This window comes from Notamacropus eugenii, chromosome 4 (assembly GCF_028372415.1).
Source record: "Notamacropus eugenii isolate mMacEug1 chromosome 4, mMacEug1.pri_v2, whole genome shotgun sequence".
NCBI classification, from domain to species: domain Eukaryota; kingdom Metazoa; phylum Chordata; class Mammalia; order Diprotodontia; family Macropodidae; genus Notamacropus; species Notamacropus eugenii.
Window position 1 is genome coordinate 228,171,895 of NC_092875.1, and position 1,078,348 is coordinate 229,250,242.

At 37.7% G+C, this 1,078,348-nt stretch overlaps 5 protein-coding genes and 4 pseudogenes across 30 annotated transcripts; 6 read left to right on the forward strand and 3 right to left on the reverse strand.

Annotated features, from left to right (window-relative positions):
- The first annotated feature begins 24,177 nt into the window (after window positions 1-24,177).
- On the forward strand, window positions 24,178-25,222 carry LOC140498362 (14-3-3 protein gamma-like; annotated as a pseudogene).
- A 52,620-nt stretch (window positions 25,223-77,842) lies between these two features.
- On the forward strand, window positions 77,843-109,459 carry MC2R (melanocortin 2 receptor). Of its 7 annotated transcripts, XM_072604152.1 has the most exons (7): window positions 77,880-77,928; window positions 82,891-83,040; window positions 84,725-84,814; window positions 88,914-89,049; window positions 91,936-92,021; window positions 97,621-97,762; window positions 100,658-109,459. In XM_072604152.1, the coding sequence occupies exon 7, from the start codon at window positions 100,794-100,796 to the stop codon at window positions 101,748-101,750; it is 957 nt and encodes a 318-aa protein (XP_072460253.1). In that variant the 5' UTR covers window positions 77,880-77,928; window positions 82,891-83,040; window positions 84,725-84,814; window positions 88,914-89,049; window positions 91,936-92,021; window positions 97,621-97,762; window positions 100,658-100,793; the 3' UTR covers window positions 101,751-109,459. The 7 variants fall into 7 exon arrangements, with proteins under 7 accessions (XP_072460252.1, XP_072460258.1, XP_072460254.1 ...); XM_072604151.1 differs by lacking the exon at window positions 82,891-83,040 and having other exon boundaries at window positions 77,843-77,928; XM_072604157.1 differs by lacking the exons at window positions 82,891-83,040; window positions 97,621-97,762 and having other exon boundaries at window positions 77,843-77,928.
- A 57,720-nt stretch (window positions 109,460-167,179) lies between these two features.
- On the reverse strand, window positions 167,180-171,822 carry MC5R (melanocortin 5 receptor). The gene is made up of 2 exons (XM_072604158.1): window positions 171,621-171,822; window positions 167,180-170,558 (listed from the first exon to the last, which is right to left on the reverse strand). The coding sequence occupies exon 2, from the start codon at window positions 170,538-170,540 to the stop codon at window positions 169,497-169,499; it is 1,044 nt and encodes a 347-aa protein (XP_072460259.1). The 5' UTR covers window positions 170,541-170,558; window positions 171,621-171,822; the 3' UTR covers window positions 167,180-169,496.
- A 67,270-nt stretch (window positions 171,823-239,092) lies between these two features.
- On the reverse strand, window positions 239,093-300,411 carry RNMT (RNA guanine-7 methyltransferase). Of its 4 annotated transcripts, none has more exons than XM_072604159.1 (11): window positions 300,324-300,411; window positions 283,051-283,503; window positions 273,833-273,968; window positions 268,472-268,597; window positions 267,154-267,269; window positions 265,412-265,593; window positions 260,604-260,768; window positions 250,017-250,134; window positions 243,374-243,475; window positions 242,461-242,494; window positions 239,093-241,221 (listed from the first exon to the last, which is right to left on the reverse strand). In XM_072604159.1, exons 2-11 carry the CDS (start codon window positions 283,456-283,458, stop codon window positions 241,184-241,186), a joined length of 1,425 nt encoding a protein of 474 aa, XP_072460260.1. In that variant the 5' UTR covers window positions 283,459-283,503; window positions 300,324-300,411; the 3' UTR covers window positions 239,093-241,183. The 4 variants fall into 4 exon arrangements, with proteins under 4 accessions (XP_072460260.1, XP_072460261.1, XP_072460262.1 ...); XM_072604160.1 differs by having other exon boundaries at window positions 299,856-300,329; XM_072604161.1 differs by lacking the exon at window positions 300,324-300,411 and adding an exon at window positions 299,742-299,924.
- A 177-nt stretch (window positions 300,412-300,588) lies between these two features.
- Window positions 300,589-333,970, forward strand: FAM210A (family with sequence similarity 210 member A). Of its 7 annotated transcripts, XM_072604168.1 has the most exons (8): window positions 300,641-300,758; window positions 303,313-303,451; window positions 311,791-311,852; window positions 311,968-312,113; window positions 315,445-315,587; window positions 322,758-323,243; window positions 329,481-329,592; window positions 332,854-333,970. In XM_072604168.1, the coding sequence occupies exons 6-8, from the start codon at window positions 322,798-322,800 to the stop codon at window positions 333,085-333,087; spliced, it is 792 nt and encodes a 263-aa protein (XP_072460269.1). In that variant the 5' UTR covers window positions 300,641-300,758; window positions 303,313-303,451; window positions 311,791-311,852; window positions 311,968-312,113; window positions 315,445-315,587; window positions 322,758-322,797; the 3' UTR covers window positions 333,088-333,970. The 7 variants fall into 7 exon arrangements, with proteins under 7 accessions (XP_072460271.1, XP_072460269.1, XP_072460265.1 ...); XM_072604164.1 differs by lacking the exon at window positions 315,445-315,587 and adding an exon at window positions 305,657-305,790 and having other exon boundaries at window positions 311,791-312,113; XM_072604166.1 differs by lacking the exon at window positions 315,445-315,587.
- A 36,691-nt stretch (window positions 333,971-370,661) lies between these two features.
- On the reverse strand, window positions 370,662-957,762 carry LDLRAD4 (low density lipoprotein receptor class A domain containing 4). Of its 11 annotated transcripts, XM_072604175.1 has the most exons (9): window positions 956,760-957,750; window positions 855,019-855,103; window positions 836,953-837,018; window positions 835,355-835,434; window positions 726,341-726,810; window positions 649,500-649,640; window positions 413,733-413,887; window positions 381,825-381,878; window positions 370,662-379,887 (listed from the first exon to the last, which is right to left on the reverse strand). In XM_072604175.1, exons 5-9 carry the CDS (start codon window positions 726,378-726,380, stop codon window positions 379,357-379,359), a joined length of 921 nt encoding a protein of 306 aa, XP_072460276.1. In that variant the 5' UTR covers window positions 726,381-726,810; window positions 835,355-835,434; window positions 836,953-837,018; window positions 855,019-855,103; window positions 956,760-957,750; the 3' UTR covers window positions 370,662-379,356. The 11 variants fall into 11 exon arrangements, with proteins under 11 accessions (XP_072460276.1, XP_072460277.1, XP_072460275.1 ...); XM_072604176.1 differs by lacking the exons at window positions 835,355-835,434; window positions 836,953-837,018 and adding an exon at window positions 801,968-802,105; XM_072604174.1 differs by having other exon boundaries at window positions 835,355-837,018.
- LOC140502449 (AP-3 complex subunit sigma-1 pseudogene) lies at window positions 781,244-781,783 on the forward strand (annotated as a pseudogene).
- Window positions 957,763-957,852: 90 nt separating the features above from the next.
- On the forward strand, window positions 957,853-967,144 carry LOC140501014 (transcription factor BTF3 homolog 4 pseudogene; annotated as a pseudogene).
- Window positions 967,145-980,935: 13,791 nt separating this feature from the next.
- On the forward strand, window positions 980,936-984,268 carry LOC140502450 (latexin pseudogene; annotated as a pseudogene).
- The last annotated feature ends 94,080 nt before the right edge of the window (window positions 984,269-1,078,348 follow it).

Genomic DNA, 1,078,348 nt, shown 5'->3' on the forward strand with positions numbered 1-1,078,348 from the left:
AATTTATATTTAAAAAACTTCACTAATTTTTTTGAGCTCTAAATTCTCTCTCCCTCTCCAATGTTTTGAGAAGACAAGTAATTTGATATCAATTACACAGGTGAAGTCATGCAAAAACATTTCTATATTAGCCATATAATAAAAGAAATCAAACACAAAAACCTAAGAAAATTTTAAAAGTGAAAAAACACATTTTAATCTGCATTCAGAGTTAATCAGTTCTGTCTCTTAAGATGGATAACAATTTTCATCATGGGTCCTTTGGAGTAGTCTTGGATCATTGTCTTGATTAGAGTAGCTAAGTCTTTCACTGTTGATCAGTGTTACAATATTGTTCTTAATGTATACAGTGCTCTCCTGGTCCTTCTCATTTCACTTTGTATAAGTTCATATAAGATTTCTCAAGTTTTTTTGAAGCCCTCCTGTTTATCCTTTCTTAAGGCATAATAGTATTCCACCACAATCCTATACCACAGCCTTTTCAGCCATTCCCCAAATGATGTGCATCCCCTCAATTTCTAATGCTTTGCCACCACAAAGAGAGCTACTATAAATATTTTTGTGTAAATAGGGCCCTTTTTCCTTTTCTTTGATCTCTTTCAGAATACACACCTGGTAATGGAATTGCTGAGTGAAAGGATATGTAGTTTTATAGCCTATCAGACACAGTTCCAAATTGTTCTACAGAATGGTTGGAGCAGTTCACAACTCCACTAATAGTGCATTAGCGTTTCTATTTTTCCACATCCCTTTCAATATTCATTCTTTCTGTTTCTGTCATGTTAGCCAATCTGATAGGTATGATGTAGTATCTCTGTTTTAATTTGCATTTCCCTAATCAATAATAATTTAGAGCATTTTTTCATGTGACTATTGATAGATTTCATTTTTTTTTCTTCTGAAAACTTTCTGTTCATATCATTTGACTATCATTTGAAGAATGGCTCTTATTTTTATAAATTTAGCTCAGTTCCCTATATATTTGAGAAATGAGGCCTGTATCAGAGAAACAATGTAAATCCCCCTCAATTTCCTGCATTACTTCTAATTTTGGCTATATTTATTTTGTTTTTGCAAAACCTTTTTAATTTGATGTAACCAAATTGTTGTTCCTGTGATCATAAATTATTGGTCACAGATATGACTGATATTTTTTTCTGTGCTCAAGGGATGTTTTTCTAATGCCATTGGTTCAAGCTCCTAACAGTATGCAACCCTCTTTATTCCCCCTCCCCCATTATCAGTTGAAAATATTTTAGTTAGTCAGCCTTCAGTATTTTTCAGAAAATGGCAATTACTAAGGTAGCACACTAACAGTAGACAGAAAATATCCCCAATCCTATGACACAATCTATCTCCTCTATATAGAGTCCTTAGGAAAGTGAATTCACACTTAGAAAGCACACCTGCCAAAAAGGTAACATAGCTCCTAAGAGCTATTTTCTCATATTTGGAAGTGCTTAAGGAGTTTGCCATAAACTTGGTGAATATATGCGACTTGTCCTTGCTTCATGATGTGAAAATTACTGCAAGCTGATTTGGAATACCTTTTAGATTAATAGTAGAAAGCTCTAGTATTCAATCAAAGGGAGGAAGGAAAGAAGACCTGACCGAGCTGAAGCCAAGACCTCTCCTTCCTCCTCATGAACATATTAAAAAGTCACACACTCCTATCTCTGGAAATGCTTCCATTCCAGTCAACTCAATACTTTTATGCAGTATCTAGATGGCATTTTAAATCCTACAACCACTTGAACAGACCTTCTGACTGAAATCATTCCATTTAATTAAGTGGTTTTTTCATATTTAGTCTAAGATTTTTTGATGGAGATGTGTTCTCCACTAGTTGAAGCATGAGGCTAAAATGGGGATTGGGTGGTTTTAACCACAACTTTACACTTTCCCCTTACTTTTAATATTTTCCATTCTCAGAAAACATTCAGGAATATGTTTGGCAAAGCTCAAATCCTGGAAAGCTCTTTAGTGACTTGAAAAGTCTCCCTTTCCTTTTTGAATGTCTCCCCCATTGTACTAAAGAGTATCAGGAAATGTTTACATAGCTTGATTCATAACCAAACCCAGCAATTCAAATTTTTCATACATCTAAATACATGCTGGTACAATTTATCAAATACATATTTTTTACAGGGTTCTAATAAGTTATCACCCATCTTGTTGCTTGCAAATGATACTTTCACTAATCCAAAACAATAAAGAAAATGAAACAGAAAAAACATCAAGTCTCCCTTTTTGACAGGAAAGCCTGATCCCTTACTAAAGTTGTTGAAGCTATGGGTCTCTCCTCAAAGAAATTAGTAACTTTGGATTGACTGGAAGTCAGTCCCTCGCCATTCAAATGAACAGCCAATAAGATATGGCTTAATGTTTGTGTTGCAATAATAATTCCCTGACTTTAGGGAGCTAGTATCTTTTTCCTCTTCTTTTCCCATAGGAGGGCTCATCTCCTCTGATCTTACTGAGTACTAAAACAAAACTGGCATTTGGTTCAGAGAGGAATGTAATATTTTGTGCTCTCCGTTTCTCACTAAAGGGACTCTTCTCTAGACTCGTTTTATCACTGATTAACTAAGAGGGAAAAGAAAATCAAGTTTCCTAATTCAAAAAAGAAATATTAGTTCCTTACTCTTATCTAAGAAATAAAACTGCTCTGGGTGAAAACTCTTCCATGATCTCCTCAGTACATCTGGTCATCCAACTGGAGTCTGGACAAAATCTTCTAGGTGTCTATCTATGAGACACAATAGGAGGAAAGGACTTTCAGCAATCAGGGACCCTAAGTTGACACATGGACTATCTAAACAAGCCCACTTTCCCCTGGAATCCATGTGTACTTTTTGGAAAGTATGTCACAGACATTTGGAAGAATGTTTTGTACTAACTATTCTTATTGTAACACTTTAATTAATACCTTTTTCTAAAAAGACTCACAATATGGATCTCAAATGGTAATCTTGGAGGGAAACGCATTGGTGAGAGATTGAGCCATGGCATTAGAACATTACTCCAGACTCCTCCTGGAACACTGAGGGTAAGAAGTAACCAAACTCTGGAGACTCAACATTTCTGTGAGAGTAGGAGTTGGGATGAGGGTAGCATGTTTCATCATGAGTCTTCAGGGATTGTGGTTAATCATTATTTTGGTCAGAGTTCCCAATATTTCTTTTTCTTTTTTTTCTTTTGATTTGATCATCTTTTTTTCTTTTTTAGATTTTATTTTGATCAACTAAAATCTACCTTCTTATATTCCCACTTCAAATTCTCCCTCCCACTGAGAATAGCAGAAAAACAAATCCATTACGCAACTAATTCAAAGCAAATTTTCACCTTTAACATGTCCTAAAAAAATATGCTTTTGGATTAATAATGATTATAAACAGAGCTCCAAAGTTACCTAACTATACCATCAATGTGGTGTCCCTCAGATAGATTCCACTAATAATAGTCCTTTGGGGCAGGAGGAAATGAGAACCCTTGCTCCCATATTAGGTGATATAAGATTGTCCTTTCAGGCCTTTAAGAACTTGACTTTTTTGTTTAACTTTTTTCATACTTTCAAGAAAGAGCAGAATTAAGGATATCTTCCTAAATCTTAGAAAGTTGATTTACTTCTAATAGATGAATTGCAACTCTAATTTCCCAATTCTTTAGGCAAAGAAAATGTTCTGTCATTTTTCCTAAGCTTTTAGACACATTAACATAATTTTAGATATTTTCAAAGAAATATTTCACTTTATAAAAGCTCCAAATGGAAATAGCTCACCTTTGTTTGACCCTGCCAAGAAAAGTTTCTTCCATCTAGTTATTGTTGCTTTCTCAGAAGTAAAAGCTGGGGCATGCCACCCAAATTACCATTTGCTCGTAAATTCATAATATTTCTCTAATAATTTTAGGATTCTATTTATATGTGTGTGTTGTATTTTCCTTTCACAGACATTTACAGATCCTGAAAAATATAATAGAATACCTTCCAGGATTTTTTAGTGCCTAAAGCAAGTGAAATGATTAAGTAGTCTTGTGATGGCTGTTCAGTGTTCTGATTCTTGACATCTGTAACTTGCAGAGTTACGTTGGGCCAAGGTCAATGTGGGTAGAAAGTCAAAGTCAACATGTATGAAGACTAAGTTTGATTAAGGGCTTTTTCTCATAAGCCACTAGCTTGTGCTGGTGCAAAATAGAAGAGAATTTAAATCCTGTTCATTGTTACTCATTCAATATGTAGGTGATGTTCTTAGGTGGAAGATTTCTGGAATGAGAGCTGCCCTAGAAGAAACCCTGAAGCGTGTGACTATTTCTCTCCCACTCCCCATTATTTACATTATTAATAATACTAACAAATAAAATAAATGTTCCTATTAATATTAAAGTATATAAATAAATTAATTAAATATTAACAATCATTGTGGACATTTGTTTGCCATTTAAAATTTCGAAATAGTGATTGATCTAGTAAGCAAATTACTCTTGATATTTCTCTGTTCCAGTGAATATAGTCCATTTAGGAAAGGAGAAACTTGAGGCACTTGACTGCTCTTAAGGTGAAGGAGAAGGATGGGACATTTATACAGCACAGAGTATGTGATAGGTACTGTGCCCAGCACTTTACCAATATGATCTCATTTGTTCCAATTCAATTCAGTTTTTCCTATTCCACTTCTCTTCTAGTTAATTGTGGCAGCAAGTTTAAAAAAAACATTAAATGTTTATGAACAATTTAATATTGAACATTTCAGCAAACTTGGTTAATAACTGTTCACATCTAAATAATTTCAGACTACAAAATAAGTTTTCAGTCATCCCTTCTAAGTCTTCACCATAATCTTTGTTTCATTTGTGTTTCTTCCCCTATGGTACTAAGTAGTGTTTATTTCTGGTTCTGTTTTTTTCATTTGGCATTAACTCATAAAAGTCTTTCCAGATCTGTGTTTCTCATGTTTGTGAGCCTTAATTGCATTATAATATTCCATTACATTAATTTACTATAGTTTATTTAACTAATCCTGAATTGTTGGAGATTTTAGGCTGCTTCCAGCTTTTTGCAATTACATATAATGCAGCTATGAACATTTTAAAGAGGTTTTTAATATTTTTGGTTTTGGTAATACTTTTAGTCCATATTGTCAACAAGGGAATCACAGGGCTAAAGACTATGATATTTTTGGTACAACTTTTATTGCAGGCAGATGGGTGGTATAGTAGATTAAATGCCCAGTCTGGAGTTAGAAAGACCTAAGTTCAAATCCAACCTCAGACACTTACTAGTTTGTGAGCCTGTGGAACTCACTTAACTTCTTTTTGACACAGCTTCCGCATTTCTAAAACAGGAATAATAATGGCAAACTATCTCCCAGGGTTGCTGTGAGACTCAAATGAGATAAAAATTGTATAGTGTTTTGTACAATGCCTGACACATAGTAAGCACCATATAAATGTTAAATATTATTATTGCATAGTAAAACATAGAAAAGGTGGAATGGAACAAGGTGAGAGCTCTAGACTTGGAATCAGGAAGACCTGGGTGTAGATTTGCTCCTGACCTTACTAACTGTAGGACTGGGAAAATCTCAGTTTTGTCATCTGTAAATAAGAAACAATAATTTTTTATATCACAAAGTTGTTACAATGCTCAAATACCATGACTTCTATAAAGTGCTTTGTAAATGTTAAAGCTCTATAAAAAAGTCAGTTGGCATTTTTGCAATCCCACAAAATTCTATAAATTTGTCATTTCCATAGAAAGAAAAAAACTGCTTATTTCTCTACGACCTTGCCAGAATTGAATCTCAATGATTTTTTTTTTCAATTTGGTGAAGGTGAGCTAGTATCTTAAAGTTTATTTAATTTACATGTCTGATTATTAGCAAGATTGAATTAGCAAATTGAATACCATTTTGTCAAGGTATCATTAACAGCATATGTTTTCTCTTCTTAAAATTGTCTATTGTTCATGAAGAATTTCCATTGCTAATTTTAACATTTCTCTAACTATCATTTTGTTTATAAACTATAAAAATATTTATAAAGAAAATATTTAGCTGAATGAAGTAAGTAGAAGCAGAAGAACATTGCACACAGTAATGGCAATATTTAGTGAGGACTAACTTTGATAGACTTAACTCTTCTCAGCAATGCAATGATCTAAGACAATTCCAAGGGACTCGTGATAAAAAATGCCATCCATATCTGGAGACAGAACTATGGAGTCTGAATGCAGATCAAAGCATACTATTTTCTCTTTTTTTTTCTTTATTGTGGTTTTCCCCTTTTGTTCTGATTCTTCTTTCACAACATAACTAACATGGAAATATGTTTAATATGATTATACAGATATAGCTTATAAAAGATTGTGTGCTATCTTGAAGAGGAAGGAGGGAGAAAAAATTTGAAATTCAAAATCTTGTAAAAGAGATAGCTGAAACTATCTTTTTATGTAATTAGAAAAAAATACAGTACTATTAAGTGGAGGAAAAAACAGATCCCTTTGAACCAGAAATTCCACTACTAGGTCTGTACCTCAAAGAGATCAAAAAAAAGGAAAAGGATCTACAAAAATATTCATAGTGGCTCTTTTTTGTAATGAAAAAGAATAAGAAATTCCATCGATTGTGTAATGGCTGGAAAGGTGTGTGAAGGACTACAATTGTGTTATAGGAAATGATAAGGGGAATGGTTTCAAAAAGGGAAGACCTACATGACCTGCAGCAAAGTGAAATGAATATAGCATATCATTGTACAAACGAGCAACAGTATTGTAATGAGGAAGACTTAGCTACTTGGATCAATACAATGATAATTCCAGGAAAATTCCAAAGGATTCATGATGAAAAAATGATATGTACCTCCAGAGAGAGAACTGATGAACTCCAATTACATCATTTCCTCACTGTATTTTTCCTGCCTTTTCTTTTTTGTGATATGTCTAATATGGAAATGAGGAGTAGCAAAACGGTACGGTAAATGGATTGCCAAATCTGAAATCAGGAAGAGTCATATTCTGAGTTCAAATATGGAGTCAGAAACTTTGTAGTCTAAGTCTGCTTTGTTCAATAGGAAACAAAATCATCTCCCCTCTACAACTGCATAAGTTATTCAATTTTTATTATCTTTTAAATAGTTCTTTGTTAATGTTTTACACCTTTATATGGTAAAATATGGGTTTAAATTTATTTCCTGCCAAATTGTCAATGAACTTTCCACGTGTATTTGTGAAATAATAATAATCTTTCTCCCAATTATTATTTTCTATAGGTTTATCAGATACTATTCTTTTGTGTGCAGTTGATCTATTCTGTTTCATTAATCTATTTCCTTCTTTCTGTGCCCTGCACCCCAGAAGATAGCTTTAAAGATAAGTACTTTTTAATATATTTTAAAGCTTAGGAATTCAAAACCACCTTTATCAACACCACCACCCACCTTGATATTCTTATGCATTGGTTTCTTCCTAAATTTCGTTATGATTTCATTATGTTTTGTCTGGTACTATAAATAAATCTCTTTGTATTTTAATTGGCATTGCATTAATTATGTAAATTAACCAAGAGAGTACTGACAATTTTATTCCATTAATCTTTCTTCTCTATAGGTGTTGAATGTTCCTCCAAAGATTTAGGGCCTCCATTATTTTAGGCATTGTAAATTATAATAGTCCCTTTCCAGGTATTCCTAGGTTGATAGATGACCTATTTAAAAACTTTTGTTCTTATTATAAATGATGTTTCTTTTATGATGTTTTCCTGATTTTATTATCATTAAATTAGAATGTATTTGATTTATGTGATTTAATCCTTCTTTCCTTTCTTCTTTTTTTATTAAGGTGGTTTGATTTCCTAGAGATACTATAATATCTGCAAATAATAATGTAGTAACATCTTTGGTTCCAAACTTAGTCATTGTAAAAAAAAAAAAAAAAAAGTCCTACCTTTATTGTCTGTATGCAATTGCCAGAATTTATAATACACTGTGAAATGAACAGTGAGAGTGGAATTCTAGCTTTCTCCTCATTTTTAGAGAGAATGCTTCTAACGTCTTTCCATGGTATTATAGTATATTGTGCTGTCATATTATATTATTTTGTACTATTATACTGTATTAATTACATTATATTTATTTTATTTATTATATCATATTTATTATACTATATTTACTATATTGTGTGGTATAGTATGCTGTGGTGTGGTGTGGTGTGTTGTGATGTGATGTGAAATGATATGATATGACATGATATGGCATGATATTAACTTAAGGTAGATATTTTTATTATGCTGAGAAAAAATCATTTATGCCTCTTCCTTTTATTGTTTTTATAATTAGTGACTATTAGATTTTTCAAAGATACTTTTACTCATCTATTGATATATCCTTTTTTAAGTTTCTTGGTTGATGAATTGCATTAGGCATATACTTTTTTACTGATATTTAATTGACATTCCTTATTCATTATAAATATTTAAAATATTTATTCTGTATTGTATTGGCTAATATTTCATTTGGCAGTGAGGAATATGGATCTTTTTTTTTTCTAAGTAGTTTATTTTTTTCTGGAAAGGATCTCAGATGCCATTTAATCCAACCTAAATTTATAAATTTAGTTCACATGGACTATTTGTTCCCAACTTGTGGTAGAGCATTCCAAGCTTGTATTGGTCTGATCAGTCAGTCAAGCACTATAACTTGATTCTAACACACTGAGATGTCATTTTGGTCCTCTTCAAGAATGAAGGACAACAACCAACCACTTCAAACATACACAATGAGGGGAAACTTACTGGTCCTCAAGCATCATTTTGAGATAGCTATAAATATTAACAAGTTTTTCCTTTGACCCAAAGTGAGCTTCTCTGAATTTTCCACTCATTGTTTTAGACACCATTTTTCTCTTGGACAGTTAAGCAAAGAGGTCCATTTGGAATTGTTGTTCAGTCATTTGCAGTCATGTCCAACTCTTGGTGATCCCATTTGGGATTTTCTTTTTTTTCTGTCTTTTTTAAAAAAAATTATTTACTTTCAGTTTTCAACATTCACTTCCGCAAAATTTAGAATTTCAAATTTTCTCCCTGTCTACCCCCTCCCTCTGTCCTAGGAAAGCATATATTCTGATTACTCTTTCTTCCATTCTGCCCTCCCTTCTATCACACCCCCCCCCCCCTTTATTCCCTTCCCTTCTATTTTCCTGAGGGTAAGGTAGATTTCTGTTTCCCATTGCCCATACATCTTATTTCCTAGTTGCGTGTAAAAACAATTTTAACATTCATTTTTAAAGCTCTGAGTTCCATACTCTCTCCCTTTCTTCCTCCCCACCCCCTTGCATTGAGAAAGCAAACTATTTGATACAGATCATACATGTGTAGCCATGAAAACACTGCCATAAGAGTCATGTTGCAAAAGACTAACTACATTTCCTCTACCCTGTCCTTCCCTCCATTTATTCCATTTTCTCCCATGATCTGTCTCTCTACAATAGTATTTGCTTCTGATTACCCCTTCCCCCAATCTGCCATCCTTTCTATTATCCTCCCTCTCCTATTCCCTTCCCCTCTGCCTTCCTGTAGGGTAGGATAGATTTCCATACACAAATGAATGTGTGTTATTTCTTCCTTAAGCCAAATCTGATGAGAGTAAGGCTCACTTATTCCCTCTCACCTCCTCTGCTCTTCTGCTCCATTTTAAAAGCTCTTTCTTGCTTCTTTCGTGTTTTTTACTTTATTTTACCTCTGTCCTTCCCTTTCAGTACATTCCTCTCAACACTGAATTTCATTTTTTAGGTATCCTCCCTTCATATCCAGCTCACCTTGTGCCCTCTGTATGAATATGTATATGTATGTATACAAACATATGTACACATATATGCATACACATATATGTATGTGTACATATACCTACATATATATGATATATACACATACATGTGTGTGTGTGTGTTCCCCCTAACTACCCTAATACTGAGAAAGGTCTCATGAGTTACAAATATCGTCTCTCCATATAGGAATATAAACAGCTCAACTTTAATGAATCTCTCATGGCTTCTCTTTCCTGTTTACCTGTTCATGTTTCTCTTGATTCTTGTATTTGAAAATCAAATTTTCTATTCAGTTCTGGTCTTTTCAACAAGAATGTTTCCAAGTCCTCTATTTCACTGAAATTCCATTTTTTCCCCTGAAGTATTATACTCAGTTTTGCTCAGTAGATGATTCTTTGCTTTAAACCAAACTAGCTCCTTTGACCTTTGATCCTTTAGTGTAGACGCTGCTAAATCCTGTGTTATCCAAATTATGTTTCCACAATACTTGAATTGTTTCTTTTTGGCTGCTGTAATATCTTCTCCTTGACCTGGAAACTCTGGAATTTGGCTACAATATTACTAGGAGTTTTCCTTTTGGGATCTCTTTTAGGAGGTGACCAGTGAATTATTTACATTTCCATTTTGCCCTCTGGTTCTAGAATATCAGGGCAGTTTTTGTTGATAATTTCTTGAAAGACAATGTCTAGGCTCTTTTTTTGAACATAATTTTTAGGTAGACCAATAATTTTTAAATTATCTCTCCTGGATCTATTTTCTATTTCTTGAGGGCAAGATAGATTCCTATATCCCATTGTTCATACATCTTATTTCCTAGCTGCATGTGAAAACAATTTTTATCATTCATTTTTAAAGCTTTGAGTTCCACATTCCCTCCCTTTCTCTCTCCCCACTCATCCACATTGAGAAAGGAAACTACTCAGTATTGGTTATAAATATATAGCCATGCAAAACACTTCCATAACAATCACGTTGTGAAAGACTAACCACATTTCCATCTATCCTGTCCTGCCCTCCATTTATTCCATTCTCTCCCCTGATCTGTCTCTCCACAATAGTGTTTTTCATCATTTTCCCAGACAATTACTTGACCACTGAGATCCTTGTTAAGTGGAGGGTGCACTGCCTGAAGTTTCAGGGGCTTTGTGCAGCTGCTTTCAGAGATATCTCCAGGGACCTGTAAATTCTCAGCTCCTCCAAAGTGGTATGATCAAAGGAGAGGTGTTTACTCCTCTCCTGGCCTGCACTCTTGTCTGTGAACAATGACAAGGACTCTTTTCTGCCCTGGATCTGTGAGTAGGATACCCTCTCCACAGTCACTACCAGCTCTACCACACCAGCACTCCTCCTTGCCCCAGGACCAGCACTCAGGACTGCAACCCAGATCAGCTGCTCAATTCCTCTATCATCTGTAAGCTGAGAGCTCCAGAAGCAGCTAACCACTGCAGTAGTGGCTGCCACAGCCCTGGGGCTGAGGCTGAGACTGGGGCCAGATCACATTCCTCTCTCATCCAGGTGAGGGAGCTTTCCCACTGACCTTTGAAGCTGTCTGTGGCATTTATGGGTTGAGAAGTCTCAAAACAGTCCCAACGATTCAGCATCCTCAGGCCTGCTCCAGTCCTGTCTGTGCTAATAAGCACACGCTGGGCTGTGCTGCATTCCAAGCCTGATGCAATAGACCCTCCCTATTGGCCTTCTAGATTGTCTTCATCTGGAAATCTGTTTCACTCTGTCATTTTGTGACATGTACTGCTCTAGAATTTTCTGTCATTTTTTACAGGTATTTTAGGGATTTGGGTGGAGAGCTTAAGCAGGTCTCTGCTTCAACTCTAACATCTTGGCTCTGCTCCCCAAATAGGTCTTTTTTCAAATGTTATCTTCACCTGGTTTAAAAATCAGGACCATATTTTATCTCATAAATGGCATGTGAATAATAGTCTATCTGTGTTTATGAATGTTTTTTTTAATATATTTTTGACCAATGATTATCCTGGCTCCCACTACCTAAAGACCTGGTGTGATACTTTTTACCCCTCACCCAAGGTTCTTCAGTAAGTTTAAGGAGATTTAGTAGTATGTGTGCTCTCTACCATTGGCTCCAGCTTCCACTGAAGTGTTTCCCTAATTTTAGGGGTTATCCTGCAGTCCAGTTCCATTTAGCTACTTAGCAGTTGGATTTTTTTTACAAAGGAATGTTTACTTAAAAGGTGTTGCAAAAAATCATGCAAATATCGTCCCCAACTTGGGAACGTACCCTTTCCCAACTCATACCGTGGGAATGAGAAGAGAATTAGGGTCACAGTTTAGCTCACTTCTTATATAGTCCAATCCCAGAGTGAAAATCCAAAATCCTCATTAGTTTCAGGCACCCTAACTTCTCAGAGCTTTCCTGCTAGGTTTAGTGGGTATGATGTCCAGCCTGGAATCCTGGTTCCAAAGTCACTCTGGCTTAATTTCAAGTTCAGTGGAGATTCTACCCCTTCTCTTCACCTAGAACTGAGAAAGACAAAAGAAACAAAACAAAACTCCAACTTTAAACCTATCTTAAGAAGGGTAAACAGAGGAAAGTAACCCTTCCCTCCATACAAGTTCATTTCATTGTTACTAAACTGTAGTGAACTTGAATTTTCAACTTTCTGGATGCCAATAGAATAAGAATGAGTGCCCTGTGTCTGGCAGTTTTTTAAAGATGCAGCTTATTCTGGCTGCAGATTTTCAATAGAAAGGCTACTCCTACTCACCTGATAGGGAAATAAGAACATCTCCCAGATGCTGATTTCTCCATCTTTGGTGATCTATTCATGCTCTAATCCCCTTTATGTAGGAATTATTTGTTCTTGGAACTTTTGAAAGGATTTCACTCTGACTCTATTTGGGTTCTATGGAAGCTACTGTTGACACTGTGATATTATGATGAATATATGCCTTTCTGCCCTGGAGACACCTACATCTGGAGTAGGATAGATGATGATCCAACAAAGGAGAGGGAGGCAGAATTTTCAGGTAGGCTGGAGGAGAACCAGAAAGAACAGCAAAAAGAAAGCTAAAGGAGAAGAGAATATCTAGGAGGAGGTAATCAGCAGGGTCAAAAGTTTCAGAGTTCAAAAAGGATGAAGACTGAGAAAAGACCATTAGCATTAGCAATCAATCACCAAGCATTTTTAAGTACCTACTATGTGCCAGGCATTATATTAATTGCACACTATCATAGTTACACATTTTCTAGAGTGCTGGTTACATACTATCTGTGTGGGGGATACTCACAAATAACAGCATAAGAGTCCGTCAAGGAGTTTAAATGCTAATTGGGAAGAGAACATGAACATACGTACAAAATACATGCAAAATTGGAGAAGTTAGCTATGGATAAGGGTAAAGGTGCAGGAAGGGCCTCTGGTGAAGGTGTCTAGCAACTTAATGGATAGGTGGAGTGAAGGAGAGCGAGGAGTTGAGGATAACTTGGAGATTGTAACTGAAATTTTGTTTACAAATAGAAGACCTTTTCAAGGAAAAATAGATAAAGGTTTTAGATCTTTTACATATTTATGAGGAGCCAGATCTTGGCACAATGCTGATATGGAAAGCAAGTCACTTCCCCTCCCACTCTTAGTGTTGACAAGGACTCAAAATATTTTGATCCTTACTTTTAGAGTTTTTATGAATTCTTAGTGATTTTCCCTTCTCTGCCACCCCATAAACAACACTAGCTAACACTAAGTTAATACAGACACGTTCTAGGCATCACAAAAGATTTTTTAAATGTTGAGATTACCCTTCATTGTCATGGCTAATCAGTTGCAATCAAACATAAGCTTTTAAAGACCAGACTGGTAGCTTGATGAAATTTTACTTTAGTAGCTGAGAGTTAATAAAAAAGCTTTTAGTTTATAAAAGCCATAAAAAATGCACTGAAATTTGTCTGACAGTCCATCACTCAATGGAAAACAATCCAGCGTAAAAGCCAAGCACAGTTTCTGTGTGCCAAAGAGCTTTAACTTTCAACTTTCAAAATGATGTGACTGAGAAACATAATAAATCAAGGACTACTTTGAGTTAGTCAGTCTACAAGCATTTATTAAGCACTTACTAAGTGTCAAGCACTGTGCTAAATTGGGGATGCAAGTAGAAGCAAAAAGGAAGAAGGTTCCTGCCTTCAAGGAAGTTGCATTTTGGCAGAAAAAAAATGGTATATAAAATGAAGCTAAAAAGGGAGGGGCTCTTACTTGGGGGAATGGTGGAGAAAGACATAGGGGAAGTCAAGAGTGGAACCCAGATAGCAATGAAGGAGGGAATATAGCAGGCCTGGGTCTGCCTTTAAAATGAAGTTTCCACATAATTGATCAATCAGAAGGGAATACAAAGGAGGAAACATCTTCCAGGATGAGAAGACTACAAAGGCAACACCTCTTCTGAACTTGCCTATTTCTCTCAAGGAAGGAAGGAAAGAAGGAAGAAAGAAAGAGAGTTCCACTATCTACCTTTCTATTTCTTACCCAGTACCAGATAGTCTTGATAATTACTCCCTTATAATATAGTTAAGATCTGGTACTGCTAACCCTCCTGTTACAGTTTTTTTCATTAGCCCCTTTGGTATTCTAGACTTTTCTTTCAAATGAATTTTATTATTGTTTTTTTTATAATTGAGTGAAAGGTATTTTTGGTAATTTAATTGGAATGACATTGGATATATAAAGTGGTCTAGGTAAAATTGTCATTTTCATCATATTATAGTTATATTTCTCTAAATCTGATTAATTTGCATAAAAATATTTTTATAATTTTATTTATATAGTTCCTGGGTTATTTTTGGAAGGTATGCTCTTGCTGAGAGTTATTTTATACTGTCTAGAGGTATTTTAAATGGGGTATCTCTTACTATCTCTTCTTGCACGATTTGTGATATAGAATATTGATAATTTATGTGGATTTACTTTATATCCTTCTACTTTGCTAACATTGTTCACTATTTCAACTAACTTTTAGGTTGAGTCTTTGGGATTTTCCAAGTATATTAATGATGAGGTAGAAAGGAGTGTTTGAGGCCCATGGAGCAAACAGGATGCAGGATATGAGATATGAGATGAGATATGATCAGCCACAAAGTGCTCAAGAAGACCACGCATTGAAGCCCCCCATTATGGACTTATCTGTGTGCTTTCACAAAGTATATTATCATCATATTGGCTACCCAAAAAAGTTGCCTTATTACCTAATTCCTTATTCTGATTCTTTCTATTTCTTTTTTTCTCTTATGGCTATTGCTAGGATTTCCAATACAATCTTGGATAATATCGTTGACAATGGGCATTCTTGTTTCACACCTGATAATTCTGGGAAGTCTTCTAGATTATCTCCATTACAAATAATGCTTATTGAAAGTTTTAGTTAAACACCTTTTTTTATCAATTTAAGGAAAAATCCATTTGTACCTATACTTTCAAATTTTTTAATAGAAATGGATGTTATGCTTTATCAAAAGTTTTCCTGTATCTATTAATAAAAGCATATGATATTTTTTACTTCTATTATTAATATAATCAATTATGTTAACAGTTTTACTTAAGTTAAGCCATTCCTGCATTCCTGATGTAAATCCTGTTTGGTCATAATGTGTAGTCCTTGTAATTGTATTGTAATCTTTTAGCTAGTATTTCATTCAGGATTTTTGTATCCATATTAATTAATGAAATTTGGCTACAATTTTCTTTCTCTGTTTTTCTTCTTCCTGGTTAGATATTAGTATCATATTTGTTTCATAAAAGGACTTTGGTAGGATCTCCTCTTTGACTTTTAATCCAAATATTTATTTAATATTGGAGTTAGTTGATTTTTAAATGTTTGATACAATTCACATGTAAATTCCTCTAGTCCTGATGTTTTTTTCTTAGGAAGCTCCTTTTTGGCCTGTTTAATTTCACTTTCTAAAATAGGTTTATTTAGGTATTTTATTTTCTCTTCTGATAACCTAGGCACTTGATATTTTCATAATTTTTCCATTTTGCTTAAATTGTTAAATTTATTGGCATATAATTGGACAAAATAATTCCTTATAACTACATAATTATGACTTTGTTAGTGATATCTTCACAATTCCACCAACAATTAATTAGTGTTCCAATTTTTCCACATTTATAAATTTATGAATTAGTAAGAAATAGAGATCAAAGTTAGGTTAAAATGGATAATTTCAATTACATTAAATTATAAAAGTTTGGTGGTTCTTGTCCATTTTCAAAGAGGACCAAAATGGCATCACTATGCTAGAGTCAAGTTTCAATATGTCTGACTGTACAAATAAAATAAATGCAGCCAGGATCAGAAGGAAAGTGGAAAATTGTGGGGAAGGATTTTACAGACAGTTTTTCAAAGTCTCATATCTAAAATCTATAAACAATCTTGTCAAATCTATAAGAATATGAGTCATTCCCCAATTGATAAGTGATCAAAAGATATAAATAGGCAATTTTCCAATGAAGAAATCAAAACAATTTATAGTCATACAAAAATGCTAAATTATTATTGATTCAAAAAATGCAAATTAAAACAGCCTTGAGATATCATTTTATACCTATCAGACTGGCTAAAATCATTTAAGGGGAAAGCAACCAAATGTTGGAGGGAATGTGGAAAAACTGGGACACTAATTCACTGTTGGTGGAATTGTGAACTGATCCAACCATTATAGAGAACAATCTGGAATTAAGCTCAAAGAGCTATTAAACTGCCTGTACTCTTTGACCAAGCTATACCACAACTAGGTCTGCTTCCCAAGATGATTAGGGGAAAAGAAGAAAATCTATATTCTCTAAAATATTATATAATATATATGTGTGTGTGTGTGTGTGTGTGTGTGTGTGTGTGTGTGTGTGTGTGTAGCTGAACAAATTGTGGTATATGATCATGATGGAATACTATCATGTTATAAGAAATGATGAGCTTGATAATCTTAGAAAACATGGATAGACTTGCACAAAATAACAAGGCAAAATGAGCAGAACAAAAATTACGTTGTATACAGAAAGAGCAATATTGTTTTAAGAACAAGTTGCAATGACTAAGTCATTGTGACTATTATAAATACCCAAATAAACCATAAAGGACCTATTGATTGGTTGGTTGGTTGGTTGTTGTCCTTTGTTTTCAAAGAGGACCAAAATGACATCACCATGGTAAAGTGAAGATTCAGTGTGTCCAACTGTGGCTTTTCAGACTAATATGAACCCGGAATGCTCTAACACAGATTGGGTATGGATAGTCCATGTGAACATTTGGAGTGGATACTTCAACTATGCACATCCTACGTTTACTTTGTGCTGTCTCAATTTTGTTTTGCTCATAGAGCACAGCACCCTTTCTTATGTGTGCATTCCACGCTGAGTGGTCCTGTGCCAGCGTCTCCCATGTTGCACAGTCAAATCCAAAGTTCTTGAAAAAGACCTTGAGAGTATCCTTGTATCACTTCTTCTGACCACCATGTGATCGCCTGCCCCATGTGAGTTCTCCATAAAATAGTCTTTTTGGCAAGTGTATATTTTGCATTCGAACAATGTGGCGCGTCCATTGGAGTTGTGCTCTCTGAAGCATAGTTTGAATGCTTGGCAGTTCAGCTCGTGCAAGGACTTTAGTGTCTGCTACCTTCTCCTGCCATGTGATCCTCAGAATCTTCCTAAGAATTCAAATGGAAGCGATTCAGTTTCCTGGCATGGCATTGGTTGACTGTCCAACTTTTACAGGCATACAACAATGAGATCAGCACAACGGCTCTGTAGACCTTTGGTTTGTAGTCAGTCTAATACTTCTAATACTTTCTTTGGAGTCTCCCAAACACTGAGCTAACTCTGGCAATGCATGCATCAACCTCATTGTCAATGTATACATCCCTGGAAAGTACACTACCAAGGTAAGTGAACTTATCCACAGCATTCACCACTTCTCTATTTGTGGTAACTGATGGTTCCAAGTACAGTTGATGTGGTGGTGGCTGATGGAGTACCTGTGTTTTCTTGGTGTTAATTATTAGGCCAAAATTAGCATAGGCAGCAGAGAATTGATTCATACTTTGTTGCGTCTCAGCTTCAGAGGCTACACTGAGTGCACACAGTCATCTGCAAACTGAAAATCATGCACCAACGCTCCCTCCACTTTGATCTTGACTTGTAGCCTTTTCAAATTGATGGTACAATTTTCAAATTGTACCATCAGTACAGTAGTTGACTTTGATGCTGTGTTCATCCTCATTAAAGTCATTTGACAACATGGGAGCAAGTACGCAGCCCTGTTTCACTCCATTGGTGACTGGGAAAGCATGAGAGCACTGTCCACTATCCAAAACCTGGGCAAGCATGCCATCATGAAACTGATGTACAATACTGATGAACTTCTCCAGGCAGCCAAATTTTGACATAATTTTCCATAAGCCTTCATGACTAACAGTGTCAAAGGCCTTGATCAGATCTACAAAAGGAAGATGCTATCTGTATCCAGAGAAATAACTGATAAATAGAAGTATGTATAGAATGTTTTCACATATATTGATATATTTGTATCTGATGGTAGTCATCTCTGGGACAGAGGAAAAGGAGGGAAGAAAAAAGTGGAAAAAGTTACATGATAACTTTATTATATATTTAAAAGGAATAACAAGCTGTACATAATAGATTTGCAGTTTCATATACAATCATCATTTTTTCTATTCTACCATATTATAGAAATGCTTGATTTATTTCTTAAGTTCAGAATAAAATAAATAATTCAAGAAAATAAAAATATGGTAAATTTCATGTTATACAATAACAAGGTTATACAATGTTATACAATGTTATACAATAATTTCATGTTATACAATAACAGGTTTTATTGAAGAGCCTAGAAGATCACTTTTAATTGATATTGTAGAGAGGATTCACCTTCCAGGATGATTTGGTCCTCTGAGGTCCCTTCCATACTTGAAATTCTGTGGTTCTATGGCACAGCAAGTATCTCAGGCTTAATTTGTAACTCACTCACAGCATAACTGTTATAATTTTTAAAATCCCATTATCAGTGGCAGGTTGATCCCTCAGAGTTCGTGTGACTGGTTACACCTACCCTCAGGGTCCTGTAGTAACTTGGGGTAAGGAGGGTGATGCCTCTTAAACTGTAATTCTTAAGACCCTTTCCAGTGTTTTGTTTTTTCTTTAATATAAACCAGCTAGTTGACAACACTTACAAAAAGTATATTTACTGAGAAACTGTTACAAGGACAGAAGTCACAAAAACATCTCCAACTCAGGGAGACACTCTGTCCTTACATATAAGGAGGGGTTGGGGGGGGGGGGGACCTTGGAGAAATTGGACTACATTTTAAAGAACAAAGTTATTGAGGCAGTGAACTCCTGGGAATAAGAGAGTACCTTATGACCCCTGGTTCTGGAATTTCCTCCCACTTTACAGAGTCTGCATAAAATTTGCTTCTGGACTTGCTTTCGGTTAAGGATGAATTGATTCCCTGATGTCCAAATCATATTCCATTATCTTTCCAACAAAATCCATCCTCCCTTCCAAACTTCTATTAGAATGAAGTCCTAGTCACCCAGTTTCATGACTTTACTGTTATCTTTGACTCCTCCCTGACTTTGACCTCAGAAATACAATCATTTTACCACTACCTCCCCTGCAAGTATTTTTCTTCTCAGTTGCTACTGTCTTCCCCTCCACAGTTACCTTGTATCTACTTTATACATTTTTGCATATGTCTATATATGTACATGCTGTTTCCCTCATTCGAATGTAAGCTCCTTAAAGGAAGAGTCTTTTTTATTTTTGTTTCTTTATCCTCAGTGCCTGACACATACCAGGTGACTAAATTAATGCTTGCCTAATTGGTGATCAACCCCACCATCATCAATCTTTCCTTCTCAAATGTATCCTCTTCTAGTAGATAAACATGCTGACTCCTTAAGTGATGATTGTACATCTCTCCTCCCCTTCCTTGCTGATTTTCTCAAAGAGTAGTCTACATTTACTGACACTATTTCTTTACCACCCACTCACTCTGTGACTCCTTGATGGCTCTATCCCTACCAATCTACTGAAGTTGCTGTCTTCAGTTGCACCAGGTCACTACAGTTTATTGAATAAGTCCAATAGCCTTTAGCTGGCCCTTATCCTCCCTTGACCTTTGCAGAGCATTTCACACTATTTCCTTTTCTTCTGATGTTCCTTTTGACTCTTGTATCACTTTTTCTGGTTCTACTCTTGCATATTTGACTAGTCCTAAGTGTTCTTCACTGTTTCATCTTTCTTCTCTATTCCTAAATTTTGGCATTCCCAAAGTTCTGTTTTTGAACTTTTTTCTAAATTCTCTCTCATGATGACAATCTCATCTACTCCTATGGCTTCCACTCTCACCTCTATACAGATGATGACCAAGTCTATATAGCTACCAAAATCCCTTCCCTAAATTCTAGTATGATGCCTCCCACTATCTAATGGACACTTCCACTAGATGTCCCACTTAACACCTCAAACTCAATAAGACCCAAAATGAAATTAATATCTTTCTTTCCTAAACTTTCCTCTCATCCCAATTTTTTTATTCCAGTTGCTGGTAACACCTTATTCCTAGTCATACAGACTCAAAATGTATGTCTATAGATTTTCTTTCTTCCTCAGTATACCTCCAAATGAATATTATGTTGAATTTTGGAGATTCTATTCACAATATCTCTCAAATCTATCCACTCACACTGCCCCTACCTTAGTTCAGGTTTTCATCATATCTCACATAGACTACCATAATAAACAATTACTCTTCCTGTCTCTAGTATCTACCCTCTTCAATTCATGTTTTACATATCTACCAAAATGATATTCATAATGTACATTTTTCACCATATTAGTCTCTAATTGAAAATTTTCACCTATTACCTATAGGATAAAATACAAACTCCTCAGCCATTCATTTAAACATCCACAATTTGGTTCAAACTTACCTTTTCAGTCTTAGTTCATATTCCTTTCCCATCTTGTGCATTCTCTTACAAATTAAAATATTAGTTGCCTCATGATCTCATCCTGCACACCACTACTTTCATATATTTGCAGCTCACTAAGATTAGAACGTGTTCTTGAACTATCTCTTAAAATTCTTATTTTCTTTCTTGAAACCCTTCACTCACCTTGCCAGGTAAAAATACTGGCCTCTCCTAATATACCAAAAAGTATCTCAAAAGTCTTACTCCTAAGTTTTAATAACTTCAGAAGTATAAATGTTATGAACTTGCTAAAAATAGCATTCACAATTTAATTATGGGCATTTCTTGTATACTTATTAATTTTGTGAATTTTGAGTAACATTTTTTTATTTTAACTTTTAAAAGGCAAAGCACCCTGTCATTGTCATCCAGTTTCCAGATAACATTTTCTCAGACTACTGGATCACTAGAGAAGGTCCTCTTCTTGGCCACTTCGTTCACTGGATCTATATCACCTTTTTAAGAATAAAAACTTGTGGAATCACATCAAAACTTTCATGCATACATCAAAACCTTTGAATGATCTTAAGGTTAGGATTACAAGTGTCATCCTCTCAAAATCTGACCAGCAGCTGATTAGAGATTTTACAAAGTTCAAAAATAAATCTATATGGTAAGTCAGGTTAAATTTTAATATGAAAAATGTGAATATTAATTTTATATAACCTATTAAATGTTTTTAAGTTTTTACCATTATATTTCTTAAGTTATTAAAGTTGAAAAGTGTACTAAGGTTTTTGGAATAATTTGTCAATCTATTTATATTTACAGATGAATCCAAGAGTCCATATAGTCAGACAGGGCTCTGAGAAAGCATATGATTTGATAATGGATAAGGAACAGTACAACATAGCTAACGTGGCTAAAGGCTTATAGAAATTGTTCAGTTTCCCAGCCACATGGGGCTAGGTTCAAATAGCACAATAAAGTTTTTCTCACAGTTCACAAAATTGCATTTTTACATTAAGTCAGGTATAGACTAAACTTGGATGGCTCACAATAGACTAGTTTTGAGAGGGGAGATTTACATGTCACCAAGATAAACATGAAAATTTAAACATGAACCATATAAATCAATACAATTACCAATGTTAACTAACATTAAGTTCTTTGTATCCCAGTAATCCTTTCTTAAGGTACATTTAGACATCACTTTTTGATTCCCACATATCTCATGTGGTTATCTGATGCCTAGATATCCTTTCTTTGACAATAGGTTTTATTCTTGGGACAGTTCAAAAAGGGAGTTCTGCTTCTCTGGTTCAGATCAAGAAATTTCCAGATAACTCTGACAATATAAATTAGTAAAATCTCTTAAAATTGGTTCTCCATTTTTGAAATTTCAGAGAATTTTCAGTTTACACTATTTGCTGTTTCTGTCTTTAATCCTGTGCTGGCATAAGAATCTTAAAATATGAGAGTCTAACCATTAAATAACTCATTTGCCTTTTTAAATTATTGAACAGGTACTTTAACAAAGAATAAATAATTTCATTTACTTTTACAACTATCTTATAGAATTTTTGTGCAAAAATACAAAATTGAGATCTTATTACCAAAACATGATAAATTTTTAGAAGCCAATAATATGCATCTGTATATAATTCTAAGAGGAATCAGTCTGATTCTGTTGCTTTTCTCAAAATTTGCTATCCTGTATAATTAGCTGTCTATCATCTTACATCTTTTTCTTATTACTTTGTCTAATCACTTCCTCCTTTGGAGGATGTTATCTCTATATTTATTTGTTTGGCCATGAATTTAGGTTAAAATTGTGATTCATTCTTCATCCCATTATAGTAACTCAAAGATCTTCCAATTTTCATTATTTAATAGATTTAGCCTTGAACAGAACTTCTTGATTATAGAAATTTGTTATAAAAGAAAAAGAGGGACAATGTCATATATCTTAATGACTTAAGGAAATGACTTCCTTAGCTCTGTTTGATTCCAAGAATGAGTCATTATCTGATAGCCAAGCATGTGGTCACTAGGTGCTGAAAGCATGGCTTAGGAGTAATCAGGTGCGGAATTTTCCTTTTTCATAAAGGAAATAGAGAAACTGGAAACAGAGTTAAGAAGATCCTACCTAGGCCATGTCTAAGGTCATCTCCAAGACCTTTCCTAGGCATACACTTCTAACACTTCTCAACCTGCAGTACATATCAATTGGCCTTATGATAACTTAGACAATTATTCCTGTAATCAGCGTTACAAGAGTAAAGTGCAGTCTCATAAAATCTTAAATAGCAAATAAATATTAACTGGTATCCTTCAGACAGGGCCATCTCAAATCTGATTGATCTATGAATTACCAAATAAAGTTACATAACTTTTCTGTCTTCTTAAAATACTTCCTCACACTCTCTTAATATATTTAAACCATATGAAACAGATCCAAAGCAGCTATCCTAAGGAAAGGAGGGGTTTGGATGACCCCCCATTTATTCCCAAACCTTTTTAATCTGCCTTCCATACTTTTAATCAGACCTTTATTTATCCTTCCAAATCTCTCAGTCCTCTTCTTCAGATTATCCAGCTTTCCTTTACATTTTAACCATAAGACAAGATAGCTCATAGGTTATTACTTTTTACTAACATAACTGTACAGGAATTCCATTCCAGTTTAAAGAAAGCAAAGAGGTGAAGGGCTAACCTTACAGGTTGATAGATTTATATCTTTATTTCACAAGTTTGTGTAAAAGAAATACTTCAGAATTTATATCCTTTACATATGATAAGTTCAAACACAAATTTTAACTCTTGCTTAGGCCATAGAATGACAATGAATTCAGATTAAAACAGCAAGATCTCTTCTGCTTTATAGCTCATTGCATTAATTTAACAATGAATTACCTTAAAATTTTAGCAGGCCTTCTAAAGATCACACAAGATTTTTCAAAAAATTTCTTTTAAAAGTATTTCCCCTTCTTTAAGTGTGGTTTAAAATTTATTCTGATGGTCACTAAACTTTTGTGAAGAAAATTAGTTGGAAATTTTTAAAATGACAGATCTCATTCTTCCTCCTTAAAGCAAAAATAAACCTTTAAAACTGGAATTCATTTAAGTATGTTGGTGTAAAATAACACACATTCACAAAGTACTATAACAAAACTAAATTCTTAGTTATTACAGAATTTCTAGATATTACAAAACTCTTTAGTCAAAAAGATGTTTGCAATGGAGAGATTTAGCTTGTGTTAGTCAAGAAGGATATATTTAATTAATTTAGCCTTATCACAATAACAAATTTTCCTTAAATATCTTAAATATGTCCCTAGAAATTAAGTACATTGTGGCATTTTACATACAGTCCATAAACCTTCAAATTAACATACATAAATATCTCTTTTAGATGAAACGGGGTTGAAAATCACACCCCCAGGCCTCCTCGCGCTGGGTTCCTCCCTTGCAGCAGGAGCCTCCGGAGCAGCAGCAGGAGCGGGAGCCTCGGCCGCCGCCCGCCCGCGGACGGGATTGGCCGACCTGCCACCAAGCTCGAGCCGCGGCCGCTCCACGCGGCCTCCGCACCACCGCCCGCAGCCCCGCAGGAGCTGGTCCGAGCCTCCCGCGAACATGGTGGACCGCGAACAACTGGTGCAGAAAGCCCGGCTGGCAGAACAGGCGGAGCGCTACGACGACATGGCCGCGGCCATGAAGAACGTGACAGAGCTGAATGAGCCACTGTCCAACGAAGAAAGAAACCTTCTCTCCGTGGCATATAAGAATGTGGTGGGGGCTCGGCGCTCCTCCTGGCGGGTGGTCAGCAGCATCGAGCAGAAGACGTCTGCCGAGGGCAAGGAGAAGGAGATAGAGATGGTGCGTGCCTACCGCGAGAAGATAGAGAAGGAGTTGGAAGTGGTCTGCCAAGATGTGCTCAGCCTGCTGGACAGCTACCTGATCAAGAACTGCGGCGAGACTCAGTATGAGAGCACAATCTTCTACCTGAAGATGAAGGGGGACTATTACCGCTACCTGGCTGAAGTGGCCACGGGGGAGAAGAGGGCAACGGTGGTGGAGTCCTCGGAGAAGGCCTACAGAGAAGCCCACGAGATCAGCAAGGAGCACATGCAGCCCACCCACCCCATCAGGCTGGGCTTGTCTCTCAACTTCTCCGTTTTCTACTACGAGATGCAGAATGCTCCCGAACAGGCCTGCCACCTGGCCAAGACTGCCTTTGATGACGCTGTCGCTGAGCTGAACACCCTCAACGAGGACTCACTCCTACAAGGACTCAACTCTCATCATGCAGCTGCTCCGGGACAACCTAATGCTCTGGACCAGTGACCAGCAAGACGACGATGGCAGAGAAGGCAACAATTAAGACCTCAGGTGGACTGGCAGCCACACTCTGATGCTACTACTGCAGTCTTTATTTTTTTTCTACAAGTTGGGGGGGTCTGATGGGGGAGGGAGAAGGGAGGGGACCACCTTTCCGGGGAGGAACCCATGGCCTATCTTTGATTTCCTCTTTGACATTTTTGCCAAAATACAACTAGTGGAAAGTCGGGCTGGCTGTACTAGGCTGGAGTGGCATCCTCACACTGCATATGGACTGTTCTGTAGATGAATCCGAGTGGAGCTGTCTTTGATTTAACTTATTGCTAGTGATAGGGTTTTAAGATGAAAAAACAACTTGAATGGATTGACCCTCATTTAAATAAGTTCTGTGGTTCCAATAAAAATTCTGTTTTGGGTTGGGGTTTTTTTTGTTTTTTTTTAGTGTTCAATGTGTTCTTGTCTTGAGTTGTAGGTGCTGTGTATAGTTCCTGTGTTGTAGAGGTTGGTGTATCTTCCATGGTGGATGCTACCTGTCCTGGCATTGTTTTGATCCCCAAAGTATGGCGGCTTCTTTAGCCTTAAGACTTGGGCCACATTAACTCTTCCTAGACGCCCCTTAGCTCTGCAGTATTGACGCTAAGTTACAGTTTACAGTATTCTACGTGACAGCCATCTCTTGTATCTCTTCATTTGCTTGGGTGTTTGGTGTTCTTTTCTTACTTTCCTGCTTTCCACCTCACAGTCCCCACAACTGGCTTGAGAAGTAGCAGGAGCCACCCTGCATTGGCGCTCCTGGGCAAATAACAGGTGCTTAGCAAGTGGTGATGGAATTTTCTCTTTTTCTTTTTTTTTTTTTTTCTGCTACTTACTCCACCAAAAAATATAGTTAAAACACTTTAATAGAAGTAGGTTTGGGGAGAGGGATTACACACCACAAAAAAAAATAGAAAATTCAGGCCTGTATGCCATGTGCCCAGATGGTGTTTTCCAAGATGGCGCCACAGTTTTCATCCTCAGGGATTACACTGCCAGTCCCCTTTCACTTGACTCTCTCCCACTGTACCTTTGACCCCCCGGCACTGGGTCACCTGTTGGATTATGTGGAAGCTTGGTGACCACCCTATGAGGCTGGGCTAGCAACAGTGAGGGAAACTTCAGGTGCTAGAAGTCCATTTGGTAGAGAAATCCACAATGGAAGAGTGAGGTTCACATGAAATGCAGGGAGCCCTATAACTGTCCATTCCTTCCTTCTCCCCCATAGAGAAAAGAGAAGCATCACCCCTCCAAGTTCTTTTATTTGTCAGGGAGAACATAAACAGACACAGATCATAACCATATAATATTTGCTTTTATTTGACATGAAGAATTTTTTCTTTTGACTTTTCCAGCTTTTACAAAATTTGAGCATGAGAAGTTAGAGTCTGGCTGCCATTCCCTTCTAATTGATTTAGTCAATCGATCCGCAAGCATCAATTGAGCACTACTGTGTATTAGGCATTGTGCTGAATGCTGGAGATAGAGTTTTCTTTGCTTGGGATAGAAGGAAGATACAGGGCTCTTGCCACCGACTGGTTTCCAGTAAGCCTTGAGTCCCTTCGTCTTTTGGAGAAGCCAGTCTATAAACATGATATATCAGTGTTGCTTATGTGTTATGCTCAGTTATTTTTTTGTAAAAACTGCTATAATGTGTCTAATGTCTTATGGTCACAGATGTTTTTGGCTTTTGTCCTTTTATTTGGGCAGAAATCATTGAATGAAAAAAATAGCTGACAGAAATGTTTCTGCTAAATTTTCTACCAAAATTGACTTTATAATCATGAAAACTGGACCTAAATGCCAGTGAAGTCAGAAGAAATCATTCTTCTAACACGGAGTAAATTTATTCTCTGTGTAACATCACATAATCTCCCCTACAGTGACTCCCTTTAGAAGTTCATTTCTATGAACTAGAAAGAAAAGTCCCAATTAAATGACCTTGACTGAAAGGACAGATAGGAGAAACCTAGATTCCTTCAGATGCTGCCAGATGATACTTTGAATAGATGCCACGGAATGGGGGAGATTGGCAGGGAGAGAGGAGATGGGGTATGGTCCTTTTTTCCTTTAATTTACATTCATGTTCAGATGTGAGCAGTGTCATCTCTACCTGTATAATTTGGAAGTAATTTACTGGAATTACAAAACGTTTTAAAAAAAAAAAAAAACTTCAGCTTTGGCTCTGGCTGCTTTTAGCAAACCCTTCAGACCATGATCCCTGAGAGGCTGAGACAAGCAGGGGTGGGGATTGGATTCTTCAGCCGCTTCTTTGATCTTTCCTCCTTCTTTTTGGTTTTGCTTTTTTTCTTTTTTTAAGAAATGCACTTGTCTATGACATTGTTTCTCCAATGAAATGACTGCTCCTCCATTACTCTATCAATACCATATTGTGCATGCTAGTGTTGTATTTCTATACAGTAGCTTGAAATTTATTAACTTACACTGTAGATGTTATATATTTCTATGACAAAAAAAAATCAAGTCTTCAAAAGTTTTTTAAAGTTTTTTAATTTTTTTTTCTTTTGGAGATAAAGTTTGCTTTACCAAATAGTGATCATAACAAATTGATCTGTTATGGGTGTTGCTATATAATGACATGCAATTATATCTAATTTTGTTCCTAAAAAGGAAAGCAAAGCAAAAGAAACACAGACATTAGTTTCATCTTAATGTCTGGTGTTCATTGTCATGGTGAAATTAGAACTATCACTGTGCAGGAGAACAATAACTATGTTCTAGGAATGAGCCTTTATGCTTTTTGTCATGTTATGCAGTGAACTATTTTTAACATCTAATCAGTGATTATTTTTCAACTCCCATGTTTCTGTAAGGAATTATTTCACACACGGAAATTTTTCTCAGTGATGGAATATCATGAATGAGAGTCATTACATAATCATCATGCATTGAGCAAATAAACTTACAGATCTGATGTCAGTGCACAAAAAGAAAAAAGAAAAAAGAAAATCACACCCTTATTTTTTAAAGAATTTTCATTTGCTCAATAGGAATTCTACAACGCAAAAACTTTTGCACAGAGTTTTATAAGAACTTTAAGTCAATGCATTTCTAAGTCACCTTGCATAATGTGTGGAAACTATAACTTTAAACCACCATATATATTTTCATAATAGCCAAAATTTCCGATGAAAAATATCTGCTTTAACATTAAATATAAGTTATCTAATTACATCACACCCTTTTAAAAGCCAAATTCATAACACAACAATAACTTCAGATGATATCAATTGCATTTCCAGAAATTATTGATCTTATTACTTTTGGTAATTAAAACCACTTCAAAGTCAACAATTACATTAGAGAGAGATAATAATAATATTGTATGTAACATATGCCAGTCATTATGTTAAGCATTTTACAGTCACTATATCATTTTCATCCCATAACAACAACCATTATTATTTTTTCCCTTTACAAATCATGAAACAGGTCAAACAGAGGTAAAGTACATTTTTTGCAATTAGAACACAGAAGTATGGAGTTTACCAAGAGCAGAGAGGCTGGTGTCCCAGTGGTGATAATTCTTGGAGTCAAGGCTTAGAGAATGCTCACCACAGGCCTGATCCATTCACCTCTCCCTTGCTCCACAGCTGCAAATTTTACTAAGCCTGGGATAGTTTGTAGCTGCTGGGACAGGGTTGGCAAAATGTATAGGACGTAGGTGACATTATCAAGCTTTACCTGGAAGGGTGGGCCACAAGGTGCCCAAGGACACAAGACTATTAGAATCACTGCCAGTCTGCAAATTGCTGCCCCCACACTTCTTCTGCATTCTCTTCTCTTATGATTTGATCTGTGGTGAGATGGGTTAGCATGAACCCTTGTGACTGCTAAAAATCCCCATCCTTAGATACCCTCTTAGTTCTTGGGGAGGGAGTAGGAAATGCTAAGTGATCAGGATTGAGGAGCAGGGGGGCAGTGTTTAGCAATGTGAGCTCTTGGAGTTACGTATAGTCTCAGGAGTTTCTTTTCCAGTAATTTCAAATGATCAGTTTCCAAACTTCTTAATGATTAATCTCATGGCCTACAATATCTAAGATGTTTTTAGCTAAGATGATCTAACTTTCCATTGTAATTCCAGGTTAACCAGACCAGAAAAACAAAGAAAATCTCACAGTTTTGTTTGTTTGTTTCCCTAGCTGCAGTCCTTAGAAGTCTCTTGCTGCCTACATTTTTAAATCTTACAAGATAACAGACACATTCACAGTACACATAACACAGACAGAGACACACACTGAAAGACAAATTGACAATTAATGATAGGACAAATACAAACAGAGCTCACAATTAACAACAGAGAGGGGGGAATTAGAAGCTTGTTAGAAATCCCCATCATGAATTGGCTATTATTATTCTGAGGAAAAGGGTTGCAAAGATTCAAGACCTGACAGAATAAGGGTGGATCTTGCAACCTTTGCTCAGTCATTGGAGGTGGGGAGCCTTGGCACCCCAAAGTTTCTGATTAACCATTCTAAAGGGATAGGCCCCATGGGAATAAGGTCAGGCCTCTTGTCTATAGATGTCTATCCTCCTCAAGACCAGAGCCCTTAAGGAAAAGTGGGGAGGAGGGAAGGAGGAGGAGTCAATAGGGGTTGAACAAAGTTATCCTCTTCCGGGCTAAAGCAGGTAAGGGAAGACAAAGAGGAAGGAGATAACAGCAAGGTGCAGTCATCCTCCCCAGATCAAAGCCTTTAAGGGAAGTGGGAAGAAGGAAGGAGGTGAGGAATAGGGCAGAGGGAGTGAAGGGGAAGGACAGGCTGGGGCCTTTGGAGAAAAGAGGAAGATGAGGTAGAGGGAGTTAGTCAGTACTTGGCTGGGGCTGAAGCAGCTTTGCAAGCCTTAAGGGAACAGTGTCCTGCCTTTTGTTCTCCCTCAGCCATTTCAGCAAACCCAAGATGCAACATTCTTATTGCTGGTAGCCAGAAATGTTTTGTTGGCCTTTCAACTTAATTTGGTTTTAAGATAAAACAACTTTGACGGGTCCAAAAGAGCCCTATCACGGCCACCATAATTTAGGGTTATTTTTGACATTATGTTAATTGACATTAATGCTAGCAGTACTCTTGCTAATTTTTCCTAAGATGGATCATCAAAGGAGACCTAAGTAATGCAAAGTGATTTAACACAAATCGGTCCCCACCTCAAAACTAGCTTAAAGAGAATTTGTGGACTTCAACCTAATTAGTGGGAGTCCTTTAGAAGCTGAGAATAGAAGGACTTACCTGACCTCATCAGGGTCAAGGCTCCAAGAAAAATGAATCCTGAGGTGCCTGAATCTTTGGCTTTGGTGAGGTGGGGAGCTGTTCTCTCCTAGTCTATTAGTTCCCTCCTAGTCATGGCACCATAACTGTTGACTTAAAAGTTTCGTTAAAAAAGGCAAACAGGCTAAACACATATTGTTTATTCCCTTAACGCTAGCCGTTACATGATCGTGGAGCCAGAAGGAAACCTCTAACTGTTTGACACAAGAATGACCAGGCTTAAATCTGTTTTAGGACAATCCAAGGATGTCTATGTCCCTCAGATTTATGGTCTCTATATGTGTTTTCCATGAGAAAGGAATTTTCTTAATTGAATAGGCTGTAAATACAATGAGATAAGAGAGTTGAAAAAGTTTCCATTGAAATTACAACCCAGGATATCTGTGTTTTCTTTACCATTAACACACCATAACATAGTATATGTCCACAAAATATTAAGATATGAAAAGAGTCTCATTATTCAAGATAGTGTCTTGGGTTAAGAGTCTCATAAAGAATGCTAAGTCAGCCCCATCTGGTCTTGTTAACATAAGAAGACATATTCTCTGAGTTTACCTCAGAGAACAAAGAGACTGTTAGGCCCAGGCTCTTCTTCTGATTGATTAACTCAAGCTCTGGCCCTTATTAAAGTCCAAAAATGATATTAAATGTTATCAGTATATATTTCTGTGTGTATATGTATATACACATATATATAAACATATGTGTATATTTGTGGGAGTACAGATCATGCTTATTAAACATTAAAATACTCAGATGGATCTGAATGTGATCTGGTCACATGGGAAGTTTCTTCCAATGATGCAGCTCACTACTCATCCCTCCCTACCTGACCTTCTTAACTCTTGTTCACATTCTCCTGTAATTCCCCCTAGAGGGTTCATCTAACATACTGCAGGCTTTCTTTCCTTTGTATTTGCATCACAAGGACACCTAGGGAACATTCAGGATTTCTATTCTTGATTTTTTGTCCTAGCAATATGACCAGCTCAGCTTCTGTTTATGTCATACATTTCCCTGATAACATTTTATTTCCATTTTTCTAAATTTCTCATTTGTTATACATTTTAGAATGTTCAGAGGCATCATGTATCTTTACATTGCTCTCTGACAGTCATTTTTAATTCTTTGGAAACTTGTATTACACATTGTAGTGGGTAGAACATTGGATTTAGAGTCAAAGGACATCTCTGCTACTTACTACCTTTGTAATTTGGGTAAGCCACCTGATTTCTATGAAACTCTGTTTCCCCATCCATAAAATGAAGGATTTGAACAAGATGATCTAAATTTCCTTCTAGCTCTTAATTTGTGGTCCTCTGATCATAAAGTCAGTAGGCTGGACAGTTGGCAATGAATCCTTTGGCCATACTCACTCATAAAACAAAGTACAAAATGATCCTCAGTCCAACATGACTTTCTTCAATTAAGCTGGTAGTGTGACAGAAAATGGAACAAAGGGGCAAAGAATCACACCATTTAAAATGCATATGTATCTTTCATGGAATCACAAAGATCTTAGAACTGGGAATTCCAAACCCTTCAATTTGAAAATCAGGAAACAGAGGTCCAAAGACTTGCCCTAGATCACAAAGTAGTAAGTATGGGTGACAAGATTAAATGCAAAGTTTATTATTCCAAATCCAATATTTTTCTACTACACAAGACTGCCTTTCTTTTCCTCTGTCATGAGCTTCTTTGTATCACGCATAATTCTGTGTATGACATATGTAATAATTATTCTGATAAAGCTTGAACTGGCTGCCTTCTAAGAAGGCCCTTCAAGTTATGTTGCTTCTTAACTTGGAAAGAAAAGAATCTCTCTCGGGATTAGAACTATGTGACAAGAGTTTTTCATAGAATCATAGTTACTCAGAGAAACCACTGGAAACATGCTGAAACTCCTCCATTCTGTTTCTCTTTTACTTTATTGCAATATGTAATGGCAGACTGATTCATTACTGTTTCTTTGCTATTTTAAATTTCACTTATGATTTACATTTTAGCAACGGTTTATGAGAATGATAGAGGGTGGAAGTGAGGGAAACTGTGGATAACTGAATATACAAATTCACTTGCTGAGAAAATACTCTCCCTGGCTGGTGATCAACAAATTATCCGGGGGCTTGGAGAAATTTTCAGTATGAATTTGATTTACAATTTGTATATTTTTTAGCTTTGTAGCAGAAAAAAGGAACATAAAACTATGTCTTTTGTCCTCTCTCAAAATCCTTACAACCTAATATCATAATTTCCAAGCAAATGAGATACTTTTCACTAGGGGTCTTTGGGTTTTCTCTACATGCATCTCCAGAAAAGAGGAGCAGGAAGGAGTGGAGAACACAAGAGATCATGCCCTAAGCAGCCCAAAGCAGAGAGAGATAGGCCTGGTCAATTCCTCACATTTCTCTCCTACCCATCCCCCACCCTAATGTGGGAGGAAAGAGATTGTGATCCTTATATAAACTGCCCTCCACAATGGCCCCTGATGAATATCACATATATCCCCCATACTAGAGACTAACTTCATGCTAGACAAGTGTCTGTATGTTTCTAATCTTTGTAGCCTCAGGATTTAGCATAATGTCTGATACATTGTGGGTGCTTAATAATTTTTTTGTTTAATTAATTTGAATTCAAATATCCTGGCAATGAACTTTTCTCATTTCTATCAACTTCTGGAGTTAATGTGTTTCCCACTGCATCAACTGGTTTCCCATATTTGTGGAACTGCACCAAACTGATACCAGCTTAAGCCAGTTGAATGTTGGGCATTTGTCCTTGTTCTGAGAAACTAGAGCTCCTGGAGCAAGGAGAAGAATTTGACCTCAAATCACTGAGACTTCGATGGAGATATTACTGAGATATAGGTCTAAAAGGGTATACCTGAGTCAAGAGAAACAAGAGAATTAAAAGTGATAGATGAGGGAGAGGTAAACACTGGACATTAAAAAGATGTAATTATGTTAGGAAATCAGGAATCAAAGGGAAAAGGAAAGTAGAGATTTGAGGGGTAAAAATCAATAGAATCAGGAGAAAAAGCAATGTCATTACACTGAAATATACTACAGACTACCTATGCAGAAAGATCAATTCACAAGCTTTGCAGAAAAGCAAGATACAGTGACAAGTATACAACATCATGAATAGATGCTAGATCTGAAACTGATAAGACCTGGAATCAAGTTATTCACTGGAGCTCTTTTCTCTCTGACAAAAGGAGAACCTAGATTTTAAAAAAGCATATGACAATAATTCTTCATTGGAGGTATCTAAAAATGGAATCAGCAGCCTTAGGAGGCAGCAGCTTTCTTTTTATTGGAAATCTTCAAGCAAAAGCTGAATGATCATTTTGTCTGGTATGTTACAGGGTACTTCTTCTCAGGTATAAATGAGAACAGAGAGCCTCCAAGGTTCTCTCCATTCTGAAATATTGTAATTCTGCTTTGCTAGAGTACTACCTACTTGAAACTCACAAACAGGTTATTTGTTAGCAGAGCACTTCCAACTATTCTCCTCCTGACCTTTCTATAGACTTTTAGACTCTTGATCAAGTCTTCTCTTAACACTCTCTTCTCCTTAGGTTTTCATAACACTGATCCCTTCTGGTTCTTTTTCTAACAGCCTTACTACTCTTTGGTCTCCTTTGCCTTATCATCATTCAAGCTTCATCTGTTTACTACAGGTGTCCGTCCTCCAAGGTTCTGTCCTCTGCCTTCTTCTCTTTCCTCTTTATAATTTGTCATTTGTTGATATCATCAGTTCTGACTGAGTCAATCATCTCTCAGATCTATTTAACCAACAACTTCTCTTCTGACTTCCTGAACATCTGCTGTGGAATATTATTCATTTCAAACTGGATATATAGTAGACATCTTAATCTCAACATGTCATTATCTTTTCCCAAAAACCCTTCCCTCTTCCTAAATTCCATAGTGTTCAGCCTAGAGGCCAATGAGCTACCTGAGTCTTCTTACCTTTCGCAGGTCTTCAGCGATCAGCAGAATAAACGTACTGAGAGAAGAGACTTTCCAGAGTCAAACAAGGGTTAGGCTTTATTCAGGGTCTTAGTTACGTATCCATATGCAGGGCAAATTCTTCCCCAGGAAAGAGGAATCCTCCTTCTCCCAAGAGGCAAGGCTCATCCAGCAAGAGGATGGGAGCAGAAGAGGGAGGGACCCTCTTCCCTTCAAGGGCCCCACAGCAAGAAGAGCCCCTGGAGGGGACCTCGCATCCAGAAGAGGGCCTTCAGGCTTTCCTGTCCCTACTTAAGCTCTCTGGCCGCATAGTTTGCACGTGAATACCTTGTGTGCTCTCAGCCCCTAGCTAATTAACAACAGGTGTACTCAGACCACGGACCAATCTCAAGGGTGGGGTGCTCTCCCCAGCAAGTTTCCCACTGAGAAGAGGTGGAAATACACAGGATAGCCCGTGTTTCACGCCTCAATCCCCAGCAGTTCCCTGGGGGGCCTTGTGAGAACTCTGAGGTTTAGAAGTCCTCACTTTTACCTGCCCGAGACTGTCCACGTGAAAACTAAGCTTACACCCCCAACACATAGTTCTGTTAAGGCACCATCATCCTCCCAATCACCAAGGCTTGAAACCTAGGTTTCTTCTTCGACTCCTCACTCTCTCCTACTGCATGGAATCTTGCTTCTCTAAATCTTCTCTAAGTCCAAGTTTAAGTCATGCTGGTTCTACATTTACAACATCTCTCATATATACCCCCTTCTCTCCTCTTAACACTGGCTCTCTATTACCTCCAAAATCAAATATAAAATTTTGTTTGACTTTTAAAGCTCTTAATAATCTGACCCCTTCCTACCTTTCCAGTCTTCTTATACCTTACTCCCCACCACTGCCACCTACTCTGTGATACAGTGATACTGTCCTCCTTGTTATTTATAACACAAAAAATACTACTTAATCTCTCACCTCTGGGCATTTTCACTGGCTGTTCCTACACACATGAAATATTTCCCCACTCCTACCCCCACAGCAATCTCTGCTTCCTGGTTTTCCTGGCTTCTTTCAAGTAGCAGTTAAAGTCCTACCCTCTGCATGAAGCATTTCTCAGATTTAGTGCTAATAATGCTTTTCCTCTGAGATGACCTTCAATCTATCCATTTACCTAGTATATATTTTGCTCAAGCATAGTTGCTTGAATGTTGTCTCCACCACATTAGAATGTTAGTTCCTTGGGGGTAGAAATTGTTTTTGCCTTTCTTTTCATTCCCGGTACTTAACACAGTATTTGGCACTGTCATGGCTCCTTGGATTGTATCACGTTAGTGCCTCGATAATTAGCATGATTTAGTATAATAAGCATGTAATCAATGCTTTATCATTCATGCAGCCATCATTCCTTAATCCATCAAGATCCTAGGATATCATGATATATCTGTGCCAGAGCCTAGGCCAAGTGACACACCTCAGAATAATCGATCTCAGGAGTAGGAAACCCAAGACAGGCTCCCTCTAGCAAAAAAAAAAAAAGGGGGGCATGCAGGTTTCCTTTAATTATTGATGGGCTCACTCCACTTAGTATAGTGGAGTGCCTAGTTTGAAATAATGGACTCATAATAGGTGATGGTGACTAATAGGTACAAAAAAAAGCAGCACCAGCTTCTCTTTAGGAGCACCATAAGGCCAACAAGCAGCATGTTTTAAGCACGTGTCCTTTCCGTAGTTGGTTACCAGGGAAGCATTCTTTGTCTTCTACTTTTCAATATTCATTAAAATTCATTCATCTTTCTGACCATTCTGCACATATCCCTCTTCTCCAAATGTTTAATTCTTTATCAATGACTAACCACACCAAAATGTTATTTACCTTTTCTCTTGATTTTTTTGGCTTGTGAATTTTAACATCCTAGACTAAAGTGATGATCTTCTTTGATAGTAATCCAAGCTGAATACTTCTCTTCTTCCTTATAGCTATTGGCTGGTCAGATCTACTAAAGGATTAAGGTGGGAAGATGTTCTATGTGTTCTGTTTATGTATCAAAGGAAAATATTGTTTAATTCAGCAAGTATTCATTCTACCATGTGCCAGACAGTGGGCTAAGTGTTAGTGCTACAAAAACAAGATGAAATTCCTCAAGGAATTTGTCTGCTACTGGGGAAACAGCATATGTATTTAGATAGGTAAATGTAAGATAAATACAGAATAAATGGAATGAAGTTCAGGAGAGAGAGAGCACTAACAACCAGAGTGATCAGGGAAGCACACTTGTAGGATGTAGCTCCTGAGCTGTGCCCTGGAGCATGCTGGGAATTCTAAGAGGTAGAAGTGAAGATGCAGTACATTATAGGCATGAGGACAAACTGTAGAAAGCTCAGAAGAGGGAGGTAGAAAGCTTAATTTGGGTAATAACAAGTAGGTCATTTTAGCTAAAATAGAGTATACATGAAGGAGTGTAAGTAGAAGAAAAAAGTCATCCCCCTGCTATAAAACTAAATCTCCAAAAGTACACATTTCTTTATCACTCTTGCTTTTAAAAGAAAAAAGAAAAAAACAGGAGCCATTCAACAGTTTACTACTGCCTATAGAACCAAGTCTGTACTCAGCCTGGTATTAAAGGTGCCATGGCTCTTCTGCTCTAGCCAGGTTTCTCTCCTCAATCATTGACCTGTGAACATGAAGAAAGGATTTCTAACTCCAATGTTACATGATCTATAGAATCTCATTTTGATCCAATTCCAAACCTGAATTACCAGACCACATTAAGCCATGTCTAGCTCAGGATAATCCTACTCTGTTTACCTCCATACATTCCTCATTTGTACTAGTTTATTTTCTACCTGTGCTTTTTGGCTTCCACTGCTACTCCATTATTACAGTCCTTCTTCTGTCTTATCTTCCATTAAGGAAACAACCTCATGATTGTCTGACATAAATAATATATAATTTCTAAAGTACAGGATAACATTTCTAGTCATTTTTCTTTCCATCTATGTGTTCTTAAGATATTTTAGATAACATGAAACTAACTAGGACGCAGAGGTAAGGAACCTGTGGCCTTGAGGTCACAAGTGGCCCTCTAGGTCCTCAAGTATGGCTCTTTAACTGAATCCAAACTTCACAGTGACCCCTGGGTCAGTGGGCAGTCTACTGAGGAGACCCCTTCCCTACAAGATGGAACTAAATTAACTTTTTTTTGGCCTACATCAGACATGACTGGAATTTTTTAAACAGTGATATACTAGGAAACTAAAGGGTAGAGGGAATGCCAATCACCCACAATAACAAATTTATGGAGTAAAAATGTCTCATTTGCTATAGAACCAATGAAGATAATGCAGTGAAAAAGGCAGCTGGGGGGGAGGAGCCAAGATGGTGGAGTAGAAAGACACACATATGCTAGCTCTGAAACCCATAGCCCATAAAATACCTGTGAAGAAGAACTCCCAACAAATTCAGGAGCAGCAGAAGCCACAGAACAACAGAGTGGACGAAATTTCTGTTCCAGAGAACCCTGAAAAACCAACACGAAAGGTCCGTCGTGCACCTGACCCAGAGCAGAGCCCAGCCCTGCCTTGGCCACGCGGCACCGAGAGGAGCAGATACCAGCAGGCTTCAGGGACAAAATCTCCAGCGGCCGAGCAGGTCCTTCCACCCACAGGTAACAAGGGTCGGTGAGAGGGTCTCTTTGGCTGGTCAAGAGGGGAGTGGGGTGTCCCCATAACTCAGGCCCCCTCAGGAGGCAGCAGAAGACAAAGGCTCCCAAAGCAGGCAGGAGCTTGGATCCATTGTTGAAGGTCTCTGCATAAACCCCCTGAAGGAACTGAGCCCTGAGTAGCAGCCCTGCCCCCACCTAAGCACCTGAACTTAATCTCACACTGAATAGCAGTCCAGCCCACCCAAAGCCCTGAGGCTTGGAAGCAGCATTTGAATCTCAGACCTCAAACTCGGGCTGTGTGGATCTGGAGGCAAGGTGGGGGTGGAGAGGACACTCAGAAGTCAAGGCACTGGCTGGGAAAATGCCCAGAAAAGGGAAAAAAAATAAGACCATAGAAGGCTACTTTCTTGGTGAACACCTGTTCACCACTGAGGTATCTCCTCCCTTCCTTTCAGAAGAGGAAGAACAATGCTTATCATCAGGGAAAGACATAGAATTCAAGGTTTCTGTATCCCAAACATCCAAAATAAATATTCCATGGGCTCAGGCCATGGAAGAGCTCAAAAAGGATTTTGAAAATCAAGTTAGAGAGGTGGAGGAAAAACTGGGAAGAGAAATGAGAGAGATGCAAGAAAAGCATAAAAAGCAGGTCAACACCTTGCTAAAGGAGACCCAAAAAAATGCTGAAGAAAATAACACCTTGAATAATAGGCTAACTCAATTGGCAAAAGAGGTTCAAAAAGCCAATGAGGAGAAGAATGCTTTCAAAAGCAGAATTAGCCAAATGGAAAAGGAGGTTCAAAAGATCACTGAAGAAAATAGTTCTTTCAAAATTAGAATGGAACAGATGGAGGTTAATGACTTTATGAGAAACCAAGAAATCACAAAACAAAACCAAAAGAATGAAAAAATGGAAGATAATGTGAAATATCTCATTGGAAAAACAACTGACCTGGAAAATAGATCCAGGAGAGACAATTTAAAAATTATGGGCCTACCTGAAAGCCATGATCAAAAAAAAGAGCCTAGACATCATCTTTCATGAAATTATCAAGGAAAACTGCCCTGAGATTCTAGAGCCAGAGGGCAAAATAAGTACCCAAGGAATTCACTGATCTCCACCTGAAAGAGATCCAAAAAGAGAAACTTCTAGGAACGTTGTGGCCAAATTCCAGAGTTCCCTGGTCAAAGAGAAAATATTGCAAGCAGGTAGAAAGAAACAATTCAAGTACTGTAGAAATACAATCAGGATAACACAAGATCTAGCAGCTTCTACATTAAGGGATGGAAGGGTGTGGAATATGATATTCCAGAAGTCAAAGGAACTAGGACTAAAACCAAGAATCACCTACCCAGCAAAACTGAGTATAATACTTCAAGGGAAAAAATGGTCTTTCAATGAAATCAAGGACTTTCAAGCATTCTTGATGAAAAGACCAGAGCTGAAAAGAAAATTTGACTTTCAAACACAAGAATGAAGAGAAGCATGAAAAGGTAAACAGCAAAGAGAAGTCATAAGGGACTTTACTAAAGTTGAACTGTTTACATTCGTACATGGAAAGACAATATTTGTAACTCTTGAAACTTTTCAGGATCTGGGTAGTTGGTGGGATTACATACACACACACACACATGCACACGTGTGCACGTGTGCACGCACACACAGAGACAGAGAGCACAGAGTGAATGGAATAGGATGGGGTCATATCTTTAAAAAATGAAATTAAGCGGAGAGAGAGACATATATTGGGAGGAGAAAGGGGTAAATGGAATGGGCCAAATTATCTCTCATAAAAGAGGCAGGCAAAAGACTTTAGTGGAGAGAAAAAGAGGGGAGGTGAGAGAAAAACATGAAGTTTACTCTCATCACACTTGACTCAAGGAAGGAATAAAATACACACTCATTTTGGTATGAAAACCTATCTTGCAATACAGGAAAGTGGGGAAGAAGGGGATAAGCAGGGTGGGGGAGGATGATGGAAGGGAGGGCAATGTGAGGAGGGAGCAATCTGAAGTCAACACTCTTGGTGAAGGACTGGATCAAAAGAGAGAACAGAAGCAATGGGAGGCAGGATAGGATGGAGGGAAATATAGTTAGTCTTACACAACACGACTATTATGGAAATCATTTGCAAAACTACATAGATATGGCCTATATTGAATTGCTTGCCTTCCCAAAGAGAATGGGTGGGGAGGGAGGGATGAAGAGAAGTTGGAATTCAAAGTTATAGGAACAACTGTCGAGTACTGTTCTTGCTACTAGGAAATAAGAAATACAGGTAATGGGGTATAGAAAGTTATCTGGCCCTACAGGACAAAAGAGAAGATGGGGACAAGGGAAGGGAGGGATGGTAGAAGAGAGGTCAGATTGGTGATAGGAGCAATCAGAATGCTCAGTGTTTTAGGGTAGGGGGAGGGGACAAATGGGGAGAAAATTTGGAACCCAAAATTTTGTGAAAATAAATGTTAAAAGTTAAATAAATAAATTAAAAATTAAAAAAAAAAGAAAAGGGCAGCTGGGCTCACAGTCTGGTTCTGTTACTACCTGTGTGACTCTGGACTAGTCACCTAGTTTTTCTATGCCTTTGCTTCCTCCTTTGTGCAGTGAGGGATTAATCTTAACCTCTTAAGTTCCTTCTAGCTCTAAATCTATGCTTTTCTGAACCAAAGTCCAACTATAGATTGACTGTGCACGATCCTCACCATCTAAGTTGGCAGCATTATTATCTAGGCTCACACAGTTATAGTATGACATAAGCAATTAGGACATGGATCAGATAAAAAGCTGGACCTGGAGTTAGAAAGGTTTCAATTCAAATCCAACCTCAGACACTTTTCTAGGTGTGTGACCCTAGGTGAGTCACTTTACCTTGTTTACCTGTTTCCACACCCATAAAATAAGGGTCATAATAGAACCTACCTACCTGGATTGTTGTAAAGATTAATGAAATAATATTTGCAAAACACTTCACAAACTTCAAAGTGCTATTTAGGTTAATGCCCTTATAGTCATTGCTATATAAAGTGGCAAACCATGCTTTCACTTACTATAGTGCACTTTAAACGCTTACTTTGACGTATGACATTGGTGAGAGCAAGCCTGATGGGAAAACCTGTAATGGAAAATTTTCAAAAAGAAACTCAAGATTTTTATGATGACTAGTGACCTCCAAGAGAGCTAACCAAAGGTGCTGAACAATGTCACTTTCAGGTTTTGTGCAGAGTTCTCCACAGAAGAATAAAGAGGAAATTAGAGGAAGTTAAACCAAGCTTACAGAAGGGGAAAGAAAAGCAAAATCACCTAAAATTATCCAAGATGCCACTAAGAAAACACACACACACACACACACACACACACACACACACAAACTTCCTAGCACAGAAACACATCAAGATCTAAAATTTTTAAAAAAGCATCTAGCCCTACTGTTGTTTTTTCAGGAATATTAGAAGGCCCTTGGAAAAAAATTCAATGGGTCAATAATTGATTGCAAATTTGGGGACCAGTTCAATAACCCACCCAAAATATAAAAATTTCTAAAACATAGCACCTTCTCTTCTACTCAGTAGCTCCCAAATCATACTTTCAAAATATTTTAGCCCAAGTTCTAGCTGAAAGAAATGTATCATTGTCATGTTATTCTGAAAGCAATGACAGTGAACCTATTAAATTCTCTCTTTAATAGAGTTCTAAAATAATTGGTAACTTTTTGCATATTCATTGTGTGATGATAAGTAATTGTCATAATAGTGCCCCAAGGCATTGAAGGAGTTTCCAAAGCAGCAAAGAAAGGTTCAGGATTTAAGTTCAAATACTTGGACTCAAATTTAATCATATTTTGATTATGTACAGATGAGTAAAACATGCATGGTATTTAGGATAACTTCCTCTTAACCACAAAATTTTCTCCCATTCCTCAACCATGTCAATTAACTAAAACTTTATTTCTCCAAGCACTATCTTGTGGCTAGTAAGGGAAAACACTGAAGAACTTCTGTGAAATGCTCTTACTCTTTGTCAAATTTTTTAAATGATTTGTGTAATCAAAGAGTATGGAGGTCCAAAGGCAGCATTCTGCTATTCTCTTATCTTGACTACTGGTAGAAGGCATCAACAAGAGAGCAAAGTAGAGTGGGCAACACTGCCTGGTCACATCAAGCATCAAAATTTTTCTTAGCAAAGCCTCCATCTTATAGACATGATTTTTTTCTGGTTTTTTTTTTCTTTTTGCATGTCTAGCCAGCCATAACTCATTTTTCACAACTGAACTAGCTCTCCACCAGAAAACCAAGACCTCTACCCAGTCTTGCCGTCTGCCAGGCCACTGTTGGGGCACTTCAATTTTCTTTCTATCTCTTGTTCTTGTCTCTGGATTAAATAATCAAATGAATACTCTCATTGGAAAATGTGTGGCAATTAACCGTTCTATTGCTCCATTCAGAATTTCTGTGACTGCCTAGACCAGGGATAAGGAACCTGTGACCTCGAGGCCACCTGTGACCCTCTAGACCCTCAAGTGTGGCCCTTTGATAGAATCATCTGAAAAAACTTCACAAGTTTGGATTCCATCAAAGGGCCACACTTGAGGACCTAGAGGGCCACATGTGGCCTCGAGGTTGCAGGTTTCCCACTCCACCAAAACTTCCTTCCCTAGTCAGCATTTTACTATATGTGTATGATCATCCTAATAAAATGTAAGCTCCTTGAAGTAGGGACTGTCTCACTTTTGTATCTGTGCCTTTAGTTCCTACCATAGGTCCTGGCACATAACAGATGCTTAATATGATCTCACTCATTCATTCATCTCTATGGCTATTTCTATGATTCACAGAAGGAGCATGGAGCAGTATAGAGAGTTCTCATCTCAGAGCCAGAAACCCAGGTTCTGATTTTAGATATTATTAACTAGCAACTAGGTAAATCATTTCATTTCTCTGGGACTTGGCTTTATCAGCTACAAAATGAAGGTATTGGATTATATCACATCTAGTATTCCTTTCAGTTGAATGATCCCATGATGGTGACACTCTGTTCCACAATCCTCCTTCTCACAGCTCTCCAGTTTGCTGTATTCTCCTGCAATTAGGGCAAGGAGAATAGGACACAAGAATTTGGTTGCTTCTTAAGAATATATTTCAAGGAATGGAGAGTGACTCCATTTCACAAGAAAGAGGAGTTAGTAGTTGGTTTTTGTTATTAGAATGATGGTGAAGTAAGGTGATCTAAGAGAGCCCTATTCTACCAAGAAGTTGGGGTTGAATTGAACGTAGGGTTGGGAGGTCAGTTTCCTATGAGGGACGGCAACCCCTGGAAACTATTCTTGTTAAGAGTAGCATTTGTATCATTACTACAGTACGCTGCTCTAGAACTAGAAGATGGGACTGGACTGGGGTTTTAACGAATCAGAATCTATTACCCAGCAGGGGTAGGGGTTCAGGGATCATGGAAAGAATATTCTATCCCATATGAAGCTATATCTTTAAAGTTCAGATAGGGAAAGGTAATTTTCTTATCTCTATAAAATAATAATAAAAATAAATCCCAAATATAAAGACATCCCTGAATAAGAATCAGTCAATGGGGGACCAAAATGAGGCAACATATGTAAAGTGCTTCCCAAACCTTTAAGTATTACATAAACGTGACATATTAATCTAAAAATATCCTCACACATCCCAACATTCAAAACCCAACTTTTGCTTCTGTTAATGCTAATGGTGTGTTCCAGTCAGTCAATAAGCGTTCATTAAAAGAAATTATTTCTAGTATTAAGAATAATAGATACAAAACCCATTCCACACATTCATGGGTCCCATCCATTCACACTGCTATGAGACTTCCTCTCCCTAATCATTAAAGAGGGGTTGGGGGCCCTGGGCTCTCAGGAAGCAGTATGCCTCCCTCATTCAAGGACAGTCCCTAACTATGCTATGCCATGCATTTTTAGAGATGCACAAACAAGAACTTGGTTCTTCTACTCAAGTAAAAGAGCTTTATCAATCTTAGTACCATTGTAGTAGAGTAGGAAACTAATTACAAGAAGAAAGAGTCCACAAAGAACTAGATCCTAAGGGAGTGTACCTCAATTGGAGAATGATTGAGCAATTTGTAAATATATGAATATTTAATAATAATATTATTATTATATAATAAATGAATGTAATGGAATACTAGCATGCCAAAGGAAAGAAGAAATGTGATGATTTCAGAGCAACCTAAGAGGATTTCAAATCTTATCACCATGCTGTTAACGCAGCCTTGAATACTCAACTTCTTCCTGTCTCCCTTAGTCTCCTCTCCCCTCTGATTGGAGGGATGGAGGGTAGAGCACTAATCTTCTGCCAAAGATATTAGCATTTGGACTTTGCAGCTCACTTTCCACTTTCCATCTACAGCTTTGTTTGTTTTAAACTCCATGGAATAAGATGCCATGTACTAGGCACACCCTGATGTTCCCTTCTCCATTCCGCCCACTTTCCAGCTTCCTTTCATGAGTTGTCTTCCCCCATTAGATGGTAAACTTCTTGAGAGCAGGACTGTCTTACTTATTTGTATCCCCAGCACCTAACACAATGCCTAGCACATAGTAGTCACTTAATAAAAGTTTATTGAATTGAAGATTTGTATAAACTTATGCAGAATGAATAGAACCAGGAAAACAAATTATGCTATGACAACCCTGAGAAATGCAATGATCAACCATGATTCCAGAGGACCAGAGATAAAGAATGCTGCTGACTTCCTGACAAATGGTGCCAGAATCAAGATATAGAACAAGATACACATTGGACATTGTCAATATAGGAATTTGTTTTGCTTGACTACGAATATTATTTACAAGGGTTTTCCTTCCCTTTTATTTTTTTCCACTGGGGGAAGAGAGAAAAAAAGTAAAACAATTAAAAATAAAATTTAATATAAAGAAATATCTCATATACACCAAAATATTTATAGCAATACTTTTTGTGGTAGTAACTGGAAACAAAGTAGATGTCCACCAACTTGAGAACAGCTAAACAAAGTATATATATGGATCTATGTGAGAATACTATTATGCTATAACAATGGGTTAGTTTTGTCAAATTTTTTTCTTTCTATTTAAAAAAAATTATTATAAGGCACAGCTTTCTAGAAGGAACTTGTGAGAGTACATAGTAGGAAATATAAGTAATGCAGAAACAAAAGATAACAGTATAATTTTTACTATATTTGAATAGTAGTGCTATTTAATATTCACAGGGTACATTCATCCATTCAACGAACCTTCATTAAATTCCTACATCACCCAGAATGGCATCTTCTTCACCTAGGTAGCTCCAGGTGCCATGGAACTTCAAAGACTACCAACAGTACCCCAACTTGTCAACATAATCACAAGATCACAGATTTAGAGCTCTAAGGCGCCTCAGAGGTCATCTGGTTCAACTTTTTCATTTTACACATGAAGAAACTGAGGCTTACCTAAGGAAGTTAAGTGAGTTGTTTAAAATAACAAAAATAGTAAATGGCAGACCAAGATGTGAACCCAGTACTTTTAACTCCACCATGCTTTCCACTGCACTAGGTTTAGTGCCATATTGATTGTTCACTACTGCCCCAATAGATGATAAACATCTCAGGGTCTATTTCATATTGCACTTTGGATCTCCACCATTTATCAGAGTGCTCTGTAGGCACTTAACAAATGTTAGTTGAGTTGAATTATGGATGAGCTACTAACCCTAAAGAGCTAACTATTCAGAAGCTTCAAAAGCAAAAGCTCTCTCTTCCCACATGTCAAGTGTCAGGGCTATTCAAGCTCTTCCTTGGATTATCAGCAAAGTGGTAAGGTAAATAAAATAGTTGCTCATACATAGAAACAACGAGATAGCTTATGCAGGTGAACCTTAGATCAGGGTCTTGATGACCTATTCTGTTTTGTGTTTCTCTCCCTGGGCACAGGTGATCAGTCATTCTAAGAAGATTGTTTCTAGCCTTGATGGAAACCTCATGAATTTGAGATGTCAGAAGTTCTTGAGGTTTGGTTCTAGTTGCCTAACAATGGATAATATCTGCAACAATTTCTCCAACGAGGTGACCACAGTCAAAAAGACAGATTTTTAAAAAGGTAAGAAAGGTCAATATATGATCTGATGCTGAGTGAAAGGAGCAGAACCAGGAGAACTTTGTGCACAGCAACGACCACAGTGTGTGAGAGTTTTTTCTGGTAGACTTGGAATTTCGTAATAACGCGAGAACTTATTAAAAAAAAAAATCCCAGTGGTGGTTTTCTAAGGCAAAATGCCTTCCACACTCAGAGAAAGAAATATGGAAGTCATTTGCAGAATGTAGCAGATCATGTTTATGTGTGTGTGTTTTTGTGTATCATGTTTTGATTTGTTATATGATTTCTTCCATTTACTTTAGTTCGACTACATAGCATGACTATAGTGAAAATGTACTCAATAGGAAAGCATATGTAGAACCTATACAGAATTGTATGCGGTCATGGGGAGGGAGGGGGGTAATTGGGGGGTAGGTGTGGGGGGGATAAAATCTTAATTTTATGGCAGTGATTGTAAAACATTAAAAAATAATAATAATTAAATTAAATTAAAAAAAGGACTGAGAGTCTGAATAGAAATTGAAGCACACTATTTTTCTTCCTTCTTTCTTTCCTTCCTTTCTTTCTCTTCCTTCCTTCCTTTCTGTGTAGTTCAAGTTTTCTTGCACAAAATGACTAATGTGGAAATATATTTTACATGATTACGCATGTATAACCTCTATTAAATTGCTTACCATCTAGGGCAGGGGGGAGGGAAAGGAGGAAAGGGGAGAATTTGGAACTCAAAATTTTTTTTAAATGAATGTTAAAGATTATTTTTAAATGTAATTGGAGATAAAGTATTACTTTAAAAAAGAAAAAAAAAAGAAAAGTCAAGTCAGGGCATGGCTTGCTTGAAGATATGAGTAAGTTCCTCAGACTCCAAGAGTAATCTGTTCCTTGGTCTCACAAAGTATTTCATGTTTTAAGGTCCTATGTATCAATCTCCTGGGAGAGGATAATAAGAGCAATAGGTTACTGGGCCATATTTTATGCATTTCTCAGTAATCTTTTTGAGTCTTCTCTGTTTTAAGCAATACTTTTATAATGGAGAAAATAAATAACTGATCTGCTTTATACATTGAATACCTTTCTAGAAGGGACCCTCTCTAAGAAACTAGACATGAATCACTCAGAAGTTCTGTTTTAGAATTCTATTAGACAATAGGGTATAATAAGCCAGAGAATTTGATAATTTGATGTACAGTTCCCATAGATCTGATCCTAGTTCCCTTGATTCCATAGTCTTGAGCTGTAGGTCTTTATACATATTCTATGACTATGAAGACAAGAAGGGACTCTGATCAAGACTTGAGGGTCAACACTGGGCAAGACACTTCACTCTATTTCCCTCAGTACCTCATCTGTAAATAACTGTAAGAGAAGGAAATGGCAAACCACTTCAGTATCTTTGCCAAAAAAACTAACTGGGATCACGGAGTCAGACACAACTGAAACAATTGAACAACAAGAAGTCATTGCAATCACCTGAAGATTTACAAATCACTTTCTTCCCAGCCACCCCCTTGAGGGAGGCAATTCATGTCTTATTCCCACTGAAAGAATTCCAAGTTTGCTGTTCCCCAAGTGCACTTCCACCCACACACATACCTCTGAACCTCAGCCAGCTGCTACCAATTTGCCAAGAGGTCAGAGCCAAAGACTGGTACTGCTTAAGGCATGTGTTTCCAAAGAGTGGTAGGTTGTTTGGTCCCATACTACTCTGGAGGCAGCATAGTGTTTGTCTGACCTTAGTGAGTGTGGGTAGATGAATATAAGGAAGGCTGGAACCTGACTCCTTCCCAGTCAATCAAAAGGACTCTATCTAGAAAACTCCATTCACTAGAACAAGAATAAATGTTTGGAAACGTTCTCTAGAAAACAGGTTAAAGGGGAAAGGCAGTAGGGAGTGGGAGTGAGGAGGATTTGGGTTATAGAATTTGTTATCACCAGCACAACATGTCTGCCCGAGAAGGATATGATCATAGTTCCTGATTCCACCACAGCCATGATTTTTTTGAGCCGGTTGATTCCCTGTCAAAATCTTTGCTGATCGAAACCAGACTGATTGCACGATGACTGGAATTTCTTCCCTGGAAGTTTTGTTTGCTTTCAATATAGATGGAAGGGTGGGTGGGAGTTATCTTTTTTTTCAAGGTTTTGTCTGCTCCACATTGATATGATTAATCCACTTAATCTAGTCATTTTCATGACCATATTATTGTCTCAGTCTTGAGTCTGTATGAATATTGAAGGTGATAAATTCATTCCTCTTGACGCTATACTCCTGTACTTTCAGGACTTTATTTGTCATGCCTTAAAAACCTCTTTACCCTGAAAGCTCATTTTATCCTTGCACTTTGGAAGTACTCTCCACTCTCTCCCTTGGTTTGGCTGGTTCATCACAGAACATTCATGACCTACCTATCTCTTTTTTATTTTATTTTATTTTTAATTTATGGAATAAAACAAGAATTTCCATAATATAGTACAATTTTGAACAATGACTGCACATGAAATTGCAAATCTACCATGCAAGACTTACTATTCCTTTCAAATATACAAGAAAGCTATCATCTAAATTTCTTTTTCTTTCTTCCCTCCCCTTGCCCTAGAGATTACCATTAGACTCAGATAGGTATATATGTGTATGTATATGCATTTATTTATATATGTATACACACATACATACATATATATTTAATTATTCTATACATAACTCTATCAAATCTTTCTCTGGATGCAGATAGCATCCTTCATACTATGTCCTTTATAGTTAATTTGGGTGTTTATAAGATTCAAAATAACTTATTCACTCAAAGTCATTCTTAAAACAATATTGCTGTTACTGTAATACAATGTTCTCTTGGCTCTGTTCATTTTGCTCTTCGTTATTTCATTCAAGTCCATCCATGATTTTTCTAAAATCGTTGAACTCATCATTTCCTACAGCACAGCAGCATTTCATCACAATCACATACAACAATTTGTTCATCAGTTCCCCAATTGATGAGCATCCCTGCAATTTCCAGTTCTTTGCCACCGCAAAGGCAGGTGCCATAAACATTCTAGAACATAGAAGTTCTTTTCACCTTTCCCTAATTTTCTTTGGAAATAGACCAAGCAGTGGTATTGCTAGTTCAAAGGGAATAGGTATTTTAATATCTCTTTAGTCAAAATTTCAGACTGCTCTCCACAGTGGTTGGACTGCTCTACTATTCTACTGACAGGGAATTACTATCCCAATTTTTCTGTATCCTCTACAACATGACTTTCCCCTTCTATCATTTTAGCCAATCTGGTAAGCATAAAATGATATCTCAAGGTTGTTTTAATTTTCATTTCTCTAATCAATAATGATTTAGAGCACTTTTCATATGACTATAAATTGTTTTGATTTCTTCATTGGAAAACTGCTTGTTTATATTCTTATTTATGTATTTCAGATGTGAGACCTTTATCTGATAAACTGTCTATAAAAATTTTCTCCCAATTTTCTGTTTTCCTTCTGATCTTGGCTACCTTTGTTTTATTTGTACAAAACCTTTTAATTTCACATAATTAAAATTACCTATTCTGCACCTAACTTTTCATTTTATCTTATTTATTCGTAAATTGTTCAGCTATCCATAAGTCTGATAAGAAATATGTTCTGTGTTCTTCTAATTTTCTTGTAAAAAGTTCTCTTTATATCTTTATATCTTCATATCATATAGTGGTTTGTACTCTGCATTGTGACCTACTTATTTCTAACTCTTAGAAACAGAGGTCTTTGGGTTCCAGTTTTTCTGGAATCAGACCCTGCTATGAATGGAAATGATTGAAAATAATTCTGGCTCAGAATAAGTGAATATTCTAGATCAGAAGTGTCAAACAGGTGGCCCACGGCTGCATATAGCTTATAAAACTTTTTAGGGCAGCCTGAATCACATTAAAATGTAATCCCAATTAATTTTAGTGTGTTGATTTATCGATGAAAAAGGAATATATAAACGTATTATTTTCTAAGTCAATATGCAGTCCATAGGAATCCTTATGTAGGATTGAGCAGTCCCCATTTTCATTTGAGTTTAATACCACTGATCTAGATACCTTATGTCACTCCTGTGATAGCTGATGTAATTGACAGGGACCCACTTAACCCAGCACAGTGACCTAAAGATGAAATCCCACTCAGGTCTAAGTGCAGAAACATAACATAATCAGTCAAAATATAATCTGTTTTCACTTCTTCCAGCTGTAGTGAGGATTAGCAGGATGGCACTACATATTTCATAACTGAGACATCTAGGTGGCAGAGGAGACAGAGTGCCAAGCTTAGAGTCTGAAAGATTCAAGGTCAAATTTGACCTCATATGCTTACTACCTGTTTGACCCTGGGCAAGTCACTTAACCCTGTTTGCCTCAGTTTCCTCATCTGTAAAATGTGCTGGAGAGAAGGAAATAGCAAAGCACTCCGGTATCTTTGCCAGGAAAACCTCAAAAGGGACTGTGGAGTCAGACACAACTGAAAAATGACTAATCAACAATACTGCATAATTTAGCTATAGTGGGGTATTTTTGTGTAGTACAGTGTAGAATTTTACACTTATCTACCATGGATGTGTTTGTAATCAAGACAGATTATGAAGGACAAGCTAGGAAACTACTAAAAGTAATGGAAAACTAAGACAAAAATTGAAACATACTTTAAACAGAAGCTGGCTACAGTACTTCCAGTATTGTCAGATGCAATTTTTTAGAAGCGCTATATGCAGCATCTAGCAATTATTTCCAGTGGTATACTGAAATAGAGCTCCAACTCCAGGATCAAGGAAATGTTCAGTGTAGTTGAATCAGAGAAGCTGTCCCCACTCCCCAAGTATTTGATTCTGAGATCATCCTATTTCAGGGGTGGGGAACCTGCAGCCTTGAGGCCACCCATGACCTTCTAGGTCCTTGGATATGGCCTTTGACTGAGTCCAAATTTTACAGAACAAATCCTTTGAAGAATAGGATTTTTTCTGTGAAGTTTGGATTCAGTCAAAGAGCAACACTTGAGCACCTAGAGGGCCACATGTGACCTTGCGACTGCAAATTCCCTACCTCTGTCCTATTTCTTGGAGTTACAATCGAGGCTCTCCAGATCTGCTTAATGATCAGGCCAGAGATGGGAGGAAGCAATCCTGCAAAACTTGGACCTGAGAGAAACAGTTCCTCCAATCCTGGCTTTGTCCAGGCAGATCCCTAGTGTTGGGTGCTAAAAACCAAGAAATTACAATTCTTCCATGACTTGTATGCAGCTCTGTTTCACTTTCATCCAATTCACCCACAAGTCAAGACATCACTCATGATGTGATTGCCTCTCTTCAAAAATAAAGGACAAAAAAAACTACATGTTTATATGTAGAATGTAAGTTTCTTGAGAGTAGGACTGTTTTACTTTGGTGTTTATACTCCTCACACTCTCTCCTGGTTTTATCTTACCTGTCTGACCACTCCTCTGTCTCCTTTGCTGAATCCTCTTCCAAATCATACCCTCTAACCATAGTTATATCTCAGGGTTCAGTACTGGACCCTTTTCCCTTCATCCTCTATACTACTTCACTTGGCAATCTCATCAGCTCCCATGGATTTGATTCTCAAATATACCTATTCTGCCCCAAAATTTCTGCTGACTTCCAATATTGCACATTCAACTTGCCTTTCAGACCTCTTGAAGTGATGTCCAGTAGGCATCTTAAACTCAACATATCCAAAACTGAATTTATTTTCTATATTCCTAAACCTACCCACCTTCACCTTCCCTATTAGAACACCATCCTTCCTATTTCTCATGCTTACAGCTTTCCAGTCATCCCAGGACTCCTCACCGTCTTTCAGTTCCCATATCCAATATGTTGCTAAAGCCTTCTGATTTAACCTTTGCCACATCTCTCAAATATGCCTCCTTCTCTCTTTTGGCCCTGACACAACTCTGATGCAGACCCTCATCACCATGCCTAGACTATTGTAATAGCCTGCTGGTAGTTCTGCTTCCTCACGTCTCTCCCCATTCTGTTCCATTCTTCCAGCCACTAAAATTATTTTCCTACAATGCAGGTCCAAGTATGTCACACTCACCCTACTCAATAAACTCCAGTGGTTCCCTATAGCCTCCAGGATCAAATACAAAATATTCTTTTTGGCATTCAAAGCCCTTCATAACCTAATCCCCTCCTAACTTTCCAGTCTTCTTACACAGTACTCCCCATACCACTTGCTTTTCTATCCAGTGGCATTAAGCTCCTTGATGTTCCACAAATAAGACACTCCATCTCTCCAGTCCAGACATTTTTATCTGGTTGGTCCTCACACCTGCAGTGCTCTCCTTCCTCTGCTTTGACTATTGACCTCCCTGGCTTCCTTTAAGTTCCAAATAAAATCCCTTCTTTTGTTCAAACCTTCTGCAACTCTTCTCAATTCTAGTACCTCCCCCACTGTAAATTATTTCCTATTTATCCTTTATATAGTTTGCTTTGGATATATTTGTTTGCATATGGAATTCTCCTTCATCCATTAGATTGTGAGTTCCTTGTTAGAGACTATCTTTTGTCTCTTTTTGTATCCTTAGCACTTAGCACAGTTCTTGGCACATAGTAGGTACTTAATAAAAGTTTATTGATTGATTGAATAAATGTTTGTTAATTAATTGATTAGAAGAGATGGTGATACATGAATTTATGGCATTACTGGCACATACATGAGTCAGAATGGGGCCCAATGGGGTCCAGCCCAGACAATATGAGCCACTTCTTTACATTTGTAAAGAACACAGTTGAGGAAAGCCATAAAAGCCACCATAAAAACTGAAGCTTTGGGGGGAAAGTTGAATAAGGGGGGAAAAAAAGCTTATTCCCTCTAATATATCTTTGTATCTTACATTGAGATCCAAGTCACTGACTCTGAATCTCTCACTTCTACATTCAGTTTTCCTCCTTGTTTCAGACTTTGGGAATTCAGCACTGCCGAAACCTTGGATACAAATCAGCTTGCTCACCTTCCAATTAATAACTCTGCCCTGTCCCTATGGAAAGGGAAAATGTCTTTGCCCTCCCCTTACATTTACTTAATCTCTAGCGTGTGACAAATGACAGACTTCAGATGGGAAAGAACAGTCTACCTAGGTTATTTATGCTAGTCTCTATGACTAGCAAATGAAACATCTGGAAAACACTTTTTTGCTCATTTATTATCCCCTTTAACTGTGGATCCCCAAAGTCCAAACCCCATCTTTCTTATGATAGGTGTTTCAAAATCATTCTCAGGATGACATTCTCAATCCCTTTTCTTCTACTGAAAGATAGTTACCTCACTCCTTTTAAAATTTTCCTTGAAAAATATTTTCAGTGTCTTAAATTAGTATAATCAAAATATGCTAATACATATACCTCTAAGGAGCTCTGAAACCTTTAAAAAGCCTTTTCTCAATTTCCCATCAAAATATCCCATGGAGACCCCCCACCTAGAATTACTGTTATTTCTCAAATATGAATTCTATTTACCTTTTTTAATCCCCATCACAGTCAGAAACTCATTCAGTTCTTTATGTTTTCCTCTGAGTTCCTAGCAATGTTGAATAAGATTCTGAGAGGAGAAAAATCACTTCTTAAATATTTGGTCTGAAAATATAACCACAGAAAAGCTGAAAAGTATTATTTGCATAGAAGCATTCTTTTATTTAAAAAATAATTTTCAATGATGGCCACCTCAGATTAGCCTGTTTATTGTAATGACTCCTTTCCTAGTTTGAGGTAGCCTGTGAAACAGAATCTCTTCTGAGGGTGGGTGAGATGAATAATTTTCTCTGGAATAAGCTGAATCATTTGGGAGCATAATATACTGCGTATTTAAAAGCATAGTACCCACACAAAATTTCTCCTTTTAAAATGTGTTCTCTACCAAAAAATAAGCATATCATGTATGACTTTAAGAGATCCTCCTTTTAAAGAACCTTTAGTTCTTTCATATTTGTTTCAAGGTGTGTGTGTGTGTGTGTGTGTGTGTGTGTGTGTGTGTGTGTGTGTGTGTGTGTGTGTGTGTGTGTAATTTGATACCATCCCCGCAAATAGTCACTTAACTAAGACAAGTAGTAAAGAAGCCAGGGAGTTGAAAAGTAATTTCATTGACTTATATATGTCCCATTAAAGAGAGTAGAATATGGATAAAGAGCTAATCTTGGAGTCTGAAAGACCTGAGTTCCAGTCCTACCTTGGCATATGCATCTCAATCCCCACATCGTTATATTATTTTCTTAAGTAAGATTTTTCTCCTCAAAATTAATCTGAAAAATGCATGGGGTTTTTTAAGACCTTTATGTCTTTTTTAAGTATTGCCTTCCAAAGTACACCATATGTTAAAATTCCAAACACAAAGCTACTTCAAAGACTATCTCTGTTGTGGACATTCAGATCCTGACAGCACAGAGAACCAATAAACTGTGCTAAGGTTAAAATACGTTAAACAGAAGGTTACATAGCTGGAACTACTTCCTTCTCTTCCCAGCTTGAATGGAATTTCCCAAATACTCATTTATCCCTGGCTAGAGGCATGTATGTGTATGCACATATGTGTGTGGACACACTCATGGCTTCTACTATTTTTTCTTCCCTATTTGCTCTTTCCTCAATCTGAACATTTCCTACAATAATGCAATTCGAAATCCATTCATCCCAGCCTGTCCTGGGAACTTACCACTTTTATTTATGCCTTCCCATAAATGTGCCACAGGAGTTTCATCCAAATGTCTGCTTGATATCAGTGATACTTTTTCCTTCCAAGATTTTCTTTCCCAAACTCTCAAACCATCCTCAGATTATCCCAATCAAATAATTCCTCTAAATACTGTTTCAACCAATACCAGTTACCTCTGTAGGTGGCCATCTATTATATTGGATTAGAATTATGGTGTGATGACAGTGGAATCACAGAACAGAGTTTGAATTCCAGTTCTGTCATTTACCACTGCCTTAAGTAAGACACTTTACTTCCTATGGGCACAATTTTCTCTTTTATTCAATAAAAAATTTGAAAAGAGCAATCACCAAGTATTTATTAAGTACCTACTATGTGCTAAATATTAGGAAAACAAACACAATTAATAAAATAGTCTCTGAACACGAGAAGTTTGTAGGAGCTGTAAAACCACTATAAGGTTTGAGGTTTTAAGTCTAAACTCCTATGATAAATTATGAAGTGCAGATCATGGACTAGGAAGAGACCTTAGGAGATTAGATCATCTATTGCATAATGTGACGATCTCTGCACATTCCTTCCAAATACACCCTCAAGAGATTTGTCTTGCCACTTGAGATTCCTACCATTGATGTTCAATTTTAAGTTAAGTATTGTCTACACGATAAAATGTTAATAGATTCTATGAAAGGATTAACACATTAATATATTAAGAGCAGTGAATGCCTTATTAATGTGTCAGGAGGGTGAAGGGGTAGGTGCAGGCAGTCTCTCTAACACACCTTCCTGCTGTTACCAATGCCCCCCAGCAAAGGCTTTTCTCAGACCCTTCCCTTTAGCTCAGTCACCTGCTATTCCTACCTTCCCAATGACCATTCTCAAGTCCATGTTCTATTTTAGGTTAAGGTATTGTCTACACAGTCAAATGTTAATAAATTCCACCAGAGGAACAACACATTACCATATTAATAGTAATGAATGCCTTATTAATGTATCAGGAGGATGAATGCGTAGGTGGGGGCTGTCTCTTTAGCACTGCCTTCTTGCTACCACCCCCCAAAGACCTTTCTGAGACCTTTCTCTTTGATTCAGTCTCCATTATCACTCTGAATAGGCCCTGGAAAAGAACAGCCCATGTTACCACTAATTATATCATGTCATAGCATGATGAAAATGAGAAAATTTACTTAAAATAGCAAGCATTGCTATTTTTTGTTTTAAACTAGCTCATCTTCAAGTATTGCCAAAATCTATGACCCCAAACAAATCCCCTTCCCTCCTCCTTGCCCTTAGGGATGGAGGATTCTGAAGCCAAGCAGGCCTAACACAAGGTTACTCTATACATGGATACTACTCTACACAACTACACATATTGGGAAAACAATTTGCCCATTGCCACAGGAACACTACATCCTGAAGATATGAAAACTACTCCTGCTCTCCACAGGGACATGTATCAGGAGGTCCAGAGGGGCATGGACTTTATTCAGTCTGCAAACAAGGCATCAGAAAGAGTGTTGAAATCTCTTGGTTCTACACTGGTGATATAACATCAGATCTCAATAGAAAGGTGGGAAATATCTTAAAGTCCAGCAAACCCCCACTTCCTCAAGTTCTCTCTCTTCTCAGTGTACTTTTTGACATCTTGGCATGTCTCTCTCATGACTTGAGCTCATCCAATCAGAGTCAAGGACTGTATCATCACTTGCTATGCCCCGAAAAACTTAGGAACTCTGTTTAATGCAATGACCATTTATGATTATGGTAACTCATAATGGTATCCACTCAGAGGTATGGTGGTAAATATTTAACAATCAGGTTTCTGAATAAAATGTGCATGTCTAATTTTTCATTTTAATTTGTATGATTAACATTTTTCTCCATCATTTTCTTGTGTCTAGACAATCAACAAAACAGCAAATGAAGCCCCAATTTGTAGCCATTGCAAATTTCCAAGGTGTAAATACTTATACTGAAAATTTAACAACAGGCTTTCATGGACCAATACAAGCTGCCACAGATAGATTAAATATATAAATATATATATATATATACGCACATATACATGACGTGACTAATTGAAGAATTTTATTGTTTCACTATGTATATTTATTATAAGGTATCTTTTTTTTCTTTTTTAAGAGCTAGGGAAAGGGTGTAGGAGATGGAGAGAATGAGAAAGATGTTTGTTAATGTATTGCCCAGGCTATATTCACATCACTGAGGATGGCTATGAATATGCTGGTGTAGTTCTCCATGGCAAAGCATAAAAGACTCTCCACATAGGAAGCTGAAGAAAAACATTTATTCAGATACCAGAAAGCCAAAATCCAGAACCAGAAAGCCAAATCCATCATAGTAGCTAAGAAGTAAATACACATTAGCACTGCTGGGGACAAAGGCATTTTCCAGCCTTGACCCCTCCCACCAGGGCCTTCCCACAAGCAAACACTCCAAGCCTTGCTGGGCTTCCAGGCCTGCTTCCTCTCTCCTACTCCCTGCTGTCCTTAGCTTCCTCCAGGTTCTGCTCCACCTTTCCTGTTCCACACTGTTCAGCAAGCTCCTCCCACCACTTGTAACTTAGACTTCTAGGTGATTTAAGCAGATCACATGGACCTATTAATGAATGGGAAAGATCTTTCCATTTAAATTGCCATTACAGTTAAATAAAAGAAAATTTTTAAACCAAATAGCCCAGGTAGAGGGAGGGCATTGTTTGTTTCCACAGTAAAAAGAAGGCTCTAAGGAGAATACAGGACACGTTTTGATGAGTAGAAGTTATATTAGGTTATATATATGTAGGTCATTAAAAAGCAGTATAAAAAGATGAAGAGATTACATTCATATCTTGGGAACTAGTACATGAGTAGAGTGAATCAATATGCTTATGTATTGCAAATTTGCCACCAAGCTAAATTCAAACCCACTCTCCCCACAAAATGTGTCCCCGAGGTGTTGGGGGAAAACTGTGTGCTTTTGTTATTACTCTGCCTTTGAAGGGCAAGTAGCATGTGCAGTGAGCACTGACACAAGTGTCAGGAGGGTCTGAATTTATCTGGCATCAGACATTTGCTGGTTGTGTGACCCTGAGCAAATCACCTAATTCTGTTTGTCTCAGTTCCTACTCTGTAAAATGAGTTGGACAAATAAATGTAAAACCACTTAGGTATCTTTGTCAAGAAATCCCCAAATGGGGACATGAAGGGTCAAATACAATTGAAATAACTTAACTACAAAGTTACATTAACTTGGCTTCCAGGTCACATGACTAATATGGAAGTCTAAACCTTTTATCCTATCCTTACAATCTCTCAAACCCCTCCAAAATGATAACTATATGTAAGAAATAAGTAATTGTAGCTGTCTCAATAAGCTAAAACACCAACAATCTTAACAAAATAACAACTTGATAAATTAGCAGCAGAGACAGCTAATCCCTATTTCCTATCTTGATCACTAAGCACATCCAAAAACCCTCACATTGTCAGAATTTGTGATGGCCAGCAAAATAGGATCTGTTGCTGTTATTGTTTTGGTATAATCAAGTGCCTTGGGTTGAATCTTGCCTTTATCAATCAAGAGTCTTTACTAGGAGTAAAGTACAGAAACAAGAGTTTCTTTAACTAGAAACAGTATATGTGTTTGTATTGTTAATGTGATTAAAGATCTTCCACACCCATTACTGGGTCTGCCCATGAAAGGGAGTTTGATTAGGGAAGATCTGTAGGAAGGTCCAAGCCTTTTGTTAATATGGCACTGGTTTTCAAAGGTTGTGATGCCCTCTAGCTCTAAAAAATGTGTAAACACTCTGTATTTATTACTCTTTGAGACTTAGTTTTTGTAAGAATATTTAAGTGCCAGACAAGGAATCTGGGAAGCTGCTCTAAGGAGACACCACCCCACCCCACCAGCTTTGAAAACCCAGAGGTCAGTGCTTCCCTCTCTGGTAACTATGGTCACCATAGTTGAACTTTCTAGCAGAGAAAGCATAGTTGAATTCTACCAGAGGAAGCCATATCTGTTGATCTTTGATTCCTGAGTATTTTCTTTGAAGTTCAGGGTTCTGACTTCCCTGAAATAGGTGAAAGATATATGTGCTTGGTTAAAGGAATTTATGGAAATGTGCTTGATTAAAGTGATTGTTAACCCCTCGAAAGTTACCTTTCCTTTAACAAATGCAGATCTAAGAACGTGTGATAGCAGACCCCCTTGTGTATCTTGGGGTGTTTACTGTTACAGAATTGCACAATAGGACTCATGTGTTTGTGCTTTGGGATTCACCAAGCACTTTCCTTGCTGCTACAGTGTCTGCCCACATACTTACCTGCCCCTTGTCCTCATGCCACCATTCTGTAGCAACAAGCAACAGAACTCTACTCTGCTTCCCCTCCCTCTTGCAAAGGAGATGAAAATATTAGAAAGAAGAAACATGATTGTTTGGGGGAGGGGGGGTAGCACACCCTATACTCTAGCTGTGCTCACTAAGAAAATGGAAAATACAGAAAACTGAAGCAAAACACCAGCATTTAGTGGTGAGCAGGTAGTATTCTATCAGTACTAAAGGAAACGGAACTGGCATTCAATCAGTACTATTTCTTACTCCCAAAGTTAGTAGGGGCAGGGACTAGGGTTGATGAAACATGAATAACCAGAATGGGAGAAAGCTGATATAACTTTAAGGCCTCATCCTCATACACCATCAAAAGGGAAGGAGTTAGAAAGAAAATAATAGGAGATATGTATGTGTGTGTGTGTGTGTGTGTGTGTGTGTGTGTGTGTGTGTGTGTGTGTGTGTGTGGAGAAGTGGAGACTGAAATGAGCAAAGATACCAGAAGGAAGAATAGTCAGTTGAAAACCTTAAGCACAAACAGGTTTAAAAAAACATAGGAGATATTAATTGCACAAGAGAAGATGATTTTAGCACATCTAAATCAGTCCAAAGATTTCTTTTTAAAAATTATCGCAATTCAAAAGGAAATAAAACAACATTGACGAAGGGGAGAATGTTGTTGATTACAAAGAGAACATGGAAACAAAGTGGCATATTCTCAAATGGTTCAAGATAAAAATTATAAATAGATAACATTTATATAGTACTTAGTATGTTCTAGAAACTGTGCTAAGTGATTGTAGCACCAAAGTGATATTTACAGCACCTACGGCAGCCATGAATATGCTGACACAATTCAGAATTGTGAAATACAACAGACTCTCCACATGGAAGACAGAACCATAACATTTATTCAAACACCGTAAAGCTGAATCCCAACACCAGAAAGCCAAATCCATCATAGCAACAAAGAAATACATACACAATAACAATGCAGAAGGCACTACCATCCCTAAACCTTCCCTCTGTTCGGCTTCTGTATCAGTAAGCACCCCAACATACACAGGAGCCCTGCTATCACAGGTTCTTAGATCTGCATTCATAAAAGGAAAGCAACTTTCAAGGGGCTAACAATCACTTTAATCAAGCACATGTATCATTTCTTTAACTGAGCACATATATTATTCACCTAATTCAGGGGAGTCAGCACCCTGAAATTCAAAGAAAATACAGAGAAATTAAAAGTCAGCAGACATGGTTTCCTTTGCCTGACCATAATTCAACAGACAGGTACAACTGTCTGACCATACCAAAGAGGGAAGGATGACATCTGGGTTCTCAAAGCCAGGAGGACTCCTTAGTGGCTTTCCAGAGTCCTCATCTGGCCAAACAAACCTTCTTACCAAAACTAAGCCCCAAAGTAAAACCTTACCCTCAGAGTATTTATACCTTTTTTAGAGCCAGAGGGCATCCCAATCCTTGAGAACCAGTGCCTCATTAACAAAAGCTGCAGGTATTCCTACAAATCTTCCCTAATCAAACTCCCCATGATTGAAAGGCCCATTAATGGGTGGGGAAGATCGTTAATCACATTAACAATACACATACATATATTGTTTGTAGTTAAAGAAACTTTTGTTTCTGTGCTTCTGGTAAAGACTCTTGATTGATAAAGGCAAGATTCAGTCAGAGGCAACTGATTATACTAAAACAAAAAACAGCAAAAGATCTATTTTGATTGCCATTACAGCTTCCCACAAACCAGCTCCCTTAAACAAAATCACAAACAAGCTCTCCCACTCGTGTTAGTTTCTGCCTTTCCCAGCTCTGACTGCTCTCTAACTTCCTCTCATTTCTGCTCTACCCTTCCTGTTCCACCCATTGAGCAAGTTCCTCCCACCACATGTGACTTAGGCTTCCATGTGATTTAAGCAGGTCACCTGGTCTATTAATCAATGGGAAAGATCTTCCCATTTAAATTACCATTACAGTGATTTGCAATCATTATTTCATTTGATTTTCACAACAACCTTGGGAGGTAGAAGCTATTATTATCCTCATTTTAATAGATGAGGAAATTGAGGCAGAGTGGTTAAAGGACTTGATGAGTTTTACAGTTACATAGCTAGTAAATGTCTGAGGCTAGATTTAAACTCAAACCTTCCTAAATTCAGGCAGAATTCATGACCTGCACAGCAGAAAAAATTGACAGAATTTTTAAAAACAACTTTAATCCATGGGGGGCATTTATGTAAATGAAAGACAGTTTTGGCGATGTGAAGGTTGCGAGATGCACAAGTCTTCAGTAGTAAGAAACTATTGCTCCCAAGGACTACCTGCCAAACAAGTAGCCTGTGCCTACTCTTACATTAAAGTCTTCCAGAATTACAAGCTTGTCTTCCTTTGGCACATTGATGATGAGGGTCTCCAAGTCTTCATAAAATTTTTCTTTGACCTCCTCAGAGTTCATCATGGTGGGAGTATACACACTGATGATTGCAGCTTGGCATTTTCCTGCAAATAACAATCATGTTGTCATGAACATGTCATTCATTCCTTTTAGAAGACAAGCCTGTTGTCTAGATTATTTTTGATTGCAAAACCCACACCAACTTTACAGTGCTCCCCTTCACAGTGCCAGTCCAGTAATCTGTGTATTCAGCTCCAAATTTAGTACACCAGCCTTTATTTCACTCAGGCCTGCTATTTGGATGTAATGCCTGCTGAGTTCTCCCACAAGAGCTGTTCATCTTTTGGGTATACTGAATTTCATGTTGTCCATAAGTGTGCACACATTCCATCTACCAATGGTGAGTGGAATCATCTTTGCAGCAGTTTTTGTATTTTTGTGTGTGTGTTTCAACCACAGTGTGGATCCCTGTCTGCTGTGGTAAGAAGGCCAGGGTTGGATAAAGCAGATAATGTTTTGGGGCACCTTTTCTAACCCCTTCCTTACACTAGGAGGTGAGCAGTACAGTCCTTCAAAGGCTGTTCAGGACTTCTGGTGCCAGGATGGCATAATATTATGAGATATAAAATATATAATTTTGATTATATAAAATTAAGAAGTTTTTGCAGAAACAAAACCAATGCAACCAAAATCATATGGAAAGCAGAAAACTGGAGGGGGGGGGGGGGAATTTCGTAATAAGTGTCTCTGGTAAAGGCCTCATTTCTCAGATGTATAGAGTACTGAGTCAAATGTATAAAAATACAAATCATCTCTCAGTTGATAAATGGTCAAAATATATGAACAGATAGTTTTCAGACAGAGAAATCAAAGCTATCTGTAGCATTGACTGCTCTGAAAACACTACTGATCAGAGAAATGCAAATTTAAACAACTCTGAGGTACCACCTCACACCTATCAAAGTGGCTAATGTGACAAAAAAAAAAAGAAAATGTTGGGTGTTGGAAGAGATGTGGGAAAACTGGAACACTATTGCATCATTGGTTGAGTTATGTATTGAACCAACCATTCTGGAGAGCAATTTGGAACTATGCTAAAAGGGCTATAAAACTGTGCCTACCCTTTAATCTAGTAACACCACAATTAGGTCTATATCCCAGGAGACATCAAAAAAAAGGAAAAAGATCTATTTCTACAAAAATATTTATAGCAACTCTTTTTTCAGTGGCTAAGAACTGGAAATTAAAGGAATGTCCATCAACTGGGGAATGGCTAAACAAGCTGTGGTATATGGTTGTAATTGAATATTATTGTGCTAAAAGAAATGACAAGCAGGATGATTTCAGAAAAACCTTGAAATAATTACATGAACTCATGTGCACTGAAGTGAACTGAACAAGAAGAACATTGTACACAGTAATAGCAATATTGATAGATGACGAACTGTGAATGATCAATACAATGATCCAAGACAATTCCAAAGGACTAATGATGAAGCATAAATACTATCTACCTCCAGAGAAAGAACTGAAATTGATTGAATACAGACTAAAGTATGCTATTTTTCACTTTATTTCATTTTTCTTTCATTCTAGTCTTCTTGTATAAAATAACTAATATGAAAATGTTTTACATAATTTCACATATATAACCTATATCTTCTTGCTTACCATCTCAGGAATGGAAGGGTAGGGAGGAAGGGATGGAAAAATAGAATTTGGAACTGAAATAAAAACGTTAAAAAATCGGGAGATGGGAGGAAAGCTGCTCAGACATCCGGGGTGTTGCCAAATCCCACCGCTGCTTCCAGTGAGAAGATAACCTTATGGACTAGGCCACTTGTCTGCAGGGTTATTATTATAGATCCTAATGTAGCTACACCTGCTGCTTTGTCACCTTCTGTCCCCACAGGACTTTGAGATAGGAAAGAATGATAAAATGGTACAGGTAACATCTTTTAATTTCTGCATAAATTGGACTTAAGTGAAGCAGAGCTGGGTTAAGTTGTTGACCTCACTCTCTCTTCCAGCATCATTATATCCAATGGCAGGACAAAGTCAAGAGGACTGGTGATGTCTTGGATATAGTGGATGATCTTGGCTGGCATCTTTGTTGTCTGACCAAACTCCAAACACTGCAGGACCTGCTTCAGCTGCTTTCAGGACCACTGGAACTAGTTGTTCTCACTGGCCCATTCCACTAGGGTAACTCTTCACATGTTTGAGGCAGATGGCCCTCTAACTAACTGTGATAGCAAGCAAAGTATGATCTTTTCCAGTTTTGGTTTTAGTATAAAGTGCCTCTGATTGAATAATGTGATTAAAGAAGATCTTCCCCACCCATTAATGGGCCTGGGAAGATTTGTTGGAAGGCTTGGACCTTTTGTTAATGAAGCACTGTTTTTCAAGGGTTGTATGCCCTCTGGCTCTAAGAAGTGTATAAACACTTTGAAAGTGAGGTTTCACTTTGGGCTTTTTTGACTGGAAGTGTTTTGTTTGGGGAAACAAGATTCTAGGAAGCCACTAATGAGCCTCCTTGCTTTGAAAACCCAGATGTTGGTCCTCTCTCTGGTAACTATGTATGTATGGTCAGACATTTATCTGTTGATCTGTGATGTATGTCAGTTTAGCTCTGTTGGTTGAATTAGATTTTTCTGTATTTTCTATGACATATGTGCTTGATTACAGGAGGTTTTTAGCCCCTCAAAAGTTGTCTTTCCTTTCATGAATGCAGATCAAAGAACCTGTGACAGCACGCCCCCCCCCCATGTATGTCAGGGTGCTTTCTGTCACGCTAACTGAAGGGTTTGAGACCCCTAAGGAGCCTCAATCTGATTTAGCCCTTCTGATGTAACAATTTACTGGGGTGTGGCCACTAACCTTCTAGGGTTTCTTGGAGACACAGTTGAGAGTTGGGTGGATCAAGTGGACACCAAAGGCGGAAAGCAGCCCTGACAAGCTTCAACACCCCTTACACCAGAGGTTCTTGTTCTCCTTAAACACACTCTACACCTCCCCAAAAAAAACTCACGATCCTTCCACAGAAAGTACTGTACATGAAAAAGGAAGAAAGAAAAGAAGCATTTATTGATCACCTGCTATGTGCAAAAACTGTGCTAGGCATCTTAAAAATATTATCTGATTCTCACAACAACCCTGGGAAGTAGGTACTATCATTATCCCTACTTTACAGTTGAGGAAACTGAGGCAAAGTGGTTCTCCAGTGACACAGCTATTAAGTATCTGAGGCCAGATTTAAATTCAGATCTTCCTAATTCTAAGCCCAGTGTTCTATCTACTCTATCACCTAGCTGCATTTTTCAAAAAAATAATAAACAAGGAGACTACATCATGCTAAAAGAAATCAAAAACAACAAACCAATATGAATGCTAAATTTATATGCTCCAAATACCTTGGCACCTATAGGAACTAAATTATAGGAAGTTATAGACAGTAACATAATAATCACAGGAAACTGCAATGTCCCTTTCTTCCCTTTGGACAAACCAAATAGAAAGATGAATAAAAGGGATGTATAGAATTGAAAAAAAGCTATTAGACAAATAAGAGAAAACATGTAAAATATCTGGACTGCTAAAGGATATACATATTTCTCAGCACCATGTGGAAATATTTTAAACAATTTACCATCAGCTAGGGCACAGAAAGATCGCAAATACATGAACAAAGGAATAGTAGACATCTTTTATAAACAATAACAACAAAATGGTAAAACAGAGAAAAGACACTGACCCAAATTGAAATTTAAAATGACATCCTATATAACAAGCAGATCAAAAACCAAATCATAGAAATTGGATGAAACTTATGTGAAAGGAAATAATAATGATGAAACATTATATCAAAAATTTTGAGATACAGCTAAAATAGTTCTCAGAAAAATAATTTCTATAAACAAATGTTGACAAAATAGAAAAGGAGAGGGATAACAGACTGAATATGTGTTTATTTTAATTAGACAATCAACAAATAAACAAACCCAAGAGAATTACAAAAGAACAGGTATTTAAAATTAAAGGAGAAATAATAAACTAGACATCAAAATGACCATACAAATTATCAACAAAGTTAAAAGTTATTTTTAAAAGACTAATAATATTGACAAACCTTTTGCCAATCTGAGAAAAAATAGACAAAAAAATCATATCAACAAAATATCAAGTGAAATCACTTTATCAAAGTAAATAAAAAGAATTATCAGAACCTACTATGTATAATTATATGCTAACAAAACACAAAACAAAAAAGAAACAGAATAGCTTCAAAAAATACTTAAGCTATCAGAAGACCAAACAGAGATTTTAAACAATCCAATCTCACAAAAGAAAATAGAACTAGCTGCAAAGGGCCTATCAAATGGGATAAAAAACTTATGAATTCACAGGATAATTCTATCAAAATTCAAAAGAATAATTAGTACCAATGTTAGACAAATTATTTTCAAAAGTTGAGAAATAAAGCACTCTATGAGACTCTTTTTATTAGGTAAATATAATCTTAAAACAGGGAAGGAAGAATTTTTAAAATGGAGCTGTAGATCAATACCTTTAATGAATATTCAAACTTCAAATAATATCTTGTCAAACAAATGTATCCAAGAAATCATTAATTATTATTAAATTGCCTTTATGCTAGGGATATAAAGATGGTTTAACATTAAGAAAACAATCAATATATTTAAGCAGATTTTTAAAAATCAAAATCTACATGATTATCTCAATAGATAAAGAAAAAGTCTTTGAAAAACTGCAAAATTAATTTATATTTTTAAAAAACTTAAAAGTATGGACTTAAAGGGACTTTTTAAAATTACACAAAATTATCTATGTGAAAACCAAAACCAAACATTACATATAATGAGGATACATTAGAAGTTTTCCCAATAAATATAAGACTAAAGCAAGGATGTACACTCTCCCTGGGATTATTTAGTAAAGTTCTAAAAATTCTAGCAATAGCAATAAGCCAAGAGAAAGAAAGTAAAGGCCTAAAAGATATCCAAAGAGAAAACTGTCCTTATTTGTTGGTTACATGATGATTTATTTGTAAAACCCAAGAGAATCAGCAAAGATATTAATTAAGACAATTAATGCGTTCAGCAAAGTTCCAGGTTACAATATAGAGCGAGAAAAAGTCAGAGCTGACTACAACATATACCACTGAGCTTGCCACGCTCCTTGGGTTCTTGCTTGGATAAATACACCACAGAGGGGACAGAGTGAACTCTTAATTGGGTCACTAGCAATGGGGATTGTATCAAAGATGATTGGCAAGTGTGGCTCAGAACAAGGGAGTCATGCTTGTAGAAACTACCTCCTAGGTAGCCAATAATAATCAAGATCCATGGTTTGGGGGATCTTTTTGCTTCAGGACATTTTTCCAGATCTTTTGCTTTCTTGGACTTTTCTAACAGAGGGAATGATAAGGAAATATCTTTACTTTCTACTTTCTTGGTGTCAATGGTAGTTTACAGTGGAAGTATATCATAATAAGGAAAATACGAGTGCCAATGAAATACTAAGTCCAACCTCTGAGTCCTTTCCTACCTTCTGCCTATTTTCTCTTATGAGCAAAAGTCAGAATATCAATGTTCAGAAACTGATGTTTCTAGCCTTGACTGTTATCTTGTAGGTTGAATGTTCCTTATTTCAGAGTTTGGGCAATAATTGAATGGAGGATGAAGATGTTTAGTAACAGCATATTTCTTGGAAGAAGAAAAATTCCAGCATCACCTTGTACCTATAAACTAATTTTTTTTTTATTTTTAAAAAACATTTTAGGATGTCCAAAATATCTGGATCCTATCAACCTTTCATAACAGCTGTGAGTGTTTAGACAATGAGTTAAATGCAAAAGAGTTTTTTACCACCCAGAGGGTATGAGTTCAACAGGTAATTAAAGTGGTTTTTGCATTTGTTCATATTTATCATTCAGACCTTTGAATCTTATGTATTTTTGTAGGAATAAAATAAAGTCCTAATAACTGTTGAGTATATTTATAAAAGAAATCTTGTTATCTGTATTGTTTTAGAAATGTCCCTGAAGTTTTACTCTGGCATGAAGGCAGAGTCAAAGAGAGAAAACTGACCCCCTTAGCTTCAGGCTCTAAGACAGACCCAATTTTATGTGATCAAAGAGACCTATTTTGGGGATTCTGGGATGCAGGCTACATACAGATAAGCAAATATGAGGAAATCTGAGAAAAGAAGGTATAATAACAAATGGTGGAGTTTGGGGCAGGGGGAAGAGAAATTGTCAAACAGAATTCAGGAAAGTTTCTTATAAATTAAGGTCCCAGTTTTAGCACATCCCCTCTAATTTCAACACCATGCCCGAACTAGCAAAAATGAATTCAGGAATTACAGGGTTACTATGACACCTCAAGGATAAAAGCAAACCCTGAAGTGTCCCAATGCATTGTTTGGGAACAGTGACCCAGGATTAATCATACTTCATGCTGTTACATATTTGTGAATGAAACAATAGCCTTCTTAAGAGTATCATTATCACCATGATAACTGCAAGTCTAATTTTCAATCAGAAGTCAAATTCAAAGAAATAATTCTTAAAACAGTAAGATCTTTGAATTAAAAATCTATTCTTGGTCCTCTTCATAATCATAAATATTTTCATAGAAGATCCAATCATTTAACCTTAAAGTCTTTTAAGAACCATACTGGGTCTCTAAAATTCTAAGAACCATCTTGATATCCCATGGATCCTGTGATGACAAAGATTGCAACTTCATTTTTCTGTGATTCTATGTGATATGCCTAGAAGTCTCACAGTGAGAGCAAAATAGCATGATAGGAAGTAAGAATTCATGAAGGCAAGCACAGTTATCATCAGTGAGGTAACATGGTATAGTGCGAGAAAAAAATGTAGATTCAGAAAAACTTGGAAAAAAGTCCATATCCCCAGCTATGAGGGACAGCTAGGTGGCACAGTAGATAGAGTATCCAGCTTGGAGTCAGAAAGACTTATCTTTCTGAATTCAAATCTGGCCCCAGTTGCATTGTAGTTCTGTGACCCTGGGTAAATCACTTAATCCTGTTTGCCTCAGTTTCTTCATCTATAAAATGAGCTGAAGAAGGCAATGGTAAACAACTCCAGTATCTTTGTGTAATGTTAATGGGTTATAAGATCTTCCACACTCATGTGGAACCCATTAAAGGAAGCTTACTTGTAGAAAGACTTTCACACATTTTGCTAATTTCTAATCAGGTACTGAGTCACAAGGGTTGTGACACCTTCTGAATCTGAGAAGTGTATATATACTCTAAGTTGGTATTTTGCTTTTGGGGCTTGTTTATGAGAAGGACCTTGTGATTCCCTGGTTGAATCTCTGAATGGCCATATGTTCATACCCCTCAACTGCTCAGATTCTGTAAAAGCAAAGACCTCAGCATACACAAGAGGATCTGCTATCACAGATTCTTAGATCTGCTTTTCTAAAAGGAAAGGCAACTTTTGAGGGGCCAAAAATCAGTTTAATCAAGCACATGGACCATTCACCTTAGTTCAGGGGGAAAAGTCAGCACCCTGAACTTCAGAGAAAATACAGAGAAATCAAAGATCAACAGACATGCTTCCAACTGTCTGACATAAGCAATATGTACATCATAGATCAAGAGACAGATCCAATTGTCTGACCACTACACACACATAGTTACCAAAGAAGAAAGCACCAACATCTGGGTTTTCAAAGCCAGGGGGTATTTAGCGGCTTCCCAGAGTCTCATCTGGCACACAAAGCTTTTTCCAAAAACTAAGCCCCAAAGTAAAGCTACACCTCAGAGTCTTTATATACTTTTTAGAGCCAGAGGGCATCACAACCCTTGAGAACCAGTGCCTCATTAACAAAAGGTGTGGGCCTTTCTACAAAGCTTCCCAAGCCCATTAATGGGTGGGGAAGATCTTCTTTAATCACATTAAAATAATTAACAGCACAAATACATACACTGTTTCTAGTTAAAGACACTCTTGTTTCTGTACTTCACTCCCAGTGAAGACTCTTGGTTGATAAAAGCAAGATTCAGTCAGAGGCACTTGATTAAAATAAAACAAAAACAGCAAAAGATTCTACTTTGCTTGTCATTACAGATATAAAGGCTCTCTCCGTCCAGGGATGTATTTAAAGTGTGTAGCAATATTGCTTTGATTCAGGCGGTAGAGACCTGTCTGTTGGTCTTTATTTCTCTGCTTCTATTTTCTCTGAAGTTCAGGGTACTGACTTTCCTCTAAATTAGCAGATATAATTTTAAAAGATTGTCAACCCTTTAAATAGCTATCTTTCCTAGTAAAACAGATCTAAGAACCTGTGCTAACAGCCAACCTGGGTATGCCAGTGTGGTTGCCTTTACACATTGCCAAGAAAATCCCAAAAGAGGTTATGAAGAATTGGACATGACTGGAATAAAAAAAACTAAACAATATTACACAAGGCGACAATCTCAAAGGCAAAGAAAGGGCTCAGAAGGAGTTTAACAGCTTGCATCAGCTTGAGGAAAGTCTAGTTCCGTGAACATCATATATTCTCTAAAAGTTATTCCACATCATCTTGATATGGATTTTTCATTCTGCTTCATTGTTTCCAGTAAGGATTTAAACAGCAGGCATGTATGTGTGCCGATTTTTTTCTAGAAGCCAGGTAGTGACTTCACTGCTTAGCTCTCAGCCAACTTGCGTTCTAAGTTTTCCCTCAGTTTCCTAGGCAATCATGACAACTTCATCAAGATTCTAAGGGAAACACCATTCAGCTCTCAAAATAGATACGAGAGATAGGAAGAATGACATGCAGCTCAAACCATAAGCAGAATATTATTCTCTTAGAGAGAAAGATTATAAATCACAAGTACCATGCTTTCTCATGACTGATTTCAAAGATGACTCTCTTCTGTATTGCCAAGCTTCGTATACCTAAAGGTTCTCCCTACTCGATTGGCTTCTAGAGCTGGTAAGTTTGATGTTTAAAGGTCATCAGAGGCTTGGCTGATTTTAAAGAAAATTCCTTAAAAGGATCATAAGCAATCAAGCAAAATGTAGGATCTATGCTTGGCACACTTCTCAATAGTTTAATGTGCATGAACACTTGCAAGATGAAATGATCACAGGAGGAGCACCCTACAGAAGAATGAATAATTGGGACAGCTAAACAAAGGAATTTGCTATTCGCGGGGTTGAGGGGTTGATGGGAAGGATGTGGGCAGGAGTGAGCTAAGACAGGCATCATATATAATGAAATTAAAAGATTAGTGAGTTGTATTGAACATCCAAGCCAAAGAAATTATATTGGAAGAAAAGAGTCACTGCTTCTGCTATCTTTCTTCTTGGCAAACACTTCTGCTGTTGCTGCAGCTTTATACTATAGATTTTGGGGGACACATTCATTTCAACTTAATGAGCACAAAAGCAGTTCCTGACCTCAAAGATCTTGCATTCTGCTGCTAAGATAGGAACAAAATAATACCAGTGAGTAACCATTAAGTGCCTACTATGTGCCAGGCACTATACTAAGTGTTTTATAAATATCTGATCCTCACAACGACATGGAGAGGTAAACAGCATTATTATCTCCACTTTACAGTTGAGGAAACTGAAGCATACAGAGGTTAAGTGACTAGTCCAATGTCACAGTGTCTGAGGCTACATTTGAACTCAGATATTCCTGATTCTAAGCCCAATATTATGTCAACTGTGCCACCTAGCTGCTTCAAAGTAAAATAATAAGAAAGCCTCTTTTAAAATATATGCAAAAAGTTCCATATAGGACAGAGATTAAAAATTCCTTTGTGCTTATTAATGATTTTGAGACAACATTAATTCAGAGCAAAATTCAACTGAATAGCTCTCCTGAGGCAAGGTATTTTTCACACACACACACACACACACACACACACACACACATACACACAAATACAAACACACATAACTAGGACAGAAGTCACGATGCAGAAAACATTAGAACAAGGAAGGTATTCAAGTGAGAACATTTTCATTTGAGGTATTCATTGTCATGGAAGCTGTCCATCGTAAAGCCAACATATGTTCTGTTCTGTCTGCAACCTTAACTTGAGGGGTATGTCTAGTTGATGGTTCAGTACTCTGAAAGTGAAGTGGATATTGAAGGATCTTCAAGAGATTCACACAAATAATCCAAGTAATAAAATAAAAGAACCCATGCTAGAATTGTCATTAGGGAGGGGACAACCTACAATGTGGACTCTGATAATTGATGCTATACTCGGCTTCACCACACAGATGACCCAGATTTATAACAACTTCATCTAAGTCTGGACAACCAGTTTCAAGCAAAATGATCTAGCCAATATTTTCTTCTTGGTATTTTCTCTTCCTCCTCCCTGAACTACATTCTCCCTAGCCCTCCCTTAAGGAAAAATTCTAGTTTTCAGCTATTACTGCCACATAGTCATGGTTACTCTAATATGTTTTAAACTAAAATGTTAATAACATGATAACACTTGAAATTCATAAATTTTTTATCTCCCTTTCCTAATTTGTAAATTTCTGGAGGTCATGAATTCCCTACAATACTTAGGATGGTGTCTTGCACATAACTGTTATCCAAAAACTGTTTATTAATTGAATTCTGGAACAATTTCAGGAAACAGTCTTTGTTTTTCCTTCCTTTTCTCCCTTTTTTTTCCTTTTTTGCAAAATGTCTAGCTACCTTAGATCTGGAGTTTATCACAGAGTTAGTATTTTATATCAAAGAAATAAATAATTTATGAGCTGGACATTACAGCAAGCATGGAAGAAAGATAATCTATTCTCCATGAATCCTCTTCTTTTCTCCTCCTTCCTCCACCCCACCCCCCTGCTGCTCTGTTTCTCTACTAATCGATCTCTTTCAGTCTTCCTGTCTACCTTTATCTATTTGTCTGTATGTTTCTCTCTCTTTTCCTCCCTTTTCTCTCAATACTCCTACATTAGTACCTTTCAGTTAAACCAGGGCCTTTTTCCTACAACCAAAAGTACTGCTATAAATATTTAAGTGTATGTGGAACCTTTCACTTTGTCACTGACCACCTAGCAGTAGAAAGTTCAGGTCAAAACAAATGGAGAGTTTACACACAAATTACATAATTCAAAAATGCTTTCCAGAATGATTGGTCCAATCTGCAGCTCCGTAAATGGTTCATTAATGTGTCTTTTTTTTCCCATAGCCCATCCAATTTTGAGCATTCACATATTTTGTCCCCTATCAATTTGCTGGCTATGAACTGAAACATCACAGAGTTGTTGTGACTTGCATGTCTCTTATTAATGGTTTGGAACATTCTTTCATATGGTTCTTATTAATTGCATTTCTTCTTCTAAGAAATATCTGTCCAAATACTTTGATCACTGAACTGTTGGATAATGGTTTTTGATCTCATGCATTTTTGTTAGTTGCCTATCTATCTTAAGTTATCAAACATTTATCAGAGATATGATATAAAGAGGATTTAGGATTTTTTTCCTAGTTCAAATACTTTCCTTCTGATTTTTGTAGCACTGCTTTTATTCAGTTTCATATAATCAAAATTGTTTTACCATTTGTAATCTCTATCTCCCATTTAGTTAAGAATTCATTACATAGACATAGGTGAAAAGGAAGGTAGGGGACAGGTCTGGGAAGGGAATAAACTTATTAAGTATCTTTTATGGGCCAGGTTCTGTACTAAGCACTTCACAAACATAAACCCATTTGATCTTCACAACAACCACGTGAGGTAGGGATATTATAATCTTCAGTCTACATTTGAAGAAACTGATGCAAATAGAGGTTAAGTGACATGCCTAGAGTCACCTAAATAGTATCTGAGGCTGGATTTGGAATCCAGTCTTACTGACTCCAGGCCAGTCCTCTGTCGACTGCACCACCTAACTGCCATATGTGTACAAGGTACACAATCTGATGTTCTCATTTTTTTTATGGGATGATCTTTAATTTTCACTTCATGAATTCATTTTAAATTTGTTTGGTATAATGTATAAGATGTTGGCATAAAATTATTTTCTTCCAGATTGATTCCCAGTTTTCCCTGTAATTCTTATCAAATAGTGGGTACTTTATTAGTTCTTTACTTATTTGGGGGTTTATGGGAGGTGATTGAGTTCAATTGTTTTTTATGTGACCTTGCCTACTCTATTCCATTGATCTATTTTCTTATTTTTAACCAATACCAAATAGCCTTGATGCTCATTTATAACATTGTTTGTAGTCTGGATGGGGTATTCCCAGTTTCTTTTTCATTATTTCTTTTGATATTCCAGATCATTTGTTCCTCCAAACAAATCATAAAATATATCCTTAAAAATATATTCTTATGTCCTTAGTAATTTAATTGATAAAGAAATAAATTACAAAATTAATTTTAGTAATATCATTTTATTTATATCACCATGTTCCAGACATGAACATTAAATATCCTTCCAATCACCTAAGTAGATCTTTATTTCTTTAAGATGAATTTTGTAATTAAAGCTATGGAGGTATTGTGATTTGTAGTGACTCCCAAGTTAACCTTGTAGTTATTTTGAATGAAATTTCTTCAAGTTAATTTAACAAACATTTATTAAGTACCTACAATGCACCAGAAACTGTGCTAGGTACTGGAAATTTTTTAAGGCAAAAACAAAGTTCATGTCCTCAAGGATCTCACAATCTAATTGAGAAGACAGCAATACCTAAGTACATATAAAACACAGATAGAAATTAGATATATAAAATTGGGCATACTCACAGAGAGAAGGCACTAATATTAAAGGGGACCAGAAAATGTTTTTTGCTAAAGGGGACATTTTAGTTAAGATGTGAAGGAATCTAGGGAAGCCAGGAGGCAGAAAAAGAGGGAGAATATTCCAGTTATAGGATCCAGTAAGTGAAAATTCATGGGGTCAAGAGATGGATTATATTTTTCTAGGCACAGCTAGAAAGCTGATGTCACAGAATTATAGATTATGTGGAAGGTAATGTAGTAAAAGATACTAGAGTAGTAGGAAGGAGTCAGGTTATGAAGGGCTTTACAAAACAAACAAATAATTTTATATTTGATCTAGGAGTTCCAGGAGCTTCTTAAATGATCAGAGCTACATTTTAGGAAGATCAGTTTGACTGCTGAATGGACTGGAGTAGAGAAGGACTTGAGTCAGGGAGACCAAGCAGCAGGTTATTTCAACAGTCCAGGCATGAGGTCATAAGAGAGATGTTATAAAGGTAGAATCAGTTTGGCTTAGCAATGGATAAAATATAGTGGATAAAAAAGAGTGAAAAGTCAAGGATGACACTGAAGTTGCAAGCATGAGTAACTGGTCAGAAAGTGATACCCTTGACAATAACAGAGAAGCTAGGATGAGGGGAGGACTTTGGGAGGAAAACAATGAGATCAGTTTTCCCTTTCCATAATCCTTTCCTGTACTTTGTTATTGATATATAAAAATGTTTTTGATTTTGTACATTTATTCTGTCATACACCATTTTACTGAAGCTATTATCTCAATTAGTTTTTTTATTGAATCCCTAGAGTTTTCAAAGTAAACCATTATATCAACAGCAAATAGATATTTTTATCTTCTCTTTATCCACCTTTATACCTTTAATTAACTTCCTTTTTTACTACTATTGCTAGCATTTTTTAGAATTATGTCAAATAACAATGGGAAAAAGGACACCCTTGTTTTATTTACTTTTCATTTATTTAAAGTGATCTTCCTAAAGCGCTTCCAGACTTCTTACACCTTACTCCCCTACAGGTACTCTTCAATGTATTGACATTGACCACCTGGCTGTTCCATGAACAAGAAATTCCATCTCTCTCAGTTCTAGGAATTTTTAATGGCTATTCCTTATGCCTAGAATGCTCTCCCTCCTTCATTCTGCCTATTGATATCCCTGGCTTTCTCGAAGTCCCAACTAAAATCTCTTCTTTTACTGGAAGTTTTCCCTAATCTCTCTTAACTCTGCTTTCTCTCAGTTAATTATTTCTGGTTTGTCCTATATATAGTTTATCCTATATGTGTATATACATGTATACATATATATATGCATATATATACTTGTGTATATATATATACATATATATATATTTGTTTGGATATTATCTCTCCCATTAAATTATCGGCTCCTTAAGGAACTGTTTTTGTCTCTTTTTGTATCCCCAGAGTTTAGCACAAAGCATGACACATACATAGTAACTACTTAATAAATATTTGTTCATTGATTTGTTGATTGATAATCAGTGAGAAAACTTTTAGTGTTTCTGCAAATTATGCTAGCATTTGATTTTATATATATTTATGATATAAAAAATATTTTTCTATGTCTAAGCCTTGTAGAGTTTTTAACATAAATTAGTATTACACTTTGTCAAAAGTTCTTTGCATCTATTAATATAATCATATAATTTTTATTATAATTATGGGGTTTTCCTAATGTTTAATCATCCTTACATCTCCAGTATAAATTCAACTTAATCATAGAAAAAGATTTTTTGAACAAATTATAATATTTTTCAAGATTTTATTTTAAATATTTGAATCAATTTTCAATAATCATAGTAGTTAATGAATTTCTTTCTCATACCCTACCCTGGCTTTGATCCAGCAAAAAGTTCTTAAATATTTGTCCAGTAAAAATTGTTTGGCAGAATATTTTCTTTCTTAATTTTAAAGAATAATCTATGTAGTATAGGGGTTAATTTTTCTTAAAAGTTTTGGTTAGAATTCCCCTTTTAATCTAGAATAGGTTTGTTCCCCATTCCCAAAGAAATTCTTTTATAGCTAAATCAATTTCCTTTTCTCAATTTGGATTATTTAAGAACTCCAGTTATTGCCCTGCTCATTTGGCTTTTTTCCTTCATCTTGCACCTGTTACATCTCCTCTCGAAGTAGAGTGTTCAAGCATCTGCCTACTTATTCAAAGTATAATGAAAGGCAGTATTGTATAGTAGATAGAGTTCTAGACGTGGAGTCGAGTCCTGGATCCTGCCTCCCACCTCAGAGACTTCCTAACTGTATCATCATGCAAGTCACTTAACCGTTTCAGAGCCTATTTCCTTGCCTATAAAATGGGAATGATAACACTTGCACTATCTACCTCATGGAGTGCATAGAGTAAATATGAGGAAAGGGCTTTATTTACTTTAAAACCCTATATAAGTGTAATTATTATAAATTTCTCTCAGAGAAAGGCTAAGTAGAACTTTCTTGACACACCCCCAATTTGCCCATGGGAGGTTATTGGCACATTTTTCAAATTTACATACAGGCATATCTGGACTATATTTGCTCTGAATTTCTTTCTACTTATTGGATTGGGGAGGTAAAGAGAAAGACATGAATGGAGCTACAGAGGAAAACTGAAAAGGATACTCATTAGACAGAGGCAATGAAGGTTAGACCCTTCATGAAGAACTGTAGGGTTTGTATTTTTTAAACCACATGTCCACGTGTTCTACGTGGTGTTACTGATGTTTGACAACCTTAACAGTTGTGATTCAGACTCATAGATTTAGAGAACTGTTTCCAGATCGTTATATTCTCTCTTTTTATTTAAAGTTGCTATTTATCAGCAGTTCACTGTGAATAGAAAATATTCGATCACAGTTGCAAACTACTGAATTTCCAACATTATTTGGAACAGCTTACAATGATTTCTGCATCATTATGCATAGGCAGCTAAGGGTATTGAGTACATATGTCATCACAGAAAATTGGCAGAGCTCCTAGGTGTTAATCATCATCTGGCCTGTGGTCTATGACAGGCTTTTGAGAACATAATTTCCTATATAAGAATAATAAAATAATCACATATCTCATTGCTTAGTCTTGTGAATTATGGGCAATTGACTTGTTCTCTACCTTGCAATTACTAATAATAAGCCAAATGTTTGCAAGCTGTTTTGAAAATTTTGGTGGAAAGTTTAAAAAAAAACCATTCCCGTGGCATTGTATTTTCAGAGTTCCAATTTCTCCAGTTCTTTTACTCTAAAATAAAATTCAATTCTTCAACTCCATTCAAAATAAAGAGAAAAGGCAAAATTTCTGTGCTTGCTTAGCAGGTAAATTCCACAAGAAGCATTTTTCAGGAGGTTCTGTGTTTATTTTCAGTTTTCTAGGCCCATGCTTGCAGAAATATGAAATTTGATTCATATGACATTGATCCAAGGTCATGATAACAAAAGAGCTGTCACTCTTTTTGATACATATGTTCCAAGAATTCTCTATTACAAGGTCTACGCTATTTGAATTTCTTTCAAAGTAAACTCATTCCCCATGGTATCAGACAAAAAGCACCTTGCTTCAGGGCTGAAGGTAAGTTCATGCTTTTCTAGTTACATAGTTTCTTAAAATTTTAGACTATTACTATCTAGAACAATTAAGAAGATTGAAGCAGGAGAAAACAAAGAACTATTCACCAGTTCCCCTCCTTAAATATTTGCTTTTCCTTATGAAATGAGGAAATTCTTTCTTTCTTTCTCTTTATCTCTGTCTTGCTCTTCTCTCTCTCTCTCTCTCTCTCTCTCTCTCTCTCTCTCTCTCTCTCTCTCTCTCTCTCTCTCTCTGTATCTCTCTCTCTCTCTCTCTGTCTCTCTCTCTCTCTTTCTCCACATATTTCTTTAGTTTTTATTTTGTTGCTTTTTCTCTATTTTCCTCCAGTTATCACAGCCTACATCAAATACCTCTGACTCCCAGCTCTTACCCCTGATTTTGAGGGTAAAGGAAAAAATTTTATAGTTTTCTCACTCATGAGAAAAGATTGATTTCCTTTGGCCCACACAACTCTTCTGGCATATAAAATATGACTATTGCTATCATGATGATCGGAGCTGTTGACTTTGGTGGAGGAGGCAGGGGAGGGAGGTAATTATTATGCTTATAGAATAAGCATCTGAAAACCCTCCAAGTCAAAAGTTTCATTTCTATTTCTTAACAAAAGTCTTGTATTTTACTTCTGATCACCTTATCTTTCTTGAGACACTTATATGGTTCATTGGCTGGCTTGCAAGAGCAAGAGATGCTACATGAAACTTGATAGAAATCAAGTCACTACATATAGTATTCCAGGTTGTTGACAGCTTTAAATTAGATGTAGATCTAAGCAGCTAACTGCTTTATAATAATCATGCTATGAGATGAGAATGGAGAGGAAAGAGAAGTGTCAATAGGGAGAAATAATGCTCATCTCTCTTCCAGGTTTAGAAAACATACCTTCTCCAAATATGGATCCTCAACTTTCTTTTTTAAGAAAAATATTTCTCCTATTTCATTTTAAGAGAAATAGCTCTCCTATTTCATTCCTATTAAGCTTTAAGATGCCTGGGACAAGGCTGGTAGTAAATTCCCTAAGCAGAGTGGGAGAACTGCCCTCTCTAAACCCCTCTGAGAATTCTGGCAAACCTTGGAGATTGACAGAGAGGTGTAACAGTAATGGCTACCTGGTAGATCAGTGTGCCAAGATGGGAAATCCTACCCTCATACAGACATGTAGTTTTGTTTTGTTTTGTTTCAGAAGCAAGTTTTCCCATCAACAATTTCAGGTTTATTCAGAAGAGATATGTAGTAATATAGAATTATGTATACATGTATGTGGGTGCGTGTATATACAAATAACACTATAATAAATGTTTGTGTTATTACTTGTTTCCTTCATCCTTGTCCCAAAAGAAGGCTAATTTCTGTACCTGTCTTTGACAACATCTAGACATGCCTTCTCCAGGAACTTGCTTCATCAGTTATCCCTTTTCCCTCCTGTATCTTCTGTCTCACCTTCTCCACTCGTCCTTTTTCATTTGCCTATGAACCCAAGTTGCTATTTCTTTCCAGTTTATAGTCAACAGAAAATATACACCATGGGCCCAAACCAAAGAATTTCTGTTAGGCTTGGTGGAATATCATGCAATAATTTCTGTATCAATTTAAATATGTTACAGTGGAAATGGGGAGGATAGAAAAGACTTTGATAGACTTTTCAAAGAAAAAAATCATGAAAGTTTGGCAATTACTGGTTGTGAAGCATGTCTCAGAGATGACCCCAAAGATGCATGCCTTGAAAAATGATGGTACCTTGATAGAGATTTACTTCTTGAAAAACAAAACAGAAAAACAACTTCCAACTAGTGGTAGATTTTTCTAATTCTTTTTAAGAGTCCTATCTGAAAGAAGTTGCTCATGTGAATATAGATTGTACATTCTAACACCAGGAAATTAAGGGATTTTCCAGCTTCCTGGAGATACTGTGCATTATACAGAGGGTGATACTTTTGTCGTCTTTGAGACTAAATATAGTATATGTGAAAGCTGAAGGGAGTGTGGCAGGGGTTGGGGAACTGCACTTGTAATGATCAGTCCACAGCACCAAAGTTCTAACTCAGATGTCTGATTTCTTCCAAATGATGTTCAATCAGAACCTTAGTCCATTTTTTCCCTAATGCTAAGTACTTATGCCTGTACTACACCATAATTCTCTTCCCATCCACGTAATAGCCTCCAATCACCCCAGTTTGGAAAGAACATTCAGCATTTTGTAACTTGCCAGGGTCAGCTCCCTTTATCTCATTTATCTGAAGAAATTACATAAAGGAGTAAATGACGTTGCCGAGGACCCAAGGACATGTCCCCTTCCCAAAAGTAACTTACTTAACATCTCCAGAGATGGGAGAAATTTAAGTTTGCTACATGCTACACATTTTATGGAAATCAGGGACATCAAAGAGAAAAAGGAAAATAATTAGAATGCACAAAAGAAGAAAGGAAGTCAAGGAGAGAGTGCTCTTTTAGAAGAAAAGTCTAATATTTGAGGAAAAATCAAAACTGGAAGAGATCTGAGACCAACTTGTCTAACTTCCTCATTTTATAGAGGAAGATATTGAGACCCGAGGTCACGCTGGCAGTAATAATAATGTTTCTGTTCCGTCATTTTCTGTCAGATCTGACTCTTCATGACCTCATTAGGGGTTTTCATGACAAAGATACTGAAGTTGTTCTCCATTTCCTTCTCCAGCTCATTTCCCAGATGAGAAAAGTGAGGCAAACAGGGTTAGAGGACTTGCCCAGGATCACACAGCTAATAAGTGTCTGAGCCTGGATTTGAACTCAGGGAGATGAACCTTCCTGACTCCAGGTCTACCGCTCTATTCACCGCGCCACCTAGCTTCCCCTAGAATAATCATAGTTTATATTTATATAGCACTTCAAAACTTTCAAAGCACTATACACAAATTATTGATTTAATTGTCACAACAATCCTGTAAGGTAGGAAAGGTAAGTAACCCTGTAAGGTAGATTCCCATTTTCCAGCCTCCACTCTAGGGTCTAAGAGGTGAGTGGCTTCTTCAGAGTCATACAGGCAATGTTACTGCCCTAGTAAGCATCTGAATTCAAGTCTTCCTAACTCCAAGTCTAGTGTTCCACTGTCACCTACTTGCCTGTAAATATCAGAGGAAGAATTTGAACCAAAATCCCTTCTTTCCAGAGCCATGCTTCTTACAATATCACATTACCTCCAGAGTCAATAGGTCTTTCAGATGTTCATCAAAAACATGATCAAAATTTGTCCCACATTTAGTATGACAAACATGTATACATGTATATATATATTACATGTAAACTTGTGATTTCATTCACATAGGGAACTCTTGGTGTGAAAATTCCCTCCACCACAGCTGATGAGCAACTCATCTATAATCTATAACCCTAAAAAGGAGCCTAAGACATTAATTGGTTGACATGTAAAGGTTAAATGACATCTACAGTATACACTACCATACATAAGACAGGACTTGAATCCAAGTCTTTCTGACTTTCACATTAGAATTCATTGAAGGGAAGGAAACAAGCATTTATTAAGTGCCTACTATGTGCCAGGCACCATGCTAAGTCCTCCTTGCTAATATTACTTCATATAATCCTCCCAAAAACCCTGGGAGATAGGGGCTGTCATTATCCCTATTTTATAGTTGAAGAGACTGAAATTAAGTAACTTGCCTAGAGTTACATAACAATGTCTGAAACTAGATTTGAATTTGGGGCCCTTGTGACTTCAGACCCACTGTGCCATGTAGCCACTTGAGAAAACTGAAGATGTTTATTTTGGAGAAGAGAAGACTTAGAGGGGGTGTCATATCTATCTTAAAGTATTAGACAAACTGTCATATGATAATAATAGCATCTAGCACTTAAAGGTTTGCAAAGAGCTTTGTAAATATTATCTCATTTGATCTTCACAATTCTTGGAGGTAAGTGCCATTCTAACTCTCACCTTGCACATAATAGGAATCAAATATGACAATAAATGTAAAGCATTGTACAACTTAAAATACTATATAAAATGTTAGCTATTATTGTGTTCACTTAAAACGCTTATTTTTTGTACACAGAAGGAATTTAATAAATATTTGTTGAACTTAATTCATAAATTAATGCAACAGCTAATATGGACAATAACAATAATTGTTCAACCAGAGCAATAACAGTAGCCTAAGTCAGCTGGACAATGAATTTTAATTTAAACGTGTCTGCTGTAGAAATTGAAACAATTGAGTTTCTAAGAGCTTTAGCAGTTCTTAGCCACACTGAAGTAAATTCCCCCAAAGCTCACTTGACAACAAATATCAGGCCAATTCTGCTCTAGCTGATGCAAAAACTCAGTCTATCAGAGTTCATGGAATGTATGGTGTGTATATATATTTATATATATATATATACACATATATATGTATGTATAAGTGTATATATATGTGTGTGTGTATATATATATAATATATATATGTGTGTATATATATATACATATATACATACATACATATATAGATATATATATATGTGCCATTCTGGATCTAGCTAGAGGATGGTTAGGGAAAATCTAATCAGGTTCAGAGTCAACCAGGGAACTTGAGTTCTTAGCTTACTTTGAGATCTGCTGAGACATTTTATAGCTCACTTGAACATCAAGGCCAGAATCTGATACCCCTGGAGGGCCCCTAATAGATACATAGAATCTTGAGACTAGAAAGAAACCTTGTTCAGCCACTCATCACCTCTTGCCTGGACAATTGCATACCTTTTGATCCAGCAATAGGTCTATATCCCAAAGAGATCACAAAAATGGGAAAAGGACTCACATGTACAAAAATATTTATAGTAGCTCTTTTTGTAGCGACCAAGAATTGGAGACTGAGGGGATGCCCATCAGTTGGGGAATGGCTGAACAAGTTGTGGTATATGATGCTCTTCCATAATGTTGCTCCATAACGTTGTTCCATAAATGATGAGCAGGTGGACTTCAGGGAAACCTGGAAAGACTTGCATGAACTGGTGGTGAATGAAGTGAGCAGAACCAGGAAAACATTGTGCACAGTAATAACAACATAGAGGCTCAGCAAAAAAATTCGAATTCCTCTCCCATCTTGCCTCAGATGACTCGAGGTAAGTCACTTAATTGCTGTCTGCCCCAGTTTCCCTAATTGTAAAGTAGGTATAAAAAAATAGCACCTACCTCCCAGGGTTGTTGTGCGGATCAAATAAGAAAATATTTATAAAGCTCTTTGCAAATTTTAAAGTGTTATATAAATGCCAGCTATTGTCACCATCACCATCGTCATCATTATTACATCACAGTTTGTCTAATACTTGAAGACATCTAGTTACCTCTAGAAGTCTTCTGTTCTCCAAAATAAATCTAGACAGCTGGATGGCACAGTAGATAGAGAGAGCACTGGACCTGAAATCAAGAAAACTCGAGTTCAGATCCATCCTCAGACACTTACCAGTTGTGTGATCCTGGGTAAGTAACTAACCTTTGTCTGCCTCAGTCTCCTCAAGTGTCAAATGAGCTATAATAATAATAATATGCAAAATGCACCTGCCTTACAATGTTATTATATCACATGAAGCAATATTTTTTCCCATGATTTTTCTTTTTTTTAATTTTATTTTATTATTATTTTTTAATGTTTTACAATCACTGCCATAAAATTAAGATTTTATCCCCCCCACACCTACCCCCCACTACCCCCCTCCCTCCCCACAACCTCTCACAATTCTGTATAGATTCTACATATACTTTCCATGAAGCAGTATTTACAAAAAAACACTTAACATCATGCCTGGCACAGAGTAGACAGTCAATAAATGCTTGTTCCTTTCATTTCCCTTCAACAAATCCTAATATGGAATTTTTTTTAATACCTCACCATCCATGTGAGCATATTTCTCTATGTACTCCAATTTGTATATATCTTTCCCAAAATGTAAGACTCAAAATTAACTCTAGATGCAGCTTACCAGAATTTATTGTATAATACAAATATAACCTTCCTCATCTGGATACTATGGCTTCCAATCCAACCTAGGATTGCAGTAGGTTTTTGACTTCCATGTAATGCAAGTGACACATATTGGAACTCTGAATATTTTCATATGAACTATTATCTAGCAACATCTTCTCCAGTTTCTTTTAACCTAAAACTCAGTTGTAGAACTTTACCCTTATTCCCAATAAATTTTGTCTTATCCAATTCAGTCCATTATTCTAACCTACTGAGATATATCTGAATCCCATCTCTTTTATCCAATTCATCTTTATATCACGTACAAATTTAACAAGCTTGTCTTCTGTAGCTTTATCTGAATCATTGATAAACATGCTGAACTTTATGAAGCCAAAGACAGGATGCTCCGACAGAGACAACCTTCCAAGTTGGATTGGATCAACTTGGATTTTCATCCAACTAATTCATACATTCACATCCGTCCCATATCTCTCTATTTTGAACACAAGATTAGCACGAGTGAGAAAAATAACCCAAATACTTTGCTGAAATCTTGGTGTATAGTGTCTACGTTTCTCCTAATTTATCAATCTAGTTACACTAACAAAAAAGTACTTAGTAGGCAATTACTGACAACAATATCTTTTGTTCTCCCTGCTCTGGAGCACTCTGGTCCTGTAGCTTGAGGAGTGATTTTCTTATGGCTTAATAGAAAAGGAGCATGCAGCTGTATTCAATATCCAGTGAGTGGGTGGAATATTTCTGTTGCCCAGTAGATGTCACCCTCCTTGAGCCACGGACTAACTACTCTAGAACTTCTCTTTCGTTCATTTTTTCAGTTATGTCCAACTCTTCATCACCATATTTGGAGTTTTCTTGGCCAAGATCCTAGAGTGACTTGCCATTTCCTTCTCCAGATCATTTTATAGGTAAGGAACTAAGTGACTTGTCCAGAGTCACACAGCTAATAAGTGTCTGGTGATGAATTTGAAATTATGGTGGGTCTTCCTGATTCCAGTCTGACTGAGTCATCTAGTTGACCCTAGAATTTCTCTAGTGAATTAATAAAATAATTTTTCTAAAAGATTGAACTGACCACTGACCACTAATGGGGACTTAAACTGCAGAAGGTAAGACTGCTCCCTATCCTCTTCCACCAATCCTGCAGCTTGAAGAATTGTTAGTGTTACTGTTCGTAAGGACTAGAATTTAAGCAAAGAATGAAATGAAACATTATTTAAAATAATAAAATATGAAATCTGTATTCTGTACCAAGATTATAATCTCCACATCATCTGTTTGGGCTTTCCTCCTTTACATCAATTCCTTAGTACTCAGATTATTTAATTCACTAGGATCACAAGGTTATTCAACATAGCAAAAAGGAAAAGAAATTGCTCAAATATCCTGTCTGCCTTTGTTGAACTCCTTCTATTTGTCCTCTAGATCTTCAAGAGGTTATGGGGAAAATTTCCATATTGTCTATATCTATAGACCATGGAAAAGAACTGGGGAAGTAAATGTGTGCCCAGGATTCATAATTCAACAAAAAACTGCTAGAAAAACTAGAAAGCAGTCCAACAGAAATTAAGTATAGACAAACATCTCATAACATGTAGCAAGATAAGCTGTAAATGGATAATGATTAAAACATAAAAGATAACTTCACAAACAAATTAAAGATGTAAAAAAATACATTTCATTAATTTCTGTATGTGGATATGGGAATAGTTCACGAGCAATCAAAGAATAAAGAGGATTGCAGAATATAACATGAACATTTTAAACTACACAAAATAAAAACAATTGTATAAACAAACTAATACAGCTAAGATTAGGAGGGAAGCTATTAAATAGGGAAAAAATCTTTGCAACAAGATTCTCTGATAATGGGCTCATTTATAAGATAGATTATATATAAAGAACTTACTGAAATTTATAAACTAAGAGTCTTTTCCCAATAGATAAATGATCAATGGACAGGAGATGGCAGTTTCCTAAGGATGAAATCCAAGCTAACAACAACCAAATTAAATGTACCAAATCATTAAAAGGATAGCAATACTAAAGTTCCTTACACCCATGCATCAGGTGAACGAAGGCAATGAAAAAAATAAAAATGAAAATTGTTAGAAAAGCTGTAGGAAAAGCACAGTAATGCACTGTTGATAGAGCTGTGTGGATTGGTATAGTTTTTCAGGAGGTCAATCTATAAATATGCCTTAAAAATCCCTACTTATAGACTTTATAGTCTTGCCTACCAATAGTGTACTAATGTGAAACCCGCTAGAAAACATTTCTGAGCAAGAAGGCACTGATTCCCACCCCAACAGACTCCTCTGTCACTGCCACAGTACAGATGGTGAAGGTACTACAACCTTCCCATCTTTCTTATGTAAGAGTTTGCTTTATACATTGGACTTTTCAGAAAGACCACTTAAAACTCTGTCAATCACTAAGTGTCAACTCCAGTAGAAATGAAAAGTTGAAATGATTCAACATTCCCCTGACCACAATATTTTAAATTTTTTTGTGACTCATCTATGGTACAGCTGAGATTCCCAGATGATCTGGCTCCAAAGTTTCTCACTTCATAGTTTCCCAAAGTGAGGATTGCTTATGCAATATTGATATACTCCCAAATCAAAAGCCTCCAATTTCCTTTCTACTGCAGTTACTAAATGTTCACTGAAGGTTCCCACTTTGATTTTCTATTCATCACTCCACCTAGAGGAATATCTTCCATTCTCAGAGTTCTCCTGAATTAGAAGAGTCATAGTTTATAAAATTCCATCCACTTCCATGAATATGAATGAGCTTTTGAAGGTCAAAGACTTTCACTTTTGTCTTTCTATGCCTAGTACCTACCGGAATTGTTGAAATCAACTTCTTCCTTACTTTCTCCTTTTGTCTGCGCATTTAGTGTCTTCTAGAAGTAGGCTGTGATAACACATATTCAGCAAATAGCTGCCAGTATCTAAAACACAATGTATTAGTGCCTTTAATCATTTATGGAATAGTTCAAGCACACTATTAGCCTTTTTCCATCACAGTCTGTTGAGGCTACGTTCAATCAAGCAGCAAGCATTTTATTATGCTGCTATGTGCCTATTATGTGGCTTGTGGGGCCATTAGATGGTACAATAGATAGACATCCTGGCCTAGGGTCAAGATGACTTCTCTTCATGATCTGGTCTCAAATACTGTGTGACCCTGGGCAAGTCACTTAATGCTGTTTGCCTCAGTTTCCTCATCTGTAAAATGAGCTGGAGAAGGAAAGGTAAGTCACTCCAGTACCCTTGCCACAAAAACCCTAAGTGGGGCCATGAAGAATCGAATATGACTGAAACAATTCAATACATCTGCTTAGCATGGAGTTGTGTTGAAATTCCAAACAAGGGGTAGCTAGGTGGTGCACTGGATAGAGCACCAACCCCGAAGTCAGGAAGATGTAAGTTACCCTGGAGCCCTGAACCAGTCATTTAACCTGGATTGCCTCAAAAAAGAAAGAAAGATTATAAAAACAGAACCGCCATTTTAGGAAGAGTCTAAACCAGGCATCTCTCCTTCTTGGAACATCCCCACCATGCACTGGCATGAGCACTTCTGCTTTTTTCTCTCACCCTTCTTTCTGCGTACCTTTGCAAATGTCTCTTCTCCTTCCCTGCAAACACAATGTCCAACATATAGCAAATTCCTAAATGTTCATTGACTAACAGTAGCCCCTGCCCTCTAGGAGTTTGTAGTCTCTACAGCAGCTATACATAGAGGTAGATACAAAAATATATACAAAGTAAACAAAGTTTCAGAGAGCTACTTAGCAAACTATAAACTGCCAAGACTTGTTTCAATAGAATTTCCTCATCAAGAGTTCCCTACTACACCAATAAAATCTGCAGGATCTGTCCAACAAAAATAAGGTAATTGTTAGAAGAAGGCCAAAGCTGCTAGAGAGGTCAGTAAAGATCTTATTCTAAGAGAAATCTCTTACACGAATGTAATAGGCAAAGGTGAGGACAGAAGAGGGGATGATAGTGTGTAGAAAGGCACAGAGACAAGAGATGGAATGTCACTTATGCGGATTAGGAAGTGGGCCAGCTTGGCTACACTCTAGAGTGTGTGAAGTAATTTATAAGAAGTCTTGCAAGGTAAACTGGAGTCAGAACATAAAGAACTTTAAACACCAAGCAGAGGAATTTGTATCTGAATCAAGAAGCAATAGGAAGCCACTAGAGTTTATCAAAGCAAGGAATTGACGTGATCAGACCTGTGTTTTAGAAATATCACAGTGGCAGCTGTGTCAAGTTGAATTGGAGAAGAAAGAGTCTTAAGGCACGGTGACCAAATTAGATGTTATTGCAATAGTCTAGCTGAGAGGAGCAAGGGCCTAAATGGTAGGTTTGTGAGTAGAGATATGGATATTGATGAGAAAGAGGTAATGTAGGAAAAATCAACAACACTCGGGTACCCAAAATGGTTACATGACGCAGCTCCCTAGTCTTGGGGTTCAGTGAAGAAGATCAGTAAGAAAGGCAAGCTCAGAAAACTTTAGAAGGGAAGAGAAGGCACAATCTACAGGATATGGTTGTACAATCAATCACAAGGAAATATCTCTCACTGTGTCTCCAGATAGAAAACAAAGTTTGGCTTGGTTTGGCTTGGTTTTCATTTTCCTCCTTCAATTTCAATTTCTTTACCCTGCCCTGGTTCACGATGAAACAGTCTTACTTTAAGTGATCATTTTTTTTCTTCCTCTTTCCATTTTCTGCTTTCGCAAAGGAGATACATAATGTTTTGTTTTCTAGCAAACTTCCTTTCTATCTTCCCAGGGGCCCAGCATACTCACTAGAAATGCAAATGGTGAAATGAAAGGTAGAAAAAAAACATTCTTCCCCACCCATCTAAACTTTCAGAGTTCTCTTTCATCAGGTTTGCAAAATCTGAAACTTATGGGTTGAATAGTTTTATAAAATGGAGAACTCGAAGGGAACTTTTAAATCATTTAGTCCAGCCCTTTGCATATTGCAGAGAGGAAAACTGAGGCCCAGAAAGGGAAAATGGCCTATCCAAGACTTAATATTGAGTGCCAGTCATTACACCGCATTTCTTTCTGGCTCTAGCAATGGAATTGAAGGTGTTTCCTGGGCAGAGTGAGCATCCTGAGGTAAGCTCTGCAAGAATAGTACTGTTTTGTTTTTGCATCCTCAATGCTTACAATAAGGATTGATCCACAGTAGATACGTCATCAGTGTTTCATGAACTGAATTTTGCATGATGTTTTTCTTCTTAAGAGCAGAATAGACTAAAGATACAAATAATCACACACACACACACACACACTTCATCAATTTGGCAAACTGAGATTTTTTTTAACATTAGATTTTCTTGCAAAATCAAATTTTACTACTAAAATAATAAATCTATGAATCTGTAGAACACACAGGGAAAAAATGAGAGGGGGGAAGAGGGAAGAACTTTTTAGCTCATCTATCCCAATCCCTTCATTTTTATACATAAAAGCATTTCAGAAAGGTTAAGGTGCTCACAATCACACAGTACAAAGGCAAGTCCAGAATCAGGTCATCTGGCTTCCAACCTGAAAACTGTCTTTCAAATCAATAACAGAACAATTCAGGTGACAGTCTCTATTCCAAATGAAGAATATTTGATATAAAATATGAAATATAACATATCAAATCTGGATTGAATGAAAAACATGAGTAAAGGTAAAGGTAAAGAGATGCAAAGCATACATGTAGTGCAGTATGGCTTACTTATTTTTAATGAATGATGCCAGTATCCTACTAAATCATTTAGAAAAAGTCAACTTTCTCTTCCCTTATGCCTTTACTCCCACTTCCATCAACTCCCAAATAGCAAATAACTAAAAACCTGTGAGTACATTGTAGGATATTTGTTCTATTTCCACAGACACAGAGGCAGGAAAAGAGGTTAACAATATAACTATGTCAAGGTAAAAGAACATTTTCAAAACCAAAAAGAGCTAAGTGATAGCAATTTATCCTTGGTGATGGATGATAGAGGATCTGATCCCAGCAGCCAGAAAGGGAAAAAAGAGCTGGCTTACAAAACTCCCTAGGATCCCAAGGATATGCTTTAATAATTTACCTTTTGCAGCACACAAATGGCACCCTAGAGGTCTAAAAGAATTAATATCAATCCAAAGAGAGCACTGGAAAAATTGAGCATATTATTTCTAAATTGTGGTATGTGTTTCCTGAATGTTATTGATCTTTGACTAGCTTGAATCATGTATAGAGTGCTTTTAAAAGCTCACAGGTATTATGTTATTTTATAATTCTTCACTTGCTGATCTCCCTGACTAAAGATGATGAAGTGTCACATATAAAAATGTATCTATTCACTGACAAAAAATGGAATTTCCAATCTCATTTCTCACAAATTTCATATGCACATAATAAGGAAGTCCTCTTAAATATATAACCTGTTTATATAAACAAATTACTGACTTTTGGGTCTTAAAGTCTGGGTATATTTAAGAATAATTAATCAATCTATGAACACTTATTGAACACCTACAATGCAGAACACATTGAGCAGTATACAAAGCAGAGGATGTAAGACATTGTCTCTGCTGTAATCTAAGAGGGACCACACAGACACATGAAAAACCAAAGTAGTATATGGTAACTTTAAAACAACAAGTTGAGAGAGTGGATATTCAATTGTGCCTCCATGGAAAACATCCTACCTTACAAGGGGGAAAAGTTGAATGTCTGAGAGTATTTAGCATCCCAGGGTGAGGGGGGGAGGGTAGGACATGGACCCCAAAATCAGAAGACATGGCCAATAGGAAAGAGACCGATCCAAGAAGTGTAAGGAGTTTGGACTGCACAATCCAGAAGAGAAGGTAATTTCTACTATGGGACATGTCGTCAAACTACATTATTTCCCTCGTTGATACTTCTAAGAGTGAAGTAAGATTGAAAAAAAAAGGGACCATTGAGCAAGATCTATAAAGGCAGTAACATACATAGTGGCTAAATGAGGAAGCTCAAACATGTTACTTCAGGAACAAAACATGAGCAAAAAATTAAATAAGAAATAATTAAATATATAGACCACAAATCAAAGTATAAACTTTCCAGATAGACTTACAGAGAATTAAGAGAACAAAAAAGGGAAGAATCGTTTGAACCAATCACTTAACAGAGGAGGAAAGAAAGGAAAAAATATAACTTTTTAAAAAATGAAACCATTAATCTAAAGTAAAGCTTCCAAATGCGAAAAAGTTGACCAAAGGGAGCAGTGGGTAAAAAAGAGAAAAGAGATACAACAAAGCAGTTCAATCAAAGTTAATCAAAGGGACAATGTTGGTTGTTGTCCTTCATTCTCAAAGAGGATCAAAATGATGTCACCATGATAAAGTGAAGTTTCAATGTGTCCAACTGTGGCTGATCAGACCAATATGAGCTCGGAATGCTCTACCACAGATTGGGCACAGAGAGTCTATGTGAACATTTGGGGTGGATACTTCAAATACACACATCCTACATTTCCTTAGTGCTGTTTCAATTCTACTTTACTCACAGAGCAGAGCACACCCTTTCTGATGTGGGCACGCCATGCTGAGAGGTCCTGTGCCAGTGTCTCCCATGTTGCACAATCAAATCCAAAGTTCTGGAGAGTGCCCTTGTATCTCTTCATCTGACCACCATGTGATTGCCTGCCCCATGCAAGTTCTCCATAAAATAGTCTTTTTGGCAAGCATACATTTGGCATTCTAACAACATTGCCAGCCCATCAGAGTTGTGCTCTCTGAAGCATACTTTGAATGCCTGGCACTTTAGTTCAAGCAAGGACCTCAGTGTCTGTTACCTTATACTGCCAGGTGATTTTTAGAATATTCCTAACACAGTTCAAATGGAAGTAATTCAGTTTCCTGGCATGGAGTTGGTAGACTGACCATGTTTCACAGGCATGCAACAATGAGGTCAGCCCAATGAGTCTTTTGACCTTCAGTTAGGTAGTCAATCTAATACCTCTTCTCTCCCATACCTTTCTTCAGAGTCTCACAAATGCTGAGCTAGCTCTGGCATTGAATGCATCAACCTCATTGTCAATGTGTACGTCCCTGGAAAGTACACTGCCAAGGTAAGTGAACTTATCCACAGCATTCAAAACTTCTCCATTTGTTGCAACTTATGGTTCCATGTATGGATGGTGTGGTGGTGGTTGTGTTTTCTTGTTGTTAATTATTAGGCCAAAATTAGCACAGGCAGCAGAGAATTAATCCATACTTTGTTGCATCTCCGCTTCAGAGACTGCATTGAGTGCACAATCATCTGCAAACAGAAAATCATGCACTCCCTCCTCTTTGGTCTTGGCTTGTAGCCTTTTCAAATTGAAGAAGGGACAATGTACCAACTTAAAAGAGGAAGAAGAATTTTTAAAAATCTTTTTGAAACTATTGGATATGAGTGAGACTTTCCTGGAGAAAGTATCTCAACCTCTTTGAGACTCAATTTCTAATCAGTATAATAACACTTCCAATTCCCTGCCTCATGAGGTTACTGTGAAGAAAGCACTTTGTAAATTTGTAAATGAAAATGTCAGTTACTATCACCATCGTTTCATATCACATTATTATCATTATTAGAGCCTACTACAGGGGTTCTGATGGGAGAAAGATCATTTTGGACTGGGTCATTAAGGAAGATTTCAAGAAGTAGGCCTTGAAGGATGGATGGATAGAATTCAGAGAGAGGAGAAGAAGGGTAAGGACTTTCTAGGAGGAAGATAAAGCATTAAAAAAGGCAAAGAGGAAGTAATGCAAAGGAGAGATTTTGTGTATAGGTATACTGGGAGGTATGGTTGTGAAAATATGTAGTAAATGGTCTTGAATGCTATGTTAGAGAATTTTAACTCTCTTCTAAAGGAAAATGAGCAGCCACTGAAGTATTCTGAGCAGCAAGCATCAATATTTAGATGAGGAAATAAGTATTTTAGGAAAGTTCTTCTGGCAATTGTTTGCAAGATACATTGGAATAGGAGTTAGCAGGATATTGTGTCAACAAACAGTTTATTGAAAATTGGGTCTTTAAATTGCAATATACTATTCCCATGTCCAACACATCAGCAATTGCAGGTATTCTCTTAACAAAAATTAGGTGATATCAAGGCAGGAAATAAAGTGATGACATAATGAAATTCATATTAAGTGACAACATGGTCATCCTGGAATGACCTACCTCAATTTAGAATATAAGAGCCTACCAATTAAATTGATTGTATAGTTATACATAAACTGCATATAGTTATTTTATTTCATAGGACCTACAATTTTTATTGACACTGTTCACATTCACTAATACACAATTTTCCTAATGGACTCTTCCGCTTTCTCCTTTTGCCCTGTCCTTGGCCTATGTATCTGTCATGCACAGGTTCTCCATAAACATTTTCTAAATTGTCCAATGAAAATTAAATTAAAATAACATATCAAGGAAAGAGAGGGGATGGTAAATTTCTTTTTATGCTATTCCCAAATATTCATCTGGTCAGCCTTGGGTTTTTTTTAAACCTAGGACCAGTATTTCTTTTCATGATGACTGCAGATTCTGTGGAAAATACATCAAAATTTCAACTGTCTTCCCCAAAGCCTTGATCTGCTTTCAGATACTTCCTTTAAAAATACCAACTACATACCAACTTCTCAGACTTTGCTTTCATGGAGTCATGATTCCTAGAATATTGTTTATGGGAATTTTATTGTCTTTTTTAAAAAAAAGATGACACAATGATGAATCATTGGGACAAAAAAATGTGAATTTCAAAGCTAGAATGTCACAACAAGAACAGAACTTTCAGAAGATAGACTGTACTTTAGCTAACTCCTACTATGAAAAAATATGGTTCCTCCTTTTTGAAAAACATTAGCTTCCTTCCTCAGGAAATTAAACTGCTTCCTTCGAAGATACTTAAACAAGAGACAAGCATCACATGAATTCACCTCTGTTTTCGTAATTGGATCTTTCATCTTATTTTGGGTTGAATAATAAAATTTGGTGGGTCTATATTTATTTAAGTTTTATATATACATATAAAATGAAACTCAGAGGCAAATATTACATGAAGAACTGTGACCAAGTTCTCTACAACCAAAAATGTCATCCATATGTATACCACATAGTGAACTGAAATGCTAATGATGGGATTGATGATAGTTCTGGCAACTTTTATCTTGAGGGAAAAGAAATAGAGTATTTTTTTTTCAAAAATAATCAGAAATCCTAATTTTCTTTCATTTAATGATAAAAAAGACAACCTCTTAAGACATTCTCAGTAGCATCCCTGATGAAGCCCAGGATAACTTTAATCCTACCAACCATACCTTCATAAACTTATCTTTCATTGGGGTAGTCCTCTGGGACTCTGGGTTTTCCTCCATTCTGTGATGTAATTCTCTTGTTAAAGTTAAATATCAACAGATGGGTTAATATATATAATACACCGCATCATCAATTCAACAAGCTTTAAAATGATAAAAACCTTGCACTAGAGTTCAGTTGAAAGCCTATAAATACACACAGTCATGAGAAATTACATTTCTAACTTTCGAAAATCAATATTTACTCACCTCCAATACCTCCAGCATTACTCAGGCCACTATGGAGGAAATTTCTCAAGGTTTAATTTGCAAAGTCTTGAAAGACACAGATAAATAAAACTGTAGGAATGCCTACTGAATTATGCAAAGTAAAGAAATTAACCTAAAGAATCTTCTCAGAACTATAGCACTGTAATCAACAATATTGACTTCTACAGCTCATTAACCAGATCCCAGAGCTAGGAGCCTGCATCAAATAGAGTTATTGGAAAGGGGAATTAATTTCATTCAATACAAATGAAAGTGTAGCTTCTTTCTCCAAGGAAAAGCATCTCAATTCATGAGTAGTCACCTTTATAATGTGTCCACATACTCAACTCATATTTATGAATGCTTAAAGGCACAAGCTATTGAAGATTTAGGAACATAAAACAAGAAAGAATAAAGTGCTTGCTTCCAAGCAGACAACCACCTATGAATTATGAACAGATTACTTCCCCAATTATGCACATTTTCTTATATTCAAAGGTGACCATTTTTTTGAACTAAAAGTTAGAACACCAAATCTGACAGTAGTTTTTCTAGATTTATTAATTTGTATAAAAATTTATCTTCCTGCCTTGTTTTTCCCCTCATTAGTCCAACTCCTACCTAGCTACCAAACTGTGATATTCCTAAAACACAGGTCTTACTAAGACTCTACCTCCTGGTCAAGAAACACCATTGACTTCCTATTAGCTATGATTTTTTTTTAATCTGTTCACAATATGGCTTTGATTGACCATTCCAGGCTTATTTTACATGTTCCTCTTTACACATTCTCTGGTCTAGCTATGCTGACACACTTGCTATAGTGAATTCCATATCATTTCATCTCACATCATTGTCTTACACCATTGTAAGGCAATCATCTACAATACACTCCTTTCTCACCTGCATTTCTTACAGACTCTAGTTCCCTTCAGGATTCACCTCAATTATTGTCTCTACACAAGACTGATTCTGAAATGTCTAGTTACTAGTAACCTTTATTCACCCTCACCAAATTACGTTGTATTTACCCATCTATGAATATGTTGCTTCAATGTTACAGAATTTGAATTGGAAATTGACCCAGAGGCCATCTAGTTAATGCTGGAGAATAACAAGAATATGTTCTACACTTTATCCAAAGAGACTTAGTCATCTAGTCTTTGCTAGAAGACCTCCAATAAAGGGGATAACAGCTCCATCTAAGGCAATGCATTCCACTTGGTCTAATTCTTAGAAAAGTTATGATGTCATTAAAGCTAAATATTCCTCTCTGTTACATCAACACACTGATTCTCATTCTGCCCACTGGGCCCAGCAGAACAAGTCAAATTCTTCTTTATTTTACATTATAGCCCTTCAAAGAGATAAACTGCTATCTAGCTGTATCTACTCTACTTTATACTTGTGAAATTGGTTTTATAACTCAAGATTTTATGCTATCCATGTTAAATTTATTAAATTTCACCTTATCCAATTTGTTACCAATTCACAGCATTTTGAATTTTCATTGTTTATACAAGATAAGGCTAAGTTCCTTGTGCATACACATCGATCTACTGAGACATCTTTCTTTTTCCCCTCTTCCTAGAATTGTTCTCTTTGTGTATCCAGAATTTCATTCTTAAGAACTTCCTATCCCTCTTTGACTGAATTTCATGCTCTTCAGTAATTATTTGTCAAAAATTTGAAATTATAGCAAAATGTAATGTTTTCTAGAGACAACAGAACAAAATGTTTAAAGACTGTCGTGTAAAATCTAGGACATATATTTACTGTACCTACAGTTCTCCCTTGCAGAGCCTACTCTAAATATTTAATGACCTTTATCACTTTGAAATTTGGATTAAGTGTGATTTCACAATTCATTAATCTAGGGTCCCTTTTTAGATGATCTGAGAGAGGAATGATTAGAAAATCCAATTGATACTCTTTATGCATCAGTCAAGTATTTGTTGAACATACATTGCATCCAAGGCACTGTACTAGGGTGAGGAAGATAAATAAGTCTCCATGGCTTCCCTCAATGAGTTTACAATTTTGGAGGGAAGATAAAGACTTGTATTCAACTTACTATCATATGTGGGAGAATGGGCTAAATGCATGAGGGAGGTACAAAGTGCAAAGTGAAATGCTATATTTGGAGTCAAGTTTTATTTTCATTAGTTAAAAACTTAATTAGAAAGACCAGTTACCCAGGAACATAGTTAATTAGACTATATCTCTAAAGTCACTAAAGACGTCTATCTTGTTAAAAGCTGGATCTTAACTAGTTGATGAAATAGTCTTAAAGTTTTCAGGCAATCAAAATGATAAAGATAAAATATTTTGCATAAGCTGGCCGTTAGCTGATAGATTCTTTGACCATGGTCCTATCTTTTAAAATAATGAGTCTTGATCCCCTTCCAGGTTTCACATACACAGATTATGTTCCAAAGGTGCCTTCAAAAATCAGAATTCTTCATCCCATTCCTTTAACCAAGCATGCTATTATCCCAGATCTTTATACCTGATGGGGAGTAGGGGATAAAGGAAGGAAATTTAAAGAAAGAAAGTGGTAATATAGTGAATTTCTGGAGCAATTGCCACAACTTGCATGGTTTGTGCTCTTTCACTCCATGAGCCTTATCTACCCCATTTGTGTTGGACAATTAATGAGCAAGGAATGGCTTTTACTTTTTACTCTAGTAAAGGAGGAAATCCTTATAACATCCTTATTATTGAAAGATCAACGCGTCTAAGCTCAGTCTTTGCCTTAGGCAAGAAGCAAACTCCAGTGCTGAGAAATTAGACACAGAACACAATTTAATTAATCTTACTTTGAACCAAGATTTGTCTAAAATTTAATCCTGATTAATTCTGCTTTGTTGGCTTTCCATTGAGAAGATGGCTACATTACTACATACACAGTGGTGCTCAATAAAAGCGTGCTGACTGATGACAAAATGACACCAAACAAAATGCTAGCTTGGCAGAGAACAAACTTATACCTCATTAGCCCTTAGTAATCTCCTAGTACAAGGCAAAGTTAGTTTACAAACACACTGATTCTCTCCGTTGAAGAGTAGTTTGGGGATATATTTTCTAAAATGCCTTGTTTATCCTTCGTTTCAGCAATTGTTTCTCCATCTGAAGATACTCTCCTCAAAGTGAGGCTGCTTACTCCCATCATTACAGGCCATACTGAAACCCTGGTATTGATTGTGCTAAAGGAAAACCAAGAATATTTTCAAGAAAAACTGTTCTTTCAAGGAGTGTAAGCATTCAGATTTCATTCAGGGGTGAACTCCCAGAATCTCACACTCACTGCTTTTTGTCCCATAGAAATGAAGGAAGTTAAATCTCTGAGAGGCAAAGAGCCTAATTATTTTTAATTTACCATTATGTATTCTATGAATTATTAACACGCATTTGGTTTGGGGTATTTGTTTCTAAAAAAGGGTAGAGCTATATAGTGGAATAAGACTAGTTTTAGAGTCAAGAAGCATTTCTTTATTCAGGCCAAGGCACCATGGCATAGAATCATGCCAGGCACTGTGCTAAATGCTGGGGACACAAAGAAAGGCAAAAGATAGTCTCTGCCTTAGCTTACAGTCTAAAGGAAGACCTAGTCTTAATTCCTGCCTCTGAAATCTACTATGTGTCCTTGGACAAATCACTTAACTTCTAAGTTCCTCAACCAATTCCCTAGGTCTTATCTACTAAGGAATAGTTTCTTGTGATTACAGCTGAGTATTTGAGCATCAACATCAGTTTTTGCCTCTTCCTGTAGATACACAGTACATAATTCATCACAGAACTGTCATTTTACATACATTCACAAATGTTTTTATAACTCAAAGGAAAAAGCATCAGTATTTCAGACCTCTGCTCTGAGTTTGATTTTTTTCGATTTCTTTTGATTTGCTCTAACTACAGTGGGAATGGGAATGGGAAGAAAAAGTGGAGAATGGAGAACATACTCAATCATCAGACACAGGAAATGGAGACCTGGAACAGGGCAAAGAAAACAATAAGTAGGTTTGCAAATATTGTAGGAGCATAGGACACATTAATGATAGACAAGGGCATTTAAAAAGTAAACTTATGTGAAGTCCTGGGAAGCACAGGGAGGAGGAACAGGAATCAGAGAAGACTTCCTAGAGGACATAGCATTCAAACTGAGTTTAAAAGAGGTTGAGCTTTAAAAGGAACTGAACAAGCAGAACAGAGGGAAGCATTCCAGACATGGAAAAAACAGAGCATTATCAACAGAGAGAGGAGAGAGCATGAGAGAATTCATTCAGACCACAAGTATTCCAGCTTGACTGGAGCATAGAGAAGTAGCTTGAAATAAAGCTGAAAAAGCAAGGTAGCACAAAAATTTGGGAAACCCTGAATGCCAAGACAAAAGAGTTTGAACTTCATGTGATCTACAATAGATAAGTATTGAAGAGGTTTCAGTACAAGATCACTGGATCTATGCCCAAGGAAGACGTTGGCAGCAATGTGAAGGTGTGAAGCATGGGAGAGAGTGAAAGTGGAAATATCCATGAAAGGATGTTTATAATTGTCCAGGTTAGTAGTAAGGAGGGACTACCCTAGGGTTTGACAAGGAGACTGGGATGGAAAGGATGGATACAAGGCAGAATTGACAGTATTTTGTAAGTGATTAAATAGGTAAAGAGATGGAGAGGAAAAAGAATACTAAGTTTCAAACACAGAAGATTGACTGACTAACGGCACAGATGATAGCAATGGTAAAGTCAGATGGAGGAGCAGAGTTTAGAGGAAAGATAATTAGCTTACTTACACTGACTTAGAGGTCCCACTACCAAATCCAGGAGAAAATGTCCTGAAGGCTGCTGGGAAAAAAAGGGTGTCATCGAACTAAGAATTTCTCTCAAGTCCATGTGCCTTATAATTTTCATGAAATAGCTTCCTCTTGAACACAATTGTGTCTTTATTTGGGGGCATTCCGCATTCAAGCCCTGTATTGGTCAACGCCTAGATTTTACAGGGATATGAAACTTAAAGAGAGAGTGATACCTAAGGGCAGCAGTTGACTTAGAAAACCACAAATTAACATTCTACTGTATTGTATTTTCCTTTATTTTATTAAACATTTCCCAATTACATTTCATGTGGTTTGGTCAGACACTGGAGTTTGCTTAAGTTTGATACCTCTGACTAAAATTGAGAAACACTGGCACCAAATAGATTTGGTGAGTCTAGACCCTGCAGGCCTCACCAAGTACATGTATAACATAGCCAGAGTGGCAGTGCTGGATATTGGTGCTAGATGCCCTGAGAGACTACTCTATTTTTAAGCTCAAATTCACACACTTGTGATTATTTATTTAGAAGACTGAGAGACTGCAGAAGATACACAGTAACAGAGAACAATAACCCAGTCAATCAGAAACATTAAGCAGATACAAACACAAAAGTGAAACAGCTCCTGCTCTCAAGGAACTTACATTCCGCCATGTTGAAAAGATAGCTTTCAATTTCATCTTTTCAAAAAGTATAGAGTGTGATTTATTCTGGGTTCCAAAGTGGTTTCCCCCTAACTTCTCCTATGCAAACATATAATTATGACTATACTGAATCAAGTGGGTAAGGTGGATGTTGAGTCAGAAAAATTATTTCACTCAAATCAATTTAATTTGAAATGTTGAGTAATAGGGGTGACTTGGTAGAGTTAAGTAGGTGGCATGGTATAGTAAGATGATTTGTGCACTTGAGGTCAGGCAACTCAAATTACAATCCCAGTTCTGCCACATGCAGATATATATATGACTTTGAATAAGCCATTGTCTCAGTTTACTCATTTGTTGCTCCTTTCAGTTCTTAAATTCTATGATTCTAAAAGCTTGGATCTTGTTTATATTTTTTGTTGTTGTTTAGTCATTTTTCAGTCATGTCCAATTCTTCATGACCCCATTTGGGTCATTGGAGTGGTTTGCCATTTCCTTCTGCAGCTCATTTTACAGATAAGAAAACTGAGCTAGGGTCATATAGCTAGTAAGTGTCTGAGGCTAGATCCGAACTGAGGAAGAAAAGTCTTCCTGACTCCAGGCCTGGCACTCAATCCACTGCAGCACCTACCTGCCCCTGTTTATATTTATTAATCTGTTTTTGACTGATATTTTTATTTATCATCCTTTAGGAAGCAGTATTTTTCCATCAAGTCCCCAGCAAGTGCTCCACTCAGAAAAAAAGAAAACTATTCTAAGTAGCAGATCGGTTTTTCTGGGAAATCAAATCTGAGTAACATCTTCACCTTAGCACTAAGATAGGAAGAAATGCGGACGGATAGAGCTCATGAGTTGATTAAGATTCTGGGACATGGTGGCAACCCACCTGAAAATATCACTGAAAACTCCACAAATAACACAGACTGCATCCAAGTTGTGGTCCCAGAAGAAGTGTTCTTTGCCATTTCTATCATTGGAGTTTTGGAGAATCTGATGGTCCTCCTGGCTGTCATCAAGAACAGGAACCTCCATTCCCCCATGTATTTTTTCATCTGTAGCTTAGCAGTTTCAGATATGTTGGGAAGCCTATATAAAATCCTGGAGAACATCCTGATCATCTTCCGGAACATGGGTTATCTCAAACCTCGTGGAGATTTTGAAACCACAGCAGATGATGTTGTAGACTCCCTGTTCATCCTTTCATTGCTTGGATCTATTTTCAGCCTATCAGTGATTGCTGCCGACCGCTACATTACAATTTTTCATGCTCTGCAGTATCACAGCATCATGACAATGAGACGTGCTGTAAGCATCCTAGCAGTAATCTGGGCATTTTGTACTGGAAGTGGTATTACCATGGTCATCTTCTCCTATGATGTACCCACTGTCATTTCCTTTACTTCCCTGTTCCCTTTGATGCTCATTTTTATCCTGTGTCTCTATGTGCATATGTTCCTACTGGCTCATTCCCATGCCAAGAAGATCACCTCTTTGCCCTCCAATAGAGTGCACCCAAGAGCGAACATGAAAGGAGCCATCACACTCACCATTCTACTAGGCATCTTCCTTTGTTGCTGGGCCCCTTTTGTCCTTCACATCCTCCTGGTGACATTCTGTCCAAATAATCCCTACTGTGCGTGCTACTTGTCCATCTTCCAGGTGAATGGAATGCTGATTATGTGCAATGCCGTCATTGACCCAATGATCTATGCATTCCGGAGCCCAGAATTGCGGAGTACTTTCAGGAAAATGTTCTGCTGTTCTGGATGCAAGTGCAATTATTAATCTTTGATTCAAAAGGGGCAAGGAGCTGAGATCTAGGTATGATATGAAAGTCACATGAAAAACAAAAGAAGATTCAGAAGAAAGTCTCTGTTTTGACTGACAGCTCTTTCCCATAGCAATTTCTCCCATACTTAAGAATCCTGAGGCCCCCACTATTCAACAGCCAAGTTTTTAAATTGCTTTGAGTTCCCCAAAATGAAGGAGCTCACTTACACATCTTCTTTGTCTGCTTACCAACTCCATTGGCCTTAATAATCCTTAAGCTGAAATAGCTTATGTTTTGAAAACAGAATTTTCAAATCAGAAGAAATCTATTTTAGGACCTCTCTAGATCCTGCTCCACAAAAGAATCAAAAGAAGAAAATAATATTTGTTTGAATAAAACACTGATGATCATCATGCTCTTTTATTAAAGTCAAAACAGTCAAAGAAAAAAGAAGCACCTTGAGGCCATGGAGTGAGAAGTCTTCGTTTTTTCATAAAGATTTTGCCCCGTATTCTTAGACTTAAGAAAACTAAGATTGAAAATGGTGAAAACAACAGATTTCTTATTAGGGAATAAAGTTAGATACATAATAGAAAAATCCTCCAGTTATTAAGAGAAATGAATTGTAAAAGGAGGCACAGCCATTAGAGAATTTAGTAGAAAATTCTAGATTTGGTTAAGTAAGAAGTAAAGTAATTTAATTAGCCAATTTTTTTTATTTTTAACAGTTAGAGGACCAGGTCCAAAGTAAAAGCCATTTTGTCCTTGACAAAAGAACATGGAAAAAGGTAAACTAAAAGAATGGGTTAGAAAAATGAACTTTTAAAAAGACCCAAGGGGAAGGAATAAGGAACCTATATTCAAACCAAGCCTCAGAATATAAATTTAGAGAAACAAACAACCCATAACCAATAATTTTATCAGTTATAATAGTGCATAAACTTTATGGCACCATAAGATCATAGATTTAGAAAGGGAAGGGATCTTGGAGGCCACCAATTCCAACAATTTCATTTTACAGATAAGGAAACTGAGGCCTACAAAGGTGAAGTATCTTGTCCAGGGTCACACAGGTATTAGGAAGCATCTGAGATTATATTTAAACCCAGTACTTTCAGAATCTGAATTCAGTGTTTTCTTTCTTTGGTCCTATTGCTTTCTATGTGTTAGTATTTCCTGGAAGAAAAGGGAAATTGCTACCGGCGGAGATATCCAGAAACCATTCAGAAGATGAAAAGACTCAAGATTATTACTGTAGTTATGGGTAGGGCTAAGGAGGTTTTTGTTTTAGTTGTTCTGGTGAATGGAGGGGCTTTGCTGTAGATGGTTTGTTAAAAGGAGAAATAATTCAGTGGAGGAGAGTAAAGTAAAAGTCAACAATGACATATTTCCAAATGACTCATTTCAAATTGGCTATTTGAGGAGTATGTGGAGACATGCCTTAAGAAAAGGTTTTATGACTTTTTTTCTCTCAAAGAGTGGGAAAACATTAATCTAAAAAAAGAATGGACTTAAACTGTAATGCCTTATTCAGCACCAAAGGGGCATGAAGTATTCCACATAAATTATATTCCATATAAGTAAAGCTTACTCTTTAAAATGTAAAAGTTTTTTTTGTTGTTGTTAACCATTTTTTATGTAAATCTTCACAGAATCACAGAAGCTCAGATATAAAAGAGACTTAAGGGAAAGGGAAAGGAACAAGCATTTATTAATTGCCTAGTGTGTGCCAGACACTGTACTAAATGCTTTACAAATATTATCTCATTTTATACTTAAGATCAAATCCTTAGATTGCCTCTCAAAACTTCAGGGCCAATCCAATTCAATCCATGTCACTAAGCAGTCATCCAGTCTCTACTTGAAAATTTCCAGCAATGGAGAACGCACCAAATACTAATGATGCCCTTGTTACACTTTAGGGATAACCTGATCTTACGACATTTTTTTTTTTACACAGAGCCAAAAATCTGCCTTTCCACAATTTCCATTGATGACTGCTAGTTCTGCTCTTTGTGGCCAAGCAGGACACATCTAATTTGTCTTTTTCATGATAATACTTCAAGTAGCTGAAGACCATTATCATGCTTCCACTTCCACCCATACAAAGTCTTCTCTTCCTTAGGCTAAAAACTTCAAGTCTTTCTAATCCTTTCTCATAAGGGGTTGATGGGCTGCTTGGGTACATGTGCTTGGGCCCTAATTGTAAAATCACATTTCTCTTTAAAAATCACATTTCTCCCTAGCCTCCAAACACTATCCCAGGCAATTTCTCCCCAGCCTAAGGACACAGTCTACCCTAGCAACAACCATTACATCCCTTCCTGCTATAGTAGCCAACTGCACCTATAGAACTCATTAGTTTGAACCAGTTGTGTACAGTCTTAGCAAACTGTTTACTGGGTCATAGCAACATTTACTACTCACTGACCAATCATATGTATCTTAGACTTAGACATATGTATACTCCCTTACATTTATCTTGTCTAACAAGACATTTATGAAAACAACCTGGTATTACTGAGCCAGCCCTGACCGCTGCTTGACTTAGTGACATTTCAGGCCTAAAACCACAACTTCAGACAGTACCCCCTCCCGCTCCCCCCCATTGGGCTATTTCCTCATACATTTTGGGTAAAATACCTGCACAGTAGATACCAAAAGTACATGTTCCTTTAAGAACTGACCACAAGCATAGGAATAAAGGGAACTTTCCACATTATATACAATGGAGATAAGCTAGATGCATTTCCAATAAGATCAGAGGTGAAACAAGGATATCCATGATCACCACTATTATTCAATAGGGTACTAGAAATGTTAGCTATAGCAATTAGACAAGATAAAGAAACTGAAGGAATTAGAATAAGTAAAGAAGAAACTAATGCAGATGATATGATGATATACTTAGAAAATCCCAGAGATTCAAGTAAAAAACTACTTAAAACAACAAACAACTTTGGCAAAGTTGCAGGTTACAAAATAAACCCACACAAGTCTTCTGCATTTTTATATATTAGTAACAAAATCCAATAGCAAGAGATAGAAAGAGAAATCCCATTTAAAGCTAGGGTAGATACTACAAAATATTTGGGAGTTTACCTGCCAAAACAAACCCAGGGACCATATGAACACAACTGCAAGACTCTTTTCGCACCAGCAAAGTCAGATCTAAGTTAGTGGAAAAACAACAGTTGCTTGTGGGTAGGCCAAGACAATATAATAAAAATGAAAATTTTTACCTAAATTAATCTACTTATTTAGTGTCATACCAATTAAACTATCAGATAATTATTTTCTAGAGCTGGAAAAAACATTATCAAAATTCATCTGGAAGAACAAAAGGTCCAGAATATCAAGGGGACTAATGAAAAGAAACGCTAGAGAAGGTGGCCTAGCACTACCAGATCTCTAATTGTATTATAAAGTAGCAATTATCAAAACCACTTGGTACTGGCTAAGAAACAGAAGGGTGGACAAGAGAAATAGGCTAGGTACTCAAGACAAAGTAGATAATGAATATAGCAATCTACTGTTTGATAAACGCAAGGACGCCAGCTTCTGGGATAAGAACTCATTGTTCAACAAAAATTGCTGGAAAACTGGATAACAGTGTGATGAAAACTAGGCATAGATGAATCCCTGCCACCATATACAAGAATAAAATCCAACTGGGTACACAATCTAGGTATAAAGATTGATACTATGGACAAATTGGTGGAGCAAGGAATAGTGTATTTATCAGATTTATGAAGAAGGGGAGAATTTTTGGCCAAAGAAGAAATGGAAAGCATTATGAAGTGCAAGATGGATAATTTTGATTACAGTAAACTGAAAAGTTTTTGCACAAACAAACCCAATGCAACCAAAATTCAGAGGGATATAGAAGACTGGGAAAGAATTTTTACAGCTAATGTTAGTGACAAAGGCCTCATTTCTAGAATATATAGAGTACTGAGTCAAATGTACAAAAATACAAGTCATTCCCCAATTAATAAATGGTCAAAGGATATGAACAGGCAATTTTCAGAGGACGAAATTAAAGATATCTATGGTCATATGAAAAAATGCTCTAAATCACTTTTGATTAGAGAAATGTAAATCCAAACAACTCTGAGGTACCACATCACACCTGTCAGATTGGCAAACGACAGAACAGAAAGATGATAAATGTTGGAGAGGATGTGGGAGAGTTGGAACACTAGTACATTGTTGGTGGAACTGTGAATTGGTCCATCCATTCTGGAGGGCAATTTGGAACTATGCCCAAAGGGCTACAAAAATGTGCATGCCCTTTGACCCAGCAATATCACTTCTAGGACTGTACCCCCAAGAGATCATAAAAATGGGAAAGGGTCCCACATGTACAAAAATATTTATAGCAGCACTCTTTGTGGTGGTCAAAAACTGTAAATCAAGAGGATGCCCATCAATTGGGGAATGGATGAATAAGTTATGGTATATGAATGTAATGGAATACTATTGGACTATAAGAAATGATGAACAAGAAGACTTCAGAGAGGGCTGGCAAGACTTATATGATCTGATGCTGAGCGAAAGGAGCAGAACCAGGAGAACTTTGTGCATAGCAATGACCATAGCGTGTGAGAGTTTTCCTGGTAGACTTGGAACTTTGTAGCAATGCAAGGACTTAAAAAAATTCCCAATGATCTTCTAAGGCAAAATGCTTTCCACATCCAGAGAAAGAACTATGGAATTCAATTGCAAAATGTAGCAGATCATTTTTTTGTGTGTGTATTATATTTTGGTTTGTTGTATGATTTCTCCCATTCATTTTAATTCTTCTATATAGCATGACTATAGTGAAATTGTATTTAATAGGAATGTATGTGTAGAACCTATATAAAAATTGTATGCTGTCTTAGGAAGGGAGAGAGGAGAGAGGGAAAAATAACAGTCTAAGTTATATGGTAGTGATTGTAGAAGACTGAAAATAGATAAAATTAATTATTAAAAAAATAAAAAATAAAAAGAACTGACCACTCCTTAACCATTCCCTAATTCCACCCCAAAATACCTAGTTAGCATATTTGGCACAAATAATACTACAGAAAATCCTACATAAAATTTCCCTGTACCCGTCTAAGGTTGCAGATTCCCTAAGAACTCTTTCCTGCTGAAAAGCATAATAAATCTTTACTTTGACTTCAACAATGCCTGAGTTTGTGGATTCTTCTCTACACAACCTGCCCCCGGTATCCCGGTCTTTGTGGGGGTCTCACACACCCCTTCCAGCCCTCATCAGCATGAACTTGAGGTTCTTCAGCATCTTGGTTATCTTCCTCTGGAAGTTCTCCAGCTTGTTAATGCTTCCTAAAATGTGGCTTCCAAAAGGACCCATACTTACAAAAAATATTTATAGCAGCTCTTTTTTGTAGTGACCAAGAAGTGGAAATCAAGGGCATGCCCTTCAATTGAGGAATGGTTGAATAAGCTGTGATATACAAATGTAAAGGAATACTATTTTGCTATAAGAAATTATGAATAGGCAGACTTCAGAAAATCCTGGAAAGACTTATATGAACTGATGCTGAGTGAAGTGGCCAGAACCAAGAGAATATTGTACACAGGAAGAGCCACAGTGTGCTATGACTGATTTTGATGGACTTAGCCCTTCTCAGCAATGCAAGTACCTAAAACAATTCCAAAGGACTCACGATAGAAAATGTCATCCACATCCAGGGAAAGAACTATGGAGCTGGAATTCAGAGTGAAGCAGATTATTTTCTTTTTGGTTTGATTTGATTTTGTTTTGTTTTTTCTTTCTCATGCGTTTTACACTTCATTATAATTTTTCTATGCAACATGACTAATGTGAAAATGTGCTTGATAGGAATGTATGTGTAAAGCCCATATCAGATAGCATGCTGTCTTGGGGAGGGAGGGGAAAAGGGAGGAGAAGAAAATTTAAAACTTATGGAAGTGAATGTTGAAAACTAAAAATAAATAAATTAGAAAAAATAAACAAAAACAAAACAAAAAGAATAAAATATGGCTTCCTAAACTGAACACAATACTTCAGATGGTATCTAACAACTGTAGAGCAGGAATATAATTTCCTTAATCTAGGATACTATTACTTTTTTAATATAACCCGTAATCATAATAGAGTCACTTCACCTGTTTGCCTCAGTTTCCTTGTCTGTAAAAAGGGGATAATAATAGCTCTCAGGGTTGTTGTTAGGATAAAATGAAATAATATTTGTGAAACAGTTAGCCTAGGGGCAGCTAGGTTGTGCAGTGAATACAGCACCAGCCCTGGAGTCATGAGGACCTGAGTTCAAATCCAGTTTCAGACACCTGACACTTACTAGCTGTGTGACCTTAGACAAGTCACTTAACCGCAATTGCCTTACCCCCTTCAAAACACACATACCACTTAGCCTAGTGCCTAGTACATAGTAAATAATATGTAAATGCTAGCTTACTGTTATCCTTATTATATAATGTTAATAAATTTAATTGAGCCTTCTATTCACTATACTCAATCATATAGCTTTATCAGCATTTCTCCCATTTCATACTTGGAAATTGATTTTAACCCAAATATAAATATAAAACTTGGTAATTCATTCCTTTTGAATTTTGACATGTTAGATTAGGCCCAATATTCTATCTTGTGAAGCAATTTGTGCATCTTGATTCTGGCATCCAGAACATTACCTTTTCTTCCACACTTCCATCAACTGCAAACATGAGAAGCATGTCACCAATACCTTTATTCAAATCACTGATAGAAAGGTTAAAGAACACAAAGCCAAGCACTTGCCCTTAGGTGCTATTGATACGTATGAGGCTCCATGTCTTTACATTAAATGGCTACACACCTCTGGGCTTTGAGGATTCTTGAAAGTTTTCTTTGTAGCGTTTTTTTTTTTAATTCTTACCCACACTGTCACTCGATCCTTCTTGCTACTATTAACATGTGCCCTTTTGGCAGTTTCTGGCCCCTTTTAATTTGCAACGTCTAATTACCCATATTTGGGGAACCAAATCACTAATCTTATTAGAATTGTGTCCAAAAGGCTAAGAGAGAGCCCAAAGAGCTCTTGGGTAAGTAGAAATGAGTTAGTAACTTGGGAACTTCATTTGGACTGCTCAGAATTGGTTTTTGCTCCAATTTTTCTTTGTTCAATTATCCTTAATTCCATCCTAAATAGTTGGGGTTGCAGGATAAATGATCCTCAGATAAGTGAATGATCATGGTAATTTTTTGCATATCCCCTCTGAACCTAGGAAAATACTAAGTATATATCCTCACAGGTACAGAGACAAGAAGAATCTAGTTTTATCCCACCTCCCCTTTCCTCATTCTAGTCAAGAACAAGCTAATATGGGGAGTGAAATGTTTCAACCACACCACAGTCACAATACAATGGCAAGAAGAAAAGCTGAAGAGCCAACATATTTTGTGGCACGTTTAAAGGGACACATTCACCAGCTCCCTGTGGAGCCACTTCACTCGGAACAATTTAGAGATGAAACAAAGTATCAGAAAAGAAGAAACAGGAAAGGGCAGAAGAAAAGAGAGGCAGCATCATGGCAGAGAGAATAGTATTGATGCAGGAAGTCAGGAAGACCTGGGTTCAAATCCTACTTCTGATACTTAGTACTTGTGGTACTGTAGGCAAGTCACTTATTCTAAGTCACAGGTTTCTCATTTGTCTTTTTAAATATATAATAAAGCTATCATGTAAATTTCTATTTTTTCCATTTTTTTCTTCCCTCCTCTCTCCTGCCCTAGAGATGGCTACCTTTAGACATATATATGTTTATGTATGTATACACACATGTATATGTAAAATCATTCTATACATACTTCTATTTATCATTTCTTTCTCTGGATGCACATAGAATCTGCCTTCAAAATGTGTAATGTTTAGTTGTGTGATGTCTTTAAAGGCCTATATATATTTATAATTACCTTCGATGAGAGCCTGAGAAACAACTGAATGAATAAAATGCATATACATATCAAACAATTTCCAAAATCAGCCTGGTGCAAAATTCTCTGTGAGACTAAATCCGAGAGTGGTCAGTTTTACCAATCAGACAAATGCCTTTTTCCTTCCTCTCCCTGTGAACCCCAAACTCATCATATAGATTGAATTCAAGATTACAAAGATTCATGATTTGATCAGCATGGGTCCACTGATACCACAGTGTCCAAAGGCTTCCTTAGAGCAGCAGGTACCTGTACAGCCATGGCAGCCACAACAGAAGCATTCATCAGAATCATCCCTCACCTCCTCCCCCAGTCACCAGTCATCTCAGCATCTCACCAGATTTAGTTTCCTACCCTCCATCTATTCCATCCCACACTGGAACCATAATGGGAGCCTCTTATATTATTAATAGGCCACTTCCTAATGCAGAAGTACTTTCTACTTTCCCAAATCAGAACATCGGCAACCCACTGGAAATGGCAGCATACAGTCCATTTGGGAAGAAGAACTTAATCATGTATTCAGAATGTCACTCTGATTCTCCAAAGAGTTCACAAGTTATTTGATAGTTCTCACAGCTATGGCAAGACATTATAAAGGAAGAGTTACATTTTACCAAGGTATTGAATCCACATTACCCATATTCTGTCAAATGAAAATAGTGTGCATTTTACTAGTTCCTTTCCTAATTTTACTAATTCCATGGATACATTTTTGCTCACAAACCTTATGAGTCAAATGCTGTAGTTATCTCCATTCTGCAAATGGTGAGACTGAAGCTTAGAGAAGCTCAGTGACTTGCTCGCAGTCATTCAGATCTCGAACTCACAAGGCTTGAGTCCATATCAAACCCCAGTTTTCTCCAAGTATCACCTATTTCACAACGATAATATTATCTAGTAGAATTGGTAGGCAGTATAAGAACCAATTCTTTTCCTGCTCAAATTCCATATGGGTATAAGTCATAACAAGGACCATGATAGTGGTGCCAAAATCACCATCAAGACCCCTTAGGCAAACTTTCCAAGACAAATCTTAATCTTGGGGTTGTCTAAATGAGGATAAAAGAAAATTTAGACCCAGCTAAGTTTCGTTCAGCTTTTTAACTGTGCAATACTGACTACCATGGCCTTCACTGCCTGGTAAGTTAGGTGGGTTAAAATTTACCCTTCCTTCCCATGGCTCTGCAGTACCCTTGGGGGATATCTAACTTCTCTGTCAATAGCTCCAGACCCTACCAATGGTGATCTTTCAACTGTAGGGGATATTCCTCAGTACTCCAATTCCATTTAGCCACTAACAATCAGACTGGCTTTTACACTGAAGTATTCACCTAGAAACTAAAAAGGAAAAATGACATAGAACAGAAACAGAAATACTCCAAGTCCATTTCTCAGTGCAGGGGAAGAAAAGTTTTCTCCTCTTACCAGTTCAGTTCATAGCACCTGTACCATGGTTGAAGTAAGTTCTTCACCCTATGGACAAAGCAAGAATGAGCATGACAGAAATGAGAGAGGCAGAACCAGACAGACAGAGAGACAGACATACAGAGAGACTGGCAGACACAGATATAGACACAGAGACACAGAGAAACAGAGAGAAAGAAAGATGCACCACTTCAGTCTTGCCCGTTTTAAATCTACAGACAGGTAATCAAAGAAGAGTTCATCTGCCTATGTGGTAGGGGGGAAATGGAGGAAACCTCTATGTTAAGTGATGTGGCCCTGCTCCAAAGACACTCAGAGTGTCTCTATACTTGGAGGACTAAGCATGTCCATAAAAGTCCAGGTTACCCCTGTACATTTAGCTATATATGGGGATATTGATTGAGTTTGCAAAATAGGTATGTAACGTTCTTCCCCATTCTGCCGCTCCTAGGGCCAGCCCAGCCATGACCTAAGTCATGCTTGTCCCTGGAAGCTATAATCAGCTCCCTGACCTCTGTTCCAGATGAGTTTAGCTTCTTGGTACTAACAGACTTCTCTCCTTATAAAAGGAAAACTGCTTTTCCCTAGTCTGATGGCTTGATAAGTTCAAGAGCCTGCCTTTCTCATGGAAAGAGCTGAAGAATAGCCTATGGGTTATAAGCTTTTAAAAGATGGCACAGCCAACTTCTCTTATGGGGATGAAAAAAACTCCTCGGCTGAAAATTACAACTAAGTCCAAGAAGGAAAGCAGTAGGGAGTAGCTGAAATGTGACATGATGCCAACAGACCCTAGCAATTACCAGACAGCTGGCAGATCAGTGCAATGGCATCACCGGAGCATGTCAGTAGCCTTACAGTACCAGAAGTGTGAGTTGCCTTTCCATATATGTGCTCGCCATAGTACTCCCTACAGGTGTCTCCTTCCATGTGTGTCCCTTTTCCTTATGCGTACTTATTCTGTATACCAGTATAGTGGTATGTGTAGATGTAGAAGAATGTATCCCAAATGTATGGGGGGAGGGCAGAGGATATTAATTTTCTTACTATGCTGCTTCATTAAATGTCTTGGCTTAGAACTCTGTCCTCTGACTAATTAGTAAATATAAACTCATCAGTGGAAACTTGTGAATTATGTTTCAAGCATGCAAAAAACAAAATTTGAATATGGGTTAGTTGTGGGGGTTTTTTCAGGATTAAGGATAGTCACACATAATAAAGGATTCTCCAAGAGCTACGTAAAGTATTTTATGGTTCACAACATTTCTGTAAGTAGGCTATGCAAGAAATATTATGATTTTACAGATAAGAAAACCAAGGCTCAACAAATCTGACTGACTTGCCCATGATCACATAATAAGTCTCTAGGCTGGGACCTGATCCCAAATCTTATAACTTAGCAATTAGGTGGCACAGTGGATAGAAAACTGGATCTGGAGTTAGAAAGACCTGAATTCAAATCTGACTTTAAACTCTAAGTGGTGGTAAGATAGAGGAGAAGTCATATAATCTCTCACCCTCAATTTTTTCATCTGTAAAATAGGGACAGTAATAGCATCTGTCCCATAAGCTTACTGTGAGAATAAAATAACATATTAAAGTACTTTGCAATCACTGAAACACTGCATAAATGCTGTATATTATTATTAACACTATTTTAAAACAAAGCAAGTCTTCAAAGAATTGGAAAATGAGGGAGTGCCCATCAATAGGACAATGACTGAGCAAATTGTGGTATATGAATGTAGTGGAATACTATTGTGCTATAAGAAATAATGAGCAGACTGATTTCAGAAAACTTGGAAAGACTTGCATGAACTGATGCTAAATGAAGTGACCAGAACCAAGAGAATATTTTATGATGATCAACCATGATAGACTTAGCTCTTCTCAGCAGTACAATGATCGAAGACAATTCTAAAAGACTCATGATGAAAAATGCTACTCACATCCAGAGAAAGAACTATGGAGTTTGAATGCAGATCAAAGTACACCATTTTCACTTTTGTTGTTTTTTTCTTTTTTATGGTTTTTCCCTTTTATTCTGCTTTCTTTCACAACATGACTAATGTAGAAATATGTTTAACATGATTGCACGTGTATAATCCTTATCAGATTGCTTGCTATCTTGAGGATGGGGGAGGAGAAAAAGAGAGGAAGAAAAATTTGAAATTCAAAATCTTATTTAAAAAATGAACGTCAAAAATTATCTTTACATGTAATCAGAAAAAAATAATACTCTTTACAAAAAAAATTCAGCAAAACCTTTAGAATAATAGATATAATCATTCTTCACTACAGATTAGTTGCACTGAATAGTTGTTTAATCTTTGCCTATATTTAGGCAGATTCTTCTATGCAGATTATTTATTAAGAATACAATAGTGAGCAGCTAGGTGGTGCAATGGATAGAGTCCCAGCCCTGGAGTGAGTAGAGTTCAAATTCAGCTTCAGATAACTTGACACTTACCAGCTGTGTAACCCTGCATAAATCACTTAAATGGTGAATTATGAACCTTAAAAAATAAATTTTATTTTCTCTGTACATAAGAAACTGGTTAAGTGGTGAGAAAAGGGAGTGCTAAGAAAAAAGAGGATATGGAAGGCAAACTGCCCATTTCCCAATTTTTTCCCAGACCAGTCCTCCTATTCATCCTTGGTGAGTGGAATCAGAAGTGCAGTGATTCAAAATTTGCTTTACTAATAAAGCAAAAGGGAAAAGCAAGCGTTCACCAGGGATGTCATGTGGAGAAGAGAATGGACTTGTTCTGTGTGGCTGAAAAGAACAGAACCGAGAGAAATGGGTGTAAGATGAAAAGAGGCAAATCTGGGATTACCAGGAATATTTTTCTAATAATCAGTTATCCAAAAGTAGAATTAGTTGCCTTAGGATATAGCGTGTTTTCCCTCGCTGGAGATCTTCGAACAATGTCTGGATGTCCATTTGTCTGGTACATTCTCATGGGGATTCTTTGGACTAAATGACTTCTAAACTTTCTTGGAACTCTGAAACTGTGATACTATGCAGAAGCTAGAAACAGAGGGATACTGGTGATAAAAATGCCTCCACCCCACATTCTGTAGTAAGAGTCAGGGCTTGAGCAGTTTATAATGTTTATAATGTGGAAGAGTAACATTCGAATCTTAGGATTCAGAACTGAAAGTTGTTTGAGATATCACCTAGGAGAGGGTGGTAAGAAGATGGGCAGCTGGGTTACCACTTCCAAAGCAGCCTCTGTGCCTTGAGAAGTCCATCTTTCTCTTATCCTCATGTGAATGTTTTCTACGCTTTCCCAGAGTGGTTTGGTCATCCCAGACACCCAGAAGGATGTTCCTGTAACAACTGGCAGTAGAAATTGCCACTAGCCTTCCCTATGCAGAGCAGCAGAAATGGTAGCAAGGGAGACTTGAGGATTGAATACCACCAAGGGTAACCTTTTCGCTGAAGTCATTCCCTCTCCCTGAAATAGAATTTGTATCAGAGGTCCTGAGCTGCTAATAATCATTTTACATAATATGTAGCATTTGAATAGCATCTTATCTGTGGGGAAATAATCTTTAATTATTGTATTAGGCATTACCTAAAAGCTCTAAAATACTGGAACTATAATTTTTAATATGATATTATGAGAAACAGAAAGGTCTAGTGACTTACTTATAATCACATAGGAGGTTTGTGTGAAAGAAATGCCTTTATTTTCATTTAGGAACATAAATTTCAAAGTCACTGTGCCCTCTGCATTATGGGAATATACTTTAAATTTCTGTTAGTATAACTGTAAGAGCTCTGGAGTTAAAGTCAAGAGAGCCTAATCCAGACTCTGACATTTACTAGCTATGTAATCATAGCTGTCATTTCACATCTATTTCTTTGTAAAATGGGGATAATAATATTTCATAACCTATTTCATAATGTGCTAACGTACAGAGCATCCATGGGGAGAATGAGTACACATCTAAAATTATGAAGTACACATGTAGGGAACACTTGTGGCAAGGGCAACTCATTAATTTGGAATTGTAGACTGTAGTGACCTCTTTCTCTCACAGGAGTTGATCAAAAAAATTTTTTGGTAAGCAAATCTTCTCTGTCGGATAGGTGTTTTCACTACTCAGCTAAGCCAGTTCATGTTGTGCTTAAATAACACCTTTCTAGACTCAATGACTCAGCTGAACTAGTGAGCTAGCCGATTTGCTGGGCCCCTTCTCTGATTTAGCACTTCAGAAAATTCCTCTGTTCATCTAGCCTTACTCCTCAACAGAAATTGTAGTATCCACCAGTTCCATCTTCAGGAATAATTGATGCCTTTGGCAAACATTGAATGCCTAGTGTTATGCTCTTTTATAAAAAGATGGTGATTTAAAGTTGACAAAATCTCTCCTACCCTTCTCCTTTTCCTCCTCTCAACAATAGATGGTAATGTAGGGAAGTACCTTCCATCTTAGTTTCTCTTTTCTGTATTCTTCTTCTTGGAAGTAAATCATAATAGAGAATTTTCTTAATATAGTTCTCAGCAGCAGATCATAACAGAATATTTTTTTCACTATACTCCCTCTCAACAACAAATCATAATGGAGAATAGAATCTTTTTTCACTACACTCAGCAGCAAGTAATAATAGAGACTAGCAGCAAGTCACAATGAAGAACACACACAAACACACATTCACATATGCTCCTTATTTCTAGCAACAAGTCATAATAAAGAGCAGAGTATGTTCTCTTACTACTGATTACTCTCAGCAGCAAATCCTAATGTACTAGTGAGCACAATATAAGCTCTCTACTCTTTCTCAGCAGCAGGTGATAGTAGAGAGCACTCCAGCCTTTTATTGGCCAATTAATCCTGCCCAACAAATGACAATGTAGAGAAAGAGTTATATTCTCTGACGCAGTATGAAAATCTGTCTTTTTGCCTTTAATAATGTACCTCCTTCAGCACCTAGATTCTTTGAAAAAACAACCCCACCTTAGCTTATGGGTACTAATGAAACTCATTTTAAATTAACTTGGCCCATAATCATAGAACGGTTAAGACTATTTAATATGATGTCCATATTTCCTCAGTTACTAACCCAAAGGCTCTTTAATTCTTTATTTTTCATATGTAAATCATTACAGCACACTGTAGTCTCCATTCACTTTGACAGCCTGTTATATGTAAATGAGCAAATGCTGTCTCCAAATGGAACTCTTAAGCAAAAGTGAGTCAGCAACCCCTTCTCTGTAGAACTTTCAGATGAATTGTAAGGGTCCACCCCCATACTCATGTTTTTATGATGTCATACATGTTGATGAGTATGAATGGGTATGAATGTAGACAGGAAGGACATTAGCAATTATAAGGCTACAAGTCAACTTTATGAATACCGATATTGCCACCATGATTGTATCTCCATCTTCAACTTCCCAGGGAAAGAATTGCTGCGCTCATTCCTTATACCAGGTTCATGACTGGCTGGGTGCCTGAAGCAGCAAAAACTAACAGCCACACAGATGGTGGAGGCAGATGGTCTAGCATGATGACTTGGCATGTCACCCACTGACATGTCAGTATGGGATTATCAACCTCTGCTTGAGAACATGTTCTAATTACACAAAAGAAAACAAAAGGAAGAAATCTAAAAGAAAAAGATCACAAATCTGGTCTCACCCTCTTTAAAGTGTATGTAATCCCTCCCAATGAGGACTCTAACCCACCATCAGAATCCCCACCATCCATGAGGACTAAATTACAATGAACCATCCACAATCTCAGGACATACATTTTAGGAAACAGATGAGGCAAGTGCCATGATTAATCAGTTCTTCAGGTATCAAATTTATAGAACCCAGCAGAAACAGGGTCCTCATGGATGCGCCTCCAAAGCAATAATATTGTAGGTCTCTTTACTCACTCTAATGGGCCAACTCCCGAGAGATAATGAGATAGAGGCCCTTTTCTCTTTCTATAGATGCCATAGTTTCTAACCTGACCTCCAACATGCTCAAAGTCCCCCAGATGTTCCTGTCCTAGTTATGTGTAGGCTCCTTTTCCCCCTTAGTCCAACTGAGACAGGGGGGTATAGTTTTTTTTTCTCCCCCAAAGAAGAACCATGATAGCAATTAATTTTAAAAAGTAAAATAAAGTAACTTTCAGAGTATTAAATTCAAGAGGGCCTGCCCAGTGTTAGGCCATAGGCCCCAAACAGATTGGTGGTAGATTTTGCTCCCATTCCTCAGGAGTGAAAATATATAGTTTGCCCCAGTCGTAAGAAAAGTTTCATTCCATTGCCAAGTTCCCACACAGCCTTTACCTCTAATCAATAAAGATAATTTGTCACAGACGCCACCATGGTCTAGTCATTAACCCAGGTGAAGTCTTCTCCATATCTGGTTTCCTCTGAAAAATGTCATTGTTGCTGCTTGTCCTTCAGTTTTGAAGAGAGCTGATGACATCATGGGGTGAGGCATTGATTTTCATGTGAATTGGATTTAAATGAGGCAGAATTGTGCGAAGTCATCAACCTCACTCTCTTCTAGAATCATTGAAATTCAGGGACAGGGCAAATTCAGGATGACTGGTGATGGCCCAGGATGCAGTGGACAACCTTAGCATCTTCGATGCTGACCAAAGTGTAAGTAATCCACAGCACCTGCCATAGCCATCTTCATAGCCATTGGAACAAATTTTTCTCATCACTCATTCCATCAGGGGAGGTCTTCATATGCTTGGGGTAGACATCCCCCCAACTTACTTATGACTATGAGGCCTGCTGGTTACCCTCGACCCGGCTTAGCCCATGTGCTGAGATAGTGTGTCCCCTGAGCATGCTATAGCTCCTTGGAGCCACAGGTGAGAACTGGGTGACAGGTAGATACCAAAGATAAATGAGCAGTCCTGAAAAGGCTCAGTAAGACTTCCTACCAGCGGTGTTTGCCCTCCATGGATACCCCATACACCCCACTGAAAAGATAAACACAGCTGGAAGGCACACTTTCAAACACAGGTAAGCTTTTTAAAATTCATTACTCTTTTAATTGAATGGCCTTTGTTGACCCACAGTCTATCTTCTATGTGATTTAGTCAATTACAGTGACTCAAGTTCAGTTGAATTCTAAGCTTTATTCATCTCATTCAAAAAGGTGATTATGAATTTTCAATGGGGGCTTCCTAGAGAGTAAACATGTGCTAACTTAATGTTTATCAGTACAGGAAGGTGGAAAAAAAGCAAATGAAAATCAAATGTTCAGACATATGTAGACATATAGATATGGATAAAGTAAATTTTTTTTTTTTACCAATAAATGGAGAACAATTGTGTTGAGTGGGTAAAATCACTGATTATAAAGTTCAACACCCTTGGTTTGAATTCCAGCAACCCCACATCTAACTTTTGTGGCCTTGAACAACAACAAGGCTTAAGCCTTGTAGATCTCAATTTCCCCATCTATAAAATAATGTTAGACTAAATGACCTCTAGGATCTATTCCAGTTCATAATTCAGAAATTATTTCTATTTGACTTTATAATGTATTGTGTAATTTTTGGACAAAATTTCCTAATTTATTTCTCTTTGGCTAATATTAATATTAATTCTAATTTTCTGAACCTCTGGAGCTTCCCCTGTTCCCTATATTCACACACAATCAAAATCAGGTAGTTGGTTTAACTTCTGGTTAAAATTAATTAAGAACATATTTCCTGTATGTGGGGTTTTTTTCGTTCTTAAGAGTTCAGAAGAAATTGCAGTAGAACCTGGAATAGACTTCTATTATAACCCTTAGAATAGGTGAAGTATAAAAGGGGGAAAGAAAAGAAATTCTTTATCTAATAACTTGGGAGACTATTACTTATCACATTTTCACATTTTTATAAGTTTAGCTATTTCCCTATTTGATGTAAATGATAACTACCCTACAAGAGCCTTCTATATTCACGTTGATATACTCTTTTATTAATTAGCAGAATAGCTAAAAAGAATCAGCAATTATTTTATCTGAACAAAAGTAAGGTTGTTGGATTTTACCAATCATAACTAGATATTCAGCACACACAACATTTGTAGGGAATAAATGAGAAAATTACAATTCCAGTAATTCTTAGACATAAACCTAAGTTTGTGTCATTTTACCAACAGAGTTTGTATAATGGAGGGAGAGTAGGGGACTGGCCAAAAAAAGGCTCTGTTCTTTTTGTACATACAATATTCTCTACTTGCTGCCCAAACGAGATGTTTAGAAAAGTATTTAGCACAATGCCCACCACATAGTAGGCATTATATGAATGCTTGTTCCCTTTCCTCTATCCAAGTGGAGGGTTGGTGAGCCTGCTTTTAGAAACACACAATGGAGCACTCTTCCCTCCCCATTTCAGAGCATTTTCTGACTGCTTACTATGTGGCAATGGCAAGCCTTTACTGAGCCAAATGTTGAGCCAAAACTGTGTATATACGAAAAGCTGAAACAGATCAATTCTTTTTTTCTCTTCCCTGGTGGCAAATCAAGCAATAAGCCTTGGTTGGAGAGAAGAAGAAGGTCTGAGAAGGGAAGAGGTAGCGTCTGTGTCAGAAGTGTCCTGCCACCTGCCACCTGCCACCTGCCACTGACTTGCCTTATCTCCCCACCTGGCCATCATGCATCAGTAAATTCATGGCAATTAGATTTCTTTTAGCTCTGTGGTCTTTATGTTTTCCTGAGCTTGGGTAAATAAGTATCAGAAATGAACAGACCAGGTAACAATCTTGTGAGCAACTAGAATTGCTACAAATGGAGTCCACAGAGATTCTGCCAAGTAGCTGCAGCAACCAAGACCAATGAGGAACCATATGAACATTTGGAGTGAAGAATTCTCCAAATTTGTACATCTCATGTTTTGTTTGAGCTACTTCAATTCTGCTTCACTCATAGAGCACACAACATTCTTTGATGTGGGCAAGCCATGCAAGACCATCCTGTGCCAGTGTCTCCCAGGTCTCATGATCAATTCCAAAGTTCTTCAGAGGGACTTTGAGAGTGTCCGTCTATCACTTCTTCTGACCACCAAGAAAGTACTTCACTTTTGTCAGTTGTCCATAAAATAGTCTTTTAAGTAAATATCCATTTGGCATTCTAACTACATGGTCCGCCCATCAGAGTTGTGCTCTCGGCAATAGAGCTTGAATGCTTGGCAGTTCACCTTGAGAAAGGACCTCAGTGTCCTGTACCTTATCTTACCAAGTGATCTTTAGAATGTTCCTAAGCCAATTCAAATGGAAGTGATTCAGTTTCCTGGCATGATGCTAGTAGACTGCTCAGGTTTCACAGGCATACAACAAGGTCAGCTCAATGGCTCAGTACACCTTCAGATTGGGAGTCAGTCAAATACCTCTTCTCTCCCACACTTTCCTTTGGACCCTCCCCAACACTGAGCTCGCTCTGGCAATGCATGCACCTTTTATCATCTATGTGTACATCCCTGGAAAGCATACTGCCAAAGTAAGTGAAGCTATCCACAGCATTCAAAATTTCTTCATTTGCTGTAACTGATGTTTCCATATATGGATGGTGTGGTGCTGACTGGTGGAGAACATCTGTTTTGTGTTAATTGTTAAGCCAAAATTAGCAGAAGCAGAAGAGAACTGATCCATAGTCCATTTCATCTCATCCTCAGAGGCTGCACTAAGTGCACAACCATCTGTGAACAAAAAGTCACATTTGCCTTATATGAGACTTGGTTATACCATTCTTTACTTCCTGATAGCCCTGAGGACAAAGTTTAAAGACCTTACATTGTCCATTGGTTCTATAAAACAATGTTGTCTTAAGTGAGACAACATTGCAAAGGGGTCACTAGAAATGGAAGATATATGTCTAAGAAGCCAAAATTCAAACGAAGAAAATAACAGCTTTACAGAGACTTGAGACCTGAGACAAAATAAGGGGTGAGCTGAATGGAGCCACTGAGTTCTAATAGACCCTCGAGTTGCCTGACATTTGGGGCTGACATTCTCAGAATGGGGACCATGAAGAGGGAAGGTAGCTAGTTTTTGTATGAGAAATCAAAAATCCAGAAACAATAGGAAAAGAAATTGACCTTCCTTTCCGGGAATTCCATAACCTCTACTCTGATAGTGAGAGAGAATTTTCAGGTGAATTCCTTCATTGTTTCTCAAGGCAGCAAGAGGGAGAAGACCTCTATTTGTTATTTCTTCTTTGTATTATAGAAGCAGCTAAAGTAAAGAATTATGTAATGCCTCTTGGGTTGTGGCTAGGGTTGCTGTTCATAAAAATATGGCCAACATATGTGAACTGTTTGTATAGGTAGACATTCTAGTACCTTTGCCACTAATAATTCTGACATAGATGTATATGCACTTTTTGGCCTACTAGGCTGCCATAAATGGCAACAGAGAAGTGGAGAATCAGATGTTGGACTGTGAAAATGTTTTGAAGGTGAAAGATAGCCACTGAGAGAGACCCAAACGAACATGAGACACATGGGTCCTGCACCACTGTGAGTGCTGGAATTCAGTTAGTCCCTAAACATTTATCAAGTACCTACTATGTGCCATGTGTATGATAAGAGCTAGGAATGTAACAGGAGACAAAATATAGTCCCTGTCCTCAAGAACCTCCCAGTCTAATGGGGGAGAGAACAAGTAAACAAATTTCCAAACAAGATATTTACACAGAATAAATGATAAATAATTAACAGAGGGAATGCACTAGAATTAAGAGGAATTGGGAAAGACTTCCTGTAGAAAATGAGATTTTTAGTAGGGACTTAAAGGAAGCCAGGGAAGCCAATAAGCAGAGATGAAGAGGGAAAATATTCTAGGCATGTGAAGATTGTCAGAAAAAAATGCACAGAGCCAAGAGATGGAATGTCTTATTCGTGGAACAGCAATGAGGTCAGTGACACTGACTGGATCAAATAGTACGTGGAAAGCAGTAAGGTATAAGAAGAATGAGAAGGTATGAGGAAGCTAGGTTATAAGAGCTTTGAACACCAAACAGAGGATTTTGCGTTTGATCTTGGAGGCAATAGGGAGCCACTGAAGTTTATTCAGTATGGAAGTAACATGATTGGACTTATGCTTTAGGAAAATCATTTTGGTGGCTGAATGGAGGAAAGACTAGAGCAGGGAGAGACTTGATGCAGGCAGAATCCCCCAGCAGGCTATTATAATAATCCAGGTTTGAGATAATGAGGGTCTACATTAGAGCGGTACCAGTGTCAGAGGAGATAGAGCATATTGGAGAGCTATTGCACAGGGGAAATCAACAGATCTTGGCAACAGGTTGGATATGGGATAGTGTCAAAGAATCTTTTAGAGAGAAAGGAATCTTGGAGTTGTGTTTTCACTGTTATCAGTGAGGAGTCTGTGAAGAGACTGGCAGTTTAACTATTTCTGATAGTTAATATTTCTGTTTGTTGTTAGTTAATATTTCTTTTTTAACTGTGACAATGAAAGAAAAGCTTTTGGGGATAAGAGAAAGGAGTAAGCAAACTTTTCCTGAAACACTGAGGGGTACACTATTAATAAATTGGATAGCTAGCAACCTGGATCTTTATTTCATCCTAAGAGAGTAAAGGTTTTATAATTTTGGGGAAAAGAGGTTTCAGTAGTTTATTTAATAAATAATATATAATAATCTCAGATGCTCAGAGTTGATTTATTGCGAGATATGTCAATTACAGTAATTTATGAAGTAATATCAGAACATATCACTTAATTACTAAGGTGAAAATTAATATGTTCATGAGCTCAAAATGCTGGAGGTAGTTGATGATGCAATGAATAGAGTACTTGGATCTGAAGTCAGAAGACCTGAGTTCAAATGTGACCTCTGACACTTACTACCTCTGTGACCCTAGGAAAGTTACTTCTTCTCTGTTTGTTTCAGTTTCCTCAACTGTAAATTGAGAATTGTAATAGTACCTATCTCCCAGAGTTGTTTTGAGGATCAAATGAATTCATATTTAGAAAGCATTTAATCCAGTGACTGGTATATAGTAGGCACTTAATAAATGCTTATTCCTTTTCCTCTTTTGAATCAAATAGTAGATGAAAGGAGAGGCTCTTGTCCCTAAATCCTGCTTTAAATGGGTCATGACCTCTAAACCCCTGCAATATGTGAGGATTCTGATTTGGGATTTTTAAAAATACTTTTCTTTCCCAAAAGTGTATTTTCCTCTCAGTATAAATACACTGTAATTAATAGAATTAATACTAAGTGCCTGACAATGTTTCTAATTATTGATTTTATTAATTTGCTTGTTTTACTTTTTGCGACATATTAACTTGCACATAACTTATTCTGTTGCTTATTTCTATATTATGTTGCAAGCTTAATAATTTGTTTAAAAATGTTTTGCTAAGTGCAATTTTATGTTACAACTACATAGAAAATGGAGGATGATATGTTTAAAATGCATTGTGAGTTAATGAGTCTAAGAACATACAGACTGACTCAATGTTAAGAGTAGATAGTGAATGTCAGAACAAGGATAACAGAACTTTTAAGGGCTATAAAAGAGTTGGAGATCTGTAGGATAATAATTATCAGTACAAGCTTGAAAGCAACTACTAAATTGGTACCTTTTAATTATCAGAAATGGTTAGTTACACAATCAATTCTTAATAGAGTAACAGCCCATGATTCAATTCCTTCTTATAAAAATACAATTACACAATCCATAGTCCCCATATACAAATGTAAGACTAATTTCAACAGCATGTTCTTGAAGAACTTCTGGATACTGTTACTATATTTTAAGAGGGAATTTGTGTGTGTGCATATATGTACATAATATTTTTAATATTTTTCTTTCTCAGAGGTAGGAAAAAAGAAAAATATCTATCTATGTGTATACACACACACAAACACACACATAGAGAGATATATTCATGCAGGCACACACACATATGTGTGTAGAAAATACATGTAAAGAAACACAATGAAACGTTGTAGAGAAAGACACTAGCAGATAGGAATACCAAGAAAGGACTCAGTCTGAAGATGATGCTTGAGTGGTCTTGAAGGAAAGCAGGGATTACATGAAGTGAAAGGTGGCAGGGAAGGGATTCCAGACATGGCGGAGAGACAGTGTCTCAGAGATGGGAAATGGAGTGTTGTGTAAAAAATAGCCAATAGGCTAATATATCTGTACTGATATGCCTAGAATTTGTAAAGGAGACCAATGCACAAAATGTAGCATGTAACCAGATTGTGAAGAGCTTTAAATGTCATGTGGATGAGCTTATATTTGGTCCTAGACATAATCACAATGTATTGGAATTTAGAGTAGGGGAATGACCTGATCAGATTCATATTAGGAAAAGTTCTGTCTGGGAGAAGGGCCATTTCTTTATTTGAGTCTGGAGTCAAGGAGAAGAAAGGAGGTGATGATGAAGAGAATTTTAGGAGGCAGAATAGGGGAGAACTCTAAGCTTGCTACAGATGGCCTCTATTTTTTCAGTAAAATAGGTGACATCCTCTGCTTAGACTAAGGGGAATGAAGTGATGTCAAGGCTTGAGGAGAAAGAAAAAGCCTTGGAATCATCCCCTTGAAGTGAGCAAAAGAAGTCAATTAGAGATGATTGGAAGAATTTCCATGTACTAGAGAGTAACCAATTGATATTAGATAACCTAAACTTGTAATGAATCTAGTTGATGCAGTGGTACAACTTTTCTAACAGTATTAAATGATATTAAAGTAGGAGCAGAGGAAGTTTAGGATTTGTTCAGACACAACTGGCTTTAGGAAAGAGGGATACCAAGGATACTTTGCAATTCTTTGAGATCTGAAAGGGAACTAATAGTACTAATTTCTCCTTCCTTCCTTCCTTCCTTCTTTCCTTCCTTCTTTCCTTCCTTCATTCCTTCCTCCCCCCTTCTCTTCTTTTCCTTTCAAGAAAGTTCAGTAACTTCTCAGCTCTGCCTCATTTAAATTCAATTCAGTTGCAAGTCATGACATCACACTGATGATATCATTGGTTCTCTTTGAGAATGAAGAACGACCAAAAATAATAAACAAAATGAGAAGGTAGCAGTAGATGACCTAATGTACTAGGAAACCAATTCCAGTGGCCAAATTATGGTGTAGTATGACATTAGCCATACACCAACTAGGTACAGTAAATAATCTTTACCAGTATATAAGGAATATTTATATGTATATTATATATATATACATTACATGCATATATATATATGCTTTTTGTTTATGCCTTTGGTTGCCATGACTGCACTCTGCTTTTCCTCACATTTGGGTTATTGAAAGAAAGACGGAAAAAACTATTTCCTTCTTTATTTTTTGGTAAAGTGAAGTAACAGGCAAGAAAATAACAAAACAAGGGGTGGAGCCAAGATGGCGGAGTAGAAAGACATAGATAGGAGACTGTCCCTACATAGCCCATAAAATACCTGTAGAGAGGGATTCTCAACAAATTGTGGAGCAGCAGAAGTGAAGAACAACACAGTGGAGGAGATTTCCAGCCCAGGGTGACCTGAGAGGCCCACAGGAAACGTTGGTTGCACTGGACATGGAGCCCAGCCCAGCCTTGGCCATGAGGCGCAGCTCACGACCAGCCCTTGGGGGTGGAATCTCCAGTCATGGAATCCCCAATCCCAGTAGCAGCGGTTCCCATATCCCTCAACCCACAGGTGCCAAAGGTCAGTGACCGGGTTTTTTCAGCTGGCCAGGAAGGAAAAAGGGCCTTCCCATAACTCCAGCAGCAGGCAGCGGCCACAGAGGCTGCACAGCAGCCCATACAGACTGCTCCATCGTTGGAGTATTAAAACCCCTGGGGGCACTGAAGAGCTTAGTCTTACCTCAGCCCTGAGCAGAGGCCCTGAGGCAGCTGGTCTTTGTCTCACATTGAATGGTGGATCTGCCCATCCAGCTTATCTGAAAATCATCCCCCAGTGCGGATTTGGAGGAATTGGAGGCCAGGTGGCTGTGGAGAGGTAACTGCTAAGATTCTGGGCACAAAAATCCCTCTCTGCAACCAGACCAGTACATGCTTGACTGGGCCACCTTGGAAGAATTGAGATCTTACAGATTCCGAGAGTATACCCAACTCTTGACAAAGGACCCAAAAGTCAAGTAACTGGTTGGGGAAAATGTCCAAAAAAGGGGAAAAAAATAAGACTATAGAAGGCTACTTTCTTGGTGAACAGATAGCTTCTCCCATCCTTTCTGATGAGGAAGAACAATGCTTACCATCAGTGAAAGACACAAAAGTCAAGGCTTCTGTATCCCAAACATCCAAAATAACTATTCAATGGGCTCAGGCCATGGAAGAGTTCAAAAAAGATTTTGAAAATCAAGTAAGAGAGGTGGAGGAAAAACTGGGAAGAGAAATGAGAGAAATGCAAGAAAAGCATAAAAAGCAGGTCAACACCTTGCTAAAGGAGACCCAAAAAAATGCTGGAGAAAATAACACCTTGAAAAATAGGCTAATTCAATTGGCAAAACAGGTTCAAAAAGTCAATGAAGAGAAGAATGCTTTAAAAATCAGAATTAGCCAAATGGAAAAGGAGGTTCAAAAGCTCACTGAAGAAAATAGTTCTTTCAAAATTAGAATGGAACAGATGGAGGCTAATGACTTTAGGAGAAACCAAGAAATCACAAAACAAAACCAAAAGAATGAAAAAATGGAAGATAATGTGAAATATTTCAATAGAAAAACAACTGACCTGGAAAATAGATCCAGGAGAGACAATTTAAAAATTATGGGACTACCTGAAAGCCATGATCAAAAAAAGAGCCTAGACATCATCTTTCATGAAATTATCAAGGAAAACTGCCCTGAGATTCTAGAACCAGAGGGCAAAAAAACTTTGAAAGAATCCACCAATCACCTCCTGAAAGAGATCCAAAAAGAGAAACTCCTAGGAACATTGTGGCCAAATTCCAGAGTTCCCTGGTCAAGGAGAAAATATTGCAAGCAACTAGAAAGAAACAATTCAAGTATTGTGAAAATACAATCAGGATAACTCAACATCTAGCAGCTTCTACATTAAAGGATCAAAGGGCATGGAATATGATATTCCAGAAGTCAAAGGAACTAGGACTAAAACCAAGAATCACCTCCCAGCAAAACTGAGTATAACACATCAGGTGAAAACATGGTCTTTCAATGAAATAGAGGACTTTCAAGCATTCTTGAGGAAAAGACCAGAGCTGAAAGGAAAATTTGACTTTCAAATGCAAGAATGAAGAGAAGCATGAAAAGGTAAACAGCAAAGAGAAGTCATAAGGGACTTACTAAAGTTGAACTATTTACATTCCTACAGGGAAAGACAATATTTGTAATTCTTGAAACTTTTTTCAGTATCTGGGTAGTTGGTGGGATTACGCGCACACACACACACACACACACACACACACACACACACACAGAGAGACAGAGAGCACAAGGTGAATTGAATAGGATGGGATCATATTTTTAAATAGTGAAATTAAGCAGTGAGAAAGAAATATATTGGGAGGAGAAAGGGAGAAATGGAATGGGACAAATTATCTCTCATAAAAGAGGCAAGTAAAAGACTTTTCAGTGGAGGGAAAAGGGGTGAGGGAAAAAACATGAAGCTTACTCTCATCGCATTCGACTAAAGCAAGGAATAAAATGCACACTCATTTTGGTATAAAAACCTATCTTACAATACTGGATAGTGGGGAAGAAAGGGATAAGCAGGGTGGGGGGGATAATGGAAGGGAGGGCACTGGGAGGAGGGAGTGCTCTTGGGGAGGGATAGGATCAAAAGAGAGAATAGAAGAAACGGGGGGCAGGATAGGATGGAGGGAAATATAGTTAGTCTTACACAACACGACTATTATGGAAGTCATTTGCAAAATTACAGATATGGCCTATATTGAATTGCTTGCCTTCCCAAAGGGAATGGGTGGGGAGGGAGGGATGAAGAGAAGTTGGAACTCAAAGTTTTAGGAACAACTGTCAAGTACTGTTCTTGCCACTAGGAAGTAAGAAATACAGGTAATGGGGTACAGAAAGTTATCTGGCCCTATAAGACAAAAGAGAAGATAGAGATAAGGGAAGGGAGGGATATTAGAAGGGAGGACAGATTGGTGATAGGGGTAATTAGAATGCTTGGCGTTTAGGGGTGGGCGGAGGGGAGAAATGGGAAGAAAATTTGGAACCCAAAATTTTGTGGAAATGAATGTTGAAAACTTAAATAAATAAATTTAAATTAAAAAATGAATAAATAAATAAAAGTTTAGGGATTCAATTAAAAAAAAGAAAAGAAAAGAAAACAACAAAACTAAGTTAACAATACAGGGCAGGGCACCTCATGTTCCCTCTAGATCTTTGGAGTAGAAAGGAAGACTATAGCCCTTTGGGTTTTCTCTAATAACAGACAATGAACACATCTTGAACTAATGTGTTAATAGATCTGAATGAAAGTTACCAAGGAATAGAAGACACACAAGAGGTGTCAAAGGACTGGTGAAACAATCGCATTAAAGTGTCGAATATAGTAGACCTGAGTGAACTTTAACTGTGAGTGTCTTGAAGCAAGCTAATCACATCTGGTCTGCAATACAGAGCTACTATCTTTAAGCCTGTCTTCCCTAAATATCTCTCCCTTAGGTCTGCCACTGGTTCCTGGAATCTCCACAAATTGTCTCCTTGGATTTAAGATATCCTTATCTGGCCAATAAGGAAAGAATTACAGTGGAACTCAGTAGAGGGACAGATATAATCTAGTAAATAAATTCTAGAATTGCCTGTGGCACTTTGATTGATTAGTCATTTTGGCTTCCATGTCAGAAGATATAAAGTTTTCAGATTCTATGGAAGAGCTATCTGTACCCTCCCTCAGGGTCCCTCTGTCCTAAACAACCGTGATTGTAGCAACTGCCCCCGGTCTACAGCAATTTCTCAATGACTTCTGCTTATCACCTTTCCACCACCACCTTTCCACCATTTGACTAACGCAAATGTAGGCAATTATGATTCAAGTCCTTAAGTCATGGCACCAAGACATGGTGGATAGAATGCCAGGCTTGGAGTAAAGAAAACTAAGCTTTGAATCCCACCTATAACATAAGCTGGGTAACCCTGGGCAAGCTGATTAACCTCTATGTAATTCAAGAGATTCACCTCACTTTACAGATGAGGAAATGAAGTCTTGGAAACTGAAGTAGTTTTTCCCAGGCTATAAAGATAGTAAATGACAACCCAAATCTGAACCTGTTTTAGGACATTTGACCAAAGTATCATATAGATAGCTCTGTTTTTAGGCAGTGAATACTTGAATAAATTAATGTGCCTCCCAACTTTACCAAATTTACAGGCACATAACTGAATATTTCCTTCAATAAAACAACTAAGAAAGTAACTTTTTATCCCATAATACAGAAAAGCAGAGCCCCAAAGTCCGGTCAACTATCATGTATTAAGTATCTATTATGTGCTAAGCACTGAGGATACAAAGAAGGATCAACAACTACAAAAAAAAAATTCCCTGCTCTCAAGGAGCTCACAAAGGTGATTCCAGATTGGCACAAATGCTTTTCTGAAATCCCAGGTTTCTTTGAAGAACATGTCTTTTTGGAAATAAAGTCAATACTAGAATTACACAAAGTATTTTTCTCCAAATTTCCCTTATCTAGCCTCTAGCATTCCCACAGAAGGAGACAGAAAGGAATTCTTGGTTGCAATTTCTGGGCACTGTCAATAAATTCCATCAGAATGTAATACAACTTGGGAAACAAGATTATAGTCTCTTTCCTCTAAAACTCATAGTCCAAGGTTGACCACTTGGTTCCTGGTTACTCGTTCAAGTGAATATATGCTACATCTGACTAAAATAGATTATACTGGGGATCTTGCCCTTGTATTGTACTTAATAAATCCCTCTATAAAATGCTTCAGAGAGAAACTCAGAGAGGAACCAGAATTTAACCAGAATAGTAAAAAATTAAGCTTAACACAAATTAAGAAAAATATAAAACAGAGTAGCAAGGAAATAGAATGAAGAAAAGGCAAGGAAAGTCATCACAGTGAGACATCAAATGATATAAGTTGCATATATGCAAAATATTAAGTGCCTGAAAAGCAGAAGAAAGGATCTATGTGAATAGAACAGCCCCCATCCCTACCTAAAACTTTCATAATCAATTTTGTTCAATGCTACGAAGATAGTTTAAGCTTATTTATCACAACTGGGATATTTCAGTATGCATTACATATTAAAGGAAACAAATTTGGTTCAATGCTTTGCTTTCCATTTGAGGAGAAAATGTGACAGGAAGGAAGTTATCTAGAAAATTAAATGAGTTGCAGTACAATAGTTGCACTACTAACAATTTTGTTTTTGGCTGTTTGAAAAAGAAGTCTCAACCACCAACCTAGAATAACCAAATAAAAACAAAATGTAGGTATGTGTTCTCCAATCCTGTTCCCTCTCCTTCTTTCCCACTTTCTGGTTGTACTTATTGCTGTTTTTCTACAATCAGATCTACACAAGGAAGAGAAGTATTGGTAAATTCTGCCTTATGAAACATTCAAGTAACTGAACATCCTATTTACTTATCTGCTTTGTGATTGTTCATTTCATGAAAAGACTTTATGCTTTGCAAAAGGATTCATCAAGGATTCACTATTTTGCAACTCCCAGCTCCAGACTTCACCTCCTCAACAGCACCCTTCTCCCCCTGGAGATTCCTCTTCCATGTAGCCCCTTCTTCTGATTGGTGAGTTCCTATCTCAGACCATTTACTGAGATGTTAGTCCAGGGGTGGGGAACCTGCAGCCTGGAGGCCACCATGTGTGACCTTCTAGCTCCTTGGGTGTGGCCTTTTTACTGAGTCCAAGTTTTAAAGAACAAATACTTTTATTAAGGGCATTTGTTCTGTGAAGTTTGGATTCAGTCAAACGGCTTCACTTGAGGACCTAGAAGGCTGCATGTAGCCTCAAGGTCACAGGTTCCCCACTACTGTGCTAAGCTATTCTCATTTCACTTCAGGCTCTGCTCCTTACTTTCCACATTTCTCTATCTCCTTACCTTGTTTCCACAGGAGTATCCTCTCTCTTGTCCCTCCATTCTATGTGTTAATCCACTTTAGGTGCTATCTACCTCCACTTAGACAAGTTTTCTTCTTCTTCTGAATTTTTCTATATTTCCTAAGGCCATAGAGAAATTGGAAGTATAGGAATGAATGGCCCTAAAGTAGTGCACAATTGGGGAACTTTTGAAGCATCATCACCATACTTGACTGAAAGCATTAGCGCACATGAGAAATCACTCATTCAAGAAATTGTTATCAAGTACACATCTGAGGCCTGTAGAAGATGCTGAGATGACATTTAAACAGAAGTGTGCTGGAGCCCATTAGAACCAGCTCTGAGGAGGTGATTTTTAAAATTTTTAGTGTGACTTTTTGTAATTCAGACATCAGCAAACATTACAAATCAAGATTTTATTTATTGTCTTGCTGATTTTTAGTCTTTAAAAAATGATAGAGAATATATTAGTGATGCAGATTAAACTAAAAAGTATATCATGCATTCATTATCTTTTTTCCCCAAAAGTATTTCTTAAAAATTTAACAACTCAGTCTCTCTAACCAAAGGAAAGAAAAATGAGCATTACTCTTAACAGTGATCCTTCTAACATTAGCCTGGGAGATCTCTAGAAGCATTTTATCTCATGACTGGCCAGAAAGATACTAAAGAGGTCATGAAGGAATCTGAAAGTTGTTTGCTACTGATTTAGCTCTGTAGCGGAAAATGAATGTGGTAAACTCAAACAAATCAAACAGAAAGAAGGGCCACTTTGCCTTTGAGATCAAAATGGCTGAAGGACCACCCCCGACTATTAGTGTTTATACCGGTGCACAAAAATTAGTAAGAGGAGTTCAGATTTCAAACCCAATGCAAGAACAGCCCTGCTTCCTAGAACTAGCTATGAACTAAGATAATTCACTTGGATTTACTTAAAATATACTCTAAACTAGCCATATAAAATTAGTTAGTACTTTTATTGTGATTTAATGTTTGCAAAGAGCTGATAGAGTGGTTAGAGTGCCAGGCCTGGCATCAGAAAGGTTTCAAATCTGGCCTTAGATACTTATTAATTGTGTAACCCTAAGCAAGTCATTTAACTCTGTTTACCTCAGTTTCCTTATCTGTAAAATGAGTTGAAGAAGGAAGTGGCAATTCACTCCAGATCTTTGCCAAGGAAACCTCAAATGGGTTCACAGTCAGACATGACTAAAAAATGACTGAACAGAACTTACATATGTTATCTCATATGGTCCTCATAACAACTCTGTAAGGTAAGTGCTATTATTATCCTAATTTTTCAGATGACGAAAATAAGACTGAGAAAAGATAAGTAACTTGACAGGGTCAAATAGCTACTAAGTGTTTTAGACAGAATTTCAACTCAGGACTTTCTAAATCCCAATCCAATTCTCTACACCACCTTGATGGTGAAGCATCTTTTGGGGTCATAAAAAGATGAGAGGGAGAAGAGAATCTCAATCAAATAAACACATAACCATGAAACACTGGTGAGTTATCATAGTTAATCAGTGTTTTTACAGAAAGCAGAACTGAGAAACTAAAAAGAAAGGTTGTAAGTAGTGTGACCCAACAAAACCAGTTTGTACATGTAAAAAAGAATTAGAATTCAAGTAAGAAAGACCAAGTCCCTGCTCATACTTGTATAGTTACTCAAGCTGGTGGTTCAAGGTTTGGAGGACTTGCTAGTAGCTGATCCAGATATTACACCCTGAACAGCTATTCCAGAAAACTCCTTAGTGCCAATGTAAATCAAATGTGCTTGGGGATGACAATGTTTCCCTTTAAACTAGCCACATTAATCCAAACCACTAATTGCTCAACTTGGCCTATGGAGAAATAGCCTCTGAAGGAAAATAATCTCTTTATTTCTTCTCCTAAAGTTATAGAATCATCAGATATTATCTGTCTCATATTCCCTGGCCATTGTATTCTCCTAGCTGATGTCCAGTGCTGTACTACTGCCATATTGATATTGCCAGTAATGTGGTACATTCTCCATTATACCAGTCATAGCAGTATATAGTATATTCATCATTTAGATTCCTTTTAAAGTAAGAATGTGGAAAGAAATCAACATCTTGGAAAGATATGGCCATTAATGAGGAGTTTAACTTTATTATCCATTGCTAAATGGGCTCTTTAATTCTAATTTTTGGTAAAAGAATGATTCTCTGTCATACAATAAGTTTCTAGTCAGACCAACAAAAAGATTCTGACTCTTACAACTTGAGTTAGGACTCTCAGAGAGCAAGCTCTAAATTCTAGGGGCCCATACCACACAGTCTCACCTGTTTTTGATCTCCATTTTTATTTTTATGATTTTAACCAGTCCCAGTAGAAATTGGAGGTGAAAGGTCATCCCTAAGTGATCTTGGATTTTTTACTTGTTTTTCCCACTATCTTCTGATATAAATTCATTTCCTCAGAGTTGATCAGAAGGATATCATTCATCCATATAACACATCAAAGTGCTTTCTTGAAAGACAAAAAGCACAATATTTCATTTAACAAATATTCATCAAAAGTTTGCTATAGATGCAAGAAATTGTCATTCAAGGCCCTCCAAATTCAATGAATGCAAAGGTTCACAATGGATTGCAAAGCAAATTCCAATCATTTTCTTTTATGGGGAAGATAGTCTTTTCATTGGACACCAGAATATGCTTTTTCATATGCCTCTTTATTTCCCTTCCCAATGACTGATGACCTACAATTTACATTCTTTCATCTTTTTTCCCACAGATATCTTCATATAACTTCACACTGGGGCTCTCATCTAACAAACCATGCTAACTAAAGAGGGTCCCTTGAAAGAAGCTCCATGGCTTTTCCACTTAGGGGTGATCAATGAGAACCCTTAGTTCTAAGATAAAGATGCCCTTTTAGTATGCTCTTATAACAATGCACCTAACGACTGCTTGGAGTGCAGAACTTCAGAGATCAGGTAATTAAAATCATCTTTAAACTGAGTGACAGCAATTCGTTATCAGCAACTCTGAACAACTAATGGGTGTTTTTATGAGAATGGGAATAAATTAATTATGGGAATTAACTAAGAAGAATTTGTACAAATGTCCTAATTTACTTCAAGATAAGTCAAGATCAGTGTTCTAAAAGGGATCCCATACCTCAATAGCTACTATAAAGTATCTGGGAGAATCCACCACTGCTTAATCTTTTTTTAAAGCATCCCCTTTCTGGATTCATCTTCCAGAAAATGATGATACGGTCATAACTAATGATTTTGCTACCTGGTATAGCAGCATATTAGGGGCAAGCAGCCCAAAAATGACCTTAAATAATTTTTGCAAACCTTGTTCACTTATGTTAGGAAAATGGTAGAGGAAAATCACTTGAGCAAAGAGAGAATTAGGTGCAATAGTAACCATGTTTAGTGTCTGTTCTAGTTATAGCTTTGATTAGTCATATAACTTGCAGTTAATACATGCTTTAATACTCAACATTTCATTTTTATTTAAGCACTTACTAAGAAACAAGAGACAGATTAAAATAAATGACCTTTCAAAGGCTTCTCAAAGCCTCTCTATGCAAAAGAAAAAAAAAACATTAAAATGGATGACCCTCTTTCTTTTAGAGGTCAAAAAATGTGATAGTGTGAGTCCACCTGATGTATTTTAGTGAAGAGTTTTGCAATTGCCCAGAGATTTCCAAGAGAAAAGTCACCCTGGTAGTAAAGACAATGAGGGAATAAATTTATCTTCATTTCTGTCTTGTAGGGATTCCAGGATTGGCCAAATCCCTCACCTAAAATTAATATTTCTGATGAAGTCACAAAATCATTGCCTTGGGGAGTGCCTTCAGATCAAAGAACTGTAAGAATCAAATCTTTTTATGAAGTTGGCAGTCTTGGTATTATACACTTCACAGTCAGGAGGTCTAGGACACAGGACTTAGAGTAAGGCCCATTTAAGAAGGAATTCTTTGAAGTGACTAGATTTCAGATATGCCAATGCAAAGAATAGGGGCAGACTTTGATGACTATTTCACCTGTAGAATGGAAAGGGAAAAGAAAGGGAAAGTGAAGGGTCTTTATCAGCAGAGTTAGGAATGTCCGAGTTACAAGGTACACCATAGGAAAGAGTTTGAGGAGCAACAGAGAAGTAGATGTGGCCTGAAAAAGTATAGAGGATCATTTATAAATTCAATGGAACCCATTTATAACCCAGAGACAGAACTCAGCACACCTAAAAAGCTGATATACCAAGTTTGTACTAAAAGTATCAGAATTAGAAAGGAGATAAAGAAACATTTCCTGGATTTTGCTGGCAAATAAAATATGCTCCCTACTTTGGGGTGAAAAACTCTAGTAAAAGGGACTCTAGTGGCTTCTTTTTGGGAAAACAGATTCGTTTTTTACTTGGCCCATGACAATAAGCCTAAGAACAATGAGTAGAAGTTACAGATAGGAACGTTTAGGTTCAATATTAAGGAAAACTTATTATCAACTTGCTGCTGTGTTTTTCAGTCATGTGCAACATTTCATGACTCTCTTTGGGGTTTTCTCCGGTGAAGATACTGGAGTGGTTTGCTACTTCCTTCTCCAACTCATTTTACAGATGAGTAAACTTAAGCAAACAGGGTCAATTGATTTGCCCAGGGTCACACAGCTAGTAAGTGTCTGAAGTCAGATTTCAGCTCAGGAAGATGAGTCTTCCTAATTTCAAGCCTGACACTCTATCCCCCTGTGTCACCTAGCTACCCATTTTATCAACTAGAGCTGCTCAAAAGTGGAATGGAAAGGGAGTCCTCATCACTGGAGGTCTTTAAGCTGAGTATAGATGACCATCAATTGGGATACAGTAAATTTCCTGTTTAGCTACAGAGGGCTTGAGTTAGATGACTTATCTAGGACCTTCTAACTCTAAGTTTATGTGATTCTGTGATGACTCCATCCAACAGGTCAATTCATTAAACTATTGGGTGGGAATGTAAAGTGTAGAAGGGGGCACAACTATACATATTAATAGCCCCATAGGGCTATTAATTGGACATTAAATAAATTGGTCATAAAAATTGGACATTCTTCATGGAGCAATACAGAGGTTCCACTTACTTTACTTCAATACACCAAGGATCTTTGATTTCATCAGTGTCAGTTCTACAACCATGTAGATTGCAGCCCATCTATGCCTTAGTAGATAATTAGATCATAGCTAGAGCTTATATGACCTATAATCCACCCCTCCACATTTCATAGATTAGGAAAATAAATTCAAGAGAGGTTATAACATGGCTAAGTTCACACGCATAATAAGAATAGAACATGGATTTGAACCTCACTCTGACTGCAAATTCAACACTTTTTTCCACTGTTGCTTCCTGTGAATTATTGTTATTCATTCATTTCAGTCATGTCTGATTCTTGGTGACTCAATTTGGGAATTTTTTGGCAAAGATCCTGGAGTGCTTTGCCATTTCCTTCTCCAGCTCATTTTACAGCTAAGGAATCTGAGGCAAACAGGTTAAGTGACTTGTCCAAGGTCACACAACTAGTTGGTGTATGAGGCCAAATCTGAAGTAAGGTCTTTTTGACCTAGGTGGCACAGTGGATAGAGCACTTAACCTAGAGTCAGGAAGACCTGAGTTCAAATTAGACCTCAGACACTTACTTACCCTGGGTAAGTCACTTAACCCTGTTTCCCTCAGTTTCCCCATCTACAAAATGAGCTGGCAAACACTCCAGTATTTTTGCCAAGAAAACCCAAAATGGGGCCATGAAGAGTCACACACAGCTGAAAAACAACTAAAGAACAACAATTTCCTGACTCCAGGTCTGGCATTCTAACTGCTGTTCTACCTGTGAACTACCTTACCTGAAAAACATCATCATCTAGTGATGAGCCTCTTGAAACTTAGGTAGACTGGTCCTTGGACAATGAATAAATAGTGTATCACCAGGACTTTAGTCATGGTAAAGTCAATCAGATCTTATGCCTGTGACTTTCAAGAATTCAGAGCCATCAGTAGCATTATAAGCATAATGAAAAGGATAGTAATGTAAAGGTACATTACAAAATGTATCCACATATCTGCAGTAATAGGCAATGGTTAGAAAGGGGAAGGGGAGCACTTCCACTTGATTTCAGGGTCATAGCTGAGTAAACCAAGATGATTGTCAAGGAACAGAAAAAAAGCTGGGCAGAAAGAGAAACATCATAAATCTTAGAACTCTGTCACATCTGACATATGTGCTCAAGGAAGACAGCCGGCTTACATTTCTCACATCAAATTGATAAACAACCACCTCAGTACCCCTCAGCAAGGAGTTACCACATTTCAATGATTTTAAGCACTACTATTTTCTCTCCTTCTTTTAACTGTGACTAGATAGCTCCTCTCTCAGGAGTACCTTAGTATAATGTTTGACACATAGTAGGCACTTAATAAACGTTGACTGATTGATTGATTGTCTATATATATCCATATCATAATTCAAGAAACTACTTCTTTTTCTAAGCTGGAATACTCCTCCCTCTATGGGAAGGAGCCCCCTATCTATTACAGAGCCCTGAAAATCCAGTTTTACTTCCTCTCTACCTATCCATTCTTCTACCTTTCAACCTTCTGACACAGGTAAACCATTCTCTTAGCCTCCTCAGAGCCTTTTTCTACCTTTTTCTTTGAAGCGCTTGTAATATTTCAATGGTCTTCACTGACACAATATTTTAAACAATATATATATATGTGTGTGTGTGTGTGTGTGTGTGTGTGTGTGTGTGTGTGTGTGTGTGTGTGAATATGCATGTAGCACCAACATGATCTTCACAGAGCCTACAGAGGACATGAATATCCTGGTGCAATTCTGAATTGTGAAATGCCAAAGACTCTCCACATGGAAGACAGACCCAAAACATTTTTTCAGACACCAGAAAGCCAAATCCATCATAGCAACACAAATCTATACACAGTAACAATGCAGAGGACAACACCATCCCCAAGCCTTCTCCCTACTAGGCTTCGCACAAACCAACTCCCTTAGATAAATCAGAAGCAGGCTCCCTACAACAAAATGCCCTTCTCACACTCACAGCCAGCTGTGGACCTGCCTACATCTGTCAGTTCTGACTGCTCTCATGACTAACTTCCTCCTAGCTCTGCTCTAGCTCCGCCTCTTCCTGTCCTACCCATTCAGCAAACTCCTCCCACCACAGGCTCCGTGTGACTCAGACTCGTGTGACTCAGGCTTCCATGTGACCCAGGCAGGTCACATGGGCATATTAATGAATGAGAAAGATCTTCTCATTTTAAGTTACCATTATAATGTGCTGAAACTTAACTATAAATTTCCAATTTTTAAAAAGATTATTCTAAAGCCAGAAATTAAAGATGGACTCTCAACTTTCCAATAAGCGCTATCCAAAAAGGATAGAATTTCGAAATCCAAACACGAGAGTTCAGAGAAACTTAGGAAGATAAATTGATTTAAGCATTTGGAAAGAATTTCATGATGAGATAGTGCTAATATTCTAATGGCAGAGAAAAAATAAGTGTCTGTTCAAAATCTTAATGTCTTCAAAGGGTGTTAAGGTACCCACATGAGAAAAACAGAGATCCTGGGGTGAATTGGTTGCATTATGAGTAAGGGCCTTAAAAGGGTAAGGAGAAGAAAGGGTAAAAGTAGGAATATGCTGGAGGAGAAAGACTGGAAATAACTTATTTCTCATAATTTGGATTCATGCAAACATATAGAGGAAGGGGAAAATGGGCATCAAACAAATCTCATTCTTATTCTAAATTGGACAAAGTAGGGTTGAACACACACACATAAATAGTTTGGTTGACAGAGAAATAAGGAGGAAGGGGCAAAAACAGGATATTATCTGAGAGGGAATAGTCATGAGCAAAACAAATTTTCTAATCCTCAACAGAGGATTAAAAGGAGACAGAAAAGGAAAATAAAAATAGAACCTAAGATGCTCATCAGATTTTCTCTTAGATAATTAGGGAATTACTAAGTAAATTTTGGTATATAAATATAAAAGAATATTCTTGCACCAAAATAAAATGTGAAAGAGTACTTCAGAGAATATTAGATAATATGAACTGGGACAGAATGAAGAGGGTAGAACTGGAGGACAATTTATACAATGAAAACGACATTGTAAAGGCTTAAATGTGTGATCAAAGCAATGAACTACCATGCCTCTCCAGAGAGCCTATGATGAGGCATATTAATCACAAAGAAGTTATAGGCATGAGGTACAGAGACATTCATTTTTGGATATGGCCACTGTGTAGATTCATTTTGTTTGACCGTGCTTATTTAGTACGATTCCATTTTATTTAATGGCTCTGGAATTTGATTATAACGATTTCATAATCTCAGTTTTTCAGATAAGTAGAAGCTGTAATATTTTCCCCTCAGTCTATGTTGAAACAGTTTATTCCTGGCCATGATAGTTTGGGGAAAAGAGAGTCATTTAGCTCCTCTATAGACTAAGGAGTTGAATGATCTCTGAAGGAAACAATTCATTCAACTACAAGGACTAGTGCTGTGTCTCCACAGGTGCTCTCAAGAGAATCAAGACACTAATGAAAGAAGAAATAAGTTGGTGACTCTCTCATGAGTTTATTTGTTGACATGACAACAGCAGCATGCTGTGTTTCTGGGTCATGTACACAGAATGTGACAGAGAACATGATGACCACAATTCACTTCTAAAGATGGTGAGAAGTCAAGTACACCGAAAGGTATATTAATTAGAATAGCATAAGTGGAGGCTTGTCTGAAAGCACCCAGTTTCCTAACAAGAAATGCATTCCACCCCAGGGCCTGTAGGTGTCTCTTCCCAAAAATAGTACAGAAAGTACATGGGATTTTTATCAGTTTTAGTTAGTCCGTTGAAAGGGAGCAACAAACCAAACTTTAACCAAGTAAATACTTCATTCATGTCAAGTCCATGATTCTGAGTCTCCAACCACAAAATAAATTCATTCATTTTAAGTCTATTGAAATTAGACCTGTACAGATCCTCAAAAATCATCTAGTTCAACACAACTCATTTTCATTATTTTACAGATGAGGAAATTGAGACCTGGAGAGGTAAAGTTACTTGCCTAGCATCACACAGGGGAAAACAGAGATTCAAAATCAGGACTTCTGCTTCCAGATCCTGGTCCTCCGCTTCCAGATCCTGGTCTTCCCTTTCTACTTTTCATCATGTTACTTCACTATCCAGAGGGAAGAAAAGATTTCCTGAAGATAAATTTTACAAGAAGCCACTTTTATGAAAAGAGAGAATTCTGTGTACAACAGGGAAAAGAAATTGGCATTTGAGGCTTTCCCTCCATCTGTATCCTGTTTGCACTTTTGCTACCCCAGATGGATAAGTGACAACAATGATGCCTAGGGGAAGAAAGGTGCAGAATACTGATAACCCACTGGGCTTTATGCCATTCGGAGTCTAATATTGTGAATCAGCTACTCAAGCAGTCACAGAAAGGAATTCCACTCTACTGACTAACATTATAGCCCATGTTAGTAACTTCACAAAATCACTGCACAACTCAACACTCCGATTCCTTTGTAGTTATTTTTAGAGGTAGCTGTATAGTCCTAGATTCCAACTCTTGAAACCAGAGGGTATTGGGGTTTTTTTTTCAACTTGGCAACAAAAGGACCAAAACAGGCAGTATTGATCTATATAAAGTAGTGGGAAGCCTGGCTACAAAACACAAAGTGAGCTTATGGTATTAACTATGCTCAAAAAAAGAAAGAAAACAATATCCTGGAGCATCTCCTCACACATATTCAGAATAGGATAAAAGACTTAGAATGCCAGAAGTTTTACCAGGAAAACTAGAAACCAAGTGGGAATATTTGAACTCTAGAATCTTTTTCCAAGTCAGAGATCTCCTGCTTCATAGGATAATAGGTTTAGAATAAGAAGGAAGGAACCTTATAGACTATATAATATACTTTACAGTTGAGTTAACTGAGGCAGAGAGAAGGGAAAAAGCTTACCCAAGATCATAGGGGCTGTAGGTAGAGCCAGGATTCAAACCTCAGGAGACAAACCCAATACTCTTTACATTATACCAGGCTGTCTTGATATTAGATCATAGATCAAGAGCTGAAAGGAACCTTAGAGATCACATTTTATAGGTGATACATTTTATAGGTGAAGAAACTAACAGCTGGGGAGATTATGTGGTTTTATATGTATTACCATTAGTATATGGACCACCCTTACCACTACCACCACCACCACCATTATCAACAAAAACAACAATAATATAGTAAACATGTATACAGTGTTCTAAGGCTTGCAAAGTGCTTTATGTAACATCTCATTTTATCCATACAACCATTCTTGGAGGTAGGTGCTATGATTATCCTCATCTTCCAGATGAGGAAACTGAAGTAGACAGCATTAAACAGCAGAAAGTATTTGAGTCGGGGTTCATACTTAACTGTGTTTCTAATTTCACATCCAGGACCCTTTCTACTATATCACCTAGCAACACTGGGATTCAAACCCACATCCTCTGACTCTAAAACCAATGGTCTTTCCACTCATTTATAAAAGTACATTATTATTTTACATCTCAGTCACTTCCCAGTAACTCACTCAGCAGCATAAGCCAAACTTGAAGTCAGGACACCTAGATTTCATATTCTGTATCTGCTATATATTTGTGTGAGATGTACCCAAAGCACTTACCATCTCAGTGGCAATTTTCCAGGGCTATAAGTTGCAGATGAGTTGCCAATGGACATCAGTAGAATTTCTATTATAGAAATTCCCTTGTTGTTGTTCTGTCATATCTAACATTTTGTGACCTCATTGATGATAGCATATCAATACTTTCTACTGAGTTTTCTTGATAGAGATACTAGAGTGGTTTCGTATTTCCTTCTTCAGTGGATTAAGGCAAACAGAGATTAAGTGACTTGCCCAGGGTCACACAGCTAGTGCCTGAGGTCAGATTTGAACTCAGGTTTTCTTGATTCCAAGCTTGGAGCTCTATCCAATGTACCACCTAGTTACCCCTAAAAATTCTCTGCACTGATGCAATAACAGGATCAAATTTATTATCATCATCATCATCAGTTACTATGACCACAACTGACAAAGAACTTAACATTCTACACCCATAGTCCCTCACCTCAATCCCAAGAAGATGATAATGTGTTTCAATATCAGACATCTAGATCCAATATTAATCATTATATCTTATGAATGTTATCTTTTAGGATGATTTTATTTACTATTATTGTAGTCTTTGTGTGTATTGTTCTTCTGGTCTTGCTTTTGTTATTCTGTATTAGTGTAGCACCAATGTGATATTTCCAGTGCAATTATGAATCCTGAAATACAACAGACTCTGCACGTGGAAGACAGAACCAAAACATTTATTCAAACACCAGAAAGCCAAATCCGTCATAGTCTATATACAATAACAATACAGAGGACAACACCATTCCCAAGTCTTCCCCCTGCTAGGCTTCCCACAAACTAGCTCCATTAAACAAATCACAAGCAGGCTCCCTTAAATAAAATCACAAACAAACTCTTTCACTCATGCTAGTCAACTGCCTGCTTGGCTGCCTCGTTTCTAGCTCTGACTGCTCTCTGACCAAATCTCAGCTCTGCTCTAGCTCTTCCTCTTCCTGTTCCACCCTTCCTGTTCCACCTGTTCAGCAAACTCTTCTCACCACAGGCTCCAGGGGACTCAGACTTCCTTGTGACCCAGGCAGGTCATATGGACCTATTAATGAATGGAAAAGATCTTCCTATTAAATTACCATTACAATTAGCTCAAAAGGTCTCACCATGTTTCTTTACATCTCTTGTGTTAACCTTTCATTATTGCCACGATAAAATTTTATTATTCTCATATCACAATTTGTTATCTAAATGGACAGTCTTTGTTTCTGGTTTCTTAGTAATATAAAAAACACTTCTATGAAAACCATGATATATATGGGACCTTTCTGTCAGTGAGGTCCTTTTTTGAGAGCTGTTGCCAGAAGTTGCCTATTACTGCTTCCAATAATTTGTATAATGCTTCACCGACTGATTTTAAACATTATTTCATTGAAATCTTGCAATAATCCTGTAAGACTGGAACAAAAGTATTATTATCAACCATTTACTACTAATGAAACTGATTCCCAAGATCACACATCTAGTAAGTGTAGAGCCAGAATTCTCATTCTGATCTTTTCAGTTCCAAACAGTGGACTTCCTTTATACCACAGTTCTACTCTTGGGAAAGTATGTCTAATGATGAGAAATGGTGTCAATAAGTATTATTTGGGCAATGGAATTTGAAAGGAACTGAGCTAGAAACTATAGCAGTGAGGATTTGAGTTATACTTTGTTGAATAATGGAAAGAACATTGGATATGCAGCCAGAAGACTAGGTATAAATTCCAACTTTATCATTTATTAGCTATATATTTTCAAAAAACCACTTAACTTATTTTTTCTTCAGAGGATTATGTTACTCTCCCCATTGGTATCTATAATTTGGGGAAAATGTACCCTAGGTTTATTATAGAAATATTCTTCCAGGAATCTTATTATGCCTTTGCTTTCTACTAATTATTTCCTCTGGCTGACTAGAGAAGTAAAGGCATCATTAAACTACCTTTTTGAATAAATAAAGAACCATGTGATACTTTGAACATAGGGTAATTTTTCTGGGGGTTACCTGTATATAAGATAGAGATACTCAGGTTCTATATTTCACATTTTTCAGAGTCCAACATGACATAAGATGTGTAGTAGGATTATAGGATCATAGATCTAGATGCTAAATAAACAACTGCTGGTTAGAATTAATGATAAGATGATAGATTTCTACTTCTGAGGATGATTTATTTTGCCTGAAATTAGGAGATTCGACTAGATGGTCTCTTCTGGTCCCTTTCACTCTGATGTTTTGGTAGATCTGTCATTCTATTAACATCATCATATTTAGTCCAATGCATTTCACTCTCTGAAGATGTTTCACCAAGAGGGCATAATCCTATAGAAGAAGAAAATTACTTTACTATTAAGCTCCTTCCTTTTGAATAGTCCTTGAGAATACATGTTCCAGAAAAGAAAAATCTCAGTCATTTCTTGAGCAATAGCTCCAAACAGTCTTAGTCCTGGATTTGAGTCCTCTCAGGCTAATACAGAGAGGAAGATAGAGCTTAAGCAGGGCATTCGATCCAGCATGGGGCCAAAACCTAAAAAGGTCTTTGGTAAATGATAGGAAGATCCATCAAATGCATTTCCCAAGAATTTAATTTACTAACTGACCTCCAATTTCTGTGCCTACACTTCTCCCTCAAAAAATAAAATGACCTTCAATTACTGTGTCCACCTACTCTCTGTCCATGGTGCATAAGAATGACCCAAGAGTGGAAAGAGGAAAAGCTGCTATTTGAAGGCAGATCAGAGTTGAGGCTACTTTCTCCAGCACTTGTCTAATTTCATTCCTACTCTTTATTACCTTTTCAGTTTCATCCCCTCCTTTTGTCAAATCTTGTACCCCCCTCAAATAAAGTTTAATGCCTTCTTGGAAATGCCACAAATGACCTCTAGGAAGTTATGGGGTAGAAAGGAAAAGAAGACCAGTATACAATTATGTCTTATACCAAACAGACTTTTATAATGGTCAAAAAAAGAAAATAGTTTCATTGTTCTCTGAAGGACCAATAATAGAATACCTGTTAATTAAAAATGACCATTTTGGAAATTAAGTACATGTTATTCTCACAGGCACAGCCTATACTTTCCCCAGCCATCCCCAAGAACAATATTATGTTTGTATAGTCTGGAGACTATTGTTGAGCCTAAAGAGATTATATTATTTACTTCATAAAACATCTCTCAAATATGTTCCTTCTTCTCCTATCCCACTGTCATCATCCTAGTTCACACCTTTATGACCTCCCTCTACTAGAGTATTATAATTCTCTCCTAAATGGTCACAGATTCAAGTACCTTTCCTTCCCCTTCTAATCATCCTACTTACTACTGCTAGATTAATTCTGTTTTCATCATTTTATATCACTTTTAAACTGTTTGGGAAGATCTTCTGGTTCCATACTCTCTTGGTACTCTACAGGCTCTTCGGCTTCATCAGGTGTTAATTTGTTTTCTTTCACCTTGTAATATTTATTCAACAGAGTGGACTCATTTAAATGATTTGAACCCATATTCCTTAAGATCTTCACTGTTTGGTTTATCTGCCTGTGCAAAAGGTCTTTAACAGAGTTGTCTTCCTTCTCTGATCTTTGATAATTTCAGTCTTCTCCCCCACCCTTATATTTCTCTATTGCTCACTTTCTAATTCCATTCCTTTATGAATGCAATTTCTCTAGGGGTTGAATCTTAAAACTGTCTCAGCTTCCTTCCATTCTGAGGACATCAGTTTCACTAGCCTCTGTCCCTACTAACTGATCTCCAGAAGGGATAAAGTTGGCCTTTTTTCTCAAGTCTGGCCAAGCACCACATTTGCTGGTTTTCTGCCCCAATTCCCTCTGTTCCTTAATGCCCTAGTTGATCATTTTTGCCACATAGAGTGCTGTCATGATTCCATTTCAGGCAGAGAAAGCTTCTAGCTTTTGGTTTTCCACAGGGAAGGGGTTGGAGAAGGAACAGAGTTGAACTCTGTTCAAAAACTCTTGGTCAGTGTGTAGCCCTACCAGATTATGGTGGCTAAAGGAGGAGGAGGAAAGGAACAGAGTATATTAAGGATTAGGGACTAACTTTCTCTACTGTTAGTTCATTAGGTTGTTATCAAGATTCTTGGAGCTTTAGATAACGGAGAAAGCTGGAATTTCTTCATCTCTTGTACATAATTCCTATTTTGGAGAGATTTGAGAGATTCTGAGGATCTAAAAAAGTAACTAATCCTCTATTTTATTGACTACATCATCAGGAAGTATAATACCAGATTAATTTTCCTAATGTATTGTACTTAATCATACCATCTCTCCTAGTCATAAATTTTTAATGGATTCTATGACCTATTAAATAACATCTTAACTCAATTCAATTCAGCAACATATGGTAAAGCCCAATTAAACAACAAGCATTTATTATTCACCTACTGTGCTAGTCACTCTAAACTATGGGATATACAAAGACGAAAGTGAAACATTACCTTCCCTCAAAAAGCTTACATTCCATCAAGAAGACAACATGTATAAGGAGTATATTCAAACTGAATACAAGGTAACTCAAAAAGACAGACAACTACCAAGGGGGAGGATAAAGAAGAGGACTGAAAAAAGCTTCAAGCAGTACAAAGGTGCCAAACTCAAGACCCATAATACCACCTACTGTGATATGAACCAGATTAAAATATAAATGGGAAATATTTAACAAAATAAATAAAAAATACAATAAAACATAGATAATGTTAATATGTGGTTTTCCAAGTTAACATGTGCCTGCAAGGATCCTTATGTACGGTTTAGTGGCCGTGTTTCTATTTGAGTTTGACATCATGAATGTAGTAGGTGGTATTGAGCTGAGCCTTGAAAATAGGGGAAGGAAAAGGTAGTGAGAAAAAGGGAAAAGAAAAAAGATTTATTGAGTGCTTATTATGTCAAAGGTACTGTCCTAAGTGCTTTACAAATATTATCTCATTTGATCCTCACAATAACCCTGGGATTTTAACTCAGATATTCCTGACTCCACACCCAGAACTCTATCAACTATCCTACTTAACTACACAGTGATTAAAATAATGACTATAACAATGCAAACGGGAAGAAAACAAGAACAAAAATTGAACATTTTAATTATAATGGCCAAACAGCATGATTCAGTGGATAGAGCATTGGCCTTGGAGTCAGGATAACCAGGATGCAAATTCAGTTTCAGATACTTACTAATTGTGTGACTTCTCTGCGTCTTTGTTTTACACCTATAAAATCTCATCTGTAAAATGAGCCTCTCAGTTCTGCAGACTCTAATCCTGTGATTGATGATCCTATGCAGATTGCGACCAAAGAAGAATTAAGGAAATAGATCTTCCTCCATGCGTTGCAAGGGTGATGTAAAGTGAGTGTGCAAAAATGCTTAGGTTTTCAGACATGGTTAATATGTTGGGTAGTTTTGCTGAACTTCTTTTTCCTCTTTCTTTTTTAATCTTTGTCAAACAAGATGATTCATTGAGAAAGAAACAGGGAAAAATATATTCAGAAATGAATAAAATGTAAAAGCCACAGACATCTGTAAAAATAAGATTTAAAAAAATAATCTAACTCTAATCTACTGTTTACAATCTTGTTTTACTCGTTTTAGGAAGTATATTGACGAACAGGAGCATATTCTTAGGACTGATATAGAGACTAGAGGCTCTGTTATTCTAGCATCAGGTAAAACCACATATTAACATTATCCATGTTTTATTGCATTTTTATTTTATTTTGTTAAATGTTTCCCATTTATATTGTAATCTGGTTCATGTCACACTAGGGAGTGTTTTAGGCCTGAAGTCTGACACCTCTATACTATATGAAGGTTTTGGGGTTTTTTCAGCCCTTTCCTTCTCCCTTCCAGTTGGTAGGATGATCAAACAGAAGAGAACACTTGGTATTGGGAGGTAGGGAAGGACTTGAATGATGGCTATTATCAAGTATTTGAAGGGGTAACTGGTGAAATAGATAAGATTTACTTTGGCCCTAGAGAGAAAAACTAGGGACAACAAGTGGAAGTTTCAAGGAGACAGATTTTTAAGGCAATAAAGATAAAATGGCATTAAGACTTTTGGGAAAACCTGTATCAGGAAAAGTGCTATCTAGTCCTACATCTATGATTCTATGATGTCAGGGTCTTTTTGTAAAGGATGGTACACCCCACTTCAAGTGATATAGTCACAGGATTCAATTAATGAGATATGAACAGATTGTTAACATGTGTGGAAGCCTTTATCTGATGGAATTAAAGTGCTTTTGTTGGATTAACAAAAAAAAATGGATATCTCTTGCCAAAAAAAAAATAGACATCTCTTTCAATAACTAAAATCCTAAGGATTTATGATACATGGAAGCTTTTATCTAACAGAATTAAAGTAAGTGACTTTATTAGGTGAACCCAAAAAAAATTTGGTATCTCTTGGCAAAAAAATGACATCCCTCTCAACAGCTAAATCATAAGGACAGTTTCATTTTGTGGAACTGAAGACTTGGGAAAGTTTTGTGAAAGAGACGTCTGGAAGCAGGTAGGGAGGAGGGGATTTCTCTTTCCTCCTCATCCTTTTCTCCATTGGCCATGTTGTCTAACATTGATTTGCCCAGAGACATCTCATCTAACAGTTTAGAGTTTTATTAGCTCAAGAGATTTTAAGGTAAAATTGAAGAAGCAGTTATTAAACCCTTCTGACAAACTAGATACAAAGAGATGACCAATTTAGGGAGAAAGCAGCTTTGAGCCATAGTACCACTGGTATCAGAGAAAAGAACTAGCTGGGAAAGGAGCAGACCCTGGGAGCACAGTTGAACTATCTGCCTAACAGAGATGCTATACTCAAAAGGAGATGCCTGAGGACTCAATAAAGAGAGAAAAAACTTTCAGACCCTTTGTTACAAGCAGTTGTCAGTTGTTCTTGTGACGTGTACCATACACATTTCCCTCACTACTATTTTAGTTTAAGTTTTATGATTTTCCCATGGATTCTATGTATTAGTGGGAGAGTACACACTTGGTTTCTGGGGGAAAGGAGGAATATTTTATAGCTATTCTTTTTACTAAGCTATCATAGTAAATGTCTTTGCTAAGAGTTAATTGTGTCTACTAACATTATTAATGGGAAGCACATTGGTGCAGACTAATGATCTGTAATAGTAGGAATATCTATCCACAAGGTTATCCCTAGAATCTTATTCATAAATGTCAGTGTGAGTGAGAGGAATGACCTCAAGTTGGGGGAATACCAGACAATGCTACACTACTGTTTCCAAAACAATAATGAACTTGCTCAAGAATTAGTGTGTTCCTTATTAGTAGAAGTTTGATGGTCACTTATTGGGGATATCATCAAGAGGATTTCTGTCCAAGTAGACTGAGTTTGACTTAGGAAAGATCTAATGTCCCTTCTAAGTCTAAGATTCTGTGATCCAATGGAAGAGAAGAGGACAGAGGGAATATCCAGTTTGGGATGAATTTTTCTTGGTGAACTGTTATTGGTTCTCAGTGATCACCAATTACCTTTTTATGTGTTGCTAAATCAAGGCTTTACTAAAATGCTCCATAACTTTTCAGGAATAATCAGGTGTTAATAATCAACATAATAATAATCAACAATGAACACCTGAAGACCATGCCTCAGGATCCAAACTTCAAATTTTATACCATTTGAGCTCATTTAGGGCTCAAATACGTTTTTCGGCTCATGTCTTTATCTAAGACTTCCCTTGAGAACATCAGAACTAGACTGGTTTTGCCCTTACCCAGGATTTACCCTGGGAGAAAAAAAATTTTGGCTTGAATCTATTTTTCCACAATAAAACCAAAAAGGACCTTCACCTTCCATGATAGTAAAACATTAGATACAGGACAGGGGTTGTTATAAAGCAAGTGAAAGCATAGAAGACCCATACCCAAGGCTTGTAAATAGTCCACTCAATTATCTTTTCTTCCTTCTCTATAAGCACAACATTCCCCAGGACCCATGCAGTAATCTTCATTTATAAGACAATCTATAGACGTACATTAACCATGGTTGGGATGTGTTAATGTCCCTGGGCCCACCTGGCCCATGTTCTATGCATGTCTATGGCACTACTCTGAAAATCAAGGCCTTCAAAAAATCTACTGGGTCATTAGAGAATAACTCAACCTGTCCCTGCCATGAGCCAGTCTTCCAAGGACCTAAATAGTTTTCTGGAATTATAACCCACTGACCATAAAAAGGACTTCTCTAAAAGGAGAGAACAGCTAAATTGGTAAAGATATGACTCTCCCTCTCCTGGACCTGCACTGCCCACATAACTCATAGCACTAGCAAAGGGCAAAGTCCAGGTTCATTTCTCCAAATAAGGAGTCTGTTCTTTGTTGCTTCTCAATCCCAGAGAGTGAAAATGCCCAGAGTCTGAAGATAGAGTTATCTTATTCAGGGAACACCAAGGAGGTCAATGTCACTGATTTGCAGAATAGGAAGCCAGGGTGAAAGGTATAAGTAGACTGGAAAGGTGAAGAGGGTAAGAGTTATGAAGGGCTTTGAATGTCAAACAGAGAAGCATTGCATAGGTGACAGGGAACCATCAAGGTTTACTGAGTGGGGTGGGGGTGACATGGTCAGACTTGATTTAGGAGGATCACTTTGACAATTGAGTGGAGGACAGATTAAAGTAGGGAAAGACTTGCAGCCAGGAGATCAATCAGCATGATATTTCAATAGTCTAGTGTGAGCTTATGAGGGCTTGTACCCAGGTGATAGCAGTATCAGAGGAGAGAAAAGGATATATGTGAGAGATGTTACAAAGGTAATATTGATATACTTTGTCAACAGATTAGTTGCAGAAGGAAGGGAAAAGGTCAGTAAAAGAAATATAAAGAGTTGAGGATGGGAAGAGACAGAAACCCAGCTGAATTCTCCCAACATTCTCCTTACAAACAACTTTAAAATAATGTCTCAGGGTAATTTTAGAGCAGCAGAGCCAACAAAAGGTTAGAGTGAGACATTTTTCCCAGCATAAGATAACTCTGCAGGTTGGCAGGATCGGTCCGCAGTCAGCCCAGAGCACATACCACAGCAGCACCAGCAGAAGGCCTTGAAGGCAGCTGCAAAAGTGGTGACAGCAGCATCAGCAGCTTCAGGAGGTCTCAGCCCAGAGAAGGCAAGACAGTTGGATAACTAGTCAAAAAGAGATCACGAAGGGCCCTTTGTTGGCACTGGCTAATACAGAAATATGTTTTCCATGAGTTCAAATGTATAATTGATATATTGCTTCCCTTCTCAGTGGGTAGAAGATGAGTAGGAAGAAGGAAGAGGTTTTGGAACTCTTAAAATAAAAGAATGTTGAAAATAAATAAGTTTAATTTTTTTAAAAAAAAAGAGTTGAGGATAACACTTGTTATAAACTTGGTTGACTAGGAGGATGCTGTTGTCTGTTACAGTAATAGGGATGTTTAGAGGGGAATTTGCGGGAGGAAGATAACGAGTAGTTCAATTTTGAACATGTCGAGTATAGGGGATCTACAAGACATCCATTTAAAATATTCAAAAGGCAACTGGAAGTGTAAGACTGGAGATCATCAGAGAAGTTAAGGCTGAATAAGGAGATTTAAGAATCATCAGGATAGAAATAGTTGAATCTAGGTAATGATGAGTTAGTTATCCAAGTGAAAGAGTATAGGAGAAAAGTGCCCAGGACAGAATTCTGTGGAATACTCTGTTAGCAGACACAACCTGAATGAAGGTCCAGCAATACTTAATACAACGCCATCTTGAGACGTAATTAGTTCAGCCTTGGCAGTGAAGTATAATGGAGAGAAAATTGGACTTGGAATTCAGTTTTCCAGAAAATTGGATTGAGTTCAAATTCCACCTCAAACACTTAGCTATATGTGTGACCCTGGAAAAGGTAGTTAACCTCTCTTAGTCTAAGTTTCTTTATCTGTAAAATATTGATATTAGCATCTGCCTCAAAGGGTTGTTGTGAAACTCAAGTAAGTTAACATATGGAAAGTACTTTGCAAACATCAAAGCATAATATGAATTCTAGTTGTTATTATTATTATTCATATTTTACAAACCTAGATCATTCAGTGAGTTTCTGGAGCATCCAAATGATCTCTTTAAATAGTTCCCATTTTTCTAGCTATTCAGAATAATTTGTGTTCATGATCGGAATTTTGTTCTTGATATCTATCAATTGTTCTTGAGCCAATTTCCTGTATAGAATTTTAGGTCATGGGATCCTTTCTCTGAACTCTTTGAAATCTACTCTTTCCAAATCTAAGGCATATGTCAGACAATTACTGACTCTCTCCTCTTTGTGAATACAAAGATAAAGTGGTCACTTCCTTCCAACATGACTTTGGCAATGAGTCTTCACTGAGTTGATAGGATCAAGTACAAAATAAACTTTCCCCTTATTACTTTTTTTAAAATTTTGAGTAAGGCATTTATCAGTTACTCAAATTTTAACAGAAATAATTTATTTCCAGAACATATATGTTATATACATAACATGTATGTATGTATGTGTGTGATATTCCATTCTTGTGAAATTTAGATTTAGGTAAAATGTCAGTACTGTTAATAAAGTACTCACCAAAATACGAGGTATGTTAAGAAGGTTAATGATTGGAAGGTATCTATGTAAAAAATATTTTAATATTAACATTCACTGGTCTTCTTTAATTGTCAGGGATAGCATAATTTTAAAGATGACTTCAGTCCACTAGGCTCTACACAAGCTGCTCCACATGAATCTCTTATGAATAGTTGCATCAGCTGGCAGATAAAAATGTAGAGTATTAAATTCCATAGATTATAACTTTCCATTGAACAGAAAGAGCCACATCATAGAAACAAAATGGCACAGTGGAAACACTGAGGGATTTGAAGTCAGTATGAGTTCAATTACTGCCTCTGCCATTTACTACCTAGGTGACCTTGGACAAGTCTCTTAACCGTTTGGAGCCTCATGTTCTTCACTTACAAAATGACAATGTTGGACTAAATGATCTTTAAGATACTTTCCAGTTACAAATCATTGATTTCCAACTTATGATCTAAGCCATGATTGTTATTACTCTGAAAAATACTTACAAAGTGAACTATGAAATTTCTGGAATTGTAGGATCTGTTAGGAATTCACAGTGATATGAATAATGTGTAAAATGTTCCTTGACGATCTAGAAAAACTAGATTTCAACTTTCTTGTCCATAAGCTCTTTACTCCTCAGCAGCTCAGCTATTATTATATCTGCTTTTGTACAAGTAAAAATTATATTTTCTCTTTTTTTCTTAACACAAAGACTTTTATATGTTGTTTTGTTTTTGTTTTTTTGAGACTGGGTCTTCCTATCTCACCCAGACTGTACAATGGTCACTCATATTACTGATTAGCATAGAAGTTTTAACCTGCTCTTTTTTCTGAGTTGGAGCAGTTCACCCCCCCTTAAGCAGTTTCATGGTACCCCAACTCCTGGGCATTCAGCATATTGGTGCCAGACATAAGGCAGACACCTGATTGGCTCAGGTATCTGCAACTCAGAATCTCCAAACTCAAGTGATCCAAAAATCCTAAGGTCCCCAGTAGGTAGGGATTTAAATGCATGGACCTCTATACTTGGTGTGACCTTTTTTCAAGAATGTTTATATTATATTTAAAGAGCAGGTAGATATGCATGATTCACTACTGTAGGGCTGTTATGGAGATCTAATTAGATAAGTGGGAGTTCCAAGTGCACAGTGACCTGAAGGGAGGTGTTTCCTAAAGGAGTTTCAGTTCTCTACAGTTGTTGTTTGCACAGATCAGACAGATGGGCAGCACAAACAAGGAATGAATCTGCAAAGTTACAAGGCAGATCAACTGAGAGAAAGGGAAAAGAAAAGAGAAAGAGGAATGATGATGTAAAGACAGAGAGAGGGGAAAAGAGGAGATGGAAAGGAAGGGAACAAGTCTATCAGACCTAATGGAAGTCAAGAAGTATTTATTGTGTCTATCATCTGCCAGGCACTGTACTGAGTACTGAGGATACAAAGAAAAGCAAAAAACATTCCATGCTTTAGAGGAGTTCATAGTCTAATGAAACTCTCTCTCTTGGTCAGTCACATGGAGGTAGTGAAGAGTTTGAGGCAGCCATTACTAGAGTTGCCTGTAATGAATCATGCAACAGACCCTCCCTTTCTCATCATATCTGAGATACCTTCAGCCAGAGCCTACTATTAGTTTCTCTGGCCATTTTTTCTTGGCCAGTGAGGGATGGAAAGGGAGAAGATACTGACTTTTCTAGGTCATGAGAACATGACCCTAAAGCCCAGCTCCATGCCTTTTTAATTCATTAGGTATGAGTACCTTTCGTCATTATGAAACAAGAGGAATAGGTGGTTCATTTGATTGGGTTATTAGTCCTATGGAATGAGGGAAGATGTTTGCTGGGGAACTACGCATGTTTCAAGGTTATGTTAACCATATTTTGGGAATGCAAGGTAGAAGAGAATCCAATGATGATACTGTTGAAATGAAGGCAACAAGGTAATTATTTGAATATGAAGCAAGAAGTTGTCCCTTACTATCTGACTCATACTCAGCAGCTGCATGGAGTATGGAGTGGGGAGAGGCTTTAGGCAGAGAGACCAGTTAGAAACCATCATAATGGTCCAGGCGAGAAGTGATGATGGCCTGAAGTGAGACCTTGTGTGTGTTATGTGGGGTGTGTGTGTGTGTGTGTGTGTGTGTGTGTGTGTGTGTGTGTGTGTGTGTGTGTGTGTAGAAAGTAATGTATAAAAGAAATGTTGTGGAGATAGACACAAAACTGGGTAACTGAATTTATTGGATATATGGAGTGAATGAATAGTCCAGGATGACACCAAGCTTGCAACCTTGATGACTAGAAGGATGGTGGTACCCTCAACAATAATAGAGAAGTTCAGAAGAAAAGAGAGTTTAGGAAGAAAGGTTATGAGTTCTGTTTTGAACATATTACCTACATAGGTAAGAGGACATAATGAAATATGGTGTGGTAATCTGATATAGGAATTCCCACCTCTTTGTTGTTATTATTTAGTCATTTCAGTCATATTTGATTCTCCATGGCCCCATTTGAGATTTTCTTAGCAAAGATATCAGAGTGGTTTTCCATTTCCTTCTCTAGCTCATTTTACAGATAAGGAATTGAAACAAATAGGGTTAAGTGACTTGCCCAGGATCAGGCCAGATCTGAACCCAGGCATTCCTGACTGTAGGCCCAGTGCTGTATCTATGGTACCATGTAGGTACTCTATTCCCACTGATAGGCAGAGTTTATAAGCAATCTGGAGAAAATCTCTAAGAGATAGATCATAGAATCACAGATTTAAGTCTAGAATGGAATTTAGAGACCATCTAGTTCAATTCCTTCATTTCATAGATGAGGAACAAGAAGTCTATAACTCTTCTACCATGTTTGATGGAGAAGGAAAGGTCAAAGATTAACATGAACAGGGTATGATTCATGTAGCATGCATGGTCAGTAAAGAGATTGGATGGGAACCATTCACGGCCATAAGTGCAGGCCATTCCCCTGAGACTGGAGGAAGGTAAAAGAGGATGGATGAGACATAGAAAAATTTAAAGAGTAGAGGATGGAAAAATAATAAAGTTCACATCAAATGCACCCATTCTCAGTAAGGTAAAATGTGAGGCCATTTGCTAAGAGAGGACACTTTTAAGGGTCTTGAAGAAGAAAATGTTGGAACAATTTGAGGGAATGACAAAGATAATATGAATAAGATGATCAGAGATGAAATAAAAGGATGGACAAGTATTAGTGTAAACACAGTTAAAGTTGCATAGCATAAGTATAGCATAGATGATAGCTATATTTTCTTGGTTTCCTCCAAGAGCATTCAGCAGATCAATGTGAGGAGCTGAAGAGGCAAGTATTGGGATCTGGCTAGAGTTGAGGATTAGTACGGTGAAATCAGCAGGTCAATGGGACTAGAGATTCAAAATGGAAGAATGGTCATGATTTAAATGGAAGAAAGAAAGAAAGAGAGAGAGAGAGAAGGAAGGAAGGAAGGAAGGAAGGAAGGAAGGAAGGAAGGAAGGAAGGAAGGAAGGAAGGAAGGAAGGAAGGAAGGAAGGAAGAAGGGAAGGAAGAAAGAAAGAAAGAAAGAAAGAAAGAAAGAAAGAAAGAAAGAAAGAAAGAAAGAAAGAAAGAAAGAAAGAAAGAAAGAAAGAAAGGAAGGAAGGAAGGAAGGAAGGAAGGAAGGAAGGAAGGAAGGAAGGAAGGAAGGAAGGAAGGAAGGAAGAAGGGAAGGAAGGAAGGAAGGAAGGAAGGAAGAAAGAAAGAAAGAAAGAAAGAAAGAAAGAAAGAAAGAAAGAAAGAAAGAAAGAAAGAAAGAAAGAAAGAAAGAAAGAAAGAAAGAAAAAGGGATAACATCAAAGGATCACAGATGAGAGTAAAGAGGTATGTGAAATGAGCAAGGGAGCAGGAGTAACATGGGAGGAGAGAAGATTGTGGCTGAGAGAAGGGAGTTTCGGGTTCAGAGGTTTGGAGGTAGAGCAACTTCAAGTGAGAATGTAGGGGATCCAGATTTGAGAGAGGCCCCTTAAGGAGAGAAAATGAGTGTAAAAGTCCCTTAATCCCAGCAGAGACTCTTTATTGTAAGATGTGGTTCTATTATATGACCATGTTAGTAAGGGGCTGGAAGAGAAAGAAGACATGGGTTTGAGAAGTTAAAGAAACTTTGATGACAGAGTGCTATATCATCAAGGTAGATATAAAAGTCTCTGAAGATAATGGTTGTAGAAGAAGACTGTGAACCAAATGGCAAAATCATCAAGGAAGGCAAGAGCTATTTTACAAGTTGGTAGATTACAGTGATGATGATTAGGAAGTGACATATCAGATGTCATAAGCCCTAAAAGAGAAGAGGCCCTTAGATAATAGTAGTAAAGAAAGTCTGTACATGGCAATGAATAGCAAGGAGTATGCCAAATAAATTTCAGGTCTTTTGATCCAGGAATGGGAAAAGCAGTGGAAAGCATTGATAGAAGCTGCCAAAGATATGGAGTTCTATAGGAAAGAGTGGCTTTCATTTGCTAAGAGGAAATAGAAAAAGAATATATGAGAAGAGAAGAGAATAGGACGAAGATGACAGAGGACACATAAAAAGGGAAGGTATGGGATAACAGCAACCAAGACAAGTAAGCATGGTGTAGTGGATAGAGTGCTGGACTTGAAAGCAGAAAGACAGAAGTTCAAAACTTGCCTCAAATGCTTACTAGCAGTGTGACCCTGGGTAAGTCACTTAAGCCAACATACATTTAGTAAATACTTATCCTATCTTATCCTCAGTTTCTTCATCTGTAAAATGGGGATGATAATAGCACCTAACAATACTACTGTGAGACTCAAATAAGGCTCAAAAACCTAAACGCTGTATATATGAAAAGGATCTTGCAAAATCTTTAAGTATTATATAAATGCAAGTTGATAGTACTAGAAGCAGTAGGAGTAGTAGTAAAATAAGAATAGAAGTAGAGAAAGTAGCATTTGATAAATATAGTTCCAGAAACTAAAATGTCTTATTAGGTCCATATCTTAAGATCCCTTCCAGCTCTTAAAAAAAAATGTCTAGTTTATTCTTACTGAGAATAAATGAAGAAACTGTTCATCCGATTTCATTTTCTGAGAATTCTCCCCTCATGTGATTTGAGTCAGGCATCTGATTCACTTTTTATCAGGAGTCCACAGTGAGAGTTTGCATCTTCCCTAAAGGTAACACCTTCTTGGCCTGCTAGAAAAGAAATTGCCTTTGCCCCTTTAGTTCCTTCATATGAACTTAACATTGTCATCATTACATTGTTGGATGCTCTGTCACAAACCTTTCTTTCAAGGTCAATCTGCTGATTGAGATTCTTGGCATTTCTTTCTTTTTGCTGTAATTACCATTATTCTCAATTTGATTTAATCTCTTGGATGACATTTTTAGTAAAAAGTTATTGGACATGAGTACTCATTTCCTTCCACCTCCTATCTTTCCTTTACCCCTCTAGTGACCGTCCAGGTCCATTTTAGAATTTCTTAGTTTGGGATTCTGTGTTCCTAATATGTCAGTTTCTTATATCCATAGGGCTCTTCAGCTATCTAAGAGACAGGCCAAGCTATGAACATCTTCCTCCCTTTCCCCTTCCCATTAACTGGGACATGATGGTAAACATTTTCTGGAGAAAAGAGAATCCCAATGGATTACTCAAAACAGTGACATTAAACTAATTTGTTTTCTACTTCATTCATTTTTTTCTTTCTCTGTATACTCCCACTGTACCCTGGATGAAAGTATTATGTTAACAGTTTGATTGCTGAAAAGGGCAGTATAAGAAAAACTAAAGGAAAAAAACAACTTGAAAAGAAGTGCAGCCTCTCAAAATGTCTGAGAGATATAGACTGTTCTGAGGACCAGATAGAGAGCTGCCCCTCAGATTAATTACTGAGAAGACCTATTTGAAGGCATAACAATAACTGAGATAATGAGGCATACAAAGCATTGTGGTTTACTGATTCTTCTACAAGAGATTTAGAATTTTGAAGTTTGTAACTGAGAAGTTATAAATCTGTTTCGAGATTCAGATGATCCCAACTACAATCTACCTCACTCTGCCTTGATTCTTATTGACTCCATCTCCTTTTCCCCATCTGCCACACTGTCCAACAGGGAAACTTCTGCCCTGGGACCTTCCTCTCCTCATCAATAACTCCCTCCTCCAGACTATCCTGGCCTGCCACATTCTGATAAAATGGGGGCAGGTTGTAAGCTCTCAAGCTCTCTGCTTGACTTGACTTCCCCCATTAGAATATAAGTCCCTTGAAAAGGAATGTCTTATTTGTGTTTGTATCCTCAGCACTTAGTGCAATGCTTGGCACAGAGTAAACATTTAATAAATGTTTGTATCTATCTATGAGGAGATTATCTAAGGACTATTGGGTTCATTCAGTCAAAAAAAATGGTGTATTTCTTCACTTTTATGCCATAGGACAGAGATTCTTAACCTAGAGTCCACAGATCCAATCAGAGTCTGTGTATAAATTTCAGGGATGCTTGAACTTTAGTGTGAAAAAATCACATCTTTATTTTTACTAACCTCTAAATGAATTAAGATTTCCTTGCACTATGATTTAAAGAAAAAAAACCACACAACACAATATTCTGAGACAGGGGACCATAGGCTTTATCAGACTACCAAATGGGTCCATGACACAAAAAAAATATAAGAACCACTTCTCATTAGGTAAAGATGAGCCACTGATTACCAAGAGGTTCTTATTTGAGACAACAGAAGATACAGAAAACCAGAAAAGAAAATGTAGGAAGAGAAATAAGAATCTATAGGAATATATAGACAGAAGAAGCAGGAGAGTAAACTGAGTGAAGTTGTCACAAGAAGCCAGGAAAAAGAAGACATAGACGATTATCAGAAAAGTTGCTTTCAGCCTGGATAGCTAAGTTCTGACAGGCAGTCTCTGCAGCTGCTTTTTGGGAACCTGCTGATATGGAGAGAGACATTGTTCTGCTGAATGACTGGAAGACAGATGTGATCAGCTGAGAATTCTTCAGCTGCTGTGATGATTAGAAGAGAGCTGAGTCTTTTGCAATAAGCTGGCTGTTTTGCTTTTTTTCTCAAGCACTATTTGCTACCTGAGGGAGGAGAAACCTGTCCTTGGTACCTAGTTGTCCTCTACTTCCCTTTATGATTTTAAAGGGAAAAACAGTGAGTAGGAAGACAGGTTTTGTATTTGTTTTGTTGTAAGATTATTGTATAAAAGGTTTTGCTTTGATAGAAGCTTACTGAAGAAAGCAGAATCTTGGTAAATGAAAAATTGAATTTGTTTCTACTGCCCAGAAACGCAATCTGAGGAGTTTTGCAGTTCAATAGCTTAAAGGAACTTCTCATTACACAAATGCAAAACTGATACGCTTTTTTGTTTTTAAAAACTGTGTAACACTTTATCAGTGCCCTCTTAAGAGTGGCCGTGAGCAAAAAGATCTTGACACAACTTCATCAGGTTAAGTGAAGATGAGGAGCAGATAGCAGAGAAATGGATTCATGTGGAGCAGATTGCTCCTGGAAGATCCAAGGACATTATGCTTTCAGAGCTACCCTAAGCACATGTTTCTCCACTTGCACCTGCTAAGTTTGTATAAGTATATGCTCACTCTCCACCATAGACATCATGCTATTTGTGGGAGAGTGTGACCCAGGTTTACAGATTAACTGTAATGTTTTGATCATTCCAGCTCTTACATACAAAATAAATGGTATTATTTTTGGTTTTGCTCTCATTTGGTTTTTGCTTTATTAAATAAATAAATGTTTAAGAGTTAATGGTGTTATGGTGATTGACTGTGTAAAGGAGAAGAATAATGATGGGCTTATGAGCTTAAGAATGTGTGCCCCAAACACATATCAGAGTTACCCCCCTCAACTCTGAGACAGAATTATAACCCCGTGATACAATCCTAAGAAATCAGCTCTAACAAACTCCAAACCTGTCAACATGAGGGTCAGTTGGGTGACAGACTCAACTTACAGAGTAAGATTGAAGACTTATATAATACCTTACTGAGACATAAGAACCCTCCACTGATGTTGCCACAAGAAGGAACCATGCCCAAGACAACCGTATTTATACCTACTGATGAATAATACATGGTTGTAAACTTACAGTAGTTATGTAGCCTGGAAGAACTTGATAAATGTTGGTCCATACTGTGCCCAGGAGGATCTAAGCCAATGTGCTTCCATGGGACTGTGCTTCCTAATCTTTATCTTGGTCATGTTTTTACCCTGCAACCAGGGAGGTTCACCTACACACCTCATCTTGCTCTTATATCTAATCAAATTAAAACTACTGTCATCTCTGGAAAGGGTATGCTAGTGGACATTAGAGAAGTGTTCCACTCCCATCTCTATGCCTTCCGACCAAACACTCTTCCTCCCTGACCACCACCCCACTATATGTGTTGCCTCTTTCTATAAGAAAGGAAGTTCCTTGAGAGCAGGGACTATCTTATTTTTGTATTCATATTCCCAGAATTTTGCGCAGTGTTGGGCATATTAAGTAGTTAGTAACTGATTATATAGTAATAGAATATTAGAGCTAAAGGAGAACTTTTGGGATCATTTAGTCCAAACCCTTCAGTTTACAAATATGAAACACTCAGATGACTTGCCCAAGTCACACAGATTGTAAACCCAAGGTTGTTTCTAATGTGAGATGATGTCTTCTAATAGTTTCAATATTTTCTCTTTATTTTTCTTCTTTACATCTAAGTGGTGCAGTAGATAGAGCACTGAGTAAGGGGGGAGTCAAGAAGACCCAGGTTCAAATCTGATCTCAAATACTCCCTAGTTGTGTGATCTGGGCAAATTCTTTAACCTCTCTCTGTCCCAGTTTTATCAAATGTAAAACGGAAACTGGAATAGAACCTACTGCCCAAGGTTGTTTTCTGAGGTTCAAACAGTATAATATTTGTAAAGCACTTAGCACAGTGTCTGGAAAATAGGAAATGCTTAATAAATGTTTGTTTCCTTACTTCATTTCTTCCTTCTTTCTTTCAAGACAGTATGGGGATTGCTAATTATTTATTATAAGATAATGATTTTTTCCAGATTTACAATTTCATTGATGTGGGGAGGTCTTTATAAACAAAGTTCCTCAGCTATTGCAAATGACCCACTGTTCAACAACTTACAGTCTTAGAAAATTATCTGGGCCACTGAGATATTAAATGTCTTCTCCAGAATCACACAGATAGTGTACATCAGAAATGAGTCTTGAAACCAAGTCATCTTGACTTAAATCTCAGCTTTCTATTCACTTACCCATGTTACTTCTCTTCCATTATTTATAATATCTAACATTTATATAGCATTTTATGGTTTACAAAACTCTTTACATAGATTATCTTATTAGTTCCCATTGAATAAGTAACTGTAACTAATTCAAAATTCCCATTTTCATCAATGATTTCCATTTAAACTTTAGCATATCCTCCTAACAAATTAAAAGAGATGGGACACGGGGACCCCATTTCACTCTCTCCTTGCCTCCAGTGTTCTGCCCTATTTCCAGCATATATACTAACCAGATAAAAATAACAATAATAATATCCAGACCAGCAACAGGAAGGAGAGGAAAGGAGGAAAAACAAAGACTTATATCCTTGAGTTCCTGGGAGTTGACTGTAAATGAAACACTTCCAGAATAGAAGGAAACCTGCCTTGCAGAGAATTCTCAAAGAATTGGAGACCAAGGAAGGAAATCCATGCCCTGACACACTTAGTCACTATTCACCTGAGAGATTAATCACCATAAAAGTATACACTATTAGGATTGACAGAACCTAGGTCGGCCAACCAAGATCATCAACGATTTAAGAAAGTGTGGTATCTATTACATATGCAAGCATTAAATGAGCCTGAAGCCTTATGAAAAAGCCACAAAAACAAAATAATTAGCAAACGATGTGCTAAGAAATTAACAAAAAGAAAAGCACTGGACTGAGAAGGAATCAATTAAGTGGCCAATCCACCTCTCCAGGCTTTATTAAAATAGAGAAATTGGACTTAATTTTCAAGACACAATTAAAACAATGCGCAAAGGTATGATTAGTAGTGATTTTGCCCAGGACAAATTTGTTCCTATTGAGAAACAAGGGATAGAGCCAAGTCAGAGAAAAAGGAAAAAAGTAAAGAGAGATATGGCTGTGTAGGTGAGGGAAATAAAGGGGAAAAAATGATGGGAAGGAGAATGGGGCAGGCTATAGCTTTGGTTAATATCTCTCCTCTACCCCCAAATGTTTATTGCCTCCCCAAATTTTCACAAAGCTCAGAATGGAAAAGTTGCCATTTTCCTCTGCCTTTAAAGTTATCATCTATAAGTTAGGAGGAAAAATTATTGAGGAGAGACAAAGCACATTTCTGATAAAAAAGAAAAAGTGTAAAGGCATGTGTTAAAATAACCTGTGCTCCCTCTGAAAAAGACACGATCAGCAATTTCAGAGTACTGCAGTTAGAAAGACAACCTGACAAAGAACTCGAATTAAATTGAATTGAAGCTCCCTGTAGAAGTATTTACACCTTGCTTTTCAGAGAGTATCAAAAAGAGAGAATAGCCTTTGACACCAGCCTCTAGAACTGCTCAAACAGTTATAATACTAAGAAGGAAAAGGAAAGAGAAAAAAAGAGATGGACTTTTTAAGGCACTAGGACAGCAGTTGAAATTAGCCCAGACTGCCAAAACATCAAGGTCCTTCTCTCCTATATTGACCACCACCCTGCATTCCACCCATCCCCTACACCCTTGACCCTTGTAGCTCTTCATGTCACAGGTGGCGTTTTGACCATGTCTCCCCTTGTTTCCCCTGTTATTTTAATTAGATAATCACCGATTGCGGGAGCATCACAACACATTCCTTTCCAACCCCAGTCTTCATAAAGTGATATGCTCTAAACTCATCCTCCCCACCAAAGGCATTCTTTGCTGGCTAATGCATAAATTCTTTTCTACACAGGCATACCTGTAAAGGTCTCTTTTTTCAAAATAATGATCCAAGATTTGTTTTTGTAGGCTAATAAAGTGATACATGACTTTCCTGGTGGATATTTTTCTTCTGAAATTAACAAAAAGCCACATAAAAATGGGTTTTTTTGATATACGTGATAGAACAGAGAAAGAGGATTGTACCTGAAATTAAACTACAAATCTCTGTTAGGCACAACTCACTTTTCTTTTTTAAGTGTTAAAGTCAAGCTATAGCTTTCAAGATTGTCTTTCCAATCTGTGATTCTTTTTGACTTTCCTTGTGTTCTGTCCTCTGAATTCTTTTTAAAAGATGCCTCAATTAACCTTTTCTTTCATTTTTTTCCTGTCCTATCCCTAATCCTCTGTTTTCCTACCTGCCTCTTCCATTAGAAATAAAAGACAAAAAGACAAAGCCCATGTAGTAAATATGCATAGTCAAACAAAACATATTTCCACGCTGTGTACAATAATGTCAGTCTTTTTCAGTATCTTGAGTCATCATTCCTTTTTCAAGGATTGGGTAGCATGCTTCATCAACAGTCCTCTGCAACCATGGTTGAGCATTATATTGACAACTGTTTAATGTTGTTATTGTATAAATTGTCCTCCTGGTTCTGCTGTCTTTATTATCCATCTGCTCCTTTAAGTTTTCCCAGGTTTCTCGGAAGCCATCCACTTTATAATTTCTCACTGTAATGATGGTATAGTATATTCATATGCCATAATTATTTAATCATTCCACAATAGATGGGAATGTCCCTAGTTTCCTGTTCTTTTCTACTTTCCTATTAGCTGCTATAAATATTTTTATACATATGAGTCAACTCCAAGTTTTTTCCAGGGAAATCACTGTGTCAGATTGTTAGGGGAAGTTAATTTATTGGACTTCTAACCTCTCTCTCTACATTCAATTTTCATTCAGTTCATGGTTTCCTATAGTGTTAATCTTTGCTGAACTAGAATTATGTCTTTATAAAAGAGCCTATCAGAATTACCTAAGCATTTGCTGAGAAAAAGCAGAAATTTAACAACCAGCTTTTTCTTAAAGATAATTCTGTTCTTCAAAAGTTAAGAATCCAAAAAGAGGAATTTATTTTCTGTACTATATTCTCACCAACAAGGTGGCTCTGGTTGCTAGGGTTGAAATGATAGTCTGCCTTTTAGAATCTTGGATAGAGAACAAGTGAGAAGTCAGACTTCCTCTCACATGTATCCTGTATCTTGAGAGATCTATAGAAAAGTATAGAATCTATACTATCTATACAGTATCTATGCTATATAACCATTTACACTATAGATGGTTACTTATGAAATTTGTAGGTGCTTGCCACTACTGCTGTTTATCTTTGTTCTCAAAGAGGACCACGACATCAGGGAGGTGATGCTATGACATGCATGTGAATTGGATTTAAGTGAAGGAGGGCTGTGCAAAGCCACCAGTTTCACTTTCTTCTCCAGAGCATCTGGGTCCAATGACTAGATATGGGTCAGGACAACTGTAGATGGCCCAGGATGTATGGGATAGGGGGCGGGACTCAAGTCCAATACCCTATCCACTCACTGTGTTACGTAATTGCTCCTAACACTAGGTGGTACAATGGATAAAGTGCTAGGTCTGAAGTTAAGAAGACCTGAGCTCAAATTTGATTTCAAGACACTCTCTGTGTGACCCTGGGCAAGTCACTTAACCTCTGTTTGCTACAGTTTCCTCATCAGTAAAAGGGGGATAACAACAACCTACCTCTCATGGTTATTGTGAGGATCAATTGAGATAATAATTATAAAGAACTGTATCTGGCACATTAAGTGCTATATTATATAGTAAATGCTATATTAGCTATTATTGTTGTTATCATGTGGCCTTATACAAGTCACTTAACTTTTCTTATCCTCTTGTCTTGTAAAATGAGAGGTATCAAACTAGATGATCTCTGAGGTCCCTTCTAACTCTAAATTGATTATTTAGAAAGATAGTAACTGAATTTTGTGCAAAGAAGGGCTTCCACATTCAGCCTATTGCTAAATTCCACATCTGACCTGTATATAATAGTAAAGGAGGCCCTATAGTGATCTGGAAATGTAACTTCTGGTATGAACTGGGATAGTCACTTCCTCTCCTGGGCATAAATTTCCTCTTCTGCAAAATGAAAGACAGACTAGATAGCCTGTTTCAACCCCAAAGCAAGCAGAATGGTAAAAAGTCTCAAATCTATTCCACATAACAATCAGTTGAAATAACTGTAGGTGTTTTGCTTCAAGAAGAAAAGGGTCAGGTGGGACATGATAGCTGTTTTCAAGTATTTGAAAGGCTGTTATATGAGAAAGGGACTAGATTCGGTCTGTTTGCTCACAGAGGGTAGAACCAGAAGCAATAGACAAATGTCACAAAAGATTTAATAGCAGGAAAACTAAAGCTATCAAAAAGCAAATGGGCTGCCTTGATAGGTATTGAGTTCCCCTTAATAAAAGCTTTCAGAGACAAGAAGACAACATTCTGGATATATGGTAGTAGGAACTCTTAGGGGTTATGGGCTAAACTAAAATGACTACTTCCAAGGTCCCTTCCAAAAAAGGGTATCCTGGAACCAGCTCAAACCCATTCACAAAAGCCAACTGTTAAATTTTCAGTGTTAGCACCTATACTTTGGAAATCAATAAATGCTACAATCATGGTTTTATTTAATATTTTGTTGATTATCCTAAAGAAAATAATGGAGAACATTTTAATGAGGCAGATTAAACTTAAAAGTGTATTATGTATACATCCACCCAGAGAACCAGTTGTTAAATCAGTAGATCTCTGCTTCCTTCTCTGAAATTTTGTGATGCTATGATTCAGGATATTTAGGTTGAAGAGAGAAGACATCTGGGGCAGGAGAGAATAGAGAAGAAGGAAAGTCAGGAGATAAGGAGTAGAGCTAGCTGTCTTCAAATATTTGAAGAAACAATTATAATATGGGAAATGAAATAGATTTGTTCTGCTTACTGGCTAAACTAGCTCTACTCCTTATCTCCTGACTTTCCTTCTTCTCTGTTCTCTCCAAATTGATTACTCATTCTTTTACCCAGAACTTTTTAAGCAAGACAAAGTAGAATAGCCTCTGAATTCAAGGAATAGAGGTTTTACACAAGAAAGATTCTTAGGAACCAGAAAACACGCATCTACAAGGTTATTGACGATGTAAAACTCTACTAGAGGATACAACATGTAAAGAAATAAATCAAAAGAAAATTTATACAAAGTAAGTATAGAATAATTTTAGAGAGGATACAAATAGCTGGGGAGGATTCAGGAAAAGCCTGATGTAGATTGCAACTGGGCTGAATCTTAGAAGGAAACAAGTATTCCAAGAGGTAAAGATGACAGGAAGGGAACACATCCCAGGCTTGGGGAACAACTTGCAAAAAGGTACTATGGTAGAAGATGGAATGGTGTGTACAAGAAACAGCAAGTGAATCATACTGACTGAAACATAGATTATATGAATGGGAACCATGGGAAATTGTCTAAAAAAGATAAGGAGGAGTCTGAGTGTGAAGGGTTTCAAATGTCAAATAGTGATCAAATGAAAGAGTGGTTTTGATCTATATTTGTAACAAATGTGCAATTTTATTTCTATAAATTAATGTTATTTTGAATGGAGATACGGTGTCCCTGAGAAGAATGAATGTTGACAGAGGCACTACAATATAATTTAACATTTAATGTACCATCTTAGTTGCCATTGGTGCTGAGAAATTCTCAGTAAAACCAAATAAACTAAATCAAAACCATTCAATTCACAACTACAAATAGTTTTTCCAGGTCTTCTGTTTTATTTACCATTACCTTATTTTTACACCAAATAGACCTCCAAGGAAACAGAAATTACCCATTCACAAGGCCATCAAATACATAAAATGAATGTACTTTGATTTGGTTTCTTATTTACTTATTTACAGTTATACATATTGCTACCCAGGATAGATCCAGTCCTTCCAGCCAAAGGTCCGAGGTCTTGGGAAGTTTCTGGGTTATTTACATAGTGACTAAAACACGTTTTGAGCATTTCTATAATGGACTGAAAATAAAAAGTTCTGATCTTATAGAAAATCAGGAAGCACCATGGAAGAAAGCTTTAACCATATGGTAGCTAGACATTCAAAGGAAATACTGTGAAACCATAACCCTACTGCCCTCACACCCCCTTCCACCTTACCCCCACCCCTAGAGCATCCAGCTCTACTGGACCAATAACAAAGTCAGTCTGGAATGATTATTAGGTTACAAATAAAATAAGCATATTGAGATTTTTCTGGAGCAATATAAAGGGTTATTTGCTTTTCATTAACGTGAATGGGTGGTTAGCATAGAAATAAATGATTCTTATTTAGCCAATAAAACAATTCCCCAACAGGCAGAATGACTTTCTTGATATAGAGATATGGAAGGCTCTAGAGACCACTTCTAGTCTCATAATATTGATATTCTAACAATCAGACATAGCTAGAAGAAAGCTCCAAAGTCATTTATTCCAACTCCTCAATTTTAGAGGTGAGGAAAGTGAGGCTTAGAAAGTTAAATGACTCCTGAAGACCTTGCAGATAGGCAGCAGCAGATTGAGTATTCAAACCCAAGTCCTCTCACTTCAAATTCAGTGTTTTTTTCCGTCTTGTACCACACTCTCTCCAATGAGTTTGAGTTCTTCAATCCCCCACTATTCAGGAACTATCATCCGTGAATTACAAGACTTTCAAGAGTAGTCACATCTGTGTTAATTATTTTATAACAAACTCAATACAGTATTGAACCCAGATGGAAGCAATCAGTAAAGGGACTCTTTGTTTTAGATCCTGAACCCCAATGGCCAAATGTCAGGTGCTACCCTCTTCGGGGGCATTCTAAGTAAGAGTGAGCAAAATTAAAGCAAATCTTTTTAATACCAAAAGTAACCACATTCACTTTTTCAGATATACCCTTAGAAGAAGAAAAGAGAAGTAAACCATACTTTTAAGATTAGTATGTCTTAACTTCAGTATTAAAATAGGACCAAAGTGTTTCAAAACATACGCAGATTAGGCTTGCCACCTGATTCGATGTCAATGTATTTTTTGAGTCTAAGTCAAGCCTAACTTGGACATGGTCAATAAGTGGCATATCTTGACCTTAATTATGGGCCACAGTATAATTTGTGGGGCTTACAGATACTGTCTTCTTATGGTTAAGGCAATGGTGCAGGTCCAGGAAATGTTACCCAAAAAAGTCAGTCTGGAACCCTGAATTCAATAGGAGTCAGGCAACAAAAATGAGTTCCAGAGAAATCAATGATATAACAAGCATTCTAACATACTTTTTGTTAGAAACAAGAAAATGTCACTAGCAGATGCTTTATGAATACACACCCCAAACCACAAAACTGGTGGTAGGGAGGAAAAAAATGAGGTATTTCAATGATGATAATAAACCTCCCCAAGGCAAAGTTGGACCAGGAGTACTCTCTTATCCCTCTTAGAAAGGATATCTAACTAGAGCATCAAGCATTACGGCGTTATTTCTAAGGGAGAAAAGACATATAAGGTGTCAAAAATATATCATTTTTTTAAAAGATAGTCAGCTCTCAATTACCTACACTAATTGAGAGGGGAGCATTAGCCCATTGGTTTACAAACGTACACTGTTCTTATAATCATTTGGATTTGGGTTGAGAATGTATTGCATGATTTATTTCTTTATTTTGCAAGGAAGCCAATTTAGTTCCTTGATTCTGTTTTGCTCAGGCTAATGCTAAAGTTAGTTTCTGTTCTCCAAGCAACACCAACATAGATCTGAGAAAATGGCATAGATGGGAGGAGGGAGAGAAGGGAAGGAAGAAGTCAGCCTGGAATCTGGAAATTTGAAATAGATGATATTTTAAATGGATTAGTCACAGGTAGATAATTGAGGCTTGATTAGCATTTCAAACAAAACAGAGGAAAAAACTTACACATGCATGTGATTTTGGAAGAAAACATATATGAAAGGTTAATACATGGCTGAATTTGTAGTTTGCCTGCCTACAAAACTATCCACCCCTCTACAGCAATTATGTATCTTTGTCCAAAAAGGAAATGAGAGAGAAAAACAGACAGAATAAAAATAATGTTTTTAATACTTGATAGGGAACCCACAGGACATTCTTAGTCCACAGCAACAAATAATCTCTTTGAAGGTCTTCCTCATCTCCTGGCTGCGGAAGGCATAGATCAGAGGGTCAATCACAGAGTTACACATAACGAGAATGAGGTACATGTTGAAGTGGGACATGAAGCAAACACAATAAAGGTTCTGGGGACAAGAAATCATTAGGATGAGGTGGAGGAAAAATGGAGCCCAGCAAACAATAAAAACACCAAGTAACATTGTCAGGGTGATGGCCCCCTTCATGCTGATCCTCTGCCGGACTGAACTATAGCCAGACAAGGCTGCAATCTGCTTCACATGAGTCCGAGCCAGGAGAAACATATGGATATATAGAGATACCATAAGGAATAGCATGGTGAAAAACATGGTAATGAGACAAATGACGACATAAGTAGACTCATAGTAAAGAATGAAGATGATGCCACAACTAGTACAAAAGACCCAGATGCATACAATGATGATCCCTGATCGCTTCACTGTCATGATGTTGTGGTAGCGCAGGGCATAGAAGATGGTGACATACCTGTCCACGGCGATGGCCAACAAACTGCACATGGAGGCCATAACAGAGATGCAGATCATAGAATCAAATACATTGTCTATATGGCGCACAAAAGCATCTTCTATCACCAGATGTTTATTGTTTATTAAGTATATTGTGATGGTCTCCCAGGCATTGGACACGCTCACAAGCATGTCTGCCACAGCTAAGTTACATACAAAGAAATACATGGGAGAGTGCAAGTTCTTGTTCTTAACTATGGCACCGATGACTAAAATGTTCTCCAACAGGCTGATGATACCAAGAGTCAGGAACACCTCAACAGCTATGTTCACTTGCTCACAGGGTGATGGCTTGCTCTTGATCCTGGGCCCTGATATGTTGTCCCTCAAAGAGCTCAAGTTGACATCCAAGGTGTGCAGAAAATAGGAGGAGTTCATTATGAAAGGAAGAGACTCTCTTCTTTCCAATGAATTTGCTATAAAACAGGATAGCAAATATATCATCCAGAGAGGGGAACAGCCCTACCAAAAAGATGGCAACATGACATAAGCAAGCTCAAGTCAGCAGAGACAGTCAAATAGAATGAAATGTTCCTAACAGTTACTCTCTAGGCATATCTCCTTCTTTGTTAAATGCCTGACAGTCTTGATAATGTCTATAGTAACGTGTTCTAGAGTTTGATTGGACTTCCTGGTACCCCTTTCTTTTCTATTTCCACTCCACTTACAAGAAAATTAAGATCATAAGCAACAAAACATATTTTGCTACCTCTCTGTCCCCTGTATTCTCATTCTCTCTCTCTCTCTCTCTCTCTCTCTCTCTCTCTCTCTCTCTCGGGTTTGGTAGATATTATGCTAAATAAACACAGATGTCTGAAAATGTGCACACTTCCCAAAAATCCCTCCTGGAATGATAGATGTGCACCTGCTCTCTCAGGATTGATCCTGACTCTCAAATCAGATTGTCACAATTTTGATAACTAATTAATATGATTTCATTAGCTTCATCATATTCACCTTTGGGGTCCCTTGCATGACTGCAAAAACATCTACATTTTCAAAATTAAGGGGGGGACTGAGAATTGTTTTCCTTCATTGAATACAATCTTTTCTCACTTTGGCATTTCTTGAGAAATCATTTTTTTTTCATTCCATTAAAATACATGAGCAGGAAAGTGCACCAAAAATACTAACTCCTAGAAAAAGCAACTTCATTCCCCCAGTTACAAAACTGCTTTCTGCCCATTGTGATCCCTTTGCCCTCTAAACCCAGAGCACAATTTTCCAGTTGTTTTTAAAATGGTGTTCTGATTGTCATCATTTTTCCTAATGAGAATGATCACAATAAATATTATTGAGCTGCAATCACATGGTAGGTAGCGTACAGAATAATTAGCCATGCCCCCTTCTAAGGGAGCTCAATCAATGCTATTCCCTAGTAAAATATGTTAAATTTAATAATTTAAAAAATATTCCCTTAACCACACTAGCTCCTGCGCACACCCTTCTATGCCTACAAGTTAAGAATGGGTTCATCCTGCTCTCGACAGACTTTCAAATCAATAGATAGTGGCAGCTATTTACCAATCTTGTTCCTTCAGCGCTTACTTCTGTTCCCAGACAGCACTCTTTCTCCCCCAGCTGCTGGAAGTTGCAGCTCTCCCAGGACACCTCGAATCTATAGGTTGTGATGTTTGCCTGGAATAAGATGCCATCACCAGGGAAGGCAGGAATTCTCAAATCCGTAAAGCAAAAACATCAATTACCTCCATTCCAGCTGCCCTTATATAGACTCACGGAGTTACTGACTCTCCTGAGCTCAGCTGAAGACTCCTCCTCCCTCCCCCTCTCCCCATCTTCCCTCCTTCTTCTCTCCCTCTCCCAGTTCTTCCCTCCTTTCTACCAACTTTTTCTTTTTAGAGTAGCTTCTGTGTGTAATAAGCCTTGGGTAGCCGGTACCACCTAGTGGCCCACAGTTGTAAGGCAGTTCCCCAGATCCATTAATAAATAAATTTAGTACCGTTTCAATGAAGGATGGCTAATTCTTTATTACTCTAAGGATTAAAATTTTCTTCTCCTAATCTCTTTGAGAAAATCTTTCCAAAGGTACTTTTCAAAAACATTTTTTTTTCTTTTTGCTGCTAAACTAGCTGGTCAGGCTGTTCTTCTTTCTTTCTCATTCTCCTTCAAATTTATTCAAATTCAGTCAGCCCTCAGTGGTTCTCAGAAAGCTTCCTTCTCTCACATTCCTTTTGTAATACTATTTCTTCCTTGAAGTCTAACAATATTTATTCCCATTTGGCTGCATGACTGAGAGAAATAAAACCAAAAAATTCTCATCTATGACCTTATTCCATGATTTTATGCCTGAATCAATTTGCAGAAGAATTTAACCCTTGTAAGCAAAGATCTGCCTTAGCATGATGATAAACTCTAAATCCATAGAAACATAGATCTAGTACTAAAAAGGACTTTAGAGATCATTTGGTGTACCCCAAGCCATTTTATGAATGAGAAATGCAAGGCCCAGCAAGGTAAGTGACTTACTTAAGGTCACACAGGTAATAAAATCAGAGGTTTGATTTGAAGTTCACTCTATCCAAATTTATCATATAATTCAGATCCTAGTGGCAAATATTTACTATTGTCCTTCCTTTTCCCTATAACTCCAATCCCCTGAATAATTCTCCATCCTATCTGTCTTCTTCTCCTATCCAACTCTGAGCCTACAAGCTAGGAAATCCAGTATATGTGCTGACGTCACTTCAACATCCTGACCTCTCAATTACTTAATCCCCTCAACTTCTATGACCTCCTTCTCAGTTCCACACTCTTGATAGTCATGTTCTTGATCTCCCAACATCAAGCAAAAATTTTATACTTCCAGATAAAAAAAATCCTGTTTTCTTTTGGGTATAAGCCAAGTAGTGGTATAGCTTTCCAAATTGACTGGACCAATTCACAGCTCCACAAACAGTGTACCAGTATGACTTTTCTTTCAATGCCTCTAACATTTGTCATTTTCCACTTTTCTCTTCATCCCCAGTTTGATAGGCACATGATGGAATCTCAAAGTTACTTTAATTTGTAATTCTCTAAACATTGGTGATTTAGAGCACTTTTAATATAATTGTTAATAGCTTTAATTTCTCCCTTTGAAAATTGCCTGTTTATATCCTTTAACCATTTCTGTATCAGTAAATGGAAAATGTTTGTTGATTAATTGATTGAATCCTAGTCTCTGACCTCGGAGTCACATTTTTGTCTCATTATTGTTTCTCAAGCACCAAAAAAGAGGAATTTCTACCTGGAAGTATCTGGGCCCACAGTTCAGTTACTTGGGGGACATATTGGGAGGTGTACTCTTGGGCTTATCTTTCTAGAAAGCAATTTGTTATCTAATTAGTTGAAATGCCATATTCCTCCTTCTGGTTTGTTGTTTACTGTCTTTATCTTGCTCTTTGTAGATCCCTTCTTCCATCTTACCTTTGGCGTTATTATAGAACTCAATCATTTTTCTCTGTTCCTTCTGGGTTTAACCTTTGGTCTGAATTTGAAGCTGTTTGCTTGACACCTGAGATGTTTTTGGGGTAATGGGGGAAAGGAATCTTTTTTTTTTATTTCAGTAACAAATCTGTCTTCTTGCCTTTCTTTCATTCTTTCTTTCCTTTTTTGAACAAATATGCTTTGAGTGGAGCTTTGGCTACTTTCTTTGATGATATGCAGTACAATCCCTCCATGAATGGGTCATTATTCTGGGATGACATACGCTACTGTTTCTAAGATTTTATGATGTTTCTTTCTCTCCACTCTCAAAGAGTTTGGGCACAAAACAGAAGTCCTAAATACTAATTTGTTAGGTGTTTGATTTTGTTTGCTTGTGCAATAGTTCTTGTATTTCTACTTTCTTTTATTTTTAGAATACTGACATTCAATCCTAAATAGCTATGTCATCATTTGAGACAGAGAATGAATGACAAAGTAGTTGTGTTCATTATGTACTAGGCACTGTACTAAACAGTTGAAATACAATTTAAAAAAGTAAAACTGTCTTTCACATCAAGAAGTTCACATTCCAGTAAAGGGAAAGTGTGTGTGTGTGTGTGTGTGTGTGTGTGTGTGTGTGTGTGTGTGTGTGAGCCAGGGAGGAGTGCCTGAGAAGTAACAGAAATGCTTAGTTGATCCACAGGATGATTTACTGACATGTCCTTTCCAAGAGCAAGAGTGGAATGGTAGTACAAATTTGGTTTCTGAGCCCAATGCAAAAGATGGAAAATGGGCCAGAAATCAAGTGGCAAGATAGCTAGGGTAGACATCTAGATAGAATAGTAAGTATGATCATGGCTAGTGGTCTGCAGTGGCTAAATATAGTGGGCTAGTTAAGTTTTCACTCACTCAATCAATAACTGAGAAATTTCATCCCTGGCAAGAATTCCAAAGCTGAGTAGATTAACTTCCCCAAGGAGTAGGAATTTTTTCCCTGGTGGTCTGGTAGTGATGCTACTCCAAGTAGAAATAAATGGAACAGCAGAGAAGGCAGGTTTAGATATCAGAAATACATTATACAATCTCCATGAATATGTCAAATATTTTAAAATGTGTGTAATGAGTTTACTATTAAAAATAATGAAACAAAAAAAATTACTTGTTTGTTTAAAATGCTAAGAGGGAAGGAGATGTTAACAACCCCCATACTGTTTTCACACATGCTCAAATATTCTCTAAGATTTCAACAGGACTACATTTTTCTTTGATGCTTCATCATGGTATAGAGGTGACCCTTGGTTCTCAAACTATTTTCATTATAATGACAGAAGAGCTACCATATGTGTATCCTAATGTCCATGCCACTATAAAGAAATAGAAACGGCATTTAAGACACTTAAGGAAGAGTGACTGGACCAATCCAAAGTACATACCAAAGAAGTGGTGAGACAATTTTTAGGCCATTGAGAAATGCTAATGCCTAAATTATTCATGGTCTAGAACCAAATATCTGGTCAATACAGGATCCAATTCAATCTTATGAACTTCTCAAAGAGTTGGGCATGAGTGAGCAACAATATGGTTCTGTCTCATGTTTCTCCTAGACTCTAAATCCTACTTGGTCCAAGGACTAATCTGCCTGATTAAGAAAACTCTATTGAGCCTAGGGGGTTTGGTCCAGGAAATTCTCACTTGTTCTGCTGTTGCTGCTCCATTGCTCCAATAGAGTTCTGCTAGGCTCAAACTGAAAAAAGGCCCCTGCCCTCAAGGAGCCTGAATTCTAATGAAGGAGGCAACATTTAACAGACAAATAAGGACATTACAAATTAAGGAACGAAAGGACACTACCATAGAGGAGATGAGAAAAGGCTTCCCATAAGAAGTATGATCTCAGTTAAGTCTTAAAGGAAACTAAGGATTCGAAGAATCAGAGATAAAGAAGGAGTACATTCCAAGCATATAGAAGAGCCTGTACAGATGCATGAAGGTGGGAGATGAAATGTTGAGGATGGGCTCCACAAAAATCATTCAATTAGAGCAGGAATCACCCAGTTCAACTCCCTTCTTTTAAGGATGAGGAAACTGAGGCCGAATCAAAGAGGTGAGTGATTTGCCTATGATCAAACTGCTAATAAATGTCTAAGGCAGTATTTGAACTCATGTCTTACCCGACTCCAAGTGCTGTACTCTTTGAAGTACTCTAGATCAGTGATCCTATGAGAACTACCTAATTAGGAAAGGCTAACTGGCTTCTAAGGTTCCTGTCATTGGTGTATCAGCAACCAGGTCCTCACTTATGAAAATGATAGAATCCAGAAAAACTCTTTTCTCTGTTGTTTCATTCACCTTTTTAAAAATGAAATTACTATTAAATCAAGTGAAGAACTTCCTAGCTGTTCTCTTTTTGTTTTTATAATAACTATTTTGAAACCTTACATTGTGCCCATGGGTAGTCCAATTTTCAATTTAATACATTAATTATTGTTATTAATAATTATTAGCAATTATTGACAATTAATAAATTAATGATTTAATACAATTAATTCATTGTGTTTCTGGTTAATACAAGTAGCTTTCCTAGAATATTTTAAAGAGTTTGTAATTTTCCCAGTCACTCATCCCTTGACTATGAAGAAGAAGAGGGACAATCTGCATCTTGCCTATTGCTTTAGCACCAATCAAGATATAAGGATCTACCAAATTAAAAGTCCTCAAGGCAAAATTTGCCCAAAAATCTAAGACCTGAAATAAAAATAAGAATTTATCAATCCTTAGCTCATACTACCCCGCCTCTGTCAAATATTATGTCTCTTACTTAAAGCCAAGCTATTTTCTTGAAATGTTTTCTTCACAAGCTCACTCAGATAATAGATGGTGTTTTCTCCATACAGCCAGAGGCAAATAAGGGACTTCGAATCAACTCAACAAATATTTAATAAGCTTCCATTCTACAATAGACTCTGAAGATATTAAGACCAAAAAAAGCCGTTATTGCCCTCTAGGACCTAGTATTCTACTTCTTCCTTCATTCAGTTTTTAAATAGACATAGCTGCTCCCAACTAAAGCAACATTAGGAAATAATTGTTGTTGCTAAGGTTCATCCACTTTGGTCATGCCTGATTCTTTTTGACCTCATTTGGGGTTTTCTTGGCAAAGATAATGGAGTGGTTTACCATTTCCTTTTCTAGCTCATTTTACAGATGAGGAAACTGAGGCAAACAGGATTAAATGACTTGCCCAGGGTCACACAACAACTAAGTGTTTGAGATCATATTTGAACTCAGGTCTTCCTGACTCTAGGTCCCGTGTTCTAACCACTGCACCACCTGGCCGCCTTTATATTAGGAAATATTATTACATTATTAGCATGGAAGATGAGAAAAATACTACCTATATAATTTTTTACTTTCTCTTCATAAGGTGTTTGGCAGGTCTTTCATGATATCCTTGTGAACAAGGATGGACAAATGTTCACTAGATGGTGATCCATTTTGGTGGATACATAGCCAATGGCATGGTCATGCCCAAAGAGGGCTTATTAGTGGGTCAGTGTCAGAGAAAGTTTCCAGAGGAAGGACACAGGACATATTCCTCAACTCTATTGTAGTCAATATTTTATTAGTGATGAGGCAGCTAAGTGATAGAGTGAATACATCACTATACCTGAATTCAGGAAGAACCAAGTCCAAATCCTACCCCTCATACTTATTAGCTGTATGATCCCGGACAAATAACTTAACTTATTAACTTCCTTATCTGTAAAATGGGGGTAATAATAGCACCAGAACAATCTTACTTTGTAGAGCTGTTATGAGTATTAGATAAGATAATATTTGTTAAGTGCTTTGTGAATCTTAAAATGCTATAAAACTGTTAACTATTTTTTTATCAGGCAGCTAGGAAGCACAGTGGATAGAGTGCTGTGTCTGGAGTCAAGAAGACCTAAGTTCAAATCCAACTTCAGATACTTACTTACTGTATGACCCTGGGCAAGTCACTTAACCATATTTGCCTCAGTTTCCTCATCTGTAAGTTGAACTGGAGAAAAAAATGGCAAACACTCCAATATCTTCACCAAGAAAACCCCAAAGTAAGATCACAAAGAGTTGGACTTAACTGAAATGATTAAACAACAAAATTCTTATTTATGAGGATGAAAGCATAGTTGGCATGTCTATCAGATTTGTGGATGATAGGATCAGGGTCTAAAAAGATGCTGACATTGTGACTGGACCAAATTAGAACATCACAAGGACAATTAAGAAAACCTGCCATGGTAATCTAAAAAGATAAGACGTAGAAGTATATAGTATAAAAGAGGTATGAGGGATAGAGTACTGGGCCTGAAGTCAAGAAGATTCCTCTTCTGGAGTTCAAATCCAACCTCAAACACTTCCTAGCTGTGTGACCCTTGGCAAGTCACTTGACTCTCTTTGCCTCAGTTCTTGTGGGGTCCTGATTGGGGCAAAGCTATAAAATGCAGTAATAAGTGAAAAGCCATAAAAACTTAAACTATGTGAAAACTAGAAGCCCACACATGGTGACCTGTTAAAAATCATAACTTAGATACTAAATACACTGAGTCATAACTTAAGATACTATGACCTATGAAAGCCATAACAAGTATATCATTACGGGTACATTAACAATACACAAACTTGTGTTTGGGCATAACACTGGCTTAACTCCCAAACTAAGCAGAAAACTAAAAATATCCACCAACCAACAGTGATGCACTCTCTAGCTCCTCCTCCCTTTGTCTGTTATCCATAATTATCATGGGGATTTGGGGGTTCTTTAGTGGAGATTCATTGATTGGTCTAGCTGCCACCCCAGACCAAGGATGGTGAATATCTTGGCAGGGATCCATCATATTGCCCTAAATGTAAGTAACCTAAATTGATTAGACTACTATCTATTATCAACCTGCAACTCATTGGTCTCTTCCTTTGGTATCAAAAAGAGCACACCACAGTTATGGGCATTATGGCGGAGGTATAGCATTCCTCAGCCAGGAGAACTCTGAATCCTACAATTCCTCATCTGTAAAATGAGCTGGAGAAGGAAATGGCAAACCACTCCAGTATCTTTGCCAAGAAATACCAAATGGGGTCATGCAGAGTCAGCAATGACTTAACAACAACGAAGAAGTATGTGTATAAATGTGTGTGTACATGTGTAGTTATTCCTCTTAAAATATATGGAGAGGTATCATGGAAAAGGGGAATTCAACTTATTCTAGTTAGGTGATGCCCTTGAAAGAAATATGGAAGTTAGGTAGAGTAATGGGTTTGGAAAGTAAAAGAATGAGCTGTATTTTAGATATGACGAGGAATAAATGCCTGTGGGACATCCAGTTTGAAATGTCTAACAGACAGTCGGTGGAGAGAGATTGGCATTCAAGAGATGGAATGGGAATCATATGCATAGAAATAATTAAACCTTTGGGAGCCAATGAGTTCATCAAGTTAGAGAAGAGAAAAGACAGTCTAGGTTCCTAGGACAAAAAAAAAATCAAAATATTGGGAAATAAACTATAAAGAAGCTTCAATAGACATTGTAGTGAAACAAACTCATTAACAAAAGGAAAATAATTTTCTTCAATTTAAATGACTAAATTTGGTAAAATTAAATGGGGCTGACCATCTAATGCCATGCACTAGATGTATATTCTAAGCAATTACTTTTCTGGCCAGTATCTTATTGTAGCACCTCATCAAATAGGAAGTAAAGAAACAAGAAAAACTTTTGGTCTTTTAAAAATTGCCAACTTTTTTATTATTTTTGACCCAAACTTGTGGTTTTATTAGTATGGTGGAATTGCCAATATGAACATAACCTTCAAAGATACAGCAAGAAAGGCAATTCAACTGTAATTTTCAGTCTTAGAGAATTTCCTAGGGCAGTCGGAGGTTAAAAAACTTTCCTGTGGTCCAACAACCAGTATGTGTCAGGAGCAGGTTTTGAACTCAGAACTTCCTGACTTCAAGGCTAATTTTACATCCAGAAACATAAGAGCTTACACCCAAGACTTAAACTGGTAGTGTCTCACATTCATTTTTTTTCCATTTCTAATCTGTTATGTTTAGGGGGCCTGGGGAGGAAGGACCAGGAATGGAGGAAAGAAAGCCCATCAATCATAAATATTTATTAATAAACATAGTCAAGACTAATGATAGGCATTCCACAAATGTCTATTTTGAGGATCAGAACACTTCAGAAATAGGTTGGCCATCACTCAAAGAAACTGCAGAAACTCAGAAGTACTAAGCCCCATAGTCCACCAGAGGAGAAATTTATTCTCTGAATTCCACGATGTAGAATAGAACAGAATATCAGTAGAGCTGAAAGGAACTTCAGAGATCATCTAGTCTAATGCCTCATTTCACGGAGGAGAACAATGAGACCCAGAGAAGTCAAGTGACTTCAGATCTAGAATGACTGCACAAAGCTTTTAATTTTAAAAAAGTAGCTTCAGCTGCCAAAATAAGGAGCAGTTATTGCTGGTAATCTTCTCTTTGAATATAGAAAAAAAATTAAATCCCACAATACATGGTTAATTTTATCAACCGAAAATTTTTGACTGGCGCATCTCATAGTTGCCAAAACTGAAAGATGACATATTTGAGGATATTAAGTCTAACAATTCTATCAGATAATTTTCTTTTTCTTTACATTCTGACTAGTCTGTTTTCTTCGAGCTGTGACTCAGCTCAAGGATATTGACCTTTAAGCCCATGACAAAATAGTCCAACCCTAATAAAATTGGAGGGATATTGAATTAGAATTAGCAAAGAGAGGGGAACTGGAGGAAGGAGCCTTAAAACAATTCCTCTCACTTGCTCTTGAAGCTCAGCATTACGGAATATAATTCAGACATTAGGGAGATGGTGAGGCCTAGTGACGAGCCCCATTATTAGAATGACTTAGCCTGTGAGTTCCCCTTTTTTTGGAGGTCTTCAAGCAGATGCTAGATGATCAATTAAAATGAGTATCCCTTAATCACTTCACTCTGCATCTCCTCCCGGTGCTGTCCTTCACAGAGGACAAAAATTGGTGGGGCAGCTCCTGTAACTACTCACAGAGGTTGAATAGTAATTGCTAGTTGGGTAACACACTCATCCTTCCTTCCTTTCCTTTTTTATTTCTTCCTTTTTTCCTTTTCTTTCTACCTTCCTTCCTTCTTTCTTTCCTTCTTTCTTTCTGCCTTCCTTCCTCTTTCTTTTTTCTTTCTTTCTTCCTTTTATTTTCCATCCTTTCTTTCTTTCTCTTTCCTCTTTTCTTTGGATGTAAATAGCAATTGTTTCTGTTTTGGCCAGAAAACCTGAGGGTCTTCCCCTCCTAAACTGTTTTTTTTAACTAGGTAAAAGAGGTCATTCTCTGTCTCATTTCTTGTTTTAATCACTGAATGGGCATTGCCTCACTCAAACTGAGACCTGGGAAAGGCCTTAGCTCAAAGGATCAAGGTCTCCCACTGTATCCAGGGCCATCTCTAGTCGTCTTGATCTATATCTCGCCACTGGACCCAGATGGCTCCAGAGGAGAAAGTGAGGTTAGTGACTCTACAGAGCCATCCTTCACTTCAATCCAATTCACCTTCATGGCATGGCATCACCTCCCTGATGTCATGGTCCTCTTCTATAATAAAGGACAAACAACAACAATAACAGTAACAGCAGAAAAATGTACTGTCAGATCACTCTGCTCTGCATCTGCTGATCTGCCTGTTTTAAACTCAACAACAAGATGCGCCCTGTGTCAAGTACCACATGCTTCTTCCACAACTGTCTTGCCTCCTTTTGTGTTTTGTCTTCTCCCCCTCATACCCTACCCTCTGCCACCTTCTTTAGATTTTAAGTTCTTTGAGGGCAAGAACTACCTTTTTATCATCATCATTATTATTAATTGTATCACCAGTACGTAGCACAGTGCCTGGCATATAGTAGGAGCTTAACAAATCTTTATTGGATTAAATTGGATCATGTAAGGATTAGAGTAGAAGGCTGCAGAGATTCCCTCCAACTCAAATTCTTTGACTCTGTGAATTCACCTACTAGCTGTGTTAACCTTGGGCAAGTTGTTTGACCTCTCATATGACTTCAGTTTCCTCATCTGTAAAATGGGGGTTATAACACAAGATTATTGTAAGACTCAAAGTACATAATTTATGTAAAGTGTCATAAAATGTTAGTTATTTTAATTATTATAAAATAATAATGTAAGATAGTCCAATCCATGATGTTCTTAAAGAAAAACTGGCTCTCCCTCAAAGGCCTTGAACATAGGGAGGAAAGAGTTAACTATGAAATGAAACTTTTTTCATTAAAAAAATACTTACATTTTTACAGCTAGTGGTGCAAAGCCACTTGGAAGATAAAAGGAAAATAATCATCATTTTTCTTCACTCATCATATGGGATTTGAATGATGGCTGGTAGAAGGAAGGAAAGTGGCACACCAGTTAAGCATTTAAATGCTCTCAGTATAACTCATTCCTTGCTCAGTCATATAAAAAAAATGTCCAAAATACTTCATGGGAGCTTTCCTCTCACTCTAACAGCTTTCTCAGAAAAGTCCAGAATTGGAATGGATTATGATCAACCAATTTCAATCAGTTATCATTTGAAACAAGTCCCATCCTCCTCCTCTGTACAGTTTGAATTAATTGTTAAAGATAGGTTCCAGCTCTCCAGCATGGGTATGAGGAGGTAGGCAGGGGGTAGGTAGCTGTGTGTAAAGAAATAGCATTACAAAGACAACACCTTGAGGAATTTCATCTGCCACCCTACACCAAGAGGGGTTGGTCAAAGGCACTAGATAGCTTGTGAAAAGGGAGGCAAAGGACCTAGGTTCAAATTCTGGGTCTAGTTTTCAGTACCTATATAACCTTAGATAAGCCACAATTTCTGTGTGCCACAGTTTCCTTATTTTTAAAATGAAGGGTTGGACTAAATTATTTCTGAGTTTCCTTCTGTATCACTCAGGTAATATTCACAGCACCAAGGGCAACTATGAAAATGCCAGTGTAGTTCTCAATTGCAAAGTGTAACAGACTCTCCATATAGAAGGCAGAAGAAAAGCATTTATTCAGATACCAGCAAGCCAAATTAGTCATAGTAACCAAGAAGTCAGTATACATTAGCACTGAAGGGGACAAAGGCATTTCTAAGCCTTGCTTCTCCCTCCTCCCCAACTGGGCCCTTCCCACAAACAAACACTCAACAGCCTAGCTGTGCTTACTTGCTGTGTGCTTCCCAGCTCTGACTAGCCTGAAGAACTTCCTCTCAGCTCTGCTCCACCCTTCCTGTTCCACCTGTTCAGCAAGCTCCTCTCACCACATGTGACTTAGGCTTCCATGTTATTTAAGCAGGTCACATGGGCCTACTAATGAATGAGAAAGATCTTTTCATTTAAATTACCATCACATTCAGCCCCAAGATCTTTCATATTCGTTGCGTAGGTTGGTGGGGCAACTGGTATCAACAGAACTGTAACAGGGATAACAGAAAATAAGCATATAAAAAAATATCTTAGGCAACTGGTATCAACAGAGCTTTACAACAATATAACAGGGATCACACAAAATAAGCACAGAAAACAATATCTTAGGGTGGGGCTTGAGCACAAGCACCCCAACATTACCCCCTCAAATGAATGAGGTCCATAATCTTGGGGTAAGGTCTCTTCTTCCATAACTACTTCCTGCTGCGATTAGACTTAAAGAAGTCCCTGCCCCAAGAGGTCCCATTAAGGGGTCAGTTCTTCAGCTGGCATCCAGAGCTTGGTTGATGCCACATACAAGGGTAACACATCATAATCGTGGACAAGAGGTGACATCCAGCTTAAGCAAATAGGCACCTGCCAGTGGAGGGTTCTAAGCCTGCAGAAAACAAACCCAGCAAACAAGTTTAACAGAGAAAATAAAAACAAAAAGCAACAAAGAGACAATATTCAGAAGCAAGAAAGATATAGGGTCAGCCATGCTTCTGGAGTCTTTGAACCCACTATCATAGCCTCATTTGTGGTAGAATATATGAGTTAAGGGTACAATTTGGTAACCATCTCCTCCTGAACAGTTACAGTATTATCTTTCTGTCTGCTATAATTTCCGCAGCCTTTGGAGCATTGTCTGGCTTCCATTTTACCCATACTTTAGCTCCTAATTTTATTCTATCAGTAGAACCTGATCCTTTAGTTCTTCTGCTAGTTATTTTGGAAGGATGGTCAGTTTGCACAAGGAGTATTGTTTCACAAGGAATAATAATCACTTGAACCATTCTATCATTTTTACAAAACTGTATGTGTTCATCTAAATTTTGGAAAGTCATAATAATTTCTCCTTGATAATTAGAATCTGTCACTCTAGTCAATACATGTATTCCTTGAGCTGATAATCTTGATTTAGGTAATATCTATCCAAAATGATTTTTCGGGATCCTCATACATATTCCAGTAGAGATTTGTCTTATTTCTTTTCTATCCAACCTAAAGTCCTCTTAACAATGTAAATAATATCCTGCCAAACCAGTTGTCCCTGGATATGGTGCTGGGACATCTGGCCTCACAGTCCAATACTCAATATTTGGAATCTTATGTGTTTGTTGGTTTCTAATTTGCTGATTTGGAGCCATCATTCTGGCTAGACTTCCCAATGGTCTATTATTCAAATCACATAAAGCAATGAACAAATTGTCTTTCCAATGCAGATAAGAATTATTAGAACTACACTTCCTTAACTGTTCTTTCAATAATCCATTCATTATTTCAATTAACCCAGATGCTTATGGATAATATAGAATATGATATATCCATTCTATATTGTTTAATACACAATATCTCTTCATTTCATTACCTATGGAATGGCCCATTGTCACTTTGAGTCTACATTGAGGTTCCATAATATACACTTGTGATATGTAGAGCTTCACAGTGTTTTTCTGAGTTGCATTCTTATAGGGCAAGCCACTAGTATACCTGAATAGGTGTCAACACAAGTACATATAAATTTGCAACCTTTATCTTGGAGTATATTGAGCTCCAGATGAAGGGAGTGCTCTCGACCAAATGCACCTGAGGGTACATTTCTGCTTTATTGTTTTTTCCATAAGCTCCAGTTTGAATATTCCAGGTTTAAATGTACCAGGGTTTCATATGTAAGGGAAGCTTCTGCCCCCAGTATTTATTAATGCCCTAGTTACAGTATTTGGTCCATTTTTCCAATATGTGGTCAAATTGATATGGGATCTGTAATCCTGTCTGTGTATTTCTTTAATCTGAGCTGGGCCTTGGCCAATTTCCTATTCTCCCTGAAGGTGTGACAAACTTGGATACAAGGGTTCAGGAGGATCTGTAGGGGCAGTTCTTGCTTCTCTATTCTGTATAGTATCAAGCCCCTTTTCTCAGTACATTCTGCATATTTCATTAGTTGGAATATCATCTATACTTCCAAAATATAGCTCTGCTTTCAATAGAGCAGTAACAATTCTTTCCTTGTCAGTTTATTCTGACTTTGAATCTGCTGACTATTTACTCTTCTCTCTCTAGGAAATTTATCTTTTCCCTAGTCCCCTAAGTCACTTAACGTGAAATCTTGTCCAGCACCTCTGAAAGAGGGTGCCCTATTTCCCCAATTATTAGAGTCAAAACTAGGTACTTGTAAGCAGGAGGCACTGACTTCACTATTATATTCCTATGGGAAACTGCTAAGGGGGTATCACAGTATGCATATGCTTTTCAGATCATTATGACAGTCTTCATTACCTCCTCCTTTAATTTTCTTATACAGTCCCTAAGTAAATACCAGGGTCTAGCCCCACTAGGCCACATAGAATCAGTAGGATATTGCTTACTTCATCCTTCTGTAGCCAAAGCTAACGGGTTAGTTGAATTGTTACCTCTTTGCATGTTGTTATCTCTAAAGGCTTGCTGTACAAAAGGATTCGGACTGATACTGATAAATTTCAAACAATCCATGCCATCTATAGATACTCCTCCAGCTCCTTCATCATTGATTCTCACCATCCAAGATATTAATGATTCTCCCATCCTTTGGTTGAACTGACTCAAAATATCTTGACCTCATGCTGAGTAAAATCCTCAATTATCTCCCTAAACACTGTATTTCCTACTTGGTTCTCCTGTTTTCACCTTAGAATGGGGTGAACTTTGGCCTGAGAAGTTTCTCCTTGTGACATTGTTTCATTTTCTAATTCTGAGTTTGTTACATTTTCTGCCCACACACTCTCCTGGCAGTTGTCGCCATGGCAGCCAGGCTGAGTCTCTACAAAGGTTGTATGCACACTTCTTTTGCCAGCCTTCCACTTCTTCTTAGCTGGGGTATAGGGTGTGTTCAGGGGGGACCAGTACCTTTGGTGTGTTGGCTGCCAAGCCATTTTCAGGGTTCTTTCCACTTTCAGTGTCCACCTGCTACACCCAACTCTCACCCATAACTCCAAGAAGCTGAAGAATGCACAGCAGCCACACTCCAGTAAACCTTTCAATAGACGGGTCAAACCAGGATGAGGGTAACCATGGGGTGTCAAACCCATTAGTGAGTTGGGGGATATCTTCCCCAAGCATGTGAAGACTTTTCCTGGTAGAATGGGCAGATGAGAACAATTTCTTCCAACGGCCATGAAAGCAGCTGATGCAGGCTAAGTGGAGCACTTAGAGCTTGAAGTTGGCAATGAGGTTGACACATGCATTGCCACAGCTAGCTCAGTGTTTGGGAAGTTCCGAAGGAAAGTTTGGGAGAGAAGAGGTATTACACTGGCTACCAAATTAAAGATCTACAGAGCTGTTGTGCTGACGTCATCATTATAATTTTCTTTCACATAATCGTTATTTCTACTATTTGTTCCTTGATCTACTCATTACTAAGGATTTCATTGTTAAGTCTCCATTTGGGTCTGTTGCTTTTGTTCCTGAAATGATCATTATTTTTATTGCATTGTAGTTTATAGAGGATGTATTTACTATCTCTGCCTTATTCAATTTGCTTGTGACATATCTATACCATAATACATGGTCACTTTTTCAAAAGTTCCATGTGGTTCTGAGATTTATGCATATTCTTTGGTAGTCCCCTTTAGAAGACATTGTAAATCTTTTAGCTCTAGTTATCTAGCAGTTTGTTTAATTCTTTATTTTCTCTTCTGTTTATCTTTCCATTAGATTTGTCCAAACTGGGAGAGAGACATTAAAATTTCCTGCCTCTATTGTATTAATGTCACCATCTTTTTGCAGCTGTTAATATTTTCCTTTATGACTTTAGATACTAAGGTATTTGAAGCATTTAATTTTAATACTGATATGGAGGGTATTGTCTATGGTTCTTTAATGTGATATAGTTTCCTTATTTATCTTGCTTTATGTTACAAGTTTCTGTTTCCATTTCTTTGATAGCTTGACTCCAACTCCCTCTTTTTTTCATATTTACCTGATACAAACTCCAGACTGTCATTTTTATTTGTATATGTGTTTGTCTTGTAGGTGTTTTTCTTGCAAGCAATGGATTGTGGGGTTTTGTTTTCTTATTGAATCTGTAACTTTTTTTTTCTTTTGTGTGTGTATATATGTATATATATATATATATATATATATATATATATATATATATATATATATATATATATATATATATATATATATATATATATGGAAATATATAATGGAAAAAATAAAAAATATCTCATAGCAAAAATAATTGATGTGTAAAATATCAAGGAGAAAAAAAATTTAAAACATTGTACTATTTGGACATCATTACTAAAAAAAAAAAAAAAGAAAAGAAAAACCAATACATGCAATTTCAAGAAATCTTATAAGAAATTTACCCAGATCTCTTAGAAGCAGAAGACTAAGTTGAAATAAAAAGAATTCTTTGGTCACCTCCTGAAAAAAAAAACTCCAGAATGAAAATTTTCAGAAACATTATAGCCACACTATAGAAATCCCAGGTCAAAGAAAAATTACTGCAAGCCGTCAAAAAGAAAGAATCTAAATATCAAAGAACCCCAGTCAAGATTACACACAATTTAGAAGCCAGTACTATAAAGCAAAAGAGAATGTGGAATACAATATTATAAAAAGCAAAAGACACATGCTTACAGCCAAAAGTAACTTACTCAGAAAAATTAAGTATAATCCTGGAGGGAAAAAAATAGATTTTTAATGAAATAGAGGATTTCCCAGCATTCCTGATGAAACGATCAGAGCTACAAAGAAACATTGAAGTACAAACATGGGAGTAAAAAGAAACATAAAAAACTAAACATGAAAGTACAATGATAAATAAAAAGATTACCTGATTACATTCAAGTATGGGGAGATGATACATATGTCCTCTCTCCAAACCCTATCATTATCAGGGTTCAAAAATGGCCTGGAAATGGATCTGTTATGTCTTGATGATCTTAAGAAAAGAATGGAAAGAAAGAGAGAAAGGAATACACTAGAGGAAAAAGAAAAGAAAATTAAGGGAAATTATCACATATAATCAGGGTACACAATTAGATATGAAAGAAAATAAGGAGGAGGGGAGACAGACACTTGAACATCACTCTCATCGGAACTGATAAAAAAGAGGAAGGAGAGAGAAAAAAGGGAGGGAGGGAGAAAGAGAGAAAGAGAAAGATACTCAACAAGAAAATAGGAGACAAAGAGGAGAAGGGGGAATTAAAGGGAAAACAGACTAAAGTGGGAGGGGGTAATGAGTCTTAAGCAAAACAAACTCTAAGGTTGTACAAAAACATGTATACTATTTCTGAGGTAGGAAAGAATGGGAATCTGAGGGCATGCGCATAAACTGGAGAATGGCTAAACAAGTTATGGTATGTAAATGTGATGGAGTACATTTGTGTTGAACTCTTACCCATGTAATAACCAAACAGGATTTCAGAGAAGTAATGATTAAGCATGCTAGCCACCTCATGATAAAGAAGTAAAGGGGACTCAGAATTCATAATGAGACAAAATTTTTTGGACATGGCCAATGTGGAAATTAGTCTTAATAGACTGCAGTTATCCCTTCTACATCATAGGAGCATAAGTGTCCCTATGATTTGGAAAATTCACATAAAACTTATTGGCCTTCCCTTCATACCAGAGAAGAAGTAAGAATTACTGTGTTATTAAAAAGTAAAATATTTTAATATTATGAATACTATACATATATTGTATGTATTTCTGAGTTTCTTTCTGTCATCTGTTGGCTTTATCATGTTGTCTGCAGCTTACACAAAACTACTAAAAAAATTCCCATTTAATTTCTTATGCCAGCCCATGACTGTAATGGGGAAAGTCACAATGTGGAAGGGATATCTGCATATGTGTTTATAATGGGTTTTATTTTTCTCATGTTCTCAATTGTTTGTGGGAGGGGAGTAATTGGGATGTGAGAGTGAGAAGATAGATTTTGGATAATTAAAACAAATATATTTTTTTAAAAACATAGTATTTAATAGATAGGCTTCCTTGAAATGGAATTTTATTGTTATATATCTAGAATCCTTTCTCAGGTTCTGCTGTGTACATGATTTTTTTTTCTTTTCTCATTTTATATTTGTTTCAATATTTAAATTTATAATATGTTTCTTTATCTTTTATTGTGTATTTAAGTTTTAGTATTCAAGTCTAAAATAAAAAAGTTTAAAAATTAATACACTTAGTATAAAAAAGGAAATGTTCAAATGGAAGGAAATCTTCATATCACAGTTCTCTAATAAATGTTTTATATCCAAGATATATGAACAATTAATGTATGTATGTATGTATTGGGGGGGAATCATTCCCCAATGGATAAGCTGTCAAAGGATATGCCCTAAAAAGAATAATTGAAAATTATTAACCACCATGTGGGAAAAAGTGCTCCAAGTCACTAAATAAGGAAAAGGGAAATTTTAAAAAGATTAAAATTTAAAAGATTAAAAAAGATGAGAACAGCCAATGTTAGGAGGGTTGTGGAAAGATGATCAGTTTTTTTAAAAAACCATTTTGGAAAACAATCTGAATTGTGCAAATAAAGTGACTAAAATGTCCATACCCTTTGACCCAGAGATTCTACTTCTAAGCTTATAACCCCTTGGATGTCATTGATAAGAAGAAAGTTCAAATTTACACCAAAATATTTATATCACTTTATTTGATAGCAACAAATTGGAAACAAAGAGGGTGCTCATCAATTGGGGCATGGCTAAACAAACTGTGATACATGAGTGTAATAGAATATTACTGTTCTGTAAGAAGTGCCGAATACGATAAATACAGGGAAACGTGGAAAGATCTATATGAACTGATGCAAAGTAAGAAGAGTCAAGAAAATAATATGCATAGTGAATACAAGGTAAGCAGAAAAAAATAACCACAAAATATTAAGTGAATACAATGAATAAGAATGGTTCCACAGAAGAAATATAAAAGATATCTCCATTTTTTTTTTTTGCAGAAGTAGGAGTTTTTTTCAGACTTTTATAACAAAGTATGCTAATTTTTCCTCTTGTTGTCTTTGAAAAATACTATTTGTTATTTGAGATGGCTTCAAAGGAGGAATAGGGAGGGACACTGGGAAAAATTATCATTATGTAAAAATGACAAATAAAACTTATTTTTAAAAAAGAAATAATTCTATAAAAGTACAAATGACCAGGTTTGATTCTCAAAGAAGCAACATGATGATACTTATCCCTCCCTTATTTGCAGAGAATGTAGAACATTAATGTAATGCTGAATTTGATCAATGTGTTGTTTATGCTTGCTGACTTTTTCATATTTTTATACACTGTTTTAAGCATGGCTCTCTAAGCAAAGAGCAGGAAATACAAGTGAAATAAAATCAAAATATAAAAATAAAAACATACCAAACTCTGAAGAAAGGTGGTCAGAATCTTGATGCCTAATATCACCCAAAGAGTCTTAATATACTGCTACTTGCAAAGTCTATTTTGAAATGAAGAGATGACTTTAGAAATCCCCATGTTCCTACTCATTTGAATGCCAGACAGCATGCAGGATTCTCAGAATTCTATTGAATTCATGACAATAAATGCATTAGCATAGATGAGCTATTCTTAAGTATTAAAATGACCAAGTGACTATATTGGTTAAATCATACAGTATTTTAACTTGAATATGTTTTGCAGTAAGTTGGAGGCTTAAATTGGAAGAAGTCATTTTAAGGAGTAAAGATGAAAGATGAATAGATTCTGGAATTATGGCATTTGGGCATAGGGTAATACTTTCAGTTTGTAAGACTCTCATGCAAATTATTTGCCTAATACTTTTTCTATTGGAGCACTTTAACAATATTCACAGATACATAAGAGTTTGAGTTTAAACAAATATCTCCAAAGAACTAGCTTTCTTTCCAATTTACAGAGTTGTCATAACTTTAATCTACCAACCAGCAAAATATTTATTGAACACTTACTAAATACATCACTATTCTAGACACTATGAGTTATACAACATATTATAATACATGGCTCCAGGTTATATGAAGCTCACAGTCTAGCAGGATGCTTCAGATATCCATGCACACAACTATAACGAAAGATTATAGTTCATAAATCCAGATTCTGTTACCTCTTAGATCTATGACCTTGGACAAATTGCTTAATCTTTCCGGATGTGTTTCTACATCTATAAAAGAGGAGATTAGACTGGATCACCTATCTCCAAAATCCTTGCTGTTTCCAGTAATGTGTTTTGAGAAAATATAAATGAAAAATAGCAGTTCAAAAAAAAGGCATGATTGTTCTTAATTGGGGAACCAGGGATAGCTTAACGGAGGAAACAGCACTTGAGTTGAACCTTGAACAATAGGTAAGAATTCTTTTTTTGTCTTTGTTTTGTTTTTATATCACTTTTATTTATAAATATATCTTGCCCCACCCCTCTCCAACAAGCCATTCATTATAACAAAAAAAAAAGAAAGAACAAAATAAAAGCAATTCAATAAAACTAACTAATACGTGAGCCAAATCTAACTGTATGATGTCCCAAGCCCACAGTCCTTCAGTTCTACAAAGAAGAGATAGAGGATAATTTTCTCTTTTGTTTTGTGGGACCAGGATTGGTCATTACAATTAAACAAAATTCAATTTCTTTCTTATTAGGTAAGATTTCAACAAATGGATATTGAGGTGGGGATCTTTTCCCAACAGAGACAATGCGGTAAGCAAAAAATTCAGGAGACAGGCACAGGGCATGTTTATGGTTGAGTGAGGAATCCAGTAAATAAGGAATATAGACCCTTTTAAAGATGGGAGATAAAGCTAATGAGGCAAATTATAGCAGATTTATGGAGGGCTTTGTCTACAAGGCCACTTTTTAAGTAGGGGAGTAACACAATAAGAACTCTGCTTTAGGGAGACTATTTGGTGATGGAGTACAGAATTGATCGGAATGAGAAAGGCTGGAGACAATGAGAATATTTAAGCTGCTTGATATTGCAGACATGAAGTAATAAGAATTGAGCCGGGGGTAATGATAATGGGAATAGAAAAGAAGGAATGGATTGAACAAACCTTATAAAGGAAGAATCCAAAAGACATAATGAATAACTGGATATGAGGAGCCAAAGACAATTACAAGACATTCAACCTAGATGGCTTCCAGAAATAGAAAAGTCTACATAGGGAGGTATTTTGAGCAAAAGATTTTGAGCTTGATTTTAAACACTGAATTTGACGTGAATCTGAGCTTCAAAAACATATCCTTAGAGTGATCCTTCTTAATAAATGTTTGCTGGAGTGGAATCCTGAACAAATGCCATATTATCAACACAGTTAAAACTGTTGCAGAGAGGCCTTCTCATCGCAGACTTAGCCCTTACGAGAATTTTGATTTCTTTTCAGATGAGGACAGTAACAAGTTCTACCACAAGACACCAGTCTACAAGGGAAGGGACACCTAAGTCTCATTCCTTCACTTCACTGTTGTTTAATACAATGGGGGAGAGAACATATCAAGGAAATTTTTCTTCAAGATATTCTAACAAAGCAGAAGCATCCTTGTCAAGGTCTCACTTATGGCCAAAATAATTAATTCTACTAATGACTATATAGCCTTTCCATCTCCTTAAATATCCTGAGTAGCAACCCCACAGAGTCTCAGATGCAGTGTCACTATCTATGCAGCCCTAATTTCTTTGCTAACCAGATGAGTTGTTAACCTTAGCCGTTATGCTGATGGCTTCTCTACCAAGAGAAACTTAAATGAGACAGCTAAGTGTCTGGTCCAGCTGCCAAATGGAAATGAGAGACTGGAGTTAGAAGAGTGTACATGGTTGGATGTATTGACTAGGGGGAACATTTTTATAGAGAACAGGCTTCCATAAGTATTAATATTTCATCCTATGTAATCAATAACCTCTTCATAGGAGAAATTATTGATACATTGCATACTACATTAGTTGTACCTAATGTTCTTTTTCCTATATGAAAATAAAGATTGGAATACTTTCCCTTTCATCTAAGGATACTTTTATGGATATGTTCCTTGGAGCACAAGAATTTTGTTAAATATGATTTTTTTCATCTTCCGCATCCTTATTTAGTCAAATAAACCTATGACCAGAGAGTATTCCTCAAGGGTCTTCAAAGGACTTGTTGAAAGCTTGGCTTCTAATGTTAACAGTGTTTAGGACTCTGCTAATTTATGGAGTACAGTGGAAACAACATCCAATGTGGAATCAGAGGTAGTATATTTGAATTCCATCCCTGTTACTATAAAATATAATGCCAAAAGCACTAGCTCTCAATGCTAACTATCTTGGGCAATTCACTTAACCTCTGTGGTCCTCCATTTTCTCATCTGCAAAATGAAGAAGGTGTTTGACCAATTGAACTTTGAGATCAATTCCAGTTCCAAATCTATGATACTATATCCCCAAATAATTTAAGATCTCTGGGCCTCAAATTCCTCACCCTGATAAAATGAAAAAGTTATATTAAATATTTTCTAAAGTAGTCTATGATCTTATAGTCCTCTGGTGATCTCTAGATATAATAAGATATAATTCAACCCATACTACTGCCTGAGAGCCTTACAGTATAACTACTATTATTTTAAAATAGTTGATCTATATTAATCCAGAGGCACAAAGCATAGAGTCTATGTGACCTGTTTCCATAGTTTCAAAATTCTGAATTATTAAATGACTTGCCTCCTTTTTCTCCCTAGAATTACTTATACTATCTAGGTGTATTATCTTGTGTTTATTTTGAATTTAATCACTTGATAAGCATTTATTAAGTACCTACTATGTTCTAGGCTCTGTACTAAGGCTTTACAAATATCATCTCATTTGAGGGTACTTCTGAGGTGTGAATTCCAGGACTGAAATGATCTTCAGGATGAAGATGTTTCTAGGACATGGTGAAGTCTCCTGGAGGAATGCCATCTGGTAGAATCCATTTTTATGAGTTCATTCTGTATATAGTCATATATTCTGTATAACTTTTGGAAAGTTATACAGAATGTTATCTCAGTTCAATAGAATGTAAGCTTCTTGAGATGAGAGTCTTTTATGTCTTTTTATGACTAGTTCCTAGCACAGTGCCTTAAACATAATAAAACTTAATAAATCTTTCTCTTTGCTTTTCTAGTTGTGAACAATTAGATTATAGGCAGCGTAAGGTAGTGAAAAGCATCCTGAATCTGGAATCAGACAATGTGGATTTGAGCCCTAACTCTATATTTATTCATGTTGGCCAAGTTCCATAACGTTGCTGAGTTTCAGTTTTCTCATCTGAAAAATGAAGAGGTTTGATAATTTAGATAATTTCTAAGATCCCTTACATTTCTAAATCTTATGATTCTATAAAGTCACTGAGAACAGGGACTGTGACATTCTTTAATTGTGTACCCCCAATGATCAGCACGGTACCTTGCACATAGTAGGAATTTAATAAATATCTGTTTAATTGAATGGCTAAACTTTACTGGATGTCTGAAATTCAAATACCACGGGATTGCCTCTTGCCAGTGTATCAATATTAAATACATATTTACATAATTCAAGTCTAGACTAATACATGCTAAATGAACAAAGAGTCTCCTCTAGCTAATTGGATTTCATCCAAGCAGCAAGTGTGAATGTTTTTAGTCCCCCTGCTCTATCTAACTTCTGATGCTTTTGGCATACCAAATATTCCATACTTTTATAAAGAATCTGTAGTGAGCTAAATGCTCACAGTGTTTTCAATGATTATCAAAAAGGTGAATGGGAAAAATTTGGACATGGTCAATTAATATTCTCTTTTATTTCTGGTGGTAGATACAAAGCATAGATACCCAATCAAAAATTCTCAAAGGTCATATATCAAATATATATGCAGGGCTACTTCTCTGCTCAGACATTTGCATGGACATACTTAAATGTAAACGTTTCATTCTACCTTGAATAGGATCAAAACAAAATTAGATTAATTTACAAGGTTTAATATATATATATGCATATATATGTGACCTCAAAAAGGTTCAGGGTATTTTGTGAGCCCATATTAATTCAAAAACTATAACTCTTGAGACTCTATTAATGTGTTTACTTTTACAAAGCACATAATTTTTTGGAAAAAAAGGTATTTAATGAATATAATAGAAGAAAAGTTACAATAGCACATTACCTCCATAAACATGGACTATGACTACCCAAAAATAATCACAGCATTAGTGAGAAGATTAATTCTACCCAAAGAACCTGTGCGAAGGAACAAACATATAGAGAAGATGTAGAGATTTTTGTGCCACTAACTTCTGCATTTCAACTCTTCAGTATGCCTTCTGGCTAACTCAGCTCCCATCTGGGAGGATGGAGTCACTAGAGGGTCTCTCCCTCAGAAGGGCAAGTAAACATCTTCTTTAATCATAGCCAAGAAGATAAGCTGCAACTAGCAGTTAAAGTTAAATACCTAGTAGAGGAAATACTGGATCAAAGGGTATGCAGCTTTATAGCCTTTTGGGCATAGTTCCAAATTGATCTCTAGAATGGCTGGATCAGTTCACAACTCCACCAACAATGCATTAGTGTTCCAATTTTCCTACATCTTCTCCAGCATTCATCATTTTCCTTTTTTATCTTATTATCCCACCTGATGGGTGTGAATATTTCTCTAATCAATAGTTATTTAGGGCACTTTTGTATGTCTATAGATAGCTTTAATTTCTTCATCTGAAAACTGCCTATTCATACCCTTTGGGTGTCAACATTTCTAAAGGTGAAGTTTCAGTGGTGGTTATCATACTAAGGAGATCCATTGAGAAGAAAGCAATAAAAAATTAGGGCATGGTTTTCAACAAGACTTATTTAAGAATTTTCATTGAGTGAGACTAAAAGATCAGAGAGATCAACTACATGGAAAATAAGAATAGAGTACAAAAATGATTGACACCATGTATGTCCTCTGAGCCTTATGGGCCACAGGCTGTTTTTGTGTCTAGTCACTGTCCCAGCTCCACAAACCTTAGTGGCATAGTGTGGGAATTTATGCTGTTCAAAATTGGCATCAGTCTTGAATTGAGTAGCTACTAGAAGGAGTATATGTCGAATTTTGTTTAGTATGCTCAGGTCATCTGTATGCAGTGATTCACAAGTCCCATTCAATAGAGAGCCCTTTATCTTCCCAAGTCACAGAAGCACAGAATTTGTACTTGTAGGGACCACAGAGACAACCTAGTCCAATCCATCCCTACAACATAATCAACAAATGGAAATCTAACTTTTACTCAAAGGCCTCCAGGGAGGGGGAGCCTGCTCACTTCCCCTGAGGTATAGGACAGGCAAAATTCCACATTTACATAGACCTAACTGTTAGGAAATGTTTCCTGTCATCAAACTTAAATCTGCTTTTTTATAGCTTCTATTCTTTACCCTCCTATAGACCCTCTGAAGTCATACAGAAAATGTCTAATCTCTAATCCAAATGACAACCCTTAAAATGCCTGACACCTTTTAACATGCCCTCAACCTCATGTTTCTCTTCTCCAGGCTGAGTATCTTCACTTCTTTCAACTAATCCCAATATGCCATGATCTGCTCTCTCAAGTAGTATTACTAAAAATGTGGTGCCTTAAATCATAGAATGTCAGAGCTAGAAGGAACCTTAGATTGCCCGGTTGAAACCCCTCATTTGACAAATAGGAGAACTGGGACACAACATGAGAAAGGATTTCTCCAAGTCACTTAGTGTGCTGGAAGCAAACAAGTGATTAGAGTTCATATCTCCTGCCTATTAATACTCTTTCCTATGTATAGCAGTGTTAGCCCCATGCAGGTTTCTGCCCCAAGGGCAAAATGAACGCATTTCCTTTAACTGCATTACCATTTTGCTCTTCTACTACCTTTTTGGAAATGTTTGCATCTTTCAACTTGTAAATCAGAATCCAGTTTTCCCATCCAAATCAGTTTCCTTCTCTCTGTACTCAGTGCTGCTTTGGACAGCTCCTAAGTCCATTGTCCAAGGTACCCTCTCCCCAGAGTGGGTTTTTGTAAAGGGAAGCTTTTCAGAGCTCTCAGAAGCAAGGTGAGCCTCCTTCATCAGAAAGGCTGTTCAGCCTCAGAGCAAGTTCTTTAAGAAATCTTCATTTTCTTCCCCTCCTCCAACTCGGCAGATTTTGAGCACCTTTCCCTTTCTGTTTGCTTGATTTTTATTTGTTTAGTTTTCATCTCTGGTAACTTTTTTTTTAATGTCTCTGCAGCCCTAGATGGGAGAAAGATTTCGTACTGGAGAATAACTTCCTGTACTGCAACACTTTCAATCCTATTTATCAAAGTCCTGATGACATTTCTAGAAGGCATCAAGCTGTTCAGTCCCTGTTCAGGCATTTCCTCTTCTGAAAGCTAATGTTTCCTGGCTTCTTCTGAGATGTAGTGGCACAAAAGAAAAAAAAGACTTCATTTTTGGGGGGCTCCTAAATAAAATAACTGATTGGTTAATGTAATTTCTTTTTCTTCTCAACCAATTGTTTAGTGACTCACCTCCAGTTACTATGCACAGACCTCTAGAGTAACAAATAAAGACCATAGGATCATACAGGTTGTGACCTACCTAAGGTCACTTAGAGAGAAAGGAGATCAAATTATAACTAAGGCTTTCTGACTCCAGAATCAGCATTCTTTTCCCTGTACCATACGACCTCTCTTATCCATAGGCAGAATAGGAAGACATTCAGGTGGGATTTCAGGATTTAAGGGAAGGTCACATGACCACCCCAAATACCTCCTATTCCCAACCCCACTAGCTGATACCTAAAATTATTTTGAGAGACAAAAATTTTCCAATCCATAATTTAGAGATGATGTTAAAACACAAATATTCCTGGAAAAGACAATACATTGACTTAAAGTCCCATTATCAGAATTTTTTTTTCCTGAGAGCTAGTTTTCAGGGTAGCTCTGAAGAGATCTTGAGGGTGCTAAAAAAGTCTAAGGGATTAGGACTAAGTAAAATGGGTACCAAAAGGGGGAATGGGGTTCAACTTGGAGTCATATTTATTAGTTGTGCAACCATGGACAATTCATGACTTCTCTTTATCTTCATTTCCTCACCTATATTATGGGCATAATTAAGGAAGTATGGATTTAGATCTGGACCTCAGAGGTCATGCAGTCTCAACCCTTCCTTTTATAGATGAGGAAAATCAGGCCCAGAGAAATTAAGTGACTTATTAAAACCTCACAGAGTTAATTTAAGGGAAATGATTTATAAACCTTAAAGCAAGTTAGATTGTAAGAACTGCTGTTCCCAGTGCAAACACAATTGAAGCCTAAATTTACTAATCATACTAATACACAGCAATTTTAATGCTGACCCCTTCCAAACTTATTCACAAGTTTGAATAGAAATGAAAAATTATCCTACCAGCTGTGGGAATGACTAGTGATGGAATTATTTACTCATTGGAGTAACTGTACCCAGCAGAGATTCAAGACACACACTATCCTGACAAATATACAGACAGGTTGATATACATAGAAAAGGGGCATTCAAGGCTGAAAGCATCTTCAAGAAGCACAAACTCTGGCAGCAGAAATGAAACAACTATAAATTCTAGGAAGAATTCACTAGAATTAGTCTCTCTAACAAGACTACAGATATTATTCATGTATTTTAAAAAGGTAATGGAATCCTGTACTGTTACAAATTCAATTACTTCATAAGGGTACAGTAAGAATATCAATAATGTCTGTAAGGGAGAATTTTATATGTGTGTATATATAAACAGATGAATAATATGTGCATATACATAAGTAGACACAGATATTTTTATATACAAGTCTAGAATCTAGAGGGACCTCAGAGATAGTCTGATTGGATTCAACATGTACCTGAATAAGAATTCCTTCTGCAACACATGAAACAAGAGGTCATTCAGCCTTTGCTTAAAGTTCTGCCTTGAATACATTGTCAAATATGTCTAAGTTGTTTATTCATTTTGTTTTGACTTTACTTGTTTGGTTATTGTGAAATACAGATGAGATAACATCTGTAAAATGCTTCGTAAACTTTTAAGAGTGATATGAAAATGCCAGTTATTATCATTGTTAATATTATGAAAAGAGAAGGAGATATTGGGTGGTAACAATGACAGTAAAAAAGGATATCAATAAAACATTTAAAATGAAAAAAAGCCATTTATAGAAAATAGAAAATGAAGGTCATGGAATACATAAAATGAGAGGGTGTGAAGGGACTATAATTTATACCTGAGGTGAAAGTATCCACACTGATAAGACAGTGGTCCCAAGGAATATACCCAAAGTTCAAAAAACAAATCCAACAGTTTGATCAGATTATGAAACGAGCTGATTACTACTTTATCTGATCATTACCATGCAACCTCCTTCCAACTCACCTATTGGTCACCTGGGAAACAGGTAATAGGGAAGGTACTATGTAGGATGAGAAATCAATCCTGATTTCCAGAATCATAAAATCTACATGAAGTGCTACACTCAATACTACTTTTAACCTATCAATGACAATCCACTTTCACAATACCCTGTGAAAATTAAAATTCAACCTCACCCTCAAAGGATAAATAAAAATTATAGGTAATCAATAATATATGGTGAATGATTTAAATGAAAAAAATGCATGAATGAATGAAGTCATGGGCTGAAGGGGTATGTCTGAGATCCTCCCTTAAATTATTGATCCTTGGTTCATTTTGGAAATTTCTGGCAGTGTGTCATACTGGTTGGGTTTCTGCAGACCTCTTTTCCCACTTCCAAAATGTACTTAAATCAGAAGCAAATAGATGTTCCTAGGATTGGCTTATCCTACAAAGGTCTTTTCTTAAAGAATATATATAAACTTTTTTACTCCATTACTTCTTTCTGCACATCCGTGTGTGTGTGTGTGTGTGTGTGTGTGTGTGTGTGTGTGTGTGTGTTCTTTGTCCCAGCCTACGAGCTCATTGGTGTTGAAAACTCCCTAGATGCAGATCAATATCTACTATGTAATGATTCATCCACAGGATAGTGTTAGAATTGCAGAGCACTCAGAAGCTAATAACAAATGACTTGCTCATCTTCATCTCACTAACATATGTCATGGACAAGATTTAAATTTCTAAAACCAAGGCTGCTGATAATGCAGGCATATGACTGGCCAACGTCAGAGAGCCTAACCCCTTCCTACTTAGATAATCCCCTTTTGATTCTGCCATGTTGTGTTGTTGTTGTTGTGTTTATCCTTTGTTTTCGAAGAAGACCATGACATCGGAGAAATGATGACATGACTTGCACTTAACTTTGTTTTGAGTGAGGGAGGACTGTGCAGGTCACCAGCCTCACTTTCTCCTACTGAGCTCTCTGGATTCAGTGACTAGATATTCATCAGGATGACTGGAAATGGCCCAGGATGCAATGGGAGACCTTGGCCTTTTTAGGTTAAGGCCTTTTCACGTACTCACTTAGGAGGAGGTAATGCCCATTCAGTGAATAGGCCTCTTTAAGAAGTAGTCAGGGAATGGCCCCTTTAATGAGCAAAAGAAAAAAATAACTACATCAAGCTGGAAGGGAAAGGGAAACAGTTATTACTGATAATCACTGTAAGCCAGGCGGGTCCAGAGAACAGTCAATAAGTGGAGTCTGGGCAGGGACTTGTGCTAGCTAAGAATTAGAAACAAAGTAGATGTCCATCAGTTGGGGAATGGCCCATCAAATAGTGGTATATGCATGTTACTAATGGAATACTACTAAAATGATTTTAAATGATTTGTGATGAATACAGAGAAGCATGGAAAGATCTGTATTAACTGATGCAAAGTAAAGAGCTAAGAAAACAATATGCATAGTAACTACAATAATTTAAATGGAAAGAGCACCACATCAAAATTTAAAAATACAACAAAATTATAAAGACCAATTGGGACTCAGGAGAAGAGATATGAGAAGACATCCCCTTTGTGGAGGTAGGAGGTCCACAGCTGTCACACACTGCACATTTTTTCAAACTTTTTCAATGTACTGATTAGTTGTGCTGACTTTTTTTTTCTCTCTAGAAAAAATACTATTTGTCATATGGGATGGTTCTCAGGGAGGGGAAAAAGGAAACATACTTGGGATACCATGGTAATACAAGAAACAGAAAACATCAACAACAAATTTTTCTTAGAGGTAGGAAAGGGCTAGGTTATAAAGGAATTGGAATACTAAGCAAAGGATTTTGTATTTAATTCTAGAAGCAATAAGGAGCCAATAGTTTCCTGAGCAGGGGTTTGACGTGGATCTTTATTTGTGCTCTGTTAATTGTGAAAATGTTCTGGTCTTCACAACAGATTATACAATAAACACTCCTGGGTCACTATGTATCAATAGGCTTTATAACTACATTACTAGTTACAAAGTGTTCTGTAAATGCTACCTGTTATTAACAAGACAGGGACTGTTACTCTAGGTTTACTCTAATTGTCTAACCCTGATTGTTCCAAAGGGAAGCACCTAGAAACAAGCATTGTTTGAAGCCAGAAGTCATTAGTGTGGCAGAAAACATCAATGTGTCAGTCTGAACAAAATGGCACCTCCTTGTTATTTCCATTGGAAGTATTTTAAAACAATCACAAATAATGGTCAATACTTGTTAAACTACTATGATGTTGAAGTATCACCTGGTGCGACTATGGTTCCGGAATAGGAAATGGGAAAGGGGAGAAATAATTGTGATGTGACAAGTAGGGATAAATTTTTGTTCTATGGTGTTGCTTGGACTCCATTGAAATGACCTCAACATCTCTTTTACATTTGGACAATTGCAAAGGAGCAAGTAGTAATTAAGACAGGCCGCTCTCCTTAGGTTGTAAATTTCGGAGAAGTCATAGGTCTGCGTGAGTGGAGGAGATTTTCACACAAGGAGTTGACTATATTAATGAAATCATGTGTGGACCAAGAAAAAAACAAGGATCATTTAGAGAAAAACGACCACCTTTTAATCATCCAGTGGCCAACTTCTTTCATGCAGCTAGATACCTTTGGCATCGTAGGCTAGCATCTGAAGGTATATTTAGAGCCCTAGCTAAATAACATTACTCTTTCCAACAACGGGAACTCACTAAGAAATTGCATATTCCCAGGAAAAGGAGCAAAAAAGGCAATTGGAGAGAGAAGTGTTACCAAACTGAAATCTCCAAGTGCTGCCCTAAGTGATCAATCAGATTAGCAGAATAGTGGTATAGCGGTAAGGATGCTGGAATCAAAGTGAGGAGGGAATCTGGATTCAAACATTACTTCTAAAACTAGTTGTATGACTATTGGAAAGTCAATTAACCTCTTCAAACTTATCTGCTTCCTCATCAGGGAAAAAATAGGGCAAATCACACCTCACAGGATTACTGTGAGACCTCAAATTAGATAAGGTAAGTGTAGCACTTTGTAAACCTCAAAGCACCTTCTAAACACCAGCAACATGACAAAGTGGAGAGAGGGTTAATTTTTAGTCAGGGAGACCTGTGTTCAAGACCTGCCTATAATGCATAGTGACTGGCTCTCTGGTCTGCTCCTGCTGACCACCCTGCCTTCCTTTAAACCCAAAATTAAATTCCATTCTTTACTGGAAGTCTTCCCCAACCTCTCTTAATTCTAGTGCCTTCCTTCTGTTGATCATTTCCTATTTAACCTAAGTATAACTTACTTTGTATGTATTTGTTTGCATATTGTCTCCTTCATTAGAGTGTAAGATACTCAAGGATAGAAATGTTTTTTGCTTCTTTCTATATCCCCAGCACTTACCACAGTGCCTGGCACATAATAGGCACTTAGTAAGTATTGACTGACTGCTTAATCAGTTGATCTTAACTTCTGGATGATACTTGAAAATTTTTAAAGACAAGTAGCAAAAAAACTAGAAAAATGATGGGTGGCTGTTCATTGACTGGGAAATCACTGAATAAATTGTGATATATGAAGGTAATGGAATGTTGTTTTACTATAAGAAGCAAAAAAATGTGAGGAATTCATAAAAATTTGGGAAAACTCGTATGATGTGAAGCAGGGAAAGGAAAATAAAACAGTAAAACAATATGCATAATGATTGTAATAATACAAATAACAGGCAAAAAAGCAAATTAACTCCAGTGAATTGCAATGAACAATCTTGGTCCTTGAGAAAAGATAAGGAAACAGACTTTCCACCTCTCACTACAGAGGCGGGGACAATAACTGAACTGTTATGGCAGTATGTACTGTTGCTTTTTGTCAACTGGCTTTTTCTTAAGTGTTTTTCTTTGTTATAAGGAACAGTTCAAGAGTGTAGTCAGTGGGGGTATATGGAGAAATGACATACAAAAACAAAATGCAACAATTACATTTTAATCCTTAAAAATAAAAATGTTATAGATCAGTTGCTGGTTTGCATTGGGAATAGGAGTTTTCATATTGGGTGTTCCCTTCAATGATGAAATCACAGGTCTTCTCTCTGCAAACACACACAAACACAAACACACACATATCTGCACACCCATACACACACACAGACACACACACACACACCCCAATATTATTATTGGAACTATAATAAGATATTTTTAGAATATGACTATATACTGTTCATTTTTAATGAATTTGTGGAAGAGGAAGAATGTTTCAGTGGAAAGAGCCTTATATCAAAAATCATGAGATTTCTACCAATATGCAAAATCCAATATTGACTGGCTTTGATCAAGTCCTTTAATGTTCTTGAGTTTCAATTTCCTTATGCCAGGCCTAGAGGCCTGAGGGCTACCTGAGTGTTACCTTACCTGTCCCAGGTCTTTGGTTGGCCAAACCAGATAAACGTATGAGAGAAGAGACTTTCCGGAGTCGAACAAGGGTTAGGCTTTATTCAGGGTCCTGGATACATGTGCAGGGGGAGCTCTTCCTTAGGAGGGAGAGAGAAATCTCCCAAGGAGGCAAAGATCTTACGGTAAGAGATTGGAAGTAGAAGTGTAAGTGGGGAGAGAGGGGGAGGGGAGAGCGAAGAGAGGAAAAACGGAGCCTTCTGTCCTGTCAGGGCCCCTCCACACTAAGAGCGCCTTCGGGCTTTCCTGACCCTACTTAAGCTCTCCGGGCCGTGTAGTTTGCACCTGAATACCGTGCCTGTTAGATAACAATAGGTGTGCCCAGATCCGGGACAGTCTCGAGGGCGGGGATGCTCCTCCCATCACGTTTCTCATGGGAAGAGGCGGAAATACACGAGATAGCTCGGTCTCACTCCTCGATTCCCTGCCGTTTCCTGGGGGGCCTCATGAGAACTCTAAGATTTAGAAGTTCCCACTTTTACCCGCCTGAGACTGTCCACATGGAATTGAGCTTCCATCCCCAACATCTTTATCTATGAAATGAAGATCCCCGAATTTTCATGCTCTTTATTATATTTCCCAGTATCAAAAACTAGTCTCTGTCTCCAGTCTCCCTTTCTCTCTAGTCCATATTTCACACAACTGCCAAAATAAGTTTCCAAAGGTACAATTCTGACCATGTTACCCTTCTGCTCAAAAATCTCAAGTGACCCCCTATTGCTTCTGGGATAAAATGGAAACTCCTTAGTCTGATGTTTGAGACCCTCCACAATCTAGCTTGATCTTACTTTCCATTGTGATTTCATAGTCTGCACTGTTTGAAGCAAGCCAGATGGCATACCTTGTTTCATCCTGTCCTCTCCCACTTTTAGGATATGATCACAAGTCACCCCTCATGTCTAGAACCCAAAAATGCACTCCTTCCTCATCTTTGCTCATCTCTGCTTTTAGTCAATTAATTAACATTTACTAAGTACTCACTATGTGCCAAGCACTCTGCTAAGCACTGGTGATACAAATAGAAAAAATAAGAGTCTCTAATCTCAAAGGTCTAATATTCTAATTGGGAGAGACAACACATATAAGAAAATCCAGGTGCAGGTCAGATGACAAGGCCTGTGGGGTCCTTAGGAAGCATTATTAACAAGTCAGATGGCAGTGTCCTAAGGCCACATCAGATGGATGATGCAGTAGCAGGCCAGATGCTATAATTAGTGGCAATACATCTCATGAAAAGCATGGTAATACCAAGTTTTTCAATGTAGCATGAACAAACTTATTATTCTGCCCTCCACAGTTGTTCTTCCAAACTTTTCATCCCTCCTAAAACCTCCCATGGCTGCTCTTCCCTCAACCCTCTGAGCTAAGACACTTGTGTCATATTTTACAGAAAAAATCAAAGCCATTCACTTGTCTCCTTGTTCTCTTCCTACTTATCTGACCACTCCTTCTCAGTCTCCTTTGCTGGATCTTGATCTAGATCACACCCTCCCACCACAGATATTCTATAGGGTTCTGTCCAGGTTCTTCTTCTCTTGTCCCTCTACACTTCTTTACTTGGTGATCTCATTGACTCCAATGGATTTAATTATTATCTCTATGCTGATGATTCTCAAATCTCCCTATCCAGCCCTAAATTCTAAATTTTCCTTCAATCTCACATCTCCAATTGCTTTTCTGTTATCTCTAACTATATGCCCAGTAGGTATCTTAAAATAAACATATCCAAAATGGAACTCATTTTCTTTTCCTTTAAGCCCTTCCCCACCACCACAACTTTCCCTATTACTGTAGAGGATAACACCATCCTAGGAGTCATCTTTGACTCCTCATATCCAATCTGTTGCCAAGGTCTATCAATTTCATTGGTTGGTTACTGTCCTTCGTTCTTGAAGAGAAACAAAATGACATCACTATGCTAGAGTCAAGTTTCAATGTATCTGACTGTGACTGATCAGACCAACATGAGCTTGGAATGCTCTACCACAGGTCAGTCACAAGTAGTCCATGTGAACATTTGGGGTGGATATTCTAAATGTATGCATCTTGTGTTTCCTTTGAGTTGTTTCAATTCTGCTTTACCCATAGAGGACAGCACCTTCTCTGATGTGGGCACACCACATCTCTCATATCATACAATCAATTCCAAAGTTCTTAAGAGAGACTTTGAGAATGTCCTAGTATCACTTCTTCTGAGCACCATGGGAATGCTTGCCCTGTGTGAGTTCTCCATAAAATAGTCTGTCAATTTCACCTTTCCAACATCTCTCAAATATGCCCCCTTCTTTCTTCCGACACTGCCATCACTGCCACCAGTCCAGTGCAGGCCCTCATCAACTCTCACCTGGATGAGTGAAATAGCCTGATAGTGGGTTTACCTGCCTCAAGTCTTTCCACACTCCAATACAACCTCCCGCCACTAAAGTGAATTTCCCAAAATAAAAGTTTGTCTATGTCACTCCTCTACTCAATAAATTCCAGTGGCTCCCTTAGTCACCAGGATCAAATATATATGCTCTGTTCTGGCATTCAAAGCTCTTCATAACATAGCTCTGTCCTGTCTTCACAGTCTTCTTATACATTATTCCACCACATATTCTTTGATCCAGTGACACAGCCCTCCTGGATGTTCCACAAGCAAGACAGTCCATCTCTTGGCTCCAGGCATTTTCTCCATCTGTACCCTATGCCTGGAATTTTCTTTCTTCTCATTACTGTGTATTGACTTCCCCGGCTTCCTTCATGTCCCCACTAAAATCCCATCTTCTATGGAAAAGTTTTCCCTACTCTCCTTAATTCTGGTGCCTTCTTCCTGTTAATTATTTCCTATTTATTCTGTATATGTATATATATATATACACCTTGTTTGCATATTTTTTGTGGTCTCCATTATGTTGTGAACTCCTGTCTTTTGCATTTTTTTGTTTTCCCAGCACTCAGCACTGACAAGTAGTAGGTGCTTAATAAATGTTTACGGATTGATTTCTGTTGTTCTTCCTGTTCTTTCTGTACCAGATGAAATCTTCACCTTGCTTTCCCAGGATTCTTCCAAAGAGTAGATACAGATCCTTCTTCAGGACCTAGTCCGTCCAAATCCTCAGCCATGGAAAGAATGATGGATTTAGAGTTAGCGGACCAGTTCAAATTGGGGCTCTATCACTTAATACCTGTGTGACTTGGGACATTTCAACTAGTTTGTTTTCTTATATGTAGAATCAAGGATTTTACTCAGATAACTTTAAAGACTCCTTCCATCTATAAATTTGTGACCTTGGATCCCACTGGAGTAACTGCTTTTTCCCTTGGGAGATAAAAACTTAAAGTAGGCCAGAAATAATGCAACAATATACATAAATAATTCACAGCAATCTATAAATAAAGACAATTCTCATCCTCCTCCATCAATCTCACTTTCCAAAAGGTAAAAAGATCACAAATCTAGAGCTGGAAAAATACCTTAAAGGTTATAGGAGGTCACAACCACCACTCCCCCACACCCCCACCTCCACACACACACTTTATAAATAAGGAACCAAGATACAAAGAAGCTAAGTGACTTGCACAGGGTCACACAGCTGATAAATGTCTGAAGTGTATTTTAAATCCAAGTCTTCCTAATTCAAGTCCATGATAGTACATCATGCAATCTTCCACAAGATTAAGAGCCAACCAATTCATGTTGGGGGCAGTCCCTATCAGGAAAATCCATGTCAGAAGGTCTCAAAGGGCATATCCATATCCTCCATGAGAAAATACAAAATCTCAAATAAAGACTGTGTGATCTTGAAACTAATCAAGGAAACCTCTTAATCAATCTGCCTATACTTTTTTTTAATCACATGAAAAAGAATCTGGGAACTCTAATTGGTTGCAAGATCAGAAAGAGTCAATAGCAAATAGACCTACATAATCTACCCCATCAGCCTATATCTGGATCATTGTATTCAGTTCTGGGCACCTTTTAGAAAGAATATCAACAAGTTAGAGGACTGTAATGGGAGTTAAAAATCTTCCTGCATTTTGATAGGCCTCAGGTGGGGATATTGTGGGACACTTGTTTCCTATGAAGGCTCACACCTTTTGCTGATTGCTAATGAGGCATGAGGGATTGTGCTTTGGGGCTTAGTTTTTGGAAGAAGTTTCCTGTGCCAGATGAGACTCTGGGTAGCCATTTAAAAGCCCCCTGACTTTGAAACCCCAGATGTTGGTGCTTCTCTCTCTGGTAATGATGTATATATTGCCTATGATCAGACAGTTGGAAGCACTGTCTGTTGGTCCTGGTTGTATTTTCTCTGTTGCTATATGTGCTTGATTAAAGTAGATTATTGACCCCTCAAAAGTTGCTTTCATTTTAGCAAAGCAGATCTAAGAACCTGTGCAGCAGGCCCTCCTATGTATGCCAGGGTGCTTACTGTTACAAAGACATCCCCAGGAAAGTATTAGAGATTACTTGTATAAGGATTAATAAGAATAGCTGGAATGAAATGATCTAAGACAAGTCCCAAAAACTCATGAAAGAAAATACTGTCCACATCCTCTGAAAGAACTATAGAGTCTGAATGCAGACTGAAGCACACTATTTTCTCTTTTTTCTTTCTCATGATTTTTCCCTTGTCTTATGATTCTTATTCCACAACATGACTAATGTGGAAATATGTTTAATATGATTGTACATATATAACCTATATTAGATTGCATGAAGTCTTGGGGAGGGGGAGAGAAGGGAGGGAGAAAATTTAGAACTTAAAATCTCTTAAAAATGAATGTTGAAAACTAAAAATAAGTAATTTTTTTAAAAAGAAAGAATAGCTGGTTTTTATATATTCTTTAAACATTTGCAAAGCACTTTCCATACATTACCTCTAAAAAGATCAATGGTTGAGGAGAATTCTTTCCTATTAAGATGCCCCCTGATCTGGACTCAAGTGAACCAGGTTCAATCCTGGGAAAGGTGAACCCCAAAGAAAGGGAGTGATGCTCTTATTATATTTTTTTACTCATAATATCTCCACCCCAGATCCCTGGGGCAAAACTTATAAAACTCAGGTGTAACTTACATCTAGAGTCTCCCAAAGAAAGGTCAAGAAGGTTCCTTTCAGAAGAGTAGTCAACATATCCAGCCAATAAGCAACTTTTAAAGGCTTACTAAATGCCAGACATTATGCTAAGTGTTGAGAATACAAATATAAACAAAAACAGAGACAGTTTCTGCCCTCAAGTAGCTTACATTCCAATATGGAAGGTAACTAATAAAAGAAAGCTAAAAAGAAGAGAGGAAAAGAAGTCACTTAGCAGGAGAGCATGGTGGAAAAGTCCAGGGGAATTCCTGGTGGGAAACGAAGAGATGGTAATCCTGAGTGCCTTTTTTAAATAAAAAATTCTGGGAAAAGTCTTTCATCTTTCATTCAGAGGGAGGGACCCCAAGGGTAATGGATATTTCTAAGATTGAGTTCCATAGCTGAAGTGATCTTCCAGGATATAAAGCTTCCTGGGGCATTATGGGAAAGTCCAAAGGAATGTAACCTGATCAGAAAGTAGATCAGGTATAGGATAATTATTTATTTTCTCTACCATAAAAGAAATGCTTAAAACACAAAAGACTAGTAACATACACAGACAAATATTTTAAACAGAAAGCAGTAATTCACAGCTTCTATTATATTCTTTCAGGAGGTTGAAACTTAAAATAATAAAACATGAAGCACTTGTTGGCCTTCCTGCCAAATAGGCATTTCATCTTCAACTTGGCTCTGTATTATCTGAGTAATTCACTCAATGTCTATTATCTTCTAGCAAGACAAGATATGGTTTGTATTCATCAACTTTAGGAAGCTGTTGTGAAGATCATTTCCTGCTGTTAACCAGTACCTAAACTCAGGAACTCATGAATCCTCAGTTTGATTCAGGATGGCTTAAAACTTCCAGTTCAGATCCAAATGAAATTATATACATGTAAACCATCTAACAGTAAGTACATAAAAGTTTTGCTTAGCCATAGTAGGGAAAAGCTACCCAGAAAGATACAGCATTGATTTACCTGGACACTACTACCCTGCTTCCACGTTGGCCACACTGATCTGTCAGACAAAAGCATTAGGGAGAAGCTATTGATTCATTGTGCACTGGATTTTTGTACTTACACCAGTATGAAGCTACACCAGTGGTCTATAAATATGTATCTTAGGGTAACTAGTCAGTGACCTGTGTTCAGAGAAAGAAACACAAAACATAAAAGACAGCCCGACTGAGTTGCAGCCAAAAGTTTTTCAAAGACAGCCAATGTGTGCACAGTTGCCATTGCTGCCTGAGACTGGCAAGGATGAAAAACCATTCCTGGCCCTTCGTGGGAGGCTGTGAGAACTGTAAGGTTCCCCATCCATTGAACAGATGGGGAAAAAAGAAAGATAGCAAAAGTCATGTCACTTTTTTAAAGTCTACTGAGTAGGCAGCTCTTTCTTTTATGAGGGGAAGGAACCAATTAAGATAATAATCTGTTCATACAAGCCCTTCAGCAAAAGTCCGGAGCACACCTGTTATCAAAAATGCTTAGATCATAGGGCCACTGCATAGGATAGATCTTAAGCTTAGTTCCATGGAAAGTGCCCCATCCATACACCCCAGACCAAGTCAATGGGAATGGTGCCACCCAGTAGTTATGTTATCCACTCTCTATCCTGGGTCACATATTCATGGCAGACAGCATCTTAGGAAGAGAGCGAATGTTTCCAGGTAGGGAGACCCTGTGCAATATACCAACAGAGGAAGGAGTTCAAAAGCAAGCAGCAGCAGCAGTAAAACTCAGATCCCAAGTATAGAGTAAGGTTTCAGTTCTAGCACCCAGTCCAGCCTGCAAAGGAATAACTGGAGCAGGAATCCTAGACAAAAGGGAAGTCTCAAGATCTATCACTGAACCAAAAGTGCTTTCCAGCTAGCTGATAGAGATGGAGTCCAGCATCATTCTACTGTTGCTCACATTCAAACCCAGGTCAGAACTTTTCAAAGGTCAGACAGCATTCAGATTTTGCCCCAGATCCAAGCACTTTGGGAGCATTGAAAGCTTGCAGGTCCCACATCTGTTGCTGAGATCCCAGAACAATACTTAATACTCCCAAAAAAACAGGAATGGGACCTGTCCAGACCTACCCTCCAAAAGTATATAAAGCCCAGCCCTAACAGTCAAAAATCAGGAAATAACCTGAAAGAATGAGCAGATAAAAAAAGAATCTCATTATAAAGAGCCATCATGGTGGCAAGGAAGTTCAAGACACACATTCAAAAGAGAATGACTCCTAAAATATCTACAAACAAAGCCTCTGAGAAAAACACAAACTTGGGCACAAACAAGAGAAAAAGTAAGCAACTAAAAAAAGAGTCTAAAATATTCTTATAAATGAAATGAAAGCATTTAAAGAAAAAGATGGTAGCTATCAAAGAAAGAATTAGAAGAGGAATTTAAAACTTGGCACAAGAAATCTTGCCCAAGCAACAGACTTCCTGAAAGTAGAATGAATCATATACAATTCAATGACTCCAGGAGACAATAAAAAAGTTAATTCAAAGTTAAAAGACTAACAAATTAGAAGAAAATGTAGAATATACAAAATCTATAAAATAAATCAAATAGAAAAAACATAAGAACCATTAGACTATCTAAATGCTATTGCAAAAAAAAAATTTAGACATCTCATTTCAAGAAATCTTAAAACTGCCTAGATGTCTTAGAAGCAGAGAGAGAAGTAGAAATTTGCCTCCTGAAAGAAACCCCAAAATGAAAACTCCCAGAAATATCATAGCCAAAATCACATTTTTCAGATCAAAGAAAAAATGCTACAAGCACACAGAAAGAAACAATCCAAGTACTGAGGAGCCACAGTCAAGATTACACGCTATTTAACAGCCATCACTATAAAGGAATAGAGAACTTGGAATATGATGTTCCAGAAGGCAAAGGATTCTGGGTTGACCCAAGAATGACTTAGCCAGTAAATCTGAGTACGGTGCTACAAGGGGAAAATAGAGTACTCCCAAGCCTTCCTGAAGAAAAAACCAGAAATGTATAGAAACTTGAAAGTTCAAACACAAAAGTGAGGAGAAACATAAAAAAGCAAACATGAATGAACTCAGCAAAGGTAAACTGCTTACATTCAAATACAGGGAGATGATAACAAGAGCCTCTGAACTCAATCATCTTCAGGAGTCACAGAGGAAGTCCAAGTGGATGAAGCCTGGCCCTAGTTCTATTATGTCTTGATCTTAAAAGAAGAATGGAAAAAAAGGGGAACTGGAACACATTGGGGGTAAGGGAAAGCAAGGTTAGGAGAATTTTCTCATATAATCAGACTTGTTGTTCAGTCATATCTGCCTCTTCATAACCCCATTCATGGTTTCTTGGCAAAGACGTTGGAATAGTTTGTATTTCCTCCTCCAACTCATTTTACAGATGAGGAACTAAGGCAAACAGCTAAAGTGATTTGCCCAGTCACATAGCTAGGAAGTGTCTGAGGCTGGATTTGAATTCATGTCTTCCTTATTTCAGGCCCAGAGTTCTATCTGTTGTAGCACCTAGCTGTCTCAGATTATATCAGTGGAAATCTATATAAATAAGGAAGGAGAGAATGGAGGCAGAGAGGAAGGAGCAGCTAAAACTATAACTCATTCTCATCTGAACTGGGGAGGAAAACATATATACATACAGAAATAATTTCATTCAACAGAATGAAAAGAAGGGAAGGGAAGAAGGGGGAAGTGGGGAAGGGAAGGAAAACTAAGGGAGAAATTACTCCTAAACAAAACAAAATCTAAGGACATACAAAAATATTTATAGCTCTTTTTGAGGTGAAAATAATGGAAATCTGAGGGGGTACCCATCAAACAGGGAATGATTGAACAAGCCATGGTAGATAAATGTGATAGAATACTATTGTGCTATACAAAATGATGATGGAGAAAGCTAGGGAGACTTCTGTGAACTGGTGCAGAGAGAAACGAATAGAACTGGGAGAACAACTTATACAATGACAACAATATGGTAAAGGCAAAACCACTTTGAAAAAATAGGAACTCATCATCATAATGACCAATTAGGATTCCAGACAACTAATAATGACAAAACATGTTACCCACTTCCTGACAGAAAGGTAAAGGACTCAAAGTTTACAATAAGACAAATATTTTTCCAGACACAACAAATGTGGATATTTGTTTTGATTAACTATACATGCTTGTAATGGGATTTGAGGAGGGGTGGTTATTGGTCTTTGAGTTCTTTCTTGATTGGGGGTGAGAAGATTTGGAGTGGGAGGGTAAGAAAGCAGATTTTTATTGACTGAAGAAATATGTATATAACTTAAAAAGAAAATGCTTCATTCAGAGCAGATGGAAGGTTCCCCTTTTTATCCCCATTATATCTCATTTGAGACTCACAATTATTATCCCCATTACATAAAGAATAAAATTGAGACTCAGAAAGCTTATGATTTACCCATGGACAACTCACTGTGTCACTGGCAAAAATTAAAGGAATTGAGGGTATTAAAACTGGAGAGGACTTAGGGGGTGCAGGAGAGATCTTCAAATGTTTAAAGATCTGACATGTCAGTCAATCAACAAGAATGTACTAAGCATTTACTATGTGACAATGTAGCAGCAAGCTCCCTGACACATCCAGGATGGCCTGCTAGCATAGCTTCTTTGATCTGCTTTTCTAACTTTTGAGGGGTCAACAATCTTCTTTAATCACATATACCAACAGAGAAAATACAAGCAGAGAAATAAAGACCAACAGACAGGGCTCCTAACTGTCTGACCATAAGCAATACATACATCACAGAACAACAGACAGATCCAACTGTCTGACCATTGCATACATGCATAGTTACCAGAGAGGGAAGTACCAACATCTGAGTTTTAAAAGGGGAGGGGAGGGACTCCTTAGTGGCTGCCCAGAGTCTCATCTGGCACAGGAACCTTCTTCCAAAGAGTAAACTCCCAAAGTAAAACCTCACTCAAGAGTTTATATACACTTTTCAGAGCCAAATGGCATGACTGTTTTGACCCAGTGCCTCATTAGCAATTAAAAAAAGGTGTGGGCCTTCCTACAAAACAAGCCTCCCCTAATCAAGCTTCCCTTAGCTGACTTCACCTGAGGCCTCTTAATGGTCAGGGAAGATCTTTAATCTCATTAACATTACTGATAGGCACTGTGTTAAGTGCTGGGGACACAACAAAAGTCAAAAACAGGTCCTCCTCTAGTTTCAAGGAGTTCACATTCTAATGTGGATGACAACATGCCAACAACTATGCACCATAAATTACATAAACCATGTAGATAGGATGTAATCTCAACGAAGGCACGAAGCCCCAGTCTCTCAGGCCCCTTCATGTTGTGTTGCTAGTTAACATACTCACCTGTTCACAACTTAAATTAGTGATAATGCTGGGAAAAAAGTAATAAATGCCATAGCTTACTAACCTCTGACTCCACTCTGATTTCTTGTTTGTTTGGTTTTTTTTAGTAGCCAATCAACCCTAATTATTTCTTGATTATTCTATTACTATTTCAAGCAATTCTGATGAAGTAACTGGTAACAAAGGAGCTAGCTATTGATTTAAGGTAGTAATTCCCCTGGGCTTCTTAAAAGTGCAGGTCCCTGGTATCTGGAGTTTTTAAGGTAGACTGAGTAAAATGACTCAAGGTCAAGGGATAGAGCCCATTTGGTTGGCTCTTATTCACCTCTTAGGATCAGAAACCTAAAATTTAAGGGAAACAAATCAAAGTCCTTGTTCACACCTCTGCTTAGAGGTGAAACCAGATGGTCCCACATTGTACCAGCTTCTGGAGAGGTGCCCCCTTTATCCTTCAAATTAGTGGCACAGATGGAGGCTGAAAAGGGGCCTGGATGTCTGCCTTAAGGCTAAGTGATACTACAAGCAATAATAAAGTCAGGCTTATACTTGGTAAGCACATTAATCTAAGGGCAAACATTTTGGCAAGATAATATTATTGCATTCAGAGGATGCAGAGAGGGCTGATGAAGTAATTGACAGGCTTGTAAATTTTTCTCTGGTGAATTGAGTTTTGATGTACAACTTTGGCAGCCAGGATCCACATGATTGATGAACATTAGGATACAGTATATTTCCAAGTTTGTAAAATACTTTCTAATGAAGAATGATCTAACCTTTTAAAAAAAAAACTCTTAATAGGAATACTACATTCAGATCAGAGAACAGTCATTAACAGCCATATGCCAATTATTTCCAAATTACTGTTTACATAAGTAGAATGTAAAGAAATGTCCCTCAAATAGCTCTGTTAACCTCTATGTCAAATATATTTCTAAACTGGATTTAGTTTAGGTCTATATCAGACCAAAACATTTGGGCATTATGGTCGGTACAAAACAAAAATGAAAAACGTTATTGTTTGCTCTTACTAAAAAAATACTTCTTCTCTTCTCAACCAATTGTTTAGTGTCTAAGCTTTAGGTACTATTCCAGTGACTATGTCCAGGTCCTGGACTTACAAAGCTCTAGAGGAGAATGAGACCAGAGCAGTTAAGTGTCATCCTGACTCCAATCTGTATAGCTGATCTGAGATTTGTTGAGACTACCCCAACAAAAACAGTTCTGATGTCTGCATCATCCACAGTACCCTCAATGATAGCAATCAGTTACACGGTAACAATGATATTGTTTTAAGAACTTCAAGCATTCATTTTGACTATTATAAATATGCAACTTAAAAATAAAGGACATATGAAGAAAGATGCTATCTACATCCAGAGAAAGAACTAATAAATATAAGTATGTATGTGTAGAATAATATATATATACATATACATATATACATGCATATGCATATACATATACATATGAATATACATGTACATATACATGCACTTCTGGGGAAGAGGGGAGAAAATAAAGGGAAAAGAAATCATATGATAACTTTGTTGTATATTTGGAGGGAATAGAAAGTTGTACAGGGTAAATTCGCAATTTCAAGTGCAATCATCTTTTTTATTGTACTGTGTTGTAGAAATGCATGTTTTGTTCCAAGAACTGAAAATAAAATAAAATTTTTTAAATGTAAAGAAAAGCAATAGCAACCAGTTGTTCCCTGTAGTCTCTTCGAATGGAAGAAAATCAAACCAGGGTAAACATAAGGGACAGGACAAAGCAGAGGGTACAGACAGGACAAAGAGGGAGGAAAGGGAAGGGGGCTCTGCATGTTACTCTCCTGGATTCCCCTAAGCCCTCACCCTTTACTCATCGCTTCAGACTCGCCAACAACGCTACTTTAATGGAAAGGCGGTTTCTGATAATGAATTTATTTTTGTTTTAATTTCTCCTGCTTATCATTTAATGTCTAGACAAAGTAGGCAGCTATCTCTGTGGCAAGATTTGACAGATGCTAGAAAGGGCTCCTGGGGAAAAATATTTTCTGCACCTTAGATCACCAGATTGTAGATTATGAAGAAATGATCCATTTACCTCATTTGACATATAGGGAAGCTGAAAATTCAGAGAGGATAATGTAACTTGATCAAGAGCACGCAGAACTAGAGGGGAGAGCAAGGATTCAAATCAAGATTTTCTAACTCCAGGCTCAGTGCTCTCATCACTAATAGCAGAGCTGTCTCTGCTAGCTCTAAGGCAGTACTTGAAATTCCATTATCAGAACCCCTCATTCCACAGCTAAAATACATATACTTCTGGGAAAGGATACATTTACCTAAAGTAGTAGGCGTAGTAGTAGTTATAATAATAATAGTGTGAATGATTGCTGTCAACTCCTTTCTTGAGAATAGATATTAACAGCAGAAAGGGCACTGGATATTTAAAGGAGCTGGGATAGAAAGAAGAGGTTGATTTTAGGAGCCATACTAGCCTATTTCACGCAAATTATTGGCTTAAAAAACCATATTAACTAGCACCAATACTTGGAGTAAATTCCTAGGGAGAGTTCTCTTCCTCACCATTGCTCCCACCCTTTGTGGGAGGGAGGTACGGAGAGAGGGGTAATGGGGAGAGGAAAGGAAATAGATGCATCCTCTACTCTTATTCCAACCTTGCTCTCTATCCTCACCCCATACTTCCCCCCAAATCCTACTTTCCTTTATCCAGGAGCCAAAAAAGAAAAATAAAGTACAGGGGGAGGGGAGCATAAAGGGCTGATCAGAACAGTTCATTGGACATATAGTAGCCTGAGCTAATCCCTTCTGAATGCAAAGGCATTCATTCAGATGTTTTTCCTGCTTAGAGATCAGAAAGTGGTGGCTTCTTTCACCACTCAGCACTGTAACATCCCATCATCTTCAAGCACTGCACCAGCCGTACCAGTCTTGCAATAGCAATCAGCTGTTCCTCTGAGCCACTCTGAATGAAAGAATCAAGCAGGACAAATGTATGCATCATTGTCTCCCTGTATGTTTCCAAAATGGAGGCTACACCTACCACAACAAACTCAGCCTCCTCCTCCTCCTTCTTCTTAGAACTGTTTTCCTCCCAGAACTTTCTACAACCAATCCCAGACAACTTGACATGGCTCTCTCTGGCTGATGAATTCTGGCATTGCTACCTAAGTGGCCACCATTGGTATACTCTAGAACAGCATACCAGAATGTGCAGGAGCCTGATTGATAAATTTTCTTTGTGAGCATTCACATGTCAAAAATCAGCAATAGCAACAAATCAGAGATTGATTTATTATTTTTTAACTGTCTTTATTGTTGTGACCCACAACAATGTCCAATGCTGGAAGAATCAGATTAAAATGCAACTGAGAAATATTTAACAAAATAAGTAAAACTACAATAGAACATAGATCACATTAATATATGGCTTTCTAAGTCAATATGTACCTGCAGGGATCCTTATGTATGATTTAGTGGCCCTGATTCTATTTGAGTTTGACATGCTGATTCAGACTTAAGAAAGCAATAATAGTGCAGATTAAATGTAAAAGTATTTGTGCCTATATTTCCCCCCAGAGAATCTGGTCATTAAACATTTATCAGTACACCCTTCTTTTGCTCCATAAACATTGCTTAAACTCAACAGAAGTCTCAGGGAATGAAGTCATCACCAGAATGGAGGCCTAGTGACTGTAGACTGATGACGATGATGATGATGAAGAAGAAGAAGAAGAAGAAGAAGAAGAAGAAGAAGAAGAAGAAGAAGAAAATATTTCTATAATACTTTAAGGTTTGCAGAGTGCCTTCTATTCATTTTCTCAATTGAGCTTCACAACACTTCTGGATAGCAGTTAAGCAGCCTAGGCAGGGCCATACCAGTTTTTCCTCTGATATCACAGACAGGTTCAGAAACTGGTTCAGTGACTAAGGACTAGGGACCTGAGTTCAGAATCACAAATCTGATATTTGCTATGGTGCTATGGTACAACCCATACACAAAAGAAATTCCTACTCTTAAATACTCAAACAATTGGTCATCTAGCCTCTGACTGAAGACCTCTAAGAAGGGCAAACCTGCCATTTCTCAAGGTAACTCATTCTACTTTGGGGCATCTTAGAGAGGAATATTTGTGAGGAAATTTGGTTTGGTTTGGTTTTTGCTAACATCAAAGTTAATTTGGTTTCTTTGTAATTTTCACCTACTGGTCCTGGTTCTTCCCTTTGTGACCAAACAACAAATCCAATCTTTCTTCATTGTGACAGACCTTCCAATCTATGAAGATAGATACCATGTTCCCCCCAATTCTTCTCCAGGTTAAACATCTTCAAAGCATTTGATTGGCTTTATGTCTAGACAAGATAGGTATCTATCTGTGTGGCAAAATTTTGCAGATTCTGGAATGGGTCTCCTGACTAAAGGAAGAAAAAATATATTTCTTGCACCTTGAATCATCAGATTTTAGATCATGAAGAGGCCATTCATTTACCTCATTTGACAAATATGGAACCTGAAAGCCCAGAAAGGATAACATAAATTGCCCAAAAGTACACACAAATAGGAAAGCAAAGATTCAAACCAAAATTTTCTAACTCCAAGCTTAGTGTTCTTATCACTATACCAGAGCTACCTCTGCTATCTACAAACCAATACTTCAGATTCCATTATCAGAACTCCTCATCCCCCAGCTAAAATGCATACACCTCTGGGAAAAGATACATTGTCCTAAAATATTATTATTAGTAATAATATTGAATATAATAACATCATTATTAAAAATAATTTAAACAGTTCCTATTTGCTCCTTTCTTGAGAATAGTTGTTAGAGCAGAAAGGGCATTGGAATTTAAAAGAGGTAGCATACAGTGAAGAAAGAAGAAGGTAGAGATTTAAAGAGACATACTGGCATATCCCACACAAATTATTACTTGGATCTCTGAAGACTTGACCTTGGATGAAACAACATTGCAAGGGGGTAGTTAGTTCCTAAATGAACAGAATTGAATCAAGAGTCAGAAGAGGAAGTGATCTGGGTCAGTCGCGAGCAATCAAATTGAATCTGGCCAGTAAAGTAGGAAGAATGTTATTAATATTACTACTGTCTTACTTCTGGAAACGTCATCTCTTTCAAAAAAATCTTAAGCCTGAACTTAACAAACACACACACACGGACATTTTCACATACCTAAGGGAACAGAAAAAAGGATTGTATGTGAAACTGAGAATAAGAGAATATTATGACAGGGTTTGATTGGTTAATGATGCTGTCATTGGTGGCTGCACTTCTATTTTTCAGTTTTGCCTTGGGAGGTCCATTGTGTGCAGAGATTAATTTATGTTCTAGGGAGTTATAATGGAGGTCCTATGTCTAAGAAACTCAACCATTAGGAATCCCAGACATGAGGGCTTTCACTTCTATTCCTAATGAATCTGTTAATGTGAGAGAGAATATATTGTGTACAGTTCAAGAAAGGCGCAATTAAAAAGGAGTGAAAAGCTGCAAATAATTGCTGACATGAGCAATTTTAACATAGAAGTAATAGATGTCTTGTAAGGTATATGTAATTAACAAATTTGCAGCTGGGATACTGTAGTAAAAGATCCCTTGTTAAGGTCATTGAATCTCCATTTCTTTACCTCAAAAATACCCTTAGCAACAACTGGTTTAAAAGAGGTTGTATAGATTCTCTAAAGATTATAAAGATATTAGGTGGAGAGAGGGGAAATAGGAAAGGAGAGCCAAGTAGGAAAAGTCTAAATATTCTAAAAATATTTTGTAAAGAACTCAGAAAAATAAAGTAATAACCCAAAGAAATTCTTGTAAGCCCATCAAATCTTATCTCTCATTTCTATTAATCCTCTCCCCTTTCTACTCTAGACTTTTATTCTTTGAGTTGTGATTCTTATTTTTTCTTTCTTTACTCTGTATTTCTCATGAAATTAAATTTCAGAGATACTTATTTTGAGTTGCCTCTTCTAAATAGTTTCTACATTATTGTCTTTTAGAATTTGCCCCTCTCCCCTTTTTCTGATGTTCCTCTTAGAAGTACCAATGCCTGCAAGAGAGAGAAAAGACAGAAGTATTGCTCCATGGGATAAAATTGGGGTAACTGGGTGCTACAGTGGATAGAGTGCTGGACCTGGAGTCAAAGACCCAAGTTAAAATCCTGCTTCAGGTGTTTACTAGCTATGTGACCCTGATCAAGTTATTTATCCTATCTTTACCTCAGTTACTTCATTGCTAAACTGTGAAGAACTTTCCAACCTTACAGGGCTCTAAAATTATTAGCTACTATTATTGGTCCATTACTACCCATTTTTCCACCCCACAATCTTTTTTCCCATTTGTCATGAAATCTCCTTTCTGGGCACATGCCTTTCCACCTTTCTAAATATCAATTATCCCCAGAACCTCTGATTCCCCTTCTCATGAGACAGGATGCTGTCCATGAATGCACAACATCCTCAGATTTAATAGTCTCTATAAGCACCAAATCCCTTAAGATTATACTCCATTATACAGTCTTCCTTTCCCATCCACAGGACCATTCTTCAGTGGGACCCCCTCCCACCAGTGAATTGGGATTTCCCCTTGTTTATCCCTCTTACGATTCCTCCCCCCCCCCCCCCCCCCCCCCCGCTTTGCCGCATTCCCAGTTCTCCAGTTGGTCTTCCTCAGAAGTTATTTTCCTTTCAATGTTTACTATTAACTTTATCAGGGTACATGATATACTCCATTGTATCTTCCTCCTCTCTTCTCTCCTTATATGTTCCTTCTCATTCTGTAGTTTCACACAATGCCCTCCCCCCACCCCACCCCCCACACACATGCACACATTCATATGTAAGCAGGGTGTTGTGAGGCTTAATCCATAGTGTTTCAGGCCCATTCCTCCACAACTCTTCTACTTAGGTTCCACTTATATCCTTGTCCCCTTGTGTACTTTTAAAAAGAAATCTCTTAATGACCCCTTTGTTGTTTCCTTGTTATAATTTTTAACCAATTTTATAGGTAAATTCTCTTTCTAGTTTTTCTCCCCTTTTTTGGTGGGGGGAGGTAATTTATTCACCATTTATGCCTTCCTTGGTAGTTTTATTTATTTGTTTCTTTGTTGTATTTCTTTTGCCTGGGTGTTTGCAAAGCAAAGCTTCAAACAGAAATTGCTTCAAATGCCCCTCTTTGATTGAAGGCCCATCTTTTTTGTTGATGATTAGGCTCAGGTTTACAGACTAGGTCACCTTGGGTTGTATCTTGAGTTACTTTGCTGTCTAGCATATTCTTTCACTCTTTTCTGTGGTTCCTGATGATTGCAGAATGGTCCTGTATTATTTGAGTTTCTTCTCCTTTATATTTCATTTATATTTGCATTCATATATATTTATATATATTTCAATTATATTTTCTTTTATCTTTCCTCTGGTCACTTGCAAAATGGATTATTTATGACTGGAATTGTTCTGTTTAACCACAATATGTCTTGGAATTTACTATGCAAAATATTTTTTTCTGGAAGAAATCTATGAATTCTTTCAACCAGCACTTGTTTTTTGCATTTAACAATTCTTATTTTGGAGAGTTTTGAGAGGTTGTAAGAATCAGAGAAACTTTAAGCTTCCATCTTGCTGCCCACATGACCCAGAAGCAACTCTATAAAATTTTTACCTACAATTCCAACATTTTGTAATGTTTCAATTAAATGTTTACTGTTTACTATTAAATTAAGTTTGCAAATAACTACTATTCTACCATTTTGTAACACTTCAATTAAATGTTTACTAAGTATTTACTATTAGATTAATTTTATACACACTTTCATATTTAGAAATAGTTCTGCTCCTGACTATTACCTTGTCTATGCCTGCCTTCAGAGTAAGGGAGCTTCTTGACTTCCTTGATCATCCATGCTATTGACGAGGCAATAGTTTTCACCTCCCTTATTAATTCATTATCGAATTTACCATAGTGCCTTTACCAAACATTTTCATCCCTCTTCAAAATTCCAATGGCTTCCTCTTCCCTGACCCTTTCAGCTGAGAGACTTGCTTCATATTTCAGTAAAAAAAAAAAAAATTAAGGCCATTCTTCAAAAACTCCCTATTCTTCCCACCTCATCAACTCAAATCATTCAGATGCAGTCCCCCATTGTTCCTTCCTCCAACACTCCCATATAGGAAGAGGTGAGCCTTCTTCTTGTCAAAGCTAAACCCCTCTATGTACACAAGCAATCCTATTCCACCTCATCTTCTCAAACAGATCACCCCCTCTATCATCTACACTATCTTTTGTCTCCCTGCTGCTTACAAACATGCCTATGTCTCCTCCATCCTCAAAAAACAAAATAGCTACTTGATCCATCCATCCCTGCTAACTACCATCACATAGCTCTTCTCCCTAGCAAGAAAAATACCATGATAAGAAGATATGGCATGAAGTTGAAACAACTCAATCCTGAACTATTTAAACACATAATTTACAATAAAAAATAGAAAATCAATTTAAAAGTTTTAGAAACTGAATCACAATTAATGGCACAAGATCACAAAAAGTCCAGGAGATATTTTAGGCAGCAAATATGCCAGATAGCTTCAAAAAGCTGGTGTTAAAATATAACTTATCTGTAAGATTTTTTTTTCTTTTTTTGTTGTTGTCAGAGTGGACATTTATTACAAATAATGTATGTGATAAGACAATAGTCACAGACTAAATAGTGGTCACAATCACAAAGCTTATTCTAGTCAAACATATACAAATAAATAAAAGCGTAAATCTTAAAAACATGCTTAAATATATATGAAAATGGTATTGAAACTAACTAAAACAACTTTTGAAAATAAGTCCAACTACTGCCATTTTGTCTCATCCAACTAACACTGTTACATGAAAGATATAGATCATGAATACTTTCTGACTAGGAGGTAGAATGAAAGGAGAAAGAAATGTCATAAATCAGTGATACCACATTAAAACAAGTACAGGGAAATTAGCTAAGCAGCATAACTTAATACCAACACTGGAGCAAATATGTGATACTTCATGAACTCAGTCAAGTTTATATTGAAATAGCAATAATACCAGGCAAATCAAAATTTCAATTTATAATATCCTGTGGAAGTTTTCATTAGCTCACAGAGAAATGAGGTAAATAGTGGTAATATAATGTATAAAAATAATCTATTTAAGTTGTAAAATTGTGTTCACATAGAAAATAATGTCTTTAACCATTTTCATAATGTGCATTATGTGTATTATATTGTAGTGTAGTAACTTTCGTCCAAGTTTCTGCCTTTAACTAATGGTCAATGTAAAATTAGATTGCTTTGATTAAAGTAGCCTGTATTCCCTTTACTGTAATATCTTTTTAGTCTCAGAAACATACATTTTTCAATAAGCTACCAATTTAAGCTATGTAGTCCCCAATAGGTAGCTTTGGTATACATATGTGAGTTTAAGTTTCATTTTGGTATGTAAAATCAGTCAATTTTTCTTGTTCCCATAAATATCAAAATATAAAATTAGTCTTTGGTTGCATAAAACTATATTGAAACATTGTTACATTCACTGTAAGTTGATATAAGTGTAGCTTCCTTTCAGTTGGAATGCAGTAATACCAATAAATGTGTTTTTCTTTGTCCAATAGCAGGACATACCATTTCTGAAGTCGGAGTTTTCCCTAATGACTAAAAAGTCACATAAACTACATTGTGGCTGCCAATGCATTATTCTGATGAAAAATGATGAAGAAAAATGAAAAAGATGACAAATTGTTCTACCAAGGACCATAGAGCTACCACACTTGGATCCTAACATCAGAGTCCCAGTTTTAATTAGAGAGGAGGTAGAAAGGTCACTAGTGAAAATAAAAATGGAAGAAGCAACCACACCGAACCAAATATAAATAGAGGAGAGCTATAATGGGGGTACCGTAATGGTGTGAGTGTAGAGATATCAATATACAAGAGGAGGGGAAGGGTAACTAATTTGCACAGAGCTGAGGATAGAGTGCTAGACCTGGAGTTAGTAAGACTCATCTTCCTGAGTTCAAATCTGTCCTCAGACACTTACCAGCTGTGTGACCCTGGGCAAGTTCCTTGACCTGTTTGCCTCAGTTCCTCATTTATAAAATGATCTGGAGAAGAAAATGGCAAACCACTCCAGTATCTTTACCAAGAAAACTCCAAATGGGGTCATGAAGAGTCATATTCTACTGGATAACAAAAGAAAAAGAGGAAGACACTAAAGATGTAGGAAAAAAATTTCAGATCATATTAATAATGAAAAAAAGTGATTGAAAGAATATCAATAACTAGTAACATCTGTTCTTGTTTTTAACTTAATTTCCTTTTTTGTATGAATTTAAAATCAATATAAAATATGTCAATATAAATCAATATTTTCAACAAACAAAAAATAAAATGAAGGAACCATGAGTTTCTGTTTTGCAGCTTGTTTTTGAGAAATAAATAAATAATGTTTTAAAAGTAGCAAGAAAACTGTTGATTCCTTTATGGATTACTGTGAACTTTTTTCTTTTGTGCTTCGTAAAATATTTTTGATGTTCCTTTTTGTATCTATTCCTACTCATTAATCTATTGTTCCCACCACCACCACATCCTTACTAAATAAAAACCTTTCTTTGTAACATATTATGTATGGTCCTGCAAAACATGTCATCATATTGGCCATGCATGAAAATGCTTTTCTTACTATGCATCTCAAGTTCATTCATTACCTTTTTGTTAAGAGATGGGAAGTATATTTTACCATCAGTCTTTTGAAGTCATTATTGTTTGCTACTTTGATTAGAGTTCTGGGATTTTTTCAAAGTTTTCCCCCATTGGTGTTGTCATGTAAATTTCTGTCTTGGTCCTGCTTATTTAATTCTGTATCATTTCATGCAAAGTCCTCCCATTTTTTCTGAATGTAATAGTCACAGTCTGTTATGGTGCAATACTTTTCCATTATAGTCATATATCATGATTTATTCAGTCATTTCCCAATTGACAGGCCCCTATTTAGTTGATAGTTCTTGGCCTTGGAATTGTTGCTATAAATATTCTTGCATATATTTTCCTTTTCCCCTATTCTTGATCTCTTTGGTATATATGCCTAATAGCAGTATCTCTGGGCCAAAGGGAATGTACAGTTTAATAAACTTTTGGGTATAGTTTCCAGTTGTTTTCTAGAACCAATTCATAGATCCACCACCAATGCATTAATATGCCTATTTTCCCACAACCCTTCCAAAAGTAATAATTTTATTTTTCTGTTGTCATCTTCTGAAGGGCATGAGATAGAATTTTAGAGTTATTTAAACTTTGTAATTATTAGTGATTCAGAAAAATTTTTTCAAATGTTTACCATTTGGCTGTTCATCATTTAAGAACAGATTTCTTATCCTTTGACCATTAATCTATTGGGGAATAGCTCTTGTTTTCATATATTTTTATCAATTCTTTCTATACATTGGATATGAGGTTTTTGTCAGAGAAATTTGCTATGAATATTTTTTCTCAATTAATTGTTTTCTTTTTAATTCTAACTGCATTCATCTTGTTTGTTCAAAAGTCAATTTTAATGTAATCAAAACTGCAAATGTATTAACTTCTAACCTTTATTTAGGTTAAGAATTCTCTCCCCATTTGCAGTTATGAAAGATATTCCCTTCCCTTCTCTAATTTATTTATAATATAATCATAAATGTTTACATCATACATCCATTTGGTATTTAATGTGGCATATGGTATAAGATGTTTGTCTAAACCTAACTGACACCAGGTTGCTTTCTTATTTTGCCAAATAGAGTCCTAAGCCAAATAGTTGGTAACCTTGGGTTATCCAACATAATACTTAAATTTTCATTACTTTGGGATTTTGTTTGCCAACTCTCCCATCTGTATTTCCTCTAATCTTCAATCTCTCCCTATCTGCTTACTTCTTTTCTGATACCCATGTATCTCTCATCCTTAAAAAGCTTCACTTGATCCAATTATCCCACTATTATCTTACATCTCTATCATCTTATATTTCTCTTCTATCCCTTCTTGGCTAAACTCCTTGAAAAAGGTATGTATAACCAGTGCTTCTACTTCTCTTGTTACTCTCTTCTTAACCCTTTGAAATCAAGCTTTTAGCCTCATGACTCAATTGAAACTACCATCTTAAAAATCTCTTAGTTCTCATCCTCCTTGGCCTTTCTATCAAAACTGACACTGTCAATAGCTTTCTAGTCCTCAATAGTCTCTCCTCTCTAGGTTTTCATGATACTGCTCTCTCCTTGTTCTCCTCCTACCTATTCTACTGTTCCTCATTATCTTTTGCTGAATCCTCATCTTTCTTACACACATATAGCGGAAAGGGGACTGTCTGATCAAGAGAGTGAAGTATAGAAAGAGAATAGTAAAGAGATAGGAGGCACTGAGGCTTGTCCCATGTAAAATAGTTAATTCATTCAAAGACATAAATTCAGATGAAACATTATATCAGCATAGTTCCAGTCTCATATCAGTAACTGCCCCTTAAACATCTTTAAACTATCCAGCAAACATGTTAAACTCAACATGTACAAAATAAAATTTAACTTTCTTTTCCCCATATCTTCTCTTTTTGTCAATTTCCCAATTGTTGTCAATGGCACCACCATCCTAGTCTCACAATCTCTGTTATCCTTGACTCCTTACTATCTCCCAGGCTCTCAGATATCCAATGCTTTGCCAAATCTTCTTGTTCCTACCTTCACAATACAGCTTCTATAGGTCCCACCTCTCTATTCACAAAATGCTTCCACCCAAGTTCAAGTCTTGACCATCTTTCACCTGCGCTATTGCATTTTATAATTGGTCTTATATAACTGATTTCTCTGCCTCAGATTTTACCCTACTCCAACCCATACTCCACTTGGCTGGCAAACTGATTTTCCTAAAGTGTCTGCCTGCTTATGTCATCCTCTTGCTCATATTCCAAGGGTTCACTATTACTTACAGGAAAAATATAAAATTCCATATAGTATCCATCCATATATTCCATATGGTCCTTTCTTCCCTTCCTAGTCTTCTTATACTTCCCTCTATGCACTCTACACCAACAATACTGACCTACTTGCCAGCTCTGATACATGTCACTCCATTTTCTATTTCTGTGCCTTTTCACTGACTATGTCCCATGCCTGTAATGCCTTCCATTTTCACCTCCATCACTGAGGTTCCAAGGTTGCTTTCAACACTCACCTCAAAATTCTCCCTTCCTTAGGAGGCCTTTTCTTCTGCCCTCAGCTGCTAACACCTCTGTTATCTTCCATCCTTTTTTTATATCTTGCATATAACTAGTTATTTTTTATGTCTGCCTCTCCCATTAGAATATGAGCTCCTTGAGAGCAGGGATATTTTTGCCTTTCTTTGAATACCTAGTTATTAGCCCAATACCTGGCTAACTGAATTTATGAGAGTCATCTACATATAAATCAAGAACACGTTTGATGAGGAAAACAGTAGGAAACAGACTTTAAAAAAAAAATTAACAACAGATCACATCTTTGCTATTTCACCATTGACTGAAAAATGTAGAAATTAAGATCTCACTGTGTACATTGTTTGTTGCTTATTATAACAAAATGCCACATTATAGGTTCTTTTTTTATTTTTCATTTTTCACACAATTCATATCACATAAAACAATTCCAACTTTTGGTCAGGTGATACTTCTTTTAAAGCATTAGACCACAAAAGAATTTTTTTTTAACATTAACTAACTGAGACAAATAATAGCTATGTATGCTAACTTCACAAGCCCTTGACCTAATTGTCTCCACATTATTACTAAGAATTAAAGGATTCTAACTTATTGCTGTTGGTCTAAAGTCCTAAGCCTGATGCTTAATTTTAGCCTTAACCTCGGACGTTCCCCTACCAACAATCTATAATTTAATAGATCTAGTATTAAGTTTACAAACCTTTTGACTATAGGAAATTGCCACTAAGAGTAGGGACATTGCAGGGAAACAATATCTCCCCAACTTCATGTCAGTTCCAGGCAGGAGTAGATTGTCAACTTGCATTCAGTCAGGCTTAAAGTCTGCCAGGTGTCAGTAGGGAAATTGAATCAGGAGAATCCTACCTCAGCCCAGGCTGAACAGCCGCTCTCCCACCCTTCTCATGAAATCACCTTTTGCAGTTCATACCAGCATCTCCCAGACTTACTGGCATCATCAATTGGAGGCTCAGACCACCTTTCTTGCTTTCCATACCTGGAGTTAGACTCAGAAGAGCAGTCACTTAATAGTCCCCTAGAATCTTAAAATAGCAAGTTCCAATAACCAGGTTTCAGATATGACTATAATTTCACACTGGCTAAGGAACATCTTTTGAGGCAAGTCTTAAGTGGCTTACATGCCTTTCTAGACATGTTCTAGTTCCTGATTAAGTAACAATCATAAAATCAAATTTACCATTAAAAGCTTAACTTTTCCATTAATGCCAAATTTTACCTGAGGTTACCTGCCTCTAGGAAACTTAGACTAAAATTCTTTCCCCCAGACTAAACATGTCTCTGATTTAGTCTCAGTAATTAATTTAGTCAATTGTTTTAATACTAATTGCTTTTACATCACTTTGTAACATGTCCAATTTTTCTCCCCATCTCTCCCTTCCCCCCGGCTCTTTACACGTCAAAGTCATTCATGAGACCTTGTGAGACATAACAATCCTATTCAATGACTCTCTGATTGCTACTCTTCACAGATGACATTGTACTATTTGCATCAAGTACCAGAACATTATAAAGTCTCCTAAAATGGGCCTTTAATCACTCCAAGAAGTTTAGCCTCACCATTCACACTATAAAGACTTAAGGATGAAGAATGACTGTTGCACAGACTACAACTTACATCTGGATTGTCCATCTTTATGCAAAAAATGAAACAGACAGTACAAATGGACAATGAGCTGGTTGAAAGTTGAACAAGAAAGAAATACCAGTATTGTCTTTGGAAAATTGTGAAACTCCTTTGATTACAAGTTTCCTCATATTTTTAATAACAATATTTTACTGGTATTATTGAATGGCAGCAAAACATGGAATATGATAGTCTCCAAAGAGTTAAAAATGAATATGTCACACATAGGGAAAAGGAAGTTACCTAGTGGGTATGAATATAACCAGGTATTTATTATTCTTATTATATTTAATATTTCTAAAGCATTCTAAGGTTTACAAAGTACTGCAAATATGTTATCTCATATGATAGAATGAGAAACTTTAGAGATGAATAAAAGGAACATATCTTCAAGAAATTGTACGATAAGAAGACCGGGGTTGGTCATGTGATGAGGGGAAGGGATGATAGAGATGGAGAGGCAGAGTGCTCCATAGATACAATCACAGTGTCAGAAGAAAGTAAGACTTCTTACAAGTTGCGTAGATACTTTATGAAAGACTTATGGGAGGATATGAATAAGAAGTAAGGAGGGATGGACAGGCATGAGAAGATTTGGATTTGCATTATTGGAAAGAATTTTCAAAAAGTTGAGGTCATAGATCCATTTGAGTATTTGATTCAATTCAAGGCACAGTGGTAGGTACTAGAGAGATCCAGTGCCAACCCTCCAGGAATTTAAAATCTAATGAGGATGAGGGAGGAGAAATAGAGGGAAAAGGGGGGAGGGAGGGAAATTATAGCTGTCTTCAAGAATTTGAAGGATTAATCAGTATCTAGAAGTGAGATTACAACTTGTTCTTCTGTTCCAGAATTCAAAACTAGAAATAGTAAGAGAAACTTGGAGAAATATCCATGTCATCTGGATTCAAGGGGGAAAAAAATTTCCAACAATCAATGCTGTCTAAAAGTCAGTATTTGGAAGAAAGTGGATTGCCATTATGAGCGGTCATCAAATAAAGACTGGAAGGCCACTTGCTAGGGATTTTAGTTCAGAAGAAATTCCTGTTTGGGTATGGGTTAATAATAATAATGGGTTCATAATAAGATAATCTCTGAGGTTTCAGCTAGTGCTGAGATTAAATAAATCCATGATTGAAGGTCAGGTAGACAAACATTTATTATACAAGTTAGAATAAGATTCAACACATTGATGAAGTCAAACTGAGAGATTCAAAGAGATCAATTCAAAGGAAAATCCACAGAAAGTTTCATGAACCACCTGGTCTTTAAAAAGATTAAATCTTATTTAATTTTTAAAACAGCTGCCATGGATCTAGGGACAATTTTTGTCATAGGTAAAAAATTAGTTTAGAGAAGGAATAAATAGGAGGTATCAGAGAAAGGTTTGACTGGAGAAACAGTCATTGTGAGGCTTCCCCAGGACTGATCTTATCAAACATTTTCTATATTATCTGGAATGAAACATACATCAAACTCTGGAAGACCATTGCCAATTCAATTCAATAAGTACTCATGAAATACTTTAAAGTATTGTGCTAGGCACTAAACAAACTGAAAAGTTTAAATGAGCCAGCCCCTGAGCCCCTGCCTTCATGGAGTTTAAAGCCTAGAATGGTATATGACATATACACACATACATATGCACATATACAGTTGTTTAGTCTTTCAGGAGTGACTGGCTCTTCATGTACAGGCACTATGCTAAGCACTTTACAGCTATCTCATTTGATCCTCCACAATCTTGGTTGTTGGGTGTTATTATGATTCCCATTTTACAGCTGAAGAAACTAAGGAAGATAGAGGTTATATGTGACTTACCTAAGTACACACAGCTAGTAAGTGTCTGAGGTCACATTTGAACTCAGGTCTTCCTGGCTCCAGGGCCAGTGCTCTATCCCCTGTGCCATCTGGCTAACCCAGGCCAACATGGTTTTCTTGGCAAAGATATTGGAGAGTTTTACCATTTCCTTCTCCAGCTCATTTTACAGATAAGGAAAATGAAGCAAACAGGGTTAAGTGACTTGCCCAGGGTGACACAGCTAGTGTCTAAGAGCAGATTCAAACTGAGTATGTATGTGTGTGTGTTTGTGCACACATAGATATAGATATATACACATGTGCATGTATGTACATGTACACACATGTACATACACTATGTGTGCATGTGTATATATGTACATACACACACACACAATGAGTGCATAAGAGAGCTTTGGGGTTTTGCTGGAACCCACATTAGTAAGTATTAAGCATTAGTGACAATTCCATGTGGGTGAATATACAGATAAGACAGCAATCCTCTCCTGAGGTAATGAAGTAGAGATTTAAGGTGGGAGAAGAGCAGAAAATAATCCAACAGATAAACCATGTTGGCCTGGGTTAGCCAGATGGCACAGGGGACAGGGCACTGGCCCTGGAGCCAGGAAGACCTGAGTTCAAATGTGACCTGACACTTATTAGCTGTGTGAACTTAGGTAAGTCACACATAACCTCTATCTTCCTCAGTTTCCTCAGCTGTGAAATGGGAATCATAATAACACCTAACAACCAGGATGGTTGAGGATCAAATGAGATAGCTGTAAAGTGCTTAGCATAGAGCCTGTACACAGAAGCCAGAATTTAATAAATGCTTCTTCTCTTCCCTTCCCCTTTACTCAAAAGACTGGTCACTGCTATCCAAGATTTAAGAAGAGGAAAACAAGCTGGGACTGATCAGAGAGCTCTAGGGTGATGGGTTTTGCCTAAGTTTAGAAAGCCATAACTCAGGGATTGTCCAAGAGTTGCTTCATCAGAACCGAAGGTGTTTACTACAAATGAGTTTTTATTCTGGAGGCCTGTCCACTTTGTTTCTGGCTCATATTGAAGCCTTTTGAAGAATCGGGCAGACTAACTCCTGCTGAGTCAGCCTGACCCTCAGAAGCACAGGCCCCTACAGGTATACACAGAGAAGAAAGATAACTGATGGGATTAAAGGAAATTTCTTGGGAAAGGCAACATTTGAGTTGGATTTTAGAGCCTTTAAATTCCTGTAGGAATTTAAGAAGAACAGAAGTGGAAGGAAGAGCATTCCAATCTTCCAATTTTTAATTGGTATAGCAGATTTCAAAAACTAGAATACTGTCAATCTCAAAGTAATCCAATTAATCCCTCTTTTTTGATTTATGAATACTCTATGTTTTAACTCTCACATAAACAGCTTAAACATAAAAATAAACAGATTCAAACGAGAAACAATAAAAACCAAGAAACCAGTTCAATATTGGAAACATTAAAAAATGAGTTTTTATCTTATCCACACCTATCCAGTCAATTGCATGCCTTTCTGAGGGTGTGTCTTAGGGCACAATTATCGATTCGTGGATATTTCTTGCCATGCCTTTTGATTACACCCATACATAGTTAATATAGCAGGTATACTCCAAGAAGAATCAATAAGCACAGTCCCTCCCACTCCCCTCCCCCATACGCATGAGACTCATGAAATATGAGAAAAAAGTGAGCCACTATATTAGAAGAACCATAGGGACATAAAGACAGATGAATAAAATGCCTCTCATGCTTTGGCACAGGAAGTTCTGATATGACAGACAGGAGTCTAGACAAAGGAGAGATGTAAAGTCACACAAGGACTTGCAATTAGGGCTACCCTTCAGCTTCCCCAGGCGGAAAACAAAAAAACAAGTGCTGGACAGAGGCAGAATCACTGAGTAGCACAAGTCTGTTCTATGTCTCTGCTGCCCTGTGTTGGAAGGAGTTGGTGGAAGATTGTCGTGAAGGTGAATTCAGATGAAAAATGTCAGCTCACATGGAGGTAGCTTTAATATACTTTTATTGCCACTCACAAGGGGAAAATACTGCTAGTAGGGACAGTCTCAGTGTGTGATCACCACATCCACAGTGGGCAGTATACTGTGTGTGGGGGATGGGAGGAAGTCAGGGGAAAGGGTATCCAGGTTTCACTGAAAGTCCAGAACCCTTCAGGTATCAAACTAGTTTTTGTCTGAAATGATGTACGTTTAATATGATGATATTGTCTCAGACAAAGAGACTGTATGATATGAATAGGTAACTTCTCTGTTATCTATAGGACCAATAAAATGAGGAGTTTTTTTCTAAATTACCTAATTAGGAAGGGAGAACGAGGAGCAGGGAAGCAGGAAATTGTGCAATCTAGCAAGAGGCTAAAAAAATGTGCTCTCTGGCTGTATCAAACTGGTTTCCATTGTTTAAAATCCATCCACTCGTCCCAGTCTTCCATCATCCAAAATAAACCCTCTCTCCTCTGAGGTACATATAAGACATGTAGGGAAGGAATCGGTGAAGTAGCACCAGATATACTGTAGTGCGCAGCGAATCATGTTCAGGATTGTGACTGTGCCTATTACACAGAAATTAGAGTTTGGAAGTCACTTCGGAAACATTCATCAGGTATTACTGAAACTGGATGACAGATTCATCTGCTGAAGTTAGCTACTAATGATAAACCACTCCAGTATCTTTGCCAAGAAAACCCCAAACGGGGTCAAGAAGAGTCGGAAATGACTGAAAGGATTCAGCAACAAAAATGGTTATTACATTGCTATTGCTTGAGTCAGGCATAGGAAGGGGTTGTTTTGTTGACTCTACAAAAAAATACACCTGGGTAGGGGAATAAGGGGTGGGGATGGGTAGAGGGACACAAATACAGACAGTCCCCATGAAGAGCAGGAGCTGCTTTAGGTTCTGCCAATATCTGGTTGAATTCACCATGTAGATGATGGCCAGGGTTGAAGGTCAAGTGGAAAATCAAAGAGGTCAACAGGAACAATGTGAATGGAGTCAAAGTATCTTAATAGGTTAGCATTCAGCATCCAGTGCTATCTATAGAAGTAAAACAAGGAACAGAATACACCAAAGTCTAAGGTTCTCCTCCCCATCAGTCCACATCTCTTTTAGGTGGAATCACTTACCTTCCCCTCAGTCTATAAACCAAAAATGTCCCTTCCTCCAAGTCCAGTGACTTAAAATCTTAATTGGTACTCATTACTACCTAAGTTTCCACTGGATCATTTCTGTGACCTTTGTTCAGACTAGTTGTTAAATCAGTTTCCTGAGTCTAAAATTGTCTCTCCTACAGAATGGGCCTTCTGCAAGGTGAATGTAAAAGATGGTTGGCCTGCTACCCAGACTATTACAACTTAAATGCATCCAAGTTCTATTAGCAACTTCATTAGTGGAGTGTGCTTTTTACTTATCAGGGAGTACACTGCAACTATCTGTCCCCAAAAATAGCCTGCAATAGTGCCTGACTACTTGCCACCATCGGGTGGGAAAGTGTCCTAAACTCAACGAGTAATGCTACAATCCATTACTACACTGGTATTTTTATAGTAGGAACAACTGTTATAAAAGTGGGCAACAACCCTGACTACCTTGAGGACCCAAATGGAATAATATGAGTTGGCAATTAACCCAGACAAAATATAAAGACCATCCCGATAGGCTAAGGTCCTGGAGGTCGCAACAGGAAAGGGCCCAGAGGGACATCCCTAAGGTTGGGAATTCCCAAAAGCCCTGAAAGATGCTTGGGCTCTAATTGGGCTGATAGCTACTGGCACCACTTTCCCCCTTTTATTCCCAACGCCCTCCAGGCTGTGACTTCAGCATGCTACATGGTTTGAATAGAACTGCAACAGACTTCTTTGAAAGCTGCCCAGCAGACATTCAACAGGTCCTTCAACTTGTATACCTGTCATTCACTGATGCTCTGGTGAACTTTTCCCAAATAGCTGAACTCCTCTGGATTTTTCCATCACTCCACAGGAACCTCTGGATCCTTCAAGATCACAGGGCGGCACTTGCAGTCTGACAAAGGATTTTGGGCATCCCATGAAAAATGTGGGATTATCGCTGTACACTTTCCTGTTTGTCATGCCACCCACAGCAATCATCTTCAGTCTGTGTCTAGTCTAACATATCTGCAGCCCAAAGAAGTTTACAAGTTGTGTATGTCTGTACTAGATCGTTGAACTGAGAGACAGCCCCAAAGATAACGCAACTAAATAGTTCTTACATTAAGGCGGTGATCCCTTTTTCTGTGCCTAGAATTGTTACTTGAGTTGGACCATTTTGAGAGAAGGCAACTGAGCGGGAAAAGTGGCATTCTGCCCCTCAGTTGGTGGGAGGAAATAGTAATGGTTGTGGGCTGCATCCAGCCAACGTATCAGTATGCCCCAGCAAGGTAACTCAGTAGGTGTATGCCTAACAAATTCTTCAGTGAAGATTACTAGTACAATCCATTTAACAGGCTGGAATGATCCCACTACAACGGTGAAGGTAACCTGGATGACCTTGCGGTGGGGGCCAAACCTAACAAGGGGAATTCTCCTACACCTTCCATATGGACAAATGTCCAGAAATGGCACCACAGTCACAGAGGTTCCAGTACCTATGACAACCAGAAAATGTCCGTTCTCCACTTAGTCATTCTTTAGTGACAGGAAATTTGGGCCTCTAATCCCACCCTTATCCCTGTTTGAGCATTCTGAAGAGGCTGTCAGAATAGAGGACAGACATCTGGAGTACCTTCTCTTATTCTGGTGGGAGGTGAAGGCAGCAATGACAGGGGCTCGGGATTCCAGTACACCAGAGAGCACAAAACCTTATCGTCCTTTTCCTCTGAAGCACTCAAGGTTCTCCCATGATCCATTCCACAAAGCGATCTACCTCCCCTACTCTGTATTTTCTTCACACCAATGTTCCTTTAAAGCAACTTTTCCTGCCGAATCAGTTTGTATAACTTTCCACAAGGTGTCTCTGTACTGATTGCCTCAGAGGCACACTTCCCCTCACTCTCCCCCCATTCTTGCATCTCTAATATTTATACCACAGAAAGGTTGTTCAGGGATCTTATGTTCCCTAGAATACTCTATGATTAATCAGCTATGACCATGACCTTTTAAGAGAGAGCATCCCAGGGAGGTTCTGCTCTCCAGTCTCTGTTTTGTGCCTTTCAATTTCTTAAAATGAGCCTTGGTAAACAAGTTCTCCTTGGGCTAGGATTCACGGTACCCTACTGGTCAGATCCCACCAATATCCATATATATATATATATATATATATATATATATATATATAGTCTTCATCATCAGTATGGGGTATGGTGCCCTGCCACTGTCCATGGAACAAGAAACATTTAAATAAAACTTCACAAAGGCTAAAAAAAAAAAAAAATGGAATGCATGGTATCCCATAGCAAAAACTTGTTTGTCCTTTGTTTTCCAAGTAAATCAATGACATAATGAGGTGATGTCTTGACTCATGCATGAATGGGATTTAAGTGAAGCAGAGTTGGACAAAGTTGTCAGCCTCACTCATTTCCAGTCATTGAAGTCTAGTGGCAAAATAAAATGTAAAGACAACTGGTGATGGCCTGGGATGCAGTGAGTGACCTTGGTGTCTTTGATGCCTAAGGAAGCTTTAAGTGCTCCACAGCACCTGCTTCAGGCACCTTCATGGCTTGTTAGAACAAATTGTTATTACTGCCCATTCTGCCAGGGAGTCTTCACATCTGTGGGGCAGACATCCCCTTAACTCACCAATGGGTTTGAGGCCCATCAGTTACCTTCAACCTGGTTTAACCTCTTTGCTGAGATGGTCTGCCAGGGTGTGGTTGCTGCATATGCTACAACTTCTTGGAGACAGACACCAAAGGTAGACAAGCAGACCTGAAAAGAAGTCAGCTGACTGGAGGTGCTAGTCTTCCTTGAACATCCCATAAGTTCTGTTCCCCACAGACATACCCCCCCACCAGCCAAAAAAAAATTATCTGGAAAATGGATCGAGATCATTTAAGACATATTGAATTACCTGAAAGCTAAACCACCACCATCACACCCCCCTCCCCAGTGGTCTAGAACTATTTTAAGAAACCTTAAAACTGACCAAATCTCTTAAAGGGAACAAAGTGAAAAGGAAGTCACCAGTCACCTTCTGAAAGGAACCCCAAAATGAATATTCCTAGTAATATTTTTTTAAATCTAGTTTCCAGATCAGACAACTAAATTTACTGCAAGCAGCTAGAGAAAATTTACGTATAAGGAACCATGATCAGTATCATACATAATTTAGCAGCCACCACTATATTAAAGGGTAGAGTTCAGAATAGCTAAATACCAGAAGACAAAAGATATAGGCTTAAAAGCAAGAAGTTATCTGGCAAAACAGTTCTCTTTACAGAAGAAAAAATATTTTTCATCAGATAGGATTTTAAGCAATCCTAATGAAAAAACTAGATCTTCATTGGCTCTCTGAAGTTCAAACAGAGGAGTTAAGAGAAACGTTAAAAAAATAAACCATGAATAAACAATTAAAAGGGACTAAAACAAAAAAAAAAACCTGTTAACATGTCTCTACTGAATCCCATCTGTATCAGGAGTCTAACTAGACAGATCAAGGAGTAGTTCTGTTGTCTAGAGCATCTTAAAAAAAGTGAAAAGGAAGGGAAGGAGGAGATTAGGGAAAACTATCGCACATAATCAGGGTATGCAAGTAACATCTATTCAGATAAGAAGGACTGGAAGAAGCAGATCATACTTGAACTCCATTTTCATCTAAAATGATCAGAGGGAAGAAAACGTATCAACAAAATTGGGTACAGAAAATACATTTCACTCAACAGAGAAACAAAAAGGAAAGAAGAGGTGTAATGAGAGTAGATTAAGGGAGAGAATAGTTCTAAGCAAAATAAACTACACAAAGATATTCATAGCTCTTTTTGCAGTGGCAGAGTTGGAAAAGGAGGTGGTATTCATCCAATGGGGAAGGTCTGAACAAGGCATATAAATGTGATGAAATATTATTGTGCCATTAAAAAAAAATTATGAAGCAGATAGAATGACTTCAGAGGAACTTGGAAAGACTTATACAAAACACTGAACAGCCAAGTAAGTGGAACTATAACTTATACAACGACAGTATCATAAAGACAAACAACTTTGAAACACTTGGGAACTCTGATGACCAGAATGACCCAACACAATTTCTGAAGACTCATGATAAAATATGCTACTCACCTCTTATATCTCAGTGTATAATGAAACATTATTTTAGACATGGTTAATAAGGAAATTTGTTTTGCTTGACTATGACTAACAATGTTCTTATTTTTCTCAATTGAGGGTTTGGGTGGGAGTAAAAGAGGTGTAGTTTTGCATGTTTTTTAAAATTTCAATGTGATGGTAATGTCCCACATGGACTTGTTTCAGTCAGGGTGCAGGTGTTCTCATATTGTTTCATTTGCTCCCTTCTATTTTAGTGTGTCTACTACTTGAGTCATATTATTCATTTTGTGTTCAAATATATTCTCTAATTTTTTCTTAAGCGTTCTTTTATTTTTGCCTTTTGCTTCATTTTCCCATGTTGTGGTAATCTTTTTTTTTTTTCTGAAGCTCAACTTGTAATCATTATGAAATTCCTCTGGTCATCTTCATGCCAAAACCACAGTGTACATAACCATTCCCCAAACTTTTCATTTAGCTCTGGGAACAAAGCAAATCCACATTACCATTCTTGGGAAGAATGTGTAAATCAATTGCCTTTTGGTTCCATCCACCATCCCTGTGACTTTCAAGGGCAAAACACCCCCTCCCCTGGTCACCACACCACTTCCTGTTTATTGGTTTTTCTTTACTAGGAAACTTCTTAGGGGAGTTGGGTTCAGATGTACTTAAGCTTTCATGTCACCACCTTTACCAGAATATTTTATGATACTTTAAGTAACCACTGAAGGTTAATAAACATTGGTTATTAAAATATGACATTCTAAAAGATGGTAATAGCAAATTAGTTTTTTCTGCCATTCAGATCAAATTAATTGGCCTACCAATCACCCCCAAATGTTATTACTTGGCCTTGTAAGAATAAATGACACCTATTTAAAGATATGTATACAGGGCTACAGAACCAAATTTGACTGTTTCATGTGCTCATGACAAAGTGACATTATTATATTATTCAATCTTCATGGCCCATATTTATTTATAGCTGTGGTACATTTACAAATATCAGAAGAAAAGAAAATCTTAAGTCTCAGTACCATTACCAACAACTATAACACACTAAATTTGAGGCAGAGCTTGAGAGAAATATGAAAACAAACAAGTATACCTTCAAAATTCCAGAATTATAACAAAGAAAAATCAGTACAGTGGAAGGAAAACAAATCAGTCAGAATCCTGACACTTACTAATAACCCTGCCTGACCATGAGAAATTTGCTCCTTTAGCATCTGTTTCCTTAATTATAAAATAGGAATAATGCTTACCCTGCATGATCCACAGGATTGCTGCAAGGAAATCACCTTGCAAACACTGAAGTACCATAGAAATATGTTGTTACTATTACTGATGTTAGCTGACCTCAGAAATGAAAGCAGTTCTGGTATCTGGAGGCTATAGCAGAAATCACCTTCCTTCTACCAATGGAGATTTTGATTCCTCATGTAACAAAAATCATTTATTTAGCTTTCAGAGATTTTTCTTGGTTATTATAATTAGTGTCTTATTCACTAAATAAACACAAAGGTAGTGTGCTGAAAGGATCATTGTTATAGAGCCTACATGAAAATTCTCCCCATGTAGTAAGTTAAATATTTTTATCTTACTATACATGTGATTGACTATATGGCTAAAGAAAAGGTAAACAACCTATGGAAGAAGTGTGTTTACCTGAAATTTTCAATAGTACTTTACTACCCTGTATTCTCTTTGACAAACCCCCTTTCCTCTTCTGTTTGCTTTCTTACTTCCTTGTCCTTTGCCTTTGTTCTAGCTAGGTCTGGTAGAGACAGCCCTGAAGGTAGTGTCTAAAATGGACTCCTGGACCAAAGGACACTACTGATTTACACTGCTACTTATCACCACATCTCACTAAGCATCAACCTAACGTCTAACTATTGACTTCATGACCATATACTGCTAGAGCAATCCCAGTTATAAAGAAATATTAGGTAAAAATAATTTGTAGTTTAGTGTGCCAAGTGGGTTTTTTAATCGTCAGAAAAATGAATATTGTAACCTGGATCCACATGAGGCTTAATCATCAAATACAGTAGCCAGATACAATCTTTACAAATAAAGATGCGTTAAAAGGCATAAAAATGTTTCAGCATAATCACATTCGCTGTCAGTAAGGGGAATTTGTAACCCATTATAAAGCAATAACTTAGAATTTTGTAGTTTTAACAATCAAACGTTTTAAATGGCAGCACATATTTCTCCTTTAAAAGGAAAAGAAAAAAGCTGCAAACATTACTGTAGAAAACAAATTCTAAAATAATTCTACGCTATGCATTTTTAAAAAATTCTATTTTGGGAAGGATGTTATGCTAAGCAAACTACTACTTATACTAAATGTATTAAACTATACTAGTAGTAGTAGGCTACTACTTATATTAAATATTGTAGCAACTGTCTAAATTAGTTGCCTAGAATTTTAAGATGTTTTAAAATACACATGTGAAAGCTTCGAAACACCAACATTCAAAACTATACAAAATGCAAAACAATTTAATGTTGAAAACATAACAGGACTACACATAAGCAAGCACACACATGTGTGCACACACTTACAACTTGGATTTCTTGCCCCACATCCTACAGTCTCAAAATTTAATACATTACTGAATAAACTGGAGCACTGTGGCAATGGCTCAGCTGCCTTAATAACAAGTTGTACTGTAACATAATTTTTGAAAGCTACCAGGTCAGTGAAAACTCAAATAAGTTATTTCCCCCCGACCATTTCTGAAAGCAAACTTAATTGTTTTAAAGAGATGAATGTCCAAGCTTGTTTTTTTTTTAACATACACACAAAAATTCATCTGCCAGAGTCAGGTGCTGGAGGGCAGATGTGTCTTCGCCCTAGTTCGTGGCAAGGTCCTACATGTTCACAGATTTTTTTTTTTAAAGGAAGAGAAAAAAATTTTTTTTTAGAAAGGAAAGAAAAAAATTAAAACAAAGCTGCTAGTGCTGATTGTGAATCCTCCACATTTGTATAAGGTGAGATAAACCACTCTTCTTGACTAAATTAGTTTTATGTTCAAGGCTGCTTTTCAAAGGCAAAAACCAAATAAATACCTAAAAATAAAAGAAAAAACACATTAAAAGGTTTGCTATCTTACCCTACAAATAAAATAAAAAGAACAATACTAGTAAACAGTATAAGGTTTGGTAAAAACTCCTCTGCTCTCAGAAAGTGCTAAAAAAAAAAAAAAAAGTGGAAAGGGAGAAACCCTAATATCCTCAACTATTTTCTTGTTTACTGACAGCCTACAAATGATCACCAACTGCAAAATTTGTATGCACACTGTAATCTAGAGTAGTATCACTTCAATGTTTTAATGGTTCCAAAAAAAGACACAAGATAGTTTTGGCATTAAAACTAGGAGAAAAAGTTTTATGCCTAGTCTAATGTAAAAGTTGCTAGAGAATATACATAGACCATCTCTCAAGTAGTAGAATACCACAATAAATGTGATTGGCAGTAACTCTAAAGATTCTATTTAAAATAAAAATTGAAACCATGAGAAATCTTTGTATGAATGAAATAAAGTTTGTGAGATTCTTTACAGTGAATTTCTACCACTTTCTGTGTCATTTAGCAAAACACAAGAATAAGCTAAAACTGGTCTGATGGCCACAACTAACTTCTGAAAGAGTGCAAACTTTGGGTCCTAACTTTTAAGTCAAACACAGAGTTAATATGCTTCAGAGGCAATTATAATCTTAGCTTAGCTAAGCAAGTACCTAAAGAATTCTTTAGATGTATTCCCACTCTTGTGGTACTCAGAATCCATGAAACAAGAATTATTTTCATGGGGGACAGACCACTTTTGCTTCTCCTTTGTATCCTTATAGCAGAACTTGGTGCCTAGCATGTATACTGTACTTTACAAATGTTTGCTTACTAATTAATGGAGTATGTTACTAAGAGTCCTGGTTTAGGTGCAAATTAAGGCTAATGAATCAATTGCTTCACATTGAAGGAAGGGACTATATATGAGTCTTAGGCTAGGTCTATATAAACCTGAAAATACAGTAAACAGCATGAAATAAACCGTTAACTAGATCACAGACACAGTTCATCCACCCATACATATTTGCCCTCACTTGGGTTGTTTGTGTGTTGAAGGAGAGTGAGAGAGGGAGAGCTCCAGATGCCTGGAGGCTGGCCTTCAGGAAAATGAAAATGTAACAAACAAATGCATAATAGAGCAAAATTCATCTCTACAAAATTTCTCATCAGCATATGAACTCCTTAAACATATCAGACCTAAACACTAAAAGATGTCATGTGCTCACACTGATGCTACTTACTTGTAGCTTCCCATTCCGATTTACTTAAGGTCCCCTAAATTTAAATTTAAAAAGAGAGGAGAGTTATACAGTGCAATACAAAGCCATACAGAGCTTTACAGGAATTTGTTATTGTTTATAATTCATAAATATTTTAAATACTAAATGATAGCTAAGATAATAAAGATGAAAACTACAGGTCTAAATTTAATCATCAGTGCAAATTGATACTACAAATTTTGAAGGGTGACTGAGACTATATTGTCTATACAGGTGTCCCAAAAGTCTACGTTGCATTTTAAGTTTTAATTACTTAAAACTCGAGTAATACACATACCTAATACAAAAAATAAGCACATCTTCAAACATAACCAAATTTTTATTTATCTTAATCAATATATAAAATTTATTAGTATAATTAGTGATAGTAACCTATTTTTGAAAAGATGATGAACTTATTTTAAACTATATTCACAAATCCAATACTAGATACAAATCCTTAGTCTAACACCCTTTTTTTCTGAGAGAAAATAGGAGAGAAGGGGTGAGTCAAAAGGACAACAAAGTTCTTGTGCTCTCTTGTAAGACTGAATAACATAAAGCACTTTTGGTTACTACCTAAAACTTCAGTTTCTTCCCTAATCCCTTAAAACTTATTTTACTCCATATTCTGATTCTACATGTATTTAGCTGATTTGGGGGGAACCTGATTATTTTTCCTATATTGGGAAGTAAACATAGGTGAACCAAAAACAGTACTTCTGGAGTATGTACTACAAGGAACAACTTTAAAAAAAAAAGTCGAAGAACAGTGAAGTAGCCAAAACCTTCTAGGGAAATAAGATGGACAGGTCTGAATTATTTATCTTACATTTCAAAACAATATTTACTTTACCTAATGTGTAACAAATATTTTCTTTTAGGAAATACTTACCAAAGGTAATTTAACTTGACTATTTTTCATATATTTTGCAGCATGTTCATAATCGCCCGAATTCCCCGAGGCAAGCTTAGAATTCTCATTGGCTGGATATGGCTAAGAAAGTAAATTAAATTCTTGAGTTTCCTCATACCAATGCCTACTATTAAGTCAACAAATGTTAGACATTCCCTTAGGAGCAAAATAATAAACATATAAAAGAAGAATTGTGACACTATGGCAAACAAGAAAAAATCTTGGCCTTGGGTTCAGAAAACCCAAGTTCTATTAATTATCAAATCACGTTCAACTTGATTATTTGAGGTAAATGCTTACTAAGAAATTTACAAAAATATAAAGCACTACACCAAAAGATAAATGGTCAAAAGATGTAAACAGTTTTTAAAGAACCACATGAAAAACTGTTCCAAATCTAAAAGAGGCAAATCCAAAAACTTTGAGGCATGACCTAACACTCAGCAACCTGGAAAGGATGAGAAAAGATACAATTAGTCAATGTTGAAGGAGCTTTAAGACAAACGACACAGTAATGACTGTCAGTATTCTACTGCCAGCAGAGCTGTTCAGAATAAATAAAACATTTATTAAGGGTTTATTATGTGTGCCAGGCACTATGTTAAATGCTGAGGGCACAAATGAGAAAAAAAAATAGCCTCTATCCTCATGGAGCTTACAATTTAATGAGGGAAAAGAACACAAATAGGGAAGCTGAAAAGGATGAATAGAGGAGGGGAGAAGATATCTGATATAACGATGATAGGGTCAATTGCAAAGAGTGCAGCTGGTAGGAAATACAGAAATGGCTGGGCTCTTGAGGCCTCTTTAAATAACAATTTTCTTTTACACAATGGCTTAGAAAGGAAGAAGAGGGCTAGGTAGGGTAGTAAATATAGGAATGGGCCTGCAGTCAGGAAGACCTAAGTTCAATCAGCCTCAGCCATTTTATTATCTGTGTGACTGGCCAAATCAGTTAAGCCTCATTTGCCACAGGACCTCATCCACAGAATGAAAACACAATGGAGAAGGAAATAGCAAACCACTCTAGTGATCTCTGACAAGAAAATCCCATGGACAAAAGTTCATGAGGTCTCATAGAATTGGACCTGACTGAACAACAAGAAGAAGGGAAACTACAAATAAATGATTTTTAGTAAGCTATAATAGATTAGTCAGGTAAAATTACCATGAAAGAATAAGAATACATCACTCAAATGACAGTGAAATAATTAAATCTCCTGCAGAAACACATTTCTTTAACACCAAAAGGTCTTAAAACCAAATAAGTATATGAAAGAAAATGTGATTGAGGGATAAGGCAATCAGAAAGTAAGATCAAAGAAAAGTGATGCAAATTTTTAAGAGATGTTAATGAATTAGGAACCAGGAAGACACTAACAAAAATTAAATATAAATACTCACAATCTTCAGAAAGCTATCATAGGATCATTGATTTACACCTGAAAAAAACTTTAAAAGTCAATGAGTTCAACCCCCTTTTTTTTTTAAAGTAGAGGAAACTGAACCCTAGAAACACTAAAGAAGGACCCAACGTTTTCCTTTTACAAGCCATCTTAAAGTTCTTAATATAAGATGAGGATGACTATAAATTCTAAATTAATTTGACTAATCTTCTTTTGGGGGGTGAGAGAGGGAAAGGTCCTTTCTGTCCTTAACCACCAAACATTTCAAAGTGAGTATTATCTTTCAAATAGTCACCCTGCTCAACACATCTTTGGAATTCTTCCTCTAATTATCCTCAGGGACAGCTTCCTATCCTAAGAACATTAGTTTCACTACTCTAGTAATGGGTATTTCCTTGGTTTGGTATCTTTTTCTCTAATCTTCTCTCCATCCTCTCTGCTTAGTTCTACCTTCCCCCCTCCTCTTCTTACTGGTACACTTGAGATAAGAGTACTTGTGCCTAACTGAAGAATCTGAGAAGAGGGACCCTGGGGATGGACCTAGATGAGCATAGAAGACTGAATGACAGTTCATTTGTGCCTTCCTACCATAAATAGATCTAATTAGATAAGAGCAATAAATGTTAGCTGCTATAGGTCAAATCACCATAAATGAAAGAGTAGGCACAAGTGTATATGTATGCACATACGTATGTATGTATGTATGTTTATAGGCACAAAGTCTTAAAAATAATTTCTTGTTCCTAACAAGAAGTGAGAAAATACTTTAAAAGGCAATCATTACTACCCCCATACTGACTAGAAAAATCTAAAAATGAAAAAGAGAGCAATATGGTATCAAAATGATAAACAGCAAAAACTAGCAGTGTTACAGAGGCAAAAGAATGACTTCATATATTACATAATTAATACATTACTTTTTTGTTTAAAATACAAATAGTAATGAAGTTTTTATTCTTTTTATAAAATAGAAGATTGTCATTTTTTCCCCCTTTTCTTAGTCTATATTTTTAAAAAACCTTGATGGTTTGATAACACACTACCTCTGCAAAAGAATACAAGGAAAAGAAATAGAACCATCAGCCATCAGTGGATGGCTGAGTCTGAATTCATAACAGCTCTTACAAATACATCATTTTCTTTTAAAGAACTATTACTCTCCTTATTTAAAAAAAAATAAACCTACTGTTCACAGGGCTTTTGTGAAGAAAGAACTCTGAAAACTCTAACTGGTTATCATCAAAATATGACCCTAAATGTCCTGCCAGGAAACTACTCGTCATGGAGATACCCCCTATAGCTGGTACACACACCTCATCAGCATCCTCAATCCCTGATTGGAGAGCTGAAGAACAGAGCAAAGAACTCCTCCAAAACCCTCCACAAAAAGAGGGCTCAGAAGCCCAGTCAATTCCTCATTCCTACCATATGTTCTCCTTAGAATTCACTCCACCATCACCAAGCCCCCAAACCAGGCATCTTCTCCTCCCTTTCCCCAACTTCCTTTCAGCATTTTTTTGTGTGTTCTTTCCCCCATCAGATTGCAAGTTCCTTGAAAGCAGGGACTGTCTTTTCCTAATTAACATCCCTAGCACATAACAGTTCTTGATACATAGTAAGCACTTAAATGTTTATGTCATTGTAGTTCCCACGTACTAACAATGATACTTTCTCTCAATGGCAGAGAATAAAAAGACTGAATATTTTGGATCTGTTTAACTATATAATTGATATGAGAAGGGAAAAAGAGGGAAAAACTAGAATAGTTTTCATGTATATACTCTGAAAAGTATATAGGTTTACCAAGACAAATTTAAAAAACAAAAAGGGAGTACAGAGCTCCTTCTCTTGGTTAGATCTGAAAAAGAAAAAGATACCCTATTTCAAATTAGTCCAGAGAAAAGACAAAAAAAGATGTGATTTCCTTATCATTTAGCTAAAAAGTAAATGAATAAAACAAATGTGCCCAGCAATAAACAATGTTTAGCTCTTGGTAAATTCAAATAATTTGTGAATGTGCCATAAAATTTATTCTTTTATATGGCACTATTCAGAGATTGTTTAAGAGTATGATCACTGCTGCTTGCTTTCAATGTTGATCAATCATGGATATTTAAAAGTGTTAACCACAAACTATACTGCTTCCACTTTTTAGTCAAGAAATGATGCAATGAAATAGTGTGGAACAATGTTATGAAATCATGTAATAGAAAAATGAAGGGGAAAGGATGGGCTTATCCAGAAAAAGAGCATGGACTAACGAGGAAACTCAATAAGATGGGCAAAGCAGGAAGATGTATATACTCTAGTGCTTCCCCCACAGGCCACAAAATATCTGTAAAAAAATTGACTCCCAACAAATTCTAGAGCAGCAGAAGTCACAGAACAACAGAGTGAAAGGAGTTTCTAGCCAAAGGTAACCTGGAAGGCCAAAAGGAAAGATCTATCTCACGAGACACTGTTCAGCACTGGGAGGAACAGGACCTGAACAGACCTCTGGGGCAGAATTCCCAGCAGGGGAGAGGTCCCCAGATTCCCTCAACCCACAAGCAACAAAGAAAGCTCCAAAGGTCAGCGTGGGAGCGTTTTCTCAGCTGGAAGAGAGCAGGGTTCCCCCAGCTCTGGTCCCAGGAGGCGGCGACGGCGGCGGCAGCAGCAGCAGCAGCAGCAGCAGCAGCAGCAGGTGGCAGGTTGCTATGTGGAAGCAACCTGGGTCCACTGTCCTGGCAGCTCAGCTTAAAGCCCCTGGGGGAGTTGAGCAGCTGATCTGAATCTCAGCCTTGAGCTAGACACTGGGGAGAGGAGGAGCACTAGGACCCTCCTCTTGACAAAGGATTCAGAAGTCAAGTAACTGGCTGGGAAAATGCCCAAAAGAGGGAAAAGAAATAAGGACACAGAAGTTTATTTTCTTGGTGAACAGGTGTCCCCTTCCATCCTTTTGGATGAGGAAGAACAAGGCATATTTTCAGAAGTCAAGGTCTGTGCCTCCAGTATCTCCAAAATGAATATGAAATGGGCTCAAGCCATAGAAAAGCTTGAAAAGCGTGTCAACAGCCTGCTAAAGGAGAACCAAAAAAATGATGAGGAAAATAACACCTTTAAAAAAAAAGGCTAACATAATTGGAAAAAGAGGTCCAAAAAGCCAATGAGGAGAAGGAGGCTTTAAAAAGCAGAATTAGCCAAATGGAAAAGAAGGTTCAAAAGCTCACTGAACAAAAGAATTCTTTAAAAGAGAGAATCAAGTTCAGGGAAGCTAATGACTATGAGATAAACCAAGAAGTTAGAAAACAAAACCAAAAACAGAAGATAATGTGAAACATCTCATTGGAAAACAACTGACCTGGAAAATAGATCCAGGAGAAACAATTTAAAAATTATGGGACTACCTGAAAGCCATGATCAAAAAAAGAACCTAGACATTATCTTCCATGAAATTATCAAGGAAAACTGCCCTGAAGTTCTAGAATCAGAGGGCAAAATAAATATTGAAAGAATCCACCCATCACCTCCTGAACGAGACTCGAAAGAGACTTAGAATATTGTGGCCAAATTTCAGAGTTCCCAGATCAAGGAGAAAATATTGCAAGCAGCTAGAAAGAAACAATATGAGTATTGTGGAAATACAATCAGGATAACACAGGATCTGGCAGCTTCTACATTAAGGGATCGAAGGGCTTGGAATAGGATATTCCAGAAGTCAAAGGAACTGGGATTAAAACCAAGCATCACCTACCCAGCAAAACTGAGCATAATACTTCAAGGGAATAAATGGTCATTCAATGATATAGAGGACTTTCAAGCGTTCATGATGAAAAGACCAGAACTGAATAGAAAATTTGACTTTCAAACACAAGAATCAAGAGAAGCATGAAAAGGTAAATAGGAAACAGAAATCATAAAAGACTTTCTAAAGCTGAACTATTTACATTCCTACATGGAAAGACAAAATTTGTAACTCTTGAGACTTTTCTTAGTATTTGGATAGGTGGAAGGATTATACACATACAAAAACACACACACACACACACACACACACACACACACACACACACACACACACAAAGTACAGGTTGAGTTGAATCAGAAGAGATGATATCCATAAAAAAATAAAATAAAAATTAATAAGAAAATGACATGAGATTTGGCAATTAGAGCAATGATGTCAAATTCAAATAGGAATCATACATAAGGATCCCCACCAGCTGCATATTCATTTAGTTCTTAAATGTAATGTTATCTAAGTTTCAATCATATTTTTATATTCTGTTAAATATTTCCCAATTACATTTTAATCTGGTTCGATCATTGTGTGCAGCTTTATGTTTCATGCCACTGCTGTAGAGAATTAAAAAGAGAGAAAAGTAAGTGGAGTCATCTATTGTAGAGTCTTCTCAAAGTTCAGCCACCAAAAGAAAAGACAAAAGGCAATAGCTAGCTGGGATGGATGGATCAAGCAATGTCTTTTTGAGAATGGAATATTTCTAAGCAGTAGGGAAGTAGCTAATAGACAGGGAGATTTCTGAAGATAAGAGTATTGATGATAGAGGAATAATCTACTGGAAAAGATGGGATGAAATGGGATCACCTGTGCACATATAGGGTTTTGCCTTATCAAAGAAAAGGGCCACATCTTCATGGGACACAGAGACAAAAGAGAAGACAGTGCCATATATGGGGGATATGAAATGAGGAAGAAGTGCTTGGTGAACAGTTTCACAACTTTTTCAGTAAAACACAAGGCAGGGTTCCCAGGTGAGAATGTGAAGGAGATGGAGCCATGGGAGGTTTGAGGAGGATAAAAATGATCTGAAAGAGCCTAGAAAAGTTCAAAAATATTGTTTCGTCATAATGAAGTCCCAGTTAAAATTATAAAACATAAATTTGTAGCAAGCCCAGTTAGCATAATTTCACAATCTTCCTTGCCCCCAACTTTGTTCTAGCTAACACGAAAATGGACAAAGATGTAAAATGATGGGAGTCATTCAGGAACAAGTATTAGCAGGGCAAGATCAGTGATAGGATAAGGGAGCAAGAAACATGACAAAAGAATTGAAATCATCCATAAAGAAGGCAAGATAGGAAGAGCTGGAGAGCGCAGCCAGCCAGAGATAACTGGAAAGAATGAATGTACAACGGAAAACACTTCAAAAATGAAAATCTAGTTGATGTAACTTGTGAAGTAAATACCAATTTCAATTTCTTTTCAAAACACTTACCTCTAATGCCTGCATTCGTTTGAGGAGCACTTTGTTTTCAACGTTTTTGATCTTTTCTTCATAGAATTCCAAAAACGTCTTTTTGTAAACTAGTTTCATGTTATATTTCTTTGCCATTCTGTTAAAAAAAAAAATTCTGATAGCATAGTAAAAACATACAGATTTTGAATTATTTGAACTTCTATGCCACAGTGACATCTTCAGGTTTCAAATGAAATAACCTCTCTCCCTAGAAATGATAACACACTGATACAAAATTTGTTCATTCATTCATCAAGTTATTATTAATAAAACCTAAAATGTATAAAGCACTCAAATAGGAGCTCTGGGAGATACATGAAAAGTATAAACTCTACCCTCAAGGATGTTACATGATACAAATTTAAGTACACAAGGTAGTTACACTGTAAAGAATTTATAAATACTTTGTCTAAACTCCTTGCTTTAAAACTAAGCCCCAGAAAAGGAACTAGAAAAAAGGCACCATCCAAAATGTTAAGGAAGTCTGAGGGCTTGAAAGACAAGAGAAAAGCCATGCTAACAAAAATGATGAAATTATGTCATTTGAAGTTCTGTAAAATAGTTTAAAGAAATAAAAACACTACTCTCAGAGGGGTAGCCTAATAAAAGCATTCATTAATTACCTCAAGAAATTGCAAATAGGAATATTTCCTCCCAAAAAACTTAGCTAAATCAATAGATTCTAAAATCTACAATGAGCTATCATATAGTAAAGTCTTGTCAATAAACAACAGAAATGACAGCTGTGACTTAAAAGATTAGCTATCTACTAAAAAATTTCCTTTCTACTAATTTCCCCAAGTCAAAAGATTTTTCAGATGAGAAATTTAACTTTTGCAAAGTACTGTAATTAACCTGTCAAAGATGGCTTCCACCCTATGCTTGACATTTTCATAAACTTTTTTTTTTTGGAGATTGGGTCTCCCTATCTCACCCATGCTGGAAATGCCAACTGTTCTGATCTGTGCCAGTTGGTTTCTCCATGGGCAGCCTGGTGGCTCTCTGCTCAAATGACTCACCATAGTGATGCTGAACTAACTGTGGACACCCAACTGGCTTAGCTCATTCAAAAGTCCTATGCTCAAACAATCTGCTTGTCTCAGCCATCTCTGATGGCAGAGACTACAAACTTGTGCCAACTAACCTGGGATTTACATTTCCCTCCCATTAATTACCATAGGAAGGCAGCTAAATGAAAAAACTCAACTAGTTTCAAATGCCCCCCAAAAAATCAAAACATGAAATTTTTAAGTATGAAACTTATCTGATATACACTGTGCTTATAACTTTATGCTAATGAGAAGGATCTCAGCAGACATACTTGCAAAATAACTACAAACAGTATACAATTTTTCCTTGCAGAAATGTTACTGAAAATTCTGTAAACCACAATTTTATAAGCCACTTACTGTTATATTAAGCTATAAGTAAAAAAAAAAAATCAGCAAACATAAATCAAGAGTAGTTTATGGAACTATTAAAGAATCTAATTATTCTTCATGTAAGAAAACCAAACAAACCAAGAAGAAGATACTAAAAAGTTTTGAAAAATAAGAAGTAATAAAACTTAGAACTATACCAATAAAATTAGAACTCTAAAATTCAGATGGTTTATGCTAAAGTTCATTTTTGCATGACATCACAGGGGATCTCCAATGCTTTGCTTGGGCTCTACTGATAGATCTAAAACTTACCTGGTACACCTCCAATTCAAGTTAGTTGGCTTCACCATTCACCCCCTCTCCATGGTTTACCTGAATTCCATCAGAGAGAGGAAGACGCCCATACAAATACCCTCTTCCTCCTATTCTAGCACTTTACACAATTAGTATCTTACTCCCCGTATGCCACTTCCAGATTGTCTCTCTACTGACGTTATCAGTCAGTAATTTGTTCTCCTTTGAATTTCATTCAATCCATATTGATTAAGATTCTGTTGGCTTTGGGGGAAGGAGCCAAGATGGTGGAGTAGAAAGACGCACATATGCTAGCTCTTACCACACAGCCCATAAAATACCTGTAAAGAAGAACTCTCAACAAATTCTAGAGTAGCAGAAGACACAGAACAACAGAGTGGAGGAGATTTCTATCCCAGATAGACCTGAAAGACCCACAGCAAAGGTCTATCGCACACTGGACGCAAAGCAGAGCCCGAATCTCCAGCGGCACAACAGATCCCTCAACCCACAGGCACCAAAGGTCAGTGAGAGGGTCTTTTCGGCTGGCCAAGAGGGGAGCGGGGTGTCCCCATAACTCAGGCCTCCTCAGGAGGCAGCAGTAGAGGCAGCAGCAGATGGGACTCCCAAAGGAGGCAGTAGCCCGCATCCATTGTTTAAAGTCTCATCATAAAGCCCCTAAAGGAACTGAGCTCTGTGTGGTGGCCTTGCCCCCACCTGAGCAGCTGATCTTAATCTCACACTGAATAGCAGCCCTGCTCCTGCCTAAAACCCCTGAGGCTTGGGAGCAGCTTATCTAAATCTCAGCCCCCAGTGCTGGCTTGGCAGAACTGGAGGCAAAGTGGTTATGGAGAGGAACCTCAAAAGTCAAGTAACTGGCTGGGAAAATGCCCAAAAAAGGGAAAAAAAATAAGACCATGGAAGGTTACTTTCTTGGGGAACAGGTGTCTCCCCCCATCCTTTCAGATGAGGAGGAACAAGGCATACTGCCAGAGGAAGTCAAGGCCTCTACCTCCAGGGTCACCAAAGGGAACTTAAACTGGGCCCAGGCAGTCGAAGACCTTAAAAAACAAGTTAGCAGCTTACTAAAGGAGAACCAAAAAAATGCTGAGGAAAATAACAGCTTTAAAAAGAGGCTAACGCAATTGGAAAAAGAGGTCCAAAAAGCCAATGAGGAGGAGGTTTTAAAAAGCAAATGGAAGAGAAGGTTCAAAAGCTCACTGAACAAAATAATTCATTGAAAGAGAGACTTGAGTTCAGGGAAATGAATGACTGAGTTAAACCAAGCAGTTAGTAAACAAAACTAAAAATTTGAAAAAATAGAAGATAATGTGAAACATCTCATTGGAAAAACAACTGACCTGGAAAAGAGATCCAGGAGAAACAATTTGAAAATCATAGGACTATCTGAAAGCCATTATCAGAAAAAAAGCCTAAACATTATCTTCCATGAAATTATCAAGGAAAACTGCCCTGACGTTCTAGAATCAGAGGGCAAAATAAATATTGAAAGAATTCACCAATCACCTCCTGAAAGAGACCCAAACAGAGAAACTCCCAGGAATATTGTGGCCAAACTTCAGAGTTCCCAAATCAAGGAAAAATACTCCAAGCAGCTAGAAAGAAACAATTTGGGTACTGTGGAAATACAATCAGGATAACACAGGATCTGGCAGCTTCAACATTAAGGGATCGAAGGGCTTGGAATGGGATATTTCAGAGGTCAAAGGAACTGGGATTGAAACCAACAATCACCTACCCAGCAAATGTGAGTATAATACTTCAAGGGAATAAATGGTCATTCAATGATATAGACGACTTTCAATCATTCATATTGAGGAAAAGACCAGATCTGTATAGAAAAATCTGACTTTCCAAGACAAGAATCAAAAGAAGCATGAAAAGGTAAACAGGAAAGAAAAATCATAAAACACTTCCTAAACCTGAACTGTTTACATTATTATATGGAAAGAAAATATTTTTAACTCTTGAATCTTTTCTCAGTATTTGGGTAGATGGAGAGATTGTGTGTACACACACACACACACACACACACACACACACACACACACAGAGTACAGGATGTGTTATATCAGAAGAGATGATATCCACACACACAAAAAATAAAATAAAATAAAAATTAAGGGGTGAAAGAGGAAAATTCCAGGAAGAGAAAGGGAGAAATGGAACAGGGCAGGCTATAACTCATAAAAGAGATAAGAAAAATTTTATTCAGTGGAGGAGAAAAGGGAGAAGGGGAGGGGAAAAATGAAGCTACTCTCTCCACATGTGGCTGAAGGAGGGAATAACATACTCACTAAATTTGAGAAGAAAATTTATATCACACCACAGCAAAGTAGGAGAGGAGGTGACAAGTGGGATGAGGAGAATGTTAGAAGGGAGGGCAAATGAGAGAAAGGAGTCACTAGAAATAAACACTTTCGAGAAGTGACAAGGTCACTTGTGGGGAAAAAAATAAGGGGGGATAGCGTAAGACAGAGGGCAATATAATTAGTATTACACAACATGATTGGAAGTCTTTTGCAAAAGAACACATATTTAGTCTTTATTGAACTGCTTCTCTTCTCAGTGGGGCTGGGGAAGGAGGCGGGGAGGGAGAGAAGTTGGAATTCAAAGTATTAGAAATGAATGCTGAGAATTTTTAATGCATATAATCAGGAAATAAGAACTACAGGGAATGGGGTATAGAAATTTATCTTGCCCTACCAGAAAAGAGAGAAGATGGGGATAAGGGAAGGGTGGGGTATGATAGAAGGGAGGGTACATTGAGGAAAGGAGTAATCAGAATGCAAGGTTATTAGGAAGCGGGGGGAGGGGAGCGATGAGGAGAAAAATTGGACATGTTACAAAGTGAGGTAAAAGCAATTAGTATTAAAACAAGTGACTAAATTAATTACTGAGAATAAATCAATGACATCTTTAGTTTGGGGAAAAGAAATTCAGTCTAAATTTCCTAGAGGAAGGTAACCTCAGGTAAAATTTGGCATTGATGGAAAAGTTAAGCTTTTAATGGTAAATTTGATTTTATGAACTAGAACGTATACAGAGAGGTATGTAAGCCACTTAAGACTTGCCTCAAAAGATGTTCCTTAGCCAAAGTGAAATTATAATCATATTTGAAACCTGGATATTGGAACTTGCCATTTTTTAGATGCTATGGAACTATTAAGTGACTGTTCTTCCGAGTCTAACTCCAGGTATGGGTAGCAAGAAAGGCGATCTGAGCCTCCAATCCATGATGCCAGTAAGTCTGGAAGACGCTGGTATGAACTGCAAAGGTGATCTCATGAGAAGGGTGGGAGAGCGGCTGTTCAGCCTGGGCTGAGGTAGGATTCTCCTGACTCAATTTCCCTACTGACACCTGGCAGACTTTAAGCCTGACTGAATCCAAGTGGACAATCTAATCCTGCCTGGAAATGACATGAAGTTGGGGAGATATTATATCCCTGCAATGTCCCTACTCTTGGTGGCAATTTCCTATAGTCAAAAGGTTTGTAAGCTTAATACCAGATCTAATTATAGATTACTGGTAGGGGAACATCCGAAGTTAAGTCTAAAATTAAGCTATTAAGCACAGAACTTTAGATCAGCAACAATAAGTTAGGGTCCTTTAACTCTTAGTAATACTGTGGAGACAATTAGGTCAAGAGCTTGTGAAGTTAGCAACATAAATATTATTTGTGTCTCGGTTAATGTTTAAAAAAAAAAATTCTTTTGTGGTCCATATTGTAAATGCTTTAAAAAGAAGTATCACCTGACCAAAAGCTTGAATTATTTTATGTTATAAACTGTTAAAAATGAAAAATAAAAATTTTTTAAAAAATGCTACAAATCACATAAAGTTTGTGAAAATCAAAACAGTCATGAAACTTTGCCTAATACCCTGTAAATTATTTTTAAAAATGGCAAAAGATGGGAATATTCAATATTTCAGGAATGGTAGATATTGTTGTTGGAGATACAAATCAGTAAAACCTTTTTTGGGAATCTGTTTACTATTGTGCAAATAAAATTATTACAATGTTCAAAAAAAAAAAAAAGATTCTGTTGGCTTCCAGAACACTTTTCTTCTTCAGTAAATATAGTCTCTCTCCTCTCCAACTCCTATATTTATACTAGAGAACTTCAACATATATACCAATACTCCCTCAACTCCTCCAATTGCTCATTTCCCATCCAGCCCACCTCAGCTACACAAAAATAGTCATACCCCAACCTTTCCAGCACTACTTTAATGAACTCTGTAATTCCTTTACCTGATCATCATATGTTCTCATTCCACCTCTATTTCTGCCTTGCATAACCTTAAACCTGTCCTTCATCCTCACTATGACCAGCAGTCTCTCAACTGTTTAATTCTTCCCCAGTCATCCTCTCTGCACTGCTACACTTTCCCTATCTTGACTCCTTCCTAAACCAGTTCAACTCTAAGCTGTTGTTTTCTCTCAAGTCCCTTGACTTTTCAACCTATCGCCAATCTTGCCCTAACTAGTCTCAGCTCTGGATCACTCCCATCATCCTGTCTTTGCTCTTATGTTGTACTAAACAAAACTAGAGAGAAATCACAAAACCAATCTTTCTGACTGGGTCCACTACAGATTTATGTTACATAATAATTTCAACTAAATCCTCAATGAAGCAAGGCAATCCTTTTACTCACTAATCAAGTCACTCTCCCATTTATCACAGTGTCTTTTTTAAATCTTTTCATGCTTCTTTAAAATTGGTTAGCTCTCCTTTCCCCTCCAAAAATTTTGCTTGATATTTTACTAAAAAAAGTATGAATCCATTCACAAAGGAATTCTTCTCATCTCATAGCCCTGCTGGTAGGCTACTATCTTCTCCTTCAACCCTGTCTCACAGGAAGAGATGGGTTCTTCTATGTGTACACACTATCCCATCTTCTCCAGCAGATCTATCACTTCTCTCTAGGTTTCAATGACAGTGCTCTCTCCTAGTTTTCCTAATGGTTGAATCCTCACTCAGGCTACACACATTAATCATGGGTGTTTCCCAGATCCTCTTTTTTTCGCCCCTCTCTATGTTGATTTGTTTATTGATCTCTTCAGTTCCCAAGGTTTCAATTATCATCTCTATGTGGATGATTCTCAGATGCTTTGTCCAACCCCAACCTGTCTCCTGACCTCCAATCTTATACTTAAAATTGCCTATTAGAAATCCTGATGTAGATGTCCTACAGATATCTTTAAATTCACTATGTCCAAAGCAAAACTCATTATATTTCCACCTAAGCCTGACCTCTGCCTAACTTCCCTATTACTGTCAAGAATACCACCATCCTTCCAGTTACCTACACTCACACCCTAGGTGTCATCGTTAACGCCTCACTTTCTTTAATCTTCCCTCCTTCATCTAATAAGTTGCAATGTCCCATCCCTTTTTTCCTTCTTAACACATATGCCCCTTATCTCCTGACACTGTCATCACCTAGTGCAGGTCCTTATCACCTCATACTTTAACTACTGCAATAGCCTACCCTGCCTCAAGTCTCTCCTCATTCTAAACCATCCTCTGCTTAGCTATCAAATTGATCTTACTGAAACATACATCTGACCATGTTATTGCTCCATTCAATAAATTCCAAAGGCTCTCTATTACCTCCCAGATCAGACACAAAATCCTTTGTTTGGCTTTTAAAGCTCTTCATAATCTAAGATGCTCCCAACTTTCCACATACTCGTCCTTGATATTCTTCACACAAAACACTGCATCTACCGATTCAAGGCATTCTTACTGGTAGATGATCATGTCTAGGATCCTCTATCTCCTCATCTCCAGGCTCCTTCCTTTCAGGTCTCCATCAACTTTGAGCTTAAGTCCCAACTTCTGTCTCTTCCAGTCCTCCTTAACCTTAGTATCTTCCTTGTGAGATTATCTGTTTGTGTATATATTTATGCATGTGTATATATATCTTGTTTGTACTCCAATTTATCATATATGTATTTATGTACCTCATTTGTACATAGTTGTTTTCATGTTGTCAAATGCATTAGAATGTGAACAGGAACTGGATTTTGTTTTTGTTTTTGCCTTTCTCTGTATTCCTTGCATTTAGCACAGTGATGCTTAAAAAATGCCTGGTAGCTTAACCTGATAAGATTTCATAAGAAATTTTCATGACGAAGTGTTGCTGTTAGTTACAAAAATAAAATAAGAAAATCAGAATCTCTACTGTATTAAGATTAGCTTTCCTACTAGTCAAATCATAATTTCATGAGAAATTTTACAACAGTAAGCAGTACAAAGTACAACTAAATTAAATTCAAACTAGCATACTTCCCACGAGTTTGGAAATAAGACTATATTCTTGACCTCCCTCTACTTTCATGGAACATTTTAGTTATCTTTTTTCCCCAAAACTGAAGCAACTTTTTCTAATTAGAATAGCTAGCACTTATATAGGCAGTACTTTAAGATCTATGAAGTGTTTGACAAATATTAACTCATTTTATCCTCAGGCCAATCCTGAGAAATAGCTGTTAATATTTCCATCACACAGACAAGGAAGTGGGGGCAGACTTCAAGTGACATGAACAGGGTCATAAAGCTAGTTCAGCGTCTGAGGCTGGATTTGAAATCACATTTTGCCAACTTCAGAGACAATGGCTCTATCCATGATGCCACCAGTTCCCACTATCTAGTTTCCTTACCATCTACTACCCAAGCTAGTAGACTCCCTGCTCTTATACTAACTTTATCAAAACAGACTCTCAAATTACTTTCCCAATTTCTTTTTTTTTTTTTTGCACTGAATGTGGTGACTTTATTGGTGGTACACTACAGGACTATAGGCTTCTCCCCACTATTACAGGGCTGTATTGGGACAAGGATGTGAATGGGACATGGTATCCCCAGTACAGGAACATAAGTTAGGAATGTAGGCTTCCCAGTGGTGGAACTCCTTTTTTGACTGGGGATGAAGATTCATAGCTTTCCACTTTACTCCTTGGAGGCCATGTAGATCATGAGGTCCACTACATGGTTGCTGTAACCATACTCATTGTCATATCAAGAAATGAACTCGACAAAGTGGTCATTGAGGGCAATACCAGCACCAGCATCAAAGGTGGAAGAGTAGGTGTTGCTGTTAAAGTTACAGGATACAACCTGGTCCTCTGTGTAGCCCAAGATGCCCTTCAAGGGTCCCTCTGATGTCTGCTTCACCACTTTCTTGATATCATCATATTTGGCAGGTTTCTCCAGGCGGTAGGTCAGATCCACAACAGATACGTTTGAAGTAGGAACACGGAAGGCCATGCCTATGAGCTTCCCATTCAGCTCAGGTATGACCTTGTCTACAGCCTTAGCAGCACCACTGGAAGCAGGGATGATGTTTTGGGCAGCACCACATCCATCACACCACAGCTTACCAGAGAGGCTATCTACTATCTTCTGGGTAGCAGTAATGGCATGGACTGTAATCATGAGTCCTTCCACAATGCCAAAGTTGTCATGAATGACCTTGGCCAAGAGGACTAAGCAGATGGTAGTGCAGGAAGCATTACTGACAATCTTAAGGGAATTATCATATTTCTCATGGTTCACTCCCATCACGAACATTGGGGCATCAGCCAAAGGGCAGAGATGATGACCTTCTTGGCTTCAACCTTCAAGTGAGCCCCAGCCTTTTCCATGGTGGTAAAGACTCCAGCGGACTCTACAACATACTCAGCTCCAGCATCTCCCCATTTGATATTGGTGGGATCCCTCTCCTGGAAGATGGTAATGGCTTTTCCATTGATCACCAGCTTCCCATTCTCAGCCTTGACTGTGCCCTTGAACTTGTCATGAGTACAGTCATATTGAAACATATAAACCATGTAGTTGAGGTCAATTAAGGGGTCATTGATGGCCACAATGTCTACTCCACCTGAGGTGAATGCAGCCCTGGTCTCCAGGTGCCTAATACAGCCAAATCCGCTGACTCCGACTTTCATCATCTTGTTTCTGAGATGCGACTGAAGTAGCAGATCCTGGCACCGAGCTTGAGAAAAAAGCCGAAAGCTCCCAACCCAATTTCTTATCTAAAGATTCATACTTCAAACTACCTGTCTTCATAGCACAGATTATGTTGCTCCCCTATTTCTCTACTGTCCACTAAATAAAATTTAATTTTCTTATTCTGCCATTTAACCTCCCCCTCCCCTAACCTGGTTATTACTTTCTACCTCTCCAAATTTCTTTCAGATTCCCTTCCATTATTCCACATTTCCATTTAACTAGCAGTCAAACGATCTACTAACACTATGTATCATGCCTTTTATGCCTTTATCCATACCATTCCCTCTGTCTGGAATGACACCTCTCCTGCCCCCATCTGCCCTTTATATCCTTCAAGCCCATCCCAAACATTACCTACTCCATGAAACCTTCACTGAGTTCCCCAGTCAGAAACTATCCTTTCTTTCTCTACTCTCATACTTTGTACATCTATGTTGTCCTTATTATAGTCTCTTCTGAATTAGTTACTGCATAGATAGTGTGGAGTATAACATAATCTGTACATGTGACATTTTCCTTGCTAGACTGTAAGCTTCACAGACCATGCTTAATTTTATTTGTATCTCCCTAAGCACCTAGCACAGTATTCTGTCACAATGTAGGCAACTGATAAATGGCTGCTAATTTAATTTTAGGAAGCCAAAGAAAAGCAAAAGAGCAAGGCATCATAAACCTCGTGGTACCAGTAATGGGTAAATAGTTACTTTTCTATTTATAAGGCTATACTCCTCATTAGAGACATTTTTTTCCCAACACTGGTTGAATACAAATAGTATTGTTACCCATACTCCCTCACCCACTTAAGGCAGTTAAGAGAATAGAAAAGGATAAATTATGAAAGTCTTACTCAATCAGCAAAGGAAAATAAACCAAAAATTCTGGAACATCCACAACACCTTCCAAGTTGAAATCATATTTGCATCCAAATAAAGGATATTCTCCCTTTTTCTGAAACTTTACAGTGTAGACTTCATTTCCAAATGATTCTGTTTCTGAGGCCTCAAGTCGTTTTCTGTAAGTTATCAAAAAGGGTAAAAATTAAATCAATAAATTTATTCTAATCATTCACTTGAAAATACTGAATCTGAAAAAAAGCCAACAATTTGATTAGTTTTGTATATGCTGGTTCTGTGCTACTTTCAGAGACAACATAGTTGAAGAGTAACTTTATTACCATTAAAAATAGAGAGAAAAGAGAGGTAATAATGCCAGGTAGAAATGGCGTCAATCTCTCCTCTATTTGATCTACAGGCAGAATGCCACTATAACCTCCAGTTCTGTACATAAACAATTCATATAAATAGGCAGGTCACAAAAGTTTGTTTTCAGTTCAGTATTTGAAGCATGGGACATAGAAACAATACTATAAAGGATAAATTAGGTTGTGAAGTGAGATCACAAAACTAAATAACTCGATTGTGAAATAAGATCACAAAACCTGTTGGGATTGGAAGCTCAATTCCGTGTGGACAGTCTCGGGCGGGTAAAGGTGGGAGCTTCTAAATCTTAGAGCTCTCACGAGACCCCCCCAGGAAATGGCTGGGAATCGAGGTGAACCGAGCTATCTCGAGTAATTCTGCCTCTTCCCGTGAGAAACATGATGGGAGAGAGATCTCCCCGCCCTCGAGATTGTCCCGGATCTGGGCACACCTAGTTACCTAACAGCATGGTATTCAGATGCAAACTATGCGGCTGAAGGTTAAGTAGGATTGAGGAAGCCTGAAAGCGCTCTTAGCACGTGAGGAGCCAAGAGGACAGTAAGCTCCGCTTTTCCTCTTCTCCTTCTCTCCCCTCCCCCTCTCTCCCCGCTTGTACTTCTACTTCCAATCCCTTAAGATCCTAGCCTCCTTAGGAAATCTCCCCCTCTTCATCCTAAGGAAGATCCCCCTGCACTTGTAACCGAGACCCTGAAATAAAGCTCAACCCTTGTTGGACTCTGGAACGACATTTCTCTCATATGAGCATCCGGTTTTGGCCAACCGAAGACCTCAGAGGTGAGGTAAGAAGACTCGGGTAGCCCACACAGGCCTCTAGGCCTGGCAAAACCAAATAACTCATAATTATACCATAAGTGTTGTATCATTTCAAGTATACATAACCACTGTTTTATAACACTTCCTACATGGAGCTATATTCTAAAGAGGCATCAGGAAAAGATCTCCCCCACAGGTGACCAGTGATGGAGAAGGTAAGTTCCTACCACATGAAAAGGTTGATAATTCCTAAGCCCCAGTAATAGGACAAAACTATATCCACATAAAGAAAGCTAATATTCTAGCTATATTAATAATTAACCTAGTATTCTCAATCAAGAAAAAACTCAAGATGATTCCCTTTATCTTGGGATCATATCTTGTCCTTTAAAGTCACTGCTTTTGCCTTTGCCTAGAATATACTATTCTCTCAGACTATCAGACCTATTCTTTAAATAGTAAATTATTCTTTAAAATTAGAAACAAACCCCTTTCTTCTCCATGACATATTCTCAGAACTGAATTACTACAGCACTTTTATACAATTCAATTGAAATTGTAATTAGGCAATTCATTGTACCCTCGCACTATTATACATTGTTCACAAATCTACAACTTGTCTTCCTGATAAGATTTTAAACTTTTGACATCAAAGACTGTAATATATGTTTATTTCTATCTAATATAGGAGTCTAGCACCACATCCTGCACACTTGTTAACATTTGCAAATCAATTAGGTGGTCAACAGTATTAAGTGTCAAAGAGGACATTAAAAAAGGCACCAGCTTTGGCAAGATCATTTGGAAATCTGTGATTATTATGGAAAATTCAATAGGAGAAAATAAAACTTAAGACAATATCTGCTTCCAGTATCCAAGTATACTTTCTTTATTAAACCACATCCTCGGTAAGATAGTGTTTTTAGAACAAATAACAAATTTGAAATCAAGAAGATCTGGGCTGAAATCCTGTCTCTGCTGTGTGACCTCTGGCAAGTCCTTTAACTTCTCTGAGCCTTAGTTTCCTTTCATCACGACAGAATTAATGTTATGATACAATTTGTCTAAAAATAACATTAAAGTTTACAAAGTACCTTCTTTTAAAAGGACACAGCTTAATTTGAGCCTCACAACAACTGTGTGAGAAAGGTATTACAGAAAGTAATTACTACTTTACTTCCAGTTGCCCATGTTCACAACACCCACCAATCATCCTCCACTTCACAATCACCCCATATATCCAATCCGCTGCCAAGACTTCTCACGTCTAATATTTCTCACATCCATTGCTGCCACTACACTTGGACAACACCCTTCGTTCAGGCTCTCATCACCTCTTATGTGGGACATTACAGTAGAACACTAACTGCTCTCCCCATTTTAACTCTTCTCTTTTCATTTCATCCTCCACAGATATGAAGTAATTTTCTCGAGAGGTACAAGTGTGAATATGTTCTCCCCCTGCTCAAGAAATCTGCGTGATTCCCTTTCCCTATTTCCTCTAGAGTTAGACTCAAGTTCCTATTTAGCACTGAAAGCCTTTCACAACCTGGCTCCAGCATGCATTTCCTAACTATTATTACACACCACCCATCACACACTCTATAGCCACTCAATAGTTCCTCATCTCCATCTCTATATTACCTGTGCTTAGGAAGCACTCGTTAGTCACCTATTCCTCCTTGTTTCTCAAAGCTCAGCTCAGATGTGTCCCTATAGATGGAGTCTTTCCTGGTGTCTTCAGGTTATGATGCTTATCCACAAAAATTACCTCATACTCATTTTTTTATATGTGTACAAATTATCTTCTATAGAAAATAAGTTTCCTGAGTGCAAGGATTACTTAATTCTTTTCTTTGTAATCCCCAATAGGCAAAAGAGTGCCAAGGACACCATACTTAATTAATTCTTGTTGATGATTCTTATTACAAAAGAGGAAAAACATGCTCAGAAAGTGCAGTTCAATAAGCAGGGGGGAGGGAGGAAGAATCTGGCTCTAGAATCAGAAGACATGTTCAAATTCACCTCTGACATTACCAGTGTGACATGTGAGAATCAATCAACAAAGTTCCTACTATGTGCAGGTTTGGGGGATACAAAGTACAAAGACTGAAACCTCCCAATTCAAAATGAGCTTGTATTCTAAAAGTTACAACCTCTCCAAACCTTTGCTTCTCCATCTGTAAAATCAGAAAATAGAACTAGATGGTACCTGAGGTCATTTTCAGTCCCAGATCTACAATCTCTACAAAAAGCTAAGTGACTTGTCCAGACACACAGTTATCAAGTGTTAGAAGAGTTGAAACCAAGTGTTTCTGACTCCAAGTCCAACTGTCCATTATACTACTTTTCATGAACTAACAAATATGCGCTAATAAAAATAATATGCAGTTCATGGGAAGTCACAGAGTATCTTACAAATTGGGGAAACTTAACACCATTTGGCATATCCTCAGCTTTCAAAATACTTAAAACAAGTTCTTCCTTCATTGAACTCAACATGCAAACTGAATAGTTACAAGTGCTTTCTAGATAGTTGTTCTTTTTCTTTTTACGATGAGAACACAAAAATAAAAGCAGGAGAGAAATAGAAAACACAAAGAAAAGTACAGGGAAGGTACTCAATAGAAATGAAGCTGAAGGTCAGCTACAGTAGAACTAAGCACAAAGCAGTCTTAGGTTCAGTTTTACTGGTTATGCTGTTTTTCACTCTAAGGCTGGCAGTTGTTTAATCATGTCATCTGATTGTGGTTCTTCTGTGGCCAAATTCTTTTTTTCTGGCTGTTTGCATTTTTTTAAACTGGAAGCTCTATAGTTTGGCTATAAGGTTCCTGGGGGTTTCTTTCAGGAGGTGACTGGTAGTCCTTTCTATTTCCAATTTGCCCCCTGAATCTAAGAAATCTAGGCAGTTTTTGTTTTTTATTATTGTATTATTTATTTTTTAACATTGTTTTCCTTTTTAAAATTTTGAGTTCCAGATTCTCTCCCTCCCTCCCTCTGCTCCCCTCTCCTACCTACTGAGAAGGCAAATGATATATTAATTATACATGTGATATCAGGTAAAACATAAAGCCTACATTAGCCATATTACCAAAAAAAAAATTAGCAAAAAGTAAAAAAGAAAACTATGCTGCAATTTGCACTCAAGAGTTCCATCAATTTTCTCATTAGAAGTGGTTGGCATTTTCTCATCATGAGTCCTCTGGAATTGTCGTGAATCACTGTATTGATCAGAGTAGATAAGTCTTTCACAGTTGATCATCATTATATATTAAGGAATATGTAATCATATTCCTTGCTGTGCATTCCACATGACTAGGCAAGTGCATGAAATTTGGCAAATCAAATAAGCAAGGAAATGTTAGAATACATCAATAAAACCAAAAATATTAAACAATCTCACATTTCTAATCAATTTCCTATATTGATATTCTGCAAATTATGCTGCTCTTTAAAATCAGCAAGTCAAGGCTCAACACCTAACTATTCTAAGCACATATTCTCAAAAAAGATCTAATTAACTTATTTAACTAATGCCTTTAACTAGATCAATGAGTATATTTCATTTGCAAGACCTTAATATGCCAGTACATTAACAGAAAATCATGCTGAAAATAACATTTTTTAAAGTATACACATTCTCAACATTTCACAAACTATCACAGTACAAAAAAATACTTACATGAGCTCAAAGCTATTTGGTGTAGTACCAATAAAATATCCTCCAGGGCAAAGTTTCTCACAAGCATTTCTGAGCATCATATCAGCCTGTTCATAAGTCTCAAATGAATAATGATATACAAACTGACAACTGCAAATGTCAAAGCACATCTCTGGATCACGAAATTTATCAGTCAAGAGTTCCTGAAACCAATTCAAACAAGTTAAGAATTCAAATTATAAAAGCCTAGATAGAAAACTTCCTCCAAGTTGAAAACAAAATTTCAGAGTCTAAAAAGGTATAAAATTTCAAAAGCTTTCCAAAGAACTTAACAAATAAAAATTAAATAAAGTATTGCAACAATATGGGAAGATACTAGGAAAATTAACATTTTAGAAGATAAACTGTTAATGAGGTAAACTTTATTTTTCTTTGGTTAGGTAAAACATTTCGATTCCAAACTCTATTTAGGGGGGCAAGAAGAGACTCTTAGAATCATTCTATTGGAAAGGATATTAAATAAGCTGGAAAGCATCCAGTGGAGGGGGATCACAGTACCTTACAAATAGGCATCTTAATGTTTACTGAACAAACAATCAAGATAGGGATGAGTCTTAAGTGCATGGCACATGAATATCAGATGAAGGAACTAGGGATGATCACACTGAGAAAACTCCAAAAGAAAATAAAAAGAAATCTTTCAAATAGTTATCACTTGGAAAAGAATAGAATAAGACCTTGCTCTGATTGATCCAGAATGGGCAGAAATAAGGCACATTTGGGGGAGATTTAAGAAATAACTTCTACTAATGAAAACAATTCTGAGATTAGATGGGCTGTCTTCCTCACTGGAAATCCTGAAGCAAATGATAGATGAACCTCTGGCTCAGGACGTTATAGAGGCATTCCTGTCTACAGATTCTAACCCTCCCACTAGATACACTCCATGGCCAGAAGCTGCCTTTTTTCCTTTGGGTTTACTGGCTACATTTCTTGATCAAAGATCAAGTCTTAAAACCCAATTCACTCTGGAGCTCATAGACCGGACAACAAGTCCCCACTCACCTAGCACAGAGTGAATGTAATTACTAAATAGTAATTGTTTCTCTTTTACCCAGGAACCCTGAGGGTCTTCCCCTCCCAGTTTGAGTTTTTATTTTATTAAAGGGGCCATCCCTTGAGTAACTACTTAAAGAAGCCTACACATTGAATGGGTGTATCTCACTCAAAGTGAGAATGTGATAAGACCATAGTCTGAAAGGACCAGAGTCTCATATTACATCCTGGGCAATCCCCAGCGGTCCTGATGAATATCAGGTCACTGGACCCAGATGGCTCAGGAGAAGAAAGTGAGGTTGGTGACCTTGCACAGCCCTCCCTCACTCAAATCAAAGTCAACTGCAAGTCATGTCACCTTGATGTCATGGTCCTCTTCAAGAAGAAGGGACAAGCACAACAACAACCCTCCCACTATCTTGCTCAGACCAAACAACTTGGAAGTAATGTCCAACCAAGGTTCTACATGAGATGATAAATATCAGCAGCTTACAAAATAACCACTGAATGGTAATTATTCTGTCACTGCTAACTTCCCCTTTTAAAGAATTTCAAGTTTAAAATAGGTATGATCGTGGCAAAAAAAATCTTCAAAAAATATAAAAACTAAAATACAATTCACTTGAGATTAAAATTATTGACAAAACTTAAAAATACTAAAAATCAATTCCAGTGTTGGGACAACACATAAAACAAGAAAACAATACCTTTGAGCTGTCTGCAGTTACAAACTCTGCACTGAAAATGTACTCGTGGTCACGACAGTGATTTTTCATGTCAGCATAGCGCTGCTGACACTGTTGGAGGGAAACATCAGCAATATCTACACAGAAAAGCTTCCAATTAAAAGTTATTACAGACCAAAACACAGGATGATAGCAAGATGCAGAAGCAGAGTTATGATACAAATCTCAAACAGTAATCTTAACTGTAAATTCTTGGCATATAATATAACTTAGGTACAAAATCAATTCTACTTCTTTCAAAATAAAGAGGGAAAAGCCTTCATTCTGATGCAAAGGCACCTATTAGTTGACTGTTTTTTAACAAGGGAAAAAAAGTTTTTAAGAGGCAAAGGTTACTATTTAAAGACTAAAAAGAATCAACAGAAAAGGTGAGTCTTGGTTTCAAAGACTATAGTCTAATCAAAGTTACAGTAAATAGGAATTTGCTGAAGAGAAAAGCATGGGTGCTGGTTTGAATTCCAGCAAGACATTCTCTGCACATTTTTTATTACCCCATTCTCACAGATATCCATTTTCGATTATATTCTGCTTACCATTACAATTCTTCACAAAATTATCAAAATGATCTTCCTAAAACATAAGATTCTATAACTCTGTGTTGTTAAAATACAAACCCCTGAGCCTGGTTCTTTCTGATCCTCCACAATGTGGTTCCAAACTACCTTTCTACATACATTTCTTCATCTCCTGCTTCTGTCTGTCCTCCATGTTTAGAATGCAATACTTCTCATCTCTACCTCTCTGAATTTTTATCTTCCCAGGCCCCAAGTTACTAGTAGTATCTCCCTCAAATGATCTTCCATTTATTAAGTAAGGTATTCCCTTTCTCAGTAGAAATACTAGCTCTTTAGAGGTAAGCAGGAACTATTAGTTTGTCTTTGTATCACCAGAGTCTAGTATGGTACCTTGGTAAGAGGCTAACAAGTTTAATTAAATAAAAATGCAAAGGCTAAATTAATCTCCAACTTCTTCATTATTTACATCATCTCTCTTGTGACCAAAGGCATGTGTTTACAACACATCTGGCTATGACTAAGATCAGTTTCAGATCAGAAAAACATAAATGGCCCGCAACAGGAAAATTCATTACTTTTTCAATACCTTACTTTAAAAACATCACTAAAGCCTTAGTGTATTAATTAGAGCCTCACTGAAACTTGGTCTCTGGGATTCATGCCTTAATATTTTAATTATATTTTAATTATAAGGTCCCTGCATCATTTCCAGTTACCTGACTCAGCATAAATGGCTGTTCCTAAAACAATTTATTTCTTCTTACCAGTACAAACTAGTTTGCTAATTTTGCCTTTTTTCCACTTGAGCAAATCTCCACCTTTCCCACATCCCAGGTCCAACACAGTGATATCACGTTTCTTTTTCTGTCGCACTTTTTCTAAAAATTCCCCTGAAAGACAAAAAAACAAAGAAAACTTTTAACTTTAGCCAAAACACAGGTTGTTGCTCCAATAACCTTCACTCAACAAGAAATATGTATTATTAAACGTTTAATTGGCAACTTAAAAATAAATTCAAAACTACAAAAATGAAGTTGTCCCTAAATGGGACAATTAAAAATCATGTGTTTAGCATGCTCTTACAGAAGAGTGTTAATAAAAAAACTGTCTTACAGTTCTCTTCAATTATATATATATATCTCAAATCCTCATGTGTTAAATGATCATTTTTATTCCCCAAAGTGAGGGAAGAACTAGTAATTCATAAATTGTGTTTAAATCTTTTGTTCCCAAAGCTATTTTAATACTTAACTAACTTCTTCTTCAACCCAGTCTTTTGTAAAGCAAAACAGTCATGACTTCACTGTTAAGTTTGAATTTTTAAGTCTTATTTTTCAAAGGAAATAAGATTTTTCCCACTGATACTCTCATACATTAACAGTCTCTTGAGAGTAGGAGTCTCTTGGGAACAGAATGAAACCTAACAAAAACTTCAAGGATTAATCAAAAAGTGACACAGTCTAATTAAAACTACATCAAGACCTTTTTTTTAAAATAAATTATTTTATTTGTTTTCAGTATTCTACAATCACTTCCATATATCTCAGACTTCTTTCCCCTCCCTCCCTCTCCTTCCTCATTCCCTCCCTGAGACGGCATACAATTTTATATAGGTTCTACACATACATTCCTATTAAATATATTTTCATCTTAGTCATGTTGCAAAGAAGAATTAAAATGAATGGGAGAAATCATAAAACAAAACAAAACATAATACAAAAGAAAATGGTCTGCTTCATTTTCCAATCAAATTCCATAATTCTTTCTCTGAATATAGAAGGCCGTTTTGCCTCAAGAGTTCACTGGGAATTTTTTTAAGTCTTTACCACATCAAGATCTTGAAGAAAAAAACACATATAAGAACCTCTCATAACTGTCAAATCACAAAGTTCACAGAACTAATCACATTGTGATTACACCCATATTAACACCTATAAACATTCTTGAACAACTGCAGTGGTCAGTACTACTGAATTCTATCTAAATTACTACACACAAATTAATTTCTCCTTTCTCACCACCTTCAGGATAAAATCATCTGCTTTGTATAACATAAAGGATAGCACTATGGTATAATGGAAAGACCTCTGGATAAGAGACAGAATCTTTTAGCCCGAGTCCCAGTTTCAAAACTTCAACTTCACTAGGGAGCCAAGATGGCAGAGTAGAAACACACAAATACGCTAGCTCTGAACCCACAGCCCATGAAATATCTGTAGAAAAGAGCTGCCAATAAAGGGAGCAGGAGAAGCCATAGAACAGCGGAGCGGACAAGATTTCTGTTCCAGAGAGCCTGAAAACCTCTCGCAAAAGGTTCTTCGCGCTGTGGATGCGGAGCAGAGCCCAACCCTGCCTCGGTGGGGCTGCGCCGAGAGAAGCAGATCTGAGCAGGCTTCAGGGACAGAATCTCCAGCAGCCGCGCGGGTCCCTCCACCCACAGGTGACAAGGGTCAGTGAGAGGGTCTCTTCGGCGGGTCGAGAGGGGAGTGGGGAGCCCCTATGACTCAGGCCCCCTCGGGAGGCACCAGCAGAGGTGGGTGCAGACCGGGGATCCCCAAGCAGGCAGGAGCCCGGATCCATCATTGAAGGTCTCTTCATAAACCCCCTGAGGGAACTAAGCCCGTGAGGCGGCCCTGCCCCTACCCGGGCAGCTGAACTTGATCTCACACTGAATAGCAGCCCTGCCCCTGCCCAAAGCCCTGAGGCTGGGAAGCAGCATTTGAGTCTCAGACCCCAAGCGCTGGCTGGGAGGATCTGGAGGTGAGGTGGGTGTGAGGAGAATATTCAGACGTCAAGTCACTGGCTGGGAAAATGCCCAGAAAAGGGAAAAAAACCAAGACTATAGAGGGTTACTTTCTTGGTGAACAGGTTTCTCCTCCCCTCCTTTCTGATGAGGAAGAACGGTGCTCACCATCAGGGAAAGACACGGAAGTCAGGGCTTCTGTATCCCAGCCCACTCAATGGGATCAGACCATGGAAAAGCTCAAAAAGAGCTCAGAAAATTTTGAAAATTATGTTAGAGAGGTGGAAGAAAAACTGGGAAGAGCAATGAAAGACATGCAAGCAAAGTATGAACAGCAGATCAGCATCCTGCTAAAGGAGACCCAAAAAAATGCTGAAGAAAATAACACCCTGAAAAATAGGCTAACTCAATTGGCAAAGGAGGTTCAAGAAGCCAATGAGGAGAAGAATGCTTTCAAAAGCAGAATTAGCCAAATGGAAAAGGAGATTCAAAAGCTCACTGAAGAAAATAGTTCTTTCAAAAATTAGAATGGAACAGATGGAGGCTAATGATTTTATGAGAAATCAAAACTTCAACTTCAAATCTGTGGGCCACTGGGAAGTCATAATAATATGGGCCTGTTTGTTTTTCTATATGAGGGTGATATGTAACATCTGTACAGCCCACCTCACAGAGGTGGTATGTTATATGATTTATAGGCATCGAAGTACCTTAAAAATAACACTGTATATGGACCTGGAGGCCCTGGGTTCAAATCCTAGTTCCACTCACTATCTTTGGGACTTTGGGGAAGTCACTTAAACCTCTCTGGGCTTAACTTTGTTCCACTGAGCCAATTGCTTCTGGGTTTCTGCTAACTATAGGATCATAGGGCAAAATCATGTTTCAAACTTATCTTTTAAAATTATAAAGATTAAGGAGTTTATGTCACAGAAATTTCAGACTAAAAGGAACCTACTAATTTTCTACACATTCCAAATACTACAAGAAACAAAAACTATCAAACCATCAAAGATGACAAAAAATGGTACAAAAGTTCATGCCTGAACAGGGATTCTTAACTCTTTTTTGTGTCATGGATCTCTTTGGCAGTCTAGTGAAGCCTATTATAGATTATCAATTCAGGATTATGAAAAAAAGCAAATAAACTGTTCATAACCTTCAACCCAGAGATCCTACTACTAGGCTTATAACTTAAGGAAGTTGAATTGACAGAAACAAAGGTCCAAAATATGCCAACTTTACCAACATTTTCACAGCAGCATTGTTTGTGGTAGCAAAGGAATAGACCCAAAATGGGTATCTATAGACTGGGGGAAAAACTGAAAAGCATAGGAATATAATGGAATATTATTTTGGAGTAAGAAACAAGAAGAGGCAGTGTAGCATAATAAAGAGTTAATAAGACAGCAGAATCAAGAGGACCGACCTGAGTGCAAATCTCAGCCCGGAAACACACTGTGTGAATGTGGGAAGTCACTTAAACTTCTCAATGCCCCCATAAACTGAGCAAGACTATAAAAAATAGTGAGCAGGTGCTAATTTGCATTAGTAGATGGCTTTTCCTCAAAGGAAGTTCCCTACATTAATAAAGTCACAGGTCACATCCAAAAAGGGAAAAAAAAGCCCAAAGAATTCAAAGAAACATGGAAAGATCTGTATAAAATGAGAAACAAAATAAACAAAAACAGAAGAGTATACATAGCAAGAATGCAAATATAAGCTAAAAGGAACTGAACTCTCAATAACTAAAAAACTAGTTAAGGGTCCAGGGAACAGATAATGGGGTTTAGCACTCCCATTTATCATAGGGGATGGATTAACAAAACGGAATATTGTATACACTGTCAAATGTGGCTGACAATGGATGTTTCTATTTATTAGTTTTTCTATCTCAAAGGGTAATAAGTGGGGGAAAGGCATAATGACTAGAGGGTTAAAAAAAAGGTCACTTTTTTCTTTATAATTTTCCTATATACTATAAAGATGGTAATAATTCAGACTAAAGGGCACTATAAATTTGTTTATTTTCAAATAGTCTCATTAATTTTATAAACATTACATATTAAAAACTAAGCTATGAATGAATCTCAATAGCTTTACAAAAAATGAGAAAGGTTGAGAAAGAGAGCCCTACTCAAAATACAGACATAATTAGAATTGAGATTACAATGGCAGGTGCAGAGAAAAAACTGTCACTGAGGTTATAGGAATAGCTGGAGGGAAAAAAAAAAGCTGTCACTTGAGCACCAGGAATAGCTTAACTTCAGAATTCCAAGAATATTACAGAGAATAACTTTCTACAAAGTTTTCACTAGCTATCTTCTTGATGCTACAGCAGAAACTGACACAGGAAAAAAAATCTTAAATGTATGACCAATAAGCAGAGAGACTGATGAAAGGTTAATACGCTGATCAAGGCAATCATATAAACAAAGCCTAAACCAAGCAAATAGAGAAGCTGGAAGGATATATACAAGTGACTAAAATACAAAGTAATTAAGAGTAATATTATAGAACTATAAAATTGGGAGGGAGTTTAGGGGACAGCTAGTCTGACTTGTAATAGAAGACTGCAGGGAAAAAGGAAGAGTAGAATACAAATGATCAAAATTTACAAATGACCTTTTTCTTGGTAGTATCCAAGCAGTCTCCAATTTATCATTTTATCTACATTGACTGGCATTCAGAATGCATTTTTTTCATAGAAACTGTTATGCCAGTGAATGAGATTTTGCAAAGTTTTAACTGGCTGTTTTTTGTTCTAACACCAGACATCAAGTCCCCGAACCCCTATAAAAGGTTCTGTTGGCTAGTCCACAACGGCAGGTTTAACTCATAGAGTACCTGAAGTACAGAGTACTGATAGCAATCACCAAGTACAACACTGCCTCTAAGGAAAATATTTATGGGACAAACACTCCTCAATCCTACCATATCTCTGCTGATAGAAGAGGATGCTCAAGTAATTGCAATGTCTATGCTCTAGAAATTTAACTCAACTGCTAGATGGAGATTTAAATACATGCTTTCTCTGCTACGAACAAATACATATAAAGAACATCAGTCAATAAATGTAAACACATGTTTACATCTCCTTTTCAGAGGCCAGGGGCTTAATATTAACTAATCTTTTTCCCTCTCTAACATCTCACTATCAATTAAGTTTCTATTAATCCCTTCTCAGACTTAAAACTTAAGTCCTAAGAGAAATCACTGGTCCTTCTGGAAAGTTCATCTTCAGATGTGAATACACAAAAACTTTCTTAATTTTTAACTATACCCATTTTTTTAACTATACCAAAGTGTTTGCTCAACAACCAATTATGCCAGAGAAAGATAAATAAGACACATAAATATAATAAAAATATGATACTCATACCAATGAGGACACTCTTCATCCAATTATTAAAGTTTCGAAGGTAAAAAATACGACTCTGGCTTCGTTTCTCCAGGCCAACTTCCTGAAGTTCATTGTAGTGAGCAGCTACTGTTGAGCCATGTCCTTCTTCCAAATGCTGAATGCAGGAGAAAGCAGGACAATATTGAAAGAAGTGTAAAACTGACAAAAATAAAAATTTATCTACACAAGTACAACCAAGTTTAAAATACAGCTAAAAGTTACGAAATCCATTATTCATCAGTATGAATCCTTAGGCTTCCTTTTCTATGCCACCCTGCTCCTCTTGCTGCTTCACTCTCCAAACCATATCACTAAAGACTATTACTAGCTTATGGTAATTTCCCCACCGCTACATTCCACCACATGTATAATCACCTTTTTTCTAAGAACTGTAATGAAATCACCATTATCATTAACAAACCTAGAAAGGTTGTATTACTAATACTTTATTGATTCACTCAACATCTTTGTTATTTCACAGACCATGATATCCTTCCCTGGTCACTGCATGCGCGCACATGTCCATATGCATGTGCGTGTGAGTGTGTTATATACCCTAGGCAACTAGGCAATAGTGTGGCTACAACACAGGTGTCAGAAGTTCAAATTCCAACTCAGTCACTTACTAGCTATGTGACCCTGGACATGTCACTTAATTGATGGCTGCTTCAGCTTCCTCGTATGTAAAATGAGAATAATTATTGTACCTACCTCCTACGGATGCCATTAAGACCAAATGAGATTATTAGTTTTAAAGAATTCAGCACAGCGCCTGGCACAGGGTAGGCATTTAATCAATGCTTGTTCCCTTCCCTGCCCTCATTAGAATATAAAATCCTTAAGAAAAAATGATTATCTACATTTTGTACTTATATCCTGATGCTCAGCACAGTATTTGGAACATGGTAGGCAATAAAGAAATGCTTTTCATTAATTCTTTTGTTTTTAATTATTTGTTTTTTCAGTTCTCAACATTCACTTCCACAAGAATTGGAATTCAAAATTTTCTCCCTATCTCTCCCCATCGCCCACCCCAGGACAGCATGCACCCCATCCACCCTTTCCTCCAGTCTGTCCTCACTTTCATCACCCACCCTTCTTCCATCCCCCTTCAACTCGATTTTCCTGAAGAGCAAAATACATTTCTATGCTCCATTGCCTGTATATCTTAATTCCCAGTTGCATGCTAGAACAATTTTTAACAATCATTCTTAAAGCTTTGAGTTCCATATTCTCTCCCTCCCTCCCCACCCTCATTGAGAAAACAAGCAATTCAATATAGGTCATATATGTGTAACAATGCAAAGTACTTCCATAATAGTTATGTTGTAAAAGACTAGCCACATTTCCCTCTATCCTATCATGCCCTCAATTTATTCCATTCTTTCCCTTGACCTGTACTCCCACAATAGTGTTTGCTTCTGATTATTCCTTTCTCCAATGTGCCATCCCCTGTATTATCTTCCCTCTCCTATCCCCTTCCTACAGGGTAAAATAGATTTCCATACCAAATTGTGGGTGTGTTATTCCCTCCTTACGCCAAATCCTATGAGAGCAAGATTCAATTATTTTCTTTCATCTCCCCCTTATTCCCCTCCATTGTAAAAGCTTTCTTCCTCTTTTTATGTGAGATAATCTGCTACATTCTACCTCTCCCTTTCTTTTATTCCTAGTACATTCCATTCAATAGTAAATTTAATTTTTTTACGTATTCTCCCTTCATATTCAGCTCACCCTATGTCCTTTATGTACATGTATGTGTATATATATACATATACGTATACATACACACATACACTCATGTCCATATATATCTACACATGTATAAAACATACATACATACTCATACATGCCTACATATATATTCCCTCCAACTACCCTAATACTGAAAAAGGTCTCATGCATTACAAATAACATCTTTTCAAGCAGGAATGTAAACACTTCAACTATAATGAGTTCCTTAAGGCTTCTCTTTCCTGTTTACCTTTTCATGTTTCTCTTGATTCTTGTATTTGAAAGTTAAATTTTCTATTCAGCTCTGGTCTTCACAACAAGAATGCTTGGAAATCCTCTACTTCATTGAAATTCCATTTTCCCCCCCTGAAGTATTATACTCAGTTTTTCTGGGTAGGTGATTCTTGGTTTTAACCCTATCTCCTTTGACCTCTGGAATATCATATTCCAATTCCTTCAACTTCTTACGGCAGAAGCTGCTAAATCCTGTGTTATCCTGATTGTATTTCCACAATACCTGAATTATTTCTTTCTGGTTGCTGTAATATTTTCTCCTTGACCTGGGAACTCTAGAATTTGGCTACTATATTCCCAGGAGTTTTCCTTATGGTATCTCTTTCAGGAGGTGATGAATGAATTCTTTCCATTTCTGTTTTACCCTCTGGTTCTAGAATATCAGGGCAGTTTTCTTTGATAACTTCTTGAAAGATGATGTCTGGGCTCTTTTTTTGATCATGGTTTTCAGGTAGATCAATAATTTTTAAATTATCTCTCCAGGATCTATTTTCCAGGTCAGTTGTTTTTCCAATGAGATATTTCACACTGTCTTCCATTTTTTCATTCTTTTGGCTTTGTTTTGTAATTTCTTGGTTTCTTATAAAGTCATCAGCTTCCATCTGCTCCATTCTAATTTTTAAAGAACTATTTTCTTCAGTCAGCTTTTGAACCTCTTTATCCATTTGACCAATTCTGCTTTTGAAAGCATTCTTCTCATTGGCTATTTGGATCTCTTTTGCCATTTGGGTTAGTCTATTTTTAAAGGTGTTATTTTCTTCAGCATTTCTTTGGGTCTCCGTTAGCAAGCTGTTGACTTGCTCTTCATGATTTTCCTGCATCGCTCTCATTTCTCTTCCCAATTTTTCCTCCACCTCTCTTACTTGATTTTCAAAATTCTTTTTGAGCTCTTCCGTGGCCCGAGACCACTGCCTATTTTTTTTTTTGGATGTTCTGGATGTAGAAACCTTGACTTTGTTGTCTTTCTCTGATGGTACGTTTTCTGCTTCCTCATCCAAGAGGATGGAAGAAAATATCTGTTCACCAAGAAAGTAACCTTCTGTAGTCTTATTTTTTTCCCTTTTGGGGGCATTTTCCTAGTCAGTTACTTGACTTTTGAGTCCTTTTGTCAAGTGGAGGGCGTACTATCCTAGACTTCAGAGGTTTTGTGCAACTATTCTTTGAGATATCTCTAGGGACATGTAAGTTCTCAGTTCCTCCAAAGTGGCACAATCAAGGGAGAGTTTACTCCTCTCTTGGCCTGCACTCTGGTCTCTAGGTAATGCAAGCACTCTTTTCCGCCCTGGAACTGGGAGTAGGATTCCCTCTCCACAGCCACCACCCAGCACCAGCGCTCCTCCTCACCCCAGGACCTCCACTCAGGGCTGAAACCCAGATCAGGAGCTCAATTCCCCCAGGGTCTTTAGACTAAAGCTGAGGGCTACAAAAGTGGACGCTGCTGCCACAATGGCTGCTGCTGCCCTGGGGCCAGAGCGAAACATGCTTGCCTCTCACCCAGGTGAAAGAGCTCTCTTATTGACCTCTGAAGTTGTCTTTGGCGTTTGTGCACTGGGAATCACAGCTGCTGCCTGTGATTCCTCGCCCTGAAGCCTGCCCCAGTCCTGTCCCTACTGTGTGGTTCAGGTTGGGTTGTGCTCTGCTCCAAGTCTGATGTGACAGACCTTTCCTATCAGCCTTCCAGGCTGTCCCGGACTAGAAATCTGTTTCACTGTCATTTTGTGGATTTTCCTGCTCTAGAATTTGTTCAGAGTCATTGTTTACAGGCATTTTATGATTATGAGGGGAGAGATAGAGTAAGTCCTTCCTTCTACTCCACCATCTTGGCTCCGCCCCTTTGTTAATTAAGAGGAAGAAATAAATTATTTTTTCTCCCTTCTCCTAAATAAAAAGCTTCTCTATCTTTTAAAATTGTTTTCCTTGGTGTAATGATAATTTAAATGGGAAGATCTTTACCATAATTAACAGACCCATGCAACCTGCTTAAATCACATGGAAGCCTAAGTCACATGTGGTAGGAAAAGCTTACTGAAAGAGTGGAAAAAGAAGGGTGGAGCAGAACTGTGAGGAAGTTAGTGAAAGTAGCTAGGGAAGAGGGAGGAGAGGACACAGGCAAGTAGGCAGTTAGGCTCCTGAGTATTTATTTGTAGGAAGGCCCCAGCAGTGGGAGTTAGGGGGAGCTTAGGAAGGACTTTGTTCCCTACAGTGCTAATGTGAATTGACTTCTTGGTTACTATGATGGATTTGTTTTTCTGATGTCTAAATAGATGTTTTTCTTCTGCCTTCTATGTGAAGAGTCTGTTATATTTTGTGATTCAGAACTACGCCAGCATTTTCATAGTTGCCCTTAGTGCTCTTAATACTGCCTTGGTGATACACCTGGTTTATCTAAAATTAGGTTTTAGAACATCAGAAGAACAACCCTGCCAAACTTTTAGAGTTAAGAAAGAATGCAGGCAATTTAGAAAAATTAATGTACTTGACAGTAAACATTTTATTGAATGTTCTAAATACCTACTATGTACAAGGCACTGTGAAGCTACAGATGTCTAACAGTAATGAGTAACACTAAAGTATAAAATGGCATCTATTCTGAAGTATATTAAACTATAACAGTACAAAGGAATGTATTATTTAGATTAAGTCAATATGGAGAAATATCTGTAATACACTGTGATCTGCTTTAAGCAAATCTAATGACCAAAAACAGACCTTATAAAACAAAAGTAAATTTTTACTATACTATTCACCACAAAATATCACTCAATTCCAATTTGAAGTATTTAACTACCTATTGGCATCTGTTTAAAAAAAATCTAAGACTGAAAAACGTTATTTCAAAAACAACTTCGCATGATCACACATATTACATAAATTAAAATACACCTGTGGTACTTCATATACATGTAACTTCAAGTTTAACAACCTGGATTTACTTAACACACTCTATTTTTAGAGTGTTCCTTATGAACAATCTATAAATACAGTTTTGTAACAGACAGTAAAGTCAAAAATGGCAATGTTAATGGTTCACTGATTATTATTAGCCCTAACAGAACTTTCTTAATACAAAAATTGAACTTTCTAGTTCCTGTTTTCCCTGTTCCCCTGAAGGCTAAGTGACATTCCCACATATCTTCTTGATAAGAGCACCAGCGTGCCAAAGACAAAATAGTTCTCACTATGATGAATTCATTGGGGAATTTAGAATCAGGTCTTAGACGGTTAAGTAAATCATAAAATTTAAACTGGCTTTATTTTCTTCAGTCTTACTAAATCTAAAGCAATTACTCTAACTTAATCAGCAAATAAGTCTATCTGTAACATCCATTATTGGTGTCAACAAAACTATTTTGTGAGACAAGCTCAAAACTAAAAAATCTTGCTGCCTGAAGATCTTTTAGAGCAAACGGTGTAAAAAATAATTTGCGACCTTACACTCAAATACAATAACTAAAAATTTTCCAAGATTAGAAATGATTATTTCAATTAGCTTTAGTGGGTACCAAACTGCAATACTGAGAAGGCACATTTAAGTCAAATAAACGTTACAGCCTCTTAAAATCATCTCAGAGGAGGAAGAAAACACAGCTACTATGAATCATAAGTAATATTTTTTATTATTTAGTAGTTAAACCAGGGTGGGGAACCTGCAGTCTTCAGGCCACATGTGGCCCTCTTGGTCCTCAAGTGCAGCCTTTTGACTGAATCCAAACTTCAAACTTTAAATCCCCTTAATAAAGATTTGTTGGGGAGGAGCTAAGATGGCTGAGTAGAAGCAGGAACCTGCTCAAGTTCTCCCCCCAAATTCCTGTAAAAAATGACTATAAACAAATTTTAGAGTAGCAGAAGCCACAAAATGACAGAGTGAAACAGATTTCAAGCCCAAGACAACCTAGAAAGCTGACAGGAAAGGTTTATTGCATCAGGCTCTGAGCAGGGCACAGTACAACTTGGGCTGTGCCAACACAGACAGTACTGGAGCAGGCTTCAGTTCACTGGCTACTGCTGTGGTTTCCAGATTTTTCAACCCACAAAAGCTTCAAACGTCAGTGACAAAGCTCTCTCACGCAGGTGGAAGGGAGTGTGGTCCAATCACAGGTCCAGCCTCAGCACGGTGGTAGCCATTGCAGCAGCTACTTCTGGAGCTCTCTGCCTACAGATGGTGGGAGAACTGAGCAGCTGATCTGGGTCTCAGTCCTGAGTGGCAATCCTGTGGTGAGGAGGAGCTCTGGTGTGGTGGAGCTGGCGGTGGCAGTGGAGAGTGAATCCTATTTGCAGTTCCAGGGCAGAAAAAGAGTGCTTGTGGATGCTCAGAGCAGAGCGCAGGCTAGGAGAGGACTTCGGAGGAACTGAGAACTTACAGGTGTCTAGAGATATCTCCAAAACAGCTGCATAAAACCTCTGAAACCTGGGGTAGTATACCCTCCACTTAACAAAGAGTTCAAAAGTCAAGTAAGTGGCTGGGAAAATGCCCAAAAAGGGGGGAAAAAATAAAAATATAGAAGGTTATTTCTTGGTGAAAAAGTATTTTTTCCATCCTTTCAGAGGAGGAAGATTAAAGCATACAACCAGAAGAAGATAGCAAGGTCTAGGCTCCTACATCCAAACCCTCCAAAAAAAAAAAGAGTGAAATTATTTTAGATCATGGAAGAGCTCAAAAAGGATTCTGAAAATCAAATAAAAGAAGTAGAGGAAAACTTGGGAAGGGAAATGAGAGTGATCCAAGAAAATCATAACAAATGACCTGGAAAATAGATCCTGGAGAGATAATTTAAAAATTATTGATCTACCTGAAAAACCCAGACAATCATCTTTCAAGAAATTATCAAGGAAAACTGCCCTGATATTCTAGAACCAGAGGATAAAACAGAAATGGAAAGAATTCGCTGATCACCTCCTGAAAGAGACCCCAAAAGGAAAACTCCTAGGAATATTGTAGCCAAATCCCAGACTTCCCAGGTGTCATGGTAACTATAAGAGAGTTTAAAGATCTTCCCTACCCATTAATGGGCCTAACTATTAAGGAAAGCTTGATTAAGGCAGGCCCACACCTTTTGTTAATTTTCTAATGAAGCACTTGTTCTCAAGGGTTGTGATGCCCTCTAGCTGTAGAAAATGTATAAATCATCTGAGGTGAGGTTTTACTTTGGGGCTTACTTACTGGAAATATCTGTGTGGCCAGTCGAGTCTCTGGAAAGCCATTAAGGAACCCCCCTCCCCCAATCCTTCAGATTTGAAAACCCAGATGTTGGTGCTTCTCTCTCTGGTAACTATGTATGTATGGTCAGACAGTTATCTGTCTGTTGATCTGTCAGGCAGTTGGAAGCCCTGTCTGTTGATTTGATTTCTCGATATTTTCTCTGAAGATCAGAGCACTAACTTTTTCCCCTGAACTAAGTGAATGATATATGTGCTTGATTAAAGTGATTGTTGACCCCTCAAAAGCTGCCTTTCTTTTTAGAAAAGCAGATCTAAGAACCCGTGAGAGCAGGCCCTCCACTGTATGTCAGGGTCCTTGCTTTTACACGCAGTCAAAGAGAAAATATTACAGCAGCCAGAAAGAAACAATTCAAGTATTGTGAAAGTTCTAGTTCCTGTTTTCCCTGTTCCCCTGAAGGCTAAGTGACATTCCCACAGGATTTAGCAGCTTCTACAGTAAGGGAAAAGTCAAAGGAGACAGGATTAAAACAAATAATCACCTATCCAGCAAAACTGAATATAATACTTAAGAGAAAAAAATGGAATTTCAATGAAAAAGAGGACTTCCAAGCAGTTTTATTGAAAAGACCAGAGGTGAAGAGAAAATCTCACTTTCAAATAGAAGAATCAAGAGAAACATGAAAAGATAAACAGGGAAGAGAAGCCATAAAGGAGCCATTAAAGTTGAACTGTTTACATTCCTACATGGAAAAATGATATTTGTAACTCATGAAACCTTTTTCAGCATTAGAGTAGTTAGAGTAGAGATATATAGGTATACATACATACACACGCGCATGGGTGTGTACAGGTATGTATCTACGTATACATATGTATGTGTGTATGTATGTATATGTATGTGTCCGTATATATATATGGAGAGAGGGAGAGAGAGAGAAAAAGAGACAGTGTGCGCCACAGGGTGAGCTGAATATGAAGGGAGAATACCTAAAAATAAAATTTACTGTACGAATGTACTGAGAGAAAGAGAAAGGCAGAGGTAGAATGTAGCAAATTATCTCACATAAAAGAGGCAACAAAGAACTTTTACAATGAAGACGAAGAGGGAGGAGATGAAAGGGAAAAAGTGAGCCTTTCTCTCAAGGGACATGGTTTAAGGAGGAAATAACAAGCACTCAATTGGGTATGGAAATCTCTTTTACCCTGCAGGAGGGGAGTGGGGGACAGGGATAGAAGAGGGAAGATAATAGAAGGGAAAGTAAATTGGGGAAAGGGAAAATCAGAAGCAAACACTATTGTGGGGAGACAGGTCAAGGAAAAGAATGGAATAAATGGAGGGCAGGGCAAGACAGGACAGAGGGAAATGTGGTTAGTCTTTCACAACATGACTGTTAGGGAAGTGTTTTCCGTGGTTACACATGTATGACCTGTATCAAATGCTTTCTCAATGAGGGTGGGTGGGGAGGGAGGAAGAGAGAGAATATGGAACTCAAAGCTTTAAAAATGAACATTAAAAATTGTTTTTTGCATGTAACTGGGAAATAAGACGTACAGGCAATGGGATATAGAAATATATTTTGCCCTACAGGAAAACAGAGGGGAGGGGGATGGGAGAAGGGAGTGGGTGGATGATAGAAGGGAGGAAAGACTGGGGAAAGGGTGCACGCTGTCATGGGACAGGGAGCGGGAAAAGATGGGGAGAAAATTTGAAATTTAAATTCTTGTGGAAGTGAATGCTGAAAACCAAAAATATAAATTATATATTTAAAAACAAAAAGATATGTTCTGTAAAACTTATACTCAGGTCACAACCAAGGACCTAGAAGGCCACATGTGACCTCAAGGCAGCAGGTTTCCCAACCCTGAGTTAAACACTATAAAAGCATGAAGTTACACCAGTATAAAACATGGGAGCTAAATAGTTCCTTTAGGAATTACAAGGAAATTAAAGTTGTTCTATCCCTTTAAATAAATTTTTAAATTAAATATCTTAAATGTATTAAACTTACTTTGCATTTTACAGAAACATCTTCACCTTCCAATTTTCTCTTTTTTGAAGGAGTGCCATCTCCACAACTAGAAGTATCACCTTTTGGATTATCATCAGTTTCTACCTTTCTTGTTTGTGAAATGCCCTCTTCATCACCTGCTGCAGCTCTTTCCTCAGGAATAATTTCATTATCCAACTTTCTTGTCTTTGATGGACATGGACTGCCCTCTCCACAACTGGCAGTCTTAACCTCAGGATCATCCTGAAACTCTAGTTTTCTTTTTTTTGGTGTGCCTTCTTGAATACTGTCAGCATCCTTTCCACCAGAGGATTCAATTTCATTAACGTTGACAGAGAGTACTGGTTTGGATGCCTCTTCATCTTCAAAGATATTTTCACAATCCTCTGATTTCGCAGAATTTTCCATCTTGCTCAGTGATTTGAATTTAAAGCTTTAGTTCATCAATGAAAGCTGCAAAACACAAATATTTTATGTTAAATATGCGTAATGAATAAAGACTCTGGAGGTGGAGGCAAGATGGCAGATTAGAGGCAGCAACCCAGGTGAATTCTCTCAACATTCCCCTCTATACAACTTTAAAGTAATACCTCAAATCAAATTCTGGAGTGAAAGAGCCAACAAGTAAAGGTAAGACACTTTTCTGGCCTAAGAAAATCAAGGAGGGTTGGTGGAGTGCTCTATCACACTGGAGTAGACACCTGTTCAGGGTGTGACAGCAGCCACAGAAGCAGCAGCTTCAGGAACTCTCAACCCAGAGACAGTAAGAAGACTGGACAACTGGTCAGAAAGAGATTACAGGAGACCTCATGCAGGTACTCATACATACACAGTTCTGGGTAGAGAAAAATGCTTGTGGTCAATCAATAGAGAGCAGGGGCACTGGTCACAATTCGAGTCAAGAAGAGCAATAGTATTTGAGACTGCAGGACAGCAAAGGCCTTCCTAAGTAAAAGATGAGAGTACAAACCAGGAGAACAGTGAGCACGCTTCTATCCAGATCATACTATCTTAGAAGTACTGAAAACTTGCAAATCATCAGAACTAGCTCTGAAAACAGTAGTGCAAAAAACCCTCAAGCTTGGGACAATGTCTCTTCACCCTTAGGTGAGTAGAGCCCAACTTCAACGTAAAGTTCAAAGTTAAGAAACAGGCTGGGAGAATAAGAAAACAACAAAAAAAGAACTTAAACATAAAAATCTACTATGGTGGCAAGGAAGACCAAGATGTATACTTGGAAGACAACACCACTGTGAAAACAGCTACAAGCAAAGCCTCAAATAAAAATGCTAATAAGAATTCCTGGGAAAGTTAAAGAGCTAAGTAAGGTACAGGAAAAACTGGTTTAAAAAATGAGAGTAATACAAGTAAATTATGGAAAGAGAATTAACAGCTTGGCAAAAGAGGCACAAAAAAAAAAATTACTGAAGAACTCCTTGATAAGCAGAATAGGTCAAATGGAAAAGGAAGTACAAAAAATTCACTGAAGAACAGAACTCCTTAAAAAGCAGAACTGGCCAAATAAAAAAAGAGGCACAAAAATTCACTGAAGAAAATGATTTCATAACAATTAGAATTGAGCAACTGGAAGCCAATGACTTCATGAGATATCAAAAACAACAAAAAAAGTCCAAAAGAATAAAATAAAAAATAGAAGAGAATGTGAAATATCTCATTGGAAAAACAAGTGACCTAGAAAACAGATGGAGGAGAGATAATTTAAAAATTATTGGACTACCTGAAAGTTGTGATCAAAAAAAGAGTCTAGAATCATATTTCAAGAAATTATTTTTTTTAATGTCCCAATCTTAGATCCAGAGGATAAAACAGAAATTGAACAAATTCACCAATTTTCTCCTTAAAGGGATCCCAAAATGTAAATTCACAGGTATATTATAGCCAAATTCCAGATATCCCAGGTAAAGGAGAAAACATTGCAAGCAGCTAGAAAACAGTGGAGGGAAAATGAGAGCGCGAGGAAGAAGTGGGGTGGTCAAGCAATTCTTAAACTTCACTCTCATCGAAACTGACTGAAAAAGTTAAGATATATATAGAGGCACTCAGCTGGGTTTAGAAATCTCTTACCTAATAGCGAAATAGAAGAAGGAAGTTAAGAGAAAGTGAGGGCCAGGGACTGCAAATCATAAAAGGGAGGGCAGCAGATTAAGGGAGGCAGTGGTTAGAAGCAAAATAGTCTTTTTAAGGAGGGACAAGATAAAAACACAGAGATAAGAATAAACAGAAAAACATAGGATGAAGAGAAATACACAGTAATCATAACTTCCTATGTGAATGGGATGAGCTAACCCACAGAACAGAAGTAGACAGTAGAGGGGATTAGAAACCAGAATCTAACAATATGTTGTTTACAAGAGATACCTGAAACAGAAACACACAAGGTAAAATATGGGGCTAGAGTAGTAATCTAACATGCTTCAGCTGATGTAAAAAAGGCAAGGGTAGCAACATGATCTCAGATAAAATAAAAGCAAAAATAGATCTAACAAAGAGATAATCAGGGAAACTACATTTTGCTAAAAGGTACCATAGACAAAGAAGAAATGCCAAAAATTTTTTTCAGCATTCTCTGATACATGCCTTACTACTCAAATATATAGGGAACTGAGTCGAATTCATAAAAATAAGAGACATTCTCTGATGGGGTGCTTGTCCTTGGATCCCAATTCTAAAAATCACATTTTTCTCTAAAAATCACATTTCTCCCTAGCCTCAAAACACTATCCCAGGCAGTTTCTCTCCAGCCCAAGGACATAGTCTACCCTAGCAACAATGGCTATCTCCCTTCCTGATATAGTAGCCAGTTGCACCTATAGAATCTATTAGTTTGAACCAGCTGTGTACTGGCTGAACTGGCTGTGTACTGGATCATAACAATGTTTACTACTCACTGACCAATCATTTGTATCCTAGACTTAGACATACGTATACTCCCTAACATTTACCTTGTCTAACAAGATATCCATGAGAGCAGCCTGGTATTACTTAGTCTTAACTGTCAGTAGACCTAGTAATGTTTCAGGCCTAAAACCACACCTCCAAGTAGCCCTACCTTGGGCTATTTCCAGATGAATTCTGAGCAAAATACCTGTGCAGCAGATACTAAAAGCGCATGTTCTTTTAAGAACTAACCACTCTTTAACCACTCCCTAATTCCACCCTGAATCACCTAGTTGGAAAATTTGACACGTTTTACTACAGAATATCCCATATAAACTCTACCTGTACCCCTCTAAGGTTGCAGGTTCCCTAAAAACTCTTGCCCACTGAAAAGCGTAGTAAATGTTTACCACCTTGACCTCAACAATGCTTGAGTCTGTGAATTCTTTTCCAGAAGGTCCATGCAGGGAACTTCAGCCTTAGGGTTCCTGTACCCCTATCACTCCAGCCATCATCATTCCACAATAGAGAAATGGTCAAAAGTTAGGAACAAGCAATTTTCAGAAATCAAAGCTGTCTATAGTCATGTGAAAAAATGCTCATCTAGGCAAATTAAAACAACTCGAATAAACCACCTCACACCTATTAGAAATAACAAATGCTTCAGGGCATGAGATAAAAATAGTTACATTAATGAATTATCAGTGGAGTAATGAACTGGTCCAATTACTCTGGAGAACCATTTGGAACCATGCACAAAGGGATATGAAATTATGCATACCCTTTGACTCAGCAACAGTGCTATAAGGTCTCTACCCCAAAGAGATGAGAGAAAAAGGAAAACGATCTATATGTACAAAAATATCTATAGCCACTCTTTTTCTGATGGTAAAGAATTAAAAATTAAGGGGAAGCTAACCAACTGAGGAACAAGCTATGGCATGATTCTGATGGAGTACTGTTGTGAGCATAAGAAATGACAAGGAGAACAGTTTCAGAAAAACATGGCAAGACCTGTATGAACTGAGGCAAAATGAATTGAGAAGCATCAGGAAATCACTGCACACGGTAATATTGTAATGATGAACAACTACGAACAACTTGGCTGTTCTGTTCAACAAAATGATTCAAGACAACTCCAAAGGATTCATGATGAAAAAATGCTATTCACCTCTAATGAGAAAATTGATGAACTCTGAGTGCAAACTGAAGTATAATTCCTTCACTTTAATTTTTTCTGGCAACATGGCTGATATGGAAATGTTTTACATGAGTTCAAATTTCTAATTTACATTATATTGCTTGCCTTCTCAGTGTGTATGGGAAGGAGAGAATTTGGAACTCAAAATTTTTAAAGAATGCTAAAAAAATTGTTGTTCAGTTGTTTCAGTCACGTGCAACTCTTCATGACCCCATTTAGCATTTTCTTGGCACAAATACCAAAATGATTTATAAAATGAATAAACTTTGACTGAAATAATTTTAAGCACTAGAGTTTATCCATTAATCTGGATTACTTAAGATCACTAAAAATAATTATAACAGGTGGTGAAAATACTCAAGAAATTTAGAAATAGATTAATGTCAATCATGTTTCTAAATCTGCTTAAAAAGACTAATACAAAGTACATATCCAACCATTATATAATATTGTTAGAAACAAAGAATACTTGATATTTAAATTTGATGAGTGATCCACAGTATACAAAGTTTTAGTTCAAATCAACTATTGACAAAGCCCAACTTGTTACCTCTATAGTACCAAATTTAGAGGAAGTTTTATTCCTTAAAGCTAGTCTTTAGAAAGGAAGCAGAATTTTACAATGGTTTTAAACTAAAGTAGAAATCTGTATAAATAATGTATATGAAAATACTTTATAAACTGTAATGTTGTGCATAAAGTGAAATAGGAAACCAAAGGACTTTGGAGCTGGATCAGACATTTGTTATCTTAGAGATTACCAGTGGTTCCCAGCTTTTGAGTGAGAATATTACAAGGAGTACACCAAGCATTATCATGATCTTGATTTAGTTTCAAAACATGCAGCATGACTCAGTTTAATACACAATTTCTAAAGACCAAACAAATAACTGTTGAGGGCCAGGGTGGAGTGCGGTTGACAAGATCAGGATAGACCTTTGGGGAAACTGTTCTTTGAGACTGTGCTCATTATCATCTGGAATGGCTCTCCATGCCACCACCTTCCCCCCCCCCCCCCCCCCCATGTTGCTGCCTCCTTGAGACATACAGGAGAATTACAGAAAACAAGGGATATGTAAAATAGATTACCTCTAGGCTCACAGTCTTTAAGACTGATTAAATCACTAGGGCAGGAGACAAGCAGAATGTCAGGTAGGCTTGCAGTTTCTGTCTATAAATACCCTGACCCTCAGATCAATAAACAGAGTTGGTCTTTCTTCTCCTGCATCTTTCTTCTTCACCACATCACCAAGCCGTGTAGGGACGCAGGCCATCCACTACATCTGGTGCCCGACCAGGGACATGATCCAGGAAAGGGACTTGTCTTTCGGTGATAATGGCCCCCTGGAAAGGAGCTCCAAGTTGTGACAAGGCAACTAAGGTAAGGGGAAGCCTCAAAGAACCCCTGCAGGGGCATTTCACTTTGTCCGAGGTTCACACAGGCACAGTAAAATCTCAGCAATTACAGGCTTATGCGGAGAGCTTACTATGTTAACAGAATTAAAAGGCAGATTCTGTTCATAAGAGGTTAACAATGGGTCAGATACTTTTTAAGGGCAGAAACATTCAGGTAGAGGTGGTTGCAGAGAAGGAGGAAGGCCTCGGCTCCCACCACTGCCATTCCATACTCCTCCAGAAACCCCAGATCCCATTAACCCAGGAGGACTTGCAAGAGAATTCACCCCTCTGGATTTTAAATTTTTAAAGGAATTAATACAAGAGGCAATCAATTATGGACCAAGTAATCCTTACATTCAATCTCTTCCAGACAGCATTTCTCAGACAGCCTTATGCCCCACTGATTGGTGTAATTTAGATAAAACCACTCTTGAAGGAGATTACTTAATGTGGAAATTTGAATTTCACAAAGTATGCTTGGAACAAAGTAAAAGAAATCAAGCCATAGATCTAATTTGTGCAGAGGATTTCTGACAATCTTTTCTCGGTTTTTTGAATTCTTTCTTATTATCTGTATATGTATTCTGTCTCTATGTTCTGAGTGTGTTTGTGTGTTAATCTCTTTCCTATGTTTTCTCTTTCCTTCCCTCTTGTCCCTTCTCTGATGACTGCAGCATCAGGGAGGTGTATGGGAGAAAGACAGAAACTAATCTTATATTGCTAAAGGCAGTTTCTGATAAGGTATACAAGGAAATAATACATGTGCAGTTTTAAGGAAAGCATAAAAGTTTTGGAAAGTTATTGGTAAAATTCTCTCTTTCTACCTTCTAACACAGGCCAGGTTGTGAAGGTGGAGAGAAAGACAAGAAGAAATCAGGGAAGCTTTTCCCTCATATCAGAGAGGCAGGCTGACTAGCATTTTAATTATCTCATGCCTCACCTAAAAGAGAAGTTTTTGTATAATGGGAAATAACCAAAAAGTAGTTATTCTGGTCATATAAACTCTCCAGTAGAATGGAGGGGACTTGACGCCACTGGATAGTTGTCCAGAAGTCTCTCTTACTTCAGCTGACAGATTCAAAAGCCCTCTCTTTCAAAGAAGTTCTTAAGGAGTGGACACAGAAGTAAAATTTACTTGAGTAAAAGTTAGAACCATTAAGATTTTTTTTTGCCCTGCAGTCCCAACTCATCATCCAGCTAGGACTACAGTGGATTGTAACTCTTATCATCCCAGATTAGATCAAGGGAAGAGAATGCTAAAGAATAGTAGGGAATTTAATTTACCCTCCCCGAGGGAAGGGGTTGGGTCACAGCAGTATGAGATCATAAGCCAACCAGCCCCTACACTTAGTAACCCCAGTCTTCTATTAATAATATTTATATGTGATGGTTTGGAAATGTAATTGATACCTAAGGTTCACTATTTGTGTTACTGTTGTGCTTCTAAAGTGTTACAGTCTTGTATTGCAAAAACTGAGTATATCTGTAATTATGTGTCCTAGGTCTGCTTTAATGCCTATCAAAAGTAAAGGCTGGTATCTGTCTGTATCTGATCAAACTTTTAATCAGTTAATGTGAAAGTAAGACAGAAAAGATGGATGAGTTGCATTATTTTAGGCATTATAAGCTTTGTGGCAGCATTGGCATCCTCTGTATCAATTGGTTTATCCGCTACATACAATTTAATGGATACTTTAAGGGAAACTATTGTGGTGGTGGGAAACAAAGTTGATGTTTTTGAAACAAGACTGTTCATAAGATGTGATTATAGGTTCATTTCTATTTGTGTTGCTCCTGTCCATTATAATACCACTACATATAATTTATAGATCAGGCCTCCAAGGGAAATCTTGACCCCAAGGAAGCTGTAAACGTAATTTGAGATTATGCTGCTAATACAAATCTCTTTGCATCCCTGTTCCATTGGCTCATATCTATCCTTTTGTTTCTCTGTATGGCCACCTATTCATAGGTGCACTTTTCAAACCCAAGTACCTTACCTCCAGTTACAACAAAAGAAAGGGGGAAATGCTGAGGGCCAGGGTGGAGTGTGGTTGACAAGATCAGGATAGACCTTTTGGGAAACTGTTCTTTGAGACTGTGCTTATTATCATCTGGAATTGCTCTCCAAGCTCCCCCTGCCCCCACCATGTTGCTGTCTCTTGTGAGACAAACAAGAGAATTACAGAAAACAAGGGATATGTAAAATAGATGCCCTCTAGGCTCACAGTCTTTAAGATAATACTGATTAAAACAATAGCGCAGAAGACAAGCAGGATGGATGTCAGGTAGGCTTGCAGTTTCTGTCTATAAATACCCTGACCCTCAGATCAAGATCAATAAACAGAGTTGGTCTTTCTTCTCCCACCTCCTGGGTCTTTATTCTTCACATCACGGAGCCCTGTAGCAGGCCATCTACTACAAATAACATTCTTCACGTGAAAATGCACACTCACTTTTAAAAACATTACTAAATATATATTTACTTTTTATCATGGATAATTGCACCTACCTTCTTCTGTGACCTGATTCTGCCCTCTCCTTCCTCTCCAGAACTAACAACTCTACTTTGCTATCCCAGGACCTCTTCCCTCTCTAGGTGACCTCACTAGCTCCCATAATTTTAATTCTAAGATAGCACCAAATCAATATACTCAATTCTCCCTCTATTCTAGTGCTATATCACTAACTACATGCTAAGCATCTCAAACGCACAATGTCCACAACAGAACTCATTTCCCCCTAAATTCACCCCTCTATTCATCCTATTTTTGTTGAGGACCACAAAGATGTCACTGTCAACTCTTCCTTGGTCTTCAACCCACATCTAATCACTTGCAAAGTTTTGTAGATTCAACTTCCAAGTTTCTTGTCCCATCTTTCCACCCACTGCATACTGTATCCTCCCACTTCACCCTAGACTGCTTCATCTCGTACATCTTTCCATCTTCTGAACCTGACAAGCTTCCTGGCTCAAAACATTTCATTCTTGGGGCGGAGCCAAGATGGCGGAGTAGAAAGAGGCACATACACATAGCTCCGAACCCACAACCCATAGAACATCTACAAAGAAGTAGCAAAGTATGAACAACAAATCAGCACCCTGCTAAAGGAGACCCAAAAAAATGCGGAAGAAAATAACACCCTGAAAAATAGACTAACTCAACTGGCAAAGGAGGTTCAAGAAGCCAAGGAGGAGAAGAATGCTTTCAAAAGCAGAATTAGCCAAATGGAAAAGGAGATTCAAAAGCTCACTGAAGAAAATAATTCTTTCAAAATTAGAATGGAACAGATGGAGGCTAATGACTTTATGAAAAACCAAGAAATCATAAAACAAAACCAAAAGAATGAAAAAATGGAAGATAATGTGAAATATCTCATTGGAAAAACAACTGACCTGGAGAATAGATCCAGGAGAGACAATTTAAAAATTATGGGCCTACCTGAAAGCCAGGATCAAAAAAAGAGCCTAGACATCATCTTTCATGAAATTATCAAGGAAAACTGCCCTGAGATTCTAGAACCAGAGGGCAAAATAAGTATTCAAGGAATCCACAGATCACCACCTGAAAGAGATCCAAAAAGAGAAACTCCTAGGAACATTGTGGCCAAATTCCAGAGTTCCCAGATCAAGGAGAAAATATTGCAAGCAGCTAGAAAGAAACAATTCAAGTATTGTGGAAATACAATCAGGATAACACAAGATCTAGCAGCTTCCACATTAAGGGATCGAAGGGCGTGGAATAGGATATTCCAGAAGTCAAAGGAACTAGGACTAAAACCAAGAATCACCTACCCAGAAAAACTGAATATAATACTTCAGGGGAAAAATTGGTCTTTCAATGAAATAGAGGACTTTCAAGCATTCTTGATGAAAAGACCAGAGCTGAAAAGAAAATCTGACTTTCAAACACAAGAATGAAGAGAAGCATGAAAAAGTAAATAGCAAAGAGAAGTCATAAGGGACTTTACAAAAGTTGAACTGTTTACATTCCTACATGGAAAGACAATATTTGTAACTCTTGAAACTATTCAGCATCTGGGTACAGGGTGGGATAACACACACACATGCACACGCACACGCACACACACACACACATGGAGACAGAGTGCACAGAGTGAACTGAAGAGGAGGGGATCATATCTTAAAAAAAAAAAATGAAATCAAGCAGTGAGAGAGAAATATATTGGGAGGAGAAAGGGAGAAATGGAATGGGGCAAATTATTGCTCATAAAAGAGGCAAGCAAAAGACTTTTTAGTGAAGGGAAAAAGAGGGGAGGTGAGAGAAAAACATGAAGTTTACTCTCATCACATTCCACTAAAGGAAGGAATAAAATGCAGTCATTTTGGTATGAAAACCTATCTTACAATACAGGAAAGTGGGGGATAAGGGGATAAGCAGGGTGGGGGGGGATGATGGAAGGGAGGGCATGGGGAGGAGGGAGCAATTTGAGGTCAACACTCATGGGGAAGGACAGGATCAAAAGAGAGAACAGAAGTAATGGGGGACAGGATAGGATGGAGGGAAATATAATTAGTTCTTACACAACACTACTGTTCTGGAAGTCATTTGCAAAACTACACAGATCTGGGCTATACTGAATTGCTTGCCTTCCTAAGGGAAGGGGTGGGGAGGGCAGATTGGCAGACAGGGGCAATTAGAACGCTCGGTGTTTTGGGGTGGGGGGAGGGGACAAAAGGGGAGAAAATGTGGAACCCAAAATTTTGTGAAAATGAATGTTAAAAGTTAAATAAATTAATAAAACAAAAAAAAAAAAAAACATTTCATCCTTAGTCATCTTCTCTCCAGGACTAGGTACTCTCATCTCTTTTTCTCTGACTCAATCAACCCCAATATACACTGGACTAAGAGTTGGACTGTGCCTACTCCAATTGCAACCACCCTGATGAAGGCCCTCATCAACCTTACAGCTAGACTATTACTAATGCAATACCCTGCCCATCTCTCCCCATTTCAACCCATCCTCCATTCAGCTTTCAAATTAATCTTCCTAAAACACAGGTCTGACAATACGTAATATCTAAACTCCAGGGGCTACCTATTAGCTCCAGGAACAAATATAAAATCCTTGGTTGGGGTTTTAAGGCTCTTGATGACTTTTGATGACGAAGTTTTAGTTCAAATCAACTACTAACAAAGCCTAATCTGTCACCTCTATAGCACCAAATTTAGAGGAAGTTTTATTCCTTAGAGCTAGTCTTTAGAAAGGAAGTAGAATTTTACAATGGTTTTAAAACATTTAAAAATCTACCTATTAGCTCCAGGAACAAATATAAAATCCTTGGTTGTGCTTTTAGGGCTCTTGATAACTTAACCCTGCCACCTTTCCAGTTTTCTACCTTTCTCCCCTCTCCTATGATCCAAGAAGACTGGCTTTGCTGCTCCTGAAATATGACAACCCAATCCCAAAACTGGGCATTTTCAAATGACTTTCTCCCATGCCTAAAATGCCTCATCATCTCTGGCCTCCTAGTTTTCACCCAGCTTCCTTCAAGTGACAGCTACAGTCCCATCTTCTGCAATAAATCTTTCCTAGCTCTCCTTAATCTTAATGCCTTCCTTGTGTTATTAACTTCCAATTTACTGTGTGTATATCTTGTTCATATATAGTTTGCATGTTGTTTCTCCCATTAGACTGCAAGTTACCTGAGAGCAAGGTTTTCAGGTTTGGTTTGGTTCTCTATCTTTCAACTTTCTTTGTATCCCACGTTCAGCACAGCATCTGGCACATACAATGCGCTTAATAAATGCTAGTTTACTGACAGGTCCACATTACTGTCAGACATTTACCTGTTTCCAAGGTCATCCTCCCTCTTCTTTCAAATAATCCTGTCAATCCTCAACCCAGTCTTTCTTTATACTGGGAGATTTCAAATATGTATTGCAATCCTCTAAACTTTCTGGCCATTGAATTCATCAATCTCTTTCATGCTCATCTTCAAATAACCTTAGTCACCTACTTCTATCACCCATAACCATGCTACCTTCACATTTTCAAACTCTGATAAGGCAATTAAGTGGCACAGTGGATTGAGCAAAAAACCTGAGTTCGAATCCCACATCTCAGACCTTTAACTAGAAGTGTAACCGACAGCAGGTCATATAATCTGTCAGTCTCAGTTTCAACTGTAAAATGGGGAAAATAATAACACCTACCTACCTCTTAAGAGTTGTTGTGAAGATCAACTAAGATATTTGTAAAGCACTTAGCACATAGTAACTAACACATACTAGGCATTTAATAAATGCTTATTTCCTCCTGTTCTTAATGCCCTTGTCTTTGTAATCGCACCCTCCTATCTTTCCTTCTACCTCTTTCAACTACTTTCTCCTTATTTCTAGTCCCTCCCTATTCTAAGAGAAAGACCCAGATTCTTGCCAAGAGTCCTCCTTAATAGGCTGAGGTTTTTTAATCTGACCAAGGTCTCTGATCTCAAGGTCTTATGGAGAATTATATCAAAATGTGATTGCCTGTTCATCAGCATTGTACATCAATTTCATGATGGCATGGTTTCCTGGGTTGTGGATAATAGAACACTGCTCTCACCAAAGGAGTCAAACAAAGCTTGTGCTTTTTTAGCATGATGTTTTCAGCCATGTTGCCAAATGCCTTCATGGTGGATGAACATGGCATCTAGGTTAGCTACCACAATGATGGTAAATTTTTCAATTAGAAAAAGCCACAATCCAAGGAAAAGGGGAGGGGGTACTGGTGCAAGATTTTCTGTTTGCACACTATTGTGCACTCAATGTAGCTTCTGAAGCTGAGATGCAATGAAATATGGATTCTCTGCTGCTTGTGCTAATTTTGGCCTAACGACACCAAGAAATCACAAGAAACCACCATCACACCATCCATAGCTGAAACCATCAGTTACAGCAAATGGAGAAGTTCTGAATGTTGTGGATAAGTTCACTTACCTTGGCAGTTTACTTTCTAGGGATGTACACATCGATAATGAGATTTACGCACACACTGCCAGAGCTAGCTCAGTGACTGAAGTGTGGGAAAAGAACTGAAGGTCTACAGAGTCACTGTGCTGACTTCATTGTTATATTCCTGTGAAACCTGGACAGTATACCAGCACCATGCCAGGAAACTGAATTGCTTCCATTTGAACTGTCTTAGGAAGATTCTGAGGATCACCGGGCAGGAAGGTACCAGACATGGAGGGCCTTTCTTGAACTAAACTGCCAAGCATTCATAATAACTCTACTTCAGAGAGCACACTCTGATGGGCTGACCACATGGTTCAATTGCAAAATGTACACTTACCTAAAAGACTATTTTATCCAGAATTCACACAGGTCAAGAATTCACATAGTGGTCAAAAGAAGACATGCAAGGATGCTCTCAAGGTCTTTCTGAAGAACTTTAGAACTGATTCTATGACATGGAGACACTGGCACAGGACCACTCAGCATGGCATGCCCTCATCAGAGAAGGCACCGTGCTCTATGAGCAAAGTAGAATTGAAGGAGCTCAAAAGAAACTCCAGATGTACAGATTTAAAAAATCCACTCCAAATATTCACATGGACTATTTGTACCTGACCTGTGGTAGAGCATTCTGAGCTTGCACTGGTCTGATCAGCCACAGTTGGACACAATGTAACTCAACTCTAGAATAGTGATGTCATTTTGATCCTTTTTGAGAATGGACAATGACTATTTTCCTAGTTCATCACCCTTTGCTTTGTTACCACTTTCTGTCCTTCAGTCATAATCTACAACTGGAAAATTGAATTATATGTTATCCTTTAGCCTTGTGTTCCTTGCTCCCTTAGCTTGTGACCCACTCATACCCTCTCAAACCCAATCGTAGGGTACCCTCACACCAACTTCTCTACTGCTCCTAATCAGATATTGCTATGTGGCTAGAGAACTCACATAAACATTAGGTCTATCACAAATTTTTGTTTAAAAAAATCTCAATTGAGCACACATTCAACATAGCAATCTTTCATCCTAATTTGGTTTTGTCTCTTTGGAGATCCCTCTTCATCACTCGCTATATTATCTCACTTTCCAACTTTTATTCTTCCTTCCAGCCTAAAAATATACCTGAGACGCTCCTGTCCTTAAAAATACCTTCACCTGACTCTGCCATCAAATCACACTGACAATGTCTTCTTTTTACAACCAAAACTCAAGTTCCTGAGCTTACCCAAGAAGCCTAACCCTACTCTTGTCAGTAAAACAGAAGACAAGATTTAGAGTCCATTAAGACTACTCTAGGAAAAGTCTTTCAACTTTCCTTCTCTTTCTCTTCTCTTTTAAATACTAATCTTCATTCAATCAAGTCTGATCTTATATCAGGATCATCCACTTAAATCAAAAAATTCCTGACCTTCAAGTATGCTTAAATATCATCAATCTTAAAAGTAAAACAAAACTCCTTCCTTAAATCCTGTAGACCCTTGAGCTATAGACCACTCTCTCCCTGACCTTTCATTTGCCACCTCCCAGATTCCTGACAGGTTTTCCTTCTTGTTTCTCCTAGCTCAGTTTGACTCCCTGCCCTCCTCTCAGTTGTGAGCCTGTCTCTTCCTCCTCAATTTTCCATGTAATATGCTTATTTCTATGCACTCCTGCCCCACCTCTCAAGTTCAGAAGTTTCCCCTTTTTGCCTTTAGATGCTTAGCACCTTGCAAACAGTAGGCACTTAATGTTTTTTGAACTGAACAACCCTGTATCCCAGGGGTTCTAGTCTTTGCTTTCTTTTCTACTTCAGCCATTTTAATTTAGTAATTTTAGCCTTCCCATTGCTGTTATACTCATGTAACTGACCCCTAAATCTTGTCCACTGAGCTCTATTTCTGTAGTTTTTCAATCATCTGCTTTAAGTCCTCTAGGTGGACATGCCCCAAGCATGTCCATTTCATTTCTAAAATTTAACTGCTAATGGCACTACCAATCTCTTTGTCTTCAGAGGAGAACCTTGTAGTACTTTTCATCCATCCACCTAATCAAGCAACAAATCTGACCCTTCTCTGTCATGCCTCTGTCCTCTTTATTTCCATCACAAATATCCTAACCCTAGCCCCTATTATTTTTTTTCCCCTACACTTCCACAAAAGTTTAACTCATCCCATTGTCTCCTTCAAGGTATTATACAGGGGCTAGATACTGGGCCATCATCAGTTGTCTTGATCTTTGTTTCACCACTGAACTTTTGATGACTTGGTGCCCACTCATACACAATTCACCACCCTCAAGATGCCATTGGTTCTCTTTGAGAAGGAAGGATGAACAGGGGTTCTGCATGAAGTCTTTACACAGAGGGAGGACAACTTCCAGAGCAGGTGCTGTGAGTTAAATCTTTTCACGCACAAGCCTCAACACAACAATGGCTGAATTTGTAGGAAGGACTGAACTGTTGATAGAACTTTTTGTATTAAATGTCTTTACCATGTTATCCGAGAGTAACAGTCCTCTCAGGGGACCCAACCCGCCAATTTAAGCAGAAGCTGGAGAATGCTACCCTGGCTTGTTTTCATTCTTGCTTTGTTTCATCTTCTTTTACTTATTTAGTGCCCCCACCCCCCCAAAAAATCTAGTACAATTTAGTTTTTGTCCAGCTTGGTTTTAATTTTTAATTTTTTGAAGTATACCTGTGAAAAGACAGACTTTTAAAACCCAAATCACTCTTCTTTCCTAGAATAGCCAAGAGTAGCTCCAACCAAAGCCTCAGTGACTCATAGTTTAGATTATAGTAATGTTTCAGTTCTAGGCAGAAACTTGGAGGAATTTCCCCTCTCTCCCAAGATAGATATATTTGTGATGGTAAATAAAGCCATCTTTTGTCTCCACTCCCTTAGTCATTGAATGGATGTGGCCTCAGACAAACTGAGACCTGGGAAAGACCTTTAGAAAGGAAGTCACCCACTGCATCCCAGGCCATCACCAGCTGTCTTTAATGCATTTTAATGACTGGAGGAAAGAGTGAGACTGAAACTCTGAGAAGCTCTACCCCATTCATATCTAATACATCACCTTCCAGATGTCATTGGTCTACTTCCAGAAAAAAAAAAAAAAGCAAGTGCCAGGATAAGCTTCCCAAAGTGACTCAAGTCACTCTTTTTGATTAAAACCTTCAAAGGTTTCCCAATAGTTATTCAAAGCACCAGATTTTGTATGAGAGACATTCTGAACCCCTCCCAATCTGTCTCTAGCCTTATTATGTCGATGCAAATGAGACTGAACAAGTCAAGAATCCTCTGCCTAGCCCACCATTCTTTCTAAATGGAATTCCCCTCCCAAACTCTAAACTTCTACTCATCATTATTCTAAGCCTACATCCAAAACAAAAACACTTGCAGAAATAATCACAAAAACTTTCAAAATACTTCTTTCCTTTAATTGGGCTTTTAAAACCATGACCCTAACGTACTAAGTAATCTCTTTGTGGTTTATACTTTTCCCAGCATAATGTATCGTGATTTCCCCCCCCCACCTCTACTAGCATATAACTTCCTCATGACCAGGTTCTTAGCTATCTTCTTACTGTTCACAGGATTATGCACAAAACATGATCAAAATATTAAATCCAATTCAATACATCTCTAAAGCTGAAAATTTTTAGTAAAATTAGATTTGAAAATAAGAACTTTTTTAATGTTAAGAAGTTGAAAAAGGGTATCAGAAGTTGTGGGTTTCCTTTACAGGGGCTGTCCTCTTTTTTCATTTCCACATAGTTTACCAAACAAAAAAATGTTTCAAGAATGAATGACTTTACCTGGAAGAGGGGGGACAGAGTACGACTTCGAGACAAGAATTAACGCTTCAATACAAGTTTATATTATATTAGTGGAATTACCAATCAAGAACTTGCCACAAACAGCCCTAGTGAGTTGGGAAGGATAAATTCACGCCACAAAAACACCTCCCGGGTGATCCGAGCAAACAGATGGGCGAAGAAACTCTTCAATGGGCCATGACGTCACGTCTCGGGCACTATCCCTTTTAAAGCTTTTCACTCCAGCGCCCCAAGGCGCAGCCGAGCCAGGGACGGGGAGGCCGAGTGCCGAGGCCCAGGGAGACTGCTAGGGCCACAGGCTCCGCGCTCCAAGCCCGCCAGTACGCGGACCCCTCCAGCCCCCCGCCGCTGGCCCGAAGAGGGAATAGAATGGGAGGCGGCCCCCAGTCCTTCCCCCTTCTCCGCGCCGTACTTAAAAGAAAAGCTCGGATGCCGCAGGCTCCGCCGCTCAGTCACTGTCTTCCCCCGCTCTCGCAGCATTCCTCCTTCACCCGGGTTACCATGCCGGGTACTAGAAACTTCTTACCGGCTCCCTCCACCCCCGCAGGAGCATCTCGAGCGGCACCGCGCGCGTCGCCCGGACCGAAGGCAAGCCCCGCCCCTTGAAGCACGAACAGGCACCTCTCCAGCCGGACTCCAGTCGTTCCCCGCGGTCCTGCGGCACCCACCCGAGAGGCTCCGACGTTCGGCTCTCGCCCTCCCTCCGGGCCACCTTTGCAGTAGCCGGCTCAACCGCCAAGCGCGCCGGGGCGACGTCACGTCCGACCCCCCACAAGGACCCCCGACTTCCTTCCCCGCCACATAATACAATCAACACGGGGCCGAATATTAAGCACGGTGCGCAACGAATGCCTAGTATAAATGCAATGGTTAATGCAGGTCAGAATAAGCGTCTCTACCTCCGAGACGGAAAGAATCCCCAAGAGGCTAGAGCGAGAGAGTAGTAGGCACACTGGGAGTGGAAAAGGACAGGGCCTCCCGTTCTAACACTTACCTGAGTAAAGCTTTCCGCCATTCTGTTTGCGGAAGTAGTAAGTGCGCCACGCTTCGGCTGTTACGCAACTTCCGGAAGGCGGTGGAAGAAAAAAACTCATTTCCACAGAACGCATGCGCTTTACGTTTCCTCCCCATTCGCACTTGGAGTATCTCTTCCTAAGTAAACTACGTTTCCCAGGGTGCTTGGTGCGGACTTTGCCTTGGAGGCTCCGAGCTGGGCACCCGGCAGGTCGCAAGCACGTTTTGGCTGGGCGAGGCTGGCTGAAGAGAGCGAATGACCGCCCTGGCCGCCTGGGTCTGGGGAGGGTGAAGGGGAGGCCTGGTCACACTGGCTTCAACGGGGACCCTGGGGGGAGTTCGTCTCCTATCGGTGATTGCCGCCGGAAAATCTGCCCTGTCAGGGCTTGCGACCACGGACCCAACGTCTTCCGAGGTACCTCGGCCTCTGTGCTTCCCGGGGCGGGAGAAGGGAGAGGTGAGGGGGCGTCGCTGACCCCCACAGCCGTGGGGAAGAGCAGGGTCGTCCCTGCTGGGGAGAGAAGTGGGAGACGGACCTGGTGCTCGTGGCCAACTGCTTTACCCGAGCCAGTGGGGGAAGGGCACGACCTGCCCTGCTGTGGTGGCTAACTGCCCCAAGGCTCTCCCTCCTCCCTCCTCTGCCCTCATTCTCTCTCGAGGGACAGCCCTTGTCCTTTTTCCTCCATATGCCCTTTGCTCCTCTCTCCTCTCCCCTCCCTCTTCCCCGGTCATAACATTGAGATGGTGCCCCTAGAAGTTTTCTGTTATTTTGTTTGGTTTCTTACCCACGACTGGAAGTTCCCCGCCTCCCCCCTCCAAGAACACAGGCCTACCCCGCCCCCCGTTTTCTTGAGCTGTAACCGCGCCGCGGCCTCTGTAGGTTGGGAGGGCACCGCGTCTGGGGTGGGCAGGCCACACGTGCTTCTTTGGAGAGATGGCAGGGGATGTGTGTGATGAACCTCGCGCGCCCCGCTGCTCGCGCGTGGCTGCCTTTTACATGAGGGCAGTCACAACTGTGTGGACTCTCTGGGAGTGAGAACCCACGTTATTCCGAATTTGACACGCTGGTCTGCAAATATGACTGTTTCTAACGACCTGCAGTAGAGATAAGCCAAATCATTAGTTGATTGTGTTCATATGTAGATGTTGTTGAAAACTATCTTCTTCTGCTGAAGGGATTAGTGTGAAAATGTGCTTCACCATTCAATTTGAATTACTTTACCCCCAAGGCCGATCTCACAGTCTTTAAGGAAAGTTTTAAAAAAGATGAATTTTGTCTCCTGTCAGAGTTTATTGTCAGAACTCTGTTAAAAAAGCAACTGGTATCAGCATTCTGTGAAGGAGAAATTACAAGGCTGCATGTATATATATTTTCAGTTTAACTAGTCGATATTCAATCCTGTGTACATACCACCTCATGAACTGATTCTGGAATAAGACATTGAAAAGACTATATTGACTATAAATTGTTCAATATAAATTATGGTATTTGTGAAGATATTTTCTAAAGACTAGTTTTATCTATTTAGTTGGTACACATTTATGTATTTTTAAAATAATAATTTGTAAGTCAAATCCTTAAGTTAGTGATTCTCATTACAGTTCCAAGGAACCATTAGGAATTCATCATCCAGCAGACTTTATTTCTAATTCTATGAGGTTCTCTTAGTGTTAAATCTTTTGGTTCTTACACCAAAATTTAATATAACTAATTTTGAGGGAAAACATGTGCTTGCATATACTGGAGTTATTCCAAGGAATCAAAAGAGGTATGTACGTCTCATTGATCAATGCTTTTTCATAGATACTGAGATGATTTTTGGTTTGACTTTTATCAACTCTGAATGAATCAGGATCCATTGTGCAAGAATTAGGGCAGGGCAAAGTGTGATAAATAATAATGGAGGGAAGAGGGCGGTACAGATGATAAAAAATAAAAAGGAGTTTGAAGTTTAGCTAGATCCTCAAGTAATGCCAGATAAAACACAAGCTTTGGTAGATCCTGTCAAGCACAAGCCCTGACACATGGTAGGCATTTAATAAATATTTGTTTACTAACTGAAAAAGATTCCGTTATAGGCAGGAATAATTGTTACATAGTCCTTCATTTTAGCCAATTTCAGAGAGGCTCACTACTTTGTATCTACAGTGGCTTGAATAGAAAGAGAAGCCTGAGGAATTTACTCTGCTTCCTACTAAGAGTTCTCTTTGAAGAGTGTGAATTTCTCCTCTCAAATTTGTAATTACCAATGTCAGGAGAACTTGCTATTCTTAGTGGTTCTCAGTGTCACATGTTCCTTAGAAAGCAAGTTCTCCATTGCAAACCTCTATATATGACATAAGAATTGACATTTACAAATACAAAAAAAATTAAAGAAATTCTTCCCAATGGTAGAATAAGGTTTTGAGAGAGATTTTTAAGTAGTGGATATGGAGCTGGAGACTTGGAGTTAAGAAGACCTAAATTTTAAATCTGCTTCAGGCTTTTAATATTTGTGTGATTTGGGGCATTTAAATTAACCTCTCTGAGCTTGTTTTCTCATCTATAAAAAGAGGATAATTATAGCACCTACATCACAGAATCATTATAAGGATCAAGTGAGATAATGTTGGTCTACAAACTTTAAAGCCCAATTTAACTGAGCTGTTCTGTTTTGAGTCTGGGAAGGGGATAGCAAAAAGTAAGAGTTTTGCTCCATGGAAATGTTTGAATCAAAAACTATTATGTCAATTATAATTATTACTATTAATTAGAGCAAATAGTTTGGTGTAATGGAAAGAGCATTAGACCAGGCATTTGGAGACATGTACACTAGTCCAATATTTGCTTATTGTTTGACTTAAGCAAGTCACTTAGTTCTCCTTGAGCATTAATTTCCACATCTCTTAAACTAGAAGGCAGTATGAGATAACTAATATTTTTTAAAAATAAGATTTACATTGGTGCCTACCTTCTCCCACTCCGACAGGTAACTTCACAGAAACTCAAAAAGTTGGAAGGAACTACAGAGGTCATTTGATACAATCCATACCTTCCTCTCTGCAATATATCCTACAGATGATCATCTTGCTGTAATTTCTTCAACAAGGCCACATGATATTTCCAAAGTAAGCCCATTCCCTTTTGGGAAAACTAATTTGAAAGAAATTTTTCCTTAAATTAAATAAGACTATGGAGTCTTAAAGACTTACAGGGCACAAGTGGTTCTTTTTGTTTGCTTGTTTGTTTTTATCATTGCTTATGATAAGGGTTTTAGAGGAAGAAGGAAGATTTCACCAGAAACTGCTGGATAAGAAAAAACTAAGAACAGGATTGGGATTTGTGGACCATAGGCTTCTGGCCAGGAATGAAATATCCCTAAAGAGGGCAATTAAAGATGTATTTACTTGGAATCTTGCAATCTTAATCAAAGACAACTATCTACTTATGTCTACTGTGTGTGTATATATATTATATATATGAGTATGTGTATATGTTCACCCACATCCACTATACTATATAGAGAGAGTAGCTGCAGTATCAGGCTTCTAGGTGGCACAGTAGATAAAGTGCAGGTCCTGGAGTCAGAAAGACTGATCTTGAGTTCAGATGTGGTCTCAGATACTTATTAGCTGTGTGACCCTGAGAAAATCATTTACCCCTTTTTGCCTCAGTTTCTTCATCTGTAAAATGAGTTAAAGAAGGAAATGGCAAACCATTCTAGCATCTTTGCCAAGAAAACCCCAAATGGGGTTAAGAGGAGTTGAAAACAACTGGAAAATGACTAAACAGCTACAGGTGGAAGATGATTAACAGCAGACCCTCCTAGAAATCCACAAGAGACAAAATTTAAGAAAGGAGCCAGCAGTAAAATACATGGACTCAGCTGCATGGCATAAATGCACAATGCTTAGGTAACAAGCAAGGCAGACTAAGGATATTAAGTAGATAATACTCATGTGAGGAAACCTAGAACCCAGAAGGGAAGAACATTTGGGTGAAGAGCAGTGAAGGCAGAAATAGGAGTTAGACTGTTGTCTGTGTGCAGTGTAGAGCAACTGCACAGAATGAAGAAGGGAATGAGGAACATGGAAAACAATTCAAAGGCTAACCATGATAGTAATAAAAGTCTTCAATTATTCAGATGTGCTGAAGTTCTCCCCCTGCCCAAATCAGAATGGTTCAGATTATCATAATTTGTTTTAAATATAATTTCCTGCTTTATAAGATAGAAGAACCAAGAAAGAAAATTGATATTTCATGCCTGGTTCTCACCGACCAGGAGGGACAGGGACATGGGCTTGAAAGGATAGGAACCTCATCGGGATAAGTGACTTCTTATCCAAAGAAAAAGAAAATGAGGACAGGCTGACATGCACCAGAGGTTTTAGAGAAAGCATAGAGTTCCATGGACTAAAGCTTTATAGGGTGACAGTAGGTAGAATGCTCGACTACAGGTCTGGAAGATTTTAAATCTTAACTCAGACACAATAAGTGGGTGGCAAAGGGCAAGTCACCTAACCATTCTAAACTTCACTTTCCTCATCTGTAAAATAAAGATCGCAATAGCACCCACCTTTCAGAATTGCTCTGAGGATCAAATACAATAGTGTGTGGAAAACACTTTATAGACCTTAAACTACCCTATAAATGTGAGCTATTACATGAAAGTTAATCCAGGAAAGATGGGACTCTCAAGAAAGTCTACACATATTAAGAGAAACTTCCACTGAGAAATAAAATGGGAAATCTCCCAAAGAGGTGATTGTGAATGTACAAGGAATTCTTCAGCAAACTTAGATTTAAAAAAAATATGCAAAAAGTAGAAGCATGGCCTGCTAATAAAGGGAGAATGCAGAAACATGGTACTGTCCCATAAGAGTAGCAAAATGAGTCTGATGCTCAGAATGAGCTGCAGAAAAAGCAAAGAACCACAGAGTTTTGAGTTATGTTTTGGTGGGGAGAAAAGAAGGATCAAAGAAAGGATAAGATCCCAGCTCAAGACATTTAGCTTCAAACTAATTATCCCCTTTTCTGTCAGCCAATTATTATGTGACATAAATGTTCTTCAGCTTCTTGTTGATCATTGTCCTTCTTAAAATGTACCCAGAACTGAACACTATCACAGATGTGGTTTTTCCAAGTCATAATACCAGGACTGTTGCCTCCTGAATACTGCCTTTCTTAATTAATCCTAAAATTACGGTTGAATGTTTAATGGACATTTCAAATTCAGCATGTCCAAAATAAAATTCATTGTCTTTCCCTCCTAAACATACCCTCCTTCCAAACTCTCTTGTTTCATATTGAGGTTATCATCATTATCCTTCCAGATATCCAGATTTGAGAGTCATCATGTCTTGAAGTTAGAATTGAAAGAGACCATAGAAGCCATCTATCCCATCCCCTTCATTCTACAGAAAAAGAGACCCTGGGAGGTTGTGACTTCCTCAAGGTCAAACAGACGGTATCGGTGGTAATATTTGAACCCACATTCTCCGACAGGAGCCGCTGCTCTTTCTACTCCATCCTCGACCCAAACAGAGGTCAAGTGATTTGCCCAGGGCCACATATATAGTATCTGAGGCTGTATTTGAACTCAGATCTTCCTGATTCCAGGCCCAGAGCTACATCTATTGTACCAACTAGCTTCTTATTTGGCATTAAATATAAATTACTGCTTTTGCTTTTCTATCACCATCAGTCGCAAGTTTATCTCTTTATGTCCCAGGGTACCATCCCTTAAGGAATAAAAGGGAGGGAGGGAGGGAGGGAAGTTCTGAAAAACTAACCATCTGTTTGACATTTAAAGACCTTTACAATCTGACTTCACCTTCTTTTTTCAAACTTTTTACACATTCTTCCCTTTCATACACTCTGCATTACAGGCAAACTGATGTATTTGCTGGTCCTGGAACTAACTCTCATGCTTAGACTGTATGCCCCCTCCCTTTTATCTCTTTTAGGCAATTAATCAACGAGCATCTATCAGGTATACATTCTGTGCCAGGCACTGTACTTTATAAAGACTGGGGATACTGAGACAAAACTGTAGTAGTCTTTGATCTTAAGGAACATATATTCTAATTGAATGTTCAAAATCCTACTAGAGGCAGCATTCTTTCAAAAACTCGTATCAGGAAAGACTTGGCTAAGCCCCTTAATTCCAGGATCCTACATCTAGAACTGTAAGGGACTTCAGAGGGAATGTAATTAGGCCCTTTTTCCCCCATTCTGCGGAAGGAGAAACTGAAGTTGGAGAGCTTAAAATGATTTGTCCAGAGTCACAGAGGTAAGAAACAGTAAAGCAAGTCTTCTGATGTCAAGTTGTCGGTGCTCTCTCCCTCTTCTTCAACTCAGTGTGAAATGGAATTAAGCACCTCCCACATGCCACACATGTTATGCCATACACGTAGAAAATTGTCCCTGCTCTCAAAGAGCTCACATTGTACTTGGGAAAAACAACACATATAAAAGAATTCATCCCCAGGGCCAATGGCAAGACCCAGGTTACATTCCCAAAAGATTATAAAAAGATCTGGATAGGAAGGATTCTGAATGCGACCACTGGGAGAAGTAAGCCCTCCATGATTCTGGTGCCAAAGCCCTGTACTGGTTTCTGGATAGAGGAGGCTTTGACTGGAATGATTGGGAAGAGAAGAGAGACCATTGCAGAGAATCCTGTAGTGTTTCCAGTGGACTTCTACCCTCCCATGGCATTATTTGGGTGTATGGGAATTGGACCAAGGTTATACAGGCAATAAGTGACAGCTGAGATTTTAATCCAGATCTTCTGATACCAAATCTATCATTCTTTTCATTGTACCAGCATCGCATTGGGTCTTACCTAGCCTTGTTTTTTTCTCACCCACACAGCTCAAACACTACAGTATAATAAACTTAACTTCATAGCATCTATCTTACAGGGTTGTGAGGATCAAATGATATCAAAATATATGGAAAACTTTGTAAACCTTAAAACTGACATTTATATAGCACTTACTACTTGACAGGCACTGAACTTAAGTGCTTTACAGTTTTAATCATGTTCAGTCCTCACAATAACCCTGAGAGATTGGTGCTGTTATTATCCCCAGACAACCTTGCCCAGGGTCACACACAAGTATTTGATGCTAGATTTTTAATTTGGATCTTTCTGACTTTAGACTCTGGACTTTATCTGCCACCTAGCTGTCCCTCCAGTAGAATGAAACTGTTAAAGGATGGGACTGTTTTTCATTTTGTCTTTGTATCCCTAGCACCTAACATACATTTTTCAGATAGAATCTAGCAAATGTTATTAAGTACTTAACATTATTGTTTATTGGAATCTATCTGAAAAAATGTTTATTAAATACTTATTGAAGTAAATATAATAAGGTGTCCTTTTGGACTGTACTTTTGAGTCAATGTTATAAATTGAATACTTTATCATGCCTGGATTTGACATACTCTTTGGTAATGGTGAACTCCTTCCTGGCTATATTTGCTGTCAAACTTACAATTAAATATTTCTATCTGAATATTGCTTTATTTTTATATTTACTTTATACATATGTATATGTTTTCTTTTTATATTTTTTTAATTGTAAAATCTGTATTGCTTTGTAGTCACCACTGGTTCATTTTATTTTTCAACTTTTAAATTTTAATTGATGACTAATATTAAAAATAATTTCAACCTAGAAAATACCAACCTACTTCTCTTACTAGAAGCACGCCAGTATTATCTGTAAGACTGATATTTTCTGTAATACCTAATAACTAAGATTATAAGGCAAGTCAGAGCTAATCTTAATATCAAGGTACAGGCAAATATTGACTACAGTCCCTTTGTAGATTTCAGTAATTGCTGTATCCTAGTTTAAGAAAAGCCTTTCGATCATTTTTTTGGTACCCTTTTTTGGGGGCATTGGACTACAGTAGATCTCTGTTATAAAATATTGGCATTGGAAAATAGCATCCATGTTAGAGATTTTTTATGTAATAGTATGATAAATATATCTATATCTTATATATATATACATGTGTATACACACACATATATCTCAGGAATGTAATGTGACCTTTAGCTTAACTAGATGGTGGGAGTGTTTTTGGTCTTGAATTCCCCCATCAAGTTGTTTTTTGTTTTGTTTTGTTTTTAGTATTTAAAAATAAAAATTCTACAAATATTCATAAACCCAGATTCTGCTATGAGATCTTTTCTTAGGATTGACCTTGAAATTTAAATTTTAGAGTACTTGATCTTGAATTCCAAATTATAGAGTGTAGAATTGCATAGCCATGATGACAACTCTGTCACCTGGTAGCTAAACTGGGGATAAGGAAGAAGGGCCTCTGGGCACTGGGGATATTTAGCAGTCTCTCTACTAAGCCACATTTTGTGACCTTCAGACTTGGCTGCTGTCCCTACTTTAAATGTTTTAAATCCCAGGCATCAAGGCAGCTAAATTGGTCAGACCTTGAGTTCTGCATATGTATAATATTTCAGTAGCTGTAATAAAATCTACTTACCTCATAACTAGTTATTTATATAAATCTCTCTGATTGATTGTAACCTAGAGTAATTGTGAAAAGCGCCAAAACCAAATAAATTATACCTCTTCCCCTAGTTTAACTTTTCCAGGACATAGAGACCAAATGGTCATCTTTTGTATCTCCAAAAGGCCCTAAGGCCCATATTTTAAAAGTCATAACACAGCAAAAATGACCAACAGTTATTTATTGAACACCCCTTGACCACTTAACTATCAGTGATTCAGAAAACTGACACAGGAATCCATAGTCTAGTTATGTATATGACATCTTTTTTTAAAAAGCTAAAAGACTAAGGCATCATGTTAAATACAAAATATAGGTGACTCAGACAATAAATGTAATTGTTAAAAAAAAAAAGGGGAAGAGTTTTGTCTTGGGATAATCAGCGAAGATTTCATGAAGAACATGATTTTGCTCTAAAGAATTCTACAGAGAGGAAGAACCATTTGTGGATGTGGGATAAATGTGAGGATTTGGTGAATAGATCCTTTTGGCTATAGGAAAGTAATTGAGAGCATAAGATTGGGTTCTGATTGTGGAGTTTTGAAACCAGGATAGAGTATTTTGAATTTTATTCAATGATTAATGGAGAGTATTTTTGAAAGTTAGGAGATGGTATGACAGAGTAAGAATATATTATAGTTAAGCTGATGCCATTGTATAGAATAAATTGGAAGGATGGTAGTTAGGACATGAAAGAAAAGGTGTGGTAGCTGTGGAGATGGAAAAGAAGCAGTGGGTATGAAAATTGTTACCAAAGAAGAATCAGAACGACTTGCTACATTACTGGCTATAGAATCCAGGAAAGGAGTGTCAAAGATGAAATTCAAGGTTTTGAGCTTCAGTAACTGGACAGTTATATTCTTTCATTCATCCACTTATGGATGCTTTTTATCAAGGTAGGAAGGTCCAGATGAGGAGTATTCTCTACCAAAGCAGATTCATAACCTCCTTTGCCATGTATAGTCTTAAAAATTGCCTGAAGCACTGAATGGGTAAGTGACATAACTAGTATTTGTCAGAGATAGAATTTGAACCCAGGTCTTCCTGATTTCAAAGCCAACTATCTATCACTCTTCAAAGCTTCATGATGGTAATAAAAATGATAATGGATTTCCATAATAATAATACAGTTTGTATAGTACTTTAAAGATTATAAACGTTTATTGGTTTGGGGGTTTTGTTGTTCGTTTGTTTTTTCCCATAGAAACCCAGTGAGATGATGTATTAAAATGGAAAAGAATGATTTTGTAGTCAGGGCTTCTCGGTTCAATTCCTGGTTCTTTTTATTTATTACCTTTGTGATATGAGGCAGTTCACAGTCCTTCAGACCTCAAGTTCTTTAACTGTAAAACACAGTGATTTGTACTACATTAGGGCTTCTCAATCTCTGGTCCACAGACTTATCTCCCCTTTTCTCTCCTCCCTGCTCTTTCTTTCTCTCTCTGCCTCCCACCCTCACCTTAACCCCCTCCCCTGGTGTCCTTGAACTTGGGGGGGATATATCATTATTTCAGTATAATTGGTTTCCCCTATAATCCTTTGTTTTTTATTTTGCGTGTTTAAAAACATTATTCTATAGGCTTCACCCCAAAGGTTGGACTGCCAGTCTGGTGCCTTTCTACAATAAAATTATGAAATGACCAAGCTAATAAGGAGGAAAGTTAGTTTGGGGAGTAATGTGGTTAGTTTTAGGTGTTGAATTAGAAATTGCAATTGGTGAATCAGAAAGTCTCCTTGGAGTAGTAAATTGTGAGCAAAGACTTCGTAGAAACAATGGGTATTAGAGACCGTTAGAAGAGTAGTGATGCTGTGATTACGTTCTGAGTTGTCGAAACAGACGGCATGAGCAAGAGGAGGTCTGGGGAGTAGAGCTGAGGCTCTGATGCTGGAGGAGGGCTGAGTGTAGAAGCTATGTGCAAAATAGATATATTGCTGAAGGGCCCCTGATGCCATCCCCTATCGTACCACCTTAGAAACAGAGCTGCTTCCTAGGTCTTTTCCTCCATTTTCCCCATGGCTCTAATTGAGTGGTGCTTCTGCTTTTTTTCAATTTTAGGATTACTAGCCTAGGAAAAGTAGAGCCTTTACAGCACTTTTTTCACCTTTACAATAAGGTAGGGAAAAATATTTTGAATCATAGAATTGTTGAAACTGAAAGTTGGAGGGCCCCTCAGAAATTATCTTGTCCAACATGAATTCTCTACAACATCTCCAATAATAAGTCAATGCCTCTACTTGAACATTTACAGTGATAGGGGAGTCACACTACTTTATAAGATAATCCTTTTCATCTTTAGACAGCTCTATACGGTTAGGAAGTTCTTCTGTTAAGTTGAAATACCCATCTCCCTATAAATTTCAATTAGTCCTAATTCTGGCCTCAGACACCTAGTTGATCCAGCTAGTTTTTCTGGTTCCTTCACCAGATAGTCAAAAAGCCTTTATTTAATATGTACTTGGTACTGTGCTAGATGCAGTTCATAAACTGAACTGCCCCTTTCCTTAAGGAGTTTAAATTTTATTGGGAGAATAAAATTTACATATACAGGTATATACATAATAAATCCAAGGTATGGGAGTAGGGTACTGTTAGTTTAAAGGAGGATCTTTACCCTGCCCTTTGAACCGAATAAGGTTACTTGAAGTTTACTAAATTGAAGGTAATAAATAGTCTCTGTGGAAATGTTCCTGTGTGGTGTTTACTAAGACTGATTTGCCTTTTCTTGACCCAAAGCAATGGATCCTCACACTTTTCCCGTCATGAACTCTTAATGTCATGGTCCACTTACTTATCCTGCCTACTCCTAATGCTACCACAGACAAAACATCTTATGTGGCTTTTGCCTAGGCAAATAATAACCACATTCCTATCTCTCTAAATGACAGAAATATTAATTTTTCTGCTCTTTGTTTTGTTTTGCAGTAGACCACCAGTAATCTGCTGATTGTACTGTGAGAACCACTGACCTAGTGCAGTACCCATGGGTATGGGAACTTAGTAAATTTTAATGGATGATGATGCAAATTTTAACCCATGATCACTTATTTAGAACCAGAAGGGATCTTAGAAGTCATCTAGTCCAACCTCCTCATTTTATAGATGAGGAAAATGAGGCCCAGAGAGGTGGAGTTACTTTACTACCTGTTGACCTTGGGCAAGTGACAGAACCAGGATTTGAACGCAGGCTGTCTAACTCGAAATCCAGCACTCTTTCCACTGTGCCACGTCTGATTCTTTGGAAAGAGGTAAAGATCTAAGTATTTTGTGTGAAAGGAATTTGCTAGTAAAGTTGAAGAATGATCATTATCCCTTTCTCCTTGGTTACATTTAGGAATGTTTGTAAAGCTGCAGTTCCACAGGAATTCACAAGGGGGCATAGGTTAACCTTTTAATTTATAGAGATGTTTGGCTCAAATCTGCTGTTATAAACCTCCTTCCCACCCCATATGTGTGTATGCATGTATGTATATGTTACATGCATGTGTATACAAAGGAGGCGAATTAGTAGCCTGTAATAAAAATTAAATGGAATATATTTAATTCATTTGATTGGAAGAAAACAGTAATGCAGGAATGCCACAAATGTTTGCTTGCTTTTTTTCCCCTAAATATCAAATTAAATTTGATTTAGTGTATTGATAAAGGTATGGTTAGAATGAGTATGTAAATGCCTTTTAAGATGACCAATTTCTTGAATTAGAATTTTCAGTTTTCCTAAAAGTGAGGCAGTTAAACACATGGAAAGAGTTTCTTTTTTTAATGTATCTATTTTGATAAGGTAATCTATGTACCAAATTTTAGGTACTGATTAATATTTAAGTCATCTAAGAGCACAGAATGTTCTTTCAAATAAATATTAGTTTATTGTAGGGTTAAAATCAAAAGTTTAAAAAATTAAATCAAAATCCAATGCTTTATTAAAATGGTATTGGTAAGGAAAATTTACATAATGCTAGCTCAGATTTACATGTTGAAAATAAACTTCATGTACTAGTGACTTAAGTTTATTATATACAGGCCAGAACAGACTTTGAACAATTCTTGCTCTTGTTTTGTTATTGTTCATCACCTCAACAACAGGTACTAAGAGTCAATCTGTAACTGCTGAAGAAGAGAACTGACCCCTAATAATAATTTCTCTGTTGTATAAACTTGAATTTATTTGAAGGTTTTACCAAGGGTTTGCCCCTGGAGCATCAGCACATGATTGCTGTTGAGACTTGAAGAATGTATTTCTAGTTAAGTAACTGGTAGCTGTAACGTAAGGACTTTGAGAAACTTTTGAAGGGCTAATCTAGCTTTTAACAGCATTGTTCTTTCTTCAGGTATTAGAAGACTTTATTTCTTTGGATTAATTTAGAATAAGTTTAGAAACCATTTGAAAATTGGAAAAGCAAGAATTTTTTTTTTTCATTTGTTGGAATAAAGTTTCCACACAAAGTCCTACTCTGAATCCTCCAGACTAGGATATTTTAAAGGCAACATTGCACACCTTCCTGCAAAATTATCATTAATAAATAATAGTAAACAATATATAACTTTAAAGTTTGCAAAGTGCTTTAGATACATTGTCTAATTTGAACTCTACAACAACCCTGTGAAGCAGAGAAAGCAGGAGATACCCATATTTGGGGAACAAAGAAACGGAGACCCATAGAGGTTAAATGAGTAGCCTTTGGCCACATACTAGTTAAGTATCAGAGGCAGAATTTGAACTCAGGCCCTCCTTATTCCAAGGTTTTCAGTCCTAGGTATCCCTGTTCTGCTTTTGCAGTAATGGTGACAAAGTGGCAAGAGTAGTAAGTATCAAACAGTTTTTCTTTAGCTTTTGTCACTTGAAATGTGAGATCCTTGTCTAATAACCTATCAATAATCATACTACTAGAAGTGACTGATATTAAGATGTCTCAATAAATAAACTTGAAAACTGAAGGAAATTGCTGGTAAGTGGAAGGATGTCTCACAAGCTTTTAGGGGTAAATAAAGGAATTAGAGAGTTGTTTTATTTGTACATTAAAAGGCAACCAAAAAAATAAAAACAACATTTCCTGTGATACCTGGTTATCTCATATCACCGTGTTCAGGATAAGCATTTGCAAAAAGACTACTTTGAAGATTATTTTAGCTTATGAACTTTTTTCTTTATGAGAAAGCTTTTAAAGAAATCCTAATCCTAATTAAATCAATATATATTTTAATACTGGGTGGCTTCAGTATAAAGGGAGGATAGTGAAAATTATGTTGGAAAACATGGTTCATGAATGAGAAATGCATGAAGCCAAGAAGTTCAGAAGGGAAAACAGATAAACACAAGTTTTTGGTACTAGTGTTTTAAAGTTAATATGTACTTTTAAAAATTATACAGTAGTTCCCAGGATTTTTTTCCCTAGTCTTTAGTAATTAAAATGTTCATTTTTTTTAATTCAAAAAAAAAGTGATATTATATAAATCCTTCCAGATCTTTTCCGTTTTTCTTTCATTTGTTTTCTTTGCCTTTTCTCACTTGAATGCTCCTGTCATGGTCTGGCTTGATTGGGTGACTTGCTCTGTTTTCTCTAAACTTGTTTTGCCTTCTGTAGCTTCTTGATGGGTGTATAAGGTGATAATAATAATAATTGCCCACCATCCTCTTCAAGATTTTTATAAGTTATTCTAAACTAGTATTAGCCTTTTTTTGTCAGTGTTGATTTTGCACTTCTTTAAGAAATGTTGGTAGTATGTCAATATATCTTCTTTTAGCTATTTCCCTTTTTTGTTGGCAGCAGTTTAAATTAGCAATGCCTCAATTTGGACAGCATGTCGTCTTATTTGTATCCTTCTAATTTGGTGTTGACTTTGATATTTAACATGTCATTGGTCTGACCATACCAATTGAATTTGGAATTATTTGACCAATTGTTTCCAATCTGTTAAAATGTCTTCTTGAAAAAAGTATTTGTGACCCACAGGCATGAGGCTTCTGTATACTCTAAATAGCCTTTGTCTTCTATTTATTTTTTTAGAACCATGTTTTAAAACAGTATTTTTTCACCATTCTGTCCTGTGCCCATCTTTGCGTTGAAGTCATGCAGTAAAGTAATAAAATAAATGTTGATATAATTAGAAATATTTTATTGAATTCTTGATGGAATTTCTTTACTTTATCTTCTGCAGCCCACATTGGTGCATAAAGCTACAGTCATCCTATGTAGTGGACTTTTGTAAATGATTACTATGATAACTGCTATATGAAATAAATTGTCCCTGGAAATGCTGCATACTGCCTTTGGATGCATAATAAAATAACCTCTTTGCCATCCTCACATTTGCTCACAATTTTCTTTGATTTTCTGATTTCATATTAGCAAGAATATCAAGATAGATATGATTCAGTTTCTCTTGTAGTATAGTCATCTGTTGGATGCTGGACAGGAATTTTACATTTAGAATACCAACTGCCAAGTAAATGTTTACAAATAGCCTAACAACTGTGTGATTCTTTAGCACCTTCTGCCCCCTTTTCTTCAATTGCTAACTTTACTGTAAAAATGCACTACATAGGACCAAGGACTTCTTTTTATTTTTTTGTTTCATAAGTTGCCATGCCTGAAGAATTCATCACTAAGTGACCAGCTTACTGATGACAGTCTCTCTATACTTAAGTGGCTTGACCTCAGAAAGGAGACAGCTGTTACTGGGACCTCTCAAAATCTCTTAAGATCATATCAAACAAAAATTAGGTACTTTTTATAGAAAAAAATCTTACTACATTCAGATTTTAATGCTTTATATAAAATTTACTTTATTATACTGTTTATGATTTCTTCTATAACTTAGTGCTTTCTTGTATTTTAATCCCACTATTGTACTGACTAGGACAGTCATATCTTCAATAAGTTGAGCTACCTGATGCAAAGGTTATGAAATAAATAGTTGAAAAACACCTTTTTTTCAATGTGTTGGACAATTTTGAAATCATAGTCTTATGTTATCTCAGTTGTACCTTGAAGGACTTAACTAAGTCATTAGTTAACTTAGTCTAACTAAGGAAATTGGAATTGCCTTACCTTCTCTTCAACTTGATCTTTTTCAACAGACCTATAATCTTTTGGGAAATTTCTCATTCCCCTACTTTCACACCTGTGATCTTTCTCTCCTGTCTCAGAATACAGTACCCCTCCTCCTTTCCCCAGCTTACTCCCTCACCTTTGTTTTTCATTCTTTCTGTTACTTTTCTCTTCTAGATACTAGTTTTACTGATGATGCCTTGTGTTTCTCTTTCATAATTTCTTCCTTTCTACTGGCTTCTCTTCCTACAAACATGTTTTTAGATATTCTCCAGCCTAAAAAAATTAACTTTAAAGGGAAATATTCTACATTTGCTTTTTTACCACCAGTTCACAAAATCATAGAATTGGAGAATTATAAGGGACCTTGGGATCTAGTCTTAACTTGTACACTTAGATAGCTGTCCATTCTTTCTTTAAAGATCCTCAAGGAGGGGGAACCTACTACCTCTACAGGAAGCCCATTCCACTTTTAGATAGCTCCGATCATTAGAAAAATTTTCCTGACATCAGACCTAAATTGACCTTTTTTACAACTTTCCATTGCTCCTGGTTCTGAGTTCAAACAGAACAGATCTAATCCTTAACTCTACATGACAACCCTTCAGATATTTGAAGGCAGTTATCTTGTCTTACCCTCATCTTCTCCATACTAAACGTGCCCAGTTCCTTCAACTGAACTTCATATGTTATGGACTTGAGACCCTTAACCATTCTGATTCTGCTCTTCTAACTGCTCTCCAGCTTATCAGCAACCTACTAAACTGAACATAATATTCCAGATGAAGTCTTCCAAGGACAGAGTACAGTATGACTGTCACCTTCTTAAACTTGGAAACTGTCTTTCTCAATATGTCTCACATTGTTTTTTTGCCTACCACACTATACTGCTGACTCATTGAGCTGGCAATTCTAAAACCCCCAGATCATTTTGAGAACTGCTGTCCAATCCATACTTCCCCCATTTATACTTTTGAAGGTGATGTTTTTATACCCAAATGCAAATCTTAATTTTTATCCACAATGACTTTATCCTTATTAGATTCAACCCAGTGTTCCAACCTATTGAGATCCTTTTGCATCTCGATCCTGTTATCCTCTGTATTAGCTATGCTTTTCAACTTAGTGCTCATCAGATCTATAGACTTGACGAGCATAATTTCTGTGCTTTCATTCTAGTCATTCCACTAGAAACCAGCTACTTTGACACCAAACCATTAGCAGTTTCTTTTTGAGCCTAATCAGTTCTGAATCCATCTGACTGCACTATCATCTAATCTATATCTCTCCACCTTCTCCAAGAGAATAATGAGATATTTTATAAAAAGTCTGGGTAAATTACATCCCTAGCATTCCTCTCACCTACTAATTTAGTAATTCTGTGAGAAAAGGAAGTTAAGTTAGTCTGGCATGACCTATTGAGATCCATGATGTCAGTGCTTTCCCTTTTAGGTTTTCACCAACTAGATATTATATATTCATATATAGTGCATTTCATACACATACACACAGAGTAGATATTATATATTTATTCTACAATCTTCCCAGGTATTGAAGTTCAGCTACTGAGCATCCAGCTTGCAGATTCTGTTCTTTCCTGTTTTTTTTTACAATTAGGACACTTGCCCTTTTCCAGTTTTGTGGTACCTCTCCCAGCTTCCCTGATCTTTCCAATATTATTAACAATAGTTCAGCAATCACATCTACCAATTCTCTCCAGAATGTAAAGTTCATCTGGGTCAGGTAACTTAAATTCATTAAGGATAGCTAGGTGTTCACTTCACCATGACCTTATCTTGGATATCAACTCCCTGTTAATCATTTTTGTGCTGTCATATCCAGTGTGAAATTTATTCTTCTTTGTCGAGAAAAGAAAAACAAAATTAGAATTAAGTATCCTTGTGGCCTCAAAGAACTGGCAGCTGTGATAGCTGAGCCTACTCATTGCGACATTGGAAAAATCAGGGAAGATGAGAGAGGTACCACAAAAGGGAATAGAACAGAGTCTGCAAACTAGAGAGACTGGGAGAACACTAACAGTTGGGAGGTTTTCCAGAAGATCTGACAGCTGAGATAAATATTGAAGGAAAGCAAGGATCCTGAATGTGAAAGGTGAGAGAAATCATCAGTTCCAGGCATTGTACATGGCATAAGAATGCATGGAGACAGAAATTGATAATATGCATTTTGGAGAACAGTAATTCAATTTGACTCTAACATAGGGGAATAAATGAAAAATGCTAGAGAAGTAGATTGTATTCAGGTTGTGAAGAGTCTAAATGACAGGAGTTTGTCAGTAGAGAGTCACCAAAGCGTTTTGAGAAAGGGGGGTGACATGGTCAAAACTGAACTTATTATTTAGCAGTCCTATGAGTGCTACATGAGCAAGGGTACCCTTCTAGCAAGGAGAACAGTTAAGAAGCTATTAGCATAAGTTAAGGAGATAAGTAGAGCTGGCCTGATTTAAGATAGTGACCCTGAATGTGGAGGGAAGGGGACAGATATAGGAGATATTATGCTGGTAGAATTGGTAGGATTTTGCAGTTAATTGAATTAAGACAAGGGGTTGGGAGATGGTCAGAGATTGTGAACTTGGCTAACTGAGTAAGCAGTACCCTTAGTACAGATAAGAAAAATTAGAAAGGAGCTGAATATGAGATCATGAATTTAGTATTTGGCTTGTTGAGTTTGGGAAAGGTGTACTAGTATTACACATTAACAGTGTGCCAATGGTGGTAGAAAGGCATTGGAGGCCAGTACTTCATTAAACTAAGCTGTCATCCAAGTACTAAGTAAGTTTGAATAACCTCATTGCTAAATTGTCTACCAGGTATTTTATTTTTCAGCCATAGCAACTCCAACATAGAAGGTTTATAAGTTCTCTGGAAAACTGATGAAATTGCAGATTGTTGAAGTATCAGTTGAAAGAGCAAGGAATTTTTATAGGTAAAAATAAAATCTTAGGTCAAAGAAGAAATAATCCAGGGAAAAGGGAGATATAAACCCTTAGCTTCATTTCCCACTTCTTTTTCTCTTAACTCTTACCTCCTTTCATCTCCTCTGGCAGGTTGCCCCTATAAGCATCTCCTCTTTCTGTAATCTTTAGCCTTCCTTTGTCCACTTTGCCTACAAACATATCAGGTATTATGCATCCTTTTAAGAAAAATTACTTGAGCCTACAATCTCCTGAAGCTAACTATGTCTCTCCTCATTTTCTCAGATAAAACCCTAGAAAAAGCAGACTACATTTTCCTCGACTTTCTTCAGTTTCTTGTAATTTGGTTTCCGACTTTTGTTTTTTGCAAAATTACATTACTCTCTTAATTACCAAATCTAATGGTCATTTTTCAGTCCCTTGTATTCTTGATCTCTGTAGTATCTGCAGCTGTTGACCATTCTTCCCTCTTGGATACTCTTTGTTTTCTTGATACTCTTCTCTTATTTCTGAACACTTTCTCATTCTTTGCTAGACAGTCATTGTGCTGTGCTCCCTTACTCTTTCAAAGAGTTTAACTGAGAAGAAAAAAGAGATACATCTAAGACCACAGGTGGTTACACAATACATAGGATCAAGTGCAGGTTTTTAGAGGATCCCAGAGACGCAAGTGTGTTTGTAGGCAACAGAAATATCCAGAAGATAAAAAGAAATTTAAGATAGGAGAATGGGGGAAATTCAGTGGAGAACTTGAGAGTAGATGAGATTAAGAAGAGTTTGCCTTGGCTACAGAGCTACCTCTTTAAAAAGATTCCCTTGCTGTAAGGAGGGTACAGTGAGGTAATGTGCTTGTAATAGATCATATTCATAAGGTAGCATGATTTTCTATATTTATGTTCAGCAGCATTTAAGTGAGAGTGGAGGAGGTATTTGGTGCCAATACCAGCCACTAGTCATCTCCCCCAATAGAATATAAGCTCCTCAAGGGTAGGGATTATTTAGTTTTTGTAGTTGTATGTGTTAGAGACACACTTGACACAAATAAGGTATCAAGGAAAATTTATTGCAGCAGAGTTCAGAGTAATTGAACACCTTTGGCCAAAAGCAGGCTCAGCTCCCGCTTAGGAAGAAAGAGCACTGGATACAGAAACGAGATGAGCTATGTACCGTTAGTTCAAGACAGATTCCCCACCCCACCCCCCCATCAGGAGACAGATTGGTCTGTTCTCCTTTAGGTCACTATCTTCTCTACATGCCCATTATATAAGCACTCTTGGTGTGATTCCCTCCTCCCAACATGCTTTAACATAGGACCTGTGAACAGAAAATGGAGGGATAATTTTATGCAGAGTGTGTCTCTTTATGTGTATGAAGTTCATTAAGCAAGTGTAGTGAAGAAAAGCTTTCTCCAGGTTATTCTAGGTCACTTTTCCTGACTGGTTCAGGTCAGTTTCAGACCTGGACCTTCTTATCAAAAATTTTATGACTTTCTGAAGACCATTGTCTCTCTTCTGATTGGTTGAGTCCATCTTCAGTCTGCTGGCTTTTTTCAGTCTAACTTATTCTCAGTGACTTCATCAACTAATAACTTCTGTGGAAACTTAGCTTTTTGTTGTTTCTCATGTATATGCGAGGTACCTGGTATGTAGTAGGTCCCCAATAAATATCCACTGATAGATTTTCTTGCTATCTCTTGCGGCTTGAATTTGTAGAAGCTTAGTGAACTAGGATTATGCTTAAAGAAATGGCTTTTCTCTTCTTATAAGAACAAGGGAACCCATTCATTATTATAATTTGTTATTTCTATTCCTTTGAGCTTTGATTGTGATTCTAAAGCTCTGGAATTTGACAGCGTTAACTGTCTAAGCAAGGCATCCTCACCTCAGACAGACTCTTTTCTTCTCATTAATGATTTTCTCCAAATCTTATGTGCAGAAACTTGCAAGGTGAGAAAAATAAGCAACTTGTGTTCAACATTGATCGTTTGTCTAGTGGACAGGGGTGTTTTATATATGTGCATTTTATAGGTGTATGTATGTGTGTGCGTGTTTGTATCCACATGTAGTAGTATTTTAGATATCTGGAGATGTGTCTTTTCAGTGGCTTCAGCCCTCTGCCCCTGAATACAACCCAAAATGAAGATAAGGTTTTTTTGTTCTTTTAAAGATTTCTAAACTCCAAAAAGTTTCTTCACTTGTGATGCTTTTTATTCATTAGACACTCCACTTTGAACATTGTAATATAAAATTCTTTAGCATGCTCAGTTAGCTACAGCTACAGCATGTTAAAAATATTTAACTACAGAAGTAGAGGGGCCAGATATCAGAAGGATGTACAAGAGCAGCACAAAAGACAGCCTGGTCTTGAGAGAGAAGAGCCTGAAAATCAGATACAACTTAATGGAAAGAGTGATAGATTTGGAATAAGGAATAAACCTGAGTTCAGGTCCCATCACTTAAAGATTTACTAGGTGTGTGACCATGGGGAAGTTACTTAATGTCTCTGATCTTTAGTTTCCTCATCAATGAAATAAGGCTAATAGCCAAAATTCAAATGAGAGCAGTGTACCAAGATTATAAGCTTCTGTAGAACAGTAATCTCTTACAGAAGATAAACTCCTTCAGGTCAGGTATTGTTTTGTTATTGTCTGTATCCCCACCACCTAACTTACTTACTCATAGAAGAATAAGTATTTCAATTAGATTGATATATCAGAAGTTCTTTGTAAACCTTAAAAAATACGGCAAATATTTATGGCATAGTATTATGATAAATATTCATAATGTCCTTGAATAATTCAGGAAAGGTTAATTATTCAAAAGCCTGTTTTACCAGAAAAGTGAAAAATATGTTTGAAATTCCCACTCAAAAAGTTAAAAGTTTTAGATGCTGAGTGAAGTGAGCAGAAGAACCAGGAGAACATTATGCACAGTAACAGCTACAGTGTGGGAGGACTGATTTTGATAGACTTAGCCCTTCACAGCAATGAAAGGACCTAAAACATTCCCAAAGCACTCATGATGCAAAATGCCATCCACATCCAGAGAAAGAACTGTGGAGTCAGAACACATAATGAAGCAATTTTCTTTTTTGTTATGTTTCATTGCGTTTTGTTTTTCTCATGGTTTCTTCCATTTATTTTAATTATTCTATGCAACATGAGTGGTGTGTAAATGTATTTAATAGGAATGTATGTGTAGATACCATATAAGATTGCATGCCATCTTGAGGGAGGAGGTGAAAATTTAAAACTTATGGAAGTGATTATCGAAAACTGAAAACAAATTAATAAATGGGGGGGGGGGGTGCAGAGTTAGTTTTAGTATTTAAAGGTGGGGAGGAGAACTTTCTCTTGACCATCCAACATTGTTGATAGCTATGTATTATATTCTCTCTTCTTTTTTTTGGACCTGTCTTCTAATATACTCTTACAGATATATAAATGCATAAAACCTCAGGGTTCTCCTTTAATATGACCTTTTAAAGATGAAAGGAGAATGGTAAATATATACTACTGTTAATCTTTAGAACAGTGTGTGTGTGGGGGGGGGGGGGTTCATAGTACCCTAGAAAGAGATGAACATTTTGTTTATCAGACATGCAGACATAGATGGAATCATATGAAACATAATCCATTTAATAACTTCAGGGTTTTTTTTTCCCCATGAAGACTTCTGGCATAGTTTATTTTATTGTGTTTAGATTATTAAGTAAATAGCTATATAGAATGACGTTTTCCATTCATAGCAGATCTTAGTACTTGAAAACCTTAATGTTAGCTTTAGAAGAATTGGAAGAAATGTTCTTTTATCTTCTAGTACCTGATTGCTAAATTTACTTTAAAATTATACCATGTAAGGTGTGCAATCCAGCTTTCTTATTTTTGTGTGTCTCTGTTTTTGGTCTAGTCTCTGTAGGAACTGAAATCAACAACCACCATTCATCAAAATGCAGTGGAATTTAATACGGACTATGTCTCAATTGGCAAATAGAACATGTTTGGTCTCACATGGGTCTGGTTCCATTGGGCACTCTCAAAGCATAAAAGGCTTACATAAAGTTTGGCCCAAGATTGTTTTTGTGCAAGGTCCTCAAAACCATTGGCTACATGTATCTTCTGCACAGCATATCTCAAAGGAAAAGAAGCCAGTAGATGTTTCTCAACATAAACAACAAAAAGAAGAAGCTTCATCAGAAAGGGTTATATCATCTAGTGGCACAGCCCAAGGAATTCATGCTGAGAAAAAGGAAGATCTGGATCCATTACAAGATAAATCTATTAGTCTGTATCAGCGATTTAAGAAAACTTTTAGACAGTATGGAAAAGTTATGATTCCAGTACACATAGTGACTTCTGGTCTTTGGTTTGGAACATTTTATTATGCAGCCTTAAAGTAAGTTATTCTTTAAGACCTTTATTATATCTGACTGTTGGCCTACCTTTTTCATTATTTGTGATAATCTTAAGTTTTGTTTTTAACATGATCTGTGGCCTGCTTTAAAATATCTTATTCTCAGTCTGGTAGTATACAGAAACTTTATGCATCTTGTAATAAGCACAGTATTCAGAGTATTGCAGAAATAATTGAAGTAGCATGGTACATTGGAAAGCCTTCTATTCTTGGAGGCTCTAGTTCAAATCCTTCCTTTGACATTTACAAATTACGTGACTTTTTCTGAGTCTAATCTATAAAATGGAGATTTCATCCCAAAAGTGAAAACCATCCACCACTTTGGAAGGTAGTGGGTTCCTTCATGTTGTAATTCTTCAGGTGAAGACCAAATAGACACTCATACAATGTATAATAGTCGAGATTCCTTTTTAGGTATGGATTAGTTTAAATGGATACTAAAGTCCTTTCTATTTCTAAAATTCTTGAATAATGGTCCTTTTAGCATCTGACTCAGAAGACTCTCCTGAGAATTAAATGAGATGGTTTATGTTAAAGTGATTTGCAACCCTTAAATTGCTAAATAAATGTCAGTAATAGTAAAAAAAAATAACAATTTTCAGGAATACAAAGACACGTTGCTATAAAAATCAGTTCTTTGTTTCTTAGAATTATAGTATTTTAGAAGTAGATAGGACATTACACCTCATTTAATCCAAATCCCTCCTTTTATAAATAAGGAAACTAAGGCCTATAAAATTTCTGAGTTCAGGTTAGTGACAGCAACAGGATTAGAGCCCAGGTCTACTTATTCCCAACATATTGTTCTTTCCAATAGGCAGTGTGAATACTGCATGAATGTAAAAAACACAAACACGCACACAGCAAAAACATTTCTTGTTTGAAATACCCAAAATTTTAGCAAGACTTTAATTTTTTACGTATTTGTTAAAGTTTGCCTAATGTCTACAGCAGAACAGCAATAGCAAATTAATGTTTTGTCCCTTATGTTACACATTTTGTTACACTGGTAATTGCTTAAATAAGCTATTTTGCCTCAATCAAAAATTGAAAGTTTTTAGTGAGCTTTGGCTTCCTGGCCTTGTGAAAATCAACCATCCTTGTTAAGTACTCTCTAATTCTCATTTACTAATGCTTTTACTTTAACATTGTTATAAATACTATTGTAAAAGAAAACTTACAACACGCATATGCCAGTTTCTCATCTTATCCTCAAACATCACCATTCTGCTGCTTTATCTGCTTTGGACATACCTGTTATGTCTTTTTTCTGATATGTATGCTTTTTTCTGTGATAGATAAGCTAGACTATTTTTTTAATATATTAATTTTATTTATTTTTAGTGTTCTACAATCACTACCATATAACTTAGATTTTTTTTCCCCCTGCCTACCTCCCACATCCCCCCTCCCTCCCTGAGATAGCATACAGTTCTATATAGGATCTACACATACATTCCTGTTACATACATTTTCACTATAATCATGCTGTGTAGATGAACTAAAATGAATGGAAGAAATCATATAGCAAACCAAAACATAATATACACACAAAAAAAATGATCTGCTACATTCTGTGATTGAATTCCATAGTTCAAAAATGTGGAAGATATTTTTGCCTTAGAAAACCATTGGGAATTTTTTTTTAAGTCCTTGCATTGCTGTGAAGTTCCAAGAAGCTAGATTGTTTATTAAGTGCTTCCTATGTGCTAGGCTCAAGGGTAGGGAACAGGCCACATGTGGTCTTGAGGCTGCAGGTTCCCCCATCCCTGCAAGCTAGGCACTGTGTCAAGTGTTAGGGATACTAATGCAAGCAAGCAAGGCAGTATCTACTCTTAAGGCATTTATGTTCAAATGGGAGAAGACAGTTCATAGAAGGACACAAAGATGGAGTGACCTATGAGGAAAGGCAGGCCCCAGGGTAGAGGTTTCCCAGAGTAGCAGCAGCACCACCATCAAAGGAAGGTAGGAGAAAAGGAGATAATCTCTGGAAAGAGTAGAGGCAGGATTATGGTAAAGCATGACTGAGGTCACTTGTAAAATGGTGTTCCCAGGAAAAGACTCACCAATGAAAAAAATGAGGCCCATGAACAGAGGTCATCATCTAGTCTTTTTCAGTGGACCAACAAAACAGCCAGAACTTTTTAATGAAAGATAGTATGTTTTCAGTGCTGGGTTACATACCCAGCTGTAGTTAACTACATAAAAGATTTAGGTTCTAGGCTAATTCTGCAATATTCAGGTGTTGCTGAGCTGGAGTTTTTACATGTGAATTTGACTAGTTGGAAAGAAAAATTTCCGTATTATCATAGGACTACTCCTACACAGGAAGATGAATTGGATGTATACATACAGAATAACTAGCATACCAGCCACAGAGAGTTAGAGGTGTAATTGTTAATGTTGATTTCCTCATCTGCACAATAAGTAGGTTGGATTAGATGACCTCTAAGGCTCCTTCTAGCTCTGCCATCAGTGATCCTAAGATCCCTATAGCTATGACCTTTTCATTTTTTTGTTTTCATATCTTTTTATTGTGTATTTTTTCAATTAAATAATTCCTACTATCTTCTAGAGAATGCTACCTTTCTTTATATTTTTTGTTCATACTATACTATTTTAGTTTAACCTGAAGAGTATTTCTCCCTACAATTTTGATGTTGCCTGTTTAAATAGTAAAAGAAAAGAAACAATGGGACTTTGATATCAGACTGCATTATTAAACTTGTTAGATAGCATTATCTTCCCTTTTTGTATGAGCATAGTGTTCTAAATTTAGCACAAATCTCCTTGTCATACTTTGTGGATTAACCATATTTTCCAGTATATCTAATAGGAACAGGAAGAGGTTTTTGTCTTCCATAGTCTTTGCTTTTACTGCATTCCTTTATGGAGCTCCTTACCATGGAGTTAGTCTCCTTAGCGTTAGGAGATGAGTGCATTTTCTAGTAAATAAATGAAACATCCTTATGTAGCCACTCCAGGTATTTTGTTTGTATCTCATTTTCTTATAGCTTGCCTTTAGCTTCTTTAGGAACATTTCTCTTGTGACTAAGTACAGATGCCCAAAGGCATATAATCTAGTCAACTCAGTGTAATTAAGATAGTTATTGTGATGCTACACAACACCATTATGTATAATGTGTAAATCTCTCCCTTCTTCCTTTTCTGTTAACTGATCCTGAAATCTGGCTGTCTCAGGGATGAAAGGTGGCAAAATTTGTCCCCCTTTCTTGCTATCCTGCCTTGTCTCTTTGCTATTCATAAAGATGGGAGCTGGTTCTGCAATTATGCCAAACTAAAATAGCAATTAAATTCTGCCAGGCCAGTTCTGGTACATTGCCATATCGTTGAACTTTAATAGATTATCTTTATTTCCCAAGGCAGTCTTTTTTTAAATGATTAAAGTATATAAGCTTTTGCTTAACATTAGTTCTGCAACTCATAATCCTGAAAATTGCTTTGTTCTCAAGCTAACAGCCAGTATGTAAGAAATTTCAGGAAATGGTGGCATGCATGAATGAAAGAAAAAGCACTTTAAAGAAAAAAGCAATGTATCTTTTCATGTGAAAATAATAATTGTAGTAAAATTGCAGTTGATTTGATTAAATCAACTTTAAACTTAAACAAACTTTGAGTCCCATCTAGAGGGAGGCTATCTGTAATTAATTTAGTCCTATACTGTTTTGGTTGAACCTGAAAATATTTCTCCACGGACTTTGTATATTCCATATTTAAATAGGAAATGAAAGGAAGCAATAGGCCCTTGATACCAGACTACATTATTGAACTAGTGTTCTAGTTACTCCAACCAATTGACCTTATCCAGGTAATGTCAGCAAAAGGTAAAGTAAAAGTTTGTCAAATTTATGTAGAACCCATTTTTAAAAAGCTCAAAATTCATAACATTTTACATGTTCAGGATTTTCTTTTGCTTTTTAAAAAATAAAGTGAGTTTTCATTTCAGTCATTTGTAGAAAATGGAGACCAGATATTGGCGTCTCTAGTTTATAGTTGTAGAAGCAGTAATAATGGTTGTATGAATCAGAATGTATCCATTAAGAGTGGCAGATCTTCATGGAGAAGATGCAGGTTTCTTAGTCTTTGCTATAATTTTACATAGCTCTAGATAATATAAGTGGAAAAAAAAAACTGAATCAATTATGTTAGACAATATGATTATCTGACTTTATATAGACAGATTGATCCAAAGTTTTCACTTCTGCCTACATATTTTGGTGTGATGTAGATACAGCCTAAGTACATGACTTTATGTGTTACAAAATCATGATGCCTTTCTGGGGAAATAAATGAAACCCTATGTAATTTTATTAGTATTGTTAAATTGAACTAACACTTGTTGTTCGGTCATGTCCAACTATGCGTGATGATATGGACTTTTTTTGTCCTTGGGGTTTTCTTGGCAAAAATGCAGAAATGGTTTGCATTTCCCTCTCTGGTATGTCCCCATTTTACAGATGAGGAACTGAGACAAATAGGGGTTAAGTGACTTGTCTGGGGTCACACACCAGTAAATGACTGAGACTGAATTGAACTCAGGTCTTCCTGATTCCAGGCCCATTGCTCTATTCACTGTACCACCTAACTGCCCCCTTCCTTTCTTAGCCTCTCTTCCTGACTCCAGGCCTAGTGCTCCATCTACTGCTCCACCTAGCTGTTCTTTAGAATTACTGGGTCTGGCTATTGGTTCTCTAGGAACAGTTGAATCTCATCATGTTAATGCTGGTATTAAAAGATAATGTTACTTTATGGACTCACCTTGTTATTTCCTCCTTTTGTTGTATGTAATTCAATCAGTCAATAATAATAAATGCATTAAGTGCCTGCTCTGCCAGATACTAGGTAATTATAGAACTATACTATATCCAGACCTGTAGTAATAAGTCACAAATTGGACTAGTTAACTTAAGGCTCACTCCAGCTTTAAGATTTTATTATTCCAGGAGAGTTTAATCATAATTGGAGGCAGAAAAGAGCATTTGTGAGTGGTTAAGATGATTATTTCAAACAGCCTTTCTAGTAGTATGTTATCATTAATGATTACAGATTTTTGATAAATGTTTAGTCATTTACATATGATATTAGGGAGGCATTAAACAGTGATATTATAGAAATTAAAAATTCATGCTGGGAAAAATCACAGAAAAGGACTTAAGTTACGAGGCATGCATATATAACCAAATAATTTAGGCCTGAAATTCAGTGTTCTTTTTTTTCTGCTTTGTTAAAATCATGAATATTTGTCTCTAGTTTCCATATGTTTTTTGCACCAGTGTTAAACTACCAATACGAAACTAAAACAGAACAGAGTTTAGAGTAAGAGTACCTAGGAATAATATTTTTCTTTTTTAAAAGAGTTAACTGTATAGATTGTTTGGTTACATGTAGGCTAATTATGTTAGACTGAGGTTCTTACCAAACTGTAGAATGGCAATATATTCTTTGATATTAGGATATAAAATGGCATTTGCATTTTCAGTGTATCTTTGTTTTAAGAGAGCCAACTTAATGTAGTGAATTCAGGACTAGAAAACCTGACTTTTAGGTCCCACCTCTGTTATCTGTCAGATACCAAACTCACAAACCCAGATTAAAGTGTAATTGGGAAATGTTTGACAAAACAAATAAAAATATAATATATCATAGATAATGTTAATTTGTGGTTTTCTAAGTCAGGTTAGTATACAGTTCAGTGCTATATACTATCTTATATACTGTTTATATCTTAAAGGTAAAAACTAGAAATAATGAATTTTGAATTAAAATAATCACTCCCTGCCAGTGAAACCAAAGAGATTGCTGATTTCTTCCCATTTGCTTTCCTCACTTTAGAAAAAAAGAGGATATTTAGTTCCTTAATAGTCATTAGAAGACCATGCTGCTAATTTCTCCCCAGTAGACCTGCTTAAGTAATTAGGGAAACATGTAACATGGTGAACATAAAGGTAGCTTAATCAGTTTTATTTTTTTACAGCATAAACACATTTATTGGTTTTAAATATTCCTACTTGTGAAATATTTAACAGCATTCTGCCACAGGAACAACTTACTTTTTGTCAGATGAAAGAACTTTATAAGTTCTGGTCAATTTAAAAAAATAAAACAGAACAGATGAATTATATTATTAGAGTTTTCATAAAACCTTTCAAGAATATTGGAATTTGTAAGTGTGTAACTTGCTCTCTTTTTCTTTATTAGAGGAGTGAATGTTATTCCTTTTCTGGAACACATTGGGTTACCAGACAGCATAGTGGACATTTTGAAAAATTCTCAAAGTGGAAATGCACTAACTGCATATGCCTTGTTTAAGGTGGGTATTTTAACAAGCACATTGAATCCTAGATCTAACTGATAAACATAGTTCTATATAAGTTTCTTTGTTGAGCTGAAACAGTGTTATATTTCTAAAATTTAAAGTTCTTTTTTATCTCATTAAATGTTAACATATAGTTTTAAAATAAAAGGCTAGGTACCACAAGTAAGATAACCAGATACAACTTGACAAATTTCTGTATGTTCCACCATTTTTGTGGATGTTTCCACAATAGTCTTGGTTTTGATACTCATACTAACCTCTAGGCTTTACTAAGAAGTCTACATTATGCTTTGTGTGTGCGTTCATCCTTCGTTGCCAAAGACGACCATGCCATCAGAGAAATAGTGACATGACTTGCACTTGATTTTGTTTTGAGTGAGGGAGGGCTGTACAGGTCACCAGCCTCACTTCTCCTCCAGAACCATCTGAATCCAGTGACCAGATATTCATCAGGATGACTGGAGATGACCCAGGATGAGGCAGTTAGGGTTAAGTGACTTGCCCAAGGTCACACAGCTAGTGAGTGTCAAGTGTCTGAGGTGACATTTGAACTCAGGTCCTCCTGACTCTTGCACTAGTGCTCTATCCACTGCACCACCTAGCTGCCCCTTATGCTTTGTGGATGGATTGCATAGACAGCATCTTATTTTTATCTTTTAAATATGTTTTTATTGATATATTTTGCTCTTACATCATCTGTATTTCCACAGTAAACCACCTCCCCCAATTAAACTAACTGTAAAAGAATTACCAAAGTGGGTGGAGGAAAGCCACCTAGTCTGGATGGATTTACTTTAAAAGAACAATTACACTTGACACTCACTAGCTGTGTGACCTTGGGCAAGTCACTTAACCCCAACTGCCTCATCCTGGGTCATCTCCGGTCATCCTGAGGAATGTCTGGTCACTGGATTCAGATGGCTCTGGAGGAGAAGTGAGACTGGTGACCTGCACAGCCCTCCCTCACTGAAAACAAAGCCAAGTGCAAGTCATGTCATCATTTCTCTGATGGCGTGGTCTTCTTCGGCAACAAGACGAATACACACGTTATGTTTCGTAAATCGAAGAACCGAAGAGAATTTCATATAAAATTATGAATATTACAGTTTTTTTTAATGTACGTATGTTAAGTTTAATGTATAAGTACAGTACTTGTCTGTCTTCATGTATACTTCCTCTTGTTCTCTTCTATGTTTTTGTAAGGGTTTGGTCTTTTTGTATTTTTTTTTTTATTTTCTTTGCTTTCCATTTTTGCTATCAGTATCACTAACTACCCACTGAATCCGCCATGACTGTACTCAAAATGAAAGCCCTCCCTCTTGCAAATAAGCATGGTTAACTAAGATAAATCCATATATTAGCTGTTTTTGAAAATATGTCTTATGCAGCATTTCTGGTTCATCAACTCTCTGCCAAGAGCCAGGAAGCTTGCTTCATGGTTAGATTTAAGGGGTACTATAATCATATTTATCATATTTCGTAATTGTTTTCCTTTACATTACTGTAGTCATTGTAAATATAGTTCTCACTCTGCATTAATTCATACAAATCTTCCCAGTTGTCTCTGAATCTGTTCCTTTTGTTATTTCTTATGGGACAGTCATAATCCATCATATTCAAATATGTTATTTGCTCAGCTATTCACAGTTGATGGGTAACCACTTGTTTCCAGCTTTTGCTATAGTAAATCGTAAGTATATTTGTACATATAGGTCCTTCCTGTATACCTCTCTGAGATAGATGCTTGGTAGTGGTATTGCTGACATATGTAATTGAGTGACATGGATATAGTTCTAAATTGTTTTCTAGAATTGTTGGATCAATTCATAACTTCACCAGCAATGCATTTGTGTTGACTTTCCTACCATAACATCTCCAACAATTGACATGCCCTTTTTCTGCCCTCTGATAACTCATGATTTTTACCAGTTTTTCTCTGTAACTCTTACTGTAAAAGACAGGAGCGTAATTAGGATGACAATTTTTATTTTGCTTCTTTCTGAGAAATGATCTAAAGTTACAACTTTTGTACTAAGGGAGAAACCTAGTTTTCATTGTCCTGTGACTTGGGAAGATAATAAGAAAAGAAATATGCATGTAGTTCTAGATGTAGATGAAAGGAATGAGCAATACCTTAAAAACAAATAAAATTCTGTACAAATAAACATTCACCCAATAGTCTGCCTCTAGTTCTTTGGTTCTAGCCCTTGGTATTTGGGTTTGGTTTGATTTTTTTAGGGGGGCAGAGGTTCCTTGCAGAGTCAAATGTAATTTCATTTGAATTTTTAGTTGTTAGCAGATTTGCATTATTTTAAGGCATCTAAGTTTCTTAGGTGTTTGGGGCTGGTTAAGAAATACCTACACAGATTTTTATTGCTAATGGAGTTGTATTATTTTCTGCTTTTTTTTATCAGTGGAAGTGAGGCGGGGAGGCTCTTCCAAGGTTTATGCTGATTTTTAAAGTACTCTATAAAATTTATCCTTTTCATGTGATTTGTTTACCACCACATTCCAAACACCAAAACATTTTAAAGGAGTGCATAGCGTTTGTTAGAGCTAGAAGAGACATGAAGCCTATGCTTTCATTGTTATATAATTTCCGGTGGTAAAATTCTGTCTGTAGTTTATAATCTTAGGAGACTGTTGCCTGGGGACTTGTCTTGAGTCAGCCAGTATGTGTCAGAGAGAGGGAGTTAAACTCAGGTCTGTCCAAGTCCTGGACTAGGTTTCTATCTGTTCTATCACTGTAAAATTATTGCTATGTAATACACAAAATTTATTTTAGGAAACTAAAAGGTTTATTAGATGCACAAAAATTTGATTGAAGACTAGGAATGTGTGTAGTGTTCATATGGAATATGCACATGTAGCTTACTCATGGCAATTCTAAATGATAGTGGCATTGTTTAATTATATAAAAGAAGAGACGTGTTTAATGGAATTTGGAGTCTAGAAAAATCTGAATTGGAAGACTCCCTCAGACCTTACTGATTCTGTGACTTTGGGCAAGGTCATTCACTTCTGTGAGCCTCAGTTCCCTCATCTGCAAAAATTCCTGCATTAATTCCTGTAATAGCTAACTCAAAGTGGAAAAGCTCAAATGAGAAAATGTATGCAAAGTGCTTTGTTAAACCTTAAAGTAGTACATTTATTCTAGTGATTTCTTCATTGACACACTTTATATTTGTAATCTGACTTTTTTGCAGCATGCAGTTGCCTTCACTAATCTATCCTATATTTACTCCTTCTTTTAAGATTGCAACACCTGCCAGATACACTGTGACTTTGGGAGGAACATCTATTACTCTCAAGTATCTTCGTAGCCATGGCTACATGTCAACGCCACCTCCAGTTAAAGAGTACTTCCAGGACAGAATGGAGGAAACAAAGGAGCTTATTACAGAAAAAATGGAAGAAACAAAAGATAGACTCACAGAAAAACTACACGAAACCAAAGAAAAAGTTTCATTTAAGAAAAAAGTGGAGTAGAGAATCTTGTGTGCCAAGCCACAGAAAAGTCATGCACTTTAAAAATGTCGGGAAACTGTGGACAAAGACACATTTTCCTAATTATATCTTTGGTTGGCAGTCTTGAAATACTAGTACTCCAAGGGTTAAAGAACTCAGAAAATCTTTTTAAAGTTAAATGTCACTAGAAAATCAGTGTTTCATGAAAAAAAATGAACCCAGTGTAATAATTTCATACCAGCAGCAGCATAAGGTAATGGTTGTTGTTTTATGTCATGATGATTTTTCAGGTATCTTTCTTGCTCATTTTACTGCCTGCTGTAATGATAACAGACTAAGCAGTTAACTACTTGTGTAAAAAATTTTTCTCATGAAAAGGATGGTTCTTTTGGGATCATGATCTTCATGTAATCCATCAGTTACACTTTTAACCATAATCAGTTCTCAACATGGAGAGCTCTTAGGACCATTGTTGCTAGTGGGTAAGTGTATATTTTAATTGTCTCTCAAAATCTCAGAAGTCTTTTACTATTAAAAAGAAAAAATAACAAAACAAGGCTGTCCTAATAACCATCTACCAGTTAAAATTTTAATTTTATATGAAGTTGAATTAAAATTGAGACTGTATATGTGATAAAAGTGAGATGTACTGATTATATATAAATGACTAAACAAATTGACATTTTAAAAATAGTTTTGCCTAAAATCTGTGTGTCAAATTTTTCAAAGTAAGTACATGTGTCTATAGTTCCTTTTTAGAGATTTAACTTGGTTGCTGTCACCTAGGGCATAAAATTTTCCTTTAAATTCATTTTTGTCTTCATCAACTAACTTCTCAGTAAAAATGAAAATAATTTCACTTGCTGGTAAGCTTGCTACTGAAATTATATACTGATAAATTGTGCCTCATGTTTGTGATTCTTCGTTGAGTAAGTTAGAAGAGTGGAGAAAGTGACTTTAGAATCAGTGGGCACCCTTACACACATTGATTAAAACTTGTTCTATTTTAGCATGCAAATGCTTCTGCTATCCCTATTAAGATACAGTGTTAATGTTCATTTTCTTATTAAGTAAATTCAATAATCATAGCTTGCCCCTTTTAGGGAGAAATTTCTGAGTGGAACATTATACTTGAAATTTTCTTCAAAGGATTGTGCCATTCGTGTTGTCTTCAGTGGCAGTGACTGGAGGAGAAGTCAGCCATTATGAATTATTTGTCATGGTGGGTGTGGGTATGCCTCCTTTGCACAGTTAATAATTGGCTTCAGTTCTGTGTATTTTTTAAATTGATTTTTGGAGAAGGATGTTGGTATCTGTTTATGTCATATTTATACACCATACTTGATAGGACAGTAGAATTTGAATAGTTAAAAATATTATCCCTTTTTCATGCCACTGACCATTATTCCTATTTATGTCCACTTAATTAGAATATTTCAGCTTCACTGCAGGCTCATTGGCAAAATTGAACCTGAAGGAATTATATTCATTAGCCTAGTCATTGTATTAGAACATTTTATAAATTAATATCCCATAAACTTCCTATGAGTATTGCAGTAAGAAGACGTCTTTCTTATTCTGAAATGCAGAGGCTTTGAGTAATCGTTTCTGCTGGTATAGAAAAGTTTTTTTTTTTTATAGTTTAATATAATATTTCAAAATGGCAAAGAACACTTTTTTTTAAGTTTTATTTTTGATTAATCAACTCCCTTTTCATCTCTCTCCCAAATGAAAAACAAAACAAAAATCCTTGTAACAAAATGCTTGGTCAATAAGACCAAATTCATTATCCAAAACAAGTGCCTTATTTTGTGTCATAACTTCTTTACCTCTTTGTCAGGAAGTAGATGAAATGCTTCATCATTGGTTCTCTGGAATCATGGTTAGAGGTTTCAAGTCTTTGAAAGTTATTTATCTTTAAAACGTTGTTTTAGTATAAATTTCTCTGGTTCTGCTCGCTTCACTCAGTATCAGCTATTACAGAGCTTCCCAAGCTTCTCTGAAATCCTTTCTTTTGTTATTTCTTAAAAGTGCAGTAGTAGTCCATTACATTCATATACCATGATTTATTCAACTATTTTCTAGTTGATGGACCCCTGCCTTAGTTTCCAGTTCTTTACCCCCTACCAAAAGAGCTACTATAATATTTTTGTACCTATGGTCAGTCAGTCATCAGGCATTTATTAAGCAGTTATTTACCAGCTTCACTGGGCTAGGTATTGGGGATACAAATACAAAAAATAAAGCAAGTGTTACTCAAAATAAGCTTATAAAATGTAAGAGATGAGTACGTGTAATATATTTATGTGTGTGTTTAAATACATGTGCTTATACACATGTTTATAAACACATCATAAAGTTAATGAGGAGACAATACACAGAACTTAAATACATGTGAGGGAATAATCAGAAAAGACTTCATACAGAAACTGGTGCCTAATCTGCATCTTTAAATGAAAGGAGGGACTCTATGAAGCAGAGATAAGGATGGGGTGGATTCCAGGTGTGGGAGACATATATATATTTATATAGTACAAAAGGGTAGTGTTGCTAGTGGGGAACAGAAAGAAGGTCAATTCACAATGTATCTAGTGAAGTTTTATAGGTAGTGTGATATCTCTGGGTCAAAAGATTTGCACTAATTAAAGACCTAGGGGGAAGGGGGGGAGAGGGGAGTTTCAAATTGCCTTCCAGAATGGTTGAAATAATTTAGAGCTTTACAAACAGTACATTAATGTGCCTGTTTTCTCAGAGCCCCTCCAGCATTTGTCGTTTTTTTTTTTATATCTATTACATTGTGACGGGCGTTGAACCTTAGAGCTTCTTAAATTTTCATTTCCCTAATTTTTAGAGAGTGATTTGAAGCACTTTTTTTCTTATGACTATTGAGAGCTTGGATTTCTTCCTTCAAAAAGTACTCGATCATATCCTTTGACCATTTATCAGATAGGGAATGGATAAAAGGGTATTTTTAAAAACTGAAATATAAATAGTATTTTTTTCAGCGTTACAAGTAAGCTTAAATTGAGCACAATTTTCTCCAGAAGAATTCTAACATTTTCTACAGGAGAAAGATTAATTGATTGTTTATTTATGCACCCATTAGACCATTTAGTCTTAGCTTTAAGATTATATTCTGCATGTATTTAATGTGTCATATAGACCCCTATATCCTCTTTTCTAAGTCTCTTTGTTTTCACATTATGTAACATACTATATTGTGTATCCCTTCTTTTTTCAATGGAAAAACTATTAATTCTTCATCTTTGGAAGTTTAAGCAATGTTTCCAATGTCATTTCATTTATTACTCTGAAAATATCAGAATTTCCTTTTCCTGAGACCTGTCCTGTATTTAATCCACTAGACTGGTTTTTTGTTTTTTTTGTAGACTTACAAGTTTTGCAGTTTTCTAAAGTATAAAATGAAATACTGAATTTAGTTGCTATGAAATTGTCTCATAAAAATTCTAAATGTGTGAGAAGTACTGTTATTGCTTGGCATCAGAAATTATGTAGGGATACTGTTAAGTAACAGGAGAAGAATGTAGTCCAGATTACAAATAAAATAGGACATCTGTAGCATATTAAATTTGAAATATTGATAGACAAAATGGCTAACATACTACAATGAAATACTCCTGTGTGTCCAGTGTAGTGAAACGCACAGTAAAACCTCATCATGTTCCTCAACTAATTTGGAATTCCTATTAGCTTGTCTGTGTACGATATCTATGAGAAATCAGGCAAAGGGATTTTTCATGCCTGAGATCAGAATTCCCACATTCAACTAAATTGACTGAAGCAACGGAAAAGCAACCGCAATTTGCTTTTTGTACTGTTGGTAGGAAAAGGGTTTGCTCAGCAAATTAGTAATGGGGGGAAAAGAAAGATCGAGAAAACTTTTTAGTCTATTGTTGAAGTGAAAACAAGGCTGCTAGGCATGATAGCATAGGTCTGTAATCCTTGCGTCTGAAGAAGGCCTAAGACTGGTATATTTCCTGAGTGTAGCAGTTCTAAGCAGCAGTAACGCTCAAGCCAAATGAGTGTCTGCATTCTCTGGCACAAATATGGTTAGCCCCAGGATTGGAGGGTCACCAGGCTACCAAATAGAGGAGTAGTATGGAGGTGAAGTCTGGCCCATTTGGAAAAACAGAATAAAGCTTTTTTACCACTCAGTTTTGTGATCAGGTCTGTGAGTGGCAGCTCACTTCTAGCATGAACAAGATCCGGAGACTCAGTCTCAAAGAACAACTAAAAGAAACTCCCAAATCCAAAGCCTTTTACTTTAACAATAGCCTTAAACAAAAAATTGACATTCCTCTGCTCAGACTTGAAGATAACAAAACTAAAACTTTACATAACTTTAAAAAGATCTACAATTCGTTAATTTTTAACAACTCACCCCATTTATTTTTGTTACCTTTCCTTACCTGTTGCATTTTGATAGTTTTGTCCATATCTCTAATTTCTCATCTTCCCTTATTTAAAAAAAAAGACAAAACATCTTAGAACCTGTGACTAGCACCCAACCCCCATCCCTTTTTTTAAATAAGAGAAATAAAGGAAAAAAGGGTATTTTATATCTCTTCTAGATCATCTCTGGATTTCTATTATTCTAGCGTTTAGCTACCTTTTAATGATCTTTTCCTTTACATTGACATCATTCTGTACATTATTCTCTTAGTCTGCTTATTCACCTCTGCATTACTTTCTTTTAATTCCTCAAAGCTGTCATTTTTCATATACAGTATATGAAAACATACATATACATGTACAGTATACATATATACATTATTTTCATATACAGTTTCATTATACTCATGTCATAGTTTTTTCAACTATTTCCCAGTTGATAGGTATCTACATTGTTTCTAGCTCTTTACTAGCACAAAAAGTAGTGCTAAGAGTATTTCGGTACGTATTGTATCTTTGTGTCTGACTTCCTTGGGGCATGTGCCAAATAGTTTTTCCCTCTCCCATTTATTTCCAGGTATCTAAATTTAAAGTAGAATTATTGACTGGTACTGATTGATCTGTGCTGATAAGCTTTCTTTTTGGTTGGTATTTTCCAAGGGTGTAAAAAACTGTCTTAGCTTGAATAGAAATAGTGTTTGAGGATGTATATTTGCAGATGCATTCTCATTTCTTTTTGTTTTCTTTCTGTTTCTATTAGACAGTCCACAGAATTCGTTGGCCTACTCATAGATGCAATTAAATATCCTCATGGTTAGAAGAGGTAGCATAAAGGATTTTGTAATACGGATTTTATCCACTGCTGTCAATCTGGAATGCATCTTATTTTTAAGGAAGTTGAAGTTATTTCCTAATTTTTACAGAATTCTTATGGAATCTAGATCTGCCTGGATTAATATTAAAAAAAAAGTTCTTAAAACAGCCACATAAACTATTCAGTCATTCAGACACATTTTAAGCATTGGCTGCTCAGTTACCTTTGCCTTTACTCTTCCCTAAAAATCCCCTTGAAGTGTAGTTTTTATATTTATTTTGAATTCCCAAAATTTGTTTCATTGGGCTTAAATCTCTTCAGAGCTTGAAGTAAATTGGAGAATGATGATTAGGGATAACTAAAAATTTTAAAGGCATAAGCAAGTAGCATGTCTTTTACTACAAATCATTTTCAAATGCAAATTATGTATCAACTGTCAGATTAAATTTAGTAATCACACTTATTTAAAATATAAAACTATAAAAAATTTTGGAAGGAGGTTTGCTCTAGAATGTGGTAATCTCTGCTAGCTCTTTGCTTTTTAGGAAATATTTAAGCACACTGAATATTAAATATAGCTACGTTCCCGTGCTTGAAACTGGCAGTACATCAGCTCAGAGCTGTAGTCCATTTTGCACACTGAAACCTCTAAAATGAAGATCCATAGAATCCTAGATTTAAAGTTGTAAGGGTCGTTAGAGGCCACTTAGTCCTCATTTTAGAGATGAACTGAAGCCAAGAGGTTATGACCTGCCCAAGGTCATACTGGTAGTAGTGGAGCTAGAATTTGAATCCAGGTTCTCTTACCCTCAGTCCAGTACACTTTCCACTCTACTATGTTTTCTTCTAAAAATATTTCACTCCATGTCTCCAAAGGAGATTTCAACCTTATATTTTGGCTTTCTTGACCACTTTTTGCCCATTAAGGTATGTGCATCTCTTGGGCTGTGAATAATAGTTTTAAAAGGATATCCAGTGTTAGCTGATTCAGACTATACTTGAATGTGAAACCTATCTGCATCACTGGCAAGGAGCCATCCAGCCCTTCCTTGAAAATTTGTAATGAAAGAACTCACTACCTCTCAAGATAGCCCATTTTATTTTGGGGAAACGAAGAAATTTTTCTATATGTTGAAGCCAAAGTCTCCCCTTTTTTCTACCCATTAGTCCCAAATATTCCCTCCAAAAGGAAGCAGAATAAATCTAATCTTAATCATTTCTTCCATATGACAATCTCTTTTTTATCCAAAGAAAACTATTGCGTATGTCACTCCTGTCTTTTCTGTAGGCTAAACATTCCCAACTCCTTCAACCTTTCTCTTATGACATTGTTTTTGATATAGATATACTCTAGTTTGACAGTGTCTCCTAAAATGGGTCCAGAAGTGCACACACTGCCCTCGATATTTTTTTGAGCTGGGCACAGAGTGAAGTATCATCTTCATTACTCAAAACTATACATGTTAATTATAACTTAACATTAATATCCAAAGTATACTATCACTGAACAATGTGCCTTTTATAACTTTTAAAGTGTAAATTTGAGAGAGTATAATTTATTACATCTTTTTCTTTTGATAAGTCTCAATTTTATGCATAAGAACACTACTTTTGATTGATGAAATGTTTTTTCCACTGGTAGAGATCCAGTTAGAAGGGTCCATCCACACACAACCCATCAGAGAAGAGGTTGTTTTTTTTCCCTATCTGCATGATTGTGTGGTGACAATACAATAGTAAATGGCCAAAGGAGGTGCAAAATATTCAAGAGACTTGAAGGGATGTGCCCAAGGCGAGATGGTCACACATAACTAACTCTTCCTCCTTTTCCACTCACACCAAGGTTCTTAAACTTTTTGTGTCCTGGGCCCCTTTGGCAGTCTGATAAAAGTATTGAACCTTTCTCAGGATGTTTTTAAATGCACAACATACATAGGATTACAAAAAGAAACCAATTATGTTGAAATACAGTTATCAAAAAAAAACTTTTTAAGGGGGAGGTGGAACGCCAGGTTAAAAATCCTTGCACTATACTAGCCATTTTTTTCTATCTAAGCAAAGGGAAAATCTGAATTTCTAGCTAACTTTCTGATGCCTGAAGGGTCTTTGTGCTGATTTTAAACTTCAGAACCACTGAGTTAAGTCAATTTGGGTCTTGTTCCACCTCTGGATTTTTTCTTCTGACTTCTGTGTCAAATTTGTTCAGAATACTAGTCAAAACAAATTTTTGATTGTCTTTCTTCCTTCAGGATTAGTCATAGAAAATCAAGCTACATTCTTCTCTGTGAATCATTCGCAGTCACCAACAGTAATAATTATAGAATCATAATTATCCTCTGGCAATTATCTGGCTATTTTGATAAGGATGGTCTTCGAAGTAGAAAGAATGAGTCTTGATTTCAGAAACCTTCAGGGTAGAGTGTAATATTAAGCTTGTTCTTTATCCTGATGAATTGATTGGACAATCATAGAGGGGGAAATGTATAGGCAACACAAAGAAATTTTCAGAAAATAAATTTCTCTGTGTAAGAACACTTTAAAGAAAAAGGCTAAATATAAGGCAGTCTCCATATTTTGTTCTACTCTCTATGGTTCATAAGAACAGAAGTAGAAGGAAAGTAAAATAAAAAATTTTGCCTGGTGCTGCTATAGCTTAGTGAAAAGACTGACAATGTAAGCCTCCTAAATAAGCTTTTAAAATTTTAAAAACTCCACATCCTCTTATTTCAGGCAATTTTGCTTTCTGAAACAAATGTGAAAGAAAACTATATTTGAAGTATACAGAAAACATACTTAACTATAACTAAAATCACATAATTATTTCTTGTGTTTCAAAAGTAATTTTAAAACTTAATTTCTGGTCCTTTTAATTTGATAAGTAGCATTTTCTTTATTTTATAATGGTCTGTGATTAAATGTGCCACCCCCTTTTATTATTCTGCAAAAAGAAATGTTAGGTATATTGAATCATGATTCTCCATCAATTTAGCCTATGTTTATTTCTTTATATTCCTTTACTTCAGCTTCTTAATGTTGACTGACTTCAAGGGTTTTCAAGGTAGCCATTAATAAATAACTACACTTGGTAATACATCATGTAATTATTTTGAGACTTTTTGATGATGTGATATAAATTATTTTCAGGTCATTTTGAAAGTGTTAGTGATTTATCCCACTTAATGATATGTTAAAGTTAGATGTAAGAGTTCGTCTAAATTAAGCACCTTCTAAATTAGCTTTTATTTAGAGTTCAGGTTACATTTCATTTGAATATTTTATATAATAATTCTTATATGACTGAATCAACTTGTGTTGCCTTTGCATTTACTTTTCCAAGAATAATGACCATACTTTAATTTCTCTTCCGTCTGACAATAAGATGCCAAAAATTCTGTCTGTGAAGCTTCAAGTACCACTTTGGACTGTTCTCTCCTAAACACAGTGTGAAGATAGAATTACAAGGTTATGTTGCTATGGAGCTCCATCAACAAGCAAGTTTTTATTTCTCTGTTGAGTAAGCTTCAAGTATGGTGGATATAAATTACATTCTATAATTCTCCCCCTAATCAAAAATTAAGTCTAATTCTCAGCTTCAAAACAAAGTAATGGCACCATTTTATCACAAAAAACTCTCAAAAACCATTGAGGAAGAGCTGTAGTTAAAGATGTTTATAAATAAAACAACCATTACAAATATGAGAATCTAATCTGAAGGGATATCCAGTATAGGAAACTAAATAACCATTACCCTTTTCTTCCCTGCCTTTTTTTCTTACTCCTGCCTATTATCTTTTGATTTTTGCATCATATTTTTCCTCTAGCTCCTCTTTTTTCATTTCCCTTAGGTCATTATATTAAAAGAGAAAAAAAACAATATTTATTTCCAGTAATTCCAGAAAAGAAGCAACATTTATACTTTTCCAAGCCAAGAATGGACTGTCCTAGAATTAACTAGGATGATTCAGTATTGTTACCTACTTACTATGTAATATAAGGCCAGTTCTGGCATGGTAATTAAGTAGAGTCCTTCAGACAACCCTAAAACCTATATTTGGAGCAAGTAATGAGTATTTCAAGAATAATAAAATTCTGTTTTTACTAATGTCTGTGTGTTTAAATTTTCTGTATGTTCAAAGGGAAATTAAACCTATGGAAGTGTCTCATTGCTTTCAAATTGAAATGAAGTTAACCTATTTTTCTGATTCAGAATGCCCCCTGCATGAGGTTAAATATGGGTCAGCTTGTCTGAGCTAATGTTTGTGGCATAGTTGGAGCAAACTTAGATCAGAATTTTCCACTTATTGCCTGCCAGTCACTGTTGCATCTGAAGTGATTAAGAGATAGCATTTGGAGGAAGCTTCTTCAGTATATCCCTCTGTAAGAATGATTCACTTTCACCAGAGGTATAGATAGACCAACTACTTTCTAAATCCCCCCAAAAATGTCAAGCTAAGAAGTCAAATTTGGCAACTCAGTACAGCAGCAATTCTATAGCATAGGAAGTAGCCAGAGTTCAGCTTTCATTCTTTATAGGGGTAGTTATTTACACTTTTATCTCATGGTAAGCAGTAAGACTGAAGCTATGTTTAATGCATTAAAATGCTCCAGCATTTAACCTTTATGTCTGTATGTCACATCTGATACTTGAAAGCAAGTTTTGAAAAGACGTAACTATGACTAAATATATGGTGGGCCTGCAGCCTTTCTTTTTCTAGCTTGAGATTTGATGGGTAGTAGTCTGAAACACAGTGTCTTATCTCTTCTCCTTTGGCCATAGCTAAAACATTTGTGGGAAAATAGCAGAAGGTAAGAGGAGTTTTAGAGTTTAGCCAAGCTTTAGAATGCGATTGTAAGCCAAAGAGGAGCAATGCTTTCCTATAGATATTTACAGAATACAGCTGTGATGCCAATACTGGAAGAGAAATGTGAGGGACAGAGAAAAGGTTACTCAAAGCTGAAAGGCTGGGTTCTCATCCTGGCCCTGCCACTTCTTAGGTTCCTTTCAATTCAAACATTCTGTCACCTTGGGCAAGTTACTTTTTCTGGGCCTCAGTTCCTTAACTATAGAATGGGAAGACTGAAGTTAATCATTTTTTAGATGATTCCCAGCACCAAGACCTGAACACTTGCCTTCCCTACCTCAGAGGGTTGGTCATAGTCAATTGTATCAGCAGTAACTGTCAAGTGTTATATAAGATCATATTAAATGACCCTGAGATCAGAGATGGTGAAGTAACACTGCTGCTACTATCTGAAAAGAAGATAAGAATTCCAAACTCAAGTGGCATTAAAGACCTACTTTTGTATCCATTCTTGAGATGCTGCTGAAGAAGGGTGTCCTTCAATTTTTTCATTCTTTAGATCATGTTTTATTGCTTCTTGATTTCTCATAAAGTCATTAGCTTCCACTTCCCAATTCTAATTTTTAAGGAATTATTTCCTTTTCCATTTGAGCTGTTCTATTTTTTAAGCAATTCTTCATTATTTTTTTTTTGCCTCCTTTACTAAGCTGTTAACCCTTTTCATGATTTTCTTGTATCACTCTTTTCTCCTCCCAGTTTTTCCTCTACCTCTCTCAATTTTTAAAATCCTTTTTGAGTGCTTCCATGACCTGAGACCAATTCATATTTTTCTTTGAGACTTTGGGCGCAGCAGTTTTGACTTTGTTGTCTTCTTCTGAGTTTGTGTTTTGAAATTCCATGTCATCATAGTAACTTTCTAGAGCCAGAATGCTTTTCTGCTGTTCACTCATTTTTCTAGCCTATTTATTAACATTTAACTCCATATTAAATGGGACTCTGCTTGCAGAGCAAAGGAGGTGCTATCCCAGGCTTGAAGTTTTTTTATGCAACTGTTTCAGAGATAATTCTGGGGATCTGTGCATTTTTGTTTTTTCCAAGGTGGTATGATATAGGGAAAAGTGTACTTACTACTCTCCTAGCCTGTACTTTGGTCTGTGAACAATCAGAAGCACTCTTTTCTTCCCTGGAACTGTGACCAGGGTCCCAGCTCCCCGGTGGTTACAAGCTCTAGAGTGCTAGTGCTCCTTCTTGTCCTGGTACTAAGATCCAGAACTGCAACCCAGACCCAAATATGGGCAATGCAACAGAGTTCTGCCCCTGGTTCTAACAAAGGGACACCTGTGATCTCCTTCTGACCAGTTGTCTGACCCCCTTACTATTTGTGGGCTCGGAGATCTAGAAACCACCACTGGTGCCACTGAGTCAGTCACTTCCAAGACCTACTGTTGGTTTGCTTGGCCACAGCCTGCACTGTACTGCACTCTACTCTCACCCCACTACAATGGACTTTTCCTGCTGGTCTCCTAAGTTATTTCAGGCTGGAAAAATTATTTCATCCTATTCTTTTGTGGGTTCTGCTGCTCCAGAATTTGTTTCGAGGCATTATTTAAAGGGTTTTTTTGGGAAGGATTTTGGGAAGAGCTCAGGCAAATCCCTGCCTTTTCTCTGCCATTTTGAGTGCATGCCTTCAGTACTAATTTTAACACTGGCATGCGAAAAAAAAGTAATCCAAGAAAATGAAAGATGATTTTAAAGCTGCTCTCTCTCTAAGCTACTTTGTATCTTGAAATATTATGAGTATGCCTACAAGTAAGCATGCAGAAGCCTTTTCAAATTCATACTTTATATAAATTGGAGGGGAAATGGATGTTATGAGCAATTTTTTATGTATGTGTGTATGTGTATATGCACGTGCACACACACACAGACGCACAGGCACATACATACACATACAATACTTCAGTTAATGCATCAGTAGACAGCTCCAGTAAACCAACACAAGTAAAAGACAGGTTCTGTTTAAGAATTCAACAGGATATCTCAATAAAACACGTATGGGTAGATTCTATTGTGAGTAAATAATATCAGGTGTTGGTAGTTAGAAAAGACCTGAGAGAAAATGGGCCAGGATATGCAAATATAAATGACTATATAATCCTATGGTAATTTTAAACCTAAGTGCCAGATGCCACATACAACCTCACATATCTTGACAGGTAAGAGTCCCAAAGATGATAACAAGCCAAGAAGACAAGAGATTATCCCCGGTTAACTGAAATTAAATGTCCATGTTATAAAGACAAGGTGAGATGTCAAGATGCTTTTGTTCCCTTAATTCATTGAGAATACTAAGAATTTTGTGCTTCAACAGAGACATCACAAAGCCCATAAAGAATTACATTTTTTTTATGTTTTGTTTAACTCATAAACTTGTTAGGGTGGGACTACAACCAAGGATCAATTACCCAGCAAAGTTCAGCGTAACATTTCAGGCAAGGAAATGGACATTCAATGAAATAGGGGATTTCTAGACCTTCCTGATAAAAAGGCCAGAACTCAAGAGTAAATATGATCTTCAAACAGAGATCTTAAGAGAGGCATAAAAAGGTAAACAGGGGAAAAGAAAATTTGTTTCTCAATTTGGGCAAACTGTTTACCTCCCTATAAGGGAAGATGAAACTTGTTAATCTTGAGAATTGTATATCTATTATGAAATATTAAAGGGATACACAGAGATAGAGGGAACAGGTATAAAGTAAATTATGTGGTGATAAAAATGTGATTTAAGCATGCGAAGGGATTGTAACAGGAGGCATGAAAAGGAGGAAGCAGAAAATGGTAAATTACGTCACAGGAAGAACAAAATTTTATTACAGTAGAGGAAAAGGGCAGGAGAGATGAGCATTGTTTGAGAGATACTCTTGTCTGATTTGGTTCAAGAAGGGAACAACAAACTTAAGTATATAAATCTAACTAGCTCTATAGGCAGTAGGAGGGGAAGGGGGAAAGAAAGGAGAGGGGAGGCTAAAAGGGAGGGAATAATTAGTAAGGGTAAAGGGCAGTAAAAGGGAGGGGAGCTGAAAGAAGGAAGCAAAGACTGCAGGAGGAGATGGTCAAAAATTTAAAAAAAACTTTGAGAAGCTTTGGCAGCTAGGTGGCAGAGGTCCTGAAATCAAGATGATCTGAGTTCAAATCCAGCCTCAGACACTAGCTATGTGACCTTGGGCAAGTTGCTTAACCTCCATTTACCTCAATTTCCTGAATTGTAAAGTGCAGGAAGTAATAACAGCACCTACCTCGAAGGGTTTTGTGAGGCTCAGAAGAAGATATTATTTGCAAAGTACTTATTAGCACAGTTACCTTATATATAGTAGGCACTATATAAATGTTTATTCTTTTTCTCTTATTTCCTTTCCTTGTGAGCACACAAGTAATTCTAGAAATCAGTCTTGACAGAATCTTGGTATAAAGAAACCCAGGACTTCAAAGATTTAAAAAAAACCTATTTAAAAAATAAGTATTTTAATTAGAGTCTGTTCAGTGTAAAATGGATTAAAACAACTTAATTAGAGAAGTCTAATTATTCTAAGTAACTGATTCATTATAATCTGATCTCTGTGAGACCTGCTTTACAAATTTAGAAATTATGAAAATCAATACAAATGAATGCCTGAAAAGGAGACCCAGAGAATTCTTATGATGTTTCAAAAGCATTGTCAATCTACTCAGTTTAAGAGGAAAAAAAGTTTTGAGTGATGATGCATCATATATGGAAGGAAAAATAGGATTTAGAGCCAGAAGAGACCTTGGAGATTATCCAAACTGAACATAGAGGCACAGAGTTTAAATTACTTGATAACTGTGAACATGGAGGACAATTGTCCATGCTAAAACACTAGTGAAAAATGGAAATGGGCATTTTAGGATGTTTCACTTTTTCCTACAATGAAAATTTTTTAAAAACATCTCTTGACAAGAGATTCACCACTGGTAGATTAGCCACTTGGTGAAGAATTCTTTGCCCATGGCAATTAATGAAAAAAAAATACATATTGGTTCTAGTTCTGTTCACTTCTGCTTCTGCAATGATACCAGCAAAAAGGAAGGCAGAGAAAACTAAGGATCATAGTGTTTAGCCTATTTAAAACATTGTTAACTGTTGGCTCTACAAATGTGATTAAATCTTTTGTCCAGTGACATGCTCTTAGAGAAACTGAACCTTATCATTATTACCATTCTTTCTATAAAACTAGTTAGTATAAGTTGTAGTTAAATGAAAGTATATCTTACAGGTTCTCTTTAGACAAATAAACAACTTGAAAAAGTTGATTTCAGTGTGTGCCCTTGTAATGGTAATTTAAATGGGAAGACCTTTCCTATTCATTAACAGGCCTTTGTGACCTGCCTGGGTCACTTGGAAGTCTGAGTCACATGGAGTCAGTGGTGAGAGGAGTTTGCTGAATGGGTAGAACAAGAAGGATGGAATAGGAAGAGGTGGAGTTGGAGCATAGCTGAGAGGAAGTCAGTCAGACTAGTCAGAACTGGGAAGGAGAGAGGAATCAGGCAGCTAGGATTATGAGTGTTTGTTTGTGGGAAGGCCCTAGCAAGGGGAAGGCTTGGGGATAGTGTTGCCCTCTGAATTGTTATTGTATATGGATTTCTTAGTTGCTGTGATGGATTTAGCTTTCTGGTGTTTGAATAAATGTTTTGGTTTTGTCTTCCATGTGCAGAGTCTGTTGTATTTCAGGATTCAGAATTATGCTGGCATATTCATAGCTGCCATTGATGCCATAAGTATTGCATTGGCACTAACAAGCCTATGGTAACAAAATGCCATGGAATCTTGACCATCTCACCTTGGTGTGCTCATAATGACTATATAACAGAAGGACCACCATGAAAATAAGTGTAAAGTTTATGCTACTATATGCTTGTGCTGGTCCCAGAAGATAAAGAAATAGAGAAATTCTATGAAATCTTATGAAATATACTAAAACAGTCTGACTTAAGTATGAAAGTAGTATTGGAAAGACTGAAAAAATATATTGGAAAATATAGTTCAGGATGAAGAGAACAAGAGGCTAAAGGCTTATAAACCACTCAGAAGCTACATGTCATATCTGTATACCATGAATATATTTTTTAAGGTCAAAGTAAAGATTCATTATACTTTCCAGTGGGCAAGAGTACTTAGGGAACCTGCACTCTTAGAGAGGTACAGGTAAAGTTTAAATAGGATATTCTAAAATAAAACATGTGCCAAATAGACTAACTAGGTGGGATTAGGGAGTGGTTAAGGAGTGGTTAGTTCTTTTTTTAAAATTTATTTATTTCTTTTAAGTTTTCAATGTTCATTTCCACAAAATTTTGAGTTCCAAATTTTCTCCCTGTCTCTCCCCTCCCCCCACCCCAAAACACCGAACATTCTGATTACCCCTACCACCAATCTGCCCTCCCTTCTAACATCCCTCCCTTCCCTTACCCCCATCTTCTCCTTTGTCCTGTAGGCAAGATAAATTTCTATACCCCATTACCTATATTTCTTATTTCCCAGTTGCATGCAAGAACAATTCTCAACAGTTGTTCCTAAAATTTTGAGTTCCAACTTCTCTTCCTTCCTACCTCCCCACCCATCCCCACTGAGAAGGCAAAAAATTCAATATAGGCTATACATGTGTAGTTTTGCAAATGACTTCTAAAATAGTCATGTTGTGTAGGACTAACTATATTTCCCTCCATCCTATCCTGACCCCATTTCTTCTATTCTCTCTTTTGACCTTGTCCCTCTTCAAGTATTGACTTCTAATTGCTCCCTCCTCCCACTGCCCTCCCTTCCATCATCCCTCCACCCTGCTTATCCCCTTCTCCCCTACTTTCCTGTACTGTAAGTTAGGTTTTCATACCACACTGAGTGTCCCTGAGCCAAATGTGAGGAGAGTAAACTTCACTTTTTCCCTCTCACCTCCCCCTTTTTTCCTCCATTGAAAAGTCTTTTTCTTGCCTCTTTTATGAGAGATAATTTACCCCATTCCATTTCTCCCTTTCTCCTCCAAATATGTTCCTCTCTCATCCTTTAATTTGATTTTTTAGATATGATCCCCTCCTATTCAACTTATCCTGTGCTGTGTGTGTGTGTGTGTGTGTGTGTGTGTGTGTGTGTGTATAATGCCACTAATTACCCAGATACTGAGAAAAGTTTCAAGAGATACAAATATTGTCTTTCCATGTAGGAATATAAACAGTTCAATTTTAGTAAGTCCCTTATGATTTCTGTTTCCTGTTTACCTTTACATGCTTTTCCTGATTCTTGTGTTTGAAAGTCAAATTTTCTTTTCAGCTCTGGTCTTTTCATAAAGAATGCTTGAAAGTCCTCTATTTCATTGAAAGACCATTTTGTCCCCTGAAGTATTATACTCAGTTTTGCTGGTTAGGTGATTCTTGGTTTAAATCCTAGTTCCTTTGACTTCTGGAATATCGTATTCTGTGCCCTTTGATCCCTTAATGTAGAAGATGCTAAATCTTGTGTTATCCTGATTGTATTTCCACAGTACTCAAACTGTTTCTTTCTAGCTGCTTGCAATATTTTCTCCTTGACCTGGGAACTCTGGAATTTGGCTACAATGTTCCTAGGAGTTTCTTTTTTTGGATCTCTTTCCAGAGGTGATTGGTAGGTTCTTTCAACATTTATTTTGCCCTCTGGTTCTAGAATATCAGGGCAGTTTTCATTGATAATTTCATGAAAGATGATGTCTAGGCTCTTTTTTTTTTGATCATGGCTTTCAGGTAGTCCCATAATTTTTAAATTGTCTCTCCTGGATCTATTTTCCAGGTCAGTTATTTTTCCAATGAGATATTTCACATTATCTTCCATTTATTTATTCTTTTGGTTTTGTTTTGTGATTTCTTGGTTTCCCATAAAGTCATTAGCTTCCATCTGTTCCATTCTAATTTTTAAAGAACTATTTTCTTCAGTGAGCTTTTGAACCCCCTTTTCCATTTGGCTAATTCTGCTTTTTACAGCATTCTTATCCTCATTGGCTTTTTGAACCTCTTTTGCCAATTGAGTTAGCCTATTTTTAAAGGTAATATTTTCTTCAGCATTTTTTGGAGTCTCCTTTAGCAAGCTGTTGACTTGCTTTTCATGATTTTCTTGCATCTCTCTCATTCCTCTTTCCAATTTTCCTCCACCTCTCTTACTTGATTTTCAAAATCTTTTTTGAATTCTTCCATGGCCTGAGACCATTGAATATTTATTTTGGATGTTTGAGATACAGAAACTTTGATTTTATGTCTTTCTGTGATGGTAAGCATTGTTCTTCCTCAACTGAAAGGATGGGAGAAGATACCTGTTCACCAAGAAAGTAGGCTTCTATAGTCTTTTATTTTTTTTCCCTTTTTTGGGCACTTTTACAACCAGTTACTTGACTTTTGAGTATTTTGTCAAGAGTAGGGTATACTCTGGAGATCTGTAAGATCTTAGTTCCTCAAAGGTGGCACAATCAAGCCTTCACACTAGTCTGGGAGCAACCAGAAACTTTTGTGCCCAGAATCTGAGAGTAGTAGAGTTTCCTCTCCAGGACCACCATGCCTCCAGTTCTGCCACACCAACACTGGAGGCTAAGATTGAGATCAGGGGCTTTATGATCCAACAATGGATGCTGGCTGCTGCTTGTCTGCCATGAGAGCCACCACTGCCAGCAGCCTCTGCTGCCACCACCTGGGGCTGGAGCTATGGGGAGACCCTGCTCCCTTCTTGGCCAGGTGAAAAAATCCTCTCACTTACCTTTGGTGCCTGTGGGTTGAGGGATCTGTGAACTGCAGCTGCTGCCACCTGGGATTCTACCCCCAAGGCCTGCTCTGGTCCTCCTCCTGGTGCCACATGGTCAATGCTGGGCTGGGCTCTGCTCCATGTCCTGTGTGACAGACCTTTCCCATCAGCCTTCCAGGTCACCCTCGGCTGGAAATCTCTCCACTCTGTTGTTCTGTGGCTTCTGCTACTCTAGAATTTGTTGGGAGTCTTTCTTTACAGGTATTTTATGAATTGTGGGGGAAGAGCTAGTTTATGTGCATCTTTCTATTCCACCATCTTGACTACCCCCCTGACCATGAATATTTTATATACGTATGGGTTAAACACTTTTTTAAAAAGAACTTAAGGGGGGGCGGAGCCAAGATGGCGGAGTAGAAAGACGCACATACACATAGCTCCGAACCCACAACCCACAGAACGGCTAGAGGGGAGTAACTTACGGCGAATTCTGCACCCAGAGGCCACGGAATATTGGAGCGAGGGAGATTTCTGTTCCGGAGAGACCTGCAAACCTCTCGCGGGGGGGTCCTTCGCGCTGCGGACTGGGCACCGGGACTGGGAGCTGAGTGCAGCCCTGTAGCGGCTGCGACACCATGAAGAAAAGATCCGAGTGGGCTACGGGGACGGGATCTCCTGTGGCCACGCGGGTCCCTCCACCCACAGAGGGAACTGCAACCTCTCGCAAAAGGTCCGTCGCGCTGCAGACGCGGAGCCCAGCCCAGACCTGCGGCGGCCTCGGCTCCGAGAGGTACAGATCCGAGCAGGCTTCAGAGACGGGATCTCCAGTGGTGGCACAAGCCCCTCCACCCACAGGTGAGGACAGTCAGTGAGAGAGTCTCTTTGGCCGGTCGAGAGGGGAGTGGGGTGCCCCCATGGCTCGGGCCCCCCTGGGAGATAGAAGCTGAGAGGCGGCTGCAGACAGGGGCTCCCCAAGTGGGTGGGAGCCTGGATCCATTGTGGAAGGTCTGTGCATAAACCCCCCGAGGGAACAGTGCCTGAGAGGCGGCCCTGCCCCGACCTGACCATCAGAACTTAATTCTCACACTGAATAGCAGCCCTGCCCCCGCCAAAAGCCCTAAGGCGGGAAGCAGCATTTGAATCTCAGTCCCCAAACGCTGGCTGGGAGGACCAGGAGGCGAGGTGGGTGTGAGGAGAATATTCAGAGGTCAAGCCACTGGCTGGGGAGAATGCCAAGAAAAGGGAAAAGAAATAAAACTATTGAAGGGTACTTTCTTGGAGAAAAGACACTTCCTCCCTTCCTTTCTGATGAGGAAGAACAATGCTTACCATCAGGCAAAGACACAGAAATCAAGGATTCTGTGTCCCAGCCCACCCAATGGGCTCAGGCCATGGAAGAGCTCAAAAAGAATTTTGAAAATCAAGTTAGAGAGGTGGAGGAAAAACTGGGAAGAGAAATGAGAGGGATAAAAGAGAAGCATGAAAAGCAGATCAGCTCCCTGCTAAAGGAGAACCAAAAAAATGTTGAAGAAATTAACACCTTGAAAACTAGCCTAACTCAATTGGCAAAAGAGGTTCAAAAGGCCAATGAGGAGAAGAATGCTTTCAAAAACAGAATTCGCCAAATGGAAAAGGAGATTCAAAAGCTCACTGAAGAAAATAGATCTTTCAAAACTGGAATGGTACAGATGGACGCTAAGGACTTTATGAGAAAGACAGATATCACAGAACACAGCGAGAAGATTGGAAAAATGGAAGATAATGTGAAATATCTTATTGGAAAAACAACTGACCTGGAAAATAGAATCAGGAGAGACAATGTAAAAATTCTGGGAATACCTGAAAACCATGATCAAAAGAAGAGCCTAGACATCATCTTCCATGAAATTATCAAGGAAAACTGCCCTGAGATTCTAGAACCAGAGGGCAAAATAAATATTCAAGGAATCCGCAGAACACCGCATGAAAGAGATCCAAAAAGAGAAACTCCTAGGAACATTGTGGCCAAATTCCAGAATTCCCAGGTGAAAGAGAAAATATTGCAAGCAGCTAGAAAGAAACAATTCAAGTATTGTGGAAATACAATCAGGATAGCACAAGATCTAGCGCCCTCTACGTTAAGGGATTGAAGGGAATGGAATAGGATATTCCAGAAGTCAAAGGAACTAGGACTAACACCAAGAATCACCTACCCAGCAAAACTGAGTATAATACTTGAGGAGAAAAAATGGTCTTTCAATGAAATAGAGGATTTTCAAATTTTCTTGATGAAAAGACCAGAACTGGAAAGAAAATTTGACTTTCTAACACAATAATGAAGAGAACCGTGAAAAGGTGAACAGCAAAGAGAAGTCATAAGGGACTTACTAAAGTTGAACTGTTTACATTCCTACATGGAAAGACAATATTTGGAACTCTTGAAACATTTCAGTATCTGGGTACTGGGTGGGAGTACACACACACACACATGCACACACGCACACATACATAGAGACAGAGTGCACAGAGTGAATTGAAGAGGATGGGATCATATCTTAAAAAAAAAAATGAAATCAAGCAGTGAGAGAGAAATATTGGGAGGAGAAAGGGAGAAGTTGAATGGGGCAAATTATCTCTCATAAAAGAGGCAAGCAAAAGACTTATTAGTGGAGGGATAAAGAGGGGAGGCAAGAGAAAAACATGAGGTCTATCCCATCACATTCCACTAAAGGAAAGAATAAAATGCACACTCATTTTGATAGGAAAACCTATCTCATAATACAGGAGAGTGGGGGACAGGGGCTCAAGCAGGATGGGGGGGAGGATGGAGGGGAGGGCATGGGGAGGAGAATGCAATCTGAGGTCGACACTCATGGGGAGGGAAAGGATCATAAGAGAATAGAAGTAATGGGGGACAGGATAGGATGGAGGGAAATATAGTTAGTCCTATACAACACAACTATTATGGAAGTCATTTGCAAAACTACACAGATTTGGCCTATATTGAATTGCTTGTCTTCCAAGGGGAAGGGGTGGGGAGGGAGGGAGCTAAAGAAGTTGGAACTCAAAGTGTTAGGATCAAATGTAATGTTCTTACCACTGGGAAATAAGAAATACAGGTTAAGGGGTCAAGAAAGCTATCTGGCCCTACAGGACAAAAGAGAAGACGGAGACAAGGGCAGAGAGGGAGGATAGAAGAGAGAGTAGATTGGTCACAGGGGCAATTAGAATGCTTGGGTTTGGGGGGGGAGGGGATAAAAGGGGAGAAAATTTGTAACCCAAAATTTTGTGAAAATAAATGTTAAAAGCTAAATAAAAAAAAAAGAACTTAAGGGAAATAACAAATAGTAATAACTAGGATTTATGTGGTACTTAACGGTTTTCAAAGCACTTTATAAATATCTCACTTAATCTTCACAACAAACTGGGAAGTAGTTGCCATTAAACTATTATGCTAAAAATGAAAAAAACTGAAGCAAAGGTTAAGAGACTTAACCAGTTAATAAATATCTGAAGCTGGATTTGAACCCAGGTCTTCCTGGCTTCAGATCCACGCTCTCTAGCAATTGTACCACCTTTGTTGTTTGGTTGTTTCAGTTGTGTCCCACTTTTCGTTACTTCATTCTGGGCTTTCTTGGCAAAGATACTAGAGTGGTTTTCCATTTCCTTCTCCAGCTCATTTTACAGATGAGCAACTGAGGCAAACCAGTTAAGTGACTTGCCCAGAGTCACACAGCTAGTGTGTAAGGCCACATTTGAACTCAGGAAGATGAGTCTTCCTGACTTGAAGCCTGACTCTCTATTGTACCACACACAGATGCCTATTAATTAACTGACATAGAAGTAATTTCCAAATAAGATATAGGCAGTCAGTCAAACTAATTAATGGTCAAAATCAACAACAAATTAGAAATGAGATAAATGAAAGAAGATACTGTGTGCAGTTATAACAGCTCTTACCTCTCATATTAAGCAATTCATCGATGTCTTCCCTATTTCCCACCTCCAAATGGGAAATAGACAAAGGAAAACATATTGACTATTACAATTTCCTAGAGAATCAAACAATATAAAATAACTACCACACTGAGGAGACCAAAAGAGCACAGAAACTACCCTAGCCAGCAAATACTTGATCTCAAGAAGCAAGATTGTTCAGTGGAAGGTCAATGGTCCTGCTTTCCAATCCCACATTGGATGCTTACTACTTGTACAATCTTGGGAAAGTCACATCCTCTTTGGGCTTTTATAGAATGAGAGAGTTGGAATAAATGACTTCTGATGTCTCCTCCAGATCTCAATCTATGATTCTATGATGATCTTAGTGATTCTGAAAGAAATGGCAACCAATGATAACACCAGTTTAGAATATAAATTTCAGCTAAGTAGAATGATGGATATAGCTCCACGTGTGGAGTCAGGAAGACCTGAGTTCTATTCCAGACTCAGAAACTAACTGTATGACCCTGGGCAAGTCACTTGACCCTGTTTGCCTCAGTTTCCTCATCTGTAAAATGATGTAGAAAAGGAAATGACAAACCATTCCAGTTTCTTTGCCAAGAAAACTCCAAATGAGTTTATGAAGAGTCAGTAATGACTGAACCAACCTAATAAAAATAAAAACTTATTTGCAAGACTTTGCAGAGAATATTGATGGAGGATTATGAGCATTACTGCATTATTTAATGGCAGAAGTAGTGACAAGGAAATGAAATCAATGAAAATCTTGGCTTGAAATCCATGTAAGGAACATCAGTTGTAGAATACTGATAGATCTAATCAAATAAAAAATAAATGAATAAAATTCTAAACAAATAAAAATGGAATGAATTTTTTTGCATTTATCTTATGATCTATAATCTCATCTATGACAGGAGAACTGTCACATCAGAATTCTAATAGATTAATACTGTGCAAGTAGAAAAGGAACTCAAGAAAATGAACTCAGCAAAAACAGCTAGACCTAACTACATCCTGAAGAAATCTGTGCTGAGAGTGACATGATTTTAAAAGAATTGGTCAGACACTTAAAATACGCATTTAAAAAAAAAAAAGAAGAAGCTAAAAAGTAGCCAGAAAAAACTTACAGTGTTATTATTGCTTCCTGAAAAGTAGATCAATAGACATTAGCAACTAGTAGCTTATGATTCTCATCTTTATAGAACCTTTATAGAATGACCTACACACATTCATTGAAAGTATCCCTGAAGGGTTTATGAGAAGGTAACAGGCAATATTTCACAGTTTTCTAAATCAGAGCACATCTTCATATTCATGCAATTAATTGACCTACTGTGTTTGTGGCCCATTGATTTTTTTAAGAACCAAAATCAAACCAAAGTTGTAATATAAAAAAATAAATTCACACAAAGCACCAGCATTTATACATACTATAAAATCTATATACTACCAAAACATTGAAAGAGAAATGCCATTTAAAATAACTACAACCAGTATAAAACACTTGGAGTCTTCCCGCCAAGACACACTCAGGAACTATATGCACACAATTACAAAGTGCTTTACATAAAGACAGAACTAAACAACTGGAGAAATATCAATTATTCATAGGTAGGCAGAGCCAACGTAATAAAAATGACAATTCTAGTTAAATTAGTTTACTTATTCAGTACCATATCAAACTGTTGAAGGCCAGGGTGGAGTGCAGTTGACAAGATCAGGATAGACCTTCAAGGAAACTGTTCTTTGAGACTGTGCTCATTATCATCCAGAATGGCTCTCCATGCCCCCAGTATGTTGCTGTATCCATGAGACAAACAAGAGAACTACAGAAAACAAGGGATATATAAAACAGATGCCCTCTAGACTCACAGTCTCTTTAAGATAAGAATGTTTAAATCACTAGGGCAGGAGACAAGCAGAATGTCAGGTAGGCTTGCAGTTTCTGTCTATAAATACCCTGACCCTCAGATCAACAAACAGAGTTGGTCTTTCTTCTCCCACCTCCTGTGTCTTTCTTCTTCACCACATTGCCGAGCCGTGTAGGGATGCGGGCTGTCCAATACATCTGGCACCCAAACAGGTACATGATCCAGGAAAGGGACTTGTCTTTCAGTGATGGTGTCCCCTGGAAAGGAGCTCCAAGTTTTGACAAGGCAACTAAGGTAAGGGGAAGCCTCGAAGAACCCCTGCAGGGGCATTTCACTTTGTCTGAGGTTCACGCAGGCACAGTAAAATCTCAGCAATTACAGACTTATGCGGAGAGCTTACTATGTTAACAGAATCAAAAGGCAGATTCTGTTCATAAGAGGTTAACAATGGGTCAGATATTTTCACCTTTGCCTGTTAAAGAAATTTCAGTTAAAGCAATTTGGCTATCATTTTAAAAGTTGTAAGATTGTTAACTTATTTGGAGTTACTGTTTTAATGCTAAATCTAAAATTGTTAATTGATTGCTGTATGTAGAAAGAAAGGAATTGAATGAAAACTTTATTTGGATCTACCTATTCAGAACAGTTCTCCTGTATGCTTGGGGGTTGGCAGGCATGGGTGTGATACCAATCTCCTTTATTTTGTAAAATTGCTAAGGCTCCTGGGAAACCATCCCTGTAGGTACAGTCATCAACCCTGAGAAAGAAACTTGATTGGCTTATGCAAATTATAGGACTTGATCAGAAGTTGTAATAAATGGAGAGGATTTTTGGCAATTGACTTTTACATCTGGACAAGTTTTAAACTTGAAAAGGACAGATCTTAATGGGATTCCCTTATGCATATGAGTCCTGCTTACTGTAACTCCTAGAGAATAGGAATGACTATCTGGCTCTGAGCTGATGAGTGAATTTTGCTATTTAAGGCAAACGACATTTGAGACCATAAATATTTTTGTTTTGAGCTTGAATTTGGATGTGGTTGTTTGCAATCAGTATCTGAGAGAAATACCACAAGCTACTCAAAGGGAATATTTCCCACCTGCCTATTCCTGAGTCTGGCTATGAAACAGATACTACATAATAGGAGAATTTTACTCTTATCTGAATGCAAACAAAGTCAAGGATGTTTTATTCTGTCGTATTTGCTATGTCACATGTCCCTGTTTTCTCTTTCTATAGCAAATTTCTACGGTCAGTAGCAAGTGACCAACAAAACATGTGAGCCCCTTTTGTGTAATCTTACTGGGAAATCTAATATTATTTTTATCTGAAATTAGAACATGTTCAGCAATCTAAGTAAACTACTTAAGACTCACCTAAGATGTCCCCATTGTTTAAAAGAATTTTATAAGCAGTAGTGTTTTTCTGTAATCAGTCTCTTACTGTTATCAATGTAAGAGTATATATTGCACCTTTTTGACTAAAGCATTTTGTGCTATCTAGGCTTAAGGACATTTTCATACCAACTAAGCTTTAATGGATTTTAATTTTAAAGGTTTATTTTTGTTTCAAAGTAAAAAGAGAACTATCATTTTAAAGGTTTTCAACATTTTCTTTATAAAAGTTTAGTGACTGTTAACATCAGGACAAATTTTAAGCTGTTTTAAAACAAAAGAAAACACTTTTAGAAGAAATATTTTAAAACAATCCCTTGTAAAGCCTACTAAATTTTCATTTTCAAGATAATGTATTGATAAATTAATATGTAATGATCTATAAAGCAGAAAAGATCTTGCTCTTTTAATCTGAATTTGTAGTTATTCCATGGCCTAAGCAAAAGTTTAGTGTTTGAACTTATTAACAACTTAATTTTTAAAAGATTTTCTTCCGGAGTGAACATAATCAGAGAAGGAGAAACTAGCCTGTGAAACAATGATGTAGTCTATTCAGTTGTAAGGTTCAAGTTTGAAATCTCTTTTGTTTAAGACAATACAGTTATGCTAATGAAGAGTGATAACTTGAGAGCTCTCTTGTCTATGGTAATCTTACCACTTACCACTTACCACTTAACCAGATCTTCCTGAATCTTCCCGTTTAATCTGGCCTTTCAAAATCAAATCTGTTGCCCTTGGCCTAGATTGGTCTTCTCTGCCTGTTATGCCAGGGAAATTGTCTTTTATTTATACTCCTTTTGTGCCTTGGTCTTTGCCTAACCTCCATGCCAGGTTTGTCTTTTCCAGAGTGCAAGCCATCAACTTCCAGATAACTGCTCAGGCTATGTATCCCTTGAATAGGACCCATCGAGGCAGGGACAGCTCTATGTCCAATCTCAGCAGGAAACAATTTCAGAAGCTGGGACCTTCATCCCTTACCCAAAAAGATCTTGTGTCCCATCCCATACACAACAGCCAGAGCCTATTTTAGAGGGAAATAGACAAGCAGACAGCTTGCTCACACTGAAAGTTTTAGAAGCACAGCATTCCTACAACCAATTTCATCAGTCAGCTTCCATACTTTGCAGGCAATTTCATATTACTAGAGAACAAGCAAGAAGCATTGTAGTAAAGTCTCGTCCACATTGCATTCCGTTTTTGCCAACTCCATCAAATACATCCATCAGTCCTCGAGGATGCAATCCTCATGAAATATGGCAAATGGATGTCACACATGTCCCAGAATTTAGAAGGAATAAATACCTTCATGTGACTATAGACACATATTCAGGTTATACTATTGCCACCCCACTGACTGGAGAATCAACAAAATTTGTTATCAATCATCTGTTTAGGTGTTCTGCAACTCTAGGTATTCCATAAATTATAAAAACAGATAATGGTCCAGCTTAAACTAGTCAAGCCTTTACTAAGTTCTGTCTGTCATACAGAATACAGCATAGAACTGGCATCCCATATAATCCTACTGGTCAAGCCATTGTAGAATGTCACAATCATGACATAAAAACTCTCCTCCAAAACAAAAGAAAGGGGGAGAAGAAGGCAAAAGAATAAGGAGAAGAGCTGACATGGTGTTGTATACCTGACACCAGATAGAGAGAGGCTTACACCTGCTCAAAAACAGTTTCAAAAAGGCAAAACACACCTCACTGATTGGAAAAAAGTGAAGGTGAAATGGTGGGACATGAAAACAGGCTTGTGGCATTGACCCTCTGAACTCTTAATGTGGGGGCGAGGTTATTCTTGTATTTCCACAGGAAATGGTGAAGAAACGATCTGGATACCGGAAAGAAACATCCGACCTCTGCATACATTGGAGAAGATAAGGATCAAGGAAAAGAGGAAAGAAAAAAAGCCAAGACCACAAAGAACCCATCATCAGACTGACAAGACAATGAAAACACTTATTCTGCTTCTGGGCACCCTCCTGCTGACCATGCAGCAGAAGGAACTGACTGAGAGGAAGATAGATGGCCTTTTTGTACATAATCTGCCTTGGGTTATGGGTGGTGAAATGGGGAGGGAAGATAGAGGAGGTAATTATGGTAGCACATGGGTCTAAGGTTTTGGGGAAACAAATTGATATAGATAGAATTTTTGCTGTTATGATTAGGAAATAACATGCTTTAATTGTGTTATCTCTGAATACATTGGTTTTCATATAGCTAACACTAGCATTGTATCTGTAATTATGTGTCCTAGATTTGCTTTAATGCCTATCAAAAGTGAAGGCTGGTATCTGTCTGTATCTGATCAAACTTAATTAGTTAATGTGAAAGTAAGACAGAAAAGATGTATAAGTTGTATTATTTTAGGCATTATAAACTTTGTGGCAGCATTGGCGTCCTCTGTATCAATTGGTTTATCCACTACATACAATTTAATGGATACTTTAAGGGAAACTATTGTGGTGGTGGGAAACATTTTGAAACACGATTATTCATAAGATGTGATTATAGATTCATTTCTATTTGTGTTACTCCTGTCCATTATAATACCACTATACATAATTTATAGATCAGGCTCCAAGGGAAATCTTGACCCCCAGGAAGCTGCAAGCATGATTTGGGATTATGTTGCTCATACAAATCCCTTTGCATCCCTGTTCCATTGGCTCATATCTATATTACTTCTATCCCTTTGTTTCTCTGCATGGCCACCTATTCATAGGTGCCTTCTCTCTCATGGGTAAGCTTTTCAAACCCAAGTACCTTATCTCCAGTTACAACAGAAGAAAGGGGGAATTGTTGAGGGCCAGGGTGGAGTGTGGTTGACAAGATAAGGATAGACCTTCGGGGAAACTGTTTTTTGAGACTATACTCATTATCATCTGGAATGGCTCTCCATGCCCTCCCCTTCCCCCGCCCCATGTTGCTGCCTCCTTGAGACAAACAAGAGAATTACAGAAAACAAGGGATATGTAAAATTGATGCCCTCTAGACTCACAGTCTTTTAAGATAAGACTGATTAAATCACTAGGACAGGAGACAAGCAGAATGTCGTGTAGGCTAGCAGTTTCTGTCTATAAAATACCCTGACCCTCAGATCAATAAACAGAGTTGGTCTTTCTTCTCTTGCCTCTCATGTCTTTCTTCTTCACATCACCAAGCCATGTAGGGATGCAGGCCATCTGCTACATCAAACTGCTAAAGAATTATTTTATAGAGCTAGAAAACATAATAACAAAGTTCATTTAGAGGAACAAAAGGTCATGAATGTCAAGGGAACCAATGAAAAAAATGTGAAGGAATGTAGCATAGCAGTTTCAGATTTCAAACCATAATACAAAATGGTAATCATCAAAATATCTGGTTCTGATTAAGAAATAGAGTGATTGATCAGTGAAGTAAATTAAATATACAATATATGATAGTAAATGATCATAGTAATCTAGTGTTTGATAAACTCAAAAGATATAAACTTCTCGAAGTAAGAATTCACTAATTGACAAAAATTGCTGGGAAAACTGAAAAGTGGTCTGGCAAAAAGTAGGTATAGATCAACATGTCATCAAGTTAAGGTCAAAATAGGTACGTGATGTAGACATAAAGGGCGATATGACAAGCAAATAAAGGGAGCATGGAAACACTTGCTGGTCAGATCTATGGGAAAAAGGAAGAGATTATGACCAAAGAAGAGACGGAAAGGATCACAGGAGGCAAAAATGGCTAACTTGGATTACATCAAATTATAAAGGTTTTGCATAAACAAAGCCAATGCAGTCAAAATTTAAAAGAAAGCAGGAAACTGAGGGAATAATTTACAGCAAGGTTTTGTGGGAAATTTCTCAAATATTTAGGGAACTACGTCAGATTTATAAAAATAAGAACCAAATGATACATGGTCAAAGTTTATGAACAGGAGATTTTCAGAAGAAGTCCAAGGTATTAATAGTCATATGAAAATGCTTTAAATCATTATTGATCAGAGAAATGAAAATTAAAATAACTCTGAGGTACCACATCACACCTTTCAGATTGGCTAACGTGACAGAAAAGAAAAAGGACATGCTGGAGGGGATACGGAAAAAACTGGGTCACTAACGTACTGCTGGGTGAAGTTGTGAACTGGTTCAACTATTCTGGAGAATAATTTTGAACTACACCAAAGGGTTTATAAAAGCTGTTTATACCCTTTGACCCAGAAATACCATCACAAAATCTATACCTCAAAGAGATCAAAGAAAAAGTAAAAAGACTTACATATACAAAAACATTTATCACTACTTTTTTGAGTGACAAAGAATTGGATATTGAAAGGATGTTCATCAAGTGGAGAATAGCTGAAGAAGTTGTCGTGTATGGTTGTGATGGAATAATAATGTGCTGTAAGAAATGATGAGCATATGATTTTTAAAAAAACTCAAGAAGTCTTAGATGAATTGATGCAAAGTGAAATGAACAGAAGCAGAAGAACATTGTACACAGCAACATTATTGTGACAATGATCAACTGTGAAAGATTTAGCTACTGTGATCAATACAATGATCAAAAGCAATTCCAAGGACTCATGATGAAAAATACTACCCACCTTCTGAGAGAGAACTGATGAACTCTGAATACAGATTGAAACATACTATTTTTCACTTTGTTTTTCTTCCCTTGTTTGCATCATGGCTAACAGAGAAATGTTTTGCATGGATTTACATATATAATGGCTCTCATATTGCCATATTCTCAAAGTAGGTGGGGATGAGGCCATAGGGAGGGAGAGAATTAGGAACTCAAAATTAAAAAAAAAAAAGTAACAAATTGCCTAGGCGGCAGATTTGTAGTGTTTTTCCTTTTTATGACACCAAACCATGAAAAAACAACAAGATACAGGGTCATGGAACAAATATATGTGTGTATACTGTGTAAGTAATAATATAATAGAGGTACAATCTATTTTGCTTTTACTTATTTGAGGAGTTTCCCCCAGTGTGAGATCCATTCCCTTCCAAGACAGTAAGAAATGTGATACAGGTTATACATCTGCAATCATGCAAAACATTTTGATATTAGTAATTTTGTACAACAAGACTCAAGAAGGAGAGAGCCAGACAGAGGGACAGAGGAGAGAGAGAGAGAGAGAGAGAGAGAGAGAGAGAGAGAGAGAGAGAGAGAGAGAGAGAAAGTTTCAATCTATATTCAGACTATCACTTCTTTCTCTGGAAATGGATAGCCTGAGTCTTTTGGGATGGTCTTGGATCATTGCATTGCTGAGAATGATTAAGTTATTCACAGTTCTTCATCATATAATATTGCTGTTACTATGTACAATGTCTCCTGATTCTGTTCACTTCACTTTGCATCAATTCATATAAGTCTTTCCAGGTTTTTCTGAAATCATCCTGCTTACCATTTCTCAGCGCAATAATATTCTATCACAATCATATACCACAATTTGTTCAGCCATTCCCCAATTATATGGGCATCCCCTCAATGTCCAATTCTTAACCACCACAAAAAGAGCTGCTATAAATATTTTTGTACAAATAGGTCCTTTTTCCTTTTTTTCTAAATATTTTTGAGATACAGTTCTAACAGTAGTATTGCTGGATCAAAGGATATGCACAGTTTTATAGCCCTTTGGGCACAGTTACAAATTGCTCTACAAAATGGTTGGATCAGTTCACAACTTCACCAACAGTGCATTAGTGTCCCAGTTTTCTCACACCCCCTCCAACATTTATCATTTTCCATTTCAGTCATGTTTGCCAATCTTATAGGTGTGAGTGGTACCTCAGAGTTGTTTTAATGTTCATTTCTCTAACCAAAAGTGATTTCACATGCCTATAGATAGTTTTGATTTCTTTTTTTTTCTTTTTTTTTTTATTAAACTTTTAACATTTATTTTCACACATTTTTGGGTTACAAATTTTCCCCCCTTCCCCCCCCCCCCATACCCAAGCTTTCTAATTGCCCCTGTGACCTATCTTCTCTCTCCTCTATCCTCCCTCCCTGCCCTTGTCTCCGTCTTCTCTTTTGTCCTGTAGGGCCGGATAGCTTTCTTGACCCCTTAACCTGTATTTCTTGTTACCCGGTGGTAATAACATTACATTTGGTCCTAACACTTTGAGTTCCAACTTCTTTGGCTCCCTCCCTCTCTACCCCTTCCCCTTGGAAGACAGGCAGTTCAATATAGGCCATATCTGTTTAGTTTTGCAAATGATTTCCATACTAGTTGTGTTGTATAGGACTAACTGTATTTCCCTCCATCCTGTCCTGTCCCCCATTACTTCTATTTTCTTATGGTCCTTTCCCTCCCCATGAGTGTTGACCTCGGATTGCATTCTCCTCCCCCCGCCCTCCCCTCTATCCTCCCCCCCATCCTGCTTGAGCCCCTGTCCCCCACTCTCCTGTATTATGAGATAGGTTTTCCTATCAAAATGAGTGTGCATTATATTCTTTCCTTTAGTGGAATGTGATGAGAGTAGACCTCATGTTTTTCTCTTGCCTCCCCTCTTTATCCCACCACTAATAAGTCTTTTGCTTGTCTCTTTTATGAGAGATAATTTGCCCCATATAACTTCTCCCTTTCTCCTCCCAATATTTCTCTCTCACTGCTTGATTTCATTTTTTTTTTTTTTAGTATGTGATCCCATCCTCTTCAATTCACTCTGTGCACTCTGTCTCTATGTATGTGTGCGTGTGTGCATGTGTGTGTGTGTGTGTACTCCCACCCAGTGCCCAGATACTGAAATGTTTCAAGAGTTATAAATATTGTCTTTCCATGTAGGAATGTAAACAGTTCAACTTTAGTAAGTCCCTTATGATTTCTCTTTGCTGTTCGCCTTTTCATGGTTCTCTTCATTCTTGTGTTAGAAAGTCAAATTTTCTTTCCAGTTCTGGTCTTTTCATCAGGAAAATTTGAAAGTCTTCTATTTCATTGAAAGACCATTTTTTTTCCTGAAGTATTATACTCAGTTTTGCTGGGTAGGTTAGTTTTGATTTCTTTATCTGAAAATCGTTTGTCCATATCCTTTGACCACTCATCACTTGAGAAATGGCTTATATTCTTATAAATTTGACTCAGTTCTCTACATATTTGAGAAATGAGGCCTTTATCAGAGATAAACTATATTTTACTATAAAGATTTGTTTCCCAGCTTTCTGCTTTCCATCTAATTTTGGTTGCACTGGATTTGTTTGTGCAAATACTTTTTAACTTAATATAACCAAAATGATCTATTTAACGTTTTGTAATGTTATCTCTATCTTGTTTGATCCTAAATTCTTCCCATATCCATAGATCTGACAGATAAACTATTCCATGCTCTCCTAATTTTCTTATGATATTACCTTTTATGTATAAATCACGTACCCATTTTGACCTTATTTTAGTATATAGTGTGAGATGTTGGTCTATACCTGGTTTCTTCCATATTGTTTTCCAGTTCTCCCAGCAGTTTTTCTCCCCAAAACTTGGATCTTTAGGTTTATGATATCATAGATTACTGTGGTTATTTACTATAATGTATTGTGTACCCAATCTATTCCACTGATCTACCACTCTATTCTCAGCCAGTAACAGATTTGTTTTGATAATTACCACTTTATAATACAGTTTGAGATCTGGTACAGTTAGACCACCTTCTTTCACATTTTTTTCATTGATTTCCTTTATATCATTACAGATTTCTCATTCTTTCAGATGAATTTTATTATTTTTTTAATTCTATAAAATAATATTTTGGTAGTTTTATTGGTATGACATTGAATAAATATGTAGATTTTGCTAGAATTGTCGTTTTTATTATATTGGGTCAGCTTACTAATGAGCAATTGATATTTTCCAGTTGTTTAGCTCTGAGTTTATTTGTGTGAAAAGTATTTTGTAATTGTGTTCGTATAGTTCCCATATTTGTTATGTCAGGTAGACTCCCAAGTATTTTATATTGTCCATGATTATTTTAAATGGAATTGCTCTTTCTATTTCTTGCTGCTGGATTTTGTGGGCAATATATAGAAATGCTAATGATTTATGCGGGTTGCATTCTGCAACTTTGCTAAAATTGTTATTTCCATTAATTTTTTAGTTGACTCTCTAAGTATACCATTATATCATCTGCAAAGAGTGATACTTTTGTTTCCTCTTTGCCTATTTTTATTCCTTCAATTTCTTTTTCTTCTCTTATTCCTATAGCTAACATTTCTAGTACAATATTGAATAATAGAGGAGATAATGGACATCCTTGCTTCACTCCTGATTGTGTTGGGAAGGCATCTAGGTTTTATATATATATATATATATATATATATATATATATATATATATATATATATATATATATATATATATATATATATATATATATATATATATATATATATATATATATATATATATATATATATATATATATATATATATATATATATATATATATATATATATATATATGGATATATATATGGATATGGATATAAGCAGTTTAACCTTATTGAATCTCTTATGTTTTCTCTTTCTTTTTTCTTTTTGTACCTTTTTATGTTTCTCTTGAGTCTTGTATTTCAGATTTTTTTTTAATTCAGCTCTGGTCTTTTTAATTAGGAAGGCTCAAAAGTCCTCTATTTCATCAAAAATTTGTTTTTTTCCTTTGAAGGATTATACTCAGTTTTGCTAGGTAGGTGTTTCTTGTTTGTAGTCTTAACTCCTTTGCTTTCTGGAATATCATTTTCCAAGAACTCCAGTTCTTTAATGTGGAACTCCCAAATCCTTTGTAATTTTGACTGTACCTCCATGATATTTTAATTCTCTTTGGCTGTTTGTAGTACTTTCTCCTTGATCTGGGAGCTCTGGAATATGGTTATGATATTTCTGGGAGTTCTCATTTTGGAATCTCTTTCAGGTGGTGACCAGTGAATTCTTTCAATTTCTATTTTGCCCACTGATTCTCTGCCCCATCAGGGCAGTTTTCCTGAATAATTTCTAGAAGGGTGTCCAGGCTTTTTTTTTTTAATCATGGCTTTTAGATAATCCAGTAATTCTTAAGTTATCTTTCCCAGATTTATTTTCTAGGTCAGTTGTTTTTCCAGTGAGAAATTTCACATTTTCTTCTATTTTTCCTTTTTTTAAAATTTTGTTTTATCATATATTGATCTCTTATAGAGTCATTAGTTTCCACTTACCTAATTCTAATTTTTAAGGAATTATTTTCTTCAGTGAGCTTTTGTAGCCTCCTTTCTCATTTGACCAATTCTATTTTTTAAAGAAGTTATTTTCTTTATTGAACTTTCGTATATCTTTTCTCATTCTGTTGACTCTTTTTTCATGATTCTCTTGCATTATTTTCATTTCTTTTCCCAATTTTTCTTCTATTTCTCTAATTTGCTTTTGAAAATTCTTTTTAAGGCCTTGCAGGAGTTCTTTCTGGACTTGAGACGAAATTATATTTTTATTTGAGGTTTCACATGTAGTCATTTTTACACTGTTGTCCTCTTCTAAGTTTGTACCTTGATCCTCCCTGTTTTCATGGCAACTTTCTATAATCAAGTTTTTTTCCTTCATTTTTTGCCCATTTTTTTCAGCCTATCTTGTGACTTGGTATTTTTATGTAGAGTTGGGCTCTGCTACTACACTGTTCCAAGCTTCCTGTGCTGGGACTTAGGGTCTTTCTGATATTTTTTAAAATTAATTAATTTTAGTTTTTAACATTCACTTTCACAAGATTTTAAGTTCTGAATTTTGTCCCCACCTCTCCCCTCTTCCCAACCCAAGATGGTGTGCATTCTGATTACCCTTTCCCCCAATCTGCCCTCCTTTTTACCTCCCTTTATCCCCTTCCCTCTATTTTTTTGTAGGTCAAGATAGATTTATATACCCCCTTGCCTGTATGTTTTATTTCTCAGTTGCATGTAAAAACAATTTTTAACATTCATTTTTAAAGCTGAGTTCCACATTCTCTCTCTTCCTTCCTCCCCACTCACCTTCATTGAGAGGGCAAACAATTCGATACAGGTTATACACGTGTAGTCATTTTCTGCTATCTTTTACTGGGCTTCAAGACTTTGCTCCTGGCTTGCACTGTAGAGGAGGGGCTCTCTACTGGCTTATACTGGTGGATGGGGTCTTCCTCTAGGCCTCCCCTGTCTGTGGGGTTTCCCCATTGGCCTGCCCTTGGGGGTCGGGTCTTGCTGCTGGATTGCTATGGAAACAGGGCCTCTCTGCTGGCTGAACCTGGGGAAGGAAGACATGGCTGTCAGCTATGGTCTTACTGTTGACCTCATAATGAGAATGGGGCCTCATTACTGGTTAGCAATGGGCCAAGACCTTACGGGTAGCCAGTGCTGGAGGTGGGACTACTGGGCCCTTGCTGTTCTACACTAACTGCTGGCTTGGCTCCAAGGCTGTTGTATTTGAGGAGAGCAGGGTCTTGCTGGTGAATTGCTCAGGGGCTTGTAGCCTTGGTGCAGACCCCCTGCTGTGAGGCTGGCTGCTGCTCTTGTACTTTGCCCCTTCCTACTTTAGTGAGACAGACCTTTCCTGCATAGACGGTAGCATGCTTTCCTGCTCCTAAATCAATTGTTAGGTTGTTTTCAAGTTTTTTTGTAGAGGAATTTAAGATGGTTCCAGGGAGTTCCTACTTCACTCCGCCTCTTGGCACCAGAAGTCTCTACTCCATTTAACTCTAAGCTTATAAAATGGACTTTATAAATATCATGTTTAAATTACAGTCTTGAAGTCAAACCAGCCATTAGAGGTCAACCTTCCATCCAATAACAGCTCACATTTATATCCTTTTTACAATTTACAAGGCATTTAAAACAACCCTGTAGGTGAATGATATCCCTATATCATTCCCCTTCTTAATAAAATTCAATGGTTCCACATTACATCTAAAATCCAATTCTAATTGGCATTTAAAGCCCCGTATCCAATCTACGTCTTCTCTTCTTAATACCTACTGTTTTCTCATTCAGGGCAGCTAGGTGGTGCTGCGGATAGAAGTCAGGAAGACTTGAGTACAAATACCGCCTCAGACACTCACTAGCTTTGTGATCCTGGATAAGTCATTTAACATTTGTTGGCTTTGGTTTCCTCATCTGCGAAATGACAATAATACTAGCATTTATCTCTCTGGGTGGTTGTGAATATCAAATGATATAGTACATGCAAAGCACTTTGCAAACTTTCAAGCACATGGAAATGCTATTTATTGTTATTATATTATATATTCATGCCCACTACAGTGCAGTCTAACTTCTCTCCTTGCTGGTCCCTTGCACTTGTTTCTCTGTTTCCTGTTACGATGGCTTTGCATGTGGCTAGCCCCTCTCGTGCGGAAAGGACTCTCTTCTTGCTTCTACCTACCTACTTTCCTTCGAGGCTCATGAAACTTGTCCTTATTTCTTCCTTCACCCATTCTACCAGCTGCTAGGTAGTCCTTCATCCTAGAATCATGATGTATAGCGTTTTTTGTATCTACCTATATATGTACATGTTGTCTCCCCAGACTAGACTGTCAACTCCTTGAAAAGAGTTTTATTTTTTTAAATCTATGTATTCCCCACTGACTAATATAGTATCTGGCACATATAAACTTCATAAGTGCTACTGACTGTTTGAATAAAGATGAAACTGAGGCTTGGAGAGGTCAGGTCACTTAGCCATCATCACACAAGTCAGAAGGGGGAATCAAACGCTAGTCTTCCAATCTTAAGGTTCCATTTTCTATTCAAACCTTCTGTAACTTCCCTGTTGTTCAGTTGTGTCTGACTCTATGTACACTTTGTCCACAGGGTCTTCTTGGCAAAGATACTTGAGTGGTTTGCCATTTGCTTCTCCAGTGTGTCTCCATTTTATAATGAGGAACTGAGGCAAATAGGGGTTAAGTGACTTGCCCAGGATCACACAGCTAATAAGTATCTGAGGTTGGATTTCAACTCAGATCTACTGTACCCCCTAGCTGCCCTTACATTCAGTCAAACACCTGTTTGAATATCTCCAATGACAGGGAGCTTAGTACTTCTTAGCTAATTTTTTTGATGGGCTTCTCTGGTCATTTATTCTTATGATAAGCTAAAATCTGCCTCCTCATAATTTAAGCTCACTAAGCTTAGTTCTGGGTTCTGAATCCATACAGCACAAACATGCTCCTACTTTATTATGACAGCTTTCTTAATATTTGAAGGCTTAGAAGAACTATCTCCTAGTTTTTTCCAAGTTAAAGAGGCACTGCTCCTTCAACTTTCCATCAATTACATGATTTTGACAGGCCTTCACCATCCTTTGCAAATCTCTGGTTACAGGTAGCTTGTCAATATCAACTCTTCTGAAAGGTAAAATCCCAAAGTAAATGCAAAATCCATATGTGGTTGACCAGAGTTGAGCACAGCACAATAGAATAATATACTATACTACACTATACTATAATGTAACATAATGATTTAATAGATTGATTATCAAATAGGACAGAAGGAATGAAACCTGAATGGGAGGTGACCACAAATAGTTCTCCTAAGATATTGGCTTAAAACTTGTAAATTTTTTTTAAAATGTGGATATGTATTTTCAGAAAAAGAAAAAAAAAACTAGGAAGCAGTTGCATAGCATTGATTTTTTTTTAATTATTTTGTGCTGTGGTTTGACCACAGCGTCAAGAAACAAGCAGAAAAATCTGTATTTCATCACTAACAAACAGCATTTAGAGCAACATGTCTCTTTAAAAGTATTGCAGTTACAGACCTTAGGTCTAAGAACTACATCACCATTGCTCAGTTAAAAGAGGCAGATAACACAACAGCTGGAAATCTCTTCCTGCATATAACGGGGAGTTAGGCTGAAAAAGAAACCACAAATGGGTATGTTAAAGGAAACATAAGACTTTAACAGAGGCCGGTCATTAGAGCTCACATGAACTATGGGAAAGTTCCAATACAGGTGTAAACGTTTTATTAGTAATTTGTTTTACAATAAAAATAAATGAACTAAATGTGGCGGATAGTATTTTACATCCTTTAAAATAACATTAAACTAGACAAGTATATACTTGAGAATGTGATTTCTGAAAGCCATGAAGTGAACCACTGTCCTATATCAACGAAGCAGATCAGAAATGAACCAATGTCTCAACAGCAAAGCTGAAATCCCAATTAGATCGGTGTGGCACAAGGAAGCAAGGTTGTAAAAGTAAACTCTGGTTTTGTCTCGTATCTCTGGATCCTGAGCTTTTCATGATGGCTTTCAGATAGTCAGGTAACAATTTCCTCCTGACACACACACCCCAAAAAGTTTTAACTATTCTTATGTACGGATAAAAATGAGTAAGATTAGCCTTGTATTTTGGGCTAGTCAGCAGTAATGTGACTGAAGCTTATTATCGAATTCTCTTAAAGCATTGATGAAGGCTACAGCACAGAGTAAACCAAAAAGTTATGAATTTACTTGAGGTCCATATAGATGCTTATTAGATATTCTTTCTCTTTTCACTGTCCTTTCAAAGCAGATCACTGAATTAAAAGGAAAAAAAATTGTTTTTGGTCCATTCAACATATAAGGGTAGTTTTGTGATGATGCTGTTGGGTTTTTCTATACAGGGTTCCTCAGCAAAATTTTGCTTTTCATTAGAAATTTTTCAGAAGTGGACACTTTAAAAATATCGCAACGCAAATAAAACTCTGGAAGTACTCAAACAGAATCAACATGTCCTCTGGGAGACTAAAGGAGAAATTGTGGAAACAGGAAAGCTATGCATATTTCCACTCAATGAAACTGAACCAGAAAGGACATGTCCAGGATACACTATATAGCACCTGGCTTCAGGGACTTTAAATCCTAACAAAGGCTCTAACAAGTACAGTGCGGTGAAACTCTCAGGGGTTTTTTTCCTTTGATGACATTAAGATAAATAGGTGAATTGAAGCTAAATGTGCCAAGGTTACAATATGACTTTCAGAATGGTGCCACCTTGCACACTCAACGACTGTTGCATGCTGTGAGATTTGATTGGACATTTAGCTACAGCCATCTCTGACCTATCTATTCAGCAGTTGGCTATTATGTGTTGTAGTTCCTACCAGAAGCCAACAGGAGTAGAGAGAAAGTCTATTGGCTCTTGGTTTCCAATACAGACAAACTCTTCTTTTGACTGTTCTGCCAATTCCCTCCTAAAGATTGGGGGATGGGGAGGAGGAAGAGGGGGGAAAGGAATGGAGAACTTTGCAGAAATTCTCAGTTAAATTAAGGAGGGATCTGTACTCTAAAATAAAAGTCTGTTTTTCCTGAGGTATTCTTTCTCTATGAACTATGTGGATTGCTCACAAGCTTAACAGCCAGAGCTACTTTTTTTTTTTTTTTGAGAAAGAAAAAGGCACAGAGAGACTTGTAACACAGACAGCCAAAAATGCTAGTTGAATAAAGCCCCCTGACAACAGGTTGATTTCCATATTCTTCCATCTCTTTAAAAAGTAACACACATACATGGGTGTGAGTGCACACGCTTGCACACACATACAAACTCTTGGACTTTTCACAGGGCTTTGCACTTCCATATGACAAGGTGGGGATGTATGTTCTGTCTGATAAGCAAGTTGGGAAAAAAACAAGATCTCTTCTGACCCAAACAAAAGCAGCTAATACTGGTCCACCTTCATAACAGCAAAATGGTGGCTGAAATGAGACACATTGAATTGTAACATTAAAGCTGTGTGTGTTTGTTTAAAAAAATCATCTTCACAGCAACAATTGATGGCTATCTATACACAGGCTGGTCAAACTGTCACTTGTTTTTTGGATTTTTTTCCATGTGTTATAATATTGATATTTAATAGGAAAATAAACTACATAGACTTTATTTGTATGCATCCATTTGTAAATTTTCTTACAAAAGAGGACAAAGCACATAGGCATTCACAAATTCTATGCCATTTCTTTTAAAATTGGTATCACCTATACATTATTTTACAGTATTAACATTTTTGTTCTACCCATTGGGTAGGTAGGATATGTGCATAATATATTCAAGTTATATACAGCACCTTACAAATAAAAACAGAAGAGACCAACAACTGAAAAAGCACCATTTTAAGTGAGGCACAACAAAGGTGGGAGCATAGAGTGCAAGGTGGGGAACGGGGTGGGGGTTAGGGTCCTAATTCTGCTTAGACCAGAGAACAGGAGGCACCTTAGTTGCTTACAAACTACTAACATGCAGATTTCTTTGAAATGATATATGTATATGTGTCTATATGCAATGTCTAGCTATAACCCCAACCACACTACAGGATGGTCCAGCAAGAAAATGAAGCAAAATGCTAAAGGATGAAAGGGAGACAACTGCTTCCTAACCAAAATTCCTGCCCCTACCACTTTTTTAATTAGAAAGCTAACATACCCAAGCAAGGAAAGCAGCAGCAGCAGTAGCAGCAACAAGCAAAGGACAGACACACACATTGAGCTCTGGCAATAACTGATAGTGTGTGTGTGTGTGTGTGTGTGTGTGTGTGTGTTTAAACCTCACAGAGATGCAGTGCTTAAATGAAATTACATTAAATGGTGGTGCCTAAAACAAAATACAGATATTGCAAAGTAGAAGGGAAGTGGAAGAAGAGCCCCATTTTCCTAGGGTGCGAGTTAGGGTTGGCTGTGGCCACTCTGGAGCTCCTTCAGACAGGTCCTGTTAGCCTGATAGCAGCAGGGACTCACTGGAAGATACAAAATGTAGGCTATACTAATTGCCACCAAGGGGGCTGCCTTAGGCTAGTGGGCACATGAACCAGTGACCACTGTTGGGGGATTATGGTGTACAGTGGATTCCTGTTCAAGAACACATTAGACTGAATGGCCCTTGGTATTCCTTCCAATTTTGACATTCTATGATTCTACGTTTCTGCGGGAAATGAGAACTGGAAAGTGCTATGTTCTCTGTCAGCCTCTGTACAGAAGGGCTGTTTCTCAAGAACATGAATGATGAGGTGTAGAACTAAGGGAATGAGAAGGTAGAAGAAAACTTGCTAATGACTACCAGCTTTCAAAATATATTTATTTGACCTGCATCAAGAAAATGAGGTGCAGGTAATGAAAAAAAAGAGGTGAAAAGGTTAGGTGTGGGCCTGCTCCCAAGTTCTGCCACTGGCCTGAGTTTAGGCCTCCCTGGTAGATAGCACAGGGAGAGGTATTTTGAACAAGTTCTATAGTTTGGGATGGTTGGAAAGTTCTTCCCCTCCCTATACTGTACCACTTTTCAAACAGTTTCAGATAGGTGCAGGCTTTATAAGTCCTTTGGGTTAGTTTAGTAGCAAAAACGGAAAAGAGCAAAGCAAAAAGGCAACACCAAACATTTGACTTAACAGCCCTTCAATCGAGAAGAGAACTGAAGGTGACAGAATTCACCCTCTGGTCAGATACAAGTGCTGTTATTACTGACACCACAGTGGTGGTTTTTCTTTAGACTGAGACTGTGTGCTTTTGAGTTTCTTAAAGACTGTCCTCTTACCATGTAACTAAGGGAGTCTTAGGACTTTTTCTAGACTCCTCTCCTTCTATTCCTCTCCTCCTCCCATTTCCTAAAAGGAACAGTTGGATGGAAGATGTACTATTACTCTAACAAAGAAAACCATTGATATGGTAAGTAAGGTGGTTTGAAATCACCTTTCCTTCTTTCTCCCTTTCCCCTTTCTACGTGTCCCCTACCTAGAGCAAAGTGCTTAAAATGTACTTTCTTCATGTGACCTTCTCATTCCTGGGATGATCAGAAAGGATAGTAAAGGAAATGGAAAGTGAGGGAAAGAATTGGGGATAGTAGAAGGTGTAAGATGTATTCATTCACCTGTGCCCCAGGACCTTCCATATACACATAAAATCTGCACAAGCAACTTCACACATTCTTTGCATCCCTAATGATGGTGATCAAGGAAGCCACAGTTTCATTGGAGAGAGCATTGGACAGAGAAGTGATCTGAGTCAGTAAGTCCTGGGTTCAAGTCCCTCCCTCTAAATAGTATAGCTCAGTGACCTCAACCTCTCAGCATCCTTGGGCAACCCTCCAAGGTTGTAAGTTGCAAAACTGATGTCCTGATAGAAAAAAGTTCCAATACACTGATTGAATCAATGATCCAGATAGCTCCTTCATTCCTCCTCAAATGTTTCATTAGTAGCCACGTTTTCCTATGTCACATGAATTTAGGAGAGGGACATATCAAGCATACACCTAAAAAGGAATTCTCTGAAAGATTTAAGACCATCATATCAACTATTTTTAAACCAGGTGTTATAAAGGACCATTTGTCTATTTTCTTTTAACCTTATAGATTAAAACAGGCTTACTTTAAAATTCCCAACTTTTGTAAAATTCACGTTTTGTATTAAAGTACTATTTTGATGTTTATAAGAACTGGGAATAGCCTTTAAAAATTAATTTCTGAAACTTCACTGGCTTAACAAGGGTGTGGGTTGGTGACAGGCAATTCTCCCAGCATACCTCAAGGCACCAGCCCCTAGAAGTTCAGGTACTGATGACCTTTCCCAGAACTCTCCTCTACAGCCCAATTACTGGTCACAGAGATAGGTAGGCCTCAGAAGAGCTCTGAGTCCCACTCATGTTTCTTGCAAACAAAAAAGCCCCAAACACTCAAAGCCACGACCGTCCCCCAGAGCCCAAGGTCTCTTTGAATTGTATCTAGGGGTTCCTTGATAATAAATAGGGTCCCTGGTTTTTATACCACCTGCTTCAGCTCCTCTAAGTACCATCCAAGGGCCTAAGCTGGATCCCAAATTAAAACCAGTGATCTAAATCAGGCCTTTGGGCAACTGAAATTTTAATATGTCTTTTTTTAGGCAGGGAATTAGTACAATTCCTATTGCTACATTAAAAAAAAGTCATTTTAATAAACACTGACCATAAACCATTATTTGGATTAAAATCTATCTGAATTGATAAAAGGTAGTTTTGTTTACTGTTCAGGCAGTGTGGCTCAATGAGAAGACAATACTGCACCAACAAGACTGGTTTTACATCGGGGCTCTTCTATTTACTCTCTCTATGACCTAGAACAAGTCTTTTACCACTCTGGGTCTCATCCTCCCCTTCTCTAAAATAGGGGTTGGAATAGATGACCTTTAAAATCCTTTCCAACACTAAATCTATGATCTTATAATTTGTTCTTATTTTCCAGTTCAGAAGTTAATCCTAACGTCATTCTGGTGACCTCAAGATTCAGTGACTGAAAAATTGCTGTTGCCAATCCCCTTTCTCCCCACTTAATCACAAAAATATCTATTCCCAATTACCATTAAAATATCTATTCCAATGAGAATGAAAGGTTGCCATTTGTTTGCAGGGCTATGAATTAAACCAAAGGTTTATCATCTTAGTGCGCAAATCCCAGAAAGCGCTCATGAAGTTGCTACCTTTGCAAATATTTTCTTATGCCAATTAGAAGTAAATATTGCAAAACCACTGAGTATTGCAATGAGGAGTATTTACTCCCTTTGCTTAAAATGACAGGAAATGTTTGGAATGCTTTTCTCATTCATGACTTTCTTAGTTGACTTTCACTCAGATCTCATGGGTGTCAAGAGGTACAAGTCTTTGACCCCACATGCATACCTACCTGTATAATCAAACTAACTATCCTCTGACAGGATTATTACAGACAGAGTGGCTCACTATTTGTACAACAAATAATTATCTAATTCTAACCAGACAATTAGAATATGCTTTTTGCTATAGTAGACAAGTTATTCTTGGCATCTTTCACAGATGAAGCTCCAAGATCATTTTAAAAAAGCTTATTGGAGCTAGAAATGATAAACCCAAAACAAATGGGTTCTGAACTAGGAGAGTGAGGGGCATATTTAACAGCTTTAATCTTTCAGGAGGCCTCCAAAGCAGTAGGGAAGATTTAAACTGGTCCCATATCAAGGCTCTCAGGGTAACATGGTAGGCATTATTGGCTTGCTCTAAGGCAGCCTCCTCAAAAGACTGCAAAGATGCAGTGGTGACTGAATTTGGTCTCAGAATCTCTAATATGCCCTCCCTTTGCACATTTCTTAGTCAGGATTTTCAGCAGAATGGGAAATGGGGCTGCCCATCCTTCTCCCTCTCTTTTGTCTGGGTTATGCCAGTTCTGTGGGCATCACCAAAAGACACAGACACCAACAGAGGAACGTGCCTTCAAGTCATTCTTGAAAAAAGAGCAAGGACTCGGTGAGTAGAGTGGAAGGGTTAGGACCTCCTCCCTCTGCCTCTGTCACATTCCAGATCCAGAAATAAGCAGGCTGGGATTAATAACAAACAGGACTTTAGATCCTAATACAATCACTCACATGTTCAGACCTGAACAGCACAACTCAGGACAAAATTACCTCCAGAGACTCACAAACAGCAAACACAAGTTACACATACGCTGATTTGGCATTAAAACTCTGCATAGATCAAATAGTCACTTTAATAATCAGGGTTTCAGTCCCATTTTCTCATGTGCAGAAGTCCCACAGAAACTGAACTTCCCCAAACCAGAAGGGTGCTACCATTACAGTACTCCTCTACCATGCACTTGGCTGCTGCTGTCAGGAAAGAACTTTGTTTAAGACCACAGGAAAAAAAAGGGAGACTTTTTCCCCTTTGAAATGAGAAATAATACATGTAAATATCTGGATTATTTAGACTAAGATTAATGCTACTGGTTCAAACTTAATTTCCTAATTGCATTTCAAGTGCATGTTGTGCTTTTATCCTGTGTTCTCAAAGTCACTACAGCCATCCTTCAACGGTCTAGTTATTGGCCTTCCTTCATGCAGGGGAAGTGCTGAGTGAAATCCTGGGGGTGGGACAATAAGGGCATCCTTCACTCTACAATGCCTTTTGGAGGCACTGTGAAAGTCAATGACTTTTGACCAAGACTACCTATATGACTTACCAAGTGCTGCCTGGCGAGTCAGCTTCGGTGGCTTTCCAAGAATATGTAAGCCCCTTGCCCACCTAGTATCCTTCACACCCTCTGAGGACTAGGCTGAAGGTGGGGAGGGATGACTGCTGAGGGACTACTCATTTACACTGAGTCAGAAAAAACAACAAACTGTCCTATGATCCAAACCTATTACTAAGAAACACAAAGACCCCCCAAACCCTTGCATTTTCAAACAATTTATTGCATATTGTCAGGATATGTGAGTAAATATATTTCAGGCTATGGTGAAGACAAAAGCTCCAAAGCCTCTTCTTTTTTGTAAGTGTACTGAAGATATTAAATTGTCCAAAAGAGGAGGGTGGCAGCATTTTCTCAAAGTTAACACAGAAATTTAGGGTCTGGTTTTCAGTTTTGTTTTTAATAAAATATTCAGTCTAAAACTGTAGTAAGAATAGCTAAAACTATGTAAATTAGAAATGCTGGAATTAAATTTTTGCTATCTTCCATCCAAGAGCCTCCAAGATACCTCAATGATGCCACATCATTTTAATGTGTGTTATTGCAAGAATGGGCTCTCTATATTTTTTGATTTCTTGAAGTTGGTAGACAATAGACAAAACCCTACAAACCAACCAACTCCATTTCTCTTGAGGCTCCGGGGCAGATACCTCTAGAGTATTCCTCAGGCCTAATATTTAATCCACAGGTGAAAAGACAACAGATAAAACTTCACGTAAAACAATTCCCCTCATATATGTATATAATTTTTTTTCTAACATTAAGATAGTGCAACTTTTAAAAACACATTTATCACAACACAAAATTAATTCCTTGCATTCATCTAATTTCTCCACTTTATACCTTGGCGCACAAAACAGGAATTTCGATTCATATTTCAAAAACAAAACAAAACAAAAATTCCACACCCTGGGAGGAAAAGTAAACTGGCCAATTCTTCCCCTTGATCACACAGTAATACTTTCTTCTTTTCTCTCTGCCATTCAGTCAATAGAAAAGAGGCCCTAGTGGCCTTGTTTATGTGCTAAGTTTCCTTTCAGAATTAAATAATTCAAATAATCTTTGTGGGTTTTGTTTTTGTGTTTTTTTTAAAGTATTCTCCCTCCTTCCTTCCCTCCACCCACCCCAATCCCTTCCCTCCCCCCCAAAAAGCCACTGTTCATGGTCAACCTGAATGGAAGTCTGTAATATTTCAATCCACTTTGCATGCAATTCCCCTGAAAGGAATCAGAAACAAAGAACACGTTTGCACATTTGGTTTTACTCAGGTGTACCACGTAAAACTTCAAAACACTGTGCAAAGGAGGCAGGCCTGGAAGGGCTGCCCTCTCCTATTGGCTTCTCTTCTCTTCTGCTCAAGTGCCCAGAGGAGGAAATCAGACAAGGTTCCCAGGTTTCCTGTCTTTGCCTTGGATAGGTACTATTGTGCTCTCTGAATTGTTCTGCTGTAACTGAAGTCTGCTTCCCCTCTGGGTGTTGCTGTGCTGGTGATGGAAAAAAGAGGAGCCTGGGTAATGACCCATCACCTCGCTGTATGTTGGGGGTGGTCCTTCCATCCTTCCATTACTGCTACAGTTGGTTGCACTTATGCCCGAATTGCTGCTTGGTGGGCATGGGCCCCCATTGTACATAGAAATATCTATTAAATCACTGTCAAATATTGTTCGGTTGGGTGGGGCCCTGACAGATTCTCGATTGAGTTCCATCTGTTGTTCAGGGTCTCGGAGCTGCAGGGTACAGGGTCCCTGGTATGGTGGTGGCTCCTCCCCGTCCGAAAGGGAGATCGTGGGAGGAAGATCAATCTCATGCTGTACATAAGGGTAGGTGGGCTGGAAGCGGCTGAAACGGTCCCTCTGCATAAATGCTGGGGTAGTAAATCTGTCCCTAGTCCGGGGGGCATACATAATCTGGAAGGGAAAGAAACAAACATGAAGAAAACTGTTGTTAAAGGAAAATACTACTTTCAAGGAAAAGGGAGAAAACAAAGATTACTCTGTGTTAGCTAGAAAAATAGAAATACACATGCATGGAAAAATAGTATACAAGTGTATGTACATTGTTACATATAATTTACATACATATATACATGTGTTTATATTTATATGTGTAAGTGTATAATATACACATATACACAACACACATAAACATGCCTGTGTATATATAGGTATGTATATGCTTATACATGTGTGTATGTGTATATATTTATATCTATATATTTTTTTCCTCTAAAGAGCCAAATACTTGGAACATGCCACTCCCTTACTGTTCTGAATAAGTGGACGTTCTTATTTTGCTCTGATTTTACCTAGTGGGAAGCAAAATAGAGAGAAGTTGGAAGGAAAGAAGAAACTGGCATAGCTTCCCCACCTCTGAACTTTTATACATACATATAGACATATGTATGTGTGTATATGTGTCTCTGTACAATAGAGGAATGGAACATTCCAAATAATTGGCTCTTTAGGTTAAGTATCTCCAAATATAACATACATGGATTATGGATAACTTTAATTTCATATCATACACTGATTACTTTAATTATTCAAGTATCTGTTATCTCATACTAATCAAGCAATCTATGTACTTATGATGCAGGCAGCTAGGTGGTGCACTGGATAGAGTGCAGGACGTGGAGTCAGAAAGACTCACCTTCATGAGTTCAAATCTGGACTCGACACTTACTATCTATGTGACCCCTTAGCAAGTGACTTGACTGTGCCTCAGTTCCCTCATCTGTAAAATGATCTGGAGAAGGAAATGTTAAACCATTCCAGTATCTTTGCAAGAAAACCCCAAATGGGGTCACCAAAAGTCAGACCTGACTGAAAAAATGACTGAACAACAAATAGCTGTTGTTCAGTACAAAGCCATATTCCTTTTCTTGCAAACTCAGATGAGTTACCTTAGACTTAGTTCTATTGACAACTAGCAGTATGACCTTGAACATCAGCTCCTCTGAACCAAGAAGTCATGTGGTGGAGTGCCTAGAGGGCTAGGCCTGAAGTCAGGAATACTTAGATTTGAATTCTACATGTGTGTGTGAGCTTGGGTTGCTTAATGTCTTTAAGATCCCCTTCCTTCATCTGTAAAATGAGCAGGTTGTGCTAGATGGCTAGAGGGTCCCTTCCATTTCTAAATTTATGATCCCATACACAGATGATTCTCTCAAGTCCCTTCCAATGCTAAAATTGCCCGGGTGAATAATTCTATGATTTCTCAAGATAATCCATTTCTAGTCTGAGAAGACCTTGAAGGTGTCCTGTCTCAGCGGTGTCAGAAATGCAGCCCATCCTGCGTAAATCAGAACCACATAAAAACGTGAACGAGGCAAGGGGAATATTTAACAAAATAAATAAATTACAATATAATAGTGATAATGTTACATCAACATGCAGCCCGCAGAGATCTTTATGTACAGATTAGTGACCACCATTTCTAGTTGAGCTTGACACCAATTTCTACATAAATAGCCAATGACCAAACACTTCCATCTTTTAGGCCCTTGTCATCACAATTCCATGTTTATCCCTAGTGAATATCTTTCGTTTCTTCTGATTTCTATATGCCACAAGTTCTTGGTGTCGCACCTGCTTCTTTATCATATTTGCAGTCATTTGCATGGACTTATGTTGGTTACGTCTCAGTCTCTTCTCTGCTTGTATGTTTGTCTCCTGATGATTTTGCTATATTTAGTCACTTGTGATTTGTCACTTATTTAAACCCTTTTTTCCTCTGCCTCTTTACTACCACAGGCTCCCCATAGGAGACCCTGCCACTACTCAACACAGCCCATTACTCCCACACAACAGACTGAAAACCTTGCAAAACAATTTAAACACCATACCTCTGAAGCAGCCTGTCGTGGCACTGAGCTGTCTGAAGGCCACAAGCACCCTTCCTAGCAGTGGTGAAGACAGAAAAACACACACACACAAACACAGAGAAAAATGTCATTAATTTCTTACCAGTCACCAACAGAAGCAAACATTGTTTATTCAAATATGAAAGCATAATAATTTTTAGAAAAAAATAACATCTGTTAGAATAGAGATGATCACCAAAGGACTTTTTTCCCTTTCATGGTTGAATTTGAACCGCAAAGTTTCATTGTGACAAAGGATATTGAAAATTTAGATGCTTTTACAATACATATGAAGTTAAGTGTTAACTAAAAAATACTTTAATTTGGGCATACATACTCACCCCAAATAATTACTATTTTTACCCACCAATTTCTGGGAAATTCACATATTTCAATCTAGCACTGCTCAGTTTAGGGTTAAAGGTATGAGAGAGGGGAAAACAGAAACAGTCTTTTGTCACCAAAGTGACTAAATACTTTACTTTATGTTTTTATTTTGTATAGAAATGGGTTAATTTACACAGAAGCAGGACTTCCTGAGGCAAGAAAAAGCAACAAAACATAGCTTAACTAAGCAAGACTTTTATAATGTCTCTGGCTTTCAAAGTCACCAAAGCTGATTCTCAAAATCTCAGTGTCTTACAAATATCTTCTAATAAGTCATCTTTTAATTCTATTTACCACAAGTCAGAGATGATATAATATCTCATGGCTAAAAGTGACACTTCAAAGAATATTACCAAATGAGAAATTGACATAAGTGACCTTAATTGACTTCTACTATGTGTAAGATGAATGGGTAATCTTTTATTTTTTCTTAGACTTATAAGACCATAGAGTTGGATGGGACCTCAGCAGGTATCTAGTTCAATCTTTATCAAAAGCATCTGTCTCCTCTAAAATATCCTGGAAAATATCATTCAGCATTTCTTTGAACGTTTTATGTGATGGGAAATTTATTGCTTTGTCTATATAAGTTTGAACAGCTTTGCTAGGAAGGTCTTTCTTATATGTAGTTAAAATCACCCTCATTATATCTTCTAGTGAACAATGATCTTAGTAAAGTTTCCTGACATTAAGCAAAATAAACCTAAAACTACTTTCATAAGAAAGTTTTTCTAATATTTTAAAGACTGTTCTTATACCTCTCCCTTCAAGTCTAGTGGAAAGTCAGGACACCTGGTTTCAAATCCTAACAAACACTAGCTTTTTGATAATGAACAGGTCACTTATGCTCTCTCAGCCAGTTTCCTCATTTACAAATTGAGATCATATGAAGAAATTAAAGCTATCTATAGTCAAATGAGTTCTAAATCACTCTTGATTAGAGAAATGTAAATCAAGACAACTCTGAGGTATCATATAACACCTATCAGATTAGCCAACATGACTAAACAGGAAAATGATAAATGTTGGAGAAGATGGGAGAAAATTGGAGCACTAATGCATTGTTGGTATAGTTGTGAATGGATCCGACCATTCTAGAAAGCAATTTGGAACTAAGCACAAAGGGATATAAAACTGTGCATACCCTTTGATCCAACAATATCAATACTAGGTCTGTGTCCCAAAGAGATCATAAACACATGAATCTACATATACAAAAATATTTATAGCAGTTCTTTTTGTGGTGCCAAAGAATTGGAAATTGAGGGGATGCCCATTAATTGAGGAATGGTGGAACAAGTTGTGGTATAGCAATGTAATGGAACACTATTGCTCCATAAGAAATGATGAGCAGGCAGACTTCAGAAAGTCTTATGTGAACTGATGCCAAGTGAAATGAGCAGAACCAGAAGAACCTTTTACACAGTAAAGTAATATTGTTTGATGATTAACTTTGATAGACTTATCTGTGCTTTGCAATTCAAGGATCTAAGACAGTTCCAAATGACTCATGATGGAAAATGCTATCCACATCCAGAAAAAGAACTATGAAGATGAATGCATATTGAAGCACACTATTTGCTCTCCCCCTTTTTTTCCCTCTAACAGTTTCTCCCATTGGTTCTAATTCTTCTTTACAACACAACTAATGTGAAAATATGTTTAATATGAATGTATATGTAGAGCCGGTATCAGATTGCATGCCATCTTGGGGTGGGAGAGGGAAGGGATGGGGAGAAAATTTGGAACTCAAAATCTTATGTAAGTAAAATGGCAAAAACTAAAAATTAATTAAGTAAAAAATTGGGATCATACCACTGGCATTCTCCTCTATCTTACAAAATTGTTTGAAGTCAAACCACTATTTTGTTTGTTTTGGGTCCAACTGGATATGAGATTTTGTAGGGAGCTCTTGCTGCAAAAGTTCCTTCTACATAAGGAAGAGGATATGTAACTTACAGTCTTAGAGAGTTCCACGGGAACCGAGGTAAGTGGTTTGCCCATGATTACTCAGCTAATACATGACAAGTCTTTCTGACTCCAGGGTTAGCCTTTAATCCACTACCCCTCTTAGAGGCAGTACATGTGATGCAGTAGATAGAGTGCCAGTCCTAGAGTCAGAAAGAACTAAGTACAAATTTAATCTCATATATGTTACTATCTGTGTGACCTTGGGTAAGTCATTTAACTTCTGCTGCCTCTATTTCCTCACATGTAAAATTGGAATAAAAATAACACCCACCTCATGAGGTTATTTTGAGGATCAAATGAGATATTTATAAAGTGCTTAGCACAGTGCCAGGAACATAGTAATCACTATACAAATGCTTGCTGTTTTCTTCCTTCTTTCCACCCATATCATTTTCAATGCTAAAGATTTCTGGTTTCTTCATTAGGCCATATGATCACAGTGAGGAGGCATCATTTATTGCTATCACAGCAAACCCCTCTTTTTAAAATTAATTAATTTATTTTTATTTTGCAACATTCACTTTGATAAGTTTTAGATTTTCTGCCCCTCCCTTTTCTCTCCCTCCCCAAGATGGCATGCAATCTGATATGGATTCTGCAATTAATTCCTATTAAACATATTTTCACATTAGTCATGCTGCATAGAAGAGTTACAATAAATGGGAGAAATCATGAGAAAGAAAACAAAACAAAAAAGAAAATATTCTGCTTCCCTCTGCATTCAGACTCCATAGTACTTTCTCTGGATATAGATGACATTTTCCATCATGAGTTCTTTGGAATTGGTTTTTTTTTCTTTGTATCCCTGAGAAGAACTAAGTCTATCAAAATCAGTCATCGAACACTGTGGCTGTTACTGTGTACAATGTTCTCCTAGCTCTGCTGACTTCACTCAGCATCAGTTCATCGAAGTCTTTCCAGGTTTTTCTGAAGTCAGTCTATTCATCATTTCTCATAGCCAAATAGTCTTCCATTGCATTCATATACCACAACTTGCTCAGCCATTCCCCAATGGATGGGCACCCCCTCAATTTCCAGTTCTTGGCCACCACAAAGAGAGCTGCTATAAATATTTCGTACATGTGGGTCCTTTTCCTATTTTTATGATCTCTTTGGGATACAGCTCTAGAAGCGGTATGGCTGGATCAAAGGGTATGCCACAGCAAACCCCTCTTGAATCAGTTCCTTTCAAAGTTTCCTTTGCCAGGGATACTGGCAAAATGAATCCATCGTAGAGCAAGGACTGCAGAAGATATGATTCTGCCTCTAAGCCTCATGAGCTGTGAAAGAAAAGGCTATTGAAATGCTAGCAAGAAGGAAGGTTATTTTTGCTGGGCTATCATCCCATGTCAGGGATACTATGGTGTAGAAGATGGAGAGATGGCCTTAGAACCAGGAAGGTCTGAGTTCATATCCCACCTGTGAAATATACTGGCTATGTAACCCTGGGGAAGTCACTTAGTCTCTCTAGAGACAACCCTCTAAAATGATAGATACATTTTGCAAAGAAGTTGCTACTGAACTGCATTGGTGGAGGGTGTTTCCTCACCCAGGAATTCTCTATGCCGTTGAAATCAGGGAACTAGTCTTTCCTTATGCCCACTTTGTATATATTTTATATTTACTTATCTCTACATATGTTGTTTTCTTTGAATAGAATATAAACTCCTTGAGGACAGGAGCTGCTTCATTTTTGTCTTTGCATTCTCAGCACTTAGCACAGTGCTTTGCACATAGCAGGTACTTAATAAATGCCTGTTGAACTGGTTAACTAGCATTTATTAAGTGCCTGCTGTGTACACAGCACTGTGCTAAGCCTTGGAGAAACAAAGAAAAGCAACAACATGTGGCCTGCAGGGATCTGGTTCTATTTACATTTGACACCATTGTCTTCTATTCCCTTTTTATTTTACAATTTATTTAGTCATTCCCCGATCAAAGGGCATTTGTCAAGCAGCCATTTCAAACATACCACATTACATAAGAGACAGATAAAAGGACAGAACACAAACAGGGACAGCTGGTAAAAGTAAAGATTTAGAGCAGAAATGGACCTCAGAGATCATCTAATATCAGAGGTGGGGTAAACTTGTGGCCTCGAGGGCACATGTGACCCTCTAGGTCCTCAAGTGTGGCCCTTTGACTGTGGCCTTAAGGAAACAGGTTACCTTACCCCTGATTCCAATTCCTTCCTTCTATAGATGAAGAAAATAATCCCCAGTTAGTTGTTAAGATTTATTCAAAGTCACATAGGTAAGTACCAGAGTGGGAATATAAAACCAGGTCAAATCCAATGCTCTTTCTACAGGGTTAAGCCCTCTGTAGAGCACTGTCTCTTTCTCTCTCATTTACTTACTTTTACCAAGGACTTCGACAAAGTTGAGATAACCACTGTGTGTACAAAGCATCTGTTGGCTTCTGTTTCTCCCCCACAGGAACAGTAGAGGAGAGTCAAAATTAAGAAAGCCTATCCTTGATTATTTGCTTCAAAAATGGGAGTCAGACCCCAGAAGGCAAAGGAGAGGAACTGAAGAGCCTCTGGTACTTAACAGTGTGCTACCATCACCTCCTATAATCAAAAGAGGCTCTCAAGGAGCCGTACTCTCCTTTCAGCTGTTTAGGCCCTTACTTTGCTAGGTACAGATCTAGGTCTCTGAATCACCATATAACAGGTTAGGTCAATTGAATTCCAAGCACTTATAAGTGCTCACCAAGTGCAAAGCACTGTGCTAGCTACAAGAGAGAGATATAAAGTAATAACAAAATAGTTCTTGCTCTTCAGAAACTTAGAAGGAGAAGACTTAGGGGAGAGGGTTGGAGGAAGGGATATGACAGCTGTCTTCAAGTATTTTAAGGGCTGTCATGTGGAAAAGGGGGTAAACCTGATCCACTTGAGCGTAGGGGGCAGAACCAGGGTGAAAGAAGCAGGAGACCCATTCAGATCTAATGTTACACTTAAAAAAAAAAAATTAACAATTAGAGTTATCTAAAAGTGCGCTAGGAGACAGTGAGTTCCTCTCCTAAATGACTGCTTTCTGAGTACACTATAGAGAAGATTCTTGTGTTCAGGTATGAACTAGCCTCTGAAGTCCTTTTCAACTGAGATTCTAAGATTGTGTTTCAATTGAGTCACTTTCCTTTTCCTGCTACAACTTCCCAGAGTGACGTGCCACCCTAATCCCCTGCAGGGAATATTGGAAAATATCCCATGGGGAGTGAGTCTTTTCATTGCCTTTTTTTAAATCAACTATTGTAATATTTGGCAGACCTCCTTCTGTCATGACTAAAAAAAAGTATACCTATGGTTTCCAAGGACTGAAATAAAACTGATAGACTTTGGTGTTCTTTCCAATTCTCAAACTTCATGATTTTTGTGAATGAAAGTCAGAGGTGAAAAACATGGAGTCAAATTTGAGAAAGTATGTTATATGCATTGGGTAAATACCCAATGGTAAAACAGAGGCAAATACCTATATCTCTGGGAGACCACAGGTAATAAACTCATAGAATAAGAAGGAATGAAAGGATTGTGACCTACAGCAATGTAGGAAATACTGACGCAGATCCGATGAAGAATACATTCTATCCTTACCTCTGAATGGGTGTAAGGTACAGTCCAGGTAAGTCAATTAGTGTTCACGAGTCTTGGAATACTTGTATTTCAAAGAATCTTAAATTTAGGTTATTTATCAATGTAACATTTGGAAAGTGTGCACAATACATATAGACACCCAACACACACATACAATACTGCTTATATGCTTCAAGAGGTGGCAGTCAGTCAGTGAATATTCATCAAGTGCCACACACTGCTGAGTGTTCAGATATCAAGAAAGGTAAAAGACAATCCTTGTTCTCAAGAAACTCCCATTTGAATAGGGAAGTCAATATGTAAACAACTAGGTACAAACAATCTACATACAGGATAAACTGAGAATAATCAACAAAGGGAAAACATTAGAATTAAGAGGGAACAGGAATATAGTGTTGAGTGGGAAATGGTTTAGTGTGACAGAAATTTGAAATTTCAATTTTGTGTCTGATTCTGGCCCATTCTTCATCACCGGCATAAAATCATGGAGGGAGGAAAAGATGCTGTTACCTAGAAAACCTCTGCTGAAATGAACTCATGAAATCAGAACCTTCCTTCCCAAGGTGCAAGTTTTACAGGCTCCTTCAACCACTCATTTCAGCAGTTCATAGCTATCAGGTCATTTTTCCTAAATCCTAAATTCCTCATGTATAACTTTTAGATCTTATGTCACACAGCTAATTCATGACAGTCAGGACTAGAATTACTTCCCGCATAGTCTTTTTAAGGCAGCGTGATGGAATGGAAAACGTTTAATTTGGAATCAAGGGACCTGGGATGTACAACCTTGAGTAAGTCACATATATTTCTAAGCCTTTAACTTCCTCATATGTAAAAGGACTGAGCTGGACTTGATGACCTTCAATGCCCCTTCTAACTTTAATCTATGATCTTATGATCCCATTCACAGAATCACAGAGTAGGAGGGAATCTTGTAGATTATTTAATTCAAAATTCACATTTTACAGATGAAGATAAAGTGAAGATGAAGATGAGATAAAAATGATAAAGATGAAAATGAGAAAAGTGAACTACTCAGAGTCATGCAGCTAATTCTCAGCTGTCATGACCAGAAACCATGTTTCCTGATTCCTAATGCAGGTTTGGTCAGCAAGTTCAAACAGTTTGTACTTGACTAGGAATCCCTTAATAACAAGCCCAGCAAATGGTCATCAGACTTCTATTTAAAGACCTCTAGTGCTGGGGAACTCACTCTTGCTTCAGGATAGCTCTAATGGTTAGGAAATCTTTCTTCACATTGAGCCAAAGTGTTCTTCTATAACTCCCTCCTCTATCTTCTAGTTCTGTCTGTATTCTGGGGCCAAGCACATCAAGCCTAATCCCTCTTTCATGGGAAGGTCCTTTATATCCTTGAAAAGCTAAATTTCCCCAAGACTCATCTCTTATCTCATATAAACATCCCCACTTCCTTTGATCAATTCATGTACCATATAGCAATGGTTTCTAGTCTAATCACTATCCCAGTTGCCCTCCTCTAGATACACTCCAGTTTTCAATGCCTTCCCCAAAATGAATCATCCAGAATAGAAAACCATATTCCAAACTGGATATGAACATGTTGCCTTAAGTCAAAGATGACTTTGGTATCCATTTTTGCCAGTTCAAAACCTGTCATGAAAGATTTGTTGGGTCTTTTCTCTAGCTTTTCAGGTGAGGTTTACAATCCGTTAGTCCTTAATAGATTTATACGTGCTTCTATACAAAGGAGGCTCTCAGCTTCCTCATTGTATGTGCAATGAATTTGGCAGCAGAAGTAGCAGACTAACTCTTCACACCTTTAAACTCTGCTTTGGAGTCTTTCATCAGGCCAATTCACCACCAATGCTTCTTTATAGAATTGTCGTAGGCATGCCCCACCTCCTATCCCAAGATGCAGTACAAACTTTATGCATTCTTTCCTACAGCGTTTAGATGTTTCAGCTTCTTCGTGTGCCAAATATTGCTGATAATTTTTGAAAGAAAAATAGGAACTGATTAAGTATTGGTATTAATTCAAAAAGCAATGCTTCTAGAGTTATCATATGACAGATTTTTATCTCAACAATGGAAAACTGTAACGTTCTTGGCCAATGCTTGCATTGTTATGTGTCATAATCAGATGAAAACTGAGAAATAAAAATAAAATAATACTAAAAAGGAGTTCATGGATTTGTTGTGGAGAATGGTAGCAAATGATGGCAAACTGTTCTGCAAATACACAGATCTACAAACATCCTCTCAATATAAATTAACTTCCTTCCCTGTAGTAATATCAATAGCAATTTCATGCTTAAAAAATTTCTTGCTTAAGATGCCTGGCTTAAACCTTTCTAAATTATAAAATAATTCAGAAAAAGCAAGAGGCCTAGCTTTTACAAATCAATGATAAAGTACGTACTATGTGTCAGGTATTGTACTAAGCCCTGGGGATACAAATACAAGGAAGCAAGATAGTCCCTTGCGTTCAAGGAACTCACAGTGTAATAGGGAAAGACAGCACATGAAGAAGTACTGCAAAGTGGACTTAGGAAGGCATTATGTATTACTCTGCGGTGACATAGTAGATATCATGATACCTGACATATTTACAGCAATTTATGGATTACAAAGTGATCAGTGTATGATCTTCAAAACAATCTTATGTAGTAGATACTGGAGGTATTCTTATATTTATTTCTACAGATGAAAAAACTAAGTCATATGAAAACCAAGTGACTTATTCAAGGTCACATCACTAGTAAACAGCAGAATTGAGCTTCACACCTGGGTCTTCTGTTTCTGATGTTTAAAGACATAAAGTGTTCCCATCCATAAAATATTATTATGCATGAAATTAATCTTCCAGACTCCTATAAAACAGTGTTGTCTGAAACTCCATCCCTTCATCTGTAAAATGATGAGGCTGGATTCAATGACATCTAAGGTCCCTTTTATCTCTAAATCTGTGATCCTATGTTTAGTATTTTTGACCATTATTTTCCTAGCTGAAGTACCAACATTTAAAGGTATCATCATATTTCACATAGAAAATATTCTCCACTTCATTAAAAGTACAAAATGTTTTCTCTCCGTTAAACTCCTGTTATTTTTTTTTTCAAAATTTCCATTTATTACAGCTCTGTTAACACCAGATTAAAAACTTGGTTTCTCATCTTATCCTCAGTCCAACTGGTTAGCTGCTAGTTTGGTATCTACCAATGAGAGTTCATTTACTCAGCAACAAATATTAAGCACTTTGGGCAGAGTATAGTTCTAGGTGATGAGAGTGACATAAAGAAAAAAATTAAGGGATGGAGCCAAGATGGCAGAGTAGAAAGACACACGTATGCTGGCTCTCCCCACGCAGCCCATAAAATACCTGTAGAGCAGGACTCTCAACAAATTTTGGAGCAGCGGAAGTGGAGAACAACAGAGTGGAGGAGATTTCCAGCCCAGGGCAACCTGAAAGGCCCATGGGAAACGTCTGTTGCAGCAGACTCAGAGCAGAGCCCAGCCCAGCCTTGGCCACGGGGGGTGGAATCTCCAGTCGCAGATCCCTCAACCCACAGGCGCCAAAGGTCAGTGACAGGGTTTTTTTAGCTGGCCAGGAAGGGAGAAGGGCCTTCCCATAGCTCTGGCCTAAGGCAGTGGCTGTAGAGGCCACATCAGGCAGGTGGTAGCAGTTCCCACAGCAGCCCCTACAGCAGCCCACATCCATTACTGGATCATAAAAACCCTGGGGGCATTGATGAGCTGATTATTACTTCAGACCTGTGTAGAGGCTCTAAGGGAGCTGATCTTTATCTCACACTGAATGGTGGCCCTGCCCATCCAGCTTATCTGAATCTCAGCCCCTAGTACTGGCTTGGTGGAACTGGAGGCCAGGTGGCTGTGGAGAGGAAACTCTGCTAAGATTCTGTGCACAAAAATCTCTTCCTGCTCCCAGACCAGACCAGTGTACACACTTGATTGTGCCACTTTGGAGGAACTGAGGTCTTAGAGATCCCCAGAGTATACCCTACTCTTGACAAAGGACCCCAAAGTCAAGTAACTGGTTGGAAAAGTGCCCAAAAAAGGGGAAAAAAAAGACTATAAAGGTTACTTTCTTGGTGAACAGATATCTTCTGCCATCCTTTCAGTTGAGGAAGAACAATGCTTACCATCAGGGAAAGACATAAAAGTCAAGGCTTCTGTATCCCAAACATCCAAAATAAATATTCAATGGTCTCAGGCCATGGAAAAGTTCAAAAAGGATTTTGAAAATCAAGTTAGAGAGGTGGAGGAAAAATTGGGAAGAGAAATGAGAGATGCAAGAAAAGCATGAAAAGTAGGTCAACACCTTGCTAAAGGAGACCCCAAAAATGCTGAAGAAAATAATAGCTTGAAAAATAGGCTAACTCAATTGGCAAAAGAGGTTCAAAAAGTTAATGAGGAGAAGAATGCTTTAAAAAGCAGAATTAGCCAAATGGAAAAGGAGGTTCAAAAGCTCACTGAAGAAAATAGTTCTTTCAAAATTAGAATGGAACAGATGGAGGTTAATGACTTTATGAGAAACCAAGAAATCACAAAACAAAACCAAAAGAATGAAAAAATGGAAGATAATGTGAAATATCTCATTGGAAAAATAACCTGGAAAATAGATCCAGGAGAGACAATTTAAAAATTATGGGACTACCTGAAAGCATGATCCACAAAAGAGCCTAGACATCATCTTTCATGAAATTATCAAGGAAAACTGCCCTGATATTCTACAACCAGAGGGCAAAATAAATATTGAAAGAATCCACCAATCACCTCCTGAAAGAGATCCAAAAAAAGAAACTCCTAGGAACATTGTAGCCAAATTCCAGAGTTACCAGGTCAAGGAGAAAATATTGCAAGCAGCTAGAAAGAAGCAATTCAAGTATTGTGGAAATACAATCAGGATAACACAAGATCTAGCAGCTTCTACATTAAGGGATAGAAGGGTGTGGAATATGATATTCCAGAAGTCAAAGGAACCAGGACTAAAACCAAGAATCACCTACCCAGGAAAACTAAGTATAATACGTCAGGGGGGAAAATGGTCTTTCAATGAGATAGAGGACTTTCAAGCATTCTTGATGAAAAGACCAGAGCTGAAGAGAAAATCTGACTTTCAAACACAAGAATCAAGAGAAGCATGAAAAGGTAAACCGCAAAGAAAAATCATAAGGGACTTACTGAAGTTGAACTGTTTACATTCCTACATGGAAAGACAATATTTGTAACTCTTGAAATTTTGAATATCTGGGTAGTTGGTGGGATTACATACACACACACATACATACACACACACACACACACACACACACACACACACATACACAGACAGAGAACACAGGGTGAATTGAATAGGATGGAATCATTATCTTAAAAAAATGAAATGAAGGGGTGAGAGAGAAATATATTGGGAGAAGAAAGGGAGAAATGGAATGGGGCAAATTATCTCTCATAAAAGAGGCAAGTAAAAGACTTTTCAGTGGAGGGAAAAAGTGGGGAGGTGAGAGAAAAAACATGAAGCTTACTCTCATCACATTCGACTAAAGGAAGGAATAAAATGCACACTCATTTTGGTATGAAAACCTATCTTACAATACAGGAAAGTGGGGGAGAAGAGGATAAGCAGGGTGGGGGGGGATGATGGAAGGGAGGACAGTGGGAGGAGGGAGCAATTAGAAGTCAACACTCTTGGTCAGGGACAGGATCAAAAGAGAGAATAGAAAAAATGAGGGGCAGGATAGGATGGAGGGAAATATAGTTAGTCTTATACAACACAACTATTATAGAAGTCATCTGCAAAACTACGCGGATATGGCCTATATTGAATTGCTTGCCTTCCCAAAGGGAATAGGTGGGGAGGGAGGGAAGAAGAGAAATTGGAACTCAAAGTTTCAGGAACAACTGTTGAGTATTTTTCTTGCATATAACTAAGAAATAAAAAATACAAGTAATGGGGTACAGAAATTTACCTTGCCCTACAGGACAAAGGAGAAGATGGGGATAAGGGAAGGGAGGGATGTTAGAAGGGAGGGCAGATTGGTGAGAGGGGTAATTAGAATGCTTGGCGTTTTAGGGTGGGGGGAGGGGAGAAATGGAGAGAAAATTTCGAACCCAAAATTTTGTGGAAATGAATGTTGAAAACTTGAATAAATTTAAATACAAAAAAAAATTAAGATAGTCTTTGTCCTCAATGAAGTTTATAATCTGCTTGTTCCTTTGCATACTGAATTTGTATAATTTATTTCACTAATATAACTTTTTATTAATGAAATCTATAATTGTATCCATCCAGGCCTCATAATTAAGGTGTTCTTCATTTGGTATGAAGGTATTCTCAAGTATCATGAAAGGAGCTAACAGACTGGTTGGTGACAAATGTAGCACTAAAGGCAATTGATGCTGGAGTGGAACCCCTTAGGTTACACGTTGTTGTTGTGCCTAGTAGAAAGAGAAAGTATTTTCATGACGGTTTTAAATTTTCAACAGAGATCCATAAAGGTTCTTTATTGTGCTTTCTAAGGGAACACAAAGTCTGAATGAAATAATCTGAATGGTAGAGGAATGGCTAATACCTCACATTTCCATGGTGCTTTGATATTTGCTTTATAACACATGGTAGTTTATAAAAATATTAAAGCCTCATTTTACGAAGAGGGAAGCTAAGGTCAGCAAGCTAAAGCAACTTGCTCATTGATATGAAAAAAATGCCTTAAATTTATCCTCAGTTTCTTCAGGAATTTTTTAATAAGCTGTCTTTAAATTGGTATCTGAATCCTGAAATGAGTCCTTATAACAAGATTGAACAGCCACAGCAACCCAGCATGCATATACTTCTTATTTCAGCAAATAGCAAACTTAGAGGGTTTAGAGAAGCAGGGTAGTATAGAAAAGGTTCAGAATCCAGATTCAGAAGATGGGGTTAAATGACTTACCCCAATCTCCCCCTACTCCCCACATACTTTGATTCAGTTGTCAGACTATGGGGTGAGTCATTTAGCCCCTGAGTCTCAGTTTCCTCATCTACAAAGTCAGGATAAAAGTACCTGTTCAGGTGTGAGCATCTCAAAACACAGACAGCACAGCTTTTTAGAGCAATTCATCTATATCAAAGTTAAGAGCTCCTTATTTCCCTCTTCCTCTCTTATAGCCTCTCTTTACTATGCATTTTATTTATCTATTTTTTAATTCAATTTTTAGTATTGCCCTTTCTACTCTAGATGGCAGTAACAGACTGAGTTTAGAGGCTGGCTCTTTGAACAGTCTTTACTTCCATCCTTATACCTTAGTTTTTACTTCTCTTTTTCAACATAGAATCAGACTGTTCTGATATATCAGCATATACCTTCATCTAGGTCACGTCTCTTAAAAGAAGTAGTACAGCATGCAGGAGAATATGAAGAGAAAAGCAAGGCAATTCCTTATATTTCTAATAAAATACATATTAATCTGGAATGTTTACAACCACAGAAATTAAGCATGAAAATGCAACTTTTAGCTAAAAATATTTAAGCTTAAAATGGGACTTTTACAGAAGTAAACTGATCAAATTATACATATACATGTGTTTCTCTCTCTATATATAAAATATATGCACATATACATATGGGGGGAGAAGAAAAAAGAGGGAGATGAAGAGAGAAGGGAAGGGAAAGAGAAAGGGACCCTCAGAAATTATTTAGGCTTGACAGCCCAAATTAGATTAAAAGAAATGAGAACTATTTAACAAAATAAATTAAAATGCAACAGAACACTGATAATATTAACATGTGGGTTTTCTATGTGGGCAGAGATCTGGATTCTTATGTATAGTTTTGTGACCCTTTTTCTCTTTGAGTTTGACACTACTGCCTCAGACCATCACTTAAGCATGAAACCCTTCTCCAATAGCCCTGACAAGGAGTCATTTTAGCTTCCAACTGAATAGTTCATTCCTTTATGGATTCTGCTTGGCCCCAGAGGGCAAAACATGGGCAAAAGGTAGAAGTGACTGGGAGGCCTACTTCAGCCTACTCAAGGCTTCATATCAAGCTTTTTAAAAATCAACCTTTCAGCTTCCTAGTTGAAATATGCTTCCTTACAACTTCTATCCTTTGTTATAGATGTGCTTTCCTGGGTCAAGTGTTGTTTTTGTTACTGAACTATTTTCAGGCATATCTAACTCTTTGTGACCCCATTTGGGGTTTTCTTAGCAAAGATACTAGAGTAATTTGCCATTTCCTTCTCCAGCTTATTTTTCAGATGAGAAAACTGAGGCAAACAGGGTTAAATGACTTGCCCAGAGTCTGAGACCAGATTTGAATATAGAAAGGTGAGTCTTCATTATCCCAGGCCTGACATGCTATCTCCACTGTGTCACCTAGCTGCCCTGGGCCAAGTAGACTTAATTTAATTCAATCTCTCTTTTCAGGTGTCATTTTGTACCCCAAGGCCAAATTTACCCATTATTCAAATTATCTTTTGATTTCTTACTTTAGCATTCCAATTCCTTATGATGAATGTGACATCTTTTTTTGATGTTGTTTCTAGAAGATGTTATAGGTCTTCATAGAATTGATCAACTTTGGCATTAGTGGCTGGAATACAGACTTGTATTATTGTGATGCTGACTGGTTTGCCTTGTATTTGAACAGATATCATCCAGTCATTCTTGAGATTATATCCTGGTACTGCTTTTCTTACCCTTTTTCAAACAGGCAAAGGAACTAGAGACCAAATTGCCAATATTCACTGCATTATGGAGAAAGCAAGGGATTTACCAAAAATCTACTTCTGCTTCACTGACTACACTAAAACCTTTGACTGTGTGGATTACAACAAAATGTGGCAAGTCCTCAAAGAGACGGGAATACCAGATCATCTTACTTGTCTCCTGAGGAACCTGTATGTGGGCTAAGAAGCAATAGTTAGAACTGAAAATGGAACATCTGATTGGTTGAAAATTGAAAAAGGAACAGAACAAGGCTGTATATTGTCACCTTATTTATTTAACTTATATGCAGAGTACATCATGCAAAATGCCAGGCTGGACGAATCAAAACTGGAATTAAGGTTGATGGGAGAAATACCAACCATCTCAGATACGCACACGATACTACTGTGATGGCAGAAAGTGAAGAGGAATTTAAAAGCCTCTTGATGATAGTGAAAGAGAAGAGTGTAAAAGCTGACTTGAAGCTTAATAACTAAAAAACCAAGCTCTTGACAACTGGCCTATCACTTCCTGGCAAATAGAGGAAGAAGAAACGGAAGCAGTGTCAGATTTTACATTCTTGGGCTCAAAGATCACTGTACATGGTGACTGTAAGCATGAAATTAAAAGACACTTGCTCCCTGGAAAGATCTGGGCAGCATACTAAAAAGCAGAGACATCACCTTGAGGACTAAGGTCCATATAGTCAATGCTATGGTTTTTCCAGTAGCAATGGATGGCTGTGACAGTTGGACTATAAGGAAAACTGAGGGCCTCAGAATCAATGCTTTCAAATAGTGGGACTGGCGAAGAACTTTGAGAGTCCCTTGGACAGAAAGGAAATCAAATCAAACAACATTTAAAGAAATTAAATCAGGCTATTTGTTGGAAGGTCAAATACTGAAGCTGAAGTTTAAATACTTTGGCTACATAATGGAGAAGATGGGACTTATTGGAAAAGACCCTGATGTTGGAAAAGACTGAAGATAAAAGGAAAAGGAGACAGCAGAGGATGAGAGGGATAGTGTAGTAGAAACAATGAATATGAATTTCAACAGACTTCAAGAGATACTGGAGGACAGAAGGGCCTGGTGTGCTATATAATAGTCCAAGAGGTCACAAAGGGTTGGACGCTACTAAAGGAATGAACTACAACTATTTTCAGACAACACAAACCTTCAACACTTTAAAAATGGTGATCATATCAGATTAAATTATCACACTCATAGGATTACAGATCTAGAACCATTTAGAGCTGGAAGAGACCTTAGAGGTCACATGGTCCAACTTCCTTATTTTATAGATGAAGAAACTAAAATTGAGATGATAAGTGACTTGCTCAAAGTCATACAGGTAATACACAGTAGATCCAGGATTCTAATTCAGGTCTTTTGACTAGCATTAGGCCTATGTTCACTACACAAAGCTACTCCTCCCTTTTTCCATGGTCTCCTTTTTTTCAGGCTATATGTCCTCAGCTCCCTCAAACCATCCTTTTATTGCTGAAAATTTATTTCCAAGTCAACTACAATGAGCCCTGAGTGATTTTTAGATCTTTCCAATAATCAAATTTACCTTCCAAGAACGGAGATTTACAACCAATTTTTGCAAACAAAAGGGCCAAAAGAAAAGGTTCTGAGGGCAATTCCAAAAGAGAAGTTACAAAAAAATTTTGAGAAAAGGCAGTGATAATCTTCCTAGTTTGTCTACTTTAAAGGGAACAATTAATTTCGATATGCAATTCTGATAAACACGTTGACCAATTAGTCATTTAACTCTCACTCACCTACCCACCATTCAGATGAAACTCTGGATAGAATAAAAAGGGAAACTCACTTTAGTTGAACTATCAGAGCACTTAACCCTCCATCTCTGTCACTCAAAGGGAGACACTGAGTTAAAATGATGCCTCTCCAAGTGCTTCAATTAGGCCCTAATCCTTTGTGGATATCCCATTTAGAAGATGGAGATTTGCTGGATGGCCCTGATTACAGGCAAGCCTCTTGCCCAACTGGAGAGAAAGACAAGTTGAGTATGATTAAGTAAAAAAATCTGTGCTTAATGTTTGTAGTTAAGTAAATTAAGGGCAGCTGGCATGGATATATTTCTGCTCCTGGGAATGCAACTTCAGTGGCTCATGAAAAATGAGTAATCCAGCTGGATGAACAGAGATAACCAATAGTTTTGGAAATGATCTACTTAACCCATCCCTGGTCATGTGACTAAGGTCTCAAATTCCACTAAAGCAGAAATCTTCCTTCACAAGAGAAGGGCATGCAGCCCCCTAGCATAATGCTTTCACTGAATTTTAGGTATGAATTTCCCCTGATTGAATGAATGTATAAATTTAAAACAAAATTTACTACATATTTAAAATATGCAGAGAACTGTGCTAAAAACTTTGATTCTGAAATTGGACCCTTGTTTGTTAGGACCCCAATAATATCATGGATCTTAACTGTGGTATCAAGACTAAAAATAATAGTACTTTGTATTTTATTGAGATTTACACATTTCCTAGCACTTGCACATCTATTATTATCTCATTGAGAAAATAAACTTGATGAGAATAAAGATTGCTCCATCCTTTGAAATTGTATCCCAGCATTTGGCACTGTGCCAGGAAGATAATAGACACTTGATAAATGTTTATTGATTGACTGATTAAGTCTCAGGACAAGCCAGTGAGAGAAGTAGGACAGCATAATGATCCCCAATTTGTAGATTGAGAAACAAAGGCATAAACTTTATGTCTTCAAAAATCACATAACTACTTAGTGATAGAGCCAGGACTAGGTCCCAAGTCTTAATGCCTAAGCACACATCTTTTCCATTAAACCATGAGATTCTTCCATTTCTCTACCAATATATATCCTTGAATTATAAATGGGCACTAGGAAAAAGAGGCGCTTAATAAGTTAGTCCCTTATCCAAACGCATGAATGAAATGCCTTCTGCTTCCAACGGGAAGTAAATACCCAATAGCACTCATATTAATCTACATAAGTTTCTTGAGAGGAGATTGCTTCATTCTCTGTTGTATTTCCATTTAGTAGCATGCCTAGCATGAAACAGGTGCTTGATAAATGCTCAGTTATCTCACCATTTATCTGATTAATAAATTCATAGAAATGGATTACTGGAAAAGATCTCTGAAGTTTCCTAGGTCAACCAAGTCCCAAGGTTTGAATATCTCCTACAATATTCCTAACAAATGGTCATCCAACCTCTGAATTAAAATCTCCAGGAAAGGGGAACTCACTACCTACCAAGGCAGCTCTTTTAAATTTTCAGCTGTATCTAATTGCACAAACTGTTCATCTTGAATTAAAGTCTATCTTCTTGTAATTTCCATACACTGGTCCTCATTCTGCCCTCTACTAGCAATCAGAATAGATGTGATCTCTCTTCCACAAGACAGTTCTTCATACATTTGAAAGTACTACTCATGTACTTCTTAAGTATTTCTTCTCCATATTAAACATTTCCAATTACTTCCACCAATTCTTTTTTGGCAATATGGTTCAAAGTCTCCAGCTGTCCTGGTCATTCTCTTCTTTACTATTCAATGAGTGAATAGTGGATTAAGAAATTTAAGGTTTATTATACAAGGAATAAATTGCCAAAAAGAATAACAAATTGAATTGGTTTCTTTACCCAAGTGCCTTGAAACAAATATTGGTCTAATTTATGATCTCTCTGCAAGGCTGCTACAAAGAAATTATTTAAGTGATTAAAAATATATTTCATAAAAATTAACATTTAAAAAACAACTAAGTAGCATATAAAATCAGAGAATGCTAGAGCTATTGAAGGGACCTTCTCCTAGTTCAAATCATTAATTTTACAGATGAGAAAAGCAAGGCCTGGAAAAGTTAAGTGACTTGTCCAGGATAGTATAGAGCAACTTACAGTTAAGTTAGGATTATCATTTAGCTCTCCTGTCTCCAAAGCCAGTGTTGATTCTACTACTTCAGGTGCCTCTTAAAAAAAAACTTCAATCAAGTAAGATACTTCAATTCAAATAATAAGAACAGATAACCATAATCACACTTTTATATTGTTTTAGGGTCTACAAAGTCTACAAATACATGATAGCACTTGATCCTTACAAACCTTTTGAAGCAAGCAGGACAGATATTATTCTTCTCAAAGTATAGGAGAGGAAACTGAGGCTCAGAGAAGTTATGACATCTCAAATCACAAAACCAGTAAACAGAAGAGCCAAGGCAACAAGTATTGTGCTTTTTCCATTATTGCATGGAAATAGTTAAAGAAAGGCTGTGATTCAATTCACTTTAATTCAGCAAAGAATTATTAAGTGCCTATCATATTAAAGGCACCATGGGGGCTTTAAGGCAGGAGTCTTTAATCCTTTCTGTGTCATGAACCCAGTTTAGTGAAGGATATGGACTCATTCTCAAAATAATTTAAAAAATAAAATAAGAAATAAAGGATTACAATGGAAATAATAATCAGCATAATTATGCTAATTTCAGCATAATTGCTGAAATAGTTATTAAGTTATAAAAAAAGTTCACGGACTCTGGTTAAGAACCCCTCTTCTAGGGATACAAAGATCAAAAAGGACATAGTCCCTGCCCTCAAGAAGTTTATAACTTGGTTGTTTGGAGAAGATATATAGAAATAACTATGATTCAAATTAGAATGTATTTCTAAGTGCATGGTTTGTTCTCATAAGGTGGAAATGATAGTAACACTAACAACATTTATAAAGCAATTAATATGTACTTGGCACTGTGTTAAGGACTTCACAATTATTACCTAATTTATACCATTAAGGAACCCTGAACTTGAAATAAAAAGTGGTTTTCAGATCTGGGACTCTACTTTATACATTGTGTGACCCTGGGTAAGTCACCTAGGTGGAACAATGGATGGAGTGCTGGGCTTGGAATCAGGAAAATTCATCTTCCTCACTTCAAATCCAGGCTCATACACTTACTGGCTGGGTGACTAAGCAAGTCACTGCTCATCTCAGTTTATTCATCTGCACTATAAGCTGGAGAATTAAATGACAAGCCACCTCCAGTTATCTTTGCTAAGAAAATCCCAGATGGAGTCACAGAGTCATACACAACCGAAATGACTGCACAACAATGACGTTGGGTAAGTCTATTCACATTCTTGAGCACATCTGTCCATTTGTAAAATGAGGATGCTAACGCCTTCCTCACCTATTTCATGTCATGAAGATCCAACTAGATAATGTATGTGAAAATGGTTTAAATATTAAAGCACTATACAAAGATGTGGTATTATCTAACATATGATAACATTTAGTTAGGGTAGAGTGCTGGACCCGGAATAAGGAAGACCTGAGTTCAAATCTGACCTAGAACACTTACTAGCTATGTGACCCTGGGCAAATCACTCCATCCTGTTTGCCTCAGTTTTCTCTTTTATAAAAATAAGTTGGAGAAAGAAATAGCAAACCACTCCAGTGTCTTTGCCAAGAAAACCCCAAATGGTGGTCATGAAAAGTGAGACACGACTCAACAACAAAGTATCTTATTAATGGCTATTACTGTAATTGTTAATCATCATGTATCCATCCATCATCATTTCTCATAGCTAAAGGATAACCCTCTATCCTCTGTGAAGAAAACATACAATCTGTACCCTAGCATTCTGCCCTCCTGTCTTCATCCCTGGCAGTATGAAATGGGGTTGGGTTGTGTATTTGACCACTGTGGTAACTCCTGAAGATGAAAAAGTTGAGGGAGCTACTTTTATATTGCAAAGCTCTAGCTCTGGACTCTTACACTTATCCCCCCATTACATCCCCCTCCTTCCCCACTCACTAAGTCCAAGTCACCTCTTCCTTCAATTCTACCTTTGCACCACCTAGCTACCCACCTGAGGGCCAGGGGACCTGGGGTGGCATGATAGAACAGAAAGGAAGGTTCGTTGTGCCATACGTTACACTCATGATAGCATTGGCATGAAACACTCCAATCAGGAATGCATATATCTCTAAAGATTATGACTGGAATATTCAAGTCTGTTATTGGAGGTAGGGTAAGAATAACTCCTTGAGCATACAAAGCAATAAAGAGAAAGCTGGACAGTCTCAAAGTACAGGAATCTAATAAATGAATGCATTGGAAAACAAATAGAACTTAACGAAAGAACCAGTGCAACAAGAGTTACATCACTGAATCATCCATTGCTGTTCCGCATTAAACATTTATTTTTCTTGTAATTTAATTTAGCTCTGGATTTCTATTTTTCACTTTCATCCAGAAATGTTTTTTCTCCCCACTAAATTCAGGGACAGTACAACACTCTCCTCACAGGGCTTTCCTGGAACTGTATCTCAGAGTACCAGACGGGCATTATCAACGTGCGCACTAATGAAAGCTGACTGGCTCTAGCAGCTTGGCCTCCTGCTGAGTTTGGAAGCAGGGATGCTGGGTCCAATCGCAGCCTGTGCCTTCACTGCTACATCCCTCCTATGGCATTCTGGAAAGGGATTACCACTGCTAGAAATGGGCCTAGGGGCAGAGTCAGCGAGCAGAGCTCTTCCACTCCATCTTAATACTGGCAAAAAGGGAACAAAATGGGGACAAAAACCCATGGGAGAAAGAAGAGAAAGAAGCAAATGCAACAACCTCAGAAGTTAATCCACATCTCCCCTATCTTTAGAAATGAGTCTTTTCACGTGCAAAAATGTAGATATGGCTATTTTCATACTCCACAGATGGGGTTTTCCTCACTCGAATCTTCTTTTTCTTGTTTCTTATGGGTAAAATCCTTACAGAAGTCATTATTGGACCAATGGTATAGTATTATAGGATTAATAAATAAATTTATAGCTGGTAGGCATCTTAGAGATCACTGGTTCAGTCCCTTGTTTTATAGATGAGGAAACCAAAGCTTAGAGAGATTAGATGTGACTCATCCCCAAGTAGTATCTGAAGGAGAATTGGAATGCAGGTCTTCCTGAGTAGTACTGTAGAAAGTGTAGTGGATTGAGAGACAGAGGACCTACATTTAAATCCAGACTTCACTTCTTACTACGGTGTGACTTTGTGCAAGTTACTTCACTACCCTGGGACTTGGTTTTCCCATCTATAAGCTGACATGGTTGTACTAGATGGCTTCTAAGGTGCTTCCCAACTTTAAACCTCAATCCACAGTATCATGCTGCTTGGTTTTTCTCCCTCTAGAATGGCCTAAGACCTTTTAGTCACATATTTCCTCTATTCTTCTAACTTCCTCTAAAAGTATGTTTTTTAGAATTTATGTTTCCTTATATGTAAACTCTTGTCGTTGACTTTTCAGTGACAACCTGGGAGTCACAAGTCACAGTGTCAAATTAAATAAGTGAAAAGCAAGATAACAGGTACCCACCCTCCTGTTACCCAAGTTAGTTGTAAACAGGCAGGAGGTGTTATTTTGGGGTGTTATCAGGAAGATGAAGCCATGACTTTCAGTGAATTGGATTTAAGTGAGGGAGGGCTGTGCAAAGTCACCAGCCTCACACTTCTCCTCCACAGTCATCTGGGTCCAGTGGCCAAATATAGATCAGGATGACTGGAGATGGCCCTGGAACTGGTTCCATAAACAAGTCCAAGAAAGAGTCCTGAACTAGAATGGGGATGTATAGACCTGTTCTACTGGAGAAGAAAAGTGATGCTGACTCCATTAACAACATTGCACTTCCCCAGCTTGCTCAGCAGAGGGCACCACATGCTCACTAGGTTTCAACTGTAAATTCTAAGAGCCAGTTGTCACGTTTCAGTCCAGCCCTAGCTCGGTATAAGGCAGAGGTTCCCAAACTTTTTTAGCCCACCACTCCCTTTTTAAAAAATAAAAATTACTCACCGGCCCCCTGGAAATCTACTCTCTTTAACTCTTTAATTTTTTTTGAAATTTATATCATTTCAAAACTATATAATTTTTTTTAAATGACATCTTAAATTTAATAATTTATTGTAAATTTCTGGGTTTTTTTCCTGCATTGAAATTTTGATGATGCGATATTGCATCAAGTAACTATACAGTATCGTATTGTAAACAAGTCATCACATGCACATATTCCTGCCAATTCATGCTGGACTTCCTGACAAGGTCTGACATGCTTGCCTGCCAACACCCTGCCAACACATGCTTGTTAATCCCTGACGGCAGACTTGACCACTGATGGGTTATAACTTGCATTTTATGTGTTTATTTGAAAAATAATGTAATCCTTATATATTTAACTGTGTTACACAACAGATGAAATACGTATGAACAGGTTTTCCTAATTTTCTTCCCTTCTTTTCTTATGTTTCCATCACCCCCTTATTTTTATTCAAAGCCCCCAAAGTGCACCTTAGGATACTACAATCCCCTGGATAGTTCCAGCAACACACAGAGGGCAGTATCACCCACTTTGGGGACCTCTGTAAGGGAAAATCTAGAATTAGCACAGACCAGGGCAAGAGAAACTTCAACACCCAACAGCAAACATATTCATTTACCTGTTGCTCAGTGAGCACCTTTCCTCCAAGAAAAGGAAGAGACTCTTTACAAACATTATTTCATTAGCTCTCCTAAAACCATGAGGGGAGGCTCATGAAAGCAAATTAGCATCAAGCTCTGGCTTCTCAAAATTAAAAAAAAAAATCCTTAATGGAATCTTTGCCACTTGCCCACCCAGTTTTCTTTAGTCACCCAAAATAAGGGAGTCAGAAGTCACCAGCCTACTCAAAGACAAGTGGAAGGGGGGAGTTATGGATAGGCTTGGCACCGCTCTGTGGAGTCTTCATTTCCCTTGTTCAAGGCATCAGTTGACAAACTAAGACCTTGGAAAGATGTTAGCTTAAAAAGGCCAAGGTCTCCCACTGTATCTGGGGCCATGGCCAGCTATCCTGAAATATCTCTTGTCACTGGATCCAGATGGCTCTGGAGGAAAAAGTGAGGCTGGTGACTTCGCACAGCCCTGCCTCACTTAAATCCAATTCACTGGCAAGTCATGACATCACCTTCCTGATGTCATTAATCCTTTTCTAGAATGAACAAACCTCAACAACAGATATACAGGAAATGGGGTCAGAAGGCAGCTAGGTGGAACAGTGGTAAGGGCACTGGCCCTGGAGTTAGGAAGACTGGAGTTCAAATCTGGCCTCAGACACTTAGCCATGTGACTCTGGGCAAGTCCCTTAATTTCTGCTTGCCTCAGTTTCCTCTTCTATAAAATGGGAATAATAATAGCACCTGACTTCCAGGGTTGTGAGTTTAAATTGAGATAATATTTATAAAGCACTTTGTAAACCTTCAAGTATTATATCATCGCTAGCTATTATGTTAGGGAAGATAAAGGATTCCCATCGTGCCTCACTGCTCCTGATAAACTGCAATCCCTTGAATTTCCAAATGACTCCTACAGATGAATGGCCACAGATGACTGGGATTCCTCTCTCTGCTACATCCCTCTACCCCTGGTGCTAGGCAAGGGATTCTAGAAAATACCCTACTAGTCAGTCTAAATAAAGTTGATGGGATGGACTTGTAGAGACACTATTACAATTTTTAGAGAATCTGCATGTTTAAAAGTAGAGGAAGGGAAAAAGCAGTCAATAGGTAGAAGCAGCTTTTCGGAGCTTGACCTCATGGGCAGACTTATAGACAGGCAGGCTTGACCGCACTGGGCACTTCCCTGCCCAAATATAGCTTTCTATTGCATTGTTGAGATTTTTTTAAACTTTGCTTCAATAACAGCTAACATTTTAAAGGTCTGTAAAGTACTTCATGCACTTTATCTCATTTGAGCCTCACAACTATCTTCTGAGGTAGGGACTACAGGTATAATTATCCCCATTTTACATATAACTAGACTGAGGCTAAGAGAGAGAAAGTGACTTGCCCTAAGTTCACAGACCAAAAGCATTTAAACCCAGGTATCTCCTTACTCCAAATTCAGGCTCCTTCTTTACTGCACTATACTTTAGTTCTACCAAATACGCATTAATCTGATAATTATTATCATTATTATTAATATCTCCAGTAGTAAAATGTAAGCAGGAATGGTTTTACTATACCTACACAATTTAATGCAGTGCTTTTACACACTGCAGACTTGTTTGCTAGTTCTTTGTTGAACTGAATTGAATATGTTCTCTATAACAACCTTATGAAGTATAAGTATTATCATCTCTCTTTTACAGATGAGGAAACTGAGGTTCAGAGAGCATAAATGACTTTAGAACCACCAAGCTAGTGAGTAGCAGAGTTAAGTCTCTGACCCAGACCTTATTTTCCAAATCAGTGCTCCTTCAACTAGACCAGTCTGCCCCATGAAGTAAACAAAAATCTCCTTTTAAAAAAGCACACAGCTCTAGGAGAATGAAGCTTTGGAATCTTAATAGCTTAGTGAGAATGTTTTCTTAATAGCTGACTGAATGGGAATTTTAAATGGCAAGAGAAGCAAAGGGTGAAAAGGGTAGGAAGGAAGTCAAGTAAAACCAGAGTATGGAACATTAAGTGGGCATAGATATTTTCTATACTCTCCCTTCCTGATTTCCACAGCTTTCATTGGCTCCCTATTACCTCTAGGATATGTAGTGAAAGTTCTATGTGGATGGACAGTTTCCATTTTCTATAAGGTTTGGGGTGAAAAAAGAGCCACGATATCTGGTAGAAAATCTTTGTACTCCATTTCTGGAACACACAGATTGAGTAAGACTGCTTTCAGTAAGTGCAGTTTAAAAGAGGCTACAAGAATCTCCTAGGGGATGGTAGAATGCAGGTAGTGATGACTGGCAGATGCAGGCAGGGGAATGAGAGAGCCAGAAATACTAGCCACGTCTAGACCTTGCTGTGAATGTGGACAGGGATGGCAGGAGCCATTCTAATGTTCGTGAACATGGAAAATTTGAGGAAAGAGATTCTGAGAGGTGCCAAATTGGTTCATCTATTTTGTTTCTTCACCATTGATGAAACGAAAGTAACTAAGCAAAGACTGCTGCAATTCTAATCTCTAACAACTTGAGTTGATAATGTGATTGTCTTTCTTCCCCCACGTTGGGAGGAGCAGAAGGGCTTAACTGTGGAAAGTTTACAACCTGATTCAATAACTAGTTATTCACTTTGTATTCTGATTTAATTAAATGACTTGTGCTCTGACTTCATAAATCATCTGGCATGCTTTAGCCCAGATTCACTGGTTGGGACTTGGAGAGAGGGAAAATCAAAACAGTCTAATGAACTTGGTAAGCAGGGAGGGGTCCCAGAGCTGTGAGAAGCACTATTAAGCACTTTTGTGGAGGCTCACCTAGGAATTTTTTTTTTTTGGCTGAACAAAGCTGTTTAGAGCACAGGATCAAATTAAGACTACTTATTTCTATCATAACTATCCACTGAAAATTTTTCCTTTTTATTTTTCCCAAGCTGTAACTGACAGCAAATTTTTTCAACTCAATTCATATAGGTCAGACCAGCTGTTTTAAAATAGCTGTTATTCTGTTGTGGGGTACAGTATCATTAGAGTTGGGGGGGGAGGGGCGGAATTGGTGCCAAAGCAGCACTGTGAAATTGTCACTGTACATTTCACATTTGAGTAGTGAACTGAATCATCCCCATGGGTTAAATTCAGTTATTAGAAAATTCATGCTCATTAATAGGATTTGACCCTCATCCAAGATCGCTGATTTTGGAAAAACTCTGAAGGTGATGCTAAAAGTAAAGGCTCAACACCAACACTGGGGAAATACAAATAAAGATAATTCTTCTCAATAAGGGAAGATCTTTTCTAATCCTAAACCTTGTAGGAATAATATAGTGTCTCCATGGACACAATAATCAACTCTTCAGCCTGGCATTTAAGACCCTCTGCAATCTGATTTCAACCTACCTTTCCTGCCTTATTTCATATTAATTTCCTAATATGAAACATTTTACATTTTGGCCAAACTGACCCAAGATATGCCATAAGACATTCTATCTCCTAGGCCTGGAATGCACTCCTTCCTGACCCCTACTTCTTAGAATACTTAGCTTCCTTTAAGACACAGTTCTGGTGTCACCTCGGATTGGAAAGTATTTCTGCTTCTATCCAGCTAATATTACTATTCCCCTCTATGATTTATCTTGTATTTACTTATCTATGTACGTTATATCCAGTCAGTAGAAAATAAGCTCCTTTGTATTCTCAGCATTTAACATAATACCTGGCACACAGTTGATATTTAAAAAATGTTCAGTGCATGAATGGATGAATGTCCTAAGCCTTTCTAGGCTTTTTTGAGCCTAGGTCCTAGGTATCTGGAGCTAAGGGAGTTTTGGTATCAGGAAGTGAAGAAGGAGCCAAGACACAAAATGGAAGGCCACTAAAAAAAAAACACCTTTACCTACTTCAAAACTTTGCCTAGGGATAGTTGTGTGTTCATAAAAGGAAGCCTTATCTTGTATTATCCTCCTTCCCCTTGGAGTTCATGGCCTACCACCCTTAGAACTTAGAAATCAGCTAAAGTACTTATTATTTAATAAACCCTATTCAATAAACTTTCATGGCTCCCTATTACCTCTAGATCAAAGATAAGCCCTCACATTTGACATTTAAATCTCTTTACAATCTGGCTCTCACTTACCTTTCTAGCTTTATTATATACGACTCCCATACATGCACTCTCCAGTCCAATTCCCCTACATCCAGCCTACATAGCTCCTCTATGAAAGCTCCTCTAGGGCAGAGTCTTTTATTTTCATCTTTGTATTCTCTTTGAATGCCTTGCTGCTCCTCATACAGAACACTCCATCTATCAGGCACTCCGTGCCTTTGCATGGGCTTTTTAGAATTTCAAGGTTCCTTCAAGTTCAATTCAAATATCACCTTTTGCATGAAGTTTTTCTTGATTCTCCTAGTTGCTAGTGTGTGCTCCACCTTCCCCAACCTGCCTCGTATTAATTTTGCCTATTTTTATAATATGAATTTTTTTTTTTGTTCACCTTGCCAGGATGTTCCCATTCTGTCCCCAGTGACTAGAAGTGTGTAGGCATTTAAATGCTTACTGACTATATAGGCTTTTATGATCCAGCCTGGGATGTTAAAAACCATTTATAATACTGTTTCTAGTGAAAATCTGTTGTTGCTATTTTCAACTAAACTTTGGGAATATGACCCATTCCTAAGCTGGAGGCCAGCTGTATTCAGTTTTGCTGACAAAGAGAAATCACCAGCTCAGGGCCAGCTTTTAGTGTCACTCAAAAAAGACAATGGTGACATATGAGGCAATGGAAAAAGTCAAGTGTTTTAGAGTTAAAGGACATAGTTATATCCTGGCTGTTAGCACTTACTATTTAATCTTGGTCAAATTACTTTACCTCTTGGGTCCTGTTTCCATATCTGTAAATAAAGTGGCTTTGACTATATAATCTTTAAGGTTCCCTCCAACTCTAACTCTATCACCTTGTAAATACAATGCATAAGATACTCACACTGATACTATAGAAAGCCTGAATCTCTAGGTCACCATGTTTTTACACAATTGTACGCATACGGTCTTTTCAAACCAATTGAAGAGAAGTTAAGACAAAGGTTTATTTGACAAAATTCATTACCTAATAGCCTTTTCTTGCCACGTAGAATATGGTCAAGAAGATGACCTTTGAAACTGAAACATTTAAGTACACTCCTGAACTCAGGGATGGTATGAACTATATAACTCAATTTAGGCTATTATTTCTATGCAAATACATCACTTCTTAGATTTTCTCAATCATAAGTAGAGAAGAAATGTGATCACAAAGGTGGGTGTTGTCACATAACACTTTGTATATGGCTTCAGTGAGTGATCGCCATAACATGGCTTTGGTGTCGGTTTGAAATACAATTAATTTCTGGGTTATTAAGTGTAATAACACTTTTAAAAATTATCCAACTACTGAGCTTCTCCATTAATGTGAATATATATAAGATTTGCTTGTGTGCTTCATTTCTTCATGAGACTGTAATTCTAAAAGTGTGGTTCATGGACTCTTGGGGGGCCCTGAGACCATTTCAGGGCATTTAAAACTATTTTTCGTAATAATACTAAGACATTGTTTATTAAAATACTTCTCCTTTTTCTAACTATGTTACGTGTACAGCTGGATTTTCTTCAACCAAAATGACATATTTAAACATACTGAATGCAAAATCAGATATGAGACTCTAGCTGTCTTCCATAAAGCTAGTCATAAGATTTGCAAAAACATATAAAACAATGCCATTTTTTCATTATTTTTTGTTTTGGAAAACAAAACATTTCTCATAAAAATATGTTCATATATAATAGATTTATTATGATTATTTAAAATGAATTAATACTTTTAAATGTATCAGTTTAATTTCTAAGATGATAAATGTCAATACACATAATCCACATAAACAAAAGGTCTTGGGGGTCATCAATAATTTTAAAAAGTGTTTAGGGGTTCTGAAACCAAAAAGTCTGAGAACCACTGAACTCGAAACAAACTTGCCAGAGCCTCATAGCACTCTGTATGGATACTCCCTTCACTAGGGCAGAGTACAATCTGTCCAGGTTTTACCTAATAAATAGTTTTCAGTCAAGCAATATAAACATTTAATAAGTTCCTACTATGTGGCAGGAACTGTGCTAAGCACAAGAAATAAAAAGAAAGTCAAAAGACAATCCCTATCTTCAAGCAGCTCACAATCAAACAGGGAGAGTCAATCTATAAAAAGAAACTGAAGAGGGTGGGCAGAAGAGTGGTGGGGGGAGAGAAGGGCATCTGACCAGAGGCATAATAGTCTTGTGTGGGGTATTATGAGATGGCTGCTTTGAGTTCCCTCCTTAAATGGAAGATCTGAGGGGAGTTCTACAATGCACCCTCCACCCTCTCCTTTCATTAAGTGCTTCTGTGGCAGAAAAAAAAAAATCTGATTACACTTAGCTAGACTAGTCTTTTGATGACAATGTCTGTCCTTGGACTTCTCCATCAAGCTTCTTTGGGTTGATAAGATATATCGAAGTTTGTGCTCCACTTGTACAGCCTTTGGGAACCCAGGGATGTGGAAAGGCATTGGAAGAAGTCTTTGAAGGAGGGAAAATAATAGTCTACATTTACATGGTGTTTCAGAGATCACAAAATACCTTTAAGATCATAGGAGCATAGATTTAGAGCTGGAATCTTGGAAGTCTTTGAGCTATGATTCCTTTATTTCACATATGAGGAAACTGAGTCACAGTGAGGGTAAGTGACTCGTCCAAGATTACATGGGTAGTCAATGTCTGAGATGGGATTTGAATCCAGGTTTTCCTGATAAACAAATTCAAGTAGATGGCTACATATACAACATGATATTTCAAATGAAAAACCATCATTTTGACAATGTTTTATCCAAGACAAGGTCCAGAGCATCAGATTTACTGAGTGTCAGGTGTGTCAAAGTAGTAGGAGAAATGCAAGTGAGGCCAGGAGATACCTCTCTAGACAGGGACTTTTAAACACCATCCATTTGTTTTCAGAAAGAACCTCTAAAAGCTGTTCCTCTATGACAGGTAAAGAAGCTTGGAGTAGAATGAACTTTTAAGACTATGGTACCAATACTACATGAAACAAGAGTTTTCATAAACATCCCTTGGTTAATGTAGAATTCAGATGGATGAACCATGATGATCCTCCCCTAATTTTCTCATGACAAGTTGTGAGAGGGAGGTAGGAGTCAAAATGCACAGTTGAAGTAGAATGTAAACTCCTGAAGGTCAAAGACTGCTTTGTCTTAAGAGCTGAAAGGGACCTTATTGATCAGAGCTCAACTCTTTGCATGATGTATGAAGCCCTTCTAAGATATCCATGCTAAATGGATATTTATTCTGCTTTAATATTTATGTGACAGGAAAACTGGTGCCTTACAAAAGCAGCCTCTCTCTATTTTGGGTAATTCTAATTTTTACGAAATTTTGCTGTATTGTTCTTCTCTAAAACTTGGAATCACTGGCACTAGTTGTGCCACAACGAATAAATCTGTACTTATTCACTCTTATGTAAACATCTTCAAATATCTGAAGATAACCTGTCATTGTCCCCTGTGTTTATATTCTTTAGGCCTCAGTTTTCTTATCTGGAAAATGGGAATAACAGTACCCAACTCTAAGGGATATTATGAAGTTCAAAGTAATATATGCAAAACACTTTGAAAATATTAAAAGACTATATAAATGACAGCAAACACTTGGGGTATTATTCTTACAATCAGGTTGTCTTGCTAAGTATTCATAAGAATTCTATTTTTACTGTAATGATGTACTGCCCACTGGACTCTGTTTTCCCAAATAATAAATATTGATCATTAAGTCTAGCCTCTTTTAGAATAATGTTTTTGTAATTTCTCATGGCAATGAGCTGATTTGACATCTTAAAACCCCTCTGTTTCCACAGACAAATACATATGATCTGGTCATTCGATGCTTTTTGTTGACATACTGCTGATGAAGTTCTTGTGGATGTTGCCCATATTGAGTTTCTTTTGATTCTACTCTGGGATTTTAGTTGTATCACAGGTACAATCCATAGGTCAGCTACTTTCGGTGACACTCAAAAAATCCGAGAATATCAGTCTTTACCACTGTTTGGCAAAGTGATGTCTGTTTATTTCAAAAGTTGTCTATAGGCTTAAAAAAAAACCTGTTTATCATGTGCTTTATTATTATTATTATCATTTGATCCTTCATCATTCTAACAGCTTGATGTGGAACAGAAAGTGAATGATCCATGTTCTATAGGATAGAAGGAAACTAGAAACTCAAACGTAACTTGTTGACATTGGCTATGGTCTACTCTTTAACTTTTCATTAGGCTCTCTATAATATACCCTGCCTGAAGCAGGCACCCTGGGCATTTGTCTTGAGTTCTAGCTTCATTCTTGAAATAAATGTCCTTACAGTATTGCTTGAAACATTTAGGCTTTACTAATCCAAACATTAGCATTTTAGACATATCTACTGTGACAGAATCACAGAAGTTTAGAGAAGAAAGGGAACTTCTACTTCCAATATCTCATTCAATCTCAACATCCTTATTTCCATCAAGCTAATCTTGTATATATTCTTTGGGAACATCACAGAACTGAACATAACAACACAATAGACTACAGGTAACCAACGTGTGATAAACATTGAACACTGAAGTTGGATAGCCCCCTGGAATTGATATTTTACTATTTGGAAGTCTTAAAAACAGCACCCCCCAAACGCACTGTGTACATGATTAAATGGACCCAGAGGCCTGAACTTACCGGCTGCAAAGTGTCTTCTTGCCTCCTGTTTTGACTCTGCCGATTGATGAAGGACCGTGTTGAGAGCTTGTAGTGATTCAACAAGCAAATGATCACCACGACCATCACCGTGATCACAACAATGATGATAATGATCTGGACAAACTCCAGTTCAGCTGAGAAAGAGAAAAAAATAAGACTCCTTTAACAAAACTCTCCTCTTTTTCCCTCCCATATTCTATCTTCAAAATGTTCACCTTCTTAAAATTCACCCAGACACAGAATACAAGACCGCTGCTTCATACTAGATTCTAACATCTTAATATCTTAATATGAGAAGCAGCATGGGGCTGCGAAAGGATGCTTGAATTTGTACCAAATCCTGGCTTAATTATTTGGTAGCCTCGTGATCAGAAGAAAATCATTTAACCTCTTCAAACTTCAGTTTATTCATCTATAAACTGGGGATAATAATACTTGTACCACCAATTTCATGAGATTGCTGTGATGGAAGCCCTTTGTAAAATTTTAAGTGCCATACAAATATGAATTGTTGTTAATAGTATGTTGAGTTTCTAGAAGCAGAGATTTTTTTGTGCATCATGGACTCCTCTTTTGGCAGTCAGATATAACCTATAGATCCCTTTTCAGAATAACTTTTTTTTAAAAAAATTTATAATTGAAGGAAATGCTAAATATCAGTGAGGATACTGAAAATAAAGAACCATTTTTTTCTATCCAAGTCCACAGACCCCTCTAAAATCTATCTGAAGGTATGAAATCCATCCTTGAAAGACCGTAGACCCCCAAACTAAAAACCTTGCTCTAGAAGAAGCTCATTGCTAAGTGATCTCTGATTTTCTCCTAAATGCATTTTATTATTACCAACCATACTAATAACGCTTCTTATTCTAGGGTGGTGGGGGAGGGGGAAAGGAAGCTTTATAATAATTGATTATTACTCATAAGCCCTCGGTGAGGTGAGACGTGATAATCAGTTCAATTTCCAAAATGAAAAGTCAAGGTACAAGAAGATTAAACTGTCCAAACTCCATACACTGAAGCTTATCCCAGCTGGATGGCACCTCTTGTGTTCCTTGGACTCCATCTTTCTTTGTTGTATTAAATAAAAACACCATGTTTCCTGTGCCTCTCAATCAGTCAATCAAAAAGCCTTTATTAATCTCTTGCTAAATTACTCAGAATCATCGAATCACAGAATTTTGAGAGTTGGAAGGGACCTCAGTGGCCCTTTAGATCAATCCATTCATGAAAAGGAATTCTTACTATAACATATATGAAAAGTGGTCCCTTCCTACTTTTCCAGTCTTCTTATACTTCACTCCCTACCACAGACTCTCCAATCCAGCCACACTGGTTTGCTTGCTGTTTCTCACGTATGACATTCCATTTCCCATTGCACCACCTTTGCACTGGCTTCTTCCCTAATGCATGGAAGGCTCTCCTCCTAACTTCTGCCTTCTGGTTTCCAGACTCAAATCAGATCCTATTTTCTTCAAGAAGACTTTCCCAGTACCTTAGCTGCTAGGATCTTCTCCCGCTAATACACACACACACACACACACACACACACACCCCTTTTTTATGTATCCAGTTATTTATTTTTATCAATGTCATTACAATGCTTAACAAATGCTTGGTAATGCTTGGCTTTCTCTACTGGACACTTTCCAGTAATACATTTATATAATTATTTTTCTTTCTTAAATTTTTTTTTTAATTTATGGAATATATTAGTATATAGTAACATAACATAGTACAGTAAAAAAGATGATTGCACATGAAACTACAAATCTACTATGCATAACTTGTGCAGCAAAATTAACATGTAAATTTCTTTATTTAAATAGTATTTTATATTCTTCTTAAGTTGTGATGTCAGAACTGAACGCAACACTTCAGATGTAGTCTGATGAAAGAGTCAAATGGAACTATTACGTCTGTATTTTTAAAAGCTATGCCTCTCCGAGTATAGTCTAACAATGCATGAGCTTTTTGGCTTCAACATTACATTGCTAACTTTTAGCTAGAACACCCAGGTCTTATTCAGGATAACTACTATCTTATATGGTACTTGTTAAGCTAATCTTTTTGTACCCAAATTTAAGATTCTACATGTATCCCTACTGAGTTTCATCTTATTAGATTTAGCCCAGAATTCTACTCTGTCAAGATCCTATACGTGTTAGCTATTCCGCTAAGCTCTCAGTTATCTGTAAATTTGATGAGCATGCTATCTATCTATCTATGTCTTTAACTATGTCACTGTTTAAAAATTAAGCAATAGCAGGCCAAGTACAGATCCTTGAAGTACTCCACTGTAGACTTTGTGGTCTGTTGACAATGAATCATTAACAACTACTTTTTGAGTCTGGCCCCACCTAGCCAGTTCTGAATCCATCTGACTACATAAATGTGTAATCAATCCATAGCTCTCCATTTTCTCCATAAAAATAATATGTAATATTTTATTTAAAAATTTCTAGTGCATAGTAAGCAAACTAAAATTATGGTCATTTCCATATCTAGATTAGTGATCTTGCTAAAAAAAAAAGAAAGAAAGAACATTAGTCTGGCATGAACTGTTTTGATGAAAGCATGCTGGCTCTTTGAAATCACCATTTCCATTACGAGAATATGTTCAGCATCCATCTCTTTAATGATACAATTAGGAATTTTCTCAGGAATTGAAGTCAAGCTTACCAGTCTATCTCTTGCAGATTGATTTTTTCCCACCCCACACCCCCACTTTTTAAAATTTAGACATTTGCCTTTCTCCAATCCTGTGATACCTCTCTTGTTTTCCATACTCTTTCAAATACCAAATGACAAGTGTCTCACCAGTTACATTTGTCAGTTCTTTCACTATCTTACAATGCAATTCATTTAGGCCAGGTGACGTGAGTTCAGTGGGGAAACTAGGTGCTCTCTTAGCACCTTGTTATTTATCATGGGTATCTATTCCCTATTGGTCATTTTTTGCTCAGTCATCTCTAGTATGCTAAGTTACTCTCCTTGACTATAGGCTATCCTGCTCAGACAAAATGTATTCAAGACTAGAAGGTTATTTAAAAAAATCTTTAGGGACAAAAGTTCGGGGTCCCTCAAATGTTTCAAATTCTGCATAAGAAAAATATTGAGTATTGTGAGGGTATAGTAAGAACTGAAGGGTGGGTAGTAAAAGAATAAGAGTCAGTGAATGGTTCTGTAGCCTGCAGCTACTCTCTCTCAAACAAATGATCCAGTCAATAATGTTATAACTCTTAGAGATGGAGAGGTAAGCCAAAGATGTGAGAGCATGGACAAAACATCAAGGAATCGCCACACAGAAGCCTGTCAACTTTCCCATTCCTAACAGTAGTATTCTTCTAGTTTGATGTTTGTAAGATGATCAAGATCTGCTTTTACAACCTAATAAAAAGGTTATTCATTGTCAAATAATAACTACCCAAATTACTGTCCTTTCTTAAGGTTTACAAATTGCTTTCCTCATAACAACTGTCAGATAAGCAGTACAAATATTATCTTCATCACACAGATGAGGAAATGGAGGCTTAGAGATATGAAAGGATTTGCCCATGGTCACACAGTTCTAGGCATCTGAGCCAACATAACAGTGAAGACTCTTCAATGCTCATATGACTGAAAGATCACTGAGATGCTGTCTGTCACCCATGAGGCAAAGCAGAACTCAGCAAAAGCGGGAATTCATAAACCTAAAGTGAGATAAAATATATAAAGTACTTTGTAACCTCTAAAGCACTATAGACATGCCAGTTGTTATTATTTTCCTTATAAAAGTCCAAAGAGAAGGAAAATAAAACTAAAAGAATTCTTGAATTAATTTTACTTAGCTCAAAGTAAACTGTGGTAGTACCAGATCAGCCTAAATATTCTGTCTTGCTTTACAAAAGGAAACATTTGAAAGATTATTTTTATTTTGCAAGAGAAAAGCAGTCAGTGCTTTTAAAAAAAATGAATCAGAGAATTGTAATTCTTTTCTTTTCTCAAGAAAAATTAATTGCTTTATGGACACTGAAACGGATGAAAGCTATGATTAAAAAATAATGGCAGTCTAGGCAAAATCTTCATGTGATTAATTCTCTTCTACCTGGAGGATGTCTTTCTAGGTCACCTTTTCCATCCTTGTGCATGGAAAACTATGTAGCTAATATTTCATTACTATCTGTAGTAAAGGAAATAAAATGGAAGTTCTTATGTCTTTAGAAGATTTTCATTGTTCCCTCCCTCCTCCTTTTCCCTCCTTCCTTTCTCTCTCCCTCCCTTCCTTGGTATAGGAAACTCCAAGATGAGAAAAGTTCTACCAATGCAAGCCAGCACCTTCTCTACAACTTAAAAACCTTAAAGAGTTGCCTAGAGCACTGAAGGTCAAGTAACTTAGCCAGAGTCATATCATCAGCTGTTAAAAGGGGAACCTGAACACAGGACTTGAACTAAGATCAATTCTCTATCCACCACGCCATCTCTCTATCCACTATGCCACACTGCCACTCCCACCATTTATTATTAATTTAAGGTTTTAAAAATACTTCCTCCCAACAACCATATGGTGCAGATTTATTGCTCTCATTTTCCAGATAAGGTAACTGAGGTTTTTTGAAAGGTTAAGTGGCCTGCCAAAATAACATTTCATTCTCTACCATCTTGTCCTGTTCTCTAATTGTTTCACATGTCTTCCTCTTCTCCCTAATTGGACTCAAAGTTTCTCAAGGGCAGACACTACATTTGACACACATACATCCCCACTGCCCCACTCCCTCCTAGCAGAGTGCTGAACATATACATATAACGGGCCTTCAATAAATATTTGCTAATTGACTGATTCACTACAGGGTTATTCTATGCAAGGACTTTTTTGTTTGTTTTCACTTTTTAGTATTTTACTGCAGAGAAGGAGGGAAAAAGAGGTAGAAAAATGGTAAACATTGAGGAGCAGTCATATATTAAGAAAAAAATCACCTGTGGAATTAAAAGGCTCATCAGTGGGAAAACAGAAGCCAATTTGTACATATTTGATTGATCTACTTTTCCAGGTTACTTATCTGTTGTGTAAAGTAAAGCATACTTGCGAGAAAGCACATCTGTAGGAGGTGTTAGAGACATGGCAAATTCCCTTTTGTGCAGGCACTTTTTCATTTATGACAATTGTAGAGCAAAGACACTTGACAGGGATAGCTGCCTGAAGTGTGAGTGTGTATTGCAGTGCAGTGCCTGCACAAGGAGATAGGCTGGAGACAGCAGTGGTCACCCAGGAGTCACAGTGGGTTTTAACATGTCTCCTTTAGGCCTTTGGAGTTACCCTCATGTGAATACAGGTCATCACTGTGAATGATTGCAAATGAAACAGATAGTCTTAGGAAAAATGTCAGGCTGATTTAAAAGAAATCACCTTTACTTCTACAACTTCAAATACAGTAAGACGCAAGAAAGAAACCTCTTTTTTTTTTTCCCAGACATAATTGCTCAACTGCCTTTAAGCAATGAAGGCCAAATTGTTTCATTCTCATTTTCAAGCCTTAGGCTAGTGTCCTAACATAGTGTAGACATAATCAAACTTTGACATGACAGCAAGGACTAGAGAAAGGGACCAGGATAAATATGAAAATCATTTCATTATTGTTTCAGATTTGTATAAAATGCTTGAGAATTTGAAAATCAACAGACTTTATGAATTTTATGACTTGTAAATATTACATAAATATGTATTCAGCCAGATAAATCAGGACATATAAATTATTCCTTTTGAATAAACAGAGATGAAAGTTAATGATACGAATGAGACACTAGAAGAATGGGATAATCTGTTTCAAGACACTAGGATACCCTAGTGTCATCAGTAGTTTGAAAAAATAAAAAGAGTTTGAGCAGTACCATCCTTAATAAGTGAGACACTCCCCCCCCTTTTTTATCCTCTCTCCTTTCTTAAAATCTTTATTCAGACTAAGTCTGGCTTAAATGATCCAAAACGTCTTGAAGAAGAAAAGGGAAAGAAATGTCACAATAGTACAACCAATATTCCTTCTTTTCATGGAAGAACTGGGAGACTCTGGGTGGGGAATGCTGCATTTTGCTGTCAGAAGCAATGACTGCATGATTTTATTACTTATTGTTTGTCTTTGTTACAACGTTAATTTGAAAGATGAATTCCTTGATTGCTCCTTGAGGGCAGGACCCATAGTCATTTTGTATGCTCCAGTGTCTAGCACACAGTAGGCACTTAACAACGTATTGGTAAATGGAATAAAAATTAAACCACAGGTTTTTCAAGGGCTTTTGAGGAGTTTGGCTAGAAAATACATACAATCCATCCTGTGCTACTCACTTCTTGTTGACTTAACCATTTTGTCCTGAAATAATTTCTTGTCAAATTAAAAAACCTCCTCTTTCCTTCTGCCCCCAACACACAGGCGCACATGCATATGCTTACTCTCTCTACAACCCTATTTTTCTCTCTTCATTGTTCACAAAGCTGTAGGATTTTCTGCTCTTGGAAAACACAAGGATACCTTTTACAGATTCTCAGAAGGAATTTAGGTTTGATGTGCCCTGAAGAGGTATATTTATCTTAAACCTGGAGACTTTAATACACTTTGCTTCCAAAGCATCAGGGTGGCAAAAAATGCTGTACAAGATAGAACACAGTCTTTGTGTAAAGAGTTGACAATCTAAGTTAAGACAAACACCAGCTGAGACCATGGCTGAACACATGTACTGGGAGTCTTATTAATAGCACCTCCTTCATTTGGTCCTCCCTAGTTCCAGTCTTTGAAGCACTCAAGTAAGAATTAAGAGCCTTCAAAAACATAAATATGTTTTCATGAAGGATCTGAAAGAGAAGTAGTTGTTGAAGGCAAGATTCAATGGATGGAACAATTCAACAACACACAGAGAGCAGAGTAGGCAGAAAGGGAAGGAGCTGGATTTGGAAGAAAAACGAAAAAAAGAATGAATGCAGAATGCATCGTAAGGGAAGATGAAAGGGAAAATGACTGGGGGGACAAACAAGCCAAGAATAGTAGGGACAATCAAATAAAGAAAGAAACGTTTCATTATTCACTCATTTTCAAAATCAAAATATTAATTCTGAATGCAGCCCACTTGTCAGTTTCCTTCAGGTAGCAATTCCATTAGCTGATGACGTCAACAAGAAAATGTCTAGAGGCAGGCCACCCAGAAAAGAAACTAAGGCTAAAGTGAGTGTTTCACACTCCCCCTCAATTTAAAGGGTTGTGGTTCATGATTCTATCATAAATGACTCATTGATATAAAAGTGTTAGGAAGTTAAAAATATATCTGGGCTCAAATTTAGAGTAAGGTAGCACAACTATCTAATTTATTACAGCAAAACAGTGATGCTGGTGTCATCTCTGCATTTATACGTGGGCAGTCCTCCAAAGAGAATTATGGGGAGAGAAGAGGAGTTGAGACATTAGTTAGTCTGTCCTTATAGCTTATAGTCAGGATTGAATTGAAGAGTCCCAGAGGAATGGATTTAGGAGAATTAGAACTTTGCTTTTCCTAAGTAATCATTTTACTGTGAAGCAACTCTCCTATACAGGAAGTTTTTCCTTATGTTTGTCTCATATCCAATATGGATTCAAAAAAAACATTTTGTGTGAATTTTTCTCAGAGGTCCAAGAAGAAAGGTGATTAACACATTTCTTCTTGTTCCCTCTCTGAAGCAAGGACAACAATTGTCTCCCTTCATAGACCTGAGGACCATCAATCAATCTACCCACAGTTTTCCCTCCTTCATTTTTAGAGATTTCAGTTCTTTTAATCTCTCCATATAAGGCCATATAAGCATTTTTCTGACCTAATTATTTTAAAATCCACATCAATATGACTTAAGCCCTTATAGACCCTGCAACATGGAGAGGCCAAAGGCTCAGGGATGTGGCTGATTTCCAATATTATCAATTTGGGGAAGACCTAGCATTCAAGATACTATTCCTGAAAAATAGCCCTGACATTCAAGAGAGCTGATGATCTCTGAGCACCATCCAAGAACATCTTGCCCTTAGTTTCTCATGGGTAATGATCATGACCCCATTTTTCCTTTCACTTCTCATAGAAGGCTAAAAATTAAACTTTTACTATTGCACACATTTCTTAGACTCATCCAACTAATAAAACAATGCTTTAAGAATCCCTCCTTCAAAATCACTCTCTTAATTCAATCCAGTTAATTGCAATTCAATTTAACAAACAAATAATTAAACACTTCCTTTGTGCAAGGTATTGTTTTAGGTGCTGGAGACCCAAAGACAAAAAGAAAATAGTTCATGTCCTCCAAGGGCATGGATGGAGTGTGAAAGTAACAAGTACCAGGCTATAGCACAAAAGCAATTGAAGAGGGAGAGAGCAACAGTCAGGGAAGGCTTCTTGGAGAAGGCTGTGCCTAAACTGGGCCTTGAAGGAATTCTGAGAAGTAGATATGAAGAAAGAGCACATCCCAGACATGGACAGCTTATACAGGAGATGGAATTTCAGGATACAGGGGGTCTCACTATAGCCATAGGAGTAGGAGTGAGAGTGATGAGGAGCTAATTTTATGCTTGCCTTATGGTTACTTCCCATATGTTAGTTAAATATAGTGTCTATTCTCTCCTAATTGTAAGCAGTGTAAAGTGCTCCTAAGGACTAAGACCAATGATTTCTCTTGAATTATGCTATTGAGGTGGGGGAGAAGAAAGGATATGTTTCAGTCCATGCATGATGTATTAAAGCAAGCTTGTAAACTTTTCAGCAAGTTTAAAAAAATACAAGTTAAGGAGTACTTTTAATGAGAATGAGAAAATGTGTAAAAATTGTATGGTAGAGGGAAATCAGTTTGCTATATGAATTGTTCATGATGTAAGCTCAAAGAATAAGACTTTTAGGTATAAAGTATATCTTAGAAATATCTAAACATAGTTTTAGCAGACATCACCCTTTAACTGTTAGCTCCTACAAGACAGAACTATAATCTGTTTAACTTGTTTTGTATAATGCCAAACACAGCATAATCGTTAGATAAGTACTTAAGAAATGATAGTGAAAGGAAAATGAGAATTTGACTGCAAAATCTTGCCAAGATAGCTACATCTTTCAACACAATATACTAAGGAAGGGGTCTAGCCAGTACAGGGGAAGATAACAACTGGTGTTACCTGTTATATTACTTTTTTTTTTTACCTAGGATGTATAAGGAGCATCTCAAACTCAATATGCCCAAAACAGAATTCATCTATACCTCAAATCCATCCTTCTTCCAAACTTTCCTATTTTGGTTGAGGGTATCAGCATCTTTCAGTCACCCAGGTTCTCAGCTTTGGCATTATTCTTGATTCCTCCCATTCCCTTTACCTTACACATCCAATTTCTCTCTCCACAACATAGTTTATATCTGTCCCCTTCTTTCTACTCTTAAGGATTCAAGCTTTCATAATAGCCTCCAACAAGGCTGTTCCGACTTTAATCTATTTTATACAGCTGCCAAAGTAATTTTCCTAAAGTGAAGATCAGACCACATCACTCCCCTATTCAATAAACTCCAATGTTTTTTTGAGGGGGACAGATATAAACTCCTCAGTTTTACTTTTCAAGCCCTTCACAACCTAGACCCAACTTACTTTCCAACCCTATTATATATTACTCCCATTCCTGCATTGTAGAGTCTAACCAGACAACACATGGCTATTCCTCATACATATAACACTCCATCTCCCAACACCATACCTCCTTCCTTGCCTCTACTTCTTAGAGTACAGTCTGCTTCCAAACTCAGCTCAAGAGCCAACTTCTGTATGAAGCCTTTCTTGATTTTTTCCCCCTATGCCAGTTTCTAGTGCCTCCTCTCCCAAAATAATATTGCATTCATTTTGGATATATCTTAATTATATATTTTTTTCTCCCCTGAAAGAATGTAAGCTCCTTAAAAGCAGGAACTATTTAATTTTTTTTCCTTTGTATCTTCAGTGACTAGCATGTACCTGATAATAGGAGGTGTTTAATCACACTTTTTAATTGATTGACTGACTTTACAAAACAAACTACAAATGGAGCAACATTCTCTTTCTACAGATGGGAGAAGTAAGAAGTGACTTGAGTGATGTAGCACAGATAACTCCGGTAGCCAGAGTTGGAATTGAGATGATATTTATTTGAGTCTAATTAAAGTATAGCTTCCTAGACTAGATACCAGGAAAGGCTCTAGCAAAAGGGCATCATGCATTGCCAATAGTATTGATTGTGGATTTCCCAGAATGCAGACATTGCTAGAATTACATGTCACTCTTACAAATACAGTATCAAATTTACCAAGATCTAAGCATTTCTTCCACAGAGCAAACTTTTGGGTATTTGAGAATCAAGCATTTCAAGATCTCTTTTGAAGGAGGTGCAAGTAAAAGAGAACATCAGAGATGACCAAAGGGATTATCTGACAGAACAGTATTGGAAACTGCTGGAGTAATCCACAAAGTTTTTTAAAATGTATGCACCTACAGAGTATTACCAAATACTTAATACATCACCAGAATCCTTTCTTATAGGGATCATTAAAAATTTCTTCTCATTATAATTAAGCAATCTGTTTCTAGGAGAAAACAGAATAGTACAAGTAACATTGATTAACAGTCAGTAATAATTTTCTCCCCAACTTCCCTTTCTCCCTTTTTCTCTTTTTCCACTCCACTGTCTTTCTTCTGTTATAGTTTTCTCATACCATTTCTACAGTTAATTACACTGAACCTGAGAGGTACCTTCAATCTCCACCCATATCCCTCAGAAATATATCTCTCCTATTAAAAGCTGTACTCAAAAACACAAGGTAAAAAAATATATGTGGGGTAGGGAGTAATATAATTTTCTAGGAGTTTGGGAGCTCAAGTACTCAATGTTATGAAAAACAAACACTGTTTTTCAATGCACAATACCTCCAAAAAGAATCAATAACAAACTCTGAAGAGAATGGAAATACCTGAAATAAACCTTCCTAAAGACAAAGTTTCTTATACAAATAGGCTCACAGACACAGCCCCCTCCAGCGTACAAAGTGCCTCTCAGACGCTATCCAGTTCTTACTTTGCTGAAGTCTGTTCTCAAACAGAACTCAAAGAACAAAGACTCATCAGCATTCATTGAAAAATGTACCTTTTTTCAATAATAGATCTTTAAACTGAGCATCCTTCAGTGCGGTGGTGTTAAGGTGATCACTGGACATAATCCTGTAGAGGGATCCCAGTCTCGGTGCAGTCCCCAAGCTTAAAGCATCACTCTTCAGCTTCAGCTTCTAAGCAGTGAGGCAATATCCTCTCCAAGCAGCTCAGAGTTGCACAATTATAACCAGCTTGGTGTGTGTGTGTGTGTGTGTGTGTGTGTGTGTGTGTGTGTGTGTGTGTGTGTGTGTGTGTGTATGTGAGAGAGAGAGAGAGAGAGAGAGAGAGAGAGAGAGAGAGAGAGAGAGAGAGAGAGAGAGAGTCTTTCTCCCTCTTTTTCTCCCTCTTTCTACTGTATCAGCAGGGTCCAACCCAGGTGCTAGACTCAAACGCTGTGGCTCAGACCGCAGACTGTGGCTACCAATTATCAACTGCCATCAACAGAAATCAGCAAGCAATGTGGCAGGAAACTGGTGGTGTCGCAGAAACAGATAACACATCCAGGGCCTCATATCTTCAGACTAGCTGAACGCACATTTTAGTTTGCAAAAAGACTTATTCTGTAATACCATGCTTTTCGAATTACAAACATACATGCACGCACACACACACACTCACTCCACAGGAAAGATTCTAGACAGTTTATCTTTTTCCAGTATGTTCATTTTAGGACACTGGAATATCAAACCACACAAGGCAGAGAGAAGGGAATCTATAAATCCCAACAAAAATGTTCCTTCCCTTGATCTCTGTTGGAAGCTTTCAGATTTGAAAAAAAAAAATGAAAAAGAGAGATCTTACCAATGCAACTGACATAAACAGGCTTTGCTCTTGAAACCAAAACCAGGGGTCCTTAATCCCTCATCCTTCTGTATTTCAGATCCAGTTTGGTGTGCATCATTCCAAGTTCAAAACATAGTCTCACTCACTCGAGTCAAATCTGTCTGATATTCCTGTTCTGTTTCTGCTTTTCCCAGAAGTCCAACTGATGGGAGTAGCTTACACATGCTCTTCTAACTAAGCCCTGCATTGGAGACTGTCGATGTCATAACCACAGGAGGAAACAATTTCACAGCCTGCCTCTCCACAGCCCCCCTGCTTCACACACACACACACACACACACACACACACACACACACACACACACGCAGACACACAGACACACAGACACACACACCCCTTTCTCTTTTGTCCTCTCTTTCCTCACACCCAGACCTACTGTATGTTCACCCAAATGTCACAGCTCAGGAAAATCCTCTAAGAATTCTTAAATGTCCTCCTTTGCTACAAGTAACCCTTTCCTCAACTAAATGCACTCAGGCTTGTCAGCTAAAATAAAAAGGCACAGAAATACAGCAGGCATCCATTGCAAAAACTCAAATAAAAAAATAAACATGAGGACATTTCTTAGGAGTAAGCATACTTCCTCCCTGTCCTCTGTCCCCTTGTCTACACAGCTTGTTTCCTGAGCATTCTGACACCCTGAGGCTCTGTGAAGACACTTATAAAGCAAGCTGCCAGTCTGTCACAGCAGTTTTCAGAGAAAATCATGGGGTGGCCACACTGAAAAGGGCAGAGTGTCATGATAATAAAAAACTCCACCAAAAAAAACAACAACAAAACCCCAAAACATCAGTCATAAAAGGAACTTTGTGCTTAGAAAAGGCTTTAGTCCTTTAGATTTTTGGTTTGATTTTATCACCACCACCACTCCTCTGCCCCTCACCACCTCACGTCCCTCTACATCTAGGGCAAAGAGAAATGACATGTGACATGTGAGCCATTCCAATATTTTTGGTTATAGGAGTCGTCAAAGCAAAATTAAACTTTGTATGTGTTACCATTAGTGTCCGAAATATAGCCAATTACGTCAGCAAGCAGCCAGGGCTGAGAGTGTCCCAAACACATCATCTGGGGAATGACAACAGTGTCTGGCCACTGATGTCACTGCTAGCATTTCAGTTTGACTACAACATATATACTCCCCTGTGCTTGAAATTATTTTCGAAAAGGGGGGGAAGCTGTTTAAATTTGGACCAGCAAACTCCACTAAGCTTTTTCTAAGGGGCCGTATTGGCATGCAGGAAATACGAAGGCCACAAAGATTTCTGTTTCTAATTTCATAGTTGGTATATGTTTTCATATGCCAGCCAAACCAATGTCAAAACTTGAACAGTTTTCAAGTCGAAATGTCCTTCTTGTTCAGTTTCGGTTTGTCTTTTTAGGGGTTATTGTCTCAACTTTTCTCGGCTCTAGTATGAGCAATTAAAATAGTCTAAAATCACACTGGAATTTTGGGAAACCATATCATACTAATATTTCATATTGAACATGTAACCAATTAAAGGCTTATGTCTTTTTAATGAGGCAACATGAAAAAGCAGAGAGAATGCTAAACTTGAGTCAGGAGATCTGAGTTCAGTTCTCATCTCTAACACATAAACTGGGTCAACTTGGGCAAGTCACAACTTTTCTGTGTCTTCATTTCCTTGCGTCTATAATGGAAACAATGATATTCAACTTATAGAGCTGTTATGAGAAGAGAATTTTGTAAGCCATAAATGTCTATACAAATGAGTTATTATTACTATTTCATTTATGGTTTAGCATTAAGCCAGGTTTCCCTCCATCTTATATTTAATGCAGTTGATTTTTAACTGGTGTTCAGAGCTTTATAATAATCCCTATTAAATTTCATTCTCTTAATCTGTTTTGTGTCTTCATTCTGTCATCTAAAACACTAGTTATCCTTTCCAGCTTGGTGTAATCTAAAATTTTGGTAACATCCGCCTCTACTGAGTTTCTTTTCTCTCAGTTAGAAAACAGCATTTGACTCGGCGAGCAAGAGGCAGTCCTCAAGGTTCATGCATGTGTTAGGATCACAAAAGATTCCAAAATAGATGCAAACACAGAAAATTCCATTCAATAATCCTCTCATTACCAATATCATGTGAGGCATAAACAAGGAGACAAGGATTCCAAGGAGGTTAACCATTGTCACTATCACTGAGGATATCCTGTGTAGATTGCAAATGGAGACAGTGTACTTCTTATAAACGGTGAGTTCTTGCAGATGCTTTTGGTTATAGATGACACTGTAGATACACAGGCAAAACAGCCCTTGCCTTCCTGGACCTTGTCTTCTGAAGAGGGATTTAACACATTTATCTATAATTTCTACCTTTGTGAGTATATATAAAACACACTGATAGAGGTATAAGTAAATATTGATATATAAATTAGGGCCACTCACTGTGGCCAATTGGAATGATGGACCTTTGTGTGAGTTTGAAGAATTTTAATAATAAGGACTTAGGTAACCAGAACTAAATTAACCTAACGATAACAGCAGCTAGATGGTGCAATGGATAGAGTGCCAGGCCTGGAGTCAGGAAGACCTGAATTCAAATCTAGCCTCAGACACTTAATAGCTATGTGACCCTAGGCAAACACTTAACTTTATTTGCCTCAGTTTCCTCATCTGTAAAATGGACTGGAGAAGGGAATGGTAAACCACTCCTATGCCTTTGCCAAGAAAATCCCAAAAGGGTTCACAAAGAGACATGATTTAAAAAATGACTAACCAACAAAAACAAAATGATAATAGCAAACATTTGTCCATTTCGTACATGAAGATATCATGAAAAACTAGCTAAATATCCTGGCTGAAATCTGTTTATAATATTCCATTGATTTAGATTTGCAGTATTTTATAGGTGTCTACCAGATTTATTCAATTGATGTAATACTAAAATCAAGTGCTTTAAGATCCTGAATTCAAATAACTTACATGCAAACTAGTCTAACTGAGTGCATTCTACCTTTTGTCATAAAACATTCATGTGATAAATATTTGCATATTTATTAATACCTTGAGTGTATCCTTTTAAGATTTTTTTTTTGAGAGATGGCAATGTTTATTTTTTTTTTTAATTTTTAACATTTATTTTCACACAATTTTGGGTTACAAATTTTCTCCCCTTTTATCCCCTCCCCCCCCCAAACCCGAGCTTTCTAATTGCCCCTGTGACCTATCTGCTCTCTCCTCTATCCTCCCTCCCTGCCCTTGTCTCTGTCTTCTCTTTTGTCCTGTAGGACCAGATAGCTTTCTTGACCCCTTAACCTGTATTTCTTGTTACCCAGTGGTAAGAACATTACATTTGGTCCTAACACTTTGAGTTCCAACCTCCTTAGCTCCCTCCCTCTCCACCCCTTCCCCTTGAGAGACAGGCAATTCAATATAGGCCATATCTGTTTAGTTTTGCAAATGATTTCCATACTAGTTGTGTTGTATAGGACTAGCTATATTTCCCTCCATCCTATCCTGTCCCCCTTTACTTCTATTTTCTTATGGTCCTTTCCCTCCCCATGAGTGTCAACCTCGTATTGCATTCTCCTCCCCATGCCCTCCCCTCCATCCTCTCCCCCACCCTGCTTGTGCCCCTGTCCCCCACTCTCCTGTATTATGAGATAGGTTTTCCTATCAAAATGAGTGTGCATTATATTCTTTCCTTTAGTGGAATGTGATGAGAGTAGACCTCATGTTTTTCTCTTGCCTCCCCTCTTTATCCCATCACTAATAAGTCTTTTGCTTGCCTCTTTTATGAGAGATAATTTGCCCCATATAACTTCTCCCTTTCTCCTCCCAATATTTCTCTCTCACTGCTTGATTTCATTTTTTTTTTTAATATATGATCCCATCCTCTTCAATTCACTCTGTGCACTCTGTCTCTATGTATGTGTGCGTGCGTGCATGTGTGTGTTTGTGTACTCCCACCCAGTGCCCAGATACTGAAATGTTTCAAGAGTTATAAATATTGTCTTTCCATGTAGGAATGTAAACAGTTCAACTTTAGTAAGTCCCTTATGATTTCTCTTTGCTGTTCACCTTTTCATGGTTCTCTTCATTCTTGTGTTAGAAAGTCAAATTTTCTTTCCAGCTCTGGTCTTTTCATCAGGAAAATTTGAAAGTCTTCTATTTCATTGAAAGACCATTTTTTCTCCTGAAGTATTATACTCAGTTTTGCTGGGTAGGTGATTCTTGGCTTCAGTCCTAGTTCCTTTGACTTCTGGAATATCCTATTCCATTCCCTTCTATCCCTCAATGTAGAGGGTGCCAGATCGTGTGCTATCCTGATTGTATTTCCACAATACTTGAATTGTTTCTTTCTAGCTGCTTGCAATATTTTCTCTTTCACCTGGGAATTCTGGAATTTGGCCACAATGCTCCTAGGAGTTTTTCTTTTTGGATCTCTTTCATGCGGTGTTCTTCGGATTCCTTGAATATTTATTTTGCCTTCTGGTTCTAGAATCTCAGGGCAGTTTTCCTTGATAATTTCATGGAAGATGATGTCTAGGCTCTTCTTTTGATCATGGTTTTCAGGTAGTCCCAGAATTTTTACATTGTCTCTCCTGATTCTATTTTCCAGGTCAGCTGTTTTTCCAATAAGATATTTCACATTATCTTCCATTTTTCGAATCTGCGCGGTATGTTCTGAGATATCTGTCTTTCTCGAAAAGTCCTTAGCGTCCATCCATACCATTACAGTTTTGAAAGATCTATTTTCTTCAGTGAGCTTTTGAATCTCCTTTTCCATTTGGTTAATTCTGCTTTTGAAAGCATTCTTCTCCTCATTGGCCCCTTGCACCTCCCTTGCCAGCTGAGTTAGGCTAGTTCTCAAGGTGCCAATTTCTTCAAGATTTTTTTGGTTCTCCTTTAGCAGGGAGCTGATCTGCTTTTCATGCTTCTCCCTCATCCCTCTCATTTCCCTTCCCAGTCTTTCCTCCACCTCTCTAACTTGATTTTCAAAATTCCTCTTGAGCTCTTCCATGGCCTGAGCCCATTGGGTGGGCTGGGACACAGAATCCTCGATTTCTGTGTCTTTGCCTGATGGCAAGCATTGTTCCTCCCCATCAGAAAGGAAGGGAGGAAGTGTCTTTTCTCTGATAAAGTACCCTTCAATAGTTTTATTTCTTTTCCCTTTTCTTGGCATTTTCTCCAACCAGTGGCCTGACCTCTGAATGTTCTCCTCACACCCACCTCGCCTCCTGGTCCTCCCAGCCAGCGTTTGGGGACTGAGATTCAAATGCTGCTTCCTGCCTTAGGATTTTTGGCGGGGGCAGGGCTGCTATTCAGTGTTAAATTAAGTTCAGGTGGTCAGGGGCAGGGCCGCCTCTCAGGCACAGTTCCCTCTGGGGGTTTATGCACAGACCTTCCACAATGGATCTAGGCTCCTGCCCGTTTTGGGGAGCCCCCGTGGGCAGCCGCCTCTCAGCCCCCACCTCCCAGGGGGGCTCGAGCCATGGGGGCACCCCACTCCCCTCTCAACCCGCCAAAGAGACTCTCTCACCCACCCCCGTCAGTCACCTGTTGGTGGGGGGGCCCGTGCTGCCGCTGAAGATCCTGCCTCCGGAGCCCTCTCAGATCTGCGCCTCTCGGAGCCGCGGCCGCCGCTGCCGCAGATCCGGGCTGGGCTCTGCGTCTGCAGCACGACGGACCTTTTGCGAGAGGTTTGCAGGTCCCTCTGTGGGTGGGGGGACCTGCGTGGCCGCTGGAGATCCCATCCCCGTAGCCCTCTCGGATCTCCTCCCCTCAGTGTCGCGGCCGCTGCAGGGCCGCACTCCGCTCCCCGTCCTGGAGCCCAGTCCGCGGCGTGAAGGACCCCCCGCGAGAGGTCCGCAGGTCTCTCCGGAGCAGAACTCTCCCTTGCTCCAATACTCCATGGTCTCTGGGGTGCAGAATTCGCCCTGGCTTAGTCCCCTCTAGCCGTTCTGTGGTTTGTGGGTTCGGAGCTATGTGTATGTGCGTCTTTCTACTTCGCCATCTTGGCTCCTTCCCCCCCCTTTTAAGATTTCATTAAATTCAATGAACATGTACCAAGTGCCTACTATGTTCAAAGCACTAATATTAAAAGATTAAAAGGAAAGTTTCAAGTGTATTGATTATAATGATCCATTACGGATGATACATGGGAAAACATGGATAAAAATCGTATGGGACCAGAAGACCTGGAGAGTTATGATCTGAAACAGTGAAGGAAGTACTCCAATGCTAATAAAATCACAATTATTTTCAAAGTATTAAAGCAAACATTATGAAATTTAATTTTAATGAAATACAGTAAGCAAATACCAAAGAAGCCCTATTCCTGTAAAAAACTGCAAATCTAACCTTGTGACCCTTGATCAATTTATAACATCACATTTCTGTAGCATTCTGCAGTTTACACAGCGCTTTCTCCTCTTCCTCTTGTATGTGTGAGGCACTGCAAAGTCAGTCCCAGGAGGCAAAGCGGTCACTCAGATAGCAGCATAAAAGCCAGTATCACATCCTCTAACTCTGAGTGCAATGCCCTTCCCATTCTTCAGGTAAGCTTTTAGACAGATACTCAAACTGGCTCCACTAGCTTCAGTTATAAAGGAGTCAAGGAGGTCCATTCCCAATATTTCATGACTCAGATGAATGTACAACTTTTTGCTGTTCTGTTGTTTCAGTTGTGTCTGACTCTTGGTGACCTTATTTGAGGTTTTCTTGGCAAAGATATTGGAGTAGTTTGCTATTTCCTTCTCCAGCTCATTTTACAGATGAGGAAACCAAGGTCCACAGCCACTCTGCTAGAAAGCGAAGTCTTCCTGATTCCTGGTCAGGCACTCTTTCCATAGGCCACCTGGCAGTCCCGATGTACAACTATGAGGAACCAAAATCTATGCACATCATCATTCTGAGGGAGTACATTTGAATGTTGCCAAGGCTAAATCACCAGGTGTTTCTTTCCTTTTAGAGAATTCCATAAAGTTCAGGGTCAGGTAACAAAGGGATGCCAGCCTAAAACAGCGCACAATCCCTCTTTTAATATGTATATCACTGGTTATTGTTAATTAACACTTATTTACATTTCTCTTAATCCCCAAGAAAGTAGCAGTAGAATATGACCTTATCATTTAAATCAGAAGTTATAAGGAAGGAATTGTTAATAGAATATAAATAGCTATGAACGCATGTGTAGAAAACCTTTTGTATTCTAAGGATATTTTTTTCTTTTTATTTATTTTAAATACTTTTTTTTCTCTTAAAACCTATTCCAAAAGACCACCTGCCTTGGATAGGCATATGGTTAGTAGACCTTTTTTTTTTAAGTGGAATTTGAGTTGTAAACTATTTAAAAAACCTATTACAAGTTCACCTCTTTTCTGCGGTTCATTGATTCAAACAAAGACTTTGAGAAGCCTAAGTTTTGCTTCTAACGAAGGCTCCCACAGATAGCTACACTTTACAAATGATTTTTCGCCAGGATTTTATGTAGTAAAAGTAAGCCGCTGAAGGACCACTGAAACATTGTGTACTAGCTTCAATAACATTCAAAGATTTCCTTCTTCAGTTCCCAAGGAGAAATATACTGCAGATTCTGTTATGTGATTCACTATAGACAGATGTAGAATATAAGAGTGAGTTGCTCTCAGATTCATCCAAAAGGGCTGCAAGCTTCGTGTAGGACAGCAGTGTGATATGGCGGGGCCCCAAAGGTTAACTTGATCTTAATTCAACTTTATCATTAAAATCAGCATCCAGGAAAAAGGAAAACAACAATTCTTAACATTATTCTGTACTCATTAGAACATATCCAAAGTACTAAGTTCAGTCCTGAGCATTGCATTTTGGAAAAGATATTGGCAAGCTGGAGAAGAGATTTAAAACCATGTCCTACAAGGATTATTTGAAGGAACAGTAGATGTTTATCCTGAATAAGAGAAGTTTAGGATGAACCATTATAGCTATCTTCAAATATCTGAAAGACTATCATCAGGAAAAGGGATTAGACTTATTTTATATAGGTACAGATGGGAAAACAGGTACCAAGGAGTGGACACTGTGCTTGCCAGTCCTTCCTAGCTTTTTCATTTTTAGCAAATATTTACCTAAATAATAAATATTTGTTGAATTGTTTAGAAATGTAGGTGGGGGAGTAGGGGAGCAGGCATCCCAAGTCAGTTATTGAGGATTCATGAGTTCTAAGCAGAGGTATCCTGTTATATAAATGAATCAATAAACCACCTACTATGTAAATGCGAGGCCCTGTGCTAAGAACTAGGGATGCAGAGACAAAAACTTGGAATAGTTTCTGCCTTCCAGGAACTTACATTCAAATGGGGAAAACACATGTATATCTATATTTTTTTATATATAGGTATATATAAGATATAAATAAATTACCAGGTGGCACAGTTGATAGAGTACCAGGCCTTGGAGGCAGGAAGAGTCATCTTCCTGAGTTCAAATCTAGCCTCAAACACTAGCTCTGTGACTCTAAGAAAATCACTTAACTCTGTTTGTCTTAGTTTCCTCATCTGTAAAATGAGTTGGAGAAGGAACTGTCCAATCACTCTAGGATCTTTGCCAAAAGCCTAAATGGGGTCGTGAAGAGTCAGACATGACTGAACAAGTATAAATCAAGTATAAGGTCATCTTCAAGAGGAAGAAAGGATGCTAGCCTTGAGTCAGAAAGTCATGAGCATATCTTGCCTTTAATATTAGCTGTCTGACTCTGGGAAAATAAATAAATAAATTTTTAAAAATGACCAATTTTATGTGCCTCTAGATAATCTCTAGGACTTACTGTGGTAAAGAAATTCTTACTTGATCATTTACTACTCAGGTGGTAACTACTCAGGTCCTAAGCCTAGGACCAATGGAATGGTCCAGTAGGGTATTTCCCCTCATGTCCAAAAAATTTGAGCTGATGAAATATTCCTGAGCATGCAAAATTCACAATAACCATGACCAACTTTGCCAGTTCTAATTGCCACTCTGGACTCCCTCCTCAAGTTACCATCTTAACAATACTCTTTTTGCTCTATCAGAATGACTGTGTATTTTCTCAGGAAACTCAGTTATGTAGCAAACAAATTCCAATGAAAACATAACCAAAAGATATTAGAGGAAAGAAGTAGATTTTTAATAAACTTACTCAGAGTGCTCGCTGTATTTCTTTTACACACATGGAGATAGTCTAACTTGCATGGCTTCATTAGAGATTATAAATCTCCACACATCTCCTAGGAGGCTCTAGGGGTCATTTTATGTGTCTCATATGCCTATTAATGCAACTATTGTCAAGAATCAATGAATGGCCACATCCATTATAAGTTCCTATTCTTTGAGGTTTATGACTACACTATAAAAACTTGCTCTAGGATGAAGTTTTCCACATAAAGATTAAACTGGCATTCAGCCTTAGGAAAAAAAGAGACAAAAAGGACACTTTATATAAGTTTTGTATTTTGTATCACATAAAAATTTTTTTAAGACTGGAAAACTGTACTCCTGCAGATTTTTAAAAAATAGCTACGATATCTGTGTAATGTTTGTGGAAAATTAGTCTATAGTAGGGAACAACTACTTCTGTCTGAGTCTTTGTTATTGGGGGGAAAAGATTACCACAGAGAAATATTTATTTAGAAATCTGAATGAGCCACATAAACTATTAAACTTTTAAATCTAGCATCTGGCTCAAATTTTAGTAAGAACAAGCATATGTCCACTTGGAGCCAGCGTGCTGACACAGGAAAATGCTGAGATTACCAAATACATTTTGCTGTTTCACTGTTGTTATTGTTAAATCACTTCTGATGATTTGTGACCCCATTTGGGGTTTTCTTGGCAAAGGTACTGGAGTGGTTTGCCATTTCCTTTTCCAGGGGAAAATAGAGATTAAGTGACTTGCTCAGGGTAACACAGCTAATCAGTTTTTGAGGCTGGATTTGAACTTAAGTCTTCCTGACTCCTGGCCTGCTGCTCTATTCATTGCACCACCTATTAATAAGTCATTTAGGAGCAGCTGGATGAGATCTGCGTTTAAATCCAGACTCAGAAACTTACTAGCAGTGTTACCTTGGGCAAATCACTTAACCTCTGTTTGCTACTGGAGAAGGAAACTCCAGAACCTGTGACAAGAAAACCCCATGAACAGAGAGGTCTGTGGGATCACAAAGAGTCAGGCATGACGAAAATGACTAAACAACAAGGTAAGCCACACCTTTCTCATTTTCTAAATCTCTTGTAAAGGAAAATTCCTGGGGAACCACTCTTTCGACTAACATGGACATATGATGGATCTGACCTGAGTAACTCTCTGAAAATAGACTATGGCTCAACAAATTGTGGTACATGAACATAATTCTGTTATTACACTGTAAGAGACAATGAATATGAGGAACTCAGACGAACATGAGAAAATCCAAAAGAGCCATAAAAACTATATGCACAATCATATCTGAACATTTTCTAGGACCTCTTTTGTGCTGCTGACATATAAGTTAAGGAGATGCCTTTCAGCACTTTCCTTGAGTTTCCTGATCTATATATTATAAAGTAATTTTTATTCTTCATAAGAAACATGCCCATTCATTGTGTGGCTAGGTCTTTTGGTGGTCACTAAGCTTTATGCATATTCTATTCCATCATTATTCTGTAGCTTTGTATCCCACTGCTAATACAAAAATTACCAACCCTCCTTCTTGTCTTCTCTTCCCACATTTGAATAATAATGATGATAGACAAAAATGCATTAAAACGCTACTGAAACTATTCAAAGCATTAGTGTCAAAGACTTATATTTTTAGAACTTCTTGCCATCTTCCAGATAAAAAGAATCAATGGAACACAGGTTTAGAAACTGTAGCCACTTAGGCATCATTGTACTTCTGTTGCCTCTAAGAGTGAGTGAAATTTCCAGTGGTACCAATAAGATGCTTACATACTGTACAGCAATAGAATTGTCATCAAAAACAGCCAGATGGAAAATTGCTTTCAAGTTTATTAAACCTAAGCATCTCCTTCTAGACCTTGAGAAGACAAGGACAGAAGGACAGACATCACACAACTTGCAATTTAACCAAATAAGAGAGGCAAAATCCTCAGGAAGACAAGCCCCAAAACAAAAAAACAAAAAAAAAAAGTTACTCTAATTCTAAGGCTACCCTAATGTAGGACAGGGCAGCAGAAGAAAAAAGGATTGAGCTATGGTAAGGACACCTGGATTATTTCTTATTCTGACAACATTACTGATTCACTGTGTCACCTTAAGCAAGTCACATCACTTCTCTGGGTTATTTCCACATCGGCAAAAGGAGGGGGTTGTTTAGATGATATCTGAGATCTCTTTCTAGTTCTAATGTTTTGTGAGTTCATATTATAATAATAGTCAAAAATGATTTTTAAAAAAATCACCAAGGCCAAACCTTGGCCTGCATCAATCACCGCTCTCCTTAGCCTCACTCATTTTAACACAAATGATAACTCATTTTTTATGACACTTTAAAATTCAAAAATCACTTTTTTCACATAATGCTAAGAGAAGTCATAAGTGTAACAAGGACTGTTCCATGGAGCATGCTCAGAGTTTCCCCTCCTGGTCCTACCTGACCCCATGAGCTGTTTCAGTATTTGGGCTCGCTGGGGATGCTCAGACCATGTGTGTGACTGACATGTGTGAAGGATGTAGCACTGAAGGATGCCTTGAAATGATAATCTCCTATTAATTACTGAGCTAAAACAGCAGATGATTCAGGGGATCTTTAAAAGAGAAGAAACTGCTTTTGGTGCTCTTTCTTCAACTTTCACGTGTGGCCAAAACTACTCTCAGCCAATAAACTCTCGTGAGAAGGATGGGGGATGGGTTCTACTGTTCCCTTCCACCTTGCCAATACTCCCACTTCGAGCATGGACTCAAAAGAGTAAGCTTATATTCCAGCTGCATTTTTTGCTGTGTTTTCTGAGTAGGTGACCAGATACTGTTCTCAAGGTGACCTTGATCAGATTGGAGGTGGCCTTGTGATTTTGGGAGGTCCAGAGGTCCTGGGTCCAATGTGTGTAGTTAAGTGGTGACAAAGGAAGCTTCTATATTAGAGAAGGCAATCACTGACAAGAGAAGTCCAAATCCCTGACCTGGCTTGTCAGTTAACATGGATTTTGAGGGTGATAGTGAGGAGATGAGATGAAAATATACCTCATTATCACTCCAGATACTTTATTATCATCAATAACTGCTTTTTTTTCTATTGAGATCTAAGTACCAGAATTCTCAAAGAATGCAATGTTAGGTCTATGTAAGTAATGGAATCCTGTTTTAAGCTGTGTGACTATGAGAGCTGTGTTTTGTGTTTTTTGACATTTCTTTTGTGTACAGGAAAAAAATACTTGTTCCACATCCTACTTTATACTGTTTGCTGTGAACCTTTTTATTCCCTATCCCTCCCAATTAAGAAGACCCAAAAATGAGCCACAAAATAAGATTTAAATATTTTTTTTCTCTCTGAGACACTGGAATGGTAGGGTGTAACGAACCAAAGAGTGTAAGAAAATGAGTTTTTCTTATAAAGCAAGAGAGGCCCCTTGTAGGTGACCAGTCACTTTCTGAATTTAATCCAATTGGAAAATATGCTTGGGTCCAGAGTGAATGATTTACTAATAGAAAGGAAATAGACATAGAGTCCAAGACCTTTGGGTCCAGAAACGGTTCCTTAATGTGAATTTAGCATCATAATCTCCATGTTATAGATGAAGGGACTAATGTTCAGACAAGTTAAATAACTTGCTCATTGTCACAGAAATAGTAAGTGGCCATTAGAACTTAAATCCAGAATTTCTGACTCCAAGTCTGGTTTTCCTTGCACAGTGCCAAGCAGTAGCTTCATTTGCTACAACCAGCATAACACATGGAGACCTGAAAAACAAAAACCAACTATTCTGTGTGTTTATTTCCCCTTCAAGAATTCTGACCCAAGGACAGTTTCTCAGTCAATAAACATTAGGCCCCTACCATATGCCAAACAGTATGCTGTGCCCTGGGGATACAAACAAAGACAAATAGTCCTTGCTCAAGACACTCACAATTACATAAATATAAAAATAAAACAAATATAAATTAATAAAAACCACATAAATCACATGAAAGAAGCTGAAAAGTTGGGATGGGAGGGTAGGGAGAGTACCTGGAGGCTGGTCAGGATGAAATCCAGGAGTGCAGCCAGGTGGGAAATGATAAGATGGTAGCCCTAATAATGCCAACGGTATGAGTTCATCCCCATAATGCCACAGTTTCCCTTAGAGGAAGCCAGATGGCTCTGGATTTGGAGTCAGGAAGACCTGAGTTCAAATCCGGCTTCAGGCAACTCACTAGCTCTGTGAGCCCTAGTCAAATAACTTAACTCTGTTTGCCTCAGTTTCCTCATTTGTAAAATGAGTTGGAGAAGGAACTGGCAAACCACTTCAGTACCTTTGCCAAGGGATCCAGAAGAGTCAGGCACAACTGAAGGACTAAACAAGAGCCCTAGGCAGATGTGATAAATGAAGGATATGGGAGGAGCTTTCTACTATTCATAGACTCTATCCTCTCTGCTCAGATGAAGGGAGGGCCCACACATACACAGTACAGAGGAAGTGAGAGTTTCAGAGCCGATCTTCTAAGATGAAGAGATTCTGGAGGGCATGATGAAATCCTGTTGTATATTCAGGCAGGAAATGGTTAGATGGCCTTCCTAGACACTTTCCTTAAATGGAGGGTCTGGGAGGAGCCCTCCACTGTCCATTCTCCTACAAAAGGGAAGAAGGGGGCCCCAGGGGCAGGCGGTTCATTTCAACTTGTATGTGGGATACAAAGTAAAAACTACAATCTTCTGAAATGCTTTGATCTATAAACCTAATATTAAAACATTCAAAGAATCAAAGCAAAGAGATTACAAGAGCTGCCATTATTATAATATTTTGTACTGATTCTGTGTGTATTTTTAAAATACTACCTAACACTGATATAGTGCTTACTATGTCCTAGGTACTGTGCTAAGCAGTTTACAATTATTATCTGCTTATCCTCACAATTCTGGGAGCTAGGACTGTTATTATCCTCTTTGTACAGATGGGGAAACTGAGGTAAACAGGTTAAGTAACTTGCCCAAGGTCACATAGTAAGCTCAGAAGTCATATTTGAATTTTGAGTCCAGAGTCCAGGTCTAACATTCTTTCCACTGTACTACCTGGTTGCTCAACATATATGGGCACTTTCATCTGTATACACACACAAATAAACACGCCTGTCTCCCCCATTAGAACAGAAGCTTCTAATAAGGATTGTTGCATACTTTGCATTTGAATCCCTAGCACCTCACATATCGTTCAGTTCGGTCAGTTGTCCTTTGTTCTCAGAGGACCAAAATGACATCGCTATCTTAGAGTCAAGTTACCATGCATCTGACTGTATCAGACCAATATGAGCTTGGAATGCTATACTACAGGTTGAGCACAAATAGTCTATGTGAACATTGGGGTGGATTCTCTAAATTGCACATCTGGAATTTATTTTGTTCACCTTCTCTGATGAGAGCACATCATGCTGGGCAGTCCAGTGCCAGTGTCTCCCATGTCACATGATCAATTCCAAAGGGTGTCCTTGTATTGCTTCTTTTGACCACTATGTCAATACTTGCCCTGTGTGAGTTCTCCATAGAACAGTCTTTTAGGCAAGCATACATTTGGCATTTGAACAACGTGGCCAACCCACCAGAATTGGACTCTTCTGCAGTAGAGTTTGAATGCTTGGCAGTTTAGTTTGAGCAAGGACCTCAGTTTCTGGTACCTTATCCTGTCAGGTGATCTTCAGAATCTTCCTAAGATAATTTAAATGGAAGTGATTAGTTTGCTGGCATGGTGCTGGTATACTCTTCAGGTGTCACATGCCTGTGAAACCTAAGTACAGGCACTTAATAAAAATGTTTTCTGATTGATTGATTTTATATAAATTTTTAATAGGGAGGCCAGTTAATGATCCCAGTCCTGGTGAATATGTGCAGTGTTTTCCCAGCAGAGAATCTGCTTCTAGACTTGAAGTAGCACCATCTCCTGACTACTTGAAGCTCATAGTTTTCTCTGTAAAAGTCATGTAACCCTTCAGAATGCCAGAAAATCCCTCTTATTACAGGCTGTATAGGACTAAAAGTGGCTTTGATGTAAACAGGTCTCTGATAACTAATGACTATTAGTTATTATAAACACTTGTATTTTTTTTTCTTTCAATGAGTTTCTCTTGATATTATAGACTATATACTTCAAGGAGCAAATTACTCTACATACTATATTGAATACTGCATTGAAGCCTCCCATGATTCTTTGATAATAGCTTATATGCCGAAAGAAGTGTGTGTGTGTGTGTGTGTGTGTGTGTGTGTGTGTGTGTGTGGAAAGTACCTGGCTATTCTATCATGAGAGTTTTGAGTATCTCTGACATAAGACTTACACACAGAAATACAGGCAAAAGCTTAAAAAAAGAGATCCATATATTAACTCATAAACCTAGGGCATGGATCTCATTCAGAAAAATGGCAGATACATCTTTTCTAGCTTCCTACCATATATACTGACTATCTGCACCCTTTTCCCTTTTTCAATTTCTTTTCTGATTCAAAATCTACTTTGTATTTTTGGAGATTTGAGCACATTCACAACATGCTCAAAACTGAAAACAAGTGTGTCATTAAGTTCAAGAGGTTACTCATCCAAGGGAATACTTAAAACCAATAGATTATTTAGACCTACTTGTATACCTGTAAGATTTAAAGTATGTAAATTGGGCTTTAAAAATAAACTTTCCTTCTATAAAAGCTGGGAGGCCACCATACATATGGCTTTATGGCTTTAAATGGCTTTACATATGGCCAGGCTTTAAAAATAACTCCTTATCTCTCATTAATAAGAAAGGGTTTATCGACAGGCATGTTGAAACAGAAATTGCCAATTTTGAATTTCACTCCTGATACACACACACACACGCAAACAAATAAACATACACATCATATACATGCTTACATGCATGTAGTGTTTAAAAGAATGTAACCACATGTATTTGTGTGATAATGTATGTAATTGTACGTAATGTATATATGTGTGTATTCCATACAAAATGAAACAGATATTGCCAATTTAGGACTTTGCAATTGATATGCATACACATACTACGTATATATATGCACACATGTATTTATATATGTACATAAGCACATGCTATGTTTATGTATGTGCATCTATCCGTCTATTGAAAAAGGAAATGGCAAACCATTCCAGTATCTTTGTCAAGAAAATCCCAAGGACTGTAGTGCTATGGTCCACAGGGTCACCAGTGGCTGAATACTACTGACAGACTGAACAACATCTATCTGTCATCTATCTATCTATCTATCTGTCTATCTATCTGTCTATCTAATATATGTCAGCATCCACAGCCCCTTTCTTATCAGTGAGAGATAAGGAGCTGTTTTCATTTATACCCATATATATCCATGTATTAGTAGCAGAATCTTAAATGGATTATATTAATATTATTTACGTATTAATATTATTTATAAATATGTGTATATAAATTACGTGTATATTATGTTTTATATATATATATATATATATATATAGGTGTATATTTTTTCAGTTGTGTCAGTCATGTTCAACTCTTGACCCCATTTGGGGTTTCTTGGCGAAGATACTGATTTGCCATCTCCTTCTCCAGCTCATTTTTCAGATGAGGAAACTGAGGCAAACAGGGTAAAGTGACTTGCCCAGGGTCACACAGCTAGTAAGTATCTGAAGCCACATTTGACTTCAGGAAGATAAGTCTTCCTGACTCTAGGCCTGGTGCTTTATCCTCTGTGCCACCTAGCTACCCAGAAGTGTACAAACACACACACACACACACACACACACACACACATGAAGACAAAGGCCAAGCAGGTAGGGAGCCACGCCTCTTTCCCTTACTTTGACTCAAAATAATTTATATGCCAATCTAGGGAGAAGCTTAGGAATTTTAAAATCTAATTCAGATAGCTACTGAGACGAAAGGTAAAGATCTCAACTTCAAGCTAAATGAACTAGAGCCTGGGGGAGCCATGACTGGCTTTTGTTACATGTGTGTGCTCAGATAGAACTAAATAGCTAAATAGCTGTCAGCCAGACCTTATCTAGGTGGCAACTCACAGGGGCACTGTAGTCCTCCGAACATTTTGACAACACACCCATCAACAAAAATGGAATAAATTTAGTTATAAATAATACACATACACTAGTATATTAATAGTTATGTACATTATAAGAATTAAATAAAATATAAAATAAAAAGATTAAATGTTTTAAAAATTTGGCCTACGGCTAATAAAGGCAGCTAGGTGGCTCAATAGAAAAGAATACCAGGCTAGAATCAGGAATTTGATCTCAGACACTTACTAACTATGTGACCCTGGGCAAGTCCCTTAACCCTATTTGACTCAGTTTTCACATGTAAAATGAGCTGCAGAAGGAAAAGGCAAACGACTTTCATATCTTTGCCAAGAAAATCCCAAATAGGGCCATGAAGAGTCGGACATGATTGAAACAAGTGAACAATCACAAAGACCAATGAGGAGCCACTGGAGTTTGAATATCCTTTTGGCAGCTATGCTGAGTATAGATTGGATAGGGGAGAGACTTGAGGAAGAGAGGAATTTAGATAGCTAATTCAATAGTCCATAAAGGAGTTAATGAGGGGATGAACTAGACTAGAATGATGACTATATGAGTAGAGAGAAGGGGACAAATACAGAGAGATGCGGCAGAGTGAGAAATGATGAGTTTTGTCAACAGACTGGATACGTGGGGTAAACGAAAATGAAGAGCTTAGGACGACACTGAGATTGCAAACTTGGGTGACTTGAGGAACCGTGGGGCCCTTGATAGTAATAGGAAAGTTCATAAAAGGAATGGGTTTTGAAGGAAATATAAAGAGGTCTGTCTGAGAGGCAGATTACAATTTACATTACAGTTCTTCCCTGGCAATTCACAGTCCCACCCCAAAAGAAAAGTAGGAGGTGGACTCTCAACTCATCGGTCACTGCCACAGAGAGCCTCCCCCACTCTCAATGGATGTCTGCTGTAGCCAGGAGGTGATCTGGTGGGGAGGGAAAGGGGTAGAATTTCCCCAATGGAATTCACATAGATACCACTGTGGGTGCCTGCTTAGCAGTTAGGTTATAAATAGCTAACTCCTGGCTCAGAAGGTGGAGAGGTTGGAGCAGAGGTGACTGGGTGCAGACTTTTTACTGAGTCCAAGTTTTACAGAACAAATCCTTTTATTAAGGGGATTTGTTCTATGAAGTTTGGATTCAGTCAAAGGGCCACCCTTGAAGACCTAGAGCACCACATTTGGCCTCAAGGCTATAGATTCCCCACACCTGGTGGAGCTTTCAAGCAAAGAGAAGGGAAAGAGTGGAGAGTATTGGTAGATGAGAGTGTGAAAGATGGCTGTGATTGTAGTGGAGAAAGACCCCTGGATTAGCTCTCTCTGTGTGGGGGGGATGCAATCTACCTGCCCACTGGCTAATTCACACCATCCCTTTAGGAGTTTGCTGGACCACTGCCCTCACAGATTTGGAGTTGAATGACTGGCAGTTCAATCTGAAAAGGGGAAGCCCAGAAGCTGGTAGCGAATGGCAGACAGCAGAGAACACTGTGAAATAGCCTATCAAAGCAATGAAGGACACGATCAGCAGAGAACAGTAGCCAGCACCCAGCCAGAAGCAGGGCCAGAAAAAGTAGCATGGTGATATCAAAGGTATGAGTTGCCTTTCCATGTGTATGGGCTCATAACATATGTGTATGCCTCTCATGTGATCCTTGTACTAACTTGCCCATTCTTCCTGCTGACCCAGGATCCGAAGGAAATGTACTATTGTTTATTTTCTTACAGTGCTAATTCTGTTGCTTCGAACTAATTGTGTCCTCTGTATGACTAAGAAAAAATTAAACACTTAAAAAACCCCAAATCTTAAAGTACAGAACTAAAACTATATAGACCCACAGAATACCTTGAGCCTAAATCAGCTATACTGGGGGTATCCAAATTTCAGAGGGGGCTACCCCAGATCCTAAAATTAGATACCTAAAATGCGGACAAAGGAAGTTTGAATATTCTTTTGTGGAGACACAGAACATTCATTATTTGAGCTAAAGTCATCCAAATCAGTTTGATTAAATTGGGCCTGAATGACAGTATGAAAACATACTGCAGGAATTAGAATGAAACAAATAAAAAGCAGAAAAAAATTGGTGATGTCTGTGTGTAAAATTCTAGCAGAGCCAGTCCTAATCTTAGCACTGACCAATAAACTGATAAATGTCCCAAAATAAAGAATTAAAATGAGAGCACCCCCAAAGAGTTGCTATTTTTTAAAAATGTAGATCCTTATAGGAAAATCTCCCAAACAAGTCTATTAACAGTAATCTTCTTAGAGCCCAAATCTTAGTTGAGTATGGCTGTAGGGTTACAATTCTGCCACAAACACATTTTCTCTTCCTGATGATCAGTTCAGGGAAATAGTATGAGCAAAATGTTGAACCCACTTTGGTGTGTTCTCAGACATCAAACACATTGCTTAGAAGTGTTAACAGATTTCCTTTCTTAGTATCACCTCAAGCATTTTCGTATTGACTCACTTTGTAGTAACCACATACTCAACATTACTGTGCACAAGAAAGAAGCACAAGGGCTACTCTAAATTAGGATCCACCAGTTCAAGAAATGAAATTATCTGTTGTCATGGCTAAAGCACTGCCTGCTATTGCTGCATCTGCTACTAGATGTATGATCTTCAGCAAATTATTTTACCTTTTGGGGCTTCAATTTCTTCACCTGAAAGTGCGGGGATTGGATAAGATGACCTCTAAATCTTTTCCCAAACTAAAAGCCATCTGTGATTCTATGGTCTTTTATTTTCAACAAGAAATTAAATTCATTAACATTTGAAAAACAGCATTATGTATTTTGACAATGACTATACACATGGTTATGCATAAATACTTTAAATATAATTTCCTCTAAAAAGACATATTTCCAGTAATATGATATATTGATATTTACCTATGATCTTACTGAACCATCAGTCATAGTGGCTAGTGTAACAAAGACAGTAATGGGGACAGTATGAATTCATCATCTTCTATCCAATGAATATAAGCAGTAGAATGTATGCAAATCTCTGGAGAGAAGGGAAATAGAAGAAATAGGATGACAAGATTTCCTACTATTGCCTCCCACAGGAGTCTAGCCCCCATGGCAACCTGGGGACACTTGACATAAAATTCATTTAGATTCACAGAATAATAAATTTTTAAGCTAGAAGGGACCTTCAAAGTCATCTAGTCTAACCCCCTAATTTTATAAATGAGCAAACTGAGGTTGAGAGAGGTTAAGTGATTTTTCCCTACATCATCCAGGTAGCAGGTGGAAAAACGACAGCTTAAAATCAGGTCTTCTGACACCACTGTATCATACTGTCTCAATTCAATGAGAATTTATTAACCATTTACTAACCATTTACCTAGCACTGAACTAAGAGTTGTGGGGAGCAAAAAAAAAAAAATTCTATCACCTTGTCCTCACACACATCTTGGGGAGTAGGATGGGATGTGGTCAAGGCTTACTAAGAAGAAGCAATCAGAAATATTGGAAAAAGGAATAAAAATTAGAAACAAAAATGTTATTGTATATGGCGTGACTTGGGCCAGAAGTAGCTATCATATTCCTATAGTTTTAATCTTTTCTTTATCACCAGCTTGGAACCAGAAAACATCTAACAAACTATGATCTGTAAATTTCATTTATTTCTAAATATCATCTACTTCAGTGATTCTGATGAAATTTTCCCTCTTTCTATATGCCATCAGTCACAATCACATCCCAACACTTGCAGCAGATAACCAAACCTCCTACTTCACAGGAAGAGCTAAGTTCAAATACTCTCTGATACTTAGTAGCTGTATGATCCTAGCCAAGTCATTTAACCTTCTTTTGCCTCAGTTTCCTCATCGGTAAAATAGGGATAATAATAGCACCTACACCCCAGGGTTGTGAAATAATAATTGTAAAGTGCTGCATACAATGCCTGGCACATTGTAAGCGCAATATAAACGTTAGCTCTTATTGGTCGTAGTATTACAAGATCGCACACCTAAAGGGGTAAGAGAACTTAGAAATCAGCTGAGCCCCAGAGAAAAGAAGTGACTTGCCCTCAGTCAACTAGGACACAAACGGAAGTGAGGGAATTAGAATTCAGGTCATCTGACTGTTCTGCCCCTCCTTTCACCAGACTATGTTTCTCTCAAAAGTCATCCATGTCATCCCTGCAACACTTCTATAAGAAGAGATGTAATGAGAAGAGGCTTGGGATTAGAAACCCTAGATTTGTTGTGAGGATCAAATGAGATAATATGCAAATGTGAGTTCATATTTACATCTCTTGTATTCAGCACCTTGCTGCTCCTGTTATGTCTTTACTCCCCATTTGGATTATCTGGTATTACTCCTGCTATTGTCTGTATGCTTTATTCTATCCTTTAGCCTAGTGTCAAACTAATCTTTTTTTGTAACTAATCTAGTCCCTTTTCTCCTCAAAACTCTTCAGTGGCAACCTGAGAAATGTTCAATGCTCTTCTGTTCAGTCATTTTTCAGTTGTGTCTGACTCTTCATGACCCCATTTGGGGATTTCTTGGCAAAGATACTATGGTAGTCTGCCATTTCCTTCTCCAACTCATTTTACAGATGAAGAAACTGAGACAAATATGGTTAAGTGACTTGCCCAGAGTCAACAGCTAGTAACTGTCTGAAGTCAGCTTTGAACTCAGGAAGATGACTTTTCCTGACTCCAGGCCCTGCCCTCTATACATTGTGCCACTTAGTTGTCCCTTGAGAATTAAGGCCCCTAAGACCTGGCACTACCCTACCATTCCAACATCATCTGCCTTGCAGCTGAAACCTTCCACATGTATTTTATTCCCCATTAAAATATGAGCTCGTTGAAAGCAGGGATTGTCTTATTTTCTTCTTTATATCTCTAACACTTACCACAGTGCTTTGCACATAGTAAGTGCTTAATAAATGCCTTGTTCATTCATTCATTCAATATTTCCTATCACTTCCTGCCATGTGTTCTGCATGTCAGTCAACATTTTCCTGCTCTATGACTTTGTTTATGATGCTTCCTGTGCATATAATATCCGCTCTGCTTGAATTCCCATTTACCCATTAAAACCTAGCTCAAATTCTACCTCTTATGGAAACTCCAAATTGGTTTTACCAGTTAGTAATAGTCCTCCCTGCCCACCCTGACCTCACAGAAAACTTTTAAAAATTTTATCCTTTCATTTTGAACTTAATATCACATAAAATAAGTACCTCCACACTGCAGATAAAAAAAAGATTATATGTGAAACTGGAAATCTCATTTAGATATTCTTTTTAAAATATGTGATAAACTCAACATGTGATTTCCAAAAGTGTCTCATTTATCTGATTCCTTTTAGCCTTTCTCTCTCTGTGTCTCTATGTGTTTCTGTCTCTGTCTGTCTCTTCTCGATGAAAGGAGGAGAACCCCATCTCTACCTTCTATCTCCTTCCCCCATAAACTGGGGAAAAAATCCTCTTGCAGCACTTTGATTACACCTCCCATGAATTTTTCTGTTATTTTTAATATCTGTGCACAAGTCATATCAAGACTAAAAGTTCTACATGGGCAGCCCCGTTATCTAAATTTTGTACTTCCCTAGCATCATGTACACATGATATATTCACTCTGCATTTAATAATGTTTGTTGAATTGAGATGGTATGGAATTGAACCCAGATAATCAAAAGAGATTAAGCCATCACTAAACCTAGAGACATACCCCCTTATCCTGCCATAAAATAGTTTACTTTTAAGAATTTTTTTACTATGCAAGTTTTCTTTCAAACAGTGTTAGAGGCATTCTTGAGTATTTACAGTATGAATAGAAATTCTCTTAAGAGCATTTGTTATATACACAAAAAAGGAATATTCAGCATTTTTAGGTCAGTTATGCCCAACAGATTATTTACTTCCCTAAGAGGAACACAATCTCTGTTTCCTGGTTCTCAGAAAGAAAAAAGGTAAGAAGCTGATTATAGAATGATAAACTATCCAAATCACAAATTCAGCCAAACACTTCCAGCCAGATAGAGGGAGTCACAATTTTCCACAAAGCCAGCAAAACAGATCATTCTCTTTGAAATCTTTGATCTTTGATACATAGGATGCCAACATGCCAACCGAAGCTAAGAAATCAAGATTTTAAAACAATAAATCTGTCTGCTATGGGACCTTGTTCTCTCACTGTTTCATTTTTAATCTCTCCCCCTCTACTGATTGTTCTCCTCCATGGACAAACATGCTCCCCCAATCCTAAAAAAAGCAAAAAAAAAAAAGGTCTTCTTGCCTCCTTTCTGATCCTGTTATTTACTCAAGCTCCCACCCCATCTCTCTCCCTTTCAGTGTCACACTTGAAAGAAAGAGAAATCTAAATTCACTTTATTTCTTTTGCTATTTACTCATATCTCAACCTCCTACAATCATGCTATTCATGCTATTCTATTCAAATGTTTCTTTCTGAAGTCACTAATGTCCATTTTATCAGCAAGTCCAAAGGTCTTTTTTCTGTCCTCCTTGACCTTCCTGCAGGACTAAACACTTTTAACCCAGCTTTACCTTCTTTCCTCTTACCTCTTTCTCCTTTGGATTCTGTAGAATTTTATTCCCTTGACCCATAACCTTCATTCCTATCGGTCTGTCCTTTTTGAACTTTTTTTGGGTCAATTCCTTTACCTTCTACAGCTTAAATATGAGTGATCCAGTCTTCTGAATTTAACACCCCCCAAACTGAAATCATCATCTTCCCCAAAAGACCTATCCTTTCTCCCAACTTTCTTGTTTCCAGTCATTAGAGTGAGAAACCCTGAATCTTTTCTCCCTATTACAACCCCTCTCAATTATATCTCCAATAGAATATAAAGTAATCCAATGTTACATATTTGTCTGCATTCTCAGCACCTAGCACAGTCTTTTGCATATGGTAAATATTTAACGTTTGTTGAATTGAATGAAATTTGTCACACTTCTACTCCTTTCTTTCTATTCTCACTGCTAATACTATGCTAGATCAGACATTCATTACCTATGGTCCATATTATTTTTATTCCTTCTTTCCCTGTGGGATCCTGAGCAAATCATTCAACTTTTCAATACCCTAGGCAACCATCTGAAATGATACATAAGTGGCAGAGAAGGAGCTGACCTACATTGGTAGAGGAAGTTTTTCCACTGGGAGTTTCGAATCCACTGGCAATTCCTAATATTCCTAATGAAATCATAGGTCCCTATTCCCTATCGTTTTAAAAAATATTTTTATTGCTATTTATTTTTAACATCATCTCCATTTCCCATTGTATCCCTCCCTTCCTCCTCTCAGAGACAGATCCTTTATAATAACGGGAAAAAGTGAAGCAAAATAAACCAATACATTGAAATGATAGTTTTTTTTGACTGATCTACCTAGCTTGTCCCTCTCCTCTTTGCAACACAACCTCACATCACTGTTGAAGGGACCACTCTGTAGCAAATACTTTAGTTCTCTGGTCAAAAACCTTCTGAGGTTCCCATTGCTTACCAAATACACCACCAACTTCTTGCGGCTCAATATTCAAAGGCTTCCACCAACTAGCTCCAACTACAGTTTCAGCCCGATCATATATTAGTCCCTTTAACACACTCTACAGTACATTAAACCAGATTTACTAGCCATTTTACAATCTTGTCCTGCCCTTTCTATCTCTGTGCCTCTGTAGATGCAGCCTCCCTACCAGAATAGTCTTCTCCCACATCTATGCCTCTGAAATAACTTCCTATGTTTAAAGGTTCAGCTCAGGTGCCATTTCCTTTACAAAGCCTTTTGTAATCTCTCCCTCTTCAAATCTTCTCATAAAACTGTACAGAGTTCTATGTATTTATTATAAAATAACAATTTTTGTATATTTGTTTTATTACATACACCAGATTATACGCTAAGATTGTACTTTGCTTCCTTTTGATGATTAGGGAGAAAATACAGTTGAAAGGGCTTCATACTTAAGTGTGATTAGAGAGTGATCACACCAATGCAGAACTGTGTTTTTCTTCCTGTTTCACCATAAAGCCAAAAAGGATACAAGGAAAATAAGCAGCACAGCAGGGGTTTTCTAGCCGACCAGGAATGCCAGGAAGGCCAACTAAGGTTGTCCTCATTAGCTCTACCAGTATAAGCAGAATGAATAGTCTGTCTGTGGGTATAATGAAGAGGGAATTCTAGAATCACACTCAGCAGGGGGAGATACTCATGCTGACAGGAAGGCACATGGGAACTGAGCTCCTATCCCTAGCCTAGCACAATGCACTGCATGGTGTTAACACTTAATAAATGTTTACTGAATTGAATTGAATATCTTTTTGGTTCCTCTTCCATTGATTTTATGACTAATTAATGAAGCAAATGCCAAAAATTCTGGAAAGGTAAGGGTTTTCTCACTTTTCTCCCTCCTTAAAAAAAACAAAACAACTAGAACAGAGTTTAGTGATACTTAGAGATCTAATCTGAACCCATTAAAAACACAAATATTCACTCAGTGATGCTCATTTATTTCTTCGCCACCATGCTTCCCTTACTCTGTTAATTTCCCTCACCCTTCATTTCTACATCTTCCAGACTAATCTCTCTTTTTTCTTTTCCAATCCCCATCACCTTTCCCCCTCTTTTCTTTCTTCAACTTCAAGTCAAACTCTGCCAAGTACACGGAAATCTAAATTCTGGCAACAGAATCAATGGCTATGGGGTTACAGAGATAATAGCAAATGTAAGAATCCCACCTTATAGCAAGAGTCTAGATGTATACGAGCATAAAAATTGTGATGGGCATAATGCAGAAAATATGTTTATGATCCCAAACAATAACACCCTTACCAATTCAAGCTATTGCTCTTCTCTTGCTCGTGCCGTGACCACAGGGATATGAATGACAGCGTGCATGACTATGGCAACACAATCCATCACCAAGAGAAACAAGTCAAACCATCTTAGGCAGATACAGGAGCCAACATTGCTGGCAGCAACACTTTTGATTGAGAAAAACAATGCATTTCTTGGACACTCTAGATACCTGACTTTACTAGTAGGGTTGTAAAGTGACCATTTTCAGATCCATTTTATACAGGTGAATATTTCATGCAGGCCTGTCAGCATTCATATTCACTTTGCCCTTTCTGTTTCACTACACATATATTCCCCAAGCACACAAACAGAGTAGGAAGGCTACTAGGGGAATCACACTATTGTCTCACAGCTGCCTTTTCCTAACCCAGATTATTTTAAATAGATTAAAGAATCCTAGAGGCATGAACTGAAAATTTAAATAAATAAAAGACAGGGATGATTGATGATTTAGGAGAGCCTTCTGAGTGAGCCAACTGCTGGAAGTGAGTACCACACAACATAAAATAAATTGCACTGTACTCTAGATAGTAGAGAATTGGGGGAGTCATTACTCTAAAAATTGCTTACAACATGACAGCAATAAAATTGCCTAAGTATCAGAAAACTGGGGCCCAACCGTATATTCTAAATGTGTAGGAACCTCAAATGTCACCCAATGTGACCCATATTTAAAGCAGGAACATCCTACAGCACCCAACACATATCTAAAGCAGAAATATTCTCAACACAGCTTCATCTTCTCCAGCCATCTCTGCCTGAAGACCTCTAGTGACAGAGAACTCACTGTGATTTTGGTCATAAACCCCACTGCCTTGTCCTTCATTCAGTAAATCATTTACCTCTTCCTGTCCTCTTTTCTCTTAGTGGTAAAATCAAGGGATCATAGAATTTAGACCAAAAGACATTTAGGAAAATTCAACTCTCTTCCAGCTCTTAGATTCTGAGTCAAAGATTCTTCTATATTGATTATGAATGGATGGCCTGAACTCATAACACTAAAGCAAGATAATCTGAAGCAAATAGAAGTAGGAAGGCTTTAAGATGTTTTGAAAAACGGAAGTTGCTCACTGCAAATGCCAGGTGGGTCTGCTACAAGTGGAACAGTGGGTGAGAAAAGGTATGTTCAAATTGTTTTACCTGTTAAGAGAACAACTGGATGTGTTACACTATTGTGGAAAAAAAAAACAAGGCAAGGTGGCAAAATGTTATTCATGAAAGAGACAAATGCTTGCAGTAGTTTGAAGGGAACTTTAATAAGAAAAAATTTCTACCCCCCAAAACCCTAAAATAAAGTTATTTTTAACATCTTCCTCATAAAAAGAAAAAGTCTAGACCTATGCATACAAATGAAGGAATCTATGAATTGGTTTGTTTTCCATTTTATAATATTAGTTTACCTGTAAAATACGTAGACAGAAACATCCTGCTGTAACCAGTGTATTCTGAGCACAAAAGATCTAAAGAAAGTTATTTAGAAGGGCTAAGAAAAGGAAGCACCTGCCACAGAGTGAAAGAGAAACCATGCAGATCACTCACTTCCCATAGTCACACACCACTAGAGGTTTCAACTGTGAGCAAAAAGGAGAATCGGTCTCTTTCTAGTCATTTCATAAAGCTTTGAAAAGTTTTATTGGAAAGAGAAGACAAAAGACTGGAATGAATCTGTCTAGACCTAAGCAAGGTGGGCATGTGATTTCTGCATTGCCCCTAGAGAATATTGTAAACCCATGTAGAAGGGACTTCTTTTATTCCACAGGTGAGGTTCCCAGATTACTATTATTTGAGTACTTGAGCGGGAATGGGATCTCACCTTCAGTTGTACTCTGTCCACACCTTTGCATCTTTTCTGCTCCAAGTCCTCTTGGAAATGCTCCACAAAGCTCCACGCGACCTGTTGGAAGCCTTCCTCTTTATATCACTGTTGAGGGAGCAAATTCTTTCTTTCTCATATCTATATTGTTATTTTAGTTGTGTCTGATTCTTTGTGACCCCAATTTGGGTGTTCTTGGAAAAGATATTGTAGTGCTTCGCCATTTCCTTCTCCAATACATTTTAGAGGTGGAGAAACTGAGGCAAACAGGGTTACATGACCTACTCAGGGTCACACAGATAGTAAGCATCTGGGGTCAGACTGGAACTCAGGAAGATGAGTCTTCTAGACATTAGGCCCTGCATTTTATCTACTGGGCCACCTAGCTGCCCTTTTCATTATGTATACACACACAAATATACACACACACATATATATCTATGTGTATACGCATATATATGTATGTATGTGTATACTTACATGCACATGCATATATGCACACACGTACAAAAATACATAAATGTGTACATGCACGCACACATGTATGTACATATACATGTGTTTGCATGTACATATATGTGTGCTTGCATAAGTATGTGTATGCATGTACATGGTTATATGTATGTATGTATGTATGTATAATTTATGGATCTAGCTCTAACTGGCCAATCTACTTTTCCAGTAATATATCACTCTCATTTTTCATGGCACCATTTTTGGCAATATACTGCAGGCTACTTGTACTCACTATGTGTTCCTTCTCCCTTGCTCTTCAGAAACTATTTTTCTAGTACTCAGCACAGTGCTGGGCACAGCATCTGCCATTTAATAAATGCCCATGGAATTAAAATGAAATCTCAGATAAGAGGTCATACAGTTTCCACCTGAAGACCTCTAGTCAAAAGAAATCCATACCCTCTTGAGGTAACCCATTTCACATTTCTAATTATGAACACTTTTTTTTCTTTTATTAAATTGAAGTCTGTCTCAGAATTAGAGAGAAAAGGAGAAGAGAAATGTGAGCTATTATTAAATGCTGAAGCAATCTTCTTACGATCATTAGAACATCACAAATACATTCTACCCAAAGGTGAACCTGTAATCTCTTATGAGTAGCAATCTAATTCCCTTCCATCTGCCTATATTCAAAGAAACCAATGCTCATGGATTTTCTAAGAGAAAAATCCTATTAAAACACAAAATGTAAAGTTTTTATCATAAAAGATAAATTAATGCAGTTTACAGTATTTATACTGGAATAGAGAAAAGCTTGTGAAAGATTTTTTCCTGATGCATTAGAAATGAGCCTCAATGACAAACTCTCTGCTCTAGCAAAGTTGATGTATTGAGTAGACAGGTAGATATTAGGTACTCTGGCTGTCTGGGTGCTATGGAAATCATGTTGTGTGCAATTGACCATCGGCAATGGGACAAGACAAGTACTAGGCTCATTCTTATTCCAGCCAGCAAAGAGGCCTCATCTGCATTAGCCTTTTTCCTGAAAGGCTGCCATATTTGTCAGTTCGGCCGCATGTAAGATAAGCTCTTTCTCCATTATCTAATATTTCACTAGGCAGTGGAACCAAAGGATAAGCAGAACCTAACAGCCTATGTGGGAAGGAAATTTTGAGTGCTGTCAAGCTTCAGCATAAAGCTTGATGCCAGAGACAAGAGGAAGTTTAGAGAAGAAGTTAATCACTTCATTTGGAAGAAAAATTTTGAGGGATCTGAACAAATGGTTAGGACTTTTCCTGGTCCTACAATGATTCAAGAGAAAAATCCTAAGTAATTTCCAACCAGATTACACTCAACAACATCCTTACACTCTGCTGTATCCCTAACTGCTTGCATTAAAATTAAAGTTAAAATTAACTGCAATTAAGGAGGTAGAAAATATTTACGTATTTACTCCAGGGTTATCAGAGATGAGATAAAATATACAAATAGAAAGATTTAAAGTTACATCCTCTGAGCTTGGCACTTTATGAAGACTCACTGAACACTGGAATTGTACAGATGAGAGATCTGGAAACTACATAACACTAACCCAGGTGCAGTTAGGTAGCACAGTGGATAGTGGTCCTAGAGTCAGGAGGACCTGAATTCAGATCCGGTTTCAGATATTTATTTGCTGTGTGACCCTGGGCAAGTGATTTAACCCTGTTTGCCTCAGTTTCCTCATCTATAAAATGAACTGGAGAAGGAAATGGCAAATCACTCTAGTATCTTCACCAAGAAAGCCCCATAAGAGGTCATGAAGAGTCAGACATGACTGAAAATGACTGAGCAACAATAACACTAACCAAAAAAAGTGTGACATTAGTGTCTTGTCACTTCATCTTATAATGACAGGTTGTGTACAATGTGCAAAGTCAAGGAAAGCACAACATGTTACAAGTGAGAAGACCTAAATTCTAGAACTGACTGTGCCACTGATTCACCATATGATCTTGGCCAAGTCATTTAACTTTTCTGGGCTCCAATTTCTTTAATTAAAAAAGTAGCATAATAACGACTTGATCAACTCATAGGGTTACTGTGAGGTCAATAAGTATTTATTAAGTACTTACTATATATGCCAGACACTGCACTAAATGCTGGTCTTTCAAAAAGGGGCAAAACACAATCCCTGTGCTCAAGAAGCACACAATCTACTAGAAGAGACAACAAGCAAAGACATGAGTACAAATAAACTATATGCAAAATAAATGTGAAATAATTTACAAAGAGAAGGCACTAAGATTGAGAGCGGTTGAGAAAGGCTTCCTGCAAAAGGTGGAATTTTAAGGTGACAGGGAACCACTGGTGTTCACTGAGAAGGGGTGGAGACAAACGCTTTAGGAAAATCACTTTAGTGGCTGAATGGAAATGTCTCATCATGATTTAAGGGGGCCCTAATTCTAAGGCAGGTAAGTGGATATAGCCTAGAATCTAGAAGACCTGAGTTCAAATCCAGCCTTAGACACTTACGAGCTGTATAATCCTGGACAAGTCACTTAACTGTTGCTTGTCTCAGTTTCTTCAAATGGAAAATGGAGAAATAACAGCATCTACCACTCAGGGTTCTTGTGAGGATAAAATGCATAAAATTCACAATGCCTGGCTTATAATAGAGGCTTAATAAATATTTGTTTCCTTCCTTCCAAGCCAGTGGAGCAAAAGTACCTAGATTTTCTTCCATGATCAGCAATAGATTGAATCTTCTTTCCAAGGTCTGGCCCAGCTAAGTATAGAGAAACTCATCACTAGTAGTTAGCCAGCCATGAATTCTTTGGATGTGGTAGTCCATGAAACAAAGAAAAGGCAGAATGGTTCTCCATCCTGTACAGCCTCTGTTTTCTTCTATAATGATGGTAAGAGCACAAGAAAAGGGGAACAGGTGATGCTAAGAATATCTCAATCTTTAGATCATCTCTAAATTTAAACTTAGTACTTTTACTTGTAAGATCTCTGTCCAATGACCAACAAATTGACATACTTTCAGAGGAAGTGAAATGTATCAATCTTAAAATTCTTGCTATAAAGAAACTAACAGAAAGGAGGATGTCAAACCTACTTGGAAAAGCAAATGGAAAAGCTGATGGAGTTGGTTTTATCATGTACCCAAAGCTAGCATGAAATATAATCTTATCAAATATCTAGTCATGTCATATCACATTGTTAATAATAAGTATTTGAAAAAAAGAGCACCATGAAAGTCATTGTAAGTTACATACTACACCACATTTGTTACAGAGGATTAAAAGGCAAAATAATTATAAGAACTTGCTAAGACCCTCAAAATTAAATTAGGTTATGCTTTGAGGAGAGACATCATATGATATTGTGAATAGAGAGCTAGCTGGAGATTCAGAAAAATCAGAATTCAAGGGCTGCTTCTGATATATATTGGCCATGTGCCACAGGGCAAAGTCACTTAACTTATCCTCAGTAACTAAGACTACTAGCTGTAGAGCAGGTGCCAACTTACATTGGGAAAACGTTTTCATATTGAGAGTTCCATATATTAATAAAATCAAAGGTCTAGCAATTTTCTATGCTCTAAATAATTTAATATTCAGTGACTTCAGTATAAAGTCAGGAACAAGTGAGGATGTAAAAGAAATACATTGGAAAGAGTTTGAACAGGAATAAGGAATTATAGTACCTGAAGATCTGTGTACTACACAAAACATTCATGTCCATATGTCATGAATGCTAATTTTGAGGAAAACAATAGCACTGGGCATGTCAAGTACAAAATAACACAAAAAAATTAAACTGAATTTTAACAGACAGAAATGTAAGAATAAATCCAAACTATGTACTGTTAGATCATGAATTTATTAATAAAAAGATAAAAATTAGTATAAAGCTAGAAAAAATAAAAAAGGAATGTCAAGCAATGAAAATAACGCTATCTTGCCATATTTAGTTATTGATGATAAAAGGTCATATGATTGAGAAAAAAAGGTTAAAGAAACAGAATATAATAATTTAATACAAAAGTTTAATCAGTGTCCATTGCTATAACAAGGAAACCAAAAGACCATAAAAAGGACTCTAGTAAGCAAATATGTGACTTAATTCCAAATGGAGCTCTATGACATCCCAAGTCTACAACAGTTTACAATATGAACTCATCTACAAAATCTTAAAGAAATGGATGATAGAAAAATATGATGAACCTCACAAAACAGAAGCAGTGGAAAATAAACCATTTTAAAGAAGGTACATCAATAGGTATAACCAAGGCAAGTTGTCTGGAGGGGCACTTACAGCTAAAAATGGATAGATAGCAAACCAATGAAAGATGGAAAAGATCTGTAAAGATTCTTTTTGTAACAACCTTTTTTTTTCAATATTGAGTATACTTGACTTAGCTTACTTGAATTCGAACCTCATATTGTTCCAGAGGTACTTATAAAGAAGATAGAAATGAAACTAAAGAAAACATATGAGATAAGCAGCTATAGCAGATTAAATACATGTAAATGAAGAGTGTGCTGGAGGTAATACAATTGTGAGGTTAAGATTAACTTACAAGGTGTTTGAAGGAGGATAAGATATTCATGGCATTAAAAAAATTTAGACTTTGTTAATACTTTTTTTAAAAAGGCAAATGAGATAATAATAGCATTTATATAGCACTTTAAAATCTGCAAAGCATTTTACATGTTAACTCATTTGATCCCTGTAATATCCTTAATAGGTAGATAATATTATTACCCTATTTTACAGATGAAGAAATTGAAGTAGACATAAGTTAAGTGACTTGTGCAGGGCCACATGGCTTAGTATCTGAGGTTAGGTTTGAATTCAAGTGTTTCTGACTCCAAGTCCAAGGTTTTATTCACTAATAATCAAGCTATAGCCCTACTTTTCCAGCTACATAAAATTTTTGTCAAAATCATTTACATATGCATTGATGACTTTCCTTATGAGGGTAATAATGGGGAACAGGCAACCTTTTGCCAGTGATATTCATGGTACATCACATCTTTGTTACTACACAACTGACTCAAAGATATAGAAAATAAAAGATCTCATTGCGCTTATTGTTTGCTGATTATAAAATAACATTTGCTTCTTTAAAACAAAATGCTACCTTAAAGGATTTCTTCTAACAAAGGATTTCTTCCATATCAAAATAATTCAAGATTTCTTGAATAGTAACAGCTCTAATTTATATAGCTCTTTAAGATTTTCCAAGTACTTTATATATATTATTTCTATTTATCTCTATTTTAAAGTTGAAGAAATTGAGACGGAGGGAATTTAAGTGACTTACCCCAGGCCACACAACTAATGACTGGTAGGATTTGAACTCAGTTTTCCTGACTTCAAGTCCAAGTCTTGATAAAGATCATCTGAGTCAATATCAAGAAAGGCACGAAACAGGAAAACATATGGTCCCCAAAGGCATTTACTATGCTCACTAAGCAGGACTTGGTGCAAAGTCTGAGTAGAATAAAAGGATATAGATACTGAGTCTTACAATTTTCTATACATTGAGATTACTAAGTCTTTTAGAAGATATATTCAAAGATGTACGGAAAGATGTAGAAGAGAAAAACAATGAGACCTAAGGAAGCAACCTAACCTAGAAGCCACTCAGAGAGCTTGATGACTGACCTCTAGCACAGAAGAATTCATATGACCATTCTGTTTGTGTTTGATGCTTAAGTCTGCAGCATTCTGATGAAGGAGAACAATCTACAAGAAACCAAATTTCTGTGACTTATACTGTTCTCTTCAACACTCTTTTAAAATCTAGCTTCAGAAATAAGGGTAGGCAAAATAGAAAAGAGGTATAAATTAAATTAGCTTTTGTCTATAAACTTAACCTGGTTAAGGTCAACCACCTTAACAATGGTTCGACAATGCCTTTTTAGGACAACTGCTTTATACTCTTCTCTCTGAGACACGAACTTAAGTTACAGTCAGTATGATTTTCCAACATCAATTTTAAAATTTTTGCATGTATTTTACTTGTATCGTATTTACATGTATTTATTTGTATGAGAGAAATCAGAAGATCTGCTTGCATAAAATAAGTTTCTTTTGTCTCTTCCTCTCTTAGGGGAACCAAATGGATCATGAAAACACATACATGCATGCCTATAAAAGGCAAATAGCTCACTTGGTCCTGGGAAATGTAGAAATATCCTCCCTTCACAACACCATAAATCAATCCTGACTACCTCAGAAACTGCTCACATGCCAACGACAAAGTAACTCTTGCCCCCTGCCCACAAACATGCCCTCCAAGATGGTCTTGCGATTTATATTTTTAACCACTGGGTAGGATTAGAAGCCAATGAAAACCACAGAACTAAAATTACCAGTTTCAAGTTGCTGGACAAAGTTTAGGAAAGGATGAATAGAAAATGAATGGTAGACAAAACAAAAGCTGATGCTAAGAGGCAGTTTTATAGTGGGGATGATCTCCAGTTTCTTTTTATAGCAAGATGAGCTCTTTTTTCATGTTCCCGAGGAGAAGACTCCAAAGAATTTAAGGAGAGTCTGTCAAAAGAAGACAGAATGCATGTAGCTAGGCTGCTTGAAATATTGTACTGTTGCCTCTAGACAGTATACCAAGGAGACAGAAACCCAGAGACAGACCCCGATAAAGACAGCACTACAGGCTACAATTCTGCAAAGTGGCAACGTTTTAAAGAAACAGGCAGAAGTGGGCTGCAATGAACACAATTCCACACTTCAACCCTGTTGGCACCCTATAATTATCCAGTTTTCAAAATAGAAGTTGAAGTGCTATTTTAAAAAAAAAAGCCCACCTCATAACAGTTCAGTGATACTGTTTTTTTCTTTGCCAAAGACTCTTTGAAAAAGGAACTAGTCCCAAGATATCTTCTATGGGATCATAAATCCATGGAAACATACCAATTGTAGAAATAGACAAAATTTAGTTATCATTAGGTCCAGACTCCTGCCTCTGAGAGGAGTGATAACTGAAACTATCTAAGACAAGGCCAGGGGCTCCACTTTCCTATTCTAAGAATGGGTCCAGAGCTGACAAAGTCATGTTTTCTTTCTGTTTTCTGTAGCGATCCTATTCATTGCTTCCAACGAAGACAGTTTTATATTTAAATTCCTCCAAATTCACTTCAGTATTATCACCATTGTCAATAAACATTTTCCATGCATTTACCATAGGGCTTCCCCAAAGTATTAGTATGAGTTTAAACTTTAATAGTTTACCACTTTGTAGCAAGTCCCAAAATTTTTTAAGTAAGCTTTAGTAGCTTAAAACTGAACTAAGAGTTTGGGGACACCCTGTATATAGAACAGGTATCAGGGATACACTTATCCTGGAGAAACTTATAGTCTAGTTGGGGAGGCTGGCATATATTTTAAATTTAAATTTAAATTATTTTTTTTTAAATAAAAAGGCTAGTACAAAGGTGGCTGCGGAAAGCTTCGTGAATGAGGTAAGACAAGAAGTGGGTTTTGCAATCTAGGGCAGAGATTGAAAAAGGCAGGCCAGGAAGGAACATGAACAGAGGTGGGAATGCTCATGACTTATTCAGGGAAGGACTCCCCCACCTCTGCTTCCATCCACATGAAAAGAACAATGCAAATTAGATAGTTTTATCTCAAGGTCTGCCTGTTTAGCAAGTTTTCTGAATCTTGCCGGTGGCACTCCTATAAATATACAATCTCCTATTGTTAGCTTTTTAATAGCTGCACTCTATTACTGACTCATACTCAACTTGGGTCCAATGTGCTCTCCAACTTGGAAAAACCCCCAAACTTGTACACCTGCCTGGTTGGTCATTCGCTCTCTCAGATCTCTGTAAGCTCTGGTTGATCCCCAGCATTTGTTCCTGTTGAGTCACAGCTTTGCATCCCATCTAGAAAGCAAAGCTGCCTGAAATGAATGCACTGTCAATGAACAAGTGAAGTAGCATTAACGATGCTATGCTTTCTCATGCTAGTCTATTCACAAATATGTAGATTGCAACCATATACTACACTTGTATCTCCATAACCCCTCATAAGGACATCCTACTGTTGGTAGAATTTGCTATGAGTTACCTATTTTCCATGTGCCTCCAACCTCATCCTCTAGCACTGAGTACGATACTCTGCCTAGATTAGGCACTTTATTATTTTTTTAAAGGCTCATGATGGGCTCCTTTGGGACTTGGGAACAGAAGGCAGAGACAGGCAACACAAGGGCCATGCTTAGAAATCGTTCTGATCACTTGGGACTCAGAAATACATGGATACTTCAAGTACTGAGACTACTTTGATGCTTCATCACAAATGATGGTGATGTTGACCTCTTAAATGTTTTGCTAATGCTACCTAAATTGGATTGGGTAAGGATTAAGGTACCACACACCCAAAATCCCAGTCTCCCTTTCTTCCTGCTACCATCCTTACTTCTCCCTCCTAGAATACATTCAACATTTTGTTTTTTTGCTGGGAAGTAAATTTGATTTTTCATACTCTTGTTTTTAATCTGGAATATTAGAAATGGGAATGGGTAAGCAAGGATCCTTAGAGTGGTGCTAGAACCTCACATCTGACTTAACATTTCATCTGTTCACTTTTTTGACCCATTAACAATAAAATTTGCATAGTACTATTCATATACGATGTCGTCTTATCCTCACAAAAACTCTGTGAGGTACAGAGTGGAAACACTTAGAGGTATTATTACACAAAATATTCCAAAAGTCTTAGCCTAAGACTTTTAGGATATGCTGTATATTCCCTTTTGTTATTATATACTCCCATTTAATCTATGACAAAATTGATGTTCAAAGTTAGTCAAAGTCAGACTTCTTTATTTATGGTCACTGTCAAAGGTGGGCTTCATACCAAGGCCTTCCTGATTCCAAGTGCAACAGTTCATCCACTATATACCACTGCTGCCCAAACAACCAGTATTTTCTGTATTGATGATCTAACAAGAGCCACCAGTACCTCAGGCAAGGCAGTGGAGCAGTTTGATCATACTTCCCAGAGTGAAGACTTTCAGTTCTATAACTGTATGACCTCTAAATTTGAGTTTTCCAGAGTTATGGGAACAGAATTATTCCTTCTCCCCCACCCCACATAATCACTTTAAGGATCAAGCTCATTTCCTAAAGAAATCAGATTTCTTTGTAGTTAAGGCAGGAATGGTACAGTTTGCTTTTCCATATAAATTCTGGTGATTTTTCTAGCATCTCTGCTTCAAGTCACATGGGCTGCAACCTGCAGAAATATGACACCATCCTCATGCAAATTCAGATACACTAAAAGGACAAACCACAAGACAGAAAACCCTCTAGGAAATTAAATGCTAACAACTTCACTAGATCAAGTTTCAGGTCTAGATAGATATAGATCTGCCACTTATTTACCACTTCTATGACAGGGGGAAAGTCATTTAACCTCTCTGTTCCTCAGTTTCTCATTTGAAAGAAAGAAGGGATTTGATTAAATGACCTCTAAGGTCTTTTTCTAGCTCTCAATCTAAGAATACTAACCAGCATTTATATAGCACCTACTATGTGCTAAACACTGTGCTCAGTGCTTTCTACATATTATCCCATTTGATCCTCACAACAACCCTAAGAGGTAGATGACATTATTATACCCCTTTTACAGAGGAGAAAATTGGGGCAAATGGAGGTTAAATGACTTGCTCAAGGTCACCAGTAAGTCAAGACTCAAGTCTTCCAGTCTCCCGTCCTCTATCCATTGTGCTACCATGTTCTTAGGAAAACTTAAGATATCCACACACAAAACAACCGTTGAGTTAAGCTCTCTTTTCAATCAGTCAGTCAACAAGAACTTAATACGTGCTTACTATAGGCCACTACAGTTCCTGGTATCAAGGAACTCATATTCTAATGGAAGAGATAATACATAAATAATCAGGTACATATATGACATGGGGGGGCAGGGTCATATGTACACTTTAGGAAAATCATTTAGAGAACTGAGGAGACGATATCCTGGAGTGGGAGGGACTTGAGTTATGAAGTCCAAGTAGAGGCAAGAAGTGATGAGAACCCAAAGTAGAGGGGTAGCTGTGGAAGGAGAGAAGAGGTCATATCTGAGAGATGACATGAAGGCTAGAATGACAAGATTTGACAACAGATTAGACATACATGAACCGAATGAGAGTAATCAAAGATGACACTGAGATGACTAGTAAGGGAAATTGGGAAGAAAGGGGAGTTTTGAGGGAATGATAAGGAGTTCTCTTTTGGCCAGACTGAGTTTGAGAAAATTATGGAAAATCCAGTTGGAGATATCTAAAAGGGAGGTATATGGGAATGGAGCTCAGGAGAGAAGCTAGGACTAGACATAGAAATCTGGGGAATTTAATCCAAAGAGATGGTAATTTAAGCCATGAGAGCAAATCAGAGCAAATATCCCTCCTTTATTACTTGAATTTTTACCATTCAGAGTATACCATGATGGAACTACCTTCATATACTTGCAATATATTTTTGTTTTTGATAAGGTAATACACATCAGAACTTCATCTCCTGTCTCTTTTTCCCTTCTTTTTAAAATTTTGAGACCGAGTCTCTCTACCTAGACCAGGTGAGAATAAGTGCAGTGGTCACTCATGGCCTGATTTCGTAGCTACTTTGACTTGCTTCATTTCCAGTTAGACATATACATCCCTCCTTAGACAGCCTGGGTCCTTACACACATCCTACCCTTACTCTTTGGGCTCATTATATTAGTGTTAGACTTAGTGTGGACATTACATATATACATATACCCATATGCATATGTGAGAAATAATTCATTTGGACCCCTACTGTATTCCAATTAGTATTAATCAGTTTCATATGATTCCATAGGGAGAGTGATTATAAGTTCTGTATATTAGGCCCCAGAGCTACGAACTGCAGTGTAAATTTACTTGCTTAATCGTAAGAAGCCAATTAGAGGCCCTCCACCCTTGTTTTGACTTGGTATGGTGACTAAGCCCAGCATGATGGTGACTCAATTACATGGAAAGTTCCTCAACTTATTTTTGTGCCTTCAAACCATTCTCTCTTGTCCAACACGAGCAAGTGAACATCTTATGACCACTTATTAAGTGGATGCCCCATGCTTTGCCCAACCCAAGATACCAACCCCCCTTGCTGATTTACCATTTCTAGCTGAGGCATCAATTTTGGTTCTTGAAACAATTTAAACTAATGAGATTCTGCATTTTGTGTAGCCTCTCTAGAATGTTCAAATCTAGCATCGATCCTTATAAAAAATAAAACTCTGAAAGAAAGGAGCATCTCAGATTGTAAGGAAGTCCTGAGGTCCACTTCATTGGAGAGAACTATGGAACCTTTAATAAGGGGCCATTCGCTCAGAACTATGCCTCAGTGGTTGTTCTTTAAGATTGGACAGTTATAATCCCCAAATGTATACATACATACATACATACATTAGTTATTCTAGTGTACCATATTTACATGAGTATGTGTGTAAACATATGTATACATACATATATATATACATATCCAAAACTCATTGATTTTACATACACACACACACACACACACACACACACACAAAATCAAGGCAGAATTTTTAAAAGCAAAACACAGAAAACTCTAGAATATATATTAGCCAAAAATGAAGAACATCTAAACATAAACTAGTACAGACTGAGGAAAAGCATCCCCTTCTTGACCTCTGATAACACACAAAAGACAAAAGTCACTCAAGAAAATAAAAGACTTAGTTCATACTAATCCTCCTTATAAAGTTTTATTTCATATTTCTGGAAATCTTTTGGAGTACTCTGTGACTCAACTGGGGGTGGAAGAGGTGGGAAGATCCATCACAGAATCCTTACAAATACAAAAGCTTTATGTGTTGGGGGGTGGCAGATGAGAGCAAGGGAGAAAAGGAGAGAAGGACCTTTCCAGAGAAATATTCCCCTGGGAACACAAGCTCAGCCATGCCTATTCTGCTTGCCTCTTAGCTACTTCTACAGCTTCCCAAATGATTAGATTCTCCAGTGGGAGCATGAAAGCATTTTCTTAAAGACTTCTTTCTCGACGGTCAGAGAATATTTTGGAGAAACAAAATGGCAGAGTAGGAAAAGGTACTATGTGATATCATAAGTGGCTCTGCTGTGTGTGACTTTCCACAAGTTATATCACCTCTTTATGCCTCATTTTCATTATACGGAAAATTGGGGGATTAAATCAAATAATCTTTAAGGTTCCTCCAAACTGTAGATGCTATGAAGGTAAGAGAAGACTCCAGTCTCTCTATTTAAAAAATGTTCATTTCTGGAAGCTTTTCCTGATGTTTAGTAGTTAGTCAGTAATCCCTTGTCTTCACCTTAGATATCATAAAATACTTTAGTAATGCCTCTCAACTATTTGTATTCCTTTTTGTCACACCCTCCTAGCATGAGACTGAAAGCTCTTTGAAAGCAGGGACCTTATTTTACCTAAACTTTTCATTTCACTGAATGTTTTACAGAGTGAAATTCACATGGTATGTGAATAACAATAAAAATAGCTAGCATTTATAGAGAACTTTAAGGTTTACAAAGCACTTTACAAATAATTCATGTGATCCTCACAACAACCCTGTGAGGTAAATACTACTATAAACCCCATTTTAGAGGTGAAGAAACAGGTCTAGAGGTTACTTGCCCAGAGACACCCAGTAGGCAAATATGCAGGGCAGGATTTGATCTAGTTTTCCTGATTCCAAGTCTTGGGCTCTATCTGATAGCAACTATTTAATGAACTGAATGAACTTCATAGAAGGCAATGTCCTACAGAAGAAGTGACTTTGGAGTCCCAAAACCTAGGTTCAAATGCTAGCTTTGGTATTTAGCACTTGGGTGACAATGGGGAAGGCATTTAACTTCCCTGGGCCTCAGTTTCTCTATCTACAAAATGAGTCAAGATCTTCATTCTTTCATTTATGCACATCATTCTGCAAACACTTATTACATGTGCTCTTGATATAATGCACTATGCTAGGTGCAGGGAAAAGTAAGAAGTTTTAATTAAAAAAAACATTAGTCTTACAGTCAGCAGATCTTAATTACTGCATTTCTAGACAACGATGGCTACTAATGTCAAAACTGGAACCCATAATAAGAAGGGATCATGCACTGGCTATTCAAGAGTGGCTATGGAGTAGATGAGATAACCTGGTTTTGGTTTGTTTCTTCCAGAGTTCACAAAAATTAACCAGTAGCAGGCAATACACAAATGGGGATAAAGACACAACATTTGGACTGGTGCCTTTCAATGATGCTTCTGCATTCCAAGTTATCTGGTATCTTTGTTTCTCAATAAAATGAGGGAGGAGAAGATTATGTTCATTTGAAATTTAATTTTTAAAAATCCACACTGCCATTAAATCTTTAGGCAAATTATTTTAACTTTGATTCCTTTATAATGCTGAAGTTCCCATGCTAAGAGCAAATGTCATAACCCTCGGAAACATGTATTTATTACAGAAATGGAACTAGGATAGAAGACCAGTCTGGAAAGAAGTACAAGAGAGTCTTCATGTGATTTCTGCACAGCAAAGAAAAGACAGAGGGAGTGTGTGAAAATATCTGTAGCAATACATCCCTCAAGAAGATCAGAAAGGAAAACTCTATCTTTATTATGAACGTATTGATAAGAATAATTTTACTTTCCAGATTGAAAATTTTGCTTTTACTCATCTCTACCTAGGCCATTCTACCTACCTCTTCCCAAAGTTCTCCCCTCTCTCCCACCTCCCCAAAGAGAAGAAATTCAATACAATGGTCTTCTGTTCAGGAGAAATGTGTGTTTTTATCTTCCTACACTCTCCACCCCCAACTGAGTCACAGCATATTCCAAAGAAAAATTAGAGGAAAACTTTAGGGGAGAATTAATAGGAAGCAAACCCTTCGGGGGAATAATTTGCTTTCAAATTAACGTGAAAACTTTTGGGCATTATTTCTTTGGGTTATTCTAATATACTAAATCCATAGCAGTTCTAGAGCGAGCCATTGCCTGCCATTAAAATTAATCACACACACACACACACACATATCCCCTGAAAATGTAAAGGTAACTTAGTTTCATTTTTAAATTTTTCTACACTCCTACTTCTTCTAGCAAATTATTAAAATGCAAGTCTTTCTGACTGAATTTTTACTGCAAAGGTTTTTTATAAAATTCTGTAGGATGAAATTCTGAAATACAATGAAAGATCTGGGAAATTTGGGTTCAGATTCTGCTTCAGACACATGCAAAATGTGTTACCCCGGATAAGTCACTTAATTAGCCTAGTGAGAAGAAATTCACTTCCCCAAGCACTCCATTCTTATACAGCCATAATTATTAGGAATTTTTCCTTTATATTAAAGTCACCTCTATCTCTTTCCAGCTACAACCTAATTTTGTCCTCTATGGCCAAAGAGATAGTCTAATGAATCTCTTTTCTTTGAATACTTGAAGATAGTTTTCATGTCTCCTTTAAGTCTATTCTCCAGTCTTATTTCCTTTTTTCATTCTTCTGTGGCATGGACTCATCATTCCCTGTTCACCTTGCTCTGGCCACTCTTCCGTTTGCCAGTGTCCTTATAAAATGTGCCATTCAGAACTCTACAGCATATTCTAGATGCAAGGCACAGTTAGGAAATGCTGGCAGTGGGGATCTAACCCACACCTCTGACTTCAACCTTCTGCTCTTCTCATTGTAATATGTGGTTATCTTCCTTCACATAAAAATAATCAGATAAAGAGATGGTAAAAGTCCATGGTTATATCATGAAACTTTATGTAAGCCACAGTATAAATGAATTATAATACTAATATTAACCCAAGAGGCATCATGGTATATGGATTGAGAGGGATCTTGGAATCAGACGGAATAAGGTTTAAATCCTGCCTATAACACAGATTAGCTAGTGATGGTGGATAAATCTTAACCTCTTCAGGCCTTCATTTCCTCAATTGTAAAATGAAAATAATCTGTGGTAATTGTCTCACAAGATTATTTGTGAAGCTCCAGTGATAGTCTCACATAAAGTATTTTGTGTACTATATGTAGAGTACCATATATATATAGCTTTTGCTATCATATTATAAAATAATACAAGATAAAACAAAAAAAGAGGTACAAAGTGATATGTGATCTATCCTTCCTCTTGGTGATCTTGTAAGATCCAATGTGTTCAATTGTCATCTCAGCGTAGATGACTCTGAGAGTTATGTCTTCTGCCATAATCTCTGTCTTGAGTTCCATTTCTATATCAGGATGGCATTATCCTTCCAGTCACTGATATTACAAACCTCAGAGATACCTTCCAGTCTTCCCTGTCCTTTATCCCTTAGATCCAATCACTTGTCAAATCTAGTCAATTTACCTCCATCATAACTCTCCCATAAGTCAGTCAATAAGGCACTTATTAAGTGCCTACTATGTACCAGACACTGTGTACTAAGTGCTATCTCTCCACTCATATATCCACTAACCTAGTTTGGATCCTTATTACTTCTCTCCTGGGCTACTTCCAAATTAGATATTCAGCTTCAGTCTGTCCTCTCTCAAATCCACCTTCCACACAAGTACAACAGGTTTCTAAGCAGTGTAACTGAGTTGGTAAGACTGGGGCTTTCGAAAAATTAGTTTTGTACCTGTGTTTCCCATTGCCTCTGGGAAAGAAGACAAACCCTTTAACTTGACATTTAAAGCTTTCAATAATCTGGCTCCAGCCTACCTTGCTTCCAGGCTCATATTGCCTGTTGTAAACCTTGTCACTCTTCTTCTCATACTCTATGTTCTAGCCAAACCAGCCTCCTTCCTGTTTCCTAAATTCAATACACCATCTAATGCCTTCATGCAGGTCCCCCTCCATCCCTGCCTCAAGGTGAAATTCATTTGCTTTGCCTCTTCTCATCCTAGTTTCTCTGGGTCCCACCTCTTACAGCAAGTCATTCCTCATCCCCTAAATTACTATTTGTCTCTCTTTCTTCCTCAAATGGCATATACATGTGTACATCTGTATAATAAATAGATGGATAGATAAACAGATAGACAGATATTTATATCCAGCACTTAGCACTGTGCCTGGCACATAGAAGGCACACTACATACTAGATAACACCTAAATATATTTATTTAAATGGTCCATTTTCTAGGACCACCACCTTCAATCCTCCCACCCCCCATGGAATATAAGCTCCTTGAGGGAAGGGATTGTTGTTTATTTTGTCATTGGATCCCCATATCTTGGTACAGTAGGGACTTATTAATGCTCATCGGATTGCTTTAGATTGGATATCACTCATTACCAACTGCAGAGCACAGGGGACTGTCTATGAGATTCTGCCAAATGAAAGAGGAAAAGTTATCTCTAAGTGCCTTCTCTTCTTAAGATTTTATCTCACAATAAGGAGGAAACAATGAACAGGAATGGGGGGGGAAACCCAGAAGAGGGGACTTCTCTTAACGAATGATGAATAATAAAAATAGCTAGCATTTACATAAGGAGCTTTAAGTTTTGAAAAGTGTTTTACAAATATTACCTTATTTGGTCCTCATAACAATCCTAGGAGGTAGGTGCTATTATTATCCCCATTTTTTAGGTGAGGAAACTGAGGCAGACAGAAGTTAACTGACTTGCCCAGAGTCGCACAACTAGTAAATATCTGAGGCAAGATTTTAACTCAGGTCTTCCTGACTACAGGGGAGAGAAAGAGAAAGAGAGAGAGTGACATATATGAACATATAGATATGATAGATATATTCACATATACACGTTTGTATGCATATGTATACATATACATATATATATTAATGTTTATCAGATAGATATAAACTCACATATGAATGTTAAGGCTAATTCTATTTACACCTTCTGACTAGCAAGCTCCATAGAATCTGAGCTGAAAAGGACCTTCAGAATTATCACTCCTGAGTTTATAAATGAGAAAACTGAGTCCTAAGTACTATGCTTAAAAATGTCACAAACTCTACATTGTATAGTCAAGACCAAAATCATAAAAAATCAGCTAATCAGTTCGGTTTTGACAAACTATTCTGGTTATTTCTCTCCCACTCCATCCTTACACAGGGATCAAGAACATCATGGGAAAATATGGTACTTCAAGAGATCACTGAAGCCCCCAATCTAGGTATTCCTTGGGATGATGGAGATCGCAACCTGACCTACGTGTGATTCTCATCCATGCCCTATCTATGTTTTGTAGACAGCATTTACCCAAGACTCTGCTCTAGATCTTTTAATGTTTCCTGGGTCCCAGGACAGCACTGAGGCTACATATATATATATAATTATCCCTCATTCTTGTTATATAACAAATCTATTCCCTTTTCTGATCATGCTTCTCGTGTCCACATCATCGTCGTTAACATGTTGCCACCTACTTAAATTGTCATGTGTTTTTCCATTGACTTTTAGGTCACTTGAAGGCAATTTTGACTTTTTTTGGAGGAAAAAAATAGGTGATATAGATTATTTTGCATTAAATTACCAATATAGTTTCTCTGTGAATGTACATGCATTTTCAATCTTACTGATTATTTTTAATGTCTGTTACACATCTTGTACATTACTTGTACAGCCTGAAATAGAAGTGAATAAATTATGGTATAAATTAACATGTATCACTAGAGTGAAGACTTAAAAATAAGGGAGCTTTCAAGTAAAAAAAATGTCACTGTGATTATAATGTGTGACTAATTAGAATAAGAGTAGTGACATAATAGATATGAAGGCCAGACACAGTTGAAAAGATATGGGTTTACACTCCACCTCTGAAAATAATAAGTTACAGAAATTCTGTCTGTCTATCTATCTATCTATCTATCTATCTATCTATCTAGTCTGTGTCTTCTTTATATGCCTGTATATGAATAAAATGTACCTTTATATAAATACACTTTCATGTATATACATATATATATATATATATATGTATACATAGACACATCTCTCTCTCTCTAAACAGTGCTCATGAGCTGTAAATACAAATAGAAATCAGCAGGGGGAAGTAAGTTCATTCGAATTCCGGGAAAAGAGAATAGGAGACCACAGACAACTTTTTAGTGCTAAAGATTCAAAATTGAAGATATTTTAATATTAAATTTTAAAAATTAAATTGCCTTTTTAAAAAGAAAGAGATGCAATGATTTGCGTTTCTGTTTGTTGTTTTAAGAGCAAGGAGGTCCGCTATGAAGAAAGCTCCAATCCCCAGTGCCCTTGAGCTGCTATAGCATGGTATGATGATAGCCATTCCCAGAACAGGCACTATGGGGACAGCAGGGTTGGTGGTGCCCCTTCTTAGTTACTGAGGAAGAACCTAAGCACCAGAAACTAAAAGAAGTTTCTAAGGCCCATAAGCCTCTGCAACATAAAAATGGCTGCTTTCTGGTTTCAGTTTAAACCACCTCCCCAATGGGACACTTAGATAAATCAGGAACACACAAGGCACAAATATTTGCCTTCACTACATTCATTTTTCTTAACAGCTGTCATCAGGGTTTATCATGTCCACAAAAGTGCAAGAGCAGTGGGTGACAGAGGTAAATGACAGAAGAAACGTTTAACAACAACCAGAGTGGGAAAATCCAATGGGAAAAGTTAAAAAAAAAATACTGAAAAGGGGTTTGCCAAATTTAAAATGAGTATGACAAGTATAGTAGCAGGAATATTAGCCAGCAGTGTGTTTTACCTGTTCCCAGGCCCTTCTCAATAAAGACACCTAAACATTTTCTTAAAGAATAACAACGACAAAAGCCCAACTCTACTTTGTTGAGTACTATATGAAAGTGGTACTATCAGGAGTCAGTAGAGTTTAGCTCAGTCTGGGGAACTGAATTCCTAACAATTCTTTTAAACACTGGAGCAGAAGCTGGATGACCAGACCCTGTTACGGATACTGAAGAGGATCTTCCAGCACTAAGGTTTTACAGCTAAACCTACACAACAGTATCATATCAATTAACTTCAACAATTCAAGACATATCAATAGTCACTAATATTCAGTAATCCACAATAGCTTTTCTCTATAGGAACTGAAGGTCCACTCAAGTCTGTAGCTGATAGATTTTTTCTTTAGAAAAGTCATCTCATGAGCCTCCCCAATATTGCACAGAACAAAACCAGCCTGCAACGATGGGGAAGTGGAGCTAGAGAATTTGCCATTCACATTGCTAAATCCTCTTCCTTGTTGCCTTCTTGTTACACTTATTTTAATCAGGCAGGTAGCTAGGACAGTGGACAGAGTACTGGGTCTGAAGACCTGAGTTCAAATCTGGCCTCAGACATTTACTAGCTGTCTGATCCTGGGCAAGTCACTTAGCCTCTGTCTATTTGAGTTTCCTTATCTGTAAAATGGGAATAATAATAACAGCTAGCAGTACTTCGCATAGTGCTTCAAGCGTAGTTGCTGCTCATTTCCTAACTCCTCTGGGCAGATGATTTAATTTCTTTTAGTTTTCCTCCACTATTCTCAATAGACCCCATTACTAGGTTTGTTTTTAAGGGTTAATGACACAAACATACACAATCATAATCCCAGGTCATCACATTTTACTTGCTGATTTCCTACTAGTGTTGCTAGAATTTTTCCATTGAAAATTATCAAATTTATATGTAATTGGAAAAAAAATTTTAAGAGAAAAAAAAGAAAGAAAACAATCAGAATTCCAATAAGTAATTACTACGTGTGTGGAAATGTGCTATAATAGAAAGAGTTTGACATAAAATGAGATGGAATTAAGCTCAGACTCTGACACTTATAGACTATGAAGTCAGGAATGACCTTCTATCTCAACTTTGCACTGCATGAAGAAGATGGCATATATATGTGTGTGTGTATACACATGTATATATATGTGCATAAATACATACACATACACATATATACATGGAACACTGTCAATATGAGAATTTTTTTTTTGTTTAACTATGAACACTTGTTGAAGTTTTCTTTTTTATTCATTTAATGGGGAGTGGTGAGAGGAGGGAGAGAATACAAATTCTTGTAAATATTTAAGAAAGTAAATAAACGAATGAATACTTTGTATTCCCACAGGTTCCCCTGCAGAGGAACACACAGCAAGTATTTAATAAATGCTTATTGAATTGAGGGGAATTAGACCAGAACTGTGGGCAAGAGACTTAGCCTTCTCCAAGACTCAATGTCCTTACTGGCAGGATGGGGACAATATCATTTCCAAACTGAACTCAGCGTATTGTCATGTAACCTCTAAGATACAACATAAACAAGAGCCATTGTTATAGTACCTCTAGTGAAGAGGAGCTCAGCTCCAAAAGGTACGAAAATAAAAAATGCTACAAATTTCCTGCAATACAAATGAGAACTTCAGGGTCAAAATTTCATGAAAAAAAATTGCAATTCCTTCCTTTTCCATCTAAAAAAAGGATTCGCAGAATATGCATATTCCCTTAGCCATAGTGTCATTTCATTTTTTTGTTTGTTTCTTGTGGAATAAAAAAAGGCAGGAGGAGGAGAAGGGGTAGTTAGGAGGGGGGTAGAGGAAGGGAGGGAAGAAGAGAAAAGAATGAACATTTCAATACAGCTGGGTTGGCTTGCTCCATGAGACTGAGACCTGGCACCCGAACAACACAGCTGTGGAGAGCAGCTCATGCCAATGTCACAACCCTGCTACTATAAGAGGTTGTTATTTCACAGTGGTAGCAAACTCCAGCAACAGGCTGTTGTGGCTGCTGGTTTGTAATCCCACTTTGCTCCTTACCAACTGGAACGTTGCCTGACTGGAGGAAGAAGGTCCTGCTCTCAGACTGGCACAGGCCGCAGCCCTGATACAGCCTGGAGTTGATGATGCCTCTGTCTCCTTCAGCTGCCCCATTTCCCTCTCACACAAAGAACCATCAGCTAAGTTGTTTGGGATTCTCACATGAGGGGTATTCTCTCATCTAAGTCCTGGTGTGATGGTTTTTATCTCCACTCCTTTCCTTTATTTGTCCCAATCCATCTATCTTATTTAAAGAGAAAAGCAATAGCTCTTAAATACATTATGTTATTTAAATAAACACACAAATAAAAATAAATCAAATCCATAACCAGAATTAATGTGGTATGAGATTACATGGATTCACTAAGACTTTATGTTAGCTAGACTTTCAAGTTTTACTTTGACCTATATTCATGGACATGGTGTTTCATTCTCTCTTCTGGCTTTATTTCCATTGCGTATTTCCTGTAAGAATCCCTGTGAGTTTCTGAAACTCAAACACCTTTGAATTATTCCTTTATTCTTCTTAATAAATGCTTGTTGGAATGGATGGAGTGGGATTCTTCAGATAGAGACAAAGAACAAAATTTTCTATAGTATAAAAACATGACCAGAAGTGGAATTTACCTCTAAGTATTTTTACCACAAATCCGTACTACCAAGAACGATATACAACACCCTTCCTGAAACATATGAGTAAAGTGAGACTTCAGTTGTGCTTTACAACAACAACAACAGAATTCATACTCTTGTACTGAAGACAGGTCACCATTTGGAGGTTATTTAGTACGGTGGAGCCTCTGTTGGACAAATATTAAGCTAGTTGATTGGCAGCTCCAATGTTTTCCTTACAGCTCTAAAGTTTTGTGATTCAATCAATCAACAAGCATTAAGTGCCCTGGATGAGGTGCTGAGAATGCAAATAACAAAATTCAGATAGTCTCCACTCTCAAGGAGCTTACATTTAATAAGTTGGTTCTGTGGAAGACAAATAATAATGACTGATAATAATATATAAATAACATTTATATAGTTCCTATTATGTGCCAGGCACCATGCTAAAGTGCTTTATAATTATTATTTCATTGAATCCTCATAACAACTCTGGAAGGTCAGTGCTATTATTACTTCCATTCACAGATGAGGAAACTAAGGCAAAGAGAGGTTAAGTGACTTGCGCATGGTCTCACAGCTACTAAGTGTCTGAGGCTAAATCTGAACCCAGATCTTCCTGATTCTAGGCCTGGCACTCTATCCATTGTGCCACCTGGCGCACCACTGCTCTATGAACTGAAACAGGGTGGAGGGATGGGGTAGAATGAGGAGAACAATCATAAAACACAAATAAATCAACTGAATCCTAAAAAGCTTATAAGAAAAGGAACAAAAGATCCCCTTGAGAAATGATTCACATTGAAATTCTGATTAGGCAGGAAAAAATTAATATTTCTGGCACTAGAAGAACTGAATACCTTAGGGAAGGAAAGGTTTTCTTTCATGTGATTTACACACTATTAACAAGTGCTAGGAATATAATACTAGTATCAGCTCACTGATGGTGAGGAAAATCTGGATAAAAGTGGTAGAGCCTCATTGGTCCTATCAAGGTTAAATGACTCCCTAACCATCAAACTTGCATCAGCTTACATTAGCTGCTCAGTATTAGCACAGGGGTGTCAAAAACCCCTTGACGTTGAAACTCCCTTAGCCCCAGAGCTTCCCCGATCTTTGACTACAAGCGCCTGTCTCCCCACTCTAAGAACTCCAGGCATCAGAGGCTATGTGGGTTATCTACACAGCTGAGCAGCAGGGTGTCATCTGTTGCTAGCTGAAGGGGCTGGGCTGGGGGCACAACCAATGAGATGCACTGATATGCTGAGACCTCACTGCATTAAGTCCCCAGGGTCCTACTCCACTAATTTGATGGAACACTGACTCTCAGAACGGGCAGTGAACATCTGAGTGTTGTTTCAGACGACTAAGTAGGAAATTGATTCTCTGAAGTGAATGGCCGTACTTATTGCTTTAATTAGATGTCAAAGTAGAACTTCCCTTCCTGGGACAATGACAGAAAAACCTGAATGACATAAGGGGTACCACTATGGACCAAAGGGCAAAAATGCTTTTTGTGATATTGCCTTGCCCCAAGTCAAAGTTTCACTGTGATGTCCCACCTCATTTGGACATCAGGTGATGAATTGTTTGACCACAATGAATCATGAAACCACATATGAAGACATGGAGGGACTGAAATCTGCATTGGTGAAAGGAGTACCCACATCACTGAAATCACTGATCCTTTGAAATATCTTAAGGATAATATCAGCACTAATACCACATGGGGGAACCAGCTGCTCTCAGCCATGATCATGTTTCATATGTGTAACGCTTGTCTTCCCAAAGATTACATATGCTAGTTCCTTGAGGAGAGGGACATTTCTCAAACATCTTTTGTATCTTGATGCATATGCTGAATATTTTATAAGTTTTTGTTAACTTGAAATAAATAGTGCAATTTTCGTTGTCATTATTTCCATTTTACAGATGAAGAAACTGAATGTAAAAAGTCTTATTACTTACTTGAGGTCATATAACAGGTAAGTGCTGAGGCAGGATTCAAATTCAAATCTCCCTTATTTCAAGTGCCCTTCTGTATTTACTACGCTAAAAAAAATTTTGGTGAAATAACTGAATATGGTCAGAAGAATATTTTGTGAATCTATGTGTCAGTCTGGTGTGTTTGTTTGTTCTATAACTGAGAATAGCATGATATGAGCAGGATCAATGCAAAGCTTCCATTATACAGAGTTATATAGGTAAGATTTACCACACAAGTCAAGGGTTCACAATCTACTTGCCTGTTTTACAGATGAGGAACAAAGGTCTAAAAGAAAGGAATTGACTTCCTCAGGTCACAGAAGTATTAAAGATTAAAGTCCTATAATTCTAAGCTAGTGGCTTTCCACACATCTCCCTTGAAACATATCTAGGGGGGAAAAGCAACATTTTTTGAGCACTCACCTTACCTTTGCTTGCCTCATTTCCTCATTTGTAAAAATCTGGATAAAAATATTTATCTTCCAGGGTTGTTGTGAGATAATAATTGTAAAGCATTTAGCACAATGCCTGGCATATAGTAAGTTGTTCTTATTACTACAAAGAACGAATATCAAGGAGCACTTCTTAGGGGTGAAAAGATATTGTGAATCTCTTTCATGTTGGTCCCCAAAATAGCCTGAACTAGGAAACGGGTGTGTAAGCTTCTTTCTTCTTCTCACAAAGGACTAGGCTATTTGATACAGATCAAGTAAAAACAGTCCTGACATGGAGAGTAGCAGTTGGTTCAAGTTCTCCCTTCCTTTCTCAGTCTGGTCTATTTTAAGGCTTTAGCAGAGGAAACTTGGCAGCTTAATGTTTCCGAAAGTTAGCCATGGTACTTCCCTAACTTCAGATCACTTATAAGGGCACAGAGTATTACCCCAGTGAAGTAGAGCTAGTAACCTCCAAACTCAAATGACTAGCCAATTATATAATATTGATGCATGTGGATATATGTATATATGTATCTGCCTATTGCAGAAATCATCAGCTTGAACTTAAATGGCTGTGAAAATACTAACAGAAATGGAAAAGGTAATGGCACTAATCATTCTTTTGAACTGCATTCCTTCAGATTTTGCTCAGTGGCTCTAGAGTGGTTCTCTGTTCTCTGCTCAGGGTATTTCACTGTCAGAATCCTCTGAAGGAGACACCATGTCAAAATGGACAATAGAAATCTGAAGAAAATTCAGATATCCCAGAAACTCAGTATCCATCCTCCCCAGAGTGGTCATCTGGGAAACTGTGGTATAGTGGAAAGAGTACTTGCTGGCTTTAGATATGAAAACCTGAGTTCAAGACCCAGTTATTCAACTTACTAGCTGTGTAACTGTGGACAAGTCATTTAACATCCGTGAGCCCCAGTCTCCTAAAATATACATTGGGAGATTGATAAATGGTCAAAGGATACGAACAGGCAGTTTTCGGATGAAGAAAATTAAAGCTATCTATAGTCACATGAAAAATGCTCTAAATCACCATTGACTAGAGAAATACAAATTAAAACATACTCATCAAATTGGCTAACATGACAAAACAGGAAAATGATAAATGTTGGAGATGTGGGAAAACTGGAACACTAATGTATCATTGGTGGGGTTGTTAACTGATCCACCCATTTTAGAGAGCAATTTGGAACTATGCCAAAAGGTTGTAAAGCTGTGCATACCCTTTGATTTAGCAATACCACTACTAGGTCTATACCTCAAAGAGATCATAAAAAAGAGAAAAGGACCCACATGCACAAAAATATTTATAGCAGCTCTTTTTTTGGTGGCCAAGAATTGGAAATTGAGAGGATTCCCACCAATTGGGGGATGGCTGAACAAGTTGAGGTATATGAATGTAATGGAATACTACTGTTCCATAAGAAATGATGAGCAGGTGGATTTCAGAAAAACCTGGAAAGAATTATATGAATTGATGCTGAGTGAAGTGAGCAGAACCAGGAGAACATTGTGCAAGGACCAACTGTGATAGACTTCTCTTCTCAGCAGTGCAATGATCTAAGACAGTTTGAAAAGAGTCATGATGAAAAACGTGGAGAAAGAACTATGGAGTCTGAATGTAGATGAAGCATAATATTTTCTCTTTTTTTCTTTCTTGTGGTTTTTCCCTTTTGTTCTGATTCTTCTTTCACAACACAACTAATGTGGAAATATGTTTAATGTGATTGTACATTTATATCCTATATCAGATTGCTTGCTGTCTTGGAGAAGAGGGAGAGGAGGGAGGGAAAGAAAATTTAGAACTCAAAATCTTATAAAAGTGAATGTTGAAAAAATACACACACACACACACACACACACACACACACACACTGAAAGGCAATAAGATTCTGTGCTAGACAGAACACGGCACCAAGATTCTACTTATGATCCCCATGAAAACTATTCTAGGGGTGAGGCTTTCTTTGAGTCAATAGCCATTCAAAACTATTACCCCTCCCAGCCACCCACAATATATCTGCGATATTAAAAAAATATATGCTGCTGGTTACCTGTACTATAAAAATATATTCTCAGAAAAATGTTCCAATGTAATTATACCTCCTTTTAAAATTCTGAAAAGTGTATAAATTAAATAATTTCCAAGTTATTAGGAGAGCCACTAGTGACTGATAAGGAAATCTGTTGTGAATCACTTGGCAGCTTAAACAACTCTTTTTGTAAAATGAATAATTGACCCATAGTTTTACCAGGTTTTAAGTTTGAATTTTACTGGGTTGAATTAGTGCCTAATAAATGCATTGAGCTTTTCCAAGAGAATTGCTATCTAAATACAAGGTGCTGTTATGTTGCCATCTATGTCTTTAGAATCTGCCTTGCCCCACAGAATGCAATCTGAATGTGAACCCTGCTAATATTTATGACTTCCTCAGGCCTATCATCAACATCTAATGACCAATAAAAACAAAATCCTGCCTGCTGGACATCCCTCCCTGGAAGCCCATAGGCATCTGAATTTTAACATATTCAAAACAGGATTCATCTACCCAACCCTCTAAAAAACCACCAATTCAACATATTCAAGATAAAACTGATTATCTACCTTCCTACGCTTGTACCTCTTCTTAAATTCCCTAATTTGGGTGACATCTTTCCAGTCACTAAGGTACATAACTTTGAAGTCCTTGTCTCCAGAGAGTCTATTTTCTTCTCTGAAATAGTACTGGAAAAACATCTTTCATATCCACTAACTTCTCTCCAGTCTAGGGCAGGCTCTGTTCAGTTCTTGTTTAGAGACCTCATCTCTGCAATCCAAAGTGATATCCCCAAAGCGGAGGTGTGCCCTGCTCCCTTACTCAAGAGGGTTCAATGGCTTCCAGTCTTGGCTAGTCAGGTCTTCATAAATTGACTTCTCCATTGTAAACAATAATTGTCAAAACAGTGAATTATCTTATCTCACTGTTTTGACATTATCATCTACAGCAGATGTGTTCATTACTCTACAAATGTGTGGAGTAATGCCCGAATCAAATTAAAATGTAATTGAGAAACACTTTGCAAAATAAATAAAAAATACAATAACACATAGATAATGTTAAGATGTGGTTTTCTAAGTCAATATGTTTCCACAGAGATCCTTATGTACAATTTTGTGGCTACTCTTTCTATTTGTCTCATTTCTTTGTTCTACAGGAAACTTTTCCAACCCCTTTTAATTCTAGTGCCTCCTTTTTAAAATGTATTTCCTGTTTATCTAGTGTACACACACACACACACACACACACGCACAGATATAGCTTGTTTGTACGTACTTGTTTGTAGTCTCCCTCATTAGATTGTAAGCACTCTGAAGGCAAGTACTGTCATTTGCTTCTTTTTGTATCCCCAAGCACCATGCCTGGAACATAGTAGGTTCCTAATAAGTACTTACTGACTGAATGATATGTTACTTCCCTCTTAATATTATACAGTCTAGTAAAACTGGCCTTCTTGCTGTTCACAGCACAGGCCATTCCATCAGCCACCTCTGTTCCTCTTCAAAGTAAGCACATTAGTATCTACCATAAATGAATGAATGAATGAAATGAAAAAGCATTTATTCAGGTTCTACTTTGCATGACACACTGTAAAAATAGCTGGAGATACAAATAGAAAAGAGGAGACAAAACCTACTCCAAAGAACTTATGTTCTAATGGGGAGAAGAAGAGGAAGCTTCAGCTTCAAGTGAGAAGGAAAAGTATTTTAGTCTTTAGGGGAAGTGGCAAAGCAGATAATAACACATCTTTGATGACGCAGCTAGGTGGTCAAGTCGATAGAATACCCAGTATGGAGTCAGGAAGACTTGAATTCAGATCCAGCCTCAGACACTTATCAGTTGTATGATCCTGTACAAGTCATTTAACTTCTATCTACCTCAATTCCTTTACCTGTAAAATGGGGACTATAAGAGCACCTACCTTCCAGGGTTCTTATGAGGATCAAGTGAGATAAAAACTGTAAAGTGCTTAGCTCAGTGCCTTGCACACAGTGCATTAATTAATGTCATTTAATGTTAATGTTAATAAGCATTAGTTAATGTCATTTCCACTGATAAAAATATATCTGTTTCTAACAATGAACCTATTTGACAGTGCCAAGGACTTTCATTTCCAGGTCATCAGCAGCTACCAGGCATTATAAAATAGGGATAATAATAGCACCTACTTTATAGATTCTTTGAAAGGATCAGATGAGATAAGATAAGGCACTCTACAAAATCCTAAAGAAGGGTACAAATGTCAGCTGCTATTGCTAGTCATGTGACCCTGGGCAAGTCACTTAACTGTTTGTCTCAGTTTTTTCATCTGTAAAATGAGCTGGAGAAGGAAATGGCAAACCACTCCAGTGTCTTTGCCAAGAAAACCCAAATGAGCTCAATGAAGAGTTGGATAAGACTGAAAAATTACTGAGCAACAATAATTTTATTATTTGAAGAAAGACTTGGATTGGTTGGGCAAAATGAGAGATCTGGAGTTCATCCATCTGTCTGTCTGTCTATCTATCTATCTGCAAGGAGGTTGCTAAAATCATTCATTTCATTTCCACAAAGCAATACAAAGTATAAAGGAGAAAAAAAGGTCTCTCCTTCACAAAACTTCCCCTGATCCTCCTAGTCAGAAGTTATTTCTCCCATTCTCCCTCTCTCCTGTAGGCTGATCTATACGTGACACATTCACCTTGTGTCACAATCATTTGTCTGAAAGACTTATCCTCTCTATCACTGAATGTTGCATGAAGGCAAGATCTTTGTACCTTCTTGTACCTGGTCAAAGAGCATTGTACATGGTAGGCATTCGGCACATATTTTGTTGAACGAGTGAATGAATAAGTACCATTTACTGCCCAAGTTCATTTTTGTTTTCCATTTAAAAAGGGTATTCTAACTACAGAAAACATTTAGTTTGCATAAATTAATAAGAGACTAATGGTGTGCCCTTCCCATACGATATCAACAGTTACATATTTCAATGGTGGGAATTCCACAAAGTTTAAACAAAAGCAGCAGAATTGAACATCCATCTCAGGAAAGGCTATTTCAAAAATGCACAAAGGTATGTATATATGTGTGAGAGATTCAAACTAATCTGTCTTCATTTCTATTTCTCTAATGAGGATAATGGTTATGATGAAGTGTGTTTCCTACAAGTGACTTCTGTGCAGCTTCAGCTGCAGCACGTAATCACATATTTCCTTGTATATGTCTCATTTATGAAAGATCTCTTAATTATCTCCTTTAAACCAATACAAAAATGGCACTTGTACATTTAATTACAAGTTCAAAAATCTTTAGAAAACCTAAAATACATTTAAACATTTCAGTGAAAAGTTTCCCAAAATTCTAAATTCTATGAATTATGGGAAAATAATTAGATGCACAATCTAGAAGGGAGTTAGTGGATTGTGCAGCATATCAACAAAATTTTTTTTGTGTGTAGGGATTCCAAGGAAATGAATTTCTTGTACCTTCCCCCTCTGCTCCCCGGAGAATTTAACTTTTAAAAAATCTTTTTTCATAAATGCTCCACTTGACAGTTTCAGTATAATCTTCATTCACTGTCTCCAAATCTTTCAGACCTCAATAGCATTTCAACTCTGGGTCAGTCTCAGAAGCACAGAAAGTGAGTGACGAAAATTTAGCTGGGATTGTGGTGGAAAGTGGGAAGGCCAGTGGGAATCTGAATCCATCCTCTATCCATTCTGATCTTGGATGATTTCCAGAGCTTTTAAAAAGCTGAGATACAAATAAGACAAGTATAGACCACATATCATCCATTTAAGGAAAGTGGTCAAGCCAGCCATCTCTTCATTTCTCTATCATACCCCTACAACGGGTACTTTCCCTCTTCCCCACACCCTTCCTTTTGTGAGTTATCTTCTTCCATTAGATTGTAAGCTCCTTGAAGGCAGAGACTATCTTTCTCTTCCATATTAATATCTCTAGTTTTTAGCACAGAGCCTGCCAAGTGTAGGTGCTACATAAATGTTTACAGACCGAGTGGAGGTTCCTTACCTTTGGGTTAGGATTTTTTTAACCATTTTTTTCATTGTTCCAGAGAGATCCTGCTATAATCAAGAAACATTTTTGAAGTGTCCAGAACTGTACTAGCCACTGGGAACACAGAGACTAAAATAAAATACTCCCTGCCCTCAAGGAGCTTATATTTTACAGAAAGAAGCAAAATAAGATAACTTGTGGTGGTCCCGGAGAACTAGCAGTTAGGATAAACAGAAGCCTCATGTAGGAGATGGGAATAAGACTAGGAATTCCAAAAGGGAATGAGGTAAAGAGGGAGTGCATTCCAGAAAAAAAAGAAAGTTACAGTAAGAGGTATGATCTTAATTCTTAGATAGCGTATCTACCGTTAATTTGAGTCTTTCTGTTTTGTAAGAAATTCTAGAAGGAACCACTGAAGACTATTGAGTCCTGAAATAAATCAAAGCCATGAGTTGAGGAATCTTTAATTGAAATAGAGTAGCAAACCTGCCCCCCTGGTGGATGTCCAGTGGGTTTCCTAATCAAAGAGACGTATGAAAAAGTTTTTCTAGTTTTAGGGGGAGAGAGTAGGAGGAGGTAACGAAGTAGCAAAGCCTGATCATGAGATATCCTCAACAATCTGAACAGGGAAAAACAATTCATTCTGGCTGTTTTGCTATTCATTTCATGAATCCTGATGGAAGGGGGCAAGGACATCAGAGGCCAAGATCCAGCTTGTTCCCCTACAAGACAAGATCTCATGATGGCACTTAGGGTCTGACTCAGCTCAATTTAATTGATACTATCTTGCTGGGAACGCTACTGACATTCTGACATTGCTAGGATCATTCCGAGAATGGCATAAACAATTTCTGTCCTTATATTAACAATTTTCTGTCTCTTTTTTTTTTCCATGGACCTAAAAGCAAACCTTAGGTATGTAGGCTTACTTCTCCTCTAAGCCCTGCCCTTGACATTTCAGCTCTACAGACCCCAAAACACCCTCAACCCAAGGGTAATAGGAGCTCCAAAGACTCTCAACTCTTCAAATGTTGAAATCCTTCTTTTCCTGCCACCAAAGTGCCCGCCTCTCAGTCTTATTATTCCTGAATTTAATGAAAACATGGGGAAGAGAAAAATAGTGACTTCTAACAGTGACTTCTAATTGCTCAAAACCAGTTCTCCACTGTACTTCCAGGACACCAGGTTCAAGTTATGCAGCAGGGAGTGTAGTTTTCCTCTTGCCTCAAACTTTTTTCCATCCCCCATTATAATTTTTCCTGTTAGATTTTCCCCTGTTAGATTTTAAGCTCCTTGAGGGAAGGGAACTGTCCTGCTCACTTGTGCTTGAATACCCAGTGCTTAGAACAGTGTTTGGTATATAAGTGCCTAATAAATGCTCTACTATCTCTCTCTGTCTCTCTGTCAATAAAATCAAAATAAAATGAGACATTGGTGGGATTATGATGAGAACTCGAGAGTTTCTTGAAACCTTAGTGTACTTTGTATCATTTCTTTAAAATTTATAATAGGCTTTCTTTCCTTCTTCATTTGGTTCTCTACCAATCACATTTTATTTGTCTATGAGTCACTTCACCTGGTTTTATGGATGAGAATGACTGATGGAGGGGGGGATCAATGCTTTTGGTATCCTTCCTCCTCCTCCTCCTCCTCCTCCCTTATCTTTTCAGCTTCTGAAGAGCACTTTGGAAGGGACCTGTAGTTTAGCATAAAACTGGAACTCTAGGGAATAGAAGTCCACTTTAGCCCAAGCCCCAAGAAGCCCTGGGGCCATTCTGGAAGAAATCCAAATTCTCCTACTAATATATTGGCTCCATGACAAGGAAAAGAGGTTAATCTTGACATTTCTTCTTGAGAATTCTAGTAAGTAGTTCTATTTCTATTTCACTAGATCCAGCCTGGGACTTCCTCAGTTCTTATTGACCTTTGGGTAATTTGCAGTGGATAGGCTTTGAAAATTCATTTTTCTTTTTTTTTCTCACTTATACTTTCTCTTTCTCTCTCTCTGTGGGTGGGAACCATGAAGAGTGGATAAAGACTATTTCAACTTAATCTCATCCTCCAAATCAAGGTAGCTACAGTAATGACTAATTTCATTTGCTTGACTTGCTTGTCTGTACTTCCCTTGGAACTCCCCCAGTGCAGTTATTACCCTGGTAGATGTTAAAGGAAGGTGACTGCTTCAGGTTTCAAAAGTTATCATTTATATGGAACTTTAAGATTTGCCAACAAATACAGGCTGTCTTAAAGTCTTAGTGCACCTTCACAACAACTCAGAAAGGAAGAAGTCATTATTACTCCACAGCTCATTCCACTTTATATCTACTGCCCTGCCTGATTTCAATTCTTTGGAACAAGATGCCCTCCCCAGGATAAGCTCATCACTCCTAAAGTCACCACCTTGCCACTAAGCCAAGTTTGATTGACAACACCTTCCCACCCAGGGCTTTGATTGGGGAGCTGAGGGATAGAGTACCAAACTCATCCCAATGCCTTCCTTTACAGAGGGAAGAAACTGGACTCTCTCAGGTCACTCCACTTTTCATTTGCTTCTCTACCTGTTTTCCAATCCTTGGAACAAGATACCCCCCACCCTATGCTGGGTACCCTCTGGTGTCCTGTCCGTATGCCCCCAACCTTCTGTGAATTGTCTCCCTTTTTAGATTGTAAGTTCCTTGAGGGCAGGATTTCTTTTCAGTAATTGTATCCCCACTTTAGTACAGTGCCTGGCACATCATAGGTGCTTAAATGTTTGTTAGACTGGATTATCTCCACTTTATAAATGAGGAAATGAGGCAAACTGAAGTTCGGGCTTACCAAGGATCACACAGACATTAAGTATCTGAGGCCTGATTTGAACTCAGGTCTTCCTGACTCTAGGTCTACTGCCCTAATCATTGCTGCTACTTAGCTGTCTTCAAGAAGGCAGAAGTTGTTATAATTAGGGAAGAGGATGAGAAAGGGAGGGAGAATGGAAGTTGGGAACTAGGACTGAAATAAATGCTCATAGAGTATTGTCTGTCATTGCTGGTGTGCTCGTTTAATTTTTGTATCTATCACACCTAGCATGGTGCCTGGCCTGGAAAAGGCTCTTAATAAATGCTGGCTGGATCAGCTGAATTGGCAACTGTCCTTGCAGTGGTCAGCAATCTTAATTGGCAGCATTCTCCCCAGTAAATAAAATTCTGGGCCCCTAAGTCACTTTTCCATTTCTGTTTAATTTAGAATGTTGACTTTGGAAGAGGCCTTTAAGAGATCATCTAATCCAACTCTCATTTTACAGATGAGGGAAGGAGGTTATGTGATGTATCCAAAGTCTCACAGCTAATTAGTAGCGGAGCCAGACCCAGACCACTCAGTGCCCTCTCCATCACACTATTGCTCATTTCTTCTGGATCCCAATCCCTTCTGCTGAACTTCCAAAGGTCTCTGCCTAGTGCTGGAAAAACTGAGCTTTGTTGTGTCCTGAGATACAAGGCAGGAAAGCATTCCTAAAAGGGCATAATAGAAACAAAGCCTTTTCCAGTTCTGTGCCCTGAAATTTGAGTCTATGAATCCAGCCCTTTACTAAGCAATGTCTAAAGGAAAACATCATTATTATTACACTTTAACGAGGCTGTGCCCAGTCATGAAATATATGCAGTTTCCAATATGGATGTCTAAAACTAAACTTAGCACCTCTCTGTAAATATGCTCTTCTCAAACTACTGCTAAGAGTGACATTACCAATCTTCTATGTTTGAAACCTCTTTACTCTTTGACATTTTCCCCTCTCGTAGCCAAGGGGTTACCATATTCTGCTAATTCAATACTAGCTGTATTTTTCACATCCCTTTTCTCTCCTACCACACTAACAGAGGCCCTCATTAACATTGGTCTGAATTATTGCAATAGCTTCCTTCATTCAAGAATTCGTCGAATAAGCATTTATTAACCACCAGACTCTGTGCTAGGCACTGGAAACATAAAAACAAAACAAAACAAATAAAAGGGAAGTGGTTTAATCTCTCAAGGAGTTACCCTCTATTGAGGAAAAACAACAGGTGCAAAGATAAACATATACTAAATGTAGACTAAGTAAATACAAACTAAATATGCAAGGGACAAAACTATCGACTGAAGAGGGTCAAGAAAGAATATATAAATACATATACATATATACACGCATATATGTATGCATGTATATATGCATGTATGTATATGCATACAAATACCTATGTGGACACACATATACCTGCATATACACATATATACATATGCATATATGTACATGTATATGTATATGTATATGTATATATGAGATGTAGGTCTTGAGTTGAGCCTCAAAGGAAACTAAGGAGTCTAAGAACAATTAAGAGGGAAGGAGCCTCTATGGGGACCGTCAGTACAAAGGTCTAGAGAGGACAGCTAAGATGTTATAAAACAGCAAATAGGAGTATCGGGCTGGGCCTTAGAAAAAGAGTGGAGCCAAATGCTAAAGGGCTTGAAATGCCGATGAAAGCATTTTGTAGGTAACAGAGAACAGGGAAGTGACACAGTCCTAGATGTGATTTCTGAAAATGTCAATTGGCAGCTATGTAGAGGATGGATTTGGAGAGTGGAGAGGTTAGAGATGAAGGAGGCTATTAGGACAGTCTTGGCCAGGGGCAATGAGCAGTGGTGGTCAGCTGAGAAAGGTCAGATGAAAGAGATACTGTGCAATTAGAGTTGACAAGCTGTAATAACTGACTGGGCATGAAGGCTTTAAGAGAGGGAAGAGTCAAGGATAACCCTGAGACTGGAAGCCTGGGTCGCTGAAAGGATGGCGGTACTTCCATAGAAATAGGGAAGTTAGGAAGAGGGTAGTGTCTGAGGGACAAATAAAATGGGTTCTGTTTTGGAAATGTTGAGCTCAAGATGAGTATGTCTTGGGTACAAGACATACAGTTAGAAGTAGGCATGACCTTCAGAAAATTGATGATGAAGGATACCCCCTGAATCTTTTAAGGAAGGTGGGGACCTACAGGTACAGGTAGATTAAGGCATACATTGTCAGATATGGCCAGTGTTACTTTGTTAAGCTTGACTCTGCTTCTTTGTTAAAATGGCAGGTTCTATTGTAAAGTAATAGTTATATAGAAAATTTAAAATAGCATCAACAAAACATTTTTAAAATAACAACAATAGTACCTAACATTTATATAAATGTATCAGGTACCATGTATTTAGTGTGGTAGGAGAGAAAAGGGATGTGAAAAATACAGCCAGTACTGATCCCGTTATCCCCTACCCCCTAGTCAGTAGAGTAAATAAGTTTATAAGTAGCCAATATAAAGTAACAATAACAGTAAGAATCTGAAAGTGCACCTAGAAGTCATGTACAAACCATTGCAAAGATCAAAAGAGCATAAATGGTATCATACATCTACCATAATTTACAATCTGAGACTATGTGGTACATCTAGGAACACTAGACCTTTTAGTCAGGGTCCTATAATATATAGATCTCAGATTCCAGACATCCACAGTAAGACAGCAAAACACCCAATGGTGCTGATAAATTTGAAATGTCCTAAATATGTTCATTTTAAAGTATTATCATCAACTTCGAGATGACTTGCATAGGTTAACGAATTAACCCCAAGGTGGCACAGATAAAAGTCTATCCCCCACAGAAAGAGCCTATAAAATGGGACCTCAACTCCACTCCCCTGTCTAGCACTCTTTTGTTACCCAGGGATCCATGCGGCTGAGTGCTCCAACTCTAATTGCTGTGATTCCCCAGCCTCTCTTTTCTCTCCCCATTCTCTTCCTCAGCTGCCTGACTTCCTCCACCACCCTGTCTTCACCTCCCACACCATCTGCCTCAGTACCCCTCCTCCCTTTTTGCTGCATGTCTCTGTACTTTCTGTGCCATTTGCCCCTACATCCTCTGTGCTTTATTAAGGTGTGATTGCAGCTTCATTTTCACTGCCATCATGGTCTTTCCTGGCCCAAAGAGTACCCAGAGAACAAGGTATGCCTGCCCCATTTCATAATTCCATAAATTGATTAGCAATTCAGGAGATATCCGAAAGTTCTTCCTGGATTCTTTACTTAATAAAGGGACCTTGGGCTGAAATCTTATTATATTCCACCTGGCTGTAGGACTCTCTTACTCCCAGGATGGGGATCCATCCTCTCCATTTCCTATTCAACTTTTTATGTATTGTCTTTCCCTATTGTGAGCTCCTTGAGGGTTAGGGCTGTCTTTTCCCTCTCTATGATCTCACTCAAAGCAAGATTGTGATAAGACCTAAGCCTGAAAGGGCCAGGGTCTCACACCACCTCCTGGGCCATTTCCAGCTGTCCTGATGAATATCATGCCACTGGACCCAGATAACTCTGGGGAAGAAAGTGAGGTTGGTGACCTTGCACAGCCCTCCCTCACTCAAATCAAAGTCAACTGCAAGTCAAGTCATCATCTTGATGTCATGGTCCTCTTTGAGAATGAAGGACAAACACAATTCCCCAGTACCTGGCATATAGTAGGTGCTTAATAAATGTTTAATGACCAGCTTTAGTGACTCACTGAAGGTCTTTAATATGAGACTGGATTATGATTTGTTGGAGGTAAATTTCCTGCCTTTGGCAAATTTTAGATTGGAAGGCTGACTTCTAAAGTCCTTGAAACATAGGACCTTTAAGGTCCTGTGATTCCATGATTTTAATGCAGAGGACATCTCTTTATCTGGTCTCCATCACTGGGAAGAAATAACACACAGAAATCACAGAAGTCAGGATTCTACAGAGAGCCAGCAATGCAAATGCAAATCAGGTACTAGGTACTTAAAGCTAGTATCTTTGTCAACAATTCGTAACCATTTATTGAGTAGAATTAAAAATAGGGATTTCCCCACTTCCTTAAAGGAAGAGTAACACCTTTATTGGCAATACCAACCAGTGACCATCAGTACAGAATTCAGTGTCTAAATTCTGCTTTAAAAAGCTGAATATCTGGAGCACTAGCAAAGCCCACATTTCTGAGAAAATGTTCAAGACTCCTAGTGCTAATAAAAGCTTCTGGTGGAATGGAATTTACTGAGTGCTATACTTTTATATGTTCAAGCTTTAAAACAAGTACTGTATACAAAATTCTGATGGATTTTCCATGTGCTCTTTCAACTATAAAAGTACACCAACGGCTCACTAGAAAAGGAGATCAGTTCCTTAAAATTCATGAATGTCAGAAGACTTTGTTGTGATGGCTTTAAAGACCAAAGATCTGGGTTCAAATCCAGAATGTTACTTAACACCTCTGTGGTCTTGGGCTACATTAAATTCTTTTTGGCCACATCTGTAAAATGACGGGAATGGATAAGTTAAAAACAACTTTTTTTTTTTTTGGAGGGGGATGAAGAGAAATCTCAAAGGTCCCTTCTATCTTTAAATCCTATGAACCTGTGAACTCTTCTCTAAAATGACAATGGAAATCAATGGGAAAACAGTATTTATTATATAACCTGCTGAATTTTGTAGACATATTTATTATATAATGTGAGGTCCACCTATAAGTAAACTCTTAACTGCCTGTGCTTATATCAAGTATGAAAAGCTGAGATAATGTGAAACACTTATACTTGAGTTTGGAATCTATTATATAAATTTATTGAATTAACATACTAATTATGGTGGTAATATGACAATCTTAAAATTATTTAGAATTCCTTCAACACCTACTGACTAATAGTAGAGGAAGGTGTCTAAAACATTCAAGGAGAAACAATGAATCAGTCCATAAGTACTTATTATGAATGTGACTTCTACTATGACTAACTCACATTGATCCAGAATTTCAGAGTGTTCTCTCTACCAACCCTATGAAGTAGATCTGCAAAACAAGGAAATTGAGGTTCACAGGGGTTAACTGACTTGTCCATTGTCAAATAAAGTCAACAAGTATTTATAAGTGACTTCTATGAGTCAGGCACTATGACAAAGCTAATAAATGTCAGAGCTGAGATTTGAACCCAGGTCTCAAATTCTCACATTGTTTCTACTGCATTACTATTTCTGATCCTGTTAGTCAAGGTACTCAATAATCTGGCTCCAATCTGTCAGCTCAGGTTTGCCTCAGGTTATTCCCCTACATGAAAATCACACCATGTTCCAGCCAAACTAAACTATTCTTTACTCCCATTCTCATCCTGGCAGCTGGGTGGCAGTGTGGATAAAGTGTCAAGCCTGGAGTCAGGAACATGCAGCTTACTGAGTTCAAATTAAGCCTCAGACACTTAGTGTGTGACCCTGGGCAGGTCACTTAACTCTGTTTGCTTCAGTTTCCTTATCTATAAGAGAGCTGGAGAAGAGAATGGCAAACCATTCTAGTATCTTTGCTAAGAACACCCCAATTGGAGTCACAATGAAAAATGTCTGAACTGAATTTCCCATCCTATCCTTTCTTTTCCTCTACAGCTTTGTTTATGTTGAGCTCCTCAGCAGAAGTGAACGCCACAATTCTCACTTCATAAGATCACACATTAAGATCTGGATGAGATCTTACTGGTCTACACCCTTTATTTGAAAAAAAATTAAATTTTTGTCTCATGAAGATCTATCTTCTTTCCTCCTCCTCCCATTGAGAAGGCAAGAAAAATCAAACCCTCTGTTACAGAACAGCTCAGATGTCACCCCCATGAACCTTTATTTAGTTTCTTCTCCTCCCAGAGGAAAATAGTCTTCTCAAATTCCTCATAATGCTTTGCTTGAAACTCTCTCTTTGCACTTATCATGCTATCCCTGGTATCTCAGTTATTTACATACATAACTTCCCCTACTCTTCTCCCAATTATATTGTAAATGTCTGGAGAGTAATGTCCATTTCATATGTACTTTTCTATCCTCTATGAGGATTGCCTCTGTGCTCCTTCAGGTTAGTCCCATGGGGCCAATTCCTTGAAACATAAAAAGTATGTAATAAATAAATGCTTGCTGAATTTGGCATTGCTGTGGTTCTACCATATGCCAAATGTACTGCAATTGAAACTCTGCCACAGAAAATCCATCAATGGTCAATAAATACACAACAGTTGACTATACAGCATCAATTTTCATTTCTTAACCTATGGGCTATAGCTAAAGCTGTTGAGTCCAGATTAACTTCTTCTAAAAGAATTCTACAGGACCACAGACTTAGAGTAAGAGGGTAATCAAAAGTCAACTAGTCCAACTCACTCATTTTATAAATGGGAAGCTTACAATCCACAGAAAGGACTTGCCTAAGGTCACACAAGTGGTAAATGGCAGATGAAAGATTTAAACTCTGGGTCTTCTGACTCCAATCCAACTTCTCTTGTATCACCTATCAGTACAACCGAGTCCTGGTATATGTTGTTTGGACCTGAAGTAGGATGGAGGAAAAGATAGAAACAGTAATCTTGGAAATCTTATTTGATCGTCTAAAGGAATATATTCCCACTTGTTTCCAGACTCAACACTGTAGTTTATTTCTCTCTGGCAGAGTGACACCTTCTGGGGAGTATGTACCAATACACCCCACTTCTGTCATTCCACTGGGTACTGCAGAAGAGAGCACTCACCCTGGTCTATTTTAGTCAGAGGGTAAGAATTTCAACAAGCTTGGATAAACACGCAAGTTGTATGACGGGAAGATAAATTTGGTAATGGTTGCTTAGGAACTGACAACAGTGCAATCAATAAGCAGTTTTACAGAGAGCTCTACTTCAACTCCTTTCAAAGTGCCAATCAAAGTTAGCTAAACCATTCATTGTACTTCAATATCTGAATTTCCCCAGTACCTGGGAGAAAACATCTGTTCATCAAGCATTTCCCTAAATAGGGAAAATGATTAGATTTTTCTTTTTGGAAAAAAAAGTCTTTAGAATTCAAAACAAGAATAGGGAGTTAAGCTACTCAGAATTTGGCCCTTTTTCAGTCTTTGTGCCTTTGTTTCATTTTAAATGCTATGCACATAACCACTGCTGATCTCCAAACAAGCACTGTCTATGGCAGGTGGTCCTGTACCCAGTGTATAGATTTTTTTTTTAATGTCAAAATACATGACTTCTCCATTTATGAAATGGTCTGCTCAAAATTGTGGACTTTAAAACTAATATCTGAAACCTGACAAGATGCCTTGCCTCTCTTGGCTTTATTTTTATTATATTCTATCAGTCACAGGATATGTAAAATGTTTTTAAGGGAAAGAGGAAAGGAGAGAAAGAAAAGGAAAAAAAGAAGGTAGGGTGTGTGTGTGTGTGTGCATGTGTGTGTGCATGTGTGTGTGTGCATGTGTGTGCATGCGTGTGCATGCGTGTGTGTGCGTGCGTATGCATGCAACAATTTAACAATTCAGTATCTTTTAAAAGAAGATATATTGTATTCCTTAAACCCATATGAAAACTTATCATAAGGGCGACTGTTCACACATAACATAGAAGTAAGTGTTGCTCAAGAAGTGCATCCACCTACCATAGGATTTGCAATCTTGTCAAAGCCTGGCCCTGGTCCAAGACCTGAGGGCTTGGGGACAGCTACATTTTAACCACTCCAGAGAAGACAATATAGGCGATATTGAAACAGAAATGTCTTTGACAGAAATCAAATTCTGGTGACTGTAATTATAGAAAAAAACAGTAAAAACCAAGGTCAGGAGCACTAGACTGGAAGAGTTACATAAGGTTATGAGCTTACTTATACCTTGCAAAAAGGGCCGAAGAGAAAAACACATTTTATATAAACCCAATCAGACAACGCCACATAATGAACCAAAGAGAATCAGTTGGTTTCCTCTGCTCACTCCAATTCTTTTCTCAACTAGACTGCCTTCCTGAGAAGACCTGCAGCCAGCTTCCTGGTAATTCAAATACCTCCAACAGAGCTATTTTCAAGATCCATCTATTTCAGAAAGTCTTTCATATTACAGGAGTTAGACATACAAATAAAATAAACTAGCACAGAGTTATTACCTAAATCTTATGCCCTTCCCAGGTCTTAATTATTGACACAATAACGGTTAGTGACTTAGTGGTTAAAGCTCTAGATTCAGAGACAAGAAGAAGACTGAGGTTTGAATCTCACCTCTTATGCCAGGGTTGCCCTGGCAAATCATTTAACCTTTTGAAGCCCAAATAGAAAGATATGACAGCACCTTCCTTACAAGGGTTAAGTGAGATGTTAAGTGCTCTGCAGATTTTAAAATGCCACATAAATCTGAGGTACCTGAAATATTCTGAGCTATTATAGATAAAAAAATGTTAGAATATTAAAATTACTCAAGTATTCTATATAATACTGGACATCTGTTTTTGTGCCATATGATCATCTGTCTTATCTCTACACTAGATTGTAAGTTGCTTGAGAGCAATATTTAGATCTGGCTAAACTTTTAATACCTAATACAGTGATATGAATCCAAAATTCAGTGTTTAACTTTTTTTAAAATGCTTATTATGTTCACTTTCCAAAATGTCCCTTCATCCAGTTTCTTATTGTAGATTACAGTATAAAATGCCTGATTATTTAAGTCACTAACAAACAGGTCATCTTTAAATCCAGGTTTCAGACATCATAAATTACAAGGTGATGACACAAATGAGTAATTTATCAGATTTTATGGTTATTAAGATAAGTCCTTCAGGCAAGCTGAAACGTCCAACTAAATGACCATTGTCTTGCTGCTGGGAAGAAAATCAATCCTAAATCCTAAACTAAATCTTAAAGATGAACTTATTCTTTTTTATCTCTCTAGTTAAATGACTGTTTCATTATAGTTATTGAAACTGAACTTGTGGAATTTTTATTAAAGTTAACCACTCTTCTGACATTTTACAAAACCCTGTAATTCCATTCTTTTCTCCCTCTGTCCCAAAGAAGGAGATCCAAATAAGAATGACAAGAAAATATATTTGAGAGAGATCAGAATAGAAACAAGTCACCAGTTATTTAACTGAAGCACCAACAGATCTATTTTTCTCTCTCTTCCCCAAGGAAAAAAGGAGCTACTACACTACTTTTCTTTTTTCATTAATAGTTCATGCTTCCTTTATTTAGTACACAGCTAAATTCAGGCACCACTTTGTAATTTGCTATCTTCCAGACCATTTCAAATGACAGCATTGATCTGCAAATCAACAACTCATCTGACATTAAATTCAACAGGTCACTGAACACCAAGATGCTTTATCAGGATTAATCTAGATGAACAGTTTCTATTTAAAAAGAGGGGGACAGATACAGAATGTGGTAGACATGGTAGATGATGACTAAATTCATTAGTGTCTTGTGCCAATTCGATTGAAGATTCAGCATACCAAATAACTTCTGAAACTTACCATTACAATGCTACACTGTGTCTCCTGGAAGCCATCGAATGAATACTGCCCTTTCCTTTTGCTGATTGCTGATACCTAATTTTCACCCCTTGGAAATCTCTTGATCAAAACAAAACAAAAAAATCCCTAAAGCAGGGCTACTCCTTTTGCCCCACCCCAAAGCATTAAGATATCACACTTGATTCCATAGTATTCTTAAACACATTTTTCCCTAAAGTAACAATATTGCTCAAGGACCACAGATCATTGTAACATGAAAAGAAATGTATCTTTTTAAAGTCTCTCCTCGCCCTTAAGTCAGACATAGGTACCTAGACGTTTATGGATATCAGTCTTCACATACTAGTTCTGAGTGCTCAAACAAGAATGTTTACTAAAAAATGGTCCAGCTAAAGTCATACTTAAAATGTTTAGTAACTATTTCATATACAAGAACTTTCCAAATTACAAAATACCAGCTTCCAAACATTCCTAGATACCAACAGTCTGGACAGTCACAAAAAAGGCTACATATTAACACAATATGAGTTAAGTAGGCATTTGTGGGCTAGCCTTGGAACTCCAGCATAATATTCTAAAGGTCTATTATTTTGCTGATGTGAGTACTCCCTTCACCAAGGCAGATTGTAATCTTTCTAAACTTAGCAGACAGGAATTTCTGTAGCTGAATAATTCTCTCATCCTCTGACTACCTTGAAGATGAGTAGCTAAGCTGGTCCTAAGTGATACAGAGCCAAAATCACCAGCGCATCACTGGGTCCATACAGAGCTGCATAGAAAATTAATCACTATTTGTAATACTATTTCTACGGTAAAAGATATTATGAGATACTACAAATACCATATGCCCAACCAAAATCTAGGCAGATCAAATTCCAGGAGTGTAACTTAAATAACAATCGCATCCATACACTAAGCATGGCTGAGTGTTGGCTAGCCTTAGGAGATCAGAGACAAACCACTTCAGCCTATGTGGCTTGCAGGTAACTTACTGTGTTCCAGGACATATGACAACCTCAATAACCTATTGTCACTTTTTTTTCCTTAAAAAGGAGAAGGGACCAGTGAGTTTCATTAAGCATACATGGGATTAATGAAGCCCATGGTGTGGGTAAAAGCCCTGCTTGATCTATTTAGTTTTGTTCTGCTTCCTAAATACAGACTACCCAACTGGCCCCAAATATGGAATCCAGAAGATTGATGCCAGCCCATCTCTATCACTGGAAAATCCCCAAAGCATCTCTCTCATGGATACTGGGTCAGCAGTATGACTTTTTCATGGAAGGGGCAGTTAGAAGTGCTGGCAATAGTAAGGAAGCCAGTAAAAATCGGACACATAAGGGAGATCTAGCTTATAGAAAATCTTGGGAAACAATGATGAATTCTGTTCACTGCTGCTCACTGGATTCACTCTTGGGAATGGAGGTTATTTCCTTCAATAGAATGTCAGGTTTGGGAGGCAGGGCCTATTTTGATTATATTGTTGTATACTCAGTGCCTGACATGGTGCTTTGGACATGATAGTAAATGCTTTCTGTTGAACTGAATAAATCTGAATTCTCACTAAGGCTTGAAGAACTAGGCAATTTCTATTTGTAACTGATGAAGAAAAACTGATAGCATAAACACATAAATAATTCTTCTAGAAAAAAATTCCTTGAATTTAGAATTTCAATAATGTTCTCATTTATTTCCCTGTTAAAAGGTTATTTGCCAGCTCCTTTTGTTAAGGAGCCCTTTCTCTTAAAATGTCATCTTATATTTTCAGCCTTTTTCTCTGTCACTGTAAGCGGTGTCTAGACACCCAAATTAAGAAGCAAACAATCAACACCAGCAACAACAACAAAAAACACGTCTTTATTTCATAGAAAATATGTAGCCTCATCCACACAAATGCTTTCACCATGTATCAAATAGGAGACCTTTATTTGTGAACAAAAATATTGATGTTGCTAAGTGATATGGAGCCAATCACCAGTGCTAAGTCTTTGTTTATTTCTATCCCACTTGCAAACCATGCTAACAGCATTTCAGAGCTACATATAGACTCAGCTAGAATGACTTGGTATAAGCCACATTTACTAATAATACATAGCACATTTGATATTAACCCATTAACATTTTTCAGATTCCTCCTTGAAGACAGTTTGAAGAAGGAGGGAGGCTCTAACTTAGACAAAATAATAAAGAAAAGAAATGAAAGGCGTAATAGGGAAGCAGATAAAGCAATGCATTAGGGTCTAAAAGACATGGATCCAAATCCTGACTTAGATACTGACTAGCTTTATAAGCCTGGCCAAATGAACATATCTGGACCTCAGTTTCCTCATCTGCAATATGAGAGGGTTAGACTCAGTAGCCCCTAAGGTCTCTTCTAGCTCTAAATAGATAATCCTATGAATTAAATAAAATGACTATTTTTTAGTTCCTATTTATTATTAGTCTCTTCTATGCAAGAAACTCAATTATTGTTAATAGGATGAGAGATAAAATATGGATAAATTAAATTCACATAAAATATGAAACTTTAATTCAACAGTAATGTCAATCACTTTCTTTAACTGGAGTTTTCCCAAACAATAAAACTGACTGATTTTAATTCCTGTCTCCTTCCTGTCTGTCCAATCTCCAAAAAGGGCACATCACACAAAAGCTGCAAAGAACAGAAAGAAATGGAGAAGGATCAAGAAAGTTACATAAACCCACATATATTAAACTATTAATGTAAATCAACAACTGAGAATTACATGTAGGGCAATAACCATCTGATATACCTGGAAAAATGTCATGGATAATACACACACACACACACACACACACACACACACACACCTACCCTGAATAAAAACAAAAAGTATTCTGAACTGGTTGGAAGTAGAGGCAATCCATGACGGTATTCCTAATAAAGATTAATTCCTGCCAATGGCCCCTGTGCTGAGCTGGATAAGTTTTAATCACACACATTGTAAGAAAGTTGCCAAGAGTACAAGGAAATATGAAAAAATCAGCACATTTAAAGGACAGTTACAACAGTTTCGACACAGTAAGATCCCTTCTTCCAGGGAAAGAAGTCAATAGTTTAGCCTAATTTTTTTCAGTCATTGAAACCTCCCCTCCCCCCACCCCCAAAGAAAAGCAAAAGTTCTGTTGCAAACATGTATAGTCACAGTTATGTGTTATTAGGCAAGTTTTGTAACCTGTTTGTGCCTAAGTCTCTTCATCTGTCATGTGAGCATCACAACACCAACAGTAAAGTATTTCAAAGGGAAAAAGTGGTAAATATATGCAAGAAATGATTTATCCAGCGTGTGATCAGGCTTTCTGCCTTCATAGCCTTCCTACTGCCTCCATTCTGGGGTTCCTTTCTGAAAACCCAGCTATTACACTTAATTAATTCTCTGGGGCAGTGATATCAAACTCAAATAGATAAGAAAGCAGAGGAGGGCCACTGATCCATATATAAGGATCCCTACAGGCCACATCTTGACTTAGTTTTAAAATGTAATATCTATTTTTATTGTATTTTTATTTATTTTGCTAAGTATTTCCCAGGTTACATTTTAATCTATTCTGGCTCCACTCCGGAGTGTTGTTGAGTGGTAGGTCAAGAGTTTGACATCTCTGCTCTAGTGTTCCCCTTAAGTATTGATGTCAATATACCAGCCTTCCATTTGTCTTGAGCAGATTTTTCAAATTACAAAATACAGGTCAGAGACTATCAAATAACATGAGTAGGCAATTTATAGACAGAGAATTGAAACTTAGTTTTGCTAAGAAATAATCATACTTCCATCAGTTCTGGATGGAAACTTCTCTTCAGTCACCTAAGTTCCTCTCTCCCTAGCTGCTTGAGAAGTATGTATTTACTTTTGGGATCCACACTGATTTCCATTTCTACCTTTGATCTAAGCCTCCTGGTTTCTTGAGTCTTATTGGCCAAGTGATAAAGTAGATAGCTTTTCCTGGTTTTTCAGTATTTAATCTAAGGGTAGATCTCTTATATACTGGGGTCTCAATTCCTAAGATTTCTTCAGTAAATTTCTAATTTCTCTTAATTTATGCATCCCAACATTCTTTTTCCCTTTACTCTTGCTCTCAGATTCACAGAAACTCAAGTTGGAAGAAACCTCAGTGGTCACTTAGCCCAGATCATGACTGAGAGGAATCCCTATTATAAAATACCATACATACCATTATGAAGGTAGTTTGAAAGAAAGGTTGTAGCTGAGTTGTATGTAATTCAGTGATTCTAAACAAAAAATCAGGTAGGAAAAGGTAAAAAGGAGTAATTATCTCATAAAATAGGTCACGAAAGGAAGAATACAGAGGAAACAGGTCGACGTGGAGGGCTGGTAATGTTAGAACCTTCCTCTCATCTGGGTTGAAGAGGAAACAAAGCATACATATGACGAGGTTTAAAAGTCTCCTGAACTTCTAGAAAGGTCAGAAAACTGTGGATAGGATGAGGGAGGTACTTCTTAAAGAGCATATAGAATAAGATTAGGAGGGTGGGGGGAGAAAATAAGAGAGGGAATTTGGTGGGTAAAATAACAAAATAAAAGGGAAGGGGAAAAGATAAGGTAACAGGGATAGGGCAAAAAGAGAGGCTGAGAAGGAAAATAGTAAAAATAAGATGTAGGGAAACTCACAAATAGTAATTAGAACTTTGCCAAATCTATAAGAATATGAGTCATTCCCTAAATGATAAATGGTCAAAGGATATTAATAGGTAGTATTCCAATGAAGAAATCAAAACAATTTATAGTACATAAAAAATGCTCTAAATCACTACTGATTAGAGAAATGCAGATTAAAACAAATTTGAGGTGTCATTTTGCACCTATCAGTTTGGCTAAAATGATAGAAGGGAAAAGTGACAAATGTTGGAGAGGATGTAGAAAAATGTATTGTTTGTGGAATTGTGAACTGATCCAATCATTTTAGAGAGCAATCTGGAATTATGTCCAAAGAGTTATTAAACTACCTAGACCTTTTGACCTAGCAATACTTGGTCTATTTCCAAAGATATTTAGGGAAAAAGGATAAAAACCTATATGTTCTAAAATGTTTATAGTAGCTCTCTTTGTGGTAGTAAATGGAAATTGCAGGTATGCCTGTCAACTGGGGAATGGCTGAACAGGTTGTGGCATATGATTGTGATGGAATACTGCTGTGCTATAAGAAATGATGAGCTCAACGATTTTAGAAAAACATGGAAAAACTTTCACAAAATAATGAGCAAAACAAGAGAACACTGTATATGATAACAACAATATTCTTTTAAGAAGGACTTTGAACTAATAAGTTATTTTGTCTATTATTAATACCCGAATTAACTATAAAAGACATATGAAGAAAGATACTATCTGCATCCAGAGAAAAACTGATAAATAGTATGAATAGAATAATTTTGCTTATATACACTTATCTCTTTCTAATGGTGGCCATCTCTAAGGTGGTGGTGGTGGGGGTTAAGGAAGAAAAAAAAGAAAAAGATTTACATGACAATTTTGTTGTATATTTGAAAGGAACAGCAAGTTGTATGTAGTACATTTGTAGTTTCATGTACAATTGTTTTTTTTTATTGTACTATGTTATGTAAATGCTTGTTTTATTCCATAAATTAAAAATAAAATAAAATACCAGACATCTGCTGCTGAATGACTGCAATGAAGTGGGAATCTATAATTCCATTTTTGGACAACACTAATTATTAGAAGTTTTTCCTGACATCAGCTCTAAATTTCCCTCTTTGGGTAAGCTGTCATACCTCATTGTCTCATTTATCCTTCAATATGTCTAGTCACTGTGCTAAGTGCAGGAGATACAAAGACAAAACTGACACATTCCTTGCCCTCGAGGAGCTTATATTCCAGGTATATATTTATAATTACATACTGAATGCATACAAGGTAGTTTGGGAAGAAGGAACATTGACAAGAGTGGTAGGGATGAGGAGGGTGGGGTGAAAAGAACCAGGAAAAGACTCATGTCAAAAGTTGTCCTTAGACTGAGTCTTGAAGGTAAACAGAATTTCAAAAGAGAACATTTTAGGCATGAGGGACAGCCAGTACAAAGGCTTAGAGATGGGAGATGGAGGTTGTCTTTTGTGCAGAACAGCACAGAAAATCGATAAGGCTGGATCATAGAGTAAGAAGGAAGATAATGAATAATGCAGGTGTTCTTACCACTTTCTGTGTCATGATCTTTTCTGGCAGTCTGTTGAAGTCTTTGGGCTCCTTAGAATAATGTTTTTAAGTGCATAAAATAATAGGGTTACAAAGGAAACTAATTATATTGAAATATGTTCATATATATATTACCCCCCCCCCCCCCCCCCCGCCAAAAAAGTCCAGTGACTCCAGGTTGAGAACCATTGGAACAATGAGACTGGAAAATTAGAGCAAAGATATTGAGAAATTTAAATGTCAAGCTGAGGAGTTATATTTGATCCTGGAGGGGGTAGGGAGCGACTGGAGTTTATCTGAGTAGAAGTGTCATGATCAGATTTGTACTTTAGGAAAATCACTTTGACAGCTATGTGAAGGATGCATTAGAGTGGAGACAGACTTGAAACAGGGAGATGAAATAGGAGGATAGTGTAACAGTCCAGACAACTGACATGAAAGGAATGGGATTATACATTACAGAATATTCCCAATAACTGAAGCTTAATCACTCAAGGACCAAAACTTTTTAAAAAATGGAAAAGAGAAACCTTTTTTCAATCACTGAATCTCCAAGTCTCCTTGTCACCTGGGTGTCAACTTACCTAGCTGTAATAGAAAGAATAACAGACCTAGAATCTACAGACTTGCTATCCCTTTCTTCTTACCGCCTACTTGTTCTTAAACATACAACTCTGGTCATTTAGTGTATATAAGTAGAGTATATGGAAGGAATGTATCAAATGTGAAAGCAGATCGAAAGCAAGTTTATTAAAGACTTCCTTCAAAGAGTCTATGGTCTTCCCTACCTGACATACTTTAAAAATGTTTTACTGATACTTTTTTCCCCCACCAAAGACTGCATCTCCTCTCTCAATAGAACCTTGCATTCCTCTTGAGAATAGAGAAAATAGAAGGCATTGATAAAAAAAAAAATCCCTCTTTTCTCCATTTCAAAACTCCTCTATATTGTCCCCTTTCTCTTCTGCTTTGCTCCAGTCTCAGAGGAAGAGGGTGCCTTTCTCCTTGCCAAGGCTAACCCTTGATTTCATCGCTTCCTATCTTCTGATTTCATTGCTTCCTATTTTCTCCAACAGTTTGCCAACTCTTTGATGCCCTCTCCCTTTCATGTTGAATTTCTACCTACTACCTCCTTCTCTGCTGCCTCCAACTGTAACTAGGTCCCTCCTACCCTTAAGAAATCTTTTACTTGACCTTGTTATTCCCTCAAGATATCATCCCAGCTAAAATGTTGTCCCAGATCTCCTTTCCCTTTCACAGCCAAAGTGCTAGAAAAAAAAAATCTACGCTCAGCTAAAATGTCGTCCCAGATCTCCTTTCCCTTTCACAGCCAAATTGCTAGAATTAAAAAAACCATCTACACTCAACTACCTCCCTCTATTTCTTCATCTCCCATTTCCCTCTAAGCCCCTCAAAATCTGGCTTCTAACTATACTGCTCAACTGAAATTACTTTCTCAAAAATTACAAATGATCTCTTAAACAAATGATCTCTTAAGCCAAATAGTCTATTCTCATTCCTCATCCAATCTGACCTCTCTGAAGCTTTTGACATTGTAAACCTTTCTTCTTTGATAACTCTCTTCCACTCCTTCCCATATACTGAAACTTCTGGTTCCAATCCCACATATCTGACTTCCGTTTCTTAGAAATCCTTTTCTGGATTATAATTCATCTTCAACACTGATGGCACAGCTCTCTCTACCAAGATGCTGTCTTGGCCCCTTTTTTTCCTGTAACACTTTCAAAGTCAATAATCTCATCTGCAGTTAATACATTTACACACATGATATCCAGATCCAGCCCTAACCTTTCTCCTAAACTCCAGTTCCCATTATCAACTGAATGCCCCTACAAGGATCTCAAAATCAGTATGTCTAAAATAAAAATCAATATTTTCCCTCTTAACTTGCCCCTCCCTCCAAATTTTCCAATTTATGTTGCAGGAAGCACCATTCCCTCAATCATCCAGTTTCACATCCTTGGAGTCACACTTGAATTCTACCTCTTCCTTAACTTCTGTCTTCAGTCAGTTGCCAATTTCTGCCATTTATAACTCTATAACATTTCACATCTGTTCCCTTCTCTCCAATAGCAGGGCCACTATCCTAGATCACATACCTGGTCAATTAAAAGAGCTTCCTAATTAGTCTCCTTGACTCCAATTCATCACCTCTTCAGTGAATACCACACCTTAGCTAACAAAATAACCTTCCAAAGGTACAGGCTTAACCACATAATTTCTTTGCTCTAATAATTTTAGTGATTTCCTGTTGTTTCTAGGATAAAATATAAACCTATTACCCTACCATTTCAGGCCCTTCCAATCTGGTTCCAACTGACCTTCTCAGACTGGACTCACATTATTCTCTTTCACACACTCTACATTCCACCATATTGGCCTACCTCCTCAAAGCAACTCAGCATACCGGTCCCTGTCTTTATACCATCTCGCCAGCCATCCGCTCAGGCTGCAATGTGCTTTTGCTTTTTCACTTCTGCTTCTCAAAAATCTCCTCTTCAACACTCAACCCCATTTACTACCACTAGAATGACTTTCTTGACCTTGGTAATGTTCTCTTCCTCTTTAATTTGCCTTGTATATATTTATTGTTTATACCAGTTAATCAAGCATTCATGAAGCACTTGCTAGGTGCTAGGCACTATACTATGTACTGGGGACACAAAGGTAAAATGAAGAGCTTTCATTCTATTAAGCGAAACTATACACACTCAAACATATACATATATCATATGAAAATATATGCAAAGTAAATACAAGGTGATTGGTGTAGGGAGGAATCAGTAATGACCTCAACTCGAAAATGGTGCTGGGGCTGAATTCTCAAGAAAGCTAGGGATTCTAAGAGATTGGAGGGAAGAGGGAGTGTCTTCAGGAATGGGGACTGTGCTAAGTCCTGAGAATACAAAGAAAAAACAAAAACAGTTCCTAGTAATGATGATAAATTCAAGCTTATAATATATTTTCATCACAATAACTATATTATCTGTTCTATAGCTGAGGAAACTGAGGCTCAGAAATGTTAAATGATTTGCATGTGGTCATTAAGTCAGCAGAACTGGGCTCAAGTCAGAACTTGAATTTATCATCTGATTCCAAGTTAAATGCCATAGATTAAAATATTCACTGCTACAAGACAATTCTTATTAACATTTGCTCACAAAAACATTATTCACGTTGTATGGAACCTGGGTTCCATGGAATCTAGTCTGGGAAATATGGGACTGAGGTCCCTTCCAGTGACCTCTGACTCACAGAATCAATGACCTTGACCCTATGGATAACTCTACTGGTTAATTTCAACTCTCCCCCTCTCCTCTAAGTTGCTTAACTTTATCATTATCTCCTGATTCTTTATGAGAGGTGACAATAGTCTTCCCCAGGTAGTTTTATTTGTTACTTTCTCCTTTCTTTTCAATAGAGAGCTCATGTATATATGCTTCATTCTTTTTTTCCTAAGCTACCATATGCTGTTAGAGTACATTTTCTCTTTTACTCAAAATTTCTCCATAGATAGGAGGCATTAACAAAAACAGTCTATCTCTGGCTTTAGTAAAAAAGCACTCTACAAAAAAATGAGAACAACAAAATACAACACACTTACCAAATGTACTCCTCCTAGCATCTTCCATGGGGCTACAAATTCAGTTCTGTGCCAAGAGTTTAACAATCTTACTGTATTATCTCCTATCCAGGGTTTGCTTTCCTCAACTGTATGCACTCTCACAATCTGAGGAATGAAGACAGCTGTTTTCATTATGGCTTTACCCTAAACAAAACTCCAACTTCTTATTAAGAATGTTTAATAAAATCAACAGGGCGTTAAAAACAGCCAGCAGGGAGCATAGCAAATTAGATGCTTGCCTGGTGCCTCCCTCTGTGTCAACATGCAAATATTCTTCATCTTTATACAGCTTTTCTGAAACATCATAATATTATCCCAAATAGGCAAATCCTCTTTCCTCTCTTTTCCCCAGTATGAGACTAAGTCATAGGGAAGAGCAGAGAGGCACTAATTGATGGAATAAGGTGAAATGAATCTCCTTGCCAACACCTTCCAGATTTTGAAGCTAAATGCTTTTTGGGTGTAGGGAATTTGTATTTTTTTAATCAGGGAATTGTTGAAGTGATTAAGACATCCCCACCTTAATATATTAAATTGGAAATACTCAGCTTCATGTTATTATGCACCTGCTGTGATCTCAAACCCTGGTGGGGTTCAAAAGAAGAACCTGTTCTTGCTCTCTAGACACATGTACAGGAAGTTCAATTTTAGACCCTGTTTAGCTCTCAGGGGAACCTATACTAGATTTAGTGTGAGATGCTGATTTTAGATTAAATGTGTGAGGAGAAATATGCTCTGGGTTCATTGTATTTAAAAAAAGTATGAATACTACTAACTTTGCCTGCATTGAATAGCAAGTAGTGAATTAGCTGAAGCAAAGATGGTGAAAGAAACCACAGTAAATAACAAAGGAGGAAAGCACATGCACAAGAACTAGAGGTCAGCAGTTAGTCTGGTGATAGTCTCATCTGGCAATAACTCAATTCTAGGTAAAAAATAGTAATAGCAGCGGTATGAACCTACATCAATGACCAGACAGTTTAAAATGTGCTTTAAAAATATAAATATAGAAGTAGTTTATAAAATGAAGGCAGTTATCTCTAGAGCAGTCTCCAAAGTGAGAACTGGTCTGACTTCAAAAAGTATTTGATCAGCCAATCAGACAACAGAAAGATGGGTTGCATTCAATCCTGGATTTGTCTCAACACAAGTAGACCACTCCCTTCACTATGACCCTGTACTCTATCTCCACCCAACACTGGCCTTCCATACTTGTCCTGGTGTTAGTTCCTTAGGTGAATTATAACTTAGATGTGACCTAAGAACCCACCAGAGCTGCAGCCCAAATTCCTGGGTGACGTGCCTTTTTCAGTTATGATACATATTTAAACCAAATATCAAAATAAAGTGATTTTAGAACCAGAGTCAGATTTTTCAATCATGATATCAGTGTTAAAAACCAAGTTTTTAAATACGACACAAGTTCAATCACATCACTCTTACTAAAATAGAATAAATATTAGTACTTTGGTGAAAATGAAGAAAGTCACCATCAATCACTAAAATATTACTTTAAAATATCATTTCATCTTTATTTCATCCTTTCAGTTCCTATGTTTTTATGCATTTTATAAAATACTGTAGCATATATATAATTCTAAAATGAGTAAATATACATATATTTGGAGTGTGTTCTTAAAATCTTTTACTGATAGGGTACATAGTCAAAAACAATTGTAAATCACTATTTTAGAGAGCAAGGAAATATTACCATAGAACCTCTTCATAGACCAGAGGTTCTTGGTAATATTTTCATCATGGTCTTGCTGGGCAGTCTGGTGAAGCCTATGGAGCCCTTTTCAGAACTATGTTTTTAAATTCATAAAACAAAATAATAGGAAAGCAAAGAGAACCACTTAAGTTGAAATACAATTATTAAAAAAAATTTAAGTTCATGGAACCTAGGTTAAGAACCTCAGTCACAAATCCTCTTCAGCTTTGTTCCACTACACAAAGGTTGTTTTTTTAAAATAAACTTTTCCCAGAAGTAAGTCTTTAAAATTAAAATTACCTTATGATTCTATATGTCTGCTGACAAACAAGCGATGCAAGAGAAATCAGACTCTAACAATTCTTTTATTGAACCAGCGAAGTCAGAAAGGACCTCTATTTACTACCAACAGCATCATTCCATGTTACTGGACTTTGAGTATCCACTACACTGCCCTGTAGGCCACAACTAGGAAGTGTCCTCTTTGGGCATGTTGGCAATGCATCAGCCTTGCTCTCTGTGCTAATTAAACTGACACTATAATTCAACTCGGTCAAACTGTGGTAGGCTTTGTGGTATAAGAAAAGAATCACCATCTTCAACCATTTGCTGTTAAGTGGCTTCACTGTTTTCAGAATTACTCTGGAATCACATGTATGTAACTGCTATGGAAGATCATCTCTCTAGAGCTTGTGGTAGCAAGTACCTTAGCATACCCAGGATGGCCTGCTAGCACAAGTTCTTTGATCTGTTTTTAAAGGAAAGATTGCTCAAAAAGAGGTTAACAATTGAACTTTCAATTACCCTGAATTTGGAGAAAATACAAGCCAAGAAAATACAAGTAGAAAAAATAGCACAAAGACCAACAGATAGAGCTTTAACTGTCTGAGTAAAGCAATATTGCTTTGCACTTTACATACATCACTGAATCGAGGAAGCATAGACATCTGAGCAGTCAGGGGGCTCGGAACATACGGCCACTCAGAGTGTCAACCAGGAAATCAAAAGATCTTTCTCATGAATCATCCTTCCTTAAGTAAAATACCAAACTTTCAGTATATACAGTTTTCAACTAATAGGCTCAGAGCCAGAAGACATCAGAACCCACATAACTCAGCACAGGTCCAAAGGAGACTGAGCCTTCAGATGTTCTGAATTTAGCCTGAGCCTAGGAAACTGAACTCAAAAAAAAAAAAAAAACACCAAAAATCCCATCTTGTTTGTGCTCACAAGCTTCATTCACTTCCTCCCTTTTTCCTCATCCAATCTCCCCATGACTTTCCATCTAACAAACTATGCTAAATACTCAAAGTAAAGTATGACTACCTCTCTAAGAGACATGCTTTAAAAGGAAGCAGAGGGGAGTGCAGGAAATATAGGAATATCTTCTGTTTAATTTTTTTAAAGTGAATCCCCAAAATACTTATTAATACTCTACTTGGAAAGGTTGCTGACCCTGAAAGGGATAATTATAACAGCACAGAACTTTAGAGCTAGAAGAATATTTTAGAGATCTAATCCAACACCTCCATTTTACAGATGAGAAAACTGAGGTCCAGAGTGGTGAAGTTATTTGTCAAAGGTCAGAGGGCAGGTTATAAGTAAAGATGGTAGACGTGGAGCCCAGATTGTGTGATTCATACCAATGAACAACTGAAAGGGCAGAATTTAAAATCTTTACCTTTCATTGCCTTGAATACTTCGATACTTCAACAGATCTGTGCTGATGCTAATGTAAGCTGTTCATCCTTTCTCATTCTATGCATTTCCTGCCCAAGTCCTCCTACATGTCTTCTAGGGGTAGAGTAGAGGAGCAGGAAGGAGAAGGAAAGGTCACCCTCCAAAGGGCTGGGGTCCTTCCTCTAAACCTATTAACAGTGGTTCTGGTCTATCTTTTCAGACTTCTTTCCCATTACTCCTCTTCACATACTCAATGTTCCAGCCAAACTGATCCACCTGCCTTTTGCTGTATGTGATATTCCATGACCCCCTCTCTATGCCTCTGCATGGTTGGCTTCTTCTCACCTCTGTCTCGTCAAATCTAGTTCCATTGAAGGCAAGGCTTAAGTGTCAATTCCCATCCCCTACCTCCAATATTTAGCACCTGCCACCCAGAAATTATTTTGTTTTTCTTTTGTATATAATCATAGTTTTCTCTTAGTAGAAGGTAAACTTTTTGAAGGCAAGGGCTTATATCCCCAGCACTGAGCACAGTGCCTGGCACACTGTAGGTGCAGTGCTTCATAAATGTTTATTGATTGATTTTTGTCTTTGTATGCCCAGAACCTCACACAATGCCTGAAACATGAAAGGTACTTAATAAATGCTTATTAAATTCATGGTTGAGCAGGTAAGCTTTCCATCTATTGTCACTTGTTATCACTAAATGATAAGCTAGCTTCCTTTTCTACCTACGCATTCCCCCGATGACACCCTTTTGTGATACAATTCTTCATTGGGAATATGTAGCAGCTTCTTCATACCCACTAAGATCTTCTCTACTGTCCTCTGTATGACCTGAAGCCTCAATTCTTTGGAGTATTCTATGATCCACAATTACATAGCATTATTCAAAGAATACAGATTTATAAAAGTTGGGCCCTTGTTTAAGAAAGAAGCTTGGAATCCTTAAAAGTCCCATTCAATTTCCCGGCAGCTTTCTCTTACTCTCCTGATAATTCTTCACCCTGTTTACTGCCCATCCCTAATGTCTGTTCAAGATATCTATGTACCAATGGACTTTGGTTACCTAACCGCATATCAACGTATACTGCCTTGAATCATCATCATCATCATCACCACCACCACCACCATCATCATCACTGCTATGATTGATAAGAAGACTTTAAAATGAAAAATGCATGTGTTTTATCTTATTTGAGTCTCACAACAATGCTGTGAGGTCAGATATCTCTAAAATATGAGACTTCGACTACATGATCTCTAATGTTTACTCCAGCTCTAACAGTTTGTGATTCTGTGACTCTAGCATTCATACCCAGCAAAAGAAGCCTATTTGTTAGCTGTCTTTGTATTTCATGCATCAGTTAGGTGGTGCAGTGGATAGAGCACCAGGCCTAAAATCAGGAAGATTCATCTTAAGTCACTTAACCCTTTTTGCCTCATTTTCCTCACACATAAAATGATCTAGAGCAGGAAATGGCAAATTACTCCAGTATCTTTGCCAAGAAAACCCCAAATGGGATCACTCACAGTCAGATGCAACTGAACACAATCGTACTTCATAACTTCAATATTACTCATTGAGTCTTTCTCTGCTTTGCATGCAGTAGGTTCCCAATTAATATTAGATGCATAAATGAAGTTCTTGGTTCCACAAAACCTCCCTGTTCCCTAACATCCCATCCCCTTTCTTCCACTCTGATTTATTATACAACTCATTTCAACAGTTCACAACCTCCATTACCAGCGGTTTTTCAGTAGAAAACTATGTAAAAGGACAATTAAAGTCACTTCTCTTGGTAGCTTAACTGCCCTGTTCAAAAAAGGATCATAAAAAAGAAGGTCTTTAACAAAGCTGAAATAGGTAGCTGGTATTATAGAGCATAATTCTTCATCAATAGGGGGATATATAAGGTACCTGAACAGGTCTTTGCATCATCAGTTAATATTTAATAAGATGTATTCATATTCAGTTTGCACACTGGTGTTTCTGCCAAAAGGACTCTGTTAGCATGAGATCTGACTGTTACCAGAGAGAGACTCAGAGATCCCTTTCCCTTCAATATTTACAAGTTTCTGCCTTTTAGTTCCATAGATCTGGTTTGAACTTGCCTGAGAAGTGGGTTGCTCCAATGGTATGTGCTTAAAGAGATAATCATTGTGTTTTGGAAAAGATAGATAAAGGTCAGGTACATATAAAGTATTACTCCACAAGGGAAAACTTGCACTTTGTTATTTATAAAAGTTGTGTTATAGTATTTATACAAGGTTTGCTATGTCTGCACACAATCAATTGAAAAGCACTTATGAAATGTTAACTGTGTGCCAGACACCTGGGGATACAAAGATGTTCAGAAAAAAGATGGGTTATACATAAAACAAGAATAAAGCAAAAACTGTGCTCAATGGTATGTTTTACTGATATCCACACAATGTCAAGATAACCCAAGAAAGGTCCCTGGCAAATTGGGAGGAACTGCTGTTGGGAAAAGATTCCATGGGTAGGCACGGATGGGCTGTCTCCTGAGTTTTAAAAGACAATATCCATGTTAGTGAGATCACAGTTCCACTACTGTACTGACTACTGAGGTAGGAGAGGGCTCAATGTAACACATCCAGCCTAATGTTTGGTTTTGTTTAAGGCATCCATGGACAGACTGGAATTTCACTATGTAGCACATTGATATAAAAATGATACTTGTCTTCTGGATAACAAGTCAATGCTACCTGCAATCAAGGATTTATGGTGGTTTTTAAATTAGTTTTAATATGACAGGTTGTATTTTCTGAAAGATTAACAGAATCATAGGATTATAAATTTAGAGCATGAAGGGATCGTGGTGGTCATCTAATCCAATGCCTTCAATTTTACAGAAGAGGAAACTGAGGATCAGAGAGGTTAAGTGATTTGCTTACGGTCACACAGACAGTAAACAGAATCAAAATTCAAACCCAGATCCTTTAACTGCTAAACCACTGTTCTTTCCACTTCACTGAGTGTACCACACAATAGAAAATAAAATTAGGGAGTGTTTATGTTAATTAGTTTGTGACTACACATGAGTTCCACTTTCATATTCCTCCATGCAACATTGCCTTCATCATCAACTATGCCTGGCTCTGTGCCTGGTCCTATACTGGTTCTACAATCCTTTGTTTCTCTAGAAAGCACACTTCTCCAGGGATTTGTACATAGCTTTCTGTCATGGTCTATAACTGAACTAACCCAATACTCTGTTTCTTCCAGTTTCAAATACCTTCTCTGCTTAGAAGTTGGGGAGGAAAATGGAGTTTCTGCTATTTATGGTGTCAAAGAAAGTCTGTTTACCCTATTAACAAAATCAACACAGTTGTTACTGCATGGCACCCTCAGTGAAGTCCCTGCTCATTACAGGACCCTGGTTGAGAAACAGCACTTGAGGAAAACAGCTCTGGGGTATAACAGGACCTACAGTATAATAACATTTTTAATGAAGTTTCCTATCACTCCATGTAGTCACAGACTGTTAGGAAACTTTCTCTTTCTTCCCCCCACCCCACTCCCTTTCCCTTTCCCTTCCTTCCCCCTCTTTTGTTGCTCCCTCCCTCCCTTCCTTCCTTCTAGACAGCATAGTCAAGTTGAATGCCTAACAAGTTCAGTGACAGTCTAAATTCTAAATATTTCAGAAAATTCACTCTGCCTCCGCCAGTGACTGTAGCTGGGACAGGAACAAAGTTCTGGTACATCAACGAAGCTTTTTGGCCTTAGTTCATTCCCTTCTCACTTGCTATCATGTTGTATCACCAATCTAAGGCTGCAATCTGATATTACTAATACAGAGGCACAAGAGTGCTGGACAAATTGAGATCTTGCCTCAGACGTTTACTAACTGTGTGACCCTAGATAAGTCACTTAATCTTTGTCTGACTCAGTTTTCTCATCTAGGGATATAAAAGGGGGAAAATAATAGTGGCTACATTACAGGTTGGCTGGGTGGATCCGGTGGGGTACTTTATGTCTATATGTCTACATACTATATGTCCATATAGTACTTTACAAACCTTAAAAGCTATCTAAATACTAGCTATTATTGCTATGTGTCAGTACCACTAAGCATGGACACAAAGCACTTTGCAGATGTGAAACACTATACTTTGAATTGGATCACTGTGGTTATTTTCATAATAATGTTCATCTTTCCAGTAGAAGAAAGGTCCCTCACTCAATTTGCTTATATGCTGACCATATTGCAAGATTTTAATACTAAGCATTTCTGAAGGCTTTGGGGAGGAGCTTTCCAAAATGAAAAATCATCTTCCCATGCATATGGGAAGCTAGGTAGTACAATGTTTACAGAGCCCAGTCTGGAGTCAGGAAGACCTGAGTTCTAATCTGGCCCTGGACACTTGTTAGCAGCGTGACCCTCGGCAAGTCATTAAACTGCTGTTTGCCTCCATTTTCTTATCTGTAAATTGGGATAATAATAGCACCTACCTCCCAGGGTTATTGTAAAGATCAAATGAGATAACAGTTGTAAAGGGCTTAGCATAGTACTTGACACAAAGTACGTGCTATAGAAATGTTAGCTATAATAATAACAATATCATCTTCATCATCATTAGCTACAGTATTACAAGACAGCAAAATAATGAGGCTTTTTAATGGGGGTGGGAGGGACTTCAAGGAAAAGAACAGAATCCTCTCCAAGTTGAAGTTAGTGAGGTCAGAGGAAACTCAGTGTGGATGGTGAGTGTGCTGGCGTGACAACTACCACTGATACAAGATGCAGATTATTTTCAGATCAGGAACTAAGTAATCTGTTCCAGCCCAATTTAGATCCTGTGGTAGTCCCGGGAATGAACTGAAGGACACAAAAAACTGATTGCTCATCTGTGCACTTGTTATCAGCATCTGACAGTTTTCAAGGGAGGGTTTAGATTTAATTGGCTGCATTCAATGAGGAAAAGCATATTTTTAAAATCCTCAAGGAATTTAAAGAGGTGATCCTTAAATTACCCTTCAATGGGCTATGCTTACTTTCTTTGGCTTAACATATTGCTATCCCTACACAAAAGGGGTACTCTGCTCAAGATGTATAATCACATAATATAAAATGCCTTCTAAAACACAAGAACTATAAGCCATGTTTGCCACATTTATCCAGAGAACAAATTCTCCCTTAGCAACTGGGCATCCAAGCAACAGACAGATGGAAAGAAGGAACATTAAGCAAGACTTTGAAGGTGAAAAAGTGAAAAGGAGGAGGGTGGGCAACTTTCCCCACTGCCATCTCCGGGTACACTGGATAGTCCTTACTTTCTGCCAGTCCTCCAGCTTTCCCACCCCCTCTGCTGTCACAAAAAGGAGCTACTGAGCTCCAGATCCGGTTCATCTCTACCCAAGATAAACCCTGGCAATTGAGTAAGGGCCTAAAACTTGAGAGGTTGGTAGGAAAGACTAATAAAGTTCAAGAGGAAAAGAAAAAAGATTTTCCAGAGCTATCTCCTTAATAATAATCCTCAAGATTCCACACCAGGCAAATATTTACTGACTCAAAAGAGGGAACTCAATAACCTCTCCATGAAATACACCAGCCTCCTCTTGATTTGGAAATATGAATTCTTGACAATTATTGGCTGATTTCCTAGTGTAAGCTATAAAACTACTACCCCCAGAAAGCTTTTATTGGTGTTAGGTGTCAATTAAGTCCAAAATTCACATCTCAAGCTAAAGCATTTGACATTATATTTATTCTAGGAAATTTCTGGGGGGAAAAAAGCCATGATCCGAAAATAAAAAACACATCCAGCATATTATGAAATACATTTAAATTTTGTGACATATCTTAGTCTGGGGAAGGAAAATGTCATAAAAAAGATCTCCAAAGTTCTAAAATTGGAAGAAGTAGTACTTTAATTCAATGCTAACTGAATTCTTGTAATGTGCCCAGCACATGGTAGGTAGTCTTGCTATAAAAGACAATGAAGTTATGTCTCAAAAGGACAAACTGAGGAAGAGTAAACATTAAACCAACTAAAATATTCTGTTGCTAACTGGAATTTTTATTTTGTTTTCTTTAGTTTGGTTTCGGGGTAATGAAAATGGACTCAATTTCATTCCTGCCGGACCTATGTCTACCAGGACTATGGCCAGAGACACTATTCTAAGAGAGGGCAGACAGTGAAAATTCTTATTAATATAAACAATTCAAGTTTTCCATCTTTTGCTTACTGACAACTGGCTATTTGTGGAAGAATAGGCAGTGCCAGAAAATGGTTTTATACTATCCTCAATGCGAGATGTCATTAAATCACAAGGGGATTTCAGGGACCAGAACATGAAAGCCAGGGAACCTTAGGAAATCAAAGAAGAGAAAAGATGCTGCTAAGTCACCAAGAGCACCTTACATCGTAAAAACTTATCACTGTTTTATGATTTACTGATAATCTGTATATTTCATACCCAATATTCTTCTTGACATATTGTAACTAACAACACGTGCTGAGGTTCCCTGAAATTACCTTCCCTAATGCTCATTGTAATCTGAAGCGATTTATAATGTTCCTGCAAATCACACTGGATAGATTATTTTCTTTAATTTCAGCCAGCACTGTTGATGTATACTAATAAATAACCAGAGTAGAACCCCCACTGTATCCTCAGAAAAGGCTGTAAATATATTTAACAACCTGCAGCATAAATACATCTCTAGCTCTCACCTTTGGAAACCACGTTGATTATGAATAGCATTAAAAAGAAGAAAAGTTCTAAAGTACATATTTGAAATGCCTTTTCTTTCCAGAAGAAAATACGTGTCCCAATGCTTCCTACTCCCTACCCCTACCTCTGGCCCTTAGCAACTGTAGTCATCTTCAAATACTAGTAACTTTTCAAATAGCACTACCTTGTCTTTCACTTCATTTCATGTTCATTTAATTTTAGATTCAAATCCACTCTGCCTTGGAGAGTATACAAAGATTTATGAAGCGCTCCCATTCTCCTCCCATGTAATTTACCAGTTTCTGAGGCAATTTGAATCTTCTAATATCACAATGTATTTTATTTTTAACCAAAGATGTATAGTAGGGAAAATGAAAAAAAAGACATATTCATGAGCTGTTAAAAGGCTGACATTCTCACCCCAATCTCCAATTAGTGCCTTACTTGATAACTCATTGGCTTGGTTATTTGCTTTCCTTACAGGAAGGCTCTACAGTTACACACTGGGACCTTCTTCTCCTATTCCCCAACCCCCACCTAATTTGTACTACACTCCCTGAGAGATTTGAACACCATTCCCTCCCACCCCCAACTCCCCGAAGCGGTCCCAGGTGACCTGGCCATGGTTGCCAAGTGCCTAGTCTGCCTACAGCTACCCTAGAGTACAGCCAATTGGCCAAGTGCCAAGAAGTTTCAATGCCTGCTGAGGAGCCCCTGTCATACTTCCTCTTTTTCAGCCAGTTCTTGCAGTACAGACTGTGTTTTTTCTTTTCTTTTTAAGAAGAATTTGATTCATGTAGTAAAATTCTTATCCAGGTTATATATTTAATTAAGTATGCAACTAAGCAAATGTGCAAATATTGAGCTTTGTAATAGTTTCAAAAGTTTCTGATGTGATTTCTTTCCTTAAACCAAGAAACAATCACCATAATGTTTGTCTCCCTTATTCTACCAATTTCAGACAATTAAAAAAAAAAAACCCAAAAGAACACACTCACAAGCCGCAAAAATGAGGAATAAAGAAACTGACTAGGAAATATTTTAAATTAAATTATCTTTACAGAAGTAGAAAGGGGCAGGAAGCAATTGAGGTTTGTTAAGTCTCTCTCAAGGCAAACACCAAAGCCCCTCTAAAGGATACAAAATCAAAAAGACCTGCCCTCTGCTTTTCCTGTTGCCCAAACTGAAATGTTAGTCTGTTAAAGTTCTAATTCCCCCATGCCCCTTTCAAATAGTTCTATTTCTATGAAAGAAAACAAAATAAAATTAAACCTCTTTCAGTGGCTGAAAAATTACCGTAATGCATTCCTCTTCCAGAAAGTTAATCTTCCAACAAACATATAGCCATTGGGTCAATTAAACGGTCCATTAAGATGATCTCCTGAATGTCTTTGCAAGTGTCCAGGACAAAATTTTTCTTACAGAAAGGTAAAAAAATGATTTCATGAAAAGATCTCATTACTTTGGGCTAATACAAACAATGCTAAACCCCAAAACAGCATATATGCAACCTGAAGAAAAGCACACTTTTCAAAAAGTCACTTATCTGTCTGCTACAGTTTTGTTTGTTTCTTTTCTTTTTCTTTCTTTTTTTTTTTTTAAAGAAAAAGTCAGAGGTCAATTGAATTCTCCACTCAGAACAACCTTGGTGCAACACCACAGGCATCATCTCTTTCCTGGGGGACAAATAAGAAAAAAAGAAGATCAATCCTCATCACAACTTTCAATCCCCAAACTCAGGGTTAATGTAGGCCAGGATGACTTTATTAAGCAGACATGCCCTCAGAGTAAAGCTGTTAGCATTAGCACTAACGGTGGCCAAACTTCCCAGGAGAAGAGCTAGCTCTTCGCAGCAACAGTCACGTAGCAACAGAAGCAAATATCTTGAAATGACGGGCTGAAATGTACTGAGTCAGGAAAACAAGATAAGCCATGGTGGAGGACTTCTCTTCGTCCTTTCACACTCACACTAACTCATCTAATACTCTCCCCCTCATACATCCCACCGTAACCCTGAAAAGCAAGTGGCTACATTTGGCAAGCTTATCTACGTATGACAGAATGTATGGATAAAAATGCTAATGGGGGCTTAAATGAGAGTTTTGGAAGCCAAAACTCCTTCTTCCCCTCCTAATACTTAACATAGCACTTAAGGCCTTCTACCTCCTAATAGGTCCCCAGACTGCTGAAGGAAGCATCTGTCCTACTGTTCCAGGGGTTAAATTACATTTACTACAAGAGGGTAGGGGGAAATGGAATTGTCAGCAGCTTTGTCTCATTAATTCTGCCACTGAGTCACTCTGCCTATAAAGGTGGCAAGGAAAGCAAGTAATCTATTTCACTAAGGCTTGGTCTGTAAAGGAAAATACTAACATACGTATGAGAAAACTTCTCAGATCTAAGTTTTCTCTCTTCCTCTTAATTCTGGGTTGTAGAAGACTTTAAGTGCTATGTTAAGGAGTTTGTATTTAACTTGTGAGCAATGGAGACCCAAGAAGATTGTGGAGGAAGAAAGTAGTCTTCAGTTGCATTATGAGGGGACAAGGGTCTGGCTTGCTCAGACCACATTTAGAGAATCAGGTTGGATTCTGGGCACCAAATCTTCTGAAGGACATAGATTTGCTGGAGAGCATCCACAAAGGACTATGGTCAGAATGCTGAAGGGCCTTGAAATTATATCATATGAGAGTTGCCTGAAGGAATTACGGATGCTAGAAGAGAAGACCTGAGGGATTAGGATAGCTCCTTTCAAGTATTTAAAGGGCTGTGATGTGGAAAAGGAACCAGATTTGTTTTGCTTCTCTCCAGAGGGCAGAACTAAGAGGGGTGGATAGAAGTTGCCAGAAGGTAGATTCAAACTCAATATAATGAAAACCTTTCTTACAATTGGAGATATTCTAAATGGAATGGACTGCTTCAGCAGATCATGGGCTCTCTCTCAATATATGTCTTCTCTACAAACTTGAAAGACTACTTATAGAGTATACTATAAAACGGTTACTTATTCAGTTATGCCTCTGAAGTCCTTTCTGACTCTGAAATTCTATGACAAAATTACCAACCTGTGAAATACGGATTTTACTATCCACATTTTATAAATGAATTAACTGAGGCTCAGACAAGTTCAATTACTTGGTCAAATAGCTAGGAAGAATCAGAGTCAGGATTCCAACCCCAATCTCCTTACTCTAAGACTAGCCCTTCTTCCATTATATAATGCCAACCAAAGAAATAATCAATTTTCCAAAGCAGGGACAAAAACTAAGTGCCATATAAAGTTCTTGCTAGATTTGGCTGTGCAAAAATATGATGGTGGAGGATTTCAATTCCATAAAATCAATCTCAATCCTTCAAAATCCTCTCAATTCCACATTTCCTTATTTTTTCAAGGGAAAATGGTCATTTTAGGGTTTTTATCACCAAGCAATGAACACACAGGAATAAGAAAGAAATCCAAACATCAGAGAAGTGTACTACCATCCTTTCTGTGTTAATATAAAGAGAGTGTGAGATGACTTATTTTGGCTGTTCTGGAAGTCAGAGAAGGGAAGAAAATGCAAAGCAAACAGCTGGACACACAATATGATCCTACATGACTGGAAGGGAGATTGTAGGCCAGGGAATTATAGTAACATTAGGTCAATAGCAATCCCTCCCAACTTAAAACCAAAACCAAAACCAGAATATCTTTGTTCAAACCAAACTGATCTACTCGTTATTCTCCCATTTTCACCTCCAAATTTTATGCCTGCTTCATAGAATGCTTTTTTTCTTTCTGCCAGATAAGCAGAAAACCTTTATCTGTCATTAAAAGTCCAAAAGCCAATGAAGTCTTCTCTGACTATACCTATCCAAAATGTCAATTTTTCTCCTGAGGACTAAAGCATCAATTTAGTTCTTTTGACTAGATAACTGAGGATCATACAATATAAAACATAATTTATGCCCTTAAGGAACAGCCAATGTAGTAGGGTAAATAAGACACAGAATAAAATAAGATGTGTTATGTCATAAGAAAGCTATGAAGTCCTCTGGCAGTATGTGTGTGCTTACATATCTGTGTGTATACATGTGTTTACACATATACATGTGGTTCCATCATGTCCAACTCTCTGTGACCCCATTTGGGATTTTCTTGGCAAAGATATTGGGGTAGTTTGCCATTTCCCTCTTCAGCTCATTATATAGATGAGGAAACTGAGGCAAACAAGGTTAGGAGACTTGCCCAGGGTCACATAGCTAATAAGTGTCTGAGTCCAGATTTGAACTCAGGAAGGTAAGTCTTCCTGTTTCTAGGCCTGGCACTCTTACTACTGTACCACCTAGCTGTCCCTCTGTCTGTCTTTCTGTCTGTCTCTATTTCTCTCCTGTATATGTGTATATATGTATATATATAAACATCACATATATATACTTTCTCTCATCTCACTCATACCTAATTTTTTCCCTCTTCTTAAAACAGTCAATTTATAAATAACAAAAAGGACTGAGAAAAAGCCCACTTGTCCTTCTCTATCTATGGTGACATTCTCAGAAAGGAAAATTCTTAAAATCCTCCCCAGTAGATCTTTCTTCCTGCTGTCCTCATATTCCTTGGTTGAAAGAAAACAACTATACAAGGCTGAGGATGAAAACATGGAAAATTATAAAGTTAAAGAACAGACAGATTTGTTGTTGTTTGGGAAAGGAATTAAAAAGCTGACTATGAAGTTGGATGTTGCAGGAGCCTCAATTCCCCCATGGAGTGTTTCCCAAACTGCAAAAGCATACATGCAAGTCTTCTCTCTCACATAGGGTAAAAAAAAAATCAAAAACATCCTGTACACACTTTTAAAAAGGTCTCTATTTACAGGTTGATTTAAATAAGGGTTTCATTAAAAATTTAACAAGCTTTCTGAAAATAAAATTTAACACATGTGGTGCATCACCATGGAGCCTAAACACCAAACATATCCAGGCTGTGCATTTAGTTAATTACCCACTAATTTTAAAAGTGTTGATACATTCAAGTAGATGCTAAATTTTTTTAAATGAAAATTATAAGGTAGGTACAGATGAAAACTACCCCTAAAAATGGCCTTATGAAATCTAAAGAATAGTTCTTAGAGGAATTAGCAAAAAAAAAAAAAAAGATTGCAAAATTCAGGGGGAAAACCATCAGGTATTTCTGGTGATAAAAACTGGAGGAATGTGACAGGATCCACCCATCCACAGGAAACATAAGAAAGGCGACAGCGCAGGGAGCTAGCTCTAGGAAACATTTGAAAATTATTCCAGAGAATTTAACAGAAATGCAAACACAACCACTCAGGCTTAGTGCTTCATTGAAATGAAATGCATTTGGAAATAATACTTCACATTAGTGTATTTCATACACTTTTCACAGCATCATCCCATTTCATCTCTTGTCATTTAAGAGAAATGTGAAAGCCTCAGGGGCATGCAGCAGCTCTATCATAGGTAAGCCATTTGCAAGTAAGAGAGTTGGTAGCCCTTTTAATACAGGAGAATCAGAATATTTGAGCTAATAATAAAAACAGATATAATTTACATAGAGCTACTTAAATGCTAAGCATTTTACAAATATCTCATTTGATCCTCACAACAAATCTGGAAGATAGGTGCTACTATTATCCCCATTTTACAGGTAAAAGGTACCTCTTAACCCACTGAGTCAGGAAAGCATCTCTCCTCATTCAACTAAACCATTGAACTCCAATCAACCATTTCTAGCATAATTTTACAATTCCTTTCACAGACAACTGAGACCACATTTTCCCTTATGGCCAAAACTTCAGTGCACCCAATAATAGGCACATGGAATTTTTATAAAAATTCATACTCAAATTCAACAGTTAATTACTGAGAACTACCATATTTAAAGCATCATACATGGGTTTAAGAGGTGCATAAAAATGTATAAGTTACAGACAGATCCTGCCCTTAGTGAGCTGACAATTAGTTGCAAAGTCTAAATTTATAGTTCCAACCTTGTTTACCTCAGATTTCTTGACACGCACATGCTCTCTAGTCAGCAAAGTTACTGATTTCAGTTTCATCTCATTTCCCTTTTCCTATTTCCCCTTTGGTAGAAATGCTAAAAGAGAGTCAAACTGTCAGTCGTTGGACAGCAGCAGAGATACAGAGGTGAGTCTTTGCATAAGTGTAAAAAAGCTGTGTAAATCTAATACTGCTAATTAACTATTCTTTTTTAACCATACCTACATGTCAGCCTTGGTGGATGTGGTTAGTTTTGCTGATACTTTTTTCCTTTTAAAATGCTTTGTTGTAAAGGATGGCTCTATGGAAGTGGGTAGGGGGAGTTATACTGGGAAATGTAGATGGTATAAAAACAAAAGATAGCAATAAAAACTTGTTCTGTCATCACCAGAAAGGCAGTAGCTTGTTCACTACATAATAATACCATGAAATCAATTGGTGACTATCCAAGAGTAGATGAAACACTTTTTAAACATGCTCCTAAATGTTCATCTCCATTTTTTTTCATTAAAGTGGACTGGCTCATTAAGAATCCTTGACTCCTCTCTTTATTTCATTCTCTCCTCCAACACACATGCACATGTATATGTATATATATATATATATATATATGTATATATACATATATATATACACACACACATACTCATATATATACTTATCACCAAATTATTCCTTAGAAAATCTTATTACTAATAGGAAGTTTCAGCATATAACACTCTCTAAAAGTGCCCTGGTATAGAATACAGACTCAAGACGTATAGATATTTCTCTTTATAACCATACAGTCATAAGGATTAGTAATTTGGCTAAACCTATTTAGGATAAATGAATTTAGATCACCAAAGGTTAGTCACTGGCAAGTCTTTTTTACAATCATCAGATTAAGTTGGCAATAGGCTCAATCATTTTAGTTTAGTTTAGCTTATTTGGAGTTGCTAGAAATGCAGGGCATGTAGCATATCTATCTATATTGAACCACAACTTACTGGGAGATTCTGGGAGGAAGAAAACTTTGGAAGTTATGTGTGATATTTTTAAGTAAACAGACTAATTTCACAAGCTGAAAAAACCAAGGTCTCATCATCACACCTTGTGTACCCCTCAAAATGTTAATAAAACACAAAGAACAAAACACACAATACTGTATTCAAATGCTGAAGAATCAGGATGTGTAACCAAATAGTTCTACAGGGTCCACTGGCCATGGATATCCCAAAACCTCATGCCTTGTTCACTGACTTTACTCTGCTTCTAGATTCAGACTGATAAATAACCCAAGGCAAGGCCTGAGTTGAAGGTAGAATAATTTTCAATTTTTTTTTTAATTTTTTTTTTTTTTTTAGCTTTAGGTGCTTATAAGTGGGACAGGACTAGGAATGGAGCAGGCAAGAAAAGCTTGATGGGTGATGTACATGAACAATGGAGGCTAAACTTTCATTCCCATAGTTTTTTGATACTGGAGTGTTATGAATTCAGGCATTTTCTTTGGGACTTGGTTGAAATCCAACTTCTCTTAAGTCTTCCCTGATGACTCCAACCTGCACTGATTTCTACTAAATCTTCAAGCAGTTAACATCAATACTACTCACTCAGAAGTTCTCATATATTGCCTTATTTCGTTCACTTCTCATGCATATACATTTTTTTTCTTTCTGAACCTGACTATAAGTTCCTTGAGGGCAGTGATGATTATATGCTTTATGTATCACAAAGCCCCTAGCACAGCATCTTCAGCAAAGCAAAGTGTCAATAAACGAACAGCAGGTAGTGGAAAGAGCCCTGGACTTGGAGTCAGGAAGACCTGAATTAAAATCTGGCCTCAGACCCTTACTAGCTATGTGTCTCTGGGCAGAGTCTGTCTCAGTTTCCTCATTTGTAAAATGGAGAAAATAATAGCACTTTCTCCCCAGGACTGTCATGAGGACAAAACGAGACATGTTTGTGAAGCACTCAGCACAGTGAACAGTATACAGTGTGTGTTCGTCCTTTGTTGCAAAAGAAGACCGTGCCATCAGAGAAATGATGACATGACTTCATTTGACTTTGTTTTGAGGGAGGGAGGACTGTGCCGGTCACCAACCTCACTTCTCCTCCAGAGCCATCTGAATCCAGTGACCAGATATTCATCAGGATGACTGGAGATGACCCAGGATGAGGCAGTTGGGGTTAAGTGACTTGCCCAAGGTCACACAACTAGTGAGTATCAAGTGTCTGAGGTGAGATTTGAACTCAGATCCTCCTAACTCCTGCACTGGTGCTCTATCCACTGTACCACCTAGCTGCCCCGAACAGTATACAGTAGATGTTTAATAGATAGTGAAAAACAAGCTAATACATAATTCCTTGCTAATTTATTCCCTGAATCATGCTAGTAAAGACTGTCCCTAAAATAAATAACACTTTAGAAAAAAGCAGAAAGGACCCTTCTTCTGACAGGAATACAGGGAATGCCATATTGGTCCAAATCCATTACTTATCTAAATTATTTAATTGCCAAAAGCCCAAGATTGGTGTGTGGTGAAGAGGGTATGATTATCTTTCCTGACGTCAGGATTACATATATGCCAGAATTTCTTAGCCATCCATGATTGTCTTCTTCCCATTGAGGGTAGAGACAAGGGGACTGAGTAATTAAGTCTACACTAAACAAATCAGGACTCATCAGCCAGATGACCAAAGTTGATCAAGTTCCCTTCTATCTCCTGCTTCTTATTTAGCTTGTCCCCACACCAATTTGCTGAAATTCTAAGTCTTGCTAAAATAGAGTTCCAAGTGCTTCTCACTACGCTTCGTTACGGTGTTTGAGCTATGGTAGAAACTTGACAAAGAATATGCCAAATGCTTGTATGACCTCTATAGCAATCAATCCTTCCCCAGTTCACTTCCACACAAAGTATTAGAGGCACATTGACTGTTTTGCAGCTGGTTTTCCACAAAGAATTGTAGTGGTGATAATGCTTATAAGACTGCAACATCAACAAAGAATTGCTAGATATTCTGATTTCCAGTTTGAAGAAAGCAAAAGCAAGCTTTGAGCAAGGATAAGGAATACTGTGACTGAGATTTATACATTGGAAAGGGATTGGACTAAAACAGAAATATCATATGTGTGGCCCACAACCCTCCCTAGTGATTTCGGGACCAAATTAAAATGGAATTGGGAAATATTTAACAAAATAAATTAAAAAAACAATAGAACACAGATAATATTACATTTTTAAACTAAGTCAATATGTAGCCCACAGGGATTCTTAGATATGGACGAGTGGTCCCCATTTCTGTTGGAGTCTGACACCACCAGTTCCACCAGACAGTCTCTAAGGTCCTTGTCAACTTCACAAGTTAATGACTCCAGGTATACAATTCTATGATGCAGGAACAATTTTTCTATGAGAGGATCATGCAGAGATGGAGACATTCCTCATCCTCTTCATTTACAGTACATGGTTGCAGACTATATCTCAATAGAGTTATACTGATTTTTATGTCTTTTTTATTGCTAGGATTTTGGTAGCTCCACAAATTATCCTCCAAGGAGGATGAATTAAAGTCATGATGCCAAAAGCACAGAGAGAAATATTCTCATTCTTTTGACTTAAATATGAACTCCACCATCAGCTTAGTTTTTATTCAATTGCTGCAACTAAAGATTCAAGTCTGCATAGCAGAATCATCCTAAAATCTCACCAAACTACCTTAAAAATCATCTGAAGTGTTTCCAAATGAACAGTTTCCTACTGAAGAGATAAACATACCATTTTAATGAAACAAAACATCATCTGGGCATGATAATACTTCAAAATAGAATCCTTTCATCTCTGTGGGATAATTTACCTATTTGTCTATAAAGAACTATAATAATATAATAAAATGGAGTATAATGCATGTGCATGATATACAATTTCAATCATATCAGCAGGCTGCCTACTATGCACATGCATATTCAAACATCGTGCCAATATTTAGAGAAAGAATCTTAATTGATCCAGAGGTTAATTTTTCCTCTCTCGGTGGTTTTGTTTTTTTTTTAAATATTCGAAGGGTTGGCAGCTCAATCTCTGCTTCTTGGCATATCCACACTGAATATGAAAAACACACTTCACAAGGCAACTTGATAGATTCCATCATAAAAGCATGTATTATTTACTTGAGCCCCATGAGCCCCACTCTGCAGCAGACCAACTTCCGACAGGGCTTCTTAAAAGTACTGTACTGCATCTAGCCTGTCTTTTTGGCCATCAAAGCCTCAATTATGCATTTTATCATTTTCCACATGTGGATGACCTCCTTTAAAATAGAACTGAAATCCCAGGTAGCTGGCAGGCATCATCTCCCATTTGTATCTGGAAAGGCAGCCTTCCGAATTTCTTTCTGTGGTCACATTCTGTTTGGAATGTGCAAGAAATAAATCAGGGAGAGTCTGAAATCTCTCATGAGTTGTGAGCTCTTACTGAAAGGTCACTGCTGCTGCATACCAGGCATCCTGTCAGAATTGTGTTTCTGTGCAAGGCTGTAGAGGATAAGCTCCAGTTGCTACCTACCACTCTGCCACATTCATATCTGACAGTAAGATCTAGGTTAATTTCTTCAATCAACTATCCATTTTATATTTTATTCTATATCAATGTGGTGTAATAGATAGAGAGTTAGCCTTTGAGTAAAGACAATGGGGCTTCAAACCCTGCCTCTGGAACTGTACTCGCTGTGCGATCCTGGGCAAATCATGTAACATCTCTGAGTCCAAGGCTGAAAAAGGATGAGCCTACATAATCTTAATTATACTGACTCATGACTCTCTCACACAGGAAAGGAGAGAAAGGAAAATCTTATTCTATTGTAAATGGTTGCTCTAGGAACCCTGAACATCTTAAATCCAAGGTGATAAGGAGGCCCTTGTAATGGTCAGCACACAGAATAAATAGCTTAGGACAGGGATTAGAACCCTGAACTATAACAGGGAGAAAAGATTTTCATGTCATTCTTCTCTGCAGAGATTTCTTTGAGTTCTTACTGGCTGGGACAAATGGGTAGGGTAGAGAGGGTCAAACACATAAGTAGGGTCTGAAGCCTTCAACTGAACTTGGAAGAAATAGTCCTGGGAGACTTTTTTCAAAATTTTCTAGTTACTCTGGGGGCATGATCCTTACTGAGGCCATATCCATTGAGTCTCACGTAAAGGCTTTTTGAGAATTCTAAACAGTGTGATAAAATCACAATTGTGGTACCTACTATACTTGATATAAATGCTGTCAATGATTCAATTTTATCTTTGGAGTGTAAAGCTAGATGCACCGTAGTCTCCATTCTAATAGCCAGGCAGTCTGTATCAGACTGCAGGGATTTCAGTCCCTTTTGTTTAGCTGTCATCCTACACCAAGAGAGAGCAGCTAGGTAGCAAGCACCTTGGAGTCAAGAAAACGCATCTTTCTGAGTTCAAATCCGGTCTCAGACATTTACTAGCTCTGTGATCCTGGACAAGTTGCTTAGCCCTGTTAGCCTCAGTTTCCTCATCTGTAGAATGAACTGGAGGCAGAAATGGCGAACCACTCCAGTATCTTTGCCAAGAAAACTCCAAATCGGATCGTGAAGAGTTAGACGTGACTGAAATAAATGAACAGCAGTAACAACTGGAGAGATGATTGTGGAAAATCAAGTTTACCTGGGCTAAAGAAAGACTATTTTGGTATTTGGGTAAGGAATGGATTGGAGAGAGGTGAAGCAATTTCTACCTTCAAAGAGTTTTTATTATAATTGGGGAGAAACAACATATACATATATATGTATACACACACATATACGTATGCATACACACGTATGTAAGTAAATACATATATAATGCATATATACATGTATACATAGATACGTGTATGTGTGTGTGTGTGTGTGTGTGTGTGTGTGTGTGTATATTTCAGAGAGAGAGCACAGGTCCAAAATAAGAGTTCACTCTGTGAAGAAGACTAAACACTGGGATACAATGACAGATATGACGTGGAAACTGCCCTCCAGGTGCTTACATATAACAGAGGATTGTCACATATGCATAATTCCAAGTTATGCAAGTGAGTATGATAAGAACAAAGGATAGGTCCAAGTGAAGTGATCTGAGAAGTCTGAGAGTAGAGAGATCACTTTTTAGAAAGGAAAAGACTTTGTCCTTAGTATCCATCCCTTTGATTTATCAGAGTTTTAAAAACTGAAAATAGAAGCTAATCCTTGATTTCACTCCCTTCTTCTCAGTTCCTGCCTCTGCTCTGTCTTTTTCCTCCTATGCATCTTCTGTAATCTCAAACTGTAATGCTGCTGGGTCACCTAATTAACCCTGACGTTTGCCTAGCTTCCCAAGCAGCCACAGTAGCTTCAGGAGAGGATCTGTGTGGCCAGATCGAGCCTGGCAGGGACAGGGAACCTTGGGAGAGGTGCTATGTGGTAGGGAGTCACCATAAGTAATAACAGGCATATGTAGAGCACTGTTCAGAGCGACTCTTTGGCAAAGCTTCCTCTACAGCAGGAAGTGAGTCATGCCAATGTGAGACCTCTGAGCCCCTTCCCAGGACAGGCTTTTTCAATTCTTGAAATAAAATATAAAGGAATACAAAGAAAATCAACTACATTAAAGTAGTTTTCAAATACTGTTTAAAAAAATGTTCACAGACTCCAGGTTAAGAATCCGCACTGTATAGAAAAGTGCTATCCACGAAGAAGACGAGAGCTGGGAAACACCTCTTTATATACTCTTTTCCCCCATTATAATAAGCTCCTTGCGTACAGGAACTATCTTACCTGTGTCTGTATTTGTATTCCTGGGGGTCTATAGCACAGTGTTTGCTCATAGTAGATGTTTCATAAATGCTTTCATGCTTTCTGTCTCACACTTGCCTGCTCTTTCCTTCTTCCCTCTTTCTCTCCCCCCCCCATTTCCTCCCTTCTTCCCTCATTTCCTCCATCTCTCTCCCCCATTGAATCTTTTTTTCTTTAATCAGAGGACCTGGCTTTGAATCCAAGCTCTGGCACTTATTGCTCAATGTGTGAGCCCGACCAACTCATCTCACCTCTCTGAATGTCAGTTTCCTTAACTATAAAATGAGGGTGTTGTACTAGGTTGTCTATAAGGTCCGTTCTAGCTCTAACTCCTATGTTGCTAAGGACTTACTATATATAAAGGGAACAGAATATTCATCACACAAGTAAACATTCTTCTGCAAAACTGCCAGCTGCTCATTAAAGGCTGCAGACAAATCTGGAGGAAAGATTAAAGACCCCACTGTGAACTGTTTCTAATGCTGATTTGTAAGGAAAGCCATAATGTATTATGTGAAATTAGCATTTTTTGCATAGCCTCACATGTACTGATTCCACCTAGCTGTCTAAAAGCTCCATAGTATTGAAGGAAAAGGCAGCATCAACAAATGTAATAACACCTTATGAAGTAGTATTCCATAAGGATCTTCAACACCACTCTCTTCTGGTACCATGATAAATATATCATGCTAAAAGCAGTCAGCAGGATGTCGTGAGATTCACCTCCCTGGAATTGATCAAAGGGAATATTGAGGGAGAAGCTGGACTTGATGACCTCTAAACTGAAGACTCTATGATTCTGTGAATGAAGTCAATGACTTTCCTTTTTTTTTTCTCTGTACTGATTCAGAAAGTCAAGACATCAAGTACCCTTTCAAATACCAATATTTTGGTTCAGTGAGAATTTATCCATTTGCCAATACAGTAATAGGAATAGACTATTACCAGAATTATGAACTCTATATCAACTTAATTCACCTGGATAATATAGTTGCTCTTACCCATTCAGTCCCCTTAACTCACTGAGGGTTTGGAGATCTGTTGATTATACTCAACCTAGTTTAGCCTATGTGCCAAGACCTGGGATGTGCTTTGGGATGTGCTTGTTGCTCATGCTACAGCTTCCTGGAGCCATAGAAGAGAGCTCGATGACAGGTAGACACCAAAGGTGGAGAAGCAGCCCTGAAAAGGCAAGCTCTCACACCAGAGGTGCTAGTCCTTCCTGGACACCGGGTGTTTGTTTTGCCCCTGGACTTTGATGGCTCTAGAAGAGAGTGAGGCTGACGGCTTTGGGCAACTTGGCCTCACTTCAATTCAATTCATGTGCAAATCAAAATGTCACCCCATGATGCTACTGCTCCTCTTCTAAAACGAAGGATGAAGAGGATGATATAAATAGGCTACCATAAGAACAACAGTAATGTGAAAATTCTCTAAGAAAATCAAGCTTCCAAATGACATATTACATGTCACTGTGACTCGGAATGAACTAGAAATTTAGGGAGAAAAACTACAGCTCACAAAACAACTTGGAAGAGATAGTTTCTAGTATTGTTAAACCACTACAATCACATGTGATATTAAATGTGCCAGCAGCATTTTCTATTATACACATATTTCTGATTTTGACACTCTGAACATCAATCTATACTTTTGTCACCACTACCACCACCCACACATACATCTACATATAAACACACGCATCTATATAGACTACACACATACTGTTCTCTTATTTACTTTTTTTATATGAAGATCACACACATAAATTCTATGCTATATCCCACCTTACCAAGGAACATTTATTCTCAATATGCAGATTAGGGATCTTTGAGAGCTCATTGACAAGAAAGGCCTGATATGCTTCTCCCAAAGTCCTAAAAGCTCCCAAGGAACTATTAATCCAAATTGAGGAAGGGAAAAAATGTGCACAAAGAGCATAATTCACACACATTCAATGGACTCGTTTGCTCTTTGATATTACTATAAAAATCTCACAGGAAATTAAGGGAGGGAAAAAAGCTTAAATTCCAGTAGAAATATCATTCCTTTTCCAAGCTTGGATCTCATCCTAAATATATAGAAGACTTAAAGTTTTTCACTTTCACAATATATACAACAAAGATACACACACACACTCACAAAATGGCTAATTTTTAGAGAATATCTACTAATGCAGTGAACAGTTTAAGATTAGGTGCGAAAGGCTATAGTGGGATATTGCCAATCAATAAAGGCTATAGTGGGATATTGCCATCACTCCTTCCCCCAACCCTCATCCTAGCTTCATATTCTTGTCTGTCATCTCTTGCATGTTCATGCTAAGAGTCTGACTGAGGTGATCAAGGTCAGTATTAAAGATAGGGGAAGGGGCAAAAAGGATAGCTCTTGTCAAAACCAGCCTAGGCCCCTTCCCTCTGATTCAAGTACTTACCAATCTAAACTCTGCCCAACTATGTATGTGTATGTATGTATGTATACATACACAAATATATGTGTATATACATATGTACACATATACACACATACACACATATATGTATATATTTATAAATGGGAATGATTGACTCTGGAATCTTTGAAAGGAAAGCTCTGGGTCAGTGTATAGAAATTACATGTAGCAAGTAATTGAGTTGTATACATTTTTTCAAATACATAAAAATAAATGCATTTAGTTATATTATGATCATTTTTCTAAGTCAATAAATTGTTTAAAACTAATATAAACAAAAACAGGTATCACCTTTCACTAGCGACTTTGGCTGAGTTCTCGTATGACAAGTCAGGATTACGGAGACATTCAAATTTTATAAGAAGATAGGAAATGTCTGGTTTAAAAAAAAAAACCAAGTTATCCTCATAACCCTATAGCAGTGCCTAGACCTACAACTTGGTTCATAATCTCAAAGTCAGAGGTTAATTTTTACATAATTTCTGAAGTACATCATCAAAGGAATCTCACTCCATTAATCCAAAGAGCACACACACATTCATTCCCCAATCATAGGGATTGTAATTAAGACCCTCTAATACTCAGGCACAGTTGGGGATAAGTAGCTTTAACCAAGACAGCCTTAATTTAGGACTGAAGAGCAATGGATAGTGACACAAGCTAACTAATGGTATTTTAAACTACTTGGTTTTTAAAAAGAGTATATTATACTTATAGATTCAAAAACTGAGGGAAAAGGCCCAGTCTTGGTCCTGTCAGAAAGCAAAATCCATAGTTTCTTCGCAGAAGTATGCGTACTGAGCATACGTTGACATTTGTGTTGGGGATATTCATTTAACACCAGGAGAGCCTGGCTCTCACAACCTTTGTTAAACCGAGCAGATTTAAGAAGAGAGATGACTGGGAAGCTAAGGTTAGGGCTCTTGGGATTCAATGTTTGGAACAGATAATATTAACTTTCTTTTCTAGTGATCAATGGTCCAGATGACTGCAAGGGTTGAGACCTCCCTCAAAGCAAGAATACACTGCCTGCCAACAGAACAACCATTCCACTCATGAAATTTTTAACAACTAATTTCTTTTTCAGTCCCAGAGTTAAAGAATTAAAAGAACGAATTTTGATGACAACCTCCCAGGCCTGCCTGTGTGGTTATCCTGCAGTGTTTTCAATTATCTAAAGAAATATTTTGAAATTCTCAAAACAAATTTAGCTTTAATTTTTAAAATGTATGTATGCCACATGATTCTTTTTTGAAGGAAGTATCTGTGTCTGAGGAGGGGTGGGGGTGCACTAGGGGTCATATGAGGCTAGTTTGTGAAAATAAACAATAGGCTTTTAAAACTCCAAAAAGTTTGGGAATCATCACTTGATTGTGGTGGGTTTCAGGATTCTGGCTCAACTAAAGGGGCAAAAATGCCCCTATACTATGGAAGAAGAAAGCAAATGGAAACACTTAAGATATAGACCACTGTCACCTAACAGTAGCACAGGTTCAGTCCTACACCTCTTTGGCTTGTACATCACCAGCCTAGTGGTGCAGCCACAGGTTACTGTAGATAGAGATGCCTAGGTAGCACAGTGGGTAAAGGGTTCAACCTGGAGCTAGGTAGACCTGAATTCAAATTCTGCCTCAGATACAAGCTATGTGAGCTTGGGCAAATCAGTCACCTTTGTCTATCTCAATTCCTTCAACTGTAAAATGAAAATACTAGTAAATGAAATAATATTTGTAGAAGGACTTAGCAGAGTGCTGACACACAGTAAATGCTTAATAAATTCGTGTTCCACCCACCCACCCCACCCTACCCCATCCCGGCTTCAGGGAGTTGCTGAGATCCAAAAGTATGAAACTTACAATTAGGCAAATCACATCACATAAAAACAGATATCCTTTTTATCATTACTTTTTAAATACTAACCATTTAAAAAAACTTGGAATCACTCAACAAACACATGCAAAGGGACCTCTAAAAAGAACCGAGAGAAAAAGGTAAAGAGAAAAAGGGAAAGACAGCAACAAGATTATCAATTAGGTTGGTCCAAAATTAGTGGGGGATTTCTTTAAAACACATTAAACTTAACTTGATTCAGTTCTCATTACCAAAGGGCAAAATAGTGGAAAATTAAATAGTCATTTTAGCAAGGAAGACTAGGAACCACCCTAACGTTTGAAAATATGGATTTGTAACTATAGAATTTTATAGCTGGAAGGGACCTTGGAGATCATTAAATCAGTCCTAAGATTTCATTGATATGGGAGAACTTTTGCTCTGGAGGGTGGCATCTTCTTCCATCAGTGCCAATCTGCTTCTGCTGTGAAATATATGGACTCAGAGTATTGCCCCCTTTTACAGATGAGGAAACTGAGGCCCAAGAAGTGAAAGGACTTATCACATAACCTGCAAGAGGCAAGGCCTGGTCTCAAATTCCGTTCTTCTGACTTTAAGGCCAATGCTCCTTTCTACCCAGAATGAGAACTAGTTATTTAAAATCCTGGGATAAAATAAAGGATTAGGATCAAACTCGGGTAATTTACCAGTCCTATTAAAAACACTACCACCAAAACAACAAAATCCTGCTACCATAATAGCCTAGTTTTCTGGGAAAAAAATCAGTAACTTCTGTTCCTCCTAACATCTTCAAAAGCAGAGTATGTGAAATTATCAATAAATATGAATGATTGAGATCATGAGGATTCTACTGTGATATCTTGCCTTTCTACTACTATACACACAGCATCAGATAAGGATAACGGTAAAAAATAATCCACCATAATTTCAGATTTCTGGGACTTGTTGATTGTCTCAAGACTCCGTTGAGAGCAAGCAGAAAATGTCAATCCATCAACTAGCATTTATTAAATACCTACTATATGCCAGACACTGTGCTAAGTGCTGGGGATACAAAGAAAGACAAAAAAAAGTCCCTGCTCTCAAAGCACTCATAGTCTAATGGGGGAGGCAACGTTCACACATGGCACAAACGAGATTTACGCAGGGTTCTTTTCCAAGTAGTGTCAGAGAAAAGACATTAAGATTAAGAAAGCTTTATTGAATATGGGAGATCAGAGAAAGAGGAAAATAGATAACACCTATGCTCTGAGCCTGTGTGATTGGGAAGATGACGGTGATACTCTTAAAAGCAACAGGGAAGTTAGGAAAAGGGGAGGAAAGATAATAAGTTTAGTTTTGAACATGTTGAGTTTAAGGTATCTAGGAGACATCTAATTAGAGGTATCAAATGGTCAGCTGGAGATGTGAGATAAATTGGGAGACAGGTTAGGGCTGGATAAGCAGATTAGAGAGTCATTTACATAGAGATGATCATTGAAATGATGGGAGCTGATGAGATCAAGTGAAATAGTATAGAGAGAGAAAAGAAGAGGTGCTAGAACAGAGCCTTGGGGGACACTCACAATTAGTGGTCATGACTTAGATGAAGAATCAACAAAGGAGGTAGAGCAGAAGTAGTCCAGTGGGCAGGAATAGAGCAGTGTCATGAAAACCTAGGGAGAAGAGACTGATTGGCAGTGTCATTGGTTTCAAAGAAGTCAAGGAGTGTGAGGACTGGGAAAAGTTAATATTTGGCAATTAAGAGATCATCAGCAACTTTGAAAGAGAGTAATTTAGGTTAAAAGCTGAAGTTTGGAAACCAGATTGCAAAGAATTAAAAAAAGAGGAAGAGGAAACAAAGGGGAGGTACCTATTGTAGGCAGCCTTTTATCAAGGAGCTTAGCCATAAATGGGAGGACAGTAGGATGATAGCTAGAAGAAATGAATGGTTCAAATGAAGGTTTTTTGAGGACAGAGGGGACATGGACATGTTTGTAAGGGAACAGCCATATGACACATATGACACAAAGTAACTGAAAATTAGTGAGGCAGTGGGAATGATAGAAAGGGAAATCTGCTAGAGAAGATGGACCAGAATGGGATGAATTGTGCACATAGAAGAATATGGCTTGGCAAAGAGAAAGACTATTTCTTCATGTGAAATAGAGACAAAGGAGGAGAGATAGTGTCCAAAGGCATCTGAGCTATGCGAGATGAGAAATAAGGAAGAAAAGAGAACTCTTGGCAAAAGGCCTCCATTTTTTTTTTTCAGTGAAATATAAGGCATGGTTCACAGCTGAGAGAGTCAAGGAAGGGAAGATAATGAAAGGTTTGAGGAGGGATAAAAAGGTCTGGAAGAGCCACTGGTGCAAGCACAATAGTGAGTCCATTGTTGAGTAACTTCAGTCATGTCTGACTTTGTGACCCCATTTGGAGTTTTTTTGGCAAAGATACTGGAGCTGTTTGCCATATCCTTCTCCAGCTCATTTTACAGATGAGGAACTGATGCTAACAGGGCTAAGTGACTTTTCTAGGATCACACAGCTAGTCAGGGTGGATGGAATTCAGGTCTTTCTGACTCCAAGCCTCAAACTCTATCCAATGTATCACCTAGCTGCCCCCAGTGAATCCATTAGGATTCCATTAGGAAGATGTAAAAGGATTGCCTTGTTGCAGGGAAAGCCCAGTTGTGATTATGTAATAAATCGGTAGAGGATCCAGTCAGGATAATTTTGTGATTTTTTTCCCCAACTTCATTCAGCAGCATGTGAGCAGAACTGAAGGCAATGGATGTGGAAATAATCCAAGATAGAAGTTTGGCAGGGCAAAATCAGTGATATCAGTCAAGGGACTGGAGAGAAGAGGATAGTGTAGAATCACCAAGAAGTCAAGATAGAGAGTGTAGCTTATGCAGGGATGATGGCCTGGGAAATAACTAGGGGGTGAAAATTAGAGGTTTTAGTGAGGTCAAGGAACAGGGTTTAGAGTTGCTAAGCAGAGGGAGAGGTGGAATAACTAAATAAAAGAATTTCAGAGTTTATGAACATGGATGTGGAACATTTGTGAGTGATGGCAAGTTCAAAGGTATGGCCATTTCTGTGGGTAACTCTAAGTGGGGGTAGAGGGGACTAGTTCATGAGAAATGAGTAAATTGAGAAACTGGGAAATTAGGGTGTTTGGAAACATGGAAAGATGAAACACAATGGACCTATGAGGGAATATAAATATGTATGCTAAAGTCTACAAGTATGAGGGCAAGACTTGAGGAGAGAAAGAATGTGAACCAGGTACTAAACTCATTAAAAAAGGAAGAAGAATACCCTGAAGATCTGTAGACAGCTGCTACCATAATCTTGATTGGGTGAATTGAATATGGTTTGAATGAACCTCAAAGGAAGAGATATTACTGAGGGATGGTATTAGAGGGAGAGCCTGAAAGCGGCATTAGGGGATAATATAACTCCCTCATCATGGCCAATGAGTAAAAGTGCAATCAGTGCTCATCAGGGTGGTCGGAGAAGTTGTGTCATCAGGAGGAAGCTGGGTCTCAGTGAGTATAAGAAGATGGAGGGAGAATAAAGGAAAAAAATTTGAGATCAAATCTAGTTAGTGTCCTATGAAGCAGGCATTATAGAGAGCACAGTGGAAAGGCTGGGTAGCTTTAGGACAGGAGGCTTAGGGGTTGGTTGAAGGCAGAAATAAATAAGGGAGCAGTTGGGGAGAGAATAAGGGTAGAGACTAGAATCTGAAAGTTTCTGACACTAGAACAAACTTCCATGATAGATTAATTTTCACATCTGAATACAGTTCCAAAAAGGACTAATCATGTAAATATGCCTAATGAAAAAATTAATCTCTTCTGCCAAAATTTCCAAATACTCATAGCTAAAATGCAGAACAATTCTCTGTATTTAGGAAGTTTGCAGTACAAACACACTTGTTATTGACTAAAGCAGTCACAGCATAACCTGAAAATCACAAGAGACAAAGGATTTCCAATTCTATTTAGGGGGTTTTGGTTTGCTTCTGACAGCTTCCACAAGATCAAACAGGATAATTTGTGCAAAACACTTTTCAAGCCTTAACGTGCTATATAAATTTGAGCTATTATTTTTATTAAGGAAAAGGAAGACAATGATGAATTAGTACATTTTTGAGAGGAAGACTTAGAGTTGTGGCCAGATAGGGAATGATGATTCTGCTCCTGAGCAGATAGATGTACACAGCCCCAAGACAGAATTTAAGATTTTTCCCAAAGAGAAGGTTACTTGTGATCCTTGCAAGGCAGAATAGGGAGGACGCCTGAAACATAATTTCTCATAACTTATTTAATGGAATCACAGCTTCTCAAAATGGGAAAGGATTTCAGAGGTCATCTAGTCCAACCAAGTCCTCTAAAATATCTTTAGTAAGTGATCATTCATTCTCTACTTAAAGAAAGGGTTCTTAGCTTAGAGACAGTGAATTCAAAAAAAATATAACTATATCTCAACATAATTGGCTTCTTTTGTAATCTTACATATTTTATTTTATTCATTTAAAAGCATTATTCTCAGAAAGGGTCACCAGACTGCCCAAGGGATACATGACATACAAAAAGATTAAGAACCCTTGGCTTAAAGACTTCCAGTGACAGAGAGTCTATTACCTCCCAAGGCAGCCTGTTCCACTTTTAGACAGCTCTGTTATGAACATTTTCTTGTATTAGGCTGATATGTGCTTCTCTGAACATTCCAATCATTGTTCCCAGTTCTGACCTTTGGGATCTGTTAGGAGGACAATAAACATTTTAAAGTTCAATAAACATTAAGTGCCTAGGATGTGCCAAGTACCTAAACACTAGAGATACAAAGAAAAGCCAAAGATAGGACCTAACTCTCAAGAAGCTCACAGTCTGATGGAAGAGTCAATAGGCAAACAACTGTGTATAAACAAGTTTTATATAGGATAGATTGGAAATAATCAACAGAGGGATGGACGGCACTAGAAACAAATAGAACTTTTCTACATGACAGCCCTTCAAATATTTGAAGATAACTATCATGTCCTCATTAAGCCTTCTCTCCCATAAGCTAAACACTGTAATACTTTCAACCAACCCTTCTACTGAATGGCTTTGAATAACCTTATCATTGTTAAGGTTTAGAATATGGGGGAAGGCAGACTACTGCATAAGGAAGACACAGCTGTCTATAATGGCTAATTATTCCCCTAGGCTATCTAAAGAACACCCATGCTTCCTTTGACTATACTGATGAATATTGTTAAGGCAAATTCAGCCCCTTGCTATATCTGTGATAGAGCAGAGGCAGTTATCGAGTAAGTGAAGTAGAGAGGAAATAGAAGGGAAAGACTGGAGAAGAGAACACAGGTCAGTTGAAATCTTGGAGTGTCTGAATGTGGCTTCTTGGGGCTGATTTCCTGTCCAGAGTGATTGAAAAGAAGTATATCTGAGCACCAATCTGTGAAGTCAGTTCCAAGTTAGGTGTGCAGGGAATAGGTTCTAGGAGCAGGTAGAAGCAAGCAAGCCCTTCCAATATGGTTGGCCAGGGAAATTTGGGGTCTTGGTCCTATGTCAGTGCCTACATAATGGATATCTATATCCAGACCTGTGTGTGGGCATATGAGTTCTTTAGTAATATGTGAATTTATATATACGCACACACATACATACATAGACACATGAACATGGTCATCACTTCGATTTTCATTTATACATGTACTCAACACACTATCTATATACGTACATAGATATGTAGATACATATATACACAGACATAGATGTATCTATATATCCGTAAATGTGTATGTGTGTATGTGTATGTGTGCATGAGATATAACTTCAATCCTCCAGAAATTTCTCCCTGAAAAAAAAGAGAATACTGAGAAGAACCCATGAGACCAGGGTCTAAATGTGATGGTGATTAGTGCCATGTGGGGAGGTGTTTGTGAATGGCTCAGTGTCACACCTAGAAAGGAATATGATAGCACAACACCTGGGACTTTCTTATGTACACTCTTCTACTAATACAGCTAAGGAGGACTTTTCTTTTTTGCCCTAATGAAAAATCTCTTTATCAGCTAAGTTCAAGAAAACTGAACTTGTCCATATTATTATTAAAGCCATTTGTTCATGCTTTTTTCTAATTTTTAAAAATGTATTTTTATTTTTATTGAAATCTTTTGTCTCTAGATTTGTTTCCTACCTTCTTTTCCCAGAAACATTCTTTGTGATATAAATTTTTTTAAAAAGGAGGAAAACACATTTTAGCAAAACCAACCAAAACACCAACAATATCTAAAATTATGTGATAAGGCACACCCATAGATTCTACCCCTCTACTGCCCTCACCTCCAGCAAGGAATGGACAAAAACACATTTTCTAAACTCACTTCCAAGGCCAAGCTTGTTCATTTTAATCACTATTCAATTTTTTTCTTCCCTCCTTCCTTCCTTCTTTTCTTACCATTTACATGTTTTTTCCTGGTACTGTTGATTTCTTTCTGTGCCTTTCATATAAGTCTTCTCATGCTTCTGTGAATTACTCATATTCAACATTTCTTATACTACACAAATGAGCTATAGTTTTGAGAGGGATGTGGATTCACAGAATATCTGGAACCTGGGGTAGATTTTTGGGAGGAACACATGCATGATCTGTGTGGCTGTCCCCAAATATTAAGCATAGAAGTTACTATTTCTGTTCATCTTTGGAAGTCTTAGTTATTATTTCCAACATGTTAATTTTTAAAGACTGAATATCTAAGAGGCTTAATCAAAAGAAGGAAAATCCAGGGGGAAAAACTAAAATTCTAAATCCTCTGGCAGACCTGACTGAACATTATCAAATCAACTCTAAATATTTCTGGCACCAGAGTAATGGTACAAAATTGCTTGAGGAACCCAACGGCAGTCCTGAAGATGTCAGAACACAGATTTAAAAAAGGAGGACAGTAAGCTTCACTAATAACCAAAAACTTCCTCATCCTATTGATGTTTCCTCCATAAAAACTGAAATTTGGGTTCATGAAATAAATTAATTTCTTAAACATGAACACATTCTAAGTGACCCTAATAAAACTCTGTAGGACCCTCCAAAAGTAAATATATTCAGCCCATGAGAAAGTGGTCTTATGTCAAGGTGCCAAATATGTCCACTGAAGAGTTCTGCCTTGTTGTGTTTCAGGAAGAAATAGAATTTGAAATCCTATCCCTGATAAATGCCTAAGTAAGGAGAAAGCCCTGGGGTTTGCAAGGACAGCACAGGTTTTTCATTGTCCCAACAAAACAGCCTTCCTCAATGCACTAAAAGTGAAGATGAGGACATTTTCCCTGGTTCACTACTTTGTACTGAAATGATAAGTAAATAGGGATGGGAAAGCACCCAGCATTATAGAGGTCTGTGACTCGCTCTTAAAATAAAACCTATTCCTTCTAATAAGGTAAAGAGAGAAATCACATTCTTACTGGGTTTGGCGGTTATAAACAGTAAATTATATAACACCTTAGTCAAGGTAACATATCCTTTGCAGCATCTTGACACTGAGTGTTTAGAAGCCTTTCCTTTCTCTTCCCCTGTCTTTTGGACAAACAAGGTGGGAATTAGATCTTGCTAAAGAAGCAAAACCTTCTTTCTCTGTCCTTACCCTGCACTCCCTTATCTATTCTCTTCAAAAAACCAAAACATTTTCAACTGACTTAAGAAAATCCCTCACAAAATGCAAATACTACAAGCAGTTGTGATCTAAGTGTAATTTAGAAAGGTTTTAGGGCTAGAAGACTTGTATATGCTCCGTGATTGCAGAATAAAATTACTACTTCTATTCAAAGAAATAACTGGCTCTTAAAAAAAGAGTTCTCAAGGTATAAAAAAAGAGATAACATCTACCAATTGTAGGAATTAAATACCTGAATTGTTAAGTCTAAGTAAGAGTGTCATAATAAGGTAATAAAATGTAGGGAGACCTTTTTTATTCACGTTTAAATTTAACAAACTGAAATTTAATGAACATGAATTGAGAAGCCACTAGCTGGTGCAGTGGATAAAGCACTGGGCCTGAAGTCAGGAAGATCTTAGTTCAAATCTTGCCTCAGACACTTAGTAGCTATGTAACCCTGGGCAAGTCACTTAACCTCATTTTCCTCAACTGTAAAATGGGGATAATAACACTTGTCAATTTGTTCTTATTTGCACTTCGCACAGTGCCTGGAATATACTGGTGCTATATCAAAGTTTATTCTCTGCCCTTCACCTATTGCACACTAACTGTGAAAGCTTATCAGCCCTAGATGCTATAACATCAGATTCTCTAAAGTATATTACTAATCTACTGTGCATCTCCTAAAGTAGGCAACACGTACTGTTAATGAGGGGGACCAGCCCACATGAGAATCTGTTTGCTTAAGCTTTCTTTGCTTTCTTAGAATTCTAAGTCCTCTTTCTTATTTTGCAAACCCTCAGGGACTAACTTCCCTCTCATGGTTGGAGATCAATGCCCAGGAATCAGAATGACAACAAACAGGTCTATAACCTGATCCTAATTTGTCTGTTCTACCCTGCTCACTGCTACATATTAAAAGTAGCTATGTCAAGTACAGCAAATCAGAACTATTCTTCTTCTTCTCTTTGAGGGAAACTGCTCAACACAAACTCTATTTTATTTAAAACGGGTATAATTATAGAGGCTGGCATCCCTAAAAATAGGAGAAAAAATAAGTGTCAACGTTGCCCACCAGGAATGCATGTTGTCTAATGTGTCTCTACAATTTAAGACTATTTACAATTTTATCCTTTGTTTTCTTCCTCTCTAACAACAGCTGACCCTTTAACATTTCTGTGATTTAATTTCCTCTTAATTGTTTGAAAACAGAGGGTGTCAAGGAACAACAGCATTCACCATCCTAAACAATCACAAACGTCAAGTGGTAGGTACATGAACAACTTAGAAGAGGCTGAAAAATCTTGGCTAATTTGATGAACCCTGCTGAGGGTTAAAAGATACTTTTATCTTCCATGATGGGGAAATTTTATAAACTTTTTTGTTTTTCTACCAATGGCCAATGATGAGTATGTAAATGAGGATGGGATGTCAAGCATTTCGGAAAGCTTTGTCTGGCAAAGTTCAACAGTTGCGGATTGCTCGCTGATAGGATACTCCCTAAGGATCTCCTGATAGGATTTATAGCTATATAAATGGTTGTAATAATACTAAGTTAGCCTTTATACAGCACTTTTCAGGTTTGCAAAGCACTTTGCAAATATTATTTTATTTTGTCCTCACAGCAACTTTGGGAAGTAGATGCTATCCCCATTTTACATAGGAGGAAACTGAGGCTGACAGAGGTTATGTCTTGCTTGGTCAGAGTAAAACAGCTTGTAAGTGTCTGAAGGGAGATCTGTTTGCCGGTCTTCCTGACTCTAGGTCACTAAACTACCCACCTGCCCCACTCTACAAATGAAGAAACTGAGGCAGAGAGGGGTTAAATGACCTGTTTAGGGTCACACAGCTGACTAAGGTCGAATTTATACTCAGGTCCTTTTGACTCCAAGTCTAACATTCTGTTAAGCTAAACCACATACCTGAATCCAACAACTTTTTGCTGTCAAAGTCATGTTTCAGAAATGAAGCCAACAATATAGCTGATTTGGGAGCCAAAGGCATATATCTGAATACTAACTAGATATATAGACTTATCCAATTAATTTTGGAACATAACCACACACAAGTATAGAGGGAGAGAGACACAGCCAAACAAAAGTTCACATGAAAAAGATTTGGGAGTGTCCGTAGAATATGAGTCAATAATGTGACATCATAGCCAAACAAGCGAGCAGAACTAGGGGCAGTGAGAGGAGCTGCACAAGAACAGATTTTAACTCAATAGGAGGAAAAACTTCCTAATGACTAAAGCTGTCCACAGGTGGAATGGTTTTCCAATCATTGGAAATCTCAATAATAATAGCTGTAAAATTTATTTTAGTGCTTTATATCTGTGAAATATTTTACATATATTTTCTAATTTGAAACGTACAATTTTGTGAGATAGATGCTATTATCTACATTTTATAGATGATGAAACTGAGGCTTGGAGAGGTTCAGTGATTCTTCCAGATCGCACAGCTAGTAAATGAGGCAGGAACAGAGGTTGGATAGCCGTTTATCAGGAATGTTCTAGAGTGGTTGCCCTTTCAAGGACATGTTGGACTAGATGAACTCTGAGTTCTCTTTCAAGTCTGAGATCTGATGATTCTACACACACACACACACACACACACACACACACACACACACACACACACACACACACACAGAGAGAGAGAGAGAGAGAGAGAGAGAGAGAGAGAGAGAGGCTTTTTGCTAAAATACATGAAAACTAGCCAGAGTTAAGGTTAGTTCAATGGAACAGATCCACATATGCCCAAGTCTCCATTATTAATATTCATTTCAAGATCTCTAGTCTAAAGAATACTTCTACACATATGTCCCATTAAATGTTAAAAGTGAGAAGCAGATCCCCTTGCTTATAAATTATTTTGACTTTCTGATAGATGATATGTCACTGGCACGGTGGATAGATTACCAGATCCAGAATTAGGAAGACCTGAATTCAAATCTGATTTCAGAAACTTACTAGCTTTCTGACTGTGGGCAAATATTTAACCTCTAAGTTTCTTCATCTGTAAAATGGGGATAATAGCTGTCATGAAGACAAAATAAGATATTTATAAAGCACTCTGTAAACCTTAAAGCTTTGTATAAATGCTAGTTATTATTATTATCATTATTAGAAGAAGGAAAACAAAGATGAAGAAGAAAAAGAAGTGGGGAAGACATGAGAGTATATTACCTTGATTGAACACTATAGGTAATAAAGTAAACTTCAATTTTGACACATTTGGTAGGATCTATATAAAATTTTTACCAATTTTAAGGTGATTCTGAAAACATAGAAATATCCTTTTAAGATATAATTAAGATAGTAAAAGAAGTCTAAGAAGAGGTGTTTGTATATAGGATTTGAAGTCTTTCATAAGTCAGTAATATGAGTCTAGGCTAAGTAGACAGAGGTCATTTAGACCAAAAGAAAACCTTTTAAAAGCAAAAATAAGGAAAAAGTGGCTAAACAGCTTACAGTATGTCAGGACTATCTGGAATCAGACCTTACAATTTATAGTGGCTTCATTCTACCTAGTCTAAAGTACATTCTGGGGGACTTCTTGGACACATGACCAACAAGATGGAGAACTAGACTTTTTTTTTTTTGATCCTCACAACCTCTTGAGCCTCTCCAAGATAGGAATTAAAGGCAAAACATAAAGCATTGTCAACCGCCTCTGTTGTCTAGAACACCAAGAACTCTAATGAGGTAAAAACCCAAGGCACTAAGGTAAAGAAAGCTGGTCTCTAACTCTTACTGTGTTCACTCAGCACCCCACAACCAACTAGGCAAGGCTGTATGGGCCAAATATAAACTTACAACAGAATTCAATTCTATTCCCTCCCCTCCATCCCTGCCTATATTTTATTCTCCCAGCGCCTCAGAAACAAAAACACAGAAACTTGTTCTGAGCAAGAACTAAGATAGATATAGAACTAAGGAACAGAGGGAACTAAGGCAGGATGCCAGAGTTGGTATGGATCCACTAGGCATGCCTGAAGCAAAGTGTCCCAGTTAGCTCTGCCCCACCTCTCTAGCTCCCCCAATTCTCACCCTCAGAAATCTACTTGAAATAAAAACCAAGGGCTGTGAATCATGAATTGCCTAGTATATGAGAAGTCTGAGAATGTCCCCAGAAAAAACACCATCAAAGCTGAAGACAGTGCATAATATGGGGATATAAGGGAAAAGGTTAAAATCACCAAATATTTGAGGAAGAAAACTCAGTTAAAGATTTTGAACACAAATGGATAAACTAACTATGAAGATATTAATAATAAAAGGGATTATAGCCTCCAAATCAGCTAAACTAGTTTGGACATCAATGAGTAAATATTCCAACACAAAGAAAAATGAATGAACACCTAATGAGACAGAGGACCCTGTGGATTCCCAAGAAAGCATGGAAGTAGGATGTTTCTGAATGGCTCAAAAGAGAAATAAGAATTTTTAAAAACAGAATTTATGGCCTTCAGAACAAAAATAATTGACAAAAAAATTTTGAATACCACAGTGTCAGTGTCACCAAAGAAACAAAAGACAATTACTGACTGGAAATGCAAATATAAAAAAGTGAAAGACAATCTGGAAAAAGAGAAGCAAAAAGGAAATAATGTCATAATAAAACAATCTCCCTAAAAGCAAAACATTTAGACCTCAAAGACAGGATGTAACGTGAAACTTAAGGATCAACAATCTCTCGGAAAAATACAAGTTAAAAAAAACTCCAGCACCACAATTCAAGAAATAATACAAGAAAATTGTCCAGAAATTTTCAATACAGAAAACAAAGTACCCCTCAAAAGAATCCACGGCTCATCTTCAGAAAAAGGGAACAAAAACGAAAATAAAATCTATGCAGCAAATTCTAAGACAAAAAGTGGTTAAATTTAACAGTTTTGATGACAAATGACAGATTCTACAGTGAATAGAGAAAGACCTTCAAATATGAAGAACAAAGAAATTCAAACAATATGAGTCTATTCTACATCTACTGGATTCGGCAAGAGTGAATGAAATGGGATCCACAAAGAAATAGAGTTCAAGATGTAACATAGCAAACCTGAATCTAGCCATTAATTTAAAAAGATAAAGTACAATTCAGTAAAGTACATTCTGGAGTGATTGGCTTAAAAAGATTTTGACAGTAGTCATATGGATCAAGATGTACTGACCTTACCAGGGTTTCCAATTTTTAAGCATATGATAGAAAAGTCCAAATTTTGATCCAGTTTGCACTCTTATCATTGATCTGATAAAGGGCAATTTTGTTTTAGGATTAAAGACTGAAGAATTATGGAAGATTCCATGACCAATAAGGGGAAAATGGAGGTATCTTTGTTGCCAGGGAATAGGTTAATCCTTGAGTATCAGAGGAGCAACAGTGAGTGAGGTGAGTAGTGTAACTAGTGAGTAAGGAAACCAGGGACAGATCAAGCCAGGGGATCACTCATTTCTCTTCACAACTTTTCCTCTACTCCTCTTACTTGATTTTCAAAATCCTTTTGAGCTCTTCCATGGCCTGTGACCAATTCATATTTTTCTTGGAGGCTTTGGATGTAGCAGCTTTGACTTTGTTATCTTCTTCTGAGTATGGATTTTTATCTTCCTTGTCACCAAAGTTTCCTTTTCTCTTCTTGGTTCTTAAGGTGAAGGGAGAAAAGGGGATGGACAACATAGGCAGGTGAATTATGATGGAAGAAGATGAGAGATGACTTACATCAAAATCTAACTGAGGACTAGCTCATTTTACTGTATCATTCCCTGAAGCAAGGCACATTTCGAATGCAGCTCCACGACCACAAAACATGGAAAAATGAAACACAATGGACCTATGAACAAGAGGAGAAAAATGGGGAGTAGGGGAAAGCCCATTATAACCCATCAGCTGAGGGGATAATATAGGCCCCAAACCCTCTCCCTCCTGCATACACAGAAAAATACTAACAGCTCCTGATTATTATCTCCCCATCTGTTCTCTGATGACATATCACAATGCCATTCTAGGGTGGTAAAGGGCCAGATGTGGTTGTCTAGCCAGGCCAGATTTATCTGCACATTTAACTACTCTACCAGACCCCTAGTGAACTAGATGGCTGCCTGGCTATTAGGCATCCAGAAAAAAACGTCTGAGGCCTGGCTAGGATGACTGTTTATCAATTATCCAATAAATATTTATTGAGCTCATTTGATGCCAAGGTACCATGCTAGGCATTTACAATCTCTCCACTAGTTTAAAAGGATTGCTGCTGGACAGCTATTGCCCACAGTCAGATCTCATACATAACTCTGGCCATCAGATAATTCAACACACAATCACTAAAGTTTTAAAATAAAGTGCGAATCAAATTTTACAGTTTTCCTGGGGTAATATGTAAAAATTAGAACAGGGATATTTGAACTCTAGGTGTTTATAGCACTATCTCATTAAAGTGACTATTTTCAAATAGAATTTGATAACTCCCCCCAAACTACAAGAAAATCAAATTAATCTGATGAAAATGAGATTAATAACACCCAGGGTGGTATTGAACCTAAGGACTGACAGATGCATAGACAATTGAAGATGATGAAATTAAACGTGAATCCAGTTACGGTTAACTGGAGGCAAGAAGGAGGGAAAACACTAAGTAAAATCAATCCTTAATTTACTCTAATTGAATTTGATAGTCATTAATTTCTAACACTATTCAAGGAGGAATCACTCAAGTACTCCATTTGGCAAGGGGACTATAAGTTATACAAAATTAGTCAATGAAACTGAGAAAGTAGGAATGTGCAGCACTAACTACAAAGGCAATGAAACTATTTTATACAAAACACTAAAACAAAAGTATCTAAATTGCATTCAGAAACAGTCCAATTCCCTATCTTTTGTTTTAACTTGGGCATCTAAATTTACCCACTCCAGAGATTCCAAGTTACTAATATCCAAGAGCCCTGGAAGTCATTCTCATCTGAGTAACAACCAGCATCTTCTAGCCAAGCTGCTCACCCCACTCATGGATACAGACTTAGAGTGCTGCCCTATGCGAAAGGTCTGACAAAGAAAATCATCATCTAAGTTTGAAACTCAAGTCACACACACCCAGCCTCTGACAGGGATGCTTTCTTTAGTCAGTTACTTTATCCTCTGTGTCAGTCAAAATGAGAACTCAGAAGGACCTCAGCTTAAAAAGGTCAAGTCTCCCACTGCATCTGGGGCCATCTCCACTCATCCTGATCTACACCTTGCCACTGGACCCAAACAACTCTGGAGGAGAAAGTGAAGCTGGTGACTTTACACAACCTTTCCTCACTTAAATCCAATTCACTTGCAAGTCATAGCATCACCTTCCTGATGTCATAATCCTCTTCAAGAACGGACAACTAACAACATCAAAGATGTTGGCACTATGCATTTGAGTGAGAAAAATGAAATGACCAAAATTCAGTGACATTTACTTAAGTGGATACAGTCATTGACTGCTAGAATAAGAAGACTAGGAATTTTTAGTAGAGAGGAATATGGACAGAGAAAGGCTGATAAATGTTTAATATTTAACTCTCCAATAAAACTACAGGTCACACTTTTTAAGTCTTTATTGTTAAAAAATTCTCCACCACTTTCTTAAGTCTAAATAAACAGAACAATAAATCAAATCCTAATTTGTAGCATTTGCTGATGTCTGAGGTATAAATGCTGATGCTGAAAAGTTAACAATTGGTTCTTAAGACCTGGCTCCAGTGCATTCAAACAATAAGGGTATCTCTTGTTATGAATAAATTCAATAGAGACACATGTAACAGTTCTTTTATATAGGAAGAACATAGTGGATAAAAAGGGGCAAGAAGACCCAAGTTTAAATTCTGTTTCTGATACATATTGGCCATGCAACCTACTCAAGTCATCGAAGAGCTCCCAAGAACTTCTCACCACTCTAAGCAACTCACTATAATCTTAATTTGTGAGATGGTGCCAACCTTTGTTGAGAGAGTTTCTTTACTTGGGAATTTCCTATACAATGAAATCATATGCCCAGTTCCTATCCCCATAATGTAGGAAATCACACATATTATCTACAGCCTAACCATCATGCATTTCTCTAGTCCCTATTCTGCTCAACTGCCTTACTAGAGTCAATCCCTTTAAAGACAGTTGTAACAGCAGCAATATTCTACCATTTTGTTCTTAGAATTAGGTAATGAATTGGCTGTAATACAAATTATACTCAAATTATATTTAAACTTGTGTTATTATACTTAAATTATATACTTATTAATTTCATCATCAAACATTTAATTTCATCATTTTCAATTGTCTATACATCTGTCAGTCATGAGGTTCAAAGTCATGCTGGGTGTTAATACTCTGATTTCCATCAGATTAATCTGATTTCCTTGTAGTTTTGGGAGTATTAAATTCTGTTTGAAAATCAAGTCTTCTCAATAACACAGTGCTAGAACTACTTAGAGACTATAACTAAAATAAATAAAGCACCCAAGGAGAAAGTCAAAACTTAGTCTGTGTCCTAGAAAGTTTTGTGGGTGAGGGTGACTTTTAAAGAGACAGTGCAGCTTTGTTACTAGCATACTTACCTGTTCCTTAAGGTGTACAAAGTGCTTTCTTTTCAACCATTCTGACACAGTTTGTGACAGCATAGATAGGTGGCACAGTGCACAGAGTGCTGAAGTTGGAAATCAGGAAGACTTCCAAGAGCTCCAATCCTGCTTCGGACACAAGCTATGTGACCTTAGACAAATCATTTAAACCTCTTTCATACTCAGTCAGCTACCATTTATTAAATATCTCCTACATGCCTGGCACTGTGCTAAGCACTAGGGATATGAAGGAAGGTGAAAAACAGGCCTGCTCTAAAGGAGCTCAATAATAGCACCTACTTATTGGGCTGTTGTGAGGATCAAGAGGGATAACAAGGTTAAAGCCTTTGCAAACCTTAAGTGCTAGTTAATATTATTGTTGTGGTGAAAATGGTATTATTCTAGTTTTCTATGACTCAAAGAGGCTAAAGTGACTCGTTTAAGGACACAAAGATACTAAGTGGTAGAACTGGGAGCATATTTGGTATTTTCTGGCTCTATATTCAGCTCTCTGGTCACTATTCCATTAAATTTACTGAAATGTTATAAAGAGAAGTCCTGCTAGAGATGAACACAACTGGGACATAGACCCCATGAAAGCCCTTTCCTTATCAAAACTTTCCAACTCAATCCACTTTTTTTACATAGAATAAAAAGACTATAATTTTAGTTAAAGAGAAAATAGAATTCAATGTTCTTACACTGAAGTGTTTGTGTTATATAAATGCGTAGCAAATGTATAAGCATTTATTAAGCACATGATCATGTATTTAGAGTTAAAAGAATCTTAGAAGTCATTTAGTACAGATGTGTCAAGCATTTATTAAGCACATGATCATGTATTTAGAGTTAAAAGAATCTTAGAAGTCACTTAGTACAGATGTGTCAAGCATTTATTAAGCACATGATCATGTATTTAGAGTTAAAAGAATCTTAGAAGTCATTTAGTACAGATGTATCAAACATTCAGTCCACAACTCCAAGTGTGAGCCTGAACCAGATTAAGATGTATCTGGGAAATATTTAATGAAACAAATAAAAAAAAATACACCATAAATAATGTTAATTTGTGATTTCTAAGTCAATAGGATGCCTGTAAGGATCCATTTCTATTTGAGTTTGACACCACTGAATTCCAACTCCTTCCTTTTACCAAAGAAGTTCTGTGATTGGGCAAAAGCATGGCAAAGTGGTGGAGTCAGGATTGGAACCATGAAACTCTTAACACCAATTCTGTGTTCTTTCCACCAGAGCATACTACCTCTTTATGTAAAAGGCACTATAGTCAGTACTGGAGATACAATGACAAAATAAAACAGTCCATGCCATTAAGGAGATCGTTCACACTCTATCTGGGAAAATAATTTGTATATATATAAGTAAATATAAAATAAATATTCAAGTGTATCCATGACCTCCTACTTTTCAAAGATGTAGATTACAACCCATCCACTCCTGCCCAAACTGTATGTGACCCTTATTCATACATTCCCTTAAGCTTATTACAAGGGGTCCACCCAACAGGCAACAAGCAGGTTTTCTTCATTAGCTCTTGACATGGCAAAGGTACTGGTGAAATAATCTGTCCTTTCCAGCCCTGCTCTTGCCATGTCTCTGCCCTTTACCAGTTGCTGACACCCTTCTCACCAAGGTTGTGTCTGGTTTGTACGCATTTTATGTACAATTATATTTGCATGTTGTCTCCCTCATTAGAATACAAGCTTCTTGAGAGGAGGTACAGTTTTGATTCTGTCCTGTTTATTCTCAGATCTTAGTACAGTGTCTGGGACTAAGTAGGTACTTAACAAATGCTTGTTGATTGACTGATCCACTTTCCATCCTTTGACCCCAATAAGTGATTATTCTTATCATGCATTTCTTCAGTGACATCTTTTGTGCTTATTCTTCCAGCTTCCTCATTGGCTACATGTTGTCCCTATTCATATGTATCCATTCCTCTCCACTCTCCCTGAGAGTCATTTTTAATTTTTCAGAGAGATTGTTTATTCCATGTCTTACTGTCATAATGATAGCATTAAAAGGTTGTTTCTATGGGAAACCAAATATAAAGTAAACACAAAGTAATTTTGCAGTAGGGGACACTAGCAACTTTTTCCTCCTTATATTTAGTTACTGTATTTTTAGCAGCTCAAGATTAAGCAAAACTCTCTGCAGAACTGTATAACAAATGGAAAACTTGAAGCCAGTCAAGAAGATGTATTAGAGGTAAGTCTCTCCTGTGAAAAGGATAGGCAACAAAAAGACTGCCTATCAAACAGACTGGATCCCATGGGATTATGAAGGACCAATAAGGAGACCAAAAATTCAAAACAATGTTCTACTTGAACAGAGATGAAGATAGCACAGGATCAGCAATTTGGCCAATTAGTGGTTCCACCCTCTTATTATGGAAAGCGAGGGAAAGCACAACCACATGTGAATGATGTAAATACCTGTTTCTGAAAATGGTAAGACATTACATTACATTTCTGAGAATAAGGCTTCCGTTTTCTTCCTTAGAAATGGAATTGCAAAATCACAGCGTGGAAGAAATTTTAAAAGTTTTTTTTTTCATTTTTTACCTTCCCCATTTCCACTTGAAACATTCCAAGAGGAGAGCGAATATAAATCAAGATATCAATCAACAAGTATTTATTAAGTATCTCCTGTGTGTGAGGTACTGTAGACACTGAAGGACCACAAAACACAAAGTTAGCAGACCTGGGTGAGAACTCTGGTTCTGCTTCTTACTAGTTCTGTGATTGGTGGCTTCTCTAAGCCTCAGTTTCCTCATATATAAAAGGTGTCTACTTGCATCACTTCCTTCACAGGTTTGATAGGAGGAAATAACTTTGCGAGCACATAAATGTGAGTTCTTGCTATGACAGTCTACTTGTCGTGTCTCAGGACTCAAGAGGAGCAGATTCCATGGTCTCCTGTGATAATCTATTCCACACTCTTGCTACTCAAAACGTTTCCTTTCAGCCATCCTCACTGAGGTGCGACCACATTCCTCACCTTTAGAGAGAGCTAAATTCCTTTCTTTTGAGCAAGGTGAAGTCATCCCAGAAGATCAAGCACAGCAATTCCTCCACTCAGTCTTCTTAGAGTTTCTCACCTCCTCCTTCCTTTTCCACAAGGGAGGTGGGTAAGGACTGGAGGGAGGAACAACAGAACCTTTCTGTTCTGCTCCCAGACATCCCTCACAAACCTTTCCTCATCCTATAATTTCTTCAGTCCTGCATTCCCTTCATATTACAGGTTAATAAGCTCTTTTGTTCTCATTTTCTCCTTAATAGCCTCCAGGTGACAACCTTATGTGGACTTGAAAACAGTTATTAAATTACTTTTCAGTCTTCACCTCTCTAGGATGACTAATTCCAGTTTTCTTATCCTTTCCTCTTATCCTTTCCTGAACCAATGAATTAATATAGAAAACTGGGAGCTGTTTTTAAAAAATATATAAGCAATTAGCTAATTTGTAAAGAAAGAAGACAACCAAATCTCCAGTATCAAAAATGGAAAATAAGAATTCCAAACAAAGGAAAGGTAAGGGAATTAGCATGTATAGCACCTAGCATGTGCCAGGCCCTGTGCTAAAATATTTCATTTGCTGCTCACAACCATGGGAAACAGGTGCTTTTATTATCCCCATTTTACAGCTGTTCAGGGTTACACAACTAGGTTCTGAGGTCACAGTTGAACTCAGGTCTCTTCCTGATCCTTGATTCTATATTCTAGACCCAGAACTCTATTCACTGCACCCCACAGCTGCTTCCCAAATGAATAACAAAATGAAGAAATAAAGGACATTATTAGAAATTATTGTGCCTTATTATATGCCAACAAAACTGATCATTTAAATGAAATAAATGAAAATTTACAAAAATACAAAATACTGAAATTAACAGAATAAGAAATAGAGAATTTTTCAGAGAAAGAAATTGAGCAAGCCATAAATGACCTTCCAAAAGGGGGGACCCCAAAACTTCAAAACCATATGAACTCACAAGAGAATTATATCACACTCAAAAAACATTTAATTCTAATATTGCATAAACTGCTTACAAAAATAGCAATATAAGTGATCCTACCAAATTCCTTCTATCAAACAGATACAGTCTCAAGACCTAAATCTAGGAGAGTCAAAACAGAAAAAGAAATTATAGATCAATATTTCCAGTGAACATGAAAAAAATAACTATTACGTAAAATATTAACAAAGAAACTAAAACAACATATCACAAAATTAAACATTAAGGCCAGATTGGATTTATACCAGGAATGCAGGATTGATTTAATATTAGGAAAACTATAAGCATAATTAATCATATGAATAATGAAATCAACAAAAACATGATTATATCAATATATACAGAAAAAGCTTCTGACAAGAACACCCATTTTTATGAAAAATACTAGAAAATATAGGAATAAATGTACTTTTTATCAAAATGATAAACAGTATATATCTAAAAATCAAACTACTATATAACTGAGATAAAATAGAATCCTTTCCAATAAAACTGGGGATGAAACAAGGATGTTCATTATCATCATTCCTGCTTAAGAGAGTACAAGAAATTTTGGTGATATAAAAAAATACAAGGAAGAGAAATTGAGAGGATGAAAAAAGGTAAAAAATATTTTTTGCGGATGATATGATAATGTTTTTAAAGAATCCTCTTGCATCAACTTAACTAGTAGGATATAAAATAAATCCACACAAATTGTCAGCATTTGTATAAATATTAGTCGCTGATGAGTAGGATGAGTCAATATAATATAAATGGAAATTTTCTGTAAAATAGTTTATATATTCAATGCCATAACAATCTAAGTACCTAAAGATTACCTATAAAAGTAGAAAAATAATAACAAAATTCACATACAGGCAAAAGTAGGTCAAGAATCTCAAAGGAAATAATGAAAATAAGTGTGGGGGGGGAGATCTAATAGCACCAGATTTCAAAGTATAATACAAAGTGTAATTCTCAAAAACAATTTGGCATTGCTTACATAGACCAATCAATGGAACAGATTAGGAACACAGCATACAGAAGCAAGAATGTCTAGCTCTCTAGTATTCAACAAATACAAAAACCTCATATCCTGGGTTAGGGGACTCGCTACTGCTAGAAAAACTGGATGGTAATATGAAAAAATTAAATTTACACCAAAACCTTGTACCTTAAATTAAAAAAAAAAAAAGTTCAAAACAGATATGTGGCCTAGTTAGAACAGACTGCAACAGTAACAAATTAGAAAAACATGGTGGGAAGTAATTTCAGATCTATGGAGGAGGGAAATTCATGACAAAGGATCAAGAGAATCACAGAAGATAAAATGAGTAATTTTGATTAATTAAGATTAAAGGAGCAGCATAGTATAATAGGTAAGAGTGCTAGTCCTGGAGTCATTAAGACTCACCTTCCTGAGTTGAAATCTGGCCTCAGACACTTATTAGATATGTGACCCTAGGCAAGTCACTTCACCCTGTTTTCAGTTTCCCCATCTGTAAAATGAAGTGGAGAAGGAAATGGCAAACATTCCAGTATCTTTGTCAAGAAACCTCCAAATGATGTCAAAAAGAATTGAACACGATTGAAACAACTGAACCCCAACAAAAATGTTTATCATTATTATATTTGCAAAACCTAATATAGCTAAAATTAAAATGAAAACAATTAACTGGTAAAAAATCTTTGCAATAAGTTTCTCTGATAAAAGTTTTATTTCCAAGATATCTTCAAATTTTTAAGAATAAGAGCCATTCCCCAATTGATATAAGGTCTAATGATATGAACAGGCTATTTTTAAGGGAAGTAATAGCTACTGTCCATAAACATATGAAAACAAATGCTCCAAATCACTAGGAAAAATGTCAATTAAAGCAACTCTGGGATTTCATGTCCCACTCATCAGACTGTCGGAGATGACAAAAATGGAAAATGATAAATGTTAGAGGGCTGTGGGAAAACAGGTACATTGATGAACTTCTGGTTGGACTGCCAATGGGTACAACCATTCTGGAAAGCAAATTGGAATTATACAAAAGTTACTAAACAATGCATATCCTTTGACCTAAATATACCACTGTTTGGCATTTGTTCAAAGAAATAGGGAAAAAAAATCTGATATGTATAAAAATATTTATAGCAAATCTTATTGGTAACAAAAACCCTAGAAACTAAGTGGAAGCTAGTCAATTGAGAATGGATAAACGGTAGCATATGAAAATGATGGAATACTATTATGCTATAAGAAATGAGGAAACAGAGAATTTCAAAAAGACATGAAAAGACCTAGTATGAACTAATATGGAGTGAAATAAGCAGAACAAGATCAATTTATTCCATAAAATCAAAATTATAAAATTCAGCAACTTTGAAACTTTTATAAACAGATGAAGAATGAAGCAGAACCAAGAAAACAATTTATACAATAATATCACAGCAAAAACAAACAACTTTGAAAGCTATAAGAACTGTGATAAATAAATCTGTTCCCTTTATCTGACATTTACAATGACCATTCATCATTCCAAAGGGCCAATACAACTCTTATTCAGCTATGTTTGGGAAGTTCTAGTATCTCATTCTAATAGAATATAAGCTCCCTGAGGACAGAAGTGGTTTGACTTTTTAACTTTGTCTCACCAGTGTGTAGTACAGGGCCCAGCACTTAGTAGGCACGCAGTTAACTGCTGATAATATGTTTCATCATAAACATATAATCAACCACCTGACAAGAGTTAACAGACAGATTTAGGGTGTAAGATATTATTTTTTACAGAGCCAAGGCAGGAATTAATTTTGCTGGACTGCATATTTGTTACAAGGAATTTGTTTTTCTCTCTCTTTTTTTGAGGCTGAGGGACACTATGGATGTGGAATGGTTCATACACTTTCATATGAGGTCACTATATTCTTAGTTTTGCTTGGTTTACTTCATTTTAAAAGACTACTCACAAACAAAAAAAAATGGATGTAAATCTGTAAATTTTTGTAACATCAAAGCAAAACTTTTTTTAAGTACCTCCTTTTTCTCCTTTAGTTAGCAAAATTATAAAATTTTACATCTGGAAAGAACCTTGGAGAGTATCCAGCTATTTACTGATAAGGAAACTGAGACCCAAAGAAGTTATGACTTGTCCATGAGAAACCAAGTGAAGCAAGTTGGTGACAGGGCTGGCACTCAAATTCTGACCTCCTGACTCCTAGTTCAGTGCCCAGACAAGGATCATGAACTTGTGTCATTTAGAACTTATAATTAATTCTCCCCTTGGTTCTAACACATGAATGTACCTTCCCCCCACCTTCATCTACCCAAACTAGTAACTAACTAGTATGTCTCCACTGACTGTGAGCTAGAGAGAGTGCCAGGGGAATTGATATACCTTTTTTCATAACTTTATTTTAACTCTCATTCAGCTGTATTAGGAAGTTTCAGTACCTCATTCTAATAGAATGTAAGCTCCTGGAGGAAAGGAACTGGATTTTTTCATACCAGTGTCTAGTGCTGTGCCTAATAGGCACTTAGCAAGTGCTTGCTGATTTAATAATAATTGCTATTCACACAAAAAACAATTCCATTCCAAACAACCATGATACAAGCAAAGGAGAGGATTGCAAGAAAAGTTAGCAAAACATAAAAATAACCTAGGTCTAGGCCAACTGCAGGATAATTAGTTGGAAAATAATATCTATTCTGGAAATATGGGAAACATTCTCTCTCTCTCTCTCTCTCTCTCTCTCTCTCTCTCTCTCTCTCTCTCTCTCTCTCTCTCTCTCTCTCTCTCTCCCTTCCTCTCTCACTCTCCCCCTCCCTTCCTCTCTCACTCTCTCCCTCCCTCCTGGTCTCAGTCTCCCTCCCTCTCTCAAATGTACTGTATATTCAATGATTCATGCTACAGTCTTCATATCCACCTTTCCTTTAGGACAATCTGCTAGCCTAACAATCTGTGAAGCTTCCAGATGTTTAAAAAACAAAAAAATTAAACAAACACAATTCAGTTAAGGGACTGTCTCATAGAAAACGAAAATGAACCCACTCACAGATTTCTTTCTTAGCCCTTCATGCCTCTATATACCCCTAAACTCACTGTTCAATGACCAGCTGTAGCAGACAACTTTGAACTTTATGTAGATCTCATTCATAGAGGGAAGGCTCATTCAGGCCCTAGTTTCTTGTTTGCCTTTAATATCTGTTCCCCTTATGTGACATTAATAGTAAAAAAAAATCCAAAGGATAAAAAAAAAACCCAATAGCTACTGAGGTACTTAAAATATTTTCACTTAACACTAGATGGGCCAGATATAGCAAGAGATACAAAAATTTTATTATAATTTTACTTTATAATAAAATTTTTTATGCTATCTCAATTTTCTTTGCCTTGTAGATTTAGAAAAAGGACACTGGATCCACTGACACAGCTTGTGCCTTTGAGGTATTCCTAAACTCAGGTCCTTGTAAGTGGTAATAGAAAACTATTACCATTTGTTCCATTATCTGAGAGTAGAGAAACATTCAGCCTGTTGGAAACAGTGGCAGATTGCCAACTGTTTGTATGGAATGATTTTCACAAGCTAGAAATACCATATAGAAATATCACTAAAGTACAAAAAGTCACATTTCTAAATGATTGTATTTGTCATGGTGAATGCTTAGATGTATCTTTCCTGTTACAGAAGAGAAAGTGATGCAACCAGAACAACTAAAATAACTTACAAAATCTAAATATACTTCAAAAACTCATCAGTTTTGGATATTTACAACATGTAAAGCTCATTAAAAGTAACCCCAGGTATAAGTAACAACTAATTTGCCCTGAATTTAGAGGAAAGAGACCTAGGATCAAAATATGGCTCTCCTCTTACTACCTGTATGACCTTGGACAAGTCACTTCATCTCCAAAGGCCTCAGTTTCCTTATATGTCAAAGGAAGGGATCAGACTAGATGACTTCAAAAGTACTTTAAAATTCTAAATCTATGATCTTATCATTTTGAAAGAATTCTCTGATTCAACCTAAAGGTATGTGCACTTCAAGGTCATGTCACTGCAAGCAAAATACTCCAGAGTTGTAATAAAAAGGTTCCTCCTTACTTACCTTCCTTCTTCCTCGGTCTTCCCTGAATCCTCATAGCATATGCCTTCTCCACACTCTCAAGATTGTTTCTACATTATCAGAGATTTTCAGTAGCCAGTGACCCACTATAAATGCCAACACTGGCAAAGCTTGGTTGAATTCTGTCCATTGTTCCATGGTAAGTAACTCATTTTAAAAGTTCATCAGGAGAACTGACTGTGGTATTATAACAATCATGACAGATTTACTTTTTTGAGTTACCATATAGTGTCATGAAATCATATGTCCCAAACAGTACAAAGGGTAGCATGAAGAAGAAGAATATAAATTCACACCCAACAATTGAGATAGTTGACTAATGGTGGGCATGGTTTCAGGCACCAGACCATCCCTAGTATGTATGCCCTGCTTGAGATTATGCTGTTAAAAGTGCTTAGATAATGACATAAACTGTCTTAGCACCAACGTAAAAAATACCTAGGACTTCTACTCTGACTCATTTTGGAACCTTGGTAAGCCAGTGGACTTTTTTCATTCTCTTCCTTCTAACAAAACACCAACCAGTTAATAAATATATACTGAATATGACACACAATTCTGAACTTGACTCTTGAAGGCTGTAATTATATGAACAATAAATTTTTAAAAATCTATTAATAAGAATGGGTAGCTAATAAGAGTGGATAGAATGCCAGGTCTGAAGTTAGGAAGACATCTTCCTGAGTTCAAATCTCTCTGTAGACACTTACTAGCTGTGCAACCCTAGACAAGTCACTTAACTTTATTTGCCAGTTTCCTCACCTGTAAAATGAGTTGGAGAAGGAAATGGCAAACCACTGCATTATTTTTGCCAAGAAAACCCTAAATGGGATCATTCAGTTAAACATGACTGAAAAATTACCGAACAACAACCTTAGTAATAATAATACTTGTATTGGAAGCTATGAGGTATACTAACAGTAATAATAATTTTGCTAAGATTATACATACCATTTATTCACTTTCCAGTATTGGTAGGAAAAGGATTTAACATAATTCCAGAAGCACAAGTCTGAGAACATACTGGAAAACAACCACAAGACATAATTTTCCACTTGATATTACTAAAACAATCTATGGAGCTTATTGACAAAGCTGTAGACTAGTAGGAACATTACAAAAACTTACAGAGGAAAACAAGTTAACATCCAGAGGAATAGAGAAAAAGTAAAAATAAGCACCAAGGTCAAGCATTCATCTCCACACTTGGGGCGGTTTCCCCGTATACGAACTGGACACATGGAACTGGTAGATGAACATATTTTGCTACTAAAAAATAAAGTACCATTCATAATGGCGCCAGAAAATTTGTAACACAGCAACATATTATTGTTTTGTGTTTATCCTAAAGAGTCCACGTTGCTGAAGTGAATACCTACCATATGGCCATGGACACAATAACTGTGATGAAAAAAAAATGAATGAAAGAATGGTATCATACCAGATCCAGTTGGATAATAATAACAATTTACAGTCAAAAGTACCCTGAGATCAGTGGAAGAAAAGGATTTTAAGACTTATGTTTGAAAAGATTACAAGGATCACAAACCAAATCCACAAAAATGCTAAAAATGAGTTTCTTTCCTGGGCTGCCAATTTGAGTCTTCAAAAAAAAGAATATTTGGCTGTATTTGAATATAAAAGTCTTATAGCCAAATCATTCTTGTGTTTATTTCCCTTCTTAAAATCCAGTTTCATATAAATGTCACTGACTCTTACAGGGAGTGAGAGAGAAACACACATACTCAACATGACTTTTCATCCCATAAATTTTGACCTTTCTGATTTCAATGTGTATTAATACTAGCCCACCTGTCTGGCAGACCTTTGTGTACACACTGTGCCCTTTAACACGAACAAGCATAGCTGGATGATACATGGTGACAAATCCTACAGAGAGAGAGAGAAAGAGAAAAGTGTAAGACTCAGACAGCCAGCCTGCCAGCCAGCCAGTCAGACAGACAGACTTTAAAGGAAATAGCTTCCAACCAGGATCTGCTGCAGCCCAGCTAATCAGGTAGGTATTCAGTCGTTCACTCCTGCAGACTTGCTTAGCATAGAAATAGGCTGTCTGCCCAGGAAGATGAGGTAATGTCTAGGTTTGATGCCAAAATCTCTCTAACTGGCAGGACACATCGGGTAAATATTTCTACTGCAGGAGACCCCATTCATTTGATGCTGCTGCCAGTTTTATTATTGCTATCATGCTTATTAATATTAATACTGAGCTATCATACCTGTTTAAGATTGAAGATGGAAAAATACCTTTTTTTTTTTTTTAATGAAATCCTATTGGTAGGAACATGGGAGGACATCATCCCAGTTCCTCAATTCTTGCCCAACAATTACTATTGCAATACCGGTCTCTCCCTGCAATTCATAAACACACACACGTTACTGCAGCACCAAAGCCCCTCTACAACCTCTCTGGCTGCTATAAGTCTGGAAAACCCCAAGGCAATTTCTTCTTATTCCATCATTTTAATGAGAATTGAGGTGAGGGCTTGAAGCCAGCTTCAAGCTTCCTTTTCTAGTTTATCCTATTTGTAAATCTAGTAGAATTTGCCAGTCAGATTGCCAACAGCTCTTTCTCCCCTCCAAAAAAAAATTTCTAAATTTGTTACATCATCTATTTTTGATGATCTGTTTTATAGTCTTACAAATTACTGGCAATGTGATGATAATACCTACCAAGGACTTGTAACTTATTCACTTGACAATTTTGTCTCTGTGGTTACAGTCAACAATACACATTGGTTGCACCGCATATTATCTTACAAAAACAAACACCAAAAGGAATGCTTGGTGTTTCATTTCTTCAATTTTAAGTGACCCCATTTTTGTTGGGTGAAGTCTAGATCATCAGCCTCCATCTGATTTAGGAAAGAAGTCACATTTGGAGAGGAATCATAAAGTCAGAGTCCTCTTTTTAGTTTCATATCCATTTACTGGAGAGCTTTCTATAAGCTGAAGTTAAGTCAGCCTCTTACTACCTCCATTCCATCACCTGTAAACTGGAATCAACACAATTTACCTTCTGAGGGAAGACAGGAGAGGATAGTTGTAAAAAGGCAACATAAAAATAGGATCAAGACTGCCATGGAAAAACCACCCAAGGCTCAATAGCATACTCTACAAGCAAGGGATCAAAATCGAACTCTTCAGTTTAGTAATCAAATATGTTTGTTAAATCTGGAGGTCATCACTCACTGTTATCCCAAATGGAATGAAGGAAGCCAGAAAGGCAGTCATTTATGCCAAAGATGGAAAGTGGGGTGTGTAAAAGCTTGAACCCCTTGGTTACAAGGTACAATGGCCAAAACAAGCCTCATTAAGTTTTCCTCTTGCTAAGATTACAAAATCTTGGGCCCAAAGTGGTAAGCTGATTTGAAAAACTTTCCAAATTTTGAGTCTAGGATAATATATCTAAATTACAATAGCAAGAGAATTCATGTGAATAAGGAGGGATAACACTTCAGAGGCAGGACTAAAGTGGGGCAAAGGGGAAGAAATGGGTATATGGAGATATCTTCTGTTGCTTATAAAATGGACACTAGGATTCCAAATTGTTTTGGAACCAAGTATCATGTGTAAGCAGGGTATAAGTGAGCAAGGGAAAAAAGAAAGGAGTATTAACCATCAAGGAAGGTGTAAAGATCAAAAGTATTTCTTCTCTGGTTTCCCCATTCAGATTTCCTAGTATTGTTAGACTTGATAGAAATTTTCCTGCCTCCCAGCTGACAAAATAATCCTCAATTAAGGTATCCTAAGTTCTCAGAAGTAATATCCTTCCTCTTTCCCAACTATCTCCTCTTGTCTGTTTATTCTTTCTCCCTAATAGAAATCTGAGTTGAGAAAGAGGAGACATTAACAGAAGGGGGAAAAAGCACACATACCTGAATTTTAGTTGCAAAAAGTCTAAAACAAAGTCTAGCGGGCTATTAGTCAGAAATGGCGATGATTAAGAAGATTCAATAAACTACTATAATAGTCCCATCTTTAAAAAAAATAATAATACTTTAATCAAATTTCCAAAAACTAAGCAATCTAATCTTTATTTAGACGACAACAATCTTGTTATAAGTCAGGCAGCAGGCTGGGTGGAAATTACTGATTAATTGAACATTTCAGTTTTTAAACTCATTAATTCATCCAACTATTTGCTGATTGCATTTCCTGAACTTATGTATATTTCTCACATAATATTAGGAAAACTAACAAAAACAAAGAATTACTTCAAATGGAAGGTTATGCTGAATGCTGAGGGTTCAAATCTTGCAAAGCTTAGTGTATAATCTTTAAATCAGCTGAATTGCCTTGCCAATATCTTGGAGCCAGATTGCATCAGATTTGAGAGTGCAAAGAAAAATATAAGGATGACATTTCATACCGTGTGGTTTTTTGTTTTTGGTTTAATTTAATTTTGTGGTTTAGTGGTAATTACCACAAATCCTGCAATTCACACTCTTCCCCCACTCCCCTGCTCTTTGATTAACCTGGGGGTGGGGAAGAAGGGATGAGAGCAGCTTCAATTATGAGCTGAAAACAAGAGTGTCAAATTTCTTTTCAATTGTTGTCTTTTCAAACCATAAAAATATTCTGGCCCAGATCAATGCCTATTTTTGGTTTTCCTTAACCCTTAAAGTCCTTGACTTAATTCTAGATTTAAGAGCTGAATGTTGATCTCTCCAATTTGTTCTTCATCCCTACTAGGTACAAGGTTTAAATTTCAGGGAGAATTATTTCAGTTGGATGTTAAGATTGCATTAATATCTCCATGATAGCATCTAATAAATATTACAAAGAGCTAGTGAGAGAGAAGCTATGAACTTTAGGTATTTTTTCACTAAAGGTATTTTCAAAAGAACCAAAAGGGACCATTACTGTAATCTAGTTCATTCCTTTGACTTTCAGCAAAATAACACCCAGATATTTTTGGATAAAAGGGTTATATCTATCCCATGTCAAATATGTGCGGAGAAACTTTCTTAATATCACAGCCTCATGTCCAATAATCTTCATGCTCAAAATAAGTTTTCTCATGATCAACTTAAACCTTAAAACCGTCTCCCATCTGGGCTCATTTCCTCCTCTGTCCTCATCTTGAATAACCCTTCCTGTATGTTCTTAAAATTTATCCACTGGTGGCCTTTATAGGGGCGTAATTTTTGTTAAAGAATAATACTTATGACTTCTATATGTGAGCTATAAGCATTTCACCTCTCTGGACCTCAAGTTGCTATATCTGTACAATGGAGATCACAGTAACTTAAGTACTTGACGGCAAGGATTAGAGTAGGAAACTTTTTAAGTTATCCCTCTGGTGTAGGACCTATGAACTCACACCTTACCTATCTTAACTATTACCAAGGTTACCATCCTAACCGTGAGAACGAGCCTAGAAATCATCGAAGAGCATACATTAAGCCACGTTCTTCTAAGCCCCTCCTCTCAGATAGAGGTTGGTTCATATATTACATCATTACATTGCCTGTTACCCTGCCTCATACTTCAGCAAAGGAGAGAAAAACACAGGCTTTGTATTTCTTCTCAAAGACAAATAAGTGAACTCATTGCAAGTGACAGCACTGAAGTTGTTTCACAGGCTGATGAATAGAAAACATTTGTTGACTGAAGACAAGCTTAGAGAAACAGATGAGGTACATTTAAAATTTCATCTGTCAGTACAAATTTTTAACTGTGGGTCCTGTCAACTGAGCAACCAAAGGTACCATCAGCCTGATTCTTTTCTGTCAAACTTTTTCTCTTAGTGAACTCATCTGTTTGACACAGGGTCTAAAGTCACTTCCCTTTCCTCTAAAATGATGGGATTGGTCTAGATTATCTCAAAGGTCTCATCTAGTCCTAACATTTTGGTGACACTTAAGAATAATATTCTAAAATTTTACTGTTTTCTTCTTCAGAATTCCATCATAATGATCCACAGAGCCCTCCTGAATAATCTCATACACCTAAAATCATAGGTTACCACAGACATTCTTCATTGTGGAAACTTGGTAGACTGGTAATCTGTACTTAGTGTGAAACTGACTCAGAAAATTATCCTAACTACCAAGCTGAGAAGCAGGAATCATACCTTTGCCTCACTAGGGCCAAATTGAACAGGGCTGAGTTGTAATTTGAACTAGAATCTCCGGAGGCATCATCAGGTCAGCAATAAGCAAAGTTTCTACAACTTTCACTTACAGTAGAAGTAAGAAGAAAAGATCTGTCAAAGGCAACATGTACAATGAGGAAAAGAATATTCTACCTTTAAATAACCAGGTTAAAAGACTCATGTAACAATCCTTATTATAAACATTATTCTGGGGAAATAGAATTCCTAACTATATCCCTATAGGTTGAAAGTCTTCTTCAAACTTCCTTTCAAAAACACATTTTAATATAGATTTACTAAAAATTATTTGATATTTAATATACATGCAGAAAATACTGTTTGGTTATTTTATTTGACATATTTAGTAAATATTATTTGATATTTTATTTAATATACATTTAGCAAATATTACTTGATATCTTATTAAATATATTTGTTAATAGCATTTCATATTTTGTTTAATAGATTTAGCAAATATTATTTAATATTTTATTTAATATCATTTGATATTCTGTTCAGTAGATTTAGTATTATTTGGTATCATATGTTTAGTAAATACTTTATATATTCATACTTAACATAGACTATATGATTTAAAATCTATTTTATTGAATTTGTAGTCTACATAGAAAATTCAAATTAGTCATTTTTCCTATTTAATGAAGCCCATAGCTTTACTATTAATTGTGGTGTCCAACACAAACTTTACTTTATGAGATATACTACATTGTGATATGATTAAGAAAAATGCTTTGTAGAGATGAAAGCTATATAGATTCCTAGGCTTTTCCACTCAGGCCCATACTAAATAATAAATCATTAAACCTTTTCACTTTAGCCACTTCCAAGGGAACTTAGGTGAAGATTTTATTTCCCCTTTTTTTATTGAATATATACTTTTGTGTCAGACAAGCCAAAAGGTAACACGGTTGGAATATAGTAAATGTCAATATTTAATCTGGCTTTTCCTTCTCCATTTTTAAACCACAATGCATCATCTCAGCATGATAAATAACAACTGTCCTGTTTCTTCCCCCAACTGACTCAAGCTATTTTTGTTGCTAGGTAATGTCTGCAGCGAGCTGTCCTCCAAACACGGAAAAGATTAAGAGATATCAGATGGCATGGAAGACGGCATCCTACTAATCACTGCTGAAAAGCCCTCACACTTGACATTCTAGGGCAGTATCAGCCCATCTATTGTTTGAAGCTATCAGTCATCTGTGGCAATACATTACAGACATCACCTCCTGCCTTCTCCAAGCGCAGGAGCTCTATCATGCAGCCATTTGTATTGATCAGCTGGAGACCAAAAGAACCCGGAGGAGTGAAGGTAGACACCAATGTTAACAAACACACTGTATTCAGATTTCACATGGCAGAAGAAAGAGCCACTCTTGCTTCCATTACAGGCATTCCTTTGCCTACTCAGTATAGTCTGAGAGGCAGAAGGCGAGGACTGCTGCCGGCAAGATGGAGTTAAAGAATTTGGGCTCCATTCCCAGAACTTGCCAATGGGATTTACTATATGACAACAAACAGTTTAATCTCTTTATCATTCATTTTTTTCCTTTTCAATTGAGAATACCTATGATAGTGGGGGTCAGGAAGAATATTATACGGGTGAATGAATCAATCTACATTGATTATATGCTTATCAACCACTGTCATTCAGTAACATTTATTAAGCACCTACTATATGCCAGATTCTGTGCTCTACATAGTTCTAGGAGATACAAAGAAAAAAGTGTGGGGGACACAAAAATATAATGAGAGACAATGCGCACATGTACAGGTGTATTAAAAACACATTCAAAATGATACAAGGTAATATGGGGTGAGGTGGGGAGAGTGAGGCTAGAAATAGAATTGAAAGATGGAGCTTGAAGTTAGTCCTGAAGGAAACAATGAACTTCAAAAGACAGAGGCAAGGAAGGAGAATGTTCTAGGCACGGACTACTGAGGGGAGAGGGAGCAGCCAGTGTCAAGGGTTGGGAGATAGAATGTCCTGTGTGAAGAACAGCAAGAAAGCCAGTAAGGCTAAACCATAGAGGATGTGAAAATGATTGTGTATAATAAGGCTGGAAAGACAGAATGGGTTTAGGTTGTGAAGAGCTTTAAATACCAGAGAGGTTTATATGGGCTAGTCTAAAAGTCTTATTATAATTTTAAACTATTAAAACTTAAATCTGCACTATGACTTTGGGGACACCCTGTATTTGAGCCTGTGTGTGTTTGTCCTTTGTTGCCGAAGAAGACCGTGCCATCAGAGAAATGATGCCATGACTTGCATCTGACTTTGTTTTGCGTGAGGGAGGGCTGTGCCAGCCTCACTTCTCCTCCAGAGCCATCTCAATCTAGTGACCAGACATTCATCATGATGACTGAAGATGACCCAGGATGAGGCAGTTAGGGTTAAGTGACTTGCCCAAGGTCACACAGCTAGTGAGTGTCAAGTGTCTGAGGTGAGATTTGAACTCTGGTCCTCCTAACTCTTGCACTAGTGCTCTATCCACCACACCACTTAGCTGCCCCATTTGATCCTAAAGTGATAGAAAGCCACTAGAGTTTTTCGAGTGGATGGGGTTGGGGGTAAGGGTGGAGAAGGTGTGATATGGTTATATCTGTGCTTTGGGAAAATCACTTTAGGAATAACATAAATATGCTAAGACATTTAAACATCTCCAAAATGATAGCAAAAATCTCTCTTTTAGGAGTGAAGGAGGGACAAAGAAGGTATATGAGGGAAGGAGGGAGAAAGGGAGGGAAGGAGGAGAGGGAGAGAGAGACAGAGAATGAGAACTGTCTTTGGTGAGGATGATGTTAGATTATAATTACTGATGATGAATAAGATGTTTTCTCTCTTGGGGTGTTTTCCTCTCTGTCAATCCCTCCAAACTTACAAGAGGAAGATGTAAAAAGCTTCTTTTGCAGTCTTATTTTATACATAGAACTGAATATACCAACTCTAATCAGTTTGGGGTAAAACAAAACAAAAATCCAAGAGCCAACTTCAGAGGAAAAAATCAGAGGTGGTGGAATGCTCTTTGGTCTGAAGATTTATATTCCTTTCTATTATCCCTGGAATTTCATGAAACTATTCATCTGTTCTAAAACAAGGGCTTAGAAGGAAAAAAATAAGGAAAAAGATTTTTGACATATTTAGAAGTCACAAAGATTAGTTTAAATCCCCAAACTATCTGCAGGACTGTCCTCAGTATCCTGTTCTTAAAAGAAGAAAACAATCCACAGCTTAGAGTCATAGGAAGTAGTGTATTAGAATGGAAAACACACTGAAGTGGGATTTAGGAGACCTGGTCTCTAGTCCCAGCCCTAGAGAGCTGCTTCAAGCAAGTAAGCAATAAACACTTATTAAGTGCTTACTACATGCCAGGAAAAACACTAAGCACTGGGTATACTAAAAGAGGCAAAAAGTAATCCCTGACCTCAAGAAACTCACAATCTAATAAAGAGACAACATGCAACAAAATTATATAAACAAATTTCATATAGGATAATTAGAAAATAATTGACAGAGAGAAGGCACTATAATTTACAGGGGTTTGGAAAAGCTTCCTTTAAAAGATAAGATTTTAATTGGAACTTAAAGGAAGCCAAGGAAGTCAGTAAGTGGAATTAAGGAGAAAGAGTTTTCAAAACATAGGGAATATCCAGCAAACATGCCTAGAGCTAAGAGATGGAATGCCTTGTTTTCAGAACAACAGCAAGGAGATTTGTGTCACTGAATCAAAGATTATGTCAGACATCAGAAAGGCAGTTGGAAATATGAGTCTGGGAGTCAAAAAAGATTTGGAAAGGATAGGTAGATCTGAGAATCATTGAACATAGAAATGGTAATTAAATCAATGGGAGCTGATGAGATCACCAAGTAAAGTAATATAGAGAGAGAAGAGAGGAGAGGAGAGGAGGGGAGAGGAGAGGAGGGGAGGGGAGGGGAGGGGAGGGGAGGGGAGAGGAGGGGAGGGGAGGGGAGGGGAGGGGAGGGGAGGGAGGGGAGGGGAGGGGAGGGGAGGGAGGGGAGGGGAGGGGAGGGGAGAGGAGAGAAGAAGATGACCTAGGTCGGAACCCTTGAGGACACCAATGGTGAGAGAGTATAATCTGGAGGAGGATCCAGGAAAGGAGATTGAGAAGGAGAGGTTAAATAGGTAGAAGGAGTGATGTCCCAAAAACCTAGACACAAAAGAGTTTTAAGGAGGAGAAGGTAATCGACAGTATCAAAAGCTGCAGAGAGGTCAAGGAGAATGAGGAATGAGAAAAGGTCATTGCATTTGGCAACTGAAAGATCATTATAACTTTGGAGAGGGTAGTATAGGAGGAATGATAGGATCAGAAGCCAGCCTGAAGAAGCTGGGTTAAGAAGAGAGTGAGAGGGTAAAAAGTAGAGGCACCTACAGTAAAAGGCCTTTTTAAAGGGTTTAGTGGGGATGGAAGATCATGTGATAGCTTTTTAAGGATGAGGAAAACAGGTAATAAATACTAGTAGAGAATGAGTCACTGGACAGGAAGAAACTGAAAATAAATGACAGAGATGATAAAGGGGGAAATATCTTGCAGGAGACAACACGGAATGAGATTGCTTGAACAGTAGAGGGATCAGCCTTAGTCAAAAGTAAAGCCACTTCACCATGTGAGACAATGGTGAAAGAAGAGATATTGGCAGAAGACAATTAAGTGATAGGAGATGAGAAAGAGGGGAGAGAAGCAAGCTCAAGCCTTCCATTTTGTTTGTAAAATACAAAGAAAAAATCTCTGCTGAGAGAGTGGGAGCAGGTGCAGCAATAGGAGCTTTGTGGAGAGATGAAAAGGTTTGGAAGAGCCACTGTGGTGAGTGGGATAGTGAGTTGATAAGGTAAATACAGAAGGACTACCTAGTAGTAGTGAGGGACCAGTTGAGGTTGTGTAACAAATTTGTTTGACCTCTGGCAAGTCATGACTTATTTGTGCCTAGGCTTCCTTTTCTATAAAATAAATGAGTTAGATCTGATGATCTCTGAGGCCTTTTTAAGTAAGGTCAGTTAAGTCAACAGACACTTATTAAACACCTATTATACAGCAGGCATTTTGCAAAATTCTGGGGACAGGAAGAAAGCCAAAATCCAGTCCCTACTCTCAAGGAGTTCATACTAGGGGAGACAACATGCAGACAATTATGTACGAACAAAATATGTATTCAACGAATTGAATATAAGCTCAGAGAGAAGGCACTGAGATTAAAGAGGCCCAGAAAATGCTTATTTCCAATATCTCAAACTTATATTTGCAGGAAACAGGTAGAAGGGAGATAAAAAGGAATTAGAAGAAAAGTCAATAGATGCTTGCATCATATTTTTACCCCTGAAAGTCCTGAAGACTGTGACAGAATATCCCCATTTCACTGAACTGAGACAAGTTGGGTCAGTTCTGGAAGTAACAGACATATAGTTCTCACATAGACCTGGGCATCTGGTTCAGCCTACTATACCCAGTATCAGTTAAGAGTAGATCTAAAACCATCTAGAGTAAGGTCTAATTCCCTTGGGTTGCTTTAGATCAGACTGGATAACAATTTCTACCAGACTAGTCTGCATTAAGAGATGCAAAGCATTCAGGTCTAGGAAGGTGTAGCCTACCTGAGTCTGACCACATCTGGAGAATTGTGTTCATTTCTAGGCACTACATTTTAGAAATAAAGAAGGCAAACTGGAGAGCATTCAGAGGAGGGAGACAAAGTTGGTGAGGAACATTTGAGACCATGCCATAATAGGAGTGGTTGAAGGAATTAGGAATGACTACCCCCAAGAAGACTTGGGGGATTATAATAATTGTCTTCAAGTATTTTTCTAAGTTAAAATTTGTCTTTTGATATGTATTTGTAGAAATAGGTAGAAAATTCAAAGAGGCAGATTCAGGCACACAATTAGGAAAAATCACTTAACAATTTGAGCTTTCTCAAAATGGAATGGGCTGTCTTTGAAGGCAGTGGATCTTTCTTTATTGGAGAATCCCAAGTGGCAGTTGGCTACCATTCTGGGTATGGTATATTGGGTATGTTATGGAAGGGGTTCTGGGTATGGCATGGTATGGGTATGTGGTGGAAGAGGTTCTTGTTCAGGTTTGAGTTGGACTGGATGCCACCAAGATCTCTTACCACTGAGTCTCTGTGGAGTCAGACTATAGCGCGAAGCAGTATACCAATACATGGGCAATGTGTTTTACCTGAGTTTCTTCAGTGTAATGGGCTATGCTGCTATTGTCATTAGTTTCCAGGCAAGAAAAAAATCAATTGTTGAAAACCCTCCATTTCCTTTACTACAAAGTGAGGAAGGCAGGGAGGGGAATGGTAAATAAGTCATGTTGAGATTCAACTCAATAAATTCAACTCAGCACTTATTGTTTATTATGTACTAAGCACTGTTAGGAACTGGGAAAATACAACTTTTATATTTGATGCCTTGCCCTCAAGAAGCTTACAATCTGGCTAATATGACAAGAAAGGAAAATGAAAAATGTTGGAGGGGATGTAGAAAAACTGGGATATTAATGCACTGTTGGCGGAGTTGTGAACTGATCTAACCATTCTAGATCACAATTTGGAAATATGCCCAAAGGCCTCTAAAGCTGTGTATATACTTTGATCCACTTTGTATCTCAAAGACACCAAAGAATATACAAAAATATTTATAGAAGCTCTTTTTGTGATGGCAAAGAATTGGAAATTGAGGGATGGCCATCGATTGGTGAATGGCTGAACAAGTTATGGTATATGACTGTAATGAAATACTATTGTGCTATAAGAAATGATGAGAAGGATGCTTTCAGAAAAACCTGGGAAGACTTCTATGCACTGATGCAAAATGAAGTGAGCAGAACCAGAAACACTGCACATAGCAACAGCAATATTGTACGATGATCAACCATGAATGACTTAGCTATTCTAAGCAATGCAATAATTCAAGATCATTTCAAGGGACTTATGATGAAAAATGTTATTCATCTCCAGAAAAAGAACTGAGGGAGTCTGAATGCAGATCAAAGCATGCTTTAAAAAAACCCCTACAAACTTTCTTTTTCTTGTTTGTTTATTTTTGGTCTGTTTTTTCTTTCACAACATGGCTAATATGGAAATGTGTTTGGCATGAATGCACATGTATAATTTATATAAAACCACTTGTTTTCTAAAAGAGGGGGGATAGGGAGAGAGGAAGAGAATTTGGAACTCAAAACTTTAAAAAAACAAATGTTAAGAATTGTTTTTACATGCAATTGCAAAAAAATAAAATGTAAAAATTTTCAAAAATATTGTGTTTGAATGGTTTATATTTGTATTCTAAATAGTTCCAGGTAATATAGATTCAGATAATAACCTATTGCAAATTTAATATTTCCTGATGAGATATCCAAAAGCTAGATTTTTGCCTAAATAATATTTAAATAAGTCTCTCAATAGATAGATAGATAGTCTTGCAGAGTTGCCTAAGACTCAAAGAGGTTATGTAAAGTTGCTCCTGCTCACCCATATATTGTGTCAAATGCAAGATTTTAACCTAGATCTTCCTAACTCTGTGCTGTTCAGCATCATATGGCAAACAACAAATGTTATCCTAATTTTTAGAGATAGAAAATGAGGCATATCGAATTTTTTCTTGGTCATACAATGAGCCAGTGAACAAAAACAAAACTCGGGTTTTTTTCCCCAGGGTTAATTGAGTTCTTTACCACATAAGCTAGACAACTTTGCACAGCTCTGGTTCACTTCAATTCACGCGCAAGTTATGACATCACCCTCATGATGTCAGCGGTCCCTTTAAGAATGAAGAACAAACAACAACATTAAACGGCCTGTATCATGTAGTAGAATTAGCAGCCTATGCTATTAAGCTCTTCTCTTTACTGAACTTTACACAGAGGTCTGCATTAATCACAGTGGAAAAAATTAATAGGCATTTTAATTATCAAATTTATAGAAGGCTATTAAGTTTGTTTTAATGTATCCTGCTCCATGATGCCATATTTTACAGATATAATTAATATAATATGAATAATTTATTTAGCTCTCATATAGCTTCTGCCCTTCTGTTCCCTTTTGGTCTATAGTAGAGCTTAGTAAAGGGAGACAGGCTATCTCAGGCAATCCTGAAAAATGCTACTGGAAAAAGGAGCATTGGAAGGTTATTCTGTACTTTCACCTTTGTTTCTATCTGGGTTACAAACATGCAAAGAAACAGCTCTTCCAAGGGTAAGTTGAATTCAACCAGGGAAAAAAAGACCTTCTCATGAGAATGGTCAAAAAAGATATCAAAACCTCCAAAAGATACTGTTAATACTTTCAAAACACATGAATAAAAGTGAGTCCTTTGCTAGATGCTCCAAAAGAGATATTCAGGAATTAGCAGAGGCTGGCTCCTCTATGGCACTCTTTACTCAATCCCATGTTCCCTGTCCACATTTCCCAGGTTGTTGATTCCTACCCTACCTTCTAAGCGGCCATTTTACAATATACAAGTAATTTTAAGGTAAAAATAAATCATGATGAGTATCTTTTATTTAACAGATTTCATTGTAATTAGTTTTTTTCTCCCTTGTCTCATCCCTATCTCGGGGTACCATAAGCATACATCTGGTTATGAGGACAATAATGCAAGTACTCTGAACAAGATTAACCTCCTCACATCTCTGTGAGGTAGGTTCTATGGGAATTAGTCCCCTCCCATTATAGATGAGGAAATGAAGGCTTCAGAAAGAGGAAAAGTAACTTGCTCAGGATCACATACATGACCAGTAAGGAGCAGAGTTGGGATTTTAACTGAGGGGGTTTCCCTACTCCAAGACCAGCATTCTTTCCATTTCAGCTCTGAAATCTGAAAATAATTTTTAGTGCTTCCCCATTGGCAACCATGTAAAATTTAAACTCTTTTTGCCTAGCCTTCAAGGTCCTCCCAGGTTCTCCACAGTCTGTTGCAGGATCTAGCACAGTGCCTGGAACACAGTAGGAACCTAATAGATGTTTATTAATTGTTTCCACTCTTCCAACCTTCTCTCATATTATTCCTGTGTGTCACAACCAAAAAGGATCCATTTACACACGTACCATATTTTCCCTACTGCAAGCCATTGCTTACACTATTCCTTTGTCCTGCAATGATTACTTTCTTCTCCTCCTCTCCCCTTCTCAAATCATCTTATATTTATTTATTTATTTCCTTGGTATAGCCCCTAATAGATTATAGGGGCATGGACCATTTTCCTGTTTTGTCTTTGTATGCCCAGTTCTTAGTACAGTGTTTTACAAATTAGAAGTAATTAATCCTTATTGAACTGAGTTGTTGAATTTTAATTCCTATTCATCATTAATGAGAAGCAGTTTGGCTAAGTGCATAGAGTGTAATATTTAGAGTCAGGAAGACCAGGGCTCAAATCCTGCCTCTGACATTTACTAGTTGTGTGTCCATGGAAAAGTCACAATCAATTTACAGATATTTATCAAGTGCCTACTATATGCTTAGCACTGAGCACAGTGCCTGGAATATAGCAAGCATTTAATAAATGCTTCTTCATGATCATGTTGATGATGCTAGGTGCTGGGATACTAGTACAAAGAATGAAACAATCTCTATTCACAGTGAGATTATAGTCTAATAAGAAAGATAACAAGAAAGTGTAAATACCTACAGTATAAATATGAACTCAGTAATACAATTATAGTCAAAGTAGTTGAATGATTACAATACATTTCTGCTGGGCCCCCCTTCCCCTCTTGAAATAGCGAACTTTCTTCCAGGCTCAGGTTGGGTGCCACCTTCTACAGGATGTCTATCCTGATTCCCCCAAGTAGATAAGGTCCTTTGGACCAAGGTTGCACTGTTATTTACTTTGCATATGCTTTGTGCAATTATGTCCATGTTGTTTCCCTCCATAGGATATAAGCTCCTCAAGGGCAAGAATCATTTAGATTTCTATGCCTAGAACCTAGCACAGTGGCTAGAACACAGTAGGCTCTTAATAAATCCTTGCTGAATGAATGAGTAACCAACTTAAAACCAATAAGGCATTTCAAAAAACTGTGTATCATTTTTAAAGTCTTTCAATTACAAGGGAGCTTGACTGATATATCCCACTAAAAGTTCTCTATTTTTCATGAATTTATAATAGTGAATCTAAGAACATGACATATCCCCAAAGGAAGTTCTGATGACTACCAAGTGACAACGGATTTGGAGTTAGAGGATAAGCATTCAAATCCTGGCACCCATGTAACTTTGTATGAGCCACTTTACCCATCTTGACTTCAGTTTTCCCATCTATAAATAGGGAATATTTGCAGTTAGGTAGAAGAATAGTAGAGTCCTAGGCCTGTAGTCAGGAGGACCTGACTTCAAATCCTACCTCAGATGCTTCCTGGTTGTTTGGCCCTGGGAAGTCACTTGACCTCTTTTCTGTCTCTATTCCCTCATCTCCAAAGTGGGGAATAATGATAGCACCCAGGGATCCTGGAGATGTTCTGAGGATCAGATGGCATATTATGTACAAAGTACTTTACAGACTTAAAGTGCTATGTAAATACTATCTGTCTATCTATATATCTATCTATCTATTATCATCAGTACCTATCTCACAGCATTGTGAAGCTCAAATGATAATAATATAGGTCAAGTTCTTTATAGTTGACCAGTGCTGTGTGCACAAGCTATTATTATAGCAGTTAGACTATTCAAATATATTGAAACTAGCTTCTTAAATGGGAAAAAAAAATCACATTTTGAAAGTAGATGCTAAAAAAAATAGAAATATAAATTGCAAATTTCATACTTTTAATGTTACTTTTATCTATCCTCTGAAAAATAACTTTGAGTACTCCACAGCTTCTTTATAAAATTGTTCTTGGGCATTTGCTATTTAAAAATGAATACATTGAAACCATATAAATATTTTTTTGGAGGAAGGAGGACCAGACCTATGATTTTATCAGTATTGGGAGCTCCCTTTGAAAAAACTTTATCCATGCACACTTTTTCTGTGAGGAGTCTTAGAGAGTTGCCTGGGGCATCAAAAAGCTAAGTGACTTTCCTAAGGTCTCAAAGCTAGAAGGTGTCCAAGGGAAGAGGTGAATCTGGCTCTTCCCTAGCTCCAAGGCTAACCCCCAAGCCACTAAGCTATGCTGCCTCTGGAAAAGAAAACAAAAAGTGTAGTAAGACCTGTCCCATACTGGGTGCCAGCACATTAATCTCACATTCTACAAGAACCACCCTGGCATGTTAAAAATGAAGGGAGTGAAACTGACATAGAGACATAGAGATCATGTGGGACACAGGAGTCTCATGATCTGTAAAAAAGTAATAACCTGACCTTCAGGGAATAGTTTGTTGGTTTTGCAGTGTCCTTTTAGAGTCAAGATTTGCTTTGATTTTGGTGATGAAGGATTTAGAGGAGAAAGAATAACAGAGAAATATTATTTTGTTGAGTATTTAAAAATTATTATTGTTGGTTTTTGCTTTTGGCCCACGTCCCCCTCACAAGCTCATTCTTCCCTTTGCCTCCTTTCCCACCATCCTAATAAGGCACTGTTGTGAAAAAAAGAATATCATTGTGGTATTTTTGATGCAGCAAAGGTACATCTGCTGGAGACGTGAATCAAACTCACATGTCGGTAGAGTGGTGGTTGCTATGACACAGTTACAAGCCTGTTTATGTTATGAGCACTCAGCAAGGAAGCCTGCATGCAGTCTCCTCTATTCTGGGAGTGCAAGTACTTTGACTTACGAGTTATGACAAACATTTTTAAACTGTATATCTGTTATTGCTATAACAGCAAGTGTGTGCAGGGAGAGGGGGGCAGGAAAAGATAGATGGTAAAGCAGACGTCAAATTGCCCTAAAATGATGAAAGATGAGCATGATTCTGAGAAAACTAAAAATATCAAATGGCACATAACACAGTCAGCAACACTCGACTCTGCTCCAGGACTCTAGGGATTGCTACAGGAGACTCAACTCCTCCCCTCCCCTCAAGTCAATAAAAGAATCAGGGGCTTATATGTTTCCCAGTATCTACACAATCTTCAAACATCTGCTTGCCAGGATCCCTACACCAACAAAGACCACAGCTCTCTTTTTACTGTTAGGAGACACCATGTTTTCCAGAGCTAATCCAGCAAGCAAGCTGTGGCCTGAGCTTGGTATAACAACAATCCTTTGCAGCTCACCCTCTGGATGATTTCAGTCACAGCAAAATCCCAGAATTGTTTCACACCAGCATCAGGTGGTCTCTGAGCTTGGACAAGCCCCTGAAATACCCATATTCTAGTCATGAAGTCTTGCTTTGAATAAAATGTCTCATTGTTGCTGTTACCCCATATTTTAGGGCTATAGCTCAATGTGTAGCCATGATGTAAGTACTGCTATTTGTCTACACTAAAGCAGGTCTCCTATGGGGAAGGGGGAGCATACATGTGTCTAGTTTTCTTCCTCCAATAAAATAAAGATAGCTTTTTTGCTTATAATCACTGTTAGCTCTTTGGTTTTATTTTATTGTTAGAGTTAATTGTGATTTTTTGATAAACTGTTTTTTTTAGATTTAATAGCAGTTGCAGACCTGCTATGGCTCTTTGCTCATGGTTGATATGGTATAATATAGAGACACCATTAAGAAGAGATGATTAAAAGAGAACACAGACTTGTTAAGTCTCACTTTGACTTCTCTTCTTTCCTAGGCATATACTGATGGAAACCTAATAATATTCAGAGATGATCCTTGATATGTGAGGGTCAGCCATGACCTGATTTTCCTTTCTACCTCTGTAGCCCTCAATCAGGCACCCTGAAAAGACTACTGAGACAGTGGAGTAAATGACATCTTGCTTGTTGTATCAGATCAGTTCAGTTCCAGATCCATCCAAGTATGGTTACTGCCAGGCTAAGGGCCACAAGGGTGTCATGGACATAGGACAAAGAGTCGATATGAGAGGAAAAATAAAGTAAAGAAGGCAGACATGGGAGTGAGTGCCAGGACCCAAAAAGTCCAAATGCAGAGCCCTTTAAATTTCTTAATTCACAAAGCCCATAGAATGCCCATCATACATTAAAAATATGGAAATAAAACAAAGAGTGAATCCAAGCAGATCGACAAGACCACTTGTAACCTTTATCTAAACCCAGTGGCTTCAGACCTCTTTCTGATGCTCATACTTCAACATCTCCATCTCCTTGCTTCTGGGGATTCCTGCAAGTCCCAGCTAAGACCCTGCCTTCTACAGGAAGCCTTACCAGATCACCCTTATTTTTAGTGCTTTCCCTCTGTTGATTATTTTCCATTTATCCTGCATAGAGCTTGTTTGTAGATAGTTGTTTGTGAGGTCCTCAAGTGCAGGGACTGTCTTTTGTCTTTCTTTGTATCTCCAATGCTTAACAGTGCTTGTCACATAGTAGTAGGCACTTAATAAATGCTTGTTGACTGACTGACTGACTAACACTGGCTCCTCAACTCTAGTCCAAAGGTGTCAAACTCAGATGAAATAGATTAAAATGTAATGAAATGTTTAACAAAATAAATAAAAATACAATAAAATATAGATAATGTTAGTTTCCTAAGTCAACATATAACCAGGAGTGATACATTTCTCTATGAGCTTGACAGTAAGTGCAGTACTAGATACTATCCTTTATTTGCTTGGTTGCCATGGGAAATTATCAACATGCCAATGAATGATCCATTGACATTCGTATTTCCCTATAGCTCCACTTTTAAAAATTAGTTGTATTACTGTCTTTTATTTTTGTATTGTAGTCATTTCTAGATACAACACCCTGTCAGCCAGTGAGCTTTCTACAACCTAAAAACAGTTAAGCAATATCACCAGACATAGAAGCTAGGTCTACGTAACCTTCTTTCTGTATCCATAACTCTCCACCTCTTTAAGGAAAGTAAAGAGATACATTCTTTTCTTCTCTGGGGCCAAAACTGTGCACCTCTACCATTTTGAAAAGAAATAAGAAGGTAACTGTGTTTGTTTCTATGTACAAAACTAAACCAAATTGAGTTTCTACAAGTCCCCTGTCCACTGCGGAGTATTCCATGAGGATTTAGAGTAAGGTGTAAGGAAAAGGAGTAACCTGGTCCAACCACCAAGGCTCTTTATTGCTTCAATGAGATTGTCTTTTAGGGATTAGCAAGATTATGTGTTTTTCTGGAATTTAAGTGTTTAGAAATGAAGTGTAGGTAAGAGGATGAAGGAGGAGATAGTGCTATGCCACGGATTAGGGGATAAGGGAGGAAAAGGCCATCACCTTAGAAATTTTAGAAGAGGGAAAATTAATTTTTTAAATGTTATTACAAAATGCAAGTGGGATCTATTAATTTCTTTTTACTATATGTAGAAGAGCCTCTTCTTGTAAATAAGGAAAGAACAGGACACAGGTGACCAAGATGGGATACGTTTTGCTTTTAACTGTTGGGTGTTTTTATTTCATTGCTTTTAAAGGGCACCCTGTAAAGTGTTTGGTTTCTATATTTTTCTCTATTCTGTCTCAGATGATTTGTGTATTGTCTATGTACATGACAAAATCCATCAGTAACGTTTCCAGATGGCTTTAAATCAATGACAAGCTATTTGTTTTCCCAATTAGCCAAGGCAGGTACATTTTCAGCTCTTTGGAGAACGAAGTTATTCCATTTGGGGAGATAGGAAAAGTCATCAAGAAGTAATAATAACCCTAAATAAATATGTAAAGTAATCATCTTGACACATGAAAATCATCTGAAATGTCACATGTCCCAGGGAACTGAGTAAATCAGTTGTTAAGTGCTTTTCATGTTTAGCACTCAGAATCCTCACAGTGTTAGCAGTCCTTAGAGGAATAATGGTAGAGGTCTGGGAATGTTTTCTCTTAAGTTTTTCAGACTTCTATCATATTAGCTGTGCAAACAATGGACAAAAGGTTGGATAAAATGCAGTTTATGGAATCACATCTCATAATTGATATTCCCAAGTGGCTGACATGTCCCAGAGCCACAGTCAATGATCAGTTTTCCATAGCTACTTCTACAAAGATAAAAGCAGTTTCTAGATCTTTATATGATATGAAGAAGGAAGCGAAGACAGACCACCTTTTTCTTTTTAAAACTCATTAGAAAGCCTTTCCTCCATAGCATCATCTTTAAGTCCCAGTCCCTAAAAAAAATTAAAGGCTTTCTTGTTCTGGATGTTAATGTGGTGGCATTACCAATTGGAGCAGTGGGTCTAATGAAAGAAAATAATTACATTGCACAGATGGAAAGGAGCCGGGGTGCTATCTGGCATATTGACAGGATTTGTTAAAAATATTTTTCATAATAGTTCAAAAAGAAACTGATTCCCAGTACAAAAACCTCCTAAAGACAATATGGCAAATGAACCCATTATTTATAAAAGGTCACCATGATTTGGTAACTTCTTTTTATAGTATTTATTCATTCTCTTATCCTTTACTCTGCACGCTCACTACAGTTTCTCTCTGCCCTTAAAAAGCCCCTATATCAATGGTATTTGTTTCTGGTGGAAGTTTAGAAAATAAAAATGAGAATAACAACAAAAAAACCATTTAAGTGACTCTTTAAAGCTGAGTTTTGAACACTGTGGAAGAGGTATGAAAATAGCTATGATGACCCGAATTTTACTCATGACACAAGAGTTGAAAAGTGAACTGAGCCAAATCTATAGGCTACATCCCTGTAGTACTTTTTAACAGTTCTTCATCTGGAGTTAGCTATATGAATACCTGTGTTTCAAAATAATTCATTAAATCCTAAGGACTTGATTTTACTCATTTAAATACATTATTCTGAGACAACACCCATAGGATTCAGCCAACTATCAAAGGGTTTCCACCAAAATTAAGTCTCTGTAGATTAGAATATTCTTATTTTTAAAATATAGATGGTATCCAATACATCACCACCATTATAAAAATGGTAGTAATCTATTGGGACGCTATTTATAAAAAGAATCCTGTCAAAGTAAATAAAACAGCAAACTTAGTTCTTTGGAGGGTCATGTTAAAGTGATCAGCATTTGAAGGGGAAAGGAAGGGAGATGGAAGAGGGCAGTGCTTCCATTCTAGGCAAGACAGGAAACTCAGTGTACACACACACACACATATACACACACACATACACTCACACACTCACACACACACACACACACACACACACACACACAGTTGTCCAAAGTGAGATTGTACATACTCTTACTCATACTCTGCAGCAAACAGAGAAGTATGGGACACAGAAGGGCACCTTTCTAAAACCACAGGTAAGATAAGATACAAGTTACTTCTTGGAAAGGAAGCAAATTTGTGCCATATCAGAGTAACCAGGAAGAATTTTTGTCCCTGGAATAAGCATCACAAACTACTCTCAGGTCAAAAAGCCAGGTATGGGCTGACTGCTCTGAAGGGGCTCCTTCAGAGAGATAAGGAGCCATATGGTTAGCCTCCTATTTTAACTAATTAGAGTCAGTTTCTTCACATTTAGCATGCAAGAAGACTAAATACTTAGGGGAGGGAGAAAGAAGGGTAGAGTTATAACTCCTACAGCAAACAGAAGTTGGAGAGGAGTGAACCAAAATACAGCTTAAAACCAAGCCTTCACCAAACATTATCTTGGAAGCTGTAAAGGCCCTTAGGAATGATCTATCCCATCAATGAGGAACCTGCAGCCTCGAAGCCACATGTGACCTTCTAGGTTCTTGGATATGGTCTTCTGACAGTCCAAGTTTTACAGAACAAATCCTTTTATTAAGAGAAGTTCTGTGACATTTGGATTCAGTCAAAGGGCCACACTTGAGGATCTAGAGGGCCCTGATCTATCTGAACTCCATCCTTTTATAGAGGAGGAAATTGAGGTCATAATGAAGTGACTTGCCCATGGTCACGGAAGAAAGCTTGTTCAACTCACTGAAATTGAGACTGAGTTAGAAAGGCCAAATCTTATAAATTCACAGACTCTTAAACCAAGAGGAAATCTTAGACACCATCACAGTCAATTCTCTCATTTTACAAAGGAAGAAGCTGTGACCCAGAATCAATGTCAGAGCAGAGACAAGAACTCAGGTGTCCTGATTCCCAGCCCAGAGTTTTTTCAGTTAGGTTGCTGAAATTTGGTCTTCTGAATTATGGCTGAAATTTTCCCAAGACACTGGTCCTCGATGAGCTCAGGACATGAGACTGAGCAAAAAGGGGTGGAGGTGGGGGAGAAATATCTTTTTCAGGAGTATTCTGGCTACCCATTTCAGGGAGGGCACCTAGTCAGCCTGAAGGACTAAGAACCTGGGGCTGGTCCAGCCTCAACCTGCATCATTGTGGAATGGGATGTAGGTGGAAGATGATTCACACCATTCACATCTCTTCTCCCACCTGCACTGCTTGGGAGTCCAGGCCTCAGCCACGGCCTGGGAGGAGACTGGTTCCTTGGAGCTAAAGCCACACTTTCCATCCTACCCTTGGGATAGAAACCCTTGAATATGGAACAGGAGCCAAATCTGAGCTATTCATCCCAGAAAAACTTTCACAATCTCATCACAAGGGTTTGCTCCACAGATATACAAATTTTTCTTCTAAATTTTCCTGCACTGGGCAAATTTTCTGCCTTGGGACAAAGCCCCAGTCTTCTACTCCAGTGTTGGCTGTAGGACCGCTACATTTACTAGGCATATTGCCTAAAACAGTTAAATAAATACTTTCCTTCAAGCCACTTTTATGGAAAATCATGAATTTTGTCAATGCAATGATATATGTAACCTTCTGAGATCCCTCATGGAGGCAAAATTTAAGTTATCAGTTTATTTTTAGGATAATATTATTCCATAAGTAATAAAATAAGTACTTAATTTTATAGCAATAAAGAGCTAGCCTCTGGAGTCAGGAAGGTTTTGAGGGGAAAAACGCAAATCACTTATGATCTCATGAAAAGCTATTCAAATTTTCTAATAATCAGAAAGATGCTTATCAAAACACTTTTAAGATTACATTTTAAACTTATCTAACTGCCAAAAATTGCTAGAAAAGATAAAATTCAATATTAGTGGGGCTGCCAGGAAATAGCCATTCATTACATTATTAGTATGAGTAAAGACTGATTTAAGAGTTTGGGAGAATAGTTAGGTAATATACCACAACAGTCACAAAATTGGTCTTACCCTTTGACCCAGATGCCCCACTGCTAAAAATTTAACAGAAAATTGTTATTGATGGGAAATTAAATCATTCTAGAACAAATTATTCACCTTTGACTTATTTGTAATTGGAAAAAAAATGGAAAAACATGTCCAGAGCCTGGGGAATAGCTAACTAAATTATTATATATTAATAGAACAAAATTATTGAGTCATTTAAAGAGAAAGATACAGAGAGAGACAGAGACAGAGATAGAGACAGAGACAGACAGAGATAGAGAGAGACAGAGAGAGTCCAAAGCAATAAACTAAGATTTTTACCAAGTGACCTAAGCCAGAGAGCACAGAATAAGAACGGTAAGAAGCATTGCAGTGTCCCTGCAGAGCATGAACTGGATATAGAGTCAGAGGACCAGGGTTTGAATCTCAGGTATGCTGTTACCTATGTCAACCTGGGCAAGTTATTTCATTTCTCTGGACCTCAATTTTCTCATCTGCAAAATGACAGGGTTTAACTACGTGGCTCTGGAAGTCACTTCTGGCTCTAAATCCATGATCCTAGAAACATACACTTTAGCTTGTGTAATTTTAAAAAATTAGTCAAAAGGTTGTGAGTTCAAATCTATCTTCAAACACTTAATTACCTATGTGACCCTGGGCAAGTTATTAAACCTCTGTCTGCCTCAGTCCCCTCAGCTATAAAATGGGGATAATAATAGCACCTACCTCACACACAGGGGTGTAGAGAGAATCAAAGGACATAATATGTTAAAATGTTTTAGCATAGTGCCTGGCACATAATAGGTGCTTCATAAATGCTTGTTCTCCTCCCTTTCCCTATCTTATACCCCCCTAGCCCTATAAGATGCATAAGATCTATACATTTTATATTAGGCAAACAAAAATGTAGGTAGTTAGCCTAAGTGAAGCACATTTTAACTTAGAGAAATGACACATATTTCTACTCATGGTTGTCAGAGAAGGAAGAATTTCTTGAAAATAGTCACACATGAGACAGAAAATATTCAGAGAAGCTGTTTTTGTTTTTTGAGACTAGGCTTCCCTATCTCACCAAGGCGGGAAGTACAGCCTCCCCCCTTTCCCTCCTCCTGATGGCTTACCATATTGGTTGGTGCAGGGTTTAGTGTGGACACCCTATTGCTTTGCTGAAGCTCAGAGTTACTGAGTTCAAAATAGTCATGAGACTCAGCCTCCTCTGTATAAGAGACTAAAGGTGTGTACTATACCTGGCTAGAAAGTATTTTAAAAACTTTCTAAAAGAAAGTCACTTCCTGAAAAAAACTGATATGTTTACCTTCATAGAGTATTAGTTCCTCAGATCTTGGGTTCCATTTCACTTTATATTCTTAATATATTCCATTCTACCTTACACAGAGTAGTAGGCACTTAATAATAATTTGAAACTGAGCTCATATCTACCCTCTAGATTTGTGGTCATCCTTAGCCTTCAATGCCAAATAGATCACCATAAAACCCAAGCATCTTTCTGCAGCAAAAAGACTCAACCTATGAGAATAACCATGGAGTCCAAGTAAAATTAAAAATGGAATAGAAAGGAAAGACACACTGCCTGATTCTGGTTAGGCCCACTGCCTACTTCTCATTAGGCCTATCCTAATTTCTTTTAGGCCTTGGGCATGTGGACCTGGTTGGCTCAAAGCCTGGTCACTCATCACCTGACCAGGCTGGGCAGGGGTCCAAGAGGAACAGGAGTTCAATATGAATAATGGATATGAGAGACAACCATCTGTCCTGAATGGTTTAGACTCAGTCCTAAGAGACAGAAGGGATGACTGAATGAATTCTGAAGGGTTCTTTAAGCCCAATGAGTTTGTGACTATGTAGGGGTTGATTCTGAAACAGAATATGGTGAACAGATTAATTTCACAAAATTGGAATCTACTTATATTTTTAAGCTGTGTCTTCAATTTCTAATCTTACCTACTAAGTCCAGTAGTAAAAACCATTAACAACTAGTACTGAAGTAGGACACTGGGATATCTCAAGGAAAAGTCTACCAATCTTGATTGGTTTTTGGTGGTACAATCCAAATGTAAGAGTTGTTTGGTAGTAACCAGAATTCATTGGTTGTACCAAAGAGAACTCTCCAGTGATGATAAGAACAGCAATGGAGATGGGGCAATTAGGAGGCCTCATTCTCCTTTCCAGAGGAGTTAAACAGGTGGGATGACAGGGATGGTTAGAAAACAGAACAGACTAATATGTGATCAATAAGCCAGGCAAGGGTCCAGAGAAGCTGAAAAGGTTGGGCTGAGATCAGAAACAAAAGCTAGGGACTCTCCAGAAGGGCAAGCCATCATAACAGAGGTTATATTGATTTTATGACATATTTTGATTTTATGATATAATTTTTAAAAAATTTCCAACCTCTAGAATTTCTTATTATGTACAATCTTGAAATAGTGGCTCTTATCCATTAACTCTTTTATTTTTATGTTTGTTTCATCAGAGCCACTGCTTTCACTGTGCAGTTACACTAGTTTTCCTACTTCACAATAGGGCTTCTTGAGCATCTTAACTTTTTGAACAAATACACTGTGGAAATGATTGATGGAATGGTGATGATCCAGTGTAAAGAATGCCGATCCTGAATTCAGGAAGATAGCTTCCTGAGTTCAAATCCAGCCTCAGACACTTACTAGCTATACTGGTTTGCCTCAGTTCCTCATCTCTAAAATGATTTAGAGAAGGAAATGGCAAAGCACTCCAGTGTCTTTGCCAAGAAAAACCCAAATGGGGTCACAAAGAGTAAGACATGACTAAACTGATCAAACAACAACAAAAGTTTGTTATGTGAATTTTCCATCACTCTCCGGCGTTAGCTTACTGATAACCACTTTCAAACAATTTGTAAATATTTCCTGGGTCATGATTTCCATCATCTTCATGCAGATTTAAAAGGCCTGAAGATCTTGGTTATAAAAGGTTACGCAGATCTTATTGCTGTATGTCTTGGTAAAAACAGAAGAGCTGGAACAAAGAGCCATAGACAGCTCTGACATCAATGTGGGCTTCAATCAGAGTGTCTTTTTTTTATATAAATCATGAAGCACAACTTGTCCAGGATAAGGCCCATTCTATGGAAATTAGTCCAACAGATCTTACCTTGAATAATTTAAATAACTAACTTGAATTTACACAAAGCAATCTCATTATTCTGCAGGTTAGCAAAACTCACTTCAAAACATGACCCTTGAGACCAGGAGAGGCAAATTTCATTCCTCACATCCTTGTGACCAGTGAAGTGCTTATCTTTTCTATTGCCATGAACCCCCTCAGAAAGTCAAAGTTCCAGTCAATCTCACCTTAGAAATTGAACGTTCAAGCCATTACCTTGTACATGAAGCTCTTTCTGACTACCTCAGTTACTAGTGCTCTCCCTCTGAAACTACCTTGAGTATTTATTTGTATATATTCTGAAGACATTTGTTCATGTGCTTGTTATTCCCTTCATTCAATCTCAAGGATCATTTTACTCATTGTATATATATATTTCTAACCCCTGGTATAGTGCCTGCTGTATAGGAGATACTTAATAAAATACCTGTTTAGTGACTGATTGATAACCGTGATGAAATATATATATATATATATATATACACACACACACATACACATACATATGTGTGTGTGTATGTATGTGTGTGTGTGTGTGTGTGTGTGTGTAAGATGCATTGTAGAATGTGATAAGGGCAAAAGAACAATACAGATGACATGATTTATCCCTTTAAAGAGAGAGTTTCAGACGAAGGGGGTAAAAACCAGTGGAGGAGGGTGATCAGGGAAGACCTTGTATAGGAAAGATCATACCTTTATTGAGCCTTGAAGAAAGGAAGATTTCGATGGCTGAAAATATAAACAAAGTCCATTTCAGATTATGAAGATGGACAAAGGCAGAAGAGAAGAAAAAAAGAAATGATTTAGGGATGGAAGAAACCTTGAAACCCTGAGGGGTACAATCCCCTCATTTTATAGAAGAGGAAACTGAGGCCTAGAAAGGTTTATGTAACTTGTTGAAGGTAACTCAGGTGGTGACTGATCTGAACTCAAGTACTCTGATTACAAATCCAGAATTCTTTCTACTGTATCCTGTAGCTAGCAGTCCCATTAATGTGTGTGAAAGGATTCATGAAACTATATGAAAGGATGTAAATAGAGCCTAAAAGGGAGGATGGAGTCAGATGGTAGAGGGCCTCAAATGCCAGTTTGTATAATATACTAGAGGCAACTGCGAAGTACTGATGGTTTGTGAGCAATGGAGTGGCATGACTGTTCAGGGTGTTACAGTAGGAAGGTTTCTTGAGGAGCCATGTGAAAGACAGACTGGCAACAGGAGAGACTGGAGACAACTTTTGCTGTGTCTATCTTGGTTATTGAGGGGAGAAATAATGAGGGTCTAAGTAAAGGAAATGACAGTAGGAATGGAAAGGCCACAGAGGGCCATATGATCAAGAGATGTCCAGGTGGGTAAACTTTTAGGCATTGAGTATGAATTCAATAGGCCCAGTGGCATGAACCCATTTATTGAGTAGCTGGATTAAAAGTTAGTCCAACCATAAGGCAGTCTCAGTGCTAAAATAATAGACTATTGAACTAGGGCTTCTTATATTCAAATTACCTAAGGAAAAGATTAATTCTTGAATCTGAGGTGAGACTGAACCTCAATGAGGCTCAGACATGAGTAATAAATGAAAGAAAATACTATCCAAATTTTTAGCCTTTAGATTGATTTTTATGAAATCCTAATTGATGGACCACTGGTAACACAAGAGACTTCTGCCTCTCTGCTAGTTATGTATGCTAGGCAGCAAATCTCAGATGTTTTCTGAATTTACTGCTATCCTTAGGACAAGGGATGAAGTGCACAGACAGGCAAGACATATACTGAATAATAAGTGAGGTTTCAAAAGATGATTTCACTAGTGAGTAGGGGGCAGGCCTTATATACTATAAAAGTTTCATGGAGAAGGCTGACCTTTCTTTTTCTTCTGGAAAAGGATTGTTCCTTATCAAATACTGAGACCCTCTAGGGAAAAGGGGGAGGAAGTGGGAAAGAAATGACCAAGAACTTTAATGTGTTTTAGCGTTGTTGCTATATGATCTTCCATCCATCCGTGACACACTCACATAAAAGTGGAATTAGTTCAATAAAATAGACAAAAGGAAAACAGAAGGAAAAAATTGGATCTATCCTGAAAACAAAACACTGGCTGTTTTCATTTTAATGCCTCAGAAATCAATAATAACCCCAATGATGTATAGCTCTGCTCAGCTTCTGTCCCAGCTCTCCTCACCTTACTGTCACCAGATTCATCTTAAAGGAGCTGAGAGCCAGACACAAAGTGACTTTTTCAGCTGAGTTGTCCAAATGGAAGGATCATTTGCTCTTATAACCTAAGTGCAAGCTTGCAGATCACTCTCGCACTCTCTACCTTTCAACTCAGAGGAAAAATCTTTGGGGCAGAATTTCTCATCCTTTCATGTTGATATATGGCTGGTTTTCTCTTTGCTAGCCTCTCTTTCTTCTATCTCACATGAATAAAAAAAATAAACTACTTTCCTTCTCCATAATTTCTATTATGGTTTTTGTCTTCCAGTACAGTGGAAAGAATGCTGGATTTGGTTTCAGAAGATAAGGGTCAAAATCCCAACTTGGCCATTTAGAACCTGGGTGACCTTGAGTAAGTATTTATTTTTTCTTTCTCTGAGCCATGGCTTCTGTAAAATGAGAGGGTTGGACTCAATGGCCTCTTAAGTTCCCTTCAAGCTCCAAACGTTTATTCTGTGATCTGACCAAAGATGTGTCTCCCAAGGTAAATAGGATATGCTGCAACAACTAGATTTGTATTATCATCCTTTTTTAAAAAATTAAACATTTCAGAGACTGGATATCATAAAAACAAAACAAGGAACTTCAAAATAATCTTCACTTATATCTGCTATATTGTGAGAACAATATAGTAGATATAGTCCACCTGGGGACTGACATCACAGTTGTGGAAAAACATTTTCTTTAAAAGTAAGTGGAATGCTAACATGTTTTGAAAGAGGGATCCTTAACAACACAAATTGAAGTTATTTCTGATAGCATAAACAGAAGAAATAAAAACACCAGTTCCCTGAGAGACAAGACTGAGAATTTCCTTTTAACGACTTTGAAAGATCTCAGAACCAATTACCATTTGACTATATAGTTCAAGTCCAAACTAACAGGCCTGATGTTGGTGAATGACCCTCAAGAGTTCTAGAATTGGGGCAGGACCAAGACATTTGGCCATGCCACAAGGACTTCTGCCAATGGGCAAATCCCTGAATACAAGCAACTGCAAACTAAGTTTTTAACTTGAGACAAAACTTCTTTCGCTTCTAATTGTCTTCCTTTGATGGTATTTATTTGAGGAAAGCACAAAACATCTTGTAGCCAGTAGCATTCTGCTACATATGACATAAAACAGACTGCTCTCTACCCTTAGTCCCAATGACATAAAAATCTTATTTCATTGGATATATCTCAGATTGTTTAAATTCTTCCAAAATATTATCTAAAACTTGCTGGGGTTCCCCCCCCCCCCCCCCCCCACGTCTTGCTCTGGGTTTATCATCGTTTTTCTTCATTTATGTTCCCTTCCTTCATTTGATCTCTCAGTAATTATTTTCTCAATCTCATTAGGTTGTATATTTACCCTTCTGAGCTTCAGGGCTCAACTCTCCACACCACAGGAGACATGAGCTGCTGGTGATTTATCCCTCTGTGATTCCTCACAGCACGGATAGACTGCTTCCACCAGGAAATAGGAAGAGTCAATAGCAGCCAGCTGTAACCCAGGCTAATTATCACTGCCCCTACAGGGAGATGGTACTGGGTAAGCACTTCATCACTGGGAGCCACAGATCAAGGGTAGCAGACACTGACTAACTCCCTGGCAGTGACCCTGTCACCAGCCACCTGTTGATACCATTGACTCCACTCCGGGGAAGATCCACTAAGACATACTAATTTACTGGCCCTGATAGTGTTATCACCGTTTAGTCGATAACGCACTCCGAGTCTATCATGAGACATCTTTTCTGTGTCCACCACTATCCAGTCTCTTCTTCCTTATTCCCCTTGATCTTCTCTGCGATTCATTTCTGATTCTTTTGTCTAAACACTTACATCCTTTACTGAATGGTAAACTTGCAAATAGCCTTCTGCCTTCTTATCCAAGAAGTGTGACAATTTATGCTGGGCAAAAAGCCAAAATTTATTCATTTTTCTATCAAAGTTGATTCCCTTGGGAAGGAGTGAGGGTGTAAAAAAAAAAAAAGGTAACCACTTGTGTTGCATTTTTTCTTTTTAAATAATCTATAGGCAAGGTTGAGAAATGCTAAAAGCTCTTTGGCTCAGTCAAATCAGCTACGTAAGGAAGTCATGGAATTTTATCTTACGTACAGTTTTACTACTTATATGCAAGGATGTGCTGAGGCTAGCTCATAATAGCTGTTAAATTTTCAGGAGGAGAAGTTAGAAGATATGCTACAAATCAAGGTTTAGTTATCATTTTTAAAATTTTCTACACTTAAGTGATAAAGGAAACGTTAACAAAGAAGGTTTAACTTTAAAGGGCATTGTACTTTTTTTTTTGGAGAGCTACACCAGCATACCTCTGCCTATGTGTATCACAAATGTCATATTCTTTTACATAAAAGGGCAAGAAGGGACCCCCCCCCCCCAATAATAAGGACTTGCCAGTCCAGTCTCCATAGAAGGGTACTTTGGATCTGATGACCCCACTAGACTTAACATGCTTGAAAGTGGAGCCAACAAATATTTTTTAATCATCCACTCTGCAGATGGGATAGGCAGCAAGGCATTGTGGGAAGAATAGTAGACTTACAGCCAGAGAATCTTGCCCTCAAGTTCCAGCTCAGACACTTGCTAGCTCTGTAACAATGGCAAGTGACTCAGTTTCTGCATGAATAACATGGGGCTAACAATACTGGAACTTCCTACCTTACAGGGCCATCGTGAGGACCAAATGAAATAATAATGTAAAGTGTTATAGGACTGCGAGTTATATGCTACTACACGCTATATTTGTTCTCTGGTCTCGTTGGAAACTGATAGAACACACAAGACAGTGTCCTTACCCTCGAAGACTTTACAGTTAAGTTGAAGTGGCAAAATGTAAACCTATGGAGAGAAACAGGACATGAAGTCATATATTCTACAGGAATTTAGAAGCATGTCAAATAACAGACTGGCATTTTCAGGGAAAATTTCATAGAGGAAATGCAACTTGAACTGAGATTCGAATTGTGCTTAGATTTGGATAGGCAGAAGGGAAAGGACAATTTATACAAAGTCACAGCAAAAGAGATAGAGTGCTAAGTTCAGGGAACAGTAAGTAGACCAGTTTGGCTGGAATGCAGAGTGTGTGAAGAGGTTTAATGTGTAATAAGCTCAAAAGACAGGCTGGAGCCAGACTGTGAAGTGTTTTAAATGCCAGGCCAAGGAATTTGTATTTTAGTTTAAAGGCAATGGGGAGCCAGAGAAGAAAGTTCTTAAACAGGTCATGCTCATGCTGGTCAATGATTATTTTAACAGTTTTGAAGAAGATAAATTCAAGAGGGTAGAGCCTGGATGCCAGGAGTCCCACTAGGAGGCTACTGTAACAGATTAAGAAAGAGGTAAATGGTGACTTCAACCTCTCAATCCTACAGTCATAGGAAATACACTCCAAGATTAGGAGCTTTGAGATTGGAATATGAGTTGAGTGACCAGAATGGGATGCTTGGGGAGATGCGAACATAACTCGATTTTTTTCTGCAGAGGTAGGTTGGCATAGTCAAAAATGTACTGAACTTGAAGTCTAAAGACCTGACTAAGTGAACCTGAACAAATCACTTAACCACTCTGACTGAGCCTCAGTACTCTCATCTATAAATAGGGATAATAAGACTTATACTACCTGCTTTAAAGTGTTACTGTGAGGTTCACATAGAATTCATGTAAAAAACCATGTAAAATGTAAAGCATCAAATATGTGAATTATTATTTTTGTCCTTTCCCTTCTTCCTTCTCAAGAATGTCTTTCTTATGACCTTTCTCATTAGTACAATATTCCTTTGACCATCCACTTTGTATTGTTACTTCTGAAGCAGACTGGAGAATTCATTCCATATAGAAACTGTACTTGAAGAAAAGTTCTTACATATGTAGTATTGCTCTGACTCAGAAATTAAAATCTATTTTTCATCCTAGGTTTATCTCTTCCTTCCTTCCTTCCTCTCTTTCTCCCCCCCTTCTGTCTCTGTATATGTGAAACACACATACATGCTGCATACTTACAAAATATTTTGTAATGGTAACAATTCTACTGTTACAATAATTTTGAATAGTTGATCTTACAAAATCGACATTACTTAAATGTCTAAGGCTAACGCCAGTGCTAACCAGTACTCAAACTTTGTGTGTGTGTGTGTGTGTGTGTGTGTGTGCGTGTGTGTGTGTGTGTATGTGCATTATTTACTCATTTTTCTCTTCTTAGGTTATCATTTCTGACATCCTTCATGTGAGTTATCTGACATTCCTCAAATGTGAATTAGATCTTACTTTAAAAGCATTCATCTATGGTGAGACGAATTTTGTTCAAAAGGTTTTACAGGGGAAAAAGAACATTTAGAAATGCTGGGTCTTCATAACGTTATATATTTTAGACACCCTATTTTTTAGCAATTCTGTATAAATTGCTGTTCTCTTCTACAATTTTCTTTATCTCAGGAAGAAATCAAATAATTGGCCTAAGAGAGTAAGAAAGATCTATGTGACCTGTAATTACTGTTACGTACTTAGCTCTCAGAATCACTTGAAATAATCATCATTTCATCACAGCAAGAAAACTAGACTTGGTAACCTAACCCTGAGGGCAGACTCTAACCAAATAGCGTCTTGTAAGATCCTGGCAAACTCCAGGCCTGTGTTACAATTTATTGCACCCAGAAGACTCAGTGGCTGTAGTGATGAAGTTAACGCTTATGTGGTTTAACATTTAACTTAATGTCTTACTTACCATGATAGTTACTCTAAGGGGAACACATTGCCATATTATTACAGATCATTTTCCTTAAAAGTGAAGCAGGAGGAAACACTTAACAATGTTTTATGGAACTGGTTTATAGTTTCTGGTTGAGAACTGTTGAGCATTTATACAGAAGTAAAAACTGATGTACTAGAGACTCATTAGTTTAATAAAATAATTCAATGTAACACCCGCACGTTTTCTTTTCTCATATCATTACACATCAACTCATCCCCCCAACCATTCTTATCATTCTTCCTGTATATTAAAAAGCTTTATCTATGGCAACATCAATACCAATATCCAAACACACACTCTAAACTAGGCCTCTTTTGCTCTTACTTTTCTTTAAATGAGGTGTTTTGTTCAAATAAATTGAACATGACTTTGAATTCCTATCACGCACATATGACTAGGTTCTGGTAAATAAATCTGAATTCCTTTTCACTAAGAAGTAGTACCAATCCTTTTCCCATATACAGTCAATTCAGGAAAGTCTTTGCCTAGGCTTCAGATCTTCTAAGTCCTTCTAAGGCCTGTGGGCCGCAATTTCTATTTCCAGCAAAGACAACATAATAAAGATTAGACTTAAAAATAGTGGGAAATTGGACATTATAAAGAACTATCTAACTACTGGAATTGTGAGGCATTAGAATATGTTAATAAGGAAGACTAGAAAATAGTTTTCCCACAAAGTTCTCCTTTTTCTTTAAAGGATGGACTAATTAGTATTAACTAGACCAATGATCCCCAGTCTTCTCTTCATATAGCCCTAAAATGGAAAGCATTAAACTTTGCCACCCTACAGTGTAATAAGAAACTAAAATGGGTAATACTTATGTTTTGAAAGGATAAAACTCACACAAAACAATTATGATCAAAATATAAAAGGAATCCAACCTTTCAAGTCTTCAGTTTTGCTAAATTGGTGATAAACAGACCAGTCAGATTATTTTTGTTCATAAGAAGAGTTGCTGCTATCAGTCCTATATTAACAAAGGAGGGGGATTCTTCCAGAGACTAGCCATTCTCTGCTTAACAAAAAAAGAAAGGGTTATCCAGAAATCTCTTGCAGGCATAGAATTCCATGATTCTTCCCAATACAGTATAGTGCAAAAGTACTGAATTTGAACCCAGAAGATCTGAGTTCAAATTCTGGCATGGCCACTTATCAGCTGTGTGATACTGGGCAAAAGGCAGTAATAATCATAGTAACTGTGATAGCATTTATATAGCAGTTTAAGGTTTGCAAAATATTTTACAAATGCTGTGTCATTTGATCCTCACAACAACCCTGCAAAGTAGGTGCAATTAGTATCTCCATTTTATGAGTGAGGAAACTAAGGTTCAGGATTAAATGACTTAACCTTGGTAACAAGCTAGTAAGACTAAGGCAGCATTTGAACGAAGATCTATCTCCCTGAGGCCAAGTCCTATCTTGATGACAAAGATCTTCTTGATGCCAAGTCCTGTATCTTCTAAGCCACCTATAATAAAATCTCAATTTTCCTCACCTGCTCATTGTCTGTTTATCTTACAGCACCATTATTTGTACTAAAACTATATAAATCTCATGGAAGTTTTTGTCATGAAAATCTGTCATTGTGATTATTCATTAGTATATAAAAAAAGGGACAGACAACTTCATAGTTTATGTTGATGAGTTGAGGGAGAGGGACTTTCAAACAACCCAATTCCATGGGCCATTGGCTTGGAGATCTCTATTCTAGAGCACCATGTGTTAGAAGAAAATGCATCGTAAATCCAAAGTCTTTACTATTTTACCCATGTTGGCCTAGGTGTGTAAGTAACTCAGAAGAGAATAGTAGTTAAGAAGGCTTTCAAACAGTGTTTTACATGTGAGATGTAAATTTCTTCCCACTATTGAGTGGAGAGCAGACAGAGGAGGTAGAATGGAAAAACTGTTTAACTCATTAACTTTCTCTAGGTCTAATATTTCCAACATATTCATTTTATAGTCTGAAGTAGGTAAGTTAGTAGGACAGCATGAATTCATTGAAAATGAAACATATTCATATTTGAATATAACTGCAAATACATTTTTTAAAACAAATATAAATGTTTTGGATAATTTGCTCTTGTGAATTATTTGTGCTCTTGCTCTCCTCTACCAGAATAATTAATTAGAAATATTTAGATCTATATTCAATTTTTCCACCAAAGTCACTTAAAACAGTCATGAATGTCCTTAGTGACTAGAAAGGTAAACTCATATCAGAAACATGGAATAATTTCATGACTTTTTGTTTTGGAGAGAGAATATCATTGTTCTTTTAAATAAGGCAACAGTTTTCATACAATCAAATAGTACTTGTTAAAGTATCTACTGTATGTTAAGAATGGTGTTATAAGCTAGAGACGTAGAGACAAAAGTCTCTGAATTTATGGGACCTTCCAGACTTCAGTGTGTTACACTCAATATCTACAGTATAAACAGAGAAGGTTGGACTACATAATCTCTAAAATCCATTAGAGTTATAATTTTATTATATTGTATTATATGATTATTATATGATATAATATAATATAATAATATATATAATATAATATATTAATATATAATAATTATATAATATATGACATATCATATAGTTATATATTATGCCATATTAATCTGAAGCAATCTCTACCCCCTTAATCAATGTTCCACAGAAACTTCCAAATCTATCTTACAACTGGGTCTCTTCTTTCTTCTTCAGCTTTATTATGGGCGGTCTTTTCAAAGACTTGCTCCACCCTACTCACTCTACCTGTACAAGTTCATGTCCCTAATTTACAAAATTACAGGCAGGAGGACTTTCCCTTTTGTCTACCCATGCTGCAGTAAATATTGAGAATCTGTGGACTGGTTTAACTCTGTGTTGACAACTCCTTAGTCATCATTTTTCACGTAAGTTTTTATTGATAACCTTTGTTTTCACATTTTTTAACATTTCCCAATGTATCTATCCCTCCTCTCTCTCCCCAAAAATCCATCCTTTAGAACAAAGAGTAAAAAAGGAAAACAAATCAGGTTAGCAAAACTAACCAACATGTTGAACAAGTATTATTTGTGGTGCCCCATCTCTGAAAAGAACAGGGTAGGCAGGGGGTTAAGGGAGGAAGCACCAGGACTATATCTCAATGGACTTTTTCTACTACTGTGCTCAAACGTGCACCCGTCATTCTAACCAGGTCACTTTCACATAGACTACTGTTTTGTGACCCCTACGTAGTGACTAGCGCTTGACACCATCTCTGAACTCCTATATCACTTATAGTCTAGCTTCCCCAACTTAACATGAATTATATATTGTCCAATATTGTTTTGTAATTGGTTTTGCATGCCAACTTTTTTTTTGCCATGCCGACTAAATTATAAACATCTAGAAAGGGTTGTATCTAGTTAACCAGATACTTATTATGCTTAAATTTGCCAGAGATATATATAACCTCACTGAATTCAACGACACATTTATTAAGTCTCTACCACGTAAAACACACTGTGCTAGTACCCTAATACACTAGATGAGAGAAAAAAGTCCAGCATTCTTGCCATCTAGACATCTGCATCAAAATACATTAATTGATATGAAAAGTAACAACTATCACTAGGTTAAACACTTCGCTTGGAAGGTGGAATACTTGCCTAATCTAAAATAAAAAGTCGAGTTAAGAAACAGTACCTGGCACAGATCCTCAGCTTCACCAGTCTATTCTATTTCTATTCAAATCAGCATTAGGTTGGCCTAGAGCCCTACTGGGGGTAATAGAGCCCTCTTCCTCCGCAGTGTGGAATGCTGGGATGAATTCCAGGTTAACCTTGGGCTTTAAAACTCAATGTATCTGGGGGTTGACCACTGTTTTGTGAATTAACTTAGCCTTGACAAATACAAACTGCTGTCTGCCAAATAATTATCTGACCCCAAGAGAAACCCACAACCATCTCTTATCACCTGGGTGTACTTAAGACTGAGTATTATCCTGGGTCAGTCTGGCTCTCCTCAAGTTCCCATGAAGCAATGGGATGGCTTGGCACTAAACCTGAGGGTCAGACCCATCTAGGCTGGTCTCCAGAAGGCTAGAAGCCAAATACTCATAGCTCTACTGAATCTCTTTGTGACATAATAATTAAAAACACCCCCTAGGAAAACTGCCTAAAACAAACAGAAATGTGCTGAAGATTAGAAAAAGAAAAAAAATTCACTAAATTTCTTTCCCTGTAGAAGGTGAATTGAGCAAAACTTCTATGTCTCCATTTTTAATGTCTCCATTTCGGAGTAAATATGATTTATCTAATATATAATTATTATACTATCTTTCAATTTTCCCTCACAATGAGTGAACTATTCTCTGCTTTCAAATATTTTATTCTATCTGATGCTATATGGGGGGGGTTCCCTCCTATAGATATTTTCATTTGGCTTAAGAAAATTAATTAATGTTGACTTTGAAACATAAGAATTATTTAGAGAATACTAAGAGCATATGAGATGATGAGTAAAAATAAAAAATTAATGCTGTTATCATTCAAAGTATAAGAGAAAAGCACACAGTACACCCACATATAAAGTACTCTTTTCACATCAGAGGAAAATAGATGCATATTTTCTTCCTGATACCCAATGTGAATGATAAAATCTCACATTTCTTTCCTCCATTAGAAACAAGTTTTAATATGTTTGTAAGGAGAGAGTGTACTTGTTAGAAGACACAGGATATGAAAGCATATTAACCTAGACAGAGTACAGGTAAGACCTACTATGGTCTGTTTAACCAACTTTAACCTGATGCTGGCTTTCCATAACCTTTCCTCAGCAATACAACAGGTTCAGTCCAAATTAAGGTAGAAGAGACAGCAGGGGAAGTTGAAGAGACAACATCAGGTGGACTGCTATTTGCTTAGGGGATGCCTAAATCCTCAGACTTGGCTCAAAATACATAGCAGGGGTCAGAGACCTAGCAGGCTCCATACTGACCATTCTTCTGTTCATATTCTAATGTATTTTGCAGCCCAGAGCAGAAGCTACATTGTTACACTGGAACACTTCATGAACCTCTAGTCTTTTATCTGAAACCTAGGTCTAAATGACTTCTTTTATCTGCCTTGCTTGTTGGCCATCAAGTGGCTGAATGGAAATGAGGAAGTCCAAAGCTGTCACATTTCCAGGTTTCAATGAACTCCTCAGCTCTGACATCTCCGAAGGCAATGAATTGATTTGGCTAACAGGACTTGAGAAGGCCACACTTCAAAGGCCTGCAAGGGTGCAGGAGAAAGGGAGGCAGACCACCAGCTCATTATGGCCTCAACGTTGTTTTGCCGGACTAGAGAGCAGACCTCATTTAACAAGTTCTTTTCACTATTTCCCCCAGCAGCATGCTACAGAAGTGGCACTTAGGTTTCAGTGACAAAAATCCAATTTACTGAAGTCGAGACCTTTCTGCCTAAAACCCAGGATCTGGCTCCTCTGAATGGACACAGTAATGCCCCATTCATTTTCTATACTTTGAGCTGTTTTCTCCTTCTCAGTGCCTTAGGAAATCCCTCCTGGCAGCAAGATGTTTTGGGAAGTACATTTAGTCTCTTAGGACCCTAAGGTAATTCTCAGTGAATTTCTGTTAGAGTTCCAAAGGAAACAAACATTTATCAAGTGCCCACTATGTGCCAGGCTTTGTGCTAAGTGTTTTATAAATATTATCTCTTTTGATCTCCACAACAGTCCTGAGAGGTAGGTGTTATTATCTCCATTTTACAGATGGGGAAACTGAGGCAGACAGGTTAAGTGATTTGTCCAGGGTCACCACATCTAGGACATGTCTGAGGATGGTATTGAACTCTGATCTTCCTTTCTCCACCTCAGTGCTCATCCACTGAGCCACCTAACTACCATGTGTACTGAAACAGTAGTTACACATCTCCCTAAGAATCCCACATCCTACTAGGAATGACTGAATGACCACAACCTGCAACATAGTGCTTGGCTCCAAGTATAATGCTCTGAACACAGTAAGCACTTTAAAGTTTGTTGAACTGAATACAAGTAAGGCAAAACCTCAGCTTACTCAGCTGCATTTGGGGTCAGGTTCTGAGGCAATTTATAAAAATGTCAAAATATGACACTCTTTTTGCCCATTTCCCTTATTACTCCTTTATACATACTTTCATTATACCACTCAGACCTTGTTCCCTTTCCTATGTTCCATTCCCTTAAAGCCCCTTTTCTTTCCTAAGGAACTGATAAACTAAATTCAAGCTAGGGCATTTCTCCGTAACATGATCTCACTTGCAGAAAAATTGACATTTGAACATCCAGAAAGACAAGATTCCAAGGAATAACCAACAGTGAAAATTTCAGGAACTTGAGATAGAAGCTAGTCAACAAAGAACATGTTTTTGGTTGAAGAAGCCTTTGCTAGGGTCCCTCAGATCACCACGCCAGTAGCTGCCTACTCAATTTCCATGTATGCCCAGTTCTGGTTATATACATTAGTATATTTCATCACGCTCATTTCTTGATTCCAGAGGCAGCTGGTGGTGTGGAGTCAGAAGGACCTGAGTTCAAATACAGACTCAAACCCTTCCTAGCAGAGTGACCCTGGACAAGTCACTTAATTTCAGTTTGCCTTAGTGTCTTTAACTACTAAATACAGTAGCACCAATCCTGTAAATGCTGTTGTGAGAATCAAATAAGATAGTGTTTGTAAAAGCATTTAGCACAGTTTCTGGCACATAGCAAGTACTGTATAAATGCTTATTCCCTTCCCCTTATGAATCTGTTTTGGGAGAAGATTCCCATTCCACTAACATTTCTTACTTGTGAAGTATCTCACCTGACTAGGTGACCACTAAACCTAACAGCCTCTCTTATTTGAGTAAAACTCTATGGAGTTCCAGCTCAAAGGTTTCATCCTCATATGTACCAGTTGACTGAGTGTCATTCTTTGCTCACAAACTGCAGTCCTAACTCAGGAACTCTTAACATGAAGCCTATATTAATACTCAGATTAACAAACCCTCTGCAATTCAAGCTCCGTTTAACCAAGCAGTCTATGTACTAACGGGGTTGGGAGAAGATTTAGTCTCATCTGTACTGGATAAACATTGTCAGAGGTTGAGGATGGAAGAGGAAGAGACGACTATAGCAAAAGAACCATCACAAGCATAGCTGGGCATGGCTAGGTGAGGGTAAACTCCTGGGGTTCTCATAGTGGCCACTTGTCAATGAAGCTTCACTGAAGTTGTGGGCCAATATTAGCTCCATAATATTGTCTCTAGGAGAAATGGGGCAACTAAGAGGGTCATCAAGCCATAGCATGACTTTCTTAGACAGAAGGGAAGGATGGGGTACCCCTTTGCAAAACAGTGAGAAAGAATCTAAGTCCTAGAATGTATCCCGAGAACTCCCATGTTATTGTTATTTCTGGTGACAAGATTTCTGACATGGAAATAGGTTACTGGAATGCATACTCTTCTCATTCACAGAAATATTGCATCATGCTCATTTTTCATGAATTATAACCATATTTTTTTTTTACTGGATAAGTGATTTCATCAGTGTAGAGTGAGGAACTTCCTCTACCAATGGGAAGATCAGCTCTTCCTCTGCAACACAAATTATTAAGAAATCCCAGTCTGATGGGATAACCATCAATCTTGAGAGGCCCCTTGACTTTCCCAGAGTCATATGGCCAGTTTTATTGTCAAAAATGAGCCCTGAGCATAGATCTTCTTAACTTTGGGGGCAGCTATCTATCCAGTCACAAACCACACTACTTTTCATAGGCACATCAGAGAGAATTTAGTTTTGATATGTTCTGATTTGTGGCCTACAGTGTGATGGTTGATCCCATCAACATGTGACCAAAAACAGATAATTAACTGCAAAAGGAGGTCATGCTAAACACATATTTTGCTTTGGGAAGCATTCTAGGATTGAAAGCTGAATTGAATGGCCATGTAACTTTCAAAATAAAATAGATAACATTCATATAGCACCTACCACGTGCAAGGCATCGTACAAAGCATTTCATTTGTTCCTCACAACAATTCTGGGAGGAAAATGCCATTATTATCTCTATTTTACAGATGAGGAAAATGAAGTAAACAGTTAAATGACTTGGTTGAGGTCATGCAGCCAGATTTGAATTCAGGTCTTCCTGACTCTAGGCTCAACACTTTATCCATTGGCGCCACTTAGCTGCCTCCCCTTCCCCCAAAAAAGCTTCAGGGAAAAAAATCCATACCTTTATCTAAAGCTTAAAGGAGTTTTAGGAGAATGTAAGGCATAAATGAAAATATGTAGGGCTTTCCCAAACCTCAAAGTTAACAAGGAAATTTAGGCTTCCAACTTTCTTACAAGTCATACCTTGTAGCAGACTCTGAGATTCTAGGCAGTTTTTTTGGTGACACAAGCAAATGGCAGATTAGCTGAGACTCCAACTTGCCCTTGTAACTGGATAGGATACTGAAAAAGCACTGGGCATGCAAAACACCTGGGTTCTGGTGCTTGCCTTTCCACTAACTTGTTCTGTAACCTTGGGTATGTCACTCATCTGGAAAATGAGGGTACCCAATGTCCAATAATCTAACAGTCCATGAAATAAGACACTTTGGTATGCCAATTGCTTATCCTTTCTGATTGAATCACATAGCTTAATATTCAGAAAAATCAAGATTAAAAATGTACATGTCTCTTAGATGAGGACTAAGTTTGTGACAATCCATAAATCTGAGGGGGTTAGGTAAGGGAGTTAGATCAGCTTATCTCAAAAGTCTCTGCCAGTCCTAAATCTACAATTCTATGATCCAAAGATCACTTGTGAATCTTTGTGATGTCAAATGGGGTTATATTACTTTGCTATCCTTTCTTAGACATGTTAAATGTAATCTGACTATATTCACCTGACCTTTAAAAAAGCAGCACAAGGATAAATAGAGGACAAATCATCCCTTAAACCTCCTGAAAAAATCTTTAATAGTAATGGGGCTGAATTCTGCTGCATCACATCATAGAAATGAAAAGAAAACATCAAGGTTTTCAAACCAGAATAGACCTTGTATAAATAAAATGTGATCTCATTTAAATTCTAAAAACTGAACAATTTAACTAGTGGCAATTTGGATTTTAATAGGGCAGTTCCTATAGAAGATCAGAGAGACCTGAATGTGTACCCAAGAAGCTGCCATTAGGGGTTCGGCAACTTTCCTGCTACTCTCCCCCATCTCATGTGTTTGATCTACTCCCAGAAGACAGGAAGCACTTGTTTGGGCGATAGGAAAACTGTGCTTCCTAATCCTGTGCATCCGCCAACCAATTAACATGTCATTGATGAGGTGCAGATGCCCATGAATATGGAGTGCAGAGTCCTATTTTTCTGTTCAGTCTATGGAGCCATGAATCACTAATCCCGTTTTGTCTCCAAACCTGAAGAAGAAAAAGAGGGCAAGACCAACAGGAAAGTCTGGAATGTTCCAAAGATCTATGGATCCATTATTTCCTAACACCCAAACAAATTTTAGGTTAAAGGTGCTGTATAAACATTTACCACTTAGATTATTCACACTGATGGATGGTTCTAGCATTAAATCTTCCAATTATCATACTCTAATAAGAGTACAATAGTGAAAAGGAAAACCTGTGAGCAAAAACAAAAAGAACTGTAGCCAACAGATGTAACCCAACACTAGGTAAGAGAATCAACATATTTCAATAAAGCCACTGGTTGATGCATATTCAGATAAATGAAGGGCAATGGGGAGAGAAAGAGCGCCTAATGTTATTTAGCAGCAGTGATCAGATTCTATAGAAAGCTATCATTCTTTGCTCATCAGTACAGTTTGAGGCTTTGGAAACACTCTCTACTGGCGGCTGCTGGGCCCAGATACTTTTCTACTGAGTTATTAGCCATAGTTTCATTTTATAAAAACCATAATAGAAAATGTGGCCAAACAGCTAGATAGAGTGTTCCCAGCAATATGGAGAAACAGTTGTGTTTATGCAGAGACTAGTCTTTCAAATTGAGAGATCTCCAAAGCTCCATTTGTACTTGAAAGGCTTGTCTTTTTGTTACCCAGTAAATAGCTCATTCATATTCTACAAAGAAAATCTTCCAAATTGGGAGAGATGGCCATATTTAACATTAGGTAGGGAAAGGGGCTGAAAAGCAGAAAGTCTACTTCCCCCTAGTACTTTGGGCAAGATTAAAGCATGTCTTCATAATTCAAAAAGGCTTTCATTTTTCTTACATAAGAGGTAGGCATTTCATGAAAGTCTGAGGAGTAGGTTTCATAAATGAAGAAATCATGCCAAATAACAAGTATTTTAAAAGCCATTTTTTTGAGAAGAAATCTCTGATCCTCTCTTTCATACTTGAGCACATGACTTAACTGCTGTATTCTACCCCACCTCCATCCAAATGGAAGGGTGTTTATCAAGACAGCAAACTGTAAAATAAATTCTATTTCTACCACCTTTCCTGAACTGGCGTGGCCCAGATTCAAAGTGACCCAAGCACAGTTTTTTTAAATAAATAAAAATGTTCCTTGCAACTGATATCTACGAACCCCTCCCCACCCCCACTCCCCACACAAATCAAATAAAAGAAAGTGTGTTTAGTCTGGATTGTGGCACGGTGAATAAGAACACTAGACTTCAACTCAGGAAAAAATGTAAGATCAAATCCCGATTTAGGCACCCGACTCTCAGAGTTATGGTGAGAATCAAATGATATAATATGTACATAATACTTGGCAAACCACAAAAGCACTCTATAAGTGTTATTATATAAATTGCAAATAATACTAAAAGTTTCTCAGAGGATAAACACACAGCTAATATCCTAACAATGGCAATTTAGGACCTAGTAATATTGTAATAGAATCCTATTCAAATTTGTCTGACAAAAACCAAAAACCAAAAGACAGCTGACCAATGGAGCTGAATTTTCAGGGCAATCAGTAATTCATAACTTACTCAATTCATTATTTACCAGGCCCAGTCAGAACTTCTTTGTGACTTGAACCAGTTATGACTTTCCTAGATGCAAGAGCCACTGAATTTCTGGAATTAGAACTATTGGCCTCACTAAGAAAGGTAAAGAAATTAGGAGATCAAAGATGTATACTGAGAAGGGATTATCTAGTCCAGTCCAAGTTCAAAGTGATTGGGTCCAAAAGCACCCAGTTAGTCACTCAGTTAGCTAGGCAGGATTTGAACCCAAGATGTCAGACCTCAGAGATCGGGAGTGATCTTTCAAATTGGACCACCTTTATTTCTCACCTTACAGATTTTTTTCCCCTCACCAACCAGTAAATCCAGACATTCTCTCTGACTTTGATTATGTGCTTCAGAATTGCCCACCAGAAATCTCCACATCAAGCCCTACAGCCACCATGAACTTAGTACATCTAAATCAAACTCATAGTCTTCCCTCCAAATGCAGCTTCCCCTCCTTACTTCCTTCATGTTTGCTAAAAGCACCCAGACTGGAAACATAAGTAATCTTTTATTCTTCTTTCCTCCCTTCCCCTCCCCATCCTCCCCCTCCAATCTCCTTGTCAAGTCCCCTAGCTTGTTACTTAGCAATGCCTCTTGCTTTCCTTTCTATATCCACTATTATCCCTACTTCAGGTCACACTGCCCCTTATTATTTCCATGATTTTCTAATTGATCTCCCTACCTTTAATCTCTTTATGTACCTGAACTCTCCTGCCAAATGAGTTTTTCTAAAGTATTACTTTCATCATATCACCTTTCTCCTCCCTTCCCAAATTAAAAACCAACAATACTTTTTTCTCCAAAACTGTAAATGCCTCCTGTCATATGAAGTCCTGACTCATCTTGGCATTTGAAGTACTCTGTCTTATAGCCTTTTCTTCTATTTCTCCTTAAAATGTTTACTCTACTCTATCTATCTCTGAGTATCGTGTCTTCCAAAGTACAATTCAAAACCCAACTCTTCTGTGAATCCATTCCTCAGTACTCCTACTAGAAGTGATATCTCCCATTTCAGTTTTCCTATTGTACTTAATATCTGTACCACTAATCATGTATTTCTTTTTATTATAAGTATATAGGGATAGAGTCAGCAATTATGTTATCATAGGGAGTGCGACTAAACGTCAACTTGAAGCTAAATAATTACAGTTTCCAGGGTCATGCAGGAAATTGGAGGGAAAAATAATCTCTCATCTTAATCTATCAAAGAGGCCTGGCTGACTTACCATGGTAGGGAGGGTTGAGTAAAATAAAAGAAAGTTCTTGACAGCCACCTGAGTGTGACGATTTGGCTGGGTGTTTGGTGAAAAAAAAATAAGGCTCAGCATATTGTCAGGGACAATGTTAAAGAAAGCTAGAGAAGAAGGAGGAGAAAGAGAAGGAGGGGAAGGAGGAGAAGAAGGAGGAAGAGAAGAAGAGGAAGAAGGAGGAGAAGGAAAAGGAGAAGGAAAGGAGGAGGAGAGGAAGAAGAGGAAGGAGGAGAAGACTTAGATGAAGACTGTAACAAGTAGCTCAGTGAAAATGGTCGTTATAGAGTCATATTGGACTGAAGTGGCACAGTTTCATGGCTGGGAGGTGGAGCCATGAAGGTATTCCAATTCAACCCAGGGAACATGAGTTTTCCAGGGAGCCTAACTTCTCCTGTCAACCAGAGAATTTGTGGGAGACTATGTAAATTGGGTGGGAAATAGTCTATTATAGTATTTGATTTTCCCTTGTTACTTATTCCCATTAATGTATTAATAGAGAATGCATTGGACTGGGGTTGAGTCATATTTGCATAGCTATGATTATATTAAACATCCTACATTGAGCCTAGGATAGGAAGGGGATACAGGTTACATGGACCTCTACTAGTTGGTTTTTTTTTTTAAGGTGAAAAGTCTTAGGATCATATGGATGAGAGTAAACATTTATTAAGTGCCAAGCACTGGGCTAAGTAAGTACTTTTAAAAATGTTATCTCATTGATCCTCACAACAACCCCATGAGATGGGTGCTATCATTATCTCCATTTTGCAATTGAGGAAACTGAGACAAATAGAGGTTAAGTGATTGGCCTAGGGTCAACAAAGCTGGTATCTGAGGTCAGCTGGAGAAGTATCCCATATTTTACAGATGAAGAAATTTAGGACCTGGACTATAAGCTTTTTAAGGGAAAGGACTTCTTTATAAAGCATCAAATGCTGTCCCTTATATATAGTAAGCATTTAATACATGTAATGACTATAATAAATAACTGATATTTATATCAATCTTCAATTCAAAACACAGTTAATAATAAATTAGTCTTTCCCCTTTACCTATTGAAAACAACCATGTTGTCTCCTTTCTTCAGGTACTAAAACAAAGCATGGCATGTTGCCCTCTGCACAATCCTGCCTCTGTTCCATTAAACCAAACTTGTTCCCCTATTCAAGTAGTCTTTATTGTCTATACCACCCTCCATCCTCATAGGATCAGGTTTCCAGTTCGACCTCAGTTTCTTACTGCTCTTAATGACCCTGGGCAAATCCCTTGATCTTTCTGGCCTTGGTTTCTTCATAAACTGTTGTACCAGATAACTTGAAGTCCTTTCAAGCTTTGGCAATAATCCTAATGGCAAATCTGGAGAGGTTAAACGAGTAACCCTATCTTCTTCTGTTTTTGGACCCACTAGAAACAAATTCTTAGGCTGATAGAAATTAGAAGTAGAAGAGACTTTAGAAATAATTTATTCCAATACCCTCATCTTACAGATGGAGAAAATGAGTCCCAGAGAAGCAAAATAATTTAGGTCACATAGCTAGGGAGTAGCAGAGCCAAAATTGAAACCCATGCTTCCTAACTCCAAATCTACTGTCCTTTTTTTAACTCAGAGCCAAAACTGGTACATTACTAAGTGGGGGTATTACCTAGGGCATACAAAACTCAAGATCAGTAATTAAGATATATGGCCCACCAAGAAAATAGATGTCTTTAAAAGACAACTGATGAAATACATAAGATACCTGTTAAATATGAGTATTAGATTTACCATTTTTGTGTTTTCAGTTCACCTCCTTTGTGCTCACTGGAAACCTGAACGCTCCAGTGACAATGTGATACATGCTGATAGCAGCACTGGAGTCTGAAGATGTGGGTTTTTGTTCCAGTTCTTCTGAACCTTTTCAGGTGTGTCACTTTGCACCCCCAAGATTACCTTCCATTTTCACTGTATATCTAGGATGTACCTAGTTAATGATTTCCCCCATTAGAATGTGAGCTCCTTGAGGGCAGGGATTTTTCTCTTTTGGTCTTCCTTTGAATTCTGATTGTTTAGCACAGTGCCTGCTAAGTGTCATTTGATTGAATGAATGAAACCACCCAGAGCAATTATTTTGCCTCTGTATATCTTAGGTTCCTTACTGGAAAAGTAATATGGTTATTCTTTGGTACATACAATCCGATCAAATGAGAAGACTAAACTTTTTGAATTATTCTTAATGTAGCCAATAAACTGTGGAAGTCACCTGTTAGGGAAAAAAGGAAACTGTGATCCCCTCCTCCCTTAAAGGAGGTTACATTTATATAATAATAGCAAGCTTTTATAGAGAGTTGTAAAGTCTGCAAAATGTCTTACATACATTATCTCATTTGATCCTCATAGCAACTCTGTGAAGTAAGTACTACTATTATTATTCCCATTTTACAGGTAAAGAAACTGAGACTGAGGAAAGATAAAGTGATTATGGCACAGTCACACAGCTGTTAAATGTCAAATTCAGTCTTCCTGACTCCAAGTCCAGTGTTCTATCTACTGTGTCCTCTATCTGCTTCTAGCTAAATAATATTATATAAGCAAATGGATCAATAAATCAAGTCAGCAATCATTCATTAAGTACTTCCTATGTGCCAGTCACTATATTAAATCCTGAGAATACCAAAATAAGCACAAAGAAAGCCTGTCCTCGAGGAGCTTATATTCTAACGGAGGAAGACAACATAAAAAAGGAAGCTGAAATAGCAGGGAGAGAGGTACCCCAGGAAAAGCAAGGAGAGAAAGTCCAGAGCTTGGAGAGAAACAAAAATTTAACTGACCTGGGTGTTTTCCTTTAAATGGAGGTTCTGGGAGGAACTGGCCAACAAGAGGAAGGAGCCAAAGGGGAGGAGATCACTTTCAGAGTTAAAAATCCAGGGGGAGAGTGAACTTCTAGGATAGGGAGGCTTCTATGATAAGGCAGAAGAACTCCAGAGGGTCAGGAATACAGCCTGATTGGCTTCACAAATATCTGAAGAAATACTGATACATGATAAATTTTCAAGCCTTCTTATTTCACTTGGGGTAAATGGAGAAGGAATCCATGGAGATACGTCAGAAAATGTATGAACTTGGATGGGAAAAAAGTACATCTTTATTTTCACTAACATCTAACTGGAACTTAGCATTTCGTTCAATAAAAAATGTTTTTAAAACATGATTCTGTGAAAGGGTCCATCCATTAATCTCACCAGTCTGCCAAAGGGGTCCAAGACACTCCCAAAATTAAGAACTTCTGAGCTAGAGTATATAGTGACAAAGCATACCTTGGTCACCTTCTTCCTGGAACCTTACTCCAACCCAAGCCCCAAGCAGGAAGCCTAGAAAGATTACATAAATTATCCACAAGAGAAAGAGAGGGCTTTTTCTTTCTCAGCCAAGAAAGTACAGAAAAACCTCAGAGAACATATTATTCTACTGCACTGTTGATATGGCACAGGTTTTTCTCTTCATTATTAAATTTATTTTGAATATACAATATTTTGAAATTGCCTGATGAATCAGTTCATTTAAATGGATCTGTCCACTTGTATATAAAAACCATCTCCTTGGCTTCCTCTTCAACCCAAACATATTAAAACTTTTGGCCTTTTACACTTATTCTCAGTTTTTATCATCACTATTACATATGAACAGTAATATACACACATTTATGCACACACATGTACATGTGCATTTATATATACATATGTAGGTATATGTGTATATGAATATATATATATATAAAATGTAACCTACTTGGTTGTCAATGGAGTAAGAATGACTGAAATTCTTACAATTTAAAAAAAGTGAAGAAATTATTAATGCACGTGTATTTTTAATATCTGTTGTTCCATTTATAGAAAGTACTTCTTTTTTTAAAAAAGACTATTTTTTAAGAATGCAAATTTCAATTTCATCTCATGTCTTCCTAGCTGTCTTTTGTTCATAATGAAAAATCGATCAGACTCTTGCTACCCCACCCACAGTTCTACACCTCTTAGTCACCTTTCCAGACACCTTTACAATATTTTTCCTTTTCCCCAACAGATGGCATATTTTACATGTACCTTCTAGAACATCTTTCTGCCACAGCCGTCTCATCTCTATAGCTCTCACTGCCTAGGCCTCAGTGACAAGACTAAGTCCATTGATTTTTATAAAATATGTTCTTACTACGTCTCTGAAATATGCAGGTTTTCCTACATGCACTAAGAGCAAAAAATAAAAAAGTTCCATAAAATGGAAAAAATGATGTTATAACAGTTATTCATGTAAGTGTTCTCTGTTGTGAGATGCAGACAGAGGAAAAAAAACAAACTTTAAGCATCAACTTGCCAAGGATTCAGAATGAAAATAAATCTGTAGATATACTCACTTCAAAATGCAATTGCTTTCTGCACTCTGATGAATTTAAAAAACAAAAGAGCCAATTTATGATTTGTTCAGTTTGGCTCTACACAAATTTGCTCAGTTATACCTTAGGCTATTAGAAGATGGAATCAAAAGAGGTAAAACATGCTGTTGTGAGAAAGAAATAATAGTTTCCTCTTCCCCTCTCCACTAGCCCACCCTTGCCTCAGACAGATGTATGGGATTAACAAATTGTGGCACTTTATCACTGTTGATAAACTTTAGAGGAGTATTTTTTTAAACTGTTCATTATCTATCTATCTATCTATCTATCTATCTATCTATCTATCTATCTATCTATCTATCTATCTATCCATCCATCCATCCAATCATCCATCTTTTCTATCTATACACAAAGAGTGTATATTACCTTTTAAAAGTGATTACTATACAAACTTTTACCTTTGTATTATTGTAGTTAAACACTGGTGCCTTTTCCAGTCCTATCCCCCATTTCTCCCCAGTCCTTCCTCCAGAGGTTACCTTCCATTCATACTGGTTATATCTTAAATATCCATAGCTGTTTTTTTCTATGTTGAATCTTCCATTAGAAATGTAGCTCCACAAGACCAGGCACTGGTTTTGCTTTTTTTTTGAATTCTCAAAAGTTTTGCACAGTGCCTTGCACAGTGCCTAGCACAGAGTAAGTTGCTAATAAATTATTGTTGACTGATACAATAAATGATGTGATTACAGAAATTGTAATAGTATTTGCTTTATTTTTGCCAACAAAGTAATTTTAAAAGCACCAGGATTTTATTTTTGACATAGCAAAGGACATTTTCACTAGTAAGTGATAATCTACATTGCCAAAAACACTTGTTGAGTCAGAAATATGAAGGAAATATTTACCATTAAGGGAACAGAGAATTAGGGGAAGGGGGTGGAAATAAATGTGCTAGCTAAGATGCAATTTCTATGATTTATTTCTTAGTTCTTTTTCTTGCACACCTATTACATTCTGTAGGAATTTTTGTGATACATGAAACTGGTCTACAGTGCATCCTCTATAATAGGTAATATTTTCCATTATGAGGAAAAAAGCTATTTCACTCTCTCATTCAGACTGAGGGCAAGGGTAGTCATTGGATTCTTTATATTATAGTTGAGGTTTTTTGTTAAGGGAGAAAAAAAAGAATTAGTTCCTTGTATTGAGATCTAATAAATAGCTTTCAGGAAGGAATGACTCAAGTTTTGGATTTTTGCTCAAAGATGACTTAGGGTCCTTCAAGAGAGAAAAGATAGTTGCCACTGAGTTACAAGTCAGGCAGGGCAGTTATTGAGCAGTTTCACCTTCAGAATTCTGAGTGACCTGTTAATCTCACAACACAGAAGGGCAAAATGGAGATTTTACTAATAAAAATGGAAAGTACGGCCATTCATTCAGGCAGTTCCCATGTTTAACTGATCTGCATTTCTCTGCTCATTTCTGACTGTCGAATATAAAACCTGTATCTTGCTTCTTGGTTCCTTGGCTGGTTCATTTATTTGGCAGTTTCTACCAAGTCCAAACTGACAAAGGCCCCACTGACACATGTGAAGACAAGATTCTGCTTGCAAGTGTTGGGTTTAAAGATGTTGGCTCCAGGAATGTAGTTGGGACTGTCCATATGTATTTGTGAATATTTAATTTGATATGTCTGAAATTTCCTCTAATACAAAGTCTGATGTCCTTTACTCTAAACCTCACCTGAAATCTTTATTTTTCCCTTTACTTACAACAGTCCAAAGCATAAGAGAGAGAGAGAGAGAGAGAGAGAGAGAGAGAGAGACAGAGACAGAGACAGAGACAGAGACAGAGACAGAGACAGAGACAGAGAGAAAAGAAAAAAAAGAGGAGGAGAAGGAGGAAAGGCTAGAAGAATTAGGACAAATAAGACACTTTTGGAAATCACATGTTGAGTTTATCATATATTTTAAAAAGAAAAGTCTATCAAAATGAGATTCTCAGTTTCACATATACTTTTTTCCTTCTTATCTGCAGTGTTCGTGGAGGTCCATTGTCTAGAAAAGTAGTAGAGATGAAACGAAAGGGGCACTCTTTCTCCTAGGACACTTACCTAGGTCTGTGGTCTAGAAATGACTTTAGGGCTTCATGGGTCTTACTTTAGGTCCAGGGGAAAGCAGCAGAAGGGATCCCTAGATTTCCTTACTTCAGTTTCCTTCCAGGTTATCCAGACTGAGGTCAAAAATAAAGAAAATTTCAGAGATTCAAGGTAGACATTCTGCCCTGAAAGAAAGACTGTGCCCTTTTAGCTATAGTTCCAAGTACTAGCTCTCTCAGTCACCTGTGCACAGCCGATGTACACAGGAGGGTGAAGAACTACAACAAAATGCTGTATGACCCACCGTTCTAGCACAATGGATAGAATATTGAACCTAAGTACTTGAGTTCAAATCAGGCTTCCGATACTTAAGTTGGACAACAAACTTAACTACACTTAGGTCTGGCTCCGTTTCCTCAGCTTCAAAATAGAGATAATAACATTATTGTGAAGATCAAAGGGGATAATATATGTAAAGCATTCTGTAAGCCTTAACATGGTTATACTAATATTATTAGTGTTACATCACTCATTTATCATCTACTATATTTATTGCTAGTTTCTTTTAACACAGTATATTGGGTTTTAGTACTTTGTTTTTTCCCCAGTTACATGTAAAAACAATTTGTAACCTTCATTTTTTACCGTTTTGAGTTCCAAATTCGCTCCCCCCTCTTTCCTCTCCTCTATCATTATAAAAGCAAACAATCTGGTAAATGTTATACATTAACAGGGTAATAAGAATGCTGATCCATAATCGAAGGGCTTGGGCTTGAATGCTTGCTCTGACAATTGCTACTTGTGGAATTCTGAGTAATCATTTACCTAGTCTATAACTCAGTTTCCTATTTTGGGCCCTCCTGGCTTTGAGTGAATTTAGAATGAATGTCAATGGTTAACTGTTTCTCTTTGGAACCGGCAACCCAGAGGGTCTTCCCCTCTCAGCTTGATTTCTTGTTTTGTTTTGTTTTCTTTTTCATTAAAGGGGCCAACCCTTAACCCACTTCTTAAAAAGGAGAGGATTGTGTTTGCCCTTCGTTGTCAAAGAAGACCATGCCATTAGAGAAATGATGACATGACTTGCACTTGACTTTGTTTTGAGTGAGGGAGGGCTGTGCAGGTCACCAGCCTCACTTCTCCTCTAGAGCCATCTGAATCCAGTGACCTGATATTCCCCAGGATGACTGGAGATGACCCAGGATGCACTGGGAGACATTGGGCCCTTTAGGCCAAGGTCTTTGGAGGTACTCACTTAGGGTGAGCCCATTCATTGAATAGGACTGTTTAAGAGGTAGCCAGGGCATGGCCCCTCTAATGAGGTCAAGAAAAAGAAAGACATAGGACTGGGAGGGAAACAGCAGCAGCTACTATTGATAATCACTCTAAAGCCAGGAGGGTCCAGAAGAGCCCTTGGGCAGGGGCCCATTGGCATCCCAGCTTCAGAATATTGTAGGTTTAAGGTTTGGGGAAAGAATAAGACAGGACAGGGAGAGGAGAGGGGAGGGCAGGGGAGGAGAGGGGAGGGGAGAGGAAAGTAGTCAGTAAAACCCAAGTCAACTGGGCATCTTTTGGCCATCCAAATTTACCCTTCTGAGGAGAAGGAAGGGGAGGGGGGAGGCAGACAGGAGGGGAGGAGCTGAGTTACCCAGCTAGCTGGATCCCCATTCAGTCAGCTACATCTACTCACAGGTAAAGGCGAGGCCTATTCTTTGAATGGGCATTACCTCACTTTAAGTGAGCACCTGTAAAGGCCTTAGACTAAAAGGGCAAGGGTTTCCCAATTGCATCCTGAGTCATCTCCAGTCATCCTGATGAATATCTGGTCACTGGATCCAGATAGCTCAGAACGAGAAAGTGAGGTTGGTGACCTTGCACAGCCCTCCCTCACTCAAATCAAAGTCAATTGCAAGTCATGTCATTACTTCCCTGATGTCACGATCCTTTTAGAAAACGAAGTTCAAACACAATTCAGTTTCTTCATCGATACAGTAATGGGGATGATCTCAAAGGTCTCTTTCAATTCTAAATCTGTAATCCTATCATTATATAGATATACATATGTGTAAACACACACGCATACACACACACACACACACACACACACACACACACACACACACACACACACACACACACACACCCCTCTGATCTCCACAACTCAATTGTATCCTTTTTGAGTGGGATCACTGTTGGAACACTGGAAAGAACACTGGACTTGGAGTCAGGAAGACCTGAGTTTACTCCCTCTTCTCTCCAGAGATTGCCACTACTCTAGTGCTGGTCATCACCTCATGCCTTGATTACTATTAAAGGTTGCTGGTGGGTCTACCTGCCTCAAGTCACTCTCCACTCCAATCCATCCTCCATTCAGCCACTGAAGTGATTTTCCTAAAGCACAGGTCCCATTATGTCACACACAACCTCCTATTAAATAAATTTCAATGGCTTCTTATTGCCTCTAGGATCAAATACAAAATGTTCTATTCTACATTCAAAACCCTTTATAACCTATGCCCCTTCTCTCTTTCCGTCTTCTTATACCTTACTCCCCTACGTGCTCTTCCATCCAGTGACACTGTCTCCCTGGCTGTTCTATGAACAAGATACTCCATCTCCTGGCTCTGGGCATTTTCTCTGGCTGTTCTCCATGTCGTGAATTCCTCCTCCTCCTTGAATTCCTTCTTCTCCTCCTCCTACTTGACTACTGAACTCCTTGGCTTCTTTTAAGTCTCAATTAAAATCCCAACTTCTACAAGAAACCCCACTTCATTCCAGTACCTTCCCTCTGTAAATTATTTCCTACTTATTCAGTAGGTAGCATGCTTTGTATATATCTGTTTGCATGTTGTCTCCCTCACAGACTGTAAGCCCCCTGTGGGCAAGAACTGTCTTGTCTATTTTTGTGTCACCAGCATTGAGCACAGTGTCTAGCATATAGTATATATAATAAACACAGCACATATAATAAATACTTATTGACTGATTGAGTTTGAATCCTACCTCAGGCACTTAGTAGCAGCATGACCTTGGGCAAGTCACTTACTTAACCTCCCTTAGCTTCAGTTTCCTCATCTGTAAAACGGGGATAACAACAGCACCTATTTGGTAAGGATCAAATGAGACAATATATAAAGCATTTAAAAAATGTTAAAGCATTACACAAATGTTAGCTATTATTATTGAGGACGTGGGCCATTTGCTCTGCAACCTTAAAGTATTATAGAAATGCCAGCTATTAATATTATTATAATAATTCCTCGGGTACTTACCACACAGCCTCATACATACTTAATACTCAAAAAACTTTTGTCGATTGATTCCAAGCTAAAGACACTGTCAGGATTCCCCATTCCTCTTCCTTCCAAGCTAAAGACACTGTCAGGATTCCCCATTCCTCTTCCTTCCTAATTCGGTCTGGGGTTATGGGGTCCTTGCTGACGTCATGGACTTGGCTGTTGCCATGCACTTTCTTTCTTGTCACATGCACTAAGTTTACGACTGGGGAAAGGGGAGGGATCAACTTCTCTAATTTACCACTACCTGCCCCCCACTCCTCATATTAAGTGATAAGTGAAGTCATCTTACCTTTCACTCATACAGTGTATAAATAAATGAGGAGCAGCAGGCAAGTGGCACAGTCAATAGAGCACCAGTCCTGGAGTCAAGAGGACCTGAGTTCAAATCTGACCTTAGACACTTGACACTTACTTAGCTGTGTAACCTTGGACAAGTCACTTAACCCCAATTGCCTTGCCTTGCCCCTTCCAAAAAACAAATAAATAAATGAGGAGATTGTCCTATAAAAATCTGTCCTGACTATTCAGAAATACAGAATGACAGGACCATTTATTTCAAGGCCTATTTGAACAATAATGCCCTCAACATAACAGAAATCCATAACCTAAGGTTTAAAAACTAAAAAAAAAAATTATAACTATATAACAATTAGAGTATAATTGCCTTCTCTTGTTTTACATTTCATGCACTTATTCTAAGAAGGGATCCACAGACTACCTAAGAGGTCCGTAACACAAAAAAGGGAAGAACTCCTGCTTTACAACATACTTAATGGTCAACCATCCTTCTTTGAAGATTTCAAGTAAGGGAGAGCTCACAAGCTCCCCTGGCAGATTACTTCTGTTGTATATTCAATACTAGGCATCCTATTTTAGGAAAGGTACTGACAATATGGAAAATAATCAAATATGAGTCACCAGAATTATATTTCATAATACATTTATTAACATATATTATTTATTGGTTTAAAATGGATAGTCCACTTCTGATACATAATTCTAGCCATCTACTCCTGTCCTTCTAGGTATTTAGTAGATACTAAATTTTTGCTGCTTACAGTTTCTACCATTTCACTGCATGATCTCCATCACTCAGTAAGTTCTCTTACTTTGTCACTGTTCCTCCCATCCTTGCAATAGCATACATAGATGTATGTTAACACCTACGCAGATGATAGACTGGGCTTCAAGGGAGTTATTATCATGAACTATATATTGTTTAACATACATACTACTCAATAAACATTTGCCAAGGCTAATCAATTTTATCTTTGCAATATCTCTGGAATACCTCCCCTTCTTTCCTCTGACAAAGCTACACTGTGGTGTAAGCCCTCATCACCTCATGCCTGGATTATTGCAATAGCCTGTTGATGGTCTCTCCCCGCTCTAATCCATCCTCCATTCAGCCGCCAAAATGATTTTACTAAAGTAAGGGTGTGATCATGTCACCCCTGCCAACTCCAGGATCAAATACAAAATGTTCAGCTTGGTATTCAAAGCCTTCCGTAACCTAGCCCTCTCCTATCTTTCCAGTCTTCTCATACCTTAATCCTCAACAGTTACTCTTTGATCCAGTGAAACTGGCTACCTGTCAGTTTCATAAAAAAGATACTACATCTGGCTTTTCCCCAAGGTTTGGAATGTTCTCCCTCCTCTTTTTTATCTACTACCTTATCTGACTTCCTTTAAGTCCCAACAAAAATCTCATCTCCTGGAAGCTCCTGACCTCTTAATCAAGTCCTACTTATCCTGTATATAGGGTGTTTGTACATATTGTTTGCTTGTTGTCTCCCCTGTTAGATAATAAGTTATTTGAGGAAAGGGACTATCTTTTGCCTCTTTTTTTGTATCCCCAGCACTTAGGTACTTAATAAAGGTTTAATGACTGTTTCTAAGCTGAGGGGACAAGCAAAGACAAAAGTTACAGAGTGACAGATTTTGGTCCAACATAAAGAAAAAACTTTTTAACAATCAAACTTCTCTAAATGTGGGAAGTGATGCTTTAGTATGTACCAGGTTCTCCATCACTGGGGGTCTTTCAACAAAGGCTTGGATGACATCTTATTCATATGTCCTTAATAGGTTGGCAGGTCAGCTAGGTGGAGAAGTGGATAGAATACTGAGCTTGAAGTCAGGAGAATCTGAGTTCAAATCTGATCTTAGAAACTTACTAGACATGTGACCCTGGGCAAGTCACTTCACCCTGTTTCCCTCAGTTTCCTCATCTATAAAATGAGCTAGAGAAAGCAACAGCAACCCATTCCAATATCTTTGCCAAGAAAACCCCAAATGGTATCATGAAGAGTCAGACACAACTGAAATCAATGAAATCAATAACAAAAAGAGGCTGGCCTCTTAGACAGCATCTGTGTTCTCTTATCAGTGCTAAGATCGTATGATACTACTTTCCGTCTTATTCTACTACCCAAACCAGAGAACTGGGGCCATAGGAGATGCAGTCCCAACCAAACTACTCACAATTCCCTGAATATATACTCTCTCCACAATTCCTACACCCATGCCTTTCTTCACACTCACCCCACCACCGATTCCAGGCCTCCTCCTCTACCATAAACATCTTCATCTGATGAAATTCTACTGGTCCTTTGGGCTCAAATGGTACATCCTCCAAGAATTTTTTTCTAATTTCTTTCCCTCTATCAAAAGTGATCTTTCAGGGCTTATATGACTTCACAGATCCAGGACCATTTAAATTCTGGGTGGTTATGGTAGTTGCCTATTGCCACCTCCTCAAAAAGGAGACACAGACAGCTTTACTCTTTACGAAGCAATTTAATCAATCCACTACTCTGAACCCTTATTCTAACTGATAATTAAACCTCTAGTTAACACTCCAACCCTAGTCCTGACTTTTCCTAATTCTGATTTTGGCCAACTCCCTCCCTCACTTCTCATCCTAACCCTCCCTACAAGCACAATGGTTCTGATTGACCTAAAACTAGGCACTCGTGAATATTCCCTGCTAATCAGGTCTTCTCTCTCATAGGCCTGGTTCTTACTTAGTGCTCTCCTCACCTCAACTGTTCAATTGCCTATTTCCTTCAGGACTTTACATTTCACTGAGGCCTGGACTAACGGATTCTTTTCCATTGTTTTAGTATCCTCTGTCATGCAACAGCTGTCACTTAAATGTCTTTAGCTGTACTACACCTGCCCCAGGTTTTCCACTGATCCCACTTTGTCACCTCAATATAAATACCATTTTAAGTACTTAGAAAATGCTTGAGCTGATACATCCTCACCAAGCTCAACTACAACTTTATCTCTCTCACGCACTCATATTTTACTTTGTATTCAAGCTGTGTACATGCCTTATTTGCAGAAATAGATTATAAACTCCTTGAAGGGAATGTTTATGTCTTGTTTACCTTTGTATCTCTGTTAGTGTCTAGCACATTATCTTGAGCATGGGAGATTCTCCTTAAATATTCCCTGAGTGGATAAGTAAATCATTATTCATTGATCATAATTCATTATTCATAAGAAGTCATCTGGACTGACAAGTAATTAGAAAGCGATCCTCATATATCTCTCCTGTCCTAATTAGGGCATGGTTCCCTTATAGACCTTTCACCTCTTTATGACTACAATCAATAATTGTGAACCCTGAGCCACCTAATCCCAGAAAACAAGATAAAAATAAGGTAAGGAGTATTTGGTTAGCATCCAATCTGATTTAGCCCACTAGTGTTACTCTTGAAGACTTCCCAGGTAGTTGACCCAATTTGTTTGCCTGGTTCCAGTGTGACTTACCTACTGCAACAAAATGACATCTGTGGGCTTGAGTCCTTGTCTACCTGAACCTATAGTACCAGACATTGATCTTGATCAGCTAAATTCCCAGGCCTGGGCTGGCCACTCCCTATCAAACTGCTGCTTTATGGCCCAGGGTGAAGGTAAGCCTTCAAAAATACTTTCACAGATGACTCTTTGCCCTTTAGAGTCTGATCACACCTAATCACTTTCTCTTTGCCTTCTTTTGTTTGACTAATTTCTGAGAGACTAGGAGCTAGCAAAACAAAAAAGTTAGGGAGGTGCAATGAATATTGCCCAAGGAGAAGCAGAGGCAAACAAAAATCTGCAATCATTTAGAATTTAATTCAATAGATACCACTGAGTTGGGTTGGGTTCCTCTACTACAGACCTTCTCAAGATGTGTTAACTCTCTGGCAAATTCCTTAGAACTGGAAAGTCTTTAAATTTCGGACTGGGACTGTTAACTAAAGCTAGTTCATAGTGGTTCAACCAGAAACTTGGCCAGAAGTGATATATTTTTTTAATTTTTAAATTTTTGGTAGTAGCAACTCATGAAACTGTCTACTAAGGTAACGGACGGCTTGGAATCTATACAGTATTGGAGGAGGGTATACTCACATTGTTGAAATTAGGATGTTTTGGGTTTTTTAAGGTTGAAAGTACTGAAGAATATAATTTAAATCACAAATGTAATGTATAGATTACATGAAAGTGAAATTCTTTATATTGTTATACCTAAAAACAACGAATACAACAGTTCCAACTAATAAACTTCATCTCCATAATTTTTTTTTTAGTTATTTTGTTATTATTTAGTCACTGAAATGACTAAAAAATGGACTCTCCATGACCCCACTTTGGGGTTTTGTCTGAAGAGATACTGGAGTGGTCTGCTATTTCCTTCTTTAGTTCATTTTACATATGAGGAACTGAGGCAAATACAGTTAAGTGACTTGCCTAGAGTGACACAACTACTAAATTTCTAAGACCACATTTGAACTCAGGTCCTCCTGACAATAGGCCCAGCATTCTATCTACTTCACCACCTTCTGCCCTTTCATCTATATAGATAAGAGCCATGCCCCCCAAAAAAGGAAAATCTATAATTAAAGCGTAAATATGACCATGTCACTCCCCTTGTCAAGAATCTTTAGTGGCTCCCTATTGTCTCTAGAATATTACAAGCTCCTCACTCTGGCATTTAAAACCCTATGGAGGAAAAGCAGTGAACTTAGAATTATAAGACATGTCATGTCACCTCTTTTGGCTCACTTTCCTCATTTGTAAATTTGCTGTTCTCATAACTGTATATTCCCTTCCTATCGATTACGACTACGCAAGGAATGAACATGCTTGGAACATACTTCTTTTCCCCCTGCCATCTTAGAATCCTTAGCTTACTTCAAGGTTCGGATCAGGTCATCTGGCACATAGTAAGTGCTTAATAAATACTTGCTTATTCCAGAAGTCTTATTATTAAAGGAAATCCTTCCTGATACCCCTAGCCCTCTGATTGCTCAAAGTACCTCATGTATTTACTTGCCTATCCATTAATATCCAGCATTCCCTATTCCCCTTAGAATGTAAGTTTCTTGAGGGCAGAGGTAGCTCATTGTTCTTGTCTTTGTCCCCCAGGGCCTTGCATATAGTAGGTTCTTCATAAATACTTGAAAATGTATTTCAAGGGGGCGGCGAGTTTTGAGAAGTTCAGTTCATAGTGGGAGGGAGAGGGAATCAAAAGCTGAACTCCAATGTAACAAGTAACCAGGGCATCTCTAGGGGCAAATGAACAGACATGGTAAATTAATCAAGGGATGAGATCTAAATTTATAGCCCATGAAGTGAGAGTTGGGGTGGGGGATTCTATCCAAGGTACAATCAGAAAAAACAACTTAAAAGGAGTAGATCAAAAGTAGATCTGAGTCTGAGTTTCCAAGGTGAGCTAATCAATAATAATTCATAAGAATTATAATTAGCATTGGTATAGCATTTTAAGGTTTACAAAGCACTTTGCAAATGCCTTATTTTATCCTCACAATAACCTTGGGAGGCAGATGCTATTATTATGCCCTTTAACAGATGAGGAAACTGAGGCAGACAGAGGTTAAATGCCTTGCCTAGAGTCACACAGTTACTAAGGATCTGAGACCAGATTTGAACTTATGTCTTCAAGTCTGACCCTCTAAATAGCAAGCCACCTAATTGCTTCCAGTGAACTAGATTAAGTAGTGATGAAATAATTCTAAAAGCCAGTGTCAATCATGTGCTCTGACTCAGCCCTTTCCCATAAGAACTTCCTAATTATTCTTGGACAATGTCCATCAGACATACTCTTCCCCCATCACTCTCTCACATGCAGCGACCAGTTGTTAGTAACTCTTCAAGACAAGGGAAAAGAAAGGGAATAGACATTTATGTAATATCTACAATGTGCCATGCATTGTGCTAAGTGCTTTTTATTAATATTATCTCATTTGATCCCCACAATAACCCTGTGAGGTAGAGCCTATCATGATTCCCATTTTACAGATAAGGTAAGCAGGGATTAAGTTATTTACCCAAGATCACACAGCTAGTAAGTATCTGAGGTTGGATTTGAATTGAAGTCTTTCTAAGACAAGCACATCAGATTTTGATGTGGGAATTTCTTCCATGAATAAAGATTATATTTATCTATAAAATAATGTTAAAGTAGTCAGTCCAGTAATCAAGCAGCAAATTGAGGGGCATTTATTAAGTCTGGGCTATGTGCCTGACACTGCCCTAGGCTCTAGGGCAAGAGTGGGGAACTTGCAGCTTCAAAGGTCATATGTGGTCCTCTAGGTCCTCAAGTGCAGCCTTTTAAGTGAATCCAAACTTCACAGAACAAATCTCCTTAATAAAAGGATTTGTTCTGTAAAATTTAGACTCAGTCAAAAGGTCTCAAAAGTACTCAAGGACCGCCACATGTGGCTTTAAGGCCATAGGTTCCCCACCCCTGCAAGAATACGAAGACAAAAACAGAATATTCCCTTATGTCCAGGTCATAAATTCTGTTCAGGGATGGAGATGTGTGACAACATGGAAAGAATACTAGACTTGGAGTCAGGTGACCTGGGTTCAAGTCCTGACTTCAATACTTACTAGTCTTGTGACTTTGGGTAAGTCAAGTAATCTTGTAAACATCAGTTCCTTTCTCTCTTAAATTGGGTTAGTAATACTTGTGCTATCTGAGTCAAGAGGATTCTTAATGAGGAAAGTTCTTTGAAAACTACATAATAAAAATGTTTATTATTTGCTTATTAGTATTGTCATTTTATCATTCCCCCCACTATTTTCAGCCCACTTTACACACAGACACCCACACGTGTGTACACACAGACACACACATACATATACACACACACACAATGGCAGACACACCACTGCTTGAAGCCCTCAGATCATTGTAGCTCAAGAAAAGAAACATGAGGAATGCTTCCTTTTTGGAGAACAATGCTGCAAAACCCAAAACCAAATAAAAACACCCCACCTAAAATATGAGCAGTGTGCCCTCCAATTTTGTCACTGTGTTCAGCACAAGTGCTGGAATGAACATCTGTGGTGTAAAAATTGAGCCCATTAGTTCCTGCTGCTTGTTAGCGTATTTTAATGCTGTGATCACAGCTTTCTATTTCCATCAAGGTGCTACTAAGTGCCAGACTCTGGATTCACACACCGCGTCATTATTGTCCCCAGTGAACAGAACACACAGCAATACTGGGGACTGGGGTTACCAGGTAATTAGAGAGGGGAAAGAGAGAAACAGGAAGAATGAACAGTTTGACACTAAATGATGAAGAGATAGATCCCTTCTACAAGGAAAGCTTCTAATTTCAGCATGCATGAGTCAATATACTATTGCTTAATGAACACCTTTCTCCAGTCTGCAAAATAACCACATTGTGCACAAAGAAACACCTTTTCCTGGATAAGTGCTTCATTCAATATTTGTCTCCTAAAAGCTCATGATGGTGGTGAAACAGCATCACAGAATCACATAGATTGATATATCTGGTCACAGAACTGCAGAAGTAAAAGGGACCTGAGGGGTCATCTAGTCCCCTGGAGTAGACAATACAAGAACTCTGTACCAACAATTCTTAGTGGGGTGGTCAGGAAATGTCTCCTCATTTTACAAATGCAGAAATGGAGTCCCGGAGTTTGCTTGATAGCTGCTAAGGCCGACTCTCCATTTTATTTCATTTTCTTGATGCAAGCAAACAATTTGATTCGTTGGGTCAATGACATGCTTGAATTTTCAGTCTGTATGTACAATGGTGGAGTTGTATACTCTCCCACTTTTAGACCAGCTTTCAAGAAGACTATGTCATGTATTCAAGAAGCCTTCTCTTTTGATGAAAACTCAAACATGGCGGGAACTTCCTAAGCAGTAGTTATACTCATGTGTACAATATTATTTTAAATTTTATAAAGTTTTGAATAATCTTGTAAATAAGAATTTTTTTGCCAGTATATTATTTTTTTCTACTTTTATAACAAGCCTGCTCATTTCTAGATAGATTCACAAAAAACAAAACAAATAAAATCAGCTCAAGTCAACATTCTTTCCTGTTTGCTTGGTACAAATTATTCCATATTCCAGGTGAGCAATACCTTCTTTTGAAGAAAATTCTGGAATATGAGCTTTTATTCAATACTATAACAAATTCTAGTTCTCCATTTTCCAGCCCCTATAAATAAACAAACATTCTCATCATCTATGACTGTCATTCATTCAATAAATGTGCATTTATTGCCTATAGTTTCAAGATACCATGTTAGAAGCTATAAAATGGATGAAAATGATAGTTTCTTCCCTCAAGGGGCTTATTATCTAACAGAGGATATATATATATGACAAGACAACATATAATAAGAGCAAAGGAGAGCTATAGGTAAGTATTATAAGAAAAATTTGAAGAGGAAGAGATTTTTTTTAAGCTAGGGGGATGGATACAACCAGAGAACACTTCCTGGAGAAGGTGGTACCTGAGCTGGGATATAAAGAGAAAGATTTCACAGGGGGAAGGCAAATTGGCATGCACATCTATCTTGTCCAGCTCGAAGTTGATTTCTGTATCTGTACTTTTTCCTTCTCTCCAATCTTAAAGGAAAAGTCTTCCTTTCACTATTTCAATCTAGGATCACAATTTCATATGAGACCTCGCTGCTTCTTAATTATCACCCTTTTCTCTAGTATCTTCATTCTGCTTTCAAACATATGAGATCACAGGATTCTCTATGTAGAAAAATCCTTTGCCAGGGCCTGCTCCATTCCCTGGCTACTTTTCAAAGTCTGTCTGTTTCAATGCCAAGTTTGTCAATTGATAGAACAGAGGCACAGAAAGACTACTAGAGTAGGAGACAGGAGACCTGGGTTCTTTTCCCAGATTTGCTACTGATGATCTGTGTGACTTGTAGAAGGGAAATAGTATGGGATTTGGAGACAGAAGACCTGAGTTCCAGATGCAGCTCTATCACTTACTATTACCAGTTGTGAATTTGGTGAACCCTTTACTTCTCTGGGTCTCAGTTTCCATATGTGCTAAATCAAAGGGTTGAAAAAGATCACTTCTATGATTGCTTCAAGCTCCAAAACACTACTCTATCCTTAAACATTATTATCAGTGGCTCCCCTGAAACACACAGGAGAAAGAACAAACTACTTTGCCTGGCATTTAAGGTCTTTCATAATCTCACTCAACCTACCATTCTCCTCTCTTATCTCTCTACTCTGCAACATAATTCCTCCATTCCCATCCAATTAATCCATTCTATGACTCCGAAGCACATTATATATAATACACACACACACACACACATTAATATAGAGAAGAAGAAAAGAAAGAAATGGGAGGAGGAAGAAGAGAAGGAGGAGAAAGAGACATTTATGTAGCACTTTGAAGTTTGCAAAGTATTTTACCTGCATAATTATCCCATTTGATAATAAAGTGGCCTTTGGTCTGGCCACTCCCCCATCTAAAATGTCCCTTCCCCTCCTTTCGGCACACTGAAATTCTACTTATCCCTTGAGGTCCAACTTAAATCCAACCTCCTCCATAATTCTTTCCCTGACCTACCATATCTAGAAATGATCTTTCTTTCCCTTTTCTGAAGTCCTACAGCATTTACTGTCTGGCATTTCCACACTGTCACATTTGCTAATTACCCTTTCACATATATCCTTTCCTTCCCCCAATTAGATTGTTAGCTCCCAGAAGGCAGAGATGATATCTTATTTATTTTTGTATCCCCCATAGTGCTGAGCATAATGCCTCATCACAGAGTAGTTATTTATTAAATGTCTGAAGGACACAATGGGCAACAACATATTCACAAAGGAAGTGATTTACTTACAAAATACACTTGCGGGTGGCATTTTAAAAGACGAAATTCACTGATATTTATTGTATAGATTTCAGCAAGTAGCTACATCAAATACAATTCCCCTGCACTCCCCTTATCCCCAGCACACACATTCACTCAACCCTTCTATTCTAGTTTTAAGAATAGAAGTCATTTGCAAGGAAAAAGCTTTTTGAAATTTTCTGTAAAATAAATAAAGACTAAAACGTTATTTCTCAGAAGAGACTGAATGCACTGCTTACCAGCTCCTGTGAGTTTCAGATTAAAAATGCCATAATATGAAAAGCAGACACTGAACAGAAAGAGGACGTGTGAGTAAGCAGCCGCTGGTTTATGAGAGCCCTGCCAGGGGAATTTTTAGTATTATGCACTAGTAGATTTGGGCAAGTGAGAGACCATCTTGGCTTCACTTTCAGCCTTTTCAGTAGGGATTGGCATTTGACAATTCTGCTTCATTTCAGCCACTCTCTGTGCTATAGATAAACTAAGATGTTTTTATATTCTAAGCATACATAAAAGAAACAAAAAAAATGGGGAGGGGGTGTCCCTCAGTTGGGCATTTTTTCTTGCTCCCCTTTCTTGGAATATTTAGAGCTTTAAGTTAAGTTATAAAATGCAAACAACTGTGCTTGACTGACTCAAATACCCCCACTCAGCTAGCAGTGACAGCCGAGCCTTAGCCTCAAGCTGTCACGATGCTTTATACCAAATTTCTACTTGAGAGAGATTGGGTCCTATATAACGTGACTGTATCTTTCAGATAAGAGCTAGAGAAAAGGTTCATCCTCTTTGAAAGCATTTGTCAACATGGCTGAAAACATCATGCTAAAAAGCATGGGAGCAAGCACACAGCCCTGTTTCACTCCATTGGTGACTATGAAGACATGAGAGCATTGTCCATTATCTAGAACCCGGGCAAACATGCCATCATGAAACTGACGCACAATATTGATGAACTTTTTCAGGCAGCCAAATTCTGACATAATTTTCCATAAGCCCTCATGACTAACAGTGTCAAAGGCCTTGGCGAGATCTACAAACATTGTGTACAGACCTCTATTCTGCTCCTAGCATTTCTCCTGGAGTTATCGACTGTTCCTTGGCCCTTTCTGAAGCCACACTGGCTCTCAGGTATATGAGATGAACACGGCCTCAAGGCCAACTACCGTACTGAAGGCAAGTTCTTCAATCTGAAAAGGCTACAAGCCAAGACCAAAGTGGAGGGAGTGTTGGTACATGATCTTTTGTTTGCAGATGCTTGTTCACTCAATGAAGCCTCTGAAGCTGAGATGCAACAAAGTACTGATCAATTCTCTGGTGCCTGTGCTAATTTTGGCCTAATAATTAACACCAAGAAAATACAGGTGCTCCATCAGCCACCACCACACCATCCATACATGGAACCATCAGTTACAACAAATGGAGAAGTTTTGAATGCTGTAGATAAGTTCACTTATCTTGGTAGTGTACTTTCCAAGGACGTACACACTGACAAAGAGGTTGAAGCACGCATAGCCAGAGCTAGCTCAGTGTTTGGGAGGCTCTGAAGAAAAGTTTGGGACAGAAGAGATATTAGACTGACTACCAAACTGAAGGTCTATAGAGCCATTGTGCTGACCTTATTGTTGTATGCTTGTGAAACATGGACAGTCTACCAGTGCCATGTCAAGAAACTGAATTGCTTCCCTTTGAACTATCTTAGGAAGATTCAGAGGATGACCTGGCAGGATAAGATACTAGACACTAAAGTCCCTGCTTGAGCTGAACTGCCAAGTATTCAAACTATGCTTCAGAGAATGCAACTCCAATGGGCTGGCCACAATGTTCGAATGCAAAATGTACGTTTGGCAAAAAGACTATTTTATGGGGAACTCACATGGGGCAGGCAATCACATGTGGCCAGAAGAAGAGATACAAGGACACTCTCAAGGTTTCTCTCAAGAACTTTGGATTTGACTGTGCAACATGGGAGACACTGGCACAGGACTGCTCGATCATGGTGTGCCCCCATCAGAAAGGGTGCTGAGCTCTTTGAGCAAAGCAGAATTGAGACAGCAAAAAGTAAACACAGGACACACAAATTTGGGATATGCACCTCAAATATTTACATGGGACTATCTGTGCCCAACCTGCAGTAGAGCATTTCGAGCTTGTATTAGTCTGATCATCTAGTCGGACACACTGAAATTTCACTTTATGTCATTTTGGTTCTCTTTGAAGACAAAGGACAACAACCAACCAACCGGAGAAAAGATACTAGTAACTTGTCCTGGGGTTTCTGCCAAGTTTCTAAGAACCAACTGGATGAAGAGGACAGAACAAAAAATAAAAAACACCTCTAACTCCCTTTAATATGCAAAGGTCCTTTAGTTCTGTGTATGCCAGCATGGATTTTAACAGTGGACTTCTCCTTGACATAGAGTGGGATTAAATGGACCACTGGAAATGGGGTAGATAAGAAAAATTTGGCAGGAGGGGAGTAGAACCTCCATGACAATAACTCACATTGAGTCAGGGACCATGCTCTACTTGAAGTTTTGTATCTCTTCCAACCACCTAGTGTGATCTTCCGTTAACAGCAGGAACATTGAAAATCTACCAATTAATAATAATAATGATGATAACAACATTACCAGCATTTCCATAGTGCCTTAATATTTGCAAGGAACTCTACATCAGTTATCTCCTTTGACTCTGTGAGTCCTGCCAAGCCTGTGAAATAGGTGCTATTATTATTCCTGTTGTATAGATGAGGAAATTAAAAAATGACTTGTCCAGGATCACACAGCTAGTAGGTGTCTGAGATGGGATTAGAATTTGGTTCTTTTAGATTCCTATCTCCTAAACTACACAGTAATTATATTGCTAAAATATATTAATATAATTAATATAATATATTAAGGTTTACAAAATGCTCTCCTCACAATATATAAAGCTAAAATATCATATCCCCACTGAGGCAGCTAAGTGGTACTATCTAGAGTACTAGATAGAGAGCTGGGCCTGTAGTCAGGAAGTCCTGAGTTCAAATGTAGCCTCAGGCACATGCTAGTTATATGACCCTGGCCAAGTGATTTAAGCCTCTGTTTGCCTCAGTTTCCTCAAGTATAAAACAGAAATAAGAATGAAGTAAAGATCAATAGTGAAGACAGTGAAGATCAAATGAGATATTTGTTTAAAATGCTTAGCATAGTTCTTAGCACACAGTAGGCTACAGATGCATGATGCCCCTCCATTTTAAACATGAGGAAACTGAGCTTGAGTCAAGTAAAGCGATTCTTCCCAAGCTCACTAGCTAGTAAACATCAAAAAAGCAAGGTTCAACCCTAGGTCTCTGCTCCCAAATCTCAAACTCTTTCCACAATGTCACCCTGGCTTTGTCATAAGACTCTCATTTCCTAACCACCTCCCATTTCAAACCCATCCCCTGATCGGATACACAGCTTTTCCTATAAGAAGCAATATGGAAAAAGCAAAGACTTTGGAGTCGTCCTAATAAGACATGGGACTCTGACAAGTCATTTAATTTCTCTTATTCTTTAATCTGTGTGCACATATAAACGTGCATTATGAATCACACAACACACACAATTACATTATATGTAATGTAACAATACATACATGTATATATGTATGTATTACATAACACATACATAATTACTACCTGTGTGTGTGTACTGTCGTTTAATTGTTTTAGTCATGTCTGACTCTTCATGACCCCATTTAGGGTTTTCTTGGGAGGGATACCGAAATGGGTTGCCATTTGTTTCCTTCTCTAGCTCATTTTACAGATGAGGAAATTGAGACAAACAAGATTAAGTGATTTTCCCTGGGTCACAAACTAGTATCTGAGGCCAGATTCGAACTCAGTAAGTGAGTCTTCCTGACTCCAGGCCCAGCATTCTATGCACTGCACAACCTAGCTGCCCATGTATATGTACACACACACATATATGTATACTTATGTATATATATATATATATATATATATATATATATATATATATATATATAGGGTAATATTAACTCATCAACCTCACTGAGCTATTGTGAACAAAAATAAGTGATTATATATTCCTTGGACCCACTGTATTGGGAGAGAAAAAAGCCAGGATTCCTCACTGAGCCTGGGAATTTCTAGAGCAATGGGTTCTCTGAGATCTTCACAAGCTCTCCAAGGTAGTGATCAGATAGATGCATCCATTGCTAAGAATATTCCTTATTATTCTACTTCCTCTGTTTACCTTCTGTACTCCACCTCAGAAGTAGAGTCAGTTTCTGACTGTACAGTACAGTACTGTACTGTACACTCATTTCCTCATCTCATAAGAATCCCAGCCTGCCTGTACCAGAGAAGCATCTTCTCCTACAGATTAAACAATCATATATTTTTTAATTTACCTTTCAGCCTACATAGCTGTTATCACACTGGAAATAAAGGGAATTAAAATAACAATTCATACTACCCAGTGCTTTAAGGTTTACAGAGCACACGCCCTTCCCTTACAATGACCCTGTGGGTAAGATGATTATTTGCATTTTATACATGAGGATACCGACTCATTGGGGAAGCTAATTTTCTATAGTTATACAGCAGGTAATTATTAGAGGCAGGATCCAGGTCCCCCAGATGCCAAGTACAAGACTCTCCTCCACACCACACTTTCCACTCTCACAAAGTTCGGTTTCAAGAGAGAGTTGCATGATGTTAGACCACATCCCCCAGAAACCTTGTTTCTCCAGACAAAAACAGGGATGGCCAGAAGAGACATGGAACAAATAAGAGGAAGGGAGAAAAGCAACATGATATGGTAGAAAGAAACCTGAATTAAGAATTAAATAGGTTTTGTCCCTAGTCTCAGTAAACTAAACCCCAGTTTATTCATCTGTACAAAGAGATCATCCCAATATCTGTCTTACGTGCTTCAGAGATTTTGTGAGAATCAGATGAAGCCATAAATGGGACAAGTGAGTGTGGCATAAACTTCTAAGTGCTACATGTATGACCTTGGGTAAGTCATTTCCTTTCATCTGTAAACTGAGAGCATTGGACTAGAGAGTTCTCCTGAGGCTCTAGGTCTATGATCCTCTGAAGTAATACATGATATATTAGTACTGAGATATGTATATAGTGCTTGAAAGCTTGCTAAGTACATACATGATCTCATATGAACCAAGCAACAACCCATTAAGCTTCACAGATTCATAAGATTTAGTGTAGGAAGGTACCTTAGAGATCATCTAGTCCAACCCTCTACTTTTATAAATTAAGGCCAGAGAAGAGAAGGGTTTTACCTAAAATCACACAGGTAGGAAACAGCAAAGCCAGGATTCAGCTTTTCTCACTCCAAACTCTCCACTCTGGGTATTGTTATCCCCATTTTTAAAAACAGATGGGGGAACCTTAGGTCAAAGAGATTAAATGACTTGCTCATAGGACTGGAACTCAGGTCCATCCACTCCACTGTCACATTGCCTCTCTCCATACATGGATCTTATCTGCATTGTGAACAAGGATATCTTCAAGTTTTCAAGGAGACTGTCGCCACATCTGGAAAGTTCTCTTCTATTAAAAATATTTTTCCGGTTTGATAGCCATCAGATATTTATGTGAAACAATCCTCCTTTTTCTAACTACTATTTCTGCTTTATTTTGGGGAGACGAGGGATGGGGGAGAGGAGGTAATAAAATCCAAAGCAGCAGTTTAATAGGTACCCAAGCCAAAATTTATTTGCAAAACAGTTCTGTGTATTCATCTGCTCCACAATAGGTTCAAATCCCAATACTGGTGAACAATTTAATCTGTGAGTTTAAAGATCCTTCTTCTTAGAAAACTACAGGAAAATATATCTACAGTAATCATTTTGTTGATTTCCAGCTTCTCTTTGAAAAGCCCTCGTAGAAGAAATCTCTTTTGCAAAAACCATCATTTAAAGTAAATCCGGTGAGCATATGTTATATTCAGTAGAGAACCTGTGACATACAAGAAAAGTATGTATAGAAAATACATAGTGTACATACACACACACTCTTCTTTCCAGAGGCAACAGACTTCATTGCAATCTTAAAACTATCAAAGTGTACTAGTTTACAAAGGAGCAACAACTTCTTGGGTGTGGGGGTGGGGAGTTGAGGGAAAAAACTGTTCATTTTATCAAATGTATGGTGAATACTCTGGGGACAAGGGTCAGACACACCTTCTGCAAGGAGAGTGTTCACAATATGGAAAATGTTTGCAACATCCTCATTAGAAAGAGCTAATGGGCAAAGAATGCTTTCTGGACAGCTATGATCCTGAACACAGGAGAGAGTACCTTACACAAAAAACATATATTAACAGTTGAGGCAGTGCAAAAGGAGTCATGATGTAATGGAAAACATGCCAAATGGGGAATCAAAAGCACTGCATTCTAGACCTGTCTCTGCTGCTATGTCACTACAATCTCATCTTTCTTGGTCTCAGTTTCATTATTTATAAAATGAGGAATCTGAACTAGATGATCTATAAGACCCTTTCCAACTCTGATTCCATCATTCTAATGCTATTTTGGCATCGAATGATTAACTAAGAAACACCAGAAAAAACATGGAGACCTTGAAGGTGTTGGCCTAATGTTTAGCTTAGTTAGATAAACCTCCCTGAGTTCCAGTGCCCTATGAACTCACAGACTACCATACTGAAGGGCTTCTCTAACCCAAGCCATTCTAGACTGAAGGAGTCTTCCCTTGACATTTCTGTGTTCCTCTAGAATGAATCTGCCTTGGGCCCAAAGTAGCTCAGAATCCCTGCTGATCTTGGGGGACAATAAGGGGACAGACATGTAATTACATATCAGAACCCTAAAAAATGACCTATACATCACACAGAGGATAAAATAAACCCCCCAAAGCACAGATTTGACCACATTACTCCCCCATGAAAAAATCCACAGTGGCTGCCTAATGCAAAATACAATCTATATTACTTGGCATTTAAAACCCTCCATAGCCGGCTCTAGCCTAGCTTTCCAGGCTTATTTCACATAACCTCTCCTCCTTGACTCTACATTCCAGTGAATCATCTCTCCTCAAACTCAGCATACCATCTCCCCTCTCCAGGTATTTGCAAGAGATACTTTGCATGTCTGAAATGCACTCCTTCCTCATTTCTTCCACTTGGAATCCTCACCTTAATTCAAGATTCAATTTGGGTAAATTAACCCAAAGAACAATTTTCCTGGCCCACCCAGTTAGTTCCCTCTCCCTGCTCAAATTATATAGCCTTTATTCATTGGTACAAGTGATGTATTCCCCACCAGCACCACACCCAATGTAAGTTCTTTGAGGTCAGTGACTTAGGCTTTTCATTTTGTCTTTGCATCCTGAGTACCCAGCAAAGTGCCTTGCATTTAATGTATGAATGAATTCTTCCCAAATCTCCTGATGCTTCTGCAGTCATTGAGAGACAGTGGTTTGCCCCACTAGTCTGACAGGTACCAAGATGTTTTAGAAAAAAGAGGCACAATCCAGAGATTTCTGAAATCATCTTTATACTTTGCTGTTATATGGCAGGCATTTATGACCAGGAAACATGTAGGAAGGGAAATTGTATCAGAAAGAAGTTTTCCCCCAAAATAAGGAAATAGCATGAGACCTTCCCAGGCAATGGGCATGTAAGATCCATGGGAGGTATACGAGGTAATCTTTTTAGGAGATGAAGCAAACAGTATTGTGTTAATTTGATGGAAGGAAGGAAGGAAGGAAGGAAGGAAGGAAGGAAGGAAGGAAGGAAGGAAGGAAGGAAGGAAGAAAAAAGAAAAAAAGAGAATGTAACACATGAAAAAATAGGACAGAAAACACAGAATACAATGATTCTCCTTCAAAAAGTCCAGAGTCCTTTATGTAAGAAATGGCCCTATTCCGATCTAATCTTTCTTCACTCACTATACAATGCTCTCAGCTACAAAATAAATGTTTCCTAAAGTCTAAGTAGCAGCTGTTCTGTGCCCTACATTAAAGAAACAGCCATGGCTACCACAAAAGTAAGGGTACGGGCTTTGGTGAGAGCTTGGGGAAAAATTGACACATTTTGCTAAGACTTGCTACTCTTTCAGAACTCATAAAGGCCAGCGTCAGGAGGACAATCACTTAAAACAAGGCTAGACACAATACCTGTAGTGAAGACCTCTAAGAATATAGTATCGTTTCATCTAATGGTGCTATGCTATTCTCTCAAAAAATGTTAGCAATACCTGACCTTACCTTATACCCTTCTCAGCCTGGGAAGGTAAAGAGACAAAGATTATTGATTTTTTCCCCCTCTATTGGTAGCTCTTGGGACATAATGGCAATACACGGAGGACTGAAACAAAAAATACTGTTTAATTCTTGATTTTAAGAAATCAAATGAATAGGTCAGTGTCTCATTTCAGATATAAATAATAAAAGCTTCAAGCACAAGGGATTATATCAGTAGTACAAGCCCCATGGGAATCAATCCTCCCTTTGCAATCATTATACGATGACTTTAAAATCTAGCTTTAGTTGAGCTGTTATTTAATGATAGGTATTTCCCAGCAAAACTGCATTCAGTTGGCATATCACTTTTAAATAAAAGCAAAATAGAGTGACACAATTAATGACCGTTCAGTCAAACAAAGAAGTCTTCTTTGGCAGTCATAAAATCATTCATCCCAGACTTGCTGAATACATTTACAAGCATCCCAACTCCTTGTATTCTTTTTTTTCAGTGTTCCCAATTTCCTCCACATTCTGTTGGTGATGATCACATCCTTTTCTTCTGACTATTCTTAAATTTATGTTATGAGTCCAATATTTAGAGGCTCATTCTGAGTTCTGTGTCTTACTTATAAATTACTGGCTCCTAATAAACAATGACTTCTAAGCATGGTAGCCATGGTCTTCAGGCCATGACAAGCAAGGACCCAACAGAACTTGTATCCAATCGCTGCAGTGACTGCTATCACAAGGGCAGTGAGGGCTGAGACGGAAGCCTAACTTGTGAAAATTTTCAACAGGAGAAAATGAAGCAAACCAAGTGAATTTTCTTAAAGTGGGGGATGAAGGGGATATCCAAGAAATGAGGAGCTCTGGAAAGGTGTTTTCCACCTGGTATAGCTGCTGTGCTCATCACTATGCACAGTGTATTCAGGTCATTCAATAGGTTTACGTTCTCATTTAAATGCCACATGACAATTTCCTTCCTATTTACCAAAGTTCTTTCCAGCCCTTCCAAGTACCATAATCTTGAATTAAATCATTCTGTAGTCTGTAGAAGTGCACAGCTGAAATCAATAGTGTTATCATACTGCAACCACCTTCTTTTCACTTTCTCTAGTGCTTAATAATAGTCAAGTTTTAGCTGAAATTGATATTGACCTATTATCAGTAACAGAGGGCCTTTTTTTTTTCTCTTAACAGTCCCCTCCCTGTACAATCTCTCCAATCCACCGCCTTGTGCCTCCCCCAGGAAGCAGGATCTACATTGATTGCTATCTGATTAGAGGAGAGCTTGCCCTGACTTTTCCCAGTTACTTAAGCCAGCGTCTCATTGCTTGTCCTTAGAGACCACAGCTTCATTCAGGCAGAGAGCGTCTAGACAGTATTCATGATCCATCTGTCTGGCACAGCCTGGCTGATGGCAAACTCTATTAGAACTGAAACAATTTTTCCCTCCTCCTCCTCCCGTCCTCTTTCCCTTTGCGAAGCAGTAATCTGACACTGAAAATTACTATCATTGTTGCAATTCTCAAAATAGCAGTGCCAGACTTTCATTAACATCCACGCTAGACTACTAAATATTTAAAGAACTGGATAAATTTCACCTGAAGTGGGACAGCCCAGCACACATGAAAGCAGAAACAGAATCAAAATGTAAATCGACGAGGTTGTTTTTATCTGCGTAAATGTAGTATCACGGTAGGTGGAAGCAATGCCTAAGGTTTATTGAAACTTTCTGCTATTTATTCCTTTTCTTTGTTCATTTCTAAAGGCAGAATTCCTGTCTGAGACCTTACAGCTTCTAATATACCAGAAAAACACTTCGAGGCAACAAATAAAAGAAGAAAAAAAAGTAAACCAATCTTTCACCGCAAAGAAAAAAAAAACAAAACAAAAAGAGACCAAGCTACAAACTCTCTCGTTGTCATCAACCTACCCACACAAAAGTGTCAACCCTGTTGCCACTGACAACTTGCAACCTGATAAGGACGTAAGTTTCCTGAGACAAGAAGATGCATATCTTTATCATGTTCTAAATACCATCTTGGATCATTTTCACACAAGTCAATAAATGTTCGGCTCCGATTTCCTCCCTTCTCCCATTAATATTTTTCAAGACTTTATCTGGAGCAGGTACAAAGCACCGAGAAGTAGTTCAGTTCACTGTTAGCTGTCTACATTTATAAGTCTTCATCCAGACAAGCTAGATTTAAATGTCTGAAACTCAAAAGCATTCTAGGGCAATATCATCTGTGTGTTACCATTGTTTCTGTGTGAATAGCAAACTCTTACCAGACATTCTCTAACAGAGATTTGTAAATTTCTTGAAGCCATGGACCCCCTTGGGCAGTCTAGTGAAGCCCAGGGGTCCCTACTCAGAACAGGATTACAAAGGAAACCAATTACATGAAATGCAGGTGTCAAAATACTTTTAAGTTCACAGAACTTGGGCTAAAAACTCCTGCAAGTCTATATGGAAGCTAGGCAGCACAATGGATAGGGCACTGGAATTAGAATCAGGAATACCTGAGTTCAAACATAGCTTCAGATATTTAGTAGTGGTGGGACCCTAGACAAGTCATTTAACTTCTGTGTGCCTCAGTTTCCTCAACCATACCGCAGGGATAAGATTTAATAGCACCCATCTCACAGGGTTATTGTGAGAATCAGCTGAGATAGCATATGTAATGTAGTTTGCAGCTCTTGAAGAATTATATAAATGTTAGCTTTTATTATATTGTTTTTATTCATATAGAGTGCTCTGAAATACCGCCTCAAAAACCAGGACATCATATTCTACTAGGAATAAGCAAGAAGTTTCTGAAAACTGAGAAGAAATTAGAGAATCCATTATATAAGAAACCAAAAAGGACTAAAAATTCAACTTTGGCCTTCTGAGATAGAGACGGTCATTTGAGGTGATTTGGGGGTCTATACAAGAAAGAAGAACTAGCCAACTAGCAGAGGAAAACATCAGGGAACCAACCAGTATAACTCTGCCATGGATGCTCACCCCTAAAGCTACCTGGGATACAAGAATTATTTTTCAATGCCCAGTTTACAAGATTATCACTTTCCATGTACCTCTGAGGAAATAGTGTACGACAAAGGAAATATTCCTTACATTTGCTTTTTTTAGGTCACTATTCTAGTGCACTGTTGCATCTTTTCTCCATGAATCCCCACAAACACTAAAGATGTGAACTGTCAAAACTATGAATTTCCATTATGGATAATAAATAACATCCCCCACCCTCACAGAAAAAACCAACAACACTGTACTGTTTCTATGGGGGGGAAATGCATTATAAGTTCCAACTTGCTGCTCAGGACACTGGGAACACATCTTCCCACCACCAGTGTGGTCTCTATCTCAGCTGGGGCAGCCACTGACTATCTAGGGCAATAGTAAAGTGGTATTTGTAAAATACTTCTTAATTTCAGAGGCTCTTGGGGATCTTTCCTCATCCACTATATGGTGCTAACCAGTCACTCATAATTACATATGTGTATGTGCATATATACACACACATGCATAAATATGTGTATATGCACATGTGCATATATACACACATGTACACATGCACTTATGTATGTGTATATACATATATGCATGTTTGTGGTACTCAGAGAGTACCGGTTTTAAGTTCATTTAAAATTAGGTACTAGGCTAGCATGCAGAGCTGGTTAACACTTGTATAATCAACAAACTTCTTTGCTATGTTCTGTATAGTCTATCCTTTCAAAAACATAATTATAATATTTTTAAAGGCATGGCATCCAAATTTACATAACTGACACGAATCTTTTTGGCCTCAGTTTCCTCAACTATCTTATGTTTGAACTTGAGTAGATGACCTCTGAGTCTTATTCCTAGCTCTGAATCCCCTGATCCTAAGTTGGCAGATAAAATTTATGTTTTATTTTTCTCACCCAGGAGCATCCAATGGTTTGCTGTCCAGGCTGACAGTGTTAGAAAGTATACCTTTATCATCCAATTATTAGACAACAGAACCGCCTGAAGAAATTATTTTGCAAATGAGGTGTAAATAGGTAATCCTTACATGGGGTAAGGGAAGAGTAGAAAAGGATCTAGGAGTACATCAACCAAATAACCTTGAGGCAAAAGAGTTTTCTTTAAAATACCCAATTAACCAGTTGGCTTAATTAGCAGTGTCATTACTAGGCACAGGATATTTCCTGCTTTAGTTATATGGAGCCAGATATACGGTAAGAAGCAGTTCTCCACTACACAGTAAGGGTCTGCCCAACTCCTACTATTTCCCCAAAGCTGAACTCTTTTAGTTAATTGGAGATGCCACAGAAGTTGAAAGTCAAAAGTCATTCCAAATGACTGTTGGCTTATTTTCAACTGCTGGGTTACTCTTAAGACCAAGTGGTACAAATTCCTTAGTAATGATTGCTTAAGAAAGATCTGTTCTTGCCAAGCTTTTCAAAGTACATAGTTCTAGAGTGTCATATAAACTACTAAATTGTCTCTTTGGAAAAATCAGAGGAACTGTGCTCTCTCCCCAAAGAGATCTAGCAATAGGCCTTGGAAATAACAGGATAATAGATTATGCTGTTACTCCAGCTTAACAGTAATGGCAAGGGAACAAGATCATTAAATGAAAGATGGCTAGTTCTGCTACCGGAATTAGAGTTAGACAGAGGAAAAGATAGGAACTGTGCCTATATTCCAACACAACATACCCACTATCATTTTATTTTATCTTATGATTTAAGAGATGGACAGTAACTATGACATTCCATCACTGGTCATATCTTTACTACTCCAACCTACTTTCTAAGTCTATATAATTTTGCTCCAGATAGGCTTATCTCTTCACTTTCTTTCATTTTCATCACCCTACGGTCATTCATGATAACTTCACTCCTTAATGTTCTTCCCCTTCCTCACTTCCTATCCAAATCCTGACTTGACTTCACTAGGTCAAATTTGTCTTAGCTGCTCCAAGAAGTTGTTTTTCCCTACTCATTTCAGCCTACAGTAATCTCCTCCAGGCTGAAATCCAGAAAAAATGGGCACTCACCTGTACCACTCACTTTGTTACATTGCAGATATCTTCTTATATTATTTGTTATTTCCTTATATCTATATGCCTCATCTAGGCAAGAACTATATAATGCTACTTTGTATCTGTCCATGGTGCCTAATACTGAACAATGAATACAATATGGACTTAGCATCAACTCAAGAAAGAGTTCAACAGGAAATATCTGAACCATGGCAGTCACGGGAGGCAGGGAGGGGGATTAAAAAGAGCTGTCATCTGAACCTGATGGAATTTTTCTACTTCCACAGAGAGATGCATAAAATGAGGCTCCTTTCTAATGAAACCAATTCAAAGCCAGGTTAGTCCAAAGCCATCCATCCATACAAATATGCCTTCTGGTCCAATAGCATATTAAATCAGCCTCAGTGAACTAAAGAAAAACATGAGATTTTCCTAATTAGAAGCAGACAAACCTAAACGTTTTTAGTAAAGAAAAGAAACAGGTGAGAGAACACAAGAATTCTGTGTCAGTCAAGAAGAGATTCCTAAGGGGAAAGGGGGGTAGGAATGGCAACACAGGAATAATTTTTTTTTTATTATCAACTTTAATTCATGTAAAGTTGTAAAAGATACCCGAGCCATTGTGTATATCTAAAGCTAACAACATATAGGGAAAATTGATTCTAGCTCATCTGGAAAGCTAGAAAATTCCTACCTCAATTTGCATTAAGTAAAATCAAATAACAGAGATAGATGTTCTCTCTAGTCAGTAATAAGATGGACAAAGCTAACTAATCAGTCCTATCTCTTGTTCCAAAAGGGGAGGAGACGTCTTACACTTCATGTGATGGAAATGAGTAAGACACAGAATCTTCCTCTAAAGTATAACATTTACACCTAATAATTTCTCTGATGTTTAAAACTTAATGTAGAAGTGAAGCCAAGATGGCAGAGTAAAGGCAGGAAACAGCTGAAGTCTCCGAAATTCCCCTCCAAACAACATTAAAGTAGTGTCTCACATGGAATTCTGGAGCAGCAGAAACAACAAAAGGTTGGGGGAAAACAATTTTTCAGGCCAAGACAACTTAAGGGGTTAGCAGGATCTGTCTTACCAAGCTTGTGGTCCAGCCTGGAATGCTGTGCAGCACAGGCCACACCCCAGAAAGCCAGCAGCAGGTCTTGGAGACAGCCTCCATAGAAGCAGTAACTTGAGGAATTCTTAGTCCACAGATAGTAAGAGGGTCAAATAACTTATCAGAAGTAGATTACAGGGGATCCTTTGTTGGCACTGGGTACAAGCCCCTGGTGCACCACCCATGTAGAGTTCCGGGTCCTAGTCTCAGGGTAAAGAGAAACACAAGCATGGTTGAGGCCCCGAAGGAATAAAAGCCCTGGTCACAGTTCCAGGGTGAAGAAAAGTGTTTGTGGTTGCTCACAAGGGAACAGGAGTCCTGATCTTGTAAGTGAAAGAAAACAGGGACCTGGATTAAATTTTCAGGGAAATAGCACTTGTGGCTGCAGGGAAGTAGGGGGCCTGGTCACAGTTCCAGGATGGAAAAGAGTGCTTATGGACAGACCAGAGCACAGTCCAAGAGAATAGTGACCATGCCTCTCTGTAGATCATACCACCTTAGAAGAATCAAAAACTTATAGACTCTCAGAACTAACTGTAAAAAGCAGCACAAAAAACATGGACATTGTGTCAGTGCTCCCTCCACTATGGGAGCACAGCCCAACTTTAATATAAGGTTAAAAGTCAAGAAATAAGCGAGAAAATGAGCAAAGAATCTGACTGTGGAAAGTTATTATGGTGACAGAGAAGACTGAGACACAAACTTAGAAGATAATAAAGTCAAAAAAGCCACATGCAAAACCTCAAAGAAAAAGTATGAGTTGGATACAAGCCCAGAAAGAACTACTGGAAGAGCTCAAAAAGTATTTTAAAAATCAAATAAAACTTATGGAGAAGAAATTGGGGATAAAATGAGAGCGATGTAAGTAAATAATGAAAAAAAGAGTCAACAGCTTGGTAAAAGAGGTACACAAAATAATAACAAAGAAAATAACATCTTAAAAATAGAATTGGCTAAATGGTAAAAGAAGCACAAAAATCCACTGAAGAGAAGAACTCTTTAAAAAGCAGAATTGCTCAAATGGAAAAAGAAGTACAAAAATTCACTGAAGCAATGAATTCCATAAAAAGCAGAATTGGCCAAATGGAAGAGGAGGTACAAGAGTTCCCTGAAAAAAACAGTTCCTTAAAAATTAGAATTGGGCAAGTGAAAGCTAATGACTCCAGGAGACATAGAGAAACAATAAAGGAAAATCAAAAGAATGAAAAAATAGAAGAAAACATGAACTACCTCACCGGAAAAACAACTGATCTGGAAAATAGATCCACAAGAAATAATTTAAGAATTATTGGACTACCTGAAAGCCATGATTAAAAAAAAAAAAGATACACATTTTGAGAAACTGTCAAGGAAAATTGACCTGATATCCTAGAACAAGATGGTAAAATAGAAATTAAAAGATTCTATCAATCACCTCCTGAAAGAAATTCCAAAATGAAAACTTCCAAGAATATTATAGCAAAATTCCAGAATTCCTAGGTCAAGTGAAAACATTTCAAGCAACCAGGAAGAAAAAATTAAAATGCCATGGAGCCACAATTAGAATAGCACAAGATTTAGTATTTCTACATTGAATTGACAATGAAGTCATATGAATACCAAGTACATATGTACCAAATGTTATAGCATCCGAATTCTTAAAAAAGTTAAATGAGCTACAGGTGGATGGAAACAGACAATAAAAGTAATCTAGTAGAAAACCTCAACTCAGAACTAGATAAATCTAACCAAAAAATAAATAAGAAAGAAATTAAGGAGGTGAATAGAATTTTAGAAAACTTAGATAAGATAGAACTCTGGAGAAAACTGAATGAAAATAGAAAGGAATATACCTTTTTTGGTTCAGCTACATGTAGTAGCTTGACAAAAATAGGGCATAAAAACCTCAAAACCAAATGCAGAAAAGCAGAAATATTAAATGCATCCTTTTCAGATCATAATGCCTAAAAATTACATTCAAAAATATGCCATGAAACATAGACTGAAAATTAATCAGAAACTGAATAATCTAATCCTAATGAGTTGGGTAAAAAACAAATCATAGAAACAATCAATAATTTCATAAAAGAGAATGACATCAATGAGACAACATACCAAAATTTGTAGGATATAGCGAAAGCAGTATTTAGGGGAGAGACTATGTCTATATCAATAAAATAGAGAAAGATCTGACCAGTGAATTAAGAATGCAACTAAAAAAGCTAGAAAAAGAATAAATTAAAAATCCCTAATTAAACACCAAATTGGAAATACTGAAAATCAAAGGAGAGATTAATAAGTTAAAAGAGAACCATTAAACTAATAAATGAAACAGTTGAGTTTATGAAAAAATAGCAATAAAATAAACCCTTGACTAATTTGATTTAAAAAAAAAAAGAAAATCAAATTACCGGTATCAAAAAAGAAAAGGGGCAATTTATCAGCAATGAAGATGAAATTAAAGCAATCATTAAGTTATTTTGCTCAATTATATGCTAATAAAACTGACAATCTAAGTGAAATGAATAAGTATTTACATAAGATTCCCAGATTAACAGAAGAAGAAAGAGAATACTTAAATTACCCTACTTTAGAAAAAGAAATTCAACAAGGCATTAAGAAAAAATCACCAGGACCAAACAGATTCACAAGTGTACTTTATAAAACATTTTAAAGAATAATTAATTTCAATACTATATGAATTGTTTGAAAGAATAGGCAAAGGAGTTCTACCAAATTCTCTTCATGACACAATTACGGTGCTGATACCTAAACCAGGAAGGGCAAAAACAGAGAAGGAAAACTATAGATAATTTTTCTAATGAATGTTGATACAAAAAATTTTTAAATAAAATACTAGCAAGGAGATCATAGTAATGTATCACAAAAATCATACACTATGACCAGGTGGGGTTTATACCAGGAATGTAGGTCTTGTTCAATATTAGGGAAACTATCAGCTTAACTAGCCATATCAATAACAAAACCAACAAAAATCAAATGATTATCTCTATAAAGTCAGAAAAAGCTTTTGATTAAAATACAACATGCATGTCTATTAATAAACAATAGAAAGCATAGGAGTAAATGGAGTTTTCTTTAAAATAATAAGTAGTATTATTTAAAATCATATTTAAAACCCATTGCATTACCTGCAATGGGGATGTTAGAAGCTTTCCCAATAAGATCAGGGGTGAAGCAAGGATGCCCATTCACCATTTAGTAATGTACTATAAATGCTAATTATAACACTAAGACAAGAAAAAGAAATTAAAGGAATAAAAATAGGCAATGAGGAAACAAAGCTCATTCTTTGAAAACAATACCACGGTATACTTAGAGAACCCCAGAGAATCAACTAAAAAAAACTAGTTAAAATAATTACCAACTTAAGCAATTAAGGATATAAAATAAACCCACATAAATCATCAGCATTTCTATATATTACCAACAAAGTCCAACAGAAAGAGATAGAAGGAGAAATTTCATTTAAAATAACTGCAGACCATATGAGATACTTGGAAGTCTACCTGTCAAGACAAACCCAGAAACTATATGAACACAATTACACATACTTTTCACACAAATAAAGTCAGATCTAAACAACTGGAGAAATATTCGTTGCTCATGGGTAGGCTGAACCAATGTGTCATACCACTCAAACTATGAAAAAATTATTTTATAGAGCTAGAAAAAATAACCAAATTCATCTGGAAAAACAAAAAAGTCAAGAATATCAAGGGAATCAATGAAAAATACGTGAAAGAAGGTGGTCTAGCAGTATCAGTTCTCAAAATGTATTACAAAGTGGTAATCATGAAAACAATCTGGTATTGGTTAAGAAATAGAGTGTTGATCAGTGTAATAGATTAGGTATATAATACAAGTTAGTAAATGACCGTAGTAATCTAGTATTTGATACATGCAAAGATCCCAATTTTTCAAACAATAACTCACTATTTGAGAAAACTAGAAAGCAGTTTGGCAGAAACAAAGCATAGACCAATACTCATACCATATACCAAGATAAAGTCAAAATGGGGATATGATTTAGACATAAAGGCTCATATCATAAGCAATTAGGTGAGCATAGGATATTTTGACTCTCAGATTTATGGATAAGGGAGGAATTTATGATAAAAATGAGATAGAAAACATTATGGGATACAAAATAGATAATTTTGATTACATGAAATTTTAAAAGTTTTGCACAAACAAAAAGAATGTCAACAATATTAGAAGAAAAGCAGGAAAATGGGAAAAATTTTTTATAAGTTTCTCTGACAAAGGCCTCATTTCTCAAATATACTGAAAACTGAGTCAATTTTATAACACAAGTCATTCCCTTGTTGAAAAACAGTCAAAAGATATGAATAGGTGGTTTTCTGAAGAATTCAAAACTATCCAATCATATGAAAAAAAATGCTCTACATCACTATTGATACAGAAATGAAAATAACTCTGAAGTACCACCTTATACCTATCAGATTGGCTAATAGGACAGAAAAGAAAAATAACAGATGTTGGAAGGAATGTGGAAAAATTGGGACATTAATACACTGTGAGAGTGGTGAACTAATCCAACCATTCTGGAGAGCAATTTGGAACTATGCCCAAAGGGCCATAAAACTGTGTATTCCCTTTGACCCAGAAATGCTACTACTATGTATATCCCAAGGAGATCAAAGAAAAAGGAAAGGGACCTATATTACAGAAATATTTATAGCTGCTCTTTTTGTTGTAGCAAAGAATTGGAAACTGAGGGGATATCCATAAACTGGGGAATGGCTGAACAAGTGTGTGAAGGAATACTTTAAGAAATGACAAGCAGGATGCTTTCAGAAAAATCTGAGAAGACTTATGTGAACTGATGCAAAGTGAAGTGATTAGAACTAGGAGATGATTGTACACAGTAATAGCAGTATTACATGATGATCAATTATGAATGACTTAGCTATTCTCAGTAATACAATGTTCCAAGACAATTCCAAAGGACTTATGATTTTTAAAAAAAGTGCTATCCACCCCCAGAAAAAAGAACTGATGGAGTCTGAATGAAGATCAAAGCATACTTTTTTTTTTACTTTATTTTTCTTGGGGGTTTTTTTGGTCTGTTTTCTTTTACAACATGGCTAACTTGGAAATATGTTTTGCAAGGCTGCACATGTATAATCTATAGCAAATTGCTTGCCTTCTGAAAGAGAAAGGAGTGGAGTGAGGATGTGAGGGAGGAAGGGAGGCAGAGAATTTGGAACTCATTTTTTTAAATGAACTCTAAAAATTGTTTTTACATGTAATTGAGAAAAATAAAGTAAAAGTCAGTGGGGAAAAAGAGGAATATTGTTATTATAACTAATCCAACATGAAATGCATACTGTCCATCTGTTACCCCAAATGAGTTTGTACATTCATTCAAAATGCCACATTATTTTATTAATGCTACAAGTGCATATGGCTTGTGACACAGCCATGGCTTGTGACACAGCCACAGCTTGTTAAATGAATCTTGCTTTGTTCTGTAACCTTACCTGGTGGAGTTCATGGGGAGAAGGCAAAGAAGGGAGAAGATGGAACAGACTATTCATCTCCCATTAAATCAATGCCAAAGTTTAATTTTCCATTCTTGGCCATACACATTTTCACAAAACTGAAATGACTGATTCATCTATTTATCAACAAGCAGGCACAGTGGCAGGTAGGCTAAATCCCCAACCTAACACAGGACTGACACTTTCAAAGGGTCTCATAGCTCAAAGAGCAAATCATTTATGAGAAATTCAGAAATTAAAGTGACCCTCAAATAACAGACTCTGCTCCTGTGTGGAGTCCATGGTTGCTATGGAAAATAATGAGAGTGGTAGCATCAGTACCAAGAGCTCTCCAGTAGAAGGGTATTCAAAGGTAGCTGGATTATGTGGCCTGGTCAGGCTTAATCTTACATGAATCCAAAAAACAGTGAATGTCATAAACTCTAATTCTCAATATATAGTACAATGTGTTTCAAATTTGAATTCTCTATACGTAGCAAAATATTGTGTTGCCTAAAGCACCTAGCCTTTGACTCCAAAACCTTCGACCATGCCTCCCACAGAACTTGATGGCACTCCTAGTTTTGAGTCTGGCTTCTTTTTTGAACAAAGCTACTGCCTTTGATTCATTCAGATTCAATCCTAGCTACCAACTTTAAGGTTTTGTCATTGCAACTTCATGGCCCTTTTCAGTTCATAGGATCACAAATCTAGAGCAGAAAGAGATATCAGGTGAGAGCTAAACTAACCCTTGCATTTTTACAGATGAGGAAGCTGAGGCCTGGGGAGATTAAGAAAAACCCCTGGCCAATGACCCCTCAAATTACTCAAATTATTATTCTTTCCCCATCCTCCCCCGATACCCAAGAATATCCCAGCTGAAACCTCTTCTTTCTTTGCAAGGCACTAGTAAGGACCACAGTACTCAACACACCACAGTTTCTGTTGATTACTGTCCCTGGAAGGAACAGAACATGCTGAAAGCCAGTGAATATGGGAAGGCTGATGGACTGGCTTAGAAAATGACTGGCTTCCAATAATGAGCAACTGACTAACTTTAATTATATTCCATTAAAACACACACAGGAAAAAAGTACACAGAATATAGTCAACAATCTCCAGGTCAATTCATTTTTAGATATGCTTGTTTTAGAAAATTCTTGTTATACTAAAAGCAGCCCTAAAATTTAGTCATACCAAAAAGTCAGTTTCCAAAACAATAATTCATCTACCAAGCAAAGTTTCAAACTGGGACATCATAAATTGCTACCAATAAGATATTGGTTTTATGTGGTCTTCCTAAAATCCCCAAATCTTAAAGTTGAGAGGCCCTTTAGAGGTCATTTCGCACCATCTAAAAAGAAAGCAAGCCACAATGTTTTCTCTTGGTTTCACAAACATTCAGCAAGCATTCATTAAAGTACCAATTATTATTCTAGGCGCTAGGAATACCAAACAAAACCCAAAGAAATTGTTGCCCTCATTCTACTTCATGATCATATATAGATAAATACAAAGAATTAATTTCCACGCGTGTATGGAGAACACTAATTGCCTGAGTGTTGAGGAGACACCTGAAATGAAACGAAGGGAATCAGGAATTCTAAGCAGTGCTGGTGAGGGGAGCACATTCCAGACATGGGGGAACCACATGGATGAAAGTTGGAGAATAGTACTAGACTGGAATGAACATTCATGGCCAGTCTGGCTGGAATGTAGAATGCATAAAGGGAAGGAATAGGAAATAAATCTGGAAAGGCCGGCTGAAGATACCCCGTGAAGGGATAGAAATGTCACACAACACAGCTTATATATTTTAGCCTTGAGGAAATATAGTGGCCTAGAACAGAGGGAATTCTGGTTAACAGTGGAATAGCAAGGTTTATACGTGCCAAATTTTGTACAAAACTCCCCAAATGAAGCAACTTGGCTCTCAGGTCTGCGCTGCTAGGGAAAAAATTCACTTGTCATTTCAAGACTACCACAGATTCATTTACTTGTTAAAATGAAATTTAAATTTTGTCCTCTTGAAGATGGACTATGGATGTAGCCTAAGAATGGAGAAAGATTGATATGGAGGGTAAAAGGAAGAAAAAAGCAAATAAATACAAATAAAGAGATTGTAGCTTGATAACAATCAGATTATAATTTTAATTAATTGTATGTTAATCTAAAATAAAGTATATTTGAAATATAATTTTAAGTAACAGATAGCCAACATGCTTTTCATTTTGGATTAGTTATGATAATGTTCTCCTTCCTCCCCACTAAGAAAGAGTTTAAGTAGGATACTACCGATGCATGGTACAAGTCACATTAACCCTCTGAACACTTCAAAGCCTCCACAGTGAAATCCATACCAGTTGCAAAAGAAATTGTTTCTGAACATCCATATGGTGACTGGATGAAAAAGGCAGTTACTCAGAAAGTAATGTGCAATTAGATGTGCAGTTACTACAGAGCTAGGAAGACCTGAATTCATAACCCACCTCTCACAAGAATTGGCTATATGACCCTGAACAGCTTACGGAGTTGCTTTCATCAACTCCTATAGGTTGCAGAGAAGGTGCTGATTTTCATTTACAGAGGGAGAGTACTCAGCTATGAATTCCCTTCACCAATGAAATCACAGGGCCAGGTCTCTTTATATACATGTGTATTTAAACACACCCACAAATGCATTGATATTGTAGGTGTTACAAATGGATGCTGAGCTCAGCTCAAAATTGAATATGGAGATATCAGACTTGATTGAATTGAGGTAGTATTTTCAATGACCGCCAGCCATGTGGTATAATACAAGTTCTTCTCTACCATCAATATTCTCTCCATCATATAGAAGCAGGTGTAGGTCCCTAGTATATAGGGTGGATGTTCCATGATCCATTTAGGAACAGGGCAAGCTCTTTCATCATATCACACACCTGACCACTATAAATTAATGTCTTCCAGGCTTTACCAATAATCCTGCCTCTGTGCCTTCAATAACACTGGGAGTTATCATAAAGCTTCACAATACAGCTTAAGAGATGCTGGGCCTTACCATTCACCCTGTCACTATAATGTGAGTATTTCTGGACCTTGTCATTCTCTCAAGAGCTGAATTCTTTTATGTATTATCTCCCCTAATTAAGAGAGTTTGAGCTACTGGTGAGCATGGGTCTCTATTTTTCTATTTTGTATCCTCAGCACTTAACATAGTGCTTGGCACATGGTAAACACTTCATACTGTTATACTGATACATTACAAAAGTCTTATCATAATAAATAAAACAATCAGAAATGACAGTCTGACAGAACACTAAGAAAATATACAACCAACATTAAATAAAGTTTTCAAATGACAGAGATGAGTTCTATTTTGAGAAAACTCAATATAAGAAAATACAAATACATGTAAAAAATACATTTAGGTGCTCATGGGCCTATATATCCAACAATAATGCTCTTATACATGAATCATAAATATAATGGTAAATTATGTACAAGTTTTTCAGATTAATTTTAAAGCCCAGAACAAATTTACACTGTATTAAACAGTAACTTCTTTGCTTTTTTTTCATTGTTAGCATGAATGTATCATTTCAGTAGCAAAATCAAAGAATTTTCTGCTCCAATGTTACTTCTCCCAATAATATCAATAAGGAACTTTAAATCAGAGGAAACCCCTAGGTGCAACATGAAATTATTTCAAAATGAAAATCATGTGAAAAGACTTAGTGATATATACAATATTTTTAGGACATGCATTTCAAAAAGATTCTCAACCCCAAGGCCAAGTCATTTGAAATAAGGAAACACAGAGAACAATGAAATCATTCTTCCTGAAATTCTTAGACATTTTCAGCCATGTTTCAAAAATGTCCTTTTTCTCCCTTCTCTTCATACAGAATCAAAGAACCTTAGGCTGGGACCACTGTTTTCAGCTTCAAAAGATGCTTAATGGTCCAATGGGATGAGACAGGGAGAAGGAATCACAAGCCAAGAAAGCTTCACTCATTGTCTTACAAACAGAAAAATAACTATTCATCAGGCCTGTGTTTACAAGTTTGATGATTTGTGTAGTTTTCAAAATTATCTTATATACTATTTTATCCACTGAAATTTATGGAGTTTAGGAACATTATTATTTGCTTTAACTATTTACAAATTCTTTGCAAATAATGCTATTTATAATTTCTGTATGTGTGGCGTGAAAAACAACAAATCTACAAATAATTGGTTTTGGATGAATAGAAATTAAAATCAGATTTATCCAACAGTTTCCCCGATAAATTCTGAAAGTGAGCTATAAAACACAGTGCCATTAACCAACTCTGAAAAGAATTTCACCTTTTCAAATACCATAATCAAGGAAATCACTTGCTCTCAGAAGACACAAAACTCTTTCTGTTACCTTAAAGCACCATTCATTCAATGACTATCTCCAATGTCTCCAAACACCCTCACAACAAATATCACCAAGCCGCACCAAATTCAGAAAGAAGGAAGCACTTACAGTTGAAGATGCCAGGAGGAGGATGTTCGGTTACCAGTAAACAGTTCTCTTCATCACTGTTATCTCCACAATCGTTCTGTTGGTTACAGACCAGAGAGCCAAGATACAAGCATTTACCACTGGTGCAGGTGAATTTGCACTCTGTAAAGGGAGGAAATAAAGACGTAGTCAGTGCTGAGTTGTTGTTTTTTTCTTTTGAGCCATGAAAAATTGATTTGGTGACTGAGCCTGACTGGAGGCATTAAGGAAATATGCGCTCTCTGCGTGGTAAAAACAAAGGGCCACAATCACTATGGAAGTCCTTTCTGCAAAATTCCCAAGATAGCACAACTTCCTCATTTCTCAAGAGTACTTGGGTTTCCATAAATTTCTGACACAACGCACTAACTCAGCCACACAGGGGCTACATGTTGTCCTGTACGCGTCCCAGCCACAGGTTGGGGCCATGGAGATTTGCTTTCTGTTTAAAATCATCTTTGATGCATTGCCTCCAATGATGGGAAGAACCTGGGTGTTAGTTGGTACCTGCAAAAAAAATGGCACCTGTACATGAAGGTAATAGCTCCATGGAACTCTACAGCTGAAGGGGGAAAACCTTCTAAAACTAATGTGCAGCTCTATCCTTGGCTTACCGTGAGGCCCTGGGAAAAATGCAGTTGTTTATCCACCTCTGTGGAAAACTAGATTTAATAACAACCTACCTCACATGCACAGTGTGATGATAACGATTTTAATGGGAAAACTTGAAAACATTTATGACTTATGCTGCACCAAAGTAGCTAGGAAGGATAGTAATAAAAGTTTCAGCAGTAGGAAAGAGAATCACATCACAAATTTCCACTAATAATACTATCTGACCCTTTGAGAGCGGCAGAAATCATTACTGAAAAAAAACCTTCCTTTTTTACTAGGTTTTAAAATATATTTTCAAACTTAACAAAGTACTCCTTTAGGTACGAGTTGCCTTTAAAATGAGGGGGAAAAAAGATAATGAAATTGCTGTGGGTATAGACATGATATTTGTGTTAATGACATAAGATCATAAGCTTAGAGATGTCTTTTATTTCAAAGCCTTCGTGTTTTTTTCTTTTTATTTAAGTTTTCAGCATTCATTTCCACAAAATTTTGAGTTCCAAATTTTCTCCCAATCTCTCCCCTCCCCCCACCCCAAAACGCCAAGTATTCTAACTACCCCTATCACCAATCTGCCCTCCCTTCTAACATCCTTCTCCTTCCCTTATCCCCATCTACTCTTTTGTCCTGTAGGCAAGATAAATTTTTATACCCCATTACCTGTATTTCTCATTTCCTAGTTGTATGTAAGAACAATACTCAACAGTTGTTCCTAAAACTTTGAGTTCCAACTTCTCTTCCTCTCTCCCTCCCCACCTATTCCCTTTGGGAAGACAAGCAATTCAATATAGGCCATATCTGTGTAGTTTTGCAGATGACTTCTATAATAGTCATGTTGTGTAAGACTAACTATATTTCCCTCCATCCTATCCTGCCCCCCATTTCTTCTACTCTCTCTCTCAAACCCCTCATTTTATAGCTGGGGACACTTAAGCCCAAATAACTGAAGTGACTTGCTCTAGGTCATGTAGGGAGTAAGAGAGCAGGATTTGAACCCAGGTCTTCTGATTACAAAATCAGTTCAAAATCAGTAAGTCTTTTCAGTAGACCACACACTGCCTCTCATTATGAATTTTATCTTGAATAGTCATAGAGAATGTCAGCTCAATGCTTTCCAGAATCACCAGCAGTAAGCAGTATGACATAGTAGAAAAATATGGAAAAATTGGGACATGAAGTTTTGGTGGAATTGTGAATTGATCCAACCATTTAGTAGAATAATCTCTAATTATGCCCAAAGAGTTATTAAACTCCCCATCCACCCGTTGACTCACAAATACCAATACTAGGTCTATTTTCAAAAATTATTAGGGAAGAAGGAAAACAACCTATATGTTCTAAACTGCTTATAGCATTTCTCTTTGTGGTGGCAAAAAACTGGAAATTGCAGGGATGCTCATCAATTAGGGAATGGTTGAACAAGTTGTGATATACGATTGTGATGGAATACTACTGTGCTATAAGAAATGATGAACTCAATGATCTTGGAAAACATGGAAAAACACAAGAAATAATGAACAGCGAAATGAGCAGAACCGAGAAAACGTTGTATACAGTAATAGCATTAATGTTTTAAGAATGACATTGAGTAAATAAGGGATTTTCACTATTACAAATACCCAAATTAACTATAAGGACATATAAGGAAAGATACAATCTGCACACAGAGAAAGAACTGATAAACAGAAGTTTGCATAGAATGATTTTACATAATTTACATGATAACTTTATATTGAAAAGGAATAGCAAATTGTACCCAAAAGATTTGTAGTTTCGTGTGCAATCATATTTTTATTTTATGCTAATATATGTTATATATAACATATATTACATGTTTTATGCATATATGTAAAATATGTTAAGGAAATGCTTGTTTTATTCCACAAATTAAAAATAAAATAAACAAATATGAAAACAAAAGAAAATGCATAAGGTTGGTGATCAGGAGTCTGAATGTTTCTTCTAGTCACTTATCACCCCTATCTTTAATTTCCTCATTTGAAAAATCAGGAAGTGGTTGGATTAGATGATCTTCAAGGTTTTTTACTGCAGAAACATTCCATAATACTATGATTACAAATAACAGACTGGATGGAATGATGGGCCCTGCTATCAGTTATACTAATGACTCATGGTACCACATTAGACAAGTCTCTTAGCTGCTATATAGTGCAATTTCTTCTTATGCAAAAAGAATAATATAGAATACACCATTTACCTATTTCAGAGAGAAGGAATTTATATCTTTAAGGCACTTTGGGGAATAATACTGAAGGAGGTAGGCAAATACTTTTATTAAAATTCTAGGGGCAGATGCTTCTATGAAATGAGCAGAAAAAAATCAACTGGTGCTTCTGACCTAGTTTTTAATAACATGACCACACATCCCAAGATGCACATGCTCTGGTCTAGTCACTGGCTGCCCTTTTTACTAGGTAGAGAAACAGTCTGTTGAGAGCGAACAGGGCCATGTGTTAAGAGTACCACTCACGCCAATATCTTCCCGTAGACTGAAAATTTTTAAATCTAGTTTCTTGAATCCACATTTATAAAGTGATAACTTTTTATGTCACGGAAAAAGTATTTTTTTCTTTTTTTCCCTATCCTGTCAAGATCATGAGAAGGCTTTCTCTTGCTTTCCAAAAGAAGTTTCAACTTCGGCTAAATAGCAAATATGAAAAGTACATTAGCCAAAAACAGATACGCTCAAAGTTGTTGAAGAGATGATTGAAAACAGGGGGGATAATACTACAGTTGAATCAAACTCAAATCTAAAAGTAGTGCAGTAGTAATCATCTATTACTGTAACCTATGTGGAGTTGGAGCTAAACCATTATTTTTAAGTCTCTGCTGATCTCTAAAACAGAAAAAAATACAGAAAATTCTCTCCAATTTGAGATTGTTGTTCAGTAGTCATGTCTGACTCTTCATGACCCCATTTGGGGTTTTCTTGGCAAAGATACTGCAGTGGTTTGCCTTTCCCTCTCCAGTTCATTTTACACTTGACGAAACTGAGGCAAATGGGGTTAACTGACTTGTCTAAGGTCACACAGCTAGTGTCTGAGGCTTATTTTGAATTTGGGTTTTCCTGACTCTAGGCCTGCTCCTCTATCCACTCCACCACCTAACTGCCCCCTCTTCATTATTTCAAGCCACCATTCATATTTTCAATGGAATATTATTTTGTTCTCATCATGGCTACTACTTAACTACTACTAAAGCTTACTCTCCCCATCATCCCCACCCCAAAGTCTGGCTTTAACAAACAGGCAAAAGGGTTTAAATTGGTCTCCATTTACATTCCAAACAATTAAGAAGCTAAAGCTTTGGGGTTGTTTCTTTTTTTAGTTTGCTCTTTTAAATAGACTTCCTGTTTCCTCTTCATTCCCTACCATAGTCTAAATAAGATTGCACTATTAATTTGCTTGACAAATACTCTCTTTATAGATGACACAAAAGTTAACAGTTCATACTATCTCAAACAAATACCAAATTAATTGAATCCAAATTAATTACTATTTGAATAATAATTAACTTGGTTTATATTAAATAAAAATTACATCATTTACAGGCAAATTTAAAACAAAGTTGAATTAGGAGATTGTATCAACTCCCTAAATAAAATATAATATATACAGTCTTTCACTATAATGTCTTCAAAGTCTTGTGCTATGGCACTACCTTATAGCTGGGACATAATAATAACTGAGGATGAGTATGAAAATGGCTAGAATTTATATAGCACTTTCAGGTTTATTAAGTTCTTAATGTTAACTCATTTAATCTTCATAACAACTCTGCAAGGTATAAGCTATTATCTCCATTTTATAGGTGAATTTTACAGAGGTTGAGAGATTAGAAGGCTTGCTCAAGGTCACAGAGCTAGTTTGAGACTAAGGTAAGGATTTGAACTCATTTCTTCCTAATTATAAGGCTGGTGCTTAATCAGTCTACTACATCCCTAGCCAAGAGGTCCCAGACAAATCTGCTTTAAATTGAACTTCACATTTTTTCACACAGAATTTTATTGGGATTCCAGCATATTTATAATAATTTTAATTAATATTTCCTATTACTGCATACAAATAAAAATATGCCTGATCATGAACACAGGTTAATAGATAATCATGGGATGAAACATTCAGTTTCTGAAGCTGTATCATGCAATACTGATGGTAAGAAATTTGGGAAACCAAATAGACAACTGTTCCCAATTCCAATGTATCAGAAGCCAGGGAAAGTGCTTAAATGCAGCCAAACTGAAAGGTCATGGAAAGAAAAGAATAAGAGAATTTTTGTTCTCTTATTAAGCTTTCCTCTTTTCTTGTGAAGACTGTTTGATAGTTCTGCCAAGTCAGTAACTAAGAGAAACCAAGATTTTTTAAATGTCAGAAACATTTTAGTGACAAATCTATGATGACTTTCAGATGTACAGTGGTTGGATGGGTGAAAGAATGAATAAACCAAGAACCACTGGATTTCCTCAAGGAAATGTAGATTTAGTAACAAAAATATTTGTAGTATTTCAACTATTTTTTTCTTCCCCAAAAAACTACAGTATGTAAAGAAATGTCCAGAGAAAAGAAAGAAATCCCTCTTTTCCATCATACTCCAAAACATTTGCCTTCTTCTGAGTAATTTGTCATAACTCAAGACAGATTTCAGTACCTTCTTTACTGGTAAAGGGTAAAGAGGATTGGATCTGAAGTCAGAAGATCTGCATTCAAATCTCACACTTGTGACTTCTGTGAACTGAGACAAGGCACAAACTCCTTTTCCTCATTTATAAAATGAAGTGGTTATACTAGAGGATCTCAGATATCCCTTACAGATTTAGTTCTACGACACTAAAAATCATTTAATCCATGGGTGGAGAACCTGAAGCCTCAAGGCCATGCAAGGGGCCCTCTAAGTCCTTAAGTGCAGCCCTTTGACTGAATCCAAACTTCACAGAACAAATTCCTTTAATAAAAGGATTTGTTCCGTAAAACTTGGACACAGTCAAAGGGCCAAAGGATCTAGAAAGTCACATGAGGCCTAGAGTCTGTAGGTTTTCCACTCCTGAATCAATGAGAATCTATTAAGATCTACTATATGCTAAGGTATTGTGCTAGGTATAGGGGAGATGATAAAAATGAAAGTCTCAACTTTCAAAGACTCTGACTTCTTTGATTTTTATGTCCAACACAGTATTCACTCCAAATTTAAGATCATTCTGAGTTTTCCTACATGAAGCCTCCAAATAATTTTTAACTTTCCAGTTCTGATAGATTCATTGAATTTTAGGGATAGAAGGATCCCTTTTAATCATCTATTTCAAAATCCTCACTTTATGCATAAGGAAACTGAGATTTATACAGGTTAAGAGTCTTGCCCAAGGTCTCACAGTTAATGAAAATGAAATTAAAGACACAGTAACTCAAGGAAAAGATTTCTAATACTTCCCAAATAAAATATCATTGTAGCAACCAAGAGTTAAAACTGTTCATTTCTGAGGAAGATGAAGGGGAGGGGAGTAGCATATATGCTCAATATAGAAAGTACAAAGATTTTCCCAGGGGTTTTTTAAACCTTTAAAAAGAATAAAACTATTTTAAGACTCTTAAATTAGGAAGGCTTTTGACTATTTGAGAATTTCATGTGAATTTCAAATTTCTGTATAAAGCTGTGAGCAAGCTGCAACAGGGCAATAACTTGAACTAATTACTTTTAAAACCACATTTTTATATGATTCAAAGCTCAGTGTTCAGCCTTGACTTCCAAGAGGGGGAAACTATGTATCTTACTGACTAATTTCAATCCAATTGGCACTTTCAAAATTCTATTGGTTAAAAAGCAGGGAAAAAAAGTTGTGAGTTTGTCTTACACTTTTTTTAAAAGTCTTAGTTTTCACAGATATGATCTCAGTCATAAAATACGGACCTATATACAGTATTACATCGTAGCTGTAAAGTCAGCCTTTTTGTGTGAATTGGCAAAGGATATGATGTTAGCTATTTCTGTTAAATTCGTACAGCAACGTTATCTTATTGAATTCACACTTCCATCATTCACAAACCTGAAAATGTACAGTGATTTGGGTTCTATTATTTCTGCCATTAAAATTTAGGGCTTGCTATTAGGAGGATGGTTTTCTTAATGTAAGTAAATACTGAAATATTAAAATTATCTTCTTAATACCCAAATGAACAAAAAAGAATTCACCATTTTCTAAAGTACATGTGAATTAATTTAGACTACAAGTATAGACACATTACCACCTGCAACACTCCAAGTAGGGGCAGGAACCAGATTAAAATGTAATTAAAAATATTTAACAAAATTAATAAAAAATACTAGAGGACATAAATAATGCTTATATGTGGTTGTCTAAGTGAATATGCCAACTACAGAAATTAGTATGTACAGCTTGGTGACCCTTTTGCAAATTTAGACTAACCCACAAAAATGACCCTGATACACACTTCCTCTGAATATTTTAATGTCTCCTGAGTTGATGTCTCCTGAGTATCTTTCCCAGACCCTGTTCTCTACACACTACACTTTATCTTCTGATGATCCTACTTTTACATTGATGATGACTTCCAGGGTTTGAGGTATAAGAAAACTGGAAAGGTTGGAAGGGGCCAGGTTTTGAAGGGCTTTGAATGCCAAATAGATGATTTTATATTTGGTCCTGAGGGGCTGAACCACTAGGGTTTAGGAGGAGGATAACATGGTCAGACCATGTCTGACAACTGAGTAGAGCTTGGACTAGAATGGAGAGAGACTTGAGGGCAGAAGACCAAAGAGAAAGCTGCTACAATAGTCCATGGACTCATCTCATGGCTAGTAATGGTAGAATCAGAGGAAAGAAGGGAATATATATTAGTGATGTTAAAATGAAAGAAACAACAGAATTTGCCAAGCATCTTCAACAGTTAAAGGAAAGTCAGGAAGAGGGGAGGACTTGGTGGGACAAAAAATGAGTTCAGCTTTGGACATGGTGAGTTTGTGATTCTTTGGGACATTAAATTTGAGATACAAGTGTGGAGGTGAGGAGACAGGTTAGAACTAGATGAGTATGTCTGAGAATCATTGAGATGCCCAATCCTTTGAATGCAAGAAATTGTCATTTTTCACCTTTGAATTCCTTTCTCCTAGCATAGTATCATTCAGATATATAGTAGGCACTTGTTAAATGTTTCTTGAATTAATTATTACTCCACATTAAGCACAAGTTTTCAATGAGTTATCAATTTTTTATCAATTTACACTGCTATTGTTGGTGGTGGTGTTGAATCATGTCTGACTCTACGTGGCCTCATGGACTTCCCAGGGGGTTTTCTTGGCAAAAATACTTGAGCAGTTTGCCCTTTCCTTCTGCAGTGTGTCCCCAAATTACAGATGAGAAACTGAGGCAAATAGAGGTTAAGTGACTTGGCCAGGGTCACACAGCCAATAAGTGTCTAAAGCCAGGTTTAAATTCAGATCTTCCTAGCCTCATGGACTTCCCAGGGGGTTTTCTTGGCAAAAATACTTGAGCAGTTTGCCCTTTCCTTCTGCAGTGTGTCCCCAAATTACAGATGAGGCAAATAGAGGTTAAGTGACTTGGCCAGGGTCACACAGCCAATAAGTGTCTAAAGCCAGGTTTAAATTCAGATCTTCCTAGCCTCATGGACTTCCCAGGGGGTTTTCTTGGCAAAAATACTTGAGCAGTTTGCCCTTTCCTTCTGCAGTGTGTCCCCAAATTACAGATGAGGCAAATAGAGGTTAAGTGACTTGGCCAGGGTCACACAGCCAATAAGTGTCTAAAGCCAGGTTTAAATTCAGATCTTCCTAGCACCTAGGCCTGGTGCTCTATCCACTGTACCACCTAGCTGCCCTTAAATCACCTAGAACATATTCACAAAACTAAAGAATGAGACCAAGAAAAGTTTTATATACTTAACTTTAAGTTCCAAGTTATGTTGAAATTTCAACTCAAAATCATCTGAATCAGAGGTTCGTGCTCTGAGAACTGCTTGGAATACAACACTGTTTGTCCTAGTCATAAAATTATAGTAAAAGAGAACTTAATTCTAAGCTTTAAACTCTGTACAATAAATTAAGTTACCACATAGGTATTTAATAAAAGTAAGCATTTTAAGTGACCTTACTAATATTGCCCTTGTCCTTCGGAAGGATGAATGTAACTTACTAAAAGGATACTTTCCCCTGTAATAAGGTTAAAATAGGAAGACTGCCCATAATGACTAGTAAGAATGTTTTTAATGACCTCCAAATCCATCTCAGTGAGAGTACCTACTTCTTTTGTACTTTGGAAAGAATTATTTTAAAGTCCCTAAAATTCTCTGAAAATGACAGGTGAGAAATAGGCAATGTTTAAGTAAAGCCCTCTGGTATGGTAATATATTAGACCCCAAACAATTACAAGATTCGCAGCTGGAAAGGATCTTAGAGATTATCAAGTCCAACGCCCTCATTTCACAGATGAGGAAAAAGTAGTCCAGAGACGTTGTGACTTGTTCAAAGTTACAAAGGTAGTAGATAGCATGTCATGATTGAAATCCAGACCCTTTGAATTGTAAACCAAAACCTAGCTCTTTCCAAAACACCACGGCCTGCTCTGTTGTGCAGTAAACCTCCAAAGGACCCTGAAAATAAATAGTAGACTCTTCCTTAATAGATGAAAACTTCCTATCCTAGAATTACATGTTTTGAAGATCAAAAAATCATTATCATCATCTTACCTTTGTTAAAACTCTTTACAATTTATTAAGTACTTTCATCTTTTATATTATTTGAGCACTCAGACAATCCTGGGAAATAGGCAAGGACAGGTGTTATTATAGCTGTTCAGTCATTTCGGTCATGTCCAACTCTTCAGTGAATCCATTTGGGGTTTTCTTGGCAGAGATACTGGGAAGGTTTGCCATTTCATTCCGCAGCTCATTTTACAGAACAGAGGCAAACAGAGTTAAGTGACTTGCCCAGGTTCACACAGCTACTAAGTGTTCAAGGTTACATTTGAACTCAGGAAGATGAGTCTTCCTGACTCTAGCTCTGGCTCTCTATCCATTGCACCACCTAGCTACCAAGGTGTTGTTAGTGCCTTTGTTTATAGATGAAGAAATACAATGATAATTATACACTAAGGCTTGGGGCAGAAGACAGAGGTTAGGAAGAATCTGGAAGTTCTGTTTCTAATTCTTGTCACTGATTAACTCATGGTCAAAATCAAATCACTTTACCTAGCCAGGCTTTTGTTTTTTGCTTTTTGTGTTTTTTAAGCAGCCTCTTTGTATAAAATGGGAAAAGGCAGAGTTACAAGCTTCTTATCTGGATTAGCCAAAAAGAACTGGCTAAACTCTAATTATGAAAGTCTTTGAAAACAAGGTATACTGAGAATGAGAAATGGGTCACACTCATGATCAATAATTAATGATGTATCTTAGTACAAGGCAAAAAGAGTACCTAGACTAAGACCAAATACCAGCTGTAGCTTTTTGGTTGCACAACAATATGCAAGTCAATCTCTTTGGCTCTCAGGTTCCTCATTTATAAAATGGAGACAATAAGGATCAAATTAGATAATGTGGGTAAAGCACTTGGCAAACCTTAAATTGCTATATAAGTGTCAGCTTCCATACTTGGGTATCAAAATATGAATACCTTGATGGGTCTGTGATCTACCTCCAAAGATACAGAATGCCTATGAAAAACTTTTCCATGTGAACTTCACAAGGGATCCACCTGACATTCTAAAGGGTTTCCTCTCACTCTGTGTGGATACCCATGAATGAAACACATGGACTTGCCTAAAGATTATCCTTCACTCTTACTCTCTGACTGACTCATATTTTTTCCAAGTTATACATTTTTATAATGACATCCTTTAAGTGACTTATACACAATTCTTCATGTGCAACGTGTTGCGATCTACTTGCCCTCACTTTTATTATTTACTCATTTTTAGTTATATTTGACTCTTTGCCATTTGCTTCTCTAGTTCATTTCACAGATGAGGAAACTGAAGCAAACAGGGTTAAGTGACTTGCCCAGGGTCACCCAGATAATAAGTACCTGAAGCCAGACTGAAACTTAGAAAGATGAGTCTTCCTTACTCTAGGCATGGCACTCTAACCATTGCGCAACCTAGCTGCCCCATCCACCCCCACACCATGTACCTTTCCACTGTCTTTCAGATGGCACCCAAGTTTAATTCTTCAGAGGCTTTGGTATAACCTGACTTACAAGTGGTAGAATATGGGTGTTAAAAAAAGGAGAAGTCTTTGTTTCACAAAGAAGCTTGGGGTTATCAAGTTCTGGATAATTTATTAAAGGAAATCTAGCCTACCCTACTCCTCTTTCTCCTCTTCCATTTTGGACCCAGAATTCCCATCTGCTATGCTTGTCCAAGGTCATAGGATCAGAGATTTAGACCTGGAAGGGATACACACTGATGGAGATCATACATCATCATCATCATCATCATCATCATCATCATCACCACCACCACCATCATCATTTCAACTGCCTATTCATGCATAGTGCTAGGTTAGGCATGGTACACTAACAGCTCCACTTATGGTAGGCATTTCTATTTAATATCACTACCCTTTCAGTAGCTGTGAGAAAAATGAAGTGCTAATATATGTATACTTTCTCAGCTTCTTGGTTTTTAATAAATGTCCTTAATGGTAAATGGGGCATACTAAGCATTTTATATACATATATATATATATATTCATTAAAAATAACCTTGTACAAACCTCTAATAATTTTGGTCTGCTGAATAAGCAACATAAATCATAAAACTTAACAACTGTACTAAGTGCAATATCCAGTGTCCTTTTCATGGCCACATGAAGCATAATTTAGTGGACTGTGCATTAGCACCCCCTCTCCCCTCTACAAAGAGCTAAGAACAGAACTGCAGTTATCCCTTCCACACTGCAGGGGTTAGAAGCACAGTGCTCCCACAATCTGGAAAATCCATATAAAATTTTTTGGCTCTCCCTTCACACTAGAGGAGAAGTATGAATTATTATAGCATTAAAAGATAAAATATGTTGACATTATACAATACTATGCATGTATTTTATGCATTTCTAAGTTTCTAAACTTTTTCTGTGTCATCTATTGGCCTTCATGTCATTTACAGCTTCCACAAAACTCCCCCCAAATTCTCATTTTATTTCTTATGCCAACCCACACTATATCAAAACTGTTATATGGAAAGTCACAATGTGGAAGGTATAGCCGGGTATAGTATGCTAAAACCTAGATCACAAAACTGGAAATCTACTGGGCCAGAACAACAAGGTGGTGGTGATGCTGAAATAGTACAAATGTTTTGGAGTGACTCTCCTTTCATAGAATCATAGCTCAAGAGCTGGAAGTGACCTTAGACTTATTCTAGTCTTAATTCTCTCATGGTAGAGAGGAGGAAAGTGAGACCCAGAAAAGAAAAGATACTAAGTAGCAAAGCCAGTATTCAGATCCAGGTCCTTTAACCCCATTGTTAGGCTCCTTCTATCATATCACACTGCCTTCTTTAATTCAACATCCTTTATTTATTTATTTTTAGTTTTCCACATTCAATTCCATAAGATTTTGAGTTTGAAATTTTTTCCCCATTCCCAAGACAATGTGTATTCTGATTATCCCTTCCCCCAATATGCCCCCTCTTCTATCATACCCCTCCCTTCTCTTATCCCCATTCTCTCTATTTTCTTGTAGGGTAAGATAGATTTTTGCATACTATTGCCTGTATATCTTATTTCCCAGTTGCATGTAAAAAACAATTTTTAACATTTGTTTTTAAAACTTTTAGTTCCAACTTCTCTCCCTTCCTTCCTCCCCACACATTCCCACTGAGAAGGCAAGCAATTCAATATAGGTTATACATGTGCAGTTATGCAAAACACTTCCATAACAGTCATATTGTGAAAGACTAACTATATTTCCCTCCATCCTATCCTGCCCATTTATTCTATTCTCTCTTTTGATCCTATCCTTCCTCAAAAGTGTTTGCTTCTAATTACCCCCTCCTCCCATTTGCCCTCCCTTCTATCAGTCCCCCCCACTGCACTTATCCCCTTCCCCCCTACTTTCCTGTTGTGTAAGACAGATTTTCATACCAAATTAAGTGTGTATGTTATTCCCTCCTTAAGCCAAATGCGATGAGAGAAAGGTTCACTCTTTCCCTCTCACCAACCCCCTTTTCCCTTCCATTGAAAAAGCTTTTTCTTCCTTCTTTTATGTGAAATAATTTGTCCCATTCTATTTCTCCCTTTCTCCTCCCAATATATTCCTCTATGTCTCTTAATTTTATTTTTTAGATATAATCCTTTCCTATTCATTTTACCTTGTGCCCACTGTCTATATGTATATAATCCCTCCAACTACCCTAATACTGAGAAAAGTCTCAAGAGTTACAAATATGATCTTTCCATGCAGAAATGTAAACAGCTCAACTTTAGTAAGTCCTTTGTATTCCTCTTTCCCATTTACCTTTTCATGATTCTCTTGATTCTTGTGTTTGAAAGACAAATTTTCTATTTAGCTCTGGTCATTTTATCAAGAATGCTTGAAAGGACTCTATTTCTTTGAATGACCTTCCACTGAAGTATTCACTATACTCAGTTTTTCTGGGTAGGTGATTCTTGGTTTTAATCCTAGCTCCTTTGACCTCTGGAATATCATATTCCAAGCCCTTTGATCCCTTAATGTAGAAGCTGCTAGATCTTGTGTTATCCTGATTGTATTTCCACAATACTTGACTTGTTTCTTTCTAGCTGCTTGCAATATTTTCCCCTTGACCAGGGAGCTCTGGAATTTGGCCACAATATTACTAGGAGTTTTCCTTTGGGGATCTCTTTCAGGAGGTGATCAGTAGATTCTCTCAATATTTATTTTACCCTCTGGTTCTAGAATATCAGGGCAGTTTTCCTTGATAATTTCATGAAAGATGATGTCTAGGCTCTTTTTTTGATCATGACTTTCAGGTAGTCCAATAATTTTTAAACTGTCTCTCCTGGATCTATTTTTCAGGTCGGTTGTTTTTCCAATGAGATATTTCACATTCTTTGATATTTTTTCATTCCTTTGGCTTTGTTTTATAATTTCTTGATTTTTTTATAAAGTCATCGGCTTCCATCTGCTCCATTCTAATCTTTAAGGAATTATTTTCTTCAGTAGCTTTTGGGCCTCCTTTTCCATCTGGACAATTCTGCTTTTTAGGGCTTTCTTCTCCTCATTGGCTTTTTGGATCTCTTTTGTCATTTGGGTTAGTCTAGTTTTTAAAGTGTTATTTTCTTCAGCATTTTTGGGGGTCTCTTTTAGCAAGCAGTTAAATCATTTTTCATGATTTTCTTGTATCACTCTCATTTCTCTTCCCAATTTTTCCTCTACTTTTCTTACTTGATTTTCAAAATAATTTTTGAGCTCTTCCATGACCTGAGACTAATTCATATTTTTCTTGGAGGCTTTGGATGTAGGAGCTTTGATTCTGTTGTCTTCTGTTTGTATATTTTGGTCTTCCTTGTCACCAAAGTAAGATTCTATAGTCTGATTCTTTCCCCAGTTTTTGCTCATTTTTTCCAGCTATTTACTTGACTTTTGAGCTCTTTGTTGAAGTAGTTCTCTGCTTTCAGTGGGGGTGGGGTCTGTACTATCAGCCACTCTATTCCCCCACAATCTGCAGTCTAGAGCTCCAGAAACAGTTGCTGTCACTGCCCCTGCTGCTGCTGTCGTGGGCTCCTACTCCATGGGCTCCTCCACCTCTTCTGCCACATTGGGGATGGGGACCAACCATTCTACTTTCTCACACAGGTCCCATAGGTTTTTTCCACTGATCTTCCAATTTGTCCTCGGCATTTTGGGAAGTCTGGAAATTTGGAAACCACCACAGGTGGGTGAGATTCAGTTCCATCAAAGCCTGCTCAGTTCCTGTCTGTGCTGGTGTGGCCCACACCAAACTGTGCTCTGCTCCCAGCGTGGTGTAACAGACACTTCCTGGAAACCTTCTCAGGGTGTCTTAGGCTGGAGATTTGCTTCAACTCTGTCATTTTGTTGGTTCCACAATTCCAGAATTTATTTAGAATCATTTTTACAGATATTTGGCTGGGTTTGGGGGGAAAGCAGTAGCAAGTCTGTGCTGTTACTCTGCCATTTTGGCTCCACCCCCTAATTCAACATCTTTATGGGTCATCTATTATACTGCATAGCACTGTACCAGACCCTACATTTCTTCACGTAAATTATCACCATATCTTCTATAACTCGTTAATTCATTCTATACATTCATGCTACAGGTATTTACTGAGCCTCTTTATGTACAGGGGGTTGTATTAGGGACCTGTCATGTGGGCATTTTAAATGCCTCCAGGAGAAAATATAAAATGTTCTATTTGGCATTCAAAGCCCTTTATAACTTAGCCACCTCCTACCTTCCCAGTCTTCTCATACCTTATTATCTAATAGGTACCCTTCGATCCAGAGACGCTGACCTCTTGGCTGTTCCATGAATAAGCTATACCCTCTCTCCACTCCAGGCATTCTCTCTGGCTGTCCCCCATGCTCAGAACACTGCACCTCTTCCATTTCAAGTACTGCCCTTCCTGGCTTCCTCTAAGTCCCAACTAAAATCCTCTCCACACCTCCCCCACCCCCACTACAGGAAGCTTTCCCCAGATATTCTTAATTCAAGTACCTTCCCTCTGTTAATTATTTCCTATTTATCCTGTATATAGCTTGTTTTGTATATTCTTGTTCACATATTATCTCCCCCATTCGACTATAAGCTCCTTTGGGGGAGGGACTACTTTTGCCTCTTTTTGTATCTCTGGCACTTAGCACAGTGCCTGGGTATATGACATAGCAAGTGCTTAATAAAGGTTTATTGACTGATCAACTCACTGAAGCCTCCACACTTTGTAATATTCTATTTTCTTGATCCACCACAACGAAATCACTTCTATAGTTTATTATTTCTGTAACTTATCATTAGTACCTTCACTGACCTGGGAAGCCAAAGAGAAGGAAATGAATTTGAATTAATCAGTTATTCTTAGTGGCTCTCATGAAGTTTTAAAAGAAGAACAGGTTAAAAATCACTGACTAAAAGAAGATTCTAAATTACCTTCAGTCATTCATTTATTTATGATATCTCTGTTCCTTAATGTGACTAATTAAGAGCTTTCTCCATGTGCTCTTTAATAGTTAAATGGAATAAACCATAATTCTCTATCTGTTGCATAATACCAGTGTATTGAGGAGAGAAATTCAATTTCTAATTCCTACGTTACCTATTTTTCTTCCTAGGACACAACAATCCTTTCTCAACTTACCTTCTAACACCCAAAGAAATATCTCTAGAAACCTCCAAACTCACCATGACTTACATGCTCTACATATTTCCTAGTTCTCTCTCCATCCTCAAATGATACTTCATTTATTGACCTATTAAAACTTTGTGTCCTTTCCCTTCCCCTCTTCACAACTGTCCCCCTCAGAAGCAAAAAAGCTTCTTGAGAATAGGAACTTTTTTTTACTAATTTATCTCTAGCACCTAACACAGGGACCTGTACAAAAGTAGGTGCTGCATAGATTTTTTGGGAGGAGGAATGGATGGAAATGTAAAGGCTTAAGCTAAAGAAGTGAAAGGGTTTGTTTACTATTTACCTGAAAGGTTTGCATGAGGAAAGTGGCATGAAGGAATTTGTATCTGGCCCTTGTCCACTGACGGATAACTGAAGCTTGTTTTGTCCCTCTCTCAGGATAGAGATTGTAGGTTCCTCTCATCAGAAACTCAAACTTCTGACACAAGCCAAGTGACTTTATGTTAAAGGCTCTCTGCCCAAGCTCTACCCTGTCTCCTTTAGAAAGTTTTACTTCCTGAAGAATTCCATCTTCCATGTTTTCAAGTTGTCCCAGAGTACCAGGTATTTGCCCTTACAGTTTTTAGCCCAGTTGTGAGAACATGTACAGCCCTACTTAACTTTTTACAATATTCAAATTATCCTGTTTTGTCTCTGACCCTTTAACTTTCTTATTTTGTTGTATTTATTTTTTAGGGGAAAAGAAAGCATCAGTAAAGAAGAGTACAGTACTATTTATGGCATGTGCCCCAAACAAGAGAGGCTAAATGGATTTCTCTTGTTAGTTCTTAGAAGTCCTCTGCGCAACCCCAAAAAGATGTTCCAGGAAAAACCCTTGACCTAGACAGCTTCTCCATAAGGAAGACACATAGCCCTTCATTTAAAAATGTAGCTCCTAGAAGTTTCAAGTTAAATAAAGTTCTCTCTTAAGCGAACAATAAGCCTGCTGAGGCAGTGAATAGAGTACTGGGACTAGTATCAGGAAGACCTGAGTTCAAATCCAGCCTCAGACACTTACTAACTGTGTGACCCTGGGCAAGTTACATCCTGTTTGCCTCAGTTTCCTCATCTATAAAAATGAGCTGGAAAAGGTAATGCCAAACCACTCCAGTATCTTTGCCAAGAAATCTTCGAATGGGGACAAGAAGGGTTGGACAAGACTGAAAACTGAACAACAAAAAATAATTAAAGAGAAACCTACTAAAAACAGTTCTGATTCTGCATATCCTAAATTCTCCGATTTCAATTTGAAGACATCTGAGAATTAAAATAAGCTGAAATTTGCATAATCTCCTAATATTATCTTTTGTTCAGAAAGCACATGATAAAACATGAAAGCCCCGTATATAGCGTCTACCCTCAATACCAGAAGGTGTTCTGGGGTATTTGCCAAGTTCCCTGTGACTCAAGTTCTCTGAGTAGGTAGTTGTCATTCACCCTTTGACTCCATCCATTTAAGTTTATATTAAGTAGGGAGGGAGGAGAGGAAGGGTGTCTGTAACTTCTAATCAAATCTCATAGCAAATATGCCCCCCCACCTATCCCCTTCCACCAGAGGGTGCTATTTGTCACTCAGTTATTTCTATCCATGGCTGTACTGCTTCCATTCCCCAACATCTTCCTCTGCTTGCATCCTGGGTCAACTCCAGTCATCCTAAGGAATATCTGGTCACTGGATTCAGATGGCTCTGGAGGAGAAGTGAGGCTGGTGACCTGCACAGCCCTCCCTCACTCAAAACAAAGTCAAGTGCAAGTCATGTTGTCATTTCTCTGATGGTATGGTCTTTGGCAAGAAAGGATGAACACAACAAGCCTCTGCTTGCTATGAGTTGGCTGCATGTACTTAATTCCATCCCTGTCCTTTTAATACAAGACAAGTCTGAGAGCGTCTTCCACATCACATAAGTTACATGAATATTATGCTAAGGCTGACAGCAAGTGGGGATGCTCAGGATGTCATGAGTTCAAGTACCTTTCCCCAATATTCCCCCTCATTTTCAGACTCAGTCTTTTTCAGAATCTTCTTCCCAAGTTTTCTTACTCATACTACACTATAGACACTATATAGACACTATAGGACCTCCTCATTCTGCCAAGATTGTACATTAGAGACTCAAGGGCTACACTTATTGTTTATACAAATCATTCATCTGGTCTAATTTTAAGACTAAGAAGAAAGTGAATGGAAATCCATACCCAAGTTCCTTCAATGCAATTTATCAACAAATCTTTTTATAATTTATAAGTTTATATATATTTATATGTATATTATATATAAATTTATAAAGATAAAAAATTCAAATGGAAAATTATTTTAGATAAAGCTATAACAGAATCTTCATGTAAATTATTAGAATCCCATTTATATCAATCTGTTAACCTATTTTATAATGTAATGGGGGTCTAGCCCATGGCCAGATTACCTAAGATGGCATCATCCATGGGAAGACACCAGGGAGATACTTCTGGGAGGCAGAAGGATGAGAACATGTATACATGGCTATTCTTTGTTGGCTTACCAAGTGGTTGGGAAGAGTCTTTTTCCATCAGCTGAACAGTCAGAACTGCCCGAGTCAGCACTGGTCGTGTCTTTTGAAGCATTTGAACCTGAAGGAGTGAAGCGACTTCTTTACTGACAGCCCACCAGCTGTGACCATGCAGTAAAGAAGGGCCTAATGGCTCCTATCAGGCCATATGGCCTTAAGAAATTGACCTCAGGCCTTGTATTTTGCTTTTTTTCTGTTTTAAGTGCAGGGAGTGTACTCTCTGACCCTGGGAGTTTCAAAGGCCAAGAGAGAGAGCCACCGTAATCTGAGAGTTGAGGAATACAGTCCAGGTGTTTCAGCCAGACCAGCAAAGAGGTCTCATGTGGCAAAGTGTGATCGTTTGGAGTGACTTCTGAATCTGGTAGTGTTGGTGGCTTTGGACTAGAATGTGGTAGGACCACCCGATGTGTAGCTAACTTGGGAATCTAATTCTCACACACACACACACACACACACACACACACACTCCAACTCAAATTATGTAAAGGGGGTTATGCCCCCAAGGTACTAAGGGAAATAATAGTTTTTTGTTCTTGCTATACTTTTGAAATAAATATCCCTTTGTAAAAATTAGTTCAGTGTTAAATAAAATGCTAGTCACTAGGCTACTGAAATCAGTGAAACACAGCCAGCTGGGGCTCAAGCCAACAGAGTAAAAGAGAGATTCCCCAATACCCTTCAGATACCTGAGAACCCTGTGGGGAAAAGGGAAGAAGACTGTAACAGACTTGGCCCTGAGAGAACAGAGCCAGAGTCAATCCTGTTAAAGATGGAACACCAGAACAAATCTCTCATCAAGGAAGCACTTCAAGTGGATTCCACTTGGATTTAGTATTCCTTAATTCCCTTCTTACTATGAAAGCAAAGCAGAAGTTTGGCTGAGGTCTGTGTTATTCCCAAATGGGTCTTTAAGACATACCCCAGTTGGATCATCTCACCCTCTGACAAAGACCAAACCTATGAAGGTCAGATTAGAGTCCCTCTGCCTCTTTATGAGCCTCCTGGGCAGGAAATTTGCAACACATGCTGACTTTGCTAGTTTCCAATTTCCTATGAGGGATTTTCTTGAATATCAGTCCTTCGCACAACTCTCTGTGCATATCAAGAGACTGTATGCAGGAGACTATCTCTGGCACACTTTAGGATGCTTGGAAACAATAGAACATATGAGGCCCAGGTTTTAAAACTGATCATTTTCACATGGAATCTTAACTGATGATATTTGCCTCATCCCAAATTCATCATCAATCTGTCTGCATCAAATAACCACTCCTGAAACCACACTGGGATCACAGAATTTGGATCTGGAAGAGAATTTAAAGATACCTAACATCCAGATATTGTTGAGATATGAAAATTGAGTCCTGGAGAGATTAAATTACTTGCCTCCATGATTTTTCTGAAGCACAGATCTAACTTTATCATGCTCCTACTCAATAAATTCCACAAACTTTCTATTGATTTAGGATCAAATATAAACTCTTCTGATTAGGAGTTAGATGCCTTTACAACATGGCTCATTTCTACCTTTCCTGTTTTCTTACACATTTCCACCCATGTTCTCTATGATGTGGCCATAACGACCTATTTGCTACAATGCTCTATCTCCTGTCCTCCATGTCTGAAAGGCACTTCCTCCTCAGTCTGCTCCTCCCAGCTGTGAGTGCCCTCCTTCTCAATCTTGTTTTGTATTCATTTTGGATAAATTCTATATATGCTTTCATATATAGATATCTCTATTTCTCTATCTCTCTCTCTATCTACATGTCTCTCCCACTAAGCTGTGTTCTCCTTGAGAGCACAGAATGTTTCACTTTTGTTTTTGTAGGTGGTTAGCAGAGAGCCTGACAAACATGTAGTAAGCATTTAATAAGTATTTGTTGACTTATAGAAGAGCCAGGATTTCAACAAGATTGTCCTCTGATTCCCAAAGTCCTCTTCCCACACTACACAGTGCTGTCCTTTGCCCCATCATTGGAATTTAACCAAATGACAGTTCTGTCTTTTCCTTGCATGCTATTTTCCCTTAAGTTTTTTACCAGCTGAAGGCTCTATTCCCGTCAGTAACCCTCTTCCCTTATTCATCTTTCAAGCCACAAACTATAATCAATCTGTCCCTCTGGATAACTCCATTTAAGATTCTTCTTGTACTCCTCTCCTTTGGTGGTGAGGTGGGTGAGGAAGCCCATAAGTGTCTCCAAATATACTAGGTCCTACTAATCCTAAAGTGTCAGTGACAAACTTACAGGGGAAAACTTTCTATCTCTTGGTTATCCTCTGATTCAATATTTTTTCCTGATTTTTAAGTAAATCATTCCTTCCACAACTTAAAGTCATTTCTTCCCTCTAATTTTTCTCCCCCTAGCGGAGATATATAGGTATTTTATTTCTTCTTCCAATCCAAAAACCATATTTATTCATAGGATTAAGATCACACAGTGAGTAAATCCAAGAGTGGGATGTGAACTCTAGTCGCCTGGGACTCTTTTCAATATACGACATGAACTTTCCAGTCATTCTGTTACTCTTAAGACTCCTCATCTACAGACTGAAGTATATATTATAAACTCATATTATTAAGAGGTCTAAATATACTAATTGGAAATGGTTTTAAAGAAATGGTTTTAAAGAAATCCTCTCAAAAGACCTGAGTTCTAATTCTAATTCATTGACAATCCATGAGATAATCATAAGTCATTTTTGTTCAGTTGGTTCAGTCGTGTCCACCTCTTCTTGACTCCATCTGGTGTTTTCAGCAAAGATACTGGAGTGGTTTGCTGTTTCCTGCTCCAACTCATTTTACAGATGAGAAAAATGAGGCAAATGGGGTTAAATGACTTGGTCAGTGTAACACAGCTAGTAAGTGTCTGAGGCTGGATTTGAACTCCAGAAGATGAGTCTTCCTGACTCCAGTTCTGGCACTCTAACCACTATATCACCTAGCTGTCACTGTATCACAAGTTATATTGGACAGAAACATGTATACAAATTGGCAAAACTATTGACAAACTATATGGGAATATCACTGTAACAGTCTTATAATGCATACTTAATGTATATGTAATAATAATCAGAATAATTTGCTTGATTCATTTTAGTATGTAATAGAGCAAAAAGGTTAGCTGATCACATGTCACTAATACCCTCTAAAAAAATTAAAGACTTTCAGTATACCAGGTAGACCTGTGTGGCAAACTTAGAGGAGTCATAGACCTTGAGCTGGAAGGTCTCATTTTTCCAGATGTGGAACATTAATGCCTAAGAAAGTTAAGTGACTTGCCCAAGGTCAAACAGGTATATGAACACAGAAGCAGAATTTGATACCAAGACCTTTGACTTTGGGGCTCTTTCCAGGACACCACATTGTCTGGATGGGTTGTAATCTGTATCACTGTAAGGAAAATCCATATTGACAAAATCACACATGTATCTGAGCATAACATTGAAGGAAATTCACATAGTACCATATCAAGTGCATGGTGAGGGATAGGGAGGACAGGGGCCAGAAATGAAATGAATTTGTTTATTTTCTTCAACTTAACATTCCTTAGACTGCTATAAAATGTCTATGGGATTCTTTAACTAAGAAGAAAAAATACAAGACAAACAGCATTTGACTGTAATTTGCATACTTTTTTCCCTAGATGACTTTACATACATTAGAAGGGCCTAACTCTTTTTCAGTTTATACTCTCAAAGCAAGTACATTCTCATCTCAACTGCAATTCCAGGCCATGGCACAATAAAGCTGTACACAATACGTAAAAATCTGATTTTTCTTACACCTACCTTATACTCCATCAAATAGTCAACTGGGGAAGTTCTTCTACCAAATTTATATGAGATAGGTGGTGCAGGGCATATAACGGCTATACTTGCAGTCAGGAAGCCTCAAGTTCAAATCATGACTTATACACTTACTAGCTGAGTGACCCTGGAAAAGTCATTTAACATCTCTCAGACTCAGTTTCCTTATCTGTAAAATGAGAGTAATCTACCTCTCAAAGTTGTAAAGAACCAATAAGATAATATATGCAAAGTGTTCTTCAAACCTTAATGTCCCATATATATATGTGTATATATATATATGTACATATACATATATATGTACATATATATATATACATATATATATATATATATATATATATATATATATATATATATATATATATATATATATATATATATATATATATATATATATATATATATATGGTTTGAGGGAGCTGCTGGAGGTTCAGAGATCAAGTGTCTTGAAGTAACTAATATGGTTACTTCATGCCTAGATCGTCCTGACTTGAAACCCACTAGGCTCTATCAACTATGCCAGACTGCCTTTCAGACCAGATGGTACCTTCTACCTAAGTAAGTCATGGAAGGGATAAAGGGCTTGAGATATGGCATGGTTGTGGGGACACAGGAAGAGTACAAAAGAAAAGTCTACATAAACATTACCTTACAATTATTTAGGTGATCATATCTATAGCAACAAAACTTTTTATGTCATTCCCTGTCCCCACTGCTGGTAATGACCTTCCTCTCAAGACTTTAAGTACAAAATACTTTATTTTGTACTTAACATGTCATATTGTACACACAGGGAAAGAGATTGAAACATGGAGAATGGGGTTAAGGAAAAAGAACAACTTGGGGGAGGCACAACATTTGGTGCCATACATTTGGTGCCATACAAGTCTCTCTTAATCTTTAAGCAGTAATTAGTGGTGCTTCAGGAGGCTGGATAGCTAGACAACTCATTAACTGAAGTTGTGAACAGCTGAAGACTGGCTCTTTTCAAGGGTGACTAGCTCTTTTGCCCAAGAATCTACACACTTAAGAAACAACCGTCTACAATGATTGGAGAATGGCTGGACAAAATGAGATACATGAATCTACTAGAATACTGCTGTTCTGTGAAAAACCATGAATGTGAAGAATTCAAAGTAAAGGAAGACTTATTTGAACTCATACCCAAGAGAACTAGAAAAACAGTATAAAAAATGACTTTCCAATGTAAATGGAAAGAATGAAAAATTGAAACTGACTGCTGTGTTATTATAATGACCAAGCTTAGTCCACGAAAATAACTGAGAAGGAAAGAAATAAGTATTTACTAAGTGCCCATTATGTGCCAGGCCGGGTGCTAAAAGCTTTCCAGATATAATCTCTTTTGATCCTCACAGTACTATCCTGGAGGTACGTGCTATAATTATCCCCATTTTACAGATAAGGAAACTGAGGTAGACAAGAGTTTAAGTGATCTGTCCAGGATCACACAGCTGGCAAACGTCTGAGGACAGATTTGAACATGGTCTTCCTAATTCAAGCACAGTTCTTGAACAACTTTGCTCCCTTCCCCCATTCTTTGTAGAGGTGGGGGACTATGGCTATGAAATATTTTACATGCTATCAGGCTTACTGGATAGTTGTTTTGCTGAATCTCCTTTTTTTCCTCTTTTTTTTTGTTACATGGAATGTTTCACTGGAGAGGAATATCACTGGAGAGGGAATGAAGGTGTCATAAGAACAAAAGTTGTCAGCCCTTTTATTTATTTTTTTTTTTAAAGAAAGAACTGACTAATTTGTTGCCTAGTCAAAAGGGTATTTCACCAAACACCCATTTGTTCTTGATGGAGCCTTGTCCCTTCTGTGGGTGTATTAAAGAGTGCTGTTCAAACCACAGTCAGTACTACTGACTTATAGCAATAAAATCTTGATACCTGCTTTCCATTCCCAATCCTGCCATGTTCATTCATCTTTTGTATATCTAACATTTTTTTCTTTTTGTTATTTTCCCTTGATTTTCTGTTACTTGGATTTTGCAGTTTAGTCATTCCAGTCATGTCTGACTCTTCATGACTTCATTTGGAGTTTTCTTGGTGAAGTCACTAGAATGGTTTGCCATCCTTCTCCAGCTCATTTTATAGGTAAGGAAACTGAGGCAAATAGGCTTAAGTGACTTGCTCAGGGTCTGAGGCCATATTTGAACTTAGGAATTTGAGTCTTCCTTGTCTCCAGGCCCAGCACTATATCAACTGCACCACGTGGCTGCTAATGTTTACTTATATACTGTCTTTTATTTTTCTTTTGAGCATTAGCTTTTTTTGTAGCTGACCCAACTGTTTGTGAACGTTTCCATTTCTGCCTCTCTCCCACTGTGCCCAAGGTAGACTTTAATTCTACAAACAGTTGATTGTGGAAATAACTTGTCAAAAGAATGTCAACATTTAATAAGAAAATGAGGACATATTTTGAGGATAGGAAGGAAGGAAGGAAGGAAGGAAGCAACAAGTTTCAAGATTGGTTTGTTTTCCCCCTGAATAAAGAGTTACAAGCCAATCAATAGCCAAATAAATTGTTAAAACACCCAACAAGCAAAAAAAAAATCCATCAAATAAAGCAAAGAAGAAAAGGAAACGCAGAAGCTAAATAGAGTTCAGAGCTTGGAGTCTGGAAGACCTGAGTTCAAATCCTGCTTCAGACACCTATGAGCAGTCTAACACTGAGCAGATCACTTAACTTTTCAGTTCCTCATGTGTCAAATGACATGGCTGGACTCTGAGATTCCTTCTTGTTCTAAATCTATGGTCCTGTGAATTTTCTCAATTCATTTCAGTTCCTATATTGGCTAGCTAAACCCTGGACTAGGTTTTGTTCTGGCCCCACTGATAACTTGTGAAATTACCTTGAACAAATCCCAACCTCTGTTTCACAACTTCCTCATCAGACTACTTAAAATTAAAGCAATTGCCTTCCCAATTCCACACTGACGAGACCTAAGACTCCACCGACTCTGCTTCCTTCTGTTCCATGAACAATTCATCCACTTAACCATCCAATTAATCTACCCTACCAATCCATTCTTTGTTACCAGGTTCTTCCCTGTATTTACACTGGACTATTCCAGAGAGGCTTGGGTTCATATTTGGGTATATCTATACTGTTGACTTTAGAACGTAAGCTCCTACAGTGGAAAATGCAATGGCCTTGTTAGAGGCTGTTACAGCAGGGAACTGTTTTTGGTCCTGGGTCTGCCACTTAATATTGGGTAGCTTCTGAATTTCAGCTACAGAAGGCAAACATTTCGGTGGAATGCACTGACTACTGGATTTGGAAGTCAGGAAGATTTGGGTACATATTCTCCCTCTATCATCTGACTAGGTATATATGTCAATAGGAAAGTCACTGAATGAAAATCCCAGTTTCTCTCACTGTGGAGCAGGGCTAATAATGGCTGTCATCTATATCATAGGCTTGAATGAAATAATGTATATAAAATGCTACCTAAGTGTCAGCTCTGATTCTTAAGTGTAAAATGGACTCTTAAGAGTCCAGCCATGTCATTTGACACATGAGGAACTGAAAAGTTAAGTGACCTGTTCAGTGTTAGACTGCTCATAGGTGTCTGAAGCAGGATTTGAACTCAAGTCTTCCAGACTCCAAGCTCTGAACTCTATTTAACTTCTTCTTTTCCTTTTCTTCTTTGCTTTATTTGATGCATTTTTATTTTTATTTTTTTGGCTTGTAGGGTGTTTTAAAATGAGTCTGTAAAGGTTATATTTATTTAGGACCTATCACAGCTGGGTACTTAATAAGTGCAGTTTGGTTGACGTATTAGTTGAATGATTTGCTATCATTTACTTTCTATCCAGAGCTAATATGAGGAAAAACTGGGGGTGACTGTCATGGGACCTTCATTTTGTGAGTCACAAAATTGCTGGTACCTAGGCAGTGACTCAGAGAAAAAAGCCAGTGGGGGTAAGAAAAGGTAATTCATTCCTTCGATAATTATTCACTAAGGGCACAAGGTACTGTGCTAGAAGCTAAGGATACAAAGACAAATTATGACAAAAGTTCCTCCTGTTACACAATTTATATTCTATTAGGGGGGTTGATATGGCCCCTTTTGAAGATTAATATAACATAAGGCATGGGATGAAAGTGGCAATCCAGACAATTTGAAATGGCAATAAATACATTTCAGGACTCAGAGAAGGCTTCAATGACAATGTAGAAACTGAGTAAATCCTTAAAGGAAGCCAGGATTCAGAAAGGCTAAGATAAGATAAGGAGGAAATACATTCCAAACATGGAAAGTGCCCCGGAAAATTGCAGGGAAGAGACAATAAGTCAAATTTGGGAAAACATCTACACAATAGTGTCACTTGGATCATTAGTCAATCTATAAATTCTTCCATTATCAACAAAGCAAAGTCTGTGGAATAGCCCCTTTTCTTTCTGCACAGTCCTAGAGGGATGTTTCATTCTTTTCAGAGCTAGAGTAGAAAATTTTGTACATGGAACTAGCACCAGAAATTGGGCAAGTGGCACTAAAGCCATGCTAAGTTAGAGGAAAGAATCAGAATCTTCCCTGTGGGGAGATAAGGACACAGCCCTCATTACCAGAGGCTGATATACCTTTAAGTCACCTTTGGAGATGCTGTTCCACTCTCTTCAGCCCTGATCCCCAAGCCTACAGGAAACAGCCATTTGGCAACTATTAAAAATATTTATTCTTGACAACTAGGTGATAAACTCAGTTGTTTCTTCACACTTGGCCTCCAAGAGGCCTACTTGAAGAAGATAGAGTGGCAACCCTTACAAGAAATGAAGAGATACTTTGGGAAAAGAAAACCAAAAGAGAGCTTGAAAAGAGGGCTCCCCAAATCTTCCAAGTATCATAATATTATTAGAGCTATTAGGAACTATATGGACAATCCAGTACACCTCCTTCATTTTTTTAGAGGAGATTAACTGAGATGCCAGAGAAGGAAAGTCATGTTCAAGGTCACAGCTCATTCAACTCTTTCTGAAAGTTTATTTGAACTAAGGTGGAATCAAATTGGAGGTCAAATCTCAGAGACTTACAAACATTTAGAGTTGGAAGAGATCCAAACCCCTCATTTAATGAAGGAAGTGACAGAGGCCTATAGTTAGTCTTAGATCAGGAGCTAGAATATAGATCTCTGGATTTTATCAGCCAAATTGTTTAACTCTGACCTCCCTCATAAACACAAGCACTTCCAGAATACCAATCCCTGGACTCACAACTGAGGACAAGTAGCTAAGCAAGAAGTTGGGGGAGAGGGAAGGGAGAGGCTATGATAATAACCATACTCGTAATAGCTAGTATTTACATAGTACCTACTGTTTGCCAGGTACTGTGCTAAGTGTTGTTGATATTCAGTCATTCAGTTATATCCAACTCTTCATGATGCCATTTGGGTTTTTATGGCAACAATGCCAAAGTGGCTTGTCATTTTCTTCTCCAGTTCATTTTACAGATGAGAAAACTAAGGCAAATAGTTGGGTGAGTTGCCCAGGGTCACATAGCTACTAAGTATCTGAGGACAGATTTGAACTTGGGAAGACAGGCCTTCCTGATTCCAAGTCCAGTGCTCTAACCACTGTGCCACCTAGTTGCCCCCTACTGTACTTGGTGCTTTTACCAATATTATCTCATTTGATTCTGACAACAACCTTGGGAGATAGGTGCTATTATTATCTCCACTTTACAGTTGAGGAACCTAAGGCAAATAGAGGCTAAATGACTTGCCCAAGGTCATACAGCTAATTAGTATCTGAGACCAGATTTTAATTCAGGTCTTCCTGATTCTAGGCCTAGGATTCTATCCTCTGAGCTGCCTCTAAGACTGGTCTTTCATTCTTTCTAAGCTAGCTTTTGTCCCAAACTTATTCTCCCCCAATCCCCAGGCCCAGCCCTATATACATACTCAGGTTCCTCTTGGGACAAAAATTTGAGAAACCTGAGAGGGTAATCTTGTAAAGAAACAGAAAGTCCCCAGAATAGAAGAGGCAGAGACATCCTGAGGAAGGGGAACCACTGCCCTTTATCTTTTTTGAATTGAGTTGTGTTAAGCAGCAACTCTTGAAGGGCTCTCTCTCCATGAGAATTCCTAGGCCTCAGGGCTAGGTCCCTACCCTGTCCTTCTCTCCACCCTGGGATCCTTCATTACTTACCAGGCCCTCAACACTTTTAACTCAGTGTTCCTTCTTACTGTCTAGGTTTCCATCAGCAAGAAAGTTTAGATCCTGAAAGGACAAAACTATACAGGAATTAAACAAGTCCCTAGAATGGGAGAGGCAGAGGAATCTAATAAGGCTAAATATGAGTCTAGTTTCTGAAAAACCCACTGCTAATCCTACCTAACCTCCACCCCTTCCCAGACAGACTAGGCCTTGTTGGGCCTCCTCTCTATAGGCTTGAAGGTGGATGGGGGACTGCTTCACCCATTCTGCAATAAGAACATGCAACAAGGCAGCCCCTCCAGGTCCACTGGGGTTGGCAATTGTGATAACCAGCTCCTTGCACCTAGACATGGCCTCTGTTACCCCTCCTCTTGCCCCTACTACAGCTGACAAGACCTCTCAGACCCCAACTCTTCCCATTCTGTGACCAGTCCTCACTAAACATCACAACTTGATGTCCTGGTTCTCTATCAGTCTCCTTTTCCAGAGTAGGAAAAGTGCTATTGACAGCTCTTAAGATCTTCCATTCCATAGCAAATTTCTCACCCTCAGAAAAAGTTCCTTTTCCCTGCTTGCCTACAGGAAGTCCTTAGTTTATTTTACTAGGGAAGGGCTTTGCAAACCTTAAAGTGAAGAATGAATGTGTCATTTTTATTCAGTTTTTTTAATGTTTAAAAACATGGAACCAGGAACAAGAGACTACATAGTTATCTGTCTCAGACCTACCCTCTCAAGGGATGACTCTAGGTTCCAAATATCCCTGCCTCTCCCTATCTTAGAACAAAGACACCTGAAAGGCTCTCCTGCTCTATACTGGGGATACAGCACTATAACATCGTTTCTATGGGTTGGCTAGGCAGTGTCCCTGAACTGTGCCTGAACCTATCCATTCCCATCACATTGGTACAAACAGGCACTGACCCTTCACTACTCACAAAGAGATGATAGGCCATATCAAGAGTAGGTGGGGCAGAGGGTAAGGGTGTGGTGGGAAACTGAGAGATCCCTAGCAGGTAAAAATAAGGATATTGGGAAGCTGGCAAAAGACCAAAGGAAAGGAGAATAAAGCCTTTTCCATCTTAGACTCCTATAGATTCTAGGACACAAGTGATATCCAAAGATATAAACCTTACAGCTCTAAGTTCCTGTGACTAAAAGATGGTTTTAAAAAAGAGAGTCAAAGGGTACAGATGCCTGCTGGGGTAGGGACTCAAGAGGCATGGTTACTTTGGCAGAAGCAGCATGCCTGAATCCGGAGTCTGATTCTCAGCTTTTGAAGGTTCAACAACTTGATTTTATCAGCTTCCCCATAGGGGATGCTATTTTGGACAATCAATCTATACTGGCCAAGCTCAAAGGAGTACGATTTATGGACTAGAAAGCCACGACATTAATTTTCTGTAAGAGCTACTTTCACCTGGCTGGAGAGCTAGAGATGCACAGTAGGGTAGGGACTCCTTTCTAATAGCTGAGTCTCCTCAGGAGGTCAAATTAGAAAAACAAAATTCTGCTTGAAACAGTTTCCGGAATCAGAATGAAGAGAACCTTGGAATCCCAAGGGATATTTCAATAACCTGAAGCATCTTGTTTACCTGTTTTTCTCCAGTCACTTAATAGACATCTCTGTCTCAACTCTTGCAGCTGCTGGTCATCTAAAAACAGATATCGTGCTTTAGATAAACCCTGATAGGGCAGCTAAGTGGTACAGTGGATAGAGTACCAGAGCAGGAGTTACGAGGACCTGAGTTCAAATCTCACCTCAGACACTTTACACTCACTAGCTGTGTGACCTTGGGCAAGTCACTTAACCCCAACTGCCTCATCCTGGGTCATCTCTAGTCATCCTGATGAATATCTGGTCACTGGATTCAGATGGCTCTGGAGGAGAAGTGAGGCTGGTGACCTGCACAGCCCTCCCTCACTCAAAACAAAGTCAAGTGCAAGTCATGTCATCATTTCTCTGATGGCATGGTCTTCTTCAGCAATGAAGAACAAATACACAAACACAGATAAATTTTTATTTTCCAACTCTCCTTTTTCAATATTCCTTATCAGTCACCAAAATTTCTGTCATTACAACACTTATTATTATTCGTGACAGACACTGCAATTTCCAAGATTACAGCTTATCTTGCATGTTACATTTCCAATAGATGCCTTCCTTGTTAGGGCACAGCCTGAGGCTCTTGCTGTGGTTTAAGAAGAACTCTAGCCTGAACACCATGCATTTAAAACCAGCTCTTGGAGGTGGGGTGGGGATGAGACAGTCATTTTTGCAAATGCCCAATCCCTCTAAGTTGTTCCTTATTAGGTTACATTACAGAGGGTGATATTCCCTAAACTTGTCCCCCAAATATCCAGTTTAGTAAGAACTTGATACCCTTTATGCATGAATCATGCCTAGGCCTCTGCCTAGATGCACATACAAACACACATAAATACACACAAACTTTCTCCCTCTCTCCTTCTCTTAGGCCTGTCCTTAGAGATAAGTGCCCTGTACTGACCGCCATTGTTTTCCCATCCTCTATAACCATCATCGCTCCACAAAGAAAAAAACATTTTTTCATGTGTGATATAGACACATAATTTTCTATGACAGGAAGAGATTTTTCTCACTTCTTTTGAAATATAGTTATCATTTTATTTTGTCACTATTCAGTGGTTTCAATCATGTCTGACTCTTTGTGACATTATTTGGGATTTTCTTGGTGAAAATACTGGAGTGATTTGCCATTTCCTTTTCTACCTTTAGATTCTACAGATGAGGAACTAAGGCGAACAAGGTTAAACAATTTTCCCAGGTCACACAGCTACTAAGTGTCTGAGGCCAGATCTGAACTGAGGAAGATGAGTCTTCCTGACTCCAGGTCCAGAACCCTATCAACTACACCACCTCACTGCCCTCATTTTATTTACTCTTTGTTTGGGAAAAGACAAGAAATGCCATCCAAGCAGAAAAAAAATTTTTTTTTCTACTCTGTCCTTAGATCCAGGGCAGTTGCTCTAAAATACAACAGACCAATTGCTAGGCTTACCCATGCAGTTAAGTTTTGCTTGAGTCCGTTGTAGAAATGAGCTATATCTCAGGATTCCAGACAACATATACCCCAAGACACTGAATAGCTGAACCACTTTCATTATGAAGTTGCTTCCAACATAACTGGGTGCAACATCTTATCTAAAATGTGCACAATGACTACTGTCTTTTCTCATTTGCCAGGGATCTAAAAGTATTCTCAAAAGACATTCTGGGAACCGCAAGGGGTCCCGGAGACCTTTTCAGGGGTTCTTTTGGGTAAAAACTATTTTCATAGTATCAAGATTTTTACTTTCAAATATGGTAAATATCAGCAGATGTGACCCACATAAACACAAATTCAATAATGTTTTAAGAGTGTAAGGGGGTCTTAAGACTAAAAAACTGGAGAACTTCTGGCCTAACATGCTCTAAAATCTATGCAAGAATGTGAGTAGCATTTAATCTGTGACCTCTCAAACCATTTTCTTCTTTCTTCTGGTTAAATTTACTTCCATTCTGGTTTTTGTAGCTAAAACATGGCAGACCCTCTAGCTATTCAAGAATGGACAGTTTTTAACTCATGTAGTCCATTAGGTCTACTTCTCTTGACGGTTTGGAAAGAATGCAGAGAAAAACTTGTTATTTCACCAGGCCTCAGATAAGAAATAAAATAATTTTATAAAAAAAAAAAATTATGCATTCAGGAAGTTTGTCAGTGGGGAAGACACACGTTACATGGTTTCAATCCACTGAGGTATCTCAAAAAGAAATTCCACTTTGTCCTAAATTGAGACCCAAGAGTCATCTCCTTAAAATTTATTTAGCATTGGTCACCAAGATAGGAAAACACAAATAACTTAGGGACACCTCCAGAGATGATACTTCGCTGACTCCATCAACAAGCATTTATTTAAGCATCTACGTGCCAGGTACTTTATTAAGCACTGAAGAAACAAAAAGAGAGAAGACAGTCCCTGCCTGTTCAGGAGCTCACAGTCTTCACTGAGGACATAAGGCAATCTTTAAGAACCAGAGAGCTTTGCTTACCAAAACTTATGAAGACAGAGATCCCTAGAAGAGTTGTGAAAAAACAAAGTCTCAAAAGGCATGAGACATCCTCAGGAATTGGGCAAAACATATTAACTACTTGACCTTATTGCACATTCCCACATTTCCTTCATGAACGTATTAGAGTATTTAGGGATGGGGGTCCTAGAGATGGAAGATAGTTTTTTCCCCCGTTACAGATTTTAGATTCTAGATGATTCCTTCATACATCAGAATAGAGCTGTAACACATTCCCTTTCAGGAAATTTGACATGCAATTCATTGTAAGATTTATAGCAAAGCAAATAGATAAAAATGAATGTATGGAAAACATGGCCAGTCATAAATTAACTGAACAGAAGAGACTATTGACATCTCAATGCCATTGTAATGGGGTGGCAATTTATGTGGTTTGCAATATGTCAAACCATTATGCTACTTGCAGATAGCTAAAGAGATGGGTTTGAGACTATCACATCAAAGAGGAACACATTGGCTGGTTTATTTCCCTTAGTATCTTTGTTCTGCTTTGAATTATCATAGCATGGAAAAGACCAAACAATAGAAAATATCTTCAAGAGACAAGGAACAAAATCCATGCTGGCATATTTCAAATGAGACAATTTCTAATTTTACGAACAAGGCCAGATGTTGGGCTGGTCTATCCCACCATACTGGAATGTAAAATGTTACATCTAAAGTTACACAGTATTCACTAATCAAACATTACGAGGTGCCAACAGCATAGAAAGCAACCCAGACGATAGAAATTTATGTCATTCCTGCCTGAAGTGATTACAAAAGTTTGAAAAAGAATTCAAAACATTGATTTCTTTACAAAAGCTATTTATCTGTATATACATATATACATATATATATAAATGGACTTTTTACATATAAACTCTTTGAATATAAGATGAATTGGAGAGGGCAGCACAGTACAAAAGAATATTTAATAAAAAGTCAAGACTGGGGCATCTAGGTGAAACAATGGACAGAGCACCCACTGACCCTAGAGTCAGGAGAACCTGAGTTCAAATCCGGGCTCAGACACTTGACACTTATTAGTTGTGTGAACCTGGGCAAGTCACTTAACCCCGACTGTCTCTCAAAAACAAAAAAACGAAAACAAACAAACAAAAAAGAGTCAGGATCCCTATATTTGAATCCTATTTCTGCCACATACCATCTGTATGACCATGGACAACACCTTACTTGTCTGTAAAGTGGGGTAATAATTATATTATCTACTTCAGAGAGTTCTTCTAGGGAAAATCCTTAACAAACCTTATAGAGGAATAATGTGGCTTAGGGGAAAGATCACTATGACACTGTCACTTACTGATTAAACCCGGACAAATCACTTCACTTTTGGGGCCTCAGTTTCCTCAGAGGTTAACCGAGATAATCTCTAAGGTTCCTTCTAGCTCTAAATCTAATTATTCTATATAAATGAATTGATAGTAATAATATTGTCCCCATTGCCAAACCCCAACCCTGGATTATTCCTTCAGTCTTGTCTTCTCCTACTCACATACTGCTGAAGTCATGCAATTCTGCTAACTGAGTCTGTTAAAAACCCATGCTACCTAATCTCAACTGGCCCCTCACTACAGCAAAGCAACCCCTTTACTCCTCCCTAACTCATACTTATTTTTTTTTTCTTTTGCTCGTTAAAGGGGCCGTTTCCTGATTACTTCTTAAAAAGGCACATTCACTGAATGGGCATTCCCTCACTCTAAGTGAGTATCTGAATAGGTCAAGGTCTCCCATTGCATCCTGGGCCTTCTCCAGTCTTCCTGATGAATATCTGGTCACTGGGTCCAGATGGCTCAGGAGGGGAAAGTAAGGATGGTGACCTTGCACAGCCCTCCTTTGCTCAAAACAAAGTCAACTGAAGTCATGTCATCATTTCTCTGATGTCATGGTCTTCAAAATGGATGAACACAAACTCATTCCTCATTTCACTCCTCTTTAGCCTTGCACCTCAGCCCTCCCTCCTGCCCTCTAGGGAGAGAATTTTACTTCATACTTTATTGGAAAAAAAAAAAAAAGACCCATTACTTGATAGCTCCTTCTGCTACCCTAGTCATCTTCCATTCTCTCCTTGAATCCAATTTCCCTCTAGGGCCAAGCCCTCTATTCTATTGATCCTACTCCCTCCCATCCCATAATCAATCTAATCTTCAGTCATTCCCTATCTATTGGTTCATTCCCTGAGGCCTCCAAATATGTCCAGTTCCCCCAACCTTTAAAAAAATGCTCACTTGACCTGACTATCTACTTTTTGAGCCTTTATTATCTCATGTGTAGACTATGGCAATAGTCTCTCCCCTCTCTAATCCATTCTACATACATGTGCCAAAGTGATTACCAAAGCAAGGTCAAACCCTGCCATTTTTCTGCTCAACAATATCCAACGGCACCCTATTCCCTAAATATGAACTCCTATTTAGCATCTAAAGTCCTTCAATATCTGGCTTCAGCCTAGATATCTATCCTTTTTAAATATCATGCCTCTCCATACATTCTAGATCTAGCCAAACTGTCATTCTTATTATTTTTCAAACAGGATGCTTCATCTCCCATCTCTGCCTTTGGCATAGTATGCTTTCACCCTCACTGAGAAGGAGATCTCTCTTCATCTCTACTTCTTAGAATTCCAAGTTTCTATTAATATTCAGATCAAGCTATACGCCCCCATGAGATTTTCCTCAGTCCCCAGCTGTTTTAATGCCTTGCCTCTCTTCATTTTATACACACACAAACACCCACACATACCTACAACTTGTCTTCCTTGATAAAATGTAAACTACTTGAGAACAGAAAGTAATTATTTATTGAGATATAACAATCATACATACATGTATACGTATACGTACATACATATATATAATTTAAATATACATACACACTATATATGTGTATACATGTTCATATGTATATGTGTGAATATGTATGTGTATATTATATATATGGGGCACACATACATATACATAGATATATGTACATGTGTATATACATGCAAAACCAAACACACACATACATATATGTCAGAGATTATGCTGGCAGAATGCAAAGCCCTGTCAGGTCCTATCCAGCTGGAAAGGTTTCTTGTACAAACTCCGGGATAAACTAACTATATGTGTATTGTCTAAGGACCAGCCTCATTCATCTCCAGTCTGGTCATATAGTGATGAATTTTGGGTCACAGTATCTCCAAAAGACAATCTACTGAGTTGTATGCAGATATATTTCAATTGGCATCAATAGAGGGAGTACCTACATCAACAAAATCACAGTTCTTTGACATATTCAAATACCAATAACATAATCATATACACACATTATATATGTATTATTTGCCCTTAGTGTCAAAGAGGACCAAGGATATCATGGGATGATGTCTTAACTTGTGTATGAATTGGATTTAAGTGAGGCACAGTTGTACAAAAGTGCCAGTCTCATTCATTCTCTCTTCCAGACTCATTGAAGTCCGGTTGCAAAACAAAAGTCAGGATGGCTGCAGATGGCCCGAGATGCAGTGGATGATCTTGGCATCTTCAATGTCTGACCAAGCTCTAAGTGATCCACAGCTCCTGCTTCAGCTGCCTTCATGGCCACCAGAACAAATTGCTCTCATCTTCCCATTCCATTGGGGGAAGTCTTCATATGCTTGGGGTAGACATCTCCCAACTCACTGATGTGTTTGAGGCTCGCCTGTCAGTTAACCTGTCTGCCAAGACAGTTTTACCAGGGTGTGGCCACTGTGCATGCTACAGCTTCTTGGAGCCAAAGTGGAGAGTTGGGTAACTGGTGGACACCAAAGGTGAATAAGCAGCCCCAAAGAAGGCTTGGCAGTCCTCACACCAGAGAGTGTGGTGGTGGTGGTAGCAGTGGTGGAATGAGATAGATTCACATTAAAAACCCAGTGGAGGGGTGGTGGTAGTTTGGGGTTAGGATTCGAATGGCATGGGAAATGATGATACTCTCTCCCCACCCCAACCCCAAGGCTGAATTGTCAGAAAATAAAGATCAAATTTGCAGTTATGTTTAAAATAAAAAGGGGGGTAGGGGAAAGAGAGGGGTGAGGAGGAGGGATGGGGAAAAGAGGGGGAAGGGGAGGTAGAGCCAAGAATGCCAGAGGAGTCCTCTCTGAACATCCTATACACATTACACACACATACACACACACACACACACACACAAACGTGTGTATACTATATACATACACACACACGCACACGCACACATACACATTACAAATACAGGCACAGACACACAGTACATGGAATGCTAGTTCAAAACCATTTAACTAAGAGAAAAAAAGATCAATAAAAGGGAGAGCACTAGCTCATGAAAGAAGAAATCAAGTCTATGGACAAGTAGAGTAGAAAGAGTATTGGACTAGGAATTTAAAGATTTGGGTTTTAGCCTAGGCTACATCTATAGCTGGCAGCTAGATGGCTCAGGGCACAGAGCACTGGGCCTGGAGTCAGGAAAACCTGAGTTCAAATCCAGTTTCAGACACCTAACTAGATGTGTTACCCTGGGCTCGTCATTTAACTTCCGTTTGCCTTAATCCACTGGAGAAGGAAATGGCACATCACTGCCAAGAAAATCCCATGGAAAGTATAGTCACAAGGGGTCATACACAGCTAAACAACAACACATCTCTAGCCATATGATCTTAAGAATGTCACTTGACCTCTCTGGAGCTCATCTGCTTCCTCTATAAAAGACAACAGCTGAACTAAGTGATCTCTCTAAGATTCTTTCCAGTTCTGATGATCTGCTTCCTATTCTATGTCTATTTTCAGCATCCACTTTTCAGCTCACTTTATAGATGGAACCAGTGCAGCTGAATAACTGCCCACGTTGGTGTGCTTTAACTCCTCTCACATAGACATATAGACACCTACTTATGCTCTGGGCTGGCTTTCTCACTCCAACTTGTCCTTACCCTAACAACTGTCTATTCTCATAGAATATCCTGCATAGATAAATATGCCCAAAGAAGTTAAGTGAACTCAGCAAACTATTTTTCCTACTCTCCCCACTCTCTAGTATTTTATTCCCAGACCAATCAATGGTAACCCATGTGAAGTATTAGAGTATGACCCAACTCTAATTCATCTCAGTCTCCAGAGGCACACAAGGGACCATTAAAAGGTAACGATGAATTCTGTTTCTCTTCCTGCCAAATATGGAGGTCCAGCTTAGACAAAACCCTGAGGATGGAGTCAAAGACAAAACAAAGACCTTAGGGATTCTGCAAATCCAATATCCCCCAGATATACAATGGAGTTCCCAGAGTCACTTCAGATCACAGTGGAGTACCCTCAGGAGCACACGTTCAGAGCTTAGCCCGAAGAGTCTCCAGGGGCTGCTGCTTTATTACTCATTTTCAACTATCCTTATCATTTCTCTACATGACATGATAGCCAGCTACAGATATACACTATTCATTTTGGGGGAGGATAATTATCTAGAAAAAGGTCATTCATCAAATGTATTACCCACTATAATGAACAAATGTAAATGAAAGACTTTTTTTTTCAGGATATGAAAGATAAGAGATTATGTCTTTTTAACATTTGAATAATCTCTTAGTTGCACAGTATGAAATTCTCCGAGCAAAATAAACAAGCAAATCAGAAGACAGTGGCAAAATATGTTATTAAAGAAATTGTCCATGCAAGGAATACCTAGAAATGTTTGACCTTGTGTTAGAAGCACAGAAAGATTTCAGCTTTCCACACTAAGGAAAGCAAGCAGTAGCATGGATAAGCCAAAAAATATGTTAACTCATGGCTTTGGGATATGTTTCTGTACTTACATTTCAATAAAGGTACATTCAGAAACCTTTGGAGGAATTCATATCCAAAGTATAATGAAGCAACGTCATGAAGACAAGCTACGAAAGGAACTCAAAGGTGTCCAGCATCTCTCCTGCTCAGAATTTTTCCCCATTCCCTACATCACATTGGAAATGAGGCATCGATGCACCCTAAGACTGAGCTACATAGTTCAGGTTTTACCATGGCTTAAAGGAGGTAATGAAGTCTTTTGGTTTAATGGGCCTCCTGCTCGGCTTCAGGCAGCATGGAAAAGTAAACAAGAGATAGTGAATTGTATCAACATGGGATTTTATCACCTACTCTGCTTAATCATATTATCAGGAACTTGAGAGCATGATTTGCCATAGGTAACTGACTATATAGTTGTTGGCCAAAGCCTTGGGAGACTGCAAAGAATTCATCTATTTATTTCATAATCAAAAAGATTCAGGGAGCCTCTGGGGAAACTGACAATCTCTTAGAACTGTCAAATACTTTCAGGAAGTTTAGTGTCCTAATTGCAGAGTTACCCAAGAATGAAGGAGCATAAGAGATTGCACAGAAATGTTTAAAAAAAAAAAAAAAGGTGACAAGGATGTAAGATGTTATATATTGCCTAGCACAGTACTCAGTTAGCATTCAATAAACGTTGTTGACTGGCTGACTAGAATCCCCTGACCTCTGAGATGCAATTTCCACACTCAATCTGAGACCCTTTAGCCGTTTTCCTACATCACATTCAGCCATGCTATTTTCTGTCCAAGATATTGTTCTTTGAAAATTACAATCAGCATCTGGTCACAGGCTGGAGACCTCAATTGGTCTCTCCTGCTCAGAGAAGGGTCTGTAAGGAACAGTTCAAAACAATTCAAGTTACAGAGAACTTGGAACATATTTGAAATGGAGTGTTCATTTACTTTGGCCAAACTTTGTATGTGATAAGGAAAGACAGTGACTAGAATTCATTAATAATAAACTACCTATCTGTGGGCAGTAGTCTGGAAACTACTTTTTTTTTTTTTAATCCTATAGCCCTTTCAACCTTACCTGTCATGCCCTGTTCAGTCCCTCCACAATGGGAGTGAAGGAGATGAGTTAGGGTAGGAAAGAGAAATGGGAAAAGGCAATGGAGTAGAAACTCCAAGTCAAAAAAGGGAGCTGACATATGTTCACCTCTTTTTTAGCTCAAAAGAGAGGACAGGTAAAATTATTGAGAGCTGGAAACTGAAAGAGATAATAAATATGCACCATAATATTACACACATAATAGATAGTCAATATTGTTAACCCACAGCTATCAAGGAAGTGAGTAGATAGAATTATTTTAAATATTATTTTCAGAACTTACAGTGCATGGAGTAATTAAGACTGGAAAGACCATTTGCACAGAAGTAACTTCCCCACTGGTCTAGTACTCTGCCTCAAATTTCTCTCTCTTTAAGGCCCCGGTAAATATGTCATCTGGAAGGAATGGTAGTTGTTTTTCACAGACAAAACACAGGAGGCACTGGAGTTTTCGAAATTCAGCCTCTAACAGGTTCACTTTTGATCTAGTCAGACAGGAAGGAAGACAACTTCAGAGGGCTTAATAATCTTACTTTATTCTAGTCTAGTCTTCTCAGAATGGTTGCTGATAATAGGAGAAATAGTTCCTACAGCATTCCCTAATCACCCTTCTCACAGGGGATGGCAAGAAAGGGGAGCAACTACCCCTATGTCTAGATGGGGTCAATCAAGACAGACACAGCTTGTGCACTCCCCTAAATCCCCTAAAGCCTTGATGGGGGCAGGTCCAGGCACACACAGATTCCCCTATGAGTTCCCTGTGGTTTCCCCTATGGATTCCCCATTCACTGACCACTGCCCTCTTGCTTTATGGGGCAACAGACAAAGAAGGCACATTGCCAACAATGGCCTCACAGGTTAACCTTAACAATATCATCATTAAGCACAAGCCAAATTATGTGACAATTATGTCACCCCATATTTCATGGCAAAGCCTCAGTATGACTGCCTATATCTAGAATCCCTGGGGCTATTCTGGGAGTTATTATCCAACACCTGAAAACCAGACATTGTCACGGTCATGGATCCTGAGAAATTAAACTCTAAAAGGATAATAAAATCCTCCTTACTTAGAAGGCACAACCCATAGGATATTGGGTTTGGAGTCGAGGAAGTCTAGAGTTCAAATATGGCCCCAGACACTTAACTAGCTTTGTGACTCTGGCCAAATCACTTAATCTGCTTGTCTCCACTTCCTCATCTATATAATGGGGATAATAATAGCCTTTACCCCCACAGAGCTATTGAAAGGATCAAATGAGAAAACATATGTAAAATGCTTAGCAAATCTTAAAATGCTACATAAATGCTACCTTCTACTATTATCAATAGTACAATAATCCATTAGCAGCCACTATGATATTAGCATAGATTAAGTATATCTGATTAGCTGTCATCTAACGAGTCAGTAAGGGAATGAGACAAAGGTAGCTGCTCAGCTTTGAGAAGAAAACATAATTTAGAGAAGTAGTTTCCAAACTTTTTAACCAAACACCCAACAGGACAAAATGTTTTAAGATCACCTAAAATATGTATATTTATTTATAAATCATATTGCCATGTTACTGCACTAACACACGTAATACTACTGTTCTATAATATAGTATGCATTCTAAAATATACACAAAAAAGAAATTAAAATTTAGGCATTTCCTGGGTTCCAAAGTATGTATATATTTTATACATACTTTTTAAAATGACTATAGACAATCCATTACATTGGTACAAATTAAAAACAAGGAAATTCAGTTCTGGTGGAATTGTGGAGAAACAGAAACATTCAATGCAAGTTTGTGGAACATTTTTGGAGATAAAGCTGGCAGGAAAAGTCACAAAAGGAACTATACCTTTTGACTCAATAATTCCATTGCTAGGAATATACCTCTTTTCTCTGACACTGCTACCACCCCAGTACAGGTCCTCATCACCTCAATACTCTGCTACTTGCTCTCCTTGCCAAAAGTGTCCCCACTCCAGTCAAGTTGTCAAAGTGATCTTCTTAAAACACAGATCTGAACACGTCACCCATGTACTCAATAAATTCTACTGGCTCACAATTACCTCTTTTTAAAAATATTTCATTCACTTCCAACTCTTCATGACCCCATTTGGGGTTTCTCAGCAAAGATATTGAATTGGTTTGACACTTCCTTCCCCAGCTCATTTACAGATAAGAAAACTGAGACAAAAAGGGGTAAGTGACTTGCCCAGGGTCACACAAGTAAGAGTCTGAGGCTAGATTTGAACTCAGGAAAATGAGTCTTCTTTACTTATCCACTGTGCTACTTAGCTGCCAGCCTATCACCTCTAAGATCAAATATAAAATCTATTTAGCATTCAAAGCCCTTCATAAATAAGCACACACCTTTCCAGTCTTCTTACATCTTAGACAACAACCATCCCCATGAACTCCAAGATCCAGAGTCACTAGCCTCCTTGCTATTCCTTGAACAAGACCTTTCCTGCATTTTCACTGGCTATCTCCCAGGTCTGCAATGCTCTCCCATTATCTCTACTTCCTGGCTTCCTTCAAAACACAGCTTAACTCCCATCTTTTACAGAAGTCTTTCTTAATATGTCTTAATTCTAGTGCCTTCTCTCTATTTATTATTTCAATTTGTCTTCTGTTTAGTTTATTTGTATTCAGCCATTTGCTTTGCCTCCCTCGTGAGACGGCGAACTCCTTGAGAGCAAGGCCTGTCTTCTACCTTTCTTTGTATCCCCAGTGCTTAGCACAGTGCCTAGCACATAGTAGGTGCTTAATAAATGTTTACTGACTGACATACCTGAAACTATTACTATAAGCAAAAGAAAGCAAAAGAGCTCTCTGTTTAAAGATATCTCTACACATATCTATTTATATCTATTATGTATCAGGATTACATGCTGAGGAGTGTACCCCTTTCAAACTCTGGCAACTTTTCAGGATGTCAGGGTGATCTCCTTTCAGATATGAAAAGATCATTTTGCACCTTTTAAAAGATATGAGGCTTTGAGTAATTCATTTGCATTTAAAAAGCTAGGAAACCAGTTGAGCATCCAGCAAAGACAATACCTTTGCATCCTGTCCCTCCTCAATCAACAGCCTTTATACCTCTTCCCCAGCTACTCATTTGTATAGGCCTACAGAAGAACCTTATTGTTAAAAAGAAGAACAAAGAACACTGGAGAACCCTGAACCCCAAACTGTTCAGTGATTATTAGACAAATGGACATTACTTATTATGGCCTGGCCTACAGGGCTGAAGATTTCGGAAATGTCCTAGATAGCAGCCACAGTAGGACCAAATTCTTCAAGAACTGGGAGGCAATACATGGGGGTTGGGTAACTGCAAAAATCTGGAAGCAACTGAAATGTTCTACAATTGATGAATAAGTAAACAAATTGTGGTTAAATAAATATGATGAAAAATTTATTTTTGTTTCAGTTAAAAGTGCAGTTTATTATTTTATCATTATAATTATGTATTATATAATAGTGATATATAAAATAATTATGGGAATAAATAATAATCATCACAATAATGATTATTATTAGAATAAATTCTAAATAAAATATTAAATTCACATGTTAACATATAATATATTATTTATTTAATATTATTTCAGTTAAGTTTGATACAGAACAGACATTTCAAACACCACAGTAATTTAACTAAACAAATAAACACCCAGATGATCTGCAATTAAAATCAAATACCGTGAAGAACACAAAGAAATTTGCAAAGACATTTATGAAGTTAATATAAGAGGGGGAAGGAGAAAGAGAACCAAAAAAACAAACACCATATGAGAAGGGAAAACATAGACAAATAAAAATAATCCTGATAGAGTCCTAAGAGTAGTGACTAAAAAGTTGGGATATTTTACATATTGGAATTAATTTAAATGCAAATAGTTACAGAGAAAGTTTAATTAGTCATACTGGTTTTCAATATTAAGTTTTTAAATAAATCTTTTTTAAAGGGAAGTCTACAGGCTATCAGTAGGCCAAATGCTAAATCAATAAAACCTTTTAGAAAGAGAGGATTTTCAATTATCTATATGTAGCTTATCAATCTTTTTAGCTTTCCCTTGCTATCCACATATTTCTAGGTCACTTCCCCCAATCATCAAGTAACAAACATAAACTGATTTTATTCACCTAAGCAAAACCTAATTACAAGGTAAATACTGTGTGAAAGTGAAAAAATGCACACGGTGCATTTAAATGTCGCATATGAAACATTCAATATTTTTTGATGATCTGTGCTATTGCTCAAAATAATCAAGGACTAACTGCACAGACAATATAAAAATTGACAACTGAAAAAAATGTATTAGGTATAAAAAAAAACACTAGGCTAAGAATTGGGGACAGAAAACTTTAAATGATACACGTTCCCCTATCTCAAGGAATTTAGAGCCTAACAGAGAAATAAAACACACAGAGAGATAACCATAATATATAATATTACATGCTAACTCCAGAGAATGTAGGCAAGCCAGACTGTGCAATTCCACCCATTTACCCCAATGGAACACAATGAAAAGTGGTCCTTACCCAAAGTACCCTCCACAATGATATCTGCCAAGCATCAAGATGAAACTGAATATGGAAAATGTGAACTTCTACAAGTGGGTTCAAAAATATCAACTTCACAAGTATAGACTACAGGCAGCACAGCTCAAAGGTTTATTGAATAAGATCTGGGTTTTTTAGTGGACTTCAAGCAACTACATTAGTCAATAGAGTGATCTGACAACCTCCCATGAGTTGCAATCTTCACAGAGATGATGGACAGACTGTGGGGATGAATGAGATTGCCAAGGAAGCATAGACAGGGAAAGAAAAGTGACAAAAATAGAACCACAGAGAACAACCACCTCTTCAGGGGTCAAGAAGATAAGTGATGAAGGAGAGAAATTAAAACAACTGGAGCTCTCTGGTTGGAGGAGCAAGAGGAAATGTCAGGTAGGTGGGACATCTCTAGCCATGAGAAGATCTTAGATTTAGAGCTAAAAAGGAACTTGGAAGCCATTAGATCCAAGCCCTTCATGTTCCAGAAGAAGAAACTGAGGCACAGAGAAGTTAAGTCACTTGCTCAGGGTCCCACAGCTTGTCAGTGTCTGAGAAAGATTCTGAACCCAAGTTCAAATTCACTTCATGTTCAGCACTCCATATATTATGTCTAGAGAAGGGATAGTATTCGAAAAAATAAGATGGTTAAGACGGTTCCAATACTGAAGGGAGATCGATGAGCATTAAGTTTGAAAAAAGCCATTGGACTTGTTGATGAGGAAGGAGTTCATGGGTGACTGAAGCAAGTAGTTTAAGCAGAGGGGTTGAAGCAAAAGTCCAATCACAGAAGGTTGAAAAGAGGGTGCATGAAGAGGATGCCTGAAAAGGAAATAAAGGCAACACCAGCTGCAAGTCATGTTTGCAAGAAGTTTAACAATGAAAGGCAGGATGGGGGTGGGGCAGTAGCCACCTGGAATAAGACAATTAAGGGATGACTTTTTTTTTTTTTTTTTTTTTTTAAAAAAAGACTGGGGAGTCCTATCCATGTTTTGAGCAGATACAAAGGAAACAGTGTCCAGGGAGAAATTTTTTAAAAATGCATAAGGGAGGGGAGAATGCCAACCAGAAGAAGTCAGGAATGGATTAGGCACAAGTAAGGGGAAAGATACATCTTCTTCATCAACCAGAGGGAGTAAAGTTGGAGGGGATATTGGCACTAGAAGCTTTTTTAAAGAGTAGAACTGAAAATTATCCTGAAAGAGGGTTTTAATCTCCTCAGAGGTTTAGATGACTAAATTATCTGTTATGAGATGGTGAGTATAAAATGAGTTAGGAGGTGGGGAATGAGATAGAGAGTTGACAAAAACAGAGAAGATGGATCGTCCAGAAGCAGTCAGGACCCAGTTTATATTATGTGCCACATACTTGTAGAGGGTAAAATACCAATCTGTTTCCTTTCTTTAGAGACTCATGGCAGCACAGGGGAAAATCAAAACATCAGCAGGAATAAAGATTTGCAGGTCAACAACAGTGGAAGGTCAACTTTTCTGGTCTAAAGGCTATTTATTGAAGTGTTAAAGTTGCAGGTCAAAGGATTCGGCTGGCTATGAAGTCAATGGTACCTGTAGTGTTAGAGATGGCCAAGAAGGAGAAGTGCAGGTCAAGGGACTAGAGATTGCTGAAAGAGCAGAGTAGATTTAAGTCTAAGTGAGAGAGTGGGAGAAGCAGGAGTAGTAGGGGATGTAAAGGTGAATAGAGATGTTTAACGGAAAAAGAGCCATCTATGATGATTTTATTCTTGAGAGGGGCCCAAAGTCCACAAATTAAGGCCTACTGTTTCTGTGATAAGTATGGGGACTCTGCCATCTAAACTATTTGCAGAGTTGTCTAAATAAGCACAAACTTCTATAGGATGTAGACAAGATAGTAGAAATGGGCTTATAGTTCAGGAGAATGTTTCTGATTTCTAAAACTTTATAAAAAACACTATATTCTCTTTCCTTCTTTACCGTCACAGCAATGGTTTTATAAAGCTCAACAAAACTGTTCCACTACTTGGCGTGGACCTCACGCAACTCAAGTACCCTCTTGTGAATCGTATATCAACATTTTCACGTGACTGTTCAAAATGGGCCTTTGCAGTCACAGATGAAATACATTTACTTGTAAGACTAACTGAACTGAAGATAACATAACATTCTACTCAAGAGGCACTGTAGGGTAGTTGATAAAGTGCTCCACTTGAGAGTTAAGAGACCTGGGTTTGAACCCTTTTTCAGATATTCAATTATGTGACTGGGGGGGGGAGGGGCAAGTCGCTTAACCTCTTATAGCCTCAGTTTCCTAATCTATAAATTGTGGATACTGATTTTTGTATGACCTCCCTCACAGGGTTCACTCCTCTGCAAACCCTAAATTATTACAGAAATGTGAATATATATACAGTTCATACACACATTTGGGGTGTGTTTACTACTTGACTATTTTTAACATGTTTAAAATTTTAATAAATATGAAGGAATTCCTTTTTGATTTGTTTTTATACATTATGAACATATATTATTCTTTTTTATCATATCATACACAGAATTTCAAAGTCTACATGATTGTCTAAGGCTTAACAGGGGACTCCTTAATCAGTCAGTCATGAAGAATTTATTAAGTTCTTAAAAGTAACTTTTAATATCCCAATTTCCTTTAAAAAAATGAAAAGGTCCCTAATTTTTTATCTGAGGACACTACCATAGCAGTAATGTGTACAATATGAAATACAGAATCTGGATGTATTTTGCATGTCAACTTGTCGGATACTAGTGGGAAGATAGTGAAGTTTAATCAAGCAGATTTCACAAGAAAGATTTCTTGGCTTAAGAGACAATGAAAGTCTATACCCTTCTTCCACTGATAAATAAAAATCTAGGTCCCTTAATAATTCACAAGAGGGGCTACCACAAACGTAATGTATGTAGTCATCTTTGGTAAGAAACACATTCCCCTAGAGGCTAGTTAGATCTTAAGGCAATATTCTACAGGGTAACCTGTACTTCTTCCATTACTCAAGGGAAGGGAGGAAAAAACAGCGGCCTTCCTATGCCTGGAAACTCTGCTTAGTGACCTGGCAAACACGCAAATTTAGTCCTTTTCTGGAGTGCCCCTTTTTCTAGCAAAAGGAAACATTTTTAATCACCTCATACAAAAAAAAAAAAAGGAAAGAGCTGAAAATGGGTAAAAGCCAAGCTACTACAACCACATTTTGGGGCATGGAAATGGGGCTGCATGGGATGGGGGAGCCTAGCATTCATTCAGCTCTTCTAAAGTCTCCATAGAGTGTCTCTGAGGAGCCCACATAAAAGAATACAGCAGTATTCCAACCTTCTGAAGAGCCAGTCAATGGTCCTTTGAGGCCTGCACTGCCCTCTTCACTATAGGTGCTAGGGCCTGTGAAGAAAGAACATGCGACTCTGCTTTTACAGCTTCATCCGAGTCAAACAAATTTTGTATTCACTGCAGAAGACAAGCAGTATGTGAGAGCTCTTTAAAGGACTAGGGTCATATCTTTTTCACCTTTGTATGCCCTATTGCACTCAGTACAGTAGCATGGTACCCAGTCGGCACTTAATAAATGCTGAATGAATACAGCCTTCCCTAGAGAGTTCCATTTTCTTCCAATCTGCCTATCTTTACACTAAAGAGAGAAAAATTGATATTTTCTAAAAGCTTAATGAATTGCACACCTGGGTCTCACTAATAATAAATGATACTTAAATACCTTGGAAATAAGATACTCAGATGAGCTTTCTAAGCCATGTGTGTAAATCAGGTAATGTATAATAATGACTCATTCACATGAAGGTAGTAAAGTACCACTCATTTTCACCCTCTTACACATATTCTCCAATTAACAGAAACAATTTTCAAAGAAAGGACAATCAAAAGATAGCCAGCAAGTGATGGGATCTGGCTCCGGTAAGCCACATTACACTATGCTTTGTTTATCATTCTATTCCACAGCATAGTAGCCCATGTTAAATTTATGGGGACATATGACAGAGCAAGGGCTAATAGTCCTAGACTTAAACTGCCATTAATAAATAGTTATTTTATTTTATTGCTGAATCAGCATCTGGTTTCAAAAGGTCAAGGACTCACATTCACTTCCAGCTGACATACTGCCCCAATCCTTAATGTCTTGGCCATATTACTTCTGCTCACAGCCAGCCTACCCTTAGAAAGGGAATATTTTATCTTTTCAGCAGGTAGAGATCCTCTGTACCTAGTTGGATGTGATGGTAGGCCTCAGCACAGGAATGCACTATTTTCCCAATTCCTCTAGGCAAGGAAGAGACACGTGCTGCCAGACATGATTTAATGCTCTCTGATTTATAAGCAATTGTATGCGGTATTTTTTTCTCCTGTTGTGGTGTTAGGGTTTCAGGTGTTTCCCAACCCCCCACTTCAGTTTTCCAATTTCAGAAACTCAGACAGGATGATTAAGCATGTCTGGGGCTTAACTGAGCAGACAGGTTTACTACTAAAGGTGAACATCTTTCCTGATACGGGAAATCTTGATGCATTATACATTACCAATAGAAGCAGGACAAAACATCCTGGTCCTTTTGTCCTGAGTTCTGACAAAATCTCTTTTTTTTTCTGTCATAAAGAAAATTCCATGGATCACCATTCATGGCATTGCTTAATAAATCTAGGTCCCCAGCTTTTTGTTTACAGGTCACCATCCTCTCCAAGAAGCTGAACAAATAATAAAAACAAGTCTCTGATACCTCAGCACGGCTTTCCCTATTGTAAAGTATCATCAGCACCAGCTGGATGGGGCAAAGATCACTGAGAGGCTGGAAATTTGCCAGGTACCTTCAACCAGAAGAGTCTCAACCATAGTCAGAATCCAATGTAAAAAACAACTAAAAAACCTCCTTCAAGGAATGCTCAGCAGCAGAATTTTGATGAGAAAGAAAGTTCTTCTCTAAAGCCCTGTGTTATCAGACAAGGTAATTTCATGAAAAATTATTAATAATCAAATTCAATTAATATTTGGGAAATATAGGAGCAAAAATTCATGTTCTATGACAGCTTTATATATACTAAATAATCCAACAAGCATTTATAAGTGCCTACTATATGGCAGGCACTGTCCTAGGCTAGACGATGACAAAGAATGAAACAGTCTTTACTTGCAAGGAGTTCACATTCTAACAGAGAGAAAAGTATACGTGTAAGAAAACAAAAAATTAATATAAATTGAAAAATACAAGCAGATAAAATATAATTAAATACTCAGGTAAGAAGACCTTAGACCCTACACTGGTAACAACAAGGACCCCTGGCGTACACAAGAGGCACTGCTGTCCAGGCTCTTAGATCTGCTTTTCTAAAAGGAAAGCAACTTTTGAGGGGCCAACAATCTACTTTAATCAAGCACATATATCATTCACTTAGTTCAGGGGAAAAAGTCAGCCCCCTGAACTTCAAAGAAAATACAAACAGAAATGACAAACAGAAAGACAGACAGGACTTCCAACTGTCTGACCACAGACAATACATACATCGTTAGTAGAGAGAGAAGCGCCAACATCTGGGTTTTCAAAGCCAGGGGACTCCTCATGCCTGCCCAGAGTCTGATCTGGCACATGAACCTTCTTTCAAAGAGCATGCCCCAAAGTAAAACCTCACCTCGAACTATACGTACTTTTCAGAGCTGGAAGGCACTGGTGACCCTGTGCCTCATTAGAAATTAACCAAAGGTGCCTGAGGCCTATAATGGGCAGGGAAGATCTTTAACTCCTCCCCCACCCACCATTAACCTTGCATTAACCTTACATCGTGTGACTCCCATCTCCTGCTAGACACAATGTCTCCTGAAAGAAGGCTGCAAAGGGTAGGACCAGGCCTTTCCAATTTGCCCCAAAGCAACCACTTCCATCTGTACCAGTAAAGGTATCTTCAACCCACTGCTGCCAGCCCAAATGAGATGTGGAGAATCTCTGATGCAAAAAATAAAACCCTTCCCTTTGTCTTCAAGTCTCCCATCTCTTGCTGCACCTGTCCCATGAGGATAGAGAAATAGCACCCTCCACTCAGTGATGAAACTGACCATATGTTCACATCCCAGAGACTCCGAACTCCTGTAGATCATTATCCAAGCCCCAGTCCACACCTCCCACCACCTGATTCCTCATTCTCATCCCCCTCAACCTTCCTACCCCAAAGTTTCAACCTAAATCCACCCAGCTCTTCCACTGTGCCCTCTAGAATGCTTGTTCCACAGGTAACAAACTTCTCTTCAACTTAAATCTTTTTCTCTCCCGCTCCTTCCATCTACTAGCTCTTTTTTTTAAATTTGTGAAATAATACAAGCATTTCCATAACACAGTAGAATAAAAAAAAGATGACTGTATATGAAATTACAAATCTATTATGTACCATGTGCTACTCCTTTTAAATATATATTAAATTATCATGTACCTTGCATTTTTCCCCTTTTTTTTCTTCCCTACTCTCCCCCTCCCCAAGTCTTACTAAAACCTGGCTCCTCTCTGATGGCACAGCCTCCCTCATCCCCTGGCCATCCTTTCTAGTACTGGTTGTACCTTCATTCATTCTGCTTAGTTTATTGGTCAAGACTGGGGGTATTAGAATATTCCTTGCTCCCCATTGTCACTTCCATGTTCTCCCCTTTCCTCCTTAACTCAGGAACCTCTCTTCCTTTAAGATTCATTCTACTCATATCTACCACTCAATCAAAATTCTGGTAGCTACTGTCCTCAGGCAATAGTAGTAGTGTTACAAAAACCCAGGCAATCAGAGTATCTAGGAGGAAGGAGTGTTCAAAAGTGTCAAATGCAGCAAACAGGACAAGGACTGAGAAAGGATTATTAGATTTGTCAGATAAGAATTCACTAGAAACTTTGGAGAGCACCTTTTCAGTTGAATGATGACATCAAAGGCCAAAATGCAAAAGACTAAGGAGGGAGAAAAGAGTAGGTAGAGACAGAAATTGTTTAGTCTTTCTTCAAGGGCTTCAAGTGAGAAAAAGAGGAAAAATAAGAAATATAAACTGAAGGGGTGATAGGATCTAGTGAAGGTTCTTTAAAGATGGGAAGACTTGGGCTTTTTTGAAGACTGTAAGGAAAGAAGCAGTAAATAAGGAGAGGGCAAAGATAAGGCAGAGAGAAGGGAGGATTGAAGATGCAGTCTGTGGAAGAGGATTTAGCAAGAGAAAGAATACCATTTTGTCAAAGACTGGGGAAAAAGAGGAGAGCGGCTTGACATCAAAGGGTTTTGAGATGAAGAGAATGGGAAAAGAGGGAGCTCGTGGTGAAGGGCTTCCACTTTTTCAGTAAAGAGACAAGGCTGGGCTGAGAGGCTGGGAGAGAAGTTGTGGGAGGCCTGAAAAAATCAGAGCAAAGACAGAATTTCTAAACTGGTGTTTGTTTGCTTCTGTTACAGAGGGAAAAGCAGTGCACCAAGTGATATCTACTACTACAGGACTTTGCTGTTTCCTGGATGGATTTCTGCGTGTGCGTGTGTGTGTGTGTGTGTGTGTGTGTGTGTTCATATTATTCTCTGCTTTGTGTGTCTGAGGGAAAGTTTGATGAGCTAGACCATGATGAGAGCTGTCCACAGCCTTGTACAAATACTGGAGGATGGGGGGGGAGGGGTCAGTATTGGCAGTGATGAATCTCTGTCATAAAGCCAGAAACAAACTACTTCTCTCACAACTTAATTTCATTTCCAGACCTTATTAAGGTCATATTCTACTTAGGGTGCTAGGTCCTAAGTGCTAGGAAAACAATATTGAAAAACAGAATAGACCTTAACTTCAAGGAACCTAGAATCTAATGGGCAGGGAAAGAAATAAAGAAATACAATATATACATTACTCAAATAAATAGGTATAAAGTCGACTGTGTTGGGTGCAAAGGAGAGCTTCACAGTCATCTGGGAAAACCTGAGGAAAGAGAGAGCCACAACTTTTGGCTAAGGCAATCAAAAAAGTAGCTCCTAAGTTATGCCTTGCAGGAAGAGAAAAGATTTCTACAGAAGAGGAAGGGCTGTATTACAAGCATGGAATTGACTCCTCTTTGCCTGGTATTCATTCTGTTCTCTGAACTTGCACACTGAGGTATGAAGAGGCTGAGGCACCCTAGGGGTCAAAGGTCATGACTGACAGCCTACCATCTATTCCCCAAAAAGAAAAGTTCAGAAAGGACAGTGTGCATTTTGGTTTATTTTATTTTTTGAGACGATATTTAATGCAGAAAATATCATGAAAAGTACATCAGATGTTAGCATTTTAAGTGAGAAAAGACAAAGTATGGCAAGGTTGGAAACTGATTTGGCAAAGTGCCACCGATGCTGATTTAAATTGGTATTTCATTGTGCAATTGTCCCAGGATAAGACGAAACTTCCCTGGTAAGTTATAGATTTGCAAACAGAAGTAAAACATAAACACAAAATGTCAAGCTAAGGTACCAATGGTATAAAATCTATTTCTCCACTGTGGAAAAAGCAGTAAAAAACAATGGTATGGGGCATAGGGAGCCAGTGAAGGGTTTTGAGCCTAGGAGTAGCAGAGCAGTATGAGTAAGAAAAGTAATCTGGCAGCTGTGGAAAGGATGATTGGAGTGGTGAAAATTTGAAGGCATAAAAATCAATTAGGAGACTTTTACAACAGAGCAGACAAGAACTCTAGTGAACTAGCGTGGTACCAATGGCAGTGAAAAGGAAGGATAGATGTAAGTGCTATTTCATAGTTAGAATGAACCTGACATGGCAAATAATTGGCTATGTGAAGTGAGGGAGAAGAAAGAGAAAGAAATAATGCACAGAGCCAACTTCCTACCCACCCAAACCACTCAGCCATAACAAGTACATATTCTCAAGTCAAAATAGTCTTGAGAAAAACACCTATGTGACTACACCTGAAGCCAATTAGGTTTATTCTGAGTAAAGCTCTCCCATCGGAGAACACAAAAAGCAATACTGAGCCAAGTCTCCGTTGTTGTTCCAGCACAGAGATGCAAAAAGTTCACCAATTTATGAATGTGGCTTCCTAACAGAGGACCACTGCCCATCGGCCCTATAAGACTAGATCCCACGAATGTACCCTACTTGGGGCATATTTGCTCAAGTCAGATGGTGTCTAGAATGAGAACTACAGAATACTAATGGTTTGCAGGAGTCCAACCAACCCTGAAACCTTTTGGCTTTGTACCTAAGTAGAAATGCCTACTATGTGTAGGGGTCTGTTCAGGATGCCAATATTCTTAAAGTATGCAGTGAGGGAAATAAAGGCAAGACTGATATATTTATAATGCTTCTTAGGTATAGAAGTTTATGACAGGCCTTATATGCTTTTGTGAACCCTAAATAAATCAATTATTGAATATTTAAAGAACATTGTACTAGATGATGTTATAAAACCCCATACTAGACAATGCGGTATAAGGAACTGTACTAGACAATGTAGTGGTGGCAAAGAAGTCAAGGACACAATCCATAAGAAACATGATCCTATTCAAATACAGAATATTTATAATCCAAAGTTTTCCCCCATTCGAGGCATAAAAAAACTCTGAAATTTTTTCTAAATAAATGAAGGAGGAAAAAAGAATGGGGGAGCAGGATGTATTTAATCATGTATATAGGGAACTCAAATTTGTGAATTTAAGGTATAATAAAGACTGATTTTTAACACCACAATAGAACTTTTTGTCTTTGAATGAACAATCTATAAAAACAATCTATAAAAAAGTCTCAAAGATTAAAGGTTTTCATCCACGGAGAGAATTTTTTATTTTTGTAAACAAAAAAAAGTCATTTGGAGCCATTTGTAGTAAATACAAGTGACTGAGTTGAGTCATACATTTTGGTGTATTTTTAAAAGCCTAGTGTCTATAAGTCAAGTCAAGGAGTGTGCTAAGCACTGTGCTAAGTACACAGACACAAAGAAAGGCATAAAACAATTCTTGATCTCTCAAGGAACTCATAGTCTAATGACGAGTTCTTCTAATGTGAGGAATTAGTTATAATGAGTGGGGAGGAGGGATATATAATCATATAGTTGCTCTCAAAAGTTCCCTGGCTCTTACTCTCACCCTGGAAAACTCAGGGAACTACAGTATTCAACAAGTCTTATTCCAAACTCCTCCTCTCAAACACCCATAGTTCCAGAGCAAACACCAAGCTAAGAAGACATTAATTATAGAAAGGATTTTACTTACAAAAAAAAGACTTTTGAAAAGTTAAAAAAACTCTCCCACTTTCCATATGGACCTATATATACCATTCTTCTGACTTACATACAGTATTACCCTATATGGTTTGGGTCACTAAGAACTGACCTCCCCTTATTCTAGTATATTATATATGAAGATATACATATGCAGATATACAGCATACGTAGGGTAAAACTGAACTGCACCAATAAAGTAAGAAGACTTACCATCCTATGAAAGCTGGCAAACTAGTTCTGAATGCAATTTCGAAAAGGAGTTCCAAAGCGTTTTGGCATAAACCAGCAATAAATCACATTCTTATAGCACCTCAAAGTTAACAAAGTATTTTTCTCACAACCCCATGAGGTAGGTAGCATAGAAATTATTCCCATTTTCTAGATGAGCAAAGGCTCTGGGAGGTCAAATAGGTTGCCCATGGTAACACAGCTAGTAAGTATAAGACCCTGAATTGAACTCAGTCCTCCAAATTTCAAGTCCATCTCCCTTTCTACTACACCACATTGTCTTTGGCAATGGGATTCATAAGACGTTCCTCAAGGTTACTTCTATGAATATGTAAGGAAGCGCACACCCATTTGTTTTGTTGATTAGGAAAACTGCCTCAATATTTTCTGGTCCCACCTTTCATTTATGTATAAGACATTAATATATAATCATATAATTGTCTTTTGGTTTTTAGGGGAAAAGACAGGAAGAACTCTGACTCCACTGAGGGAAGGCAATTCTTCATGATTGGGCAAAAATATAGCTCTTTGCGGGTTAGGTCATCAATAAATTGGAATAGATCATGTAGAATACAGAAAAATCACATTTAGCTATGATCTTCTGTTAGTGGATCTTGGTCTTGGATCACCAAGCAGGATTGACCTTGCAAACAGGCAGGACAGGTTGTCTATCTACTGGTATAATACGATGGCTGTACAAATGTATGTCATCTGATCCCAATCCCTTTATTCCTTGATGAGTGACTGTCACACACTGCAGCTGCAGATGTTCTGAATCTTATTTCCTCGGGTGCCTTCTCTTCCTTTTCCCTCTTCTTTGTCAGTAGAGGACCTTCCCTCTAGCTTTACAGAGAAAATTAAGGCCATCTGCTGTAAGCCCCTTCTCCTTCCCTGCTCCACATCCCAAATCCGCTCTCCCCATCTCCTTTCCTTTTCTCCCTGGTTCTAATATTTGAGGGAGACATCCTACTTTCTCCTGACTTTTCCCTAAGCTTGGCGCTTTCTTATTCATTCTTACTCATGTTTTCATTTCTCATTATCTGATGGCTCCTTCCTTTCTAGCTACAAAAATAACCAGGTTTTTCCAATCCTTAAACAAAACCTTCACTTGCTTGGCCTCCCCTCAAGCTCTTGTCTTACGTCTGTTTTTCCCTTTCACAGCCAGACCTTGTAGTCATTTAGTCCAACCAACTCATTTTACAGATCAGGAAACTGAGGCCCAGAAAGATTAACTATTTTTCACATAGTAGGCACTTAGTAAACTTTTACTAAATTAACTCATATCACTGATCACAAAGGTAGTCTATAACAACTGTAGTTTGAACCCAGGTTCTCAAATTCCAGATTTAACGCTTTTTCTCCTACACCTTGCTGATCTATTTCTCTCTAACCAGTTCAGTTGGCATGGAGGATATTCTCTTATTCAGCTCTTAAATTTGTCCATTAGAAAACTAAGCTTCCCAGTGATAGTCTTCCCGGTGAACATCTAGGCAGATGCCTAGAGTCCATCTTATTACATAAGTTCTCTCCTCATCAATAAACTGACTTTGCTTCTTCCTATTTCAAAGTACTCATTTCCTTTCAGGCTGCCCATATGTTCTTGTTTCTTGATAGAAGGGTACCTTTAGTTGCCAGAACCTTCCCTCTGCCCACTGTCACAGTCCTGTGTGTGAGCAGTTGGCAGGTAGCCTTCCTGTCAGAAGCTAGGGTATGTTGTTTCATAAATGGGAGAAAAAGGCAGCTTAAGCTGGAAAATGGGGAGAAAGCTGAAAATACTAAATCCAAGGGAGCAGAAATGAAACACAAGTCAATTTGATTGGGATGGGATATCTTGAGAGGCTGAATAAATCAGTCTGTACAAATGAACAAGAGAGACAGGTCAGAAAAAGCTAGGAGATTAACCTAGGAAGAAACTAGGAGTACATGAGATTGGTCACAGGGAAGAGGAGTTATCATGATAAGGCATGGTACCAAAGCCTCCTTTTCACAGAAAGCTGGGGAGTGGTGACCACACCTGCCTTTCCACCCTAATGGTAACAACTTGTGGGAACCCAGTGGCCTGGTACTGGACTCATTTGCAAAGCAGAGATGGCTAGCAAACCCTGAGACAAATAACTGGCAGAACCTTTTCCTGCTTGAGTTCCTGGCACCACTACCTTCTAGTACTCCCTTCGATAGCCCACTTACAATGGTCCAAAGGAAAGGTTTTCTAGAATCTGATCATCACAGATTTTTTTCCTATCAAAAATATTTTAAACACACAATTAAATAATAGATACAATTCCTACCAAGAGAGTGGAGGCCACTTCCTCTCAAAGTATTTAAACGGCAATGACAAAGGGGAGTAGGATGGAAGCATTGATATGTATGACTAGCCTAGACATGGGGAGTTTTTCAGGCAGACATGACATGGGGAATCATGATGTCAGGGGAAAGGAGTACAGGAAGAGAGGAAAGATGGCACCAAAGAATGCTGTCATTCAAACTATCAAAGGAATAATTGGCAGCATTGATAAAATAAAAAGAAAATTCAAGATCTAGAATATGAAGAAAAATAATGAAAAAAATATAAGAATGGAGGAACAGAACTTCTAGACCTCAAACGATATTCTAAAGCAGCAGCCATTACAAACATTTGGTATTGGCTGAAAAATAGAGAGGTAGATCAATGGAACATACTAGATGAGGGAGAATGAAAAATAATGGAACTCAATAGCACTGTGTTTGATTAATTCCAAAATATAAATTACTTAGGAAAAACCTCTCCATTTGAGAACTGCGGGGAAAACTAGAAAGCAGTCTGGCATAAATTAGGCTTACAACACTTTGTGCCATGTTCCACAATAAATTCAAAATGAATATGCAACCTGAATATTAAAGATAATACCATGAAAAATAAGAGAAGCAGATCATGTACCTTCCACATCTATGAGCAAGAGATGTATTCATAACTAAACAAGGAAGAGAGGCAATTACAAAAAATAAAATAGATTATTTTGATTACAAGAGAATGAAAAGCTTTAGTACAAACAAAATTAATGCATCTATGACAGGAAAGGAAGCAGTCCAGTGGGGGAAAAGTTTTTGTATCAAATTTCTGAAATAAGCCTGTGGTATCCAAGATACAACTAACAGAAATATACAAGACAAAAAGCCTGAACAAACAGTCCTCAAAAGAAGAATTACAAACTATTAACCATATGAAAGAATGCTCCAAATCATGAATAATAAGAGAAACAAAAAAAGAAAACCACCCTGAAGTTTCACCTCAAACCCAGAAAATGGGCAAAAATAACAAAAGATAGGAATAGTCAATGTTGGAGGGATTGAGGGAAAATAGGCATACTAATGCATAATTAGTGGAGCTGAGAATTGACACAACTATTTTGGAAAATAAAACATCTTATCTCTGTCCTTTGACCCAAAGATTTTGCTGCTAAGCATATACTTCAATAAATTAACTGATCAAAACAAAGCTCTGATATACACCAAAATAGCTGTAGCAGCACTTTTTGTAGTAGAAAAGAACTAAAAACAAAGCACATGTCTATCGACTCAGGGAATGGCTAAACCAATTATGGTTCATGCATATAATGGAATACTACTGAACTATTAGAAATAACAAATGCCATGAATACGTAGCTTGGATAGCTGTACATAAGCTAATACAAAATGAAGTAGGCTGCTAAAAAATAAAATATAAAGTGATTGCAATACTCAGAATGATGCCTGGCACACAGTAGGTACTTAATAAATGTTTTCTGATTGATTGATTTAGTGAAAAAGTATAAATAAAAAGAACAACCACCATAAAGTCACTGAAAATAAATGTTGAAAATTACAAAGAATTATCTCGTCCCCAAAGAAGAGATATGGGAAGACACTGTTCTTGGCTCTTCTATAAATGTAGAAGATCCACAGAGGTGACACACTGCACATATTGTCTGAATTTTGTCAATTTTGCTGATTTTTTTTGTCTTCCTCTTTTTTCTTTAATAAAAATTCTGCATTATATGGGATGGTACTCTGGGAAGGAAGGAGAAGAAAAAAGAATGCAGTGTAAAATTGAGGCTTTGAGAAAACAAAAGATATCAAAATTTATTTTTAAAATATGTAAGAAGAAAATGAATGTTGGAGAATTATAAAGAACAAGCATGGTCCTAAAGAAGAGCTATAAGAAGACATTTCCTCCCACTCCACTGTAGGGGTGGGGGGTGGGGGATAGGGAAATGGCTTCCTGGGTGTAGAACACTACATATAGTATCAGATTTTTTTTTCAATATATTGATTGTTTTGGGGTTTTTTTTAACCTTTTTTCTTTTAAAAAAAAATACTTCATTATATAAGATGACTCTGGAAGGGATTAGGAAAAGGATACAGGAGGACATATAGGCAATGTAAATATCAAAGATTTCCTTTGTAAATACCAAAAGATATGTATATTTTAAAATTTATCTAGTGATCATCTAGGCTCTTCAATTAAGGTACAAATTGTTGATGAAAACCAAGAAGTAAGGGTCTTTAATTTCTCTAATAAATAGATGAACCTTAACTCCAAAAAAAAAAAAAATTCAAAGAATATGACATGATTGGCCAATCATACTTAATAGGAAAGAAGAAAGCATGCAATACTATAATTAGATAAGCATCTCTTTTTTTTAGGGTGTACCATTTAAAAAGGACCTACAGAACTTGCCAAGAAAAACTGTAGTAAGTATCAGTCTTCACTTACATCTGGTTCACCTCTCTTGCTTCTTTCAAAACACACAGTAAGGTGTGCATCATTCATAGTTGGGTTTGTGGCACCTCTATTTAGCTTACATTCACATAAAAAGCAAACCATGGTCTCTAAGAACAATGCATTCTTTGGCAAGAAAATTACATTCCACCAATAGAAACACTTTTGAATCCATGTTATTTATTTGTAGGTTTCTCCCATTCCTTGGACCAACCACAGCTGTAATGACAGATCTCAATTATTCTTTATAGTTTTAACCAAAAGAACTATCTTTCTGCTCTTCATATTGTTGGCAAGTGTTTACATATTTCTCAGCCAGATTTCTTGTTTTGAGCAATAGAGACTAGATCCCTGTATTCAAGTGACTATATTACAATTTTTATAGGTAAACATCAAATATTGTAAGGGGAAGGGAAGAGGAAGACAGAGAGAGAAGACAAAAAATTAAACTCTATTTTAGGTATCCAGGATAAATTTTCTCTGTGATTCCTAGGATTATAAATATAGAGCTAAAAGAAACCTTTGAGGCTATCTAGCCCAGTGCCTTCATTTTACAGATGAATAAAATGAGGTTGGGAGAGCTTAAGTCACACATGTTACATAACTTGATCAAAGTCATACCACAGAAGAACCTGAAATGGTTTTCTCTGTCTCCTAATCTAGTGCTCTTTGCTCTTGAAACATTTTTTTTTTGCAGTATTTTACTTCAAATTTTAATTTGTCATTAAATAATGCAACTCCTGTTCTAACAAGACATGACTTAATAGCTCACATATTTTGATCATGGTTATAATCAAGTCACATCTTCTTACAAAATATCTATCCATTGATCTGCCATAGATTGCAAAATACAACTATAAAAATTCATTGTTTAACATTGAAGGAGTATCCCTGTACCCTAAGGACCACAGGACCTTTCCATACATCTTGGAGTTGAAACCTTCCACATATATCGTCTCTCTCTTAGAATGTGAGCTACTTGAGAATAGGGACTGCCTTACTTTTCTATTTGTATCAGCAGCACTTAGCACAGTACTTTGCACATGGTAAGCACTCAGTAAGTGTTTTATTCCTTCATTAATACATTCAAATATTCTTGAGGGATAACACGTTAAGATGCAGTGTATGTGTGATTCCAGTAGAACACAAGCTCCATTTTCATTATCAATTTCAAAATGTATATTGTGTATACATCAGTCTCTTGTGAGTCTAGTTGTCACGAATAATTCATTAGGGCATGATGACTCCAAGATGAAATGAGAAAATTGAGTTCTACACCTGAACACCCAATCTAAGATACACCATCAGGGTTTTTAAAACCCTTTATAACCTGCCCCCCACCTATTTTTCTAACCCAATTATATTTTACTGTCCTTCTTGCAATCTATGGTCAGACCAAACTGGTCTTTTTGGCTATTTCTCACTTCTATTTCCTGTCGCCATGCCTCTGGGATGGCTGCACCCCAGGCCTAAAATATATTTTCTCTTCACTTAAACTCCCATCATACACCTGATATGTAAAGTCTTTCCTGATCTCATCAGCTTCTAGTTGTTACTGTTCAGTTATTTCAATCATTTCTGACTCTCTGTGACTCCATTTGGGGTTTTCTTGACAAAAATACTGGAGTGGTTTGTCATTTCCTTTTCCAGCTCATTTTACAGATAAAGAACTGAGGCAAGCAGGGTCAAGTGACTTGCCCAGCAGGATCACACAACTAGTAAGTGTGTAAGGATAGATTTGAATTTAAAAAGAAAAATCTTACTGACTGCAGGCCTGGAACTCTATCTACTACATCACCTGGCTGCTCCTTCATCTTCTAATGCCTTCCTCAAAAAGTGACATTTACTGTGGATAGATTTTACACACACATGCATATATACCCACATATAAATGTAACCCTCCTGGTAGAATATAAACTCTTTAAGGGGAAAATGTTTCCTTTTTTGTTTTTGTCCAGAGCCTAGTCATTATCTAGCACATAATAGGTACTATAAAAAAATACTTGTTGATAGCACAGATCCAGCCAGAAATAGCCAGTCAGCCTCACCTGTTTTTACTGCAGGTTCCATCAGAGCAGCATCTTTAAACACTATTACTGACAAAACAAATAACATTGAAATCTGACTGGGTTGGACAAGATCTCCATTATGATGACTGTTTGCTGTAGCATCAGCTGAATTAGCAAGAGGTGTTAGGAAAATCAAACTATACTATTCTAAAAAGAAACCTTGTGTGCCTGCACTGTCATTTTTTTTTAAGGCAAACATATACACACAAACTAGGTTCTATGAAATACAGGGATTTTGTTTGAAACTATATAGATCAGAAAATCACTTTGGACTGTTAGCAAGACAAGTCGTCAAAAGAAAATACAAAAAAGGGAAGAAACATAATTGCATTGGTACTTCTCATGCTTGCATAGTCCCCAACAGCCTTGAAAGAGGCTATCACATCTGACAAAGTGAATTCATATGTGATCCAACTGTTCCTAGTATTAAAGAGAAAGTAAACAGAGCTATACACTGATACATTTTAAAATTGGCATCTGTACATGGAGCTATGATTTTATCCCAAGAAAGAATGTTCTTACAGAATGTGCTGTCTTAAGTATACAACTGAAGTATGAATTTTCTTCATAACATGCTTCAAAGGGTTCTTTTCAGATGAGAAGTCTCTGAAAATGTTTGTAAATTGGAAAGAAAGAGTCCAATGACAAATACTAGAACTACTTAATTACCATGAGATAATCAACATTATGCCAGCATATCATCTCTATTCTCAATAGGGTTTGGGGAAAATTGACCTTTTATGTACAGATGGGCTTTACTTTAAGAACACCAAATACAGCTGTCATGCCAAAACACAAGCAACAAGTCAGAACCAGCAACTGAGGGGGCCAAGATCAGGAAGTGAACTGGTAGTTAATCTTGCATCAAGCTGACTGGTGGACAAAGTGACTTTAGGCCAGTTAAGGCAGGAAGGATCAGAGAGATATCATAAGTCTAGACAAGCAAAGGGTTTTTAGTTCAAGAAGATCAGCTTAGTCAGGGTAAAGTATTAAGACACTAGATTTAAGCAGGGAGGAAATCCATCATACAGGTAGGTAGAGCAACACAGCTCAGGGAACTGAAAAAAAAAATGGTTTGGGGTCCAAGCATTGGAAATGAGTAACACAGGGTCAGAAATGTAGGTTAAAGGGTCTCGGTCCTATTTCTGATAGGTACCAACATCTGTCCATTCTTCCATTTCCACTTTGACATTATCCTTGACTCCTCCCTTCTCCATATCAAATTTTACTGTTTCTAAATCTATAACAATTCTTACATCTCTCAGTTCACACAGTGACCACCCTGGATCAGGCCCTCATCACCTCTTAACCTAATTACTACAATAGATTATTTACTACTCAACCCTACCCACATATTCTGGGATCCAATGACACTGGCCTCTGTACTATTCCACAACAAGATACTCCATCACCCAACTTCATTTTCATTGGCTGTCTTCCATTCCTGAAATGCTTCCCCTGCTCAGCTCTAGCTTTTGGCTTCCTTCAAGTTCCAGATAAAAGATCACCTTCTACATGAAGCCTCTTAATTCTAGTGCCTTCCCTCTGTTGATTATTTCCCATTTATCCTGTGTAGTTTGTTTGAATGTAGCTTGTATGTTGTTTCCACAATTACACTAAGCTCCTTGAAAGTAGGAACTATCTTTTGCCTTTCTTTATATCTCCAGCATTTACCACAATGGCTGACACACAGTAGGTACTTAACAAATGTTTACTGACTGACTGACTGAATAAATTCCTAATTGGTTTACCTGCCTCAAGTATCTCACCTCTGATCCATCCTCCAACCAGCTACCAAGTAATTCTCCTTAAGTATGGGTATAACAATGTCATTGACCTATCCAGTGAACTCCAGTAGTCCACTATTACCTCTAGCATTAAATACAAATTCCTCTTTTGGGGAACAACCCAACCATCATTTACCTTTTTAGTCTCACTTCTACATTACTCCTCATCTTGTACTCTGCAATCCATCCAAACTCATATAGGTAGCTATATGTACAGAAGATACAGCACAAGACTCAGAGTTAAGAAGACTTGAGTTTTAATCCTGCCTCAGACAATTCCTAGTTATATGACCAGTGGGCAAGTTGCTTAACTACTCTTTGCCTCAGTTTTCTCATCTATAAAATGGGGATGATAACCACACCTACCTCACAAGGCTTTTGTGAGGCTCCAATGAGTTAACATATGAAAAGTGTTTTACAAACCTTAGAGTGTTATCTAAATGCTAGCAGTGGAAGTTGGAGTAGGATAGAGGAAATATTTTGCTGTCTTCCTCCCACCTGATACTCCACTTCCCATCTCTGTATCTTCACATCGGCTTAGAGCACACTCCTTGTTCACCTCTGCCTCTCGGAAAATCCAGCACAATTTTGTCCATAAAGCCTTTCCCGACTCCTTCCCCACCATCCATCCTCTCCTGGCTTCTAGTGCCCTCTTGCCTAATTTTACGTTGTACATTTTGCATATATTCTACATATACATATTGATGTTGTTTACTCCTCCTTATCATTTTTATCTTTGTATCTTCAGCCTTGGCACATGATTAGGTACTTAATATACGTTTACTGATTATTGACTGAGAGCTCAGAGAATTATAGGCACATAGCCCCACTAGATGGGCAATTGATATTGAACCAAAAGTCCTAAGAGCAAGGGACTTTGTACAGACTTCCCACTTAGGACCATTAGTAATGTCACATTATGGACAGGCCTGAATAGAGGCAAGTAGAAACAGAGGGTTACTAAGAGAATCCTAGAGATTTAAGTAAAAAACTACTTGAAATAATAAACAACTCTGGCAAAGTTGCAGGTTACAAAATAAACCTACACAAATCTTCTGCATTTCTATACATTACTAACAAAGCCCAACAGCAAGAGATAGAAAGAGAAATCCCATTTAAAGCTAGGGTAGACACTACAAAATATTTAGGAGTCTACCTGTCAAAACAAATCCAGGGACTATATGAACACAATTACGAGACACTTTTTGCACAAATAAGTCAGATCTAAGTAACTGGAAAAACATCAGTTGCTCGTGAGTAGGACAAGCCAATATAATAAAAATGACAATTCTACCTAAATTTACTTATTTAGTGCCACACCAATCAAACTATCAGATAATTATTTTCTAGAGTTGGAAAAAATAATATCAAAATTCATCTGGAAGAACAAAAGGTCCACAATATCAAGGGAACTAATGAAAAAAAATGCTAGGGAAGGTGGCCTAGCTCTATCAGATCTCAAATTGTATTATAAAGCAGCAATTACCCCTTGGTACTGGCTAAGAAACAGAAGGGTAGACAAGTGGAATATGCTAGGTACTCAAGACACAGTAGGCAATGAATATAGCAATCTACTGTTCGATAAACCCAAGAACCCCAGCTTCTGGGACAAGAACTCACTGTTTGACAAAAATTGCTGGGAAAACTGGATAACACTGTGGTGGAAACTAGGCATAGAACAATGCCTAATACCACACGCAAGAATAAAGTCCAAATGGGTACATGATTTAGGTATAAAGATTGATACTATAAACAAATTAGTGGAGCAAGGAATAGTGTATTTATCAGATTTATGGAGAAGGGAAGAATTTCTGACTAAACAAGAGATAGAAAACATTATGAAATGCAAAATGGATAATCTTGATTATGTTAAATTAAAAAGGTTTTGCACAAACAAATCCAATGCAACCAAGATTTGAAGGGATGCAGAAAACTGGGAAAGAATTTTTGCAACTAGTGTCTGCAATAAAGGCCTCATTTCTAAAATACATAGAGAACTGAGTCAAATGTACAAAAATACAAATCATTCCTCCATTGATAAATGGTCAAAGAATATGAACAGGCAGTTTTCAGAGGAAGAAATTAAAGATATCTATAGACATATGAAAAAATGCTCTAAATCACTATTGATTAGAGAGATGCAAATCAAAACAACTCTGCAATACCACATCACACCTATCACACTGGTTACATGACAGAACAAGATGATGACAAATGTTGGAGAAGATATGGGAGAGTTGGAACACTAATTCATTGTTGGTGGAGCTGTGTGCTGATCCAACCTTTCTGGAGAACAATTTGGAACTATGCCCAAAGGGCTACAAAAATGTGCATATTCTTTGACCCAGCAATACCACTTCTAGGATCCTCAAGAGATCATAAAAATGGGAAAAGGTCCCACACGTACAAAAATATTTATAGCAGCACTCTTGGTGGTGGCCAAAAACTGGAAATCAAGGGGATGTCCATCAGCTGGGGAATGGCTGAATATATTATGGTATATGAATGTAATGGAATACTATTGCACCATAAGAAATGATGAACAGGAAGACTTCAGAGAGGGCTGAAAAGACTTATATGATCTGATGCTGAGTGAAAGGAGCAGAACCAGGAGAACTTTGTACACAGCAACAACCACAGTGTGCGAGGATTTTTTCTGGTAGACTTAGAACTTCATTGCAATGCAAGGACTTACAAAATTCCCAATGGTCTTTTAAGGTAAAATGCCTTCCACATTCAGAGAAAGAACTATGGAATTCAATTGCAGAATGTAGCAGATCATTTTCTTTTGTATTATATTTTCTTTTGTTATATGATTTCTCCCATTCATCTTAATTCTTCTATACAACATGACTATGGTAAAAATGTATTTAATGGGAATGTAAGTGTAGAACCTATATAAAATTGTATGCTGTCTCAGAGAGGGAGGAAGGAGGGAGGAGAGAGATAAAGGGAGGGAGGAGAGAGATGGAGGGAGGGAAAAAAATCTAACTTATATGGTAGTGATTGTAGAACACTGAAAATAAATAAAAGAAAAAAAAAGAAACAGAGAGCTACATGAGAGTAAATGAAGTATCAGGGACCAAGGCTACTCCTACATATAGGAAAATGTATAGAGTTGGATAAATTTAACAGTTATTTATGTTACAAATGTTTTTTCTAACAAATTACATTTAAAGAGCACCTTCCTAGTACCCTTAAAATATGTCAACTGCCCAGGAATCCACGTCATGGAAGAGAAAAGTCAGGAATGCAAAGGGAGCCTGTTTCCCACTTCCTACCCAGGAGCTAGCACTGGGTCAGGATGGGATGGGGAGGAAAGACATTTGATTTCATTAAGATAGAAAACTCCCAGTGAGGAATGACCCCTCCTCCACCCTCACCCCCTAATGTAGGCTAGCACCAGTCCTACAGCTTACACATCACCTTGGAGAGTGCCTGAGGCACTGAAAGGTTAACTTCTTTTATCCAGGGTCACAAAATCTATATCTATCAGATTTGGGGCCTGAACCAAAGTTTCCTGTCTCAAAGCCAGCTCTATCCACTATGCCATGCTACCTCTTGTATCACTCTTATGGAGGGTAAAACAAAACAAAACAGAACAAAAACCTCCATGCTTCTATTCTACTTCCAGTATTTTTTAATAAATAAAAACTTACCTTTTGTTCTCACTTGGTGACCAGTGTGCTAATGAGACATGGATGGCAGGATTCTGCCATGGTGGCTTGAATGTGGGAAAGCCTGCATGCTTATCCACTTTCACACACAATATGCTAATGTGACACACAGACTCTCTAACTAGTGAGGTGCATGTAACCGTCAGCTGCCTTCTACCACAACAACAAACCTAAGAATAGGGGAGTATTCTAGGTGCCATGTACCTAGGTCCAATGGGTGACTTTCTGTTAATAACCTTTTTTTCCATTTCACACTCATCTGCCCCTGAAGGAACAACCACCTCAAGATCTCGTGGCTGAAGTCACAAAGCAAAATGTGTTAGTATGCCTCTCAATCCCGGGAGAACATGAGGAGCAGGCTATGGAGATACCCCCAAGGGGGAGAGGAACTTCTGTCAGATGTGCAAAATGAGTGAAGTTACAGAGAAATCAATTGAAGTTTAATGTCAAGAAAAACTTTCTAATGATCAGAGCTGTCCTGTGGAATCAGTGGAATGGGATTCCTCAGGACCCTCTTGGGTTAGAATGAATCTCAATGGTAAGTGTTTCACTTTGGAACAACAACCCTAAGGGCCTTGCCCTCCCAGCCTGATTTTTTTTTTTTTCTAATTTCTTTTTCTAATTAAAAGGGCCATCCCTTGACTACTTCTTAAAGAGCATTACCTCACTCTAAGTGAGTACATGAAAAGGTCTTAGCCTAAATAAAAGGGCCAGGATCTCCCACTGCATCCTGGGCCATCTCCAGTCATCCTGATGAATATCTAGTCACTGGATCCAGATGGCTCCAGAGAAGAAAATGAGGCTGATGACTTGCACAGCCCTCCTTTACTCAATTCAAAGTCAACTGTAAGTCATGCCATCATTTTCCTGATGTCATGGTACTCTTCAAAAAAGACAAACATAACAAAGCTCTTGATAACTTTCCTCCTTCCTATCTTTTCTTATCTTTCCTCTTTATTCCCTTCCACACACTTATCTTGTAGTCATACTGGCCAACTTGCTCCTCCTCAAACATGACCTACAATCTCCTGTCTCTCTGTCCTTGTACTGGCCATTCTGTATTTATGGTATCCTCACCAGGGATCATCTCCAGTCATCCTGATCCATATCTTTCCACTGGATCCAGATGGCCCCAGAGGAAAAAGTGAGACCGGTAACCTTGCACAGTTCTACCTCACTTAAATTCAATTCACTTGCATGTTGTGGTATCATCTTCCTGATGTCATGGTCCTCTTCAAGAACAAAAAACAAATAATAACAACCCTACTCTCCTCCTTTTAGAATCCCTGGATTCCTTTCCCTCTTAAGGTATTATCCATCAGCTATATATTTTGTATTTATCTGCTTACGTACAATGTAAGCTCTCTGTGGGTAGGGATGAATTTTGATTTTTTTTCTTTGTGTTCCCTGGTCTTCGCACAGGGATTGCCTAATAAATGCCCATTGATCGATTGATTTGTCTCTTCCAACTCTAAGATTCTTTGATTCTATAACTTGATTACACTAGAAATAGTAGGAAAAAATGTAGGGAATGGGAACTTGAAAGGCAATAGGGACCAGAGAAGGCTCCATTACTTTTTTTCTTCTGGGCATCTGGCTAGGAGACCGTATCTCTAAGAGAAAGACCATTTTTTCTCTTCTTATCCAAGGACCTTAAAGAGGTGAGAGCTAATTTCCTCTATGTTCTTCCTTTTCTGATAAATCATAGCTCTCTTTCCTCTTTCTTTCCTCCCAACAGTCTCTCTTATAGCAAGATGTCTCTGTCCTCAGCAGTTCTGGAAGTTTACTGAGGCTGCCACGCTCTTTCTGTGCCCCTCCTTATATCTTCACAACTGGTATACACATATATTCTAGGTCACAGAATGTTCCGTCAAAATGAACTATGAGAAGGGATGAATTTCAATACAGAATTCCATTCCTTTTTCAGGAATATATTTATGACTATTTTGAAGGTTAATACTCAAAGTTATTTATAGTGGCATGCTTGTATGGAGTTAAAAATTCCCTCAAATTTGTTAGTCCTCTCCATATACTCTTCTTTGTTTGTTTTAAGTAAGTTTTAGTAATGTGTTTTGTTTACACATCACAACAATTTCTGGATATAGTTAGTTGCTATCTCCCTCCCCTGAGCTAAACTCTCCCTTGCAAGGAAAACAGTACAGCAAAAATAACTATTCTGGTGACTCTGACAATTGTACACAACATTCTTTCCTTGTCTTCCCTACCTCTCTGATGGCATGAAACTCAGGTTTCATCAACTGTTCTCTGGGACTATGGTTGGTTACTGTGATTACTCAGACTTCCACTCCTTTAATACATTTCATTTACGTTAGTGAAGTCCCTGTCTACGTGGTTCTTCTGGCTCTGCTGATTTCCTTTGTCTGTCAAAATGTGTTATGTTTTTGTTTTTGTATTTTTTTAAGATGTATGCTACCACAGTTCACTCCTGGCCAAATGTAAAAGATCCCAGGATTTAATGTTTAGGAAGGGAAATCTAACAGAACACTGAATGCTTTCCCCAACAAGTATTCATAACATAGGGAAAAACTTTGTACTAGGATCCAGGTGGAGCAGTGACTAGAGACCTGGGCCTGAAATCAACAAGACCCGAGTTCAAATGTAGCTTCAACACCTTATGAGCTAGGTGGCCCCAGGTAAGTCACTTTACTTCTGTTTGCCTGTTTTCTCCTATTAAAATGAGGATAAATGAATAGCACTTACTGCCCAGAGTTATCGAGACGATTAAATGAGAAAATAATTGTAAAGCACTCAGCATAGTACCTAGCACAGAGTAAGCACTACAAATGTTAATTATTATTAATTACTATTATTAATATGGAATCAGACAAGTTGAAACCTTTCCCTACCCTGGAACTGAAGGGTAACAGTTCATATCTTCTAGAACTGAGAGTCAACTGAACATACTTAGGAAATACTTTTGAAATCCTCAGAAGACACCAGAGGTAAGTAAAGCTTTCTCTGGGTTAGCACATATACACATCTCCTGGGGGAGGCTGATCTTCTTGAGCTCCATTATAGTAATCAAGGGACTGGTTTCTACAAGAACTAGACAAGCAACTCAATCATTTACAGTTATCCCTCACACATCAGGACAGTTAAGGGCATGGTGCCCACATAATCTGGAAAATTTGTGTAAAATTTTTTGGCCCTCCCTTCAAACCAGAGAAGTCTGAATTTTTTTATTTTATGGGGTACAGTACCTTATTGTAAAATTTGGGGTAAATATTTGGTTATAGGCTCTATGTTGTCTGTGGCTTCCACAAAATTTCCATTTAATTTCTTGTGCTGACCTGCAATATATCGAAACCACAATGCAGAACACTCCAATGTGAAAGAGATAACTGTATATTCAGTAAATGCAGCATAGATATAATATCTGCTTGGTAACTGGTAAGCAGTTAAAGAGACTCTTTGAAGTATAACATGGAACCCAAATGGTTTTACTTATACCCTTTATTCTATATAACTTCTACAGCTGTAGACTCCAAATAACACAGAACTGGGTGCCCAACAAGGAAAACATACCATTATCTTCATACTGTAATACACTGTATTATTGTTATCTCAAACAAATGTCATGCCTCCTTTCTTTCTGTAAGTATATATATTATAGAGTTAGAGCTGATACAGACCTCAGAAGTTATTTATACAAACCCCTCATTTGAAGAATGAGTTCAAATTCCTTGCCCAAAGTCATAAAGGCAGTAAGTAACAAAATTGGGATTTAAACCCAAGCCATGTAACTCCTTGTTCAGAGCTCTGTTCTACTGTACCACACTACCTTCTGGGCCTGTAAGTATTCTACAAATAATTAAATGGATTAAAAGATCAAGTCAGAAATAAGAATAAGGGTAAGAAAGCTCACTCTCTAAAAAAGTTGGTATTGCCATATATTTTCAGGTTAAAACTTTAAAGTCCCTCACAAACTGGACCAACTGGGATATCTTCCCAGCCTCATTGTACATTATTCCACACTATTATCTCTACTTAACAAAGCATCTCTGTTCCTTTAATATATAGGTCAAGCACCATCTTTCTGTGTGAAGTCCTTCCTGATCTACCCAAATGCTAGTTTTCCTCCTTTCAGGCTATCTTGTATTTAACTACATCCATAGTTATTAACTTTATATTTATGTCGAATATACTGATAGATGTACTTGCTGTCTCCCTCATCAGAATATATGTTCTTTGAACATTGTACATAGTAACTAACACTTTGTGATCACCCACTTTGATAGACTTAACTCTTTTCAACAATACAATTATCTAAGACAATTCCAAAAGGCTCGTTATGGAAAATGCTATCCACATCCAAAGAAAGAATTATGTAGTCTGAATGCAGATTGAAGCATACTATTTTCTCTTTGTGTGTGTCTGTGTGTGCGTGTGCGTGTGCATGTTTCTTTCTTGTGATTTTTCCCTTTTGTTATGATTCTTCTTTCACAACATAAATCATGTGGATACATCTAATATGACTGTACATGTATAGCCTATATGAGATTGCTTGCTGTCTTTGGGAAGAGGGGACAGGAAGGAGGGAAGAGAAAAAAATATGGAAGTCAAAATCTAAAAGTTAATGTTAACCTAAAACAATATGTGCTCCTTGTGAGTCAGAATAATTTCATTCTTTGTTCTTGTATCCCTGGTGCCTAGTACAGTGAGTGTCATATAGAAGGTGCTTAATAAATGTTTGTTGATTAACTGATCTTGTCTAGCTTATTAATATTCTGTGACTGTGTTTTTATTTTATATTTTTGCTAAAACTCTCATTTGTCTAACAGCCTAATTTCTTTAAGGCTCAAACTAATTTCCCTCATGAAGCAATAGGGAACCAAATATTATTGCAACAGGCTCCTAATTGGTAAGACAGACAATCATTCCACTAGCTGCATTCCCAAGGCAGTTTTCTGCTGTAGCTGAAGTTTATGAATTTGAATCAGGACCAGTCTAGACTTCAGTTTTTTTTAGGTGAGGGATTCTTCACCTTTTCTGAATCACAGACACCTTTAGCAGCCTGCAAAAGCTTATGGATCTCTTCTCAAAATAAAGTTTTAAAATCATTCATATGTTATCGCATTACCTCATCTTAGCATGAAAGAAAACTCTCAGTCATTAGACTGTGAGCTCCTTGAGAGCAGAGACTGCCTTCTGTTTCTTTTACAGCACAGTGCCTGACATACTTAATCAATGTTTGTTGACCGACTGACAGATCTCAAAGGCTATGCCAACACAGTTTAAGTTCAATGGAATATAAGTTCGTTGAAGGCAAAGACTACTTTGTTGCGTGGATGGGTTGTTGGGTTTTTTTTTCTATCCAGCACTTAACACAGCATTCTGCACACAGCAGGTACTTAATAAATACTTGTTGGACTATGCTGGATATCATAAATCAAGCAAAGAAGACCTCAGACTGACCAGTCGCATGCAATATTTCTAGATAAATTTTCAAATACCTGCAAAGTGCTACATTTTTCACTGAGAAACTCCACCAAAGAGAAACCTTTCAAGCAATTAGGTGTCTATTTTGTTTCTTCAGATCTCTATGGTAGCAAGGAGGACCGATATGTATTGCATTGAGTCATAGGGTTTTTCCTTATATCGAAGATAAATCTCACCTATCATAAAACCATCTCACCTTTCTTTGTCATTACTGAAAAACAAAAGTGATCCCCCTGATCCACATAATAGACTGTCATATATTTGAAGGTAATTATTGACTCAGGTTTTACCCTTTGCTTCTTCAAGCTAAACAATCTTAATTTAATTAGAAGTGAGAAACACCAAAGGAGAATAAGAATTCTGGACATCATCAAGGAAATATATGAGAGGAAAAAACATAAGCTGATGATGTAGTTAAGGTAAAGGAAAGACAAGAGAAGAACCAGTGTTCTGCTGATTCCTTTATGTCAGAGAAAAGCTAAAAAGACTGGACCTCTAACAGCAAACTTGGAGGAAGGTACAGACAAGAGTGGCACAAGATGGGCAGGCTAGGACAACACTGATGGTATAGCTAACATTACACTAGGGACTCTGTTAAGTACTTTACAAATATTATATCATTTGATTCTCACAACAAGCCTGTGACCTAAGTGTTATTATTGTCCCCATTTTACAGCTGAGAAAATTGAGGCAAACAAGTTAAGTTACACCCTCAGGTTCACACTCCTACTATGTATTTGAGGCTGGATTTGAACTCAGTACTTCCTGACTTCAAGTCTAGCATTCTCTCTACTATGTCACTTGGCTACATAAGTGGCAAATCACATAGAAATTAGACTCAGCTGCAGAAGACTTAGAAGCAATACTATGGCTTTTTAGAAGCTGGCCTCAGAGTCAAAAAGATCTGGGTTTAAGTTTTACCTCTGACAGAAACTAGCTGTGTAACATTGGGAAAATCACTTAACCTCTCTGGCAATTTTTCCATGAATAAGTTGCAAGGCAACTGCTGATTTCCATTGGTAGAGGGAGTTTTCTCACTGGGAAGTTCCCCAAGAGTCTAGTTAAACAATAACAACCACCACCACCAGACTTGGCATATATTCTACAGTTTAATTTACTTCAGTAGTTATTTAAGCTAACATGTGAACACCATTAGTGAAATGACTAAAAGAGCAAAGGTATAGAAGTCTATGGCAAGACATAGTGGTGAGGAGGAAGATAATTTCATATTAGTGTCATTCATATTTTATATCATTTCTACCCAGATGTGGTTCTTTCAGAGTCACCTGAGAGTACACAGAGTGCACTGAGATGAAATCTTTATCACTATTGCAACACTTCAGACAAAAAACTGACTGACTCACCCTGGAAGGGTTCCCATTTCCCTCTGCCCTGAGTCACTTGGGGTTTGTTTTTACAACAGAGGTAGCTTATCTCATGGAAGTCTATCCATCTCCAGAAAAGCTGAAATGGACTGCAGGCAGGCAGGCTGAGTGCTTCAAAGGAAGGAGCTGTGAACTTAGAAAGCAGAGTTTCTACATGCCCAAGTATAAAATTACCAGCACCACCAGCAGCATGCTCTGTACCCAGGTAGCTTTTTCAGCAACATTAATGCAAAGACAGTAACAAATATGTTGTCTTCCCCTCTGAGATTACTTCCCATCTACTCCATATATCAAATGAAATCATTAGAAAGTACTTAACGCAGTACCTGGCACATCATAGGCACCATATAAATGTTAACTATTGTTATTATACATCATGTGTGTACCAAATTATTTTCATGCTGTTTTACCTGTTAGAATGTACTATCCTTGAGAAAAGGGCGTGTTTTCACCTTTCTTCGTATTCTCAGAACTTCTCAGCACAGTGCATAACACATAGTATGCTATAAATTATGTTGTTGAGTCATTTCAGTCATGTCTGACTCTTCATGACCACATTTGGGGTTTTCTTGGCAAAGATACTGCAGCAGTTTGCCATGCTCCATCTCTCTCTCTCTCTCTCTCTCTCTCTCTCTCTCTCTCTCTCTCTCCCTCTCGTTCTTTATCTTTTCCTTTCTTCCTCTTTCTCCTTTTCTTTCCCCTCAGTTTATATGTGTGTGTGTATATGTGTGTGTGATTATCAGTCAATACTACTACTTACGCTGAATAAATGAGTCTGATTATATACCTTCTTCAAGAATTCACTAAAAGTCAACCCCATGCCCTACCTGTCACTCTTCACGACTGGCTACCATATTGTAAAGGCCAAGGATGGGGTATGGCTCTCCATTAAACACTCAACAAATGTTTTTATGCCTACTATGTGAAAGGCATTATTAGCAGCTGAAAGAAAATAGGGGAAATAATAGTTTCAAGATCCATGAGGTAAAAATCCAAACAAAACAAACTGCCCTCCTACCTTCCAAATCATATATGGCTTGAAAGTAACCCCAATCTATCTGGGGCCAGGGTAATAAGAATGTAATTGAATTTTAGATTTGTTAATATTTGTTGAAGAAGACATTGAGAACTGCACATGTAGATCTGAGTTCCAAGGCACCTAGCTGAGCTGATGGTGCTGGTTTTGGGGTATGGGGAAGAGTGGTTTAAAAAAAATTAAAGACTTTTAAAGAAAATCTATGTATGAAAAGAACACATAAGAGAGGCTTACAGTAAAAAGAAATGAGAGCATTCTGAAAAGGTCACCATGAAAGACTAGAAAATAGAAACTGTTATAGAGAGATGACTCTGTGGCTGGACCACAGCAAAAAAGAGGAATTTAGTCCTGCAAAATTTAGTTAATAGAGGTGAGGGAAGCCTCTGGGTTGAGGTGTAAAGAGAGCAGGTTCAAGCAGGTATATATCCTTGGGTGGCCAAAAAGTGTTATGGGAATGAGGTCTGGTTGGTAACTAGGAACTGCTACACAATCTGCTCCAGCCAAACTAGACTATTCTCTATGTGCTAAATATTCCCTGAGCTTTCCCACCACTTAACTCATACTATCTCCTTTGGTTGGATTATCCCCCTCTTCTTCCACTGAATTGCTATTCCTGCTATAAGTACCACTCAAATGTTCCTTTCTTTATGGGGTTAGTTCTGATCCCTCCCCATCAGTAACATTCATTCCCTGCTCCTCACCTCACATAGTATCTTGCTTTGTGTCCCTTTGATTTACTATTTTGTATCAGAGTTATTAGTGTTCATTTCATATTTCCCATTAGACTGTAAGTTCCTGAGGATGGGAGCCATGGCTATCTAAACTTTTGATCATTGTTAGCACCTTGTACAGCACTCTGCACATAAAAGACATCAAATTCAAAGTAAACACTTAATAATAATACTTGTGGCAATGAACTGCTGAATGTATGCCCTAGAGACACTGACATTTTGCAAAAGCCATTGCATGTTATTTCCCTTATTAGATTACAATCTCACTGTGGGGCAGTGAGATTTTTGCCTCTTTCTATATTCCCAGCACTTAGCACAGTGCCTGGCACATAGTAGGGACTTAAATGTTTGAGTGATTAACTGAACAGGACAGCTGAAATTGATCATTGAAGGGTGACAGAACTCAACATGAGGAATTTTCAGGGGCTTCTGAAGAAGCCTGACTTCTTAGCATCCCTTAATAAACAATTTTCATTTTAAACTCCACAATTTCTCTGTCCAGTAAGAAGTTCAAAAATATGCTAAGTTTCAGCCCTGTACAACATGGGAAGGCTGGTATCTAGGAAGCCTCAGAACTTACTGTCAGTAATACAAGGGTAGGTATCTCTGAATGAATCAATCACTCCAAACTTCATGATTATTGGGAACAAATTCTTTCCTTTTCTTTTTTCTTTCTTACTATTATTGCGCTAACTATTCTTCAGGTCAGCTCTTTCTGGGATGCATCAATAAATGAGGAACTAGAAGGACAGAAAAATTGAGTGACATTTCTGAGATATTCAGAGAACCAGAAACCAAGCCAGAGTCTGAATTCAAAAGCTCCTGTGTCTCTCAGTCCATTTCTCTGGGCACTGTACAGAACAAACGGTGATGCTACAAAATGTGAAAACTGGTACCTAGGGTGGAATTAAAATGGGCTGAATTAAAATAAAATTGTGATGTACAGCTTTAACAATGACCTCATTTATACAAGAATGATTATAACTGGAAGGCTTGAGCAGCCAATTTTCTCCCATTTGCTCACTAATAAAACCGAGGAAATAAACTAAGGATAAAAAAAAAGATGAGAGAAGGGAAAATGACTAGCCAGCAATTAATCTGGGGGAGGGGAGATTTTACTCCGTGAAGGAAAATGCCCACCCATCCTTATCCACCCCGTCTTTTCTGGCAACACATTTCCTTTACAGAATGGGGAAGAATATTTCTGTAGCGTGTACTTCAGGATATTTTGTACAGAATCAAAAAATGCAGGGGCCCCTCCTCAAGCTAACATGTAAGACAAAAACAAAAATATAGATTACTTTGTAGGGGTAAAAGGTCACCCTATTTGTTTATACCTCTCACCTTCATGTATCTCCTAAAGTTTATGGGTCCAAATGTGTGCTGGGACATTAATTTTTGCAGTATTTCAGTTGTAGATAACAAAAAGTTCACCAATTCTCAACTTACAGTCCAAGAATCTCACCTGTGAAAGCGTTTGTGGCCTGAAAACCAGCTTCCTGCATACTGCTCTCCCAGACACGTTTGTGTTCCCACTCTTAACTTGTCCTTACAAGACGCAACTGGAGGGATTGAAGCTGTCAAGTTACTTCCATTTTAACTTGTCGGAGTCCATCTCTCTCCGGATTCCAACCTTTGGTAGCATATGATTCCCACTAGATCCTGTGAGCAGATGGTACCAAGAGACTGGCCAAAGACAAAAAGCAAGTATTGGACACACAGTGACTTTAGCCGTCCAACCAGAGAATCAGGGCCATGGTGAATCTGGAAGCCACGGAAGTTGTCCTGCTGAGACTATTTCCCTTTCTAAAATGTAGTTCTAATGAACCATTCAGCAGCCAGCATCCTTTCCCTGGGTCGCAGCCACTTGGGATGTTCAATTGCTTTCTGTTTTGTCTTCTCTCTTGGGCTTGTCTTTCCCCTCAGGCACGCTCACTGAGAAATTAAAAAAATAAAATAAAAAGGAGATTATGTTTCCTGATGACCTGTACAAACATTAAAATTAATAGACTCACCGGGACTGAGAAACCCTCCCAACTACTCAAAGACATTATTATGGATTGACTATACTTTGAATGAAGCTCTTTAGCAAAGCAAATGTGGTAAATTTTCCTGAATGTTTTTCAAGTGTGGAAAGGAGCTTCATACTCTTGGGAACAGGAGAAGATTCATTTCTCCAAATTTCAACTGAGGAGCAATGGACAAGGTAAAGTAAAAGTCTAATTATAAAGACAACACAGTGTTCTTGTGTCTTTGGCTTATAGCAGTGTATATGGTTACAGTGAAGTTTAAAATAACGAAAATATTTCTCAAGTTACTGAAAATGGGAAGAGAACAGAAAGAATGAGATCTATAACCCCTTTCTCTTATAGTTCAATAAGACTCAATGGGGAAAAATCCAATGAAATAAATGTTTATGTTAAAGCCCTGAAAAATGAAACCAGAGATGTCTTGCATGGATTTCTCAGGCTCTTTATACATACATATATGTACATACATACATATGTACATACATGTATATACAATGTTAAATTAAGGATCAAGAAGAAAAGTTGATCTAGTTTCTAAATTGTTTCATTCTTGCCTTAAAAGAAAAGCATTGTATAAAAATCTTTACAGACATTTCTCTTGTATTATATTGTAGAGCAGCCAATAAAGAAAAAAGCTGAGAAGACTAAAGGGCCAGACTTTTAAAAATAGATGATGGACATTAAATTTGAATCATCACTGATAAAGAAGGATGAATTTTATTCCCGTTATAATTATCTCCTCCTAGTCAATTTTTTAACAATCAAAAACTACAATCACATTTTTCTTCTTCACCAAGTGGAACAAGGAAAAGAAAACTTTTTAAAAAAGAATTGCTAAGTTATTTTACATTCACTTCAAAAAGGGACTCTCTACACAAAGAACAATTTACAAAAGGGCACACAGTAAGACTTTTTGTTTTATTCCAGTAAGTACAGACTACATAAAGTCAAACATCTCTAATTCAGACTAATTTAAGAGAAGGTCCAATTCATGAATATATACAATCTACAGTATAGATGATTTTTTAAAGTAATGTAATTTACCTGCTTTCAAGTACCTAGAAGCTAATAGAATGAAGAATATTACAGAGATCATTAGTGGTATGGTTAATGAAAAGATTAAAAGAATTTTAATTAGTAAATCAACTGTTTATATGTAATGGATGTTTCTAAATTGTTTAAGAGCACAGGAAACATTTCCTTCTGAAATCTCCTATATCCATATCCCAAAAAATTTCAGTCTTTAAAGTAGCTCAAGTTAGTCAAGATGCAATTAAAAACAACACCACCACCACCAACTAACTCTACTTTTCAACTTTGCCATCCTGAACTTATCTAACCTAATGGAGGAGAAAGAGGGAAATCACTTAATGCCCAGATTTTTCCTTGGTCCCTATTCTATAATCTCTTTGAGCTAATCACTCCCTCTTAGAAGTCTTTCCCAATCCATCCCCCATGCAAAACTAATTTTTCCTTCCTCTGAATCCCCAGATCATCATGTTTGTACTACACTTAAACATTCTAGCTCATGTTTTAATTGTGGAATTATGCAATTTTCTCCATTAGACAGAGAGCAGGGATTGTCTTATCCTTCTTTGAATTCTCGATAATACTTAGCCCATTGTTTTGCATAGAAGACCTATAGGGTCATAGATTAACTTATATGGGACCTTAGAAAGCATCTAATTCAATCTTTCATTTTGCAGATGAGGGTCTGAGACCTATCGAGAAGAAGGACCTTGGCTACAGTCACCCAGGTAAGTGACCCAAGCTAAGATGACTTGAAAATAGGTCCTCTGAGTATAGATCTGGCACTCTTTCCCCTGCATCAAAGTACATAATAGAAGCTGAATAAATATTTGTTGAATGAATCAATTCATTTCCACAGGAATTCTTGCACTTTATTTGTTCCCATTCTCAGTCTGGTCTGAGAGATGAAAAACAAGTTTGAGTGGAGTTTTGTGTTGGCTTTGTTTTATTTATGGTGTTACTGTGCTTTAAAAAATTTCAGCTATCACACTGCTCACATTTCACATGGTCATGGGAAATCTGTAGGTGGGTATGGGTAGTGGTGGGAGGGAAACAAAATTACTGTTTTCCTTTCCTGTGACTATCTATCTGCCCTCTCATTCTCAAACTTATTTATTCCATGACAGAAAGGTATGCCACCAGATTAAAACAGTTGGAACACCATGAAAAGCCTGCCTTTACTAAAATTCTGAAGAGCAATCGCTATGAAGGTTAAAGATGGACCCCAATCAACCCTATGAAATAATTGGAAAGGCTAAATTGTATCAGCATAAAAGCAATATATAATTTGCATATTCTAAGAGACTCTGAATCTCTTTTCCAGGAACTTTTCTGCTACTCTCATTGCTTTGAATTGTTTCACTTCTTGATCTAAATGCCTTCCCCCAGAAACATACGGCAGAAAGACTTCACACCATCAAAGAGAAACAACCAAAAGTTTGGATCCCAAAAGCATCACTGTATGGAGTTACAGTTGCCTCATCTTCTTATCAGTAACCTGTTCTTTCAATTGATTCATTTGCCCAGCAATTACACAGCTTTCACGGACACTAACAAAATTCGTTGGGAATGACAGCTAAAATGTGATTCTTCTAAAACAATGCAAAGTCAAAGTAACAATAATAGATGGCACCCTATTATCTCCTTCATATGCTTTACCTATTTTGTCTTGATATGCCTTCTTTAGGGCAGCTCAGTAGACAGAGCACTGTACTTGGAATCAGGAAGACTCATCTTTATAAGTTCAAATCCAGCCTCAGACACTTATTAGCTGTGGGACCCAGGGAATGTCACTTAACTTGTTCACCTCAGTTCCTCATCAGTAAAGTGAGCTGGAGAAGGAAATGGCAAACCACTCCCGTATCTTTGCCAAGAAAACCCCAAATGGGGTCACAAAGGGTCGGACACGACCGGAAAACAACAAACAAATGTCTTCTTTCCCTAATTAGATTGTAGCTTGCTAAAGTGCTGCCTCTGCCTCAGAATACCTACCTACGTGTTCTGAAGCAAATGTAGGACTGTCCACACAAGAGGTGTTCAAGAAACACTATAAAAATTAATTCTCCAAATTATGAGCTAAGAAACAATTTTGCCCTGCACATTGTGTTAGATATTAACTGTGCTTGAATGGTTACCATAATAATGACAAGATATTCTATTTCTAGTAGGTTTCATACTTTCTGATTGACTAGTTGGGCCCCTCAGTGTGCCTTATTAAAAAACAAATGAATGGATCTTTCATTTTTATAATATATTCTTGAAAAACACAGTATCTAGAAGAGGCACTGAAGATCATCTCATCCAACTCCCTCTTTTTACAGATGAGAAAACTCAGCCCTAAGACACTGAGGTCATCAATGCCAGACAGCAAATAGTAGGGCTGAGATTAGAACCCAAATCTCTTCAGTATTTATAGGATGATAGGATCAAAGATTCAGAGCTTAAAGGGTCTTTAGAGACCATCCAGACCATTTATAGATGAAGAATTTGAAAGTCACATAGCTAGCATTTTTCTACTGTACCAAAGAAAATGAAGAGCTTTCCCAAACATTAATGCCTACGTGTTTGATCCTTATGGTATCTCATAAAAAGAAAACCGCCTTACAAAGAGGCAAGGGAAGGATGAAAAGGGAGAAAGACTCACCCCAGGTCAGAGTACTTCTGAGCCACACCCTCACGCACCTTTATTCTAAATCCAAAGTGCCCATCACTCAGGTGTCAATGCATACACATAGATGTCCTCTTCCCACTACGAAGATAGGGGGAAGGCTAACCAGGAAATAAACTGCTTCAAGACTGTACTTGAGAATGACACTAAGCCCCTCCCATAACAATGCAACAGTTACTAAGGAAATAAAGTGCATCAAACGGAAAACACCCCCACAGGAAGGGACATTAAAAAAAGAGAGAAGAAAATGAACACCCACAAAACCTAACCAAATAAGTTGTGGAATTAGATCAGCTTTGCCACTCATTCATAAGGACTTGGGTCAAACTCAATCACTGTAATCCCTTAGGAATTAAAATTGAGTCTTTGACAGATGACAGTTTTCATGAATTTACACTGACTATACTGCAGAGACATCTATTTGCACGGGAAGAGTAAGGTCACAAACTAGGCAAAGTGATCAAAATCCAATGAAGAAGTGAAACAGACTTTTTTGAAACCTGGTAACTTCAAAAAAAATATTTTAAGCAAATCAAGTATTCAAAAAAAAGTATAAACACTGCAGTTTAATTTTTTTTTAATTTCCTTTCACTGTGGACAGTCTGTTTCGTTGGCTAAGTGCTAGTTACCTAGGAGATGGCTGAGTGGTGAAATTGGATAGACTATATGTTGTCAGGAAAATGATCAGAGTTAGGGCAGTCTTCAGAAATTATATCAATGGTCTCTTGTCACCACTCCCACCAAAAATGTACCAGGGAGAGACAGACAGAAGACAAAAAGACACAAAGACACAATCACGTTGATAAACTATGGAGCTATTTTCAAACAGGAAATTATTTTAAATGAATATTTTACATATAAATAGCTTTGCACTTCTGAAAAAAGTGCATGAAAAAATTTCAAACTTGCTGGTTCGTTTAGGATAGAGATGACAAACAGTTTTTGAAGGAACTGTGAGAAAAGGAACCCTGGGATCTATTCCTGACTCTGACACTAAAATCACCATGCCACTTGGGAAAAAGAATTCAGACTTTTTTGCATGAGTTCCTCCAAAATCCATGAACACACACAGAATTGACAGCCTAGCTAAAGGTCTCTGCAAGTGTCAGTCAACATTCACTGAGCTCCCAGAGAGTACAGAATGTACTCTAATGAGGTTATAAAGAAATATGGTCCTTGCACTAAGGTAGTTTATAATCTACTTGGGGCTAGGGGGAGATAAGGAGGAGAATAAACAGCCTGGGTCATGAAAAGAACATTAGATTTGGAGGTAAGGATTAAAAATCCCAGCTTTGCCTTGTAGTCTGTGACCTTGTACTGAGAAGCAGAATGGCTAAGTGGATAAAAAGCTGGTATTCAAGACCCACTTTTCACAGACTAGCTGTGTGATCTTGGATAAGACAATTAACCTCTCTGTACTCCAAGGCAACTCTCTTAAGAGTCTTAGTTACAAAGAAAGTGCTGATCTGTATCAGTAAAGGACAAGGGTAGTTTATTCACTAGGATTTCTCTATATAAATTGAATTATGCATCTAGTTTTTAAACTCACTTTAAACTCATTCAGTTTTCTCATGTGTAAATTGACGGGGTGGCATTGGATGACCACTAAGATTACTGCCAGCTCTAAAATCCCATGATTTGGACCCGCTTATCTTCATTCAACACTAAATGTCTATTTTTAATTTCTATTTTAAAGGTGTTAAATGACAAAAGATTTTCTTGACAATCCTGAACGTAGACCTGCCATTAACAGTGTCTATCATGCTTTTTCCAAAAAAGCCTGAAATTTGGGTCTATGTTTGTGTGACTTGAATCTCAGTTACACTGAGAGCAAATTAGTTTAAAAAATCAGGTTTGGATCTTCAAAAATGCATCCTTATCTTCCTCTTAGACTTTTGATTTGGTTTCTTTACTTATTCTAGTTTCACATAATATGAGTTATTTAATCCATTCATTAAGTTGGAGAGAGGGAAAGAGAGAATCTTGGAATTTTAGGGATCCGAAAGAGCTGCTAGCTCAACACTCTACATTTTTTAGGTAGGAACATAGATCCAGAGCTGGAAAGAACCTGAAACCATGTAGTTCAATTTCTTCATTTTACAGGCAAGGAAACTGAGCCTCAGGGAAGATGAAAGATTTGCATGAGGTCACACAGGCAGAGCCATGAGAAAACGCAATCCTGGCGACTCACCCACGGTCACTGAAGACCTACAAAACATGAACTAGAATACATGTATCATGTATGTATGTATATAATATGCACACATGTATCAAAATATTCCCAATTAACTATTTATTGTCTCTATCTTTAAACAGGCAATAAAGAACCAGAGAACAGCAGTTAATCCTCAGAAGGCTGAAAAGCCTTCATTGTGTTGTATAGTAGAAAGAATTTTAGAGTCAGGAGAGAGCTGAGTTCAAATGCTGACTGACATCTGCTAGCTGTGTGTTCATGAGAGATCACTTAACCTCCCTGGTTCTTAGTCTCCTTTTCTGTAAACAGGAGGGAATGATACCTATAGTAACTCCCTAACAAGGTCATTGTGAGACTCACATGAGCGTCACATACTTTCAAAGTGCATTGAAAAGCAGCTTGGCTAAATGGACAGTAAATTGGTCTTCAAGTCTTACTTCTCCAACATTTGTTCCATTGTTCAGTTGTTTTTCAGTTATACCCAACTCTTCAAGACCCCATTTGGGGTTTGCTTGACAAAGATGCTGGAGTGATTTGCCATTTCTTTCTCCAACTCATTTTACAGATCAGGAAACTGAGGCAAACCAGGTTAAGTGACTTGCCCAGGGTAACACAGCTAGTAAGTGTCTGAGACCTTACTTGAGCCCAGGAAGCTAAGTCTACACACTCAGCACTCTATCTCACACATACTGGCAGTGTAATCCTAAGTAAGTCTCTTAACCTCTCTGTGCTCCCAGATAACTGTCTTAGTTGCAAAGAAAGTCCTGATCTGTATTGATAAAAGGGAGAGGTAGTTTATTCATTTGGTTCCTCTAAACAAATTAAATTAATTTTTAAGGTAAAGCACTGTACAAATAAATAGCAGTCATTATTATTAGAATATTTAAAGCCTCTCAACTCTGTCTTCTTATTTATTTTTCAGTAAAGAGCCATCAATTTAGAATATTTGATATTTTAGGGGGCCTCCCCCTACTGTACTCTCTTGGAGAAAATACTTCTCAAGAGATAAAAATCAAAACACAAATTCCTCTCATACCAACTACAATTAATAATGAATATAGGAAACAAGATGCAAAAATTAGTGAGAATGTGTGGGGGAGGCATTTGGAATGAAGTTTAAGAGAGTAGGTAAAGAAGAAAAACGACAAAAAAGGAAATTATCCAGACAAGTAAGAAGGCATAGCTTCTTAGAATCTTTAAAAAAAAAACTCATTTAGGTTTTGAAATATCAGAGAAATGCACCAATGGAAGTGGTGATTCTATTTGTTTCTATTAGTAGGTATGTATATCTTCTTACATGTAGCTAAGCTTTTCCTTACAGAGCCCAGTTGGTGGTTTTTATTTATTTATTCCAGTGATGGAAAGCTTTTAGAGTTTTCATTTCCTTCATAATCATTCCGTAAGCCTGTGAAGTATGCTCTGAGACAGAAGTCAACGCGGTAGCCTCCCGTCAAAGCCCCACTTTGTAACCTGAGGGACCCAGTTCTCTTTTATCTGATACAAAATCTTGGGGAGCTTGCTTTATTGGTTGCTTAAAAGCTGATAAAACTGATAAACGATATAAGCTGATGTCCTCTGTAAAAATAAATCATTTGTATAATTTCAGTCATTAGTACTACCCAGTTATTCCCTTTGCTTCCCTAAGGGCACCTAGGTGGTGCAGTGGATAGAGGGTAGGGCCTGGATTCTGAAAAACTCATCTTCTTGAGTTCAAATCTGGCCTCAGGTATTTGCTGGCTGTGTGATCCTAGGCAAGTCACTCAACCCTTCCTGGCTCAGTTTCTTCATCTATAAAAAATGAGCTGGAGAAGGAAATGGCAAAACTCTTCAGCATCTTTGCCAAGAAATGGGGTCATGAAAAGTCAGACATGACTGAATGGCAGTTGTTTTCTGCTTTCCTAAGTCATGAACTTTATTTTTTTTTCCATAATCAAAATAAGCCAAATTTTAACAAAAAGAATTCTCCCCATAGTTGCTCATATTCACCTATCTTTAAATTTAAAAAAAAAACATGGTTTTGCTGGTGGGTTTTCACTTTGAGAAAACAACTTGTCAAGTTATTCTCTTTGTAACCTCAATGACCAAGGAAAAGTAAACTTCAATAATATTTTCCTTAAATATTTCCATAGAGGTGGTTAATAATAATAGTAATGACAGTAATAAAAACTAGCATTTCTATAGCATGTATTATTGCCAGGCACTGCGCTAAGTGCTTTATAAATATTATCTTATGCTATCCTCACAATAACTCTTGGGGCTAGGTGCTGTGATTATCCTCAGTTTAAAGATGGGCAAACAGAGGCAAACAGAAGTTCATTGATTCACTTAAGGTCATAACAGCTAGTAAGAATCTGAGGCAAAATTTTAACTCGTGTTCCTGACTCCACTGTACCTCCTAGCTCCCTCAGGTTCTAGGAGTGATCAGGGAGAGAGCAGAGAGACAGGGAAAGGGAAAGACAGAGGGTTGAGGAGAGAGAGGCAGACAGAGACAGACAGAGATAGGCAGAGACAGGCAGAGATAGAGAGGTCTGAGACTAGAGTTTCTGCTCAAGATTCCAGCAGGACCAAATGCTTTAAATTTAGTTGCATCTGTGTATCATTCACATCGTCTGCCTTTAGGCTTCCTGGGTCACACACACACACACACACACACACACACACACACACACACACAGACACACAGACACACAAACACACACAGAGATACCCACTGACTTCCTTTGAAAAACTGAAACAAGGGGAAGGATGGAAACAATGTCCTAACTTTGCAATCAATAGCGCATATGTACACACTATCAGAATCCAAGCTATCTTCACATCGCATTGTCTTCTTTCTTTAACATTTTTTTAGGGAATAAAATATAGAAACCACAAACAACAATTATTCATGACTTCAAGAGTTCACCTTACATAGATATTCCCCAAAAGAGTTCACTCACCTTTCTAAAAAACCAAAGAACAAAATTTCTAAGAATGCCCTTAGAATTCTACCCCAAACTTTTATCCACAGACAATTCTGGACGGGTCATGGAGGCTAGACTAGCCAAATCAATTCACTTTTGTGGAATGACTTAATCTGGTTGCACAGACTCAACAAGATACACGTTTTGACAGATGTCTTTAGGACACAATTCAAAATACCACCCATCGGAGGGCCACCACACAGAGCTGATGTCATGGAAGAGGTCTGGCATCAATTCAGTCTGAGATCCTCAGAAATGAGCTCTCAGTAGTACAGTTACAGACAATAAAGAACCCTGCATCTGTGAGAGGCTCAGGCACACCAAGCAGTTTAATGAGCAATCCCTGCCTCCACATATATTAAGGAAACACCGATAGGGTTTCACATCTTCCTGGAAGGCTGGATCAGTCAGCACTCTGAAAATGCATGTGTCATGAAGAGCAGCTGTTCAAGAGGGCAAGGAATTTAGGGTAAAGGCTCCCTAGTATCTAACTAATGGTACTCCACAAATCCTGGCCCTGTATGTTCTTAAAAACTCTGGTCAAACATAAAAAGTTCATTAGTAGACCAATTTCTGCTGCCTTGGTGACACATACCTTATGCCTGTGCTATGCTACCCACAGTAAAGCCACAGCAATGCTACTGAGAATGGAAGGAAAGGCATAGAGGTACTGTGTGTACCAGCAGGACACCCCAGGCAACAGCATTAGAGCCTGTGCTCTCATGACCCTTGTAATACAGTAGTGGTTGTCTCCAGGAACAAATGTAACGTGAGCAAACCTCTTACAATATACAAGACCCTTCATGTTTGTGGAATACTGGTTGTTTTGCATCAGCTGCTGTAGAAATCAATTTCATTTGGAACAGTGTGTTAGAATGGGGAAAAGATATTATTATGTCTGCTTTATCATAAATGAATCTGTTCACCTTTTAAGTCCATCATTAGATTTCATTTAAAGGATTTCTAAGATACCAAGAAATAAATCTACTGGGCCCCAGATGCAGTTTGCTGTATTCTAACTTGTGAAAATACAACTGAAATCATGGTTTCTTCTATCCATGACTTGCTGTATTTAGCTACATAGAATCATACAGCATTAACTAGGAAAATGTGATGTATACATTATACTGTCCAATAATATGCTCTCAAGGAAGGAGGGAGAGGAGAGAAAAGAAGAGGGGAGGGGAGGAGAGGAGAAGACAGGAAGAAGACAGGAGAGCTCAGGAGGGGAGAGGAGATGATAGGGGAAGAAAAAAAGAGAAGACTGGAGAGGAGAGGAAAAAGAGAGAGAAGAACAGGAGGAGAGGGGAGAGAGGGGAGGGGGGAGGAGAGGAAAGATGTCAGGGGAGGAGAGGAGAGGAGAAGACAGGAGATGAGAGGCCAGGCAGGAGAGGGCAGGAGAGAAAAGGCCAGAGGAGAAGAGAAAGAGAAAAGGTAGAAACACCCATCAGTCAACATATCCATCCATGCTCTTCTCCTCCTCTCTCGAATCTGCAGGTATAAATTGACAATCCTACCTTCAGACCTATAGCAAGCCTGTCCGCATACATCTTCTAAGAAAGGTTCCCAGATGCTGGCCTCCATGCCACAGTGACATGAATAATGAAAAGGCAGGTAGAAAGGGGAGGTAAGAAATACAGAAGAAGAAAGAGGGAGGTTTTTTACCACAGGAAGACAAGAGCATCATGTTAGCTACCAGATGACCGTAATTAGACCAAGACACTTCAGGGGACTGAAACAACAGAGACCTTGGCTTTGCATGAAACAAAGAAAAAGAGGAAAAAGCAGATATTTCTACCCTCTTCCCTCAATACGTACTAAATAAACCATTTATTAAGCACCCACGTGCAAAGTACTGTCCCCGGTTTAGTGGATAAAAAGATGAATTGGACACAGGGACTGTTCTCAAAGAGCTTACAGTATCCTAAGGGGAAGGTAAATACATAACTACGATACAGTGGGGGAAAAAAGGATTATTGCAAAAAAAAAGTGTCTCATGAGATCATTGAAGTATGGAGATATGATTTTCATGATGGGAGCAGGGAGGGCACAGATGACAGGAAAGATTTCATAGAGGAAGTGACACTGAACTGACTGAAAGGAGGAGAAGGACTTGGGGCATCGATAGATAGAGGTTGCAAGGGAGGAGTTTAGGAAGGTCATTCTAGACATGGAGAAAGGTCTGAGTCAAACACAGACAAGACTGTAGGAGAGAGAATAATCCATTAACAGTATGGGTGAAGGGCAGTAGTGTAAGATAAGGCTAGATAGGCATATTGAGGTCAGATTGTGGGTGGCTCTAAATGACAAGATTAGAAACTTAATCTGTGTTCATTATACATTAGGGAGATACTTCAGGTGTTTGAGTAAAGGAATGGCATAAAGATGTTGATGTATTTTAAGGAATATTCAGCAATGATGAGAATACATTAAGTACCAAATAGACTAAAGACCAATCTGGAGACTATTATGATAGTCAGGGATACAAGTGATGAAGGCTTGAACTAGGGTGATTGTAATAGAATTGAGGAGAAGACAGTCTGGATAAAAAATGTATTTTTAGTATTAGAGATTATAGAACTGGACTATTGCCTGAATGTATGGAATGAGCGAAGGAAAGACTTCCAATAATGACCCCAAAGTTTCGGAGTGAGGTGAATGATAAGAAGGTGGTGCTACTTACAGAAAAAGAAATGTTAAAAGGAAAAGAAGATAAACTCAATTTTAGTTTAGTTATATTCCATTTTGGGTGTCGGTGGCACATCTGGATGTATAGTTATCCTTTCCACATTGTGACTTTCCCTATCATGGTTTCAATATATTAGGAACTGACAGAAGAAATTAAATAGGAAAATTTGGGGAGTTTTGTGGAAGCTTCCAATGACATCCAAAGGCCAGCAGATGACACAGAGCCTATGACCAAATATTTAACCCAAATTTTATAATAAGGTATTGTAAACGCCCCATAAAAGAAAAAGAAAAAAATCAAATTTCTCTGGTACAAAGGGAGGGTCAAAAAATGTTATGAAGATTTTCCAGATCACATGGGCACTACACTCCTAACCCCAGTTATGCAGAAGGGATAACTGCAGTAATCCAGCAGGCAATGGGAAATACAGTATGGAATTTCTGGGGATAAATTGAAGGTAGAGATGAAAATCTGAAAGTCATCCACATTGGCAGAGTTGAAGCTATGGCAATAGTTGTAAGGCAGTACAGCGACAGAAGTAAGCCTCAGGTAGAACCTTAAGAAACACTCACGTTTAAGGGACTGAGGAGAAAGAGAAGTTTGAAAAAAAAAAGTTGTAGACAAAGAACAGTTAACAGAGGAGTTAGTAAAGAGCAAAATCAGGACAGTGCATTATCACAGAAAGCCCAGAGGGAGCTGATTTCTAGAAGAAAAAAGGTAACAAGGGGGAAAATTCCTAACTAAACAAGGGATAGAAGAAATCATGAAAGATAAATAGACAATTTTGACAAATTGCAGAAAATTTAAAGATTCTAATACATAAAGTCAATGAAGACAAAATTAGAAAAGCAGTGGTGAAGGGGGAAAAATTCTTGTGCCAAATATCACTGATAAATGTCTGATATCCAAAATAAAAAGGGAATTGACAGAAATGTATTACACAAAAAATGATTTTCTAATAGATAAGTACTCAAAGGATATTAGCAAATAGTTTTCAAAAGATTTGCCAACAATATATGACCACATTAAAAACTAATAGCAAAAAACAAAAGTGCAAATTAAAGCGAGGTTTCATGTTGAACCACATAGAAATTAACAAAAAAGATGGGAACAATTTATGTTGGAGGAGTTGTGAGAAGACAGACTCTTCGATGTACCATTTGTTGATGGAGTTGTGAAGTGACACAGCCATTCAGGATTCCAATTTGGAATCACAAAAGAAAAGTGAATAAACTGCCCATATCTTGTAACCCACCAATTCCATTACTGCATATATATCCTGAAGGAAGTCAAACGTAGAAACCAATGTGCATAGGCTAAGATCCATGAAGGGAAAATATCACAAATCCCCACAATATTTTGTAGAATGTTCTAGATGAAGTTGGCAATTTGATGAAACCTAAGAATTTCTTTGCAGAATAATATTTTTAAATACCTAAAACAAAATACACAAGATTACAAATTAAACCAATTATAGGTTATAAAAATATTTTCAAATATTAGGTATTTTCTTTTCCTTTTATTAAAATGAGCAACAGCAAATGAGTCTGAAAACCTGCACTGAGGAGCTAAGCTAACTGCCCACAGGGCAGCCTGAGAAAACCACCTTGCAAAAAGGAGAAAAGGGTAAGAATTTGTCACATGAAGACTCCACTCCTCTACAAGCAGAATCCTGAGTCTCCTGGGTTTTTTCTACAATGTCCCAGTAACCTCTTCATCCTAGAAGTTCACTCCATCCTTGAAGCCTCTTGCTCTATCAAAATATTTTTTTAAAGACAAAATTCATGGATCCCAGGTTAAGAATCCCTGCTCTATACCAAGTACTCAATAAATGTTTACTAGTTACTAGAGTGAACAGCAAATAATAAAATTAGACTGTGCAGATCAGACATTCCAAAGAACTAAAGTCCAGTGATAAACAAATGAAATCAGGCAAGAGTTCAGAAGATTGTATTTTTCTAAGGAAGGCCAAAAGAAAAATGAACTATCTTGATGAACCCTAATAAATTCCATCCAGCATTTAGTCATCTCAAAAAGTAATAAAAAAAAAAACATAAAAAGGGAAACATAATCAGTAAACATTTGTAAAGCATTTACTTTGTGACAAGCACTGTGCTAAATGGCATATTAGCCAATGGTATTCACCAAGGCAGGGATCTACTGCATAGTCCAAGTTGAAAAGTGACACCCTATAGATGATGAGTTCCTCAGATATTTCTATTTGTAGATAGCATAGTTCTAGTTCCAGGAAGCCTTAGAACATTAAAGAGCCTCATGGAAAAGGCACTGAAAAGAATATGATCTGATCACTTACACAGGAAAGACAAAGTGGATGAAGAATGTCTTTTTTTTTTCTGCCATACAATTGGAAAGACCACTTGTGGAGCTTGTCTACTGATATGTTTCCTTGGCACAGATAGCAATAATGGACAATGAATTGGGTCCAGCACTAAATAGGAGGAGGAAAGCATTCTAGATAGGCTTCAGGAAATTGAAAAGTTCCTTGAATGGATTCCAAGATTCTCTCAGAAACAATGACCCATCTTTTAGATTTTGATATTCTACTGGTGATGGAATATGTCTGAGAGACAAGGAACAGCATTATCCCTGAAAAGTGAAAATGAATTTTCCCAAGTTCTCTTATTTCTAGTACCTTCTCTCTCTTAATTATGTTCTGCTTTTCCTATACATAGCTTGTTGGTACATATTTGTTTGCTTGTTGTTTTTCTCATTGGATTGCACACTTCTTGAGGGCAGGAACTGTATTTTTCTACCGCAAGTGCTTAACATATTACCTGGCACATAGGAAGTATTTAATAAATGTTTACTGACTGTCAGACAATGGAGAAGTTCATGGTGAGTATGAGGAGACTGTCCCACAGATTCAATGAGAAGCTTTTGAGAAAAATTAGAGTAAAAGATATCATCGGGAAATCAAGTCAACAAGCATTTGCTGAGCATCTACTGTGTGCCAAGTACACAGTAGCTTCATAGCTAGAAAGATATGATAGGAAAGATGGCCAGCTCAGATGACCAGGGCAAGTGATGACAAATAATCAGGCAGAGTGCTTCACTGATACCTCCAGAATATGAGGAGAAAGTGAAGAAGGCCTCCAACAGACTGAATGGACACCATGAGGGACCTTCGTTGAGGACATGGACAATAGTCACATAAAGCAGATAGGCATGGATGTAATACATCTTCAATATCTAAATCCAACGAACCACAGATCCATTTGAGTATTTCAGCCAAGGACAAACCAGGACTTGTTTCTGAATACATTAAATTATTAGCCTTTACAAAAATGCTCATAGCATTTAAATATGTCAACTATGGACTGCTTTCCCCTCTTTCTACATGCCACAGGCCAGAACTCTCCTGCCCAAATTCAGACAATTATTAGACACTACAGGGCTTCGCTACTTTAGACAAGTTACTCCTATCTAAAATGATATATCACTATACTTCCATAAAGAAAAACATGTTTTTATGTATAATATAATCATATAAGACATAATAGCTAACTATGATTATTAAAATAGCTTCTACCACCACCTGAAAATGATTTCTTGGAAGGAAAATAATTTTCAGCTCCCTTGAAAATGGTTTTAAAAGATGATTCCCTCTTTTCTCATCATCTCTACAAGATGACCCTTATCACGTCATTAGACCTCCAGTGTCTCCAGGGTTCTCCCACCTATGGGTGGACTTTGGCCAAAGAGATTTGAGAGTTTGGAAGCTAGCTGCCATTGAAATTTAAAAGTGTTCTAGTTACTCCACTCCCATTCCCTACCCTTCTGGTTCCCATGGAAACAGACGTCAGATCGCCAAAAAACAGGGTAAAGATAGCACCATGCCCAGTTTTCCCCACAATCTGTTTCCATGGGAACAGGAAGAGAAGGGAAGGAAAGCCTAGAGAGCTTGCAGATTTCAGTCACTGTCAGCTGGGAGATGCAGACAGCTTTGGCTAAACAGCCCAATGGTCTGCAGAACCCAACTGTCTCCTCAAGTCAATGAGAGGCCAGCTTTGGCTTGGGGTCACATGGAGAAGTGAAGATAGCAACAGAGAAGTACAGACAACAAGGTTATAGAACTCCATGTTTGGATCCCTCCAGATAAGGCACAGATGGAAGACTTATTTCCTCTAACTTCCCTTAGGCCTACCCTGAGATAATCTAGATTACAATTAATTTTTAGTGGTAGTATCCTAGAATATCAATCAATGGTGAATACCTTCCTCTTTATGAAGAGACAAATATAACCGTAGACTTGGGCCCTGGAAGGCTCTTTGTTATAGCTGTTAAGCTACCACTGAAGTTGAGGCAATAATGGTTTATTCTTGGCTTCTGGCTATATTCTACCTAAGACTAAACTGTGAGGAAATTTCTTAGAACACGAAAAAGATTCAGTCCTTCCTTCACATTTTATATTCCCTGTCCTATGCAATTCTCATGAGAAAGACTCTTGACACAGGGACCATTCTGACAAATGGGAGACATATTAGAATGGTTAATAGGTATAAACAACTGATATAACTAAAAGAATCATGGGAGATGGGAGGTGGACTCTAGAACCAAAGTTGGAAATTAACAAGCATGGTGGTGAGTCAAAGTAAGATATTGTATTTGTGTAACATTTTCAGGTTTCCCAAGTGGTTCGCACCCATTAATTCATTTGATCTAACGAAAACCTTATAAGGTAGATGCTATTTTTCCCATTTTATAGATGAGGACATTGGGCCTCAGTGAAGTTAACACACTCAGGGTCACATAATTAGTAAGTGTCTGAGGTAGGATACGAATTCAGGCTCCATGTCAGACTAATCAGAAGAAAACTGATTTTAACAGAAACACCATTCTTTCTATGTTATATCTGCAAGGTAAATACATGCCCTGTCATGACAAAGACCAAACCAATGCAGGGTGGGGGGATAAGAAGGAAGAGGGCTCACTCCGAAGGTCTATCATGAACTCATTCATGCAACAAGCACTTATATAATAGACTTTTTCATTTATGGTTGTAGGATGTATGAGTTGGAGACAAGGAGATGGAAGAGATGAATATGCCAATTTAAAAAAATACAGACACATAATAAAAGTCATCAAAAACCTTCAAATAATATTTCTGAGTCTGTTTCTTTATCTGCAAAAAGATGGTGTTGGATCAGATAATTACTAAAATTATTAACAGTTAATGGGGCTTTTTTAAATAAAAAATCTATTCTTAAAGCAAAATATACACTATGAAACTAACCTCTAGTTCTCAGCTAAAAATAGAACCAAAAAACCCCCCAAAACCCCAACAAAACCCCAAAATGTTTATTTCAGTGTTGGACCACAAAATATCCCTTAAACTAATGTATTGCTCAAGTACAAGTGCAAGTTAGTAGCACAGTGTTTTAAGAAGTTCTTTTCTTTCCCAAGTGAAAACAAGAAGGGCAAATATTAACTCTTCATTGACTATATTTTTCCATAAAAAAAATTACATACCCCCTCCTAAATCCTGAAAATTAAAACAAAAGCAAATAATTCAACCAAAAGTCACTTAATTATTTTAAAGACTTCCTCAAATAAATAATATTCTGGTACTAAAACTACAAAGAGGAAAGAAAAATCAATGATTTGATTAGTCAGCACAGAAGCAACAAAGATAGCTAAGCATTTTGCACAGGCCTGTAATCCCATGTGGCCAAGGAAAACTCACATACAGGCTGTGATGTTCATTTGTATTCACAGAAGCAAAAATACACACACATATTTATATATGTGTGTATAATGTCACACGTAGACTTTTTTATATAAAAAAGCTATGAAATAATATGGAAATCCATTTATTTTTTAGAATCCTGAAGCAGATTCAGTCACATTCTATAACTGGCAGGACAAAAAAAAAGGTTTATATGGAGAATTTCTCCATGATTAGCTATCAACCACACTGACCAACATAGATGAAATGGGCAACTGCTCAGGATACAGTATACAGAGGAAAACTTTTAGATATGCTTTAAATAAGTGCATATATTTTAATACCCTAAGCCATCAATCTCTTTTGCATATAGGTATTTATTTGATGATAAATAAGTCATGAGAACAGGGAACATACACCTTTCCCAGGACACAGAACACTGCTCTGTACAGAGAAGGGATACGGATAAAAAAAGGACTGGCTCTGGAATTTCATGGCAGGGAGGGTTGCGGGGAGGGAGGGGGGAACTTCCTCTGCCAATACAGGTGAGGTCTTACGTATGAATTCTAGTCTCAGAATATTGCCTGGAATGCTGAGAGGTTGGTTAAATGACTTGTCTAAGGACTCACATTCAGTAGGTATCAGAGGTGGGATTTGAATCCAGATTCTCATTACTATCTTTCTGTTATGTCACATTCCCTCTCTTTTTATATCATAGATACTTAAAAATGGCAGGTGAATGAAGGAATAGTCAGTTAGATGAATGAATGAGGCAGCATAAAACCTGAGAGCAAAGTTTTCAGGAGAGCTGGGGGAAGGGGTTGGCAATATTCAAGCATTTTTTTTCTGGTAAGATCAGAGAATTTGAGCTGATCACATGATCAACATGAGTCAGCAGTGTGATTGGCCAACAAAGTTGATGATACTTTGGGTTTCATTAAGAGAGGCAAAGCTTCCCAGAATAGGGAAGTAATGGTCTCCCTAGACTCTTTCTGCCTGGTTGGTCCTCATCTGAAGTACTGTACCCTGTTCTGGAGACCCCAGTTTAAGAACACTGATAATAAGCTAGAGAGTGGGCCTCTCTGAAGGCTGAAGAGTCTTATGTCCACATAACGTGAGGACCAGTGGGAGGCATTAGTCATGTTTGTCCTGGAGAAAAGAAGGCTCAAAGGTAACAGGAGAGCTGTCTTCATGTGTATGAATGGCTAATGTGGACAAGGAATTGGAAATGTTCTACTTGGTTCTTGAGGGCTGAGCCAGGAGAAATGGAGAGAAATTGCAGTGAAACCATTTTAGGTTTAAGAGTCAGGAAAAACTTTCTAATAATTAGAGCTTCCCCAAGAGGTGGTGGGTTCCCTCTCCTTGAGGGTTTTCCAACAGAAGCCCAATGTCTACTTGTCATGTAAATAACCATGGAGGTTCCTTTCACATATGAGTAGGACTAAACACCTAATGAAGCCCCTTCCAACTAAAAAAAATCTGTGATTAAGAGATTCTAAGCTTACCTAGAGTGCACAAATGTCTTGTTTCAATTCTATTAACAATATAATTAAGACTAAGTTCATCAGTACTGGATAGGGTTAACTTGCAAAACAGGCAGGAAAACAGGCAAAATTGCCATGAAAATGGACCAAAATATTTTTTAACTTCCATGGATGAGCATATCTACAATTTGAGTCTATCACATTCTGGCTCCACTGAAATATATACCAAATTCTGAGACAGCCTAGTTAGAGCAACATTTTACTGTAAGTTAGGATTCACATCAGTCCCTAACTGAGGGACTCACATCACCTAAGGATCCAAGGCTATCCTCAAGTAGTTTATAATTCATAGTAATAGCTTAGTTGACATAGTCATTTCTACTGTAAACCAACATATGGGTTCCAAAAAGCAATGATATTACGCAAAACTATGCAATAAAAGCCAAAAGGCTTATGGAAAATATGTAGTCAGGGGCACAATGCTCAAAAACTTCATAAGTGTCATTAAAAAAGAAAACAATTTTATACACATCAAATGGTAAAGAAATACATAAATACTACAATAAGTAGTGGCACCATGCACTGCACCCAGTTTCCCACAGCCCAGGCTGGCAAAGTGTCCTATAAGTTGAAATGGCTGTAACTCTAGGCCTCAGGCCACACTGGACCAGAAGCCATGCCAGAAGTAGCGATGTGTAGACCAGCCCTCCTCTGCCTACAGCATCTACTGCACCAGAAGATATACAATCAATACTGCACTTTACCTTGACAAAGAAGTTTGTTTATGGAAATGGGCATCTGAAGGGTTGCAACTTGTGAATTATTGTGAAGTGGTACAGTTTTCTATACTCATTGTTTCTTGAGAAAGAAATTTCACATATGCAAACTCAAAATTCAGGTTGTGCTCAAGATGTTCCAAAATATATCAATCATGTTGGAAGAAATTCACATTTTCAAAACAAGGACTACAGCAGAACTCACTGTATATTCCAATGTTTCTCACAAACCCTGAGAAAAAGCAGCCAAGTAAGCTAGGTGCATATTTCCCACCAACAGACTCTAAACACCCATGGCCCTTACCTTCCTAGGAGGCTAGTTATGGGCAAAGTTTATTTGTGAACAATGATTTAAATGGAATCCTTTCTCAATCATTTCATTCTAACTTTTTTGTTTATAAAAAGTCACCTCCAGGAATCTTTTCTAGTTATACTTATCTAGATCTAGCCACTCCAAATATCCTAGGAACTTCCAGAATTTATTTAAAGAGTTGCTATTATTTAGTTAATAGATGGAATACTTGTTTACGTTGTGATGGCTGATTATTTATGCTTTTCTTTTTTGTCTACTCTTCCTCATTATATTCATTTTGATTAAGCACTTACCATGTGTGGAGCACTACGGTAGATACAGATGAAAGAAGACACAGTCGTTAACCTCACAGGCTTCCAGTCTACTCAGAGTTGTGTATGTGGATGTGTAGATGTGTGTCTGTCAGTCTGTCTCTCTGTGTGTTTCTCTCTCAAAGAGAGGACAGGGAAGAGAGGGAGGAAATAGAGGGAGAGAGGGATGGAGAGAGATGTTCAAGAGCAAAGAAAATCTGGAAGGAGAAGCAGCTATGGCATAATGAAAGAAGACTGGCTTTGATGCCAGAGGACCTGGGTTCAATATCCATCTCTGATACTTATTAGTCTGGGGCATTGGGTAAGTCATTTCCTCTTTATAGACTTCAGGTTCTTCATGAATTAGATTGTCCTCTGAGATGCCCTTCAGCTGCCGATGTGTAATCTTAAGGTCATAAGTAAATAAGAGGCACAAAGAGACATGTAAATGCTTAGAAAGAAAATCTAGAGTTAGATAAGGGGGCATTGCTTAAAAGAATCAGCCTTGGAGGATAAGAAAAACTTAAAAAGTCAAGGACAGAAAAGAAGGGTATTCAAATCAACAAGCATTTATTAAGGGCCTACTATGTGCTCAGCACTGTGCTAGGCACTTGACATACAAATAATATAAATGAAACATTTCTTTCATCCTAATAGAGGAGACAACAAGGATATGTAAAGAAGGAATATTGTTTTTAAGGTACACACAAATACGAAGTAGTTTGATAAAGAGGACACTAGTAGAAAGCTATAAATAAAGGCATGGAGAGAGCCAAGTGGGGAACATGTACAAGGATCATTAGGCTGTCCAGAACTAAGCAGAGTGTACAGTAAGTGAAAGAGAGGAATGTAAGATGATGTTACAAAGGTTGAGTGGCACCAGATCACAGAAGACTTTGAATGCAAAGCACAATTGTAAAGTGAAGAAGTCTCTTGATGAAAGAGGAGAGTATAAAATCTGGCTTGAAGTTTAACGTCAAAAAAAAACTAAGATCTTGGCAACTGGTCCCATCACTTCCTGGCAAATAAAGGGAGAAGCAATGAGAGCAGTATGAGATTTTATATTCCTGGGCTCAAAGATCACTGCAGACACTGACTACAGCCATTAAATTAAAAGATGCTTGCTCCTTGGAAGGAAAGCTGTGGTAAATCTGGACAGCATACTAAAAAGCAAAGATACCACCTTGTCAACAAAGGCCTGGATAGTCAAAGCTATGGTTTTCCAGTAGCAACATATGGCTGTGATAGGTGGACTATATGGAAAACTGAGCGCCATAGGATAGACACTTTTGAACTGTAGTGCTGGAAAAGACTTTTGAGAGTCCTCTGGACTTGATCAAGGAGGTCAAATCAGTCAATACTTAAAGAAATTAATTCAGGCTATTCACTGGAAGGTCCAATACTAAACTTAAATATTTTGGCGACATAATGAGAAGATGGGACTCATTAGAAAAGATTTTGATGTTGGAAAAGATTGAAGACAAAAGGAGAAGGGATGGCAGAGAATTGGATGGATAGATGGTACCATGAAAGCAACGAACATGACCTTGGAAAGACTTCAGGAGATAATGGAAGATAGAAGGACCTGCTATACAGTTCGTGGGCTCACAAAGAGTTAGAAATGACTCAAATGAACAGATGAATTTTAGCAGAGAAGGAATATGGTCATATGTAGGTAAAAGTAAGACTGACCTGACAATGACATGAAGGACAGATGGGGAGAGGGGAGGCAAAAATGAGACTAGCCAAGAAGAACCAAGAAGGGTATTACCATAGTTCAGGTAGAAGTTCAATTTAATAGAATTTATCAACTGATACATGTGAGCGGTGATGGGATGGAAGAGTCAAAGATAATTCCAATGTTCAAAGCATAGCATAAGTTGGCAAATCATAATGTTATTAATAGGAATAGGAAAACTGGGCTGGGGGAAAGATTTGAAGAAAAGGTATTAAGTAAAAATCTGTCCTCTTTAGTTTGTACTACAGTAAGGACACACTGGTGAAAAAGTTGATTATGATGATGAGCAAGTTTGGAATTGGAGAGGTCGTGTGTGTGTGTGTGTGTGTGTGTGTGTGTGTGTGTATGTATGTTTGTGTCTCTGTGCATTTACATGTGTACATGGATATACATACCTTGAAGGAAATTATTTTTCTATTTTTTTAATAACCAATTATGAAATTTTGATTAAGGTTTTTTCTCTTTATTTCTTCAATCAGGGATCAGCCCTTGTAGGTCAATCAGCTAGTCTCTGAAGGACAAAGCTATTAGATAAGGTTGTCCAAATCCTCTGAAACATGATCTTCAATCTTGGGTGGGACCTCACTCGACTATGAGACCTTATTTCTGTTTAAAGTGTCAACAGAATTAGGTAAGAAACTAACTAATAAAACTAATGGCTTTTGTAAAGTATCAAGATACAAAGGAAAGCTACAAAAGATCATCAGCATTTCGTATATTAATTACTATTAAAAAACCAAGAGCAAAGTACAAAAAGAGAAATATTATTTGGGCAAAAGGCATAGAACATCTAGCAATAAACCTATTGAGGCATATTCAGGATTCATATTTATACAACTATAAAATATTTTTATAGGAATAAAGGCAGACTTTAATTGGAATCACCCATTAATCATGGTTAGACTACATGAATATAATAAAAATAATACTATCTAAATTCATTTACAGATTTAATGCTACACCTATGAAAGTACCAACAGGGTACTTTATAGAACTAGATAAAATAAAAACAAAATTCATTTGGAGGAACAAAAGGTCCAGAATCTCAAGGGGAATGAGGAGGAGGAAAAAAAAGTAGCTGTAAAGAGGCTATAATATTACCAGATCTGAAAGTACATCATAAAGCCAAAAATCATGAAAACTATTTGGTAAGTAGTTAAAAAAAGAAAGAAAAAGAGATCAATTAAATAGACTAACAAAGACCCAAAAGCAAACAAACATTGTAAGCTCAGTATTCAAGAAACTCAAAAACATAAACTGGGAGGGGAAGAATTCCCTACCCAGCAAGACCTTCTGGGAAAACTGTAAATCAGCTTGACAAAAAATAGGTTTATATAAGCAATTTATGCTATATATTATGGTAAGTCTTATACAGATAAGCAATTTTTTAAAGGGTAATAATAATAAATATAACAATAATAACAATAGTAGTTAGCATTTATATAATGCCTACCACGTGCCAGGCACTATGCAAAGCATTTCACAAATATTATCTCATTTGATCCTCACTACAACCCAGGGTTGTTCAACTTTTTCAGTCATGTTTGAAATTCCATGACTCCATTTGAGCTTTTTTTTAGCAAAAATATTGGAGTGTTTTGCCATTTTCTTCTCTGGCTCATTTTACAGATGAGGAAACTGAGGCAAATGGGTTAAATGACTTGCCCAGGGCCATACACTAGTAAGTCTTCCTGACTCCAGGCCCAGTGCTATTATTATTTCCATTTTACAGGCTAGGAAACTGAAGCAAACAGGTTAAATGGCTTGCCCAGTCACCAAGCTAGTAAGTGTCTGAGGTCAAATTTGAACTCAGGTCTTACTGACTCCAGGTCCAGTGTTCTATATACTGTGTCACATAAAAAAAAGCAAAAACATTAAAGAACAGAAAAAGATAACTTCAGAACTATAGAGCATAAGATTTTATAACCAAATAAGGGATAAAAGTGATCACAAAGAACCATACAGATAACTTCCATCAAAAAAAAAATTTTTTGCATAAACCAAATCAATGCAACTAGAAAAGTTGCAGAAGTATTGAATAAGGAGAAAATAAAGAGAAAATCTTTGCATCAATCATCTCAAATAACAATTTGATATTCAAGACACAATCATAAGATCACAGGTCTTATTCTGAAACTTCAGAGGTCATCTGATTCAAACCCTTTATTTTACAGCTGAGGAAATGGGGCTCTGGGTGGTTAATCAAGCTCATGTCCAAGATCATAAAAACGATAAGTGTCAGAGGCAGGATCTGAACCCTGTTCACTTGACTCCCTCCCCACTGAGCTTTCCAGGGCACTATATTGTTGTCTCCTACATAGACAACTGATATAAACATCTAAGATTAAGTGACATTCCCCAATACTTAAAGGATTCATAAATATAAACAAATGGTTTTCAAAAGAATATAGTTTTCACAACTGCAAATAACTAACAACCATACAAAAATGCTCCAAATCACTAATAATCAGAAAACTGCATATTAATAAGCAGCTCTGAGATTTAACCTCACACTTATCACGTTGAAAAATATGATTAAAAAAACAGTATTGAGGGAATCATAGGAAGACAGACATTAAAATGTACTGTTGACAGTTGTGACAGTCCAACTATTACGCAATAAAATTTAGAATTATGCAAGAAAAGTCAATGAACTCTTCATACTTTTTGACTAATCAGTCTTACCTACTGGGCAAATATCCCAAGGAGGTCAAAGATAGGGAAAAAAAAGTTCCAGATATACGTTATGTTCATAGCAGAATGGCATTGTTGATAAAGAGTTGGCCTCTGAGTCAGGAAAAGATAGCTAGGTGGCACAGTGAACAGAGCACTGAGTTTAGAATCAGGAAGACTCATCTTTCTAAATTCAAATCCAGCCTCAAACACTTACTAGCTGTGTGATCCTGGGCAAGTCACTTAACCCTGTTTGCCTCAGTTTCCTCATCTGTAAAATGACCTGGAGAAGGAAACAGCAAACCAATGCAGTATCTTTGCCAAGAATATCCCCAGAATGGGGTCACAGAGAATTGGATACGACTGAAAAAGAGCAACATCTCAGAATCAGGAAGGCTTGGGTTCAAGTCTCAACTCTTATCACACACTGGCTGAGAGACCTTGGGCAAGTCTTTTAGCGCTTCAGTGACTCCAAACAACTTCTAAAACCATAAGTTTCATGATAGTTTCCACTCTGCATTGGTAGAAACAATTTCCTCACAAGGAATTCTCTACACCAATGAGATTCCAGGTCTCAGCCATTCATAGCATTATTTTTTTGCAGTAGGAAAAAACTGAAAGCAAAAGTAGGTACCTATCAATTGAGGAAGAGCCATGAACATAATGGAATACTATTGCACTATAAGAAATAAAGAATGTCAGAAGTTCAGAGAACTATATGAAGATTTATGTAAACTGATGCAGAGGGAAGAAAGAACCCAAACAACAATATGCACAATACAACAATGGAAATGAAAAGGCAATTCCATCAAGATTAAATTCAATGCCCAATAGTAGTCATAAAAGATATATCTCCTTCCTTTCACTAGAAAGGGGGAAACTATACATGTGGTACAGGGACATGTGAGCTCTTTATGTTGGGGTCAGTTTTGCTTAAATATTTTTGATCTGTTACAAGAAAGTGGTCTATAGGAAGCTTGGGAAAGATCTCAGGAAATGATCATGATATAAAAACAGCATCAAAAAAATTTTTAAAATAAACATACTAGGAAAGCTTTTATCTAATGGAAGCCTGTGGTAAATCTTTTTTTTTTTTTAAAAATCTTTTCCCAGAACAAATATTCAGCCCCTAACTAATGCTGTATAGATTTCAATTTTCATGTATTTAGTTTTTCTGGAGGCAAGATATACCTGAACTTAATCACAGTATATATTTGCAGGCATCATGATCGGGAGCTCTAACTTGAAATGCCTGTATAGGCAATATAAGCAGTTTCCTGGAAACCCATGCTAACAATGACTGGTCTATTGGAAATTAGCCATCAGCTCCCAAAATGTTCTAGAGCTATAACAGGAACAGTCCAACTCTGGGTCAGTAACATGTTCTAGTCCTACAAACTACCAGGTTCTCCATAAATTATTTATATGAAGGCTATATTAGCTGGCATAGTGTTTTCTATCAGTCCTAGAAGGGTGGGAAGTACTTTTCCTCTCTTTCAAACTCCCCCCACTTCAATCAAGCTTCTCTGGAATCCCACAGGGCCATCCTTAGTTGTCGGGTCTCTTTGGGTATCCCCTATGCCTCTGTCCTGGTGCTCTTTTCTTTTCTCTCTGTGATCCTGTCAGCTCCCAAGAGCTCAATTATGATCTCTGGGATCCTACAGGCACTGGATCTTAGATGGAGGGCTGGAAGGGGCCATAGAGATCCCTTAGTCCAATCCCTCATCATTTTATACGTGAGGTGACAAAGGCCCCAGAGAGACATGTAGTTAGAAGAGCCAGGTTTTGAACTTAAGCCCTATTTCTTCAAATCTAGCAATTTTTTTGCAGTGTCCCATACTATCTTTCCCTTAAGTAGTTTGTCTTCTAAATCTATATATTCAAACCTTGAGTGCTACCTCAAATCTAGAGGTTTCTTGATTCTCCTAACTGCTAAGGCTAATGTGCCCTTCTTCCTCAGATTACCCTACACTTACTTACCTATCTGTATATGAATGAATGAATGAATGCCTGAATGAATGAATGCCTGAATGAATGAATTAATGAATGGGTATGCATTTCATTAAGCCCTGCTGCTTGTCAAATACTGTGGCAAGGAGTGAAGATATATATACAAAATGGAAATAGCACTCAAGGAGCTCACATTCTAATAGGAAGAGATAATATTTGTAGAGGATAAGTGGTTTAGGGGCAGCTCAGTGGTACAATGTATAGATTGCTGGCCTGGAGTCAGGAAGATTCATCTTTCTGGGTTCAAATCTGTCCTTAGACACTTCCTAGCTGTGGAACCCTGGGAAAGTCACTTACTCTTGTTTGCCTCAAAGCCTCATCTATAAAATAACCTGGAAAGGAAAATGGCAAATCACTCCAGCATCTCTGCTGAGAAATCCCCAAATGGAGATCTCAGTGAGTCAGACAACTGAAAAAAATGACTAAACAACAAAAAATGTTTGGTTTGAAGACTGTTTTGGTCTGAGAAGTCACAGAGATGGAAAGTGGACCATAATAGCAGTTGACTGACATCACAGTTCCCATGATGGACAGCATGGAAAAGTGTACTGGGCACTGAATTTAGTGTCAGGAAGACCTGGGTTCAGATTATGCCTGAGGTATTTGCTAACTGTGTACCCCTGGGCAAGCTACTTAACTTCTTTGTGCCTCAGTTTCCTCATCTATAAAATGAAGGGACTGGATTCTGTGACCTCTAAGGACACTTCCAGTTCTAAATCTGTGGTCCTATGATTCCAGAGGAAGAAGGGAAATACACCTGCAGTAGCAGACATGCAGTAGCATGGCAGAAAATGACCACAGTGAAGCATCATCCTGCACATGAGGCTAGTGGCATTCACTCATTGGAACAGCAAAGAACCAGCGTTGGAGTTCTCGAGGAGTTGAGTGGTTTTGCTTCCCCAGGCCATGGTATCTTAGAACCTCTGGCATCCCTGTGCAGGGCAGCCTGGCTGACTGTTAACTGTCAAGGACAGTATAAGCTGCCAGAGGGTAGGGACAATTTGAGGGTTTTGTTTTTCCATCCTCAGGTCTGTAGTAGAAGAAGAGCTAAAGTTATTGTTGATTTCTCCTAGAATCAGACATGATCTGCCCTTTCCCCAGGCTACCCCAAATCATCCAGGCAGAACGGAGCAGCACAGAACCATCTGGGTGGCCAGAAGTTAGGCTGGCTCCTGAGGCCCATAAATCACCCACGGTGCAGATAATCATTACTTTACCTCATAAACAGGAGGGTGCTAGATCAACGGCAACAAAAACTACTGATGATGCTGATGGCATAATTAGCACATAATGCTTGAAAAATCATCAGAGTAACCTTGTCTCAACAAAGAACATGAATCTCCCTCTCCCCCACCAGGAAAAAAAAAAGAGTAACCACAAATCCCCACCAATCACTGCATTTCCTTGGAAGGCTGTAATAAAGATGAGCAACAGCAGCTCTTGCTGTCTGTCGGATTTCAGACAAAGAGGACTCCTACATAAACATCTGTGTCTGTTAAGATCCTGCTGACAATGCAAATGAGACACCAACCCAACCATCATTCAGTCTAACAACATTCTCTGTCCGATGGGAGTCAGTTTGTTCCCAAGTTCCGGGGATGGCAAAAACACTGTCACCTTCTCAGTAATTCCGTTCATTCACCTCCTATTTTTGGCAAGGAAGCAAAGGTGGGGCCTGTTTTTAAAGGGATTAGACTGGATTAAAAATGAGGAGCTCCTGGCTCCCAGGCTTATGCCTTGAAACAGGAGAACTAGTTGAGCTACATAGTCTCTTTTCCTAGTCCAAGACCAAAAGCTTTCTCGTCTTGCTGGTGAATGTGGGCTCTCAGGGATCACTTCCCATGCTTGTATGGGAGTGGTAACTTGCTGTCTGTCAAGCCTCAGTTTTTCTCCCTGGGAAATGGGATTATAACTATCTCATATGAAAATTCCGTGAGAAGAGAGGGATAGCAATGATAATGATGACAGCAATAATAATTAATAAGTAGATAGCATTTATATAGCACCTAATATATACCAGGCGTTATTGTTTTTGTGGAGTTGTTTCAGTCGTGTCCAACTTTCCATGACCCCATTTGGGGTTTTCTTGGCAAAGATACTAGAATAATTTGCCATTTCTTTGTCCAGCTCCTTTTATAGATGAGGAAACAAAGGCAAAGAGGCTTAAGTGACTTGCCCAAGTTCACACAGCTAGGATCTGAGGCTGCATTTAAGCTCAGGTTTCCCTGACTCTAGGTCCACTCTGTCCTTGCATAGAACAAACTCCTTAGTATTTCCAGTCCAGTGTCTAAATATGTTAAAACCTAGAAACAGTAATCACTGATATACTGCATTTACCCAAGGAACTTAGCAATCTTTAGAAATCTCATTAACCTTCTTCAGTTCCACAAGGTACAAGAGTAGTTATTTTCAGAAGGAAAAGAAAAGGAAAATTGTGGCACTCAAGAGTAGTCTAACTCTTTATCATGTGCAAGATATAGAAAATTTCACTTTTAGGAATTTCAAAAATACGTATGAATAACTGGTTCCCAAACTCCTTCATTTATCCACTCAGGCAGAAAGCCAGGACAAAATGTGAAATAGATGGAAGTTTGTCTTCCTCCTGTTGCTTCAGAATATAAGGCATCAGCCAAAGGGAGGGGGAGACTTTGGAAGGGAGGGCACTGCATCCCAGCTTTGAGATTTATTGTCTCTGTGACCCTAAGTAAGTCACAGATTCACTAGGGCTCAGTGTCTTCATCTATAAAATGAGGAGAACCAACTAGATGGATTTGGAGGTACCTTCCAGATCAAGATTTCTATGGTCCGAAGAAACCAAACCAGGAATGAGGAACCTGCAGCCTTGACTGAGGCCACATGTGTTCCTCTAAGGCCTCAAGCACAGCCCTTTGACTGAATCCAGACTTTACAGAACAAAGCAAGCTTGGATTCAGTCAAAGGACCACTCTTGAGGACATAGAGGGCCACATGTGGCCTTGAGGTTGGAGGTCCCCCAACCCTGAGCCAAACCCTCTAGTTCACTGGCCTTGTACAGGCAAATATCATCTGCTCCCCTTCTTTCCCTCAAGTTCATCAGAAGACATTCTATGAACAGCTAAGGTCCCAGAAAGAAAGGCCAGTTAATCATCTCCAGTTTACAAAACCCCTAAGAGATCCAATCCAAAGGAATTCCCTAGTCAGTCAATAAATATTATTTAAGCACCTACTACATGCCAGGCATTGAGGCAAAGGGCAGTTCCTGCTTTCAAGGATCTCGCCATCTAATGGGGGAGACAACACGTCAACAAATATGGGCAAACTAGCTGCAAGTAGGATAAATAGGGAATAGTCAACAGATGGAAAGCAATACAAAGATTGAGTTAATTCAAGGACAATCTCAGATAATCAGGATAAACCTGGTACTAGATTTGGAATTAGCTGGCATGGGCTGGAGTCCCAGATTCACCATTTACAAGTTGTGTGTTCTCTCTATATGTATATGTGCATGTATATATCCATAGCTCTAGAGAAACATATCCAAACTTTATTGTAGCCTTCCGGGAGGTGGGGGAGAGAAAAAAAGAATAAAGTAAAAAAAGTGCACAGCAGAGAACCAAAGAAAACTCATAAGGAAGCAATATATTATTTATTATACAGACTTTCTTGAAATCGAAATTGTCAAATATTTTGAATCTTCTCTTATGTTTTGCTATGCACACGACATGCTTTTTTTCTTTCTTACTTTTTATTTAAGTTCCAATATTTAAGTTTATGATACATTTTTGTTTTTTTTCTTTATTCTGTATTTGTGTTCTGGCCTTTGTATCTAAAATAAAATTGAAAACAGAAAGAGAAAAAAATACTGCAATGGAAAAAATTTGGCAGAAGCAAAAGCCAATAATTTTAAAAGAATACATGAATTCGGTACAAATCAAAGTAAATGACCTTGAGAATAAAATATGCAGAAGATAACTTTAAAAGAAAAAGTTGTGTGATCTCAGGCCATTTGTATTAGTTCTGTGAACCTCAATTCCTCATGTACAAAATGTAGACGGTCAAACTTAGACTTCTCAACCTAGAAGGGTTGTAAAGCTGTGAGTAAAGTGTTTTGTGAATTTGAAAGCACTTCAGAAATCATAGCTATTGCTGAAAAAAGCTAGGCCTAATCTCCAACTGATCCAGGCCTCCAAAATGAATAGAAACTAGTATTTCAAAGTACTTTATGGTTGACAAAGAACTTTCTTTATAGCAATTCTATGATGCAAAAAAATCCTAAAAGTCTAATTAATAAGACTGGCCAACTCTGAATTAAGTGAAAGGTGGAAGATACCATATAAATCATCTGATTTTCTAGTTAAAAGAAGCTGCTAAGGATTTAAACTAGTCATCAGTTTGGAGTAATTTCCAATATTTATAGTGCTCTAATCTTGACACCTGCTCCCTAATTATTGTCACCACAAAGATATGACTGAGAACTTCAGATCAAATACAATGTCTAAGAAGAAACACTTAGGTTTATTTGCAGATTAAGTATAGCTTCTCTGCATTCAGCCATTAGATAATGATATTAAAGGACAAATTTATTTGGGTAGAGAAACTACTTTATATTTCCATTTAGAAATCTTCTTCTTTGGCCTACTTAAATATGTTATTTAAAACAATTCTCATACTGAGGTGTGTGTGTGTGTGTGTGTGTGTGTGTGTGTGTGTGTGTGTACGGGTGTGTGTGTTGTAACTCCTCTTTAACAGAGTACGTTGTCAGAGGTTATTAAAAAAAAGTTCCAACTACAGCTATGAATAAAGAGAACAAGCATATGTAAATCACAACTAAATCACACGAGTGCCTACCAAATTCAGCCCATGTCCTCTACAATGCATCCAACAAAGCCCGTACCTGGAGATCAAGGACTGAGAAACCACCACCTTCTGAAGCTGCCCATTCCCCGTCTGAATGGCTCAAACTGGCAATCACTGACATCATGCCAAAATCTGTCTCTTTGCACCATTAGTCCATTGCTCCTGGATTCTGCTATTCAGGACCAAAGAGAACACATCTAATCCTTTTTTCCTCATGAAAAACTTTCAAGAACTGGAAGACAGGCAGATAAGTGGTGCATTGGATAGAGTACTGGACCTCAGACTCTTACTAGCTGGGTGAGCCTGGGCAAGTCACTTAAGCTTGTTTGCCTCAGTTTCCTCATCTGTAAAATGAGCTGGATAAGGAAATGGCAAACCACTCCAGTAACTTTGCCAAGAAAATCCCAAACTGGATCATGAACAGTTGGACACGACTGAAATGATTGAACAACAATACTTGAAGACAGTTATCATATCCCCTTTAACTCTTTCCTTCAAGCTAATCATCCTCATTAACACCACCATCATCATCATCATCTTAATAGTTAGCACTTATTTAATATATAGCATATATTAGAGATTTAAGATTTGCCAAGTATTATACATGTGTTTGTGTATGTATGTGTGTATATATATATATATATATATATACACACACATACATATATGTATATAGAAAATTTCATTTGATCCTCATAAGAAGTAGATGCTATTACCATTCTCAGTTTATAGGTGAGGAAACAGGCTGAGATAAGGTAAATGACTTACCCAGGGTCACAGGCTGAATTTGAACTCAGGTCTTCCTAACTTGAAGTCCAGAACTCTGAGTACTTTGCCTCCCATCTCCTAGATGTAATATGGCATGCCGCTCCACTATGCTGATATGTCCTCTCTCTCTACCCTCTCCAACCTATTGGCATTCTTTCAGCTATGGCTTGATCATGGCAGAGTAGAGCAAGTATATCACATTTTTGTGCCTAGATGTCACATTTTTCATACCATGCTGTTGATTCAAATTGAGCCTTAAATCAGAAAGTGATAACAATGTTTCTACTTTGAAGTAGTTGTGACATATTGGAAAGCACTCTATACCTGGAATCAAAAGATCTGGGTTTGAATCCAGTGCTGACATTCACCATGTGGCACAACACATGCCATTTATTCATTTTGAGTTTCATGTCCCTAATCTGTAAATTGGGCAAAACAACTCTCTCATCAGCTCCCTAATGGGCAGGTTGGAATAATGGGCAGTCCAATATAAAACCATAAGCAAGTCTCAACCCTGAGTCTCAGTCAACCCTCTAAGAACATGAGGGTTATAAATTACAGATTGTTGGCAGAGGAAATTTTCACATGGGGAGCACATTTACAGTGTTGTGAGGATTAACTGAGATAATGTGTTAAAGTTCTTTGTAAACTGTGAAGAGCTATGTGTCAATTATTATTATTTTCATAAACAGAAAAAAGAAAGTTAAATATAGGAATTACCTGTTAGGAGAATCATTGATGGAACCTAAAGAAATGACATTTTCACACAAATCAGTAACATTGTACTACTACATGATTTTTCTTTCTATTTTTGCTTTGCCAGACAGTCCAGTGTCACCATGTAGAATAAGGGTTCAGTTACCCATAAAGTAAGAAAAGATTTAAGGGAGAAAGGAAACATGACAGAAAGCTCCTACGTGATATAAAAAGCTCAGAAGGCTGAATAAGGCTATTCCTCTCACCAGCCAACAAAGTGATGCAGCTCTCTTCTGTTAGGGAGAGATCAAAGGAGAGATGAAATTCAGCTACAAGGCTTGATGAAAAGCTGCTCTGTCTCTTCAAAGCACTCTGAGAATGTGGATTGGGAGTCATGGACAGGACCCTGTAGGGCCTATATCCAGGTCAAGGCAGTTCTACTGCTACCTGTTATTTCCCATAACAGCTCCATGACTGGGAGGTATCACAGGGCATCCAAGTAGGTTGAAAACACTGCCCCTGTCCTCAACAATCTTACTATCTAATTGGGAAGATAATATGGAAATGTGACAAATTAAATAATATCAAAAAATAATGTCTTGGGCAGCACATCAGTTGTCAAGGGAATCATAAGAACAGCTGCCATAGAAGTTAAGGAAGAGGAGAGAGACTTTCAATTTACAGAGATTAGAGAAGGCTTCACGAAGGAGGCTGGATTTTGGTGAGGAACCGGAAGGATGACTCAAAGAGTATTCTTTGGATACTCAGAGAAAAGCGGAAAAGTCATTATAGTTATGATAATAACAAAGCAGTAGAATAGGTTGTCATTTGTCAATATCACACAAGGTCTCAAATGAGCTACACACCTTTTTTCTAATTCTACTACCACAGGATTTTGTAACTTTCTAAATTTTATTGGGACCTAAAGACAATTAGCATTAAGAATTGCTAAAAAAATAATAAGAAGAAGAATATGGTGAATATATAAATGTTATTTTGTTAACCGTGTCATTAAGTATCTGCTAAATTTTTCTCTATGGTCAGAGCTCTGTGCTAAATAGAGACCACGAAAAAGATAAATTTCATGTTGTCTCCTACAAAGTCTAGCCCCAATATCATTAATCAAATATTTATTTATTATTTTAAGATCCCTTCCCATAATTAAACTGGATAGTTTCAATATAAAGTATCCAGAGAACAGCAACCTAGGTGGTGAAGGGTCTCCAGATTATATAATATGCAGATTAACTGAAAGACCTGGTTAATTTTAGCTTGGAGAAGAAAAAGCTAGTAAAGAGAAAAAGAAAACTGAGAAAAGAGAGGGCCAACCAGCCTCCCCTCAGTCAGTGACACCTGTGGGAAGTCTACCTGTTCATGCTATAAAATTTAAGCACAACTATTTAAAGGGTGATAGGTTACCCAAATTACTGTATAGTATGGTACTCAAGGGGAAACAGTAGACCCTGAAGTTACTGTACTGTAAGCCAACCTTAAGGTAACAACAAATGGTGTGCTTTTCTCTCTTAAGAGAGACTATTTTATGTCTCTTTTTAACAACTTTATTAAGTGACAGAAGAAACAAAAGTAGAAACTACTTTGTCAGTAACAACATGTTCCCAATGCCTGCAGGGTACATAACAATGGATTAGTTATGAAGTTTATAGCCAGTAGCATAAATGTGTTTTATCTGACAACAGGGAAATAAATGTTCAGAGGCTCTGGGATGTAGGTACTTGACAGGAAGTAAACATACACACAAGCACACACACAGAGTCAATGCTATGACCACCAAGAAGACAGAGTCAATAAAGTCTAGCAGTCAGTAAATAGAATCAGTAATTCAGTAAATATGTCAAGGGCAGCTAGGTGGGGCCATGACTAGAGGGCTATTCATCTTTATGGGTGCAAATTTAGCCTCAGACATTTGCTAGCTCTGTAACCCTGTGCTAGTCATTCAATCCCGCTTGCCTCAGTTTCCTTGTCTGCTAAATTAGCTGGAGAAGGAAATGGCAATCCATTCCCATATTTTTGCCAAGAAAATCCCATGATGGACTGAAAACAACTGAATGGCAACAAATAGTTATCTCAACATAGGCGCAGTATATAAAGGGCAAGCAATATTTCTAATAGCTAGAATCTTGTAAATTCTTGCTTTATCAGCTGCTCTCTCTGTTGTAGACAGTTAAGCTGAGTCTATAAGAACCAGTTCCAGAAGTGTGTTACAGAATCACAGAAATTGAGAGATGAAAGGAACCTCAGCAGTCATCTTATCCAACCCACATACAAAAGGAATTCCTACTAAGATATACAGAACAAATGATTATCCAGCCTCTGCTTAAAGACTCCCCCATTTCTCTAGGCAGCTCACTCCACTTTTCGACAGCTCTACTTGTTAGGATGTTTTTCCTGATGTCAAGCCTAAACTGACTCCTCTACAACCTCCAGCCATGGCTCCTAGTCCAGCACTCTGCAGCAAAATAGAAAAGTCTAACCATTCCTCCTCTACATGACGGTCCTCATGCTCCCCTTAGGTGTTCTTTTCTCCATGATAAATATGACTAGTTCCTTCCACTGAGCTTTATCTTATGTGAACTCAAGATCTTTTATCATCCTGGCTGCCTCACTCTAGAAGTTCTCTAGTTTATTGATATGTTTCTTAAACTACAGTACCTGGTAATTTAACCTAGTCAACTTTTTCAGCTTTGCTGGAGGAAATGACATGATATCACAACTGTAATGCTCCTACATAGCTGTAAATATGAGGAAATTCCGACTTTGCGATCTGGGTTTCCACTTTCCAATGGTCCATGAATATTAAATTTGTTTCTCCCTCTGAATCAGTTCAAGAAGAATACTTCCTGTCTTTGCACTTACAAGAGGATGGGGACACCCTAAAGACTGGGAAGGAATTGGGCAACTTCCCTGAGCTAGAGGTGACAGCTGTAAGAACTGATCCTAGACTAGGTGGACAAAGTCCTGTCTAATACTGGGGTTTTAAGGATCCCCTTGTGTCTATTCTCAAGGATCTCATCGCTAAGGTCACAAAGCAAAACGTTAGTTTGCCTCTCAATCCCAGGAGAACATGAGGAGCAGGCTATGGAGACGCTGGTGATCTTGCATAGCCCTCCCTCTCTCAAAACAAAGTCAAATGCAAGTCATGTCATCATTTCTCTGATGTCATGGCCTTCGGCAACGAAGGACGAACACAACAACAGCAGCAAAAATTCTCAAGTAACACTCCCTAGGAAAGAGGATCATGTTCTCTCCTTTACATGAAAAAATGATTTAACATACATTTGACATTAAGAGGCATCACATCTCAAGTAGAAATATTAGGATATATGTTTACAAAGTTACAATCACAACTATATCCACAGAAGTAAGATCAGTGGTATCAATGGAATAGGTGTGATAAGCAGATTACAGACACATTAAAGGCTTTTGAAGAAGAAATTACAGTAAAGTTTGCCAGTTCAAAGGAGACGCAGAGCCAAAAAAGTGAAGGTCCACACCAACATAAAGTTTAACTGAAGATATGAGGATTTGAATGGAAGAACTGTGCTTGGCTACAGTGTACAGGGAAGTTAGGTGGCACAGTGGTTGGAGTGCCAGACCTGGAGCTAAGAAGACTTATCTTCCTGAAATCACATATGGCCTCAGACACTTACTAGCTGTGTGACCCTGAGTAAGTCAATTAACTCTGTTTGCCTCAGTTTCTTCCCCTGTATAATGAGCAACAGAAGAAAATAGAAAAACATTCCAGTATCTTTGCCAAGAAAACCCCAAATGGGATCACAAAAAGTTGGACAAAACTGAAAATGACTGAACTGTATATAAGCATTCCCAAATAGAACAGAATTAAGTAGACCTGAAGCAGTTTATAAAGGTAGTTAGTAGGATATAGGAATCATCTACATAAGATGATACTTTAAATCACAAGAATTGCTAAGAGGATTGGCCACTCCTATTTTTTCAAATTTATTTTCAAAACATATTTTTCTTTTTTTAAATACTTTCCAATTACATGTAAAAAAATTTAAACATTTGTGTTGTTTTTTAATTTTGAGTTCCAAATTCTTTCCCTCACTCCCACTCCCTCCCCTCTTCGAGAAGGTAAGCAATTTGATTTTGATTATATATGTGAAATCATGCAAAACATATTTACAGATTAGCCATGTTGCAAAAGAAAACACAGACAAAAAACCAAGAAAGTAAAGAGTTTTTCAAAAGTATGCTTCAATCTTCATTCAAAGTTCATCAGTTCTCTCCCTTGAGATGGACAGTACTTTTCATCGTGGGTCCTTTGGAATGCTCTTGGATCATTTTCTTGTTCAGAGTAGCTAAGTCTTTCATAGATGATCATCCTTAAAATATCGATTTTAGTGTGCACTCTGTTCTCTTTGTATGCATTCATACGTGTCTTCCCAGGTTTTTCTGAAAGCGTCTTGCTCATCTTTTCTTATAACAGAATAGTATTACATAACAATCGTATGCCACAACTTGTCAACCATTCCCCAATTGATGGGCACCCCTCACTTTCCAATTCTCTGCCACCACTAAAAGAGTTTCTATAAATAACTTTATACTGATGAATCTTTCCTTTTTTCTTTGATCTCTTTGGGATACAGGACTAGTAGAGGTATTGCTGGGTTAAAGGGTATGCAGTTTTGTAGCCCTTTGGGAGTACTTCCAAACTGTTCCCCAGAATGGTCACAGTTCTATTTTTCTATCTCTAACCCTTGCTAACAATAGTTCCAAGGGACAAGCTGTGAAGGGGAATGATTTTCTTCATTTACATCAAACATGAAGGTAATACAAGCTTCTGATAGAAGCCCCTTACAGTGAGTAGGGATGGGGGGCAAAGTTCTAGAGCCACAACTTCATCAGTGTAGAGGACTCCTGGCATAGAAACTCCCTTCTCTGTTACAAATGAGCAGTTTGCATTCTTAGAGAGTTTAGCTGGAGCGAAGACACTAACTGACTTAATCACACAGTATGTGTCCGAGGCAGAATTTGAACTCAGATCTCTTGACTGCAAAGCTAGCTCTCTGTCTATTATATAAGACTACCTCCCACATCAACTGAAAATTGAAATATAAATATATAGAACTTTAGCATCATCAAAGGCAGGATCTTACTATTATACTGTATGACTGTCAAAGTTTTAAGAGGATTTTCCTTTTAATTTTGAGATATTTACTACCAAATCAAGTTACGATAGACCCCATCTCCCAAAAGCTTATAATCTAAGACAGATAACTATATTTATAAAGTTATATCAGTTTCCCCAAGTATATAACCATAAATTGGGCAATGGCTTAGTATGTTATGAATGGAGTAGAATGTCACAGTGCTGTGTTTCTTTGTCAAGAAACAATAAATATGATGAAAAAAGAGAAGCATGGTAAGACTGTATGAACACACTAAGCAGAACCATTGAAAAATCTGTGATTACAATGTGACTTAAACAATACAAACGATGCAAATTAAAAGAACAACAAAACAACAGGAACAATGGCGGGAAAATATAATAATCTTGTCCACAAAAGCACCCCTGCCCACTTTTTTGGGTGGGAGAACAGGGAACACCCTAAGGATGAAAACTATCAGTGAAGAACGATATCTATAAACTTCCTCAATATAAGGGCTATTTTTGCTAATGTTTCATTTTGCCTCTTTTTTTACTCTTTGATTAAAAAAACCTGGCTCACTAGAAGGGGAAAAGAGGAGAATACACTGGGAAATGTGAGCGATGTAAAAATAAAAGATACAAATAAAAATTTGAAAGAATATTATGTTTACAAAAGACAAGATCCTTCATTTTAGTTACTCATCTAACCAGTCTGCTTCTCCATGAAGTCTAAGGCCCTGTGAGTCAAACCTTATTTGTCATTGGAAAGGCAAAGAAAGAAATGAAAGTTGTTTGGCTGATTATCTCCTCTTACTACAGGCAATCAGGGTCACTCACAGAGCCTTCATTGACTTAACATAATCTAGCGTGAGTTCAGGACCAGTGGGACTGGATATTTTCATCGAATTTAAAATCCTGTCCTTATGGCGAAGCACATAAAACCTACCTAGGGAATGAATTCTTGTGATTTTGAGTAGACCTATCAGTCATATAACTTCAGACTAACATGGTTTACAGTACCTGTATATCAGACTACATCAAACCTATTTATTCTTGGACAATTAATTTCCCATCTCTAGACATTGAGCTGGGTGTTTCCAGACAAGGGAATTTAAAGGTATGGAATATCTTCCAACAGTACCCAAGGAGGAGACAATTTCAAGAAGAAAAGGGAGAAAGAATAGGAAGGAAGACATAAGAAGTAGGAAATTCTTTCTTATGAGCAGGAATTCATATCTTTCAATAGTCCACTACAAAGAAGAACTAAAAGTCAGTCGCACAACCCACCTCCCTTCCTACATCCATCTTCAGGTGATATTAATCAAGATATGAGAGAAAGCAACACCCACACAGTGAATATATTGAGGCTTCTATCTTGGTCACTTTTTTTTAAAAGGTGGGACTTTTTAAAATAGTATTTTTTCCCCAATTACCAAGAAATTCCTCAATTCCCCGATTATCAAGAAAATTTTTAGCATTCATTTTTACAAGATTTTGAGTTCCAAATTGTTCTCTTCCCTCCTTCCCCTTCCCTCTTCTGAAAATGATCAGCAGTTTGATACAGAATCTACATGTGTTATCATGAAAACATCTTTCCACATCCTTCACAGTTGTGGAAGAAGCAAATTAAAAGGGAGGAAAAACATAAGAATAAAGTAAGTGAAAAAAATATGCTTTGATCCACATTTAGAGTCCATCAATTCTTTATCTGGATATGGACAGCATTTTCCTTTATGAGTCCTTTGGAGCTGTCTTGGATCATCATGTTGCTGGGAACAGCTGAGTCATTCATAGTTGATCAGTACACAATGTTGCTGATACTGTATACAATGCTTTCCTGGTTTTGCTCATTTTACTCTGCATCAGTTCATACAAATCTTTCCAAGTTTTTTTCTGAAATATGCCTGTTCATCATTTCTTTGCACAATAGTATTCCATTACATTCATATACCACAGCTTGTTCAACCATTCCCCAACTGATGGGCATCTCCTCATTTTCCAATATTTAGCCATCATGAATAGGGCTGCTATAAATATTTTTGCACTTGTAGGTCCTTTTCCCTTTTTCATGATCTCTTTGGGACACAGATCCTGGCCGCTTTTAAAAGGCCATCTATAGAGTTAAAAGAGCAAAAAAAGTCAGCAACCATACCGAAAGTCACCTAGGAGATGATCACTTTGAATGTTGTATTCTAGGCCCTCAACTATGAACACAAAAGAAACCAAAAGGGGAAGAGACAAGAGGGAAGGTTGCTATCCACACTCATCGATCCCTTCCCTAACTCCCTTTTGTACTTACTTTTTGTACCACAGAATTAGAACCTCATTAGATACTGTCTTATTCTCTAACTGTCTGAAACATATAATTTAGCACTTTGTTTCATATTAACTTGCTTACAAATTGCTTCAAGTATGTATCATAAAAGGCAGTGTAGCATAATGGAGAGAGAGCTGACCTGGAAGCCATGGAGACCTGAGCTGAAGTTCTACCTATGACACATACTGGCCTTGTGACCTTATGCAAGTCACTCAGCCTCTCGATGTCTCAGGCTGCCCTAGATGACTTTAAGTGAAAGAAAAGATGAGGATCTGAATGGGTCAAGTTTCTCACCAGGGGCTCCTTACAACAAATAAAATCACAGGTCCAGTCCCTAAACCTAGCCTGTGTATGTCATACAATAATAACAACAAAAACTAACATTTATATACCACTTAAATGTTCACAAAGCTTGTTACACAGATGATGAGTAGAGTGGGATGATAGCATCTGGCATTTCCAGTGTTTGACAAGAGGTGTCCATTGAGAGACCTGGCCCACAAAACTCACCAGATTGAAATGTAATTGAGAACTGTTTAACAAAATAAATGAAAATATTATGCAACATAGATCATCTCAATTTGAGACAATACACAGGATGCAGGGATCCACTTCTATTTGAATCTGACCACACTGGAAGAAGTGTGCTTTAAAGGACCCCAAGGAGATCAAAGTCACAAACGCTTCTCTTTTTAATACTAATATTTCCCCAACGACACTATATGGCTATGACTCATGGAATACCACCATTTCAGATAAACTCAAATTACACATGATCCGAAGGGCATAAGGATGTATACATATTTTTACAAATATACATATATATGTATGCATATGAATGTGTGAATATAGGTGTATATATTGTACACATGTGTGTATATACATGTACATATATATGTCTAGATACAGTCATAATAGTTGAAGTAGGTTATACCAAATTAGCAATGACCTACATACAGAAAAAAATGGCATGAAAGCGAAGATCAGCATGACCAGAAAAGTGAGGAGGGCTAGTCATGCATAGAGACTAAAGGGGTGATAAATAATGGAGGTCACATACTACACTGGCACCACATAGGAAAAAATCTAGAGAGAGGCCACCTGTGCACGAGGTTCATATTTTATGGAGGATTTCAGGAAAAATGTAGAGCAAGAATCACACCAGATGAAATGGCTTTCATAAAAATGTTTCAATCTGTACTAAATAATGTGATAATGGATCTGAGTGTATGTCTTCTATCCTCAATGAAACTGTAAATTCCTTATAAATAGGGATTATGTTGGTTTTTTAATGTATTCAATACTGCCCAGCACAATGATAGGTGTTCAATAAATGCTTGTTAGTTAACTTTATCTACTTCATTCATTCAGAAAGCACTAATTGAGTGCCTGCCCAACGTATAACACTATTGAGGGCAATACGAGGGAGGGAACAAGCTTTTGTAAATGACCTATTACATGTCAGGCACTGTACTAAATACTTTTTTTTTGATCCTCACAACAACTCCATGCGGTAGGTGCTATGAGATTGATTTTACAGTTGAGGAAATTGAGGTAGTTAGAGGTTAAGTGACTTGTCCAGGGTCACACAATCAATAAGTGTCTGAGGCTCCATTTTAACTCAGGTCTTCCTGACTCTCTCCACTCTCTCCACTGTGCCATTTAGATGTTTTCCATTTAGATGCTTCTCAGAAGTAAGTAGATACTCAACTCCTGATTTCAAGGATCCTGTTATTTTCTTTCTGCTCACAAGGGGTACAAATTCATAGGACTTTCATACATAAAAAAGAAAATTATGCCCATCATCACAAATAACTATTAAAAAATGCAACCTCAATATCTTTATACCTGTTCTTTTAACACACCTTCACTCACATAAAATCTTTCACGTCTAATAGAGACCATAACAAAGACTATGGACAGTACATGAAATTATTAGTGGCTCAAATACTGACAGAAATTTAAAAAGTCAAAGTGTCAAAATGAATTAAGATTCCACCTAAAGGACTGTTCTTGTGTTGTTAATTTGGCAATTAAAATGTTTCACATTTTTTTCAAATGAGCCTGGATGTAATTATAAAGATAAAGATAGCTTTGAAACCACAACCAATATTTATTTTATTTTTATTACAGCATCACCACTGACACTACATATTTTATCATGGAAATAAGAGCTACCATTATCATTGTCAGCTGTCAAAACACTTCCTGAAAGCCAGGGTCATAAGCCAACACTAATCCAAAGATAATGTGATATTTAAAAATGCAAAACTGTCCTCAGAGCAACTCCAAAACTCTTCTGACATGATGCATAACAGGTTTTGTTCTGTTTAGACAAAGCCTTTTTGGTGCTAGAATAATTAAAAGAAAAACACATGAGAAATCTGCATTTTAATTTACACTATCATTTTCTTCTGGTATAATCCTCAAAGACTTTCATTAAGTGAAGTAACTCACACCCTGCCCACCTACCCACCCTCATTCTTCATTCTTATTATTCTCAAGCCTTTGAACAGTGTTGCTAGTTGGCATTTTTATGATTAACCTGATAACTCCAATGCACAGAACTGGTTAAAAACATGATTATTTTTCCCAAAAAAAGATGAGTCAAGCTTCTTATATCTCAAAGGGAAAAATAGTATTTTTCCAATTAAGCTCTTCTCTGAAGGGATAAAAGCATTCAGAGCAAACTCATATCCAGTGATCTACCTACTTCTCATGTAATTTCCATAATGGGAGCCAGAAGGAACCTTCTTGCCCTTAACAAAAATAAATATTAAATCTCACTCAAGAATAATTTATGATGCTAATCATCTTCCTATTCTCCTATCCTCCATTTCTATTAAATTGTTTTTCATACTGATAGATATATCAAATTCTTATCTGCTTTTACCCCCATGAACTGTCCACTTGCTTTGTTCAACAGATCTTCTAAGATGTGTTTTTGTTTCCACAAAAGGTCAAGGTGGAAACATTTAGAAGTCTTCTTGAAGCAGTAAAAGTGAAGGTCCACAGGCCATCTTGGCACTCCTTTATAACTGTGTACTTTACCAATTCCAAATATTTTAAATATGGCTCTTCAATAACCATCAACATTTATCATGATATTCTATACTCCACAAAGATTAACACATTTCAAAGATGCAAAAAGGGATGGCTGATCCTCAGATGATTTTAAATAGTAAGGTCATTAAAATACAAAAATCTGGAAAAGCAAAATATCAACTTACTAGACACCACTGAGTGTTATGAAACTAACTCCAAGATTTCAAAAGTATGACTATTAGTCTTCATTTATTCTGCAGTACCATACTCCCACAACAGACTTAAACTGGAGTATCCCAACACACAACCACCATAAACAGAGATGTTGGACTAAAAACAAATAAACCACAACAAAACAAAACAGAAACAAGCAAAGTCAAAACATAGGTATTGTTTGGCATCATGGCTCTCACTCTCCCTGAAGTTCACACACTTGCAGGTACCCATACTTGGGTAACAATTTCAGCAAGTTCAGTGCCCTGTCATTATTAAGCCATAGTGCAAGCAAGCACTGCCAACTCTATAAACCACCTTCCACTCATCAGAATGAGAACAGACAAGTCTTATTCTGCATTTAACATTGTTTAAGTGAAAGGGGATGAAGGAGGAGGACCCACATGAAGGATGGCATTGCCCATAGTTGACATCATCCATCAGAAGCCTTTAATCAGAAGTCATCATTTCACATCTGTCCAAACTGTTGTAACAGGTCTTTTTGGAGATCTGTCATCATCTTCTTAACTGCCATGACAACTCTTTGACAAGCATGTGAGTAGAGAGGACTGAAGTCTTTCGTGTGTCATACAAAAAGGTGAGATTACAAGTCTTTGGTGCTGAGAAAAGCGTTCTGACGGAGAACCACTGGAGACTGATATTTTGATCTTCTTACACATGGGGCAATTGGAAGAGAAACAGAGGACTGGAATTATGCTAACTCTTCTGACCAAAATATTCCCAACTACTACCCACACTGGAAGCACAAAACTTTATATCAAGGATCAACCTCTTAAAGTGGTTGCATTCTTTTAGCTTTATTTCAATAAAATGATCAGTGAAAGTAAACTTAAAGCCAGAAGTTTTAAATTTCTTACTCATAAATATAACAAGCACTCAACTAGTTCCTGCAAGAATTTTACTTAAAATAAACAAACTGTTACTCCTGACAACCAAAGCGCAAAAAGGATCCTAATGAAGGCATGCTCCCAACAGACGTAATTTTTTCACTTCTGGATTGTTTCTCCCAGTATTGGTGTTTTTCCCTGTTTCCACACCCTACCTCTTTCCCCAAATTCCAATGAAGTTGCAAACTCTCTAAGATCAGCATTCCTTTCTCTGTAGAATACCTCTGAACAGTGGCGAGTACAGAGTAAACATTCAATAAAGCCTATTGACTAAGTGCCTGGGAAGCATGTGGTCTCCCATCTAATACAAATGAAGCAACGGGCAAGAAGAGCAAAGAGAGCAGTGCCCAAAGGAATCCCTCAGCAAGGTAAACTGCTCTCAAGTCCCTGTGCCAACTCTGCCTTAGTGGTAGGGAGAGCCCCCATCCATCTCAGCTAGCTGTAGTTTCTAGTTAACATGGCTTTGTTTCACAGCCCACCCACGACTCCTGTTCATGTTCACTTTGTGCTTTGTCAGAGCGGAGGGTTTTTTAGTCACACAAGATTTCAAAGGCAGAAGGTGGCTTGAAACAAAATTAATCAATTTCCCACTGTGCCTCGGCCACATGCCTGCTTGGCTGAAGGGAAATCTTTAAATAGCATGCGCAAATTCTCACCAAACTGGAATGTGAGATGAAGTAAGTTGGGGAGAAGCTGTGGTGGGTGTCATTCTTGCAGTTTCCAGGTGCAAAGGGTACAAACTTCCAATTGACTCAGCAACAAACAGATAACTCATTAACATTCTGACCTAAAGGACTGAATTACTACTCAGAGTACCTTCATCTTTGGCTCTCCAATTCCTGAATTCCCTACAAAGATTAATTGCTAAGACCTGCCGATGGGAAATATTTGTCATATCTACTTCCTTCCCTCTCACAACTCACATGCCCAGCATTAACCATTTGTTAAGTCCTTCATCATATTTTTCCTGGGTTTTTGTGATACCATCCTATTTGCTCTCTCTACATCTAATCTCACCCTTCTCCAATCCATCCTCCATTCAGGTGTCAAAAAAATCTTAAAGAAGAAATTTCAACACATCACTCCTTAGTTCAAAAATCGACAATAGCTCCTCCTTGCTTCTAGGATAAAAATGAAGTCTTCAGCTTGATATTTAAAGAACTGTATGATCTGATTCCAACCTATTTTCTAATATTATTTCATTTCACACAGTTAATGTTCTAGTCCAACTTTTTCCCCATACATTCATCCACTTTATCCCCCATGCTTAGAATGTCCATCCTCTGCATTTCCACCTGTTGGAATCTCTCTTTCTTGAGAAAAAATAAAGGTAAACTTGACTCAGAGTCAGTAAGACCTGGGTTTAAATCAGACTACAAATGTTGATTAGTTGTGGGGGCATTACTAAGTCATTTAATCTTCCAGAATCTTTAGGTTTACTCATCTACAAAGTGAAGGAAACATATCCATCGTTTCTGTCCCATAGAGTTATTGTGCGGCTCATATGAGATAATGGATACAAAATGCTTTGCAAACCAAATAAGATATGTATTAGTTATGGTAATTCTGATTATTAACATGTAATATATATTAATTAATAATAATGATTATTCACAAATGCATAATTAATCAAATTCTGATGAAACATATAAGCGGAAACTCCTAATAACAGGAAATTGTGAACTGAATTCAGAAACATATTTTTTCATAAGGGATATCCAATCTGGGTAGATCTTCTATGAGGGATGTATGGAAAAACTAAGAATCATACAGAATGAGAAGGTTTAGAGGAGCTGTGATCTTGCATGTGTAGAGGAGAAACCCACACCAATTAAATATTAATCAGTATAGAGCGTAATAATAATAATAATAACAATACCATTAATACTAATGGCTAGCATTTATATAGCACCTACTATGTTTCAGGCACTGTGCTAAGTGCTTCATTTGATCCTCACAACAACCTTGGGAGAGAGATGCTATTATTATCTTCATTTACAGATGAGGAAACTGAGGCAAATAGGAACTATATAACTTGCCCAAGGTTGCTAATATCTAAGGCTGGATTTGAACTCAGGTCTTCTTGATTCCAAACCTAGCATTCCATCCACTGCATTACCTAACTCACAGAAAAATGATTCCTCATACTAAGCCAAACAGGATTACTTTCAGAGCATTATCACCATGGCCAAGGAGCTGAGTAATTGGGTGCTGTGCCCAAATATCACAAACTATCTGAAATGCTTCTAATCATGGGTTTGACAGACTGCATCTCTAACTTAGGGGTGAGCCTAGTTACATTCAGAGAATCTCATAACTGGAAGGTAGACTATTAAGTGAATTCTTCCCCCCACAGCAATTCATGAAACAGTTAAAAATACAAAACAGTCCTAAGTCTAGTGCCTGCCCTTTTGATTCCAATAATGATGATAGTTGAGTGACAGCAAAGGGGATGGAGAATAATGAAAATCACAGTTTTTAGTCCAGTTGGGAACCTCAGTTTAACTGTAAGTACTTTCAATGGTGGGTGTAACACTAGATGAACCTCCTCATGTAAGAACTACCTCCCAAGCTGAAACTTACAACAACCCCACTGATTTTAGTATATGTCTGAAAAAGAGTTTTAGTGGACTTCAGAGTCCATATTAGTCAGTAGAATCCTATATATGGCAGCTAAAACAACAAAATAATAACAACCATGAAGAGCTTAGATAGTATTAAGAAAGGCATTGCTACCAAAAAAAAGGGGAAGTGATACTCCCTACCATACTCTGCTCTGGTTAGACAACATCTGGAAAACTGTCTTCATTTGTGGGAATCACATTTTAGTAAGGAAATTGAAAAAGCTGGTTCTGAAGAAACAAATAGCTAGTTAAAAGAAAAAAATAAATATGAAAAGGCATCATATATAATTAGAATAGCTCTAACCTTGGCAAAATGGTAAAGCAAAGACATTGATTCTACTGATATTTCCTAGGAAGTTTTGCAGCTGTTCAGTCATTGCAGTCATGTCTGACTCTTCGGGACCTCATTTGGGGTCTTCTTGGCAAAGATACTAGAATGGTTTGGCATTTCATTTTTCAGCTCATTTTACAGATGAGAAAACAGAGGCAAACAGGGTTAAGTGACTGGCTCAAGGTCACACAGCTAAGAAGTTTCCGAGGCTGAATTTGAACTCAGGTCTTCCTGACTCCAGGCCCGGTATTCTATTCATTGTGTTACCTAGCTGCACCTCCCAGAAAGTTTAACTTCTGCAAAGTCACAGTGAGAAGCCTCCCAAACACAGAAACTGCCTCCACCACCAAACAGTTGACCTCTGCCAAATGGAAAGATATGGAAGCTAAGGACAATACCACTGTAGATCACAAGGTAATCCATAAAACATTATGGAGGAGAAGCACACAAGTAGTATCCTCTCACAAAACAGCAAATTCATCACCCAAATCATCAATAAAAACACAAAATAGGCCACGGCCGCAGAAAGAATGATGTGAAACACAAGGAGAGAATTCCTTTCTGGTTCATATCAATAATTTCTGTTGTGAAGTTAAGATTTTTTTGTTCAGACAGTAAGGAATTCACCACACTGGACTGATATGTAGCCCACAAGTTTATATCTCATAATATTAACAGTATTGCCATGTTATTATTATTAGCTTATCTATAGTGATACTATAAGACACTTCACCAAAGCCCTGCTGAAATCAATAAATACCATGTTTACAGTGTTTTGCTTCTATCCATTAGCAACTCTATCCAAAAAGCAAAATGAAGTTAATTTGCATTGTTACCGGAGCCTACCCTGACTCCTGCTTTCATTTCTAAGAAATCTGTTCTGTTCAATAATTTTGCCAGCAATACTAATCTGTAGTTTGTCCATCTTATTTGTATGTAGGCTGTAGAACTAAACATTCTGAAGTTTGGGACATGGCCCTTCTCTATGAAAATGAAGTTTTGAGTAGTCCAGTTACAACTGAATTGTGTTACTCATGTGGCTTTCAAAATTTTCCAAAGAAAAACTCACTAGTAGTGGAAATAAAGTATCAGATCAGTGATTTCAGGGACATATTTGTGAAGTCCCTATAATGTGTTGAGGAAGTGTGAATAACTGAAGGTGGAAAGGAAACAGTCCTTGCCTTCCCTTCTGATAGGGAGGGACATACAATGGGGACACAGATAAGAGAGTACAAGATAATTTTAGGACAATGAAAACCATCTACAACCAAGGGAATCAGGAAAGAGTTTTCAGAGGAATTGGTAAGGAAGAGAAAGCTTTAAGAACTTGAGAAAAACAGGGAGTGAACTGCAGGAATAGGAAACAACCTGTGCAGAAGATAACAATGGGAAATGGAAGGCTGAGTTTGGGGAACATAGAGCTAACCAGTTTTGCTGAAACATAAAGCAGATGAGAGTAGAACAAAGTAAATTTGGCAAGTCATCTGGAGCTAGATTGGGTAAGATTTTAAATGCCAAAGGGCTCTTGATTTCTTTTACTGTAGGTCTTTAAGCAAAAGCTGGATAATGACATGCTGGGTACATTGTAGAAGGGACTCTTTTCAGGTGTTGTTACCGTTCAATTGCATACAAATCTTCGTGTCCCCATTTGGGGGTTTTCTTGGCAAAGATACTTGATTTGCCATTTCCTTCTCCAGTTCATTTTACAGATGAAGAAACTGAAGCAAACAGGGTTAAGTGACTTGCCCAGGGTCACATAGCTACACTATGTACACTTACAGTGTCTGGGGCCAGATTTGAATTCACGGAGATAAGTCTTCTTAATTCCAAGCTTGGTACTCTATCCACTGCACTACCAAGCTATGTTCTTTTCAGGTGTAGGTTGGACTAGACAGTCTCTGAGACACCTTCCAACTCTGAGATTCTACGATTTGGTCAGGCTGAGTCTAGAGACAAAAGAGAGTCATTGCAGATTTTAGGTGAAGGATTGACATGATCAGATCTGTGCCTTAGGAAGATTATTTTTATAGCTATGGGGAGGAAAATGGAAAAAAAAATTGAAAGGAAAGAGATTAATTAGGAGACTACTAAAATAGTATAGGCAAAAAGAGATGAAGTCCCATCTTAAGGTAGCATCTGTATAAGTGGAGAGTTGGAGACAAAAACAAAAGATATTTAGGAGCCTAAGAGGTGGATATGAAAATGGGATATATGTAAGAGATATTATGTAGGTTGATTTATTAAGGCTTGTCAATTGACTAGACATGTGATGCGGGGTAGGGAAAAGTCAAGGTTGTCAACCTGAGTGACATGGGAGGATGCTGTTGTCTTCAACAGAAATAAGGAAGTTGGAAGAAAATGAGTCAAGGCTAATAAACTTTTTGCTCTCTTAAACACATTCAATGAAAGCGAGTTACCCTGAAAAAGTTTGTTGTCCTCAGATGAGACCTTTATTTCCCTTAAAAGTAGGAGTTATCCCTTCCACATTGCAGGGGTCTGGGGGATGGCACTCCCATGATCTGGAAAATCCTCATAAAAATTTTGCTCCCCCCTTACCAGAATACATACACATGTATACATACATACATACATACATACATACATACACACACACATATTCTTTTACAACACCTTACTGTAAAATTTGGGGTAAGCATTTGGTTATAGCCTCTGTATCATTTGCTGGCCTTCATGTGCTGTCTTCGACTTTCTCAAAACTCCCCAAAGTTTCCCATTTAATTTCTTATGGAAACCATGATAGGGAAAGTGGTGATGTGGAAGGGATAACTATATACTTCTACTAGTTCACATAAGTACCCTGAGAAAGAGGCAAAAAGTAGAGAAAGGCCAGCGTCACCTTGCTGGTAGAGTACCAATGCTTCTTTTAGAAGTGTTATCAAGAAAAACTGCAGCTGAAAAGAGAAGACTAGTGCTTTACCAAGCCACTACCTACGTGGGATCACATTTGGAATTATAAGGGGCCTTGGAGGTCGCCTAATCTAACCTCTCATTTCACAGATGAATCCCCTAAAGTTTAAGCACTGTCAGAGACTGTCAAGTTTCCTTCCTACTGTCACTTGAGAGACTAGGCATGGCCTGGTTAAATGAAGCAAAAAAATAACTTGACATTGTAGGCCAAAGTGGAATAGTGCACAGATTATTAGTAAGGTCCTCTGTCTACTACATGTCAGGCTGCTTTTCGCTAGGGTGATAAGTCTGACAACTTTAATCTGCCCATCTATCACATTTATTATCAATGTGTCAAACTAGGATGTAAGCGTGGCTAAAACAAGCTCTTCGTTCCATTCATTTCCCTTTCAGACTTCTGATTAAATCAAATTGGAACCCTATGTGTGTTGACAGCAGGTTCTGAAGCAGAAACTCCTTGAAGAATGATGTTGGTGACGCTGGAGACTGCCTTGGGGCACAAGGTCTGTCCTAAACTGCCAAAGAATTCAATACAATTGTAAAGAACATTTGTCTACAACTAACAGATTGCTACCAATGTTGACCAAAGTCTACATTTTAGGAAGAAAACTAAAGCCTGCCTCAGAAGAATAGTATTTTTAAACAGGCTTACTTAACCTCTACTCATGAACTTTAAGTTCAAAATAACAGCTGGAAAATCAATCACAGGACTGGAAGAGTCCTCCAGTAATTGACCATGAAACCCATTTGCCTGTGCTAGATAGGTGATTCCAACGTCATTCCAGTCTAACATTTATTTATATTTTGATTTGATTGGTAAAGAAAGTAAAATCTCCCTTTATTAATTTCTCACACTGATGCCATCGCATGATTAAACTATCTAATTTCAAAATTAGTGACAATTTCTTTAACTTCTCATTATTGATAGTGCTGAGTTTGCTTAATGTGAGTAAAAGACTATGTTACATTTCTATTACATTCCACCTTGGTTTGTTCTGAAAAGAAAATAAAGTTCATACCTTTCCAAAAAGGAATGTTCTTTGGATCAATAACTCTACAAACCCTCCCCCCTAAAAAATCTCAGAGGTCAAAAATTAAATTCTTCACTGCGTTTTATAAAATTAGAGAAGGCAACTGAGGTTTTTTTATTTCAAACTAAATATTCAACTCAGTAACAAGGCTTTAAAAAAAGATATATTCCTGTGGTATTGCTCCTATTCCTGTCAGCCATGGTTTTATTTAGGTGCATGTGCTAATTTTTCATCTTAAGATGTGAAGAGAACATTTAATTAACTCTCAAAATGACTTATGTAAAAGAAAATATTAAGAGTTAGAGAGTTCTTGTAGCTTTAACTAACAAAAGGCCAATATTTCTTGAAAAGCCAATATTTCCCAATTACTGGTGAGAGCTAATCTCCATTGACAGAAGAAATAGCTTTCTAGAATATAATGGAAAACTCAGCTAAAACATTTGCATTCCCCACATCCCCAATCCAAATTAGGTTCCCAATTTACTTGAACTATGTGACTTGGGAACTACACATTAAGCAAAAACAAAACTTTAACTATTTCTTCAGTTCTAATAAAGAAAATCTTCTAACCAATAAAATAATCATTCTCTAGACTCACCTTTGTGCATTTCAGGAGGAAAATTAACGCAAAAGCAAAGCACAAATTTGAAATATCATCACCTTGTACTGCTTTCCCTTATTCCCGAACAACTTGACCCAGCAAAAATAAAAACCACACGAACCAGAATTCCATAGGCAGGCTCGTATGTTCAGTCACTGCATGATTCAATTCTGACCCTGTAGTAAGAGAACTCATTTTAATGCTGGCAATTAAGCTCTCGTACAAGGGAGGCAATCACCAGAAGACTCTGGGAACAAATCGATATTCTTCACAGAAATAAAGACGGAGAATTTGAAATGGTCTAATTTCATTTTCACCAGAACCTTATCTCCACTAAGTCAACACATGTGTGATCATAACCTTTATCCTCTCAGAAGCAATCACAACCAATACAGCCATGAGCCCCAAGGAGAGAACAGCAATGGGACAGAGTTGAAATTCCGCAGTCAGATTCAGCAGCAGCAGCTCCGGTGGCAGAGGCCTCTCTCATTCTCACACTGCAACTATTGGAATGAGAGGAGAGGAGTAAAGGAAGGAGATCTGACGTCATCCTTCCAGGCCAAGCTAGATGCCCTCTTAAATAAAGATAAACTAGAGAAACCCATTAACTCCTCATCAAAGTTAAACTTGAGAAACTCATGAACTTATCATCAAAAACTTTCAGGAAAAGGCCCAGATGGATGGTTCTGTAGACAACAATGCAAAAAGTTGGACAAGTGACTTTATCTCTCTCTCAAAGCCTAGGTTTCCTCATATTCAACAGAAGGAAGCTGGATTAGATGAACTCTTCTTAGCTGCCTTCCTTACTGCTCTAAAAGTTTATGACTCTGTGATTATAATTGAGACTCTAGAAAGAATGGAAGAAGGTATTAAATATTAACAACATTCAGAGAAGTTAAAAGGAAGTGGTCTAATGTCATCAGGTTGACTTATCTGCTTCCAGTTTATTTTTTGATACCAACACTATTAAAGTAAAAGAGAAAGCCATGAGCCTTTAGGAGATCCTGGGTGACTAGATAATAAAAGACTATGTTTATAGAGTGCTTTAAGGTTGATCATCACAACAACTCTGTGAAGCAGGTACTCATTTTTATTCTCCGATTCAAAGATGAGGAAACTGAGGCAAAGAAAGGCTTAAGTAATTTGCTCAGGATAACACAACTAGAGAATGTCCAAATAAGTCTTCCCTACCCCAAGTCTAGAGTTCTAGTCAAAATGCCACATTCCTTCTTATTGCATCAGGGGTGTCGTATTTTCTACTTTTATCAGGGACTCCCTTTGATTTCAACTGACCCTATGGCAAGTAACTCAGAAAATAGCTTCTTCTCTTGGAGACTCTATCGTAACTCCTAACTATCTCAGTCCCTTTGAAAGGTTAGCTAGAACTATTTCAAAGGATGATGACAAAGAGTAATGACTTACCCTGATAGACATAATCCAAGAGAACAGCAACACAGCCAAATATGAGTTTGCCTCCCCTACATGCTCATCTCAGAACCTGCCAAGCCTTCTCTGCTTTCATCTTCCTCTCTCCACTTCCGCATCCATTTTTCCCCAGCGTTTCTATGTCTTACTGTTCTTAACACCTCTGCATACAGATGTGTAGCATTTTGGCGGACAGGGCAACATTATCATTATTATCATCATCATAACTCCTGACTTGACAATTTATTAACAATAATACTTCATATTATATAGTGCTTTATAGCTTTCAAAGTACCTTCTTCCTCATGCATCAGGAGTGGGAAATCTGCAGCCTCGAGGCCACATGTGGTCTTCTAGGTCCCTGGGTGCAGCCTTTTGATTGAGTCCAAGTTTTACAGAACAAATCCTTTTATTAAGGGGATTTGTTCTGTGAAGTTTGGATTCAGTCAAAGGGCTGCACTTGAGGACCTAGAGGGCCACATGTGGCCTTGAGGCTGCAGGTCCCCCATCCTTGTCATACGTTATCTTGGTTTATCTTGAGAACAATTCTGTGAGGTATTTAGGAGCTCCAGGTTTAAGTAGCTTGCCCACCTACAGCTGGTAAGCAGTGAAGCCAGGATAGAACTGAGGTTCTATTGACACAGAGTCCTTTATTCTTTCTAATAAGCTAGACTACTAGATTTGTGTAAAGAAGCCCCTCTGGTAAATGAGACCAATTCTAAGTATAGCCACAGCCTTCACAGAAGTCTTCAGACTACCTGAAGGGAAGGATCTTTTATCAAATTAATAGAAGTCCATCTCTTAGACACATTAGAGGCTTGAGCCTCCACAAAGAGTGGAAAGGTTGCTCTTTGGGGTCATGTGCATAGATAAAGGGAAATACCTGAAGCAGAAAGGCTGATCTGGCTTCCCATTATACCACAATTCTATCACTTAGACACACCATGCCACCTCTAGCCCTTAGCTCCACCATGATCAAAGCAATTTTCATCTTCAACAATCATGAGGAACTCCAGCTCTCCAATTTTACCAGCCCTATACTGAAGACACACAGCAACAAATAACTAAGGAAACTTTCCATTTGTCATTAAAAAAAATAAAAATGCTTGTTATTTTCTAGAAAAAAGGCCTGCTAATAGGTGGATCTGACAACAAACTGATTTACATACATTTTGCCATATTATGTTTTTGTCTTCAAAAAGTAAATTTGGTGTGTTAGTATTTATGAGAACACTAGATAAGTGTTTTGAAAATGTCTGTGAACAGAAGTTAGTTTTCCATATACAATATTCTGGTAAAAATGGTGATGGTAGCAATGGTTTGAGAGGCAAACGAATGAAATTGTAACTCAAGTTGATGCACAAAATAAGCTTGAGAAACCCAAGGCTTGTTTAGCAGGAGTTCCAGTTCATACAGTATCAGTAGTCAAAAATATGAATCTTCCTGAGATTTCAAGAAATATTAACACTGGTGACATCAATATAGAAGTGCCAAACCTATTCCCTCTTTAGTTAAAAAGCTATTTCCAGGTAAAAATCTGGGGGAAGAAAAGTCATCTAGATTTCCATGCAATTGTTTACCCCTCTCCCCAAAAAAAAGAAAAAGAAGAGGAATCTTCTCACCTTTTGTGGCTGTATTGATTTAAGAAAGGGTATTGCATAAAACTGTGTATAAAATCAGTATATTAAGATGAAAATTATTTGTCTTATTCAGTGATATTTTTAAGGAAAATGGATACTCCCCACACAATTTATTTTCCCTAAAGCACATTCTTATGTCATAAGGTAGGCTGTCTTGGCTGCTACAGTATTTAGAAAATATATTTAAAGTATTCCTTTGTTATGTACAATCCAAAATACGGACTGTTTTGTATATCCCATGGAATTCTATGAATGCAGTATTCCTTAGCTCTTTCTGCCATTTGTCATAATTATTTAAGAGCTATGCATGTGTGTTGCATGAAAATAAGGGGAAAAAACCCTCCAAATTAAATAGATTTCTAAAGAAAAAAGTTGTATGAGTATATAGTACAGCGGTCTAGTATGTCCAGAAGAAATTGGTTTGGAGTTGGGTATTTTTGAGATACTGAATCGTCACCAGCACAGGGCAAAAGATGACCAGCATCACCGTGTCAACAAGACCACAATAAGTCTTTCATTCCTTTCACTCCTCCCCTTATTTGACCCGGATCAGGCTACGTGCCCCCACTGTACTGTTTTCTTCAACCTCTCCATGGGTGGCACCATGAGGAAGGCTGGCCAATAGAGGCAGCCTAAAAACACCCATAGAACAGGGTGTCAGAACAGGAGGAGTCAGTGAACATTAATGACAGGTTCCATGGTGAAACAGGGTCTACTTTCATTCCCTCATTTAGTAATACTGACAGCACACTTTTAATCCCTAGCCTTTGGGGTTAGCCACATTCCTCTTCAGTCCGTTTCAATATTACAGTTCCTTATTACTATACCTCTTCTTATGAGAAAAGGGATTTGCTGGGTGACAAACACCTCTATAGATGAAATTTCTTAGAGGGAAAAGGGGAAAATAAAACCATTTTTTTCTTGTAAGTTTTTTCCTGTGAATCGATTAAAAAAAAGTTTCGTTTACACACTAAGAAATAGCACTTTTGCTGTATTCTAAATAAAAAGCATTAGAACAATTTAATATATCACAATTTTTATGAAAAAGTTTATTGATTAAATTCTATTTTAGAAATTTGTTATAAAGATCAAAATCTATTCGAAAACACTGATAATAAAAATACCAACTAATTTCAAGTAAAAGGCATTTATTTAATGCTAACCACATGAAAGGCTCCAAGTTCAGGGCAAGGCATACAAAGAAAAATGCAGTAAGCTCACAAGTTTACATTTTAATGGGGGAATGCATCACATACGCAGACAAGCAAATACAAAGAAATTTCAGGAGGAAGGGAGGACTTAGATCTAAGGAGACAGGCAAAGGCTCTCCTTGGAGCAAAGGGAATGGCACCAGGAATAAGCCCTGAAGAAAGGAAGGGATCCTACAAGGCAGACGTAAGAAAGGAGGCCATGCCAGGCCAGCGTGAAAGGATGGAGATAGGAAAATGGGGCTGGCCATAGTAAAGAGAAAAGCCATCTCTTCCCTAGATATCAGAGCAAGGATGAGAGAATGAAGAATAATGCTGATGAGTTTTGAGTTATGGAGTAGGAGGATAGCCTCCTTTGCTCGGTCAAGCAGAGGACAATGTCCTTTGCAGAGAGGGAAGTAGGAAGGAGGTTGCAGGGGAAAAGAGAATGTGTGAATTAGCTGCTCTGATCGACAAAGTTTAGCGAGGGTGGTATTTTTTTGGTAGCAGAATAAAGTTTCTTGTTCTTAAAAAAAAAAGCAGTTTCAAATCTGACCTAATTGGACTGATATGGAAAGTTACTCTCATAGAATACAGAAAGAGTGCTAAATTTAGGTCAGGAAAACCGGGTTCAGATCCCAGCTAAGCCATTTCCAACATTTGTGAAGTTGGTGACATCTTAGCCTCTCTGGGTTTTGGTTTTCCAGGGCTCCATAAAATAAGAGAGCCAGATTAGATGGCATCTAAGGTCCTTTCAAATTTAAAGCTAGGATTCTGTGATGCCCTGCTGAATGCTCATTAATAATTTTTTTAATTGAGCTGGAAGTCTCAGTTCTATACCACCTACACAGATGATACACAATCAATACAAATTAGCAAATCTATAGGCAACATCAGGAAAGCCAAAGAGAATGTGCAGGGAGAAATTTTATTACATGGGAAAGGCAGGAGAGTTCAAGGATTAACACAGAAGGGCAAAGGATGGATTCTGGTTATCAACCATTCATTCTGTATCTATTTAAAGGCTACTCCTCGGGTCCTTCTATCGCCTTGTTAGTCAGGCCTTTGTTAACATTTAGCTGAGCTATCACAACAGCTGCAGAACAAGTCATATTGCCTCTGTGTGTACTCACCTCCAATTCATTCTGCTGTTTTTTCAGTCATTCAGTTGTGTACAGCTCTTCCTAATGCCATAGACCATAGCACACTAATACTGTCCATGGGGTTTTCTTGGCAAAGATACTGGAGTGTTTTGCCATTTCCTTCTCCGGTGGATTAAGGGAAATGAAGGCCTGGTGTCTAGTTAAGTGTCTGAGGCCCTATCTGAACTCAGATCTTCCTCATTTCTCAGTGCTCTAAACACTGAGCCACCTAACTGACTCCCCAATTCATTCTTCACAGTTTTAAAATAACCTTTTCCTTTATCCACACACCCACTCAAAAATACTCAGTGGCTCCCCATTTTCTCTTAGCAAAGCTCAAACAGAAGGCCCTCCACAATCTGACACCACCATATCTTCCCAATGCAACTTCTTACTCAACCCATCCACATTCTCTATACTCAAGACAAACTGGACTATTTGAAGTTCCCTGAACATATCCTTTAACTTTCCACCTGTGTGGAAAATAGTGCTTACACTATTCTTAGGGCTTGGAACCTTCTTTTTTCTCTTCTCTACCTATTTTATTGCCACCTATCCTTTAAAACACAATTTCAATGCTACTTCCTATAAGAAACCTTCTTGATTCCTGCCCCAACCAGGTGTAACACTAATTAAAGAGCTAAAGATCTTCCCTACCCATTGATGAGTTTGCCCGTTAAAGGAAGCTTGATAAGGGGAGGCCCACACCTTTTGTTAATTTCTAATACCCTGGTTCTCAAGGGTTGTTAGGCCATCAAGCTCTGAAAAGTATAACTACTCTGAGGTGAGGCTTTACTTTGGGGCTTACTCATTGGAAGCGTTTGTTTGGCCAGATGAGACACTGGGTAGCCACTAAGGAGCCCTCTGACTTTGAAAACTCAGATACTGGTGCTTCTCTCTCTGGTAACTATGTAGGTGTGGTCAGACAGCAGGATCTGCCTATTGATCTGTGATGCATGTATTGCTTATGGTCAGACAGTTGGAAGCCCTGTCTGTTGACTATTATTTCTTTGCATTTTCTCTGAAGTTCAGGGTGCTGACGTTTTCCCCCTGAATTAAGTGAATGATATATGTGCTTGATTAAAGTGATAGCTGACCCCTCAAAAGTTGCTTTCCTTTTAGAAAAGCAGATCTAAGAACCTGCACAACAGGCCCTCTTATGCATGCCGGGGGAACTTACTGTTACACCAGGCAATAATATTTTTCACTGAGACTAGACCAAACACTTTCTTTATAACTCTTCTGATGTTCTTTCAATCCAATCCAATAAACATTTCTTAAATGCCCACTATATGCCAGGCACTGAGGTAAGAACTAGTTATACAACTGATAAAAACAGCCCCTGCCCTAAAGGAGGTTACAATCTAATGGGGCAAGGGGGAGGGGGGGTGACCAACACAAAAAAAGGAAAGAGGGGATCCATATTGGAATGGGGTACACGAGGAGTAAGTGACATTAGCATTTTCAATCAGGTTCAAATCTAGAGCTTCTTCAATTGCATCAGACTCCTCACTAAATGTATGTAAAACGGATGAATTGTTTCATGTGCCTGAGTCACGAGGAGAAGAAAGTGAGGCTGGTGACCATGCACAGCCCTCTCTCACTCAAATCAAAGTCAACTGCAAGTCACATCATCTTGATGTCATGGTCATCTTTGAGAACAAAGAACAAACACAACAGCCTGAGTCAGGCAAGCCTATAAAGGACACACAAATAAAAATGTGAAATACTGTAATTTAGCTTTCCTTACCTTTCTCTCTGAAACCTGAATTCCTACCCCACACCTCCCCACTCTATCCTGCGTCTGAAAATGCAATAAACAAACAATACTGAAGCATCCTGGTCCTACCCATCTTACTGAATTCTACCAGGAAGAACTCTGAAATCAGTGCACTAAATTCACATTGTTCATATGCTAATGACGTGAAATAGATGGAAAGCAAAAGTTGGGGTGGAGAGATCATGGAGTGAAAAATATGAAACAACTAAGAATTAGGATTAAAGTAGAAGAGAAAGGAATCTTCTCACATGCATAATGGAGGATAAAAATCAAGACAGTGATTTTCATAGAGAATTGCTGAAGTTTGGTGTATAAATATGGAAAAGTAATCCAGTGACTGAATGATTTCACTTTAGAGTTGTTAGAGGATGAAATTTTCTCTGATGCCAATTAATCTTTTCTATGATTCATGAAGGGCCTTTAAAGGAAATGACAACTGTAGAGGGAAAAAAAAAATTTTATGAACTTCTATGAATGCAGCGAGTTCAGACTTCCTGCTTTCCTCACAAATTTAGATGTTTAAATTTTTACATTTCCTTATACTCATTCTTATTATGTTGAAACATATTAACATTTTAACAACCTAATTCTGTCAACTGTAAAAGTTTGTGGGTAAGATTAGTAAGCAGAGGGTACAGAGGGAGTCACTAAGAGAGGCTAATGTCATAGTCATAAAGAACCGCTTAACAGTTGGGAGAGAGCATTAGGCAATGGAAGAGGGAATAATTAAATAGCCATTAAGTAACTGGATAAAAATCTGACTAGAATAATCCATACAAAGTAGTTATTAAGCCTAGAAAAAAGAATTACTGCTTCTCAACAAAGTGAAGTCACAAAGCAACAATTCTCAGAACGAAGGTAAAAGATATGTCAAATCGTGATGTGGGGAACTTAGGTTGTGTAAAATCTTTCCCACATCTAAATTCTTAGACCTGCAAGAACTGAAAATTAAACAATTACTCAAGGATTGGCGGAAGTCAAGAACCTCTATAGCTCTCTGCTGTCTCTAGGATAAGAAGCTATCTCCTTAAGAACTACAAATATGAGATACTTTCAAGTCAATTAGGGCTTGATTGCTGACTTCATAAGCATATATATGGGGTAAGTACACATAGAATGACAAAATTTATAAAGGAAAATGATGAAACAAATAGGTAGAAAATTAAATACCTTGAATTGGACTTTCCATCAAAGACTCATTCTGGCTCACTGAATTACTTAATTCTCTTTATGCCTGCACATTTATATTCCTATCTAATAACTGAAGAAATATGGACAATATAAAATGGCAGAAAATAAATATTTCCTTGGAGAGCACCACTCTTCTAACCACTCAGATTCATGATCTTAAGTCATCTTTGATTCTTCCCTTCTTCTTAGTTTCCATAATTGAATAGCTGCCAAATTTTGTTCATTTGACCTCCACAACATCTTTTGCCTCCATCCCCTTCTTTCTACTCTGCTCCACCATTCTTCAGGTCCTCTTCCCCTTATCACCTGTACTATTACAGCAACCTACTAATTGATCTTTCTGTCTTGAGTGTCTCCCCCTCTCATGGTATTCTCCTCCACAACCCATCCTTTACATAGCTGCCCAAATAAGTCTTTCTAAAATATAGGTCTGACCATAACACTCCAGATCAAAAACTCAGTTGCTCCCCATTTCTTCTAAAAACAAGAACCAACTCCTTAGCCTAGTATTCAACTATCTCCCATAATATGCCTCTCAATGACCATTTCAGCTTTCTTTCATACTCTACATTCCAGCCAAAATAAACAGCTACCTTTATCCCAGCATCATGCATTCAAACAGGTCATCTCCCATATTGAGACTGCATTCCCTCCTCATATCTATTAATATCATTCTCTTTTTTTGAAAGGCTCAGCACACCAACCACTTCTTTAGGGGATGCTTTCCTAAACCTTCCAACCCCCAAATTAAAGTGTCTTCTCCTTCCTCAAAATTCTCCTAAAGTGCTTTTCTGAATCTTCCCTTTACCTTCATTAAGTCCCACTTTGTAATATACTTATCTACATATAAATCTTACAACTTTGAACCCAGTTGGATAGAGGGCCCTGAAAGGAAGGGATTTGTGTCATGTTTTACCTTTGTATACCTATTAGTAAATACTTAGTAAATATTTCTTGAATGAATTAATGCAAGAATAATTTCTTTTTATCTTCAGAATATGTACCTATACTTAGATTGTAATCTATTTGGGGAAAAAAAATGAAAGCACAGTATGAGGCAATGTGGTAGAGTACAATTGAGGCATAGTATAATAACTGGATTTGGAATCAGATACCCTGTTCAAATCCTATTTCTGCTTCTTACAATCTGTGTGACCTTGGGCAAGTCACTTTACCCTTGGGGTCTAGATTTCCTCATCTGCAAAATTAAGGTGCTGGACTAGGTGATCTATAAGGTCCCTTCCAGCTCTGAACTTTACAATCCAGTAATCTATCTTACGGAGAATTATAGAATTATCAACTGCCAACATCTTGCTCTAGCCAACAGTGAAGTAGATCTGAAATAGCCAGGGTAGATGTCTAGATCAGACATGAAGGACACTTTGATCTGGTGAGAGCTAAGTACAGTGGGTTGGATGAGTTTGCATTCTCAATTTAAGACAACTCAGTCTCAGGGTTAGAGTTCTAAAGTTTTGCTGTTAATTACTTCCTGGACTTTGGTCAACATATACAGAGGTCCAGGGTACTCTTTTAGGTGGGGGAAAGGGAATAGGAACATGGCCAAAACAGGGAAGACAGTAAGATGACCAAAGTGGAGAACTAGATGGGAGATGAAGCATGATCTGATATGGTACTGCTAGAGATAACGAACTAGGTAAGTTGGTACTCAGGAAAGTTCAGCTCCAGGTGTGAGGGATGATGCTAGTCATTCTTGTTCTATAGACCATAATATGTAAATATAGAAGTTAATAACTAGATTTAAGAATAATTTATCACCCTACCATCAAATCATTCTCTCAAGATAACAACAGATATACAAGATGCTACTGATTGCTTCAGATCTGAAATTTTTCTCTTCTATAAATCAGTTCAATCTCTTCTGCAGTCTACGTGTACACATCAAAAGTGGTTGTGTAGAACCAGGAGAACACTGTCCATGGTAACAGCAACAATGCGTGATGATCAACTACGACTGACTTAGCTCTTCTCAGCAATACAGTGATCCAAGACAGTTCCAAAAGACTCATGACAGAAAATGCTATTCACATCCAGAGAAAGAACTATGGAGTCTGAATGCAGATCAAAGCATACTATTTTCACTGTTTTTTGGTTTTTTTGTGGCTTTTTCCTTTTTTCTGTTTCTTCTTTCACAATATGACTAATGTGGAAATATGCTTACATGATTACATTTGTATAACCTATATCAGATTGCTTGCCATCTTGGGGAGGGGGGATGAGAGGGAGGGAGAAAAAATTTGGAACTCAAAATCTTACAAAAAATGAATGTTGAAGACTATCTTTACATGTAATTGGAAAAAATAAAATACTATTTACCAAAAAAAAAAAAAAACCCAAAGTGGATGCATAGTAAAAACCATACATATGTAAGAATCATAGATACAATATTAAATTTAGCCACATAAAAACTAAGGAACAAAAAGTAGGAAAGTTATAAAGAGAATTATAAAGAGTCTGCCTTGATATTGTGAGCACTGGTTTTTAATTGCTAAGTTCAGGATTCAGGGGTCTGCAGCTCATGTTCATGATAGTTTCTTGTACTGTACAATTGTGATCATTTTTTTGCACAAGATATTTTAAAGAGAATTCTTGTTCATATCTGAGGTCTCTTCCAACTTCAACATTCTATGAAACTGTGACTCTATGAAACTGAATAAACTAACCATAAGACAATGATTTCTGTTGTCACCTGTGTGATGCTTCTCTTGTCCCTTCCTACACAGGTGGAAGTTGGCAAGTTCAGTGTTAAGAAAAAAAGCTGCTTTTTCTTTGTTTTTCAAATACCCTTCATATTTGACCTACAAGTAGATTAAATTGCCAACACACCATTTGCTAAAAATCTACTGGGGCTTTGGACATAGGCATGTTTGATATGTAAAATGAGCATTCTTTTTCACTCAATTGTCATTTAAAAAAATAAAAATAGAATTCTATCAGAAGCACTGTTGAAAAGGATACACTTATACAAGACACATTATACATGTTAATATTTTTCTCACTAATTCTTAACTATTTACTCTTTTGATCTGAGAAGAATACATCTTTAAATCCACCTTGAATTTCTCGCGTAGGCTCAGACCCTTTTCAGGACTCTAGTGCTTCAGACTAGCTTAGCATCAAAAGCCCTAAAAAAACTTATCAGCTTTCTTGTTATTGTAGGATTTCTTTACTTCAATCACACGTAACCTATTTACCCCACTTGGGTCTTCTGGATGTCCTTGATTTATTTCACCATAGCCCTCACTTATTTTTCCCTTTCCTCCTCTCATTTAGCTGCTAAAGACAGTAAGAAATAATCCTGTTCCCACACAGGAATAGTGAAGCTGGACTACCAGAATTCTCTTCAGTTTTCACACTCATTCTCACAGCATTCTCACAGCTAGGTGGGTGAAGTACAGTAGTCATCTGTAGACAATCATTCTTTAGCAACCCCTGCTACATACAACACAGCAAGCAAGACTATTGAACTCTACCCAATAAACATGGACATAGACATTTTTTTCTAGTTACAAGCTGCCTTCTTTCAAAGTCAGTACATCTCTTTCCAAACTGCAAATCTAAGCTCTTATGGGAACATAATTTTTAAAAACACTATTTACAGAAACTTAAAGAATCTTAGCTATAAGATGGTTTCACTCATGTTTAGTTACCAGATATTTCAGGTTATTACCTCAAATATTTCCACTCAAACTCTCTTTAAATCTCAGTTTCTTTATTTGTAAACTCAATCAACATTCATGAAGGGCCTTTTATGTGCCAGGCACAGTGCTAAATGGGGATAATGAAGCTGAGAATAACCAATGAGCTATTACAAAACACATTAAAAACAATAGTAATAGCTAGCATTCATATATCACTTTAAAGTTTTCAAAACACTTTATCAATTTTCTCTCATTGCATCCTTACAACAAAACTAGGTGATAGGTGCTATTATTTATCCCCACTTTACAGATGAGGAAACAGGGTAAGTGGCTTGTCCAAAGTCATTTAACTACAAAGTATCTGAGGCTGGATTTGAACTCAGGTTTTCCTGACTCCAGGGAATTTTTTGAAGAATAACAAGCCTGGGAGTATATTTTAAATTTAATCAATGGATAAATTTACAAATCAGGCAACTTGACCCCTTGCTATTTTTTCCCTTATAATACTCTGAGTTAACTAAGAATTGTAGCAAATATTGATTCTTCTTATTAATTCACAGGCTTTCCTCTTTAAAAGCCTAGATACTTTACACAGTGGAATAATAGGCAGTATATATGGGCTACATTCAAGGTTACGTCTAAGTTCTTGTATCAATAAAGTCATCGATTTGCAAATAGTAAGATTTACTGGTAGGCTGGATGATTCATAAATAAAATGCTATTTGAAATTTTCAAGTGCAAAAATTCATCCAGAAAAAGGGGCTAGGGTGAGAGAATGAAAGGGTAGAAGAAAAGACCAAAGAAGTTGTGCTGAGTGCCATGTAGCTTCTACAGCCAATGGTTAACTCCAAGGTGACTTCACTTAGTCAGTTTAATAGCAGTGTATTTTTAAACCCAGTCCCTTCCCTATACAACTCCACTTCATCTCACCCCAGTGCCATGTAGGCTGGAACTCAAAGTAGATGCAATATTAACCTTAGACAGATCAATCAAATCAACAAGCAATTATTAAGGGCTTACTATGTACCAAGCACCGTACTAGGTGCTAAACGTTATCTCAGGGAGCATCCGCTCTACCCCAGACCTCAGAATCCCCTCTAGAACATCTCAACAAGTACTTATCTAGCTTACAATTATAGACTTTTGCTATTTATAATTTTCATTTTCATTATTAATTTAACGATCATCAACAAACATTTTAATACACAAAGAACAAGAAAAATAAGATTGCATAAGAAACTACTATACAGCTTTAAATATATATGTATGTGTGTGTATATATATGTGTGTGTGTGCATGTGTGTGTGTGTATAATTTAACAAGGTGGTAAAAAGGGCTTTAGATCTAGGAAGATGAGTTCAAATCCAGCCTCAGACACATATTAGCTACGTCACGCTAGGAAGATCGCTTAATCTCCGTCTGCCTCAGTTTTCTCATCAGTATAACAGAGATAACGACAGCACCTATTTCCCAAGGTTGTTGGGAGGACAAAATGAGATATTTACAAAGTGCTTCGCAAACCTTTAAAGTGCTATATAAATGCTACCTATTTTCATTATTAAAGTCACTCTATTTGTCTCTTTCTGCACTTTTTGTTTTATTTTTGTTCTTTTTTTTTCAGTTCTGTCACCACTAACGTCACAGTATTGATTATAAAGCATACCAGCCATCTCTTAGCAGGGAAGTGGTAGACTGGAGGTGCAAGGTGAGGCATCAGTTTCATACATGGACAACGTGTTGATTTGTTTTACAAAAGACCACATTTGAATTCTTGAAAGCCCTAATGATTAGGAAATCTTTTGTCTTATATCAAGCCCAAAGCCTCCTATTTACAGCTTCCATCTACTGTTCTCAGTTCTGCCCTATGGGGCCAAATGGAACAAGTTTAATACTTCTGCCAAATGTACAAATATTTAAAGACAGCTCCACTCTTCAACTCTAGGTCATCTCTTCTCAAGGCCAAACATCTTTAGTGCTTTCAACTGATCTTTCTATGGAATTGCCTCAAAGTCCTTCACTATCCTGGTCACCCTCTTTTGAATAGGTTCTAACTAGTCAACATTGTTCAAATATATCACCTAGAACTGAACACAATATTCCAGATTGGTTTTCTGGAAATTACAATTCTTCAGTATTTGAATGATCTGTGGTCTCAATATGGACACTCTTTCCCACAGGACAAAGAGCAACCCAACCACATTTTCTTATTTTGTATGACTTTTGTCCTTATCTTCCTATAAATTCTTCACTGGTGGGGAGAGAGGAGGAGTTTTTACCTCATGCTTGGACCTTCCCTCAGATCTCTTGACATTTGAGGGAGATAAGTAGATCATAGTGGGTATTCATCCTTCACTCTAACCACATCACAGCTTTTAACCCAAATCACTCTGGCTTTCATTAAATGGCAAATAATCACTCCCAACCCAGGCTCATTGTTCTGGTTTTGATGGCTTAGAATGAGTGTAAATAAAGCACTTATTTTCAATTCTGGCCAGAAACTCTGAGAGTCTTCGCCTTCCAGACTGACATCTTTGCGATAGAAAATTGAGCCATCTTTTGTTTCAACTCTTACCTCACCTTTACTCATTGAATGGGCATGGCCTTAGACAAACTGAGACCTGGGAAAAACCAAGGTCACTCACTGCATCCTGGACCATCTCCAGTCTTCTTGGCCTTTGTCACGCCACTGGACTTCCTATGACTGGAGGATAATGACTTTGCACATATTTTCCTCACTCGAGTCCAATTCACATGCAAGTCAAGACATCACTCTCACGATGTCATTGGTCCTCTCCAAGAAAAGAGGATGAACATCGACAGCAAAGGAGCCTCACTTCCTTTCAGAGTCAAATTTCTGATTGTTGGAACATATATTAAAACTGAAAGGGACCTTAAGTGGTCAGCTAATTAACTCCCTCAATTTATGAATGAGCAAAACTATAGCCCAGAGAGGTCATGAGATCCTTTATGCTACTTCCATGCAATTTTTGGTTGTTATTATGTATGTTGTAGCAAACTCATTCCCACTAAAGGCCTCTCCATTTCCCTTTCAAATAATCTTCAACTTGCTCTTTAGAAACTGGTATTCCATGACTCACTGGCATACACAGTATCACTGGAAGAATAACGAAGTTGAAATAGATGAGCCTTAGTTTCAGCAAAAAGCTTGGAATCATTCAACCACAGTTTCCTAAAAGCAATTTAGCCTGGTTTTCTACTCCTACTCAATTCTGGGCCCCAGCTCATTTCTGTCCAAAATATATGTATTGGGAGATCAAATCTTTGGACTGTTCATTCAAGGGTGTAACATAATCTGGACAATGGGCATTTTTCATTCATTTGGTTTCTATTCTCTGTTTGGTTAGACTAAACTTCTTTTCTTTGTGATTACAGATATCATTGCCTAAGACAATATCCGTACCTCCTCCAGTTTTTGACTCTCATGTCACACTGCTGAATTACAATTCAGTAGAAACCTCCAAATCTTTTCCTCACAAACTATTGTCTAGGCACACATCTTCCCATTTAAAAATGAAGAAAAATGTGCTCCACACAATGATGGATTCCACAGCCAATTTAAAGTTCTGGTATAACCCACTATTGTGAATTATATTTATAGCACTTTCTCATATCTAGTGGCATAGAGAATGGAATGTTTTCTTTTTAAGGATCAATCAATCAACAAGCATGTATTAAGTGACTAATGTGTACGCCTGGCATTGCAGATACAAAGACAAAAATGAAACAGTCCTTGACCTCCAGAACTCATATTCTATCAAAGCGTTTTTTAGACCAGATGTTTTCTTCAATTTAACCTAACAAAATCAGTATTGCTAGAATAAGAAGAGAAACTTAACAAGTGGGAAATTATTTTTAAATGATACTTTATAAAAATTTACTACCTAAGAAACACAGGGAATTGACACATTAAGCATCATTTCCCTAATAGATAAGTAGTCAAAAGATATAAATAAACAATTTTCAGAAATAATTCAAACGTTCAACCCCCATATGAAAAAATACTGCAGATCACTAATAAAAACATAAGTAAAAATCAAAACAACTCTGTTTCTTTAACTTACACCCAGGAAACTGGCTACAATGATACAAAAGACAGAAAGAGAGAATTTCAGAGAGAAAAAACTCTAATAAATCCAAGCATTTTGGAACAATTTTGGAATAATGCAAAAAAAAAATCAGCAAATTGTTTTTACCTTTTGACCCCAGCAATCCTATTACTCACCCACTGAGGTTTGTGATTGGGGGAAAAAAAAGATCCCATATAAAACAAAATATTCACAGCAGCACTCTGTGGTGGAAAAAAAAAAACCTGGAAACTTGACAGTTAACCAGCAATTGGGAAATGGCTAAACAAATTGTGAGATATTAATATAATAGAAAATTATGGTGCCATAAGAAAGGACAAATATGAGGATTTCAGCGAATTGTGAAAATTCTTGAATAAAGCGATGCAAAGTGAAGAAAGCAAAACCAAGAAAACACACACAGCTGCTGCAACAATATCCCTGATAACAACACTAAAAAGCAGTTAACTCTGATGAATTGTAATCAACAATCTGATTTCTAGAGAACTGAGAAGGCAATATACTTCCTACCTCTCAGTAAAGAAATGGGTGTTATGAATGGGACACAGCACACTGCATCATCACAATCGCTGGCCCTGGACTAAGGTGACTCACTTGATTTAAATGGTTTTCCCTTTTACAGGAAAGGATTAATATCTGTGTGGGGGTCTGATGGAGAGAACAGTCTTGCCCACCAACTTATGAGAAAGTGAGTATGCTGTAAAGACAAAAAAGCAACAATAAAAATACTTTAAATTAGACCTCTAGGTGGTAAAGGAGACCTGAGTTCAAATCTCACCTCAGACACTTAACTTTCTGTATTACCCTGGGCAAATCAGCTTCAATTTCCTCATTTGCAGAATGAGGGTGAAAATAGCATCTACCTCCCAGGGCTGTTGTGAGTATTAAATGAGATAACATATAAATTGATTTATAAACCTTAACATGCTATATAAGGACTAATATTATAATTAAATAAATATCTTTTGCAGTTCGAGTACTATTGAAATGATCACTTATGAAACCATTCTCTCTTAACATATGGAGGAATTTTACACTACAGCATATACGCACCAAATATTTTCTAGTCTTTTCCCAATACTTCTCAGGTATATCTCATATGTAGGATATGACATTTTCCAACTCACAAACACACATACACACACACACTCCTCATTCCTTTTTCCAAGGTTAGATTACTTGCCTGGAGTCTTTCTCAAAGACAGACAGCAAGCTATAACTAGACTGCTGTGACCAGCCCATTAATATCTGCCACAGGAAGTAGGTTAGAGCTATAGAAAGCTATAGTAACGACCTTTAGTTGTAATTCAATGGATTGACTTTCCTCTCTAAAGCTTTAGAATTCCCGTTTACCCTGGATTCTAAATTCCATATAGATATCTAGAAGCAGCTGTCCTTTCAATCAATCAATCAATAAGCATTTATGAAGTACCTTCTACGTTTGCTCGGAACTTTGCTAAATACCACAGATTCAAGACCAAAAATGAGAACTGTCCCTGACCTCAAGGATCCTAATAGGGGAATACAACACACATAGGGGGATGGTGGCCAAGGAATGGAGTTTTGTTCTAGGTAGTCAGAGATATTGCTTAGTGGGACCAACAGAGCAGTGGCCAGTGCAGCACTTTTCAGTAGCAGTGGGACAGCAGATGAGCAGCAGGAGGCTTTTATTTCCTGGTGGGTGGCATGCGAAGCAGTCTGGGGTTGACATTTTGGCGAGCAGCTTTCATTCACTCATTCCCTCACCCACCTAAAAGGTGATTCTGTGTCACTCAGTATTTTCTCTGAGACTGCTGAAAGCCCTAGCTATATTCCACAGGTAGACCCACCATGGTGCTTTTAGGCTACTGGAATGACCAATACAATTTAGGGTTTCTTGGCATTGCCCTGGCTAGAGACTCTATCACAAAGAATCTTCTGTAGTCCCAGCCCTGCTGTGGACTAGCTGTGTGACCTTGGGAAATCATCTCATCAACCTAAATTTCATTCCCAAAAGAGGACTGAGGACAGCTATGCAGCAGGGCAACACAGTGGGTGGAGCACTGCCTCTAAAGTCAAGAGAACTTAAGTTCAAATCCAGCCTCAGATACTTTCTAGCTGTGTGACTGACCCTGGGAAACTCACTTTTAACCCCAAGTGCCTCCCCCCCAAAAAAAATCTATGAAAAAGAAAAAAAAAAGAGGGCTAGATTTGAAATTAGAAAACCCAAGTTCAAATCTCACCTCTACTACTTAGTATATGTTTACTCTTATGCATCACTTAACTACTGGGGTCTCACTTTCCTCAAATGTCAAATGAGGAGACTGGACTATATTACCACAAAGCTAAATCTATGATGCTATAGATGCCTATAAATTGAAGAAGTTGGACATCATGCCTAAGGTCTCTCCAGAACTCTGAAATTCCTAGGATTCTAGGACCTTAGGACAAGACAGTGCAGAGAATTTTCCAGAGTTTTAAATGAATTCTAAAAGTATTTTAGGGGAAAGAATCGAAGTGAAACTCTACAAGATCCTTAGTTAAACCAATTCAGAACAACTATGGGATCCAAGCTATTTTCAATGATCCAGACAACAACCCCTTCAGGTCAAGAACTGAAATGAGTACAAAGAATATAGACAAAGCTGATGTGAGCTTTCTAGGATTACCCAAAGATACCTTCATCCCAGAGTATCCTTAAGGACCTCTACTATTAGTATCTTTGTTTCTGCTGGAGAACAAGTCAAAGAAAACATCTTTCTCTCACAACTGTAGTGAGTGCTGGATCTGGACTCAGGAAGACATGAATTTGAATTTTCCCTCAGACATTTACTGTCTATGTGACCATTTCTCCTTCAATTTGTTTCCTCATCTGTAAAATGCAGAAAATAATAGCTGTACCTCATAGAGATGTTTATAAGGATCAAATGAGATAACATTTGTAAAGGACTTTGCAAACCTTTACATAAATGTTGCACAAATGTGTTGGATAAATGCTAGCTGCTATTATGAGTACCTAAAATCAGCTGGTTAATATCTTTGTTGCCTTTTGTATGACAGGCACCTTTGGAGGATGTTTTATGTATAAATTGTAAAAGAACCTCTGAACAACTCTAAAACCAAGCGACTACAGAAAAAAGCAATCAAAACATATTTCTTTATAATCCACTATGTGTCAAACACAGTGCAAAGAAGAGAGGAAGCTGAAAGGGAAAATATCCAAAAGTACAGAACACAAGGTTTGCCCTCAAGAGGCCTAAAACTTCAAAAATAACAATAATAATTGTAATAGAAAGAGCTTTATATGTGTGCCTCATTTGAGCCTCACAAAAACCCAGGGAGGTAGGAACTATCATTGTTATTTCGCAGATGAGGAAACTGTTTCCGAGTGACATGCTTAAAGTCACACAGCTACTAAGTGTCTACACAGTATAGTTAAGGATGCTAATATTACCATGCTCGATGTGTACTCATTTAAAATTCCCCTGAGTAAACATTTATTAAGCACCTACTATGTATACAAAAAGAGGGAATCTTATGGGGAGACATCATGCCAATACAAACACACACACACAGAGCAAACTATATACAGGATAAGTATGAAATAATTAGCAAAGGAAAAGCACTGAATTAAGGGGTTGACGAAGGCTTCCAGTAGGTGGGATTTTAGTTAGGGGCTTAAAGGAAGGCAGGAAGGTCAGTGGTTGGAGCAAAGGAGAAAGAGCATTCCAGGTTTGGGAGATAGCCAGAGAAAAGGGGAGAGATCATGAAGTGTCTTGTTTGGGGAAAAGTCGGAAGACCAGTGTCACTTAATCAAAGCGTGTATGTTGGGAAGTAAGGTCTGAGAAGACTGGAAATGTAGGATGGGTCTAGGTTATGAAGGGTTCTGAACTGCAAACAGAGCACCCAAGCCTGCAAAGAAATGGTCCCAGATGGTAAGAAGGGTTGGACAAAGAATATTTCCATGTGAACATCCAGAACACCCTCCCGCTGGTTACTTTACTTTCTCTCTAACAGTTCCTATACTTTAATTCCTTGCTTTCTGCCTACTTCCATTACCTGGAAAGAAACGGCCCTTCCCACCATGCTACATTCTGGCCAAACTGACCAACTTGCTCTCCCCTGAAATCAGTATTGCATCTTCTGTATTTATGGCAAAAATTTGTCTTGCATGCTTGGATTACCCTCCCTGCTATCATCACTTCTCAGAATCCTTAACTTCCTCCAAAGTTCAGCTCTTACTGGGAAGCCTTTCCTGATCATCTTACTTGCCAGCAGTTTATAATGTTATGTTTTCTATTTATAGAAATATATATTTTTCTATTTATATTTTTCTATTATGTTCTGTAACAGTTTATATGTTTTTCTTTATTTACCTTACAAATGTTGCAGACACCACACACTATCCAGCTCCTTCCTGGATACACAGAATAGAATGTAATCTCCCTGAGGGCACTGGAATATTTTTTATTTTGTCTTTTATCTCTACCTACTATAGGGTTGTGATCCTAGTAGGTGTTTAACGTTGTTGTTGAGTTTTTCAGTCATGTCCCACAGATCCCATTTGGGGCTTTCTTGGCAAAGATACTGGAGTCGTTTGCGATTTCCTTCCTCTGCTCATTTTACAGATGAGAAAACTGAGACAAACAGAAGTGACTTGCTCAGGGTCACAGCTAGTAAGGGTCTGAGGCCACATTTGAACTCAGGTCCTCCGGACCCCAAGGCCCACTCTATCCACTGTGTCACAAATGCTTGTTTCACTGATTTGAAATCCCCTTTGACAGTATCTAAAATTAATTACCTGTGTATACTTACGCAAGTTACTTGAGTTTTCAGTTACTTCATTTGTAAAGTGAAGAGGCTAGACTAGTTCCAAAAGTCTGCACTTTGTGACATTAATCTTACCTTTTGCAACTAAATCTTAATTTTAACTAGAGCTCAGAAATAAACATGTCTAAAATATTTCATACTCCACTCAGTCACTGTGAAATCAGACTATCAACCAAACAATCCTGAATACCTACAACTACAAACTGCTTTAGAGGCTGATTCATTGAGTGGCCCTGGGGGGTAGCAGTGGTGGGGTACTAAGGGATGAGGTAATGGGGGATCAGGTTGGGTAGTGCTACTCTGTGAAGTTTAAAATTAAGAAAGGAAACCTACCTAAGAAGGCACAGCAGTTGGGGCTATTTTAAGCCCCAGATGGTGCAAGGATCAGCTGGATTGATGCTTTGAGCCCCCTCTGGGAGGCATTTAAACTTTAAAGCCCCTCTTATCTGCCAGGTCATTAGATTAATAGCTCCTACATCAATCCTAACTACATAGCAGATAAGAAGGTCTTTAATGTTTAAATGCCACCTGCTAGCAGAGGCAGTTGTTAAAAACAACCAAGTTTTCTGGGAAATATGAGAAGGTAAAGAGAAGGAGCCATGAGGGGAAATGGTGGGTGGGTGAAGTGGGTTTTGTGGCAGGCATGGGGATTTTTAAAAAATGCATTTGCATGCCTGATCTGCATTTATGCATGACATGTGGAGGAGAAAAGAAGGGACTGAAAATGGGTGTGAGTCCAAAACTTCCTTCTGTCTAGTTGGGAAAGGCTTCTGGAAAAGACAGGCTATAATCTGGATAGTGAAAGATTCAGTTCTCCCTAGTAACCTTATTTACTGCCTGCAGAAACAAGTTACCTTCCAGGTTTGCTTCATCACTTCCCATTTCCTGATTCTCTATAACTCACTCACTTTAGTCCCCAGGCCAATAGTACTCTGGAGATATACAAATATACATACATACACACACACATGCATATATACATATGTGTGTATATATGTATGTGTGTATACATACTATCCTTACTGGTTTCCATCTCACCCTGGACCATTCTAGAACTACTGAGGACCTAACCTTGCTAATTGTTGCTTCTACTATTATTTCATAACAAAGAGAGTATCACTAAAACATTGCTAAATTGGATAAAAAGATAAACTGGAGTTGTCTGATATGTTCTAATAATGTTAATAATTGATAGTACTTTCCCACCAAATACCTCCAAATTCTTTGCTAGTACTATTCCATAAAGCACCCCAATAAGACAGGTCACTATGATTCTTTCATGGTCTGTCCCTGGAGCCTGGGAGATACTAAGATGTTAAACAGTACGCCCCCAAATTGCCATAAACCATATGAAGAGACCTATTTAGAATATTCCAATCCTTGCAGGTTTTAAATATGAGGAAGTTCAGCTTACTATACCCTGCTTTTTTTTCCCTAACAACTTTAAACCCATTGAAAACATATAGACTTGGTACTGAAATTCCTTTAATACGATAAGTATGAAAGGGAAAGAATGACTGATAAAAACTGCTAAGAAAACACTGGAGAGAATTATGGTAGAAATTAGGTTTAGACCAACATCTCACACCTTATACTAAAATAAGTTCCAAATGTATATATGACCTAGATATAAAAGGTTAGAACAAAACAAATTAGAGAAATAAGAAGGAATTAGTTACCCTTCATATCTATGAAGAGGGGAAATCTTCATGCCCAAACAAGGTAAATCAAGGATCACAAAAGATAAAATGGACAATCAGATTACATGAAATTAAAAGAATTTTCTACAAACAAATCTAATACATTAAAAGATTAAAAAGGAAATAATTAACTGGGGGAAAAAATCTCTGTAGCAAGTTTCACTAATAAAGATCTCATTTCCAAAATATATAAGGAACTGTTATATAATAAGAGCCATTCTCCAATTGACGAACAATCTAAATATATGAAAGGAATGTATGGAATGTTCAAGGAGTACTAGCAACTCTGGTGTGAGGGCTTGTCCAGCCCTTTTTGGGGCTGCTCATTCACCAGTGGTATTCACCTAGCCTTCAACTCTCACCAGAGGATCCAAGAAGCAGTAGCATGTACAATGGTCATACCCCAATAAACAAGTCTTGGCAGACAGGCCAAACCAGGTTGAGAGTAAATGATGGGCCACAAACCCATTGGTGACTTTACCCCGAGCATATGAAGACTTCAACTGGAAGAATGGGTGAATGGGAACAATTTGTTCCAATGGTCGTGAAGGTGACTGAAGCAAGAGCTGTGGACCACTGCCAGTCCCAACTTTTGTCTTGCCACTGGACTTCAATGACTCTGGAAGAGAGAGTAAGGCAGACAACTTTGTACAACCCTGCTTCATTTCACTGTAGTTCTCCTACGAGTCAAGACATCACCTCATGATCTTCCTCTTTGAAAACAAATATGAATATATGAACAAGCAATTTTCAAGGGGAAAAACCATCTTATCTAGAGTCATATAAAAAGATGCTCCAAATCATTGTTAACCAGAAAAATGCAAATTAAAGCAAGGGGTTCCACCCCATATTCATAAGATTGGCAAACCTGACAAAAAGAAAATGACAAATGCTAGAGATACTATAGGCGAAAAAAAAGGCACAGTTGTGCTCTAGTGGTAGAGCTGAGAAATGGATTAACCATTCTGGAAAGCAATCTGGAATTATTCCCCACAAATACAAGTTAGTGTATGCCTTTTGAACCAGAAATACCACAAGTATACTTATACCCCCAAAGAAATAGGAAAAGGTCTTCTATGTACAAAATATTTATAGCAGCTCTTTTTGATGGTAAAGAAATGGAAACTAAGGTGTCCAACAATGGGGAAATGGCTGAATAATTGTGGTATTTTAATACAATGGAACATTATCATGCTATAAAGAAAGAAGAAAGATGGCTCTAGAGAGAGCGGGAAAGACTTGTATGAACTGATGCTGAATTAAGTTAGGAGAACCAGGAGAACAATCTAATATTAATATGTAAAAATGAATAATTCTGAGAGACTTAAGAATTCCGATCAACCAAATAATCCACCATGGTTCCAGGGAACTAATAAAGAAGAATGCTGCTTACTTTGTGACAGGAAGATGATGAACTAATATGAAGAAGGAGAAATGCATTTTTTGAACATGACCAAAATGGAAATTTGTTTTATTTAACTATGCTCATATGTATTTCTCTCTTCTCTTCCTTCCTTTTTCAGCGGATTGGGAGAGGTAGAATGGGAAAAATGTTTATTAAATGAAAAGATGTATTTTTTACAATATATGGCAGGGTTACAATACCTACAAACCAATTCACAAGATTTCTGCCCTTCTGCCTAATCCTACAATGGTGGTCTTTCAAACTAATAGAACCAAAAAGAAACACCGCTTCCTGGTACAAATGCTTCCATGTCTCTTGGTCAGCGTTTACTGAGCAGTCATTAGAGCAGTTCACTAGCAAGTATATATCAAGATCAATTTTAAGCAAACTACTGTATTAGATGCTGAGAAAAAGCAAAGAAAGGGCAGATTTCTGTTCTCAAGTAAAATATAATTCAGTTAGAGAGATTAAAAAAAAAACTCTTATAAGACAACTTGTGGATATTTAAAAACTAGCATCCAGAGAAAGCATAAAATAAGACCTTGCAAATTCAAGGTATGTGGCAAGGAGCCTAAGAAGTGTGGTCAGAGGATGGTCGAGCACTGAGGGAAGGCTTTGGAGGAGGTGGGTCTGAGACATGTTTTGAAGAACAGTCTACAAGAACTTCAAAAAGGAACCTGTTTATCACATGAGAACCCAAGAGACAAAAAGATAATGTAAACTCTGCTTTTGTAACAGGAAGAAAACAGGTTCAAGAGAACATGTTTATTGCTACTTCAAACCAAGCCACCCTCGTCACCACACTGTGTAAAATTAGATTCTGGTCACCTTAGGGGTAAAGACCCAGTTTCTTGCCCAGGTCCCAGAAATGAAATGTTTGGCTAGCTTCTCTACTCCTAGACAGGCTCCAATGATTTTTGCCTAAAAGACTAGATGAAATAAATTAAAAGATCCAGTCAGTGTACATAGAAAGTAATCTCAAAGGGAAGGTGTTAGAAGTAGGGGGACTGGCAAAGATTTATTGCAGAAGGCGAGATTTCAGCCCTCTTTCAGGAAACTAGGAGAACAAAGGTGGGCAGAGGGAGCATTCCAGACTGAGGGAAAGAGAGAGACAGAAGGAAGGAATCTGGGGTTCAAGGAACAGCAAATAACCAGTGTAACTATATTTTACTATGGTGTCAAGACCCACAGTTTAAGAAGCCCTGAAGGGGTCACTAGTGGAAAAAGTTGAAGCCCTGTTTTAGAGTATGTGAAGGGGAGAAAGATGTAAGAAAACTAAGCAGGCAGGAAGGAACCAGGTTGTGAAAACCAAGTAGGATTTTATATTTGATCCTGTGACAGGAATCCACTAGAGTATATTGAGTCTCAGAGGAGAGGTGACATGGTCAGACCTGACCTTACAAAGGTAAGTGGCAGCTGAATGGAGGATGGATTAGAATGAGGAGAGGCTTGAGTCAGGAGGACCAACTGGAAAGTACTGCAATAATACAGGCATGAGATGATAATGCCTACACCATGGCTATTATTATGTGAGTAGAGAGAAGGGGACATATATAAAGATGACAAGTGTTAACAACAGACTAGCTATCCTGAATGTGTGCAAGAGTCAAGGAGGATACTGAGGTTCTTAGCTCAGGTGACAGGGAGGATCTCAGTGCCCTCAATAAGAATTGGCTACATGGGGAAGATAGGAGAGCTTGAAGTAAAAGATTGTTTGGAACATGAAAGGAGAAAGAAGCAAACAAGCATTGTTTGTGCCAGGCACTATGCTAAGCGCTAGGAATACAATACTAGCAAAGTATCGGTGCCCTCAAGTAGGTTACAGTTATACTTTACACATTGCTAGGGTTAACGATGCAGTGCTGGAAAATCCACATAAAATTTTTTGGCTCTCTCTTTGTGGCAGAGATATTTGAATGTTTTTTTCTTTTTCTAATGGGGTATTTGTAGTACCTTATTGTAAAATTTGGGTTAAGCATTTTGTCCTAGGCTTAGTGTCATCTGCTAGCCTTCACATGCTGTCTGAGGATTCCACAAAACTCCCCAAAAATTCCCATTTAATTTCTTATGCTGACTTACAATATATTGAAACCAGCATGGGACAAGTCACAATGTGGATGGGATAACTACATTCTAATGGAAGAATATAATACACAAGAGGGAGCTAAAAAGGAGAGGGAAGAGATAAAGATACCTGGTGCATGGTCATGGTTTTTAAGTCCAGAAGCCAGGAACAGGGCCAGGAGGGGAAAAAAGACCAGCTTGGGTCCCTCTACAAAGTGAAGGCTCCAAGAAGAACTTACCAATGGAAAGCAAGGGAGTGGGCCTTGTAGAGCTAAATTCTAGGTTGAAAAACCCACAGGGTAATTGAATATTCTAGGCAAAGAAAGTCCCAGACGTTAAGGGTAGTTCCAGGTTGAAAAGGCAGCAAATGAATGTTTTTGAGGTCTGGAAGCAAGGAGAAGAGCTGGAAGATGGAATAAAGGCTGACCTGGGTCCCTCCACAAAATGGAGCCTCTAGGAGTAATTTACCAAGGGGAACAAGGGGAGGGCCCTACAGAGGGATATTACAGATTGAGAAGGCACATTGAGGTTAAGATGCCAATGGCATATACAATCCACGATGTCCAAAAGGCAGCTAGTGATACAGTACTGGAGTTGAAGAGAAAGATTAGGGCTGGATATATAAAGGTGGGAATCATTTGCATAAAGATGATAACTGAACCTAAGGGAGCTAATGAGATCACCAAGAAAGCTAGACTAGAAGCAAAAGGGAAGAGAGCCCAGAACAGAGTGCTTGGGACAGCCACAATATATGGGGAAGGGGCTCAATGAGAAGCCAGCAAGGGACACAGAGGAGTGGTCAGACAGAGAGGAAAAGAACCGAGAGAGCAACATCACCAAAACCTAGAGAGGGAAAGACAATCAACAGTGTCCAAGGACGCAGAGAGATCAAGAAGGATGAGGATTCAGGAAATGCCATCAGATTTGGCTATTAAGAAATTGTCATACACCACGCCACACAGTGCTTCAATTTCTCTACTACATAGACTAAGATCACTGCTTATAAATGTAATGTCAGTGTTTTTTCATCCTTTTAAGGGAAATATTATGAAAATAACTAAGGAAATGTATGGGGTAACTCTCTCCACTACTTTTGTCACAGGTTGTTTTGAGAAGACTACTTTGCAAACCTAAAAATGCTATACAAACATGTGCTATAATTATTATTAATGTTACAACTCACCTCCTATAACTTATCGTTACTACCCCTCCGCATACCAACCTGAACCCACTTCTGAAGTTATATGGAGAAAATCTTACCTAAGGTTTTCGTTTAAATGGCAGAGGGCAAATAAACAGATCTGCAGATCATAAATAAAAGCTATTGCTTTTTTCTGAAGATGTTTAAACACAACTAATTTGAATATCACCTGGTAAGTAAACCTGTCAGGCCTAATACTATATTCTTGTCTCAGGAGGCATGGCTTAGAAACATAATGGAAAACACGCTTTATCAGAGCTCCATTCTCACTAGTCAAAGCATCCTAATCCACGCAAGGAATACATGAGGTGATGTTGGTTGGGATTCAATATAACTATATGAGAAAATGTGAATTCTTAGGGCAAGTTTGCCATCCCCAGATGATCCTCTGGCCTCTATTCTACTCCCATATCTTACTCTATAAGCAACATGACAAACAATGCCTTCATCATGAAAAATAAATACCAGTAATGGGGGGAAAAAAGAGGTATAGCCTACATGTAGCCAGGACAAAAAGGAGGGGAAGAATCCAACAACTGGGATAGAAAGGAAAGGAATCTAGTGAAAGACCAAAGAGCTGCCTAATACCTTGACAATTCAGGGAATTTTGACAAGATCCACTCTCCTTATAGATATCTACTTAAATTTTCTTTGGGGATTAATTATAATTTCATTTTTCAAGAGGAAGGGAAAAGACTATCAAGATCATTTTGTTCTTTTTAAAAAGAAAAGAATACTACATCAAATACACATAAAATGAAAATCAAAAGTAAATGGAAAGTGCTGACTCAGCAATCTCATGACTTAGCATATCCTCCAATAAGACCCATCTATGGAAAAAAGGCATCAAATATGCCAAAATATTTGTAGTAGCATTTTGGGGAGTAGGAGAGAGAGAAAGATGGGGGGGGGGGGCACAGAGACAGACAAAGAGAACCAGAAACCAAGCAGGGACACCAGTTGGAGAATGACTAAACAAAATTCAATAGAAAAAATTCTGGATTTTGGAATTGTAAGACCTGAGTTCAGAGGCTGACACTGTCACTACCTATGTGACCTTAGGTAGATCATTCAAACTCTTTGGGCTTCAGTTTCCTTATCTGCAAATTATGAGGTTGGATTAGATGAATTTTAAGCACTGAATCTGATCCTGTGACCTTCAAAGTGGGTTTCTTTCCTCTAACTTCATCTGGAGACTAAAATTCGTAAATAAAACCCATAAAGTTACTGAAATCGGTTTATCTAGACCAGCAGATTTATTCTATCCCCATGTTGAAAATAACCTCAATAAAAAAAATCCCTAAATGACAAACAAGTCACTGCTCCTCACACTTGTCATCTCTAAAGTCTTCTGTATACTTATTCTCCGATCTCCATAACCCTGACTGAACCTGACCTCAATTCACTTCTGTCTTCAATGAACTCAAAAGCAGAACACAACAAAGATACCCGTCCATCTCTGCCTGAAAATGCTGAAATTGATCTGATAGCATCTCTTTGATTTGTTTCATTATTAGGTGCACCCAGTTTGTACAGAAAAGTTCTGGGTGTTCCATTCTCTGTGGTCTAACACATTGGTTAAAAAAAAAAAAAAAGCTGTATTTATGAGATCTATCCTTCTTATCAGATTGTATTACCTAGCAGAACAACAACAGATACAGCCTGATGTTAAAAAGGGTCTGAATTCAGAATCAGAAGATCTAATCCAGCTGCCCCAGAGTAAAATAGAAGGGGGTTATTTTAAAACAGGAAGTAGGAGATGAGCAGGAAGAAAACAAAGGTATGTTCCTACAAATCCACAGACTCAGTGAGGACATTCTGACTTATCCAATGCTTAGAGGCAAAGGAAGCAACCAGGATGGATACATCCCACCCTGCTGCAGAAAACAGACTGACTTGAATGTCCCATAACACCTTGAGAGAATGTTTGGAGAAAGAGGGAAAGGGACTCAGGTGTCCAAAACCCAGAAAGTTTCAAAAGCTCATTGGAACTCTGGCCTGAAGGAATGTGATTTTAGTCTGATTTGTACTGATTCCTTTTCATTTCCTTTTCTTGCTCTTCTTTTAAAATATAGAATAAATTCAACACATATCTGCTTATCAGTTATCCTACCTCATATTCCTTCTGTTCTCTTTTGTGCATTTTAAAGAAAATGCTACGACACTCCTTTCTTTTTTGGTTACTCTATAATCCCTCTTCTCCCACCCCCACTGTCCCACCTAAACCCCACATGGAGGTGGGGTGAGGGAAGCAAAGCCCTCATAACAAATACGCGGTCAAGCAAAACAAAATCTCATTTAAACCATGTCTGAAAATGTATTTCTTTTGCTGATTCCCTCGGGAGTGCATTTTCCCAAGTCTTCTCACAGGCCAAACATTCATTATAATTATACAGCTTTCTGCTTTGTTTTTCTTTTTATTGTTGTTTTATTTTCATTGTTGTAGTCACGTATATTATGTTCCTAGACCTGAATATCTTATTCTGTATTATATTATATAAGTAATCCCATGTTCCTCTGAATTTATATTCCTCATTTCTTATAGAGCATTATATTAAAGTTCATTTAGCCATGCCACAATGAATGGGTACTTAGGTTATTTCTCGTTCTTTGCTACCCCTTAAAAGTGCTTCTATGGATATTTTGCTAATTATAAGAACTTTCAGTATTTGACTTCCTTGTGGTATATATATATATATATATATATATATATATATATATATATGTATGTATACCTAATGAGGATTTTATTGACTAAAGAATATTTTAATCATTTTGGAGGCATAATTCCAAATGACTTTCTGGCTGGATCAATTCACAGCTCCACCAACAGTCTACTAGTGTGACTGTCTTTATGCAGCTCCTCCAATTGGAAGCTTTTTTTGGAGGTACAATCAATCCTTGACTTTTGCGGGGGTAACATTCTTAGAAAACAGTGTGAAAGTCAAAAACGCAAATGTTGATACAATGAACCTATGAGAAATAGGGAGTTTGGTTCCTACAACTACTAAAAACTGTAATCTTTTGCCAGAGATTGCTGTAAATACACTTTTCTGCATACTCTTCTTTATGACAAAATATTAATTCTGAAAATATGTACTTTTCCTAGCACAGTAACCATGAAATAATCCATAAAAAGTAGTAAATAAAATAAAATTGGTAACATGCAAAACATTTTTCAAGCTAGTAATTCTCTAGAATTCTATGACCCTTTGGGATAACATCTCAATTGAAAAAATGATTTCTGACAATCCTCACTTCTCATAAGACATAAAATCTACAGTACCATAAATAGTGCTCAGCAAATAGAATTCTTAAAACTAAAACATTTTTTAACCCGAATCTTACCTTCCAATGTGTCAGATGGCAGTATGAGGGCATCCTACACTCAACTATGCTGCTGTAAACCTCTCTACCTTGGCTGCCCTCTGAAAACCGAGGGAAAGGTTGCTGAAACTATCAAAAGAGGCTGAGATTGGTAAGGTCTCAACACCACCTCCAAATCTCTGTCATTTATGGCTTGTGGATGACACTGGAGGTCATGAAGGATGAACCACCTTGAAATAATCTGTCAGCAACATCTTCATTTGCCTTTGAGAGCCTTAAGGGTCTCTGAGTACAGGAGCATAGCAGAATTAAGTTGACACTTAACCTGCAGACTGCTATCAATGATGGGATCTGCAGCCTCAAAGTCTCCAGCCAGCTGGTGCATTAGTTTGACTGTGGCTGCAGACTTGTAACATAAAGTTTATCTAACACCTTTATTTTCTCACTAAGCTGCATCACCGACTGCACATTTGGGCTTTGAGCCTAAAGGACTTGCTGTACACTTTGGGGACATAATTGCAACACAAAACTTGAATTTTAAGGAAAAACAACGAAAATATGCAACAAATGCACAGGGAGCTCCTTACAATGGTAGGGTGAACAAGATACCAACTGCTCCCGAACTTGCCTGCACTGTAGCTCTCGTTTTTTCCTGTACTGTGCATAGCTGTGAATGTGCAAGATTGCTAATGAGAAAGTGAAAATGAGGTTACTAATAAAATCTCAGAAAGCTGGAAGCAAGGAAAGTTAAATGCATACAGGAATGTTGAGGATTGACTGTTTAACACTTTCAGGCTGAAGTTCTAGAATAAACTCTCCACAAGCCATCAGCTAAAAAGGTAGATCCTCTAGAAAAGGTGATATGTATCATCTTCTGATGAGTGGTAGAACAGAAGCCAGCTGGAAATTGAAGGTATACCTATTCAATACTTAAAGACAAAGGAAGCAACCAAGACTGATACACCTCACCTAGTATGAAAAATAGAGACTCATTCAAGCTACAGGGAGGTGGAGCTGTAGAGGTCAGAAAATGGGGCGAGAGTGAGATTGTACATGTTTCTGGAGGGGAAGAAAGCCTCTTGGAGTGGAATAAAGCCATGGGTGAATGGGAACAGGTGTTTTGGGTTCTCTGTGGTCTTGGCATGTGAGCCTTTTCTGCATCCTTGACTTTGTAAATAAGGTAATCCTATGATTTGAACTTTGTGAACAAGAGTGCTTATAAGGGGGGGGAGGACCAAATATTGACAACCCATCAAGATGGCATCAAGAAGTGAGAAAAGTGAGAGGTCCCCTAAGTGGCTAGCCAGAGTATCTGTCCAAGAGACAAGTATTAGACTAAGATGCCATGACCTAGATGTGTGCCAGCACCCTTGGCCAAGTAATCAGAGCACGAGTTACAAATAAAAAGAACTTTGCTTCCACAGAGTCCTGTATAAATATAACCTGTACAATAATAATATATATTATTGCTTTATTCTCCTCAAGGTTCCTCTTTCATTCTCCTCCTTTTTCACATGCCTTCCCAACCCCCACCATATAGTAACACTGCTTCACAACTATCACTGAATCTACCATTCCTAAATTCTCAAATCTACCAGGCCCCTCTGGAGAATTCCAGATAAAAGCCTGAAGCCAAAACAAGTGAAAGAAAAAAATTTTCCTAGGATTGTAACTGAAATTAATCTTGAATGTCATCATTTATAACTAAAGCAGATGGAACACATTTTCCCTAACCTATACAAAGACAAAACTGAGAGAAAACCATCCATGACTGATGAGGTGAAAGGAAGAGCAAATTCTCTAAGTGGCAACAGGTTTCATAGCACAGCAGAGCTGGATGGACCTGTAGTTACAGATACATCACAAGGACAATTTCCTTTAACCATTCCCTAAGGCAAGCCTAGCCTCCCCAGCATTTTTCTTTGTGGTACAAAGAATGATTTATAGAGTACCAAAAGGTTATATGACCCCTGCAGCAAAGCATAGGCTGAGTCCTATTTATCCAAATCTTGGACCCAGGAAAATTCTGAGCCTGAAACCAACCACAGGAGGTTTTCTTTTAGCCTTGGTTGGTTCCAAGTCTAAGCCCCTTTGGTGGTTTTTATTCATCTTTGGAGGTGTCCCTGGAAGACACAAACACCTCTCCTCACTCTCTTACCCACATAAAGATCTCCAACAATATCCTAAAGTCATCTTGTGAAAGTGGAAGAAATGAAGTGCATCAAGACAGACCAGACCTTCAGGGATGCCCAGAGCCTAAGAAAAGGTTCTCTGTGAGATGGTGTTGGAGGGGAAAGAGGGTTAATAGGAGGAAGAGGAGGAGGAATACCTTGCTAGCATTTGTAATAGTGCTTTCAGGTTTGCAAAGCTGGGAGGACGATATTATTATCCCCATTTTATATATGAGGAAACTGAGATAGGTAGAGGTTAAGTGATTTGCCCAGATTCGTACAGCTAGTAAGTATCCCCACCTTGATATGAATTTCCTGAGTTCTGTCCACTGCAATATGTAACTGCTTCCAGTAGGCCATAGCTGGTTCTCAAAGACTCTAGTGGCCTCTGATGTTGCCCACAAGTCTTGAAACACAGGGCTGATGTGTCTCGTGATCTAGCTGGGCCTGAATGAGCTGGGGCTTCTAATGTACACACCTCGGTCAGAACATTTGAGTTCAACCTCTATCTCTAGGCAAGTCAACTTAAAGCTTTTCCAGCATGCTGGCTGTTTGCCCTTCCTTAAAACATTCCCCCCAAAATGTTGAGCACCTTCTCTTTTTAACATATTATTCAGCCTGTAATTTTTTACTAATGTAAATTCCCTGGTTCCACTATAATTTAAGTCAGTTCCTTATTGTCCTATCTTCTATCTTCACACAAAGAATACCTTAATACTCTTCAATTTGAGAACATAATAGCTATCTGTTCACATCCTTTTAACAATGGGTTCATGAGATCCACATTGAGGTAAAGTTTCTTTCCTTTAGTAAATATTCCTCATTATATTTCAAAGTTGAGATGTCCAACTTAACTGGCAAGTGGATGTATTAAAATATTTCTCTTTAAGCTTTTTTGAGCTTCACAACAACTTTGTAAGGCAGATGTTCCAAGTCTCATTATCTTAAAGATAAAGAAGTTAAAACCAAGGAAAGTTCAAGTACCAGAGGCAGGATCCCCGAGATCCTCTTGTATTCAAGTTCCACAATCTCTCTGCTACATCACATTGCCACCATACTGATCTTCTAGAAAAGACACATAGAGTCAACTCCTCCTTTATATAGGGTAAGTGATAGCAGAAAAAACATGAACAGGCAAGAAATAAAGAGAAAAGGAAGGAGGGAAGGAGGAAGAAAATGGGGGGAACCAAGGAGAGGAAGAGAGTGGGGGAGGGAGAGGGAGAAGAGAAGAAGATTGGGAGGAGGATAAAGAAAATGATGGAGGAGAAGAAAAGAGAAGGAGAAGAAGAGGGAAGGAGAGAAAAGGCAAGGGGGAGAGAGACAGAGAAGGAGAATGGGAGAGAAAACAACCATTTATTCATCAATAAGATGCTGTGAGATACTCATTTTGCTCCAAGTCTATCCTAGATGAAGTCGAGCCCAAGGCTACAAATCCAGCCAGATAACCAAAATGAGCAAGCTCCAAGTTACTGAGGAAATCTGGAGTGACCTAGAGAATGGAAACTGAAAAGCTGGAATAAAATATACTAGAAAGTAGGAGGAAAAGAAGGATGAATTTATCTGAAACCACAAGAGGATTGGTTGGAGGAAATGGTAATGCTCAACCCATGGTGGGGAAGAGGGACAGGGCAAATTTAGGGCAAACATGAGATCTATCTTCAAGTATCTGAAGGGCTGTCACATGGAGAAAGGGATTATTAGGCTTGTTCTGCTTTGCCCAGGAGTGCATAGGTCGATATCATAGGATGGAAGGTTTTGGCTCAAGATAAGAAAGAACTTCCTAACAATTAGGATTATCCAGTAATGGAATGGGGTTAGTGAGTTCTCTATTGTCAATCAGTTCTGTCCAACTCTTCATGACTCCATTTGGGATTTTCCTAATAAAGATACTGGAGTGGTCTGCCATTTTCTTCTCCAGCTCATTTTATAGATGAGGAAACTGAAGCAAATAGGGTTAAGTGACTTGGCACACAGCTAATAAGTGTCTGAGGCCAAATTTGAACTCAGATCTTCCTGACTCCAGGCCCTATCCACGCTATCACCTAGCTAGCCTTGAGTTCTGCATTACTATTCATTAAAGATCTTCAAAGGATTGATGACCATTTGTCAGGCATAGTATTTGTAAATGAGATTTCAGCATTGGGTTGAAGCTAGACTAGATACCTAGTCATTAAAGACTATTAACAATAAATCTTTCTCAAAAGCAGGAACCAAAAGCTTTCCTTTTGGACCATAATCAAGTTTTTATTTTATAGTACACTACAGGTTTCCGCTCTCCAAGTGCACCAATGGCAAAGTGAAAGAAATAACTGCATTTTCCAGCTGCAACTGGAGAGAAGGCATAGGGCCTGAAAAGGAGAAACCCCAACTAGCCTCTAGTAACCTCCTCATCCATCCAGTTATGAGAAAGTACATCGCAAACATTTTCATTTCACTTTGGCAACATAAATCACATGAGAGACAGTCATCTGCATTTGGCCTCCATCCATGCAAGCAAATTCACAAACTAAAAAATGTAAAATAATTCTCTATAAATAAAAGCAAAACAGACAAAATGCTGCTAAGTAGCCTCCTTAGCACATCACGAAATTTACCTGCTCTTCTCTTCAGGCATGTTTTTCTCCAGGCAGCATCAGTCGGTCTTACTGTAGCTGATGAAACAGTTTTCTTTCAAACTAAATACCATCTAACTCCAACCTACCAAGCTGTTACACTATTCCATTGAACACCCCACAGGAAGCTAACAATTGTGAGGCAAATACCAGGTCTGGTGAACTTTGGCTCCAGAAAATGATCAATCTCATGATGACATTTTAGAGGTCTTTACAAAAATCACATATCCAAATGAGATAAATCCAGTCTCCCAAACGCAGTGCGTTAAAAGAAGGAAACAAACAGAGCCTGAGACAGCAGTGAATTACAAATGGCATGCTAATTACCAGTCTACATCCAGAAATAGCTGAAGACTGCAGGATTTTTTTTGTTGTTAAAATAACTACAGCCTTTATTCTAGGGTTGGGCAAAAGCATCTAATTTATTCAAATTCTTAAGCCTCTAAACATAAGCATATTTCCATGGGTTTATTTGGGGGAAGGGGTGGAAAGAGACTTTGGGTAGGGGGTCATCAGAGATAGCTGAGGATGGTGCCACAAGTGTAGAGTTGTCACACAACGACAGTCCAATAAAACTAAGGTGGTAAAAGGTAAGGCTGCCAGAAGAAAGAAGAAACCTTTCTTCCTCTTTTAGTCTGTTCACAGGAGCAGTGACAACAGTTAATGCTTTAGGGCAAAAGGGAAAGCGGCAGAAGCAAGCTTAAGTTTCTTTTTAAAAAAAAAAAAATATACATTTTCAATACTAGAGAATGTTCAAATTTAACTCTTTTAAAATAATAAGCAGAAAAAGAGCAAAACATCATAACCAACATTATCATTCCATGGAATCAAAGAATCCTAGATTTAGTTGTTGTTGTTCAGTCATGTCTGACTCTTTGTGCCATGTCTCCATTTGGGATTTTCTTGGCAGAGATACTGAAGTGGTTTGCCATTTCCTTCTCCACTCATTTTACAGATGAGAAACTGAGACAATCGGGGTTAAGTGATCACACAGCTAGTAAGTATCTGAGAACAGAATGGAAATCAGGAAAACAAGTCTTCTTGACTTCAGGCCCAGCACTCTATCCACTATGTCAATTTAGGGGCTCTCCTAGATTTAGAATTGGAAGAAAAGCTAGAGATAATCAAGTCCAACATCCCATTTTAGAGGTGAGGAAATGGAACTTACCCGAAGACTTACCCAGGATCATATATCTAGCAAGTTTCTGAAGCAAGATTTCAATTCAGATCTTCCCAATTCAATGTCTGGCTCTATCTACCACATAGAATGCTTTTTGACCCCTTACAGGTTCTCTACTAGGTGCTATGTTTTACTAAGATTAAATTCAAGTTTACAAATTATGATGGGGACAATCAGAAAAACAAAATCAATGAACTTGACAAAATTAAAGCAGACACTCAAAGCAAAGAGAGCACTGATCTTAGAGACTACAGAGTTGATTTCTAGTTCTAGCTCTATGATTAATTTGCTGTGTAAGCCTGAGCAAGTCACTTCACCACAACTTCTGTAGTCCTGAAAATGAAGAATTAAATGCAGTCAGAATTATAAAATTGCAGAATTTTAGAACTGGAAGGGACCTTAAAAAATCCATTGGCTCCTCTACCTCATTTTACCTATAAAGTCCAGAGAGGTCAAGTCACTTTCCCCGAGGCCATGCAGCTAGAGTAACATAACTGCAGGCTGATCCATATGACTGGAGTAGAACTGGCATTTTGACCCAGCTAAGTATGGAATGTACTATGTATGGTAGGCTAGAAAGAGCCATTAACTTCGAGTCCCAAAGCCTGAGTTCAAATCTTGGCTCTATGGCTTTGGACAAGTCCCTTAACCTATGTAGGACTCCATTTCCTCAACTGTAAAATGAGAGGGCTGGACTAGATGACCTTTCAGGTTCCTTTGAACTCTAAATCTGTGCTTTTAGAATAGGATAATCCTATAAACTCCATTACTCTTTCTGGTATACAAGGCTGGATTTTTTTAATATGTAGAAGCCTTCCCTTCCCTCAATTTGGCTTAATAATCAATCACAGCAGATTGTTCAGTACTTCTTCAGAAAGTGAACCCAAGCCATTATAAGGTACGGAGGTGACGCCAACAGAGAGACGCCATATTCCCTATCCCCAGTGCCAGCCAACTCCTTGTTTTGATACCTCGTTTTCTCATACCCAAGAAAAAACTAAGAAATTGAAAGGTTCTGTAAATGACTAATTTTTCTTCAGAGAGAATCATGGCAGATGAACTAGAAAGTCCCACAAAACCTGGGACCTGCCTTCATTCGTTAGAATCCTCCCTTGCTACCAAGAAGCAGATGATTGACCTGGGGAACTTCATTTCCTCACAAAGAATGTCTCCGTGCCACCAGATCCCAGTTTACCATTCATGTTCCCTGGGCACTGCTGTGTGCTCTGGTCCCCCACCATGACCATCTGCTCTGGAAGGAATTAATAAGCTCTCTTACTGGAGAAGTTTGTCTCTGTGGTTGGAGAGTCAGACCAAGGGCAGGCAGGCAGAAGGGGAAGTGAGGGATGAGGGGGATGGGGAGGAGAGAGAAGAGAGAAGCCTGCAGGGCTTAATCCTCTGGTAATATTCACTGTCTCAGACAGATCACTGTACAAGCTCTGACCTGTAGGGAAGCATCTGCTGAACCTTAAAATGTGGCTTCCTCAAGATGACCTGAGCCTAAGCAAGGGGAGGATTCCACAGAAGCCAAAAAGTTTCCTTAGAAGTCTGGATGGAAACAGCCACAGTGTGCAAGAATTGTTTCTGATAGACTTAGCCCTTCAACACCAGTGCAAAGATCTAAAACATTTCCAAAGGATTCTTGATACAAAATGCCATCTACATCCAGAGAAAGAACTATAGAATCGGAACACAGAATGAAGCAGACTATTTTCTCTTTTGTTATGTTTTGTTTTGGTTTTTCTTATGGTTTCTCCCATTCGTTTTTATTCTTCTATGCAACATGACTAATGTGAAAATGTGTTTAATAAGAATGTATATGTAGAACCCATATAAGATTGCACGCTGTCGTGGGAGGGAGGGGGAGAAAATTTAAAACATATGGAAGTGATTGATGAAAACTGAAAACTAATAAATTAATAAATAAAAGAAATTTAAAAAAAAAAAGAAGTCTGGTTGCACTCTGCTTCTTGTTCCAGATGGGAACTGTGGCAAGTTGTTCCTATTTTCAAGAACATTTTCCCAAGAGAAGGCATCAGAAGGCATCCTCTTTCTGTCACGTGGCTATCAGTTTAAGAAAGGCTGGTTCCTTGTAATTGTGGGGCAAATAAAGAAAGGTAGACAGCATTTGAACCAACAAAGGGAGTTAGGGAAACTGTCCACTCAGGGGCAAGCATCCAGACAAATCCAAGGGAATTAAATTACCCTTAATTGGGGGTGGATGGGAACCTAAAGCAAACCAGGTCATATTTAAATGGGACAATCAAATTCTAATTAAATGTTCCAGATCTGAGTCTTCCTCTCACATTTATTTCTCATATTCTAATCGTTTTGGTCTTCACATGAACAGCTCCAGGTGTGACTCTTAAAATTCTAAATTCTGGGGGAGACCTGGGCTTGACCCTGTGTTTGAAACATAGCCCAGAAGAAGTAATCTGTGCCTGTCATTCATTGATATTTTTCTTTTTATAAAGAGAATATATTCTTATATATTCTTAAATATTCTCATATTTACTACACAGGGTGATGTGAAAAAGGAGCAGTTATTTGGGATTGCACTCAAAGTCCTAAAATAAGATAAGTAAGACTCTCAAGGGTGGCAAAGTAGTATGATTGGAAAAATAGTACAATTTCCTAAAGTCGGGAAAACATGGGTCAAGGTCTATCTCTGGCACATACTAGCTATACGACCAGGGCAAAGTGAACAAATCTCTCTGGTCTCAAGCAATTTACTAAGACTATAAATTACTCATAAGACTATAAGTTACACTTGAGATATATATCAGCATCAGTGAAAGTGTTCCCTATGCCAATGACCTATTGGTCACAATTCTAACCTCCCCTGCCCATCATCACCAAAAATAAAGATATTTTAAAAAGACACAATTTACAAAAATTCATCCTTCAGTAAACTGAACTGATCTAACAACTTAATGAAAGTGCCATTAACCTTCTGCAGCCACAAAGACCTATGCATACAACTCAAAATAACTAGATGCTGAAGATAATCTACATGCCCATCATATGCAAAATCTGCAAGTCCCACAGTGACCCATCCCTGTTAGCTGGAACTTTGTAAATCTTCTTAACTTATAATAAAAATGACTCTAACTTTTTCCTTAAAGGGAAAACAACACACCCTCCTTAGAATGCCTGGGTGCTACATAAAACCAACTCTCAGCTAATTATTTCACGCTTGTGATAATTTCAGAAAAAAAGTTAATAATACTCCGTAGATATTCCTCTAACACCTCAAGGATGGTATTGTTCATTGAGACCATGCATACAACACAGGCTCATATGCTGGGGGCTTAAAGAAAATCAGGTTATGGAAATGTAAAAGTGCTCTACAAAATCAGAAACAACGCTACCTAGCAATTCACTGTTTCTTTGAAATATTTTGGACTACTCTCCAGATTCATTCATTCAGGAAATGTTTATTGAGTCTTAAATCAAGGTCTGCTCCAGGATCCCTGGTCACCACTCTGTTCACCGCTGGACCTTAAGACAATTTTCTTTTCCATGGAATCATTTCCTTGACTCTACCTGATAAATTCTAAAATTTTTCCTTAAAACGTTTCCCATTTTCTCTTGTTAACACCATTCTAATCAATCAATAAACATTTATCCCAAGAAGATGGGAAGCCTAGATGAGTTCTGATCCTTGCCTTCACAGAACATAAAATCTAGAAGGGGGATAAGACACAAACAAGATATTTATAAAACAAATTATTAGATTATCAGTACATCAGGTAGGAGTTGAATAAAATGCTACATGAGGCCTAAGTGGGGGGTGGGATAGACATCATTACTGATGGGAAATTAGGGAAGGGTATATGTTGGTGGTAGGATTTGAGTTGGGTTTGGAGGGATGGGTTGAAACCTAGCAAGAAGAGGCAGAGGGAATAGCATATGTATGTGGCAGGCAGGAAAGGAAATGTAACTTCTGGGAACAAAGAGTAGTCCAGTTTGTTTTAAAGTTTTAAATGGTACCCAGCGGGCAATGAGAAAACACTTAAGATTTCTGGGCAGAGGAGTGATTCACATCATCTATGTATCAGGAAGAGTAATTTAGCATTAATATGTAGGACAAACTGGAGGAGGAGATAATGAAGCAAGGAAAGTCTGTTAAAAGGCTGTCAGATAATCTAAGCAGGTAGCAAGGAGGTCCAGGTAGCACTGCAAATAGAGAAGACCACAGGGAGGTAAGGGCAGTTAGTTGCAGGAGGTGACAGCTTAGCAGGAGAGATGAACAACTGAGAAAAATCAAAAATAAGATGAGAGTTTTAAACATGGGAAACCGACAGAAAGAAAAGAATCAGAAGAAATAACTTTAAAAGAAAAAGCTAATAAACTCATGGATATGTTGAATTTGAGGTAGTGATAAAAACAAAGGTGGATTACATGAACTCCTGGGTGTCAAGGCACTCTACAATCTGTGCCAAAAGCCCTTCACGTATTCGACATTCCAGTCAAAGTGGGTTACTGGCCCACTCTCCATCTCCCATTTCTGTGGCCTGCACTTTCCAGTCCCCCTTGCCTGGAATGACCTCACCCTATCTTCCCTTAACACCATCCTCCACTGGTGAAATTGATCTCTTCCTCCTCCAACAGGCATTCAGCCCTACTACTTCACCTTTGCATTGAAATGCATCTGTCTTTGAATCCCTAGTGCCTAGCACAGTGCTTTCATATGAGGTACTTAAAAATATTTGTTGAATTAGTTTCCATAAGTAGGTTATGATATCACACACTTAGAAAGTATGTGCCACTATCTAAAGTATGACTTACTTCGTTTTCTAGGCATTTAGCCGAGTGCCAGGCACATAGCAGGCATTCAATAAATTTTTGTTGAATGACTGATGGAATGAACTTTATTAATTAATGTAAATTCTTTCTGATTCTCGAGTTTAGATTATGAAAAATAAATTGGATAAAGGATGTAAACCTAGAAGAGACCTCAGAAATCAACTATCTAACCTATTCTCATTAGAGATAAGGAAAGGGGAGCTGAGAGAGATGATTAAGTGACTTCCCTATGGTTCCCTCAGGTGGCAAACAGTAGAGCCAAAATTTGAATCCAAATCTTCTGACTCCAAATCTAAGGCTCTTTGAACTATATCACAATACATCTCTTTGGCTCCCCATTTTGAAAGTTCAAAAAGTCCATTTATAAAATTTACATAAAACAAGATTGGCTATGTTTTTTTTTAAAGCAACCTCTAACTTACAGCTAAACAATAATTATGAAATCTGATAAAATCAGCACAATTCTCTCCTTCATTTCTGAATTCAAAGTATGTGATATTTTTGCCGCATGCTGGGAGTGTTGTAATTAATTGCCTCTTAACTAGTCTCCTTGTCTCCTGTCTCTCACCTCTCACCTGCAGTATGCCAGATTAATCTTCCCATAACACCACATTGAATGGCCTACTGTTCTCAGAAATTTTAATGGCTCCCCCGTAGCTACTGAATGAAGCCCACACTCCTTAGACTGGCTGTCAAGTGTCCCAATAATCTGACAGCACACTACTTTTCCGACCTTATCTCCCACTATTCCCCTTCATGAACCTACATTCCAGTGTAGGACTCTTTGACAACCCTCAGCACACCTTCCTTTCTTATCTGTACACTTCTGCTTAGGCCCTTCTCTCTAACTACAATAAATATTCCCATTCTCATACCTGCCCATCAAAATTCTACCCACCATTCAAGGTCTAATTCAGATATCGCTTCCTCCACAAACTCTTACCTAATCATCCTAGCCAGACATTCTCTACTGCTGATTCCCACAGCCCTTTAAACAGATCTTTCTATGCAATAAGCCTCCATTAAGTACTACATACAAGATACCAAGCTAGTTGGGAGTAAAAAGACAAAAAAGACAAAAACCAACAGAAAGGGTTTTTTCTTCAGGAAGCTTACAATTCTAATGTAGGGGATACAGCATGCATACTGATAGTAAATACAGTGTCTACATAAAGCAATGGGAAGCAATTTCAAGAGGAAGAAAGCACTAACTGGGAGCTCAGGAAAGGTTTCCTGCAGGAGGGGGCATCTGAGCTCTAACTTGAAGGAAGACAGGAATTCAAAGAAATGAAGCAGAGAAGGAGGATGGAGACCGAAATCTAGGCACAGCCTGTGCAAAAGTACTGGGACAGGAAACAGACATGACACAGAAACATTGAATTACAGTCATCTACTTAATGGATGTACTTAAAGGACTTAATGGGCCTGGTCACTGACTGTAGGTCTTCTGTCCACAAATCAGGCCAGCTTAGTTTGGAGAAGCACATCATTTAAAGCATGACAAAGAGATGAATTTTTTTGATAATGGTAACTGAAGATCTTCCTCTGAGTCACAGATGAGTTGCTATTAGGGGAGGTAGTTCACATGGATGATATCAGATATCACTAAAGTTGCCTTTGATATCTATGTCCATGATATCATCCTAATAGACTCTAAGTAACATGAGAGTAGGAACTCTCTTATCTAAAATGTGTATTCTCTCCCATGCCTACTATGGACTTCTGTATACAATAAGCACTCAATACGTATATTTCTTGAAGGAATGAACGAATGATTTTTAAAAATTTCGTGCAATAAGACTTAGTGCTCAGTCTTTCTGCTAGTTAACATTACCATTACCAAATAAATGGCATCATCAAAGCCACATTAAACTATATATCAAGCTTAGCACAGTATCTGGCATATAATAGGCGCTAAATAAATGTTACTGACTGAATGACATCTTGTACTGTTACTCCTGTTCTTGTCCTCTTCCTACCAAACTGAAAATATTCTAAGGACACGAACCAGGAAGCATCATATCTCTTTGAACCCCATACAGAGCCTACATAAATTAGGGTTTTTGAGGTACATTGGAAACAAAAGAAAGATGAAGTGTTAGAAGTGCAGATACTCAGGGTGGATGGAAAGAAGATAAAACTACTAAATGCTTAATTTGCTTCTGTTTTCCCTACCAAGGAGATTCAGATTGGGAAGGAAAAAAGTGTTATCAAGGAATCGATTATCAAGACCCAAGAGGAGATGATAAGAGAGCACCTAACTATCTTTGATAAGTCTGAGTCACTTGGCCCAAACAAACTAAATCCCCAGAAGGACGATGAAAGAACTGGCAGATGTTACTACTCAGCTGCTGTCAATGATCTATGAAAAGTCAGGGAGAATGTGAGAAATACTGAAGGACAGAAAATAGGCAAATGGCGAATGTACGTATGTTTGTAGACATCTATATAAGCCTATAGACGTATACATACAAGAAAAGGAAAAAAATAATGGAATCTTCAAATTAAAGAGGCCAAAGGACTTGAGTGGAGAGGTAGTGTGGAGCAGTAGTAAGAGCACTGGATTTAGAGTCACAGTGTCTAAGTTCTGATATTATCTGCTATTTATTCACTGTATGACCATGAGTAAATCAAAGTCCACCTCAATCAGTCAAAAAAGGAAGACACAAATAAAGAGAGAGAGAGAGAGAGAGAGAGAGAGAGAGAGAGAGAGAGAGAGAGATGGCTACAGAAATACATTTCAACCAAAAAGGAAATAGGAAAGAGAAGAGGGGGAGGGGGAATCTAAGAGAGGATGGATTAATGGAGGGATCCGTCCAAGGAAAAACAAACTCTAAAAAAAAAGATGCACAGAAATATTTATAGCTCTTTGAGATGACAAAGAAGTGGAATATGACGGGGTGCCCATAAATTGGAAAATAAATGAACAAGTTTTGGTATAAATGTAACTGAATATTATTGTGCTAATCTCTCACCAGCGTAATGAACAACTACAATTCAAAAGGAAATAATGATGCAAACATTCTACCTTGTTCTAGTCTCATGATAGAGAGGTGAAGGACTCAGAACGCAGAATGAGGCAACATTTTTTTTTGGACATGGTCGATGTGTAAATTTGTTTTGATCGACTACACATTTTTGCAATGGGTTTTGTTTTTCTTGTGTACTCAGGGTGGAGGGGGAGGGTAGGAGGACTAGAAGGCAGATTTTGACTAACTAAAATAAATTTTAAAAATTTAGGTGAATGGGAGTGGAGGCAAGGAGTGAGCCGGCTCTTTCTAGGAGGCTGGCTGTGAAAGTGAGAAGTAACATAAAAAGTGCTTTTCTGATCCAAACTAAACCTACTAATGGAGGAAATAGCTTTTTTTCAACAATAACTATTTCTGTTTACAACTCTCTGTACTAGATATACTTTAGAAGACTGTGCATAAAGGAAAATTACATTGATATAACATCAAATCATATTTCCCACTGACTTTTATAATAAAATTATAATTTTTGAGATACATATCTCTAAATAGCAAGAGTGGAGGTGTCCAATATATTTAAGAATCCCTGAATTCTTACCAAAACACATCTTATCAAAAAGAATTAATCTGTTATTGTCTTAAATTTTATAATAAGACAATGCTTGATGTGTTTTCTACTCCCCAGAATAAAAAGTACAATGCTACACAGAGAATAGGTACTTAACAAATGCCAAGTTCAATTCAGAAAGACTGAGTGGAATGTAGCACAGTGAATGAGATAGGTGGTGCTTCAGACAGAGCAGCAGAGATCTTGGAAGATCTGAGTTCTAATTCTGCCTCAGATACTTACTAGCTGTGTGATCCTGGACAAGTCACTTAACTCAGTTTATCTCAGTTTCCTCATCTGTCAAATGAGGAAGCAAAGGAAATGGCAAACTACTCCCTCCAGTATCTTTCCCAAGGAAAATCCCAAACGGGGTCACAAAGAGTCAGAAGTGACAGAAAAACAACTCAACAAAAAAGCACAGTGAAATTCAAGCCCATGCTTGAGTTCAAGCTATTGGGACCTAGTCCTTATTGTCACCAACTTGCTACATGACCCTGAACAAATCAAAACCTTAGTTTCCCCATGGATGATCTCTGAAATCCCTTCTACTCTAAATGTGTGAACACACGTTTTCTGCCTCTGTCTAGCCCAAAATCTAACATACAGTAGGCACCGAATAAAAATGAATTTAATTTTCTAATACATAGTTTTAATTATAATAATAATAATAATAATAGCATTTATATAACACTTTCTAGTTTTGCAAAATACTTTCCAAATATCTCATTTTACCCTCACAACAACCTGGAAGGTAGGTGCTACTATTATTCCCATTTTAGAGTTAAGGAAATTGAGGCAGCAAAGGTTAAATGATCTGTCCAAAATCACACTATTAAGTGCCTGAGGCAGGATTTGAACTCTGGTCTTTCTGACTCTATATATTCTATCCACTTTGCCACCTAGCTGAATTTATTTCTTCCACACAAGTCAAATGTACAATTCCACCACCACCACCACCCATTCTCTCCTCTCATGAGATTACACAGTCATTAAAAACACACAGACTAAAACAAATCCTATAGGACAGCTAGTGACATAATGAATAGAGGTACCAGACTTGAAATCAGGAAGACCTGAGTTCAAATACTGCCTTAGACACTTACCAGCAACCAGTAAACCCTATAGGACCACCAGCTGGCACAATGAATAAGAGTACTGGATGTAGGGACAGGAAGGCATGGATTTGAATCCTGCTTCAAACACTTAGTAGCTGTGTGAGATTAGGCAAGTCACTTAATCTCTATTGAGGTCTTTTTCCTCAGCTGTAAAATGAGGATAAAAACAGCACCAGCTTCCCATGGTTACTGTTTTGCACATCTTAAAGCAACATACAAATGCTAACAATTAGCATTAATATTAATAGCTGTGTGATCCTGAGCAAATCACTTAACCAACGATCTTGCCAAATCCAGTAGTTTTTTCCTTAAGCCTCAGTCACCTTGACCTCACTTGGACACTGCTGACCACTCTCTCCTCCCTGATACCTTCTTCTCTCTAGGTTTGCAGGACACCAGAATCTCCCGGTTCTTCTCCTACCTATCAGACTGCCACTTCTCAGACTCCTTTGCTCAATTCTCATGCAAGTTACTTACCCTGCATATTCCACAGAGCTCTATCCTGGGCCCTCTTCTCTTCTCCCTTTGTACTACTTTACTTGGTGACCTATCTCATCAACTCCCATGGATTTAATTACCATCCTCTGCTGACGATTCACAAATCTACCTGTATAGCCCTAACCTTTCTTCTGACCTCCAGTCTCAAATATCCACCTGCCTTTCAGACATCTTGAACTGGATATTCAGTAGACATCCTAAAGATAACATTTCCAAAACTAAACTCACTAACTCTCCTCTTAAACTCTCCCCACTTCCAAACTTCCCTATTACTGTCAAGAACACTAACATCCTTCCAGTTCCCCAGGCTTGAAACCTAGGTGTTGTTCTCAACTCCACACCTCCCCCCCATAACCAACCATACCTGCTGATTTCACCTTTGTAACATCTCTTAAATATGCCCCCTTCTCTCCTCTGATGCCACAATGCTGGTAGAGGCTCTCATCACCTCATACCGAGATTACTGTAGTAGCCTTCTGATTAGGCAGACTATACCACAAGTCTCTCTCCACTCCAATTCATCTTCCCTTTAGCTGCCAAAGTGATTTTCTTAAAGTGCAGGTCTTACTGTTTCATCCCTCTACTCAATAAACTCCAGTGGCTCCCTATCACATCAAGGATCAAATATAAAATCCTTTATTTGTCATAAAAAGACCTTCATAACCTAGCCCCACCTCCTCCCAACCTTTCTTACACCTTATCCCCTTCATATTTTCTTTGATCCAGTGACACAACTTCCTTACTATTCTACCACCAAGATATTCCTTCTCTCAACTCTCGGCATTTTCTCTGGCTGTCCCCTATGCCTAGAATGCTCTCCCTCCTTATCCCCATTTCCTGGCTTCCCTCCATCAAGGCCCAACTAAAATCTCACCTTCTAGGAAGCCTTACTGTCAATGTGTACATCCCTTGATTCTAATGTCTTCTCTCTGTTAATCATTTCCTATTTATTCTGTACGTAGCAATGAGGTTGACTCATGCATTGCCAGAGCTAGTTCAGTGTTTGGGAAGCTCCGAAGAAAAGTTTGGGAGAGAAGAGGTATTGGACTGACTACCAAACTGAAAGTCTACAGAGCCATTGTGCTGACCTCATTGTTGTATGCCTGCGAAACATGGATGGTCTACCAGCGCCATGCCAGGAAACTGAATTGCTTCCATTTCAACTGTCTTAGGAAGATTCTGAGGATCACCTGGCAGGACAAGGTACCAGACACTGAAGTCTTTGCTTGAGCTGAACTGCCAAGCATTCAAACTATGCTTCAGAGAGCACACTTCTGATGGTTGGCCATTTTCATTCATCGAATGAAAAATGTACATTTGCCAAAAAGACTATTTTATGGAGAACTTGCATTGGGGCAGGTGATCACACGGTGGCCAGAAGAAAAGATATAAGGCCACTCTCAAGGTCTCTCTCAAGAACTCTGGATTTGACTGTGCAACATGGGAGACACTGGCACAGGACTGCTCAGCATGGCATGCCCACATCAGAAACGGTGCTGTGCTCTATGAGCAAAGCAGAATTGAAACAGCACAAAGGAAACGTAGGATGCACAAATTTGGAGTAACCACCCCAAATATTCACATGAACTCTCTGTACCCAATCTGTGGTAGAGCATTTCAAGCTTGTATTGGTTTGATCAGCCACAGTCGGACACACTGAAACTTCATTTTATCATGGTGATGTCATTTTGGTCTTCAAAGATGAAGGACAACAACCAACCAACCAACCAGACGATCAGTTCCTTGAGGGCAAGAACAGTCTTTCGTCTCTTTTTGTACCCTTAGCACTTAGCACACTATCTGGCAAATAGTAGGTGCTGAATAAATGCCGACTGACTAACTGGTTTAGTCTCTGCCACAGGCTCAGTTTCCTCATCTTAAAATGGTGATAATAATATACCTACCTCAAAAGGTTACTAAGAGGATCATGAGATAATAAATGGAAAACATTTACCAAACCTTGAATTGCTATATAAATACAAGCTCTTAGTAGTAGTAACAGTAGCAGCAGCAACAATAACAGTTGTGCTCCTACTCATTGTTATCCTTATTTTCTAGTTGGGGGAATTCTCACCGATTGCAAAGAGCTTGACTATTTAATCAGCCATACTGGCTATTGCGATTGCTCCTAGTATCCAAGCACAAGCAACTCAATGGAAAAGCCCCACATGAATATACATTTTTAGATAGAAGTAACTCATCCTCTATCACAAAACTTCACTATATGAATCCAAGAGATATGTCTTAGGTCAACCAGCACCACACTCACCCTTCACTGTTGTTGTTTAGTCATTTCAGTCATATCTGACTCTATGTGACCCACTGAGGTTTTCTTGGCAAAGACACTGGAGGGGTTTACCATTTCCTTCTTCAGCTCATTTTACAGATGAGGAAACTGAGGCAAATAGGGTTAAGTGACTTGTTCAGGGTCATACAGCTACTAAGGGTCTGAGGCCTAATTTTGAACTCAGGAAGATGAGTCTTCCTGGGCACCATTGCATTAAGCAAAAATCAGGATGATACAGTCCAACTTTGTCAATAAATGTTTTAAGTTACTAATGAGCTTTTCAGGGTATTTAAAATTCATGCCACTGTAAGGTTAATGGGGAGGCAGAGGAAGAGTTAAAGATCTTCCTTTCCCTGTCTCAGACATCTTTTATTAATTACTAATGAGGCACTGGGTCATGAGGGGTCATGTCCTTCTGCCCTGAAAAGTGTATATATACTCTGAAGTGAGGTTTTGCTTTGGGGCTTATTTTTTGGAAGAAGGCTCCTGTGCCAGATGAGACTCTGGGTAGCCACTAAGAAGTCCTTCCCCTCCCCTTTTAAAACCCAGATGCTGGTGCTTCTCTCTCTGGTAATGATGTATGTATTGTCTATGGTCAGACAGTTGGAAGCCCTGTCTGTTGGTCTTTATTTCTCTGTATTTTCTCTGAAGTTCAGGGGGCTGACTTTTCCCCCTGAACTAAGTGAATGATACATGGGTTTGATTAAAGTAGGTTGTTGACCCCTAAAAAGTTGCTTTCCTTTTAGAAAAGCAGATCTAAAAACCTGCCCAGCAGGCCCTCTTATGTATGCCAGGGTCCTTGCTGTTACAGCCACTTTCACAGATTTTTGAAGCTCATAAATTATAATGTGTACATATTATATATTATTATTACAATGCCGTCTCTGGGTGTGGCGTTGATCGTGGGTTTCCAAAGGTTATTCTAGCAGAGAAGAAGCTTCTGTAAGCACTATCAAATTGTAAAGAATCCATGTTAGATTGTGGTGATGTACTGTTTTCCACTTGACACTTCCCACTCCCTATCTTTTTCCCCTACACCCCCCAGTCATGTCTTCCTCTGAGATTACATCCAATTTATTCGGTATGTATCTACAAATACAAACCACTATGTATATGCTATCCAGAAATGCATACTAACATCTATGGATATATGCTATATAGTTATATACAAGCCACTATGTATATAAGTAGGCTTTTTTTTTTTACAAACTGGGGAAATATTTATTAATTAAAACTATTTTTCATAGTTTTACAAAGAGGTTTTGCTAACAAGGTTGAATTAACTTTAAAATCCTTGGGAGGCCCAAGCTTTCCCATCTTTCCTTATAAAGTCTCAAGCTCTCTAGGCAGGGAGGCAGAGGCTGTGTGCAGGCAGTTTATTTTACAGGCACCAAATCTGAAGAAATGGTTGTCAGTCCTTGGGCAGGGTTGGGAGGTATGCGTGGTAGCAACTGGTTCCATGGAGCAAAATGTCCTAGACTCCACTATGAGCTTCTGTCCCTCTACCTCTCCCTTCTCCCCAGGCCCTCATTAAAAAAGTGAGTTAGAAAGTGAGCACCTTGAAGGCAAGGGCTGGGTTTGATTCTTTGCATCTCTAATTTTTGGTATCTCCTGGGTTTTTCTTTGTGTTTCCTGGGGTTAGCACAGTGCTTACAAATATTTGCTCTTTTGATTTGGAATAGATCATAGATTTGGAACTGGAAAGGGCCTAAGAGACCATCTAGTCTAATATCCTCATTTTACAAATGGGAAATTGAGGCCTAGGATGGTAAAGTGTCATGGCCAAGGTTGCATAGGCGGTACCAAGAAAGGTATCTGAACCTAGCTCCTCTGACTCCAAAACCTGAAAGAATATTTTATAATATATTAAATATAAAATTATTATGTACAAATACACATAAATATTATATATAATAAAATATTTAAATAATATATTTACCTAATATGCTAACAACCCATATTTTAAATAACAAAATTCCTTAAAATTCACAAAGGTCAATGAAAAACATGAATTACAGATGTTTCAGACAGGTTCTTACCAATACATCAAAATAACCTGATCACATTTACCGATATACACAATACACACACACACATCTAGAAATTATGCAGTTCTGCCTATATCTGGCTCATCCTTAATAGGACTCCTTGGAATCTAATCTCAATGGGACATGTGACAAGACAATTGACACCTTCTCTCAGAAGTGGTGGATTCTACAGGCTCCAGACCTACTTCAAAGGACCTCTGTCCATCAATAAATACTAGGAATCTTTAGGTATTATAAAATAATAGCCATTCTGACTTGTCTTTTCATGTTCAAGAAACTACCTGAATATGTCCATTCTTACTTTATGATATTGAATTGAAATTGCTTGAGGTTAGAAAGAGCAATTGAAACAATCTGCCATTCCAACCTTCATTAGAAACAATTTAGCTTCTATTTAAAGAGACATATAACTGAATTTATGGTAAATGAATTCCCTGACAGACCATAAGACTGGCAAAGACCTATCTCTCAGAAGATATACAGATAGAAGCATACATCACTTCTAACAGCTTCATCGATAAATGATAGATTTGGATATAAAACAAGGATGGCAACATCTAAGAAAAAAATCTAGAAGCAAAGAGAGAGAGAGATGTAAATATACATATATTTATATACACACATATACATATCCACATACATAGACACATGTACGTCTCTATATAGTCATTCATATAATATTTATATCCACAGCATTCAAAAAACTTTTCCACTTGTTGCAACCGATGGTTCCATGTATGGATGGTGTGGTGGTCGCTGATGGAGCACCTGTGTTTTCTTGGTGTTAATTATTAGGCCAAAATTAGCACAAGTAGCAGAGAACTGATCCATACTTGCCTGTGAAACATGGACAGTCTACCAGCACCATGCCAGGAAACTGAATCACTTCCATTTGAATTGTCTTAGGAAGATTCTGAAGACCACCTGGCAGGATAAGGTACCAGATACTAAGGTCCTTGCTCGAACTAAACTACCATGTATTCAAACTATGCTTCAGAGAGTGCGACTCCAATAGGTTGGCCACATTGTTCAAATGAAAAATGTATGCTTGCCAAAAAGACTATTTTATGGAGAACTCACATGGGGCTGGCGATCACATGGTGGTCAGAAGAAGCAATACAAGGACACTCTCAAGAAATTTGGATTTGATTGTGCAACATGGGAGACACTGGCACAGGACCACTCAGCGTAGTGTGCCCACATCAGAAGCGGTGCTGCGCTCTTTGAGCAAAGCAGAATTGAAACAGCACAAAGGAAACAGAGAATGCGCAAATTTGGAGTATCTACTCCAAATGTTCACACAGACTATCTGTGCCTAATCTGTGGTAGAGCATTCTGAGTTCATATTGGTCTAATCAACCACAGTCAGACACACTGAAACTTCACTTTATCATGGTGATGTCATTTTGATCCTCTTCGAGAATAAAGGATGACAATCATTTATGTATCTACATATATACACATATGCATATACTTATATGTATATCTGGAGAGAGAGACAGAGAGGAGAGAGAGATGATGATGATGATGATGATGATGATGATGATGATGTGATGATGATGATGATAGGGTGTTAGAGTTAACATATGCAGGTATATGATATATATGATGTAGCTAAAGATATCAATAGAAATATAGAGATAAGATATAGGCACAGATATATAGGTATAGATCTATAGACACGGGTGCAGAGATAGAGATACAGGTGTAGACATGGATAGGTATAAGCTACACAAATAGTGATAGTGAGACATTGTTGTTGGAAATCATGGAAGCTGGAATTGGAATACAACTGAGGAATGAACAAGCTCTTCTCCCTCATTCTGCATATGAGGAAACCAAGTCCCAGAACGGGCAGGAGTCATCACAGATGATCTAGGCAGTTTGGGAGAAAGCTGAGATTTGAGTGCAAGTCCTCCGCCTCTATAACCATTTCTCTTTCTACAGTACTGCACATGCTACCTCTCATGATTTACTCTAAGAAAAAAAGGTCTTATCAGTCAATTTTGGAAATAGAGGGATGGATGGAATATATTGTAGCACAGCTCTGAGACTACTCAAGTCAACTATTATTTGCATGAATGGCATTAATTTGCATAATTTATGCATAAGTAGATGTTCCCATTCAAATAGATGTAATTAAATAATTTCAATATCTGCTTAGAAACAGTGGGAGAGAGGCAGAAGGTATATCTCTTAAAACCACAAATAGCTAGGCCTTACCAAAAAAACTCAGCAGCAGCTTTTCCCTCTAGCAAAAGCTGTACAGCAGAGTCTAGAAAGACTGATTCTCTCCATTCTCATACTCAGACATTCAGGTAGACAGTTCCCAATGAATCATACTGATCAAAATTTCCAGTCCAATCTAATTCAACTGGCTCCTGGTAGGCAGGAACCTAAAACAGGGGTGTATGGAGAATAGTCTTCTTTCCTATTTCTTCAAAGTTAAATTATTTACTGATAACGGAGTTTCTTAGCGGGTAATATATGGATTTCTAAGAGTACAGCTTTCCTAATAATCTCTCTTCTTATGGGCTTGTATATCTACCTCAAGATTTTCGTTTCAATCACGTATGTACAAAGAATTAGTTTCATATTGATTCCCAAACCCTGGAAAAACTGAAGCTGCATTCTGGAATCCCCTGGGTCAGATAATATCTCACTGAGAGGCCTTGAGGTGTTTCCCTTTTAAAGTTTGACTTACTACAAGGCAGTCCTGACCCAAATTTCCAGGATGGCTCTGTAATTCCTATAGGTCCTAAAAATCTGGGCCTATTAATAAGTACTGGAAACAAGTTGAATTGATGGTAGAAAAAGTTACAATCCAGTGGTATCATGAAAAGAGTAATAAGGATTGAATTCTAGTCTGAACTCTGCCACTGTCAGTATATTCCCTTAGGCAAATCTTTAACTTCTCTAGACAGAGCAGTAACTAGCAATTTTGGTATTCAGGGCAAGCCAAAAGAGCTGTACCCTCAAATCGATTTTTTAAGAAAAATTCACTTGAAAAGGAGAGCCCTGTAGGACACCACTCCATGTGAAAGAGAGAGGGAACCTGGGTTCCTAGAGAAGACCTAGTGACAGTATAGAACTACAGCTGGGAAGGCCAACATGGCAGGAGAGGAGCGCCCAAGAAGTATCCACCTCAAGTATAGTCCCCAAAAGTATGCCTTCTGGAACCCTCTTATTTTTACCAATTATTATTGCTAGCTAAAGTCAGTCATTTATATGCTATATAGTATAAGTGCTGCAAGCACTTCCTGAGTTTCTGTGTCCTCAACAGAGCTCAATTAACCCTATCCTAGTTATATCTTTGGGTCTTAGTTCCCTATTTGTATAAAGAGAAACTTGAACAAAATGATTTCTAAGTTCTTTTCTAACTCCAACATTCTGAATCCAAATGGGAAAAAAATGTGGCAGAAGAGTTAGCATCCCAAGGGAGAGTGAGATAACTCAATGACATGTCTAAATTCCACCTCAAGACCCTTTTTATGACAACCAGAAAAAAATGTGCTGATAGATCACATGGAGAAAATAAACGCTAAGAAAACTGCAACTTTCATGCTCAGTGGTTTTGAGTTATGTGACTTTCCTTGGGCTGATATTTTTTACCTGGAAACCCATCTTATCAGAGGCATGATAATTACAGGTCTTACCATATTCATTATGTTCATTCTATTCAAATCATTCCAGGATCAAACTTTGCACATATGGTCCCATCCCAAAAGTCATTCCTTTTCCCTAGTTCACACTGTGAAAAATACCTCCCAAATCTAGAAAGCTGAATAATTTCCAAGTGTTTTAAAAGCTTAAAAGGATATTTGAAATTTTAAATATAGAAAAACATATGTATGTGGGCATGTCTATATGTATATATCAACACACAATTTATTTATTTATTTATTTTCTGGCTTACAATTCACTAAAAATCACTTGATCCTTTGAATACTGAAAATAAGCTGATGGAAAAATCACTGAATCACAGAACTTCAGCTTCTATTGGTAAGAATTTCAATGGTCCTGGTACTGATAATAAATGTGAATTCTCATCAGAGTAAAGGCAAAATCTGCCAAATATGCTTCATGCTTTTTAAGTTCCCCCAACAACAAACACAGAAAACTGATGCTTTTTGAAAGCTTTCATTATTTACATGCAATCTGCTATCAACTAAACTGTAAACCACTTGTGGACAGAGACCAGATCACCTCAGCCCACAGCCCATTGCTGACCATACAGAAGGCATGTTAGCCAGCATTCTTCTTAGATCAGAAGAGTATGAGTGGCTTTTTAGGACATTTTCCAATATTTGATCTGATTAATTCAAAATGTAGCATAAATGGTGACACCAGGAAATCCTAAAGGCAACATTTCCCAGGGAAGAAGGGAGACAAGAATTCACTGGGCTATAGATCGTTTGTGCAATGCATATACTTTCCTATAAATTCTAGTCAAATACATTTTTGAATAATTTAAGTTTAAGAATTCATGAAAACTGAAATTCATGAAATAATGCAATTCTATTTCTCAAATTCTTTTTCCTTATATTAAGAAAAAATTCTTATAATGCATCAAATCTTTAGTGAATAAAATCTTTGGCTTCCCCTCTTCAACAAGGCAATGTAGAAGCTGGTGACTTCTCTTGACACTCTGAGCGTCAAAAAAAGTTTACTTTATTACAATTTCTAACAATGAAAAATATGTAATTGATTTTACAGCCAGGTGCCCCCTATCGGTAGCAGAGAAAGTTCTGCTGATGATTTTATTAATTTACAAGGATTCCCCACCCCACCTCATCCCACCACCACTTTGGAGTGTGAGAGTTCATGTCGCTGTCAGTGAATTGTCAGCAAACAGAGATAGGTTGGAATAAAGAAGAAAGTAAGTAAGGGATATGTCAAATAAAAAAAAGACATCTTGTCCTGGGCGGGGGGGTTGTCATGATTCAAAGGTACAAATTCATAAATAGTTGTATATTTTTTAATATTCACAAACTAAGAAATCAGCTCAACATATAGCCCCAAGAAAAGAAAAGACTGTGTGTATTATTACAAGAGGAGAAATAGGGGGCAGGCACCCTGCTTAGATGATCATATCTGGCACACACAAGCATGTTCCTCTGACCTTGTTGTCTTTGTGGTCAGTGATGGCAATTCTTTTGCATCTGCCATCTTCTTATGTGACCATCTTAAAATCTCAGCTGCTAAGGCTTAGTTTAAATCGGATGAGATTCAGATTATTAGATAACCAACTAGTCCATTTTACCATACAATGAACACGATCCATTATGGTTCTAACTCTGATGCTTAAAGGTGACCCTGAGTCCTTAAAAGGTTATGCCATCACAGTGCAAATTCTGGCAGACTAAAAAGATGAAATGGACCAGGAGTGAACTCAACCTGTCAATGAAGGACCAGCCTAGCTAACTCGGAAGAGGCACAGGACCTAGTAAACTAATTTTGGGGGTCACATAATTCACACAGCAAGAAAAAGATGTAATCTGCCTCAATGGAGAGAACAGACACACTAATGAAATCATGACTCTTTGAAGTTTTGAAATTAGTTGAGCATACTCACATGCTTGAAATTAAGTTTATTACGTTCTAACTGAATCGTTTATTTACTGTTGTTCCCCTGGAGAGGGCTGGTCAAAGTAACTGCAAAAATAAGAAACAACAGACATGGAGTATCGTGCCAGTGAGACCTGAGGACACATACAAAGATTAGACATCATGGGGTTTGTGCCCTCACAAAAGTTACAGTTCTAGTAAGCTTGAATGAAAGTACTTCTTGGTGTTTTGTGAGGTAGCATGGTCCAGTACAAAGAGGGTTGGTCTCAGAGACAAGAAGACCTAAATTTAAGTCTCTCATGTGACAGATGTGTGAAACAGAGGTGGTGGGGATCTGGGCAAGTTAATTAACTTCACTGTGCCCCACACAACTGTCTAAGACTAAACAGTGCATAGATTGGTAGGCAGAGCTTCCTTATCTGAGGGTGCTCTATACCAGTGAAATCACAAGTTCAGTTCCCATCACTGTTCCTTGATATCTTAAATGCACTTATGATAAATGATGGGTGAGGCTGAAACTGTGGCAGTTTAAAAATAATCATAATCTAAATTCTTTATGTATAGGGTCCTCTAGCTACCTGAAGGATGCAAGTTAATGAGAATTGTAAATCTCATTAATCACTCCACTCAATAGAAAATTCTTCTAAGAAAAGCTGGGATATTTCAGAATCCTATATCGTCTCAGTCAACTTTCTCAGAAAAAGTTAAGCAAGTACAAAAAAGGTGAGGGCTGATGCAGAACTTTTTTTTTAACAGGACACTTACGACAGTGGGGGTAACTAAACTATTCAGTTTCTGCAAAAAAAAAAAAAAGTCCTGGAGCTACTGGACATTCTTATTGATGCTAGAACGTTAATTTGCACCTGCAGAAAACCTGACGAAACAAAACTTGAGCAACAGACCACGACAGCCCCTCTAAGATCCTGGATAGAGCTAGATCAGCCTAAAAATCTTGGGCACCCAGCCATGTCAATATTTCCACACCAATTATGAAGTTACTAAGAAGAATTCAACCCTACTCTCATCTCCTAGACTGCATGAGATTTTACATCCCATCTGAACTAACCTAGATTCCTGAACAATGAAGCTTTTTTTGGAAAAAAAATTGCAACAATAAATTAATGTTTCTAATGGCTTTTATAAGCTCTATCCTCTGAACCCTAGAAAGATATAATTCAGATATTCTCATCAACCATTAATGAATGGCAATATACACTGCCATTCCTGTGGGAACCTGCAAAATGTGTGGTCGTATGGGCAATTTTGCAGATGCTACACTTTGCTTAGCATATTTGTATTTGTACAAATCTACATAGTGCTACAAACTATTTTACTACTAATCTCAACTGAAACTATATTATGCTTATACTGAGAAATGTCTCAGATATTTCTTTAATTTCTTGTGGTATCTATTTTTCTATCCAAAGTGGAAATAACATCCCAAGACCTCTAATAGGGAAACTGTGTAGATAGAGATAAGGACTATGAATTGGATGAAGTCCCCTAGGAAGTAGGGTACAGCTAGGTGGCAAAGTGGATAGAATGCCAGGCCTAAAGTCAAAGAGACTCATCTTTGTGAGTTCCAGTCTGGCTTCAGACACTTACTAGCTGTGTGATCCTGGACAAGTCATTTAATTCTGTTTGCCTCAGTTTCTTCATCTGTAAAATGAGCTGGAGAAAGAAATGACAAACCAATGATATCTCTGAGTGGGACATGACTGAAACAACTCCAACAACCACGACCCTTGGAAGTAAAGCATTCATCAACATGGAAAATGAAGGTATGACTGCTATTACTCTTATGACTCATGTATTTGAGGGCATCTCATAGCAGATTCATTACAAACACTACCCAAGAATATTTATGTATTGGTTGCTGGGAAAGAAAACTCCCAATGATATGGCAAGTGTTTAGGAATAGGGCTTTCGGAATTCTTGCCAAAATATAATAGATTCATAGCTCTGTACGGTAGCCAGCACATACTTGTGAAATCAGTCTCACTGACAAGAGAAGAGATCTGTTTTACTTTGATGGTGTCCAGTTTTCAAATTTGTTTTACTTCCTTGACCAGGGCCACATACTTCTTGTTTTTTCTGGGTTGGCTTTTAGTCCATTTCTAAGTCAACCAGCTATATCAATAAGCCCTACTACTTTGAAAGCTGACTATACAGTCTACTGACCAGGGTCTACTGACCTGTGAGTGGGAACCTCAGTACATCTTGTCACTGCCATTCTGCCAATCAGTAAGAACTTATTAAGCGCCTATTATATGTCAGGCAGTGTGTTAATTACTGGGGATACAAAGAAGGGCAAAAAAAATAGTCCTTACTCTCAAGAGAACTTTCAAATGCTCTCATATTTCCTCTTAATATACCCTTAGTTCATACAAAAGATATTAGACCAGGATCTTCATCCTCTCCTCACCCCTACCTGAGATATAATTGCTGAGGTACAATCTTAATAACATTCTGCCTGTTGATATGATCCATAGCTGCAAGAATTTTTCCTGTCATCTATCAAGCTGTTCTTAGTAGCAATTGTACTGATCAAAATCACTGCAACAAACTTATTGGCACCCCATCTCCCCCCCAGCCATAATAGATAGCTTTCCTTTAGCCATGAATCAGACAGAATTATGTCTTTGGCATCTTCGCTCCACAATAATACAAGGATGCACTCTGTTTCCATGTTTGAGAATTACCGTTGAGTTTTTCTGACATTTTCTGCTTGAAAAATATGCACTCCATCTTACTAAATTTTAGGGGCAAAAAAGTGATATCCTTTCAAATGATCAGTTCATAGCAGCTGAAGAAGACCTTTGTTAAGAAGATATTCCTTTCTTTGCAGTCTGAGAAGAACAGGTATTGGTGGTTTTAGCTACTTCCCTTCCACTGTCTTCAAGAGATAACAGGAAGTATCCAGGAGAAGCTTTTAAGATGGTACACATGATAACTTGGTCAATAACAGTCTGATGCTCTCTACAATGACCTCAAGGATGGTACTGATCTATTTCATAATTCCAAGAAAATAAGATAAAATAGGTACAGCAAACATATTATTGCCTCAGTTTTTACTGCTTTTTTCTCCATAAACATTGTCAGTAGCATGTCTTTAATTCTGTTTTGGTTAATTCCCTGGTAAATTGTGGTTAAACTTGATCAAACTTCTTCCCTGTTTCCTGCAAACAGGCCCAGGTCTCAATCCTAAAAAAATCCTTTAAAAAAACTCCAACCTTTCATTTGGTCCAACAATTCCTACTAGTTATCTTCCTGTTTACGTTTCTCTTCCTCAACCAGACTTCTTACAAAAGCCACCTACATTCAATGACTCCTCTTCCTCTTTTCTCACTCTTTTATTAACCCCACACAATCTGGTTTCCAATTTCATCATTCACCAACATCATTGTTCTCTCCAAAGTCACCTTTTAACTGTCAGATCTAATGGCCTGTTCTGAATCCTCATCCTTCTTGACCTCTCAGTAGGATTTGACAGCGTTGACCATCCTCTTCTGCATACTTTCCATAGTCTGGGTTTTCATGACACTGCTCTTTCTCCTACCAGTCCAATCATTCCTCCATCTCCTTTGCTGGATCATGACACCTAATGGAGGATGTAGCCCAAAGCTCTGTTGTGGGCCCTCTGATTTTCACTCTCAATAATTCTCTGGATGATCTCATCAGCTCCAAGGGGTTCAATTATCATCTCTATGCAGATGATTCCCAGTGTGAAATATTCAGTCTTAGTCTCTCTCTCCTTACTTAGCTTTAGTCCTAGATCATGAGCTTTAGAATACTTGAAACTGAATGTTCCAGAGATACCTCTAACTCATCATGTCAAAAACAGAACTCATTTCGCCCAAAACCCACCCTTCTCCTACGTTACCCTATTACTATGGATGGCACCTCCATCTTTCTTGGCATTCTTGTACCCAATTTTGGTGTAATTCAGAACTCCTCACTTTCACTCACCCCACATATTGAATCAGTTGCCAAATTTTGCCATTGCTGCTTCTACAACATAAGACGGCTACGTGGCACAGTAGATATATTGCTGGATCTGGAATTAGGAGGACTTGAATTCAAATTCAGCCTCAGACATACTAGTTTGTATGTCCCTGGGCAAGTCACTTAACACTGTTTACCTCAGTTTCCTCATCTGTAAAAAGAGTTGGAGAAAGAAATGGCAAACCACTCCAGTGTCTTTGCCAAGAAAACCCCAAATGGGGTCACAAAGAGTCAGACACAACTGAAGCCACTGAATAACAACAATTTCTATAATATTGTTCACATACATCTCCTTCACTCCATTTGCACAACTACCATCTTTTCAGGCTCTCACCATCTCTCACCTAGACTACCGTAAAAGTTTCCTAATTGGTCTCCCTGTCTCACCTCCAATCCATCTTCCACACAGATGCCAAAATGATTTACCTAAAATGTAGGTCTGAACAAATAACCCTTAAACACACACACATTCAATTCCAATGACTCCTTATTACATTTGGGATTAAATATAAATTAATAGTTTGAAATCCTGTTTTAGGTAAAAATTCAAACTACTGAACTTTAAGGGGTATAATTTTGAACTTTTGTTCAGTTTTAATTTGAACTTACAAGAAATGAATAAAAATGTGAGGATAAAAAATCAATCATTAAAAAATAAGACTGTGATCATTTCTGTTATATAATCTGTCCTCTGTGGCCATTAATTTAAAAAAAACATTCATTTGCAGAAAAAGAACTAGGGATAAAAAAGCATGATATTTAATGAACACAATTTTAACCACATGGAAATTGGCCTGATCACTATCAGCATCTTGTATGTCTTCTCTTGACTCATTTTTACTATCTTAATAATAGCTCATATTTATATAGCTCTTATTATCATTAACATACATTACTTCATTTAATCCTCACTCACAGGAACTCTATTAGTAGATAATATTATTCCCATTCTACAGATGAGGAGACTGAGGCTTATAAGGGTAAACTGACTTGCCCAAAATCACATAGCTAATAATTGCCAGGACTTCAGCTCAGGTTCAAGTCTAGAGCATTTTCCACTATTTCCACCTGCCTCTGAATTTCTGAATATGAAAGGTTTATTTAATCTCTCATATTAGAAATACTTGACTTGTTTCTCTCCAATATCTCATATCCAATTTGCTAATAAATCTGGCAGTTCTGTCTCTGTAATACCTCTCATGGTCATACCTTCCTTTCTATTCTCCCTGCCATCACTTTAGTAAAGGTCCTTAATACCATTTGTCTGGAATATTGCAAAGAATGCCCAAAAAGCCTTTCTACCAACACTCGACCTCGTCTCCTTGTCAAATCTATGATTGAAAACGCTGCCAGATTAATTTTCCTTAGGCAGAGATCTAGTTGCATTACTTTTCTGATCAAAGATTTTTTAGTAGCTCCCTATTACCTAAAAATAACATCCAAATCCCTTTGCCATATAGTTAAAGTCCTTCACGATCTTTTCACCCCAGAAAAGTATCGATAGATTTCATTATGCTACAATACGTGCTTCCCCACAAACCTTTTTACCAAAGTTCACAGTTAGAGTATCAGTTATTAACAAAAAGGAGGGATGTCTCCTTCAACACTCAACAAGGCAGTATGTTACTAACAGTAACTGTTGTGTTCGACCAGAGTTTTGCTATCTTTCTATATTGAATTTATTTACAGTGTTGCAGTCATTACATACATTGTTCTTTTGGCTCTAATTTACTCACTTCATATAAGCCTTTCTATGATTTCCTGACTTCTTAATATAAATATTTCCTTCGAGGACTGTAATATTCTATTCATATACTACAACTTGTTCAGTAATTCATCAACTGTTGGGCAGCTATTTTGTATCAAGCTTTTCATCACAAATTATTCTGTACATATCTTTTCTTGCTGTCAATATGTTATATGGTCCCAATAATGGAATCTCTAGACTAAATGGTATGAAAAATTTGGTAACTTTTCTTGCACAGTTCCTAACTGTTTTTCAGAGTGATTCTCTTGATTCATAGTTTCAACAACAGTGAAGTGGCATGACTGCCTCCATGGCATGACTGTCTCCATGGCATGACTGTCTCCGTACCAATGAGTTTTCCCATCTTTTAGTATCTTTGTTAGCTTGATGGACATGGTGTGGGATATTAGAGTTGTTTTAATTTGCATTTTTCCAATTCTAAGTGATCTTGAGTATCACTTCATGTATTTCTTTTGAAACTTTGAGTCCTTTTCCCATTTGGCTATTGAGGAATGACTCAGTTATACACAGGTATTCATATCAATTCCCTGTAGATTTGATACATCAAATTTTTATTAAAGATTTTTTTTATTTGTGCAAATTTTTTTCAATTTGATGTAATCAAGATTGTCCATTCTGTCTTCTGTGATCTCTTCTATGGCTTCTAATTATTAATTTCCCCTGTAAATAACCGTGAAATACATAATTTTCCATTCTACTCTAATTTTGATAGTGTGACTTTTTATATTTAAATTAGCACCCTACATTTCCAACCAAATCTTACAACTTCCCCCTATATCCTCTACATTCCAAGTCATCCTATCTGCATCCCTCTAACAGACCACTGTCTTTATTCCCACTATTCCTTGGGTTTAGAATATTTATCCTTCATCTCCTGACCTGCTGAATTCTTTCCAACCCCTCCCTTAAAATCTGAGTCAAATACTGTCTCCTCCATGAACTCTGATTTCCCTATTATTACATAAAGCCATTCTTAGATATCACTTAGCACTCTAGTGTACTTATGTATTATTATATATTATATAATTTTGTGTATATAGTATATCCTTCTAGAAGACTATAATGTTCATGAGTGTAGAGACAGTTTTTCTAAAGTTTCTATCTCATTGATGTCATAACACCAAAATTAAGGAATGCATCCCTCCTTTCTGCCAATGATTAATAAAACTGCTTTCAGGAATTGTATTTTGTAAAAGGGTTTGTTAGAAAGTAGCTGTTTTGTCAAAATAAAATGTATCAGTATGTTTTTAAGGAATAAAATTGAACTATACAAAATAATGCTTTAAAATAACAAGAATAAACTTGGTATTTACCATACTATCACAGTAGGTAGACACACAGGAGACACGTTTGTTGAATTGGATAGAGAAAAACCTCTACATTTTCACAATAATTTTATTTCTAAATTTTCTGAATTTTCAATTTCAAAGTGCTATGGAGGATAAAGGAATCTGAAGAGGGGAAAAAAACAAGAAGGAACAGAATCCATATGGTTCATAGACAGAAGTGTGGTTTGCTTTTTTTCCTTTTATTGCCACTGATAGCAATCCTGTAATGCTTGCCTTCAGTATATAGGGATCTGGCACAGTGGAATTAAGCATTCTTCCCATCTGAAGTCAATGAATTTAATAACCATGAAAACATGATCTTAAGCAAAACAAAAATCATTATAGAAGACATTAAAGTTGGAAGATATGATTGATATGTCAGATAACCAAAATGAATAAGGGGGAGGGGAAAAGAAGGTTGCAAGGTGGTGGTGGAACTAGGCTATAATCAGATTTCTAGTCCCTACCTGAGCATACCATAGAGAAGGCAAAAGGAGGAAAGAGAGAGGAGGTACTATCATAGATGGGTTCTCCATTGACTACAGCTGACTACACTGCCAATTTTATCACATCGTCTCTCAGTATTGTATTATGTGCCCAGATCTCCAGGAAGTATGATAACACAGCCACTGGCTCACATGTTGCTCCCTAAAATTCAATTTTGCAAACTAACAAACATACAATAAAAAACAAAAATTTAAGCTTTCTAATTCCTAGCCATACAACCTCAATTCCACAAACTCCTGAGGTTCAGACAAAAAATGACTTCCTTAGTTTGAGACTGCAGCCAGTATCAAACACCAACAATAACACCCCCTAGGTCTGCTTAAAAGTAGTGTCGTCAGAAAAAATACAAGGTTATGCTCTTGGCAGAAAGGCCACACTTCCTCTTTACTTGCCTCTAGAGGTCATATGCAGTGCCTATCCTGATATGCTAACAACAGCCATCATTCTAATAAAGCATATCCTAGTTGACAGGTGAAGGGATGGGTACGAAAATAAGATACCTGAAGCCTTTTTTTATGTGGTCCCATGACACTGATAGATAAGCTTTCATCTTATCTTTCTAGCATCAAGTCCCCACACCACCTACTGACTAACCTCCTCAGAATGCCACCACAGACATACTACCCTGTTTTCCATCTCCCCTTCATGTGTTGTGTCCCACAAATTCCTTATGGATAGGAACTGTCTTGTTTTCTTGTTTTTGTTTATCTAGAGATTACAATAGTGTCTGCCACATATCAAGCTTAATAAATTCTTTATCTGTCTCTGAGGAAACTAGCTATCAAGGGCTGAGGTACAGCCATGGGTTCCATGACTAAAACATAGCTAATTACACTGTCTGAGTACTGATGTGCATATGTATTCCTGCCACCTAGACAAGAAATATCATTATGGGTCTGTAAAACTTTTTTGCCAGTCATAATGGTCCACCTAAGTCATGATCTTCATCATGTAGTTTAGTGCTCCCTTAACCAGAGTTCTTTTCCAAATTTATGCATGTGATATATTGTTCTACAATTCTGCAGTTCTGTCTGATTGAGTTACTCTCATCTTCCCTTAGATTTCTTTTTCCTTTTTAAATGTTTTACTGACACTTTTTTAAACCATTACTGCCAGTCAACAGTCATTGTCATTTTTAATGAATCCCCCTCTTCCCCTGCCCCCAACAAAATTTTTCCTTTTAACAAATACATACAATCAAGCAAAACAAATGAACACATTGGCTATGCCTATTAATAACTACCTCAATCCACAGCCTATATATTAGTCCAACAACTCTCTGCTGAGAGCAGAAAGGTCCGCTTTGTCTTTAGATCTCTGAAGGCATGCTTGGACACTGCACTGATCTTAATGTTGAGGTCTTTTGGCTTTTTATTGACATTGCTGTCAGTCAACAAGCATTTATTAAGTTCTTCATATGTGCCAGGCACTGGGGATAAAAAAAATGCAAAGGAGAGGGCCAAAAAAACCCAGAAGTTTATATCCTAATGGGGAAGAAAGCTTGTAATAACTAGATAGATGAAGTTAATCTGAAAAGGGAAGATATTCACCACTGAGGAAGGAGGGAGGGAGAGCTGCAGAAAGTAGTTACTGAGCTGAGTCTTGAAGGGATACAGGGAATCTAAGAGATAGAATTGAGGGACCAGAGCATTCTAGGTCTGGGAGAATAATCAAGCAGAGATGAGAGATGGAATCTCATACTCAAGGAAAATGCTTCAAGTAGAAGTTTGCTGACTGATTGATCGACTGATTACGGAAATTTGACTTATAGATTGTCAGAGCTTGGAGGAGTCAGAAATCAGCTATTCCAACTGCCTCACTTTACAAAAGCTGAAACTGAGATCTAGAAGAAAAACAATTTCCTCAGGTTCTGCAGTTCAAATATGATCTTTGTTACAGCCCTGTTAACACTACAGCACATGCACATGTACCCATCCATGCATGTATACAGTCAGCCTGAGAAGCTCCCTAACCACAAAATTACAGTCTCTCCCAAAACCAGTCCAAGAATCTGCTCTCTATACAACTTTCTGCTTTGGAATCACCTTTCCTCAGACTGGCATCATCTCTCCATCATTATGCTATACCCTATGTAGTTCCTTTAGGCCTCTGAGTCAATCAGACCCTAGGCCTATGGAGTCTGCCCTTGATCATGGGCCCACTAAAATACTGCCTCAAATCAGAAGATGAATGTAAACTCCTTGAGGGCTGGGACTGTTCTACAATTTTGTCTTCAATTCCTCATACCCAGAACAATGCTTTGCACAAAGTAGATGTTTAATAAATGTTTATTGAATGTAATGGTGTGGTCCATTCCTTACCTAGGATCTTGAGACTTTTCCCCTCTTCTTGCATAATAAATTGGCTGCTATTTACATTACTGGGATAGGCAGTCACAGGCACTGTGCCAAAGACAAAACAGTGGGCCATAGTAGAGGAAACTAAGGTATACACCTTACCCTTATTTTCAAAGTTTTGGTGATATCCCGATTATCCTAATAGTTTCCACCATTCTATCTGGTTCCTGATCATTCCCATCATCCTTTGTTTCAGGCGATCATTAAACATGTCCATCAGTCCTACTAAGTCATGTAGAACAAGATGTCTTGCCCACTAACCACTTGCCCCTCTTAAAGGGTATTTCCATCTTGTCCAAGATGGCTCTGAGATCAAAGAATTCATTAATGTATTCCATTAGAAAATACCCCAAAGTCACGTACAAAGCATGGCAGTTATCATCTAAGGTAAACATACTCAAAGACTACTAGAAAATCTACCCTAAATTGTCAGTAATTCCCCCAATAAATCACCTTCCTTTGAGGAATTTACCAGTCTTGAGTTATGCCTTCCTGCTTACGGATAATGAAAACTACCTAAGCCAGATTTCCCACCTACTCTCAAAAATGTAGTCTTGGGTCTTCCCACTGTTTTAGCCCCCCAAAACAAAAATCTCCTCCTGATGTTCATAGAGAGGGAGACTATTATAGAATGAGGACTCAGCAGGACTACTACAACTAGAAGCATCAGTAGGGATGCCACCCTGATCTATGTGGGGTGCTCCTACTGCATTGAAACCACCATCACCCCCTATAGTTCCTGCAGCTGCTCTTTTGGCACCCATTCAGGGTCAAAGGGAGCCAAGCCACAACTTCTGCTGCTGCTATCTGTGACTCCTACAGGACATACATGAAAAGGAAGGAGGGAAGAGTGGTCTCAGAAGGTACTATCAAAAATACAAGGGCAGCTAGGTGGTGCAGTGGATAGAGCACCAGTGCAGGAGTCAGGAGGACCTGAGTTCAAATCTCACCTCAGACGCTTGACTCTCACTAGCTGTGTGACCTTGGGCAAGTCACTTAACCCCAACTGCCTCATCCTGGTCCATCTCCAGTCATTCTGATGAATATCTGGCCACTGGATTCAGATGGCTCTGGAGGAGAAGTGAGGTTGGTGACCTGCACTCCCTCTCTCAAAACAAAGTCAAGTGCAAGTCATGCCATTATTTCTCTGATGGCATGGTCTTCTTCAGCAACAAAGGACGAACACACACACACACACACACACACACACATCAAAAATACAGCCTGAGTTTACACTGAGGCAGAGACAAGCTCTAAGGGTTTCAACATGAGTCCAGACCTTGGAGCAATGTAACAACACATAACAGTTTCCTTGTCTCCAAAAAGATCTAACTTTAGCTCATTATTTAATTTTAAGAAAACCTCAGTGTGGTATACACAGGCAAGTATTACATGCAGTTCTCATTCTGCAAGATGACAAACTGAGACACATGTGACTGACCTTAACACCAAGAAAGTGGGATCCTCAAGAAAAAGGCACACACCTCAGCGACTAGTGCAAAGGTCCTACAAAAAACAAACCTGTCTATTTGGGAAAAAAAAGAGATTTTTTCAAAAGTATATTTTATTTGGCTTAGAAGTCACTAAAGGAAATTTTTTTGTTGGATGCAAGTGGTACAAATGTACAAGTGAAAAAGAACCTAGAAATATATATACATACACATACATATACATGTGTAATACTTAGTTCATGACAGAATTTAGGACAAACCAAATTGAGCACTATCCTATAAGCCAATTTCCAAAATACTGCCTTTATATTCTGCTTGAAAAGATACTTTTTTGAAATGGTGACCTCAGAATAACCAAAATCTTTTTTTCATCCAGATACTTTGACCAATTCCACAAAATTGAATTCATTGGGCACCTATTAAGTGTCTACTTTGTACAAAGCATTATGAATATATTTTTTAAATAAGCCAAGATTCATTCAAATGAGCTGTGATTGGAGAATGAAAAGTTCTATTTTTGAAAATGAAAATATATTGAATTAATACACTGCCTGTGGACACTGCCACAGGATACTGCAAATTTAGTCTGTCGAAGGTACTGATTTCTTCATAATCATTTAGTATTAAAAGCACCACAGTGTGTAGTTTAATTTACCAATGAATTTCCCCATCCCCACCCCCCCACTCCAAGCATGCTGGAACACGGGACAAAAATATTGAAAAAACTCGCCACACTCCCAGCAATCTTATGAAAGGGTTGGGATGAGGCAGCCAGCAGTACTTCAAACATCTAAGATTGTTACTTAGCAATCTGGGGCAGCTTCCCTCCTAGGCAGCCCCCTCCATAGGCTGGCCGAAAGCAAGCCAGAAAACTGCAAAACGTCGTGACAAACCATAGAAAAGCAAAAGTGTAAAATGAACAAACATTTCATACAGTGTCATTCGGAGCCTCGAGAGAACCCTACATGCTCAGAGAACCGCAGACACTTCTTTTGAATTCTCAAGTGCCATATTCTTAGAGTTAATCAAGCATTACAAAGCAGTCTTTGGCACAAATTATGCCCAAACACATATATCTATCCCTTTCCCAAGACTTTAAAAAAGAAATGCTATATTCTGATCATTCAAGAAAAGAGCCTAAAAGAGGACTCCAATTAAATCTATACATGCTCTGTTTTTGTGCCATCGGGCTGCACCGGTTAGAATCAAAATCCTTATTTTCATGCTGCATGTCCTTTCCAAACCAGTCTAGAGTATTTCACCCCCAACCATCACATTTCTTATCTAACAATCTTTAAAGTGATTTTTTCAAGTCAAATAAACCTCCCTCTTCATGCTCCAGTGGCTTTCTCCTTTTTCAGTTTTCTCTCTGAATAGAAACCGAAGTACTTACAGGTCAACCTACCATAATTCCCATAAGTCTAAAATCACCTTGAGGTACTCTAAAGATTCCTTAAGGGCTCCTGAAAGACAGGACCAATTCATCACATGGACGCATAGCCGTCAAGCCATGAGGCAATCTCGCCCCAGACACGAGGAGTTAAATAAATCTGCTGGAATTCAGCAGCCAGCCTTGTAAGGAAATCCCAGACCCCAGTCAGGATAACCTGCTCTGGATGGATGTCCTCCGCAGATGCACCAATGTGACTTTGTGCGAGCTGCTGAGTCTCAGTCTGTTACAACTGGCATCACTTGCCAAAGGCAAGTCATCGCAAGAAACTGACCTTGGCAAAAGCACATTTTGCACTTCGGAGCTGTTCAAGTGGGTAGAGCAAGCAAGGGGCGGGGCTGGGAGTTTGAGGATGGGGAGGACAGGGATGAAGGGGGGAAGACAGACAGTGAACCTCGCAGAATCTTCTGCCACGCTGCCTACGCGCTCCCTCGCACTGTTACAAAAGTTCTATCACCTACACAGGGAAAGCGAACCCACAAAGCCTCACTTTAGAGCCCGCTGCTAAAATCCCATAAAAAGAAATACTCTTTCAAACCTTCCCCCATATGGAAAAATACACACGCCATGAAGCAACCCAGAGTTTCTGAAGAGTTTATTTTTATCCTTCGTCTCCCCGCGCCACCCACACCCACCTCCACTAAATCACGTTCCCCCCCTCCACGTACTTTTTACGTGGAAAATTCCCTAGCTTTTTAGCAGTCTGATCATACTTTTCTAGATATTAGTTGCTGGTGCTTCTTGCCTTATAAGTTTAAAATAAAAGGGCATTTTTTAAGATAGAATTTCATACTATTGTCTCCAAGTAATAAGGAAAAAAAGTGAGATGACCTTAAACACTAGCCAGTTCAAATTGCTTTCATCTTATGAATAAAGGTTAAAGTGACTAGTCCAAGATCACCATAACTCCATTCATTGCATCCCTTCCAGAATTTCTGGTTCCAGAAGTAATATACAGATAACCTTATATATGGGCTATCTGTCCTATGCTCAGCACTCTCCTAGGCACAAATTCCCAGCTGTGCCCAGATGATAATCAAGAAGCCTTTATTAAGTACCTCCTTATTGTCAGGGTCTGTGTTAGGAACTGAAAATGCAAAAATGGAAATGAAATAGTCCATGCCTTTTAGGAGATGACATTCCATGGGGTAACAGCATGTAAACATATTTAAAATGTATACAAAGTGAAAGCAGAGTGATTTCAGCGTGAGAAGGCATCTTAAGGCTGGGGGGGGGGGGGGAGTCGGGATAGGGCGGAGGAGGTGATATCAGGAAAGGCCTCATGTAGGAAGTGGCCTTGAAATGAGTTTTGAGTCAGTGTAATGAAATGGGGCACTGCCAAAGAGGACACGAGGCTGGTAGCTAATCCAAAAGATAGTGCATGGTTTTATTTTTATAAAGGAGTATATACCAAAGCCCAGGGGACCTTAACCTCTTTGATGTCACAGTCCCTTTGGTCATGGTCAAGGCCATGAGCTCTTTCTCAGAATGATGTTTATTGCCTACTTTCATAATTGAAGTAAATGCTCATTTCAATTAAAGGCTAATGAAAATAAAGATGTATTTTTTTCCCATCCAAATTCACAGGACCCTCCCCAAACTCCCCACAGACTCCCCCTCCAGGTTCTGTGGATGCCCAGATGAAAGACTCCTACCACAGAATAATCATACCATAGATTAATGCTTTATCATGTATTAATACCATATCATAGAATAATCACAATAATAACAGATAATGTTTATATTGTGCTTGAAGACTTACAAAGTACTATACACATGCTAATGCACTCAATCTTAGCAGTAACCCTACTTTCGAGGAGCTATTTTTATCTCTATTTTACAGATGAAGCACCTTACAGATAAAAGAAATTAAGTGATTCCCACCACAATTCCATCTTGCACCATGGAAAACAAAAGGGAACAAGAGAGGGAAAGGATAAAGATGAGCAGGGAAGGGGAAGAAAAGGGACAAAGGAAAGGAAAGGGAAAAAGAGAAAAGTGGCACTAACTGCTGAAATTCCTTCCTCGTACTCTGGGTACTAGCAACCATGGGTTAGCTTTGCTTTTTTACTTCAGCTTTAGAGTCCTGGAGAAACTTTGCCCCAGACACATCTATATTCCTAGCTCCCCTTTCATTCCTTGTAACTGGAGAACAAGAAAATGGAAAATAGGGACAAGAAACAGCATTGACTGTCTCATGTGCCACAACCCCTCAGATGGATGGAAGCAGGAGTGAGGGCAGAAGACAGGCAGCCAATGAGTGGTTGATTACAGATGAAGATATTGGAATCTCAAGACATCTTTAACAATGTGATGGAACCAGATCATGTCCACTTCACAAATCCCACCATCCTGCTATAGGATCACTCACTTCTTAACCTTAAGTATTACAACACAAAGAGTAGATTCAATTTTCTGCTATATTGAACCTATAGAGTAGAACCCTCTACCTGAGAGACCTAGAAAAACAGGCTCTCTAAGGGAACTCTCTAAATGAACTTCATTTTAAAGTGGGCTTTCATTCCTTCTTATTGGGGTGTCTGAGGCATGATGCAGTCATTCTACACCTTTAAATGTCTTCATCTCATAACATTTCAACAATTTAATCTATTTTACTTCAAAGTGCCAAGGACAGTTTTATAGACAGACCTGGTATAAATAAACTTTATCTGTATTTATCAGTGTAGACAGCAGTAACATATACTCCAAGTTGAAGCTTCTCCAGTACTATTGATCTCCTTTGATTTTACCCTAAAACTTTAAATGTAACACAAAGACAGGAAGCTAGGGTGGAGAAGAGTAACTTGCACATGTCTGAGGTTATTTCTCTAATTGCTTAAAAAGCCCAGCCCTTGAGACTATAAGGATCACACTAGTGTACATTTCCTACATCTCTCTAGTCCCATAATCCATTTCAATTCCCTATGGACTACCTGAAAAGAGAGCAGAGACTTCCCAATTTGACCCTTTATTGTTCATAATGACAACAAAAGGGTTCTAAGTTTTGAAGTCTTGCTTCCTGATGAAGGGAAAGGACAGGAAACTAAGTATGAGAGAGTTGAACTAATGACCCCTAATCCAATATCTTCCTCTACCATTGAGTAATTTAGCAATGTCTCACCCAAGTTTGCATCACCAGTGCCACTGCTCACTGAGCCTTAGCTCTAAGTTAGATGCTTCAGGAATTTCTTGCAATACAACTTCTCTTCTCTTGAAAATTAAAGGAAAGATGTGTATGTCTCCCCTAAATTTCTCAGTCCATCCTAGCATATTATCCTTCCTGGAAAAAAAGATTTAAGTCTCTCCTCAACTTCTCCCATTTCTAAAGACCTCATGGCATTTGACTTTTCCCCTCTTCAAGAACGTAAATATCTCAAGAGTTCTAAGGGAAATTCCAGGATTGACTCTAACCAATTTAAGGACTGGCACAAAAAAAGAATTAAGATCCAGTCCTAGTTGTAACCAAGGGCCAAGAAGATTGCTTTCCTTGTGGATTCACAGTTCTGCAGTTAGCGCACAGCTCTAAATGCCTGTATCAACCGTTCTAACCAGGGAAGTAGAGCAAAAAAAAAAAAAAAGTGTGATTATCACCTTATCCATTTTATCAGCATTTAGTAATGTCTCGCAATCCAGCTGTGAGCTGTTGAGAGGACATATTTTTGCAAGTAGCAGAGCAAAAATAAATTCCAGGACAGTCAGCTGTAAGAACTTATTTCTAGAGGTGAGAAGGTTTTTATGACACCTAGAAATCCAAGTCTGTACTTGTAAATTTACTCAGAATTCATGGGGCCACCTACAGTTCCGCATATCATGCCTCTTAACTGTTCTGATACCCCAGATGCAGGAGCTAACCTTGTTCTATTCAGACCTAAAGCAGACATATGATAGTGCAGTCAAGAAAAGATTTCTGTAAGTCTTTGAATATTACTTTATACAGCAGTGGGAACATTCCAAACTTAAGTATACGGAGATTATCAATCACCTTGTCAATTTGCAAGAATTCATACTTTCTCTTGTGATTTCTATTTTGCAAATCCCAGGGCACGTGATTGATGTACAACCTGCCTGCTCAGTCACAAGAAGGCTGTTCCATCAGCATCTGCTTCCCAAAGGGAATGGTGACTATTCAGAAGATAATGAAAGAAAAGCTGTATAAGCTACGCCCATACTTTCACCTTTGCTGGTGGATCCCAGGGACTGTTTTCCACAGCATATAAAGGCTGAATATCTTCACTATAAGTTGGTAGGTGATACAACAAACTACCTAAGAACTGGGAAAATTGATCAGTAATCACCAAAGCAAAGAAGACAAGAAATCATCAGAAACAGGAGAGTGTGAGCAGTATATGAAGTTAAACAGAAATGCAACACCCACAATTCACAAGGGCATTATGAATGACATCCCTTTTAAAAAACACTGATATTCCCTCCTGGTCAAAGCCCACAAATTGGACCCCAAGGCCTGAAGAGACTGGTCCTGGGAGACTATGAAAGTAAAAAAAATTGAAAAGCTCCTTCCTTCTCATCGCTCTTCACATTTTCAGGCCCAAGTCCAATTAGATCCTGAGTCCAATCAGAGGAAGGAAGGATGGAAGGAAGGAAAGAAGGAAGGAAGGAAGGAAGGAAGGAAAGAAGGAAGGAAGGAACGAAGGAACAAAGGAACGAAGGAACGAAGGAAGAGAAAAAAAGAAAGAAAGCTAGCTTTTTAGTTGGCAATATGTAGGAAATATCCTGACCTCAGAAGCCCATTTATTAGCCAATGCTGAATTCTCAATCCACAACAGCATACGATTCTACTATACTTAGGCAAGTACCCAAAACAGAAGGGTCATTTGAACTAATCCTGTGCCTAGCTCAAGGGATGAGATAAGTCCTTCATGAATCACCAGTTTCTTAATTTAAGGCCAACAGCATTCCTACATAAAAGGGGCCAGGGGGAGATGCTGGAAGAACCTCCAGGGAGCTTTCATAAAATATGCTTGCCTTAAGCAATGAGACATTTACCCAGCAAAGTTTATTTCAGTGAGCAAAAAGAACCTTAGGAAAACTTCATATTTTCCTAAGATGCTCTCATAGAACATTTTCTCATCTGATCCAACAAACCTGGGAGGTAAGGAAGTGATACTTAGTTTACAGATGAGGCAACTAAGACATAAAGTGATTAATACTGTGTTTAGACTGAGCCAGGTGGTGTTCCAGGACTTGAAGTGACCTCACTGGGATACAATAGGATATTTTAAATTTTTGAGGAAAATACAGCAATCCTCAGCATTTGTCAGACATACTTTGGGCTACACCAGTAACCCCCTCATTTGGGATGTAATATCTTTGTGATGCTACGTTTTTGACAGTTTCTGTGACAAAAAGCAAGTACCCTGTGCAAATCAACACAGAATAGGAAATTAGAGTGGCAGATTCCAAGCAAAGGATTGGTGGAATCTAAGCAGATTTCAAGTTTGGAGAAGTTGTGCGGTGACCAACTAATGCACATTTCCCATTGTTAGGCAACTGTAGTTAAGAATGAAAAAGAATACACATTACTTTTCTTTCAGTTTATGAATATTATTTTTCCATAATACTAAGTTGTTAGAACATAAATATTAATTTGTTTGGATCTAACTGCTTAATAAATGGAATAATTTGGCGTTTCTCTTAGCCTAGAGGCACTATAAAAAAAAAATCACTGAGACTCTAAAAGTTCCATGAACCAAGAAAATTTGGGAACCTTTGGCTGAAGTGGCTACACAAAGAGCTAGCTGACAGACATTTGCCCAACATTTTTGTCACTATACCATCTGTGCTTTACCAAAATGTATGTTATTTGCTGGTCAGTCACTTACTTCTAGGTGGTTCTAGAGTAAGATCAGGGGTCTGCAAATATGCAGAGATTGAAAATATGATACAAATTACCAGAGAATATAGTCAAATAGCAAAAGTCTCAATTTCCAAACATTCCTCTCCTTCAAATGCCCCCAAACTTAGTCAAATATGTAAGAATAAGATGAAGAAAAAAAATCCTCTGACCCTTTCCATAGTTCATATCCTAGTTGTTCCAATATAGTGAACCATACTTTTTTCATGCAACATATAAGCTGAAAAAAATTTTTTTTTTAATTAGAATAGGATTTCAGATTAGAAGAGACTCTGGAGATTTACTAATTCAGGCTCATTTTACAGATAAAGAAATTGAGTCCCAAATAAAATGAAATTGTTGGCTAATGGTCATACAGTTAATGACTGAGCTAGAACTAGAACCACGTTCTCCTGTCCAGGAAGTTTTCTACCAGACCACCCTGCCTGCAATGAAAAACTCTAAATCCCAGATTAATCTTAACTTTTTTTTCTTATTTTAGCCTCTACTGACAAAGATCATACTCGATTATCTAGAATGTAAACATGAAGCTTGATTTTCTCCATTTATTTGTGGGAAATATAAAAATATATATGCTTGAATATCCATATGCCACTACAAAAATGACAACATATAAAAGATGGGGGGAATCAAAGAGTCCCATAGTATTTGTGGGTTTTTTCTCATAAATTAGAGAAAAGAACTGCACAACAAGATGAAAAGGTGCATAGATGCTGCAATCTTCATCAGTGGAGGGATCACTCACCCCAGTGAAATCACAGATCAAGGTATCAAAGAGCAAAGCTAAGTTAGGGATAATTCTTATACCTGGAGACATAAAGAACGTTTTTTCAGAGAAAAACTAAACAAAAAGAAAAAAAATATAACTAGAGTTCCAGCATTCCTTCCTTCACAAAAAGCACTGGCGAGAAAAAAGCACTGAGATCTACTCACCTGACAAATTGCATGCATACTGGAGTTTGTTCTTAAAACTGACCCAAGGGAAGATGGCAACTTGATGTTGTAAATGCAGATTATCCTGTTAGAAAGAAAAATTATTTCAATAAATGATTTTTTTCGCTTAATATCACAAATATGAGATATTAAGAGTATGAACAAACGGTCTAATGGCTCCCTTTACTCAATAGAAATCTACATTTCCTATTTTGTACAAGTAATACAGTCCCATGAGTAATGGATAACTCGGAAGGAATAGGGTGGGAGAAGCTAAGTTTTATGACTCTAGCTACAAAGCAGCTTACACTGTTTATTTTCTATACCTTACCTCTCATCCTTCTGAGAGATTTTTCTCCTACTTGGTGCTTCAGATACTGTCCAATACAATTTCACAGATATTCTTTATCATCATTATGCCCACTCAACATTTATGAGCATCCACTGTGTACATCACACTGTAACTGGGTGCTGGGCACCATACTAGGTCCTCACTCCTCTGTTGCCTTTACTAAGCAGTTTCCAAGTAAACCCACTACCACTTTGCCTCATATTCCACAGGCATCTCTCCCAGCACCCATCCCTGCCAATATGTAGGATTAAACTACTTTCCAAGGTTGAATAAGCCGCCATCTGTCTATCTTACGTGGTACTGTGTGCCATCCGGGAGACTTGCCCCTCAGAGCGTGTTTCTACCATATGTCACTCTCAAGTGATCAGCCAATGCCAAGACATCTGAATAAAAATGTCTAAGTGTAGCCGGAAAACCCTCTTAGAATTCCAGTGGTGGTTCACCAAGGCCAGGTATGTCAAAATGACTTATTGTTTTCTATAGCTCCACCTGAGCATCAATGGTGCAAAACTCACAAACATTCCTCTCCTCCCCCCCAGTACCCATCCCCACTCCATGGCCAACAAAGGAAGAAAACAATTTAGTTTTTCCCTTCCAGTGTACACTTTGTGTTCCTCCCCTGCAACCAGATCAGTCAGCCCATGTATGTTCCAAAGATCACACCATTTCTTCAGAATTTAGAAAACTATTCCACCATTTAGTGTAGTTATAAGCTATGTTAGAGTGTACTTTAGATATTTACTTACATATTTTGAGAAGAAAAAAAGAAAATAAAGTTTAAGGAGCTATAGAAATTAGATCAGAAATATTCCCTCCAGAAACAGAGAGCTTCTGGCACACAATAGGCACTTAATAAATGCTTATTAACTGACATCTATACCTTCTCATGTAGATTGACACAAAAAAAGCATACTCTGCTTCTGAAACATAAATTCTAATCCAGTTGCCGAAAAATTCATTTCAGAAATAAAAATTTAATTCAAAATTTAAAATTGGGATATTCTAACAGATTATTATTATTATTATTATTATTATTATTATTATTATTATTAAGCTCTGTTTAGAAAGACAAGTTAAACTGAAAGATGTATTCAGCTGCTTCCATGAGTTAGCTTTTTCCTCCAGGGTAAAATAAGAAATCTTGTGGGTTGCTTTTTTTTAAATCATAAGTTAGTGGAGAAAAAAGACAAAGAGAGTAAAAGCTGGGACTGTCTTGGATTCCAAATGGTCTCCATCAAAACCAGATATTTAAAAGTATTCCAATTAGTCAAACTCCTTGTAGAAGAATAAAATGAAAACTCTATATTTATCTTCTTATAGAAAGTTGTCATGCTCCCCTGATATCTTAAGTTAAGAATTTATGATATATTCATTCTTTCCCATAAATCACTCAGAAAACTTGAACATTCTCTGAAAGGTTTATCTGTGCTTTGGCTCTATCCTTCAAACAGCAGGATTCTAAGACTGGAGCCAAGAAGAACAACAAACACCAGTTGCATGACACACAAACCAGTTAATTTCACCTTGATTTAACAAGCGTTTATTAGGCACCTAATGTTCCAAGCACTGTGCTAATTACCAGGACTATAAAACAAAAACAAGGTATTTCTTGTCCTCAAGGACCTTATGTCTCCCAAATATATTTTTATCATTCATATGTCCTTCCCATTCCCACCCTGAAAATGGTAGTTTAAAAACTCTCTCAGGGGGAGGGGTGAAGCCAAGATGGCAGAGTAGAAAGACACACATACTCTAGCTCTTCCTCCACAGCCCATAAAATACCTGTGAAAAATGACTCTAAACAAATTCTAGAGCAGCAGAAGCCACAAAACAACAGAATGAAAGAGATTTCCAGCCCAAGGTAGCCTGGAAAACCGACAGGAAAGATCTATCGCACGGGGCATGGAGCTGAGTGCAGCCCACAGAGCCTAGCCTAGCCCTAGCTGCTTGGCACCAGCAGGAATAGGACTGGAACAGGCCGCGGGGTCGGAATCCCCAGCAGCAGTGGTGGTTCTCAGATCCCTCAACCCACAAATGCCAAAGAAAGCTTCAAAGGTCAGGGAGAAAGCTTTTTCATCTGGGAAAGGGAACTCGGTCTGGCCCTGCTGGCAGCAGCCACTGCAGGGGCAGCACCCATTTTTGGAGCCCTCCACTTAAAGCCCCTGGGGGAACTGAGCAGCTGATCTGAACCTCAGCCCTGAATGGCTGCCCTGGGGTGTGGAGGAGGAGCACTGGCTAAGGTGGAGGCAGCTGTGGAGAGGGAATGCTACTACTTGCAGATTCTGGGCAGAACAGTTTTTGGCTGCTCCCAGACCAATACATAGGGCAGGAGAAGAGTAAATTCTTCTCCCTTGATTGTGCCACCTTGGAGGAACTGAGAACTTACAGGATCCCAGAGTGTACCCTCCTCTTAACAAAGGACTCAAAAGTCAAGTAACTGTCTGGGAAAATGCCCCCAAAAGGGAAAGAGAATAAGATAATAGAAAGTTACTTTCTTGGTGAGAAGGTATTTTCTTCCATCCTTTCAGATGAGGAGGAGTGATGCATGCCATCAGAGGAAGATCTAGGGGTAAGGGCCTCTGCATCCAAGACTGTGATTGTGCAGTGGTCTCAGGCCATGGAAGAGCTCAAAAAGAATTTTGAAAATCAAGTAGGAGAGGTGGAGGAAAAATTGGGAAGACAAATGAGAGCAATGTAAGAAAATCATGAAAATTGAGTCAACAGCTTGCTAAAGGAGACCCAAAAAAATGCTGAAGAAAATAACGCCTTTAAAAATGGGCTAACTCAATTGGCAAAAGAGGTTCAAAAGGCCAATGAAGAGCAGAATGCTTTAAAAAGCAGAATTAGTCAAATGGAAAAGGAGATTCAAAATTTCACTGAAGAAAATAGTCCTTTAAAAATTAGAATGGAGCAGATGGAAGCTAATGACTTTATGAGAAACAAAGAAATTACAAAACAAAACCGAAAGAATGAAAAAATAGAGGACAACGTGAAATATCTCATTGGAAAAAACAACTGACCTGGAAAATAGACCCGAGAGACAATTTAAAAATTATGGACTACCTGAAAGCCATGATCAAAAAAAGAGCCTAGACACCATCTTTCATGAAATTATCAAGGAAAACTGCCCTGATATACTAGAACCAGAGGATAAAATAGAAATGGAAAGAATCCACCAATCACCTCCTGAAAGAGATCTGAAAAGAGAAACTCCTAGAAATATGTAGCCAAATTCCAGAGTTCTCAGGTCAAGGAGAAAATATTGCAAGCAGCTAGAAAGAAACAATTTGAGTATTCTGGAAATAAAATCAGGATAACACAAGATCTAGCAGGTTCTCCATTAAGGGATCAAAGGGCTTGGAATATGATATTCCAGAAGTCAAAGGAACTAGGATTAAAACTAAGAATCACCTAACCAGCAAAACTGAGTATAATACTTCAGGGGAAAAAAATGTCATTCAATGAAATAGAGGACTTTCAAGCATTCTTGATGAAAAGACCAGAACTGAATAGAAAATCTGACTTTCAAACACAAAAATCAAGATAAGTATGAAAAGGTAAACAGGAAAGAGAAATCATAAAGGACATTCTAAAGTTGAACTGTTTACATTCCTACATGGAAAGATAATATTTGTAACTCAAGACTTTTCTCAATATTTTGGTAGTTGGAGGGATTATACACACACACACACACACACACACACACACACACACACACACACACACACACATAGACAGAGAGCACATGGTGAGTTGAATAAGAAGGGATGATATCTAAATAAATTAGGGGGTGAGAGATGAATATATTGGGAAGAGAAAGGGAGAAATACAATGGGGAAAATTATCTCTCATAAAACAGCCAAGAAAAACATTTTCAATGGAGCAGAAAAAGGACAAGGTGAGAGGGAAAAAGTGAAGCTTATTCTCTTCACATATGGCTTAAGGAGAGAATAAAATGCTCACTCAGTTTGGTATGAAAATCTATTTTACACTACAGGAAAGTAGGGGAGAAAGGGACAAGCGGGATGGGGAGGATGATAGAAAGGAGGGCAAATGGGAGGACAGAGTAATTAGAAGTAAACACTTTTGGGGAGGGACAAGGTCAAAAGAGAGAATAAAATAAATGCAGGACAGGATAGAATGGAGGGAAATATAGTTAGTCTTACACAACACGACTATCATGAAAGTCTTTTGCAAAACTGCACATATATAGCCTATATTGAATTGCTTGCCTTCTCAGGGGGATGGGTGGGGAGGGAGGAAGGGAGATAAGTTGGAACTCAAAGTTTTAGGAATGAATGTTGAGAATTGTTTTTGCATACAGCTGGGAAATAAGAAATACAGGTAATGGGGTATAGAAATCAATCTTGCCATACAACAAAAGAGAGAAGATGGGGATAAGGGAAGGGAAGGGTGTGAGAGAAGGGAGGGTATATTGAAGGAGGGAGTAATCAGAATGCAAGGCTTTATGGGGTGTGGGGGAAGGGACAGATAGGAGAAAATTTGGAACTCAAAATTTTGTGGAAATGCACATTGAAAACTAAAAATAAATAAATATAACATAAAATAAAAAATAAAAAAAATAAAAATTCTCTCTCCCTCTACCCTTGCAGTCAAATCACTTCCTATCATTTCATAAAATGGCATGGAGCACAAAGATAATTCTGGAAAGAAAGGTCAATCATTTTCTATGCTACCAAAGAGAAACCAAGCATTTGGAAAGATAATTGACTTCACAGAAAGATACTAAAGGGAATTAACAAACCAACACTTTTAATGAAAGGTGCCAGCTAAGTCAGTTGTTCAGAGTACTTAAGAAATGCTTAGAAGATTTCAAAACTGATAAGAGATAGTCAGATGGTTGAACATGACTAACATAGAGGTGGGAGGAACCTAAGAAAGCATCTACTCTAATTCCTTCATTTTATACGTATGAAAAAACTGAGTTCTAGAGAGAAGAAGTGATTGGCCCAAGGTTCCAGACTTCAAACTGTTTACTAGACAACTTTCATCCCTGTAAAGGTGAGGACAGAGTTTATGCTTTACTGTAATGTTTGGGCTCTAGTGGTAAGGCAAGAAAACACAGGAGGCACTGGACTTCAAAACAGTCATCTCAAACCTTACCTCAAATATAGGAAATGAATGGATTCCAGTTGAGAGTAGGGAAGGACAATAGGAGAAAGTAAATAAAGGGTGTTCTTCATTATCACCAAATAAGTATCCTAGTGTACGTATGTATATGTGTGATCAAAGAGGAAGGAAAAATCATGTTTGAGATAAATGGAAAGGAAAATCCTTCTTCTTCCTTCTCTCCTGTGAAATACAAATCCCTGCAGTCAATTAATCAACATTTATTAAGCACCAACTTTGTGCCAGGCACTGTGCAAAGTACTGGGGATACAAAAAGAGGCAAAAGACAATCCCTGCACACAAGGAGTTTTCAATTTAATAGGGGAAGACAACATGTCTACAAACTCAGTTATATACAGAATAAATAGGAAATAATTAAAAGAGGGAAGGCATTAGAATTAAAATGGGTTTGGGAAGGCTTCCTGTAGAAGGTGGAATTTTAGTTGAGACTTCCAAGAAGTTAGGGAGGTCAGTGGTTGGAGTGGAAGAGGGAGAACATTCCAAGTATGGGGGATAGCCAGAAAAAATGCCTAGTGTTGAGAGATGGAATACCATGTTCATGGAACAGCCAGAAGGCTAGTGTCACTAGATTAAAGAGTACATGTTGGGGAGTAAGGTGTAGAATGGAGAATGGAAGAATGGAAAGGTAGGAGCAGCTAGGTTATGAAGAGTTTTGAACAACAAATGGAGCATTTTGTATTTTTTTTTGGAAGTAATCGGAAGTCATGGAAATTTATTAAATAGTATAGTATAGTCCATGACTGGACCTGGGCTTAAGGAAAATCACTTCAGTGATTGAAGAGAGGACAGACTGGAGTAGGGAGAGCCTTGTGGTAGACAGACCTCCTGATAGGCTATTGTGATCAAGGCATGAGGTGATGAGGGCCTGCACCAGATGGTAGCAATGTAAAAGAAGAGAAGCGGGCATTTTCAAGAGAGGTTACAAACGTAAAAATCAACAGGCTTCTGCAACAGCTTGGATATGGGGAATGAGAGATAATGAGAAGTCCAGCATGACTCCTAGGTTGTGAGACCCGGGGGAGTGTGACAATGGTGTTGCCCTCAATAGTAATATTGAAGGTAAGAAGGGGGGAGGGTTTGGGAGAAAAAGATAATAAATAATAATAAATAAATAAAATAATAAATAATAAATAATAAATAAATAATAAATAATAAATTCTACTTTGGACATATTGAGTTTAAGATGATTGAACAGCCAGTTCAGGATGTCTGAAAGGCAGTTGGAGATGCAAGATTGGAGATCAGGAGAGATAGATTTGAGAATCATCCGTATAATTTGTCTTAGTCATTTTTTATCATGTCTGACTTTTTGTGAACCCTTTTGGGGTTTTCTTGACAAAGATACTGGATTGGTTTGCCATTCCTTCTCCAGCTCATTTTACAGATGAGGAAACTGATGCAAAGAGGGTTAAATGACTTGCTTAGAGTCACACTGTTAGCAGGTATCCAAGATTAGATTTGAACCGAGGTTTTCCTGACTGCAGGCATGGGACTCTATCCACTAAGCCATCTAGCTGCATCAGCATAGAGATAGTTATTAAATCTATGAGAGCTGATGAGATCATCAAGTGAAATAGTATAGAGGAAGAAGAGAAGAGGGCCCACGACAAAACCCTGAGGGACATCCATGGCTAGAGAGTGTGATCTGGAGGAGGATACCGCAAAGGACAGAGGGAGAGAGAGACAGAGAGAGAGAGAGAGAGAGAGAGAGAGAGAGAGAGAGAGAGAGAGAGAGAGAGAGAGAAGGAGCTCTCAGATAGGTAAGAGGAAAATTAGGAGAGAATGGTGTTCTGAAACAGTAGAGAGAAGAGAGAACCAAGGACAGAGTGACTGACAGTATCAAAGGCTACAGAGGTCAAGGAGAATAAGGACTGAGAAAAGGTCACTGGCTTTGGCAACTAAGAGATCACTGGGAAGAGCAGTTTTGGTGGAATAATAAAATTCCAAATCAGATTGTAAGAGGTTAAGAAGAGAGCGAGTGGACAGAAAGCATATAGGTACATATTACATGTGGACTTTTACTACAAAATGCAGAAGAGATATAGGATGACAGCAGGGATAGAATGATCAAGTGAAGGCTTTTTTTTTTTTTTTTGAGGATGGGGAGACATGGGCATGGTTGTAGGCAGTCGGAAATGAGCCAGCACAGAATAGGAGATTGAAAATAAGTAAAAGTGAGGATCCCAAAGGAGGCAGTCTGTTTGAGGACCTAGAATGGGATGGGATCACTTGAACAAATAAAGGTAAGAAGTAAGAAATAAGGCCACTTCGTCATGTAAAACAGGTTAAGAAGGAGAAAGTGGCAAATGGCATCTGAGTAGTAGGAGATAAGGAAGAAAGAAGAGGGAATTCATGGTGAATGACCTCATATTTTTCTGTAAAATATGTGGCAAAGTTTTCAGCCAAGATGACATCTTGTGAAGTATAGATATTTAGCAAACTACAATTCAATCTTAAAACAATGAGAAAGAATAAACATTTAATTGAAATTATAAACTAGAAACAAGAGAGCGAAGAGAACTGGGAAAAATACTTGAGCCTAAAGAAAGAAGATAAAAAAGAAGAAAAATAATAAAAAACATGTATCCTTCCATTAATCTTCACTATTTGTTAGGAATTGTGCATGTTTGAAGTCTGAAACATTCCTTTTGATGGACCAGCATACCAAGAAATCAAAAAGTATTTGTCAAATCATTTACCATGTGCCAGGCATTGTCTACCATAGGCTATAAATACAAAGAATGAAGCAATGTCTACTCTCAAAGAGCTTGAATTCTATGAGAGGAAAGAAGCACACAAGCACATGCATTGAATAAACACAGAACAAATGTAAAAAAAGACAAGGTCATTTGGAAAGGAGAGGACTAGCAGCTGGGGGAAGAGGGGTCAAGAAAGACTTCTTGTAGAAAGTGATGCTCGATCCATCTCTTGAAGGACAGGAAGGTCTTTATGAGGCATAGGTAAGGAGGGAGTACGTTCCAGGAATGGAGGATAAGGTAGTCTAACTAGGAAGAACTGAGACACTACTGTGTTTATTGATAATAAGAACTCACATTTCTGGATCACTTAAAGATTTACAAAATTCTTTGATCAAAGCAATTGTGTAAAGAAAGAAATGTAAATATTATTGAACCCGTTTTACAGATATTTCTGGTAGACAACTGCATGACATTGACTTCCTTCCTCAAATACCATTCTATTTGTGCAAAAAAAGATTGGATTAAATGATCCCAGAGGCCCTGTTCAGCTCTAAAATTTCACCATCTACTAGTCTTCCTTCCCTAATTTGAATATTACCTGTGAAGATATATAATTTCAAGGTGTGTGGATGGCCAGTAGATATTGATAATAAGTGTGTCTTCTTTGTGCTGCATGGGAAGAGATTAAGATTTTTTGTTCTAATTATGACTTGATGGCCACCCCTGAGTTTGGCAGGTGATAGGCCAATAATACGTACTGCAAGCCAACTAAATGAACAGCAAGAAACTGATGGCCATCCATGATGTCTTTGTACTAAATCCCACATTGTTCTCAGATGCAAAGCTTATAAAAAGCAGCACGATACAGTAAACAGAGCACTATCAGAAAACCTGGACTTGAATCTTGGCTCAACAATGTGACCTTGGTCAAAGTATTTTACTTCTGAGAACCTCAGTTTCCTCATCCAAAAAATGAGGATGAAAAGCTCTATGCTGTTTCCCCTCACAAGGTTGTTTTGGAAATCAAACATGAAGAATGACATAAACTAAATGTAAGCTGTTCTCATCACCTCTTAGCAACCATCAAATCAACAGAAGTCCCAGCCAGAGGTTCACTACAGCTATTGAGAGATGAGCATGAGTTGGATATGTCATTCATTAACAAAGCGTTTCACCGAGGCCTTTAGCATTTTAAGAAATGCTCACAGTGAGGATAGCACTGGGAAATCTGCTGCAGTCAACACAAACTTGCCAGGATGAAAGAAAAAGAAAATTCTAAAAATGTTCCTAGTTTGTCAGCTGTCTGACTGATTTCATGCCAGGGTCTTCTCAAATCAGAAATGGAAGACCTCTGCGAAGCACAATGAGATGGGACCCTGGTTTGTCCTCTGAAAAGAAGAATGGTAATAAGTTGTTTATCCCATTGCCTCATCAACATCCGAGAATTCAGTCATGAATCCCTGCCCTGTCTAGGATGTAATTCCAATATTCTTGTCTTTTAAATAAGCCTGAACTCAATCTGGCACAGGCCTGTAGTCCCTGCTGCCTAGGAAACTGAAGCTGATGGAAGGGCCTGAGTTCAGGAGTTCTGAAATGAATCGATTAATGCTGGTTAAGTGCGATGAGTGTCCAGGAGCAGAGGGACACGAGATTGACTGAGGAGGAGAGGACTAGCCCAGATATGAAAAAGAGAAGTTAAAGTTTCAGTGTTGATCAGTAATGAGATCAGCCCAAGCAAGAGAGAGACCCAATCTTAAAAAGAAACAAACAAAAAATCTCTGAAGTTGTTAAGAGGTTCCTAGTACTGTCATTCAGAGAATGCCTCCCTCCAAAACATTGCTGTCCAGTACGTGTCTGGAAACATACACATTTTTTAAAACGCATACTCAGAGATAGGTAGGTGAGGGGTGGTTCGAGGGATGGACGGGGGAAGGAGGAGGAGGCACGAAGAGAGAAACTGGAATGTTTTCTGAAGCACTTCAAATTCAGTCTCTCAAGCTCCTGATGTCTCTTCCCTACCTCTTTTCTATTTTCCCCGCCAAACCCAAGAAAGTCTGCCATCACTTTTGGTCAAAGAAGAAAGCAGCCCCAGCTGCCTAAAGCCAAAAAACAGACAGGTTTGCTGTCCTCCCTGCTGTTTTGGCTCGAGCTCTTCAGACTGGAAAATTCGGAAGCTAGATCTCCCAAGCTTCATAAATGCCAGAACTATCTAAGAGGAAAATAGGACAAGGCCACCCCCAGGCAAGTTTGTACTAAAATGTGCTGGCTGCAAGGCAGCACCACAGTAAACATCACACAGGACACAGCGCTCCTTGGAAAGCATTCCACCAGAACAATGCCATCTCTCCAAAGAAAATAAAAAGTAACTGTTGCCGCGATGCAAAAATCTTCAAATGTAATGCTCCAGGACCCCTAACAGGGAAATAAGACCAATTCAAAGCTCCAAAGGGTAAATAGGAGGTTTTCAACAAAGTCAGAAAAAATAACTCCTTTAAAGGAGGCCAAGCCTTCCAAAAAAAATTTTTTTAAACAACCATGAAGATGACTACTTTTTAGCAAGATATGAGCCAATGAAAATCAAACCCTGAATACTTTGTTAGCTGTTTCTAAAGATGCCCAAGGGAAAGGGAAGAAAAATGTCTTTATACTACAAAGAAAGAGAATGAAAAATTTAACAAAAATAAACAATTGAAAATTCTTTTTTAAAGCAGGGAATGATGTGTTCCCTAGGGTCAAATTATATATCTTAATATACTCCATGATACATACAAATGTAGATATCAACATATGTTACAAATCAAAATCAGGGCTTAATATGTGTGTATATGCATGTATGTATGTATGTATGTGCATATGTGTGCATATTCACAGTGGTACAGTCAGCACTGGGAAATCTAATATGCTTTGGATACCCTCTTGGATCAGCTGGAAGGTGCAGAGGGAATGAACTGACTGTTGAAAAATAAACCTTGCCTTCTAGACATCCCTTCTCTGAGAAGTCTTCCACTGATTAAATACACTACTCTGCACTCAGCATGTAGAAATTGCTTCTGCCATGTTAATTTGGCCTCCTGTTATGTTGTTCTGTCCATTATTTTCATTCTTGTATACTGTACAATTCCTAGCTAAATTATAATTCTCTTATAGACAGTGATCAAATTTTAATTCCATTTGCATGCTGGTCATTCCTTCATAGAGTCTAGGAAAGTACTCAGTATACAGAGAATGTTTAAGAAAGAATGAGGATAGACTGATTTAGCTGATAGAAGTAGTTGTAAAAGGAGACCCAAGTCAAGTATTGGCTGTGACCTCTTTAATACCTGGTGACACATGCACAACAGCATGACTCCTTTACACTTGTAGGTGATCATAATCATTAATAAAGATGAGACAGCTGGCACCTGAGTAAAGAATGGCTCACCGTTACCTCAGTTGCCCAAACCTGACAAAGAAAGAATATACCAACGAGAAGCTAAGTGTGAACCCCGACAAAGAAGGGTACTCAGTCAAATTTCACAAGGTAGTTAAGTCTGACTAGTTAGTATCCAGCCCTGAGGATAAAAACCCCTACACACACACACACACACACACACACACACACACACACACACACACACACACACACCCGCTGCTAAAGGCCCCAAACCGGAAAGCTATATCCTTTTAAACTCTGAATTTCCAATTCTGAATATTTTATTGTCTGATCTAGAAGGTAAGAAGGTAGGAGAAAAGATAAAGCTACTCCCCTGAAATGAAAAGGGAAATGCTGCAACGCCAGCACCCAGGTCCTTCCTTTCTAGTTAACAAGAGATCCCTATCACAACCAAAATAGACAGTGGGAAGCACTGTGATAAATTGGAAAGGGCCATGCTTTTCTGTTTATTTGCTTTCAGGGTACTTTAGAGAGAAGGAAATATGGCTTTTTTTAAAAATCTGAGTCTTGTTTTCACATAAATTTGAGCCTGCTTTGGAAAGCAGCAAGAGGGAAGATGAGTCAAATACCACTGAAAACAGGCAATTTCTTTCCTCTCCTCTTGGTCATCTCCCAGGATGCCCCACTGAGCAGAGAATAAACTTGGATGCCATGAAACCACACCAGTTGGCAGGTTCTGGCTCCGGCCTCCCAAAGGTTGTCGTCAGCAGGAAATCTGGTCAATCTACAGAACTTTCTGGCTTGGATCCTCCAGGTACAATAACAGGGAACATTTCAAGGTCAATGCTTCAACAATCTTTATTATATAATAACTCTCTCTAACTTTCTAGATGCTATAGGAAGGGAGAAAGTAAGAAAAAGCTTGACCCTCATGAGAGGTGCAGGTAAGTACTTAGTATGACCATATAGTAACAAGGCTAATTTTCATAAGCCACAGGCTGAAATCAGCTCAATATCTGTCTATAGACACATATAATAAAAATGTTAAATATATCCTAAAGTCACAACTTCAGGGAAATAAAGTCCAGGGTCTCAAGGGACGTTGCAACTACTTCAAAAATCTTCCTATAAAAACAATCAAAACTGAGTACAAAGAAATTGTAATGACCAAGCATTGTCCCCCAAAAAAAGAGATATGAGAAGGAAGGAAGGAAACCAACATTTCTTAAGTGCCTACTATGTGCCAGGCACTGTGCTAAGTACTTTATACATCTGATCTCATTTGATCTTCACAAAAACCTTTGGAAGTGCTATTATTATTCCCATTTTGTAGCTGAGGAAACTGAAGTAAACAAAACATAAGTGTCTTGCCGCGGGTCACATAGCTAGTGTGTATGTATGGATATAGATATAGTTATATGTGGTTGAATTTGAACTCAGATCTTCCTGACTTCAGGCCCAGTGCTCTACCTACTGTGCCACTTTGCTGTCTCCAAGGGACCTCCACCCCACCCCATCACTGACCCTCTTTGAAGAAGTGGAAAATTAAGCGTTTGATACCCTGCATAATAAGTCAGACTTTTTCAATATGTTGACTTGCTTTACCGAGATGTTTTTCCTCCTCTTTTCATTTTTTGTCAAAAGAGGTAGCATTATGGGAGAGGGGTACATTGGGGCATTCAGGTGATATAAATACAAAAGGGTCAACAATAATTGATTTTTTTAAAAGAGTCTTCCTTGAGAGAGCTAGTGAAGAACACAGGACAGATCACAGGATTACAGTCAGAAGATCCAGGCTTGCCATTTTCTTCTTCTTTCCCCAAAGTCTCCCTCCTAGATACAGATTAAGGTTTTGGGAATCAGATTCCCTCAGAGGTCTAGGGGGTTGGTTAGCATGTGACCAATCAGCATCACAAGTGGTACCTTCTGGAAAGCTGACCCACTAAGAAGTGCTTTCTATACCCACCCCTATGTAGCACATCCTCCACACAGAGAGGCCAGAGGAGTTCCCTCTTTTAAGGACATAATGGATACACAGATGTCTGTGAGAAGCAATCTGATTCCCATTGGATAGAGGAGACTGTATGCCAAATGGAGCAGGATTTGGCTTCCCCAGCCAGACAGTTCTATGGAGAGCTCATATACCCCATAAGCACGCAGAGCCACACAATAAGAAAAGTCTCCCAAGCAGACTGGAAAAGTGACTGGTACAAAAATAGCTCATAATGCTTGTACTCATCACTGTTCTTATAGCAGCTGTGAGGAGTTACCCAAGGCTGCAGAAAGCATCCCTGGACAGAAGCTCCCTAAAGACCTGCTGGATTTGGAACATGGACAGTATTCAGTTGCCTACTCTGGGTAACTCTCTTAAAACCTCGGTTTTCTCATCTATAAAATAAAGAAATTTGGACTAGATGATCCCTTTTGGTTTAATATTCAGTGACACAAAGGAATAAAATTAAACTTGAAGCTACCTAAGAAATTCCTAAAGAAAAATCAGATGCAGGGAAGGGCAGAGAGAATAGAAGAAGTTTGAGAAAGACCCAAGAACAGATCTTCATCAACAAAAGGCAAACATGGCTTTCCCCTCATGAGTACTAGCAACCACAGAATTAATTCAACTAGGAAAGAAATGAAGAATAATTGCCAAATCTGATTTTCATTTCCATAAACATTATACCATAAACAATGCCTTATTTGGCATTCCTTGAACTCCAAATTTCTATTAACTAGCATCTCCTAACATTTTTTATCCCTCCCTTAAGCATCCCACAGCAACTCCACACCTCCACACTGTAAGTTGATGACCTTGCTTAATACTTTACCCAAAAAACTGAGAGCATTCATTGAAAGTTCTCTTTCCCCCTCCTCTGCACTTAATGTCACTCAGATACGTTTCTCAACTATCTCCTCCTTCCCCTTTGTCTCACATAAAGGTGTGACCCTTCTCCTTGACAATGCACCTCCAACACTGACCTTTAATCACATCACCTCAATTTGCTCCAACAGATCACCTCCACTGTAATCCCCACTCTCTTCCTAATCTTCAGTCTTTCACTATAGATTGTTTCCTTCCAAACTGCCTACCTATATGCCTATATCCCTGCTCACCATGATTCTTAATTAAAAAAGAAACTTAATTCAATCATTCCTGTTGCCTATTGTCCTATATCTTTTCTTCTTTTCTCAGCTAAGTTCCCTTAAAAAATTGTCTACTTTAGATGCATCTAATTCCTCTCATCTGAAATATTTTAAACACTTGCCAATCTGGCCTCCAATCTCATAACTGAATGAAGTTGGAGAAGATGGAGGACAATTAGAAGCATTGTTGGTGGAGTTGTGAACTGATCCAACCATTCTGGAGAGCAATTTGGAACTATGCCCAAAGGGTTATAAAACTGTGCATACACTTTGATCCAGCAATACCACTACTAAGTCTGTATCCCAAAGAGATCATTAAAAAGGGAAAAGGATCCACATGTACAAAGGTATTTGTAGCAGTTCTTTTTGTAGTGTCAAAGAATTGGAAATTGAGGGGATGCCCATTAATTGGGGAATGTCTGAACAAGTTGTGGGTATATTAACATAGCGGAATACTATTATTCCATAAGAAATGAGCAGGTGGATTTCAGAAAAACCTGGGAAGACATATATGAACTGATGCTGAATGAAGTGAGCAAAACCAGGAGAATGTTGTACACAGTAATAGCAACATTGTGTGATGATCAACTTTGTTAGACTTAGCTCTTTTCAGCAATACAGTGATCTAAGACAATTCCAAAAGACCCATGAAAGAAAATGTTATCCACATCCAGAGAAAGAACTATGAGATCTGAATGCAAATTGAAGTGTACTGTTTTCTCTTTTTTTTTCTTTCTTATGGTTTTTCCCCTTTTGTTCTGATTCTTCTTTCACAACATGACTAATGTGGAAATATGTTTAACATAATTGTATATATATAGCCTATATCAGATTGCATACCATCTTGGGGAGGGGGGAGGAGATGGAGAGAGGATTAGAACTCAAAATCTTATAAAAGTAAATGTGGAAAACCAAAAATAAATTAATTTTTAAAAGAAGCTTAAAAAGTAACTGAACTGAAACAATCTCTTAATTGCCAAATCTAATAGCCTTTTCTCATTCCTGATTTTTCTTGATCTCTTTGCAACCACTGAAACTGCCAATTACCCTCTCCTCCTAGATATTCTCTCCTTACTAAGTTTTCATGACACTGCTCTGTCCTAATTCTCCTATCTGTCTAAAACCTCTTATTCAATCTGTTTTGTTAGCTCTTCATCTACCAACCACGGATATCCCCAAAGATCCATCCTGGACCTTTTTCTCTTTTCCCTCTATATAATCTCAGTCAATGATCTCATTAGCTCCCAGGGGTTCAGTTATCATCTCTATTTAGAGGACTGCCAGACTTCTATGTCCATCCCTAATCTCTTTCCTGAGTTCAAGTCCCATATCTCCAATGACCTTTTAGACTCCTCAGACGATGTCCCATAGGCATCTCAAACTCACCACATTCAAAACAGAACTGTCTTTCCCCCCAATCTCTCCTTCCCAACTTTCCCATAACTCTCAAGGGCACTACATTCCTCCCAGTAACTCAGGTTCATGGCATTGGTCTTACCTTCAATTCTTTGCTGCACTCATACCACATATATAACATATTGTCAAATCTTCTAGTTTTTTACCTTTACAACATCTCTCTATATGCCCACTTCTTTCCATTCACACAGCCATCATTCTTGTATAGGTACTTATGATGTTTCAGCGTGATGACTGCAATAGCCAAACTGCTCTCCCTACCTCACGTCTCTTCTTTCTCCAATCCATCTTCCTCTTAGCTACCAAAGTTGTCTTCCTATAGCACATGTGTGATCATGTTACTCTACTATGAAATAAACTCTGGTGCCTTCCTTTCACCTCTAGGATCAAATATAAAATGTTCTGTTTGACATTTAAAGTCCTTCACAACTTGACCCCTCCTTACCTCTCCAATCTTCTTAAACTTTACTCCCTTTCATGTACTCTTTGATCCAGCAACACTCACCTGGTTGTTTCTCAAACACAAGACTTCAGCTCTGACTCCATGACTTTTTGCTGACTGACTCCCATGCCTGAAATGCTCTCCCTTCTGGCTACTCTGGCTTCATTCAAGATGTAGTTCAAATCCTTCCTTCTCTGACAGAACTTTCCTGCTTCCCTTAAATGTTAGTGCCTTCCTTTGGAGATTATTTACAATTTACCCTGGATATATCTTGTATATGCACAACTGTTTGTATGTTGGCTCTCCCATTAGAAGAGGGTATTTTGGGATATAGCCAATGTGTGAATTTGTTGTACTTGACTATGCTTATATGACACAAGGTTCTTGTATCTTTTTTTAGTAATGGAGAGGGAGGAGAGATAAATGTATAATAATTGAAAAAAATAACCCTAGGAAGCTAGCCAAAAGAAAAAAAGGGGAGGGACAGGTGGGTGCCAGTATTATTCCCATTTTATAGATGAGGAAACTTAGACTGAGTCAGATTCCCTCAAAGATCTACAGACTGGTGAGTATCACATGTGATATCTTTTGGAAAGCTGACCCACTCACTTTTCAAATCTTTGCAATCTGACTTTTAGTCCAGCTAATGTTCTTAAGATCCAGGTCCTACTATGCAACTCCCTTACTGAAAAACAAAAGCAAAATAGTGATTTGCTCTTGCCTCTAGTATAAATAATAATAGCAGCAGTTAGTCTTTGAATAGTGCTTTAATACAACGCTTTACCTATTTTTATCTCATTTGGTCCTCACAACAATCCTGTGAGTAAGAGGCAAGGAAATGGCTACAATAAATATAAACAGCTCTTTCGAAAAAGATCATGAAAGAAAGAAGAGATATTGGATGATAGTTTATGGGTAGGTAGGTGGTACAGTGGATAGAGCACCAGGCTTGGGAGTCAGGAAGATGGGAGTTCAAATCCAGCCTCAGACACCTAGTAGCTGTGTGACCCTGGGCAAAGCACTTAACCCCTATTTGTCTCAGTTCCTCATTTATAAAAAAAAAAAAAAAAAGGCACATTGGAGAAGGAAATGGCAAACCACTCCAACATCTTTGCCAAGAAAACCCCATGGACTTGTCCATGGGGTTACACAGAGTTGGATATGATTGAACAGCAACAGCCTGAGGGAATAACAGAGGTCAAGAGAAAGGTTTTTTAATACATTTTAATAATGCCTTTTCAAATGAAGATTTATTAAGGATGGAGAAAACCTAGGCTTATGGGAAACAGAAAATAGAGATAAAGATGGAGGGGCAGCATGCTCCAGAAGGAAACTGGAAGGAATGGGATGGCAGACAAAAGTAGAAAAGTAAGAAGTATGGTTTCTTTAGAGACTAGAGCAAAGGAAGAGAAAGTAGGAGACTAAGGAGAAGATTTTGAGGTATGAAATGGGGAGAGAAAAGGGTGAAAAGCCTCTATCTCTCAGTAAAGTAGGAGGCCAAGTTCTTTGTAGAGAAAGAGAGGCCTGGAGGTAGTATATCAGACTTGAGGAGAAAACAGGTTTTGAATAGCCACTGTCAAGAGAGTGATAGAGAGTCAAGCAGGAAGGAATAAAAGACTGCTGTATAGCAATAAGGGCCCACTTGAGATTAGATGACATAAATTTGCGGTGAATCCAGTCATAATAGTTACATGACTTTCTAAAGTAGCCTTCAAAATACAGAAGAACAGAGTAGGGAATTGTTGAATTAAATTACATCAGTAACTCCCCAAGGGAAGACTCTGTCTCCTACTATTTCCTTTGCAACTCCCCAAAAGAGCCCCCACAGATTTCTAGTATAATGTTGCTAATGCTAAGTGACAAATCCATATTCTCACCAACAATACAATATTAAATATCTACCATGTTCTAGATTCTGAGGGTTACAGAGGTGAATAAGAGAGAATCCCTGTCTTCAAAGAATTTAGCATCTGACAAATTTTATCTCTACATCTATCCACTTATATCATCTTCCTTACAGATGAGCAAATTAAGGCAAACTTGTAAACTTTTGATACTTCAAGCAGATTTGCTCATCCACCCGACAAACTTAAGGAATACCAATTAAGGGCAAAGCACTCAAATTAATTCTAATCTGTTGCCCCCACAGGAAAGAGAGGAGGAGGAGGAAGAGGAAAAAAACTTAAAGTTCAAAATGGAGCCAAGACTACTGGGACATACTTCTTTACTTCAAAAGATCTGTGGTATCATTGATGTGAGTACTTCCTTCAGTGGTACAAATGGCAACCCATCCATGCCTTCTCACTCTATGCAACTCTTGTCTATGTCCTCTTGTATATCTTCGAAAGGAGAGCTGCCCGACATGCTGGCAGTCATCCCATAAACTTCCTTGACATTTCATGGTTATTATACTTGGTCTGCCCATCTGTTACCTCTCACTTTTTTTATATGACCACTCCACCTCATTTTCTGGCCATATGGGGTTTTAATGATGTCTTTGGCTCCATTTGTAATTCATCATTTGTAATCTGCCACAGACTTCACATGGATCATGGGTCTTTTCCATTGCCTTGTGGGTGACCCACAATTCTGATTCCTTGGAGCTGGCCTTCTTTCCTATTTCATAGCCATTTAGAATCACTGGAAGAATACTGATGTTAAAAAGTGATTGACCTTTGTTTCAGGAAAAAGCTTGAGGTCATTGAAAGCTCTGGACAATTATCCAAATGTAATCCAGTCTGTAATCTTGCTCCAGTTGAGCTTGTTTGTTGCCTGAACCCAAACACTGGTAGTCTGTCCAAAATATATGCCTTAATGTATACTAGCTCTATGAGCTAGCTATATGTATATAACATGGTCTGGACAGTAGCCATGGAAGAATTCATATGAAAATAAGTGTAGGCCATTTTAAGAAAAGAAAAGAAAAAGGTAAAATATATATATATATGTATATATCTTTGCTTTGTCAAAAATAATTATTTATGATTGCTGTTGAAGCAAACATATACATTTGCTTTAGTTAAGTAAAATAAATAAAATATCTGTGGTTTGGGAGAAATAGATACCTTTATACACACACACACATACATATATACACATATATATTATGGTAAAAAAATGTGTGTATATATGCACATATATGTATTTAAACTCCTGAATATTCATACTTAACCTGTTGAATTGGCAATATCTCATTTCTCAAAAATATACTCCAATGAGCCTTAGTAAATAAAGTAATCAAATTAATGTTCATTTTTCTCATGTAGCTACAAACTTGGTCTGAAATAATTCCAAAACAAATCATTATTTAAGTGTATGGTCTGTACCTCCTAAAAATAAAACCTACATCTATCTCTGAGTTGTGAGAAATATCTCATTAAGGTTTTATCAACAAGAAACAAAAAGAATGCAATTATATACATTTTAAAAATATGATTACATGAATCTTCCTGACTGGTGATTTAAATTATGCTCAAATCTGGTTTTTTTACATGAAATTCAACCTAGGTCTTTCACTATTCATTTCTTTTAATCACATAATTTAGGTGTCAATCTCATGAAAAATCTCAGTTTTACCTTAAAAAGGAAAAATATACAGAAATGGCACCAAAATCTTTAAATACTATTTGCAAATAAAAAACTCTCCAAAAACCTTACTAAAAGTAGCCTTCTTCTCTGCCTTCTTAAATTAAATGAATAACTGGAAAGAATGAATAATAGATGCCAAAATGGGATATGAAGTATATACCAAGTAGAATAAGATGCAGTGGCCATATTGGAGTCAAATGATGGGAAAGGTGGTTGGTAAGATAGTAAATAGAAAAATCTACTCTATTTGAGGAATCTAGAAAGGGAACTTGATGGTTAAAGACCATAAGTGGTTCAGTTCTTTTTGGGGTCTTTATCTTCCTTCTAAGATCTGCTCAAGTGACACCTCCTCCACCAAGTTTTTCCTGATCCCAGACTCAGTCAATAGAGTGATTCTTTTCCTTCTCAAATTACCTTGCATTATGGTCATCTGTGAACATGTGGCATTCCTTTAGTAGAATATAAGCTCTTTGAAGACAGGAACTTCTCATTTCGTCTTTGTGTTCTCAGTATCTGGTATTGTGTCCCATATATGTTTGTAGAATTTAACTGATGACACTGAAAGTCTATTCTAAAGCTAAGTAACAATATTATTATTATTATCTCAGATTTATATTACACTTTAAGGTTTGCAAAGTGCTTTACAAATATTATCTCATTTTATCCCCACAGCATCTCTAGAAGGTAGGTGCTATTCTTATCCCCATTTTACAGAAAAGGAAACCGAGTAAAGCAGCAATTGTGTCACACTAAGACCACATAGCTAATGTCATATAAAAAAGATCTAGATCTCTTGGCATTGCCATCTGACCTGCTGCTGTGCTCTAAGGACCACTGCCTCCACCATCTGCCCTAAAGATGAATTAGAATGTGAGCTACTTGAAAACAGGGACTTGCCTTTCTATTTCTAGCCCCAACAATTATTATAGTCCTTGGAAGACAGAAATTATTTAATAAATGCTTTTCCATTCTGTTTAATGGACTGCAAAATGAATGTGAGTCAACCATGTGATATACAAGCAAAAAATACAAAACAAAATAAAAAAGCCCACTGCAATCTTAGGATCCATTAAGAAAAGCACAGTGTCCTAGGTCAGGGAAGTGATGGTCCTACTGTATTATGAAGCACACAGATGCCATAATAGGGTGCTGGACCTGAAGTCAGAATGATTTGAACTCAAATTCTACCTCAGACATTTGTTACGGGCAAATCACTCAACCTCCCTAAGCTTTCATTTCCGCATCTATAAAATGAGGGAAGTAATTGCAGTTGCTTCAGAGGGCTATTGAGAGGATCAAGTGAAATAATACGTGAAAAGTGCTGTGTGAACTTTAAAATACCATGTAAATGCTAGTTATCATCATCATCATCAGGGGCAGCTAGGTGGTGCAGTGGATAGAGCACCAGTGCAAGAGTCAGGAGGACCTAAGTTCAAATCTCACCTCAGACACTTGGCACTCATTAGCTGTGTGACCTTGGGCAAGTCACTTAACCCCAATTGCCTCATCCTGGTCCATCTCCAGTCATCCTGATGAATATCTGGTCACTGGATTCAGATGGCTCTGGAGGAGAAGTGAGGCTGGTGACCTGCACACCCCTCCCTCACTCAAAACAAAGTCAAGTGCAAGTCATATCATCATTTCTCTGATGGCGTGGTCTTCTTCAGCAATGAAGGATGAACACATGCAATCATCCCCATCATCATCATCATGTAATGCCTTGGTCTGACTATATCTGGGATATTGTGTTCAGATTTGGATGCTACATTTTAGAAATAATACTGACAAGCTTGAGCGTATCCAGAAGAGGGTTCCCTGGCTGGTTCTTGAAGTCTATGGCAATGGGACCTAAGTTTTGGCATGTTCTACCATGTTATAAAGGCTTAAAAATGGTCTTGGCTTAAAAATTAATTTTCTGTCCATGGACCAACCTTACAACGTATGGAGGGATCATAACCAGCAAGTAGTGAATTCTTTAACCGCAGCAATAGTCAAAACAAAGAAAATACAAAATGGGCCTGGGTCTTCCTGCCTCTAAAGGCAGCTGGGTGGTGTAGTGGATAGAGCACCTTACCTGGAGTCAGGAAGTCCTGAGTTCAAATCTGGTCTCAGACCCTTTCTACCTGGGTGACCCTGGGCAAATCACTTAACTGCTTGCCTCAGTTTCCTCATCTGTAAAATAAGCTGGAGAAGGAAATGGCAAAGCATTCTAGTATCTTTGCAAAAAAAACCCCACAAATGGAGTCATGAAGAATTGGACAGGACTGAACAATAACAAATAAACTCATTCCCTCCTACTTCTGCAGGAACAATGGTGGAGTGACAGAAAAGGAGGCAGAAGGTGCTAAGCACAACAAAGGTTTGGGACTTCCCATGAATATCACATTTACTACAGATACTATAAATGGGAGGTCTTTGCCAAATAATGAATGAATTTACCTATTATCATAATAGAATCAGAGCTATATTGATATTCTCGCAATGAATGAAATCAGAAAACAAAAGAAGGCTGTAGGCATAGGCATACCTAGCACATCTTGTAAGGTTGCATACTCAGAGAAGGTTTCTAAAGCAAACAGTTACTGAGTACTCAATCACAGAGAATATGATTTTTATTTATCAAACTAAGGAAACTAATTTTTTCTGATAAATTAACAACTAGACTTTGCTTTTAAAATGAGATGCAAATTATAAATTATTTTTCAGACATTGATACGTTGCTGGGCATACCAGGACCCCACTGTTTACATCCCCTTGGCTATAAGTAAATGGAGAGATACATCATAAGTTCTCCTTAGGGAGGAAAACATGAGAGTTGGGAGAGTTGGTTTCATTGAACACTGAAGAGTAACAATAAATGTCATTTTATGGGACAAATGATCATCTTATATCATATTCATGATGAACATAAACAAAAACACCAGATAATTACCAACATCTGCTGCAGAGGATGAAGAGGAAGAGAAATTCTACAAAGAATTTGACAGAACTCTAATAACCAAGTCAAACACACTTTGATTTCAATATAACAGTGGGCATAGGGGAGGACAGCAAAAAGTACTGTATGTTGCAAACTATGGCTCAGATTTGAGAAACAAAAGGTCAAAGCCTTATAAATCAAAAACAATAACAAATAATATTTATATAGTGCTTATTGTATGTCAGGCACCATGTTAATCACTTCATAATTATTATCTCATTTAAGTCTCACAACAACTCCATTTAACAGATGAGGAAACTGAGGCAAACAGAAGTTAAGTAACTTGCCCAAGTTGAACAGCTAGTAAATTTCTGAGACTGGACTTGAACTCAAGTCTTGCTGACTTTAAGCCTGGCACTCTATCCACTGTGCCAACTAGGAATTCCATGACTTAGAAGTCTGAGGTTTATGTAACTAGAAGACTGAGAATTCAAGTCCAGTCCTTGGAATGGGAGCAACATGCGTCTGCAGCCCACATGGAGGCTTGATGAGCTTGCTTCTGGGTATGCCTATTTAAAGCGGCCCTTTCCCCATTTAGTGCACACACAGGTGTTCACTGAATGTTTCCTGTTGGCTTTCTTCATAGTGATGAAAAGAATTTTAACGATGCTGAGCTGGGACTCAATGTGCATACAGAAGGCATGAACAGACATTCTCTTTCCTTGACAGACTGAGAGGGTAGAAATGCTATGGACCTTCAGGTAGAGAGGTCATACTTAGCAAGAAACACAGCCTGGTGAGGTTTAAGTCAGGTACACTTAAGTTTGAGTGCACTCTCCCCCAGGAACGCACTTAATAAATACTTGTTGACTGACTGACTAATAACTGAGTGATCATCTAAGGAAAAGAAAAAAGGAAGGAAGGAAAGAAGGAAGGAAGGAAGGAGGAAGGAAGGAAGGAAGTTGGAACTAGATCAACGTCAGACTGGGTATAGATGTAAAAGTCAGATCAGAATCAGCTGTTTATGTGAAACCATAACCATCACCTGGTTAGAGCAAAAGTCAAAAGTTACATCAAGTTAGCGATGGCTAAAGATTAAAAATAAGACATTGAGGACAATCATAAGAACTTCAACCTGACCTATTCATAAAGGCCATAGAAGGAAAAAAAAATCTGAAAATAAACAACTAAAGATACTGATCTATATTATCATGATTTCTACTAAGAGTTCAACCAATGGAAAGCTGCCATCATAAAGAGGAGCCAAAAACCCCTAGAGAAATCACCTTAGTTAGCAAATATCTACATATCTTACAAGAAAGTTAAAATGACATTTAAGATGAAGTTGGAAAAGGCAACTGAACCAGACCAGGAATTTCCACTGAGGAAATCTGTGCCAGAGGCAACCTGATCTTGTAAACACCGAAGGATCGCTTTCCCAACTATTGCAGGGAGAAGCGTCAAACTGACCTACTTGTTTTCCCATACATGACATTCCATCTCCCAAATGCTTTCACTCCTCATTTCTTCTTTATGGAATCCATATCTCAATTCAAAGCACAGATCAAATGCCACTTTCTAGATTTTATCTTTCATGATTCCCCTGTTAGTGTTCTTCTGTCCCCAAAATTACTTTCTGTTTACTTCATATATATTTTTATTTACTTAGATAAATGCTATTGTAGATGCTATTTTCCCCAATAAAATAGAAACTACTTGAGGACACAAATTTTTCTTTTTGTCCTTGCAATATCAGTGCTTGGCATAGGGTTTCCAAGAAGCCTTTCCTCCTTAATGCTAGCTCCTCTGAGGCTATCTCCAATTTCTATGTCTTTCTTTGTACATGGTTATTTGCAAGTAGTCTCCACAATTACCCTGTGAACCCCTTCAGGTTGGGCACAGTTGGTTAATTTTTGTTTTTCTTTGTATTCCTCATTTAGCACAGCACCTGGCACATGACAGGTGCTTAATAAATGCTTTAAAAAATTCCTTTCCCCATCCCTCTTAATTCTAGTGCCTTCTCACCACAGATTACTTCCTGTTTGTCCTATACATAGCTTGTTTGCACATAGGAATTTGCCTGTGGTATCCTCTCATTAGATTGTAAGCTCCTTGAGGGCAGGGACTATACTTGTGCCTTTCTTTGAATCCCTAGCACTTAGCAGAGTGCCTGGCAAATTTAGGTACCTAATAAATGCCTGTTGACTGACTGGCTGTAGACTTGAATTGCCTTCCATAAATAAGGACTTAATAAATGCTTCTTGAACAGAGGAAGGTATCTAAAACATGGAGGAAAATGGAAAATATTGTTAAAAAAATAAAAGGTGAGTGAAAGGACATCAATAACTACTGACATGCATCAAACTAGAAAGAATGTAGGCATCCATCATCTAGAGGAAGGCTGAGCAAACTATAGTACAGGAATATAATGGAATATTATTGTAACATAAAAAACAACTATGAAAAAAAGTAAAATAAAAAACTATGAGAAATTCAGGGAAATTTCAGAAGACTTGCTTAAACTAATGCAAAGCAAAGAAAGAACCAAGGCTTAAGTATACACAAGGCACAATAATACAAAGGACAACTGTAAAAAAAAGAAGCCAGAATTTACATTTATATAATAATCCGGACTCTACAGTCCTAACAATGAGATACACGTCCAATCTCATTGTAGAGAGATGATGAACTACTAAATGCTATATATTGTGTTGAGAAGTAATAGCAAAATAAAAAGCATTTATAAAATGGTTTTTAAAACAATTATGAATTTGCTTAAATCAACAGAAAAGATGTAATAGAATCACAGATCTAGAGTTAAAAGGAGCCTCAGAATCCACCTAGTCCCACCTCTTCATTTTACAGATGAGCACATGAAGGACTTGGGAGATTGAGGGCCTTCCCATGGTTACACAGGCAGTCACTATCAGAGGTAGGATCTGAACTCAAATCTTCTGACTCAAGAGCCAGTACTATTTTTCAACCTACTGCACAATAAGCGTAGTTTTCAATAACTGAACGTTTATCAAATGGAAGATAAGTTAGATTTATTCTGTCTGGCCTCATCAGGCAAAACTAGGTGTAATCAGTAGAAACTTCAGAGAGCAGATTTTAGCTCAGTGCAAGGTAAATTTTCCTAACAATTACAACTGAAGAAGTTGGAAAGGGGATTTATGCCTCTGGTACTGTTTGGGCTAGAAAACCTTTGAGGTCTCTTCCATTCTGAGATGCTACACAGCGATACTACACAATAAATTCACATATTCCCCCAAAAAGAAATATCCTCAATGGTACTGGTACACCAGAAGCAGGCCAAAATATCAAATCGTGGCTGCTAAAGCCTGCATTAAAAAAAAAAAAACCAACTTAATTATGGCCAATTACTTTTTACAATCACATTTACCTAGCACATCCTTTAACAGAACATGGATGCGTCAAACATGAACACAAAGAGGTAAAGCTAGGGGGATCTCTCCCAGTAGAAGGTGAGGATTCATTACATCATGTTAAGTTCCTCATTAGGATGTAGCTCAAGAACACAAACATGTAACTACTTAAGCTAGTTCATGAATTTGTCTTTATATTTTGATAATTATATTTCAATATAATTGGCTTGCTTTGCAAACTTATTTATTTTATTTTATGAATTTAAAAAATGTTATTCTGAAGAGAGCTCCATAGGTTTCATCAAACTACCAAAGTGGTCCATGCGACAAGGCAAGGCAAGCAATAAGCATTTATAAGACATTCACTATATGCCAGGAACTGGGAATAAAAATACAATAAAAAGTAAAAACAGTCTGCCCTCAAAGGGATTACATTCTATTGGGAGCTGAAAAGCTGGGGGGATGGGGCTGTGTGAAGGTACCCACACAAGAGCATAGTTTTGAAGACAGGAAAGTCAGAAGCAGAGCTGGGAGAGGAATGAAGCTTAGCCAGCTGGGGGCCGCATCCAAAATGGAAATTCCAGAAGGAACTCAATAGTGGGAGAAAGGAAAAGGGAGCCAGCATAGCGGAGGGATGTTCTACGGTGAGAAAGCTAGCGAGACTGATGAATGTTCCAGGTGAGCTGGCTTCAGGTGCTGAGGGTAAGGTTGCAGCTGACTCATGGTGTTGAAATCTGGAAAGTCCAAAGCACAGCTAGGAGGGGAATGAACATAGGCCAGCCTGGACGCCCCCTCCCTTCAAAATGGAAGCTCTGGGAGGAATTTCCCAAAGGGAGAAAGGGACCAGCATAACAAAAGGGTGTTTCAGGGTGAGGAAACCTCACGAAAACAGGTGAAGAACTTCTGGACTACACAGATAATTTTTACTTGTTTTTATTCGGTTCACTCTGCTGTGCTGTGGCGCCTGATATGGAAAACTGAGAAAGGAATAGGAAGGGGGAGGAGACTCTCCTTGGTCAAAACTATCTAGATTATTCACTACAAGGAGAAGCAAATAATGAAGTCTCTCTCTCTCTCTCTCTCTCTCTCTCTCTCTCTCTTTCTCTCTCTCTCTCTCTTTCTCTCTATCTCTTTCTCTCTCTCTCTAAGCTTAAGAAACATCTAAGTACTTTCTGCATGAGAAAGGAAAAAAGAAAAGGAAGAGACCACAGCGCTGAAATCCTGCTTGATGTAAGGCCCAGAAGCCACTGGTAGTGAATGTGGGCTAGACATACCATTCTACACAATATTAAATTTGCAAGGGGAAAAGTAACATTCAGAAAATTCAAGGCCTGTAACATGAAGACCTTTTCTTATTTGAAGCCATACAGCCTTTCCTCATTCTTGTGGGTTTCATTAAACTGAGAGGCAGAGAATGCTATAAACTGATTTGCTAGTTTCCATGCATGTTGCCAAATTTCCAGTTCTGCAAAACCAATTTCAGAGAGGGGAAGGGAAAAAAAAAGCAAAGGTAAACTAATTCTTTGTACTTCTAGCCTTATTCCAAATATGGAGTAAAGTGTTCAGAAGAAATGGGATTAATCTTTGGTAACCAAAGACAAATATTAATTTGTTTTCGTCCTTTCTCCTTCCTTCCTCCATTTCTTCCTTCCTTCATTCTTTCTCTCCTTCCTTTCTTCCTTCCTTCCTCACTTGCTTTCTTTAATCACTATTTTGTCTCACAGTCATTTCCTCCTCAAAGCTCTGGAAAGATTACTGTGTTAGTTGCCAAACAATGACCTTGTTATAAGCCAAAGTTCAGTTATTTTTAAGGCATTTACTTTTACTACCTTTTAGCTAAAGTAGTTCTCATGAAAATCCTTCCAAACCACTAAATAGCCTAAGAATTTTTACAGGTTAAATTGTAATAATACTGTATAACTTCTTCTTTTTTTTTTCCCTGTAACTTTTTTTTTTAATTTAACTTTTAACATTTATTTTCACAAAATTTTGGGTTACAAATTTTCTCCCCTTTTATCCCCTCCCCCCCCCAAACCCAAGTATTCTAATTGCCCCTGTGACCAATCTGCTCTCTCTTCTATCGTCCCTCTCTGCCCTTATCTCCATCTTCTCTTTTGTCCTGTAGGGCCAGATAGCTTTCTTTACCCCTTAACCTGTATTTCTTATTTCCTAGTGGTAAGAACATTACAGTTGATGCTAACACTTTGAGTTCCAACTTCTTTAGCTCCCTCCCTCTCCACCCCTTTCCTTTGGAAGACAAGCAATTCTGTGTAGTTTTACACGATTTCCATAATAGTTGTGTTGTATAGGACTAACTATATTTCCCTCCATCCTATCCTGTCCCCCATTACTTCTATTCTCTTATGATCCTTTCCCTCCCCATGAGTGTCGACCTCGGATTGCATTCTCCTCCCCATGCCCTCCCCTCTATCCTCCCCCCCACCCTACTTGTGCCCTTGTCCCCCACTCTCCTGTATTGTGAGATAGGTTTTCCTATCAAAATGAGTGTGCATTTTATTCTTTCCTTTAGTGGAATGTGATGAGAGTAGACCTCATGTTTTTCTCTCGCCTCCCCTCTTTATCCCTCCACTAATAAGTCTTTTGCTTGCCTCTTTTATGAGAGATAATTTGCCCCATTCAATTTCTCCCTTTCTCCTCCCAATATTTCTCTCTCACTGCTTGATTTCATTTTTTTTTTAAGATATGATCCCATCCTCTTCAATTCACTCTGTGCACTCTGTCTCTATGTATGTGTGCGTGTGTGCATGTGTGTGTGTGTGTACTCCCACCCAGTACCCAGATACTGAAATGTTTCAAGAGTTACAAATATTGTCTTTCCATGTAGGAATGTAAACAGTTCAACTTTAGTAAGTCCCTTATGACTTCTCTTTGCTGTTCACCTTTTCATGGTTCTCTTCATTCTTGTGTTTGAAAGTCAAATTTTCTTTTCAGCTCTGGTCTTTTCATCAAGAATGCTTGAAAATCCTCTATTTCGTTGAAAGACCATTTTTTCTCCTGAAGTATTATACTCAGTTTTGCTGGGTAGGTGATTCTTGGTTTTAGTCCTAGTTCCTTTGACTTCTGGAATATCCTATTCCATTCCCTTCGATCCCTTAATGTAGAGGGCGCTAGATCTTGTGTTATCCTGATTGTCTTTCCACAATATTTGAATTGTTTCTTTCTAGCTGCTTGCAATATTTTCTCTTTCACCTGGGAATTCTGGAATTTGGCCACAATGTTCCTAGGAGTTTCTCTTTTTGGATCTCTTTCATGCGGTGTTCTGTGGATTCCTTGAATATTTATTTTGGCCTCTGGTTCTAGAATCTCAGGGCAGTTTTCCTTGATAATTTCATGGAAGATGATGTCTAGGCTCTTCTTTTGATCATGGTTTTCAGGTATTCCCAGAATTTTTACATTGTCTCTCCTGAATCTATTTTCCAGGTCAGTTGTTTTTCCAATAAGATATTTCACATTATCTTCCATTTTTCCAATCTTCTCGCTATGTTCTGTGATATCTGTCTTTCTCATAAAGTCCTTAGCGTCCATCTGTGTCATTCTAGTTTTGAAAGAACTATTTTCTTCAGTGAGCTTTTGAATCTCCTTTTCCATTTGGCTAATTCTGCTTTTGAAAGCATTCTTCTCCTCATTGGCTTTTTGAACCTCTTTTGCCAATTGAGTTAGGCTAGTTTTCAAGGTGTTAATTTCTTCAACATTTTTTTGGTTCTCCTTTAGCAGGGAGCTGATCTGCTTTTCATGCTTCTCTTTCATCCCTCTCATTTCTCTTCCCAGTTTTTCCTTCACCTCTCTAACTTGATTTTCAAAATTCTTTTTGAGCTCTTCCATGGCCTGAGCCCATTGGGTGGGCTGGGACATAGAAGCCTTGATTTCTGTGTCTTTGCCTGATGGTAAGCATTGTTCTTCCTCATCAGAAAGGAAGGGAGGAAATGTCTGTTCTCCAAGAAAGTAGCCTTCAATAGTTTTATTTCTTTTTCCTTTTCTGGGCATTCTCCCCAGCCAGTGACTTGACCTCTGAATATTCTCCTCACACCCACCTCGCCTCCTGGTCCTCCCAGCCAGCGTTTGGGGACTGAGATTCAAATGCTGCTTCCCACCTTAGGGCTTTTGGCAGGGGCAGGGCTGCTATTCAGTGTGAGAATTAAGTTCAGGTGGTCAGGTTGGGGCAGGGCCGCCTCTCAGGCTCAGTTCCCTGAGGGGGTTTATGTACAGACCTTCCACAATGGATCCAGGCTCCCACCCGCTTGGGGAGCCCCTGTCTGCAGCCGCCTCTCAGCTTCTATCTCCCGGGGGGGGCCCAAGCCATGGGGGCACCCCACTCCCCTCTCGACCCGCCAAAGAGACTCTCTCACCGACCCCCGTCACCTGTGGGTGCAGGGGCTTGTGCCGCCGCTGGAGATCCTGTCCCTGAAGTCTGCTCAGATCTGTACCTCTTGGAGCCACGGCTGCCGCAGGTCTGGGCTGGGCTCCACGTCTGCAGTGCGATGGACCTTTTGCGAGAGGTTTGCAGGTCCCTCTGTGGGTGGAGGGACCCTCGTGGCCGCTGGAGATCCCGTCCCCATAGCCCGCTCAGATCTTTTCCTCACGGTGTTGTGGCTGCTGCAGGGATGCCCTCTGCTCCCAGTCCCGGCGCCCAGTCCGCAGCGCGAAGGACCCCCCGTGAGAGGTTTGCAGGTCTCTCCGGAACAGAAATCTCCCTCGCTCCAATATTCCGGGCCTCTGGGTGCAGAATTCACCGTGAGTTGGTCCCCTCTAGCCGTTCTGTGGGTTGTGGGTTCGGAGATATGTGTATGTGCGTCTTTCTACTCCGTCATCTTGGCTCCGCCCCCTGCATAACTTCTAAATGGATTGGTTTTTGCTTTGCCAACTGCCTTCCCCTGGTACATGGTACAATCCAAGATTAACGAAGTAGGTGAAGGAGAAAGAAACCAAACCATGAGCAGTTTTCAAGTAACTTTCAGCAATCTTGAAAATTGGTGGGAAACTAATCTAAAGGACAAGAAGAACTGTGTGGGGCACTACTTCAGCTACTAAATAACCAAGCAGAAGATTATCTTGAGAACAAAACATTTTATCTGTGGCTTTGGATAATCACCATTTCCCTCTGTCACAGTTTAGCCCATCTGTAAAACAGACAAATATTTGATACTGTCAGATATGCTTACAAAGAATTGTTGTTAATTCCATCTCCATGATATTTCTTAAATTCCTCCTATTCTTCCCATTCCTAGTACCTTTCTTTCTAGTACTAGTACCTAGTACATTCCCAAATCTTAGTTTGGGTCTTGTCATCTCTCAACTGAGCTATTGCAGCCTACCTGGATTTCCTGTATCTCTCACATTGCTGTACCACTTTATTCACATTACCCTTCTACCAAAAAACTGTCAATGACCACCCATTATCTAACCCCCCCAAAAAAGCATAAATTTCTTACCCTAGTGTTTCAAACCCTCCACCTCTATCATCCTCTGGATAAACAGCATATATACTTAGCTAAATAGAGTACCCTATTCAACAACCAATCAAGATAAATAAGAATTCACTAAGTTCAAACATCATTATGAAGATTCCTAACTGACAACTGGCAGGTATTACATCCTGAACACTTTTTTTCAGTTTTAGAATATAATACCAAATGCCATTTTTTCAAAGGCAAGGCAAAGATGATTCAGCACCTTCCCCAAGATCAAAGAGGAGTATTAATTAGTGTGAGAAAAGTGGACAAAATTCTACACCTAAAAGACTTCAGGAAAATACCCAATCCAACCACTTTAGCAGAAGGCAAGAAGGGCATTATTCCAAGGCAAAGAAGACATGAATGGCCTACCATTCTTCTCTACTTTGCCCTCTCAAAAGCATTGTTCTGTGACAAGTTCCTAACTTTGGCATCTTCTCTGGAGCCCTGCATAAAACTTGCCCCCAGAATCTGTTACCTCTTCTCAAATCATCAGCTTAATATTAAAACATATTGGGATCAAAGGGACTTAGATAATACTGCAGATAAATATGCCTTTTTTATAAACCAGATCCTTGATACTCTCAAAATCTGTTGATAAGGAGACTTGGAATCTTCCAGCCTCTGAAAGACTATATTTGAAATAACTTGACAAAATGGCACAGTTGTAAAATACATCCATGTGGTCTCTTCAGCAGCATCTTTTCTCAGCAGTGCATCATGAAAAGCTTTATAAACAAGAACCAATCCAGGCTTGAAATCTTGGAAGAAGGAAAAGGATGTGGAGAGACTGTTCACACAACCTAACACACAGCCGTTTCCAGAATGAAACATTAAACAATGCGACAACACTCATTGCGATATTGAATGGAAAGGAAGCCTTGCAGAATCTAATATAAACCATATGCTCAATATCTGTCTGTTTAAGAATGGAATTTACCTAAATTATAATAAGGGTTCACTTATGAAAAAAAAAATGAGAGTCTATTCACCTCATCTACCCTAATAAAGGGAACAAAAGTGTAGATCATTGGAAAGCAGCAAGCATTCTAAAAAGTCATTTGTTTGGGGGTTTGGAAAATGGTTTTTCTATTTACACTTAAATATGGGTGTGCCTGATATTCTGGGAATTCAGCTGAAAAGATATAATGAAATCAGGCTATGAAGACTTGACACAAGCCTGATTCAGTTTTCCCCGCCTAACCTCTGTTTAACTATTTATTGTTCTTGTTCGGCTAATGCAAAACATCACCCTAAGCAAAGACAGGTTCTTTTGCTTTTTTACCCTAATGACTGCACTGGATCATTAATGGCTATTCTTTCTGTTGGCTCTTGGAAATATCACTTCCAAACATTAATGCAGATAGAGTGAATAGAATCTATTTTTTATAAGTGAATTCATATTTTAACTTAGGTGAATTCCATCCTTTAGTAATGTATTGTCAGTATGGGTGGACAGAAGGGACAAGCACTAGTAAATCATCAGTCATTTTCTTAGAGTTTTCTTTCAATACTGAAATATTAAGAGTAATAGCTCCCTTGGAGGAGCCAGGATGGAAGATTAAAGGCGGCAACCCAGCCAAATTCTCCCAACACTCCCTTTCAAATAACTTTAAAACAATACCTCAAAACGAATTTTGGAGTGGCAGAAGCAACAAAAGGTCAGGGTAAGACATTTTTCCAGCTTAAGGTAACTTAGGAGGTTAGCAAAAGGTCTGTGACACCAGGGTGGGGACTAGCCGAGAGTGCACACTCCAGCAGCGCCCGCAGAAAGCCGTAGAGAGAGACGCCACAGCAGCTGCTGCAACTTCAGGAGCTCTCAGACCAGAAGACAGTAAGGGGGTGGGAGAGGAGGGGTCAACAACTGAAAGAGACTAGAGTGCACCCTCTGCTGGCACTGGATGCAGTTGGTGCTGATTGGCAACTCTACTGACCATCTGCAGTTTTGGGTCTCAGTTTGAGGGCAGAGAGGAGCACTTGTAGTTGGTCACAAGGGAGCAGGGGCCCTGGTCACAGTTCCAAGACAGAAAGGAACACTAGGATTTATAGCTGAAGGGGATCAGGGACCTTTCTTGGGTAAGGAGAAGAGCACAGACCAGGAGAGGGGTGAACACACTTTTCCCCAGATCAAACCACCTTGAAAGCCCCCAAAACTTGTAGACCTCCTAGAACTAGCTCTGAAAACAGTAGCACAAAAAAGCCTGAAGCTTTGCACAATATCTTCCCAACCTGAAGTGAGCAGAGCCCAAATGAGCAGAGCCCAATTTTAACATAAACTTCAAAATCAAAAAATGGGCTATAAAAATGAGCAAAAGTAGTGTCAGAGAAGATCAAGACATGAACTTGGAAGACAACATGAAAACAACTACAACCAAAGCCTCAAAGAAAAATGCTAATTTAACTCAAGCCTAACAAGAATTCCTTAAAAAGTTGAAGAAAGATAAGAATGGTAGAAGAAAAATTGTGAAAAATGAGAGAGATGAATGAAAATTATGTTAAAACAGAATTAACAGCTTGGTAACAGAGGCACCAAAAATACTAAAGAAAATAACACCTTAAAAAACAGAATTGGCCTAATGGCAAAAGAGGCACAAAAATTCACTAAAGAAATCCTTAAAAAGCAGAATAAGTCAAATGGAAAAGGAGGTACAAAAAAAGCACTGAATAAAATAATTCTTAAAAATTCAAATTGGGCAAGTGAAAGTTAAAGACTTTAACTAACATGAGACATAAAAAAAAAAAAACCCAATAAAACAAAATCAAGACAATGAAAAAATGAAGAAAATGTGAGAAATTGTACTAGAAAAAACAACTGACCTGGAAAATAGATTGAGGAGAGACACTTTAAGAATTATTGGACCACCTGAGAGTCATGATCCAAAAAAAAGAGCCTAGACATCATATTACAAGAAATTATCAAGGAAAATTGTCCTGATATCTAGATCTAAAGGATAAAAAAGAAATTGAAAGAATCTATCAATCACCTCCTGAAAGAGATCCCAAAATGACAACTCCCAGGAATATTATAGTCAAATTCTAGAGCGCTCACGTATATCACCAAGGCAATATTCACAGCACTGGTGGTGACTATGAATATGTTGATATAGTTCTCAATTGCAAAGTATAACAGACTCTCTATATAGAAGGCAGAAGAAAAGCATTTATTGAGACAACAGAAAGCCAAATCCCAGAACCAAAAAGCAAAATCAGTCATAGTGACCGAGAAGTCAATACAGGTTATCACTGCAGGGGGCAAAGCCATTCCCAAGCCTCCCTGCCCCTGCTGGAACCTTCCCACAAACAATTCATGAGCGTAAGCTGTGACTGCCTGCCTGTGTCCTTCCCAGCTCTGACTAGCCTGACCAACTTCCTCCCAGTTCTGCTCCACTCTTCCTGTTCCACCAACCACATGTGACTTAGGTCTCCATGTGATTTAAGCAGGTTACATGGGTCTTTTAATGAATGGGAAAGATTTCCTCCTTTAAATTACCATTACATCATATCAAGGAGAAAATATTGAAAGTAGTCAAAAAGAAACAACTCAAATGGCAAGGAGTTAATAGTCAGAATTACACAAGATTTAGCAGCTTCCACATTAAAGGAGTGGAGGGCTTGGAATACGATACTTCAAAAGACAAAGGAGTTAGTATTTTTATAATATACATAGTATGTAATATTATATATAATATATAATAACTTATGCAGAAAAACTAAGTATAGTCCTACAGGGCAAAAAAGAAAGGAAATTTAATGAAATAGAGGACTCTCAAGTGTTCCTGATGAAAAGATCTGAGCTAAATAGAAAAACTGACATTTATGTACAAGATTCAAAAGAAGCATCAAAATGTAAACATGAAAGAGAAATTATAAGAGACTCGATACAGTTAAAACTGTTTACAACATGAGATGATAATACATGTAATTCCTAAGAACTTTTATCAGCATTAGGACAGTTAGAAGCAGTCTTATCCAAGATCAAATAAGTGTAATAGCACAGGTGGGAGATGATCTCAGGTCTTCTAATTCTAAATTTAAAAGACCTTTTCAATGTACTGGTCTTTGGAGCACCTAAATTTTTTTGAGCCTCATTTTTCTTGTCTGTAAAATAAGGATTAATTGAATTTGCAGTACCTCTCTCTCAGGGTAATTACAAGGAAAGTACTTTGAAACTTCAAAGTGGTATATGAAGGGAAGTCATTCTTTTAAAAGACTATTATTCTTTTATTTTTAACATTCTTTTAACATTTTTTTGAGTTCCAAATTCTCTCCCTCCCTCCCACTCCACTCCACTCTCAAACTACTAAGAAGGCAAGCAATGTATCAATTATACATGTGAAATCATGTAAAACATATTTCCATAATAGCTAAGCCAAACAAAAAAGAAAGAAAGAAATGTAGAAAACTATATTCTAATTTGTACTCAGAATTCATCAGTTCTTTCTCTGAAGGTAGATATAAAGTTGAGTAAACCTGTTAAGTATTATTTTTATAAGATCTGAGTGTTTGCCCAAAATATGGCTTAATTCGGATTACTCTTACACCTTTATCAAAGGAAAAAAGTCCTGGATCTGCTCACTTTGCATCAGCTTATGTAGGTTTTCCTATGTTTTTCTGAAACTGCTCCCCTCATAATTTCTTAGAGCTCATAGGTCCTTTTCCTTTTCCTTTTATTTCTTTAGGGTACAGACCTAGTAGTGATATTGCTAGGTCAAACGGTATGCACAGTTTTTGAGCGTAGTTCCAAATTGTTCTCTGGAATGGGTGAACCTGTTCACAACTCCACCAATGGTTTGTTAGTGTACCTATTTTCCCTTATCCCTTCCAACATTTGTCATTCAATAGGTGTGAAGTGAAATTTCAGAGTTGCTTTAATTTGCATTTCTCCAATCAATCATAATTTAGAGCATTTTTTCATATGGCTATGCATAGCTTTGATTTCTTTTTCTGAAAATTGCTTGTTCATATCCCTTGAAATTTATCAGTTGGAGAATGGCTTTTATTTTTATAAAATTCACTCAGTTCCCTATATATTTGAGAAATGAGGCTTTTATCAAAGAAAGTTGTGGTAAAAATTTTTGATATTACTTCATTGTCTATGATACTTTTTATCAAAATGTACTTTTCTTGATTATCTCCTTTAAGCAGGTCTATTTTTGCTTTTGCTTTGTCTGAGATCATGATTACCACCCCTGCCTTTTCTTTAACTTCAACTGAAGTATAATAGATTCTGCTATACTCCTTCATTTTAACTCCTAGTGTCTTTCTGTATCAAGTGTGTCTCTTGTAAACAGCATATTGTTGGATACTGGTTTCTAATCCATTCTGCTCTCTGCTTCCGTTTTATGCGTAAACTCATGCCATTCACTTTCACAACTGATTGTATTTCCCTCCATCCTATTTTCTTCTCTTTATCCTTTTTTCCTGTCCCTCCTCTAAAGCCTGTTTTGCTTCTGACCACGGTCATCTTTTATTTGCCCTCCCTTTTATCCCTCCCTCTACCCCTTTTATCCTCTTCCCCTCCTATTTCCCTACTGGGTATGCTAGTTTTTATGATCACCTGAGTATGTGTATGTAAATATACATTCACACACTCAAAATATATATGTATATATTTCACACACATACATATATTCTTTCCTCTTTGAACTAGTTCCAATAAGCATTGCAACTCTCCCCCCATTTTCCTCTGCATTATAAAAGCTCTTCCTTGCATTTCTCTTTTATGGGAGATAATTTTCCCCATTCTACCTCTCCCTTACCTCTTCTTCCCCTTCTCACTCCTTCATTTTTTTGAGATTACTCCAGTATAACTGATTCACACATGTGCCCTCTGTCTTTGTAGACTGTCTGACATCGGGTCTGAAATTTTTACTTCTGCACAAGATTGTGGCTGAGTAAACCTGTTAAGTATTATTTTTATAAATAGATAAGATTGGGTGTTTGCCCAAAATTCGGTTTAATTTGGATTACTCTTACATCTTTATTAAAGGAAAAAAGACTGCTTACTCTGGAGAAGATTAGTTTCTAAAATGACACAATGGTAGTCTACAAGTACATGGAAATTACTGTGGAGAGGCTATAAACACTATCTCATTAGGTTAAGAATAGCACAGGTACCAACCAGTCTGCCTGGATACTCCTATTTGAAGGTCTGAAATAAACAAAAGACTTCTTTAGGTCTCTATGATCCCTGTGTCAGCATCATTCCCCTCTTCAATCATTTGTACTCTCCCAGCCTTTCCTGTACCTGCCTCTGTTCTCATAGTCCTTACCATGCTTTCCTTACTTTCCAATCATCAGCAGAGATGTTGATCGATAAAGTAACTCTACGTACTTGACAAGTCAAAATCTCCAAAAGCATTTCAAAGTTCACCACTAGCTTTCTTGCTCTATTGATACAACTATTGGGGTGCAACTCCTGAATCCACCAGAAAAGGTTAATAAGCTCTTAGATTTTTTTAAAAATTAAGACTCATAAAAAGGACTTCACCATTTTCCGTCTGGCTACACTTATCCAAATTTCATCAGAATCTCATCATCCTAAAAGGTCACATCAACCCTGAAACTCACACATCCTTAGTAACCTCTGCCCCTGGCGCCCTCTCTCTGTTTGGAGAGAGTGGAAGGTGGAAAGTCAAATTTCCTCCCGGAGTCTCCATATAATGAGGGCACCCAGGGCAACCATCTCACCATTTCCCACCCAGTTATACTCTTGGATTTTACCATCCCCATCCCGCTATCTTTTTCAGTTTCTTTTTATATGTTGTCCCCTCATTAGATTGTGAGCTCCTTGAAGACAGGGACTGTCTTTTGCCTTTCTTTATATCCCCAGTGCTAGTACAGTGCTTGGTACGTAGTAGGCATTTATTAGTAGGCATGACAACCACAAAGGCACTTAATAAACGTTTATTAACTGACTGACCACTGCCCCTGCCACCCTGTAGCAGCAAGCACCTCCACCCATCCAGGACTGTATGTTAGCACAGGTTCTTAGATCTGCTTTTCTTTTCTTTTTTTTAATATTTTTTTTATTTTTTAAAATTAATTAATTTTATTTATTTTCAGTGTTCTACAATAACTACCATATAACTTAGATTATTACTTTCCCCTCCCTCCTCCCTCTTCCTCCCTCCCTCCGCGAGATGGCATACAATTTTGTATAGGTTCTACACACACATTCATATTAAATACGTTGTCACTGTAGTTATGCTGTGTTGAAGAATTAAAATGAGTGGAAGAAATCATCTAACAAGCCAAAAACACAATACACACACACACACACACACACACACACACACACAAAATGATCTGCTACATTCTGTGATTGAATTCCATAGTTCTTTCTCTGGATGTGGAAGGCATTTTGCCTTAGAAGACCATTGGGAATTTTTTTTTTAAGTCCTTGCATTGCAATGAAGTTCCAAGTCTGCCAGAAAAAACTCTCGCACACTGTGGTCATTGCTGTGCACAAAGTTCTCCTGGTTCTGCTCCTTTCACTCAGTATCAGTTAGATCTGCTTTTCTAAAGGGAAAGCAACTTTTGAGGGGTCAACAATCTTCTTTAATTACATTCACCAACAGAGAAAATACAAGCAGAGAAATAAAGACCAACAGACAGGGCTCCTAACTGTCTGACCATAAGCAATACATACGTCAGATCAACAGACAGATCCAGCTGTCTAACCATTACATACATACATAGTTACCAAAGAGAGAAGCACCAACATCTGGGTTTTCAAAGCCAGGAGACTTTTAAACGGCTACTCAGAGTCTCATCTGGCACATGAACCTTCTTCCACAGAGTAAGCCCTCAAAGTAAAACCTCATGTCAGAGTATATATACACTTTTAAGAGCCAGAGGCATGACCCTTGTGACTCAATACCTCATTAGAAATTAACAAAAGGTATCTAAAACCTATTATTGGGCAGGGAAGATCTTTAACTCTAATTAACATTACACCACCAAATTATAGTGACCTATAAACACTAATTGCAAGAAACCAAGAATCAAAATCCTTGGCTAAGAGATCATGTCTGACTCACCATGACCCCATCTGGGGTTTTATTGGCAGACATACTAATGTGGTTTGCCATTTCCTTCTCCAAATCATTTTACAGATGAGGAAACTGGGGCAAACAGGGTTAAGTGGCTTGCCCAGGGTCACACAAGTAATGTGTTTGAGGCCAGTTTTTAACTCCGGTCCTCCTGATTCTAGGGCTGGCGCTCTCTCTCTCTCTCTCTCTCTCTCTCTCGCTCTCTCGGAGAGAGAGTGTGAATATACATACATATATATATATATATATACTCTGCCACCTAGCTGTCCCTAAAAAATCATATTCCTTCTTGGTGAACAAGATTTTTTTTTTAAAAAAAAATCTTATCTATTAAAATAAAAGCAAGTCTCATTCGTCCATTTTTTTATCCATAAATAGAAATTAAATTTTTCAATTCATCACAGTAAATATCTTGACCAAGGGTTGGTGCTCCCTAGCATCTCATATTCAGGTCTTCCTGTCACTTTTCTAAGGCCTGCTAGAACTGAAACACAATTCATCATATGTCAGTTCCAGAAAAAAATACTTCATACAAGTCTTGTTAAGTTCATGTTTACCCTAAGTTCAAATCCTGATTTAAACACTTACTAGTAGTATGACTATGGACACGTCATTTAGCCTTCCTAAGCCTTAGTTTCCTCATCTGTGAAATGAAGCTAGTCATGCCTGTAGCACCTGCCTTGTTTCAAGGAAACATTTTGAAATCCTTAAGGTGCTATATAAATGTAAGTTATTATGAAGTCACAAATATCTAAGGGGGGAAAAAAGCTAGAAGGAGTTCTAGAAATTACAACAATTACCTGGAAGAAAATGATAGGGAGAAGACCAGAGAAAGAATGCCACATAAAAACAAAATGACTACATTTAGTCAGAGAAAGTAACACACCCTAAAATCCACTAGGAGCCAAGAGTTCTCACTACACATTAATAAATTATGCAAGTTCCTATAAAACACATAAAACTCAATTACATGTCAAAAGAGATAAAAGTCTAGCTTGCAGAGTATTCTGCTCCATTTTATTTAGGATCACACACAAGCCAGAACCTTTCATACGTTTCATAAAAGGCTACCATGACAGAATTCAATGACTCTGGAGATAAGCTGGAGGAAATAACTGTTCCAAGTACAAACAGGAAGTGATAAATACAAAAGAAGCTGAGAACTGGAAACAAAGTAGGGACCCACTGAATAGGGAGTAGCTAAACTAATTCTGGGATATTAATGTAACAAAGTTATTACACTATAAGCAATTATAGGCAGCTAGATCGTGCAGTGGATAGACCACTGTGAGTCAGGAAGACCTAAGTTCAAATCCAGCCTCACATACTTATTAACCATATGACCCTGGACAAGTCACTTAACCTCTGTTGGCATCAGTTTCCTCCACTGTAAAATGGGGATAATAAGAATACATCTACTTCCCAGAACTGCTTTGAGAATTAGTAAAAAAAAATTTGTAAAATGCCAGACACATAGTAGGCAATATAAAAATGTTTGTTTCTTTCCTCCCTCCCTTCTTTCTTTCCTTCCTTCCTGCTGAATATGATAGAGAGAATCATGAAAAGATTTCTATGAAGTGATTCAGAGTAAATTAAGCTCAACCAGGAAAACAGTATACACCATGAATACAACCGTGTAAACATGAAGAACAATAAATGAAACTGAACAATAAATAATTATAATAACCAAGAATGATCCTGAAAGAGTTGCAAAAATGTACCTTCCTTTCATTACGCAAGTCAGAGGCTAAGGGTATGGAAGATAGTTTATACTATCAGACACATTCATTGCGCTGCTTGATTTTGCAGAATTTTTTTTAAAATATTTGTTACAAGGGGAAGGCTTATTGGTTAGGATAAATAAGAGGGATATATATTCATAAATAAATGTGAAATAAAATCAAAAGGCAGCAATTACAAAAGAAAAGAGTGATGACACCAAATAGGAGCTTACAGTATTTGAGAATCCTGCAAATACCACTGAGTTCAATACTACTATTTGTATTGAGTTAAAAGTTGTGTTTATAAGCAAAAGTAATTAGCTTACTTCCCCAGATCACTTGAAGAAAAACAAATGGTAGTATCATCTAAATAAGGTTGAGAGATACCCTACTTTGTTGTTTAATAAACATTTCAGTTATATATTCACAACTCTCAGTACCAGGGAAATGAAAATTCAAGATTATCTAACAATCCCTTCCTACCGTCACGGAACTTGTTATACTGTTATACTGTGTTCTAAGCCTTTGAAAGCATTTCCTGAGGGATGGTTGGGGAGGAATCAGTTATGTGTCACAACACAGTTATCCCTTCCACATTATGTCTTTCCCCATCCTGGTTTTGATATATCATGGGTCAATATAAGAAATTAAATGGGAGTTTTTGAAGAAGCCACAGATAACACGTGAAGGCCAGTAGATGACACAGAAAAAGTTTAGAAACTCAGAAATGCATAAAACATGTATATTGTATTGTATAGTATTGTATAATAGTATTGAATAATATTGTATAATATTATTGTATTGTATAATATTATATTGTATAGTATTGTATATATTATACAATATATTGTATATACAATTATTTATATTGTGTGTATATATTCTATATATATATTTATATTGTATATAAAATTATTTATACAAAACATATATTGTATAATATCAACCCAAATTTCATAATAAAAAATAAAATCATTTAAAAAAAGAAAAGAAAAAATTCAGATTTCTTCTCTGGTATAGAGGGTCAAACATTTTTATGCGAATTTTCAAGATCATGGGGGTACCATGCTCCTAATCACTGTAATGTGGAAGGAATAACTGTCATGGATTCAGAACTCCATACACAGAGAAATTTTTTTCTCCTAACATACCTCCTCTGCAACTGCTAATCTTAGAAGACTGAGAGTTTAAGTAATTTGCCTAGGGTCACACTTGCCAGTATGTGTCAGAAGCCAGACCTGAACTGAGGTCTTCATAGTTCAAGGTGCATTCCCTAGACGCTCTACCTCACTGCCTACCAGGAAAGAAAAAGAAATAGAGCTGGCATCTACAGAGCATTATCTATTACATCATTAGTAATGTAACAGCATTATCACCTAAGCATTATCTCATCTGATCTTCACAACAATTCCGAAAGGTATGTAGTAGTTTCCCCATTTCAGGGGAAGGAAAACAAGATTATATAACTTGCCTGTGATCAGTAAGTATCAGTTCTTTCCTGACTCCAACTAATATTTTATTTACTATACAGTATTAAACAGGATAGGTAGACAGATAGAAAGATAGACTGACAGATAGATATAGACCAGTTATTACTCTCTGTATAACTCTCTCTCTCTATTACTCTCTATATTTACCATCACTGTGGGCCTCCTTGAAAAACCAAACTTTCAAAAACATTTAATATTAAATTTATTTAATATTAAAATATATCAATAGATCATCCAAATTTTTCTCTCATTTAAAATCACAGCCTCCTTGGGTCAACAAGAATAAGTTCAGGGGATACACTACAGAATTAAATGCACATATATCTCAAGAGGCAGAATTGCAATAATAGAAGTGAGAAGTTGCTTCACTTTGCCTAATCAAACAGAAGTTGAGAAGCTAAACAGATGAAAAACAAGTCTGCTGTCTCATTGCTTAGTCATCTGCCTAAGCCCATAATCTTTCTAGAGTCCAGAGGTGTGCTGGTAAACATTTAACAACCAGCTCTCAAAGTTTAATCTGAACTACTAACATTTTCTCCATCATTTTATTAAGTCTAAACAATCAATAAAACAGTAAGTCAAGCCCTGATTTGTAGGGATGATTGATTTCTGAAGTGTAAATGGTCACACTGAAAATTTAACGATCAACTTGGCCAGTGGGTGCTGGCTCTAGCATACGACTGATACTTATAATTCTCAATTATTTGCAATCATAGATCATCTCCAAAAAGTTAGAATGGTATAGTGTAAAGTGTATTGGATTTGCACTTAGGAGAAAACTGTATATGAGTGCCACTTCCAATATTTACTAGCTGTGTAGCTATGAGAAAGGGAAAATCTCATAACCTTCAAGAGCCTTAGTTTCCCCATATCCTCAATAAAAGGAAACTTGTGAAGATAAAATGTGATAATGTATGCAAAGCATACTAATTTCAGATATTATTACTAATTTATTCAGGTAGCTTTGGGTACGTAAACAGCCAGCCCCTTCATTCAATTCAGCAAACATTTATCATCTATCTACTGAATAAAGAACAATACGTCAGGCCTGCAGGAGCAGCAAAATGTCATTGAGTCAGCAATGATCTAAGACAATTCCAAAAGACTGATGATGGAAAATGCTTTCTACATCCAGAGAAAGAACTATGGAGTCTGAAGGCAGATTGAAGCATACTATTTTCTCCTTTTTTATTTTTTTTGTTTTTTCTTTCTTGTGGTTTTCTCTTTTGTTTTGATTCTTCTTTCGCAACATGATCAATGTGGAAATGTATGTAATATGATTGTACATGTATAGCCTATTGCATGCCATCTTGGGGAGGGGAGAAGGCAAGGAAAGAAAAACACTTAGAACTCAAAATCTTGTAAAAGTGAATACTGAAAATTAAAAATAAACAAATTTAAAATTTCACAAATTAAATAAAGAGCTAAAGAAGCTCTTTAGGCACTGATTAAATGAGTTAAGTAACTTTCTCATTCCTTTAAAAAAAATGTGATTGAGTCCATCACTGCCATCCTAAAGTTTGCAGTTTACTAGAGGGATATGATATACACAAATAACTTTAATGTAAAATAATAGCATCTTGGAGAAGACCCAAGTTTAGATGGAAGAGAGGGTAGAATGAAGAAAATGAACCTGTTAAGGAAACACAGAAATAGAGTTCCTAACGGTGTCTTTATTTACATACTTCATTTTAATTGCTAGTTTAAAAAATATGTATATACATATTATATATATGTCTTTAGTTGGAAAGCAGGAAACTGAAAACTAACATCCACAAACAGAGACTGCATTATTAGAAAATAAGATATTATGAAAATATAGAAGAAAAGCAAACCTCACTGTTGAACAAAAGTATCTGCTCATCTGGAATTTAGTGATTTTAGACTGTCCTAGTCGAAAATAAAAAGGTTTTGGAAATTTGAATTTGATTTTTGAAAATCAACTTAATAAGTGTAACAAAAGGGTAGAATCAGAAATTAGCAATAACTTAACATCTCTTCAACTACCCCTTGCCAGCATGAATTTTCTCATCTTAACCCATAGCCACCATCCATTTATCCATCAAAAACATTGTGTTGCTAAGGCACCTGTATATCCATGTAGTATAACTCCCAAGGCTAGTAGCTTCTTGTCATTCAAGGCCACAGAAAGTCATTTTATAAAACGTATGCCATTCGTCATGAGCAAACTGAATGAGGGTCAGATGGATTGGGGCAAATCCATCATCACTACTAGAAAAACACCTCAAAGTGCATGACCCACTGATGGAGGGGTCAATAGTGTCATCTTTGTTTATAAAGAACACCATTATTTTTTAAAAGGAAGTGGTTTGGAGGGAGGTGAATATTTTTACTTTCTCTCTCTACCTGCCATTTAAACAAGAGGGAAGGAGGGAAGGAAGGAAGGAAGGAAGAAAGGAAGGAAGGAAGGAAGGAAGGAAGGAAGGAAGGAAGGAAGGAAGGAAGGAAGGAAGGAAGGAAGGAAGGAAGGAAGGAAGGAAGGAAAGAAGGAAGGAAGGAAAGAAATAGAAAAGTATACATGCCTTTGGTCTTTCTTGAATTTTGGATATGCTGCCACTCACATCCTCTCAAACACTGCCAGCTTCGCTTTATTTAATGACTGCAATATTCTAACTGGGAAATGATTTGTGACAGCCCATAAACAGCACTGAATACAAACTATTGTCAAAGAAGGTATTAACAAATTTGCACTTCTCAAGTTCCCACACATGTAATTTTCCCATCATCTTGACAAGAGAAATGTTTGAGGAAAATGTAACAAACAGTTCTTAGATCTATGGGCAATGTTTTCCAAATAACTGCATCAAGTAACATCAAACAGGTATTTCATTTCAGCAATATGAATTTTTTTCCACCTCACAGGTGTGCCTGTATTAACTAGAAGCTCTAACACCTGGCCTCCCTCCCTTCCTTGCACATAACCCTAGATTTGTCCCTCTTCTTGGACAAGTGACTATATGAACATATACATCAGCTTACTGGGGGCCTCATCTTCAAAGGGCTCTCCCAAGAAAGCATCTAAGGGTTGCTAGAGAGTTAGTGATGGCGGAAGTCTTGACATGTAATATGACACTAACATGCAGCCCACTTCACACCAGAACTACACACCTGCTGGCATTCATGGGGTTTAACTGAGTTGACAGTAACAACACGCTAATATAGTTCACCTGGCCTATAGGCTGAATGAATTAAAGGGCTTCAAACTGACTCACACAAGCTGAATCAGGGAGGTAAAAAAGGACTGTGACCGACATCAAACATGGTGGCAGTTGGGGAGATGGACAGAAAGAGAAAGAGAGAGATGGAAAAAGAGAAAACCAAGTAAAGTTTGGTACCCTCAGGAATCTAGGTGTCATGGTGCTCACAGTGTTAAATATGGCATCCAGACGACCTGAGTTCAAATTCTTTCTCAGATTCTAGATAGCTGCGTGAACCTGGTCAAGCTGAAAAGTGATTTGATCTTTATCAACCTCAGTGTCCACATCCATAAAATGGAAATAATAGCCCCTACTTAACATTCTGAGCAGGCTGTATCCTAGACATGGTTTCAGCAGATTTGAGGGAGGAAAACAAATGGAAATTGACAAAAATTATGCCATGCCAGAGAATGTTAAAAACTACTTTCTAAAAGTAAATCAAAGTTATCAAATAATCTATATTATGAGACCAAATTAGGGGTAGTTAGGTGGTGTAGTGCATAGCACTCTAGATCTGGAATCAGGAAGATCTGGGCTCAAATCTAGCTTCCTATGCTTACTAGCTCTGTGACCCTAGGAATGTTATTTAACATCTGTCTGTCTTGATTTCCCTTTCTATAAAATGGGGATAATAATAGCACCTACTTTCCAGGGTTGTTATGAGGATACAAAGAGATGTTATTACTAAGCTAGTACACCCAGTATAAGTAGTTAAACAAACAAAGTTGCTTGCAGGTTTTAGAATATAAGTTCATGGAGGGTAGGGTCAGTGACTGAAGATGGTTCTCAAAATACAAAATCTCAATAGGAAAAAATATTGTTCAGGGATTTACTGGGATTGATAATTTTTAAGAAAGCCATCATTGTGTGCCATTTTGTCAATAATGCATCATCAGAAATGATATTAGAGATGAACTCATCCCATTCCAAATTTGCTCCAGTCACACTGCGAGAGGAAACACAGAGTAGCAGAGCAGATACTGGACTTGGAAACAGGAATGTCTAGGTTCATATCCTACCTCAGACACTTGTTAGCTGTGCAATCCTAAACTTTGCCTTTTTTATCAGTAAAATTAGGGCTGGACTCAGTGGTCTCTAGAGTCTTTTGCAACTCCAAATGTACAATCCTATGATCTTTGGGACTCTTGGAAAATCAGGCAGAATGAAGCAGGATTTTAGTAAATCAAAAATCAGGTGAAATTGGAAGGAATGGAGAACACAGTAACCAGCATTGCTCTGGAAGAAAGGGCCAGTATAAAAAGGGCATAATTTTTAATTTGTAGACATAATATAGATGATGTAGGGATTATGTATGCAATTGATAATTTCAGAAAATCAAGCCTAAGGATGCAAAAAAAAGCACTTTTCAAATATAAAATACAAATAATTAAAGACAGGTCAGTAATGTGATCTATATAAATACTAGCTATTCCTATTATTATTCATTGTCATTAATGTTATCATCATCACCTAGAAATGTGAGATGCACAAATTTAAGGACACCTCCCTCCCAAATGGTCATATAGACTGACTGTACCCTACCTGTGGTAGAGCTTCCAAGCTTGTGTTGGTCTGATCAGACATAATCGGACACACTTTTACAATGACCCTCAAATCATCAGGGTCCTCTTTTGGTCCTCTTTGAGCACCAAAAAGAAGCAACAACAATTATCGTCATCATCATCATCATCATTATCATCTCATTGTACTAAAGAATGTGACAAATGGAAGAAAAGAGAAGGATCCTAAAATAGATTCCATTTAAACTGCTGGGGAAGCATTCCTTCTCCATGGAGTCTATAGAATATTAGAGTATTTCAATGAGGTTGTCACTTTTCTCCATTATATATGGATGTCCTACCAAATAGTGAGTCAAAATTAGCTGACAGGTCCTAGACAAGTGATACCCAACATGGACACCTGGAACCTGTGATATAACTGACATTTATTTTTTTTTTTTAATTTTTTTTTTTTATTTTTTATTTTTTTAATTAATTTTTTTATTTTTTTTAATGTTTAACAATCACTGCCATACAATTGCGATTTTATCCCTCCCCACCCACCCCCCACTACCTCCCTCCCTCCCCACGACTGCATACAATTCTGTATAGATTCTACATATACTTTCCTATTGAGTATATTTTCACTATCGTCATGCTATGGAGTCAGACTAAGATAAATGAAAGAATCCGTATAACAAATCAGAACATGATACACAAACAGATACACATACACAAACATGATCTGCTACATTATGTGAGTGACTTCCATATTTCTCTCTCTGAGTGTGGAAGGCTTTTTGCCTTGAGGTCCACCATTGGGATTTTTTTTTTTTTTTCAGAAGTTCTTGTGTATAACTGACATTTATATCAAATTTTTCATCCATTGACTCCTTCAAGTCTCATAATCACCCTGTGCATGGGGTAGTACTACAGTTATTATTATTTGAATTTGATAGATGGGGAAACTGAGGCTATAAGAGTTTAAGAGACTTGCCCATAATCACACAATTTGTGTTGGAGGTGGGACTCAAACATAGGACTTCCTGACTCCACTTCCAGTGCTCCGATCACTTTACGATCTTGCCTAATTTTCTAAGAAAGCAATGTAAGTCAAAATTTAGAAGCTATCCATCACTATCCATGGTAGGGTCAAACTAGAACAGAGAAATGAAACGGTAAACAAGGCTAAGCTGCTTGAAAGCCCAAATTGAGAAGGTCCAAGGTTTTTGAAAATACATTCATGGAGAAAGGGCAGCACCAGTGACTAACTCTGGATAGGTGTCCCTTAAGAAGCAAAAACTCAATATGAGAAATTTCACCAGGGGATTAACTGGGAACTTATCCAATTTTATAATGAAAGTCAGTGGGAAAATAGGATTTGATATATAGAAACTTGCCTTACAGGAACACATCAATTTCCTATACTGATGAATGCCTGTTAATGGATTTTTTTAAACCCCACAAAAGTAAAAAGTTATGTTAGACTCTAATTGCTTTCCTTCTGCATTAACATAAAAACTGTGCTATGCTCAATATTTTTCAATTTTCTTTGAACACAATCTAAAAAACAACATCCTTGTTTACAGGATCTATGAGCTAATAATATACTCTCTGCCTCCCATTACAAATTAACTCCCATCAGCTCTTCTTGTCCCAATCTGTCTGAAGAAGGAACTTTGCCTGTTGGTATGAAATCAGTCATTAGAATGAGCTATTAGCAGGGCCTGTTGTTACCATACCCCCCACAGCATGCAGGGTTCAAGAAAAGAAAGAATGAGGCTTTTAAGGATACGCTGCTCCCCCGGCTTGGGATTATATCTTTACCTGAAGAAATGCAAATATTACTTCTGCAAACGTCCTATGTACCCTAAGCACAAAAACCTGTCTATTCTCTCCCCCCAGTTATTATTCCCCTGTGAATACCCTGAATGCTTATGGTTTATGAGCCTTTGTTCAGCCTCACGATAGTTTTCCCATTTTCACCATTCTCCCTTTCTACTTTGCTATTGCCTCGTGCTGTCTGACACTCTCCTCTTTGTCTCGTTTTCTTTTCCCTGTGCCTCGGGTTACAATACTGAGCCTCTCCCTGACACCGCACTCTGCGATCTGATATTATAATATAAGATGGGAAAGATTCTTGACCTCTAGAGCAACAGCACTGAGCTCATGGGAGACAGGATTCTTGGAGATTTGATGATGCCCAGCCAGCACCCAGGGTGGCTGAGGGAAAAATTTCAGGCAGGAAAGAGGGAAGAAGGCATGCCAAAAGTATGACAGGATCGTACCTTGAACCCTTCTGAGTGCCCAGTTCTACACGCCAAACATGCTTTTGTCTCATGAGATCGGTTACAAAAAACTTTGTGATAACAGTGTTTCTGGAAACTAGCAAGATTAAGGAATGAACTAAAAATGGACAGGAGGCAAGTCAAATAACATTTATGAATACTGTACTAGAAACAAGTCATCTCTTTCTTTTTTTTACAAGGGCATTTAAAGTTTAGATACTTTGAATACTAGAAAATGGAGACCATATACTAAGAGGTTTCTCCTTTTTTAAAAACTCTTTATCACTACCTCTGAACTCTACTCACATTGAGAAGGTAAGTTTAAGGTGACCTAATCTTAAAATTCTTATTATTTTTCTGGCATCAGTTTTTCAAAGCTTTTGATGGTCTTCATACACTACAACAATATAAGCTTTTGTCCATTTTTTTTAACCCAACTTGTGATTTTTATCAGTGTAGAGAGCTCCCTCTACCAATTCAAACTGGACCTGTTTTACAGCTTATCGTCTCAGAGAATTGCTTGGACATTGAGAGGTTCTGTCACCTGCCCAGAGAGGCTAGTATGTGGCAGAAGTGGGAGCAGTGCCCATGTCTTCCTGACACCAAGACCAGTCTTCGTTATGACACAAAGTTGCTGCTTTTTTTTCAAATATTTTAATTTGTTAAATTTCACCTATTGTTGAAATTTAACATGGCATAGTGAAAAGAATGCTGGACTTGGAGTCAGGAAGACCCTAGATTCAAATGCCACCTCAAGCATTTGTAGTTTTGTGACCTTGGACAAGTCACAATGTGTTTGCCTCAGTTTTCTTGTCTTTGAAATGGAAATAATAATAGCACTTACCTCAAAGATTAAATGATATGATATATTTAAAGTCATATTTAAATAATAATAACCATCATACTAGGAAACGTAGGCAGATAGGTGGAGCAGCAGATAGAGTTCTGGGTCTGGAGTCAGGAAGTCTCATCTTCTTGAGTTCAAATCTAACCTTAGACACTTACTGGCTGTGTGAACCTGGACAAGTCATTTAGCTCTGTACAATGAGCTGGAAAATTGGCTGGAAAAGGAAATGGAAAACCACTTTGCCAAGAAAATATGAAAGAATCACATACAACTGAAGCAACCGAATAACAAACTAAACACGGTATGCAAAACGCTTTACAAATATTGTCTCAGTGGATCTTCACTACAACCCTGGGAGGTAGATGTTATTATTATCTCCATGTTACAGTTGAAGAAACTGAGGCAAACCGAGGTTAAGTGACTTGCTCAGAGTCACACAGCTAGTCGGTATCTGAGGGTAGGTCTGAACTCAGGTCCAGTGTTCCACTGTGCCACCTAACTCCCTCTCTGAAAACCTTAAAACCCTATATTAATGAGAGTTATCGCTATTCTTCAGAAGCAACAGGGCATAAAGGATAAAGAACTGGTCTCAGAAAGATCTGAGTTCAAGTCCAGTCTCTACAGTACAGAAGGCAAGGTGCTTAACTTCTCATTGCCCCCAGGCAACTCACAAATTAAGAGAAAGTGAGAAGTGCAGAAGACCCTGCACTGATGGAATCAAAGGTCTAGTAAAAAATCTGTACACTAACCTAATGTATAGACGATTATTAGATATTTGTTAATTGATCAATATTCAAGTCATTCTTTAGTGACAGGTCCTACTTAGAGTTAGATGAACTGAGTTTGAATTCAAATTCTGCCACTTTAATTAAAGGTTAATTGAGAGTCCAGTTTTTAGTTAAGCAACTTTAGGTAAATCATTTAAACTCTCAACCCTCCCTGGAAAATGTGAAGATTAAAATAGATGGTCTTTAAGATAGATTCCTTCAAGGACTCTGGGACAGCAAATCCTTAGTTTCAGAAAAGAATGGAGATCATGCCTTATATTGTTTTAATATTCCCACAGCTCCTAGCATAGCTCTGAGTATTCAATAATTGTTTGCTAACTGATTAGCTGAGATTTATCATGAGTAGCAGATAAAAGGTCTGACCTTGGAGTTGGAAGGACTAAGTTGATATCACATAATCCCTCAGTGCACCAGGTAAACTAACTCTCTAAGGCTATAACATAATAGACAAGTTGCTGATCTGCTTCGGTGAAGAGAATTTCCATCCTAAGATATACCCAAGACAGATAAAAAAGTCCAGATCACAAAAGGATGGGCTATGTGCGATTCCACTCCAGTTTCTGAGATGGCCACCTGACTCTTGCTATTGCTAATATTTCATAATAAGAATTTGTAATGAGAAGTAGCCCAAATCAATTAATAGCCTGGCCACATAAGGTAAGACTATTCTCTGGCGAATACATTTGCACCAGTGCTTCAGTAATGGCCTTAATTATTCATTAAAATGAACTGAGGGAAAAGAAATTTACAATGTGGCAGAGATCTATAGAAACGCACATCTCACATTGAAATGTTAGATCTCCCCACCAACCTGGAGCATTTTTTTGGAAGCCGGGATTTGGTGTACTTCTAATTGTGCTTTATGGTCTGCAAAGGTGAGCTTCTATATAAGCAACTGGCTACAGGGTTGATCTGAGGGGTGTCTTCAAAAGATATCCAAAAGATTGCCCCCAACTGCCTCCCCAATTCTTCTGCCATAGAACCTAAGATTTAAGATGCAGAGGATAATTCTTCCCAATTATCAATTGTAACTGAAGGAATCCCGCACATTAAAATGTAAATACCACCACTACCCCCAAGGGCTAACACATTAAATTATTATCAGCTATTAACAACTTAGTGTGAATTAGCTTATCAGATCAGCTAGCTGGTCAACTAGCTTTGCTACCCCAGGAAAGTATATTGAGATTGTGGTAGGAGGGGAGGAAAGAGACAGGAAAAAGATCTAGAAGGAATGCAAGGTCCAGGAAGGATATTCAAGTGAGGGTATCTGGGAGACAACTTGGGGACATCGGGGACCTGGAGAAAGGAACTCTAAAAACAGGAGAAGGGGACACAGAAACCAACACAAAGGGAGAATAAAAATAACTTCTACTAACTGAGCAATTTAGTTTAACACTCACCCCACCTCAAGATGAATACTTCTGATTTGATCATTATAGTCAAAATGTCCTCTTAAAAAGTCTAAACACAGCCACCATGACAATACATTTTTTTAAAGTGTTTTGCATACAGGCATTTAATAAATGAATGAATAATGAATGAATGAATGAATGCCACATACTAGCTAAGGGACATTAGCAGTCTAGCAAAGCAGCTATAACTGAAGTAGAGTACCGCAGTCCTCACTGGCAAGAAATAATCCACAAAAGGGAACAGGATCTGGAGAATGGCACTTAGAGGAAGAAAGAGAAATGGATGAGAGCCATTAAGTGACCTCCTCTTGGTTAAAGGCAATAAGAGTCATAGATTGCAATGTAGAAATAACCCATTATGGGACAGGCTGCTCTCATTCCATTAGGGAGGACAGTGAGGGAGGTGGTGGTGTTGTATTGGCACCCTACCTAATTAGTCAAGGTTACTGTTCAGTGATTTCAGCTATGGCCTGCTCTTCATGATCTCTTTTGAGGTTTTCTTGGCAAAAATACCAGAGAGGTATACCATTTCCTTGTCCAGATCAGTTTATAGATGAGAAGGTGAGGTAAACAGGGTTAAGTGACTTGCCCAGGGTCACATAGCTGGTAAGGTCTGAGGCCACATTTGAATTCAGGTCTTCCTGATTCCAGGCCAGGTGCTCTATCAACTGCCCTGCCTAGCTGCCCAATCAAGGATATGGTGCTAATTCTCCCACCCCATAATTGTCCACAATAACTGCATACCTCCTTTGTTTGGAGCACACAAAGTCCCTGACTAGGAGTATCTTAATAATGAAGATGAGACCATACCATTCGAAAGGCAGTTTTTGAATATCTTATAGGTTCAGGGCACTACACTGGGGTCCCCACATTCAAACCAATTCAATGAAGCACCTACTATGTGCATTGACTAAGGGAGGAGGTCAGGTTTAAGTTAGACACCTACCTTCAAGGAGTCAACAACCCAGCAGTTATAAAAATAATATCCCTACCCTCAAGGAGTCTATATTAACAAAAAGAGACCTGACCCCTACTCACTTTTCTAAGGTATCTTAATGTTTACATTAAGCACCTTAAGCACTTTGGCACCTTCCTCACATCAAGCCTCTGAGGTAAGTAGTAACATAAGTAAAACTTGATAATAAATATATTTGCATGTAGATATCACATGTACCTCAACTCAGGCCTCAGATACTTACTAGGTAGATGGCCCTGGACAAGTCATTTAACCTCTGTTTGCCTCTGGAGAAGGAAATGGCAAATCTTTACCAAGAAAATCCATGGTCCATGGGGTCACAAAAGGTCAGACATGACTGAACAACATCTATGTGTGCAGAAATGCTCCTGGAAAACTGGAGTAAACGGAGACACCTGAATCTGGGAGGTGTAAATAAATCTGCAGTGAGTTTTTAAGCAGAGTTCTTAAAGCTAGAAGGAATAGATCAAGGTTTGAAGGAAGGAACAGGAAAAACAGTCTGGAGAGAGAGAATTGTGTCTACCCTAGGCTGGGTAGCAAGAGCTAGTTATGTATGAGAAGCACTTCTGAGGAATATGCTTGCATGTTAGGGGCTAAGAATGCATGTTTTGAGGTAATAAGAAATAAGGCCAGTGGCCAGTGGTAGATGAGATAGCAGGGTAGGAAAGGAGCAGAGAGCAAGGCATTGTGCTTGAAGCAATACAACTGATCAGGAAATGCATAGATTTTAGGAAATCTATGTCCTTTCGGCGTTTTCCCTATTTACATCCTTTAATAACCATATACCTCCTAACTGGAGACACCTGTAAAAAAGAGACAGCTAGAATTTAGAAGGCAGCCTGGTGGGAAGGGTCATAATATTAACTGATGGGCCCATGACCTGCCATGGAACACTCTGCAACTTTTCTTTGCACTTAGCTGGCCCTTCAGCACACACATCATAGGTGAGCAAGCTGTTGGCTATTTGGGAAAAAAAACAACAATAACTTGTTCATAACTTGTCCACCATTGTTCCTAACATCCAAATGGGACAATACAAGGAGTGAGGGAAGAAGTAACTGATAAAGACCTGCATTTTGGCCCAAACTTCTGCAAGTTGGTAGAATATTAAAAAAACAACAGCACCCTCTCCCCCAAAGGCTACCTTCAAGGCTGCTTTAGCTAACCATGAAGCAATCAAATGCAAATAACTTCACTTTTTAAGTTAACTAATAGGAAGACAGGAAGATACAACACAGATTTCTCAAATAAGATGGTTACATTTGGGAGTGAGAAGAAATTGCCTTCTGATGAAAAGTAACGATCTCTCTTTCTCTCTCTCTCTCTATTTCTCTGTCTCTGTCTCTGTCTCTGTCTCTGTCTGTCTCTGTCTGTCTCTGTCTGTCTCTCTCTCTCTCTCTCTCTCTCTCTCTCTCTCTCTCTCTCTCTCTCTCTCTCTCTCTGTCTCCCAAATTTCCAAGACAATGCCAAGAGCAGAAACAATCAAAATATCAAATTTCTATTAAAAAAGTACTCCTACCTTCAATGATATCATAATATAGGGCAGGGCTTCTCAACCTGTTTTGTGTCACAGACCCCTCTGCCAATCTAGTGAAGCCTATGGAACCCTTCTTAGTAAAATGTTTTTAAATTCATAAAACAAAATATATAAGAATACAAAGAAATCCAATTATATTGAAATAAAGATGTCATTTTCCCCCATGCAAATTCATAGCCCTCTTTTTCCTCTGGTCCATGGACCCCAGGCTAAGAAATCTTGATCTAAATCTAGAAAGAAATTCAGAGATCATCTAATAAAAATCTCCCATTTGATAGATAAGGAAACTGAGGTCCAAGGAGGATAGTTGACTTTCCCATGGTCACACAAGTAATAAGGATCAAAGTTGGAAACTGAACACAAGTCTTCAGACTCTAGATCCAGAGCTCTTTCTACTGTGCTGTGTTTCCTCCCTAATTCTAGTTCCTTACAAATAAATGGCTGACCATGTGGCAAGAGGAAAATACCTAAGTCACCCAACTGGATTTGTGTTACTTTTATAATAAGGCAGATCCTGACCAAAGCAAAGTAATACATAATTTCACTTTGTGAAAGGATACTGACAGTTTCAAAATAAGCTGGACTCTATAGATCATCATTCTCCCTCTTTCCAGCACAAATTAAGTAAGTACATTACAGAATCCAAACCTCAGTATTTAGTGATTGATTACAACAATCAGAAGTAAGAGAGTTTAAACTCATCATTTCAGGTGCAACATGTCCCTGCCTCAGTCCCAGCCTCCAGGCTCCATAAATGTCCCCTCTACAGACAGTAACACTCTACAAAGGTGCCTGCAATTCCCAGCTCTGTGACTTGTACTTGGTTGTGAGGAGCTAGACAAATGTATTATAGGAAATCATCCAACACCAAGCGCAGATGTCTGCTAATACGGAGGACTAACAGCCCTATTTTCATGTCAGTGACCACAGTTTACCACCATTTTAAGTTATACCATCACCTAGCATGGCACCACATGCCATTAGGGATCTGGAAAATGCTTTGTGATGAGTTTAGATGATACGAGTTCTCTGAATTTATCATTGTTCATGCACTTTAATTAACCACTAAAAATACAGGAACTCAACCTTCATGCCAATCTTTGTTCACACATTGAATCCATTTTTAACGACGCATTTTTAATTTGCTCTTGAGCATCTACTTATACATCTGTCAGTGCTTTCCTTGTAATTCTAGGCAATAACTGACTCTTTTTTGAAAAGGAGAACGTGCCTGACTAGGAATTTAGAAGGTCTTGAACTTCAATACAGGCTCTACAAAGAACTCAAAATCTAGAAAGCCCTTGCTTTAGTGGTATAATTAGAAAGGACCTGAGAGAATGGGAGGACTAGGTAAACTGCCTTGTGAACAATTAATTGCACTGACAATGCAGTGAAGCCTACCTAGTATCTGGGGGATTTAAGTAAGGGAAAGGGGAGTCACCAATCACAATCCTGTTGCCTCTAAACTTGGGGGTAATATGGAGAGCCAGGTTGTGGTAATCTTTCAGGGTAGGGGTACATTTGCACCATCTAAATTGCCTGGGACTTCTCCCTGATGTAGCCACATCTTATGTCTCTTCCCTAAAGCCCTACCTGGGGGAATGGTGTTATATCTATATGTTTTTTCTCCTAGTGTTTCAGGTACCCCTGTGTCAGACATCCCCACTGGTTGGAGATCAGTTTTCCCATAAATGTCGAGTCTGTGATGAGACCATCTGGAATATCAGATCTGCATTTCTGATACTCCAACTGTTCTGGATTCTGCTATCATCCTGAGGGCTTGTTTGAGAGCCCCAGGTAGAATATCAGGAGACTATAAACTCCTTAATGTGAGGGACTGTGTTCAACTTTTTTTTCTTTATATGCCCAGTATCTAGCAGAGTGCCATAGTAGTGCGCATAGTAGATACTTTAAAAGTGCTTATTGAATTCAGCACTTGGACAGATTACAGCTTTTGGGTTCCCCACTTTCCTGTCTTTGAAAAAAAGAATGATTTTTGTCAATTCCACTTGGAAACACATTAAGAAATGTTGATTTACTAATCAGTCAATAAGCATTAACGTGAGGCATTATGCTAAGCATCAAGGGTATAAAGAAAGGCAAAACAGAATTAGGAAAACAATTTATACGAACTATAACACAACATTGTCAAAACAGACAACTTTGAAACATTCAGTAATGCTCATCAGTGCAGTGATTGGCCACGATTCCAGGGAACTGATGATGATGAATGCTACCTAGCTCTTGACAGAGGAGTGATGAGATACATGCAAAATGAGAAACACATTTTTAGAGATGGTCAATGTGCAAACTTGTGTTTGTTTTCCTGCATATACTTATTACAAAGGTTTTATTTTTCCTTTTTCCTGCCTGGAAGGGGAGCCAGAATGGGGCAATGGGACAGAGGAAAAAAATAAACTAATGTCTGATAAACTGGGGGAAAAAACAAATTTCAAAACAAAGTAATACAAAAATATGGTTCCTGTCCTCAAGAAGCTTACATTCTAATAGGGGAAAAAATAAGCAAATAACTGTATATAGAAGATATATAGTGAGAGTAGATGAAAGACAATCTCACAGGAAAGGAACTGGGGGGCTAGGGGTGGAGTATAAAGAGAGAATGTGGAATTTGAGAAGAATCTTGAAGGAGACCAGTGAAGTTCAAAGGCAGAGGTGAAGTAAGGAAGAAAAGCTGTCCAAGTATGGGTACAGCCAGTGAAAAGGAGCTTGTGTTCAAGGAGAAGTAAGATGGGGCTCATATTGCTGGATTATAGAGGATGTGGAGAGGAGTAAAGTGTAAGAAGCCAGGAAAGGTAGAAAGGAGTTAGATTGTTCATACTGTCCAATGCCAAACAAAGGACTTCATATTTAATCCAGTGAGAAATACAGAATCATTAGAGTTTATTGAGTAGGGAAGTGAAATAGGCTTCCATTGTAGGAAAATCACTTTGGCAAATGTATAGAGGGTAGAATGAAGTGGAGATAAACTTGAAGAAGAATGAACATTTGGAAGGCTATTGCAATAGCTCTGGAGTCTGGTGAGGAGGTCCTCTCCCAGGTTGATATCTGTAAGTAGAAAGATAGGGATGTATACAAAAGATGTTTTAGAAAAAAGTAGAAAGGATAAGACCTGGTAACAGATTGGAAATCTGGAATGAGTGAAGTGACATATGGATAACACCAAGGCTGCAATTCTGGTTGACTTAGAAGATGGTACTTTAATAATTAATAAGAAAGTTGGGAAGAGGGGACTGGTTTGGGTCAAGAGGAAGATAATGAGTTTGTCTTGGACATTTTGAATTCAAAATGCCCGTGGGGAAAGGAACAAGGTGACTATGTGCCAATTAGTGTACCAAATGAAGTACAATTATCCTCTCATTTGATCCCTACAACAACCCTGGGAGATAGGGGTTAGTATCATTCTCATTTTACATATGAGGAAACTGAGGCAAACAGAAGTTAAGTGACTTATCCAAGGTAACCCAGCTAGTAAGTGTCTGAGACTGTATCTGAACTCAAGTCTTCCTGATTCCAGGCCCCCAGCCCTCACAACCATCATGCAGGGAAAACACCCTTGAGGAGCAAGGGCTCCTCCATTGCCTCCACCAACTATCAACCAACTGCCATAGACCACAGAGAAACCTAAGAATCCAGGAAGAGCACCTCCCCACTCTGGATCATATTCAGAGAAATAATCCTTATACTTGTTTGTTGTTTAGTCATTTCCAATTTCATGACCCCTTTCGGAATCTTCTTGGCAAAGAAAATGGATTGATTTGCCATTTTCTTCTCTAGTTCATTTTACAGATGATGAAACTGAGACAAAAAGGGTTAAGTGACTTACCCAGGGTCACCTAACTAGTAAGTATCTGAGGCCAGATTTGAACTCAATTTTCCTGACTCCAAGTCCACCAGCCAGTACTCTATCGATTATGTCAACAAGCTTCTTTGATTCCTAGTGGAGATAAAACTAGACAACTGCCTGTGTTGCTGCAACCCCCTTTTCTTGAGAAGCCAAAGCTACTGAAGACCCAGAAAAGAAAGTTCTCACTGCCAAAGTCCTTGGCCTAACAAATGGTTCAGCACCAGAAAGGGATGTATTTTTATTGTTCAAAATGGAATGGAAATACCATCTGTCTTGCAGGTATATGCTAAGGACGACTTGGCTTTTCCAACTGACTTGTAGTTGAAACCTCTGGTGTGCACCGTATCTCACTCTTAGAATGTGAGCTTACTGAAAGTAATACTCATTTTATTTTTCTTTAGCACTGCCGTTTGCATAAAGTAAGTGTTCAGTAGACATCTTTTTTATGCATTCATTCATTTCATTCATTCCTTCACTTCATATTTCATCCCCACAACCCTATAAGGTACATCATATTATTAGTTTCAATTTACACATAAGGAAACTAAGGCCCAGGGAGATTAAATGACCTGCCCAGCACTAGACAATTAGTGTCTTAGGTAGGGTTCAAACTTGGACACCAAACCACAGGGTCTCTAGTATTAACTGAAAGAATTCATGAAGTCAGAATAACAAAAGTATATAGACAAGGGTGTGTTGGTAAATGTTTATCAATTAGCTTTCCAAGAACTGCAAGACACATTTTAAAGTTTAATCTACATTATGCACATTTTTCTATTACTTTCTTAAGTCTAGACAATTAACAAAACAATAAAACAAGTCCTGATCTGTAGAGTTTACTGATTTCCAAGGTGTAATACTCCAAAAATTTTATGATCCATTTGAGAAGGCTCTAACACATTCCTGCATATAGAGGGAGATTCCTAAGGACTTCTGGAAGCTCAATGGATAGTGACTTTTTTTCCCCAAGAGATCATTTGAAAATCTTAAGAATGACCTATTGGGATGAAATTTAAAATTTTGCAGGCCCATCAAATCCATCTTTAGACTTCAATTTCTTCATCTGCAACATATGGAGGTCAGCTTATACGACCTTTAAGACTCATTCCAACTCTGACATTTTATAACTTTGCATGAATAATTTTTAAAGATAAAATTCCACAGGGATGCAGCAGGAATACACCCTTGCTTATCACAACTTGGACAAGGGAATTCTTAACGGACCTGTTCTTCCCTGCAAAGAAAGCTCTTTTGACTAACTATGGATCTCATTTAGGAAGCTCTTCCCAAGTGCCCCTCCCAAGGCTTGGTGCAATTGGCACGTCTTCCATAGGAGCATCTCTAAAACCTTACCACCTCTAAGGAATCTTTCTGCAACTGAACCTCTGCACTAGAGACATCTTCCATGACAAGGCAAACATCTTTGGAAAAATTACTTCTTGTTTTCACCTGATATAAAAAAAATCAGAGGGCCATCAAATAAAGTTAACTTTTATTGCATCTTTCAGGAAATATTAGATGATTTCTACAGATACCTGGGAAAATACCATTTTGAAAGAAAGCCTTTAAAGAGGCATTTTGCTGTAATAAATCAAATGCTCTTTTGTCAACAAAAAATAAACACAAGGAGATCTTGTATCCACTATACTTTTCAGTCAACTCTGTAACTGTAAAGATGTATTCTTCTGTAAAATGTTATTTGTACAATTTTTTTCCCTTCTCAAGCTTTCACCAAGTGTACCTCAATGCAGATATAGATTTTTTCATAAAAGCTTTGAGTTGTTGGTGAAAGAATGCTTCCTCTTTGCCTGCCCTATGTGGACACTAAAAACAGATAAAAGGTGAATTAGAAAACCATGCCCATGTATCTCTCAAGGTTAGGATTAGAATACCTACCAAGAGAGCAAGCTCCCCTTAAGCCACCAAATGGCACAATAAAGTAGATATAACACTTTAGACTTCTCACGGTCAATCTTGAATACACAAGAAATAAAACAGCCTGACCCCATTCTTTCCTCTTTCCTTTCCTCTTTCTTTGGCCCAGTTCTATCTCAGCTCATTTAGTCTAGGGTTAAATATGCCCCCAAAATATTATCATGCAATATTTCATAATTTTATCAAAATTGGCTCAGGCCTATTCCCATTAAGATTTGTATCTCTTTCCCAACCTCAAATTACCCAAAGGAATACACACTTGCATTATAACTTGGAATACATTTACTGAACAGAATCGGAAACTAAAGACAAAACATTAAACTCCAGTGCTACCATGCCGGTAAAGGTCTGAAATCTCTACTTCCTTCCACTGAACCTTCATTCAGGTATTCCCAGGTGTACCCAAATGACCTTTCAGCTAAGCACTTTCCAAATTTCCTTTCAAAGTCTCTCAGGGAAAAAGGAGGAATCAGTCTCAATAACATCCACTCTTGCATCTAGTGCTTCGGTAAGCAAATCACCAGAGGATTCAAGGTCAGGAAATATCTCTATTTTCTCCCAGGAACTGCTGATCATCACCATATCATCTTCCACCCCACAAAGTTCCAGCTCAACATGCTGCTTCAGTCTTCTCTTGCTATGCCTTTCCTTGAGTGCTTGTAGCCTCACCAGCAGAGTAAAAGCTTCCAGCTGCTACTCAAGGATGCCCAGGACAGATGAGGAAGGTTCCCTAGTTAACAGCCAGAGCTACCTCCAACCTGAACCATGGAGCAGATCACTGTCCTCCCTTCATCTCTCTGGCATATAAGTGTGCTTACCACAAAATAGGTGACCACATTTGTTTCAACTAGTCCCACTTAGCAGGGCATTAACTAATCAAATCCCAGCCCAGTGGATTTCTACTTTTCTCTTCTACTTGGATATCAAGGTAGATTGCAGGAAATAGAATCTAAACTATTTCAAAAAATGGATTACAATTACATTGTCCTTTTCCCTTTTTCAGATAATAAGAAGGTCCAAACTTTGTTTTAAGTCTCTGTCACCTTCCACCTCCTTCCTGAGATTCAAGCTCAAGATTCAAACTCCCACTCTCACTCACCCCATTCTGGACTGGTCCTGACTCAAGCACATTTCCTGGTAGTTTAGGTTTAATACTGGAACAAAGTGACATAATTGTAGATTATTCAAAAGTGAACAAATTGAGATTTACCCAGTCATAGCAGAAGAATATTCAAGAAGAGGCAATGAGGATGCCTCAAGTTGATTCAGCTGAGCAATACTCCCCTGAATCAGTGATCTTAGCCAAAAATCAGAGACAGATTGCTCCTCGTGGCTATTTTGTTCTCAGGTGACCAAGAAGCAGTCAACTGCATGATCATTTTTTTTCTCAAGAACCAACTAAGCCTAGAGAACATTTAAATATCTTCTAAGGAAAAATTAACCTAACTGCCATACAGGGACTGCTCCTATCACACACTCCACTGAGTACCATCCTTTTCAACGTGGTCACAATATTTCCTTCCTTCCTCTGATTTTTCCACATATATAGCCTGTACCCCCAAACAAGACTGTCAGATTTCTAAGAAAATAGACTTCGAATATATCCTGGTAGGTGCCCCTATGAAATTTAACTGAAAAATGAACTCTTGCTCAGCATTTCATCTCTCTGTAAAGAGAGAAAATCACAACTAGAGAGTCACTTTAATCTACACTTTCACAAGTGTAGTGGAAAGTTTCTGTCTTACTCTGCCTCCCTTGAATCAGATTTACACTGTATCTTCAGGCATAGTGTAACAAGCATATTTTCATAGTGCCAGCCCATCACAAATACTTTTCTGTCTCATATATAGGAATTTCTAAAGAAGGTCCTAGGAATTAAAAAAAAAACACTCTGAAGCTGATACTCTCAGGTCAGAAGGAGAAGATAGGAGATCCAGATGGATATCCATCTCAAATGATACAAGTTAATGTCTAGATTAGTGAATGTGTTTACTATACCTACAGGGCTCTGGAAGTGCTGGACATCAAAACAAAACAGAAACAATCCTGCTGCCTTTAAGGAGCTAACATTCTGTTGGGGAACAGCAAATGGTCAATTTCTACAGAAACTACTGTGATAGTCTCTATTAGAAGGGGTTCTTAACCTTTTTTGTGGCATGGATCCCTTTGTCAGTCTGGCAAAGTCTATGGATCCTTCTCAGAATAATGTTTTTAAATGCATAAAATACACAGGATTACAAAGGGAACCAATTACATGAAACTACAGTCATCTAAATTGTTATTTTTTAAAGTTCACAGAGCCCAGGTAAAGAACCCCTGCTCTGTAGGGTATAGAGTATGCCTACCAATGTTGTTATATATCTGTACGCATATGAGTATATATACAGATGTACATATTTAAATATAAATACATACATATATGTCTATAATAAAAAAACAGTTATCCAGAGGCCAGTCTTTCTGAATACTCTACCACTTAGAAAAGTTCTAGATGAAGCATAAATTCCTCTTGAATCAATATGAATTCAATCCTTCAAGAAACACAGAGTAAGCAGAGCTCTGGAATAAAAGGAAGAACATTTTTTAAAGAAAAGAATCTCTAGTAATCAAGACAGAATCTCTTAAAATGAAGATCTGAACACCCCAAGATTACACCCAATAGTCTATGATTGGATGACTCACCAGACAGAAAACAAATGTTATTTCTTTGGGGATGATAACGCTTATAAATGGTTTCAAGCTAAATCCACATACAAGAGCCAGAATATATATAAGAAGAAAAATGGATGTAAGAAGGAAGCAATCAGTGGCCAGCAGAAGCTATGACAGAGCTTATTAGTGAAGAACAGACAATATAGACACTCTAAACACAAGGAAAAGGAATCAAAGATGAAGAAAAAAATCACAGATAGCTTTTGCCATCTTGAGGGGGACACTAATAATCACCTGTACTTTATAACCTATAATCCTCGATGTCACAAGGAACTTCCATTGTAGCAAACAGGGGGAGCAATAGCTAGAGAAAAAGTTAGCTATGGTTCAGTGGTCTCTAAGGATATGTGTCCCAAGAGGAAGGAAGATCAATCAGTACAGTTCAGCAATCAAGGCTGGAGGAGACAGGTTGGGAGCAAATAGTAACATAGTGGTAAGCTGTCATTCAGTGCAACATCCAACACTAACCCCACAGGCATCAGCATCTACAACTATATCTACAGCATAATGCAGCAATTTTAAAAAGCAAGGAAGTATATAACTGAAAAGATGATAAAGGAGGTCACAGAAAAAGTACAGAGTCCCAGGTTCTCCAAATGCTTCTGTTCACAGCTTACATCGGGACTAATGGTGCAAAGCAATAGAACACTAAGATACCTCCTCAAAAGGAATCAAAATTGCACATGGTTCTAGGGTAACAGAAAGGTGCACAGCGGATAGTAGTTGGCAGCAGCATGTTATTGGAAATATCTTTATATGCCAGAAATCGCATAAAAGACATCATCAAGGACATTCACCACTGGAAAAGGGGGTGCCCAAGCAAGAATAGGGGGGACGAACAGATAAGGAGCCTGAGTGCTGAACTGGTTACTGAGAGATAGTGAAGGAGCTTGAGAAAGGGTTGAAGGATTCTTGGTGGAACCTCAATGGCAATACAGGGAGAAGACATGAGCAAGAATGGCACAGGTTTAGAAGACATGAAAGGATCACTATCTGTTCTCATCAGAAGGAGTGCTCACACTGAAGAGTTTACAGATCCATCTAAAGTATCTAAGTAAAAGTATGTAAGAAATATGTGTATATTTTAAAAGATTTCCATCAAATGAAAAGATCTGAGTAAAAACTATGAGCTACTCAGCTACTTTCTGTTTTGTTTCGTATTTCTTTCTCACAGTCTCTCCCATTTGTTATAATTCTTCTATGCAACATGACTAATGTGAAAATGTATTTAATAGGAATGTATGTGTAGAGCCCATATAAGATTGCATGCCATCTTGGGGAGGGAGCAACAGAGAGGGGGAGAAAATTTAAAATTTATGGAAACAAATGTTGAAAACTATAAATAAATTAATTGGGGAAAAAAACCTATCAGCTGCTCAAAGGACTGTAATCCAAAAGAAGGCTCATTTTGAGATAACAGATATTTTATTACCTCTCCAAGGTGAGTTCATGAACCCCACATCTACTCTTTCTTAAAGGGATTCCTAGTTTGCTATGAAATAATTTCTTTTATTGGAATGTCAAAACATGTTAGTTCAGAGTGATGAGTCATTTTAGAGGAGATGAATCATGAACTCTCAGACTTGCAAGAGGCCACAGAGGTTAGTTATTCTAACCCAAGCCTTAGTAGAATTCCCTCTGAAACATCACAGCAAGTGGTCATCCAGCCTCTGCTTGAAGACCTTGAAGACAGTCCAGGGACTGAAGATCCCCACCCTTTTAAGGCCACCTGTTCCACTTTCAAACTGAAGTTCAAACTGAAAACTGCTATATCCCTATGGGTTTCTCCTTCTACAGGTTAAACAGTCACCAAATACCTTTTAAGATCCAAGGGGCAATGCCAGTTATGGATTAGAGCACTGGCCAACAGATCCACCGTTATGTACCCAGCAGTACTCACTATAAAGATAAACCTCACATTTCCAGGAATCAGGTCAAAGTTGACACTGGAAGGAAAATCTGATACAACCTGAGATCCACAGGATACACTTTTTCTTATGCCATTATTTCCAATCCCCTTACCTGATTGCCCTCCCCTGGACAAGCTCTAAGAAGTCTAGATAGTCAATATCATTCAAAAAATATGTGGCCTGGAATTGAATAGAGAATTTCGTATATGGCCTGCCAGGGCACAGTACAAAGGAACTATTTCTCATAATTTTGTCATTACTACATTGTATTTCTATTAAAGCATTAGCTGTTTTGGCTACCAACTCAAAGTGCTGATTCATTTTGAGACTGCCATTAATGAACTAAAGAGGAAATCACTGAAAGGGATCACTACTTATGTGTAAAGATATAGTGATATACAATACATCTTATTCTGATTTTTTAAATAAACAGTATATTAACTTTAATAGGTAGTAGCATGTTGTGGCACATTGTATACTTAGTATATTCAGGGCATATATGTAAACATCAAGGGAATGAAAAGATAATTAAGACATGATCTCTGCTCCCAGGGAGTTTACAATCTAGTAGAGAGAAATGGTACATTTTCACTCTACAGTTAAGAAAGTGCTAGACATATACTAGGTGCTCATCAAAACACCTGGAAACCAGTGAGAAAGGAAAATAGTTTGTCCATACTAGTCCTAATTCCTAGGGGAAAGAGCAAGGGGTCAGACAGCAATCTTTCATTAGCATAATGAGCTACATGAGCTGGTGTCTAAGAAGCCTTAACATACAATCTATCCTTAGCTAACTGAATTTTCAAATCCAGTGGGAAATCCAACCTACAAGTTCACTAACATTACTCTGCCAGGCATCAAGATTAGGGATGTTTAACCTCTTCGTTGTCAAGGACCCCATGGCAGGCTAGTCACAGGCAGGTCTATTGACCCCTTCTCAGAACAGTGTTTGTAAAAGCACAAAATAAAATAGTTAGGATTGCAAAGAAAAACAATTGTATTGAAACGCAGTTATCAAAAAATTCAATAAACAAGTTCACAAACCCATGTTCAGAACCCCTGATCTAGAGACAATAAAACTACCAAAGGCACTTCAGAGTATCCCTCAAATATCTATTTTTAAAGAAACCAAGCTATTTTTAAAGTATTAAGGAAATCAATTATTGAATATGACTTTTCTGCATTTTTACCAACTCTTATTACAGAAACGAATTTTTAAAATACTATGACAAGTGGATTATTGAGCAAACATGCTTCACCATTTAAGGACGTTGTCCTTATACCTTGGTCATCCCAAAGATATATGGGTGTGAATACTCTTCCTTTGCTAAAATGGAGGAAAAAAAGCTGCCACCAAATACCTCTTAATACTGGGGAGAGGTGGGGAAGGGCAATGCCAGTCATGGGTTAGAACACTGGCCAACAGATCCACCATTATGTACCCAGCAGTACCCACTACAAACATAAACATCGCATTTCCAGGAATCAGGTCAAGGTTGACGCTGTGAGGAAAAGCAACACTAGCCACCTTTTTAGTGTGTAGCATCCTGCTTGCATTCTAGTAACAAATCTGATGCAACCTGAGACCCACAGGATACACTTCACAAGCACCACAACTTGGAAAAGAGCCAATCCCCAGATTTAGCTTTTCTGCCTCTCTTAGGGCCACCAAGGAGACTGATTGCATCTTGTCTCAACTCCATGCTATTTGCAGTCCAGTCTTTAAAAAAAAGTAGAGAAAAGGGTTCTAAAAGAAAGCCTACTCTATAAAACCATTTAAAGTCCATCTGCTTGAATGGGTGGTTGAAACCCCTTCTGGATAACCCTACTTTCATTTGCTCTTAGACAGTAGAATCATTAATACCTGTAATTCATCCTAACTAATAAAAATTCATACTAGTTAATTTGCTGACTAATTAGAATGTAAAAGGGTACTATTCCTATTCAGGCAACCTCATTTAAGAGCTATTGAAATCCTTATACAAGACTTAGGTGAAAAGGGAGAACTGAGTCTGTTTAAACTTCTAAGTGGTCCCCCTTCAATACCTTTTGTTCCCTCAAATCCCTTAAAGCTCAGTAGGCTAATCTCATTGGATTAGTTGCATTAACATTTCTGGTATCCTCTCCCCTTCCACCATGCCCCCCACCAGCAACCTCAGTCTAGAGAGCACTAATATGCTACCAAATCCTCTACTCCAAGCATCACCCTTTATGCTACAACTGTGTTCAGAATACCTGACACACTGCTGCTAAGAATGACAGCTCTGCCAAGGCCCTGGTTAGGGGTAGGAAAGGGTGGAGGGATGGAATTAATTTAAGATAACATTCACTCAATACTCTCTCTCTCTCTCTCTCTCTCTCTCTCTCTCTCTCTCTCTCTCTCTCTCTCTCTCTCTCTCTTTCTCTCTCCACCCCCTCCCTCTGTCAACCAAATCAGAAGACAGTTTAAAAATAAATATATTCTAAATTCCAGCTTTAAATATGCATCTATGTAAGTTACACACATGTACACTAAGCTTTTTCTTTTCTTTAACTACCAATTCAATGACACAATTTGGATTAGGATTATTACAGTAATTTGATATATACAGAGAGAATAATAACCTGGAATGTACATGGGACTAGGAATCAGGAGATCTAGGTTCTAGTTCTGGCTCTGGAACTGACTAGCCATTAATCAATTAATCAATCAATCAACAAATTACTAAAATTTTCCAACTCCAAATTTCCTCATGTAGAAACTGAAGGCGTGGGACCAGATTAATTCTAAAGTCCCTGTATAATGCAATATATAATAAGATTAAAAAGTCTTTGTGTGGAAATCAATGATACTAGTGCAGATTTTAGTTCTATCAAGACTTCTCTTCCATCAAGAGCTCTCAGGAATCCTGAAACACTAAACAATACAGACCATTTCAAGATAGCTTGAAAGATAGTTTAGCAAAGGGCTGACCAACAAAATGAGGTATTGGGGATAAGCCAAAACCCTGGCCCAATAATTTTGAATAAAAATTTGCTTGCTTGTTTTCTTGCTTGTCTATATGTATATCTCTGTTTCTCTGTCTCTGTCTCTCTCCTTTCTCTCTCCCTCTCTCTCTGCCTTCTTCTTTCTCCTCCCCTTCCCCCTCTGCAGCTCCCTCATTATTCAGTCAAGGATTAAAAAGTTCAAACTTAATTCAGGTATTCAAATGTGATCATGAACATATTTAATAGTCTTTTGCATTACTCTTCCAACCTGAAAAACAGGAATAAAGGAGTAATGGATTTGGAAGTGCTTAGATAGTAAAGTGACTGGGTATCAGTTATGTCTTAAAGAAGGTGAAACATTTTGAAGTTATGAAAATCTGTGACCAGCATAACACTACTAATATACTTGAGTTAGTCCTTTAAGTAGGCTGTTAATGTTTGAGAGGAAAAGGTTGTCATGAGGACTACAGTACTTTATTTGTCAGTGACACATATAAGTATCAAGTTTGAAACTGGAATGATAATAACAGAGATTTGTGATTTCATCAGGGTAGGAAATCCCCGTTACCTCCAGAGATGCAAACTGACAACTTGCTCTAGTCCAGACCTGCACAACCTGGTCGTAGGTAGGGGCCAAAATGAAAATAGGCTAAAATTCTTCAGCCGCAGATAGGTTAGACTAGAGATAGATTGATGAAGGTTGGTTGTTGCAAGTCACATGACAAACAGGAGCTAGTGTGCGGTGGCAACCCTACATTTTTCATGGCCACTTGAAATCCTTTGGTGGGGCAGCCCTGCTCTAGTCTTAGAGCTGTCTAAAGCACTTAGAGGTTGTGACTTGTCTGTGATCACTCAGTTGGTGTCAGCTTAAATCCAGATTAATATACATAGGTTATATAGCATGGACATGCATATGTTATGTGTATATAATATACATATATGTATATGCATATGTGTATAATGTATATACATATATGCATGTGTATTTATTATATGTATTATATAGGCAAATGTACATTATGTTGTGTATATAATAGATATGTATGGTTTTTTAACATGCTTTCCCCAAAAACAATCCTGAGAGGATAGTAGTGCAAGACTATTATTACCCTTATTTTACAGGTGAGGATAATGCAATTCAAACAAGGAATATAATAACTAATGAAGAGCGACTCCAACACAGGTCTTCTGATTCCAAATCCTGTGTTCAGCTCATGACGCTACACTGCTGTCTTAGAAAGAACCTTGAAGAGATCGATTCCAACCCCCATTCCCCTTATTTTACAGATGAGGACACTGAGTCTGAGAAAAGTCAAGTGATTTTGTTTCAAAGTCACATAGTGTTCATCAAGCACTCACTTTGTGCAAAGCATTGTGCTAGACACCAGGCACACACAAAAAAGGAAACAGTTTCTTCCCTCTAGGAGCTTATTAGAACACTGGCTTCCTATACTCCAGTTCCCTTTCCAAAGGATTGAGAACCAATCCATTGGCTTGGGCTAATGGTTAAATCTCTTATTACAACTTAAGTCAAAATGGCACCCCAGGTGGAAGATTGGATGTTGATCTATTTTTTAAGATATTTATTTGTATTTTGCATACAAAGTTGAGGTAGCCATAGTGGTTTCACTCTTCCATGACAAATTAAACCCAAGCCTCCCAAAGGAAACGGGAAGGGCAGCAGCAGTTGGTGCCCATGATGCTACATCTTCTGCCACTTCTGCCAGGGATTGACAGACCTCTGCTTTGATCAGTTCAGGAAATGAGTTTCCGAAAATGGTGACCAGCTTCTGACAAACTGTCACTAAGAAAAATTCAACATCACTATGGTCCTAAAGGCAATCTTAAGTGATTATCTGGGAACCAATGGAGAAAGCTGAAAGTCTTTTTTTTTTAAACTAATGTTTATTTTATTTTATTCTTTGTTAAAAAGTATAATGAACTACAACAAACAGCCAGGTGTAATCTTTACCTTCAAGCTCTTTTTATCCATTATCTGCCTGTTTTATGAATGCAAAAAAAGCTAAGAAATTCTTATATTAGGCAAAATACTTGCTTGGTACTTCTAGACAAGTAAGTGAAGTGAAGAGTAGTACGGATGAAAGGGTAAAGTATCCAGAAATAACTGTGATGTTAAAACAACAACAACAAAGGGCACTAAAAATTATCGGAAAAAATCCCATAATTTCCATATCAGTAAACAGATGTCACTCATCAAACACTTATTATGTTCCTACTATATGCAAGGTACTGTACTAGGCACAGGGGATGTAAAAATATATCTAGGACTTAAGCCTTTCTCTTAAAGAACCTACAAGCTAATTAGAAAGGAAAGAGACTTATTTAAATAAGTGACTGTTAAAAAGAAAGTGGAATGAGTGCAAAGGAAAAGTCCAAGCAAAATACTATCATAAATTTGAACAATGAGAGATCACCTTCATTAATAGGGGAGGAGGATCAAGCCAGAAAAGGCTTCAGAGAGGTGCTGGAGCATGAGCTAGACTCTGAATGACTATATTTCAAAAGAAAGGAAAAGAGTCCAAAACTTTATTCTAGTTCAAATGATTGGGTCAGAATATGCTCCCAAATGTTAGGAAATTATTTCAGTATAGAACAGGTAAAAATCCAATAACATAATCTAATCGCTGCATCCCTCCCAACTATTTAGACCATTCTCCCACCCACTCATCTTCATGGGTCATGTCAATTTTGGTAAGTTCACAATTTTCTATATCCCCATGGATTTAAAATCCAAACACCGACATCCAAATAGAAAAATCTGGTATCAGGGCATGCACATAATTAGATGTTTATAAACTGAGTCACATTCCCAAGTCAGTGTCAAAAACACTTAGTTTTTCTAGTATTCATGGAAAAAATTTTTCCTAATCTATGAGGTTTTGGGGTTCCCTCCCTGCCTTAGATGTTCAGGAACTTGACAACAGAAGAAAGCTTTTAAAAACGTCATGATTAAGACATTTGCTGAGAAAAAAAAATAGGTCATCTACACATTACTTTATTTTTGGATCCAATCCTATGATTTCATCAGTGTTCAAAACTCCAGGGTGTAGACACTCCCTCCACCAAAGAATTGTCTTTTGACAGTCGTTTGGGCACTTAGAGATTAAGTGATTTGCCCATGATCAAACATTAGTATGTCTGAGAGACAAGACTGAATCTAGGTCTTTCTGTTTCCAAGAACAAACCTTTATTCTCTCTTCCAGAATGCCTCTGCCCATTTTGATCCAAAATAAACCTAGCACCAAATCAGACCATAACTTGTTTTATCCAGTGGTCTGATACTGTTTTGGGTTTCTTGGGGAACAGGGTGGGGAGAATGATACAGAGGAAATAACCTAGCCTTATAACTGCTATTCTGGCATGTAATTTACTTTGAAAAAAACTGAAGCAAAAATTCAGTAGATGTCCAAAGGCTGGGGAAATTATAATAAATGTTTCATCAATTCATACATTCTCAGTTCAACTTTTATAGTTTCATCTTATGATTATATCCCTTCATTTGGTATCAAATATATATAGACAGCTAACAGAAATATATAAAACCAAAAGCTATTCCCCAATAGATAAGTGGTCAAAGGATAGAGTCAGTCAACATTTACTAAGCACTTACTAGGTTCTAGGCACTAAGCTAAGGCTGTGGATACAAAGAAAAGCAAAAGGCAAGGATTTCACAGTCTAACGAGGAAGATAACATGCAAAACAACTATGTACAAACAAGATATATACAGGACAAATTGGAGACACAAAGTATTAACAATCATTAAAAGATGTCCCATATCACTAATAATAAAAGAAAAGCAAATCAAAATAACCATGAGGTTTTGCTTCATACCCAGCAAACTAAGAAATATAACAAAAGATGAATGTAGCCAATGTTAGAGGTACTGTAGGACAGGCACACTAATGCATTGTTGGTGGAATTGTGAATTAGGATAACCATTTTGGAAAGCAAATTAATTCTAATTGTAATTGTGGCTAATACTAATACTAATTACAATACTAATTGTAAAAGTGGCTAAAATGTCTACACCCTTTACCCCAGCAATTTTTCTGCTAGACATAAGCCCCAAAGGAGTAACTGATAAAAGTGCACTTACAAGAGCTCAATGTTAAGATTCACTTTTGCTGCTGGTGTTCTGAACCTGTTACTCAGACCTTTAACTAGATGCTGCCCTGTTGTAGCCATGCTGCTTTGGTTAGGGTGTTAAACAGGGGTTTGACTTCATCAAACTTTGGGCTTCTAGCCTATTTGGGGGCAGTCCCTGACCCATTTGACCTGAAAGACCTGCCAGCTGATCCCCACACTACAACCAAGCTCTAAATCCTGATTTCCACCCAATCTGTACTATTTTGACTGGCTCAAGTTTCAGCATAAAATAGCCTTATCTAAATCTTGCCCATTTTTCATGATCCATTCATCCTGCATGAAGCCTTCCCCAATAAAATTAGCCAGACCTGATGATTTCTTCTGTTCCTGAATACCCATAGTTTGTATTGTATATACTGTGATAGAAGAGAATGAGATGAGTGCAAAGAAAAAATCCAGAAATTGAAAGTTTGAAAAGTGATAGTTAACCCTCATTTGAGACAGACCTGGAAAGGCCTCACAAAGGAGGCAGAACCTGAATTGGGCATTAAATGGAGATATTTGAACAGATAGATAGACAAGAGAGGAATTCAAAGCCTTATTCCAGCTCAGCTCATGGAATCACAGTATGCCACCAAGTCTAAGGAATGATCTAGAAATACACAAAATTCTACTAATAAAAACTAATTACTATATCTTTCCAACTATTTATCATTCTCCTCTCCTTCTCTCTCATATCCCCACCCCATTCAATTTTGGTAAGCACTAGGTTTTCCATATCTCTTCTCTTTTTCCTGGAAAACCAACTTCTCGCCTTGGAGAAACTAGCATCTTGAGGTCCAATTCTCCTCACTGGAACATGTCCCTCACTCAGGCCATGATTTGAGGAGGGGCCCTAGACACATTTCACTTCATTTTCCTCCTGACCAGTATTACCTTCCCAACTTCTCTTTCTCACTAGCCACCTTGCCATCACACTGGAACCCTTCCCTCCTACTTTCTGCATTCCAAAGCCCCTTTACCTTGTGTCTTCCTACATTAGAATATAACACACTGCCAGGAATATCTTAGATGCTTAATAAATGCTTCATCTATTTTTTTCTGTCTTTATACTATATGTTAGCATTTTATTGGCAGCTAGGTGGGACAGTGGATAGAGTGCCAGGGCCTGAAGTCAGGAAGATTCATCTTGACTGAGTTTGAACCTGACCTCAGACACTTACTAACTGTGTAACCCTGGGCAAGTCATTTCACAGTTTGCCTCAGTTCTTTATCTATAAAATGAGGTGGAGAAGGAAAGGGCAAACCACTCCAGTATCTTTGCCAAAAAAAAACCCTAAATGGGATCACAAAGAATTAGACATGACTGAACAACATTTTATTTTTTTCATTCTCTATTTGTTGCTTTCATTTATTTAAATCTTGTCTTTCTTTATTCACAACTTAATGGCAGAGATTTTATCACTCAGAGGAACTATAGGAGAAGTGGATATATAGCAGAAACTCAATAGATTCCAAGGTTAAGTTCAATTCAAATCTGTGTCAGAACAAGAACAAGTTACTTCAAGCAAATGCCTGGGGGATTGTGGACAATTCTGCTGCTAAATTGACTCATGCTGGATCAGATTAGCACGTCTATCCAAGAAAAGCCATATTTTTTGGTTCAGTCCTGAGAATAACCATTTTCCTGTAAGGCCTCTCAGAATGAGTAATCCTAAATCTAGATCTTTCCTGGGGCCATTCAGGGTTAGGATGATGAGGTCACCTTGAACCAAAACTGAAATAGATTACAGAATGTTGGGAAATGCACTTGCTTAAGTTCATTCAGTCCAATTCATTGTCATTGTTATCCCAAAAGTAAATTCCCCAGGAATCTACATTCTTTATAGAAAGTTGTATTAAGAGTCTACATTTTCACACTTTGCAACTACTTAGGTAGGTGCCTCAAGGGACTATACCGTAACATTCCTCCTTCCATCCTCCACCACCACTTCCACCCTCAACTTCTATATTAACTCTCTATTCTACCACCCCAAATACCATAATAGCTCTTGAAATTTTTAAGAGGAAAATAAGATTTGACCTTTAAAAGTTTAAACTATTTTAAGAATGCATTTTAGAAGGTAACAGTCCCCTCCAAGCTAATACTTAATTATTTCTAATATTTTTATAACAAAAAACCCATTGATAGTCTTCCAAGACCTTCATGCCCTTTTAAGAATACCACTTGCTTTCCATATTTGGGTAAAGGTTTTTCTAGGTCAACAGATCCTCTATAGATAAAAATAAAAGCAGAAGATACTTAATACTGACTTTACAGAGTCACCCTCCCTTCTCAATAAAGGGTAAATTCAGTAAGAAAAGGGACAATCTTGCTATTATTTTTATATATCCTGTGCCTAGCACAGTACCTGAAACATAGTAAGCACTTAATAAATGCTTATGAATTAGAATCAGAAGATCCAGGTTCAAATGTCAGCTCTTCACCTGTGGGTGTCCCCCAAGCTTCTGTCTGGGTCTTTTTTTGTTTGTTTGTTTGTTTGTTTTTATTATTTTTTAATTAATTAATTAATTTTTAGTTTACAACAATCAATTGCACAAGCTTTTGAGATCCAAATTTTCTCCCTCTCTCTCCCCTTTCTTACTCCCCTCCCAAAGATGGCATGCAATCCAATACGGGATCTCTATATACATTCTCTTCTTCTCTTATCAGCGTATACTAACTCCATCGGTGATCTCATTGGCTTAAATGGGTCCAATGAACAACTCTATGAATATGATTCCCAGAATTACATATCCTACATCATCTCTCTCCTGATTTTATATATATATATATATATATATATATATATATATATATATATATATATATATACATGCATATGCGTGTGTATGTGTGTGTGTGTGTGTGTGTGTGTGTGTATCACCAACTGCCTCTTGGATATCTGGAACTGGCTATCCCATAGACATCTCAAACTCAAACTTCTAAAACAAAGCTCCTTAGCTTTTCAAAAAATAAAAAAACTTTCCTTCTTCTAAACTTCCCTATTATTGGAGGGTACCGCCATCCTCCCAAATATGCAGGTTGGCAACCTTAAATTCATCAATGACTCCTCACTTGAACTCATACATCCAATCTATTGCCAAACTCTAATGTTCTTATCTTCATAATATCTCTTGAATATCTCCCCTTCTCTCCAATAACATAGCCTCCAACCCATTTAGGTCCATATCACCTCATGTTTGAACTATGGTAACAACCTCCTCATTGGTCATGACTCCTCAAGTTTCTCTCCTCTCCAATCCATTGTCCACTCAGCTGCGGGGTGATTTTTCTGAAGGGTAGGTATGACAATGTCATTCCCCTACTCAGTAAACTCCCTCCTACTGCCTCCAGGATCAAATATAAAGTCCTCTATTTGGCATTTAAAGTTCTTCATAAAATGGCCCCTTTCTACCTTTCCAGTCTGATCCTGCTGCCCTGGCCTCTCTGCAGCATCTCACACACTACGTATGCTGTATCTCCAGCCTCTTCTCAGCTTCTTAGTTCACTGGTTTTCTTCAAAAATAAGTTCAAATCTCACTTTCTGCAGGAGGCCTTCCCCAGTCTTCCCCTCCCTCAACCCCTAGGACCTTCACCACTACTCAACAGATCTTCTAGATCTGATAATTTACATGTTCTCTCCTCCATTAGAGTGTGAAGTCTAAGGGTATAAGGCAGTTCATTTTTATCTCCCCAGCTCTTAGCAGAGTGCCTGGAACGTGCTAAGCTCTTCATAAAAATTTGCTGCCTGATTGATTGAACTTAAGCAAGCTACTTTACATTTTTTAAACTTTTAAAAATTTTCTGGGCTTCAACTATGAAAATGTTCTAAATCCCATAGTTCTAAATTAGTAATATGCATAATAATTATATCTTATTGTTTATTATTAGGCTTTTTCCCCCCAACAGCACAACAGAAGGAACTGTTGAAAACCTCTTAGAATGTTTGGCATATTTTCTCACTAGTAACAAAACAAATGAGACATCCTAACTCTCATGATACCACCCAGTAACAGAGGTTATTTAACCCTAAAGTCAGAGCTGATTGCAAGTCAGCCTCTCTTCTAAAAGCTAAAAGGCTTCCATTTCAGCTACATAGGTCAGAGAACTCATGGAGAGGTACAGCTTTATTGCAAAGTTTTACATTTAATTCTAACTGAAAATGGCCCCCTCCTCCCCCTTAACATCTATTGGTCAACAAACTAATCATTGGAGAACATCAGAAAATGACTCTCTACATCTAAATTGCTGCAGTTATCTGAAGTTCTGTGGGTGGGTGTTTTGTGCTCTCTGCATAGAACACATAGGAGTGAGAAGAGTGAAGTACACATGCCAGTGTTCTGTTCTCCTACACTGCTTCTTAGTTCCAAAAGTTTGAAATTTGTTCAGAGGAACTTCGGGTTCTTTTAAAAAAAAAAAAGGCAGCCCAGGAAATAACAATATAAAATGAGAAGAGATTTCAAGGAGCTCTTCTCAGGTCTATGGAGGAGAGATAGCAGAAAATTGTGACAAAAGTGTGAAAGTTCACTTAAAAGACTTTTACTTGTAATACAAAAGGGAATCATAAGACTTAGTAACCAAGGTGGAAGGGCTGGGCACAATAGTAACTCAGTTTGATAAAATGAAAACAATACCAACCCTTAGGGGCAGCTAGCAGCTCTGAAGTCAAGAGGATCTGAGTTCAAATCTCGCCCTAGATACTGACTAGCTATGTGACCATGGGCAAGTCACCTAACCCTATTTGCCTCCAAAAAAAAAAAAAGAATATCACACCTAGAATCAGTGTCCCTGAGTTCAAATCCCACTCATTTCAAGTCAATAAGTCAACCAAAATTCATTAAGTGCCTACCATTTGCCAGAAATTGTGCACCTCTGACATTTACCATCTGTGTGACCTTGAGCAAGTCAAATAATCCAAGTCAAGTGGGCATCTTTTGGCCATCCAAGTTTACCTGCCCTTGGAGAGAAGGAGGGGGAGGTAGACAGGAGAAGTGGAGGTGAGTTAGCCAGCTGCATCTAGTCACAGGATTGTGTTTGTCCGTTGCCGAAGAAGACCTCTGATGGCATGACTTGCACTTGACTTTATTTTGAGTGAGGGAGGGCTGTGCAGGTCACCAGCCCTGGGTTTTATTGGCTCCATTCCTCTCTCCTCTCCCCTGCTCTGCTCTCCTCTGTCCTGTCCCCTGTCCTGTTCTCTCCCAAAACCTTAAACCTACTGCACTCTGAAACTGGGACTTCTATGGGCCTCGGCCTAAGGGCTCCTCTGGATCCTCCTAGCCTGAGAGTGATTATCAGTTGTAACTGTTGCTGATTCCCACCCAGCCTGATGTCTTTGTTTTTCTTGATCTCATTAAAGGGTCCATGCCCTGGCTACTTCTTAAACAGGCCTATTCAATGAATGGGCGTTGCCTCATCCTAAGTGACTGCCTGCAAAGACCTTGGTCTAAAGGGCCCAAGGTCTCCCACTGCATCCTGGGTCATCTCCAGTCATCCTAATGAATATCTGGTCACTGGATTCAGATGTCTCTGGAGGAGAAGTGAGGCTGGTGACCTGCACAGCCCTCCCTCACTCAAAACAAAGTCAAGTGCAAGTCATGTCATCATTTCTCTGATGGCATGGTCTTCTTTGGCAACAAAGGACAAACACAAATGTCCTTAAACTTCAATTTCTTCATTTAAACAAAGAGAGACTAAATGGCCTCTGAAGTCCCTTCCAGTTTTGATACTCTTATTGTGTGAAAAGGAGGTAAACCTTTTTCTAAGGTTATTTTCTATCCACTCCATCTACCTTGCATATATCTGTTTCTATACATACTGCCTCCCCCATTACTCCGCAAGGAGTAAGCTCCTTGAGGGCAGGAGTTGTATTTGGTTTTTTGTATCCCTAGTACCTAGCACATAGGAATTGTTGAGTAATGGGTGTTGTTAATTGATCAGTGAAGTCAAAATTAAGAGGTTAAATCAGAAACATACTATTAAGCAACTAGAGACAAAGGGCCATTAAATGAAATGAAAACTACTTTGCTCGAAAGGATGAACTGGAACTGAAGTTAACTTACAAAAAGCTGGAGGGACTGATATCCCAAAAAGAGCTGTGTGGGATGGCTCAGATCCCTACTTAAATCAATTACTCAGAGGCCTCTCAAAGTGATGACAGAAAGTTTATTTATTCCATTCTCAAGAAGCGGGACAATCCTATACCAGTTCACCTGGAGTAGGAAAGCCGAAGACAAAGAAAAGGCAGTGATTTATATAGACCCTAACGCAAGTCCCTCCCCCCACTGACCATTATTCTCATTAGCTGAGAACATGATCTTACATTCTAGACACGAAATCTAACCAATCCCTTTTGAAATGAAAACATTGAAGAATTATGTAAGTTTTCTTCAATCATTGAGACCCTAATGTACTACACAGTTTTATATCCTTATATGGAATTATTCTGTTCTAAAAATATAGTAACCTTGAGCCTCTCAGTCTTACCTCACCCCTGGGAGAAGAATTACAATCTGAGAAGTCTTCACTAAACCTATTCCACTCAGAGCCAAAGCCGCTGTTACAAAAAGAGAACCCTTGCACCCCTAACACAGCTTGTGGACAGTAGTCAGGGGACAGAAGTCCAAACCAATGCCAGGAAACAGGAAAAGAGTGTGCTCAAGGACACTATCCTTCCAACCTCAGGTAACAACAAAAACTGAATCAACAAACATTCATTCATTAAGCACCTAATAATTCAAAGTACTGTGCTAGGCAATGGAGATCAGAAGATGAAAAATTACCTGATCTTTCTATCCTTCAAGAGCTTATAATTTGTAATAATAAATATCCTGTACCTTCACAGAATAAAGAAAAAACAAACAAAAAAATACATCAACATATAACATCCTAACCTTTAAAAAGGCAGAATAAGCATTAGCCCAGGATCTTTCATAGGAAACAATCCCCAAATATTCTTCTAGGACATGTTCTAGGACAGCCACATTACCACATTTCATTAAGGCTGCATCTCAACTTCCAAAGTTTACTTTTCCAGATTTATACTCTTGAGAAGCTCTTCATAGTGTGACCTAGCTAATTGACGAAGGCTGTTTATACTTTTAAATTAGATTCCTAAATGTTTTATTCCTCTCTTTCAAATGTACATTGAACTGGTGCTTCTCTTAGCCAACAAGCCATATCGTTTCCCACAGGCTGACCTAGGAAAACTTCATGCTATAGATACAAAAAATAGAAGTATAATTTTTTTCTCTAATTCAGTTTATCTGTGGAGCACAAACCAGATATGAATCTCATACCACTAGTCTTCATCCATAGCAGGAAAGAACAATTACCAAATTTGAAAATTATGCTTCTTATCTACAGTTTTTTTCTCAAAGTCTTTTACTTTGGTTAAAGGTATATGAAATAAAATACGAGATGTGAAAAGTTTCAAAGATTATAAGTGTGATTCAAATATAAAGTGGTGTTTTTTTAACCATGTGAAAAAGTTTGACAAATCTATACCACCCTGAATTTAATGCAAGCTTAGAACCTGAAGAAAGCTGAATGATTTGTCAAATATCCTTATTTTACAAATAAAGAAACTGAAGCCCAGAGAGATGGTGATTTACCAATATCTTTCAGATAGAAAGCAACAGAGCCATATTGAACCCAGTACTTTTTGTAGGCCTCTATTTCTAAAGATGTATAAATAAGCCAGAACCTCTCTGACTTGAAAACAGTATACAATGGAAGACTTTGCTTATTGCTGTTCCCCCACTGACATTAGCTGGCATTTATTCATCAGCTATGATAGGAAAAAAGGAGCAGACCTTTAATGGAACAAACTTTGTTCTATTTTGTTTTGCCACTAGAAAGTGATGCATGTTAAAATGTGCTGTGAATACAAACCCCATCACTCCTACCAAGACTAACAGTCTGAGCACTAGGAAGATGTGAAACTCTAGTGCTAAGACAGGAGGGCCCATCAATTTAACCTTTTACAGTATCATTTTCATGAATTAGCAAAGGACACATTGTATCATCTCATAGTACCGCTATCAACAACATCTATAATCGTTAAAAATGTATCTTCAGAGTGTCAGGGCAACACGTGAGCTCAAATGGCACTAAAGCACAGAATAGTCAGTCAATAAGCACTTATTAAGCACCTATTATGTTCCAGGAACTGTGCTAAGCACTGGGGATACAAAGGGAGGCAAAAGACAGTCCCTACCCTCAAGTAGCTCCCAATCTAATGGGGAGACAATATGCAATCAACTATGTACAAATAAGATATACGCTGGATAAACTGCAAATAATCAACAGAGAAAAGACATTAGAATTAAGGAGAAGATTAGGAAAGGCTTCTTCAAGAAGGTAGGATTTTTGACTAGGACTTGAAAGAAGTCAGAAAAGCTAGGAGGTAGAGATGAGGAGAGTGAGCATTCCAGGCATGGAGGACAATCAGTGAACATGCCTAGTCATATTCAAGGAAGAGCAAGGTGGTTATTGCTGCTGGATCTCAGAGTACGTGGTGGTTTGTAACATGTAAGACTGGAAGGCTGAGAAGGGAGGGCAAGTTAGGAAGTGCTTTGAATAAAAAACTAAGGCTTTTCTATTCAATCCTGGAGGAGATGGGGAACCAATAGAGTTTGGGAAAGATACAAAGCTTCACGAAGTTACAGTCCCTGTCCCCCAGGGTCTATGGTCCTATACAACTATGATATTATAAATGAATTCACTTAAGAGTTTCATTAAATAACAAGCTTTCCTCCTCTGTTTAAAAAATGGAATTTTATTTTTAGAAGAATCAAATTACATAATTTTTCAGGAATCAATCTGTTGCATTAAGTATCTACTAGATACAACTGTGTTATATCCAGGAGGTGAGAGAAGATGCTGAATGGTGTAACAAAGCAACAATAAACCTCTGTGTTGGAAGTAAGGAGAATCACTCTGCTTCTGGTCATTTGTGTGAAGTTGGTAAGTCTCTGGAGCTATCTTCTTCCACCTGTAAAATAAGGGGCTTGGGATAGGTGATCTTTAAGGTACCTCCCAGCTTTAAAATTCTACAGGTCTATTATTCTGTATTTATCCTCAGACGGGAAAATCTCAGGCATGAATATTTCTAAGGCCTCTAATTTTGAAATGAAAGAACTTTTCATCCTGTATTTAAGTCTTAAAAGTAGGAAAAACTGAACTGTTGTTTAAAGAACATAAAATTTACCTTAATAACTGAAGTAAAAAGAAAAAAAAAAACCAATCCACCCCATAAAACTTTCAGCCACGTCTGCATACTCTAAACATTACCTCCACCCTTGAAAACAGACGTTTATTATTTCCCCTAAGGCCCTCTATCCCTGTTAGGAAAATATTCGGGCATTTTATCACTTTGCTGGAGGAAAGCATGCCAAATCCACTGGAGTCAAACTAAACCAAAGTTTGTCAACCTCAGCGCACATCAGCCAAAAGTAATCACAAGGAGAAATTAAGCAAGCAGAATTTTCAGTCACCTAGAGTATTCCAAGCCAAGTTTCCAGCAACATGAGCAGCCATTTCCCAATGTGATTCTCCAACAGCCCCCCTGCATACCTCAGTCTGTACCTTGCACAAAGTTAATCAAAGTAATCAAATGTGGGCCCAGCAAAGAAACTGGGAAAGTCAGGTTTCCACCTCTTCCATGGCTCTGGACCAAATACACTCTCTGCTGATGAACAACTCCACTGATCAAACCAATTACTATATTAGCTATGTCCAAGACCCATTCAGCCTCTGGGACTCCATCCCAGTTCCATTAGTAGTCATCTAACTGCTTCATGCTTCTAAGGCCTTTGCACCCACAAAACTGCATTCAATAAAATGAAGTTTGCCCTGCATTTGAAGCGCTTAAATGTACAACATTTATGGTATACCTGGGCTTCAGCTATGGAAGGAAATAGACTAACTGACCTAAAGGCCAATGGGAAAATCAACAAGGCAAGGCCATCACTCTGAATCAACAAGCATCAGACATCCTGTGCTTCTGGGTCGTGTATCTAAGTGGTCCAAGGCAATTCACTAAGCAATTTCATTCCTGGAAGACCTCTGTCAGGGAGCAAAATACAGACAGTTCCTATCATAATATAGCTTATTATTACACAGATTTAGACACACCTAAGGCAACTTACATTCCTAAATATAATAACTCCACACTATTGAGCCAACTCCACAGTTCTTCTTTAATTACAGGAAGTGTTGGTCCAGCCTTCTGAAACCAGAATCATGAAGGGTTTCCACTACAGCTGATACTAACCACTCAATCAAAGCTTTGCCATTTAAATATGGCAAAGCTAAATTCTTTTCAGCAGCATTACTCACAAGTGTCAAACATATTTCTTTTCCATCCCTCTCAACTGATCCGTACCCAGCAACATGTTACAGAGATCATTAATGTACAAGCTTCATCCCAAGCCTTACTTGATTGGAACCAAATAGCTTTGCCTTGGAAAGGAGAGCAAGGCAAAAGAGGGTCTTGGGTGGCACAAACTTTAGGATAGCTGTCATTAAACAAGTATAAAAAAGTATGTTGAGAGTAAGAACTCATTTTCATTTTCACCTTAGAGGTCAAGGTGAATGAGAGAGAACTCCATTTCATAAGGTGGTAATGGAAACTCAAAAGATGAAAGGACAGGGTACCACCATTTAAAGCTATTTAAAACAAGCAAATATGGAGATATGTTCTCCTGGTAGTCTCTATTTCACTGATATGATTTCAGATATATGCCTATTGAACCAAAAGTGAAAGAAGTGGGGAAAAAAAATCAAGAAATATCTTTTATCCAATCCAACAAGCATTTATTAAGTGCCAACTGCATGTAAAGTGCTAGGTACTAAGGATATAGGAAAAAAAAATTTCAAGCAGTCTTTGACCTCAAAGAGTTGGTATTCTATTAGATAAAGGATTCCTAATTCTTTGTATGCCACAGACCCCCTGTCAGTCTGGGGAAACCAAAGGACTTCTCATAATGATGTTTTAAAATACAAATAAATAAAACACAAATGATTACAAGGAAAATCAATTATATTGAATGCATTTATCAAAATACTTAAAGAACAAGTTCACAGCGACTTTGGAAGACAGGAAACCAAGATGGTGGAGTAGAGAAAGCACTCAGCAGAGCTCTTCCAACATTTCTCTCCATATAACTTTAAAATAACACCTCAAATCAAATTCTGAAGTGGCAGAGTCAACAAAAGATGAAAATGAGACATTCTTCCAGTCTGAAACAACAAAGGAGATTGGAAAGAGAGATCTGTGACATGGGAGAAGAAACTGGCCCAGATCCCATGTGGATAAAACACCATAGGTGGGACTAGGTGGTGGTGACAGAAGCAACAGCAGCTTTAGGAGCTCTCAAGCCAGAGATGATAAGGGGACCTGGCCACTGGTCAGAAGGAGATTACAGAGTATTTTTGTGCTAGCACTGGACAGAGGACCAGACACTATTTGGCAACTCACTTCTGGGTCATAGTTCAAGGGCAGAGAGGATTATTTTTAGTCAAGAGGGAGTAGAAGCCCTGATAAAGGCCTAATTTCTCAAATATATAGGAACCTAAGTCAAATTTTCAAAATAAGAACCACTCCCCAATAGACAAATGGTCAAAGGATATGAACAGGCAGTTTCAGAAGAAGAAATCAAAGCTATCTATAGTCATATAAAAATACTTTAAATCACTATTAATTGGATAAATAACAACTTAAAACATCTCTGAGGTACCACCTCAAAAAGCAAAGGAAAAATAGACCTAATAAAAGGGATAAGCAGGGAAACTGCATCTTGCTAAAAGGAGAAATAGACCATTGTCTTCAATCTACTTCATTATGTGATATCAATACTAAATATATAGATATAGATATATACATATAGATATATATACACACCAAATGGCATAACATCAAAATTCTTAAAAGAAAAGTTAAATGAATTAAAGGAAAAAATAGACAATAAAACTATGCTACCCAAAGACCTCAACTTTCCTCTCTCAGAACTAGATAAATCTAATCATAAAAGAAATAAGAAAGAAGTCAAGAAGATGATTAGAATCTTAGAAAAGTTAGATATGATAGACCTCTGGAGAAAACTGAATGAAAATAGAAAGGAACATACCTTTTTCTCAGCTATACTTGGTACCTTCACAAAAAGTGAATGGCAATGTATTAGGACATAAAAACCTCAGAACCAAATGCAGAAAAGCAGAAACATTAAATACATCCTTTTCAGATCACAATGCAATAAAAACTGTATTCAGTAAAGGGCTATGGAAACAAGGATTAAAAATTAATTGGAAACCATATGCTTTAATCATAAAGAATGAATAGGCCAAAGAACAAATCATAGAAACAATTGATAATTTCATTAAAGAGAATGACAATATTGAGACAACATACCAACATCTATGGGATGTATCCAAAGCAATATTTTGGGGAAAAGTTATATCTCTAAATGCATACATCAATAAAGAAGAGAAAGAGTAGATCAATTAATTGGGCATGCAATTAAAAAAAAAACTAGAAAAGGAACAAATTTAAAATCCTCAAACTAAACATCAAAATGTAAACCCTGAAAATCAAAAGATACAGTAATACAATTGAAAGTTAAAAGGAAAAAACCTCACTGAACTAATAAATAAAACTAGGAACTTGTTTTATGGGGGAAAATAGATAAAACATTGGTTAATTTGATTTTTAAAATGAAAGAAAACCAAATTACTAGTATCAAAAATAAAAGAGAGAAATGTACCACCAACTAATATTAAATTAAAGCAATTATTGGGGATTATTTTGCCCAATTACATGCCAGTAAAACTGACTATTCTAAGTGAAATGGAAGAGTATTTACAAAAATATAAATCACCTAGAATAACAGAAAAGGAAATAAAATATTTAAATAATACTATTTAGAAGAAAAAAATTAAACAAGCCATACATGAACTCTCTAAGAAAAGATCCTAGGACCAGATGGATTCACAAGTGAATTCTACCAAACACTTAAGCAACAATTCATTTCAACACTATACATACCATCCAAAAAAAAATCGGTAAAAAAGGAGCACTACCAAATTTCTTTTCCGACACAAATATGATTTTGACACCTAAACCAGGGAGAGCAAAAACAGAGAAAGAAAACAATAAACCAATTTTCTTAATGAAGACTGATGCAAAAATTTTAAATAAAATACTATCAAGGAGATTATAACAATGCTATGTTGTGACCAGGTGAATTTTATACCAGAAATGCAGGGCTGGTTCAATATTAGGAAAACTATCAGTATAATTGGCCATATCAGTAATAATGATAACAAAAATCATATGATTGTATCAATAGATGCAGAAAAAAACCCTTGACAAAATACAACATCTATTCCTATTAAAAACACTTAGAAAGCAGAGGAATCAATAAAGTCTGTCTTAAAATGATAAATAGCTTCTATCTAAAACTAAGATCAAACTTTATCTGTAATAGGGATAAATTTGAAACTTCCCCAATAAGATCAGGAGTGAAGCAAGGATGTTCATTATCACTACTATGATTTAATATTGTACTAGAAATGCTAGCTATAACAATTAAAGGAAGAAAAAGAAATCTAAGGAATTAAAGTAGGTAATGAGAAAATAAAACTATCACTCTTTGCAGATAATTGGTTGTTATACTTAGAGAACAGTAGAAAATCAACTAAAAATCTAGTTGAAACAACAACTTCAGCAAAGTTTTAGGATATAAAATAGATCCACATAAATCATCAACATTTCTGTATGCTACCAACAAAACTCAGCAGAAAAAGACAAAAAGAGAAACTTCATTTGAAATAACTGCAGATAATATAAAATACTTAGGAATCTACCTGCCAAGACAAACCCAGCTATTACATGAACACAATTACAAAAAACCTTTTCACACAGATGAAGCCAGATTTAAATAACTAGAGAAATAGTCATTGCTAATGGGTAGGCCAAGCCAATAAAAATGACAATTCTAAGTTAATTTACTTATTCAGTGCCATAGCAAAGAATTATTTTATAGAGCTAGAAAAAAATAGTAATAAGAGTTATCTGGAAGAGCAAAAGGTGAAGAATATCAAGGGAATCAATGAAAAAATGGTCAAGGAAGGAAGCCTAGAAGTTCCAGATTTCAAACTATATTATAAAATGTAGTTATGAAAATAATCTGGTACTAGCTAAAAAAAAGAGAGTGGTGGATCAGTAAAAGAGATAGACGTACAATACACAGTAGTGAATGACTGTAGTAATCACAGTAGTGAATGACTATAGTAATCTAGTGTTTGATAAAACCAAAAATCCAAGATTTTGGAGTAAGAAGTCAACCTTTGACAAAAATTTCTAGGAGAACTGGAAAGCAATTTAGCAGAAACTAGGCATAGACCAATATCTCACAATGCATACCAAGATAAGGTGAAAATGGGTACATGATTTAGACATAAAGGTTTGGTAAAATCATAAGTCAATTAGGAAAGCATGGAAAAATGTATCTGCCAGATCTATGGGTAAGGAAAGAGTTTATGACCAAACAAGAGATAGAGGGAATTATAGGAAGTTAAATAGATAGTTTTGATTGCATGAAATTAAAAAGCTTTTGCACAAACAAAACTAATGCAGCCAAAATAAAAAGGAAAACAAGACTGAGAGGGATTACAGCAAATTTTTCTGATAAAGGAATCATTTCTCAAATATATAGGAAACTGAGAAAAATTTATAAAAAGAAGAAAAATAGGAGTCATTCACTATTTGAAAAATGGTCAAAGGATATAAACAGGCAGTTTTCAGAAGAAATCAAAATTATGAATAATCACATTAAAAAATGCTCTAAAGCACTATTAATTGAAGAAATGCAAATACAAACAACTCTGAGATACCACCTCACATCTATTAGATTGGCTAATATGACAGAAAAGAAAAATGACAAATGCTGGAAAGGACATGGAAAAATTGAGACACAAGTGCACTGCTGGTGGAGTTGTGAACTGATCTAACCATTCTGGAGAACAATTTAGAACTATACCCAAAGTTCTATAAAACTATGCATATCCTTTGATATAGCAATACTACTTCTAGGTCTGTATCCCAAAGAAATGAGAGAAAAGGGAAAAGGCCCTATTCCTACAAAAGTACTTATAGTACCCTTTCGTGTAGTGGCAAAGAATTAAAAATTGAGGGGATACTCATCAATTGAGGAATAGCTGAACAAGCTGTGGTATATGATTGTGATGGAATACAATTGTGCTACAAAAAATGACAAGCAGGATGATTTCAGAAAAACCTGGGACTCCTGTAAAGTGAAGTGAGCAGAAAAGAACAGTGTACACCATAATAGCAATATTATAAGAACGATTAACTATGAAGGACTTAGCAACTCTGATCAAGACAGTTAATTCAAGACAATCCCAAAGGACCCATGATGAAAAATGCTATCCACCTCCAGAGATAGAACTGATGAACTCTAATTGCAGATTGAAACATAATTTTTGTTGCTTTATTTTTACTGTTTTATTGACTCTGTGTTCTTTTATAACATGGCCAATGTGGAAATATGTTTTCTATATCTCTTTCTATATCTTTGAGATATCTCTATATCTCAAAATCAAATTGCTTGCCTTCTCAAGGAGGGAAGAGAGGTAAGAGGTGGAGAGAAAATGTGGAACTCAAATTTAAAAAAATGATTATAAACAATTTTTTACATGTAGTTGGGGAATATTTAATAAAATAAAAATAATTTTTAAAAATAAGTTCACATATCCAAGGTTAAGAAGTTCTAGAGGGATATAATGCATAATAAGTAATTACATATTGATTTGAGGGAGAAGAAAGTACTAATAATTAGACAAATCAGGAAAGACATCCAAAAGAAAGCACCATGAGCTAATTCTTGAAGGGAGCTTGGGATTTTAGGAAGTGATAGGGCAATATCCTCCAGGCCCTGAAATGGGAGATGGAATTCAGAGTTCAGAAACAGTTTGGATTGCAAATGAAGAGTGCCTGAAGAGAAGTATAATGAAATAAATCTTCAAATCCACACTGTGAAGGACTTTAAATTCCAAGCTGAGGAACTTGTATTTTCTCTTAGATTCAATAGGGAGACTCTGAAGGTTCTTAAACAAAGGAGTGACATGGTCCGACTAATGCTTTAGAAATATCACTATTCGCACACATATGGAAGATTCATTACAGAGGGAAGAGACTAGAAGCCAGGACACCGAGTTTAAATGATATTTGCAGTGTGCCAACCTAAGGTGGCAGTTAAATGGAATGAAGAGAAGTTTTCAACTTCATCTTTAAGAACCTATGCGTTCTCATGAGTTGCAAATACTCCCCTAGCAACATAAATTGAAATCTCTTCATACCTTGGAAGATAGTCTTTGTGAGTAACTATACCTCCCCTAAAAAAAGAAGCAACATGTAAAAAACTATCTGGTGATGAACCTCTCTATAGAGGTGAATTTGTGGATGACAGACACCCAATATATCAGATAGCCTATCCTCAAAAAGCCCTTTCAGAATAGAATGCCCAACCAGAATTTTTACTCCATTGGCATAGTCTTCTGGACCCTAGGTTAACCTCTAAACTCTAGGGAAATTTGAGGATGGGAAAGTGTCAAAGACATGTACTGAAAAGCAGAGATGGGGAGCTAATTCAGAGATAGCTTGTTGAATCCAAGGATTAGCAAGTGGTCCAGTTTTACAGGGATGTGGACTGTGTAGGGGGGAGGGATTGATATGACATGAGGCTGGAAAGACCAAATGGAGCCAGACTGTACAAGGCCTTTAATGTCCGGCCAAGGAGTTTATACTTTATCCTAGTAGCAATGGGGACCTATGGAAGATTTTGGGAATGGGAACATGGTCAGACCTGAAATTTAGGATGATTATTTTGGTGACTGTGTGAAATGTCATTTAGAGAAAGGAGGTGCAGAGAGGCTAATTAAGAGGCTCTTCTAATACTCCAGATAAGTGGTGATGAAGACCTGAACTCGGGTGAATATATGAAGAAAAAAAGGTGTCTCATGTAAAAAGATGCTATAGAGATAGAATCAGTAGGACCTACAAATTAATTGGATGTAAGGAGGTAGTAAAGAAGAAGGATCCTTTCCCCTCCCATTAAAATGTAAACTTCCTAAGGGCAGAGGCTGTTTCCAAAATTATTTTTTTGCATTCCCAGAACTGTTCCAGCCTGCAACAGACATTTGACAAATATTTGTCGATTAAATGAGTAAAGGATAAATATAAAGTATAACTCAAGTATAAATAAAGTCAGAAGATCTAGTCAACAGCTCTTTACAACCCTCGCTAATTATTCTTTACAACAAAACCTTAGCATAATTAATGAAGAGAAGTTTCTTCCTGTGTCTTATTTCAGTCAAAGATATTTGAACTAATATTTTTAAGAACAGGACAGCTGCTCTTTTCGTGTTGGCAGAGAACTAGAAACTGAGGGAATGTCCATCAGGTGGGGAAAAGACTGAACAATTTGTGGTATATGATGGAATACTATCATGCTATAAGAAATGACAAGAGGGAGTGTTTCAGAAAAACCTGGGAAGCCTTATATGAAATCATGCAAAATGAAGAGAGCAGAACTAGGAGAACTGTGTACACAGTTAAAGCAATATTGTGGCAATAATCAATTATGAAAGACTTGGCTATTTTTATCAAGAGAATGATCCAAGATATTTCCAAAAGATCCATGATGAAAAATGCTGTCCACCTCTAGAGAGAGAACTGACGAACTCTGAATGAAAATTGAAACATACTTTTTTCTTTCTTGCTTTTTTTCATTTGTTTTCTGCAACATGGCTAATATGGAAATGTTTTGCTAGAGTTCACACATCTAATTGATATCATATTATTTGCCTTCTCAATGTATGGGAAGGGGCAGGAGGAAAGGAGAGAATTTAGAACACGAACATATTTAACATGAATGTTAAAAATAAATATAATTTTTTAAAAAGAACAGGAGAGCTGCAATGGGCATCCTTAGACCTTAAAACACACTCTGCAGGGTCCCAAAATTCACTGCAGAACAGTGGTCTCAACAGAACCACAAAGCATAAATATCATATATGGGAGGAGGGTATTAGGGAAATAGTACTGCAGTAGTATTAGGATATCTGGGTTCTAGACCCAAACTTGTCACTAACTGCTCAGTGATTGAGAAAAGTTGCTCAGTCTCTCTTCTCTAGACGTTAGTCTCCTCATCTATAAAATGATAATATTAATACTTACCCTACCTTCTTCTTAGGGTTTTCATATAGCATAATGGGTACAGTAGAAAGAATGTTGGATTTGAAGTTGGAAGACTGGAATACAAATTCCAATACTTCCACTTACTATCTGTCACACCTAAGGTAAATCATGCTAGACTTCAGTTTACTTCTGGGCTTCAGTAAAATGAGTGGGTTAAATTATTTTTAAAAACAACAACCTAACTTTGAAAGACAAGAATCCTGATCCATACAATGTCCAATCGTGACTCCAAAGCATTGGTAATGGAGCATGCTACCCATCTCCTAACAATGGAGTGATGGCCACAAGGAACAAAAAAGAGACTTATGTCTTTGGACAGAGCTGATGTGTGTTATTTTCTTTTATTACATTTAATTGTTTAAAAAAGTGGCGGGGTGGGGGGGAAGAGGGAGAGATGAATTAGATGGCTTCTAAGTTTCCTTCTAACTCTAAATCTAAAAACCATGGCACAAAGGATACCAAACAAATATAAGATATTATTACTATTCATATATATATATACATATGTGTGATTATATATCACATAAATATCATGATTACTATTTTATATACCACATATTACATGATTATAGATTTAGAGCTAGAAGGAAACTTAGTAAACAATCTCTACTCACGATAAGCTTATGTTCTAATAGAGAGACAAGTACATATAGAGAACATAAATATAAAGTTAAAGAATAGATATATACATAGGATAGTTAAATACAAAGTAATTTGGGAGGGAGGTAATACTTTGAAGCCACTATCCTGTGGAACCAGTTTTAAAACCCTACCGGAGAATATGTTACAAAGTTCAATCAAGTACGCCCATTGTATCTCCCCATTCTTAAAAATATAGATTCAAATATCTTTGACTGAAATCAAAGTTCCTCCTTTATCTTGTAGCTAAGGAAACTGAGACCTAGAGAGAAAGAAATGAGTTTCCCAAAATTACACAGGCAATCAGTAGAAGAAGCAGTGTTTGACCTCAGGTCCTCTTATGACAGATCTTCTGTTCTTTGCATTGTACCTTCTTTCCTAGTGCTTTGTAGTTCTAAAAACATTACCTCAAAAGAAAGCAGGGGAGAAGTTGCACAAAACCACATATCTGTTAGTGAAAGTCCTTGCTAAACGCACCATAATATTTTTGGATATCCCAGGCTGGATACATACTGTCCAAACTCTAAACACTGAGCTATGAGGTGCTGGATACAAGGGAGATGCTTATTTGGGTTGGTTGATATGCCTTTTCCTGGTATAAATGTGTTGAATCTTGAAGAAACATAAGAAATATATGTTTAATGGTTTATAAAGAGAAACAAAAACTAGTGCATTTCATATGCATAGACACCTTGGTTTTTCTAGGTGACTGGAACCTAAATGAATAGAGAACTAGTCTCTGACTCATTCCTTGACCTCCGGCAAATCACTGTAACCCCTGAGTGTGGCTCAGCTGTATGCTCTATAAAAAGGAGGTAATAACACCTGCCTAACTACCTCTAAAAGATACCATGGAGACAAATTAGACAATGTCTTTAAAACGTTTAAGTGTTTGACTTACTGAAAAGTGACAAGTAAGACTATAGTAGGAATGCCAACACTCAGATTTATATTCAGTCTCTCTATCAAGGAGTTCAAGGGGAATGCAAGAAGAAGCTAATAATTCTATCCAGTTCAGTTTCATAAACCTTTATTGATCAAGGCACTATGGGAGGTGTTGAAATACAGAATGAACAAAGTACAGTTCTTGACCTCGAGGACTCAGTGTCTCCCTTTCCCAAGTTGAGGATCTCACCCTAGACAATGTGGGGAAAGATGAGGGGAGAAAATAAAAAGAGGTAGGAAAGACCAGAGGGCAGGCAACTACAGAATGGAGGCATGAGGGGAGGGGGAAAAGGAAGAGGCAGGTGAAAGGTAGCAGGCAAGAAGAAAGAAGAAGACAAAGAATGAAGCTGTGATGAGTAGAAGGGGTACAAGGACAAAGAAGGAGATTTAGGGGTCATATTTCACCTGACTGGCAAGCAGAGTTATACAAAATATGTCTGCCTTGTGCCAGCGTTTACTTAACTGGGATTCACTGGAAGTCAATATCAGATGATGGGCTAACAGACTCTGGTCAAGTCATTTTTCTGCTTTTATCATTTTAGGAGTGATCCAGACAATAGTTTTACCTTCTTCCTGTCACTCTTTGAGGCCTGCCTTAGAAAACAACAGCACTCAGAGAGAAACACCTGCTACTAGAGCTATAGGTAGGATAGAGCAACCAAATTTAGATATTCCTCTTTATTTTCTAGGACTATTGTCAACCCCCTCTGACAAGCAACGGTTCTACTTCTTCAGTTGCATAGAAACAATGGGATGTCTCTGAAAATATAATCTTCCCTGGAAGCCATTCTCTTAGTGAGCTCCCACTCAATCCCAGACTTCACCAAAATTCTGTCTCTTTTCCACTGTCCCAGGCACAACAATTCCTAGTTATGGCTCTGCTTGCTCCAATTCATGGGATGCTATAGACAATGCAACACAAACTGATTATTCTCTTTATCAACTACATATTGCCTTTCTAGGATGAAAGAACAGTGTGTGATGTAGACCAAAATCAATTAGCTGCTCAAGCTGAAGCTTCAGGAAATATACTGTTTGGGAAAAGCTGAAAGAGGCATTGTGGCAATAAAATCGCACCTAAGCCTTACTTGGAGAGTTCTGTTGTTGTTGTTTTATCATTTACTGGGGGTTGTGAAGAATTACTTAGGGCAGCTTGGGTAATAAAGATATGCAAGACAATTAAATGAAATTCTGTCAAGTATCCACAATCAATCAATAAGTACTTATTAAGCACCTATCATGTGCTGGGGAATTCAAGTACAAAGACTGGAACAAATTCTAGTCACAATGAATTTACATTCTAGTGAGAAGATAAGTACATATAAAAATATATACAGTATAAATATAAAATTGATGAATCCATACATATACAGAGCAAATAATTAAATACAAGGTAATTTGAGAGGGAGAGCACTAGCAACTGGGAGTATCAGGAAAGATTTCATACAGAACATGGTGCCTGAGCTGGTACTCAAGTTTAGAGAGCAACTGATTATACATAGGTACATTCTGCTCACATATATCAATTCTTGATTTTAAACATAGCTGTTACTGTTCCCAGTCTTGAGTTTTTTCTACAGAGATAATGGCTAATCATTTGGCAAGGGTTCAACTTATGAGGTGACTCTATAATGTGGGCAGAGTGTCCACTAACAACTGGAATAAGACCATTAAATTCATTACCTCTGATACCTTGCCAGCTCAGCACCCAGACTGTCTGAGATGAAAGTACATTTTGCCCAAGGAGTGCCCAGCCAAGTGCTGCTCACCCACTTATCTCAGACCATTTCATTGTCAGTGTCTGCACCTGTAGAAACATTACAGTAAACAGTTTGAAATTGGCCTTGGTGAAACCTTGGGTCCTGAGCTAAGAACAAAGTTTAGTTTTATCTGGGAAAGGACTTCTGGGGAAAACTTTACCTACAGGCCAAGTAGATGAAGGAAAAGGGAAGAGAAGACTAGGGGATAGGAGATGTGGAGGTGGGGATGTGAGTGTAGAGAAAGAAACGGATAAAAGGAGAAGAGAAGGCACTTGCTTTTAACATCTAGAAAGTCTGAGAAAATAAAGAACATTGGATTGCTGAGTGTATTACACAACCTTGCAGCAAAGCAAAAGGAAAAAAGAAAAAAGCAAAGAACACACCCTTTTCATTTCCGAATCTAGTCACTGAATTCCAGCTAGTGAACAGAAGCCCAGCCATGACGTTCCACACATATCTACCTTGGGCTCCCTCCTCAGCAGCAGACAGAGCTGCACCCAGGGTTGCAGTGGGTGCGTGTCTCAGACAGCAGTAATTTATTTATCCCTGTCATGTAACATTAACAATCTGTCTGGAGCTTGGCAAGCACCAACTTGCACTGTCATATAAACTGTCTGACAAACTTAAAAGTTTCTTGAATGCTTTTCTTTTCTAGCAGACAATAAAGCACCATAAAATAGCTGTCATCTCCCTTTCTCTCTTCTCCCACCAACCAAAAACATGATAACAAAAGGACCACAAAAACAAAAATGGTCTCCCATTTTTAGCCTTGTAGGTCTCAACTTCCCTCCCTAAATCCATGCCTCTCCAAACCAAGAAAGGAGACAAATAAATAAATCCATCCTGGAGGCCAGGGGGTTATGGAGGCCAATGTTGGGGGGTACACAGCAAAACTGCAAAACAAAAGTGGAGTCATTAAAAATTAATAAAGGGTGTGGATGTATAGCTTCCCACCCCCCTTTTCTGCTCATGCGGATTTGTGCCAGACATTCTGCATCCTCATTAAGTGGTGTCTGGCAGCCTGCCGGAGTTTTAGTGGGTTCTGGGAATGCCAATATATTAACCAGAGGACTTTTCGCATACCCTTTAGAGTTTTTATTCTAGAAAAGTCAACCATTTGGCACAGTGCAGCCTTATTTTTGTCCGGGAAAGCTCTCAGCTGCCAATCAAGAGAGAAATTATAGTTATGGACTTCGTAATTTCCAAGTCCTATCTGGAAAACAATCTTGGTGGAAAGAAAAGTCCTCACAAAAACAGCTTAAAAAGCCAAAGCACCATTTTTAATAGGATTTCAGAGAAAAGCAATCCATACATATCCACATGGATATGCTGCAACACAAACACGGTTTTTAAATCCTGCTACTCTCTGGGTAGAAATATATTAATTGGAAATATGAACCCACCACACTATTTCTCTGGTAATTAATAGTACAGGTGCCTACTTGTTTCCTTTTGTTGCCTAACAACGAAGTGAACAACGCTAAGAAAAAATATCTAGCTAGCAGAAGCAGGCCTTATTGCTGAATTCTTCCTATGATGGTCACAGTCTCTACATTCCTATTTTAAAACCTACGTTCAGCTTACATACACACGCCCAATATAGGTCAAGATGTATTTCTAGATACGCTCACAGCCCTTGGAGGTAGAAACTCTAATTATGATTTTATATTCCAGGACACTGAGGGTTTCCAGTGGGAATTTTCAGAGGACTAAAAAATAAGAAATCAGAGGGTCATAAGTTTACATCTTCAACAAATTAGATAGTATTTATATATAATACCCATTAGCACTATATGAACAAGCTATCTGGGAGGAAATTTTCAGATTAAAACTGGAGTGTTATTTCTTCAATGTTGCACTTTCTAATGTATATTAGGGACTGGGGGCAGTGTGAGGATTTGTTTTTCTATTATTTGCTATGCAAATGATATGACATTGGGACTGTATATTCACAGTCAGGAAAAGATGGCAAGGGTCACCAGAAACCTTTAATCATGTCAAAATTTGAAGAATATTTCTGCCAAAATTCTAAAAAAAAAAAAAATAGGTTTATGTTCCATAGGATAAATCAGTCAACTGCTGAAAACTTAGTGGCAAATGAGAATATATATTAAAACACTCTACAAAGTTCAAAATGATCGTCATCATCATTATTATTTTAAGACTGACTTCAGGCTAGTCTTGAGAAAGATTAAAAACAAGGGGCTCACGTATGTCTCCCCACTTTCTTCATGGGGTACTAGAAAGAGCACTAGATTCAGAGTTAAAGGACCTAGATTTAAATCCAATCTCTTTTACCTACTGAACCTAGACAAGTCACTTAACCACCAGGGGCCTCAATTTCTTCATCTGTAAAATAACGTGTCAGATAAGAGGATCTCTAAGGACCCTTCCACCTCTCAATCCTATGATTTTTGTGTCTATGCTTTTGACTTAGGCCAAAGATTACCAGGAATGAAGTCATCTCACTTCTCCAAGTTTTCCAGTCTAATGGGAAGTTACCACCTCAGCAGTCCATTCAGTGAAACAATACTTTTTTTTTTTTACTCTAACTCAGAATGCTGTAATGTCAGGTTTCAAAAGCCTGCTCTACTAAGCGAGGTCAGAAACTGTAAACACTTCAACAGACTTAGCCCTTGGTCTTAACATGCCAAGAAAGAAAACTATTCTTAGATACCGTCTGCAGTAGGAGATAAATAAATATTTACCTATGTATGTATGTCTATTCGGGAGGCGGGTGGGGGGGGGTGATTCTCTCATGATGCACCAACAAATTGGCACCAGATCCTTTAGTCAACAGCTGGCACTGGCTGGGTTCCACCATAAGACTTTGGTTGTGCAAACTGAGCCCCAGAACGGGGGAGGAAAGAGGAAGAAGGAGGAGGGAGAGAGGGAGAAAAAAAAAAGAAAGAAAGAGGGGGAGAGACAGACAGAGAGAAACAGAGACAAAGACAGAAGAGACAGAGACAGAAAGATAGAGATGACAGGCAGAAAGACAGAGAGAGAGACAGAGAGAGGAAGAGAGAGAAAAAGAGAGACAGAGACAGAGTGAGACAGAGAGAGAAGGGACTGAGAGAGAATGGGAGGAGACAGAAAGAGGGAGAAAAGGAGGTAGAGAGAGAGAGGGATCAACAGCACTAAAAGACTACTAAGAATTAAGTATAACCACCTCCCATGATGGGGAAACTCTTCCAAGGGTTACTGCAAAAGATTAAAACAACATGAGGGAGTAAGGAAAGCTAAAACACTAAGACAAAATTTCTCCTCAGCCTGTACAGTTTGGAATCCTCACAATTTGGATATTCTCAGATGAGCTCTGCAGTCACTGTTCCATGTCAAGACCAGCAAGTTGTGTTAAGATTAAGTTATGTCAGGTCAAGTTTCCATTCCCACCTTCCCCCAATCTTGTCACTGCTCTTCTTGAGATCTATCAATTGGTATTGTAAGTGCTAATTAGAGACAAATATTTCTATGAAATAAATGTACATGTTATAAGCACTATTAACATGCAAGTGAGAGGCATCAGAGAGTATAGAGACTAAGAGGCCAGTAAACGTAGGTTCAAATCCCAACTACAGACATACAGGGTCAGTTGCCATATCCCCTAACATCATAGAGTCCCAGGCAGTTCTTTAAGACTCTAAGTTATAAAGAAATCATCCACAATAATAGTATCTCATAGGGTTATTGTGAGGAACAAATTAAATCATAGATATGAGAGTATTTATAAACCTTAAAGCATCATATGAAAGTTATTATTATTATAAGCAGCATAGTAAAGAATATAGAAAGCTGGCCTTAAAACCAGAAAGACCTGGGTTCAAGTCCTACCTCTTGCATTTATTGTCTGTTTGACCCCGGACAAGTCACTTCACCTCTTAGTGCTGTAGGCAACTCTCTTAGACTATGAGTAGTAAAGAAGGTGCTGACCTTCATTGGTATTTGAAGTTTCCTCACCCAGGAGACCTTAATATCAATGAAATCAAGTCTGTTCTCTAGCACTACAGTTATGCCTTCCACAAGACAACTTTCCCCATCAAAGTTTAGACATATCTTGGGTTGGCATGAGAAATTAAGTGGGAATTTAGGGGGAGTTTTATAGAAGACACAGATGACACTCAGGCCACCAAATGACACAGATAAAGTTTAGGAACTCAGAAATGCATAAAATATATGTAGAGCATTGTATAATATCAACCTATTTTATCTTTGAATACCATAATAATTCAGACTTCTTTTCTGGTATGAAGGGAGGCCCAAAAATTTTATAAGGATTTTGCAAACTGAGGGGATGCTGAACTCCTAACCCCTGTGATTTGGAAGGGATGACTGTATTATTATTACAAATACTGCTATTCTCTGTATCAATGGAATAAGTTTTCAGATAGAAAGTTAGTTCCACATGTCAATAACAACACAGGACCAGGTCTTTCCTCCCCCCAAAAAAATCCCACCAAATTGCATATATGTAGAAATTTACATGTGTGTGCACACAGAATAGCTATATACATTCCATGTTCTTGATGATATTCAAAAAAGAAAAGGAAAAAACCTCCCCATGCCAGCTCTGCCTGGTACTGAGGCAGATTTATTGGCTGATACTCTGAGAGAAGCATTGTTGTGTGTGTGTGTGTGTGTGTGTGTGTGTGTGTGTGTGTGTGTGTGTAGGGTACAATTAAAGTTTATTCATAATACACTTAGTAGAATACTCAGTAACTAAACACTCAGTGCTGAAGCACTAGAACAGATATAGATATGCAGAATATTACTCTTAATGTTAGTTGGCCTAGTGATAGGCATCCTTTCAAAAGGAAACTCCCCATCATTACCCTCCAGGAAAAGCACCAGGGTATCCATATTTTTATGGGCCAGCACTATTGATTAACATTCTATACCCCTAACTTAGTTAACTACTAATATCTCACAGGGAATGTCAACGTAACATATCAGTTCACAGTGCCTAGCACAATGTCTTGCCCATAGTATGCATTTAATGAATATTTATGGAATGAATGAATGACTATCTAAGAAGCAATCCTAAATTATTAGTGAATCACTGTTTCAGATTAAGAATAAGTTAAAATAACTGAGGAAACAGGAAAAAGGTGTGAGGAATAAAGCAAAAACCATGAAATTTTCCCAAACTAAAAAGCTCTTAAGAAATACATTATATTAGTTTAAAATAATTAAACAAACATGAAATATACTTGCCACCCAAACTATCACTGTATAACGGTCAGCCTTCCCAGAAGCTATGTTTGCCTTGAAAGGGTCAGCTGACAAAGGTCCCCTGCTTTGCCTTCCTGTTGAAAGGTGCAAGACCGGTAGTCTGGGAAACAGGACGCTGATTTACATGTCTGCTGGATGGGGTCTTCCCATCTCCCCAACCCCTTCATTCTCATGGAGAATCTATTCTAGCAAAAGTTTGAGGTTTCTTTTTTTTTCCTAATAAAGAATGTCACCTTTTCTCCCCTGTTAAAAACATTTTAAAATAGACAAAGGCCCTTTCCACCACCATACTACATTAAGCTATAAAGAGCCCACTGTCCTCCAGAGTCATCACTGATTATACATACAGAAGAAACCTCATAAATAAACCTCAGACATTATAAATTACAGTTCAAAAATCTCTAGAAATGCCTCCTCACAGATGTCTTGTATCCAACCTCAAAACAAAGGGAAGTTCTTTGATTTTTTTGTTGGATATTCATTGTTTCCTGTTTATTCCAGGGTGAGGGTCAAAGAGAAATTCAGCATGCCAGTTTCCCCTAAGTCTCCTCGGCAAAACACAGATTAAGTGTAAAAACAGTCTAACACAAGGTAATAGACTTCCTAGCCAACATAAGGAGCTTCTGACAACCTTGTTCACATCAACTGATGCAAGACTGATCAGTCATAGATAAGACAGGTAAGAAAACCTAGATTTGAACTAAGATAACCATAACAACAGTATCTGAGATTATAAACTGGGTTTGTTTTGTGGTTGATTAGGGTTGGGTTTGCATGTGGGTGTCTTTCAGACATCCTTCTCACCTTCCTCATTTTTCCCCTGAAAAACTTCTCTGCATGGTCCTGGATATGCAGGGCTTTCTCTACCGGTCAAAATCAGAACCGACTTGACTTGGTCTACCTGGGGCCAAAGCCGGATGAACTCTTGGCTCCTACTACCGCAGCTGCACTCTGTGCTGTGCAAAATTAACTCTTTCTACTGCAGTTAGCAAGCACAACGGTGCTCACAAGAGCGACACTAGGCACCGTACAAAGGGAACCGACTAATTATCTGGAGTAATGGTAGGGAGAATAATTTTCTGCAAAAACAACGATGCCCAAGGCAGACCAGCAAAAATAAGGCTTGCAGTGGCTGGCATTGCAAGGTGCAATCCCATTCACCTTTGCAACTGGATCGGGGAAAACCCCACGACCTAAGGCAGCTTCCTCCACTCCTGCACCATCCCGGTCCGGTCCCCACCCCGTCGCACAGACAGCCAGACAGACTGTGTGCACTTCCAGTCTCCAGGGAGAGAGGACTCGCAGGCAGAGGCGAGCACAGAGGAAGGGCGGCGGTGGCGACTCCGTTCCTCTCTTACCCGAGACCAGCACCTGCACCCCCACCTCGCACCCTGGAAGTTCCCATAGGTCCGGCTCAACCCCCTGGATGTCCCCTCATCCAGTTCCCAGCATTGTCCTGTCCCTGTTTCCCACCCCCACCCCTGCTGGATTCGATGGCTGAACTTGGGGCCAGACGTCTGAGCCCTAGCCAGACCCCTACAGTCCCCGCTCCCCGAAGGGAGCTCCCAGCCTCACTCACCTGCAGCCGCCCCCTCCCTCTTAAGGACCGAGGACCGGTGGGGAGACGGAGGCGGGGGAGTGGAGAGGGGAGGGCTGCAGACAGGCACAACCCGGGCCAGACAGTCAGGAAGGGGCCGCGCCAGAGCCGCAGCTTTCCCGGCCCGAGAGCCAGGGGCGGGTGTGCTGGGGAGAGATGCCCCCGGGGCGTGCAAACCCAGAGAAGAGGCGTGGGAGGGCCGGAGGGCCGGAGCTGACCGCTGGGGACGCACTAAGACTGAAGTGTCTTGTCTCTTTAAGAGTCGGAGACCTTAAACTTGGGCCTCCCTCCCCCTCCCCCTTTCACTTTCCCAGGGACTTTCAGTCTGTCTGGCGGCGGCGGCGGCGGCGGGGACTGCGGCTCCTCCCCGGCTCTCTGGGATTCCCCGGCCGGGGCTGGGGAGCTGCGGCCGCCACGGCTGCATCTCCACTCCTGGCACCCCGGCGGGAACTCCGGAGCAAGAGAGGAGCGGAGGAGAGAAGGAGGGAGGGAAAGAAGGAGGGAGGGAGGGAGAACGAACGCGGCAGTGGCTGCACTCGCCTCCTTCCCGGAGCCCCGCGGCTGCCCCTGCCTGCAGCAGCGACCCCCTCCCCGGGCTGGGCCAAGGGAGGCGGGGGAGATGCGGGGAAGGGGTCGGGGAAGGTGGCGGAGGGAGGGAGGCTGCCGCTGCTGCTGCCGCCGCTGCTGCCTGATGCAAAGTGTCCTACCTCCTGCTCTTCCTCCTCCTCTCCTCCTCCTCTTCTCCTCCTCCTCCTCTTTTTCTTCCTCCTCCTCCTCCTCTTCCTCCTCCTCCTGCCGCCGCCGCCTCCCCCTGTCTGTCTCCAGCAGCGTATCTGTGTGCGCGGAGGGCTGTGTCTGTCTCCAACTCATTCCCAGTCTCTCCTCCTCCTCCTCCTCTTCCTCCTCCTCCGTCTGTAGCTAGTCGGTGACAGGCAAGGGGAGAAGGGGAAAGGAGAAGGGGGGAGGGAGGAGGAGAAGGGAGGCGGATTTGGGGCAGGGGGGGCAGGGGGGAGGAGGGGAGCAAAGTCGGGGCGGGGGGGGGGGGGGTGTGGAGGAAGCTTCCAGCCCAGCCCGCTGTGGTCGCGAGTCCTAGGCTACACTGACATCTGCCGGGCTGAGAGGAGAGAGGAGAGGAGAAGACAAGGAAGGAGAGGGACTCAAGTTCAAAGCAAGAACTAGGGAGGGACTGGGGAGACTTCTTTGAGACTGCAAAATCTGGGGGAGGAAGTATCTTTCGATTGGGTCTTTCACAGTGACTGCAACCTAAGCAGAACGGATTCTTCCTTTGGCAGCCCCGTATTCGTGATTATTTCTTAGCCTCCCCTCTCTGATAGGCATTACTTTATTTCATCATTTTGCGCTAATGCTCTTGAATAACGAATGCCCGGGGAAGGGCTGGGAGAAGGGGGAGGCAGACTAAGGAGAGGTGCACACAACCACAGGAACCCAGAGGTGGATCGGTCTACTGAATTCCGCCCCTATTTTAAACCTGAGGCAATCCGCGCCCACCCACACAACTTGAACTAATTCGGGTATCAGAGTAACAGTAATAACTGAAATGTATACAAATGTTTTAAAGTTTGCAAAGCGCTCATCCTTGTTTGGGATGTGTCCGCTGAACGAGTTAATCAGATAAATGTCTGCACAGACTGAAAGTCCACTCCCAGAGCTGATCGTAAGTTTCTTCAGCGGTATAAAGCTTCTGACAGGCTCCCTTTCCCCATCAGAGAAATGAGAAAAAGTTAATACTTTTTTCCTAGTTAATACTAGAGTTAATACTCTTTTCCTAGAAACTTAGCTGCTTGAAAGAGTTAAATGGCACTTGGTCTTTCAAGCTGTTTCTGACTTGGGTTTCATTTGTATCAGGGAGACTAGCCTCTCAATATAGTGGTGGTATAACTAACTGAACCTGGTTTTTAAAAAAAACAACACCAAAACAGGCTATTCAACTTGATTTCCTTTAGTTTGTGCCGGAATCAATTGGACGTTTTAAGCCAATTTTGTTCTTCTGGATCTCCAAATTGGATGAAGTTTTAAGTTCTGGTAAACCAAGCTAAAGAAGACTACGTCAAAAATGAATGGTTACGGTAGACAAGACTCTACAAATCTCAACTCTCAATGAAAGTTCAGGGTTGTATCCAGTCGCCAAAACTGGATGAAAAAGAAATCGGAGTCCCAGTAAGTAACCGAAACAGAGTCTCCAAATAAACTAATTCAAACTTCACTTCTCAAAGGGGTTAGAACAAGGAAAGTAGGAAGGGGGGAGCAAACCCCTAGCTCCAACCTATTTGGAGAGGTGAGAACTTCCCATCTACAAACAATGCTCAGATAAATCTGCTTATGTAATGTAATTACTCTTGGTCTTGTAATACTACTATTTCTAGGGCCATGTCTTCACCAATAAAGGAAAGTAGAAGTTAGAAATTATATGAATAATTAAAACTGATGACCTCCTCCCTTCCCTGACCCCCCCCCCCCAACCACTACAAAAAAAAAAAAAAAGCTAGATAACTAAAAATGACTTAATCTGACTCCAGGCCAATTCCCAAGGAAGGGCAAGGTTTTCCACATATTTTCTCATTTCATCCTCACCAAAACCCTGTGATAGGTGCTGTTATTATCTCCATTTGACAAATGAGGAGGAAGTTGAGTCTGAGAGAAGTTCAGTGGCTTAACCTGGGTCAAACAGCTGGTAAGTATCTGAGATACAATTAAACTCATATCTTCCTGACATCAAGTCCAGTGGTCTCTCCACTGTATCAGAAAAGCAAGTCTTATTAGTAAAATTACATTTTTATATCCAATTAAGAACTATAAAGGGTGTATTTTGGAGTGCTTTTAAAAAACTTGTGTAGTTCCATTAACCCATTAGGTCATCCTGATTACTACTCCATAATAATTCAATTCAGCAAATGGTACCTACTATTCCTAATATTTGCATGGCTTTGTACAAAATGTTTTTGTAGACATTATCCCATTATCTTCATGTAACAATCATGTCAGGTAGACTTACAGATCTTATAGATCAGGGCTTCTTAAACTTTTTTTCTGCTCTTGGCCCCTTCAGCACTTATTAAACTGGGGGGTCTCGCCCCTATATCCCACAGTTTAAGAAGTGCTCTTATAGATGACAAAACTGATGTTTGATAACAATGCCTAAGGTCTCCCAGTGACAGCCTGGGACTAAAACACAGATCTTGTGATCACTGGTCAAATACCCATTCCACATAATCACAATATAAACTAATGACTGGTATTTAGTGTATTAGATCTTCCAGTGCATTCAGTCATGGAATCAAGAAAAGAATATGCCATTGCCATTGTGGGCAGAAAGGCAGAACACCCTCCCCCTAAACAACCACCACTGCCTATGGCAGGTACAAAGAGTACCAAAGTACCAACTTGACCAAAGCACCAAACCCAGGCATTGTAACCATAATACCTCCATTACAAGAAATTCATTCCTTTGAATTAAGGGTACAATCTGGTCTCAATCTCATAATTAATATAATGAATCAATTAATCTTGTATTGTCTTTTCAAATTAAGTATCTGAAACTCCAAACTCTTTCTAGGAAGGAACATGACCTGACTTCCCTGTATTCCCATTCTCCTTGGGCAAAGATGGTACAATACCTGCCTTGAATTTCAGCTACCCTTCCCCCACTGTCTCTCTAGGCAGCCGAACTAATAGGAAAGAAGGGTAACTGCAGGCTAAAGTGAAGGAAGTAATTATGTGCCAAACTTATGGAGGGCCAAGAGTTGGAAGTGTTTCATTCAGCCCTCTGTAGTGTCTTCTATACTGTCATTGTAATTTTTCTGTAGCCATAATTATGCAACATTTATTGGAAATTAATGTGCTTAAGTTATACTCTAGTTATATTGGAGCCAACATAATAAAGGACATCTGTGAGAAAATAATATTAAGTTGGGTGTAAAGCATTCAAAATTCATGTCAACTTCAGGATCATAGACTTAGAGCTAAAAGGATCCTTGAGGTCACCTACTCCAACCTCCTTATTTTATAGATGAGGAATCTAACAACCCACAAAGGGGAAATAACTTACTCAAGGTCAAAAAGCTAATTAGTTCAAGAGCCAGGATTCCAAGATTCCAACTGAAGTCCTCTAACTCCAAAACCATCTTTCCTTGCTTTGTACAATTTTGCATTTCGTTTCAGCCACTTTTTCCATTTCACGTTTTTTTTCCCATTTCAGTATGTTATTGTAAAGGAATGGGGTTCGGCTTAGACAATTACCCCACTTAGAGTGATAAAATGCTATGCCCTGATCAAATGAGAACACATCTCCATAATTCACTGTGTGAATAAGTCCTGGGCCCTTGCTCTGGGGGCAAAAGGAAGTCTGTTCCAATTGGCTGAGGAACTAAGTTATGTCCCCTTGATATTTCAATGTTCCTTAGGTTCTCTTCGGACCATATTGGAAGGGAGTCCTAGACCAGGGCCAAGGCACTCTCTTCTCTCCCTAGTAATTCCTCCTTAAAGGAGGCTCTCTCTCCCACCATCAGACAATTGTTCATATTTAGTGAACAATTAAGATGTGTTCTTACCCAATAAAAGTATCAGAGCTTAGTATCTTACCACATATTTTAAATGGGGTGAGTAGTTTCATTGATTTACTCAATGATGACTGAATACCATGACCCTGACATATATAAGGATGAGTTGAGGGAACTGTAGAAATTTAGCCTGGAAAAGAGAAGACTTAGCCATCTTCTTAGCAAAGAGAAGACATGATAGCAATCTTCAAATATATGAAGACCTATCCTATGGAGGAGTGATTTGTCATGCTCTACTTGCTTACTATTAACAGAATCAGGAGCACAAGTTAAAATCTTCATAGATGCAGATTGAGGCTTGACAGAGAGAAAAACTTCCTAACAATTATGGCTATCCAAAAGGGAAATGGATTGTCTCCTTTGCCAAATGTCTCCAAGAAGAGGCTGGATGAGCACTCAGATTAGTTGTAGAGGATTCTTGGTCACATGTTTTGGACTGGATCATTTATTCCAACTTTAAGCTTCTATGATTCTGTTATCCTATGGATGAAGTTAAAGGAAAAAGAGAGAGATGCCACAATACAAACATTATCTGAGTCCAGAGAGCTCATTTATGGAATGAAACTCACAAAGAATCCCAAAGCTTCATTATAATTAATAGCATCAAATCCCTTTCAACTAGATCACTATTGGACTGAAGAGTGCTGAAATTTACTTATTTAAATCTTAACTCCTTTCCTTGTTTTGCTCATTTTCCAGTGAAAATGTTTGTAAACACTTCAAACATTAAAGAAAGGGAGGAGTAAAATTTCTAGGCAAATATGAGATATGAATTGCCTCAAAAAAATAATTAGCCATCCTAGAAATGATTAGGTGAGATTATAGATTTAGAACTAAAAGTGATCTTAGAGGTTATCTGGTCCAATCTCTTCATTTTACAGATGCAGACAGGAAATTCCAGAAAGTTTTGAGTGAATTACTCAAGGTCTCACAAGTGAAAAATAGAAAGTAGGATTCAAAGTTACGTGCTCTGACTACAAAGCCTGTGCTTTTTCCGCTGTTCAATGATGAAAGATCTTTGAAAAGCGTGTCATAGTAATAAATGCCATTTTTCCAATGAATAAATGATCAAAGAATATGACTAGGCAATTGTCAGAGGAAGAAATTCAACCTATCAATAGCCATATGAAAAATTGCTCTAAATCACTAGTAGAGAAATGCAAACTAAAATTCTGAAGTACTATCTCACCCCAATCAGACTGGCAAAGAATCAAAAAAGAAAATGACAAATGCTGAAGGGGCTATAGGTAAATCAGTATGTTGGTGGAGCTGTGAATTGATCTAGCCATTCTGGGAAACAATTTGGAACTATGCCCCCAAAACTATTAAACTGTATATATGCTGTGGCTCAGCATATTGCTACTAGGTCTAGACCCCAAAGAGATCAAAGGAAGAGGAAAATGACCCATATGTACAAACATATCTAAAGCAGCTCTTTTGGTGAGCTGCTGAGGGGGTATACATCAATTGAAGAATGACTGAGGTTATGGTATGTAAACGTAATGGAGCACTATCATGCTACAAGGAAAGATGAAAAGGGCGACTGCCATCTTGCTGCCACCACGTACTGCCATCGCAGGAAGCCCTCCACCTTGCCTCCAGATCCACCAGCAGCATGAATCAAGAGAAATTAGCCAAGCTTCCAGCTCAGGTTCAGATAGGAGGCAAGGGCACAGCACACAGAAGGAAGAAGGTGGTGCATAGAACAACCACAGCAGATGACAAGAAACTTCAGAGTTCTCTCAAAAAATTGGCTGTGAATGATATTGCTGGTATTGAAGAGGTGAACATGATTAAAGATGATAGGACAGTTATTCATTTCAACAACCCCAAAGTCCAGGCTTCCCTCTCCACAACACCTTTGCAATCACTGGCCATGCAGAAACCAAGGCAATCACAGAAATGCTACCTGGAATATTTTAAGCCAGCTTTGCGCTGACAGCTTAACGAGTCTTAGGAAGTTAGAGGAACAGTTCCAGGGCAAGTGTTGGATAGTAAAGCACCCAATCCTGAAGACATTGATGAAGAGGATGACGATGGGTCAGATCTCATAGAAAATTTTGATGAAGCATCAAAGAATGAAGCAAACTAGTATGATGGCTCTTGGCACCAGCATGGACCAGGTTGGAGCAAGGAGCAGGGGTTCCCAAGCTGTACAGTGGCAGCGAATGTCACCTGTTAAGAGTTCAGTAATATAAATATTTTGTATATTAAAAAAAAAATGAAAATAATGGTTTCAGGGAAACCTGGGAGGATTTGTATAAACTAATACAAAATGAAGTCAACAGAGCCAGGAAAACAATAACAAAAAATGGTAAAGACAAACAACTTTGAAAGGCTCAGTGTAATGACCAACAACAATTCCAAAGGACTCATGATGAATCCTGCTTCCACTTCCTGATAAAGAGCTGGTGGACTTGGTGTGCAAATTGAGGCTTTTTTTTTTTTGTGGACATGGCTAATTTGTGGGAATCTGTTTTGCTTGACTATACATATTTGTAACAGGTTTTGTTTTTCTTGCTTTCTCCTGGGAGATGTGGGAAGTGAGAGGGAGAGAATTAAAAATTGAAAATAAAATATATGTTTAAAGTATATCATAATACCTTAATATAATGTTGCCATTATTACTACCTTCTTTTCTGCCACCTCCTCTCAAAAGAAAAATACTGAACACAAAAATCTGAACACAACAGATCCTTGTTGCCATATTTCTCTGAATTTAGGCCCACCCTTTTTCTCTGTTTATGTCTAGTCTTTCTTATTTAGACTGCCAGCCTAAGCAACAGTATTATTCTAAACAAAGAGTAAAAAAAATAAGGTCAGGAGGTCTGCTCTGTAGCCAACTAGCGGTGCTAACCCATAGAATTTGGGCAAAGTTCTCCTCAGTATTAAATGACCTCTTTCAAATCTTCAGATGCAGTGTCTGCCATTAAGTCCTAGAATCGTATTTGCTAAGGGAAGGAGCCTTATTTAAGGGTCCTGAAAACAAGCTATTAGTGTTGAATGCATTTTTACTTATATTTATGTATATCTATATGTATATATATATATAAATAATCTAGACATCTGTAATTCTATGCTTCTAAGATGTTTGAATTAGATTCTGCCATGGTTTGGTGGACAACAAAAAAAAATGTAAGCAACGAAATACTAGAAATAGTCTCAGATTTGAAAATGATCAGTAACTAGGACTAATAAAGTTTGTACTAATTGCTATCTTGGTGAATCTGTCTGCTGGTCTTAGAATAAGGCATGCCTTGCAGAGATTTGGCCTGAGTGTAACATGCTTTTCTTATCGCTTCTAGAACAGCAGATTTGAGAACAAAATGTTCTAGCCAATCAGAGGTTGTGGGGGAAAGTCTAACCAACCCAAAGAGCTGTTTGGGAGTCCAAGATCTTTGATGAGTGTGTAAACTCTCACACAGCATTCTACTTTGACCTACTGGGGAAGCTTATCTTAAATCTGCTTGACCATTGACCTGGTAGTAGTGATCATGAGTGTGACACCAAAAACTTTTTCCTCAGCTAGCAGTCAGCTAATTTCTGCTGAGAGAGGTGTTAGTTGATAACTTAAGGTGATAAATCTTCCCAGGCGTATTTGCATTTAGGCATCACCCTTCCCAGGAGGACTGTTTATTCTGCATTAGGCCCTTTCCATGCATCCTAAGAAAAGATGCTGAAGCTAGAATTATGAGAAAACATTTGCCTTTTCTTTACAGTCAAAAAAAAGAGGAAATAAGAACAAAATAAAAACTAGTACAGATATTTGTAGGGAAAAAAGTATTCCATATATGGTGTATAACATAAACTCAAGGCAACTCATAGACAAAATGTTAACTCATATCTAACACCCATCTCTGCGAAAAGTTTAGGGTATTTGTTGAAGATCAAAAATCCTTCAGGATGCAATGGAAGTAATCTCTACTGGTGACATTTCTGACCCTGTGACAGGAAGCAAGGGCGATATTTAGAGGAGAGTATCTTGTAGAGTATCCCTGAAATTCAATTCAATACAACCAATGAACATTTATTAAGCAACTACTGTCTACTTGACAAGGGAAGATAACATGAGATTATAATTGGTAGCAGTAGAGGGAGCATCCAGACCAAAGAGGTCTCAGATTAGGATACAGTGTGGCATCTGGCTGAAGTCCTGAATTTGGAGTCAGGAAAACCTAGATTCAAATATCAGTTCAGGTGTGTAATAACTGCATGACCCTGGACAAGTCACTTAACCTCTCTGAACCTCATCTATAAAATGATATTGATAATAGTACCTACCTCACAAGGATGTTGTGAGAATCAAAAAATAGAATATCAACATGTGCATGTGTAAAATGCTTTTTGAAACTTAAGTGTGCTTTTTCTGCATGAGCTACTGTTATCTAAGCCTTATTGTTTCATCTAAATAAATACTGTGGGTAAGCTACCATATTAGGCACTGGGAATACAAAATGAAAAGAAAACAAAAGACATAGTTCCAAAGGAGTTTAAAAAGACACAAACCCTGCCCTCAGGGAGTTTTAAATCTAATAGGAGGAGAAAACATTTATATAAGTAGCTTGTGCACATTAGAATATGATAAATGAATAGGACAGGTTCATAGAGATGATGATATATTGAGGAAGGAGTCATATCACCTATTAATAAGGATAGCACACCTCCTACCTCTGTTGAACACGGGGAACCAGGGAAGCATCCCAAGAGATGTTCAGCTGAATAGCTTTGCTGCCCTGACAAGACTATAGTTTCAGCTGGATATTGTGACTCGTGCCTGTAATCCTTGTTCTTGAAAAGGCTTAAACTGGTAAATCACTTGAGCTTGGCACTTTGGAATTGAAGTGAGCTAAAAATCAATTAGGTGTCCACACTAAGTCCAGCATCAGTATGGTACCCTGAGAGTGTGTGTGGAGCAGGCAAGGAAGAAGGGATGATGGGAGCTAGTACTAGGCTGCCTAAGGGAGAGTGAACTGGCCCAAGTGAGAAATAGCAAATCAAAGTTTCCATATCAATCAGCAGTTGGACCTGGCTCATGAGAGGGCCACTGTATTTCTGGTCAGCCCAAAATAGAGAGACCCAGACTCAAAAGATAGATTATGGTTCCAAGAAGATTGCTGGATTTCCATGTCCAAGAGAAAGGTTGCAACTTAGATACAACACTAGAAGTGACACAAGGGCAAGAAAATTGAAAAGAGCTGATGAACTAGTTCATTTTTCTTTCTTTAAAATATTTTGCTTTTTTATAATTACATGGGAAGACAATTTTTAACATTCTTTTTTTTAAATTTTGAGTTCCAACTTCTCTCCCTCCCTCCCCTCTGCTCTCATTGAGAAGGCAAGCAATTTGCTATAGGTTATACATGTGCAGTCATGCAAAACATATTTCGTATTAGTCATGATGTGAAAGAAAACACAGACCAAAAAAAACTCTAAGAAAAATAAAGTTTAAAGAAGTATGCTTCAATCTTCATTGAGACTCCATCAGTTCTTTCTCTAGGGATAGACAGTATTTTTCATCATAAGTCCTTCGGAATTGTCTTGGTGCTTTGTATTGCTGAGAATAGCTGATTCATTCACAATCGATCATCATTCAGTACTGCTGTCACTGTGTACAATATTCTAGTAGCTTTGCTCACTCCACTTTATAAATCTTTCCAGGTTTTTTGAGAGGATCCTACTCATCACTTCTTGTAGCACAATCATACTCCATCACAATCATATGCCACAACTTGTTCAGCCATTCCCCAATTGATGGACATTCCCTCAATTTCCAATTCTTTGCCACCACTAAAAGAGCTGTTATAAGTATTTTTGTACACTTAGGTTCTTTCCTTTTTGTTTTTTTTTCTGTATCCCATTGTGATACAGACCTAGTAGTGGTATTGTTGGGTCAAAGGGTAGGCACAGATTTTTTCACCCTTTGAGCATAGTTCCAAATTGCTCTCTTCAGTGATTGGATCAGTTCACAAATCTGCCAACAGTAATTCACTTTTCTTAGCCCAGGTTTTGTTTGATACCCTCTTCTCACTCTCCACTGTATTCACTGCCATTAAATATGTCATCTTTTGCCAGATGTGGGACAGATACTATCATCATATCTTTAGCTATTAGCCACATAGAGCATGTTGCTCTTATACTTACAAACTTCATTATGCCACCTATACCAGATTATCCCTCTCAAGTACATTAACACATGCATAAAAATAGGCCAGATCTTGATTTAAGCCTGGGGAACCATAAGGAAGAACTTTGCCATATAAAGGTGATCCCAGACAAAATTACAAATTAAATAGTTTACTTTTGGCACCTCTATTCTCTTCTTTCAAATGCTCCTTTTTGTGCCTTCCTCTAAACTTCATTCTCTCCTTATGTGGATGCAGAAAAGCATCAAATAAATTCATTCACACTAAGGTATGAATGACTAATAGTATAACTCTTCCTGACATATTTAAATTTTAATATAAAAGTCAATAGAATAAGTCTCTAATTATGGAATTTGGGGTATCAACCAGCTTCAGAAAAAATACCATCCCAATTAAATTACCAAAAAATTATTTTACTGAATTAGAAAAAAATAACAAAATTCATTTGAAAGAACAAAAAATCAAGAATATCAAAAGAAATAATGGGAAAAATGTAAAGGAAAGAGATTTGGTAGTATCAGATCTTAAACTATGTTGTAATGCAGGGAACTATTAAAACTATAAAAAGGTAGATCAATGGAATAGAATAGACATACAATTTGCAGCAGCAAATAAACATAATAACCACATATTTGACAAGTATAAAGATTTAAGATTTAGGGATAAGAATTCGTTATTTTGTGAACACTGCTAGGAAAACTGGAAAGCAGTATGGCAGAAATTGGGCATAGACCAATATCTTACACCATTTAGCAAGATAAGGTCAAAATAGATATATGGTCTAGATATAAAGAGAGAGATTACAAGAAAGTCAAAAGAACATGGAACATATTACTTATCAGACTTATGAATAGTTGAACAATTTAAAAATAAACAAGAGACAGAAAGCAAAGTTAGGTGTTACTATGTTAATTTAATGTTAATGGGAGTTAAAAGATCTTTCCTGCCCAATAATGGGCCTCAGGTGGAGCCCATTAAGGGAAGCTTGATTAGGGGAGGCTTGTTTTGTAGGAAGGTGCACATGTTTTGTTAATTGCTAATGAGGTTCTGGGTCACCAGGGTCCTTCCCTCTGGCTCTGAAAAGTATATATATGTATGTATGTATGTATGTATATATGCTGAGGTAAGGCTTTACTTTGGGGGCTTACTCTTTGGAAGAATGTTTGTGTGCCACATGAGACTCAGATGTTGGTACTTCTTTGTCTGGTAATTACGTATGTAATAATGGTCAGACAGTTGAATCTGCTTACTGTTCTGTGAGAAATGTATTGCTTATGGTCAGACAGTTAGAAGTCCTGTTTGTTGGTCTTCTCTGCTTGTATTTTCTCTGTTGGTATATGTGACTAAAGATTGTTGACTCCTCAAAAGTTGCTTCTCTTTGAAGAAAACAGATCTAAGAAGCTGTGCTAGCAGGCCATCCTGGATGTGTCAGGGTGCTTGCTGCTACAGGTGTAAAATGGATAATTTTGATTACATTAAATTAAAAAGGTTTTGTACAAATAAAACCAAGATCAGAAGGAAAGCAGGAAATCCGGGGGAGGGAATTTTTAGACAATTCATCAGATAAAAGTCTCATAACAAAAATACAAAGAACTTTGTCAAATCTATAAGAATATGAGTCATTCCCCAATTGATAAATGGTCAAAGGATATGAATAAGCAATTTTCCAATGAAGAAATCAAAACAATTTACAGTTATATGAAAAAATGCTCTAAATTATTATTGATTAGAGAAATACAAATTAAAACAACCTTGAGATATCATTTTACACTTATGAGATTGGATAAAATGATTAAAGGAGAAATCACCAAATGTAGGAGGGCATGTGGAAAAATTGGGACATAATTCATTGCTGGGGGAATTGTGAACAGATCCAACAATTTAGGACAGCAATCTAGAATTATGGCTAAAGAGTTATTAAACTACCTTTGAACCAGCAATACCACTGCTAGGTCTATTTCCAAAGATGAATGGGGAAAAAGGAAAAGAACCTATATGTTCTTTTTTTTTTTTTTTTTTTGCATTTTCTTTTTTTTATTAATTAATTTATTTATTTTTAGTTTTCGACATTCATTTCCACAAGATTTTGAGTTCCAAATTTTCTTCCCATCTCACCCCTCCCTCACCCAAGGCACCATGCATTCTGATTACCCTTTCCCCCAATCTGCCCTTCCTTCTATGAGACTCCTCCCTTCCCTTATTCCCATCTTCTCTCTTTTCTTGTAGGGCAAGATAGACTTCTATACCTCATTCTATACCCCATATTATTTCCCAGTTGCATGCAAAAACAATTCTCAATATTTTTTCCTAAAACTTTGAGTTCCAACTTCTCTCCCTTCCTCCCTCCCCACTCATCCTCACTGAAAAGGCAAGTAATTCAATATACATTTGTAATTATGCAAAAGACTTCCATAATGGTCATGTTGTGAAAGACTAACTATATTTCCCTCCATCCTATCCTGCCCCCCATTTATTCTATTCTTTCTTTTTGACCTTGTCCTTCCTCAAAAGTGTTTACTTCTAATTACTCCCTCCTCCCATTTGCCCTCCCTTTTATCATCCTCCCCACACCCTATTTATCCCCTTCTCCCCTACATTCCTGTAGTGTAAGATAGATTTTCATACCAAATTGAGTGTGCATGTTATTCCCTCCTTAAGCCAAATGTGATGAGAGTAAGCTTCACATTTTCCCTCTCACCTTCCCCCTTTTCCCCTCCATTCAAAAAGCTTTTACTTGCCTCTTTGATGAGAGATAATTTGTCCCATTTGATTTTTCTCTTTTTCCTCCCAATATATTCTTTTATCACCTCTTAATTTATTTTTTAAGATATCATCCCTTCCTATTCAACTTACCCTGTGCTCTCTGTCTATATGTGTGTGTGTGTGTGTGTGTGTGTGTGTGTGTGTGTGTGTGTGTGTATGTGTATAATATCCCTCCAATTACCCAAATACTGATAAAAGTTTCAAGGGTTACAAATATTATCTTTCCATGTAGGAATGTAGACAGTTCACCTTTAATAAGTCCCTTATGACTTCTCTTTGCTGTTTACCTTTTCATGCTTCTCTTCATTCTTGTGTTTGAGAGCCAAATTTTCTATTCAGCTCTGGTCTTTTCATCAAGAATGCTTGAAAGTCCTCTATTTCATTGAATGACCATTTTTTCCCCTGAAGTATTGTACTCAGTTTTGCTGGGTAGGTGATTCTTGGTTTTAATCCTAGTTCCTTTGACTTCTGGAATATCATATTCTAAGACCTTTGATTCCTTAATATAGAAGCTGCTAGATCTTGTGTTATCTTGATTGTATTTCCACAATACTCAAATTGTTTATTTCTGGAGGTTTGCAATATTTTCTCCTTGACCTGGGAATTCTGGAATTTGGCTACAATATTCCTAGGAGTTTTTCTTTTTGGATTTCTTTTGGGAGGTGATTGGTGGATTCTTTCAATATTTATTTTACCCCACGGTTCTAGAATATCAGGGCAATTTTCCTTGATAATTTCATGAAAGATGATATCTAGGCACTTTTTTTTTATCATGGCTTTCAGGTGGTTCCACAATTTTTAAGTTCTCTCCTGGATCTCTTTTCCAGGATGGTTGCTTTTGCAATGAGATATTTCACATTGTCTTCTATTTTCATTCTTTGTAGTTTCTTGATTTCTCATAAAGTCATTAACTTCCAGCTGCTCCATTCTAATTTTTAAAGGACTATTTTCTTCAGTGAGCTTTTGAACCTCCTTTTCCATTTGGCTAATTCTACTTTTTAAAACATTCTTCTCCTCATTGGCTTTTTGGACTTCTTTTGCCATTTGGGTTAGTCTATTTTTAAAGGTGATATTTTCTTCAGCATTTATTTGGATCTCCTTTAGCAAACTGTTGACTCAATTTTCATGATTTTCTTTCATTGCTCTCATTTCTCTTTCCAATTTTTCCTCCACCTCTCTTACTTGATTTTCAAAATCCCTTTTGAGCTCTTCCATGGCCTGAGACCATTGCATATTTTGGGGGGAGCTTTGGATGCAGAAGCCTTGACTTTTATGTTTTCCTCTGATGGTAAGCATTGTTCTTCCTCATCTGAAAGGGTGGAAGAAAATACCTGTTCACCAAGAAAGTAACCTTCTATAGTCTTATTTTTTTTCCCTTTTTTGGACATTTTTGCAGTCAGTTACTTGACTTTTGAATCCCTTGTCAAGTGGAGGGTATACTTTAGGGACCTATAAGTTCTCAGTTCCTCCAAGGTGGCACAATCAAGGGAGAGGAGTTTACTCCTCTCCTGGTCTGTGCTCTGGTCTGGAAGCAACCACAAGCTTTTCTGCCCAGCATCTGCGAATAGAATTCCTTCTCCAGAGCCTCCACCAGCTCCACGACACCAGTGCTCTTCCTCACCCCAGGACCAGGGTTGACATTCAGATCTGCCACTCAATTCCCACAGGGTCTTTAGGCCAAAGGCTCTGCTGATGCAGTGGTTGCTACTGGGACTCAGGCCATCCCCGCTACCTTTTTAGCCAGGTGAAAGAGCTTTCTCATTGACCTGTGAAGCTGTCTTTGGCATTTGTGGGTTGAGAAATCTGGGAACTGCAGCTGCTGCCCAGGTTTCCTTGCCCTGAAGCCTGCTCCAGTCCTGTCCTTGCTGCACTGTGTGGTCATATAGTGATGTAAGAAAATCTTGAAAAACAAGGCAAGAACTTTGTAAAGGAGACACAAAAAACACTGAAGAAAATAACACCTCAAAAAATAGACTAGACCAAATGGTAAAAGGGGTCCAAAAAGCCAATGAGGAGAAGAATGCCTTAAAAAGAAGAATTGGCAAGATGGAAAAGGAAGCCCAAAAGCTCATTGAAGAAAATAATTCCTTAAAAATTTGAATGGAGCCAATGAAGCGAATGACTTTATGAGAAATCAAGAAATCACAAACAAAACCAAAAGAATGAAAAAATAGAAGACAATGTGAAATATCTCATTGGAAAAACAGTTGACTTGGAAAACAAATCCCAGAGAGATAATTTTTAAATTATTGAACTCCCTGATAGACCTGATAAAAAAAAAAAAAGAGTCTAAACATCATCTTTCAAGAAATTATCAAGGAAAACTGCCTGATATTACAGAATTATAGGGTAAAATAGAAACAGAAAGAGTCCACTAATTACTTTCTGAAAGCGATGCCAAAATGAAAACTCTCAAGAATATTATAGTCAAATTCCAGAGTTCTCAGATCTAAGAGAAAGTATTGGAAGAAAGAAACAGTTCAAGTATTATGGAGACATGGTCAGGATAACAAAAGATTTAGCAGCTTCTGCAATAAAGTATTGGAGGGTTTGGAATGTGATGTGCTAGAGAGCAAAGGAGCTAACATTACAACAAAGAATCACTTACCCAGCAAAACTGAGGATAATCCATGAGAGGGGAAAATGGACATTCAATGAGATAGAGGAATTTCATGAATTCTCAAGAAAAGACCAGAGCTAAATAGAAAGCTTGACTTTCAAATATAAGATTCAAGAGAAGCATGAAAAGGTAAACAGGAAAGAGAAATCATAGGGGACTTAATAAAGTTAAACTCTACATTCCTACATGCAAAGATGATGCGTGTAACTCATAAGACCTTTCTCATTACTATTGTAGTTAGAAGGAGTATGTATGGAAAGAGGGCACAGATATGAGTTGAATTTGAAGGGATGATATCTAAAGAAATAAAATTAATAGGTGAGAGAGAAAAATATATTGGGAGAAAGAGAAAGGGAGAGGTGGAATGAAATGGAAAGTGTCTGTCTTAACCCTACAGGAGAGTAGGAGGGAAGGGATTAAGAGAAGGGGATTGTGAAAGAAGGAAGGGCAGATTGGGGAAGGGAGTAATCAGAAGCAAAACACTTTTGAGAAGAGACAGGGTGAAAGGAGAGAGAACTGAATAAATGAGAAAGGGGGTAACTTGGAGGGAAATATAGTTAGTCTTTCACAGCAGGACTACTGTGAAAGTGTATTGCATGACTTCACATGTATAACCTCTATCGAATTGCTTGCCTTCTCAATGGGGGTTGGGGCTGAGGAGGGAGGAAGAGAGATAATTTGGACCTCAAATGAAAAATGAAGTTAAAATTGTTTTTACATGTAACTAGAGAAAAATAAAATTCTAAATAAAAATTTAAAAATAAATAGATTTTCCTGGCATGAAAAGGGAAAGAAGTGAAGAACTGGGGAGAGAGAGGAGGAAGAAATACTCCTGAAATCATACCTTATAACCCACAGAGGATCCCCTAACTCTACTCAGTGTCATATTTATATATGTATATATATACATATATATAAACAAGTGCTTAATAAATTTGTCAAATTACTGAATTTTGCCTATTTATGATGACAACTTTGTTCCTAGGTAGACCCAAAGATGCAAGAACAAAGGATTAGTTAGTTGAATGAATAGTTAATATTTATAGAATCATAGACATTCAAAATTGAAAGGGACCTTAAATATTACTTAGTTCAGCCCCTACTTGAAAAGGAATCCTCTCAGAAGCATCCTTGAGGTAATCCAGCATCCACTTGAAGATCTCCATTAATGGGATACTCACTACCTCTATTCTATTTTCGGATAGCTCCAAATGTTAGGACGTTTTTATTCACATAGAACTGAAATCTGCTTCTTTGAAACATTCACCCTATGCTAGCAGCAATGTCTACCAGGGTTCCTGCCACATAGGCTGAATTATTTTCCCTAAAAGACTGAGAAGCCATGTGTGAGGTTTGATTGCTGAAGGTGGCTAGGGCTAGAGCAGTTTGTCCTGTCTGCTTTGTTGCCTAGAACATAAAAAGTCCATCCCACAAGGGGATGCTGCCCCTCAGACTTGAATGATAATTCATTGCCATGAGAATAAACATACCCTTCTGACTAAATGTGTTTTCTTGAGGTGATAAGAGGAACTGTATTCATCTGAATTAGTGCTGTATCCTTTCTAAGCTACCATCAAGTAAACTCCCTTTCTGTTAAATATTAGATGATCTGCAAGTGTCTCATTTCATTCCAATCTTCAGCCTACATCCCTGAATCTTCCTGAGTCAAGCTTGGCCTGTAACACACTCAATGCTTGTAGTTCTACTTTTTGTAAATAAAGAAAACAAGTCGAATTTATCTTTGACTATATGACAGATGTTTGTGGACAGGAAAGTAGTTATGATACCAAGTTTAAGTTTCACTTCTACAGGTGAAACATCCCCAATTACTTCAACTGACTGTCATAGCATAATCTCTAGTCTTCTCACCATCTGGGCTGCCCTCTTTCAGACATGTTAGTTTGTCAATATCTTTCCTAAATGAGGCACCAAGAAGTGTAGTTTGACCAGGACAGAGGGCAGTGTTCCTTGAGACTTGTCAGTTCTCTCATTCAGAACACTCACAATATGCATCTACTCAGTCACCAAGACCTTTTGCTTTTGCCTTCACAATATCAATAATAACCATCCTCTGCTCTTATTACTACTATTATCACACTATTTCAAGTCTTCATTTCTGACTTCCCAAGCTATTGAAAAACACCTATCTGAATGGAATACTATTGGTCCATAAGAAATGATGAGAAGATAGACTTCAGAAAAACCTGGAAAGACTTAAATGAACTGATGCTAAATGAAGTGAGCAGAACCAGGAGAACACAGTAAAAGAACACTGTACAATGACTAACTTTGCTAGACTTATCTCTTCTTAGAAAATGCAAGGATCTAAGATAATTCCAAAAGACTTATGATGGAAAATGCCATCCACATTCAGAGAAAGAACTATGGAGTCTGAATGCAGATCAAAGCATACTATTTTCTTTTTGTTTTTTTCTCTCATGGTTTTTCCCTTTGGTTCTAATTCTTCTTTACAACATGACTAATGTGGAAATATGTTTAATATGATTGTATAAGTATAGTCAATATCAGATTGCACTCTATCTTTGGGAGGAGGAAGGGAGGGGGAGAAAATTTAGAGCTCAAAATCTTATAAAAATGAATGCTGAAAACTAAAAATTAATAATTTTTTTAAAACCTATGTAGTTTTCATATTTTATCTTAGAGCTAACAGGGAACTACTATTGGGAGCAGGAGAGTGACATAGCTCTTTGCTTTAGGAAGAATATTTTTGGCAGCTGTGTGAAAGACATATCAGAGAGAAGCAGAGTCTGGTGGCACGGAAACTATATAAGAGGCTGGGGCAATCATAGTGGCAAAAAACAATCAGAGCTTAGACAAAGATGGAGGCTGTAGAAGGAGAAAGAAGAGAATAAAAGAAAACTGATACAATTCAATCTGAGCATCATGTATTAATCACCTCCACATGCAGCTTACTGTGCTAAGCACCAGGGGAGCAAAGACAACAATAAAATAGTCTCTGCCTTCAGTGACTTTCTAGTAAGAAATGTTGAGGTCGAATTGAAAGGACTTGACAACTATGTGGATGTCAAGCCCTCATCCCTTCTTGCATTTCTCTTCTAATTGGTCTCCCAGTGTTAAGACTCTCCTCTCTTGAACTGATGCAGTCTGAGTGCAGATTGAAGCATAATTTTTTCACTTTCTTTATTTTTCTTGCTTTTTTTGCAAGACAGCTAATATGGAAATATGCTTTGCATGATTTCACATGTATAATTGATATCTTTTTTTGCCTTCTTAATGGATGGGGGAGGGGCAGAGAATTTAGAACTTTTTTTAAAAGAATAATAAAAATAAATGAATAACAATAAGATTAAAAAGAAAGACTGTCCTCTCTCTAATTCAAACTCAGTACAACTGCCAGTAATATTCATAAAGCAACTGTCTATCTCTCAATGGCTCCCTAAGACAAAATACAAAATTTTCTAATTGTTATTTAAAGTCCTTCACAATCTGACTTCAGTATACCTTTCTAGGTAGTTATTGCACAACCCTCCCTTTCAGATGCTCTGACCTACTCAAATTAGCCTATTGCTGTTCCCTCTACAAGATATACCACCCTTCATCCCTGTGCCTTAAACAGACTGTCCCCCATGCCTAAAATGTGCTCCTGCCACATCTTGGTCTCTTAGAATCCCCAATTGCCTTCAAACCTTGCAGATTACTCTGTGTGGAGACAATGGGAATTTTCAGTAGTTAAAACAGACCCAAAGCAATCAGACTTTGGTGTTAATAGATAAATATAATAAAGATAGAAATCTGGGCTAGGTGGTTAGAAACGCTTATTTTTTCTGCTTTAGGTTATCTTTTCTTCTGCCTTAGATTCATTTTCATGTAGTCAAAATCCTGATGTTAAGTCAGTCAAGCATGTCAATAAGGATTTATTAAGTGCCCACTATGTGCCAGACTATGCTAAATACTAGAAATACAAAGAAAACCCAAAACATGGTCTCTCCCTCAAGGAACTCATATTCAGATGGGGGATACAACATGCAAACAAACAATATAGAAATAAAATACACACACCATAAATAGGAAACAGTCTCAGAGAAAAGGCACTGACATTAAGGGGGACCAAGAAAAGCCTCTTATAGAAGGTAGAGTTTTAAGTGAACATTAAAGGAATAGAGGGAAGCCACGAGGTGGAGGTGAGGAGAAAAAGAATTGCAGGCATGGAGGACAGCCAGGGAGAATGCATAGAGTCAGGGGATAAAGTTCTTGTGGAAGGAATGGCTACTGTTTGAGAAGGCGCTGGATAGAAGAGTACATCGAGAGGAGAAAAGAGTGAGAAGATTGGAAAGATAGGAAGGGTCTAGGTTATAAGGGATTTTGAAATCCAAATGGAAGGTTTTATATTTGAAACTTGAGGCAATAGGAAGCCACTGGAGTTGACTGAGTAGGGAGATGATGTGATCTCACCTCTTCGGTAGCTGAGTAGAGAATAGACTTGAGTGGGGAGACTCTTGAGTTAGGGAGATCAACAAGCTGATTATTGGAGTAGTCTAGGCATGAAGTTGTTGTTGTTGTTGTGAGATCCTACACCAGTGTCAGAGAAAAAAAGAGGGAATCCATGAGAGATGTTGTAAAGGTAGAATGAGAGGACTTGGTCACAGATATGAGCGGTGAGAGTAAAGAGCCACAGATGATACCATGCCTAATACTGAAAACCACTGGTTGCTCAATAGCTAGTCCAGGGCAGCTTCAACTGATAGCATGGTCTATGTGCCTACCTTAGCTCTCATGTTCAGTGTCCAGTAGTCTAAACATATTCAGATCTTTGCTCTCATTGTATGGGTTTTAGTAGCTCAGAGTGAATGTAAATAGAAGTTGTTTTGGTTCTGGCCCAAAACTCTGAGGGTCTTTCCCTCCCAGACTGATTCTTTTGTGAAGGCAAACTAGGCTATCTTTTGCCTTGATTATTACCCAGGCTTTAATCACTGAATGGGTGTTGTCTCAGACAAACCAAGACCTGGGAAAGACTTTAGCTTAAAAAGGTCAAGATCCCCCACTGCATCCAAGGCCATCTCCAGTCATACTGACCTGTCTTGCTACTGGACTCAAATGACTGTGGAGTAGAGAGTACAGTTGATGATTTTGAACAGCCCTGCCTCACTTAAATCCAATTTATTTGCAAGTCAAGACATCACCCTCCTGTCATCACTGGTCCTCTTTGAGAAAGAAGGGAGAACAACAATCTGTCATTATATGCCACTACTCTGAATAAATGAGTGAATGAATGAATGAAAATGCATTTATTGAGAGCTTTACTATGTACAGAGAACAGTGCTAAGTGCTAGGAATACAAAGCATCTTTGCTTTCAAGGAGGGTGACAATACATATAAGTGAGATATCTGGAATATTGGACTTCATGATGATATTATTGAGTAAAGTTCTTACAGACGGTTTCTGAGATCTTCCATATTGGAGTGCTGTTTTTCTGAGATTGCTTTCAAAGAGCTGTTGGGCTAGATCCTGAGTTTTGTTCCTTTGGCACACCCTGCATCCCATTCATGAAGTGAAAACACACCAATTCTTGTACTGTTTTTCCTTCTATTTCTCAGAAACTAAAGGATCACCAAGTCCAACTATTTCTGGATTCAGTGTTGAGGTAGAGGAGTCAATGTCTATGAAATGAACGTTCTTTGTCTATGTCAGTTTCTATCTGACTGTAAGCTTCCATACTGAAAGCATGAATCATCAAGGCATCTAGATATTGGGCTCCAGCTCTGTGCAGGCATTGTTTCTACTGATATCTAAACAGCCTAGAATTGGTACCAATCAATGTTGACAGACCAGCTATGTCAACTGGGGTTGAATATTCAAGAACCATAATATCCATCTATACCAATGATTTCCTTAGGGAACTTCAACCTAACCTCAATATAGCCCAGATACATTGTATTCATCCACGCCATGGACAGCTATCCCTGAGCATAGGCTGAAAGCTATCTCCTACAAATGCCTCCCTTGGAATGACTGAAATACAGTCATCTGCTATCCAAACATCAGGACTCTTTATTTATACTTTTCATGATCACTAATGTTCATGATCCCATAAGTCCAAGAAGAATCCAGGAAGAACATTTGGGAAAGGGCTTAGCATCTTTGCTGACTGGGGCCACCCCTATCCCAGAGCCCATTAGCAATACACCATGGTCCACTGAGGCTGCTATGTGAGCTGCTCTAGGGAATATGGTCTGCCTGCTAGCCAACTTCTCACATTATCCTTAGTTAGTCTTTTCCCAGGAGGACCTCAAAATATCTTGATAAATCTTGGGTATCATTAAGGGGGGGTGTGACTAATTAATTCCCAAATAGCTCCATTAACAATAATTTCTTTTGAAAGAAAAGAGCATCAATAAATTATTTTTTAAAATAAGAGAGAGCAGAAAGAAAAAAACAGGAGACATAGACAAGCAGGGCAGTGTTGGAAATATCATGTGAAAGTTATTTTTTTTTCTTAAAGAGCTGTATATAACAGAAAAAGAAGACAAACTACACGTAGGCGTTCACTTTCATACACCATCCCCATTTTTGTCATTCTTTGCATGCTAAAATACTCATGTTTGTTGGTGTTTATTAAGCTCATAAGAAGAGAAAGTTTATTTTATAAAAAGGGAAAAGGTTATTTCCTTGGGAATGCTAAAATCCGTCACTGTTTTAGGCAGGATATAAAATACTATTACTATTTATCCATATCCATAGCCAATACTGTATTCCTTGGCCCATACTTTACATTAACATAATCTGCTGGCACAGTGGATAGAGCCCTGGGCTTGAAACCAGGAAGACCTGAGTTCAAATCCAGCATTGCATCCTTACTGGCTATATGCCTCTAGGCAAGTCACTTAACCTCTATTTGGCTCAGCTTCTTCAACTGTAAAATGGGAATGATAATGGCCCCTGTGGTGAGAAAATCAAAAGTGGTAATATTTGTAAAGTGCTTAACACAGTGCCTGGTATAGAGAAAGTGCTATGTAAATGATGGTAATGATGATGATCTCAGCATAGTATAAAACCTACACATGATCATTATTAGCATAATTAAGAGGTACTCCCACAACCAGTAGTCCTGGCCAGGGTCTTAGGGCAGCAGCATGGTATAATGGAAATGGAACAGGCACTGATGTCAGAGGACCTAAATTCAAATTGTGCCTCTAACACTGACAACATGTAGTAGATCACTTCACCTCCCACAGCCTGTAAAATGAGGGTGTTGGGCTAGAGAGCCTCTGAGGTCCCTTCTACCTCTAGATCTGTGATCATATTCTTCTATGGGTCTATTTCCACAAAAAAATATCAAGCTTCTAACACCTGCAAAGCCATAATGGCAACTAAATCCAATGACCAATCACAATGTACTTTCACAGTTCTTCAATGCTGATAAGCCAAACAGTTCAATGTACTTTACACACATAATATTTGTTTTATAATAGCTGGTCTGGCATGAAAAAGTAATACAAAGGAAAATCCTGCCGTCCAACCATGGCCTAATTGTTTTTAATGGATCCTTGTACTATCGTCACTGTTCATCCTTTGTTTTCAAAGAGGGCCAATAACATCACAATGACTCCCATGCGAATTGGATTTAAGTGATTTAAGTGCATGAAATCGTCAGTCTCACTTTTTCTTCCAGAGTCTTGAAGTCCAGTGACAAGATAAAAATCAAGTTGACCTGAATGCAGTGGGTGACCTTGGCATCTCTGATGCCTGACCAAGCTCTCAACACTCCTCAGCCCTTTCTTTAGCCTCCTTCATAGCCTTTGGAACAAATTCTTGCCGTCCACTCATTCCATCAGGGAAAGTCTTCACGTGCTTGGGGTAGATATCCCCTCTAACTCACTAATGGGTATGAGGTCTATTGGTTACCCTCAACCTGGTTTAGCCTGTCTGCTTGGATAGTGTGGCCCCTGAGCATGCTCAGATGAAAGCTGAGTGACTGGTGGACACCAAAGGTGGATAAGCAGCCCTGAAAAGGGTTCGGCAAGCCCCCACACCAGAAGTGCTATTCCTCCCTGAACACTTCTCCCAGAGGAGAAATGGAATGTGTTTATATTGCCAGCTGTGACCAGCAGATTTCACTGTTGAACTGGGGGGGAGGTGCGTGGAGTGTGCCCACTTCATTTTCAGCTCCAAACTAGAAAGGGAACAGGGTTGAGACCGTCACAGACTATGCTTAAATCTACCTACTGGACTGGCTCAGAGGTAGGACTTTCCAGGGACAGAGCAGAAATGAGCTTAGCTCCAGAGAACCTTAGCTTCTCATACTCCAGATGAGTCACACTGTGGCAACGAGCTCCTTCTTCTAGTAGGAGTTTTTAACTGGGCATCCATGAACTTTTTATTGAAATGTTTTTAATAACTTTATTTCAAAATAATTGGTTTTCTTTGCAATTCTATGTGTTTTATTTTATATATTTATAAATATTATTCTGAGAAGGGGTTTCATCAGACTGGCAAACAGGTCCATCACACACACACACACACACACACACACACACACACACACACACACACACACAGTTAACAATCTCTCCTCTAGGGAAAATCCAAGTGAATCCTGAGTTCAAGTTTTAAGGTTTTGTTTACTGAGAGAGTTATGAAATAATTCATAAAAATACATAGCTTGGGGACAGCTAGGTGGTGCAGTGAATAGAGCACCAGCTCTGGAGTCAGGAGGACTTAAGTTCAACTCCCTCCTCAGACACTTGACACTTACTAGCTGTGTGACCTTGGGCAAATCACTTAACCCAAATTGCCTTGCCTTCCCCCCTCCAAAAAAAAAAGTGTGTGTGTGTGTGTGTGTGTGTGTGTGTGTGTGTGTGTGTGTATAGTAGTTCAATAACTCCCTGGGAAATGGGTTCTTTTGCCTCCTGCAAACCCCCCCCCCAAAAAAACTGGAAGATTCCAGGTTATATGCTCTGTAAAGTATAAGAAATCCCTCAAGACAGATAACAAGATGCCCACAGATAATGAAAACACACTTATATAAAGAGAATCAGACTTACATCATTAGAAATGAGAGACAGAAAAAATAGGGAATGCTGGGCTTTAAAAAAACTCTGCTTCTTCTAAATGTAAGGAAGGGGGAAAGAATGAAAGAAAAAGCAGGAAATGAATAACATGTTCTACCTAGCTGTGAATTCATGCCTGAGGTTAACCAAGCTTAGGGCTCACCTACCAGTCTAGCTGTTGCTAAAGCCAAGAAAGCAGTGTTGAAGGGTGTCCATAGCCACAAAAAGAAGATGCAAATGTCCCCCACTTTCTGGTGATCCAAGACACTTTGGCTTTGAAGAAAGCCCAAATACCCTCATACAAGTGCCTCTAGGAGAAACAAACTTGATCATTGTGACATATAAAGTTTTCCTTGAACACTGAATCCACTATGACAATGACTGAAGACATCAACATCCTGAATTTCATTGTGAATATCAAGACTAAAAAACATCAAGTCAGGCAGGTGGGAAAAAAATGCTGTATTTCATTGATGTGGTCAGGGTCAACACACTGATCTGGCCTGATAGAAAGAAGAAGACTGATATCCAATTCATCTCAGACTATAATGCTTTGGATATTGCCAACAAAACAGGAATAATATAAGCTACATCCAACTAGTCTACTCCACATAACAAAGAAAAATAAAATTCTAGTAAGAAAAATAAGAGCATTGGTGGTTCTCAGTTGTCCATCCACCACTGGGCCACTGCCTATTGTTCCTCCCCAGGAATAAAGATCCCCCAATCCTTTTCCCAGACTCTAGGGCCACCTTAGTGACAGAGAACTACATCAGCTATCATCAGGAAACTCCATCCCCACAAGAACATTTCAGAAGTAACAAATGCCACCTTAAATTTTCTATTGAAGAAATTATCCAAAAACAAATTACTGAGATCTACAGTGAATAAGTACTTTACCCAAGAGTTGGACAACTGTTCACCAGAACTGTTCACCAGAAGTGGACTTCATTTTTGAAAGAAAAACTTGTTTTTCTATTGTTTTTTCCTATTAAAAATTTTAAAAAGAAAAATTATCCTAAGAAATATTCATAGTCAAATAATGCAGATCCCCTCGTGGCTCATTTTCCTTTGTAATGTTATTATTTCACTAGCATCAGTTCATCCAAGTGTTCTCAGTATGAAAATTATCCTATCATATGATGTGAAATTACTCCATTGCATTCATATAGCATCATTTGTTTAATCATTCCTCAATAGGCAGATATCTCCTTAGTTTCCAGTTTTTTTGCTATTACAAAAAGATCTACCGTAAATATTTTTGTACATATTGACCTTTTCTTCTTTCTTTGATCTTTTTGGGGTAGAAGCATAATAATGGTATCACTGGGTCTGAGAGTATGTATAGTTTATTGATTTGGGGGGCACATAGTTCCAAATTTCATTCTGGAATGGTTATACTAATTCAAAGCTCCATCTTTGAAAATTAGTAATTTCCATTTTTGTCATCTTTGTTAATCTGAGTGGGGTGAAACAGAACTCAGAGTTGCTTCATTTTACATTTCTCTAATTATTAGTGATTTGAAGCATTTTTTCATATGATTGTTGATTGTTTGAATTTCTTCTTTTAAAAACTTTAGGTTTATATCTTTTGACCATTTGTCTTTTGGGGAATGGCTCTTGCTTTCATGAATTTGAATCAGTTCTTTATATATCTGGGATATGAGATATTCATTAAAGAAACTTACTACAACTGCATTGGTTTTGTTTTTGCAACATTGTTTTAATTTTATGTAATCAAAATTGTCCATTCTATCTTCTTTGATCCTTTCTATCCAATATTTGATTATGAATTCTCTCCTCATCCATTGAAATAAAAAGTAATTTCTTCCTTGCCCCTCTACCTTATTGATGATGTCACCTTTTATGTTTCATGTATCCATATGGAGTTTTTCTTGGGATATAGGGAGAGACATAGGTCTATGGCTAACATCTGCCAGTTTGCTTTCCAGTTTTCCCAGCAGTTTTTGTCAAATAGTGAGTTGGAAGCAGAAAGTGGGAAGAACCCAAATGAGAAACATAACAAGTTTTATGAGAGACTCAAATCCATAAAGGAACCATTGGAAGCACAAAATATTCCAGACAGTTTTGGAAATGGATCTCAAGAAATGGAACCAACCTACCCTGGATTGCCTGAGCTCACGTAATATACCAGAATTCTCCTGGAAATATGTGATAGAAAACAGTAGAAGTACAAATTATCAAACAGATGAAAAAATATTATTTTATTAAACTCTATTATGCCATCCTATTTCAAAAGAATAATTGTTTGGTAAAGGCAAGTTCTCTGGCATCCATAATATGGAGTTAAAAGTAAAACACAACAGCTGCCAACCAAAGCAAACCCAAATGGAATAAGCAGAAACCCAAACATTAGAATATAAAATAAACCAAATTGTTCACTTATGATGTTGTTTGCTTCTCATCATCTATATTTAGCTTAAGAATCAAACCAGTTCCAAAATATCAATATAACAGTGTCTTGATTCCAGTGTACAATTGTGTACATAATAAACCCCTTTAAATAGTGTCTTTAACCTTGGTAAACTTTCAGAGAACAGTTTCAGTTGATTTGGGGTCAGAAGCTAGACTACAAGGAGGTAGGGAGCAAGTGGTAAGCACATAGAAGCAGAAAGCTGTCAGCTACTTGTCGTAGTGAATTAACAAAAAAAGGGAGGAAAGTTTTAGTATGATAGATTGAGCAGAGCAGCAGAATCTAGTAAAAATTTTTTAGATGAATTTAATTTATATTTTCAATTAGCTAAAGCCTATTTTCCCTTATTCTCTTTTCTTTACTTTCCACTAAAAAGAAAAAGAATGTCCTTGTGATAAATTTGCACAGTCAAGTGAAACAAATTTGTTTTGGTCATGTCCAAAAAATAAATATTATATTCCGTAGCCTGATTCCATCACCTGAAAACCTGGCTTGTCATCGTATTGAATGATGTTTTCAAGTTGTTTGTTTTTATTATGTGGATTGCTATCCTGATTCGGCTCATTTCATTCAGTTCATACAAGTCTTCCCAGGTTTCTCTGAAATTGGTCCTTTCATCATTTCTTTTGGATGGTGTAGTTTGTTGTTGTTGTTTTAAAGATAAGGTAGAGGAGTAACTAGGTGGGACAGTGGAGAGAGCACCAGCCCTGGAGTCAGGAGGACCTGAGTTCAAATCTTGTCTCAGGCACTTGAAACTTACAAGCTGTGTAACCCTGAGCAAGTCACTTAATCCTGATTGCCTTGCAAAAAAATAAAGATAAGGTAAAACTAGAAACCAAGATGGCAGAGTAGAGGAAACAATACAGCTGAGTTCCACCCATGACTCCTTCCAAAAGATCTAAATAATACAGGCCAAATCCTGATGGGGAAATCCAGAAAAAAGTCATAGTGAATCCTTTATCCAGCCCAGGTCAGCACAGAGAGACAGAGAGGTCTGCTGACAGTGGGGCTGAGGTAGATCCAGGAGCACACTATCTAAGATACTGCAGTCCCTGAGGAGAAGCTATGCATCAGGGCAAGAAAAGGTCCTTTACTCATGCCAGAACACCCTCAGGACTATACTGGGTACAATTTGAGGAGGGAATAGGTGCCAACTCACTAGCCAGTTCTGGGTCACAGATTCAAGGAGGACCAAGAAGATTGTCTTACAGGAGAGTCTTCCCAGTTGGGAGGTCTTGTGTATTGTACCAAAAAAGAAGGAAGTTCAGGAGTAAGCAGCAATGCTTTGGCACAGACCTCAGGAGCAGAGCAGGTTCTCAATTGCAGCATCTAACCCAGTCTACAAAGAGGTGACCAGGGTAGGATTCCAAGACCAAAAAGGAACCTGGAGTTCTGCCAGTCTGAAACAGTAGAATATCCTAGCTAGCTGATAGGGCTGAATCCAACAGCATTTTATTCTCCTTTTGACCAAAACCCAAGTCAAGAACTTGCAGGGATCAGACAACGTAGTTAGTCTACAATCAGTCTTTGCCTAGATCACTCTCTGGGTGCACTGAAAGTTTGCAGTCTGTCCCCCAGAACCTGGAATATTTTAACACTCAATACCCCCAAGAAAGAAGTAATGTGACCAGCCTAGACATCCTCCCAGATGTGTGACAGAGCCCAACCCTAGCATCAATTCCAGAGTGAAGACATGGGCAGGAAAACTGGGAGAAGGAAGGAAGGAAGGAAGGAAGGAAGGAAGGAAGGAAGGAAGGAAGGAAGGAAGGAAGGAAGGAAGGAAGGAAGGAAGGAAGGAAGAAAGGAAGGAAGGAAGGAAGGATGCAGTGAATGAAGCCCAACATCATTATTATGCAGCTAGATTTGAATGAAGGTGAAGGTGGTCTTCCTAACTCCAAACCTAGTGCTCTATCCACTATGCCATCAGCTGTCTCTGCCCAAAGGATATGGGTTTATAGCTAAGATTAACTTTTACACAGAAAAAAATCTGAGTATAATGCTACAGGGGAAAAATGGATCTTTAATGAAAGAGAAAGCTTTCAAGCATTCGTGGTGAAAAGACTAGAGCTGCATAGAAACTTTGAAGTTCAAGGACAGGAGTAAGGAGAAATATAAAATGATAAATATGAACAAACAAGTTTATCCTTACTAAGTAAGGATTAACTGTTTACATTCTAATATAGGAAGATGAGATATGTATCCCCTCTGAACTCTTTTATTATCAGGGGGTCATAGAGAGAATCTATATACACAAAGCCTGGAAGTGGTTGATGATCTTAAGAGAAGAATAGAAAGAAAGTGGAAGAGAAATACATTGAGGGGTGAAGTAGGCAGAAAGTAAAGGAAGGTTAAGGGAAATTATCTCATATAATTAGAGTGCCCAAGTACACATCAACATAAACAAGAAGGAGAGGGTGAGTGGAGCAGCTGACACTTCAACCTCACTCTCATTTGAACTGGTTAAAGGATGGAAAAATATACACACATACATGGGGAGGGCGGGGTGAGCGGGGTAGAGACAGTTGTGCATAAATTTAATTAATTCAACAGGGAAATAGAAGGGAAAGAAGAGAAAGAGTAGAATTAGAAGGTATATTAAAGGAGGAATTAGTCCTAAGCAAAACAAACTCTAAAAATGTACAAAAATATTTATAGCTCTTTTTGATATGGTAAAGAATGGGAATGAAGGGGTGACTACAAATTGGTGTATGGATGAACAAGTTATGGTACATAAATGTGATGAAATACTATTGTGTTGTAAGAAATGATAAAACAGATGATTTCAGAGAAACTTAGGAAGACTTGCATGATCTGGTGTTGAATAAAGTGAACACAAACAGAGCAATTTATGTAAGTAGTAAAGATAAACAGCTCTGGGAGAGTTAGAAACTCTGATCAGCATAATGATCACCTCAGACTCCAGAGGATTAATGATGAAATATTCCACTCACCTCCTGATAAAAAGGTGAAGTGTTCGGAGTGCAGAATAAGACAATTTCTTTTAGACATAGCCAATGTGGAAATTTGTTTTGACTGTCATGCTTGTAACAAGGTTGTTTTTTTTCTTTAGTTCTCAAGGAGGGGGGGTTAGACTGGGAGGGTTAAAAGGCATATTTTTGCTGATTGAAAAAATACATATAATTTAAAAAATAAAAACAGTGGAGACTTAAGGGTGTGTGTAGACCATGGGGGAGGAGCCAGTAAATAGAAAGATATTAAATATATATAAGAGAGAATGATTGGTTGGGTAAGACACTGAAGTCAGTGAAAGAGAATGAGGTCATAGGAACAAGTAGAGGGGTTGTCTTGGAAAACGAAGGAAAGTAGAAGACAATGAGTTAAGTTGTAGAGAGGTTGCAAGATATAAAATAAGGGAGATCCACAAGTCCATGAGGTATAGCCTCAATTTTCTCAGTCAAGTAAGAGGTGACTGGAGCTGCTAAGAATATCCAGAAGAGATTCGAAAGTTTTAATTTTTTTACCTATGTTGAAGGGAAAATGATTATTAAAGAATGAATAAGACTACTGCTTAAGGAAGATGAGACAAAAATAGCAGAAAAGAAGACAAATCTAGTTACTCATTTTTTATCTTGTCCGTTTTTTCTGTCAAAAGAATGGAATTTGGATTAGAAAAGACAAAAGAATAATGATTCAGGGCAGAGCCAAGATGGCAAAGTAGAAAGATGGACCTATAGAAGCTCCCCAACATAGCCCATAAAATTACTCTAAACAAATTCTAGAGCAGCAGAAGCCACAAAATAACAGTGAAGGAGATTTCCAGCCAAGGACAGCCTGGAAGGCTGACAGGAATGGTCTATCACACCAGGCGTGGAGTGGAACACAGCCCGGTGTGAGCCATGCTGTGCAGCAGAGACAGAACCCTGAACAGGCTTCAGGGAGCCACCAGAAGCAGCAGTTCCCAGATTGCTCAACCCACAAATGCCACAGACAGCTTCAAAGGTCAGTAGGAGGGCTCCTTCACCCAGGAGAGGGGAGCACAGTCTGGACCACTGCAGTAGCATCCACTTTTAGAGTCCTCTGCCTACAGCTCTTGGGGGAACTGAGCAGCTGATCTGAATCTCAGTCTTCAGCGTGGCCCTGGGGTGAGAAGGAGGAGCACCAGCCTGGTGGAACTGGAGGCAGTTGTGGAGAGGGAATTCTACTACTCCCAGATTCTGGGCAGAATAGGTTTTTGTTGCTCCCAGACCAATGCGCAGGCCAGGAGAGGAGTTAACTCCTCTCCCTTGATTGTGCCACCTTGGAGGAACTGAGAACTTACAGTTCCCCAGAGTATACCCTGCTTTTGCCAAGGGACTCAAAAGTCAAGTAACTGGCTGGGAAAATGCCCAAAAAAGGGGGAAAAAATAAGACCATAGAAAGTTACTTTCTTGGTGAACAGGTATTTTCTTCCATCCTTTTGTATGAGGAAGAACAATGCATACCCCCTAGAGTCCTCTGCATCCAAAACTTCCAAAATAAATATGAAATTGTCTCAGGCCAGGGAAGAGCTCAAAAAAGATTTTGAAAATCAAGTAAGAGAGGTGGAGAAAAAATAGGGAAGGGAAATGAGAGTGATGCAAGAAAGTCATGAAAATCGGGTCAACAGCTTGCTAAAGGACACCCAAAAAAATGCTGAGGAAAATAACACTTTTAAAAATAGGCTAAATCAATTAGCAAATGAGGTCCAAAAAGTCAATGCAGAGAAGAATGCTTTCAAAAGCAAAATTAGCCAAATAGAAAAGGAGGTTCAAAAAATCACAAAGAAAATAGTTCTTTAAAAATTAGAATGGAGCATATGGAAGGTAATGACTTTATGAGAAACCAAGAAATTACAAAACAAAACCAAAAGAATGAAAAAATAGAAGATATTGTGAAATATCTCATTGGAAAAACAACTGACCTGGAAAATAGATCTAGCAGAGAGAATTTAAAAATTATGGGACTACCTGAAAGCCATGATCAAAAAAAGAGCCTAGACATCATGATTCATGAAATTATCAAGGAAAACTCCCCTGATATTCTAGAACCAAAATAAATATTGAAAGAATGCACCAAACACCACCTGAAAGAGATCTGAAAAGAGAAACTCCTAGGAACATTGTGGCCAAATTCCAGAGTTCCTAGGTCAAGGAGAAAATATTGCAAGCAGCTAGAAAGAAACAATTTGAGTATTGTGGAAATACAATCAGGATAACACAAGATCTAGCAGCTTCTACATTAAGGGATCAAAGGGCTTGGAATAGGATATTCCAGAAGTCAAAGGAACTAGGACTAAAACCAAGAATCACCTACCCAGCAAAACTGAGTATAATGCTTCAGGGGAAAAAATGGTCATTCAATGAAATAGAGGACTTTCAAGCATTCTAGATGAGAAGTTCAGAATTGAATAGAAAATCTGACTTTCAAACACAAGAATGAAGAGAAGCATGAAAAGAAACAAGAAAGAGAAATCATAAGGGACTTTCTAAAGTTGAACTGTTCACATTCCTACATGAAAAGACAATATTTGTAACTCTCGAGACTTTTCTCAGTATTTGGGTAGTTGGAGGGATTATACACACACACATATGCACATACACACATACATATGCATATATATATACGTATGTATAGATAGATATAGACAGAGAACACAAGGTGAGTTGAATGAGAAAGGATGATATCTAAAAAATAAAATCAAGGGGTGAGAGAGGAATATATTGGGAGGACAAAGGAAGAAATGAAATGGGGCAAAGTGTCTCTCATAACAGAGGCAAGAAAAAGCTTTTTCAATGGAGGAGAAAAGGGGGGAGATGAGAGGGAAAAAGTTAAGCTTATTCTCTTCATATGTGGCTTAAGGAGGGAATAAGATGCTCACTCAATTTGGTATGAAAATCTATCTTACACAACAGGAAAATAGGGGAGAAGGGGACAAGTGGGATGGGGAGGATGATAGAAGGGAGGGCAAATGGGAGGAGGGAGTAATTAGAAGTAAACACTTTTGGGGACAGACAAGGTCAAAAGAGAGAGTAGAATAAATGGGGACAGAATAGGATAGAGGGAAATATAGTTAGTCTTACACAACATGACTATCATGAAAGTCTTTTGCAAAACTAAACATATATAGCCTATAATGAATGGCTTGCCTTCTCACTGGGGATGGGTGGGGAGGGAGAAAGAGAGAGAAGTTGAAACTCAAAGTTTTAGGAACGAATATTGAGAATTGTTTTTGCATACAACTGGGATATAAGAAATACAGATAACGGGGTATAGAAATCTATCTTGCCCTACAAGAAAAGAGAGAAGACAGGGATAAGGGAAGGGAGGGGAGTGCTAGAAGGGAGGGCATATTGAGGGAAGGAGTAATCAGAATGCAAGGCATTATGGGGTGAGGGGAAGGGAAAAATGGGGAGAAAATTTGGAACTCAAAATTTTGTGGAAACGAATGTTGGAAACTAAAAATAAATAAATAAATATTTTTTGAAAAAGAATAATGATCCACAGAGAAGTGAAATTCATGATAAGTAAGAAAGTAACAAGAGAACATTGACTTGCTCTTGATGAGTCCAAGTCACGTACCACAAATGAATTACATTCTGACAGATATGATTGCTGAGCCACTGTTGGTGAACTTTGAAAGGTTGGAAAATGAAGAGAAAAAGAGAAAGGGGAGAAGAAGAAGGAAGAGAAGAAGAAGAAGAAAAAGAGAAGGAGAAGAAAATGATGATGATGGTGATGAAGAAGAAGATGATGATGATGTTGACAGCTTAGGGGAGGGGAAATGAAAGCAATCTATAGGGTTGTTGTATAGCAGAGGGATTAGATTTGTTCTGTCTGGTCCCAGAGGGCAGAATTATTCCACTTACATTCAGTAAAATGAAGAGATATACTGAAGAACAAAGACAAGAAAAAATTGTCAAGAAGGACATTTGAAAAGCTTGGGAACTGTGCAGAAGGCAGAAGAATGAAATTTAGAGAGGGAAAATTTGGGAGAACTTGAGGAAAATTCAAAGAAAGGGGAATAGAAGGGAAGGGGAAAAGGATTTGAGAAGAAAGGGAAGAAGGAGGAGCTAGAGGAGGACAAGAGAGAACTTGGCAGTGACCTACACAGAGTGTGCAATATTTGTCTTGCTGCCATAGTCAAGTAATGACTTGCTATCTATGTTCAAAGTACAGGCTAGTCTCTCTCCAAAAGAGAGTAGAGTGAAGTTTAAGTAATACTTCACTATTTACTTTTTCAGGGAGAATTAAATAAGTAAGCAAACAAACAAACAAATGAGTAAATAAAATAAAGGAAGAGTTTCAATGCAAAACTAAGAAGAAAAAGTATCTGGAGAGTTAGAGAGGAGGTGACTGGAGGTTGGGGTGAGGAAGGTAGAAAAATGTGGCAGAGTGGAGAAAGAAATAAAAGGATTTCTGTGAAATTAAAGCACAAATATTAGGCTCTTCCTGAAGAAGGAGCAGGACCCTGTGAGAAAGAAGCTGCTGCTTATTCTCAAACAGGAGTCAAAGGGCTACATTTGAGGACCTAGAAGGCCACACATGGCCTGGACGCTACAGGTTCCCCACCCCTGTCCTCAAGGAAAAAATTATCTGAATCCACAAGTGCTTTCAAGTGAGAGAACACCCAGTAAAGGTTATTCTAGAAAGGAGAAAAGAGCAGTGTTGAGCTTAGCTCCTTCCCTGCAGAGGAATATGGAAGCAGCTGACTGTAGACGACATCAAAAACAAAAAAATTGGGCATCTTCCTGGGCATCTCCAGAGGTAAAAGAGAAATTCACAAGATTTTATAAACTTGGTGATTACTTACTAGCTAAATTTGATGTCATTTTTCAGTCATCATCATCCTTGACCAACCTGGAGCTTTTGACACTATTGTCCACCCCTCCTTTTAAAAGACTTTCTCCTTCTTTGGTTTCCCCAACCCTGCTCTTTCCTGATTCTCATTCCATGTGTCTGATCACTGTTCTTCAGTACCATCTGCTAAGCACTCATCCATCTCACAAGGGTGTTCCCCAAGGTTCAGTCCTGCACTCTTCTCTCTATAGTCTCTTTATCAACTCTACATACGTGACTCCTAAATGTATACATGTAGTCTTTATCTCTCTCCTAAACATCAGTGCTTTTTTTCAGCTGCTGGGAGGACAACAGTCCAGGATTTCTCACTAGCACCTAAAACTTTACACATATGCCTTACACATAGAGGGCATTTAATTAATATATTGGTTAAATTGAATTGAATTTTTCCTGCCTCTCTTCTAACTTCCCTCTTCCTGTTGATTGAATCACCATCTTCCAAGTCATCCAGGCTCAAAACATAAAAAATCACCTTTCAGTCTTCCTTTCTCTCAGTAACTATATCTAATTATTTGCCAAGTCCTATCAATTCTCACTCAACAGTATCTTTTGGGTAGTTTTTTTTTACTTTTCTTTCCATTCACATCACCACCACCACCATCGTAGCTCAGACTTTGCTTATTTCTTTCCTAGACTATTGCAAGCTTTTAATAACCTCTTAATTGATCTTCCTGGATATAGTGTCAACCGTCACCAACTGAAGACACAGCTGTTAAAAACAAATTTCCCAAGGCACAGCATCAACCATGTCATTCCCCTACTCAAAAACCTTTAGGAATTTTTTATGGCCAGTGCAATAAATTACAAAATCCCCCTTCTTGTTACTAAAGCTCTCCACATTCTGATATTAGACTACCTTTGCAGACTGAGTTCACCTTGCTTTCCTTCACACACTCTACCCTCCCTTCAAACTGGATTATTTACTGTTCTCCAACCTTGGTATCTTATTTCCAACCTCCAAACCTGTGTACAGGCTTTTCCTCAAGTTTGGAATGCCCTTCCAACTCACCTTTGCTTCTTTCAATTCCTGGGTTCCTTCAAAGTTCAGTCCATATGACCCTTCCTACTGGAAATCCCAAATGACTACTCAACTTAAATATAAAAGGTCACATATCACACATACACACATGCATGTGTGCACGTGTATATAGAGACATTATAGATATATTTATTTTATAATTTAATTATAAATTATAATTTACTTACAAATGTATTTTGTATTTATATTAAATATATTATGTAAGAATATAAATATCATATATTTATATTTATAAATATATTTTATAATTTAATTATAGGAGAACAGAAAGACGTTTCTTTCAGATCTATGATTACAGTGAGAATTCTTAACCAAACAAAGGTTAGAGATGATCATAAAAGATAAAACAATTTTTATTTTAAAATTTAAAAAAGCTTTTGAACAATTAGAACAATGCGGGAGACAATGTACATAAGCAGACAACACCCCCACATCCCAGATTAACTTTCTTGGGAAATGCTTTAACCCTGTGATGGAATGGAGCAAGAAAGACTATGGGCAGGCTGCTTTCCTATCCTAAGGGAAAGAAAGGGTGGAAGTCACAGCCCCACCATACAAAAGGGGTTGAGGGGAGAGCATGAGCAAGGAGGAGGGTTGTGCATGACAACATAGAGAATTAAGGGCACAACCCCAATCAAAGGGACAAGAGACAAGAAGTTCTGCCACCAAAAACTGGTTATGGCACATCAGTTGTGGCACCCCTCCTTCCTTCCCTGCAGGATGGGAAAGTTAGCATAGAGTCACCAGCTGACCCTAGTCAATTACAGTTAGAGCAGCTTCCCAGAGGGCCAAGTTGGAAAAGGGGAGAACACTCTGGGGAATTCTGATTTCAAGTGATCTTTGTCTCCAGTGCTCTGTTACACAAGCAAAATCAATGTGGCTAGAGCAAAAAGAGAGACTTTCTAATGAGAAAAAAATATTTCCATCAATACCTCTCATAAAAGTCTGCTCTGTGTGTGTGTGTGTGTGTGTGTGTGTGTATGTATAATATATATAAGGAACTGAAATATATAACCCTAAAGTTATTCTCCAATAGATGAGTGGTCAATGATTTGAACAATTTTCAAAAGAAATTCAAACTATCAACAGGTAGGAGAAAAAATATTATGAAATATTAATAAGAGAAATAAAAGCTAAAAGTGTGTTTTTCCTTCATACTCAAACCTATTGGCAAAAAAAATAAATAAATGACAAGACAGAACCAGTCCATTTTAAAGAGGTTGTGGGAAGATAGGTATACTAATACCCTTTTTTTTTTTTTTAATTGTAAAAAGATTCAACCATCCTGGAAAATAATTAGCAATTGCACCAAAAAAGTGACTAAATTTTTCTTCCTCCTAATTGAGAAATCTCATTACTATGCATATATCCCAAGAAAGTCAAAGCAGAAAGAAAGGTCTTGGGTATTCCAAAATATTTATAGCTATGTGTATTTTTTATTGTTATTGATAGTTTGCTGTTTTATCACCTTTATTTCAGATGTATCCTCCCTCCACCCCACCCAGCAAACCATTTCTTGTAAACAAAGAATACAAAAGAGATACACACCAGAGAAAGAGGAGTGTGGGGAAACATTTCAGCCAAACTAAGGAGAGAGCTCAGCTCAGATATCTCCTCACTACTCATATGGCTGCACTACTTTGGGACTTCTTTGACTGACCATTTCCCCTGCATTCAGTATCTTTTTCTTTTCCTTTTCCCACCCCAACCTCAATCATTTCCTCCTTCGCTTGTTAGCGTTCTTTTGTGTTTTGTCTTCCCCAATAGAAAGTAAGCTCTTTTCATGACTGTATTCCCAGAACTTAACAAAGTGCCTGCCACTTAATAAATGTTTATTGACTAAACCAAAACATCAATACAGTCCATCAGTATACCCAATGTTTCACACCTAGCGTCTGCCACCTTTGCTATGAATAGAAGGGAGGTACATTCTCTTATCTCATGGTCATGATAATTGTTAATTAGCTGCAACTTTTTGTTGTTATGGTTCTATTGGAATGTAAGGAGTGTTCAGGGAAGACCAGTGCAGTACCTCTGGTGTGAGGGCTGTTGGACCCTTTTCTGGGCTGCTTTTCAGCTTTGATGTCTACCTGATCCACCCAGCTCTCACCTGTGGCTCTAAGAAGGTGTAGCGTACACAGTGGCTATAGCTCAGTAAATTGTGTTATCAGATAGGATAAACCAAAATGAGGTTGACTGAGGTGTCTCAAACCCTTCAGTGAGTTAGGAGTGGTCTACCCCAAGCATATGATGACCTCCCCCAGTGGAATGGGTAGATGAGAACAATTCGTTCCAACAGCCATGAAGTAGGCTGAAGTAGGCACTGTGAAGCACTTGGAGTTTGGTCAGACAACAAAATAATGCACTGCACCCCAAGCCATCACCAGTCATCTTGACTGTCTTGCCGCTGGACTTTGATGACTCTGGAAGACAGTGCAGTTGACAACTTCTCACAACTCTACCTCACCAAATCCAGTTTAAGCACAAAGCAAAAGACATCATCCACACCATTTTACCATTTTTACCTATCTCAACATCCTGCAGTGACAAGTATGTGACAAAATAGCAGGAACAGATACATTGAAAGCTGTAATCATAACCCTGCACACAGGTGGCCCAGGCCATAGGGTTATCTTCTCATTGTAAGCAGCAAGCAGTGGGATATGGCAGTTCTCTGGGTGTCTGAGCTGCCTTTAAGGACCATATTGCTCAGCTCCTAGTGTGAGAAAGAGGATAGAAAAGGTGTCCTAAAAATTGTCTCCTTTACCAAATCCTGACCTGGTTACCTCAGCAGGAGGGAATCCCATCCTTTGATCAAAACAAATGTACAAAAACTTCTGTAAAGATGATTCCACTCACCATCAGTACATGGAATGCGTGCATGCTTATGGGCAACATATAATCCAGTAGACCTGAGAGACAAACAACTCTTATAGCAGGAAAACTCAAGAGGTATTGCATCCAATAGCTTCCCTGAATGAAACAAGACTGGTAAATGAAGGCTAGGTGACCAAAGTTGGAGTGGGTTGCATGTTTTTCTGGAGTGGCCTCAGTGAAGGGGAATGCCATGAAGCTGGTGAAAGTTTTGCAATCAAAACTAATCCATTCAACAAGCTTGTATGGCTGCCAAAAGGAGTAAATGACAGGCTCTTGACAATGTCATTGCCACTTGCAGAAAAGTGCCATGTCACCATTATCAGTGCATATGCTCCCACCATGATAAACCCTGATGAGGTCAAAGAAAAATTTTAGACCTGGAGACCCTCATCATCAGTGTGCTAAAAGAAGACAAGTTTTTAATTCTTGAGTGATTGTAATTCAAGAGGAGGCACAGACTACCAGATGTGTCAGGGAGTTGGGAGGAAAGGAGTTGGAAATAGTCACTTACTACCAAAGACTTATGCATCTCATGGCCTTTTCATCACCAACACCAACTCCCATTTACCTAAACACAATAAAACTTCAGGGATGCATCCTTGCAGCAAACATTGGCATTTAATAGACTATTTCATTCTAAGAAGAAGAGACCGACAGGACATAAAAGTGACAAAGGTGATGTGTGGCACTGCATGCTGGACTGATCATAGATTTATCTTCTCCAAGCAAAATATTTGCATTCAACAGAAGTAGCAGTTCCAAGGCCAGACAATCAGTAGGAGATTTAATGTCAATAGATTAGAGTGCTTCTCAGAGCTAACTTAGAAGGAAAGCACATAATTGGCACCAGTGGAGCAGAAAAGGAGTAGGCAGATTTCAGAGATTTGGTGTACAATGCTGCATTTACTCATCTGGGTCAGAACACTCACAAATATCCAGATTCATTTGATGAAAATGTTGGGGAAATTCAGAAGCTGATAGATGAAAAATGAGAGTTCCACAGGGTTCATCAGTTGAATAATTCATCCTTCCCTAAGGAAACAGTATTTAGGTCAAAGGATATGAACAGGCAGTTTTCAGAGGAAGAAATTAAAGTTATCTATAGTCATATGAAAATATATTCTAAATCACTATTGATTAGAGAAATGCAAATTAAAACAACTCAGGTACCACCTTACACCTATCAAATTGGCTAATATGACAAAAAAAAGAAAATGATAAAATGTTGGAGAAGATGTGGGAAAACTGGAACACTAATGTATTGCTGGCAGAGTTGTGAGCGGATCCTACCACTCTGAAGAGCAATTTGGAACTATGCCCAAAGGACTATAAAACTGTGCATATCCTTTGACTCAGCAATACTGCTTCTAGATCTATATCCCAAAGAGATAATAAAAAATGGAAAAGAACCCACATGTTCAAAAATATTTATAGCAGTTCTTTTTGTGGTGGCCAAGAATTGGAGATTGAGGGGACATCCATCAATTGGGAAATGGCTGAACAAGTTGTAGTATCTGAATGTAATGGAATATGTGCTATAAGTAATGATGAGCAAATGGATTTCAGAAAAACCTTGAAAGACTTACTTGAACTGATGCTGAGTGAAATGAGCAGAACCAGGGGAACATTATGCACAGTAACATCAGCATTATTCAATGACTAACTTTGATAGACTTGGCTCTTCTCAGCAATACAATGACCTAAGACAATTCCAAAAGACTCATGATGGAAAATGTTATCTGCATCCAGAGAAAGAGCTATGGAATCTGAAGGCAGATAGAAACATACCATTTTCTCCTTTTTTGTTTTGTTTTTTCTTTCTCTTGATTTTTCCCTTTTGTTCTGATTCTTTCACAACATGACTCATGTTTAATATGATTGTAAAAAAAAAACAAACAAAAAAATGGGAAAGCATCAGGTTCATAATTATAAACTCGAAAGCTTCACAATGTTGTAAAATTTACTGATAAAACTTTTCAACAAAAAAATTTAAAAAGTTAAAAACAAACTAAAAAAGAAAGCAGCATTTAACTCCTTCAAAAGTAAAGTGCAAATAAAGCTTAGAGAGTTGCAGGATCTTGTTTTAATAAGAAGGCAGATAAAATTCAGTTTTTATGCTGATAGTAACAACCCAAAGTGCTTTTATGATTCCCTGAAGGCTATTTCTGGGTCAAAGACAATGGTGCAACTCAATTACTCAGTGCTGATGGAGTCATGTTAATTAGTGATAAGGACATGATCCTGGAGAGATGGGGTGAGCACATCCATATTGTTCATAATAGACTATCATTGATCAATACTGCAGCCATTGACCATATACCTCAGGTTGAAGTTACTCTCCCTCTCACTAAACTTCCAACTGGAGGAGAGGTTTTGAATGCCGTTAGGATGCTCTAGTGGGGCAAAGTGCCTGGTGCTGACTCTATTCCAACTGAGATTTACAAAGTAGAGGGTTCACTGCTCATACAAAAGTTGACTAAAGTCTTCCAGGTTATATGGCAAGAGAAGGTTATACCCCAGGAGTTCAAGGATGCCTCCATTGTCCATCTCCATAAAGGTAAAGGAAATAGACTGTCTTGTGACAATCACAGAAGGGCATCTGTCTTAGTCATTGCTGGCAAGATTGTATGCCAGGGTCCTCCTTAGTAGGTTGATCCTTCACCTGAAAGATAGGCATCTAGCTGAGAGTCAGTGTGTCTTCAGAAAAGACTGAGGAATTGCTGATATGATGTTTGCTGCTCCACAACTCCAGGAGAAATAACAGGAGCAGAACAAAGGTCTGTACATAACACTCATCAATCTGGCCAAAGCCTTTGATACTGTCAATTGTTAGGGTTTATGGAAAATTTTGCTGAAATTTGGTTGCCCAGAGAAGTTCTTCAGTGTTGTACGTCAATTTCATGACAGCATGCTTGCCCAGTTTCTGGAAAATGGACAGTGCTCTAGCACTTTCCCAGTCACCAAGGGGGTAAAACAAGGCCATGTGCTTGCTCCTATGCTTTTAGAATGATGTTTTCAGCAATGTTGTCAGACACCTTCAACAAGGACAAACATGACATCAAGATAAATTACTGCACTAATAGCAAACTATTTAACTTGAAAAGGCTACAAGAAAAGACAAAAGTAGAGGGAGAGTTGGTGCATGATTTTCTTTTGTTCATAAATGATTATGCACTCAACACAAGCTCTAAAGCTGAGATGCAGTGGAATATGGATTGATTCTCTGCTGCTTGTGCTAATTTTGGCCTAACAATTAAACCAAGAAAACACAGATTCTTTACCAGCCAGCACCATTCCATCCACTCATGGAACCATCTGTTACAGCAAATGGAGAAGTTTTGAATACTGTGGATAAGTTCACTTACCTTGGCAATATACTTCCCAGTGATGTATACATAGATGATGAGGTTGATGCATGAATTGTCAGAGGTAGCTCAGTGTTCGGGAGGCTCCAAAGGAAAGTGTGGGAGAAAAAAGATTAGACTATCTACTCAGCTGAAGGGCTACAGAACCATTGTGTTAACCTCATCATCAAATGCCTGGGAAACCTGGAACAGTATATCAGAACCATGCTAGGAAACTGAATTGCTTCCATTTGAATTTTCAGATTTTCCATTTGCTGCATGTACATTGACTAGGTCTCTATGTATTTGAATTGTGCTTCCACTATCTTTCCATCATTCAGTCAGGCAGTGACAGAGATGCTTCTGGAAGAACCATCATGATGGTCACCCAAGGAGAACCCCAAGTGCAGTTCAAACTTGTATTATTTGGTGAAAGAGATACCGGAAATACCACATTTGTAAAACATCACTTGACTGGTGAATTCGAGAAGAAGCATGTAGTCGGGTGTTGAAGTCTATGCTTTCATATTCCATACTAAAAGAGGTTCTATTAAATTCAATGTATGGGACACAGCTGGCCAAGAGAAATTTGGTAGTCTGAGAGATAGTTATTATATCTAAGCTAAGTGTGCCATGATAATGTTTGATGTAACATCAAGAGTTTCTTACAAGAATGTACCTTCCTGGTACAGAGATCTGGTACAAGTATGCGAAAAATGTCGCTATAATGTTGTGTGACATCGAAGTAGATATTAAGAACAAAAGTCATGACAAAATCAATTATTTTCCATAGGAAGAAGAATCTCATTCTTTATTTCAGCCAAAAGGAACTACCACATTGAGAAGTCCTTCCTTTGTCTTGCTAGAAAACTTATTAGAGACCCCAGTTTAGAGTTTGTTGCCATGCCTGAATTTTCTCAGGAAGATTCTGAAGATCACCTGGCAAAATAAGGTACTAGACACTGAGGTCCTTTCTTGAGCTAAACTGCCAAACATTCAAACTTTACTGCAGAGTGCAACTCTAATGGACTGGCCATGTTGTTCAAATGCCAAACATATGTTTACTAAAAGACTATTTTAGGGAGAACTCCCACAACGCAGGGACTCACATGATGGTCAGAAGAAGAAATACAAAGACACTCTCAAAGTCTCTCTGAAGATCTTTGGAACTGATTTCATCACATGGGAGACACTGGCACAGGACCACCCAGCATCAAAGAAGGCTCTGTGCTCTATGAGCAAAGCAGAATTGTAGTAGCTCAAAAGAAATGTGAGATGTACAAATTTATAAACTTCTCCACTCTAAATGTTCATATGGATTATTTGTGAACAATCTGTGGTAGAGTATTACAAGCTCATATTTATTGGTCTGATCAGCCATGGCCAGATACTCCAACATAATGATGCCATTTTGGTCCTCTTCAAGAATGGAGGACAACAACCCACTATATTGTTTTCCTGGTTCTGCTTTCACTCTATGTTAGCTCCTATGTCTTCCTTCTAGAGGTTGCTAGGTAGCACTAAGGATAGAGTGCTGGACCTAGAGTCAGGAGGACCTGAATTCAAAACCAACCTCAGACATTTACTAGCTGTGTGATCCTGGCAAGTCATTTTACCTCTTTCTGCCTCAGTTGCTTCAACTGTCAAATGGGGATAATAATAGTACCTACCTCCCAGGGCTGCTGTGAGGATCATGGGGTAATATTTGTAAAGTGCTTAGTACAGTGTCTGGCACCTAGTAGGTGTTTAAAAAATACTTGTTCCCTTTCTCCTTCTTCTCATTTCTGAAAATTGCTAAATCATTCAGAATTTCTTATAGTATAGTAATGTTCTCTTATTACAAGAACAATTTGTTTAGTCACTCTCCAATCAAGAGGCATCTGTTTTTGCTTCCAGTTCTTTGCTGATACTAAAAGTTCATGTCCCTACTTTTAGTAGCATCAAAAAACTGGTAACAAAATAAACTTACATTGTTTAGGAAATAACTGCCATATGTGAATCCTAAGGACTACTATTTTACTGTAAGAAACAACAAATAAGAATGATTCAGAGACACACTGGAAGACATATATGAACAAATATAGAGTGAAGTATGCAGCAGTAGGAGAACATACCAAATGACTACAGCCCTATAAATGAAAATTCTGCTAAAAGGCAGCTAAATTCAGGCGAATTGCAATATCCCACCTTGGTCCTGGAAAACAGATTTTGAAACACCTCCCTCTTCTAGGTATAGAAATAAAGGACTGCAAGAAAGGAAGTTTGCATACACTGTCAGACATGGTCATTTTTATTTAATGGTTTTTCTTAGTTTTATGAAAGAGAGACCAATGGTAAAAGGGAGTGATAGCTATATCGGGAAATGAATGATTTTTCAAAAAGAGATGGCTACAACTTTGGGAGGGGGGAATAAAAGATGTTTACCTAATATTTTAATGAACTTTTCTCTTTATAAAATAAAGATAACATTTATCTCATCCATATATAATAGTAGCTACCATTAATGTAGCACTTACTATGTGCCAGGTACTATGTCTACGCACTTTACAATTATATCCTACATCATAAAGTCATTTAAACAATTATTAATTTAAGCCAATAAAATTCTTTTAAATATTTGGGGAAATTACTATGCATGCATTAAAGTATTCACAGCATGCAAAGTGCTACACTGTTATTGCTCATTGAGAAATTACTTCTTTTTTATGATGGTAATAATCAGATGCCTTTACTAAATTGTATCTTTCCAAATATCCAATATTTCTCTAAAGTGATTTTTTTCTTTCCTATTTTGTTCATTCCCAGTTTTAGCACTTACCATATAATCTTCATACATCCATTGACCAAATGAGTCCAAGAGTTTTCCCATTGCTTCTCATTTCCTGAGAATAAAAATTAATAGTGGATTTTTATGATATGTCTACCAAAGATGAGACAGAGCTTCTTGGGGACAGAGACAGAGAGAAAGAGAGAGAGAGAGAGAGACAGAGAGACAGAGAGACAGAGAGAGAGAGAGAGTCATTTTATCTCCAACACAGAATCAATTCCAATATGATAATCTCTTATGTTTAATACCCTTTACCTGCCAACAAACATGATATCTAAACTGAGTTCATATGACCAGGATTGAATAAACCACATCTAAGAATTTTGAGGGAATTATCATATGTGATTTCTAAATCATTATTGTAATTTTTGAAAATTAGTGGTAAAAAAGAGAGGTGCTATAAGATGAGCTGGGGCACAGATGGGGAATCTGCAACCTCAGGGCTACATGTGGCCCTCTAGGTCCTCAAGTGTGGCCCTTTGATTGAATCCAAACTTCACAAAACAAATCCCCTTAATAAAAGGATTTGTTCTGTAAAAGATCCTTGAGGATGCAGGTTCCTCATCCTGAAGCAGATAGTATCCTGATTTTTTTTAAAAAAAGGTAAGATTTTGAGCTTGAATTCACTTTCTGGGAAAACTGTACATATTTGTGAAGAGATGATTTGTGAACATTTAGAATGGGTAGTGATGATCACTAAGATACCAATTACAGGTCATGAAAGAATAACCCCATTTCCATTTTTACAGTTACTTGATTAGGACTGATGAAAACAAAATTACCCGTAGCAAAATTTAAGTTTCTCATGCTATTCTTGTGAATAAGATGGAAAGATAAAAGTAAGATGCTAGGTGGGTAGACTCAAAACTTGTTGATTAATGGAATACAAAGAATAATTATTAAAAGGTTAATATCTATGCAATCTTTAGTAGAGTGTCCCAGGAATCTGTTCCTGACCCTCTATTGTTTTCAACATTTAGGCAGTAGTATGTTTATGCTTATGAAATTATGTGACTGCACAAAACTGAGATAGCTCACCTGTTGGATAACAGTCAGGATCCAAGAAGATATTAGGTTAGAATGATGGATCAAATCTCACTTACCAGTGTGTCAAAAAACAGCTGCTCCTCCACAGAGAACAGATGATACAACATTCAAAAGTGTCAATGAACCAAAGAACAGGTGTCTGAACTAATTAACCAATGATTAGATGAACATGTGATGCCCTGATAGTATTAAACAAAAATATCATCCATGGCATGCAAATAATTGAATGCGTTTAAGTTCCAGCATATGTAACTCATATCCCTGATAGATAAGATTTTTTCTGCTTGGCCCTAGAGATCAGAACTGGGAAGCTCTGGTGGAAGCTGAAAAGAGGTGGATTTAGACTTGATGTAAGGAAGGATTGATGTAAAGATTCCTAGCAAGGAATCATTCAAAAATAGAATGAGAAGACTTGGGTTTCCCCAGACTAGTGGTTTTCAAGTGAAGGCTAATTAGTAGCTCATTGGTGAAGGAGACACAAAATTTATACTGTGGAATTCCAAGTGGCAAAAAATAAGAGGAATTAAAAAGATAGATTTCATCTAAGTCTGAAGGCTTATGCTAGCTTTTACTTACCTGACCAGGGAAATGGTGGCTGCAGCAGTCCTAGGCTACACCAGAATGAGTTTAGCTTTCTCTTGTAAGGGGGAGTCTACATAGCAATTGCAATTCCATAGGTGGCAGCAGAAAACTTAAAGTCTGAAAACCAATAGAATAGCAGTATGGTAGAGAAAATAAAGTAGTAGAGGTCCCCAGGTTAGAAGAGAAAGCCACTTGCTTTATGATATCAAAAAGCATTGGAATCCAATGACATCGTGAAAAGACATCAGTAATATTTCAGTATTGGAAGTATGAGTTGAATCAATCACACCTGTGCTCTGATCTCATTTGGTCTCTGTGTTTTTGTCCACTATGTACATGATCCATGGTCATACAAGCTCTCTGCATGTATATTCTTTCATGTATATTCCTTGGTTAAATGTGTTACCTACAGGATCTCCTCATGTATTTTCTATGGTCATGCATCCTGTTTAACTATGTATCCTTCCCCACTGGTGTTGCATGCTCCTGTGTGTATGGGGACTCTATATTATCACTTGTTTCATCATCACATAGATTTTAGTTTAGTTTTGTTTTTTTTTACTAGTGTGAGCAATGGTCTGTCTAGTTAAAGAAACACAAGAGTAGGAGCTCATAACATGTTTGACTAAATGTTCTGATTGTAAACAAAGTGCCTCAAACCTAGGATAGATTTTTAGAAGTCAGTGTGGTGAAAGGCTAGCAGTGAGCGGTCACTCAGAGCTGATCATAGACTCAGCCCTGGAACCAGGTCAATAGCAGGAGTTTCCCAGATGGGCAATGGCTGCAGATTCAGCCCCTAAAGTTCCAAGCTAGACCAGTAACTCCAGGTTGCCCAGAGCAGCTCTCAGACTCAGTCCCCAAGCTCAGGGCCAACAGCCTCATCTCTCCACAGAGGGAATTATATATTGTCTTGAGTCCAAAATAGTGATAGTTAAAAACAGCACTCCCAGAGTGTGTCAGAAACTCAGCCCTGCGTCTTGAACATGGTTGGGCCAGCAACATGGTTGCTCTGAACCTGCTAAGACATTCAGCTAACTGACAGGATCTGGGGCCAACTACCATCTGCTGGAGTACCACCAAGGGGCAAGTATGAAGCTGTCGCACCCAGACCCAAGCTGGAGCCTGAAACCTAGAAAGCCCAGGAAACCTAGAAAGCCTAGGAAATCATCCCATGCCTTTGATTTGACTATCTAGGGATCACTGAAAGCTTGCTGCTTCCTGATTTAAGCCATCCCTGTGCTTCCTGAAGAACTCAACAAGCAATACTTTAAAAAACATAGTGGCAGGAACTTGACAAGAGAGGGCAGGATGATATAAGGCCCACCAGAAGTGGACTTTCCCCAATCTAGGAATAACGACCGGAAGAATGAATAAAATAAAATAAAGGCCTATTATAATGCCAGGGATGCCCAAACACAACCTCAAAAGATCGGAATAATTCTAAAATAGCTAAAAGCACACAGCTTGACTACAAGATCAATTAGAATTCCTAGAAGAAATGATGTATGGGTTTGTTTGGATTTTTTTAGAGTTGGAATGACATTGTTAATGAAATGTGAGCAATAGAAGAATGAGTTGGAAAAGAAATTAGACCTTTGCAGGAAAATACTGGAAACAGAATTAACAACAGGACAAGAAGTATAAAATCTACTGAAATGACACACTGAAAATTAGAATAGACTAAACAGAAGTCAATGACTCCATGAGGCAAGAAATACAACAAAACCAAAATATTGAAAAAGGAAGAAAATAAAAAACAACAGATCTAGAAAACAAATCAAAGAGAGATAATTTAAGAATCACTGAACTACCTGAAATCCATGACAAAAAAAAAATCCTAGACATCACATTTCAAGACATCATAAAAGAAAACTGCCCGGAAATTAGAACAAGAGGACAAGGTGGAAATAGAAAGAATCTCCAATCATCTCTAGAAAGAAACTCCAAACTTAAAACTCCCAAGAACATCATGGCAAAAATTCATATCTTGCTGGTCAAAGGAAAAAAAAATGCTGAAGAATTCAGAAAGAGTTCAAGTACTAAGTAACCTCAATCAAGATCACATAAGTTTTAGCAACTACTCCTATGAAGGAACAGATAGTGTAGAATACAATATTCCAAAAAGCAAAATATATAAGCTTACAACCAGTAATAATGTACCCAGCAAAAGTAAGTATAATCCTAGGGGAAAAGAAGGACTCTTAATCAAATATAGAATTTCTAAATATTTCAGATTAAAATACCAGAGATGAGAAGAAATTTTGAAACATAAACATGGGAATAAAGAAAAATATTAAATGGTTTATATGCAAGTGAACAATTGGAAAAGATTTTATAAGGAAGAGGTGTTTGGATTTTAATGAGAAGAGGGGGAGATGATATTATATTATCATTTTATCACTACATATTATAATTACATTATATATAATATATATCATAAATAAGATATAATATTTTGCACAATATATAATTGTATTACATATTATATGATATATATAATTCCCTAAGAATTACAATGCCATGAAGAATCATAGGAATCAAATAAGATGGAGGACCTGGGTGTGATTTTTGGTTTTTTATTATCTCAAAAAAAGAAAGGAAAGGTAGGGGAAGGATACCTTGGGAAGAAATGAGGAGGAATAAGGTGAAGAGAACTTATTACCTATTCACTAGTTCAAACACCCTCAAAGTCCTACAGAATAAAGTAGCCTGGTGTTCAAGATCATATGCAATTAGACTTAAACCTTTCTTTCTAGTCTTATATTACTCCTTTTTTACTCTAGTCAAACTGGATTACTTGTCCTTCTCAAACATCAATCAATCAACATTTACTAAGCACCCCCTGTGTGACAGGTACTATACCAAGGATAATCCCTTTTCCCTTGCCTCTTTCCATTTATGGTTATTAAAATTCTACCCATGCTTCAAGGATCAAATAATACCTCTATGAAATCTCTCCTGATTCTCTTTGTCAGAGATGATCTCCCCCTTCCTTGAATTTTCATAATTTTTTGCTTTGTGTACTCTTACTGTCCATGCTCTATTTTATTTAAATATGTCTTATTTCCCTTACAACACTGTAAATTTTTTGTGAGAAATATGTGTGAGTATGTGTGTGATGGCATGTGTATGTACTTTTTCTAAAATTAAACAACTCTAAAATCATAAAGCTTATCATTTCTTATAGCACAATAGTATTCCATCACAATCATGTATCATAACAATGTACCATTGTTTAGCCATTCACCAATTGGTGGGCATCCCCACAATTTTCAGTTCTTTGCCACTACAAAGAGAGCTATGTAAGAGATTTGTAATTTTACATGCAATCTTTTTTTAAAATTATACTGTATTATGGAAATGCTTGTTTTATTCCATAAACTAAAAAATAAAATTAAATAATTAAAGAGCTCACATTTTCATAGTGTTATAAAATTAACAAAGCACTTTCCTCACAATAAACCTATGAGGTAGGGAAAAAAATACTATAACTCCCATTTTACAGATTGTAAGGTGATCTGGGAAGCAAACTACCAATTTGAGGAGTTCCTTATGAGATTATAACCTGATAAAATTATAACCTAAACCTGATTGAGATTATAGAGCATGAGTCTTTGCTTGGAGGCAACTGAAGGTACTTCTTGGAATGCTAGCATGCCCACTGGTTCCATGTTGACTGGGCTGTCTCCTGACGATTGGTTGGCTGATAATTAGTCACTTCTCCCTGTAGCCTAGAAAAGTGTAAGATCCAGCTCTAGCTTTTCTTCTTTTTTCTGGGCTTTCAGAAATTCCTTGAGTTTTAAAAATCTGTTTTCCCTTTCAACACTCCAGAAAGAAAAGGGAGAAGATGAAGTCCTGAAGGGTGAGAGATGATTTCCTGACTGTAAGTCTAACATAACACTCTTTCTTTGACTCACACTCTGTGTGGATATAGAGAAGGTAGAAGAAAGGGAAGGAAGGAGAAAGATCAGAAAAGAGAGAAAAAGAGAACATATTAACAGCAAATTTGTCAAGTTATCAAGAAAAGAGTCTGTAATGTCATATAGTGTAGTCTAGTTGTGTCATTAAAGGTTTACTGGCTTAGTTGTAAGACATACTTCAATACTTTAAAAGATCGATGGAAGAAACGATGGGCAGAAGAGGATCAGAATGAGGGAAGAATATGCCTAAGTAACAGTGTAATAGTGACCTCAGTGTACAAGGAGAATATTACAATACTTTCAAGGATTTCTGATCTCCTATTTTTTATGTGAATATTTCCTTTATGGGAACAGATTGAAACCAATCCATACAGAGGTGCACTAGTAAAAATTTAATAACTGACTTTCTTACTCCCATTTAAGCTTCATCTATTTTATTAACATTTTTCCCATCACTTTCTTAAGTCTAGACTACCAACAAAACATTAAATCAAGTCCTAATTTGCAATGTTTGCTGATTTCTGAGGTATGAATACTCACGCTGAAAATTGAACAATGGACGGGTTTGAGCCAGCCGCAGTATACCCTGCACCCAAGTCATTTCATCCTGTGAGATTCTTGTCCATTTAATGTTTTCCAAAAAGGCATTACTCAATATACTGGAGGCATTTCTCCAAGTCTTTTACCACTTCATGGTACCAGAGCAGATCTCAGGGAAATGTTCATTATCCTCTCTCTTTGCTTCATGGAGGAAACAAAGTTGTGGAGCATATTACATATTTAAAAAGCAAACAAACAAATATAAACAATAGACTTATTTGATAAACAGAAAACTGTTATCTCTCTTTGTCAGAGAGCAATATTACCTATTTCATAGACTGTGTGAGCTATATTAGTTTTATTATTTTTCCTTTTGAACAAATGTGATTCATATTTGATTCTATTAGTGAATGTGAAGATAACTCTTCAGTAAAAATAAATCAAGGAGCATGACTGTGTATGTATGGAGGAAATGAATTGGATAAAGGAATGATAGGAATGGAATTTTTTTCTGTGGGAGCCCAGATTGTATTACTGTAAAATAATTTGTGTGCTCTTAATGATTTACATAGGACTGTGATCTGGAGGAGCTGGAACGGAAATCCTTTGTGTTTTTTCTTCATTTCCATCACTACAAATACTTCCTGCCTGCTAGGTTTTTTTTTTTTCATAATTAGTAGGAGCTGCTGCATGTATTTCTGGTGTGTCTGTGTGTGTGTGCAAAGTTATGTGATCTTTGGTTTGCTGAGATGTTCAGTCTTCTTACTTGGATTATAAATAGCTCTATGTCCCTAGTGAAAAGACACTATGGGTCCCTAATGTGTTCTTTTATAGACTACGTAGTAGCGTTTTCATCCCTCCCCTCAAATCACAATACTTACCCGTCTTTCTGCTTGTTCAGAGGGATAAATAATGAATTAGCAAATCTCTATAAAAAGAAACTAGATTTTAGGTAGTGGGGTTGAAACTAGATAAACTTAAAACAAGACATTTAAACACAGAATAATGAGTTAAGATTGCTGTTCTGGAGAATACAGCATAGTTAAGAAAGACAGAATCTAAACCCCAAAGGGAGGGAATTTGGCATTGAATTAAGTTGATCAGTATTAACAAACAACTTAATATAGGTTTCTTTGTCAGTATTAATTAATACCAAATTATAAAGTATCCAGGTCAATTCATGTATGGTAGACATGAAGAGTTTCATATGTATTCTCAATGTCACATTCTCATTATCTTCATTATTATTCTCTTACAAGGTTAAAATGTACCCAACACCCAAACATTTGGAGACATAGTAACTGTGTCTATACATTTCTGACAGTGTCTATTCATGTCTCACCAAATTGTTCTGTTCACAAGGAGGGAATGATATTTATGGAACCTTGACATTTAACTTAGGGATTAAAGTGATCCCAAGATTTCCTCTTACAACCTTCCATTCATGTGGTGACAGCAGGAGCTCACCAATGGACACAGCCTCCAGGAACTGGTTCTGCCTTGGAAATAGGACTGTTTCATGAGAGACAGGGAGGGATTACATTGCCATGATATCCTGGCAAGCCAGGGAACATTATACTCAGGACAGTGAGACAACTATGCTTTATTTGGGAATGATTCCTAAGCGGTAAGGCAAAAGAATGTTTTTTCTTATGTTAAAAAAATTTCAGTTGCTTTAAAAATAATTTTAAATTCAGCTTTTATAGTCTCTCATTTAAGATTAATTATACATGTTACACATATTAAGTGCATGCAATACACAGGGATCTGCCATAAACTATATAACATGTAATAAATACCATATAATATCAATATTTTAACTCATTGGTCTTTCATTGTATTTCATCTGGTATTTTATGTTTAACTGTTGTAAACATATATTATTAACATATTGTTAACATATATTGTTAACATAAAAAGGCCACAACACATATTGCTAACATATTGTTAACTATCATTGGGGATATGTGTATATGACACATAACATATTTTATAACACATAATCTATATTACACATGCATAAAATATACATCTGGTGATACACACATATTATACATATGGATTTATACATTGGGACAGTACTATTCTCCATGAAGAATCAGGTCCTGGGAAGACATATACACTTAAATTTTATGAGTTCACACAATGGGTATATAAAGAGTTTAGATAAAGAAATCAAGGCAGGAATATATTAAATAGACTTACCTAACACTCGCATAATGTACTTTCAAAAACCAGAGCACTGGACTGAGGATCAGGACACCTGGGTTCTAATTCTAATTTTATCTATGACTCTAAGCATTTCATTTACTTAAATTCCTTTGGCTTTAGCGCCTACTTTCTTTCCCAAGGTAAATTAGGCACTTGGGGGAAGGTTGAGTTGATTCTTTCAGGCTAGTTGCATGCTTTATGAGGTATTTTATATGTTGTTCCAAGGGCCATGAAAGTGGTTCAAGCAGGTGCTGTGTAGTGCTTAGAGCTTTGTCAAACCTCAAAGACACCAACGTCATCCACTACATCCTGGGCCATCTTTAATTATCTTGACTTTTGTCTTATCACTGGACTTCAGCAACTCTGGAAGAGAGAGTGAGGCTGATGAGCTTGTGCACTTCTGCCTCACTTAAATCCAATCCAAGGGCTAAGCCTGTGATCTCATTGGTCCTCTTTGAAAAAGAACCAATAACAACAACGATAAATTGAAATGAAATTCCTCCTTCTCTTCCTCTTCTTCCTCCTCCTTCTCTTTCTCTTCTTCTCCTTTCACAACCCAATCCCAGTGTATCTTTCTAGACTCTTCCTCCCATATTCTATATTCCAGGCAAAGGAGTCTCCATGAAGTTCCCTGTCTCCTACCTCTTTGCATTTGCACAAGCTGCTCCCTGGTCCTAGAATGCTTTCTCTCTTCTCCTCTGCCTCTTGAAATCCATAGCTCTAAATCAAGTGCCACTCCCCACATGTAGCCTTTCTTGACTTCCCCAAATGTTAGTGTTCTCCCGAACCCCTAAAAGTATTTTGTATGTATTTTGCATTTAATTGTCTGCATACGTGTTGTTTCCACCCAATAGAATATAAACTCCTTAAGAGCAGTGTTTGTTTTCATTTTTGGTTTTGTATCCCTGGTGTATAGCTAGCACAGTACTTGGTACATAGAAGGTGCTTCATATATGTTTATTGAATTGAGTTTTTAAGGTTTGTACTGAAGTACTCAGTGGTTGTCTGGTGGTCTGAAAAAGGCCACAGCACCAAGAGAGTCTGGCTCACTGATAGCCATTAGCAAAGGGTGTGGGGATCATGGGATCATAGAAAGAATCCAAGGTATATTTCTGACTGCCTACCCCTAAGACTCAGCAAGCACAATTACCAATCAGGCAACTTCTGCAGATTGTTATCTGAAATCATTTCAGAATACAAGTTGAAAGCATCACAAAAGTTGACCAGATTTCTTTTTGCATAGGTTGTCACATGAAGAGCAACTGAGTTTTTTCCACACTAGTGTACCAACTTTGGATCAGCTGTTGGCACCCGCTGGACTCAGGACATCCCAGGACTATATCTGGCAGCTGCTGGAATACCCAGAAACATAAGTAAAAGCAGTCAGTCACTGCTTTCTTTTTTGCTGTTATGACCAAATATATTCCAAGCTTGAAAAAACAATTTATTCTGTTGCTCTGAGAGCTACACCAGACAGCTCCTGGGCTATTTTTCCTCTGGCTGACTCACTCAGAATTCTTTGTAGTTTCTTTTTTTTATTTGTTTGCTGCTCTGTGGTGGTTTTTCCTTAGCCTTTAGCTTCCCTTAATGTTCCTTTCTTTTCCTTCTTGTCACCACCTAAAAAAACAGGATACCCTCCTTTGGAAAGGAGCAAGGCCAACTTTTGGGATTAGCTCACTGGGCAATTCAATTCATCTCAAGCTACATATTTGCTAAAAGTCCCTTCTAATGGACAGGAAAACTGTATAATTGCATGGATCACATAAACCATCTCTCTTTATTCCCGCGGACTCTAAGGATAACTATGAGAGATTCACATTCTTGAAAATTTGTGTATTCTTCTCTTGGACCTGATAGATCCAACAACTGAATACTTTGATAGTTCCTGAAGTCAGAGGGAAAAGCAAATAAGGTTTCTAAACAGAAGGCCATTGAGCTTAGCTTGAGTAGCAGTCACCTCTAGATGTATCAGAGAATATAACCAAACAGAACAAGGAATTAGTGTGCCTAACTAGGGGGACTGAAATATATTTCTATTAAGGAAGAGTCCTCCTCGTATCCTTTGGTCTACTAGCCCAAGTGATATTTCTATAATGTTTTAAGAATTATAAAGGCACTTTTCATAACAATCCTGAGCTGGTTTATTTGAGTATTCATCTCCCTATTTTATAGATGAAGAGACAGAAGCTCAGAAAAGTGAAATGATTTCCCCATGGTCACACAGCTAGTAAGTGTGAGAGAGAAGACTTGAACCCCAGCCTTCTGACTCCAGCACTACACAATTGGTCAGACTTGACTTCTATGCTACAGTCACAGTCATACTCTGCTCTACCTTCTGTCCTCCTTGACTTTCTTTAATAAAATCCTGTCTTCTACAGGAAGCCTTCTTCAACTCCTCTTAATTCTAATGGCTACCCTGTTATTTCTTATTTATTCTAGATATGGCTTATTTTGTATATATTTGTTTGCATGCTGCCTCCCCCCATTAGATTTTGAACTCTCTGATGGCAGAGATTGTCTTTTGCCTCTTCTTTGTATCCCCAGTGTTTTAGAATAGCATTTGGCATATAGTAGGCACTTAATAAATGCTTGTTGATTGATGAGAGACAGTACCAATTAATACTCTGAATTTGGGACCCCCATCTTAGAGCAATCACCTTGTCTAAGTCTGATAAGGATGTTATCCAAAAGTGGTAAAAGGTTGCCTTTCCATCTCCTTCACAATGAAGATCGTTAAGCAGAGGATAAATGAATGAATGAATATATTTAATGAGTGTCTTCAAGACTCAGGAATTAGATAATCAACAAAATAGAGGACTAGAAATATTCTTCAAGAAGTTCTTGAATTCAAAGTTTTAGAAACAACTGTTGAATATTGTTCTTGCAACTAGGAAATAAGAAATACAGGTAATGGGGTATAGAAATTTATCTTGCTCTACAGGACAAAAGAGAAGATGGGGATAAGGGAAGGGAGGGATGTTAGAAGGGAGGACACATTGGTGATAAGGGTAATTAGAATGCTCGGCGTTTTGGGGTAGGGGTAGGGGAGAAATGGGGAGAAAATTTGGAACCCAAAATTTTGTGGAAATGAATGTTGAAAACTTAAATAAATAAATTTAAATACCAAAAAAAAAAAAAAACCCAAACCCAAATGGGGTCATGAAGAGTCTTGGTTTGGTATAAATGGCTGTGCTAAAGACCTTTGTACCAGCTTAAGAACCTTTTTGCTCTGCCTAAAAATGTATCTCTTTATGTCTACCTGATCTGACCCAAACTCTGGGTCATGTATCTCAGGAGAAACTATGTATATCATCTTTGGAATTATGAGATACACATCCATTACCTACTGATGATATGCGTCACACTCTTTTGAGTGGATAAATAAACTGCAGTGTACCTGTTAAAAAAAAAAAAGACTGAGTGAAAGGAGCAGAACCAGGAGAACTTTGTGCACAGCAATGACCACAGTGTGCGAGAGTTTTTTCTGGTAGACTTGGAATTTTGTAATAACGCAAGAACTTCTTATAAAAAAAAAAATCCCAATGGTGGTTCTCAAGGCAAAATGCCTTCCACACTCAGAGAAAGAAATATGGAAGCCATTCACAAAATGTAGATCATGTTTGTGTATGTGTATGTATTTGTGTATCATGTTTTGATTTGTTATATGATTTCTTTCATTTATTCTAGTCTGACTGCATAGCATGACTATAGTGAAAATATATTCAATAGGAAAGTATATGTAGAATCTATACAGAATTGTATGCAGTCGTGGGGAGGGAGGGGGGTAATGGGGGGTAGGTGTGGGGGGGGATAAAATCTCAATTGTATGGCAGTGATTGTTAAACATTAAAAAATAAAAAAAATAAAAAAAGAAATATTCTTCAGTCTCTACGAAATCTCAGAAATTTCCCAAAAGAGGAATTATGCATCAAAGGATTTTTAACAAAAGGCAGGAATTTGAACCATTCCTTCAAAAATAAATACTAGATGAGATTTTTCTACTTGAAAACACCTCAAAGAATAAGAAATGTAAGTAAACACAACAAATGAAAAAACAAGTAACAAAATAACTATTCCATTTCTGGAGATTATTTTTCTTTTCTAAAAAATTATTATTTATCTTTGACATTCTTTTCTCTTTAAATTTTGAGAAGGCAAGCAAAATGAGGAAATAATGAAATAAAAAAGAGTGAAATGAGTAGAATCAAGAGAAGGCTGTATACAGTAATAGCAATATTGTTTTAAGAACAACTTCGAATGAATAAGTCATTTTGACTATTATAAATACCTGTTGCTGTGTGTCCTTTGTTCTTGAAGAGGACCATCACATCAGGAAAGTGATACTATGACTGCAAGTGAGTTGGATTTAAGTGAGGAAGGGCTGTGCAAAGTCCCCAGCCTCACTTACTTCTATAGTGTTATCTGGGTTCAGTGGTAAGATACAGATCAGGATGACCGGAGATGGCCCCAGATATCGTTGGAGACTGTGGCTTTTTTTAAGCTAAAGTCTTTTCCAGATCTCAGTTTTGCTGAGGCAATACATATTCAGTAATTAAGGTTAGGTAAGAAATGAGGCAAAGAATGTCCTCTTTTGCTCGGCGGAGCCAAGATGGCGGAGTAGAAAGACGCACATACACATAGCTCCGAACCCACAACCCACAGATCGGCTACAGGGTAGCAACTCACGGTGAATTCTGCACCCAGAGGCCACGGAATATTGGAGCGAGGGAGATTTCTGTTCCAGAGAGACCAGCGGACCTCTCGCGGGGGGTCTTTCGCGCTGCGGACTGGGTGCCAGGACTGGGAGCAGGGGGCAGCCCTGCAGCAGCCGTGGCACCGAGAGGAAGAGATCCCGGCAGGCTTTGGGGACGGGATCTCCAGTGGCCACGTGGGTCCCTCCACCCACAGAGGGACCTGCAAACCTCTCACAAAAGGTCCGTCGCGCTGCGGACGCGGAGCCCAGCCCAGACCTGCTGCGGCCACAGCACCAAGAGAAACAGACCCGAGCAGACTTCAGGGACGGGATCCCCAGCGGCCGCACAAGTCCCTCTGCCCACAGGTGACGGGGGTCGGTGAGAGAGTCTCTTTGGCGGGTCGAGAGGGGAGTGGGGTGCCCCCATGATTCGGGGCCCCCCCCCGGGAGGTAGAAGCTGAGAGGTGGCTGCAGACAGGGGCTCCCCAAGTGGGTGGGAGCCTGGATCCATTGTGGAAGGTCTGTGCATAAACCCCCTGAGGGAACTGAGCCTGAGAGGAGGCCCTGCCCAGACCTGACTACCTGAACTTAATTCTCACACTGAATAGCAGCCCTGCCCCCGCCAAAAGCCCTAAGGCGGGAAGCAGCATTTGAATCTCAGTCCCCAAACGCTGGCTGGGAGGACCAGGAGGCAAGGTGGGTGTGAGGAGAATATTCAGAGGTCAAGTCACTGGCTGGGGAAAATGCCCAGAAAAGGGAAAAGAAATAAGACTATTGAAGGCTACTTTCTTGGAGAACAGACATTTCCTCCCTTCCTTTCTGATGAGGAAGAACAATGCTTACCATCAGGCAAAGACACAGAAGGCAAGGCATCTGTGTCCCAGCCCACCCAATGGGCTCAGGCCATGGAAGAGCTCAAAAAGAATTTTGAAAATCAAGTTAGAGAGGTGGAGGAAAAACTGGGAAGAGAAATGAGAGAGATGAAAGAGAAGCATGAAAAGCAGATCAGCTCCCTGCTAAAGGAGAACCAAAAAAATGTTGAAGAAAATAACACCTTGAAAACTAGCCTAACTCAATTGGCAAAAGAGGTTCAAGAAGCCAATGAGGAGAAGAATGATTTCAAAAGCAGAATTAGCCAAATGGAAAAGGAGATTCAAAAGCTCACTGAAGAAAATAGTTCTTTCAAAACTAGAATGACACAGATGGACGCTAAGGATTTTGTGAGAAAGCGAGATATCACAGAACATAGCGAGAAGATTGGAAAAATGGAAGATAATGTGAACTATCTCATGGGAAAAACAACTGACCTGGAAAATAGATTCAGGAGAGACAATGTAAAAATTTTGGGACTACCTGAAAACCATGATCAAAAGAAGAGCCTAGACATCATCTTCCATGAAATTATCAAGGAAAACTGCCCGGAGATTCTAGAACCAGAGGGCAAAATAAATATTCAAGGAATCCACAGAACACCGCATGAAAGAGATCCAAAAAGAGAAACTCCTAGGAACATTGTGGCCAAATTCCAGAATTCCCAGGTCAAGGAGAAAATATTGCAAGCAACTAGAAAGAAACAATTTAAGTATTGTGGAAATACAATCAGGATAACACAAGATCTAGCACCCTCTACATTAAGGGATCGAAGGGAATGGAATAGGATATTCCAGAAGTCAAAGGAACTAGGACTAAAACCAAGAATCACCTACCCAGCAAAACTGAGTATAATACTTCAGGGGAAAAATTGGTCTTTCAACGAAATAGAGGATTTTCAAATTTTCTTGATGAAAAGACCAGAGCTGAAAAGAAAATTTGACTTTCAAACACAAGAATGAAGAGAACCATGAAAAGGTGAACAGCAAAGAGAAGTCATAAGGGACTTACTAAAGTTGAACTGTTTACATTCCTACATGGAAAGACAATATTTGTAACTCTTGAAACATTTCAGTATCTGGGTACTGGGTGGGAGTACACACACACATATGCACACACGCACACATACATAGAGACAGAGTGCACAGAGTGAATTGAAGAGGATGGGATCATATCCTAAAAAAAAAAAATGAAATCAAGCAGTGAGAGAGAAATATTGGGAGGAGAAAGGGAGAAATTGAATGGGGCAAATTATCTCTCATAAAAGAGGCAAGCAAAAGACTCATTAGTGGAGGGATAAAGAGGGGAGGCGAGAGAAAAACATGAGGTCTACTCTCATCACATTCCACTAAAGGAAAGAATAAAATGCACACTCATTTTGATAGGAAAACCTATCTCACAATACAGCAGAGTGGGGGACAAGGGCACAAGCAGGGTGGGGGGGAGGATAGAGGGGAGGGCATGGGGAGGAGAATGCAATCCGAGGTCAACACTCATGGGGAGGGACAGAATCAAAAGAGAGAATAGAAGTAATGGGGGGCAGGATAGGATGGAGGGAAATATAGTTAGTCCTATACAACACAACTATTATGGAAATCATGTGTAAAACTACACAGATTTGGCCTATATTGAATTGTTTGCTTTCCAAAGGGAAGGGGTGGAGAGGGAGGGAGCTAAAGAAGTTGGAACTCAAAGTGTTAGGATCAACTGTAATGTTCTTACCACTAGGAAATAAGAAATACAGGTTAAGGGGTAAAGAAAGCTATCTGGCCCTACAGGACAAAAGAGAAGACGGAGACAAGGGCAGAGAGGGATGATAGAAGAGAGAGCAGACTGATCACAGGGGCAGTTAGAATGCTTGGGTCTGGGGGGGGGGGGATAAAAGGCGAGAAAATTTGTAACCCAAAATGTTGTGAAAATAAATGTTAAAAGTTAAATTAAAAAAAAAAATGTCCTCTTTTATCTAGTCAAAAAAAAATTATCAACTTCGGAGTATAAGACCCTTTAACATGAAAAAAAAACCATTATCTGCACCCAGAGAAAGAACTAATAAATAGAAGTATGGATAGAATGATTTTACATATGTATACATTTGTGTCTAATGGTAGCCATCTCTAGGGCAGGGTGTGGGTAGGAAAGAAAAAAAGAAAATTACATGAAAATTTACATTATATTTACAAGGAATAGCAATTTATACATAATAAATTTGTAGTTTTGTTGCATTCATCTTTTTTAAAATTATACTATGTTATGGAAATTCTTGTTTTATTCCATAAATTAAAAATAAAATTTAAAAAAACATACATATAAAATCATAGCAAAACGTATTTCCATATTAGTCATATTGCAAAAATCAAAGAAAAAAGAAATTGAGAAAGAGATACTTCAATTTGTACTCAGAATTCATCAGTTCTATCTCTGATAGTGAATAGCATTTTTCATCATGACTTCTTTGGATCTGTCTTGAATTATATTGATCAGAGTGGTCAAGTCTTCCACAGTTAATCATCATTACAAAATTGCTATTACTATGTACAATGTTCTCCTGGTTCTTCTCACTTTGCATCAGTTCATAAAAGTCATGCTAAGTTTTTTTTAAACCAACCCCCCCCAAATCATTTTTTATAGTGCAATAGTATCATGATCATGTGACACAACTCGTTCATCCATTCCCCAATGAATGAGTATCCCTTTAGTTTCCAATTCTTTGCAGCTACAAAAAGAGTTTCTATAAATATTTTTGTACATGTAAACCATTTTCCTTTTTCTTTGATCTCTTTGGGATAAAGATCTAGTAGTGATATTACTGGGTCAAAGGGCATGCATAGTTTTATAGCCCTTTGGGCATAGTTCCAAATTGTTGGAATGTCCAAATCATTCCAGAATGATTGGACTAGTTCAACACCCCATCAGTGGTTCATTGTTGTGCCTTTTTTCCCTCTTCCCCTCCAGCATTTGTCATTTCTGATATATGTGAGGTGATACCACAAAGTTGTTTTATGTGCATTTTTCTAATCAATAGGAGTAGAGGATTTTTTCATAAGACTATAGATATTCTGAGTTTTTCTTCTGAAAACTGCTTGTTCATATCCTTTGATCAATTGGGTAATGGCTCTTATTTTTATAAATTTGACTTGGCTCTCTATATATTTGAAAAATGAGGACTTGGTCAGAGAAACTTGCACTTACTAATTTTTTGAAATTACTTCATTGTCTATGTTACCTTTTATCAAATGTAGTTTCCCTGATTTTTTCTTTTAATTAGGTCTATTTTTGTTTTTTTCTTTATCTGAAATCATAATTGCTGCCTTAATGTTTTTCCTTCAGTTGAAGTGTAATAGATTCTCCTTTCACCATTTATTGTGTGTGTGTGTATATGTGTTTCTATTTCAAGTGTTTCTCTTGTAAACAACATATCATTGGATTGTGGTTTATAATTCATTCTGCTTTTCCACTTCTGTTTTATGGGAGAGTTCATTCCATTAACATCTATAGTTATGATAATTGTGTACTTCCCTCCATTCACTTTTCTTTGGTTTATCCTTTTCTCTCTCTCTTTTGCCTCTGACCACTGTCTCTTTTAATTCTCCCTCCATTCTATCAGACCTCCCACATGTCACTAACCCCCTTCCCTTCCTCTTTCCCTATTGGATAAGATTGACTTCTATACCCAACTCTGTGAGTGTGTGTGTGTGTGTGTGTGTGTTCTTCTTCCTTTGAACCAATTCTGATGTGAGCATTTCCCATCCCCCTCACTTTCCCCTCCACTATAAAATTTCTTCCTTGTGTGTTTTTTTAATTGAGAAAAACTTCCCCATTCTATTTCTCTCTTGTTCCTTTTCCTAATGCATCCCCTCTTTATCAACTCTGAATTTTTTTTATATCATCCCAAAATAATCAACTCACAGCTATGCCTTCTGTCTATGCAGACTCCTTCTAACTGCTCTAATAATGATAAAGTTCTTAGGAATTACATATATCATTTTCCCATATAGGAATATAAACAGTTTAACTTCATGGAGTCCCTTATGATTATTCTTTCATGTTTACTATTTTATGCTTCTCTTGAGTCTTGTGCTTGAAAGTCAAATTTTCTATTCTGCTCTGGTCTTTTCATTAGGAAAACTTCATTAAATATCCATTTTTTCCCTGAAAGGTTATTCTCAGTTTTGCTAGATAGGATATTCTTGGTTGTAATCCTAGCTCTTTTGTCTTCCAGAATATCATACTCTAAGCCTTTCACTCTTTTAATATGGAAACTGACAAATCTTGTTGTGAGCCTGACTATGGCTCCATGATATTTGAATTTTTCTCTCTGGCTGCTTACAGTATTTTCACCTTGACCTGGAAACTCTAGAATTTGGCTCTAATATTCCTTGGAGTTGTTATTTGGGGATCTCTTTTAGAAGATAAACAATGGATTTTCAATTTTTATTTTACCCTTTGAATCTAAGATATTGGAACAGTTTTTCTAGATAATTTCTTGAAAGATAATGTCTTTGCTCTTTTTTTGGTCATGACTTGCAGATAGTTCAGCAATTTTTGAATTATCTCTCCTCAATCTATTTTTCAGGTCATCTGTTTTTCCAATCAGGTATTTCACATTTTCTTCTATTCTCATTTTAAAAAATAGTTTGTTGATGTCTCATGGAGACAGTAGTCTTCACTTGCCCATTTTAATTTATAAGGAATTATTTTCTTCAGTGAACTTTTGTGCTTTTTCCCCCCCATTTGACCTATTCTGCTTTTTAAGGAGCTCTTTCTTTCAGTCAATTTTTGTGCCTCTTTTACCACTAGGACAATTCTGTTTTTTAAGATTTTTTTTCAGCATTTTTGGTGCCTCTTTTACCAGACAGTAAATCCCTTTTTCATAATTTTCTTGCATCACTCTCATTTTTCCCCTAATTTTCCATCTATCACTCATCTCTTTCTTTAATTCTTCCAGAAATTCTTGTTGGGCTTGGGAAGAATTAGCATTTTTCTTTGAGGCTTTGCATGCAGCAGTTTTGATGTAGTTATCTTCTGCGTTTGTGTCTTGTTCTTCCCTGTCACCATAGTAACATTCTATGGTAAGGTTCTTTTTTTTTTTTTTATTGTTTCTTTGATCATTTTTCCAGCTTATTTCTTGGCTCCTAACTTTATATTAAAATTGGGTTCTGATCACCTGGGAGTAGGGAGGCATTGTTCTAAGATACCATTTTTTTTGTGCTGCTGTTGCCACAGCTAGTTTTAGGAGGTCTATAAGTTTTCTACACTTCCAAGGTGGTGTGATCTAAGGAGCTGTGTGGTCATTTCTCTTCTGATATGTACTCTGGTTTTTCCCCAGGAAATGCCCCTGTTCCTCTTTAGTTGCAAGTGCTAACACTCCACTCTTCCCTGGAACTGGACTATGGTCCTTGCTCCCTTGTGACTGAACACAAGCACTCCTCTTTGCTCTAGAACTCTGATCCAAAACTGGGTATAGGCAATAGAGTTGCCAATCAGCACCATCTCCATCCAGTATCATCAAAAAGTCCTTTGTAATCTCTTTCTGACCAGTTGTCTGACCCGCTTATTGTTTCTGGCCTGAGACCTTCCAAAGCTGTTGCTGCTGCCGTCACACTGCAGCTACATCCAAAGCTCACCACTGGTATTGATGCTGCTGCTGCTACAGTGCTCTAGGTCCATGCCCACTCTAGTGTCATAAACTGGTGATTTCTGCTGACCTCCAAAGTTATCTTAGGTGGGAAAATTGTCTTACTCTGACTTTTCATTGGCTCTGCCACTCCAAAATTTTGTTTGAAGAGTTATTTTAAAGTTGTTAGAAGGGAAATGTTTGGTGAGTTCAGCTGGGTTGCTACCTTTACTCTGCCAACTTGGCTCTACCCCACTTTTTACACTTACTAATTGGCTACTTTGGGCAAATCACTCAAACATTATATACCTCAGACATCTCCCTGTTATTTCTCTTCTAAGTAGAGGGGTTGATGGAGAGCATATCCTCCAGAAATTACTAAAACAAAAAATATAGAAAAAGATAGACATTTATGAGATTAGGAAAAAAAAATAACAGAGGGACCATGAAGAGATTTTTCTTTTTTAAGTACAAGGAATAAAAATGCAAATAGAAATTATCTAAATAAAAGAAGTAGCAGTAGAATAGGATGGAAACATTATGGACTAAACCTCACAATTCTCTCCTAGATGAATCATGGTTTATTTTGGGACAAAATTTCAAAATAGGCAGATCAATGAAAGGGGAGACATGAGATCAAAAATAGAGGGGGAAATATAATGTATCCTAAACAAATGAAAGGTAACAAATGAAGGGGGAAAACCTATAGTTTTTTTTAGCAAGAAGAAGGACTACATGGAAATGGTTGAGATGGTAAACAGGGATTAAGCAAAGGATAAGAAAGAGAGATCTTGACTCTGGTGGGAGAGGGTCCCACTGAAGAACACTCTCATGGGGGGCAAAAATGTATTCTAGAATGACCAATGGGGACTTTATAATGGGCAAAATCTACATTGATTTGGCACTCAGAGAATCACATCTTTTAAGAGATTGAACAGAAAATAGTCTCTCAAGAAAAAGAAAATTGGAGCTCCTTAGGGCAACCAGCATCCACAACACTGGGAGAGTGTGAGTGCAGAAAGGAAATAGGAAAGAAAATGATTATAAGGAGCAAAAGGGACAGAATTGTATGGAGAAATTTCTACCATGGGGAAATATTTCCATCTTTACTGCCTCCTGAAGGAATTGATACTTTGAAAAATAAGACATGACTGAGAAAAAGAAGAAGAGGACCAGATCTACAAGTTAGTGACACAGAAATTGTTTAGAAAAGGGATCTCAGGAAAAAAACAATGTACAAAATATTTATAGCAGCTTTTTTATGGGGGTAAAGAATTAGAAATTGAGGGGATACCCATCAATTGGGGAATGGCTAAACAAACTGTGGTATGTGATTACAATGGAGTGCTACTGAAGTATAAGAAATTGTGAGCAGGATGCTCTCAGAAAAACCTGGAAAGATGTGCATGAGTTCATACAAAGTGAAACGTACTCTGTACAAAGTAACAGCAATATTGTAAGATTATCAGCTGTGAATGACTTAGCTATTCTCAGCAATACAATTATCTAACACAACTCTGAAGGAGTTAAGATGAAAAATGCTATCATTCCCCAGAGAAAAAACTGTTGGTGTTTGAATCCAGATTGAGGCATACTATTTTTTTATTTGTTTTTCTTGACCTTTTTTTTTCCTTGTCTATATTTTCTTTCACAACATGAGCACCATGAAAGTTTTGCATGACTACACATGTATAATCAATATGGAATTGCTTCCTTCTCAATGGAGGTGGAGAGTGGGAAGAGAGGGAGAGAATTTAGAACTCAAAGTTTTAAAAATGAATGTTACAATTTTTTTTACATGTAACTGGAGAAAAATAAAATACTAAATTAAAAGTAAAAAAAGAAAGAAAAGAAAAAGGATCTCAGAATTGTTCATTTACAGGTTTGAATTTCATGAGAAACACAAAGAGACCAAGAAAGGTATAAATAACTATAAAGGTCATGAATCAAAGAGTAAACCCTTAGAATAGAAAGAGAAGAGAAATAATAAAAAGAAGGTAAAGAAATTCTTTTTTAGAAAAAACACAGAAAATGAAAACAACTAACAAAGAAGTTGAAAGGAACAAGAGAAGAGGATTTTGATTAACTGAAAGAGAAAAAGAAGGGAAAGAAAAAGGAGTGACAAATAACTAAGCAAAAGGAAAAAAGAAAAAGGAATCAATAAGTTAAGTAAAATTCCAAAACTAGGAAAAGGGGTGGCAAATGAGAGGAAAAATTTGAGGACAAGGGGAAGAGTGAAGAATCAGGTTTCCTTAAAATAGATTAAGCAAAAAATAACTATGGGAACAAGATGTTGTTTTAAAAGGAGAAGTGGAACAAAAAAATTCCAATTCTGAAAAAAACAATACAACAGATATAAAAGGAAGAAAATATAATATAACTCTCATGACTTTAATGTGAATGATTAAGTGATCAAATATAATGAAAGAGAGTTACTGATTGGACAAGAAAATAAAACCTTTTAATCTGTTGCTTACAAGACACATTCTTCAAAAAGCAAGGACATACAAAGAATAAAAATGAAAGTCTGGAGCAAAATTTAATATGCATCTGGTAGAAAAGGAAAAGTTATAATCATGCTATCAGACAAAACTAAAAAAATTCACAATATAAATAAACAAGGACATTATATTATGCTGAAAGGAACCAAAGACAAGAAACCAATATCAAACTTATATATTAAAAATGAATTAGCATCTAAATTCATAAAGGAAACATTAACTGAACTACAAAAAGACAGAAAAACAATAATAATAACAGGCTACTTTCATCTCTATCTTTCTGTCTCTGTCTCTCAGTTTTGGACAAATTTTACAGAAATGTTAAACACAAGGGAAAATGAATAAATGAATAAACTGGAGAAATGAAAACTGAAAGACTTATGGCAGCTTTTAAAATTAGATTGCTAAAGAATAAATGTATATATATATATATATACACATATGCACATTCTTTATTATGTTATATATGTGCACATATATGCATATATGTATATATTTCTTAGCACTACAGAGCATTTTGGCAAAAATTTATCATGTATTAAGGCACAGAAATATTGCAAATATATGGAAAAAAGGAAGACAAGTACACAAATCTCTTATTGATCATAATGCAATAAAAAATGTTAATAAATTCAAATAGAACAAAGGACATAAAACTAAGTGGAGACTTAATAATGAAACCCTAAATAACAAATGGGTCAAAGAATTAATAATAGAAACAATTAATTATTATGTGAAATATAACAATGATGAAATAACAAACCAAAATTTCAAGGATGCAGGTAAAGTATACCCCAGAGGAAAAGTTACGTTCCTAAAAAACATGTGTTAGCAAAACAAAAGTGGAGAGGATAAATAAGCTGAATGTACAATTTTTGAAAGTTGAAACTCAATAAATAAGGAAACCTAGATTAAGCAAAAAGAGTAGACAATGAAAATTGGAGGAGAAATAAACTGGAAACAAAAATACCATAGCAAGTATAAGTAAAACTTAAAAGCTAGTTGTTTGAAAAGACTAACAAAACTGACAAACCTTTAACCAACCTATCTAAAAAATAACCAAAAAATAAAATCAAATCAAATCAGCAAAATAACAAATGAACAAGATGAAATTACAAAAAATAAGAGAAATAAGAAGAATCACCAGAATTTACTATCCATAGTTACATACTAACAAAACTGATAACACAAAAGAAATAGATTACCTTCTAAAATATGAAATAACCAAATTAAATGAAGAACAAATAGAGATCTTAATAGTGAAATCTCAGAATTCAATTGAATTCATTCACTTATTATGTGCCAGTCACTATGTTGAGTACTAGAGATATAAAAAGAGGCAAAAGACAGACCCTGCTATCAGGAAGGATACAGTCTAATGAAGTAGACAACATGCAAACAAATACATAGAAAGCAAGCTACATACAGGATAAATAGGAAATAACTGAGAGAGGGAAAGCTTTGGAATTAAGAAGGGTAGGGAAGACTTCCTATAGGAAGTGGAATTTTAGTTGGGATATAAAGGAAGTCTATGGAGGTCTGTAGTCAGAAAGGAAAGGGGAAAGTATTCCAGGCACAGCCAGAGAGAATTCCTGGAGCAGAGAGATAAAATGTTTGAGAATAGGCAAGAGGCCAGTGTCACTGGATTAAAGAATATATATCAGAAAGTAAGGTGTAGAAGACTGAAAAAGTAGGATGGGATTAGATTATAAAGGGCTTTGAATGCCAAACAGAGCATTTTATATTTACTCTTGGTGGAAATAGGAAGGCACTGAAGTTTTCTGAAAAGGGAAACAGGGCATGATCAGATTTTGCATTTTAGAAAAATCACTTCAGTGACTTTGGAGAATGATTTAAGTAGATAGAGACTTGAGGCAGGCAGACTCAGAAGATGGTTATAAAAGAAATAAAACTAAGTGTAAAGGAACTACCAAAGGAAAAAGCTCCTGGTCCTGATGAATTTGCAAGAGAATTCCATCAAGTTTTTAAAAAGCAATTAATACTATTACTACACCAATTATTCTCCAAAAAAATTGAGAAACAAAACACTCTACTCAACTCCTTTTATTAGATAAATATAATCCTATTACCTAATTCAAGGAAGGATAAAGCAAAGAAGGAAAATTCCAGATAAGTACTATAAATGAATATTAATTCAAAAATTTAAATAAAATCCTGAAAAAAATGTAAGCAATTGATTTTCAAAATCATTCATTTCAACCAAGTTGGATTTATACCAGGGATTCAAGATGGCTCAACATTAGGTAAAAAAAATTAACATAATTTATCACATGAAAAATAAAAACAAACAAAATTAAATGATTACCTTAAAATATGCAGAAAATAAAACTCATAAATGCTTTAAAAAACCTTATAAATTTTAAGTAGTAGATAAATTCTTTTTAATATTATAAAAATTATATACCAAAAGCATCACATTCAATAGTGATACATTAGAATCTTTCCCAATAAATATAAGAGTAAAGCAAGGATGCTGCCTTTCCCTGATGTTATTTTACATAGCAGTAAGAAAAGAAAAAGAAATTAAAGGTATAAAGACAGTCAAAAAAAGATGAAATTATCACTATTTGCAGATGACAGGATAGTTTGCTTAGAAAATCCTAAAGAATAAGCAAAGATACTAATTTGTACAATTAATAGCTTCAAGGTGAAAAAATAAGTCCACAGAATTCCACAGTACTTCTGTATAATAATAACGAAACCTAGGAGGCAATAATAGAAAAGGAAATCCCATACAAAATAACTACAAAATGCATAAAATATTTAGGAAGGGTAGACCTACAAAAGCACTTACAATACTTGCATAAATTCAATCACAAGTTCTCCTTAAAGAAATAAAGAATAACTTAAATAGCTAGAGAGATATTCAGTATTCATGGTAGGTCATGCCAATGTAACAAAAATTATAGTGTCACCAAAGTTAATTTAGAGTATTAACACTATGCCACATAAACTATTAAAGGAATATTTTACAGAATTCAAGAAAATAATAAAATCCATTTGGAAGGACAAAATATCTAGAATATCAAGGGAAAAATGAAAAATATAGGAATATAGAGGGAATGTCACTTTTGGACCTTAAACTATGTTATAAAGCTTCAGTTGTCAAAACCATTTAGTATTGGTTAAAAAATATAGAGAGAAGTATATCAGTGAAATATACTAGATGAGGAAGAATCAGAAATAGTGGAGGTCAGTAATCCAGTGTTTGATAAACTGGAAAACGTAAATTACTTAAGAAAGTACTCCCTATTTGAAAAGAATTGCCCCCAAAACTGGAGAATGATTTAGCAGAGATTAAGCATACACCAACATCTTATATTATATTGCATAATAAATTCAAAATGAATATGACTTGAATATTAAAGATTGTATCATTAAAAAAATTAGATCATATACATTTCACAACCATGGGTAGGAGATATACTATTAACCTAACAAGAGGCAATACAAAAAATAAAGGCAATTACAAAAAATAAGATAATTTAGATTATATGAAATTGTAAAGTTTCTGTACCAAAAAATTAATGCAGCTAGCATAAGAAGAAAAATCATTGAATGCGTTAAAAAAATCATTGTATCAAATCTTGTAATCCGTAATAATAGATAATTAACAGAAATATATATGTATATGAGGTCAAAGCTTATGAACAAACTTTTCTCAAAAGAAAATTTGCAACATAGTATAAGAATATAATGGAAAATTATTGAACCATAAGAAATTCTGAAGGGCATAGATGCAAAGAAACCCGAGAAGAGTATGCAGTGAAATGAGCAAAACCAGGAAATTTAACAGTATAGAGACAATCAGCTTTGAAAGATGTAAGAATTGTGATCAATCCAGTGGCTAGCCACAATGCCAAAGGACTGATGATGAAGCAAGAGGAACATCATCCACTTCCTCACAGAGAGAGTGTGGTTTACAACTGGAGATGAGAAACACATTTTTGGACATAGACCATGTAAGAATTTATTTTGCTTAAATATTCTAATTAGACAAGAGGATTTCTAAAATTTTTTGACGAGGGAAAATTGAGGAAAAGAGGAGGTTTAGTAATAGTAATGGCAGTAAAAGCAAAGAAAGAAAAGCACACCAATGAAACATATAAAAATCCGCAGAAGAAAACAGAAATCAGTTCAGGGGGAGATCCAGACAACACGACAATTTTGAAACTAATGTGGTAAATTTATTTTATACTTGAAAAAAACATAAATTAGAGATTCAGAGTTAAACAAAAAGCCTCTTTTTCCTTGCATATGAAAACATTTGTTTGTTTGTGTTTGTGAAGTCCAGAATAACAGTACCCCCCAAAAAAATTACAGAAATTTTAAAAGAAAAAAAATACAATAAAATCTGTCCCAGATAGTGCTTCATGAGACCACTCTTACTGGTTGGGATAATTATATTTGTATGGAAAAGTGGTCTGCATTTAGGGAGGCGTAGTTTTCAGGAAAAGGAAGTTGATAGCCCTCTTGCAGTCTGCCCTGATCATTTCAGGAAGGAAAGGGTTCTTTTCCAGGTTTGAATGGAGTCAGATAACTCCTGGAGTCTCTTGTAACTCTCAATGTTTATGATTCTATGAGTCTATAAAGGGAATATCCTTTTTTGAGTATCTTTGCATTTTTCTTCAACTCAGATTATTGCCAACTCCTGATCTGGGAAATGGCTCGCATCAGGGATTATGTCTGCAAAATTGGGCTCCACATAAGCCTTGGTTTCCATAGCAGACTTCGAGGGTATAAGCATGAACATAGCCATTTAAGCAAAAACAAACAAAATAGAGAATAGTTCCTCATGTAGAAGGGAGGGGAATATATGTAGCTCCAGGGTAATCATACAGTATGTTATGTTATTGTCTGATTGGTGTATACCAGCCATGTTATGTTTTGGATTTCCAGCAACATTCTTGAGTTGTGCGATTGGAATGTGGATACTCCTATCCATTAACTGGGCATAGTGAGTATTCTCTGAAGAAAACTACGGATTTTTATAACTCTGCTTTTGTGGTACAGTGAAGGTGAAGAAGTCATACGCCATGTATTCCTTTTTTGCCAACAGCCTATCTACTTGAATGATAGGACCTACCAACTCAAGTCCTTATGGGACTGAGTTGGAGACCTCTGGCACCATCTAGAGGTTGTAAATAGGGATACAGAGAAAGTTGAAATGTGTCTGGACATTAGTAAAAGATACTCAATTTGAGCTTTATTGGTTGACTGTTGATTCATTGTGAATGTTAACTTAATTTGTAATTCAAAATGTCATGCTGGATAATAATCTTGATTAATAATCTGAAGCTTACGGAAGATAGCCTTCTAGTGTCATGATGAGAGAAGATGAAAAAATGAGATAAGAAATACCTAAGGAGATTATAGCATGAGCTAAAAGACAAAAATTCATGTGGAACTTTTGGATCCCACTCTATAATTTTCATTTATTGAGTTGGTCTGCTCTCTTATAAAATTTAATTTAAAAATGAGAGAATGTTATATCTGTCTCTCAGTCAAAAAACATTTAAGTATCTACCATGTGCCAAGAAGTATGCTACATTCTGGGGATGCAAAAAAGTCAAACAGCAATCCCTGCTCTCAAGGATCTAACAAGGGAAGACAAACATGTAAAGAGCTATATACAAACAGATAATATACCAAGTAAAATGGAAATAATCTCCAAGAGAAGGCCCTACAATTAAGGAGGACTGGGAAAAACTTCATTTAGAAAGGGGACTTTAGCTGAGACTTGAAGAATGTCAGAGAAGCTAAGAAGCAGAAATGAGGAGGGAGAGGGTTCCAAACATAGGGGACAGTCGATGAAAATGACTGAAGTCGAGTTATGGAATATCATGTCCAAGGAAAAGCAAAGATCTCAGTGTCACAGGATTGAAGAGTGCATGGTGGGGAAAGGGAAAGGGAAGTGAAGGAAGACTTGAAAGGTAGGAGGAGGCCAGGTTATAATGGGTTTTAGAAGCTGAAGAAAGAATTTTATATTTGATGGTATGGTAGATAAAGGGTTAAAGGAAAACTTTCAAACTATAACAGCCAGGACAGAAGGTTGGTAATGCAAAGGAGGGCAATAACTGGTCCAGGTTCAAGGATGGCCTCTTTTGTTTTAGAAACAACCTTATAGTTTCAATCCTTTAGCCCGATTATTTTTTAAGAATTTTATCTCCAGAAAAACAGATGCTGACAAGAAGGGTCCTTGAGAGAGCTTCATATCAGAACTGTTGGATATTAGCAGAAGGGTAGTATCTCCCAGAAGGCAACAATAATCTACACTCTCAGGGAGCAACAGTGCTCAGTGATGTGCTCAGATCAGATCTCTGCATTAAGAAAATTCCTCTAGCATTGATGTGAAAGATGAATTAGAGAGAAAATAGAGGGAGTGAGAACAATTAGCAACTATTATATAGAGTAGACAAGACTGTATTAGGGTGATGGTAGGATGAATGAAAAGAAGAATCAGTTTGAAAGAGATATTGCAGGATAGGGAACAGAGCCTGGCAACTGACTGTGTAAGAGGGGTGAGGGCAAGGTTTCCAACCTAGATGATTGGTAAAGAAATAGATTCAACAGAAATGGAGAAATAGGAGAAGGGGTGGTTTGGGGGAGAAAGGCAATGCGGTCTATTTTACGCATAGGATCATAGATTTAAAATTGAAAGGAAACTTGGAGATCATTGATTTTGTAGATAAGAAAAGCCAGACTCGGTTTCTGTATCTTGTCTAAAGTCAAATGGGTATTAAGTAGTGAAGGAAAGATTGGAGCCCTGTGTTTTATAATCCCAAACCTAGTATTTTTTCCACTGTGCCATATGGTCTTCTCAGTGTCTCTTATGCTGAATTTGACGTGCTAGTAGATTATCCAAATGGAGATGACCAGAATGTAGTTAAAATGCAGATCTAGAACTCAGAGTTGGGGTCAAGAATATTGTATCTGAGAACATTGTAAGGAATACAAGGACTTTGCCAAGACAGAAGGAATGTTAATAGAGGCTCACTGTTTGTGCCCTTTCTTACCAAGTTTTAGAGCCTTCTTAGTGTTTCTAAAAGCTTCAAGCCAATTTGCATGGCTAAGTTCTAGATGGGGAATAGAGATCATAGGCTAATATTACTAAATACTATCGGAAGACAACTCTAATGAGCCCTGTAAGTCTCCTGTTGTTCATCACTGTTAGACATCACTAGTTCCTTTAACTAGATGCACATATGGTTCCTAATCCCCTTATAATCCTGGTCACCATTACACTCTCCAATCCATACTCTTGCACACATCTATGGAAGTGATTTCCTCATAGCATGATTCTGATTATCCCACTCTCCCCTAACTCAATAAGCTCCAATAGCTCCCTATTGTCTCTAAGATCAAGTTCAATCTCCTCCATTTGCATTTAAAACTACTCATAACTTAGTTCCAATCTACCTTTCCAGTCTCACACTATTCTCCTTAACACATGCTTTGTTCCAGGCAAGCTGACTTTCTTGTTGCATTCTACACATGACACTCCTGTTTCTAGGTCTTTGCACTGACTGCCTGCTATACCTAGAATGCACATCCTCTTCAGTTCCACTCCTTAGAATTCTTGGTTTCCTATAAAACTCAATGATGAGCCATCTTTTGTACTGAAACCTTTCCAGAACTGTCCCACTTGCCTCCACTAGGTGCTAGTATCTACCTCACGAAATCATTTTGTTTTGCACACATTTGTCCATAGTATTGGTATATTCTGTCCAGATTATTTCATTTGTCTTTGTATATGCATCATCAAATATAGGCTCTGGCACACAATACCTTTTGAACTTTGTTCCAAAATTTCTTGTTGCCCCGTGGAGTCATTGGATACTATTTGGTCCATTTTGATTTTCAGGGAATTTGTTGTTTGGGCAAGATTTTATACTTCCTCCACCAAGCCGTTAGTTAATTCTTTTTCCATTTTGTCCTCCATAGTTCTCATTTCTTTTCCAATTTTTTTCCTCAATTAATCACTCTCAACTCATTTATAAAAACATTTTTAAACTATTGTTATATCTCTTCCAGGATTTCTAGTTGAATTGTATCCAAGTTGCATTATTTTCTGAGGTACTGCTTATAGATGTTTTGAAGCAATTTTCTTCTGCATTCGTATCTTGAGCATCCCTGCACCATAATATCTCTTTATATTTGGGTTTTGGGGGGTGTTTTGGCCATTCTTCCAGCCTACTTACTAACTTTGGACTTAAAGTTAGGGCTAGGCTCTGCCACATTTCTGGAGGGAAGATCTGGATTGCTTCAGTTGTTGCTTTTTTGGGATATTGGGTGCTGTGTTTATTCTGGGATCTAGGGTTGAGGACCCGCAAATTTTCAGTGCTCCCAAAGTGGTCTGATCCAGGGCAAAGTCTGATTGTGGATTTCCTGATTTGAGCTCTGTAAGTGTCTGATCTGGGTTTCAGCCAAAACAATTGAATGCAGCCCTTATTGATCAACTAAAAACTTCTTTTGGTTCAGTGACAGAACTGCAGGCTTCCTTTTAATTTGGTATTTCTACCCTAAGTCATTCCTCTGCAGGCTGAGCTAGACATTGGAACTGAGATCCTGCACTCCTTTTGGGGTCCAAGTTAAAGTGCTGCTGCTATTTACTTCTGAACTTCCTCCTTTCTTGGTACACAGAATAGGGTTTCTCTACTGGATATACTACCTCAAAAGCAGTACCCCTTCTCTCAGAGTTGACAGACCTCTCTGTCTCCCTATGCCAATCTGGGCTAGACAAAGGATTCACCATGATTTTTTTCTGTGTTTCCTCATCAAGATTCAGTGTAGTACACTTTCTCAGTCTGTTTGGAGTTTTGTGGATGGGAATTTGGCTACATTACTTTCTGGTACTCCGCATTTGTTTCTATTAAATTTTTTGCAATTTTTTAACATCCTTATTTAAAGTTTTGAGTTCCAAATTCTATCTCTCCTTCCATCCCTATTCTCCCCCCTCCCTGAGACAGTAAGCAGTCAGATATAGGTTACACATGTGCAATTATGTAAAACATTTCCATATTAATCATTTTGTACTTGATGAATAAAAGAAAAAAATGAAAGAAAGAAAGGAAGGAAGAAAAAAGAAAGAGAAAAAATAGCATGCCTCAGTCTATATTCAGTCAACATCAGTTCTTTCTCTGAAGGTGGATAGTATGCTTCATCACTGATCCTTTGGGATTGTCTTGGATCATTGTATTGCTGAGAGCAGCTAAATCAATTACAGCTCTTCATTGACCAATATTACTGTTACTTAGAACATTGTTCTCCTAGTTCTGTTCTCTTCACTATGCATCAGTTCATGTAAGTCTTTCCAGGTGTTTTCTAATCATCCTGCTTGTCATTTCTTATAGCACAATAATATTCCATTACAGTCATATACTGGGCATATAATGGGCTTAGCAGTGGTGTTGCTGGATCAAAGGGTATGCATAGTTTTATAGCCCTTTGAACACAGGTCCAAATCGCTTTCCAGAATGGTTAGATCAGTTCACACCTCCACCAAGAGTGCTTTCCACATCACCTCCAATATCTAACATTTTCCTTTTTTGTCGTATTAGTCAATCTGATAGGTGTGAGGTGCTACCTCAGAGTTGTTTTAATGTGTATTGCTCTTATCAATAGTGATTTAAATTTAATTTAAATCTGATTTCTTTGTCCGAAAACTGTTCCTATCCTTTGACTGACCATTCATCAATTGGGGAGTGACTTGTATTTTTATAAATTTGACTCAGTTGTCTATATGTTTGAGAAATGAGGCCATTTTCAGAAAGGAAGTTTGTTGCAAAAATTTCCCCCAGTTTTCTGCTTTCCTTATAATTTTAATTTCATTAGTTTTCTTTATGCAAAATCTTTTTAATATATAATCAAAATGATCTGTTTTACATTTTGTGATACTCCCTATATCTTCTTTGGTTTTAAATTCTTCTCTTATCTATAAATCTGACAGATAAATTATTCCATGTTCTCTTAATTTACTTATGGAATCACTCTTTATGTGTAAAGGGTGTACCCATTAAAAAATGTACCCATTTTGACCTTATCTTGGTATATTGTGTGAGATGTTGGTCTATACCTAGTTTCTACCATACTGTTTTCCAGTTTTCCCAGTAGTTTTTGTCAAATAATGAATTTTTGTTCCAAAAGTTTGGATCTTTGGGTTTATCATATACTAGATTACTCTGGTCATGTGCTATAATGTAATTTGTACATAATCTATTTCACTGATCCATCACTCTATTTCTTAGCCAGTATCAGATTGTTTGATGATTACCACTTTATAATACAGTTTGAGATCTGGTATGATTAGACCACCTTCTTTCACATTATTTTTCATTGATTTGAGCTTTTGCTCTTCTACATGAATTTTGTGATTATTTCTTTTAGTTCTGCAAAATAATTTTTAATAGTTTGATTGGTGTGTCACTGAACAAATAGATTAATTTAGGTAGAATTGTCATTTTTATTATACTGGTTTGGTCTACCCATGGGCAATTAATATTTTTCCAGTTATTTAGATTTGACTTTATTTGTATAAAAAAAGTCTTTTAGTTGCTTCATCCCTGATTGTATTGGGAAGGCTTCTAGCTTATCCCCATTGCATATAATGGTTGCTGATGGCCTTAGATAAATATTTCATATCATATGAAGGCCAGCTCCATTTATTCTTATGTTCTCTAGTGTTTTTAATAGGAATCAGTGCTGCATTTTGTTAAAGGCTTTTTCTGCATCTATTGAGATAATCATGTGATTTCTGTTGATTTTGTTATCAATATGGTAAATTATGCTAATAGTTTTCCTAATATTGAACCAGCCCTGAACTCCTGGTATAAATTCCACCTGATCATAGTGTGTGATCCTTGTGATATATTGCAGTAATCTCAAATGTTATTTAAAATTTTAGTCAATATTCATTAGGGCAATTGGTCTATAATTTTCTTTCTCTGATTTGGCTCTTCCTGGTTTGAGTATCAGCATCATATTTGCGTCATAAAATGAATTAGGTAGAATTCCTTCTTTGCCTATTTTTCCAAATAATTTATACAGTATTGGAATTAGTTATTCTTTAGATGTTTGGTAGAATTCATTTGTGAATCCATCTGATTTTGGGGACTTTTTCTTAGGAAGTTCATTGATGGCATGCTCAATTTCTTTTTCTAAGATTGGGTTATTTACATATTTTATTTCTTCTGTTAATCTGAGTAATTTCTATTTTTGTAATTATTCATCCATTTCATTTAAATTGTCGAATTTATTGGTATATAATTGAGCAAAATAGTTCCTAACAATTGTCTTAATTTTCTCTTCATTAGTAGTGAATTCGTCCCTCTCATTTTTGGTCTTGGGTTTATCAGTATACGAGATTACTATAGTCATGTGGTAATTTGGTATTCTGTAGTTTGGTTTTCTTCTTTCCTTTTTTAATCAACTCAATATATGACTTATCTATTTTATTTTGTTTTTTTCATAAAACTCAATTCTAGTTTTACTTATTAGTTCAAGTGTTTTTCTTACTTACAATATTATTAATCTCTCCTTTGATTTTCAGGATTTCCAATTTGTTGTTTAATTAGGGATTTTTGATTTGTTCTTTTTCTAGTTTTCTTTAGTTGAATGCCCAATTCATTGGTCTGCTTTTTTTTTCTATTTTATTGATGCAAGCAATTAGAGAAATAAATTTTCCCCTAAGAACTACTTTGGCTGCATCCCATAAATTTAGGTATATTATCTCATTGTTGTCATTTTATTTAATGACATTATCTACTGTGTCTATGATTTTTCCTTTGATGTGTTTTTTAGAATTATATTATTTAATTTCCAATAAGTTTTTAATTTCTCTTTTCATTGCCCATTATTGAATGTAATGTTTATTGTATTATGATCTGAAAAGGATGCATTATTATTTCTGCTTTTCCGAATTTAATTGTAAGGTTTTTATGTCCTAATACATGATAAATTTTTGTGTAGATGCTATATACTGCTGAGAGAAAAGTTTCTATTCCAATTCAATTATCTCCAGAGATCTATCATATCTAACTTTTCCAGAATTTTATTCACTTTAAGCCTTAACTTCTTTCTTGTTTATTTTTTTTGTTAGATTTACCTAGTTCTGAAAGGAGAAAGTTGAGGTCCCCCACTAGCATTGTTTTATTATCTGTTTCCTCTTGTTACTAATTTAATTTCTTAAAATATTTAGATGCTGTGGTTTGAATATGACTTCAATGTCTATGATACCATTGAGCAAGATATAATTTCCTTCTTTTTCTCTTTTAGTTAGGTTTATTTTTGTTTTGCTTTGTATGAGATCAGGATTGCTACCCCTGCTTTCTTTGCTTCAGCTAACTAATAGTAGATTTTGTTCCAGCCCTTTTACCTTCTATTATCCCTGTCCCTTTTTAATTCCTTATAGGATAAGATAGATTTCTATATCCAACTGTATATGTTATTCTGTCTTTTTTCCAGTTTTAATGGAAGTTTAAATATTGCCCATCACCCTTTTCCCATTTCCCCTTCCATTATAATATCTTTTTCATGCCTCTTTTATGTGGGATAATTTACCCTCATTCAATCTCCCCCCCTTCTTCCAATGCAATTTTCTTTCTCAATCCTTTATTTTGTTTTTGGGAGTATCATCCCATCAAATTCATCTTATATGAATTGGTCTACTTCTAGTTGTTCTTATAGTAACATACTCCTTCTAATTGCTCTTATAGTAACAAAGTTCTTAAGAGTTACAAATATTATCTTGCCATATAGAAATATAAACCATTTAACCTTATTGAATTCCTTGTGTTTCCTCTCTCTTGGTTTTTTTTTCTTCACCTTTCTGTGTTTTCCTTGAGTCTTATATTTGGAGGTCAAATTTTTTTTATTCACCTCTGTTCTTTTAATTAGAAATGCTTGAATGTCTTCTATTTTATTAAATATCTATTTTTCTCTAAAAGATGATATCCAGTTTTGCTGGAGAGGTGATTCTTTGTTGTAATCCTAACTCCTTTGCCTTCTGATATAACATATTCTAAATCCTCCAGTTCTTTAGTATGAAAGCTGTCAAATTCTGTGTAATCCTGATTGGAGGTCCATGATATTTGATGATTCTTTTTGGTAGCTTGTACTATTTTCTTCTTAATCTATCAGCTCTAGAATTTGGCTATGATGTTCCTGGAAGTTTTCATTTGGGGATCTCTTTCAAGCAGTGATGGGCGGATTCTTTCAATTTCTATTTTGCCCTCTGGTTCTAATACGTTAGGGCAGGGTTTGTTTGTTTTTTTTCCATGATTTCTCAAAAGATGTTATCTAGGCTTTTTTTTTTTAATCTTGTCTTTCAGGTAGTCCAACAATTTTTATATTATCTCTCCTGGATCTATTTTCTAGGTCAGTTGTTTTTCCAAATTAAAATAAAAATCTCCAGAATTAGATGGACTTGCAAGTGAAATCTATCAAACATTCAAAATACTCACTCTAATGCAATAAAGTTCTTGGCAAAAATGGGGGGGAAAAGGTATCCTATCAAATTCCTTTTAAGAAGCAAACATGGTCCTAAATCTCAAACCAGGAAGAGATAAAGGAGGGGGGGGAATTATAAATCAATATTGCTAATACTAATGTTAAAATATTAAAAAATAGGCATTAGCAATACATTTGAAAAATTATTATAATCAGTTTAGATTTTTACTAAAATTGCAGCTTATTCATCATTAGGAAAACTATAAACATAATAATAACCCCAAAATAAAATCACATGATTTTGTCAACAGATGCATAAAAGACTATTTTTCAAAATACTATACTCATTTACACTTTAAAAACAATTCTAGAAAGTATAAGATCAAACGAACCTTTCCTTAGTATGATAAACAATATCTATAAAAAATCAAGAACTCTATCTGTAATGGAGAAACATTTAGAGATCTTTCCAATCAGATCAGGGATAAAGTAATCTATTGTCACCATTCCTACTTACTAGTTTTTGAAATGCTACTTACAGCAATAAGACAAGAAAGAAATTGAGAGAGTGAGATTAGACAAGTGAAAACAAAATTATAACTATTTGTCAATAATATGATTTACTTTGAGAATACCAGAAGATCAATTTAAATTAACTAAAAATGATTAATAATTTCAATAAAGTAGCAGGATATGCAACACTTCAAACAAATAAAAATCATTAACCTTATTGTATATTATTAACAAAACCCTATTGGAAGAGATAAAAAAAAAAGTCACATTGAGTACCTACAAAAATGTATAAAATAGTTAAAACTCCACCAATGTACATAAGACATTCTTAGGCAGCAAGTAATCATGACCTCAAAAGACTGATAATGAAAGATAATTCCTTTCTCTTTGCAGAGAAAAAACTTGGATTAGATTTACTGAATGACAAACACATTCTCAGATATGGCCAATATGTTGATTTGTTTTGCTTGAGTATGCACATGTTGTAAGGAAAGACTTCAACCCAGGGTGGTGGGAGAGGTAGATTAGTGTGTAGGGATAGACAAAACAAATGAATAAATGAATGAAAAAAAATACTTATTGAGTACTTGCCATGTTAAGAGTCAGGAATCCAAACAGAAAAAAAAATAGGATAATCCTTACTCTCAAGGAGCTCACCGTTTAATTGGAAGCAATATATTAAAGAAAGTTTAACTTCAGGGCAGATGGAAAGGCCCAGAAATTCTATGGGTGTAGCAGCGAATCAGATGGCAAGGCCCAGAGGTTACACAGGTAGTTGAAATCACAGTGCCAAGGGACAGGCACTGATGAAGGCAGGACAGATGGTAAAGACTAGAGGACCTTGGGAGACAGTAAAAGGCAGATGGTTAGACCTGGTGTTCCTCTATACGATCAGATGCAAAAAGAGCAATTAAACAGACAAGATAAAGGTGGAAGGCAAGATGTGAGGGTGCTTCACATAGTGTTGGCTCTTCCTCTTGCCCAGCCATCCCAGATGGATTCTGGGATATTCCTGAACCAAGGAGGTAAAAAAGAGATGAGGAAAGGATCACAAAAATAGATAGTACCTTGTTAAACTTTATCTGTATGTCTATATGAATACATTTTTTCTAAAAATCCTTTTCCCTGTTCTTTGTAACTTCAAATGTTTGTGCTTATTGATGATTTTAAAATTCACAACAAAAAAGATTTTTTTGTTTTAAAGAAAGAATATCCAGGTCCTCTCTGTTGATAAGAATCAAGTCTAAAATAGATCTCCTTGTTGCTTTCTCCACTTTTTTGGAAATCTCTAATTATCATGATGTCAAGCATAAATGTATTAGCTATTCGTGAGTCAGAAAGAACTTTTGCAATTGTGCAAATAATTAATGTTCTACAACACTACTTGATCATACCTCTATACCAAGTTGGTGATCTTTTTGTGAACTCTTCATCTAATATACTCATAAGTGTATATGTTGTCTCACCACCATCCCTTCCCCATCCCTGGTAGAATTCCTTGCAGACTCCTTGAATGATCATGTTGTTGTTATACCTGTATTATCAGCACTCAGCATAGTTCCTTATAAACAATAAGTATTTACATATGTATGTTGAATTCAATTGAAAGAAATTCCTCCTTTTGACCAAATGGTCTTTAGTTCAGTTTTTTATAATAATGCTACTTCTCTTTCTTCCTTTGTGAATTTTCATTCCGATGCTTTCATGATGTTTCTGCCATCTGGCTTGTGAATTTTTTCATAACTACATTTTCTTAATAGATAATGATGCTCCATTCATACCTTTTATCTATGAACCTAATCCTATCAAACCTTAACAAGGTCAAATTTACCTATTCCTATTGGATCTCTAGTTTATCTTGAGGTAATTTCATTTTTATTTTTGTCTCCTGGGTCATAGCACAGTCCCTGGCACTTAAGAAAAGGATAAATGTTTACTGATTCGTGTGTGTGTGTGTGTGTGTGTGTGTGTGTATGTGTTTGTAAGATCATCGGTTTTATTGTTGTCTCCTTTCCTTGGATTCTATCTCCTCTTTATTTCTGCATGTCTCTACTACTGATCTTTTCTTACACTATAGCTGATTTCTATGGTATCTAGTTTAGTCAAATAATTGTCACGTGGTTAGCACAGAGCCTGGAACATAGTAAGCACTATGTAAGTGTTGGCTATAGTTTTTATTATATATATAAGCATTTTTTTACTCTCCCTTTATTTTCAGTTGAACTCTATGGATCACATTTGTAAAAAAAATATATTTAATCAGCCCCTGATAGCTATGCTCCATCCCTGACAAAAGACCCAGAATCCCAATATTTTAAATCCTAATTCATAAATCTTTTCCTAGACAGAATTGTTGTAATCAGCTATTTGCTTACTGGATCTGTTTTTCTATTTCAGTCTCTGCCTTCCATCAGTAACACTGATGGAAACACTACCTGTGTTCCTATGGTTTCCAGTTTCTTGCTCAAGAATTCGTAACATTTCCTGTGTTACTTCTATATCAATATATTGATCACCACAAGAATCACCAGAAACACAGAAGTCATCAGGTTTGAAAAAAATCTTAGATATCTCTCTTTTATGTCTTGGGAAGACTACAGAATTTTCTGTTGTTTAAAGAGGTAAAGGCTGCACCTGTAATTTCTCTATTATAGGGGAAGTCCTTGGTGAGGAAATTCACTGTATCACTGGAGGCTGGCTGCTTCTTTGCATCATATTAGCCTTACAAGAGTTGCCCAGAGCAGCGAGAGATCCGGAGGTTTGCCGAGTGTCACATTATCGGTATACGTCAGAGGAGGAGCTTGAACCCAGGTATCCTTCACTTCAAAGTGCAACACGCCATACTGTCTCTCCAAATATTATTAATGTCAAGTCAAATGACAGCTATTGGAGAAGGAAATGGCAAACCACTCCAATATCTTTGCCAATAAAAGCCCAGAAACGATCACAGGAGTCGGACACAATTGTAAAATCTGAACAACAGTAAGAATAACAAATGATACCTTTCTGCATATTCTACCAGTAAGTGCTAATTGCACAGATGCCCAAGGAAGGAGGTCCTGGGTAATGGGAAGCAAAACTAAAACCCAAATGTAGGTTGGCTACGATCTGGGTGCTTCCATGCCCTGTGCAACAATTCATGGGGTACCAACCTCATATTATTTGATTATATGAAGAGAGAACTCTGGTTGATTTGGAGGGAAAAGGTGATGTAATCTTCGGCCTCGGGGTGTGTGGTAAAGTCAATATCCTAAGGTCCTACATCTGAACAGATTAAATATGAGGTGAAAAGGAGACTTAGACAGGAAATTAAATTTAAGAGTCTGATGTGGTAGCCTTTAAACATCTCCACCCTATCCTATTATATACCATATTTAGGCTTCTTCATATCTATCAGACCTGTATTTTCTTAAAAGTTCTTCCTTAAAATTTTCCTTTAAAAGATATGAAAGCTATCCTCGACTCCTAATTGGCTCCTGGGAGTAAAGTCAGGCTGTAGGCATGATTTCCTACTGGCCTACAAAAAAGTCAAGGCATTAGTATTCACCTGCTCCTCCCTCATGCTTCTAATTGGCAACGCAATGTCAGAGAAGCCATGCCTAGCTGAATCATTGCTCTGTCCTTGTTAAATATCCTTTTTCTGCTTTAAATAACTTTCCTGTTACAGCTAAGTAAGTCTCCTCTGTTAACTGTTACATGTTTTACAAGTGTTTCATTTCATTGCAGTCTTGAGCCTGAATTATCAAACCTGAATCAGGCTAAACTTATTACAGAATGTATCATATGTTTGTGTGTGTGTGTGTGTGTGTATCTTGTGTATGTGCATATCATGCACACACACGTATATAAATGCTATGTATAAAGATGTACATGATACATATATTTTACCGCACATATATAATATATAATTTTATTACTATAGATTACAATTTATAATTTTTTCATAGGGGCAGCTAGATGGTTCAATAGATAGAGTGCTGTACTTCCTGAGTTCAGATCTGGCCTCAGACACTTACTAGCAGTGTGACCCTGAGCAAGTCACTTCACCCTGTTTATCCCAATTTCTCATCTGTAAAATGAACTGGATAAGAAAATGGCAAACCATTCCAGTATCTTTGCCTAGAAAATTCCAAACAGAGTCACAAAGAGTTAGATATGAATGAAACAACTCAAAAATAGCAACAATGTTATTTTATATTTTATATTACATACATTATCCCTTTCTTCAAGTGGCAAAAGACTGTATGTGTATATATATGTACACATGTGTACATGCATATGTGTGTATGTATATGTACGTATATATATTTGCTTTAGGACTAGAGAGTACATATTTCACCAGCTGCTCTGTTCTCTTGCTTCAGTCCCTGGCAGGTAAAACTGGCAAAACAGACAAGAGAAAACTCCCATATCTGGACAGTATTGGATTCCCTAAGGCTCTGAAGGACTCAGAATACAATATTATGCATCCACATTGTTAGGGATGGTCTTAACTCACATAGGTATCCTGGTAGTTCAGATTTTATATCAGGAAAAAAAATAGGGGCTCATAAATCTTTCAATAGTTAAGAACAACAACAAAAGACTTACATAGCCGCAACATGGAAAGGACATTCAATAAAGTCTCTCTAGCACTTAGATTAGATTCTCTTGGTCTTCATCGGGATGGGTCTGGTAAGCAGGGCAAGGTGTGGCAACAATACAGAAAGCATCTGGTCAGTCAGTCAATCAGTGTAACGTTTATTAAGTGCCTACTATGTGCCAGGCACTGTGCCCTCAAGGATCCTACCTAGAATATACATCCAGTTGTATGAATGAAAGAAGTCTCCAGTCCTTGTAGCGAAGTCCTCTTCAGACTAATATTTTGTTTACTCAGGGGCACTAGCCAGTTCTGGTTTTATTTCTGATGAATTGACCATCCTTTAGGCTAATATAGAAGGAATCCTTGAAACAGCAATATACAATGGGGGACGAATCAGGGTAGAAGTGAGGGAACCATGCTGTGGAATTGATCAAGAGGACAGAAGAGGGGAAGAATGATTTTTTTTTGTCGAGAGCTCCAGGATAGGTGACTACGTCCAACTCTTTCACCATCTTGCTCAGACTGGGCCTGACCTCTCTCTTGCCTGTCTGCTTTCCTATTAATGCATTTCTATCTTGCTCAAAGGAGTGGTATCTGGGGGCCAATTACAGCCCTGTAGCTAACACTGAGGATAATTACGTTTTTGCTACTCAGCACATGCATGTCTCTGGTGTCTGTCAACCCAGTGATCCCTAGGCAGCTATCTCCTGCTAACTCAGCTCTAGTAGGCAGGACCTTAGCCTCATTTCTGAATCCCTCCTTCTACCCTGCTTCGTGCCTCCCTGACTTAATTCCCTCCTTTCTTATCCTTGCTTCTATTCAAGGCTGCCCAATCTACACAGGTAGATAAAGTAAGCATTTGTGTCAATTATACTAGTAAGGAACTACTACATTGGGGAAAGTGGTGTAGTTATTACCTCTTGTTTTTCTGATGTATCAAATGGCAAGATTTTTTATCCACATCATTTACCAGATAATTGTTCAATTCTACATTTTGCTTTGCCTTTAGAGACCCAGACTAAATCCTCAATAAAAAGAGATCCATTTCCTCCCTATTCTATTCAAACCCAAGGGGAGTCTGTCTTTCTGGGTTGCTCTCATTGACCTCCCTTTCTTATAACCAGAAAGCAGCAAGGTGCATCTGGCTACAACTATCTCTGATAGCATCTGCCTGAACGTCAGGTTCCTGGCACTCCCTCCCCTACACCCCCAAGGGAGAACAGAAGCAGAGGGAGAGAGAAGAGTCTTACATGCCTGGAACACTTGGGTAGAGATGTGAGCAGAGGTTGCCATTGTGATGTTCTTGACTCTCCAAAATCAACTTCTATCACAGAAATCTGGCTGTAGGTAAGACATGCTTTAAACCATTTCTGCCCTACTCCAGAGCATCGCTCCCTGCCTGCCCAGGATTCTTCCCTATTATACTCCATAGGCATCTCCCCCATCCCTAAACTCCAATCTAACATTACCTGTCCCATGTGACATTTCCTGAGACCTTCTGAGACAGCTCACTAAAACCTAACAGATTAGCCCAGTGGGAAGAGCCCTGGCGGAATTGTGTTCAAATCTTTTCTCTGTCACCCACTGCCACTGACTACCTGTGTGACTTTGAGCAAATCATGCCATGTTTCTAGACCTCAGTTTCTTCATCTTTAAAATGAGGGATTTGAACTAGGTAGTGTCTAAGCTCCCTTCCCACTCTAAAAATCTCGTGATCCTATAAATCTGAACTATAATGAACAATAGGTACTATTTACTCCCTATTCCCCTCTATCCCATCATCTCCAGGTAACATTGGCATTTATAAAGGGATCTTTTGACCATAAGCCTCAGATACTGACTAGTTGTGTGACCCTGGGCAAGGCACCTAAATTGCTTGCCTCAGTTTCCTCAACTGTAAAATGGAGATAATAATGGCACTTACCTCCCAGGGTTGTTGGGAGGATCAAATGTGGTATTTATTAAGAGCTTAGCATAAAGTCTGGTACTTAGTAGGTGCTTAATAAGTGCTTATTTCCTTCTTTCCACCTGAAGCCAGTCCTATTACCAGTAGCAGATATCTTTGATATCTTTTTGTGCTATATGACACAGTGACTTTTTTTATATGGTAACTAGATCTATGATTTTACTGGAAAAGGGAACTCAGGATAAAGAAACTCTACAAATGCACCTTTTCTTCAATTTCTAGTCTTAGGGAGTGGCCTAAAGCATGGAGAATATAACTGACTTGTCCAGGATACCACAGTCAGTATGGATCAGACACTTAAATCTAAGAATTTCTGACTCGAGGGATACCTCTCTATCCGCTAATCCATGATGCTGTCCTTTTAAAAATGCTTTATATATGTAACATGCAACCTAGAATCACAGCTCTAGGATGAATCCACTGTGTTGAATTTGGGGGACTTCTCAGAAATTCAATTCAACAAGCATTTTTTAAGTACCTGTTATTTGTCAAACATGATCTTTCAGATTGGGGATATAAAAGAAAAAACTTGTCCTTTTCAAAGAGTTTATATTCTATAGGGAAAAATAGCACATATGTAGAAAATTAAATACTGTATACATGAAGTAATTAGAAATGGAAATTGAAAGTTTTATTAGGGAATTTGACATTCTGTAGAGATAAATGTCGTCTTACTCTTGTGTTCAAAAAATAAATTTCACAATACAGGATGGGGAATATATGGTTATGTAGCAATGTGTCAGAAAAAAGATCTGGGTATTTTAGTGGACTGCAAGCTCCATTAACAGCATGATATGGAAACCCAAAACCCTGTAATACTCTCTTTAACTATATTAAAAGTAGAACAGCATCCAGGAATAGGAAAACAATTGTCTCTTTGAACTCAACTGGATTATTGCATCTAGTCCTAGGTGCCACTGTTTAAGAAGGACATGGGTAAATTGGAGAGCATACAAATAATGGATGATAATAAAGGATCTTTGAGTCCATGTCATATAAGAACTAAAGGAACTTGAGATATTTAACTTGAAGAAGAGAAGACTTAGAAGGGACATGACTGCATTGTTCTTGTGTTTGAAGGACCATAATATGAAAGAGGGGCTGGACCTGTTCATTTTGGACCCAATGGACAGGACCAGGACTGAGAGGTGAAAGTTGCAAAAATGCCAGTTTGGGCCTGGACTGTCTGGAGAGGTGAATTCTCCTGTCTGGAAGGCCTTCAAGTAAAGACTGGATGTCTACTTAGCAGATGTGTTGTAATAATGATTGCTTTGGGGTATAGGTTGGACTAGATCAAACTGGGAGGGATGTAATATCATCATCTCCCTGATGTCATGGTCCTCTCGAGTAGTTGGAGCTGCCTGAACGAGGACCTAGCCAGTTGGGTAACTTAGCTTGTCCTCTCCCTCTCCTTCTTCCTCTCCTCCTCTCCAAAGGGAAAATTTGATGACTGAAAGCTGCCCGATTAATTTGGGGTTTACTGGCTAGATTTATTTTATTTTCTTTCCTTCTTTCTTTCTTTCCCTCTCTTTCTTTTGTCCCTCTCTGTCTTTCTCTCTAGTATATCAGAAACAGTAATAATTTTGTGTTGTAAGGAAGCTCTTATGATTACAGACTAATCATCAAATGATGCAGAAAGTTCATTTTAATTCTGCATGTGCCTGTCCTAAAGAATCCTTAAGAGAGGTTCAATTAATAACTCAAACTTGAATATACATCTGAAGGAGAAAGGGAGGGATTCAGACACCTCACTGTTACATTGTCTGAATAGGGAAGAATGCTTTCCAGAGGGAGTATGGGAGTATCAGTCTCTTCCATCCCTTGGGCCATTTTCTAACACCATACCCTAGACAGCTTGAAACATTTTTGAGCGTGGCAAGCAAACAGGATTGCTTTTAATGCACTCATAAGAGGGCACTTTAGTGAGAAAAGCCATTCTCGCCCCCTCCTATCTGTTAGAGCCTAGAAGGCTCTAAATGGAACCCCTGTTGTTTTTTGTCTATAAAACATGCTGCAACATAAAGCCTTGGAAAACTCGATGAGATTTCTGCAGCTTGTTCACACAGCCTCATTGAATCTGTGTGTGGCTCTGAGGCTCACATGGGTCTCTAGTCACCAGCAACTTTTTATAAAAATGCCAACTTTAAAATTTTTTCTAAAAAGGAGAGAAGAAAACTTTGAAGGACTGATAAGGGATTGTGATGAAAATGTGAGAAACTGAATTTGTCAGCCTTCAATGTGTCCAAAGGTTCAATTTAGGAGAAGAAAAAAAAACTCATGAGGATTGGGTGAATAGCCTGGCTTTGTTGTGTTTTGTGGAGGTTTTTTTTTTTCCACCACATACAGCAGCTTCGGAAAGGGGAGGGGGGTAGCCTCAGTAAACACAGCATGAATTAATCTGCATCAAAATGGCTTTACCTGTATCAAAGGAGCAGAATGGTCAATCACACCAGCCAGTACACTGCAAAGACTTCGATGTCTGTCGGGAAAATGCTTCTGAGACTGTTACAATGGAAACATGTCAAGTCCCCTAGCTCTGCCCAGAGAAGGCATTTCTCACACCCTTCTAGCATCAATCAGCACATACAGCCAAGCCCCTGGGTCGAGGTGGCAGGGCGGGAACAGCATCCCTTTGCCCAGGAGACAGAGCATCCCTGCACCTGGAACACAAAGCATCCCTGTAGCAATCCCTACTTAGAGAAATTTTGGACCCCCAATACAATAAGAAGTGCTGCTTCAGTAAAAGTCCTCCCCCGTCACTCCCCCCAAAAATTTTTACACCAAAACCTTGACCCTCTTCAGTGGCTGATTATACTAATTTTACAGGGATAAATATGTTAATGACTTCTTTTGCTCAAGACTGGCTACAGACTTTTGGAGGAGAGAGAAGGAGCTGGACAGGAGGAAAACTAATTAAACCAATATTCTTCTTATTACTAAAAATCTTAGTACTTCCCTTCTCACTATGAGCTCCCAAGTTGTTGGGCATTCCTCAGCTCTATGGAGGATCTGGGTGGCTTGGTAATGCTTTAGCTTGCAGCTCACTTCCTACCTCAAAATTGTGGTCGCCCCCGGAGGCCCATTTTGAAAGGCATTGGGAAACCCAGAGATCATGGCCTGTGACCCTCCCTCCCCCACCATCACTCCCACCCCCTCATTCAGCACCAACAGCTGGCCTCAGAAACCAATTGGAGCCGCCCAATACAATGTGAATATTCCCCCTGGGCTTCTGAATCTTGTTTCTTATGGGTTGCAAGTAGGGGATTCGAACTTTTCAAAATGGCCAATGTAAATGGCTTCACTGTAAATGGTTATCTGGCATTCACAACACAAAACAAGCATTTGAATATTTATTGTGAGCACGGCAGCATTTTGCAGAGCACACAAAGATCTCTTACCACAATTATCTTGTTCCAGCTTTAAAATATTAGCTGTCACTTCTTTAATGGAGCTTGTGAGAAAGGAAAAGTTTCTCTTTCTTTAACTCTTTTTTTCCTGAACGCAATTACCACCTCATTCATTGCTCTTTGTGGCCACCTAATCTTGTTTATTATGTCTGTGACATGGCCACAATGGGAGATGACTGACATACCTGACAGCTCTGACTACTGACAGAATAGTCACAATGAAGAATGGCGCTTTGCAGGATGAGTACTACCTACCGCTAGCCATGGAGAAAGACTATGGAGGGAAGGTAGAAAAAAGACGAGAAGGAAAAGAGGGGGCCATTTCAACCACTTTGCTAACCCCTGCTGATTTTTTTTCTTCCTTTTAACACCAGAACCCAATAGCAAGGGCTCCTTGTACACATCTACCTAATTCATCCATTGTTGACTGAATGCAGAACATCCCCACGAATATTTTAATTATGAATTCCTAAAGTCAAAAGAGCAAGTTTAGAGACCTGCCTCACAAGTGGGTCTTGATATACCAATTTGTCTTCCCCTGGCCCTTTTGTGCTTTGCTGTCATGCAAATTCCTGGTTGTCATTCAATTTGCCAGGTTGAGGTAGGTGGCAATACATTATACCCAACAAAGATGTTAACCATGCGGCACCTCCACTCATGTTTTCAATCCCCATGTAGATTAACAAAGTTTTTGGAGGCCTCTGGAGAAAACAATTACAAATATACACCCTCTTGAAATAACATGGCTATAACACAAACTTGTACACAGTGCCCAACAAGATGCAAAAGATAAAATGTATTCACAATCTGTTACAAACAGTTTCTGTCCATCTGTCTGATTCCTAATTTCTCTACCTGCTCATGTCCATGGGAATACACTTTGTTAATTTAGGGATTGAGCCCCTCTGATGCTCATCCAAATCCTGCTGCTTTAGGGCAGTCTTCTCTTCTGACGTCTTTGGTAAATGCTCTTCCGTTTTTGTCCTATTTCGTAAATGGGACATGCAAGTTTAAGCATGGAGAGTTTGTTTTTTTAAAAGCAAAACTGGGTCTAGTTTTCTGGGGTGAAAATTTTCCAGTCCCTCACACATCATCAGAATCCAAGGGACTTTTTAACTTGCTTTCACCATGAGTAGGGTAAGTGACAATAGTCCTTTCATCTTTATGGGATATAAATACTTCAATGCAAGTTCCTCATCAGCCACTAACTACATAAACTTGAATGAATCAAAATCTCTCTGAATCTCTTCACTCCAGATGCTCTAAATCCCTATTGATTAGAGAGATACAAATTAAAACAACTCTGAGATACCACATCACACCTCTCATATTGGCTAACATGACAAAACAGGAAGATGATAAATGTTGGAGAAGATGTGGGAGAGTTGGAAGACTAATTCATTGTTGATGGAACTGTGAGCTGATCAAAGCATTCTGGAGAACAATTTGGAACTATGCCCAAAGGGCTACAAAAATGTGCATACTCTCTGACCCAGAAATATCACTTCTAGGACTGTATCACCAAGAGATCATAAAAATGGGAAAGGTCCCACGTGTACAAAAATATTTATAGCAGCTCTCTTTGTGGTGGCCAAAAACTGGAAATCAAGGGGATGCCCATCAATCAGGGAATGGCTGAATAAATTGTGGTATATGAATGTAATGGAATACTATTGTGCTGTAAGAAATGATGAACAGGAAGATTTCAGAGAGGTCTGGAAAGACTTATACGAACTGATGCTGAGTGAAAGGAGCAGAACCAGGAGAACTCTGTACACAGCAACAACCACAGTGTGCAAACAATTTTTCTGGTAGACTTAGTACTTTGTTGCAATGCAAGAACTTAAAAAATTCCCATTGAACTCTTAAGGTAAAATGCCTTCCACATCCAGAGAAAGAACTATGGAATTTGGTCGCAGAACGAAGCAGATCATTTTCTTTTGTATTATGTCTTGGTTTGTTTTATGATTTCTCTCAATCATTTTAATTCTTCTATGCAACATGACTAAAGTGAAAATGCATTTAATAGGCATGTATGTGTAGAATTTATATAAAACTGTATGCTGTATCAGGGAGGGAGTGGGAAGGTAGAGGGGAAGAGGGGCAGGGAGGAGAAAAGTACAAGGTATATGGAAGTGGTCGTAGAACACTGAAAACAAAATTTTTTTAAAAAGGTAAAGTGAGAAGTTAGATGACGTACACTTCAAGGAAGAACATGAAGCTGCTTTGTGATTAAAAAAAAAATCTGCTGGGATGTCTAGCATTCTGTGCACCATGTGTACTATAGTACTATCATGTACTGTGATAGTAAGTGAAGTCTGAGCTCGTACTAGACTTCACCCTCCTCTCCGTGTCCTCTGCTCCGCCGGCCCCTCTTCAGCTCTGCCCCTCACCCCTTGAGAATGCATGCCTGTGCCAAGTTCATCTCTACTCCTGCCCTTGTGAGGAGCTGCTCTCAGCTGCAGAGGAGATCGTTTTCTAAAGTGGAACTAAAACAGCCAGAGGTTCGGACAGATGAGAACCTCAGCATTTTGGCATCATCAGGTCCCTTGACCTCACTTGTCCCCAGATGTGGATTTCAAACCAGCGCTGTCTCAAGGGACATTGACACAGCAGTCAAGTTTATTGGAGCTGGGGCTGCCACTATGGGGGTGGCTGGCTCTGGAGCTGGTATTGGGACAATATTTGGAAGTCTCCTCATTGCCAGGAACCCCTCCTTGAAGCAGCAGCTCTTTTCCTACTTCATCCTGGGCTTTGCCCTGTCTGAGGCCATGGGGCTCTTTTGCTTGATGGTGGCCTTCCTCATCCTCTTCACCATGTGATGGAGCCGTTTCCATCACCAGAGTTTCTGAATGTTCCTCCTCGTCCTCCTGGTCCCTCCATTTCTCTTGTAGCCTGTGAACCTCCCCCTCCATCTTACCAGGTGGCCCTGGGGAAAGCCACGGGCTCAGGGTTTGACAGAGGGAAGACAAATAAATACCGTATTAATAAGCTGAAAAAAAAATACTAGACTTCACAATAAAGGGGATCTTATGAGGGTAAGCCATTCAGTCAGATACAGAGTATTAAAGCGGTATATCTCTAGTTTTCTAGGGAGGGGATGTGACAATAGTATGTGCTTAATAATGTTTTTTGCTTTGTTGAATTGAATTAAATGGAACTTAAGAATATATCAGCTATTTCTAGGCTTACATTTTTAAAAACTTCCAGAGAAATACACAATAGGAATTAGTCAAATTAGATTGTCCAATAAATTACCTTACACAAATAGGAAAAGAATAATAAAGGGTTGTCATTAACTCATCTAATGATAGTGATAGGAATCTAAAAAAGATCCCTGATGGGCTGAATGCCAGAAGAGAAAGTTATAGTTGAAATAAAAGTATTTCCAAATTTCATAGAACTAAGTAGGTTTTGGGATTTTATCATGTGCAGAGTCTCAATACCTCAATTAAATAAAAACATGTAAGTCTGGACAGGATGTGGGAAAATTGGGACATTAATGCACTGTGGATGGAGCTGTGAACATTCTGGAGAGCAATTTGAAATTATGACTGACAGGCAATAAAACTATGCATTTCTTTTAATCCAGTAATACTGTTACTAGATCTGTATCCCAAAGAGATCATTAAAAAAGGGGAAAGGACCTATTTATGCAGAAATATTAATAGTAACCCTTTTCATGGTGGCAAACTATTGGAAATTTGAGGGATGCCCATCAATTGGGGAATGCCTGGACAAGCTGTGGCATACAAATGTAATGGAATACTACTGCATAATAAGAAAGGATGAGCAGGCAGATTTCAGAAAAACCTGGAAGGACTTGTATGAACTGATGCAAAGAAATGAGCAGAATTAGTAAAACACTGTACACAGTGACAGCAACATTGAGTGATGATCAACATGACCTAGCCATTCTCAGCAGCACAATGATCCAAGATAACTACAAAGGACTCAAAATGGAAAATGATATCCACATCCAGGTAAAGAACTGATGGATTCTCAATGCAGATTGAGACATACTTTTTCACTTATTTAATTTTTTTCACGTTTTTTTTCTTTTGGTTTGTTTTTTCTTTCATAATTATGACTAATATGGAAATATGTTTTACATGACTGCACATATACAACCTATACCAAATTACTTACAATTTTAGGAAGAGGGGATGGGAGGAAGGGAGAAAAATTTGCAAGTCAAAATCTTGTAAAAATGAATGCTAAAAATTGTCTTTACATATAGTTGGGAAAAAATAAGATACTATTAAAACATATAAGTCATAGGTTGACTTAGATTTAAGGAATTTTAGAGCTAAAAGAGATTCTCTATTCTATTTATTCTATATTATAGATGAAGATACTGAGACTAGTTAAGAAGTGAAGTGACTTGTCCAAAGCTACACATCTACTCATAAAATCTACTCCCAACCTGCCACCATTTAAAAGTTTCCTATCTCCTAGTAAGACATAGTCCATGTCTTTTTCCCCAAAACAATACACTATCCTCTTGATTTCCTATTAGAACTCCAATAGTTGTACTTCTAGAGATTCACCTGAAAAAAAGAAATTTAAGACCTCAAAATACTCAGAATCTCACAGCAAGGGACTGTCCCCAACAAAGACTGACAAGTAAATTGTCTTAGAAACTAGCCTTTCTCTTCTGTATGCTTTTCCCCCTCCCCATGATACCTCCACCTTCCATCATTTAGGTGATCATCTCTATAACAATCTCTCTGCTATGCAGACAGAATTATCAGGAATACATACAGGAATTCCCTTCATCAATGCTGCTTCCCAGTTTGGTAGATAAGTTATGTGAGGTATGTCAGGTTGTGATTTTCCCAGATTGCAAGAGGTAAGATTTGAATCCACGGCTACCTGCCTGTATGCCAGCAGTTCTATCTACTATTCCACATTGATTCTACTATTGAGAAAGGCTCACAAATTCACAGAAGACAAAAACAAAGAAAGAAAACAGCAATAAAATCCAAGGTCACAGCTGTCTACATACAAACGTGCAAAGTATGAGAAACCTGGTGAACCAGAGATCCTAAAAAAGAGAGGCAAACTTGATTTAATTAACACTCAGTCAGTTGAGATCTATGACTGATATATGACTCAAAAGAAATGAGATTAGTTAAAAAGGCTGGTTTAAAAAATAGTGGGAGGCATGCTAGCATGGTATAGTAAGAAGATATTCTCATGTAAGGAAATCTAGGAACCAATGGGAGGAATCAAGGTTAAGAGCATCTGAATAAAGATTAACAGAGGAATATAGAGAAATGACATTATCATCAGAGTATATTAAAGAGTACCCGTACAAAAAGAGGGAGAAAATGAGGTAAGAAAACAGATCACAAACCTGTGACATGAAAAGTGATGGAAGACTTCAATTATGTTGACATTGACTGGAGCTTTCTCTTTGCCAAGAGCAGAAAAGTTAATCATCTCTTGATTTGTTTTATTAATACTTTCAAAAAGTAAAGGAACTAGCAAAAGTAACTTTTATTTTGTATCCATTTTTCGCTGACAATGAAAAAACATTGCCAGAGTAGAAATAATATCAATCTTTGTTGGGGAGAGAAAAGAAGTGATTATTCCATCTTGAATTTGTGCTGGGAAGAAAAGGAAAATTGAGATGTCTGACATCTATTCTGCATTTGGAGGAAACAGATTTCAAAGTGTTCATTTAAAAGATAGGTAAGATAGCACAGAAAAAAAATTCAGAGGAAGTAACCACAAGAAAGAAGGTCAGTTGAAGACTTATGAGATAAATCCTAGAGAGTTACTTATTTAGAGGTGGAGTGACTTGCTCAGGGTCTCAGCAACTGGTGTCAGAAGATTTGAACTTAGGTCTTCCAGCTCAATATTCTATTGACTACACCACACTGCTACATACAACAGTATGATACGGTCCTTCCCTATCTCCTTCTCAGCAACTGGTGTCAGAAGATTTGAACTTAGGTCTTCCAGCTCAATATTCTATTGATTACACCACACTGCTACATACAACAGTATGATATGGTCCTTCCCTATCTCCTTCTCAGGAAAGTGGGTTCTGCCATGATCTTTAGATTAAAAACCAGAGACTTTTAAAATAGTTCTTCTAGAAAAGCTGCTGCTTCAACAGACAACCAGCAAAATGTCTTCTTGAGTGGAGCAGGGAGGGAGCTGTAAACTTGCTCAGATTTTTTTTCTCATATTCTGTCTTGTTTAGGTCTTTTCCATGTTTTTGCAAGTGGGTTGACTTTCTAGGAGGAGATGGTCAGCCCCAGGTGTGAAGCCCATTAGAATAAAGAAGAGAGACACTTCTAGCTTGGTAGATAGTACCCTTAGGCTGAAATCTATCTTTTCTTTAGACACCCCGTGGCAGTAGTCTAGTTTCACCAAGGGCAACCTTACACTAGCTCATGATGAGCATTTCATATACCACTTGATAATTTCTATCCTTTCTCAATGTTTTTGCCAATTACAAGTAAAAACAATTTTTTGCATTCATTTTTTTAAAATTTTGAGTTCCAAATTCTCTCTTGCCTACCTTTCCCTCCTCCTTCATTGAGGTGAGAAATTTGATATAGATTATACATGTCCCAATTTTTCCACATTCCTTCCAACATTTGTCATTTTCCTTTTCTGTCACATTCGTTAGTCTGATAGGACATCTAGGTGGCCAGACTTAAAGTCAGGAAGACTTATCTCTATAAGTTCAAATCTGGCTTTAGACAATTAGTAATTGTGTGACCCTGAGCAAGTCACCTAACCCTGTTTGCCTCAGTTTTCTTATCTGTAGAATTAGGTGGAGAAGGAAATGATACACTACTCCAGTATCTTTGCCATGAAAATCCCAAATGAGGTTATGAAGAGTCAGACACACCTACAACAACTCAACAATAACAAGAGTCAGTCTGATAGGTGAGAAGTGGCATGTCAGTATTGTTTTAATTTATATTTTTTTAATCAATAGTGATTTAGAGCATTTTTTCATATATCTATAGATGGTTTTGACTTCTTCATCTGAAAACTCCTGTTCATATGTTTTGACCATTTATCAGTCAGGGAATAACTTGTATTCTTATAAATTTGACTCAATTCTTCAAATATTTGAGAAATGAGGACTTCATAAAAGAAAGGTGCTGTAAAAAAATCTTTTTTCCCTAGTTTTCTGCCTTCCCTCCAATTTTGGCTGCATTGGTTTTGTTTGTGCAAAACCTTTTTAATTTAATATAATCAAAATTATCCATTTTACATCCCATAATGCTTCTTCATTTCCTGTTTGGTCACAACCACAAACTTCTTATCCAAAAAACAGCATGTAAATTATTCCATGCTTCCCCAATTTGCCCATGTTATCACCCCAATGTCCAAATCATGTAATCTGCTCTACTATCATCTTCTATTTTATGAGTGAGTTCACATTCATAGTTTTGATTTCTGTGTATTTCCCTCCATCCTATTTTGCCCTTGTTTATCCTCCTCTCTCTCTTCTTTCATCCTGTCCCTCCTCAAAAATGTTTTGCTTCTGACCATCACCTCCCCCAATCCATCCTCCCTTCTGTCAGCCTCTCCTCTTCTATTGTTCCCCTCACCTTCTACTTCCCATTAGGGTAAGAGAGATTTCTATACCCAGCTGAGTTTGCATATTATTCCTTCTTTGAGCTAATTCTGATAAGAGTAAAGGTTCAAGCATTGCCTATCAGCCCTTTCCAACTGTAAAAGCTTCTATGTGAGAAATTTACTCCATTCTACTTTTCTCTTCCCTTTTCTCTCAGTGAATCCCTCTTTCTCACCCTTTAATTTTATTTTTTTTGGATATCATCCCATCATAGTCAACTCACACCTGTGCCTTCTGTTTATAAATACTCCTCTAATTGCTTTAATAATGAGAAAGTTCTTAGAAGTTACAAGTATTGTCTTCCCATGTAGGAATGTAAACAGTTTAACTTTATTGAATCTCTCATTTCTCTTTTCTGTTTACCTTTTCATGCTGCTCTTGGGTCTTGTATTTGATGGTCAAATTTTCTATTTAGCTCTAGTCTTTTTTATCAGGAATGCTTGAAAGTTCTCTATTTCATTAAATATCTATTTTCCTTCAAGAAGATTATACTCAGTTTCACTGAGTAGTTTATTCTTGTTGTAATCCTATCTCCTTTGACCTCTGGAATATCATATTCCAAGCCCTGCAATCCTTTAATGTAGCAGCTGCTAAATCTTGTGTTTCCTAAATGTGACTTCACAATATTTGAATTGTTTATTTCTGATTGTTTGCAGTATTTTCTCTTTGACCTGGAAGCTCTGTATTTGGGCTATAATATTCCTAGGAGCTTTCATTTTGGGATCTCTTTCTAGGAGGTGATTGGTGAATATTTTCAATTTTGATTTTTGTGCTCTGGATCTAAGATATTGGTACAATTTCTTGAAATATAATGTCTAGGCTCATTTTTTTTTTGATCATGACTTTCAGGCTGTACAATAATTCTTAAATTATCACTCCTGGATCCCTTTTCTAGGTCAGTTGTTTTTCCACTGAGATATTTCCACATTTTCTTCTATTTTTTTTCATTCTTTTGATTTTATTTTATTGTTTCTTGATGTCTCATAGAGTCATTCACTTCCATTTGCCCAATTCTACTTTTTAAGGAGTTTTCTTCACTGGATTTTTGGGCCTCTTCTACTATTTGGCAAATTCTATTTTTTAAATTGTTAATTTCTTAGTAATTTTTTTGTGCTTCCTTTATCAAGCTATTGACTCTTTGTTTATTATTTTCTTGCATCTCTCATTTATTTTTCCTAATTTTTCCTCTACCTCTATTATTTGATTTTTAAAATCATTTTTGAGCCCTTTTAGGAATTCTTTTGGGGCCTAAGACAAACTTGTACTTTTCTTTGAGGTTTTATATTGTAGTTGTTTTGACATCATTATTCTCTTCTGAGTTTGTGTCTTGATCATCCCTGTCACCATAGTAACTTTCTATGGTCAGTTTCTTCTTTTTTTGTTTAATTGTTTCTCAGTCTATTTCTTGACTTTTAACTTTATATTAAAGTTGGGTTCTGCTCTTGGAGTGAAGGGGACATTGTCCCAAGCGCTAGGTTTTTCATGCTGCTGTTTTCAGAGTAAGTTCGGGGGTCTGTATGTTTTCAGTTCTTCCAAGGTGATATGATTTAAGGAGAGGTATGATCACTGCTCTTCTGGCCTCTGCTCTAATCAGAGTGACTGCAAGCACTCTTTCACACCCTAGAACTGTGTCCGGGGTCCCTACTCCTGTTAGTGCTCCTCCTTGTCTTGGGATTACTATCCATAACTGTGCATGAACAATGAAACAGAGTCCTGCTCCCAGTGCAGCAAAAAGTTTCCTATAATCTCCTTCTGATCATAAACTCTCTTACCACCATCTGAGGGCTGAGAGTTCTAGAAACTGCCATAGATTCAGTAGCCCCCAAGGTCTGTTGCTGGGTTGCCAGGCACAGCCTGTGCTGTACTATGTTCCATCCTCACACCAGTGATACAGACCTTTCCTGGCAATCTTTTAAGTGTTGGTCTGAAAAATTGTTTCACCTCATCCTTTTCAAAAATCTGCTACTTTAGAATTTTTTTTGAGGTATTATTTTAACCTTGTTTGGAGGGGAGACCTCAGGTGAGTCTCTCTTTTACTTTGCTATCTTGGCTCTGCCCCTTACCACTTGATTATAATTTTCAATGGTTACACAGACTGTAGAAGGTCATTATTCATGAAAGGGATATTTGCCCCATAATTACCAAATACTTCTGCGATCTGGGGATACTCAATTTTTCAATTTTAAACTCCTTCCATTCTCCTATGTAGAAGAACTCCAGAAAAAGGAACCGACAAAGCTAAGATCAGAGGACAAGGTCATTGTCCCTTCTTCCTGCCTTTCATATGTAGATGTGGCTAGCAAAACCTGAAAAGGTTATGAACTCACCTTTTCAATGATAAAAAGACTTGCAGAGAATAAGATGGATCCTGAAAGGCCTGAAGATCATGCCTAATGGTATCAGTAGAAAGAATCAGAAATATTTAGCCTAAAGGAGTTAGGTGAAATATGATAACTGTCTTCAAGAATTTGAAAGTTTGTCAGCTGAGACAGGGATTAAATTTATTTTTCTTGTCCCCAGGGGATAGAACTAGGGGAAATAACAGGTGGAAGATATAAAGATGAAAGTTTAGGGTTTGTGCAAGGCAGTACTTTCTAATAATTGACACTGGAAATGACAACAAAAATGTTCAATAGGAAGTTGATATCCAATGTTAAGAAAGTGATGATAAGAGAATACCTGACTGCCCTTGAAGAATTCAAGTCTCTTGGCCCAGATGAACTATACATTCTCAGATCTGAAAAGAAACAGCAAATGTGATTGTTGAGTCACCTGAGTTAATGACCTTTGAAAGATCATGGAAAACAGGAGAGGTACCACAAAATTGAAGATTGGCAAAAATCACAATTTTCTATAAAAGAGAGCAAAGTCTGAAAACTAGAAGCCAATAAGCTTTATTTTTTTTCCCTGAAAAATTCTAGAATTTTGAAAGAGACGGTCAGCAAACATTTTGATAGGTAAACAATGGTTACAAAGGGCTAGCATGGCTTTATGAAGAACAGACTATACCAGACTAACTTTATTACTAAATTAGTAGATGAAGGGAATGCTCTAGATGTAGTTCACCTAGATTTTAGCAAATCTTTTGATAAAGTATCTCATAATATTTTTGAGAAGATGAAGAAATACATGCCCAAAAAGAATTCAGCCAGACGGATTCAGAACTGGTTGGATGGCATGAGTCAAAAAATAGCTGTTAAAGTTCAGTGTCAAAGTGGCAAGAGATCTCCAGTGGAGCACCCAAGATTTGTCTCTGATATGAACATGTTATATAACACTTTTGTCAATGATTTAGATAAAGGCATAGATAGTATGCTCATCAAATTTGTAGATGATATAGACATTTAGAGAAATGTATTTATTATATAGTGCCAGGCGTTGTGGTAAGCACCGGGGATACAAAGAAAAGGTAAAGATAGTCTACACCCTCAAGGAGCTTGTATCTTAAGGGAAGACAGCACACAAAAGGGTGCTAGAAAGGGGAGAAGTATATGGTCTCACAGCAGCATATGGTAGCCAAGAAATAAAATGAAGGCCTGGACTGGGGCAAGATAAGACAAAAGTCCAGCATAAATTTGGATCACAGTCCAAGTTTTTAGAAGGAAGAGGTGAAGATTAACATTGGAGCAAATTTAGCATGGTTTAAAGGTGGCTGATGAGAGAGAGAGCTAATATACTAGGTGAGAGAGTTGGAATTCAAAAGAATCTTGAAACTAGAGCATTAGGCCAAAGCTAAGAAAATCAAATTCAATAGGGGCAAATTTGAAGTCTTATACTGAGTATGAGAAAATCAGCTTCACAAAAATAATATGTGAAAAGGTATGGTTAGATAATAGCTCAGAAAAATTTCCAACTATTACTTTCTCTGATGTGAAATTCATTTTTACGAGTTATAAAAGCATTATTTCTTTCACAGTTGTTGGCATTTCAGAAGAAATAAAACTTAACAAACATATCTTAGAAGTTTAGAGTTCAGGCATCAACCAGACAGTTTCTCATAGGATCATAGATTTAAAGCAGGAGGGAACCTTAGATATTATTAGGTCTGAGTCCTTCCTTTTAGAGATGAGAAAATTGAAGCCCAGAGAAGGGAACTTACTTTCTCAAGGTCTCACAAGTAGTAGGATTGAATTTGAACTCAAGAGCTCTAATATCAGAACCAATATTCATTTCATCACATCATTCTTCCAGGTAGTGCTTTTCTTTTGTCTCTGAAATCACACGACAAAGATAATTCCTTGCATCTCTTATGATCACAGCTGATTTTTGGATCACAGCAAATGATATTGGCCTATGCAAAAGTAAACACCCTAACGTACACAGGAAGGCCTGCTCTACAGGTTCTTAGATCTGCTTTTCTAAAAGGAAAGGCAACTTTTGAGGGGACAACTATCACTTTAATCAAGCACATACATCATTCACTTAGTTCAGGGGAAAACGTGAGGACCCTGAACTTCAGAGAAAATACAGAGAAATCAAGATCAACAGACAGGGCTTCTTTTGTTTCCCACAAATTCCTCCTCCTTTCTTTTATTCAAATGTGTTCCCACATCTTTAATACTCCCTCACTCTCTTTCTCATATGAATTCATCCTCTTATCCATCTCCCCTTTAAGTAGGCACAAGGAGGAGAGGTTGATTGAAGTATTAACAAACCAAAAGGGGGCATTCCCTTTAATAAACACAGATACAGAGATTCAAAGGAAAAACGATAATAAACAATTAATTGTCCCTTTAAGATTCAGAAGTCTTGTCTCATACAGCTGTCTGGCAGGGAACATCATCTGATGAAGTTTTCTGGTACTTGTTCCAGTCATTTCCAGCACAATATCTCAGCATCTTCTTGCCATCTTCTTGTAGAAATCTGCTTTTTATGTCCACTTTGCTACCTCCATTCTTATAAAATAAAAATTGGAATCTTGACCAATTGTCATGGTCAAGAAACTCACATTAAAAGCCTCTTTGTTACACTTTACATTAATCCATTATTCATTTCCCCATCAGGAGGATGAGATTTCCCTAAGGAATTAATGACAGGCTCCAAAAAATACATAAATAAATACATTGAGCACTCAATTTTAACAAAGTGCATATCAAGTCATAAAACAATTTCAACTTCTGGTCATATTATTCTTCTTTTAAAGCATTTACAAGACAATCCACAAACCAGTCTTCTTTTAACATTAACCAATTATAACAAATATGATATTAACTAAGTAGCAGAATAATATCCTGATTTCCCAAGCTCCATACCATTGCAAAGAATACAGGAATATATACATACATACATAGATACATACATACATATATATATATGTATGTATGTATCTATGTATGTATGTATGTATATAATTAGCAACAGATGTCAAGGTTAAATAGTTGTTGCATAGGCTAAAATCCTAAACTAAATAACTCAGTCTTATAGTTACATCTTACTATGATAACTTCAGATGTTCCAATACCAATCTTATTATTTAACAGATTTCATACTATGTTTACAAAACTTTTGATTATAGAAATTTGCCATAAAAAGAGTAGAAAAGTAACTAAAACAAGGGAACATTTCCCTAACTTCATGCCAGTTCCAGGCAGGAGTTGTATAGACTGCCAACTGCATTGAGCCAGTCTTAGAGTCTGCCAGGGGTCATAGTGGGGAAATTGAGTCAGGAGAATCCTACCTCAGCTCATGTGGAATAGTCATTCTCCCAACCTTCCCATGAGATCACCCTCTCCAGTTCATAAGTACACCCCATAGGGTTGCTGGCATTATGGATCAGTGGCTGAACAGCATTTCTTGATAATTATACTTGGAGTCAAATTCAGAATAACAGTTAACAGTCTCATAAAGTCGTAAATAGCAAGCTCCAATAGCCAGTTTCAGATATGACTATAATCTCACATTGGTTAAGGAACATCCCATTTCTTCCCATAAAACTTTCTAGGACTTTGTGTACCACAACTCCATAATAGTAACAACTTTGAGTAAAGTTCAAAAGTATTCCACAAGTTACCTCCCTCTAAGAAAATTGCACTGAAATTCTTTCCCCCATACTGAAGATGTCTCTGATTTAGGTTCAGTAATTAATTCAGTCAATTGTACTAATATCCAATTATACTTATATCATTTTGAAACATATATAAGGACCTTATTCCATGCAGACTAATCATTCAGATTGAAAAGAGTAAGATTTCACATACTTCCATTATGCTCACATTTTTCACTGACTAATTTGCTTTGATTACAGAGACCTGCCATAAAAAGGAAAACCAAGGACCTGATTAGATAAGGCATTGCAGTCTTCAACAGGCAGAATCACCTCCACTTTATTCCTTATAGCAAGATTGAGGAATAGTCAGGTGGGAAAATTCCTTTTCAAAGGAACACAATGGGGAAACTGAGCCAAAAGGATCCCATCCCAGGCGAAGACTGAGTTTGTCCTTTCAGCTTTTTTCCAGATGCAAACCTCCACGTGTAACAGTCACATTCTCTCTGAGTAGCTAATGGCATCTCCCCCAGATGGTGGGTTATGGAGCTCCAAACACAATTTGTTATAGATGCAGTAGCTTTTACATCATATGATGTCTCATTAATTAGCAAGTTTCATTAATCAAAACTTTAACAGCACTCACATATTAAATTTTAAATTTGTCCTAAAAGTCAATCACTAGAGATCATTTGCAATTTCCTTGTTTAAGAACTCCAGGGGGGGGCGGAGCCAAGATGGCGGAGTAGAAAGACACAAATACACATAGCTCCGAACCCACAACCCATACAACATCGGTATAAAGTAACTCACAGCGAATTCTGGAGCAGTGAGGCCACAGAACAGTGAAGAGAAGGAGATTTCTGTTCCGGGGGGACCTGCAGACCTCTTGCAAAAGGTCCGTCGTGCTGCAGACGCGGAGCCCAGCCCAGCCCAGACCTGCTGTGGCCACAGCACCAAGAGAAACAGACCCGAGCAGACTTCAGGGACGGGATCTCCAGCGGCCGCACAGGTCCCTCCACCCACAGGTGACAGGGGTCGGTGGGAGAGTCTCTTTGGCGGGTCGAGGGGGGAGTGGGGTGCCCCCATAACTCGGGCCCCCCCCGGGAGGTAGAGGCTGGGAGGAGGCTGCAGACCAGGGCTCCCCAAGCGGGCGGGAGCCTGGATCCATTGTGGAAGGTCTGTGCATAAACCCCCTGAGGGAACTGAGCCCGAGAGGCGGCCCTGCCCAGACCTGACCACCTGAACTTAATTCTCACACTGAATAGCAGCCCTGCCCCCGCCAAAAGCCCTAAGGCTGGAAACAGCATTTGAATCTCAGACCCCAAACGCTGGCTGGGAGGATCAGGAGGTGAGGTGGGTGTGAGGAGAATATTCAGAGGTCAAGTCACTGGCTGGGAAAATGCCCAGAAAAGGGAAAAGAAATAAGACTATAGAAGGTTACTTTCTAGGTGAACAGGCATTTCCTCCCTGCCTTTCTGATGAGAAAGAACAATGCTTACCATCAGGCAAAGACACAGAAGGCAAGGCATCTGTGTCCCAGCCCACCCAATGGGCTCAGGCCATGGAGGAGCTCAAAAAGAATTTTGAAAATCAAGTTAGAGAGGTAGAGGAAAAGCTGGGAAGAGAAATGAGAGACATGAAGTCAAAGCATGAACAGCAGATCAGCTCCCTGCTAAAGGAGACCCAAAAAAATGTTGAAGAAAATAACACCTTGAAAACTAGGCTAACTCAATTGGCAAAAGAGGTTCAAGAAGCCAATGAGGAGAAGAATGCTTGCAAAAGCAGAATTAGCCAGATGGAAAAGGAGATTCAAAAGCTCACTGAAGAAAATAGTTCTTTCAAAATTAGAATGGCACAGATGGAGGCTAAGGACTTTGTGAGAAAGCAAGATATCACAATACAAGCCCAAAAGAATGGAAAAATGGAAGATAATGTGAAATATCTCATGGGAAAAACAACTGACCTGGAAAAGAGATCCAGGAGAGACAATTTAAAAATTATGGGACTACCTGAAAGCCATGATCAAAAAAAGAGCCTAGACATCATCTTCCATGAAATTATCAAGGAAAACTGCCCTGAGATTCTAGAACCAGAGGGCAAAATAAATATTCAAGGAATCCACAGAACACCACCTGAAAGAGATCCAAAAAGAGAAACTCCTAGGAACATTGTGGCCAAATTCCAGAATTCCCAGGTGAAGGAGAAAATATTGCAAGCAACTAGAAAGAAACAATTCAAGTATTGTGGGATTACAATCAGGATAACACAAGATCTAGCAGCCTCTACATTAAGGGATCGAAGGGCATGGAATAGGATATTCCAGAAGTCAAAGGAACTAGGACTAAAACCAAGAATCACCTACCCAGCAAAACTGAGTATAATACTTCAGGGGAAAAATTGGTCTTTCAATGAAATAGAGGATTTTCAAGCATTCTTGATGAAAAGACCAGAGCTGAAAAGAAAATTTGACTTTCAAACACAAGAATGAAGAGAACCATGAAAAGGTGAACAGCAAAGAGAAGTCATAAGGGACTTACTAAAGTTGAACTGTTTACATTCCTACATGGAAAGACAATATTTGTAACTCTTGAAACTTTTCAGTATCTGGGTACTGGGTGGGATTACACACACACACATGCACACACGTACACACACATAGAGACAGAGTGCACAGAGTGAATTGAAGAGGATGGGATCATATCTTAAAAAAAATGAAATCAAGCAGTGAGAGAGAAATATATTGGGAGGAGAAAGGGAGAAACTGAATGGGGCAAATTATCTCTCATAAAAGAGGCAAGCAAAAGACTCATTAGTGGAGGGATAAAGAGGGGAGGTGAGAGAAAAACATGAAGTCTACTCTCATCACATTCCACTAAAGGAAAGAATAAAATGCACACTCATTTTGGTATGAAAACCTATCTCACAATACAAGAAAGTGGGGGATAAGGGGATAAGCAGGGTGGGGGGGATGATAGAAGGGAGGGCATGGGGAGGAGGGTGCAATTTGAGGTCGACACTCATGGGGAGGAACAGGATCAAAAGAGAGAATAGAAGTAATGGGGGGCAGGATAGGATGGAGGGAAATATAGTTAGTCTTATACAACACAACTATTATGGAAGTCATTTGCAAAACTACACAGATTTGGCCTATATTGAATTGCTGGCCTTCCAAAGGGAAGGGGTGGAGAGGGAGGGAGCTAAAGAAGTTGGAACTCAAAGTGTTAGGATCAACCGTCGAGTAATGTTCTTGCCACTAGGAAATAAGAAATACAGGTAAAGGGGTATAGAAAGCTATCTGGCCCTACAGAACAAAAGAGAAGACGGAGACAAGGGCAGAGAGGGATGATAGAAGAGAGAGCAGATTGGTCATAGGGGCAATTAGAATGCTTGGTGTTTGGGGGGGGAAGGGATAAAAGGGGAGAAAATTTGTAACCCAAAATTTTGTGAAAATGAATGTTAAAAGTTAAATAAATAAATTTAATAAAATTAAAAAAAAAAAAAAAAAAGAACTCCAAATACAAAAGTTTACCAGTTTGATACACCTGACTTCAGTTTTGTTGGATACACTTTACATAGAGACTACAACTGTAAGAAAGCGAGTTTACTGAAGTCTGAGGTGTGCTGCTTGGGTAATGCTTCCAAGGTATTCCAGCCCCAGGGGTCCAGGGTCATTACCAGTTGGGGCCCTCATTGTACCTGTTGTCCCTTCCTCCTCCTTCCCTATTGCCAGGTGGGGAAAGGTAAAGCTCTCTCTTCTTATCTAGACTAAAAGAGGGAGGGGGAGGCAATGAGGAGACTGCAAGGTCACTGTTTCAGAACTCCTTACTCAATCTCAAAACTTCCAGAGAATGCTAAGATGCCTTTAGCCATCTTAGTTTATTCACTAACCTGAAGGAATCCCAAAGTCTCTTCCCCGTATATTGAAATACGATAGAACTTCCCCCTTATCTTGGGCCATAAAATTCCTTGTCTCCCCTCCACACTGGTCTCAAAATTTCCCTTTTCTTCTCTTTCTTGTTATCCATCTTTAATCCTCTATATAAACAGAATTCCCCAAATATCAGAGTCTCACCCAGAAATTCAGAAAATTCACAGTAGGTTTGAATATAAACTTCAGTATCAAGTTATTACAACAAATGATCTTACAAATAGAAATTTAGTAGGCCTTCTAAAAATTATACAAAAGATTTTATAAAACATTTCTTGACAAAAAGTTTCCTTTCTTTAAAACAGTTTAAAATTTATCCTGATATTAATTCCTAAATACCACAAAATTTCCAAATTCCCACATCATAAAACCTCTTGTACATAGTATTGACAAAAATTACAAGAGAAAATCATACAAAGTCTTAGTTAATGATCTCACAAATTCTATAAGTGACAACACAATGATTTTAACTGAAACTTCCTTTTAAATAAAGGCAAAATTTGGAAGTTTATGATTTCTAAAATTTTAGCACATGGTCAAATAGAATGATGTAACAGCTTCTTAATCCATTCATCATTTTTCTCTGACAGTACAATTCTTAATATAACAACATTTAGAGAAGACAAATTGCTTTTTTAAATAAACCATTATCAATTGAGGTGAATGCATTTCTAAATCACCTTTTACAGAGAATAAACTATAACTTTAAACCACTGTATACATTTTCATAATAGCCACAATTCCAAATGGAAAATCTGCCATCACAGCAAACATCAGTAGTACCATCACTGCTTGTTTATAACCAAATATAACAATTTCAAACTATCAAATTTTTATCACATCCTTTAAAAAACATTCACATGTAACAAAATTCAGATCTAAAAATTGTTTCAACACCATTTCTACCTCACAGGGGTCTCTCAAATTTTGCAATTTAAGAGAACTTGACAAATACAATACAATTTAGAAATATAGTAATAACAAAAACAATAAACTTCAGACGATATCAATTGCATTGCCAAAATTACTAATCTTATTAGTTTTGGTATTTAAAACCCACTTCAAAGTTATCAGGTATGGAACATTTAAATAAATTAGAGAAATAATAATAATGTTGTGTCTAATATATGCCAGTCATTGTGTTAAGCACTTTACAATCATAATGCCAAATAACATGTAAACATTTTAAATACATGCATACACACACACACATATATAGATAGATATCTATCTATCTATCTATGTATATATAGATAGATAGATAGATATCTATACATATATGTGAAATTTGTTTATGTCCAGTACTCTTGGCTTTTTAAAAAGAAATCCACAAATTCATATATTCTCTGAATAACCTTTCTTCTACTTCCTTTTTTTAATTTATATTTTTATTTTTTTAATTTAATTTAATTTAATTTAATTTTTATGATGGTGCCCTGAGCTCCTCTGAACACCTTTATTTTTAATTTTTTTTTTTTTATTTTTAACACAGTTTATAACAGATAAAGCAATTCAAACTTTTGGTTAGGTGATACATCTTTTTAAAGCATTTACAATATGGACCACAAAAGAATTTTTTTTTTAAACATTAACCAACTGAGACACAGATAATATTTATGTTGCTAATTTCACAATCTCTTGACCTACTTGTCTCCACAGTATTACTTAGAATTAAAGGACCCTAACTTAATGTTGTTGGTCTAAAGACCTATGCCTAATAGCTTAATTTTAGACACCCTTGGATGTTCCTCTACCCATAATCTATAATTGAATAGATCTTATATTAAATTTACAAACCTTTTGACTATAGGAAATTGCCACCAATAGTAAGGACACTGCAGGCATACAGTATCTCCCTAACTTCATGTCAACCCCAGGCAGGATTAGACTATCCACTTGCATTCAGTCAGGCTTAAAGTCTGACAGGTGTCAGTGGGGAAATTGAGTCAGGAGAATCCCACCTCAGCCCATGCTGAACAGCCATTCTCCCACCCTTCCCTTGAGATCACCTATGCAGTTCATACCAGCATCTCATCAGCTTACTGGCATCATGTATTGGAGGCTCAGATTGCCTTTCTTGCTTCCCATACCTGGAGTTAGACTCAGAAGAACTCACTTAATAGTCCCATAGCATCTAAAAATGGCAAGTTCCAATAACCAGGTTTCAAATATGATTATAGTTTCACTTTGACTAAGGAACATCTTTTGAGGCAAGTCTTAAGTGGCTTACATGTCTTTCTATACATGTTCTAGTTCCTAATTAAATGGCAATCATAAAATCTAATTTACCATTAAAACCTTGACTTTTCCATCAATGCCAAATTTTACCCAAGGTTACCTTCCTCTTGGAAATTTAGACTGAAATTCTTTTCTCCAAACTAAAGATGTCATTGATTTATTCTCAATAATTAATTCAGTCTATTGTTTTAGTACTAACTGCTTTTACCTCACTTTGTAACATGTCCAATTTTTCTCCCCATCACTCCCCTCCCCCCACTTCCTAAAACCTTGCATTCTGATTACTCCTTCCCTCAATGTACCCTCCCCTCCAACACACCCCACCCCTCTCCTATCCCCATCTTCTCTCTTTTCTTGCAGGGCAAGATGAATTTCCATACCCCTATCCTTGTAGTTCTTATTTCCCTATTATATGCAATAAAAATTCTCAACATTCATTTCTAATACTTTGAATTCCAACATCTTTCCCTCCCCTGCTCCCTCCCCAGCCCCACTGAGAAGGGAAGCAATTCAAAACAGACTAAATATGTGCTGTTTTGCAAAAGACTTCCATAGTAATCATGTTGTATAATACTAATTATATTGCCCTCTGACCTACCCTATCCCCTCTTATTTTCCCCCCTACAATTGACCTTGTCCCTTCTTGAAAGTGTTTATTTCTAGTGACTCCCTTCTCCCATTTGCCCTTCCTTCTAACATTCCCCTCACTCCACTTGTCGCCTCCTCTCCTACTTTCCTGTGGTGTATATACATTTTCATATCAAATTTAGTGAGCATGTTATTTCCTCCTTCAGCCACACGTGGGGAGAGTAGCTTTATTTCCCCCCTTTCCCTTCTCCCTTATCTCCTCCATTGAATAAGATTTTTCTTATCTCTTTTATGAGCTTTAGCCTGCCCCATTCCATTACTCCCTTTCTCTTCCCAGAATTTTCCTCTTTCACCCCTTAATTTTTATTTTATTTGTGTGTGTGTATGTGTGTGTGTCTGTATGTGGATATCATCTCTTCTGATATAACACACCCTGTACTCTCTATCTATCTATGTGTACGTGAGTGTGTGTGAGTGTGTGTGTATGTACAATCTCTCCTACTACCCAAATACTGAGAAAAGATTCAAGAGTTAAAAATATTTTCTTTCCATGTAGTAATGTAAACAGTTCAGCTTTAGAGAGTCTTTTATGACTTTTCTTTTCTGTTTACCTTTTCATGTTTCTCTTGATTTGTCTTGGGAAGTCAAATTTTTAAATACAGATCTGGTCTTTTCCTCAACATGAAATCTTGAAAGTTGTCCATTTCACTGAATGACCATTTCTTCCCTTGAAGTATTATATTCAGATTTGCGCGTAGGTGATTCTTGGTTTCAGTTCCAGTTCCTTTAACTTCTGAAATATCCCACTCTAAGCCCTTCGATCATGAAGATGCCGGATCCTGCATTATCCTGATTGTATTTCCACAGTACTTAAATTGTCTCTTTCTAGCTGCTTGCACTATTTTATCCTTGATCTGGGAACTCTGAAATTTGGCCACAATATTCCTAGGAGTTTCTCTGTTCAGGTTTCTTTCAGGAGGTGACTGATGAATTCTTTCAATATCCATTTTGCCCTCTGATTCTATAACATCAGGGCAGTTTTCCTTGATAATTTCATGGAAGATAATGTCTAGGCTCTTTTTTTTGATCATGGCTTTCAGGTAGTCCAATAATTTTTAAATTATTTCTCCTGGATCTATTTTTCAGGTCAGTTGTTTTTCCAATGAGTTGTTTTACCTTATCTTCTATTTTTTCAAATTTTTGGTTTTGTTTACTAACTTCTTAGTTTATCTCATAGTCATTCATTTCCCTGGACTCAACTCTCTCTTTCAAAGAATTATTTTGTTCAGTGAGCTTTTGAATCTTCTCCTCCATTTGGCTAATTCTGCTTTTTAAAACCTCCTTTTCCTCATTAGTTTTTTGGACCTCTTTTTCCAGTTGAGTTAACCTCTTTTTAAAGCTGTTATTTTCCTCAGCATTTTTTTTGGTTTTCCTTTAGTAAGCTGCTAACTTGTTTTTCAAGGTCTTCTATTGCCTGAGTCAAGTTTAAGTCCCCTTTGGAGGCAGGGCCCTTGACTTCCTCTGACAGTATGCCTTGTTCTTCCTCATCTGAAAGGATGGGGGGAGATCCCTATCCCCCAAGAAAGTAACCTTCCATGGTCTTATTTTTTTTTCCCCTTTTCTAGGCATTTTCCCAGCCAGTTACTTGACTTCTGAGTTTCCTCTCCACTACCACCTTGCCTCCAGTTCCGCCCAGCCAGCACTTGGGGTCTGAGATTCAAATGCTGCTCCCCAGCCTTAGGGGCTTTTGGCAGGGATGGGGCTGCTATTCAATGTGAGATTAAGTTCAGCTGCTCACGTAGGGGCAGGGCTGCCACAAGGGCCTTGGTTCCCTCCTGGGGTTTACGCAAAGACCTTCAATAATGGACTTGGGCCACTGCCTGCTTCGGGAGCCCCTGTCCGCTGCTGCCTCCACTGCTGCCTCCCAAGGGGGTCTGAGTCATGGGACATCCCACTCCCCTCTCAGCCAGCCAAAAAGACCCTCTCACTGACCTTTGACACCTGTGGGTTGAGGGATCCATGCTGCCGTTGGAGATTCTGCCCCTAAAGATTCTGCCCCTGAAGCCTGCTTGGATCTGCTCCCCTCAGTGCCGCGTGGCCCAGGCAGGGCTCAACTCTGGGTCTGGTGCGTGATAGACCTTTCCCATTGCTTTTCAGGCCTCTCGGGAACAGGAATCTCCACTCTGTTGTTCTGTGGCTTCTGTTGCTTTAGAATTTGTTGAGAGTTCTTCTTTACAGGTATTTTATGGGCAGTGGGGTAGGAGATAAGTGTCTGTGTATCTTTCTACTCTGCCATCTTGGCTCCTCCCCCCTTTCTTCTACTTCCTTAAAAAGATGAAGCCTAGTCTCCTTTTTGAGACTTCAGGTAAAAAAAAAACCAACAAGCTGCTTTAGGCATTTCAACTCTTTCCTCCTGCTCTTTTTGTTTTCATTTTTAAAAATAATTATGTTGTTAGTTTTCAGTATTCTATAATCACTTTCATACATCTTAGATTTTTTTTCCCTCTCCCTCCTTCCCCCTTCTCTCACCACTCCTTTCTTGAGATGGAATATAATTTTATATAGGTTCTACACATAACATTCCTATTAAATACATTTTCATCTCATTCATGTTGCATTGAAGAATTAAAATGAATGGGAAAAAATCATAAATCAAAACAAATCATAATACAAAAGAAAATGGTTTCCTTCATTCTGCAACCAAATCCCATAGTTCTTTCTCTGGATATGGAAAGCATTTTGCCTCAAGAGTTCACTGGGAATTTTTTAAGTCCTTGCATTGCAATAAAGTACTAAGTCTACCAGAAAAATTCCTTCCACACTGTGATTGTTGCTGTGTACAAAGTTCTCCTGGTTCTGCTCCTTTCACTCAGCATCAGTGCATATAAGTCTTTCCAGGCCTCTCTAAAGCCTGCCTGTTCATCATTTCTTATAGCACAATAGTATTCCATTACATTCGTATATCACAATTTATTCAGCCATTCCCCAATTGATGGGCATCCCCTAGATTTCCAGTTTTTGGCCACCAAAAAGAGAGCTGCTATATATATTTTTGTACATGTGGGACCCTTTCCCATTTTTATGATCTCTTTGAGATACAGTACTAGAAGTAATATTGCTGGGTCAAAGGGATGCACATTTTTGTAATCCTTTGGGCATACTTCCAAATTGTTCTCCAGAATGGTTGGATCAGCTCACAGCTCCACCAACAATGAATTAGTGTTCCAACTCTCCCACATTGTCTCCAACATTTATCATCTTCCTGTTTTGTCATGTTAGCCAATCTGATAGGTGTGATGGGGTACCTTAGAGTTGTTTTAATTTGCATCTCTCTAATCAATAGGGATTTGGAGCATTTTTTCATATGACTATAGATGGCTTTAATTTCTTCCTCTGAAAACTGCCTGTTCATATCCTTTGACCATTTATCAATTAGGGAAGACTTTTATTCTTGTACATTTGACTTAGTTCTCTCTATATTTTAGAAATGAGGTCTTTATCTCAGAGACTAGTTGCAAAAATTCTTTCCCAGTTTTCTGCTTCCCTCCTAATCTTGGTTGCATTGAGTTTGTTTGTGCAAAAACTTTTCAATTTAATGTAATCAAAATTATCCATGTTGCACTTCATAATGTTTTCTTTCTCTTTTTTAGCCTAAAATTTCTCCATTTTCCATAAATCTGACAAACACACTATTCCTTGCTCCACTAATTTGTTTATAGTATCAATCTTTATACCTAGATCATGTACCCATGGACTTTATTCTTGTATACGGTGTCAGGCATTTGTCTATGCCCGGTTTCCACCACACTGTTATTCAGTTTTCTCAGCAATTTTTGTCAAACAGTGAGTTCTTATCCCGGAAGCTGGGGTCCTTGGGTTTATCAAACAGTAGATTGCTATATTCATTGACTGTGTCTTGAGTACACAATGTATTCCACTGGTCTATCCTTCTGTTTCTCAGCCAGTACCAAGTGGTTTTGATAATTGTTGCTTTATAATACAATTTGAGGTCTGGTAAGGCTAGGCCACCTTCCCAGCATTTCTTTCCTTAGTTCTCTTTTTATTCTGGACCTTTTGTTCTTCCAGATGAATTTTGATATTATTTTTTCTAGCTCTAGAAAATAATTATCAGGCAGTTTGATTGGTATGGCACTGAATAAGTAAATTAATTTAGGTATAACTGTAATTTTTATTATATTGGCTTGCCCTAGCAATGAGCAACTGATGTTTTTCCACTTACTAAGATCTGACTTTATTTGTGGGAGAAGTGTTTTGTAATTATGTTCATATAGTCCCTGGGTTTATTTTGGCAGGTAGACTCCCAGATATTTATAGTGTCTACTGCAGCTTTAAATGAGATTTCTCTTTCTATCTCTTGCTGTTGAACTTTGTAGTAACATATAGAAATACAGATGGTTCATGTGGGTTTATTTTGTAAGCTGCAACTTTGCCAAAGTTGTTTATTATTTCAAGTAGTTTTTTACTTGATTCTCTGGGATTCTCTAAGTATATCATCATATCATCTGCAAAGAGTGATAACTTAGTTTCTTCTTTGCCTATTCTAATTCCTTCAATTTCTTTTTCTTCTCTTATTACTACAGCTAACATTTCTAGTACTATATTGAATAACAGTGGTGATAATAGACATCCTTGTTTCACCACTGATCTTACTGGAAATGCATCTAGCTTATCCCCATTGCATATAATACTTGATGATGGTTTTAGGAAGATACTGCTTATTATTTTATGGAAAGTTCCATTTGTTTCTATGCTCTCCAGTGTTTCCAATATGAATGGGTGTTGTATTTTGTCAAAAGCTTTTTCTGCATCTTTTGTGATAAATCGTGTGGTTTTCATTAGTTTTTTGTTGATATGATCAATAATGCTAATAGTTTTCCTAATGTTGAACCAGATCTGCATTCCCAGTATAAATCCTACCTGATCATAATGTATTATTCTCATGATAAGTTGCTGTATTCTTTTTGCTAATATCTTATTTAAAATTTTTGCATCTATATTCAATAGAGAAATTGGCCTATAGTTTTCTTTCTCTGTTTTGGCTCTTCCTGGTTTAGGTATCAGAACCATATTTGCATCATAAAAAGAATTTGGTAGGACTCATTCTTCCCCAATTTTCCCAAATAGTCTACATAGTATTGGAATTAACTGTTCTTTAAATGTTTGATAGAATTCCCTTGTAAATCCATCTGGCCCTGAAAATTTTTTCCTAGAGAGTTCATTGATGGCTTGCTCAATTTCTTTTTCTGAAATGGGGTTGTTTAAGTGTTCAACTTCCTCTTCTGTAATCTGGGTAATTTATATTTTTTAAAATAATCAACCATCTCATTTAGATTGTCAAATTTATGGGCATAAAGATGGGCAAAGTAATTTCTAATTATTGTTTTAATTTCCTCCTCATTGGAGGTGAGTTCATCCTTTTCATTTTTGATATTGGTAATTTGGTTTTCTTCTTTTTTTTAATCAAATTGACCAAAGGTTTATCAATTTTATTGGTTTTTTCATAAAACTAACTAGGTTTTATTTATTAGTTCAATGGTTTTCTTAATTTTAATTTTGGTTTTCAGTATTTCTAATTTGGTATTTACTTGGGGATTTTCAATTTGTTCTTTTTCTAGCTTTTTCAGGTGCATGTCCAATTCATTGATCTCCTCTTTCTCTATTTTATTCATGTGGGCATTCAAAGATATAAAACTTCCCCTAAGAACTGCTTTTGCATTATCCATCAGATTTGGTATGTTGTCTCATTATTGTCATTCTCTTGATGAAGTTGTTCACTGTTTCTGTGATTTGTTGTTTAACCCACTCATTCTTTAGGATTAGATTTTTTAGTTTCCAATTAATTTTTGATCTATCTTTCCATGGCTTTTTATTACTTATAATTTTTATTGCATTGTGATCTGAGAAGGATGCATTGACTATCTCTGCCTTTCTGCACTACACTGAGATTTTTATGCCCTAGTACATGGTCAATTTTTGTATATGTGCCATGTACCACTGAGAAAAAGGTATATTCCTTTCTATCCTCATTCAGTTTTCTCCAGAGAGCTATCATATCTACTTTATCCACAGTTTTATTCACCTCCTTAACTTTTTTCTTATTTTGACTTTAGATTTATCAAGTTTGGAGAGGGGGAGGTTGAGGTCCCCCACTAGTATAGTTTTGCTATCTATTTCTTCCTGTAACTCCCTTAACGTCTCCTCTGAGAATCTGGATATTATACCGCTTAGAACATATGTATTCAGTAATTATATTGCTTTGTTGTCTATGGTGTCTTTTAGCAGGATATAGTTTCCTTCCTTATCTCTTTTGATTAGATCTATTTCTGCTTTTGCTTTGTGTGAGACTAGGATTGCTACTCCTGCTTTTTTTATATCAGCTGAAGCACAATATATTCTGCTCAGCCTTTTACTTTTACCCTATGTGTATCCCCATTTCAAATGTGTTTCTTGTAAACAACATATTGTTGGATTATGGTTTTTAATCCATTCTGCTATCTGGCTCGGTTTTATGGGACAGTTCATCCCATTCACATTCACAGTTATGATTACTATCTCTGTCTTTCCCTCCATCCTCTTTCCCCCTGTTTGTGCTTTTAGTTCTCCCTTCTCCCTTCCCCTCCACAATAGTTTTAATTTTTGACCACCATCTCCCTGTCTTCCCTTCCTTGTTTCAGCCCCCCCTCCCTTTTACTCCCCTTTTTTCTTACTACTTCTTCCCTCCCTTTCAGCCTCCCCTCCCTTTTCTTTCCCCTTTCCCTTCCTAGTGCCTATAGACCTAGATTTCAATACTTAACTGAGTTGGTTGTTCCCTCTTCGAACCAGATCAGATGAAACATCTCAAACATCTCAAACAATGCTCATCTCCCTCCACTTTTTCCCTCTCCTGTAATATATTTTTGCACCTCTTCCTGTGATGTAATTTACCATTTTCTGCCTCCTCTTTTTCACATCTCCCATTACAATGCCTCCACACACATATCACATTTTTATCATCACATCATTTACTTTATACCCACTCCCTCTATCTAAGTACATCCCTTTTATATATCATACTAAATATACAATTCTCAAGATTAACAAGTATCATCTTCCCTTAGAGGGATGTAAACAATTTGCCCATATTGAATAACAAGTTTTTTCCCTGTTTACCTTTATATGCCTCTCTTGAGACTTGCCTTTGAAGATGGAATTTTCTATTAAGCTCTGGCCTTTTTATCAGAAAGGTCTGAAAATCCCTTATTTCACTGAATGTCAATCTCCTTGCCTGAAATATTATGCTCAACTTTGCTGGGTTCTTTAGTTGTAGTCAGCTCCTTTGCCTTATGGAATATCATATTCCAATTTCTTCAGTCCTTTAATGTAGAAGCTGCAAGGTCCTGTATGATCCTGACTGTAGCTCCTTGATATTTGAATGGTTTCTTTCTGGCTGCCTGTAGTATTTTGTCCTTCACTTGATAGTTCTGGAATTTTGCAACGATATTGTTTTTAGTTTGGGATCCCTTTCAGGAGGCGAATAGTAGATTCTTTCAGTGATTATTTTGCCCTCTGAATCTAGGACTTCTGGGCAGTTTTCCTTGAAGATTTCTTGGAAGATATTGTCCAGGCTCTTTTTTTCATCATGGCTTTCTGGTAGACTAATAATACTTAGACTCTCTCCTGGGTCTGTTTTCCAGGTCAGTTATTTTTCCAATTAGATATTTTACATTTTCTTCTATCTTTTCATTCTTTAGATTCTTTTTGACTGATTTTCACAGAGTCATTAGCTTCTACTTGCCTGATTCTAATTTTTATCAAATTGTTTTCTTCAGTTAGCTTTTGCACCTCCTTTTCCATCTGCCCAATTGTTTCTTTTAAGGAGTTGTTTTCTCCAGTTAGGTTTTGTATTTCCTTTTCCATTTGTCTAATTTTCCTTTTAAATTCTTCTGATTCCTTTTTTTCATATTTTTAAAATGAGTGGAATGCTCTCTGGACTTCAGACCAGTTCATATTCCCTTCTGAAATCCCAGATGGGAGTACAGTCTCAATGCTGACCTCTCTGGTATTTGTGTTTTGGCCCTTGTCCCTATAGTAAGATTCGACAATCTTTTCTTTTCTGCTTTGCTTCTTACTCATGATAATCATCCTTTTCCTGGCTTTTAAAGTAGATCTCTGCTTCTGGGGCACAAGGGACTCTGTCCCCCAGTTCCTGTCCCTTGAACTTGAGGCCTTGTGTGTTGTGACCTCTGGCTTTCAACCAGAAGCTAAAATGCTGCAGCTTACCTGGTGCTGAGCTGGCTGGTGTTGGAAAGCAGAGGCCACATGAAGTCTTTCTGTGTTTCCCCAGACTTATTCTGGAGCTACCTGTGGTAAGTGTGGGGGAGGAGTGGTCTGGCCACAGGAGGTCTCCTTTGCTGAGCTAGAGCATAGGCAAGCTCAGTGGTTGGTGAACCCATCTGTGCTAGTGTTTTCCCGATTCCCCTGGGGTGCTGAGGCATACCTGTAGTCCTCGTGTTGGTGGTTGTGGGCTCCACTCCCCTGGGGCTCAGGATCTCCTCTCAGTTTGCTGAGGTCAGGTTGCCTGGGATAGCTCGGGTACTGCACTGGTCCCCTTCAGTCACAGCAAGAGGGATCCCCCTTTGCAATTTTCTTAACCTCACAGGCTAAGAGACTGTTTGCCCCTTCAGGCTGATCCCACTGTTCCAGAATTTTTTCCTGGGGAAATATTTTATGGGTCTTTCAAGGTCAACAAGGGGAGGGGGAAGAGCATTTACTGATCACTCTGCCATCTTGGTTCCCTAGAAGCTCAAGTCTCTTCCTGGTCTTCAGAGGTTTTAAAAAAAACAGTTTGAATCAGATTAGCTAAAGGGTTTGGGCCAAACAAAAAGACTTTAGTAATTTGAATGAAAGCTGACAAGGTGTGACTGGCTTCCCTTCCAAGTACAGATTTTGGGAGCTTAATAATTAATTGACCTTCCCACAGATGCATTCTGAAAGGGGGATAGATGTAATCCTTTCTAACTCTGTCACCAGCTTTGTCTATTGGTCATCAAATCAGGCTACATCTCTTGAACATATCTCCTTCTCTCCTCTGACATTGCCACCACTCTAGTTTAGGCCCTCATCACCTCATACCTGGATTATTGCAATAGCATTCTGGTGGATCTGCCTGTCTCTAATCTCTCCCCACTCCAATCTATCTTCCATTCAGCTATTAAAGTGATTTTCCCAAAGGGCAGGTCCAACCATGTCACCCTTTATTCAATATACCCCAGTGGCTTCCTATTGCCTCCAGTAGCATAAAAGAATCTCTAGATATGCAAACTTAGAGAATCCACCTCAAATGTTCACATGGATTACCTGTGGTAGAGCATTCCAAGTTCATATTGGTCTGATCAGTCAGACACATTGTAACTTGACTCTAACAAACAAATTGATGCATTTTAGTCATCTTCGAGAATGAAGGACAACAACCAAGTGCCTCTAGAATAAAATTAAAAATACTGTTCGGTATTCAAAGCCCATCATAACCTATCCGGCTCCTGAATACATGTGACACCCTTTCCCCCTCCCCTCTTCATATATATTCTTCAATCTAGTGACACTGGCCTTCTGGCTTTTCAACAAAGCACTCCATTTCTCTGATCTAGGCATTTTCTTTGGCTGTCTTCCATGCCTGAAACACTCTTCCCCACCTTCTCCACCAAACGCTACCCCAACCTGAGCTCTAATTATCGATGTCTCTGGCTCTCTTTAAGTTTCAGTTAAAATACTACCTTCTACAGGAAACCTTCCCCGACCCCACTTAATTCCAGTGTCTTC

What these genes read in the sequence shown, in the direction of transcription:
- MC5R (XM_072604158.1), bottom strand. Translation starts at nt 170,540, where the DNA reads ATGATATATTTGCTATCCTGTTTTATAGCAAATTCATTGGAAAGAAGA.
- LDLRAD4 (XM_072604172.1), bottom strand. Translation starts at nt 726,380, where the DNA reads ATGCAGGAAGCTGGTTTTCAGGCCACAAACGCTTTCACAG. An exon ending in AAGAAGACACTTTGCAGCCG is followed by an intron (nt 381,879 to 413,732) that starts GTAAGTTCAGGC and finishes CACCACTGCTAG; the next exon opens with GAAGGGTGCTTGTGGCCTTC. An exon ending in CACGACAGGCTGCTTCAGAG is followed by an intron (nt 379,888 to 381,824) that starts GTATGGTGTTTA and finishes TTTCCCTTCCAG; the next exon opens with ATTATGTATGCCCCCCGGAC.
- FAM210A (XM_072604170.1), top strand. Translation starts at nt 322,798, where the DNA reads ATGCAGTGGAATTTAATACGGACTATGTCTCAATTGGCAAATAGAACA. An exon ending in TTTTATTATGCAGCCTTAAA is followed by an intron (nt 323,244 to 329,480) that starts GTAAGTTATTCT and finishes TTTCTTTATTAG; the next exon opens with AGGAGTGAATGTTATTCCTT. An exon ending in CTGCATATGCCTTGTTTAAG is followed by an intron (nt 329,593 to 332,853) that starts GTGGGTATTTTA and finishes CCTTCTTTTAAG; the next exon opens with ATTGCAACACCTGCCAGATA.
- MC2R (XM_072604151.1), top strand. Translation starts at nt 100,794, where the DNA reads ATGCGGACGGATAGAGCTCATGAGTTGATTAAGATTCTGGGACATGGT.
- RNMT (XM_072604159.1), bottom strand. Translation starts at nt 283,458, where the DNA reads ATGGAAAATTCTGCGAAATCAGAGGATTGTGAAAATATCTTTGAAGAT. An exon ending in TAACTGCAGACAGCTCAAAG is followed by an intron (nt 265,594 to 267,153) that starts GTATTGTTTTCT and finishes AATTGGTTTCAG; the next exon opens with GAACTCTTGACTGATAAATT. An exon ending in ATCGGAATGGGAAGCTACAA is followed by an intron (nt 241,222 to 242,460) that starts GTAAGTAGCATC and finishes TTTTATTTTTAG; the next exon opens with GTATTTATTTGGTTTTTGCC.